At 49.2% G+C, this 910,695-nt stretch overlaps 321 protein-coding genes and 5 non-coding genes across 326 annotated transcripts; 167 read left to right on the top strand and 159 right to left on the bottom strand.

The window, feature by feature from the left end:
• Nucleotides 1–762: 762 nt before the first annotated feature.
• On the top strand, nucleotides 763–1,176 carry ACHE_50015S (uncharacterized protein; the record flags this gene model as incomplete). Its single annotated transcript, XM_043279684.1, has 1 exon — nucleotides 763–1,176. One exon carries the CDS (start codon nucleotides 763–765, stop codon nucleotides 1,174–1,176), a length of 414 nt encoding a protein of 137 aa, XP_043137339.1.
• Nucleotides 1,177–3,156: 1,980 nt separating this feature from the next.
• ACHE_50016A (uncharacterized protein) lies at nucleotides 3,157–6,996 on the bottom strand (the record flags this gene model as incomplete). The annotated part of the gene is made up of 5 exons (XM_043279685.1): nucleotides 3,157–5,338; nucleotides 5,401–5,961; nucleotides 6,018–6,219; nucleotides 6,265–6,506; nucleotides 6,575–6,996. 5 exons carry the CDS (start codon nucleotides 6,994–6,996, stop codon nucleotides 3,157–3,159), a joined length of 3,609 nt encoding a protein of 1,202 aa, XP_043137340.1.
• A 4,795-nt stretch (nucleotides 6,997–11,791) lies between these two features.
• On the bottom strand, nucleotides 11,792–13,752 carry ACHE_50017A (putative MFS sugar transporter; the record flags this gene model as incomplete). Its single annotated transcript, XM_043279687.1, has 8 exons — nucleotides 11,792–12,006; nucleotides 12,053–12,151; nucleotides 12,199–12,299; nucleotides 12,348–12,546; nucleotides 12,594–12,681; nucleotides 12,731–13,280; nucleotides 13,336–13,610; nucleotides 13,681–13,752. The coding sequence occupies 8 exons, from the start codon at nucleotides 13,750–13,752 to the stop codon at nucleotides 11,792–11,794; spliced, it is 1,599 nt and encodes a 532-aa protein (XP_043137341.1).
• A 702-nt stretch (nucleotides 13,753–14,454) lies between these two features.
• ACHE_50018S (uncharacterized protein) lies at nucleotides 14,455–15,721 on the top strand (the record flags this gene model as incomplete). The annotated part of the gene is made up of 4 exons (XM_043279688.1): nucleotides 14,455–14,746; nucleotides 14,828–15,306; nucleotides 15,462–15,531; nucleotides 15,588–15,721. The coding sequence occupies 4 exons, from the start codon at nucleotides 14,455–14,457 to the stop codon at nucleotides 15,719–15,721; spliced, it is 975 nt and encodes a 324-aa protein (XP_043137342.1).
• Nucleotides 15,722–17,182: 1,461 nt separating this feature from the next.
• Nucleotides 17,183–18,559, top strand: ACHE_50019S (putative integral membrane protein; the record flags this gene model as incomplete). The annotated part of the gene is made up of 6 exons (XM_043279689.1): nucleotides 17,183–17,354; nucleotides 17,405–17,424; nucleotides 17,480–17,516; nucleotides 17,565–17,632; nucleotides 17,685–18,157; nucleotides 18,220–18,559. The coding sequence occupies 6 exons, from the start codon at nucleotides 17,183–17,185 to the stop codon at nucleotides 18,557–18,559; spliced, it is 1,110 nt and encodes a 369-aa protein (XP_043137343.1).
• A 491-nt stretch (nucleotides 18,560–19,050) lies between these two features.
• PRX1_2 (peroxiredoxin) lies at nucleotides 19,051–19,981 on the bottom strand (the record flags this gene model as incomplete). Its single annotated transcript, XM_043279690.1, has 3 exons — nucleotides 19,051–19,488; nucleotides 19,548–19,729; nucleotides 19,795–19,981. 3 exons carry the CDS (start codon nucleotides 19,979–19,981, stop codon nucleotides 19,051–19,053), a joined length of 807 nt encoding a protein of 268 aa, XP_043137344.1.
• A 2,475-nt stretch (nucleotides 19,982–22,456) lies between these two features.
• On the top strand, nucleotides 22,457–24,699 carry ACHE_50021S (putative hydrolase; the record flags this gene model as incomplete). Its single annotated transcript, XM_043279691.1, has 7 exons — nucleotides 22,457–22,787; nucleotides 22,843–23,059; nucleotides 23,109–23,296; nucleotides 23,349–23,968; nucleotides 24,021–24,161; nucleotides 24,213–24,343; nucleotides 24,402–24,699. 7 exons carry the CDS (start codon nucleotides 22,457–22,459, stop codon nucleotides 24,697–24,699), a joined length of 1,926 nt encoding a protein of 641 aa, XP_043137345.1.
• Nucleotides 24,700–24,833: 134 nt separating this feature from the next.
• ACHE_50022A (putative secondary metabolism biosynthetic enzyme) lies at nucleotides 24,834–26,175 on the bottom strand (the record flags this gene model as incomplete). The annotated part of the gene is made up of 2 exons (XM_043279692.1): nucleotides 24,834–24,899; nucleotides 24,949–26,175. The coding sequence occupies 2 exons, from the start codon at nucleotides 26,173–26,175 to the stop codon at nucleotides 24,834–24,836; spliced, it is 1,293 nt and encodes a 430-aa protein (XP_043137346.1).
• Nucleotides 26,176–26,331: 156 nt separating this feature from the next.
• ACHE_50023A (type I iterative PKS) lies at nucleotides 26,332–29,700 on the bottom strand (the record flags this gene model as incomplete). Its single annotated transcript, XM_043279693.1, has 3 exons — nucleotides 26,332–28,593; nucleotides 28,644–28,847; nucleotides 28,900–29,700. The coding sequence occupies 3 exons, from the start codon at nucleotides 29,698–29,700 to the stop codon at nucleotides 26,332–26,334; spliced, it is 3,267 nt and encodes a 1,088-aa protein (XP_043137347.1).
• Nucleotides 29,701–29,862: 162 nt separating this feature from the next.
• Nucleotides 29,863–30,613, bottom strand: ACHE_50024A (uncharacterized protein; the record flags this gene model as incomplete). The annotated part of the gene is made up of 2 exons (XM_043279694.1): nucleotides 29,863–30,498; nucleotides 30,548–30,613. 2 exons carry the CDS (start codon nucleotides 30,611–30,613, stop codon nucleotides 29,863–29,865), a joined length of 702 nt encoding a protein of 233 aa, XP_043137348.1.
• A 2,070-nt stretch (nucleotides 30,614–32,683) lies between these two features.
• ACHE_50025S (uncharacterized protein) lies at nucleotides 32,684–33,102 on the top strand (the record flags this gene model as incomplete). Its single annotated transcript, XM_043279695.1, has 3 exons — nucleotides 32,684–32,810; nucleotides 32,861–32,970; nucleotides 33,019–33,102. The coding sequence occupies 3 exons, from the start codon at nucleotides 32,684–32,686 to the stop codon at nucleotides 33,100–33,102; spliced, it is 321 nt and encodes a 106-aa protein (XP_043137349.1).
• A 1,135-nt stretch (nucleotides 33,103–34,237) lies between these two features.
• Nucleotides 34,238–34,465, top strand: ACHE_50026S (uncharacterized protein; the record flags this gene model as incomplete). The annotated part of the gene is made up of 1 exon (XM_043279696.1): nucleotides 34,238–34,465. The coding sequence occupies one exon, from the start codon at nucleotides 34,238–34,240 to the stop codon at nucleotides 34,463–34,465; it is 228 nt and encodes a 75-aa protein (XP_043137350.1).
• Nucleotides 34,466–35,178: 713 nt separating this feature from the next.
• ACHE_50027A (tetratricopeptide repeat protein) lies at nucleotides 35,179–35,556 on the bottom strand (the record flags this gene model as incomplete). Its single annotated transcript, XM_043279698.1, has 1 exon — nucleotides 35,179–35,556. The coding sequence occupies one exon, from the start codon at nucleotides 35,554–35,556 to the stop codon at nucleotides 35,179–35,181; it is 378 nt and encodes a 125-aa protein (XP_043137351.1).
• Nucleotides 35,557–36,194: 638 nt separating this feature from the next.
• ACHE_50028S (uncharacterized protein) lies at nucleotides 36,195–36,830 on the top strand (the record flags this gene model as incomplete). The annotated part of the gene is made up of 1 exon (XM_043279699.1): nucleotides 36,195–36,830. The coding sequence occupies one exon, from the start codon at nucleotides 36,195–36,197 to the stop codon at nucleotides 36,828–36,830; it is 636 nt and encodes a 211-aa protein (XP_043137352.1).
• Nucleotides 36,831–41,654: 4,824 nt separating this feature from the next.
• ACHE_50029A (uncharacterized protein) lies at nucleotides 41,655–44,603 on the bottom strand (the record flags this gene model as incomplete). Its single annotated transcript, XM_043279700.1, has 3 exons — nucleotides 41,655–43,298; nucleotides 43,378–43,535; nucleotides 43,586–44,603. The coding sequence occupies 3 exons, from the start codon at nucleotides 44,601–44,603 to the stop codon at nucleotides 41,655–41,657; spliced, it is 2,820 nt and encodes a 939-aa protein (XP_043137353.1).
• Nucleotides 44,604–52,137: 7,534 nt separating this feature from the next.
• ACHE_50030S (putative tannase) lies at nucleotides 52,138–53,877 on the top strand (the record flags this gene model as incomplete). Its single annotated transcript, XM_043279701.1, has 1 exon — nucleotides 52,138–53,877. The coding sequence occupies one exon, from the start codon at nucleotides 52,138–52,140 to the stop codon at nucleotides 53,875–53,877; it is 1,740 nt and encodes a 579-aa protein (XP_043137354.1).
• Nucleotides 53,878–56,351: 2,474 nt separating this feature from the next.
• On the bottom strand, nucleotides 56,352–56,986 carry ACHE_50031A (uncharacterized protein; the record flags this gene model as incomplete). Its single annotated transcript, XM_043279702.1, has 2 exons — nucleotides 56,352–56,647; nucleotides 56,707–56,986. 2 exons carry the CDS (start codon nucleotides 56,984–56,986, stop codon nucleotides 56,352–56,354), a joined length of 576 nt encoding a protein of 191 aa, XP_043137355.1.
• A 1,389-nt stretch (nucleotides 56,987–58,375) lies between these two features.
• ACHE_50032S (DUF3433 domain-containing protein) lies at nucleotides 58,376–62,241 on the top strand (the record flags this gene model as incomplete). Its single annotated transcript, XM_043279703.1, has 3 exons — nucleotides 58,376–58,424; nucleotides 58,480–60,312; nucleotides 60,362–62,241. The coding sequence occupies 3 exons, from the start codon at nucleotides 58,376–58,378 to the stop codon at nucleotides 62,239–62,241; spliced, it is 3,762 nt and encodes a 1,253-aa protein (XP_043137356.1).
• A 167-nt stretch (nucleotides 62,242–62,408) lies between these two features.
• ACHE_50033A (uncharacterized protein) lies at nucleotides 62,409–63,304 on the bottom strand (the record flags this gene model as incomplete). Its single annotated transcript, XM_043279704.1, has 3 exons — nucleotides 62,409–62,861; nucleotides 62,927–63,139; nucleotides 63,188–63,304. 3 exons carry the CDS (start codon nucleotides 63,302–63,304, stop codon nucleotides 62,409–62,411), a joined length of 783 nt encoding a protein of 260 aa, XP_043137357.1.
• A 314-nt stretch (nucleotides 63,305–63,618) lies between these two features.
• On the bottom strand, nucleotides 63,619–65,315 carry ACHE_50034A (uncharacterized protein; the record flags this gene model as incomplete). Its single annotated transcript, XM_043279705.1, has 4 exons — nucleotides 63,619–64,181; nucleotides 64,232–64,762; nucleotides 64,818–65,028; nucleotides 65,073–65,315. 4 exons carry the CDS (start codon nucleotides 65,313–65,315, stop codon nucleotides 63,619–63,621), a joined length of 1,548 nt encoding a protein of 515 aa, XP_043137358.1.
• A 1,152-nt stretch (nucleotides 65,316–66,467) lies between these two features.
• Nucleotides 66,468–68,405, top strand: ACHE_50035S (uncharacterized protein; the record flags this gene model as incomplete). Its single annotated transcript, XM_043279706.1, has 2 exons — nucleotides 66,468–66,862; nucleotides 66,914–68,405. The coding sequence occupies 2 exons, from the start codon at nucleotides 66,468–66,470 to the stop codon at nucleotides 68,403–68,405; spliced, it is 1,887 nt and encodes a 628-aa protein (XP_043137359.1).
• A 521-nt stretch (nucleotides 68,406–68,926) lies between these two features.
• On the bottom strand, nucleotides 68,927–70,073 carry ACHE_50036A (uncharacterized protein; the record flags this gene model as incomplete). Its single annotated transcript, XM_043279707.1, has 5 exons — nucleotides 68,927–69,543; nucleotides 69,606–69,757; nucleotides 69,810–69,853; nucleotides 69,903–69,989; nucleotides 70,035–70,073. The coding sequence occupies 5 exons, from the start codon at nucleotides 70,071–70,073 to the stop codon at nucleotides 68,927–68,929; spliced, it is 939 nt and encodes a 312-aa protein (XP_043137360.1).
• Nucleotides 70,074–70,654: 581 nt separating this feature from the next.
• ACHE_50037A (uncharacterized protein) lies at nucleotides 70,655–72,517 on the bottom strand (the record flags this gene model as incomplete). Its single annotated transcript, XM_043279709.1, has 1 exon — nucleotides 70,655–72,517. One exon carries the CDS (start codon nucleotides 72,515–72,517, stop codon nucleotides 70,655–70,657), a length of 1,863 nt encoding a protein of 620 aa, XP_043137361.1.
• Nucleotides 72,518–73,390: 873 nt separating this feature from the next.
• Nucleotides 73,391–74,877, top strand: ACHE_50038S (FMN-dependent alpha-hydroxy acid dehydrogenase; the record flags this gene model as incomplete). Its single annotated transcript, XM_043279710.1, has 3 exons — nucleotides 73,391–73,475; nucleotides 73,522–74,273; nucleotides 74,317–74,877. 3 exons carry the CDS (start codon nucleotides 73,391–73,393, stop codon nucleotides 74,875–74,877), a joined length of 1,398 nt encoding a protein of 465 aa, XP_043137362.1.
• A 135-nt stretch (nucleotides 74,878–75,012) lies between these two features.
• On the top strand, nucleotides 75,013–76,169 carry ACHE_50039S (ketopantoate reductase family protein; the record flags this gene model as incomplete). Its single annotated transcript, XM_043279711.1, has 5 exons — nucleotides 75,013–75,053; nucleotides 75,102–75,195; nucleotides 75,244–75,298; nucleotides 75,347–75,540; nucleotides 75,591–76,169. 5 exons carry the CDS (start codon nucleotides 75,013–75,015, stop codon nucleotides 76,167–76,169), a joined length of 963 nt encoding a protein of 320 aa, XP_043137363.1.
• An 87-nt stretch (nucleotides 76,170–76,256) lies between these two features.
• ACHE_50040A (lytic polysaccharide monooxygenase auxiliary activity family 9 protein) lies at nucleotides 76,257–77,464 on the bottom strand (the record flags this gene model as incomplete). Its single annotated transcript, XM_043279712.1, has 3 exons — nucleotides 76,257–76,496; nucleotides 76,546–77,231; nucleotides 77,290–77,464. The coding sequence occupies 3 exons, from the start codon at nucleotides 77,462–77,464 to the stop codon at nucleotides 76,257–76,259; spliced, it is 1,101 nt and encodes a 366-aa protein (XP_043137364.1).
• A 1,084-nt stretch (nucleotides 77,465–78,548) lies between these two features.
• ACHE_50041S (methyltransferase family protein) lies at nucleotides 78,549–79,259 on the top strand (the record flags this gene model as incomplete). Its single annotated transcript, XM_043279713.1, has 1 exon — nucleotides 78,549–79,259. One exon carries the CDS (start codon nucleotides 78,549–78,551, stop codon nucleotides 79,257–79,259), a length of 711 nt encoding a protein of 236 aa, XP_043137365.1.
• Nucleotides 79,260–79,770: 511 nt separating this feature from the next.
• Nucleotides 79,771–80,349, top strand: ACHE_50042S (uncharacterized protein; the record flags this gene model as incomplete). Its single annotated transcript, XM_043279714.1, has 1 exon — nucleotides 79,771–80,349. One exon carries the CDS (start codon nucleotides 79,771–79,773, stop codon nucleotides 80,347–80,349), a length of 579 nt encoding a protein of 192 aa, XP_043137366.1.
• Nucleotides 80,350–81,112: 763 nt separating this feature from the next.
• On the bottom strand, nucleotides 81,113–81,905 carry ACHE_50043A (uncharacterized protein; the record flags this gene model as incomplete). Its single annotated transcript, XM_043279715.1, has 2 exons — nucleotides 81,113–81,399; nucleotides 81,827–81,905. 2 exons carry the CDS (start codon nucleotides 81,903–81,905, stop codon nucleotides 81,113–81,115), a joined length of 366 nt encoding a protein of 121 aa, XP_043137367.1.
• A 932-nt stretch (nucleotides 81,906–82,837) lies between these two features.
• ACHE_50044A (uncharacterized protein) lies at nucleotides 82,838–83,234 on the bottom strand (the record flags this gene model as incomplete). Its single annotated transcript, XM_043279716.1, has 3 exons — nucleotides 82,838–83,029; nucleotides 83,077–83,110; nucleotides 83,173–83,234. The coding sequence occupies 3 exons, from the start codon at nucleotides 83,232–83,234 to the stop codon at nucleotides 82,838–82,840; spliced, it is 288 nt and encodes a 95-aa protein (XP_043137368.1).
• A 591-nt stretch (nucleotides 83,235–83,825) lies between these two features.
• On the top strand, nucleotides 83,826–85,704 carry ACHE_50045S (putative flavin containing polyamine oxidase; the record flags this gene model as incomplete). Its single annotated transcript, XM_043279717.1, has 7 exons — nucleotides 83,826–83,956; nucleotides 84,001–84,031; nucleotides 84,078–84,215; nucleotides 84,261–84,288; nucleotides 84,335–84,354; nucleotides 84,401–84,653; nucleotides 84,701–85,704. 7 exons carry the CDS (start codon nucleotides 83,826–83,828, stop codon nucleotides 85,702–85,704), a joined length of 1,605 nt encoding a protein of 534 aa, XP_043137369.1.
• A 134-nt stretch (nucleotides 85,705–85,838) lies between these two features.
• On the bottom strand, nucleotides 85,839–86,211 carry ACHE_50046A (uncharacterized protein; the record flags this gene model as incomplete). The annotated part of the gene is made up of 3 exons (XM_043279718.1): nucleotides 85,839–86,005; nucleotides 86,064–86,095; nucleotides 86,150–86,211. The coding sequence occupies 3 exons, from the start codon at nucleotides 86,209–86,211 to the stop codon at nucleotides 85,839–85,841; spliced, it is 261 nt and encodes an 86-aa protein (XP_043137370.1).
• A 2,908-nt stretch (nucleotides 86,212–89,119) lies between these two features.
• ACHE_50047A (putative short-chain dehydrogenase/reductase family protein) lies at nucleotides 89,120–90,111 on the bottom strand (the record flags this gene model as incomplete). The annotated part of the gene is made up of 4 exons (XM_043279720.1): nucleotides 89,120–89,176; nucleotides 89,231–89,414; nucleotides 89,464–90,003; nucleotides 90,053–90,111. 4 exons carry the CDS (start codon nucleotides 90,109–90,111, stop codon nucleotides 89,120–89,122), a joined length of 840 nt encoding a protein of 279 aa, XP_043137371.1.
• Nucleotides 90,112–90,659: 548 nt separating this feature from the next.
• Nucleotides 90,660–92,251, top strand: ACHE_50048S (glutamine synthetase family protein; the record flags this gene model as incomplete). Its single annotated transcript, XM_043279721.1, has 4 exons — nucleotides 90,660–91,077; nucleotides 91,126–91,382; nucleotides 91,431–92,170; nucleotides 92,221–92,251. 4 exons carry the CDS (start codon nucleotides 90,660–90,662, stop codon nucleotides 92,249–92,251), a joined length of 1,446 nt encoding a protein of 481 aa, XP_043137372.1.
• Nucleotides 92,252–93,101: 850 nt separating this feature from the next.
• On the top strand, nucleotides 93,102–94,767 carry ACHE_50049S (malate synthase; the record flags this gene model as incomplete). The annotated part of the gene is made up of 2 exons (XM_043279722.1): nucleotides 93,102–94,088; nucleotides 94,135–94,767. 2 exons carry the CDS (start codon nucleotides 93,102–93,104, stop codon nucleotides 94,765–94,767), a joined length of 1,620 nt encoding a protein of 539 aa, XP_043137373.1.
• A 249-nt stretch (nucleotides 94,768–95,016) lies between these two features.
• ACHE_50050A (uncharacterized protein) lies at nucleotides 95,017–95,597 on the bottom strand (the record flags this gene model as incomplete). The annotated part of the gene is made up of 2 exons (XM_043279723.1): nucleotides 95,017–95,166; nucleotides 95,235–95,597. 2 exons carry the CDS (start codon nucleotides 95,595–95,597, stop codon nucleotides 95,017–95,019), a joined length of 513 nt encoding a protein of 170 aa, XP_043137374.1.
• Nucleotides 95,598–97,322: 1,725 nt separating this feature from the next.
• Nucleotides 97,323–98,543, bottom strand: ACHE_50051A (uncharacterized protein; the record flags this gene model as incomplete). Its single annotated transcript, XM_043279724.1, has 8 exons — nucleotides 97,323–97,341; nucleotides 97,404–97,540; nucleotides 97,598–97,773; nucleotides 97,826–97,894; nucleotides 97,949–98,002; nucleotides 98,060–98,160; nucleotides 98,214–98,303; nucleotides 98,368–98,543. 8 exons carry the CDS (start codon nucleotides 98,541–98,543, stop codon nucleotides 97,323–97,325), a joined length of 822 nt encoding a protein of 273 aa, XP_043137375.1.
• A 2,190-nt stretch (nucleotides 98,544–100,733) lies between these two features.
• On the bottom strand, nucleotides 100,734–102,919 carry ACHE_50052A (Zn(II)2Cys6 transcription factor; the record flags this gene model as incomplete). The annotated part of the gene is made up of 6 exons (XM_043279725.1): nucleotides 100,734–100,995; nucleotides 101,084–101,844; nucleotides 101,914–102,461; nucleotides 102,518–102,576; nucleotides 102,673–102,767; nucleotides 102,836–102,919. 6 exons carry the CDS (start codon nucleotides 102,917–102,919, stop codon nucleotides 100,734–100,736), a joined length of 1,809 nt encoding a protein of 602 aa, XP_043137376.1.
• Nucleotides 102,920–103,801: 882 nt separating this feature from the next.
• ACHE_50053S (SDR family oxidoreductase) lies at nucleotides 103,802–104,722 on the top strand (the record flags this gene model as incomplete). The annotated part of the gene is made up of 4 exons (XM_043279726.1): nucleotides 103,802–103,838; nucleotides 103,895–104,429; nucleotides 104,496–104,595; nucleotides 104,651–104,722. 4 exons carry the CDS (start codon nucleotides 103,802–103,804, stop codon nucleotides 104,720–104,722), a joined length of 744 nt encoding a protein of 247 aa, XP_043137377.1.
• A 218-nt stretch (nucleotides 104,723–104,940) lies between these two features.
• On the bottom strand, nucleotides 104,941–106,066 carry ACHE_50054A (alpha/beta hydrolase; the record flags this gene model as incomplete). The annotated part of the gene is made up of 3 exons (XM_043279727.1): nucleotides 104,941–105,593; nucleotides 105,676–105,796; nucleotides 105,881–106,066. The coding sequence occupies 3 exons, from the start codon at nucleotides 106,064–106,066 to the stop codon at nucleotides 104,941–104,943; spliced, it is 960 nt and encodes a 319-aa protein (XP_043137378.1).
• An 11,219-nt stretch (nucleotides 106,067–117,285) lies between these two features.
• ACHE_50055S (uncharacterized protein) lies at nucleotides 117,286–117,714 on the top strand (the record flags this gene model as incomplete). Its single annotated transcript, XM_043279728.1, has 1 exon — nucleotides 117,286–117,714. One exon carries the CDS (start codon nucleotides 117,286–117,288, stop codon nucleotides 117,712–117,714), a length of 429 nt encoding a protein of 142 aa, XP_043137379.1.
• Nucleotides 117,715–124,134: 6,420 nt separating this feature from the next.
• ACHE_50056A (uncharacterized protein) lies at nucleotides 124,135–124,803 on the bottom strand (the record flags this gene model as incomplete). Its single annotated transcript, XM_043279729.1, has 1 exon — nucleotides 124,135–124,803. The coding sequence occupies one exon, from the start codon at nucleotides 124,801–124,803 to the stop codon at nucleotides 124,135–124,137; it is 669 nt and encodes a 222-aa protein (XP_043137380.1).
• A 2,856-nt stretch (nucleotides 124,804–127,659) lies between these two features.
• On the top strand, nucleotides 127,660–128,420 carry ACHE_50057S (uncharacterized protein; the record flags this gene model as incomplete). The annotated part of the gene is made up of 2 exons (XM_043279731.1): nucleotides 127,660–127,729; nucleotides 127,789–128,420. 2 exons carry the CDS (start codon nucleotides 127,660–127,662, stop codon nucleotides 128,418–128,420), a joined length of 702 nt encoding a protein of 233 aa, XP_043137381.1.
• A 1,674-nt stretch (nucleotides 128,421–130,094) lies between these two features.
• Nucleotides 130,095–131,725, bottom strand: ACHE_50058A (uncharacterized protein; the record flags this gene model as incomplete). The annotated part of the gene is made up of 2 exons (XM_043279732.1): nucleotides 130,095–130,736; nucleotides 130,793–131,725. 2 exons carry the CDS (start codon nucleotides 131,723–131,725, stop codon nucleotides 130,095–130,097), a joined length of 1,575 nt encoding a protein of 524 aa, XP_043137382.1.
• Nucleotides 131,726–132,465: 740 nt separating this feature from the next.
• Nucleotides 132,466–133,196, top strand: ACHE_50059S (uncharacterized protein; the record flags this gene model as incomplete). The annotated part of the gene is made up of 2 exons (XM_043279733.1): nucleotides 132,466–133,045; nucleotides 133,102–133,196. The coding sequence occupies 2 exons, from the start codon at nucleotides 132,466–132,468 to the stop codon at nucleotides 133,194–133,196; spliced, it is 675 nt and encodes a 224-aa protein (XP_043137383.1).
• An 823-nt stretch (nucleotides 133,197–134,019) lies between these two features.
• On the bottom strand, nucleotides 134,020–134,231 carry ACHE_50060A (uncharacterized protein; the record flags this gene model as incomplete). The annotated part of the gene is made up of 2 exons (XM_043279734.1): nucleotides 134,020–134,067; nucleotides 134,121–134,231. 2 exons carry the CDS (start codon nucleotides 134,229–134,231, stop codon nucleotides 134,020–134,022), a joined length of 159 nt encoding a protein of 52 aa, XP_043137384.1.
• Nucleotides 134,232–137,056: 2,825 nt separating this feature from the next.
• On the bottom strand, nucleotides 137,057–137,936 carry ACHE_50061A (uncharacterized protein; the record flags this gene model as incomplete). The annotated part of the gene is made up of 2 exons (XM_043279735.1): nucleotides 137,057–137,481; nucleotides 137,543–137,936. The coding sequence occupies 2 exons, from the start codon at nucleotides 137,934–137,936 to the stop codon at nucleotides 137,057–137,059; spliced, it is 819 nt and encodes a 272-aa protein (XP_043137385.1).
• Nucleotides 137,937–147,569: 9,633 nt separating this feature from the next.
• ACHE_50062A (putative amino acid transporter) lies at nucleotides 147,570–149,043 on the bottom strand (the record flags this gene model as incomplete). Its single annotated transcript, XM_043279736.1, has 2 exons — nucleotides 147,570–147,629; nucleotides 147,682–149,043. 2 exons carry the CDS (start codon nucleotides 149,041–149,043, stop codon nucleotides 147,570–147,572), a joined length of 1,422 nt encoding a protein of 473 aa, XP_043137386.1.
• A 2,317-nt stretch (nucleotides 149,044–151,360) lies between these two features.
• ACHE_50063A (uncharacterized protein) lies at nucleotides 151,361–151,581 on the bottom strand (the record flags this gene model as incomplete). Its single annotated transcript, XM_043279737.1, has 2 exons — nucleotides 151,361–151,425; nucleotides 151,485–151,581. 2 exons carry the CDS (start codon nucleotides 151,579–151,581, stop codon nucleotides 151,361–151,363), a joined length of 162 nt encoding a protein of 53 aa, XP_043137387.1.
• A 3,069-nt stretch (nucleotides 151,582–154,650) lies between these two features.
• Nucleotides 154,651–155,310, bottom strand: ACHE_50064A (uncharacterized protein; the record flags this gene model as incomplete). The annotated part of the gene is made up of 1 exon (XM_043279738.1): nucleotides 154,651–155,310. One exon carries the CDS (start codon nucleotides 155,308–155,310, stop codon nucleotides 154,651–154,653), a length of 660 nt encoding a protein of 219 aa, XP_043137388.1.
• Nucleotides 155,311–156,530: 1,220 nt separating this feature from the next.
• ACHE_50065S (uncharacterized protein) lies at nucleotides 156,531–157,802 on the top strand (the record flags this gene model as incomplete). Its single annotated transcript, XM_043279739.1, has 1 exon — nucleotides 156,531–157,802. The coding sequence occupies one exon, from the start codon at nucleotides 156,531–156,533 to the stop codon at nucleotides 157,800–157,802; it is 1,272 nt and encodes a 423-aa protein (XP_043137389.1).
• A 302-nt stretch (nucleotides 157,803–158,104) lies between these two features.
• ACHE_50066S (uncharacterized protein) lies at nucleotides 158,105–158,859 on the top strand (the record flags this gene model as incomplete). Its single annotated transcript, XM_043279740.1, has 2 exons — nucleotides 158,105–158,393; nucleotides 158,465–158,859. The coding sequence occupies 2 exons, from the start codon at nucleotides 158,105–158,107 to the stop codon at nucleotides 158,857–158,859; spliced, it is 684 nt and encodes a 227-aa protein (XP_043137390.1).
• A 378-nt stretch (nucleotides 158,860–159,237) lies between these two features.
• ACHE_50067S (uncharacterized protein) lies at nucleotides 159,238–160,124 on the top strand (the record flags this gene model as incomplete). Its single annotated transcript, XM_043279743.1, has 5 exons — nucleotides 159,238–159,296; nucleotides 159,356–159,532; nucleotides 159,583–159,690; nucleotides 159,744–159,900; nucleotides 159,957–160,124. 5 exons carry the CDS (start codon nucleotides 159,238–159,240, stop codon nucleotides 160,122–160,124), a joined length of 669 nt encoding a protein of 222 aa, XP_043137391.1.
• A 146-nt stretch (nucleotides 160,125–160,270) lies between these two features.
• On the top strand, nucleotides 160,271–162,601 carry ACHE_50068S (Zn(II)2Cys6 transcription factor; the record flags this gene model as incomplete). The annotated part of the gene is made up of 8 exons (XM_043279744.1): nucleotides 160,271–160,309; nucleotides 160,380–160,403; nucleotides 160,454–160,554; nucleotides 160,610–160,675; nucleotides 160,743–161,406; nucleotides 161,453–161,872; nucleotides 161,926–162,155; nucleotides 162,205–162,601. 8 exons carry the CDS (start codon nucleotides 160,271–160,273, stop codon nucleotides 162,599–162,601), a joined length of 1,941 nt encoding a protein of 646 aa, XP_043137392.1.
• A 330-nt stretch (nucleotides 162,602–162,931) lies between these two features.
• Nucleotides 162,932–163,354, top strand: ACHE_50069S (uncharacterized protein; the record flags this gene model as incomplete). Its single annotated transcript, XM_043279745.1, has 1 exon — nucleotides 162,932–163,354. One exon carries the CDS (start codon nucleotides 162,932–162,934, stop codon nucleotides 163,352–163,354), a length of 423 nt encoding a protein of 140 aa, XP_043137393.1.
• A 1,444-nt stretch (nucleotides 163,355–164,798) lies between these two features.
• ACHE_50071S (uncharacterized protein) lies at nucleotides 164,799–165,704 on the top strand (the record flags this gene model as incomplete). The annotated part of the gene is made up of 1 exon (XM_043279746.1): nucleotides 164,799–165,704. One exon carries the CDS (start codon nucleotides 164,799–164,801, stop codon nucleotides 165,702–165,704), a length of 906 nt encoding a protein of 301 aa, XP_043137394.1.
• Nucleotides 165,705–165,838: 134 nt separating this feature from the next.
• On the bottom strand, nucleotides 165,839–167,155 carry ACHE_50070A (uncharacterized protein; the record flags this gene model as incomplete). The annotated part of the gene is made up of 1 exon (XM_043279747.1): nucleotides 165,839–167,155. One exon carries the CDS (start codon nucleotides 167,153–167,155, stop codon nucleotides 165,839–165,841), a length of 1,317 nt encoding a protein of 438 aa, XP_043137395.1.
• Nucleotides 167,156–168,765: 1,610 nt separating this feature from the next.
• Nucleotides 168,766–169,365, top strand: ACHE_50072S (putative IgE-binding protein; the record flags this gene model as incomplete). The annotated part of the gene is made up of 1 exon (XM_043279748.1): nucleotides 168,766–169,365. One exon carries the CDS (start codon nucleotides 168,766–168,768, stop codon nucleotides 169,363–169,365), a length of 600 nt encoding a protein of 199 aa, XP_043137396.1.
• Nucleotides 169,366–170,133: 768 nt separating this feature from the next.
• On the bottom strand, nucleotides 170,134–170,694 carry ACHE_50073A (uncharacterized protein; the record flags this gene model as incomplete). The annotated part of the gene is made up of 1 exon (XM_043279749.1): nucleotides 170,134–170,694. One exon carries the CDS (start codon nucleotides 170,692–170,694, stop codon nucleotides 170,134–170,136), a length of 561 nt encoding a protein of 186 aa, XP_043137397.1.
• Nucleotides 170,695–171,335: 641 nt separating this feature from the next.
• ACHE_50074A (beta-glucosidase) lies at nucleotides 171,336–174,775 on the bottom strand (the record flags this gene model as incomplete). The annotated part of the gene is made up of 3 exons (XM_043279750.1): nucleotides 171,336–173,788; nucleotides 173,835–174,006; nucleotides 174,074–174,775. 3 exons carry the CDS (start codon nucleotides 174,773–174,775, stop codon nucleotides 171,336–171,338), a joined length of 3,327 nt encoding a protein of 1,108 aa, XP_043137398.1.
• A 645-nt stretch (nucleotides 174,776–175,420) lies between these two features.
• On the bottom strand, nucleotides 175,421–178,824 carry ACHE_50075A (putative mRNA-nucleus export ATPase (Elf1); the record flags this gene model as incomplete). The annotated part of the gene is made up of 2 exons (XM_043279751.1): nucleotides 175,421–176,150; nucleotides 176,207–178,824. 2 exons carry the CDS (start codon nucleotides 178,822–178,824, stop codon nucleotides 175,421–175,423), a joined length of 3,348 nt encoding a protein of 1,115 aa, XP_043137399.1.
• A 1,016-nt stretch (nucleotides 178,825–179,840) lies between these two features.
• mcsA (putative citrate synthase Cit1) lies at nucleotides 179,841–181,280 on the top strand (the record flags this gene model as incomplete). Its single annotated transcript, XM_043279752.1, has 2 exons — nucleotides 179,841–179,888; nucleotides 179,940–181,280. The coding sequence occupies 2 exons, from the start codon at nucleotides 179,841–179,843 to the stop codon at nucleotides 181,278–181,280; spliced, it is 1,389 nt and encodes a 462-aa protein (XP_043137400.1).
• An 87-nt stretch (nucleotides 181,281–181,367) lies between these two features.
• ACHE_50077A (putative integral membrane protein (Pth11)) lies at nucleotides 181,368–182,822 on the bottom strand (the record flags this gene model as incomplete). Its single annotated transcript, XM_043279754.1, has 4 exons — nucleotides 181,368–181,892; nucleotides 181,951–182,433; nucleotides 182,490–182,557; nucleotides 182,612–182,822. 4 exons carry the CDS (start codon nucleotides 182,820–182,822, stop codon nucleotides 181,368–181,370), a joined length of 1,287 nt encoding a protein of 428 aa, XP_043137401.1.
• Nucleotides 182,823–183,909: 1,087 nt separating this feature from the next.
• On the bottom strand, nucleotides 183,910–185,659 carry ACHE_50078A (FAD-dependent oxidoreductase; the record flags this gene model as incomplete). Its single annotated transcript, XM_043279755.1, has 2 exons — nucleotides 183,910–185,356; nucleotides 185,412–185,659. 2 exons carry the CDS (start codon nucleotides 185,657–185,659, stop codon nucleotides 183,910–183,912), a joined length of 1,695 nt encoding a protein of 564 aa, XP_043137402.1.
• Nucleotides 185,660–186,178: 519 nt separating this feature from the next.
• ACHE_50079A (uncharacterized protein) lies at nucleotides 186,179–187,372 on the bottom strand (the record flags this gene model as incomplete). Its single annotated transcript, XM_043279756.1, has 1 exon — nucleotides 186,179–187,372. One exon carries the CDS (start codon nucleotides 187,370–187,372, stop codon nucleotides 186,179–186,181), a length of 1,194 nt encoding a protein of 397 aa, XP_043137403.1.
• A 170-nt stretch (nucleotides 187,373–187,542) lies between these two features.
• On the top strand, nucleotides 187,543–187,848 carry ACHE_50080S (uncharacterized protein; the record flags this gene model as incomplete). Its single annotated transcript, XM_043279757.1, has 1 exon — nucleotides 187,543–187,848. One exon carries the CDS (start codon nucleotides 187,543–187,545, stop codon nucleotides 187,846–187,848), a length of 306 nt encoding a protein of 101 aa, XP_043137404.1.
• Nucleotides 187,849–188,330: 482 nt separating this feature from the next.
• On the bottom strand, nucleotides 188,331–192,067 carry ACHE_50081A (putative NF-X1 finger and helicase domain protein; the record flags this gene model as incomplete). The annotated part of the gene is made up of 3 exons (XM_043279758.1): nucleotides 188,331–188,401; nucleotides 188,479–191,987; nucleotides 192,054–192,067. The coding sequence occupies 3 exons, from the start codon at nucleotides 192,065–192,067 to the stop codon at nucleotides 188,331–188,333; spliced, it is 3,594 nt and encodes a 1,197-aa protein (XP_043137405.1).
• A 412-nt stretch (nucleotides 192,068–192,479) lies between these two features.
• Nucleotides 192,480–193,244, bottom strand: ACHE_50082A (uncharacterized protein; the record flags this gene model as incomplete). The annotated part of the gene is made up of 1 exon (XM_043279759.1): nucleotides 192,480–193,244. One exon carries the CDS (start codon nucleotides 193,242–193,244, stop codon nucleotides 192,480–192,482), a length of 765 nt encoding a protein of 254 aa, XP_043137406.1.
• A 2,118-nt stretch (nucleotides 193,245–195,362) lies between these two features.
• Nucleotides 195,363–196,409, top strand: cyt19 (putative arsenic methyltransferase Cyt19; the record flags this gene model as incomplete). Its single annotated transcript, XM_043279760.1, has 5 exons — nucleotides 195,363–195,563; nucleotides 195,631–195,735; nucleotides 195,790–196,132; nucleotides 196,181–196,324; nucleotides 196,378–196,409. The coding sequence occupies 5 exons, from the start codon at nucleotides 195,363–195,365 to the stop codon at nucleotides 196,407–196,409; spliced, it is 825 nt and encodes a 274-aa protein (XP_043137407.1).
• Nucleotides 196,410–196,588: 179 nt separating this feature from the next.
• ACHE_50084A (bZIP transcription factor) lies at nucleotides 196,589–197,414 on the bottom strand (the record flags this gene model as incomplete). Its single annotated transcript, XM_043279761.1, has 2 exons — nucleotides 196,589–197,296; nucleotides 197,364–197,414. The coding sequence occupies 2 exons, from the start codon at nucleotides 197,412–197,414 to the stop codon at nucleotides 196,589–196,591; spliced, it is 759 nt and encodes a 252-aa protein (XP_043137408.1).
• Nucleotides 197,415–197,826: 412 nt separating this feature from the next.
• Nucleotides 197,827–198,850, top strand: ACHE_50085S (uncharacterized protein; the record flags this gene model as incomplete). Its single annotated transcript, XM_043279762.1, has 2 exons — nucleotides 197,827–198,390; nucleotides 198,443–198,850. 2 exons carry the CDS (start codon nucleotides 197,827–197,829, stop codon nucleotides 198,848–198,850), a joined length of 972 nt encoding a protein of 323 aa, XP_043137409.1.
• A 934-nt stretch (nucleotides 198,851–199,784) lies between these two features.
• On the bottom strand, nucleotides 199,785–200,192 carry ACHE_50086A (arsenate reductase ArsC; the record flags this gene model as incomplete). Its single annotated transcript, XM_043279763.1, has 1 exon — nucleotides 199,785–200,192. One exon carries the CDS (start codon nucleotides 200,190–200,192, stop codon nucleotides 199,785–199,787), a length of 408 nt encoding a protein of 135 aa, XP_043137410.1.
• Nucleotides 200,193–201,406: 1,214 nt separating this feature from the next.
• On the top strand, nucleotides 201,407–202,563 carry ACHE_50087S (arsenic resistance protein; the record flags this gene model as incomplete). Its single annotated transcript, XM_043279765.1, has 4 exons — nucleotides 201,407–201,497; nucleotides 201,558–201,700; nucleotides 201,759–201,845; nucleotides 201,913–202,563. 4 exons carry the CDS (start codon nucleotides 201,407–201,409, stop codon nucleotides 202,561–202,563), a joined length of 972 nt encoding a protein of 323 aa, XP_043137411.1.
• A 551-nt stretch (nucleotides 202,564–203,114) lies between these two features.
• On the bottom strand, nucleotides 203,115–205,033 carry ACHE_50088A (nucleobase cation symporter-1 family protein; the record flags this gene model as incomplete). Its single annotated transcript, XM_043279766.1, has 7 exons — nucleotides 203,115–203,405; nucleotides 203,460–203,755; nucleotides 203,804–204,463; nucleotides 204,507–204,512; nucleotides 204,556–204,639; nucleotides 204,686–204,844; nucleotides 204,895–205,033. The coding sequence occupies 7 exons, from the start codon at nucleotides 205,031–205,033 to the stop codon at nucleotides 203,115–203,117; spliced, it is 1,635 nt and encodes a 544-aa protein (XP_043137412.1).
• Nucleotides 205,034–205,394: 361 nt separating this feature from the next.
• Nucleotides 205,395–205,865, top strand: ACHE_50089S (uncharacterized protein; the record flags this gene model as incomplete). Its single annotated transcript, XM_043279767.1, has 2 exons — nucleotides 205,395–205,703; nucleotides 205,758–205,865. 2 exons carry the CDS (start codon nucleotides 205,395–205,397, stop codon nucleotides 205,863–205,865), a joined length of 417 nt encoding a protein of 138 aa, XP_043137413.1.
• A 127-nt stretch (nucleotides 205,866–205,992) lies between these two features.
• On the top strand, nucleotides 205,993–208,611 carry ACHE_50090S (uncharacterized protein; the record flags this gene model as incomplete). Its single annotated transcript, XM_043279768.1, has 4 exons — nucleotides 205,993–207,706; nucleotides 207,757–207,833; nucleotides 207,879–208,082; nucleotides 208,129–208,611. 4 exons carry the CDS (start codon nucleotides 205,993–205,995, stop codon nucleotides 208,609–208,611), a joined length of 2,478 nt encoding a protein of 825 aa, XP_043137414.1.
• Nucleotides 208,612–208,958: 347 nt separating this feature from the next.
• On the top strand, nucleotides 208,959–210,725 carry ACHE_50091S (uncharacterized protein; the record flags this gene model as incomplete). Its single annotated transcript, XM_043279769.1, has 1 exon — nucleotides 208,959–210,725. One exon carries the CDS (start codon nucleotides 208,959–208,961, stop codon nucleotides 210,723–210,725), a length of 1,767 nt encoding a protein of 588 aa, XP_043137415.1.
• A 78-nt stretch (nucleotides 210,726–210,803) lies between these two features.
• ACHE_50092A (ankyrin repeat domain-containing protein) lies at nucleotides 210,804–212,489 on the bottom strand (the record flags this gene model as incomplete). Its single annotated transcript, XM_043279770.1, has 1 exon — nucleotides 210,804–212,489. One exon carries the CDS (start codon nucleotides 212,487–212,489, stop codon nucleotides 210,804–210,806), a length of 1,686 nt encoding a protein of 561 aa, XP_043137416.1.
• Nucleotides 212,490–216,932: 4,443 nt separating this feature from the next.
• On the top strand, nucleotides 216,933–218,606 carry MT1 (sphingolipid C9-methyltransferase 1; the record flags this gene model as incomplete). Its single annotated transcript, XM_043279771.1, has 4 exons — nucleotides 216,933–217,019; nucleotides 217,073–218,196; nucleotides 218,256–218,364; nucleotides 218,421–218,606. The coding sequence occupies 4 exons, from the start codon at nucleotides 216,933–216,935 to the stop codon at nucleotides 218,604–218,606; spliced, it is 1,506 nt and encodes a 501-aa protein (XP_043137417.1).
• Nucleotides 218,607–218,948: 342 nt separating this feature from the next.
• ACHE_50094A (aminotransferase class I/II-fold pyridoxal phosphate-dependent enzyme) lies at nucleotides 218,949–220,266 on the bottom strand (the record flags this gene model as incomplete). The annotated part of the gene is made up of 3 exons (XM_043279772.1): nucleotides 218,949–219,248; nucleotides 219,296–219,438; nucleotides 219,489–220,266. 3 exons carry the CDS (start codon nucleotides 220,264–220,266, stop codon nucleotides 218,949–218,951), a joined length of 1,221 nt encoding a protein of 406 aa, XP_043137418.1.
• A 127-nt stretch (nucleotides 220,267–220,393) lies between these two features.
• bioDA (adenosylmethionine-8-amino-7-oxononanoate aminotransferase) lies at nucleotides 220,394–222,844 on the top strand (the record flags this gene model as incomplete). Its single annotated transcript, XM_043279773.1, has 4 exons — nucleotides 220,394–220,651; nucleotides 220,704–222,007; nucleotides 222,055–222,620; nucleotides 222,684–222,844. 4 exons carry the CDS (start codon nucleotides 220,394–220,396, stop codon nucleotides 222,842–222,844), a joined length of 2,289 nt encoding a protein of 762 aa, XP_043137419.1.
• A 187-nt stretch (nucleotides 222,845–223,031) lies between these two features.
• On the top strand, nucleotides 223,032–224,272 carry BIO2 (biotin synthase; the record flags this gene model as incomplete). Its single annotated transcript, XM_043279774.1, has 2 exons — nucleotides 223,032–223,235; nucleotides 223,292–224,272. 2 exons carry the CDS (start codon nucleotides 223,032–223,034, stop codon nucleotides 224,270–224,272), a joined length of 1,185 nt encoding a protein of 394 aa, XP_043137420.1.
• Nucleotides 224,273–224,519: 247 nt separating this feature from the next.
• On the top strand, nucleotides 224,520–225,779 carry ACHE_50097S (uncharacterized protein; the record flags this gene model as incomplete). The annotated part of the gene is made up of 1 exon (XM_043279776.1): nucleotides 224,520–225,779. The coding sequence occupies one exon, from the start codon at nucleotides 224,520–224,522 to the stop codon at nucleotides 225,777–225,779; it is 1,260 nt and encodes a 419-aa protein (XP_043137421.1).
• Nucleotides 225,780–226,093: 314 nt separating this feature from the next.
• On the top strand, nucleotides 226,094–227,383 carry ACHE_50098S (uncharacterized protein; the record flags this gene model as incomplete). The annotated part of the gene is made up of 1 exon (XM_043279777.1): nucleotides 226,094–227,383. One exon carries the CDS (start codon nucleotides 226,094–226,096, stop codon nucleotides 227,381–227,383), a length of 1,290 nt encoding a protein of 429 aa, XP_043137422.1.
• Nucleotides 227,384–229,821: 2,438 nt separating this feature from the next.
• ACHE_50099S (uncharacterized protein) lies at nucleotides 229,822–231,630 on the top strand (the record flags this gene model as incomplete). Its single annotated transcript, XM_043279778.1, has 1 exon — nucleotides 229,822–231,630. One exon carries the CDS (start codon nucleotides 229,822–229,824, stop codon nucleotides 231,628–231,630), a length of 1,809 nt encoding a protein of 602 aa, XP_043137423.1.
• Nucleotides 231,631–233,410: 1,780 nt separating this feature from the next.
• Nucleotides 233,411–234,771, top strand: ACHE_50100S (uncharacterized protein; the record flags this gene model as incomplete). The annotated part of the gene is made up of 2 exons (XM_043279779.1): nucleotides 233,411–233,819; nucleotides 234,308–234,771. The coding sequence occupies 2 exons, from the start codon at nucleotides 233,411–233,413 to the stop codon at nucleotides 234,769–234,771; spliced, it is 873 nt and encodes a 290-aa protein (XP_043137424.1).
• A 3,497-nt stretch (nucleotides 234,772–238,268) lies between these two features.
• On the bottom strand, nucleotides 238,269–240,024 carry ACHE_50101A (MFS transporter; the record flags this gene model as incomplete). Its single annotated transcript, XM_043279780.1, has 2 exons — nucleotides 238,269–238,559; nucleotides 238,609–240,024. 2 exons carry the CDS (start codon nucleotides 240,022–240,024, stop codon nucleotides 238,269–238,271), a joined length of 1,707 nt encoding a protein of 568 aa, XP_043137425.1.
• A 508-nt stretch (nucleotides 240,025–240,532) lies between these two features.
• Nucleotides 240,533–240,604, top strand: ACHE_t50001S. Its single transcript has one exon. It is a non-coding gene; the product is annotated as a tRNA-Arg (tRNA).
• A 153-nt stretch (nucleotides 240,605–240,757) lies between these two features.
• On the bottom strand, nucleotides 240,758–242,756 carry ACHE_50102A (signal recognition particle receptor subunit alpha; the record flags this gene model as incomplete). The annotated part of the gene is made up of 2 exons (XM_043279781.1): nucleotides 240,758–242,479; nucleotides 242,532–242,756. 2 exons carry the CDS (start codon nucleotides 242,754–242,756, stop codon nucleotides 240,758–240,760), a joined length of 1,947 nt encoding a protein of 648 aa, XP_043137426.1.
• Nucleotides 242,757–243,034: 278 nt separating this feature from the next.
• ACHE_50103S (protein transporter YIF1) lies at nucleotides 243,035–244,196 on the top strand (the record flags this gene model as incomplete). Its single annotated transcript, XM_043279782.1, has 3 exons — nucleotides 243,035–243,322; nucleotides 243,379–243,942; nucleotides 243,993–244,196. The coding sequence occupies 3 exons, from the start codon at nucleotides 243,035–243,037 to the stop codon at nucleotides 244,194–244,196; spliced, it is 1,056 nt and encodes a 351-aa protein (XP_043137427.1).
• A 1,158-nt stretch (nucleotides 244,197–245,354) lies between these two features.
• On the top strand, nucleotides 245,355–246,001 carry ACHE_50104S (60S ribosomal protein eL14; the record flags this gene model as incomplete). The annotated part of the gene is made up of 3 exons (XM_043279783.1): nucleotides 245,355–245,480; nucleotides 245,569–245,832; nucleotides 245,942–246,001. The coding sequence occupies 3 exons, from the start codon at nucleotides 245,355–245,357 to the stop codon at nucleotides 245,999–246,001; spliced, it is 450 nt and encodes a 149-aa protein (XP_043137428.1).
• A 782-nt stretch (nucleotides 246,002–246,783) lies between these two features.
• Nucleotides 246,784–247,528, top strand: EGD2 (nascent polypeptide-associated complex subunit alpha; the record flags this gene model as incomplete). The annotated part of the gene is made up of 3 exons (XM_043279784.1): nucleotides 246,784–247,011; nucleotides 247,082–247,140; nucleotides 247,201–247,528. 3 exons carry the CDS (start codon nucleotides 246,784–246,786, stop codon nucleotides 247,526–247,528), a joined length of 615 nt encoding a protein of 204 aa, XP_043137429.1.
• Nucleotides 247,529–247,877: 349 nt separating this feature from the next.
• Nucleotides 247,878–248,581, top strand: ATP7 (F1F0 ATP synthase subunit d; the record flags this gene model as incomplete). The annotated part of the gene is made up of 4 exons (XM_043279785.1): nucleotides 247,878–247,886; nucleotides 247,961–248,356; nucleotides 248,412–248,498; nucleotides 248,552–248,581. The coding sequence occupies 4 exons, from the start codon at nucleotides 247,878–247,880 to the stop codon at nucleotides 248,579–248,581; spliced, it is 522 nt and encodes a 173-aa protein (XP_043137430.1).
• An 819-nt stretch (nucleotides 248,582–249,400) lies between these two features.
• Nucleotides 249,401–250,447, top strand: ACHE_50107S (uncharacterized protein; the record flags this gene model as incomplete). Its single annotated transcript, XM_043279787.1, has 1 exon — nucleotides 249,401–250,447. One exon carries the CDS (start codon nucleotides 249,401–249,403, stop codon nucleotides 250,445–250,447), a length of 1,047 nt encoding a protein of 348 aa, XP_043137431.1.
• Nucleotides 250,448–251,400: 953 nt separating this feature from the next.
• On the top strand, nucleotides 251,401–252,915 carry ACHE_50108S (uncharacterized protein; the record flags this gene model as incomplete). Its single annotated transcript, XM_043279788.1, has 1 exon — nucleotides 251,401–252,915. One exon carries the CDS (start codon nucleotides 251,401–251,403, stop codon nucleotides 252,913–252,915), a length of 1,515 nt encoding a protein of 504 aa, XP_043137432.1.
• A 122-nt stretch (nucleotides 252,916–253,037) lies between these two features.
• Nucleotides 253,038–254,994, bottom strand: MSC7 (aldehyde dehydrogenase family protein; the record flags this gene model as incomplete). Its single annotated transcript, XM_043279789.1, has 2 exons — nucleotides 253,038–254,493; nucleotides 254,546–254,994. The coding sequence occupies 2 exons, from the start codon at nucleotides 254,992–254,994 to the stop codon at nucleotides 253,038–253,040; spliced, it is 1,905 nt and encodes a 634-aa protein (XP_043137433.1).
• Nucleotides 254,995–255,328: 334 nt separating this feature from the next.
• ACHE_50110A (endonuclease III domain-containing protein) lies at nucleotides 255,329–256,633 on the bottom strand (the record flags this gene model as incomplete). The annotated part of the gene is made up of 1 exon (XM_043279790.1): nucleotides 255,329–256,633. One exon carries the CDS (start codon nucleotides 256,631–256,633, stop codon nucleotides 255,329–255,331), a length of 1,305 nt encoding a protein of 434 aa, XP_043137434.1.
• Nucleotides 256,634–256,978: 345 nt separating this feature from the next.
• On the bottom strand, nucleotides 256,979–258,785 carry ADE4 (amidophosphoribosyltransferase; the record flags this gene model as incomplete). The annotated part of the gene is made up of 2 exons (XM_043279791.1): nucleotides 256,979–258,645; nucleotides 258,701–258,785. The coding sequence occupies 2 exons, from the start codon at nucleotides 258,783–258,785 to the stop codon at nucleotides 256,979–256,981; spliced, it is 1,752 nt and encodes a 583-aa protein (XP_043137435.1).
• Nucleotides 258,786–259,514: 729 nt separating this feature from the next.
• ACHE_50112S (uncharacterized protein) lies at nucleotides 259,515–261,373 on the top strand (the record flags this gene model as incomplete). Its single annotated transcript, XM_043279792.1, has 2 exons — nucleotides 259,515–260,875; nucleotides 260,923–261,373. 2 exons carry the CDS (start codon nucleotides 259,515–259,517, stop codon nucleotides 261,371–261,373), a joined length of 1,812 nt encoding a protein of 603 aa, XP_043137436.1.
• A 566-nt stretch (nucleotides 261,374–261,939) lies between these two features.
• PDH1 (putative 2-methylcitrate dehydratase) lies at nucleotides 261,940–263,670 on the top strand (the record flags this gene model as incomplete). The annotated part of the gene is made up of 2 exons (XM_043279793.1): nucleotides 261,940–262,218; nucleotides 262,276–263,670. 2 exons carry the CDS (start codon nucleotides 261,940–261,942, stop codon nucleotides 263,668–263,670), a joined length of 1,674 nt encoding a protein of 557 aa, XP_043137437.1.
• Nucleotides 263,671–263,945: 275 nt separating this feature from the next.
• ACHE_50114A (uncharacterized protein) lies at nucleotides 263,946–265,779 on the bottom strand (the record flags this gene model as incomplete). Its single annotated transcript, XM_043279794.1, has 4 exons — nucleotides 263,946–264,513; nucleotides 264,586–265,512; nucleotides 265,557–265,651; nucleotides 265,696–265,779. 4 exons carry the CDS (start codon nucleotides 265,777–265,779, stop codon nucleotides 263,946–263,948), a joined length of 1,674 nt encoding a protein of 557 aa, XP_043137438.1.
• A 1,466-nt stretch (nucleotides 265,780–267,245) lies between these two features.
• Nucleotides 267,246–268,051, bottom strand: ACHE_50115A (RING finger protein; the record flags this gene model as incomplete). The annotated part of the gene is made up of 3 exons (XM_043279795.1): nucleotides 267,246–267,537; nucleotides 267,676–267,870; nucleotides 267,966–268,051. 3 exons carry the CDS (start codon nucleotides 268,049–268,051, stop codon nucleotides 267,246–267,248), a joined length of 573 nt encoding a protein of 190 aa, XP_043137439.1.
• A 980-nt stretch (nucleotides 268,052–269,031) lies between these two features.
• ACHE_50116S (cation-translocating P-type ATPase) lies at nucleotides 269,032–272,385 on the top strand (the record flags this gene model as incomplete). Its single annotated transcript, XM_043279796.1, has 3 exons — nucleotides 269,032–269,280; nucleotides 269,348–269,613; nucleotides 269,670–272,385. 3 exons carry the CDS (start codon nucleotides 269,032–269,034, stop codon nucleotides 272,383–272,385), a joined length of 3,231 nt encoding a protein of 1,076 aa, XP_043137440.1.
• A 3,355-nt stretch (nucleotides 272,386–275,740) lies between these two features.
• Nucleotides 275,741–278,349, bottom strand: GYP7 (GTPase-activating protein GYP7; the record flags this gene model as incomplete). The annotated part of the gene is made up of 5 exons (XM_043279798.1): nucleotides 275,741–276,072; nucleotides 276,127–276,445; nucleotides 276,498–276,760; nucleotides 276,809–278,129; nucleotides 278,176–278,349. The coding sequence occupies 5 exons, from the start codon at nucleotides 278,347–278,349 to the stop codon at nucleotides 275,741–275,743; spliced, it is 2,409 nt and encodes an 802-aa protein (XP_043137441.1).
• A 2,133-nt stretch (nucleotides 278,350–280,482) lies between these two features.
• Nucleotides 280,483–281,144, top strand: ACHE_50118S (Mpv17/PMP22 family protein; the record flags this gene model as incomplete). The annotated part of the gene is made up of 3 exons (XM_043279799.1): nucleotides 280,483–280,581; nucleotides 280,638–280,934; nucleotides 280,995–281,144. 3 exons carry the CDS (start codon nucleotides 280,483–280,485, stop codon nucleotides 281,142–281,144), a joined length of 546 nt encoding a protein of 181 aa, XP_043137442.1.
• A 1,366-nt stretch (nucleotides 281,145–282,510) lies between these two features.
• Nucleotides 282,511–286,019, top strand: ACHE_50119S (uncharacterized protein; the record flags this gene model as incomplete). The annotated part of the gene is made up of 2 exons (XM_043279800.1): nucleotides 282,511–285,070; nucleotides 285,136–286,019. The coding sequence occupies 2 exons, from the start codon at nucleotides 282,511–282,513 to the stop codon at nucleotides 286,017–286,019; spliced, it is 3,444 nt and encodes a 1,147-aa protein (XP_043137443.1).
• Nucleotides 286,020–287,315: 1,296 nt separating this feature from the next.
• On the top strand, nucleotides 287,316–291,329 carry ACHE_50120S (uncharacterized protein; the record flags this gene model as incomplete). The annotated part of the gene is made up of 12 exons (XM_043279801.1): nucleotides 287,316–287,371; nucleotides 287,437–287,594; nucleotides 287,649–287,787; nucleotides 287,841–287,918; nucleotides 287,975–288,105; nucleotides 288,159–288,207; nucleotides 288,257–288,489; nucleotides 288,541–288,606; nucleotides 288,657–288,731; nucleotides 288,783–288,971; nucleotides 289,022–290,539; nucleotides 290,599–291,329. 12 exons carry the CDS (start codon nucleotides 287,316–287,318, stop codon nucleotides 291,327–291,329), a joined length of 3,423 nt encoding a protein of 1,140 aa, XP_043137444.1.
• Nucleotides 291,330–293,713: 2,384 nt separating this feature from the next.
• Nucleotides 293,714–294,262, bottom strand: ACHE_50121A (uncharacterized protein; the record flags this gene model as incomplete). The annotated part of the gene is made up of 1 exon (XM_043279802.1): nucleotides 293,714–294,262. One exon carries the CDS (start codon nucleotides 294,260–294,262, stop codon nucleotides 293,714–293,716), a length of 549 nt encoding a protein of 182 aa, XP_043137445.1.
• A 4,475-nt stretch (nucleotides 294,263–298,737) lies between these two features.
• Nucleotides 298,738–302,484, bottom strand: ACHE_50122A (GAS2 domain protein; the record flags this gene model as incomplete). The annotated part of the gene is made up of 1 exon (XM_043279803.1): nucleotides 298,738–302,484. The coding sequence occupies one exon, from the start codon at nucleotides 302,482–302,484 to the stop codon at nucleotides 298,738–298,740; it is 3,747 nt and encodes a 1,248-aa protein (XP_043137446.1).
• A 1,109-nt stretch (nucleotides 302,485–303,593) lies between these two features.
• On the top strand, nucleotides 303,594–303,960 carry ACHE_50123S (uncharacterized protein; the record flags this gene model as incomplete). Its single annotated transcript, XM_043279804.1, has 3 exons — nucleotides 303,594–303,750; nucleotides 303,806–303,831; nucleotides 303,937–303,960. The coding sequence occupies 3 exons, from the start codon at nucleotides 303,594–303,596 to the stop codon at nucleotides 303,958–303,960; spliced, it is 207 nt and encodes a 68-aa protein (XP_043137447.1).
• Nucleotides 303,961–304,118: 158 nt separating this feature from the next.
• Nucleotides 304,119–305,096, top strand: ACHE_50124S (uncharacterized protein; the record flags this gene model as incomplete). Its single annotated transcript, XM_043279805.1, has 2 exons — nucleotides 304,119–304,310; nucleotides 304,359–305,096. The coding sequence occupies 2 exons, from the start codon at nucleotides 304,119–304,121 to the stop codon at nucleotides 305,094–305,096; spliced, it is 930 nt and encodes a 309-aa protein (XP_043137448.1).
• A 309-nt stretch (nucleotides 305,097–305,405) lies between these two features.
• ACHE_50125S (checkpoint protein HUS1 family protein) lies at nucleotides 305,406–306,800 on the top strand (the record flags this gene model as incomplete). The annotated part of the gene is made up of 5 exons (XM_043279806.1): nucleotides 305,406–305,448; nucleotides 305,537–305,655; nucleotides 305,758–306,586; nucleotides 306,649–306,725; nucleotides 306,774–306,800. 5 exons carry the CDS (start codon nucleotides 305,406–305,408, stop codon nucleotides 306,798–306,800), a joined length of 1,095 nt encoding a protein of 364 aa, XP_043137449.1.
• A 414-nt stretch (nucleotides 306,801–307,214) lies between these two features.
• On the bottom strand, nucleotides 307,215–313,066 carry sec16 (COPII coat assembly protein SEC16; the record flags this gene model as incomplete). The annotated part of the gene is made up of 2 exons (XM_043279807.1): nucleotides 307,215–307,792; nucleotides 307,843–313,066. The coding sequence occupies 2 exons, from the start codon at nucleotides 313,064–313,066 to the stop codon at nucleotides 307,215–307,217; spliced, it is 5,802 nt and encodes a 1,933-aa protein (XP_043137450.1).
• Nucleotides 313,067–314,635: 1,569 nt separating this feature from the next.
• NEO1 (aminophospholipid-translocating P4-type ATPase NEO1) lies at nucleotides 314,636–318,461 on the top strand (the record flags this gene model as incomplete). Its single annotated transcript, XM_043279809.1, has 2 exons — nucleotides 314,636–316,448; nucleotides 316,495–318,461. The coding sequence occupies 2 exons, from the start codon at nucleotides 314,636–314,638 to the stop codon at nucleotides 318,459–318,461; spliced, it is 3,780 nt and encodes a 1,259-aa protein (XP_043137451.1).
• A 4,286-nt stretch (nucleotides 318,462–322,747) lies between these two features.
• On the top strand, nucleotides 322,748–323,533 carry ACHE_50128S (uncharacterized protein; the record flags this gene model as incomplete). Its single annotated transcript, XM_043279810.1, has 2 exons — nucleotides 322,748–323,134; nucleotides 323,201–323,533. The coding sequence occupies 2 exons, from the start codon at nucleotides 322,748–322,750 to the stop codon at nucleotides 323,531–323,533; spliced, it is 720 nt and encodes a 239-aa protein (XP_043137452.1).
• A 1,405-nt stretch (nucleotides 323,534–324,938) lies between these two features.
• ACHE_50129A (uncharacterized protein) lies at nucleotides 324,939–325,539 on the bottom strand (the record flags this gene model as incomplete). Its single annotated transcript, XM_043279811.1, has 2 exons — nucleotides 324,939–325,383; nucleotides 325,457–325,539. The coding sequence occupies 2 exons, from the start codon at nucleotides 325,537–325,539 to the stop codon at nucleotides 324,939–324,941; spliced, it is 528 nt and encodes a 175-aa protein (XP_043137453.1).
• A 458-nt stretch (nucleotides 325,540–325,997) lies between these two features.
• ACHE_50130A (hybrid sensor histidine kinase/response regulator) lies at nucleotides 325,998–329,878 on the bottom strand (the record flags this gene model as incomplete). Its single annotated transcript, XM_043279812.1, has 3 exons — nucleotides 325,998–326,230; nucleotides 326,291–329,736; nucleotides 329,811–329,878. 3 exons carry the CDS (start codon nucleotides 329,876–329,878, stop codon nucleotides 325,998–326,000), a joined length of 3,747 nt encoding a protein of 1,248 aa, XP_043137454.1.
• Nucleotides 329,879–331,613: 1,735 nt separating this feature from the next.
• On the top strand, nucleotides 331,614–332,111 carry ACHE_50131S (uncharacterized protein; the record flags this gene model as incomplete). Its single annotated transcript, XM_043279813.1, has 1 exon — nucleotides 331,614–332,111. The coding sequence occupies one exon, from the start codon at nucleotides 331,614–331,616 to the stop codon at nucleotides 332,109–332,111; it is 498 nt and encodes a 165-aa protein (XP_043137455.1).
• A 237-nt stretch (nucleotides 332,112–332,348) lies between these two features.
• ACHE_50132A (putative MFS sugar transporter) lies at nucleotides 332,349–332,627 on the bottom strand (the record flags this gene model as incomplete). The annotated part of the gene is made up of 1 exon (XM_043279814.1): nucleotides 332,349–332,627. One exon carries the CDS (start codon nucleotides 332,625–332,627, stop codon nucleotides 332,349–332,351), a length of 279 nt encoding a protein of 92 aa, XP_043137456.1.
• A 1,021-nt stretch (nucleotides 332,628–333,648) lies between these two features.
• ACHE_50133A (uncharacterized protein) lies at nucleotides 333,649–334,344 on the bottom strand (the record flags this gene model as incomplete). Its single annotated transcript, XM_043279815.1, has 1 exon — nucleotides 333,649–334,344. The coding sequence occupies one exon, from the start codon at nucleotides 334,342–334,344 to the stop codon at nucleotides 333,649–333,651; it is 696 nt and encodes a 231-aa protein (XP_043137457.1).
• Nucleotides 334,345–334,876: 532 nt separating this feature from the next.
• Nucleotides 334,877–335,891, bottom strand: ACHE_50134A (ribosome biosynthesis protein MAK16; the record flags this gene model as incomplete). The annotated part of the gene is made up of 2 exons (XM_043279816.1): nucleotides 334,877–335,777; nucleotides 335,830–335,891. The coding sequence occupies 2 exons, from the start codon at nucleotides 335,889–335,891 to the stop codon at nucleotides 334,877–334,879; spliced, it is 963 nt and encodes a 320-aa protein (XP_043137458.1).
• A 333-nt stretch (nucleotides 335,892–336,224) lies between these two features.
• On the bottom strand, nucleotides 336,225–339,615 carry FAR11 (FAR11/STRIP family protein; the record flags this gene model as incomplete). The annotated part of the gene is made up of 5 exons (XM_043279817.1): nucleotides 336,225–337,080; nucleotides 337,126–337,255; nucleotides 337,304–337,458; nucleotides 337,509–337,618; nucleotides 337,666–339,615. The coding sequence occupies 5 exons, from the start codon at nucleotides 339,613–339,615 to the stop codon at nucleotides 336,225–336,227; spliced, it is 3,201 nt and encodes a 1,066-aa protein (XP_043137459.1).
• A 487-nt stretch (nucleotides 339,616–340,102) lies between these two features.
• Nucleotides 340,103–340,901, bottom strand: ACHE_50136A (phosphatase PAP2 family protein; the record flags this gene model as incomplete). Its single annotated transcript, XM_043279818.1, has 3 exons — nucleotides 340,103–340,563; nucleotides 340,612–340,801; nucleotides 340,854–340,901. 3 exons carry the CDS (start codon nucleotides 340,899–340,901, stop codon nucleotides 340,103–340,105), a joined length of 699 nt encoding a protein of 232 aa, XP_043137460.1.
• Nucleotides 340,902–342,041: 1,140 nt separating this feature from the next.
• Nucleotides 342,042–343,865, top strand: ITT1 (RBR-type E3 ubiquitin transferase; the record flags this gene model as incomplete). Its single annotated transcript, XM_043279820.1, has 1 exon — nucleotides 342,042–343,865. The coding sequence occupies one exon, from the start codon at nucleotides 342,042–342,044 to the stop codon at nucleotides 343,863–343,865; it is 1,824 nt and encodes a 607-aa protein (XP_043137461.1).
• Nucleotides 343,866–348,275: 4,410 nt separating this feature from the next.
• On the bottom strand, nucleotides 348,276–351,123 carry ACHE_50138A (uncharacterized protein; the record flags this gene model as incomplete). The annotated part of the gene is made up of 5 exons (XM_043279821.1): nucleotides 348,276–349,896; nucleotides 349,945–350,762; nucleotides 350,812–350,860; nucleotides 350,928–350,935; nucleotides 351,028–351,123. 5 exons carry the CDS (start codon nucleotides 351,121–351,123, stop codon nucleotides 348,276–348,278), a joined length of 2,592 nt encoding a protein of 863 aa, XP_043137462.1.
• A 466-nt stretch (nucleotides 351,124–351,589) lies between these two features.
• ACHE_50139S (MMtag domain-containing protein) lies at nucleotides 351,590–352,354 on the top strand (the record flags this gene model as incomplete). The annotated part of the gene is made up of 2 exons (XM_043279822.1): nucleotides 351,590–351,627; nucleotides 351,682–352,354. 2 exons carry the CDS (start codon nucleotides 351,590–351,592, stop codon nucleotides 352,352–352,354), a joined length of 711 nt encoding a protein of 236 aa, XP_043137463.1.
• A 362-nt stretch (nucleotides 352,355–352,716) lies between these two features.
• cwh41 (mannosyl-oligosaccharide glucosidase) lies at nucleotides 352,717–355,510 on the bottom strand (the record flags this gene model as incomplete). The annotated part of the gene is made up of 7 exons (XM_043279823.1): nucleotides 352,717–352,965; nucleotides 353,021–353,927; nucleotides 353,984–354,362; nucleotides 354,420–354,465; nucleotides 354,514–354,671; nucleotides 354,728–355,204; nucleotides 355,276–355,510. The coding sequence occupies 7 exons, from the start codon at nucleotides 355,508–355,510 to the stop codon at nucleotides 352,717–352,719; spliced, it is 2,451 nt and encodes an 816-aa protein (XP_043137464.1).
• A 261-nt stretch (nucleotides 355,511–355,771) lies between these two features.
• On the bottom strand, nucleotides 355,772–357,081 carry ACHE_50141A (NAD(P)/FAD-dependent oxidoreductase; the record flags this gene model as incomplete). Its single annotated transcript, XM_043279824.1, has 2 exons — nucleotides 355,772–356,940; nucleotides 357,042–357,081. 2 exons carry the CDS (start codon nucleotides 357,079–357,081, stop codon nucleotides 355,772–355,774), a joined length of 1,209 nt encoding a protein of 402 aa, XP_043137465.1.
• Nucleotides 357,082–357,512: 431 nt separating this feature from the next.
• ACHE_50142A (SNUT3/LISCH7 family protein) lies at nucleotides 357,513–358,268 on the bottom strand (the record flags this gene model as incomplete). The annotated part of the gene is made up of 2 exons (XM_043279825.1): nucleotides 357,513–357,892; nucleotides 357,956–358,268. 2 exons carry the CDS (start codon nucleotides 358,266–358,268, stop codon nucleotides 357,513–357,515), a joined length of 693 nt encoding a protein of 230 aa, XP_043137466.1.
• Nucleotides 358,269–359,502: 1,234 nt separating this feature from the next.
• ACHE_50143S (Elongator subunit IKI1) lies at nucleotides 359,503–360,669 on the top strand (the record flags this gene model as incomplete). The annotated part of the gene is made up of 3 exons (XM_043279826.1): nucleotides 359,503–359,661; nucleotides 359,729–359,885; nucleotides 359,939–360,669. 3 exons carry the CDS (start codon nucleotides 359,503–359,505, stop codon nucleotides 360,667–360,669), a joined length of 1,047 nt encoding a protein of 348 aa, XP_043137467.1.
• Nucleotides 360,670–360,841: 172 nt separating this feature from the next.
• On the bottom strand, nucleotides 360,842–361,734 carry SEC22 (SNAP receptor SEC22; the record flags this gene model as incomplete). Its single annotated transcript, XM_043279827.1, has 5 exons — nucleotides 360,842–360,904; nucleotides 360,957–361,362; nucleotides 361,419–361,528; nucleotides 361,597–361,631; nucleotides 361,701–361,734. The coding sequence occupies 5 exons, from the start codon at nucleotides 361,732–361,734 to the stop codon at nucleotides 360,842–360,844; spliced, it is 648 nt and encodes a 215-aa protein (XP_043137468.1).
• Nucleotides 361,735–362,066: 332 nt separating this feature from the next.
• ACHE_50145S (uncharacterized protein) lies at nucleotides 362,067–363,401 on the top strand (the record flags this gene model as incomplete). The annotated part of the gene is made up of 3 exons (XM_043279828.1): nucleotides 362,067–362,183; nucleotides 362,248–362,724; nucleotides 362,784–363,401. 3 exons carry the CDS (start codon nucleotides 362,067–362,069, stop codon nucleotides 363,399–363,401), a joined length of 1,212 nt encoding a protein of 403 aa, XP_043137469.1.
• Nucleotides 363,402–363,597: 196 nt separating this feature from the next.
• Nucleotides 363,598–364,917, bottom strand: ACHE_50146A (short chain dehydrogenase/reductase family protein; the record flags this gene model as incomplete). The annotated part of the gene is made up of 4 exons (XM_043279829.1): nucleotides 363,598–364,131; nucleotides 364,199–364,434; nucleotides 364,495–364,580; nucleotides 364,637–364,917. The coding sequence occupies 4 exons, from the start codon at nucleotides 364,915–364,917 to the stop codon at nucleotides 363,598–363,600; spliced, it is 1,137 nt and encodes a 378-aa protein (XP_043137470.1).
• Nucleotides 364,918–365,193: 276 nt separating this feature from the next.
• ACHE_50147S (CLPTM1 family protein) lies at nucleotides 365,194–367,284 on the top strand (the record flags this gene model as incomplete). The annotated part of the gene is made up of 4 exons (XM_043279831.1): nucleotides 365,194–365,235; nucleotides 365,304–366,371; nucleotides 366,422–366,907; nucleotides 366,961–367,284. The coding sequence occupies 4 exons, from the start codon at nucleotides 365,194–365,196 to the stop codon at nucleotides 367,282–367,284; spliced, it is 1,920 nt and encodes a 639-aa protein (XP_043137471.1).
• Nucleotides 367,285–367,912: 628 nt separating this feature from the next.
• ACHE_50148S (Mis6 domain protein) lies at nucleotides 367,913–370,265 on the top strand (the record flags this gene model as incomplete). Its single annotated transcript, XM_043279832.1, has 4 exons — nucleotides 367,913–367,934; nucleotides 367,983–368,033; nucleotides 368,090–369,117; nucleotides 369,165–370,265. 4 exons carry the CDS (start codon nucleotides 367,913–367,915, stop codon nucleotides 370,263–370,265), a joined length of 2,202 nt encoding a protein of 733 aa, XP_043137472.1.
• Nucleotides 370,266–372,529: 2,264 nt separating this feature from the next.
• ACHE_50149A (post-initiation translation factor DPC29) lies at nucleotides 372,530–373,425 on the bottom strand (the record flags this gene model as incomplete). Its single annotated transcript, XM_043279833.1, has 2 exons — nucleotides 372,530–373,155; nucleotides 373,215–373,425. 2 exons carry the CDS (start codon nucleotides 373,423–373,425, stop codon nucleotides 372,530–372,532), a joined length of 837 nt encoding a protein of 278 aa, XP_043137473.1.
• A 230-nt stretch (nucleotides 373,426–373,655) lies between these two features.
• Nucleotides 373,656–380,128, top strand: ACHE_50150S (AP-1 complex accessory protein LAA1; the record flags this gene model as incomplete). Its single annotated transcript, XM_043279834.1, has 6 exons — nucleotides 373,656–376,109; nucleotides 376,166–376,522; nucleotides 376,573–377,850; nucleotides 377,904–378,135; nucleotides 378,189–378,490; nucleotides 378,551–380,128. 6 exons carry the CDS (start codon nucleotides 373,656–373,658, stop codon nucleotides 380,126–380,128), a joined length of 6,201 nt encoding a protein of 2,066 aa, XP_043137474.1.
• A 1,315-nt stretch (nucleotides 380,129–381,443) lies between these two features.
• On the bottom strand, nucleotides 381,444–382,813 carry ACHE_50151A (CCDC90 family protein; the record flags this gene model as incomplete). Its single annotated transcript, XM_043279835.1, has 2 exons — nucleotides 381,444–381,619; nucleotides 381,673–382,813. The coding sequence occupies 2 exons, from the start codon at nucleotides 382,811–382,813 to the stop codon at nucleotides 381,444–381,446; spliced, it is 1,317 nt and encodes a 438-aa protein (XP_043137475.1).
• Nucleotides 382,814–386,067: 3,254 nt separating this feature from the next.
• On the bottom strand, nucleotides 386,068–388,550 carry ACHE_50152A (uncharacterized protein; the record flags this gene model as incomplete). The annotated part of the gene is made up of 3 exons (XM_043279836.1): nucleotides 386,068–388,130; nucleotides 388,181–388,350; nucleotides 388,411–388,550. The coding sequence occupies 3 exons, from the start codon at nucleotides 388,548–388,550 to the stop codon at nucleotides 386,068–386,070; spliced, it is 2,373 nt and encodes a 790-aa protein (XP_043137476.1).
• Nucleotides 388,551–388,827: 277 nt separating this feature from the next.
• On the top strand, nucleotides 388,828–390,140 carry cdc123 (cell proliferation protein CDC123; the record flags this gene model as incomplete). The annotated part of the gene is made up of 2 exons (XM_043279837.1): nucleotides 388,828–388,955; nucleotides 389,006–390,140. 2 exons carry the CDS (start codon nucleotides 388,828–388,830, stop codon nucleotides 390,138–390,140), a joined length of 1,263 nt encoding a protein of 420 aa, XP_043137477.1.
• Nucleotides 390,141–390,307: 167 nt separating this feature from the next.
• ACHE_50154A (dodecenoyl-CoA isomerase) lies at nucleotides 390,308–391,220 on the bottom strand (the record flags this gene model as incomplete). Its single annotated transcript, XM_043279838.1, has 2 exons — nucleotides 390,308–390,944; nucleotides 391,036–391,220. 2 exons carry the CDS (start codon nucleotides 391,218–391,220, stop codon nucleotides 390,308–390,310), a joined length of 822 nt encoding a protein of 273 aa, XP_043137478.1.
• Nucleotides 391,221–391,717: 497 nt separating this feature from the next.
• Nucleotides 391,718–392,094, top strand: ACHE_50155S (uncharacterized protein; the record flags this gene model as incomplete). The annotated part of the gene is made up of 2 exons (XM_043279839.1): nucleotides 391,718–391,768; nucleotides 391,861–392,094. 2 exons carry the CDS (start codon nucleotides 391,718–391,720, stop codon nucleotides 392,092–392,094), a joined length of 285 nt encoding a protein of 94 aa, XP_043137479.1.
• Nucleotides 392,095–392,706: 612 nt separating this feature from the next.
• ACHE_50156A (serine palmitoyltransferase small subunit family protein) lies at nucleotides 392,707–393,131 on the bottom strand (the record flags this gene model as incomplete). The annotated part of the gene is made up of 2 exons (XM_043279840.1): nucleotides 392,707–392,951; nucleotides 393,011–393,131. 2 exons carry the CDS (start codon nucleotides 393,129–393,131, stop codon nucleotides 392,707–392,709), a joined length of 366 nt encoding a protein of 121 aa, XP_043137480.1.
• Nucleotides 393,132–393,984: 853 nt separating this feature from the next.
• On the top strand, nucleotides 393,985–394,620 carry ACHE_50157S (peptide chain release factor family protein; the record flags this gene model as incomplete). Its single annotated transcript, XM_043279842.1, has 2 exons — nucleotides 393,985–394,215; nucleotides 394,297–394,620. The coding sequence occupies 2 exons, from the start codon at nucleotides 393,985–393,987 to the stop codon at nucleotides 394,618–394,620; spliced, it is 555 nt and encodes a 184-aa protein (XP_043137481.1).
• A 185-nt stretch (nucleotides 394,621–394,805) lies between these two features.
• Nucleotides 394,806–397,954, bottom strand: CSE1 (putative chromosome segregation protein Cse1; the record flags this gene model as incomplete). The annotated part of the gene is made up of 6 exons (XM_043279843.1): nucleotides 394,806–395,250; nucleotides 395,301–395,480; nucleotides 395,534–397,242; nucleotides 397,293–397,463; nucleotides 397,524–397,834; nucleotides 397,885–397,954. 6 exons carry the CDS (start codon nucleotides 397,952–397,954, stop codon nucleotides 394,806–394,808), a joined length of 2,886 nt encoding a protein of 961 aa, XP_043137482.1.
• Nucleotides 397,955–398,683: 729 nt separating this feature from the next.
• TSC2 (putative GTPase activating protein (Tsc2)) lies at nucleotides 398,684–403,327 on the top strand (the record flags this gene model as incomplete). Its single annotated transcript, XM_043279844.1, has 1 exon — nucleotides 398,684–403,327. The coding sequence occupies one exon, from the start codon at nucleotides 398,684–398,686 to the stop codon at nucleotides 403,325–403,327; it is 4,644 nt and encodes a 1,547-aa protein (XP_043137483.1).
• Nucleotides 403,328–405,070: 1,743 nt separating this feature from the next.
• Nucleotides 405,071–406,122, bottom strand: ACHE_50160A (uncharacterized protein; the record flags this gene model as incomplete). The annotated part of the gene is made up of 3 exons (XM_043279845.1): nucleotides 405,071–405,220; nucleotides 405,272–405,759; nucleotides 405,828–406,122. The coding sequence occupies 3 exons, from the start codon at nucleotides 406,120–406,122 to the stop codon at nucleotides 405,071–405,073; spliced, it is 933 nt and encodes a 310-aa protein (XP_043137484.1).
• Nucleotides 406,123–409,053: 2,931 nt separating this feature from the next.
• GPI13 (mannose-ethanolamine phosphotransferase GPI13) lies at nucleotides 409,054–412,350 on the bottom strand (the record flags this gene model as incomplete). The annotated part of the gene is made up of 2 exons (XM_043279846.1): nucleotides 409,054–412,009; nucleotides 412,079–412,350. The coding sequence occupies 2 exons, from the start codon at nucleotides 412,348–412,350 to the stop codon at nucleotides 409,054–409,056; spliced, it is 3,228 nt and encodes a 1,075-aa protein (XP_043137485.1).
• A 1,214-nt stretch (nucleotides 412,351–413,564) lies between these two features.
• ACHE_50162A (uncharacterized protein) lies at nucleotides 413,565–414,104 on the bottom strand (the record flags this gene model as incomplete). Its single annotated transcript, XM_043279847.1, has 1 exon — nucleotides 413,565–414,104. One exon carries the CDS (start codon nucleotides 414,102–414,104, stop codon nucleotides 413,565–413,567), a length of 540 nt encoding a protein of 179 aa, XP_043137486.1.
• A 2,520-nt stretch (nucleotides 414,105–416,624) lies between these two features.
• Nucleotides 416,625–417,202, top strand: ACHE_50163S (uncharacterized protein; the record flags this gene model as incomplete). The annotated part of the gene is made up of 2 exons (XM_043279848.1): nucleotides 416,625–416,903; nucleotides 416,960–417,202. The coding sequence occupies 2 exons, from the start codon at nucleotides 416,625–416,627 to the stop codon at nucleotides 417,200–417,202; spliced, it is 522 nt and encodes a 173-aa protein (XP_043137487.1).
• A 174-nt stretch (nucleotides 417,203–417,376) lies between these two features.
• Nucleotides 417,377–419,105, bottom strand: ACHE_50164A (uncharacterized protein; the record flags this gene model as incomplete). The annotated part of the gene is made up of 7 exons (XM_043279849.1): nucleotides 417,377–417,689; nucleotides 417,736–417,900; nucleotides 417,955–418,232; nucleotides 418,284–418,311; nucleotides 418,365–418,777; nucleotides 418,836–418,902; nucleotides 418,954–419,105. 7 exons carry the CDS (start codon nucleotides 419,103–419,105, stop codon nucleotides 417,377–417,379), a joined length of 1,416 nt encoding a protein of 471 aa, XP_043137488.1.
• Nucleotides 419,106–421,409: 2,304 nt separating this feature from the next.
• On the bottom strand, nucleotides 421,410–423,040 carry ACHE_50165A (fungal specific transcription factor domain-containing protein; the record flags this gene model as incomplete). The annotated part of the gene is made up of 6 exons (XM_043279850.1): nucleotides 421,410–421,938; nucleotides 421,988–422,146; nucleotides 422,197–422,377; nucleotides 422,432–422,618; nucleotides 422,672–422,738; nucleotides 422,787–423,040. The coding sequence occupies 6 exons, from the start codon at nucleotides 423,038–423,040 to the stop codon at nucleotides 421,410–421,412; spliced, it is 1,377 nt and encodes a 458-aa protein (XP_043137489.1).
• Nucleotides 423,041–425,778: 2,738 nt separating this feature from the next.
• Nucleotides 425,779–426,643, bottom strand: ACHE_50166A (SDR family NAD(P)-dependent oxidoreductase; the record flags this gene model as incomplete). Its single annotated transcript, XM_043279851.1, has 2 exons — nucleotides 425,779–426,098; nucleotides 426,163–426,643. The coding sequence occupies 2 exons, from the start codon at nucleotides 426,641–426,643 to the stop codon at nucleotides 425,779–425,781; spliced, it is 801 nt and encodes a 266-aa protein (XP_043137490.1).
• A 3,355-nt stretch (nucleotides 426,644–429,998) lies between these two features.
• PUF3 (mRNA-binding protein PUF3) lies at nucleotides 429,999–432,903 on the top strand (the record flags this gene model as incomplete). The annotated part of the gene is made up of 5 exons (XM_043279854.1): nucleotides 429,999–430,040; nucleotides 430,092–430,227; nucleotides 430,282–431,564; nucleotides 431,614–431,892; nucleotides 431,941–432,903. The coding sequence occupies 5 exons, from the start codon at nucleotides 429,999–430,001 to the stop codon at nucleotides 432,901–432,903; spliced, it is 2,703 nt and encodes a 900-aa protein (XP_043137491.1).
• Nucleotides 432,904–433,840: 937 nt separating this feature from the next.
• cwc21 (U2-type spliceosomal complex subunit CWC21) lies at nucleotides 433,841–434,482 on the top strand (the record flags this gene model as incomplete). The annotated part of the gene is made up of 1 exon (XM_043279855.1): nucleotides 433,841–434,482. One exon carries the CDS (start codon nucleotides 433,841–433,843, stop codon nucleotides 434,480–434,482), a length of 642 nt encoding a protein of 213 aa, XP_043137492.1.
• Nucleotides 434,483–436,092: 1,610 nt separating this feature from the next.
• On the bottom strand, nucleotides 436,093–436,647 carry ACHE_50169A (uncharacterized protein; the record flags this gene model as incomplete). The annotated part of the gene is made up of 1 exon (XM_043279856.1): nucleotides 436,093–436,647. The coding sequence occupies one exon, from the start codon at nucleotides 436,645–436,647 to the stop codon at nucleotides 436,093–436,095; it is 555 nt and encodes a 184-aa protein (XP_043137493.1).
• A 299-nt stretch (nucleotides 436,648–436,946) lies between these two features.
• On the top strand, nucleotides 436,947–437,294 carry ACHE_50170S (uncharacterized protein; the record flags this gene model as incomplete). The annotated part of the gene is made up of 1 exon (XM_043279857.1): nucleotides 436,947–437,294. The coding sequence occupies one exon, from the start codon at nucleotides 436,947–436,949 to the stop codon at nucleotides 437,292–437,294; it is 348 nt and encodes a 115-aa protein (XP_043137494.1).
• Nucleotides 437,295–437,648: 354 nt separating this feature from the next.
• On the bottom strand, nucleotides 437,649–441,301 carry ECM16 (ATP-dependent RNA helicase ECM16; the record flags this gene model as incomplete). The annotated part of the gene is made up of 2 exons (XM_043279858.1): nucleotides 437,649–441,047; nucleotides 441,095–441,301. The coding sequence occupies 2 exons, from the start codon at nucleotides 441,299–441,301 to the stop codon at nucleotides 437,649–437,651; spliced, it is 3,606 nt and encodes a 1,201-aa protein (XP_043137495.1).
• Nucleotides 441,302–441,543: 242 nt separating this feature from the next.
• Nucleotides 441,544–442,076, top strand: ACHE_50172S (uncharacterized protein; the record flags this gene model as incomplete). The annotated part of the gene is made up of 2 exons (XM_043279859.1): nucleotides 441,544–441,729; nucleotides 441,780–442,076. 2 exons carry the CDS (start codon nucleotides 441,544–441,546, stop codon nucleotides 442,074–442,076), a joined length of 483 nt encoding a protein of 160 aa, XP_043137496.1.
• A 969-nt stretch (nucleotides 442,077–443,045) lies between these two features.
• On the top strand, nucleotides 443,046–445,392 carry ACHE_50173S (uncharacterized protein; the record flags this gene model as incomplete). Its single annotated transcript, XM_043279860.1, has 7 exons — nucleotides 443,046–443,915; nucleotides 443,964–444,152; nucleotides 444,198–444,373; nucleotides 444,418–444,590; nucleotides 444,640–444,896; nucleotides 444,950–445,065; nucleotides 445,119–445,392. The coding sequence occupies 7 exons, from the start codon at nucleotides 443,046–443,048 to the stop codon at nucleotides 445,390–445,392; spliced, it is 2,055 nt and encodes a 684-aa protein (XP_043137497.1).
• Nucleotides 445,393–450,226: 4,834 nt separating this feature from the next.
• Nucleotides 450,227–451,654, top strand: ACHE_50174S (camp independent regulatory protein; the record flags this gene model as incomplete). The annotated part of the gene is made up of 1 exon (XM_043279861.1): nucleotides 450,227–451,654. One exon carries the CDS (start codon nucleotides 450,227–450,229, stop codon nucleotides 451,652–451,654), a length of 1,428 nt encoding a protein of 475 aa, XP_043137498.1.
• Nucleotides 451,655–456,773: 5,119 nt separating this feature from the next.
• Nucleotides 456,774–461,394, top strand: atrF (ABC drug exporter AtrF; the record flags this gene model as incomplete). The annotated part of the gene is made up of 2 exons (XM_043279862.1): nucleotides 456,774–458,065; nucleotides 458,115–461,394. 2 exons carry the CDS (start codon nucleotides 456,774–456,776, stop codon nucleotides 461,392–461,394), a joined length of 4,572 nt encoding a protein of 1,523 aa, XP_043137499.1.
• A 2,705-nt stretch (nucleotides 461,395–464,099) lies between these two features.
• Nucleotides 464,100–465,285, top strand: ACHE_50176S (uncharacterized protein; the record flags this gene model as incomplete). Its single annotated transcript, XM_043279863.1, has 4 exons — nucleotides 464,100–464,192; nucleotides 464,249–464,530; nucleotides 464,585–464,914; nucleotides 464,995–465,285. The coding sequence occupies 4 exons, from the start codon at nucleotides 464,100–464,102 to the stop codon at nucleotides 465,283–465,285; spliced, it is 996 nt and encodes a 331-aa protein (XP_043137500.1).
• A 158-nt stretch (nucleotides 465,286–465,443) lies between these two features.
• On the bottom strand, nucleotides 465,444–466,873 carry ACHE_50177A (uncharacterized protein; the record flags this gene model as incomplete). Its single annotated transcript, XM_043279865.1, has 2 exons — nucleotides 465,444–465,785; nucleotides 465,839–466,873. The coding sequence occupies 2 exons, from the start codon at nucleotides 466,871–466,873 to the stop codon at nucleotides 465,444–465,446; spliced, it is 1,377 nt and encodes a 458-aa protein (XP_043137501.1).
• Nucleotides 466,874–467,860: 987 nt separating this feature from the next.
• Nucleotides 467,861–469,321, top strand: ACHE_50178S (cardiolipin synthase; the record flags this gene model as incomplete). The annotated part of the gene is made up of 5 exons (XM_043279866.1): nucleotides 467,861–468,012; nucleotides 468,065–468,190; nucleotides 468,260–468,573; nucleotides 468,622–468,886; nucleotides 469,192–469,321. 5 exons carry the CDS (start codon nucleotides 467,861–467,863, stop codon nucleotides 469,319–469,321), a joined length of 987 nt encoding a protein of 328 aa, XP_043137502.1.
• Nucleotides 469,322–469,701: 380 nt separating this feature from the next.
• On the bottom strand, nucleotides 469,702–471,832 carry MTO1 (tRNA modification protein MTO1; the record flags this gene model as incomplete). Its single annotated transcript, XM_043279867.1, has 2 exons — nucleotides 469,702–471,667; nucleotides 471,720–471,832. 2 exons carry the CDS (start codon nucleotides 471,830–471,832, stop codon nucleotides 469,702–469,704), a joined length of 2,079 nt encoding a protein of 692 aa, XP_043137503.1.
• A 306-nt stretch (nucleotides 471,833–472,138) lies between these two features.
• ADI1 (acireductone dioxygenase (Ni2+-requiring)) lies at nucleotides 472,139–472,807 on the top strand (the record flags this gene model as incomplete). The annotated part of the gene is made up of 3 exons (XM_043279868.1): nucleotides 472,139–472,168; nucleotides 472,249–472,620; nucleotides 472,673–472,807. The coding sequence occupies 3 exons, from the start codon at nucleotides 472,139–472,141 to the stop codon at nucleotides 472,805–472,807; spliced, it is 537 nt and encodes a 178-aa protein (XP_043137504.1).
• Nucleotides 472,808–472,990: 183 nt separating this feature from the next.
• On the bottom strand, nucleotides 472,991–474,533 carry mmm1 (ERMES complex subunit MMM1; the record flags this gene model as incomplete). Its single annotated transcript, XM_043279869.1, has 3 exons — nucleotides 472,991–474,377; nucleotides 474,431–474,461; nucleotides 474,521–474,533. 3 exons carry the CDS (start codon nucleotides 474,531–474,533, stop codon nucleotides 472,991–472,993), a joined length of 1,431 nt encoding a protein of 476 aa, XP_043137505.1.
• A 3,111-nt stretch (nucleotides 474,534–477,644) lies between these two features.
• On the top strand, nucleotides 477,645–478,580 carry ACHE_50182S (DUF1183 domain protein; the record flags this gene model as incomplete). Its single annotated transcript, XM_043279870.1, has 1 exon — nucleotides 477,645–478,580. The coding sequence occupies one exon, from the start codon at nucleotides 477,645–477,647 to the stop codon at nucleotides 478,578–478,580; it is 936 nt and encodes a 311-aa protein (XP_043137506.1).
• Nucleotides 478,581–478,855: 275 nt separating this feature from the next.
• Nucleotides 478,856–480,688, bottom strand: BDP1 (transcription factor TFIIIB subunit BDP1; the record flags this gene model as incomplete). The annotated part of the gene is made up of 2 exons (XM_043279871.1): nucleotides 478,856–480,582; nucleotides 480,661–480,688. The coding sequence occupies 2 exons, from the start codon at nucleotides 480,686–480,688 to the stop codon at nucleotides 478,856–478,858; spliced, it is 1,755 nt and encodes a 584-aa protein (XP_043137507.1).
• A 340-nt stretch (nucleotides 480,689–481,028) lies between these two features.
• Nucleotides 481,029–483,529, top strand: BRE1 (E3 ubiquitin-protein ligase BRE1; the record flags this gene model as incomplete). The annotated part of the gene is made up of 6 exons (XM_043279872.1): nucleotides 481,029–481,217; nucleotides 481,319–481,462; nucleotides 481,514–481,571; nucleotides 481,633–482,180; nucleotides 482,234–483,301; nucleotides 483,356–483,529. 6 exons carry the CDS (start codon nucleotides 481,029–481,031, stop codon nucleotides 483,527–483,529), a joined length of 2,181 nt encoding a protein of 726 aa, XP_043137508.1.
• Nucleotides 483,530–484,152: 623 nt separating this feature from the next.
• ACHE_50185A (urease accessory protein UreF) lies at nucleotides 484,153–485,198 on the bottom strand (the record flags this gene model as incomplete). The annotated part of the gene is made up of 2 exons (XM_043279873.1): nucleotides 484,153–484,940; nucleotides 485,021–485,198. The coding sequence occupies 2 exons, from the start codon at nucleotides 485,196–485,198 to the stop codon at nucleotides 484,153–484,155; spliced, it is 966 nt and encodes a 321-aa protein (XP_043137509.1).
• A 247-nt stretch (nucleotides 485,199–485,445) lies between these two features.
• ACHE_50186S (protein kinase COQ8) lies at nucleotides 485,446–487,581 on the top strand (the record flags this gene model as incomplete). The annotated part of the gene is made up of 3 exons (XM_043279874.1): nucleotides 485,446–486,084; nucleotides 486,140–486,416; nucleotides 486,473–487,581. The coding sequence occupies 3 exons, from the start codon at nucleotides 485,446–485,448 to the stop codon at nucleotides 487,579–487,581; spliced, it is 2,025 nt and encodes a 674-aa protein (XP_043137510.1).
• Nucleotides 487,582–487,993: 412 nt separating this feature from the next.
• ACHE_50187A (alpha-mannosyltransferase) lies at nucleotides 487,994–489,448 on the bottom strand (the record flags this gene model as incomplete). The annotated part of the gene is made up of 1 exon (XM_043279876.1): nucleotides 487,994–489,448. The coding sequence occupies one exon, from the start codon at nucleotides 489,446–489,448 to the stop codon at nucleotides 487,994–487,996; it is 1,455 nt and encodes a 484-aa protein (XP_043137511.1).
• A 446-nt stretch (nucleotides 489,449–489,894) lies between these two features.
• Nucleotides 489,895–490,500, bottom strand: ACHE_50188A (uncharacterized protein; the record flags this gene model as incomplete). The annotated part of the gene is made up of 2 exons (XM_043279877.1): nucleotides 489,895–490,269; nucleotides 490,318–490,500. 2 exons carry the CDS (start codon nucleotides 490,498–490,500, stop codon nucleotides 489,895–489,897), a joined length of 558 nt encoding a protein of 185 aa, XP_043137512.1.
• Nucleotides 490,501–491,026: 526 nt separating this feature from the next.
• ACHE_50189S (putative Snf1 kinase complex beta-subunit Gal83) lies at nucleotides 491,027–492,670 on the top strand (the record flags this gene model as incomplete). Its single annotated transcript, XM_043279878.1, has 3 exons — nucleotides 491,027–491,757; nucleotides 491,981–492,557; nucleotides 492,623–492,670. The coding sequence occupies 3 exons, from the start codon at nucleotides 491,027–491,029 to the stop codon at nucleotides 492,668–492,670; spliced, it is 1,356 nt and encodes a 451-aa protein (XP_043137513.1).
• A 626-nt stretch (nucleotides 492,671–493,296) lies between these two features.
• On the bottom strand, nucleotides 493,297–494,410 carry kae1 (O-sialoglycoprotein endopeptidase; the record flags this gene model as incomplete). Its single annotated transcript, XM_043279879.1, has 2 exons — nucleotides 493,297–494,006; nucleotides 494,059–494,410. 2 exons carry the CDS (start codon nucleotides 494,408–494,410, stop codon nucleotides 493,297–493,299), a joined length of 1,062 nt encoding a protein of 353 aa, XP_043137514.1.
• A 382-nt stretch (nucleotides 494,411–494,792) lies between these two features.
• Nucleotides 494,793–496,480, top strand: ACHE_50191S (ribosomal lysine N-methyltransferase; the record flags this gene model as incomplete). The annotated part of the gene is made up of 4 exons (XM_043279880.1): nucleotides 494,793–494,943; nucleotides 495,069–495,664; nucleotides 495,728–495,955; nucleotides 496,013–496,480. The coding sequence occupies 4 exons, from the start codon at nucleotides 494,793–494,795 to the stop codon at nucleotides 496,478–496,480; spliced, it is 1,443 nt and encodes a 480-aa protein (XP_043137515.1).
• Nucleotides 496,481–497,007: 527 nt separating this feature from the next.
• On the bottom strand, nucleotides 497,008–498,939 carry EPL1 (enhancer of polycomb-like protein 1; the record flags this gene model as incomplete). The annotated part of the gene is made up of 4 exons (XM_043279881.1): nucleotides 497,008–497,805; nucleotides 497,863–498,159; nucleotides 498,215–498,697; nucleotides 498,799–498,939. 4 exons carry the CDS (start codon nucleotides 498,937–498,939, stop codon nucleotides 497,008–497,010), a joined length of 1,719 nt encoding a protein of 572 aa, XP_043137516.1.
• A 415-nt stretch (nucleotides 498,940–499,354) lies between these two features.
• Nucleotides 499,355–500,222, top strand: cnaB (calcineurin regulatory subunit B; the record flags this gene model as incomplete). The annotated part of the gene is made up of 4 exons (XM_043279882.1): nucleotides 499,355–499,457; nucleotides 499,512–499,564; nucleotides 499,627–499,700; nucleotides 499,754–500,222. The coding sequence occupies 4 exons, from the start codon at nucleotides 499,355–499,357 to the stop codon at nucleotides 500,220–500,222; spliced, it is 699 nt and encodes a 232-aa protein (XP_043137517.1).
• Nucleotides 500,223–501,870: 1,648 nt separating this feature from the next.
• Nucleotides 501,871–503,450, bottom strand: ACHE_50194A (uncharacterized protein; the record flags this gene model as incomplete). The annotated part of the gene is made up of 3 exons (XM_043279883.1): nucleotides 501,871–501,965; nucleotides 502,020–502,286; nucleotides 502,559–503,450. The coding sequence occupies 3 exons, from the start codon at nucleotides 503,448–503,450 to the stop codon at nucleotides 501,871–501,873; spliced, it is 1,254 nt and encodes a 417-aa protein (XP_043137518.1).
• Nucleotides 503,451–507,795: 4,345 nt separating this feature from the next.
• MRPS9 (mitochondrial 37S ribosomal protein uS9m) lies at nucleotides 507,796–508,832 on the bottom strand (the record flags this gene model as incomplete). The annotated part of the gene is made up of 2 exons (XM_043279884.1): nucleotides 507,796–507,887; nucleotides 507,947–508,832. The coding sequence occupies 2 exons, from the start codon at nucleotides 508,830–508,832 to the stop codon at nucleotides 507,796–507,798; spliced, it is 978 nt and encodes a 325-aa protein (XP_043137519.1).
• Nucleotides 508,833–509,100: 268 nt separating this feature from the next.
• ACHE_50196S (putative translation elongation factor eEF-1 subunit gamma) lies at nucleotides 509,101–510,704 on the top strand (the record flags this gene model as incomplete). The annotated part of the gene is made up of 4 exons (XM_043279885.1): nucleotides 509,101–509,130; nucleotides 509,204–509,405; nucleotides 509,634–510,356; nucleotides 510,418–510,704. 4 exons carry the CDS (start codon nucleotides 509,101–509,103, stop codon nucleotides 510,702–510,704), a joined length of 1,242 nt encoding a protein of 413 aa, XP_043137520.1.
• Nucleotides 510,705–512,350: 1,646 nt separating this feature from the next.
• On the bottom strand, nucleotides 512,351–514,158 carry ACHE_50197A (NIF domain protein; the record flags this gene model as incomplete). Its single annotated transcript, XM_043279887.1, has 2 exons — nucleotides 512,351–514,009; nucleotides 514,063–514,158. The coding sequence occupies 2 exons, from the start codon at nucleotides 514,156–514,158 to the stop codon at nucleotides 512,351–512,353; spliced, it is 1,755 nt and encodes a 584-aa protein (XP_043137521.1).
• A 280-nt stretch (nucleotides 514,159–514,438) lies between these two features.
• Nucleotides 514,439–515,543, top strand: rrp36 (putative pre-rRNA processing protein; the record flags this gene model as incomplete). Its single annotated transcript, XM_043279888.1, has 2 exons — nucleotides 514,439–514,609; nucleotides 514,659–515,543. The coding sequence occupies 2 exons, from the start codon at nucleotides 514,439–514,441 to the stop codon at nucleotides 515,541–515,543; spliced, it is 1,056 nt and encodes a 351-aa protein (XP_043137522.1).
• Nucleotides 515,544–516,273: 730 nt separating this feature from the next.
• ACHE_50199A (uncharacterized protein) lies at nucleotides 516,274–517,653 on the bottom strand (the record flags this gene model as incomplete). The annotated part of the gene is made up of 1 exon (XM_043279889.1): nucleotides 516,274–517,653. The coding sequence occupies one exon, from the start codon at nucleotides 517,651–517,653 to the stop codon at nucleotides 516,274–516,276; it is 1,380 nt and encodes a 459-aa protein (XP_043137523.1).
• A 1,926-nt stretch (nucleotides 517,654–519,579) lies between these two features.
• On the top strand, nucleotides 519,580–520,180 carry RPC19 (DNA-directed RNA polymerase core subunit RPC19; the record flags this gene model as incomplete). Its single annotated transcript, XM_043279890.1, has 4 exons — nucleotides 519,580–519,702; nucleotides 519,773–519,864; nucleotides 519,917–519,993; nucleotides 520,047–520,180. 4 exons carry the CDS (start codon nucleotides 519,580–519,582, stop codon nucleotides 520,178–520,180), a joined length of 426 nt encoding a protein of 141 aa, XP_043137524.1.
• Nucleotides 520,181–520,418: 238 nt separating this feature from the next.
• ACHE_50201A (putative NADH-ubiquinone oxidoreductase B14 subunit) lies at nucleotides 520,419–521,068 on the bottom strand (the record flags this gene model as incomplete). The annotated part of the gene is made up of 4 exons (XM_043279891.1): nucleotides 520,419–520,538; nucleotides 520,604–520,750; nucleotides 520,850–520,911; nucleotides 521,026–521,068. The coding sequence occupies 4 exons, from the start codon at nucleotides 521,066–521,068 to the stop codon at nucleotides 520,419–520,421; spliced, it is 372 nt and encodes a 123-aa protein (XP_043137525.1).
• Nucleotides 521,069–521,431: 363 nt separating this feature from the next.
• Nucleotides 521,432–522,099, top strand: loc1 (the record flags this gene model as incomplete). Its single annotated transcript, XM_043279892.1, has 3 exons — nucleotides 521,432–521,701; nucleotides 521,768–521,917; nucleotides 521,971–522,099. The coding sequence occupies 3 exons, from the start codon at nucleotides 521,432–521,434 to the stop codon at nucleotides 522,097–522,099; spliced, it is 549 nt and encodes a 182-aa protein (XP_043137526.1).
• Nucleotides 522,100–522,291: 192 nt separating this feature from the next.
• ACHE_50203A (putative hydrolase, alpha/beta fold family) lies at nucleotides 522,292–524,018 on the bottom strand (the record flags this gene model as incomplete). Its single annotated transcript, XM_043279893.1, has 6 exons — nucleotides 522,292–522,477; nucleotides 522,526–522,654; nucleotides 522,706–522,829; nucleotides 522,886–522,966; nucleotides 523,016–523,176; nucleotides 523,236–524,018. The coding sequence occupies 6 exons, from the start codon at nucleotides 524,016–524,018 to the stop codon at nucleotides 522,292–522,294; spliced, it is 1,464 nt and encodes a 487-aa protein (XP_043137527.1).
• A 6,616-nt stretch (nucleotides 524,019–530,634) lies between these two features.
• On the top strand, nucleotides 530,635–531,810 carry ACHE_50204S (uncharacterized protein; the record flags this gene model as incomplete). Its single annotated transcript, XM_043279894.1, has 1 exon — nucleotides 530,635–531,810. One exon carries the CDS (start codon nucleotides 530,635–530,637, stop codon nucleotides 531,808–531,810), a length of 1,176 nt encoding a protein of 391 aa, XP_043137528.1.
• A 491-nt stretch (nucleotides 531,811–532,301) lies between these two features.
• ACHE_50205S (uncharacterized protein) lies at nucleotides 532,302–535,346 on the top strand (the record flags this gene model as incomplete). The annotated part of the gene is made up of 6 exons (XM_043279895.1): nucleotides 532,302–533,321; nucleotides 533,387–533,497; nucleotides 533,554–533,571; nucleotides 533,624–533,739; nucleotides 533,794–534,452; nucleotides 534,505–535,346. 6 exons carry the CDS (start codon nucleotides 532,302–532,304, stop codon nucleotides 535,344–535,346), a joined length of 2,766 nt encoding a protein of 921 aa, XP_043137529.1.
• A 680-nt stretch (nucleotides 535,347–536,026) lies between these two features.
• CSE4 (histone H3 family protein) lies at nucleotides 536,027–536,666 on the bottom strand (the record flags this gene model as incomplete). The annotated part of the gene is made up of 2 exons (XM_043279896.1): nucleotides 536,027–536,373; nucleotides 536,450–536,666. The coding sequence occupies 2 exons, from the start codon at nucleotides 536,664–536,666 to the stop codon at nucleotides 536,027–536,029; spliced, it is 564 nt and encodes a 187-aa protein (XP_043137530.1).
• Nucleotides 536,667–537,376: 710 nt separating this feature from the next.
• On the top strand, nucleotides 537,377–538,204 carry derA (putative ER-associated proteolytic system protein Der1; the record flags this gene model as incomplete). Its single annotated transcript, XM_043279898.1, has 2 exons — nucleotides 537,377–537,565; nucleotides 537,653–538,204. 2 exons carry the CDS (start codon nucleotides 537,377–537,379, stop codon nucleotides 538,202–538,204), a joined length of 741 nt encoding a protein of 246 aa, XP_043137531.1.
• Nucleotides 538,205–542,198: 3,994 nt separating this feature from the next.
• ACHE_50208S (glycosyltransferase family 32 protein) lies at nucleotides 542,199–543,442 on the top strand (the record flags this gene model as incomplete). Its single annotated transcript, XM_043279899.1, has 4 exons — nucleotides 542,199–542,477; nucleotides 542,546–542,701; nucleotides 542,752–543,111; nucleotides 543,161–543,442. The coding sequence occupies 4 exons, from the start codon at nucleotides 542,199–542,201 to the stop codon at nucleotides 543,440–543,442; spliced, it is 1,077 nt and encodes a 358-aa protein (XP_043137532.1).
• Nucleotides 543,443–544,307: 865 nt separating this feature from the next.
• On the top strand, nucleotides 544,308–545,006 carry ACHE_50209S (uncharacterized protein; the record flags this gene model as incomplete). The annotated part of the gene is made up of 2 exons (XM_043279900.1): nucleotides 544,308–544,641; nucleotides 544,699–545,006. 2 exons carry the CDS (start codon nucleotides 544,308–544,310, stop codon nucleotides 545,004–545,006), a joined length of 642 nt encoding a protein of 213 aa, XP_043137533.1.
• A 129-nt stretch (nucleotides 545,007–545,135) lies between these two features.
• Nucleotides 545,136–545,938, bottom strand: his3 (imidazoleglycerol-phosphate dehydratase HIS3; the record flags this gene model as incomplete). Its single annotated transcript, XM_043279901.1, has 2 exons — nucleotides 545,136–545,551; nucleotides 545,620–545,938. 2 exons carry the CDS (start codon nucleotides 545,936–545,938, stop codon nucleotides 545,136–545,138), a joined length of 735 nt encoding a protein of 244 aa, XP_043137534.1.
• A 417-nt stretch (nucleotides 545,939–546,355) lies between these two features.
• Nucleotides 546,356–546,881, top strand: ACHE_50211S (uncharacterized protein; the record flags this gene model as incomplete). Its single annotated transcript, XM_043279902.1, has 2 exons — nucleotides 546,356–546,448; nucleotides 546,498–546,881. 2 exons carry the CDS (start codon nucleotides 546,356–546,358, stop codon nucleotides 546,879–546,881), a joined length of 477 nt encoding a protein of 158 aa, XP_043137535.1.
• A 1,203-nt stretch (nucleotides 546,882–548,084) lies between these two features.
• ACHE_50212S (uncharacterized protein) lies at nucleotides 548,085–552,113 on the top strand (the record flags this gene model as incomplete). The annotated part of the gene is made up of 1 exon (XM_043279903.1): nucleotides 548,085–552,113. One exon carries the CDS (start codon nucleotides 548,085–548,087, stop codon nucleotides 552,111–552,113), a length of 4,029 nt encoding a protein of 1,342 aa, XP_043137536.1.
• Nucleotides 552,114–555,170: 3,057 nt separating this feature from the next.
• ACHE_50213A (Pet127 family protein) lies at nucleotides 555,171–557,691 on the bottom strand (the record flags this gene model as incomplete). The annotated part of the gene is made up of 4 exons (XM_043279904.1): nucleotides 555,171–556,812; nucleotides 556,863–556,926; nucleotides 556,976–557,432; nucleotides 557,488–557,691. The coding sequence occupies 4 exons, from the start codon at nucleotides 557,689–557,691 to the stop codon at nucleotides 555,171–555,173; spliced, it is 2,367 nt and encodes a 788-aa protein (XP_043137537.1).
• Nucleotides 557,692–559,573: 1,882 nt separating this feature from the next.
• On the top strand, nucleotides 559,574–562,068 carry ade1 (bifunctional aminoimidazole ribotide synthase/glycinamide ribotide synthase; the record flags this gene model as incomplete). Its single annotated transcript, XM_043279905.1, has 2 exons — nucleotides 559,574–559,859; nucleotides 559,916–562,068. 2 exons carry the CDS (start codon nucleotides 559,574–559,576, stop codon nucleotides 562,066–562,068), a joined length of 2,439 nt encoding a protein of 812 aa, XP_043137538.1.
• Nucleotides 562,069–562,680: 612 nt separating this feature from the next.
• act1 (actin) lies at nucleotides 562,681–564,299 on the bottom strand (the record flags this gene model as incomplete). Its single annotated transcript, XM_043279906.1, has 5 exons — nucleotides 562,681–562,911; nucleotides 562,965–563,767; nucleotides 563,912–563,967; nucleotides 564,127–564,157; nucleotides 564,293–564,299. 5 exons carry the CDS (start codon nucleotides 564,297–564,299, stop codon nucleotides 562,681–562,683), a joined length of 1,128 nt encoding a protein of 375 aa, XP_043137539.1.
• Nucleotides 564,300–568,928: 4,629 nt separating this feature from the next.
• fes1 (Hsp70 nucleotide exchange factor FES1) lies at nucleotides 568,929–569,629 on the top strand (the record flags this gene model as incomplete). Its single annotated transcript, XM_043279907.1, has 2 exons — nucleotides 568,929–569,327; nucleotides 569,381–569,629. 2 exons carry the CDS (start codon nucleotides 568,929–568,931, stop codon nucleotides 569,627–569,629), a joined length of 648 nt encoding a protein of 215 aa, XP_043137540.1.
• Nucleotides 569,630–569,994: 365 nt separating this feature from the next.
• ACHE_50217A (UPF0220 family protein) lies at nucleotides 569,995–570,718 on the bottom strand (the record flags this gene model as incomplete). Its single annotated transcript, XM_043279909.1, has 4 exons — nucleotides 569,995–570,058; nucleotides 570,116–570,213; nucleotides 570,283–570,543; nucleotides 570,620–570,718. The coding sequence occupies 4 exons, from the start codon at nucleotides 570,716–570,718 to the stop codon at nucleotides 569,995–569,997; spliced, it is 522 nt and encodes a 173-aa protein (XP_043137541.1).
• A 2,147-nt stretch (nucleotides 570,719–572,865) lies between these two features.
• VPS55 (Vps55 family protein) lies at nucleotides 572,866–573,414 on the bottom strand (the record flags this gene model as incomplete). Its single annotated transcript, XM_043279910.1, has 3 exons — nucleotides 572,866–572,999; nucleotides 573,101–573,314; nucleotides 573,376–573,414. The coding sequence occupies 3 exons, from the start codon at nucleotides 573,412–573,414 to the stop codon at nucleotides 572,866–572,868; spliced, it is 387 nt and encodes a 128-aa protein (XP_043137542.1).
• Nucleotides 573,415–573,881: 467 nt separating this feature from the next.
• Nucleotides 573,882–574,806, top strand: pre5 (proteasome core particle subunit alpha 6; the record flags this gene model as incomplete). The annotated part of the gene is made up of 3 exons (XM_043279911.1): nucleotides 573,882–573,919; nucleotides 573,988–574,099; nucleotides 574,171–574,806. 3 exons carry the CDS (start codon nucleotides 573,882–573,884, stop codon nucleotides 574,804–574,806), a joined length of 786 nt encoding a protein of 261 aa, XP_043137543.1.
• A 146-nt stretch (nucleotides 574,807–574,952) lies between these two features.
• ACHE_50220A (LOG family protein) lies at nucleotides 574,953–575,739 on the bottom strand (the record flags this gene model as incomplete). The annotated part of the gene is made up of 2 exons (XM_043279912.1): nucleotides 574,953–575,646; nucleotides 575,699–575,739. The coding sequence occupies 2 exons, from the start codon at nucleotides 575,737–575,739 to the stop codon at nucleotides 574,953–574,955; spliced, it is 735 nt and encodes a 244-aa protein (XP_043137544.1).
• A 340-nt stretch (nucleotides 575,740–576,079) lies between these two features.
• Nucleotides 576,080–577,195, bottom strand: med6 (mediator complex subunit MED6; the record flags this gene model as incomplete). Its single annotated transcript, XM_043279913.1, has 3 exons — nucleotides 576,080–576,619; nucleotides 576,671–577,032; nucleotides 577,102–577,195. 3 exons carry the CDS (start codon nucleotides 577,193–577,195, stop codon nucleotides 576,080–576,082), a joined length of 996 nt encoding a protein of 331 aa, XP_043137545.1.
• Nucleotides 577,196–577,700: 505 nt separating this feature from the next.
• pabA (aminodeoxychorismate synthase pabA) lies at nucleotides 577,701–580,172 on the bottom strand (the record flags this gene model as incomplete). The annotated part of the gene is made up of 1 exon (XM_043279914.1): nucleotides 577,701–580,172. One exon carries the CDS (start codon nucleotides 580,170–580,172, stop codon nucleotides 577,701–577,703), a length of 2,472 nt encoding a protein of 823 aa, XP_043137546.1.
• Nucleotides 580,173–580,830: 658 nt separating this feature from the next.
• Nucleotides 580,831–586,142, bottom strand: ACHE_50223A (histidine kinase-like ATPase domain-containing protein; the record flags this gene model as incomplete). Its single annotated transcript, XM_043279915.1, has 2 exons — nucleotides 580,831–585,943; nucleotides 586,012–586,142. 2 exons carry the CDS (start codon nucleotides 586,140–586,142, stop codon nucleotides 580,831–580,833), a joined length of 5,244 nt encoding a protein of 1,747 aa, XP_043137547.1.
• A 627-nt stretch (nucleotides 586,143–586,769) lies between these two features.
• Nucleotides 586,770–591,291, top strand: ACHE_50224S (TRAPPII-specific subunit TRS120; the record flags this gene model as incomplete). Its single annotated transcript, XM_043279916.1, has 2 exons — nucleotides 586,770–586,938; nucleotides 587,018–591,291. 2 exons carry the CDS (start codon nucleotides 586,770–586,772, stop codon nucleotides 591,289–591,291), a joined length of 4,443 nt encoding a protein of 1,480 aa, XP_043137548.1.
• Nucleotides 591,292–591,674: 383 nt separating this feature from the next.
• Nucleotides 591,675–592,855, bottom strand: ACHE_50225A (SDR family oxidoreductase; the record flags this gene model as incomplete). The annotated part of the gene is made up of 2 exons (XM_043279917.1): nucleotides 591,675–592,661; nucleotides 592,721–592,855. 2 exons carry the CDS (start codon nucleotides 592,853–592,855, stop codon nucleotides 591,675–591,677), a joined length of 1,122 nt encoding a protein of 373 aa, XP_043137549.1.
• A 231-nt stretch (nucleotides 592,856–593,086) lies between these two features.
• ACHE_50226A (Sec1 family protein) lies at nucleotides 593,087–594,967 on the bottom strand (the record flags this gene model as incomplete). Its single annotated transcript, XM_043279918.1, has 3 exons — nucleotides 593,087–593,725; nucleotides 593,773–594,798; nucleotides 594,854–594,967. 3 exons carry the CDS (start codon nucleotides 594,965–594,967, stop codon nucleotides 593,087–593,089), a joined length of 1,779 nt encoding a protein of 592 aa, XP_043137550.1.
• Nucleotides 594,968–595,240: 273 nt separating this feature from the next.
• On the top strand, nucleotides 595,241–597,046 carry ALE1 (lysophospholipid acyltransferase; the record flags this gene model as incomplete). Its single annotated transcript, XM_043279920.1, has 3 exons — nucleotides 595,241–595,307; nucleotides 595,356–596,480; nucleotides 596,532–597,046. 3 exons carry the CDS (start codon nucleotides 595,241–595,243, stop codon nucleotides 597,044–597,046), a joined length of 1,707 nt encoding a protein of 568 aa, XP_043137551.1.
• A 742-nt stretch (nucleotides 597,047–597,788) lies between these two features.
• On the bottom strand, nucleotides 597,789–600,013 carry ACHE_50228A (putative serine-rich protein; the record flags this gene model as incomplete). The annotated part of the gene is made up of 3 exons (XM_043279921.1): nucleotides 597,789–597,827; nucleotides 597,887–598,077; nucleotides 598,129–600,013. The coding sequence occupies 3 exons, from the start codon at nucleotides 600,011–600,013 to the stop codon at nucleotides 597,789–597,791; spliced, it is 2,115 nt and encodes a 704-aa protein (XP_043137552.1).
• Nucleotides 600,014–600,928: 915 nt separating this feature from the next.
• On the top strand, nucleotides 600,929–602,015 carry ACHE_50229S (CAAX prenyl protease RCE1; the record flags this gene model as incomplete). Its single annotated transcript, XM_043279922.1, has 2 exons — nucleotides 600,929–601,066; nucleotides 601,113–602,015. The coding sequence occupies 2 exons, from the start codon at nucleotides 600,929–600,931 to the stop codon at nucleotides 602,013–602,015; spliced, it is 1,041 nt and encodes a 346-aa protein (XP_043137553.1).
• A 238-nt stretch (nucleotides 602,016–602,253) lies between these two features.
• On the bottom strand, nucleotides 602,254–602,325 carry ACHE_t50002A. The gene has a single exon. It is a non-coding gene; the product is annotated as a tRNA-Trp (tRNA).
• Nucleotides 602,326–602,505: 180 nt separating this feature from the next.
• On the bottom strand, nucleotides 602,506–603,178 carry ACHE_50230A (uncharacterized protein; the record flags this gene model as incomplete). Its single annotated transcript, XM_043279923.1, has 2 exons — nucleotides 602,506–603,086; nucleotides 603,142–603,178. The coding sequence occupies 2 exons, from the start codon at nucleotides 603,176–603,178 to the stop codon at nucleotides 602,506–602,508; spliced, it is 618 nt and encodes a 205-aa protein (XP_043137554.1).
• Nucleotides 603,179–603,847: 669 nt separating this feature from the next.
• ACHE_t50003A lies at nucleotides 603,848–603,919 on the bottom strand. The gene has a single exon. It is a non-coding gene; the product is annotated as a tRNA-Trp (tRNA).
• Nucleotides 603,920–605,464: 1,545 nt separating this feature from the next.
• Nucleotides 605,465–606,560, top strand: ACHE_50231S (sucrase/ferredoxin-like domain-containing protein; the record flags this gene model as incomplete). The annotated part of the gene is made up of 2 exons (XM_043279924.1): nucleotides 605,465–605,827; nucleotides 605,877–606,560. The coding sequence occupies 2 exons, from the start codon at nucleotides 605,465–605,467 to the stop codon at nucleotides 606,558–606,560; spliced, it is 1,047 nt and encodes a 348-aa protein (XP_043137555.1).
• Nucleotides 606,561–606,800: 240 nt separating this feature from the next.
• NAM2 (leucine--tRNA ligase NAM2) lies at nucleotides 606,801–609,835 on the top strand (the record flags this gene model as incomplete). The annotated part of the gene is made up of 3 exons (XM_043279925.1): nucleotides 606,801–607,295; nucleotides 607,373–607,513; nucleotides 607,559–609,835. 3 exons carry the CDS (start codon nucleotides 606,801–606,803, stop codon nucleotides 609,833–609,835), a joined length of 2,913 nt encoding a protein of 970 aa, XP_043137556.1.
• A 1,340-nt stretch (nucleotides 609,836–611,175) lies between these two features.
• On the top strand, nucleotides 611,176–612,571 carry fdh (formate dehydrogenase (NAD+) FDH1; the record flags this gene model as incomplete). The annotated part of the gene is made up of 4 exons (XM_043279926.1): nucleotides 611,176–611,352; nucleotides 611,403–611,578; nucleotides 611,636–612,180; nucleotides 612,231–612,571. The coding sequence occupies 4 exons, from the start codon at nucleotides 611,176–611,178 to the stop codon at nucleotides 612,569–612,571; spliced, it is 1,239 nt and encodes a 412-aa protein (XP_043137557.1).
• A 347-nt stretch (nucleotides 612,572–612,918) lies between these two features.
• Nucleotides 612,919–613,423, bottom strand: ACHE_50234A (uncharacterized protein; the record flags this gene model as incomplete). Its single annotated transcript, XM_043279927.1, has 2 exons — nucleotides 612,919–613,347; nucleotides 613,403–613,423. The coding sequence occupies 2 exons, from the start codon at nucleotides 613,421–613,423 to the stop codon at nucleotides 612,919–612,921; spliced, it is 450 nt and encodes a 149-aa protein (XP_043137558.1).
• An 839-nt stretch (nucleotides 613,424–614,262) lies between these two features.
• On the top strand, nucleotides 614,263–619,739 carry ACHE_50235S (formin sepA; the record flags this gene model as incomplete). Its single annotated transcript, XM_043279928.1, has 3 exons — nucleotides 614,263–615,443; nucleotides 615,498–618,882; nucleotides 618,936–619,739. The coding sequence occupies 3 exons, from the start codon at nucleotides 614,263–614,265 to the stop codon at nucleotides 619,737–619,739; spliced, it is 5,370 nt and encodes a 1,789-aa protein (XP_043137559.1).
• Nucleotides 619,740–620,439: 700 nt separating this feature from the next.
• On the top strand, nucleotides 620,440–622,376 carry MSS1 (tRNA modification GTPase; the record flags this gene model as incomplete). The annotated part of the gene is made up of 3 exons (XM_043279929.1): nucleotides 620,440–620,727; nucleotides 620,791–622,307; nucleotides 622,358–622,376. The coding sequence occupies 3 exons, from the start codon at nucleotides 620,440–620,442 to the stop codon at nucleotides 622,374–622,376; spliced, it is 1,824 nt and encodes a 607-aa protein (XP_043137560.1).
• Nucleotides 622,377–622,587: 211 nt separating this feature from the next.
• On the bottom strand, nucleotides 622,588–623,326 carry ACHE_50237A (putative C2H2 finger domain protein; the record flags this gene model as incomplete). Its single annotated transcript, XM_043279931.1, has 2 exons — nucleotides 622,588–622,932; nucleotides 623,024–623,326. The coding sequence occupies 2 exons, from the start codon at nucleotides 623,324–623,326 to the stop codon at nucleotides 622,588–622,590; spliced, it is 648 nt and encodes a 215-aa protein (XP_043137561.1).
• Nucleotides 623,327–623,539: 213 nt separating this feature from the next.
• ACHE_50238A (ankyrin repeat protein) lies at nucleotides 623,540–626,927 on the bottom strand (the record flags this gene model as incomplete). Its single annotated transcript, XM_043279932.1, has 2 exons — nucleotides 623,540–626,420; nucleotides 626,479–626,927. 2 exons carry the CDS (start codon nucleotides 626,925–626,927, stop codon nucleotides 623,540–623,542), a joined length of 3,330 nt encoding a protein of 1,109 aa, XP_043137562.1.
• A 645-nt stretch (nucleotides 626,928–627,572) lies between these two features.
• Nucleotides 627,573–629,951, bottom strand: lysF (homoaconitase LysF; the record flags this gene model as incomplete). The annotated part of the gene is made up of 2 exons (XM_043279933.1): nucleotides 627,573–629,891; nucleotides 629,946–629,951. The coding sequence occupies 2 exons, from the start codon at nucleotides 629,949–629,951 to the stop codon at nucleotides 627,573–627,575; spliced, it is 2,325 nt and encodes a 774-aa protein (XP_043137563.1).
• A 649-nt stretch (nucleotides 629,952–630,600) lies between these two features.
• SER1 (O-phospho-L-serine:2-oxoglutarate transaminase) lies at nucleotides 630,601–631,991 on the top strand (the record flags this gene model as incomplete). Its single annotated transcript, XM_043279934.1, has 2 exons — nucleotides 630,601–631,365; nucleotides 631,422–631,991. 2 exons carry the CDS (start codon nucleotides 630,601–630,603, stop codon nucleotides 631,989–631,991), a joined length of 1,335 nt encoding a protein of 444 aa, XP_043137564.1.
• Nucleotides 631,992–632,171: 180 nt separating this feature from the next.
• CYC2 (cytochrome b5 reductase family protein) lies at nucleotides 632,172–633,326 on the bottom strand (the record flags this gene model as incomplete). Its single annotated transcript, XM_043279935.1, has 1 exon — nucleotides 632,172–633,326. The coding sequence occupies one exon, from the start codon at nucleotides 633,324–633,326 to the stop codon at nucleotides 632,172–632,174; it is 1,155 nt and encodes a 384-aa protein (XP_043137565.1).
• A 393-nt stretch (nucleotides 633,327–633,719) lies between these two features.
• ACHE_50242S (putative amino acid transporter) lies at nucleotides 633,720–635,614 on the top strand (the record flags this gene model as incomplete). The annotated part of the gene is made up of 2 exons (XM_043279936.1): nucleotides 633,720–634,745; nucleotides 634,802–635,614. The coding sequence occupies 2 exons, from the start codon at nucleotides 633,720–633,722 to the stop codon at nucleotides 635,612–635,614; spliced, it is 1,839 nt and encodes a 612-aa protein (XP_043137566.1).
• Nucleotides 635,615–635,865: 251 nt separating this feature from the next.
• On the bottom strand, nucleotides 635,866–637,717 carry ACHE_50243A (glycoside hydrolase family 32 protein; the record flags this gene model as incomplete). Its single annotated transcript, XM_043279937.1, has 2 exons — nucleotides 635,866–636,209; nucleotides 636,265–637,717. The coding sequence occupies 2 exons, from the start codon at nucleotides 637,715–637,717 to the stop codon at nucleotides 635,866–635,868; spliced, it is 1,797 nt and encodes a 598-aa protein (XP_043137567.1).
• Nucleotides 637,718–638,316: 599 nt separating this feature from the next.
• Nucleotides 638,317–640,759, bottom strand: ACHE_50244A (CeGAL family transcription factor; the record flags this gene model as incomplete). Its single annotated transcript, XM_043279938.1, has 5 exons — nucleotides 638,317–638,604; nucleotides 638,658–639,258; nucleotides 639,317–640,396; nucleotides 640,453–640,544; nucleotides 640,601–640,759. The coding sequence occupies 5 exons, from the start codon at nucleotides 640,757–640,759 to the stop codon at nucleotides 638,317–638,319; spliced, it is 2,220 nt and encodes a 739-aa protein (XP_043137568.1).
• A 582-nt stretch (nucleotides 640,760–641,341) lies between these two features.
• Nucleotides 641,342–642,641, bottom strand: RFC4 (replication factor C subunit 4; the record flags this gene model as incomplete). Its single annotated transcript, XM_043279939.1, has 5 exons — nucleotides 641,342–641,567; nucleotides 641,624–642,046; nucleotides 642,106–642,205; nucleotides 642,269–642,489; nucleotides 642,553–642,641. The coding sequence occupies 5 exons, from the start codon at nucleotides 642,639–642,641 to the stop codon at nucleotides 641,342–641,344; spliced, it is 1,059 nt and encodes a 352-aa protein (XP_043137569.1).
• A 633-nt stretch (nucleotides 642,642–643,274) lies between these two features.
• Nucleotides 643,275–643,933, top strand: ACHE_50246S (uncharacterized protein; the record flags this gene model as incomplete). The annotated part of the gene is made up of 3 exons (XM_043279940.1): nucleotides 643,275–643,635; nucleotides 643,714–643,782; nucleotides 643,836–643,933. 3 exons carry the CDS (start codon nucleotides 643,275–643,277, stop codon nucleotides 643,931–643,933), a joined length of 528 nt encoding a protein of 175 aa, XP_043137570.1.
• Nucleotides 643,934–644,035: 102 nt separating this feature from the next.
• ACHE_50247A (protein GET4) lies at nucleotides 644,036–645,324 on the bottom strand (the record flags this gene model as incomplete). Its single annotated transcript, XM_043279942.1, has 4 exons — nucleotides 644,036–644,607; nucleotides 644,675–644,827; nucleotides 644,920–645,176; nucleotides 645,281–645,324. 4 exons carry the CDS (start codon nucleotides 645,322–645,324, stop codon nucleotides 644,036–644,038), a joined length of 1,026 nt encoding a protein of 341 aa, XP_043137571.1.
• A 484-nt stretch (nucleotides 645,325–645,808) lies between these two features.
• RAI1 (DXO/RAI1 family decapping nuclease) lies at nucleotides 645,809–647,392 on the top strand (the record flags this gene model as incomplete). Its single annotated transcript, XM_043279943.1, has 8 exons — nucleotides 645,809–645,883; nucleotides 645,938–646,180; nucleotides 646,234–646,265; nucleotides 646,316–646,343; nucleotides 646,396–646,561; nucleotides 646,611–646,781; nucleotides 646,838–647,137; nucleotides 647,205–647,392. The coding sequence occupies 8 exons, from the start codon at nucleotides 645,809–645,811 to the stop codon at nucleotides 647,390–647,392; spliced, it is 1,203 nt and encodes a 400-aa protein (XP_043137572.1).
• Nucleotides 647,393–647,731: 339 nt separating this feature from the next.
• Nucleotides 647,732–649,206, bottom strand: ACHE_50249A (tRNA dimethylallyltransferase; the record flags this gene model as incomplete). Its single annotated transcript, XM_043279944.1, has 2 exons — nucleotides 647,732–649,054; nucleotides 649,108–649,206. 2 exons carry the CDS (start codon nucleotides 649,204–649,206, stop codon nucleotides 647,732–647,734), a joined length of 1,422 nt encoding a protein of 473 aa, XP_043137573.1.
• A 313-nt stretch (nucleotides 649,207–649,519) lies between these two features.
• On the top strand, nucleotides 649,520–650,430 carry CAF16 (putative ABC transporter; the record flags this gene model as incomplete). Its single annotated transcript, XM_043279945.1, has 2 exons — nucleotides 649,520–649,658; nucleotides 649,724–650,430. The coding sequence occupies 2 exons, from the start codon at nucleotides 649,520–649,522 to the stop codon at nucleotides 650,428–650,430; spliced, it is 846 nt and encodes a 281-aa protein (XP_043137574.1).
• A 161-nt stretch (nucleotides 650,431–650,591) lies between these two features.
• On the bottom strand, nucleotides 650,592–653,099 carry ACHE_50251A (Elongator subunit ELP2; the record flags this gene model as incomplete). The annotated part of the gene is made up of 2 exons (XM_043279946.1): nucleotides 650,592–652,892; nucleotides 652,971–653,099. 2 exons carry the CDS (start codon nucleotides 653,097–653,099, stop codon nucleotides 650,592–650,594), a joined length of 2,430 nt encoding a protein of 809 aa, XP_043137575.1.
• A 326-nt stretch (nucleotides 653,100–653,425) lies between these two features.
• On the top strand, nucleotides 653,426–653,893 carry URM1 (ubiquitin-related modifier 1; the record flags this gene model as incomplete). The annotated part of the gene is made up of 3 exons (XM_043279947.1): nucleotides 653,426–653,487; nucleotides 653,550–653,714; nucleotides 653,776–653,893. 3 exons carry the CDS (start codon nucleotides 653,426–653,428, stop codon nucleotides 653,891–653,893), a joined length of 345 nt encoding a protein of 114 aa, XP_043137576.1.
• A 612-nt stretch (nucleotides 653,894–654,505) lies between these two features.
• Nucleotides 654,506–656,292, bottom strand: ACHE_50253A (bifunctional fructose-2,6-bisphosphate 2-phosphatase/6-phosphofructo-2-kinase; the record flags this gene model as incomplete). Its single annotated transcript, XM_043279948.1, has 9 exons — nucleotides 654,506–654,916; nucleotides 654,993–655,112; nucleotides 655,182–655,289; nucleotides 655,355–655,435; nucleotides 655,486–655,655; nucleotides 655,707–655,804; nucleotides 655,861–655,896; nucleotides 655,969–656,157; nucleotides 656,279–656,292. The coding sequence occupies 9 exons, from the start codon at nucleotides 656,290–656,292 to the stop codon at nucleotides 654,506–654,508; spliced, it is 1,227 nt and encodes a 408-aa protein (XP_043137577.1).
• Nucleotides 656,293–657,041: 749 nt separating this feature from the next.
• Nucleotides 657,042–658,284, top strand: tom40 (TOM complex pore protein TOM40; the record flags this gene model as incomplete). Its single annotated transcript, XM_043279949.1, has 3 exons — nucleotides 657,042–657,353; nucleotides 657,452–658,099; nucleotides 658,177–658,284. The coding sequence occupies 3 exons, from the start codon at nucleotides 657,042–657,044 to the stop codon at nucleotides 658,282–658,284; spliced, it is 1,068 nt and encodes a 355-aa protein (XP_043137578.1).
• Nucleotides 658,285–664,051: 5,767 nt separating this feature from the next.
• Nucleotides 664,052–665,482, top strand: RIM11 (GSK family serine/threonine-protein kinase; the record flags this gene model as incomplete). Its single annotated transcript, XM_043279950.1, has 6 exons — nucleotides 664,052–664,183; nucleotides 664,264–664,347; nucleotides 664,399–664,747; nucleotides 664,829–665,022; nucleotides 665,084–665,288; nucleotides 665,349–665,482. 6 exons carry the CDS (start codon nucleotides 664,052–664,054, stop codon nucleotides 665,480–665,482), a joined length of 1,098 nt encoding a protein of 365 aa, XP_043137579.1.
• A 1,301-nt stretch (nucleotides 665,483–666,783) lies between these two features.
• On the top strand, nucleotides 666,784–669,682 carry ACHE_50256S (NCBP1 family protein; the record flags this gene model as incomplete). The annotated part of the gene is made up of 7 exons (XM_043279951.1): nucleotides 666,784–666,853; nucleotides 666,937–667,031; nucleotides 667,099–667,205; nucleotides 667,281–667,548; nucleotides 667,616–668,508; nucleotides 668,557–668,738; nucleotides 668,790–669,682. The coding sequence occupies 7 exons, from the start codon at nucleotides 666,784–666,786 to the stop codon at nucleotides 669,680–669,682; spliced, it is 2,508 nt and encodes an 835-aa protein (XP_043137580.1).
• A 578-nt stretch (nucleotides 669,683–670,260) lies between these two features.
• ERG3_1 (sterol desaturase family protein) lies at nucleotides 670,261–671,384 on the bottom strand (the record flags this gene model as incomplete). The annotated part of the gene is made up of 2 exons (XM_043279953.1): nucleotides 670,261–671,050; nucleotides 671,116–671,384. The coding sequence occupies 2 exons, from the start codon at nucleotides 671,382–671,384 to the stop codon at nucleotides 670,261–670,263; spliced, it is 1,059 nt and encodes a 352-aa protein (XP_043137581.1).
• A 1,499-nt stretch (nucleotides 671,385–672,883) lies between these two features.
• Nucleotides 672,884–675,215, top strand: rcoA (putative transcriptional repressor TupA/RocA; the record flags this gene model as incomplete). Its single annotated transcript, XM_043279954.1, has 8 exons — nucleotides 672,884–673,004; nucleotides 673,205–673,286; nucleotides 673,370–673,686; nucleotides 673,760–674,283; nucleotides 674,356–674,823; nucleotides 674,876–675,008; nucleotides 675,062–675,137; nucleotides 675,191–675,215. 8 exons carry the CDS (start codon nucleotides 672,884–672,886, stop codon nucleotides 675,213–675,215), a joined length of 1,746 nt encoding a protein of 581 aa, XP_043137582.1.
• Nucleotides 675,216–677,863: 2,648 nt separating this feature from the next.
• Nucleotides 677,864–678,112, bottom strand: ACHE_50259A (uncharacterized protein; the record flags this gene model as incomplete). Its single annotated transcript, XM_043279955.1, has 1 exon — nucleotides 677,864–678,112. The coding sequence occupies one exon, from the start codon at nucleotides 678,110–678,112 to the stop codon at nucleotides 677,864–677,866; it is 249 nt and encodes an 82-aa protein (XP_043137583.1).
• A 4,780-nt stretch (nucleotides 678,113–682,892) lies between these two features.
• Nucleotides 682,893–684,498, top strand: ACHE_50260S (C2H2-type zinc finger protein; the record flags this gene model as incomplete). The annotated part of the gene is made up of 4 exons (XM_043279956.1): nucleotides 682,893–683,744; nucleotides 683,803–683,856; nucleotides 683,913–684,086; nucleotides 684,160–684,498. The coding sequence occupies 4 exons, from the start codon at nucleotides 682,893–682,895 to the stop codon at nucleotides 684,496–684,498; spliced, it is 1,419 nt and encodes a 472-aa protein (XP_043137584.1).
• Nucleotides 684,499–687,836: 3,338 nt separating this feature from the next.
• Nucleotides 687,837–688,987, top strand: ACHE_50261S (U2 snRNP complex subunit HSH49; the record flags this gene model as incomplete). Its single annotated transcript, XM_043279957.1, has 3 exons — nucleotides 687,837–687,856; nucleotides 687,910–688,285; nucleotides 688,340–688,987. 3 exons carry the CDS (start codon nucleotides 687,837–687,839, stop codon nucleotides 688,985–688,987), a joined length of 1,044 nt encoding a protein of 347 aa, XP_043137585.1.
• A 435-nt stretch (nucleotides 688,988–689,422) lies between these two features.
• Nucleotides 689,423–689,860, bottom strand: ACHE_50262A (DUF2015 domain-containing protein; the record flags this gene model as incomplete). The annotated part of the gene is made up of 2 exons (XM_043279958.1): nucleotides 689,423–689,742; nucleotides 689,809–689,860. The coding sequence occupies 2 exons, from the start codon at nucleotides 689,858–689,860 to the stop codon at nucleotides 689,423–689,425; spliced, it is 372 nt and encodes a 123-aa protein (XP_043137586.1).
• Nucleotides 689,861–690,397: 537 nt separating this feature from the next.
• Nucleotides 690,398–691,311, top strand: ACHE_50263S (60S ribosomal protein L28; the record flags this gene model as incomplete). The annotated part of the gene is made up of 5 exons (XM_043279959.1): nucleotides 690,398–690,446; nucleotides 690,609–690,703; nucleotides 690,803–690,826; nucleotides 690,910–691,034; nucleotides 691,134–691,311. 5 exons carry the CDS (start codon nucleotides 690,398–690,400, stop codon nucleotides 691,309–691,311), a joined length of 471 nt encoding a protein of 156 aa, XP_043137587.1.
• A 1,097-nt stretch (nucleotides 691,312–692,408) lies between these two features.
• On the top strand, nucleotides 692,409–693,368 carry MDH1_1 (malate dehydrogenase, cytoplasmic; the record flags this gene model as incomplete). The annotated part of the gene is made up of 5 exons (XM_043279960.1): nucleotides 692,409–692,421; nucleotides 692,485–692,516; nucleotides 692,579–692,689; nucleotides 692,757–692,844; nucleotides 692,905–693,368. 5 exons carry the CDS (start codon nucleotides 692,409–692,411, stop codon nucleotides 693,366–693,368), a joined length of 708 nt encoding a protein of 235 aa, XP_043137588.1.
• An 880-nt stretch (nucleotides 693,369–694,248) lies between these two features.
• On the bottom strand, nucleotides 694,249–695,109 carry TRS33 (trafficking protein particle complex subunit; the record flags this gene model as incomplete). Its single annotated transcript, XM_043279961.1, has 4 exons — nucleotides 694,249–694,380; nucleotides 694,451–694,540; nucleotides 694,623–694,740; nucleotides 694,877–695,109. The coding sequence occupies 4 exons, from the start codon at nucleotides 695,107–695,109 to the stop codon at nucleotides 694,249–694,251; spliced, it is 573 nt and encodes a 190-aa protein (XP_043137589.1).
• A 589-nt stretch (nucleotides 695,110–695,698) lies between these two features.
• Nucleotides 695,699–697,321, bottom strand: SIZ1 (SUMO ligase siz1; the record flags this gene model as incomplete). The annotated part of the gene is made up of 6 exons (XM_043279962.1): nucleotides 695,699–696,197; nucleotides 696,244–696,469; nucleotides 696,527–696,632; nucleotides 696,687–697,003; nucleotides 697,062–697,133; nucleotides 697,183–697,321. The coding sequence occupies 6 exons, from the start codon at nucleotides 697,319–697,321 to the stop codon at nucleotides 695,699–695,701; spliced, it is 1,359 nt and encodes a 452-aa protein (XP_043137590.1).
• A 792-nt stretch (nucleotides 697,322–698,113) lies between these two features.
• Nucleotides 698,114–698,601, top strand: ACHE_50267S (DUF2423 domain-containing protein; the record flags this gene model as incomplete). Its single annotated transcript, XM_043279966.1, has 3 exons — nucleotides 698,114–698,297; nucleotides 698,353–698,391; nucleotides 698,462–698,601. 3 exons carry the CDS (start codon nucleotides 698,114–698,116, stop codon nucleotides 698,599–698,601), a joined length of 363 nt encoding a protein of 120 aa, XP_043137591.1.
• A 923-nt stretch (nucleotides 698,602–699,524) lies between these two features.
• las21 (mannose-ethanolamine phosphotransferase LAS21) lies at nucleotides 699,525–701,454 on the top strand (the record flags this gene model as incomplete). Its single annotated transcript, XM_043279967.1, has 4 exons — nucleotides 699,525–699,752; nucleotides 699,814–699,941; nucleotides 699,995–700,365; nucleotides 700,430–701,454. 4 exons carry the CDS (start codon nucleotides 699,525–699,527, stop codon nucleotides 701,452–701,454), a joined length of 1,752 nt encoding a protein of 583 aa, XP_043137592.1.
• Nucleotides 701,455–702,146: 692 nt separating this feature from the next.
• On the bottom strand, nucleotides 702,147–702,812 carry ACHE_50269A (uncharacterized protein; the record flags this gene model as incomplete). Its single annotated transcript, XM_043279968.1, has 2 exons — nucleotides 702,147–702,522; nucleotides 702,577–702,812. The coding sequence occupies 2 exons, from the start codon at nucleotides 702,810–702,812 to the stop codon at nucleotides 702,147–702,149; spliced, it is 612 nt and encodes a 203-aa protein (XP_043137593.1).
• A 1,063-nt stretch (nucleotides 702,813–703,875) lies between these two features.
• Nucleotides 703,876–706,771, bottom strand: ACHE_50270A (putative meiosis protein MEI2; the record flags this gene model as incomplete). The annotated part of the gene is made up of 14 exons (XM_043279969.1): nucleotides 703,876–704,114; nucleotides 704,173–704,278; nucleotides 704,336–704,415; nucleotides 704,475–704,518; nucleotides 704,574–704,602; nucleotides 704,668–704,685; nucleotides 704,745–704,775; nucleotides 704,854–704,872; nucleotides 704,937–705,003; nucleotides 705,057–705,092; nucleotides 705,155–705,520; nucleotides 705,634–706,068; nucleotides 706,129–706,519; nucleotides 706,581–706,771. 14 exons carry the CDS (start codon nucleotides 706,769–706,771, stop codon nucleotides 703,876–703,878), a joined length of 2,052 nt encoding a protein of 683 aa, XP_043137594.1.
• Nucleotides 706,772–708,191: 1,420 nt separating this feature from the next.
• ACHE_50271S (Rab GTPase-binding exocyst subunit SEC15) lies at nucleotides 708,192–710,954 on the top strand (the record flags this gene model as incomplete). Its single annotated transcript, XM_043279970.1, has 9 exons — nucleotides 708,192–708,242; nucleotides 708,305–709,297; nucleotides 709,370–709,501; nucleotides 709,563–709,664; nucleotides 709,718–709,827; nucleotides 709,889–710,024; nucleotides 710,071–710,520; nucleotides 710,571–710,821; nucleotides 710,876–710,954. 9 exons carry the CDS (start codon nucleotides 708,192–708,194, stop codon nucleotides 710,952–710,954), a joined length of 2,304 nt encoding a protein of 767 aa, XP_043137595.1.
• Nucleotides 710,955–711,366: 412 nt separating this feature from the next.
• On the bottom strand, nucleotides 711,367–712,466 carry hapE (CCAAT-binding factor complex subunit HapE; the record flags this gene model as incomplete). The annotated part of the gene is made up of 5 exons (XM_043279971.1): nucleotides 711,367–711,369; nucleotides 711,460–712,104; nucleotides 712,152–712,208; nucleotides 712,299–712,312; nucleotides 712,385–712,466. 5 exons carry the CDS (start codon nucleotides 712,464–712,466, stop codon nucleotides 711,367–711,369), a joined length of 801 nt encoding a protein of 266 aa, XP_043137596.1.
• A 684-nt stretch (nucleotides 712,467–713,150) lies between these two features.
• On the top strand, nucleotides 713,151–714,518 carry ACHE_50274S (purine-nucleoside phosphorylase; the record flags this gene model as incomplete). Its single annotated transcript, XM_043279972.1, has 7 exons — nucleotides 713,151–713,358; nucleotides 713,472–713,550; nucleotides 713,611–713,690; nucleotides 713,754–713,818; nucleotides 713,878–714,080; nucleotides 714,141–714,420; nucleotides 714,474–714,518. The coding sequence occupies 7 exons, from the start codon at nucleotides 713,151–713,153 to the stop codon at nucleotides 714,516–714,518; spliced, it is 960 nt and encodes a 319-aa protein (XP_043137597.1).
• Nucleotides 714,519–714,639: 121 nt separating this feature from the next.
• Nucleotides 714,640–715,655, bottom strand: ACHE_50273A (Fcf2 domain-containing protein; the record flags this gene model as incomplete). Its single annotated transcript, XM_043279973.1, has 3 exons — nucleotides 714,640–715,014; nucleotides 715,243–715,399; nucleotides 715,468–715,655. The coding sequence occupies 3 exons, from the start codon at nucleotides 715,653–715,655 to the stop codon at nucleotides 714,640–714,642; spliced, it is 720 nt and encodes a 239-aa protein (XP_043137598.1).
• Nucleotides 715,656–716,087: 432 nt separating this feature from the next.
• RSM10 (mitochondrial 37S ribosomal protein uS10m) lies at nucleotides 716,088–717,134 on the top strand (the record flags this gene model as incomplete). Its single annotated transcript, XM_043279974.1, has 5 exons — nucleotides 716,088–716,141; nucleotides 716,198–716,295; nucleotides 716,382–716,417; nucleotides 716,476–716,900; nucleotides 716,959–717,134. The coding sequence occupies 5 exons, from the start codon at nucleotides 716,088–716,090 to the stop codon at nucleotides 717,132–717,134; spliced, it is 789 nt and encodes a 262-aa protein (XP_043137599.1).
• A 437-nt stretch (nucleotides 717,135–717,571) lies between these two features.
• On the top strand, nucleotides 717,572–718,992 carry MSW1 (tryptophan--tRNA ligase MSW1; the record flags this gene model as incomplete). Its single annotated transcript, XM_043279975.1, has 5 exons — nucleotides 717,572–717,967; nucleotides 718,025–718,105; nucleotides 718,205–718,320; nucleotides 718,370–718,488; nucleotides 718,547–718,992. The coding sequence occupies 5 exons, from the start codon at nucleotides 717,572–717,574 to the stop codon at nucleotides 718,990–718,992; spliced, it is 1,158 nt and encodes a 385-aa protein (XP_043137600.1).
• A 5,163-nt stretch (nucleotides 718,993–724,155) lies between these two features.
• On the top strand, nucleotides 724,156–725,779 carry ACHE_50277S (pepsin-like aspartic protease; the record flags this gene model as incomplete). The annotated part of the gene is made up of 3 exons (XM_043279977.1): nucleotides 724,156–724,344; nucleotides 724,421–724,739; nucleotides 724,833–725,779. The coding sequence occupies 3 exons, from the start codon at nucleotides 724,156–724,158 to the stop codon at nucleotides 725,777–725,779; spliced, it is 1,455 nt and encodes a 484-aa protein (XP_043137601.1).
• Nucleotides 725,780–725,942: 163 nt separating this feature from the next.
• ACHE_50278A (uncharacterized protein) lies at nucleotides 725,943–727,120 on the bottom strand (the record flags this gene model as incomplete). The annotated part of the gene is made up of 3 exons (XM_043279978.1): nucleotides 725,943–726,520; nucleotides 726,611–726,741; nucleotides 726,804–727,120. 3 exons carry the CDS (start codon nucleotides 727,118–727,120, stop codon nucleotides 725,943–725,945), a joined length of 1,026 nt encoding a protein of 341 aa, XP_043137602.1.
• Nucleotides 727,121–748,194: 21,074 nt separating this feature from the next.
• On the bottom strand, nucleotides 748,195–749,933 carry ACHE_50279A (putative COP9 subunit 3; the record flags this gene model as incomplete). Its single annotated transcript, XM_043279979.1, has 5 exons — nucleotides 748,195–748,689; nucleotides 748,742–748,894; nucleotides 748,957–749,412; nucleotides 749,465–749,701; nucleotides 749,766–749,933. 5 exons carry the CDS (start codon nucleotides 749,931–749,933, stop codon nucleotides 748,195–748,197), a joined length of 1,509 nt encoding a protein of 502 aa, XP_043137603.1.
• Nucleotides 749,934–750,482: 549 nt separating this feature from the next.
• On the top strand, nucleotides 750,483–751,966 carry ACHE_50280S (glutamate-5-semialdehyde dehydrogenase; the record flags this gene model as incomplete). The annotated part of the gene is made up of 3 exons (XM_043279980.1): nucleotides 750,483–750,783; nucleotides 750,844–751,005; nucleotides 751,059–751,966. The coding sequence occupies 3 exons, from the start codon at nucleotides 750,483–750,485 to the stop codon at nucleotides 751,964–751,966; spliced, it is 1,371 nt and encodes a 456-aa protein (XP_043137604.1).
• Nucleotides 751,967–752,196: 230 nt separating this feature from the next.
• On the bottom strand, nucleotides 752,197–753,004 carry ACHE_50281A (60S ribosomal protein eL18; the record flags this gene model as incomplete). The annotated part of the gene is made up of 4 exons (XM_043279981.1): nucleotides 752,197–752,274; nucleotides 752,332–752,699; nucleotides 752,776–752,880; nucleotides 753,001–753,004. 4 exons carry the CDS (start codon nucleotides 753,002–753,004, stop codon nucleotides 752,197–752,199), a joined length of 555 nt encoding a protein of 184 aa, XP_043137605.1.
• Nucleotides 753,005–753,830: 826 nt separating this feature from the next.
• On the bottom strand, nucleotides 753,831–755,181 carry ACHE_50282A (putative mitochondrial carrier protein; the record flags this gene model as incomplete). Its single annotated transcript, XM_043279982.1, has 5 exons — nucleotides 753,831–754,053; nucleotides 754,105–754,241; nucleotides 754,306–754,581; nucleotides 754,672–754,989; nucleotides 755,071–755,181. 5 exons carry the CDS (start codon nucleotides 755,179–755,181, stop codon nucleotides 753,831–753,833), a joined length of 1,065 nt encoding a protein of 354 aa, XP_043137606.1.
• Nucleotides 755,182–755,927: 746 nt separating this feature from the next.
• Nucleotides 755,928–757,016, top strand: ACHE_50283S (RNA-binding protein; the record flags this gene model as incomplete). The annotated part of the gene is made up of 5 exons (XM_043279983.1): nucleotides 755,928–756,010; nucleotides 756,272–756,328; nucleotides 756,381–756,480; nucleotides 756,532–756,901; nucleotides 756,964–757,016. The coding sequence occupies 5 exons, from the start codon at nucleotides 755,928–755,930 to the stop codon at nucleotides 757,014–757,016; spliced, it is 663 nt and encodes a 220-aa protein (XP_043137607.1).
• Nucleotides 757,017–758,160: 1,144 nt separating this feature from the next.
• Nucleotides 758,161–759,125, top strand: ACHE_50285S (uncharacterized protein; the record flags this gene model as incomplete). Its single annotated transcript, XM_043279984.1, has 4 exons — nucleotides 758,161–758,248; nucleotides 758,355–758,680; nucleotides 758,745–758,868; nucleotides 758,923–759,125. The coding sequence occupies 4 exons, from the start codon at nucleotides 758,161–758,163 to the stop codon at nucleotides 759,123–759,125; spliced, it is 741 nt and encodes a 246-aa protein (XP_043137608.1).
• Nucleotides 759,126–759,422: 297 nt separating this feature from the next.
• On the bottom strand, nucleotides 759,423–761,659 carry sac6 (fimbrin; the record flags this gene model as incomplete). The annotated part of the gene is made up of 5 exons (XM_043279985.1): nucleotides 759,423–759,457; nucleotides 759,524–760,506; nucleotides 760,590–761,269; nucleotides 761,324–761,534; nucleotides 761,637–761,659. 5 exons carry the CDS (start codon nucleotides 761,657–761,659, stop codon nucleotides 759,423–759,425), a joined length of 1,932 nt encoding a protein of 643 aa, XP_043137609.1.
• Nucleotides 761,660–762,470: 811 nt separating this feature from the next.
• Nucleotides 762,471–765,598, top strand: ACHE_50286S (DDHD family phospholipase; the record flags this gene model as incomplete). The annotated part of the gene is made up of 3 exons (XM_043279986.1): nucleotides 762,471–764,110; nucleotides 764,215–765,429; nucleotides 765,481–765,598. 3 exons carry the CDS (start codon nucleotides 762,471–762,473, stop codon nucleotides 765,596–765,598), a joined length of 2,973 nt encoding a protein of 990 aa, XP_043137610.1.
• Nucleotides 765,599–766,009: 411 nt separating this feature from the next.
• On the top strand, nucleotides 766,010–766,447 carry ACHE_50287S (PaaI family thioesterase; the record flags this gene model as incomplete). The annotated part of the gene is made up of 1 exon (XM_043279988.1): nucleotides 766,010–766,447. One exon carries the CDS (start codon nucleotides 766,010–766,012, stop codon nucleotides 766,445–766,447), a length of 438 nt encoding a protein of 145 aa, XP_043137611.1.
• Nucleotides 766,448–767,791: 1,344 nt separating this feature from the next.
• Nucleotides 767,792–770,134, top strand: ACHE_50288S (PX domain protein; the record flags this gene model as incomplete). Its single annotated transcript, XM_043279989.1, has 1 exon — nucleotides 767,792–770,134. One exon carries the CDS (start codon nucleotides 767,792–767,794, stop codon nucleotides 770,132–770,134), a length of 2,343 nt encoding a protein of 780 aa, XP_043137612.1.
• Nucleotides 770,135–770,479: 345 nt separating this feature from the next.
• ACHE_50289S (transcriptional coactivator p15/PC4 family protein) lies at nucleotides 770,480–771,063 on the top strand (the record flags this gene model as incomplete). Its single annotated transcript, XM_043279990.1, has 2 exons — nucleotides 770,480–770,731; nucleotides 770,827–771,063. The coding sequence occupies 2 exons, from the start codon at nucleotides 770,480–770,482 to the stop codon at nucleotides 771,061–771,063; spliced, it is 489 nt and encodes a 162-aa protein (XP_043137613.1).
• Nucleotides 771,064–773,269: 2,206 nt separating this feature from the next.
• On the top strand, nucleotides 773,270–777,068 carry ACHE_50290S (uncharacterized protein; the record flags this gene model as incomplete). The annotated part of the gene is made up of 4 exons (XM_043279991.1): nucleotides 773,270–773,297; nucleotides 773,360–774,198; nucleotides 774,262–776,818; nucleotides 776,881–777,068. 4 exons carry the CDS (start codon nucleotides 773,270–773,272, stop codon nucleotides 777,066–777,068), a joined length of 3,612 nt encoding a protein of 1,203 aa, XP_043137614.1.
• A 773-nt stretch (nucleotides 777,069–777,841) lies between these two features.
• Nucleotides 777,842–779,254, top strand: ACHE_50291S (uncharacterized protein; the record flags this gene model as incomplete). Its single annotated transcript, XM_043279992.1, has 1 exon — nucleotides 777,842–779,254. The coding sequence occupies one exon, from the start codon at nucleotides 777,842–777,844 to the stop codon at nucleotides 779,252–779,254; it is 1,413 nt and encodes a 470-aa protein (XP_043137615.1).
• A 246-nt stretch (nucleotides 779,255–779,500) lies between these two features.
• Nucleotides 779,501–781,019, top strand: ACHE_50292S (aminopeptidase P family protein; the record flags this gene model as incomplete). The annotated part of the gene is made up of 3 exons (XM_043279993.1): nucleotides 779,501–779,667; nucleotides 779,730–780,762; nucleotides 780,819–781,019. 3 exons carry the CDS (start codon nucleotides 779,501–779,503, stop codon nucleotides 781,017–781,019), a joined length of 1,401 nt encoding a protein of 466 aa, XP_043137616.1.
• A 232-nt stretch (nucleotides 781,020–781,251) lies between these two features.
• On the bottom strand, nucleotides 781,252–782,397 carry ACHE_50293A (uncharacterized protein; the record flags this gene model as incomplete). Its single annotated transcript, XM_043279994.1, has 3 exons — nucleotides 781,252–781,767; nucleotides 781,833–781,968; nucleotides 782,099–782,397. The coding sequence occupies 3 exons, from the start codon at nucleotides 782,395–782,397 to the stop codon at nucleotides 781,252–781,254; spliced, it is 951 nt and encodes a 316-aa protein (XP_043137617.1).
• Nucleotides 782,398–782,909: 512 nt separating this feature from the next.
• Nucleotides 782,910–785,437, top strand: ACHE_50294S (bifunctional aminopeptidase/epoxide hydrolase; the record flags this gene model as incomplete). The annotated part of the gene is made up of 10 exons (XM_043279995.1): nucleotides 782,910–783,371; nucleotides 783,433–783,517; nucleotides 783,577–783,799; nucleotides 783,868–783,985; nucleotides 784,039–784,158; nucleotides 784,221–784,346; nucleotides 784,400–784,413; nucleotides 784,475–784,703; nucleotides 784,760–785,244; nucleotides 785,311–785,437. The coding sequence occupies 10 exons, from the start codon at nucleotides 782,910–782,912 to the stop codon at nucleotides 785,435–785,437; spliced, it is 1,989 nt and encodes a 662-aa protein (XP_043137618.1).
• Nucleotides 785,438–785,670: 233 nt separating this feature from the next.
• Nucleotides 785,671–786,759, bottom strand: CBP3 (uncharacterized protein; the record flags this gene model as incomplete). The annotated part of the gene is made up of 3 exons (XM_043279996.1): nucleotides 785,671–786,185; nucleotides 786,306–786,627; nucleotides 786,691–786,759. The coding sequence occupies 3 exons, from the start codon at nucleotides 786,757–786,759 to the stop codon at nucleotides 785,671–785,673; spliced, it is 906 nt and encodes a 301-aa protein (XP_043137619.1).
• Nucleotides 786,760–787,261: 502 nt separating this feature from the next.
• ACHE_50296A (TIP41 family protein) lies at nucleotides 787,262–788,218 on the bottom strand (the record flags this gene model as incomplete). Its single annotated transcript, XM_043279997.1, has 3 exons — nucleotides 787,262–787,375; nucleotides 787,438–787,828; nucleotides 787,884–788,218. The coding sequence occupies 3 exons, from the start codon at nucleotides 788,216–788,218 to the stop codon at nucleotides 787,262–787,264; spliced, it is 840 nt and encodes a 279-aa protein (XP_043137620.1).
• A 421-nt stretch (nucleotides 788,219–788,639) lies between these two features.
• Nucleotides 788,640–789,917, top strand: IPL1 (aurora family serine/threonine-protein kinase; the record flags this gene model as incomplete). Its single annotated transcript, XM_043279999.1, has 3 exons — nucleotides 788,640–788,735; nucleotides 788,797–789,720; nucleotides 789,780–789,917. The coding sequence occupies 3 exons, from the start codon at nucleotides 788,640–788,642 to the stop codon at nucleotides 789,915–789,917; spliced, it is 1,158 nt and encodes a 385-aa protein (XP_043137621.1).
• Nucleotides 789,918–790,231: 314 nt separating this feature from the next.
• Nucleotides 790,232–791,084, bottom strand: ATP23 (mitochondrial inner membrane protease ATP23; the record flags this gene model as incomplete). Its single annotated transcript, XM_043280000.1, has 3 exons — nucleotides 790,232–790,459; nucleotides 790,529–790,788; nucleotides 790,853–791,084. The coding sequence occupies 3 exons, from the start codon at nucleotides 791,082–791,084 to the stop codon at nucleotides 790,232–790,234; spliced, it is 720 nt and encodes a 239-aa protein (XP_043137622.1).
• A 198-nt stretch (nucleotides 791,085–791,282) lies between these two features.
• ACHE_50299S (glutamate 5-kinase) lies at nucleotides 791,283–792,814 on the top strand (the record flags this gene model as incomplete). The annotated part of the gene is made up of 5 exons (XM_043280001.1): nucleotides 791,283–791,361; nucleotides 791,419–791,606; nucleotides 791,662–791,772; nucleotides 791,829–791,924; nucleotides 791,978–792,814. 5 exons carry the CDS (start codon nucleotides 791,283–791,285, stop codon nucleotides 792,812–792,814), a joined length of 1,311 nt encoding a protein of 436 aa, XP_043137623.1.
• Nucleotides 792,815–793,290: 476 nt separating this feature from the next.
• On the bottom strand, nucleotides 793,291–794,322 carry ACHE_50300A (putative beta-1,6-glucan biosynthesis protein (Knh1); the record flags this gene model as incomplete). Its single annotated transcript, XM_043280002.1, has 4 exons — nucleotides 793,291–793,356; nucleotides 793,418–793,850; nucleotides 793,921–794,021; nucleotides 794,110–794,322. The coding sequence occupies 4 exons, from the start codon at nucleotides 794,320–794,322 to the stop codon at nucleotides 793,291–793,293; spliced, it is 813 nt and encodes a 270-aa protein (XP_043137624.1).
• A 515-nt stretch (nucleotides 794,323–794,837) lies between these two features.
• On the top strand, nucleotides 794,838–795,859 carry ACHE_50301S (signal recognition particle receptor subunit beta; the record flags this gene model as incomplete). Its single annotated transcript, XM_043280003.1, has 2 exons — nucleotides 794,838–795,053; nucleotides 795,113–795,859. The coding sequence occupies 2 exons, from the start codon at nucleotides 794,838–794,840 to the stop codon at nucleotides 795,857–795,859; spliced, it is 963 nt and encodes a 320-aa protein (XP_043137625.1).
• Nucleotides 795,860–796,079: 220 nt separating this feature from the next.
• ACHE_50302A (putative short chain dehydrogenase/reductase) lies at nucleotides 796,080–797,441 on the bottom strand (the record flags this gene model as incomplete). The annotated part of the gene is made up of 5 exons (XM_043280004.1): nucleotides 796,080–796,175; nucleotides 796,282–796,904; nucleotides 796,968–797,207; nucleotides 797,287–797,311; nucleotides 797,364–797,441. The coding sequence occupies 5 exons, from the start codon at nucleotides 797,439–797,441 to the stop codon at nucleotides 796,080–796,082; spliced, it is 1,062 nt and encodes a 353-aa protein (XP_043137626.1).
• A 279-nt stretch (nucleotides 797,442–797,720) lies between these two features.
• Nucleotides 797,721–799,045, bottom strand: CYS4 (cystathionine beta-synthase CYS4; the record flags this gene model as incomplete). The annotated part of the gene is made up of 2 exons (XM_043280005.1): nucleotides 797,721–798,341; nucleotides 798,401–799,045. 2 exons carry the CDS (start codon nucleotides 799,043–799,045, stop codon nucleotides 797,721–797,723), a joined length of 1,266 nt encoding a protein of 421 aa, XP_043137627.1.
• Nucleotides 799,046–801,041: 1,996 nt separating this feature from the next.
• Nucleotides 801,042–802,621, top strand: ACHE_50304S (hydrogen/calcium exchanger domain-containing protein; the record flags this gene model as incomplete). Its single annotated transcript, XM_043280006.1, has 3 exons — nucleotides 801,042–801,910; nucleotides 801,973–802,269; nucleotides 802,324–802,621. 3 exons carry the CDS (start codon nucleotides 801,042–801,044, stop codon nucleotides 802,619–802,621), a joined length of 1,464 nt encoding a protein of 487 aa, XP_043137628.1.
• Nucleotides 802,622–803,023: 402 nt separating this feature from the next.
• On the top strand, nucleotides 803,024–804,756 carry ACHE_50305S (uncharacterized protein; the record flags this gene model as incomplete). Its single annotated transcript, XM_043280007.1, has 4 exons — nucleotides 803,024–803,208; nucleotides 803,268–803,547; nucleotides 803,599–804,081; nucleotides 804,133–804,756. 4 exons carry the CDS (start codon nucleotides 803,024–803,026, stop codon nucleotides 804,754–804,756), a joined length of 1,572 nt encoding a protein of 523 aa, XP_043137629.1.
• A 1,760-nt stretch (nucleotides 804,757–806,516) lies between these two features.
• On the bottom strand, nucleotides 806,517–806,923 carry ACHE_50306A (uncharacterized protein; the record flags this gene model as incomplete). Its single annotated transcript, XM_043280008.1, has 2 exons — nucleotides 806,517–806,787; nucleotides 806,883–806,923. 2 exons carry the CDS (start codon nucleotides 806,921–806,923, stop codon nucleotides 806,517–806,519), a joined length of 312 nt encoding a protein of 103 aa, XP_043137630.1.
• Nucleotides 806,924–808,185: 1,262 nt separating this feature from the next.
• ACHE_50307S (putative cyclin-dependent protein kinase complex component) lies at nucleotides 808,186–808,986 on the top strand (the record flags this gene model as incomplete). Its single annotated transcript, XM_043280010.1, has 1 exon — nucleotides 808,186–808,986. One exon carries the CDS (start codon nucleotides 808,186–808,188, stop codon nucleotides 808,984–808,986), a length of 801 nt encoding a protein of 266 aa, XP_043137631.1.
• A 655-nt stretch (nucleotides 808,987–809,641) lies between these two features.
• On the top strand, nucleotides 809,642–812,115 carry AKR1 (ankyrin repeat domain-containing DHHC palmitoyltransferase family protein; the record flags this gene model as incomplete). The annotated part of the gene is made up of 6 exons (XM_043280011.1): nucleotides 809,642–809,926; nucleotides 809,997–810,800; nucleotides 810,853–810,925; nucleotides 810,984–811,248; nucleotides 811,299–811,411; nucleotides 811,469–812,115. The coding sequence occupies 6 exons, from the start codon at nucleotides 809,642–809,644 to the stop codon at nucleotides 812,113–812,115; spliced, it is 2,187 nt and encodes a 728-aa protein (XP_043137632.1).
• A 3,409-nt stretch (nucleotides 812,116–815,524) lies between these two features.
• On the bottom strand, nucleotides 815,525–817,094 carry ACHE_50309A (lysine N(6)-hydroxylase/L-ornithine N(5)-oxygenase family protein; the record flags this gene model as incomplete). The annotated part of the gene is made up of 2 exons (XM_043280012.1): nucleotides 815,525–816,155; nucleotides 816,217–817,094. The coding sequence occupies 2 exons, from the start codon at nucleotides 817,092–817,094 to the stop codon at nucleotides 815,525–815,527; spliced, it is 1,509 nt and encodes a 502-aa protein (XP_043137633.1).
• Nucleotides 817,095–824,401: 7,307 nt separating this feature from the next.
• Nucleotides 824,402–827,574, top strand: ACHE_50310S (tyrosine protein kinase SWE1; the record flags this gene model as incomplete). Its single annotated transcript, XM_043280013.1, has 2 exons — nucleotides 824,402–826,792; nucleotides 826,849–827,574. The coding sequence occupies 2 exons, from the start codon at nucleotides 824,402–824,404 to the stop codon at nucleotides 827,572–827,574; spliced, it is 3,117 nt and encodes a 1,038-aa protein (XP_043137634.1).
• Nucleotides 827,575–828,975: 1,401 nt separating this feature from the next.
• ACHE_50311S (putative mRNA splicing factor RNA helicase (Cdc28)) lies at nucleotides 828,976–832,338 on the top strand (the record flags this gene model as incomplete). Its single annotated transcript, XM_043280014.1, has 1 exon — nucleotides 828,976–832,338. The coding sequence occupies one exon, from the start codon at nucleotides 828,976–828,978 to the stop codon at nucleotides 832,336–832,338; it is 3,363 nt and encodes a 1,120-aa protein (XP_043137635.1).
• A 570-nt stretch (nucleotides 832,339–832,908) lies between these two features.
• On the top strand, nucleotides 832,909–835,079 carry ACHE_50312S (DUF803 domain membrane protein; the record flags this gene model as incomplete). Its single annotated transcript, XM_043280015.1, has 2 exons — nucleotides 832,909–833,643; nucleotides 833,703–835,079. 2 exons carry the CDS (start codon nucleotides 832,909–832,911, stop codon nucleotides 835,077–835,079), a joined length of 2,112 nt encoding a protein of 703 aa, XP_043137636.1.
• Nucleotides 835,080–835,187: 108 nt separating this feature from the next.
• On the bottom strand, nucleotides 835,188–836,159 carry ACHE_50313A (uncharacterized protein; the record flags this gene model as incomplete). Its single annotated transcript, XM_043280016.1, has 2 exons — nucleotides 835,188–835,284; nucleotides 835,336–836,159. 2 exons carry the CDS (start codon nucleotides 836,157–836,159, stop codon nucleotides 835,188–835,190), a joined length of 921 nt encoding a protein of 306 aa, XP_043137637.1.
• Nucleotides 836,160–836,607: 448 nt separating this feature from the next.
• Nucleotides 836,608–837,613, top strand: ACHE_50314S (uncharacterized protein; the record flags this gene model as incomplete). Its single annotated transcript, XM_043280017.1, has 6 exons — nucleotides 836,608–836,785; nucleotides 836,847–836,972; nucleotides 837,042–837,197; nucleotides 837,259–837,422; nucleotides 837,472–837,519; nucleotides 837,566–837,613. 6 exons carry the CDS (start codon nucleotides 836,608–836,610, stop codon nucleotides 837,611–837,613), a joined length of 720 nt encoding a protein of 239 aa, XP_043137638.1.
• A 4,222-nt stretch (nucleotides 837,614–841,835) lies between these two features.
• ACHE_50315S (uncharacterized protein) lies at nucleotides 841,836–843,765 on the top strand (the record flags this gene model as incomplete). Its single annotated transcript, XM_043280018.1, has 3 exons — nucleotides 841,836–842,097; nucleotides 842,148–842,342; nucleotides 842,393–843,765. 3 exons carry the CDS (start codon nucleotides 841,836–841,838, stop codon nucleotides 843,763–843,765), a joined length of 1,830 nt encoding a protein of 609 aa, XP_043137639.1.
• Nucleotides 843,766–844,282: 517 nt separating this feature from the next.
• ACHE_50316A (cytochrome b5-like heme/steroid binding domain-containing protein) lies at nucleotides 844,283–844,693 on the bottom strand (the record flags this gene model as incomplete). Its single annotated transcript, XM_043280019.1, has 2 exons — nucleotides 844,283–844,360; nucleotides 844,517–844,693. The coding sequence occupies 2 exons, from the start codon at nucleotides 844,691–844,693 to the stop codon at nucleotides 844,283–844,285; spliced, it is 255 nt and encodes an 84-aa protein (XP_043137640.1).
• A 445-nt stretch (nucleotides 844,694–845,138) lies between these two features.
• ACHE_50317A (putative Patatin-like serine hydrolase) lies at nucleotides 845,139–847,109 on the bottom strand (the record flags this gene model as incomplete). Its single annotated transcript, XM_043280021.1, has 2 exons — nucleotides 845,139–846,366; nucleotides 846,430–847,109. The coding sequence occupies 2 exons, from the start codon at nucleotides 847,107–847,109 to the stop codon at nucleotides 845,139–845,141; spliced, it is 1,908 nt and encodes a 635-aa protein (XP_043137641.1).
• A 1,125-nt stretch (nucleotides 847,110–848,234) lies between these two features.
• Nucleotides 848,235–848,882, top strand: ACHE_50318S (uncharacterized protein; the record flags this gene model as incomplete). Its single annotated transcript, XM_043280022.1, has 1 exon — nucleotides 848,235–848,882. One exon carries the CDS (start codon nucleotides 848,235–848,237, stop codon nucleotides 848,880–848,882), a length of 648 nt encoding a protein of 215 aa, XP_043137642.1.
• A 1,701-nt stretch (nucleotides 848,883–850,583) lies between these two features.
• ACHE_50319A (uncharacterized protein) lies at nucleotides 850,584–851,182 on the bottom strand (the record flags this gene model as incomplete). Its single annotated transcript, XM_043280023.1, has 3 exons — nucleotides 850,584–850,632; nucleotides 850,703–851,114; nucleotides 851,173–851,182. The coding sequence occupies 3 exons, from the start codon at nucleotides 851,180–851,182 to the stop codon at nucleotides 850,584–850,586; spliced, it is 471 nt and encodes a 156-aa protein (XP_043137643.1).
• A 300-nt stretch (nucleotides 851,183–851,482) lies between these two features.
• On the bottom strand, nucleotides 851,483–855,492 carry ACHE_50320A (putative nuclear migration protein; the record flags this gene model as incomplete). The annotated part of the gene is made up of 2 exons (XM_043280024.1): nucleotides 851,483–852,366; nucleotides 852,420–855,492. The coding sequence occupies 2 exons, from the start codon at nucleotides 855,490–855,492 to the stop codon at nucleotides 851,483–851,485; spliced, it is 3,957 nt and encodes a 1,318-aa protein (XP_043137644.1).
• Nucleotides 855,493–858,706: 3,214 nt separating this feature from the next.
• On the top strand, nucleotides 858,707–859,510 carry ACHE_50321S (haloacid dehalogenase, type II; the record flags this gene model as incomplete). The annotated part of the gene is made up of 1 exon (XM_043280025.1): nucleotides 858,707–859,510. The coding sequence occupies one exon, from the start codon at nucleotides 858,707–858,709 to the stop codon at nucleotides 859,508–859,510; it is 804 nt and encodes a 267-aa protein (XP_043137645.1).
• Nucleotides 859,511–863,557: 4,047 nt separating this feature from the next.
• On the top strand, nucleotides 863,558–864,339 carry rasB (Ras small monomeric GTPase RasB; the record flags this gene model as incomplete). Its single annotated transcript, XM_043280026.1, has 2 exons — nucleotides 863,558–863,635; nucleotides 863,689–864,339. 2 exons carry the CDS (start codon nucleotides 863,558–863,560, stop codon nucleotides 864,337–864,339), a joined length of 729 nt encoding a protein of 242 aa, XP_043137646.1.
• A 1,163-nt stretch (nucleotides 864,340–865,502) lies between these two features.
• Nucleotides 865,503–865,618, bottom strand: ACHE_t50004A. Its single transcript has one exon. It is a non-coding gene; the product is annotated as a tRNA-Leu (tRNA).
• A 416-nt stretch (nucleotides 865,619–866,034) lies between these two features.
• ACHE_t50005A lies at nucleotides 866,035–866,152 on the bottom strand. The gene has a single exon. It is a non-coding gene; the product is annotated as a tRNA-Leu (tRNA).
• Nucleotides 866,153–867,950: 1,798 nt separating this feature from the next.
• On the bottom strand, nucleotides 867,951–868,567 carry ACHE_50323A (putative GPI anchored protein; the record flags this gene model as incomplete). Its single annotated transcript, XM_043280027.1, has 2 exons — nucleotides 867,951–868,299; nucleotides 868,353–868,567. The coding sequence occupies 2 exons, from the start codon at nucleotides 868,565–868,567 to the stop codon at nucleotides 867,951–867,953; spliced, it is 564 nt and encodes a 187-aa protein (XP_043137647.1).
• A 1,155-nt stretch (nucleotides 868,568–869,722) lies between these two features.
• SHM1 (serine hydroxymethyltransferase) lies at nucleotides 869,723–871,542 on the top strand (the record flags this gene model as incomplete). The annotated part of the gene is made up of 5 exons (XM_043280028.1): nucleotides 869,723–869,896; nucleotides 869,964–870,020; nucleotides 870,072–870,165; nucleotides 870,215–870,352; nucleotides 870,401–871,542. 5 exons carry the CDS (start codon nucleotides 869,723–869,725, stop codon nucleotides 871,540–871,542), a joined length of 1,605 nt encoding a protein of 534 aa, XP_043137648.1.
• A 436-nt stretch (nucleotides 871,543–871,978) lies between these two features.
• On the top strand, nucleotides 871,979–873,337 carry ACHE_50325S (MOSC domain protein; the record flags this gene model as incomplete). The annotated part of the gene is made up of 3 exons (XM_043280029.1): nucleotides 871,979–872,045; nucleotides 872,132–873,262; nucleotides 873,312–873,337. The coding sequence occupies 3 exons, from the start codon at nucleotides 871,979–871,981 to the stop codon at nucleotides 873,335–873,337; spliced, it is 1,224 nt and encodes a 407-aa protein (XP_043137649.1).
• A 1,251-nt stretch (nucleotides 873,338–874,588) lies between these two features.
• On the top strand, nucleotides 874,589–875,950 carry ACHE_50326S (carbon-nitrogen hydrolase family protein; the record flags this gene model as incomplete). Its single annotated transcript, XM_043280030.1, has 5 exons — nucleotides 874,589–874,850; nucleotides 874,898–875,388; nucleotides 875,435–875,647; nucleotides 875,700–875,744; nucleotides 875,798–875,950. 5 exons carry the CDS (start codon nucleotides 874,589–874,591, stop codon nucleotides 875,948–875,950), a joined length of 1,164 nt encoding a protein of 387 aa, XP_043137650.1.
• Nucleotides 875,951–876,103: 153 nt separating this feature from the next.
• On the bottom strand, nucleotides 876,104–877,834 carry ITR2_2 (myo-inositol transporter; the record flags this gene model as incomplete). The annotated part of the gene is made up of 3 exons (XM_043280032.1): nucleotides 876,104–876,604; nucleotides 876,659–877,584; nucleotides 877,660–877,834. 3 exons carry the CDS (start codon nucleotides 877,832–877,834, stop codon nucleotides 876,104–876,106), a joined length of 1,602 nt encoding a protein of 533 aa, XP_043137651.1.
• A 478-nt stretch (nucleotides 877,835–878,312) lies between these two features.
• Nucleotides 878,313–879,896, top strand: ACHE_50328S (cytochrome P450; the record flags this gene model as incomplete). The annotated part of the gene is made up of 1 exon (XM_043280033.1): nucleotides 878,313–879,896. The coding sequence occupies one exon, from the start codon at nucleotides 878,313–878,315 to the stop codon at nucleotides 879,894–879,896; it is 1,584 nt and encodes a 527-aa protein (XP_043137652.1).
• A 1,118-nt stretch (nucleotides 879,897–881,014) lies between these two features.
• Nucleotides 881,015–883,177, top strand: ACHE_50329S (NADPH cytochrome P450 oxidoreductase family protein; the record flags this gene model as incomplete). The annotated part of the gene is made up of 2 exons (XM_043280034.1): nucleotides 881,015–881,503; nucleotides 881,588–883,177. The coding sequence occupies 2 exons, from the start codon at nucleotides 881,015–881,017 to the stop codon at nucleotides 883,175–883,177; spliced, it is 2,079 nt and encodes a 692-aa protein (XP_043137653.1).
• A 179-nt stretch (nucleotides 883,178–883,356) lies between these two features.
• Nucleotides 883,357–888,253, bottom strand: ACHE_50330A (putative ATP dependent RNA helicase; the record flags this gene model as incomplete). Its single annotated transcript, XM_043280035.1, has 10 exons — nucleotides 883,357–883,563; nucleotides 883,639–883,969; nucleotides 884,031–884,244; nucleotides 884,301–884,685; nucleotides 884,736–884,877; nucleotides 884,925–884,982; nucleotides 885,035–885,750; nucleotides 885,800–886,690; nucleotides 886,756–887,413; nucleotides 887,479–888,253. The coding sequence occupies 10 exons, from the start codon at nucleotides 888,251–888,253 to the stop codon at nucleotides 883,357–883,359; spliced, it is 4,377 nt and encodes a 1,458-aa protein (XP_043137654.1).
• A 323-nt stretch (nucleotides 888,254–888,576) lies between these two features.
• On the top strand, nucleotides 888,577–896,977 carry ACHE_50331S (putative translational activator; the record flags this gene model as incomplete). Its single annotated transcript, XM_043280036.1, has 8 exons — nucleotides 888,577–888,697; nucleotides 888,766–890,822; nucleotides 890,885–891,563; nucleotides 891,621–891,812; nucleotides 891,868–896,040; nucleotides 896,091–896,172; nucleotides 896,226–896,367; nucleotides 896,423–896,977. 8 exons carry the CDS (start codon nucleotides 888,577–888,579, stop codon nucleotides 896,975–896,977), a joined length of 8,001 nt encoding a protein of 2,666 aa, XP_043137655.1.
• A 272-nt stretch (nucleotides 896,978–897,249) lies between these two features.
• ACHE_50332S (60S ribosomal protein eL19) lies at nucleotides 897,250–898,396 on the top strand (the record flags this gene model as incomplete). The annotated part of the gene is made up of 5 exons (XM_043280037.1): nucleotides 897,250–897,286; nucleotides 897,342–897,444; nucleotides 897,634–897,903; nucleotides 898,008–898,158; nucleotides 898,250–898,396. 5 exons carry the CDS (start codon nucleotides 897,250–897,252, stop codon nucleotides 898,394–898,396), a joined length of 708 nt encoding a protein of 235 aa, XP_043137656.1.
• A 1,078-nt stretch (nucleotides 898,397–899,474) lies between these two features.
• Nucleotides 899,475–900,722, bottom strand: ACHE_50333A (uncharacterized protein; the record flags this gene model as incomplete). Its single annotated transcript, XM_043280038.1, has 1 exon — nucleotides 899,475–900,722. The coding sequence occupies one exon, from the start codon at nucleotides 900,720–900,722 to the stop codon at nucleotides 899,475–899,477; it is 1,248 nt and encodes a 415-aa protein (XP_043137657.1).
• A 1,000-nt stretch (nucleotides 900,723–901,722) lies between these two features.
• On the bottom strand, nucleotides 901,723–902,274 carry ACHE_50334A (uncharacterized protein; the record flags this gene model as incomplete). Its single annotated transcript, XM_043280039.1, has 2 exons — nucleotides 901,723–901,865; nucleotides 902,160–902,274. 2 exons carry the CDS (start codon nucleotides 902,272–902,274, stop codon nucleotides 901,723–901,725), a joined length of 258 nt encoding a protein of 85 aa, XP_043137658.1.
• A 1,510-nt stretch (nucleotides 902,275–903,784) lies between these two features.
• On the top strand, nucleotides 903,785–905,555 carry ACHE_50335S (uncharacterized protein; the record flags this gene model as incomplete). Its single annotated transcript, XM_043280040.1, has 3 exons — nucleotides 903,785–903,809; nucleotides 903,888–905,260; nucleotides 905,313–905,555. The coding sequence occupies 3 exons, from the start codon at nucleotides 903,785–903,787 to the stop codon at nucleotides 905,553–905,555; spliced, it is 1,641 nt and encodes a 546-aa protein (XP_043137659.1).
• Between the last annotated feature and the right edge of the window lie 5,140 nt (nucleotides 905,556–910,695).

The raw sequence follows: 910,695 nt of genomic DNA on the forward strand, positions 1-910,695 counted from the left end.
TATCCTGAACGGGCTTGCTGAGACACATACGCCTCTCGAGCCGCATTGTACGTCAGGGAATTGCCAATATCCTGACTTTGTGACCTTCGGCTTCTGCAGTCAATGCCAAGATATCACAAACCAAACCAACCAAGCTGTAAACCGGATGCCCAAATCATGCAAGTGTATGGAAAGAAACAAGGATGGTCAGATGTTGTATTGAAGGCTCCAGAGAACTGCACATATACATTACCGGATGGGTACGAATTCTTTGCAAGAGGGAAACGCGTTACTTATAACTACACCGTGTGGGAACAGGGGCTACATAATACACCGATTCTCAGCACCAAGCGTGATAAGTGGCTTGCCATATCAAGGGGAAACAGCCCCGCTGTTGGAATACAGCAGCCGCTTGTGTCCTTCATTTCATCAAGATATGCGGATGAAGTAAATATCTACACACGGGACAATTACACAGTGCCGGAGAAGATGCCAACCATAAGTATGTGTGCAGTGTATCCGTGTGAAAGGCAGTACAAGGATAATGTTTACTCGGGAAGCAACATCCGTCCCCGGCTCTATAAGGACCAACAATTGGGACCGAATGTCAATACGAGTGACCCTAGTCTTTCGCAGGTCACATTAGTCCCACCCAACCAGATGGTGCAGCTATGCCCGAGTTCAAGTTATTCCATTGCAAGTGACACCTGGGATAATTTAAATAGGACTCTGACTGAGTTGTTAAACTACTACCATTCTATTGGGGTTCCTGGTCTAAACAGGATGACTGCCAGCATCCTTGGCGGCGTGGATGACGTTGATAAAGCGATGGATTCAATGACTACCAGCATGACCGACATTATCCGTTCAGACGCTACAGCTTTCACAATCGAAGGGGATGCCTTTCGGGACGAAACATACATCAATGTGAGATGGCCTTGGATCATTCTCCCGACGCTTTCCGTGCTTTTCTCGATTTTCCTATTTATATCCACTTCGATCGCAAGCAGCAGACTGAATGTGGTCCTGTGGAAAGATTCTGTCCTGCCGTTGCTCATGTTTCGACTCCAGACAGATTCAGCAGATGATATTATGTCTCTGTCGAAGGTCGAGGAAGCAGAGCGCATTTCGAAGAAGATTAAAGTTGTTGGTGCAAAGAAGGGTTCTCCTCTTGTGTTTTCCGAGGTGAATAACTGATGGTCTTAATTGAATACCTTGTTGGTCTAGCGGTATATACGAGTTCTACTTTGCCGGAGTCTGCTGATTGTCGTTGCGGAGGTATTGCACCGATATGGGCATGGTAGATAAGACTTGGCTTAAGTCCAAAAAGTCGTTTTATATAGTTTATTAATTCGAACACTATATATTCCCTGCTTCTATAATCCTTACAGACCGATAGCTCCCGGATCGGGGAATCGCGGAGTCAACCATCCGGATTGCACGAGGCCTTAGGGAGGATAATTTTTATTGCCGAAAAGGGTGGTATTCCACTATCCAACACCGTAAGAACATAAGTGGTTGAGCGCTTAATCCTCTATCATATGGCCATGGAGGCTATCATAAAGGATTTTTCGGCGTCGCTACTCGGGCCGACTATCTATCCAATCGATTCCCGTCACTCCCCTTCGTACAATCGTCGCGCACAAATGATCAAATGATCAATCAACAATAAAGCAATCAACAATGAAAGTAATCAATAATTCTGGCAATTTGATGAGCGACGTTTGAACGCGCGCCCTACTTGTCTTGAGACACCTTCCTTTTCATTCTCCTTTCCCACTCACTTCACCTACGTTCATGAGAAATTCCTCATGAACGTCGTGATGATTGGCCTTCGTTAAAGCATCAGCAACCATCTTATCCGCTGGCCCCCAAGGCGTATTTCTCCATTGCCTATGTGATCCTGAATGACATGATAGTGGACAGCTATATGCTTCGTTTTCGGTTGATTGATCGGATTATCAGCCAGACTGATGGCTCCCCGGTTATCTTCATAAATAGTAGTCGCGCCGCCAACTCCATTTCCAATGACGTACAAGTGGCGCGTCCAGACTTCCATATACTCTTCAGCCTTTGTTGTACTTTGCACGGTAACGGATTGTTTTTAACTCGTCCAAACGATCGGAGTTCCATTGATCATGAATATAAACTACTGGTCGATTTATACTTTGTCACGGTGCCAGCTGAAGCGGAGTCTCTCTGATCGTAGTTCAGAGAGGAAGTTGGGAGTCGATTATTCCGGACTAAACGAGGTCTATATGGAGAAGACTAGTTTTAACGAAAGAGGTATATTGTCTATTTGTTTACTTCCGTATATACCTGAAGCTGTTTGATATAATAGCCGCGCCTGCGGGAGCTGGATTACCGGGCCTACCTAACACGGCCAAACTTGGTGCCAAAAGCAGTGCGATTCATGCTTGAGACAGGCCTTCTAGGCCAGCTTCAGACCCTACCAACCACATACCGAGTCACAACAACAGACTTGAGGCAACCGGCAGCATAGCGCAGCCAAGGGTATGCGTTTGCAGAAGTAGGAAAGGAAACGAGATAGTACCCAACAAACCCATGGATCTTCGTGGCCATGGGAACAGCAGTACGAAAACAAGCAGCACCATGCGGAATAACATATCAGGATGTGTCTATAAAGGCGACGATGTACATAGCGATTACCTTTACGGCGGCTTACCCGGCCGCCCTGCAGGACCTGCCGCCACTCGGCCTATAGGGCCGACAGATGCGTGTATGAACAATAATAATAATAATAATAATAATAATAATAATAATAATAATAATAATAATAATAATAATAATAATAATAGCCGCGCCAATTGACCGATTAGAATTCAATTCCCCTCTATCCAAAACTTACGACTTACTACTGTCCGAATATATGTACGTACATACATGATAGGAGATGATAGGATCGGGGGACTACGGCTATGCAGCCAGCACCCTTTGACTATGGCCAGCGTACAGATGCACTATGCACTTTGTATTTGTTTTGTCTCTTTGGACTTCTTTCGCAACTATTTCCTTTAGTAGTTGATGGACGCCAGATTGTTTATAAATAGGCCCTTACGTTTGATAGTATGACAAAGAAATGCATAAGTCCACTATGCGGCATCGTATTGTAACGAAAATCTTACGCTAAACGAAACAGGTGGCCTTGTGACCTCATCACAATGAGTATCTCAGATTTCGAAATATTTCGACCAGTTCATGGTGTCCTCGCTTGGCCGCACAAGTCTGTAAGTTAGACCAGTGTATCTCCTTACCATTAAGCTTCCCGCTGAATAAAATTAACTCCAAGGCTTTTCTGTGGCCCGCGGCTGCAACATAGTGAATTGGGGTCCAGTTCTGCTCATCCGTCCTTGTAATATCGACGGTGTAATCCAGTAGAAGCTGCACTGTTTCCCCATTCCCGTTTTGACAGGCATGATGCAGTGGTGTCTTCCCAAAGTCAGTACGGCAGTTTGCATCTGCACTATGGTCTAGACAAAGCTGCACGGCTTGTGCATTGCCCGAGAGCGCCGCATAATGGATTGCTTGCCAACCACCATTCGCAGATCTGGCATGGACATCGGCACCATTTGCTATTAGCGTTGACGCAGTACCATATGAGCCTACTAGCAAGGACCGATGAAGGAGCGTCCGACCACGAGAATCACGATCTTCGATTCCAATGAGTCCTTCGGCGTGCTTTGATGAGTTAATGAGGGCCTCAATTGTATCGGCATCATCTGATTGCAAGGCCTTCACAAGGGTATTATCTTCAGTCTCCGGAGTATTATCGGCATTACTCATGAGCTTTCCATATCGTTGCAAGCAACTCTCCGCAGCATGAGACCCAGTAAGCTGTGCTTCATGCAACGGCGTCCAACCGTCTAAATTTGAACAAGACAACTGCCGTAGATCTCTCTCGAGTAGCTGATGAATGATCGTGACATGGCCCTCACGTGCAGCAATATGTAACGGCAGATTACCTTGTCGATCTGCTCTTTTTACATCCGCTTCGTGTGAGAGCAACACTTGAACAGTATCAGGATAGCCACCCTGCACAGAGCGGTGCAACGGTGTCCAACCATCATGGCTGCTATGATGTATATTAGCGCCAAGGCGTATCAACATCAGGGTAGCACCGTGCTGTCCACTCGATGCGGCACCATGTAATGGCGTCCATCCATCCGATGTCACCGGATCAATTTGCGTTTTTTCTATCTCCAGCAAAAATTGCATAACATTAAGATGACCTCGTCCCGCCGCGCGATGCAACGCCGTAAGGCCTTGTGTCGAGGTCTCACTTGTTGTGCTGCCGTTATTGATGAGATACTTAACAATTTCAAGGTCCCCCATATCAGCGGCCTTGTGAAGGACTGTCCAGCAATCTTTGCATGGCATATTAACAATAGCTCCGTTCGCAATCAAGAGTTTTGTAAGCTCTAGATTCTTATTTTCGACAGCAATGAAGAGTGGCGTGGAGCACTTGAAACCCATCAAATTCTGTCTGGCGCCACGCTGAATCAGGAAGAGCGCAGTGTTGTTATTATTCTTTATACAAGCTTTATGAAGCGGGATTTCCAAGCTGGAATCCTTTGCATTGACGTCCTGGCCACGTTTGATTAGAGTGTCGATCAGCATATTATGGCCAAAGGCCGCGGCTATGTGGAGTCCAATTATATGTTTGTTTTCCGGATAGAGCGTTTGAAGACGCTTGTTATCTGTGAGAAGCCGCACCGCTAGCTGCTTGTAGCTTTTCAGAGGAGAATGGTTGGCATGATAGCCCCAGTGATCACGAGCGAACCTAGTGAGAGCCAAACCCTCGTTTTCTGTAGGTTGGAATTGGCACTTTTCATCCGGGTATTCGTTCGGTTGACTTCGTCTGTCTCTTGGTATACGTAGTGACTCGAAAAGGAGATACGACAAACATGTTTGCGTTATAACAGTATGTGCATGGCACATCCATTCCTGTTGAGAATGCAAATACTGATATAATGTGTGATGAACCAGACGAACCTCAGAATCATCGTTACTCAGGTCATTCACTGAGACAAGACCGCAACAACTGCGTACAATAAGTCTTAGTGGGGGAATGTTATCGAAATCTAAGTCCTTATCTTCAAGGCGTGCCGCAAGAGCGTGCCTTAGCTCAATACCGCGAAGTGGTCGATGCGATGACGATACCCACATCATAGTTTTGAGAGCAAGTAGCTGTCGAGGTCCAGACTGTTGCTTGATGGCTTGAAATGTCTTGTCATATGCATCACTCAGGTTGCCACTGAGCCCTGATAGTGCCTTTCGGATGCCGGATCGCGATACCTGACCTCGGATAGTTCGGATATAGAGAACAGCAAGGAGAAACCTGTCCGAAGATAGTCAGTAAGCATCCTCGATGGTGTAGGAGGTGGTAGAGTGTTATCATACATTCCCTGGGATTGCTCCGTGATAGTACTCATAATCTCTGCCTCCAGCTCGTTGTTCAAAATGTCGACCATTAGGTCGTCTGCATAAAGCTCATGAGCCACAAAGCTTCGTATATCAGAGTTAGAAGCCGTATGTGTTTCGACTATATGACTAGCACTGAGAGATGGCGTTGGAAGAGTCCGACTTGTCAGCAGAACCCGAGCACCCGTCACCGCGAAGCTGTCCAGTACTTTCGTAAATTGGGCTGTCTGCGCTGGATCATTGACGCTGAACTCATCCATTGCGTCAACCAAGATATAAGAAGATTGACAAGGCAGAACGTCGCAGATAAGGTGTTCCAATTCCAATGGTGAAGGACCACGGCCCTCCCGGCGACAACTTTCGAACAATTCCCGGAGTGATCCTGGCAGCAGTGACAGTCGCTCTACCAGCAGCCGGAGAATATGGCCCAAGGCGAGAGTCAAAGGTTGCGTCACTTGGGTGCGATAATCACAGTAGTAATAGGCAATTGGTGCATTGTTGCTAGCCTGTAGACCCTTGAGCTCGTCGATGATCAAGGAACTAGGAAGGCAAGTTAGCATGAGGTCGGTTTTACGTCTCGTGGCGAAGATACTCACACCAACGTCGATTTTCCGCATCCTGGAGCACCCACAATCCATAATAATTGCTCCGGGCATGCATTATTCATCCATGTTTGGAAAGCTGGAGTGTTCAGAATCCATTTTCCTGTGCCAGGGGTGCGTCGAGATCGGACCTCATGGTGTCTTCCGTGAGCTTGCTCAAATGATAGCCAATCTAGAATCTCTCTATCTAGACGATCTGGTAACGGTCAGATAGTTCATGGATAAAACATGTCGATCATACCAGTAAGTTGATTTCCGATTCTTCCTACGCTTTCTTGAATGTTCAATAGCCGCTGTGAGGGCTCTTTCAGAAAATGCACGCTTTCCAGCATAGATGCCGTTTTATCTGCCGTACTGCGATACTCTTCTGCGGATACCCTGAGTGCCGCAATATCTTTGGTCACATCATGAAGTTTGCTGGAAGTATCACGTTGAAGCTTGAGAATCACTGAAACATCCTCTGGAGTACGCGACAAAACGGCGCTGTAACTTTAAATCAGCGGGCAGCTCATCCGAATTGCGTAGGAAAAGAAGACCATCCAGGTACGCACCATCCTTCTACGGTTAATGCAAACTGAAAGAGCTGCGTGTATCTTGCCAGCCGCGAAATGATGCCCTCTACTTGCTTCTTGTATATAGGCCACTTCATTCTTTTGATCCAGTGTGCAGCACTGTGTCCCTCTTCCCTGGGAACATCTAGCAACTTTGCCAGCTCGCACAGGCAGCCCTCGCACAAAACAACCGTCCGACAGAGAACAGACTCAGTAGTCTTGAAGGCATCTGCAGTGTCCGTTTTCAGAAAATTTTGCAACTGCTTACACACCTCGAACAATCCATCTATCTCATTACAGTATCGTGCGACATCTTTTCGCGCGTCTCTAACATCGGAGAAATACTCGCGCAATGAGGGGCCAATCTGAAGCGCAAGGCTGGCGAGGCCAGCGACACTAGTGGCAAGCGATAAGGGGTCCATTGGGAGAAGGGCGTATACAAACATTCGAATGTCAATGGTATTCGTAAAGGATGCAACAGTTGGCCAAATAAGCCTAAGAATGGACCGAGACAATTGTGCGGTCGAGCTTATGGGAACCCCGCCTGATTGTGGACCGTATATATATATATATGCACGCGCTGCATGTTAGCAGACGAATGACAAGCAAGAATTAAGCCAACGAGTTAGTTACAAAGAGCAGCGTCTCGCTCTGCATCTTGTTCCACCATCCCCCGAAATATTCTTTTTTTCGACTTGAATTGATTCCTTCAGCATTCCCGATTCAACAACCCGGCCCGCATCCATCACGATAATCCAATCAAAATCTGCGATTGCACTGAGCCGGTGAGCAACAGCAAGAAGCGTTGCTCGGTCCTGATGGATCACGGTACACAGCGTTCGCTGGATGAGCTCATCTGTGGTCCGATCGACGGCTGATATTGCCTCGTCCAGGATAAGGATTTTTGGCCGCGCGTGATGATTGCCCGGGCTAAGCAGACCAGCTGCCTTTGGCCTTGGGACATATTTTCACCACCCTGGGAGACGGGAGTCTCCAATATTGTTGTTGGATTCACGGGAAGCAGCTGCTTTGTATCCTCTTCGGCAGCATCACCCTCGGTGCTCGAAGTCGTTTCACTTGATTGCTTGGATGCATTCTCTGCTGCAACGGCATGAAAGCCAGGTATTATTTGGTTCCAACAGCATGATTGCAGTGCCACGAGGAGCCTATGGCAATCATGCTCGTGGAATAGATCCAAATTAGATCGAATTGTACCCTGCAAAAGAACTGGCTGCTAGGGAATAGGAGCCAAGCGCCGACGTCAATGGTCGATTCGGAGCGTTTAAATGCCAATGCCGTCCACTACAATCTCACCCTCATGTCTCCAATAATCGAAACAATGCTGAGATAAAGGAGGATTTACCAGCTCCGGTACGCCCGACTATGCCCACTCTCTCACTTTTTGCACCAAAGGCTAATTCCACGTAACACAGGAGGCAGATGCGGCGCGTGACGGACAACTAAGTCACGAATGATGAGGGCGCCTTCTGTGGGCCACTGAGCCATTGTAGTTTTCGGTATCCACAGTGCTGTATGGATAGACCCTTCCGACGCTGTCCATGCCTTATTCCAGGTTGGAATAACGCTGGATGCCCAAAGCCATGGAGAGGAGGGACATGTCGATGCTAAAGATGATGGCAAACCCAGCCGTGGAAGCGTCAATTCTAGGCAGTGATACCACGGATGCAGCGAAGTGAAAGGAGAAAATAGCACCGAGGAAGTTGATTATTAGTCGGGCTCAGGGGTCCCTTTGTGTCGTCCATGTTTTCCTTCTCTGCGGTCTCTTCTCCAGTTCCCGATTGCCGCGTCTTTTGATCCAGTCGAACAGTTTTGTCGAATATAGCCAATATCAGTTGCTCCTGAATACGAACAACACTATTTGACTCTGTCCAACATGGCCAACACCTAAATGGACGCCCCAAGTCCTGTAACGGGCACCCAGGAACCAATTCCTTTCCCGCCTCCTTGCCGACCCTCTAGTTTCTGAGGATATCCAATAGTGCAAGCTGTAGCAGGAAGCTTAATACTGATAGTAGGACTGCCAAAGCCCCTTGAATTGTCAGAGGTATGCCATTGCATCGACGAAGAAACCTCCATAGATCCTTGGATCCTTGGATATGAAAGCCGTGCATCTCAGTATGATTTCCTTGAGTGAGTTATGAACTCTGCTCGCACGTGTCTTGCTATTGAGCTCTGGGACGTCTTTGATCGAGAGATCGGCAGATCTTTTGCTCTCATTCAACAATTTTCCGACCCAAGAGAAGGTAATCCAGCCTATCAGATCGGCTGTGTACTGTTGATCGACGAGGCCAATGTGAAAAACATCCGGTCGTCGGGGAATCAAAAGGTAGAGGAATCCGATCAAGAGAAAAAAACAGTCTCTGTTGTTCCTAGTATTGTTTTCCACAAGTTGATGGAATTGGCGAAATATTGAACGTAGCCCTCGGTGCAAAGCAGACACAAAATGATGAGACAATTCAGTCCGGTCCTCCATGCAATAGAGAAGTGGACTGTGCAGGAAAATTGGACAAACAATGCAACACACTGAAGCAGGACTAGTGTCTTCATGGTTGTCGTCAGCATCTAGAAAGCTCTGGGCATAACACGGGTAGTACCTAGGAATCGTAAAAATTGCCTGTGCTAAACATTCCAGTTCTCCTACAGCGACGGAGCCGGCTATAGCAAGACGCACGACTGGCTTTGAAGTTGTTTATATGGACAGCTCTGTCGCTTCGCTATCCGCATCGTGGTATGAATGATCCAGTGGCCGATATGCATTAGATGCCCGCTGACGTTCCCGGACTACAATATGTCTGAGCGCAAATATACTAAGCAAGAAAACAATGGCAAGGCCTGCGAGACAAACAACCACTGAGATAGCTGGCAGATCGTTCATTAGTCGCTGAAGTTGCTCATGTGCAACGATCAATTCAAGGTATGGTCTCCGTGAGTACCCATCATGGTCAGGAAGTCGCTTCTTGATCCAAGCAACTAACTCCAAAGTTGTAGCGGCTGCTAAACAGGACGCATGCCAGCAAGGACCTACGGCCTCACCGGTCATGTGGAGCAACTATACAGGGCTGTGGTAAGTGAGGTGAGTGAGGGGCTTAGGGAATGGATCTGTCTACACCCCTTGCGTGCTCAGTCCAGAGATGGGAATAGTACTCCTTATTTGATGCAGGTTCGATCATCATCAGCTGGAATCAGCTGCATGAGATCTGCTCTACCACGGTGATGCATAAGATATATAACACGCACCAACAAGTGTAACTAATGGAACCTGGGATCAAACCCAGCAAGATTACAAAGCTTTTAAAGGCTTAACTCTGCGCTGCTCATTATATGGCTATGCTTAGGTGTTTTGTCATCTCTCTGCCGAAACACTGTCCAACGCTTTGTACACAATGGGTTCCACCACGTCACACTGGCTTCAACAGGTTCACGCCCCACGCAACGGCAAGACCTAAGAATAAAGGTCCTGGCAGTGGCCGACATTCACCCTTTCTATAGTTCAATATCCCAGTACTCTCCTGAGCCTAATGCAATTCAGCATGCTCGACAATCTGCCAAGCGACGGAAGTCGATCTCTGTATTCGACCTATGATCACTAAGAAGGATCTGTACGTTTACCATGCCAGTGGTCCACCTTCCACTGACGTGTTATTCATATTTACAAGGTTATTGAGCGTTTGACTCATGATACAAGTCCGGAGAATGTTTACCGACTCCATTCCTACATTACCATCACCGGCGGCGGTTTCGGCGGGTTAACGTTGATGTTCGCCACGGATGTAAAAGAAAATCGGAGACACAGAGCAGTTTTTTTGGAGAATTCATGGCGGCCTGTAGACTTGTTGGCCCGGGCGATTGCGTTCTTACAGCCTATGCCGCAGGTTGCTTATACCGGTACGGTAACCCGCCGAATTTATTGGTTGATCCTGTGACCTTGACCAAGCTAACCAACGGGGTCTAGATCTTTTGATCTCATGAATGAGCTTTTTGAGAACGCTGGAGCAACTTTTCTAAGCTGCGGCAATTACATGACTCCAGTCGAAGTTGCCTAGTATCTGGCCCACTACCATGTCAACGTTTCAACTGGAGATGGCAGCCAGATCATCCAAGTGATCTATCATATATCGATGCTACCGGTAGAGGAGAAGCGGCGAGTCCGGACTGAGGGAGGTAATCTACACATCCGAGCGTCTAACTCAGGCTCAAAGGCCCGATCAAAATCTGTTATATTCTCTAGAGAGCGGAATCCGGTCCCTATGCCATAGGAAGTCCGGATCTAACTGGGGACATGTCTGTATCTCAATCTGTGGCTTTGTCTCTGAGACTCGGACGATGCTTATTGAAATTCTTCCCCTATCAATCATGGATGAATCGTCACCATCGGTTGCGAGACGGCGATTGCGCAATCCTGTTGTTCGCTATAACACAGGCGACATTGGCTCTCTGTATGCCCTGCCCGAGAGTGCCCGTGCTATTATTGCTCAGGACGATAGGGATCATCTTTGATCATCTTCGCGTTCTTCGTCTGCACGGCCGTGATCGCCTGTTCAGCTTCAAATGGTATGGCATTTACACTGAGTTTGCAATGTTGCGACCATGATGCAAGCCGAGGGAATTGGCATTTTGCAATGGCAAGTCATACTCGGTACGCTGGACTCATCTCCGCAGACGACACTGGAAGTTCGCATACTTCCGGCAATTGACAGGGCGGGGGAATACTGTCCAAAGAAGCCCTCATTCAGAAGATAGAGTAATTCTTCTTTGGTTTGCCAGAGAATCAACATCTTTTCCTGATTACTTTTGTGGACGAAATTGGGAGGTTCGAGAAGAGCGGGACTGGAAATAAGGTCATGAAGTTTATAGGTAGATAAGACGCATTAGCATTTTAAATATGCTGTTTTGTAGTATCTCCTCGCTATAATGGCCAGTTATATATAGCGGAAACCAGAGCTATTTATATTCAGTTATATTCTGGCAATATTTATGGATATCGGAACGAAATTACACAAAAATATATATCCTAAATCACCCCAATGTGATCAAAACCAGACTCGAAAATAATAACAAGCAGTGACTGGCCAGTCGTTCACGAATGAGTGGAAACCCGACTGCTTCTCATATAATTATGACCATCCCCGAGGACATCACGGGTCCGGCGTAAGTAATTCTGGCTAATAAGCCCAGAGACACCGCCTGGATATCTCTTCATTCAACCTTTGGCGCTTCCGTCTCCTTTTTCGCCGTTTCCTCTTCGCTTTCTCCAGAGGCTGATGTTGGAGATTGCTGGGTGACCTGTCGACCAACCTCGGCCCTCTCAGTATCAGTAGCATCGGTAATGTGAACGGCGACCTCTTCTCCGAAGTTCTTGGCAATTTCCTCCAGGGTTAGGCGGGCGGTCTCCGGGAAGAAGAAATAGATGACTGTGGATGTTAGCGGCTGGTTATGCGGTAGTAGATATAAACATACCTGGAATAAAGAAGGCAGACCAGCAGATAATTACGAGGTAGTACTTCCATCCGACATTGTTGAAGCCCATAGGCGCGGTCTGGAGCAGAATGAGAGTAGCTGATGCTGTTAGTCTTGGTATATCATGGATTGGCGACTGTACTTACAAGCAAACTGTCCAAACAGAGAGAAGCCCATTCCGATAGGCCGGATTTCAGTTGGGAAGATTTCGGAAACGTAGAGGTACATGGTAGTATCACAGAATGTTCTGGGAAAGTCAGTGAGTGTATCGCCTGTTGCTTAGCTGCATTCTTACCCTTGGAATGCCAAATACAAGAACATGAAAAAAATACCGAATCCGTTACCAACCCGGTTGGTAGTACCGGCGTATTCGGCCGTCATGGCTGCCAGGCACGAGGTAGTGACGATAATACCGACAAAGCCAGTGATGTACATGCCTCGTCGCGAGTTGACCTTGTCATGGAGCCAGGCTCCGAGAGGGTTATAAATCAAACCTGCATCTGTTAGTTGCATACTTAGCCAATGTGCCACATCGTCTTACCAGCAGTGGTCAACCAAATGGCGCTCAGCAACAGCGGCATTGATCCGGTCATGCCGAGGTTGGTGTACAGGAGAACAGCGTAGTTGTTCTGTTCCAGTTAGCGACTGAGCAATCGAATGAACTGACACGGAACTCACAATAATCAATGGTCCACCAAATTCCGCTCCCCATTGTGTAAGGAAACCAATAATCATGCGCTTACGGTAGGAAGGCTTCTTAAAAACTGCGATCCAAGGGCTGCTACCCCACTGCGAAAGCCTCTCAGCCTCGAGGCGAATTTGCTCCTTAGTCTGAAAGAACTCCTCCTTGGCCACCTCGTTGTTCGGGTCGTCTGGCGAGGCGCGAAGTTGCGTGAGGACATGTTCTGCCTCTTCCATCTTTCCCTTGGAAATGAGCCAACGGGGCGATCGGGGAAGCCAAGGAGAACCAATGAGGAGGATCAAAGGCGACAGACATTGAACGGCGAGTGGGAATCGCCAACCAAAGGCAGGAATGGTGGTCTCGGCGTAGTAGCAGGCAAAACCAATCCATCCAGCCAACATATATCCGAAGACCAAGAAGATGGCGTGGTGACCGACAAGCCAACCGCGACGGAAGGCACTCGCCATTTCGGACAGGTACATGGGACAGACAGTGACGAGAATTCCGATACCGAGACCGCAGATGAATCGACCCGCTTGGAACATCCTGTTTCATTTGTCAGACTGTCCATGATACTGCATCACGCCGGCAAGCGACATACTTGAGCGAGTTGGCACCGGCCTGCAATGCACCGCCAAAGAGAGAAAAGAAAGCACCGAACTGAATGTTGGCTTTACGACCAAAGAAATCGCAAGACCACATGATGAACAGCGATCCCACGGCCCCTCCAGCACTAAACACTCCGTTGGCTGTCGACACGACCGGCGTGGTTATAGACGCATATCCGGGTTCTCCTTCGGCGGGCAAATTGAAGTAGGTATACCATCCTGGCTGACCGATGGTACTACTGATGATCGAAGTACAGTAACCGTAGGTCTAGGAGAGGTTTGAATTAGCAATCCACGTCTGGCACGATTGACAGCACATTAAAAGAATGAAAGCTCACCAACGACCCGATGGCCACAAAGATAGTGACCAGTCGGTTGTAGGTACTCGTCTGCGACCCGAATCTTCCCATGATGGACTGACTGGCTTAAGGCAATCCGAGAATCATGAAAATTCAAGAAGAGCTGGTAACCAAGCGGCAAGGTCAGAGAAATATGTGAGATTGCTTGGCTTGCTTGGCTCATGATTTTTGCAAATTTAATACGTGAGATAGGAGACCACCCTGCCGAATCACACATGTACCATAACCCCCCCGGCAGCCATGCTGTAGAATGCAAACCCGGTGGGCCAGCCGTGTCAGGCTAGAGGATCCATCGGCTGGCCATCAATCAGAAGCGAGACGGACAACAGGGATTGTCTATGAATGGCTCAGCCGTGGTGATCGTCGACGTTGCCCAACGGGAGGTCTTCCGAAAGGACAGCGCCATTGAAACGAACCAATTTACGACTAGCCGGCGCATGAATGGCGTCGGCAGGTTGAAAGCTCTTCAGGAAACACGGAGAAAAGAAAGTTTGATGCACAGGTGGCCCATGCTCCGTGGCTGCGGGACTGAGGGTCCGCTCGTATTGGGATAGTCAACCATTCCGAGACTAGTTACTCGGACCGGGCTATCCACTTTTAGTTGACAGCAATGACAGTTAGGTTGACAGCATAAGAAGTCGCCCTGGGATACAGAGCATTCGTCCGCTCTCAAGTTGCGTAACTGATTTTCAAAGTGCATTCTGTCTTGTCTCGTTTACCTGCTATACCATTTCACGGATCGTCTTTATCACCATGACCAGTCAATCTCCGTTCGACCTCCCTTTTGACCAATTGCCTAATCCCAAGCAGGTCTGGGTCGGCAAACCGGGTAGCTATGAGGAAGGACTAGGGAGACTAGCCATCCTGACTCCAGAGGTAGTGGCTAGGGCGGCCGCCACCGAAATCAAAACTGGCCGACGAGTCACCACGAATTGGGAGATGACGAAATTGGATTATCCCAACTTGAATCGCCAGCCATGTCACCATCAGATTGTACCCTTACTGGGCGGCGTGGCATTTGACGATATCTTCACTATGAATCCCCGTAGGTGACCTATTGTTTTTTGGATTGAGCTTTAACTTTGTCTACTGCTATTCCGGAAGAGTTAATATGGTGTCAAATCAGAGCAAAGTAGTCAATGGGACGGGCTCCGGCACTTCTCCCAGACCGTCCCTGGACAAACGGAACGGTTGTTTTACGGTGGTACAACCGCTGCCGAAATTAATGACCGCAGCAACGATCGGATCGGTCTGCAGCACTGGGCGCGAGAAGGTATTGCCGGCCGCGGAGTGTTGATCGACTACGCGACATGGGCAGCGAGAAAGGGGATCACGTATAGCACCTTTTCCACTCACCAGGTGAAATTGTCCGATATCCTGGAAATAGCCCGGGAATGTAACATCACATTCCAAAAAGGAGACATCCTTTTCGTTCGCGTCGGAGTCACCAAGGAATGGGAGACCGTCATGACCGACGAGCAGAAGAAAGCCTACTCCGACAACAAGGCCCCGGAACATGCCGGTGTCGAGGCGACCACAGACGTTCTGCGCTGGTTGTGGGACACTGGATTTTCAGCCATAGCCGGAGACGCCATTAGCTGGGAGGTAAGGCACTAAACTCTTGGGAAACGCTTTTCTTTCCTTCGCTCCGAGATGGAATGCGTTCCTTCCTGATAGAGACCCGACCCAAAAAGAGGGCACCACAACCACACTAAACTCCTGCATAATGCATGAGACGGGCTAACCACAGAAATCAACAGGTGTATCCGCCGCAAAACCCAGACGTCTTCTTGCACGAATACGTCCTGGCGGGATGGGGCATGCCCATTGGTAAGTCGAACTGTAAATGGAAGCACAAATTCGCCGCCGCTCATTACCCACTTTAGGCGAACTATTCGATCTTGAAGCGTTAGCCCGCCTTTGCGAGGAACACCAGCGCTGGTCGTTTTTCGTCTCGTCAGTGCCGCTGAACATGCCGGGTGGGGTGTCGTCGCCGCCGAATGTGATGGCAATTTTCTAGACCTGCCAATGCAGAATCCGCAGCAGTAGTTACAGTTTTTTTTTTTTTTTCTCGTCGTGTAGGATAGGATTACAGATAATACAGATAATCAAAGATTTTTTTCGAGTAGCGTGCAAAAAAACGTTGCCCGAAGGAGCCATCTGCATCACTTCCCTGTCAAGCGCCGCATTAGTCCCTGGGCGATGGATGATTCTAATTATTAGGATGATGATGTGCGCTCACCCGCTCGGCATTCATTCGGGGCTTCAATCAAACTGCGCCTACTGCATGGACATTGGCCTTGGGGGCATTGGCTTCTCCCGTTCGGCCACGCAGGGCTATAATGATCCACCTTAAGCATCTGCGTGCCACTGTACGCCACTGTGCGCCATTTGACGGCTCTAACGGATGAATCATCATGACAAGGAATTCGCCTCGAGGGTACAATTTAAGATAACTCCGATCAAGGAGATCAAAGACATTGTGTGTTGAAAATCCCGCGACGGCTGATTTTCCGGTCACGGCCAAGTCACATGAAAAACAAATTAGGTAATTTCCCTAAAAAAACCCTTTCGACTGGGTGGTTCCAAGATCTTTAATTGACTCCAGTCAAGGCTCGTTAGACGGGCGGTATATGGGTCCCGGTCCGTGTACGCTCCATAGTACCCATAGTACCCCCGTCCCCGGTGTACTCTTAACCATTTACAGCCAATTCTCGCTAAACAAGGTTTGCCCGGTCGTTATGGGACCGGTAGCTCTTGGCGCAGTTCATGGTTAAAAGTACGGTTTCTATGTTTATTACACCTCCTTTCCGTTTCGGGAACCTGCAGTACATACTCCGGACTTTGCAGCCTGCCCTGTGATGAGTCTGCTTTTGGGACTGTCGAGTTGCTTGAGATCGCATACCGCCCAATGCGTGAGAAAGAAGAGAAATACGGCAATACGGTGCATGCCCCTGTAGCGTGGATACTTGTTAACGACGTTGTATGCTAAAACTTAAAGGATTTGATCCCTGTTCCGCCTGATCCAACTGACTCGGACGATGGGATGGGAGTCCGCGGAAACTTTCCTCTGACACTAAGCGTATCATAATTACCACTGCCCCTTCTGGACCCGTTCTTCGCATAATTAATGGACTACCAAGATCATAGTGAAAACAATTATCATCGGGGCAATGGCCTGACCCTTCGCTGCCATACGGCGAAAACAATAGGATTGTCAAAGGGGGGAGCGGGGGGGTAAAATGACGATCTCTAATGAATCGAGTAGCTTGAGTTAAGATGTTTGCCTGATAGTTCGGCTGGCCGCAGCCTTGGTTGATACATTCCATCGATCGAGGATCCCAAGTCGCTGGTATCTGAGCTCCGTACTAATAATTCTTCTTCCCGAGTCTGTGGTAGCCCCAATGCTTGTCCGTCGTTCTTTTGAGGGTTTCGAGTGTCTATTGTGTTTTACGCCTGTCCGTGTCACTCTTTTCTCAGGATGAGTTTCACTTTCACGGATCTGCTGCGTCGAGGCGATGGCTCGGTGGATAGATCGGTGCAACAGTGGAACACAGCGACTCAGTCAATCTGTATCGCTGCGATGACAATTTTCTTCGGTCTACGGGTATACACTCGGTTGTTCATTCTCAATGGCTTCGGAAGAGAGGACTGTGGGTGGTTCATTTCAGCATGCTGTTGGTACAATAGCTAACCCGATCAGGGACATGTCTAGGAGCATGGGTAGGGCTTTATCGATTTTCAATGCTTTACTGGGGTGTGATGCTAAGGGAAGCAGATACTGGGCGTTGGCTACTCTGTCATCTCGCTCATCAGTAAGTCTCCCGTCCAAACGATCCTCGAATCCAAACTGACGAAAGTAGTGGGTAGCTATGGTGGTGGTATGCACAAGTCGGACGTGCCAGAAGAGAATATTATTCCATTCCAGAAGGTATGCTGCCAGCTATCCATCCTTTTCGCAGATACTTACCGCGCATGACAAGACCGTCTACGTGACCATGGTCATGTATGGCCCAACTGCCTATCTAACCAAGCTCTCCCTCCTCTGGATTATGACCCGCGTCTTCAATCCATACCGCAAAGCCGTCGTCTTCATATACATCTTCCTGGGCGTCATGTTGGCCTACTACATTCCCGCCGTTATCGTCAAGATCCGCATCTGCAAACCCATCTCTACATTCTGGAACCCTGACAACGGTGGCACCTGTCTGGACCAAACGGCTATCATCCTGGCCGATGCCGTCGTTAGTGTGGTCAGCGATCTGATCGTGCTTATTCTCCCCCTTCCGCTAACGCTCAGTTTGCAAATGCCCACAAATCGAAAGATGCGAGTGATGGGCATGCTGGGTGCTGGCGGATTAGCAGTTGCCTGCAGTATCGTCCGCCTTGCTTTGATCGAGATTATCGGACAATCCCCTGATGTGACCATGTCTTTCCTTCGGATCAGTATGTTCGGGTAAGTGACATCGCCTGAGTATACACCGATATGTCCTAGTTACTTATCACCATCTCTCATAGAAACGCCGAAATTGCAATCGGAGTCATCTGCGCTTGCCTCCCTGCCCTCACTGCCCTCGTCACGACAATCCACCGCGAATACTCCAGCAACAAGACGACATACCCCTCGCAGTACGAAATGGGCAAGAGCTACGGCAACAGTCGCACCGAGCGTAGCAGACGCGGCTTAAATACTCTTGCAGATGACGAAGACGTCTTGATGTACAATGCGCAGGGGAACCCGAAGATCGAGACGTCGGTCATGGGCGATGCCGACAGACAGAGTTCGCCGCAGAGTGATATGTTGGGGATTATGAAGACGGTCGATGTGTCTACATCAGTGACAACGGATAGGCGATGAGGAGAAGAAGAGATATGTTCCCTTGTTTCGGGGTTTATTGACGTTCATTACCCAACCATCTTTCGGCATTTTTATACCTATTTTATATTAGTCACCTGTATATATATATATATTGTACCTGTACAGTCTATTTTCCTTTGTTTCATAGTCCGGAGCCCAAAAGAACTCAAGACCTTTTGAGATCAATACCCTTGAGGAAGTCAATAGTGGAGCGCAAGATGGTGAACGAATTAGTGTGATAGTAATACGTATAAAGACTTGCAATGATCTACTGACAGCAATTTGCGTCGATGATCTTCCGGCAATGGTTTTGGATTGTCAAAATGTTATCCATACCCCAGTTCGTCGGTTATATATATTCGCACCGGTGTACACCCTGCATATGCAATGCCGAGTACAATTCAACGTACAAGGATATTCTCGAGCGTAGAATATACAATGAGAAATTAATATAATTTTCAAAAGCTTCTATCTTACAATAAGTTCTGCATTTAAGCCTTGGTGAAGCGCAGGTACGGCTTGAGCTCGCGGACGTTGCCAAACTTCTTCTCCGCATCGGCGGTGGAAACCGATGGAGGAACAATGACATCGTCACCAGCCTGCCAGTCAATCGGGGTCACAACGCCCTTCTTGTCACCCGTCTGCAGTGAGTCAATCACACGGAGGACCTCAGCCGAGTTACGGCCGGTCGAGGCCGGGTACATCATGGTCAGACGGATCTTCTTATTCGGATCAATGATGAAAACCGAGCGGATGGTGAAGGGAATGCCCTTCTCGGCAATGTTGTCCAGATCCCGCTGGTCAATCATGTCATAGAGGAAGGCGACCTTGCGTTCAGCATCGGCGATGATGGGGAACTGGAGGTTGGTGCTGGAAACCTCGTTGATGTCCTTGACCCATTCGCCATGGGAGCTGAGATCGTTGGCGCTCTAGACAGGATTTTCAGTCAGCCACAAAACAGCATGTCCCCAAGAATGTATCCGCATACCAGACCGATCATCTTGACGTTGCGCTTCTCGAATTCATCCTTCAGCTTGGCGAAAGCACCCAATTCGGTAGTGCAGACGGGGGTAAAGTCGGCAGGGTGAGAGAAGAGGATGGCCCAGCTGTTTCCGATGAACTGGTGGAAGTCAATGTCGCCGTGGGTGGTTTGGGCCGTGAAGTTGGGGGCTGCCATCTCGTCAGTATGCCGGGATTCTCGATCAAAATGACCAATTGGTTTTCCTGGCACATACCGGTAGCTCCCAAACGCAACCGGGGCTGCTCCTGGGGGATGTTGGAGACAAAACGGCGGTTGAGGGGCTGCGGTGCGCGGGGCAGCTGTGTCCAAATGCCCGGGTGGACGGCGGTCCGGGGGACGGAGGCAACCCGGGGGAGGGTTCTCAAAGCGCGGAAAGCGGCCTGGGGGAGAATTGCAGCCATGGTTAATGTTGTCTGAGCAATTCGAGCATTCGAGCTGTGGTTGTCGCGGAGGAGGAGGATTTGGCCAAGTTCATTGCGTGAGTGGAGGCTAACCGGATCCGGTCTAATGACTACACGTGACATGACGTCAGACATCCCAAGCAGTACAACTTGCTTTCAACACGGAGATGCGCCATGGTGAGAGCATACTTCACCAGAGCTATCAGGTATTCCTGCCATATTCGACTTTCCTGAAAGCATCTGCCATGCATCCAAGAATGCAGAGCTGGCACAGTGAGCCCGAAGTTCGCATGATTACTCCACTTGGTCAGTCTCAGCTGGCTGAGAATACATCATGCCGTGAACCAACTTCACAATTCAACAAGTACCTTGCCAATGCGAGGACAAATTTAGTCTCATGGTCTACACAGTCCAACGGACCCTTCTTGATGGCGGTTTTGAATTCAAGCGCGCGGAGTGTGCCAACAAATGGCCCGCCACCCCGAACTGGTATCCGTCTGGGCGAACGATCAGACCCGGAACAACGGGGTGTCCCTGCACTGATCGTACTGTAAACTATTTCATCCTTGCTGATCATATGACGGGAGCGCAACTTCGCATCGTGGTCGTTCCCTTACGGTTCACGCAGGAACCCTCCTTTCCCATGACCCCCTAACTGGATGTGCAAATGCGTTCAGGAGCTCCATCCTTGAACTGAAGTAGTTTTCAGAAAGGGAACAAACTAGACGAGCAAGATAATGTCCCAAAAGCTTTGGGACTTCTGTCAGGCAGAGAGTAGGGCAAACAGGGAGTTCATTGGCCAAACCGTTAAAATTACCCCGTACAGCACTGTCTTCGAAGGCAGCGCAGCAGACTGAAAGAAATGGACCGGGTTAAACTTGGAGCACCGATACTAGGCTTGGGTATTCACTGCTGAGACCGGAGCCGACAGTTGTATGTGAAATCACTCTCCCCGGTGTCTTCGGTACTTTGCTAAGTTTCTAGTCGGTCATAGATTGGACACTGCACTGTGCGCTGTAGTCACACAGAGGAGGGTATTCTTAGCAACTACAGTGACGATGACATGATATCTTGCATCTATGAGCACTGGTTTTCGGCTGCATAGAATATGGTGCCCGAGAGATAGCGTGAGGCTTTAACTTGTACAGCTGGCCGGGCGTCTCACGTAAGATCCTTGAAGTAGTTAGTCTTAACAAAATATATTACAGGGGGCTCAGCCTCTCATCAGCCTTCTTCTCGTTTAGCTGCATCTGATAGCGGCCGAACCCGATTGAGATCACACAAGAGTCTAGATGTTGTCGAGAACTGCACACTTTGATGCACCTTTCGCTGCTTTATCACAAGCCTCGCCACATCGTAGATCATAATTATACGGTATTCCGGTCAACTGATTCAGCCCGGCCAATTTCAAATCTTGTTCTCCGGACTCTAGACTGTCCATTTGATATCGACCAGTGCCGAGGATATTCCGGAAAAGGAAACCCACACAATGCCAAGCCCTAGGATCCAGGCGGTCAAGCTCGGCACTTCAAAATGGAGCCAATCAGAATACAGTATTTTAGATCTGACCAATCACAGTGCCCCGGCTAATTCACCGGTCACCATTCCCAAAGCGGCAGGTTGTATCCCGTGACTTTCCCCGTGACTTTGGAAGATCAATGAAATTCTTTATGGCTTTTAGGGATCCAAAAAGCCAATAAGATCACTGCCCGCAATGACTCGACTCGATTCCCCTAGGAAAGTGTCCTCGTGCCCTGGGCCATGTGGTTCCCTTTGGGCCGAAGAGGGGAATTCGGTGCGGACATCACCGTATTTCGACGATCCCCCGGATGGGCGATCTGGTTATTGTTGGCGGATCTCAATGTCGACGATAACATGCTGAGCGGCGGTGAGGATTTGGTACGCAGTAAGCAGTATTTCTCCGTTCCTGACCTGGTCCAGTATGTGCTTATCCGTGGCTCGCCAGTCTTACTCAAACTGCAAGGACCGCGGACAGAATCTCACTCGCTGCACATGCAGTAAAGCACTAAAAATGACCCATTTTGGCTGGATATGCCAAGCGGGTTTTATGCGCCTTTTTTTTTTTTTTGTTTCCTTTCGCTTATGGCTCCTGTTGGCTTTATCCTCCGCTTTCGGGATCTCTCCCTGGTCGGGGCTTTGTCCTTGCATCGCCCTCCTTTCGTTTCCGAGGTCATTGAAGTGGATCTCACAGTCTTGGACGACGAGAACCAAATCACATTACCTAGCACGGTGGTGCGGGGGATAGTGGGTTTATTAGTCTAGTATTCCGTAAGGCCGGCCAATCACCCTTACATGGTTGCTGGCTCGACGAGAGCTGGTTCGGAGCGGTGCCCAAGATGGAGGTTGAATGCATTCCCATATAAGGCACTTGTCCCTCGATGAAGGCCTGTCTCCTCTTTTCAATTTTGACTTGCATGTCGACCCCTCTGGAACTACCCCGGTCTGCGCGGTAACATGCATCTCTCATACATTTTGTTTGCCCCTTTACTGGGGACTCTTGCTGCAGCCCGCAGTATTCCAAATACGTATCACCGGAACGCGGCTCGCAGTACGCCTTATGCAGTGAAGCAATCTCCGTTGGATACTCCATGGACAGAGGATGTTGGGACTACCCCCTGGCCCGAGTATCCCCGTCCGCAGCTGCAGCGGACGCAGTGGAAGAACCTCAATGGTGTCTGGCAATATCAGAACGCATCGAGTCAAGATGCAGTGCAACAGCCACCAGCAGGGCAGACTCTTGCCAATGAGGTTCTCGTGCCATCGTGCTTGGAAAGTGCCCTATCCGGTATGTGTCTTTGGGAATGGGACGCTCTATGCAACATGCGCTAACTGTACGAAAGGTATTCAAGGAAAGGACATGTTCTACTCATGGTATTCGACCAAGTTCGACGTTCCCTCATCGTGGAACGGCCAGCGCGTACTTCTGCATTTCGGTGCAGTGGACTATGAAGCCACCGTTTTTGTGAACGGAAAACAAGCTGGTTTCAATCGAGGCGGCTATTTCCACTTTGAAGTCGATGTTACGGATTACTTAACTTCCAATGCGACAAATGAATTGTAAATACTCTTTTTTTGAACAAATCCATGCACGGCTAACCATCTTCAGGCTGGTATTTGTTCACGATCCTACCGATAGCGGCGACAGTGTCATTCCGGTTGGAAAGCAGACCTTGAATCCAAGCCACATCTTCTATACGCCTTGCAGCGGCATTTGGCAGAGTGTGTGGCTCGAACCAACACCGTCGAACAACTGGATTACGCAGCTTGACCTCGACGCTAATATGGATGGCCAAGGTGTGTACGACGTCGCCGGCGATCTATGGACTATGCTAACTCATATGAACAGTCAACGTGACCGTCCACAGCGCCAAAGGAAACGCCACATCTGTCGAGGTCACGGTATATGATGGCGATGATGAAGTGGCCTCCCACACGGGACAATCGGACCAGCCATTCCTGTTTAAAGTGTCCGAACCCAAGCTGTGGTCCCCAGACTCGCCTAATTTGTACAACGTCACCGTTCGGCTAGGAAACGATCAAGTCCAGAGTTACACCGGATTCCGAACCATATCCAAAGGAAAGGTTGACGGCATTGTCCGACCCCTGCTTAACGGGGAATTTGTCTTCATGTTTGGTACGCTGGACCAAGGCTACTGGCCGGACGGCCTCTACACGCCGCCTTCCCGCGAAGCGATGGTCTATGACCTCAAGGTTCTGAAGGACCTCGGTTTCAACATGGTCCGGAAACATATTAAAGTCGAGCCAGCTTTGTTCTATCGGGCATGTGACGAACTAGGCCTCCTGGTCATCCAGGATATGCCTTCCATGAGGCCGTTGCAAGAAAGGACCGACTCGAACTGCAAGAAGACCCGGATATTGGCGAACGACCCGCAGCAAACCGAATTTAGGCGACAGTTGGAAGTCTTGATCAACCAGTTCAAGAGTTACCCGAGTATCTCTACTTGGGTGAGTACATGCTGAACGCGAACACATTCTTCCCTGGTTTTAACAGTTTCAGGTTATCTACAACGAAGGCTGGGGCCAGATCACCAGCTACTATCCCGAATTTGAGTTGACAGAACGCGTGAGGTCTTTGGATCCTACACGACTCATCGACTCGACTTCCGGCTGGATTGACCACGGTGCCGGTGACTTTAGCGTAAGTTGACTTAAAAACTTCCGTTCACGGTCTGGAAACTTACACGCCTAGGACAATCATCACTACGCCAACCCACAATGCGGAACACCATTCTACTCCACAGACTCCAGCCCTTATGACCCAAGCCGGATCGGCTTCCAGGGCGAATTCGGAGGCCTTGGTAACAACGTCACCATTGAAAAGTAAGCCGCGTCTTCTAAAATCTTCTACAACCATCTAGCTCCTTTCTAACCATTACAGTCTCTGGCACGACCAAGCAGCAATCAATACGATTAATCAGACCTATGAGATCGACACAACCGTCGAAGCATGGAACTACCGTAGCCACGTCCTGCTCAGCGAACTGGAGGACCAAGTCCGTCGGTACGCATGCAGCGGTGGTGTCTGGACACAGACGACCGACGTGGAGGGCGAAGTTAATGGTTTGATGACCTATGACAGACGCATTAAGCGAGTCGATGAGGAGCAGTGGAAGGCCGATATTAAAGCCCTGTATGATGCAGCAGCTGCTCGTGGTGGTGCGTCCCAGAAGAATTAATGTGGGCATGATGTACAATGTTATATATATTACTTTTATACCCCGTTATGAAACAATGTTATGATTTGATATAGTTTGGATAATGTCTGAGGAAACCAATCGTAAACACAACGCCTGAAATATCAAGTTCACGGCTACGCCGTGGCTCGACTCATAAACCAGTCAACGGCTTCTGCCACCAACTGTCCAGTCTTTTCCACCTGTCATACGTTAGGCAAAGACAGGCTTCAATGGAATGCGAGCACTCACCCACGGTGGACGTAAAATAGAGAGATGGTCCCCCTCCGCGACGCGGCAATCGATCTCGTCTAGCAATCGATCCCATCCATTCGGACCGAACGAGGTATTGCGTTGTTTCATCCATTGCTGCAGTTGACGCACTTCGTCCTTTGCTTCGACGATTACTTCAGCATCGTCATCACACTGCTCGAGACCGTGAGCTGCCCAAATAGCAAATACATGGTCTGGTCGACATCGAGAATATATAGGACCGGGGATATAATCCTGAAGAGACTCAACGCATTTGCGCATATGGTCCTTGACACGTTCCAACTCCAGAATTTTCCCGTTGTTAATGCGCTCGGCCGCTGCCATTATGCCAGTTTCCTCGAGCAATTCGACAACGGGGTTCGAAATATGACCCAAAAAATTCGGGTTCGGAGTATCAATCAGAAGAAGACCTTGAATCTTCTCACCGGACTGGAGTAACTGCTGTGCGACTTCATATGCGTGTATTCCACCTAAAGACCACCCGCCCAGCATGTATGGTCCATCCGGTTGAATCTTTCGCATAGCGTTCACGTACATAGTAGCTACCTCCTTGAACGAACAATTCCAATCAAGTGGGTTGTGACAAAATGGAGACTCGAGTCCATAAACCGCGGTGCCACGAGGCAGTGCTGGAAGCAAGGCATAAGAGGACGGTGAACCAGCGCCGTCTGACATCAAAAATAGTATCTGAGTACAGTCTATAGGGCGTCCAGATAGCAGAATCGGTCGACTGCTAAAATGCTTTCGTGCCATAGAAATGTCTGACGGAGGGGTCCGTGAGTCAGTTGGCAAGTTGTCATTCTTGGATGAGGGTGTAGAAGTGAGAATCGGGCTCATCGACGATGAAATATTCCTCGAGCCGTTGCTCGTGTTTATCCCAATCATATCTTGAATATGCCCTCGAAGAGCAGCCAAGGTAGGATAATCATCGAAAGCGGACAAAGATAGGTAGATGTTCATTTCTTCTTGAATTTTGGACACTATTGGCATTCGAAGAATGGAGTCGATGCCCAGTTCTTCGAACCTCACATTTTCGGCAACATTGCTGAAGTCCACATTCATCTCTTCTGCAATGATAGATTTGACCTTTCTGAAAACGGACTCCGCGGGTCGTAAAACCTGGAGAGACTCGATGATCGAACTCTGGTTGTCGCGGACCGTAATATCCCCTGTTGCAAGCTCTGGGGCAAATGAAGAAGCAGCCATTTTGGCAGTCGATTGTAATATCGCGTGCAATGAACTGGTCTTCATCTCTTGAAAGCGTAGGCCCGCGCACATAGCCACAATCCCATCGTCATCCAGAAGGTAAGCGTCGCCAACATACAGTCCGTGTCCCGAATGCTGCATGCGAACGTAGCTTGTCTACTGTTTCTCGGCTGATAATGAAGCAGTAATGTAAAGATCGTCCCACCCAGTCGATATATAAACGAGGCCATCAGAAACGATCGGATGCGCGTTGATGGCAAATCCTGCGAGATGAACGATTCCGTCAGCCCAGTAGGGACTAATCGTGAATTTCTCTGTCCGCACGTTTGGCGAGAACTGGACAGTTGCAGCTGCTTCGTAGTCTTCGCTATCAAGAAAAACCTCTCGAAGACTTCGGTATCGTTCTCCGTATGTTACCACCCTTGAAAAGAGCTTGTACACCATGTCCTTCAAGATGCGATGTGCAGACTCTGTTCTCGGCGGATCCGATAAGTGTTCAATTCGCGACTTGAGTAAATGTCGCGTGCGTTGCCATTCATCTTTCCATTGTGCACGCTGGCCAAACCTGACGGTACACTGTGCATGCTCCTGAGGGCACTGGTCTGTCTGTGAGTGGAAGGTGATTTCAAAACATGACTTGTCCTCCAAGTATTTGCAGTATATTTTAATATCGTGTCCTTCACAATTTTGCGGCACGATTAGTGGGCGGTTTATGCTGAGATGCATAACACTCATATCCTCTGTAACTGAGGAACATCTAATCGTCCGTTGCATGTATGAAGCCGCGCTTACAGCCATCTCCGTATAGACAGAACTTGGGCACAGACCAAGCCCATTTACACGATGGCCATCGATCGCTTGGAGCAAGGCCGTATCCGTCAAGTCCGAGACAAACGTAATTGCATGGTAGCCATTGCCGCCTGTCCGCTCCTCAATGCGATGTAAGTAAGTCGAAACGAGCCTTGGCACATTCGATGTTGTGTTTTGTGGTATCGTTGATCCCATCAGAGCCCAGTCTCCCTCATATGGAATCCAGTAACTTTGCAAATCGAACGCGTAGGTAGGCAAGTCAAGTTGCTGAAGTCTAGCCGATTGCTCTCTGAAATACTCGGGCCATCGTATATCTACACGCGCGTCGTATAAGCAGGACAAGGTATGCGTGATAGTATCCCAGCAACTTCGTCCGCGACACAGAGTAAAAAGCATTCTCTCCGGGTTCACTGACTGGATCGACCGCAACATTCCTAGACAGACCGGACTGGGACCAATTTCGAGCCACATCGCACTGTACTCATCAATCCCACGATTTCGGTAGCCTTCAACGGCCTGCAAGAATCGCACAGGCTCCCGAGATTGTCGAATTAGGTACTCTGGCCCGAATACGCCTTCCGAGTCGACTTTCTCTGCAGCGAGGGTAGATATGACAGAAATCTTAGGCGCCTGAAACTGGATGGTGGCTGTGAGACGGCGAAGGTCGGCAAGAATGGGATTTACTTGAGACGAATGAAAGGCAAAAGGCACTTCGAGCATGGTCGACCGAGTATCACCTAAGCTGTTTTTCAACGCAATGAGATGCTGCATAGGACCGCTCACAACTGTAGCTGATGGGCTGTTAATGCAGGCTATGTCACATGTGGTATACCCTGCATCGCTCAGATACTTCTCGACGGAACGGGCATCGCTTGCGATTGACAGCATGCTGTGCTCGTATGGTATGCAGTAGGTTTCCATCAAACGTGCTCGGTTCCCTACCAGAAGAATGGTGTCGTAAACCGACAATACTCCCGCAGTGCATAATGCAGCATATTCGCCTAGACTGTGTCCGATGACTATGTCCGGGGCGATGTCCCAAGACCTCCACAAATCGACAAGCGCGATCTCTAAAGCGACCAATGCTAGCTGCGTTTGTACTGATGACATACATGATATCGCTTGGCCTCCAGTACGGATGATTTCTAAGAATGACGGCAGCTGTAGACTGACGGCTATTGCATCCAGCTCGATGATTCTCTTTCTGAACATTTTGCAAGACTCGAAAAGATCTTGTGCCATTCCTGAATACTGCGATCCCTGTCCCGTGAAGAGGAAAACAATTGGCGGACGCTCCAACGGCCGATCCATTTCCGAAGATTTGTTTCTGAGGTCAGTCTCAATCTCATTAATAAGACTAATGGTATTAGTGACTCTGTAAGCCTTTCGAAAGTTGTGATGCATTCGTCTCGCAGTTGTGGTGTAAGACATGTCTTCAATACCGACTTCAGAATGGGAACGGAGATAATCCACGAGATTCCGCTTGTTGCATTCAAATGACTTCCACGATTTTGCGGATATTGTGACGACGTGATAAGAACGTGTAGTCTTGACTATGGACTTTCTACTAGGGGGAGGATCCTCAACCAGGAGGCTCGTGTTTCCACCCTGGATGGTTAATGCCAGACCAAGACGCTGTACCTGATTGCTTAACTCACCGTTGCGTTGAAGTTGTTAATAAGGATTCTCCTCTTTCCATATTTGGTATTCGGGAGAAACGGCACAGAAGACTGAGGAATGCGTATGTTCTTTTTCGATAGTGGTGGAAAGTGACGATTCAGTTGCGTAATACCAGGATGGGAAGGAATGAGATTATGCTTCAGCATCAAGATGCCCTTAATCAAAGAAGTGATACCAGCAGCCTGGATTCGATGATCAGCAACTGGTCCGCCTAGTCCGGATGAAATAGCATACTCCCTCGCCATGGCCAACATTTGATTTTACTGCACCAATGTACAATGGACTATCACGACGTTGTCCAAAGATACTTGTTACTGATTCGACTTCGGTCCTATCTCCAGCTTGGGTGCCCGTGCCATGCATTTCAATGTATTGCACATCTTCGGGCTTCAACATGGCTTTTTGTAGGACATGCTGATAAAGCCTTTGTTGCGTCGGGGAATGGGGATGCGTAATGGAAGTTGAATGGACAGAGTGATTCGTCACGATGCTTTTGATAACGGCTTCAATATTGTCACATTCCGCAATAGCACGATCCAGTCGCTTCAGCACTACTACTCCCACGCCCTCTCCGCGGCAGTATCCGTCGGCATCGTCAGAAAATGTCTTACAACCCCCAGTTGTGGAAAGAAACCCCCCTTGGCTGAGACCAGCGAACATGTGTGGACCCGACAGAATGTTTCCTCCACCAGCGAGGGCCATGTCACAGCCCCCAGTAACAAGAGCATTATATGCAAATTCAAGGGCGGCAGCACTGGATGAACATGCTGTATCAATACTGTAGGATGGTCCGTTCCATTTGAAGTGGTAATTCAAACGGCCTGGACCAAAGGCGCGCATCCCCCCGGGGATATAGTAGAGATCGATATTCTGCCCTGCATTTGTTTCGCGGTAGTCGTCGGTAGCTTGGCCAAAGAATGTCCCTATACGGCATCCTTGATTATCCGAATAACCCGCCTTTTCAAGGGCTTCGTATGCGGCCATTAAAAGAAGACGCTGTGTTGGATCGACCGTCTTCGCTTCGCGGGGTGACATATTGAACAGGTTGACATCGAATTCCCCAGGACGTGATAAGAAACATCCATATGGCGAAGTAGTAGAATTTCTGGTTCTTCCAGTCGGATCGTAATGCTTGTCGATATTTAAACGGCCCGGAGGGATCTGTCTGCATCAGTTTTAAGCCACAAACTGGTAACCCTAAGAAGAAGTTTCAACCTTCGTGTGCATATCGCGTCCTTTGCTGATGGTCTCCCAAAACTCATCAAGATCCTCGCCTCCAGGGAATCGACCTGCCATACCAATTATAGCAACATCATTTGGATTATTGCGGATGGGGCATTCTGTCTCCTCTATAAGGTGAGGAGCCTCAATGGTGTCTACTCCTTCTTGAGACAAAGCCCGACAAAGTGTTTTGTTCAAATTCGTTGGCCCAATACCTGAGACAATAGCGGTCTCTCCTCGACAGAACTTCCTGACTGATTGAAGAGAGTTGTCCCACGATATTGGAGTTTGGAATATATCTTTGAGAATACAGCCGAGAACTTGGTGTAATGACCGCGCATCATACAGCTCTCCAGAGGTGGTCGATACCAGGTTCACTTTCTCTCTGATGGGCAAGTCTGGAACCTCTGCGCACCGGACCGTATTATTCAAATCCGGTTTCGGTAGATGTGATGCATGATATGCCGCAGTAATTGGTAACCTCATCGGAATCTCGTGGACATGGCTGCGGAAATGGTTTGCTACCAATTCTAACGTTGAGGGTGGACCACTAATGCTGACGAAAGTGTCTACTTCCGCACTAATGTATGCTTGTTTGTGCGAAGGATGAGACTTCCAAATCAGCTCAAGTATGACGGCATTATACGGGATGATCTCTTACATTATTGGATTGAAACTTCTTTAGTTCTTCTCGGACAGTTCCTGCGCTGATATTGGACACCACCATTGTCCAACTGTCGCTGGATGGCTCGACAGCCCATGAGCGTCGATGTGCTTCAAGAGACAGACACAAGGAGAGCGAAACGATTACCGGGGCTAGTTTTAGTAGCTGTTTAGCGGATGTTGCCGTTGCAGCAGCTGCTGCAGGAAGCAACCCGGTGCAGAATCCAAGAAGGTGAATAAAGGTAGACGTATTGAGTACGCTCGGGTCATTTTCGACTAGACTACATTGATCAAAGTTTCAGAAGAACCGTCTTTCTGTTATTGACTGCCCTGAAGCTTACAGTATGAGGGATCCGAGTTGAGCAGTACAATGAAGGACGCCTGAGACAACCGCATCCTTGTGATGAGTATATCTTTCTACCAGGCTCGAGAAGGATTCAAATTGTCGAAGTAGTCCGTGCTCTGCTATCGTCACCGGTGTCCACTGGAATCGCAGTCTTTGCTCAGTCCTTTCAAAGAACTGATATAGCACCGGGGAATCTTGCGCCTGTCGTTGCAATTGCTTGATTGTTGAACACGGATTTGCGGATTGGTCACCAAATACTAGCAGGCGATGAGGCGTCATTTCGACCTATATCGCAGACCGCGGATATGAGACGAGGAATACAGGTGGGAACACAAGGTCTTTAAAACGAAGCACAGCAAGCTTATTAAGTAAACGGCTTTAGCATATCGGTAAGTGGGCAAAGATAAAGGGTTGAAGACAAGCCATCGCACTTACGTACACCAAAGACATCAACGTCAGCGACGTCGTTCAGCAACAGGGGTCTCTTCTGTGGCTGGATGATGTTTCAATGTCGGCTAGCTGGGATGGCCTGGTCATACTTCCCACTATCTCACTTCTACTACCTATCGGAAATGCCAATCGGGGTCCTTCGAACGACGATGATTTTCGATAGTCAATGGAAAAGTTCGAAACACCCCGATTGGGGCTATCACCCCTAATATCGTGCATAGGGAAGGGATCACCTGTTGCGGTGGAAGCAGGCAATTGGTCAAATCAGAAGGCCCGCCTAGATCGACGTTTCACGGAAACATGCAATCCTAGAGGAAGTCGACTGCTGTGCAACACATGACGACTAACGGTTGCAAGTGAGTTTCTTTCACTTGAAGCAGGATGCGTATTCGGAACATTAGTTGCAATATCACATAAACAAGTTGCCGATAACATACCGCGAGGTACAGGCTGCTCTCAGTATTGCCTACAGGACCGTGGTGATCATCACCTAACCTGATGTCGAAGAGCTCATCATGACGGATTGCATCACAAGCTATCCGGCTCAAACGCGTGGTTATGCTAGGAATGTTGGCTCAAATTCGCGACGCGTATTGTCGTGCAAAAGCTCTCGCTATTCCTCAAACCATGCCCCTAACTGACCTATCAGCGACCAGCCTGATATGGAAAGCTGTTGGTGCTGCTTATACTATGAACGAAGAGACGTGTCTCGTAAGATTAGCTGGACACGAAAGAATCAGAGATAGGTGGCGATTGTCTGCCACATGAGCAGACCACATTTTTCATCTTTCCGAATTCAGGTGGAGGTGGGCAGTCGATTGAAGTGTGAATTGACAAGGCGAGGCTAGCCGTTCCAGGGAGAAGGGGACAGAGGTGGCCATGGCGGCAGGTGGTGTAAGCCATTTCCTCTTCAGGAAAAAGTACTTCGCCTCACCATTTCCGCGACACTCTCGTCCTATACGAATCTCTTCATGAAATAGCATTCCATACAGAGAATGCGGCGGCAGGATTTATTCCGGAAACATTTCAAGACCTCGTTGACAAAGGTCAACACTTATTATTCTCCCGTTATACCACCGGGGTTTCGCATTCACGTCACAGTGACGGTTGGCAAGAACTCGAGGGGACCGTGGATAATAATTCAACTCGACCAAGGTCTTCGGAGTATCTATTCTGTTCGATAAACACGTGGCAATGAACGCAATCATGATATGACATTAAGTGGCTGCATGGCAAATATATATTTGTTTTATGCGTCGTCTACAACTTCTTTGCAGAACACTGAAAAGTATACCAACACTCCAATATCAATAAAGTATCTCGCTTCAAGACTTCAAAATGGAAAACATGGATACCATCCAATTCCGCCATCGGATCAATGCCAGACGGCGGGATGGACAGCCGCTTAGAGACGACGAAATCAACTTCATCACCAGCCAAAGCACAGACCTGGCCGGCTCACCGGGTATGTCCTTAGAAATTGATGTATTCCTTTGTTGGTACTGACAATGATAGACACAAAATACCCAGAGCAGGTCCAGTGGGCAGCTAAAGCCGAGCAGGTATTGAGCAAACCTGCGAATGAGATCTCAACCGACGATGCAAAGAATGTGACAGCGAAGGAGGTACATCTCAACATTCCTTATAGTATGGCATCACACTAACTCTTACAGGCTCATGCTTTTGACACACTCCCGGCCCTGGGATCCGTGGCTTCTCATATACAGTCGGTGGCCGATAAAAATACAAAGTCATAGGTGCATAGCGGTGCAGGTGATATAGCCTTGATGAATGCTATTTCCGTTTCAAATGCCGTCAAGCCCAGCCCTTGTAGCTGCAGGATGGTCCTCCATTTCAGCGTGCCTAACCGAGCGTAGTCTCATGGTCGTTCGGGTATACTAAACTTTGCTTCTGGTTCCCCGCAAATAGATGGCGGAGGGAATTCCGCTGAACAAATAGCTATTGAGAGATGTAAGTGCTAGTTTGTGGACTCCTGTGTGGTATTGTTGGCATCAGGCTATGTTGTTGTTAATAAATACATGAATGTAAGCCATTGTTAACCTTCCTCAAGAACCACGAACATCAATGTCACCGTCTTTATTAACCGATCCAGATACGGAAATCAATCAAAGTCAACGAACCTTCCAAATATGGCTCTCCTTTCCAGTATTGTCGCGTTTGCTAATGGGTATATCTTGGGTCTGATCATTGTTGGCATCCTTATCCACCCCACACGCAACTATTTCACTCCAGGTGCTGTCGCTGTTCCGGGCCCTTTCACTGCTAAGCCTTCAAGCATTTGGAGATTCGTTTACGTAGCTCGAGATCGTCCGGATATTACATTATATAAGTTGCACAATAAATATGGTGACTATGTCTAAATCGGGTCAAATGTAGTCAGCGTAACGGAATCCTGATGTCTGGAAGACAATATACGGGATCAACAAGGGCTTCTGTAAGATTAGAAAAACCAATCCGAAGTCTTATCCCTCAAGCTAATAGTGTAGACAAACTTCTATCGTGCCAAACAACAACTTGCCAATGGGAAAACGAACGGGGATCATTACCCAGTGTCTCCAAAGAGACCCGTGAGCGTATCTTTGGGAAGGGGAAAAAAGGTTGGATGGCATGAAAGCACATCTAGTCTCCGGGGCCTGTTTGGTAGCAAGGAAGGACAGTTATTTGACCTAGATCAAGATGTGATGATGTCGGGATCGAGCACCACCGATACCCAGTACGTCTGCTATCGCGCATCATCGCAGCTTTGAAGAACCCGTTGGGGTTTGAACGATGCTGTGCGGAGTTTGGTATAACAGGCCAGGATTGGGAGTTGGTGGAACGGTCCGTGGGCTCCACTGAGCTCCAGTACCTTTATATGCGTATTACCTTTATATGCTGGAACACAACATAGCCCCCGAAGACATCGAGGAATCCTCTCGCGACTGGCCAGAATCCTGGATTCCTACGAAGGATTTCCAAGAAAAGATTACCACGGGTAATGTCAAGCAGAAATGGTCGAGGGTCACTGGAGACGACGCGGTAGCCAGTGGCCGTCTGCCAAAGAAGTCGTCTCGTGCACAGAAGGAGCAGGAATATCGCAAAAGAATCCAGAGTCAGTAAAACAAGACAGGAGAGGTCCCAAGCGAAAGGGCGCTTGCTGGAGACAACTCTTCGATCCTGGGGCCCAAGAAAAAGAGACTCCCAGAGCTGCCGGCGATGAGAATGTCATCAACGCACTTATCGCTCTGCTCCTAGACCAAAGCTCCAAAATGTGCCGGCAGTTCGATGCTCATTGGACCATTGATCAGATTCACCTTGAGGCGAATATTGGAGAGAAGAGGTCGTTGTGTGTTGACACGGACCGCAGATTGAGGACCAATTTTGTAATTTCTAAAGAACTTCAGCTTGGTCTTACTGTTCACGTAAGCTTTAATACACAGATTTCTCGAAGCTTCGTCGCAACTATGCAGAACAGTATCTAAGGCACGTAACATGGGACTACCTATATAACTCCTGTCTTATCTTTTCTCATGCCCCCTCAGGTCATACCTCGACGCCCTTGACATATAGGCAACGTCCCTTCCAGCAAGCAGAGTCGAAGGATGCCGTACTAGCTTGTGACTGACACGCCAGACTATACAGGATTAATGTCAATTACAGAGTAGGAATAGGATCAAGTACGGCAGTGCTAACTACAGCGAAAAACCTGGCCAAGCCTTGAATCATAAGTCATTGTCGAATTTAGATAGAGTAAGAGGTTATAATTGCAAATCATCGTCCTTAAAAAAAATCCATGAATGCGTTTGCCGCCTGCGACAGGCTTTGAATCTGATTCAATTTGATGAGCGGCATGAGTGTGCATTGGCAGGGGAAGAAGGGTGTCCGCTGAAGTTCGTTGTTTGTTTCTGGTTTTCTAATAGGTGGCTCACTGCTGTTTCCCAGTCACTAAGGGCATTGGACGAGGATATAGCATCTGGATGATCTAAGCCCAATACTTTGTTGCGGAGGTCTGCACATTTCTTGATAAGAGTTAAGGCATCTGGGATCTTTCCCAGTTGTTTCAAAGTATAGGCAAGGTTGTGCATGCCGTTCAGAGTGGAGGGATGCTCTGGCCCCAGCACCTGTTTCCGGGTCTCCATCACCTTCATGTCCAGCTCTTCGGCCTCCTTCCATCGTCCTTGGTTTCGGTATGTTGATGCGAGGTTGTACATGCTGGTCAGAGTGGAGGGATGCTCTGGCCCCAGCACCTGTTTTTAGGTCTCCATCACCTGCATGAGCAGCTCTTCTGCCTCCTTCCATCGTCCTTGGTTTCCGTATGTTAATGCGAGGTTGTGCATGCTGGTCAGAGTATCAGGATGCTCTGGCCCCAGCACCTGTTTCCGGGTCCTCATCACCTTCATGTCTAGCTCTTCGGCCTCCTTCCATCGTCCTTGATTCCAGTATGTTGATGCGAGGTTTGTGACGACTCATATGTGACAGCTTATATATGACGGCCTAACACTGCAGCAAGAGATGATACATCACGAATGCTGCTACTCAGACATGTCGTCAACAATCTCTATAAAAACCCCTTCATTATCCAGATAGATTTCCTCTTCTCTCTTCTTCTTCAGATTCGATATTCTCGTCGATGGCTACAATAGTCTAGATAGGAATTCAGTTCGTTATTTATCTACTATTCCGAGCCCGTGACATAATATCGAATCTCGCCCTTTTTTTTTTCTTAACACGTTTGCTTCATTGGTTCGATCCAGTAATCGTGGAACCATAGCAGCGTGTCCCCCATACCGATCGACTGAAGAAACCGAATTGATACCGATAACCGATTGATACAACGACCTTCGCCAACATGCCTCGCACGAGAAACACTGTTGCCCCTACTGGAGGCAACCGAAATGAGACGAACGATAATGATACCGGCCAAGAAAACCGACAGAACCCCATCTTCATTGATGATGATGAGGATGAAGAACAACGTATGGTGACTTTGGAGGAGTTCTTGCAATACGCCTCTGAAGAGCCTGAATGGTTATATGATAAGCTTCAAGTGACTCACAAACGATATGACGACCGCCTTGAAGATCATAAGGTCCGTCTTGCTGAAGAAGAACTCCGCTGTCAAACCAAGGATGGAGAAATCACCCTTCTGCGCCGCAAGATTGGAGAAATTGAGGACGTCAAGCAGCAGCTTGTTGAAGTGACGACTGAACGCGATGCATTTGGGAGCCAGATTGCCCGACTGGTGATGGATGGGACCAATGGTCGTCAAGCCTCTCCAATGGCCATCAACCGAAAGACCACCAAGATCCCTGACCCTCCGATGCTCACTGATGGCAAGGAACCCCGATTTGAGGACTGGCTCCTCCTGATGAACCAGAAACTCACTGCCAACGCTGACCACTTCGATACGTCCCAACTGCGAATAGCATATGTGGCTAGTCGATGCGATGGTAAGGCTCGAAAGCACATCACTCCCCGTATGTGAGACGATGTCATGAACCCATATACCGATTTGAAGGATATGCTCAATCACCTGAGAACGATCTACGACAACCCGAACCGTGTTACCACCGCAAAGCACCAGTTCCGACAGTTATACATGAAGACGAGCGACAAGTTCCATGACTTTCTGTCTGAATTCCTCTATCTTGCAGCTGAGGCAGGTGTTGCTGAGGATGACTGGAAGGACGAGCTCTACAACAAATTGACGACCAAGCTCCAGGAGCTGTGCATTTTCAGTAGTATCCATGAGAGCACCTTCCAGGAGTTCTCAAGTGCCGTCTCGCAGACTGCAAGCCGACTTGAAGTTATCAACCACCGGACCCAGAAGAATCGAACGTTCACTCCCAACAAGGATACTAACAAGGGAGCCAACCGATCTGGAACCACTGTCAAGAAAGAACCAGCCCTATCTCAAAGCACTAGCAACACCGCTCCGCGTGCAGATGGTGCTGGGCGTGATCAAATGATGAAGGAAGGCCGCTGTTTCCACTGCCAGGAACAAGGCCACCTTGCACGGGATTGTCCCACCAGAACGGCATCTCCAGAACTGAAGGAGCTTGAGCAGAGGACGCCTGAGAGTGAACAGGATGATGAAGCAGGAAACGTCTAGCCCAGGAGAAAGTCTCCGACCTGGGGCTAGATGGTGTCGACCTAGGCGAGTTGGATCTTAGTCAACTTATTGGAGGACAAGGATTCAATGTGAATAGTCAGATAGCTTACAATGGAATTAGTATCCCCCTGACTACCTTAGCTGACACAGGAGCAAATGGTTACCTCTTCATGGACACACAGCGAGCGACAGAGTTGGCGAAATTCTTTGGAATCCCCACCAGACGACTTAACACACCAATTGGTACCAAGGGGTACGATGGACGAGCTGGTTCAACCATCACTGATGCTATTGTTTGCCACTTACTTGTTGGCGGACGACGATTCCTGAACCAGCCCTTCCTGATTGCCGACTTGGGCCAACATGACATGATCATCGGACGGAAGTGGTTCGATAGCCATGATGTCTGGTTGAACGTGAAACATAGAAAATTGGTCTGGCCGGAACAACGGTGCCACTTGGACGACATCCAGAGCAAGCAGTATTTGGAGGCCCCAAAGGAGATCCTGCAGCGCCCTAAGCCCGACCCTGCCCACCAGGCTGACATGGAGCGACGTGACCAACGAATTGAAAAGGAAGAACGAAGGGAACGCTATCGGGCACCTCGAAAAGAGCAATCAGACCGGCGTTCAGACATGGCCAAGATGTCACGTGCCCTACAGGGTCAGGATATTAACGCCATCGCTGTCAATGTGAAGCCCCAAAGGAAGACGACCAACCAACGGACAGTCCAAATTGACATTGCAGCAATTGGAGCAGCACCATTCCAACGGCACCTGCAGAAGAAGGACACTGAGGTCTTCATTGCCAGTCTGTCTGAAATTGACCGTGTCATTGAAGAGAAACGCGAGAAGGATCGCCAGAAAGAGGATTACGATGAGCAAGAACTAGTACAACAACTACTACCCAAACAGTATCAGGAATATGCAGATGTCTTCTCCAAGGCAGCCTCTGATGAGCTGCCCCCTCAACGGACGAACGATTACCGAATCGAACTTGAAGATGGGAAGACTGCGGAAAGAGAAGTGGGTTATAGCCCTTTGTACAAACAGACTGCAGAGGAACTGGAGGCCGCACGGGACTACATTGTGGATAACCTCAATAAGGGATTCATTGGACCCAGCGCGGCACCCTTTTCATCTCCCATCTTGATGGCACGGAAGCCAGGAGGTGGACTGCGACTCTGTGTTGACTACTGGAAGTTGAATGCTATTACCCGAAAGGACCGATATCCCATCCCACTGGTTGATGAGCTGATGGAAAGGATCAGTGGTGCAAAGATCTTCACAAAACTGGATATACGACAAGGATTTCATAGAATTCGACTCGACCCGGAGTCAGAGGATCTGACCACTTTTCGGACACGATATGGAACGTACAAATATCATGTGGTTCCCTTTGGACTCACCAATGGACCGGCGGCGTTCCAGCGCTTCATCAATGATACCCTCATGGACTACTTGGACGATTTCGTGACTGCTTTCGTGGACGACCTGCTCATTTACTCGAGAAACGCTGCTGAGCATGAGATTCATGTCAAGAAGGTGCTTGAACGACTGCGTGCGGCAGGTCTCCAGGCCAGCATCAAGAAGTGCGAGTTCCATGTCACTCGGACGAAATACCTCGGATTCATTCTGACGACAGATGGCATTGAAGTTGACCCAGAGAAGACTGCTGTAATCCGCAACTGGGCAGTGCCAACTACTGTTCGCGGCGTGCAGTCGTTCCTTGGGTTCTGCAACTTCTACCGGAGGTTCATCAAGGACTACAGCCGCATTGCGAAACCGTTAAATCACCTGACGAGGAAGGATGTGTCTTTTGCCTGGACTGATAAATGTCAGCAAGTCTTTGAAGAATTGAAAAAGCGACTAACAGATGCCCCCATACTACGACACTACCACCCTGACCTAGAGACGAAGCTAGAGACTGATGCATCTGACGGAGTAGTGGCGGGGGTACTCTCCCAGAAGCATGGGGACCTTTGGTACCCTGTTGCTTACTATTCAAGGAGCATGTCCAATGCTGAGCGCAACTATGAGATACACGACAAGGAAATGCTAGCCATTATCCGCGCACTACAGGAGTGGCGAGCCGAGCTAGAAGGACTGCGGCTCCAAGAACGTTTTGACATCTATACAGACCATCGAGCATTAGAATACTTTATGACGACGAAGAAGTTGAACGCACGACAAGCCCGGTGGGCTGAGTTCCTCTCCCGATTCTACTTCCTCATTCGATACCGACCCGGACGTGAAAACACCCTGGCAGACGCCCTTAGTCGACCAATGACTGAAGTACAGAGGAAGGATGAATATCGTCAGCAGATCCTTCTGAAACCAGATTCGACTGAACAGCCATTGGAGACCAAGGACACTGGACCAACCATTAATGCCTTGGAACCTACCTTGCAAATAGCTGATCAGGTGCTCAAGACAAACCGAGAGTCCACTGCAAAGGAATACCGTGAAAAGGCTCTGGAAGGAGTGGATGATTGGACGTTGCAGGATGGGCTGCTGCTGAAAGGAAATCAACTATTTGTCCCTGATGATGATCCTGAACTGCGCACCCGATTACTTGACAAAGTGCATGCGCAGGTGTCAACCGCACACCCGGGAAGAACCAAAACCCAACAGCTCGTTAAATCACGATATTACTGGCCGACCTGGAGACGGGATGTTGAGAGATACGTACGAAACTGTTCAAAGTGTCGAAGAGCAGAGAATCCTCGGGATCGTGCCCCAGGACTCCTACAGCCATTACCTGTTGCAGAACGCCCCTGGCAACATATATCCATGGATTTCCGCTCTTTCCCAGTGGATCGGAAAGGGTACGATGCTGCGCTAATAATTGTAGACCGATTTAGCAAGAGACCCATCAGCATTCCCTGCAAGAAGACTGCGACCTCTGAAGATGTTGCGCGTATATTTGTCGAGCATGTGTACCGTCATAGAGGACCCCCGTCAACTATTGTGTCAGATCGCGGGCCCCAGTTTGTGTCATCATTCTGGAATGAATTCTGCCAGATCCTTGGGGTGAAACTGAAGCTTTCTACAGCATACCATGCTCAGACGGATGGACAGACAGAGATTGTAAATCAACACATTGTCAACCGGTTGAGACCCTTCATCAACAACCACCAGGACAACTGGTCTGACCTGCTACCGATGATCGATTTTGCTGCCGCCGCATTGCCCTCAGAATCTACGAATGCCTCCCCATTCCTTGTTGACTGTGGATATGAGCCCCGAACCTCGTTTGACTGGAAGCCAATTGAGAAGAACCTTCCTCGGGATGAGAGGATTAGTCGCCAACAAGCTCAGGATGCCACTAAACGGATGGAGAAGATATGGTCAACAATAGGCACTCGAATCAGACAAGCTCAGGACCGACAGAAAAGACAAGCAGACAGACGACGACGCCCTATTGACTTTGATGTGGGTGACAGGGCGTGGCTATCACTTCGCCATTATCGTACAGATCGGCCGAATAAGAAGCTTGATAACCAAATGGCTGGACCTTTCCCGATTCTTGAGAAAGTCGGCAACTCATACAAATTGGAACTGCCTGAGAGTATGAAAATTCACCCTGTGTTCTCACCTGACAAGCTACGACGAGCGGCGGATGATCCGTTGCCAGGACAGGTTGTAGAACCTTCTGAACCGATAGTCATTGGTGATGAACACGAATGGGAAGTGGAAGAGATCCTAGCCTCTCGCGTGTGTCGACGTCGATTACAGTATCAGGTGAAATGGACAGGATTTGATGAGGATCGGACATGGTACCCGGCTGCCAACTTCAAGGGCTCTCCACATCGCATACGCGATTATCACCAACAATACCCAGAACATCCAGGACCACCTCAGCGCCTACGAGAATGGATAAAAGCATGGGAAGATGAGGTCGAGGAGCTGGAAGATCACCCTGATGACAACCTACCCGCATGAGTCTGAGGACAGACTCCGCCTAAGGAGGAGGGTTATGTGACGACTCATATGTGACAGCTTATATATGACGGCCTAACACTGCAGCAAGAGATGATACATCACGAATGCTGCTACTCAGACATGTCGTCAACAATCTCTATAAAAACCCCTTCATTATCCAGATAGATTTCCTCTTCTCTCTTCTTCTTCAGATTCGATATTCTCGTCGATGGCTACAATAGTCTAGATAGGAATTCAGTTCGTTATTTATCTACTATTCCGAGCCCGTGACAAGGTTGTGCATGCTGGTCAGAGTATCAGGATGCTCTGGCCCCAGCACCTGTTTTCGGGTCTTGATCACCTGCAAGAACAGCTCTTCTGCCTCCTTCCATCGTCCTTGATTCCAGTATGTTGATGCGAGGTTGTGCATGCCGTTCAGAGTATCAGGATGCTCTGGCCCTAGCACCTGTTTCCAGGTCTCCATCACCTGCATGAGCAGCTCTTCTGCCTCCTTCCATCGTCCTTGTCCTTGATTCCAGTATGTTGATGTGAGGTTGGCCATTCTGGTCAGAGTGGAGGGATGCTCTGGCCCTAGCACCTGTTTCAAGGTCTCCATCCCCTGCAAGAACAGCTCTTCTGCCTCCTTCCATCGTCCTTGGTCTCGGTATGTTGATGCGAGGTTGGCCATGCTGGTCAGAGTGGAGGGATGCTCTGGCCCTAGCACCTGTTTCCAGGTCTCCATCACCTGCAGCTGTAGCTCTTCTGCCTCCTTCCATCGTCCTTGGTTCCGGTATGTTGATGCGAGGTTGGCCATGCTGGTCAGAATGGAAGGATGCTCTGGTCCTAGCACCTGTTTTCGGATCTCCATCACCTGCACTAACAGCTTTTCTGCTTCTTTGTATCTCCCATCGCTATCCAAGCAGGTCCCCACATTCTCTATGTAGTCAACATACTGCTCTTGATTTTCTTGAAACTCATTTGCCCCCAATAAAAATAGCGCATGGGGCAGGTATTCCCTCCACAGCTGTCGGTTGGTATGATCATTATGGGGGAATGTCTCGCTCAATCGGTCTGCTGTTTTTCTTATATAGAGTGTAAATTGATCTGCCTTTTTCATCCAGTTCCGAGTTGCCAGATGCACCAGGCGATGTAGAGTTATGGACCCATTTCCAGGTTGAATAGTAATGAAAGAATATGCACTTAGAAGCCCAAGAGCGTCAATCATTTTCTTTTTTGATGTCGGCTGTGGAAGGAAGGATTCCGGGATATTGCGTGGATCAACACAAGCCATGTGTGATAGATAGTCAGAAGCAAGTTTATCAAGTTTCTGAATCTGATAAAAGGATATCAGCCATGTTATGGCTACTGGGTTCTGGGCATCCTTGTAGCGTCCATCATCACCAAAATCCTCACTTAGTAGCTCCACAACATCTGCCTCCTGTTCTTGAAGAAGCAGCAAATAATCAGACACTCCTATCCCGTTTCCGTTCATGTATGCTGCAGCTTGGGTAACAGCTAATGGAAGGAAGGTAAGCTGTTCAAGAAGGGTAATCATAGCATGATGATTGTGAAGCAGGCTTTCTTCAATCAGGGACCTTTCCAGATATTCCATGCCAGCCTTTTCATCGAGTTCGCGAACATGTACCACATCAGACGATGCCAGTTTCACGGCTAACTTTCGATTGCGAGTGGTGAAGATAATATGACCTTGGGTGTTATAAGGAAGGAAGTCCTTTAATGCTGAGGCTGTACTGCTGCCTTTCATCCACATGTCCAAATCATCCGCGTTGTCGAAGATCAGAAGCCACTTCCTGTCTATTTGGCTAAAGTAAGCCTTGATACACTCTTTAATCTCCGCTGGCTTCACATCTTGGATCCCTATCACCTGTGCAATTCCTCTGAAGGCCTGCTCAACAGCCTCATTGCTGGTGCAAGGGATCCAGAATTAAACATTCAGGTTCCCTGTCTCGCATTCGGTAAGCTAGCTCTAGAGCTACCTGTGTCTTCCCAACTCCTCCTAGCCCAGTAATGGCAATCTTTTTTGCTCCGTCAGGCATGGAGATCAAATCCTCTAATTTATGGTTTTCATCGTGGCGGCCCACAAAACGTGGATTTCTTCCAAAGGGAATCATTAAGTGACGGTTTTTGCTCGCATCTATAAAGCATAGTAAGAAACTGACTTCTGCTGATAGGTAGTTCACTGACCTTCATGGTTTACAGGCCTCCAGTACTCCAAGAAAGCTTTTGCCGCTGAGGCTCCAGTTGCTGCTGCATATGCTTGCCATGCTTTGCTCTTGTGGCTGTCTGCATAGTCACACACACCTTTGATAACAACACATGGAGCATTATCCCACACTCCTGCCCCCTCCATCTCAAACCCAATGATCTCCTCCTTTCTGCTTATGGCATCACGGTGTTGTCCTGATTTCATCACTTTATCAGCCGAGCCGATCGTTCCAATATGTACAGAGATATTAGCTGCCTTGATGGGCTCTCGACGACGAATTACTTGATCATTGTCACATCTAAGATCTTTGCAATTTTTCTCCAAGGCGTCATGGCAAATACTATCCAGTACATTACTCTCCAAACAGCAACATTTGACAGAAGAAGTCTCCCCATGATGCTTGTGAAGATAAGAAGCCTTGAAAAGAACATCATCAACATCAGGATGTTGCCACCTTGTCCCCGCTTGCTGAAGTGTGTGAAGATACTGGAGTACCTGGTTCTGAAATTCAATGCGGGAATTGTAAGCCTGAAGGCTCTTAAGGAGAGTCCGAATTTCTCGATCTGGCCTGCCAAGTGTGTCCTTGACACCAGTCTTTCGTTGGAAACCGCCAGGGTATTGTCGGCCAAAGTCGTATTCCATCACAGTGTCACTGATGATAATATCACTGAAGAATATCTCATCATACTTCGGTGGTGGTGGAGCACCACCACAGATGCCAACAACTAAAGCGAGCTGGATGCCAGTGTAGCTGACCTGTAGGCTTGAGGCAACACTTGCGGCGCTTCCTTTTCCCATGCCTGGCAAGTAGCACAGGACCACATGATGCCTGCCAATTCTTCCATTGATATACACATTCACATCGCCTGGTTGTTTGCCATAGTGTTTGCCTAACCGATCGTACGTTTCATCAAAGAGGGCTTCAACGGCATCAGCCTCAAGGGGAAGGGCGCAGATAATCGCAATCGCAAAATCATTCCGGCTTTTTGGGCGCATCTCAGCTAACAGCGCGGGTTATCAGAGATTTCAAAACGGAGGTTTACGCAGGGTTTGCTGTGTCAACGACTAGATGGCGAAGATATCAACGTCTGAAGCTGGAGGGTAAATAGAGCTGAAGTCATGGGAAGCGTGAGGTTGTTTGTCCGCAGCCTCGCAATTGCACCGACCAACCACATGGCTGCAATAACCGCCCATGGAGGGGTAGTACATGACGCCAGCATCATACTGTTTACTGAAGTAGCCAATGATGGATGCAGATATATGCCTTTCTAAGAGACTGACTGGTAAGAATGGGGGATTTTGAACTTGTCTGGCAAATTGACAATCTCGCTAGCATTGTACTGTCACAACCTGGCTTCTCTCGTGTCGTACCTAGGGTTCTAGTTAGTTGTATTTCGAGACTGGACACTTACCCTAAGTGTCTCCCAAGTAATCGTATGCTCAATGCCCCTCCGGGTCCGGTTCGGTATGTCGTATGTGTTGATGGGTATATCGCCCCCTCCAGGCTCCGTAAGATAATCAACAAATAGAAACGGTAAAGGTAACGAATAGAGAAACAAGGCCAACCGAGTACGTATACTGGGTTGTTGGTTAAGTGCGGACGAGTCAGTAACTAGAAGGTAACCAATGCTGAATGACTTGTAATTGATCGCGAAGAACTAAACTAAGTACATGAATGAGTGTCCTTATATATCCTTCCTGGTCGTATCCATGATATGCTCGGGTCTGATCCTCGATACGCTCCGAGCGTGTCGTTGATATGTTGTCTTCATAGCCATGATAAGTTCTTGGCGTATCTCGGATACGCTGGTGATCACGTGATAGACCTGCCAAATATCGAATTGATCCTTGTTCCTTCCTGCATATCCACCATCAACTGTTATCCAATGATTCCACCCTAACCCTTGTTAGCACCTGATGATCACGTGCCTTCTTTACCGCCCTCGTTTGGCCAAATTAGGTAGCTGGTCGGACAGCACGACCGACCACCCAATCAACTACTCTTTCCCACATATTTACAGGTTATGAGCCCTTCTCTATCTTCTCTATAGAGGTAGGGGAGGATCCTGAGCTAGCCTGTATTCGCTTAATCTCGTTTAATTCGACGTCGCTTTCTTGTTTAGCCAATCACGTCGCTGTTTGGCAGACAGCTTCCCCGTTGATTAGACCGAAGATTTTGCAACCCCTTATAACCGAAAAGCGCACTTCAATCGCTACCGAGACAGTCGGAAATCCGCCCTGGCAAGCGGACACGTGTAAAAGCCATCCAACCGTTCACAAGGCATAGAAGACGCCCGAACGAACCGTTTTGTAGCTCTAGGCTAGTCTGACGCCCAGAATGAGCGACAACATGAACATCGACAGCCCACAAAGGCATATGATGACACCCAATTCGGCATCGTATGGAGTAGGGGGTTCAGGTCCATCTAGCGCGCGAGTGCCTGAAACACCTACCCCAGCCACCCGGATAAGGGACCGCCCATCGACGCCGTCCACAGTTAGGCCGGCAACCATCCAGCCCATGGAGGCTCAGCCCACGCAGGCACCATCCATTGACATCAGTTCAATAGTTTCTTCGGTCACACAGCAGGTGATGAGCGAGATGATTCGCCAGCAGGCGACAATTTCTACTACTCTTTCAACGCAGTTGCGGGAATATGTGGATACCCAGACCCAACAACAAGAGACCCGTTGGCATGAGATCCAGCAATCCATTTTGGGCAATCAGACCCAACAACACCAAAGGGAACCGGAGCAGCCGGTCCATCCCCCTACTGAGCAGGCTCATCAACCTGAGTCGAACCGAAACCCAAGGGGCCACGCAACAGCACCCCAGACCCCAAATCCTCCAATGCAGGCTATACCCTCTCCACAGCCTGTTATTGTACAAAACGATCCAGAGTTGACTGCCCGATCTATTGAACGGGAAGAAGTCAGCGAAATTCGGCAGATAGCTCAAACACATTGGCCGACTCCAACAAAGCTTACTGGACGGGAGGACTATGCACAATGGGAAAGCGCGATAATTCGGGATGCTCAAACAATAGGAGCTAGAGCCGTACTGCAGCTAGACAGTTCCCCTAGCACGGACCGGATTGAACTAGCTAAATGGCGAGCCCGCTCTGATCTTTTATTTTCCCGAATAGTCAGTACAATCCCTAGCCATCATAGTCATGATGCCCTCCAAATGATGCCCTCTGTAAATGCCATCGGCCGGCATCTCCATGGAATATACAGCATGTCACATGCAGAACGTCGACTTCTGCGCCATAAGGAATTATTGGCAATGCCTTCTCCAAACACCAACATGGACGTGCTCAAACATCTATTTGATACATCGAACACCCTGCTGGATAGTAACTATTCAGCGAGCGAGATTTATCATGATATTGTGCTTTTGATCCTTGGCGAAGCCAATCGAGGCTTTATGCAGCCAATCATCAATGCATTATTCAATAATTCTCGCCATAAGAATGTTCACATGCTCAACGTGCGAGAAGTTCTTTCTGAGTATGAAGCTCAGACACGGACGCCTACCTCAGGCAATTATACACCTGCGAAATTCACCGTTTTTCGACAAGACCCCTGGCGATCGCCGATTTCACGAGAAAAACTGATTACCGACAAGGGTAAGGCTAAGGAACCTGATAGTCAGCCCAAGCGATCCTCCAAATCAGGCAGGAGTTCCATACCTCTATGCCCGTATTGCAAGAAAGGACGCCACCTGGAGGCTGAATGTTGGACCAAACACCCAAACAAACGCCCGCCGGAACGCCCACCGGAAGATAATCGACGACAAAGTCAATCAAATGGTACTGCCAACTCGGTAAATGTCAATGAGCTCACTAGAGCAGATGAAGAATGGGTATTGGATACTGGTACTGGCTGGACAATCACCCATGATCGATCCCTATTCATCAGCTTTGTTCCGGTGAATTCAAGCAAGGTTAACTTACCGAATGAGTCGGACAATCCTGTGATGGGTGTAGGAACTATCCAGTTGCCTTTCGGCGATAAATTCATCGTCCAGAATGTCCGATATGTACCTGCCTTCAAGCGAAAGAACCTACTGTCTTTCAGCCATCTTGTTAGACTTGGATTTAAGATTGATTACATGGATGACTCACGACTTTCGTTCATAATCAAGAGTTCAGATGATCGTTTGATGGCTACAGCACACGCAGAACGAGATTCTGATAGTGTGTATGTGCTCCAACAACCCAATAATGGAGCATTCACTGGCGCAGTTGTTACTCGCCAGGGTGGGCAAACACCTTCAAATTTAGCTCAAGGGGGAGACACCTTCCAAAGCAAACCAATCAATCCAGAGAAAAAGAATGCCAATTTCCGATGATCAACGGCCAAAGCCAGCACCGATAGATGTATGGCATCATCGGACAGGTCACCTTCATCAACAGGCTTTAGTTTGGCTTCATCAGAAAGGCAAGATAACAATTGATGGGACGCGTGAGCTTACTCCCTGTCACTATTGCATGGCAGGCAAAATGACCCGGAACAAGCTCACTGGAGAGCCTCCTAGAGCTGTACGCCCCGGACAGCGACTACATGTTGATCTATTCGGCGGTGGTAGAACACTAGGCCAGGACGATGACATAGGAGTGCCTCTGGGTGATGGCATATATAAGTATGTCATGTTGATCACAGACGATGCTACACGTAGACGTTGGGTGATTCCTCTGCGTGATAGAAAAGGATTAGTTGACATTCTTTTCAGCCATATAGATTGGCTTAAAGCCCAAGGCTTACCTCCCGCGTTTGTACGTGCAGATAATGAGTTCTTTTCCAATCGAGCTCGATATGAACAAGCAAGCATTCATCCAGAGCCAACCACCTCATACACACCATGGCAAGATGGTGTGAGCGAACGGGGTATTCGAACAATTTTAGAGCATACTCGTGCTGCTTTATATGCTTCTGGATTGGAACGACGATACTGGTTGCGATGTTTGATGGATACTGTATTCAAGGCCAACCACTTACCGACTTCTGTAAACATCTTTCACGATTTTGGCCCCGGCACCCATGCAGGCAGTCCTGGAGTCAAACCAAGCAAATATAAACTCCCAATGGAAGCTTGGCTCAACAAGCCAATAGACATTGGTGAGATGATGGCTTTTGGCACCCCAATTTGGTACCATAAACATGGTTCTCAAGCCCCCACAGATAAAATGGACTCCCGGGGGGCAAAAGGCCTGTTTCTAGGCTACGATGGCTCCTTTTCAGTAGCCTGGGCCCTTGATATAGCGGGTAATAAAGTCTTTCGTGTGGGTGGAATCCGACGAGATGAAGTCCCAATTTCGCTTCAGAACGATGAGTTTATCCAACCATTCACCGTCAGCAAACAACTCAACCGGGAAAAACAGGGTATCAATAAGCCTGGTGATGATGACGATGATGATGGTGAACACATATTTCGACCAGCAGATGGCTTTGCAGCAGTCACCCTGCCTGCCCCAACGCCTACTAAGCCGTCTTCTTTGACCGCTGCTATAAAGCGAACTGATAGAGATAGGTGGTACCGGGCGATGGAACGCGAATTTGCCAAGCTCAAAGAGAAAAATGTCTGGGAGCTAGTGCGCGAAGATGATGTGCCACCGGGTACTAAAATTTACCCTGGACGATGGGTATACGACACCAAGGATGGTATTGATCCATTGGATGACCGTTTTTACAAAGCCCGATGGGTGATAAAAGGTAACCTGATTGACAAGAATCAGTTTGAGTATGACTACTGTGTATACGCGCCAGTAGTCAACCCACATACTATTCGTTTGCTTTTCGCCGTTGCCGCTTGGAAAGGATGGACCATAAGGCGTGTAGATGTGGCAGTTGCTTTCCTAAACGGGAAGCTAAAAGACACTATCTATATGCGACAGCCAACGAAATTCGAGGAGGGGACTAAGCTAGTTTGCAAGCTCAAACACTCTCTTTATGGGCTTACCCCTGCAGCGAGGATATGGTATGACACTCTGTCTGCCTATTTGAAGCATGTCGGCTTTGACCGCTCCCAATATGACCACGGCCTCTTCATTCATCGTGAGAGGAGGAATGTGTATTTGACTTCTCATGTTGACGACTTCATGATAGTCGCTGAGCGCCCTGAAGATGCTCAATGGGTAATTGACACCCTGAACAGCGAGTATGAACTCAAAATACTTGATGATGTCAAGTACTTCCTTGGTATGAATGTGGAAATATCCAGAGGCGGAATTCACCTTCATCAAGCCGAATATATCAAGGAACTGGTTGATTCCTTTCGTTTAACGAATGCTCATCCAAAAGTGACGCCACTGGATCCTGGTCTGATTATTGATGACAAGCCGGATCCCTCTATCGATATACGCGAATATCAGCGTGGTGTAGGTAGTTTGCAATGGCTTACTACCAAGACCCGATTGGATATCGCTTTCGCCACGACAATATTGGCACAATATAGCGCCAAACCAACAAGAAAATGTTGGAATTCGCTCATGCATGTCCTTCGATACTTGGCCGGCACGCCCCGTCGAGGTCTTTTCTACTGCAAACGACCAGACCCCACGAAGGGATTTCATCTCCCCTACGGCTTCTCTGATTCCGATTGGGCGAGTTATAACATGGCGAGGAAATCTATTGGAGCGTCAGTTTTTCTCTCAGTCAATGGACCAATCATGTGGTTCGTACGCAAGCAGACCTGCATTGCAACAAGCTCTAATGAGGCTGAATATATGGCCGCCTCAGAGGCCACTAAGGAGGCTATATGGATGCGTCGTGTGTTTGGTGAACTTCGTCTTTCAGTTCTTGAATTGCCCCCTATCCTTCTCCATATGGATAACCAGGGCGCTATGGCTTTGACGAGCAATGAAGGAACCAAGCGCTCTAAGCATATCGACACTCGATTCCATCACATTCGTGATAGTAGGGCGATGGGCCTGATTACTGTGAAAGGCGTGCCATCGACTGATATGGCTGCTGATGGTTTGACGAAACCATTGAGCAAGGATAAGTTCAAGCACTTCTTGATGCTCATCCGTATGGATGATGATGATTCAAAGGGATGTCCGACGGATGAAGTTGATGATAGGAAAGTAGTGGAAGTGGATGAAGGAGAGACTTGACTCGATGGTCTATGGCAATCCACGCCTTTATGTACTGCTTCTTTCGGCTTTACTTTCCACCGTGTTTGCTTTCTTTCTGGGCCAATCAGCTATTCCTACTACGTCTGGTTTATTGTTGATTTGGACGGCCTGTGCTCTCTTACCTGATGTTGAGGGCAAAACCCAGGTACTTTGTTTTGTATGTGTTTCTCTATGTGTATATAGGTCGTTCCTTTTGTCTGGCCACCTCGGGCGAGGGGGGGTGTTAGCACCTGATGATCACGTGCCTTCTTTACCGCCCTCGTTTGGCCAAATTAGGTAGCTGGTCGGACAGCACGACCGACCACCCAATCAACTACTCTTTCCCACATATTTACAACCCTGTATCATCACGTGAGGCTGATACGGCAAGGTCTGTAACATGTACCTTTCCAATTGGTGGCGCGTGGGAAGAAGCCAAAACATGCTCCTGCTGTTTTACTTGTTTGCACCGAACCTGGCACGTGCTTGGCTCATCAGACGAAGCTTCTAGAATATGTATGGTATGTGGGTGTCCTGTAAGTTTAGGCGAAATGTTTATCGAAATTATAGCACGAGCCGGTGCCTGTCAAGAAGCATTAATTACATACTAACTGTAACTATATATACTAGTAGAAGTAGGTTAGGGTTTGGGAAACAACCTGGAAGAGTTTTGGTGGGCAGGGCGGTTGTGCAACGCACTGTAGTATATGCTATTTGTGGATAAAGAGGTATCAGTAATATCCAATGCCACTACATTGACAGAGTGCCAGCTAACATACAGCCAGCGAGTCGAGCGCCAAGGCTCGGAGCGGAAGTTTTTGTGTCCTCCGCTTCCGTGTCGAATATCAGAAGGTCGTCAACACTGCCGGATCCGGATTGATAACCCTGATGACTACAGTAGGGCTGAGCCTGAATGAGCTTGTTTGCATCTTATCACTTGGCCCCGGGAGATACGCGTCACCAAGGCTGATGTTTGGGCAGAGGCCATGACGCGGTCGCTTCCACTTAATCTACTCCCGGTTATGTTTTTAACCGCCTGCGCCCCCGTGTGGTGGTCCAGTATGAGACCTCTTCTCTGGCTCTATCAACATGCAATAAGGAGAAACGACGGTCAACACTAGATGCGGAACCATGCCGACACCTCACCCCCCACGCCAGCACTCATATGTTTCTGGTCCGTGCCCGTGCTCCGATATAGGATAATTGTCTTACTCTGGACAGTCGACGCCACGGATGACGACTCGCAAGTCGCCGTTTGAGGCTCTGGCTATGCCTAGATCGTGTCAAACCCCGGCCGGTGACAATATATAAAAGTCCTATTCGACCTGCAACGCCGACTATCATTTCCTGCCAGATCATTCTTTCTCTCAGAGCAGAGTACGTTCTTTTCGCTGCATTCGTTCCTTCACGCCATGCATTTCTCCCGGGGCGCTGCAGTTGCCGCTCTGGCAACGGCTGCCAACGCCAAATCTTTTGCTGATGTCTGTACCGTCTCCAATGTACTCTCGGCTTTGCCCGCCAACGGAACCCTCCTGGGCATGGACATAATCCCGTCCGCTGTCACCGCAGGCGCCGTCTACAACGCTTCCGCTGGCATGGGCAGCACCGAGACCTACACCTACTGTAACGTCACCGTCGCCTACACTCACACCGGCAAGGGCGACAAGGTCGTGGTCAAGTACGCTTTCCCTAAACCTTCCGATTTCAAGTCTCGTTTCTATGTTGCCGGTGGTGGTGGTTTCTCTCTTTCCAGCGACGCGACTGGTGGCCTGGAGTATGGTGCTGTTGGCGGTGCCACCGATGCCGGTTACGACGCGTTCAGCAACAGCTACGACGACGTCGTTCTCTACGGCAACGGGTCCATCAACTGGGATGCAACCTATATGTTTGCTTACCAGGCGCTTGGTGAGATGACCAAGTTGGGTAAGGTCCTCACCCAGGGATTCTATGACACGAACAACAAGGTCTACACCTACTACGAGGGATGCTCGGACGGCGGTCGTGAGGGCATGAGTCAGGTGCAGCGCTGGGGTGAGGAGTACGATGGTGCCATTACAGGTGCCCCTGCTTTCCGTTTTGGCCAGCAGCAGGTTCACCACGTCTTTTCTTCCGCCGTGGAACATACCCAAGACTACTTCCCCCCTCCCTGCGAATTGGACAAGATTGTAAACGCCACCATCGCTGCCTGCGACCCTCTCGACGGACGGACTGACGGCGTCATCTCCCGAACCGATCTCTGCAAGCTCCACTTCAACCTGACCTCGATCATTGGCGAGCCGTACCACTGCGCCGCGGAGACCAGCACCTCGCTCGGGTTTGGCTTCAGCAAGCGAGCTGAGGGCAGTACGACCAGCTACCAGCCGGAGCAGAACGGCACCGTGACTGCCGAGGGTGTGGCCGTTGCCCAGACCATCTACGATGGCCTCCACAACTCCAACGGCGAGCGCGCCTACCTCTCGTGGCAGATTGGCTCTGAGCTCAGCGACGCGACGACCGAATACAACAACGACACGGGCAAGTGGGAGCTCAGCATCCCATCCACCGGCGGCGAGTACGTGACCAAGTTTGTCCAGCTCCTGGACCTCGACAACCTTTCCGATCTTGACGGCGTCACCTACGATACCCTCGTCGACTGGATGAACATCGGTATGGTTCGGTACATGGACAGTCTGCAGACCACCTATCCCGACCTCACCACCTTCAAGACCTCCGGCGGCAAGCTCCTGCACTACCACGGTGAATCCGACCCCAGCATTCCCGCCGCCTCCTCCGTCCACTACTGGCAAGCCGTCCGCTCCGTCATGTACGGCAACCTGACTCAGGAAGAATCCCTCGAAGCCCTCGAGGACTGGTACCAGTTCTACCTGATCCCGGGCGCGGCCCACTGCGGCAGCAATACCCTCCAGCCCGGACCTTACCCGCAGAACAACATGGAGACGATGATCAACTGGGTCGAGAACGGCGTCAAACCCTCTCGTCTCAACGCGACTGTTTCTTCTGGTACTTATGCCGGCGAGACGCAGATGCTATGCCAGTGGCCTACTCGTCCGTTGTGGAAGGGTAACAGCTCGTCATTTAGCTGTGTTAATGACCAGGACTCCATTGATAGCTGGACTTACTCTTTCGATGCGTTTAAGATTCCTGTGTACTAGACGCGTTCACGCGTTCCCGTGTGATTGAAATTATTTAATTTCTCTTCTCTTCGTGTACTTCTATGTACCATTGCTTTTAATAGCTATTAGCTAGAGAATACCATTTTCCTAACATGGAACCTCGTTGTGCCTCATACTCTATGGCTAGTAGTGAATGCACTGCCCACTACTCGTAGTAAACAGCACCAACCTCATAAATCATCCCAACTACTCCCACCAGTCTATTCTTAATTCCTGGTTGACCACTCGGTACCTTTCTCTACACAACAGTTCCGTTATAAATCGTACAGCACTTACAAATGACTATTTCTTTTAATGAACGCGAGAAGCACGAATATGCGCTTCGCGTCGTGGCTCATTCCGCGTTACCTCCCATGTCTACTGGGCTGATATGATCATTTCTGCTTACTGCCTCACGTCGTCTTTGATAAAGAGGTCACAGGATTGCTTTCGAGTACTAGGATGTTTTTCCCTCCCACCTAATAATCCCAGAAGTCACAAACTTTTAGCACTAGCGGTTCATAGTATCTTCTCCACGATATGTTGATGTTCGTTGACATGACCTAGACAAGTGCTCGTGATATAACAAGCACAAGATACAGCGAATGAAAGCAAAGTCCCTCTGTCCGCTATGAACAAAAGTCCAAAACCGAAAAGAAGATAGTGAAACGGAAGCGGCGCCGGCTACTTGGGAACCACCATATTCTCTGCTTCTTTATTGTGTGTCCGCAAGTGTGTCTATTCCCTGTTCTCTGTCACGGCGTCTGACGATGGCCAAGACTTTCCCTGTGTATTATTCATTAAGCCCTTAGGCCCGACAAACTGACTTAGAAATTTAATGCTTCGAGATCACTCACCATAAATATAATTGTGAGTCTCCTTCGTAACGTTCTGGAGTGGCGCTCTAGTATTGGCCGTAGGAGTGTTTGCCATGCGCTGTATAAACAAGTCAAGAAGCGCTCTGGCGTCTTCTGCTGGCGCAAAGTAATAGAGCTTTGTTTTTCTGATGAGAAGCTAAATCCCCTCGTAGCATGCCTGCAGAATCCATCCTCAGAGATTACCCATGAAGGAAAAGGTGAAAACCTTGGCAAAATGAAAGTGAGAAGGATGAACTCCATTGAAAGGAAGAAAAGAGCCCTACCGGTATATATCGATGTTCGCCCGGGAAAAAGCGCTCCATCCTGGTAATGATCGCTGCGGCAATAGCCAGAATTTCTCCTCGTAGCAGGTTCTCCTGTTCCCCCCTCCCGTCTTCCAATTTGCGCCTCATCGAAAACATGATATGCGGCGATTGGGCGTCTTTCGGTACGTAACAGGTTTGAGGGCTCCAGTACGGGTCATTTGAAAGGAAAAGGGAGTCATCAAATATAAGCAAAGACACGCCGTCCTCTTCAAGATGCTTGCAGATGATACATATTAGCTATGAAGTATCATCGAAATCAATCCTCACATACAGGGATTGTCGCCACCTGGTGATCCAGCAAAAGCTAAGCCCTGCGGGGCTGGTTCCAGCCCTAGGATAGGAACAAAACATCCAATCCATCTCGTAGCAAAGTTCAATGACACTTTGATCGGCCTCTGACGGATCACGCATATGGAACTTAATTTCCTCTTGAAAACAGTCACAACGACGCTTTCGATCCCCTATTCTTTCCCAGTCGATCTGGTCCACATGAGAACGATCCGGTGATAGTGGGTCGAAGAAATTTGGGTACGGCGGATCGGCGTAGGTCCTGTCATCGTTCAGCTTCAGCTCGTCACAACTGATGGATAGATTGCTGTACGTTGAAAAATCTAAGAATATTTCGTCTTTGTCGTAGAGGGTTAACAGCGTTGAGATGTATTCGGACATTGATTGTAGTTCTGGAGTTCGCGTCATTCCCAAGTACAATTTCATTCGTTTTCACGAGGAAACGCATTGTGGACTTGCGTATCAACGGACATGGCAACAGAATCGTTTCAGAGAGTAGATGTGTTTGAAAAGGAAAAAGAAAATCAAAGTCGTCGAACAATGCCATCTGCCCTAAATCATATGACTTCAGGTGTATAGCTTCATGTGACCACATTTGCCTGGTTTTGCCATAGCAATAGCAACGCAACGAGACAAATTGCATTATGTTGAATATCAAGAGTCGCAAGACGGTTATGCACCTGTGGTTGAACGGCGTCGACGCGGTGCGGTATTTGGGTTAATAGATTGATAAGATAGAGGGAACTTGCAAAGAGCCCGACCTTTAACAGGGCCATGTCTTGCTTTGGTGTCGAGTACAGTCAGACAAATGTCAAGTTGTCCGGTTTACAAAAGAAAATCCGATTTAGGTGGGTGGTCTTGACGAAGGAAGCACTACGTTTGATATATATATTTTGAATCTTGAGGTCGATGGTTACATTATGTTTCAGAACTAAACAGTAATATTATATATCATTTATATCAATGCATTCCGCCATGTAATCCATCCCAAGTCGCCAGAGTACTATGAGTACTCCCAAGCAGTGTCACCCTGGTAGGGAACAGCTTCGAGAGAGATCCGCGTGCAAGCATTGTTCTCCGTGTAGCCACTGTTGATGATCGATCCAGTCGTGGCATTAGTGTACTCCAGAACGATATGCCACTGGGTGTCCTCTGGGTCCACACTGCAGAGGTGGAAGGTCAAGAACGGGTTGATAAAGTTGTTTGTGGAGAACACTTCGAGATCCGTCAGTGAACCCTCGGGGATGTTTGCGCTATGCGGAACGGTGTAGGTGAGCAGGCCAGTGGGGGAGACGTAGACTAAAACGGTTAGCTTGGATCTCCGGATCGACCGGATATGTATTATGGAGAAGACATACCCTGCTGGCCACCGGGGACTCCGGTGTTGAGGAACAGCTGGCCATTACGTCCGACAAATGAGGTCGTGTTGACTGTCTTGCAGCCGGGGATGTTCTCGGGGCAGAAAGTTGCGGTATCCTTGCCATGCCAGAATTGATTACCGTTGGCATTGATGGGACCGCTAAGAGGGCTATTGGACCAGCGGAGGTTCAGAGTGAACGGCGCATCATCGGATTGGCGCTTCTCCAGGGGAAAGGCCGAAGCCAGGGAGAAGAGGGACAAAGCAGCGAGGAACTTCATTGCGACTCAATTTGTTTTGATTGCGATGGGATTATTGGGTTCCAAATGATGCCGGTCGAGTCTTATATATGTACAAGTACTGGCAGCTAACGGTAGCGTCGGATCAGGCCGGTGATGCAGGGAGATGCGGGAAATACACCCGAGACATTCTCCACGGTCAACCGACCATGAGGTCATTTTATGCTGAAAATAGAGTCACATCTATGGTCTGAAGGCAATTGGAGAGCATAAGTACCACTGCTACTAGTGTCTAGTAAAGAGACGAAGAATGAGAGCATCCTGAAAGGAAGCCGCGCTATACCTGATAAGGAATTGGCAATACTCCGAACAAACTTTTCAATGATACTTTCCCAGTCCAGCATAGGAGCCATGCAGCATTAGCGACCTACTCCGGAGTTCTCCCTACTCCCTACTCTGTACACATCGGGCACTAATTGTGCCGGAATGCTACCGGACCGCGGTTTTGGTCCCGAGAATGTTCCAGTGCACTGACTGAGTTCAAGAGAAGCGAACTCCGCGGCAGATACGCCCTGACCAAGGAGCCTCCGATATACAGACCGGACTCCGTAGCAAGCCCAAAATGGCTATGGTTCAAGTCTACGGAGTACAGTAACGAGTTATCCAAGCCTATGAATGAGTTACATCGATGTTCAGGATGAGCTGCTAGAATACTCCGTACCCAGTCAGGGATTGCTGCAATCCGAAGCCAACAACACAGTCGTCGATCGGCTTGGCAAAGCATGGACCCGGAGGCAAAGCGAGTTTAGAGTGATACAGATTGCAGTACAGAGTACATTGTTTGCCATCATTTTCGTTGGTGTACAAACCAATAGTGGTGAAGGATGTCTGTCTGTCAGTGCTCTACTCGTACTGCACAATGTACAAATGTGCACAAGCAATTATGCAGTCAGGTGACGAGGTCAGGGATATCATGTGACGTTAGGTGACTCTACCATGGATTGGCTCAGCCACGCGTCTGTGGCGACAATCAGCCAATCAGAAAGTTTGCCTCCCCCTGGACCCGCAGCACTAGCCCCTTTGCATGTGGGGAAAACCGGTTGGCGCGACCAAAAAAGGCTGCTGATTGGTTGACCGTCTCATTGTCCAATGGCAGAACAGCAGCTAGTCCAAATCAAGATCTGCTCTTTTCCCAATCGGGAACCGGGACAGGATCGTCTTTTCGGCCGCTTCACGTCTCACTCTCTTTTACTCTGGACTCTGTACCTCTACCATCTCTCTAACCTTTCTCCTCGATATCTCTACCAGTGTCGGGATGGTCGCTGTGAGCCTTCGCTACTACTACTACCGGTGACCCTTTCTGAATCGGGCCATGCCATCCCGTCTGACTCTCTTTCACCACTGCGTTCCCGGAGGGCATGCCGTATAAGCATGTCCGGGGGTTTGGTGAAGAAGCTGTTGGATCCGCTGCAATGGTCCAGTATGTTCCCTCCCTCTTCCACCCGGCAAAAAGTGAGTCTGATTGTTGTTTCTAGGTCATTCCCCCCGCGGACCATGCACGCGCCGTCATGGCTATCACCGTTCGCAAGGATGGCGTCCGATTTCCCTCCGTCCGTTATACCTCCTCTTCGTCGCCATTTTGATGTTCTTCATGTTCCTGGCTATCGAGATCCTGCGCCGATATAGCGAGTGGAACGGGGGTTTGATCTACTTCAAGGATACCGCCAGCGTGTCGCATATCCAGTCATTCGCATACAACTACGTTCCGATAATCATTGCCCTAGTGCTCGTCACCTTTTGGAGCTTCGTCGAATTCGATGTCCTGCGTCTCGAACCGTATTTCCAACTCTCCCGTCCCGAAGGTGCCCCGGCCACCGTCCTGTTCATCAACTACAACTTTGGTCAATCGGTCATCACTCCCATCACGTCCGCGCGGAGAGGTCATTGGGTGGTTTTGTGTGTGTCTCTCTTCACGATGCTGATGCGCATGTCACTCCCGGCACTACACAGTACTCTGTTCGAGTTGCGCGAGGTCACCCTCCTGTCCGATGAAACCATGCACGGCTGGCCCAACTTGGTCGATTTACACACTCAGGCTACTTGGATGGCTTCCCAGGCAACCAACAACTTTGACTCGGTTGTCTCTTCCAACGATGACTTGCAACGCTCACGATCCACCAAGTATGCCGTCGCCCCGGTCGAGATCCCAGGAGTGGATCAGCGAGAGAGCACTGTGTGGACAATGAATCAAACTATCTACTGGGCCGAGCCGATTTGTCAGGATGTCGTCGTGAATGAGAAAGTTTCCGTGGTCGTCGATGGCTCGCAGGAAGATCCTACAGTCTCTTGGAATGTGACAGGAGTCCCGTTGGTGAAGGACGGTGCAACGATACACGACTGCAAGCTGGACTTCAACTATAGCAGCGTTCTTTTCGCCATGACGGACAAGTTACAAGTCCGATATTGGGAACCGGTGTCAGCTAATACGAGTCTCTCTTCGAACGTGGCTACCAAGAAGGCATTTACGGCCAGAGGCTGCGACCCTTTCGATCTCTACGGCGTCCTTCTTGGCGTCAATGCCTCGTCTGATGCCGTGTCCGCTCCGACCCAATATAGGTCATCTGCCAGCATCTTTGCCTGCGACATCAAATACAACAAGGCAGAGGCTGAAGTCTCAATGCATGCCAACAGTTCCATCACGGGCATCACAATTCATAATGGTACGACGAGGGAATTGACGCCTCAGCAGTTTAACGTCCCAGACTTCCAGGATCTGTTGTCAGAACGCGCCCCGTACACGAGTGACCTCCTTTATATTCGAATCAACCAGACCTCGGGCGACACTACCGTGACAGAACTTCCCGTTATCAGCCAGCAGCTGGGTGATATGGAGCCGGTTCTCATTCTGGATACTTCGAGTGTCATGAGCCCAGAGGAGTTCGAATCCAAAGTGGTGAGAGGAGTCAAGCAGACTTTTGTCCTAACCATGGGCCGTCTTTTCAATCCGGATGAGAAGCCTACCATAATCCACGCTACCCGATTAAGCAATCAAGTCGCCATAGCTACCGTTGGGTTCGCAGCGTTCTGGTCTGAGGTCGTTTTGGCAGCCGGTACTGTAATCAGTCTCTTGTTGGTATACATCTACCACCGCCGACCGAACATCATGCAAAGCGATCCTGGTCCGATAAGCGCCATGTGCAGCATGGTAGCCGATGTGTTCAGTCCTTCTAATATCCTCACCGATTCGCGGTACGACTTGCATCAGTTTTCTACTCGCCAACTGCGACGCATTCTCCGAAATTCGCGCATTCACTGGCAAGACGGACCGACGGGAAAACGTCTAGAAATTCGTCCCTCCGACGATGATGGTAAATTCCCTTGCAAAGATTGTGAAGTACTCGTTACTGACCGAACCAGCATCGCTCGTTGAAAACCTAGGCGAAAACCTCCAAGCTCGAGTCGACCCGATGCCACATTTTCTTCTCATTCCCGTCTTCATCCTCGAATTCCTACTTCTAACGGCAGTGATCGCCAGCATGGCATTGATCATTGGTTTACTCGCACGAAATGGTAAATTCCGGCACTTGACACAATCCGATTCCAGTTTTCTCCAAGTTGTTCTCTCCGTCTTACCCTCCATTGTCGCCTCTGCTGTCGGGTCCCTTTGCACCTCGATCCACCGAAATCTCAGCATTCTCGAACCGTGGGTTCATCTCCAAAGAGGAATGGCAGCAGCCCGGACCTCGTTGTCGATGAACTACTCCGCACAGAATCCTTGGGCTGTTCTGTACAAAGCCGCCAGAGATCGCCATCTGCTACTGGGCCTGGTGTCCGTTGCTTGTGTCGTCAACACCGTACTCACTGTGGTGGCTGGTGGACTATTTACCCAGAAACTGGCCACCTCCTATCTACCAACTGATCAGCTGCTGACAAACTATAGCGAGACTACCTTCTGGCGCACCGACTTTGCAGCTGATTTTACTGAGTACGATCTCATCCAATCCAGCATCACAAGCGGTGTACCAATGGTGGCCTGGACCAGCACGAACCACTCGTTTGTCCCGATCAAGATTGAAAATCCCGATCCGAATGCCGTGTACAGTGCGCACACTCTCGGAGTTGGGGCAGACTTGGATTGTCAGAAGTTGGAAATCGCGGAGAACCTTGTGGATAACCACGAAGAGGGCCGCGTGTATTGGGAATACAACCCTTTCGATTCTCCAGAAAGAAGATGCAAGGTTGACATGACCTCATTGAAAAACACCACATCCGGGATATCGTTGTCAATTCACTTCCTCTCGCCCGTGGCCGTCGATGAAACGGATCTGTGTCAAACGTCGACCGTGGTGGTCCTTGGTCGGTGGAACTACGAGCCTGGGGCTCCTGTTACCGACCATAACACCGTCGCATTGCACTGCGAACCGCGGATGGAGATGGAGGAGTATTCGATCTTCTTCGACCAGAAAGGGCAGATCGAAGAGTACCATCCAATCAACTCGACTGCCATCACCAGCGGTGAAATGTACGACAACGCTACTGCCAGTGTCGGCCAGTTCAACAAGGTGTTTGCGGCCATCCCTCAAAGCTACGCGGGCAACAGCTCGACTGGAAATGGTTCCTATATTGCATCTTACGATTGGGCTGGTTTTCTGGTGGCGCGTCTTTACCAACAGCAGGAAGTTAACATGACCCGGCTCAACGCGGCGGATCTCATCGAGGTATCGCGAACAGTGTACCAGTGGGTGTATAGCACGTATTTCTCGATCTGGAGAGAAATCTACCTCCAACCACTGCAGGACCCATATCCGGCTAAGAATTCCACCGTAATCTATAGCATGTGGGCAATGGATCCATCGGTCCCATCCCTTGCTATCGCGCTGATGATCATCGCGTTCGACACGCTGGTCGTCCTCGTCGTCTTCGGTACACGCCGCGGCCGCTTCAAAGGCCCACGCATACCCCGATCAATCGGCGCCGTCATTCCATGGCTAGCCCACAGTCGGATGCTCAATGACTTCCCAGGCACATACACCTGGACCAACACCGACCGCCGCGCACACCTAGAGCGCCTGGACAAACGCTACGCATTCCGCACATTCCTCAGCCCAGACGGCCGATGGCGCTTTGCCGTCGACGAGGAGCAAGACGTTCCTCTACCGCCACCACAACCACCAGAAGGTGGATGGGACCCGTCGAAAGCGGGAGGCATCCAGCTCCGCGAGCTGGGCCGGGAGCCGCCAGGCCGAGAACCACCGAGCCCAGGCACTCCCACTCCCAATGGACATGGACATATATAATGACTGATGTGTGATGATCTTCGATTCTGTGTATTATATTATATTGTTGATATTTTGGGTAATTGGATTGGATTGGATCTGGTCGGCGTACATGGGCGGGCCCTAGTGCATTGTATAGACAGTACATAATGCTTTACTCTTTCCCAAACCTCCTTCAGAAGAGTAGGCTACCGCCCCATCCACCCCCCATCAACCGTAACGATCTCCCCAGTAACATACGCACTCGCCCGACTCGCCAAGAAAACCGTCACCCCTTTAAAATCCTCCGGCACGCCCCATCGCCCCATCGGGATTCTTGCCAAAATACTCCCTGCCCTCTCCGGATCTCTCAACAACGCCTCATTCATATCCGTAGCGACATACCCGGGCGCAATGGCATTAACATTGACACCGCGCGCGGACCACTCGTTCGATAATGCTTTTGTCAACTGCGCGACGCCACCTTTTGCAGCTGCGTAGGCGGGGACTGTGATGCCTCCTTGGAAGGAGACGAGGGAAGCGACGTTGATTATGTTTCCGCGGTGGATGTTGTTGTGGCCGTCGGGGGATTGGCGGGTGAGCATGTATGCGCCTATGTCGCGGCATAGTGTGAAGATTGTGGAGAGGTTTACTTGGAGGACCTGTGCGCGTCAACCAACGTATTTTAAGAATCGTAGGCGCAAGTTAAGAAAACGAGAAGGGCTACCTCATCCCAATCATCATCGGGGAAGATATAAGCCGGATGTCGACGCTGTATCCCCGCGCAGTTCAGGAGAATTGAGATATCGTGTCCATCGCTGAGGACTCTTTTCACGAGGCTTAAGACGTCTTCTCTATTTGACAGGTCGGCTGTGTAGATTGTGGCTTTGCGGCCGAGGGACTCGATGTGCGATTTTGTTTCGACGTTGCTTTCGTTGCGCTGCTTCTGTCAATAACTATGCCTATCTGGGTATCAGGGATAATATACCTGTACCAGGACAATATCAGCACCCGCTTCAGCCAAGGCTATAGTCATCTGCTGGCCGATTCCACGAGTGCCGCCAGTAACGAGGGCTGTTCGGCCTATTAATCCGAAGAGGTCCATGTTGCTGGGTGTTTGTATATAAAAGATGCATAGAGAGTGAAACGGTGTATGTATGCTGGATGATATATTGGTCGGAGTATAGTCCGATGGGATGCCCCCACGTCTCCGCATTGGGCGGGGTTATAGACTGTTTAGTCCGGGGTATATACAGGGATGGTTTGTAAAGGGTAGGGAGCACGGAGAAACTCCAGGCCTGGTCTAGCTATTGACCGAGGTCTTGATGTTCCTGATATACATGGGTCCCTTGGCTATGTCAACCATATGCTCAATTGTGATAATGTGAATGAAATGTGCCACTATCCAGATATACTTTCCTAGTAAATATACCGGAAGTTGAGATTCTCCTTATCCGTCAGATCACTAAATGCCGTCTCATCCAGGTCTCTCCGTCCCTGCTCAGCCTGCACCCGATCCCGTCTTTGATTCTCCAACGCCAGCGCAATCCTTAACATGAGCACCAGGGCAATTTCAATAGAATTTGCCACGATCATCGACCAGATCCCCAACGGGTACCGCGGTGCCTGGCTATCTTTGTAAAAGAACGGTCCTGCGATATTACCCGCACAAACACCTAGGAAGATCATAGCGTTCGTAACGACTTTCTTCGTATGACCGGCAATATTTGCAGTCAGAATGGAGAGGATGAGCACGAAAGAGGCATTATACGAGCCCGTGAGGTAGTAACAGATCAATCGGCCAATCTTGTTGCTTTCCGGGAGGTACGCGAGACCGAATGAACCGGCGACGTTCGGGAGGAGGAAGAGGATTGTCACGTAGCAGCGGTTATTTGGTGGGAGGCGGTCGTTGAGGAAGACGGCAAGGAGGATCAGGATGGCGATTAGTGTGCCATAGGGGATTTGCATGAGGGTTGTGACCACTGCTTCGTTAGTATATGAACATATTTATGGCAAACAATGGAAGACGTACGGGTGGAGAAGCCAAAGCCTTGAATGATCAATGTTCCGAAGTTCGAGATACCCCCGTTGGGTATGTTGCCTGACAGTCCCAGTAATAGGAACGTCCAAACCTTCCAGTCTGTCAATGCCTCCCAGACTTGCGCCCATTTGAGATGCTTGTTCTCAACACCAGTCTGATTATCTCGCAACCGCTCGATAGCAACCCATTTCTCCCTGTTAGTTAAGTACCGCATCGTAACAGGCGAGTCCGGCAGGAATATAGTAATCAGAATACCCCAAGCAGCGCAGAGTGCGCCGATTATCAGAAATTCATACTTCCATGAAGCGAGAGCACCCTTGATCTGTCCGATGCCGTAACCTAGCAAGCCACCGATAGCAATACCAGCACCGTTAGCAGTATACCACAGACCGATTCGGATAGGTTGTTGTCGACGAGTGTACCACATGCTCGTGATGAGCATGAAGGCTGGGTCACTGCATGCTTCTGCGGCGCCGGAAATAACACGGAGGACGGCGAGTTGGACGAAGTTTTTTGCAACAGCTATACCACAGGGGTGATGTCAGTCACAAACAGTATGAAGAGGTGGGTGGCATACCTTGAAGCATCAAAAAGACTCCCCAGAGAATAATGTTCACACCCAGGTATTTTCCAACCGGAAACCGCTGGAGGAGAAAGTTTGTCGGTACGCTCCAAACCAGGAATCCGAAGTAGAACACACTCGATAGCCAGGAATATTGCTCACCGGAGAGACCTAGGTCTTCGTTGATGCCGAAGATAGCCGCGTAGGAGAGTGTGGTTTTGTCAATCTTCAATTAGCTATGGTCATCTTGGAAGATTATAGAATACTCACGTAGTAGAATGCGTAACAGATTGATAAGAAAGGCAAAATCATCCAATCTATCTTGTGCACCAGTCTCTTGTTCTCTGCTGGACCGATGGGTTCATTCTGAATATCTCCATGGGCAAAGAGTGCGAGTGCAGTATCGCCGTTGTGCGTTTTCTCGGGGATGGTATGCTGAGAGTCCTCAAAATGCGCCGTCGATGACTTGCTCTCTTGTTCCGTGGTAGGAGAATGTACTGGTTGTTCTGACATCTTTAACGAGCCGAATGACTTGACTGTACGTTGACAACAACCAGCTTTATTCTAGCTTTGGATCTCGAGACGATCTCATATTCCTGCACACCCGTCTACCGTTGACGGATGACGCAGCTCCGTCTGACATTCCGGGGTAGGCGTGGGGGATATTCGTCCCCGCATTCCCCGTGGAATTATATCGATACCCGAGTCAAAAAGACGGTGGTGTTCGTGTCCTCTGTGCTCAAGTCATGTCCCTGTACCTGTGCTGTGGCAATATCAGACCAATCATTGCGGTGTTATGTCCTGGACCGGAGGACTTCCGACATAGCTTCGATACCCTTCTAGTCCATCGTTATGGCTTCTATGAATTATCAGTGTCTATTGTATTGTGATAGCAATCTCAGTAATTATACTAAATCTCTCCAAATTTATGATTGGGATTGCTTGCAACAGTGGCAGATAGACATCGGCTTCTACTGTCACCCATTTTCGTCGGGCCTTTCGCAGTAATGGATAATATGGTCTTGTGTTTCCATTTCGTGTCTTTGATTGCAGTGTAATAATCTGCGCTCTTATTGAGAGAATAGTTATATGATTTGTTTCGGGGAGTTTGAGTGGTCCAATACACCGTGGCGAAATATATCGCCAGTCTCTGCAAATGGTGGCAACAACACTTCCAATGGGGCCTTATCCATTATATATAGTGCCGCGAAGAAGAAGGAATAAACAAATGATAAGACGCGATAACATAGGTTCGGCATTTTCACGTGATTTACCGATATAGGAAGGTCTCAATAAAGGAAGTCCATGACCTCATTCGAAGGATATATCAACCAGGAAGCACCTGATTGTTCAGATCGAAATAGACAAACCCCCGGCTGCCGAAATTAGAAAAATTCATTGGACCATGGCCTCCGGCTATCATGACGGTTCCACTACTGCTATTTCGGCGGACAGGTTCGCCGGGGAAGCATCTCGGCAGAGCTTGTTATTAGACATCCCCATCTCTTCGACACTTTTGGTACGCGAGGCCAAGCAAAATTTTCACAATTGCTTACCTACATTCGAGTCTGTAATGGAACATCCTTGCTATCTGGAGGATTATTGATTGGGTCATTAATACTAACGTCGCATAGATAATAGTAACTCAGCAAACAAGCAAACAAAATGTCGGGTCTCATATCACCTAGCGAGCCCGTTATTAGGCATCCGGTGGAACACATCTCCAAGGACACTTCCAAGGACGAGGCATTCTCTGTCGAGATGGGCAACGCCAATTCGAAATCCCACCACTTCGACGATCTGCCGGAGACGAGTTCATTCCGGATCGTCAAACTTTCGCCCGGCAAACGCAGAGACCCGATATCCTGCGAGACGGAAATCGCAGACTTGCACGAATTTCCTAAATTCGAAGCCATTTCTTATATCTGGGATGACTCGACCGCAAAAGTGACTGTTACTTGTGACAACGTAAAACTTAAGATCAGCGCAAACCTTCAGAGAGCTTTGGCTCATCTCCGGCTGGAAGACGAACACCGATATTTATGGGCTCATGAACTATGGTGAGTGATGCAGTGAGCCCATTATAATTATTCTTAGCTAACCAGTATCAGTGTTGATAGAAAGAACACAGCGGAACGAAGCCATCAAGCCCGCCTCGTGCACGCCATTTACAGAGCATCCCAGAAAACCCTTATTTGGATTGGATCGGACACCGCTGGACATCTGGCTGAGATTGCCGTCAAATCGATCATTCAAATCTCAGATTTCCTCTGCCACACTCTTCAACGTTACCTTCCGGAAATCAGCGTGACAAGCAACGTATATCGAGATATCATATACGAGAACCGCAAGAAGCTTCCCTCTCCCAACAAATGCGAATTCAGCACCGAGACAATATGGCACTCTTTGATTTGGTTTTATTCGCACGCATACTTTACAGGAGTATCGATCTTTGAGGAAATCAACGCGAACAAGCGTCGATCCGTCCAATGCGGTCATGAAACTGTGGAATGGGAGCGGGTAGAGTTGGTTGCGGGCTATATGATTCTGGATCGAGCCTTCTCGAAATGTTTTGGATTCGATAAAACACATTGCTGGTGGGCAACTATACTGACGACCGGGCAAATTCGGCAGCCGAGGAACTGGCTTACTACACTGTATCTCGCATCAAATTTCAAAAGCGTGGATCCGCGGGACAAAGTGTACGGTCTACGTGGTCTCCTGAAGCACTCTATCGTGACACCCCTGTTGGAACCGGACTACAGCAAGCCGTTGCTGGATGTCTACCGAGAAGCCGTCGAAGCATCATTCCTTAAGTTCCACAACCTCGATGCTCTGCTATACGTCGCAGCAAACGAAAGTCCCTCGTGGATTCCTCGTTGGGATAAGCCAATGCTATTCCGAAATCCGTTCAGATTTAGCAGCCCCGTACCATGGAGGCCGGCCGGAGATAGAGAGCCGGCATGGATTATCGACCCGGCTACCAATATCCTGACTGTCTCTGGTTCTATATACCGCTCAGTTAAATTCGTTGAGCCGTATAACCAGGCGTTCTTCGGTGAAGTGATGATCAATTCAGCGGAAGGACGACACACCTTGAAGCGAAAATGGGAGACGATATTACAAACAGCGAGGGCCAGTCAACCAGCAAGGGAGCCGCTTAGACGCGAAACTATTACTGCGCTAGCCATGAGTTTCTTGTTTAGCCTGGACGAGAACAACCGTGTTGCCGATCCCAAGAAAGCAATGCATACATTTGTCGCTTATCTCATGAAGATTCTCGACGATGAAATCCTCACTCTCTACATACCGCGTGTGTTCCAGGAAGAATCCGCACACGCTGATGGTGACACGTTTGGAAAGCCCATCTGGGATTTCGAATACCCCGCCTCCAGTTTCTTCGCCACCGAGGATGGCCACGTTGGTTGTTGCATAACATCGATTAAGCCGGGTGATGTTGTTGTCATTGTACCTGGATGCACTTATCCGTTGGTCCTGCGTCCTGATGGTCAGTACCATTACATTAGGGGGTATGCATATGTACATGGAATAATGATGGGGGAGATCCATTACTTGAAGCGGCAGGATTTTATGATTCGTTGATTATTGACATTAGCATTCTATTCTATAATACGTCAAACAAGACAGCAAACGCGCAGTCTATCAATTACCCTAACATTTATCCCTTTCACTTTTCTTCGCTTCCTTTCTTCTTTGCCTCAACTTTACCCATGAGTACCAAATCAACAGCACAATAAAGGTCAAGGGAATAACAATCGCAAAATAGAGCCATAGGTACTGATTACCGACGTGTCGAACGTCTTTGGCGTCCCAGTTAAAGACTCCCATGCTAAAAATAGACTGCCATTCTCTTAGCACCTTTGCAAGCAGCTGAAAGAAATGGCTGTTACTAACCGCAATTGACGTTCCCGGCAAAAATATTAGTGTCATGATTGACATCGTCTTCATGGACGAGCTGTCTTTCTGGGACTCCTCTGCGGTTTTGGCAGAGCTTTGAGCAATCTATTGCGAACACCATTCATTAACTTGGTCTTTTTTGACCTGGACGAATCCCCTACCATCATGTGGAATCTACTGTCAATCTGCAATATGGGTTAGGAATGTTACTTTTGGATCTCTCCATGAGGACATACCATCTGGCGCTGGGAATCAATCTTCGACGGTATGATCTGCAAGTCATATTCCAATGACCCACAAAGTTGTGCATCCATCCGGACTCTCTGTCTAAGAATCTCGGAATACCGCGGTGCGACTTCCTCCTCAGCATATCTCCTCTCAATAGCGTCAAAATACTGCGAGAGTGTCGCTGCAACCTCCAGCGTGCAGACCCATTTCCTCCGTAATCGCAATTGTACCTTTCCGAGCTCGAAGATGGCCTTCCTAATCAAGTCCAATTCAGACAGCTCGACTGCCGATATTAGCTGTTCTTCTTCATTTACCACATTGCGAGTGAGATTCTCCAATTCCTCGACGAGCAGCTCCACCCGCCATCGGAACAGGCTCACGGGAAGAATCATGAAATCTGCCGGCATCCTGGTGTAGTCATTCGGGAAGGGATCTTTAGCTAATAGGCTCTCAATGTCAACACCATCGGAAGACAGGATGATGCAGGCCCAATCGGTTTGGGGTTGACATCTTGCATTTGGTCGCACGGAGGGTAGGCATGTTAAGATCATCGTGACAAGGCCATTCCCAGCTTTGGGTAGCTGTAGGAAAAGACCTGGAAAACGACACTTAAGTTCATATCACTTCTTCGAGCGTACATCCGGAAGCCCAACTTACTTCTTCGGTCAGCCGTCCACAGGAGCGATGTGCCTGCATTCCCACTCCCCAGAAGACGAACGAATTCCGCTGGAATCCATCCTTTTCGGAGCGCAGTTTGCAAAACTGGATCTTTAATTGCTACCCGTTCTTGGGGTTCGAGATGCACGACCCTATCCAAGTTAGCCGGATTCGATTTGATGATGGTGTTGCATGCGTACTTACAGACACCGGAGACAGTCCCCGTCCCAATTTATCCGCAGGTCTCGCTTCAAACGTTAATCGGGTGTCCTTTCAACGGTCGGGAGGCGATCACACCTTGCAGTCCTTTTGAATAAAGTGCTTAGCTGTATCGGTGTCCAGATCCTGCAACTGGAGGGGCGTGGAGACTTTCCATCCTGCTTTCTAAATCTGTCAGCGATTTCTGAGAATAAGGTACAAACTTAATACCTCAATAGCTCTTGTGCTTAATTCTAATCCCTGGTACATTATCAGATTTTTGAATATGCTTGGTTGATTGTCATCCGGGCTGACAGGGAGGACAAGGATATTTTATAAATGCTGGTAATATGTTCTCATACCCGTTGTTGTCCTATTTTAATCTTATACGTTATCCAAACGCTAGGCTAACACGAGTGGAACTGCGCCGTAAACGCTCAGTATATTTGATGTGCAATCTCTCTTTCCGCTTTAAGCTGCTAATGCATAACAGCACACCCCAAACAAACAAATTACCAATAGCAGGATCCAATTGCATGTAACTCTAAACGGCACAGCACAATTATCACACTCACCCGGTCCGCCAGCCGATCCGTTGTGGTGGTATCGAACAAGAGCGAATCGAAAGTGCTCTAAGCGCCGAGTATGGTGGGCGGGGCATGCACAAGCCACAATGGAAAAGTCGTGCCCAAAGTGCCTGAAAATTGAGAATTCACCATCCTGTACTCCCTAGAGGCCGTGTCGTAGCTACTCATACGGGCGTGCTAATATGCAACCCGAGTCTTCACCCGCTATCAATGCGTAATGCTTTTCAATCCGGAAAAAGCCAAATATCAATTCTGTAGAGTAGCTTAAGTCACCTGATTTCTCCGGGAATCCATGCATTCCTTGAACTCATCGTAATCAAGGTGCAGTCTAAGTTGAGACGGCGTTGGGAGAGCCATCCGGTCAAAAGTTGGACGTTGGTCAAATCTACACACCTCCAACAGGGTTCGTAAAGATCTCGTCCCATTGCGTAATGCAGTGAGAAGCAATCCATCAAGAACATCGTCCTCAATTAAGAAGTTCGGACCATCGGTCGGGCATGATGCTAAATCAACCAACATGTTTCGCAATATAATAGCCCGTCGAACTGAAAACACGGAATCAAATACATCGCAACGTCCGGGGCCCCGTATGTCCACCGTACCTTGTATGCAAGCAATGAATTTTGTACAGTTGGACATCGACTTTCCAGATAATGCCAGTGATTGCAATCGTCTCTCGAAGTCGTCAAATGTTGCCGCGTTGCTTGATCCAAAAAGAAATACGGCCCGACCTATATGCTGTATAGTATTATTTTTGTCGTGGAATGTGCCTGAACTTAGGCAGGATGACAGATATGAAAGCCAGCCAAATGGTTTGTTGAGAAGTTCATTGTCAAAGCCTTCGAAGTACGCAATCACCAAGCGCCCTTCCAGCGTCGAGTCGCGAATTGCATAGAATGCATTGGCCAAATCATTAGGACCTTCGAAGTCACTCAGGTTGAAATGCAAATGGCTGGTTCTATAGGAATGACATGCTGTGTTTGCAACCTCCATCACAGAAAATCTTTTGCCACATCTACCCGGGCCGAAAATCGCAATGTTGAGAGGGCTTGTGGACTGATCACTAGCGTAAGCCTCGATGACATCATGAACAAATCGGAAGTTCTCCATTTCCCTTCTGTCATAAACGAACAGCTTATCGAAATTCGCCATGGGCACTTGGTGAAGACCGGAAAGTGGTCCTTCCCGTACAATGCCACGAGCGATTTCGAGTACATCGCTTTCTGGGAGACTTTTAAGTATACTCCAGTCCGGATTAGCCCCACCACAGATATCTTCCGAAGGTATCGTGGTAGACAGGATACTATTAGGTCTGGAGTTCTCCATCACCAACTCAACCGGATAAGCAGGACATGCCTTCGTGCCTTGGCTATGGATTCCTTCGGTCACCAGACGCCTAGCGGCGTGGAGACCAGTTATCATGCCTTTATCCAGTGTCGCCTGTGGCTGTTGAGCCAAATGGGAGGTCATCCCTGCAATAAATGCCTCGGTCACACCTGGCACCCATCTCCCTTTTATATAACCACCCTCCGTTCCGGATGGGTCAAAGAACAATACTTGTCTGTTGTCCCATTGACCTTGTCGATATATCGCTCCATCACACCCGAAGAGAACAACAAGATGGGCACAAGTCACAAGGGTGGCTAGCTTGCCGTTGGCTCTCAGATTCAACACGAAATCCTCGCATGTCTTTTCCCAGGATAAACCTTTGGACAATTCCACACCTTCGGTACGCAGGTCCTCAGCAGAGATTACGACAACAAGTTTTCTCGGATCTTTCTTTCCAGTATCGCGCCTAACAGGTCCTAAGCGAACCACGTCCCAGAGCTTCCCGGAACCGAGTGGACGGGTCATATGGTAGACGACGAAGTCGGGCCGAGCTTTCAGAAAGAAGTCAATCGCATCACTATTGTCGATAATGCCATCCTCCTTATCCTCCAATACCAATATTGTGGTTCCAGACGTATTGGCGACGTCCGTAGGCGAGTACCACTCCCCTTCCCTCTCCAATGTGGTGATATTCTCCACGCTATACGAGACCGAGAATGTACTCCTAGACTGCAAACTATTTTCGTAGATGTTCAATTGAAGGAGCTGCCGAGCGGACGAATCTGTCGCAGAGCCCATAATGTGCTGCTTAACGGGAGGGCAACATATTTCCAATTTAGGCTGCGCTGCTCGTAAAAGGTCCGAAATCAATTGTATTCCTCCCCATAACCACTCTATGCGCCGCCTCGACTTGTCTACCTGAGCACTGCGTTGTCCAAGTGCAAGTTTCTGTGGGTATAGCACCAAATCGTAGGGAGCATCTCCGGCAAGAATGACTCTAGGAGAAGACATATCGGAGGACAAAGTAAATAGAAGAGAATTTGGATACACGTAAAACCGTGAGGAAGCATGTCAGTAGGAGAAAATTTGTTCTTGTTGAGATGAGAGATCAGGTATCCACGTTGTAGGCGCTCTGCATCGTACCGACCCCGCCAAACACTCACTAGCCAAAGTGGATCTGTGGCAGAGAAGCGCATAATCCGCCTCATCTCGTCAATCACGTTTATCACCGTCATTTGAAGTTGCAGCCATGAGAAAGCATGCGAATTCACGGGATTGGAATGCTGTATAGAGTATGGTGGATTTTTCAATGGCCGATGAGGCCCGAACCGTGGATCTTGAGGGAATGTTACCATTAATGCAATAATTCCGACATATATATTTCCCTCAAAACGATATCTTTCCTAGTAATGCCTTCATTTGATAGCAGATGTAGCCTACTGTATCTTAAAGACGTTGTATACTATACCTTGACGCCCTTGTCGTGCAACAGCCGTCTCAATGCGTGTCATTATCCGGAGTCAGCGTCGGGGATGCGCCGTAGCGGACATTTCTCCGCACTTTTTTCCAGATGCTATAAGAGTGATATACTTATAGAAGGCTGTATTCCACGATGCGACACTTCCATATCGAATTTTGGGAGAAATATATCCATCAGGACGATTGTATATCATGTTGACCCGCGAGGAAGTGGAAAAGCATAGCAGCCGAGAATCCTGCTGGATCGCCATTCACGGCTCTGTCTACGATGTAACAAGTATTTCTCACTTACGACTTCTTAGTTCAATCATTAACATCTATAGATTTTCTGGATTCTCACCCCGGTGGCCCAGAAGTCCTCCTGCGATGCGCCGGAAAAGATGCCACCGACGACTTTGATGCGGTTCACGATATCCAGCTACTGACTCAGTCCCTGCCACCTTCTGCTTGCCTCGGACGTATCGACTCGGGTACACTGGCCAAATTCACGGACCTGGGGACCAACGCACCTCTCCCCGACAAGAATACACCCCCTCCCCTGACCAACATCATCAACCTGCATGATTTCGAAGAAGTTGCAAAGCAGCATCTCTCACCTAACGCCTGGGCATACTACTCTTCTGGAGCCGACGACGAACTGAGCAAGCGAGAAAATGCACAGTCCTACCAGCAAGTCCTCCTGCGTCCCCGCATCTTGCGTAACATACCCGCGGTTGACACTGCAACTGCCATACTTGATCATCAAGTCTCTCTCCCAGTATACATATCGGCGGTGGGACTTGCAAAACTGGCACATCCTGAGGGCGAATGCGCTCTCGCCAGAGCTGCGGGGAAGGAAGGACTCGCGCAAGTTCTGGCAAACGGGTCGAGTATTCCCATCGAGAATGTGAGAATGTCCGGGGTTAAAGAGGACCAGCCTCTTTTCTGTCAGTTATATGTGAATCGCGATATTCGCAGGTCGGAGAACCACATCCGACGAGCTGAAAAGGCTGGAGCGAGTGCTATCTGGCTCACCGTCGACTCACCGGTCGTCGGCAAACGGGAGATGGATGAGAGGGTGAACCTAGCCGTTCAGGTATGCCTACACCATGTCTACTTTGGCTTTTCTAACGACCTAGGGCCGCGATAATCAAACGAGCGGCGCAGGCGTTGCCAAAACCAGGGCCAGCACTATTTCTCCTTTCATCGACTGGGACATCCTAACATGGCTGCGCAACCTCACCAAACTTCCGATAGTGATTAAGGGTATCCAGACCGTTGAAGATGCTATCATGGCCTACGAGAACGGCGTCCAAGGAATTGTCCTTTCCAACCACGGAGGACGGTCTCAAGATACAGCACAACCGCCTCTTCTCACGCTACTCGAGATCAGGCGATACGCGCCGTTCCTACTACGGAGTCGCATGCAGATCTTCGTTGACGGGGGAATCCGCCGCGGGACGGATGTACTCAAGGCGCTTGCGCTGGGTGCTACAGCTGTTGGACTCGGTCGCCCGTTTCTGTACAGTTTGGCGTCGGGATATGGAGAGGAGGGAGTTCGACGGGCAATTACTATTTTGAGGCAAGAGATCGAGGCCAATATGGTGTTTCTGGGTGTCAAGAATCTCTCAGAACTGGGTGAGCACCTGTTGAACACAGCACGATTAGAAAGGGATGTAGCTAGATCTGTCAAGCTGTAGCAATATCCGTCACTTCCCTTGTTGATGCATGGATATGCAACCCCGGATATGCAACCCCACGCTCGGACTTGTGCCGATATCTCCGCATGGAAATATAAGGAAGATATCATCATTTCAGATGCAGCATTAAACATCATGAGTGACAAAATTGACGTTCTTCTCTACGGCCTGGGGGCGTAAGTGACTCGGTTGGCGCTCTCACATAGATACTAACCTAAAGACAGCATCGGTTCTTTCTACGCCTTTATTCTGCAGCGAAATCCAAATGTCCAGTTGACTGTGGTGGCCCGGTCAAATTATGAAGCAGTGAAGAACAATGTATGCATACGAATATATCCCATCTCTTCAATCACGCTGACCAAATAGGGCATTTTCATCGATAGCGCGAATCACGGGCAGCATCGGTTCCAACCATACGCAGGTATGAGCACACTCGGAAATAAATGAACATAGCTCATTGGAACAACAGTGGTGAACTCACCATCTGAGCTTGCTGGACCGTTCGACTACATCGTTCTCGCGCATAAAGCCATCGATCAAGACGCGGTTGCATCACAGTTACAATCCGTTAAAGCATCGACTCTGGTCATCATCCAGAATGGCGTGGGCAATGAGGAGCCATTTCGAAGGACCCATCCGGATAGTTCAATCGTTACCTGCGTGGTAAGGGCCCCTCGCCCATAAACCTCAAAGCAAATAGTTAACGCTTGCAGACCTGGGTCGGCGCAACTCAAATCCAACCCGGCCAGATTAAACACACCCAATCCGAAGACCTCCAAATTGGCTTGTATCTCAATACCGCTGTCGACAGCAACATCGAAGAATCCCGCCTCTCGACTCTCGCCTCTCTCCTCGAAACTGGTCGTACGCGATTCCAACTCCTCTCCCCGGCCGACATCCAACGCCAACGCTGGGAAAAGCTCGTTTGGAATGCAGCTTGGAACTCTACTACTGCGTTGACGATGGTCGACACGCAGACGTGGCTACATTCCTCTTTTGAGGCTACGAGCTCCACACGACGGCTAATGCGCGAGGTGATCGATGTCGGTCGTGCGTGCGGTGTAAAGCTGGAGTATGACTTGATTGACAAATTGGTTGGAAAGATACTCAGTATGCCCGGGATTGGAAGTAGTATGCAGACTGATTGTAATAATGGACGACCGTTGGAAATTGACGTGATTCTGGGGGTACCTGTGAAGAAGGCGAGGGAGTTGGGGATAGAGACGCCGACGCTTGAGATGGTTTACGCTTTGGTCAGAGCTGTTGACACACGACTACGTGCCAATATATAGGACATTATGGGATACACTTTGTCGTAAGAATGAGAATAATGTCTGTTATACGCTCAGAATACGAGTCACTACCTACAATAGGACACATTATACATGCCCGCGCCTGAACTGGCGGTGATCACGTTTGAACACCGTAGCAGATCCCTTCAATGGCGGCGCCGGCGGCGTGAGGTCTTTTCCAGCATCAGGCGGCCCAGAAAAGGCACCATTGTTACACGAGTCATTCAGCTTATGGCATTTCTCCTCCCAGATATGACAATTCTGACCGCCGGTGGGATACGCAGTCTCCCAGCATTCATCGTTTTGTTCCCAGCATTTATCAACGGCCTGCATGAAGTTAGTCTCACGTCTGATATGAATGGAAATAAATACATACATGCCAGCAGCCCTGTTGGTCGTTGTATGACGGGACTTCAAAGGCGCACCAGTTATCGCGTTGGAGAATGCATCCGTCAGGTTTGAGGCCGATTTGCTGGACCATGGGGGCGCGCTTGTTGACGGATCTCTTGGTCTGTCTTGATTGATAAACTGGAGGCCCGTACATCGGATACGGTGGTAGTGGGTCTTGGTAGATGTTGTATGTCATACCCGGGATGCCCAGGTCGTACGTGCCTTCACCAATAGACACCGTGGAAGGGCTGGCCGTGCCGGAAGATTGTACAAAGATTTGGGCACATCCGACATAAAACTGCGGATCCGGCGGGTCATCCTGGGCAGAGTGCAGTGCCAACAACTCTGGCCGCACAAGGTAATACCCAGCCTGAATGTCATCCGGAATGACGACAGACAAATGGCCATTGTTGTCGATTATTCTCTCCGTGCACCACTCACCCGCTGACGCATCGTAGTCAGACTGCCAGATCTTGAACCACCCATCACCCGCTGCGTTGTTGTCCGCTGTCGCATCGTCCACCCTCTTCATGTACACAGCACAAGGTCCTTTGTGGCTCCGGTCCAAGACTCCAGGCTGCGAGCCATCGGGGTATTCGCGGAACTCGAACGTCAGCGTGGACGACGATCGAGCAGGGCACACACGGGCGACGCCTTTCTCGCCATCGATTCCTGTTGACATCAGTCAATCGTTCCACCACAAAGTCTAACATCTGTATGCATGCCGTACCGCACGTAACATCCCCACTAGATAACGGCTCAATCGGAAATGTAGCAGTCTTCGGGTCCCGATTCATTCGAACACACACCCCATCGCCCTGGTTTTGTCCATCGACGTATAGCGTCGTAAATGCAGTATGTGCCGCGGCCAAGCCGATCAAAGGCAGTACTGCGAGGATATGCATATTGTTTGCTGCGTCGAGTACGAAGTATACGCATCCTGTGGACGGCGGGCTGTTTACCGCTGTTTATACGATTAAAATTATTGCTCCTGGAATATATTTAGGAGGACCAAGATGCACCCTGCAAGGCACGTATACTATGTCTAATTGATCAGTCTCTTGTCTCGGCCATCTGGACGGTCCGCGAACAAAGGGCTGCAGGCGCATGGGATGTATCACATCGATGAACTGCAAGATCCAGCTGGATTTCATAGACTGTGGCGATCCGGCTCCCTTGGCCACAGTACGGGGCTTAGCAATAGAAGTCGGTATGGCTTATGGAAATGCCTGCAAGCGTGGTGTTTACGCAATGATCCGCAGAGCGAGAAGCACAGGGCCATGCTAACTAGTCAATTGAAGAAGTATCCGTACGCCCTATTCAGGCCCATTGTCTACACTCCGTATACCAAAATTGAGGCAGTCGGCGTGTCCTCGGCGGGATTCACGTGAAGTCCCAGAATGGCATACAGAGCATTACCGCATTCAGACGATATCGAAGGCCGCGAAGCAGCGTAAAATCGTATTTCTCGCAGTGATCGACAAAATACGGTGCGAAAAAGAACGGACACAACGGCCTGGAGAAAATAAGCGAGCACATCATAGATTAAACTCGGCGGCGCAAACAAGCATGCAGCAAAGTTTTGCTAATTCCAGGGTCCAAGTTGGAGATACGATAGGGCAGCACGTCCCGCACCGGAAAGAACACGATGGAATACGCAGATGCCCCATAATAGTGACGAATACGGCACTGCTTGCGGGCATCTGGGAGGACATTAAAGTTATGTTTTATCTAAGGTGTGTACAAGTGCCGGATCGTATTCCGTATTCCTGTCAACCGCGTGCTCCACTGAGATATACGGAATACGGCGTATACGGAGGCTTTACCGAGTACGGTTGACACATGGGCCGAGCAAGTATACGGCCCACTGTATACCACGGAATATTGGTGAGGACAGGCTCTCAGCAATGTTCGGTACGGAATATTACTTATAGAGCTGTTTTCCTTCTGGTAGATTTCCAGAATCAATCCCTCAGGACAAAAAAGGCAATGCCTTCGATATCCTCTGCCTCCCTCGCCGTCGCCATCCTGGTGGCTGGCTACCTCAGCGCACTGTGTACGACGCCACCAAATCCCAGTCCGGATCAATCAAAACGCTACAAGTCCGACCGCGCGGGAATCATGGCCGGCACCTTTCCATGGGTCGTCAAACATGTGCAAATCGTCGTCTTCGCCTACCACGCCCTCGTAACCCTCCTCTATCCCGCCGAAGACAACGCCCAGTTGAAATCCATCTGCCCGCATAGTGAAAATCTCCCTCCTGCCCTCTTCACCTGGAACGAACGCATGTATAAGGTTCTATTCGTCATCTTCATCGGCGCCTTCATCCGCCTCTCCGCATATGGAGGCCTCGGCCGCAACTTCACCTTTCACCTGTCAAACCCAGACCATCTCGTCACAGATGGCGTATACAAATACCTGCAACATCCGAGCTACACCGGTGCAGCACTCGTAACCTTCGGAATGGCCGGACTGTTGACGCGATGGGACACTGCGGCCGGCGCGTGCTGGATGCAGCCGTCGACGCTGGCGATGTTGAACGGATACGGATGGTTGTTCACTGCTGCTTGGGGGGTTTTCTTGTTCAGTGTGTTGGGAGTTCGGGTGAGGGATGAGGAGACAATGTTGAAGGAGCAGTTCGGAAAGGAGTGGGAGGAGTGGCATGCGAAGACGAAGAGGTTTATTCCTTTTGTCGTCTAATCTTGCTATTTGACGCCTGAGGTATGAACCCGGCCAAACGATCACGCGATCGCCCAAATACGGATAATGGGGCTACGCTTTTGGCATAAACACCACACACATCCTCTGTTTTTTTTTTACCTCTCTCTGTCTCTCTCCCTCCTCCCGACGAACCTCCTCGGTTCTCTTTTCCTGCGAACCAAGATCTACTTGGCAGAGCCACGGACCGCGTGAGTGGAGCCGAAGTTATCAACGTCGATCCTTTCAGACCGAGTGCAGAATTCGTGAGCGTGCATCGCCGTCGGTTGATTACCACCATCCTCAAGGCGCTGCGCAGGCATGAAGAAGCCGGTGGCCATGGGCCCGGAATGTACAAGTTCCCTTCGGCCACCTGGTTCTCTCTATGGCTTTCTAACATGGATCGCTTGGAGGAGATTGCAGCCAAATTTGAAAGGAGCCCAAGACTAGCCTACGGTCTTCATAAAGACAGAATCGTGCTGGCAAGTGGGGTGATTTTGAATCCTCTCTGGCGATGTATTGGTCTGAACCTCAGATTCAAACATGGTTGGACACCATGAAAACTCTCGCGCAATGTACTGCCAACGCCCTAGCGCTGCAACCTTCGGTTCATGATTATTGGGACCGAGCGCGATTCGCATTACGACCAAATTCGGTGAAAGATCAAAAGACTAAGATGAAGCTCCGCTTTTACTGGCTTAAACCACAATTGCCGCTTGCCCAAGGCTCAAGCTTGCTCCTGGTCGATCCGCCCATTTTGTTCGATGACGCAGAAACTGGAAGCAGAGATCACCATAGGAACATCCCACAAGCCCTCCTCGCATTGTTCGACAGCCAGACCCGACAAATCATACGTTCGGGTGATGAAATAATCATCACCACTCCTGACACCACTCGCTTCCTCCTCCCGGATGAGGAGCTGCTCCGCTTGCAATGGATCCTTCACCGTCTAGCCGCCTTATGCGCGGCTGCAGGGTTCTACGCGGATTTCCTCTTCGAAGATGACGATTTTTCTGCCGGCGCCGCCTGCATGGTTACGCCACCGGGGGTATACGGACCAGACGAGCGAGATCGCCGCAATAAACGTCTATAGGAACGGGAGGTCTTTCCTTGCACTTTCCCACCGGTTGATCAGCCCTGTCTGTGAAGGTTATTGTGGGGCTACCACAAGAAGCTCGCTGCTGTCTACGAAGAGCTCGGCCAATACGTAGTGGGAAACGAATACATATCTTTTACTACTTACTCTACTACTGTTTCTGTGTGTTTGTCGTTGTCGTTAAACTCTCTTCTCGGTTTCACACGCAGCGACCCCATGGACCCAAGATGGAATGCGGTCAATTGTATATGTATTGTTACTTTGTCGGGCTCTCTCCGTTTCTAGTAGTTGATCGGGAGTTTTCTTTTTTTTTTTTTTTGCTTGTTTCTACATTATCGGTGATACCCCTGCGCATCAGGCGAGGGAGCTGGGCTCTTGAAGATTGTATGGACATGTCTTAAATAATCTCTAATATATAACTTAATGTGATCACGGGCTGGCACGAACATAGCATCGGTATTTCTTAGTAGACTGGTCTCTTCTATCAACTCTCGATGCTGAATGATGGCAGCATGTATCCGGCTTTCTCGTTCTGCCTTCTTTGTTCGAGAGGTCTATCGACGACACCATACTCACCTCATGTGCATCTCTGAATCAGGTTTATGACAATATGTGACGAGGTCCGATAAAATGCTTCTGCCCATGTATAACCCAATGAACCACTGAGATAATAACGATGATTGCGAACGCAACAATACAATAATCTATCTTATTAGAAGAATGCCACCACAGGAAAACAAGAAGACGATACTTACTCATACTACTCCCAGTGACCGGCCGCCCAGGTGGAAACAGAAACAGCACCGTTGTCAGAGCAATATACGACAAGCCAAGCTGCATTCCGTTCATAAGCCGAGGCACTTTGCACAACATAACAGGTGACTCGATAACTCACCATATCAGCCAGCCACCCCATACCAGACGGTAACTGCCATGCCCTCGGCGGAAGGAGTTTCCGACCTCGGAGGCAGTTGACGGCGATGGGCATTGCATACGACAAGTCCAGGGCGACGACAGATGAGGATACGATGGCGTTGAATGCGCTGGCTATATCAATATCATTGGCATGCAAATGTGCGAGGGAGCATACCTTGAAGACCCCAAGAAAATCAACCCGAAAATAATAACCACTGTCGTGGTCAGAATGAGTCCATTCAATGGCAATCCCAGTCGAGGATGGACCTGAGCAAGCCATGGCGACGCCGGCAGGCCACCATCCCTTATATATCAGCTTGTTTCAGCGCTACAGTTAAGGAAACAAACCTAGAGAAAGCATAAATCATTCGACTACTAGTCGTCATAACGCTTGTCGTCGCAAATGCAAGACAAACCAACGGCAGCATCAACAAGCAAATAGCTCCGGCAGTATTCTTCGTCGCGTGGATAAGAATCTGTAATAAAGGCCCGGCTTTCGAGCTTGTAATTGCATCGATATCACCGGCCACGAATAGTAGTACAATGAGAAAAAGGGCACCGGTGAAAGTGCCAATGCCGACGCAATAGACCATCACTTTTGGTCCTTCGCTGCGGGGATTGGGGATTTCTTCGATCATATGTGCCACGGAGTCCTACATTGTGAGCATAGTTCAGCGAAAACAGGACAGGGGCTGAGGCATACAAATGCAGTCACCCCGAGTCCTCCTTGCAATAACTGCATACGTTAGGAGATACTATTATGGTCGGATTGGGTACATACTCCCAGCAACCAGGCAATTCCATCGGGCCCTGTTCATCAGCATCGCAGCAAATAGTTTTCGTGTATTTCACTTACATCCTGTTTTGTTCACAAAATCGCAGAACACGAAACTGGTCCGGTTAGATTAGCATAATCACTGACGAAGTTGCTCACTTACTATGCCGAGTTATAGTCTGGAGAAGCGCAAGCGAGGATCGTGATAGAAACAACAGCGAAACCACCAATCGACCAGATAACTCGGCTCATTAGTATCATTCTTAAAGGGCAAGCAAGAGAAAACCATACAAGCACCACGATAGATAACCGGCAATATGGAATTACCAAACGCATTGATCACAAACGCCCCAAGTGTAAAGCCGATGTAAACGAGGAATTGTTGCCAGCGTTGGCTCTCGAAGCTCTAATCCATCAGCACCGCATCGCAAAAATTCCAAAGGGCTTACCGGATGCAGCGAAGCTATGATTCCCATGATCAATTCGCTGGAGAGGAGCGAGTTTGTCGCGACGAGAGCGACCTGTCCATGAGCTGACTTATCACTACCTCGAGCGATATGACTTACCCATCCGGCGACATTGATCCAACCCGTGATCCAAGACAAGATCGGGACCCATTTTGGCCATGACACTGGGCCGTTAGATATCGCCAGGATCCATGGTTCATCAACATACCGACTGTCTAGTCAGCCTGGCCATACCAAAAGGGTGGAATATTTATTTACCTGCAACCCAATGATATTGCCCACCCGCCCTATTCAGTTAGCAGATTTCATGAGCACTCATATGTGCGACCTACGAAGGGTAGGCAGAAAGAAACTCAGCCAGCGACGCGGCAATGCACAGGTTACATATGCCAGCTGTGACCAGACCTGTGCCTGCATTAGCATTATCCAAGGAGATATATGCTGACATACCCCAGACAACACTCGTGCTTCCCCCGGATGTCAAACTGATTGATAAACTGGCCGAGAGGGCTGTCCACGACTGTTTGTGTTAACGGTAAATGAACCCGAGGCGATCGAGCAACGTACATTCAGCACCGCGAAGGCCAAGCCAAGCATCGACCTGGTCGGTTAGTATCAGAACAAGCGAAGCGATATCAAGCGATGTATATATCGGTAACCTACCAGGTGGAAAAGTTGCGCTGTAGCTCGGGACAACCCTCGGAATTGTTGTCGGTGTCCTTCATAGTGAATCTACTCTAACAATTGATTTCTAAATCCGATGAGATACTTAAATCCAGTCTAACTGGGCGACATCGCATATATATTATTGCAAGATTGCATCTGATATCAAACCGATAAGAAGCGGAGACATACCAAAGTACGTGAATCGGTGAGATCCGAGGCTTCCCCTCTGTCTATCACCAGCCTTAACTCAGCTGGTTAGGTACATGCGAAAGAACGATAGCTACTCCGTAAGCGATGCCGTATTGTCTACCCATGTGGACAGTTATCACTATCATCCCTATTCCATATGATCCAAGGCTATGCAAAACGCTCCTTGCAGTTCCACAATGTGACGCTGTACAGGGGACAGCGCATTCCCCTCCCTTCCTCCGGTCGTCCATTCATTCTTCAGCTGCCTTGGCTCTTGCATCGTCATGTGGATGGCCAAAAGCGGTGCAGGAACCATTGATAGTTTATTGATCTGTATGCTTGCTTTTTCTCCGGTGATCGTCGGTGGGTGGTAGTGTTGGTGGTAAGAACTATTTATTCAGGCATGGGATCCCTCATTTCCAGCTCTCAGATTCCTGTAATGATCCAACTCGGTATCTCGGATGATTCTCAAAATGCGCGCTCTTTTGACATCGGCTCTTCTCGCCGGATGGGCTATCCACGGCTGTTCCGGCTACATACCACGACCCCGGACCGACGGTGAGACCTGCACCAAAACCACAGTGGCTGTCCTGTATGTTTATTCCCCGGCAGTAAAGTCAAAGCTAACCAGAGTAGCGGAGGAGGGATGGCGGGTATCACAGCGGCGGTATGTCTCAACACCCAGTGAAAGAGGCAATTACTCATAGTCACAGCAAGCGTTGCATAATGCCTCCATCGACGACTATGTAATTCTCGAGTATCGCGATCGAATTGGTGGGCGTGTCTGGAATACGGATTTCGGCCAGGATAAGGACGGGAATCCGTACAGTCTTGAATTTGGTGCAAATTGGGTATGTCCCGTGCGCGTGCGACGGTGCATTGACTAACTTGGATAGCTCCAAGGCGTTGGCTCTGAGACTACTGGTAAGAGAGATTGTCCTGAATCGAGGAATCTGGCTAACGATAGCAGAAAACCCTGTGTGGACTCTGGTGAGCATCCCGAACAAGCGTTTTGCGATGGCCTCTAACCCGACAGGCCAAAAAATACAACCTCAAAAACCACTACTCGAACTACAGCTCTATCCTAACCTACAACGAGACCGGCTACACCGACTACAGCGATCTGCTGGATGCCTACGACGAAGCCTCCACAGAGGCCGGTGAAAACGCCGGCCGCATCTTGACCGAGAATCTGCAGGATCAAACCGCTCGCACCGGACTTGCTGTGGCTGGCTGGAGACCGCGAAAGGATGATATGGCAGCTCAGGCGGTTGAATGGTGGAGCTGGGGTACGACCATATTAACCATAAGAGAGGTGCACCGCTAACGTAACCAGACTGGGAGGACGCTTTCTCCCCCGAAACAAGCTCGTTCGTTTTTGGTATGGCCGGCGAGAATCTCACGTTCAACCAATTTGGCGAGGACAACAACCTCGTTATTGATCCTAGAGGCTACCGCGAGATCATCACCGGTGAAGCGTCGACATTCCTCCAGCCCGACGACCACCGACTCCATCTCAACACCCAGGTGACGGACATTGAGTACAGCCCGCACGGTGTGACCATCCACAACAAGGACGGCAGCTGCGTGTCTGCCGCGTACGCAATCTGCACGTTCTCTCTGGGCGTTTTGCAAAATGACGCCGTCAAGTTTACTCCCGCTCTTCCGCCGTGGAAGCAAACCGCGATCCATAAGTTCAACATGGGCACGTACACCAAGATTTTCATGCAGTTCAACGAAACCTTCTGGCCCGACGACACACAGTATTTCCTGTATGCTTCACCCACTACTCGTGGCTACTACCCTGTATTCCAATCTCTCTCGACCGAAGGCTTTCTCCCGGGTTCGAATATCATCTTCGTGACCGTTGTCTCCGAACAATCCTACCGCGTCGAGCAACAATCTGACGAGGAGACCAAAGAAGAAGTCCTTGAGGTCCTGCGCGAGATGTTCCCTAACAAAGACATCCCCGAACCAATTGACTTTGGCTATCCCCGCTGGACGAAGGAGGAATGGGCCTTCGGTAGTTACTCCAACTGGCCGGCTGGCACAACACTAGAGATGCACCAGAACCTGCGCGCTAATGCCGACCGGCTGTGGTTCGCGGGCGAGGCAACCAGCGCGGCGTACTTTGGTTTCCTGCATGGTGCGTGGTTCGAGGGCAAAGAGGCCGGTGACCAGGTCGCAGCGCTGCTGCAGGGTCGCTGTGCGGAGGTCGAGGGCATCGACGAGGGGTGTACTGGAAGAGTGCACTATAGCCCACTGCATGGAACGACGCCGGAGGATGCGTATAGTGCTGAGAACGGGTGGTTGGTGGATAGTGTGACCGTGACGGCGTAATTGCATATTGCATTTAATAGCGTAGCGTAGACAAGCTGATAATGTCATTAGATTGTCGCTAATTCATGATAACTAGGAACCATAAGTCATAACTAATCCAGTCCGATAACTCCAAACACCGCCTGTAAGAAAAATCAATTTTCATAAGCCTTCGACGCCCGTTCGACATCCTCCAAGCTATCCTTGTGCCCGTATGCATCCATTAACTGCCGGTTCCGCTTGAGACGCTCCTCTTCTCTGATCTGACTCTCAATTCGGGCATTAGTGGCTGATTGGGAGTAGTAATTTGAGATTCCGAATCCTGTACAAGCTGTTAGTCGTCGTCGTTTGCATGGAGGATCATGTCTCAAATCACGAACCGATGCTGATCAGAGCCATCGCAGGGAGATACCTGTACATATGCTCAGTTCTGCTTGTTTCATGCAGTGCAGCGAATAGAACATACCATCGTCCAACGGGACCTGGGCGTGGTCGAGAAGCGGGGAGGTTTGGGATGGCGGAGATCATGTTCGTTGTACAGAGTAGATGTTCTTGTATATGGATTTATAGAGATGCTAGTACCAGTAACTAGAAGGAAATAGGCTATTAAATATGTAGAAAAATCGAAAACATGTCGGACCGAAGCCAAAATCGACTGATGATGATGATGTCGTTATGGCCTGACGCCAATCATATGATCGCCTTCCTGTTTCAGCATTGCGGGTGAATGCTTGAAACATTGCTGGTCTCGTGACCTGGGCCCTTTCTTTCTTGTCTTCACTTGTCTTTTTCTCCTTCTCGCTTCGTCAATCGTCTCTATATACTCTATCCCATATATACGATCATGGTTTAAACCACGCTTCTACCTTATATATGTGCCTGAATCAAGCACAACCAGATTGGGATTGTGCTGTTCTATTGAATCGAATCGTATATATTTATTCTGCTCGACTTATTGATCAGTTGTTCTCTTAGTTTCGGAAACGTACGCATCATCGGACTAGTTACAGGAGTGATGTCTACAATGAGTTTACACCGCGTATGGCAGGAATTATATGCTCGTCCTCTCTCGGCACATTCAATCAAGTCTGAAGCGTTCATGACTATGATGGACTTCGAAAGTTGCTGTTACTTTTCCCTGCGAGGACCACCGATCCCCGGATCAGTCCACTCTGAACACTTACACGCTTCTGAAACTGGAATGCGTGATCTGGTTGCCTAACTATCAATTGGTCGAGTCTACTGTGCCAAAGGTCCAACTTTCCGGTCAACCTACCTAGAGGCAGTATTAAATGGTCCACTGCAACTTGTTGTGATGAAACTAGTAAGTGCATTGGAAACAACTTCGTCATCAGATCGCTAACTTACCCTTGCAGACTACATCTATCCGCATACAGCCAGTGACATCGCGACTCACTCGTACAGTCATATGTTCCCTGATAATTTTGCACTTTCTGGAAATAGCTATGGGTTTGCGCAGGAGAGTGAATCCCTACAAATGTCGCCAATCCTGTGGTGGGTCCAAGACGCTGAAGGTGTCCTCTTTCACTCACTCAAGAAGTAGAGCGCATGTCCAAGTTGTGAACAAAAAGTGCTCCTACGACCACAACTGATTAGGGGAACCACTATCCTCGAGGATAGATTGCCAATCCCAGTGAGATTCATCTCTCCCCGCACAGAAAGCCATGTTATGGTTATCTGTGCCAATGCTCCGCGTCAATGAGCGCCACACCAACTCATTAAGCACATCCCCGTAAAAGATTCGTGTCAGGCAACTCTACCATCGGAAGGAATTCCCTAAAGAGGTCCAAAAGACCATCAAAGCTCTTTTTTCATTCTTCCCCACTCCCCTGCAGGAGGTAGCTTTGCTTCTCTATCTGCCAAGCTACCGGCATTTTGACCTTGACACTTTGCAGTTACAAAACTCTCCTGTTATCGGAAGTGCACCGCTTTTACGGTTCAAATGAGTTTTGACTGCTTGCTGTATTCATCCATTGCTGATTTTCTCAAGGACGCAATACAGCTCACGGTCTATCTGTTGGGAGTGACATGACCATCAACCCAATAAGCTTCATCGCATACTGACTGAATCTCACTGTCTTGCCTTGGTTCCCTCATCCGTTTCATACACGGAGGGCCGACTTCCAAGTGAGCAGTCAGTAGATAATAGATACTGGGCGTGCTAAAACGAAGTTTACCTGCCCAGATGGCAGTATTGACAGCGAAACGTCGAGTGAGAATAACATCACCCGCGTTCTTTTCGAATTTGATAGACTGGACACCAGAGACCTTCTTTCAACCAATGCCCCTAGACGAGTTCAAGAGCAACTCCCTCAGCAATGGCTTCCGGTGCCAGCAAACGAGTAGACATCCAGCACTTTATGGTAGCGCGGGTATATAATTCGCGTATAGATCAAACTCCATACCATCATTATAGAAAAGCCGTCAAGCCGTCAAGCGGGCTGTTGCTTAGTGAAGACAACGACAACCAGGCTGTACCCGATCATTGAGACACCAGGTTAAAGGCGCAGAACCATCTTTGGGCCCCATATAGCAACAAGAGCTAGCTACTACGAAGACACGACATTCTTGTCGGATTATCCAAGGCCAAGGTCGCCATTCTAACGCACGGCCCGGAACAGATGAGCAATGGCTGTGTCGATCTACGGGCCAGATAAAAATACACACTCCCTCGTATAGGAGATCGACACCGAGTTGTACCAGCCAACGCTGATAGTCTCGTGGTCTCTTTGTCTCCTGCTACATCACTGGCTAAGCAAGATTCGGAGCAAGGAGCCCGGTGCTCGACACAGGTGGGAGGAGAAGCTAGTTACGTGGAGTATCACCGTCGATACGATTTTGGCAAAACGACAAGAAAAGTACTATGGACCAATGATGGATACCGAGAACGTTTCATGCGTGTGGGAAAGTGGGAATTAGCGCATGATCACAATCTACGCACCTCATCCTCATAACGCCCCCTCCTCCCAACAAGCGCACTGTGACGGCTCGACGCTATACAAACAGCTGATATAGACGAACAGCGCCAACATCTCAAACGAGGCCATACAAGCAATCTGAGCAAAGGGCTTAAGCCTCATCGCACAGATGTCTATAAAGACCGCGCATCGCCTGGATAGATTCTCTTTTCTTCTTTTTCCCCAGACTCGATATTCTCGTCGATAGCTACTAGTTGATCTAGATAGGAATATCATTTCGTCAATATCTATCAGCTACCGAGTCCGTGACACACACCAAAGCCGCCACCAAGCGTCAATGGCAAAGTTTTTGAGGACAGTGTGTCGTGGCGTTACAATTTAAACCCTATCGCGGAACATGTACAGTACTTTCAAAGTTCGTGGTAGTGCACTTTATGATATGGATATCTCGTTATGCTTATCAGATGTATCTATGGGGCGTGAATATTTAAATACACTTAGTGCCCCAGGTTCTGCGGAGCAGCCAGCGGGGGTCCTTCGGGAGTGACATATGCCTAGCAGAGGTTAGTTGACAAATATCCAGTAGCATTCCGAAGACCATGACATACCTTGGTCATGCCACCGTCAACAACGAAGTCAGTTCCGTTGACAAAGCTGCTCTCGTCGCTGGCAAGGAAGACGACGGCGTGGGCCTGCTCGATGGCCTCACCGAAACGGCCGGTGGGGAAGTGAACCTCACGACGGAAACGCTTGGGCTGGTCGTCGCCCAGCCAGTCTTGGAGAAGGGGGGTGCTATTGAAGTCAGCATTGATCAAGCTAGGTTGTTGGTACCAGGACGTACTTCAAAGGAGCAGGGCAAAGGGCGTTGAACCGGAATCCCTCACGAGCATGCACAATAGCCAACTCACGAGTCATCGCAAGAACAGCACCCTTGCTTGCAGTGTACGCCAACTGCGGCGTAGCAGCACCAACCAAAGCCACCACACTCGCCGTGTTGATAATACTACCCCTCGCCTTCTTGTTCCTCCGCATGCTCTGCACAGCATGCTTGCTACCAAACCACACACCCTTCACGTTGATGTTATGAGTCAAATCCCAAATCTTCTCGGGGGTATCAATCGCATCAGCATCGTCGGCGTGCATGATTCCGGCGTTGTTGAAAATGACGTCCGTGCCGCCCCAGCTGTCTTGCGACTCGACCATGCGCTGCACGTCGGACTCCTTGGAAACATCGCACTTGATTGTCTCGACACGGGGAGCTTGGGGGACGACTTCCTTCAGCTTGGCCTGAGCTTTCTCGAGGGCCGGTTCGGAGATATCGGCCATGAGGACGTTGGCGCCTTCGCGGGCGAAGAGGATGGAGGTTTCGAGGCCGATGCCACTGTTTGGGTTAACATAGTGAATGATGAGTTGATTATATCTGTGCTCACCCCGCAGCACCGGTGATGATGGCATTCTTGCCTTGGAGACGTCCACGAGGAGCAGCCATTGTATGTTCTATGATAAGTTAGTCGTAGTGCGGGGTAGTGGAGGCAATGAAGTAGCAACGCTGAGTCTGTAAGAGACAAGTAACGTACTCTGTTGAAGAGCTTAAGAAGGCCTTGAATATTGCAATCAGGAGTAGTATATGCCAGCAATGACCGAGGGAGGGAGGAGGTTAACAGCTCAGCTGGAAACGCGGGGCACGTGGAGCAGATTAGATAAGCTGGAGATACGGAGTAAGTATGTGATATTATGTACCACTGCAGATACAATTGCACACAGAATACAGCTTGATAGTGGTTAGATCTAATTTGTCACTATCTGTGAAGATCAATTGATTCGTATATAATTTCGTATATGGCTGGTCCTGGTTCCTGACTACTGAGGCATCTCGCTATCACCGCGGGTTGACCGCTGATAAGCGGCCCCGATGATCTCCCCTCCTGTTTCACCCTCATTCACCCCTCGTGACCAATTCTGTGAGTGTTCCTATTCTCTCTTACATTAAAGCTAGACTCGATTGACGGATCAGTATATAGTACAATAACAACCACCATGTCTCAAGTCACAGCCGACAATGTCGCCGAAATCCTCCAGAACGACTCCGCCGTTAAGGTGGCCGGTGTCGACGTCGACGGCCAGCTGCGCGGCAAGCTAATGGCAAAGAAGAAGTTCCTCTCCATTGTGTCCGAGGGGTTTGGTTTCTGCTCCGTGGTGTTCGGCTGGGATATGCACGACCAAACATACTTCAAGGAGCTGGGGATTAGCAACAAGGAGAACGGGTATCGGGATATTGTTGCGGTGCCGGATCTGAGCAGTTTCCGGAGGATTCCCTGGGAGAACAATGTGCCTTTCTTCCTGGTTAGCTTTCTTGATCCTGACACAAGGCAGCCGCTTTCTGCTTGTCCTCGTGGGTTGTTGAATACGGCCGTCGGTAAGGCTGAGGAGGCTGGGTATCATGCTATGGCGGGTGGTAAGTTGCAAGCAACCTGAGCGTGAAGAGCTAAGCTGACCTGTATAGCCGAGTACGAATTCTACCAGTTCCGCGCCCCAGGAAACCACTCTTCACCCGAGCGCAATGCCTCGTCGACAGCCACCTTCCTCAAGGAGAACCCCGTCGAAGCGCTTCCTCCGTTGACCGAAGGCATGTTTGGATATAGCATAACGCGGCCGATTCACAACCAGGACTACTATTACGGCGTTTTCAACGCGTGCGAGAGCTTCAGATGTGAGATTGAGGGATGGCACACTGAGAGTGGACCTGGTGTTTATGAGGCTGTAAGTTCCTCTGACTGGGGTGGAAATGCCGTTGCTTATACTTCTTAGGCACTGCAATTTGGAGAAGCCAAAGAGATGGCAGACAAGGCTGGATTGTTCAAGTATGTTGTGAAAGCGATCGGTACCAAACATGGCATCACCCCCGCCTTCATGGCCAAACCGCGTCAAGGCTTGCCTGGAAATAGCGGCCACATGCACATCTCGTTGATGAAAGACGGAAAGAATGCCTTCTTCCGCGAAACGCCAGACCCCTCGCCGCCGTACCCAGACGTGGCGCATCTATCGGACCTGGGGCGACACTTCCTGGCCGGAGTCCTCACCGGACTCCCGGACATTATGCCGCTGTTCGCCCCCACGATAAACTCCTACAAACGTCTAGTTGAAAACTTCTGGGCTCCAGTGACAGTATCCTGGGGCTTGGAACACCGAGCAGCGTCCGTTCGAGTCATCACACCGCCCACGGCCAGTCCCAAGGCTACTCGGTTAGAGGTGCGGGTACCCGGGGCGGATTGCAATCCACATCTTGCCCTGGCGGCGATTGTCGCATTGGGATGGAAAGGTGTGGAGAAGAAGCTGGAGATCCCGGTCCCACCGCTGTCCAAGGGAGAGGATATGGGTGGCGCTAGCGACCAAGGTGCTCGACTAGCTAAATCGCTCAAGGAAGCTACCATTCGGTTTATGGATAAGGACAGTATGGCGCGCGAGGTGTTTGGGGATGCATTTGTTGAGCACTATGGAGGGACTCGGGAGCATGAAGTGCGCTTGTGGGAGGAGGCTGTTACTGATTGGTGCGTTTACCGTTGACCTTGTTTACCATGCTTGAAGCTAACAATCGCAGGGAGGTGAGACGTTATATAGAAACGGTTTAGTCGGGACCTGGAGGAATGTATATAGGCAGAACGAATAACGAAGCTCGTGATTGCTATGGTCTAGACCAGTGCACTCGTACTCCGTAGCCAAGTCCAGCTCCGGCTCTGTAGTACTTGCTTGTGAGATCACATGTCTACCGGCCATATCGATGTACTCCGGGTAGTGTACTATGTATGCCCCGAACGAGCCCCGGAATCGGAAGAATTCGGTCCATAAGCAAAAACAATAGACTTTCCGTACCGAAAATCACCGAGCAAAGACCTGACTTTATGGTGATGATGCAGAGTCATATTGACGTTGGATGAGCCGCGGCTATCGGATATGCGGGGATCGGGGGTCACAATATAGCTAGTATAGCTCTCTATCTGTAAGACACATTGTATTAGACATAGAATTTGTATATAGATAGATATCAATTGCATTGCTACAGCTTTTCTATTTTTCTTACTGCTTCGTACAGCATTAAGAACCCGATGTTTGTACTCCTACACCGGAGGAGGGGAGCGATAAGAGTCACGGGCGTATTACCGGTGTTACCCTGTCGGCCGATATTTCAGCAATTCACCAATAATTTTACGTATAGCTTCTGGGCGGTCGGTAACGATACGGTCTCCGCGGGAAAGTCACGTGCTCTACCATGTCTTATCAGTCAACTTCCGCTCATCCAGGACGAAAACGGAAGGGCCAGGTATGGCTAACTAGGTGTTCTGGTGGCCATGGGCCGCGGCTCATGGGTCTGACGTAGTCCGTCTCGGTTATCGTGATTATATAGTAGGGTGCCCTCGTCCATTCTTCTCTGTTACGCTGACTGCATTTCTTTCCTCTATATATCACTGTACAGCTATCAAAATGGTCAACGTCGAAGCTCAGCTCAAGGACGTCGCCGTCCTCGGTGCTCTCAACGATGACACCCGCAAGATCCTCACGAAGGATGCTTGCGCTTTCCTCGCCATCCTCCACCGGACCTTCAACCCCACCCGCAAGGCCCTCCTGCAACGCCGCATCGACCGCCAGGCAGAGATTGACAAGGGCCACCTGCTCGACTTCCTCCCCGAGACCAAGCACATCCGGGAGAATGACGCATGGAAGGGCGCTCCCCCGGCCCCCGGTCTGGTCGACCGCCGCGTCGAAATCACCGGCCCTACCGACCGCAAGATGGTCGTGAACGCGCTCAACTCGGACGTATGGACCTACATGGCCGACTTTGAGGACTCGAGCGCACCCACCTGGGACAACATGATCAACGGCCAGGTCAACCTGTATGACGCCATCCGTCGCCAGGTGGACTTCAAGCAGGGCAACAAGGAGTACAAGCTGCGGACGGACCGGACGCTGCCCACGCTGATTGCCCGTGCTCGTGGCTGGCACCTGGATGAGAAGCACTTCACCGTCGACGGCGAGCCCATCTCCGGATCGCTGTTCGACTTTGGTCTCTACTTCTTCCACAACGCCAAGGAGCTGGTTGCCCGTGGGTATGGTCCGTACTTCTACCTGCCCAAGATGGAGTCGCACTTGGAGGCCCGTTTGTGGAACGATGTCTTCAACCTTGCTCAGGACTACATTGGTATTCCCCGGGGTACCATCCGTGGTACCGTGCTAATTGAGACTATTACCGCTGCTTTTGAGATGGATGAGATTATTTACGAGCTCCGCGACCACAGCTCCGGTCTTAACTGTGGACGTTGGGATTACATCTTCTCGTTCATCAAGCGTCACCGCCAGAACCCCAACTTTGTCTTGCCTGACCGTTCGGATGTTACCATGACTGTTCCTTTCATGGATGCCTATGTCAAGCTCTTGATTAAGACTTGCCACCGTCGTGGTGTTCACGCTATGGTAAGTTCCTTTACATCTTTCTTTCTGATCAATGCTAACTTAGCAGGGTGGTATGGCCGCTCAAATCCCCGTTAAGGACAACCCCGCTGCCAACGACAAGGCCATGGAGGGTGTCCGTGCCGACAAGCTCCGTGAAGTCCGTGCTGGTCACGACGGTACCTGGGTTGCTCACCCCGCTCTGGCCGCCATTGCCTCGGAAGTCTTCAACAAACACATGCCCACTCCCAACCAGCTGTTCGTCCGTCGCGAGGATGTCAACATCGGCGCCAACGATCTCCTGAACACCAACGTCCCCGGTAAGATCACCGAGGATGGCATCCGCAAGAACCTGAACATCGGTCTGTCTTACATGGAAGGCTGGCTCCGCGGCATCGGTTGCGTCCCGATTAACTACCTGATGGAAGACGCCGCCACCGCCGAAGTCTCCCGCTCGCAGCTCTGGCAATGGTCGCGCCACAACGCCGTCACCGCAGAAGGCAAGAAGATCGACAAGGCCTATGCTCTGCGTCTTCTGCAGGAGCAAGCCGACAGCCTTGCTGCCAGCGGTCCCCGGGGCAACAAGTTCCAGCTTGCTGGTCGGTACTTTGCTACGCAGGTTACTGGTGAGGACTATGCTGAGTTCTTGACGAGTCTGTTGTACAATGAGATTTCGTCTGCTGGTAGTGCTGCGAAGCTTTGAGGTGTGAGGATGGTTTATGAGATATGATTCCCCTGTATGTTAGTTCGTAATTTGTCATGTTCAATTTCTGTAACTTCATCATTCGTAGTTTCGTATTTGCTTTCGAGTATGTTCATATCCAGAAGTCAATTTCAACCTCCGATATCCACACACAAGGGACCGACGCCTCCAGAACAAACCCTATCCATCGACCACGGCTCCAATGCCCCATTCTCCTTTCTGCCCTACCACCCCCAACAAACAAGTTCATCATCGCTGACCAGCCTTCAGCCCGATACCATGCTCTGGCGGATCCCTCCTCCCCTGCACAATTTCCACAGCCTCCTCCCCGATAATTCCCTTCTTCACCAAGTGGCGAACATAATCCATTGTCCACTCTTGGCATCTCCTGTTCGTCGTCTGTCGCCATTAGCTCAACACCCCTACAGTAAAACACAGAAACACGGCCCAGGGACTGGAGGGCTTACATCGTTCACAGGCGCGAGGAAATTTTCACTTATCCCCGGCTGCTTAACCTGCGTCGCCACAATCTCAATCTCCCCCCTCGGGCTATCGTCGACGCTGTGCACCTCATCCTCGCTATCCACGATATGTTGCACGTTGACCTCGCCAATCGGGAAGAGTTCATAGTGTTGATAATGTTGGCGAGAAGCAGGGACGTGGTTACGTTCGAATTCGAGCTTGTATCCTGCCATTGGGGCGCCGACGACGTTTATTAGGGTGCCGCGTCCAGCATTGGGAGATGTAGGGGAGGGGATGAATATGGCGAAATGCATGCGTTGAAAGGGGGCGTTTCGGGAGGAGAGGAGGAAGATCGTTCGTGTTGGCATAGTTGCGGTTGTGCAGGGGACGTAGGTGAGATGAGGTGGTTTGGGTGGTTTGTAGATGCTTGGTTGGGATGTTTGTCTTGATGGACCAGACGATGGATGATGGAGAGGTAGTATCATGTGACTGATAGCAAACGATAAATATATCCACTTATAAGCTAGCAATGGTCGTTGTCACTAAAATATATATTCTGATATGTGGCTTCCTGCTATCAGTAGATGCATGCCGTGCGTCAATCAGAGGTTGAACTAGGGCTCTGCTCAATATATTTTTTTGGTCCGACATGTACAACGATAGGAGTAGGAAAGAAGGCTTGTTTCCGGCATAAAATAATACTGGGAGATCAGGAGGCCTTCTTCCATTACCCGATCTCTATATCTCGTCTTCATCTCCACTCAACCCATTCGTCATTTTTACTTGCAGCCATTCAAAAACTGGTGCTCGAATCGATATCGTGATCAGTAAGATCTGCTTTGAGTCACATATCCCTTTTTATCCTGCAACGTGTACATATTGCTATATCCGGTCCCAGAGCTATCACGATTCAACGGCTATTTCTGTTCTTGCCGAAGCGGTTCGACGGCCAGAGCCGAAATGGAATCCCAAAGGCCAGAGGCCTTGTTCAATCGGGAAAGTTGCATATCATATGTTCCGGTGACGAAATCATAATGATCACACCAAATTTTGGACCATATCCGCCACCCAGACAAGAACCGATGTGATTACAATGGACTCCCCATATATTAGCAGTTTTGTGCACCCACTTGTTCTCAGTCTAACCGACTTGGATTATCCGATGAAGATGAGGATTTAGTAGCTGGCGCTCCGTGTATGTTGGCACTGCTTGGTGCGCATGAGATCAACAAGGAATGTCTTATGTGTTAAGCACTTATGTGGAACGCTTATTCAACTTGCATTGGGACAGTTCGAATAATGCCGGATGCAAGAGGAAGACGAACCAGAATCCTCACATGGCTCATCGTTGATCGACACGCGAGTTCTTATGGGTTTTAATCTATACACAACAGTCAACAGCGTCAGTTTTTATGAACAGAGCACAAAAAGTGGTCTTCAGTACAGTCCGAGGATGACCACAGGCAGGCCGACAACGCCACCTATTGGCATAAGCAGCGAGAACAAACGCACAAGTGAGCATGAAGCTATTTATTTGGTACCGGCGAGAACATTGTCAGGACAGTTCTCTTCAAATGTGAACATTGGTCAACCTCCATCAAGGATATTGATTCTCACGCGTTCCAAGTGAGTGGTGAAGTCGTAAGTCAAGACGGACGCCGATGAGAAGTTCATGGAGTGGGAGCGCCTGGTAACGACTTACAAGAGTAATTATCGTGAAAATGGGATGAACATGGGTATATTATCAAGGAGCTTGTCACGAGCTGTGCTATATAATGAAATTGTCTCCGCCGTGTACCCTATTCAGTACCAGGGGCCGGTTGAAATTCCCACCGTAAGCTTCACCGTCCCAATCCCTCTGGCTCCTACTGGAACCGAACCTTTATGAAGTAAAGGACTGCTAGAATTTGCTATAAATACTATTAGTGTGGTACATCATCACTGACATGAGACCATTAAAAATCTCAAGCAAATAGTGAACGTTTTACAGCGGAATATAGCTGCCTCCGCACCCAACGGCCCACATTGTAGGCCTAAATCCAGAAATATTCCAGACATTGTAACCAAAACTTGCCGTTGACATCAGTAGCCAACTATACATCCGAGTCATCCCTGCGAGCTTGTCAGATAATGAACACGCATTTGACGCCATTGATAGCAATGCCAAAACTTACTGTTTACGCCTCCGATCCCAAAGTCCACTCAAGTCTCCAATAGGCAAGGAGAAAGGGAAGCCAACAGAGTCAAGCAGCTGCGCCGTCAACAGATAGAAGCCCAACATCGTAGCCACGAATAAAGCAGCGCCACCGCCCTAGGGGTTTTTTCGATTAACTTTTGCATAGCATATTGGGAAGAATGTTATACTCACCACAGTCAAGCGGTTACCCATAACCTCATCTTCAGCGCCAAGTTTCCAGTACGCCGCCGCCAGGAGCGAGAACACGAAGATCAGGGACGCGAAGATTAGAACATACACCAAATTGGTGCGAGTTGCACAGATGCAATAGATCAACATCAACAGCGCCATGAAAAGGAAGAAGAATGCTATTGGAGCCAGGTTAGAGCCTGTAAAACAATACAAGGAAAGGATGCATACCAAAGGTGTTCACAAATCCGGGGCTGTGAAGGCCTGCCAGAGTATTGGTTCCATCTGGGGAGTATGCAGCTGTAATGATCAGTATCAATGAGTGGCAAAATCAGGAGGAAACTCGATACATACCTGCGGAGTTAAACGCCGGGGTCATAGTAGCACCGAAAGCCAAACAGAATGCACCTAGACCGAGTCAATTTTATATTCGATTTTGTTATTTCCATCAAGGAAACAACTTACCCAAGTGACCGAACACAACCGAAGAGAACGTATTCCCAAGAACAAACTCAAGAATACTGGAAAGGACCAGCAAGAGCCCACCGAATAAGATCGAAACTCCACTGTGATATGTAAGCGATGACCTGCTGCATGATTCTTCCAAGTTGTATCTTACGAGAATGCAGCACCACCTCCACCGGCACCTCTCCATGCCATTAGACAACACGCAAGTGGTGTGGCTGTAAGCACGAAAGCTCCAATTCCCCTGGATCCCCACAGTTAATATACAATGGTCCTGCTCGACAAAGAGAGAGATGATCATTGCGTACAGTGGAGTAGGATTTCCTAGATTCTTTGCCATAGCCGGCTGGCGGTGCATCATAGGGCTCAGGTAGAGCTTCTCGAACTGCTCGGCAGAGAGAGTCACCGAGGTAGGGACCTGGGTGAGCGCAGGCATGGCTCCGGCTTCACTGGGTGAAGTGTCGCGCAGGATCTCGCTATCCATCTTTTCTGGCATTATTTCGTGCAGAGAGTTATAAAGAAAGAAACTAGAAGTGTTCAAAGGACGGACAGGCAAATTTGACCTCAACTCGTTTGATTCAGCGACCCAGAACCCCGACTTTATAGCTACACGGCGGGAGTACCCCAGGTTTGGACCCCATGGGGAGCTACCACAAAGCCAAGACAACTCAAATTCCCATCGGAAGCAGTATCGGCACAATGAATTGTTAGTAACCCTGCGTGGCAGAAATGCCACAATCCTGTTGGCCGAGCACAGCGAGCCCACAGACACAGGTGTAGTGGTAGGCAGGTAGCCAACGACACACACTCCATCTGCTAGTATGCCATCATCGACCGTGAGCTGGTCCAAAAATGAGCCCAAGGGGTATCGGAGGCTACTTCGGCATATTGCAAACGAAGATCTCCGCTTTTCTGGGGGGAATATTGGAGCCAACAAGGATTGTCACGTCCATGAGGGTCGGCCAAGTCTATGATGAGCCGAGAAAGGTGCCGAAATTGAGGAGGAAACGCAAGTTTATCTTCTACCTTGCGCAGATCGTTTGGTCATGCCAATGGATTGACCACGAATCGACCCCGCAATCCCCCGCAATAGGAGTTTATTGGCGGATGGTCCAAGTCCGGGGGATGATATAATTTCTTCAGGACACGCATAACGTGAATTTCCTGACACCCTAACACCCCCCCAGGGCTACTCCGAAGTACATCGAGAATTATTTTAGCATCTGGGATGGCAAGGCCGATTGTGTTTTTGCCATATTTCCCAGGCCTCAATTTCCGGACCGCATGCGGTAGAGGTGGCAAACCAAGGCATGACGCCCTTGTTAGAGGAGCTAGTACTACTGTCAGCGTAGCTCGAGTCAGATCATGCTATTCAATACTTTGCACTGTATAGTTAAGCGCGGGAGACGCTTGCGACATTATGGTGCTCCATGATAGATAGGTTAGCCGAGAAACAAGTTACCATGTTAGCGACCAGTGAGAAAGATGTACCGTGTCACAAGCGAAAGATTACAAACCAAAGACGATTTGCTGGACGGTACAGGTAACACGGTCTTCGGTGTATTCTCCTACGTGGCCAGGACATGGGGATCGTCTGGGTTTGACTGGCCTCAAGCAACGCCACAGCATTTGCATCAAGTAATGACAAGAAAATCGCGGTCGCTTAACACAAGCAGCCATGGGGATTATTACTCGCAGCGGATGAAGGCTGCCACCCTGAAAGAAGAGATGGAATGGAGCTGAATATCCTAGAGAAAGCGAACTGGGGCGGGGTGGCGAACATAAGGAGGACCGAAATATAGAAGGATGTCGCTCGATATGTGCAGGCCCTATACCGCAGTGGTCAAGGTACTAAATGACTCATATTATGGAGTGTGGCTTACAGTAATCTCCAATGATGAAAATCCTGTTGATTGAATCAACTTGGTGGCCTAGTCAATCACACTATGCTCATTCGCCAAACGGAATATCATCAGACTACATCGTTCAGCTCTACACCACTAGTCAGGCTCAGCCATCCTATGCGCTATCGGCTGGCTTCCTATCTCGCCCACAGTTAACCCGAGTAGTATCACTCACCAGGATTATATGGGCTGTACAGCGCCTTTCGCCATCGTGGTTTCTATAAAAGCAAAGAACGCTGCCGTACGCAAGTTCAAGAAACCGGTCAACCCACTTCCAGGGCGATTGATCTGTCTCCCAAGTAATAACACGCTGTACAGTACTGCCAATGATCCGGGTATCATCCCGACTGGCGCGAGGGCCAAGGACGCCCGCAGGGACAGACATTGTTAAACTCTATCAAGTCGATATCAATATATTTCGCTTGAACTGAACACAAGTACATACTACCATAGGGTGTGGAAAACGGTTAGAAATGTAACAAGCCCTGAGTATATTACTGCTTCTAGAGGTAATATTGCCAAGTCTATTAGAGCGGGCTCAGGAACATAATATTAACTATCCCTGGCCACACTGGTCATATTTCACTATACTACTGTGTTTATTCACTTTATTGTATATTATGGTATACACCACATCATGAAAATTTCCAATTCAGTAGGAGCCTAACGGCTTTCCCTGTACTCAGATTCGGGAAAGGGGAAAGCGGAAGGCCTGGTTTATTGTGGTTGCTCAAGGAAAACGAAGTCTGATGACTCCTTGCTTCTTGAACCTATGGATCTAGATCGCTTGCGTTCTGTTGCGCCTTGGATATAGCACGCACGCAAATGCCCGCAAGTTCTGTTGTAAACCCATCCAGATATTGCAAGTGGATCACTTCGCCGAGCGTTAACTTCCGGACTGGAATGCGGTGGATCAAATCGGGGACATTCTGAAGCAAATCCACGTTGTGACGAGTCTCACGATCGCGGGGGTTGGAGACGATATTGCAGAAGAGCGTCAAGACGGCTGTTGTGGCGTAAAAGAGAATGACCCTGATTCCGCCCGTGTGGTTGACCCAGTCAGTTTATAAGACAGACCCTCTTAGCACCAACCACAACCTGGGCGTTTCAGCATACATACCAAAAACATTCCCCCTTTACCACAGGCAGCACTCTTTGGAGGTAAGACAAAGTTGAGCGACTCGCGGTGATGGAAAGGCCGGTACTTGACGTGATCCCCTGGAGTGGCGGCCCTGCGAGATTCATTTCAGAGCTCTGGCATCGGCTGCTCGCTTGGTGGATGGAGATTACACAATGATAGTATGCGAGCCTTAGTATCACCGCCTGTGTATTCACATTGGCGCTCACGGGGGTCTCCGGGGAAAAGTACAAGGTCGGGCGGAACTCTGCCGGGAGGGATAGCCTCCATTGTTCTAGTGACTCGTCGAGGTCTCGGATGCTTGACAGTAACTCCGACACAGACTGGTAAAGGGAATCAGCGGAATACAGATTCTGGTATACTCTTGACTTCAACATGGACAGGCGGAGATCCCAGGGGAAGAGGGGCATAGTGTGATTGTCTATCAGTAGCATGTCTTGTTGTAGATTGATGTTGTGCAGCCGTATATAATCCGAGGGCAGAGTGAGGTTGCAGTGTGTATCATTCATACACGGGGGTTGGCCCGTTCTTATGCATATGTCTTTGTCAAATGAATAACACAGCCAGAAGAGATCTCGCAGATGGAAGTCTAGGTCACTCTTATCATAGGCGGAAAAGCTGGAGGCGGGGTTCTTATTATTAGCGGGTAATGTGTGAGCCCCTAGTGTATAGAGAAGACGAGTGGCGATTGACAAAGTCACGGCTGCAGATTGGAGGTCACCTAGAAAATACTTGAGTTGAACCTGGCGACTTCCGATTAGTTGCTACCTAATAGAAGGGACCATGGCAAGGTCACATGGGCGTGTACGCACCAGCATTATTAGTGACTGGAGTCCATCAACCGTCATCTCCTCCGCCACCGGTGTTATAAAGCGCTGTGCCGCCGAGGCATATGATCGGCAATCCATGGCACCATGTATGCTGTCCTCGAAGCCAAACAGGGAAACCAGGGACAAAAGTGAATACAGGCAAGATTTGGCGCTGGCAGAACCAAAGGGTCGGACGGGGCTGTAGGCGAGATCTAGCGTCTTCCCGATCATTGATCTGCTAAGCACTGGAAATACTAGACCTTGGAAGGACGAGCAATAAACCAGCATATACTTTTCAACGTTGGCTCTACTAGGGAGCTCTGGAAGCGGAGGAGGGGGTACCGCAGAGTCCGACAACAAACGAAGCGGTTTCAGCCATTGAACCTCAAGAGAGAACAGCTTGTCGAAATTGATGCGCTCTCCTATTTGAGACTCAATCCATTTCTGGCCTTCGTCGGAGAATACGTGGTGACCTCTAAGATATGAGACATTATTCAGAAATGTATTCCCATTTCTCAAATGGCCCACCCCGCCGCCTGATATAGATGGATCTATAAGATATATCAGCCGCTAGCAATAATCGGCCTTCGCAGCACGTCCTGCGCACCGGAATAAGCAACAGGGGTGTGTTCCCCGCCAATATTGGGCGATGAGAGAGTCACTTGGCTACTGAAGGTTAGTCGAGACTCCTTGATCATCCATTACGTTAGGCGGCACTTTGGCGCCGACGAGATGAGATAGAATATTGAGTCATAGCCGTACCATGCGTCTGCCTGTTTCCGGATCCTATTGTAGGTACAGGCGAGATTATGATGTTTGCACCAATTGCATTGTGGGAACTCTGCATCACATTGGATCTGTTGATCCCAGAGGAAGGTGGTCAGATTAACGTGATGTTGTGTCCAACAAAAGCATGTTGACATACCTTCTTTTTGGAACAGGAGTCGCACGCCCTCCGTCTGGGTCTCCGAGGGGTCCTCTGCCACGAGGGCGCACGCCGGCCCGACATTGCCAAGTGGTAGGCAGAGATAATACACTATCAGACTAAGGCTGAATCCAGAAGCCAGCGTGGAAAGCAAGGACCACGGACTAATTAAAGGTGAAATTGTGATGAGGTTCGATAACATAATTAATTCCCAGGAGCGAAAATCAGCAGCCACTTAGAATACCCCATTGGTTAACTAACGTAAGCCACAAGCGAGCTGCGCACCTCCGTATTCCATATAGAATGGCACTTCTTATAACCTCAATATCTCAACCACAAAGTATTTACAAAGCTTGAAACGTATCATGTAGGGTATTATGGTACTAAAATTATACGCACTGAGTAGGAAGCCTTTTCAGATGAATATTGCTTCAAGTAATATAAATTACCGCTGTATTTTTCGTATTTCTCGATATTCAAGCATCTATGGCTACAAAGAGCTACAGATTCTTTGTAAATTAATATACTTTCTTGTAGTGGCTGTGTGTATAGCCTTTTCTTATAATAAGCCTCTATATCTGTTGGTGACTGAGATGACATGCTGGACTGTCTTCTCGTATTTCTGTGACAAAACAGATAGTAATTCAATAATTCTGTTATGGACGCTTCATGAAGATTATTATGCTCCACTGCCCCCATCCAATTCCTTTAAATCGCCTCGAGTAATATGATATCGCCTCGGTGCCCCCGCCTCCCCGCTTAATCGTCGGGGAATGCCGACTAGGCTAAAAGACGCTGCTCGGAATCCGGCGTCTCGGCTCGAGTCAAAGTTGTACATAATGTTATAAAGGCATGGTTACGACATAAATACTGAGGTTGCGGTCTGCAAGCAGGGGAGGAATCCACAGACGAGAGGCAACTTACCAGCTTCCCAAACGACGCCATTGAGTTGCAGCATATCTTAAGATGAGCCAGGTTGTACTTGTTACCGGAGCCAATCGGGGTCCGTTATAGTATGCTCCCAGGATAGAGTATCTTTGAGGCTAACTCGGGCTGTAGGCATCGGAAAAGGGTTTGTGACATACTATCTTGCCCGGCTGAACACTACAGTTATTGCAACCGTGCGAGACGCCTCGTCTGAGAAAGCAAAAGAGCTTTATACACTGAAAAAGGGCAATGGATCTCGCCTAATTGTTGTATCACTTAGCGCCGACAGTGCGGCAAGCGCGGTGGAGGCCGCGTCCGAAATCCAGACAAAGCACCACATCGACCACATTGACATTGTTGTTGCTAATGCGGGAATCTGCAACTCCTGGGGCCTTGTCCTGGAGGTGGATGAGTCGGACCTGGTTACTCACTTTGAAGTAAATACGATGGGTCCGCTTAGGCTGTTTAAAGCCACGGCACCATTGCTGCAGAAAGCTAGGACTCCAAAGTTCGTCTATATCTCTACTCTCCTGGCAAGCATTGGTGAGATTGGGCGAATTCCGTCATTGACAGGTGCGTATGGAATGTCAAAGGCGGCTGGAAATTACCTGGTCAGAAAGATTCATGCAGAGAATGAGCACTTGATTGCTTTATCATTTGATCCAGGGTAGGCCTTAAGTTCCCCCCCATTCCTTGAATATTCTAAGACTGATACGGCTGGCCGCATTTTAAGACTTGTCCAGACAGACATGGGTGGTCGCGCTGCAGAGTCTCTTGGACTAGATGTGGCCCCAGTAACAGTTGAGGAGACTGTGCGTGGAATCACGAAGCAGGTATGTGCCAATATTGACCATTATTGCTGCTGCAGCATAGTTAACATTCTTGCAGATTGATGCAGCGGACAAGTCAACCACCTCTGGCCAATTTTTCAATTATAACGGGGACAAAGTGGCCTGGTAGGGTATCAGCGAACAATGTATGGTGCTGCCTCTAGTGCATGGAGTAACCACAAGTAAAGGACCATGGCCATGCTAATTATAGGCAGATTTTACATGAGTGCTATAAAGTCTGATATGGCTATCAAGACAAGGGTTCTATGTATACTATAAAGAATAAGGCATTCAAGATCAAAGACTCCATAACCTAGTAGTATCTTCAACTGTATTCTGAGTTTGGGATTATTCGAGACATTGTCTCACCCACTCCACAATCCTCGGCCCAACCTCGTCACCTGGCAGCCCTATCGACAAGCAGAAACTCACATGATTGTGTCCCGGCAACACCTCGAACCGGGGGAGGCGTTTCGTTCGCATGGCATATGCCTCCAAGAACTTCAGATTCCCCCGCACACATTCCTCGAAGTCCCATTCCGCCACGGTGACGAACACCTCCGGCAGGCTTGTCTCACCCCTCCTCACTGTAGGCAAGTTCCGGAACATCCCTAGGGCTGACCGTACCTGGATCTCCTCATGATCGAGAGTGCCATAGTACTCCTCCATGTCCGTTCTTCGCGGCTCCTGCGTCAAATCATAAGCCAGTGCCGCGCTCATGAGCAGCACCCCACGCGGTCCCGTGCCACGCTCCAAGTGCGACTGAAGGGTCAGGTATGGTTGCAACCGACCCGAAAACAGCGCCATGGCCAGATGCCCTCCCCCGGCGCTATGGCCAAGCAGGAAGACGGCGTCCCGATCGCCTGTGTACCGATGAACGTGGGTCTGGATCCAGGCCAGAGTGGTCGCGATGTCTTCTATCCCATCCGGAAACCTTGCCTCGGGCAGCAGACGATATGTCCCTAGGATTCCGACCATCCCGTTCGCCGCGAAAAATCGGCCTTGCAAATTACATACCAAAGGGTCAGCCAGGGCTCCGTTCTTGCAAAGGCGGATTTTAAGGTGTCACAGGAAACAATGTACCAATATTTGCGTGTAGATGTGGCGTGATCATATTGTCGCCAATCTTGAACCCTCCGCCGTGGAAGTAGACAACGACGGGGCGTTTCGGCTGTTCGGTGATAGTAGTAGGGGGCCAGTAGATCTTTTTCTCGCATACTCAGCATCAAGGAACACATCCTCCGATATACTAGTGGTGGGCGCTACTCTCATGCGGGGCCTTGCTTACATCCAAGCGATGTCTCTCATGCGTTCCGTACTTGACGTTTTTCTCACATGCTATCGACGGGCCAGGGTCTTGCGCAAGGGATGCGTGGCAAGAGTCGAAGAATTGCTCACAAGTAGCATTCACAGACGGTCCCCAGTTACTCCCAAGATTGCGGGTAAAGTCCTGGATCCCTGGCGATAAAGGCATGGTGAAAGATTGTTGCAATTAACAGGCCGTAGTCTCGTCCGAGCCGTCGATAATGCCCCGCGTTGCTTGGAGCTGTGTTTATAGCTCTTTGTGTCTCAGCAGACGTCTGTGAACGTGCACCTAGTGGGAATTGAGGGAGGGTTTCCCGCTTTATCAGCGGGATACTAGCTCTTTAACACAGTTACTCCCTCACCTGCAATGACGGATCAGACGCGATCAAGGATGTTCAGGCATGGCAACAAATAGTTAACTAAGACTTGGGAGCTCGCCGATTACTCAGCGGGGACTAACAATTGATCTGCACTGGCTCAGGTGGAGAAGACGGTACAATTCTCCCAACAACTAAACGGCATGTATTTCATTCGAAACTGTTGGCAAAACATAGGTATAGTGATGTCGGAATCCATAGCTCGGAGGTGGACTATCTAAATTGCCGATTGTTTTGTATTAGTCAGCTTGCCCCTCATAAAATTGCCAGATAGGAGCTATATAGCAAGACAGACCTCTTTTGCGATTCCATTGGTTGAGCCATATGTCCACTACACCCTGGGTTCCAACAGTTATGAGCCCGGTTCGCCGCCGAAATCGTCAGTTTTGAAGCTATACACATAGGCTTGTGGTAGCGAGTGTTATAGGACGATTACCCCTGAGCAAGTTGAGCAACGAGCAACTGAACCCCTACAAAACAGAGTGGATTCATAAAACCATGGAGTCAAACAGTGTGGTCTCCGCCATGAAGGGCGATAAACTGAAGGACTCTCCTCAATGGAGAAACTGGTTTGCAAGAGTGAAGCTATTTGCTCGCCAGAAGAAGGTGTGGGACCTAGTAAACCCACAGATTGAGGAAGATTACCTCGAGCAGCCAATGCGCAAGCCGAAGAGGCCTCAATACCCAGAAGGTGGATCTGAGAGTGTTAAGCGTGAATGGAGAGATCGGCTTGACATCTATAAGCTTGATCTAGCGGAGTGGGAGCAGCAGGCAAAGGGCTTGGATGCTGTGAACGAATGGATCATCACTAACCTTGATCCAATTCACCATGCCTCCCTGCTTGACTATGAGACTCCGTATGAACGTTTGGTTTATCTCACAACTCGATTTGCCCGATCGAATGCATATGAGGAAGATATCCGTGCTCAGTGGAAGTGGTTCTCATCATCTCCGCCTAGAAAGGGCGTTGACATTAATCACTGGCTAGCTGACTGGAATACTCTGAGGGAACAAGCAGTTAGTTTAGATTTGCCTGAAGTGAAGAGTGCAAACAAGGATTTCCTTCGTGCAGTGAAAGACGTCTTGCCTACCTGGTGGCAGGCGAAGTATGAGTCAATCATAATGAACCATGAGGATTGGGAGACTCGAGATCTGATTGAAAACTTCCGAGGGTTCTACCAAGAGATGGTGCCACAGAAACCAACCAGTACTATCTCAAAAGCATCATTTTCGACATTCCAGGACTTTGAAGAGGCAGAAACAGACCAGCTGCAGAAACCACCACAGAAGCAAGGAAACAAGCCACCGATCCCTAAGCGCTGGTGCCCCTGTGGTAACCGAGGACATAAACCCTGGCTTTGCTATATAATTAATGAAGCCATACGCCCACAGGGCTGGACGGTGCAGAAGGCAAAGAAGCAAAAGGTGGATAAGGCCCTTAAGGATGATCCTCAATGGAAAGACTGGATTGAGACAAAAGTCAAGGAAAATAATGAGAGGCAGCAAAAGGAAGAGAAGCCCAATGAGTCAGCCAATAGTGCTCTGCCCTCACAGATATCCTTCTTCACGTCGACAGATATAGCAGCACTTAATAGTGCTCCAGAGAGCTTCCAGGATCTTAGATCTCGATGGATCCTTGATAATGCCTCATCGATGCACGTCTGCAATGACCGAAGCAGATTTGTCACCTATACATCAACGAGTTCGAGCCTGAAGACTGGTGACTCAACCACAAGAGTAGAAGGACTTGGTACAGTGAAGCTTCAAGGTGTGGACCCGACAACTGGTAAAGAGAAAGCTATCACACTTAGCAATGCCCTCTATTCACCTGGATTCCATACCAACCTTGTGTCATATGGAGCATTGAAGAAGAAAGGCGGCCGTTGGGATGAGGATGGGGATTGCATTCGTGACCCTAATGGTACACCAGTGGTTAGCCTTAAGCCAATCGATTCATTGAACTTGTGGGCATTTGATATACCCTATACAGCAGCAGGTCATGCACATGCAGTCCGAAAATCTGAACAGCCACTAGTGGCAGAAGCACCTGCAGAGATATGGCATCGAAGACTTGGACATGTTGCTCCACAGGTCATACAGAAAGCAGCTGATATGGTTGATGGTGTTAAAATCAAAGGTGAACTACCAGATTCGACCGCGCCAGAATCGACAGAGACAAGTATTTGTGAGGTCTGCAAGCTATCTCATGCACCAAGACAGATCTCAAGGCGTCCTATTGGACAAACATTTGGATGGTGTGGCCGAATCCATTTTGATTTGGTTCAGTTCTCACCTGGATATAATGGGCATCAGTGGATGACACACTTTTATGTTGAAGGCATCCGATTTCACTGGTTATACACTCATACATTCAAGTCTGAGTGTAGAGAAGCTGTCAGAAAATTCATTGCTTTGGTCAAGAACTGGTGGAACTTACCAATCAGAGCATTCCACTATGACAATGAGCAGTCCGCTGGAGATAATGTGGAAGCCTTTCTAAATAACTGTGGTATAATTGTTTCCCACAGTATTGTAGGGCACCCTGAACAAAATGGACCGGCTGAACGGTCAGGGGGTGTCATACTTGAAATGGCCCGACACCTGCGGATTGAGGGTGGCCAGCTACCAAAACAACTATGGCCTGAGTTTGTTAGCGCTGCAGCATGGATCCTAAACCGAATCCCCACTTATCTGAAGGATGAGAAACGATGGATAGTGCCCTGGGAAGAGGCACGCCATGAGTTTGCAGGAGATAGAATGAAGAAAACAAGCCTTGCAAACCTTCGTGTGTATGGTGCTCTATCCTACTGTCGAATCAGAAGCATTCCACGCAAAGAGAAGACCCATCCAAGAGCAGAAATCGGTTTCCTAGTTGGATATATTGCTTCAAACATATGGAAGATATGGTTCCCAGCCAGAGGGAAAGTTGAGGTCGTACGAGATGCTTTCTTTGATGAATCGAGGAAGTGGAAGCCAGATATGCAGTACTGGCAAGATGTTGACCTCCCCACGCAAGAACCAGTTATTTTAACTGAGTATCAACAACTAGATGCTATTCGACAGGACCTTAGTATGCCAGCTTCAGTACTACCACTCGAGGAGGATCAGAATAGGAACCATACAGATGACCAGCATGAAGAACCGGTTGACAGTCAGAAGGTGCAGATTCCGAAGGAAGATGAGATAATAGCTCAGGAAAGTGCTACGCCGGAAAAGAGATATGAGGCTCAAGAAACCATGCCTCAAGCCTCGCCTCAAGACACCTTACCAGGAGCGTTTCCCACAGAAGAACAGGTCCCACTACCACCTACTCCACCGTACGAAGCGCTGCAAAACACGCTGCAGGAAACAGATTTGAGCCCTGTCACTGCTCAGGGGGTGGAAGACCAGCTTGAACATCAGACACAGGAGCTGGATAATCAGGAGCAGACACCAGAGCTCCAAGTCAATGAGGAAGAGGAACAACTCTCCGACAGTGAACAACAGCTACAACAAGAGTTACAAGCTCCACGCAGCAGAGATGATGGCATTGACATATCAAATATCATCAGCGGTGGTAGGAGAAGGAAGGCCAGGGAGGATCATGAATATGTGGCTTATGCCACTACTGAGACTGAGGACCCCCTGAGCTATTGAGGGCATTCGCAGCTGCCTTATACACAGAAAAGCCGATCCAACGTCATCGAGATGACTTGCCACCACCACCAGAGAACTGGAAGGAGATGCTTAAGCATCCACATGCAGAGGGCTTCATGGAAGCATGTGCAAGGGAGATTCATACATTAACAGAGAAGTCAACGTTCACCATCATTGAGAAGCCAAAGGATGTTTCAAAGCAAGTCCTACCCTTACGCTGGGTTTTTGCATATAAGTTCAACCAGGATGGCTACCTTGTGAAGCTAAAGGCTCGAATTTGTGCCCGTGGAGACCTTGAGATGATCAGTCCTGAAGAGAAGAGAGCAGCTACATTAGCTGCCCGTACAGCAAGGATGATCTTTGCCTTAGTGGCCGCATTTAATCTTGACCTCCGCCAGCGAGATGCTGTTGGTGCTTTTCTCAACAGCAAGCTACTGAAGGAGATATACACACAGATGCCACAAGGTTTTGAACAGCCACGGAAGTGCTGGAAGCTCAATCGCGCACTATATGGCTTACGGATCTCACCGAAGCTATGGCAACAGGAGGCATCAAAGGTGCTCACCAAGCTAGGTCTTAAAGTCGTTCCAGAAGATCCTTGTGTGTTCGTGAAGGAAGGCATCATTGTCTTCTTCTATGTGGATGATATTCTTATTGCAAACCATCCAAGCGTACGAAATCAAGCAAGACAGCTTGAGAGAGACCTCGAGGCACATTGGGAACTCACCGACCATGGTGAAGCAGAGTGGTTCCTTAATATTCGGATACTGCGAGACAGACAGCAGCATAAGCTATGGCTGTGCCAGGATACATACATTAGCAGTGTCGCTATGAGATACCACCTCACACATCGCGCACCTGTCTATACGCCATTACCTGTTGAAGAGTTGATGCCATATGAAGGAACAGCTTCAGCAGAAGATATCAAACTATACCAGCAGAAAGTAGGATCATCACAGTATGCCACCACAATCACACGACCAGATGCAGCCAAAGCAGCAGCCAAATTGTCTCAATTCCTTATGAATCCAGGCCCACAGCATCAGAACGCAGTTGACCGAGTGATATGTTATCTATACACAACGCGTTTTAGGGCCATTGAGTTCGGAATTGGCAGCGGATTAGAGTCCATTGAATTTGCCAGCGATGCGTCATATGGGGATAATCCTGACCGGAAAAGCTCAGCAGGTTATATATGCCAGGTGTACGGAGGACCAGTGGATTGGAAAGCTTCAAAACAACCCACGGTCACCACCTCTACCACTGAAGCAGAACTGCTTGGCTTGTCAGAAACAGCACGCTCTCTCCAATGGTGGAAGCGGTTCGTTTCCAGGATCCAGTTTAACCCTGATCATACAATATCGATTCGATGTGACAACAGACAGACAGTTGAGCTGTTGACCTCAGAGCAAGCCAAAATCAGTACAAAGCTTCGACATGTCGATATCCATGGACACTGGTTAAGGCAGGAGGTCAGAGAGGGTCGAATCAAGGTTATATGGGTGCCAACAGGCCAGATGGTGGCAGATGGACTCACCAAGTTACTCCCTCGTCAGAAGCATGAGCACTTCGTTAAGATGCTCAGGATGGCTGATATAAGCCATATGATTGACTAGCCCAAGCAGAAGACAGAGGCCAGTCTATAGAAGGACCAGAAATGAAGGATTCCAGGCTGTGCAGCTCTCCCTGAAACAGGTAGAGCTGAGGGGGTGTGTCGGAATCCATAGCTCGGAGGTGGACTATCTAAATTGCCGATTGTTTTGTATTAGTCAGCTTGCCCCTCATAAAATTGCCAGATAGGAGCTATATAGCAAGACAGACCTCTTTTGCGATTCCATTGGTTGAGCCATATGTCCACTACACCCTGGGTTCCAACAGTTATGAGCCCGGTTCGCCGCCGAAATCGTCAGTTTTGAAGCTATACACATAGGCTTGTGGTAGCGAGTGTTATAGGACGATTACCCCTGAGCAAGTTGAGCAACGAGCAACTGAACCCCTACAAAACAGAGTGGATTCATAAAACCATGGAGTCAAACAGTGTGGTCTCCGCCATGAAGGGCGATAAACTGAAGGACTCTCCTCAATGGAGAAACTGGTTTGCAAGAGTGAAGCTATTTGCTCGCCAGAAGAAGGTGTGGGACCTAGTAAACCCACAGATTGAGGAAGATTACCTCGAGCAGCCAATGCGCAAGCCGAAGAGGCCTCAATACCCAGAAGGTGGATCTGAGAGTGTTAAGCGTGAATGGAGAGATCGGCTTGACATCTATAAGCTTGATCTAGCGGAGTGGGAGCAGCAGGCAAAGGGCTTGGATGCTGTGAACGAATGGATCATCACTAACCTTGATCCAATTCACCATGCCTCCCTGCTTGACTATGAGACTCCGTATGAACGTTTGGTTTATCTCACAACTCGATTTGCCCGATCGAATGCATATGAGGAAGATATCCGTGCTCAGTGGAAGTGGTTCTCATCATCTCCGCCTAGAAAGGGCGTTGACATTAATCACTGGCTAGCTGACTGGAATACTCTGAGGGAACAAGCAGTTAGTTTAGATTTGCCTGAAGTGAAGAGTGCAAACAAGGATTTCCTTCGTGCAGTGAAAGACGTCTTGCCTACCTGGTGGCAGGCGAAGTATGAGTCAATCATAATGAACCATGAGGATTGGGAGACTCGAGATCTGATTGAAAACTTCCGAGGGTTCTACCAAGAGATGGTGCCACAGAAACCAACCAGTACTATCTCAAAAGCATCATTTTCGACATTCCAGGACTTTGAAGAGGCAGAAACAGACCAGCTGCAGAAACCACCACAGAAGCAAGGAAACAAGCCACCGATCCCTAAGCGCTGGTGCCCCTGTGGTAACCGAGGACATAAACCCTGGCTTTGCTATATAATTAATGAAGCCATACGCCCACAGGGCTGGACGGTGCAGAAGGCAAAGAAGCAAAAGGTGGATAAGGCCCTTAAGGATGATCCTCAATGGAAAGACTGGATTGAGACAAAAGTCAAGGAAAATAATGAGAGGCAGCAAAAGGAAGAGAAGCCCAATGAGTCAGCCAATAGTGCTCTGCCCTCACAGATATCCTTCTTCACGTCGACAGATATAGCAGCACTTAATAGTGCTCCAGAGAGCTTCCAGGATCTTAGATCTCGATGGATCCTTGATAATGCCTCATCGATGCACGTCTGCAATGACCGAAGCAGATTTGTCACCTATACATCAACGAGTTCGAGCCTGAAGACTGGTGACTCAACCACAAGAGTAGAAGGACTTGGTACAGTGAAGCTTCAAGGTGTGGACCCGACAACTGGTAAAGAGAAAGCTATCACACTTAGCAATGCCCTCTATTCACCTGGATTCCATACCAACCTTGTGTCATATGGAGCATTGAAGAAGAAAGGCGGCCGTTGGGATGAGGATGGGGATTGCATTCGTGACCCTAATGGTACACCAGTGGTTAGCCTTAAGCCAATCGATTCATTGAACTTGTGGGCATTTGATATACCCTATACAGCAGCAGGTCATGCACATGCAGTCCGAAAATCTGAACAGCCACTAGTGGCAGAAGCACCTGCAGAGATATGGCATCGAAGACTTGGACATGTTGCTCCACAGGTCATACAGAAAGCAGCTGATATGGTTGATGGTGTTAAAATCAAAGGTGAACTACCAGATTCGACCGCGCCAGAATCGACAGAGACAAGTATTTGTGAGGTCTGCAAGCTATCTCATGCACCAAGACAGATCTCAAGGCGTCCTATTGGACAAACATTTGGATGGTGTGGCCGAATCCATTTTGATTTGGTTCAGTTCTCACCTGGATATAATGGGCATCAGTGGATGACACACTTTTATGTTGAAGGCATCCGATTTCACTGGTTATACACTCATACATTCAAGTCTGAGTGTAGAGAAGCTGTCAGAAAATTCATTGCTTTGGTCAAGAACTGGTGGAACTTACCAATCAGAGCATTCCACTATGACAATGAGCAGTCCGCTGGAGATAATGTGGAAGCCTTTCTAAATAACTGTGGTATAATTGTTTCCCACAGTATTGTAGGGCACCCTGAACAAAATGGACCGGCTGAACGGTCAGGGGGTGTCATACTTGAAATGGCCCGACACCTGCGGATTGAGGGTGGCCAGCTACCAAAACAACTATGGCCTGAGTTTGTTAGCGCTGCAGCATGGATCCTAAACCGAATCCCCACTTATCTGAAGGATGAGAAACGATGGATAGTGCCCTGGGAAGAGGCACGCCATGAGTTTGCAGGAGATAGAATGAAGAAAACAAGCCTTGCAAACCTTCGTGTGTATGGTGCTCTATCCTACTGTCGAATCAGAAGCATTCCACGCAAAGAGAAGACCCATCCAAGAGCAGAAATCGGTTTCCTAGTTGGATATATTGCTTCAAACATATGGAAGATATGGTTCCCAGCCAGAGGGAAAGTTGAGGTCGTACGAGATGCTTTCTTTGATGAATCGAGGAAGTGGAAGCCAGATATGCAGTACTGGCAAGATGTTGACCTCCCCACGCAAGAACCAGTTATTTTAACTGAGTATCAACAACTAGATGCTATTCGACAGGACCTTAGTATGCCAGCTTCAGTACTACCACTCGAGGAGGATCAGAATAGGAACCATACAGATGACCAGCATGAAGAACCGGTTGACAGTCAGAAGGTGCAGATTCCGAAGGAAGATGAGATAATAGCTCAGGAAAGTGCTACGCCGGAAAAGAGATATGAGGCTCAAGAAACCATGCCTCAAGCCTCGCCTCAAGACACCTTACCAGGAGCGTTTCCCACAGAAGAACAGGTCCCACTACCACCTACTCCACCGTACGAAGCGCTGCAAAACACGCTGCAGGAAACAGATTTGAGCCCTGTCACTGCTCAGGGGGTGGAAGACCAGCTTGAACATCAGACACAGGAGCTGGATAATCAGGAGCAGACACCAGAGCTCCAAGTCAATGAGGAAGAGGAACAACTCTCCGACAGTGAACAACAGCTACAACAAGAGTTACAAGCTCCACGCAGCAGAGATGATGGCATTGACATATCAAATATCATCAGCGGTGGTAGGAGAAGGAAGGCCAGGGAGGATCATGAATATGTGGCTTATGCCACTACTGAGACTGAGGACCCCCTGAGCTATTGAGGGCATTCGCAGCTGCCTTATACACAGAAAAGCCGATCCAACGTCATCGAGATGACTTGCCACCACCACCAGAGAACTGGAAGGAGATGCTTAAGCATCCACATGCAGAGGGCTTCATGGAAGCATGTGCAAGGGAGATTCATACATTAACAGAGAAGTCAACGTTCACCATCATTGAGAAGCCAAAGGATGTTTCAAAGCAAGTCCTACCCTTACGCTGGGTTTTTGCATATAAGTTCAACCAGGATGGCTACCTTGTGAAGCTAAAGGCTCGAATTTGTGCCCGTGGAGACCTTGAGATGATCAGTCCTGAAGAGAAGAGAGCAGCTACATTAGCTGCCCGTACAGCAAGGATGATCTTTGCCTTAGTGGCCGCATTTAATCTTGACCTCCGCCAGCGAGATGCTGTTGGTGCTTTTCTCAACAGCAAGCTACTGAAGGAGATATACACACAGATGCCACAAGGTTTTGAACAGCCACGGAAGTGCTGGAAGCTCAATCGCGCACTATATGGCTTACGGATCTCACCGAAGCTATGGCAACAGGAGGCATCAAAGGTGCTCACCAAGCTAGGTCTTAAAGTCGTTCCAGAAGATCCTTGTGTGTTCGTGAAGGAAGGCATCATTGTCTTCTTCTATGTGGATGATATTCTTATTGCAAACCATCCAAGCGTACGAAATCAAGCAAGACAGCTTGAGAGAGACCTCGAGGCACATTGGGAACTCACCGACCATGGTGAAGCAGAGTGGTTCCTTAATATTCGGATACTGCGAGACAGACAGCAGCATAAGCTATGGCTGTGCCAGGATACATACATTAGCAGTGTCGCTATGAGATACCACCTCACACATCGCGCACCTGTCTATACGCCATTACCTGTTGAAGAGTTGATGCCATATGAAGGAACAGCTTCAGCAGAAGATATCAAACTATACCAGCAGAAAGTAGGATCATCACAGTATGCCACCACAATCACACGACCAGATGCAGCCAAAGCAGCAGCCAAATTGTCTCAATTCCTTATGAATCCAGGCCCACAGCATCAGAACGCAGTTGACCGAGTGATATGTTATCTATACACAACGCGTTTTAGGGCCATTGAGTTCGGAATTGGCAGCGGATTAGAGTCCATTGAATTTGCCAGCGATGCGTCATATGGGGATAATCCTGACCGGAAAAGCTCAGCAGGTTATATATGCCAGGTGTACGGAGGACCAGTGGATTGGAAAGCTTCAAAACAACCCACGGTCACCACCTCTACCACTGAAGCAGAACTGCTTGGCTTGTCAGAAACAGCACGCTCTCTCCAATGGTGGAAGCGGTTCGTTTCCAGGATCCAGTTTAACCCTGATCATACAATATCGATTCGATGTGACAACAGACAGACAGTTGAGCTGTTGACCTCAGAGCAAGCCAAAATCAGTACAAAGCTTCGACATGTCGATATCCATGGACACTGGTTAAGGCAGGAGGTCAGAGAGGGTCGAATCAAGGTTATATGGGTGCCAACAGGCCAGATGGTGGCAGATGGACTCACCAAGTTACTCCCTCGTCAGAAGCATGAGCACTTCGTTAAGATGCTCAGGATGGCTGATATAAGCCATATGATTGACTAGCCCAAGCAGAAGACAGAGGCCAGTCTATAGAAGGACCAGAAATGAAGGATTCCAGGCTGTGCAGCTCTCCCTGAAACAGGTAGAGCTGAGGGGGTGTGTCGGAATCCATAGCTCGGAGGTGGACTATCTAAATTGCCGATTGTTTTGTATTAGTCAGCTTGCCCCTCATAAAATTGCCAGATAGGAGCTATATAGCAAGACAGACCTCTTTTGCGATTCCATTGGTTGAGCCATATGTCCACTACACCCTGGGTTCCAACACCATCCTAACCCTGTATCATCACGTGAGGCTGATACGGCAAGGTCTGTAACATTACCTCCCCCTCTTTCAGGCTTTCGTCCTCGAAAGTCATAAAGCTGCGGCATCCCTCAGGTAAGCGCCTGGCTGCCCAACTTCTTTTCATCTTCTTTTGCTGATTCATTATGTCCTCCAGAACTGCAGTGCGCAAGAACGTGTTACGTCAACGTATTGAATCCGAAGGTTTTCGTGCGGTTATCCCTTGCGATCGTTGTGTGCGTCTTCATAAGGTCTGCTTCAAGTCCGAGAGTTCCGATCGTTGTAGCGAGTGTGTTCGTGGTAGTGGGGTAAAGTGCGAAATGTCCAAACCAACTTATTCCGATGCTGAATGGCGGCGACTGGTGAAACTTCAACAACAAATTGCTGAGGAACGGCGAGATGCTCTGGCTAAGGTGATGCGTCTTGAGCGTCAGGAGTCTTTGCTTCGTTCTCGTGCCGGTGATTTTATCGCTCGCGATTATAAGGAGATTGCAGAGTTGGAAGATCTTGAACGTCGAGAAAAAGAGGAATCTGAACGTCTTGAAAAGGAACGTAAGGCTCGTGAAGAGCAAGAGAATCTTCAGAAACAAAGAAAGGACATTGAGTACAATGCTCAACTGGCATCAATGTCTGATGATCCTAGTTTGACTCAGATGCTGAATTCCCCTTCCTTCTGGGAGAATTTCGACTCTGCTGTCGCTGGTGGTATTCCTTCACCAACTGGTGGCAACCAGTCAAGTTCGCAATAGGTTCCCATGTGTTCTCAGAGGTATCGTACCCTTTCCATTTGATCAGGTAACATGGTCGTCCATTGACTTGTCGGTAATCCAGAATTCGTTCAACTTCATATTCATCATCATCGCTTTCGATTTCGATATTTTCTGTTGGCATGGCGTTTTTCGGTGCTGGTTCCAATAGCGAGATGTGAAATACTGGATGTATGCGCTTCATTGATTTCGGTAGTTTCAAGCGGTAATTCACTGGTCCTGTTTTTTCTTCAATGGTGAAAGGTCCAATCTTCTGGTGATCGAGCTTTTGACTTGGTCGTTTCGTTTTGATATTTCTGCGGAGCAGGAATACTTTCTCCCCCCTTTTTAAGGTAGGTCCCTCTCCGTGGTGCTTGTCGTAATATATAGCCGCTCGTAGGTTCATGAAATCAATGTCTCTTGATAGTTGGTGGTGTAAGTTCTTCAGCTTTTGAACTGTCTCGTTCGCTGCTTCTGATGTGGATTCTTGTGGTCGTGGCTTTTCATATAGCACTGGGTGGTATCCATAATTGGCGTAAAATGGCGTTACTCTGAGTGTTGAATGCTCTGCATTGTTGTATGCAAACTGTGCCATGGGTAGGAATCTAACCCAATCATCTTGTTCATAGTTGATGTAGTGCCGTAGGTATTGCTCAATTGTTTGGTTGGTTCGTTCAGTTTGACCATTTGCTTGTGGGTGGTAGGCTGTGGTGAGGCAGTGCTCTATACCCATCAAGTTTGTGAGTGTCGTCCAGAATTTCGAAGTGAACAGCTTGTCTCTGTCTGATGTGATCTTCTGAGGCATTCCATGGTTGGTAATGACATGCTTCAGGAATATCTGTGCCATATCTGCTGCGGTCATGGTTCCTTTGGCTGGTACCAAATGGATATATTTGGTCATTCGGTCTGTGATGACTGTGATGGAGTCATATCCTTGTGATGTCGGTAACTGTGTGATGAAGTCGATGGTAACCCATTCCCATGGATGTGTTGGAGCATCCGGGGATTGCATTTTTCCGTAGGGTTGATGTCTTGCTGCCTTATCTTGAATGCAAGTTTCACAGTTCTTCACATATTCTTGAACAACTTTTCGCGTGTTTGGGAAATAGTAGTTTCTCATGATTTGTTCAGCTGTTTTCTCTGTTCCCAAATGTCCGTGGAGTGGAGTGTCATGGTGCATGCTGATGATCTCATTTCTCATGCTCTTTGGCACATAGATGAGATTGTGCAAGTACACTAATCCATTGTCATCAGTGGTCAATTTGTTGTTTTCTGCTGAGTTTTCAATCATATCCTGGATCATTTTGTCTTTTTGTGTCTCTTCAACAATTTTCTTTTCCAAAGGTTCGTTTGAAGTATGCATTGTTGCTGCTAACACCTGGTGGTTATAGCTGATGGTTCCATCTTCGTTGGTTTTCAATATCGCTGGATTGATTGTTCGGTCTTTGATCTCATAGTCTGGTCGTCGACTGAGTGCGTCTGCCTGTCCATTCTCATTTCCTTTGCAGTGGATGATCTTGAAGTCATATTGCGATAGTACTTCAGCCCATCTGGCCTGTCTTCGGGTCAACTCTTTGGTTGTCGTGAAGAAGGTCAGGTTCTTGTGATCTGTCTTCACAAGTACAGTGTGTTGTGCTCCTTCCAAATAAACTCTCCAAGTCTTGAATGCTACCACTATAGCTAGCAATTCTTTGTCATGGATGTCATAGTTCAACTCTGCTTGAACTAGTTTCCTTGAGTGGAATGCAACGGCTCGTGGTTTTCCATCTGGTCCTGGTTGAGTCATTCTCATACCAATGGCGTAGTCTGATGCATCTGTTTCAATCGTGGTTTCCTTTTCTGGGTCGAACTGCACAAGTGATGGTGCAGATACAATTCTTTCCTTGGCTTGTTGAAATGCTTGTTGTTGTTCTGGTCCCCATTGAAACTCTTGTCCCTTTTTCAACAATTTGAACAGTGGCGTCATGAATTGTGAGTAGTCCTTCAAGAATCGTCAGTAGTAGTTCACAAGTCCTGTAAACTGCTGAACTTCCTTGGTGTTCTTCAGTTCTGGCCAATCCAAGATTGCTTGAACTTTGTTCTTATCCATCTGGATTCCCTCTGTAGTGATCCAGTGTCCTAAGAACTCGGTTTCTTGAACATGGAATTCGCACTTCTTCAACTTCAATCGTAGCTTTGCTTCCTCAAGTTTTTGCAGTGCTTTCTTGACATGCTGCATGTGTTCTTCAAAGGTGTTGGAAAAGATCAGAATATCATCAAGGTAGGCTATCACAAAGATGTCGAGATACTCTCTGAATACCTCATTGATGAATCGTTGAAATGATGCTGGTGCGTTGGTAAGCCCAAATGGCATGACCAAATATTCATAATGTCCGTATTTTGTTCGAAAGGCTGTCTTCCATTCTTCTCCTTTTGCGATTCGTAGTCGGTTGTATGCGTCTGTCACATCAAGTTTTGTGAACCATTTTGCTCCTCTAATTCGATCTTGCATTTCATCAATTCGTGGTAATGGATGTCGGTCCTTAACAGTGATGGCATTGAGTGGTCGATAATCCACACATAATCGTAAGCTTCCATCCTTTTTTGGAACGAATAGGACTCCATGTCCTGCTGGTGATGTTGATGGTTGGATTGTTCCTTTCTCCAGTTGTTCGTTGATGCATTCTCGTAATGCCTTTGACTCTTTTTCTGACATCGAGTATATTTTTTTGCATGTTGGTTCCTTCCCTTCCATAAGGGGCATTCGATGATCGTGTGGTCCATGGTCCGGTAGTTCAGGTTGTTCAGGCTGTTTGAACAAGTGCTGAAACTCAATATACTCCTGTGGAATCTGTGGTTCCTGAGTCGTCGCTGCTAGCTCCTTATGGTCAATCCATTCCCATGAGCTTAGCTCTGAGTCTGATGCTTCTTGGTTGCTATCAACTCTTTCTGAGCGATATTCCTCAATTGGTGCTGATCTCTTGGATATATCCTCGTCCATGGAGTATTCGCAATACTTCTGGGTTGTGTCCGGTGCCCATCCGGGTAAATTCATCAGCCAATGTCGTTCTGAGGCCCTGGTGGCTGCTAAAACAATGTTCGTTGCTGTGTCATTCATTTCTCTGTTATTCAACCCACCTCTCGGTTGCTTTACGTATCTACCAGGTCTCCTGCCTGTAGATCGTGGTGAGGTCCCGGCCTCCCGTTGACTCGGTCCTTTCATTCTTGGGCAATCACAATTCACAAAGTTCATTTGTCCAGTTTTCCAGTTAATTTCCGGGTTGTGATTCCTGAGCCATGGAATCCCCAACACTATATCGTATTGTCCCAGCGGTGTCACGTCGAAATTGATCCTTTCTTCATGTTCCGCTACAGCCATAGGGACAAATCCCGATTCGACCGTCAGGTGGCTTCCCAAATTCTCACCATTCAGTCCTGAGATAGGCTCTGGCTGCGCCTTCTCAATTCCTAAGATCCCCAATTGTCGCTGGAATCTTGGATCCATGTAATTTCCAGTAGCTCCTGAGTCAACCATCACTCTGGCTAGTTGATTGAGAACTGGTGTCATAAACTTCAAGTGGTATCCTCGCTGTGTCGCTGATAGGCTCGCTTGCCATCTTGGTTGCCGTAGACGTCGTGGACTTGGGTAGTAATCCTTGGGTTCAAAGTGAACTATGCAGTCGTCTTCATAACAAGCAGTCCAGTGCATACTTGAATGCTCTGGATGCAGTAGATATCCTCTGCATGCACAGTTCCAATCCCAACAAGGACAACTGTCGTCATATTTCCTAGGTCGTTCTGGGAAATAATGCGCCATTTTCTTCCGATCATAGTGTTTTCCACATGCATGGCTATAACACACAATCCAAGGTAATTGGTTATGCTTTGGGTGCTCTCGATAGTGCACACAGTCACACCAATCATACTTGCATGAGCTGTGGATGGGGCCTCGTAGTCGTTTGGTCGTGATGTCTTGTAAGTATCCCCATAGTTCTCCATTGTTCTGTCCACAGTAGTGGCACGTGTATGGGTGCTGGTCGCATTTCCGTAGGTGTTCATCCCAAGTTTCGTTCGTTCGTTCCCAACATTTCAGGTTCTGATGTGGGCAATACGTGTTCAATTCATTGAATAGTTCCTTCAATCCTTTCGAGAGCCTCTTGGGGTTCTCCTGGAGTGAAATAACTATATCATCAATGAAGTACGCGGCAACGTCGGTATTTGTTTCTTCATCGGCTTTTCGTTGTTCCGTATATCGCTTGGACCATAGCTGTTGTCTCGAGATAGGGCTATACACACTGGACTTCGTGTATCCCTCATTATCTTCTGCCAGACTCTGTTCTTCTTGTTCATCATTTTCGGGAGTTGCATTCTGAGGTGTCTCCGGTATCTCATGGAGTTCCTCCACGTTGGGATCGTGGCCATTCCACTGAGTACCGTACTCTTCGTCAAGGAAATCATTAACTGGCCAATCTTGGTTGGGCAGTTTGCTGAGTGATTTCTCCTGAACTGGCTCGTTGATGGCTTTTTCGGACCCATCCGTCCTTATATGGGCTTTGTCGCTTCCGCTGTCGGATCCCACCGTCCGTTCATTGGGCCAATATTCTTCTTCACTTGAACTCATGATCTCATCAATTTCCTCTGTCGTGAGGGTCGTCTGTTCTTCCATCAACCTCCTCAATGGGCTCAGGTTGGGTACAATCGTAGTTCTGGATCTCCATGGTCCTCCATGCTCATCCGAAGCCTCTTGCATGTGCCATCCAGAATCATTCGTTGCTCTGAGTTCAGGGTTCACAATTCCTGTGGTGTCATACGCTCCTCTCTCCTGGGTAGCGTGCAGTTGCTTATTATCGTTTCGTTGTTGCTGAGGCCTAACGTTCTGTCGTTGCCTGCATGCCTTCGTCATGTGGCCCGGCTTTCCACATGTGAAGCAAAGTTTCTCTTTCCTTCTTCGTTCTCTTTCCTTGTCGGATATGAAGGGCCTATGCTGTGTGGCATCCAGCTCCATTGGTCGTGGTCCATAGGGATCTTCATACCCTTGGCTTCGTGGTTGAGCTGGTCGTTTATCGTTCGATCGATAGTGGCTCGTTCGTGGGTTTCCTCTGAAGGTGTTCCCATATCTTGACTCCTTCTGTCTGACTCTAAGGTCATACAGGGTGTTGTCAATCTTCACGGCTCGCTCAAAGAGTTCGTTCAATGAAGTCGGTCGTTCCATCCAAACCAGTTTCTCCTGAATCTCTGGTTTCAACATTTCTTCGAACTTCGCAATGTACATCGTCTCGTCCCAATTCAGATGGGTGATGATCTGTTGGAAATCAGAAACCAACTTGGCTACTGATCCTGTCTGTTTGAGTCGCCATAGCTTCCGTTCAGCGTTCCGTGTGGCGTCAATATCTCCAAATGTTCCCTGGAGTCGTTTCTTGAATTCAGTGAAGCTGCTGAAAACCTCAGTGGTATTGTCGTTATGGTATTGTTCATCTTTCTCCTGGAAGTCGCGCAAGGTAGGTTCAAACCAATCAAATGCTGGTCCAGTCAAATAAGTTGCTGCAAGTAGGACTTTGTCGGATTCAAAGATGAGCTTGCTCCGGTTCATGCGGACATACAAGTCCAACTGAGTGATAAAGGGTCGCAACTTGTATCGGGTACCATCAAAGGGTTCCGGCGGTCGAACTTTGATAGCTTTGGCTGACTGTCGTTCTTCCAAAGTAGTGATGCTTTCCTGCAGCTGGCTAACCATTCCAAAGAGCTCTTCATAAGTCGGCGTTCGTCCTTCAGATCCGCGAGAGGATCTGGGAGTGGTGTTGCTGTTACTGTTGTTGGACATGGTTGCAGTTCGTGTTTTAAGTCAATATAGTCTCGAAACCTGACTTGTACTGACTGGCGATCAATGTGTCACAACCTGGCTTCTCTCGTATCGTACCTAGGGTTCTAGTTAGTTATATTTCGAGACTGGACACTTACCCTAAGTGTCTTCCAAGTAATTGTATGCTCAATGCCCCTCCGGGTCCGGTTCGGTATGTCGTATGCGTTGATGGGTATATCGCCCCCTCCAGGCTCCGTAAGATAGTCAACAAGTAGAAACGATAAAGGTAACGAATAGAGAAACAAGGCCAACCGAGTACGTATACTGGGTTGTTGGTTAAGTGCGGACGAGTCAGAAACTAGAAGGTAACCAATGCTGTAAGACTTGAAAATTGATCGCGAAGAACTAAGCTAAGTACATGAATGAGTGTCCTTATATATCCTTCCTGGTCGTATCCATGATATGCTCGGGTCTGATCCTCGATACGCTCCGAGCGTGTCGTTGATATGTTCTCTTCATAGCCATGATAAGTTCTTGGCGTATCCCGGATACGCTGGTGATCACGTGATAGGTCTGCCAAATATCAAATTGATCCTTGTTCCTTCCTGCATATCCACCATCAACTGTTATCCAATGATTCCATCCTAACCCTGTATCATCACGTGAGGCTGATACGGCAAGGTCTGTAACACTGTGGTCTTGAACAAGCGATCATTTTCAAAGCCCTGGTGCACATAGCCCTGCTTGGCTAATCTGGGATAGCGAGTCATCGTCTCCTCAAGGTATTCAAGCACTCTGGGTGGTTCAAGTATATGCTGCGCCTGCAAGTTCCCCAGTGCGTGGAGAAGAACCTCTGGTGGACTGTTGAGAAAAGCCCTGCTTTCCCGTTGATTTCCAGGCTTCGCCTTGAATAGATCATACTGGATTACACCTCCACTATTTCCATGAGGTTGACTGACAGCAATGTCCCCGAGTCGAATATCACGGCCATGGTCTGGCCTAGCGATGCCAGCGCCAATCCCTACAAGAAAACCGATTCTAATCTGAGGGAAGGAGGACAGCATAGGCAACGCAGAAGCTGCAGCGGATATTGTGCCATACTTCCCTGCTGCGAGGGACGCTATGACCATATTGTGGTCAATAATACGGCCCCAGGTGTATGAATTTGTGTCGCTATGGGGCTGTACAAAATCGAGTGGCTTTTCATGTTTCTCATCAAGCATTGCCATTGCCACTGCACGCTCCAGTGGAAGAGCGGCGATCCATCCAACAGTATACAGGTCGCGGGTCTCCAAGGCCTTGAGCGGAGGCATGACGAAAATGAGTTAAACAGATGTCTTGGAAATATTACTTGTGCCTATTATATACATTAGCTTTACATTCTGCAGGGTATTTTCCCACCTACCGAGCAGAAGGCAGCGTGTTCGTCTCGCACAACGCCAAAGTAGAAGTTAGAATCAGAAAAATGCGAAATGAATGCTGTGGAAGAGCTGTAGAACACCCAAATTTTGAGGATTAGAGAGTTACCATTATATGAACACAATGTAATGAGAATAATCAGCAAGCATGGTCATGATAAATGCATCAGCAGTATTTCTATGGCGATGTGAACAGTCAACCCCACTCTATTCTGCTGACCCAGCGCGAGGCTCCATCAGCCAGAGTATGGACAGTGGAGCACTTTGGCAAGGCTGCCAAGAATCGCTGTGGCTTGCAGCCTGATTGGATTAGCTTGAGACCCGATGTTTTGCGGATACTGCTTGTACAAAGGCTTTCTAATAGAGTATGAAAGATACACCAATTATACACAGAGTAGCGAAATCAGCTTCCGCCTTGAACTCTTTTGAATTGTTCGGAGTCCTACTGCCAAGACGCTAATCAGAGATAATATTCAGCCTGACAGGTGTAATAAATATTCCTTGGCGTAAGGATACTGCTCAAGTTACCAATCAATTATATATTGGAATGTGATCGGCTCGGTCTGATTCAGGATTCACATAAGTTGGTTCAAAAGTAATAGCTATTCACTTCCAATCGCCATAGATCTTGACCTCATGGTTTCCTGTCCTGGTCAACGCAGGATTTGTATAAGCTTAAGGTAGTTTGAGCAAAGAAAACTCTATTTTCCTGTGCTATTTCAAAGGAATTTCGGCGAGATTTCATAGATTAATGTTGTACTGTAGTCCGTTGCAAGAAAAGGCACCCAGTTCGCATAGTGTTAAATATATATATATTTCCACCTTGACTTCATGCATCAACCAATAATCACAAAATTACTCGCAACTACGCCTTATCTACTCTACAATTCATGCCAGATCCATTATTTTAATAGCATTCAATGATAAATACAAGATCATTTCTTATTATTTCATCCGGTAAGTAGGGGAAAGTGCAGAACAGTATTGTCATAACCAAACGTGAAAGATTTCGGTTTTAAAACAGCTTCATAACTGTGAATCAAGCAGATATAGATCGCCAACTAGCTCAGGAAATCCATATGAAGGATGATAGTTCGAAGCGTGCAAAACCAAGGGAACGACGTTGTGGTATCTGCGGCAAGCCTGGACATAACGCACGTACCTGTCAGGAAGATGGAGAGGTAATTGATGGATATAAGTCCGAATAGACTTAATTGATTTTCTGTGTTGTGGCCAAATTACGACGGTGAATAATCCTGTGGTGGTGGTTAGGTGCGTCGTTCGCTATGCTGCGTCGTTCGCTATGTATCCACGTATATAGAAATGCATTTTTGGAGGTTTAAAGTAGGCCTGTTTTTCAACCTGGGCCGGGACGTGGAACGCTCAGTAGTCGATTACATTAGCGGAGGAAGCAATGATTAGCAAGGGCGATAAAGAAAAGAAAAGAGAAGAGAAAAAAGATACGATATATTACAGCCGACCTGGATCCTGTATAGAGGCAGGTTACAGTTGTAGGTGCTAGGCAACACTAGCTTTCTGCCGGTACTGACCGCTTAGCTGGTCAGGATTCGCAGATCGGTCCTGTCTTTGGTATCAAATGTCAGTCAAGTCCTATGGCATTGTGTAGTTGATTGGAACTCGTATGTCTGAAGAAAAGGCAATGCCTCCCATGTTGCTACTAGCATCAAGCCAAATCGATAGTTTCTCCCCATTAACCACGTTTAGCGGCTGCGGCTGTGCGTATGCACTGCAGCGGATTACTCATTCAATTGATAGAACAGACTGGAACTGTTTCTATTTATGAATAGGGGTGGAAGATCCACGCGGCGATCTAACGTTCTAATGGCGGCCGGGAGATCTACTCGGTAGCGGGTGGTACCGGCAAACAGCAGTTTATAGCGGTTGACAGTAATTGTTTACAGTACCGGGGAAACAAGCTCATCACTCTGTATTCATCTCTGGTTCATTTGCCTATGAACTGTCTTTGCTTGGATGTTATGTTAACAGGCCGCTAAAATGAGCTCTCCATAGCGGTTGCTGCTTACGAGTTCTGCCCTTGCATGGGCGTTGATCAGATCGTCATGCGCAAGGGAGGCTACTTGAACTATGTACCAGTCTACTTGCGGATTTGTGGAAGCAACTGAAAAAAGAAATGGAAGGGAACAAAAAGAAAAGATCTCATCCCTATCAATCGCGTTGCCGTTCACGGAATGACAACTGTCGCAACTTCGTGCCAGGGGAGCTGGGATCAACGGTGATACGTAATTAGATTACACTTCCAGCTGTCTTGCGGAGGCAACCAGGAGGGAGAAAATAACCTCATCCTTACTCTAGTCGCGTCAACTGCAACGTAACTCAAGGCTTAGAACTGTCTTCCTGACTTGGTCTTGATAGTCAACGGCTAGATGGAGGACACATGCTGAATGATCGACTGTACACAGCCTCGAACTGGGATCGGCTATTCCAGAACCAATGTCTCAGTAGTTGGGTTCATGAGATCGTCATCCTCTATGCGATAGCATGACGACGATGATGGGAATAGTCTTGGTGAAGGCACTTCCGGGAAGGTGCAGGACGCGTGGATAGATTGGGATGTGCTGCCAAAAGTAGCAGGCCTCAAGGTTATAAAGAGGACCTGCGACCTGCCTGGCTTTTCTTTCTCTTCATCATCATCATCATCATCACGAATCAAAATCTTCTGAACCAAACCAATCTAAGCGAAACATCTCAAATCATCTTTTAACTATCACCATGAAAGTGTCTACTATTATCTGTACCCTGACCACCGCTGGGCTGGTCGCAGCTATCCCAGTCGATCCTGGTATGTGTGCATTAAATGATAATATAGATTCCAAGATCACCAAGCTAATACAATTGAAGACGTCCATGACAATGTTGTTCGGGATGCCATTCTCCCAGGCGGCGTTCATGCTCGGGATGCCATCCTCCCAGGAGGTGTCCATGCTCGAGATGCTATCGCCCCAGGCGGCGTCCATGCTCGGGATGCTATTGCTCCAGGCGGCGTCCATGCTCGGGATGCCATCCTCCCAGGCGGCGTTCATGCTCGGGATGCTATTGCTCCAGGCGGTGTCCATGCTCGGGATGCCATCCTCCCGGGCGGCGTTCACCTTCGGGATGTGGTTCCTGACACCGACCTCAACAAGCTGGACCATGTGGATGCAAAGGGAGTGGACGGCTATGGCAATGACAATGGCAAACGCAATGGCGAAGGTCACGGCAATGGCGAAGGTCACGGCAATGGCGAAGGTCACGGCAATGGCGAAGGTCACGGCAATGGCGAAGGTCACGGCAATGGCGAAGGTCACGGCTATGGCAATGACAATGGCTATGGCAAACGCAATGGCGAAGGTCACGGCAATGGCGAAGGTCACGGCAATGGCGAAGGTCACGGCAATGGCGAAGGTCACGGCAATGGCAATGACAATGGCTATGGCAAACGCAATGGCGAAGGCCACGGCAATGGCGAAGGTCATGGCAATGGACGCGATTAAATTTGCGACAAGGATGAGTTTGACGGTTGGTAAAAGGTATGTACTAGTCTCCATTCATTAGCAGGAATCTGTTTTATCCAGAATAACGATGCTACTGCAACTGCTTCACGGCCATTGTGCTAACACAAGTCTTTTTGATGTAACAGAACTCGTCTCGATGTGTTCGACCAACCATTTACGGAAGTGTTTACTAACAACCGCATATTGCAATTACCTCTGGAGACCACTGGATTTATTTGAGCTTTGCAAGAACCTATCATATTGCCAATATACGCAGGTAGCTGTGTTTGAATCTAGATCTGTTTTGATATATTACGTCGATTTCTCAATCCATATTCTTGCTCGGTAGTCGGTACTAGAAGCCTATGGATCACATCTCATAATGCACATAATGTGACGGTCTCGAACAATAGGAATCTATTGGTAGACTATCTGACGAAATTCTAACATGAGGAGAGAAAGGAAAGAGGCAGGCCTGCCCGGCAACGAGCTATCTAGTGTGTGGAAGGGGTTTAAGCGAAGCTCAGTGAATATCCTACGCCAATGGAATCAACTACTCATGCCACTGGTGCCGGCCTGGAACATCAAAATCAGCACCCAAGAAAAACACGTCTTTTTCACGCGTCAATCGACCGATAGGGGCCTCCTGGCACCTATAAACCACCATGGAGGTACAGACCCCATAATGGTGGTATATCGCACGCGTGACCCCCCGGAGCGGGCAACGTGGACTCCCAGCCCGCGGAAACACAAGATATGCCAGTCACCCCAACGCCAGCCCGTTGGCGGTCCGGATACGCGATGCAACCTGTACCTAATGACAGCAGCACAGAGAGTGTGAGCATGGGTTAAAATGAAGGCCAGGAGCGCTGGCAACCTCGGGGGTCCTGCAGGGCCCCCAGCCGGGCCAGCGAGGCCAGAAGTGGAATCAGGCAACGGAAGATTCTACAAAAGTCACTGACTGGCAGACCAAAGCATCAAACCTCCCTGCTAGACGCGAGCAAACAAGCCCAGGTGTTGGTGGGGGCTTTGGAAGCAGTCCAGACACAGCAACAAGAAATGTACCAGATGGTCCAGGCTGATGTCCAGCTGTTCAAGTCAGATCAAATCTTAGTTTACAAAAACGTCGAGCCAGCCATTGCCCAAATAAAAACGCCGCTTTAAGCGGAATATAGTGAAATAGAAAGTAAAGGTGTCCGTCAGTTATAACTCCATGGTGAGAGAACTTGTCCTCGGGAAGCCTGATAAGATACTAAGGAGCCATTGCACTTGGCTTACTCAGGAGCTGATCTCAGGGTTCTAGAATGGATACCTCTCGACAGATGAGTACAAATCGCTTAGAATGCATACTTGTGTTCGTAGGTTATGTATTCCCTTAGATTCATGTCTGAGCGCTAATGTGAACGCCGCAGCATTTGACGATTTTGCGCCTCCATACGAAAGATCTTGCAACGCACCTGTTTACTACATCCGAGCTCATAAACGCTTTCATCTTAACATCTTTGTTTAATCAGGATGGCCTATGAGCCGCCAACAGCTGATTATTAATAACCAATAACCACCTCTGACTGGAGGGTGGCTATGCAAATGTAGTCTTCATCTTAAAGTGGACGAGGACCTGTGATCATGTGGGGGCATCTCTAGAGGTGCTTAGAAGGGTGGAACACCGTATAATTATTCCTCTTCGTCTTCATCGTCATACTCAGGTTGCTGCTCAGTCCACACCTCAATATCCTCCACCTCGATCTCGACCCGCCAGTCCCCTCTCCAGGCAGTAGCAGGATACATTGGCTCATGTTGTCCAGAGATACTGTGAGACACAATTGCCTTCTTCAAGTCCTGCTGCAACACCATTGAAACACCATTCCCCTTCTGCCCAAAGACCAACTCGCCACGGTCCAGCTCACGACCGGATCGGGTATTATTTCCGCGAAAAGCATCCTGGATTGGACTGAGTTGGAACAAAAACTTTTGCACTTCTTTGAATTCGGGATCAGGTATGTAGTAGCCAAACGCGGTCTTCTCTCCGGTCTGTGAATTCTTTCCTGAAACGAGAAGGGCAATCGCAGCGTTGGGCAAGGTGTCTAGGTCATCTGCCAGGGCTGACGCCGTGATGGTCGGGGCACTGACATCGTAGGACTTAGGTGGCTTGACAGAGACAAACCACCACGAGAAGACACCAAGGGAACTCATTTGCGCCAAGACAGGGAGGGTGGCCACCTTTCCTGGCTGAGGGAGACTGATGATAATATCGTTGTCCTCGGGGTCTCTGTAAAACGGCCCCAAGAGACGCTGAAGGCCCTCCATGAGTAGCGGCTAAATCAGTTAGTATTTGAGACATTATCGGGTAGGGAAAGAACCACTAAGCTTACCATTCCATTACCAACAGCCTGGTCAAACATGTCCCAGGTAATACCAATATTGGGCCTCTGAATAACAGGGCGGACGATGCAATCCACAACATGGTCCAGGTCAGCCAGTTGCTCGACCGAGACTCTCGGTTTTCCGAAGTATGTAGCCACAAGCAGCTTCACAACAGATTGAAACTCATTCTGAGGGATACTAAGATGATGGACGCGTTCCTCCCTCACCAGCTTCCTCGCCACCGGCCGGAAAGAGTCTCTGGGAGGTGACCTCCACCCAATTTCTTTGGGCTGCACACTGTACAGCACATCAAGAATGTCGTGGAACATCTCATCGCCATCGTCATCATAGTTCGTAGCAGCGAATTGACGACAAGTGTGTGCACAATCAGCGCCTGTGAAATCAAAAGCTCTTTGCTCCGCCTGCTTCCTCGCATGTACCGCATCAAACGGAATAGACCTGCCATCCCGGGTAGTTGCAAAGCTCTGGAAGAGTTGCCTTCTAGAGTCAGCCGGTGATCTGGACCGACCATCCTGGCCTGCATCATAAATATGCCTCGATTTGCGGGGCCTGATCCATGCCACCGCACGCATGAACTCTTCATATGTCAGAGCTTCAGGGATAGATAGATATAATGGATATTGGGATAGGTATAGAAGACTGCGGTATACGAGCGCACCCGCCTCTCTTAGGGGTGGTGGAAGAAAGCCGGTGGCTTCGAGGAAGGACAAGAATGCGGACTGGGTGAGTATCTTCGTACCATTCTTCTCACTGGCCAAAGAGTCAAAGACTTTGCAAAGGTGTGGCATCTCTGTTTCTTCGTTCAGCGCGCACCATATGAGGACATTCTGGTTAATTCCTTTGAGAATGCCATCGGGAGTCAGTAAGCCTTTGGCAGCCAGCTCGTCGACGCGCTCGTACCACCCCTGTAGATCGTCCATTTTGTATAGTAGGAAACAAAACAATTATCGTGAGAAGTTAAGCAAGGTCGATTGAAATGGAAGAGAGAGGCTGGAGGGTTGATATTTTAAAGGATTACGGGCTGCGGCGATCTTCTGTTCTAAATAAAGAACATGTTGGCATAATACGCCTCTGAATATACATGTTAACTTATGTGGCTATGTTTATTATTTATTTCTACTATGTTTCTCTTTTTATTCTACTTCATGGCCCCTAACACGAGCGATACAGGGGTTCAGAAACTGATTGGTACTGGCTGTCAGTCTTGTCAGCCTTGTCAGCCCCTGCATACCGCCATGAACTGGCTGGTAGCATACGCGCATATGTTCCTTCGGGACTGTGTCGCATGTAGCAAGAATCGAGTGCTTATACAAACTTTCCAGCTTGAAACATCCCCGCGAGCACTGAGCAGAGCAGTGAGCCTTAGTGGCACTGTCCAATTGATCGGCAGTTTGCCGATCAGGACGATAGACTCTAGTTTGAGCTCGCAACAATAGTCAGGCGTATTCAATGTCTGCCAGCTGCTGGTCGCCTTCTCAGGCCACCACGGTATAGATGTGTATAGACATATGTCAGATGGAAAGATATAAATTGAGGCAGAATTTCTTTGGATTCATATTCATCTCATCAGCAGCAATATCAATCCTCTCCTAACTTTATTTTCCATATATATATTCCCAAATATAGTGCGTCTAAACGGCCTCATCGTGCAGCAGTCAAGATGAAGTTCACCACCCTCTTCTCCCTTTTCCTGGCTACCCTGTCCGTGGGTGTCGGAGCCAGTCCCATTGCCATACCCAACGATGTCCAGGAAGCCCCTACAGACATCAGCAACAACACTGCTGAGTTTGCCGGAGACTTCGAAAAGCGCGCCCCTCCCAAAGAAACCGAACGCTTGCAACAGATCCAGAAGAGTCTGGGTAAGCAAAGGCTCCAGGCGGGCAAGGAGTATGCAATCCAGGTCACCTGGACTAAGAATGCGCCTGGTTCCTCGACTGGGTTCAATACGCCCGCCAAAGCAGAAATGAAGAAGACTCAGGAAAAGTATGGGTTTGACCATACTGCCATTATCGTTGGCAAAGTCCAAAAAGACGGCCAGAGCCACGAGCTGGACTTCAAGGGAAATTGGTACCACTTGACCTCCGAGCCTCAGGGCTCGGGCAAGACGGAATGGTTTAAGACTTCGGCCGATACGGGCAATGAGTGGAAGAAAAGCAACACCGACAAGATAATCAAGTTCTCAAACCTGAAGGAGATCAGCGGAAACTGGGAAGAAAAGGTTAAGGACGCTGCAGAGGCTGGTGAGTTAACGATGGCTTATGCCTTGGAGGATTTAGAAGCTAACAGTTTACCGCAGCTTCCAAGGTTAGCACAAGCAATGGAAACAAATGGCAGGGGGGAAAGAACGACTGCAAGACTTATGTTGAGGCGTTCGAGAATGCTTTGAAATGAACACGAGCAAGCTCTGATGAAAATACCCATATATCACATACATTAGTTAGTTCTACACTCAATCGACTATATATTCCAGTATATCAGGTTTTAGTATACCTAGCTCCTAGTCGGTACATGGCATGTCATCTCTCTCCTTTCCCTGTTCCCTTTCTTTTTCTTTCTGACCTGCCGGTTCCGATCAAGTACCGGGCCAGAAGCAGCATAATGACAACATATCACTACATTCTCTTTAATTGCTTTACTGCATCAGAATGATATCCATTATCTGCTGTTTGCTGTTAGTTAATATTCAAGTCCCCTCCACCCAGGCTTGTGGGGCGAGGCTACTTGTATGTGTATATGGAAGCCATCAGCCGTGGACGCTTGTGAGGCATAGCCTCGTTGAAAATACGTACAAGCAGCCTCATTCCCCGTGTTCAGACCCTTACCCAGAAGAAGACTGACGTCAGCTCTCGCTTATATTATAGTTGATCAACTCGGGCAACAAAAAGAAGGGGCAAAAAGCATATCGAGTGTGATCAACATAAATGCATGTAGGGGTGCCCAATACGGTCTTCAGCTGCGCCACATTCGTACCCTAGACTAAGCCTAGGATAGAGATAAGCAATCAAGCAATTGAATTCTGCCTGAAATACCCTGGATAATCTAGATTCAGTTATCAATGTTTTTGTGAAAGCTGTGGTTCCTTCTTCAGAAAAATCAGGCTGAAGGTGTGTATGCAGCGAGATATGCATGCATTTCCACAGGACTAGAAGGGTCAATATTATACCAATATTCCATACACCCAATTATGGCCTTCACCATATATATGCCTTAGGTATTATTCCTGGATTTGCAGGCAGAGATACGAACTCTTTGAATCTAGACTCTGCCATTCGATTAGCGGTTAAAATGTGGGAAGTTGCTCCGGTTTCGACTTACCACGGGCTCTTCCATAACTTGGAGGAGCTGCGGGATTATACCAAAACAACCTGCAAAATCTTTCGCAATAATCTTGACCAGACGGAAAGCAGCAATGTAGACCTGAGGCATTTTCTTTGATTCATATGTCAATTAATTAATTGAGAAGGAAATTGGAAGAGATGGAATACTTCTAAGGAAATATCCAGTTTTATAAAATTTGGCAGCATGATTCTTGGCGCTTGGAACATCAAAATCAGCACGCAAGAAAAGCACATCCTTTTTACGCGTCAATCGACCTATAAGGCCTTCTGGCACCTATAAACCACCATGGAGGCTCTGAGACCCATGGTGCAGGCATATCGCGCGCGCCACCCTCAGAGTGGGCAATGTGGTGTCACGATCTGAGTTCTTGTGACGGCTTGACACCATGAAGCTGCCGCAGTGGCTGATATCAACAAACGCCGCTATTCCAAGCAATGTGATAGCTCATATGTGATTGCCAGTTCACGGCTCAACGCTGCAGTAACAGTTGATACATCGAATCGCCACTACTTGGGCAAGCAGCCATGATGTCAACAAACCCATATAAGAAGCCCTTCACTACCTAGGACTTTCTCTTTTCTTCTCCAGATTCGATATTCTCGTCGATGACTACAATAGTCTACATAGGAATTTAGTTCGGTATTATCTACTATTCCGAGCCCGTGACAACACTCACCCTTAGACCTCTGCAGAGCCCATCAATACAACCCATCTAGAGGCTAGACGGGCTTTCTTAGATTGAGAAAGCCCGCCAAGAAGTGTAATATTACAGCAAAATTGATTTTACCAATAATATTCCCAAGTAATTACTGTATATATTACTGTAGTTTTAGTGTAGATGGGCCATATTGGCGGGCCCGGGCCCTAACCTAGGGCCCGTGGGCGAGCTTTGCAGAGGTCTGCCCACCCTGCTCCAAAACACAATCGAAAGCCCTGCGCATACAGGCGGTTTGGGGCAAGGAAAAGGATTAGAAGAATTATAGAAGGGGGGCTCAGGAACTGTAAGGGACAGGAGGCTGCAGAGTAGCTGCTGGCCTCGGGGTCATGTAATATGGTCTGTCATAGCTCTAGGGCTCGATATGGACAATAAATTTGGTTAAATGATAATAATAATAGGCTATCTGGGAATGTAAGTTATGTATATCTTTCTGTTAGGGTGGTTGGGCGGTCGGTCTACTCGCTTGTGGGTTACGTTAACTAAGGAAGGAATGATTAGCTCAAGCGAATCACACACGAACATATGCGCCCATCATAGTCTTATCACGACAACTCCCACGCAATACGGCCGGTGTATTTCTGTGCTGTTCAGCACTTTATTCTTAGCGCGCTGGCGCACCGGACGCACTGGCCAGGACTGGAGCTTCCTGGAGGGGCGAAAGACCCAATTGTTTGGACTGTGCTGATAAGTAGGCTGGAGAGCAGTATACCTGAATAGTATTCTAGCAATATCTAAATAATGGGAAATTATGTAATCCACAGTCTGTACAATCACGCCTATCTTTCCTCGGATAGACCTCTGAAGATCAATTTCTCACCCGAAATGAGGCCTTGACGATGCAAATTCATCGTCTCCTCAATCGCCGAAAGGCTGAGGCCTCCGACAATACGAACGGGGGGTGGTATCAGTGATCCATTGCCGAGCAAGCTTTCCAATTGACCATGCAGCTCGGAACTGATGTTGTGGTCAGCCATCTTGACCTATACAGAAATGTTAGTGAGATGAGATATCACACCCATTGACCTGGCATCACAACTATGGATAACCTCAAGCACGTCCTCTCGGTCAATTTGATGCAATTGCCTGAACAGTGGGATACCCGCGCTTTTCTCATCCGAGACGCCAAAAAGTAAACCAGGATGTTGTCGAATGGTTGCCTGGACGCTCCGTTCTAAAGCAAATCGAAGGCGCAGAAGCAGGTCAGGTTTGTCTGGCGATGAGACAGAGTATGCCGCTGTAACGCCAGCTGAGCGGTATTGTCCTAAAGCGTGTCGGACGGAATAATACTGCCCTAATATACCTAAAACGACGCCTATTAGCATGAAATCAACAGTGACATCGATCTCAACTAGTAAAAAGGACAAAGGTCCACGGAGATGCGCGTTTCTTCATCGATCCTCCGCATAATGACTCTTCAAAGATGTCTTCTCCATGAGTAAAGGAACTTACCTAAGGAGACTGATTTATGGTCGGGCGTCATCTTGCTACCAAGCGTTCGTCGTTAGCGTGGATCTGGAAGAAAATATAAGATGGATGAACAGAATGATTGAGGGGCCGAGCTTCTTAATTAATACCTTCCATAGCCCCACCGGGGTCGCATTGCACTAATACCCGAGTCAGCTGCCGAGCTGTAGTACAATAGCAAATCCAGGCAGCGCGTACAGCCAGGAGGACCTTCGGTTGGCCGCCCATCATGTTTGTGGCTATCGGACTATGTCTTGTTTCTCATTTTGATCAAAATCCTAAACTTAACAGAGAAGAGGCTACATCACATCAGATGCCATGTCGAAGCTGATCATTGCATTCTACCCCGTTACGTATCGACTCAAGTCGCATTTTCTTCATCAATAATAATAGCCCATTCATGGTTCTCGGCTCCGAGCATGATATTGCTTAACCAATGCTTGATCAAAGGGCCAAAATCGGCCGTCTTCTGCGGCAAATCAAGGCTACGATCACCGACCCAAATGGTTGATACACACTTGATAAAGAACTGTCAATCTAGGTGAGCATATGTTTCCCAAAGTCAAGCAGTCGGTTGCTTACAGCTGTTCCAGACACAAATGCCTCAAGAAGACGACCCTCTTTCCAAGCTGCCTCAAGGTCTGATATAGTAAACTTGGTTTCCCACACTTGCAGTTTATCTGCCAGCCGAGATTCAACTAGATCTAGAACGGACCGTCTAGTCACTCCATCAAGGATAAGTCAGCGATGCTGTCAGCAGCTTGGGAGTTGCGGTGCGTCCATCCTTAACAACAGCAAAAAAGTTGCTAGCCCCAGCTTCAGTAACTTGACCGTCCTCTCCGAATAACCACAGAATCTGGTCATATCCTGCGCGCTGTGCCTCACAGTGCGATGCAAAGCTGGGGCCATAGTTGGCTCCGACTTTAACATGGCCAAATCCACCAGGCCACGCCCTGATAGTGTCACTTCGGGATGTGAGGAGCCGCAGGTCAGATCTGGGCTCAACGCCCGGAGGCGATTCCGTAGAGAAGTCAGGCCAGCAAACGATGATTATGAACAAGAGCGCTTCTTTGGGAACCTGCACTCCAAGCTGGCGCCCGGTCCCAATTAGTGCAGGTCGAATATAGCGAAAATTGCCAGGTTTTGGCAGCCATCCTTTCAAAGATTGTGAGTCAGCTCTTCCCTAAAATGAATTCTAATGGACTGGGCTGTTTACTTGGTGCATCAACACGAACTAAAGCTTTAATTAACTCAACAAGTTGTTCAGTATCAAATGTTGGCAGTGAAACCCTTTCCGCGCTCGTAGCCAGGCGCTTTGCGTTTCGGTCCGGCCTAAAGAGCCTGAGACGGTTGTCAAGCCCGCGATACACCTTCATGCCTTCGAAACATTGCGTAGCATAGTGTACACATGAGGCGAGAGGCGAGATGGAGAAGTCACTGAAAGGCTTGATCTCTGGATCTTCCCAGCCCTCATCTACTGTCCAGCGACACGTAGCCATATGGTCGGTGGCAATATTCTGTGCCCACAGCTCAGAAGACTCGGGATCGGGAACTGGGCGTAGGACTGAAGCACGAGTAAGCCTCAGTCGAGATGCATCGAGCGACGCCATGTTGACAATGAGAGATTTCTGCCAATGAAGAACAAAAAAGAAAACGAAAAAAGGAATTAAGAGACTCGTCTGATCATGGCAAACGGTGATGCTTCAGTCGCGTGTAATACATATCTTTCTCATCAGAGCATTGGACTTGAAAGCCACTGCAGTGAGCTAACTAAACTCAGTTAGCTTGGAGTAAGGTGTCGCAAGTGGGGCGCTCTGCAGGGCGTAAAATGCTGCGCCCTGCATGAAAAGTTAGTTTTTAGCCCAGGTGACTCGACTCTGGCACGGGCTTCGAGACTGCGTACCATCTCGCAATTGACTGCAAGATGACTAGTCCAAGGTGTGAGACCCAAGGCCCATGTTCAGCCGGGGAAGACTGGATGTCGTGGCTGCATCTGCACGACCTTGAGGACAGCCAACCCCAGCGACCAGACGATCTCGATAGCGTACTGAACAGCACTGCTGGTTCACTCGACGTCGACCACTCTTCTGTCGATGAAGTTTTCCCGTCACAGGATCACTCTCAGCAAGTTGCGTCATGGGAGAGAAGGCCTGTGAATGCCAGTATATTGCGAAATGATGGCCGAGACTCCGTTGGACAAGGCTTTCGCGGCCTACCATCTGGACTGAGTCAGACAAGTGACTCGTCTTTCATCGATGATGACCTGGGCCTACCACAAGCTGCATTCAACGCAGACTATGGTGTCCCATCAGATTCCTCAGTGGGGTCCTTGGACTCGTTCACATCATCGGGGTTGATAGCTGTACGAAGAAGGAGGAGACAAGCTGTACGCTCGAATATTGACATGTCAGGGCAAAAGGCTATAGCCACGAGGACAGCAGGTAGAAGATACCAATGTACATTTTGTACCGACGCCTTCAAGACCAAACATGATTGGCAACGACACGAGACAAGCATGCACTTGAGCCTTGAGCAGTGGAAGTAAGTCATATTTGAGTAGTCAGCCGCTTGACCATATCCAGTTTCAAGTTACTCAATTGTTCTCCAGGTGCTCGAGATTTGGCCCGGTAATACAACGCCCAGATGGTCATGACTACTGTGTGTTCTGCAACCTTTGCGACCCTTCAGCCGAACATCCCGAACTACACAATTACTCCGCCTGTGTGGCGCAATCAGATGAAGCACGTCTATTTCACCGGAAAGATCATCTACGACAGCACCTCCGGCTGTTCCATCGCGGATGCAACTTTAACGACTCGATGAAGAGTTGGCTCTCGTATATGAATAAGGTCAAGTCCCGGTGTGGATTCTGCAACGCTCGCATGGAGACCTGGACTGAGAGGCAGAAGCACCTGGCGACACACTTTCGGATGGGCGTAGACATGAGGGAGTGGAAAGGCGATCGCGGTTTTGACCAACAAGTTGACAATATCGTGGAAAATGACATACCAGTCTTTTTGATTGGCGATCAGAGGCGTACAATGGAGCCGTTCTCCGCTTCGCGAACAGACCACCGCTCAGGGATGAGTATCCCAAACATCTCCAGGCCTACCAACATCGACGAACCCAGCTCGGCGTTGACCTCGAATCAGATAGATTCGATTCATAGCCCCCATTCCTACCGAGACACAGAACGTGTTTTATTAAAATATGTCTCTGACGCGATCTCACAAGGGTATGTACCTTCGGATTGTCAGTTGCAGAGGAAAATGAGCGAAATTCTGTATGGACCGGACAATGCGTGGGATCCCACGTGGGCCGACAATCCTGAATGGCTGGAAATGTTTAGGAGGAAAGCTGGACTTGTCAGCCTGCCGCTCAGTCATGGGAAGAACGCATTTGTAGGATTCAATGCTATATAGCTGTCGGCTTCCAGAAAATAAAGCAATTATCTGTCTACCATCTCTGCGCTATGGTGCAAAAGTTGAAGTTTAAAGTCGTCTGATTGCCGGTCAGAGACGTTCTGGTCGCATGAGGCACCAGATGCAGGCTTTCTCCAGAATGAGGGAAGACACGGTATAGGGGTCGGCACGAATAACGAATATATTCGTATTCGTTACGAATATTAGCAATTCGCATTCGCATTCGCATTCGCAGATATTTTGCACTACGAATGCGAATGCGAATATTATTATTATTATTATTATTATTGTTCATACACGCATCTGTCAGCCCTATAGGCCGAGTGGCGGCAGGTCCTGCGGGGCAGCCGGGTAAGCCGCCGTAATGGTAGTCGCTATGTACATCGTCGCCTTTATACACATATCCTGATATCTCATTCCGCATGTCGTATATCCCGTGCTACTGTTTTTGTACTGCTGTTCCCATGGCCACGAAGGTCCATGGGCCTGTTGGATACTATCTCGTTTCCTTCCCTACTTCTGCAAGCGTTTTAACCTCAGCTGCACTATGCTGCCAGTTGCTTCGTGTCCGTTGTTGTGACTCGGTATGTGGTTGGTAGAGTCTGAAACTGGCTTAGGAGGCCTGTGTCAAGCATAAAGCGCACTGCCTTCGGTACCAGGTCTGGCCGTGTTAGGTAGGCCCGGTAATCCAATTCCCGCCTTGACCCCTGTGTAAGATGGCGCATTCGGGGCCCTGCCTGGTTTGTGCAGTGGAGGAGAACATGGCGTGTATCTTGGGGGCCACGTCCGCAAGGGCATTCAGTCGATTCCATAGCGTTAAAGGTACCAAGATAGCTGGCCAGCGCAATCTTCCCAGTCTGCATTTGAATGAGGACTGATGTGGCGGCTCTCCGTAGGCCTTGGTATAGTTGCATTGGTGCTTTTGAGGGCTCTTTCCATAGACGACGGAGGGAGTTCCCGTGGGGGGAAGCGGCCCATTCAGTCTTCCATGCATTTGCTGCTTCTATGCGGAGGGTTCTTCAAGTGCTAGCCATGAGGGTAAACTCTTCCGCACCACTGGGTGCCGGGGAATTAGCAGCTTCTTTTGCGAGAGCATCAGCACACTCATTGCCATAGATGCCTTCATGACCCGGGAGCCAATAGAGCTGTATATCCCAGCCACATTCCTGTAGTTGAGATGCAGTGCGTGTAATTTCGCTCAGGATATATTGGCCTGAAGACCTTCCTGGAGCTGAACACGCTTGAATTGCCGCCTGATTGTCTGTAAAGATGATTGCGGTATGGGCCCGATGGGAACGTTGTGATGTCGGTCTGAATGTGTTGCCTATTTGGGTGAGAGCCATTTCTATGCCTCGCAATTCCGCTGCATATACAGTATGAGTAGCTGGGGAGCCAATATGAACTGCCTGGTGCCCTAGAGGTGAAACCACTGCTGCTCCAACTCCCTGTTCTGTCATGCTACCATCTGTGTATGCAATGATGTCAGCGCCGCTATGTAAGGCGGTTTGGTGAGCTGCTAAGGCATCTTCGCGGGTTTCTGCTATGTGGGATTCCAGACCTGACCACCATGGTGAGGTCACATGTGGGTGTATAACCTCCAGTCTGTCCTGAGAGATTGCAGTTCGCCGACCCCATTGTTCTAGTGGAGATGTCAGGGGGTCTTGGTCTGGGTTGGTAAACCATCGCATGCGTCGCTCCTGTGCATTCCTTGGTGCTGGTCGTTGGCCAGAGCGGCGTATCTCAATGAGGGTGGTCATAAGGGGAGAGGTGGCTATCCAGAGATATGATTCTTTAGCCGCACGCTCCAATGCAATCATCGGAGGAGGTATGTTGAGACATATCTCTAAAGCAGCTCGAGAGGTCGTTCTAAATGCGCCGGCAATCCTATAGAGGGCCCTGTGCTGGATAGATTCCATGGCTTTCCTAGCAGCATTTTCTGCCGCCTTGAAGCCCCATCCAGCCCGTACAAACCATGTGGAACAGGCAAATGTAATCTGCGGCCATAAGACTGCTGTGTACATTTGGCGGAGATGGGATAGGGTGATTCCCCAGGTTGATCCTGCTATGGAGCAAAGCGCTGCTATCATTTCAGTTGCTTTGACTTGGGCGTGTTCAACTTGTTTCATGCCGGTGAGATGCTGGTCTAGCTGGACACCGAGGTAGCGAAGGGTAGGCACTGGCTTAACCTCTACCCCTTGCACTTTGACTGAAGCATTGGTTGAGCTCAAGGGTCTAGGAACGCCTCGGACCTTCCGCCACAGATGTATCAGACCATATTTTGCTGGGGCAAACTTGGAGGCATGCTGGGTTTCCCACTGTTCTGCTATTTTGTGTATTTGCTCAAGGCGTCGACAGTTAGTCGTAGCAGCCCGGCTCCAGACAAGTATGCATATGTCGTCAATGTAGCCAGTGATCAGAGCTCTTCCAGGGTAAGCCTCGTGTATTTGGTCGATCAGATCAGCATTGTAGAACAGGTAGAGAATTGGAGAGAGAGGTGAGCCTTGAGGTATGCCTGTGTCCGTGGTAAACTGGCCCGTCGCACCTTCTATTAGTAAAATATCTGTGATGCGGTGGCGGAGGAAGCTTGCTATCCAGTTAACAGCACTGATTGGAACCCTTCGTTTTCGGAGGTTATGAATCAGGCGTTTATGTGCAGCGTTGTCAAATGCACCACTAACATCCAGGGTAAGCAGTGTGGCTACCAATGCGCCAGAACGCCAGGATGCATGGACCTGTTCCAGCAGGAGATGAATAGCATGTTCACATGATCGTCCTTTACGGTGTAATGGGCCGAAGCCTTGCTATCTAATATATAGATATGTACAAAAGAACTCGTTGGGGAAAGGAAAGAAAGAAAGAAAGAAAGACACGCTGGCGGTGGATTTATATACTCGTGATCAGGTGATCTACGATCACCTGACTTCGGCACGCTCTTGTGAATAGCTTCAATCGAGAACCATTTATGGTTCGAGGTGCCTTTCGGGCCTAGCCCGTTACATCATTACCCCCATGTCTGGATCTCTTAAGTATCCGTAGTAGTCTAGGCAGCAAGCTATGCTATATGCATACAGACATCCCTTACATCACTAAGGCTATATTGACTTATAGGGATTAGGCATCCATTTCCCCTGTACTTACGGCCCGAAGGGCTTACAGCACAGCAGCCTAATTCATGTTGGTTGACTTCCATATATGACTGAGGCCGTTTGATATGTTGGCCACGCTGATTGGCCAACCAGAACTTGATGTACGTCTTACTGCCTTTCGAAACATGATGCAATATGCTAGGATCAGGAACTATGGATATACAGCCAGCATTCTTTTATTACGGCCATCGCAGACATGCATTATGCACTCTGCACTCATTTTGTCTCTTAGGCCCTTACCTTTAATAGTTTTCTGAATAAGAGTTTTTTCTCTCTATCCACTCTGAGTACTGACGGAGACATCCTTCGGGCTATTGTAGTTGACATTAGCATACAGAAGATTTGCTTAGAGAAAAAACAAATGCCTGATCGGGCCTGGAAGGATCGTGCTGGCCTTTGGGTCATGTCCAGATTCTGAAACAGCCATATCAAGCCGTACAGGTGCACGTCTGGTCATTACATGGCTCGCAAGCATTTCAGCATCTTCATTGTGGAGTTGGGCCACGGGGGCAAGTCTCTTTTCAATTGCCGTATCCTGTCAAGTGGCGCAATTTCACAAGCCCAGGGAGCAGTAATGGATATTACCAGACAGTCGATGGCAAGACAACGTTAGCGACGAGTGAAAAGGTAATTGAGGAAATAAGATCTATTGAGTACATAGCCCATAGCGTCAACCATGGAGTGTATAAGATAGGATACTACATGTGATATATTCCGATGATTGCATTGGAGCGTGCGGCTAAAGAATCATATCTCCGGATAGCCACCTCTCCCCTTATGACCACCCTCATTGAGATACGCCGCTCTGGCCAACGACCAGCACCAAGGAATGCACAGGAGCGACGCATGCGATGGTTCACCAACCCAGACCAAGACCCCCTGACATCACCACTAGAACAATGGGGTCGGCGAACTGCAATCTCTCAGGACAGACTGGAGGTTATACACCCACATGTGACCTCACCATGGTGGTCAGGTCTGGAATCCCACATAGCAGAAACCCGCAAAGATGCCTTAGCAGCTCACCAAACCGCCGTACATAGCGGCGCTGACATCATTGCATACACAGATGGCAGCATGACAGAACAGGGAGTTGGAGCAGCAGTGGTTTCACCTCTAGGGCACCAGGCAGTTCACATTGGCTCCCCAGCTACTCATACTGTATATGCAGCAGAATTGCGAGGCGTAGAGATGGCTCTCACCCAAATATGCAACACATTCGGACCGACATCACAATGTTCCCATCGGGCCTATACAGCAATCATCTTTACAGACAATCAGGCGGCAATTCAAGCGTGTTCAGCTCCAGGAAGGTCTTCAGGCCAATATATCCTGAGCGAAATTACACGCACTGCATCTCAACTACAGGAACGCGGCTGGGATATACGGCTGTATTGGCTCCCGGGCCATGAAGGCATCTACGGCAATGAGTGTGCCGACGCTCTCGCAAAAGAAGCTGCTAATTCCCCGGCACCCAGTGGTGCGGAAGAGTTTACCCTCATGGCTAGCACTCGAAGAACCCTCCGCATAGAAGCAGCAAATGCATGGAAGACTGAATGGGCCGCTTCCCCCCACGGGAACTCCCTCCGTCGTCTATGGAAAGAGCCCTCAAAAGCACCAATGCAACTATACCAAGGTCTACGGAGAGCCGCCACATCAGTCCTCATTCAAATGCAGACTGGGAAGATTACGCTGGCCAGCTATCTCGGTACCTTTAAGGCTATGGAATCGACTGAATGCTCTTGCGGACGTGGCCTCTCCAAGATACACGCCATGTTCTCCTCCACTGCACAAACCAGGCAGGGCCCCGAATGCGCCATCTTACACAGGGGTCAAGGCGGGAGTTGGATTACCGGGCCTACCTGACACGGCCAGACCTGGTACCGAAGGCAGTGCGCTTTATGCTTGACACAGGCCTCCTAAGCCAGTTTCAGACTCTACCAACCACATACCGAGTCACAACAACGGACACGAAGCAACTGGCAGCATAGTGCAGCTGAGGTTAAACGCTTGCAGAAGTAGGGAAGGAAACGAGATAGTATCCAACAGGCCCATGGACCTTCGTGGCCATGGGAACAGCAGTACAAAAACAGTAGCACGGGATATACAACATGCGGAATGAGATATCAGGATATGTGTATAAAGGCGACGATGTACATAGCGACTACCATTACGGCGGTTTACCCGGCTGCCCCGCAGGACCTGCCGCCACTCGGCCTATAGGGCTGACAGATGCGTGTATGAACAATAATAATAATAATAATAATAATAATAATAATACATGTGATAACGTACTCCACATGCGAATGTAACACACGGGCGAATGTAACACGAAATCGCTCCGCCGCGATGTTAACTCCAACATCTCCACCAATGCACTAAAATTCCATTAAAATTATTCAGAATCATCTTCCTCAGACGTCTCTACTACTATCTGACAGGAACGCGCATTGTGTCCGGCCTTTCCGCAATTGCCACAGCGCCGCGCGCGTGTCTCAGTCCGCGGTCGCCGACCAGCCCTAATGCGTGTTTCCTCCTTTAGTTGCACCTCAACCTCCATTTGATCCCCTAATTCCTGAGCTTCCAGTATTGAAAGCGACCCTCCTTTCCTTAGACGTGTTTTTTTAGCCCTCCGGCGTTTGCTAAGGGCCTCGTTTGCCGCCCGAAGATCATGAATCTCTGCTTCCATCAAATCCATCTTATGCATTATCTTCCTCGTGCCTTTTGTAAGGACATCAGCAGTGTTCAAGATTGCCAGGCTGTTTTGCTTTTGCCTTTCCATGTTGTTCAGAGCTTATGACAACCATTGTAGTCGAGATCACTCCCATCTGAAACCCAGTTTCATCAAAGTTATAGATATCTGCTTCCTGGATGCCATACTTCGCAATTGTGTTTTGAACAAGTGTAAACCAACGACAAATAACTTCTGGGTCTTCGCATAGAGCCCTCTGATAGTCATATTTCCGATTGAAACGAGTTGTGAGCTCTGGGTGCCGTTTGACAAAGGTGCTAGCCCAGTTTACCCCAACGCGTCCCGCGTCGCGCGTTGTGAGTAGTCGGTAGTCGGTTGGCCATATCTTCCACACCAGACAACCGAGGAGGAAACCCTTTGGAATCTAGATCAAGTATGTGTTCGACAATCGTTGATTCCTCTAGATCAGTGAGCTTCCGTGAATTGGCTGATATATTGCATCGTGATTGCATGCCACGCCGGCGGCGACTAAGCTTCACATGATCCACGTGATAGATCCTGCCAGCGGCTCGAGCGCTTAGATTTTTATCATTTTGCATAGCTTGAAGGGCCAATATTACTTGGCTTTCATCATGTTTCTGAGGCATCGTTGGGTGTGGTGAAATTTGTAGTAGAAATCGGAAGTCGCGGCGGAGTGATTTCGTGTTACATTCGCCCGTGTGTTACATTCGCATGTGGAGTACGTTATATACTGAGGAAACCGGCATAAACAAAAAGTAAAATTATCTCAGAGGAAGTTCTTCTACGTATAGAATAAAACCTTACAGTATCTCATACATTTGCTCTCGCACAACGCTCCTAGTAGTTTCCTAGTACATTAGCTTGCTACTTCAGCGACGAAACATGATGCTCGTGAATCCGAATACGTTGCTGTCATCTCAGTGAACTTTAACCGCCATGGAGTATCCCCCATCACTCCCGCTACGGTTTTCCAAGCTCGTGATCTTGCTTGCCAAGTAAGATAACGCGGCGCTCCTTGGCTGCATTCGCCTAAGATCTTCTCAATACCAAGCCACGGGACAGACCGCTGAATATCCTCGGCTGCATGGAGCCAATGCCAACGAGGATAATTACACGGTTGTGCAACGACAGATCCTTGGCCAGCAGCAAGCGAAGCTCAATTATTGGACTATGGAAGAGCCCTAAGATGGTCCTAAAAGTCCTCAGCGCTGGTCGCGGTGCCTGAAATCGCTTCGAGATAACTCCGAGGCTTGGCCGAGCAAGCCTAAATAGACAACATGTATCTGTATGGGATGTGTATATGTAACTCGCGAAAATTTGCAAAGTATAGAATCATAACTCGTTGCTCTATTATCTTAATCGTTATATACTCAGTTGGGGAAATCCCGTATGATACAATGTAGCAGCTAACTTGGGTATGTCGGTCCACTCCAAGACCTTCTTACAGACGCCGGAAAGTAGCTGTTATCCAGCGAGTTGTCCTTGCAAGCGCAGCTTCGCCGTTAACTCTCGGAGCCCGCGGCGACGCACTGGTACAAAGCCGTAAGGGTTGCTGGACGCATGGCGACCAAACGATGTTCCGACATAGTCAAAGTGCCGCGAAGTAATCCCGCCCGGAAAGGCCAGCTCTCCAGCTACGAGGAGGATTGGGCCATGAGATTTGGGGCCTCGCAATGCCCAACGAAGCGACAACCTGTGCCGCGTCATGACGGGCCAGCAACATGGACAGACCACATTGCAGTGGCCACCGTGTGGTGCCGAAGACCCAGCCGAGCATGTTCGAGCCGATCACCGCACTGCCTATCCCCGCATTATTTATGTAATGGAAACGAGGTCGAATGCGGAGTCGCCCGAAAGGGTTATATGAGGGATTATCTCGCGAACGTTTCAATGGTTGGAGAAAAGGCAGGGATCGGCATGCGACATGAATCGAACGACCGTCGCTATGCTAACGAATATCGCTTATTCCGGTTTGGCACAGGTGAAAACACCCCGGACTGTTCCGGCCTTGTAGTTGTTCATCTGGAATCTCATTAGCAGCTGTTTGAGATAAACCCGGGGGTGGAAAACTTACGATATCAGTCACACTGGAGTAGGTACCAGCCACCAGTGTCACAAGACCGATCAAGAGCACACAGATGTTGACCGCTGCCAAAAGCAGGTTGCGGGGTTCGGTCCACTTGCCTTCCCTGATGAGAATGAACCACATCAGGGCGGGGAAGTAGAAGGTGAAGCCGGAGATGAAGAGGGACGAGGAGATGGACAGAAGGTCGTCGAAGAAGGGGATGACTTCGGCGATGACAAACGCGATGATGGTCGCGATGGTGATGACAATCAACCAGGTGATCCAGCCCATCGGGCTGTTGATGAATCGGATGGGCGAGTTCTTGTAGATGCGACCGTGGACCAGGCGGCCCAAGACGACAGTGTTGATGGAACCACTGATGAAGATGACAGGGAGGGCGACACCGAACGCGATACGGCTGACCAGGCTCCCTGCAGAGAGCAACGCGGGGCTCTGGACGCCGGAACCGACAAAGGCGTAGACCAAGGCACCGGTCACAGTGTAGATGACGATTTCCACAATACCCAACGCCCAGATAGACTTGACGTAGTCCTTGGGAGTGTGCATCTCGTCCATGAAGGAGAACTGGCACATGGCGAAACTGTAGGCGAAAATGATGTTGGTCAAGGCGACGAAGGCATCGGAGAAAGTGGTGTCCGGCTTGGGCCAAGCAGACCAGTCAACACCCGCCAGCCCACCGGGGGCGTTGGTGGACTCGACACCGGTCGCAATGATGGTAATACCAATGGCGGCGATAATGGAGACAAAGTCGACATATCCGAGAATAGCGACCTCGGCAAAACTGGGGGGAACGGCGACCAACAGCAGAATAATGGCGGAAACCACGGCGAAGACGACGGAGCAGACACCACTCTGAGTGATGTTCTGGAAAGCAATGGTACCGGTGAGAGTGTGGGAGCCCGTGAGGAACAGCAGCTGCAGAACCAACATGACAGTGACAAGCTCATAACCAAAACGACCCATCATGAGCTTTCCGGCGTCGGCATAGTTGGCAACCAAGGGAAACTTCAGCTTCACCTGGCCGACCACATAACTGGTGTAAATGGCAACCAAACCGATGCCCACGGTACAGATAACGCCGGCGACCATACCCAAGGTCGCGAAAGTAGAAGGAATCGACAAACTTCCGAGGGCAATAGCCTCGACGATGAGGACAATGGTGAGACGCTTCCAGCCCAGACGGTTGAACTTCTGGACACCATGCTCGTAGATGTGTTGTTCGCGCTCACTGATCTCGCCGACCATATCACCATCGTAGACGGGCGGCGGGTTCACCTCGCCTTGCTTCTCGCCGAAAGGCTCCATGGCCTTGTGCGTGGAGTTGTCGGAAATGTCTTCGGAGGAGCCCATGATCGAAAACGGTTATACAGGAGGGAGGATGAGGACGAGGAAGGCGAGAGGAAGAATTCTGAGTTGCGGGGAGAGAGAGAAAAGCAAGGGAAGAGACGGGGTAATAAGGAACTGGGAAAGCCGGTGCAAATGCGGCACACTTGCCCGTCGCGTGTCTCAGTATCTGTCATTGTCTGATATGGTTCGCCACGCCAGGAACAAAATTTATCTCCAGACGGTATCATTGGCTGCATCTAGGGCTGAGAATTCTTGTTAGTAACAAGGTTGACTGGTTGTTATCTCGACTCGGGCGTGGAGAAAACTGCATTGGGTTAGACCTGCCCGGTGCCATCGGCCACTGTCCGTAACGTTATCTTGTTCAGCCGATGAGTAATGGTTAATGCTACGGTGCATCCACTCTCCCCAGATAATGAGGTATATTAACTCAACTTAAGCTACACGCCGGCCGGTTGGTTGGAGTAGTATGTCCAGTTGGGGTAGGGAGTGACCACCGGCGGATCCCAGCTTGCGTATGTTTTTGAGCAGACCGAGCATATCTTTTTTTCGTTTTACGAGCGTAGCGTGTCAAGCTATCTTATTTTATCTATCTCGGAGCAAATTTTTAAACTCGGTGCTTGTCTATGGTTGAGTATTGTGCCTTGACCGGTCGGAGATAACATTATTCAGCTGTCAAGAAAACTCAGTTCGAGGCATTTTGTAAAACGATAATCCCTAAGCCAGGAGTATTATCTCCAAATCCACGAGCCAGCTGCGCCCTGAATTGTCTCCAGCTTCTCCAAGGCGCTCAACATTCTGCATGCCAAGTATCAACCCGGACCGCCAATATAGCTTGTCTCGTTCGCCGGACAATCCTTCGGCTGCAGCGTCTGTACATAATGAAAATACAAACGGCCTGTCGATGTTGGCTTCTCCAACTCTCCATTTCCCCAGTCTGACGTTAATGAGATCATCGACCATCATGTCCATATCCGCGAACCGCGAGTGCGTGTGCGCTCCCTGTCACGCCGGGCACAATTGTGGTGACTTGTTGAGACTGTCATCGATGCCATGTCAAAGTTTGGTGGGATTCGTCGCCGGCCGCCCCGAAAAATGCCATGGGCCCGTTTGCGGCAAATTGGCAATGTAACGCCGGAAATGTTGCGCTTGCGGAAACTGCTTGAGATCTGCATTGCGAGAGACCGGATTAAGGTCGCGGCACGTTTTTAATCATGCACGGGGAGATGACCCGCCTTTATGAACTCATTGGGGACAACCCCAGACGCCACATATATCTGCCATTTGGTATGGAGTATCTCTTGAGTAATTTTTGGCGATTTCCCTCCGCCGACTCGTCCCATGGTCCAGAGCCACTGTCAGCCCATGCCGCCCCCTCCGGCGCCTGAGCGTGCGACGCAACGCGGTGCTCGGGTACTGCTGAAGATGGTTCTATCTCGCTGGATATGCTCCGCAATGTGTTCTTTCCACATTGGTTCGTAGTTTGAGCTTCGTCACCATTATATTTTTTGTAAAATCAGCGGCATGTTTGAAAAAGAGCCATCCAAAAAGGATGCGCTTCCTTTCGTCAAAAAGTGCCAGCTCTAGCGCGCTACTATGTATATTGGTTCCCGAGAATGAGGCCTTACTGGCCCAGCAGTGGAACTTTCCAGTTGCTCTGTGGGCATGCGTATTGAGAGATCCATGATGATGGCCGGTGAGAATATGCGTAGATATATATCCGTTATCGGAATGCCTGCTCTTCATGATATACGTATGAGCATGTTCTGATTGTATTGAAGGTTCTCTAGATCAACCTCTCCCCTTTCTATCGCCCATTACCATTCTGCCTCCAGCATAGCTCTTTCGTACACCCCGTCTTTCTTCCATGGTAACTGCCATGCTCACAGCAGAAGTTTCCAGTATGGAGGCAGCCCTACCTTGCACTTGTGCGGTACTATATTTATCGGTTCCTGAGCATGGTCAGCATTCGCCGTCATACTTAGTGGTCTTTTTGGCTCAACAGTAAAACCTCTGAGCTCCGGCAGTTGCTTCAACATCGCTCCTAAATTCCTTATAATGCGCTCAAGTCCGACTTCGCCAATTCTTCGTCAAAAGAAGATTGAAAAGAAGGTATCCAGAATGAATTCCAAAACGAACGTCATGGAATAATCCACCAGAAGCGAAGCAAAGACTGTCCCCGAGATAGGATAATTCACCCAGGAGCTGATTGCACCGGCCGTGTTATTTTCAATTTTGAGGTAAGCAATATATTCCCTTCCATCTCTACCAATCGACCATTGATTGGGAGCGCTTGCAAATACGTCATGTTTTCAACAATGACTCATGCTTTGAACGGATATTCCCAAGTCTTCAAACCAGCGCCGTTGAGAGATAGCGTGCCGTCGGCTGTTCATTATTAGCATATATCGAACAAGCTTGACGGTATTCATTTGTAACATGCATACCTTGTATGGGTTTATTCTCAATGATGTCCGCAATTTTCAGCCCATTATCATCCCCAAACCTCGCCTGGATAATGCGATTGACCTCGTTCTCGGCCATGATATTGGCGGTGACTTTGTTGATTATCAACGGTGAGTCCAACAGCAGCCACCTGGATATGCAAGAGAAGATTCATTTTCCTGTTGCTGATATTCTTGACGAACCACTGCTAGACAGTTGCCTCTTGGCCATTTTTGGCTCAATGAGAAAGGGTTACATCGTGTCATGTTTGAAAAGTGCGTTGTACTTATGCAGGATGCAGACAAGGGTCTGATAAAAGACATTTGTGATCTCCAAGACTCAGGTCCTCTGGAGCGCAAGGATACAGCATGACAAAACGAGCATCTTCTGCTTTTCCAATATACATGTCTGTCCTGGGCCCAACGAGGCGATGTGGATCCATGCGAAATACACAAATTTTCCTTATCTGGCTAGAAGCAGTGAGCCTGCTGAATGTTTTGCCAGACACCTTTAGGATTATTGATTTACTCATAAACCTTTCATACTCATAATAATCCCAGGTCACAACCCAAGGAATCTGCCAGTAATTTCAAACGCTTCATTCCAAGAAATATGTCGATCATGGAAAATGCACCGCAGGTTTATTCTTTGGCTCTTCTATTCGCACCAGAATTCAGTACTATAAGAACCACCCTCTAGGCTGTTATCCCAAGCTAGTTTTCCCAGGGGCCTAAGGTAGATATCAAGGCTACTCACAATACTACTTTGGCTCTATCACCAGATAGCACGCTGTTAGCATTAGGATCCAAGGAAAGCACCCTGATACTTTATGAAATCGATTTAAGAAATATGCTTAATACCTTGATTGGTATGCAGTGGCCATGCAGATTCAATCTATTGCATAAGTCTCACCTGATTATCAGAAAATTGCGACTGCCGCTGCAGATTGCACTGTCAAATTGTGGGAGACACATTCATGGAAAGTGCAATTTACACTTGAGGCGATTCCACAAGAGTCCTGCCAGTTGCATTCTCACCAAATAGCAACTTGTGAGCATCCTGGTCTTGTCAGAAGACCATAGAAATAGGATATCGAGCTGGGCACCCTGCAGGACACTCTTTTGGAACAACCTGACTGGGTTCCTTCAGCCATGTTTTCACCAGCTGGGTCATTGTTGGTCTCTTAATCTCACGAGGACGTGGAAACACACATACTGCAGCAGTATTTGGAGGATCATTCCCAAACCGGCGACTCTGTTGTCTTCTTTCCCTGTGACAGGCTCCTGACATCGCCATCCATATCCACTTGTGGAATCCAGATTCGAGCTTGCTGCAAAAAGTCTCAATCATGATTGCTCTCATACCACATCAGTGGCATTCTCTCCCCGTGGCCGGGGCTTGGGACAGCATAGTGCAACAGTGGAGCATGGCATCAAACACACAAAAGGGCGGCGAGGAGTATATTGCCAGGCCAGTGACATTGGTATTATCCTCCCCTGAGTGTCAGCTCGCCCTTGCCATCTGCTACTCTGAAGACTGTGGCCCCTTGTTCATGTGGAAGACGTCCTCTGGCACACCTCAGCATACCCTCAGCATAAAACCAGTTTGCTTTCAGTTGGTCGCTATGTCGTTAAACTTTAAACTTGTTGCATCAGGATCCGATGATTATAAACTTAATAGTGGGATGCCACCCCAGGCGAACTATTGTACATTTTGAAGGGCTATACGGTGATATATATTTCGCAACGTTCTTGCATGACGGTTCTGGCAAGCTGGTACGTACCATAGAATATGGTTTCAGTCTACCTACATCGTTGGCTTTCTCGCCTGATGGTAAGCATTGTGGGCTTATGGGATATGAGCAATGGTACACTGCAGCTTATTCTCACAGGGTGACAAAGGATAAGTTTGATGACCTTTGCACACCACGCTAAATCGGTGGGCTTAGTTGTGGACTCTCCGGCTGAGCTCCATTTTTGGGATGCCACTGTAGGAGCTTCACTGTACAGTTTAGCATGTACGATCATCACATTTCATCAATGTCGGGAGATGGAAGATGTGAAGAACGATGGTCACTATTTTTCCCTCCATCCGACAGCGAATCTTTCAATGTGCCCAGATACGTGAAGAGGATTCAATTGGAGAACAACTAGGATTGCCATTGGGCAGGAATCTGGCCGCATGTCGGTATATGTATTCAATCTTGCTTCTGAGCAATTGCTTTCTACCGCGGAGAAGCCGGACTAGATCCAATTACGGATGGAGGGTCGTGAATTGTAGCCATTTTGTTTGGAGACTTCTGAAGATACGGAAGATGCTGAGGTAATGGGCCTGACTGTGTTCTCAATGACGAAAGTATGAAGAAAAGGACGAAAGGGAAGAAGAACAAGCTTGTATTGAGAAGTGGAAAATTTAGGCATCGATAGGGTTAGTAATCATCAATGTGTTTGGGTACGTTAGTTTTATCTGGATTGAATTCTGGTGTCTCAAAAGACGTCTTGTTTTGAGGTCTAGTCGGGTTTTTATAGATGGCGATTTAGCGTACTCGAAATTGACTCCATCTCTGATCCAAATCCACATTGATCTGTCTTTCACCTGATTGATAGGTATAGCCGAGCAAGTTTACTTTCCAGGATATGCCGGAGTCCAGCTTCATAAAGACTGGAGGGGTTTTAAATCCCGGGTTTAAATACCCGCCAGAGCGTATAGCCCAATATCGGAAGATATTCTGCATCATTGTCCTCTGTTTGGAAGCATGGTAGGCGTGTGTTCTATTTGTTGGGAAAACAATCTCTGTTGTCTCCGTATCTGTTTGCTGCGTTATGTTCATATTATTCAGCGAAAAAATTTCTGTTTCATACTTTGGACCAGACTGCCTGGGATAGAACGGCTGACTGGTACTAATTTCGTGATGGGTGGAGTAGAATGAGTGCTTGTTTTAGGGACTGAAAGTAGGATACTTTCTGGTTGCCGAATGTGTGGGGGATGAACATGATACAGATTCATTTCTCCAGTCAAGAGCGATTCATCAGATTGAGCAAAGCATTCTTGTTCATTGGAAGATTACGATTGTATTTTATTTAAGAATGGCTACATACTCCGACGCTTCCGAGTATGCCATAGCAGTGCAAAAACCGGCGAGATAGAGAGCGAGCATATCCAGGACACTCAAAACCCCTTGTTGACACCGTCAGATTCGGGCCATTCCCTTTTTGCCCGTAACAAAACGCCAGGCCACGAAGCCGGCGGTGCTTTTTGAGGCTGCCTCAATGCTTGGTCAACGACAACATCCCCTAGAATCTTTTCGATACCAAGCCGTGGAAATGCCTCCTCAGCAGCATGTCGAACATCCCGGCTTTCCTGATCCAACTGGGTACCGAAGTCGATAAGAACCGCTTGACGGACAAGACGGGCCAAAACACTGATACGCTCCGCAATACCCGGGCTGGTGTGCAGAGCAATAGCCTGCCAGACTTCGTGTACATCAGAGTCGGCGACTTTATATTGGCGAAGATAGTTTGCGGCTGCATCAGCGCCTTCAACTTCGAAACGCTGGGGACCATCGAACTGAGTGGCGCAGCCGGTGTCATGGAGGATGCAGGCCACAAAAAGGAGACTCCTTTTCTCGTATGCCCAGTTCGACTGAGATATCTTGGCAAGCCATTCTCCAATACGAAAGACACGGACACTGTGGTTCAAGATGGCGGGGGGTAGGCATGATTGTGCGAGCTTGTAGGCGCCCCGGGAGAGATCATCTGGTGGCAGACATTCTGGGAATTCTGTGGAATCAGTTAATTGGGCAGATATTGCTCCGAGTGGTGGGCACATGGCGAGGATAAGGACTGAGTAGAAGGAATATGAAGTTGCGGTCCAAAGAGGAAGGCTGGAAGCAAACTAATCAAACAGTGCAAACCAAACATCACGGCAAATATGCATTGCAACCGCAATTTATACGGCCTGCGTTTCCTGACCACCCATGGCACGTCTCTCCACGCATATCCGGGGAATGTCGGCTGACAGCAGAACCCGGCGAGGTCTGTGCTATGAGATTCTACCTCTAATCCGTATACCCGGAGGCCCGGGGGTCGTTGTAGGATGTCAGACAAACATGATATCGAAGTTATGTTTGGCCTGGCTCGAGTAGCACAGATGCATGCACGACGAGATTCCATAAGCTTTGGAAGTATGGCAGCATGGCGTGAGAACACTCTTGCTCCTTTCTCTCCTGAGCAGAATTGAATATACGCTACCCTTCGCCGGTGCAATCAAACTCCCCCCGGTTTGGCTCCGCTTTTGCATCTCGGCAAAAAGAATCTGGGGTAAGCTTTCTCCTCGCGTCATTGACCTATCCGGGGCGAGATCCGATCCTGATTGACATGTCATATCCACCCTCGGCATCCCCTGACCAGTTAAACAATGCGGAATTTATCCGAGCGTGGCCCAAATGCCGACCCCGTGACCCGGATGTTCATGGTATATCGATGCTCGAATAACAGTCGACAATCTCATCTCGTCGCTCTGGGCCTTTTGCTTGGAATCATACGGCGTTTGATAGATTTGAGCTTGGCTCTGAGGTCGGGTATTGAACATGATGCATTACCAAGCGTCATGCTTGGAAAGTCCGGGGTACTCCAATCTACTAGCTGATTTCTCATCCATCATAAATGGGACCATCCTCCCCTTCACTTTTTGTTCAAAAAATCTCACGGGGTGACTAATTACAACATGGCATTCGGGAATTTGCGTGTGTACGTGCTGGCCACGGTAGCATACACTGGCTCCTTTTTATTCGGTAAGTCTTGTTTGATTTCTTATCACCTTGGGGCCATGATACTGATGAACTAGGATATGATACTGGTGTGATGGGCAGTGTCTTGGAGCTTCCGAGTTTCAAGGATGATTTCGGTCTTTCTGCCTCAGGAGGCTTCTCAAGCAGCAAGAGTGCGCAGGTCTCGTCCAATGTCGTGTCCCTTCTGACAGCTGGATGTTTCTTCGGTGCTATTCTGGGTGCATTTTTCAATGAAAAATACGGTCGTCGCTATTCCATCATGGGCTTCGACTTGATCTTCCTCATCGGTGCCGCCGTGCAAACCGCTGCAAACGGCTCGCTCTCTTATATATACGGCGGACGTGTGATTGCAGGTTTTGGAATTGGTGGCATGTCCGCCATCACCCCTGTCTTCGTGTCTGAGAACTGTCCCCCGAAAATCCGTGGTCGTATCGCCGGTCTGTTCCAGGAGTTCCTTGTCATCGGTGTTACGGTGGCCTACTGGCTCTGTTACGGTGTCGGCGAGAACATCGCACCTACGACCAAACAATGGCGTATTCCTATTGCCTTCCAACTTGTGCCTGGTGGTCTCATGTTGATCGGAATGTTCTTTCTCACTGAATCCCCTCGTTGGCTCACAAAGGAAAACCGCTACGAAGAGGCCCTCGAAGCCCTCGCGTACATGCGCAGCAAGCCCGCCAACGACCCAGACGTCCAGGCTGAATTCTCCGAAATCAAAACAGCCGTCGAGCACGAAGTCGAAGAAACACAAGGCCTGACATGGCGCGAGACCCTCCAACCCGGCAACCGCCTGCGCTTCATCAACTGCTTCGTCATGATGTTCTGGCAACAATTCTCAGGCACAAACAGTATCGGATACTACGCACCTCAGCTCTTCCAGACCGTGGGGGTTAGAGGCGGCAACACCAGTTTGTTCACCACGGGTATCTACGGTGTGGTCAAGGTCGTTGCAACTGGTATTTTCCTGATCATCGGTATCGACAAGATTGGTCGTCGTTGGTCACTCATCGTCGGCGGCTGGTGGATGAGCGCCATCATGTTCGTCCTGGGCGCGGTGCTGGTCAGCAAGCCCCCTGACCCGGAAAGCACGAGCGGCATTTCCTCCGCCTCGCTTGCCATGGTCGTCATGATCTATCTGTACGTCATCGGCTTCTCTGCCTCCTGGGGTCCGATTCCATGGGTGTACGTGTCTGAAATCTTCCCGACCCGTCTGCGTGCGTACGGTGTCGGCCTTGGCTCTGCTACACAATGGCTATTCAACTTCGTCATTACCTACATCACCCCCGCGGCTGTTGCCAACATTGGCTGGCGCACATTCATCATGTTTGGTATTTTCTGCTTCGTCATGGGCGTCTGGGTGTTCCTCTTCATTCGTGAGACCAAGGGCCGCTCGCTTGAGGAAATGGATGTCCTCTTCAAACGGACATTTGCATTCGGGCATCTCCGGGACATCGAGCACCGGCCTGACACGAAATTGGACGAAGCAAAGGGCGAGGTTACCGAGCATGCGGAGGATGTTGACCGCCGGTAGTCAAATTTCTTTTCTATTAGCAATAGCGAGTACGGGTATAGCAATGATACGCCCATTCCAATAACCGCGCCTATTCATACTCCGATGGCAACCTCTTGTAGATCCCGTAGCCCGTGTAAAATCCTTAGAAAGGTAAACAGGTGGGACCCGACGCCTTTCCCTTCCGAGTCGGATGTCCAGCTACCTACCATCCCACAAGATCTCCGAGGATCCCGCTGCGATTTTTTCCCGAGTCCAAACAAGCTTGTCCCCGAGGATTAGTATTATCTTTTCTAGCATTGAAGGAACAACCATCCGTGCATATGTTCAGAACCATCTTCCGTGGAGGCCTGTCCGCCAGCGGCGGTGCCCTGGCCGTAACAACGGGGACATATCTCTACACTACATGGGATGTCCAGGCGGTTCCGGTATCGAATTCGCTAGACCCGATCTTCCAGAACAAGCATTACAGACAATGCAACCCAAACGATAACCCTACCGTGCATGATTTGCATGTTCTGAAAGTCCCGTTTTCGCAGATCGATCCGGCCTTGTTAGAGAATAAAGAGAAATTACTTGAACGGTATTCTGGTGGCGTGTGGGGAGGTGTTGGTTAGTCTTCTTTTCCATGGATGCACATTCCGAAATACTACAGCGTACAGTATAGCTAACCCAAAATGCAGGCTTCATGCTCCAACGCAACTTCCGAAAATGCTTTACCCCCATCACCACCACAGATGACCATCTCTGGTCCAAACCAGACCTCCTCGCGTCACCCTACAACCCGGGAACCACAATAACCGACGAATTCCTCGTCCTGCAAAAATCCGCCGATACTATTCTCGTCCGTGGCGGCGATAAAGTCACCAACCAAGGCCTACGGCCACTGGACGCATTTATCGAATTGACTGCCAGTGTGAAGCCAGACAAGGAAGTGGTCGAGTTCGGATTCAAGTCGGTGTTTTTCCAGGGGCTTGGCGCGGCGAAGGGACTGCCTATGCCGGGGTTTATTGTTTGGTTGCATGAAGTGTATGCGAAGGCGCTGTTGGGGTCTGGGGTGCGGTATGTTTTGAGGTGAAACGGGGCCCGAGTGAATTAGGAAGGCGTCCGGTGCCGAGCTTTCGGGGCGTATGCTTAGGGCATACTGTGTATTCTACTGTACTGTACTCTCTACTCCCTGAAGGAGTCACTCTCCATTTCCTCTCCCACTTTCTCTTCCATTCTCTCTCTCTCTCTTTCTCTGCCAATTATTAATCTATCCACAGTATGACTCCGCCCCTTCTCGCACGATCCGATTGTTAAGCAACGGCCGGAGATAAATGTGGGTCTCCGAGCCCCTCGTTTTTCTCGGGCTTTGGGGGGCAAGTATGGTCCGATGGTTGATATATATATCTACACCTTTGCTTCTACACATAGCGCAGAATACAAACCCAAATCGGTATTATTGTCAATCACAATGCCAAACATTCTAATTACCGGAAGCGCCCGCGGCCTCGGCCTCGAGATGGTCAAGCGGTTCGCGGCGCAGGGAGATTTTGTGATCGCCACATCGCGAAAGTCTGGCCCCGGCATAGAAGGATCGTCGCGCAATCTAATGGCCGTGTTGTGTTCATTCCTCTCGAGGTCACTGATGAAGCGAGCGTCTCCCAGTCTGTGAAGGAGACCCAGTCGATTCTGGGCCAGTCGAGTTTGGACATTCTTGTCAACTGTGCGGGAGTTATGTCGGCCTCGGATGGCAAGGTGGCGGAGATGTATGTATATGCTGTTGCGAAGTATGGAAATGGTGCTAACGAATACATAGGGATAACCTGGAATGGCATATGTCTGTGAACGTGACAGGCGTGCACAATGTCATCCGCGCATACCTTCCTCTGATGCAGAGCGGACAGGTAAAGAAGGTTATCAACATGTCAGTTTGCATAATACTCATGCTCCTAGAACATGTTCTAACTTTAAATTCAGCTCGAGTGCACTCGGATCCATTACGAGAGCCCCGCAGATGACCTTTGCCACTGCCCCAGCCTATAAAATCAGCAAAGCGGCTCTCAACGCGCTGACAGTGCAATACGCCCTATCCTACCAGGATGAGGGCTTTACTTTCATCGCACTGTGCCCTGGCGTGAGTTCCATTACCCTCCCTTCCCGATAATCAACACCCGAAACTAACAAAAATAGTGGGTTCAAACCGACATGGGCAGCGAAAAAGCCCATCTCACGGTCGATCAAGGAGTTAGGGGTATAATGGAGGTTATCAACTCCGTCGAGCAGAAAGACAACGGCACGTTCAAGAACACCTATCAACCTGGATGGGACATTTACGACGGCAAGGGAATTCCATTTTAGGCAGTTCTATTTGTGGTCGGGGATCCGAACAGTTCCGGAAGGTGGGCCGTCGGCAGTTTGATCGGGACGGAGGATTTTTGTAAATTCATCGTTTGGCAACTTTTCTACTGCATCGGAACTTCTTCATATGTATATTATTGGAAATAATGTCGCAGGGGTATTTCAATGGGGATATCTTGTCTGCCGTAAGCCCACTCACTGCCTTTTCCGGCACGTTGGATTCTGGCGGGATAATTTAGGCTTACTCGGTTTTAGTGCGATCGATGTCATTCGAGAAAGGTATCCTCTCTTCAATTTCCTGATCGGAAACTTGGCTTATAGCGCCGTAGGTCAAATGTGATAGACAACAGCGTTGCGCGAATTGCGCGGATGCCGGGGTCGAATGTCAACGGGTCCGTCCGGGAAGGTCTAGGAAACGACCATTGCCGGGGTTTGTCGGCCGATATATATGGATGATATTATTAGTACAATGCTAATAGAAACAGCGTCTTGACTCCGGAGGAGAGTATACTTCAACTGGAGAGACCAATATTGACACCTTCGTCGCAAAGGTGGGATTTTATCCCTGATTACGGGAATCATGAAATGACCATAAAACTAAGCTAGGACATCATTCAGAGGTGGTGGTCAGGAGAGCGAAGTTGAAGTTAGAACGCCCGCCAGGCAGAGACGAGGTATCAATAGTCACGACCGCTTGGAAAAGTCTCCGGAAGGCCATGTCCGTTCGGCCGGAATTGATTGTTCCAACCATCATGCCATGCGCGCAAGATCTGTCATCCAGCTGGAACTGGTTGATAGCAGACACACCAATCAGAAACAGCAGGTTGTTCTCAAAGCCGCTCTCCAACTAGTGAACCAAATTGGAGGATGTGAGGAAAAGCAGCCGGACGAGAATGTCGGCAATGAGACAACAGTCATTACTGCTGAAGACCCTGCAACTGTACCGGATGCTCCTCCGGCAGAGCTACTCCTGATGCTCTTGCATCCAAATGCCGGGCCCCAGTGGCCAGACCATATATCGAACAAGACGCTTGAGAAAATGGCCGCGGCGCTCATGAAGGGCGATTTCCAGGGTCAAGTGTTCCATCAATACTGCGTCTGCATTTACGTCAAAGCGATTTTGCATTTTTATCAGCTCTCGAGACAGATAAACAGCTCCGTTGTTAAGGAGCAGCTTGTTCGGTCGAGAAATACTTACATCACAGCTACCCTCCGGAGCATTCAGCAATTCAACATTCTTGCATCGCTAACCCTGCAATCCATCCAGGCCCTGGTGTCGAGTGTAAGCACGGCAATCAATTTCCATGACCCGAAACTAATACGGATAGGCCTTATTGATGCAACAACTTGGAGATGTCAAACAATGCTGGACTCTCAACTCATACGCCGCTCAGCAGATTGTTGCACTTGGTTATGATCGGATTCGCAATATACCTGCTCGCTCACAGGCTGAAGAGGAGATACACAGCGCCGTATACTGGTGCTACTATCTAGATAGAACAGTCAGCGCACTTCTCGTGCGACCTACAGCCCTGCCTAATCTTAACGTGTCTCCAACAGAGCTCATCGCATCTATGCAGCAGTCCGCGTACGACCCGTTGATCCGGATTCTACTCGATCTCGCGCAGATTCAAGGGCATTTGCTTGCATTTTCGTCGGATTTGAAACGGGCAGATTCCAGGTACATCTTGGATACTTGCAATATGATCGAGGAAAGGATGCACAGAATCTCGCAAGACTTACGAACCGTACGCTTCCTAGTCCCTAGTTGTCCAGTTTGCACCACTGATGACAGTGGCAGAGCCGCGAATCGCTCCCAGAAATGCTTAAATATGACTGGGTTGCCGCCGACTTCTGTTACTATGCAATCTACGTCGAAATCCTCCGAACACGTCTGAGATGCACATTCACCCCACTAGTACATAGGGAATGTCTAGTCTACGCTCGAAGATCCCTGGAAGCGTTTCGATTCCTTCAGCAACACCGTGCGGAGCTGGGGTTTGACGATCCATACCCATCCTTTCTGACCTGGTTGGCTCACCTCTTCTCTGTCCCTGAAAACGTGCTAATAAGATCGCAGGACACTGCTTCTATACCCACTGAGCCCTTTCTTCGTCGTTTTCTGTAACATCATCGGAACACTAGACAAAGACGACCATGAACTCATCTACCAAATCACAACGGGTCTCTCGCAATTCAAGCGAGATTCGCATCTAGAAAAAGTTCTCAGCCTGCTCATCTCTCTCGAGCGACTTTGCGAGTCATTGTTCCACGAAGACGGAGAAGCATTGCCGGAGATGCAAAGACCGGTGGAGGCACTTCCCTCAATTCAAAGCCTTACAAATGCCGGTGATACGGATTTGGGACAGGATGTGTCGGGCTCTGACACAGGGGCTTCGGCTGATTGGCTTATGTGGCAGCTATTCAATAGTGAGGTGCCATTGGGGTGGCTTAACCCGGATTTTCCTATACTGTAATATAGATACCTAATCTGCTCGTATATAAAGCACCGGATTTAGGGTTGATTGTTTTCTCTGTTTTACATGAAAGCATTACAAATCACCTCGGCATTGTTGTATAAAGATCATCCTAGCGAACAGTATACCGCCGGGCGATTCCGGCTAAATGTAGTAGATATCGGCGAGTTACCATTTTGGTTCGGTCGTCGGATTTCCGAGATTTTGCCAAGTTCGTCAGAAAATTATTGTAATTCCTATAGTCTCGTACGTTAACCTTTGTTTCAATCTTTTCTTTTTCCCTTGAGATCTTCCTGTCTGTTTTTGTCAAAGACATCTCCAGACCTAAAAATGGTCAACCCAAATTCCTGTACACACGACGCCGGCTACACAATCAACACCAATTCCCTACCATGGCTTCCTCTCGCCCCCAAAGTCACCATCAAAATAATCAAACTCGTCCCCTCAACCGGCGAGTACAGCATAATGGTTCACGCCGAGCCCGGCGGAATTCTCCCCCGCCATCGCCATCTTGAAAACGCCGAAATCTACATCCTCAAGGGTAGCGGTGCACATCCACAGACCGGGGAGTTCGTGCAAGGGGATTATGTGTCTGAGGCGAAGGGGGCGACGCATGATGCTGTAGTGTTCGGGGATGAGGTGGAGTTATTGATGGTTAGTAGAGGGGCTTCGGTCTTTTTAGGAGAGGACGGAGAGGAGTTGTACACTATGGATGTGAACTGGTTACGGAATTTCAGGGAGGGTTTTAGGTGAATGACTGAGTTGGGATAAGGATTTGTAGACATTCACTGTCACCTGTTTCCTTGTATGATTATCCATGGCTGAATTGATTTCCTCCTATATGTCTTACCCTTTTCCTCATACATCGACAAGTCACCATGTGCCATGAACGCAGCTACACAAGACATTCACTCATCTCTTCATTCCCGGACTCCAATTACCACTACGGCCTCTGAATGTCGGACCAAATGTCAGCCTCTGAGTACAATGACCGTTACATTTGATGGAAATAAAGAAAGCTGTCGCCTAGACAAAATCTGGGTTTTCGAGCTTCCGCCGAGAGGTTTCCAATTAGCCACGAAAGATTGGTCTCAAGCCGCACATCAAAAAATCTGAGAGAATCAATGACTTATGTGAGAGAGCGAGCATTTTGACATAGAAACCTGATTACTGGAGAGATCTTTCATATATCCATTTAGATGATCATGTATAACTTGGACCTGCCGAGGCGAGAAGTGGGATTCTTCCCAAGCGAAATTTTCTTCACATACTAGCCTGGTCCAGAACAAAACCCCGCTGGGCGCTAGTTTATTAACTCGTCCGCTTTCTATGAGAGCAAGAGACACCATGCCGATGAGCTTCATATACAGCAGCGCCGCATCACTAATGCTTCTCTTACCCTAGAATTGACCTGTTACATCAGCCCATATAGCTCATTTCGTTGCTGTGGAAAGTTCTAAATGCCACTTGTGGAGATTTAGGATCCTAGAATAACTGTAATCAGTCTTTATCATGAAGTGGTCATTAATAATGATATACTTCCATAGTGTGAGGTTCCAGTGTTTCATGAGAATGAAGCTGAATAGCACAATTTGCACCAGTCCTAACCTCACATTGCAGTGATAGGCAGTATTCATTACTTGGAAACTGGACTGCAGTTGTAAAATGTGGGCTTTTTGTTATTCTATGGCACCACTAAATCAAAGGGTTGATCTAGTTAGGTAAGAGTGCAGGCTTAGCCTTGCATGTTTCATCTGGCTCCCTTGTCGGGTGCAGCCTGAGCAATCGACATATGCTCCCGAATCGCTCTGGGATCACTCCAGGATCGCTCTGGAACGGCTCTCTGATCGCTCCAGACACGCCTCGCCCTGCTCCGGATACGCTCCCGGCTGCTCAGGGAGCCAGAAGCGGCGTGAGTTGGACCGAGAACGGAAAGGGCAAGTTCCCAGGCTTGCGCAGAAAACATCTACAACAGTAGACTACATGATGCTAAAGTCGGCAAGGCTGACTGCTTGATGACTACTTCATCCTAGAATGTGCACCGCCACTATAAGGCAACAGAGAAGCTTGTGTCAATAAATACGAGGCTTAGCAATCCTTAACAGTGGATACTACGAATTGATCTATAAAGACCCGATCGTTGGCCAGAATATGCCTCTTTTCAATTTCAATACAAAATCGTACTATCAGCAACACCATGGCCAGCGAAAAGTCACAAAACCCATTTGAAATCTTGGGCAGTCATTCCAACATTGTCGCTGGGCCATCAAATATCAGCCCAGCCAACGTCGAACCCCCACCGTACACTACTACAGCAACTGAATCAGGCCCCGAAACAACTCCGAGAACGCCACCCCAGCCAAACACTCAAACCAAACCAATAGCAATTCCCGCAATAGAGCCATCATTCGACTCCCCCTTCCTCCGCGCCTACGCCCCCATACTGACAGATTACAAACTCCCCCACGAATCCTTCCTCAGCTTCCTCGACCACCTCAATAAACTTATAACCAGCAACCCACCCCTCCAAGTTCTCGATGCAGCAGGTGGCATCCTGCAATCAGTCCCACTCCTATTCCCCCTCCACTGGCTCGGCTCCGCAGTAAGCGGTCTCGCGAATCTAGGAAGGCATGGCGTCTCGAAATCCAGGACAGACTCGTACATTCATCAAGCGAATCAGGAGATCTTCGGACCGAGGGGGTTGAAAGTTGAAATTGTGAAACTTGATGCGTTGGCGTATATTGCCAACATACCGATTCTGGATTCGAAGGGAAAGGTTAATCGGCAGATGCCTGTTTTGCAGTGCCTTTTGGATGAGACGGGTGCGAGGACTGCCCCTGCCGTTGATGGACATGGATCTAAGCAGGGTGGAGTTGATATGCAGCAACAGCAGATTAGGATCTTGCAGCCGTGGATTGCTGAGCTTGAGCTCCATATTTTGCCGTGGACGTCCAAGTCCAAATTGACCCGATTCAATGCGGCATTGAAAAAGAGAAACGACCCGGGTCAAATGGAGTCTGGGAGTGGTCAAAGAAGCGAGATGAATGATGAAGAAACTAAGCTCCAGAAATGCTTCTGGCTTGTTATACGACCCGATGTATAGCAGACAGATATTTAATGGTTTTCATGAAGTTGCTCCAGCTATTATCCTGCTAGCTGGAATATAGACGCATTTAACCCACTTAATATCTCGACACAAATGGCAATATCGATTACCCACAAACCAGTCCTGATAGTCTAACCATGTAATTCACCTCTGTCTATAGTCGTCCACTCAAGAATCACGTCTTCCACAACATCAGAGACATTGTCCACAGAGTGACTCGCGCCTCCAGAGCCTCCCCAACTCCCAGGTTGATAAAGCAAAGGCTCACCATCATGATCTCCATATATACGCTCTGTAATGTGACCCGAATCCTCATACATAAGCGAGGGCGCATTCGGATTTAGCCACTGGAATGGTTGTTGTGATGCTTTTGGTTCACGGATTACGCCTGCAGCAGGATGTTTGATAACGCTGAGATCGGGCTCGAAGGAGGAGCGCGGGCTATAGCAAGCTGCGGGTGAACAGTCGTCACTGCCAAAATATGCAAGCGGCGGTTGTGCTTTTCGCTTCTTCTTGGTCTGCGCAGAAGTATGCATAGGATGCCACTCGGATATCGGATCTTCACGGGCCAGCTGTGAAGGTTTCTGTCTATTGGCGGACTGGAATAGTGATTCCTCGGCCAAATTCAGATCCATGATGCCGTTGCGGATACGTCGGTGTCGGCTTGGTTCGAAGGTATATTTGCAGGCATCGACTCGGTCGAGAAGGTCTCGGAAGAGGGTGTAATACTCTTGTAGTTCTGTTGATGGGTCGTATGCTGTGCTCGTGGTACTCGCGCTATCCCTGCTGATGGATGGAGACAACGCCTGAAAGTGATTGTTCACTTGGGACGACTGTAAAGCTTTTTGGAGGTTGGCGTATTTGTCCTCATTGGCCTTTTTCTCTGCCACGAGGATATTGATGAGTTCTCGTTGTTCCTTCAAGAGAGGGGATTCGGATTTGCTGTATCTGTTAGTCAATATCAACGCTATGCTAGGTGAGACATACCACCGAATCTGCCCGGCATAAATAATAACATTCAACATCAACAAAACCGTGCTCTTCAACCTCTCCAAATTGGTCCTCATCACATCCAGATCCCTCTCCATAAGCGCGCGCCCAAACTTCCTCGTCACCCGCGCAACTCGATTCTTCGTATTATCGCGCTTCTGCTCCTCAACCGCATGGTCGATCTTATCAAACACCTTCCTACACTCCCCGAGGACCTCCTGTGCAGTAATGAATGCCTTGGCCGAGTATAACTGGGTTTCTGCGTCCTGCTCGAGACTATCTCCCAGCTGATGCAGAACACTGCATGTCAGCGAGACATCGCTCGACAGACTCTGAATGGCCTCATTCGATTCCTTGACCTGATGGTAGAAAGTACAGAGCTTAACCGCAAGCTTGGTACCAAGTTCAGCGACTTGAATAATGCTCGCTGCGATGCCGATAGCTTCGAGACCAGACATGGCTCGTTCTGAATTCGCATCAGATCGGCGGTTGCGGGATTGTCAGTCCGCTGCCCCTCATCAATCCACCGTTTTAGCACTAAATTATACAGGGACACAGCCAATCGCTGCGTCTTTCGGCGGTTTGTGACCCGCATTAATGCATAATTGCCGGGTCTTGTGCACGATGAGTGTCGGTTTATGGAGTGATATGTTAAGGAGATCATGCTTGTTGCCTATGGAGATGACAACCTCAGACCATGCTACAGTGTCTACGGTAGGATAATATCGGTGTTCGGCCAGCTCTGGCATCAGCAGCTCCCGGGGCTGGGTTAGTCAATATTGATGTTGAAAAGGGAAACACAAATTGAATTGGCTATAGCAGAATTACACCTGCATGTCTTTGATCTGGGATGCGAATTACGTTCGGATTAGTCGGCTGATGGTGATGTCTCGGAAGTTGGTGGTACGATATATAATTGTGCATCAGTGCTTATGAGCGGTACCTTGATGAAACGATTGGAAGTTTGCAGTCAAAACACCCTAATGTTAGGAGTGTAAGCTAGCCTCATTATCGTCCCTAACTACCTGAAATCAATCCTGATCTTCCAGTATCCCATATGTACTCCGGTAAACTTGAGGTTTGCACATCGATGGATGTCAAAACGCCCTCCAACCTCCCTAGACATAGATATGAAATTAGAAGCCTCTACTACCTTCCGGCAATTTCCAGAGCCGTTGTCAACGATCTTCCGATTCAATGAAGAGCACATCGAACACAAACAGGCCTTCGGTTGACTCCCGCCAGACAGGCATTGGCCTCTCAACTAAGACATGCCCGTATAGTCTCTCGGCTGTCGTTCGGATGCCCAACTAAGCGATCATAGCACCGTACGCAGTAAACAAGTTCGGTTCCATCCATCGTGCTCCGTATCTGCAAAGTTTACATACCGTGACATCATGTCTCAAATATTAATAGAGACGGTTATGCTGTGCCGGAACCCTGTAAGGAGCGCCGAGGAGACGTGAACCCTGGAAGATAGTAGTGAGACATGGTCAATACCCCGGACATAGAGCTAAACGACGATAGCGCACTAGAAAATTCTGCAGGGCAGTGCTGTCGTGGCGGTGTTTTCCGGATCGGGAAAGCCAGAAAATAGATCGCAATCAGTTGATAACGGCGCGCCGCGAGCCTCTATACTTGTACAATAACTGCACAATATGTGCTGGATACCGAATAACTGTCTGTTGTAGCGGACGGTACAGCTATCAAAATAGCATCGTGTATACAGAGCACGCCGTACTGTATGAACAAACAGATGCAACGCTGATAAAAATAACCCTGAATGCACCCTACGGAGAAATACCCCGATCGGGTAATTTGCCTCCACACGTGGTCGATCCGGGCCGACAAAAAGACATCATTTTGAGACATGCAGACCCTATGTTGATATCCGGATAGAGGCCGGCTGTCTCTGGTATATCCCACGAAGCTATATAAACCTCTTGACTTCCACGTCAATTCAGCTCATCATCACACAATCAATCAATCAATCAATCACTACTACTCTAATACAAACCACTCTCGTCCAACGAACTTTCGTCAAACCAAACCAACCAACTCAATCATAATGAAGCTCGCTACCATCCTCTCCGTCCTCCCCATGGCCCTCGCCCTGCCCACCAGCAGCGGCCACGCCAAGCGCTCCCAGGGTGCCTTCTCCGTCATGTCCGCCCGCTCCGCCTCCCCCATCCACCTCCTTCCCCTGAACGCCGACGGCAGCTACTTCTACCTCGGCGGCGAGGCCTCGACCTACTGCCCCGAGACCGTCTCCAACGTCGCGCCCTGCCCCAAGGGTGACGTGACCGCTTTCGTCGGCACCGGCGCTGCCCTTGACGTCTCCGTCCCCGGCGGCCAGGCCGTCTACGTCGACTCCAACGGCGCCCTGCGCTTCACCACCCCCCACTCCGGCTACATGGGCGAGGGTGCCTCCACCGGCCCCTTTGAGTACACGCCCGCGTCCAGCCCCAATGGCATTGGCAGCTGGGTGTACAAGGGCCAGGGTGCCTCTGGCTTCATGGCCTGCCCTGCCGACGACAACAAGTGGCAGGTTTTCGCTGCGCTGCAGAACGCTACCGTTCCCCAGGGTGATGTTAGCAAGTGCCTTGGTTTCTCTGCTATGGCTGTGAAGGCTCAGCAGAACGCTACTGCTGCTTGGGAGTATATCTAAGCTCCTCTAGAAGTATGGAGTACTTCAGGAGTGTGACGTGGAGGAAAGATAAGGGGTGACAAGTTATGGATGTTGATATTTGTGTCTATATTTTCTTTCTGTATAAAAGCGTTATGAATAAATATCACAGTTAATGTCTATGAATTGCCTATCTTGGATTGTCCTGTACCAGTAACTCATCTTCACACCTGCATAATTTCGCTGGATGAGCCAGTTCAAGCTGCATTTGATCACAGTAGAATTATCCTTCGGTAAGCATGCATGAGCAGCAAGAAAAGACTGGCACAGTGATCTTACTGTACGCTAGTTCCGCATGCATGATTGAGATATTGACCTTGGTCCCTGGCGCTGTATTACATTAATCCTATCACTCTGTTTACTGGAGAACGATGTTATGATTGGCCCTGATATGATACTCTACAGATTAATGCATGGCTCTCACTCGGAATCAACATTCTTGCACCCTTAATTCTCACCTCAGCATTGACTACGTTCAATAAAGACTCGGGGGCAACATCCTAATCAGGTGTACATAATAACTGCATTTTGTTGAAATCCAACCAGTCACCAGTTTAATAGAATGACTACGCAGGGCTAGCCGAGTATAGTAACTCGGTCAGGTCCACGGTCATAGAATGTCTCCAGCGAGAAAGAACCTTGCTTGGGCAGCTATCGTCTTCATTCTACTAACTACCTCAACTCCCATCCAATCCCCCAACGCATCACAACCAGACCCAAAATCCAACCACCCATAATCTCAATCTCCATCTAAACCCCAAAAGTCCTCCCCCAAAACTCCGTACACTCCCTCAACCCCTCCGGCAGCACCTGATCCGGCAACGCGACCGAAATCTGCCACGCCAGACTCGCAATCCCGCCCGGTCCATCAACCGGACAAGCCAGGAACCCAGCCTCCGCACCGTTCTCGTCCTGAATGGTATAGTTACCCTTATCGTTTGGTGCATGGGAGACGTGGAGGGCGCGGGCGTTGGAAGGCAGGGAGGTGGAGGGATCGGTGTAGCGGAGGTGGCCGGCGGAGTCGATGTACATTTTTTGGTTGAGGGGGCTTATTATGGTCTTTTTTGTTAGTATTTGTTGCTGGTATAGTTTTGTATTTATGTAGAAGGGAAAAGGTCGTATCAAAGCATCCCCATCATCGCCGACAAAGGCCGTGACATTCGGACTATGGCCGAGGAAAAAGTAGGAAAACAGAGCGTTGAAAGGGAGGCCATGCACCTCTGAGCCCTGGGCATTGGCTTCAACAGTGAAAGCGTGATCGGTGGCCGCGAGAGCAACGGGGAGGATGGGAAGGAGTGTGGCTAGCTTCATTTTGGAGTGGTGCAGATACAGAGAATCAGAGAGGTTTGTGATGGTTTATATAATGAGAAGTCAAGCTGAATCTCACGCATGGATCGATCAGTCAACGGTGTACCTTCCAGAATCCCAGTCGAAAATCCTGGCTAATGCATATGCCCGCTCATCACAGCTGCTTTCAAGATGCGAAGTGATAGGGTTAGCAGCAGTAAGAAATACAAGTCTACGTGCTTCGCACGGAGCATGCACCATGCAACAGGGCTGACCCTTTATCACATATCTACACAGTACACCGAGAAATGAGAACACAAGATTCTGTTACTTACCACCACCGGCTGCCCGGTGGGAGGACTCTATTTTATTTGGCCGGAAGCGTCAGCAATTTCAATGCAATAGCCACAGCGAGATATACTCGTGCTGTACGTTAGTAAAACTAGAATGAAAAGATAAGCACTCGTGGAGCTTATTCCAGACACTTGAATGTGATAGTGATGGTGAAATGTGAGTGCATAATGTGAGTGCATCTGCCCTGATTCGACTTATACAAGCTCCCCTATCACAGAACAAGTACGACGAACAAAGAAAGCAATAAAAAGCAGCGTCTATTTTATTAATACATGAAGCATAATCTATGTACAATTCCCTCCACATACAAACTAATACTCCCCCACCAGCTCCAAATCCCTCGAGCTCCTCCCCACCCAAATCCCAAACTTCCCTTCCTCAGGCATGATCCAATTCTGCCACCTAACGCTCCAGTAACTCAAATCCTTACGACTAAGCGTCATCTCCACGGCCTCGCGCTGACCGGGGTCAAGCTCGATCTTAGTGAAGTTTCGCAGAACGCGGTCCGGAAACTCGACCTCTTGGAGTACCGCCGGAGTGGGCGTGCTGGGGTTTGTTGACGTCGTTCTGGGAGTAGGCTCGATCGTAGTCGAAGCAGGTTGGGGGACTTCTTCCACGACGCCGGATGGGAAAGAAACGTAGACTTGTACGACTTCCTGACCCCTGCGACGGCCGGTGTTGGCGACTTCGACATTGATCTTGACCATTTCATCGTAGAGCGAGGGGTTTCCACCGAGACCGCCGCCGGCAGCGGAGGGTGGGGAGGGGTCGGAGAGGTTGTAGCCTTTCGGGTAGGTGTAGTTGGCAGGTTCGGTGCCGTCGAGGGTGTCGAGGTAGGGGTAGATATATTTCCAGATTTTGGAGAAGTCAGCGGGGAAGAGGGCGGATGCGCTGTCTGGGAGGTCTGTGTCGTAGTCTGGGGGTTCGATTTCGTTTTCTGGGCGTGCGGCTGGGAAGCGGGACTTCCACTGGAGGGAGTTGACATGCGCGTTCGAGATTGTGAATGTCGAGTATGATAGGCCGAAGCCAAACTCATACCGCGGGGTGATGTTATGCTTGTCAAAGTAGCGGTAGTCAATGTATAGTCCGTCTGTAAAGTTGACCTGCGGCACTGGCGCGTTGGGTTCGTACAGAACCTGTGCTCCTTCACCATAGTCCTCCAGACTCTTGCCTACTGTGTACGGCAAACGACCACTGGCATCGACGTCGCCGAACAGGACATCTACCAGCGCATTCCCACTCTCCTCACCTGGCAGGTTGGCAAACAGCACAGCGTGCACGCCAGGCAAATCAATCCACGGCTCAACAACAACCGGTCCAACAGAGTGAATCACGACAACAGTCCGGCCTTGACCCTCGCCACAGTGCGACGCAACCGTCTTGATCAACGAGTCTCCGCCCTTCTGCAGGTAGAGATCGTTCCTATCACCGTGGATACCACCGGCTGAAATATATCCCTCACCGCTGTCCGCATTTGCAAACACCAGACACAGATCCTTATCCGCTGCATCCTCGGGCATAACCCCGTTCCGCAGGTACGCGGTCGTCTCGACATTCTCTGAGTCCTGCCACGCAGCCTCCAACGCCTCAAGCGGTGTGACGAGGTACGGGAACTCAACCGTGCCACTACCCCAGCCGGATGCCAGCGTTCCTTGATTACAGCCGCGATCAGGACAAGCATTCGGACCCTCGGCCGGCCCAGCATCATCGCCATAAATTCCAACTCGGTACGGACCATCCGGCGTACGCGACAGTGGCAGCGTGTCCTCCTCATTCTTGACCAGCACGGTTCCTTCAGCAGCGACCTCACGCGCCACCTGGCCATGTCCGACACCAGCGTCGATATAGCGGTTCACAATCCGATATTCATTGTCGTTACTCCCCCAGTGCACGTAGCTAACCTCATCATCAGTCCAGGAGGAGAAGTTCGGGCCGCCCTCACCGTCCGGCGGGGGTCGTTCCCAGTCATCCTGTCCGAAATGATACCAAGCGGCGACAATGCGGGTCACCATGTCGTTCAATCGCTCAATTGGAATGGAGGTGTTGAGGACCGCACGGGTGAGCTCGCTGCCCCAGAGGGATTTGCCGTTTGCCCAGTGCAGACCATCGCCGGGCATGCTCATGTCCAAGCCGCTAATGGCACTGTTGACACCAGAGCGTTGGGCAAGCCAGTCCGATTGCACGAAGCCCTGGAAACCTAGTTCGTCCTTGAGAACGCCGTTGAGCAACTTACTGTTCTCACAGGCGTGGCTATTGTTCACCATCTGGTACGCACACATGACACTGGCAACATCCGCACGAATACTTTCAGCAAACGGCCACACAAAAACCTCGTGCAGAGCGCGATCAGCGATGTTCGAGGACAACGCCGTCGAGATACCCCATTCGAACGGCTGACGGAAATGTTCCTGCTCATTCATCACGTAGTGTTTAGCCGTAGCCATAACGCCGTTGCTCTGGATTCCGCGAATGGTCTCTGCAGCGGCCACACCCTGCAACACAGGATCCGAGCCGAAACCCTCCCAGTTGCGACCACCAGCGGGCATCATGCCCATTGGGCCCATGGACGGCCCTATTAAGACGTTGACACCCTTGCGACGAGCTTCGAGACCCAATGCGATCCCTCGGTTGCGGATAAGCGTTCGATTCCAGGTGGCGCCAGTTGTGAGGCCGGGAGGGAAAGCGCTAACGTGGTCTGCGTATCGTAGTCCCATAGGACCGTCTTGCAGGCAGAGGGAGGGGAATCCGACTTCTTCGGCGGTGCCTGTACTAGTCAGTACGAGGTCGCATAATAGAAACACGAGACATACCAGTATTGCCCACGCAAAGACCCATCTGCCACCCAGTACCAGTCGTGACATTGACCTTTTCAATCAAAGTCATGTTCCGCACCAGATCCTGCGCCTTGTTATAACTATCCTCCCAAGACTTGACCGTTCCTCCTCGAGGCGTGGGATACCAATGATCGGCAGGAACAACAGGCTAGAGAGCTCCGTCAGTGACATCCAGAACACCCAAAACGGGTGACACTCAAACCAACGAAACTCACATAATACGGCGGCGCAACCTTCCTATACCTCGCAAAAGTCACAAACCCCATAATCAACAACACAAGACAAACCACGACGACGACCAGCGCCCGACACCAAGTCTTCGAGTACCAAAACGCCTTCCAACCCTTCGGCGGCCCCCCATCCACCATACTCATCTTCCGCATCGCCTTCTTCCGCTTCATCGTCGTCCCGTACCCATCGCCATCAGAGTCCGAATCCGCAATCCCCATCTCATAATCATACCCTTCACCATCTTCGTAGTCGTACCGCGACGCCGATAACAACTCCTGTTCCGCCTCGGTGATACTATCCAGATAACTCTCGATGTCGCCGGAATTGCGTACGACGGGGACATATGCGGCGGCGTGGGAGGGAGCGGGCGCTTTCGCCTTCGCCTTCGCCTTGGCCTTCGGCCCTGAGACACTGCGCTTGCGCAATTTCACACCCTCCTCATAATCCACATTATCATCCGACTCGGACGATGCTAGTAAACTCGCCGTATCATCCGCTTCGTCATCATCGCGATACGGCGGCGGCGGCGCAGAGAACCGACTCGAGGACGCATCCCCTTCCTCCTCGGGGATCGCTTCGTGGACAGGCATATAGGTTGTATTTGATTTGGTTTTGCTGTTCGTTCGTGATCTGTTGCGGAAACTCCCCGAGCGGGCGGAGGAAGCCGTGGCGGGGGTGGAAGGCATGGATCAGGCTGGGGAGGGCATTGATTTATGGCTTTTTTTTCGTTTGAGTGCGGTGGGTGTAATCGAGGGTGTTCTATGTGAGACGGTAGGAAGGGAAGGACAGGAGCCAAGTGTCTTCAGGGACGAAAAAACGGAGGGAAATGACGGTGGGCCAATCAGGGAGAATAATCTCTGGGCCGCGATCGACGGGACGCGTGTGAGTTTGAGATGGACCAAAGAGGAAAGTTGTGGATGCGATTAATTAGGGAATGGCCGTAGTCAAGAGAGAGAGGGTGAGGTTGAAGAGAGTGTGGGAGTGTGGGAGTGAGAGTGTAGACTGTAGAGTGGTGAGAAGAAGTGAGGTTGAAGTTGGAGTATATGAGTCCCGTGACCGTACCAGAGTACGGCACTGCTCGGTAGAGCGATACAGAGGAAATATAGAGAAGGATAGCTCATGTCACTCTATATACTAGTAAATAACCTTAACGTAGCATAACAATCTATGCTACTATAAACAAGAATGTCATCTATATGCCAGCAAAACCGACCAACCCAGTCTATCCAATGAACAAATCAAACAAATGAAAAATGCCGAGGAAAACATAACCAGTCATTATACTCATAATGAACAATAACAACGCTTTTCATAACAAGACATAGACATGCTTACGCCTCATCATCCGTGTCCGGAGGGTGCGGGGTGCCCTTGGGACTCTGCAGCCACTCGAGGTGACGCAGTCTGCGACGAGTGTCGCGCTCCTTGAGCTGCGCACGAGTGAGCTTCTTCTTCTTCTTGGCCTTGAACTTCAGCTCGCCCTGGTCCTCGGCGCCCGAGTTGGCCGCCGATGCGTTCACGCTGGTGGCGGTCGAGTTGACAGCCGTGCTACCGGGCTGAGGAGAGCTGGCGGCGCTGTCTTCGAAGCGGTCGAGCGAGATGGCGTTGTTGGTGCGCTTGACAATCTTTCCGTCGGCCACGTGGAGCTGCTCGGGGCACAGGGCTCCGACGAACTCTTCGTTGTGGGAAATCATGACCACACCTCCCTTGAAATCACGGATGGCGACAGCCAATCCACCAAGCGAGTCACGGTCCAAGAAGTTAGTAGGCTCGTCCAGAACCAGCAAGTGAGGGTTGTTCCACATGGCACCGGCCAGGACGACCTTGACCTTCTGTCCACCGGACAGACCGGAGATCTGGTTGTGGTTGGCAATTTCGGGGTCCAAACCAATGTCTTCAAAGTGCTTGGAGATGACCGCGGGCTCCAGAACACGATAACCCAGACCCTCACGCGACGACTCGTGGTCATCAAACTCTTGAACCATCTTGAAGAAACCCAGGTTGGTCAGGGTCTCGCGGGAGATCATAGTGTTGTGCTTGGGAAGCAGGCCAACCCATTTCCTGTTGTCGTTAGTTACTGCTTACTGTGCATGGGTGAATAATATGAGGAGGCTTACACTTCGTACTGGAAGGACTTCTTCCACTTCTGACGACCCATCAAAGCCTCAATGCGGCGAGGGCCACGACCATCGCCCAAGTCGACCGGCTTCTCCATCTGCGCCTTGTCCTCGTCGGTGAGGATACGGGTCTGCTTCAGGAAAACCTCACGGTCGTCTCCGTTGGCGTAACGCCACTGCAAATACTGACTGGGGGTCTTCTCCAAGTGCAACTCAACGTGCTCCAGAGCGTGCTGCTTGATGTAACCAATACGGAGATTGGGGTGCTTCTCGACCTTACCGGTCTGAGGGATCGTCTCACCAGTCAACATCTTGATGAAGGTCGACTTTCCGGCACCGTTACCACCAATGATAGCCACACGCGAGGACAGCGTGAGCTGAAGAGACGCATCGGTCAACGATGGCTTGCTCGCACCGGGATACGTGTAGCTGCAGTTGGTCATACGCATGATGGCACGAGTGTTGGACTTGATACCAGCCAGGATACCCGGAGGAGGGAACTTGAACTGGACGTTGGAGGCGGACAGGGTGTAGTAGCTCTTGCCCTCGGGTTTGACCTTGACAAAATCGGCCAAGTTTCCGCGGTAGTTGACGAGCTTCTTCTGTTCGTAGTGGTAGATGTCGGTGCAGACTTCGTCCAGGAAGCCCGAGTCGTGACTGACGATCAAACTGGTGATCTCAGTGTTCTTCTTCAGGTATTCCTGCAACCATTTGACGTTGGCAACATCCAAGTGGTTAGTAGGTTCGTCCAGCAAGAGGACATCCGCCTTCTTCAACATGGCACGAGCCAGAGCCAGCTTCATCTTCCATCCACCAGACAAGGAGCCAACAGCCTGCGACTGGCGGCCCTCAGGACCGTCGGTGAAACCAAACTCGAGCAGGACACTGGAGATGTGCTCTTTGCCGGTTTCGGCAATGAGCGGGTCCTTGGAGACGTACTCGAGGATGCTCAAGTCGGCATCTTCGCCCTGGTTGTGTTCGACGAAGCAGGTGCGGACCTGGTCCTGGGTGGGGAAGCCCTCCAGCTTCTCGTTGGCGATACTGCGCATGAGGGTGGATTTACCGGCACCGTTGCGACCGACGAGACCGTAGCGGTGACCCTTGACCAGGCGAAGGTTGGTGTGGTTCAGGAGCAGCATACCACCGTACGCAAGAGAGAAGTTGGCGTTGACGATGACCACCTCGTTGGGGTCGTCCTCGACGGGCTTACCGAACTTGCGGTGGTCGTCCTCGACGAAGTGCGCCTCGAGGTCAGAGGCAACGGCGTCGTGCTTGTCGTCCTTGAGCAAGCCGCGGAGATACGGCGCGGTGCAGGCGGGAATACGGTCGTGCATGCGGCAGTTGACATCCTCGCGGACCATCTCAGCCACATAGGTCTTGCCCAGTGTGAAGAGAGTGGCATCCCGAGGGTCAGCCAAGCCGCCATGGGCTTGAATCTTGGCGTCGAGAACAGCGAGAACCTCGTCAGGGGTGACCTTGGCGACGGCACCGGCCGCCAGGTTGCTGTCACCCATGGCCTTCTCCATGACGGACAAGGCGCTAGTGGCAAGCTCACGGACTTCGGGCAGGGAAGCACGCTCCTTGACGCGCTGAACACCGGGTTGCAGCTTGGGCAAGAAAGTGCGGGCTTCAGCCGGGTCGTGCACCAGCTTGGTCAAGTTCTCGACGACAACGACGGTTTGACGGAGGGTCTCTTGCGGGGTGGTGGGGGTGTTCAACGAACGCTCCAACAAGGGAGTCAGGAGGGCAAGCACGGGCGAAGTGACGACGGCAACAAAGGTGGTTTGCGACAGCGCATGGATGGCCTTTTGCAGGGTCTGTTCGGACGGCTGCTGCATGGTGTTCATCAACAGGGGGATGCGGGGGAGGACGTCGTCGTTGGACAGGAGGGTGGTGAGCTCGTTCATGGCCTTGGTGGCCCTCTTGGCGACTTCGCCCTTGAGATCGTGCATGCCCGACTCGACCAGAGGAATGAGTTCCTTGAGGGTCTTGCCCATGGCCTCACGCAGCAGATCCTTCTGACGCTCCTCATCGGCGGAGCCGGCACCCATCTGCGATTTGATGGCCATCTTCTCAATGAGCGCGTAAGCACCGACGAAACCCTGCCACTTACCGGTACCCTTGCTGAGGTAGGCAGAGATGGCGGGGAGCAGAGCGTTGACCAGAGATTCCGGTTTCAAGTTGCCGAAAAGGGCGTCAATAGCGTATTGCGCAGCATCGCGAACAACGGCACCCTTGTCGGCCAGAGCTTCGAAAGCGAGGTGCAGCACACCGCCATCCTCGAGGAGCAGAACGTACTCACTCAGAGGGTGCTCCCGGGGGAAACGCTCAAAGAGAGCACCGAGAATGAGCATTGCACTCTCACGACGAGCGCCATTCTTCTTATCCGCAGCAGCTTTCTTGATCTCGGGGAGGATGTTATATTGGAGCAGGCCACGGGTACCGACGCTCTGAATGAGAAGGTTGGTCAAGGCATAGGAGCCATCGAGGGACTGCTGGGAGGTTTCTGCGTTGAAGATGGTGTTGATGAGAGAGGAGACCTCCTCTTGTGTGGGAGGGACTCCGGAGGGGGTTTTTGAGACGGCGACGGGCATTTCTGGAGATTCAGGATGCGGCATTCTGTGTGTATATGTATCTGTATAGCGAGGAAGCTTTCAAGAGGTGTGGCGGGGATTGACCAGACGTGATAAGCAGGACCCGATAGATATAACTGAAGAAACAACAACAGTATTGAGACAAATAGAGTGGAGATGCTATACGGGTCCTCCACGCAGTCCTTCACACAAAAAAAAAAAGAGATGAAGTTGAGGTGAAAAGAGACCGTCAAAAACAGCAAAACTTGAATCTCTTTTTTTTATGCTTTCCGCCTTGGGCACGATTTTTCTGCCGGAAGTAAGCAGGCAGTCATTGGCAGATAGGGCTCACCGCCTGTAAATCTCTGCCTGAGGCGAAGATTGATAAGCAGGGAGACGACCAATCAGAGAGCAGTAACTGCCCATGGGGAGGTGGCAATGCAGAAAGCTTCTGTGGCTGATACGAGATACATGCCTGTGGAATGAGGCATCAATAGCCTTACGAATGAGGCATTAATTATCCTCAGGCACTCAACTCGGTTATTTTCAATAGACAACGGATAACCGGACAATGACACAAGTACAGTAGAAGTACCGACAGGGTACAGAGTACTATGCAGGAACGCTTGTACAGACAGCTCCTGGTTAGGTATGTCTGCCCAACTGAGGTCAATGTATATATACATATATATATACATACACATCCATACAGTTCCATCCCACATATAGTGGTTCATTTTACAGTATTACATGGTTCTTGCTACCCAATTGACCCATCATAGAATAGTACACATGTATACAGAGTACTAAGACAGCTATATCCGCTCCGCGGCTTGCCTCGGTTGACTGTCACCTGACTCCCCCTCACCTGACGACGTGCACTTCGACTGAGTACGTATCCGAGCTACTTCCTTTCCTCCTTCCTCGGTTGTCTTCAATAGAGCGTGTTCTTGTTATTTATTCTTCAATTGTCCTCTTTCCTCTGTTCTGTCCTCTATCCTGTCTCTGTTGTCTGTACTATACCCCGCGTCCGCCCCCGCATTCCGGATAGCCCACCCGAAATGGCCTTCTCTATGAGAACCTCCCGCCATGCCACCAAGCTGGCTACTGTAAGTTCTTTCAATTGACACAGTATGCTCAATCAATGCTAATACTGGCAGGGCCCTCGCCAATTCCTCCGTCGCTATGCCACTGCCGAACCAGATCTCAAGTCCGCCCTGAAAGAGGTCATCCCCGCCAAACGCGATCTCCTCAAACAAGTCAAGGACCAAAGCGAAGAAACCATCGGCGAGGTCAAGATTGGAAATGTGATCGGTGGCATGCGTGGTCTCAAGGGCATGCTCTGGGAAGGCTCCGTACTGGACCCCGACGAGGGAATCCGCTTCCACGGCCGGACAATCAAGGATTGTCAGAAGGAACTCCCCAAGGGTACTACCGGCACCGAGATGCTTCCCGAGGCCATGTTCTGGCTGCTTCTGACTGGACAGGTTCCGTCGACGGCCCAAGTGCGCGCATTTTCACGTGAATTAGCCGACAAGTCGCATCTTCCCGAGCACATCCTAGACCTGATTCGGTCGTTCCCCCGGGAGATGCACCCGATGACCCAATTGTCGGTTGCTGTGGCTGCACTGAACACAGAGTCTAAGTTTGCCAAGGCCTACGAGCAGGGTCTCAACAAGGCCGAGTACTGGGAGCCTACCTTTGACGACAGCATCTCGCTGCTGGCCAAGATTCCTCGTGTTGCAGCGCTCGTATTCCGTCCTAACGAGATCGACACCGTGGGCAGACAGGCGCTCGATGGCGCTCAGGACTGGTCACACAACTTTGCTGAACTCCTGGGCAAGGGTGGCAAGGAGAATGCCGACTTCCACGACCTCCTGCGTCTGTACCTGGCCCTGCACGGAGACCACGAGGGTGGTAACGTCTCTGCGCACGCCACACACCTGGTTGGCAGCGCTCTCAGCGACCCATACCTCAGCTACAGCGCTGGCCTGTTGGGTCTAGCCGGACCGCTGCACGGACTTGCCGCTCAGGAGGTGCTGCGCTGGATCCTGGCAATGCAGGAGAAGATCGGCACCAAGTTCTCCGACGAGGACGTGAGCAACTATCTCTGGTCGACGCTCAAGTCCGGCCGTGTAGTCCCCGGCTACGGCCACGGCGTCCTCCGCAAGCCCGACCCTCGCTTCCAGGCCCTAATGGACTTTGCCGACACTCGTCCAGACGTGTTGGCCAACCCTGTCTTCCAACTCGTCAAGAAGAACTCCGAGATCGCACCGAAGGTGCTCACAGAGCACGGCAAGACCAAGAACCCTCACCCCAACGTCGACGCTGCATCTGGTGTGCTCTTCCACCACTACGGCTTCCAGCAGCCGCTGTACTACACCGTCACCTTTGGCGTGAGTCGCGCGCTGGGACCATTGGCCCAATTGATCTGGGACCGGGCATTGGGTCTGCCAATTGAGCGGCCAAAGAGCATCAACCTGTTGGGTCTGAAGAAATAGATGCACCTCATGTACTAAATAAGCATGGCTATGCAGTTAATGAACATCATTCATGATATATACAAATACAAACCCAGCATCAAGCTCTCAAACCTGATGCCTCTCAATCTTAAACTCCGTAAACGTATGAATCTGAAACGCATCCTCCTCCTCCCTGCCACTCACCCCCGTTCCCGGCGGCTCCTCCTGACTCTGATTCAAAACCACCCCCGCCGGCATCTGCACCTGCAATGCACTCCTCTTAATCAACTCCTCCGAATCTGAATCCCTCGGCCTCCCAACACTCCCCCCGGCACCCCCAACCGAACTCCCCGCAAACGTCGAACTCATCGGCGTATTCACAGACATGATCGTCGTCTCGAACCCGCCCCCCTTCCCTATCGTCGTGCCGTCGTCCAAGATCTCCAGGTCACGATCTAGGCGACTTGTGGAGGTACTTTGGTTGGTATGCGTGTTTGCGTGTCTGCGCGAGGCGCGGTTTGTCATGTTTCGTGTGGCCAGGGCGTAAGCATTCCCGTTGTCGTTGTAGTAGCCGTAGCGGTTATAGTAGGAGTTGAGGGAGGTGAAGGCGCGGAAGAGGGGGGCGTAGGTTGGGATGCAGGTTGATATCACCTTTCCATTGTCAGTTGTCGAAGGCATATGAACCGCTGGTATAGGGTAGGTAACTTACACCTAGCGAAATCTCAATAACTGACCAAATAACAATCGGTCTAGAATCCGTATACGACTTAAGATTCTTAACCGTGAAAATGCGAATAATCTGAATAATCGTGACGAAAAACCCCAGCGCGAAAACACCCATCAGCGCGATCTTCTGCTTCCTCCTCAACTGCAGATTACCCAACACCGGCAACGGCAGCGCAATAATCAATATATCAAAGCCCAGACTCGTCCCCGCGAGTCCGTAGTAACTGGGGACCGTGTTTATACAGTGTCCCGGAATTGTAGCGTCCCATTGTTTCGCGACGGGATTGCAGGCGAATAAAAGGAGGAAGGTGAAGATGAGCTGGTTGATGGTGCAGGCGGCGATGGCGGCGAAGATTATGTATTTGTAGGTGTTGACGAAGCCGCCGATGCGGAGGTAGGAGCTTAGCAGGGATATTTTGAAGCCGAGGAGGGCCATTGTGTAGACGGGGCCGCCGGCGTATTGGATCTGTTCTTGTCAACACTGGATCTAGATTGCGCTGTATATACGGGGGGAGTGGGTACCTTTCCGAATGGAACGACATTTTCAACCGGGAAGTATGCGGCGTTCAAACCGAGGCCCCATCTCGATTCTACAGTCGTCAGCATCTGCTACATCAATCTGAATAGTTTGGGGTCGGGCTCACGAGCAACAGCAATCGCCCCATAAACACCCGCCAACACAGCACTCGATAACGCAGCATAATCATCCAACCAAGGCGTCCTTTTCAAGCGCAGCCGAACAAAAAACCGAAAAGCAATAGCGAGGAGGGCGAGGGCCGGAAAGAGCAGGTTGATGGTGATAACTGTGGCGGTATGACTGTGAGGGTCGGGGGTGGATTGGTTATACACCCACATGGTCATATCATTGTACAAGAGGAACAGAGTGACAAAGGAGAGGAAGAAAGAAGGGCAGGGCAGGTAAAGAGCGACTAGTACATTGGGAAATGACGAGCGAAAGACTGACTTCTGCTATGCGATGTGACGTGCACGTATTCTTATCCCAGTAAAAATCCGAAAAGAAAAACGAAAAGAACAGAGATCATAGCATGGCCGATCCACAATCACAGCACAGATTGAAAAGTCTCAGCTCAATTCGAACAATGCACTAGTCATAAGCATGAAAGATCATCAGGAGCACGAGCACAGATCCATGAACTGAGGACCGCACGCAGCACCACCATGGCGGACAAACACGAACTTCAAACACAAGCCGGAGGAAATCCCTGACCGAAGGATTTGGAAGCTGGTTTCAGCAGCAGATTTGACTTAAACTACGGGAATCGCAGTCTGAAAAATGGTGGAAAAGAGCGCCGACCCGGAAAGCCTATAGACGATCGCCTTTTGCCGATGATGCGCAGAATTGTTATTGCTTTTTCTGCTCTTGTCTAGGGTATTATGATCGTGTCTGCAAAAGGGTGTAAGTGCAAGATGTCATCTAACTGTCAGTCATCCGCATCCGGCTATCGCACACAATAATCGGACTATTGGACATACTGCACACTATTTGAAATCAGATGGATACAACCTATTTGATCCATGGTTCGAGTAATCGGAGGGAGCGACAAACTTCCACCTAATCTAATCCTGGGTAATTCTCGGGGCTTGTCAGGGATGCTTCATATACTACATACTCCGTAGTACTACTCGGTATAAGTATATGCACTCCGTAGTCCATACTGCATACGTTCTTCGTAATATACACGATCATAGCAACCCTGGCACCAACTGCCTCGCTTGGAATCTTCTTCGAATCTCTTTCTACAATGTGTACAGTAAGACCTCGGCACGCCACGGAATACAACCAACCCACAGTGGAGAAGACATAAACTTTGCCCTAAGAGGAGACAATTCCCTGTACAGTTAGCGGAGTCTCCGTGCGCAATATTAATTTAAGACTATGGAATACCGAGTGGAAGAAAATTCCCCAACTCATTATTCAAACTCAAGTTTGACACAACCGTCCATCGCTGAGCTGACGCCACTCCTCCGACCCCACCGCTGTCTTTCCATAAAACACGTCGTCTGGGTCATACTGCGCCTTAATCGCCCGCAGCTTATCGTACTTGTTCCCGTAGAACACCGACTGGAAGTTGGGCTGCTGGAAGTCTCCCTCGTTCAAATAAGCACCGCTGTGCGGCGAAAGCGCCGCCAAGCGCGGGATATACTGGTCGGTCATCTTGCGCTGCTCGGCGACCATGGCCGCACGCGACGCCGTCCAGCTCCACGGCGTGGTAATCGTCGTATCGATCAAGGTTTCGCGCCACGCAGGCAGCACGGCGTTAATCTCGTCGATATCCTCGCCCACGAGCGCCCGCGACACATTCAGGCCTACTCCGATGAACGTGGCTCCATCCTCGGTAATGTACCGATAAGCGTCTGTCAGCGCGTCGTTTTGCTCGGCCACCACCGACCGCGGCACCAGCCACCCGCCGTACTGCGCGATGCCCACTTGGATTGGGGCCTGCATCGCCTCGAACTCCTCCAGGTAGCTGTCAAACTGCTGCGAGTAGATCTGGTACTTGATGCCGAGTTTCCTGAGGCCGTCTGTGAACGGCTTGACGAGCGCATTGAGCTCGGCGACGGGGATGTTCGGGCCTGTCAGTGGCGAAATGCTGAAGCTCGTGTTGGTAAAGTACCACACGCTCATTGCGCCCGCGTCCACGATCGCCGGTAGTTTCTCCTGGTACAGCTTGACAGCCTTGTAGTACGTATCCTGCGAGATGCCGGCGTTGGTGAAGGTCAGGTTCAGTCCGGAGGTGGCATGGCCCGTATGCGCCTTGGAGGTCATTGACCACACAACACCGTAGGTACCACCGCCACCACCGCTGAGCGCAAAGTACAGATCTTTATACTCGTTGTCGCGGCGCGCAGTGACTAAATTACCCCGACCATCGATAACCTCCCATTCCAGAACCTGGTCGGCAGCAAGTCCGTATCGGGAAGCAAGCGCCGAATGCCCACCTCCCTGACTGTATCCACCCGCAATTCCAACAGTGGGACACTCCCCCCCGACAACCTCGAGACCCTGGTTGTGCGCGGCCGTGTACGCCTCGATACCCTGGACGCCGGCGCCCATCTTCATCGCCTTGCCATTGTAGTACTTGCTGGAGAAGTCGTTGATCTCGATGTCCTTGAGGTGGTGCATCCAGAGGCCGACCGAGCCGGCACCCGTGGATTTGCCATTGTAGTCGTGGCCGGTGTTGCGGACGACGAGGCGGATGTTGTGCTTCTTGATGAAGGAGAGCGTCTTCGACACGTGTTCGGGCTTGCTGACGTTGACGGCGTAGTTGATCAGGTTGCCGAGCGTGCATGGTTTGGAGACGGGGTGGAAGGGGTCGCAGGTGCCGTTGGTGAAGAAGGGGGCCATGATCGAGGACGAGGAATTGTAGCTGCACCACCTCGTCAGTACCTATCTGCTATTATCCCTCGCACAGGAGTACTCACTGCACTTCCGGCTCCATCCATTCATTCTTCAATTCCTTGCACACCTCCGCATCGTAGTTCGGAGCGTGACATGGCGAGGCGATTGGGACCGTTGCAATCAGTCGTCCCTCAACGGTCTCATTGAAACTTGACCAGACATCCTGCGACGGCCAGCAGTCATCGCCCGGAAAGCAGCGACAGCTCTGACTTGCAGTCGATACAGAGCCCAATGCCAAAAGGGCACCGAGCAAACGAGTAGAAACCGTCATCCTCGTGTCGGAAAAGCAATTCCTATAAACCAAGGAACAACAGCAGCGAGAAAAGAAAAGAAAACAAGAGAAAACAAAAGGTACGAAATGAGAGAAACAGGAAAAATGAACAGCCGAGTACAGAAAACGCGAGTCAGGCGGGAAAGCAACGGTCAGGCCAGACTAAGTATGTATACCAAGCTTCGAACTATATCCACCGACTGGGGCATGTATCGTAATCAATCAGGAGAACTAAACTGCTCTATTCATCTCGATACGAGGGTTGTGCTTATTCGCCGATCTCTTTTTCGCTTCGATATTGACAATTGGTATGATGGTCCATTATTCAGTCTAGCAGTCAAGCTATGTGAGTTAGACTGGGGAAATTCCATTTAGCACCGAGCATTTCCGGCCAATGGCTTTCTCTACTCAATACATGAGTCATGAACCGAAGTAGCCAAGCATGCGAATGACAGCGGCCCTGACCAAACTCGTGGAACCAGGGGTTCGCTCTTCTCCCTCAGAGTATTCTCGTCCAGATCAAATCCTCGAGTGTCCCAATGCCCGCTCCAAATCATCTGCCCGAGTCACCCCGTCCACGGTTCGATGGTCTCGTCCTCCAACACGCGCACCACACTCCGGACACAAAGCTAATTGCACCGCTCCCCCGCATTCGCCAATGGTAAACGGGTGTCCGTTCTGACAGTAATACCAGTGTCCGGTGCCCCGAAACTCGCGCGTCATCGCAGCAAGGACCTCCAGACGTTCCTCGCTAGTCACCGTGCTGTAGAAAGTTCCGATGTTGAGCATCTCTTCCGCCTCGTCGATTTCGCTTCCCAGTCCATTGTTCTGGCCGGGGTATCGCTGGCATAGCTTTCTGGCCGTTGCGATCGCCTCGCGCGCTTGCTCGGCGTGTTTTTCTCTCACATTTGGAGCCTCACTTTGCGATCGCTCCAGCGCATGCAGCTTGGCCAGGAAAATGTATCCCTCGACCTCGTGTGCGACTCGCATGGCATTTCCAGCGCGCTTGATCAAATTTCTGCATTCCTCTTGGATCGCCTGTAGATTGATCTGCACCTTGCATCTCTTTAACCCCGTACGACTGATCTGAAAGAGCGATAGAAAGTCCCCAAGCAAGCTGATGTCCAGACGCATTAGAAGGGTAATTGCGAGGAATACCCCCTTAGTCTGCACGACACTGCCATCGAATTCAAAACTTCCGCTGCTTCCTTTGCGTCTGCGTGCGCTCTCCACAAGGGCTTGCACACGGGACAAGGGCTGTTCTTTCTCCTCGACGGTGTTGTAGTATTGGATGATGCGGTTTCTCAATCTGATGACTTCTCGCCAACGATTTCCGCCGTATTTTTGGATGATATCAGCCATCTGCCGGAACTGTTTGTCGCGAGAACCGCCGATGTTGATGGTAATCTGCTCCTGGAGTAGCAATGGCGACAACTCCTTCTTGTTCTCGAGAGTCGCTGCTATTTGCAGCGGCAGCTCCCGCGCAAGAGGCACGAATTCCCGGCTCAGATACAGAAGGAACCTCTTGGTCGACTCGTCGAGAATAGCGCGGCGGACCAAACGGCCGTATCTTGACAGATCTCTCAGCGAGCCACGACAAGTAGCACATCGTTTGATGTCCTCAACAGAGAACGGCTCGGATGACGACCGGATCGCCACGGGCTTATCGTTTTCCATCATGTAGTACTTCTTCATGTCCATCTGGCCGTCCATACTCTCGATTGTCAGAAAATGACCGCAGCGTGGGAAAATACACGGATTCTCGTCGAGGTTGATCTCGGCATAAATCTTGGCCAGGATAAAGTCGACCACACGTTCTTTGATCTCAGGACTGGCGCACTCCTGACAGAACTCGCTCGCAGGGCACACTTCTCCACAAACTGATGGACATTGGTGGCCGCAAGAAAGCCGCTTCTCGCAGCGAAGAGTGCACGGTAAATGGTCGCATGGAGCGGCGCAGGGCATGGAGCACTGGCTATGCGGACACGCTGATGGACATTTCGGATCTGCGCATGGAGTGCAGGGCTCTGCGCAAAGTCTCGGGCACTTTGAATGAGCACACTGGATCTCGCAGGGCATGCTGCATGGAGGACATTGCTCCGACCCGTGGCAGGTTTGCCTACACGTATGAACGCAGGTCGATTGATTCCGGCCACAAATTTGGAGACATTTGCCGTGGTCCACTTTGACTTCTTCAGGAGTATGCACTGTACAATTCCAGCATGGTCGCTTGCAGGTATGGCCGCAGGACAGATTCGCGTTGCAAGGCGCATCGCAACAATATCCGGCTTTTGCGACATTTACATGGCATTGGACAGTTATTTTATGACCACATCCAGGCACTTGCTTTTCAACCCGTTTCATGCACCTAACGAGAGATACATCCTGGGCTTGCCAGCAGGGCAAAACCTCCGCGGGATGGCCACAAAGCAATCTCCGACCAGCCTGGTGAACATGGACCACACAATGATCGGGACACGGATCGCCGCAGGCTTTAGGACACGTATGATCACATCCTTTCAGCACTCTCGGACACGGCTCCGGGCAATGGACCGTGTCGTGGAGAATAGTGGAATGGCACTTTTTCTTGCAAGCATGGCCGCATTTCAGTCGGTTCATGCAGCGCTCATTACATCCTCCCTCGGGGGAATACTGCAGGAAATGGTCCAGTTCAGACACGGCGATAAGATGATCTGGATGGCGTGGGCACTGCAGCTCCAGACTTGTGCCGAAGTTTCCATCCTTTTGCAAGATGTCAATGACCCGCGCCCACATTGGAACATGGATTGAAGTCTCTGCATTGCCGATGATATACATACCGTGCTTCGCACGAGATAGGAGCACGTTTATTCTATTGGAAGTTCGAAGGAAACCGCATCGGCTCTGATCGTTGCTCCTGACCAAGGATATCACAACGATTTTTGCCTCTTCGCCCTGAAAATTGTCTATCGTGGCGACGCGGAGCGATTGCAAAAGACTGGTCTTGACTATCCGCTGCTTTTCCTCTGGAGCTTCTTTATTGAGCCCTACCTTATCCAAATGTTCTTCATCGTTCTCACCTAGCATAATGGCGAACGACTCGCTGAGCCGGTTTCGAAGGAGATGGAGCTGACCTAGATAAGGCGTCAAGACAGCAATTTCACCACTCTTGTAATTGCCCTGGCGGATCAAGTGATTCACCAAGCCTATCGTCATATCAACCTCGTAACTGTTCCAATGGGAAGTTCCCAATGCGTCGTTGCTGGACGTGTTCCCTTCATGATGACGGTGATCCAACCAAAACAGTCTCCTCCGCATTCCAGTGACCTCAGGATACTGCTCAACAGCCGGGGCATCTTCCAGACATGGGTACAGCGTCTGTCTAACAAGCTGAGCAATTGACGGGTGCATTCTCCGTTGCATCTCAAGCGTATTGAAGGGCACCTGTACTCCGCCTCCTTCATCCGGGCTCACCAGTCGCTCGAAGAGCGACACGTCCAGCGAATATTGCTCACCACCCTTATGATTTTCCCGTGAAAGTTCATAATTCTGCACCTGTGGTCGAAGCTGCAAATGGTCACCGATCAAAATGAGATGCTCAATCGATGGCAGCAAAGCGGTCAACAAATGTGATTCCAACACTTCACCGGCCTCCTCACAAAGCACGATTTTAGACCTCAATCGACGGAGCATATCCAGGTTGCGAGCAAGGCCCGAGGTTGTCACTCCAATAACATGCGCCTGTCGAAGGCAACGCAGGCTGCGCTCATCGCGAATGTTATCGAACTGGACTTTGTTACGCTGTTGTCGCTCAAAAAGATCGCTTGCTTTATCGTGCGATTCGCGTCGAATTTCTGCAACCCAGTGCTCGTAGAGATTCTGCCTTTCCTGCCGTCGCATGCTGTTGACATCAATCCCTTGCAGTGCCTCCATGGAACGTGTTTCACCTTTGGTTTTGCCATGATTGAGCCACTGACTGAGAACAGAGCGCTTCTTAGAGCCCTGTGCTCGTTCATAACCTTTGTCGTCTTTCCCGTACAGTTGACGATGATGATGGGGGTTATGGCGCTGAAGAAAATACATTATCTTGCCTTCTAAACTCGTTGATCCCAACGGTAGTTCATTGAATTCCTTTTCAGCTTCATCAAGCTCTTTATGAATATTCTGCTCATCTTTCCATTCTGTCTTGCTTTTGCCTGTTATGCCGGAGAGTTCGCGTAGATTGAACTGTTCGAGTCTCGCGGATTTCGATCGGGAGCCAATGCGAACGATCTGACTGGTAATTTTATTTTCCACCAGATCCTCGAGCAATTGATCGAGAGCATGATTGGTATAACAAACGCAGATTATCGGACCGATATCGCCTTCGGCGCTTCTCCTATTCCCTTCTACCCTTCTACCACCCCTTCCCCTTCCCCTGGTCCCAAAAGGAGTCGTTCTTTCAGTTGCACTAAGAGCGTGAACAAGGACCTTGATGAGGGCAACTCCAGTATAACTTTTGCCCGTTCCAGGTGGGCCCTGAATAAGTGCGATACTGCGTCGAAGACTATTGACCACGGCAAGTGTCTGTGCCTTATCCAAAGCCGAATGCTGTTGCAGCTTCTCGATGTCCACCGGCTCATCTGGTCTCATTGTAAAGCGCATCTTGCGATCCTTCAACAAGCAGCTCAAGTCGAAACTGAATCCCGGTCTGAGGGCATACGCCGGCGGTGGTGGCGTTACCATGCCAGACGGGCCTTCCGGATCCATTGGCGCAAGAAAAGGTGAGAATGGTAGGACGTCGCTTTTCTTCATCTTTTGAAGAGCTCGAAGTGTCGGTTCAAAGGTTGCCAGGATGATCCCCGGGAATTCAACGAGCGACACTGGAGGGACAGCGGTCCGCGGTTTGTACTGGTTGAGGATACATTTCAGATTGTCATCTGTCAGCTGAACCAGCTCTAATAACACTGCTCCTGTTTCCTTTTCTTCCCACAGAGATGGAAGTTTCTTTCCGGAAGGCTGCTTTTGGCCCTTGCCTCGCCGCTCCCTTGGAGGGGCAGCGACAGTACAAAAGACGACATTTTTGGCCTCAAAGACAAGGCACACCAAAGCACCGGACTGTAGTCGCTTAGATTGCTGCCACCAGCTTTCCCGCTTCTTCGAGCTCATGTTTTTCATGTTAATTGGTTGCTGGAATTCGGTGACAAATTGCAAGCCATGGAACCGATCGAAGTTGAGCTCAACCACGTGGACGTTGTGATGGATGTGGGTTCTAAGCTGGGTGCTCCTGCGTCCGTCACCTTTGTTTGAAGGCTTCAACAGACCGTGTATCGTGTCTCTAAGTTGACCAACTGTATCTTCCCTGAGGAGTCGGAAACTTCTGTCAAGAAGACCACCTATGCCGCCTAAATGCCATTGACGGGGATCTTTCATAGGTAGATATTCACCTCGCGATGATTGAATCTCTTCAATTGTAGGCATGATCTTGACCTTGCATATGTCTGCAGAGTCGTTGTCATGGCGTCCTCCGGGCAGATCACGCTTGAGCACAAACGAGAGATCAGTTGTGTTCGTATTGCTTTCGGCCAGTTTTTGCGTTCCATGAACTGAAGGCAGCGAACTGCCAATTTCGAGATGGCGCAGAATACGTTCCAGGTATGTTCTGGCGGCTTGAAGAGAGTTGGCGGTTTCCTCTGAGTGAAATGCCTTGAAGATCCCTTCGAACTCTGTGGCCACAGGCTTGAAAGGCTCATGGACAAAGGCGAAGGAGTTTAGCTCAATGATTTGCCAAAAGATAAAGAGTGACACCTCGAGGTAACTCAATGTCTCTGTCAGTTTTTCTTTGTTGGAAGTTGAACAGACATCAGCGAGAAATTCCAGGAGCAGTACGCCTCGTCTTCCAGAATGGCCGAAGAGAACGTTGTAGATCGTTCCAACTGCCTGCTCCAGGATCATAGATTCAAGAACCTCAGGGGCTGTGATAAGTTTGAGAAACGGCAACATCTGGTTTTTGAAAACGAAAAGCTTAGTCGTAGCCGTCATCCGACTATAATCGTATTCGACCAGCTCTTGGATCCGTTTGAGTCCTCCTTCTTTTGCCAAAGCTCGAATCACCTCTTGGTACATTCCATCCCCTTCATCAAGAAGCTTTCTCGCTTCTCTGAAGAAATGTCCCAGACGCTTTCCCAGCGGACGAAGGTTGACTAGCTTCAATGGTATGTCGTCTCTCCAGGCACGAAAGGCTCGTTCGCTGCTGGTGAGTTTGGGTTCCTTTCGTTCGGTTGGCTCTGCTCGGGCAACATCGTGGGAAAATTTGCAGTGATTTTTGTATCTGCAGGTACCGTTTCGAAGGAACTGATAACAGACTCCCCTAGACAGTCGAGTATCAAGTCAGTGAAGTTCTATAGCAGGATATTATGGTATCGTAATAACTCACCTTGCGTTGACCATCTTGACTAGTACTCTGCAGCCGAAAGAACTTGCTGCTAGATGGACGCCTGTAGTAGAAGCAATAGGTTCTGCTCGATAATCAGGTTGAAGCGGGTGAAATGAAAGAAAGGAGAGGAGGGGGTGTGCAGCAAACAAAGGAACAAACGGTCTTCCATGTTTGCAGAAATTCCATTTGCTGCTGTCACTTTCTAGAAGACTGTCCTTCTTCTGCCTTCCTGAAAATCTGTCCAATAAAGAATGGGAGATAAAGTGCAGAGAAATAGATGAAGTTACTGCAACCCAATTTGGGAAGGAGTCATGTATACATGTTGGCGCTGGTTGATATCCCACACCTTCACACTTTCAGATGCATACAGAAATCTGGAAATATTCTGACGAAACCTTTTAGACTGCTATTGCTCCTCCACAAAGTTCATCGTTCGATTGACTTGTTTTCGGGCAAGTCCTCTTTTGCATACTCCAGTCGACTCTTCCAATACTGCCATCTTTCCACAAACATCGCATCGTCCCCCTTTCGCAGATCCAAATAATTTCTCTTGAACGGCCAATCCTCTTCCTCTCTCAGTGCATCATCGTGGGTCCGTCTGGCAAGACGCTTGAGCCACTCCGCCGCCATGGGGAACTGAATGTCTGGAATCACATCACAACGTTCAAACGCATCGGCCAAACACTCATATCCCCAATCCAGCAAAATTGGTCCAATCTTTTCATCGACTAGTAGTACCTCAAGACTCGCGATACGGATATACTTCTCCCGCATCTGGCGCTGCAAGTCCGGGTCATCAGGATGGCCCTCGATCTCTTGTCGCCATTCCCCCCATTGGAAAATACCCACCTTCATGTTTCCAAAACCGGGTAATTGTTTCCAGAAGGGATCAGTTGTTACTGAATGCCTTGCCTCCTCGCGTATGGCAGGTTTTGGGAGATTTTCCATCTCCTCGAGGAGGGCGAATATCGGAGAGAGTTCGGATTCGGGCCATTCTTCTAAAGCAGCGATGAGAAGATTCCTTAATTTGTTTCTTCCGTGGTTGAGTGCGGTAGACTGGGAGGTTGCGGTCAGACGGGAAATAGCATAGGCTGCCTCCTGGACGTTAATTTTGTGTTCGTGGTAATCTTTCAAGCTTGTGCTTCTTGGGGGTGACAGCCATTGCCGGGTCCCCGTCTGGAGATATGACATCGTTGAACGAGGCAGGAGAGATCATTTTGCTGATCTCTGCTCAAATGAGCAGTCATGTCGACCGCAATAGATGGTATATCTAGTACTATTGGCCTTCTATAATTACCCGAGGGTAGAGCCGAGTGGCGATGGTTCCTATCTTTCAAACAACGAATCAGCCCGGACTCTGAACACACAAAGTCCGAATCCGGAGAATTACTCTACAGTTGGAGTCGAAACCGGTGTCACCACTCATACTCTTTCATTGTTTTCCAAACCCTAATGCCAAGATATGCTAGTCTACTATAGGAAAGACACCGAATTGACCTGTTTCATCATGTTGTATTGTATACTACCAATGTATTATGCTACCCAACCGTGTATATTTTACATGTATTAACTATACAGGCACGACCTTGGTACCCCGCCATAATGTCCCTACCTCTGTGTTTAGGGACATACCTGGTACATCCTGCTCCGGTAGAAGTAAGGATCCAGGATCGGGCTCGATTTCAGGGGAAATTGGGAGGTAGCTGGTTTCCTGGAGGAAATCCTTAAATTTATCAGAGATATGGATGGTGATGGATAGAAGTCGAGTTGGGGAATGTCTTCTGTAATTGTGTTTTCTGTGGGTCCTGGTGAATACCCAGTCACGTCAGTTATAAGGCCAAGGAGATGGGTGAGTTAGATCATATGCATGAGGTAAAAAGATTATGACAGGTTGGGATGTAGTGCCCTACCCAAGAGGGGTCCATCCCAAAGACGGATGAGATCACTGCTTATATCTCTCAAGGCATTGTTCTCGCTCTCTGTCTGTCTGCTAGGTCTGACAAAACTGTAGCCAGCATCTCCGGGATCGAGTAACACTGTCAACCTCTTGTTCGCTTGGTGAAGCTCATATGTAATAGACTGCAGTCTCAGAATCTCCGGAGAAGTAATATCCTCGATGGATGCAAGTCTCCGCTCCAGTTCCACTGCATAATCGCGTTTTCGCTGCAGCAGCAACGCTGGTTGTTGCGGACACGGGTAAGATCCTCTGCCTGACTGAAGAGTCAGATATTACATACTAAGTAGATATAAAAATGACACTCTCATACTTCGGTTTTTTGCTTGATACGTGGCATGGTGGAAGTGTGGAGTGCCGAATCAAGTCCCGCTGCATTCCCTTTGTTCAACGCTCATAAGGGGCTGTCTAGCTCGAGTTACACGCCACTGATGACTTACGTTGATTTTATAGCATCTGCATAGGCTGTATAGAGGATAGATTTTCAAGGTTCAGGTGGACAAGAGAGCGTGAAACGGCTTCACATATATCAACTGCAATGATGACTTGGATGCAGTAACTGACTATTCCCCGCACTTGGGTGGCAACCCGAGGTATCACTAGCGTGAGTGTCGTATAGTTGGGTTTCGTATCTGGCTTACTTCACCTTAGCACAGTTACGATGGGGATATTCGCTGTAAGAAGGATGTTGCAAACTTGTGATTTGATATTTATGCAACTACAAGAATCTGAGTGTTATGGAGTGCATTGTACAGCTTTTCCTGCCTGACATATATGAGAGAGCATTGTAGAGCCTCTGGCTCTATATTCTAGGCTCCTGCTTTTGGTGCAGCGGTTAAGCTTCTAAACGCTCCCAGGAGACGCGCCGTGACACTGAGAACCCATGCTATACACTGGGTCATCTCCACTGCGTCTTGCAGCGGACGGCACATAGATTATGTTAATGCTCTATGAGCTGCCTCGGCTCTGTGCACTATGGTCATAAGGGCATTACTCATATTGCGATGTATTGGTAAAAGTACGTGGGTTAGCGGTGGGATCCCCTCCGAATGTAGTGACATCCCACTTTCCCGTGTTCTTAGGCCGTGCTCAAATGGGTGACATGCCAGTTATAAACAATCCACCCAATGACGAACATGGACAATGTTATCACATTGCTCACAGCCAATCAAACTTTGATAAAAAATCATCGATTGTTGCCTTCGTGTGTGGATATAAAAGCAGTTGAACGTCCCCCGTCTGCGTCCAGAAAGCTCATCATACTACCAGTCTCAACCTCATAAACCCAATAACCCCACATCAACATTCTCCCTCTGAGAATATATGGTTTTATTGTGTTGGAGATCTCCCACAATATGTCCGACTATACATATAACCTTGTTCAGTCCCGCTATAGTGACATCGCTAAGCAGAGTAACAACACCCAGCAGCACCACAAAGAAGAGGAAATCGCCAGGGCATTTGGCTACAGTGCGGAAGATCTTAGTTCACTGCCAGAGAAGACTAATCTCGGCTTGAGCTGTGGAAATCCGGTGGGATTTGCCAATGTTAAAGAGGTCCGTTTTTTCTTGGCTGATTCGTTTCCACGACGGTGATGAATAGAAGGTTCTAACCTTCTAGTAGGGTGAGACGGTTCTGGACCTTGGTAGCGGCAGCGGCATTGATGTCCTCTTGGCGGCTCGTAGAGTCGGCCCCAATGGACAGGCCATCGGCATTGACATGACAAAAGTGAGTTCTTCGAGGCCTTCTCTCTGCAGAGCCCAGAACTGAGAGTAGACAAAGAGTATGGTCAAACTTGCCGAGAAAAATATCCAAAAGGCAGAACTCTCCAATACAAAATTCATCGAAGCAAATATCAGCTCCATACCGCTGCCAGACTCCAGCGTCGACTGCATCATCAGTAACTGTGTCATCAATCTCGTCCCGGCTACCGACAAAGCGGCTGTTTTTAAAGAGATCGCTCGGCTACTGAAGCCTGGGGGAAGAGTCGCGATCAGTGATATTTTGGCTAGAAAGCTGCTCCCGGATCATATTACTAAAAACATGGCGCTGTATATTGGGTGTGTTGCTGGTGCGAGTCAGATTGGGAAATATGAGGAGTATCTTAGGCAGGCTGGATTCGAAGGTATGTATACCGCTATAGAGAGAGCCTTCTGTACTAAATTGGTGGTAGGTGTGTTCATTGTTGATGCGAAGTCAGACCTTAACCTCTATAAGGGGTCTTTGTATTTGCCTCAGAGCTCGTGCTGTGGCGGTGGGTATGGGGGTAAGGAGACTACGAGTGATATTGCTGAGTTGGATTTTAATGAGTGGGTCGGTCAGTTATTGTCCCCCATCCTAGCCTAATTGCGCTACTGACCGTTTGTCCAGGTTCTTTTCAGATCTATGCTATCAAGGCTTAGATAGTTTGATTGCATACTGTTCTATAGGAAAGATATATTCTTAGAATCCCGGGTTCGTGATAATGCACTTGCGGCGCACGGCTCGGATAAGCCCAGTCCCATGGTTTCACGATAAGTATGTACAAGATGACCGCGAGCATTAAGTCAATCCAATGTCAACTCAATATCTCGTCGCTTCATCATTCATCCAGTAGCCGAAAGATATCCATGTTCCTCACCATGCAGTTGGAACTCGACTGACACCCGAGTTCCGAGCGCACATCCCGCGCATCAGAGTAGTTTCGCATGGACGTGATGATCCTGGCTGCAGTTTCGCATGGAGTAGATTGCCCTGAGTTCTGATTCCTGCTGGGTGGTTGTGATTTGGAGGTACCATGAGTGGGAGAGTCGACTGGAACATGCTGCTCCTCGTCGGAGATTTGGTTCTCGGATATAGTCACTTGTTGATGAATGGCTGGGCTCAAGAGCGATGAAGTAGGCTCAGTAGCCGCCATCTCATGCAAGGAGTCTTTGTACTCGCGGTTCAATGAACTCAGTTGCGAGGAACCTTCGCAGACTATATTTAGACCTGGAGATTTCCACGCAGGCGACCGCGCCTCTAGTACAGCCCCTGAGTGAAATGTAGGGAGAGCAATGTTCGCTGTGTGTGCTGTCAAGTACTCTTGGACCTCCTGGTCAGAAACACCGTGCAGTCTGAGCAGCGACCGGAGGTGAGTATTCTCCACTGCCACTTTTCGACCGGCAGCTTGAACTTCTCGTGTCGCCTGAACGCCCAGAACCTCGAACTTGTGTAGGCGTTGCTCAAGATCTTGGATATATTCTTTGCGCCGTGCTCGCGAACGCCGTTGGTTGTCGCGGATGCGTAGTGATGACGATATTTGATCAGTCTGGAATGTTGTCAGTCTCTACATAATGCGCTGAAGGGTATATGCTGCCTCTCATGGAATTGCTGACCTTGACTGTTATCGTCCGTTTACTTGAACTGTTGGTCTTCAAGGTTGTCATGTTAACACAGCCGTGAGGTGTGCTGTATGTTTTCCAACATCAGTATTACTTGAGAATGACCTGGATGTAATTCTCCGGTGATAGTAATCCCTACAAGCCAGGAATAGGTTGATCCTGGGCGTCGACGGGCCGTTTGCTTGCAGATGGAGATGCGGTGGATAAATCTAGTATGGGGAACCATGAGAGTAACTAGCAGGTTAGCCATAACTTAGCAATTACCTAAGCAAGTTTTATGCCAAGGACAATCCGCTTCTGGCTGCCAGCGAATTTTCCGCCTTCCGTGGCACCATCCAATCAGCATTTACCAGTGACATTTATATTTGTTTGCGATCTATAAATAAGCAGACATTGATTCACCACCAGACCAATATACCATAACCAGATCCCTATAAAAGATCATATAAAACTCTCGATGATCCCTCGTTTCAGAATCCCCTTAGTACTCAAACCCAGCCCGGTCATTCGCTCAGCGGTTCGATTCCCGCCCTGCAGATACACCACAATGGCGCATCCCGCTGCTGCCCAGCCGGAGCTAACTGCCCCTGGCGGGCACGAGAGCATGCAACACCCTGAACACCCGTCTCTGGCTATATCACAGAGCGAGGATGACACCGATATCCGCCAGAAATACCGCCCCTTCATTCTCGTAGACGACGCGACCGAGGACTGGGTCAGTACCTTAGAGTTGACAACTGCCATGTCCATGGCAGCGCAGGAACTGCACAAGTCAAACAACAGACTAAAAGTGTTGGTGTTATACGGCAGTCTTCGTCGGAGGTCCTACTCTCGCTTGGTGGCGCTGGAAGCCAGCAGGATTCTCTTTCGTCTGGGCTGTGATGTCCGTGTGTTTAATCCTGAGGGGTTACCAGTGAAGAATGATACCGAGCATGGCCACCCCAAGGTGCAAGAGCTCCGAGAGCTGAGTAAATGGAGTGATGGTCATATCTGGGTTTCACCTGAACAGCACGGTAATCTAGTTAGTATTCGGCTCTCCCCAATCTTGAATTCTCATTACTGACGACGTTCAGACCGCCGTGTTCAAAAATCAGATCGACTGGATCCCGCTTACCACCGGGAGTGTTCGTCCCACGCAAGGCCGGACCCTTGCCATTGCGCAGGTGTGCGGCGGATCGCAATCATTCAACGCTGTCAACTCCCTGCGTATCCTCGGCCGGTGGATGCGCATGTTTACTATCCCGAATCAGTCTTCTATCCCCCAAGCGTATACCCATTTCCCTGACGAGGGTCAACCGGGAGACCAGAGACTTATGCCTAGTGGCAACCGGGACCGGCTGGTAGATTGCATGGAGGAGTTTGTGAAATATACTATACTCATGCGTCCTCACCTGGAGCTTTTTGGTGATCGGTTCAGTGAGCGGGAGGAGAAGAGGGTGAAGGAGGGGAATATGAGGGCAGCACGCGCAAAGACAAGTTAAGCGTAGTAAGGGGAGTGGGGTTTGTATATATCGTGCGGCATTGGAGAGGCCCAGCTCTGAGGGTATGTACTTAGTCAATAGAATAGATTTGTTTAGAATAGCCCTTCGGTCTGTTTCTTTTCATTTTGACACCTAGCAAGTATGTATGATATTGATTTTGAGCCTTTTTACAATTAATAAATGTGTTGGGTCAGAGGCAGATATATACATGTAGTCTAAAAGACTTTTCGGCACACTGGAAACATACCAACCAACCTAGCCCATCCCCAGAACGAACTATTATGAACGAGAAAGATATCCCTCCACATGCCCAATTTCTGATCCTCTTCCGGAACGAGGGCAAGAGCCAATATTATTCTGGGCAGGTCTCCAGCGAGGGTTTTGTTTGCTCATGGTCTTCGCCGAACAATATAAATTTGGGGATTGCGCGACATGTCTCTTCGATTGTTGCAAATGCTCCGCTTCACAAATCCCAGGTCAGGACATAATATAGCAGATGCAATTTGTCTTCCGCAACGGATGTTGACGATCCGACAACGTGCACAATATTGGGACACTTATGCTCCATTTCATAGTATCATATGAAGCTTCTGGTGCATAGAGAAGAATGTCGGCAGCTCTTGCACGTCCCATTGTTCTGCACTAGAATACCAATTTCCTGAGTTTTTCTATCGTTTCTTTCCTACTCTCTGTTTTTTTTTTTTTTTTTTCTCGCGTTATAGCGTACCTGCGCTGTTGATTACGAGAGCGACATTGTCCACATTTCATAACAGTTTGACGGGGCTAGTAAGATATTGATAGATGGGGCAATTTTCTAGGCGTCTGGATCTTGGTGCCAAGAGCATGTTACGTGCTGTACAAAACAACCTTTGGTATTGAATAAAAAATGGAACTACACTAAGATCAGGCAGCATGTTGAGCTCGAAAAGCAGGTTCAACTAAACAGCTGGAGTTCAGTAATAAGTCTCTCAACGCGACAACGGATTTGGTTGCGAATTAGACGGACAGCATCAAGGCCTTGCCCGGCAGGGTCGTCAAGTTGCCAGTCGATGTAGCGCTTGCCGGGGAAGAAGGGACAGGTGTCCCCACACCCCATGGTGATTACAACATCGCTAGCTTGGACAGCGTCGGCATTGAGGATCTTAGGTTTCTGATTGGTAAGGTCGATACCTTCTTCGCGCATAGCTTCGACGACGATAGGATTGACAGAGTCGGCTGGGACTGAGCCGGCGGAGCGGACTTCAATAGCGTCGCCAGCAAGGTGAGTAAGGTAGCCCGCGGCCATTTGGGAGCGACCGGCGTTGTGGACGCAAACAAACAAGATGCCGGGCTTGTCAGCCATGGTCACCTTTTAGTGGTTGGCTCGGCGATCGTTGTGGAGCGGCTCGTGAAACGTAAGGAAAGAAAATATCAATACTGGTGTCTTTGCACCGTCAATGACTGCAAAGGGGGGGGGGGAGATCTGTAAGCGTCTAATTCAGTGACCATTCAGCTAGTTTGGTAAGATTCATTCTCACTGATAGTGTCTAAAGAGGCTGCTCGGACAGTAGAATTTCGATTCGTCTAGTGATGCCGGGGCTCCAACGGCCATAATATATCATGCTACACCAATTGGACTCGAGCTAGGGCCCAGACTTGCGTATCACTCCCGTGCTCTGATTGGTCGCGAGTGGAACCTAGTTTCCAAAGCCAAAGGGGTAAAAAAGAAACCTGTGTAGACCGCACTTGATCCGTTTATATTCCTTCTCTGCCAACTCTTGCCCAATAAACATCTGCCAGTGACATCCTAATGGGACCTCTCCACTATCACCCTAAAAATGAAGAATACCTCAAATTCTGTACAGCGTCAGTCTACCAACAGAAATTCTCTCCCGATACGTTTGCCTGAGCGGAACCATTGCAGAAGGACCTGGCGAGAGATACCCATTGCTACGCTCAGAGTGATCTGGAGGCCACGGCCTAGATAGTTCCCAGTGTGTCACTCGGGCTATGATTGGCTACGAACAGTGTTGATCTGGATTTCCGGTCAGACATGGCCTATTCGGCCAATCGGCATTTGCCAGTGACATCCTGGGGCGGGCCGCCCTACTATCAAGTCATGATCCAACCAGAGTAAATAGAACAGCATCGAAGGATAATCACTCAATATAAATCCACCTCTCATTGCTCCACTGCTCCATATATTGCAGTACACCAAGGCAGCTTTCAGTAAGCTTAATGTTCTTTTTTTTCTCTAGACAATAGCAAAGTCACTGTCCAATATATCTTGTGTCAATTTACATAACCGTGTTGCCTGAGGGCTACCGCGAGCCACCACTTATTAGCCCATTTATGCCAGCCATCTAGCTTCACTGCATTTAATCTTGGATCAGGACATCCTAAGATGAATCAAAATCAAACTCCAGTCAGTGCTGCAGCCCAAACGCCTTCCACGCCCAGCGATGTGGAAAAAACAAGCAGATGCAAACATGTCAGACTCAGCGCAGAAAAAAAATATCTGCTTTCAAAAACCTCGGTCTATTGGACCGGTTTCTCGCCGTATGGATCTTCCTAGCTATGGCAATAGGCATTATTTTGGGAAACTTCGTTCCCAGCACTGGGCCTGCGTTGCAAAAAGGGAAGTTTGTGGGCGTTTCAGTTCCTATTGGTAAGGGTTATACTGATGCGTTCGACTATCCAATTCTATATGCTAAAGAATATTTGATAGCTGTTGGCCTGCTTGTCATGATGTACCCCATTCTCTGCAAAGTGCGCTATGAGGGCTTGCATCATGTTTTTAAAACCCGTCAGATATGGATCCAGATTGCATTCAGTATTGTTGTTAATTGGATTATTGCTCCATTTTTCATGGTAAGCCTTTCACTACCTCTCCAACTCATGAGCTAATCACTGACATGGGACCCCCTAGTTGGCGCTAGCCTGGGCTTTCCTCCCAGACGAACCTGAGCTACGTCAAGGGCTCATCCTGGTCGGACTAGCACGATGTATCGCCATGGTAAGTTACACATCCCCAACAAAACAAAGCATCATTGTTGTACTCAACGGTGCTAATAAACCCTAAGGTCTTAATCTGGACTGGCCTCGCAGGCGGCGACGGCGAATACTGCGCCATCCTTGTCGCCGTTAACTCCCTCCTCCAAATGGTCCTCTTCGCTCCCATGGGCGTCTTCTTCATACAAGTCATCAGTGGTGATAGCATAGTTTTCCAATATTCCACAGCCGCCAAAAGCGTCGCTGTATTTCTCGGCATTCCGCTGGGCGCAGCGATCCTCACGCGCTTCACTCTCCGCTGGGCGACAAGTCCCCGATGGTACGACGAGGTGTTTCTGAAATGGGCTAGTCCCTGGTCTCTCATTGGCCTTCTGTTCACGATCTTAGTGCTGTTTGCGTCGCAAGGCCGTCAGGTTGTTCATCAGATTGTCTCTGTGATCCGGGTGGCTGCGCCGCTGATTGTTTATTTTGCGGTTATTTTCTTTTTGACTTTGCTTGTGACATATAGGTTAGGATTTGGTTACAAGCTTGCGACGACGCAGAGCTTTACGGCTGCTAGTAATAATTTTGAGTTGGCGATTGCTGTTGCTGTTGCTACTTTTGGGGCGGACAGTAATCAGGCGCTTGCTTCGACTGTTGGGCCGCTTATTGAGGTTCCGGTTTTGTTGGGCCTTGTATATGCTGTTAAGTTTGTGGCGCAGAGGTTGGGTTGGAGGGATTAATGCATATTGGTTAACTATTGATCTAATGAGAGCGTGAGGTAACGTATGTGGGGAGGCAATGGTGTGCAAGAAGGGCATGTACATGTCATTGAATGCCCACAGTTACTGTAAGGAGAAATTAAAGATATTATAAAAGTATTTGTCGCACAAATCCTTCTTTTTTCTTTTTTTTTTACTTTCGCCGAGCTGTCTTTTTAAATTGATTTTTTCCTTGAAAGAGCAAGCCTACGCTAGATGGTGTCGTTCGCACTTCAAACTTATTTTTTATGAAATTACGGTCATCTCATCGAGATATACATCGGACTTTTTTTAGCAAATGATCACAAAGTGTTTTAATTATAGTGGTTGTTAGCCACCCCCAACAGTGGTCTATTGGCATGGCTAGATGTCCTAGGCAGCTTCATACTCTACTTCAACACCTGGGACATCTCCAACGCCTTCGGGGCTTACCAGAGCTACTATGAATCCGGCAATCCCTTCACAGCGAGTCCCTCTGACGTATCCTGGATCGGCTCGATAGCAGCCTTCGTGTTACTATTCGTCGATATTGCCTATATCTTTCCACCCCCAACCCTAACGACACCCTCAACTCCTTCAGCACTACCATCCCATTCCTCCCGATACTCCCTAACAAATACTTGGACTGACCCTGCCGACTCGACGAATCTCTGCACCTCCGGCACCGGAAACACCCAGTGCAATATACAAAAAACCGCCGCGCTGATAATGAAACCCGTCAAGAAGCATATATAATACAGATGTGTGAGACCGATAGGCACTGTAACGCTTGTATTGACGCTCGCCACGAAACCAGGCAGGGAAGGCGTTGTGCCGCATATCCACTGCATACATATGTTAGCTCCCCGACATACCCCAGAAGGATGAAAGGGTCTTACCGCAATACCAGCCCGCCAGTTCACTCCATAGCTATACCAATATATACTATCCCTCGGATTCTGAGAGGGAAATAGATCCTCCACTTTGATTCTCCTCCGGTGGACGACGAGATACGACGCAATCATAATTCCGATCATCGGGCCCAGGAATACCGAGTAACTGCTGAGCACGGAGAGGAAGGTCGTCGCCGTGTTAACTAGTCTCCACGGATTGCAGACCACAGATAATAATGCTGTTATGTATGCACCGCGTCGAAGGTTGATATATTTCGGGAATGTAGCGGCGAGGTCAAATCCTAGTCATCGTTAGGACTGCCTACTTGCTAGTGGTAGGAGGTACGTACCCCCCGACAGCGCATTCCCAGGAACATTAACCCCAATCTGCGAAATAGCCAACGCAGCACCACCAAAGAACGCCGCGGCGCGGGAACGAGATCCTCCATGCGTAATCACCGCACTCAGCAAATCAGGCAGATTCCACAACGCCTCACCATACCGCTCTTGCGTAGCAGCCGTGACCAGTATCCCGATGACACTGCATGCGATAGCGTACAGCGGACAACTAATCAGCTGCCCGAGGATAGCATCATGAGGCCGTTTCGCAAATCGGGCGTAATCATTCTGGTTCAGAATACCAGCCGCAATACTACCGATCGTACTCACGATTCCAAAGGCAATATTCCACCCGGAGTAACCATCATCCTTATCGGACATGGTATCACCAAAGCCCGTCTCGCCCATCGTGAGGATGGACCAGATAAGCACAACAATTTCAAAGATGAGGATGGTAGCTGCGGAGACGTAGAAGAAAACCTGCAACTTGTGCGGCTTGACGTATATAACTGGCAACGAAATCACCATGAAGACGATGTAGGCGACAAAATTGGCGGTTGTCATTCCGGTGGATAATGGCATGTGGTTTGGGATTCGGGATTCGAGCGAGGGCCAGATTGCTTGGAGGCAGACGTAGATGCATTCGCCGCCGATCCAGGCTTGGAAGGCGTCTATTTTGTTAGTTTTGTTCGGATCTCTGTAAAGATGACTTACACCAGACTATAAAGTTAGCTTTGAATGGATATTCTGGGCAGAGACATACCAAGTGACAAAAGTATCCGATTCCACAGAACGAACTGGCTTCCATACAGACCCCACACATATCGATTGACAACCGGGAATCCAACTGCACATATGAGCATATTCTCTATCAAACAGAACCAAAGACTCACGATGATAATAAATCCCCGGCAACGAATTCAAGACCACAAAAATCATAACCAACAGATTGCCCACCACAATCGCAACAACAGCTTGCCACCAGGTCAAGCCATTTGCAATCAACGAACTGCCCGTCATATACGTGGAGATATTCGAATTGATCAGAATCCCTGGTCATTGTTAGGATTTGCTTGCTTGTCTTAAAACGGGGTGAATCCACAAAAGTTATGAAACATCCAGAATCCCCATGTCCGACGGCCGGCCTCAACCGGCTTGATATCGTTGTTCATCCATCGGTTTGGGATGGGACCGCCTTCATCATCGATTTCGAGGCGTTTGAGTATTTTGTTTAGCTTCATAATGCTCGGACAGTTGGGAATTCAACATACCGGGCCATTCTGTGCCTGGAGGAAATATATCAACGCGATCCGGCTATCAGCATCCATGCCAACTGCCACCCTGCCTTATCTTGTGATACGCATGTATACCACCTGCAGAAATAAGTATATCCAATAGAATACAGGGATGCATATCTGCAGCAGATAACGGACATGCATACATATCACGCCAAATGAGGAGCCGATAATGCACGACACATTTAGCGCCACCACCTTCTCCGCACTTAGATATCAACCTCCATTCCTTATTTCCTGCATCCTCACCCAACCCCAACAATCCTATATCAAGAAAATCTGACCCAAAAAAGCCAAAACCACCGAAATGAAAATTTACCGCATCGGCGTCGATGTCGGCGGTACCAACACCGACGCCGCTATTATCGACATCACGGCCACGGATACACCATCCCGCGGTGTTTGCGCATCGAGTAAAACGCCCACTACTCCCGATGTAACGACAGGTATCTATACGATCATCGAAAATGTTTTGACAGACACAGGCATTGATCGTGCGGATGTGCTAAGTGTGGCGATTGGGACGACGCATTTTGTAAATGCGGTTGTGCAGGCTGATGAGAGGCGGTTAAGTCGGGTTGCTGTTGTTAGGCTGTGTGGGCCCTTTACTAGGCAGGTGTGTATCTATTTCAATGATTATGAGGGTGTTGTCTGATGGTGATGGTGATAGGTACCCCCATGGGCAGATTTTCCGCCGACTCTGAAGAGCATCGTAGGAGGTCCTGTATACTATCTTGACGGGGGTATGTTAGATCCATCAATCCATAAATTCAGTTAACATTTTAGGTCTCGAAATTGACGGCCGCGAAATCTCGCCCCTCAACCGGGTCCAAATCAAATCTACAGTCAAAAGCATCCAAGAGGCCGGCATCAAACGAGTAGCCGTAGTCGGGGTTTTCTCTCCAATGGACCACCGCGGTCTTCACGAGGAATCTTGCAAGAGACTAATGCTCGAACTCGATCCGACGCTGTCGGTCGTATGTTCTCATGCAATCGGGGGTATTGGACTCTTGGAGCGTGAGAATGCGACTATTCTCAATGCTTCGATTCTTACATTGGCCCGACGAACTGTGGGTGCTTTTTGTCGGGCTATGGCACAGCTTCGCCTGGAGTGTCCGCTTTATCTCACTCAGAACGATGGCACTCTGACAGATGCTGCGACCGCCGCGGAGCTGCCTATCAAGACCTTTGCTAGCGGTCCTACGAATAGCATGACCGGTGCAGCATATCTAGCCGGTCTGGATAAAGGCACCGCGAGCCACTTGCGTTCTGACACCCAAGTCCTCATCGTGGATGTTGGCGGCACGACAAGCGATGTATGTGGGCTACTTCCTTCTGGCTTTCCGCGTCAGGCACCTAACTTTGTTGAAGTTGGGGGTGTGCGGACGGCATTCTCTATGCCAGAGGTGTTGTCCATTGGTCTTGGAGGGGGGAGCCGAGTAGTCCAAGATGTGACCACGGGAAATGTGAGCGTGGGACCGGAGTCTGTTGGCCATAACCTCACCAGCCAAGCGATGGTCTTCGGGGGCAATGCATTGACAGCCACTGATATCGTCGTCGCATCGGGTGCAGCAGAAATCGGTGACTCGGACAGAGTCCAGCATCTTCCGTCTTCGCTGGTTACTACCGCACGAACACAAATCAAGAAATTACTCGAACGCGCTGTGGATGACATGAAAGTTTCAGAACTACCTATCACTCTACTCCTAGTCGGAGGCGGCTCCGTAGTCCAAATGGATCCTCTGGAAGGAGTAGCGGAATCCATAACCCCTCCACATCACGACTCGGCCAATGCAGTAGGTGCAGCTATTGCAAAGGTTGCTGGTGAGCTTGATATCATCGAGGTCCTGGCGGATCGTGATCATAAGGCGGTGGTTGAGCAGGCCGAGAAGAGAGCTATAGAAGTGGCAGTGGCCAGAGGTGCAGACCGAGAAGATGTCCAGATTATGGAGGTTGACCAAATCCCGCTACAGTATGTCACTAACAAGGCTACGCGATTGGTTATCAAAGCTGTTGGGAAGCTGGCGCCGCCAGATTCTGACCGCGCTGTTACCACTGGTCCAGTTGTGAATGGCTTCGATGACGAGGAACTTGAGCAAGCTGAAGAACACCGGAACAGGCCGGATGCTGTGTCTACTGTCAAACATGCAGCATACATGGACATCCAAACCTACCGTCCAGACGTCCGGAATGGAGTCTGGTATCTCTCACCTGTCGACCTCGAATTCATCGCCACTGGTACAGGCGTCTTGGGCACAGGAGGAGGCGGCCCATCTCGTCTACAATGTCTCCATAGTCTAGAATACCTCCGCGATCCACAATTCAAAGGAACAATGCGAGTCATCGCACCAGAAAGCCTTGCTGACTCGGACGTCTGCGTATTCGGCTCGTGGTACGGAGCACCAAGCGTCTCTGGCGAACGAATACCAGCCGGCGATGAGTTGATGACGGCTATTGACTTCTCGGTCAAGATATCTGGTCACAAGCATTTTGAAGCAATCGTGGCGGATGAAATAGGGGGTGGGAATGGGTTGGCCGCGTTTCCGTCGAGTGCTTATTATGATATTCCTGTGGTGGATGGGGATTTGATGGGTCGTGCTTATCCGACTATTGAGCATGGTAGGTCTGCATTTGATTGCGCAATGAGCCGGACAGCTGCTGACCTTCAGGCACGCCGTATGTTTATGGCCATCCGATCGTTCCTTGTGCAGTCGCGGACGGCAAGGGAAATGCAGCTGTAGTCATGGTACGCCTTGCTTATGGATAAGCAAATTGATGCTGACCCATCCAGCAAGCGGAATCGCACCGCCGAATCGAGACAATGCTCAGATCGCAATGCGTGGACTTGGGAAACAAGGTGGCTGTCGCTGCCACTCCGTTGACTGGCGACGTGATCAAGCAATATGCAATTCCTAACACGGTGTCGCAAGCATGGTACATCGGACGTGCTATCCACCAAGCACGGAAGTCGAAGAAGAATATCATCCAAGCTATTGTAAGTTCAGCCACAGTACGATAGGCGTCATTGCTAACGGTAGCAGTTCGATACGACCCCCGGCAAAGTCCTCTACACGGGCAAAATCATCCACGTGCAGCGCGACATAAGTCGAGGGTACACAGTCGGCCAATGCACGATAGCACCTCTTCGCAATGATGAAAAAGAGGTCCTCACTCAGTCCGATATCACCGAAGAGACCCGCAATCTGGTCGTGCCATTTCAGAATGAATTTCTGTACGCGGGATACGCAGATCCAGCAAATCCAGAGAGAGAACTGGACATTATCTGCACAGTACCAGATCTTATCTCCATTCTAGGAACTGATGGCGAGGCCATTGGATCTCCGGAGCTGCGATACGGACTCAAAGTCAGTGTGATTGCCATGGCAGCTCATCCGCTGTGGACAGGCGACGAAAGGGGTTTGCGCATAGGAGGCCCCGAGGGATTTGGCCTGGACATGCCATGGAAGAAACTGGGCGAATACCAAAAACCAAGGAGTGTAGTAGAAGAGTTCAACAACAGATAACGGTAGATAGTCACATGAAGCCCTACCATTCAGCCCTACTGTCACACCCTATGCCCTAATTCCTTAAAGAGGGACATACCGATTAATGCGACGGCGACGCGTCCTCCGGCTTGTATAAACGATGGTCGCTGCACCAGCAGGGGATCATTGCAGATCATAGCAGGGAGTGCGATGATCATTTCACGGCTGATATGAGCTGATGAAGCCCATGAGAGCGCAGGGCAATGCCCTCTGCCCTGGTGCTGTGGCCACAGTATTTAGTGGCGCTTTCATCATTGATTCACCTCCCTCCGGACTAGAGGAAGACAACTACTCCAGGTCCACCACATTACAGCACTAATAGCAAAATGTCGCTAGGACCGCGGATTGAACTACCCTCTGGTCGCACATCGCCGTCGCTGTCGACCACCCCCGCGACACCAGCTACCGGCACGCAAACCCCCGATCCATTACTGGGCCAGAGTGCTAAGAATCACACCGTGGACGCTGATACACTGGCGCAGAGCGTGTCTCGCATGCAACAGCCTGAGAACGAAGCTTACGAGCTCGAGCATCGCCGACGAAAGCCATCGCACGCTGTCGAATTCACAGAGACCGATACAGCTACCGCTACGGGCGCAGAGCAACATGCAAATGAAGCCGGCACGCCATCGCCGCCGAGCGGATCGCAAGGCATTCCTCCAGAACTACGCAATTTCACCTCCGAGATAATCTTGGTCATGGTCTGCTCGGCCGGACTCATGTTCTTCTCGTTCCTGTTGGGCGATATACTAGTGGTGCAGCAGCAATTCCGGTCCGCGCTGGGAATCAAGAACACGGAACTGCCGTGGCTGGTCGGCGCGTTCAACGTCGCCAATGGCTTGTCGGTCGTGGTCTCAGGATCCCTAACGGACCTTACACCGCCGAAACTGCTCATGGTGGGTGCGTTCGCGTGGCTGATGGTGTGGAACATCGTGGGCGCGTTCTCGCTGCATCAATCGCGGTATGTGTTGTTTTTTGTGATGCGTGCGATGCAGGGCCTGGCCATTGGCGTGCTTGTCTCAGGAAGTATGAGCATCCTGGGCCGGGTGTACAAACCCGGAATTCGCAAGAATAGGGTATTCTCGGCCATGTCAGCGATGGCACCGTTCGGATTCTCGCTGGGCGCGCTGCAGGGGGGTGCATTGAAGGCGCATCTGCCGTGGATCTTCGGGACCAATGCCATTCTCACAGGATTGTGCTGCATCGCTGCATGGTTCACAATCCCACCGCTGCGACCAGTCGCTGACTCTGCTGACAAGGAAGCACCCACGCTGCGACAATTCGACTGGGTCGGCGCAGTCTTTGCGGTGGTGGGATGTGTATGCCTCCTCTTCGGCCTGACGCAGGGATCCGTGACCTCCTGGTCCCCATACACCTACGCCATGGTCGTCATCGGCATCCTCGCACTAATCGCCTTTTTCTTCTACGAATCCCGCGTCGCCCGCCCACTAATCCCAACCAGCCTCTGGAAAACCAAAGGTTTCACCCCGCTGATGATCGCCTACTTCCTGGGTTTCGGCTCCTACTTCGGCGCATGGCAGTTCTACGCAATCCAATTCTGGTTGCGCATCCAGCACGCGACCCCCATCGCAGTGGCCCTCTACCACATTCCCAACGCCATCGTCGGCGTGCTGGCAACCTGGCTCGTCAGCCGCACCCTGCACATCCTCCCCGGCCACTACATCTATACCACCTCCATGATCGCATTCACCATGGGGCCGGCGTTCTTCCTCCCCCAGACCCCCAACACGATCTACTGGGCTCTCTCCCTCCCGGGCGTGGCATTAGTAACCTTCGGTCCGGATCTGGCCTTCGCGGCGGCCTCGATTTTCATCACCAGCAACGTAAAGCGCTCCTATCAGGGTAGCGCGGGGAGTCTCCTAGTCACGAATCAGAACCTCTCCTCTGCAATTCTGACAAGTGTCGCTGATGCGATCGGCGCAAAGGTCGATCTGGGACCAACGGGGGAAGTCGGGTTGAAGGGGTTGCGGGCGATATGGTGGTTTGCGCTGGCGACGCAGTTGACTGCGGCGTTGATTACGGTGGTTTGGGTGCGGATTCCGAAGGAGGAGGAGAAGGAGCATGTCACCTAGACTTGTTTGTGTGTGTGATTGGGTATCTCGTTAGGTTTATGTATGTACATCGTATCACATCATATCGTTACTCGTCAATCATAGAGTGAGCAATTGCTCGAGGATGCCGTCCTTTTTGAACCTGGCCAAGTTCAATGCCTGGTTAATGCCTTCTCGAGCTCCGTGCTGCAGCATCGCCATGGTTAATCCCACGTCTTCTCTACCAACAGCTTTCACCAATAACCCCGGCTCAGTCACATTAGCGCCATGGTCAACTAAACACCGCGCAATGGCAAACTGCCGACACTTGAGCGAGGAACACAACGGTGAAACCTTCCCCTTGCGCTTTCCAGATAGTTTGACAAGGGCATTCGGGTCCGCCCCATGGTCGAGCAGCATCGTCGCGATGCATACATTTCCTGCGGCGATGGCATGATCTAAAAGCGTCGACTCGCGCCGTCCACCCCGCGCATTCGGATCCGCGCCATGCTGCAGAAGCATCCTCACAAGTTCAACCTCCCGATATTCCACAGCCAAAGAAAGCGGCGTCACCTCCTTGTCTCTCTGCCCCGAAAGCGAAACAGACAGACAGTTCGGGTCAATGCCATGCTCAAGCAGAACCTCCACCAGTCCATAATGGAACCTCTTCATGGCTGCTAAAAGAACCGGCATAACTTCATCCTCGTTATCCAAGGGAGCTAGAACACTCGTATCTGCATCATGCGTTAACAGCGTTTTTGTCGCGGGGATACTATTCGACAAAACCGCCCACCATAATGGCGTCTGGCCGACGCGATTTGCGGCATTGATGTCTGCGCCATAAGATAAGAGACATTCGATAGCTTCGATGCGCTCTTCCCAGACTGCGAACGCGAGGGGTGTTCGGCCGATGGCGTCTTGTCGTTCGATTTCTGCCGGGGCGTGGTTGAGCAGGAGGGAGATGATGGCGGGATTATTCTGGCTGACTGCCCAGAATAGCGGGGTGAATAGTTGTGGGTGGTTGCTTGTGATCGTGAGATCTGCGTTCCCCTCGTTGATGAGGACGCGGATGGCGTCGAGTTGGTTGGCTTGGATTGCTTTGACGAGTGGTGTTGTACCCCTGCGGATTGTGTTCACGTCTGCGCCGTGAAGGAGGAGCGCTCGTACCGCTGGGATGTGTCCGTTGATAGCAGCGAGACTTAGTGGGCTGTTACATGCAGCTTGCGGGACGTTGATATCCACGCCGTGGTGTATGAGGAGTTCGATTGCGGGTACGTGGCCGTGGTGCGCGGCTGTCATTATCGGTGTGCTAAGGCAATGACATGGTGTTAACCTCTTCGGTTTTCTTAATGTCGTGTTTGTGTTGGTAAGTGTTGTTGCGTGGATATCCGCGCCGTGCTGGATTAATAACTCCATGATATCGACGTATCCGCCTGCCGCTGCATGGACAAGCGGTGATGCTAATGAGGTGACGCAGTTGGATTTCTTTTCTGCTCGCTCCAGCGCATCTGCCATTGATCTCATGGCGTTTTTGTTTCTTCTTATTCCTCGTCGGGGGCCGCGCCGGATGGTCGTGGTATTTACGTCGGCGTTGTGGGAGAGTAATCTGCGGATGACGGGCTCGTGGCCGTATAGCGATGCCCAGAGCAAGGCATTACTATGCGAATAGCGAACATTGTATTGGTAGAGTGTAGCGTTGAGGAAGTATAACGAGGAGTTGGTCTGGAGGAGAGCGTTCAAGGCAGATTCGGGGAGAAAGTCGGCGATGGCGAGAAGGAGGTCTGGGGGGAGATCGAGGAGCGCCATATTAAGAGATATGGATGGTATACAGGTCCCAGGTAGTCGGGCATCTGTTATATACTCGTACCCTGGCGTCTGACGTGGCGCAGATTGGCTTACTATTGGGTCGGGGCTGTATAGTCTCGATCGACGTACAAGTAATCGTATGACTGCAAACAATCCCAGCTCTCACACACATACACTCGTACTTTAAACAGATATTTAATATGCAACCCCTTCTCCACCCTGCACTCCATAATCCACCCCCATATGCCATCGAGCGCCTGATTACGAACCCTTCCCTCGCATTGGCTGATTTTCGCGCGCAAACAGCGCCATCACCCGAAAAAGCAACGGGGCTTATGCGCTAGAGCTGCAGGTTGTATCACCTAGGCTGTGGAGGTGTTGGTCGGCCGCGCATCCCGCGGGATCGTGTACAAAATCATGGTATGTTGGTTTTTCCTTTTCTGTAGTTGGTTCACGTGGTATAATGTCATTGATATTGTACTTTGTACTTCCATAAGATCGTCTATTGGTTCAAACTGAGTTGTAGTAGAAGTGGTCCTTTTTTTTGCTCTTGGGGCCATCAGGCTCCAGCTTCTTAAGGGGAGCAATAGAGGACGGAAAACTGGGCAGGAGGCTTTGTGCGGCGTTGAGCAGTTATTGCGTTAGCACCTTCGATCGATACGGTTGCTTCTCTTGAGATGAGGTGATGCGATAAGGAACTTGTCCATAAGAGGAAATTGACCACTTTGACGGGCTGCTCGGTAGCGAAGCCTTTTATATGGAAAAAAATTCAAGGTGATGAGGGATCTCTGACGCTCCATGTCGTGGAATAGGTGACAAAGAGAAGAGAAGGGCAACTAGAACCCCGGTCTGTTTTCCCGGCTTATGAGGTTCTCTTATAATGATCAATGGCGTTTATAATTTAATTTTTTTTCGGATAATTGTTTGAAGGTGGTGACGACCTTCATATCCTCAAGTAGCAACTTGTTTCAACTAAGAACCCACATGGGACCATCAACGGGGTTCATCCACGTCCGCGTTCAGCCGCTTAACCTCTCATGGAGTTAACCTGGTTTCTTCTTTCAGTGGACCTTAGCCCAAGTGTTATTGCCAAGTACCGTTGCGAGAGGCCATACAATGCACTGGTGCTGCCCACTGCATATTGAAGCTTTTCAGGTACCAAGCTTCACCGTTCCATGAGGCAGCACCGGGGACGATCTCGGGTAGTATCATATTGATTGAGCATGTGATGTTAGCCAGAAGCTCGGACGACGTCGTCTTCATTCGCCAGGACATTGGTTGTGGAGTTCTGGTGCAGGAACCTTACACATAGTCCCGGAAACCGTAGTATCCCGTTCTGATTGCATAAGAGGCATTTTTGGCTTCATAAGTTATTTGAAGTGGAAGGTCATTGCGAGTCGGTACTCCGTACTGTCACTTCCTTCGCTCACCTCGAGAAAGGAACCTTGTTCACTACAGGCGAACATGTTGGACTGAAGATTCTCGCCTGGATAAGCAGGACGACATCAAGCTCCCCAAAAGTGTAGGACGTCGTCAAGGCCCTCTCTAGACTGACAGGGAATGATTCATCACTGTGTCAATTTCTCTCGAGATGTTAGAAGATATCAATAATTTCGCCGGCGTCGAGCCTGCTTTTAAGCGTACAACAACCTGACCACGCATGGGTCTCTGCAAAGTACCGCAGGTCACCGACAAAGCTGCGCAGCGATATTTTCACGTGGAAATATCAGCATTTGGGCTGTTGTAACTAAAATTAATCAGTCGTAGAAATCTTACAATGCCATGTGAGGAGTGATGATTCCGTTGAGAGGCCATCCCAGCCATTCGTCACCAGGATAACACTTGAGCCCATCACCATGGGAGAATTGGCACCGGGTCCCAGGGAACACCGGAATATAGTAGATATGGCGCGGTCGATTTTTTTTTAGAACATTGGTTCGATTTTCCAGATACTTTCAGGGTATCTGCGTGTAGACAGATCCTCTAGTGTTCGGGCTGACGACATAGTTGTACTGGGGTATTTCAGCATCCCCACATCTATTCAATGGCGTGATAATCACGAAGAGACATTGGACCCCAGGCCTCTGCCATTCTTGAAGATAGAGCCGTCTAATTGCAGTTCCCTGATCATTTAGATGTCACGGTGTTTTGAATGGCAACGAGTCGATCATGTCAGCGGGTAATCGGTCTTGAGGTCGAACGTATGCCGATATCACTGGTTTTTGTGCTCCCTCAGAAAGAGCTTCAGATATAGCAGCCCGTCGTAAGGTCCGGCAAAGGTGCTCGTATTTATGATCTGCATGAGATCATCGGGACCAGTAAACTGATCCAGCTTTCAGGCATAAATCGTCAAAGAGCAGGCAGCTGCTCTTATGAAGCAAGGACCTGGAATTATTCAGGTCTGTACACAAACAATTCATCAGGCAATTAGTCCCATGTCTCATCTTTCTGTTAGCCCTGTGGTTCTTTATCCATGACGTAGGGCCACGGAGTGTTGGAAATAAAATTCACATTGGAACTTCCCAGTAACAATAGGGCAGCTTCCAGGATGTCTTCTGAGCACAAATGATAAGTAGGACACGTCATGGCGATAACGCATGAGGATTCGTTGATTTTTTGGGAATTTGATTATCACCGTTTGATATGCCCTCTGAAATGTCCATTCTCTCTGAGCCTCGCTCGTAGCCGCAATACGATCTAGCAGCTATTGGCAGTCGAGGATCATAGAACCAAGTCACCGGCGGGTACGATAGGTTGCTATGAAATTCCCACATACCAAGTGTACACCATGGCCTGAGAAACCACGTCTGCATAAGAATTGCTGGATTGATGACGGAAGTGCCGATGCTTGCACAAGTTGCTGTTAGACAAAGACAATAGTATATTGTCTCAAAGTATGCTATATGCTTTGCAATGCATAGGCGCTGAGCATCCATGATGGTTTCTGTCAGTACATATCATCCTGGGGGAATAAAACTGACGGTCCCTTTTTGTATCATTAGAGTAAGGACCAGGTTTTGAATAGGGTACTCTTTTTTCAGCATACACTCAAGCATCACACGTTATTTCATCACGTCACTGTCGTTGACTCTTCTCCTCTCGACGTATTTTGCAAGCTATGAGCTCGGAGCTCAGTCAGCAATTTAACGCGCTCGATAGGGCCAGCGCTTTGCACTCGATGACTACACTGAGCAGTCTTCTGGATTCTCGCTCGGAATTCCAATTGGAACTTGATGTATGGTGTCACCGATATTCTTCGAGCCTGGACTCCTGATTCTCTGCGAAGCTTTAGTTCTGTCTTTAAACTTGCTAGAAGGTCAACGCACTGCTTAATGCAGTTGGTCTAAGAAGCTTTGCCTTGTCATTCGTGCATCCTTGGTTGAAAGACTAAGGTGGTTTTTTGTAGCAAGATGGGGGTAGATGAAGATCTTATGGTTGAAGGTCATTCACTGGATCTGATCCGAATGACAGGAGAACTGATATTCATGGATTAATTGACCTAAATGAAGAGTGAATGAGTATATCTACGCCGATGTAGAGAAGAAAGCAAGATCTAGCCAAAAAAAAAAAAAAAAAAAAGGAGGAACCCAGGTTCAACGAACCCTTCGACTACCGTCATTCATCATACCCTACAGCCGTCAGCATAAAAACATAATATATACACGTCAGAACTCTGAAAAACTGTCCTCAATCGCCATTTTAATAAACCCAGATGATGTCCAATTCATCACCAGCAGGTTCCTTGACTTTCCCAGAGGAATGGAGTTCCTGAAAGGTCCGCCACTCGGCTTCTGTATTTTCCATTCAGTACATAACTCGTAAAACTCTCCGGAAGAACACCAGCAGACGAAAGTCGATGACCCAGAGTTGTCCACCTATATCTACCGGGAAATGTTCTCGACGGAGGTCACCAGTGATAACAAATCCATGGCTCATGCTTAAAACCAACTTGTAGATGCTTGGGGCATGACTCTTGCAAGGAAAGTGAGCACGCGATTAACATACGCTTCTACCTGCTCGGCAGACAAATACCTGATAGGTCCTTCATCTTCTTCGAAGAATGGATGTTGAAACTCCCGAAAACACCGGGAGGTGGGGGGATACTAAAAATCTCCGTAATGGCCCTGGCTCGTTGTTCGTCCGTCGCGATTTGGTTCTCATTCACATGGATATACTCCATAACGATGTCGAGTGCTTAACTAGCTATATGTGCATCCAGAATCACCTGGCTCACTACTCGGGCCGACTATTCATCCGATCGATTCCAATCAACATGAATATATCGCGAACGATGTTGCTCCAGCTACCCGCGTCCTCGGAGCCCGCGGGACGCGAACAGAGTGATCTACCTATGGGGCCTCTCAGATGAAACAATATAAATAGGAAAACTCATGTCCATCGGTGCAGCACGGAGAAGCTCCCACGAGCCTGCGAAAAGCCACAATGGCCGATATTGATTTCATTGAGACTCCAGCACCCAAACCGTCGGCTTTCGAAGCAGCTGAAGATTGCGGAATATCTCTAACAAAGGTCAGCTTCTCAATGCCCCCAACCGATCGATCACTTGCTAAACTCTCTCCAAGTCGCCGGCCATCCATAATGCCCCTCTGCCAGCTGACGGTGCTGGCAATGAGAGCTTCTCTAATCGCTTGCTGATCGCCGCCCTCGTGGGAACCCCGACTTTCCTGACGTATACGCTCGGTGGTGGAATGAAGACGGCAGTGTTTCTCGGTTTGATTACGACTGTGCCGGTTTTAGTGGTTTTCTGGACTTGGTCATCCACTTGTAGCCCTCGCACGAACGACAAGGTCAAGCTGCCGGGCCGGCCGATAGAGCAATATGTCACGTTCAAGAACTCGGCAGACCGCGCGAAATGGCAAGGCAGAAACCGCATCCCTCTCCAAACCTTTTGTGAAATGTACCTCGATGGTGCGGTGGACTTTAACGGAGATTGTCTCGACGTCATGGAATACCGGCACGACTGGGCACACTTTGGTTTTACCTGGCAACTCTTCAAATTCATTCTCTTCACGTTCGCAAGAGACGTTCTGTCCCACACGAAATCCCAGGATGATGAGCAGATCCGTCCGAACTACGACCGAGGGAACGATCATTACTCCTGGTTCCTCGGCCCTCGCATGATCTATACCTCCGGTATTATCTCGGACCCGGAACGAGAAGAAACACTCGAAGAAATGCAGGATAACAAGATGGCGATTGTCTGCGAGAAGCTGGGTCTCAAAGAAGGCGAAAGCATGCTGGACATCGGCTGTGGATGGGGAACGCTAGCGAAATTCGCGAGTCTCAACTACGGTGCAAAGGTTACCGGTCTCACTATTGCACGCAACCAGACAGCATGGGGAAATGACGCTCTCCAAAGGGCCGGAATCCCGGAAGCTCAGAGTCGTATTCTGTGCATGGATTACCGCGACATTCCGCATATGCAGTATGATAAGATCACGCAGCTCGAAATGGGCGAGCATGTCGGTGTTCGGAAACTGACTACCTTCTTCCGCCAATGTTATGATATGCTGAAAGATGATGGTGCCATGTATGTGCAGCTGTCTGGTCTCCGACAGGCATGGCAGTATGAGGATTTTATTTGGGGCCTGTTCTTGAATAAGTACATCTTCCGTGGCGCGGACGCATCCACTCCTCTTTGGTATTATGTGATGTGCTTGGAACGGGCTGGTTTTGAGATCAAAGGGTGAGTCTTAAAACCGATTATGCACCAAGTACAGCAAGACTAAACATGGAAATTGATAGTGTCGATACTGTTGGAGTCCACTATTCCGGAACGCTCTGGAGATGGTATCGTAACTGGATTGGCAACGGCGAGACAATCAAAGCCAAGTATGGCCAGCGATGGTTCAGAGTGAGTATCCATCAATCCAATAAACCAAGCCCGATATAAACTAATATATATCATAGATTTGGGAGCTCTTCCTTGCCTGGTCGGTCATCGCTTCTCGCCAAGGCAGCGCCACTTGTTTCCAGATCGTCGTGGTGAAGAATTTGAACTCGACACACCGCATCAACGGAGTCAAATCGCAGTTTGGTCTGTCTGCTGCTCTCGATTCAAGTAGGAGAGCTGGAAAGTCGAGATTGGAAAAGTGAGCTGTTTAGCTGTTGATAGAATAGTCTATGTCCGCAGACTCTCCATTCTATATCCTGTTTACTGTCGTACTCACGTACCATGACAGCAAGATGGCTGGTATGAGCTGTTGTCGACCAATGAATTGACCATGGTGACTTTTACCTGAATATGTTACTTAAATGAGGAATAAAATATTTATCTCATGGCAAGCAATGGCATCATGGTATCAACATCATTTGTGTCTATTGAAGACTTAATATGCCAAAGGAGGCGCTGCCCTGTCGGTCTGCCTGAGAGGCATGTTATCTGTGGATGCAATAATCACGTATTGGTGTACAGTTAGAGATACAACAATGCGATGCTTATAATTTCCCACCCATCCATCTCTTGATAACTCCCACCAACCCCTCAATCTCCTCCTCCGTATTCCCAGCATGCACACACACCCTAACCCTCTCCTGCCCCTTGGGCACCGTGGGAGCCATAATCGCTCTTACCACGAATCCCGCTTTCTGGCAAGCATCCGCCAGCTGTCGCGGATACGGAGTGCGGAGGGAGAGAATTGGTGATGAAGGCGAGTGGTCGAGTTGGATGTGTCCGGGGTTTAGGTTGAGAAGGCGCTGGCGGATGTGGTGGATGAGATGTTGGAGGTTTTGGCGGTGCTGTGTTGTTAGTTTAATATCATCTTGGGTGAGAAGGACGGACATACTGGTTCAACAAGGCTTTCTGACAGGAGCTCGTAGGCTGCACGGATAGAAGCGAGATATGGATATCCCAACGCCGTGGTATAGATCAGACTCCGGGCGTAGTTAATCAAGTATTCACGTGTGTCCGGCGAGCACAACACAATTGCTTCAAGTCATCAGCTCCGTTCAATTTCAGCAGACCGGGAACGGGAATACCTCCATGGCTAGCCAACGCCTTCCCAAACGTATGCACACGAATCAACATCCGCTCCTCAAGGCCCAATTCCTGCACAACACCAGCTCCCTTGGGCCCCAAAACCCCCGAAGCATGTGCCTCATCGACAAGAAAATACGCATTCCCACGCGGCAGCAGCTCATCAACAACATCCACAATCTCCCGAATAGGCGCAATATCCCCATCCATACTATAAATGCTCTCAAACGCAACAAACACATTCCGATCTCCATTGGCGATACCCGCATCTCGCTGTATCCGCCCCTCCAATTTCCGCCTCAGACTCACCGGACAGCTATGAGAGAAGGATTCCCTCCATCCCGCGCGGGATAACCGCATTCCCTCGTGCGCGCTGGCGTGGATGTGTTCATCGTACAGGATGCCGTCGCCTGGCTGCGGGATAGATGAGAGCACGCCTACGTTTGCGTCGAAGCCGGAATTGAAGAGGAGGCCGGTAGGTGCGTTGTGGAAGGCTGCGATGAAGCGTTCCAATTCCTCTGTGAAGGGTGAATTGCCGTCGAGGAGGCGTGAACCGCCGCTGGCGAATGGGTAATCTGGCGGAGCTTGGTTTAAAAGAGAAAGGAATCTCTCACGAAAAAGAGAAGAAGTCGACAGCGAGAGAAAGTCATTGGAGGAGAAATCAACGGCATTGGGAGAGCGGAGGGTCAATTGGCGACGAGAGGATTTAGACTGGCGCTTTTGAAGCGCGCTGCGAAAGGCATCATGGAGAGTCATTATACTAGCAGCACATTGGGGCATGTCATATTGAAGGATTTAGAATTAATTGATAGATTGATAAGAGGCCGTCACTAAAAACTAGTCTAACGGTCCACCGTTCACTCTCACCGGCGTCCTCTCTACAACCTCGGTACCGGATACTGTCACTATGACTCTCTGGCGCTCTTTGCGCGCTCTCCAGGTCTACGGCGCCAATACAGACGTGGGCAAGACCATTGTTTCGACAATTCTATGCCGGTCTATCCAGCGCCAGAATCAGCGAGCTGCTTTCCTCAAGCCGGTGTCAACGGGTGATCTGAGTGAGGCCGACGATGGCCATTTGCGGCGGTTCGGAGCGGGCACCATCACCCGCTGTTTGTACCAGTTCGACAAGCCTGTGAGTCCTCATCTGGCTGTGAATGAAGATGTAAGCATACCAATTCCATATTTCAATTGAGAGAGTAGTGCTAATTGTGTAGATTAACGACGACACCCTCCTCCGCCGCATCTCCTCCACCCTCTCCGACTGGCACCGCACCGGAATCAACCTCTCCCTCGTCGAAACAGCCGGTGGCGTCCATTCTCCCGGCCCCAATGGCAATTCCCAAGCCGATCTCTACCGTCCGCTACGACTTCCTGTCGTGCTGGTTGCCGACAGTCGACTGGGAGGTATCTCGTCTTCCATCTCCGCCTACGAGTCGCTCGTGCTGCGTGGCTACGACGTACAATCGGTACTGCTCTTCCGTGACGATTACTACCAGAACCACCAATACCTACGTGATTACTTCCAGCGCAAAAATATACCCCTTCGACCGTTGCCCGGGCCGCCGCGTAAGGAGGAGAGCGCCGCCCGGGATGAGGAGAATATGGACAAGTACTACGAGGGTGTCGCGCGGGGGGATGATATCACCAGCCTGCTGGAGGAGATGGGCGAGAAACACAAGGAGCGATTGGAGCGGCTGGATGGCATGGCAGACCGGGCGCATGAGCTAGTCTGGTACCCGTTCACGCAGCACCAGGGAATGGCCGCCAAAGACATCGGAGTGATTGATTCAGCTTACGACGACAATTTCCAGGTGTATTCCAAATCCGACGCTCAAAATGGGCAGCTGCATCCGACCTTCGACGGCTCAGCTTCGTGGTGGACGCAAGGCCTGGGACATGGGAACCCCGATCTGTCGCTATCTGCAGCCTACGCCGCCGGTCGCTACGGACATGTCATGTTCGCAGGAAACGTGCACGAGCCTGCATTGCAGCTAGCGGAACGACTCCTGCAGACGCTAGGTAATCCGCGTCTGCAGAAGGTGTTTTATACCGACAATGGCAGCACGGGCATGGAGGTGGCTGTCAAGATGGGACTGCGGGCGGCGAGTGTGCGATACGGCTGGAATGCGCGACAGGACTCGATTCAGATCCTTGGACTGAAGGGCAGCTATCATGGGGATACAATGGGAGTGATGGACTGTTCGGAGCCGTCGACGTATAACCAGAAGGTGGAGTGGTATCGCGGTCGGGGATACTGGTTTGACTTCCCGCTGGTTACAATGACGAACGGGGTTTGGAAGGTGCAGATGGGTGGTTTGGGAGATGTTTTGGGGTCTGATTTGGAGTTCCCTTCGTTGCAGGCTGTTTTTGACGTGGATGCACGAGTGCGATCGGAGGCTGCTCAGCGGTACCGCGAGTTCATCCACCAGAGCATCCAGGAACAAGTGCAGAAGGGGGTGAAATTCGGGGCATTGATTCTCGAGCCAGTGCTCTTAGGAGCCGGTGGAATGCTATTCTGGTACGTCTCGTGCCTACAGGTATATTCTATGGTGGCTAACGAAACAGCGACCCCCTCTTCCAACGATGTCTGGTCGATGTCGTCCGCTCTCAGCCAGAGCTCTTCCGCCCTGGAGCCCAGCAAAGCGACGGCTGGTCTGGCCTTCCGGTCGTCTTTGATGAGGTCTTCACCGGTCTGCACAGACTAGGCCGTCGCACCGCTGCGTCGTTCCTTGGTGTCCACCCTGACATTACAGTCAACGCCAAGTTACTAACCGGCGGATTAGTGCCATTGTGCACAACCCTCGCCAGCAAGGAAATCTTCGACGTCTTCTCCAGCCCTGAAAAGAGCGACGCCCTCCTTCACGGACACAGCTACACCGCGCACGCCGTGGGATGCCAAGTTGCCGTGGACACGCTGCAGAGCATGGCTACCATGGAACGTGGGCGGTTCTGGGACGTTTACCGGAGAGATTGGCAGCAAGCGGGCGCTGTCGATCAGGGCCAAGACCAGTTTGTTTGGAGCCTGTGGTCGCCGGATTTAGTCACGGATTTGTCGCGGGTTGATTCGGTCGAGGGGGTCTTCGCCTTGGGGACGGTGCTAAGTATTTCCCTCCGCGATGCGGCCGGTGGAGGTATTTTCCTTCTTCCCCTCATTCACGATATTACTCGGAATGCTAAGTGCTAATCGATGGTAGGATACACCTCTACCGCGGCTAAAGGTCTCCAGCAAAAGCTTTCCGCGGCCAATGTCCACTCTCGGGTATTGGGCAATGTACTATACCTGATGGCCAGCCTCACCACGAAACCGGCGTCTCTACGGGCACTGGAAGATTTACTGCGGAGGAGTTTAGCGTAGATATTTATAGTGGAATTACAATTAAGCATATCTAAGCGTTGAGTATTCGATTTCCGTAATAGACCTGCAGCCGCCGACTTGGTTCACCGAGCCCCTCCGATCATTACTACCATTACTCACCTGGTCCTTCGTCCTCTTCATCATCTCCTTCTCTTCTGCATCTTCCTCTTCACTATTATACCACACAATGTCTCTGTTACGGTTACGCCCCCTCCGCCTGGCTCGCGCCTATGGCACCGTTCAGGGCCCTCCCAGTGCCGGCTCACTGCCCAGTCGGATCCCCAGTGCCCTCCAGGAAGCCACAGCAGCGAGTGCCCCTAGAACCAACTGGACCCGCGAGGAGGTCCAGCAGATCTATGAAACCCCCTTGAGTCAATTGACTTATGCTGCTGTATGCCTCCTCCCTATCCCCGCGGATTAACAATCGATGGATACTGATAGGTGCAGGCCGCCATCCACCGCCGCTTCCACGACCCCTCCGCAATCCAAATGTGCACACTAATGAACATCAAAACCGGCGGCTGCAGCGAAGACTGCAGCTACTGCGCGCAGTCCTCGCGCTACAGCACCGGCCTGCAGGCCACCAAAATGTCCCCCGTCGACGACGTCCTCACCAAAGCCCGCAACGCCAAAGCCAACGGCAGCACCCGGTTCTGCATGGGCGCCGCCTGGCGAGACATGCGCGGCCGCAAGACAAGTCTGAAGAACGTCAAGGCAATGGTTTCCGGAATCCGTGAGATGGGCATGGAGGTCTGCGTGACGCTGGGCATGATCGACGACAAACAGGCCAAGGAGCTCAAGGATGCGGGCTTGACCGCGTACAACCACAACCTGGACACCTCGCGGGAGTTCTACCCGAACGTCATCACGACACGGTCGTACGACGAGCGTCTCAAGACACTCAGCCACGTCCGCGACGCCGGCATCAACGTCTGCTCGGGCGGTATCCTGGGTCTGGGCGAGGACGACTCCGACCGCATCGGCCTGCTGCACACCATGTCGGCGCTCCCCTCGCACCCGGAATCCTTCCCTGTCAACGCCCTGGTGCCCATCCCGGGAACGCCCCTCGGCAACCGCAAGATGATCCCGTTCGACAAGCTGCTGCGCACGGTCGCCGCGGCGCGAGTCGTCATGCCCAGCACGATCGTGCGTCTGGCGGCTGGCCGCATCGCGCTGACCGAGGAGCAGCAGATTGCATGCTTCATGGCCGGTGCTAATGCCGTGTTCACGGGAGAGAAGATGTTGACTACGGACTGCAACGGATGGGATGAAGACCGGGCTATGTTTGAGAAATGGGGGTTCTATCCTATGCGGAGCTTTGAGAAGCCTGGGTTGTCGGCTGCTGAGCCGCAGGCGGAGTCCTCGTCTTCGTTCAAGGAGGCCCCTGCCGCTGTTGAGGGAGCTGCGCAGGACGTAGCTCGTGCATAATCGTATCTAACTACTCAATGCAATTTAGTACTTGTACTTAGCGTCAACCTTCGACTCATGTCTTTCTTGACTACTAGTATTCTTAACTTATTGTCAACTAGCAGAATGTAGCCGCGATCACTGGCAGTCAGACAGGGCAAAACAGGGCAAAGCGGGCTATGCACAAGGCTGAGAAAGCATCGATACGATACCCAATATAAGCAGGGACGACCCCGCAAATTCGAGCAATAAAGAGCCATGACCCAACATGCCAAAAATCCATAATAACGACGATCTAAGCATCTCCCTCGCCGCCCCATTAGGCTGGACCTACGCCCCAGGCGACACCATCATCGGAAACATAGTCCGCAAAACACACCTCGTCACCCCCGACGCCAGCCTAAAGCTCTCTCTCGTAGGCCACACAGCAACCAAAATCGAAGAGCGTCACGGTAATTCGAATCGCGAGTACGGCGCACACTGGAACCTGTGGCCAGTGATAAGCGACGAGTTCTTCCGCGGCCCGTTGCACATTCCCGAGGGCGCTGGGACAGACGAGTATCTGACGAGCTCGTTCGAAGTGACTATCCCGACGAGACCCTCGAGTACACTGATCAAACGGCATTCTCAGGCACAAAGTTTCCTGTCGTTGGACGACGATAGCGTGGCGCGGCAAACGATACCCGGGAGTTTCGAATGCGGTAGATATTCAAGTACTGCTACTGTCTCGCTATCGTATGGCGTGATTAAGTACAATCTCGAAGCCGTGCTGCGGTATACCCGCGGCGGAGCACTCGCCTTTAGTAGGGCTACCTGCCCTGTAAGACTGCGACATACACGCAGCGAGCCTCCGCTGCTTTTCTACGAAACTAAGCGCTGGCTCAGCCTAACACAAACGGTGCAGAGCCAACGACTCGAGCCAGGCAGGGAAGATGCGCCCCTTTCCTTCCTCCAGAAGACGCAAAAGTTCTTCGGCTCGTCCAGCGTCCCCAAATTCACGTATAAACTGGAAATCAGGACGCCCAAAACGGTGCAACTGGATAACGCCCTCCCCATACCTTTCACCATGAAGGCCATCCCACTGTTGGACCAGACAAGCGAGAGCATACGAAGCCTCGCGAAGACCATCCAAATATACATTCACACTATCAAACTATCCATCGACGCCAGAACCGACCTCCGCGCGCCAGGAACATCCAACGTGAACAACGTGCACTACGACCAGCACATCGAGCCCCACGCCGGATTCTTCACCTGCAATCCTCCAATGGCGCTTCCAGTTGGACAAGAACGCGAGCCCGTCGATATAGGCAGGAAGTTTGAACTCTGGCTACGGAACGACGGTTTGCAATGGGCAAGTCAGTCACGGACATACCTGCGCCCGCGTGGCCACCCTGTATACCCTGATTTCATGTCATATTTAATTAATCATTGTCATTGGGTTTCGTGGGAGATTATGCTTGGGGTTGTCGGGGAAAGGCAAAAGGTGACGGGGAGGGCAGAGCTGAGAGTTTTGGCAGCGGATTGAGAAGGCAGTCTGGAGTTGTGTGTTTTGGTTATTGATTTAGCATACTGATATTGTTATTGATTCAACATATTGATATCTGTTTTATAAGGATGAACCCAAATGTAACCGGAATACTTGTCAACTTTGACCTCTGGCATAATGTAGATATTTCGATTACTGGCACAGTAAGCACGAGGTAAGCCACTTCTAGGGCCAATGATATACAGTTGGCTATGCACGAGGCTTGAGGCTGAATGCTCCAATACGACACCCCCAACCCAACCTATAAGCAGACCCGACCCCTCTCATCCCAAACAATCGCATTGCTAACCACCATGCTCGACATCCTAAAAACCAATACACCACCCCGTGATCTAAGCATCTCCCTTGCCGCCCCGCCAAATTGGACCTTCGCCCCCGGCGACACCATCATTGGAAACATAGTCCGCAAAACACACCTCGTCACCCCCGATGCCAGCCTAAAGCTCTCTCTCAAAGGCATTACGGCAACAAAATCTGAAGAGAATTACAATGACTCAGCCCGCACGTATGAGTTGCACTGGGATCTATGGCCTGTGACGTGGGATGAGGCTTTCCGGGGACCGTTGCACATAGCCGAATGGTCTGATGCAGACGAGTACCTAATATGTCCGTTCGAAGTGACTATCCCTCGGAGGCCTTCGGGAACACTGATCAAGCGCCATCCCGCGGAACAGAGCTATCTCCCGTTGGACGATGACAGCGTCGCGCAGCAGGGGTTACCCGGGAGTTTCAGATGCGCTACACCCGGTGGTAGTAAGTCATGTCACGGGTGTATCGAGTACTTTCTTGAAGCCGTGCTGCGGTATACACGTGGCGGCTCGCTGGTGACATGTAGAGCTATTCGTCGAGTAGTCCTGCGGCATATACAAACACCCAGCGAGCCACCAGTGCTGTACTACGAAACCAAGCAATGGCGCAGCGGTCCACAAACCGTGCAGAGCCAGCGGCTCGAGCCAGGCCGAGAAGATGCGAGTTTGACATTTATACAGAAGACACATAAATTCTTCGGCTCGTCGCGCGTGCCCAAGTTCACGTATAGAGTGGAGGTCTGCGCACCAAGAACAGTGCAACTCGATAACCCCCTCCTGATACCTTTCACCGTGAAGGCTGTACCCCAGCTTGGTCCCGACAAGACGAGCTCGAGCATCCGCGACAGCCTGCACTCTATCCAGATCAAAATCCACTCTTTCAAGCTAACCATAGACGCCAAAACCGGCCTCCGCGTATCAGCAAGGCCCTACGCAAACCGCATCCACTACGACCATCACACCACATTCCATACCGAAGTCCTCGACTGCAACCCACCATTATCCCTTTCCGTTGGGGGCAACGAAACCGAAACCGAACCTATCGATATAGGACAGCTATTCGAGATCAATCTACGCACCGATGGTCTACATTGGACAGGTCGGCGACACCCGATTTGGCAAACTATAATCAATAGCAGCTCTGTGTATCCGGATTTTGTGTCGTATTTAATCAAGCATTGGCATTGGATTTGTTGGGAGATTGTGCTGGGAGTCGCAGGGGAGAAGCAGAAGGTGAAGGGGAGGGCAGAGCTGAAAGTTTTGGCAGCGGATTGAGAAGGCAGTGTGGAGTTGTGTGCTTTGGTTATTAATTTAGCATACTGATATCCCTGTGTTGTTGTTTCTGTTTTATAAGGATGAACCCAAATGTAACCGGAACATCGGCTTGATTCTCTACTTGCTACCTTACCGATCTCACTTGCTCACGAAGCCTGGAGGGGGCGATATATACCCAGCAACGCATTGTTGACTATTGACGACTGTGACAGCTCAACACCATACAAACGGCTGATATAGACAAACAGCGCCAACATGTCAATCAACTCCATACAAGCAATCTGGTCAAACAAGGGCTTAAGCCTCATCGCACAGATGTCTATAAAGGCCGTTAGTCGCCTAGATAGATTTCCTTTTCTTCTTCCCCAGATTCGACGCCGATGGCTACACTAGTTTAGATAGGGATATCATTTCGTTAGTATGTACTAGTACGAGCCCGTGACAATACTTATAAAAATCGGAAGAGGCTAAGTAGTTTTAAAGTTGATAATGATGGAATTGAAATAATATCATAACTCAGGAAGGTCGCTTTCAAAGGACTGTTTCACGCTTACATGATTCAAGAGATGGTTTCTATGTTGAGAATTCATTTCAGACTTCACATCTCACACTACCTTCTTCTGGCCAGCATAACTCACATGCTTCCGCTGGAAATTCATGGTGAGAAACCCAGGCGTGTTTTACTTCCCGGTTTGCTCTTTCACGCCAGAGCAGGGTTTCAATAAAGATCAAATGTATCAACGGTCATCAAGTCTGAAAAGCTATATGGACCAATTGATGACCTGAGTAGGCCTGGACATTGTCCTTGGGTATACCCAAGAATTTACCAAATACCCAACTTTTTACTGATTAGTTATAGCTTGGCGGATGTATATTCTGGAAGTCATGAAATGATCAGCCCGATAATCGTCCGTGCCGTAACGTATTTCCCAGGCGACCCGCCTCCCTACCGCGTTGGCGTCACCCACGTCACGTCCTATCAAGTTCAGCCACCCATTATGCCACCAAAACGCACTCAATCGAGCCAAAAATATATTGAACAAGAGGGCAGGGTCTTACTTGCTATTGAGACTATCAAGAAACAGGAAATCACAGTGATTGCTGAAGCAGCACGTCGATTCAATATACCTCGAACAATACTACGTGACTGAACTACGGAGTAGTTAGAAACCAATCGGGTCCAAAATAATCATAAGGTGTGGCTTGTTTCCGAGCTATGGGGTAAAGCTATTGGCCCAATAGGAGATGTTTTTATTCCCATACATCCCATGGTTTGCAATCGGCTGCTCGGTACCTTTCCGGTTTCAGGCGGCACGTTATACACAGACTCGGTTTGGAGCCGATATCTTAGCGTCTTGGGTCAAATTTAAAGACAGCATATGGCAGCATGGCTGGGGCGTGATGACTTCCAACTTGCACAATACAAGAGCATTTGAACTGCAGTTTGCCCGGGACATTCCAACAGGCTTGAACGGTTGGAAAACAAACAATACCTTGTTAGAGACTGCGTCACGGCCACGGCCTGTACGCGGTGCAATGTCATGCCATCCACTTGAAGATCTTCCTTGCTTCATTCCGAGACAACCGGAGCGGGAAAACAACATAGACTGGGAAACCGTTGGTACTGACCACGCGGAGGTTTATCGGGGCAAGAATCCGATAATTAACCGGTGCGATCAGTACTACATCTGTACTACCTTGAGGGTTAGAGTTGTGAATCTGATTAACATCTGCAGACGGTGCAGAAAGTGCGGGAACTTGAATTACACTTCCATGAGCTAGAGTAATTAAGTTTGATGTTGATTTGTCGAAACATGAGAGGACCTCAAGTATACCAGACTATGGCCATTTGAAGTTATCATAACGAGCAGTTTAAGTGTCCACTCAACACCTTCATGGCCAGAAAGGTAAAGGCTAGATTTGTTGGGATAGCTAAGGATCTTTTCCTACCTTCTTCGTATCTCCATTTGAAATCTGCCATTATTGCCTGGATAAATTTACCCATACCGAAGGGTACGTTTATATCCAAGTCTACACAATTTTCCTGCATCAAAATCCTTAGTCACTAGCGTGTATTTTTCTCATCAGCCAAGGCCCCTCCAGTAGCTCGATATGTCTCTGTGTGGATATTGGCTGCCGGTAAATTCATCTCTTTCAGTGTATCTTGGATCATTTAATTCCAGGTGGAGCACATCCTTGGCACTGGAAACCTAAGTTCGGCGTAAGTATGTATGCTCCACTCTCTTTCAATGTGTCTTTGCTTAGTGGATTTCCGGAAAAGACAGTCTAGCATTGAATGGTGAAGACTATGTATACGCCCCACCTGAATGCAAGTACTGTCAAAGTGACTTTCTCCATCCTGCACTTTCTATAAATACTAGGCCATATCTCACATCAGTTTGTACCAGCAACAGCTTAACAAGTTCTTTCTCTCATCAATGACTTTCACAGCACTATTCCTGGCGCTGTGCGCCTTCCCAATCCGAGCCGTTGGCGGAGCTTCTGCTATCCCTCAACAGGCAAATCCAAGTGCCAATCCCCACTGTGGCTCTGACTTTTGCACCTGGTGGCACGACACTGCGGAAGTCAACATCCATAGCGCTGTTCGGCCGGAAAATGTCAGACAGTCGCGTCGGTATCTGGTCCAAGTTGCAGCCGCGGGTACAAACGATTTCTTCGACTCATTTGTGTACGAAACTATTCCCCGGAATGGAAATGGAAATGTTATGAGACCGGGAGATAGTCCGGCAAGCAACACATTCAATGGTACCGATGGCATCTCCATTGAGCTGGAAGCCGGCATTAACATGGCATGGTCACACTTCGAACACGGTAAAGACGTCGACGTCAAAATCTCCAGACGTGACGGGAACCCTGTTGACCAGAATGTTATTCTCCGGCCCGCTGCGATCCCGTATGACCTGAAGCATTCTGATGGTAGTGTCATCATCCGCGTCCCTGCAGACCCCAATGGTCACAGGTTCTCCGTTGAGTTTGACGAGGACCTCTTCACGTACCGTTCAGATGGGCAAGGTTATACGACACATGGTGAGGGAGACATCGTTGGCGTGGAACCGAGGAATGCTCTGCTCATATTCGCAAGCCCTTTTCTTTCAGAGGATCTCATCCCACCCATGGACGGCAGTGACACCAAAGTGATGAAGCCAGGCCCAATTACCGTGGAAGACATTGAAGCGTCTCCAATTGTGTATTTCCCGCCTGGCGTATACTATGTCAATTCAGACCCGATCGGAAAGGCCCATCTGAAGCTGGACCCAAGTACATATTGGGTGCACTTAGCTCCTGGCGCCTACGTCAAGGGAGCCGTTGAGTACACCACGCCGAGGAAAGACTTCTATGCAACTGGGCATGGAGTTCTCTCGGGTGAGATCTATGTGTACCAGGCGAATGTCGAAAAGAAATATTTCAATATCAAGGACGACGTGACCAGCCTCCGAATGTGGTGGCATCGAAACATTCAGGGTGGCCAAACTTGGCATTGTATCGGTCCTACTACGAATGCTCCACCATTCAACAGCATGGACCTGAAGGATGGTGCAACTGATAGGGACGACATTTCTGTTGAAATCTCCGATTACAAACAGGTTGGTGCCTTTTTTACGCAAACTGATGGTCCCCAAATGTATACAAACGGTACCATCCATGATGTCTTCTACCATGTGAACGATGACGGTATCAAAACTTATCACTCCGGTGTGAATGCGACCCGTCTTACGATATGGAAGGTGTTCAATGACCCTATCATCCAGATGGGCTGGACACCTAGGGACGTTCACGGCATTTCAATTGACACGCTTTATATAATCCACACACGGTACCAGTGGAGCGACACTTACGTCCCTACCTCTATCATCGGTGCTTCGCCAAGTTACCTCAATGATCGGGAGGTCGACTCCTCGAAATCAATGAGTATGTCTCTGTCTAACATCAGTTGTGAAGGGTTATGTCCAGCCTTATTTCGCCTCACACCCCTGCAGAACTATGTCAACTTTACAGTTAGTGGAGTTAGCATGCCTGATGGGTTGATTGGTGGGGATGTCCATACTGGTGACAGCATTATTGCAACGACTCCTGCAACGACCTATCCTGGATTGGAGGATCTCAAGATGGATTTACGCATTTCTGACTGGACTGTTAAGGGAAATAAGGTTACTACACAGAATGCTGCAACACTTGGTCAATTCCATATCAACAAGGCTTATGCAGGACAGTGGTCGATTTCCTGATCCGGCTCTTTATGAGGATATAAATTGCTTATGTTTGAGAGCATACCAACATGGAGGACCAATTTGGTCTATATTACACTTGACCATCTGTTTATTTCCTTTGGCCAGGGCATGTTCATGAACGTCGGTGATTCGCGAGATTTGCCCTCCAAGTAGCCTCTCCCAGCCATGCACCTCAACTTTACCGTACTTTACTATCAACAAAATGGACTTACTATCGCTCTTTTCATTTTTATTTTTTGCTTTTTTTCTCTGACTTCCCCAGCACCACCTTGATTATGTCTCGAGTCTTATGGACAAGAATGGATATCAGCACCGCGCTCACCCAGGCGCTGACACCTGGATACTTAACATAATTGGAACATGGAGAACAAGTGGGTTCATGCGCTCATCACCACAGTTACTGATACAGCAAAGCGTGAACAGCTCCTGAATATTTTGAGTCGTCAAATTTCGAATCACTATTCTCCATGATGCTGCATCAGTGTAGGTCAACTCACTTGCAAAGTGTGACAGCCAACACTGGCAAACAACTGAGCAATATGAGCAAACAACGAGCCCTAGCCATTCCACTTGTGATCACACGACGGGTAGATGGTTTTCTTTTGTCTCGCGAGACAGCTTTCTTTCTTTCTTCTTCCTCTCTAGATTCGATATTCTCGACGATGGCTACCTAATCTAGATATGAATATCATTTCGTTAATATACTAGTACGAGCCCGTGATACTATGTAGATAAGTAAATCGATGAATGTAGCGAAATAGAGAAACAAGGCCAACTAAGTACGTATACTTAGTTGTTGGTTAAGTGTGGACAAGCCAGAAACTAGTAAGGTAATCAATGCTGATTGACTTGTACTGATCATGAAGAACTGAACATGAATGAGCGTCCTTATATTTCCTTCCATCCATACACCATCTGTGGTCGAGTGGAGGTCGCAGTATACCATCCGGTATGAATTCATGGTCGAGCAATGGCAGGCGACCAAATGATGTGATTGCTAAATGGTGGCTGAATCCTGCGTTCAAATAGTAATTCATTGTTCGTTCAGTGAGGTAAGATTTAAGGCTTGGCTTTACACATTTTATCTGGCTCCCTTGTCAGGTTGCAGTGATCCTAGCCTGAGCGATCGGGGTATACTTGGAGAGTGCAGTGTGCACTCGGCAAAAAATGTCATGTCCATGATGACAAATACTATTCCCGCATCATAGATTCTGGCTCCGGCCTCATTGCACTGAATGTAATGTTGATCCCAAAAAAACCACGAGACAAATGTGGCTCATCGGCGTAAGAGTTGGCAAGATTTTTCCTCAGGACGTGGATGGAAACAAACCCGCAGTTGAAAGGGTCATTCTCGAATAAGCATAGGCTCTGCATTCATGGTTGTTCATGAATTGTTTTGATAGACTGCTTAACTGATAAATGGCCTCCATGTGGTTCAAGCACGGCTGAGCGGACAGGAAGCCCCGTTTCCCATACCCTATGGTGTTATGCACCAGCCCTTCGAGCAGAGTGGATTATATTCTGTATTCAATAATTGATTTGCATTTTCCATGTTTCTATCATTTTCCGTTCTTTTTATATGGCTGCGGACATGAAGTAATTCAGACGTCTATTGTTGCCATTTAGATGTATTGCTACGCATTTGTATCGCCACCAGGCACCAATTACTTGATCATATTGACAGGTATATGACATCGAGAGCCCTACCTTGGGAGCAGAAGAGTTTGACAAAAGTAGATCGGACGTTTGTAGCCTAGAGATGCCTATTCTATACAAAATGAGTCACAATACAACACCTTTTAACCAGGCATTCGCCATCTTATCCTTGCGCTCAACCTATTTATTTACCAGCATCTCTACTACCAACCCACAACATGGAGCAACTCGTCCCAACTTTCATGCTGATACTCCCAAAGTCGACGATCAATTCACCCTACAAGCCACCCTGCAAGCCACCCTCCAGCAGGAGGTCAAAGCAAAGTCCATCCAGAGACTGAACCTAAGCGACACAAAACGGCGCCGGATCCTTGATGTCCCAAACGCTGAGACAGAAGAGAAGAACATCGCCGCCTCATCGTCCAGCACCAAGCAAGGGCTCCTGGCACGCGCAGCACATTCACCAGATCAGCTCAGTCAGTCTGAGATTCAGCTGCTCATGCATCGGTACTGGGCGGAAGTTACAGTGGGTGAGTCAATGGCGAGGCTTGGTCGGTCCATGCTTGGGAGTGACGATGCATCGAAGGTAAAGCTTCGGCTGGAATGCGTTCGTATGAGGAGAATGAGAAAGAGGCATTCCAGAATGCAGGAAATGAGAATTGGTGGCGTTGGAGAGAGGAGTCCAAGCGAAAGATAGATGAGGATGCTCAACGGAAGCTGAAAAAAGCAGAGCCCTGAATTCACAAGCTGTGGGAGGAAGAAAAAGAGTATGAAATGAAGAGGCCTTGGGGGATATGCGGTATATTGGAGTCCAGATTGCGCAGATGCCACAGATCGTGAGAGAGAATATGAAAGAAATATGCACAGCGTGCTGCTCTCAACAAAGTCCCAGAGTTGTCTTCCAGACGTGCTTGGGTATGGCTGCATATTGGAGAAGTTGGACTGGCCAGCGGACCATGTTGATTTCGCCCTGATCTTGGAGGAACGACTAAACGCCCTTCGCAAGCATTTCCGGTAGATTCGCGCTTTACCACCGAACAGAAACACAGAAGTCTGTTTGCTGAGAAAGGAGACGGCTTACTCGAGGGCATTCAACGGGATGTCTTCTTGTACATCGACAAGGACTGCGTCGATTCTACTCTGGGTCCTTCGCGCATGACGGACAATATGGATAATATGTGGGTTTATGCTGTGGACCCTGAGTACACTCCGAACCCCGATGAAAAGGATGGATATAAAGGATACCTTCGTGTGCGGGTGCAGCAGACTATGCACAGGTTTTTCAAAGCCCGGCGTTTCCATGCCGATGAGTATCCAATGCAGTACTTGTGGCGTGCATCTTTGAAGGCCCCTAGAGCGCAGGCTTTTATGTCAATCTACGATGATGAACTTGATGATTGGGAGGATGGCCTGAGCACCGAGGATTGGGGATTGTCAGTTGATATAGATGGCGCTGTGCACACTTACCGGTTCTTTTGCTGACATGGCTGGAATTCCATTGCATCCTTGGGAATGCTCCATGACTTGCTGTAGGAAGTAGTTACAAAAAGATAAAACATAAATAACATCTAACCATTGCTATGGTCATATTTTATCGCTCCATATTACCAGTCTTTATCCGTAAAACGCATGAGCCTAAACTGGTCCTCCGGTCCCCTGGTCCAATCCAAGCCGGTAGTGATTGCAACGTCGGCAGTAGTGGTGTAGCTCGACGTCGATGTTTGCTTTGGAATTGTCCACGGCGGAAACGGCTCGTAGGTAGTCCCGTAGCAGCTCGCCGGGTCGTAAGCCTCACCAACACGAATTGTCAAAAAAACTCATCAAAATCCGAATCCATGGGACTTAAAGGGCTCTCAGTAGGGATAGGCTTTATAGGTAAAATGGGATCGAGGAAGCCAACCATTATAAAGGGCCTGTGGCTTTTTCATCTCATATATTGCTATAGCTGGATGGTAAAGTCGAGATAATTGATTTCCCATCACCTGATTTGGCGCTATTGTGCTTGACATGCTCAACTTGAGTCACGGATATTGAAGCCCCATATGGTAGGTGTTGTATAGACAGCGGGGAATATCAACACCGCGGTAGTCACTTCGATAGGAAGGAGTAAAACCCAGTTGAGCAACGTGCAAATTTTGCTTCAGCAGTACTCTCCGTTGTTGACATTTTGTCGTTTTGCTTGCAGTTTGAACAATCTCGACATCGAATCCATGTCCCTGAGAATTTTGGTCATCCCATAAGTTCCTGTAGCCGTGTACAGCAGAATCTCCTGGCACTGAGAAGCAGCCATCATATGAACATCTTATTGACGATAGCTTGTCAACGGACTAATTCTTGAGTAGACGAACTTCGGTTCTGGTGAACGAGTGACTAATGAGTACGAGCTAGTCATACTTCACTCATGCATAAGTGAATAGATGCACCTTACTCTCGATACAGTGCCAATCAATGTTAGTACTGGAGGCGTCAAATCCTGTTCAAGTCATAAAAATCATTCGGAACAGACGCTCCGACAGCGTAGACCATTTGCGCCCAGTCAACCTGCAATCTTTGATACCAGGCTTAGGCCAATAGATCTATCGGTCCGTCCTGCCTCGCAAGCTGAAAGTCATTGACCTCGAACGAGCCATAAATAGCCGTGAATACAATGAAAGGTCCATGGAACTGCATCCTCTAGATCCTGTCAGCATCAATCAAGATAGTTATACACACAAGGAACGCCCATACATACTCAGTGAAGCTTTTGGAACGCTCCTTCGGAAATCCAGCAGTATGCAATCCTGTATACTCCCCAAACCCATCCACGGGTGGTAGGCAAAAATCGCTGCACATGCTCATCGATCCTGGGCTTGCAACACGTACATTCAATGGCTCAGTTCTGCAGAACGAGGAATTGACACGGCCGTACCGGTCTTTCCCACTCAACTCTGGTGAGCAGCATGTGTGTCCTAGGAGGGAAAAACCGAATTTGTATATCCTCGTCTTGGTATACTGCCTCTATGGGGCCGATGTTCTGCTGCAGAGCCTACTACCTTTCGGTAGTATTGTGAGTTTTTTTTTTTTTTTTTTTGTTGTGAGTATCCTCAGCAGTAGTGGTAGTAGTTTGCGATGTCGACGTCAGAATCGCAGGAAACGTCCACGGCGGACGCGCCACATTCACCCATGATCTATCTACCATCAAGCCATCGTTTATTTCCATTTTATCTGTTTTCTTTTTTTTTTTTTTGGTTTATCGTTGCCTACTACCCAGCATGGACAGGGAGCACCTTGTCCCAACTTTCGAGTGAGTAGCTCACAAGCTCGGTAATGAATATGCGCTGAAGGCCGGAATTTTCTAGCTGGAGCATAAAGCACTGTCTGATCCCCATCAATAAGTGATGAGGAGCGGCGGCACATCATGGATCCCCCAGATGCTCTGACCAAAGAGCAGAATATCACGGCCAAATCATCACTCAGCAAAGGAGAACTCCTCAAGCGGGCAGCGATGTTTCCCAAGGACCTAAGCAATCCTGAGCTTAAATTGCTGGCTAGCCGTTATTGGCTAAATGCTGGACTTTATGGGTCCATGGATATGCGAGAGGAAACACTCACTAGTCTGAACCGGGCTCGTGCGGTGCTTGAAAATGCGAAGGGAGAGTCTCTACGGCGCCGTGCAGAACACCACAACAAAAAAAAAAAAAAATGCAGGAAGACGCCGAGAAGAAGCTCAATCAAGCGCACCATTGGGTCCATCAGTTGTGGAATGAAGAGAAGGGGGGCAAATCAAGGAGGTCCTGGGTATACGCAGTCTATTGGCACCCAGATGTCATCTATTGAAGGCAGAATTTGATAACGCTTTGGAAGACATCCGGTTTAGAATGTTCCCTGAGGTTGGCATGTCAATGGCATTGAAGTTTCACTGGGCACTGCAATTTCTGGACTGGCCATACATTCCAGGTGTACATCACATCTCACAACCATCACTGAATGCCGCCCGCGACCTCTTTAAGCACATTCGCGCGCTGCCTGCGGAAACAAATCATGGGCTAGCTCTACAGATGGGAAAACCCACGGCCTTTTCGAAGGCATCCAGAGGAATGTCTTCTCATATATTGACAAAGACTGTGGATTCGGTTTTGGATGGTACGCTCTGGGGGCATGACAAGTGGGTTTAAGCAGTCGATCCAAATTACGTCCCCGACTTTCATGGCAGGGATGGCTATCCAGGCTACCTACGCGTCCGACTGCAACAAATCGTCTACAGATTCTGAGGCCCGGCGCTTTCATGCTGATAAGTATAACATGAAATACTTGTGGCTTGCATCGAAGAAGCAGCTCCAAAACCAGGCATTTGTCTCAGTTCATGATAATGAAATTAGTGCTTGGAAGCTAATGGTAGCGCACTCCGTAAGGAGTCGGATTTGAATGGCACTTAGCTAGATTAATTGGTTGATCTACGAGATGACACTATTATGTTGAATGTCTATATTTTTTGACATATAGCTATCATTAACTGAAAATAAAAAAGAAAGGATGTTCGGGATCAATCAATACGAATCTAACCATATCCCGTATTTCCACCTTCCACTCAACATTATAATATAACTATCTCTTGGTCTTGTATGGAACGTTACTGACAATATCTCACCCTCTCGAATATAACCTTGCCCGTCTCTAGACCAATGCGCAATGTCCGTATTGGCCTCAGTCTCAACTCGTGAAGCATGGAGAACTACCGGATGCATACGACGTACATCCGGTCAGGGCTGTAGTTATACAAATGATTCATTCGAAGAAATGAGTAGAAAATGAGATTTACTTGATTTGTTAGAAGTTCAAGAACAGAGCTTCAAAGTGCTGCAGACCCGAGTCCAAGAGAATCCACTTTTATACACCACGATTAACTATACAAATGCGTGTGCAAACCCAAATCTATAAATCCCAAACCAGAACCAAACCAAACCAAAGAAATCGTAAATCATGTATACCAAGCAAGCAAGCTATGCATCCCGCTCCTCATCATCCGACTTATAATTATCATCGCTATCACTATGCCACCCCTCTGCCTCTAGAGAGCGGCCCCGAACACCGAAACTCAGAACAAACCCCAAGAACGACACGGCAGCAAACACGCCAAAGGTCATATACACGCCTTGGGGCACGACCTTGGAGCCGAGGGAGAATAAGCCGCCGGAGAGGAATGGGCCCACGGCGCGGCCGGCGGCGGAGAGGGTTTGGGCTAGGCCGTTCAATGCGCCGAGGACGGCGTGGTTGGGTGCGGAATTTGTTATCTGTGTTGTTAGTGTTGTATATCATGGGATTTTGTTGTAAGGAACATACCAATAGAAGTGAACTGGTGATACCGCCAACAGCAGCGACAGTCTTGATCAATAGGACGAAACAGAACTCAATCGCAACCCAGACAGACTTTGACGACATATGACCCTTCGGATCATCGCCCTTATACCCAACAAACGGCAAAAAGAGGAACGAAAGGGCGAATCCAAAAAGCGACGCTCGATAAGACGACCGGTTACCCATCTTGTCCCGCAATTTCCCAAACACACAAAGCTGGAATAGGATGGTCACCAAGCCGGAAAATCCCTGGGAAAGACCAATCTCTGACGGCGTAAGTCCACGGCCCAATGGCGGCTTGGCCTGTGCAAAGACCGGAAAGAGCGAATTGAACGAGATGTTGCACAATGCGAAAATCAGATATGACACAAGTAGTAATATAATATCCCGGTTCCAAAGCTCCGACGGCATAAGCTCGTGCTGATGGTCTTCGTCATCTGGCGCTTCAGACGCCGAGTCGAGCTCGCTATCATGGTCCTGGCTCTCGTTCCGGACTGGTTGATAATGTGGAGGCTCGACGAATCTCGCGCGTTTGGCGAAGCTCGTGTATTGCCAGATCCATGCGAACAACGCGCGGACTTTGCGTTGGAATTTGGGGAACGCATCCGCATCTTCGAGACTTTCTTCCAAGAAGAAAATTGACAGGATAAAATCCACCAACAAAACAATCGCAGATATCAAATTCGGCATGAGGTACGGAAAAGGGTTCGGTTCGCTTTTGTTAAACGGATTCCGCTCGAAAATCAATAAACCACCCAGCAAGGGGCCCGTGACGCCGCCAATACCATAGATAACCGGAAGGTAGGTGAACGCCTTCGACTGGTTACTCCGGTCAGTGATCTCACCCAGGCAGGTCGAAACCAAGCCCTGATTGCCATTAACAGCGCCCATCACCGCCTGCACAAGAATCGCCTGCCATAATGTCCTGCACAACCCGAATGCGAGAAAAGACACCGCTGTCAGGATAGTACCCAGCAGAATAACCGGCTTCCGCCCCACACGATCAGACAACCACCCCCAGAAGTAATTGGTCACGAACTGCGCCAGCGCGAAAGCAGAGGCCAACGTTCCCACATACACACCCACTGAGCCCAATTCCACCTCAGGAAACGAGAGCACCATATCGGGAAGGTAGGGACTGATCGAATTGAACGCCGTCTGCTCGCACAACGCTATCATCGCCAACACCGCCATCTGCTTCTTCGGGAGCGGGGACTCTGGGCCTGAGTGGTGGGAGATGGACCCTTCATGATCGTGATGCCGCGAATCATCGACCGAGGAGTTCGACTGCTCAGATGTCGGTCCTCCTCCACGTGACTTCGGTGGCGGCGTGTCGAAGGTCTGGTAGTGCTGCGTTGACGACCGTCGTCGCTGGAGAGGATTTCGCTCGTTCGATTTCATCTTGGGTCGTTGGTCGTATCCTTTCCAGCGCTCCAAGCAACCGTATAACCACCTCAATACCCCGGACGCTATTCAACAATGGCCACCAACTTCCCGTGGCTGGGGTCGTCGCGGATTGACTATGGGATATCAGAGGTCACAAAGATTCCAATCACCATAAGGACTTGTATTCCCAAAAGAGACTGACAAAAGCAAAGTCACTGCTGCAAGAAGGTAACCGAGATTAAGCGGCAATCGAGGGAGAGAACGAGCTGAGACCGGCGGGTGATGTAAGCGGAATGGAGGATTCCTGATCTGGACTAGTCGATTAGTTGTCCAGTCAAGAAAACGACATTATTAATGGTGTATGCAAGAGAATGTTCGTTGCAGATTGGGTGCGCCTGGGCTTGTTTTGTCTGCGAATAAGAGGCAACAAGAGTGAGAGAGATCGCTGGCAGATTGAGCTCCCAGCGTCAGAGGTAAAGGAATTTGACTTATGTAATTAAATTATCCCTTTTGATATCAGTGAGGCCGGCTGGCCCAATGGTAAGGCGCTTGACTACGAATCAAGAGATTGCAGGTTCGACCCCTGCGTCGGTCAATTTTTTTTTGTTTTTTTGTCTATTTTTTCTTTTTGTCTTTCTGCTTCGTATTGTTCTTCTTCAATGTAGTCGAACAATGAATCAATCAAAAGCTATGTGGATATTCAGGAACCAAAGAATGCTATCTCTAAGTCATAATTTATCGTAAACAATCACTTCATCAACAAATTAACAGCCCACGGCACACTCAGCCCTCTGATGTCTCCATAATGCTGTCCAACGCCCAAGAAGACAATAGGAATGCCAGTGGCATGGACCATGCTCACAAGCGTACCAACCATATCACCAACAGTATCACATTTACTGATAATAAAGCCATCCAAATTCCGTCCGGTACCAAACGCCTGATTGAAGTTGCGAGCCTGCATAACACTGTCCGTACCAACCAGAGCCTCGCCAACCATGAAAATCTTGTTGGGATTGGCGAATTTGGCGAACTTCTCCAGCGACGACATCAGACGTTGGTCGTTGTGGCGACGACCAGCAGTATCAATTAGAACCACGTCGAACTTGTTGACGGCGCCGTATTCCACTGCATCCTTGGCGACGTTGGCGGCGTCCTTGCCGTAGCCCTTTTCGTAAAGTTCGACCTCTCCGACGTTCTCGCGAGCGCTGAGCTCCTTCAGGTTCCGGGCGTGGACACGGAGTTGTTCAACGGCGCCGGAACGGAAAGTATCGCATGCCGCAATAAGTACACGGTAGTTGTTTTGAAGCAAGAAGTAGCAAATCTTGCCCAGGTTGGTCGATTTACCGACTCCGTTGACACCCACGATGGAGATGACATACGGCCGAGGTGTTTGTCCTTTGCTGGTCGGCGATGTGACGGCATCAATCTCACGCAACATGTCCAAAGAAGAGGTGGGAGTGAGGATCTTGCGCAAAGATGATTCCATAGCCTGGTGCAGTGCAGCATCGACACTTTGGAAGTTTCCGGTCTTCTTTCCGACAAGCTCCCGTTGGACACCTTCGCACAACCGTACAGCCGCCTCGCGCGCAACGTTTTTCTTCAGCAGGTGATCTTCCATCGTCTTGAGGGGCTTCTCCAAGTCAGCTTCGGTAAGAACCTTTCCACCAACAACGTTGCGCAGCATGCTGCCAATCGCGCTGAAACCAGAACCAACAAAGCCGGAGGACTGAGTCGACTTGGCCTTCTCACTGTCCGCATTGTCAAGAATCGAATGGACTTCCTCTCCCAGATCCTTCAAGACGAACTGGCCTTTACCGGTCCTGCGGCCCATAGAATCTTGCGAAACCTCATCCACGGCTGCCGTTGGCGCCTCTTCACCACCAGCAGGTGCCGAGTAATCCAAGACCTCGCCGTCGTCCTCATCAGCAAGTCCATCTGCATCCCATCTGCGCTTCTTCTTTTCGCCCTTGGAGCCCTTGCCCTTTCGAACTTTCTCGTCGCCGGACGAAGTGTTGGCGCTTGAGTTGGCAGCTTTGCGCGCACGGCGAGAAACACGACCAGCCGGGCCTCCCTTCCCGGCAAGGATGTGGCTTGCTGGTGCTGGTGACCTAGAAGTATCCCGAGACGGAGGTGGCGTATCCTCATCAGAGGTCGCCACGACCGGCGCAGCTTGTTGCTGCGCCTTCAGAAGACCAGGTACTGGCGGCGGCGGTGGTCCTCCATTATCAGACGAGACAAATGGATCCTTCTTAACCTCTCCATCCGCGACGGGAACTTCAACTGGCGCAGACCCGGTATTGTCCTCCAGTTCATGGACTTGCTGGTCGAAGTACCGATCGAACTTGTACTCGATGACCGTCGCACGCGAGCTCTTCAATTGGTCCTTGTAGAGATCGATGAAAATGGTCGAGATGTTATCGAGCAGCTTGTCGATCCAGCCAAGGTGAAGTAGCGATTGGTAGACGGCCTAGAGAAGTCAGTCGCCGCAGTAGGCAGGCACCAGAGACAGATGGACATACCACAAAGATCAAGTTGAGATCCTTCACTCTCCTCCATTTCAGGGTATATTTCTCCTTCTTGAAAACTGGGGAAGGACCGTTTGCTGTCGGGGCCTGGTTGAGAACCTTTTCCTCGATAAATACGTCGTTGATAAGACCGTTCACGACATGCGCACCGACGGGGGCGTAAGATTTGGACCATAAGACAACCCCAGAGGTTGTCAAAATTTCGAAAGCCTCCAACATAATGAATTATTCTGAACCGTGAAAAGGTTGTCAATTGTGAGATGTTCAGAAGGAAGTGACGTGGTGGAGATTTGCGGCGAAGGCAGCGGAGAGACAGCTCTCCCGACGGCGGAAAGTTGAGCCACGTATAAACACACTCCGGACTTCGCCTTACTACTACTACCACTCTACACCACCATACTGCAACGCTCCAAGTCACACAATCGACGGGGAAGCACTCTCTCAGACCCGACTATTCTTCTTTCCGTCGCCCTCTTATCTCCTCATTACACAGCATAATGTATCGCCAGCCTTTCGCGCCGCCGCCAGCACAGTCTCCTCCACTTCATCACCCTGTACCGCAGCATGTTTCTACCGTGCCCATGATGCGCTCACCACCTCCACCGGCACCTCAACAGCCTCAGATGGCAGGCTATGGCAATCCGTATCAGCCGTCGCCTATGCAGGGTAGCAGTGGGACATATAACCCGGGGTTCGGGGGGTTCATCAACGATCCCACAGCCCAGATGGGATTTCAAGTCGGCAAGACGGCGATGGCGGCTGGGCAAGAATACATGGAACAGAACGTGAGTACTGCCATTCTTGATTTAGTTGCAACGTTATTAATATAACCGCCCTGCAGTTCAATCGCTATGTCTCCATCCCCGCGCTCAAACACTACTTCAACGTCTCCAACTCCTACGTCCTGAATAAACTCCTTTTGGTCCTTTTCCCATGGAGACATAAGCCATGGTCTCGCCAACAAGCGCGCCTGACAGCAGCAACACCAGGCCCCAACGGCCAGATCTCCCAACAGCAATACTCGTCCATGTTCCTCCCTCCTCGCGATGACCTCAACTCGCCCGACATGTATATCCCCGTCATGGCCCTCGTCACCTATATTCTCCTTACGTCGATGCTGGCAGGCTTCCGCGGTAACTTCCACCCGGAGCTGCTTGGGTCGACTACCACAACGGCGATTGCGGTTATTCTGTTTGAGATCTTGGTTTTGAAGATGGCCATGTACATTTTGACCATTAACAATGAGTCGCAGCTGTTGGATCTTGTGGCCTACTCGGGTTATAAGTTTGTTGGAATTATTGCGACACTAGTTACGGCGGAGATCCTGACTCCTGGGAAGGGAACTGGTGGATGGATCGGCTGGGTTGTGTTTATCTATACCTTCCTTGCTAACGCTTTCTTCCTGGTAAGTCCTCCCATGGTAGCTGTCGGAAACAAGTTACTTACACATCTCAGCTCCGCTCCTTGAAGTACGTTCTGCTCCCCGACTCGACCAGCGACGCCTCGATGCGCACCGGATCCATGCACACCGTTGCGCGCTCGCAGCGCAACCGCCGTACGCAGTTCCTGTTCATTTACTCGTACATCATCCAGTTTATCTTTATGTGGGTCCTGAGTCGTGAAGGACCGATTTATGTTCGGGCAGGGTCTGCTCAGTGATGTGTTTTATTTTATTTAGCATGATATAGATGGAGCTATGGAGCTATGAAAGGGCATAATACCAATGATAGCCAGTTTTTAAAAGCATCACAACAGTTCTGTTAAGGGTTTACGAGATCTACTAAACCGGACGGACATGCAGAGCGAATCAATGAACTTTATTGAACTAGCTGCTAAACTATTCGAAGTCGAACCTGCACTTTTGGCATGTCAGCATCAATCAACCATAGCTGAATGATAAAAAACGGCAAATGAATGAAAGTCCTCAGAGATCTTGGTGAAAAAAGCAATGATCATCGCCCGAAAGCGTCATATACTATCTAGGCAGTGCTGTTGTCTTAATCTTCGGAGCGTGCGCTAGCAAAACAAATGTCTCCACATACCTATATAGCGAGGACGAGTATCGAGTCGTGTCGTATGGATGACTCCTGAGAGGAATCTGTCTTTGAATGGTCAGCAACGACTCTACCAAAGATGGTATGACAAATAGTAGTGTAGAAGAGACATCAGAATATGTAAGAAATGAATATCATGCTGCAGCGCTGCATAAGAAGCCCCGGCGAGGGCCTCACAGACACTGGGTCAATCGCAAATTACCGCATCATGTGAGGGATGAGTAGGAATATGAGTGTCACATACCAGTTCATGAAGCATTGAGAGCAGACCTATGTTAGTAACAAAAGTGCATAATCAACAGAACATCATAAATCCTGGTACAGGTAGCTCAAGATGAAGCTTGAGAAGCTGCCAGTCAAAGAACAGAAAATTTAATGCGGTTTAAAAACACCGCCGGAACGGAAAAACTTAACCCACGCCAAGGCGCCCACCAGCCCTAGGCCGCACGGCAGCCCCGAAGACCGCACTATGAGTGGCCAGTAAGCGAGGCTCTGTGGGCTCTGGGCCGTGGCAGCGAAATTCGCGATTCCGGCAGTCACAGCGAGCGAACTTGTGCGTTCCGGACGACTTCGACAACCCCGACTCTTCGACAACACCTTTTACACGACCGCCCTTGGAGTTAGTCGACCGTGAGTTCTTTTCTGCTATTCTCAGTGAACAGAGATTTTTCCGCTTTCCACGCTCGTTACGCTGTTTCGCTGTGTCCGCTGTTTCTGAACACCCGCTGAGACTTTTTGTGTGCGTTATAGGAAGCCCTTCGCCATGGCCGATATCGACGTGAAGATTGCTCAATGGAAGCTGGTTGAGGTTGGCCGTGTGGTCCTCATCCGCCGCGGTCCCTACACCGGCAAGCTCGCCGTTATTGTTGAGATTGTCGACCACCGCCGTGTACGTTTATCCCGAGTCTGGACCGATTGGCGATAATGCAGATATGGAGGAGAATGAGAACAAAGTGTTGACAAGATTTCGCGCGCAGGTCCTGGTTGACGGCCCCTCCGGCGAGGAGCAGAAGATCGTCCCCCGTCACGTCCTTCCTCTCGCCCACGCTACCCTCACCCACTTCACCATCCCCAAGCTCCCCCGTGCCGCCGGTACTGGCCCCGTCAAGAAGCTCTGGGCGAACAACGAGATCGACGCCAAGTGGGCTAAGAGCAACTACGCTCAGAAGACCGAGCGCGCCGACCGGAGGAAGAACCTGACCGACTTTGAGCGCTTCAAGGTTCTCCGCCTGAGAAAGCAGGTACGTTCTGCACTGCACATGGAATGCATGATACGAAGCCCGTTGCGATAGATTGGCACCTACGCGATCTGGGGAAGAATATAGGAAGAAAATGTGCTAACGGACATAGGCTCGTTACGAGGTCCAGAAGTCTCTCGCTAAGGCCAAGGCGGCTGCTCCTAAGGCATAAATGGTTTCATGAGGCTCGGTGCAAGTGTGAGGGGATCCCTGGGACGGTTTTTCCTTTTGCTGAGGGTTTTTTTCTTTTAATTCAGCAAAATGCTGTATGCATATTATTGACAGCAAAAAAGAATGATTCAAAACTTGATATCCCGTGTCCGATCGAACTGTTGCATCTAGACCATTGAGATGCTGTCAGGAGAGGCCATCATACTGTTTGCGACCTATTATTTCCATCTTCCATTTTCCATACTTCCATTACATAGTACTGTGGAAACGGCGTTCGGTTGGCAGCTACTCCGTACATAGTTCCATATTGGATATTGGGATTGAACGCTGGACGTAGTTTTGTCAATTGTAGATTTAGCAGTTTATATTCATATTCAATTTCTATTTCTATATTTTGTAGGCTGTAGACTGTACGTATGCTGGTAACGATGTATGTATGCATGCACAGTGGGCAGGTGGGAGACCCAGTAAGCCTCGCTAACGATTTTCGGCAGGATGACCTTCACACAGCATTTGCGACCTTCAACCTCCAACCAGGCAAAAATACCCACCCCGTCCACCAAATCTCTCTTTCCGCGAACCAGGTATGCCAGTTTTTGTTTTCGAGTCGCTGATTTCCATTCTGCCGTCGAAATCCTCGAATTCCCGCCCGTTTGTGGGAAATCGTGGGGTTTTCGGGTGTCTTGAGGGCACAAATGCCCGCCCGCACTGCACCTGCACCCTACAAATGTGCGAGAACAGCGAACACTAACTCTCGGTTTCTACGCTAGATCCTAAATCACAATGGCCGACCCCCGTGTTGAAGAAGTTCCCGACGAGGAGCCCACCAAGCAGGTCGAGGAGGCAGGCGACAGCTCTGAGTCTGAGGCTGGCGACGAGCCCACCATCCCCGGAGGCGCCGCTGTCACCATCCACTCCCGTAACGAGAAGAAGGCCCGTAAGGCCATTGGCAAGCTCGGTCTCAAGCACGTCCCGGGCATCACCCGTGTCACTCTCCGCCGTCCTAAGAACGTATGTTCCGCGAATAGAATATGAGGGGGCGAGACAGAATTGGGGACGAGACGGTCGCTAATGGTTACAGATCCTCTTCGTTGTTAACCAGCCCGATGTCTACAAGTCGCCTTCCAGCAACACCTGGATGTATGTCTCAGCTCCAACCTCAACATGACTACACAACAAACATTTACTGACATAACGCAGCATCTTCGGTGAGGCCAAGATCGAGGATCTGAACTCCCAGGCCCAGGCTTCCGCTGCTCAGCAGCTTGCCGCCGCCGAGGCCGCCGCCGGCGGTGAGCACGCTGGTCATGACCACGAGCACGACCACGGCAAGGGCAAGGCCCCCGAGACCGAGGGCAAGAAGGAGGAAGAGGAGGACGACGGCGAGGAGGTTGACGAGGCCGGCCTCGAGGCCAAGGACATTGACCTTGTCATGGCCCAGGCCAACGTCTCCCGCAAGAAGGCCGTCAAGGCCCTCCGGGAGAACGACAACGATATCGTGAACTCGATCATGGCCCTCAGCATATGATTTGGCCGCCCTGCCGGCAGGATGAATGAGTGAGCTTTGGGCGCGAGGTCACGTTGATATCCCTGTTCTGGGCCCTCTCCCTTAGTGTATAGCCAAAAAGCACGATTAATTTCTTTATTTCTTCATTGTAAGCATTTTCTGTAAACAAATTGAATTCGTATATTTGCAAAAGAGCATTTCATAATTTGTAGACTGACAACATCAATCTGCTTTGTATGTGGTGGTGTCTCGGAACACGGGAACAAAGTCACGTGAGGGCGCCGCATCCCAAACCTTGCCGAATCAATCCTCAACTCTCCGAACCTCCCATTGTGCAGTTAACCCCTCCCCTTCATACAACACCGTCACAATGGCTGCTGTATGTGCTATTTTCCCTTCAATTACACCGCAAGATATCACTCTCTATGGAAAATTCTCACTAACTCCCTCCAGCGCAGTGCCGCTCTCAAAATCGACTGGACCAAGGTCACCAGCTCCCTCGGTCTCCGCGGTCAAACAGCCACCGCCCTCCAGGCCTTCAAGAAGCGTAACGACGATGCGCGCCGCAAGGTCCAGCTCCTTTCCGAGCAGCCCCAGAACATCGACTTCGCCCACTACCGCAACGTCCTGAAGAACCAGGCCGTCGTCGACGAGATCGAGAACCACTTCAAAACCTTCAAGCCCGCCACCTACGACGTCAGCCGCCAGATCAAGGCCATTGACGCCTTTGAGGCCCAGGCTGTTCAGAACGCCGAGCAGACCAAGGGTAAGGTTGAGGCTGAGATTGTCGAGTTGAAGAAGACTCTTGAGAACATTGAGACTGCTCGGCCGTTTGAGGATCTCACTGTGGTATGTTATGTTACACAGCCATTGGATATGCTACAGAGGCTGATAACTTGTTTAGGACGAGGTTGCTGCTGCCCAGCCTGAGATTGACGAGAAGACCTCTTCCCTGGTCTCCAAGGGCAAGTGGATGCCGCCGGGCTACAAGGTGCGTTGTTTTTCAGGGATCCGAAGTCGAACTATACTAACGATACTCTACAGGAGCGCTTCGGCGACCTTGCTGCCGTTTAAACGGTCAAAAATATCCTGTCCTTTTACGCCTCCTTATCCTTCAATCAATACAATCACGCAGTAATTGTCAACCCTGCCATGTGCGACTAGCCGTGATTTGGTTGTCGGATGTGTATAGAACTTTGTTCGAATTAGAAGATGTTCCATGATCGTCCTCGTATTCTACGTAATACCATATGCCTCAATAGACACATACCGGCAATGCGTCGTACTTATGACATGCTCCCGTCGCCCTACTGTGGATATTGCATGGAAATAATAGCCGCAGCCAATAAGTAGACTGCAATTCTTACTACACTATGCAGACGAGTGTACTTCAATATGGGATCAAATCAATGTCCTGTTTGACAGTTGTATGTCACGTTGTGCACGACCGTCACTCCACCTGATCATCTTCGCTAAAACTCAACCTCCACCTCTATCGCCGGTCACTATCCCAAAATGCCACCATTTGCGCTTCAGAGTCGTCACAAGAAGACCCCTTGATTCATCAATCGAGTGGAATCACCCAGCTACAGAGTACTGAGACCTCAAAAAGCAGATACGACTCCGAAGATTCACCCTCGAATATCTCCATCCTCAGCTCGACAGACCGCGGCTACAATCCAACACGAAGATTCGACTCATCACTCTACCCACCTCCACTTCCTACAACGATCAGATACGTTTGGTATTATGTTGATCACGATAACAGCTGATTATTCACTGCTCTCGCGTTGAGCACCTAGCGAGCGAGCAGCAAGCTGTGATGATTCGGTTCTAACCTCGAAATCGAACAATCGCGCTTGAACAATTGCGCTTGACTACAGAGCCCCGAATATGAGTGAAATACGAGAACCGGCACGGATTGAATGTCTTCCTGTCGAAATCATTCAGACGATTTTTCTGCATTGCGTTGAATTCAATTTTCCCCGCGCTTCGATCCATATCGCCAGGGCTCTCTCCGATCCGGTAATATATACATGGCTTATACGACTTGCATTTACTATCGACAACCACGAAACTCGCGACATCTTGACTCCGGAGTATTTGCCTCCGCCGCTTGACTTTCATGGCCTCTCCAAGCAGGAACGGACAGACCTGCAGAACGCTATTCTTGGGACACGATGGTGCACATTACCGGTGATGCGGAAATGCCAAGCAGGATTCCTCAAACACGTTATCTCGATCCAATGCAACCATCTGGACATTCCCTCACCAGAGGACAAAAACAAGCTGTCGAACCTGGAGCAGCACTTCGAGGAGTCAACCAGCATTACTGACACCCAGGGTATTCCCCGTGCGAACCCATTCGAGGACCTTAAGATCCCTGCAATGCGTGAAATCATCCCCGGCCGTCCAGACACCTACGATGACTGCGTACTTAGTATCTGGTTCAACTCGGGCCTCGTAGTGCTCGGCAGACCCGTGGACGAATCGTTTACCGCCGGCGAGGGGGGATACAGACTACCAGCATGCCCATCCACCGCGCCGCGCATGCCAGACAAACTGCTCCGTCCACCATACACACCCGACAAACTCAGCTTCCTGACCCTCCTAGCAGAAGAAGCGTACATCGACGAGGACGAGAATTTCGACTGCTCGAGGCGCATCCTGCGACGGGTGATTCGCGACCGGGACTTGGCTACGTTCCAACGACTGTTGAAATTGTGCATTCGGCTCAAGTGCTATAATTACTCTAGGCCTTGGCCGCTGCTGCCGTGCCATTTCCGCGCTGCGATGAAATACGCGGAGGAGCGGAATGATCCGTTTATCAGGTTTCTGGTCGAGGAGTGTTGGTATCTTGTCCCGGAGGATATACAGCTAAAGGATGAGTTGCTGAGGAGATATGCGAAGGATAACGCGGCTGGGGTTGGGTATAAGTAGATTCGAGAACATTGGCGTGGTATCCTAAACAAAACACATAAAACGCGCGAATCAAAACGAAAACGACAGCATAACCATAATCATATCCGTGTCCATACCATCAAGCATAACTCATTATCATCGGACCTAGTGCCATCACTTTATATCCTCGACCTCCTTGTTCTCGTTGTCCCCCTTCTTCGACCGCAATATCCACACGTCAGACATGTAATGATGACATCGCAGAGAGTCACAACGCCGTTGACGATCGCCATAATGACTGAGCCGATGGCGTTGACTATGCCGCGGAGGCAAGCACCGATGGATTGGAATACGCCTGCGATCTGGTAGTTGTTAGCTGGATGGATTGTGAGAGAAGGAAGGGCAGAAGGCATACGCAGGAACAGACGGCGCCCATTTTGGTTTACTTGGATTGATGTTTGGATATTCTGATGAGGAGAAATTGATTGTTTAATGTTTGGACTTATGTCTATTGTAAATAGCCCTAGTCTGAGGATGAGGATGAGAATAAGAATAAAGTCTCCCGTACCTATGGTACTACCATATATATATACCCTTGGTATATCAAGTACACATCTACAAGAAACATTCCAATTCCGTCATACCAGCTGTCATACCTGATTCTGATTCTAGTCCCCCGTCAATCCCCATATTTTCTGTATGAGTCAAAATAGAAACACCCTGTTGGGATTGGCCCATGCACTTCTTTTGCTGCGTCAACGCGGCGAGAAACTTGATACTTACTTGTACAAGTAAAATGACGTCATTGTTATATTAGCCCTATACATTATGTGAATGGCTTAGCGCTAGGGCTGGAGTCATGTGACTATAGTGAGAGATTCCGCCAATCATATCGATTCAGAGTTTGATATCGCCTCTACTATACATCGGTCAACCTCATACAGGGGGCTTAAGTATACATGGGGTGGATGAACGAACGAATGAAAAGATAGATGAACATGTCGGGCCTTACGCCCATCCGAGTCCGCGGCCGCAGAAAGAGAGTTAAGCTTAGCCATGATGACCAGAACCATGCTGCCCCCCAAGTTAATAGAGGCAATCCACGGGGTAAACAACTCCTCCCGCTCGATGCTTCTCGACGTTCTCTCTACGCTCGACGGAAACGCCCATTTATAAGCGGCAGCAGCTGGTTGTCATCGCAGCCCCAGTCGCAATTAGACTCCCTATCTCAACTACAATATCAGTACCAGTCAGAGCCGCTGCCAAAGAAAAAGAAAAGAAAGAATCTCTCACGCCTGGAACGCTTACCAGTTGAACTCATCGAGAAGATCTTCTTATACTCGCTAAATATCAATTTCGCGAGATGTTCGCCTTCGCTTGCGGCTGCTGTGTCGAGTGAGCGGGTTTGGAGGGTTTTGATTCTTTTGGCTTTTTGGAGGGGTCCGCCCTCACCTACCTCCTCAAAGAGTGAAGAGAGGAGTGGGAATTGTATCAGTGCAGGTATTGCAAGAATCCTCCGGCCATTGGATTATGCACCTCTAGGCGAAGACGAACAACGGATCCTGCAGAGCACCGTTTTCCGGTGTAAATGGTGTACCGTGCACAGGGTTTTAAACAATTTCCCTGATTTAATGGCCCTAACCATCCAACGACTCTGGATAGACGCCGGTATCACCATGGACAACGACCAACAAGAATCCCTCAACCAATATCTCGACTCCCCAACGAACCACCCAACAGAAACCCTCACCTTCCAAGGGACAAAAGACACCAACACCTACACCCTAGCTCTCGCCCCCCTCGCATCTATCCGAATAACCTCCCCAGAAACAAACGAGGACACAACAATACCCCTGTTCAACCTCCTTGAATTCCCACCGCATCTCCTCCGCGGCGGATCCCACGGCTTCAATAACAAGGACATCGCATTCCTCGAGCTGCTCCGCGTATCCAGCGGGTTCAACCGCACAGATACAAACTCTATGCATCTCGCCAGAAACATTTCTCTAAATAGAGACGCACTGCAAGAAGGTATCCACAAAGCCATTATCTCCCGGAACCACGACGCCCTGGTCACTCTCCTCAAAATCGACGAGTATCATTTCCGCGCCACCACCACCAACAATACCACCATTAACAGTGAAGATATGATATACACGCTTCCGGCAGAACACTACTGCACGTCCCTTCCCGACATCCAAACATTCAAACTACTCCTCCGCGCAAGCGCTGAATCCGTCCCATCGGACGACTCGTCCATCACGGCATGGGCGATGGAGCTGGGTGGTGCGTTTGGGAACTGGTTGCTTGATCTTATGCTGCGGATGCCGGAGATAAGGGAGGGTGTTAGGGAGAGGCCGGATGCGGGAGTATTTTATATGGGAAGGTGTAATGGGGAGAGTGAGATGGGGGGTAGGTATTTGAGAGATGTGTTGGGGGTTGAAGAGGTGGGGGGTTGGATGGAAGAGGGTGCTGATTTTGTGAGTTTGGCTAGGAATGAGGATTAGAATAGATTTGTGCATAGACGGGGTTGGTTGGTTGTATGTGTATGTGCAGCTGGTCTGCCATTATTATTACTATTAATGTACATATCTACTATCCACTATCCATATTTGCTACTCGTACAGGCTTACATATTCCCCAACAACCTAACAATTCCCCTAACCCTCCCCCCAATCCCAATCTCATACCCCGTCTCAACAACCCCCTTACACATCTCCCACGCCCCAGTCCCATTCTGCTTAACGCTGTCACCCTTCTGAATCGGATAATCCACTCTCGGCGGGATCCTCGTAGCCATGAGCTTCGGAAACCGGTCCACGCAGATAGATTTCACATTGCAAATCCCCCTTAGTCCTTCTTCACCAGCGAAGCGGCCATACCCGGAACCCTTGATGCCGCCGAAGGGGAGTTGCACGGCGTAATAGCTGCCGAAGTCGTTGACGGAGGTCATGCCGGATTTTATCTGGGACACGCACTTGTTCACGTCGGGGATGTTGTAGCCGAAGACACTCGCGCCCAGGCCGTAGATCGTTGAGTTTGCGATGGAGATAGCGTGGGGGACGGAGTCTGCGCGCATGAGGACGAAAACTGGGGCGAAGAGTTCGATTTGCGCGATGCGCATTTCTGGGGTAACGTCCGCGAGGAGGGTGGGTGTGAAGTAGTGGCCGTAGGCGTGGGTGGGGTGGGAGAAGCGTTTTCCGCCGCAGATCAGGCGCGCGCCGTGCTGGACTGCGTCTTCGATCAGAGATTCGAGACGGTCAAAGGAGGCGGGGGAGATCATGGCGCCGACGTCGGGGGTGGAGGGTGTCTTGGAGGAGGAGTCGACAAGGACGGAGCCTAGGCGGAGAGCTTTGATGCGGGGGGTGAGGATGTCGAGGAGTTTGTCGTAGATGCCTGGGAGGGCGATCACTCGTTCGACGCCGATGCAATTCTGGCCGGCGGATTGAAAGACACCTCTCATAAGAACAGATGCAATAGACGATGCTTCACTCACGGTTCTCGAATCATCCAAGATAACAGCAGGGTCTTTACCACCGAGTTCCACGCACACAGGTGTCAATGACTTGGCCGCGGACTCGCATACTTTGTGCGCCACAGACTTCGATCCGATGAATGTCAAATGAGAAATCCCAGGGTGAGAAGTCAACACATCCGCAACACTAGGCAGACAGACAACACTCTGCACGAGATCCCGAGAATGTCCACACGCCGCAAGTGCTCCACGCGCCATTTCCAAAAAGTATGCCGTACACCACGCCGTCTGCTCAGAAGGCTTAACCACGACACCATTTCCAGCAAACAACGCACTGATAACAGGTCCGATGAAGTTGTGGAAGGGGTAGTTCCATGACACACATGCCGAGACAACGCCCAAAGGCTCATACGTAACCATATTCTTTTTGTACATCATGAGGAAATTCGTCGGTCTGGATTCCGGTGCCAATGCCTTTTCGCCGTGATCGATAGTCCATTTCAATTTCTCAGCCGTGACCAGGATCTCGCCAAACGCAGCATCAACTCGCGTCTTTCCGGAATCGAGGCAACAAGCGGTAACGATATCATCTTGGTGGTCGAGCACGTATCTATCCAGTTAGCCATCACATCGCCCACATCTAAACCAAAGTAAAAACAAACCTCAACAACGTCCTAAGCACCCTCCTCCTCTCCGCAAATCCCGTCCTCGCCCACTCAACCTGCGCATTCCCCGCTGCCTCAACAGCCCGTTCGACAACCTCCCTCGTCGCAGGCCGAATCCCATTCCCCAGCACCCGTCCGTCCGCTGGACAATAACTCATAATCAAATCCTTATCCCATTGCCCACGGGCTTGGCCTTCAAGGACCCGTCTCTGTTCACCGGTGACATCGCCCCAGCTCTTGCCTGTCCAGTCATAATTCGAGCGGATCTCGGGCGGGAGGGGAATGTTGAACGGGACGGCGGCTTCGCGTTTGTGGGACACGTAGATTGTTGTGAAGTAAATTGTGGTGAGGGTGAGGAGGGCGATGGGGAGCCATTGGGTGTGTGGTTCGAGGTGTTCCATCAAGGGATGGAATTGGGATGGGATGTAGGTTGTCAAGGTCTCCATTTTGGCGGATTGAGGGTAGTTGGCGTGGTTTGAGACGCGCTGGTTGAGAAGAAATGGAGGTGGTTCGATAGCGGGTTTGGTGCGGGGTCACGTGCGTTCCCTTCTATGTACAATTGAGGTATTGAATTGAGCATTATTCTGTGGTTATTGTTCCATTGTTGGTACATTATTTCTTGGTATACCTTGTCTATTATCACTGTTACTATCTCTAATTAAAATATTAAGTCCGGTATAATTGGATATATCAAGTCATCCTTAGATATATAAAAGGTCACATCCGAAGTATATCAATCCACGAGATCTTTCCTCTCACTCACACCCTTACTACCGGAGGTTACGCCTTCCTCCCCCCGGTCCTCTTCACCAAATGGTCAATGACACACCCTTCCTCCCACCCCACCGCCCCCCTCCCCGTACCAGCCCTACAGCGCGGACAACTCTTCCCATGCCGAATCAACAACTGATGCAAGCTATATTTCAAATGGTCCGGCACCCGCACCTCCAAGTGCCCAAACGCGGTGACCTCATTCACTTTACTGCCGGTGCTGTCAGAAGGAAGCCAGCCCAGCCACTTGGTGATGCGGAAGATGTGCGTATCAACAGCGAAACACGGCCGCTGCAGACAGAAGAGGATCACGCAGGCGGCGGTTTTGGGGCCGATGCCAGGGTAGCTCGTTAAATGTGTCATTACAGATTCCGTGGGGAGGGCGTGGAGGTAGTTCAGCGATAAAACATTCTGGTCAGCACAGGCGATTTCATAGTCTTTGCTAGCGTTTGATTCTGACTTGAGTGCTGGATCGGATCCGTCTGGGTTGTTGGTCAAGAGATCCCTGCGCTCCTGATTCTCCTGGTACACCAGGTCCAAAATCTTCTTCAGATTCTTGCTCTTCACATCCGCCAACCCACCCCTTTTAATCGCCTCAAACACATCCCCCACCTCCGCCCGTCGGACCTTATCCCAATCCACACTCCCCTTCCCAACTCCCTCCCTCAGAATCCCAAACCGCTGCACGAGCCCATTAAACGCCATAGCCGAGTTCGTCCCCGTCGTCGCACCACTGAGGAGCGTGCGGATCAGTGCGTCGAGCACGGATGGCACCTCGCCGCAGCCGGTTACTGTGAGCGAGGGCTCAGGAATTGTAGTCGGGGGTGTTATTTCGCCGTGGACGGATGTTAGGAGGCGGTTTACTTCTTCGCATTCAGAAGGGGTTGGGCGGGGGTAGGAGGGGAAGGGGGTGAGGCCGGGGCTTAGGCCGTAGGTGGTCTTTTTCTGGTTTTTGGGTTGCTGTTGCTGTTGGATGGGGAGGGTTTGGGTAGTTTTGTCGACGGTGGATTGGAGGGAGGTTGCTAGGTCGGCTAGTTGTTCTCGTTTGATGTCGGGGGTGTTGCTTTTCGACGTTAGAGGGGTTGGCAGAGGGGCTAGGTTATGGGGGAGGTCATTGGTTTCTGGCTTCTGGTTGCTGGTTGCTTTTTGTTTTTTTGCGCTGGGCTCCGAAGAGTCAATCTTGCGACTGCGGCTGCGTTTCGTTTCGGTGGGTGTTTCGGTGCCATTTGGCTTCGGGACATCTGGGAGTAGTTGAGGGTCGTTTTTAGCTGCGAGCAATGCTGCTTGAGCAGCTGAGCGTGTGATGCGAGCCATGGTGTCGTGTTGATAGAGGACGGAGGTGTTGTACTCCGTAGTTGGAGACCAGTTATGCTATGATGCAATAGCCAACTCTGCAAAACATGCAAACAACTTAGATAGTGTCAAATCAACTACAAATCTACAACGCAGTAACATAGATCAAATGCATTGATTCATGCTATCATATACAGCGGGGTATTTATCCAATCGTACCCTTTCCATGCAAATCGTCAAACAAATCACCTCCCATTCCTCGTCTTTTTTGTTTCTCTGTCTATCAGATAAAACTCCAAGACTCCGGTGCTGTTGCACAAGCAAATATCATAACACGTAGAAGAAAAAAGAAAGAAAAGAAGCTCATCATGCATGGTCGCCAATGTTATGGATGCTAATGTCCATCCGGTCCTTGACGGCGGGGTGCTCGACGTGGGTCGCACCTCCGTTACGGATGGCGCTCATGCTGACTGCCGGCACTTCCGAGTCGCGCGGCGAGTCGGCGGGGACGATTTTCCCGGCTCCATCGAGCTTGACGCCGTTGGCGGCGATCTGGAAGTCCCGTTCGCTGGCGTATCCGTGTGCAACGGCTTCCTTGGCCTTGTCCAGGGCCTTGACCTTGCGGCCCTCGCCGCGCATGTGCTCCAGGTGGTCGAGGTAGCCGTCGGAAACAGGGGTGACATACGAACCACAGAAAACTCCGACTTCGAAGTCTTGAGGCTCGGAAAGGCCGTTCTCGCGTGCGATCTCTGCACAAGAACCCTTGAGGTCGTCGAGGGTTTGGTAGATGACTTGTTCGGCGCCGATGTGGCGCGAGATGGCGTCGGTGTCGCGGTTGAAGGCGACTAGTTCGGAGGGAGAGGCCAGGTCGATACCATAGATGTGGGCGTGTGTGATTTCAGGCGAGCAACTAGCCAGGTAAACCTTCTTAGCACCGGCCTCTCTGGCCATCGAGACGATCTCCCGACTGGTAGTACCGCGGACGATACTGTCATCCACCAAAAGGACATTTCGATCCTTGAACTCGGCCTGCATGGCGTTCAGCTTTCGCCGAACACCCTTTTGCCGGGTTTTCTGCTCGGGCATAATGAATGTCCGGAAGATGTAGCGGTTCTTGACGAAGCCTTGGCAGTAAGATTTGTCCAAGTACCGAGCGACAGCAGCAGCCGAAGTAGTGGAGGTTTCAGGAACAGGGATAACGACGTCAATGTCCTTGACGGCATCCGGTCCGAGAACGTTGAGAACACGTGCGGCCAGACGGTCTCCCATGCGTTGCCGGCTACGGTACACGCTGATTCCGTCAATCACTGAGTCCGGACGAGCGAAGTAGACGTATTCAAAGATATCAGGGGCGTAGTTCTTCTTAGGAGCAACCTGACGGAAGACAGGCTCACCACCCTTTTCGATAATGACGGCCTCACCCGGCTGGATGTCCCGAATGTTGGTGAAGCCCAGCTGCTGCAGAGCAACCGACTCAGACGCCATCATGTAGTCCATGCCCTCGCCGTCAAGAGACGGCCGGGAACCAAGAGACAGCGGACGGATACCGTACGAGTCACGGAAACCCACGATACCAAAGCCAGCCAGCATAAGCGTGCAAGCCCATCCACCCTCGCAGCGCGAGTACATTCTGCCCAGAGCAGCGAAGAGGTCCTCCCGGTTCACACGGGCCTTCTTGGTCTCGCTCAGCTCATCAGCGAAGATGTTGAGCATTAACTCACTGTCACTGTCGGTGTTGATGTGACGGTGAGCTTCGAGATCCAGATACCTCTTCAACTCGGGGGCGTTGATCAGGTTGCCGTTGTGGGCCAAGCAGATACCGTAGGGGCTATTCACGTAGAAGGGCTGGGCTTCTGCGTTGGCACTGCTACCGGCGGTGGGGTATCTCAGATGGCCAATACCCATGGAACCGGGCAGATCAGCGACTCTGGCACCGTCCTGGAAGACACGAGCGGCAATGCCGTTGGCCTTGAGCTGGTAGATGCGACCCCCGGATGCGCAAGTTGCGATACCTGCGGCATCTTGACCTCTGTCTGTGAAACTGTTAATATCCCATTTTTTCCAAGCACTATCGGGTATAGCACTCACGCTGAAGTAGGTAGAGAGCCTCGTGGAGGTCTACGGCGGCGGCGGACGAGGGATTCGCCAAGATCAGAGCGATAACACCACACATGATTCTGTCTCACGTTACATTGTTAGCAGTTGTCAACCACAGTAAATGCAGTGCAAATAGTGAAACAATGATATAAATCAGTCGGGAAATCTCCGCAAGGATGCTTAGGAAGTCTAACATCTATAAAAAAAAAAACCGAAAATCATCATAGAGAGGGATGGAGGGGCAAATCAGAGCACGCGGGGACTTACATAGTGTGCAAATGATATTATTAAGGAGTGTAGAAAGAAATAGAATATGTCTATGCAGACATAGAGTGAGCTCAGCTCGAAGGAAGATCAAAAGGAAGACGCAAAGTCATGGTGAGAGTTAAGAGAGAGTGTGGGAAGAAGAGAAGAGAAGTTTTCCCAATTGACCGGGGAAATTTGGAACCACAAAAAATCACAAAATTTTCTCGGGAAAATCCAGCGGAGCGGAGGACCGATGCCGGAGTGACTAAGCTGGTTTTATGCAGAAGTTATGCATTTATGCAGCGTCTATACAATGAAGCGCTCAGACATGATCTTGTAGCTTTGTCTAGTATGGCCTCTTTCAATGATACATACTTGTTTTCCCGTAAGATGGTATAAAGGAATTCAGCTCATGTCTCACTCCCCGTACGCAGTACAAGTAGATATAAAGTGAAAGTATAGCGTTGCTTGATTCATCTCATAATTCAGGTGGCTGGTATACTGCATTATTGCTGTTATTCTGAATATTCTCTCTTGCTTCATAGAAAGAAGATCGAATATGAGTCCGAGCCGCCGGTCCGAGTCCGTCATTGAGCCGATAATTATCGACGACTACGACAGCAACAGCTCCAGGACCATCGACAATGACCCGGATGCGCGATACTTCCTGGATGTGGATGAGCAGTCTGGCACAGCCGGACGTCGTGCTGTAGCCTCCGCTCTGTTTTCAAGTTTGGAGTCTGGTGCCGATGTTGTTGACCTCACCGACGGACCGCAGTGCTTCAACGAGGGCGACTACCTCACGGACGAGTGCTTCCAGAGACTGGTCAGCAGCTGGCAAGAGCCTGCAGCGACGGTAGCTCCAAAATCGCCCAGCCGGGAGCCGGGGAAACGAGTTATTTCGGAGGCATGTATGGATGGTATTCTTTACCGGCCTGGCCAATCCGTCGAACTTCATGATGAATCTTACTTGCATATAAAGACCGTCGTTGAACATAGCACTGGCTCTGTGTTTCTTCGTGGACGTCGACTCATACCAACTGCTACCCACCCCGGTACATACATCCCCAAATGGCAGAATGAGTTGGTGTGGATGGTGGACGAGGTGGGAGAAGTTCCTTTGGAGATTGTCAAGCAGTTTGTCACGGTGATCTTTACCAATTGGTGCAAGTTTGAAAGAGAGAAGCAATATAAATCAAAGCTGTTCTGTCGCTTGAAGGAGACCAAAAAAGCCAATGCAACTGCTGTTGAGTATCTCTCATTCGAAGATGCAGACCCCAACCACCGCTTCCATCCGAGGCTTCTCCGCCAGAATTGGAGGGGCGAGACGAGGTTGTTCGGGGAAGCAGATAATGCTGGAAACTATGCCATTGACCTCGACTCGCCGGAGCCGGTCATTGATTTGACAGATAGCAATTCCCGTCGTTATACATTTGGCGATGGCTTCTGCGGTGCTGGTGGTGTTTCTGCCGGAGCTAGCCAGGCCGGATTCAACATCAAATGGGCCTTCGATAAATCCTCTCATGCTGCGACCACCTATCGCCTGAACTTCCCGACAGCTATGTGCGAGGAGAGCGACATCTTCAGCTTTTTGACCAACGATGCGGATTTTGTCCGCGTCGATGTTAGTCATGGGTCTCCTCCCTGCCAGACGTTCTCACCCGCGCATACCATCGAATGCGCCAACGACGACGCTAATTCCGCCTGTATCTTTTCGTGTGCAGATCTCATCAAGAAGGCGAAACCTAGGGTCCACACTATGGAAGAGACCTGCGGTTTGTTCGAGCGGCATAAGGAGGTCTTCTTCCGAGTCATTCAAGATTTCGTTGAGCTGGGGTATTCGGTTCGTTATGGTGTCCTGAACTGCATGGACTACGGTGTTCCGCAGTCGCGAAGAAGGCTCATCATCGTCGCTTCCGGGTAGGTTCCTTCATAGTATCCCTTTGCTTGATGCTAATGACTTGCAGTCCTGGCGAAGCTCTACCACAGTTCCCCAAAGCCACACACGGTCTTCCGGGTTCTGGTTTAAAGGGGTTCGAAACGATCAATTCCATTATTTCAAAAATCCCACCTGGTGCCCTAGACCACGACGTCGAGGCTGCGTTAGACCGGGGCCTGCGCAATGGGATCAGACTCCCGTTCGATCCTAATCAACCTGCGAGAACGGTGACCTGCGGCGGAGGGGAACTAAACTACCACCCTTCTGGTCGACGAGGCTTTACTAACCGGGAATTTGCATGCCTGCAAACATTCCCCATGAGATATTGCTTTGGCCCGCGAGAAATAAGAAAGCAGATCGGGAACGCCGTACCTCCTATCTTGGCCAGGGCCATCTATCGGGAGATCTTGAGATCACTAGGAAAGACGGATCAGAAAGAGAAAGAGATGGCTGTTGGGGAGATCGTGTTAGATGACTGAGCATCTGATCCCCGCTATATCCGCGGCAATCGGGCTGCAGGGCTGCATGAATCTGACCGTTCGGTTAGTGCATGTACAATGGATTGGCATTGCATTCGGGAACATGGATGTGTTTGATCCCAGTCGAGACATTGTTCTTTCTTTTGTAGCATATGCTGCGTAGTAGAGTCTTGCTATAGAGTAACTCTACCCCGTACCCCATACTCCGCATCATATCCGCTACGGAGCATCCGCCCGACCGGCCAGAACACCAGCTGGCTTTAAATTGACATTGGCAGGAGCTCCAGTTAGACACAGTGCTATCTATACAGTTAACTAGCAGTAAGCATAGCAGTACACACATGCCTGTATGACAGGAATCATAGTCACATCAGTCACCCGGCATCGGATGGCCGGCTAAAAGCGGCCTCGGCTCAATGAAGTCACCTGCAGAGCAACAACACTCCCTCCTGTCCTCAACCTTTTCCTTTAACTTGTCCTCTTCTTCTCTTCTTCTCCCCCTTCTCTTCCTTTCTCTCTCTCCTCAATTGCATTCTACAGTTAAAATCTCATATATACTCTCCGTTATGTCCACCTGTGCAGCGTTGCGGGCGACCCACCGAGCTCCCCGCACTTTGTCCTCCCGCATTCTCTCCGCCAGACCTGTCTCGCTGACCTCGTCGTCCTCCTTTGCTCGCAACACCACCACCTTCAAGGCACTCAATTCCTCTGCCCCTCGCGTCTCACGTTTCTCGACAATGGCTCCCCTCCAGCAGGCTGCTCCCACCACCGACAAGAGCTATGATCCTGAGATCAAGGACATGGCGGATTATATCCACAACTACAATGTCAACTCGGACTTGGCTGTATGTTTTCCATCCCCCTGATAAAAGATGAGTGGCGGAACTGACTAAAGATGGTAGTACGACACCGCCCGATTGGTCTTCCTCGATACCCTCGGATGCGGATTGGAAGCCTTGAAGTTCAAGCAATGTGCCAAGTTGCTTGGTCCCACGGTGGAGGGAACCGTCGTCCCCAATGGCACTCGTGTCCCCGGTACCCCCTACCAGCTGGACCCCATCAACGGTGCCTTCAACATTGGTGCCATGATCCGTTGGTTGGACTACAACGACTGCTGGCTGGCTGCTGAGTGGGGTCACCCCTCCGATAACCTGGGTGGTATCCTGGCCGTGGCTGACTGGATTGCCCGCACCAACCGCGCCGGCGGCAACCTCGGTAACGGCAAGATTCCCACGGTCAAGGACGTGCTGGAGGCTATGGTCAAGGCCCACGAGATTCAGGGTGTGCTCGCGTTGGAGAACTCGTTCAACCAGGTCGGTCTTGACCACGTCGTGCTGGTCAAGGTGGCCACCACCGCCGTTGTCTCGAAGCTGCTCGGTTTGACCGAAAGACAGACCGCCGATGCCATCACCCAGGCGTGGGTTGACGGCCAGTCCCTCCGTACCTACCGTCACTCGCCCAATACCATGTCGCGCAAGTCATGGGCTGCCGGTGACGCCTGCCAGCGTGCCGTCAACCTCGTCCTGAAGGTGCAGAAGGGTGAGGGTGGTATGCACTCAATCCTGTCCGCCCCCGGCTGGGGTTTCTACGACGTCCTGTTCAAGGGCAAGAAGTTCTCCTTCCAACGCCCCTACGGCAGCTACGTCATGGAGAACGTCCTCTTCAAGGTGTCCTACCCCGCCGAATTCCACTCCCAGACCGCCATCGAAGCCGCCCAGATCGTCAACAAAAAGCTCGCCGAGCTGGGCAAGACCGCCAAAGACATCAAGGAGATCACCAACCGCACGCACGAGGCTTGCGTCCGCATCATCGACAAGCAATTCAAGCCCATGGACAACTTCGCCGACCGCGACCACTGTGTCCAGTACATGGTCGCCAACATGCTCGTTTTCAACCGCCTCGTCGCCAGCGACTACGCCGACGGCTCCGAAGCCGCCACCTCCCCGCTCCTCGAGGACCTCCGCCAGCGCATCCGCTGCGTCGAGGACCCGCAGTTCACCAAGGACTACCACGACCCCTCCAAGCGCACCATCCCCAACGCGCTTACTGTGACCCTAAACGACGGCACCGTCCTCGACGAGGTCTCCATCGAGGCTCCTCTGGGCCATCGTCTGCGTCGCGAGGAGGCCAAGCCTGAGATTCTGGCTAAGTACAAGCGCCACCTCAGTGCGCACTTTGACCAGGCTCGTGTTGACCAGCTTGTTAACTTGGGCAATGACAAGGCTGCGCTTGAGGGTTATGAGGTCGACAAGTATGTTGACTTGTATGTTAAGGAGAAGGTGATTGACTCGGCATAAACTGTATTTTAGAGGTTTAGATTATGATCTATGAATAAGGCGAGTTTTCTAGTTCAAGAACTTCGATAGAAATAAACTCAAAGAGACAAGAAAAATCAAAATCATAATGGGGAGGCAAAAAAAAGACGGACGAAAAAGTCCGAAAAGAAAAAAAGAGGTCCTGCCCGGGATCGAACCGGGATCGTTGGAATCAGAATCCAAAGTGATAACCATTACACTACAGAACCAATTGTTAACAAAACCTATCGCTTCTAAAAATATCACCAAATCTTTTTTCATCCACCACCTCTCTCAACAATCCTCAACGCCTCCGCAAACCTACCCGAAATACCACTAATATCCTCAATCCCAACACTAACCCTGATAACATGCTCGGACAGCCCATACGCCGCGACTTTGTTCCTGGTATAGAAATTCGCCAGCACGACATACGGAACAGCAATTGTGAAATTCGTCCCGAAACTCGTGCCCTTGTTTACATCCAACGCGTTGTAGAATGCTTCTGCAGAAGACGGGTTGTGGAAGATTATGCTGAGCACATTGCCATAGTGGCCATCGATCTCAGCGTTAGTGGTAGCGGGGGTGGTGGTTTTGCGTAGCGAGTTGTATATCCCTGCGGTTGGGTGGATGGAGGGGTGGTTGACTGTTTTGATGGCTGGGTGGGACGTTATGAGCGGGAGGAGGGCAAGGGTGTTTTTGTTTGCTGTTTTTGTGCGTTGATGCAGGGTTGTGCTGTTTGTTAGGAGAGTGTGGATGTCGAGGGGGAAGCAGGTGTTTGTGTGGGTTGTTGAGACGGCGTTGTGGATTTTGGGGTGGTGGGGTGAGGTAGGGTTTATCACGAGGCTTGATTGCATATGGCAATTAGTCTTGCGCATGATATAGAGTGTTTAGGGAGGGAAGAAAAGGGGGACATACCTCCCACCCGTCACGTTCGAAGCACCATTAAACCCCTTGGTCAAACTCGTCATTACAACATCCACGTACGGAAGTATATCGATATTAACAAATCCAGCCACGGTATTATCACACGCCACAATAAACCCATATTGATCTGCCAGCATGCGGATCCGGTGGATATTAGGGCATGCTAGAGTGACGTTACTCGGTAATTCGCAGAAGAGAGCGTGGACCCGGCGTCCGGATTTCAGGACGTTCTCTAGGGCATCGAGGTCTGCGTCGTCGCCGGCTTTGTAGGAGAGGACGGTTTCCCAGCGGCCGCTGCGGAGAACGTCGACTGTTTCGGGGTAGAGCCAGCCATATGCAACGACTGTAGGGCTGGTTTCCATGTAGGACAGGGTGTTTGAGAGCGTGTAGATGGCGTTCATTCCTGTGGGGAATAGGAATACATCATTGGGGGACGCGGGTAGTTGTCCTGATTTCTCGGAAGTGGCTAGCTGTGCGATGAACGATTTCAGATCGAGCATAGTGGTCGCTGCGGAATGCATCCATGCAGCATCTCCTGGCCTGTCTGGATCCCGTTGTCGAGAGGCGCTGGTTTGAAAGTCTGGATTCGAGGAATCGGATGCCACATTGTCGAATCTTTGCAGACAAAAGGCTGCATGACGCGTGGATAAACCCGAGCCGGTATTCCACCAGAAAGCCATTGCTTCTTCAATGAGGTCCGATGAGAATATTGCTGCCGAAAAGCTGGCCCAGTGGTTTGATCCGGGTATAAAAAAATGGCAGGTTTCTTTTCGGGGCGCTGCTTTGCTGAACGATGCGATGCATTGCTGAGCATCCAAAGGAGACGCAAAAAGCAGGCAGGTGATGTTTTCATCGGTAATTTGGAGTCGGTGCAAGACGGCGGCGGATAAGTCACGTAGAGGCTTGTTGATGTAGAATCTTGGTTGTTAGTCGGTTTCTTTCAAGTAGTCGGTCTAATTTACCGTGGATAGTTCCATTCCACATGCTTCATCACCCACTCCTCTTGTCGACAGAAACCGAATACTGAATCCCATGTTGGGAGCGAACAACTGACAGCCTGCCGAGGTCAGCATCGATATGAAGGTGTGTAGGTTGACTTACATGCGGTTCATCCAAGGGGTAGATATTAGCCTTGCCTAGAGGTAATGCGCTAGGCACTTTTGGGGGCATCCACTGGGAGTCCATATTCGGTCAATATTGATATCGATGTAGGCACCGAAGTGGATGTGCGATACACAGCTGTGATCATCTGAGATAAACGTGTGCAACCTTCAAATGCTGCAACTCTAGACCGCTCACCGTATAGGGCATGCCCAGCAGGCCTCATTCTCAGATATATATCGTTGTTGGGACTCCTAAGGGTGTGCCTGGCTTGAACCTGCAAGTCAACATGAAGCTAAAACTAAGCAACCGCAACCAGATAACAGCCAACAGCAGAAGAAGCACTGGTGGATGATGACTCAATGTTAGTCTTTACGGACTATGAACACACTGATTGACAACAAACAACACCATACCGAATTGGGATACATCACGTGACCTTATCAGGTACAACACGTCTCCGCGGCTTTCCTACTTTGTTCCTGTGCTATTATGGGAAATCTGAACAAAAAGCAGAGTCTTGATCTGCCACAATGGATTATGGTCAGTATCGGCCGAAACGGCAAAGACAGCACCATGTCCAACATTCATGGATGAGGCTCCCGTATCCGCGTATAGGGCACTAGCTCGATGTACCCCGGATCCTCGAATAGTGAAAGCCAGCTTCACCGTCTTTCCTTGGTATCCCAATTGGAACTCAAGGAACCGCAGTGGCCTGAGAATAAGATGAAGTACTTTTGCGGGGTCTGCGGGCAACGCATAACTTCAATCCGTTAATAATATATTCATATTGGGAGTAAGGTGAGTGTCGATCGTTTTAACACTCCCAAGACGAAATGGCTAACCATAGCGGCTCGCAGATGCTCCAATACCAATTTAGACACACTGATTGCCCAAAGCAGCACGAGATTCCTTACCAAATGCGGGCCATGGAATACCTTAACAGCGTTAAGATACAACGACAGGGAAGTCATAACTGGGATTCCTGGACCAGACTGCCTCTGCATACCCCGCCATACTGCATGGAATACCTCTAACATTCTGGAATCCTTCTCGGAAATAATCGATAACTCAGGACCCTGGGCGTTCGACTTCCTTCCGTCCTGTTCCTTGTCTATCCAATGGCTGGCAAAGGGCACTTGGCGGTTTCATGGCGCTGCAGCCAAGACTTGATGGATTGGACGGGCGAAACTCATGATTCCATATGGCAGGTCTTCTAGGGCGACAGATGCGCTTCGGAGAAGTATCATACATAATTCACTGCATAGGGTCGATATGCATGTTGCTTGTTCGGTATCCGGTTTACGCGGTTATCTATCCGTACCCTCTATAGAGTACGATGATACCATTCTACCAGGATTTGGTTTATGGCCCACTTTACTTGGCGCATCTACGAGGATCGTACGGACATCCTTGGTATATCAATTCGTTCGTAACATTTGCAATGATGTTGTGACGGCACGCCATGAATGAGAATATGCTAGGTATACATGATGCAAAACAAAGAAAACAATATTCCGGCAAGAACCAGCTCGCCAATAAAAGACCAACTAGTCCGGAAAATACGCCGCTTGGCATATTGGACACCGGTACCGGCCGTACTGAAACGACGACGCAAGACACGCCGCATGGAAAGCATGACCGCAGCGATTCAAAACACGAATCTCACTGTTTGTCGTGGACGAGTGACACTCCTCAAGCATCCGCGGAGAAACAGAGCGACGATCATCGCGACTATCATAACCCGCATAAGAATGAGATGCAGGAATCCAGGCGGCCTCAGGAGGCGTCGGAAGTGAATCTCGAGATGAACAAAATCCGAGCGATGATAGACAAATCGCACTGGCCAATGATTAGCGCTTGAGTTTATGCCGAGAGGACTAGCGTCAGCCCTGTCCCCGCCAGTTTTTCTTGGGCCAAGAGTGCCCAGAAATCGCCAGAGAGGCTGGGTAGAAGGAAAAGGACAAGGAGAAAGCCCACCATATGTCGTGAGAGTACGGCTCAGTTGAGCTCGGAGCGTACTGTTGTTCTAGCCAGCGCTCCACGAAGACTTGCTGCATTGGCATGGGGCCGTTGTCGGGGCTTCTGAAGGATGGATAGGTGCCATTGGACTGCATTTCTGGCTGATGCTGTTGTTGTCTAGCATTGCGCCGTCGACGGAGCCGTGCGATGATGCTAATTATGGTAAGCATGAACACGAGCCAAACGCTATTCTGGTTGTCTCTCCCCCGGAGTTACACAACATGTGGAGAACAGGAAGGAACACTCACACCGGAGCAGCGCTGACCAGCGTGAACAGGATGACAGCTCCCACGATAACCCCGACAATCTCGGTCCCGGAAGCACCTAGGGGCATTGGAGTGGATACTGCAGCAGCTTGCAGGACTAACAGAGTCCTCTAAGAATAATACCAACGGGGATCCACAATCTCAACAAGAGCGAAAAGCAACGAAAGGAAAGGAAAAACAGGAAAATAGGAGCAATGATATACGAGAATGACGCGGGGTCATCCAATGAAGCCGAGAAGAGCAACTCCGCCCTTCGGATAGGTCGGCAGCGTGGCCAGGCTAGGCATGTCAGCGGGGGGTATTCTAACCGACACCCCTGTCTGAGGCAGCTCTAAGACCCCTCCGAGGAAGAAACGCCAAGCCGGCGCCTGCGTGAACAAAATCCCGGACGAAAACCGAGACCGTCCTCGCCAAGACTCCCGCGGCCGCGCGGGAACCTTGGCATTCCGCGACCCACTTTTTGTTTACCCACCAACCAATTAACAACGACCCATTGTATCTGGACCCAATGGTTCGCCTTCTTTCCCTTTGAGTTAAAACCCGCTTAGGGCTGTTTGCCGACATCACGTGCTCGGGCCACTGGTCGTATGCGTCATACTCCCTCCTTCAAGCGGAATTTCGCTCCCCGAGCCAAGAATCCTCGCCAAGGATATCTCACGTGCGGCACTCTCATTGGCTCCCGGCCGGTCTTGGTATACCATACAATGATAACATTCATGGCTATGATGCCGGAGGTTCCATGTCATGGACTCCGGGGGGCGACAAAGGTGCCAAGACAAAGATACTGGATACTGGGCTGAGATCCGAATCTGAGAAACTTAAATATGGCCTTCTTCCCCGGAGGCTGAATGGAAATGTCACAGAAGTTCGAAGGAACAAGTTGAGAAGAACCAGAAGCTTAGGTCGTATTTGCTAGCACGGTCCGGTCTGTATGGACTCTCATTGTTTGGAAGATACGATCTATATGGAACCTCCCTAAGATAGCTACGGACGGTTTTACTAGAACGGTACACAACAACGCAACAGAACGAAAGAAACAAAGAATACGATGGACGAGCAACGCCGGAAGGAGGCACAGGATGTCGACGCTTCTACCATCCAGCCTCTTTCCCAACCCGCCCACACGCTCTCCCCCGAAGCAACCATCAAGGAACTCTCTACGAATGCAGACGAGGGGCTCTCTTCACAAGAGGCACAGAGACGTCTCGAGGAACATGGCCCCAACGAACTAGAGGGTGGTGAGGGTGTCTCATTCGCAAAGATTGTGATTAGACAGATCGCAAATGCCATGATGTTGGTGAGTTACCTCCCCTGGGTCCAATCTCGTTTCGAAATTTGGAAATAAGGCATGGCTAATTGTATAGGTCCTCATCATTGCCATGGCAGTTAGTTTCGGTATCGAATCCTGGATCGAAGGTGGTGTCATTGGTGCCGTCATCGGTCTCAATATCGTCGTAGGTGTATACCAAGACTTTGCGGCGGAGAAGACTATGGATTCTCTGCGGTCGTTGAGTTCGCCCACTGCGGCTGCGACGAGAGATGGTAAAACCAGTACTATTCCTGCGTCGGAGATTGTCCCTGGTGATATGATTGAGTTGAAGGTCGGAGACACTGTTCCTGCTGACCTACGGTATGTCTTCCCTTTCTTGTATTTTTAAGGTGTATAGCTAATGTATTGGTGGGTAGACTCGTCGACGCGATGAACTTCGAAACAGATGAAGCCCTCCTCACAGGCGAATCCCTCCCCGTCCAAAAAGAAGTCGAAGCCGTCTTCGACGCCGACACCGGCCCCGGCGACCGTCTAAACATCGCCTACTCCTCCTCAACCGTAACCCGCGGCCGCGCCCGCGGCGTCGTCGTCGGCACCGGAATGAAGACTGAAATCGGCGCGATCGCAGCAGCCCTCCGCGGCGGGGATTCCAAACGCCGCCCTGTCAAGAAGGGACCCAACGGCGAGACCAAGAAGCGGTGGTACGTGCAGGCGTGGACACTCACGACTACGGATGCCATTGGACGGTTTCTGGGCGTGAATGTTGGAACGCCGCTGCAGCGGAAGTTGTCGAAGTTGGCGCTGATGCTGTTCTTCATTGCGGTTATTTTTGCGATTATTGTCGAGGGCGCGAATGAAATGCGTGGTGACAAGGAGGTTATTATCTATGCCGTTGCGACTGGTCTTGCTATGATTCCGGCTTGTCTGGTTGTTGTCTTAACTATTACTATGGCCGTCGGTACAAAGCAGATGGTTCAGCGTCATGTTATTGTCCGGAGGCTTGACTCTCTTGAGGCTCTTGGTGCGGTGACGAACATTTGCTCCGATAAAACGGGTACCTTGACGCAGGGACGCATGGTTGCCAAACGCGCCTGGATTCCGGCCAAGGGGACCTACTCTGTTGGTCCTTCTGATAACCCTCTCGACCCGACCGATGGAGAAGTCAGTCTGATTCCAGAGACTCCCGTCGTCATGGACAAGAACGCACAAGGAGAGACCACCGGCACCGAGGAGTTGTTGAAGGATAACCCTCTCTTAGAGGACTTCCTGAATGTCGGCGCCATGGCCAACCTGGCACACGTCCACCAATCTGAGCAAGAAGGTAATCAATGGCAAGCGCGTGGTGAGCCCACGGATATCGCAATCCAGGTATTCGCATCCCGCTTCAATTGGAACCGCAACCGCTGGACAAAAGGCGAGAAGCCTGTCTGGAAGCAAAAGGCCGAGTACCCGTTCGACTCGAACGTGAAGAAGATGTCCGTCATCTTTTCTAGAGACGAAGGCAGCGAGAAGCACCGCGAGATGGTCTTCAGCAAGGGCGCCGTGGAGCGCATTCTCGAAACCTGCACTAACATCACTTGGACGGATGGATCGTCTAAGCACCTCGACGACGACCTCAAAAACCAGATTTTGCAGAACATGGAAGAGCTCGCTAAAGAGGGTCTCCGTGTCCTTGCCCTCGCCTGTCGCGACAACCAACCCGGCACCACGAGCGGCAAGGAAGGCGACGAACCTCCTGCCCGTGAAGACGTCGAAAAGGAACTCACCTTCTGCGGACTCATCGGTCTCTACGATCCTCCTCGTACAGAAACAGCCGGTGCCATTGAAGAATGCCACCGCGCTGGTATCACGGTGCACATGGTCACAGGTGACCATCCCGGTACTGCACGCGCGATCGCAGCCCAGGTTGGCATTATCCCGGCGAATATGGACAACCTCGCCAAGGACGTCGCGGACGCTATGGTCATGACGGCATCCCAGTTCGACAAGCTGACCGACGAGGAGATTGATGAACTCCCCACGCTCCCAGCTGTTATTGCGCGTTGCGCGCCGCAGACCAAGGTCCGGATGATTGATGCGTTGCACCGTCGTGGGAAATACGCTGCTATGACAGGTGATGGTGTGAACGACTCGCCGTCGCTGAAACGCGCGGATGTCGGTATTGCCATGGGAGAGGCTGGTTCGGATGTGGCCAAAGATGCATCGGAGCTGGTTTTGACAGATGACAACTTTGCCTCCATCATTAATGGCATCGAAGAAGGCCGCCGTATCTTTGACAATATCCAGAAATTCGTCCTGCACCTGCTCGCTGAAAATGTCGGCTTGGCACTAACCCTGCTCGTTGGCCTCTGCTTCAAAGACGCAGACGGCCAGTCCGTCTTCCCCATTGCCCCGGTCGAAATCCTCTGGATCATCATGATCACCTCCGGTCTCCCCGACATGGGCCTGGGCATGGAAATCGCCTCCGCAGATATCATGGACCGCCCGCCCCAAAGCAAACAAGGAATCTTCACCTGGGAAATCATCATCGACACCCTCGTCTACGGCGTGTGGATGGCAGCCCTGTGCCTCGCCTCGTTCTCCCTCGTCCTCTTCGGCTGGGGCGACGGTAACCTAGCCCGCGGCTGCAACTCGAACTATACACCAGAGTGCGACACCGTCTTTCGCGCCCGCGCAACAACCTTCGTCTGCATGACCTGGTTCGCGCTCTTCCTCGCATGGGAAATGATGAACCTGCGCCGCTCATTTTTCCGCATGCAACCTGGGTCCAAGAAATACTTCACGCAGTGGATGTTCGACGTCTGGCGGAACAAGTTCCTCTTCTTCGGCATCATGGCCGGCTTCATCCTAACTTTCCCGATCCTCTACGTCCCCGTCATCAACGACATCGTGTTCAAGCACACGGGCATCTCATGGGAATGGGGTGTTGTGTTCGTCGAAGCGACGCTGTTCTTCCTCGGCGTTGAAGCGTGGAAGTGGTGTAAGCGGATCTTCTTCCGGAGGATGGGGAGGAAGCAGAAGGACAAGGACAGGGAGTTTGGGAGGGATCCGGCGTCGAGGTCGAGAGAGTTTAGTCAGTATACTACGATGAGTCGGTCGGATACGGAGAAGGCGGAGACGTCGATGGTTTAGATGTCGATAGAAAAGGGTTTCATTGTATTTAGGTTTGCATTTTGTACTTAGGAATTGCATTGCATTGTCTATATGACTACTCTGCGTTTTCGTAGCAGTGTACGCAGGTTTATGACGTGTGTCTCTACCATTTCCCAAATTGGACTCCAATCGTACTAACTCGTAATGGCCCAATGAAACAGGACGTACGGACCGTTGTGCCCTAGCAAATCCAAGGAACTGTGGTAATCCCTGGACGACTGGAAATGATACTGGGGGAGTCAACTAGCAACATGTAGATAGCAAGCATCCCATCGGCAGTTCCACCATACCGAATCACTCCAGTGGTATGTTTCTGGTCATTCCCAATTTGCCCCTTAGAATATGTAAGCTGAATTCATTCTCTTCATTAACTTGTAGGAGCGCTTACTATGGAAGACGGAACCATGTGTGAATATAACACTAGAAACCCATAGATGCTGTGGGATTTCGATGACCTGCGTGAATATCTTGCCTGCGACTTGCTAACATGGGTTCCACTCCATGTTGAGCCTTTGGCTCCCTTTGGCTCTGGGCCGATAGCCTAGCAAATGCACTCGGTTCACAACAAATACAAATGTCATGACCAACTTCGAGCGCATGATGAACGTGAGCATCATAATTCTCCTCAAATCACCAACAGTAGGGCACTCAATGAATACTGACTCTGGAGTGCGGCTGTTAGATCTTCAAAGGCCAATTATACACCTGGAGGGGCGTTTGGGGGAAGAAACATTTGAGAGGCTCATGCGCAGCCTGAATCGACAGACTGACGAAGCTGCACTGAGCGAGCTGCGGAACCTGGTCGCGGTATTCGAATACATGCGAGGCATACAAGAAGAAAGAGATGATGTGAGCAAAGGCGTCCTGGCCGCTCTCGCCAGTTCGATGACTTTTTTTAACCTCTGTTGCCCCTTCAATTGGGTTGGTATTCCCACCAGCAGATATCCAATTTTCAGATTGGAGAGAAAAGGCATATGCAGCATAAGAAGCATTCAAAAGCCCTAACATAAATGGATTTCTACATGAAGTGTTACTGAGTGAGGTATAGCCTCATAATCAATCAACAGGGCCTGTTTGCAATTAAAAGGCTACGATGACAAAAGACTGCTTGTATCAGCTGTTCTTGCGTCATGGCGAGGTTCAAGTTGAGTTTTACAAGCGACTAATTCACTTGCAACTGAGCACCCTCCTATAATGCCCAGCTATCGGACTGCAAAAGTCACCTCACATCTATCCCAACCGACCTACGGTAGTGAATGACCTATGACATGCCCAAGAGAAGAGATTGTTTCTGCATTGTGGAAGCGAATCCAGCAATACCATGTCGTACATGTTCGGGCCACACCCGGCAGTGGCAGGTCAGCCCTATCTCTACACCTACAAAACTACGTACGATGGAATATTCCTGGTATTTCATTTACTAGTGCAGTTGCCCAGAAAGGATTTCCGAGAATGTTGGACGCGGCTAAGAGAAGTTGCTGCGATATACGTTCGATGTGCCAGACCATACATGTCAACTGGATGTCACGGGCCCTCCTTATCGTCGACAGAGCGCAGGACACATCGTCTGGAATGTTTTCATCAAGTCCATCACTCCGCATACTGCATCTATGATTGCGCTTTTCTCGTCCTGGGATTTTGCTACTAGTATTTTCGAAGAAGCGATGTCGACTACGCCGATCATAATTACCGGGCCCCAGCGAATTTCCATTCGGCCGTCTCACACCTCAGACATTTCGGCCTTCTTTGTTTTTAACATCGCTGAGTACTTCGATGTAGTCGAGCCGTGGAGAAATACAAGTCATGGATTGACTAGAGTTTGGTACCAGATTCAGACGTCTTTATATGGAAGACCACCCACCATTGGGCATCCTAACGCTTGACTTTTGGAGACATCAGAGGTAGTACCATGAATCTCATTGATTTTTTATCTTGTGCTAAATGATTTTGCAGAAGCTAAGCCACTTCAGAAAAGCAAGTTCGTTTATCGATCTCGACACCGCTCTAGGTACCCTCAAGGGAGAGCTAATCCTCGCTCTAATTCAGGATGCGGCATTCGGGGTGAGGCTTGCCTCCGAGAAATTCCTTAGAAAACAATCCTAATGCTGCCAGCGTACTCCAGCATGTGCTATGAAACGGTTTCATCACAGGGTCAGGGAGTACACCAAGCTGATAATGCTGTCAGTGTGTGCTACCACATCGGTTGGCTTCAAGCCGAATTGGCTTTGATAGAGAGAGATAATTGTGGTTTTGTGAGGGCAATGGGCCGTAATGTGAAAGCTAAACAGAGATGCACGAGAAAGAGACGTTGTATGCACCTCCTTCGAACTGGCCCTATATTGAAGAAAGCTTCATTGACGTGCCATATCCTTCAGTGCTGGCCGGAGTGACTCTGTGCATCTTCACCGCACCGCCGACCCCGAGGCATGCCATATAAAGACTGTTTTCATTTTCCTCTCTAACATTCATAAGCGGTAAGTTTATTCTTGTCCCAGCTATGGTACTCAGCTAATCCTTTATGTATTGAGTGGTTGCTGTCCCTCAACACATAGCTTATGCAATTGATATGCCTATATACTGTGTCTGGAGGCAATTAAACATTTTAGCCCAATCGCCCTAAGATATACTATTGGAAGACTACGCTCCTCGGCCCCTAGAGGCGGCATACCACGATGAGCTGTACCAATCGAGTTTCTCTCTCCTAGGGCACATATACCTCTCATCAAAATGGAGTGGAAAATACCAAAATGGCCGTGTCTTTTTTCTTGTTAGTGGCAGGAACTGGAAATTGAATGCATGCGTGATGGTTTCGGGCTCGATTATTATGTGCAGCAGTATTTTCCCGGAGGCATACACCACCCGTGGATCATTTCGGGGAGTATACAAGAGTGGATTTTGAGCAGTCTGACGCTGGCAGACCTACACAAAAGATCATCCATGATGATTGTTTGGTTACACAGCTTGACAATGTATACCTTGGGTGTGGTGGACATCCAAGCTCTTTCACATAAAAAAGCTATAGATGAACACTTCATTGGTGTGATTACTGTTATCAGCTCAATTGAGCGAACTAAGATGGCCCATGCCCATGTCCTATTCATAGTCACTAAATAGTGCTTGAGAATCAGACTACGTTATTGTATCTGTACCTATCGTCGTCATTATGCAGCAAAGTAAACGCATCGTCCAAACCAAAGCAAACAAAACACCGACCAAACCAACCCAATCCCATCCATGCGTACGATAATATAAATAACCTGAAAACCAGCAACCATCTAAAACTGAAACCAAATCATAACCTCATAACATACCACTCAACCCAGTCTAGAACTAACTAAGCCGGCTTCTTCTGCTCAACCCTAACCTGCCTCCTCCACGGAATATCTCTCCTAAGCAACATCCGCAACTCGGGCGAAATAACCTTCGTCTCCGCATCCTCACCATCTCCAGATCGGGTACTGCCAGCACTAACGCCGGTACTTGATCCCTCCGGAGCTCTTGATTTCCCTTTATCGGTTTGCGAGGGTTTTCGGCGGTGCGCGGTGGGGGCGGGGGGGAAGTTGTTCTTTTTGTCGATTGCTTGGACTGTGCGCTCGAAGCGGCGGAAGAGGGATTCGGCACGGGTGAGGAGGGGGATAAGTTCCATTGAGTTGGAGAGTTCGTTTACTGTCCCGCCACATGAGCATCTTCCGTTATGATAGGGGGAGAAAAGGAACGTACTGTACTTAAGAACTTCGTCGAAATGCTTCAAATGATCCATGATGACATCACGATGTTTTTCAAGAATGGCCAATGCGAAAAAGAGATGGAAGCTGCTGGAGAGATAATCTGTCCAAAGGGATTCCCAGAGACGGAGGACGTCTGCCCATTCGAATTCGCGCTTGTACCATACGATCAACATGCGGAAGAAGAAGAAAAAGTTTGTGCTGTCGGCAGATTGGAGGTGCAGGTAGAGTTGGGGGTCCATGAGCTGGACGAGGTGGTCAATGGTGAGGAGTTGAGTGCGCATGCCGGATTGGTCGCGGAGGAAGTTTTGTTCCTGCTGTTGTCAGAACGGGTTTAATAATTAATTAGTAAGATATGGGAGCTACCATTCTGTCCATAAACCCGACAAATGCCCAAAAGGCGACGGCGTCGTCTTGCATGACGGCGTAAAGAGGTGCAAGGAGATCGCTCATCCCCTGGACATAACCCAGATCGGGGTTGTATTCGTTGTAGGTCAGAAGCATGTCCTTCATCTGTTCCATGTGGACGTTCGTGCCTGTATCAGCGAAAGGAGAGTCGGGGTCGGGATGAGGAATGTCTTCTCCTGCAAACAGTGGAATCGTGCGGTCTGTCCGGTGGACATCTTTTTCTGTGTGATGTTAGTACGATGTTATTAACAAGCTCGTAGGGCGCCTACCAATCCGGTTCCTCTGCTCTTTCCAGTGATCAAACTCCTCGGCCGTAGAAGTTCCCTCAATCATCCTTTCCCACCAGGCGCCTTTCAGACGAAGGTACTCATCCCGCTTCGAGTTCATCAGCGCCTGACGTTCGTCATGGCTGCTGTCCCACGGATACACCCCGAGAAGAAAAAGCCATGCATCCTTTCGGACGCCGTCATTCGGATCCAGACCTCCATGGAAGATTCTCTCCGTGACTTCGTCAACAGTCACCTGTAGCCGTCCGGACATATCGAAGAAGCCCTTCCACTCTTCCAGTGTGACGATCTTACGTCGTTCGTGGATGCCCATCGTCCCAGTCTCCATTTCGAGAATCTCAAACTCTCCCACAGAGCTATCCTCCATCTCGAGAACGTCCTTTGCAGTCCATATCCGCTGGCTCCGCTCCCTCTCGCTCTGTTCCGCAAGACTCATCGCCCAACGCGCCAGGTATATCCTCGCACTATCAAACTCATCCTGCAACGTCTGAACCTGAGGATTCTTCATAAGACGACGAATCTGCGGTGGAATACGAGGGTTCTCAGCGATATCGTTGGCAGTCCGTTTCGTAAACGTAGTAATCTTGCTCAACTGCTCAAGCACCTTCCACCTCGTCTCCTTGAGCGCCTTCATCCACGGATCCATCCCGCCCTGATTCTCCTGCTCCGTATTCTCCTCCCTCATCATCGGATTCCCAAACGAGACCAGATCTTCGTCCGACGGGTTGATCAGGTACGCGTTCTTCTCGACCTCCGAGCGCTGCACGTTGACGTAGTTCCGAAGCCACTTGAGCACTTCATCGCCGCCCCAGAACATACTTCCATCGTCGCTGAACGGATCAAATGTCTCCTTAGTCCTCTTCTTCTTCTGCAGAATTGTCGACTCGCACTCGCTGTCGTGGAAAAAGAGCGCGGGGAAACTATCGCCCGCACGCGTGTTTATTACCAAACTCCCAAACCACCATCCTAGACTAGGCGGGCGCACGAGCAGCGAGTATATTTCCGATAGCGGGACGGCAAACGCATATAAACCGATGGGGTCTTTGAGGGTCGTTGTCGTCGGCAGGGGCGGCACTAGGTATCTCTGTCGCGGCGATGAACCTGCATCGGATAAATCGACTTTCACGTAGGTATTATATGCATCGCCAAGGGAAGATTCAGGGACCCAGGCGAGGAGATAGGAGGAAGGATCGGAGCGTTTCGACGAGCTGGCGGGCTCTGGGCGATGCGCGGGTTTTTGCTGGATGAGGGCGATAAATCCGGGGATGTTATCTTTGGCGGAGGGAGACGGATGGACGTAGACCTGTGCTGTTAATATATTGAAGGATATCAGAGATAAAGAGACCAACTTTGCTCTTTGAAAATAGCAGTTTGACGCCTCTCCCCGATGCAGAGTGGGCGATGGTGTTGTACTCGTCCTCTTCGTCGTCGCTGACGTCGTAGAACGAGGCCGTGGGGGACGGCGATGCAGGAGGAGTATATTCTATTCGCGAACTGGACATTTTATTCGATGGGGATGGCATTCATGTTCTCTTTTCTCTGGGATGGTTGAAGATGGATGTTCGGCGATGAAGTGTCGGAGGTACGTCACGACGTCAGAGCGGGGACAGAGCAGTACAGGTAATAGTATGCGATATATACAGAAAAAATGAAAGTTAGATGATCAAGAATACGATGTAAATATCAATAAGCAGCTGCAGAGAAGAATAAAGAATAAAATCACAGAACAGGCAGCAGAAATACTTTTCGCCTCCAAAAGGCACATTCCTGTTCCCAAAACGGTAAACTGATAGCCTGAATGCAAACAACCTAAACAACCAGTCTATACAATAATAGTCCTTTGTACTTTTGGTAAAAGCGAGTCACCTTTCTTGCAGGAAAGCCGATGTTGACCGAATGGCAGTGCTTTGGAATGGCCTTGATCGCCTGTCTAAATTAGATTGAATGTAGTAGGAGTCGATTAAGTGTGCATTGCGCTAGAATAAGCTCACTGGGCATTACTCAGAATGCTGTCGACGCTGTCGATTACCATACAAAGCTTTCAACCTTGCCCCTACTTCTTTTGAGACCATGGAAAGATCTCTCGGGCCTGCTGGCATTGCTTAGGCTGCTGCATCAGTTGTACGATGTCGTCGTGTCCACCTCGAATAGCTTTGCACAGCGGCGTGGGCCCCATCCATGCACAACCCATCCGACTGGGGATATGGGGACTGCATCCTTTATCCAACAGCAGCTTGGCAATATTGAAATGCCCGCCCTCAGCCGCGAAAAAAAAAAGCGCTGTACATTGTGAATCGGACCTGGGATCGGCTTGAACCCTTTATTGTTCAAGCAAAAACCGTGCCACGGTCTCATGGCCCTCCATTGCAGTTCGCACCATTCTCTCGAATCGAGCTGAATCCCCGGCACAATGATCAAAACCTCAACTACTGCATCTCGACCTTTAATAGCCGCATGTGTGAGCGGCGCCCAGTCTCGTGTAATCCCTTGACTCAACGTCTACCCGGCCTGTCGCCAGATGCGTCCGCACAATATTGACATGGCCATTCATAACCGCGTAAGATAACGGGGTCTGTCCATTAAGCCTGGGACGAATTCGAATACGTTCCGACACATCAGGTTCAATCCCTGGCTGGTGGAGAAGCAATTCGACCAGCGCCTCGTGGCCGTCTCTGGCCGGCGCGGTAAGCGCTGTTTGGTGATCCTTGTTCTGGAAATTGACATCCACTCCTGGACGTTCAAAAGAAACCGCGCCATACTTAAATTTCCTGCCTGTGTAGCCAGATGGAGAAGCGTTTCGCCGCGACGGTTGGTCGCTGGCACGGTGGCTCCATTGGCGAGAGCTTGCTGGGTGATTGACTCCTGGTCATTCTCTGCTGCCAATAGCAATGCATATCCATCCGAATTCTTTGCGTTGCAATGGTAGAGGTAGCTGATCAGCGTATTTTGGAAGTATCGGTTTAGCTGGGCAAATGCAAGGACACCTTTCTCGGTGTCCAAAAAGTCCGCGATATACAGTACCAATTCCTCCGGTAAATCCGATAGAACCATTAAATAAGAAATGTGCTCAAATTGTCGGTCTGCGTAGAGTCATGTGGAAAGAGTTGTAGGCCCAAGTAGAGGGACAGCCGGCTTTTATAGATTAACGGTGACGGGGCCCGCGGCGGCTCCATCCATCCATGGAGCACCAGCGCGGCTAGAGACCATGGCCAACGAGAATGAACTGATTTCAAGAGAATAACCGTACAGTCGTGCCTTATGCGCAGGCTGTTGAATAAATGCACCAATCTAGAAGCTCAGCAGCATCTGGACGATCTAAATAAAGAATAAAAATGTCAAAACACAACAACTAAATACATATAATTCCACCCAACAATTATATGGGAAGTACGGTGGGGGGTCCCCTAAATCGTCACCATCAAAGGACGAGAAGCGCATCCGCTCATCATACTGGTTTTTTTGACGCAACAGGACTTCCGAGCACTGTGATGCTGAAAAAGAATCGAAAATGAAAGAGATGAAAAAAACCCTGCGTACTAGCTATGACTCTTGGCATATCCGCTCATTACCGCCGTCCACTCCGTTTATATATATCCGACACCACTATTTAATAACCAAACCTCCCACGCCATTCATAAAAACAACAAAACAGCAAAATGGCCCTTCCCCCCATAGCAAAAGCAACCCTCCAATCCGCCCTCATCAATGCCGGCTCAAACGTCCTAGCTCAGGGAATCAAAGCCTACAGAGCCGAGGTACCCCACATCAAAAACACAACCCAAAGCAGAGCATGATCTGACGAAATGAACAGGTGCCCTTCACCCTAGACATTCAGACATTATATCAATTCACCACGTGCGCGTTTATCCTCTCGCCCGTGACATTTCTATGGCTGGAGGGTCTTGAGGCATCGTTTCCGGGGGAGGAAACCGTCCCCAAGGGAAACGAAAAAGAAAAGAGACCAACAAAACTAAACATCCCCAACACAATTGCCAAAATCCTAATCGACCAGATCCTCGGCGGTGCCCTAAACACAGCTCTCTACATAGTCACCCTCGGCACGCTCCGCGGCCAAGACTACGATGTTATACAGACACAGCTCCAGAATGTAAGCCCCTCGCCTACTCGGTCGGTCAATACGTACTTTTTTCCAGCTAATGCGGAACAGGACTTCTGGCCCATCATGATCGCGGGGTTCAAGTTGTGGCCGCTAGTCTCGATCCTGAACTTTACCGTTGTCCCCGCTGATAAGCGGTTGTTGGTTGGGAGTTTGTTTGGGGTGATTTGGGCGGTTTATTTGAGTCTTTTGTCGGGGTGAGAGCTTGCTTATTTCTTGGAATAAGGCGTTAGCTTCTAAATATGAAATGGATAAGGTATGCGGGTGTGGGCAGTGTGCGTTGGTCGGCTGAGCATAGCTACTGGGGCCGGGATCGGGGCCGGGGGCGGGGGCCGAAGAGTCAAGCTGACAGTTGCATACGTGGATAAGGATGAGTAGAGAAGAGGTCTAAATATGTCTGACTTACTTGAAATCGTGGAATACGGTAGCATCCGATGGGATCATCGTGGATGGGGTGGCGCAGTGAACAGGAATAAACTCACCCTACAGAGGACAGAATTAGCCGTGGAATGTGATGATGTTACAGGTATGACTATGACTAGGATAGTAGATTAAAAAGGATGCAGAGAATTTTGTCTGATTTCTGGATTTAGCTGGATATGACTAGAATGTGCTGCTAATTATGGAGGATGATTTGAGATAAGATAGCTGAGCGATAAGATCTCTACTCTCGTACTCGCATACGAGTAAACGAACGGCTACTTGTAATATCATGCTGACCCTATAGCCAAATCGAGCACTGCTAACAGAATAGACAGTATACTAAAACTTACTCTATTCACCTTGTAAACCGATATCCCGTTCTAGGTAGAAGACCACGTCGATCGGGGCGATGTCTTCCCGTCTACGGCGCACATAGATCACTTACCCCATTCGGCCAGCAAAGCCAACAAACCCACGATGAAAGATGAAAAAGGGTCCAAATTCTATATAGAAGTATCTACTAGTTCTCAGTATGGCAATAGAATGACACAAAGCCACACATGCTCAAACCTATCGTAGTAAGAGCGTAAATCGCCCCCATGGGTCCAAACCATGACCTAACCTGACACATTCATCATCCGCCATCCTTCTCGTTTTGTAGCTCTCACGTCCACTTAACAGGTATCCAGACTCAGATTCGGCCCCTTGGGGTCGGTTGGCTGTCGAGCCTTGGACACAGCCGTAGGTGATGTCTGTAGCGGTCAGCGGAGGGTTTTATTTGGTCGTTGGCGTTGGTTGATGGTTTTGCAGTTTCTTTTATTCGAGAGTTGAATAGACCTGGGTTGTTCTTTATCGTTTTCACTTTGTGCATTGTTGAAGACCGTCGCTGTTCATCTTTGTCGCTATTGAAAGGTAAAGAAGGAACGTTGGACAATGAGGTATTGTCAATTTTGCTGATCGCATATAAGTAGTTGACTCTTTGTCATTTGTGAAGTTGAAAGCGACTTGACAAAAGCGTTTTGGATACGCGACGACGACAAACCCTTGTCGACACAAGGAGTCTCTGGTGACATGAATAGCCATTTATGATCCAACTTGACACTGCGCATTAGACCGGAAAGAAAACAAAATGAAGACCTTCAATATGGAAGACCGTCCATATCCAGGACTTTTGCCTAAGCGACCGAACGTTGTCGATAGAGGTCTCAAACCCGGACCTCTGACGATTCCGAAGAACCTGGGAGCATCAGTGAAATCGCCAGTCCGGTTGATAGCAGAGGACGAACGATCCGATATACAATCGTCCGTGTCGCCAATGAGTCGAAGAAACCCAGGATCGCTAGCGAGTGCCGCGCATTCGCGCAATGCAAGCGTGATATCACCGCTCAGCGTGCAACAGCAGAGTCAACAATTCCAGCATCCATTCGCGACTCATCTCCAGAACAGACAGAGCACGAGCAGGAAAGAAAAAGGCCACTCGCGGAGTGAGTCGTGGGAAAGCGACCTGCTGGACGCATATTCGTCCTCCGACGATGATAGCGTCGACCGGGCTTCATCGTGCTATTCCCGACGGTCGTCGCTCACGAGTATGGGATCTGAATATCCGGGGTTCGGATACAGATCGGCAGATGCGTTCTCGATCGGGTCACCAGTGGCGCTCGGAGTGTTTGACGATACAGCGTCTGTGCTGGCAGAATCAGTGAGTTTTAACGAGGACAAGACGATCGCGGTGGAACATGATGAAGATCAGAAAGCCAAGAAGATAGCCAAAAAACCGTCGATGGCGGAGGTGAACAAACCACTGCCCCGGGAACCACCAATACAATTGGCCCCGTTGACAGTAGTCAAACCTCCGAAAACCCCCAGAACACCCAAAACACCCAAAACAACCATGAATCGTGCAGAAGGCGAAGCGCAGAAACAATGTGATGGAAAATGTGATGAGCAGCGCTACGCCACTCTGCGCACAGGGAAGTCTTCCCGAGGGCCCACCTTATCACAGGCGGAGGAAGAGTTGGAAAACGCCTTATTGCAGTATTGCACTAAGCCTAGTACTGCCCCGAACAATGGAGCTAATGCACCTAATACTAGTGCGCGTGCTAAGCAGGCGAAAAAAGCCTGTAGCACCAGCAATCTGACAGCCTCGCGCGGGTCACTCCCTGGTGCGCTGCAGATAAGTAGAGGCGACATGCAGATGAAGCCGACTCGTCCTGCTCCTCGTCCTCCCTCCAACACTCTGCCTCATACTATCTTACAACAACTGGAGGAGGAGAAGAAAAAACAGCAAAACTCCAAGATGCCTTTTCATCTGGCTGTGCCTGGCTTTGGGCGCAAGTTGCATCTTCGTTCCTTTAGCAGTTCCAATATGCGATCGGAGATGGAGTCCGCTGCTCTGCGCGACCGTGGAACTGAGAGCCTCAACAACAACATCAACCACAACAAGAAAAACGACGACGACAACAACAACAACAACAACAACAACAAAGAACAAATCCAGTCCGTTCCAGAATCGCAGAGACCAACCTCGATCGGCAGTGAAAGAGAGCTGCGACTTCAACTGCCTCGTCTGCAGACAAAGAAGATGGAGCCGGTCGGACAATGGGCCGCTGCTGCGACTGCGGCACTAGCAGCAACGAGAACACCACCAACAACGACAGCCACCACTCCCTCGACTCTCTCTGAACGTACACCAGACAGCGAGTCGAGTGTCGTCGGAGGTCCCGTCAAGCCCGTCGACCACGAATTCACCGAAGAAAAGGTATTTGTCTCGTCCAGCAAGATGCGACGCAGCAACACCTATGTCCTTCCCTACCAACTGGGCAGTCTTCAGGCCCCGGAGATCATCTATGAACTCGACGGTGGTATGCCTTCGCCCGTCAGAGTCGGCACTACCAACGTTCCGTACCCGTCATCGCCTCCCTCGATCACAATGCCGAGCATCATGCCCGACCGGGCCGTTCAATCGATCCTCGAACAGGCGTCGTCGCTGGATGACCTGTTCAGTCTTGCAGTGCTGAACCGTCAGTTCTATCGCATTTTCAAACAACACGAGCTCGACATGATCAAAGGCGCCGTCTTCAAGATGTCTGCTCCCGCCTGGGAGCTGCGCGAGATGAGTCCGCCCTGGGCTAGCGAATGGCAAGTCTTCTTGGATCCAGACGCGCAAGTGCCCGACTATACTCCCTCCCTCTACCTCCAACGATATGCGCACGACATTTTCACCCTCGCTCAGCTCAAATCCCTCATCTTGACCCGGTGCAGCAGCTTCCTCCGCCCCGACACGATCCGCGGCCTGGCTGGTGTCGACTCCGAACGAGCCACAGAGATTGACGATGCATTGTGGCGGATCTGGACGTTCTGTCGGATCTTCGGATGCGGGAAGGGCAGAGAGAATGATATCACGGGACAAATGGACTGGTTGAATGGCGGTGTTCAGGCCCGGAATCAGCACACCTCGATAACCTTCTCGATCAGCGAGCCGTTTGGAATGAATAATGTCCTGTTCGAACCGCCCGCGGGTTTCGGTCAAGGCAATCTTGGTGGTCTATCGAAGGGTCAGATGTATGACATGACAGAGCTCTTCACCTGCTTGAACGTGTTGCTCCAGCCGATCCATGGGAAATGTGCCGAGGCGCGCAGGGCCGGAGTATACAACGGCCTAGATGTCAAGGTCGGTGATGACAGCAAGGAAGAAAAGTATCTAGGTGAATGCTCTTATATACAAACCCAATCTGACCTGTCGCGAATACGAGCTAACTAACCTTGGCAGAGGAATGGACATGTTACGTCCTCACATTAGGCCTGTCCGCCGTTTTAAGCCTCGGATCCGTCTGCCCTATCAAAAACCCCACCGCAACGTTCGAGAAAGCCAAATCCATGGGTCTGACCAAGTGGGATCTCCTCGACGACGATGTCACCCGCTCCTCGTTCCTCAAGGAAGCCGTCTCGAAATCCTACATGACCTGCGAAGCCGCCGCCGCAGGATCCTCATGCTCGTCCGTGCGGTCGTGCGGTGCCAGCGCCACGTCATCGAGCTCCTCCCTCGTCGACGACAGCAGTTTCCGGTCTCGAACCAACTCGAGTTCCTCCGACCAGTCCGTCCAGGACCACCGTGTGAGACAAGCAGCGTTTGCCGCGGAACTGCGAAACCAGCGCTCCCAGCCTCGCATCAACGTTACCCGCACCTCGTTCTCAGACGAGCGGCCTATCTCCAGCTACACTGTCGTGATGAACGGGCTCGAGCAGCAGTCCCGTCCGCCAGTACCGCCCATGCCAGACCTAGCTCGCTTCAACCAGCCCGTCTTCTATATGCAGTCGTCTACTCGACCCGGCTCAGGCTCGGGACCCGTCCTTGACCCCGTCGACCGCGCGATTGACATGATCGTGCGGGAGCTGGGGTTCAACGAGAAAGATGCCAAGTGGGCGCTGAAAACCACCGACACGGGCGAGGGAATTGACACGAACGCGGCTGTCGCGCTGCTCATGAGGGAGCGTCAGAACCAGGCGAGTCACGGCCAGACTACTCAGCGACTGGGTGGTAAGCGGGGATTGTTCTCTTCATCGTTCTCCTCGTCCTCTTCGCGGTCTGGCCAGGGGAGTCTTTTGTCGAGTGTTATTAGTGAGGAGTCTGGATCGGGATGGCGGTGGGCTTGACCTCGTTACCATCCCTTGTTTTCTTTTTCTCTTCTCGGAGTATGTTTCCTTGTTTTTGTTGTCGGTTTGAGCCATGTTCGATACCCTTATGATTTCTCTTATTTGTCTATTGGCACTGGCGTTGGATATGGATATGGGTTGGTTCTCTTGTTAAAATTCTCCTTTTTTTTTTTTTTTTCAGCGACTGGTTGCATGCATTCTCTCATGGTGTTACGAGCGCACGTCTTTCTTCCCTAGATCGTGTATTATCAGTTTAATTCCAATTCCAAATTATCATCTGTCATATGTCCTGCGTAGGAGTAGACCTCTGTCTAGACGGAGACAGCACTGATAGACAGCAATAAAGCTACCGCTGGCAGGCGCGGTGAGGAATATTGAATAATGACACTCCTGGGGAATGCTATTTTCAATAATTGCTTCATGTCATACATCGAGTTTCAGAAGAGCAGACTTCTCCGTCCGAGTAGTGTCGACAGTACACCGTAGGGTCACATAGCCCGAGAACTTAAAAAGGTACGATAAACTGACGAATCCACCGGTAGTTCATGCATGGCAGTTAGACTTCTCCAGTACTGGGTTTTCTAGTCTAAAGCATTGTCAGACTATAATCCAATTATTGCTTCGTATGTGATGTATGCCATCGGTGATGTACTCTGTACAGGTACAGGGAACCGTACAAAAGGATTGTACTGTACTCCGTACAGACACAGCGTCTGCACAGATCTCTCATTCTGACAGATCAATGCAAGGGGGATCTTCTTTTTTTCTGGGTTTATCCGATTTGCCCTGCCAGGGAGCATATATCACCTGTTGGATCAGTTATCAGTTGGCATGGTGTGCGATTGGCCATGCGGAACGGGGATGGTTGCAGGTGATGTATCCAATCCTCTTGTCCCTCTACACACTCCTCCGCCGTCATCTGCACTCGTACTCTGCCATAATGTCTACTACGTCCACAGTCTATGTGGAAGAATCCCCATGCGAGGGATGAACCTCTCACACAGTCCAAACAGTCCAGATCCGCCCTCCTTGAAACCCCCCAAGTATGCCAGCTTCATGCAGATTGAAAATGATGCCTCATCCGTCGTTCGTTCGTTTCTTTTCTCGTTATTGTTGCTTTTGATTGCTGCTTGGTTTCCTGGCATTGTTTTCGTTTTCTTCTTCTTTTCTTTCCTTTTTTCTTCGATTGATTGATTGATTGGTTGATTGACGCTTCTGTTATACTGCCGGTTGTTGTTACTCTCATCCCTTCTTTAGTTTACGGACGGACAGATAGAGAGACAGACAAGTGTCAGGATGGAGTACTGCCAGGGACAGAGTCAGGGACAGGTTTCTAGGAGGGATTCTTTGCTGTAGGCCCCTCCCCTCTTCCAACCTATTGTTTCCCTGAACGATGGCCGGAACTAACAATATCCAGTGACACACCCCTCCAAACATCCACGCAACAAGAATTCTCCAAAGAACTTACCCTCAGCGGCTCCGCAGACGGCAGCTCCAGCAAAGCCCAAGGACGAACCCGTATTCTCCGCGCGTCAGAGGTGTTATTATCGCTCGCAGGGCGGCGGTCGATGAATGGTACATACCCATACCTTATTGATTGGGGACGCATTGGGGTGCTGATAAACGCAGATATCCTAGACGAGGGCCCAGGAATCGAGAATTTCCAAGAAGCACTGCGGATATTTCCCCCGTTCCGAGATGATGATGGGTATATGCTTGGGGCGGTGGAGGCGAGGTGTCCGGATTGCGAGGCGGTTTTTTCATCGACGTATGTTTTATTTACCCCAAGGGGATAGAGTGACGGGGCTGATCATTGAACAGGACGGAGTTGGAGCAGCATTACCTGACAAGGTATTGCCCTGGGAGTGCGGTGGCGGTTTATGTGATGACTAGAGACCGGTGTGTTTACTCTACTTTGAAGGCTATGCTATGATGAGTGGTGCTGACTGCGGTAGTTTGATCACGAAGGGATATCGGATGGAGAAGCGACTAGTTGCGTTTGACTGCCGACCACTTCGATTTTTTTGCGGCAAGTGTGAGCGAGCTTTTGCTATTGATGAGACGGAGAGGGTGGACAGGCTTAAGAGTGAGTCTTTTTACCACATGGCACATAAAAGATGTCTTACTGACAAGTAACAGGAACAGCATTCGTGGCGTGCAAAAACTGCGGAGAAAAGTGCAACATCTCGTCAGTTTCATCCATCCCCACTACCCAAACAGACGAGTTGACTAAACAGATATGAGCCCGTCCTCAACGACCCCCGAGACAGCGGCAGCTTCCGAGAAGTCTCAATGGACCTCACCCCCGCCGTTCACGGCTGCAGTAGAAGTTCCAGCGTGACTCCGAGAAACATCACTCCGCGAAGCGTCAGTCGGTCCAAGGCTCCCATGTCAACGAATCCTAATGGGACCGGGGAGCTGTTTTTCTCGAAAAAAGCGAGGAAGATTCGTGATTCGTGGGCGACTAAGAGTATGTTGTGTAACTTGACAGGTTGATAGGGCAATGTGCTGATGATGGTAGAACTGGAGCAGGAGGAGGATGAGCTGGTTGCAATTAGTTTTGCGGGGCTGTATGATTTGGAGAGAGGTATGACTGAGCTCTGCCATGGCCATTGAGGCGTTGACTGATAGTTGCAGTACATGCGCCGAACGGTGTGTTTCAGTCGATAGACGACCATATTGCCGGTCCGTTAGGTGGTATGACCATGAGTGGTATGCTTCCCCTCATGACAGGTTGCAGGAATCAAACTAAAACGTGTGCAGCGCCTGACGGTGTACCGCTCATCGACAAGAAGCCTCTCACGCTTTGCGCAGAGGGGAATGGCCTTCATAGAGATATCTCTGTCGACTCACGGGGTGATCTCTTGGTGGCTGAGTCGCGGGACTCTTCGCTCGACAAGAATACTAAGAGACAGTCACTGTTCCAGAAACTCTTTGGCCGAAAGACAAAAGGTCTGCACCGCTTCTACATGTAGATTACACCCACTGACAACGCAATGCAGGCCTATCACGCGCAAAATCCACCTCGAACCGTGGCAAAAAACTACTGAAACGAGTCAACACCGTGCGCTTCTCCTTCATCTCCCGCGAATCCAAACACTCCAGCGGAAAGAACACACCCCGCTCAACAATGTTCGAAACAGAACAGGCACGCCAAGCCCTCCAATCCAAAGAAGACCTCAACAGCCTCGCAATCCCCGAATCCGAGTACATCGCCCTGCTCCGCGACAGCCAAGACATCTTTGTGCATATGCAGTATCTTTCCGGGGCGGGGGCAGTGATTGTCCACGATGCATCGGGTCGTCAGCGGATTCTGCAGATGGATGAGGTTGCGCAGCTCTTTCTGCAGTTGAAGGATGAGGTGGCTGCTGCGACAACGTGGTCGAAGATGCTTTCTTGTCGGGTACGCGGGGAGTCTGCGTTGAAGCAGGGGAATTTGCGCGCCGCGGTTGTAGAGTATCATGATGCGCTTAGGATGTTGCAGGAGACGCCGGGGTTAGACGTTGACAAGCTCGTGCGAGCGGCAATGCTGCATGCGATGGGTCATGCATATCGGGGGCTGAATATGGCCGCGGAGTCAGAGATGTGCTATCTCGAGTCATTAGGGCTGTACAAGCGGGCTCTTGGCCGCGATCATCCCAAGAACTTCGAAATCCTGCATGACATAGGCACACTCTGTGAAAAAGATGGCTACGCAACCGAAGCCGCAGCACTATACGAACGCTCCTTCGCAGGCCGTCTCAAGACCCTAGGCCACAACGCCCCCGAAACCCTAAACAGCATGCAAGACCTCGCCTCTCTTAAAGACCTCCTAGGTGACCTCGAGTCCGCCCTCCTCTTACTTGAAAAAGCGGTCCCCGCCCTGGAAACAGTCTTCGGAGCCCAAAACGGAACCACCCTGGACGCAATGAACAAGCTCTCCCAGCTCTACCAGAAACTCGGCCTCAACAAAGAATCCCGCACCATATCTGGCCGCACGATTCCGCACTGCAAGACATTCTTTGGACTGAATAGCCCTGTCACCCGTGACACTGTTATTCGATACCTCCAGAGCTCGGATAACTTTGATTTTCCCGCTGATATCAAAGATATCCTCGAGCAATACCGGCGCTCGCGTGACCCCGAGTCTCTCAAAGTCATCCACCAACTAGGTCGGTCGTACATGTCCGCAGGACTTAACCGCGACGCAGCGGATCTTTTTGAGGGACTCGTCGACGACTTTCTAGCCGTCAAGGGACCTGAAGCTCTGGATACGTTCCATGCACTCAGTGCACTGTGCGTGTCGCGCGAGCACGTCGACTCCATCGAAAAGGCTATTCACGCGTATAAGCAACTAGTCCACATGGCGCGCAAAACACCCGAAGACCACTACTCGCGGAAGAAAATCGGCTACGCCGAGAAGCGAATCTCAGAACTTAACCACCGACGAGAAATTCTCGCCGCTGAACGCATAGAATGGGGCTTGAACCAGCCAGGCCCATGCAGGAACTGCAACACGCCAACACCTCGCCTTTGCAATTGTAAGCCCTACTTTTACACGCCTTTCCCCAAACAAACCTGCTAACAGAGTATCCCACAGCATGCAAAATCACCCGCTTCTGCAGCGAACCCTGCCACGCCGCCGCCATCGAAGCTCACATCCCCTCCTGCATCCCCTCCGTCTCCCTCCGCGAATCCAAATCCCTTGCCGTGAAACCCATCTGTCCGGCACAGGACCAAGCACTCCTAAGAATCCGCTGCTCGGACCCAGCCGACATCAGCGTGCTGAATAGTTACACGTTCTACCTCGACCCGCGGAATTTTACGACGTTCCGGATGAAGTTCAGGCCGGAGGTTAACACGGTTATTCTGTTCAGTCAAAATTCGGATGTAAAGTTCGCTATGGTTGACAGTGTTCCCGCGCCTGCTGCCCCGTTTGCATCTACCTCTACTTCTACATCTACATCCACAGAAGAATACGACCACGAACCAAACCAAAATCACCTTAACTGGCTAACCCCCACCACCCAAGACTGCATCTCCTTCAATCCCCGCACCGACCTCCCCACCACCACCATCCCCTCAAACACAACCAATGCCCAATCCCGCTACCTACTCGTCACCCCCGGCAATGACATGCTCAAATCAATCATTGACAAACGCGTACATGCACGCTCCGGCGCCAACGGCAGTGGCGGGCGCAGCGACGGGGACCGCTTCCGCTCGCTGGATGTGCCGAGTATGGAGCTTATTGAGTATGCGCAGGGCTTGCATTTGACGGGGTATATGGGGGAACCATTGATGTACGTTATTGAGTGGAAGTGGAAGTAGCGTTGTTTTTGGTGGCTGATTGAGGGGGTGCATTGGGGGGAAGAGGGGTGTTGAGGAGAGGGGAGAAGGGAAGAGTTAATATGTGCTATTATTACTTACTACTATCATGTATTGTATAGTTTATATTGTTTATTTTGGGATGTATGTAATTAGTGTTTATAGGATGTGACTTCCAGGCAAAATGTACCTGTGGTGGTACACATTAGTAGCGCTTTCCGTGATCCTATGGCAGCAAAAGAGGTTGTTGCCGTTTAATCGAGCGTTGGTATGAACCATAAACGGAAATTTTCAATAACAGTTCTCGTATACGATACTTAAAGCCGAATACCTACGTCGATTTTTACCCTTCACGTGAAGGTTCCGATGCTTTTGAGCAAGACAGACAGGACAGGAACTCCTGTAGCTCCTGTGAATCTTTGTCTAGGGGCATGTTCATCTGTTTCTACAGCTCCTGCTTGTCAACGATATCACGGTATCCACCATCGATTTCCTCCAGATGTTCTTTGCATATCTCGATGTCATCCATGCATTGGAGGTATTCGACCATGAGGGGTCGCATGCTTTCCGCGAACATGGAATCATCATTGTCATCATCATCATCGCTATCTCTACTCTGTTCTAGTAGTCTACATATTCTCATCACTTTACTTGTGAAAAAGCACAAGTAAAAACAGTGATCAACCTTGGTTACCTCATTAGTATTCCTCAATATACCAGTTAAATGCCCATAGGTGTTGGGTAGAATGACATGTGGCACAAATTCTCTGTGAAAAAGAGAAGAAAAAAAGAAAAAAAAAAGCATTCCCTCAGAATAAAAGCTCATGTCTAGTGATAGTGTCAGGTTATGATTCCATTTGAAAGCCAAAGAGGCTCTTAAATCTCTGGGTCATGAACAATAGCGGCTAGGGTTGTGCATATTACCAAGTTGTGCGATCAGCAGCCACCTACATACTTCTATACGGACTTTTACTTTCCATTTATTTCATATGTTCATTGATCTATTCTTCATGAAGTGCAAGATATTTCAGTCTATTATGGTGACTGCTTGACATATACGTATATTTCAAGATGATTCTGTCTGTTCAGAAATCAGTGGAGGATAGGTAAATGACAGCATGGTGTCACGGGCTCGGACCAGTAGACAATAATGAATTGATATTCCTATCTAAACTAGTGTAGCCATCGACGAGAATATCGAATCTGGGGAAGGAAAGGAAGGAGGAATCTATCTACAGGAAGAAAAGGGGTTTTGTCTATGGGTTGTGCGTCCGCATTAATACTTCTTTTTGTGCTTGTTTGAACAGCGGCGTTCGCTGATATCAGCCGCTTGAGGCGCCAAGCTGTTGTTGAAGCGTTGAGCCGTCACACTCCTCAGATTATTTTTTTGCTACAGTCAAACATCAATCTCTATGGTACTATGATCTGTCAGGCAAGTTTATTCTCAGTATCACCAAAAATGGTTGGACAACAGATAAATTAGGGACTGGATTGCTTTAAAGAGTTTTTGAGCCAAATGCAGCTCCAATGGCTATTGGAAGATATAGATCATTGATTCTAGATAGTTAGGCATGTTAGCCATGCTACTGCAGAATCTATCGGATTCTGCATGGAGAAGATTATTTCATTATATATGCCTCCTCATTCCTCTCATCTTCTTAAGCCACTGGATGTGTCCCTGCTTTTCATATTAAGCATTCATATTGTCAGAGAGTTCAGGGGTGTTAAGACTCGGAGCAGTGATGTTCCTGAAGGGTGTTATGCTAAATCTCACGCCAATCCTGTGAATTGTCTCCCCACTCTTTACTGGAGAAGAATTGAAGCTTACATGTTGGTTCAATTTCTTCTCTTTTTGCTAGAACTCTTTCACCATTGGAGTCTAATTGTCCACTGGATTCCCCAGACCCGGCTTCCAATCGTGGAAACAAGCTCGTGCTAAGGATCGCTGCAGAGTACGGAATTCAAGAATACATTGCCAACAGCTGAAGGGCGCACTGAAGAATAGTAAAGAGGAAAATAACAGAGCTTTTGTTGGAAGCTGGAGACTGGCATTAGGATAGCTGGGACTACAAATGAGCCCCTCATATGCTGCTGAGATCTGTTTCTCTGTTTCTATTATACCCTCCTGTATTTCCGAGTTAGCAGTAATCACTGACATTTAGACGCCCTTGAAAACCCTTTATAGCTTCTCCACTTTGTATCTCGAGGACTTCTGAACAGTGGATGTGGCGTGGCTTCCACGGAGCTGCAGTAGGATAGATGGCGTCGCATCAGCAGATCAAAGTACAATGAGCGAAGTATTGGCAGTCTCTACATTTTCACAGCAATCTTCAACTGGCCGAACCGTCCTGACCCTTGATAATCACATGAGATTAATGCAATTAGAGCTAACCCATTTCAACTTCAATCCACCCTGCATGATCTTCAATCTTAATCCTATCAGCATCTTCCCCCAACACATAGCCACCCTCCTCGATCTCCTCCTTACTTGGTGGTACCTCATAATAACTCAGATAACTTCCCCCCTTTGCCCACGCATGCAGATTCCTCCCCTTCAAATCGCCTTCCAAATCCCCCAAACACCACCATTGGGGCTGCAACCGGCCTGGGCTCAGTCTAAGCTTGAACATTTCCCCAGGTAGTAACTCCCCGCGATGCTGCAACCCAGATGACTTAAACAGCTGGTCAAGACACAGCTTATGAGACACTGCCACTTCTTCCCCCGACCCAGGCACCGTGAGGAAACGAAACCCACGCTCACGCAGATTTGGCTTATGCACGTTTGCTTGAGAATAGTGAGGCTTGAAAACACCAAAGCCAATGACCCTCTCCGGGTCGTGGGTGGAGATAAAACCAGGTCCAAAGGCGCCTATAGCTACTGCGTTGAATCCCTTGGTAATATCGGTCCCTTCGAATGCTGTATCGTCAATGGCCATGGTGATTGATTGGCCTGGGCGTGTGGATCGGACCAAACGGGCGTGGACAAAGATCTCGAAAGAAGGCGAGTCGGAAGATAGAACGAAGGTTGGGGAGGAAGTGCTTAGAGTAACAGCAATGGTTACTTCATCGTGGGTAGAGAGTGTACTCATATTCGAAAAATAAAATTCCAAAACAGAGGTATTCTGAACGATGAGATTGGATTGATTGTTCAAAGGCAGTACAAAGTAGTATAAGCGTTGATAACCTGGCTGTTGATGTGGTGACATGAGGCTGACTCTAAATTTGGACGCGATCTTCAGATCAAATGCACTAACATAGTTCAGGTTACAGGTCAGATAGGCCCGTCTGAACGCCGTGTGGAAATGACGCCGTAAACGGCTTCACTGGCGGTCATTTTCGGCGTCGATTTCACAGGTACTCACATTCTAGTTGTAATCTCCTGGGCAGTCTTTTGGCGCAAGTGCTTTTCTGCATTGACATGCCGTGTTGAAAACCCCAGCAGTATCTGGTCGCGTACTCCGTTTATGATCAAAACATTGCTGTAAGCATATATCAACATGGGCCTCTATAGATGACACTTATGACCGCGTTTGGCGGCGGTGTAATCTGCCGTGACCTGCTCGCCATCCACTTGATGGTGAATGTTATCGAATATCTCTCGAGACAATATCCCAAAGCCGGAGGTTGTCGTCTGCCTTCAACTTAGAATTCACCATATGGCGTGGTACTTTTGCGAGTGGTTAACACCATACTGTACTGCATCAATCCATCCTTCACTCACCAAGTAGGATCGGAGCATCGATTCTTCTTCGCAGATGGTTCGGGTTCCTGCCGAAGTTGCTCTGTACAAGTCCCTTAAGTCCTGGTGAGAGTATTGAATAGAGAATTCATGCAGCAGAGACCACCATGACACCTTCGGTTCTCTTTCCGTCGGACTGTTCAACATGCGATGAAACCCTCGGCAAGAATCACGGATTGTGCTTGCTGCGTTGGAAAGCTGGAGTGTAAGTCTCAACTAGGCGACTACATCCACCTGCTAAACGAGAGTTTCTGTAGCGACCCGGCCCCAGCCCATGTAGCGCACCTCAGATTAGTTCAGGGTACTTTTGTTCGTCTCAGTGATAAATGCTAGACATTTGACCTTCCGCCCACGATGATTTCATGCCTTTCATCATGATACGGTGTGACGAAATGCCAGACTACCGCGACGTTCTCTCTTCGCACATAAGTCCGCATGTTGCGAATAGGTCAACTTCCTGCTGCGTTTACTTAGGTGCAAGCCGTTTTGCTTGCAAGCAAGCAAAGTAGTCTTGCAATCCTTAAGTCCCAAATGTGGATAACGTCGTCCTTATGATGGAGACCCTTCATTTAGTGCTGGGAATAGGTTGAACTGCTTAATCCGGTCGGTATTGGAAAGTATTCGACGGTGGTAATTGCGTTTCTTAAGCCGAGGGAACGTCTTTTGCGTGTATATCCGGCGTAGTAGCCCAAAGCAAAAATACACTCCTTCAGAGGAGGTAGTTGCCAACACCGGAGCCGACGCCTCGAAGTTCCAATGGCTTGGCTTGTACGCATCAGGAAGTACGTATTATCGTAGGTCGAAAATACGCCATACCTGCAACGCGCATTGCCTGTGTAGCGTGCTGGCTGGAATCCTTTTCAGGTATCTTAATTAAGATATCAACATAGAATTGTGGAAATGCGAATGGGCTGCGTCTGCTCACTATAACCAAGGCGGGAATCGGTCACGTCTGTCAAGTACCCGTCCCAATTTCGCCACGTCCGGGTTCTTTTGTGCCTCTAATCCCAGGAGATTCACAGATTTGCTCACTGCAGGACCAGAATGGTCGTAGCAAGACTAGCGAGTCTTCGTGAATAGTAGGTTGTACCGTGAGGAGGGGGGATCGTGGTAAAACCTGTCCCTGTGTCGAAAAGCGAATATTACCAGACACACGAGGACCGGCAAGGTGGCCTGCCTGTTTCCAGACATTCGGTGGGATTAGCATGGTCAATTATGGCAACAAAAATCCGGCCATGCTTGTCTGACGCGCCTTAGGGCTAGAACGTATCGACAGCACGCAAACCAAAGAGCATTTCGGTCCGGCAGTACCAGAACGTCAGGCTCCGTATTAGTGGGCGCAGAATTTAACAGGTCGCGCTAGCTACACAAGCGTATGACGGATGATAAACCTGGATCTTCGCTGTCCTCTTTTTTCCCCTTGCCATGGGTATTATATGTCCCAGCTGATGACAGTATTGGTACCCTTCCAGTGGTTGAGAGGATAAGCCATGTTTTGTCAAGGGCCGGATCGTACCTCCTTGGCGAGTCATAAAACAACATATTTGACATAGCATGTTGGTACGTGAGTTCTTCTGTGACATCTGGGGGATGCAAGAACAGCTGATACAAGTAGTCTTCTGTCATTGTAGCTTTTTAATTGCCAAAAGCCCTCGTTGATTGGTTATGAAGCTGTGGCTCACTCGGTAACGTTTCATGTAGAAATTCACTTGCACGGTATATAGCTTTTATTCCCGGCTTGATGCTTGCGTAGTTGTTGTAAGAGCAGCCAAAACTAAATAAAAAGATATACCTGTGAGCCCCAATTGATAGGCCAGACAATATTGTGTGTCCTCTATCGAACATCTTGATCTTGACCTGGAATAACCTGGAATCTCAAATAGATTTTTTTACCAGTCTTTTGGTCTTTTTGAAATTCATTGTCTGTTTAGGTCAATCTGAGCGCACTGTGGACAAAACACTATGATTTGTTTTGTAGGATAGAACCGGTTGGTGTGGCATGCCAATATTGCTTGGCAATCACATACAGAAACTAGCTCAGGGACTCCTGTCAAAGTGAGTATCAGTCCGTGAATTGCAACTCAATGATGTCGACCGACAGGTTCAGGAACGTTCCTGCTCTCCATCTACTCGATCCGGCCTGGTTTATCGTTGGCACAGGTCGCGGTTTGGCTCGGTTTTAGAGCAGTAAGTCGAAGCAAATAGGAAAAACCGACTGCAATGTCTGTGGTGAACGTTGCAACAGGAGGCTCTGCGCCACATCTCGCATCTACTGGGAATCGGGGCTTTTCAACTCTTACCGTAGTTTGTCTCCTGCGAAGACATCACTGTTGCATTTAAGAACCGAAAAAGTTAAGGCCTCCCAAGTACTTCGACTGCAGGCAGGAAACGACGATGCTGACAACGGTGTGGCTCTGTTCCATGAACCACGCCAGTGAGTATGCGGCGAGTATCGGGTCGAACTCGTGAGGTGCACGTTGAATCCCAGCACGGTGTGCTATACTGCATTGTTAGCTTCTCGTAGTGGTTGGGTATTTGAGGCATACAAAAAAAAAATCCTAATCCGCTTTTCCATCGACATTTGGCTGTCGTCTCTCAAGGTTTGTAACAATCTCAGTCCAAAGCCGCTCAGTTAGAATTCATCGATAACACGGGCAAAGTGAAGTATTCCGTTCGGAAAGTCCGTAAGAATGTTTGCCGGTATATAGCGATGTACAATGACTTAGGAACTGGGTGGACGAGGGGTTCCTCGACTGGCAGAGACGATGTTTCTTATATAGGCAATATCAATAGCCAATCTATAAAATATCACATTTCGAGAATAGCATGGAGGTTGGAGAGTTTGACAAAAGTAGCCTGATGTAAAAAGTGCAGAGTAGATGCCTTTTGTATAGATCAAACAAAGACGTCACATGATAATAACTCACTTTGAGCCATTCATTCACCATCTCATCTACAACTACGTCTCAACTAATAAGTAGTAACCATGAACATTCTCTCCCCAACATTCAACAGACTAACCCAACGAGGTCAGGTCACAGGTCACTAAGTGTACAATGCAGTAACATTCCCATTTCTTCCAATGGTGGTAGCGAGTGGTTGTCCACAACAGCTTACGCTGCTCCAGATACATCAACCTTGAGCCCAAGTAGCCATTACAACGTCACCCCAGCGACATACAAACAAGAAACCTCGAGCAAGAGAATAATAACACAAATTGTATATTGCAATCCGCAATCAAGCCAAATCGAGGGTATCTATCTGTCTACCTAACCATCAAATTCAAACAAAACATCAAAACAGAACAGTAAAATAAAACAACAAAACCAGAATGCCATCCAAGGGTCTGAGAACCCAATGCAAAAAGTATAAAAAAGGAAGCCCCGAAGAATAGAAGAAAGAAAATGCTGACGCTGATGCAATGCGATGCTGCAATGCTCACTGATGCTGTAAGATGCTGTTGATAATGGAATCGATCAGAAGAGAAAAAAAAAAAAAACCAGCTTCCGTGCTCGCTCATGCCATATTCATGCCATGCCATATCAAATACTTTTATCGGCCGTGGACTTGACAGAAACACCTATATGAAAACGTGAAAACGCCGGTCCAGTTGCATAAAACAGATTCAAACAAAATCAAATACAAAAATTCGGAAAAAGAGAACAAAACAGGTTATCCCTGCCTAGAATTCCGACGACTACCAAGTCCCCGGAGCATGACTCGTCTGCTATTACCAGCAGAGCCCATGTCGCTGACACTGCGAACCTTTGGCAAAGCCGGGACTGGCGGGACATCAGGTGTCGTCTCCCTGTCTGCAGAGGGCAAGCCCTTAGGCCTCAAAGAGCTTCGGCGAGCCTGGCCCAAGACGTCTTCAACCCAGGCTTCGCTCTCGGGGCTCATTGATTTCTGACGAGATCGTGGCTTGGGTCCAGCAAGACCCAGAGGGGTTGAGCGGGAGCTGCCAGCGGCGATGGTGGTTGCGGGTGAGTGGGCGGATGAGCCGTAGTGGGCCTCACTGGCAAAGGAGATCGTGCCGACTGAATTGTTCGAAGACACGGAGTGTCGTCGAGTAGAGATTGGTGAGTGAGAGGGATTCGTGGGCTCACCAAAGCTGGCAGCTCGGAAATCCGTCGCATCGGACACGTTGGACGCCCGCCGGGTTTTACGGACAGCGAGCGACGAGGAGGGTCGGTTGCTAATGACGGAACGAGGGCGCGAAGGCGTTCTCCGGCCGTTGCTCGGAGCTGGCGTGAGCATGGTACTTCCTGGGGTTGATTCATGAGACGTGAGGCCCTGAACTTCAACACGAGGAGTGTCGGTAACATGTCGTCGTCCATGATGGATGGCATATTCTCTCAGGTATTCACCGAGATCTGCCCATCCACCTCCGACTCGTACCATCACGCGCTCACCACTTTCGCCCACGGAGCGGACAAAGAGTTTCGTGGGCTTCGACTTTCCATTCTTGTGCAAATGGTAAAGCTTGACAGAACTTTCCTCCGGTCCCCGTGCAAAGGACTGTCTCCGACGGGTATGCGCAGGAGTAAGTGTCAAAGATGGAGCAGGCGCGCCATAGAGCGATGCCGATGACGACGACCGGTATCTGCCCCTCATTGGCACGGGCGCCGCAGAAGTCACAGAGAATGTATCATCGTCATCCTGCGCTTCAGATAACAGCTGAATGCGAGCGGGAAGGGTATCCAAGATGGTGCTGATCTTCTCGTCAAGATAGTCTTTCTTTTTCGACAACGGAGTGGATGACCCAGAATTGGTCTTTCGAGGAGCCAGATCTGCCGGAGTCTGTGCTCTGGACTGGGGTCTCGACCCAGGTCGCCCACGGGTTGCGAGGCTTTCACGGCTCCCATTGGTGTTGAGCTCCCTGCTAAGACGAGCAGTAGCAAAACGGGCGGAAGGCTGCGCGTTCAGCGATCGTTGGGCAGAGGTCTTCAGGGGAACCTTCCTAGGAGAATTCCGAGGCCCAGAGACTGGGCCATCAGTCTTTGAGCGGGAAGGCGTAGGCCTCGTCTTCGTATCACGAGGGATCTCCGACCGGTATGCGAGTTGTCGGAAACGAGCGGTAGGCGTTGACGCACCGTCCCGGTTCGTGGGCTCCTGCTGCTCCGGATGAGAGGCAACAGATGGTCTTCTACCCATGCTAGGGCTGTCCTCCATGCCGGCGCCGTTCTCGTAGTTCATATCTATTCGTTCGTTGATGAAACGCTGAAGCGGCAGACTGACTGCGCGGTTATGCTGCGGTCGTGGCGAAACTTTCTGGTCGAAGCGACGTAAACTGTCTTCACGCAGGGTATGATCATTGCTAGAAGGCGCAGCGCCAGGCCTGCCGAAGATGTCCTGGAAGTGCGGTGGAGTATCGAAAAATAGAGGGGTTGCATTCGACGACTCAGCATGCGGTTCCTGGAAATCTGGGCTTGACATGAGAGACGGGAAAGAGGAGAGAGAACCCATGGAAGCGTCCGATGTGACACGCTGGCGAGTCTTGCCGTTCTTGTCACCTGCTTGCCGGCCAAGTTTTATCGGGCTTTCCAGAGGTTGCTTAAGAGGCGGAGAACCGTCTTCTTCGGAGGCGTTTGGCTGAAGTGTGGCTTCCTTCGTCATTTCGGGCAGCGAGCATGGTGAGGGTTCCAGCGAATGTTTCGTGACGGCAGAAGGTTGTTCCTGGGTAGAGGCCGGGCCAGCAGCCACCAAACTTGAAGTAGCCGCAGGTTTTTCTTCGACAGCGACAGGGCGTGATGCGGGAACAGTTTTGCCAGGCTCAGAATGCTTGGGAGGTTCGATCTGGTCCGCGACTGAAACAAGCTCTCCAGCATGATTCCGATTGTCTGGTGTAGACTCTTGTGCTGTATCGCTAACAACATTCGCTTGCGAGTCTGGAATAGATGGCTGCTCGGGTTCGCGAGGTAGATGTGCTTCGAGGGAGAACGGAGGGATTGATTTATCAAATTGTCCGTCACGGATGGGAGACGATTTCGGAGAAAGCTGTGGAGTATCAATCGGCGTTCGCGGTCGATCTGGCTGCACATCCTCAGGAGATCGGGCTATGGTATCTTGTGCATCAGGAGCGGGCGATCCATTCTGAGTAGGATCCTCGCGAACCGGTTCAGGAACAGGCGTCGCGTCACGTTCAACCGGGGTTGCAAGTTGCTCTGTAATTTCTGGGATAGGTGTGGGATCCGCTTGCGACTGGACAGGCTCCGGCTTATCTAGGGCTTCGTTGACAGACGGCGCCGCGGAGGTGGTTTCTTCTTCAGCGATCGTCTCCATGGGGAAGGAACGTGCGTTGCGCCTCGCCGAATCGGATGTATTGACGACCGGTTCTGAAACACGGGGTGTATCGTCGGATCGTTGACAGAGGTTGTCTGCATTGGCGCGCGACCATTCATTTTCGGCTGAGCGCTTCTCAGCTTCCACAACCCAGGTGCTGAATTCGGACTCGATAGTCTCGAGATCATCAATCCAGCTTTCGGGCAATGAATCTTCGCGTCCTTCAAGGGCGTCTAGAACGTTGTCCATTCTCCGACCCGCTGCAGCCACGGCCGCGCCCAGCTCCGCTTGTTTTGCATGGAAATTCGATCGGGAATACAGGGCGTCATGTTCGCTGGGCGGATCGTGCGACTTGAGAGCGCGAAATGCGTCGTCTAATGCTTCCCGGGCGAGGCGCAAGCTGAGAATAAGACCAGGAATCTGGCGGAGAACTAACAGTCGGACATCCCAGGTAGAGAGCAAGGTGTTGAGACGCGACAGGGTGGGCAGGGCGCGTAGGATGGTGGCGGTGATAACGGCGGTGAAGTCGCTGAGCTGTACATAACTGAGGGGAGGTGGGATGGACATGGCGCTATTGGATGACGAAGGCCGAGACCGCGATGGAATGTGGGCATTGAGGACATGTTCCTTCAACTCCTCCACTCTCAGGTTATCCATCCCGTCGCGAATCTCCTCGATACGGGCTCCATGCTGTTCGACGACGGCAGATGGAAGACTTCCGAGATATTCTACACCTGAATCTGCGGCATTCGACGGTGAGGGAGGAATGAACGCTTTACCCTGATGTGCATCGGCTCGTTTTGGCCATTCCCACGACTGGACTTCCATATACCACAGGGTTAGGTTCTTTGCGGCGACCGCTGCGCGAATCCCCAGCGCGCGATCTGCCTGAGAGACTTGCGAAATACTCCGCGAGAGAATATCATGAGCGGCCTTCTCATTGTTAGGAACGGCATCGGTAGAGGAGAGGGCTTGCAGAGTGGCTTCAGGGGAGAGAGTTCGGAGAAGAGGGTCGAGTTCATAAGCCGGTACCGGACGGATAGAGGCACGCGACGAGTCGTCATAGGAGAGTTTGGTCGGATGAGGAGGACGAAAAGGAAAAGGAGGATTCGCGAGGCTAGGAGAATTAAACGCCATGGCGAAAAAGGGAGCTCTTTCCCCGAAAAGAGCTCAGGAGAGTGTTTGATCGGGGGTCGGTGTATGGGTGTATTGGGTATCACAGAAATCGATCAATTGGATCGGATCGAAAAGATGGAGGTCGAGCAGGAGTGACAGTAGCGAGAATAGAATCGTACTGCAGAAGAACGGGCATGCTGAGACGCGGTGTCGCGTGAGAATTCTGGTCAAGGGAGAGAGGTTGGCGTTGAGAGGGAGAGATGCGGTTAAGGAGTGGAGAGACAGTTGAAAACGGAAGTATATGAGATCAGAGATCCGAAGCGAGGAGGCGGGTATTAGAATATTAGGAGAATAAGAAGAGAGAAAATAAAAGTGAAGCAGATATTAAGAAAGAAGTGAGTCCGTACAGACTGTAGAGTACTGTACAGAGTAGCGGAAAAGGAGTCCTCTCCTGGAGCCGCGAGGCAAGACGAGGCAACGAAGGAGAGAACAGAAAAGAGAAGAAGAGGAAAAAAGAGGGGCAGGAAGGCAAAAAGAATAGAAATGCTGCAGGTAAAAAAGAATGACTGGAGCTGAGCTGAAAAGTGAGCGACTCTGATTGCTTGAACTAAAAGATGGAGCTGCAGCTGCAGTAGACGTGGATGCGCTGAGCTGGTGGGCGGTGAGGGCTGTCAGTATACCCTGTAAGGACTACACCAGTTACCAGTACAAGTACGAGTACAATTACAGCTACACAGACAGCAGATGAGGCATACGAGAGACGCGCCTGGCTAAATATGGCGTGAGGCGTGGCTGCTACAGGGTGCTCTGTACAGGTCATACTTATCCCATACTCTGTGCTGCCCGGCAGCCCGATGCATTCATTGTACAGCCTGGCACGGATCGGACGGAAAGATACGGACACTTGATGACAGCGCAAGAAGATGAGACGAAGACGGAGTGTTATCCCATGCAGGTCATTATGATCTGAACTGGCTCCCACATGACGCCATGTTGACAAGCCCGGGTATCGACAGGAGTATACGGAATACACCAGATACACCAGATCTATACGGAGTACTCACAGATGAGCTGAATAGTACTACTTGCCTATATCATTACCGGTCTATACCACTACTGGTCTATACGCAATGCAAGCCTTTCAACGCTTCCCATACCCCCCAAGTCTCCCAGCCGAGATCCCCGAAGACCTGCTGCCCAAGCTCAGTGAGCTCCGCGATGAATTTGGCACCGACAAGGATCACCTGAAGCACGTTACCGACCACTTTGTCAAAGAACTCGAACGAGGTTCGCCCGACAATAAAACCAAAGTAGCACCCTGCTAACAAATTCCCGGCAACAGGCCTGACGCAAGAAGGCGGCGATATTGTTAGTCCCCACCCACTCCACTCCGTTTGCATACAAGGAAATCTGTTTGGATCCATCTAACGAACTAGCCCATGAATGTCACCTGGGTAACCGACTTCCCAACAGGCAATGAACGAGGCAGATACCTAACCCTTGACCTCGGCGGCACAAACCTCCGCGTTTGCGAGGTTAGTTTGTCCGCGCAAAAGGGCGATTTCGCATCCACCCAGCGGAAATACAAACTGCCCGGGAACTTGCGGTCAGCGCCCGTGGTAGAACTGTGGGATTTCATCGCGGAATGTGTGCATATGTTCATCAAGGAGCATCATAGCAAGTGCTCGGCCGAGGAAAAGCTGCCGCTGGCGTTTACCTTTTCGTATCCTGTTTTGCAAAAGTCCATCAAAGAGGGCATTCTCCAGCGATGGACCAAGGACTATAGTTGCCCGGGGGCGGAGGGCAATGATATCGTCGCGCAGCTGGCGGCGTCAATGGACAAAAAGGTTTGTTTGTCTGCACGCACTCACGAATTGCAAGACTCATTATCCTAGCAAGTACCCGTCGAAGTCGTAGCGCTAGTCAACGACACCACAGGAACCCTGATCGCAACCGCATACCGCGACCCCCAGGTTTGCATTGGCAGCATCTTCAGCACAGGCTGCAACTCAGCCTACATGGAAGCATGCAGCGCAATCCCCAAGATCAAACACGCAGGACTACCCCCAGATAGCAGGGTCGTAATCAACACCGAATGTGGCGCATTCGACAACTCCCGCAAGGTCCTGCGGCGCACGCGCTTCGACAAGGACATCGACGCGTGTTCCCCGCGGCAGGGCCAGCAACTGTACGAAAAGATGGTAGCAGGCCGGTACCTCGGCGAAATCATCCGTCGAGTCCTCCTAGAACTCCACAACAACAACGGCCTCTTCAGAGACCAAGACGCCTCGGAGCTCAACACGCCTCACATCCTAGAAGCATCGTTCCTCTCCTCCGTAGAAGAAGACAACTCACACCTGCGCGAGGGTGTCTACAGCCTCCTCAAAGAACGCCTGGGCGTCGAATCCACAGTCCCCGAACGCCGAATCACCCGCTTCCTCGTGGAAATCGTCGGGACACGCGCCGCCCGTCTATACGCCTGCGGGATCGCGGCGATCTGTAAGAAACGGGATATTAAGACCGGCGTGGTGGGCGTTGACGGATCCACGTTTAACTATTACACGCGGTTTCGGCTGAGAGTCGCGCAGGCGATGCGGGATATCATTGGCCGGATGATATTAAGGATCCGATAACTTTTGAGGTATCGGAGGATGGGTCGGGGGTTGGGGCGGCGTTGATTGCGGCGTTAACTATAGGGGAGACTCAGCCAGAGGCAGCTGAGGGTGCTACTTGGTAGTTGGCACATGTTATGCATTATAGAAACCAAAATAAAGAATAGAAAATAGAAAGAATAGAATGTCGTTTTTCTCATAGTTCTGGTTCCGGAAATCTTATCAATTCTTCACCACTTATCGATAAATGACGCGCGCTCAACGCGACAAGTCGACAACCAGATGCTATCCAGATAATAGAACACCCAATACTCCTAATAAACAATAAAAATGCGCTTCAAAACACAATTAACCAACATCCAAACCTTTACCAGTGAGTCTACCATGTCTGACCCCCAGTGATCTCCCACTACAATCACCCCTCAGCCCATATCAGAGACGCCCAGCTAACAAGCGCCCAGAACTAACAGCCTCCCTAACCTCCCTCGGCAAAGTCTGCTGGCTCCGTCTCGAAGACTCCATTGTTCGCTTCACCATAATCCCCGACCAGGGAACCCAGGTCTGGGCCCAGTTACCAGTCGTACGCTTTTCCCCCGTTCCGTTCGTCATCTTTCAACCCCAGTTCCCAGGAAGAAACAGTTTCGAAAAACACAACCCAGATCCAGGCTGATAAAAAGCGCAGGATGCAATCTTCGAACCCAATACATATACACTAGAATCCAATTCCGGCGTAATAAATCTCGAAGTGCCCATCGGGGCACTCCACCGCGCGCTACGGTCCGCGAATGGTGCGAATTCCGCGCAGATACGGCTTACGAAGAAAGGCAGCGTTCCGCTGCTCGCACTGACGATTCTTTCCTCGAGTTGGACGACGGGGTCTAATGCTATTGGCATTAGCAATGATGAGGAATTTGAGGGTTTGTTTACGGATGAGGGGGATAGAAGGGGAACGGGGCCGAGGGAACGAGAGACGGTGATATCGCAAGAAGTCCCCGTGAAAGTCCTGCACGAATCGGCCGTTGAAGGGCTCCATGAACCAACGTGCCGTGATCCAGATGTCCATATTATTCTGCCCAGTCTGCTGCAGCTGAAGAGTATATCCGAGCGATTCACGAAACTAGCCACCATCGACACCAAAACACCCTCCACCATCACAACCACAACAAATTCAACCCAACCCCCGCCATCATCAGCAGTCCCCACAACAACAGCCCCCGGCAGCAGCACTGCAAGTCCCAAGCTCGAACTCTCCGCAAACATGCACGGCTCTCTAAAGTTAGGTATCGCGTCGGATTCGCTGCGGATATCCAGCGTGTGGACGAATCTGGTGAACCCCGCGCTGGACCCTGCGCAATTATCGCAGACAGAGATGCAGGAACTACCTAGTGAGCGGATGAGGAGGTTGGGTGAGGAGGGGAATGGGGAGGAGGGGTGGGCGAGGGTGCGGATTGATGGGAGGGATTGGGGGCGGGTGTTGAGTGTGGGGAGGTTGAGTCCGAAGGTCGTTGCTTGTATGTGTACCTGGGAATGGGTTGAGTTGGTTGAGTTGGGAATATGTGGCTAATGGGAATAGGTTTCATCAACGAGACGGCATTGGTGCTGTATGTCTATTTACCGGGGAGTTGGAACGGGGAGGATTCATGCCTCACGGTAAGACCCCATACCTACCCATTCGATATTGACTAACATAATGTCAAGTACTACATCAATTCATATTCCACCTGAACCTGAGCCCAATCGAATAAACAGCATTATTTTATTATGATGCGGCACAATATACATGATTGCACTGTCATAGCATAGTCCCATAAGCAAGCAAAGGACGTACAGCGAAGAGAATTACAGGAACAATTACTAAGTAATAATAAAACAGGGCACGTCAAGCAAAGACAAGATGTAGTAAAAACAATGCCTGGATGTGCTGAGGCAACGCAGAAGGGGAAGTAACATAAGTAGCACCAATAGGGAGTAAAGTCGTCTCCAAAACTCATAAAGAATAAACTGAATAAATGGGCAATACAACAAGTATGAACGGTGCAGCAAACAGCAAATAAAACAAACATGTCGTATCAACATGGCATGCATGGCATTGCAACGCAAAAGAACAAGGGAAAGATGGAAAATGGCCCAAATGTACAACTACTTGGCCATCACATCAACATACCGCCCCTTCTTCTTCCCCTTCCCAGAAGGCCCCTTACGCGCAGTAGGCGCCCCCAACAAATCATCAATCGAGCTGGCATTGCTCAAAGAAGTCGAAGGTCTAGATGGTGGTGCCAAACCCCCCGAGCTTCCAGGCGGAGTTGGCGCCGCAGCACCCGTAGACACGGATCGGGGCAACGGAGGCGGAGCGCCCAGTCCAGATGGCGGTGCCGGGCTTCCAGACATCGGCGGTGGTGCAAATGCGCCTGCAGATGATGACGGTCGGCTTGTTGCGCTGGCCATCGGGGGTGTAGCTGTTGGGGGAAGACTGGCGGTGCTGCCAGTCCTGCTGGCAGGGCCGGCTCGGGGGGGTGGTGGTGGGGCTGCGGCCGCGGTGGCGGAGTTGGGGTCTTTCTTGTTGACCCATTTCTTGAGCTCGGTGTCGTAGTAGAAGGAGTTCTGCTCGCCAAGCTTCGCGCGGATGGGTTTGTTGGGGTTGACGCTCTCTTCCTTCTTGGAGCCTCCGCCGAACCATCCTCCAAACCATCCTTTCTTTGGCGGTGGAGCTTTCTTGGCTATAGCTAGTTAGCAAAGTTTTCAAATTACCAAAGTAGAAAAGACTCACCATCTTCTTCCGCTGCCTTCCTGAACGCTTCATTTGCTTCCTGATCCTGCCTCTCCCTCTCAGCCTTTGCCAGAGCGGCCGAGCGGGCTGCAAGGTCGTCATCGTCATCATCATCCATAATCGACTTCTTTGGCCTCTCCTCTTCGTCATCTTCTTCCTGATATTGAGGGGCGGATGTTGAGGCTTCAGCCACAGGAGGACCGTAACCTGTTGTGGGCGGCATGTAGCCATAGCTCTCTGGCTGTGGCCGGCTTGGCGCCCCCTGGTCTGCAAATGGCTGTGCAAAAGTGTCAGGAGTGTACATCGGGGGTTGGTAGGGCGATCCATTGACGGCTGGCGACTGCACGGACACCGGCTGCGGTGGTTGTGGCTGCGAAGGCAGGTCTTCCTCCACAGGCGCAAGAGGCATGTACGATGTCTGTGGCGGAGTGGACTGGTAACCGGCCAGAGGAGAGCTGAATGACGACCCTCCGGGGTAATAGTTGTTCTCAGTCGGGGTAGCAGGCTCTTGAGAACCACGGCGTCCGAATGAGAATCCCAAACCACCAGAAGACCTCTGGGAATCCATAGACGATCTTCCACGGAACTGCTCAGGCGACGAGTTCGGCGCATACTGGCTAGTCGGGTGGTACCGCGAGGCGGGGTTTCCAGGTATGGGTTGCGCCCCAGGTGCAGGGTACCCGCCGTACAAGTCTGACATAGAAGGCGAACGGCTGACAGTAGGCGTTCCAGTGACCCTGGCAAAAGGACCAACGTCCGCATCTGCAGCCTTTCCAGAGCCGATAGATGCTGCATCGCTATCCTCTCCTGAAACGAAGCTGTTGAACCTGGCCCACATTGACCCAGACACCTTCTCCATGCTTGGTCTCGAGATCCAAGAGCTTCCATCACTATTTGTCTGTCTCAAAACCGCCGACAAGTCATCCATGGCAGAGAACAAGTGCAGGTGATAGTAACCAGAAGGTTTCGTGCTCGCCTTCAAAACACCTGCAATCGCATCGCAGTACTGCTGGGCTTCCGACTTGCGACCGCGATCTGCGAGTGTCCAAGCATAGTGGAGCTTGAAACCTATCAGATGCGGCAAGGGGGGCTGAGGCGCAGTCGCAAGAATAGATGTTGCAAACTCGTATACTTCCGTGAGGAGAATTGCATCTTCATCATGCACAAACGAATATGGGGAACGCTGATGATCAGCTCCCAGAAGAACAATGCTCGCCTGCGGGTCATCAGGACCGCTAAATACCGCAGCACGAGAGAAGATCATGCATATATGCGCAGCTTCCACACGACCGTAGCTCAGCAATAGTCGGCCAAGAGAAATCAACGCTTGGTAGTCTTCGGGACTGCGGTTGTTCAAGACCATGCCCAAGGTGTCTTTCCAGCTGTCCAAGCCATCGAGAGCGCTCTTAGATGACCCCCGCCCATCAACCGTGCTGACCATCTGCAAGCCAGCCCTGGCTGACGGCGGGACGAGTTCATCGACACACTCCTCGAAGTTCCCAGCAAAGATCTCATATGCCGCAGCAAGCGACTCGGCATTGCTTGTCGTAGACCTTATTTCCCTCCGGACGAATTCCTGTACGACTTGCTTCCAAACCGACTTCTCCATAGTAGACGCGATAATCATAGCATGGCCCCATAATCGATTATCCACTGCACCCCATACCGCTTTTTCGCGTTCGCCGAGAATAAGGTTGTTTCGAAGCATGTCAATCGACCGCGAATCAATTGCGTCAGGTTGCGATGGTGCATTCAACGCTGGGAAATTGTTTTGTGCCGAATAGCCGTTTCCATACGTCTGATCAGCTTCAGCGTTCTGGAGGTGTGGGAAGAGGACATCGCGCAGCGACTTTTGGACATCTGGCGAGCCATCCAAGAGGCCATCCTTCTCGACCAATACCCTGATGATTTTCCATAGAAGGATTTTCTCCTCGTGCCGCTTATGCGAATCCGGTTCCAGTCCGTCAGAACCCGAGAATCCTTCGTTCTCAAACGCGGCGATTTTGCTCGACAGCCAGTTCAAAACGTCCTTCTTCTTCGACTTGCTCTTGAGCGGTCCCGGATGCGCCACAATGCCCTCCGCAGGTGGTATCCAGTCATTGAGTTGGCATACCTTCACCTCACCTGGGCAGGACTTGATCATAGGTGCAGGTTGTCCAGCGCTATAACGGGGAATGTGCTTCGGGAAACACGACGTCACTGCGCCACCGAAGCCAAAAGTGACAATTGGCGCTCCTTTCCATCGTTGAAGAGGATCAAGCTCTTGTCCATCGCTAGGCGGAATGAAATTGAGGGGTTCAGAAGTAACACGACTGGTGGCTGATACTTGAGCAGGTGCGTAGGGACTAACGGCCTTCGTTGGAGAGCCTGATCCGTGCACAGAAGCAGGTCGCTGGAGAGGGTCGATGGAAGGCACTGACAATTTAGGGCCTGACAGTTGCTGACTAGGGGATTGTGTTTGAGACCTGCGAGGAGGAACGAACTGGGACTCGCCCGCATCGGGTGTCTCTATCACAGGAAATGACGGAGGCCCGGTGGCCATAGGTGGGAAGCGATTCGCAAAGTCATTGACATATGTCGGCGGAGCGTACATGCTCCTAGGCGGAGACAACTGCTGCTGGTTCAGCGGCGAAGTCACCTTTTCCGGTTCGGCCTGCGCAACCTTGGGTTCGGCTAGATCATTAGAAGGCTCAGAGATACGGGGAGGGCTCTGTTCGAGGCTTGGTCGTGGCTGGAAACGATTAGGCGGAGAAAGACTCGCCGATGGCTCCAGAGACGGCCGTCTCGCGGGCTCTTCCGGTTGGTATGAAACTTTCTCATGATAAGCCAAAGGACTCGACGTGCGCGGTTGGAACGGAAGAGACAGTCCAGGCGCAGCGGCACTGGTCGGTTGCGCAGCGTAGCGATTATTGCGTGCAGGACCAGAAGCCGGTGGCGGGGCAGGTGAATATCTTGGCGAGGGCGGAGGTTTCGTTCCCGTGTGCAAACCAGGTGGCTTTGGAGAATATCTTGATGAAGCGCTGGGAGGAGCTGGGGGAGTCGGAGCCAGGGTGTTCATGTAAGGCTCCAGTCGCTCAGGAGACTGCAGCGGTGGTTGTGTCTGTGGCTGCGGTCGTGCCTGTGGTTCACTCGGCGGTTGAGGATTAGGAGGGATGTTAGCGTAAGGATTCGCCGGTGGTGGTAGTGGATGCGAGACCCCTGCTGGAGCAGTCGTCGTGCTGGGTCCAGAAGGAATGTTAGCGGAAGGGTTAGCCGGCGGTGGTGGTGGTTGAGAAACCGCAGCCGATGCGGTCGTCATCGCGCTGGGATTAGGAGGGATTCCGGCATAAGGGTTCGCTGGTGGGGGCGGAGGTGGATAGCTTGCAACCGGAACTGGTGGCGGTGCCGTGCTAGGGTTAGGGGTGTACCTTCCTGAACTCGCAGGTCGAGATTTAGGTCGCGGCGGAGGCAGGGGAAGCTCTTCGAAAAAGTTCTTCGGGGCGGGAGCCGCTGCCGCTGGCGGCGGAGAAGCACCCATTGGAGGCGGTGGTACCGCAGACGGCCCAGGTGGTGGTATACTACTGGTCCTAGGAGGTGGCGGCATGCTCCCAGCTGGCGGGACGCTTGCTGGGGGAGCGATGGGTCCGGGAGGTGCGACAGGGCCAGCAGTGAGAACGGGCTTAGCGGGCCTGCGAGGACGCGCCAAATCTTCCGGAAGATCATACGGAGACTTGTAGCCTTGCTTGGAGCGCTCCGCAAAACTCTCGGCCCTGTTCGCTTCAGGTTTCGGCGGCGGCTGTGGTGCGAAATACGAGGGAGCAGGAGCCGAATTGGATGGAGCGGCACCCTGGAGAAGGTCCGATGTTGATGGTTGGTGAGGTGTGTATGAAGTGGTTGATGGCACGCTCGGGGCTTCAAAGGCTTGTGGCCCATTGAAGCCTGTCTGAGGTGCGTATCTGTTCGCTCCGTTGACGTTCGGGAGATTCTGTTCCTGGCCAGTGGTCGAATCCCCAGCTGCCTCATCCATAAGGAGATCATCATCGTCGTCATCTAATGCTGCCTCCCATCGCGCAGCAAGATCCTCCTCCAAAGGTTCCTCATTATCAGATAGTTCAGCCTGCCATCTTGCAGCCAAGTCTTCCTCCGAAGAAGCCTTCTTCACTTGATTATTCGATGTCGGTGCCAACAACATTTCGTTAAACTGCTGGGTAGCCTCATCCACGGGGGAATCCAAAGGTTCGCCAACAGCATCCATCGCCTCCGACGTGCTCTTGCGCTTGATATGCGGAGTTTCCTGCTTTGGTTCAGGCTTCTGAACTTGACTGAAGAAGTCTTCCCCTTCATCTTCATCGCCATCGAATATTCTATGAATCTGAGTCTCAGCCGTCGTTGTCGGCTCGGCTGTGGGTTCCGCAACAGGTTCAATTGTCGGTTCAGCAGTCGGTTCAGCATGGGTCTCAGGGGGCTCAGCTCTGGTCTCAGCTAGAGGCTCAAAATCGGCGGATTGAGGAGACAACAAGGGGACACCCTCTTCGAATCTAGTCTCAGGCTCTGGTGGCATATAGATAGGCTTTGTTTGCGTCTTCAGCTGATCGAAGAAATCGTCTCCGCCGTCGTCTTCGACATCGTCCCAGAAGTTACCAGCAGTGTCATTCACTTCAACATTCGTAGCCACTTGTTCCTGGTTTCCAAGATAGCCAGCTTGCGGTGCCCTATCATAGCTGTCGTAAGCTTGTGTTTGCTCCTGGACAGCTGGGCCGGCAGTTTGATCCACGGACACGGGAAACGAAAACGGATCTTGTTCGATTTGCCGTTCAGGCTCGTTGGAAAGGTGCTTGCCATCTTCTTTGACCAGTGTTTCCGCAACAGTCTGAGTTGTCTCTGTATTATCAGCATCGGTCACTGCAGTCGTTGTCTCGTCAGGTACGGTTCCTTCTGGCGATTTGTTGGGTTTCGAGGAAACTTCGGCTTCCAAAGCGCGGCTCGATTCAATTACGTCCATCGACGCGTCTTGTTGTACATCGGTTGAAGCGCTGGGTTCTTCTACAGCACCACCTTCGAGAAACGCAATGTCATCGTCAACTGATTCGGAGGAAATGGGTGGAGGAACGGGTTCGGTCGTGTCAACATTCGAATTCGTTGTCAGGTCACTCGAATCAGTCGCTGCCGGAGTTCCATGTCGTTCTGGTAGCATCGCCGGATTCCATGAAGGTGTTTCGTCTGAAGATGCCATAATCTGTGACATCTTTCTGTATTATTAGGGAAATAAAAACAACAAGCAAACCTAGCACGTCTCCGAGGTATGCTCGGACAGCCTAGGGCCAATGATGGCGGAAAACAACTTTTAAAATCAAAAACACGCCAAAATCACGACGACATTAAAGAGCGCAATCAAACAAATGCATCACAGAGAACAAGAGAAGTCAGGAGTCATGAGGGGCAGCGTTCCTGAGCTGTTGAGTGGTGCAGACGTTGACGCCGAAAGCCGCTCTGCGGCGAGCCTCATGGCCGGTGGATGATGCGCCGTCATCGGACCGGATTTACCGCGTTTCCGGCGGAAAGTGACACCTATCCCTTTTTGAGCGGGATCACGTGCTACAGGATGCCGATGTGAATACCGAAAAACATGGCGAATATGCAGAATGTAGCGTGTCATTGGCGTACTGGCATTCATTGGCTATGGCAGGGATCTATTCAATATTCAGGTTTCACGTCCTGGCTCGGGTTTTACAGACAAATGCCGTGATATTCCTCCGATTGCACCGAGATTCCGGGCCTTGATAGCTCAGTGAGATCTCGTCTGGCATCAATCAAAACAATCCAATCTTCGATATACCCTTTGTAGCACTGTCTAGCATTGTGTATCTCTGATGTTATGATCTGTTCAGCAAAAGTTGTGACTGTTACAGCATATCCAGCTAACAGGGCTGCCCACACGTATAAGCTTGACATTGGCTGAGTCGAAGCCTTTCTTGCTGTCCTAACATTAGCTGTAAGAGCACTGTCTATTTGTTACTCAATGAGATAGGCCCACAGGTGTAGATACTATCAGTTTGTACAAACCGCATCTTCATAGATATGTATATGTAGTGCTCCGCTATGTGAGGTGGAAATATATTTTCGCATGTTGGAATGAAATTGGTCGACAATCCAGGTGAAGCTCTCATAGTCATGCCCTATAGGTCATTACTAGCTTCAAGATTGATTTTTGAATTTCTGATGTCTGTTTCTGATTTCGTAACGCGTCCAATGTGTATTAGGGCTCTAGAAGTCTTTAGTATACGGAGTATTTCCCCGCTAGAGGTATCAGATCAATGAGTAGCTGCGTCGTCTGCAATGCCAAAATCTCCGGAATTCATAGTCATATTAAACACATTGGCTCAACTTAATAGAATATTCGTGCTTAACCTAAGGTACTCTGTATACAAGTACTTCTATATAAGACACCCAAACATTGACATCATCATGTGGCGCAGTGGCTGTAATCATGTGACCCACCAGCCCACCGCCTGCATTTAGGCTGCCAGAAAGTGGACGATCTCCCTAAGACCTAAAGTAGGAATAGCTCAATGACACTTTCTCTCCCATCCAGACGGCGGGCCTGTCTTTTATTATACCTATTACGACGCCCCTCAGTGCGACTCCACCCTAAACTGTTTTGCTGACGCAGCCTCTCACACTCGAGAAGAACAATGACTCCCTGAAACCCTCCAACTACAGCTTGTCATGACATTTGGTTCTGCGCTGTAGGAGTCCACGCATCACTTCTCTTCATGTGAGAGCAATCAGTGAGGCTTCACCGCTTTATATTCGCATGATGTCTTCGTCACCCGATTATGTGCACCCGCACGACAGCGCCAGCATCCCTACCGACTCCGACTCCGATTCCGACCTGGACCTCGAGGAACTCGATCCGGATACCGCTCCAGGTCATCGACCTTCACGGCTCTCAAGGGATGGCTCAACCGGCCAAGGAGGATACGGCCCTGGAATTGCATTGAGAAAGTTACGTGCCGGCGTTGGAAACCGGTTGAGGCGCAGCGTCTCCGGAATGAAGCATAGGGAGTCGGAAGAGGACACAAACGGTCTGCTGGAGGACCAGGATGGTGGCAGGATGCGGAGATCGCAGGCGAGCTCCCATAATTTGACTGACGATGATGCGCCGTTGCTTCACGAAGACCGGCGCATATCCGCTCATTCGTTAAGCAACCAAGGACCGACATCGAAAAAGGGATTCCGGTTACGGTTCTCCGGGTTTAGCACCATATTCAATCGTTCGTCCAGAAAGGCGCCCGTCACGGCAGAATCCCAGCCGCCACGAGATGTGCTAGTTGGGCAAGCGCAAAGATCGAAATACCCCCCGAACATCGTATCGAACGCGAAATACACACCATGGTCCTTCCTACCCCGTACTCTTTACAACGAATTTTCCTTCTTTTTCAACATCTACTTCCTATTGGTCGCTCTCTCGCAGATTATTCCCGTCCTTCGAATCGGCTATATGTCGTCATACATCGCACCGTTGGCTTTTGTGGTTTCAATATCGCTAGGAAAGGAGGCTTTGGATGACATTGGCCGTCGCAGAAGGGATGCCGAAGCAAATTCCGAGGAGTTCACCGTTTTGTCGCTTGATGGGTCTACAAGGAGAACGAATGAACACGTGTTGGAGATTACGAAGAAGTCTCGGGATCTAAAGGTCGGCGATGTTCTGAAAGTCCGGAAGAATCAACGTCTGCCCGCGGATGTTGTCATCCTAAAAAGCATTTCCGCCGACACTACCATTACGCAGCAAGAACCCGTTACTGAATCTCCCGTCGACCTGATCGATTCGGACCAAGGGCCGTCAGCACCTACGGATCCAGCACCCAGCTCTACTGCCACGCCAAATGAGAAAAATTCGTCTGCTGCTGATACTTTTATCCGGACTGATCAGTTAGATGGTGAAACGGACTGGAAATTGCGTTTGCCTTCTGTGTTGTCTCAGAGCCTACTCCTCGGTGAGCTTACTAGGCTTAAGATTACCGCCAGCGCCCCAGACCAGAGAGTCAATGAATTTGTTGGTGCCATCGAATTAGAGCCACCCTCTGGCTTCTATGATGCACACGTTCACAAGTCCCAAAATGGGAGGGATGATGAAGGTGAAAACCCGCAGAACAATTCTGCGCCGTTGAACATTGACAACACCGCGTGGGCGAACACTGTTCTCGCATCAAACACCACTACCTATGCCGCCATCATCTACACAGGCTCGCAGACGCGAGCCGCCCTCTCAACCTCCCCGTCTCGGTCGAAGGTCGGATTGTTAGAATATGAAATCAACAGTCTAACCAAGATCCTCTGCATTCTGACTTTCGCGCTTTCAGTTATCCTGGTGGCATTGAAAGGGTTTCAGCCCACCAACGATAAGGAGTGGTATGTGGCGATTATGATTTATCTAATTCTCTTCTCGACCATCATTCCCATGAGTCTGCGTGTCAATTTGGATATGGCCAAATCCGTGTACGGTCGATTTATCGAACGAGACAACGATATCCCGGATACTGTTGTTAGGACAAGTACGATTCCCGAAGACCTTGGCAGGATAGAGTATCTCCTCTCGGACAAGACAGGGACTCTGACCCAAAATGGTGAGTACCTTTCCCGGGAATTTGGTAATCTATCTAACATCTGTAGAAATGGAATTGAAGAAGATCCATGTTGGAACGGTCTCATACGCGAATGATGCCATGGATGAAGTTGCCTCGTATATTCATCAAAGTTTTGCCGGAAATGAATTGGTCACTCCCTCCTCCGTCTTTGGCGCTCAAGCAGGAACTGGAACTGCTCCCCGTACTAGAAGAGAGATTGGCTCTCGTGTCAGAGACCTCGTTCTAGCACTTGCCCTATGTCACAATGTCACGCCGACTACAGATGAAGAGGATGGTGTAAAGGTTACGAACTACCAAGCTTCATCGCCCGACGAGATCGCCATTGTTCGGTACACGGAAGAGGTAGGACTCAAGCTAGCCTATCGCGACCGACAGTCGATCGTACTTGAGTCTACCGATAATGGGCAAGTTGTGGTGCGTGTGCGCATTCTGGATATCTTCCCGTTTACGTCGGACAGCAAGCGCATGGGTATCATCGTCCAATTCGAGCATGACGGGATACTGGAATCTCCAACGGACAACAGTGAAATATGGTTCTACCAGAAGGGTGCTGATACTGTGATGACTTCGATCGTTGCGGCAAATGACTGGCTCGATGAGGAGACCGCTAACATGGCTCGAGAGGGTCTGCGGACACTGGTTGTCGGCAGAAGGCGGCTTCCCATGCAGCAATACCAAGAGTTTACGGCAAAGTACAAGCAAGCATCGCTTGCACTGCAGGGTCGTGATGCGGGAATGGCCAAGGTTGTCAATGAACATCTGGAACGGGATCTGGAACTTCTCGGAGTAACGGGTGTGGAAGACAGGTTACAGAAAGATGTCAAGCCGTCTCTCGAGCTTCTCCGCAATGCAGGTGTGAAGATTTGGATGTTGACCGGAGACAAGGTGGAGACAGCACGCTGTGTCGCCATTTCGGCGAAGTTGGTGGCAAGAGGACAATATATCCATACCGTCGCCAAAGTTACTGATCCATCGGCCGCCCAAGAAGCCCTGGATTTTATCCGCAACAAGACCGATTGCTGCTTGCTCATTGATGGCGAGTCTTTATCATTGATGCTGGGCCAGTTTAGGTCACAGTTCATCTCCCTTGCGGTTCTGCTCCCAGCTGTCGTTGCTTGTCGATGCTCGCCGTCCCAAAAGGCACAGATTGCGGATTTGATTCGTCAACACACCAAGAAACGGGTGTGCTGTATTGGCGATGGTGGTAACGATGTATCGATGATCCAAGCAGCCGATGTCGGTATTGGCATTGTTGGCAAAGAAGGTCGCCAGGCGTCACTTGCAGCGGATTTTAGCATCACCCAGTTCCATCACCTGACGAAACTTCTCGTCTGGCACGGACGCAACTCCTACAAGCGGTCAGCGAAGTTAGCACAGTTTATCATGCATCGTGGTCTTGTCATCAGTGCATGCCAAACAATGTACAGCATTGCCAGCAGCTTCGATCCGAAAGGTCTCTTCATCAATTGGCTCATGGTCGGCTATGCCACAATATACACCAACGCCCCGGTTTTCTCCCTGGTTTTTGACCGCGACGTGGACGAACATCTGGCCAACCTCTACCCCGAACTATACAAGGAGCTAAAATCTGGCCGCAGCTTAAGCTACCGCTCATTTTTCATCTGGGTTTTCATCTCAGTCTACCAAGGCGCCGTGATCGAAGGACTCTCGCAGATCCTGCTGGACACCATCACCGGCCCACGGCTCATCAGCGTGTCGTTCACAGCCCTTGTGCTCAACGAATTGCTCATGGTCGCCATTTCCATCACCACCTGGCATCCAATCATGATCATCTGTCTCCTCGGTACCGCCCTTGTCTACGCAGCTAGTGTCCCGTTCCTGGGCGACTACTTCGACCTGCACTATGTGATTACTGTCGACTGGCTCTGGCGAGTTGTGGTTGTCTGCGCTGTGTCTGTGGTTCCTGTCTGGGCTGGGAAACTCGTTAAGCATTCTTGGAGTCCTCCTAGTTACCGGAAGGTTCGGGGGTGATTCTTTTTTTCTTCTGATACCTCTTTTTTTTTTTTTTTTCGAACCAAAGAGCCTAGTGATGCGCATTTAGTGTGAATATATATTTTTCTTGCTTTCTAGTACATACGAAATTGATATCCTTGGACTGTCGCTACCTGCTTCTTTCCGTATTCGTGTTTATCCCTGGTGGTTTTTGGCTCGCTGAGTAGCCCTGAATAGCCCTGAGCCCTCCCTGAGCGGTCTGACCTGATCACTGAGTAGAGGGTAAGCCGATGGGTGAGCAGCCTGAGTAAGGCAGCCTCAATAAAATGCATCATGCTAGTGCGTCAACCAATGTCTGCTTCCTATCGTATTGCTCCTGACTACCATTCCTTCTTAACCCCCCTGGTCCCTGGTCAGAGCGCTGGCATCAATCTGACGGTCAATTGTGGCCATGTCCCTCTCGATCGATCTGTATCCAACAAGCATGCTCAAAGCTCACAGGAACATAACCGGCTATCCTGTGAGCTAGGCTGAGATCCACAGGAGATTGAAAGCTCCCATGTCCATATTTTGCCCAGCTCTCCCCACCTATTTATGCCCATTCACTGCCCATGGTTTGTTTCCCTTCCCTCTGGTCAAATGCCCATCCCAACTTTTGCCCAAATTTTTGCCTCTCTCATGGGTTTCTTTGGGCCATCTACCGGCCATCCCCTGATCCAAGCCGTGCGATTCATTAAGTCCGATACGATCCCTAGTCGGATTGAACGAAAGTTGAGAACCGCCTTGGGCTGCAGAGACTGCCAGTTGAAACGGACAGTTGATGCTATGCTGACAAAACGACAGGCCAAGAAACTAATACACAAGTCAGAAGTAGCTATCCGATTCCTTTGGGGGGTGGGGTTTCACATCTTGTGCACTTAGATTATTGAGCAAGTTCATGTGATGATGTGAATTTGGCCAGCAGTGGTAAAGTGAGAACATAGAGCACCTTGAAACAGTCATCCTCCCAAAAATTTTATCCTGACTGGCATTTATTTCTGTGAACACAGCAGGATTGGTATATGACCATTGTTGAAGAGCACTATTTGTTACAAATGTGCAGCATATTGGTGCCTCAGACAGGAAACATCTTTCTGTATGCACGAGAACCAGTGATCAGTCTAATACATACCCTGCAGTACAAAGTACACCCCACCAAGTCTCGCTTATGCATGAATGTCGCATATATCGGGCATAGAAAGCGGCCATCGCTGAGAGTGGAGCATAGTGGATCACTGGTGTCATGCTCAGTTTGACATATTATTACTATATAAGCACACTCCCCATGGCCGCTACAGAAGCCGTAACCCCCTCAACTAATTCACCGTTCGACCTTTCTCAAGCTCAGTAAAGTACCTGCACAGGTATCTGTAGGCGAAGTTCTTGTCCCGGGTATCTATCGAGGCTGAAGGTCAACTGAATGACATATTTGCGGTATACCCATGGGGAGAAAAAAGTTGGTGGAGGAAATTTCATACTGGCACAATTGATGAGAAGTGCTGCATCAGTTACCCATCTTACTCCTCCACAACATCTTGTATGGCATTCTGTGAGAAAATCAGACTAAGCACATACATTCGCAATTGTGATAGCATCATGCAATCGAGCTGATTCAAGGTACCAGAGCCAGAGTGTTCAGCATATTCCCATGTTGACAGTTCCATTTTGCTTTTTTGTCGAAAATGAACTGACGAGGATCCCGCCGTATCAAGAGAGTCGACAATTTCAAAGGAAGTCGGTATATGAGAGCGAGGAGTGACAAAAAACTAAGTTTTTGACATGAGAAGAATGGAAAATTCATCGAAGCTAGGTCCCGGAATGCTATCTGGACGAGCATGTCGTAACATGCATCATTTCAAATGGACATTAATCGTAGTTGACGGGTGAGCATTGGTCATAAAGATTGGATGCGGCTCTTGTGTCTCTACAGTCACATGACAATGCCGTTTTATATGAAAAAACGAGAAAGTTCTTTGATCAAAGAGACGATATTCGCCTGGGAAATCGTCAGGGCAGAGAGGCGGTTGAATGCCTGAGATCATATAGAGCTTAAACGGCTGCACTATTTCCCCAACAACATGCCCATCTTGAATGACCTGGGATCGAATTCGATAAGGAATATAGCAATGCGCGTACTCGATCGGATCCGAATCTACATCTCCGGAGTAACTAACGCAAGTTGATGGAGGTGTATCGAATGTCGAGATTTTCGACCCATATAGTGGGAGAACCTGATCAGAAACGTTGAAAGTAAACGGGACCGATATCTGCTGGGCACCAGATGGATTTCCCGTTGCAGAAACCCTGCTCTCTTGCACCGAAGAAAGTAGCCTGCCCCGGATTTGTCAACTGGCATTTTTTTTTTAAATAATTGTAATTACTTGCTCGTTGACCGTTTGTTTTGAGCCTATACGTGCTTTCCGACTGTAGGCAGATTTGGTTTATCAGATCACCTGCAGAATTAGCATCAAGGACGTTAATGTAAATTTGAGAGATGGAAAACCTTCCAGGGTCATTCTGAGCGAGCCAAATAGTGGGCTGTGACAGCTAAGCAAGACAGTACCACATAGTGGTGCGTGGTCGATTACGATAGGAAGAGGGTGTGCTTCCGTTCTTGGGAGGATGCCCTCATTATTGAACAGAGTCTCGATTTGCAATTGCATAACCATACGTGTTTGTTTAAGTCTGGGTCATTATTTAGTTAATCGTCTCAGCGACACAAACGTCTGCTTACTCACATGATGATTGTGCACAGGCGTGTGCTTTGGGTTTCTCTTCACAGCTGTCGCTCTGGTGCGAGCGGCAAAGGGCAGAATAGAAACATAAAATTTGATAGAGCTTGTGTACCATAACATGATCGTTAGAAGAGGACAGAAGCCACATATAATGCTCAAAGTTCGGCAAGTCGGATTCAGGGCATAGAAGTAAGGAGTTCAAGATGTGAATTCTACATACTGCTAGATTGAACATCCAACGGAGAAAGGAGGGCATGAGATCGGAATTAGAGGAATCGGAGATACGACGGTTCCACTTTCCACAGCAACATCTCCGATGCATGAAAACTGGAGCAAGTAAGAATTCACAAGGCTACTAGATAACCAGCCTACTTGTGCTGCTTGATGGGATCATGGGCTTCGGAGATGCTGTCGGAGATGCTGGCAGTCGAAAAGTATGTGATTATGAATGAGACAAGACCACCATAGTGGTTTAGCTTAGCTTTCAATACTTATATATTCCCTCATCCTTGTTAATTGGGCTTCGGTTTCATACCTAGGTAATCTTTGAGCAGCCAATCGCAATGGAGGCCTACTTCCAGTACCAACGAATTCGGCAAGCGGTTCGCCGGCACTTATCAGAACTCAGTCAAGAATGCGACTGCCAGGACCATATTGTCGGGTCTCTTCATAATGAGAGATAAGTGCTTGCGGAATGGTCTAAACGCTACTTATCTGACATGAGTTGCATAGCTGTCGTTTGAGCACTCATGACAGCACTTTGGAAAAACAACTCCCTGAGCAAGCGATTGTCTCAAGTGATTTCATACTCGTGGGCTGGGAAGGACAAGATGATCCGCTCAACCTTGCAAATCAGAGCGTCAAGCGAAAGCTGTTCATGACCTTCTTGGTCTCTTTAATAGCACTTTCTGTCTCTGCAGCATCTGCAATTGATGCTTGCGGTGTCAAGGAATATAGCGAGAACTTCCAAGTATCTGAAGTTGTTGGCTCTCTCGCGACAGGTATGATAAAATCTCTTTGTAATCGTGCTTCTCACAAGAGCTGATCTTTTACATCATATTAAAGGATTGTTCCTCATCGGATTTGCGTGCGGCTCCCTATTATCTGGCCCCTTTTCTGAGACCTTTGGGCGCAACGCAGTGTATTTAACGACGATGCTCATTTTTTTGATTTTTTATTATGGCCTCAGGACTCGCCCCGAGCCTGCACAGTCACCTTATTTTTCGCTTTTTCGCGGGCCTTTTCGCTTCTACTCCACTCAGCTGCGCTGGTAGCACAGTCGCAGATTTGTGGAACCCGGCGCAGAGGGCATATGCTTTTCCTGTCTATGCTATACCGGCATTCGCAGGGCCGATGATCGGCCAGATTGTTGGTAGCTACGTCCCCACTAGCTTGGGGTGGCGCTGGTTGGAATGGATCATGCTTATTATGGGGTCTCTAGTTCTTTTTATTGTTCTGTTGCTCCAGCCTGAGACATACGGTAATCTCATTCTGCAGTGGAAGGCAAGAATCCTTTGGCAAGAAACTGGGAACAAAAGATACAGAGCTCCGATGGGGATGAAACGCGAGAGTCTAGGCCAGCGTCTGAAGACCTCTGTATGCCGACCGTTTGCGATGTCCTACTCTGAGTTGATCATCCTCCTGATGTCGCTCTATTTAACCATCATCTATATCGTCCTCTTCACCTTTCTGGAGGGATACACGTACGTGTTTGGCGAGACATACGGCATCTCACAAGGACTCACTAGCCTTTGCTGGGCTGGTATGCTGGTTGGTATCCTGCTTGTCAGCTGTGTGGTGCCAGTGGTTTATTCCTGGACTTTGAAGGAGTACCAAAAAACCTCGGTCATTGCACCTGAGACAAGACTTTGGTATGCGATGCTTGGCGGTGCTCCAGCAGTGCCAATCAGTTTGTTCTGGATGGGATGGTCAAGTGATGTAAGTGCTCAGTTCTGTGAATAATATATCAGTGATTAACATTCCTTTCTTTCCCTGCGCATTCAGCCATCTATTTCAATCTGGTCCCCGCTCGCCGCCTCCGTCCTCTTCGGCTACGGTATCACGACTATTTTCATCGCGGCCTATATGTATCTCATCGATTCCTACGATATATACTCGGCTTCCGCATTGGGATTTCTTGTTTTCACACGATATGTGGTTGCGGGAGGTGTAACTGTTGCTGGTGGCCCGATTTATCGCTCCATTGGTGTTCACTTCGCGCTTACGATCCTTGGTTCTATCAGTGGCATCATGGCTCCTGTTCCCTACTTGCTTCACATTTACGGACCGAGGATTCGAAAGCGCAGCAAGTATGCGGTGAACATCAACAAGGAATGATAGCTCTCGGAGAGTCGGGGATTACGGGCTACGGTAGACACAAAGGAAAACCAGAAAACCAATCCATATTGGACAGATCATACATACATGATTGCGTTTATTGTGAATATCTCTACATGTAAATAATAAATAATATCTGCTTTCTCGCAGTGCAGCCGAGGTTACGCGCTTGCAGAAGTAGGGACGGAAACGAGATAATATCCAACAAGCCCATGGATCTTCGTGGCCACGGGAACAGCAGTACGAAACCAGCAGCACGGGACATACAACATGCGGAATGAGATATCAGGATATGTGTATTAAGACGACGATGTACATAGCGACTACCATTACGGCGGCTTACCCGGCTGCCCCGCAGGACCTGCCGCCACTCGGCCTATAGGGCTGACAGATGCGTGTATGAACAATAATAATAATAATAATAATAATAATAATCTGCTTTCTCGCATTTACCGGCGCGTATGCAAAAAATAGCAAAGAATAGAATGGTAAAAGTCTTGGGTTCAACGACCTCTTACTACGTCTGCCTGACTACTGTGTGGGATGTACGTTATGCATGTGCCCGGGACTTAATCACTACTGTGACTTCCAATCGTGGGATCGCTGTTTCGTGGGAATGGCCAGAGTTTGGGCCGTTTTGGTCCATCGTACTTCCTGAGGATTGAGTAGTTTAGTAATGCTCTAAAACCATCTAAAGTAGCTGCCAGCGTCTTTAATACCTAGGAGAACAAAATGTACAGCAGATTTTCCAAATCCAGTCCAGTCCATTCAGAATGCTCCATGATCCATCCCCTTTTCGTGGAAATACGAAAGACAGCGCATTTTTGTAGAATAACGTAGCTCTTGCAATGGAGCCACTTTCAGCATCTTCACCATGGAAGAAGGATTTTTTTTCCCCATGATCGGTGAAAGTGAACAATAAAGTAACAAGAAAAGCGCGAAAGCAGGTTTTGAAGAGGAAATGGCAACTTACAGGGACCATGCAGGGACCAATTGCGAGATCTATTGATGAGATTGACCTTCTAATAGGATCTTATGCTATCATGCAATTCAGACCTTCCAAAAGGGAGGAATCTGATCACTGAGCATGGACTGGGTACGCACTGAGTACGCACCGAGTAATCTGATATCTCACTATCAGCGCATATACAGATCATCCCTTTAAAATAATTGCCACACCACCCCGGCTCAGCCATCAAGTCCAATATCCGCTAAAGACCCTCCCCCCAGCTTCACACCTACAATCCCATCCCAATTGTTGCTCGACGCGTCGAACCAGTCCTCATGCTCATTGCCACGAGATCAGCGGATCTAAGGATGTGGGACATAAGTGAGTGTGGATCTTGCTTGATTTCCATCTAGCCTGTAGCCAGTAGCTAAAACATCTGGGTAAGGTAACATTCTATCAATCCTTCTTCCCACCCATCTGATTGAAAAACGGACTCGATACATAAAACGGCCTCTTCCTAGCACCCTTCTCACTAGACAAAGTCTCCGTACTAGTCCCCGTCCCAATAAGCGCCTGCATTTTAAAAAACGCCTCATTCCCCACCAACTTCTCAACACTCCTCACCTCTTTGTCATTGAAACTCGCATCCGGAATCCCCTCAAAACTACTCTCCGGAGCCAGAATCCAAAACCTCCCACTTCCTCGACAAGCCTCCTCCATCCCATCCGCACTCCTATTAACCATACCCCTCCAAAACGCCCCTTCCCCTTCCCCAACAACACCAGCATCCTCAAGCATGGAGACAGCTCCAGCGACCCAGTCCTGGCAATTACCGACTTCGAATTCGGGGATATTAGCCATATCATCCCCGAAATCCGTCAACAGGTTACTTATCCGCGATCTGTCTTCATCAGAAAGTGAGAAGAGGATCTCGCAGCGGCCGCGCAAGACTGGGGCGTTGAGGGGTGGTGTACAGGACGATGCCCATGTGCGAGGGCCCGTCGCCGAGAGTGGCGTCGCCGCGAGCGTAGATGTTTATTGAGAGGGCGTGGGACATGCTTGGTGGTGTTGATTGAGGTGGTTTTTATGGATGCTTATGGGGATGGCAGGTATATATCGTTGGTGATATTCGTGCGAGACCCGCGGAGAGTGACTTAACTGCCTCACGAGATAAATTCAGTTAAAAAGGGGAGGTAGATGAGCGAAAAGCATTGGATGTCAATAACATTTAAGACAGTGAATAGAGCAGAGGAGAAATATTGAATGCTATTAGGGCTCATGAGCACACGTGAAACCCAAGTGAATGGCCACATTTACCCGAAAAGCCATGTGTATCCCATATTTGAAAATTCAGAAGCAGTCTACATACTTCCAGTAACGAGCCTGAAGATATTTTTCATTATTCACCTTTATTTCACCAATAGTTTAAAAGAAAGAAATAACCAAACTCCCTACTAAGCATAATTTACATTCTACATTCCATCGCCCTCACAGCATCTTATCCTACACATCCACCTACTCATTCATCTGCCGCAAAAGCGCCTGTAACTCAGGCCTCTTAACCGGCTTAATAAGAAATGTATCAATGCCCGACCCAAACGCTTCTTTCTGCGCATCCGCGCTGTCCAGCCCCGTCAGGGCCGCGATAATGATGGGCTGGGCGGAGTTGGACTGGTGCTTGTGCTGTTTCTCAATGCGGCGGATTTGGCGGGCTGCTTCGAAGCCGTCCATGACGGGCATGGATAGGTCTGTTTATGCATTAGAGGGAGATACAGAGAAGGAGGGAGGGAAGGGAGAAAAAGACATACCAATCACAACAACACCAAACCGGCCTGGCTGGGCCTTGTACGTCTCGACAGCTTCAACACCGTTCTTCGCTGTTAGGTAGTCGTACCCGCTTTTCTTCGTGTACACGGATAGCAACTGAAGGTTGAGGCTATTATCGTCCACCAGCAAGACAGACTTCCCAGTCGTGTGCTCTTCCGCACCCTCCTTGACATGCGACGATGGTTCGGTTCCATCACCACCCTCGCGACTGCGACTCCCACTTCCCATGGTATCAGCAGTCGGCCGCTTACTGATCTTCATTCGCTCATCTGGTGGATCGCTGGGATTAAGATTCAGCGGCAGATGCGACGATTCGGGCATTTCGACCCACCGCGTGGGCTCCTCAGGGCTGCTGGACTGCCCTGCCTGTTTTTCCAGCCGGCGCTTGATGCACAGGTCGAGGGCGCGAGCCAGCTTGCGCGGTCCGCAAGGTTGACTGATGAATTCGAAGATGGGCGATTCGTCACCGCGATTCTTGGCCGCGATGAACATGTTGTGCGCTTCTTCGGGTGACTGGCAAATCACCACGACGGGGGACCCGCCGTCGTCGCCCGCTAGATGCTGGCCTAAGTTAAACAGATTTCGACCCTCACGGTCTTCGTTATCGAGTTCAGTTTGCACCGCTAGGTAGAAGTCGTAGGGTTGGTGTTGACCCTGCATTGGAGATACTGTGGTAACGCTCAGGCCGAACCATTCCTGACATAGTCGCTCCAGGGACGAATACAGCGTGGAATCGCGCTTCGAGTGTAGCGAGGACCCAAAACCTAGCAGGCCCATCGACTTGCCCTCAACGTGACTTCGCAGCAACTGAAACACCGACGCGTCCGACGAGGGTGCAGGGTGGTGGGTGAGTGGAGTCCGGATAGTCATCGTGGTACCAACACCTTGGGTCGAGTTGACCTCGATAGAGCCACCGAGGGACCCCACCGCTTGTCGGACGATGCTCAGACCCAGCCCGCTTCCCGAGGCGAGCGCGTTCTCTTGCCTAAATGGGGTGAAAAGGTCCTTCTGCAGATATTCGGGGCCAATGCCCTTGCCGGTGTCACTGACGGTCAGAGTCACCTCATACTCCTCGGCTTCATCCTCAGAATCCGGACATGAGCGCTTCTTCTTTTTCTTTTCCTTCCGGGAGGACTTGAGGCCGAGATGGATAAAGCCCGAAGAGGTGTACTTGAGAGCGTTGCCGAAGGTATTCATCAGGATGCGGCGCCAGGCGCCGGCATGTGTATGGAAGCTCCATTCGGCATCCTTGTCGATGTCGAAAATGATCGTGACTCGATTTGCCTCAGCTCCTGCGCGTTTCAATGATGCATCACCCGCTGCTCGCGAGAAGGAATCCGTCAAGGCTGGGGGCGGTGTTTGCGGATGGTTGTAGAAGCTGTAACCTGCGAAGACGCACTCCGTCACTTCTTCGAGCACCTGGTCTAGCTCCACTTGAGAATACGATGGCTTCTCGGCGCGGCTGCCGTCTGCTTCCCTACTGGCCTCCAGTGATTGACGTTGTGTGGCACGCTGCCGTGCCCCGAAAGGAGATCGTTTCTTCTGGTATTTGTCGATGAACGTGAAATCGAGCAGGTTATTGATGGTGTCCAGCAGGGTGCGGCCACAAGCCTCAATGGTATGGACCATGCCATGCTGGAGGGCGTTCATCGCCGTGTCACTCAGAATGTCGGAGGTGCCCAGAATGCCATGGAGCGGGTTGCGGAGCTCATGGGTGATGCTGCTGACGAGATTGGTCTTAGCCTTGTTCGCGATCTTTGCGTCGAGGCGTCGGATTTCCATCATGATGCTGTTTGCAAAGGCAGAGATGTACACGAGCTCGTTCTCGGTCGTGAAAACGCGTTCCGGACTATTTGTCCAGACCAGGTTGACGGCGAAGCACCGGTTCTTGTCCGTGTCCCACACGGGCAATACCATGATATTCCTGGCATCTGGAAAAAATTTGATTAGATGCTCGGCGTCTTGTATGAAAGAGTACTTTCCCCTTCGTTTGCTGGTGGGACGTCGCTTCTTAGTCTGCCGAGCCTTATCCTCTGGGCTCGATTTCTCGGACCCAGACGTGGCCTGAGAAATGCAATCGCTGTCGTCTGAGACTGCTCGATTGGCATTGTAGGAGAATATCTTGCCCCGAGGATACCGACGGAGCAGCGAGGTGAGCAGGGACTTCTCCACCGTAATCTCGGAGTCCGCCGTTGAGTTGCTATTGATACTAGATACCCGCGAGGTGGAAGAACCCAGACAGACGCAAGTCGAAGGGCCATGTGATTCCCCATTTTCCCCTTCCGAGGCCGAGGATGGCTGGCGTCGGGATGATGAAGATGACGAGTCGGTCTCCTCGTCACTGCTCCCTGCGTCCTTGCCGGAGCCTGTTACTTTGCGACTGGTATTATTGACCAAATCACCGAATTTTTCACTGTTTGGATCGAAGAACATGACCCCTTCCGCGCCAATGGACTCCCGGATTAGGTTGGCCGCACGGGAGAATACAAGCTTGATACTGGACAATAGTACGTCTTCCTGGGGGCCCTCGTCGCCATCAAGAACGCCCCGGGATGACTTTGGTTTTTGTGAAGACTTATCTGGCCCATGACTGACTGTTTCTTGGTTGACGCCGTCTCCCCCACGCTGGGGATCCCGGTACGCGAGGGTCTTCTGATCAGTGCCCTTGGCCGCTTCTTGCAGATCCTGTTGTTCCATGTTCAACTGGCCCTCGACCATCTCCCCAGACTGCTCTGATGCCGCATACTGAGCACTAGCCTCACGCCACGAATGGCGCAGGGTGGCTCTGCCCTCGACAAAACTGCCCAGGCCCACAATCATGCGCTCGGCCTGCTGGCTGTTGTGGTACTCGCGCTCCGTCACCAAATGATCCATAACCGTAGAGGCCATATCCTTCAGAAACTGCAACGAATGCTCATCAATGCCCTCGGGGCGTGGCATATTGTCCCAAATGCTGTACGCGCCGATGACAAAACCGCGCGGACTGATAATGGGCACGGCCGCATAGAAACGCACATCAGATAGCTCATCTAGCAGCTGAGGGCACTCGAACCATTCCTCCATCACATCCGGCACCACCACCGCGCTCCCGTTCATGACCCACCTCACCTGGTCGTGCTCCAGGGACGGTAACCCGGAGACCAGATGGCAAAGACCCCTGTCTTTCGGAAACGAACAGCATCCTAGTCGTAGACGGTCACGGTCGTCGCGAACGTGGCCCCCGACCAGACTCAAGGTGGGTGTGGCCTCGGCCAACACATGCTGCTGCGCGCGGTCGAAGAGCGAAATTAGGGCTCGCTGGGCGCCTAGACGAAAGGCGCCCAGCTGAGCGAATGACACCAGTGCGGTGTCTCGGGACGGCTGACATTCATGCTGCCAGCGGGCGAAATTGAAACTAGAACTAGGACTAGTATCATGGGGAAGGTATCTGCGACGGGACAAGTCAGTGATGGCATGACTCTCCTACGGCATAGAGACAATTGGATTATACAGAATACATACTTGAAAAATTCTCGCTCCTGCGCTAGTGGAAAGTAAGGCTGCGCACTGGTCCCAGCATTAGCAGCCATAATGTCTATGTACGTATGGGTCTGAAGCATAGGCGAAGGGCGACTACTTAAAAAGGCAGGACCCCTGGACCAGATGAGATAAGCAATCCTGCTCCTGGCCATGATGTCATCCTACGTCATAGCATATGGCCACCGTATAGAATGCTATCGAATTGTGCCCTATTTACAAGTACCTATCTACCCTGGAGTGTGGAAATTGTATTGCCGACTAGAGCTTAGAATTGGCCTCCAAGTTATCAGTCCTCGTAATGGCCGCGGTTATCGCCCCAAGCTCCCGCAAATGATTCTCATAAACTCCTCGAGGTGTGGTACTATACTTACGGCACGTATGGGCCGCTGCAGCCGTTGCAATGGCGTGTTGTCCACCATTCCCCATGAACATCGTGTTCGATCTGGCAACATGGGTAACGCTTATATGCTTACCCGCCATCATAATAACGGAATATAAACAGCGGAAGGGAATGCCATACGGCTTGCGATCACGCTCATCCCATTCCCAGTACTCCAGACGGAAGTCATTTTTATCATTCCCCGGGTAGTGTAGACAGAATGCCCCGTCATTCTGCACCCCCGTATCAGGGAAGTCTCTGTGTCTGCGGATGCCTGGTGGAGACCTCTGATTCTGTGTTGACTACAGGAAGTTGAACTCAACCACTCGCAAGGACCGGTACCCTTACCCCTCATTGATGGAGTCTTGGAGCGAATCTCCCATGCTAAGGTGTTCACCAAGTTGGACATCAGGCAAGGATTTCATCGTATTCGCATGCACCCTGACTTAGAGGAATACACCACTTTTCGGACCCTCTACGGCTCGTACAAATAGAAGGTGATACCCTTTGGGTTGACAAACAGACTGGCGACTTTCCAGCGACTGGTAGATTAGCTCACTGCATTTGTGGATGACCTCCTCATCTACAGTGTAAATGAAGCAGAGCATGAACTACATGTAAAAGCAGTCCTTGCTCGGCTGAGAGCTGCAGATTTCCAAGCCAGTCTTCACAAGTGTGAATTCCACCTCACCAAAACCAAGTATCTTGGTTTTATTGTCACCACAGAAGGAGTAGAGGTGGATCCTGACGCAGTACTCAGATGGAACCAACCACATACAGTAAAGGGCTACAATCTTTCTTGGGATTTTGCAACTTTTACCGTCGATTCATTTATGGATACAGCCGCATCACCAAGCCGTTAAATCAGCTGACAAAGAAGGAAATCCCATTCCTCTGGATACCGGAGTGTGAAGAAGCTTTCTAAGAACTGAAACAGAGCCTAGCAACTGCGCCAGTTCTGATACACTACCGCCGGGAGTTGCCAACTCAAGTTGGAGACAGATGCCTCAGACAACATTGTGGCAGCCATCCTCTCCCAGTTAAGTCCTGAGGACGGCCTGTGGCATCCAGTGGCCTATCTTTCAAGATCAATGAACCCTGCAGAGCAAAATTATGAGATTCATGACAAGGAGCTTCTGGCCATTATTGTGGCATTAAATGAGTGGAGAGCAGAGCTTGAAGGACTGCAGAGAAGTGACCAGTTCCTCACTTTCTCAGATCATCAAGCATTACAATACTTCATGAGGACCAAATGATTGAATGCCCGGCAGGCCCGTTAGGCGGAATTCCTGCCAAGATTCCACTTCCTCATCAAGTATCGCACTGAAAAGACAAATATTTGTGTTGATGACTTGACGCGCTGGGACCAGGATGTGGGAGTGCCCAAGGACCATGGAAACCAGATTATGTTGCATCATCAGTGTCTGGAGGCTCAGATCCTGGAGGAGCTTGCTCAGACAGCCCCCCCGCCCCCCAAGACTGCCACATTGACTGAGGGAAAAGACAAGGCATCACAGATGGAGTTAAAGCAAATGGACCCTCAGATTCAAATCATCGACCGCATTTGCCAAGCCAACTGCAAATGGAAGCATAAACAGCACATTGAGAATGGAGACTCTGCATGGACCAGAGAGGGAGAGCTATTACTCTACCAGAACCGACTATATGTACCAGACCAGGATGATCTGAGAGTCAGACTACTTGATCAAATCCATCAGAAGATTTCCACTGCGCACCCAGGGAAGAGCAAGACCCAACGGCTACTGAAAGAACGAGGAGAGCTGGAGTCGCGACATGGAGCACTATGTGGACAACTGCATGACATGCAAAAGGCTGATTGGAATACGAAACATTTGATGAAGTCCTTGGTTTGCATTGCGACTGGAAATGGGAAGTTCCTTTAAACAGCAAGGAAAGGGTCTGGGTGGCTTGCAATGAGCGAAACCTTGGTGCTGAAGACAATGGATGGCACTAGACAATAGACTTTGGATCTAGCGTAACTGTGCTTGTTTCTATTCGTATGATAGCTTTAATTTGAGATCATATTATGATTTTTAGAACATCTTCTTCCCATCAACAGAGCCACCGGCGCCGCCTTGACACCCGGGAATGACCCCAGGAAGGCATGACGTTTGCATAGGTCATAGCACGACAGGCGTGTTCATCTGTGAAGGAGTCAAGCCAGAGCCACTACCCAGGTTATCAGACAAATGCAATGCCATGGGCATAATAAGATTGGCACCACTGATCAGCGACTGATAAAGACCACAGAACACTGCCCAGTGAGGCAGGTGACAAGGATATGCATGAAGAGAGCCAAGCTCTTCAATGACAACCTTGAACTGGGGCTTCTTCAACGGACAGTATTCTTCCTCAAGCTGCATGAGCTCTGTGTCCATGGTAGCTCCCTTGAGCTCCATGACTGCTTTGGGGTCTTCAACCTTCAGCTTTAATTTCCTTCTTCATGGCATCATCCTTGGAGGCCTTGACGTCTTTGTCTGGGCCCATGCTGTTAGGGCTGTGTATTGAACCAAGGTATAGTGGGAAAAAAAAAAAAGGAAATGAAAGGAATAAGTAGCAGCCAGCAAAGAAACGAAACGCGGCAAAAGGATGTCTCGGAGCCCAAACACCCTTTCATACTCTCCCAACCCAAGCCTAATCAATAGCGACATACAGGATCACGATCGTTCACAGCTTCCCGTCCTCACCCACTCAGTACTCAGCGGCATGCCGAAAAAAACTATTGCATCTCTCGTATTCCGGAAACCGTATATACCCTACTCGTGCACAGTACAGCATCGGACTAGCGCAACCTGCCAAGCGCGCAACCTCGGCTTGGAAACCAGATCTTATTTGCCCAGTATATGGAGATACTCAACCGAGCTAGAATACTGCCGATTTTGGGTGTCGGGATAGAGATGGTTCGGGTAAATCCTCAATTCGGATTTTGTGTGGCGATGGTGAGGGAGATGGAGTTGTGACGTGTGGAGGGAGGTCCGTGGCTAGTTAGTTTGTGGAGGAGAGGAAATACGGGACGGAACGGCCTCACTCGTCTGGCCCAGTTCGCAGGAATCCAAAGTAGACTCGACAAAGCCGGCGATTGGTCCTAGCAATTATCCGGCAGGTCTCACTCTTCTTGTCCATAGGCCAAGCCAAAATAGAATACATTCTCGCTAGTGCAATAAAGCAATTCTGATATTACGTACAGCCTTGCCTTCCACCACCTGACTGTCTGATATGAAGTTCATTCACATGATATTAAGACTGGCGGTCACACGGCATCAACCAGCAATGCCGGTCCGGCTGAAAAGAAAGCTTCCACAAACTCGGTCCCTCTTGGTGCGGCATGAAACCTAGGATCTATACCCGTACCGAACGGTATGCATTTGTACCCCGTAAGTACCCCGTACCATACGCGCTCCATACGCGCCCTGTACCGTACTAACGAGATCCCCATCTTGGCGTCATCCCCCCAACCGGCTTCCTCGCTGCCGGATCAATCATCCCTGGACTCGGCGACCTTCCCCCCTGCAAGCGCGCCCTCAACCGTTCCTGCGCAGACGACGCTCCCGAGCCAGACCCCGACATGGTCTGATACGACCCCGCGCGCTGACTAGGCAACGGCCTCGCCCCAGCCGGCTGTCCAAGACCAGGTGACGGCATCGGCGATGATCCAGTGCTCATAGGCCCCGCAGCAGCAGGGGCACTCGCAGCGGCTGCCAACGGGGCACCAGAGGCATTAGGCGTCGACCGACCCCGACGGAGACTTGCCGTCTGCGAAGCCGGAGGTGTTGGGGATCCCGTGTCGCCCCAGAGGTCGCCCAATCCGCCTCCTCTTCCGTAGCTCGATGCGGCGGGCGGCTGGCCAGGAGCGGCGGGAGGGAGCTGGGTTGTCGCGACGACTCGGGTTGGTTGGGGTGGATTTGGGTTCTTCGGGTCTGGGGGGAGCCAGGCTGGGAAGGGACGGCCTTTTTCGACATAGTACGCGCGTAGGACGTTGGAGATGTGGGAGCAGTCTTCGTTGTCGGGGTCGTCGGCTTCGTCGCCTAAGGTGATTGCACGACGGAGGGAGTTGAGGCGAGTGCCTAGGTTGGAGATGGCGTTTGAGGATGTTAGGGAGGAGAAATAGGATGTCATTGTGGTGGTTTATTAGGGGTTCTTCTGTTGAACCAGTTCAACGAGAACGAGATGCGTTGAGGTGTGTCGATAGGAGGGGCGGCTAGCGACTAGACATCAAGCAAACGCAGAAACAAGCAGTCAATGGGTATCAATAGTCAGTACTCAATAGAAGGTCAATATTATGGACAAGCGGACAATTGCCAGTCTGAGACTGGAAAGGAGTGAAGTGCTTCAAGTGTATTACTCTAGGAAGAGATGATGATCTCCGTCGAGCCACCGTTTCAGCGGAGCGCACGTGACTTTTGCTTCCTAAGGCAAACAACGCTATACGAATGAATTGCTATGGACAAAGAACATTGAACAATTACATTTAAGCAGTCTGCCAATGGACATGGGCAACAGGATGTATATGCAATACCTGGGTATGAAAAGCCCAATCGCAGTCGTAACAGTAGCAGCAATAACCAACCAACGCCATGCGCAAACCAACAAGCACTTTTCTTTCTCTTGTTCAGTTCCTCCATGTAAGGCGAATGAAGTATTAAGGCGACTAAGCCATCACATTCTCCTTGCCGGCTCCCTCGGTTTCGTACTCGATCTCGATCTTTGGTCCCTTCTTCCGGGGCTGCGCGCGAGGAGCAGGACGCTTCCTCTTGCCAGGCAAAGGCTTCTTCTCCTCCTCGCTGGACTCGTCGCTGCCAGACTCATCGTCACTGTCATCATCGTCCTCCTCACTATCGTAGTCACTCGAACCGGCGGACTCATTGCCCAACCAATCCTCCATATCCTCCAGATCCTCATCCACATCGCTAACATACTCCACCTCCCCAACGCCCTCCTCTTCCTCTTCCTCATCCTCAATCCTCTCCCCGTCATCCAAATCCTCATCCCTCTCACCCTCACCAGACCTCTCCAAGCCCCTAAGCACCTTCTTCCAAATCCCCTCCTCCACATTCAACGGCTTATCCCCATACGCCCCACTCCTCAATCTCTCAATCAACTCCCTCTCAATCGCCCTCTCCACCTTCGCCGCACTCTCCGCCTTCCTCTCCCTCGTCTCCTCGCGCCTTCTAATTTTTGGCGCCAACTTCGGCACCACAGTCTCCTCAATCATCCCATCCTCCTTCTCAAGCTTCCTCATGCGAATAGCAACCTGCGTCAGCCTCGTCAAGCGCTGCTTGCACTTATGCACCAAGAACTTGGGCCAGTAAATGAGGCGCTCGTCAAGCTGCTCGAGCGCTTTCGCGTAGTTGGAGGAGAGCCGGATGCGCTCCCACCATTTGCTTGGCATGTGGGCGCGTTCGACGGTCTTCATGTAAAGATACATGGCGCCTGTTTCGGGGTCGGAGCGCACGGTTGCGTAGCGGGAGTTGGCGAGGGGGCAGGATTGGCGGTTGCACAGGCCGCTAACGTTGTATTCATTTCGGCAGAAGTTTTGTTCTTTTGTTGTTCTGTTCTCTTATTAGCTTCTATCCGAATTTTTATGGGAGGGTTCTCGCATACTTAAGCTTGTAAGAACAGAATTGCTGGTTAATAACCTGCCAGACAATTTCGTCCGACGACATCTTGTCTCAATGTGGTTCCGGTATTACCGGAAGACCTGATAGCACTTTAAACGTGGTGAACAATGGTGGTTTTGAGGATGATTTTGCGCTACGGAAAAAATCTAGAGAAAAAAAGTTGCTGCGGTGATCGGTCACGTGATATGCTGATAAGGCTTATCGGGCCGCTCTGCAGGCCGCTTCAGAGTCGGCGCATTTCTAACCGTTGCAATATGGACTTTTTAATAATGCATAGTTAGTTGATTGGAGTATTTCGTATTTGAGATCGGTATGTGTGGCTTATTATCTACAGTCATCACATGTACAGAATTGAGTATCCTGCCTATACAGTATCATCTACCACCCCTCCATCTGCCCTCCATACGACTGCATCGGCACCGATCCCTCCCACTCCCCATTCCCATGCATCATAGGCGGCGCCGTCAACTCCCCCTCATCTACGCCCCCAAACCCATCATCCCCTCCAACTCCCCATCCCATACTCTCCAACTCCCTCGTAAAGAAATCTCTCTCCTCCTCCATCATGTTCGCGCCCTCGTCGCCGCCCATGACATCTTTGTACCTCCGCAGATGCCACCAGTGCGTGAGGCCGCGCAGGGCTTGTTCTAGCGGAAGCGCCTGATCGACTTCTGCATCGACGTCGGAGCCCGCGAGCCAGTCGTCGCGGAGCTCCGGGCGGCAGTAGAGGTAGATTGCTGTGATGACGCGCATGTTGCTCTGGCGCCATTTGCGGCCGCAGTAGGGGACTTGGGATTTGAAGAGCTTGAGCGTGTAGAAGCGGAGGTGTGGGTCTGGGATTTTCAGGCCCTTGCGGAGGATGGTGCTGGATTTGTATTGCACTAGCAGCAGGCAGCGGTGGGCTTTGTCGCGGGTAATCTTCTGCATGATGTGGAGGAAGTTGATGGCGGAGAAGAAGTTGCGGAAGGAGAAGATGGTGATGGGTTCCTTTGGTGGTGGTGCGGTTGGGTGGCCTAGTTCGTCGACTTCGGGGCGACTTTGGCCTTCGATAAATTCGGGGACGGGTTCGTGCTCTTCTGGGGATGGGGCGCGCTCGTGGTCGGGGTCTTGGTTTTCTCGGTATCGAGCGATGGGTGGTGGGACTGCTTCGTCGTCGCTGCCGGCGGATTCTTCGTCGGAGTTTCCGGGGAATTCTTCTGGACAGTCTGAATGGATGCGACAGAAGTGGAAGAAACTGCTGGTATTAGCGATGCTATGTTATTAAAAGGCGATTACCTACCCTAGTTCATCACGGTCGTTCTTCTGTGCAACCGCTTGATCAATGTCTTGGTGAGCGAACATCTTCAGAATCAATGGCAGGTAGTTGGAGTCGAGCAACAGCTGCGTCATGTACTCGAACTTCAAGATATCTGACAAAAGTTAGCAGGCTACACAGTGAAATAGCGAGGCATCCTTACGAGATCTCTTGAACCACTTCAGCAGAAGTAGCAGGGATCCAGATATCGCTTTTCCAGTCACCTCGCGCAGTCGGATATTGTCAAGTTCGTCAATGGCAACCTCAGCAAAAGTGTTCTGCGCAACTGGTAGGCCTTGGACAGAGCCGTAGCCATCGCTGAGACTGTTAGGAGATGTTGATATGGACATAGGTCATGATCCGCTCACCTCATCATGCTCCCGCTTTGACAATTCTGGCCCACGACAGCACTGACATTCGTCAAGATAATCTTCAAAAAAACAATCGTGATAGATTGAAGATGAACCAAGGCTTTCGTCTGATAATCGTAAGCACTGCTCATTCTTTGTGGTCAGATGAACTCACGTAAAACGACTCAACAGCATCAAGCCGCCCTTGAATATCCCCATTACCAGTCTCCCTCTCTGAAGGCCAATTGAACTTAGGCTTCCTCTCCAACAGTGACAGATCTTCCAGATCCTCAGTAGTCTCCTCCAGATCCAGTTCCGGAGGCTCAGCTGTGTCATCCAAATTCCAGCCACGGTCATATTTCATGAAGCGTTCCCGCTCTTCCCATAGCTGACGCATGGCTCTTGTCATCTTCACATGACTAGAGAACAGCTTTCCAGCTTCGATAATCGAGGCCGGTACGTCACTACCATCCCATCGCTTACCTACCAGTGTATCCTGGCGTTCGGTCGTGCCCTTCCCGCCGATGGCGTTGCTGGAGTCGTCAAGAGGGGGGTACATGAAGGGGAAGTTCTGGTTGGTTTGGTAATTCTGCTTCTTCGCTGCTTTTCCGCCGGGTCCGATGGGTGACGGTGGAGGAGACGGGGCGGGTGTTGCGATATGTACCGATTGATGAAGGATCGAGCCATTACCGCCTGACATAGAAGGGCCAACACCGGAAAACAAACTGCCCGACGAACCTGCACGGTTGGGATGTTGAGGGAGAGGAGGAAGAATGGAATTGTTCTCTAATTCCAGAGGAACGACTGTGGGTGGCGGGTTGTACGCGGGGTACTTCGACGTGATCTCTTGTCGAAATACATGGTAGTCAAGAGGCGAAGCAGTAAGAAAAGGAGTCCGTCTCGATGGATCGCTCTTGTTCGCCTCATGATCCGGTTCCAATTCCTCTTTGGCCTTCTTCAAGTGATCGGTACCGCCAAAGAGAAGGAGCATCGATTTCCAGAACAAAAGAATGATCCTTGTAAGCGGTACATTTGCAGATTCATCCCATCGTAGTCGTGCAATGATTTCCACGAGGAATACCAATAAGTTTGGCTTCAACTCGAGAAGAGCATCGCGCACTGGTGTTTGTTGCGGATCTTGTGCTTCTTGCCTTCGACCAACCTCGACAATCAGATACAGAGCCGTGAGTACCAGATTCGCCTCGCGCTCGTACGCCGCGAGAGAAGCAGGATTGACGTTCTCGGGCTCAGCACCTTCTGAATCAAAATTGGATGGAGTGCGTTGTTTCTCGAAGACACGCACAAAGTATTCAAACAGCAATTCGATACCCGAGCATTCCTGGATCAAATTGACGCTGGTTTCAATCCACCTGATCTGCAACGACTTGAACTTCGGAGTCTGCTCAACAGTTCGCGGGGATAAATCCTCAGGGTATTCCGGCACAGCCCGCCCAGCCGTAACACCCCATACACCAGTCAAAGCATAGCAGACCGTTTCCAAAGCTTCAATGCGAGTATACAAATCCTCATTCCGCAAATCCTTCAGCGCCTGCTCCACAAACGACTTCCGCACATCATCAGCAGCCTCAAGCCAAGTCAGCAACCCAGCAATAGAAGCCTGACCCTGAGAAAAGACATGCCACCTATGCTCAAAAGACGACTTCATCCCCATCAGCATAACGCGATCAAACTCATTATACTGAAACCACTCCTCAACCTCCTCCACAAACGGCTGCGCATCAGCATACTCAAACGCATACGCCGGCTGCTCAACCCTCGGCATCTCCTGCATCAACCGCCGCAACTGAGCCAAACTCAACGAATCCGGCGCCCTCTGCTCATTCTGTTGAACAGGAGCCGGCGGCGGAGGCTGTAATGGCGGCGGGGGAGCTGAAGTTTCCCGACGCAGTTCTGGCCGCTTGGGTCTCCCAGTTTGGGGTGGGAGGTCAGTGGCTGCAGAAGTGTTGTTTTGCGTAGCTTGTTCTTGACGGAGGCCCTCGGCTACTTCTTCCATCAACTGTTCGTCGGGGACAGGGCTGATATCAGCGCCGGTTTGGTCCACTTCGTCGGCTTTGACGAAGTGATGTTCTTCCATGCCTTCGGCTGTGACCGGGGGGTCGTCCATTTTGTTTCACTGTGACAGCGAAAACACGCTGTTAGGAAAATAGAACACTAAAATAAAGTAATATCGGGGTATCTCAAGAATCCAAATCGGGAATATTAAGAAGTGGGGTGTGGAAAGGTAGAATCAACGGCGTCCAGAGTCTGGTACCTTTAGAAACCCCGCAAAGAAGGCATCCTTTTCAATTGAACCTTGAGCAGCCTCCCTGGCGAACGATACTCGTTTCGTGGGGGATGAATTTGTTATGAGAGTGAAGTTCGGCGAACCACGTTATCGGTCGTAAAGTCACGTGATCAACACGCGTATGGCCAACAGTGCGATAAAGATGACTTGAATTGCAGTTGGTGTTTATTTACAATATGCCAGAAGTTTGCAGTGCTTCAGGTGTATGGTTACTGGAATTATAATGATAGTAGGGTATCATTGCGTCAATTAAGTGGCTATAGATCCTTCAAAATATGTAAAACAGATGACATCCTAAATCTATGCCTCACTCCGTCTTGGAGGAGTTACTATCACCTCCACGATTCAACTTCCGTTTTGCTTTCCATTGTTGCCATCCGGCCTCGGCAAGGTCTTGACTTACCACCAAGTCGCGAATCCGACAGAATTGAGCTACGGGCATATCCAATGCCCAATCAATCCAACCATAGGTGCGCAGGTACCCTGTGACAAAAAACCAAGCAAACGCGAGTACTGTCCCTGCAGCGCATCCGGCCAAAACCTGCTTCGGGGTGTGGTAGTTTAGATAGATGCGGCTGATAGCAACGCCCGCGGCACCAACGCACAATGCGAATGCGAGGATTGCCTGGACCATATATGAGGAGATAATCCGGGAAGTTGAGTAGGTGAACGAATGCCGGAATAAGAGAAAGAGAGCTAGGTAGACGGCGAAAAAGGCGACAAATTGCGCGTGGGATGACGGCATGCCGTAACCTTTGCCAAACATTTCTATCCACCGTCAGTAACCATTCGCATGGACCATATGGAACCACATACGTTTCGGTCGTTCTTCCTTGATTATCCGTTTCATAACAAAGTTTGAAACCTCACACCCCATCTGACCAGCAAACATCAGTAACACCTCCGCTTCCCGGGTGGCCCAGATGAGGGTCACGTATGCCACACATAGCGCTTGGGGGACGAGGGCGAGCCAGGCGGATAGGTAGGACAGAGGATCTGTGGGGTTCTGTGTCGGTCAGTTGTGTCCTATGCACTCCCGATTTCGCAAAGCAGCTCACATAGTGTACGTGGGTCAAGGTTAACGAAGCCAATGGTGTTTCCTCCATTTCGATGTGTTTCCCTTTTGTTTCCCTTTTTGTCTGAACTGCAGTTTGGATGTATCACTGACTCGGAGCGATCGAGTTCGCGGAACGGGATGGACGGAGTGACTGGTCGGATTGGAGGTGTAATACCGGGACGTCAAGAGCAGTGTACATCAGCCAACTGGCATTCTGGAGCAAACAAAGCGATGCGACCTAAAATCCACCCACAGACTGCCAACAATCCCCGTGGCGCAAGTTGTTAATGGTAGTACAAATAGTGCAGAGACAGTAATCGGTCCGTGCAGGTGGCCGCTTTATCGAGTTGAAGCGGCGGGAAAGAGGGGGAGGGGAGGTACTTGTATAATTGTACTTGGCTTATAGCAAAAATAAAATAGTTGTTATACAGGGTAAACAACGATAAATAGTCTTAGAGTATGATTTCTGTATGAGGTACTTGCTACTTGTAGTAATACTCAGGCCCAATTGATGCCCATCACCAGCGCATTCTGTCCAAGTATCGGAATGACTCGTATCCTTCCCTCTCTCGGCCTCCGTGTCTCCCTCCCTCTCACTTTCTACTTTATCTCAGCCTCATCCAGTTCTCTCTTTTGTCCTCATCTCCTTTCCTTCATCTCTTTCTCTCCTCTGTTTCTCCTTCTCAAACCATGACGCATTTCTCACCGCGATTGTCTTCTGTTGCATTCTTGAAAGCTCCCACCACGTCCATCATCCCACCGACATCGTCGCGCTCCCGTCACTCTTCCTGCTCTCCCGTCGCGAAAACAGCTCCTTTGCCTCCGTGATCGCGAGATTGCCAGCTATAAAACTGGACGGTGTTCGTTGTTTGGTATAGTACCAGAATCCGCTCCATTGCTTCCCAACGGTTCCCCGTTGCCACATCACTGCAGCGAAGATCATTGGCTAACGAAGATCCTCTTACTATTAGTATCGCTCTCGATAGTACAAGTCCCGTCTTTCCTCTCCTCATTCCTACGCTCGAACATAGTAATCGAACAGGCGACGGCTCTCGGGGGGAGCAATGTTCTGACACCCACCACATCGGCCATTTACAGAAGAGTTTGCGTTGCCACCGGTCTCACCGTATAACCTCTACATACACTCGACGGCCTACTATCGCCCGTGATCAGCGAGATAAATCTCACAATGGACGACCTTCTCCCCGAAGACGACCGCTCTATCGAGCTGTCCTCCGTGGCGGCCATCTACCCCGAAATCAAAATCGATCCTTCGTCTCCCTTCAAAGCGTCTCTAGACCTCCCAGTGGTACCTTCGAAGCCGTTATATGTTTCGTTTCAGCAGCCAGATGTCGAACCCCCAGACGTTATTACACCTCCTACCTCTGTCGACGGCGAGCCTGGCTTTGAATCAGCTAAGGCTGGATTAGAAACTTCGGTCGACCCGGCCAAAGAAGTCCATGTTATCTCCTACCTCCCACCGTTGAGCCTCGAGATCGAACTCCCAGAAGGGTACCCATCCGAAAAACCACCCAGTTTCAAAATCAGCACCGACCCATCGTGGTTACCGTCTTCTATTACGACAAAACTCATAAATGACGGCAAGGCTTTGTGGGAGGAATGTGGCAAGGACCTCGTGGTGTATACCTACATTGACCACCTTCAGCAACTTTCGGAGACGGTCTTTGGAATTGACGATATACCGGATGGAGAGGTACAATTCCCACTTGATCTCAAGGTTGCATTGCTAGACTACAACAGCAAGGCTCAACGGGAGGAATTTGAAAAAGGAACCTTCGAGTGTGGTGTGTGCCTGGAACCCAAGAAAGGCGTGGATTGCCACCGTCTTCTGCATTGCGCCCACGTTTTCTGCGTACCGTGTCTCCAGGACTTTTACAACACTTGCATTACGGAAGGAGATGTCGAAGGCGTTAAATGCTTAGATCCAGATTGTGGCAAAGGACAGTCTTCTGAGGCGCCTGCATCGGGAAAGAAGCGCAAGAAAAGTAATCGAACACTCAGCCCCGCAGAGCTGCTGCAGATCCCATTATCGGAAGAAACCGTGCAGCGGTACGTCTTCATGAAAAGGAAAAAGAAGCTAGAGGCAGACAAAACTACCGTGTATTGTCCTCGACAATGGTGTCAGGGCGCGGCTCGATCAAAGAAGCACCCCAAGCCGACTGATCCGATGTCCGATGATTTGGACGCTTCAGATGAAGACGATGATCAAGTTCCTTTCGACCCTCTTGGAGAAGAAGCCCAATTACCACCGGTGTCGGAGCGTCTGTCCATTTGCGAAGAGTGCGAGTATGCGTTCTGTTGCGTTTGCAAGAAGGGTTGGCACGGCGAGCTTGTACGATGCTTCCCACGTCGCGATGCAGAATTGACGGCCGAAGAAAAGGCCACAGAGGAGTATCTGAGACTGTACACCTCAGTATGCCCTACATGCAACTCCCCCGTTCAGAAGCAAATGGGCTGCAACCACATGATATGCTTCACCTGCAATACGCATTTCTGCTACCTGTGCTCGAGCTGGTTAATGGAAGACAACCCGTACCGGCACTTCAACGACATCAACAGCGAGTGCTACAATCGTCTCTGGGACCTGGAGGGTGGCGACGGCGAAAACCCTGTCGGAGCAGAAGCTCTCCACCAAATTCCAGCGGAATTTCTCGAGTCAGACGATGAAAGCGACGGCGATAATATCGCATGGGAGTTCGACGATAGCGACGATGACATTCGCCGCCAACCCCCGCCACCGGCCCCATTTCCCCCCCGTGCTGGCGCCGGTAATCGGGATCGCGGTCGCGACGCTCTCCTCGACGCAGCAGGTCGCGCCGCAGCCGCAGAGCGACAAGCGCAAGCACGAGCAATGGCAGAACTCCGCGGTCGTGACGGACAAGCCCAACAACCCCGCCAAGGTCCGATCCGAGGCCTCCAGCGGTTCCTGGATCTTGTCCAAAATGATCGCGAGGATGAGTGGGATAGTGATGAATTAGAGGGCGATTTTTGAGTTTCGTTATCGGTTGATTTATAATTTGGACGTGGATTACTTGTTTGAGCATTTTGTTTGGCGGCATATTTTACTCGTTTTGATTAGCGATTTGGTTTGGCATTGCATGACTTTATGAGATAAATAGCATTGTATACAATTTACATCGGTTTATGGCTCCTTTTCTTCTGAGTTTGAATGCTTGAGGTCTGAAGAGTACCGGGAAACATCCAGCCCTACCATATATATAGCGGATCTGTGACCGTCACTAAAGCAACAAGCTCATCTCAACACAAGTAGTCTCATCCTCTGTCCTTCAACCGCAAAGAAACCCTCCCAGCAGCAGTTCTTTATGAGATTTCTCATTGGCGTACGAAATTGTTACCGTCTCGTGCTGAAATGCTATGTATAGGGACAAATCTAACACTAATCGGAAGTCCAGGTGATTCACTTCTTCTGTGCTTCTGTCCATGCCTTCGTTCGTTTTGCTATATATATTCACTTCTGAGACCATCCTTTCGTTCTAATCAGAAGTTATGCATTCATGTTATCCATTTTCTTCTATCTCTTTTCAGCTTGCACGCTTAAACGACACCATGATCAGGTACGGGCAACTATCGTGGTTAGCTTGGAGGCATCTCACCTTTATCGAAGCACTGAAGACTCGCAATAGAAAGGCACCCGACCACATTTGAGTACCATAACCGTCTCATGGGGATTGCCATCTGCAAGGTACAAGAGCTGAAAACAACATAACCATCGTCCCGACCATGCAGACGGCTCCGATAAACGAGGCAGACAACGTGAAATGACTAGAGGCCGACCAGCCGCTAGTCCACGAGAGAAATAAAAGGGCACCATGCACTCACGATGATACAGATGAAGTCCTGGATTGTATAGTTGATTGTTCAATAAACCAGGAATCTGTTTTATTCAATTTGCAGCCAGCCCTATTGCGTCTCCGTTGTACCAATTTCGGACAAGTCTTGTTACCAGTTTGCAGACAATCTATTAGAGCAGATCTGGTTTTGTCTTGCCTTGTATAACACATGAGGGGAATAACCGCGATATGTCACAACTCGATTGCATCACTTGGACTGAGGCGGATGGTGACATGCACGTCCCCGGCATATCCTCTTCCCCAAAAATGGAGCATGCGGATATTGAGAGTATGCAAAGTGCTATTGACTCTGGCTTCGTCTGGTCTTTTTTTTTTTTTTTTTTGGAGACAGATTCGAAACAGAAATCGGAAATATAGTTTCCGTTAAGATTGTCGAGTCAGGTTGTGCTTGGGTGAAGACGGTCGACCAACGCTTTTGTTAGGTTGTATGCTCGCGGCTCTATTAGTATATGGTGAATGTTTGGACGATGTGTGAGCACAATCTGATTTGAACCGCAACGTATCATATTCTTACAGAGTATATTTTTCCGGCCCAAAGGTATAAATGTATGCCACGACATTTGTTCTCGCCGGGGTGTGGATAGTATCTGATATGAGAAGGATCGTACCTTGTCATTTTGCTGTCTGTCACATGTCTTGTTCTGGATGGACCAGATATTACCTCTTGGTTGAAGCAGACTGCACATGATATAGTACATTGTCGTGATGGTAGATAATAGATCGTATACACCCTGAGAGTCCCATATTTTCATTTTTATCATAGTACTGTTAGAGGAAATGATCAATGGAGAAGAATCGGTGATCAGTATGTTATGCTGTGATGCGCATGTACATACCCATGCGACGGTGCCAAAGCTTTGTTGAATTGTCCATACCATATATGGGAAGACATGTACAGGATCGCACTCCTGTCCTCTTGTTGTCGTTCCCCTTGAGTCCAGTAACTAGTACAGGAATTGAAGACAAAACGCTTGCGGCAATGGCTAGTGTGTGTTGGTTGAATTCCCTCGTGGTACGTTTCGTTGCCAGAGCCCCGAGAGCAGTTCTTTCTGCAGCGGAGTATAGGGCTAATGGTAATTGCATTCTCAGAAGTACTGCAACATGTACACAATGGAATATCATATCAGTGGGCGAATGGTCTCTGTGCTTTCATGAAACTGTACAATGTCAAACAAAATCGGTCGCGCTGCACATTGTCTGCTCTTCGAGGTACCGCGTTTCGGAGCGACGCTGTAGAGGTCCCATGGGCTAGTGCTCGAAAAAGCGCGATTTCTCTTTGTTAATTGATGTATAATTAGATGATTTGTCAGTATATTGGCGAATGAAATCTTTGTCTCATTTAGCTCGTGTTTGCTTGCTCGGAAGCTGATAGGAGCCATAGGGTTCATCTCTGCTCTTGTCACTGAGAAGACTTTCTCAGCGATCTTGCTCCAATTATCTTCCTTTCCTAGTGGAACGTGATCGGTCTTTGTTGTCTGTAGTGCTTCAACCTGCAGTAACTCTATTGTAGGCGGTATACCAGCCTTCTTATCAAAGATTGCTCTTAACGCTTGCGTACATATCCATCAAGTAAAAGCAGTTGATATAAATGTCCCACATGTTCTTCCAAGTCTTACTAGCTCGCCTATCGTCATAATGGCCATGATTCAGCGTGATCCTTGTTATGCACGATGGATGTGAATCATGCAACTTGCATGATATCTGTCATCGTAGCCCATTCAAAGTCGAGGCTGGCTCCATTGTGGGTATTCTTGTAATCAATCAATGGAAATTTGAACACGTATTAGCAACAGCATTGCATGGACTGGATATTCACTTTTTGGCGATTAAATGGAGACCTCAAAAATTATGGCCATCTCCTATCACTAGAACCAATTGAAATTCGAGAAGGGCTCTTCGACAGGGAGTTGAAGTAGTTCAGCTCCAGACTTGGATGTATTTAGGTCCAGACAAATGAGCAACATCATCTTCTCGGCATCACATTCTAAGACGCCATGGGACTCATTATTCCCCCATTGTAGCGTCCTGAAACGTTCATGATATCGTCTGGTGTTCAATTAATTTAGGCTTCTGCTTTGCTTAATGTCATTCTGTATGAAGTGTTGATACGTGCGTACCAGTGTTTTTTTTTTGTCTTTTTTTTTTCTTTTGGCTCGTTCAGTCGCTGTTTTAAACGCCATCATAGCTTTTCTGCCATGGGGATCTTGGTCTCGTCTGCCTCGCTAAGCGATATATATTACCTTGTGCAGTCTTCGAAGGACATATCAATAAGTACTTAATACCTCCAGATCATCTTCATAACCAAAAGAGTCCTTTAATTAAACCGAAGTAGGGCTGATATACGGCACATTAGATTGAGTGGCTGTAATGGACGGTGTACTCGTCGTATATCAATTTGTGCCACCATTTGCAGCCGAGTAGCTGCCTCATTTATAATCTGCAACAGCGTTTGGGTCGACATGGAGGTCTAACATTATAGGCCCTGGCGGGAATATGTATATTCGCTGTGATATGAGCTTCTCGGTATATTTGCGATAACACACGGTCCCAATGGACAAAAAGCTCAGTCCATAGAATCCGACCTAAGACAAAACTTGTCCAGTATACTCACCAGATGCGCAAAATGTCCTTTGTGGGTTATGGCTCCTCGAGCGAGTAGCCTATAAAGGCCGTTATGAGGCAGGGTGCGATTGTGATGGTAATCTGGATTAGACCTCATGAATCTGGAAAAGAACTGGATCTGGTGGGCATATCGTTTGTGACTATGACAGAAGGACCACATATCATATCTAGCATCATGTCCTAGAGGTACATGCGGATATCTTCCAGTATGCAGCCTTGAGTTCAGCCAGACATATGGTGCCACCCGGCTGTACGTCACATTGGAAAGCGTCCTTTCTTTTCAAAGTACTGTGAAAATGCTAGTTTTGAATGTGCCATCCTGAGCATATACCTCACGATACGTACCGAAGATTGCAGGAGTTGGCTGCCATACCGACAAATGCGGAACCTTCTTCTGTCAACTTCGCGCTTTCGCCGATTGAACCGCGCGCTTCATAGTAGGTCGTTAGATCCGTTCAATGACACAGATTTTATATTTTACCAATGCTATGGCTTTGTTCAACAAACCATGCTAGGATGTGTTCTAGAGACGCAGTTGTACCCGGTTCTTTCAAGTACGCCATGACTCTGGCGATTCGATGAGCTGAATATGGGATATAGTCATATCTCAGAACCGGATACAGTTTTGAGATGGACGCTAACTGGCTAGTAAGCTCTCGGAAATATCTTGATAAATGAGATGGATGGGGTCTTGATGATTATAAGAGGAGCTTGGGTAAAGCTCGTAAGAAAAAGAATGAGGTCAAAAGGCAATAATTCAATAGAAACAGTGAAAGACAGCTATGTACTAACCATTCACTGATACCAGCATAGTGCTATTGCTCTAACTCAATGAAACACGGTACAAAAACAATGTAGAAACAAGCCACCCCACTGTACAATGTAAACGGACATATACACATAGTAATCTAAGGAACAAGACACTCATCCTCAGTCGCCTGATCCCAACCGGGACTCCTCCCGTCATACCAAAACTCATAGCTCATAACCGTATGATCAGCATACATGAGCAACAACCGATACCTCCTTGACGGATACCAGCCCCGCCAACTCTCATCCGGTTTATAAGCCCGGCTAGCCTTGGCATGGCATTCAGGTAATGTAAGTGGGGGTACATGTTTGTTTCCAGGGTCATTAGAGTCTGGCTCAAGGTCATAGAACCATTCTGGTGGTTCGATTTGGTCGCGGTGAAATGCGTCTTTCGAGGGCGGGTTATCGGCGCCGTCGTGCGGGTGGAATTTGTAGTGGAAGGTTATTTCGTCACTTTCGCTAACGTCGCGTGGGATGTAAGGGACGTCTGGGGGTATTTCGAAGCCCTGGATGGGGCTGACGCTCATGCCGAGGAGAGGGATGAGTGGTCGATCGCCGTATTGTTCCTGGCTTTCAAATGGGACGATCCAGTCGACTCGGAAGGCGACTCCGGTTTCTTCGGATTCGGTAAGTGAAATCACCGCTGCGCGGCCTTTTTGGGAAGCAGCGACGATAATGCCGTGTTCCGGTATGTATTTGACCATATTAAAGCGGTCAGATGCGCGGATTGAGACAATTGGGTGTGTGAATGGCTGTCCTAAGGGCGCACCGCACACGACACTTGGGACTGACGCTAACGGATGACGAATCAAGCGGATATCGGTCTGTGAGAAGTGGATGATGGGGAATTCACGGACGGTAAGAGCTGGTACCGATTGAAGAGGCATTAGTCTCTCCGTTGGCCCATCAAAGTCATAAGGGGAAGAGTCATCTGGGAAGGCATCACGCAACATACGATCGAATACCTCGTATGCGAGAGACGATTCTGTTTCTCGCGACTCGCTACCGTGCGAGCGATTGTCATCCACGTCATTATATCCAGGATAGTCCACATCCCTGTCATCATAGTAGCCCTCGGCTACAGGCAGCTCGCCACCAAGGGCTTCGAAGAGTGCAAATCGAAGAAACTCCGCTGTGTTTAGGGGTCCATTGCCAGCTGGGCGAGGGATGCTAGGGACGTTTGCTCGAGGTGTTTGCTGCATCCCGGAATCTCTAGCATCCCGCTCGGGTTCTGCGTCCAGGTCAATATCGATATCACTATCGCTGTCTTGACTTGTATCCCCTTCTGGGAGTGAATCGTCGACGGCCCGGAAGCTAAAGGAGTCGGTGACGCCTATAGGACGGAGATTTTCGACGACAGCAGGGTTGTTAGTATCTTCTAGTGTCGTGCCATTACTCGCATTCTTTTCATCGGCATATGTTGAGTCGTTATTTATACTGTCATGCTTCGCGTACGATCTCTTCCCGGCGCTAATGCGACAATCTTGGTCGAATATATCGGGTAGGACAGGCTGCTCAGGTTCAAGCTTCACCGCAGGAGGAAAATAGTTGTACAATTGCGATGCGTTTGGTACTTTGCTGCTCAATCTTGTCAAATCAAGAACCCTCAGTCCTTCCTCCGTATGCCGCCGAGGTACACCGCCACACGCATCTTCTCTGGTCTTAACACGATGGAAGCTGCGAGGGTCAAGGGCTATCACGGCCCAACCACGTTCAGTACTATTTCAGTTAGCACGTTGGATACTAAAGCTCTGTGGACCTACTTACTCATTTTGCAATGAATGTGTGAACGACTGAAAGGAGAAACTGTTGAAATGGTACAAGTGCAACGGAGCCAGGCCTTCCCAGACTTTCCATACAAGCAGTTTATTATCGATATCAGTGCTAACCATCCACGCGCCGTTAGGATCAAGGTCACAATTGAGGAAAGAGACGGAGGGGATATTCGTGAAATGGCCCGTATATGTCAATTTGATATTCCGCGTGCGATAATTTTCCGGCATAAACTGTCGAAGTTGCGAAAACTGCGCGTCATTCTTGATCTCCAGCCAGGTTTGGTCACAATCGGAAAAATCATCATTTCCTTCAAGTGGATCGCCCGAATTCCTGCTCTTTTCAGAAGTAGGGTTGACAAGTGCGAATGCGAAAACAGTAATAAGTCCCGTGTTTGCTGTTACCGCAATCAACCGGGCGTATTTGTGGATAGCCAGTCCCCATGCGCTGGCTTCAACAAATTCAACAAAGAAAGGATCAACTTGAGAATCGTCAAGTGGGCGCGTCTGGTTGCTTTTCGCTGCGCGCACTAGGGCTGACCATATAGCTTCAACACGGTATGCGCAAACATTCCCGGAGTCAGTCGCAAGCAGCAGGACCTCTTCCCGGCCTAAATCATCCACAAGGAGGCTATTAACTGCATGGGGAAATCCGGGTGCTATGTAGCCGGGACTCTGCGGATTCTTCATCGCAGGGTTAATGATCATTTCAGGTTTCGAACCCAATACCTGAAATGACCCCCGAGGCACCCAGACATAGATCTGCTGGAGGTATGCCACAAACAGTAAATTGCGGCGTTGGGAGAGCGCAACCTTCCGTCGGTCAGCCGAAGAAGCAAACATGAGCGGAATTGAAACTTACCAGATTGTTCCGCCAAGTTGCAGTCCGAGGAGCAACTGAGTCTCCCGCACTGGGATAGTAATTTCAGTCAGTAAACGAAGCAGTAATTGCCGGACTGTCATGGGAGAGAGACATACGGAGAAAACTGTTTAAGAACAGTCAGCCTTGATCATACCATGCATAAACAAACGGCCACTAAAGCAGCCTACCAGCTGCAAATACCCGGTTCCTACATACCCTTTTTGCGCCCTTCTCGACATTCAGCGCTTTCATATGTAGTCCAACCCAAGGCCGGTGCATCGCCGTTCCCTCAGCGTCACTATGCGACGCCATTTCTGGAAGCGCTAGACTGCTATGACAGTCAATGGAAGAAAGCAAACTGGTCTGCCCGTGCTGCTGTACCGAAGTATCCTAACGCGAAAAGCGAGTGAGAAAGTGACGGTGAACAAGTAAGGATGCTCATGTCTTGAGCACGAGGGGTATTTATTCCGCTGTTATATGTATCAGAAGTGCCCGGACAAGACTGAAACCCTGCGATTCATCACCTAAAAGAGCCGCAGTGAGCATACACAGGCCACAGTGAAGCATAACAAACAGCAACAAACTCGAACTCCATGAATCCGAGGGATTGGGTTGGTTGAGTGCCAAACAAATCGCTGTCCATCGATGAGGTCAACGGGCGGATCTGCAGATGCCTCAGGTGTGCATGCTTTGCGCACGTGCCATTTATCCCATCGCAGAAGCTGTCGGCTTGTCATCTCGACAACTCAATCATACATATCCAGCAGAGCTTGTCACGATGGATTTGGTCGCCAGTGTGCGCAAAGAAGGCAGCCGGTAGGATATTCCCAGTATAACAATCTGCTATCGCTCAAATGCTAACTCTCGCAGCGGCGGCCGCGGCGACTTCAAATGGTCCGACGTCCAACAATCTTCGCATCGCGAAAATTACCTAGGTCACTCGGTCATGGCCCCGGTCGGCCGGTGGCAACAAGGAAAGGATTTACAATGGTACGCCCGACCAGACGAGACCGACGGGGACAGAGCCCAACGAGAGCGCGAGGAGATCCGACGCATCAAGGAAGCTGAGCAGGAGGCCATGGCACGCGCATTGGGTCTCCCTTTACCACCGAAAAGCGACGCCAACGCAAACATGGTACCGCTTGGTGGGAAGGAGACTCAGGAAGCTATTCAGGATACAACGGAAGCCGTTGAACGAGAAAAGATCAGTCGCGAAGACCACCGGAGACGAAGGACTGAGCGCAGTCGGAGTCCGGGGAGAGAGCGGAGGCACGATCGTGGCAGTGATAGGGAGAGGGAACGGGGGAAGGAGCGGAGATATCGCAGACATCGTGATGATCGTGATCGCCATCGTCGCAGCCATCGACGCAGATCAAGGTCGAGGTCCGAGTCGTGGGAGAGGGGATATCGGAGACGCTCTCGTTCGAGGAGTCGGGACAGGCGGCGATACGATGATGAGCACCAGCACAAACTACATCGACACGAAGATCGTGGTCACTACTCTGAACGACGGGAGAGGGATTCAGACCGTCGCCGGCGCTGAGCGTCAGTTATGACTGGGTGCGCTCGACTCCCAGAGCCTGCTATTGTCTTTGCTGTTTGATACAATCAGGTATGTCTTTCCTTTTCGCTTTCTGCCATCAAAAAGTCCCATGATGTTTGCATATCTACGTATTTGCTACTTCAGAGCCTATGGCCATGAGACAAAATCACCACATGCCTGAGGGACCTTTTCATCGATTGTTTGCTTATGTGGGAATCCGAACGAAAGTGCTAACGACATCGTACAGATTCAGATGCCACACATAATGTTAGGCGTTTACGGTTGGGAGTTCATGTACGGCGTACAATGGATTTGTTTTTAATTCTCTGGACTATATCATACAATGTCCGTCTTTTCGCATTTTACAGCTCGTCATGACCGCTCTTCTCACCGGCAGGAAGGTCAGGCATGGACATCATCTTGACCACCATGCTGGTCCAGCCGGTGAAGTGCTGGATACGCTGACCCTTGCCGTTGTCGGGGTTGTATTGTTCGAAAGCAAAGCCCGTCCTCTTCCATTCCCTGAAGACGTTCTCGACGAGGTTCTTGCGCAGCTGCGAGTACATTTCACGAGCTTGTTCCTGGTGGGGACCAGTTGTGGTTGCAATGTCCTGGGGAATGGTTAGATACGTTCTCAACAAGGTTCAGGTAGGATGTATAACTCACGTAAAGACTCTTGACAACCATGTAGTTGATATTAATCCAAATAGGACTCCTCCAGTAATTTTCATCAGTGCCGTAGAACTCATCCTGCTTGCTCAGACTGCGAATACCGAAGTCACTCCAGAGTTCCTTGGGATCCTGGATCAAGTCCAGAGTGGGCTTGAGACGAGGGCTGTTGGGTCCAACCATGCCGGTCAGGAATGGGATGATGGAAATGTATCCTTTGTGGCAGACATGGACGCTTTCCTCGTACTCATCGATGGTAGAGTCGCAGAATGTCTGTGCGTCCTCGTCCCAGTGAAGATCGTCGATGTTGCGCTCAATGGCGTTTTCGTAGCCGGCAAACTCCTCAGCGTCATCAGTCTCACCGAGTGCTTCGGCGATGCGACGAATAGAGCGGGTCATCATGCCCATCCAGCTGATCAGATCGACGTGCAGCTCACCCGGGTGAGGAGGCTGCGCACGAGGGTAGTCATCCAGACCAGAAGTCAAGACATGCTGCAGAGACCGCCCGCGCCAGCGGTACGCCTCTTTGGTGGAGAATGCCTCGCGGTCATAAGTCTTGATGTCTCCTCTCTGAGTGTTTCTGTACCAGAAGTAGTGCTTTTTAAGCAGTGGGTAGAATGTGCGGATGTATTCTTCACCGAGTTCGGGGTGTTGCACGTAGGCCGAGCGGATGTCTTCAGCCGCACCTTCACTAGTTTTCTTGGAAGAGAGAGCCTTATTTGCGCTAACCTTGTCCATGAACGATTCCAGGATCAGGAAAAGTGTAGGGGGGTTAGCGTAGTGAGGATACTGGACCGTGAACTCCGGAGGCACTTTGCTGCGGGCTTCTGCACCGATAATCTGCTCACGAGCGATCCAACCATCTTCATCCATGAGGCTGAACCAGCTCTTCACGATTTCGAGACTAGTCCGAGTTAGTATTTGAAAAAGTAAGACAAAAGAGCATATTGTCAGACATACACAAGGTCAATATCCCAATCGACAATCGGGGTGAGATGGAAACCCTCATCCCAGAGGAAACCTCTAGGGAAGAAAGGACGGGAAGGAATGCAGGTGAAGAGTTCTTTAGGTCCCTCATACACAGGCTTCGCCCGGGATCTCGCCTCTTCTGTTTCCTCCCAGAAACCTTCATTCTCCTCGTCGTACTCCGGTTGCGCAGAACGGTCAACTATGTCCGAGCCGTGGAAGTAGCCAATGCCGCCGACAAGGTTCGAGAACATCGCTTTGGAGAACTCGGAGTATTCTGGGGAGTTGAAAGGTGTCTGAGGAGCAAGGATCTTCTTGAAACGCTCCGAGAAGGACTGCGAAGAGGTCTTGATCTCCTTCGTAAGGGTATCAGCTAAGTAGGCTGTTAGTATGATCACGATTGCTTCACATGGTAGAACAGGAGACTTACAGGTCAAAGGTTCCGGGGAGGATCCGGAAGAGAAGAGAATATCAAACTGGTTCTCATGAGCGTTGGTTGATTGAGTGTGATCTGCAAATCATACCTCGAAAGCACCCTTGAAGACCTTTTGCACATAGTGCAGATTGCCCTCGCCCGGCGCGTTTCTGATGGTAAATACCTGCGCAGGCGGCGGAGGGTTCTCGGCACCATATTTCTTGATGGCCTCGCCGACCTCACCCTTCATCAGGTTAAACAGCATCACTAGACGGCATGTTAACAAGACACCAAGGAAGCGTATCTGATTGGAAGATACAAACCCTTCGTCTGCCAAACATTCCCCGGCGGCATAGTCACACTAGCCACCAGAGTATGATCCAACGGCTTATCCTCATAAGTTGGATGGTCATGCTCAGGATGCTGGTTGCTCTCAGGACCCGTAGTAACATCAACAGAAAACCCACCAAGTCCCGGGGTAGACCCCTTCAGATTCACATCACCAGTAAAACCAAGGTCATCGCCCTCATTCGCAACCTCGATATTCCCCTCCCCTTCCAAACCGGCATAGAACACCAATGACATCGGCTGATCGTCGTAACCATCCTCGCGAGGCACACCCTTAATTCGAGCACCCCAGTTTCCACCATTCTCCCCACCAGGAACCTTTACGAAGTCGATCGTCAGGTCGATGGAGTTTCCGGCGTCGTGGATGGTTTGGCGGCCGCCTTCTCGGATATCGTATTCATCCCAGCCGTAGCCGGCCATGCCTTCATTTTGCTCGCAGGTGTGTCTAAAGTCTTCAAAGTGTCAGTACGGAAGTACCAAACAACCGATCCAGATGCAAAGTACTTGCTAAAGGCCCACTTACTTTGCTGCGCATTAACGAAATCGTCCACCTTCGCCCACATCAAACCCGCAAAAAAGCTATCTGGCAAGCGAGGGCGAACCCCGAAATACAGATTCGGTTTATAAGGACCCCATAGCAGCGATTCGTTGTTAGCTTTGGCAGTCTCCTTGCTCAGGACGGAGACATCTTCGTTGGCGGTGCTCCCGACGGCGTATAGTAGCGGAGCTAAAAGAACAGGAAGCTTGAAGCCATACATCTTTTACGAATAAGGCATCAAGACAGACGGTAAAAATTAGGAATTGAGGATGGACATAGGACGTGAGTGTCAATGGAAAGCTCCTATGTCCGTGTTCGCTGTTGTCTACAGGTAATAGTTATCTGGCATCGGCGGAGCTTCCTCTCCACTCCGCACTTACGTGGTCCAAGCTCTGTGTTTTACATACCACTCTGTGTGAAGATTCATTTACAGTACAGGGGATATAGTATATAGACACGCTAACTATTTGACTGCTAACATTTACATATAGTTCCTGGGGTCCAAGGATCCAATCTTTGCACTCTTTGCCTTGCCATCAAATACGAATTCACTCATGACCTTTCCAGTCCCCGGAGCGTTCTGAATACCCCAGCAGGTGTGACCGGCAGCAACATACAGTCCCTTGGTATCCGTAAGACCGACGAGAGGACCTCCCCGAAGCGCCGCCACGTTAGGAAGGTAACAAGCTTGCCGTGCGCGAATCTCTCCATCGCGCAGCTCATCGGAAATGCTGCCCACCTGTTTGACAATATCTTCGATTCGCTCCGGGTCCACCTCCACATCTGCCGTCGTCTTGGGGAGCGGGACGGTACGATCACCCTCGCCGCAGCAGTAGACTGTTTCGTCAGGACGAGCGTAGATCTCCGGCGCGGCTACGATAGGGCGCCCCCGCTTCGACTCATCAGGGATTTCGACTTCTGTGAAGAGGCAGTATTCAGAGACGGGCCTCGTCGGACGGATAACAACACTGTGTGCACGGGTTGCGGAAATAGGGGCCTTGGGCAGGACCGATCTAGTCCACGGACCTGCAGAAACAATCACATCTGTCGCGGGAATAGTCTTGGATTCCCCAGTCTCCTTCTCCGTGTATGTGACTGACTTGGCAGCACCCCCCGAGTGGCCAATGTCCGTGACCCCTCCATACAAAATTTTCGCACCTTTCTCCTCCGCAAGCTTCGCGATCGACGTCGTGAACAAGTACGGATGCACCTGAGCAGTCTCCCCAGGACCGCTCATGCTCTCATAAGCTCTAAGCAGATCCGGCACAAACCAATCCAAATCCTGAGGGACCCCAGCAGACTTCAATTTTGACAATGCGCCTGCAGTCCGCTTCTGTAGATCCACATCCTTAACCCCGCTTGCCTTCTCGCCGAACGAACGGCCCTTCATGATAAGCTGACCACAGTTGACCTCTCTGTAGCCCCAGCGATCTTTCCCATTATGTTCCTTAGCCAGCTCGGTATGCAGCTTGTAACTCAAACCAACGATGTTGCTCGGGTATGCCCATTCTGCCAGAAGACCTCCTGCTTTTCCTGATGCCCCTCCTGCAATTTCTGTAGCTTCAAGGACGGTGATGGAGTGGTGAGAGGGATCGTAGGAGGGGTGTCTTGTGAGGTAGTATGCAGAGCAGCATCCGATGATACCGCCACCTAAGAAAATGTTGTTAGCTCATCGAACTTTGACTGCGTGTTGCGATGGTTGTCCGTTTCCATGCGGGGCAGGGTCGAAGGAGAATCGAGTCAATGCGTACCGATGATGACAATTTCGCGACGGTCGTTCGAAGTCGCCATTTTGCTGTAAGGCGCGATTCTGTGTGTTAGAGCTCTGAACGAAGCCACTTTGGTGGAGACTATCGCAACGAAAAGAGTGTCAAGCTTGGAGAAGGAATGCGACTGACGCATACGTCACCGGCGTAGAAATACTCACAGCCATATCCGGTCATGTGCTTGGCCCATAAACGTCAGGATTAATAAGAAATCATATTTACTTGGATCAATTCCTTAACTATATGAATAGAAATATGGTTCGCTAAACTTGTTTGAGACAGGATAGACTAAAGAATTGCACGACCGTCCCTATGGAAAAGAGAAAACATGGAAAGACTGGGAAAGCCGACATAACCTTGCTCCGATAATGCATGTAATTGTTGTAATGACACATGATTTGAACAAATGCGTGAGAGATTAGATGTGAAATAACACAACGCGGACGCCGAATAACGTCAAGGGCTGAGCGGCCGATTGAAACCCCCTGAACGGTTCATGTACTGTCTGTACTCTGTCTTCTTCTCTTTCCGCACGCCATAAATGTCGTTTCCGGGAACCTTGGTGTTCTTCGTACTCCTGAATCGGCTGAAGCCCATGTATTTGCGCATAACATCATCGAGATCGTCCCCGTCGGCCACCTCATCGACGTCCATGTCCATCTCGTCCTTCGACGGCTTGTGGGAAGCTGGTGTCCTATCCCGTTGTGACCGAGGATCTCTTCGATCGTGCCAACGGTCCGTCCTGGGTCCTCGAGGCGGCGTCCTAGATCGGTCTCTGGTGTTCTTCCGGGGCGAGCGGGAGCGATCACGTAGTCTCTCTCCTTTTGATTGGTATCCTATTATCAGTTAGTAAAAGAGGGGGAAAAGGTTAAAGGAAAACGGAGAAGCAAGATACTGACCTCGTCTCTCGTATCTGTCTCTGCTAACGCTCCTCTCCCTGTCTCGTGCTCCCCGACCGTCTCTATCCCGATCCCTCCTGTCGCGATCGCGATCACGTCGGTCCCTTGATCTGCTCCTCTCTCGTCGTCTTTCTCTTCGATCTCTTGAACGGGAGCGGTATCGCCGGTCGTCGCGCGGGCCATCGCGTCGCCCATCATCTCTCCTTGGGCTTCTGTCTAATTCCGAGTTCCCTTCAGGTATCCGGTCATCATTCAAATCCCACATCGTAGAGCTGTCGACACGACGGGCACGTTTTGCAAGTGGTTCAACCATTTTGGTGGTTGAGGCTGTCTGGTTGTTTTTCGGTTCAATTCGATGGCGTTAAATTTCTCTCCGCAAGTAGGTACCAAAGACAGAAACAAATGATAGCTAAGATTTTAGAAAAGATTAACGCGTCATCAATCTCCCTCCGGGGTATCATAAAAGAACAATGTCGCTGGTGTTGGATCTGTTGAGAGCTGCTGCTGCGCGGGAAATTGATAGCGTGGTGTACGGTCGCCGAGTTCTGCCACTTGTGCTGGATCCGCCTTCTCTACTCTTTCAGTGAGAACGATAAGGGAGTAACCCATTTATTTTAGAAGCTACACACACACACACACACACACATCTTATCTTTCACTTTCAATGTCATCTGTTATTGTTTTATTTCTATTTTTTCATCTTATTGTTCTTTTTCTTTTCCTTTCGGACGCCTCCCGTCGCCTAAGAAATGCCAGGTCAAAGTAGCCGTATATAGTTTCTATTTACCTAGAGGAAACAAAGGGATTTTTCGAGTATCATTGCTATAATAATTCTTGTATTGTTCTCAATAGGGAGAGGATACCGGATAGCCATGGACTCTCCGTCTGTTCTAGTTGCATTCAATACTCCATACTCATGATCTAGGCGCAATGAGCTGCTTTTCGCCATGGTCTTCGCCGAGACCAGAATAATAGCATTGATTGGACTAAGGAGGAGTGCAATACAGCCATTCTTCAATGTTTCTGTCGTTCCCATCTACTAGTACCATAGATAGTCGGTCAAATTTTAAGTGACACCAAACTCACACTGCAATATTATTTAGACAGTTTTATACGGAGTGAATTGAATCTAAATGTTAAAATATCTCAATAGGAGACATGAAATGCCATATACACATGTCTGCTCTTACTGCTGCGTGTCGCGATTATACCTCCTGAACTACTTGACTACTGGAGCTCTAGACAAGTGGTAATTACGAATAAAATAAAACCCAGAGGCACCTGTCATATCCCAGTAATTAATCCGATATAGAAACATGCCGAAACCCAAAATGGAAACCAGCCAAAACTACGGCCCGTCCCGCCGAGCCTCAACTTTAATCCTAGAGAGGCAAAGATCCGCACCTTGTCAGAAATCTTTGCGTTGCCCCTCCGTCACAACCAAACCCCGCAGTTCGTTACTGCAGCGAGAGGCGCGAACCATAACCCATCCCTTATTACTATTTTTTGTGCAGTTATCTCATTACATTGTATTGTTTTGATGAGCCATGGCTCCAATAAATCTTTCCCACCGGCAAACGCACAATTTGCTGCTCATTTCGAAGCTTTTGAGTCTGAGGGACACTGCTTCGCCGTTTACTCTGCTCTTGGATTCCTTGGAGCAACCGGCTACTCAATTAATAAAGGAGTATATAAGACGTGCGAAGGTGAGCTAATTGCCCTATGTGTGCATGAAGAGGCTAGGAGTTGGCGGTTACTGACACGCCAGAACAGCTATCCAAGGTCCATATCACCCTAATCGCATTCGAAACACTAAAGCGCCCCGACGGCGTCGACGCACTTATCTCAGCTCGCCGAAAGAGCTCGCAGCAGATCGTAAAGGAAGTCAGCGCTACATACCAGACAACATCATCAACCAATCTCTCGCACCGTAAGTCCCGCCTGCTCGCCATTTACAAATCGTCATTGCTAACACCTCAACAGGACGACTAATCCTCATCGACTCACTCAATCCCCTTATCAACTCCAAAACCGTCGACTCCCACTTCAATCTACCAGCCTTCCTGAGCTCCTTCCTCGTTCCCACAAGCTCCTCCGTACCAAAGGTCGAGACATCGCTCGTTGCAACGTATCACCAAGATGTTCCTATTTCCTCGAATCAACAGCCGTATGCACCGTCGCCGCTTTCGTTATTATCTTACCTCGCAACCACCGTCATAAGACTTCATTCGTTCTCGCATATCCTCGCGCAAAAGGCGGCCCGGGATCGCAGTCTGGCGGCTCCGGTTTTCGGGCTTGAAGAGGAACAGGATGGTGTGCTGCTTTACAGATTGGATAAGCTCGTTGGGAACGAGAATGCAGAGGGAATTGTTCTGGAGATGGAACACCGACGAAAGAGTGGACGTGGTGTGTTGGAGTGGTATATTCTTCCACCTGCGTCGCGGTACCCTCCAAATCAGACGAAGGAAATTGTGACGTTACTTGACGACCATCCGCTCTACCGTCCACCTGAGGAGCCGGATACTGATGCCGGAGATGAAGAGCCGGAGTCGACGTTTAACCTACGGCTTACTGACAGGCAGAGGCGCGAAAGAGAAGGCGTTGTATTACCATACTTTGATGCGCAGAGTGGTGAAGGGCCTGGTGAGGGAGGGCGGATTCTATATGACATGGGAGAGGAAGATGATTTTGATGAGGAAGAGGACGAGATTTAAGCTCATCCGGAAACTCAGGTTTACAATCAATGGAACCGAACATCTATCGAAACTCATTTTATGCTAATTTGACTGATTCATGAAGGTGGTCGTGTCCTGCGTCCACCAAGCAAATTAAGTATGTGTACAGTATACATGCGGGTATACGAAGCGAAACACGATTGTGAACAAACTAGAAGAAGCGCCACAAAAGCAAGATGAATATGATCAATCCGATACCAGCAAACGGCCCGTACTATGCATTGTCAGCACTTGACATTCGCCATTTATTAAGCACCACAGCTCACCTGCTTTATCAACAACTCCCAGTTGATGCGCACCGCAGCCTTCTTGTACTTCCTGCTATCCTCCCGCAAGCGCCCAGACAATTCACCCATCCGTTCCAAGCTGTCCCCACGGTACAACAGGTCTTCAATGTTCTTGGTCATGACTTTCGTGACATCCTTCAGCTCGTCGTTTAATCGGTCCAGGTTTTGCGACGCACGACTGTCCTGGTACAGCTTCTTGGTACGCTGGATGAAGGTATCGAATTCGACAAAGGCATAGGGTCGCAATGTCGGGGAATGGTACTGGGCCGGGGAGTAGGTCGTGGTGAATTCCGAGGCGACGTCAGCGAGATAGGTGAAGGCGAGCTTGCGAGGGTACGACTGGTCGCATATGCAAAGGAAACAGATGTCGTCTTTGACGAGGTAGCTAAATAAAATCACCATTAGACAGCTTCCCGGAGACCTCCTGCGACGACCACATACTGTAGATTGTATTGACCGGATTCAATACTGGCTTGCGGAGCGGAATTGCGATTCAGTCGGCGAAAGATCATTTTAGCTTGTGACTTCACTTGAGCCAACTCTGTTTCTGCCTTGATCGGTGTCAGCTTTGTTTTCTCTGACTCAGAGACCAAGCAGGTAGTGAATGGCTGCAACTAACCTGCTCATCGTCCACGGACGCAGCCAGCATTAGGCCTTTCTCCTAACCATCAGCAACTTCCCGACAAACACTACGTCAACAGCCACCACGCAATAAGTACTTACCATCAATCCTCGCGATTTGTGTTGACCGGACCATTTTGACTGAACTTTATTATGTCTCTTTGAAGACTTTGCTCACCACAGATAAACTGTGCAGTCGGTTGATCGAGCGTCTCGCTGTCAGGAACGGTCTTCTTGTTATTCAGACCACTCTAGTACTAAGCCGGGGACAATGGGCCACAAGCGCAAGGCGGTCGGCGGCGGCATTACGCGGCAGCAGCAAACCAGGCGAGTCCGCTCACTGACGAACCCCAAGCCTTATCGCGTTGCTTGAGATTAAGCTGACAAAAGCTATGGTTCAGGGATTGCAGAGGTAATTCCGCTAATGCTGCGCAGTCCACTGGAGCTCGCAGCGAACCCGGCTTAACGATGTCAGCCAACACCAGAGCCAAGCGCAACCCGAGACGGGGCGCTACGAAGTCGAAATGGGATGAGGAGAGGGTGATGACTAGTCCGAAGTCACCACTTATTAATGCGGATCTTGTGGTATGTTCTATTGCCCGCGATGCTCGGAGGACCCGATGGCTGACCGTGTTTCGCATCGCCACAGAAAATGCTTGCAAATCGCAAAGCATGGGACGTACTCGAAGAACACGAGAAAGAGGAGATTCTAGATCTACTCCCCGAGCATATACGACCACATCCAAAGCCTTGCGAGGACGGGACAATGAAAATACCACCTATAGCGGAGAGCTTTCTACGCTACGATAATCCCTGGCGGGACGCAGTCCGCCAATTCCAAGTCGACCTCGAGAACGGCCGCTACGATCCCGAGTGGATACGCCAGGCCGATATAGCCGTACAGGAGAGAGCAAACGGGGATTTTGATGACTTCAAGGAGCGCGAGTTCGAGGAGTTCTGGGGACAGAAGCAGAGGATGGACAAGAGTCTTGCTGCGGGAGAGAGTTCCCAGATTAAACTGACGACCCTTGTTGAGCATGGTGTTGTCCGTACGGGCGATGTTTGGAAGTTGTCGCGAGGTTTTAATGTTCCCGGTGGCAGAGTACTCATTGAAAAGGAAGCAAAGGTATGTCCATCATCAATCGGTTATTATTTCATCTGGTCTTTGTTGTAATGGCGGTACAGATTTTAAAAATTGATGGCTCGCATATGACTTGCGTTGTCCCTGCTGGCCAACGTGTATTCCTTCCCCAAGTTCCGGACGCAGATTACAAGGCCTTGCTGAAGGCTTACAAGTCAACGACTGAGGATGAGATGGACGTTGATTTTACAGCAGATGGCGCTACGAATGATGGAGAAGGAGAAGAAGAAAAACCGACAGCCCGGGGTTTGAGAAAAAGGAAGTCCGAAGTCAAAGACGGACCCCGCAAGAAACGCCAGCAAGACGCATCAGAAGATGCACTGTCCGGCTCCGAAGTCGTGACCTCGGTTTGCACTAAGCAGGAACAGGGAAATAACTCCGAAGATGAGGCCTCTAAGTCAGAAAATGATGTCAACCCTGAGACGGGCTCCAATGTTATGCAGTCATCATCATCCGGTCTTACTCTGAAAGGGGTCGAAGTGGTTGTACTTCCTGAGGTCAACGGACCAACTTACCTTGGTAACAAGATGATTGAAGTCGACGGCCGAATCAAACACATTCCAAACGGAAATGCATGGAAAGAGTTCCGCTGCTATCGGGATAACCAAGATATGGGCAGTCTGTGGGAGGTTCGACAAGCCTGGTATGTGAGGAGGAAATAACCGGATGCCATGAAACCGTCTCAATATTCTAGAGGGGCCTTGGGTTTGTTTTGTTATGGGTCATTTTCAAATACATGTTCATTATGCTCTTACTCTGTACGATACCATGTTCTACAAACGAGGAATGGGATACCTCGTGATATATTGCTTGCCATTTAATTTCCTATACCAATTGATTCGAGAACATCGAAAGATATCATTGCTCTATGCCTCCCATAGATGTATCACCATCCTTCGGCGGCCGACAAGCAGCACTATCAGCCGCGAAATCAACAGCAAAACTCGACTGTATAAAATCCTCCAGTTCCTCACTAACAGTCTTCAGTTTCTCCTTTACACTAGCAACACCTTCCTGTCCCACAATATGCCGTGACGGCGGGTTCTCATGTCCTCCAATTGCGGTGATTGCATAAACAGTCTCAGCAGTCAAAACCTCCAAATGGGCACTACTGAGTGGGGGATACGTCGAGATAACCTCGGGGACAGAGAAGGGTCCATCCTCGCCTGGGTTCTGGTTGCGATTTTGTTGGCCCTGAGCTTCGCTATTTGGCAGACGGGGTATGAGACGGTTTAGGAGGACGCGAAAGAGAGGCGCGTGGTTGACGGATGGGGAATATGCGGGGACGATTGGGGGGACACTTGTTACGAGGTTCGTGAGGATACCGATTTCGATGCTGCATTCGAAGATGGTGAGTTTGACGTTGAAGGGGGCTATCTCGTAGGCGAGGCTCTGGACAATGCAAACATGGTCAGCAAATGTACAGTTAGAGATATATGAAGGGGGGGCGAGTGTCTACATCACAGAATCCTTCGAGGGCCCAGCCGGCTGCACAGTACATCCCGAGTCCAGGTGTGCCGATATGAGATGTAATGGACGAAAGAATCATGATATGTCCAGACCTTTGCCTTCTCATATGAGGCAATGATGCTTTCACGATATTAAGCGGTCCGAAATAGTTCACCTCGAACTGGTCTCGGACAAGGTTCGAGGTCTGCTGGGAGGCTGCGAGCTCTTCGACGGTTCCAATAAGTGCTGGGAAAGGTTACTAAGCTGTAGTTAAACTATATAATTGTTCGGGTACGGGATACATACCCTGACTTGTACAGCATAGTAGAATATCGATCTTGCCAAACGTTGCGATTGCATCGGCGACCACGGCTTGACACTCGCCCATCATCCTGCGCATGCGTTCTTAGTCCACACCCTTATACAGTACACCGCAATATAAACGCACCGTATGTCCAATGGAACCGGTTTCAATCGTTCTCCCCATCCCTCGTCGCTATGACTCTCAACCTCCACCATAAAAGCCTCGAACCCATCGCGACGGCACTCATCTCGGTCCAAATTCGTATGTGCTAGTCCAACTAATGCATAGTCACCATGCGCAAGGATTTTCCGCGTCACTGATATCCCGGTGGGCGAGTCACCAGCTGTAATTACCCAAACCCGCGGCTCATTATGGGCTGGAAACTGTGGGCGGGAGTAATCGGGAGAGGGGTGATTGTCCGTCATGAGATCGAAAAGGCCGACATTCACGCGCCTGGCATGCGCATCGCGCAGTAATTGTATATATTGCCCTCTGTCCGAGGAAAAGAGATCCCCAAGTTCACAAGAGTGGTTGTCAGTGTTGATTGCTTATCGGGGAGAGCTGTGGAGGAATCGAAATGTCACTCCGCCGGGCGAGGCCCGACCCCGGCCCGCCAAGGATCGCGTCTTCACCACTGGCTCTAGTGGCCTTTCCTCTCCTTTTATTCCCGCGACAAGAGTTTCACACGCACGCGGAGCAAGATGCCAGAGCAAATACAGCAGAGAGGGGACTCGGAGCAGGGCGTGCGTTCCCACTTGATTGTCGTTGATTGTGTTTGTTGAGCTTGCTGACATTCCACGGTCTTATCTAGTCCACCTTCCGGTCCGTCCTCCAGGCCGTGGGTTTTTTCTTGCTAGCCCAAACCATCGTTGGGAAATTCTTGGGCGGAAACCAGCAGAATGCAGCTCCTGGATCTGGCCCGTGGGCTGGTGCAATTCCAGCGTTCACGGATCGGCCAGCGCCCGGCGAAGTCTCGAATTACAGTCCTATCCCCAATATTATCGCTCCGATGTGGCCCACTGATAGTGCCCTGGACATGAAGATTTACGTTTCCCCATCGATTGTCATCCCTACTTACAGTGTGCTTCCGAGTGCGTCGCTTGTTCTTGACGAGAGGAACTTTACTATTGGAAACTACAGTGATACCCGGGAAATCGATACCACGATCAGTATCCCTAAGGAAGTGCAGCAGAACGGAACACTCTGGGCGCATTTCTACGTTGGACTCACTGGTACCCAGCTGGATCCTGCGGCCAAGGATTACAGCACTGATAAGGCCTTCCACTTTTTCCGTCCGCTCAACCAGTACCTCCCGAAGAAGAAGGTCAAGAAGCTTAAGAACTTGCTCGCGAGCTCTGAGGAGCCCGAAAAGGAAGAGGAGGACAATACTCCGAATGTGCAGATGGTGTCATACTATCATCCGAACTTCACGGTCTCTGTCATCCCTGACGCCGGTAACCAGAACTACCGCTCGGTTCACCCTGCCGTTCGACAGCACATTCAACTGGAGTCGACTGGTGCTAGAGATGCCAGTGGTCAGAATGGGTGGTATTATCCCATGGTCTTCTTGAACACTTTCTGGCAGCTCAGGAGTCATATGACGGAACTGAACTCTACTGTTGATACCATGCCGCTGCGCATCACGCTGAACAACCTGCAGAACTGGAAGTTCTCCATGGTTACCAGCTTTGATGAAGGTTCGAAGCAAAATGCTCGTCAGGCGGCATACGGTGGCCAGGTCCCGGGTGGCGGTGACGGCAGTGAGTTTGAGATGGTAAAGGAGGTCCTGTTGAATACGAACATCTGGTTGTTGGGCACCACTGGTGTGGTTACTATTCTTCACATGGTTTTCGAGACCTTGGCGTTCAAGAACGATATTGTAAGTAACACACATGCCTTATTAGACAACATAGCTAACTTTTTTAATAGTCTCACTGGCGCAAGAAGAAGGACGTGATTGGAACATCGGTCCGCACCATCCTTGCCAACGTCTTCATGCAGGCGGTCATTTTCCTGTACCTCATGGATAACAGTGAGAATACTTCCTGGATGATTCTCGCCAGCCAAGGTTTCGGAATTCTATTGGAGGCGTGGAAGATCACCAAGTCTGTTGACGTGCGCTTGCGTGCACCACCAGCCGGATCTTTCTTTTCTTTCCTCCCCTATGTGATTGTGTTTGAGGACAAGCACAAGCTCACTGAGACAGAGAAGAAGACCCAGGAGTACGATGAAATCGCATTCCGCTGGCTGTACATCTTCGCTGTCCCGCTTCTGGGTGGGTATGCCGTGTACAGTTTGATGTACGAGACGCACAAGTCGTGGTACTCCTACATCATCGAGACTCTTGTCGGAAGTGTCTATGCTTACGGCTTCTTGATGATGGTTCCCAGCCTGTACATCAACTACCGTCTGAAGGTTAGAAACCTTTCATCTAGACACCTTGTCCGTGCTAACCAGTTCTCATTTAGTCCGTTGCCCACATGCCCGGAAAGGCATTGACATACAAGTTCCTCAACACCTTCATCGACGACCTCTTCGCCTTTACCGTCAAGATGCCGTGGCTTCACAGACTTTCCACCTTCCGCGACGACATCATCTTCTTCATCTGGCTCTACCAAGGCTGGAAGTACAAGGTTGACTACAAACGTGTCAACGAATTCGGTCAGGGAGGTGAGAGCGACGAAGAGGAGGAAGAAAAAGAAGGAGAGGAGAAGGTCCCCTCTGCGCCGGAACAAGCCAACGCTTCTGGCTCTGGTAAGGGAGACTCCAAGTCTGCGCGAAAGCGCAAGTAGACCCCATCTCTTCACGTTATTTGTAATTATGACGGTTGCATCCAGTAATTGCGCTGTTAGACATGGCTCTTTCATGGATGTGTTGTATGGAGTTGGGAAAATGAATGATAGAGATGCTTGATACTAGATTGTTTTAATAGCCTGGATATTTGTTAGATAGCTAATAATACCTTATGCATCTCGTCGGAATATTTACTTAAGTGGTTCGTATACCATCATAGCAATGACTCTGCACTTCTATATTTTTTCCATCCTATATCCAGATGAAATAGTTCGTATTTTTGAATTGCAAAACATAGTAGGGCTGCCGACATGGTTGATCCTCGGCGGCCAAATTCGGTAAAAGTCAATCTCCGCGACCAACTCGTGGTGACAGCAATATCTATCAGCATCAAATACCGAGTACAACGGAATCGATACTAACTCCAACATATTGAATTCCGCTGCTTCGCACTCTTTATCTGGATTCATAGTAGTCCTAGGGTTGGAACTGTACCGAGTGGCAAAGACCGGAGGCGCGACACGGTTTGCGCACCGCGCGAAGGATAGGGAGCAACGACGCAATTCATGTTGAACTCAATACGCTGTATTTTTGCTTGCTTAATTGAACAAATTGCACGAGTACAATATGCCGTCTGACAAGGAAACAGGTGTGTTCTGGTAGTGTGTTTGCTTACATCGTCACTGATGAGTCTCAGGTTCCCGACCTACTAGAAACCTACTGGATGCGGTTGAACATTTGGAATCCGGTAAGACTCATGATTGTCCAGACAGATAAAGCTGTTGTTTCTAATAAATTGCACAGTTGCCTTTATCCCGGCCAAACAGCGCCACACAGACGCCAGCCAACTGGCCAAAACAATCGTCTCTGACGCGTACGAAAGCGGGATTCCCCATGTCATTCTCGAGCGTCTGTTAAAGATCCTCACATCAAGCACTCACCTCGACCAGAGCACCACCACGACTCTAATCAAAAACCTCTATCCTCTGGAACCTGTTTCATCCAGAGTCGTCACGCAGGTGGTATGCTCTCTCGGACCCAGCAAGAACAAACCCACGCCTGCGACCCAGGCGTTGCTGTTGCGATGGCTGTTGCTCGTATATGACTCCTTGGGAGATCGAGCGCATTTGTCGAAACTCTACGCGGTGCTTTTTAATTATCTGGATATGATTAGTCTGCGAAAGCCGTTGTGTCATTTGCTTTCGATTATTACCAGACGGAAGCATGTGAAACCATTTAGGATCCAGGCTCTTATGGAGCTGCTGAGGAATACTGGTGGTGAGGAGAAGGAGCTTGTCAGTTTGCTTAGGGTATTTAAGAATTACTACCCTGATATTATTGTGGGAGATTTGGGAATGATGAGGAAGGCCGGTTTGGTCTTTAAGCACCCCGATCCGGAGTGGATTAGCCATGCAAAGCATCTTCAAGAAACCAATGCAGAGAGGTCACAGATATCGCAGCAGTCAAGCTTCCAAGTCGTCCACCGCGGTCTAGTGAAGAGAAGCAAGGCGGAGATTGTGGTTCCGGACGTGCAAACTTCGCGAGTGCCCCATGGACGAACATCGCTGGAGGAACTACGTGGTGTTGACCATTTCGTCGAGAGCATTGATAAGATCGAGCTACCCAACCAAATTATATCGACTATGGGAGACAGACTGGCCCAGAAATACCTGTTTCTGGTTCAGTCGGACGCTGCGAGTGCTCGATTGGACGGTTGGCTGCTCAGCTTCCTGGGTGACAAGTTGGAGCAAATCCGTGGTGGCGATGAAGATGATCCGGAGACGCTCAAATATATACTCAGTCTGGCTGCTGACTATGTTCAATACGCAAAGGTATGGCTTAGACCGTGTCACCCAGACGAGTTGCTAATGTGATATAGGAAGTCCCGGCTGCAATCTTCTCCTTCGTAAAAGCGTACCTTACCTTGTGGAATGGCCGTGACAACAGAGAACAAATCTTCCATCTCCTGGAATATCTTCCCGTTGACTCTTTCGACGCAATACGCGAGGGATTCTTGGCTCCCCTAGAAGCTGCCGTTCTAGACGATACACTAGCTTCCAGGGTCGCCATTCTCGAGTTCTATTCTTCCCTAGTCCGCCAATGGGGCATTAGGCTCCGGACAGAGCCATCTACATCCGCGGAATCAAAGCCCCTAAGCCGACTCGTCTCGCACGCAGAACTCCTAGCCTTATCGATCCTCGAAATCTCCCCCCCAACCAACGCATTCGACGACTCCACCCAATCCAAACCAGCAACCCTCTCCGTCCTCGACTTCTACAGCACCCTAGGCGAACTCTTCTCCTACGCCTCCCTAAACGGCAACATCCGCCTCACAATCCCCCTCTCCCCAACAGTCTACACCCTCGTCTTCACACCCATGAGCTCCATCATCTCAATCATCAGCTCCGTCCTCGCAAACTACAAATCCGCCTTTGAAGCCTCTTTAACCTCCGAAGTCCTGCAGTCGCAAACACCAAACGGCAGCGAAAACCTCTACCCCACACAACTCGTCGGCCAGTTCAACGGCTACGTCATGGATATCTGCAACCTGCTCTGGCGAAACAGAGGTCTTAACACCGAGGATCCGAATGCGTTGGGGTGTTTAATTCCCGCTAGCACTGTTACGCTGCTTACGCAGTATATCCGGGAGTCGAACGAGGTTGCTCGTGAGCGGAAGCGTGATTCCGCCTTCCATTATACTCTCTCGTCGATATTCTCGCTCAGTCATCACGCTGCTATGTGTAATATCTCTGCTGCTTGTTTCGCGGAAATCGAGGATGAAAATGGGGTCGGGGAGGATAAGCCAAGGTTGAAGAAGCCTGTTACGCAAAAAGCATTGAGTGCGTTGGAAAAGGGTGGTGGCGTAAAAGTTAGTTGGCAGGAGTATAGACTACGGATGCTGGATTGGTTGGATGCGGCGGGAAATAGGGGGATTGGGGATTTGATGCGGAGTACGATGAAGGCGTTGCGGAAGGAATAATGGGGCTACTTGTATGTTTAATGTATTCAATGCTTTTGCTTGCCATGGGTGGACGGCTACCATTCTCAATGTGATGGTGTACATTAGTCCAAATAAGAGAGGCATAATTAGGGAATCCTCCGGATGGACAAACGGCCAGAGTTAAGCATAATAAAACAGACAAAAGGTCATATCGCCACAGTCTAGGATTATTTTAAGACATGAACAGAAAAACAGAGCATAAGCAATAACGGAGGTCAAAAATAAGTAGAAAGCAGACCCGCAAGGCCGCACGCGGACGAATATTTTGCAAACACCCAGATAATTCTATGTTCTGTCATTTCTTGGAGAGAGGTCGTTATGTAGAGGTACGTGTGGAGAAGGGAATACTTCTCGGGTCAGTCTCAGTCTTAGTTGCTTGGGACAGCTGAAGGTCTATCCCTGAATGAGAGCACTTCTTCATAAGGCCGTGCCACGACCAAGTGCGAAAGAAGAAGTGACAGGAGAACTGGCATGGACCAAATGCCGCCGAACGAGGTGAGGTCAAAGTTGCCCTCGCATTTGATGGCCATGCCCAAGAAAGTCTAGGTGATGCCAATAATTATGTCTGTAGGCTTTTCTCTTTTGCTTGTCTTGGTTATTGCGTATATAACTCCAAAGTTAAGGGTACGGTGACCATCCGGAATATTAGTATACATCGTCGAACGTCTAGGCGCAATTACTGGATACCTGCCCTTGTCACATTCTGTTCTTTGCAAATGCAATCTTGTAATTATCGTTCGGACCGAAAGATATGTACAGCAGAAGCCAGCCGTGCACCGAGATATGTGCAGAGGCCGGGACGGGGAACAAAGTAAGGCTTGTTGAGATGATCTGTCGCATCCAAAGTAGATTCGATTCACATTATCTCCATTCCAGTCCAGATAAAAATAAGAGACCTAAATCCAGAATCGAATAATAAATGGGAAAAAAAAAAAACAATAGTTCCTAAGGGCTGACATCTACCCTTTGCAAGTGCAGCCGTCGTAGCTGGAAAACATACCTACACAGATAGTAAAGTTGAACCGAAGTTCCCATAAGAACTGCCATCCATCTGATGTGATCAACACGAACCAAAATCCCTAATCTATAGTCTTCTGCCGCCGTCTGCACCAAGTTTATTGCTGGCCACCCTTTGCAACTGTCACAGGACGTTTCCTCCAGCGAGTTCAATATCAGAGCCTCATGGAGTTGTATTGGGAAATACCGGGTGATTCCAGCCCGGAGCAGAGTGAAGGGCGGACTCTGACGCCTAGAAGAGCAAGCTTTACTTGCATGAGTATCAGTGGTTCTTTTAGTTCAAGAAAAGTTCACCTTGCATGAGCTAAGTTCGGCATTTGGAACATGAATTGTCCATTGACCTGTCAAGCAGAACAACCGCTTTCTTGCTGGCTTCTTTTTCTCTGGGCTCTGTATACCCGATTTCCATTGGGATTGTTGACCATGTACAGACGACCATCATGACAGCGGGACGGGACTGCTTTCCTGACTCGATGATTGCAAGGATGGTGCATGGCGCTTGCGAGCTAGGGTATTCCTCCGCGGCTTTTATTTAGTTGAATTCGCCCATGTATCACCGTGGAGGTCTTGGATCCCAGAGCGGGGCGATAGAAACGAGGTAGAGACTCTTGCCAACCAAGCAACATGTTCAGGATCTCGTGGATTCTACTCGTATCAGCGTCGGTGAATCGGTTGGCTCAAGGAAGCTAGGGATACATACCTAGGTCGATAGCGTTATCAGCAAATGGTTGAGAAGCAGCAGCGAGGACAGCAACATGTTACACCAGCTGCCGTCGAATGATGTTGGCAAAAATTGGTACAGTGCGCTGCCATTCCCACGAAGGCGAATGGCGTGCCGATAACACAAGTCGGGCATCTCGCAAGGAGAAATGTAACGCGGCTAGAACCCCTGGCCTCGTGATACATAAGCAGATATTGCTTTAAATGAGAGAAGCCTCAAACTAAGCAATATTAGTGGAAGTGGGTGATCAACCTCTATAACAGGAGTAAACTATATAGTTTCCCGAATAGGCAACATGGTCATGGCAAGGGTATGAAGGTCGCAAGTGGGGGAGGAGAAAAGGAAAGGAGCTCATATTCTTCGTGGACAACATATTCATCAAGCATATAGCTCGGCTGTTTTAGCAGGGTCATGATATATATTCACCGTAGTGCTCTAGATCTATAAATATTCTATGGCTTCACCCCATTACTGGATGGTACACAGCTTTTCTTCATAATAGTCTTTAGAATTCCCTTGACGTGTTCAAATAGATATCTCGTACGCTATTATCTTCCCGGATAGTGCCCAACATATCTTCAATACCCTTAATCTGCTCCTCGTCCTTCACTTCCACCAACGTCTCCTTATTCGGATCCCAAATGATTTCTAGCTCTTCAATATTGAGCCCGGTTAATCTAGAGAAATTCTCTCCAACCTGTTTCGTTTCAGTTGGCCCAGTAAAGATAGCAAGACGACCATCATCGCCTGCGACGATGTCAGCCGCACCGGCCTCAATAGCCTGGTCTAAGTAGTCGTCAGGACTCGCGCCATCCTTATTCTCGAATATTATTCTACCCTTCTTCTCAAAGAGGTATGTAGTAGGCGTTACGACCCCCTCCACATCCTTGATAGCACGGCGTACGTCTTGCAAAGTGCGGGCTTTCTGATCCGTCTGGCATTCAATCACCGCCGCTACGGAAAAGGGTAATATGGCCTCAATTGTTACTTGTTCGAGAGCCTGGCCCGTAACGCTTATCCCCTGACCTCGTGCGACGGCTGCTTCAATGACTGCTTTTGGGATTTCAGCTCGTTTGGCATTCGAGAGTAGTAGTGTCAGGCGGGGGTTGTATTTGGGATCAGGTCCCCACACTAGAAGCAATTAGCCCAATATGCAGCAGACTTGATGGAAACCTGAAGTACTGGCTTACTCTGAGTAGCACTGCTGATATCCTTGACTATAATCTGCCGTTCCTTGCTCTTTGCTTTGTCATTCTTTGCCTTGTCATGTCTGATAGTTGACCAGCGGTTGTGTCCTGAGAAGAGACTGGCACTGCTATTGAACTCACGGAAAGCTCTACTCCCCTGGCGCCCAATCCGGCTATATTGTTGCCATAGTCCCCTGTTCATCATGGTAGGCATTGCGCGCAATCGACGTTGAAACTGAGAATCTCCATGTTTTGCCCAGAAATTATGCGGAGCCGGCCCGATAATTTCTCCGTCTCCGGCCAAGAGGACAAGTGCCCCCCGTTCGGAGACATGTATCTATACCACTGGTCGTAACTAGATCTCCTTCATTGCCATTGCTTTATTTACCTTTGTTTCTCCTCCCTGTGAAGGGCTAGATGCTCTGATTGGGATCACCACGTTCAATGTCTTCTTCTGAACCTACGGCGGCCGCCGCTGCTGCGACTACCCCCGATGATGCGGCCCCGCGAGCGGAGCTCGATATCACCAAGCTCCATGCGCTGCCCTCCGAACAGCAGGACCTCTACCTCCTCACGTTTACATCCGAATTAGTTCAACATGTCTCGGGACTGGACAAGGCGCAGATATCATCTCAACAGAAGTTCCTGAAGAAGGAACTGTTCAAGATCCTTACCCTATCTTCGCCGACGATTACTCGTGTTATTCGCAACAACTTGGGACGATGCTTCGGAGCTATACTAGGCAAGGGGGATCGTGGGATACTGTTTGAAACAGTAACCGATCTGCTGGGGGTCTTGAATGCAGGAAAGAGTGAGGAATTGAAGACGAAATTCGCCGCGGCGCATTGTTTAGGGGAGGTCTTTGCGGCTGCTGGAGAGAGCGCCTTTGCGCAGTCGGGACTTGTGATCTCAAGCTTGCTCAAGCTGCTTAAGCCTTCTGCCAATCATACTGGTCTCCGTGGTTCGATATTCTCTGTAATACGGAAGGTGGTCGTCGGGGCTGGGGTTCCGGTGGACGAGACAACCGCGCGTGATGTCTGGAAACAGGCTCGGAATGCGGCAACCAGTGACAAATCGACTTTCGTCCAGCTTCATGCTTGTCGCTGTATTGAGCATTTAGTGAAGGTGACGCCGTACTTTGACAATTCGAATGACTTCGACAACCTGAAATCCGTGATTTGGAAGGTCATCGATAGTCCTGTTGCTCCCGTTCGGCATGCAGCAGCAGCTTGTCTGGCTCGAGTCTTGGTTAAGCTTCATTCGCCAGATACCCGGATCCAGCCCGCTCCTAAGTCTAAGAAATCGAAGCGAATGTCCAAGAAGCCGACACCCAAGCCGGGAGAGGATGAGGACGAGGCGGAAGTTTCAGAACCATCAACCCCCAAGAAGTCAGAGTCGCGCCTCTTCTTCCTCCTTCCTGATCTTTTCCGCCAATTGTCGACACAATACATGCGGAGCACCACCTCCAATCGTGCCCGGGCAGCTATTGCCGTCTGCTACAAGCATGTCTTGCGGAACCTGGGCAACAAGTTCATCGAAGAACGGTATGGCCAAATCGCAAATCATCTCCTGTTCGAGCTTCTCAACCATCCCACTGTGACGTACAACCGTTTTCGCCTTCTCATGACCAGGAAGTTTGTCAAGAGTATCTTGGAAGACACGATTGGCCGTGAATCGCTCCGGGAGAACAGCCAACTCAATGCGGCGAAGTGGTTGATCAACGAAATTCTCAAGGATTACCCCCAGGTCATCCAGGAACGCCGCGAGCCCAGCAAGTACACTTTGACAAGCACGCTCAGTGCGTTGTCATCTTTGATCAGTTCCCTGGGTTCCGCTTTTAACACCTTGGCTGAGAGCTGTCGCGAGGCTTTGATTCAAGTCCTTCCCCATCCAAGCTACACTGTGCAAATTCACAGTGCACACTGCTTGCGAGCCTTTGTTTTAGCTTGCCCGCATCAGCTCCTATCATGTGTGACAATTTGCCTGAACAGCTTGAGTAGGGAGATCGGACAGCTATCCACACCTCGACAGTCACCAAGGCGCTGTGTTGCTTACGCCAACGGGCTTTCGGCCATGCTGAGCACGTCTCGCCTGCAGCCTCTTTACGGTTCTGTTGATGTTTTTGCTCGCGTTTTTACCCAGGCTACCGATTTACTGAAGACAAGCACCAGCTCCGAACTACGTGCTGCAGGCACGCAGGTTCAAATTGCCTGGATTCTAATTGGAGGGCTGATGCCCCTTGGACCCAGTTTTGTGAAGATACATCTCTCGCAGCTGATGCTACTATGGAAGAATGCCCTTCCTAAACATATGGGCAAAGAGAGCTTTGCTCAGCGTGGAAACCTGGAGATTAGCTTTCTTACACATGTCAGGGAGTGCGCGCTGAGTTCGTTGCTAGCATTCATGGAATTCAACGCCAAACTAATCACGTCCGATGGCGCGAAAAGAATAGCTAGCATGCTGCAGAACACCGTCGACTTCCTTCATGACCTTCCCAGGCAGAAGTCTGCTGAAGATCTGTCCCAGAGGCTCCACCCGTCATTGCAGTTGCATGATCTGGCGACAATGGTTCGTCGGCGTGTGCTTCAGTGCTTTTCCAAGCTGATCCACGTCCATCATCTTAACCCCGGAGAGATCATCTCCCAGTCGAGCTTGCTGGGTCTTGCAATTTCATCTTTCGCGGACCCGGATTGGACACAAGCTAGCCCTCTGGAGAGCTCCATCGCTGCTTCTAGTAGCCAGTTCGAGACCTTGTGGGATCTCTCCGACAATTTCGGATTTGGTGTCACGGGGTTAGTTAGGGAGTATATCGGCGCGACATTGTCCGGAAAGCACGATAACGACAATGGTCCGGCTTGGTCTGCTGTTGAGTCTGGAGACCAAGCCATTGATGATGCTGTAAGTCCATACTCCTTTCTCGTCCTACCACCGGTCAGGACTAATGCTTTCTACAGTTGACTTTCCCAATTTGCCAAGCAAGCGAGCATGATTCTGTTCTCCTGTATTGCTCCAGAGACGGCGACGCTCTTCACGCGGACCCTCCCGCCACCGGAGTTGTCAATGCTTCTATTGACTTGTTTTCAGTTGCTATCCCATTACACACCCCGAAGGTCCAGGAAAGCAGTGTGGAACAAATTGCAACATTCCTGTCTTCCCCGACCGTTCAACGTAACCCTGGACGCAGAGCTGCGATGGTGGTTAATGTTGCCGTTGCGTTGCTTCATGCCCTGAAGGTTGCTGTTAAAGAGGCGGGCTCGGCCGCAGGCAGATTGAACCCTGCTACTGACAAGATTCTACAGGAGCTTTTGCAGGTGAGTGATACCGGTCTCTTAGCATCGAAACTGTGGCTAACGTCTACTAGAAATTCATCATTGATGCTGATCCAATTGTTCGGACGATTGGCTCTGAGGCGCTTGGGCGTCTATGTTACAATTCTGGAAACGCCTTTACGAATACGGCAATTAACTGGCTCGTTGACACTATCGTTGAGATCAGGGAGCCCAACGCCCGCGCCGGCTGTGCTGCTGCTTTAGGTTGTATTCATTCCCAGATCGGTGGTATGGCGGCTGGTTTGCATTTGAAGACTATCGTCGGCATTTTGATGTCTCTTTGCAATGACCCACACCCTGTTGTCCACTTCTGGGCGCTTGGGGGGCTGGAAAGAGTTTCCAATTCCGCTGGTCTGACCTTCTCGCCCTTCGTTTCTAGCACACTCGGAATGCTTGCTCGACTTTACAACGCCGATACTCACAACGAAGAGTCTGCAACGTTGGCAACCTCCAACATTGAGTTATCCTTCCTCACGCCTGTCGTCGTTAGTCGCTGTGTTGATTCTCTGATTAACGTTCTGGGGCCGGATCTTCAAGATATCGCCAAAACACGCAACCTTATCCTCACGCTTCTTCGTCAGTTCCAGCTGGAGGACAATCCAGCTCTGGTTACTGAAAGTTCGAAGTGCTTAGACCATCTGTCACTGTATGCATCAGGATACGTGGATTTTGCCGGATATGTGAAGCGCCTTCAGAGCGAGCTTACCGCCAGCAACCCATTGATGAGAGATGTGGCAACTAGAGGGCTAAGCAACCTTATGAAGAGAGACGCCGCGTCTGTCATTCAAACCGCCGCACCTGGTCTCGAAGAGCAAATTTGGCTCGCATTCGATGATACCCCCGACAATACACTGCTCAAGAGTATGATCCAGGACTGGTTGCAACAGACGGCGCTTACGGAAACCGAAATGTGGATTCAACGGTGCCATACAATCCTGACCAAGACCCGTTCCAAATCGGATGAGCCTCCACCACCATCCGCTGCTCCCAAGACCGCTGGCGGTGATATACAAGACGATGAAGTGGCTGGCTTCGCGTCTGCTGTTGGTGAAGGACAAGCCGAGACACCAGGTGACACTGCTTCTGGTCAGGAGTTGCTGAAGTGGCAAACCCGCAACTTTGTTATGGACTGCCTTAGTGAACTGTTGGCGACGGTTCAGGAGGCGATCCTGCCTGATCAAACAATACCTGCTGAACTTGCCCTGCAGCACAAGGTCGGGGATATTGTCCGGATGGCGTTCTCGGCGTCTACGGCGAATGTTGTGGAATTAAGAGTCTGGGGATTGAAGATTATTGATCAAGTTCTCAAGGTATGTCATTACTTCAACATCTTGAGACGTTCTTTTTACTTATGCGATCTTAGATGTTTGGCAAAACTCCGGATCCGGACTTCACGGAGGCGTCCCTGCTCGAACAATATCAAGCTCAGATTGGCTCAGCTCTTACGCCGGCTTTCGCGGCTGATTCGTCGCCCGAGTTGGCGTCTGAGGCTATCAATGTCTCTGCCACGTTCATTGCGACTGGTATCGTGACCAACGTTGAGCGGATGGGAAGAATCCTCAAGCTCCTAGTGCTTGGCCTTGAGAATTTCTCTAGTAAGTTCATTCCCACCACCGGTTTTGCAGTTAGCACATGCTAATGCAAGCAGAAAACCCGGATACCACCGAAATTGGCGATCTGAAGGGGCTCAATTCAAACGCCAAAGTCATGGTCAAGGTGGCCCTATTCTCAGCCTGGGCCCGACTGCAGATTGCGAGCATGGAACAGGAGTATTTGACCCAAGTTGTCCAGCCTCACCTCGCGACGCTTACTCCGCTGTGGCTCTCATCACTTCAGGAATATGCGCGATTGAGATTTGAGCCGGATATCTCGGGAAGTCTAGGCACAGGGCCGTTGACTGGCAATTTGGATGAGGTCTATGCTGCACTGAACCGGGAGACTTTGCTCAAGGTGAGCTTCTAACGACTTTTCTGGTTTGTACTTGAGACATGAAACTAACTTGAAATACAGTTCTATCAGGATACTTGGTTGAACCTTGTCGACGCTATCGCCGGCCTTGTTGAAAAGGACATAGATTTCGTTTTCGATGCGTTAGATGGCAGATCGAAGCCAGAAGAGCCCAGCGAGACTGAGGGTGACAAAGAGAAAGAGAGTAACGGAGTCACAGAGGGCAAGGGCCACGATATCAATTACCGTGATGAACCAGTGGCGTTTTTCTTCGTCCTTTTCGGATTGGCATTCGAAGCTCTTGTTGGCCAGTCGACTTCGCCAGCGCAGAGGCTGGAGATCCTTCAGGCTCTCCGGAGAATCTTGCGACCCGTCATATCCGGCAACGCTATCTATCAGGAGGCCATTTTCGGGGAGACGATGGATAGCCTGGACCGTTTGGTGTTGACTGAGAGCATTCCCATCCAGAACGTCATCGTTGAGATAGCCCGGAACTTGTCTCTGGACCATCCGTCGGCCAAGAGCGGGCAGGCGCGAAGTGATCACCTTTCCGACGATATCGAGCAGCTCTTCGAGTTGACCAGGAGTATTATCCTCGTGCTTGCGGGATTGCTACCTAATCTTCGTGAAGCTACACCACTTGCCCGGTTTAACGTGTCATCTGAAGACTCTTTGTCGCTGATCCGGCTTGCTCTGTCTTCTCTCGTTGACGTTGCCTCGATATTCCCGTCTATCATTCGCGACGACCTCCACGCGTGCATTTTACACATCTTCAGCACTATACTGGCCACTGGGTTATGCCAAGCGGAGGTGGTACCTCAAGCACTTCCGATCTTCAAGAACTTCATCCAATGGATCACACACCCAAGCGACAATGAACCCGAATTACTGGAGAACCTTACCGTCGTATCTCACCAGCTGCGTGGCTGCTTGACCCGCTTCCTCGCCACTCTTACCATCGCTCAGCGTCGAGAATCCGATTCCTCTCTCCCCTGTGCCAAGAACACACTCCTGGCTATCACCATCCTCCTCACCACAGGAGGCCATGTTGTCCCACCTCAAGATCCTGTACTCCCTCAGATCCTGAACGAACTCCTCGACTGCCTCCAGGACGTTGGTCTCGCTAACGTCGCTGCCGGATGTATCCGCTCCATTCTCCTAGCACCAAACCCTCGTTCGCCTACAGACGAAGTAGTCGCGCGCTATCTGACTCCAAGACTCATCGCCTTCCTCATCAGCTGTCCCATGGACAACGGCGAAGTTCCCAACGACCCCGAGGGCTGCCGGAGCATCATCGCACGCACGTTAGTCAACTGCGTGAGCCACGGCACTTTTGCCGCAAATGAGATCCCATCTGCCATGTCCCTGGTTTTCTCCGCACTCCTCGCGCGCGGAAAACGCGAGGGACAATCCGTGTACAAGGAAACAGCGGGACACTTGCTCGAACTGGCGAAGTCAGATCAGATGGTGTTCCGTGCGATGGTCGCGAGTATGAATGTTGAGCAGAAGGGGTTGCTGGAGGAGGTGTTGCGGAATGTGGAGGTCGAGTCTGGTGCTGGTAATAGGGCTGCGAAGAATAATGGGGCACAGCAGGAGGAGCAGCAGAGTGGACCGAGCATTGCGTTGAGATTTGATTTTTAGTTTGCTTTTTTTTTTTTTCTTTTGTATAGATCATGACTGGATGATAAGGGTGGAGATTTATTCAGTTACGCGTTGCATTTATATATAGAGCTTTAATTAAACAGATGAAATAGTTTCCCAGTTTCCAGTTTATATTGTTTCCAGTTATGGTAATTCCCTAAATATATTCTGTATAATACTTAGTCGATGGTCCTCATCATCGATTCATGCCTTATTGGCTTAGTTCTACTTCTGCGTTCGCCCATGGTTGCCTATACTGGCTTCTGCTCCAGACTCGCCATATATACGCCGCTCGCTCTCTCCTCTTCCATCCTTCCAACTCTGTTCGCGTTCATCTGCCCTAAGCTACACCATTTATTTACTATATTCCTACCGTATCCTTGTCGTTTCCTTTATACCAACGCATGGGGAGTGGCAGGGAAAGAGCTCCGGAAACATAGAACCATAGATATACCCCGCTATATATCCAGCTCGATAACTCAGGCAGCAACAGCAACCTGGCCCCTGGTGGGAGGTAGGTCATGGTGCTCTGGAACTCCTAATCATCGTTTCCGACCGGCTGATCAAAAGGACTGGTTGGGTGGTAGGGTTGGGCCTGGAGGGTTGAACCACCGTGTTTCCCCGTTTTGAAGTGATGTCTGCTATGTTGAAGTAAGTCTTCCTTCCCTCGTCGATCATCGTGATGAGTTATTTCTGACTTTGTAGAGTATCTCATACACGGCAACAGGTTTCTGGTCAGGCCTGAAAAAGACTACTGAGTTCTCTTCGATTTGACATGATATCGTCGAATCGAATCGATCCAATACATCCTGTACATGTACCCAAACACTGTTGCAATTTTGTATTTTATGACGGAGGACACGGGTCAAGTCTGTTATATTTCGTCTACCTCTGCTATCAATTGTCGCTTTTCTACCTTTTCGTAGATGCTTCGCTGCTTGTAATTATTATTCCAATCTCAAAATGAAAGCTATCTTCCTCTCCTGTATTACGAAACGACCCGAGAAATGAATGTATGCTGAGGCATGAAATTTAGGCAGACAGCTTAGGGACATGTCGTTGCTCAAGAATGATGTGATTCTCTGATCAGTGAACAGATATATCAAATAAAGTACATTGGTCGGCTTATGATGACGATAACAGTAGAACTTTCGGGGGTATTGATGGTGACTTTGTACAGGTTAAATCTATGATAATGCACAGTATCAATGCCGTAGCGAAAGGCACGAATATAAGGAAATGCAGTATAGTGAGAGAAAGTAAAAATAAGAATCTTAGGCCACATGGCAATATGACCGGGGTTTCGAGAATGCATCTAACCCAGAGACTCGCCAACGTCGGCTCCTGGTGCCAGTGATGACGGCAAAACCTCAGGCGTGTCTTGAATGATCCGGGTCTCCTTGACATCTTTGACTGCCGCCTCTTCTTTCTTCTTTTCAGCGGTACCGGCTTTGCGGACGGAATAGTACTTGAGGAAAATGATGATCATGACTATCATAATTAGTATTTGGATTCTGCGTGATTTGGACACGAGGGTAACTCACTAGCACTCGTTGCGACAGCCATAGCGGCTCTTCTGGTCAGAATCCACCGCAGACCCTCAATTTCACTCTTGCCATCACTGTTCAACGAAACTGTGATTTTGTAGTTCAGCTCCTGGACAGACGTATCGATACTCCGCTGGTGTTCTCTCGAGGTCATTTTGTGGTCGTTGAACATTCCCTTGATGTCGTCCTTCAGTCCTGCAAGCTCCTGGTTGAATCTTTGAGAAAGAATGTCGATCTCATGTTGTAGTTGCGTCCGGGAAGCACGTTGCCTCTGCACTTCCGAATTCCGGGCAGTTTGAAGGGACGACTGCAGTTCTGAGCAAGCAGCGTTGAATAGATACGTTTCGTTCTCGACGTCGGATTTAGATGTTAAGCTATCCTTTGCGAGGTTGATGTTGTTCTGTAGAATTTGCCGGACGGATTTCATTATCGTTATGGCGTTCTCCTCACCATAACCGCCTTTGGAGAGATCGCGGACCAGCGAATAGGTATCGAAGTGGTGGACATAGGGGGCCGGAGACAAGTGTGGCGGTTTGTCACCGGACGGTCCCGATGGAGTCGGCGTGAGATAAGTCGAAGGAGACGGCATATGGAAGACACCGTCCAGAGGGTTATCCTGAATGTGGCGATGGACATTCTGTTCCTCCTCCGGGTGCTCAGCCGACGAGGAAAACGCATTATTGGCTTCTTCAGCGCTTATCCTGGCCTCATCTTGCGATTCCGCCTCCTCAGCTTGTGCTTCACTCTCTTTCGACTCCACAGTCACTTCCTTCTCAGCCGGCGAGAATTGATTAGATGCATTATTCTTGGACTCTTCTTGCCGTGATTGGTCGAGTTGACCGATGGTCTGCTTCTGCTGACTCTTGGAGCTGTCCCTCTTCTCCTTCTCCGCGGGTGGGTCTCGGGCAGGTTTACTAGCTTCTTCTTCGTCCTTGGGCCGGAGGGATGGTGGAAGATTCGCTTCGGCTGCCGGTCCGTATCGTCGATGATATGCCTCTTCTTCATGTCGTCGGGTGGTGTGGAAGGCAGCACGCTTGCTGCGAACCGGACCTCGAATGGAGCGGTACGTCGTGGGTTCGCACGAACGGACTGCGCGCATCAAATTCGGATAGAGAAAGGGCAGTCTTGGAGCAGCCATGATGGAAAGATTGGCAATGAAGATGAAGAATTACGAAGAACAACAGACTAAGAGACAGAAAGCATGCAATAATTGAAGCTGCAGCTGGATGCAGAGTTGACAGTGGCGTGAATTTCCCGCGGCAAAGGAAGTACAACCGGAAAGTGGAAAACGTGACGTGAGCGGTGAAGATCCCCGCGGAAACTAAGACCAGTTTAATCGCACCTCAACTGCTATCTTTATTTGAGAGAGAAAAGGGAAGGTTGGCGTAATATTGCGCTGTGTCATGATAGGGGTGGAACTGTATTCTATTGGTTTTTTCCGTTTGAAAGGCGTCGTTTCTTCGGGGTGGATATAAAACGGAGTTCTTCAGAAACGTAGGCACATAATTGACTGCAATAGTTTGAAAAGAAGAAGGATACAAAACGGAGCCCTTTGGACTAAGGATCAAAACGATAACTAATAGAGACAGTAAAAACATGCTCTTCTTTCAAGTAAAGACCATGAGCTCATCTATGGTCCATTCATTCGGCTCCGAATCTTATCTCGACCTCAAGCTACTTTGGCCATCATCAGAGCACTGAATTCAGCCAAGTATGAATAAGCCTCGTGCTATAACTAGTAACATTAATCATTTTCAACTTGGTGGCATCGAAATATTGTCGCTCGCTGCTAGTCAACCGGACATTCTCTTCCCTTCCCTCACATCACTCAGCGAAACTTCCCCAGCAGCAATCCGAGCCAGGAATCTCAAAACCCGTTCTGTATTACGATCATAACTATCGCCGTTATCGAATCTGGAAAGAAATATTCAGGAGTCAATTACCTGAGACGGTGCGAATTTCTTCCAAAGAATAGTGCCCGAGTGCTGTTGCCGGATGCACCGGCCTCGCCACGGCTGCGCAGGAGCCTCTATCTTGATCCAGTTGATTGTACGTTGTTGTATATGTCACTGTCCAGCGTATCAGATAACTGATACCAGATGATCTTTGCTCCTCGAAAATGGTAACGCCGTCGTCAAAGCTCGTGAAAGTCGCTTTCTCAATGTAAGCAATGGTGGCGGGTTTCTCAAGAGAAAAAACCGTTGTATCTGGTGCAGGGCCGATGAATTTTATTGTGAATCTTGGCCATATATTCTGTACCAGGAGGTGGTGATTATGCAGAATGTTGAGGATGATGTCTCAGTTCGTGTCAATACCAGCAGGAAGCTGGATGTGTTTTCATTTCCGTTCAATGGTGGGGGGAAGAGGCGATTAGAACGTCACTGGCACGTGTATTCATATTCTTGGTCTGAGAAGAGAAAAGGTCTATTGACCCTAGTGCCTCTAGTGGCGCCTAAGGCTTGAAGTCGTTGCGACTTGATGACGTGACTGTATGGACATGAGAAGATAATAATTGAACAATGAGGGGCAAATTAGCCTGGGTATAGAGAGGGGAGAGATGGTCATATGGAGAGGAATACACCTTACAGAGTCTACGGGGCGCTAGGAATATAGAGAACATGCTTTAATTAAGTTAGAAACTAACATCTCCAGTTTCCCGATCTGGACGCTTGAGAATTGGACCGGTTTGTTTACCTAACAGCAATAAAACCAGTTGAGACTCATAAAATCAGCATATAGAAGCATCGATCCTCTCCCGATTTACCGACGCTGAGATTCTCCCGCACATTGTCTGCCAACTGGAACATCCTCTCACTTATGCTAGTTGTAGGAGTTGTGGTCCAGAAGCTTAAAAAATTATCGTAGTACGATCATAAGTATCAGAAAGTAGATATAACCAACACAATGCTCGACCACCCCAGACCGTTACTGTTTCTTCCAAGAAATAGTGCTCTGAAAGGGTTGTAGACTGGTCTCCATTCTCATTTCCTTGACTGTTTGTTGTCTTGGCCACTTTCCAATGTATCAGGAAATTTTTTCCCAGACGGCCTCTCCTTTAGAACAGACACACCATAGTCGGTACTGGTTCATGTACCTGTTACTGTCTGTATGCGATGATCTGGGTCTCTGTATGAGAAGGTAAATTCAGTTTTAGTTTGAATAACTTATTGTAGGCGGAAAACGGGACCACAAATGCATCAGGATATCATGATCGTGCAGGATTCTGAAGATGGTCTCCCGGTTTGTATTGATGCCTGGGGGAAGTTGGACAGGCTTTTCGCCTTGCTCGAAACTGAGAGGGAAGTAGCGATCGAAGACACCCATTACTTTCAAGATTAGAGGAACTAGAGGAGTCAAATATCGTGGTGATTGTTGATTTGGATGGAGGTATGACTGGTCAATCCGCATTATTCCTAATTGGGAAAAATAGGGCTGCCTATCGGATCACTCAGTTCTCCATATAGCTCTTTCATATCTCCATATCATTGACTTACCATCCTCTTTGTTCAGCTGTTGAACTGGTATTATCAAGCTTTTTGATATCATCCTAACTCTCAGACCGCCACAATGGAACGCCTATTTCTCCTGCTCTTGTTTGTTTCGTCCGTCACCGCATTCCTCGTCAATGAACTGTTCGCGATCCAAAGATCCATCGAGGTTTGCGCGCCTTGTACCGAAGAAGGTATTCGACACATGCTGGCAAGAGCTTTGACGGTTCTCTTGGTTGCTGTCTTTGCCTTCGATGGCTACACGCGGCGTTGCAGGGCTATGTATCTACGCATCCCGTCAATTGCAATAGCTAATAAATCGAATGAATTCGTAGCCTAGTCCACGTCTCAGTTGTCAAAGTACGGAGCGGTGGTTGGTATAGAGTATTTTTTTCAAGTAAGCAGCAGCTTGGCAAATAGAGCACGATCTATGATGTATGTAGATTTGGCGAAATTGCGCTTCTTCTCACCATTTTGGAGGGTAAAGGTATGGAGTTTGATGATGTCCTTGTTTACGACTTTCTCAGTGGGAGCGACCTTGGAAGCAGCTATCGCTGTCTTCATCTTTTGGCTCAAGGGAGTGAAGAATCAATTTTATTCTCAGCGGCATACCGTCTGTTCTCTTCTTTTGGTGTTAGAAGGGCTAGTTGCTAACCAATGGACAGGTTTTTTTCATTGGATTGTGGATTAGCTAGTTTAGAATTTGTCCCGGATGGCTTTGGATGACTTTCTGAGTTAAGATGAATTGGAACCTTTAGAAGTATTGTTGGGTTCAAGAAGGTCTGTTTTATACCGTTCCTTGTTATCATACGATCGATTGTGTTTGAATGTTCTTAAATACCACACTATGAACTTAATATATACAAGCTGGTACAGAGCGCATTCATGTGAGATGCGGTAGAGGTTACTCTGACCCAACAGCAAACAACCCGAACAACAACTTCGTTCGTTTCCAGTACTCACCCGCCGCTTTCTCAATATTCTTAGCAACCCGTTCCTCCGAATCAAGACTAGCACGGAGCTTCTCAACAGCGTCAGCTAGCTGGCACTGGCTTTGCTCGAGGTCTTTGGTGGCTAGGCTGCCTTTGAGATAGATGGTGTCGTAGAAGATTTGGACCTTGCAGTCGCGGATATGTTCCTTGGAAGTAGTGCTGGTGGTTTCGGGCTCAGGTTGACGCTGTTCTTCGGTGCCGTTTTCAGTTGGTCGGGATTCGTCTTCCTGTCCGGTCTCGGATTCGGATTCGGGTTTGGGTGTGTCCTTTTCAGGGGCAGGCGATTCTAAGTTCTCAAAAGCTGTCACAACAAAGTTCGACAACTCCCTCTGCAACGTCTGCTTCAGAACCTGCACCGTAGAAAGATCCCACAGGTCCTGCCCGCACTGATTCATAGACTCCATCAGTCTCCTCAGGAATTTGAATGTATAAGGCGATGGCTGAAGGGGCAATTCCGGATCTCCTTCCCACAGAGATCGACCCGGTAGTCTCTTGTGGGGATCCGGTAAACGCAACGGAGTAGTAAGGGCAATGATTTCCGTGGCAAGCATTTCTTGTAACTTCGGGACGATGGAGCTGGAGAACGAGAACTCGGTTGCGACGAAGTCTGTAGGAAGATCCCTGCGGACAAGTCGTACGAGGCGGAGGAGATATGCAGTTTTGAGGTTTCGGTTTGATTGGCCGAAGGCGCAAAAGGTATCGCTGAAGGAATCTTGGAGGGTGGTTAATGATTGGCGGACTGCCGACTGGAATTCATCTCGGAGGAGTCGCGGGTCATCGTCGTTTAGCATGGCGGTGATGTCGACATCAGGGTCTTCGTCTTCGCCTTCATCTAAAATATCACTCCACTTTGTTCGTCTGAGGTCGTGGATGGATTGTTTGGATGAGTCAATTGTAGAACGCCAATTCTGGTATATCTTCAGCGCGGCGGAGATATCTTCGTCACGGCCTAGGAGCTTGTCCATGACTGTTTGCTTGAATGCGGTTGCTCCATTTGAGTAATCGAGAGAGATGATGTTGTGGTCCCACAATGATTGAGCCTCTGTATGCTCCTTGCTTTCCCAGTATGATATGGTAAATGAGATATTCTGTCCAAATTGATCGAGTTTCTTGGCTTGGTTCGACAGGATTCGCGTGAGCTGCTCATTAAATGTCGTCCTAATGCCTTCAAGCACACCCAGTGACGAATGGGTTGATGTAGAGCTCCGTGAACTGAGCCATATATCCAGAGTTTTCTTCCGCAGTGCGAGAAGGTCAGGGAAATCGTTCCACTTTCCTAGGGTACTGTGGCAGCCTTTGACAAGAGCTTCGAAAGCTTGGCTAGACCATTGTTTGATGACTCTCTCTGAGTCCGACTTGCTGAGCTCGCTCAGCTTAATCCACGGCGTGAAATTCGTGACTTCCGGAGCAGCCCATCGGCCCAAAATATCAATGCCGAGATCATCCAGGTTGCGGACTTCGGGATCGGTCAGGATGGGCCGTGCTTTCAATTTACCAAGGACGTCAGACAGACGGCGGGACAAAAGGATCTTGGACGTCTGCAGGGTCCGAATGTACAGCAGAAAAGCCTTGAGCACGTTCTCGCCAGAAAAGTCCGTGAGAGCAAGTTGGCTGTCAATAACACCTAGACGAACATCCCGGAAATGGCGAATTGCATCATCCGATGAAGAGCTAGTGGTCAGGCAATATGCAGCCAGAGCTTCAATAGTATCGTCTGCTGTCGAGTTCGCAGAACCAAGGCATTTCCGGATCCGTTTCAGAAGGGTCTGTCGAAGGGAAGCCAATTGGCCGCGCAGAGTCTCCAGGAACGGCGGGACCGACTTTCCCTGCGACAACGTTTTGTGCAGTAGCCGGGAGATCACAAAGAGCTTTGCGATTAGCAACGGCGAAGCGCGTCTCCGTAGAAGCCTCGAAATCGTAGCAGCACAGCGGTGAAGTAGTGAGAGCTGCGCCCCGACTGCGCGTTTGTCCGCATCTGTCTCGATCAGCCTCACGAACCGACATCTCAGACTATAACGAGCATACCTTTATCCAGCACATCGCTCTTAATCTGCCCCAGATGCGCAGTCTTCTTCTCTACCAGTCTCGGGTTGCATCGCTGTCCAATATCGGCGAGGTTCGAATCCACGTCTTGAATCTCCCGGTTCATCGAAACAATGGTCTCCGCAGTCCCGACAAGCTCTCGATATCTCGTCCTAGACACAATCGCGCATTAGCATGGGTCACTGAATGGCATTCAATAGCTCCCGATTTACCCAACTAGAGCGCGGAGCTTCTCCTTATTGCTTGCAATGTCGCGCCGGAGCTCCTGCTCCACACGACGCACGGTGGGGATTGGGTACTGGAATGCGTCCTCCCATGATTTTAAGCTCTGGGGATCCGGACCAGACGCCATGGTGGTGATACTGTGGTAGGCTCAAGATAGCCGGTGAAGAGGCCAGCAATCAGATTGGAGAGAGGTTGAAGATCAATGGTGCCTGAGGCAGCAAATGGCATTGTTCCACAGCGGTACGCTATTCCCGATTAGGGCATTACCCATTCCCCGCCTATAACTATTTTTTCTGCCTCCGGTGATTCATTGTATGACTCCTCGGCGTATTTAAAGCAGAAGCATTGTTTCTCTGGAGCTTCAATTCTCTTCAAATCTCTCACAGTAATCAAAATATACCGGCATGCCACACATGGAATCTGAGACGCAACCTCCAGCTGCATCCTCTACGGAGCAGCTGGACAGACTACCTTTCCCTCCGGTCACATACTCTCACATCTTGAACTGCTCATATCATTCCTGGTACCCAAAGTGAGTCCTCTAGTCTTCTCTCTTCTATATTCCTCTAACAAGATGCGCAGGTACCGCACCCTCGCACCCAAGTCCCGCATTCTCCCCGCACCAACACCCTTCATCACCTACCTTCGCGGTGACAGCATCGTCCTCCCACCAGAAGACAAACCTCCGGTCGACGAGGACGACGATGATGATACCTTCTCCGACGACGAAACTGAAGAAGCCCCAGACCCGTCGACGGAATGGAAAGACCTGCACACCCAAGTAAAGAACACAGTCGCAGAATTCGGAGGCAACGTGACACCAAAGCTGAACTGGAGCGCACCCAAAGACGCAACCTGGATAGCGGCAACAAACGACCTACAATGTTGCAGTGCAAACGACGTCTACCTGCTTCTAAAGAGCAGCGACTTCGTCACACACGACCTCGAACACCCCTTTGACGACTGCGTTCCTGATACCGACACCGGTCCCGCGACAGAGCCCGAAATCTCCTATCACCTTGTTCTCCGAAAATACGCCAACTTCAACCCTTCTCTCGAATTCCGGTGTTTTGTGCGAAACCGTGTCCTACTGTGTATGTGCCAGCGCGACCAAAACCACTACGACTTCCTCTTCCCGATGCGCGATGCCCTTCGCTCGCGGATTCAGGCGTTCTTCGATGAGAAGTTGAAGGATACATTTCCGGATCCGAACTTTGCGTTTGATGTCTATCTTCCTGCGCCGCATCAGCGGGTCTGGCTTATAGACATCAACCCGTGGGCTGAGCGGACGGATCCGTTGTTGTTCAGTTGGTTGGAGATTCTGCAGATGAAGGACCCGGTGAATGTGCAGGAGGAAGAGGACTTCCCGGAGGGAGGATTTGTCCGTCTCTCCTTGAACGAAAATGGGAATCCCACCATCCAGGACTTCGGGCCAAATGGTGAAATCGCCGAATCCGAGTCCGAGTCCGACGAGGAAGAAGACCCCGCAAACGAAGACGACGACGCGCCATTCCTCCCAGAGTTCCGTTTGATCAAACGCGACGATCCAGAGGCATACGCTTTCACGACACCGCAGTACTCGGCACATAAAATGCCCAAGGAAGTCGTTGATGCGTCGCTTGCTGGGCCTGGTGGGATGAGCGAGTTCCTGGGGAAGTGGCAGGATATTCTGGCGAAGCAGATTGAGGAGGATCAGGCGGCGGATAGTGATGATTGACGATCTTGATTTTGCTTATGTTGCTAGTTATATACGGTTAGGGTTGGGTTCGGGCGTTGGGAGCGACGTTGCTTATTTGGATAAAAGGGTCACTGATTTGATGATATCTCCAAATGAAAATTATATACTCCGTACCTCAATCCTATATACCCCTTACCCAACGTAAGCTACAGCTTATGCTTTTTCTCCCCACTAGCCAACCGCCGAAACTCCTCCTGCGGCACCCCACTCAAAAACCTCTCTAACCCCATAAACGCCTCAATCCCATTCTGCCTCTCCAGCACCTCCCGTTCCGGCCGCCGAATCAACTCCTTAATCTTCAACAAACTGCTCTGGTTCAAATGACTCCCCAACCGCTCTTCTACCTCTTCCAGCACTTTACCCAAAAACCCCTGAGAATCGGTCTGCTCCCCGGATGGCGCGGGAATAACTTTGTTAACGAACCCCGTGCTCTCGAGCTCGGGACATGTTATCCGCTTGCTCATTATGAGAGCTTCATTTGCTTTGGAGATGCCCATTCGTTCGACGAAGGCGCGGCTTGCGCCGCCCTCGGCGACGAGGCCGAGCGAGGAGAACGGGGTAAGCAGGAATGTATGCGGAGTCGCATAGATGAAATCTGCAAAGGCGACAAGGGCCGCGGAAAGCCCGACGACGGGGCCGTTAAGCGCGACGACGAGGATCTTGGGGTGCGAGTAGAAGGCGCGGGTGACGTCGACGTTGTTGGCGACGAAGCTGCGGAGGATGTCGCGGCGGGCGGAGGAGGAGAGGGCACCGGAGGGGCGGGAGGCTGTTACGTCTGCGCCGCTGTTCGAGTCTATTAGCTATACTTCGATATCCAGTGTGCTAGCGTATAACGCCGTCGGCTATGTCTGTAATGGTAGGGGGTAGGGCATACGCAGAGAAAAACCGCCCTGTGCCTGTGAGCACGGTGATGGAGATATCATCTCTCTTCTCGATCTCGCGCAGACGTTCGCCGAGTTGGTAGTACAGATCCTGATCGAGAGCATTCAATTTCTCAGGCCGATTCAGCGTAATCACAGCGATGCGCTCGCGGTAGGTTACGGTAATCGGGTCAACCATTTTCAGTTCTGTGTATTCCAATTGTTTCAATCGAGGTATTCGACAGTGTAGTCGGGTTCAAGTATGAAGATGAATGAATGCATGCGAATCGACCAGCGACTCAACTAGATAACCATCCCCAACTCCTTCTCCGTACCGAGCTCCAATTCGCGGGGAGCCGATAAGCCTCGGCCCATCGGTACAAGTCACCTGACTTTTCTTGCAAGTCAGGTGACTGCACGTGGTGTGTTTGCATGGTTTGCAGAGGACCGCCGATCTTACGATAATTGATCGAGGGTTGCGCATTGGGCGGGATTTGCTCGTTTGCTCGGGATTTTGGTTATTTGGCTGATACTGATATCATTGTCTGTGAACAATTGTTAGCAGACATTCATCTGAGGATCGAGAAATAAAAAGAGGGTGAAGGGAAATAAGAGGACGTGAAAGCGCCGTATCCAGCACCTCCGCGAAAAGATCGAACCCTCACCTCAAACCAGACACACTCACCACAAACCAAAATGTCCGCCATCCTCCGAAAATTGCAAGGCGGAAACCTCGAAGTCTTCAAGGTACCTTCTCCCCCATTGCTCCAAATCCATCACCCAAGTTCTCCACCCCATAGACCACCGAACTAACCTCCGGCCTGCGGCCTCCGGTGTAGTTCGGAATGTATATCCTCTTCCCCATTGGCTGGATGTACTACTTCGGCACGAACCTGGACGACCGTTTCAACGTCTCGGGCTTCTGGCCGTCCGCCGAACAATCGCACAAGATCCCGCTGGAGAAGGAGGAGATTGATAAAGAGCTTGCGCGGATGAGGGCGCTGGATGCGATTCGGAGGGAGAGGAGGGTGCAACGTGCTGCGCAGGAGAGTGGGGAGGAGGGGTCAGCATGATCATGGACGGGGGTTTGGTCGGGGTTGTATATATGAGGGTGGGTTGATATACAGGGTCATTTCTGGCGATGGGAATGGGTGCATTGAGTTGAGTACCAGTACTACCGGTACATTGTGTGATATGCCCCTTGTATAACACCGCTCTGGCGTTGGGAGTTTTGTTTCATGGGAGGGTTGTACTACTTACGGAAAAGAACCGAGATATCCTCATTGAATACGGAATACACCGGATCATCCACTAAACACCAAAGTGCAGATATCAATATGCAATCATCGCCATTAAGAGTATTCTATCAATGTATAAAAATAGCCATAGTCAACAATCCACAGTAATGAAGTAACAATGCCCTCAAGCCCAAGTAAAAATGCAAATAGTAATAAACACTGAAACACCCAGGAGCGCCGGACCTGCTCTCATACAAAAAACGAAACGAAAACCGCTCAACGAAAGACGCCGTGAATAGAACAATGATGGTACTTCTTTTTTTCTGAATGCCAGCCAGCCAACCGCGCCAAGCGATGCGATGCGATGCACAATCGGAGTTTCAAGTTCAATCCATCACTCGTCGAAAACACCAAACAGCCAGAGAAAAAGCGAAAAGGAGGAAGATATCAAAGCTCAGCAATCGACTCCGTCGTCGTCGTAGCCGTATTCTTCGCCGTCTCATACATAACCTCCAACTTTTGCGTCGCCGTCTCCCCGAAAACCGATGTTATCGAGGGGAAACTACTCGACAGCAGTGAACGGTCGCCAACCCAGTAGTAGTACATGTGAGCGTAGACAGTTCTGATATGATTGGGAAGGTAGATGTAGGCGCCGGTGACGATCATGGTGACGGTGGTTAGGATAATGGAGTCTGCAGCACGCAATGGTGTTAGCGAGTTCCTTTTGAACGGGGAGATAAAGGAGGCGAACTGAAAATGAACTTCTCCGTGGGCGTGAGCATGTATACGGCAAAGGTGACTTCGTATTGATAGTGCTTCAAGCGAATCCATCGAACCAGCGCAATTGCGATCCAGAGGAAGAAATCGAGCATGATGAATTGAATCCAGCCTCAGGCTGGTTCTTGAGTCTGCGGGAAAGGAATCGATATCGATGCGAAGTGAAGCGAGCGAGCAAAGAAAGAATCAAACGAGCGACACAGTTATACTATGCAAGTAATCGATAGGAACGATGCAGTTGACCGGAGGGGCTTGCTTTATCTTTTTCAGTTCTGTTGCGGTCAAGCTGACGAAAAAGGGAAGAAGCCGCGATAGAGAAGTTCCGACGGGGAGTCAGATACAAAGGCGAATGTCGCACGAAAATCCGAAGCAGTGCAAAACGAATACGAATATAAGGCACTCTCTGTAAATGAAAAGGAAAAGACCCTGAGGACACGGGGAGTTTCAGACAATCAGACAGAGACACTCATGGTTCGGTGGTGGAGAGTGGCCCGCCACGGATCGGCTGGCTGACGACGCGGGACTAGGAAAAGGAGAGATAAAATTATTCTATCCTATTCTATTCTGATTTATTTTAAAGGAGAAACGCTCAGACAGCGTCCGTTTGATCGACCGTGTCAGAGGAACAATAGGAGATGGGGCTGTCAAGATCTGACCAGACTTTATCTAGAGCATGTATCCGAAAGAATAGACTACTATTGCCCAACAAGCTACTATAAACCCCTGTATTATCGAAGCTTACTTAGTACTGTTCTCAATTCTTTTAGAGGATGCTAGAGAATCCTAGAGTCTTCACTATTGAACCCACTCCTTTCTCTCACCCGCATTAAACATAGCCCCAACCAAGCCAAGACCCTGATTGCGTTTCTGCCGGTTCCTATTTGACCGCCTGCCACGGAAACCTCCATCTCATCTTACGATGATGTATAGAAGATATTGGTCCGATCGATGAAAGCCATGCTTCGCGGTTTATTTCATAATGGACCCTTTCGCACAGTACGGGTTCTGACACGATTACCTCAATGCCAATGCCAAAGATGGCCTGTATACAACCACCACCGGCTCTTTTCCCTCTCCGCACCGGCACACGATAAACCGCTCCCTCCGCGTCTTAAAATCAGCGATGCCGATCTGACCATTTCCTATCTCAAGGGCACAGGCCCTGGGGGGCAAAAAATTGTAATTTTTTTTAACCCTTCCCGCTTTTAACAAATGGCATCGGGTAATTGGCTAACCACGGTACTACTACTACACACACAGAACAAAACCAATTCCGCCGTGCAGATAATCCACAAACCCACTGGTATTGTCGTCAAGTCGCAAGCGACCCGCTCGCGGTCTCAGAATGAGAAAATTGCAAGGCAATTGCTTGCGGATCGCGTTGAGGAATTGGAAAAAGGGGACCAGAGTCGGACTGCCATCAAGGCGGAGCGGGCCAAGAAGAAAAAGGCCAGTAAATTGAAGAAGACGCGGAGGAAGTATCGTGAGCTAGAGGACAAGGAGGTCGAGAGCGATGAGGGTGAGGAGCATGATTCTGTTTCGCCATCGGGAGACCAACCACCACCAGAGACACAAGGCCGGTGATCAAAGTGGAAATACAAGTTGCTGCTGGTCAGCACCAGGATTTGTACAGTATACGAACCAACGCTCTATAGAATTCAATTATTCAAATATAATGACTTCATGAAACACATGCAATAAATCGTGACACAGACGACTTTCTCGCCCTCTCTAAACCAACCCTCTAATCATTTACCTCCGCGACGCGTCTATGCAATGTAGCTTCCCAGCACAGCCTTGGCCTCATCCCCGAGGCGCTCCTGCGCGAATGCGGAAACTCGGCCGCCGTGCATCTTATCGGCCTCCTTCAGGTACCGGCCAACCCACGCCTTGAGATCGGCACCGGTCTCGGGCCAGGGGTCCTTGGGCTGGGCACGCACGGTGTTCAGTGCTGTGAATCCAACTCCAAATGCCATGTCTTCGACGTCGTGTTCGGCGATGATATCGTCCTTGCTGACCGGAAGAGGTGGCAGCTCCAAGAGTTTGAGCAGCGCCTCACATGTGAAACCCCAACCTTTCTGGTACTTGTTCGCGAATGCTTCCGAGTTGGCCAGGGTCTTAGCGAGCGAGATTACGGCCGTCTTGCGATCTAATGGGCGAGCAAGCTTCTGGGTTTCGGGGAGGATGATGCTCAGGTAAATGGACTTGAACAGGCTATGAACTTGTTAGCAGTCTTCCATAACAACAGCGCAGAGTCAACTCACTTTGCTTGCACGTTCTCTGTGGCCTGGATGAAGAAGTCGGCGCTGTAGCCCTTGTTGTCATGGGCGGAGATGAAGTGGTAGAAGCGGACAAAGCGGAGAGTTAGGTTTTCTGTCTTCGAGCTCTGGAGCCGGGTGAGGATGATCTGCATGATAGAGACAAAGTACGCCTCCAACGCAGTCCTAGACAAGATATTAGCCGGCTATATCCTTTGGTTGCAAAAGCAGATACTTACGGAGGGAAGGATGCAACGACACTCTCCAAAAGGTCGAAGCCATGGCTTTCATTGGCCTTGGTCGAGAGCAGCTTCTGGAAAATGCCGAGAATAGGCATAATCTGGTTGTTCTCCAGGATGTACTGCGAGCCGCGGGGAATAATGGAAGACAATAACCGGACGAGCGCAGGGATGTTTCCTTTAGATTCCCACATGACAGGCATGAGAATAGGAGCAATCAAGTTCTGGTAGTAGCTTGGCAGTGTCGCAGAAGGGTTGGCTTCAAGGAGAGCTGCGAAGAGCTGGAAAATGTACGGCATAAATTCTTGCACGTCGCCCTGGAGGACTGCTGCAAATGGTGTGTAAAGAGATTGCTCCAGCTTGTCGGGGTTGGCAGGGGCGGCAAATCGAATGAAAGCACCCATCGCTTCGAAGTGGAAGTAGTAGAATCTCGGGTTGCTGGGGTTGGAGGAGATTATCTGGGTGATGTTGATCAGGTGCTGAAGGATGTTGTCGGTGAACGAAACAACGCCGTCTCTGATGACGATGAGAACTCTCATGACACATTTCATCAAGAATTCGTTCTCCTGCACCTTTTGAGGAGCAGGGTCTTTCTGGATCAGCTGGAAGATGTGCTCCAGGAGGTCCTTGGCCAATGGTGTAATTCCGGCAGGCGCAATGATAGGTTGGCCATGGGCATCCGTAAGATAGAGTGCCCGTTCAACTGCGATTGCCGCATACGTGTACACCACGTAGTTCTCCGAAGCAAGGTGGTTCACCAGCAGAGGCAACACTTCTTGCCATTGCTCCTTCGTGATGATACTGCGGAAGAGGTAGAGGTACTTGATGGCGTCGACCTTGAGAATTGGGTGCGCTCCATCCTGAGAAACAAGGTCCACAGCGAGATGCTTTTGGAAGAAGTCGGTGATGCTGACGAGAGGGTTAGTGGCGGTAACACCGTGGCTGGCTGTAGCAGTGCCCTTGGCGGCAATGGCCGAATAGAGATAAGTAGCGGTATCCTTAGCCTTCCAATTCGAGGGATCCTTCGTGTATTCTGCCAGGTAGTGCTCGGTGTACTGAAGAACAACCTTGGTGACCGACTCCTCAAACTTCTCAGCCAACCGTCTCAAGAAATCAGTAGCAGCTCGCCGTCTGGTCTCGCTGTCCGATCCTTCAAGATCTCTCCGAATGAATTCAATTGGTTCGTCTTCAAAGAGTTCTTCATCCGATTCCCGCAGGCTGACGTTCGGAAGAATGACCTTCTCGATAATCTGGCTGAGAGTGCCCTCCTCTTGGAAAACACTTGCATGCTCCGGCATACTTGCAACTGAAGTCAAGAACTGCAGGGCCTTACTGACCAAGATATCGTATTTGGTCTCCTGGCCAATGGTGGTCAAGAAACTCCAGGAGCTCCCGACGAACTGGCCGACCTGAGCCTGGAACACATCCATATACTTTTGCACGTAGAGGGTCAACGCCTCAAATATTCCAGCCCGGGCAAATTCCAATTGCCCCGCCTCTGTGTCATCGTCGGTATGAAGCAGTTGGTTGTCATATGTAAGGTATTTGAGTAGGAGAGAAGCTATCCCTGAAATATTTTCTTCGAACATCGGAGGAAGGTCGTGGCAGGACAAATCGTACAGCAACTTAATCATCAAGTTAAATTGCGTGAACCCTTGGGCCAAGTTCTCTTTATTGGATTTGTTTTCCTCTAAATAAGCATCCAGGCCCTAGATTCTGTTAGCACAAAACGCTCCGTAAGCCAAACCAGGAAAAATACCTCGAAAAGAGAGAGAAACGGAGTCCCAAATCGTTCAAGGACATGGTTAATTTCAGTGTACAGCTCGTTCGACTGGAAAAGAGGCCTCCATCTCTTGAAAATCGAGTGCGCAACCTGGAGCACACCAATGTTGGTGGAAGGGTTACCCGGCTGAAGTCTGGAAACAAGGTCCTGCAAAAAAATAAGCCGTCAACGATTGTCCAACACATCTCCTTGAGTGCAACGACTTACATCCACCAGGTTGTCCCATCTCTCCCAGAAATCACTGTCGGCAATCACACTGACGGCCTCTCCCAACTGGGTCTGAATACCAGCAGGGACAGAAACCATCAAACTGATCAGTTCCTGCTTGATAGTAGTGACCTCGTCCAGCTGAAGCTTGTAGTTTCCATCTTCATCCGTCCAGTTTCGCTTAATGAAGTTCTTGAAGCATAGGGCGCTAGCAAGGCGGGTGTTGTAGGGATAGGAAGCGGAAGCGGTGATGTGAAGGAGCGACAACGAGAAGCCGGGTTTCTTCTCTTCCTGACGAAGAGCAAGTTCGGCTGAAACCAGTTAGACAGAATCTTCAAGATGATACGCATATTATACCCACCTTGCTTGTTTTGCCTGGGATCCAAGCTTGCCTCCAAAAGCTGGGCAACAGCCCCGAGACCGTCCGCCATTGTTCAAGGTATAGATCGTAACGAAAAAAAAAAGAGGAAATTGTATAGTAAGAGAAATTAAATAGTCAAGAAAATATCGAAAAAATGTCCAGCCTCCAGCAAGACTGTCAAATCTTTCCAGTTGGCAAAGTTTTGAGCAAAGCAATGTCCCTGCAAAAAAGTGAGCTCACTTTCTTCCCGGTCTGGCAGTTTGTTTGGCGGGTTGCTTTGACTCCAGGCGGTGAGCCCGTTTTGTATGCGGCGGGGTGATTCTGCCGTCAGGTGATCTACATCCCCGGAAGAACGATTCCGCCGGTTCTCCGCCAAGTCATCATGATGCTGGTCAAGAGAAAGTCGCGACCTCGAGAATATTTGTACTCCAGAGCACGATTCCTTCACGGTGCTAAAAAACTTTCCTACGACCTTAATTGACGCCGTTTTTTTTTTTTTCGCGGATTCTCTCAGTACCGCCAGTTCCGGGGTGTCGTCGAGACATCCGATGTTCCAGCTGTCCCGCCTGTCATTTTCGAATGATCTCCAGCACTGCGGATGCTGTGAATAGCGCCTCATAACCTCCACTACCAATGGTACTCACACCCAGTATTGCCTAGCTTTGTACTATTATTTGCATTCTATATGCACTCCTATCGCGATTACGTGTGCCCTCCCTGCTAACTATCAGTCCGCCTTGCAGATACTCGACCCGTCGCTCTAAACCCGCCTGTAGATACTCCACGTCCAGTAGGACGCATGTCTTCTGAGGATGCTCGATCGCCATCTCCTTTTAAATCACCCACAGCAAGTCTCACAGACGTTTTCAAAACACTAGGCGTCGTTCGTCCTAAATCGCTATCGCCCGTTTCCCCCGAGAGCTACAGCGATTCGTTGTCGCCCGCAGCGGATGGCCGAAAACTCACCCGTTCTGTCTTCGGATTCGACTCAATGCATCGAGGAAGTGTCGTGTCTAGTTCCTCGGACACTCCGAGTGGTCCCGATTTTGAGACGTCGCTTAGGGCTCTAGGCCAGAGCCAGAACCTGGGGCATGCCATTGACGAGGCGGAGCTGGTTGCAAGGGCGCTTCAACGGTTTACTTCGGAACAGGCGGTTGCATTGTGGGAGGCTGGTTCTCACCTTCTTCATCATGAAGGTTCTTCGGAGGCTAGAAAGAGTGGTTCCCGGTTGATCGAAGCCATTGCAGCGCGTCAGGACTTGCCTCCGACAGCGAGACGCTCCGTCTTCGAGTCTATATCTCTGGCATCTGAACCCGACGTCATACCTTCCCGTGTCCGCGCGTTGATTTCTCTTTCAGACCATGGCCGGAAACTGGATTTCAGCACTTCGTCAATCCTCCCGATGATTTCATCTTGCATAGTGCCGCTCTACGAATTGATCTCATCCGCACGATTGAAAGCAAGGAAGGCAAAAGTGGCGAAGGTAAACGGACTTGGTTATGACGATGCGGACCTGGATGATCTGCTACAATTTGCCGTGGACTTAATCACACTCCAGCGGAAACCTCCGAGCATTGATGAGCTTGAAGATTTTCTTTCGCAGATTTTTACTATTTGCAAGAAGACCAGTGTCGCTGCTGATATCAAAAACTCTCTCGCCGTTTTCGATTCCATCATCCTTTATTCTGATGTGCCAGACGGAAGTTTCGTCCCTATGCTAGAAGTTCTCTGCAGTATCCATGCGTCTGTCAAATCGTTATCCGGTCCCACCTCAAGAGCAGTCCGGAACTTGGCAAAGTCGCGCCGGCAAATGGAAATGGTCAATGCTCTCTATTCGTTCTTGTTGGGATCGTCTGAAGAGCAGAGTCGAAACCTCAATGTCCTTCGTGGAACGATATATGTATTGGCTGACCTTATCCGTGCCCATGGTCAGGATGGAATACCGCAGCTTGAATTCGAGCCGTTGATAGATTCACTGCATGTTGTCATTAACAAAGATGATGGTCGTCTTGAAGCCGATATCCTAGAGTTGTCTCTGAACATCTTAGATGGGGAGTATGCTCAGGTGGCTTTGGAACATAGCTGGTCAGGCTTTGTCAATATCCTTGAATTGTGCTCGCGTAGGGCTATTGAGGAACCGGAAGAGGCTGTCGAAAAGGGCGCCACTCCAGATGAGACGAGGTCCAACATCCAGGCGAACGTCATCCAAATCGCGTCGTTGATCGAAACTCTTTGGGATCGCTTAGACCAACAGCAAAAAATGGATGCTGGTCGATTCCTAATGATTGTCTCCGAGCATATCGAGCCGTCCCAGGCAGACTTGATTCTCGATGCGATCAGGACAGAACGACTTTGCTTCCCGGAGAACGATGACTGCGTCAAGCACTGTCAGAAACTGATCAATTCTTTCATTCGATCGCACAACAAACCATCCGACGTTCGCATCTTAGCTCTAGATACGTTGAAAGAGGCCTTCCAGAGCTATGAGTCTCTTCAATTTTTTCAAGAGCAGGGGCTTCTCGATCTCATGCTTGAAGACTTCTCCGACGAAACTGATGTTTTGCTCTTGGAATCGCTGGTTTCCTTCGTTGTTGATGTTTCCACTTCTGCTACCGATGACGACACATTCAAGAAGATGGTTGACACCGTCAGCTCGCCCATGAAAAATGACATCGTCAAAGACGAACCTCACGACAGTGAAGTATCGAGTCCGAGTTCTCTGCAGAATCCCTCCTCTGCCAATGCGATGGAACCCTCGTTGGGAAACGTCTGCTCCGTTGGTCTAGTCAAAATGTTTCTTCGCTCACTGAATTTGTCAGCACAAAAAGCGGTATCAGTCTTCGAGGCTCTTTTAGAGATTGCACAATCGCCAGAGCGCCCGTCTGATGCTCGCCTCACTGTGCTGAAGTTGCTTTTCAGACTTCGCTGCGATTCTGCCGGTTCCATCACAGTCATATCAGTGTCTGAGAATGACTTTTTGGTGAACGTATTGGGCCGGACAGCCGAGTCAGGTCCCATGTTGCAGCAGCCTTTGGCAGGGTCTCCAGGAATGCCTGGTGTAGAAGATCCGGCCCTTGTTCGCAAGCATTCGTTCAAGGAACCTACTTTGAACACGCCCTCCAAGTCTACGGGACGTGGTGTAAGCACCCATGTCCGAGCATCAAAGCTCACACCTCCAGTTTGGACGTACGCTTCACCTCAAGTGCTCCCTGAAGAACCTCCACAAGCTTCAAGTCCTTTTGTCTATGCGTATGCTCAGGAAGTGGCACAGGCGGAAGCGGAAATGGCGCAGAAAATTTCGATCAAGGCCAACATGTGGCTGGAAACTGTCATTTCCCTTCTCCAGCGCGAGACGGATTGGAATGTCTATAGCTATGTCCTCGCTCATTTGGGACACCAGCTCAGCAACAGGGATCTTTTCAAGAATGCCGTTCCGCAGATCAAACTACTCCGCAGCGTGATGTGCGATCAAGTTAAGAACGAAACATTCCATGAACCTCCGGGCTCTACTGGGGTCAAAAAGACCGACGTTGCTGCGTGTATATTCGAATGCCTCACTACGCTTGTCAGTTACCATGAGCACTTTGCCAAGAGTGAGCAAGATGAACTTGTTCGTTCGTTTATGCTTGGTATCATCGGCTCCTGGGGAGGCACTTCGCGTGGATGTATCCACGCACTCTCAATTTGTTGCTTCGAGATCCCGCTGTCGGTAACAAAGTCTCTCAACGGCATTCTTGACAAGATGGCCAAGGTCATCACAATGTCAAATCTTGCCGTTCATATCCTGGAGTTCCTGTCGTTGCTTGCAAGATTACCCGAAGTCTACATCAATCTGCGGGAAGAGGAGATCCGAACTGTTTTTGGCATCTGTATTCGATTCCTGCAAACATCCAGGGAGCAGCGATTGAGAGCCTCAGATTCGCCTACCGCACGGACCCAAACTCCTGGGAAGGTTGGGGAAGCGGAGTCAAACGTGCAGGATGCGATGTCAACATACATTTACACCCTCACGCACCATTGCATGGTGTTCTGGTTCCTATCATTGAAGCTGATGGATCGGGCTAAGCACGTCAACTGGATCACAAGCAGACTCATATTCAAGGACGAAACAGAGAAGGAGACAGTCGAGGAGGCAAGCCAGGTGTTCATCGATTTGATGCAGAGATCTTCTTTTTCCGATCTTGGAGATACTATACCTTACGCGGAATTCCCTCCGTCCTCTGAACACGGATCTGTGATCAAGAAATCTTGGGTCGTTGGAATGAGTATCATCACAGTTGAAACGGCCGTGGTGTCTGGACTGTCGCAGATTACGAAACGGCAGGCTTCGGGTACAACCTATGCAATGTACCAGCAGCGAACGGCACCCGTTCTTCCACACCAGGTTACCCCGACGCATGATGCTCATCTACAACCAGACGACATGCGGACGGCCATTCTCCCTAGTCACATTCTGCTCCAGTTCACGACGACAGCATTCCCCACACCTACAGTGATGCAGCCGATTCCTCTCCCAGACGACGATATCACGCGTCGTGCACTCGGCATGTTTGACCGTAACGACATCGTTGACGGCCACAAAATTGGTGTACTATACATCGACCAAGGGCAAAGAACAGAAGCGGAAATCCTCTCCAACACAGGTGGTAGCGCTGACTACGATTATTTCCTATCGGGCCTCGGAACCAAAGTCCTCCTCCAAAGCGCGCAATTCAATACACAAGGTCTCTACCCGGACGTAGATGGCAAATCCACATACGCCTGGCGCGACCGGGTGACGGAAATTGTCTACCATGTCGCGACAATGATGCCAACCGACTTCGACGGCGACCCCAACTGCATCAACAAGAAGCGACACATTGGAAATGACTACGTTAACATTGTCTTCAACCGCTCCGACGACTCCTTCAGCTTTGACACAATCCCCTCCCAGTTCAACTTTATCAACATCGTCATTAGCCCCGTTTCCCGTGTTGCCAGCGACCAAACATCTCCACAAGAGGAGTCCGACCTTGAACGCCTTTGCTATCAAGTCAGGGTAATCAGCAAACCCGGCATCCCCGAAATCTCCTGCGCTGGAACACCTAAGGTCGTTTCGGGCAAGAACCTTGCCGCCTTCGTCCGCATCCTCGCCCTGAACGCCTCCGTCTTCTCTCTTGTCTGGAACAGCCAGGGCGGCGAATATATTTCCTCGTGGCGGAATCGGCTACGCGAGATTAAGAGACTCCGTGAAAGGGCACTGGGAATGCAATCCCAGTCCACCGATGCGGAGGGAACCTACCCGGCAGCCTCTGCTAGTCGACGGAACACGAAAGCTACGATTCTGTCTGAGGAGTTACCGGCAAGAGGAACCTCTATCAAGACGGACTTTGGCAGCGAGTGGAACGCAGCTGCGGAGGGCGGTACTCTCCAGAACCTGGACTTCTCCAGATGGAGTCGATGATCTTTATCTTTCTCCCTCTATTTTCTTCAATTTTTGTGTATAGCGTGTCTTTCGTTTAAACTAACGCAGCGACCAAAAGTTCTTTATTTTATTATGACTGACTGACCCGACCGACTTGATGATTGATTGAACTTGAACCCAATAATGTACATCACTATCTTCCTATTACCTTATTTCTTGCTTGATCTTACTTTACTTGCACCTGTCTGTGTGTACCAACATGTCAAATACCCCTGGGTTCCAAAAAGTTTTGCTTCGTTACGTTTCTATCCTAGTTATTCTACTAATGTATCTATATTATATCTACCGAAATTCAAGGACTTTACTTCCCTACGCTTCTACTGCTCACTGTGCTCATGATTAGCATTCTTCTGCAAGCCTTCAAACGCTTTAATCGAAATCCACATGATCGCTCTGTGAATGGTACTACCGAAATTCGACGCTAATACTGACTTTGGGTATCTACTCTTTACATCTTGAAACACTCGGCCTATCTTAACCCCGTCCAAATTGGTCAAACCCCAGGCATGCTGACGTCAGGCAAATCGTGATCAAGTGTTTGCTTTATCAGACAATTGCCTGAGCGCCCCAAGCCGAGACGTTCGAGTATCGCAATTATGGCTCTGATTGCCTGCGCTCAACCGTCGTGGATATTGAGGTTGAGGGGCGCAGAGCGGAAGACGATGATGCTCTGGCCGAGCATCACATGGCCATTGATGGCGGCAAGGTATTCGGCCGTGAACGTTGTCGTCACGACGCGGACGTTTAACTCCCTGAATAGGCAGGGGCCAGGATTCCTGGTCCTGCCTTTCGCTTGCGTCCCAGATGGTACGGGTGGCGTCAGCTTCGGGGCTCAGGCTTCAGTGGATGTTATTGTCTAGCCCAGCAGTTCCCCAAACTGCTGGGCTCGAATCCTGGCAACCCATGCTTCGGCCTGGCCCGTACCGACCTTCTTACCACCTGCATTCCGGCGTTTCGCCTAGGTAGGTGAGAATCCAGTGCATCGACCATTGCATACAGTTACGAGGAGGTACTTACCTCCAATGGCGAGACCGGAATCTTGGTATGCATTGGACACCGTTTTCAGTGATTGTGTCTGCAGTGTGATGCCCCCGTCATCGGCGGTCTTGACCGGCTGCTTTCCCCTCATCCAGACCTTGCATGTCTGCTTGGTGACACGACTTTGAATGAATCAGCCCGGTATCTGATAAGGAACGGAAGAGAACCCTAACTCCTTCATGCGCCAGTTCTAATTGATGATTGACACTGGCGACGCCAACGACATTCGAACCAGCTGGTCAAGACACTCCTCCGAGCATTGCTCGGGCTTGTCCTCGTTCTCCGAATCGAAATCTTCTGTCATTCGACTTCCCCGTTTTGATTGTGCTGGCGGTTGGCACCCGGGCAGTGTCGCCTCCTTCGTTGAGATGCACGTCGCCAACTGCTGGAAGAAATTGAACAAGGGGCTTATTCTGGTATTTTGCTCGAAGTCCGTCGTACCCTGCTTCAGATATTTGGTTGTGATTGATATTTCCTTGATGAGGTTATTGCATGCTTCATGTCCTTCTTTAGCACCAGTGCTTCCGAACGTCTACCGCTACATATACGCGTGATAAGGGCCCGGAATTTCTTCTTCAGGAGACAGTCAATATACGATCCAAGTAGTTTTTTTCTTCCGGCAATCCTCCAGCTCCGTTTAGATCAGTATATATCTTAATCTCGATCTCTGTTGCAGCACCCTCTTTATCCCAGAAATGCACCATGCGTGAAACTAGTGTCAGGCATTGGGATGATGGACAGACGCTTAAGGGCTCTGACTGCTTTGTCACCGAGCTGATGTCTGGCCTTACGCTGGGCCTCGTCTAGTTCCAGTTCCTTTTTCCCAGCAAGGGCCTTTAATTGTGATCAGTGTCTATTTATAAATGGGCCTTGTGTTTGACTCACCAAGTCATTTTCCCAGTGCTGGAGCATAGTGCTTAATGTGTGTGGTTTTCCAAGTGCCTCTGGTGTCTTGTCAAGGTAGGCCGCAAATAAATTCCACTCTTCTGAATCTCCAGGCCCATCGCTCTCATAAGGTGCGAGGTGAGATGAAAGAATGTTGTACTCGAACCATTCCATGCATTGTGGCATCTCCTGGTTCTGGTATCCTGCAGACCCCGCCTTACGCAATAACGCATCAAAGTCTGTGCTCAAACGATCTTTTGATTCATCGTATACCCCGTCGCGTTTGTCTATCCATCTCCCGAGGGTTACTTTCCATTCCGCGACTAGCCGCTCTACTCCGCCAGGCACGAGGTAATTGCCATCCAAAATACTGCCCGCTTTGAGACCTCTCAGCTTCCAGTTGTGCCGGGTCAACGGTTGAATTCGATCAAGGAAATCTGCCTGGGAAAAATCGGCTATTTTCTCAAAACACTGTATATGGTAAAAGTCTAAACGTGAGGCATTATTGTCACGTTTTGAAAAACGAAATAAGCGGCGTTGGTCATTTGTGACTCACCGGCTGATGATCTGTACCGTTGGCCGAAACCCATTGCAGGATTTAATGCGAGACGTAATTCTCTGGGCCATATGTTATTGCCGCATATGGAAAGCTTGCATTTGGCTCCCCTGGGAGAATTAGGTGCCATCTCAATGAAGAACAAGGGTTGGAATTTGGGCGGATCAGATGGACCACCGGGCTCTGGGCTGAGCCCCAGATGCTGACGGAGTCGTTTTTTCTCGTTCTCTAAGATATAATCATTTTGTCCACTCCCATCGTCGTGAGGTGTTCTGACAATCTCGGTGCTGTACATGGCAGACTGAGTAAGGGTGAAATGACGAAAGGCACGGGAGTTGATATGTCGCTTAGAAACAGTCAATCTGGAGACTCAATTCATTCAGCGACGTACTGTACAAGGAAAAACAGACAGCTTGAGGGATGTTTAATGACGGGCAAGGGTGAAAGGTAAAAAAGCTTATGTACGCAGGCAGAAGCGAGTAGACGATTATACCTACAACAATATGCAATTTTCCGATGTGGAGAGGCGGACTTGGATTTGTCGAAGGATCGCTGAGGTTGGTCTGGCTGAGAAAGCTCGCTGAAAAGCAAGCCAGTTTGGCTGGCATGCCCCACTTCTTGAACGTGAGAGGATGAATTGATTGCTAACTTATTTACATCGGGTACGGCTCGCTGAGGGCCGAGCCTTGCTGACCACTTCCCGGGCAAGATTACCAGTAACCTCAACCAGAGGGGCGGACACAGGTAATGCATCAAAATGATACTGCAAGTGATATCCTCAATGTCATTGGAAAAGAGTGCACAGTCTCGGAAATAAGGAATAAGAACTTCTTTCCCTTATGTGGGCGACAGACCCTTTCTTTATACGTGTAGGCTGAAGCGGGGGTCTCGGATCAAAAGGCTCAAAGGGGAAATGTCGATTATTCCGGACTAAACGAGGTCTATATAAGACTAGCTTATGCGGGATGATCTCCACCAATAAGAACGTCCAGGGGTATTCCTCGCCAAACAGTATTGCCGGCGAATCATAGACGGCTAAGACTTGTTGCCGCTGGGTAATAAGACTGATAAGCCATTAATAACGGGTAACCGTTCTATGTTAACAACGACGTGAAGGCGCTTAGATATCGGTCTCCTCTCTTTTGGGGATGAAGGATGGAGGCATTGTTGAGTTATCATAAGCCAGCCTGTCTATAAGCAAGACTTCACCCGTTTCCACTGCCCATCCCAGTTGAGGGGCGTGCGTGCGTTGTCTCACGGCGTCAGAACAAAGTTCGCGAGAACCTCGCTGGAGCTGATTCCGTTCAGCGTTGCATTGTTATAGTAGGCGATGCAGTTGAGGTCTTGGTAGTCGGAGATGTTCCGTGCGTCAGGCACGTTGACCATGCCGATTTCCTGGCCCTGGTAGACGAATAGGGTGCTGAAGAGCGTCGTCAGGCGAGTGCTTTGCCGCTCCGAATGTAGTATTTGGGTGCATTGTTTGCGAATCGGCTGATCGAGCGCGGGAGATCGTGGTTCTCGCAAAACTTTTGATTTTAAGTGGTTTCTCAGAGGCTTTACATTTGCCAGTATCGCCCTGCCATCGCATTGGTTTTTTTATTTTATTTTTTGGAAAAAGTATTCCTCTTCCTTTTAAGAAGTTGTTATCTACCCATCCACTAACGTGGAAATAAACAGTAATCAATTAAGTACTTGGACAAAGGTCTTAATGCAGACCCATTTCGAGGTAATTCGCCCATTAACTATTAACTGACCCCTGAGACACCTGCCATTGCTGCTATGATTGATGTTCTCTCCTTGATCCACCGTTACTTTTATCCTTCAATGACCAAGAGGAATTATATCGCATGGACTCCCTATGAGGAAAGACCTCATTGCCTGGGCAGAGTGCCATCCTGAGCTCTCATGGGAGGCCAGGGCTGAGATATTCGTTGGAACCTGGCCACCATGAACGTACTGCAGAATCTATGCGTTCCAAGCATCGCCAAAGAGGATAGGATACCGGAAGCAAGATGACTTACAACTTCATGAGTGCGTCTGTCACTACCAAGCCTTGCCACATGAGCGAAAAGAAAAATGTGATACCGGCAGTGGCCGCGTCACCGGGTTCCTCAGACATTGCCATATACGAAAGAGACCTGAAAATATGGTGGAAATCAAGACCGGAGTCATCATTCAGGAAAAAGGACAGCCGCATTCAATGTGTTCTCGACTGGGCTGGCAGAAATGCTCAGCTAGTTTTGCGAATGCTTAAGACTACATAGTCAGTATCCACATCAGCCACAGTCAGGGTTCAAGGAAGCTTGTACAGATCTTCATCGCCATCTGCAGCGAGTATACTCGTACCCCAAGATCTTATCTGCGGTCATATTATTGATGATTTTAGTTTTGCTGGCACTCAAATGTCGCGACGTCCATTTGCTAGCCCGTTGGGGTAGAATCGATATATCTGGGGACTGTCCGGGATGTCATCATCAAGACTCGAAGGAAGGGTGTCGTCCATGATGATATTTTGGCCTTTGTAGTTGTGTCTGCTAACAGCTGTGGAGGAAAGGGGTGAGTTTGAAGAAAGAATGGAAGAAAACGAGGTGATCGAGGGAATAAAAAGTTCAAAGAAGTGCATGCAGCAGACAAAGACGGCTTGGGTCCTCAGGCATCCAATAAACGACGTCATTGAAAGCAAACTAAGATTTGGAGACCATAGTTAGCCCTAAGTGGTATCTCGTTCTCTTATTGGGGTGAGCAGCTTGTAGGAGCACCCTCTTGTTTTTCCGGAGTGATCCTAGGGGGCGAATCTAGCAATTGAACAAGTTGGAAAGGAAGTGTTGGCCTTCATCTTTCCATCGGTACCCTCCTACAAGTGACTATCGAAAAGCCGATTGAATATTTTCACCTTTTTCCATTCCTGGTTCTGGGTTTTTGTTTTCTTTGCTGTATAATTACATTTAGGTCAAGGTATAGTGGGACAAGTGTAAAGCAGTACAAACAACATCGCATCGCATCGCATCGCATCAACTCGAGAAACATTTTCTGCCTTGGTAGATGGCTGTCTGTTTCTCTCTTTCGATCAATATACAACGCTTGCTCAACCGCATCTGCATCTGCGCAGTGAGGGAGCAAGTCCCGCAGGCCAGCAACAATACGGCCCCAAGAACTTCAGTGCCCGGCTCTTCTTCCTTCCAGACAGCGCTGGATGGCTGAAAATGCCTCGATAGGAGGTAGTAGTCTACCACCCAAAAACCTCCCCCACACTCAACCCACACCATCTCACTCCCAAAACGCCCACCCCCAAAAGCACCACATCCACAACTCCCAACACCGCGGCGCCCATCATAAACCTGGGACTAAAAATCCGATACAGCATAAGATGTCTCCTAAGATGACCAGCCCACATCGTCGTTGCCAGATTAATAGTCCCCAGATACAAGATATGCGTTGTGACGGCTTGGATGACGTCTGAGAGGATGCGGAGGGAGGGATTATCGGATTTACCGGGTTCCTGCACCTGCAGAGGGCGTTTCCAGAGGACTGTGAGGGGAACAGCGATTGCAGAGAGGATTTGGGGGCCGAATGTGTTTAGGATGACGAGGAGGGGCGACCAGGGGTATTTGACTGTTGAGAGGGGGATGAAGGCTGTTTCCCATTGGATGGTGGAGAGGACGGCTTGGTGGCCGGTTTTGAAGTAGTAATAGGAGCCTAGCAGGCCTAAGACAATCGGACCGATGGAGACGTTGGTCGTGGCAAGGGCGTTTGTGTCGAGGATTTCGAGGAGGGAGAGGATTTGCCAGAGAAGCAGGGCGATGGCGCCTTGGCCCATTGGCTTCTGCATGAGGATGACGGCGAGACCGAAGTTGACCACTAGGAAGAAAAAGCGGGTCCCGTAGACGTTGCCGAAGCCGAGGATTGTGACTGTCGTGCGGCCAGGTTGCTGGCCGGACGGCGTGGCGGGCTTTTCGGGATCGGGGCTGCCTTTGCTGACGCTGATGCTGACGCAGGGCTTAGAGTAGATATAGGCCGTTGTGCCGGCTCCGAAGGCGATGGCGAAGACGAACTGGGCCAGGAACATGCGGCTGGACTTGAGGGTTTCTTTGCTCACGTTGAACCAGCCGCCGTCGTCTGCGCCTTCGAGAATCCAGAATACAGATGTGATGAGGAGTCCGAGACGGAACGCGAAACCAATCCATAGCGATGATGTGCCTTCGTAGGATTTCGAGCCAGCGTAGTATGCCTTAATGACGGCGGGAATTATGAGCGTCACGAGGAACGGGATTGCAAGCTGCCACGGTGCGGATGTCGACGACGTAGCTGACGCATAGTATGTGGACCGGCAGAATGGCATCTGTTCCTCACGGCAGAGACGCGAGAACGATGCCAGTCTTCCCAAGAGCACAAACAGAACTGAGTGGTAAAGCCCGAGAACCCTATCCTGAGTCGCCTTTTGCCGCATCGAAGACACGCCCGCAACGACACCAAAAGTGGATAGGAAGAACAACAAAATCTCATCCTCCCAGATCGTATACGAGTTTGAAGCAAACCCAATTGACTGGGACACGGTAAAGATGAGCGACAACCATCCCCACAAGGAGTTTGGCAAAGGAAGCGACAACTGAGATCCAAAGATCGACCATGCGGCACCAACGATACTACTGAAAGCAGCAAACAGAGCGGATGACTCGATGATCGGCATGTCGACAACTCCAAGGACACCAATGGCTCCTCCAACTGCACCACCCAAGCCGGCACCGGCGCCGGCGAGCGTAAGCAATGAACTGGTAAGCTCCGTTCTATTCAGTTTGAGACCTCTGGCATAGAATACCAACAACGCCAAACCTGAGAATAAGATCAGAACCCCCTGTATCATACTTGGCACGTCAAAGTTCGCCCACAATCCGCGGCAGATTTCCAGCGTACCCCGCTGGTACTGCCTGTACGAATCATACGCGGAACGGAGTATCGTGTTCGACTTGGCCTTTCCAAACGTCTGCTCCGCCGCGCGCCAGAACTCCAGGGATCCCAAAGAAAGGCTGTGGTCTTCACCTCGAGCTGCTGCGTATTCATGCTGATATCTCTTGATCTGCGCAGACGTCAAGCGGTTAACCGCAACCAAGTTCTTCACATCATTGCCGTACGTTCCCGCAAAAGCTTCCTCAATCGGAGATCCAAGGTTGTTGAACGGAATTGGCATGCCGAGAAGCAAGGACAAGGTCGGCACGAGGTCGATCTGAGGAACAAATCGCTCCCGAGAGAACTTGGGCGGAAGAGCAGTCTCAGTGCTGGTGCGGCCAAACATACCCTTCTTCGAGTACATCCACAAAGCTGCATCGACTTCATCGTTTGATTCACCACCATGGTCGCCCTTTGAATCCATTCCGTGGTCTCCCATAACGACTAGTAGTGTGTCGTCGTCAACCTTCTCAATAAGGTTCCGAATGACTTGGTCCATTTCCCGGAGTTTCTCGCCCATTGCTGCGTGGTCAGGTCCATATCGGTGACCAGCATGGTCGACACCAAGATAGTGACCGAAGATCACGTCCCATCGAGTAGCGTTGTCCGGGTGCAGAAGCGGGAACAAATTGGCGGTAACTCCATTGTCAACAGTATACAGATCCCACACATTGAACGAATCGAAAGGTCGCGTCAGGTTGGCGTCAAAGTAGTCGGGAAACAGAGAATGCCAAGTGTCATCACCAAGCTGGACCAAGTTCTTGCCTGCCGTGCGCAACTGAGCAACCAGATTATCCTCGTCAATTGCCGTTCCCGCAAAGTTGGACCCTGCGTCGACAAAGGTCGGCAGAGTTCCGGTGGTCAGACCCTTCAATCGCTGGAGCGTCGTGGTCGGTGGATCCGCGATGAAAGGAAGCAAGAACGCTTTCTCCGGTTGGTTGACCGCAGTCTCGTAGAGAACGGGGATATTATTGTGGAACAGATGAGCTTGTTCGTTTTCCACACTTGGCGCAAACGGGACGGTGAAATCATAGCGCAACGCATCAATGATAATCACAATAGCCTTGTCGAACGATTTCTGGTGCCAGCAACCCTTATCACTATTCCCACCAGTCCACGACGGCGCATGCGACGAGTCGTCAAACGGGAGTACTTCGCAAGACGATTTGTTGTCCAAAACCATTCGAGTCAAGAGGAAGCCTTTTGTAAAGAAGAAGATACCAGCAACATGCAGCAACCTTCATACACGAACAGTCAGACCTTTTCTCCATGCGCGCAAAGCGGCCGAGATGACACATGGCACTCACAGTATCCACACCAACACCCCCAACAACCCAAGATGCTTGGTTTTGAACTCCCCCTCCATAGCCTGCGTCCTCAATTCCTGTACAGTATTCGTCTTTTTGCCCATTCGCGCTTGTAAACCAGCAGGAATCTGCAGCTTTGCGTGCGGCCGCCGCTCCCCAAGATCGGAAGAGCGCGACGAAGACGAGGGTCGGGAGGAAGACGAGGCCGGACGCTTGGAGCTATCGAGGTTGGCGCTGGCATTTACCGACCCCTCGAGCGTTGGCGAAGCCATTGCCGGAGTATATGGGAAGGTGTGGTCGGAAATAAATCGGGAAGCTGGTCCACACAGAGAAAACGGGACGGCGCGGATATCACGGCAAAAAATTCAGAGGCGACGATATCACTGAGTGGTCGAGGGATTGGGACTGGTGACAAATGTATAAGTAACACATTGAAGATATACAAACGAAAGAGACAAAAAGAGAGCAGTTCTTTTTCTTTTTCCGGACGGCCTCCCTGATGGTTTGGAATTCAGAGCATACGCTTGGGCACAGCGACAGCTCAATTCCACGAAAATAACGAAGCAGACATCTGCAAGGAGGCCGGAGAAGAGAGACTGGAGAAGAAAAGGAAAGGGACTAAGGAGAGAATGAGGGATTAAAGAGAGAGAGAAGAGGGAAAGACGCGAGATCAGGAGCAGAAGAGTTGGTCTAACGGCCACTTTGTGACCCCGTGACGTCGGGGAGTCGGCGCCCTCGGCAGCATTAGCCGTCCGCTGATTGGCCGACAGACAGCTTCCGTATGGGGAGATGTGTTTACTATTATGCCGGACTATACGGTGATCTCAATTTCTACAGAATGAGGGACACACATTACTCCTCTCAAATCTCTATCCGTACAGCAATCCATTGTAAAACTCCCGGTGGACCAAGGAGCAAGACTAAGTACATACATTATCCAGCTGCCAGTCACCCTAAAGACAACCCGAGAATTGTAAAGGAGAATCATAAATAACGAAGATATCAAAACAGCTCCAAGTAACTAGTCAAGGAAAGAATGAAAAGAGCCGCTTGCGTAATGTCTTTCCAACCCTAGGAACGTGTCAGGGTGGAAAGACCACAGGTGACCAAGCACGAGAAGAAACGCTATCAGAAAACAAAATAAGAACCAGCAGCCCTTGCTGTACACAATTCAGCTCCAGTTGTCTTTAGTCGTTAAAATTGTCAGATAAAGAGATCGAGGTGGCTGGCGAGATTGCAGCTTGACCAGACTGGTGGCTGAATAGTAGGGATGATCTGCGTATGTGCAAGTCACGAAAAGTAAAAAGCTCAAAAAGGACAGACAAAGATACACTAGGTAAAAAGGTTGTAGGTATATGGCGGTATATCGTCATGCTTTTGGAATCGTCGAAGATGAAGTACCGTGTGGCTCGATCGGTGGGGTATCAGTCGATGGAAGAAAGGAGAATGGAGGATTGCTGACGGTTTATCGATCGGGGACAATTCGCTAAGACCACCTGTTTAGGTCGTCTTTCTCCTTGAGTCCACCCATACGCTCAATATCCAGGGAATGAAAACGGTCGGCATCACTGGACTGATACGGCGGAAGTTCCTCATGGCATGGCTCCAAGCCAACGCCACCGGTATCGCTAATCCTCACCACCACCATGCGTCCGGACTTGCGCTTCCCAGATTCATCCTCCTCTTCGGGAAACGTGATGCGGATCTCGGGGACTGGACTAGATGGCGGGCTGGACGAATTCTCCATCAGACTGCGCTTCTCATCGTAAACCAAAACAGACTCTGTCTTTGCGCCGGGGGAGGCCGAAATCGTAAGGCGACGGTGATGGGTGGAAGGCATGCATTCTCCGTTGTGCACCGGAAGGTCGGACAGTTTGCGGTTCTGGCGCTTGCGACGCAGGATCATAAGACCGGCAACCAGGATGAGACCGAGAAGAACCAAGACCAAAAGAGCGATCAACAAATCGACCATAGCGGGAGACAATCCATCTTCGGGGCTGTCGCGAACGACAAGCTCAGGGAACATGTTATCGTCGGGGGAGTCGGTAGTTGGTAACGTGTGTTCAAAAGAGTGTCAAGAAAATAGGATCCTCCGGATTCAAGATTGAAGAAATAAACAAAGTCGTACTGTGTGGCATTATGGTGGTCAATCACATGTATCCTCGACTGGGGCGTACAGGCGACTTACGCGATGTCTCAACAGTTCCTACGGTTTCAGGAACAAATCAAGACCAGAATAAACCAAGCAAGGAAAGAGAGTATATGGTCGGATAAGGCTGTTTTCTTTTTTTTGTCGTATTGAGGTTGGTCGGGTCGAGTCGAGTCGAGTCGAGTCCGGGTCGTCGGGTAAGCAAACCACACTCGGTGAAACGAGGGGACGGGATAAAGAAAGAACGGACAGCAAGGTGTACAGCTGAAAGAGTGAAGCTGACACCTGCTATGGAATGAGAGGACGCGATGGGCGAAGGGAAGGATACCAGAGGGGAGGGGTTGGTATGAGTATGAAAGAGAGTCAGTAGTAAGAGAGGGAGGGAAAAGAGGAGAAGAGAGGGAAGGGAGGAGAAGAATTCCTCCTGCAGTCCCGGTTGGGCTGGCCAGACCCTCGGATGCCTGTGTTTGGCCGTCGTTGGCGGAGTGGAGTAGATATTGGCCAACCATATGAACGCTGTGATTTCCCCACGCTGATGTGCAGCCAATTATAGGTCTATCGTACCTGGACTAACATAGAACAGAGGATATTATTGGCTACTGCTACTCATTGGCTATTTTGGAATGCATTAGTTCCGTTATGCTTTCCTATTTAAGTCTAGTTTAATATACGCTTCCCCTGAAAAGGGGTCCTAGTACAGAGTAGTATTCCATAAATATCTTCCGTATACGAGCAGACACTCAGTTGGTCTGTTCTTGATATCTCCGACATGACTTGCCATTGCGATCCTCGCCCATAATAATGTGATAGCGTCTTTCGAGGGGCGCTTAGCCGAAAAGTAAGGCTTGGTTATTGAGGGTGAGCCACGTAGCGACACCTGAGGCATGAAGATCGACACAATGTGGCGCAGCACAATATCGTGGCACAAAGTACATAGAACCAATTGCATGTTAGATCGAGACATCATTATGATTGTATTCAGACTGCCCTAGAAAACAAGGATTTATGTCTTACAATTGATCCAGAGTCAGTATATCAGATGCAAACAAAAGCAATGTTTCCCGGTTGTCTCATACCTGCGCTCGATTGTTTGATTATGCAATGTATGGGAATGATCCTTTTGTCAGTTGGCATTGACTTGAACATTCCAGAGTCGATACAAACAAACATGCTTTGGATATCTGCCAACCGTTGCCGGGGGGAGGGGCCTCACATTCTTCAGTTTCATCAGAGATTAGATAACTGGTCGCATGTATGCAAGTTTATGGAATAGGTCGTATGTGCTATGATTCTATCTATCCAGCAATAGCACCATCGTCAGAACGTAGAGCTTATAGTACTACTAGTAGGTCCGTTAGAAACGTATATATTCGCCCAGTTTAATGTCTCCTTGTATTCCATACACCTGAGTGAGAAAATATATCTTTTCGGAAAGGGCCACAGGCAATATTTGTTACTATTCTCCGGAACCGATATATATACAGTAGTGCACATACGGAGTAGTGAAGAGTAGGCACTTTCATACAGTATCTGGAAGACTGCCTGTGACAAATGAGGTTCTCCCAATCACGACCAACCACCCTATCGGATTCCAAATCTCTACTGGGCGTTGAACTGAAACTTATATTAGTATGATAAGACCATGTACTATCGACCGTTCGGTCTCCGACAGAGCCGATGGCCTAAGCTTTCGGTGACTTTTGCCCATCGCCTAAGCTGGTATATTCTGGAAAAGGAAAATATGGATCCCTTCGTTCTTTATACTCTACAGTTGGGACGGAGTGATTCTGTCAATTGGCCATCGAAGACAGTGCGGCACAGATTTAGATAGAACTATGGGATCGTATGCCCTGTTATATGAACAAAGCGAAGCCCGTTAAGTCGGACAAAGAAAGAAAAAATGAATCCTCCCTCTTGCCTTGATTATTCCTTCCAAATCGCACCCCGAAGTCCTTATCCAGGCGGTTTCCGCGCGCGATCGCCAGAAAGCAGAGGTTTTTGCAAGCACACACGGCATTCCGGGGGTCAAGGGCACATAGCAGGGTGAGATTGACAGAAAGTTACGATCTTTTACCGATCCCCTCGTCTTGGCTAACAGCTAATTTTTTATACAGAGATACTCGACGACCCGGAAATTGATTGTATCTTCATCCCCCTGGCAAACGGATTGCATTTTGAGTGGGTGCTACGCTCAATCCGCGTGGGCAAGCATGTTCTTCTGGAAAAGCCGTCCGTCTCCAATTCCACCGAGGCCGAGATTCTTTTTCGACTGGCGGAATTCTCACAACACAATGCCCCGGCCCTTCTTAAAGCCTTTCACAATCGTCTCTTCCCCTCCTGAGCGCTCTTCAGGTCAATGGTGAACCCTGCTGAGTTGCCAATGTTATTTCCCATTCCATGATTCCATGGTGGGCGACGAGCAAAGATGACATCCACTTCAACTACCCTCTCTCAGGTGGGAGTATTAAGTCAATTGGTACTTACAATTTTGCCGCACTGCGTCTCCTCTTCGATGCTGAACCGGAGAAGTGTGTGAGTTGCGATGCCCAGGCTTACACTGATGGCATCCATGACAAGTGTGACTATGAGTTCAAGGCCCAGTTCCGACTCCCAAATGGGGGAATTGGCGTTGCCTCTGGCACCCTGAACTGTGAATTGATCCTTAAGCCTTCGTCGGTGACAGTAGAGACCAGGAAAGTCGTGATTCCCGACAGCAAAATATGGTCAAGCAGTGGGAGGAGAAGTCGCACAAGGCTTACACCTTCAAGGAGGCTAGCGGACAATTTGCGGACCTGCCTGGTGAGACACATTGGATGTCATACCGATACCAGCTGGAAGCTTTTGCGAATCAGATCAAGGGCCGTCCGACTCAGGAATGGGTTGGCGCGGAAGACTCGATTCCGCAAATGAAGATGATTGATATGGCCTACCGGACGAGTGGGCTTGGGCCAAGACCGACTAGTGAGTACCGCTAGAGTCTGGGCCATCTTGGTTTCCTTAGGCTTGTAGAATAATAAAATACAATGTCGTCACATTGCGTTGGTGTCGTGCATGGATATATATTCCGCATACCCACTCAGTACGAACACTGGTCACATCTCTACATGTTCTAGTTAGAAAAACAATCTATTGTCCTGGACAATGTAAGTTTACTCCCAATCCCTCCTTTCCATCTCGATATCCCCCAATGCCCTCCAAAACCTCTCCAACCCCTCCACTAACGCCGCTTTCCCTACAGTGAACGTTATCCGAAACCACCCAAACTCTTCCGGCATATACACATTCCCTGGCGCAATCATAACACCATTTTCCATACAGATATCTGCAATCCTCATCTCACGCTGTTTGTAAATACTAGCATCGGGAGATGTAACCCTCAATGCGCTATAGTCATACCCCGACTGCACCGATTTGGATAGAAGTAAATGGCGAAGATCGATCCATATAAACAGACCCGCATTCCTGACTCGTTAGTCAGATGCCAAGCTCATCTAGGGATGAAACTCACATCTCGAAGTAACAGATCCCTCGTAGTCGGAAAAACGACGTCGCAATAGTATGATTCTCAGCCATGAGGTTGGTCTTCTTCAGCATAAACCCTCTCATCCACTGTCTGTCTTCGAGTATAGCAGCCCAGACATCTTGGAGGAGATGCGGTGACCAGGAAAACATACTACATGTTTGATTAGAGTGGAGCCAATGCGAAAAGTAAACCATCTGGACCAACCTGATACTCGACATCGCGCCTATAATGCCTTCATTGTTCGTACAGATGAAACCCAGACGTAGCCCGTTGGCGCAGAAGTCTTTGCTTGCGCCGTATAGTATGTGGATGAGGTTTGGGTCGATGATGTCGCGGAGGTCGAAGGAGAGGGTGGAAATAAATGGGACCGGGATTGGGATTGCGGGATTAGGAAAGACGGACTGTGCGTAGATCTCGTCAGAGATGAAGTGTAGGCCATGCTTGCCGCAGAAGGAGGCAAATTCTTTTAGGGTCTCGGGGGGCTTTAACAGTTAGTTTCAGATGATGCGTTAAGCAAGAGAGGACCGACGAACATAACATCTCCCCAACGGATTATGTGGGCTAATTCCGTTAGTGAATCCATCCATTAATCAATTGACATGGGTGCAACCAACTTCGAAACCAAAACAGCCCGAACAAGAATGCCCTCACTCTCAGCCCTTCTCAACGCACTCTCAAGCGCCCTCCTGTTCACCCCCGGGGAAAACAAATCTTCAAGACCCTTATATCCCTCAATCCCCTCATACGTAACACCCACAATACGCGCATTACTTCGATTCAACATATCGAAATGAAAGCCGTTGTATAATGGCTGCGGGATGAGGATACCCTCTCCATCATTGCAAATCGCCCAAGCCAACGCGTCGATGGCACTGGCTACACCGGGTGTGATGAAGATATTATCTGCTGTGATTACATCACGTGAATGGAACTCCTCGGTTAGAAATGACGCTGCTGTATTTCGGAGACGGCGTGAGCCGCGCGGTCCGGTACTGTAAGTTAGGTGGTTGAGAGGATGGACTTTGGCCTATCCTTATTTACACCTTTAAGTAAGATGGCACATGAGGTGAGATAGAAATACGAACCTGCGCATTAATGAATTCTGCGATTTCATCGTGCATGAGACTATTCTCAGCGAGACGGAGGATGACGCTGTTCTGTCAGTCTTGATTGGTTACTCTAATGTATGCGGATTGGACTCACGTTCCATTAGGGTTATTCGGTGACCATGGATCTCCCATATACTTCTGCCGCGGACCCCATATATCGCGATATAGATAATTTTGGGCGCCTCGGCTGGATAAGTGGTGACTAGCTATCGCTGTGTCAATGGGCGCTTGGCCGATTGAGCCCATGTTGGTAAGTTGCGCAACAGTAAGCCTGGATGGATATATAAAAAAAGTGTGGAGGTGGAGCTCATATATATGTACTGCTAGACAACTAAAAAATGGCTATGGCTGTTTTGTTCGATCGAGATAAAAATGGTATCCACCTGTGTCGACAGAAGGCGTACGGAATACAATGTGGGGCAGGTCATTTAACCTAGGCGAGCTTTTAGAGACAAGTCGCCGAGGCTACTCGAAACATCGAGCTACATTTGTCCGAGTAGAACTGAAGTCCATGGTTACTTGCATTAGTTGCGTTAATATAACATAGGGCATGCATGTCGCTGTGCAGGAGCGAGTTCAACCATGTAACGTGGGCCGGAGGAATGATGTCTGATACAAATGGATCAATATATTCCCAATATATCTAACCTAATATCGGAATAATGGATATCTACTCGCTATGTTCTGTAGTCCTTGAAAGACCTAGCCTTCTTCGCCACAAGCCCTTAATACAGTCTTCATGACCATGTCGGCGATATAATACTCGGCTTTATAATCAGCAGGAATCAAGGTACCTGTATAATATGCTATTTAATTAGCGTATTATTTGTCTATTAACAATGAACTAGCACGCATTATGAAGCAAACCGTTGATGAGGAGAAAGCTCTGCATGCCGAGGAAGAGGCCGACAGCCAACCCCCGGAGAATCTAACGAGAGCCGACCATGACCAGTACGAGGTCTCATTCGATGGAGACCATGACCCAATGTGCCCCCGAAGTATGTCGTTAGCGCGGAAGTGGATTATTGTGGTTATTGTTTGTATGGGGAGTTCATGCGTGTAAGCCAACCCGCATCTCCAAAGTCCCATCGAAACCAATTACTGATGGACGAAGGACATGCACCAGTTCAATATACACAACAACCTACCCCCAAATAACAACCGCCTTCGCCACCCCACCGATAATCGAAGCCCTCGGGCTCTCATCCTTTGTCCTAGGAATCGCCTTCGGCCCCCTCCTAACAAGCCCCCTAAGCGAGTCTTACGGCAGACGGCCCATCTATCTCATCTCTTGGTCCCTATTCATCATCTGGACAATACCCTCCGCCGTTGCTCGAAACATCAAAACAATCATCATAACCCGTTTCTTTAGCGGGTTTGTTGGGGGCACGTTCTTATCTGTTGCGGGTGGGACTGTGGGCGATGTGTTCTCAAGAGATGAGATACAGACTCCGATGGGGATTGTATCGTCAGCGCCATTCGTAGGCCCTTCGCTTGGGCCTGTTGCGGGTGGGTTTGTGAATTATTGGTTGTGTTGGAGGTGGACGTACTATATCATGATTATGTGGGCTGGGGTCATATGGTTTGCGATTGTTTTCTTTGCGCCGGAGACGTATCATCCCGTCAGGCTACGTGCTAAGGCTGAGAGGCTTCGCAAGCAAACGGGTGATAATCGATACAGGGCACCGATGAGAAACGCCACCAAATCAAAACGTGCGACAGCACTCTTGCTCCTACGACCTTTCCAACTCCTCTTCCTGGAACCAATGTGTCTCTGCTTGGACCTCTACTCTGCTGTTTTATTGGGCATCTTATATCTATTCTTCGGAACTTTGCCGCTTGTCTTCCGGACGAATCATGACATGAACCTGTGGCAGAGTGGTCTTACATTCCTAGGGATTATAACGGGTATGTGCCTAGCGGCTGCTAGTAACCCAATCTGGTCCCGAGTTCGAGGACATTTGTTGGGTAAGCAAGGATCTGGACAGAGTGAGCCGGAGTATCGACTGCCACCGGCTATTTTGGGTGGAGCTTTGATTCCGATTGGACTGTTTTGGTTCGGGTGGACGACTTATCCTAGTGTGCACTGGATGGTACCGGTGGTTGGATCTGGGGTGTTTGGGTGTGGGTGAGTTTGGTTCTGGCTATAGTTGTGCGCTTGAAATTGACGAAAATAGGATGCTGCTTGCGTTTATGGGGATCTTTACGTTTCTAGTACGTTTATCTGTTATGCTGCACCGAAGATCAATTATGCTCATTATACACAGGTCGACGCATACCCCCAATACGCCGCATCAGCCCTGGCATCTAATAGCTTCGCAAGATGCTCCATCTCTGGTACGAGAAATCCTACCCAATACCATGGCCCTTGCTAAACTTAAATATAACAGCTGCATTCCCATTATTCGGCAGCCAAATTTACGAGAAGCTCGGCTATCAGTGGGCGACGAGCCTTCTCGCATTCATCACTATCGCCATGATGCCATTTCCATGGTTGTTCTTCAAGTATGGAAAGGTGCTTAGAGGGAGGAGTAGGTTTGCAGTCGTTACCTAAAAATCCGAAGCGTTTGGCTCCCCGATCTCACCAAGACCATCAAAGGCCAGACTATTAGGTAATATTGAATCGATATCGAACATGCCGTCGAGACAACCGTAGCCAGCCGAGAAGGGATCGTAGATAAGTTGATCAGCTGCGGTTGGTGGAAAGTAGTCGGGTGCGTTAGAGTCGGTGACCTGTGCGCTTGGATCACGCCTATCAGGACTATTTCCGTCAATGTCATGAGAAGAGTCTCCAGCGCTATCCGCATGCAAACCCGAGTGCTCTGATGACGTCGCAATGCTAGACGACACATTAACAATCGAACCCGCAGACCCCGAACCCTGCCCCGTCAATCTTCTCATCAAATTAACAAATGCCTTCGAAATCCAAATCCTGACCGGCCACGAGTTCGCCAGCACACTTAATGCCAGCATGCACTGCCGCGACTTGTTCTCGGCGACTTGGCGCCGGACGGGGTCTTTTCGACAGCGGCAGATGACGATTGTGTGGATTGAGAGGGCACCGAATAATGCTGGGACGCTGGTAAGATTAACATCTGTCCAAGGAGATGATTAAGAGTTGGGCGTACAGGTGGATTTGCGCGGACTTGATTGTTCCAGCGGATAAGAGGTCTTCGGCCATTCGCGTGATGGTGTCAGCGGCTGTACGTGCCCGGACGTCCCTTTCAACTTCTGCTGGTGATAGGTTTTCGATGGCTTTGGGTCGGAATAGAAGGATGTGGTAGTTTCTATATCGTATTAATCAAGGCCAGATCATCAAGTTCGAATGATGGCTTACTGGTATGAGAAATGCAGCATGCTAGCCCAGAAAGATGCACCTAAGGATCCATCAGGTTGCAATTCTCGTAGTTGGACCGGTAGTTTAGACTTCCATTGTACGAGTCTATCTGCCAATTCTTTTGTATCGGATCCCCTCGCGGCCCGTCGAGGACTGAACTCCGCAATGAGGATGTCTCCCACTAGCCCTTGAGTAAGTCATCTAGCATGGAGTTAGTGAGTTGTGGTAAACTTACGTATAATTACCAATTTTGACATCTCAAGGGCGTAGGAAATGTGGAAGTTTCTTTGGGCTGGTATGAGTCTTTCGTCATAGTCAACGTCAAAGTTGAAGTCTTCTTCGGTAAGGGGTTCAATATCGCAGTCCTCATCTCGGATGCGGCATGGTCGACCAAAGGCTGCAGAGGTATGACGATCACGGACCTAGTACTATTAGCATTGCGGTATTAAAAAAGTCACAGTTTGCGGGAGTTTACATAGATCGACCACCAGATGCGCTTCCTCAGCGACCTAATTTGCGGACCTAAAACACACTGCGATGTCCTATACAACGTTAATATCGTTTTCAGAACCAAACAAGGTTGAACTAACGAGCGATGCATCCCAAAAGACTGTGCAACAGTCGTCGCACACCCAACCCAATAACACGTATCCTTCTGTTCCTCATAACCAGCCCACCAGAACCCAAGTAGAAGCAAAACCGCCACAAGATTCATGCGATCAGTCTCATAATCCGCATCATACAGCACCTTTGCACGAAGATAATGCGTCTTCCGTGCTACGGCACGATCATTATACCCAGCTGCACGCACGAGATTCTCGCTGCCGACTGTAAAGCCCAACATGAAGATAGTCTGTAGAACAAGTGGGGAAGCTAGGCCCTGGTGATACAGTCTCGTGAACTTCGCTCGATCGAAGACCGGATAGGCTGGGTGGATTATGTCGAAAAAAGCACGGATCAGTTGGTCCGCTATACCTGGGGTGGGCATTCTGAAAGCATCCTGTATGGTGACTGATCCATCGGCCCGAGGCCCATGTTTGAGGCTTGCACGGTCTATGATAGAGGCTGGAATTGGATAATGCACTTTTAAGGGCTCCGCTGAACCAGCTATGGGGCTGTGCACCACCTCGACGATGTAAGATAGATAAACATTCTGCTGTGGGCTGGCATTGGTTTGCTCCGAGCTGCAGTGCATATCATCGATCTGATCAGGGGTTATAGTACTGTCGACGGCATCAGGGGACACCGCTTGGCCAGTAGGACTATTCTCGACTCCCTGTGGCCGCCTCAAACCGCGCTGTCCTCTAGATTGGCCGTTCCTCTTCCGCGTATACCTAGCAGTCATGAGCATCAATACAAAACTACTACATGCAAAAGAGCCACGTACTTTCCTCGCCTCGACTCAATCAATTCGCAAGATGTACGCCGTATGCGACAATGCCAACAGGGCTGTCCATCAGCTGCATCGCATTTTACCCGTCGGGCGTTGCATGCCTTACAGGCGACCCGGGCTCGGCGAATAGGCGCGTTTTCAGTTGATTGGACCATTGCACGATGTAGATGCAAGGGGAAATGCAATGCGTTGCATTGCAAACAGGCGAGGTATATACACGGTAGAGCAGAGTTAAGAGACCGAGGTGTCTTATGCGCCCTCTCTGGACACTCATATAGCCGGGTGACTAAGAACACGCTTTTCCGTATCGGGAAGTATAGGGCTGAAATTTAAACAGCATTAGAGTACGTGCAATGGGGTAATTTGCTCACGGATAATCTGGATCTGAAAGTGTTTCATTTCATTCACCTTCCACTTCCTACCGTAGCTTTCTTCTGTCTTCTATCTCTTTCCGTTTTCCATAATGCCAAAGCTCATGGTTTCAACCATCATTCTCCGTCGCTATTTTCTCTCATCTCCTGAATGTAATTTTATCGTTGGTATCCAGCTATGTTTGATGGGAAACAAAGGTACTTCGACCATGAAGCCTTCAATATACAAGGCGCCGGGATTTTATATCCCAAGTGAAACGAGACAGAATTATGAAAAAGTCCGATGGCTGAGGGCCTCTGTGCTAGTCCAACTAGAATCGCGATAGCATGTTTGCCAATGTATCTTAAAGAACATGAATGGGGCCGGAAGCCCGCTCGAACACAGTCTCCCATACGATACAGAATACTGGGAACCAGTACATAATGAGTTCAACACAAAAACCAACGCTCATCAGCATCCAGCCATTGCACATGAGCTACATGCTTCAGCCGACGATTATTGCAGCTCACATATCCAAACTGAGCTCGAAGAAGCCCTAAATCACATATTCGGCCGCAACAAGTCAGCGGCGGCCCGGGTCGTAGTACGAGATAATCCACCGGCGTATCACACAGAGATATACAGGCTTCCCTCATTGGTTGCTTCAGCGCTTATACTTATTCGATATGGATGGAACTCCCGATTGTGGGTCGGTCTGCTATCAATTCATCCAGAAATGGCATAAGTGCTTATTCGATGAATGAGCAGAACAAGTCCGACATGAGGTGAGATGCTTCGCTTCCTGAGAAGAAGCATATTACATTTGCAATTCTAGAGCTCAAAACTACTGGCTCTTCATCAGGCGCCTACACAACCGAGAACGCAGTAATAAAAAAAAGCCCTGTAGAAGTTATTGTTATTGTTCGAGAGGAAAAAAAAAAAAAAGAAAAGGAGCGTCCAATAACATCGTCGGATGCAGTGAACTGATAGCTGCGTCCGTCGTCCCGTCCGAAGACGTTGGATTGGCGTATCGACATGACGATGCGCCGTACTGTTGCGCGTTGGTTGCTTCAGCGCCGAAACTTATTTTCAAGGGTGCATCTCAAGAACGACCAGAGCAGATTTGACATGCGCTGAAATATTTCGCTTTCTGGACAAGAGGATACTTCGTTCGCAATCCGAGTTCAACAATACTGAGGTTCTAAGACCCACCACCAGATAACGAAACACCTGCACAACCGAGAACGTAGAGATGAAAATGAAGCAGGCAAGGAGAGGTCCATAGTGTTATTGCGTGTTGCTTGTTTCAGCGTCGACTTATGCCTGAAGCATTTATACCCTGGACAAAAAGGCGATTTGGCGAGAGCCGCAAAGAACCCTCTGTCACATCTTCGGCCGCAACAAATTTGTGGGTGGTCCCGTGCATTGGCATATCGTGCACAAACATAGAAGGTGCTAGTCCACAGCAGCTAGAAGTTGCTGAGCTCAACCTGCGAAAGAATAATCCTGAATGATGAGCGAAGTTATGTTCTTGGCTTGACGACAGTGTTCTGGTGGCTTTCATCGTTGCAAGCATGCAGTCTTGCTATGCATCAGCACTGTCGCAAACAGCTTGGCGCTTGCGAGCGATTTTGCACGAAATCGCCAAGTAATTCTAATTCATAACACTGAGAAAGAAGCCATCAATGACATGTTGCCGCAGCTAATCTGGCTGTTTGCACTGTTCTGAGATGAGAAAACTATGTCCCTGGACGGGGGCACATTATGTCTTCTATATGCGCATTGATCATCCGAGGAGTAAGAAAGTATCAAGCTATTTACCATTCAACCACAATATATCACCCCATAATACTCCCCCACCCATGATCAACATTAATCACCGCTCCATTAACCAACCCCGCGCCCTTCCCACCCGCAATCCAAACACACAAATCCGCAACCTCATCGACATTACACAGCGCCGTCCCAGCAGCATTCATAAGCTCCGCCATCTTCTGATACCCCTCTTGGTTGATACCAGCGTGGAAGGCATCGCTGACGTTCGTCTCCATTGCGCCCATGACGAGCGCGTTGCAGCGGATACCTTTGTTGGTGTAGAAGGAGGATGTGTTTTTGGTCAGGCCGATGAGGCCGTGTTTGCTGGCTGTGTAAGCGGCGCCTGGGTGCATGTCGTTAATATTTTATTTCTCGTGGAATTGAAGAGGGGGTGGGGAAGTGCGTACCAGCAGCTAATCCAACCTTTCCAGCAACAGAAGCAATGTTCAGAATGCACCCTTCCGTTTTCTCCCCCTCCTCCCGCGCAAGCCACCCCTCGACAGCCAATTTACTCAACCAAAACGGCGCAGTCAGGTTAACCTTCATAACGCGATCCCAAAGTCCAGGATCCAAATCACCAACGGGATCAAACCGGTCCATGATACCCGCATTATTCACCAGGATATCCGGCGCAGACATACCAAACTCATTGCGCATCTTGGCGAAGAGGTCATGGACTGCATCGAGGGAGGTTATGTCGACTGTATAGGCGCGGAGGGTCCCTGTTCCGAGAGCAGAAAGCTGGGATGTCGTTTCTTCGATGCGTAGAGGGTTGATATCGCAGATGATCACTGTTGCGTTGGCGTGTAGGTATTTGGTGGTGATGGCTTTGCCTAGACCGCTTGCGCCGCCAGTGACGAGGGCTGTTTTGCCGGATAGGTCTGCCATTACTTCCGTTATATGTACCAATTGATATTGGGTTATTGAAGAGTTACAACTAGTTAAGATATTTATTTTTTTTAAATACTACGAATAAAGCACGGAAAGCAAACTCCGTCCTCCGATGCTCAGTCGACATTAGACTTTCTCCGCAAAACCCTTATCAGGGGTGATTGGTTCTCACCGGATCTCGGAAACTAACGTAGCCGACTTTGAGAGATCGACCACTTTATTTGGACGTAGAGACGGAGTGCACGTGAGGTCATGTGATCGTCTTAGTGAGGTTTCCAGTGTTAGTCGGGGGTTTGAGATAAGACGTAGTCTCATACTGGAGGCGAGAACTGACTGATATGTGTGAATAAGCGGCCACTTACGGTAACATGTGTCCTGAGGCCGATTGAGTACTTGTAGGAGTAGGTACCCACGTACGTCTGCAAGGCATTAGTGAGACAAAACAGCCGTCAACAAGACGAGGAGGGCATCTCTGCCTGTATCTGCATCTGTATGTACCGGTACTCCGACCAAACACCGGTTCGCTAAGGATCTACAATAGGTACAGGTACAGGTACCTGTAAAGTGGATAGGAAATCCTAGTATGATGTGTTGTCGATCAGTCTCATACCAACCGTAGGTTTCAGAGGATTTTGAAAGGAATGCACAACGGTCAGGGACGATGATTTGCTCAGGAATGCAAGGTTAGGGATCCTCCTAAATTCTCCGAGACCGGAAATCTGGGGAAGGCAGTCTCGTGACCGGTATGATTATCATGATACAACACCTGTACATACTTGTATGTGCTTAACATATGACATTGAGTAGCACTGGAAGAACGGTCAGTGATGCTTTTCCACATCAGAGACTCGGCCGTTGCGCTGGTCGAGGGTCATGGGTCATCGGCTATCGTTGACTAGGCTGAAGCAAGGGGCCGGTTATGGATCCATGGTATGGTATCCCTAGACGTGGACTGTATGAATCATTCGAGTGTAGATGAGAGTACTATATTACTGTTCTCTATGGATACTCATACGTAGGCTGTCACGAACCCTGGTTCCTCGGCCAATAAAGGAAATAGACAGCAGCAGTGGCCAATGAAAAGCCGTCTCGGTTACACATCCGGCCGGAAGACCCACTCGGGGAGACTGTTTTGGGTCCGCAGTTATGATAGGAACATTTCTATTGTTATAGAGGGGGAGGTATTATGGTGATAATGACATTGCTATCAATAGACTCTACAATGCAATTGTGGTAGAGAAATAAAATGGTGTATTACTGCTATCGAACACGAACCGGATCATTGCAAGCGGCAAATCACCAAGCTAGTTTAGTGGATCCGATCGGTCGGCGATGTGCTTAATTCTGCCTTGTGAACATGAGGACAGAGCGTAGAGCACAGTAGACAGAGTATGTACGACTGGAATGCGATACGCGCCATGGAACACATGCCAGCGGTCACAAGCGGGGTTGGTATGTTGAATGGTCAGGAAATCATGTCCGAAGTCCCAGGCACAGAATGAATGACTTGGATGTTGACCAGAGTATGTGTGGGCGTTGAACCGCGGGATTACTTGCTGTATGTGTGTAATGTCTGGCGGTCAGTCGCACACTGCACTATGACTATTTTACTAGTCCTTTGTACTTGTACTCCCATAGGCTCTGTCTGCATAGACACGACAATATGATACGTATTCAGTCATCTGACCTGTATTTGAGCCCCAGATCAGCTCGTACCGTATTGTAATTACTGGCGGCAAGCGACCAATGGTACTTGGGTCACAATACCTTTACACCCTAAATCCAAGTATCCTGTATGGTAACGTGTCGTAACGGGATCTCGTTTTTCCAGCAGCTTATCTATCAACTTCCCAAAAACGCACTGCAAAGACTTCACCGATTTCACCATCATTGAATTGGTGTTTTGCTAACTTGACGACGTGTTTTTTATTTTCTTTTTTTTTACTGCCCTGATCCTTGGGTGCAGCTATTTTTTCTCAATTTTTTTTGCTTTGTTGGGTTGAACCGCAAAGCTTTTTTTTTTTTTTTTCTTGCTCATCATTGATTCCGTGGCATCATTCTTTTTTTTTTTTTTTAACCTTCCAGCTCATCTGGACTTGCCTGTCTTGCATACACCACTTACCACTTACTCTTACTTACCACCACTTTCGTCTCTACCGCCCGCCGCCTCCCTGTGTGACAGCTGGATGACTGCTCCTCTTCTTCCCTTTTGACATTCCCCGTCCGATCTCCCCCTCTCTTTCTCTTTCTCTCCCTCTCTCTCTCGCTTTCTTCCATCTCATTTTATCTCTCCATCATCGCGCAACACAGAGAGAATCAACAATACCAGCATTCTTCCCATCCTCCTACCGTCTCTCTTTCGTCGATTACTCCCACAACACCTCCTTCCTTCGTCCTCCCATCCCTTGCCGCGACGACCGTGTCTGATTAAAACACCTCTCACTCTCGCTCTCTTTACGCACGCCGCATCTCGCTCGCTCTTAGTCTGCTGGATAACATTATTCATGCACACGCGCTTTCGCTCGTCTTTCCTCCGCTAAGAGACGATCCTGGGTACGGCACATGACGGTGATCTGCGAGATTCGGGGTTCCTAGAGCATGCACGGAGCGTAATAACGTTGCGGTACAAGGCTGTTTGATATAACCAACATTACACACGTTGGCAGATCGATTCTTAGTGTCTGATCCGCAAAGGGAAAAGAACCGACATTGAGTATCCTCAATTCTTGTCACCTTGCGTTCCTATTCTTCGGTGTCTCTTCGACCGCTATTACTACGCTGCGGCGTTGGTTGCTTGCTTGCTTCTCTTATCAAGCTTCCGTTCCCTCTTCGTCTCTCGTGGATACCGTTCGATTCCTTCTCTCCCTTCGCTCTCTTATCCCTTTCTTTGTGTTGGTCCCCTTGTATAATTTGCTGTGCCTGTCGAGGTGCCGTTGCTGCTCGTGACGGAAAATAAACTTGTCAGCCTCGTTCTGTTTTCTTTTTCATTCCTACTTTTGTCGGGACCAACCTTCTTCCGTACATCTTTTTTTTTCTCTCTCTTTCTCATCCGTTCCCTTTCCTGTTTATCCTTCTCTTCTCTCCCTTGGTGAGTTCAAATATTTTATTCGATTAGATTCAGCATGTGGTCTCTTGATGATCTCTGAACTAACATTGTGACCCGTCGATTCAGTCTATATTTTTCCGTTCCGTGTACGGAGTACGCCTTGCCGGGTGCCTGGCGATTTTTGCAAATAACAGGTCGACTGTGTTGTAGCCTGGCCCAAACATACCAACGAACTTCCGCCATCCACCTGCAAATACCTCCGGTTCGAGTACATACTTGACGAAATACTTGGATTCTCGTCTTGGAATGGCGTCCACCATGGCTGCAAATGCGACCTCCGTACATAATGTGAGCAGTTCACTGGGATCATATACTGAATTGATATTAACAATGGTGCAGGTGCGAACGAACAGAACAAACATTGGTTCTTCTAGCATGAGCAACGACCGTTCTACAATGGGAAAGAGTTTCGGTGGAAGTAAGACATGGAACAGCAACATCTGGGGGGACAACAACCTCGGAAATGGTTTTGATGGTGAGTTCACCTTTGCTACGTTTTTGTCGAGTGTCAAGGTGCTAACCAATGTAGATCAACATCTTGCAGACACAGCCTTCGAGGGCAAATCAGGGTCCGGGTCACTGTTGTCGACCTCTGAATCAGATGGATGGACTTCGCGGCCCAACCTTCCCTGGACCACGGTTAACACATCAGCATCCCTGGCCCGAGGCGCGACGGCCATAACTACATCGCCAGTACAAGGCAGGTCTAACGATCGAAGCGCGTCGGCACTGTCAGAGGCAGCCGACACGTCCTATTTTTCCCTGCCACGCTCAGGAATCGCGGGTGCCGGAGGGGCAGCAAACCACAAGACCTACCTGAATAGCGGATCCGATGGTATCTCTCCTTCGACTGATGGTATTTCTTTTGGTGGTTTCGGCGGATTCAGAAATGGCGAGGCCAGGCACAATGTCAACTCATCCGCCTTCGGCAGTAGCCCTGTGGGCACGCGATTTCAGATGAAACCTGGCACTACCCTGGACACTTCGGGCGATGATATGACTATTTCGTCTCTACCCCACGGACTGCCCGACGCGCTAGCTCAGCAGCTTCCCCGGAACCCTTACACTCACATGTCCCACAGCTCGGCATCGTTCGCCCCGCAGCGACAAACACATACTTCGCATCCGTCGTTCCACTCAGAAAACCAAGGGTTTGATGGTAGACTGGGAACTGGCTCTATCGATTTGAATACGGGCCTGGGCAAGCTTCAGCTGAATGACAGTGGCTTTCCGACTCAGCGTCCAGCCTACATGTCTCAGGGTTCCTTTGACGGCAATCTCTCCCGATCAAAGTATGCCCAGTCCGTGGGCGAAGAGGGTAATTACCAATCCGTCCCTGGATACATGGGTGATGGTGCGGCAGACCTCCTAGCTTACCAGGCGGCCAACAGGGCACGTCTGGAAGGCGGTGGCATTTCTCCGTCCGAACTCACTCGCATGGGAAGTCCTTTTTACCCTGGACTGGACGGCGCATCATTAGCGGGTCCGCACTTCCGAAATGCTTCTGGTAGCCGTATTTCCGAAGGACAGGCAGCCGCCTTGGAGCGCAAACTACGTGCCGAGGCTGAGTTCGTGTCCCCTGGGAACCCGCTGCAACGCGTGCAATATCCCTCTGCATACGAGCTTGCAAATTACCAGGCTCGTATGAATCCTTTGGCGGGTTACTATCCAGTTTCCTCCTTGGCAGGCATCGGGGCCGCAGCATACGTCCCCAGACCCACCCGTGAGAACGACTTGTCCCAGGTTGTGCGCAGTCCATTGCTAGAGGAGTTCAGGGCCAATAGCAAGGGAAACAAACGTTATGAACTTAAGGTGAGTGTCCGAGATGTCGTAAACGATTGAACAGAGACTGACTTCCCAGGACATCTACAACCACGTGGTTGAATTTAGTGGCGACCAGCATGGCTCCCGGTTCATCCAGCAAAAGTTGGAAACCGCCAACAGCGACGAGAAGGAACAGGTTTTTCGCGAAATCCAGCCGAACTGCCTTCAGCTGATGACCGATGTGTTTGGCAACTACGTGGTTCAGAAGTTGTTTGAACATGGCAACCAGACGCAGAAGAAGATTCTCGCCAACCAGATGAAGGGACATGTGCTTGCGCTGTCCACCCAGATGTATGGTTGCCGTGTTGTTCAAAAGGTTAGTAGTCTGCCTAGGCAATAGAAGACCGCATGCTAACTCGCACAGGCTCTCGAGCACATCCTTACCGACCAGCAAGCATCGATGGTCAAGGAGTTGGAAAACCATGTATTGAAATGTGTGCGCGACCAGAACGGCAACCATGTTATTCAAAAGGCCATTGAGCGGGTCCCGTCTCAATACGTACAGTTCATCATAAACGCGTTTAAAGGTCAGGTCAGCCGACTTGCAGCACACCCGTACGGATGCCGTGTTATCCAGCGCATGCTCGAACATTGCGAGGAGGAAGACCGCGAGTCGATCCTTGGTGAACTGCACGCTTGCACGCCCAATTTAATTCCCGACCAGTTCGGCAACTACGTCATTCAGCACGTGATCGAGAATGGCGAGGAGAAGGATCGCTCGCGCATGATCATCGTCGTGATTTCGCAGCTTCTAATGTTCTCGAAACACAAGTTTGCTAGTAACGTGGTCGAGAAGAGTATCGAATTCGGGGAGGAGTCGCAGCGTCGGCACATTATCACCACACTCACCTCGCCCAATGAGAGAGGGGAAAGCCCACTGCTTGGCTTGATGCGTGACCAATATGGAAACTACGTTATTCAGAAGATTCTTACTCAGCTTCAAGGGACCGAGAAAGAGGCTCTCATCGACCAGATCAAGCCATTGCTGAGCCAGCTGAAGAAATACAGCTACGGCAAGCAGATCGTCGCTATTGAAAAACTCATCTTCGATCCCAGTTTGCCTTCGAGCAGCGCTCTTTCGCACCTCACCTCGTCCACCACACCACCGAACTCGCACAAGTCCTCTCCTCAACCTTCGAAACGGTCTATGGAAAACGGCCAAGTGCCTGTTGGAGCAGCGCCCCCTACGCCCCCTCCGACGGAGTCCCAGACTGGCAATGGAGCCGACTCCAAAGGCCTTGCTCGGACGACGGTGAAATCGGCGTCGAGCTCCGAGGCCACTACTCCTGACGCGACTGTCCCGGTCGAGATCACCGGCGCCAACTAGCGTGCTCAACCGCGCACACCACTCTTTCTTTCTGCTGAAATATTTACCCATTACTATTTTTATGTTCGTGTTTAGTACCCGACGTTTTACATTGATCGGGCGTATACATACAGGGGATCCCAAGGGATATATGAATCACCCGCCTAATTGCATTCAGGCGTAACATAGGATGATGGCTGGCTTACCTGGCTTTTTTATATGTTTTCTTTTCCGTGCACTTATTGCTTCGTTTCTTCGACTCCCCCTTTTCACCAACCTTTTTAATCTGTTCATGTGATTGTTTTGTTCTTCTGTTGATGTGATGCAATGAAGGCACGTCTCCATTCAACGAGGGGCACGGCGAACGGTTACTGGGATTCTTTTTTCTCTTTGATGGTTCAATTGGTTTCGAAACGGGTACAGAATGGGGAACCTTGGACATACGAGGGAAATCCCGTGGAAACGAACGATGATTGTATGAGCATGGTGCTCTCGGTATACAGTGAAACCAATTGAAAATGTTGCTTGTACTGGTTTTTTGTGTTCATAGTTCTCTTCTCTGGTGTGTTAGTTTAGATAGTTGATCCGAGGATCGTTAATAGTAATCTTGCTACAACTCTGCTAGCGTAGAGATTCCTCCGGAGTAGGAGTAGAATGGCCAAGCCCGCTATCGTTATCACCACGTGACCAATAGCATTGGTTTTGCGGAGCACCAGCTTCAGTTGCCCGTTGCCACTACTACATCGCTGGCATCATTTACAGGGGTGTTCAGTATTCAAATCCCAGCTCACAGAAGAATACTTGGATTTACCTTGATCTCCCCCAGTCACGACCGAAGAGCTTTACACCACGCCTCCACTCAAACCAACCAACCCACCCAACACAACCGACGACCCCATCCCCAACAACCGACTAAAACAACACCCCAATACCCTCTCAAAAGGAAGAAAACCAAAAAATGTCCTCAAACGTCGGCCTCTCCACCCCCCGCGGCAGCGGCACCTCCGGCTACGTCCAGCGCAACCACGCCTTCATCAAGCCGCGCAACGCAGGCTACGGCGCGCCGTACCCGCCTGTTGCAGACGACAAACTCGGCGGCGGGTTCAAGCAACGCCAGCCTGATCGGAAGATTCTGGAACATGATCGGTTAAGGGGCATTGAGGTGAGGGTTATGGAGGAGAGAGAGAGGTTGGAGGAGGAGAATGAGCGGGTTGAGGAGGAGTTATCGAAGACTAAGGGTAAAGGGAAGAAGGGGAAGCATGATGAGGAGGAGAAAGAAGAAGGGGAGACATCTAAGAACGAGAATGAGAATGAGAAGAGGGTGTTATCTGATGAGGAAATCGACGAGCGCTGCGAATCGCTCCGCCAGAAGTTACTTCAGGAGCTCGACGACGAGGCCAATGCACCTTCTGATTCGCGGCGGGATAATCGTGGGCGTCGGGCGGCGCCAAAGGAAAAGAAGCAGTTTAAGGCGTATCAGGTACATGAGCTGGCGGAGGCGAAGATTGAGGAGAGTGAGAGGTTACGGAAGGCCTTGGGGATTAGGGAGGATAGGGAGACGGGGGAGATTTCTAGTGGGTGGAGAGATGCTAGGAGGTAATTTGGCTTTAAACAGTGACGGAGCAGGGATGGACATGGCGTTGGGTGTTAGTTTCTGTGTGTATGCACTGCATTTGTTTTATGGGATAATGGAATGAGATATCGGCATAGGTACCATTTGAATTGATTTGCCCTACGGGTAGATTGTGAATGATATTGGAGCTCTTATCATTGCGACTGGCAGTGACAGTAATCATTCCTTGAGGGCATTAATAGCATTCACTCTTCCATCCTTCCCCTCTCTGTTCTCACAGACGGTCTGGTGGTATCTTCGGACGGTAGATCTCTCTTCTTCTTCCTCTTCCTCTTTCGCAGCCCGTTCTATCATTCATGAGTTTGAAATCAAACAATCATTTATCTATCTACCGTCCAGCCTACATGGACCTTTACATAGTTAGCATGTTCTACGAAACTACGTCTGCCTTGACGACTCAACGAGAGAAGCGAGGTGGTCTTCTGAAAGCGTCGGCTCCTATAGGCCATGGTCGAGTCTCCTCGCAGCCGAAATCGACGTGGAGCCGGTATATACACTTCTGATTATACCGCCGCGGGACCATCTCGTTGCTCAGATCAACCTTGAAAAGGGTCGTGGTCAATGATGCCAGTTATAATTATGAAAACGGACGTGGCTTCAAAGGGTGCAAGCCGTGCCCGACAACTTCACAGTTTTTATAGGATGTGTCCCGCTGGCGATGTTATATGGTTCGAGCTAGCGGTAGACCTGATTGCATTTGGGGCAAGGTCCAACCACCTCCCGCACTCTGAAAGCCTGGTCCACGGCAAGACTCTACAACAAGATAATTTGGGGAATATCCAAGATTCTCTGTCCGCTAAGTCGCGTTCGAAGAGACCACCGTCTGGTCCTCGTCCTGCTCGCGCTCAAGCTTGACCACTCACGGGTTTGATATAATCGAGCGATTATTTTGAAGTCATAAACCTTGGGGGCTCAAAAGCATGGCTCTATGTTGATGGCTGACTTGTTGACTACTGTTGCTCTTCTAGTTGAGGTTCCTAAGGAATCCTTCTAGATCATATGTGATTGGTCAGTTCCAACAAAATAATGACCATAATGACCAACATTGGTCAAGACTCCGTATTAGGGCTTGCCATTTGTTACTTTCAGAGCAACATTATTTCTGCTTGTATGAACATAAGCTAGAACATGCCTACGTCAAGAAAGAACAGTAGGTAGAGCGGAATCCGTTCAATCTTTCCTATGCACCCCATGAAAACGCATTGGCACGCGCATATGGATAGGATAATTCACTCAAAAAAAAAAAAAATGGTTGTATGAATATGAATAATTCTGGCATGATTCTGGAGTATCGTGGTCAATAGCCAAGACGTAATGTCAGCGCATATATCGACCTGCGACACACGTATGTGGGTGGTCCGTTTCACCTGACAGTAGCAAAAAAAAAAAAAAAAGAAAGGCTCAGTGAAGAGGCCAAGTTTCTTCTCGAGAGCGGAGCCGTATGTACACCATCTATCGCTAGTAAGGGACATAAGGACTTGAACCAGTTGGCCTGATATTCACGGTCGCTGGTCTCACTGAGCTCTGGGACCCGGTAGTAGCGATATAAGACTGTTCTCCCGATTTTTCGCCTGATTTCAGGCATTCGCATCCCAATCGATTAATTCATTGAAAAAGCGATCTTCATCAGGTGCCCCAGGTACTCTATCATGCTCCAAGTTCCCATTCGACTCCCCTCCATTGAAACCCTGTTGGTGTTGCTCTTTGGCATATTGACCAGGAGTAACTCCGGTAATTTTCTTGAACACCCGGTGGAAGTGACTTGGTGTGAAATTTGCTGCCTCTGCCAGCTCTTCTAGCTTAACTTTGCCACCTGAGGAGACGGCAGCGGCAATGGAATCACAAGCAGCTTGAACAAGTCGTACCTGGGGGTCTCCCATCTGATCATTGGGGCGACAACGCTTGCAGGGTCGGAATCCTGCAGCTTCTGCCAGCGTTGGAGAGTTGAAGAAGTCAACGTTGGCCCGTCGCGCTAAGCGCGCCGGGCATGATGGTCGACAGTAAATGCCAGTCGTGCGGACTGCATAGACGAAACTGTTGACCGAGGCATCTCGATTGGCAACCGCTCTCCATTGTGCTGCTATTTTCTGGGGATTGACATGTTCCAAATGTGTTGGGAAATGGGCGCACATAGCATGGGTGAGAACATTTGTTTTTGCTCAACGGATAGTTAAGACCCCTTGGGAGAGTACTTATTGTCAGGAATTTCGGAACCCGCCTCCATATAACGTAATCAGGCACTGACATAGTTATATCCGTCCATTGGTCGATTAGAAACGGTTATGTGCAGTTAAAGAACCATCGCGATGGCAAATTTTAATTTTATAGAAATGACGCACGCCGCGGAGCATGGGTGTCAGTGATAGTATGACCTTGCTACCACCGTCCTCCAGCTGCTCAACCCCTCCCAAAACACAACATATACTCCAAAATGGTCCCAGACTGGAAAGCCGGCCCTCCATCCGGACATACCCGAATTAAGCATCCCCGACCACCCCGACCACCCCAGCATCGGAGCCCTAATCAACCGCGAACTCCATCGCGAAACCGACAACCCCAATGGCAGTCCCTACCTAATCCGCCACAGCATACCACCAACTTCATCGAGAAGATCTACTGGAACCCCCGCGCCTACGACTTGCGCAATATCTGGATGTGGTACAACGAGGTCGAGCGTTTCCTCATCGCGGAAAGGGCGCCAGATATGCTGAAGGAGGCCGCGAGATCTTGTCTGCTTAATGACTTGTATGTGAAGATGCATGAGATGTGCCTGGGGTAGTATTATGGGTGCTTGCGGGTCCTCGCCCATCGTGATGTCCAGCATCTGGGCTTTAATTGGAGGTTGAACAACATCATCATTCCTCCACTCCTCAATAAGAATATGCGGCCTCGCCCGCTCAACACCAATCACAATAACCGACTTCATCTCCTTCTTGTTCTCCCGAGTCGCCATCAGAGGAACTGGAGAGATATGCTAAGATGGTGTTCATGAATCAGGGGTTTATTGCAATCGAAGGGTATTACTCATGATGTCCCAAGTGGACCAGGCACCGGCGTTTGCTGTTTTGCTCCAAGTATCCAATATCAACGGCTAGGTATCAACCAATATGAAATCAAATGCATTTATATACAATCAAGTACTGAACTTTTCAATCACCCATCCTCCCTTGGGATCCTTCTTCTGTATAACCTTCTTAGCAGGCAACGGCCACCCCATACCACCCGCCTCGCCTACCAATGATGGAACAACCCAACATGCCCGTCTTGGCGGCAGGCTCCCCTCCAGCAATTCGATCTTCCCAATCGGCTTCCCATACTCCAGCAGCGGCGTCCCATGCGCGATCGCAGCTAGCTGCAACCCACTAGGCGCAACGAGCGGATACATCCGCACCTTGGGTGTCTGGTCCGCGGAGACAAGGCTCGGCGCGGACTGCTGCAGATGCGAGTAGATGACGTATTGTGGCATTTCCTTCGGAGAAAGAGATGCTAGTATCGAAGTAGGGTGCACATAGACAGCTTTTTCTTCGAGTTCGGTTGCAGGTCCCTCGCGAGACTTGAAGAGGGTGAGGTAGGGGACGTCGATGGCGCGTTTCGGGGTGCGATTCATCTCCGGTGGGACCGGGGCGAGGTCTGCGCGGATAGCAACGTTGTCGATGAACCCTGCTGTGACAATTTGCTTGAGAGCCTTGATTTGCTTATCGGATGGTTCGGGGAGACGGGGTGTATAAGCGGGGACGATGCCGGGGTTGTTGTTCCGGGCGATATCGGTTAGTTGGCTGCGGAGTTGGGTTGCTTCTTTGAATGCCTTGGCGCGGAGGAACATCTGCTCAGCGAAGGCGTCACCATCGGAGGCATAGCCGTAGGCACAGATAGCGGAGAGGTATTTCAGGCTGTCGGACAGATCGTCATGTTTGCTGAATAGACGGTGGACTCGGGAGAAGTCCTTGTGGCGCTGTTCGCGTGCTGTGTCTTCTAGGCGGTCTTGGTTTGTGTACACCTTTTTCCTCTTCTTCTCTCCATCATCGTCATCATCATCATCTTTGTCGTCCTCTTTCTTTGATGAAGGTGGGTCGATCTGGTTCTGCGGCACAAACAGATCGCCCACCGCTAATGCCGCGACAAGCGCAATGACGTAGGGCATGCAGCCATGTTGGTGACCGATATGCAGCATCTTGCTGAATCGTGGCGACAGCGGGTATGTGGACAGCCGGTGTCCAATCGGGGTAATCTGGCCACTGGCCGAGAGAGCTCCAAGGTTCTTCAGCAACTTCTCGGCCTTCGCCAATCCTTGACGGCTAGGAGGCGTAGGGAACGGGAAGTTGATCACGTTGTGAAGACCCATGCTCTTCATCTGCAGCACGACACCCTCAATGGGCGTGCGCAGGATCTCCGGGTCGGTGTATTCCGCAAACTCTCCTTCATAGACTGCTGATGAGTAGAGGCGATAGCAGTGACCGGGCCCAGTACGACCAGCACGACCAGCTCGCTGGTTTGCGCTGGCTTTACTAATCCAGTCAATTTGGAAGCGCTGCACACCTGTCGACAGATCGTACTGCTTCTCCTTGGCTCGTCCACAGTCAAACACGTACTTGATGCCAGGAATTGTAAGACTGGTTTCCGCCACGTTGGTCGCGAGAACAATCAGCCGTGAGCCTTCCGGTGGTGTTTCGAACACCTTGAGTTGCTCCTTTGTAGGGAGCTGCGAGTACAGCGGCAACACATGTACCTTTGTGGACGCGTCCATTGCCTCCTCGCCCAGGTTGAAGTCTTCGTCTTCCTCGGGATCGTCGTCGAGGCCAGTGATCTCCAGATCGCTGTCGTCATCCTCCATGTTGCCGGGGGCGGCCATCTCTGTGGCCCCAAGTTCCATATCTTCGGCCTCAATAGGAGCATCGTTGGCAGAGATCTGAACCTTCGCCTGGGCGACTTCACCCCGTTGCGTAGGCTTGAATGCCTGCTTCAACCGCTTCGAGAGATGCCTAATTTCGTTCTGACCAGTCAAGAACACAAGCATGCCTCCAGGTGGCAGCTTCCGGTGTCCCCGTGATACCTTCCGGTATGCTTCTTCAAGATAGTCGCGGTGCGTCCGTCTAGCAAAGTGCACAGTGACAGGATACTGGCGGCCTTCAGCCTGAACAAGAGGGGGTGCTCCATGGCGGAAAAGGCTTGGGTTCTGCATGAAGTCCGAAATTCGCAACGTCGCAGACATGACCACGAGCTTCAATGGCTTGACGGACGGGTCCTCTTGCATCATAGTCTTCCGCAAGTCCACGATACGGCTGATCATACCAATGAGAATATCCGTGTTGACGCTTCGCTCATGCGCTTCATCAATGACGATGATGGAATATTTGAGCAATGCAAAGTCCTCCGCAATCTCCCGGAGCAAAATACCATCGGTCATGAATTTAATAGCGGTCTTGCTGCTTGCTGTGCTTTCGAAACGAATTTGATATGAGACCTGTTTTGAATACTGGCCCAACTCATCGCCAACACGCTTTGCCATACTAACGGCAGCGACACGACGAGGCTGGGTGACACCAATCATGCCTGGGTTAGGGCTGTCAGGGTTGCCATAACCAGCTTCAAACAGGAACTGTGGCAGTTGTGTTGTTTTACCACTACCAGTAGCTCCCCAGATGACAATAGCTGGGTTGTTGTGAATGGCTTCCATGATCTTTTGTTCCTCACCCACAACCGGCAATCCCAAACGTGCGTTTTGGATATCTTCCGAGCGATCAACTTGGACACTGAAGGCTTTGCGGTTGGGGTCTCCTTTCGTGACTTGCAACTCGGCGGGTAACGGTTCCTCCATTTCGACTGTGTTTTTCGCCTCTTTTCGCGGAGGTTCGAATGCTTGCGGCACTTCGGGTACTTCGACTGGTCCTGTAGTCGGTGTGAAACCCACGGTTTCATTGATTACTTGCTGTGCCCATGCTTTGAACGCAGACCGGCGTGGTGGAGCGTCTGACCCCGAGTCGCTATCTTCTTCCTCGTCTTCGTCTTCGTCGCTGTCCTCCTCGTCATCCTCTAACTCGTCTTCCGAAGCCTCATCTTCGCTCTCGCCCTCGGAAACATCCGATTCATTTTCCTTATCATCGCTATCCTCCTCTTCATCAGAGTCAAATCCCTCCCATGGCACTTCCTCCACTGTAGCCGCTGCTTTTGCTTTTGGCGCGCGCTTGCGCTTCTTGAGCAATGGAAATCCGTCCGGTCCAACTTCAAGAGGGCGCTTCAGTCCACTTCCGATGACTGCTGGCTCCTGGGGCTTCGACTCATTTTCGACCTTGGTTTCCATTGTAGGGCCTGCTTTAAGTTTGAGGTCCGATTCGTCAGTCTCATCGCCGGAGAGGTCGTGTTGGGCGTGTTGCGCCGGAGTTTCATTCGTCGTTTCAAGGGACTTGGCCGTCGAGTCATCCTGTCGCTTGCGTTTCCCAATTTCTCTGGAGCTCCGAAGGCTGGAGGTATCGACTTTCTGCTGCGCGAGTTTCTTCAACAGTTCGAGGTTCTCTTCTTTCTTGAGTTTGTTTTCCTGCGTGAGGTTAGAAAGATTCTTGAATTCAATTCAACCGCACATACAATATATTTATCGAGACGCTTTTGTTTCTTGGCCGAAACATGCTCATGTTGCGATCTCAATTCCTCTCTGAGATTCTGGCGTCTTGCTTCCCTCTCGCTCTTAGAGGCGGGCTGGATCTCGGAGACATTGGTGTCTACCGGAGCAGCTTTCGCGGCCTCCTTCTGCCTGTGTTTTTGCTTTCGCTGACGAGGGACAAACTTGGGCATTATGGCGAAATTTCTTTATCTCTAATAGGACAAAGAGGCCCAATTCATAAAAATAAACCGGCTGCGAAAGATTCTTGTAGATAAGATCTCGGATGAAGAAAAAATCGGCCGCATTGCCCGGGCGGTGGGATACTGCCGAAAAGCGGTATGCAAGCACACTCACCGCCTTTGGATACCACAAGACCCCCTCCATGCCAGCCCACTATTACTATTCTGTCTGCAGTTCAGAAAGGAAAAGGAAAATGTCTACCGCTATGTCTGATCCATTTGATCTCAGCCAGCTCCAGCAGCCTTTACATCTTCCGTTTCCGGCAACTACAAAGCAGGCCGCTGGCAAAGTCAATGGCGTCCAAACAGAGGTCGTCTACATAGAATTCGCCGATAAAATCCTCGTAACAATCTCTCAGAGGGGTCGTCTGGCTCATTGGGTGCGTGCTCCATCTGCCATTGCGGTAATCCATTGACTAACAATATGCAGCTCCATGTACCCCTGGAAAACCACAATCCAGGCACGGAGGGATTCCACATGATCCCCGATTCCTCCGAGGACAGTCTCCTTCCGATCAGTAACTTGACTGCGACTTCAGTTCTGGGCGGCCGGGTTCCTGGGCAGGAGACGATTGGTCAGCTTTATGCTCGTCAGATTGCAAGTGCCATCGTGACGAAGTCGCCCGATGAGAAGAGATTGCTTGTCGTTGGGTTGGGGTTGGACACTGCTGAGGCTGATCGAGATATTTTCTTTGGTATCATTGAACTTGTTCTTCAATGTGTCTAGAAAATTTCTCGGTATGGGAGAGATGGAGGGATAGGGTTGGCCTCCCCGATATTATTGATCTCAAGTAACCCGGGTGAGAAAATCCCTTTTGTCGGGACTGAGACCGCCAATTCTAATCGAAAGCCCCGAAAAAGACCTTAGCAAAGTTTCGTCGAAACCTCTCCGTCAAGAATAGTGAGATTGAGAGACATGCTATGCAAAGCCCTGCAGATTGCCTGCGACAGTCACTACGGCACTTAGGCCGGAGAAAAACAACCGTTCGAAGGTGCTCTCCCCGTCTAGGTAATACAACGTCCGGTATTTATGAAATTGCGCCAAGGAATTCAGTATACTGGAAGTCTGCTGTGATCTAATCTTTTTCAACTGGGATCAATCTCAGCGGTGGAAAGTGGAAAGCCTACATCAAGAGCTGTTCTGAAGTAGTCTTAAACTATAGCAGCACTGATATATTGAGCGCAACTGGACACTAGAACCATAATAAAATGACATCTCCATTGAAAATCCGAATCTACGAAGTAGACTCCAACACATCGCGTATAGCTAGTCTCTTGGCACATCCTATTTCACAGAAAGCCAAAATTTGGACGAATGTTTGCATTCGCATTTCTTAATTGGAACATTACAGTCACGTGCAATGGCGGAACCAGGGCGTCTGACATTCACCGATTGACTCCATCTTTATTTTTCTATCTTCTTTTATTATGGAATTTGTGGCATGAGCTTGCAATATACTGTAGTCGATATTTCTCATATCCCTGGAAAATATCGCACCCGCTTGAGCGACTTTTATACGCGTCGTCGCGGTGGTTTCATCATAAACAAGAATTCCCATATACTACCGACTTTTATAGCAGGTTTTCCCACAAAGGACTTGTGGTCTCTTTTTACTTAAATGCCCGTTGCTCTCTAAAATTGTGGGTCTTTTTGTTTCATTCTCTGAAACAGCCACGGCCACCACGGGTGAGCAAGATGAATGGCAATGACGATATGGATGAAGAGCTCAAAGCGGCTATTGCAGCTTCATTGGAAGACTTCCAGGGTTCTGCACACTCACGCGATCCTACTTCTTCCAAGAAACATAATGTCGTCGATCTGACTGCAGACTCGGACGACGGAGATGAAGTAGAAGAAATCTTTCCAAAGTCTCGGTCTGTGATTGGGTCAGAGACCGAGGATGGGGATGACTATGATGAAGACTTGGAGAGAGCGATACAGATTTCCATGCAGGGTGCGCCGGAGAAGGTCGAGAAAAGTGATGGGAATGAAATTGTCCAGATGTCGACGCAGAAGGAAGACTCGCCGAAGCCAATTTCTGTCAAGAATGACAAGAAACCGTCTCCTCAAGCTCAGAAGGAAGAACAGCCCACGCAAGAACAGAAGCCATCCTTTCCGGGAATACTAGGCCTAGACCGAAAGAAAATGGAAGAAGAACGGCTTGCTCGTCTTATGAAGAGAAAAATAGATACCTCGCCGGATCGGCGTGAAGCAAAGCAGTCGCGAACAGAGTCTCCAAAGGGCAAGAGAGCAGGTATTAAGAGTCCTCACAAATCGCCTACTCCCAAACCAGAACCTCGCAAGGAGCAACCTAAGGCCAGAAGTGTTGACACCCCAACGTCCACACCCTCCGTCCAGTTCCCTGCCGGCGTGATCAAGAAAACGTGGAACGCCAATGCTCGGAGGATAGGCAACGATATCAAAATCAACGAGGTGTTTCAGGCGTCAGATTTGGAGTTGGCCGTTTTGAGCTCGTTTATGTGGGATATGGATTGGTTGTTTTCGAACCTTGACACGAAAAAGACGCGCTTTCTACTGATTATGCAGGCCAAAGAAGAGTCGACGGTTGGACACCTACATCTGACACGCTGGAACTTGCTAACGGTGAAATAGAGACGCCAATACGAAGCCGAAACGGCTATGATGCCAAATTTGCGGTTGTGTTTCCCCTCTATGGAAGGGCAGGTAAACTGCATGCATTCAAAGCTCATGTTACTCTTTCATCCTGGATATGTCCGCATAGTCATCCCAACTGCGAATCTCACATCTTTTGACTGGGGACACGATGGAACAATGGAAAATGTAAGCCACTTACAGGTCTTCTCAAGTTCGTTGTTAACAAAGTAGTCCGTCTTCCTAATCGACCTTCCCAAAAAAACCGGCGGCAACGAGGACACAAAGACGGCATTCTACGAAGAGCTAGTCTATTTTCTCAAGGCTAGCGCTCTGCATGACAATATCATCGCCAAGCTTGATACTTTTGACTTTAGCCGGACAGCCAAGTACGCTTTCGTGCATACTATGTAGGTCAAGCCCCTTCTGCCTAGGGCAATACTGACAATTGCAGCGGCGGATCGCATACGGGAGAGTCATGGCGACGAACAGGATACTGTGGACTCGGACGGGCCGTGAACTCGTTAGGATTGCGCACTTCGAGCCCGCTCAACATTGACTACGTGACTTCCTCCCTTGGATCTTTGAATGACGACTTTCTTCGATCCATCTACCTCGCTGCGCAAGGTACCTCCCTCTCAACCTCCTGCACAGGCATTAGTACTGATACAAACAGGCGATGACGGACTTACTGAATACACGGCGCGAGCCACCAAGTCTAAAACCACCCCCGACTCGAACCCCCACGAATGGAAAGACAACCGCCTCCGGGTATACTTCCCCTCCGAACAAACCGTGAAAGAAACATACGGCGGCCCCAACTCCGCTGGCACGATCTGTTTTCAATCAAGTTGGTTCAACGGCCCCAAGTTTCCGAGCAGTATACTCCGGGATTGTGCCAGTGCGAGGAAGGGTCTTTTGATGCATAACAAGGTCTCTACCTATTCCTCTGGTTTAAATGGTAAAATGCTAATGGATAAATGTAGATCATGTACGTACGGCCAGACGAGCGGATATCGCAACTCAATAGCAACACCACCAGCGGCGGCACATGTCCGGCATGGGCATACATCGGAAGTGCCAATCTATCAGAGAGTGCCTGGTACCTCCCCTTCCCACAACCCAATCAACCTATGATACTAACAAACGAAACAGGGGCCGCCTCGTCCAAGACCGCGCCAGCACGGTGAAATCCAATCCCAAACCGCCCAAACTCAACTGTCGGAACTGGGAGTGTGGAGTCATCGTTCCTGTTTCTGAGAATGAAAAAAGACCTGATGGGGATAGAGAGTGTGGCAGAATGTTAGATGTCTTCCGCAGCACAGTGCCTGTTCCTATGAGTGTTCCTGGGAAGAAGTATGAGGGCGATGGTAGATTGAAGCCGTGGTATTTTATGGAGGGTATGAATTCTCGGTACGGTGGGTTTTGACGGGTTGGACTCATGTACAATGTAATAGCATAGATAGTTAATTATCCATACACGGATTACTAAGGATAAGCATCCTCATTAACACAAGGCACAGTGGCATCTCCCTTGGGGAAAAAAATTCCAATATAAGTCACTTGTACTACTTTCCTTGACCATTTCCGCTGCTATCGCTATCCAAAAACAGAATACCTGCTGACAAGCCCTCCCCCCCCTCCAGAAAAAAAAAAAAACAGATAACCCTTTCACGCATTCCAATGCCAGATTGCCTACATTCCATTCCACCCAATCCTCCGAATCCGATAAACCATCTGGTTGCCACATGTACATGTACTTGTAGGCACCTCCTCGCGTCTAACCCATGCATGTCAATACCTGGCTTATCTCGATGGACGACGAACACCCTATACCGTGGCGTTTTAACGCCAACCGCTTATCTTAACACTCCTAGCATGATTCTTCCCTGCACATAGACGGGATACCCTATCTGGGCGCTACAGTATGCTATTCTCTCGCTAACGACTTTCTAATCCCTGGATACGAGTACGGTGATCTGGAGGTCATTGCTTACGCAACGGAAGGATCGTGGCGTTGTGGCTTGGGTGGTAAGGAAGGGGTGTACTTGTACAGTACCTGTACGGAGGAGGGACTGCATAAGCAGAGTGCTTGTACGCCGCGCAAATATGTATGGTGACCAAAGAGCAAAGTAATCGCATGAATGGGTAATAGGACATCCATCATGTCTGCATCGTACTCTGTATATGTACAGGGCCATACTGGTAACTGAGTAGATTGAACAACCGTCCCAAAGAATAAATCCATATACAGTGGAGTCTTCATACACCTGAAACAAAAAGCCTTACCTATCACATCTCACAATCAACACTCAACCACACGCCATCCCGCACATCAATCAATCGAACACACTCGCTTAAGTATATTGATATATCCCTGACACCGAGTACATATCTGCTATTACCGATTTGCGGCACGAACTCTGGTGTCAGTGTCAGCGAGCGACAAACTCAAACGAAAAAGAAAAAAGCAATATGAAGTGTATCGTTCCCTTAATGTATCTACTTAAGGTTTCCAGGAAGATTCAAACTTTCATACCCCATAATGTAAAGGGGAGAATAAGGTTAGTGACTTGTCAGATAACTGTATGTCATATGTTTATGTTATTTGGCGCGAACTGGATCTGCCATATTGATATGGATAGGGATGAGTGCATTATTGACTGCGGGTATAGGAGGGCCATGAAGTCGTGGGATGAGGACGGTGAAGCTCTCAGTAAAATCTGACTGACTATAGGACCATCCAGTACGGACCCCTCAATACTGTACTAGCTCGATGCCTTTTCCAATTTAAATAAAAAATCAGGCTGCCTCGTGCACCGAGTTAGAGTACGTACGACAGCACTTACGAAAGCGCGGTCAACCCGTATTCTCCGGCTGCACAGAGCAGGTTCCAACCAAGCATACCAATGCAGAGATGTTATTCATGCCACATGGTTCTAAACTCTATTCGGTGGTGGTACTCACTAGTACAGAGTATCTGCACTCCTATCACATACGGGGTCTCTACACTACTCTGTACGGAGTACTGACTCTGGCCAATGCGCCAAGGACATTACCGATTGGAATGGTATTACCGAGAGTGGTAATGATAGCGAACGTGCCGGTGCCGTAGGTGCAATTCATGGTTGATTATCCTCCGGAGTATATTATTATTATTATTATTAGGGATGCATGGGTCATGAAAGGCAGACTTTACTCTGGAGGAGGCTGTAAAAGATGGAGATCACCGCGCCACTCCGGACTATCAGGACTAAAACGTGTTTGGTGCGGTTTGGCGAGAAACACATCCTGGAGGTCACTAGTCCGTGGACGTGGACTAATTTTCAGACATGGCGGGGCACCATGTGTGATTATCATCCACTGTGGTCAGTACTGTATAAGTACGGAGTACATAGACAAAGGTTTGTAGACTACTAAGGAGGTTGGAGGTCCATAACCGCGGTAAATTATGATCCTCCTCGTATTGGAAGCAACTCCTACCAGAAAAGGATTCCCGCATGCAACCCACGACCACCTGGCAAAAGATCGCCTGGATTGCGGTATTAACAACGCCACAGAGTAGTCCATACAGAGTACCGTATCAATAACCGTACCATCTGTGCGGTCTGATCTGCGCCTCGGAAAGTATCCAATCACGACAGCAGACGCACTGGCGATGAAGCCCAGGTCTCTGGGCCAAGCGGGGGAATGTCGGCGTGGTGGCCAGTGAGAGGTTTTTGTTTAGTGGAGTAGGAGTCCATGCGTAGACGCGCGCTCATTACCCTAGTCCCTAGTACCAGAGTACTGTGTTGATTAACTGTGTTGACTACTCCGGACTACTTGTAGTTATGTGAATAGGATAATCTGCAGATCCACCTCCTTGCTTGTTATGGCCCTCTCTGGGTGCATGGATTAGACGCGGCTTGACGTCTAGCACTTTTGAGTACAGACTCACTCCGGTCCTCCGTCCCGAATATCTCCGTTCAGGGTCTAGAATCCGTCCAGTCATGGCGACTGTTCTGGTGGATCGGTTGATCTAGCTGTATGGAATACTCAGTATCCTCGTATTACGGTAATACACTAGTTATGCACTAGTACACTAGCAGTGGCAATGGAGTTGGCACCCGAAGTGAACAACCGCGTCTACGGAGTTTACTTGGACGGAGCGAGGCGCTTGTTTCTGGTTCTCCGGATTATGATTATGGTGCTCTTGCCTTGGACTGGACAAGTGTACAATCAAATCAGGGGTCGGTGGCCGAATTGAGTTTGGTTAAGCACGCACCAACTGTTGCTCATCCACTTTGTCGGATCTGTTGTACGGAATACTACTTGTATTCCGTACATAGTAGTATGTACTCTGTATGTTTGATAATGCCTCTCGTAGTCTGTATTCACTGAGGATCCCGTATTCTTATCAGCATTCACAGTGTCAGTTGAGCTACTCCATACATACAAAAACACTTGTACTCCGTCCTCTACAGAATACTCTGAATAGTTGGATCTGCTGAGGATCTCCCGCGAAGGTTTATCAGTCCTAAGCTCAAGGAACGGTCCCTTAACATTAACCTGGCAACTTAATCTTACACTCAGTATTCAATATTCTGTACTTGTATTATAAAACGAACGGACCAGTGGAAGATCTACAGATACGGAGACACGCGGATGCGCACTGTCCTCTCCCCTGACATCAGGTATTACGGTATTGTACCAGTAGACGCCAATCAGGATTTGAGCAACTTGACTGGATGATGGACCTTTATTGATGATAGCAATAACACATCGTACGGTACGAGTATTCTGTATGGTTCGCTGCAGAGTAATAATAATAATAATAATAATAATCCCGCGGATTTCCACAAGTTGGCACACAGAGTACAGAGTACAAGTACCAATCGAGAATTAGCGTATTATTCGTACATGAATGCACGTACATGGTCAGTCAGGTGATCCATGGTTGGTTGGTCAGATGGCCCCACTTAGTCAGCCCCTCATCACGGGCCATGTCCGTACAATACAGCTGAGTACAAGTAGTAATAGAGCAGTACTCCATGGAGTAGTGAATAGCAAAATCATACCATTCCATACTCGTAGAGCTTGGCTGTACTATTACAGCATATACTGTACAGAGCTTGGCAAGATCCCCCGCTGTAAATCCCGCTCCTAAACTATTGCCGACTAAACCTGCATGTTCATACAGCTCGTACCGGTACTTCTCACCTCAACATGATACTACTATACTACGTGTATGTACTCTATGTACCCGTACAAGTCTCAGTACTCTGGACTAGAAAAGTGCAGAGTGTGCAGAGTGCTCTCCGCTCCCCCGATAGTCTATGATGCGGACGAGATTAATGATGATGCTCTGATCCACCGACTAGTCGTAGATTATTATTAAGTAGCGTATGGTATGGTAATACCGCTCTACATCAGGAAGGTGCCAACAGCGATTCCTACTTGTAGAAACGTCCCTGCACTTTTTCTCTAGTACTGACTGTTAATATCATAGGCAGTGCTAGAATAATTCAAATAAAAAATAGAGGAAAATAAAAATACTCGTGGATGTACTGTACTGCACTGTACAAGTAATAGGGATCCGACTCCTCGTCCGTGGATCTTCTCCATTCATCCACTTTTAGTCCAGTCGAACCGGGCGTTTATAGGGCAGCTCTGGAGATCCAGTTGAAAAGCGATTATTCTCCTCTTCTCTAAATAAGCCTCTAATAATCCCTTCTTTTTCCCTGCTCTCAACTTCTTTTTTTACCTCATATATTATTTCTGTCCAAAAAAGAAAACACGGAGACCGGATCGTCCCAAGTGTGGTCCACCCGTCTTTTTCCTCCTCCAGGTTCCAAATAACCTCGTTCCGCGGGTTCGTCTGGATTGATCTGAGGGAGAGCTCCTCTTAAGTCTTGTCACTCATTCATTTCGCTGTCGTTTCTCTGCTTGTCGTCACGGGAGGTTTTCCTGTCCCCTCTTTTTTTCTCGTTTTTTTCACTCCCCTACCCCCCCCTTTTCCTCCTTCCATACCTACTCTCCGTCGAATTCCCAATCCTCGACGGTCGCGATACTCGCCTCCATCTGTGCACGTTTTTGCTTTTCCTCCTCTATATACCTTATTTTTTGTTTGGAGGCTCGACTCCTCGACCGGGTGTAGCCAGCGTTGTACGAAACTTTGGTCCGCGGCGGTTCAACCTTGATCGATTACTTTAACCTTTGCTCGCACCTAGGTTTTCTCTCTAGTCTGACACGCACTCGCAACGACAAATAGCAATAACAACAACATGGTCAACAGTACAGCTGCCGTCTTGGAGCCCACATTCACGGGATATGTTGCGACCACCACAGATGCCTTGATTCTCTTCGAAGCCTGTCTGACCGGCGTCCTGCACCATGTCCCGCGTCGTCCCCATGACCGGGAGCGCAGTCATCTCGTCCGCAGTGGAAGCGTCTTCATCTACGAGGAGAACTCGTCTGGCATCAAGAGATGGACCGACGGCGTGACCTGGAGTCCAAGTCGAATTCTCGGCAACTTTCTCGTCTACCGAGAACTCGAGAAGCCTTTCCCGCCGGGTGAGAAGAAGCGCGCCATGAAGAAGGCCAACCGTCGACCGGCTCCCCCCAGCAGGCCTGGCGAGCCCTATCCGCGCCATGATAGCACCGCCCAGAGCTACTCCCCATCCCCTTCGTCCTCGGGTCCGTTTGGAGGTGACCGCACACATCAGTCGGAGGTAGAGAGAGCCCTGGTCGGTTCCCTTGTCGATTCGTACGGCTTCAAGGATTCGGGGTTGGTCAAGAAGACCATGAGTGTGACTGTCGCCGGTGTGACGCACCATCTCGTGTCTTACTACAGTGTCGATGATGTTATGCGCGGTGTCTTGAGCCCTCCGTCAATGGTCGAATCTTTGAGATGCATTCGTCCACGCATGGAATTGACCCAAAAGCAAAGCTTCCGCGCTCCCATCGATGATCTGGAAACCAGCGGCTTGGACAATCCCAACGATCCCGCCCATGCCATTTACAGCTACCGTCCTCCGATGATGGCGCCCCCGGGCTATGCCATCCAGCCTACTGCACACACAGACTTTTACATGCATACGAATCCGTACGCGGCGCATCCTCCGCCTCCAGCTCCTATGGCAGGTTATTCGATGGCGGGACCGATCCCTGCTCAGCCGGCTCCGAACCCGTACCTGCCAACTCCAGCAGCTGCCGCACAACCACACATCAAATCCGAAGAATATCCCCCACCCTTCCGAGCTCCTTATGCGACTACAACCGCCTTTGAGCCCCCTAGTTATAACCCGCTGGCTTCGTCCATGCCACCCGCTCTAAACACCGCTATTCCTAGTTCTCTGGGCAGCGATCGTAGTCGGTCTCAGTCTGAGCAGAGCCCGACTGCTTACCGGAATCCATCTATCTCTTCGCGCAGCGTGGCTACCGATGCCACCTCTCCGATCGACCCATCGACCCCGGCCAGCTATTCCCGCGGAAGTTTCAGCCTCGCGAGTCAGTTGGAGGGGTCGCACCCGTCGATGGAGCCCCGGGGTGTGGCTGGTTTCGACCCATCGATTCCCCGTCGGGAGTCCATTCCATACTACGCGCGCGATAACCGATATTACATGGGCGCGACTGCACCGGGAGCACATGCCACTTATCCCCAGCAGATTTCGCCGTGGACCACCACCGCGCCCGCACAACCGCAGATCTAATCATTTCCTTTCCTTTGGCGGTTTAGTTTTCTTTGGGATAGACCTGCATATTGGCCGCGAAAGCAGTTATGACTGCGAAGCCAAGTCCGTCTCCTTATCTTTCTGTTTACTATGATGACACGATTGCAATACCTCTTTGTTTTTGTTCTGTTACTGTTCTGTCTTGTTTCCTCGACCTACCGCATACACCCCTTTGCGTTTTTATTAATGTCTGGCGGTTACGTTCTTTTCTCTTTGTATCTTCGAATTTTCACGCGTTTATGAGCAATGGTATGGTTTGGGCGGTTCGGTCTGGGGCGGTTATCTGCTTTTTCAAGTCCTATCTTTATTTTTTCTGCTTTACTGTTACTGGCTAGTACTTATACATAAGTGAAGCAGAGGAGCATGGTGTATATGGAAATTGAATGTTGAATGCTGTATGTCTATCGCTTTTTATATCTGGAGTAGTGCGGTGTGGTGTGGTGTACGTAGCTGCAACGAATCCCTGCACGTGCATCTAATGTTACATTCTTCAAAGATTAGCTTTAGATACGTTGCACAGGGTGGGTTTCCTGCAGACACGATATCATTATATTATGGTTACAGTTATGGTTATACAACATCGCATCCTTATACCTACGGAGTCCTCGGAACTCTATTAGCATTAGAATGTACCCAGTGCGTTGGGCCCGGGACAGCCTTATTTATATCTAGGTTACGGTTGAGGTAAGTTAGGTTGATTATTAGGTTCCGTTGATTGGGTTATGCAAGAGAAGTTGGTTTTGACTTTGGCTTTGGTTTCGGTTTCAGAGTTGTGGTTGGGAAAGTATATAGACGCGCGGTAAGTCGAGTTTTAACTACAACTACGACTGCAAGTATGTCGACCACTTTGGGTGTAAGCGGGATAATATAATACAATATGATCCAAATTCACTAAGTTCGGCTTGGTGTGTGTGTGGTATAGCTGGTTAGAGTACCCTGTTACTCCCACCTCAACAAATCCGGTGTTGAACAGCAGAGCATCGTATCGTATGCATACTAGCATCTCCTTCAGTTTCCTACAAATATCGGTTCTTCTTTGAATTTATCATGACTTCCTGTCGCCCGCTATGCCCTTCTCCTGGAATGGAATGGAATGGAATATGATGGTGAATGAAGGAGTAGGAGCGAGAGGATTGTCGGTAGGGGTGACTTGCTCGCACTTACCAGAAGTCTAGCAATTCCACTGGAAAGTTATGAGATCGGAACCGAAGGCGTTTGAATCGGCCAAGGCAAGTCCGGGGCAGAGTTGGCGAAAGAGATGTAAATATGGACTGGGAGGAGAGGAAGAGACGGGTTGTGTGATATCCATGTCGATTAATTGCAGCACTGGACATGGTTGTCCTGCAATGGGATGGAATGGAATATTGGATTGGTGTTTTCTACTACAAAGTAACTAACTGTCTTGCTTGGAATACTAGTAAAATCGAAGTTGCACAAAAGGAATCAGCACGAAGAACCAAGATAATCACACATTCCTAGTCCTACTTACATGCTCGACAGCAGGAGCATGAACAAGAAGTGATAAATCTCGAGGAAAAGCTGAATTATGATAAAGAAGTTCTCGATCATATCCAAGATATACTTTCGACAATGAGACAATTGTTTACTCCTCAACCGTAAAGTAAATTCATTCCATCTCTAATATATTCCCGCTCCAGAAGTGACTTATGGACGTCGGTGTCAAATCTGGTGCTCTGTTAGCATTTGATACAAAGAGAAAATTCGAGGATGGAACTCATATTGAACGGGATGACCAGGAGGGAAGGTTCCTTCAAGTAAGATAGATTTACCTTTACTCTGCTTGATAGAGAATTGTAGTGCTTGGGGGCACCGTAGGTCTCTTCAATATCTCTTGGTTGTTGTTGTTGTTATCATAAGCTTTAGCATTTGTATAGCAGAAAAAGACTTTCTGTAGAGGTAAAATGGGTTAGTATGCTTGCTATAGACTTATTCTTCAGGGGCGGGGTTCAGGTGAAACTAACGTATGACGGCATTTTGCTGTTTCAGTATGGGCTTAAGGGATCTAGTTTGGTCTGGCTAGAAGAAAAGGCGTAATAGAATCGTCAACAGTTATCATTGCAGAAATGCGCAGCAAACTTGCCCACTTTAGACCTGAGATCGAGCTCTTTTCCAGCTGAGGGGACCCGAGAATATCTATATAGAATCATAGGCCATTGGGTATCTAGATGGAGGGGCAAGAGGGGCAACTACTACTTACGAGCTGAGCTGAGCTGAAGCTGAAGCTGGTTTGCTTTGCGTCAGTTTACATTTCCCGTGGGATGGTGGCATGTTGGATATGGCTGACTAAATGGTTTGGTATGTGTATGTGTACAGAGCACTCTAGTGATTGATATTCATGGTACCACCAGCTATTTGCGAACGCGAATTTCAAAACGTAGCTCCAGCATCGATTACCAGCTGACAGTGGCGCACTGGTAGTCATCCTTCTTACCTCTGCACCAGATGGAGCTGAAGGCGAAGAACGACAATATGTGCTTTGCGATGAGTTGATGAGATACACCCAGGAGAAGCCTAATGGTTTTATGGGGAACTCCGACATATATCAATGAAACGAAGAGAGGGATGTCTAGCCTTGCGGCAGAGGAACCAGGCCAAGTAGTGGCACCTTGATCCTGGCCCAACAGGAGCTCAAAGAGACGAAGAATCAGTTGGCTCCGGCAAACAATCGTGATGCCTATGCCAACCGGGTCGCTTGAACTGCCATGAGGGTAGCAGTTGACGCGCACACAGATTTTCAGACTATGTGACTGGCATTGGGAACGGAAGAACAGGATCTTCAAAATGTGTGTGCAGTAATATGTGTTGCGACCTGGCCTTCCGGAGCTGGACGATGCTGCTTATCACGAGATCCTCCAGTGAGCAAGTGAAGTGAGCTGACCATAGACCTAGATGGAGCGGGTCGAAGCCACGGATACGAATACGGGGAGAAAGTGCAGTAGCTGCTGGTTCTGTTTCCATGGCGTAGGTGAGACAGAGACCTATGTCGCGGCGCTAGATGCTTCGGGTATGTGTCGTCAATAGAAAGGAAGAATAAGCAATCCTAATTGCGGAGCCGGGTGCTGACAATAGATCAATGACTCGCGATGGATCGATTAGTGGCATAGCATCCTGATAACTGAATCGTATCTGACTGTGCCTATTCGGTCCAAATCCTCGGTGAATATGGAACTGGCGCATAAAGCATAAAAGTGCTGTCAGGATGATATGCTGGGCGACCTGGGCAGTCATCGTGATTATTTAAGGGATTCTGTGCACAATAATGAAACCGGTGATCAAGAACGCCATGTTGATCATTGGTTACCATGATCGTGATGGCTGAATTTTTTGGAAACAGTCAGCCAGGATGAGACGGGATCCTTTGTTCTGTTCGGTACTCCATAGATAAAGAAAACATGCAAGGGTATGAGTGAGTACAGTATACAATCCAGATAATTGGCGTCAGTTTAGGGTACTAGCAGGTTCCACGACATTAATAATGCGCAATTAATAATGCACGATTAGTGATGCCAACAAGGTCGCCAACAGGTCATGTGAGAGTTGTTATGCTAGAGTACATCGTGCTGCGCACGGAGTATCGATTGCGATGCCGAGAGGCTGATTGTGCGATCACCAGAGGATTCCGATATTGGTATAAACCTGTCCAGAGTACCATAGTACGGGGAGATATTACCCCGTAGTGGAGATAAGTGTCCGATGGGAGTTTCCATCATCCCGGAATACATATTCCTCAGCTCCCCGTTTTTAGTTATCGCCGGATTAAGCAAATGCCCACAAACGGCTTTGCGTCTGGTCTCGGATATCAGCATCGTTATCAGTACCTTCGATTGTGATATTATGAGTCTCTGGAAATAGTTGTCTCACAGTTTAATTGCAAGCGTGGTGAGATTTTATAGGACTCATCGATCTGTATGTAGTGAGATTGATAAAACACCACGTAGAACACGATGTCTGGGCCCTGAAAGAACACGCATATTATTGGCCAACGGTTATGCGAGTCGACCGGGCGTACATAAAAAGAATGGGTACACATTTATACTTGGATCGGACATCAAACTCAAAAAGAAATCGGAAAATCAATACGGACACACGGCGCATAATTCATTGCCTATACACCGTCGACCGGTCGTTGTGTCGACAATCTCACTCAGCGATTACGACGACGTGGTCTCATCGATTGGTCTGTCGGGGTACTATTGACAGCGTGATAAGCGTTGGCGGTATGCTGCATAGTAGTATGCCCGGGAGTGCAGAAGCCTGCAAGATGTATGTGCGCACATGGCGGTGTGTTAACACGGTCCGGGATAGACAACTAGAGTTGATGAGTCCTTTGTCCGCTACAAATCTCCGGACATAGTCAAGGGTATAGTCAATAGTGCCGTGATGCGGTGGCCAACCCGTGTCTACTTGAGCATACCGGGTACAGAGTACAATCGCAGGGGTTTCGGCGACCCAAAACGGGCATACATGATGACTGACTCTAACGCCGTAATCTCCGAGACTCACCTCGACTCATCATGAGCCATGGCTTTCGGCCAATTGTGATTTAGGTATATCCTCGGGACCCGCAGGTCGGGTAAACCGCCGCTCACGGACAGACTCAGCTATGCTGATAAATCCTTCAATCAATGTTAATGAATGATTCAGGCTCCCGGTTTGCTAGAAAATTCTTGCGGCAAATGCTGAGAACCGAATCCACTCGGGTTTGGTGCTTCTTCATAACTCCAGGGTATAATGTGCATACCGTGCACACCTTACAAATCCAACTTTTTTTTTTCTTCGGAGTTAAGGTTAAGTGATGCAATATTGAACTCGTATATATGAAGCTTTTCCCTTCTGTCATTTCTTCTCTTTCTCCTCCTTTTGTCTTCTGGTGTCCCTCTCGCTACTGTCAATTGCCCCGTTGGGAATTCGGTGGCTCTGCTACTGTGGCTGTTGATTGGTCGATATAGATCTCGTTTTATACTATATTCACTCTACCTCTTTTAATATTTTCTCTTCTATTTGAATTCTACTTTTCAATTTTCTTCTATATACATATATAGTACTGTACCTATTACCTATTGTTTATTTAATTATCATGGCCGACAACCGGCCGGCGTTGGGGTCCTCCGAGGGCCCAGACCACGCCAATCCCACCAACACCACTACCACCAGCCAGCTTCACCCTCCCGCCGCAGAGACAGACGACACTTCATCCACCGCCAATTCCTCCCAGCCCAGTCTCGATGGCCGCTGGGGAGAGCGGGACCAGGGCGAGCCCGTCTCGCGCCGCGGCGCCATGGAAGACTTTGAGGAAATGCGCCGTGAGTTGACGCGCCTCAGCCAGTCGCAATCGCATCCCAGCAACGGAGGTCGTTTGCGCTCCTTGACCTCGCGCCGCGCTAGTCACCCAAAGGACGAGGAGAAGGGCGAGGAAGAAGAGGAGGAATATGGTGGTTTCGACCTCAGCGAGTTCTTGATGGGTGGCCATCTTGAACGGCGCACAACTGCTGGTGAACCCGCCAAGAAGGTTGGCGTTGTGTTCAAGGACTTGACCGTCAAGGGTGTCCAGACCGGCGCATCGTTTGTGCGCACGCTGCCTCACGCCGTGGTTGGTACTTTTGGTCCGGATCTCTACAACATCCTCTGTAACTTCATTCCTCCTTTGCGCTTTGGCAGATCCCCGCCGGTTAGGGATCTGCTGCACGACTTCACCGGTGCCATCCGTGAGGGTGAGATGATGCTCGTTCTCGGAAGACCTGGTGCTGGCTGCACGACCTTTCTCAAGACTATTTCCAACGACCGCGGAGCCTACGCCGGTGTCGAGGGCGAAGTTAGCTACGGTGGTCTCTCGGCTGAGGAGCAACACAAGCGCTTCCGCGGAGAGGTCAACTACAATCCTGAAGACGACCAACATTTCCCCAACCTCACCGTCTGGCAGACCCTGAAGTTCTCTCTGATCAACAAGACCAAGAAGCACGACCGCGCCAGTATCCCCATCATCATCGACGCCCTGCTCAAGATGTTCGGTATCACTCATACCAAGAACACCGTTGTCGGTAACGAGTTCGTCCGTGGTGTGTCTGGTGGTGAACGCAAGCGTGTCAGTATCGCTGAGACGCTGGCTACCAAGTCGTCTGTTGTCTGCTGGGATAACTCCACCCGTGGCCTCGATGCCAGCACTGCCCTGGATTACGCCAAGTCCCTGCGCATCATGACTGATGTCAGCAAGCGGACCACCCTGGTCACCCTTTACCAGGCTGGTGAAAGCATCTATGAGCTTATGGACAAGGTTTTGGTCATTGACCAGGGTCGCATGCTCTACCAAGGTCCTGCCAACGAGGCCAGGCAGTACTTTGTTAATCTTGGTTTCCACTGCCCTGATCAATCGTATGTTCCTCCCTGTTTTTCTCTGACACATCGATGCTGACAGTTGCAGTACTACGGCCGATTTCTTGACTTCGCTCTGTGACCCCAACGCTCGTCAATTCCAACCCGGCCGCGAGGCTTCGACTCCCAAGACGGCTGAGGAGCTCGAGGATATTTTCCGCAAGAGCGACACCTACAAGCGCATCTTGGACGATGTGAGCGGCTACGAAAAGCAACTCGAGGAGACCAATCAGGAGGACACCCGTCGGTTTGAGAAGATGGTTGCGCAATCCAAGAGTAAAACGGTCCCCAAGAAGTCCCCCTACACCGTTTCTTTGGTGCGCCAGGTCCTTGCTTGTGTGCAGCGTGAGTTCTGGTTGCTGTGGGGTGACAAGACGTCTCTCTACACCAAATACTTCATTATCGTCTCCAACGGTCTTATTGTCTCGTCTCTGTTCTACGGTGAATCTCTCGATACTAGCGGTGCTTTCTCCCGTGGCGGTGCTCTGTTCTTTTCCATTCTGTTCCTGGGTTGGTTGCAATTGACTGAACTTATGCCTGCCGTTACCGGAAGAGGAATCGTCGCTCGTCACAAGGATTACGCGTTCTACCGTCCGTCTGCCGTGTCTATCGCTCGTGTTGTCGTCGATTTCCCGGCAATTTTCTGCATGGTTGCTCCGTTCACGGTTATCGTCTATTTCATGACTCAGTTGGATGTGGACGTGTCCAAGTTCTGGATTTACTTCTTGTTCGTGTACACGACCACGTTCTGTATCACCTCGATGTATCGGATGTTCGCCGCCTTGTCGCCTACTATCGATGATGCTGTCCGGTTCAGTGGAATTGCTTTGAACATTCTGATTCTCTACGTCGGTTATGTTATTCCAAAACAAGACCTGATCAACGGTTCCATTTGGTTCGGATGGCTGTTCTACGTGAACCCGATCTCGTACAGTTACGAATCGGTTTTGACAAACGAGTTCTCGAATCGAGACATGGAATGCAACCCGTCGCAATTGGTGCCTCAGGGTCCTGGTGTCGATCCGGCATACCAAGGCTGCGCCCTGACTGGTTCGGAACTGGGCAACACGACCGTGAATGGTGCGCGGTACCTCGAGTCGAGCTTCCAATTCACGCGGCACCACTTGTGGCGCAACTTTGGTGTGGTTATTGCGTTTACGGTCTTGTATCTGATCGTCACTGTCCTTGCTGCTGAGTTCCTTTCCTTCGTCGGTGGTGGCGGTGGCGCGCTGGTCTTCAAGCGTTCCAAGCGCTCCAAGAACCTCAAGAAGCAGGCTACCAAGGGTAACGATGAGGAACAGGTTGGCGGTGACGGTGCTGCGGTGGAAGGGCACTCGAGTGGCAACGACGAGACCTTCAACCGTCTTTCGTCCAGTGACCGCATCTTCACCTGGTCCAACGTCGAGTACACCGTGCCTTACGGCAATGGAACACGCAAGCTACTGAATGGTGTTAACGGATACGCGAAACCCGGTCTCATGATCGCCCTGATGGGTGCTTCCGGTGCGGGTAAGACTACCCTGCTCAACACCCTGGCCCAACGTCAGAAGATGGGTGTGGTCACTGGTGACATGCTGGTTGATGGCCACGCTCTTGGTGCCGACTTCCAGCGTGGAACCGGTTTCTGTGAACAGATGGACCTGCACGACAACACTTCGACCATCCGCGAGGCGCTGGAGTTCTCCGCCATCCTCCGCCAGGACCGCAAGACCCCGCGCCAGGAGAAGATCGACTACGTTGACCGGATTATCGACCTGCTGGAACTCGAGGAGATCCAAGATGCCATCATCGGCTCGCTGAGCGTGGAGCAGAAGAAGCGTGTTACTATTGGAGTCGAACTCGCCGCCAAGCCCAGTCTCCTGCTCTTCCTCGACGAACCCACCAGTGGTCTGGACAGTCAAGCCGCGTTCTCGATCGTTCGATTCCTCAAGAAGCTTTCCCAGGCCGGCCAAGCCATCGTCTGCACCATCCACCAGCCCTCGTCCATGCTCATCCAGCAATTCGACATGATTCTCGCCCTCAATCCCGGTGGTAACACCTTCTACTTCGGCCCCGTCGGCAAGGAAGGCTCAGAGGTCATCAAGTACTTTGCTGACCGTGGTGTCGTGTGCCCGCCCACCAAGAATGTTGCGGAGTTCATACTCGAAACCGCCGCCAAGGCCGACAAGATCGACTGGAACGAGGAATGGAGGAACTCGGAGCAGAACCAGCGGATCTTGAACGAGATTGCGGAGATTCGGGAGGAGAGAGGCAAGTTGCCTGCTCCGACTGCCGGAGAGCAGTATGAGTTTGCGGCGCCCACGATCACCCAGATTGAGCAGCTCACCAAGCGGTTGTTCACACAATACTGGCGCGATCCGTCGTACTACTACGGAAAGCTGTTCGTCAGTGTTATCATTGGTATCTTCAACGGATTTACCTTCTGGATGTTGGACAACTCGGTCGCAAGCATGCAAAACAGGATGTTCTCTATCTTCTTGATCATCCTTATCCCTCCGATTGTGCTCAACTCCGTCGTCCCCAAGTTCTACATCAACCGCGCCCTCTGGGAAGCCCGTGAATACCCCTCTCGCATCTACGGCTGGGTCGCCTTCTGCACGGCCAATGTCGTCTGCGAAATCCCCGCCGCCATCGTCACCGGTCTCATCTACTGGCTCCTCTGGTATTACCCCGTTGGCTTCCCGACTGACTCCTCATCCGCGGGATACGTTTTCCTCATGTCGATGCTCTTCTTCCTGTTCCAAGCCAGCTGGGGACAATGGATTTGCGCCTTCGCTCCGTCTTTCACGGTCATTTCCAACGTCCTCCCCTTCTTCTTCGTCATGGTCAACCTGTTCAACGGTATCGTCCGCCCCTACTCCGACTACCCCGTCTTCTGGAAGTATTGGATGTACTACCTCAACCCGACAACCTGGTGGATGCGCGGTGTCATCTCGACCACCTTCCCCTCTGTCCACATCACATGCCAATCCTCCGAAGCAACACACTTCAACCCGCCCCCGGGCCAGACCTGCATTCAATACGCAGGGAACTTCATCCACAATATTGCCCAGGCGGGATACCTGCTCGACGAAAACGCTACTTCAGACTGCGCGTACTGTCCCTACGAGAACGGTAGCCAGTATATGAAGAACCTGAACGTGCACGAGGGCGACAAGTGGAGGTGCTTCGGTATCTTCCTTGCGTTTGTCATCGTGAACTGGTTCCTTGTTTACTTCTTCATTTACACTGTTCGTGTGCGTGGGTGGTCGTTTGGTCTCGGGTATTTGTTTGGGTTTGCGGGATTGTGCGTTGATAAGGTTAAGGGGTTGTTTAGGAAGAAGGAGTAAGCTTCTTTTCTTGCTTTGCCCTTCTTTTCTTTTTTCTTGTCCTCTGACCTGGCACCCTGTCGGCTGGTTATTGGTCATGTGTGACATGTCTCATGTCTAATGGTTCTTGATCTCATGGTATTTGCGTGTGCCTCGATTTGATGTTATGTGATGCAAATAGAGAAAAGTGTTAGCGTCATGGCATTTAGCGTTTGGTTAATAGATTAGATAGAATATATGATTATTGTTTAATATACACTACGCCTCCAAAGCAGTAATACTCCACAGTACTATGTAGTCGTGTATCACCCCATGGAAATGAGAAGACCCCTGCTTTTTAGGAAATACTACGTCCATTCACCATCACCCTCATACTTTCTCCCGGGGGCAATGTGCACCTTGAGATTCTTGCCTTTGCTATTGGCTTGGCTTGGCTTGGCCTTCGTTTTATGTTGCTCAGGGCTATCGCCCGAACACGGAGTCAGGGACTCCGAAGTTCGATAGTCGAGCTTGCGGCTGGGGATCAGGTATTAGTGCTGGTTTTGGTGTTGGTACGAGTCCCTGCCATTCTCTGTTCTTATTGTTGATACTTTTGGAAACCGCAGGGTAGCGGGAATTGGGGATGTACCATGCACTCTCTGATAAATTGGCACTTCCAATGTATGTCTGCTCGACAGCGAATCCCGTTAGCTTCGAAGTTGCTGTTTGGCAGGTATGTTGGATTCGGTCGACAAAGAATCGATTGAATGATGCCGGTGCAAGATGCAGGTAGGGAAAGCTCGTTTTTCATTCAATGTTAGCATTAATTAGCGTCAAGGTAGTAGATAGGGCAAGTTAATTATTGTTTAATATACTGCGCTTCTGAAGCTGTGGATACTCCATGGCCCACGAAGTAATGTCTGAGAATTGTGTAGACCCAAGATCTTTGCTTGGTATGAAATAGCACAAGTTGAAGCTGCTATCACTCGAAAGAATGGGGTCTGGAGAAACTGGGATTATAACACCACGCTCCTACCTGCAGTAGTTCAGTCTGGGGTGTTTTGAGGTTGAAACCGGTGGTCCTAGGGCTGGTGGGGTCTTGTACGAGGTGCTCCTTGTCATTTCCCGATTATTTCTGGTTTGAGTTTAGAGGGTGTAGAGTAATGGGGATTGGAGCGATGAGGGTATGAAGGGAGATGTACCAAGCATTCTCCGATAATTCGTAAAAGAAATGACAGCAGGTTGATGTAGAAAGGAATTGATATGGAACTGGAATACGGCAATATGGCCATGTTTATGAAATAATCGCATGAAGAAAGCATATATCTAGAACATTTCATATAGTTGCAAGAAGAGCAGGCATTCTATTTGCGTATAAACGGCTGAATGCCCATATAAGTTAGCATTTCCGATGTATGGACAGGTATAGTGTCGTTCTTGGTAGGGCTATCAGTTTATCTGCTTTTCTGTAGATGACTTGGTGCCGGTATTTATCCACCATACGTCCATCGGAGCCAAAAACAGATGAAAGGAGACAAGATCTTCCACTGTGTCGAGCCTTGAAGGATCAGCAAAAGTGAATATAAATTCCTCACTCGGTGACATACTGGGATCAGACTTGAAGGAGAGAGGGAATCTCTATATAAGACAAAAGGCTTGAAATTGAGGTTTAGCCTTAATCTAAGTCTTTAGACTTTACTGATTGCCAGTCGCATGCTGATGTTTTCTTTTGTCTCCACGGCCATCAGACCTACCATTACAGCTGACTGGATAGAAGTGGGGCGCTCCCTGGCAGAATCATAACAGAATGCTTCTTAGGCAAGGTTTGTTTGAAGGTAAGAGCTATCGCAAGTAGATCGACGCGAGCATCGGGGGTTTTGCTTGTAAATATCGTAGAGCTTGCTTTGATTTGTCGCCTGAGTAGACAGACTGCCGACGAAAAATCCCGTGTCGTATATAAGATCCAACGTTTTCTCTGTAGCAAGGTCATCGGGACCTCGTGGTAGAAGTCTGATACAAACTCGAACGAATTGAGTGTAGACCAGAAGTCTCCCATCCTGGGCATCATCAGGTAGGCTTGATAAAAGTTGCTTCATAGGATCCTGCGCCGCCGAAGGCGTCTGCGTGATACCAAGAGCGTCAAAAAGAATCAAGAGACGGCCATCTAGTCTTCATATTTCTGCCATGTTCCGTCGATTGCCAATTCGGACGGAATTCTTTTTACAGTGATGTCGGCCTTTTTCGACACAAGTGGTGGGGGCCCTCAACGTTACTAAGGAGGACTTTGGGTGTTGTTTCCGTTTAGATGAGACGCAATAAACTACGGTGTGGTTGACAGGAGTTTCCGAGTTCCTGGCTGCAGTCTAAGAACGTGTTGGTTGACAGCGCAACGTCCGCGTTGTTGTAGTTAGCCGTTGACGAGACTTGCTGGCATGATGTTTTGTTTTGGGGCCCTGAGATGAGTTATAATGAGTCATATCTACTCTATCCGACGAATTTCGGACGAAGCTTCGTTATTCGTCCGAAGTACTTCTACATTGCTAGCGCAAACTCGTCCGAAAAGATTTTGCTCCGAATGCCCTTTAACTAGGGAAACATCACCAGCTGGGATTACGCAGTATTAGAACTTGGGAACCGTCAGCACCACGTGTATTTCCTACTATATAAGTATCTTCCCCTATCCTCAATTGCAACTGTCTTCATCTGCCTACAAAGCCCTATACTTCAGAATTGCGTAAAGTGTGGATATGGCTTCTCCGATCACGGTAGGTGTGATTGGTGCGACGGGCAAGACGGGTCAATCGGTGGTCCAGGGGCTACTTTCTTCAGCGACTAATTTCGTGCGTGGCTGTCTGCATGTTGACTTCGGAAAGCATTCGCTGACGAGTTCTCACAGACTATCACATCTTTCACGCGCCAGGCCTCAGTGAATAGCCTTGCGAATGAAAAGCTCCACGAGCAGGGCGTTCAGATTATCGGCTATGACCTGAGCCAACCTCGGAAAGTCCTGGTGAATCATTTAACGACTATCGATGTCCTCATCTCGTGTATCACCTGGGAACACCTGGATCTTCAAATACCATGGATTGAAGCCGCAAAGGAAGCCGGTGTGAAGCGATTTGTACCGTCTGAGTGGGTTGGGCCAGCGCCAAAAGGAGTTATCGACATCAAGGATAAGGTTGTGCTGTCCCTTAGAGAGCACCTTGAGCATGGTGACTAATTTTGTCAGTAGAAGCTTGACATTCTCGGCGTCATCCAACGGGCCCGTCTGCCCTATACAATCATCGACGTGGGCTGCTGGTTCCAAGTCTTCGTTCCCAAGATTCCATCCGGAAGGTCCGATAAAGGCCACATGATCTACATTGACCATCGAATTGTCGAAGATGGAAACCAGAGGTTCGCTTTGACTGACATGGCCGATATTGGCAAGTATGTTGCTCAAATCGTGGCGGATTCCCGGACCGTGAACAAACATGTTTTTGCGTATACGGAGGTCTTGAGTATGAATGAGATCTGGGACGTCATGGCTGTGGCCAGTGGAGAGGAACCTAGGAAAGACTATGTAAGTTGATCTCGCGAACGGTCCACTGCGAAGGAATATACCATATGTCCCGGAGCTATCACTGATTTCGATGTGAGCAGGTGTTGAGCAAGGAGATCAAGGAAATTATCGAGGCCTGTGGAAAGAGGCTTGACGAAAGCCACGAGAGCGTGATGCATCCGAGTAATATCATGGACATTGCAAATTTTAATATGGGGCAATATCGCATCTCCTGGTGTATTCGAGGTGACAATACGCCGGAATATGCAGATTACCTCGGATACCTGGATTTTTGGAAACTGTTTCCTGATTTTCCCAGAGGCAGAAGCCTCGAGGCTTTTTATCGAGAAATTATCAGTGGAGATACTTTACCTATGCCTGAGGATGTCTAGCAGTGTGCCCATGTAGTATACGCGGCAAAATATATTTGATATGTGGTACATCCTAGTATACAGACAGTACAGTATGCACAGATCTATCAAAGCCAGTACACCATGCTTAGTGGTACCGTACTTGAAAGCAAAACAGAAACAAAGAAACAGTCACGATCCTAACTATTATCCGCCTGCTCCAGAGCCAACATCTTAGACTGATACTGATACGCAGTATCCCCAGACCTAGTCCTCCGAAGCGGCTCTATCCTTCGCATGCCCTTCTCTGGGTTAGACATTCTCCTATGCCGTTTCGTCGTGTTACTGGACGCTGTATCTAACAGGACACGGACATTCAAATTCGCAGCCGGGGCATCGTTTGGCATGGGAGCCGTGTTTATCGGGTTATTCGCAGGTTTGCGCGGGGCCGCCTTCCCACAAGATTCAATTGCGGAAAACCCCCTGATAACGTCTGGATTGAATTCATTATCGTCTCTGAAAAGGTTGTCGTCGGGGTTGGTCTGATTCTGATGTCAATGACTGCTTCATCCCAATCTAGCCAACTGGGACTTACGCCCGTCGTAAATCTTCTTCCTGGCATGTTAATATAATCGTCGAAAGAGCTCTCGAGGGTTGCGAAGTTAAAACGTTTCTCTTTTGACGATGATCCCGTCTCAAAACGTTGTCCTACTTCCCTTCTGAAATCGACCGGTCTTCGTTGTACAGGTTGGTACCGTGAAAGCGATAACCAGCACTTCGGATAGCTTCCATACCACGATTGGATTACCGGATCGATGTCCAAAGAGAAATGAATTCGACTCTCAGCGCGTGGTTTATGGATTAGCATGGCGAATGTAAATTCCCGCGGTAGACCAGAACGCTGCAGTGAGTTCTCCTCCAGAGACCAGACGATCTCCCCAGATTCAATGTCATATTGCCGTCCGTGGGGGCTTTTCAACGTCCGCGCAGACCCTTGAATCCGCATCATTTCGTATCGTCGGTATCGTCCAAGCACACCTCCGGATGGTGATATACTTGCGCTCACGGGGAACTCTGAAACGCCTAAACTGCCTGCTAGTCCAAAGTTCCATTGTAGTGTCTCTGGCGACACAGCTCCGTAGATCAGATGCGGTGCGTGCATCAGGAATCTGGGTTGTATCTGGCCGGGGGTGGACATTTTGCGGTTGCCATGGACGGATGCGCGAATGATAGCTGCCATGAACCGATGATCTAACGTATTAGGTGAATGAAAGACGAAGTTAACGGCGAGGAAGTCGACGTGTTCGAAGTCTTTGTCTGACACGGCGGGACAGGAGTAGAAACCGTGTTGGAGCCGTTGAACGTGCGCGGTGATGTAGGCATCGCCAGGTAGTCGACGCTCGTAAATGCAGGATCTGTTGACAAGTAGTCGAGGATTGGCGAGGTTAGGGTCTTGAGACGGTTTGCTGTCATTGCTGCCTTGCTTTGGCGGGGGAACGCTGGGAAGTGGAGGGTGCGCTGGAGGTGCTGGAGCAGATATGGGGGCTTCTGCTGCTTCATCCTGCTTTTTAGACACGGAAACTATGTCTGCTTTCTGTAAGCCGAAGACGCCGTCATTCCAGAGTCCCATTTTTCAATGTCCATGCAAGTCGAACACCGGATACGGTTCATGTAGTCGAGATCCATGAACAGAAATAAGAGAACGACTATTTAGTTGGCATGGTGAGCTTGTGCGATATTCGCTGTTGACGTAAGTTCTCTTTGCGTTTGAACGAAAAGCGGCAGGAGCAGCTGTTGATGCTGTCAGGTGAGAGTCGGAGGTCAGATGAAAGAGAGCATGACGGCGCTCTGAAGACTTTGATAGTGACAGAGACAAAGACAACGAATTCATGACGAATCCAGTGAATTAGGCTGCCTGTATAACTTTGCAATGTATAAATCAGGCGCTTTGATGTGTATTCCTCCAGATAGTGAATGTTTGCGGTTAATTGCTTGATGTTGGCTCTTGACGATCACGCGGAGCATGTGTAGTAAATATCATGATTGTCTGTGCAACATCACATATCAACTAATCACAGAGTGCCATATAACTCTGCTATCCTCTAGATATGGTATGGAGTAGAAAGAATATTGTCCAAATCGGTAAACGTCACTGTATAAAGTCATGTGATCGGACAAACAGATTTTCCACGATTTTCCCCCGGAAGTCACGAGCCTCGTTTTGTATAAACTCGTCTCCAAGCAGTACTCCCGACAAATTATTTGTATCTTTTCGCGTCCATATGAAATTGAATTGCATTCTGTACGGCTAGTGAGGCATTGATTCCGTGTGTTCGCTTTCCAATTACCAGCTCGTGGGAGTCCGATTTGACCGGTGTTTGTCCCGCAAACCAGTCCAACGAGCAATCAGACGAAGTATCGGCATTGAGAGGCTATCTGTGATACGAAGGATTCAACACGCTTACTTGGCTATGGTGCGGGTCGAAGAGGTCTTATGAATTGAACAAAGAACGGCAGGTTTCTGCGCCACGGGAGCATACTTTTACCTCGAAAAGAAACCAATTTACGTTGACTCGTTGTTCTATTTGCCTACTCTGTCTTTAGACCGGAAGTCATCATGGCAACAAGTGCTCTTTTGTTGTCCCGGCAGTGTCCGCGGTTACTAGGTGCAGGCACTCGCGCCCTCGGTTCGGGTGCTGCATTGAGGGGAGGGATTCGGCAACATGAGATGTTCAATCGGTCTATCATTACGATGTCGGGGTCATCGAGGTAAGATCCCAAGCCTCCGTTGGCCCTCGGCGAGCAATCTAATTAGTTTCAGAGCTTCAAGGGCAAATGCTTGCTTCATGCGTGGCGCAAACGCAGGCTATACACAGATACTCGGCCAACGGAAGAGATGGACTGCGAACAAGAGTCAAGTAGACCAGACACAAGAGCCTACAAAGGGGTATGTCAGGTCCCGTTGTGTTTCCATGTGCCTGTCTACGAACCCAGGTGGTCTGACAATATAAACCAGTCCTGTACCCGACGCAGAAAAGTCGCGGATACAAGTCCCTCAAAAGACCCGCGAAAACATCTACACCATCCCGAACATCCTAACCTTCTCTCGCCTGCTTGCTGCCCCCGCTGTGGGGTATTTTCTCGTCCATCACTACCACGCTGCTGCGTTGTCCTTGTTTGCCTATGCTGGTGTCACGGACCTGATTGACGGGTACATCGCGCGTCGATGGAACCTACAGACGGTCGTGGGAACTATTATCGACCCAATGGCCGACAAGCTCTTAATGACCATTGGTGTTGCTTGCTTAGCAGTAAACGGATCTATTCCCGGTATGCCTCGCCCACTCACTTTTCAGAATAGATAACTGAGACAACCAGTCTGGCTCGCCGTGATAATCCTGGGCCGCGATGTAGGCCTGGCATTATCCGCAATTTACTACCGCTGGATCTCCCTCCCGCCGCCCAAAACAATGGCCCGGTATTGGGACTTCTCGCTCCCCTCTGCAGAGGTGAAACCAACCGAAATCTCCAAGATAAACACCGCATTGCAGCTTTTGCTCGTTGGCTCTGCGATCGCTCTGCCTGTGCTCCCGGAGACGTTCTTGGATGCTTGGCATCTTAAAGAGGCTATGACTGGATTTCAGTATGTTCTCTATTCCTTTACCCCCTGTTTTGATATTTCTGTTGCGGGTGTATGGCGAGTACGACTGCTATAAGATTCTCTCCGAGAAAGAAGCTGCTACATACGACCATAGGGTGTGGAGAACAGGGCTTCCCGTCCGCTCAGCCGTACTTAAGCCACACGCCGGCCGGTTAGTAGTTGGGTGGGTGACCACCAGCGAATCCTGGCTGTTGTATGTTTTCTTCATTTTTTTTTGTTTTGCGGGCAAGCGAGTTGCAGCTTTTATTTTATTTTTCAGTTTTTGTTTACCCATGCTAATTGTGTAGATACCTCGTCGCAGGAACCACCATCTGGTCCGGTCTCAGCTATGTATTCTCGAAGAACGCGGTTAAGATCTTGACTAAGGAAGAAGTTCAGAAAAGGATTGCTAGAGCTAGTGCGAAGAAATCTTCTTAATGTTCATGGAACCTTTTGACGGGCAAGGGACAAAAGTCGTGATTGTACAGTTGTACATAGTACATACTCGGGAGTCTTGTTTGATGTAGATGTAGATGAATTGCATAGCATTGTTTAGTCTTGGTTCTTCGTATGTATTCTCATTTAATATACCAAAGCCATTCAGGCTAGGTGGTTATTCCTAAGTAATATACATGGTGTACATGAGACGGGCATATCATAACCAAACGTGGTATCGAAATGGACATTTGTATCATCCGATGAATCAAAACAGAAAAGAACAATGTAGACTCCCTTCCATACCCTATAATCAATCCCAAGCGCCGATGTATAGATGCATGTTACACATAACACATTAAACAAAGCCCAAGCCTCTAGGATCAAGGAGCAGCCCCCAAAACCTCCTCCGTCACACCCTCAGCATCCCTCTCCGCGAGCCCCTTCTTCCCTCCGAATTTCTTCAAATGAAAGACCAACTGCAACGCACCAGCCGGCGTAACGCCTTCAATCCGTCTCGCCATGCCGATGTTAACAGGCCGCACGCGCTCCAGCGCATGGCGTTCCTCGGTGCTGATACCCCGGATCTTCGAGTAATCGAGATTAGTCGGGAGGGTTAGATTCTCGTCATGTTGGTATTTTCTTGCCATTGTTTCCTGGCGTTTGACGTATGGTGCGTAGCGGCCTTCGATGCCGACGCGGTCGCGGATTTCAGGAGCGAAGGATGAGGCTGTATATGCGGTTCCGGAGGCCGAGGTGATATGGGGGATGAGGGAGTCGACTTCGATGTTCGGCAGGGCAAGGATGTCAAGTGCGGAGCGGGTGGACGTATCAGCGCGCACGCCGAAACCCTTGCGGGACCAGGCGTTGGACGTAAGGCGCGTGTTCCCGAGCAGGTCCATGAGTTCACCGATTTGGCCTTCTGTGTCGCTGAAATGGCGCCAGCGCTTGTCTGTGACGATGCCGGCGTCGCGGGCCTTGCGGGTTAGACGGAGATCGGCGTTGTCTGCGCGGCTGGAGATGCGGTATTCGCTTCGGGTGGTGAACATGCGGTAGGGTTCGGATACGCCCTTGGTGATGAGATCATCGATCATGATGCCGATGAAGCCGTCGGAGCGGCCTAGAGTGAGTGGTGCTCGGCCTTGGGCGTCTAGACCGGCGTTGCTTCCGGCGATGATACCTTGTCCGGCTGCTTCTTCGTAGCCTGTTGTACCGTTGATTTGTCCGGCAAGGTAGAGACCGCTAATCAGTTTCGTTTCGAGCGTTGGCTTGAGATTGCGGGGATCGATGTAGTCGTATTCAACTCCGTAACCTGGTTGGAGCATGGTCACATTCTCCAAGCCACGAACCTTCCGGAGCATCTTGTACTGCGCATCTGCGGGAACAGTCATCGAAATACCGTTCGGATAGATAACATCATTAGGCGCGAACCCTTCCGGTTCCAGCCAAATCAAATGCCGCTTCTTGTCGTGGAACCGAATGATTTTCGATTCTAGGGATGGACAGTACCGAGGTCCTCTGACTGTTTCACGAATGTGGACGGACTTGTCCAGGTTGGCGCGGATGATATCGTGGGCAGCTTCGTTGGTGTAGGTGATCCAACATGTGAGCTGACCTTCGTCACCAACCTGCACAGTTTTATTCAGATAAGAAAACGGCTGCGGCGGCGAATCGGCTTTCTGGACCTCCAGAGGTGCATAGTCGATCGTCTTCGAGTCCAATCGTGGCGGAGTTCCTGTCTTTAATCGTCCTAATTGGAAGCCAGCCTCACAAAGAGACTTGCTTAATCCAAACGTCGCAGCTTCTCCCATACGCCCTGACGGGAAAACATCAAGCCCAATATGAATCTCCCCACCGAGGAAAGTCCCAGTCGTAATAACAACCCTCCCAGTAGGAATGACCTCCCCAGACTCCAACCTAACCCCGACAATCTTGCCCTGCGCCCCGGGAGCATCCTCCATTCCCTCCTTAGAAACCACGATATCTGCCACCTTCCCCTCCACAACGCTCAATCCCTCCATCCCAAGAAGCTCCTCCTGCATATACCTTTTGTACAAATCACGATCGATCTGCGCGCGGGGACCCCAAACCGCAGGGCCTTGTTTCCTATTCAGCATCCGAAACATAATACCCGCTTTGTCGATGACCCGGCCGGCAACTCCATCCATTGCGTCGACTTCTCGTATCATTGTGCCCTTTCCAATTCCTCCGAAACTAGGATTGCACGAGCAGACGCCGATGTTCGAGAGCGAGGGCGTGACGAGTGCGGTTCGAGCTCCGGAACGGGCTGCAGCGGCGCAGGCTTCGGAGCCTGCGTGGCCACCTCCGATAACAACGACGTCGTATGGTCTAGTGTAGATAGTCAGTATGGTAATTATGAACAATGGGAGGGGGGGCATACCTCGCGCCCTCGGAGACCGTAGCCAAACCACGGCCTCTACATAGCATCCTTGAGCGAGGACCGTGGCCCCAGCGAAAGAGAGCCACTGATCGTGCTCGAAAAGCCATAATCATGATAACAAATTGACCAGAGACACTTCAATAATGAAGGTAATCCTCTGCACCTTGATGCCCTGCCAGGTACCAAAGAAAAAAAAAGCAGATAGAGTCACGTGCAGTATTTATTACCGCTAACTCCGAAGGCGGTGGCGCGATGACATAAGCCCATATCCGGCAACTTTTGCACCATCGTCGGCCAATTGCGGGGCAGCGTTTTCACACCCCGCGTTCGATTGGTTTTGATCTTGGATCTCCGGGTCATTCGCATCCGTTGCAGAATTTCTTACATCTGAGCTTTCCTGTCCGTCAGCTATAGACAAAATGAAAGCATACTGGTACGATAACCAACCGGTAAGTCTGTCCGCATTCATCATCGCCCGAAAAAATTTCGCATACTTCTCTTGCTTGAGTTGAAGCTTACAATCGAACAGGGTGACCAGCGCTTGCCCCACGACTCCGGCCGCCCCGTCACTGAGTCCTACCTCGAGTCTATCGGCGTCTTCTACCGCCACTGCCCAACAATCGACCTCGTCGATGCCCTGGCCGCCGAGCGCGGCTACAAGAACCGCGATGAAGTCTGCGTCTCGCCGCAGACTATGGGCGACGTCTACGAGGAAAAGGTGAAGACGTTCTTCAGTGAGCATCTGCATGAGGACGAGGAGATTCGGTACATTCGCGATGGGGAGGGGTACTTTGATGTTCGTGGGCAGGAGGATGAGTGGGTGCGCATTCGATTGAGTAAGGATGATCTGATTATTCTCCCGGCTGGTATTTACCATCGGTTTACGACGGATGATAAGAATGTAAGTCGTCTTTACACTGAAGATTAGGTTCTTCGCTAACTGTGGGCTATAGTACGTCAAGGCTATGCGTCTCTTCCAGGAGGAACCCAAGTGGACGCCCTTGAACCGTGGCCCTGAAGTCGATGTCAACCCGCACCGGAAGACATACCTGGAGACCGTCCACAGCCCGGCTGTGGCTGTGAACTAAGCGAGCGTTAAATGCTTTTGTCGAACAATCTATTTGCACATTTTTAGCCTTTATATACCTCAATGCATCAATGGATTTATGACTGAGACTTTTCTCTGGTGCTTCGAGAGTAATGTACATGAGTAGAATTCCCTTGAGCTCCTGCCAGTGACATACCACATAAATTACCGTAGCAAGTGTGACTCAGTTAGGAATCACCCCGCCGGGCAAAGAACCAGGCATCTGGAACTCTCCGCCGCTATCATCCCGAGTCATACTCCGACTCCGAAGGCCACCCGTCTCGACGTTATAGCTGCTGGTCCGCGAAGCACTATCGTATGATGGGCGCGACCCACGGAACCTCAGGCCTGGTGCTTCCCTATCATTCTCATCATTCTGGATGGGGACGGCTATATCGGTAGCTTGGCCGGTGTGCGATGCTGGGTTCGAGGCTGTTTCAGATTCATCACCTGTCCTCACGCCGGTCCGACCCATACGAGGCCAGAGATCCGGTAATCCCACGACTTGGACTCGGGGCTCGACAACCCGTTCTTCAAACCATGCATGCACCCGTGCCTCGACCAGTTGTGCAACCTTGGGCACATCCTGGAGCCTACTTCGTGAGCCGATGAGCGAGCGGACCGAGAGATCGAGTCGATAATCCGGAAGAAACGAGAATGCAACGTTGCTCTTCGGACTAGTAGACCTCGTGGAATCATCTTGCGCATCAGCGGCCGATTGGTTGGTTTCAGCAGAACCAGTTTGCGGGCGCGCATCTGCATCGCGCGATGGAGATGGAGATGGAGTGTGGAGGGGAGGTGTAGATGCTGGGACCAAAGAGATACACAACGTTCCCGAGAACCGAACAACGGAGACCGACAGTGCGACGGGTAAGATAGCCGAGCGCGGTTTGGGATAGTTAAGTACCAACGACGTCTCAACAGCGATTGAGAGATTATCATCACTCAAATCAACATCTAATAACGCCTGGAGTCGCCCACCATCGGTATTCGGATCATCAACAGCAATAATGCGACAGTTGCTGAAAATCGGGAATTCTTCTCCTAGAGAGATATCCGTAACTGCGATCTTCTCCACGAAGGACGGCTTCTTCTCCGGGTTATTTAACGCCGCGTTCAAGGAGCTGAGAATCGACGATGTAGGCGAGTCCTTCAGCAAATAGGCCGTTTGTCTATATTGTGCAATGGTCTGAGCAATCAGCACATTAAACCAGTCCATCGATTCCGGCTGATGCGACGAATGGTGCATCCTCTGACGACCATGTTTGGAGGGCGTGGAAGGGATAGCATTGTAGTAGGTTTTGCGGAGGATGGATCGGGTGTTCGTTGCGGATGAGGGCACCGGACGGAGGACATTTGTTGTGGAAGGCTTTTCTCTCAATGATCTGGTCGTCTCTTCGTTCGGAGAAGCATTGTAGACGGAGTTGGTTCGCCTCTGGGTTGCGTTGCGGTGGGAAAGTCCACGGGATGGGGACGGAGGTGCTTCGCCGAAAATGAAGAATTTGATAAAAGCTCCGATCAACAGCACGACAGAGAGCTGTCCGAGAAGAAACCCCTGTGTAAATGAAAGCCTGTCAATTGTCAGTTAAGCGCATCTTCGGAGGCTCACGAACTCTTCACGTACGAGGGTGGAGCCGGCACCGGCGAGGTTTCGTCTAAATCAAGTCAGCTCATAAGCTAGACAGAAAAAAAAAAAAAAAGGATAGTGTCGCACTATGAAGACTCATTGTCAGCCGCTGTAGACCTTCAGACCACCTATCTTAACCCATTGCCGTTGAATTGTCTGAGTGTGGAAGTCAAAGTGGAAGTCGGAAAGTTATTTTATCGATAGCTGAGAGCTCGCCGCCTCCGCGGTGATCTACCCGATCTAGGCGGGTTGCCTATTGGGGTTAGCAGTACTTCTCCAAGTATATCAACACATCAGATCCTACAAATCCTGGACCAACATGCATTGCGAGCAAGTGACCTAAAGCTGAAATTGCCCTATTTACTCGGTCAATATCTCAGCCTCCGGCCTCTAGAACTTATACTGTAGCTACTAACTATATCCTTAGCAATAACTAGTTAGTTATTGCTTGATCTGACTCATCTGAGCGCTTTGGTATTATTTAGATGCATCATGTTAGTGCTTCTGTTTCGGCATCTGAATGCACACCATGTTCCTCTTCGTTTACAAGCGATTGCGATAATTCGTCCGACTGTTCACTGGATCTTTTCTGTCCGATTGTCGACTGGACCTTCTCTGGGAAAGCTGTATCCTTGCCTGATCATTGAAAGTGATGCTCCCTTTCGCTAAATATTCCGGAAGAGATCCATACCATATCTTCTGTCAGCATTGGTACCGAAAGAGATGCGTCGCGAATTGTTCTGAGGATAGTCAAGAATTTGGTGCTGTGAGACCCCTTGTTAGATGTATGTACGATAATCCCCACTAAAACACTAAGGCAAGTTACTGCAATAGCAGTCCCATAAGCAAGCCACAGGATGATCGACGAGTAGACGTAGATGTTGTGGTAGGTTGTGAATGTCATGTCAGTGTCTGGGGGTGCGTAGGGAGAGGAATAGTCTGGTCTATGTACGTATTAGTTGGAAAGGAAATCAATGGTTTCCATCCAAAACACAAGCGGATGACACATACTGTAAGAGACTAAATCTCATAAGAGATATCGTGATATTCTGAAACATTTCCTCAATTCTTTGCAATAGATGCAGAGCTGTTAGCCGGTTATATAACCGAGTTGCCATCCCAGACTTGCCGGAAAATATTGAGATTGTAATCGGTTTGTCCCTGTGTCAAGAAGGAGAGCTCCTTTGTATCTGATAACGAAGTAATCATGACAGTCGTGTTCAACTCGATCGTCAATAGGTTTTGTTCGTCAAGTAGATTCTCGATACTCCCAACCATTATAGGTTCAAAAGCTTCCATGACCGACTGATATGAATAGTTCTCAATTATGGTAGTATTACAGTCATTTGAAACAGGTGAGAGTTCATAGTTGAAGAAGTCGCCGCGGTGAAGGGTTCTTGGCCATTCGTAGTGACAACAAACCAAACATCATTCAAGTGTTCGAGGCTCTCAACCTTCACATATTGTTTGCTGTTCACGTAGGTGAAGTTGGTAACATATGAAGCATTGTAGACTGTGCATTCCAGAATGTGTGGATCCCATAACGCCGCAAGGATGTTTGAGTGCTGGTTGCATTGTTTATCATGTGAGGAAAGGTAGCCACAAAAAGGGAAATCGGCGATGAGGAAAACCCTGACACTTGACCACCTTCAACAGTCGAATTGCCTATGGGACCAATCAAACTGTCACGTGGGGTGTAGGTTGAATTGTTCTTGTAGAAGGGCAGATGGCCCTTGCTTTCTGCGCCAGGCACCTAGGAAATATATCCATGAGGTGTTTGCAAATGGCTGGTTCATGCGTTGATTGACTGCATCCCTAATGTTCTGCATGATATCATTCTGAAGCTCCTCGTCAACCATTTCGCAGCTCAGGGCCGGGCCATGGAAATTCAGGGTCCATGAAGGGTTGGTAAATGGAGCTTGGATGGGTAAGATTTCACCCTCGGCTGTGATGGCAGTGACGACCTTATTGACGGCATCCAAGGGACCCAGATATATGGTATTTGCATCATCATCTGGGAAGACCATCATTTGAGGAGAATTCAAGCTTGTGAAGTCAACACGGGGAACACGTAAAAACTCGCGTTGGTGATCGGTGTTTCAGCGTCGCAGGGGTGATTACGGATACAGCATGAAGTAGCCAGAAAACCAGGGCAAGGCCCATGGCCAGTGGATGATGACGCCACAGAGGCAAGTCAAGGATATAGAAGCCATTGCTGAGTATCGAGAAGAGATCATCGACGACGCCAATCTCCGTGGTTCGGGTCGTGACTGTCTTCCATGCAAGCTGACTAAATACATCGGATACAGTTACCGCTAGTAAAGCTTTAACTAAGAAGGCGAAGAGCGTTCCAACTGCAGAATTGATTTGCTGCCGGCAAACTTTGTATGATGAGATAGAGGAGGCTTGATCAGAGAGAAGTTAGCCATTCAAACTTTGGTAGAAGCAGTGATGGCGAACAACAAAGAGGATCTCATAAAGGAATGTAGTGATTATTGTAATGAGCATCGAATAACGTGTGCTAAAAAGGAAGATTGTCATGGCCAGGAGTCTTGAGAAATTCATGGACGCCTGGATTCTGAGCGACGGACAGCAGCCTTATAGAACTAAGCGTATAAACACGATGCTGTGTTAAGTGATCAACAGGCTCGTTCTATTCTCAGGGTACTCTTAGATCGACCTCTCTTCGTACAAAGTCCATTTGACCCCCAGACCATTTTGCCCTGTACTTGTATAGACGGCAACTGCTTCATCGCCTGTGTATGGAACACCCAATGTTACTGATATGGCTGCATAAGCTGAGAGGGGACCTCACTCATGTCCATAGCTCATGGCTTGAAGCCCTTTTCCATCATATCTATCCTTTGTTGATCCGCCTTTTTCTTGCTGATGAGAATCAATTGGAAAGATAGGTGGCCCGAGTAGTGAGGCCAGGAGATTCATATATATGAGCCAGCGTGTACACGTAGATAGCTGGTCAAGCACTCGTTCTATCATCAAGGTGTCTATAGCCATCAATATACCTCTTTCGGTAGTTTGAATTCCTCGCCTCGCGTAGTCCGGATTATCGACTCCCCGATTACCCTGTGAGCTACGATCCGAGAGACCCCGCTTCACTTACCCTGATGAGTCATGTGCATACCCACCGCTTTCGATCAGATAAGGCACATGGTCAATATTCGAGTATACGTCACACCATAAAGCGACAAACATGAGATCGTTAGGATCGTTAACCCTCATATTCCTCCTATCTCTCTTCTACGCCTCCCCCGTGCTCTCATTCGGATATGGGTCGTCGCAAAAACCAGCCAAGAACGCCATCCTCCTCTCCGACGTCAAATCCCTAACCCTCCGAGCAAAGCAACGCACCACCTCCCGCCGTGTCTCCCCAATTCCCCAACTCACATGCATCGGCCCCTCAAAACGAGTTTGCAACCTGTATACCATCGACACAATGCGCTGCACAAACGCAGGCTCCGAATACGACGAGGGAGACATTCAATGGACCTGCACCGCGCCTCTCCCGCCAGAATTCAAATTGGGTTCTACGGATGTTATTTGTGAGGGGTACAGAGATGCGGATGATAAGTGGGTGTTGAAGGGGAGTTGTGGGGTTGAGTATCGGTTGTTGTTGACGGAGGTCGGGGAGGAGAGGTTTGGGGGGATACGGGATGAGAGCAATGCGGTGGGTGCGGTGGGGAGTTTGATTTTCTTTGGGTTTATGGTGGCGGCTTTTATCTTTATCTTATGGCCTATGGCTCTGAGTTGCTTTGGCATACGCAGAGATCGTCCAGATCAGCGTCGTGGTTGGGGAGGGTTCTGGGGAGGTGGTGGTGGAGGACCTGGCGGTAATGGTGGATATCCTGGACCTCCGCCGCCATATTCCAGATACCCCGATCACAGTACTTCCTCGTCGATACCAGGTTGGAGGCCAGGCTTCTGGTCTGGCGCAATGAGTGGTGCTGCAGCTGGCTATGAGATGGGAAGAAGAAGCGAGAGGTATGGCTCGCCGTTTGGTGGCCGACGGATGGGCACGGGATATGATGACTATCGTGACCCTTGGGAAGGCAGTTCGAGGACTCGTTCGTCACCGGGGTTCTCGACTACTACTACGGGTACCGGGTTTGGGTCGACCAGGAGGAGGTGAATGTAGACAGGAACTTGCTGAGGACTGCTTGATGAAATAGGCTTGGGTTTCATTTTGGCTAACTTAGTCATCTCCTGGCATTTTGTAATGCAGTGAGAACCAATGCATAAGCCATTCAACAAGACAAAAAGGCAGTAACACATGCTGCACAATGTAACAATCAGGGAAAATCCATCCTTCAGATATAGTATCAGATTGTAGATCATATATAACCCAAACCCCATGAACTCCTTGCACCAAACGCCAATTCATTACTCAGTACAACTCAGACCATTTCATGGAAAATCATCAATCGAGCCAACAACTTCTTCCGTCCCGCCGGCGACGTTCTTAGCTTGCTTTTTGCTATTCCGCTTGCCCTTTGTTGGTGCTCCGTTGTTCTTATCAGCAGCGTTGCCTTCATTCGCGCCGTCCGGATTGCGAAGCAATTCCTCTTGCGCTGCCTTCTCCTTGGCATGTTGGTCCTCAATGCGCTTCTTCTCTTCGTCCAGTTCTTGCTGGATGAACTTGGGGTCATCGTAAACCGTGTTTGTCATCTCGGAGTAAGTTGCGATGTCGATGGACTCGCTCGGGCCGAGAAGCGTATCCTTGATCAAGCCGGGATTTTTGCGCTCTTCGTTGTTGAATTTGAGTTTTATCTGGCGCCTGGATCGACCGGGGAACATTTTACTGATCATCATGAAATCAGTGCCGAACATCCGCAGTCCTCTGTAGAAGAGGTCGGTCATCTCTTCGTCCCAAGATTCGGTCTTGGATCGCTTGCCGTAACTGGCTTGGTTGACCTTGCGTGTAAGCGAGTTTTCAACGACATCCTCCAGTTCTCCCAGATCCCGAGCTGCATCCGCGTGACGGTCGACTTGCAAAGACGCTGTATCAAGCACAATTTCCCCATTGACGATTCTCATCACCGGTCCTGCTTGCCCTCCTTGCTGCTTACCCTCGGAATTCCCGTCCTGCGGTGGTGCCGAGGATGCTGCTTCCCCATTCTGCTTTATAGGTATCGACTCGGTATCTTCGCCTTCCTGTTGTACCTTTTCTTTGCGTTCTTGTTCTGCCGTTTCCATATTCCGTAATTCCAGTTCCCTCTTGGACATCTTTCCTGTCCGTACATCCTTGCAGAGGTCTGACATCTTCATGGCTGTCGGCGCGATCTCGATATTCTCTGCGCCTTCAGGGGTTGGTTCACGTGGCTGTCGCACACGTGGCTTCCTTTTGCGCTGCGTACTCGTTCCATCCTCCGTCTCATTTTGCGCTGGCTTCCTACTCCTTGGTTTCGTCGTCTTCCGAGCTTTGCTGGCAGGGGTAGCTCGCAATTCAATTTCAGGGTTGGCAGTCTCTTCGGTCTCAGTCTGTGTAGCTGGAGGAGTAAGCGGTTGCGCTTCCGCTGATGGAGCTTCCACGGATGGCGCTACTGATTCCGTAGCAGCAGCAGTTTTCTGACGTTTCGTTGGGCGGACCTCAGTCGCATTGGTTGAAGGGCGCCGAGCTTGCGACGGTGGAGGTGATGCTAAGGTTCCATCGCGAGCTGTTTCATGGGTAGCGTCTGGGAGTACGTTCTCTTCGGTTCTGACCTCAGCCTCAGGTCTTGAAGGTGCAGGCGCAGATACAGGCGCCGGTTCAGTAAATGGTGTCTTGCGCGGGGGTGGGGTAGTTTGAGGAGCGGCAGGTTTCGAAGAAGGTCTAGGGATAGGTGTAGAAACGGACGCTTTTCGGTTTGGCGCAGGAATGGGAACAGCTGTCGCGGCTTGGTTTGGCTTTGAATCTGCCGTCTTCTGGGTAACGGATGAATCTGCGACCGGCGGTTCCGCTGCGGCGACGGACGGCTCAGGCGCGAAAACAGGTGGCTCGGGTGTAGGGGTAGTCGCGGTCTCTGTCGCAGCAGGCTGTGATTGCTGGGGAGTCGGAACGGGTGTTTGCTGGGCTGCACTTGGTCTCCTTGGTGGTGCAGCTGGCGCGGCGCGTCGGACGGGCGCTTTTGGGGCAAACTTCTTGCCCGACTTGTCTGCGGAAACGGCGTAATCAGATCACTGCGCAAGACTAGAGGTATAAATAGAAAAGGTCAGACATAGAAAAGACTTACTGATGACCGAGCTGGAGAAGGCTTTCATTTTTACATGGCCCGGTGGGTAACGAATCGACGACGCGCAGTAGAAAAAAAAGTCTAGATGCCGGCAGTTCGTCCTGAACTCTGGGGGGAAAGTGGGCGTGGTCACGTGAGAGGCGCTAAGGGACGCTAACGTCCAGTCGAAAATCCTCCTGGCTTCCATGATCCATTCCCTACCCTGTCCTACTTATCTTGAACCCACCACGTCTTTTCTTTACATTCTCGACTATTTACGCTATTCTCCTCGCGGTTAGAGTACTTCTCTTTTTATTTATCTCAAAACACCTCCGGTCAGTTGCTGCTCGGTGGTGGTGGCTGCTGCTCCGTATGCCGTCTAGCCACTGATGCCGGCCGCCGAAGCAACCCCCGTCGTATCTTCCGAGTCAGGTCTCGTCAAGATGGAAGACCGGAAGAGAAGCGCTGCTAATGATCACAATGATTCCGCTCCGCCGTCGAAGAAGCAAGCAACTTCTGTCAATGGTGGCAGCAAACCGCATCCCGACGCGGATATGCCGTGGAAGGATGACTTGGAGGTAAGCCGGTGGTTGACATGGGAGGATTCTTCCTTCCTGATTATTTAGGGAGTTGAGTTTTACTTGGCCGGGACCGATACTGACTGGGGTTTCTACGATAGCGATTCCAAAAAGACGCGATATGGCGCCAAATGCAGGAGTACAAACGCGAAAAGGTTTCCCTGGAGACAAAAGTGAAGGAACTGTCCAAGGCCGCCACTTATTACAACGATCACCTTCGCGTCATTGATGCATGGTACAACCAGGTGCGTTCATTTTCGAAAGCTCGGGTATATAAAATCTAACTCCATCTGCAGTTGATCGACGAAGTCAAAGTACTGTTGGAACCTGTGAAAAAGGAAGAAGACAGCAAGGGTAGGCGCGTTTCCGATATAATTTCATGGTAACTCGGCGTTACTAATAAAAAAAAAAGCAGAACAATCGGTTTTCCGGAGCTCCTTGCAATTCGAAGATGCGGAGGATTTTGAGAAGCATTTGAAATCCCGATCGGATGAAATACGTGACATTATATCGCGACTTACAGCAAGTTTGCCAAAAGCCCCGCCTGAGGTTACCGATCTGCAAAGCCAGCTGGCGAAGAAATTGGCCGAGGAAAAGGTCACCATTGGCGAACTCGAGAAAGCCTTAGCGGAAAAGCAACAACTTGAAGAGAGTTTAGAGGCAGCGTCCCTGCGGTACATGGTGGCAGAGAAGAAACTGGACCGTGCGCGGAGCGTGACAGTCGCCAAATTGGAAAAGCAGTATATATTTGGTGCACAACGACCTGGCGCAGACAGCGCATCCGGAAGTCGAGAAGAACCATCTGCTATCAATGGTGTGGCTACCCGGGGCGAACGCAATCCGGAGCTTGAAGAGGCGCATCACAAGCTTGTGGCTGTATCCGAAAAGCAGAAGGAACAACTACAAAAACTGGAGGCAGAAAATGTCAGCCTGCTGAACCAACTCACCGAATTGAACATCAAGGTTGGTATCTCATCTCACGACATGACAAGGATTTCGCTGACATGTCGTCACAGCACTCCAAACTAAGCGACGACGATTACGCACACACGGATTTGTTCAAGCAGTTAAGATCGCAATATGACGATGTGGTTAAACGGATAAACCATTCTGAAGCGATGAATACACAACTACGTGAAGAAGCCGAGAAGTTACGATCGGAACGGACTGCATACCGCATGCAAATCGACGATGAAACACAAAGCGTTGTTGCAGAGAAGGAAGCGCAACTGTTACGGGCGGAAACAGATCTGGCGAGGATACGGAACGCTCGTGATGAACTACTGGCCGATCAACAAATGAGAAAGGCCGCACAGGAGCAAGAAAAGACAGCGACCATCAAGATTCAGGAACTCGCAAGTGCCGGGGAGGCTCGAATCGCTTCTCTGGAATCTGAAGTGGAAAGGCTACGGGTGCAGGTCGACAGTGCACAATCCACGGATGTCGCAGGAATTCCAGTTGAAGAGCTTCGGGCCAAATACCAGACCTTAGAACGGCAGTATGCGATGCTCAACACTGAACTGGCGTCTATGCAGACGGCATGCAAGAAATATTCCACATTGGCTTCGCAAAAAGTGGCAGATTTCAGCGCTCTAGAAGAGAAGGTTGCCCGCTTAGTCGCCGAGAAGTCCAAGGCAGATCAGAAATTCTTCGCGGCGATGAAAGCGAAAGAGGCACGTGAGATGGAGGTCCGGACTCTGCGAATGCAGAATTCGAAGAGTTCCGACATTATTTCCCAATTGAAAGACTCGGAAGCAGCCACACGTTCTTTGGTGGCAAACATGGAGAAGCAGGCCAGCGAAGGCAAAGAGGCCTTGAATGCCGCCACCAGCAAACTGTATGCGGCTCAACAACAACTCACAGAGAACGGCATCGCTACGGACGGCTTGAAGAACCAAATAGCCGAATTGAAGGCTCTGTCGACTTCCAAGGATTCCACACTGGCAAACACTTCTAGTGCTTGTCGTCGGGCAGAGACGGAAATTGAAGGCTTGAAGGCATCACTGGCAGATACCAAGAAGAGCTTGGACAACTGGAAGAACAAGAGCCTTGGCAATTCTTCGTCTGAGTACGAAATGTTGAGGGTAGGTTTTCAATCATTGATTAGGGGTTGATATCTTTGCTGACCCGTTTCCCAGACGCTTGCAATCTGCACAGTATGCCGCAGAAATTTTAAAAACACGGCAATCAAAACATGCGGCCATGTTTTCTGCAAAGAATGCGTCGAAGAACGTCTTACTTCTCGATCGCGCAAGTGTCCAAATTGCAACAAATCTTTTGGGAATAATGACTACATGCACATCACCCTCTGATCCCCCGGATCCCGAACTCATTATCCTTTTCGCCTTCTTCCGATCTTTGTGCCTTTTCGACTTTAGAGGATTTTAACTTCTTGTACCATAGTTCCTTCTTCGGCTTTTTTCTTCTCTTTCCCTAATATCTGCCGCCATTACCCCTTGACACCTTGACATTTTCTATATTATGGTCATCTGTTTGAATTTCTGTTCATTGTTTTTTTTTTTTTTTTTCATTATGGGAAGATAACGGTGCGGTGTTTGTCTGGTTTTTAACAGGACAGGGGTCTCAGGAGCCGGCGTTCGAGCTGATTTTGTGCTTCTGGGCAAGTGTCTTCTTTTGCATATCGGCCAGAGCAATGGTGGATATTCTGGCCATCGAGCTACGTTTGTTTATTATATTTCCTTTTCATGCTTTTTGGATACCCACTTCGGTGACTGTTTGACTGGCACACGGGTGGGAATGTCGCAGGCGCACATTTCTGACTTTTTCGCGAGATGTAGGATTAGTTAGGGCCGTTTGGATGAGTAAAAGATGAATGGCTGAATGCAGCGATATCGATGGCGTTTTTCGCGATGATGATGAATTCTACTTTGAGATTAAGGATACAGTTGAGTTTTCTTTTGTTTTGGCATAAATGTCATGAATTAAATATTCTGCTATAAAGAAGCTCATGCCTCCCAACCCATAGGTCCAGCGGCGGAACGACCTGGCCTGCATCCTCTACGTTGGTATCCCATTCCCGTTCTATCCGCTGCAAAATCATGTCCTGAATCCCCTTGCTTGCTAAGATAGCCTGTGCCTGGTAAGGACCCATGACCGAGGCCCGCACCGCGGCGCTGAGAACCGCTTTGGCATGGTTCAACATGAAAACATAGGCCGTCTGGTGAAGATCCATGCCCATAATCGAACAAACCACACCCCACAATGGTGGGAAATGTCCCTTGGGCCCGAGTTCATCTACATGATCAAAGCAAGACTTAAGCGCATCCAAAAAGTCCTCGAGTGCTTTCACAGCCTTCGCAGCAGTGCCGGCGCCATTGGCCATGGAAGATCCAGAAGACGCGTACAGCCCGTATGTCCCCCGGAAAGCCCGTTCCCAAACGCCCAGCAGCGCTCGTCCTTGGGCTAGACTTGCTCTCTGCGCTACCACGCACGGTGTCGATGCATCCAGGTCGTTATCCAATGTTTCCAATGTCTCTGGGTATCGGTAGGCGTTTAGGACGTATGGGAGCGAGGTACTCGCTAGCGATGCAATTGAGAGTTTAAGAAATCGGCGAAATGATGCGATTGAGGTCACTGACCGCGGGAGTGGCTTGTTGTGTGCAAGGTAGGATTCGAGACCGCTGGAGTACGCGAATGAGCCCAGCGGCAGGGCGGAGTCTGACAGGAGAAGCAATGCATGCATAGGGATGGAACGGGGTATCCCTAATAGCAATTAACCATGGTCAACGCCCCAAACGCTTAATGCGACTATAGAAAAGAACATAAAAGTCTTGATAGCATACCATTGGGCTCACGCGACAAGGACGAGGCCTTTGCGCTGCGCGGCGAAGATGCTAATTGCACCTTCGCATTGTGCAGACGAGACTCGAGATCCGCGATCTCCTGCTCCAAATCTTCAGTATTATTCTTTGTATTCATGGAGGATTTCTTATCTAAAAAATCAGAGCCATTGACCGTCATCTCGGGGGAGCAGAGGTTAATATAAGGAGAAAATGTGACGCTCTTATCAGTCGCCACCGGATGCATACCGGCACTCCCCGATAGGCGGTGCCGTGCGGCAGAAAATCGGCCGACCGATCGGAGGTCTTTTGCGGAGTGGGCTGTCTACCATAGTAGTACCACGGAAACGGCCACGACCCGATTGATTGCAGGGGTTCCATGATGTTACTGCCATAAAAGAATTCCAGATCACTGAATATACAGGACGATGTCGGGAAAGCGTCTGCTCGACGCTATCCAATTCCTCAATGTCACCACGGCGGTGGCGGCGAAGCATCTAGCGGTGCGGCAACGGCAGCTAGATGTGTTTACGAGGACCTCTTCCCTGACCAAGGGCATTCAGAGCCAGAGCGAAGGCCTGATTCTTTCCGCCAAGGCTGCTGCGGCGCTTGCTCGACGATTCAGCGAACCAGATCATGCCCCGACGTCCGCCGATAGCCCTGTGACCTCCCAGACGCCGGCGGCCAAGAGGCCGGAAGAAGCACGATCAACGTCGTTATCGCCGGATGAAGCTAGGAAAGCGCAACGGCAGGACGAGGCTCATATTCTGGTGTCCGGGGCGACATACAGTGGTGGTGAGGTTCCGGATGAGCTGCGCGTTAGCCAGCAGCAGGATGTGTTCTACGAGACGTCTCAGAAAAAGGCCCCGGAATTGTCTGGGCTCCCCAGGATGAAGTTGCCCAAGGCCGGTGGTAAAGAACAGGTTGGAATCGACGGAGAAATCAATGCGGATGTTTTCCACTCTCCCGTGGGTGATAAGGCGACTTCGAATGTGAAGGGACAATATGAAAAGGAAGAAATGGCAGAGCTCGGGTCCAGTCTCGCAGAGAATACCGTTGAGCAAGAGGTATACAAGACCAGGATCAATCAATATCATGATGGAAGCACTGACACCCATGCAGGCTGCTGCCAAACTTGCGGAAGGCAAGAAAGAGCAAGCGTATAAGATGGTTGAGTCCCGTGTGCCATCGTCACGGCTTGGTAGGATATGGCAATACGGAGGGCTAGCAACATCTATGGCTTTTGGAGCTGTCGGAGAGACATTTAGACGAGCAACGGGCAGTGGGGATAATGCTGGGTCTGTTATGTTCAGCGCTGGTAATATGGAGCGTCTTGTTGCGAAGCTCTCCAAGATGCGAGGAGCTGCGCTCAAACTCGGCCAGATGATGAGTTTCCAAGGTTCGGGAACAGAGACCCATAAGCTTTTGGTGCCACGGCGGCTAAACATGTTGTAGACTCGAAGATGCTCCCGGAACCCATTCACGCTGTCCTTCAGCGGGTTCAAGATCGGGCAGACTACATGCCTGCTTCTCAGCGCGATAAGGTCCTTGCTGAAAACCTGGGCCCTAATTGGCGCGATCTCTACTCGAGTTTCGATGATATCCCCATGGCTGCAGCATCGATAGGCCAAGTCCACGGTGCAGTCCTCAAGAAGACGGGCCAACCAGTCGCTGTAAAGGTACAATATCCTGGAGTGGCAGACTCGATTGACTCGGATCTGAACAACCTGTCCATCCTTCTTACGGCATCCCGCCTTCTCCCCAGGGGATTGTACCTGGACAAGACCATCGCCAATGCCCGGACAGAGCTCGCATGGGAGTGCGACTACGTCCGGGAAGCAGAATGCGCCCATCGCTTCAGAGAACTCCTCCAGGACGACCCAGTCTTCATGGTCCCAGAAATCATCCCCGAAGCATCAGGAAAACACGTCTTGACCATGGAACGCCTCAACGGCGTCCCCGTCACCAGAATCACAAACTTCTCCCAAGAACAACGCGATTGGATCGGCACGCAAATCATGCGCCTGTGCCTCCGCGAAATCACCGAATTCAGATACATGCAAACAGACCCCAACTGGACCAACTTCCTCTACAACGCCGAAACAGCCCGCCTCGAACTTCTCGACTTTGGCGCCTCTCGCGAATACCCCATTGAGTTCTCCACAAAATACATCCGCACCCTCCTCGCAGCTTCCCGCGATGACCGCAAGAGCTGCCACGACCTCTCCATCCAGCTGGGCTACCTGACCGGTCACGAATCACAGGCCATGGTAGACGCACATGTCGGTTCTATGTGCACCATCGCGGAACCGTTCATGGACTCGTCTCCGGACCTTTACGATTTCAATAACCAGACTATTACTGACCGAGTGCGTGGGTTTATCCCGCTTATGCTTCGGGAGAGACTCTCACCGCCGCCGGAGGAGACGTATAGTTTGCATCGAAAGCTTAGTGGGGCGTTTCTGCTCTGCGCGCGGCTAGGAAGTCGGGTTCCTTGTAAGGAGTTGTTTGCGAATGCTATCAAGAGGGCGGATGAGACGGGGCTTGATCTTCGGTTAAGGTAGTTTGATCGGGGTTCATTTTGGTTTCGCTCGTCCCTTTTTAGGCATGTGGCATGTACTAGTATTTATGACGATAGGATAGATAAAATTCGCCTCTTGTATATTATAAATCTGTATGAAATATCGTACAATGTTCTAACCACATACTTTAACCCGTCTGGAACTGTTCAGATCTTGTTTTCACAATTCGTCTTTCCGTTATCACCATAAGGATGAGATATCGATGTGCCGGTAATGGTTATAAACAAGTCGTTTTCACTTCTCACATGGCTTGCTTCAGCCCAAAGCTAGCCGTTAGTGGTTTTGCCGTAGACTCATGGTAATGATGCCGGGAATAAGTCACAATGGAGGGAGATGATCGATCAGATGTGATCCACTTGCGTTCGTTCCAGCGAACTAGTCGTGATCAGTAACATCAAGAATCCCCAGACTTTGGATCCACAAAGATAGCATTCCAATAATCCTTAACCCTCTGGCAAATATCAGCCTGCCCCTTCCACGTCTCGAACTTATCCTCAAGTTCACACGCAGTCCAGAGGATCTCGCTCCAAAACTCCCTCTCAACATCCGTCGGAAACTTTCCAATGACTTCTTCCGGGATGGTCCACGCCCGCGTGTAACTGCCATCATCCGCGAATGCCGGATTCACGTCACCCGGATTGAACACGGTAGCCGGGTTGAACTTGGGAAAGTTTGCGTGGATGACATATGTCTGGGGAGGAGGGGCTTTTGCGCCCATGATGCGCCACTGGCCCTTCTGTGTGAGGATGTAGTCTTCGACGGGGTTGAATTGGGCCATGGCTGAGCCGGCTAGACCGCCTGCGGTGCGGTGGCCGATGGCGCAGATGGGTTCGCTGACTTGGTAGAAGGGCTCGCCGACTACTGTTGCTGCTGCGACGAAGGTTTCTTTGTCGCCTTCGCCTGCTGCGCCTTGGGAGAGGAGGGGCCAGTAGTGAGTTGGACCCCAGAAGTTGTAATAAGTAGCGAGAAGGAGAGTCTTGAGATGGGTTTGTTTAGAGAGGAAGATCTCTCCGGACTCACTCGACTGTCTCTGGGCCTTGCGGGGAACAGGTATGGAGGAGATCTCGTAGAAGAGAGACGAAGGTGTAGGGAGCCAAAAGTCCGGCCAAGTGATCATCTGGCTAGATCTGAACGGCTCGCTCGCAAACACACTCTCCGGCTTCATCAACGGGAACGCATCAGCATCCAGGAAGAAGATCTCCTCGAACGAAGAAAAGAGCATCGCAAAGAGCTTGTACTGATACTTTTCGACCTGCACGCCATCTGGAACTGCACTCAGAATATCCCATAGAATAACGCACCGGGCGTTCAGAGAAGGGAGAACCGTATCGCAGATGTACCCCTCATATTCAGACTCGTCCGCTAAGAAAACCTCCATTGGGATCTCCGAGCCCGTCCTCCGAAGCATGCGGAGCGAGATCACCAACACCGGCAAGTATGACCCTCCTGCCGTCGACACAATACCCCTCGTATGCGATTCATAATGAAGTTTCGGTCCATCCTTTTCGATCTCGCTCACGAACCCGCGATGCGCTTGCTTCATGATAGCCACATCCTCCGCCGACATCTCAATGAGCTCCGGTCGGTAATCGGGATCCGCTTGCTCGAAACGGATCGACTCCGCCGATCCAAGACGTTCCGGAGGGAGGCATTTCGGTTCGTATTTCGATAGGAGCGGTTTGAATTGGCGCCAGAATTTGATATGGCCTTTGGGGTTGTGGATGATTGGGGATTGTCCGGCTTGTCCGTCCGATTGCTGCGAGCGCGACAGATACCAGGTGATGACGGATATGAGAAACAGCGCGAGAAGCAACGTTCGCACCCGCGATCGCGCTCTAGGAAAGAGCATTATTGTTTTTTTTTTTTTTTCTATCTAGGGTGTAAATGGAGGATGGGACAGAAATCCGGGGTGTGGTCACTGGTCGTAGGCGGTCGCAGCCACGTGAAGCTCCGTCCAGGTGCACCGTTGCATCGGCCGGACGACTTCAGCACAACAGGGTCATGGATTAGGATAGCTGGTGGTTTTCAGTCATTGCAGTCAATCGAATTGATTCGATTGTAGGAAAGGTGAAAAGAGGATGAAAGCGGAAATCGCAGTTGGTTGTTGGAGGCTGATATGATGAACTAAGCATGTAAGACGATAAGGATTACCCTTCCCGGAACTACATACTGTCTTATATACAGTTGGAATGAATTTAAATACATAATTAGAGTATTGCCCGTGTTGCTGGGAATGACGACCAGCATCTTCCTCATACTGGGATTAGTCTTGATTTTGCAGCATCTCAGCCACAATCAAGAATCAACTTCTTTCTTTTCCTCTTTATATCCATACCCAACGGTGTCGTCAGAGTCTCCGTCGGATTCTTCTTCCTCCAAGATCGTCGAAGAGAGCGGTCTGGTGTCCTTTCGGTCAACCCATCTAGCGTAGTAGTCACTGGACACAGTCCCATACTTGTAAGAAGGGATATCAGAAAGACTTCGACTGCTAAGCTCAGTATTCGGCTGGCGACCTTTCTCTTTTGGGTGCTCTTTGGATAACGAAAGAGACCGTGATGATCCTAGGACAAACCCAGGAAGATAGTCCACGGTGAAGGTGCAGGCGCAGTATATAACCAGGCCTGAAATTGTGCCAATAAGTATGGCCATTACCAGGTATATGAAGAGTACCTATTGAGCGTAAGCATTCAGCAGATTGACTCGATAACATGAACGTACCTCGAATCTCGCAAGGAATTTGAACGGCCAAAGGGTGAGATGTAGAACACTGAGTCCCAGGCTAGCAAACAGCGTGGCAAATAAATGCAATAGCTTAAGAATCCCCCATATCGCATAAGCCAGAGGATACAAGATCAGGTATAGGATGGACAGTATAACCCCGACGACAAATTCCCAAGCCATTGCACTGGTACTCTGGCTTTTATGGACTTATTATCTAGTTGTAAGTGCACACGGTCAACAGACATCCATCGTCCAATGAGTCCAGACAGTGATTGATGTTGGTCGTTTCATCAAAGTTGGAAGACAGAAGCTGAGCTCCAGTATCATACCCTAAGCCCTAACTATCCAAATAGGGAACATCGACATCATCACCACTCGGCATCCTTGCCGTCTTGTACAGAGAAGCTTCTCCGATGCTTCGCCGGCAAAATCGCTCGATCGCCCGGAATCGCTGGACAAAGATCGTTCCACCAATTAAATATACACCGTCGCTGGACACCAATCCAACCCCTCTTCTCGTCGCCGACTGAGAGCTGGTGGGTGTTCTGATGCTGGCATCTTAACCTGCCTGATCTCTGATCGACTCTCGCCGTTCTCTCCGCCGCCGACGACAACCCCCCGCGGCGATACCCAAACCCCGACTCCTCACCTTTTCCTCCTCCCCTTTTCATTTCATTCTCGCCTCTTTTTCGTTACTACACTGCATATGGGCAACAATCCTTCCAAGCCAGATGTCCCGTCGGCAGCGGGATCTCCGTACGTGACGGGATCTGGACATGAAAGGAAGGTGACTCAACAACCTTCCATCAGTACATTATCAGGCACGACGACGAAAGCCGCTGCGGCCGACCCCTCTGCCACTAAAGAGACTGCAATCGGATATTCGGCTACACAGAACCAGGCAGCTGTTCAGCAGCATCCCCAATCCAGCCAGCCTACGGAGCCCTCCGCGCGTACGCTAGACCAGCCCGACCATCAAGATGCGAAGATTCTGGACCCTGAGCCCAGGGGCATCCCTACTCCCGACCCCTCCAACCCCGTTCAAGTTCCGAATCCGCGCATGAGGCGCGACCCTCTTCCGCCCGGTATGGCGCCGCAAAGTTATTACAATGCCTCTGCCCATCTTCAACGTCCACCCAGAATGCCTTTGCCGATTGGCGATGCGACAGCGACACCAGGATCTCCACTCCTTGGTCCTGAGGATTCGCATATCGGAGGGGATCTGGCTCATGATCGTTTCGTGGATGAGCAGACGGGGCATGAACAATCCAGTGTTCCAGTTGACGAAGATGAGGGAGCTGAGGATCTTGCACCATACACTCCAAGTGGTGTAGGGAAAGCTGTCCCGACCAGCATCGAATGGGCCTCTCATGGCGACAAAGTTTATGTGACCGGAACATTTGTCAATTGGGAGAAAAAGTTCCGTTTACATAGAAGGTATGTAGTACTGTTTTTGACCCCTTATCTCTGTCTGTTTGAACCATCCACCACCTGTCCGAGACTAGCCGTTTGCATGTCAGTGGAGTAAACATACTCTTGGCAGGCGTTGAAACGTTCCAATCGGGCATGTTTCTCGTGTCTTTTCCCCATACGTCATCTATTGGCCTCGTGTTTAATATTTCGGATATGCTGATTGCCGTCTGCTAAGCGTTGACAGTAGTGGAGGCACCACCATGGCCACGACTCTGAATCTTCGCCCTGGAACACATCATCTGAAGTTCATTGTGGATGGTGAAATGCGAGCTTCGGACAGTTTGCCTACAGCGGTAGATTTTACGAATCATTTGGTCAACTACATTGAGGTCAGTTCGGATGATCCTAGACGATCGCGCAAAGCGAGCGTTGTGGCTCCCTCGGGTGTTCGTGCCCCGCAGGTTGTCCCAGAACTCCTTGGAACCCATGATGAAGAGGGCCAGGTGGAAGACACCGAGATGGATGAGCCAGAGGAAATCCCGCTTGGAGATTTCCGTAACATAATCCCCCAATACTTGGTTGATTTGGACAAAGAGGAAGAGACTCCGGCCTATCAACAGGCCGCAAGTGTTATTGGCGATGCACCTACGCCCCCAAGCCTTCCTTTGTTCCTGGGTAAGTCTATATTGAACGGCACGACACCAATGAAGGATGACAGCAGCGTTCTTAACTATCCCAACCACACTGTCTTGAATCACCTTGCTACAAGCAGCATAAAGAATGGAGTTCTGGCTACCAGTGTAACAACTCGGTACAAACGGAAGGTAAGCATAGGCTCTGCTACATCTCTCGGGTCTCCTTTGAGTTACTGACATGATATCTCGAATAGTACGTTACAACAATCCTGTACAAGCCAGCTGGGGATCCCTCAGGTTAGTTGTTACACGGAAGTATGGTGCAACAGTACATTTCGTTATCAGTTTGGCAGTCGAGACTATCAACATGCGTGCCGCAGTAGTCATTGGACGCTGTTTATTGCCTCAACGTGAAGCGGCACTTGATGGATCTCATGCCTATAGACTTTTGTTATCAAACCATACTATATGGGACATAACAACGCCTGTTCGATTATAATCATTGATGATGGGACGTCAATATTCAAATGCATATACACATGATGCCACGGCCTTCAATCTCACGCGTTTTGCACATTCGGTTACAACTTGGGTCAGGTAGATTCAGCACGTGGTTATGGAATAAAATCCTTATTTATTGTGTTTACGGCGTTTTTATCGGTTTGTTTTGTACGTTTGATGTTGCAAGAAAGCGGATTGTGTCTAGCAATGTGACATTGTTCATTTCTAAATTTCTTTCACATATGTGTTACTGTCAAGGACTCGTTGGTGGAGGAATTTTGGTCGCCCATCAAATGTCTGGCGGGCATTATATAGGGCTGTTTATAGGCCGTTCGATTTATGTAACAACGCACACCAGAAGCTTTTATTATTCGTAACTTATCATACGGGCATCAAAGACATTCATTCCATTAACCGAGAAACACGATTAATCCCTCCACTTGACAAAAACATCATCTGTCCGGAACCGCTGCGTACAGGTCGATTCCTTCAATGGCGTCCGGAAACCCGTCTCGTAGGCGAGCATACCAGCCTGCGCAATCATGATTCCGTTATCGATACAGAACCGCTCGTCCGTCGCATGGACACTACCACCACGGTCTCGAGCCATGATCCCCATCATTTCTTGCAGCCGTTCGTTGCATCCTACACCACCGACAATCAATACTTCTTTCGAGCCGACGTGTGCCATGGCACGCTCTGTTATCTCAACCAGCATCGAGAAGATGTTCTCCTGGAGCGAGAAACACAGGTCCGCGCGGGTGGGTTTTCCATCGTCCCCGTTGTTACTTTCGTCATCCTTCCCTTCCCCGCCTAGACCGTAGCTTGCCGCTAATCCATCAATGGCAGCCAGGATTCCCGAGAACGAACAGTCCATGCCCTTGACGGTGTAGGGAAGTTCGATCAGCTTATTGCCCTTCTTGGCCAATTGTTCGATGTTGTATCCCGGGGCTGGGTCGTTGGAGATGTGTAATGTGCGCGCGAATCGGTCCAGACAGTTGCCAACTGCTATATCGAGGGTCTCGCCGAAGATGCGGTATCTTTGCGAGCTGTATGCGATTACTTGAGTGTTTCCTCCGGAGACGTAGAGTACAACGGGGTTTGTGGAGCCGGTGATTAGGCGGCCCATTTCGATATCTGCATTGCACTGTATTAGCTACGATCTCTTTCTCTTTGTAAAGATACATACGTCCAACACAATGATTCACTCCGACCAATTCCTTCCCCCATAACAAGCTCAACATCCGCGCCGCGATAGCCACACTCTGTAAAGGCGCACCCATTCCCGGGCCCTTGGTATAGCAAATGCAGTCCACTTCCTTGACAGAAACGCCAGCATCCCTGAGCGCCTTCTTCACCAGCTTCACCACCCATGATCTATGGTGTCGCGCCGTGTCCTTGGGGAGGAACCCCTCACCGGGAGGGGAGACGTAGGTGTGTCTGACATTCGCGAGGACTCGCGGCGGGCTGCCGTCGCTGGGGTGTAGCATAACGCCCACGCCAAGCTTGTTGGCGGAGCCTTCCATACCAATTCCAATCATTGTGCCTGGTGCTATTGAGTGTCTGTAAATTTTCTTGACGCTGTTGGTAATGATCGATATCAGAGGGGCAGAAATGTGCTTTTTTATCAGCAGCGTTATCAATTGGTTGCGGCGGCGGGTGGCAGCTCCGCCGTTTATCCGACGGAAGTCCGAAGCGTCGTCTGTTTTAGTACTAAGACTAAGATCTCGCCCACCAAGTATTTACCTCCATTCCACTTCTGCATTGTGCACGGTTTTTGTCGACTTTCTTTTCTATTGTACTCGAGTCTCGCTTGGGACATCTCTGAGAGGATCTTGTTGGCTTGTATATAATTTTTTAAACCCGGTGTCCTTCAGTCCTTACCTTCTCTTTTCTTTTTTTTTCTTCGTCTACCCTCGCACCATGTCTTCCACCACCCACTTTCCTGACCCTGTCAGCTTCCAGCAGCAGTCCGATGACTTCCTTGGCTGGCTCACAGGTAGATCTGGCGTCCGAATGAACTCGAATATCCGTCTGGCCGATCTGAGATCCCTGAATGCTGGAAGAGGAGTCGGTACGTTCACACTACAACTACCCGAAAACCCCCATCACTTCGCTTGCATTGTGGCTTAATTTTAATTCCGTCATGTTTATGGAAGTGGCATCTCTGATAAGGCAGGTATCACGCTGTTCCACTAGTGGCCCAATCCGACATCCCCGAAGGCGAAGAGTTGTTTGCCATCCCCCGTGGTCTCATCCTCTCCGTGCAGAATTCGAAGTTGCCCGAATTGCTATCCCAGAACATCGACGAGCTCGGTCCTTGGATGTCCCTCATGCTGGTGATGATCTATGAGTACCTTGCAGGAGAGAAGTCTGCTTGGTACCAGTATTTCAAGGTCCTTCCCAGACAGTTCGATACGCTTATGTTTTGGTCTCCGTCCGAACTTCAGGAGCTTCAGGGTAGTGCGGTGGTCGATAAGATTGGTAAGCAAGGTGCGGAGGAGTCGATTCTCGAGACTATTGCACCCATTGTTCGAGAGAATCCTTCTCTCTTCCCTCCTATCGAGGGCGTTTCCTCCTATGACGGCGACGCTGGCACCCAGGCACTCCTGCACATCGCTCATATGGTGGGCTCCCTGATTTTGGCCTATGCGTTCGATATTGGCAAGACGGAAGACGAGGATGAAGACGGTGATGGCGAAGATGGATATTTGACGGATGAAGAAGAGGAGCAACCGGCCAAAGGCATGGTACCCATGGCCGATCTGCTGAATGCAGACGCAGACCGGAATAACGTGAGTTTTCTCTTATCTCCTGCCACGTCATGATTTACATGCTTACACTTGGGATTGATCTAGGCGCGGCTGTTCCAAGAAGAGGAGGAGTTTGTTATGAAGGCAATTAAGCCTATCCCGGCTGGCGAGGAGATCTACAACGACTACGGCGAAATCCCCCGTGCGGATCTTCTGAGACGGTATGGCTACGTGACAGATAATTACGCCAAGTACGATGTAGTGGAGCTTTCTTTGTCCAACATTTGCCAAGCTGCTGGACTGAGCAATGACGATGTTGAATCTCAGCCTCCGGTATTATTCCCTCTCCCCTTTCCACCTTCCGGCCCAGTCATACTAACGCACTTTTAGCTACAATTTCTCGAAGAGTTGGAATTTCTTGATGACGGGTATATCATCCCAAGATTCTCACCCGAGGATCCCCTGCCAGACGTTCTTCCCGACGAACTCCTTCTCCTCCTCAAAACACTGGCCTTATCACCAGAGCAGCTGGAGCAGCAGAAATCAAAGAACAAACCCCCCAAGCTCGCAGTCGGCCGGCCAGAGATGAGCATCCTCCAGAAAGCAGTTCAATTAAAATGCTCCCACTACGCCACGAACATCGAACAGGACCAAAGACTCCTGGCGCAATTGAACACAATTGATGCCACGGTTCCCCTGGAAGGGTCCCAGCGCCGACTTAAGATGGCTATCTTGGTGCGCATTGGCGAGAAAGAGATTCTCCAGGATTTATCCACCCAGCTGGACCGTCTGCTTTCTACGAAACGGGCCGCCAATGACGAAGAAGACTCGAGGAAAACAAAGGCGCAGAGGACGTAATTGCTCAGATTATGTTATGAATGGATAAAGGGAAACAGGAAAAGTTGATTTCTCTCTTTTTGTCATAATTTGGTATTAATATTTTGTTTGTTTCTTCGTTGCTGACCTCATAGCTATCCATACATGAGTCTATCGACTGGTTGGTTTTCTTGGATTAGAAAGAAAAAAAGAGAGGGAAAAAAAAAAAAAAAAGAGAGAGAAAAGGCTGCTATGTACACTAATGGTTGCATAATCCAGGTCATATCGTCAAAAAGGAAGAAAACTGACGAACTGCTTCTTAGCATAAACCTGACTTTTGATGGCTTTAAGGTCGTCGAATGATCAAGGTGTGTTCGAAAGGTGAGGGGGGTATGAAAAGAAGATGTCGGAGATTATAAAAGCGGTAACGCATGAACAAAGGTGTCGGAAGGGGAATAAAAGTACACGTTGGAGGTGAGGCTCGAAGGTGTCGAGAAAAGAAAGTGTCGAAAACAACAACGCCTGTATCATGCAAAGAGGAGTGGAGGAACTCAGAGGTAAAGCCCAGCTCATGTCTCTGATGTTGGAGCAGCGGCACCAGGCCCGGGGTTTGACCCCATAGTTTGCCCCAAGTTGTTATGGTTGCCGGCGACCTGTTCAGCCTGCAGCCGTCGCTGCGCCTGAACTTGGGCTTGGGCGTGGGCTGCTTGCGCCTGCGCATGTGCCTGAGCTGCAGCTGCAGCTTGGTCTCGAGCTTTTGCCGCCATGATGGCTCGATGCTGCATGATCTGGATGTCGTACTGGTCTCGCTCATAGTCGAGTTCTTCGTCCGAATCCTCGCGATCATACTTGAAGCGATCGGCCTTCAACGGATCCAACTCCACTCTACACGCCGCAGCAATATTCCGACGATCAATCAGCAGACGACCGCCACGCCCAATACGTCGCCTAAATGAGGGTATTCTGCTAGTATCCTCATGCAGTTCCATCATCGTACGCGGTGCTAGCTTATCTCGGAACGATAGGGCACTGGTGGTATCTAATGACGTGTCCATCATATTTTCCGAGGTATCCGAGGATGGAGGAGTTGGCAATTGGGTGGTGATTGCCGGACGGAAAGCGGCTTCGAAGGTTCTTTCGGGGGATGGGGAGAGAGGCGCTCTTGTGAAATCCACATAGCCCTCGTTCCACTTCATATGCTTGGCAATATTTTGCCTGATGTCGCGCAGAATCTCGTTTTCCTTTTCTGCTTGGACATCTTCCAGCAGCTGCAAATCTTCGGCAGCCTGGGAAACAGCCTTTGGAGGCATACGAAGCTGAGGAGGAATAGGTCGTTGCACTGCCGCATCTGCAGGCTTCTTCTTCGGCTGTTTTGTCGGGTTAGCGCACGTGTGGACAACCCAACACAATCCAAGGCTCCTTACCTTCTGGTTGATGAGGTCCTCGTCGTCGTCTTTGACGTTGAGCTTCCTCTTCATGTCCTTCACCTCAGAACGCTGCAAGAAGATATGCCGTTCAACAGCGAGCATCTCCTTCCGCGCCAATTCGCGCTGGCGCACCAATGCAACCAACTGCCGGGCATCTTCAAGCTCTTTCCTGAGCCTCCGAAGCTTGTCGGCACTCTGCGCATCCCTGCCGCGAGTCTTGCGAATCTGGCGGACTTCACGCCTACGGAAGCAGACATATGGGTCAGTATCGTCGGTCTCTTGGCCCGTTTCGAACTGCGACAGTCAGCACAGAAGCTTGGAAGAATTCGCAAAGGGTTGCGCAGCGCACCTTCAAGCTGGATGTCAATGCCTGATTTCCAGCACCGATTCGCGTCTCCTTCCAGTGCGGGTAAATGTCCTTGGCGAAATGCTTTACGCTTTGTTCTACAGCCGCATCCATGGACTCTTGGATCTCCTCAAACGAAAGGACCGGTGGGCTATCTACAGCCGCATAAGGTTGTTTTGTCTGGGCAGTCTCTTCAAAGAAATGCATGACCTCCTCGAACTGGTCCTCGGTACATTGGTTGGACGCATCCCGCTTCCCGTTTAAGGCGATAAGGAAGGAATCATCCTCCTCGGTCATGTTATACGGACATCCGCAACAATCTTCGACCGTCGACGAAAAGCGGATGTACGTCGCTGGCTGCGAGAAGACCGGGGGATAGAGCGCGTCATAACGGACATTGCTGAGGATGGTCTCGGGCGTGGGGATATGCGCCTCGTTTACCTTTCCCTGGGCGGTTGCATTGATAGCGGCTTGCAGATGGAACTCCTAACGAAATGGCATTAGCAACTGAGGGTTGAGAAGTGGTGATGTCATCACGTGATGTTGTGCAGGGGTGGGCTAAAATTAGCCGGGGCAACCGCACTCACCGACTCCTCCGCCTTCTCAACACCAGTTTCAATCTGTTGTAGAGTGCTCTGGACCTCATCGTCGATGATATCGATTTCAGTCTCGCCGACAATGGGGATCGAGGCCTTTGGCGTGAGCTTCTTGGGTCGCGTTCTGCCCATTACGGCCGTCTCTAGTCATGCGTAATTTTAGCGCGTCAGTAGAGCGATGACCATGGGCCGAGAGGTCCCGAAATTCGTATTAATCGATAGCCCAGATCATGCAAAATCGCGCAGTGGTATTTTTTTGATGTAAAAGGATGGGTGGGGGGAGATATTGATGGCTGAAGTCTCGTAGCAAAACAGGCGGTTTGGTGAGGATTTTTGATTAATTCAGTACGCGGATGTGTCAGCGCTGCGCAGTGAACACGGTGTGGGACTCTTCCTTTGCCCCCTCGCTACGGACGAGGGGGGTTTAGCGTCTTGGCATTTCTTGGCAGACTTCGTTATCCATACCACCAGATATCAACATTCCAGTTACTTAGACACCATTCATCCTCCTTTCCCTCCTCTACTTCCTGCATTCTTATATATCGCCATGGATCCCTCCCCCAACAATGCCGCCATGTATGATGCGCGAAGGCGACGCGGCTCCGTCGGTACATCCCAACTCTTCGATACCATCGTATCAGCTTCCAACTGTTCGCATTCCTATCTATCGCTATAAACAACGATCACAACTAACCTTGGTACAGTCGACAGAGATGAGGTGGAGAGACTTCGCAAGCGGTTCATGAAACTCGACAAGGTCCGTTGACTCGCGATAAGGTCCATTTGCCCCTCGAACCCCGCTGAACTGTTGTTCTACAGGATAGCTCCGGTACCATCGATCGAGATGAATTCCTCTCCCTTCCCCAGGTGTCCTCGAACCCGCTTGCAACGAGGTACGTGTCGTCTTAAATTTGGAGGTCCGGAAGTGGCAGCTCACACGGCGCAGAATGATCGCAATCTTCGACGAAGACGGCGGTGGCGACGTCGACTTTCAAGAATTCGTCTCGGGTCTATCAGCCTTCAGCTCCAAGGGCAACAAAGAAGAGAAACTCCGCTTTGCATTCAAAGTCTACGACGTCGACCGAGACGGCTACATCTCCAACGGCGAGCTGTTCATCGTATTGAAGATGATGGTCGGCACAAACCTGAAGAACGACCAGCTGCAGCAGATTGTGGATAAGACGATTATGGAAGCGGACAAGGACCGTGACGGGAAGATTAGTTTCGAGGAGTTTATGGAGATGGTTGAGAATACGGATGTGAGCTTGAGCATGACATTGAGTATGTCTTTCCCCATCTTCCCTATGGCACCAGGTCTACATGAATTGGAACTAATTGACCTCAGACTATATTTAAGCATGGCATTTAATATTGTCTTCTGTTGCCATGTTTCTTGTCCATATTTCTGGTTCTGACATGATAATGATCCGTGATGACCCTTGTATCTTAAACGACCAACATCTGATAAACAAGACATATGCTACGGCGTTTATGAACCCGATACACAATTCTCGGAGTCTGGAGTGGGTGTTTCGGATGCGAATAAAGGTTTCAAACGCTGTTTAAATTCTTCGCATACTACGACGCCGCGGCATTTCATAGATTATATAACCGACTTCTAGACTTGATACATCGTCCATGTTAGTCGAGACTGACATCTCAACCGCAACCCTCCAACAACTCTAGCAGTCCTTCGCTACTCAGGATCACCTAACCCAGCCTCCGCCCCAGGGATCGGATCGCTTCTCCATCAAAGCACTTCCCACAACCTCTGAATCACACTCCCCAGGGACATCTTAGAAAACTGGTCAAATGACATCAACCGTCTGCGGTACTCCCCCAACGAAAATCACTGCATCAAGAACCTCGACTTGCACCCAGCCGGATATGCAAATATGTACTCCAGTGTCCGCAGGGAAGGACTTTTGGTGCGCGTAGGAGGATCGACTGGATGTAGTCGGTTAGGTGCTTACAGGTCCGGCCCAGCTAGCGGTACCGCAGTCGCCGGGGCGGGGGGTATGTTTAGGGTGATGGAGATGATTGAATTGAATTGTAGATTTCGGTGTAGTTTGATGGGTGGTATGCGCGGGGTCGATGAGCTTCTATGCTTTTTGAGGGTTCGTTCGTATTGTAGATGATGAGGAAAATGGGAAGAGGGGGGTTTTTTCTTATTTGCTCAATCACACCGTGCATGTATTGGTATATTGGTGCCGCTCATTCTAGCAGCCAGGGGGAGATTGGGATGACCAGAGGTAATGGAAAAAATATCCAGTCATCATACTGTTTTGGAAATAGATGGTGGTGAAGTTTGAAACTAGGGTTATTGACGTCCTGAGGATTGATAGATTACTACTTCAAAGCACTCAATCCAGAAATGGTAATGGGTATCTCATTAAGTATTAACAAAACCAAAAGATATACAAAAAAATGAAAATAAAAACGCCCCTTCCAAAGTCCAAGCTCCGAATATAGACATTCTGCAAACCCGCTATATTCAAGGACCAAATGCAAGTTGTCGTCAATACCAACGTCAGGACACCAGTCTCAATTTTTAGGCCTAGGGCTTTCCCTGTCCCTTTCCCTTCCCCTTCATGCATGCATCCAAATATGGAATTCAAAGCCATCATTATTGAAATCGACAAGTCGAAAGATCGTCAATCCCGTGTTCGCGTATCCATAATACTGGTTAAATCGTGGGCTAACGCTGCGCTGCGCCACGCACCACGTTATAACGTTCTGAGAATCTTTGCGTTGAGAAAAGAAATAGCCGGGGCTCGGTCGGGATATTCGAAATGCCAATCAAAACGATGTCGAGACGACCGTTCTGTTGCCTTTAACTCGAGGAAACAGTCCTAAGATTTTCTCATCTCATGGTGCTGGCGATGAGATGAGATGTTGGCTATGGTTGCCAGGAGCTGCACTTCTTGGTCATCGTCGTCATCGAAGTTATACGATTGATCGGCAAGGGCTCCGGTCAGCATGTGATATACCAGCGTCAGCTTGGTCATGGGTTGATTGGCCACCGAGGACAAAAGTACTCCATCGGAGAAACCAAGCGAAATATCACGATCGCGATGCCGCTGTCACAGGAGGTGCCATCGGACGAGTGCGCCAAATCTCCGGTCTGCTTTCCATGAGATCGAGACATTGGGACAAAGCTAGAGAAACCGAGTCAATACATTATTTTCGACGCATTCGCGACAAAGACATACCACTAAGGATTTCCTCCTCCCAAAACCCAATCTGGTAATCCACTAGCCCATGCTCCTCCACTTGGTCGCAAAGGCGGATCAGCTGCTTCCCCATATGCTCCAGATATTCCGCGCTAATGAGGCTGACATGGGGCCGCTGTTGACCACCCTGTATAATCTCCTGAGTCAGGTCCTTTTGCATCTGGCAGACGGATAGCCAGCAGATGTTAAAGTCGTTCCAGAGGCGCATTTGATACGGGTAGATTTGGACATCGTCACGGAAGATTCCTGGTTAATCAGAACGGCACGAGTCAGCGATCATGCGCTTTGTTTGGGGGCTTTTTCTCCACTCTGACACGCCGATTTTCAGGGGAATGAGCATGAATCGACATGGATCACCGGTTTTAGTATGCGAACGGTATATGCAGCAGATCCCCGCATATACGTATACGTACGTACCTCGACCTAGTGTAGGGACAAAGGACGGCTTGTTTCGATGAAATAAGGCAAAAAGCACCGGTGCAGAAAAATGACAAAGACGAAAAAAAAAAAAAACATACCGAGCTGTTCCGCATTGGTTAATATCCACTCGGAGATTTCCAAAATTGATTGACCAGCTTCCACCAGGCTTCCCGCGCGACTGTGGTCTAGCGTCACTCGTATGGCTCGTTGGTACTGCGAATAAGCATCCTCCAGATGTGATGTCGCTGTCGTTGGATTTGCGGCTGATTGCTGCGGCTGTGTCTGTGCTTGTTGCGGTTGTTGTGGTGGTGGCGGTTGTTGTTGTTGTTGTTGTTGTTGTTGCTGCTGCTGCTGCTGCTGCCCTGCTGCTGCCCCCAAAGGATTCGTTAAGTCCGCCATAGTTGTAGGAAAGGGCTGTGCCGATGCGCTGGCGTGTCCAACGGGACCTGGTGGGGAATGAGTAGCGGGAGGGAATTGTGTATTCAAGTAAGGCGAAACCAGACCACCAACACCGGTTTCCGTCGGTTCCCCTGCCGGAAAGTACTGTGGAACGGCAAATTGGCTCGATAACGCTTCGATCGTTGCTGTGGGCTGCCGTGCGGGATACTGTGGAACGAGCGAGAAGGAGTCGTGTGGTGGACCCTGTTGTTGTATGCTATAGACTACCTCTTGCTCGTAGTCGCTGAATGTCGGTTGCTGTTGCTGCGGTTGCGAGTTCTGTCCTTGGGGGTATGGTTGCAGCTGGGTGCCCGCCGGGAAAGACGTGTCTGTGTATCCATAGCCCACGTACGAAGATGGCATCTGAACGCTTCCCGTTGCTTGCGACAGCATGGTAGCATCACCACGTGCTGAGGGTAGAGCACCAGTCTGTCTGAAACGATCCGTAGCACCACCACTAGGCTGTCTGGAAACTGCGCGCCGGCCCATTCCAAATCTCGAAGGATAAATGGGTGGATCATGATTCCTGAAGTTCTGGCCGTCGCCATCCATGCCACTTGACCGGTCCCAGGGGAAAGATGAGCCCTTAAATATGGGATCGAGGTCGACGGGCCAAAGCGACTGAGGGGAGATTGGAGGACTTGCGTAGGATTCCAGCTTGTCGGTTATTTTGGTGCTGACGCTCTTTTCTTGTTTTCAGGAATTTCGAGCTTTTCGTTCCCCGGTTGATATTGCAACTGACAACCCTCGTGTGCGAGTAACTCGAGGATGAGCTGATATAGATGTCCACGACAATCTCACGTCTGGTATAAGTCGCATACGTCAGCACAGTGAAACGATGCAGGAACAGCAGTATGAGATGAAAAGAAATATTTTATGCGAACCTTGAGATACCGAAGCGGCGGACGAGTGAGATATACGTCCGAGCAACGAGAAGAGCAAATTTGAATGAATATATGGCACCAAGATAATACGAAAGAGAGAAGAGACGAGCCTTAAATATACGCCAGGAAACGTCTCATAAGAATGAGCCTTGGAAGATGCAGTCAGAACGCGGGGAGGACAGCAGCATATATACTTCAGCTGAACCGGAACGGATGGATGACAGAAGAGGCGCCGAGGGAGCTATATTTCAACAGCTCCAAGGGAGTAGCAAAGCAGATCCCGAATCAATCACTAGTGAAGACGAAAGAGAAGGAACAATGAAACGAAGAGGCTGAAGCATCATCTTCAGTGGACGTTGCTGTGTGCTTTTTATGCTTACAGACAGCAGCAGAAACACACCAAACGGGACAAAGCAAGAGAAAAAGAAAATAGTTTGCCATCAAAAATAATAAATAATAATAAAAAGGAAGAAATGAGAGAAAATGTCAATCTATTTAGATCCTTTTTTTTATTTTATTTGATTTTTTCAGTGAAGGGGAGAAAGGAAGCGCGCACAGAGAGAGAGGGACAGAGAAAGGTGCCCCTCGTTCGATCTTCCTGTATGTTTTCTTTTTCTTCCCTGTGTCTCTTACTTCTCGGGGCCACTCTGCTGGGTGCTTTTGATTGATCCATTCTAATTGAAGGACGACGAGCAGGAAATTAAACGCCCGTCAAACTGCTGAGAGACAACAGATAACACGACTCGCGCTTTCTCAGTCTGATTGATTGTCGGTGTACTATTTTTTGAACCTATGGAAATCGACAGACGATAGCTTCACAGGGTCCCAAGTGGTACACGGCGAGAGTCAGCAAGCAAGCAGAGAGCAGACAACGAATGAAACGAACGAATGACGATAATCGATACTATTGTCAAGGGTGACCCGTCACTAGGGTTTGCTGTTTTACCTGACACCTGGATGGCTGCTGGCATGGATCCGCTTAGACTTCCGGATCGTGATGCCGCTGAACCCTCCACCTGTCTATCCTCTCCCAATCAGCCTCCATACAGCTGTTTTAATGACATTGACTGAACACTGGGTCCTTGCTCAGGAACCCGGTGGACCGATCAGTCTTGTGTGGGTTCCCGAGCCTAATTCCAATTGTTGGGACTTTGAAAAACAAAAGGAGAAAACAGCGATACGAAAATTTATTGCTCTGATTCCAAATCGTGCCCCAGAACCATCCCGTTGGCGCCCGGTGTGTACAGTATATACATGCTAGACTTCGAACTAGTGCCTGATGGTGCGTGGGTGTTGTGGGCATGGCGCATGCGGAAGCATGAAATCGAGGCGGGAAAAGAAAAACATTGACACCGGCAGTCCAACGGGAGAGTTACTATTATACAGCGATTGTTGACTACAATCACACGAGCAGTGTATACAAAAAGCATCCGGACCATCTCCTGACATCTTAAGCGTCTCGACCGCAGCAGAAAAGGCCGCCGGAAGTGGTAGGGAAAAAAAAAAAAACCACTAGCAGAAAATCAGGATCATCGCCAATACTCCGATACCATCTTGAAATAGATCACAAAATACAAATACTTCTTCAGACGCCACGCACGCTCCCTAATGCAATTCGTGATTACCCACAGCTGGGTTTATGATCTCAATAATGCCATCCGCCACCATGTTGGACAGCTTTGGCCAGAGTAACAATCCTAGTACTTTTGGTATTCGTGATCCTGACAGCGGATCATTACATACGGATGCAGACAGGCGAAAGGCTCTGGAACAACAAGCGCGCGCGGAGAAAGAAAATCAACAGCGTTCTCTTGCATCGATTAATGCGTACCAATGGCAGACGGAGACCCGGAACCGACCTGATTGCTGTTTTGTCGGGATCCATACAAATTACAGAGCATTACAAACCCCGATCTATTCGTTCATTCGTTTGACTGGCCCAGTCCCGTATACGGAGTAGAGAAGATTTTCCGGCTCGTTGCGCTCGCTCCGGGGAGGCGAATTATTACCGATTGGGGGATCTCCTTCGTACCGCTGTAAAGTACGGAGTTACGATCAGCGGAAATTTCCTCATCCACGAATGACACGAATGGATTTTGTTCATGCACAACTGACCCGGAATTGGTTCTCGTGCTGCCAGCGAACCCCCCCACACAATACGCAGTAAGGCATGCGATCTTCATCAGGCACTCCGCCGCTCAAGATGCAGGCATTGCTTTACTGTACAGTGTCCCGTACGAATGTATACGATGCAGCGACTATCGTAATGCTTTATCGGGACTTAGCGCGCTAAGGCAATGCCAGCCATGCCGATAACCACACATGCGTTCTGATCCTGACTACTGCTACCGGTACCACGTTAACCATCCTGGTAGTCTCCGTGGAAGACAATGACGGGCCGCAATACGGCATCATGCTTGGGCCAGCTCAAAAAGAAACGGCCTGAACATCGCTTCGTCTCATCCGTTACCGTCAAAAGAGCACAAGATACTAAATTGCAAAGGGCAATTGCTGACAGAGACCCATGTCACCATGCCATGTCATGCCAAAAAAGGACAGCCCAGATCGAAAGCCGAATACATATCCCACTCTGTATGGACGAATAGAAATAGCCTTAAGCCGAGTCCAAGAGCCAATGATATGATGACAGCCTTCATCCGGATTCTCAGGTCGGGCTTTGTACGACTCGGTTTTTGTCATTGTGGTCGCTTTGCTTCCCATTTGGGGAAAGGTATCTGTCAGCAGTGGCTCGTGCTGTAGATCCTCGACTGTGGTGCATGCAGTGCAGGGCAGTGCACTGTCCTCTAGCAGCGAACCATTGGGGCATGTTCACTCCAAAACTGACTTGTACACCATACTCACGGGGAGCACTCGTACTTTAGCAAAAACCATCGGGATCTACCGGGCATCATACTCACACTAGAGCACATTGTCAGGCCAGGCAAGGCTAGGCAATGCTATGCTAATCAATAATCTTCACGGCCACGGCCGCGTTCAAGCACGCCGGAAATTTTATTTGGCTATGCCGTGCAGGGACCGCACGGCTGACATTGAGTTTCCAGTTCTCTGGATCAGCATGTAGCCATTTAGATGAGAAGCAGGAGCAAAAGTACATCATCGGGTAGAGCCTAGGACATGCACCCATTTATCGATCCTTCAGCCTAGTTTAGTTAAACTATCCACTTATATGCAGCTTAAATGCGCACGCGGTACGGAGAGTGCCGAGTGGGATTTGGAGGTTTGGTGTCCTCGTGCTGCTGCATTGTTCATCCTTTGCATCATTATTGAGGTTACTTCTTTTTTCTTTTTTTTCTTTTTTTCACGGTGAGTAGGTGGTGGTCGACTAGGTACAATATAGTAATCAACTGCGACCCTCGAATGACCGATTGCGAATTGATTGGAGATGAGCTGACTAGGCCCCGAGTATCTGCACATGTGCATACGGCTACCTCTATTGTTCGATCCATGAATGGCGAATGCATCGCTTTACGTCACGTACAGTACATACAAATGATAGTCTGATGCATTGCAAGCAGAATGGACTGCAATGGATGCTTATTCATTCGGTGCTAATTATTATCAGTGGATCTCACCCGTCGTGCCTTGAAATGCTGAACATGTCTATACATGTCTGAGTCCATGGGGGATATGACTGAAAATCCTGGAATATTGCCTTTATTGAACGATAAACAATGCGGCTGTGTTGTGCACATGGCACTTCTTCAATCCTCGTATGTATATCCCAATAAGGCTTCCATGTAATTCTGGGATTCGTTGATACCCTGACTGTACGTAGTATCATGAATCGTTGAAGATTTGTATTTCACCATCACACGTACAAATCAATCCAATCATAAAACCAACGCCATAGTTACATTGCTCTTACCATAGAACATGCGAGTCCCAGAACAAAGTCCGGGATGCTTTTTGAATACAGAATATACTTTCGTGAAAAACGCGGGATAATAGTACAGCAAGGAAGAAAAGAAACGACACAAGGCATGCATATGCCTTTACCGCTTGACCCAGGCGGGCTTCTTGCGGGCCTTGAGATGACCAGGCTTCTTTCTTTCCACGCGACGAGCATCGACAGTAATCGTACCAGCTGTGTGTTCGAGTTAGTTGACGCCAACTTCATATACAAAGAGAAAACGAAGAACATACCTTTCCGCAAGGCCGGCTTCAGACCAGGTTCATGAACCAGCAATGCCCGAGCAAGGGCCAACGTAATGGCCTCCGCTTGTCCAGTCGTACCGCCTCCCTTGACAGTAGCCCACACGTTATACTTGTCCAGTCTCTCGGTAATGCTCAATGGCCACACCACACTTTCCCGGTCATGTTCGCGCGGGAATGCCTCGGACAGAGTCCTCCCGTTCACAAGCACCTCACCCTCACCTTCGACCAAGTGGACGACGGCGGACGAAGTCTTTCGCTTCCCACGACCACGGGCCCGACCCATCTCATCCAATGTTGGGGGTGCCGGCTTGACTGCGTACGGGTTTCCAGGACGGACGTATTCATTGATGATGGCGTTCACGTGGTCGGGGATGATTGGTTGTCTGATCCGGTTGATTCGCTGGAGGACCTTGATCAAGCTCTTGTATTTCTTCGTTGGCACAGGCTCGCCGACGAATTCGCGGAACTGGGGCAATTTGAGCCAGGCCTTTCGCTGGGCATGGGCCGGGGAGTTTATCGGCAGATGTGCGTTCTCGGCCAGCAGGTTCTGCAATCTCAACAGGTGATCGATGAATTTAGGGCTCCCAGAGAAGTAGGACGGAGACGCGGGAACAATCCGGGCAGGTCGGTACGGGAATCGGTCGAAGTCAATCGCTGGTGCCGCTGGTACGGTCGCTGGTGGTGCAGTCGCAGGCGCTCCCTGTACCGAGGAATCGGAGGATGTCTCTGTTGCATAGCCGCAAGCATTGCCCTTCTGGGACCGCAAGAGGAAGGGTGTGGGAGTCGGAGATAGAGGGGATGCGGAGGACCGGAGAGGTCGCAGTCGAAGCGACTGCATCGACTGAACGATGCAACTGGGCCTCTGCCAAGCCATACTGAGTGAATTCAGGCTGACAGAAGCAGCGGGATACGATAATAAAAAAGGACAAGAGCCCTGGGGGAAAGACGAAGACCACGGCTTGACTGTCAGCTCCGGCACGCAAACATTGATCTATCCAGAGGTTTTTCGAATGCCGCTCACGTGCGCGGCCAAACATTCCGCCGGCGCCGGGCCCCATTCGAATCACAAAATTTCAACCCCTCACCAGCTTCCTCTCCTTCTTCTCTTCTTCTCTTCTTCTCCCCCATCAAAATCTTTCAAAATGTCTTTCGGAAAGCTCTACGGTGCTCCTGTATGTGCTTCTTTCTCCGTTCTATCTCTCTATGTCATTTTCTACGAATCACACTAACCCGCTTCATGCATAGGAAAACGGCCGTACCATCGCCGTCCAAGTCGCTGCTAAGAGCAACGACTTGGATATCGAGCTGGTCAAGACTGAGGCCAACTCTTCTGCCTCTTTCAACCAGTCTGCTGAGTACACCAAGATCAACCCTCTCGGCAAGATCCCCGCTTTTGAGGGTGCCAATGGCTTCGTTCTGTCCGAGGTCATTGCCCTGGTTGTCTACGGTATGTATCTGAAGAAATTTCTTGTTCTGTTGAAATCCTTGCCCCCTTTATATGATGAATGTTTTATTTTACTAGTTATCCCTGTCAGAATAACAAATAACTATGTTGAGAACCCACCAACTCTGAAATTTTTGCTACCCCGTTTTCAGGGGAGATTTTTTTTTTTCTCATGGCATTGTTTGCGAATTTTGCGTGATTGAGAAGCTCGAAGCTAACTGTATCTTGAAGTGACCTCCCAGAACGAGAAGACAACCCTCTTGGGTAAGACCAAGCAGGACTACGCTTCCATCCTCCGCTGGTTGTCCTTCGTCAATGCTGAGGTTCTGCCCCGCTTCGGTGGTTGGTACCGTCCTCTCCTTGGCCTCGACGGCTACAACAAGAAGAACGTCGATGAGGCTGCCAAGGCTGCTTTGAAGGCCACCGGTGTCCTCGAGTCTCACCTTACTGCCAACACCTACCTCGTTGGCGAGCGTATCACCCTGGCTGACCTTTTCGCCGCCTCCCTCCTCACCCGCGCTTTCGCTACTGTCCTTGACAAGGAATGGCGCTCCAAGAACCCTGCCGTCACCCGGTGGTACAACACTATCATCGACCAGCCCGTCTTCAAGGCTGTTGTCCCCAACCCTGTCTTCGCTGAGGAGTGCATCAAGTACACTCCCCCCAAGAAGGAGGAGAAGCCCAAGGCTGCCCCCGCCCCCGCCCCCGCCCCCGCTGCTGAGCAGCCTGCTGAGAAGCCCGCTGAGAAGCCCAAGCATCCTCTTGCTGCTCTTGGCAACGCCTCTTCCATCAACCTTGAGGACTTCAAGCGTTTCTACTCCAACGAGGACACTCGCCCTACCGTTCTCCCTTGGTTCTGGCAGAACTACAACCCCGAGGAGTTCTCGCTGTATAAGGTTGACTACAAGTACAACAATGAGCTCAAGCTTACCTTCATGGCCAACAACCTGATTGGTACGTGCCCCTCCTTGAATGCAAATGCTCATCTTGAACTTATCTAACTTTCTTTTACCAGGTGGTACCCAGACTCGTCTTGAGGCCTCCCGCAAGTACCTCTTTGGTGCTCAGTCCGTCTACGGTACCAACTATGACTGCCTCATCAGCGGTGTCTACCTTATCCGTGGCCAGGACTGGGCTCCCGCTTTCCAGGTTGGTCCCGACTACGAGAGCTACGAGTTCACCAAGCTTGACCACACCAAGGAGGAGGACCGCAAGATCGTTGACGACCTGTGGGCCTGGGACGTCCCTGTCGTCGTTGACGGCAAGGAGTACCCCTGGGTTGACGGTCACGTCCTCAAATAGAGGAATGCACTAAGACGTAGCATTTCCTTTGTTTGATTTATCGATGATGACTTCGGCCTCAACATATGTTTGAGATGATGATTATTATACCCGTGGGGGCCGGTTATGAGATACAAAACGTTCTGCAGGCCAGTTGATCAGGTTCTCTACGTCATCCCACCTGATCTCACTCTGTCCTGGTTTACGCTGTCCACGATGAAACGTCTTGATGTGTTTTCTCGTCGAGAGCATAGAAAAATATCACGCGTTGATGTCCACGCTATGATGTTGAATGAATGATGGTTTTCGAACCAAACAATTATGATCTTGCATTGTCAGCCGCAATGGCTGTTCTAAGCTGCCTGTAGAGCATGACTCCGCTGTGTAGGAGAAGCGTTGTGCCTCGGACGGGTAATTGTTGTTCAAACTCAATTGTCCTGGTACAAGCATCGAATACCTTGTTTCTCGTCGCGGATGCTACGGATCAAGTCTATATGTAACTTCACATAACCCTATACGGAAATCTGACGTCAAAACGACAGTCTCATGCCAACCTTCCGCTATATAGTAAAGATACTCTTTATTCTGAGCTAGCAATCAAAACTTTTAGATTCCAACAATATATTCCATAATACTAATTCCCTATTCCCTACCAATTAACCCCACGATGGTTGACACCTCCCAATCCCAAAATTCAAGACACACCATCGCGCGCGAACCTCATGTCTCAATCTTCCTGTGCCCAATCGCACCCCCTTCCCCCCGGGGGCCCCTCGCCGGCTTCGCCGGCTCAACTTAATTATAGCAACCTACATATCGCACTGGTGAGGCAACGAGGACTGGCCGCTAATATTCTTCCCGTTTGTGGCTTTTAGAGGTGAGCTGGGGCAGCTTCTGGCTGCATTTTTAGGGTATGCGGCGAGGGATACGCTGGTTACGGTTATTCATGCGCTTCGGGGGAGATTTTGGATGAGCATTGGGCCGCTTTATTTATTGGTTGTATGTGTTCCCGGCCTTCATATAGGGGTGTAGATGGAAAGGAATGGTAGGGGTTAGGGTTGACAAGTGTTGCACTCCCACCACACCCCATTGATAGACATCTCCCCGAACTAGCATCATGGTTCATTCGTTAACCTTCTTCACCTGGTCCGGCGCACGTCCCCCTTCCCAATCCCTCCAACCCCATGTCAACCAAACCCACCTACTAACACCAGAATAAAACAGGCAATAGCAGCAACAGCCGGCGACATAATCCTCTGTCTCGTGCTCTCCTTCCTCGCCGCCGACTCCACAATCGCTTGCCGCCTCTTCGCCTACGGCACCTCCGTGCACATGGGCATGAAAGCCGCGGCCTATTTCTGGATTCTCAGTGCTATTCTGGCGTGGTGGTGCGTCACGGTGTGCTTGATCGAGGCGGCGTATCGGCCGAATGATGGGGTTGCGAGGTTCTTTTCGATCTTTCGGAGTGGGATGGAGAGGTAGAGGCCGCTTTTGGTGCCCGGGTTTGGTGAGCCGGGGTTATGTGGTTTTCAAAGCTATGTAGTTTGTCGAGGTGGTATGTGGGAGGATTGTGGTGGCAGTGGTGGTTAGATGTATCCAAGTGAGCATTAGATGCGACGTAAATAAATAATTACAATATGAGCAACGTGCCTCCGAAAATATGTCCGCTAAGCGTTCAGAGATTCCTCCAACTTATCCAAAAGATGATTCTCCGAGTGAACAGACCTCCCGGAAACAGAAGCAGGGGATGGCGAGCGTTCTGCGTTTGCTGCCAGTGCAGATGCAGGTGTGCTCAGGTTATTCGTAGGCGTACCATCGTGGCTTCTCGAATTCACCGATGCAGCGCGCTTTGCAGCTTTCCGCTCCCACTTGCGAGCTTTCCGCTTTTGTTTGCGGGCTTCGACTGGATCGAGGGGTGTTGATGTGTCATCGGACGTCGGGGTCGTGGTGATAGTCGTGACGGTACTTCTAGGGCTATAGCCATCTTCTTGAAGTTCGAAGTCGAGAATCGCTTGTCCCTGATCGTTCCAAACGCGCATCACCTTGCTCACGTCATCGTGTTTGGCTAATGTCTCGAGGCGAGCAAGCACCTTTGGGAAGATAGTCGTCTCGTCGACGCCAGGCGCAGGCATATTCGTGAATTCCGGGATCTCGAGAATATTGAACGGTTCGCTGAGCGCTTTGAGCTTGCTGTCGTCGATGAGGATCGTGTTCGTCTGGTCCCACCGTTTGCCTGCCTTGCCCGCTTTGCCTGGGTAAGCAGATTGGATGGAGTTATCTGCCCAGACCGTCTCGAGGGTCTTGTACACTTGCACCTTGTTTTTATATTGCGACTTGGAGAGGTTGAATTTATCGCGGCCCCATTCCGCAACGAGTCGCTTTCGCTGTCCGTCGGTGAGGAGTCTTTCGCAGACTGCTTTGACTGTTTCGGGCTGCGAGCTGGACCAGATCATGACTTCGTATTTCCGCATAAGCGTGTCGAGGAAGTTATCCAGGCCTGCGCGTTTGACGAATGAGGGTGGGAACTTGCGGTGTTTGCGGTAGATGAGCGTTCCGTTAAGGTCGAGGATGATGAGGAGGGGTTGAGGGTTTGAAGGTATCGGTGTCGGTGGTAGGGATGCTTGCTGTAGGTAATGTCCCGCTGCCTCCGGTGGTGCAGGAGTGGGCGACTTTTGTCTTCGTACAGGCACGGATTCTGGCAACCCTCCCGGCGCAGGTACCTGATTCATAGGCTCGAAAGAATTGAAAAGCGGCATCGTAGGATTGAACATCGGCGGCATAATCATCGGGTTCGGGAGGTTAGAATTCATCATAAACTGTGGTGGTAGGAAGGGCATGTTCATGGGATTCCACTGGTCCATCCCCGGTAACAAAGGAAAGGGTGTGAACGGCGGCATAAAGTGGTCATTCGCAGGCAACCCTGTAAATGCGCCAGGCGTTGCAGCCTCAGTCCTGTTTGCTTGTGCCTGCCCCCAACCCTGATTTGCACCGTTTTGCGGCTGACTTTGATTTCGCCAATTATCAGAAGCAGGTCCAGCATTTCCATCTCCCCTTAAATTCTGCGAAGCTCCTCCGCCTCTCCCCCTCCCACGGCGAGGACGATACCCTCTCGCGGAGCCCCTGCCGCGCCCGGCACCACCATTTCCACTGCCATGTCCATTATCCTGTCCACCACCCGGTCGAACATGCGATCTCAACACGCTCCCCCGACCTGAATTCGGGAAATTCATCGGTCCGTCGCAAAAAGGTCTGGCACTCTGAGTCTGAGATAACGACGGTTTTGGTAGAAGAATTAAGCGGGAATTAGAGGCGAATGTTGCTATATGCTAGGTCTTATTAGTTGTCTGAATTGCGGCTGAGATGCAGTGCTTAGTCGTACCTTGAACGCCCCGCGCTGGAGCATCCGGCTCGAATACAAGTGTTGAATATTGGGTGCAAAGAGAATGAACGAATGGGAGTTGAGTCCAGGGGTCATGGGTATCAAAATCTATACAACTGAAAAAAAAATTGAACAGAGAAAAAATGAATGAACGCTGGGAAATGGTGAATTGACCCAACCCTACGGAGGCGAAGTTCTATCAATCTGGAGAGAAAATATGCGACTGATCGGCGGTTTACCAATAGGAGGCTCTGATAAGGGCTCACCGCCGTGTATACCGGCAGTATTATTTTTTTCTTAGCTCCGACTTCACCGCCGCCATTTGACATTCATTTTCCAGCATCTAATCGTTGAAGAGAGAAAAGAAGAAAAGAGAATGGCTATTTCTGATCTTCTTAATCGCCGTATGCGAGCGAAACCAGATGATGATGACGACGAGGAGGTTTACTTGGAGGGGTCAGGGTCAGGGTCAGAGCAAGAGCAGGATGAAGTCTCAGATCAGTCGGATCAAGAGCAAGATGATGGCGAGGGTTCAGGAGATGAAATGGTTAGTCCTTTCGCCCACTTCACAGAATGACAATATCTAATTAGACTAGATGAACGATGAGCAACATGAAGACGACGACGACGACGACGAGGAAGACGACCAAGAAGATATCCAATCCTCCCTAAACAATATCTCCTTCGGCGCCCTAGCAAAAGCCCAATCCTCCATGGGCCCGCGCAAGACCAAGCGCGCAAAATCCTCAGCACCCGACGGCAATGCAGAAACGCAACCCGCCAATCCCCTCGACGACATCCGCGCGCGCATCCGCGAAGCCCGCGAACAAAAGCAATCCTCGTCGTCCTCAAAGTCGTCAAAGTACAAAGACCTCGAAAGGCGCTCCTCCAAACACGCCCCCATGGTCCAATCCACTAAACATGCCGTCACCCGTAAACGCACCATCATCGAGCCCCCTGCCACAGCCCGCTCCCGCGATCCACGCTTCGACCCAACAGTCGTCGGCAAGAACACGCACATGCCCGCCGCCGCCTCCGAAAAAGCCTACGCATTCCTAAACGACTACCGCGCCAAGGAACTCAAGGAACTCAAGGAACAAATGGCCAAGACAAAGGATCCGTTCCAGAAGGAGAACTTAAAGAAGCAGGTGCGGTCTGCAACGGATAGGATGCGGGAGAGCGAGAACCGGAAGCGCGAGCAGAAGATTCTGGCGGAGCATAAGAAGAAGGAGAAGGAGTTGATACGGGAGGGGAAGAAGAGTACTCCGTACTATTTGAAGAAGTCGGATTTGAAGAAGGAGGTGATTATGCGGAAGTATAATGAAATGAACTCGAGGGATCGGGCGAAGGCGTTGGAGAGGAGAAGGAAGAAGGTGGCTTCGAAGGAGATTAAGGAGATGCCTATGGAGCGGAGAGGGTTTGAGGGTGGTCCTCCGTCCAGGGGAGATGGTGGAGGGATGAAGCGGAAGCGTGCTGCATAGGTGGTTTTGCTCCCTTGTACATGTTGAAGTGTATGTTTAGAAAAGTTGAGATATCCATTTCGTTGAATTTGACAGTACAGTTTCCATTACCCAGTATACAAAAACAATGTAAAACCTCCATACAATCCTCTTCCCAAAAACATTCCAAAAGGCGCTAGGGCAATTATGCAGTTCGAAGAGAAATTAGAAAGGCGTATAGTACTCGGTCCAATCGCAATTTTATAGACCAAAAAATGAAACAAGAAAATATTGATGGTATATAGCAGTAGAACGTTGAACCAAGAAAAACGCCAATGTTAAAGGTAAATGGAGGAAGAACATGTGTCTCAAACGACAACAATCAGAATAGAAAACCAGACGCCTGAAAACGACCAAAAAAGATAAGAACTGTTGAGGCAACTTGCATGATATAGATGCAGTGCATAGAAAGGCAAATGATAAACGCAAAAGACAGGACAACTGAAATTCCTCCAGTTTCGGGTGTGCTTGTTCATGTTCATATCAATGGTCATTCAGTTTTCATATCATATCCAACTCGCAGACCCTCGAGTCCATAATTATTGCAATTTTTCTTTTATGCAAGATATCAGAAACGACACCGTGGTGCTCCCTGATAACCAGAAGAAAAAGTATCTGGATAACTTGCAAGAACCAAGCTCAAGTATTTGTCCAAGTCCTGTTCCTGGAACTGCAAACTTTTATCCAAGAGAACATATGTACTCAGTCCAGGTTAAGAGTGAAACAGATCCCACGCCCGAGAACAGAGACTCAAAAATTCTTCCTTCTTGCGCCGCTGTGTCTCGGGTGAGTCTCTTCCAGCCCCAAACGGACCGTGGTAAGCGGTATTGGCACCAGGTGCCATCGCCGGGTTGGGTCGATAGTGGTCCGGACCATGGCCCAACGGCGGGCTACCGTTGTCTTGTTCATATTCACTTCGAGGACGGCGACGGGCCGTTCCCTCTGGATGCAACATGGGTTGTGGCGGCGGTGCGATATGAGCAGAGACGGGTGCTACACCGTTTTGAGCGGTTGTCTTCGACGGTGGCGAACGAGCCTGAGGATGACCGGAGTAGTGGACGATACGGGGAAGGAGATCTTCACGTCCACCAGAAAGTTCATGGACTGCCTCCTCTGCTGAGCGGTACTCGCGGGGCCGAGCCTGCGCGGCACTGGCCGGGATACCCGGGGACGGCATGGGAGGCAGATTGTTGGAATGAGACGAAGTCGAAGCTGACGCTGCAGCCTGGTAATAAGCGGGCGCAGCACGGTTCTCACGCGATCCCAAGGCATCAGATCCAAAGACGTCAGACAGCGGGGGAAGTCGGTTGTTGGTTTGGGTAGCGGGGACATGGTGGATGTGAGATGTCGCACCCAATGTTGGACTTTGGTTGGCGACGTGACGGGTCAGCGGTTGAGGTTGATGTCGGCCGGTAAAGGTCTGGTTCAATGGCGCAGATTGCACCACTCGCTCGTTGGTGAACTGGGCCGCCGAAGGAGGCACAATGGACAAGCCGGGCGGAGGCCTCCGCTTTGAGCCCTTGGCCCCAAATGCGTCAGAAGTCTTGAGACCATCGGATCCGTCGTCCTTGGCAGTCTTGTGAAGGCGCGATTCAATGATCGATCGCTGCTGATCACGAACAGAGAGACTCCGCTGCAGCTGCTCTCGCAGAATCGGGTCGTGGGTCTGGAAGCCCGGGGACAAGCAAGCGATGCCTACATGCTGCATACTAACTCCTTCTCGGGCAGTCATTGGACCACCGGGGGGTCGAGCAGATAACCCGCTAGAGGTAGGCAGGCTGCTGGACAGGTCCAGTTTGCGAGGTCGGGGTCGGGTACTTTGAGACTGCATCGCTGGGGACGACGGGGGCTCCTTTTTGACGGTGACTTTAGGGGCATTCTTTCCATTCTGCGATGAGGGAGAAACTTGCTTCTTCTCCGATGGTGATGTTTTGGGGGCATCTTGAGAAGAGATAGACACCCGAGGAGGAGTAGTCGATGGCTGAGGATGGGAGTTGGGAGCCAAGGTCGGACAGCTCTTGGGACTGGGGTCCCGATTCTGATGCGGAGATGGTAACGGGGCCGCGGAGGCCGACGCAACAGCGGTGGACATGTTGTAGGAAAGATAACAGACGTGCGATGAAGGATGGATACTAGAACGTGTTCTCGACGGTTATATAAAAATAAGGACAAGAGCTGGGTTCCTGTGACAGATACGAATCTAGACCGGTGCAGTGCCTCGCGGGATGTCACGGGGGCATGCAACGAGGGCTGTAAGTTGGCCGGAGAAAAAGGAAATAAAGTGTAGAAATTGTCCGGCCGAGTCTAGGTCCAGGAGATAGCGATATCGAGACGCGCGCAGAGCATCAATGAGCGGATGCGGCCGTTATATCCTTTCTTTGTTCCCTATTCTGAGACGCCGGGGCGAGGCTTGTTGACGGTGTGGAGGGGGAAAGCAACACCCAACAACACCAACACAGCGAAACAGCACGAGCACGGATTGGAGAGGAAGGAGAATGAGGACGCGAGGGAGGAATAATATGCTTGTTAAGCGTGTGTATCCGGATCGAATAAAGAGAACACACACGGGCGGCTAGAAGTAAGGCTGGCGGCAGTGTGACAGCGATGAGAGGTCGACCGACAGACCGGGAACCGACAGGGCACGAGGGGGAGGGGAGTGGAAGGAGGTGTAGGAGGATCCAGAGCGACAAGCGAGCGAAATGGACCGGATCACGAGGGAGTAGGAAGAATAAGAAAGAGAAAAGGAATGAAAAGAAAAAGAGAGAGAGAAATGAAACAAGAGAAAAAGAAATGAAACACCGTAAAAAGAGAGGCTGAGTGGGAGGAGGGTGAAGGAAGTTAATTACTTAGTAAGTAAGGATGTTCAACAAAACACAGTCAGGACTAATTAACAGAGATGAGATGCCGTACTCCGTACAAATACTCCCGTAGGACTCCGTAGTTATGGGTTGAGACTCAGAAAGGAGTCCCAAAAAGAGGATCTCTGGAGATGAACTGAAGCGGACAGACTCGCGGTGATTGGGCCTGAAGGGTGTGTCTGAGACATGGACGGTTTTACAGCTGTGACAATGGTCTCTTTCGTATCCACACGGAGAATATCAGAATACGAGTACAAGTACAAAGTACGCTGTAGCACTACAAGCGGCATGATTCATATTGTGACAGTACGAACCATTGAGTCTAGTTCCCTGTCACTTTTTTCCTCTCCATCATGACCAGCTCTTAATGTCCTGAAATTAGTGGATATTCATTGTGATGCACGCTCCAGCAGTTAATCCTCTCTCCATGTGTGATTCTGCTGGTCCAAGTGCTTCAATAGTTTTCACTTCTGGTCGATCGCAATCATGCTTTCCAGGAGTTTGGTTAGTTATATTTAGAGCACGGTTATCAGGGTATGATGCGGGTTTCCATACAAGTACGCAGTACATAATTGTAGTTAGTATCAATGTAAATATTCACCTCGTGCTTGTAGGTATGCAGCTAGTTGGCAACTGTAAGGGGTGGTTGTCCCCTGAAAACTTCCACCAAATAAATAAGCAACTCCACGGAAACAAGGCTATCCTTGATAACGTTTATTGATAAGATGACATGGATTGCTCCGTTCTAACAATATCACAGTAATTTCCCAGCCCCAAAGCATGATGCACGTTGTTTCTATCACCTGTCCCTTGTGTAGTTAGTTACCGGAGTAGTTGTGGATGCCTCAGGCAAGGCGGTCTGCTATCGATAACATTTTGCATCCGGAAATTTTATCACCGCGATAGTATCAGACCAGGACCTCCTCCAATAAATCTACGACGCATATTAATTAAAAGCAGCACTGAAGAATTCTCAGATTCCGAACGGCCTGGCCATTGCAGAGTATTCGCCGCGCCCAAGCACAGAAAGTCCCTTCGAAAGAGGCCGCCGGAGATAAGATCGCATCAGCAGAAAATTCATCGCCCACCACACCTCCGAACAGAACCGCAATTAAACCCCAGTCGAATCGCAATCGCACGAAATAAATAATACGATCAAAATGCCCTCCTCCGTGCACTCCCAAGACCAGGACCAGTCCATGATGGACGCCGCTCCGCAGGAGCAAGAACAATACCAGGAGGAAGATGATCTCCTGGAGATGGAGGAGAAGCGCATTGTTGTTGTTCGTCTGCCCTGGCTTCGATCAAGTTATAAGTTTGGCCATAATTTAATAGGGTGTTAATGCATTACAGCTTCCCGGCGCCACCGAAACAGCCGCTTCGTTCCAGTTTGAAGGCGAGGGTCATACATTGGGGAATGCGTTGCGGTTTTCGATTATGAAGAAGTATGTCACCTTTTGCTGAATAAATGGAAATATGAAGTTGACATCATATAAGCCCCCAAGTCGAATTCTGCGGTTATACCATTCCCCATCCTTCGGAGCAGAAGATGAATTTGCGGATTCAGACGAGTGGTAGGTTTCTCGCTCTGTGTATAGAGTGTGCGAACCCAGCTAATGGATTATAGACGAAACCACCGCAACTGATGCCCTCCAGAAAGGCCTCGACGACCTCATGGATCTCTGCGATGTCGTGACGGACAAGTTCACCAACGCACGCAACGCTTTTAACGCCGCCGAGGCCGATAAGATGACCTCGTGATCTTCCCTTTTCTCCTCTGTAATAATACTGTTTTCCCGGCGTTCTCGTTTATAAAAGTTTCCCCAGGGATTGGTTATAAGCGGTTTGTTTTAGTAGATATGACCTGCCTTGCATCATCACATAGACGTGTTTGTTTGAATGAAAAACCGAACTGAACTAGACCGACTATATTTACATAAACCCCCCTCGACCCATGAGACAATCCCAATACAAATTCGACACAATCAAGCGATCTAATCTAATTGCGGCCCTCCAAGAACCCAGACACGAAGTTGGGGGGTAACCGCGCACCGGGGCTCTCCTCTGGCCGGAAGTACTTCATCACGTGTGACAGCTGCTTCCAGAAGTTGAGTGTTTCCTACACGTTGTCAACAAAAGGTTCCGCGGGCGCAGTTGCGCAGTTCGGGGGGGGGGCAGACTGACCTGGAACTCGGCATGGCTCTTGAACAATAGCACATCAACGGCGCTGAGCTGCTGGACGTAGCGGTGCTTCTCGAATTCCTGACGGACCTTGGTGCGGATAGCGGAGACGGGCATGTTCAGGGAGTACATGGTTTGGATCTCGGGGGACTGTTCATCATTAGCCAATGTATTCATAGCAAGCAAACAGGGAAATCCATTCAATCCCATATGGCATAGCACCCAAAAAAAGGGAAAGGGAAAACTAACCGCACGAAGCCACTCCCGGTACGACTTCAGCACACGATACTTCGCATCACTCCAGTTCGCAGCTGCACATCCAATTCAATTGCAACATTAGCTCTCTGGCTCTTCTCGTCCATTGATATTGCAGCAATTTCTAAGGGCTCGTTCGGCCCCGGTTTCAGGGTGGAAGGGGCACGTACAGGAGCGCGTGCGCTGCGCGAGGTAAGTCGGGTTGATGGTCATTTTCGATTGTCGGTTTGCAGAGCCGGTTCGGGTTCTGGCGTGTGAGGGGAAGGAAAGGTATGGGTTGTTGTCGGCGTTGGTGGTGATGGGATGGAGGTCCGTCCGAGGCGGGCGGGTATGAGAGTTGACCGCCTTCCTGTTTTAAAAATTTCTTTCGCAAGATTGAGATGGCGGTTTTGGATGCAAAGGGTCTGATTGTTTTCAGGTTTTTCCATTTTGTGTTATTTCTCTAATAATTCCTTGACTTTTGAATTTGTGTTTGTCCTATTTTCTCTGAATTCATTCAATCGGTCTTTTACCACCGATTTCACCTCATCGCGCAATCCCATACGAATCCTCCATCACCAGCGACAGACAGCCAAAATGGCACCAACAAAACCCTCCAAAGACTCCAAGAAATCTTCCAAACCCCTCTCCTCGTCCTCAAAAGTCTCGAAGAATAAAGATGCAAAGCGCCCACCTCCCAAAGAAGTCAAGGCCAAAGCCCGCACCGAGCCGTCCCTATTGAAGAAGAAGCAGAAGCGCGAGTATACCGAGGAGGAATTGGACCTGCCGAAGTTGAATATGATCACGCCCGCGGGTGTTGTTAAGCCGAAGGGCAGGAAGAAGGGGAAGAAGTTTGTTGATGATGCGGTACGTACACCTTTTCTACCAATGGGGTTTTTTGAATGGATGATGGATGCTAATTGTGGCTTACAGGAGGGTATGATGACGATTATGGCGATGGTCAATGCGGATAAGGAGGGACAGATTGAGTCGAAGATGATGAAGGCTCGTCAGTTAGAGGAGATCCGGCAAGCGAGGATTAAGGAGCAAGAGGCAAGGCAGGCGCAAAAGAAGTCCAAGTTGGTATGCTTTATTCCTCTTCTGTTTGACTTAGTGATACGCTAATCCATCGACAGGATAATGCCAAAGAGTCGATCCGCAACAAGAAGCGCAAGTCCGATGACAAAGAGGATTCGAAATCCAAGTCTACAACAGAAGACAGTTCGTCGAAGAAGGGGAAGAGGAAGAGCGTTGCTTTTGCTTGAGTGGTGTAAAATTCAAAAGTTGTGTTTCGTTCTATGTTTCTTGTCTATACCAAAGACTATGTACTTAGATGGGTTTGGCTTCTGGCGTTCCGGTCTATGCCTCTATATACTGAATGGCGCTGTGCATCATGAATCTTCTAAAACAGAGCAAACAAAAGCTAGATCCTCGTAATGCATATGCACGTCATACATTTAATACGTCAACTTCATGTCCATCCTGCGGCGCATGGCGTTGAACTCGGGCTTAGGCGCTGTGTCGGGATCCTTTGTTGGATCGCTGTGGTTGGCGATATGACCAGGCAAAAGGGCTGGATTTTTCACAACGGAAGGCGATGAAAGGTCAATCTCCTTGGCCATCTTGTTGAAGAAGTTGTTCACCTATTTATGTTAGTTAAATGCACCCAAAAGAATATCGAGTGTACATACCGGCTTCACAAACCACCTTTCACCTCCGAGTTCGAACCATCCCAAATGACCACCCCAGGAAGTAGTCATCATAACTCCATAAGGCGTGCGCTCGATTTCGTGGAATGGGAGTCCTTCGCGACAAGCAATCTGCTCAATGTCAGTGTGTCTCTAGTAGACAAGGAAGACGGTCAAACGTACCGGATCATCCTCGGCTTGGATGGCCAGGAACGGAATTCTTATGGAAAGCAGGGAATCAGTCGAAGCAGCGTCACGGTAGTATGCGCCTTCTGTCGGGTAACCCCATGTAGGACATTGTACGGCCCTATTGACAAGTGTTAAGAAATATTCGCCCATTAAAATAGAAGATGTGAGACACACTGGTCAAATTCATGTAGATAAGTGATCCTCCTCACTGCTTCGATATTAATTCTAGGGTTCTTTTGGATTGCATCGACATGGCTGGTAGGGGTTAGTCGGCGGGACAATTGCAATTGGACGGTTAACATACTGTTCGAAAAGTCGTTTCATACTGGAGCCCATGGTTTTACTGTACACTTCCATGCCTAACCAGGTCCGCTGCAGATTCAGAGAACAAACTTCCAAGTTCCAGGGACTGGCACAGAGTACGGCTGCTTTCAGCTCGCAGGCTTCGCCCTCCTCGCCAAGGTACTGCATCAATATCAGTAAGCAAACAGCATGTCAATTGCAAGAGAATGATGGATACTTACGTTTGCAAGGATATTAGCACCAAGCGAGAATCCAATTCCGAACAGAGGGCGATTGGGATACGTCTTCCGGAGCCACTTGATAGCCTGACGAAGATCCCAGGTAGCACGAGCATTGTAAAGCACTCCGGTGGAGATCTTTGTTTGTGCGCAGCCTCGAGAGTTAATCACGCACGCTTCCCAGTTTCCATCTGCGACAAGCGGGTGAAGGACATGGCGCAGGTAGATTTCATGTGAACCGCCGCTGAGACCGTGCAGAGTCACAAGCATGGGCTTCGTGTCGTCCGATGATAGAGCAGCAACTTCGCCTTCCGAGAAAAATGACGTCCGTTCAGGTAGACCCGATGGCTGTGTATATTTTCTCTCGCTATCGATCAGCACGTCGTCCTTGGGCATCTCATACGGCTCAACAACGAAATCCATTGCAAACTGCCCGCTGAACGCAGGGCTGTCGGACTCGAACATCGTGCGCTTGTAGTAAACCGGGACCCCATCGTATTTGAGAGCAGTATAGGCAGTCTGCAAATGACCGTTAAACAAAAACGGGTTCAGGTTGCACTTGGATGGTGTTGCTTCACGGCAGATGTCTGTGAAAGTCACTTTTTCGTCGGCACCTGGCTTTTCGGACTTCCTAGTAAGCAAGAGACTGTTGTCTTTGGCATGATAGAATGAAACACGTCCCCGCGGACGAAGCCACGACAGCAGGCCCATGGTGATAAGCCCACAAAGTAGAGCCGAAAATGGCAACGAACTAAGAAGATAATCCTGGAGATCTGCCAAGCTCATGACCTATATTGCAATTGGATCAAAGCGCTAGTGGCATGCAACCTATAATGATGGATAGGATTGTGCACAAGAAAAAATCCCAGAGAATAGAAGGAAATATTAAACAGTCGCCTCTGGTGATTTCCATTCAGCCTCGGCATCAGTGCCAAATCGGGAAGTGCTGACAAAAATCTTATCTCTTATCAGCCACATCGCGCCACAATCACATGGTTCTGTATAACACACCAGCCATAAGCACGTGACTCTCGGTGCCCTGCTTGAAACGGGGTCTCTCGGATCGTAGCTCAGAAGGGAAATCGGGAGTCGATTTATTCCGGACTAACGAGGTCTATATGGAGAGGACCAGCGGAAGGTAGAGCTATATTGTCTATCGAACGTGTATGCGCGTATGTAGCTGATTGAGTGCTTAATCTACAATATGTGTGCACACGTTGACTATAAGAATCTCCTGACCTCGCTACTCGGGCCAACTATTTATCCGATCGATCCTCATCACTCCCCTTCGTTCAATCGCCGCATATTCAAATCAATCAAAAACAATATCTGGCAATTTGATAAGCGGCGGTTGGACGCACGCTTCAACTTCTCATAGATGTTGAATTCTCTTTTCTCGCTTAATTAAGCGAGCCCCAGGTCTTCAACCAACCGTCCTTGACTAGCATGGTTGGTAACCTTCGTCAAGCCATCGGCAATCATCTTGTCGGTAGAGAGGTGCTCAAGGCAGATCTCCCCATTACCTATGTGGTCCCGGATGGCATGGTATCGTACGGCTATATGCTTCGTCTTTGGGTGATTGATTGGGTTGTCAGCAATCTTTATGGCGCCCTGGTTGTCCTCATAAATGGTAGTCGGAGCGTCACGATAAATGGATCCCTTTCCTATTGCATATAGGAAATGTCTAATCCAAACCGCTTGTTTGGCTGCCTCCGATACGGCCATATATTCAGCTTCCGTCGAGCTCTGTGCAGTAACCGATTGCTTTCTGCTCGACCAGGTGATTGGCGTGCCATTAATAAAGAAAATGAAACCAGTAGTCGACCGGTTCTTTGCTGAATTAGCGTACGCGGAATCAGCATATGCATATAACCCTTTTGGACTCCCCTTTGCACCAAACGTTAGGCCATAGCCCATGGTGCCTTTCACATATCGAAGCACATGCTTGGCCGCTGCCAAATGGACCTTCCTTGGCTCCGCGAGGTATTGAGACAGTTGATTGACTGCAAAAGCGATGTCCGGCCGTGTGGCTATCACCAAGAAAATCAACCGCCCAATTAGTCTCCGAAATAGCTTATGCTCAGCTCGTCCAAGCAGTGAGCTATCCGGCGCTTCCAATTTAATGCTCGGGCCAATGGGTGTGCTCACAGGCTTGCAATCAGCCATGCCAAATTCATCAAGAATTTGTTGTGCATAGGACTGCTGGTCCAGTTGAATAGACCTGTCTCTTCCCCATGTGAAGCGAATACCCAACAGCTTCTTGACCAATCCTGAATCAGTCATTGGATGGAACTCCTTGAGCTTCTGCTTCACCACGTCGATGTCATTGGCATCCTTGCCAAATATCACTATGTCATCCACATACACAGCGATAATCAGGCCCCTACCATTGATGAACACACTGGGGTCTGCAGTAATCGGTTTAAAGCCTATCTTCTTCAGGAAATCACTAATCTTTCGATGCCATAGATTAGCAGACTGGCGGAGGCCATACAGCGACTTCTTCAGCTCCAAAACTAGGCCTCTCGTGCTAGTAACATCTGGATCAAAGTCCTGCAGTCCTTCCGGGATTTCCATACAATTAGGCTTGTCGAGGTCGGAACCAGCGAATGCATTATTAGCATCAAGCACATGTGCCAATAAGCCTAGCTGGGCTGCTATAGCCAACAAGATTCGTAGGCTATCTATTCGAAATACTGGTGCAAACGTCTCGTTGAAATCGTCATCTGATTGCTCATTTCCCCTGGCAACCAGCCTGGCTTTGAAGCGGTCAATTCGGCCATCCGGGCCTAGCTTCACATCGAACACCCATCTGGTTGATGAAATCGTTCCTTCGGCTTCCTTCCGGGGGATTAGCTCCCATGTGCCAAAGCTTATTAAGGTGCTCAATTCTTTGTGAATCGCTTCCTTCCATTTCGAGCCATATATTGGATCATTAACGGCTTCGCTATACGACTTCGGTATACGGATTCCAGCTTTCTCACGTGCAGCACATGCTTTCTCTGCAACCTCATACTCTCTATCAGTCTGCAATAGCTCTGCAGCTACTGCTAGCCTAGCAAAATGGGCCCGCATGCGCTGAGCTGGACGATCATTATTCCCAGTGTCCTCCCCTTCAGCTTTGCGTTTGCGGCCATACATTTGCTCTGTTTGGCGGCTCTCCATCATTCTCTCTGATGGTTGACGTACGCGAGCGGACCGCCGTTCCATTTCAAGCTCAGACCGGTGGCGTCCGTCTTCAGGAACCGGTTCAGGCTTAGGCATATCCTTTGGTGTTTCATCAGCCTGCTCTCGGGGTTCTTTCTCAAGCACTTCGTTGTTTGTATATTCCACAGGAGCTCTCTGCTCCACCTCCCCTTCAGGCTGAACTTCAGACAGTTTCAACGGCTTATCTGTTGTGCCCCCAGTTGATGAAGAGGAATTCCTTTCCTTCTCTCCATCCTCTTTATTCAGTCGCATATTCAGCAATTCTGGCATTGAATTAATTGTCGGTTCGTTGGTGTGGAAGGGCTCATTGACTGGCAATCCTGCTCCAGCAGGCTCTTCAGTAGGCCTCTTAGAAGTCATTCCAATGGATGCTTGAGCAGGCGCTTCGGTAGGTGGTCCAACAGGTAGAACAGTACTGGTCAGCAGGCTTTGTATGTCAACTTGACCAGCTGACAGTTCGCTCAAATTGCCATTTTCCCGCTCTCGAAACTCGGGGTTAGTGACCAGCTTCAGTTCACTACCACCTCTAGGCAATACTAAATACTGCTTGTTGCTCTTCCCATACATCAGGAATGTGCCCTCCATTGCTCTGCTTTCCAACTTGCTCTCTGGTTTATGATAAAAGAGCACTCGGCAACCCCAAGCACGAAGATGGGCCAAGTCAGGCCTATGCCCATGCCATAGCTCATATGGTGTTTTCTCATCTTTGTCAACTTTCTCATGGCCATCTTCTTTCCTCTTCACCAATAATGTCCGGTTTCTCAGGTAATTTGCCGTGACAGCAGCATACTTCCAATAACGCTTGCTAATACCAGAGTCAATCAACAAGGCACGCGCTATATCCATAATAACACGGTTGTATCGTTCCGCCACACCATTCTGTGCTGGTGTTTCAGCCTCAATAAATTCCAGTTCAATGCCTTTCTCTTCTGCCCATGGTCTCAATGCCACAAACTCAGCAGCATTATCAGTACGGATGACCAATAGCACTTTCCCTGACTGCCTTTCAACCTGGCGCAGCCAACTATCCAGTGTGTGCATTACACTTTCAGCCCTTCGGTCCATCTTGATGAAGATCCATGAATATCGCGTGCAATCATCAATCAATGACAGGTAATACCTTTCCTGCCCTATTCCTTCGCGATTTGGACCCCAAAAATCCATGTACACTCGTTCAAGCGGCTTTCTAGCTCTAGGAATTGGCGCATGGCTTTGCTTCTTCACCTTCTTGGCCTTCGCACACACCTCACAGTTATCATGGAGCAACTGGTCTCGTTTCCCCAGTTTCAGCTCATCTAGCTCCATATATTCAACACAGGTGTTAAATCGGCTTCTTCCTGCATGACCAAGGCGTCGATGAATGAGCTCCTGTTTCATTCGCGTTTGCTCATCGGCAGATAGGGCCATTCGGGCGTATTGCTGTCTTTTCGCTGCTTTTGGGCCAATAAATAGTGCATTGACGTGCCTGACTGAATGCAAGTATGTGGTCCGTCCATCTCGTTTTCCTTGGGCTACCACTTTCCCATCCTTCTTGAGCACATACCCCTTTCTAGAGCCAATTGATTGAAAGCCAGCCATATGTAGAACCTCTAATGACAGTAGGTTCTCTGCTAGGCCTGGCACATACACCACCCTACCTAACCTGGCTGACATGCCGTTTGGCAGGTTGAATCGAACGATCCCTCGTCCCTTGATGGGCATCTCAGTACCACTAGCAATAATCAAATGACCTCGGCTAGTCTCATCAAGGTACTCAAAAATGCTTCGATTGCCAGAGCACATACTTGTAGCACCACTGTCAAAGCACCATCTTGATGGATCCATTCTAACTCGGTGTGCTCCTTCTATGATGTATTTGGCCCACTCAATCTTATATTCAGTGATGGGGCTAGCTTGCACATCCTCTGTTGCACAAGCATCATGCTCTTCAGGGAATTGGGCTTCTTCACATGTGAAGCCATCTTGCACGTCACTATCTTCATCCACATGGCCATCTCCAACGCAGCTACCTGCATCTTCAGCAGTATATTCAACAGCACATTCAGCTGCATGCATAGCAGTTTCCTCACTTATGTCTGCCACCTCAATGGCACGAGTACCATACTCGCTCATGTATCCGCCATCATTGTCATCATCATTGTTGTTGCCAGCCATGCTACCTCCTTCCTTTGCAGACTTCCCTTTCTGCTTGGAGAATCGATTGGGCTTCTTGTTCCGGCCATCTCGGCCACCTTGGCGCTTGCTTTCATCAGCGCTAGCATCATGATCATCACTTTTGCTCAGACAATTCCTTGCTCGATGTCCAGTTTTCCCGCAAGCAAAGCACTTTGTGCCTTTCTTTTGAATCCTTGATGCCTTCTCAGTTGGTCCGCCTCGTAACTGGTCAAAATCTATTGCTCGTTTGAGCACATAGCTCTTGTTCAGGTTAACATCTGAGCTCATCACAGTCCCTTTGAGCATTGCATACTCTTCCCGCAGGCCACGGAGATACCAAATCACAACCAATTCATCAATATCGATCTTTTTGCTGCCGTTCATGTCGATTAATTCGCGTCCTAGTTGTTCGATTTCGCGGTAGGCGTCTTTGGCATTCACATTGGAACCTTGATACCAATTGGCCATTTTCATCAACTGCATGGCCTTCATCGCATTTGATGATTTCAGGTACGCCTCTTTCAGGTAGTCCCATTTCGCGCCGGCATTTGGCAGGTCCTTGATCTCCAGGACAATAGTGGGAGTAAGGCCTTGTTGAATAATCATGTCCGCCTTCATATCTACCTTCGTCCATTTCAAATTGTCTTTCCGTATTTGGTTATATGTCTCCTTTCCTACTTCGTAGTAGTAATCAATCGCCTGCCATGCAAATTGGACCTTTAACTGACTCTCCATTGCATAGAACCAGTATCGAGCGTTTTCCTCGTTCAGCTTCTCGATATTGAAGGAGTAGATCTTTATGCCAGGATCCTCTAGCGGCTCCTTTGATGGCATTTTGCTCTCACTTCCAGTCCCTACCATCATGACGTTCTCACAACCCAATAGGCTCCGCTGAGCAGATTACTGGCCGATAATCGTGTAGGGAACTAATCGAGGGTGAGGCCCGTAGTCGGAATCGTATCGATCGGTCTATAGAAGATGTTAAGCGACTATAGAACCCCCGGGGTGCCACACGCTGGTTAGGCGTCGATATATCCAAATATCTTGGGCAGGCCCGGGCTCATAACCAATGAAACGGGGTCTCTCGGATCGTAGCTCAGAAGGGAAATCGGGAGTCGATTTATTCCGGACTAACGAGGTCTATATGGAGAGGACCAGCGGAAGGTAGAGCTATATTGTCTATCGAACGTGTATGCGCGTATGTAGCTGATTGAGTGCTTAATCTACAATATGTGTGCACACGTTGACTATAAGAATCTCCTGACCTCGCTACTCGGGCCAACTATTTATCCGATCGATCCTCATCACTGCTATCTAGAAGGTCATTTGATTCTGCACGAAGGATTAATTCTAATCTCCTTCTGCATGTCAGCAGTTATTGTCAACTGAGTCTCCCCGCTACTGAAACCGTCATCGTGCATGAACATTCTTCGCATGCTATCTTTCCCGTCCGCGAAGCCCAATGTTAACCGTTACAAATTCTCCGGATGCGGAAAGCCAGGGCCACTCGAAAACGTCAAGAGGAAACTCAATCCATTCCACAAAAGGAAATCCTGCTTTTCGCAATATCAAGCCTGCAATGAAACCATTTTATCTATGTATCGGATGCGGCTTGAGTGTTGGACCTGTCGGCTCAAAGTGAGAGGCGTTGGGTCGGACTGAGATTCCACATGGCGTTGTATGTAATACTGATAGCATCTGCTACACTACTGTGACCCAAGCGCGTGCGCCGTTTTCGCACAACTGCTTCAACCATTTGCGGCAATTACTGGCAGGGTCTAAAAGGTCCTTTGTTCTCGTGCTCGTCTCCGAAGAAAACATTATGTCCTTTTATCTTTTCTTTGTCCGTCGCACCATGAAGCTTCAAAGCTTGCGACATAACGGCCAGTTCCAATCGCATCCATGATTCAGTGTCAGCATCCAACAACAAAGACTACTATCGCACAATCACTCGAGCGCCCGATTGTTGAGAGAAAGATAAAAAGACCCTTGTTTGCCCCTTGTCCGACCACATGAACTAAGACGCAACTACCCGAGCAACATGACATATAGTCTCCGGCGTTCCGGAGAAAAGTTGAAGGGTGTGATAAAAATGGCTCGCTGGCTACGGAATCAAAGCGGTGGATATACTGGTGAGGGAAATGGCTCTGGCCGGTGTCATCTTTTAGAGCTGCCCATAGAGCTGCTGCTGGAGATCATGTCACATTTGACTGAGGTCCCACAGGCATCTCTAGCGCTCACCTGCAAGAGTCTCTTTGTCATTTCTGGGGCAGTCTTCGAAAACGAATCACTCCATTTCAGTCGAGACTTCGCACCTCTCTTTCACCATTACCGGAACGGACATAACTTCCTTACTCCCCGATGGCAACTCATCAGCCTGCTCGAGGATCACAAATGGCAAGCATGTTCTGGATGTCTGAAGCTTCACCCTAGAAGTGCATTCACATCGCGAGAACTGAAACGGAAACCGGAAGACCGTGTCTGTAACCTGGGAGAGCTGGCTGGTGTAGTCGACTTGTGCCCGTGCAGAAAGTTGACTTACCAGGACAAGATGGACCTCATTGAGCTTCTAAGATTGCGCCAGCAGTCGATAAGTCTCCTGAATGCAGAGTTTGGAAACGGTGTTAGAGAACGTTTTTGTTGGCATTCCTGTACTCAGGATTACGGGTCGACAGTATTGAATATCAGCATTTACCCTGAGTTGGACCAACAAGATAAACTTCAAATACGAACCGAGTACCGCCTTTCGATTGAGGCAGGCCAACTGGGGAAAGAGGAGAACATGACGCCACGATTTGGGTGCGCGCATCGGTCCGTCGACCTATGGCTTGCTAGTTCTTGTCAAACCTCCGTCTGTCGGCTTCCTAGGGATATTTGCGCTTCCTGCAAGCGAATATCCATCTGCAATGCCTGCAATGCCTTCTTGAAATGCCCACACAAGCAGCCAAATCATTCCAATGGCCGAGCGAACTACTTCTTCTGGGTCCAGCGATGCCTCGGCAGCGCTTCCCCGGTCCCTGATTCCGAATGGGCAAACCAGAGAATTCACCCTGCCGCACCGTCAGTTAATATTGACACTTGCAGCGAAATGTGTCCTTGGACTGTCCGCGAACACCCTCCTCCCGAGGGGCCACCGTCCCTGGGAATGGACATAATCGACTCCGCGGTGAATGATCAATCATTCAACCAACTATATTCCTCTATACACATGATTTGATCGGATACCAAGGTTATATGAGTCGATGTATATGTTGCGGCGCGTTTGCCGTTCTGGTTTATATATCTTGCCAGTTTTGCTCTTTTCCCTTCTTCTTCTTCTTCTTCTTCTTCTTCTTCTTTGTCTTTGGATGTATGCATCGTCCTGTATAGTTTGGGATAGTAATATCCATCCTTGTAGATAGCAATCAATTGCCATAACTACATAGACATTTCCTGGCCATTACAGTCCAATATAAGTACAATCTCAAAATATCTCTGGGATATAGAACCACTGGAAACTACTCCATACTTCGTACTTCACATGCTTTCCCGATACGGATCCCACGTGATGATCGGCCCGACCGCCCGGCAGTTTCTCCGAACCGTCGACGATCTTTTGGCGACGCGGAAGACGAGAGTAAAGACGAAGGGAAAAGACACAAACAGCATCGGACGGGCTTCGTCGTTGGTGAATAAAGAATCAATGAGTGATATATATGTTCCGGGGCGATGAGCTATCCACCGCCGCATAACGGTCACTATCCTCCGCAATACCTGCAGCAACAACCTCCACGCCAACATCCTCAACAGCCCATTCAGCCGCCGCAGTTTTTATATAATAACATCAATCCTGTGCAGTCACCACAATCGCCATACCAATATGGCAAGCCAGTCGCTTATCCCCAGGTGATCCCGAATTTCAATAGTTATGCGCAGACTTTCAACAGTCAGCAACACGTACAACCACCTCAACCTGTACCGCCGCCCCAACCGCAATATGTGAACCCGGTAGATCTATTCCAACAAACACCCGTTGGTCCAGTCATACCATCCCAATTCAATACCTTTGGTACATCCCAATACACTGGACAGCCTGCCGCGTCTGTCGCAAACAACAACCCCGACCGCTCGCCCGCATTACCCACTGTGTCTGGCTCGACGCAGCCATCGTTCTATCCCGCTCCCAGTGCTAGCCCGGGCAGCAACAACGCATATAATCAATATCCACAGGTCGCTCCGAAACCGCAGACGACTCCGTTACAAATGAAGCCCGCTCCCTCGCCGATTTCCGCTTCTACTCCCGTGCCTGCTCCAGTCGCCAGTCCCAACCCCGTCCCTACAACTGCCTCTGCCACCATGCCTTCCGTAGCTTCTTCTACGCCAACCGTTGCTCCTGCATCCGTTTCTAGATCTATGACTTCGACACCTACTGCGCCCACCCCAACCCCGAGACCGGTTCCTCAGGTGTTGATTCCCGCTTCTTCGCCAGAGGTCCAACAGAAGTTATTGAAACAGCAAGCAGTCAGGAAACAAGGGCAGGCGCAACGGCAAGGAAGTCAGCAGGTTGCGCGCAAACAAGGGAAACCCTCGGTGGATTATCAGGTACTGCTGTTGTCTTTGGCGGACGAATATCTCAATGCTGCTCATAGCCATGGAACTACTGTTGCCTCGTTGAGAAGGGAGGACGATGTGGAGGAATATTATAAACTTCTTGCTACGGGGCTTGGATGTCTGGAGGCTGTTTTGAAGGTTGGTGGGATCTCTTCTACTTGGCTGGAATTCCTGCACCTGGACGGTTGGCTGATTTCGTGTAGAACTGGAGGCTTCAACCACGTATGGAGGCGCTTGTGCGGTTACGATATGCACGCGTCTTGTTCGAGGAAACGGATAATGACCTTGAAGCGGAAACCGCATTGAGTAAAGGGGTATGTCTATGGCTTCCTCCATGGTACTGTTTGCATTGCTGACGGTTGCCCATTAGATCGACTTGTGTGAACGAGTGAGTAAATTTCTCGTTTGTCATCTTGGACGCAATACTCATGAATGTTCAGAACCGCATGTTGGATCTCAAGTACAGTATGCAGCATCTTCTAGCACGGATGCTCCACAAGACCAATCCCAGAGCTTCGTTGAAGGCTGTCGATGGTATGATCCAGGATGTGGAAGCGTAAGTGCTCCCTTTGCTTGACTGCAAAGTTCCACGTGACTTATTCGAATTTAGATATCGCCATTCGGCCTGGGAGTATGCTTTTCGCTTCCTTAGAGTCTCTCTTTCTTTATCTCTATCATCACCAAACTACCAAGATTCAGTTTCAGCGCTGCACCATCTTCACAAGATATCCCAGATGGCCAATCGCAACGGTGACAAGGCTGTATCAGCTATGGCTGCTGTGATCGAGGCACTTGCGCATCTGCAGTTAGGCTCAAATTTCGATTCTATTGAGCAGGCCCAGCGAGCAGTGGCTACCGCACGAAGTCATCAGCTTAATGATGATCTTCGGCACATACCTCAACTTATCACCCTCGTCCAGATGATTGACATTTGCTGCAGTCTTCTCGAGTACGATGTCAACCAATCAGCTCAAAAGTTGCGAGTGTTGCAAGAAATAATGGACGAGAGATTAAACTACCCTAACTGGCGCGTTGACGGATCGTTTTCAGTCCCATTGAACGGTAAATCCGCAGGTCCCTCGTCGATTGACACCGGTGATATTCTTCAAGTTCAAAATGGCACATTGCTTTTGAGTTTCAGTTGGTTACCCCAGCATGATCTTTACGCGCTGTGCTATTTTCTCAGTTCTGTCACGCTTAGCGCTAAGAACTCGCATGACGGCCGTAAAGCTGAAAAGTTCCTTCAAGAAGGGCGGCGCATGCTCAATAGTAAGTTCCCCTCCCTTTATATTGACAAAATCCATTGCTGAAGACCGCTCAGGCAGCTTCGAGACACCGGAGAACGTTGCGGAATCGATGGGTAACGCAAACAAACGCATTGAATGGCGCAGGACGCTATGCTGCAATATCATACTACAACAAGTATTCCTGGCATGTTGTCGAACCGACTGGGACTTTGCCAGAGAAAATCTAAATGAACTCCGACAAATCGCACAAGAACTCGGTGACAACCTCTCAGGCAACGTCCAATGCTTGATGGAATACACTGCAGGAACCATCGCTCAAGCAACAGGAGATCTCAAAACTGCTCTAACTATCTTTCAAACCCCACTCCTCTCACTCTCCCCCAACGCTAGCAAAACAACACGCAACGACCCCTGCCGCGACATTGCCATCCTCGCAGCCATAAACACCGCCCTCATCATCCGCGATCCATCCCACCCCTCCCACTCGCTCCTCCCAACCATCCTCTCCACCATCGAATCCTTCGCCAAAACAAGTCCAAACAAATACATACAAGCAGCCTATTACCTCATTAATGCAATTGTGCAAACCGAATCCACAATCCAAACAAAACAATTCCTTCAACAAGCGCTCCAATCCGCCACAGCGATCAGCAACTCCCAAATCACCTGCATGACTCTCACCTTCATGAGCTGGAAGTACTTCCGCGGTGTTGTCGGCGAACAAGCAGAGAAAAGTGCACGAGCAGGCCGAGCAATGGCGAAAAAAGCAAATGATCGACTTTGGGTCAGTGTTACAGATGAAATGCTTGCGGAGACATTAGAGAGACAGGGCAAGGGAGAGGAGGCGGGAAGTGTCAGGGATGAGGGAATGAGAGTTACAATGGGGTTACCCGGGGCGCTGAGGAGGGGTATTTAATCTTCTTTGCTGTTTTTCAATATTCTTCGATTGTCATTTTCTTAAGGATTTGCTGGTTTTTAGTCCTGCGAGTTAATCGGTTTGAGCTTTGAGATACCATATCTGCTGATGGGCATCTGGCGCATAGATTGAGCAATTTGTTTATAGATAGGTGCATATGTATCAATTGCTTTCATATCTATATTGACATGGGCTAGCGAAGTCGCAGCCTACAAATATATATCAGCCGCAGAGTACGATGACCAGTTCAACACGAACCCAAGACAAAACCATTCATTATTAAATCCAATGCCATTACAGGCTATTCACTCAATACACAGCATTTGACTATTTTAACAAAGCCAGCCACGCATGCCATCAAGCCATCGTCGTTTGAAACCATGAAACAACCCGCACCATACGATATATGCAATATACACCCAGATATCAATCAAGCATCAAGCTGCTATCTGAAATATGAAATCCACAGAATAAGCCCATCGAAGGTGAGACTGACACCTAGAAAGCAGCGTATAAGCACAGAAAGAAAAAAACAGCAGACCGAGACTCCGTCACTCAACAAGACGCCATGTACCAACCGCATACAGCTCGAAAGGCTGATGGTTGGGTATGATGATAATGAACCAAAGAAAAAAGAAGAAAGATGAGAATAAATACAAAAATAGAATGCCGGGAGAAAATCACCCCAACCCACCCCAAGCACCACGAATCCTTCGTGCAAGCTGAATATCCTTCTGCATAATAGTCACGCGCTTAGCATGCAGTGCGCACAAATTAGTATCTTCGAATAAATGCACGAGGAACGCCTCTGCGGCTTCTTGTAGCGCTTGGATCGCATGCGACTGCCACCGGAGCTCTGCGCCTACGTCTGAGGGGAGCATTTCAAGGGCGACTTCACGGACGAGGCGTGCGAAGGGAAGCTTTTGGATGAGGAGATCGTAGGAGCGTTGGTATTTGCGGATTTCTTTCAGAGCGACAGTTCCAGGTCTGTAGCGGCGTGGACGGCCTTGGGGGGTTGGGTCGCCGGCTAGATAGGCAATTAGTTTTATGATCTGCATTACGAGTCTGGACCGTATGGACCGTATGGACCGTATGGAACGTACGTTGGACGTCTGATGTCTTTGCTGCCTTTGTCGTCTTTATTACTCCCGATGGCCGCTTGCCTTCTCTTTCTTCTCCGGATGCCTTTGGCCTCCTTTTGTTTGCTGGCGACGCGGTTTGTTGCGGTTTTGATGATGGACCTGCTTCTCCATCGCCGGCGCTGGGTCGCGATCGCGGTTCTGAGATGATCTTGTGGCCTTTTCCTGTCTTTGGTGGCATTGTGACGGTTTGCGCGGTGGTGATGGTTTCTATTGAGGTGCGGAAATGGCGCGCGACTCGACGTTCAAGTGAGGGGATATGTGTATGGCAGTATTTGCTGCGATGGATGCCAATTTAGAAATAGATTATGCGCGATGCGTTATGAACAGAAATACTGTTTCGTCTAATGGATATCGAGCTCGGCGGGACAGTCCTTTGTTTTGACGCGGGCAGAACAAAAAGAGAACAAAAGGAGACCGCAGTACGGAATAAACAAAACAACAAAGATGCCCTTGCGACTAAGATCGGTTCTCTGACCGGAGAGAAACCGTCGAGGGGCAATTGGAAAGTTGAACAAAAAAAATCGCCAGCAATTGCTGCCTCAGGAGCTATTGGCTGATATCGAGGGCATGATGCGTGTTTCCCAGCCTCCGGTATTTTGACGCGTAGCGTGTGCTTATCCGCTTAAGCGCGCGGCTATCTGTGATACACGTGATGCTGTCGGCGGGCGGAATGACATCGTTGCAGCTGCGGATGGCTTCAAGGGCGGAAGAGGCCACCCTGGAGTTTTGTTTGCGTTCGGTACCTATTGAACTGGTGAGGGGCTAATTCTGCAAGCTTGCTGTCATTCGGTAGCGGCTTTATTCTCGACGTTTATTCCCCCGCGACATCTCGTCTCTGGTATCTGTTGATACTGTTGTCTACTCTGATAACTCTGAACGTCCGACGCAATGGCCGCCATCTGGGGTAATGGTGGGCAAGTAGGCCAGTTTCCCCTTGAGCAATGGTTCTACGAGATGCCGCCTGTCACCCGGTGGTGGACAGCTGCCACCGTTGCTACGTCAGTATTGGTGCAGTGTCATATCTTGACACCGTTCCAGCTATTCTACAGCTTCCGGGCTGTGTACTTCAAGTCGCAGGTGCGTCAACCAAATCAACCAAAGATAAAACGAAAAGGGCAGAAAAAAGGAGAAGGATTGTGGAGCAGGTGTGGCTGACTTGAACAGTACTGGCGCCTAGTAACGACCTTTCTCTATTTCGGACCGCTCAGTCTAGATCTACTATTCCACGTGTTTTTCCTGCAACGGTACTCGCGCCTGCTCGAGGAAACGTCCGGTCGATCTCCCGCTCACTTCTCGTGGCTGTTATTCTATGCGATGGTGTCGCTCTTGATCATCTCCCCGTTCCTGTCGCTGCCGTTCCTGGGCACTTCGCTCTCCTCAAGTCTGGTCTACATCTGGAGCCGCCGCAACCCTGACACCCGTCTTAGCTTCTTGGGGCTACTTGTCTTTACGGCCCCGTATCTGCCATGGGTCCTGATGGCATTCAGCCTTGTGGTTCACGGCATCGTGCCGAAGGATGAGATTTGTGGCGTGGTGGTGGGCCATGTTTGGTACTTCTTCAACGACGTCTACCCGCCGCTCCATGGTGGTCATCGCCCTCTTGATCCACCGATGTGGTGGATGCGGATGTTTGATTCTCAGGCGGATGCACGTGGGACGGACACGAACAACATCAATGGTGACTTCGCCGCTGCTGCGGCGCATGAAGTGCGTTGAAGGTAATGATGTGCGTCATGTGTTTTATATTTTGAAAGCCATAACATAGCGACTCTGATCGCTATTTATCACGATTATCTTGGACGCGCGTGCAACAGCGGATCCTTCTGCATGAGAAAACAGCTTTGACCAAGGCTCTGATAATCATTAATGGATGCTGAGTTTTCGCCAGCCTCCGAGGCGATTCGCGCGGATTATCTGCAGTTCCAGGCCTGACGATCAGCCCTCGATTTGTTCACTCTCCACCGATATACCGTTGGAAGTGGAAACTGGGGTAGAGTCTGGGGTGAATACAGCGGCCGTTAAACCATGCCGGTCTACTGAGATTCCTTACTTCGTACAGTAGGACTGATCGATATCAGGGGCTGAGTGGATACCCGATAGGCTTAGATATACATAGAACAGCAATCGATGATATTCAACTGAGTAACTAGGCATCATTCTTTGCATGGAGTACAAGCACGCCGTAGGTAAAAGCAATTGAAAGCCTCGAAACTATAAATAGCAGAATACCCACCGATAAGCTTATTTCGAAAGAAAGACCTCCGAAGATTCCGCGGTGTACGCAACACGCTAGGCACACAAAATACTTGCGAAAGCCAGTCGACATGCGAAGATAAGATGCTTTGTGTGACCTTCACAGCCACTGGGATGATAATGCAGAGTAACGTGGTACAGTTACGCCCGGCCGGGCAACGCCTCACACGTACGACGTCAATGTACGACACGACACCAAATTGAGGCTCTAATATTCTACTTCGGTACACCGAAGTAAAGTAAGCATTAATTAACTATTGAGTTTCCAAAGAATACAACAAGGGTTTTCCTTGCGAGTGGGTGGGTGAATACTGTAGTAGTGGGGGCGGGGCAATAATGCGAGGCTGGATTTGTCTTGTCTTGTCTTTGCGTATTCGTTCTGACATTTGCCACACAGGGTGCAGTTTGAAATGTACTCCGTACATGTACAATGTCTTGCAGGGAAAGTGGGCGCTGCTAAGAATAACAAGTGTTCTGTTCTGTTGGAATGTGGGTTGTGGGGTTTCAGTCGGCTGTTTGGAAGAGTTGGAAGTCGTCAGTGCGAAGACTACTCGAGTATGGAGCATAGCATCATATATGTCCCATTGCGATATTATCCAGTATTTGGACTCGGCCGTAGTCCGCACATTCAACTTAGCGACCTCGATATCTCCGCGGTATTTCGTACTCTATCTAGTTACTCTGTACCAATAACTCCGCGGCAGGTCCAAGCGCCCGGCCGATAGATGATGGGATGAAACCGTTGAGTTGCGATACGCCGACCGTTCTGTTGTCGAAGTGGTGCTAGGTGGGGGAATTCTTGGTTTCTTGGGGAGTTCTTGGTGCTGGGTTCAGATAACGATGCGATGGTTAGGGTAAAGATATGGCTGGACACAGACCACCGCACAGACTTTGACTGTACTCCATCTGTCCACGCGTCTGACAATTGCCGCTGACGTTGAGTGGTCGTCGGGTCGGTTAACCATGGCATTGAGTGGAGTCGAGTGTGCCATGGAGTCTGTACCTCCAGAGTACAGACTGGTAGAGCAGTCTGTACGAGGTAGAAGAGAGGAAAGACAGCTTACAGAGTACAGTATGGAGAGAATATGGAAGATCATGAGAGATTTAAAGTACTGGAAAGGCCTCTGCGCAATAATTGGGAATTGCCCATGATACCGGGTAATGACAGAAAGTATCTTGGAACCTCCACAAGTACCAAGATGCAGGGTCCAGATTCAGTTACCACTGCGTACAGAGTACAGAGTACGGACTAGTAAATGCTAGTCGTGATGATGATAACCGTACTCTGATATACAGTGGCAGGTGTTCCGAGTACAGATCTTGTGTCCATCCGCCCGACTCGGCTTTTCTCAACTTAACCGAGCATGGATCATGACGATAACCACAGAGATACTCCGATGTTTCGCGTCAAGAATCTCTGGATGAGTATCGGAGACGCCTAATGCGGAGAGAGAGAACCATGGTGTCTGATTTCCGATAAAACACGAAAATGTCAATCCAGGGTTCGTGTCGCCTTCCAGAAAGAAAATATTTACTGCCTGAGGTGTCTATGATGACATTTGGGGAATGAATGATGTTGATCGCAAGTCAGTGGCAGGAAACACGTAACCAGAGTACTGAAAGATTGTTGAGGCTACCCTGTACCATCCCCACTGTATAGCAATACGAGTACGATCCCTGAATGATACTGAGCGATAATAAGACAGTGTCTAAATCGTACATGTGCTGTGTCCGACGCCATTATATGATTGGTCCAGACAGAAGTCGACTCCTGTGACAGCTGCTTGGGTGTTTCAGAGAATACCATAGCTGCGTAATTACTCTCCTTTACGAGGCCCCTTTTCAAGATAATTAAGCGCTTTCCCCATGTCTATCATCATGTCTATCTTGTCTATCTTCCCAGCCGTCTAAGACGAGCTACCGGGGACTAGACCGAGGCTAACTCTTAACGGCGTGCACCAAACGGGCTCTTCCTCCACCAATCATGTGGGGTCGCCTGGAGTGGCTTAGTACAGTACGAGTACGAGCAGTCTAACAGCCCATACAAACACTATTATGTACAAGTACAAAGTACTCCGTAGTGATGAGTCCATTGACATGTATCTCATACTCGTTTGTATTGTACTCCGTACTCCGCACATATTCCCAAGTATTTCGTACATAGCATACCCAACACATACCCCTGGCAATCTTGGCTCCTGTTCCAACCTTACTGAACCTTTCCAAGTGGGGGTCTTCAGTGGGGAATACCTTCTTAACCCAGTCTAGCGCGCTTTCCCCGTAAGAAAACTACTGGTGACTAACCATGGGAGCCGCTGTGTTGATTACCCCATTAGGACTGGAGTGGCTCTGACACGGGACTCCGCCCCGTTTCCCATTTGGGTCTGGTCTGGGGCTAAAGTCTCCTTAACCAACGACAGCGCGATGGACCACGTACTTCGTTCTTTGCTCTCACTGCCACCGCGTTCTAACTAGGCTCTCTCTGCTCTCTTGTTTCTTTCTCTTCCCACTCTCTTTTCTTTTCTCTCTATTCGCTCAACCACTCAACCACGCTCATTTTTTATTTTTTATTTTTCTATTTTTTTGCCCCTAAAAAAGGTTTTGAAAAAAATTACGCCTTGACACTCTTTTTTAATAATTATTTTAAACTATTTTGATTTCGTTACAATCATTCGTCTTCTTTTTTCTCCCCGCCTCCCCTTTTCTCTATTCTCACTATCTACGGATTATTTTTTTCTCGTCTATTGCTATCTTTTCACGTTCTTGTTAATTCTGGTCATTCCTTAATTATCCAGAATTTGTTTCTGTAATTGTTGGTGCTTATACTCAACAACTTCCCCCCTGTTGATTCTGTGCCTGAGCGTCTCGTGGTCGAAACTCTTTTTCCACGCCAGTCATTCCTTATTTTCTTTTCTTTTCTTTTTTCCTTCAAAAAAAAGAGAAGACGTGGAAATCTTCAAGTTACGCGTCTGAGGCAAAGCACTGCAACTACTACTACCGACTTGCTGGCGCCTAGTCGTTCCTTCATTTTTCTGCCTTTCCGCGGTTACTGCCTCTGCCACACTGCCACTGCCACCACTCAACCATCAGTTCCGCCCCAGGACTTAATTGCCTCCTGGTCTCTTGCCATTTACTATCTTCTTTCTTCCTCCACTTTCTCATCGCTTGTGGCATCTTCGTGTTGATATTTATGCATCAAACTCCTTTGTTAACTCCGGTTTGAAACAATCTCCTGCGGTTCTCGGGGACCTTCTTTCGGGAAAACAACAATAACCGTGGTTTCCCTGTTGACACCACTCCCCGGAACATTCATCGCATTCTGCCTATCTTGACACGAACTTACGACTGCGAGAATCTGATTCAATTGACTTCCGTCTTGCACCTTCCCGGCGCATCTACACCTACCTACCTACCTTCCTACTCCAACCCCCCCCTATCTCATCCCATCTCTTTCACAATGCGGAGAGGCGTCTTAATCTTTTTGGTGGTCAACCTCATCATCCTCTCATTTCTGGTCCGCAGTGTCTTTACGCTTCTGTCGTTATTGGTGGAAGATGCCTCGGCCGACGCAATCCACCGCGCAGAGCTTCCTTCGCCCAATTCGAGTTTGATCGAGCAACGGCCTCAAGTCATCCCCAAGATCATTCACCAGACCTACAAGAACGAATCGATCCCTGAGGTTTGGAAGGACGCTCAACAGAGCTGTATCGACCTGCATCCGGACTACGAGTACATTGTAAGTCGATCCGCTTCCCTCACTGACGGTCACGTGAAGCAGACAGCTAACTGGTGTCTTCGCAACAGCTCTGGACCAACGAGAAAGCGCGTGACTTTATCGCCAAAGAATATCCCTGGTTCCTTGACACCTTCGATGGCTACAAGTACCCCATTCAACGCGCCGACTCGATCCGTTACTTTGTCCTGGCCCACTACGGTGGAACCTACATTGACCTTGATGATGTACGTCCCTTATACTATTGCTTATTTTGAGTCGCTCTAACAAGCTATAGGGCTGCAACCGCCGCTTGGATCCTCTTCTCGCTTACCCTGCGTGGGTTCGTCGTACCGTTCCAACTGGTATCTCCAACGATGCGATGGGATCTGTTCCTCAGCACCCCTTCTTTCTCCGTGTTATCGAACTCTTGCAATCCTACGACCGCAGCTGGCTGCTTCCATACATCACTGTCATGTACTCGACCGGTCCTCTCTTCCTGTCGGTTCTGTGGAAGGAATACATGCTCGACAAGCCCAGCGAAGCTGACCGGGTCCGTATCCTCATGCAAGATGAGTACAACCGCTACTCGTGGAGTTTCTTTACCCACCACGTTGGTAACAGCTGGCATGGCAAGGATGCTCAACTGATATTCTGGGTAAGTTTTCATGTCAACTTTATTGAGAATTCGAGGCTGACTTTTCCAGATGGGACAACATTGGATGTTCCTGACTCTCTGCGGCTTTGCTTTGGCCGGCGTCGTCGGTCTCGGCTCCTGGTGGATCTATGGCCGTGTAATGCACCTTAGCTCCAGATATCGCTACGGCTACTCGAAGGTACCGACAATTGTCACACCGGCTGGCCTGTCGCCCACTCGTCGGGCACGACTGGCAGTACCTACCCTGCTCCGTCGGGTCAGCTTCAACAAAGAAGACGAAGAAACTGGTCCCACAGAGACATCATATGAATTTTACAGCAGAAATGATTAGAAAGTCATCTGCTGTTGTTGTTTGCTCTTGTTTGTGTCAATATGTGTTGTTCGATTGTTTGGCATGACTTGCATCTGAGCATTCACTCTGCCTGTTTCTTCGTTTTCTTTTGTCACCTTTGTCTCGAGTACCTTTTTTTATTTTTGTCTCTGTGCTGATATTGGCGTGCATTTACGGAGTTTTGGGTCATGGATCGACCGGTGCTTCTATAGAAGCCTTATTATTGGGTTGTACATTTTTCTTTTTTGGCAACGGGTTTTGGATTGTTTTTTGTTCGCGAGGAAAACGACTGCTAGGCGGTGCTCGCATAGAATTTGGCTCTGTTTCTGATGTCTCGATTTACACACTTTTTGATTCTTTATCCCTGTTGTTTTTGCCATACACCTTTTTAACAGATAGACTTCGATTCGACTGCTGATAGACGGGCCGCCGTTTATTTCATGGAGACAGGCCTGGCGCTAAATGCACCTGCAAATAATATCTCAGCCATTGTCCGGTGTTTTTGCTAGGAGTAGGGAGTAGTCTGTGTCTTCGTAGTCGCCTCTAGTTCCGGTAGACTATTGGTGGTTGGGTGTGTTTAGGGTTCCCGCGGTTGACCAACCCCAGCTGATCAATTTGCCTCCGGACGATTATTTCTTTGTTTGGCACGGCTAAGCATTGTCCGAGGTTTCCACATGTGAGGTGTCGTGTTTCAGAATGCAGTGATCATCGCATTCTTTGTCCCTTGGTGGCCGCTGCGTTGAGTATGGGCGGTTGACCTGGCGATCAATCAGGGACACCAAGTACAAAAAGCTGACCCTTTTTCTACACTACAGAGGACGGAGAGCATCCTCAACTCTACAAATCTCCAAAACCAAACACCACAATGCGCCCGACAACCCTCCTCCCTCTCCTCCCCCTTCTGGCCTCCGCAGCCCCAATCCCAGCCCCAATCCCAGCCCCAGCGGCAGAACCAAACACCCAAATAACGGCCCAACAAATCCAACAAATCGCGCCCAAATCCGTCAACTGCGACAACCCCCCCGCAAAAGGCGAATGCGCAACAGCAGACCAAGCCGCGCCCCACATTGCCAAGTCCTTCGGGACGTACGGCGTCACGAGCCGCGCCGAGCAGGCCGCTGTTATTGCACTGATGGCGTTTGAGAGCGAGGAGTTTCGGTATAGTAGGAATCATTTCCCGGGGACGGTGGGGAAGGGCAGTTAGTAATCCCCCTGTAGTCAGATTGGGTGAGGATAGGGCTAATGTGATGATACAGCACGGAATATGCAATCGCCCAGCTACAACGCTAAATATGCGGAATCGATCCCCGCGATTTCTGATAAGGTGTCTGCGGCAAATGGCGATGCTGGTCAGATACTGGATATTCTGCTCGCGGATGAGGAGTATGATTTCGGGTCTGGGGCGTGGTTTTTGACGACGCAATGTGATCAGGGTGTAAGGCAGGCGTTGCAGAGTGGGAGTGAGGAGGGGTGGAGTGGGTATATTAGTGGGTGTGTTGGGACGGATGCGAATGAGGGGAGGAAGGGGTATTGGGCGAGTGCTGTTAAGGCGCTGGGTGTTTGATTTGTTTTCATGGGTTCAAGTTGGGCGTATAGTAGAGTACTCCGCATGTAGAGTAAGTGGTATTTGCATGTCATGTCATATGTGCATCTCGTGATAAACCAACAATCAGAGGACCTGAGGCATGCGCGTCTATAGAACACCCTTCGTACTAACGATATCCCCCGCCCCAACCTCCCCCTCCCCGCGCCTCGCACAAGCCGTCCGAACAGCAACAGCCAACGCCTTGAACGCACTCTCCGCCCGATGGTGGTCATTATCCCCATACGTGCACCCGATATGCAGCGTGACGTTCGCCGCCTGCGCGAAACTGTGCAGGCCATGCGTGATCATCTCCGTGCTCAGATCACCGATCTTCTCGCGCCGGAAACCGATGTTGATCACGGACCAGGGGCGCGAGGAGAGGTCGATGACGGCCCACGAGAGGGCTTCGTCGAGGGGAGCGTCGCCGCGGCCGAAGCGGGCGATTGAGGCGCGCGCGCCGAGGGCTTGTGTGAAGGCGCTGCCGAGCGCGAGGAAGGTGTCTTCTGTTGTGTGGTGGTCGTCGACTATCCATTACCCACTATTAGTATATATGCGGATGTACAGAGGAGAGGGAGGGGAGGAGGTGACGCACTGTACAGATCACCCTTAGCCCTCACAGCCAAACTCCACCCGGAATGCTTCGCCAGCGCATGCAGCATATGATCCAAGAAGCCTATCCCCGTGCTGATAGTGATCTGCTGTGTGGCCGTGAACTGTGTCGCGTGCGCGGCATCCTTCTGCGGGATTATGCCGTGTTTCGCGGCTTCTGCTTCTTGGGGATCGGTGGGGGAGGGGAAGTGGTCGGAGGGTTCGTAGGCGGGGAGCACGCCGCCGTCGAGGGAGAGGGAGACTTGGATTTTGGTCTCATTGGTTGTGCGAGAGATAGACGCTGTGCGAGGGGTGAAGGGCATGATGGCGGTTGTTTGGCTTTCGGGTTTGAAGGAGAAGGTGATTGTATGTGGGGGAATTCTTAGGACTCCCTTTTGATACAATTGAAAATTCGAATTGGAGGAACGTGATTCGTCCCGCATGGCGGAGCGGGGGGATTTTGATCCGGCTGCGTCATGTCGGAGTTCATGCCGGAGTTCATACGGAGTACAGAGTACAGTGAGTACAAAACCCTGGATGAAATCAATTGTCTGGCTGGCCCAGTATCTATTATTGTCTGTTATTCCTCCATCTGTTTATAGAGAACTTATCATTTATCCTGATACGCGCCTGATCAATACTGCTATTCCGTACCTCCGCCGGTATCTCGGGATTTGCTTTATTGAGCTCTATTTTCCAAGTACACGGACGAAATCACATAACACTACTACTCAGACGAAATGCCTCCCCCGTCAGACCAAAGAGCAGACATCGAACCCCCGGAGGAAATCACCACAGAAGCCGTCAAGGGTTTCTTAGCTGGTGCATTTCGGGTACGCTCATTCCAACATACTCCTACAGAATTGGAACTAATAGTCGCAGTATGGCTCCATCTCCATCCTTGCGCATATGATCATGATCCTCCCTCATCCCTTCACATTCGCAACCAACGCCGGCCCGCCACAACCACATCAACCAGGTTCACAACCACGAGCACGGAAACCACCCCCCTTCACAAAGGAATACTTCCGCGCGCGCTTCCTCCACAGACCCCTCGAAGGCTTCTCGGAGTGGATCTCCCCGACCGCCCGGGTATACCAGGGCCTCACTCCGCAGTTCAAGGTGTTTTTGCAGATCGCAGCGATGACGTTGGGCGGGTGCGTGTGGGCGGAGAGACGGGTGGCGGAGTATATTGATTTTATGCGTAAGGTGAAGCGGGTGCAGAGAGTTACTGCTGAACGGGAGAGCTTGGTTAGTGGTAGGTAGGTGAGCTGCCAGGGTAGTCTACAGGGTCTGGACTGGCAGGTGTTCTAATTTGAGCATGGCCAAAGTACGTGTATATAGTAGGGTCAGCACGGATAATTGGATGGATACGGTTGCGGAAACGGAAGAGGACTCCGATGTCTACGGAGCTTTGAACTATTGCAACGTAGATGGGGCGAGACATTAATAATGAGTCGCCTCACTGCGCTCCACCTTGGAGTTATAGTGGTATAGTTGTATGATGCGTAGTGCTAAAGAGTAGGATGGTGTACGTAGGAGCTGTCGCAACATGGTTACTATAGTATTGCTTGCAGCTGCCAATGCAAATATTGGCCGTCTGGAAACCGGATCTATCCATGGAACTATGTGGAGCGAAATTAATATGGAGGATTGCCGGTGGTTGTTTCAAGAGGAACTGGAGTTTGCGAGACAACGTTAATGGGAATAGAATAGGAACATGCAAAGTATGTACGAAGTACTTGTAAAGTGTGCTCTAGCTATCTGTAGTACTATCGTATGCGTCTCATTACTCTGTACAAGGTACTCGTAGAGTATCCCGCTTGACATCATTTGATCTGCGTGGATCTGATTTTCTCCGGATTTCTTTTTCTCCCCTTTTCCTTTTCCTCTGTCTCACTTGGTTACTTTCTTCTCTCTACTTTCTCTCCTCCGTGTGTTTCTCGGGTGCTGGTCTCTCTCTCTTCGCCGTTTTCGTCTCTTCTTTTCCCTTTTCCGTCGTTTTGCTACTGTTTTATTGATTGTTCTGCGGGCCGTTACAATCCTACTCTACTCTACAATCCCATTCTCTTTCTTCCCTCATTCTTTCTTCTAATGGCGCCTTGACGGTCTGCTGTAAGTGTTCTTTTTCCCGTGCTCTCTCCGTGTCGCTGGTGGAGATTTTGGTTCCAAACCTGCCTCACCATTCCATCCCCAACACTCTTCTTTTTTCTCACACTTCATCTACTTTAATATTCACAATGGACCTAGGCTAATCCTGCAGGAACCTTCTGTACATATTTCCATCCCAGTACATACAGTACATACTCCCCGGTCGATGTGACCTGCCGGCCTCTCCTACCATTGTCACCGCTCGCTGTCCTTTTGTGTTTTTTTTTTTGTTTTTCCTTGGTCCAATTGGTTTGGTTGAATTGAGTTTTTTGTCCTTTTCGTCTTTTTTCTTTCCCTCTCTTCTACAGGACTCCCGTCATGGCCGACAGTTATGGCAGAAAAGAAAGAAGAAAAAGTCTCAGCGTGTTCAATCCTTCGTCCACGGCCGCTAACTTAACCGCTTCCCTCTCCCACGATCGCTCCCCTTCCGACGAAACCCATGTTCTGAAGAAACGAAAAAACCGTCGCAACTCCGTCTTCTTTGGCGGCAACCGAAATGTCAGTCCCCAGCCTCAGAATCTGGCGGCGTCCGCGACTGCAGATGCCGAAATAGCAGCATGGGCCGCCTCCATGGCCTCCTCCACTCCCCCGGAGGCCGTCGCTCGTCCCCGACGGAAATCGCTACAGAAAAAACGCACCTCCGTTTTCGGGTCTCTCCGGTCGCTACACTCGTTCGAGAACGACGATGACACCAAGTCCACCGGGCGCTCCAAGAATTCTTCCGGGGATGACGACGATGCCTCCGCCGCACGGACATGTATGATTGGGAATATGGTTCTACATCATGGCGAGGTTCAAACCACTGGTGGCATGTGGAGGAAAAAGAGCCAATTTCTCGTCCTTACCAACACCCATCTCGTCCGTTTCAAGAGCCAGAAGAAAGCCGCTGAAGCCTTCCCGTCCATTCCTGCCTCCTTCGAACGCCCGAATACCTCGAGTAACCTGCAACACCACCGGCAGTCCATAGCCTCTGTCAGTTCGATTCAAGATGCGCAATTGTCCGCCGCCGCAGATACCTCCGTCGGCATCCCCCTGAATAGTATTATCGCCGTCTACATGCTGGACGATGGGAGATTCTCGTCCACGGTTGAGCTCGCCTACGTTGACGACCGCACTCACAAGGCCGCCTTCGTGCAGATGCAAACGCCCGAGATCCAGGAATTGAATCTGTGGATGGTGGGAATTCGTTCGGCAGCTGAGATGACTCGCATGTCCGATCCATTGCCCTTTGGCCAGAGAACCATCGAGCATGTTGCGCGAATACTAGAGTACGAGCGGGATTACGACCCGGAGACATTTCGCATGTTCCGTGTTATTCAGATGGCCTCCAGCGGTGTCAGCAGTGGTAGCATGCATGGGAGCACTGGGAGCAGCAGCGGCAAATATCCGGCCCGGACGTCGTCTGAAGATATCACCAAGCTTTCCCCTACCGGCTGCTATCTCGCCCTTGGATCGCACAAGCTGCACCTGATCCCGTTTCAGCAGAAACCGACCCACCGTGGTTCCGTGGTTTCCTTGCCGGATATGGAATCTGCATCGTCATTTGGGCTGATGAACCTTACGTCGCTGTCAATGGAGTGGGGAGACGATAGCCTTCACCTGACTTTCCGGGTCCCGCTTCGCAAGCCCTTTTCGATCTTCCTGGCCTCGGTGCATTCGCTGGAAATTGCCTTCTGGATAAGGCAGCATACCGAATTCTTGCGGCCGCTTTGGATCAGACAACCCTTCGATTTCATTGTTCCCCGCGACCTCGATGACGAAAGCATCTTTCCTCCTGTGACGCTCGATGAGGACTATGGCTGTTTCGACCGGACGCTGGTTGCGTACTCCGCCAGTTATGATATCGATACATCCAATATCCGTTACACCATCGACATGCAGTGTGAGGATGCGCCGTGTTTCAAGCTTCTGCCCCCGGCATATACGAATCGCCAGAAGTACACATCCCTGGAGTTGATTGCCGTTTTGCGGGCGTTGCGTTACAACGAGTCCTTCCGGTCGATCTCGTTCAACCGTGTCAGTCTGGATGCGCTGCAAGGCATTCGCGATCTGCACGGTGTGGATAAGGATGCCCGCCTGACTCGCGCGGGCTCACCGGTTAGCATCCCCGGGCAGGAGAATCTGTCGGTGCTGTCACAGGAGATTCGGGCTCTGACCCTGAAGAGCAAATATCTCCGGCGCATGGATTTCTCGTATTCTCTCAGTCGGGTACCTCAGTCGAACAGTGAGAGTCATGACCCCGGCTGTGGTATTCCAGAGGCTATCTTCCCCGTCTGCCGGCGGGAGCTTACGAGCGTGGACTGGGTAGTGCTCAACGGGATCAAGCTTGGTGACTCTGACCTTGACTACCTTGTCGACGCAGCTTCCCAGAGATCAAGTCATCTGCGGGCTCTGGAAGTGGGCAACTGCGGCTTGTCGGTTCACGACATTGATCTACTTCTGTCGACCATTGTCGCTCAGGAGTCGACGCTGGAAGCGATTGACATCTCCGGAGTGCAGGGTCGCCTGAATCCGTATGTGCTGCAGCAGTACATTGGCTACTTTAGTCAAATCAGGAAGATCAATTTGTCGCGTATCTCCCGAACCTCAGGACCTGAACCGCTTATCACGGCAGAAACGCTTTTCCACTGGCAACTTGATGAGTTATCATTGAGCCAGACACCCGTGAACACGCAGACCGTGGATGCAATTGCCATTTACTTGGCGAGTAAGCAGTCGTTAGGATTGCGGGTGCTTCATCTCGATCAATGCGGACTGAACGGACAAGATGTGGCTGTGCTTCTGCATGCGATTGCTTCAGCGAGCGAAACACCACGCGAGCTTCATATGTACGTTAACGAAAACCGTCTCGACAATGGCTGCATCCAACTGTTTAAAGCCATTGGTCAGAACGAGACCCCGTCGCATCTGTCGATGAGAATGATCGACTTCAAGGAGGAGAAGCAGTTTCGGCTTCTCGTGGACGCGCTTCGCAAGAATCGCTCGCTGCGGTTCCTGGATATCTCCAAGGCGTCGCTTCCGTATGATGCGGGGCCGGATACGTGCAAGTCGCTGCAGGCGATGTTTGAGGAGAACGATACGCTGGAAGACCTGGATATCAGTGGGGACAGCGCGCATTTGGATGTGGCCCGGTTTGGCATTGGACTCAACCTGGCATTGACTGGTTTGAAACTGAACAAGTCTCTGAAGGTGCTGAGGATTGAGCATCAGAGGCTTGGTCTGCAGGGCGCAAACACTCTGTCGTCGGTCCTAGAGGACAACACCAGCCTCCGTGAGATTTACTGCGAGAGCAATGATATCAATCTGCAGTCTTTCACGGTCCTGGTCAATGGCCTGCAGCGAAACCGGTCCTTGTTAAGTCTCTCGTGCATGGATCGAGACCGGGCCCAATCGCTGAATAAGCTGCGCCGGGAAATTGAGGGGTTGAAACGGGAAGTTAACTATGCCCAGAGCTCCGCGTCAAGCTCGATCCGACGGTCTCTCCACGCGGCTGTGACTGTGGGTCATGCAGCGGTTGGGAACAAGCTGACCAAGAATCCGCCGCCGGCCGGCCACCACCGCAGTGGGACCATGTCCTCTTCTTCGGTGGCCCCGCAGGTTCTGGACCATGATGTCGATTTTGTCTTGCAGTCTCTCCACCGAAAATGGGATGCAGAGGTTGTGCGTCTGCGACGGTATCTGTTTCGCAATTACAACATTGCCAGTGGGATGGATGATGAGCCTGCGGTTGAAGGTGACGACGCTTACAGCGATGGACGACCAAATACCGCAGCAAGCTTGGGGACAATGTTGGAGAACCTCAAATTCGAAGTCACCGTCTCTGCGGACGAGTTGCCCAACGTCCAGCAAGCATCACCGCCACCCCCAACGGCATCGACCATGGCAGAAGACGACGTGGAAACACCAAAGGCTGCTCCTGGCACCCACCTGGATATCTTCGACAGTCTGGATGCTGAGCCGACTGGTATAATGTTGGACCAGCGACAGCGTCCCCAGACCGCTCCCTACTTCGCACCTGAATACGCACCCACCTCTTCCGCACGATTGGCCGTTCCTGTTCCCGCAGTGCCACCCACAGTCGTCAAGCCCGGCAGTGTTCGGAGTGCCCGCAGCTCAAGTCTTGTATCGTCCAGTACTGGTACTGCCGCGAGTTCACGGAGCACCTACGGTACTGCGTCATCAGCACTAAAGGGCTTTCTCGGTTCAAGCGCATCCAAGGAACGACGCAAGATTGAAAAAATGAGACCCGGGCTCTGTGTGTCGAATGACAAGGCCCCGCAGCTGGACTGGGCTCCTCCTAAACTTGACTGGGCGCCTCCCAAGGTTGACATGGGAGGTTTTCAGTGAAATCTGGACATGACTTTTTTCTTCTTCTTTGTACAGCATGGTGTTCCTTTTGTCAAGGGGCACACCTTCCGACAGGACTTTCGGTCTACATACTTTCTTATGTCCTAAGATGACTGACGATCACATCTAAGTTCAACACGAAACCGTCGACCACTTTTTCTTTTGATTCTTATCGATCTTGACTGACATGTGTCAATCTGTCTATGCTTTTACATTTCTTTGTGTCTTCTCAAGGGATGTCTATTCGGACATTCCCGACCTCTTATCTTGGATACGATACGAGGCATTGCATTCATATTACCGTCCTTTGCTATTTCTTTTTTCTTTCCCTTTTCTCTTTTTCATCACGGCCAGCAGGCGTTTCACAGTTTCTTTTACAGCACAGGATATACCAACTTTGTATCTTGTACCGATTAAGCGGCGCACGTGGGATTTATTAGTTTTTATTTGGTTGTTCGATTGGTTGGATGGGTGCTTAGGGCTAGATCCAAGGATTGAGGCGTTCCTTATCTTTTCTATTTGTTTGTTATGTATGGATTTGGGGGGTTTCCTTTTTCTGATTCTGATCTTTTTTTTATTTCGCTTCATTTCATTTCTCCCTGCCAATACGATATTGGAGGAGGCGGGTCCTAATTGATAATTTGATAGATTTATTCAAGAAGAGAGAACATACATTTGCATACAGAGGCCAGCCAGGTTACTTCGTTCTAAGTATTCGTACACATAATATAGAACTGTTAAGTCCCCACGAATCCTTCTGCAGCTGTTGAATCTGAAACTAGAATGCCTTGTTGGCGAAGAAATGAAATTGGGCAGGATAGTCGCTTGGTCCTGCGCTCGATCTAGTTCCTATGAGTTGTGGCCTTGAATAGTGGAAACCAAGACCGGAAGGTGTGCGTGCAGACAACTAAGCATGATGTCTCATTCATAGAGGTAACGTTTCAACGGGCAGCTCCTTATACGAACGAGGAGGGATATCTTATCACCTGTGTCAAATTAGCAAGAGTATCTTCGACTGGGACAGAGAGAGTATTGTGACTTTCGAAAGGGTAGATAGCTCAGCGCCGTAATTTTTAGAAACCCTAAGAAAGATTGCTCGTGGGTAAGTCCCTTATCCAAGCATATCTTCACGAGGGCTTCAAACATGTCAGAGTCAGGGGGAGAATTGGCAATGGACGCTTCGCCCGAAGCCGAACAGAAATCAAAGGTAGCCACTTGCCACAGAGAACGGATTCTTTGCATTATTCCAATCAGACCGTTTTGCTTTTCAGATATTGAATAAGGCCCATGGAGTAGCCGAACGTCTCCAGCTCGCTCATACGTTTTCTTCATTTTCTCCTTCCATGCCGGTGGCATGCAAAAGGTTGCAAAAGCCCAAATTGAACTTTGTAACAGAACGATCTGAGATGAAGTCTGTTTTGGTTCGACATCTTTTTTGACGTGATGGGTGACAGGCCGTATATGTCGTTCTAAAAGTTTATCTCGGTTTCTTTCTGGTTGAATACCGAGGATTAGGGCAGGACCTATATTGCCAGGAACAATTCCATGTCCAAATAGGCAAATAATGTGTGCAATAGTGTCCAGGGCCAATGCATTCCTGGGATTATTGATGGCAGTTTAGATGTGAACATGATTGATCTGTCAAACGCATGAGAAATACCGGTAGATGAACGCCAATGCACTAATCTCCCCTCCATATATTCCTTCTAATATTAGTCACATACTTGCAAAAAAAAAAAAAAAACTAATTATGGTAAACCAGGGAGTATGGCATTTTAGTACTTCCAAGGACGAATTCTACATCCAGGGTGTCAATTCTTGCACGCCATTGGAGTATGGCTTGTAGATCGTTTGTGTTTTCTGTGCCTTGATCTCCTTATAACCTTTCGACAAGGCTTTCCCCCGTCACCCCGTCACAGGTGAGGCATTAACATCGACCCCAAAAGTATCGTGCTAAGTATAGACGTTTTCGACTGTTGAGAGAGAATCTTTGATCGGTTGCTTATACTGTATATCAGTTATTATCTGGCATTTCATCACTGCGTGCAACCAGATTAAATGCATACAAGTGCATAGATCCGCCTCCAAGACCTCTATCACACTTTCTTCAGAGATTTCTGGTAACAGACATCAAGCTTTGCTTTCCCGCCATCTAAAAGCTCGTAAAGAAGCTCAACGAGCAACTACCCGCATCACGATTAGCTACCGAGAAATGAACATCCATCTACTTCTTCTTTCCATCGGATGATTTCTTATATCAATCCGCGCGTATTCCGACTTTCTCTATTGGATATTATTCACATGAACAGGTGCAATGGCCATGTAGAAGGTAGCGAAACCAACATTTGTAAACAGGGCTCACTTGGCTGAATGATCTGACAGATACCACAATTTGTTCATCGAGGTCAATAAAGCATAGCGAACGTTATCTGTGGGTTCATTGTCCTCGGCAAAATAGGGCGCCGCTACGTAGCCCTGTGAACCTTTTCTCAGAAACGTAAAACATTTGCCCAGATTATCTTTTCCCTCAGGAGATCCTGTAGAGGCCGTTGGACGACGGTGGTCAAACAGGTTTTATGGGTGCAGCGGCTTGGAAACAAATTCTCGATAGTCTAGTGGCTATAGTGCAGCAGTTTGGAGATGATGTAGCCAGGGAATGGGATAGTTGACAAGATGGAGTTATGGGTTAAGACGTTTCTATTTCTTGTCTGCGAGTATTGCTATGATGCTTAAGTCTAGATGTCTGAGTGAATAAGTATCTATTAGGGCAACAGTGTCACCACAGATCAGGCATTATTCATCTACAGATTACAGTGACTGGCATGGAAGGCAACTGTAGAGATAAACCCATGTTAAAGAGAAGCTAGCCAGGGGCACCCAAGACCCAATGCAATCATTCATTCATTCACCCAAACAAAGCAATTAAAACCAGCAACCCATCTAAAAAAGAAGACCCATAAACAATACAAATATTATACATCAATCAATGGCCCCATGTCTCATCAAGAGACATAACCACATTCATAAAAAGAAAAGGAAGAAAACAAAAGAAGGCTTTTATGCAGATTCATCCAAAACCACAACGCCCTTCTCCTTATCAAGCTTCTCCTGCTCCTGCCGGAACTTGCGTCCTGCCTTGCTGATTTCCCGGAGCTTGCGGATGTACACGTTAGCCGCAACATCCGTCTCATCCTCGCCGCGGCCCATGAGGGACTTTTGACGGCGGCGTTGGCAGGATCCGTAGATTACTCGTGCCTTTTCAGTTGGGAGCTCGATGAGCTCGTAGTCTACTTCCCAGTTATGGGTTGCTTTGAAATCGGTGGGGCGCTCAACTTCTTTGCCGTTGACCTTGTTTTTGATCATGAGGGTCATGGCGAACAGTTCGCGCTTTTCGGTTGGTTCTTCTTCCTTCTTTGTCTCTGTGGTGGCAGAGTCCTCCGAGGATGTCGCTTCAGAAGGCGTCTCAGAAGGTGCTGTCGACTCCGATATGGCGTTCTCAGTTGCGTCCACTTCCTTTGCATGCTCTTGTGTGGCTTCAGTCTCGGATGGTGCCTCTGCTGCACTCGAAACATCATCCTCGTCGCTCTTTGGTGACAAGTTAAGGATTCGTTGCTGGTAGGCATTGATTTCGGCTGCGTTCCTCGTTTGGATAGAGTTGATCTCTTCATCGGTCACAGGCTCCGCGAATATGTACATGAACGGAGTCGCAGCGTCGCGCGTTTCAAAATGGAAGCGCAGGGATCGCTCGGGGAATCTCTCCGTAGCCTTATCGAGAATCTTATTCCAAAGTCCCAGACTGAGTCGGAACTCCGCGTCTCCTAGAGCAGTATCGGACTGGCCGTGCAGCGTCTGGTCCAATTCCGGCAAGCTCACGTACTGGAACCCGAAGATGCGCTCAATGTTGTGGAAGGCCACGAAGATACCATCCATGCGGCCTATTCGCACTTGTAGCGAGTACTTGAGGAAAGCAGCCCGGATCATGTCGAAGAATTCACGCTCGTAGGACTCAAACGCGCCGTACTGGCCTTTAATCTCATAGCCAAGACCGTGCTCAAAGTTCTGTGCATCCATGCGGATAGATACGACCGCTCGTGTCTTCAGGTCAAACATTCCTGTTCCAGGGAGCCGGGGATCGTAGGCGTCAAGCTGGGATCTCATGACGAAATCACCTAGAGTGGAGTAGTGGTAGGATTCCGGTACTGCTTGTTCCTCTTCAGGGGTGATCTTATTATCGCTTGACCTGCGGTATCGCTCAAAGTCCTCTTTGGGTAATGTCAAGAGCTTTTCCATGGATTTTCCGAGGTTCATGAGGATGTTGGCGCTATCAAATTCTTTATCCGCATCAATGGCATATACACCGTCTTGGTAACGGAGGAACATAGCCGAAGGTGCCCGCAAGAGCCGGGTGAAAGTCCGCAGCTTATCCGGGAACCCTTGAGACAGAGTCTGTGTATTGATCCCTCGCCACGAGGAGAGGAGGTAATGGAATTGTGAAAGAACAGAAGTCATACTCGACGACGAACCGACATATTTCTTTTTCTCTTTCCGAGCTATGTCGCGTAATGTGGTGTCCTTGGAGGATGTAATGTATTCTTTTAGCGCAGCAAAGTCGAACTCGGTGACAGGCATGATGGAACCCAGATACGGGTCAAAGTTGTATACCCGAGATCGGGGGTCACGGAGGTTGTAGACACCGGGGCTAGGCCTCTGTTAGTCCACGTTGGCATTGCAGGAAGAGGAAGAGCTCACTTAAACAACACTCTCTCGAGACCAAAGGAAAGACGAGGGACTTCTGCCGTTTCCACATCCAAAGCTGCGAAAATTAGAAAAGCTTCCCGGGTATAGACAGAACAGATACTCACGTGCAAGTGCCACCTGCTCTTTGTTGAGAGAACCAGTGTCTCTCTTGTGCGATTCGTTGAGAAGAAACGCGACATTTCCAGCACTCTCTCTGTCGGCATTGGTTGCAGTCCTCAATTTTTGAGCCGGGGTCAATTGCGGACCTTTGCTTATCGCTGAGAGTACATCCGGCTTGCCTTTGGCCTTTGCCTTGGCCTCGTTGGCTTTGGCCTGATTGGCTTTGGCACGCAATTCAGCTTGTTCGGCTCTTTTCCGTTCCTTCTCTTGTATTGCGGCTCTCCGTGCCTGTCGAGCTATTGCTTTTCGAGTTTTCCGCTCAGTGTTTTTCTTGTCCTTGGACGTCTTCAAGGTTTTTTGTGTGGCTTGAGTGGCCGTCTCAGAGCCAGGCTCTCCTTGCGCGGCTGGTTTCTGTTCATCCTTCGAAGTAGATGGCTTCGTTTCGACTAATATGCTTTTGTTCTTTCACCATGGTCAGTATTCTTTCCTTCATAGCGAAAAGAGCAAGCATCCCTACCTCCGGGATAGGTGCGGAATTCGGAGGCGCATTAGACTGGCCCGTCCCGTTGGCAGCTGAACCATCGCCAGGCTCATTGCGACGTAGAAGAGTGGTGTGAAATGGGCGCGAACGGATATTGCCTCCAAACCTCCGGGTTAAACACGACAAGCAGACATGTTCGCGGAGGGGGTCTGAGGCAGACCGTAGCGAAGCCCGAAACATTCAGGCCAGGGTGTACTGCTCAGCGGGGTTCGTATTCGAGAATCGTTTAAGGAGATCTTCGAGTTGCGGAACGTAGGGAGAATTTGGCGCTGGCGATGTCTGCAGGAGCTTTTTTATCAGAGGGCATTTTTATCATTTCTCTTTTTGCCTCCGCTTTGGCCGTATGATGCGTGCTATTGGTAATTATGTCCACCGCCTTGCTCACCGGTTTCAGCGGCGAATCTCAGCGCTTGATTTGGTTATAGATTGGCCCTACTACTAGACGAAGATATCAATTACTTTTCATGCCCTTTTTTGTTTGGATGCTATATAGGATGAATTGTCTAACAACGTGCGCTAATTGTCTTGAATCCTTTTTTGAAAGCCATCACGCATGGTTTCCCACTTCTCGTGTCAAAGTCCATTTCTTGTGCTAGCGTTCGAATTCCATTCATGTATGCCATTAAAAGCCAGTCAAGTAGATGACTGCTTCTAAAAGAAACCACTCGCTCTTTGACCAAGATGAATAGCTTGAGCCTATCACCTGCTTTACCCGACATGAGGTCGGTTTTCGCGCCAGACGAGTAAACGAGTTAGTCCAACAAGTCGAACAGATTATTAAAAAGTGGCGAGCACCGGGGTTCAATGCCCTTTTAAAGAAAAAAAGAAAAATGCGTAGTCGCAGGCTGCAAAAGTCATCGGTAATATTGTAAAGTAGTAGGACAAAGGGCACTGGTCTCCACAGCGGCATTTGGCCAAAACCTGTCGTTTCATATTTGAACCACTTTTTCCAAAGCTGAGGGCTCTTTGACGAACACAATGCTCACAGAACCATTGCAATAAAATGGTGTTCACTCTACCCTTCCTAAGACTTTATTACTTCATTATCCTTGCTCCCCAAGGTCCGTACTGTATCAAAGCGTCGTCAATGTCATGGGCGATGTCTCGAAACATTTGTATCCTTGAACGAAAGATCTCCAAGACTGGACAGCGCTTGGATCGATCCAAACATATGGGCGACTTGAAAAATGTTCGGAGCCAGAGAGTGTAGACAAGAACACACGCATCACTACAGAGTCGCGACATGACAAACGACGGGCAGTGTGCATCATGACTGGAAGCATTGTCAGTAAGTTTGCAAGACGTTCCTAGAGCTACTAGGAACACTTGCTCGTCAGAGGTCTTCTTTTTAGCTATCCAATTCGAGAACCGCTTAGAGATAGGAAACGTGGCGGTTATCGCGCAACTGATATGGTCGAGATCCGTCATCCATGCACAAAACTATGCAAGTGCATCCCTTAGCTCTGTCCATAGGGAGTCCTTGTCAAATAAGGATATAGAACTTGTCCGCAATTATCGGGATGGCGGATGACAGTTTCTCGGCTCTTCTCATAATCAGCTCACTGGCATTGACGATATGGAGTGTTGGGCAATCTATTCATTATAGCTAGAGCATGTAATAATGAAGCGTGCGGTCATCACATAGTTTGTCGTGGATGTAAGAAGCAAGTTTCTGCCACCTTAAAGCAACCTGCGCTTCCTTAGCGCCTTTTAGTAGAACTCAGCAAGCAAAAACAGATTTTCTGCTTCATTTACTGATGGAATGGTAGTGGTGGTTTGTATAAAGTCAATCCGACGTCGGAGAAAAGCCGCCCCGCCGTTCCGTCCGAGAAAGAAAAAAAGATGGGATTTTCTCCAGAACTTCACTTGCACTTTTCTCGCTGTCCTCGCGGCTGTTTTTGGGTGAGTTCTCTCCTTTTGTTGTTGATTTTGTTTTTTTGAATTGCCATTGTTGTTCTATATGTCTTGTTGAGATCCGTCTGCGAGATATGAGGGGCAATATGCCCCTCCCTCGCGATATTAAACAAGAACATAGCTGATAAGAACAGGAGAAGCAGACACAATGTCACACACCCAAGATCAATTGCGCATCCTCATCGTCGGTAACGGCGGCCGGGAACATGCCTTCGCCTGGAAACTGAGCCAGTCGCCCCTCGTCAGCGCCGTCTACGTCGCACCTGGGAACGGTGGTACTGGACTTGGTGATGACAACAAGATCTACAATGCCAATGTCAAGGGCAACGATTACCCAGGACTTGTGGCTTTTGCTCAGCAGAACGGTGTGAATTTGGTCGTTCCTGGCCCTGAGGCTCCTCTTGTTGAGGGTATCCAGGGTTATTTCCAGGCCGGTTAGTCACCCTCTAGAGGCAAAGCGCGCGCAAAGTACTAACTGGTAATTAAACAGTCGGCATCAGATGCTTCGGTCCCTCCAAGGCCACCGCCCGTCTCGAAGGCTCCAAAACTTTCTCGAAGGATTTCATGAAGAAACACAACATCCCCACCGCGCAGTACGGAAACTTCAACGACTACGAGAGCGCACGCCAGTACCTCGACTCCGTGGACCACCAGGTCGTCATTAAGGCCGATGGTTTGGCTGGGGGCAAGGGTGTCATCATCCCCACAACCAAGGAGGAGGCCCACCAGGCTCTCCGGGAGATGATGGTTGACCTCCAGTTCGGCGAGGCAGGAAACGAAGTTGTCATTGAAGAGTACCTCGAGGGTGACGAGCTCAGTGTCCTCACCTTCAGTGACGGCTACACAATCCGATCTCTCCCTCCTGCTCAGGACCACAAGCGGATCTTCGACGGTGACCAGGGCCCCAACACCGGTGGCATGGGCTGCTACGCTCCTACACCCATTGGCACCAAGGAGGTCCTTGAGGAGATCGACCGCACCATTGTGCAGCCTTCCATCGACGGAATGAGAAAAGACGGCTACCCCTTCGTTGGTATCCTCTTCACTGGTCTCATGATGACCAAGACCGGCCCCAAGGTGCTCGAATACAACGTCCGCGGCGGAGACCCCGAGACCCAGACCCTCCTCCCCCTGCTCAGCGACGACACCGACCTGGCCCAGATCATGGTCGCCTGTGCTGAGCACTGGCTGGACGGAGTCTCGATCAACGTCAAGCCCAACTTCTCCACAACCGTTATCGCCGTGGCCGGCGGCTACCCTAACTCGTACGCCAAGGGCAAGGCCATCACCCTCGACCCCACCCCCGAGGGCACCCTGATCTTCCACGCCGGCACAACCCTCGCTGGCAACCAACTCCAAACCTCCGGCGGGCGTGTCATCGCCGCCACAGCCACCGCCTCCTCCCTCGAAGAAGCAGTCCGCAAGAGCTACGAGGGCATCGCCACCATCCACTTCGAGGACATGTTCTACCGCAAAGACATCGCCCACCGCGCCTTCCGCCAGCGGGACGCCGTCGTCTCCCACCAGCAATCCCTCACCTACGCCTCCGCCGGCGTCTCCATCGACGCAGGCAACGACCTCGTCAACCAGATCAAATCCTCCGTCGCCCGCACCAAGCGCCCCGGCACCGACGCCGTCATCGGCGGCTTTGGCGGCCTTTTCTCCCTCCCGTCTGCAAACTCGTCCTACCACCCGCACTCGCCCACCCTCATCGGCGCTATCGACGGCGTCGGCACAAAGCTCAAGATCGCCCACGCCGTCGGCGCCCACGACACCGTCGGCATCGACCTCGTCGCCATGAACGTCAACGACCTCGTCGTCCAGGGCGCTGAGCCCCTCTTCTTCCTCGACTGCTACTCCTGCGGCAAACTCGACGTCAGCATGGCCTCGCAGTTCGTCATCGGTGTCGCGGAGGGCTGCGTCCGCGCGGGCTGCGCCCTGATCGGCGGCGAGACAGCCGAAATGCCAGGCCTCTTCGTCGGCAACACGTACGACGCCGTCGGCGCCGCCGTCGGCGCAATCAACACTTCCGGCCCCAACGCCCGCCCTATCCTACCGGAAACCTCCACGATGAAAGAAGGCGACGTGCTACTCGCCCTGGCCTCCTCGGGCCCGCATTCAAACGGCTACTCGCTCGTCCGCAAGATCGTCGAGCGCTCGGGGCTCAATTACACCGACCCAGCCCCCTGGAACAAAGACGAGACACTGGGCCGCGCCCTCCTCACCCCGACTCGCATCTATGTGAAATCCATCCTGAAAGCACTCTCCTCGTCGCCCGCCAGCAGCGCCTCCAACTCGTCCTCCGCGATCAAGGGCCTGGCACACATCACGGGCGGTGGACTCGTCGACAACGTCCCACGTATGCTCCCCTCGACGCTGACCGCGCACATCGATGTGGGGTCCTGGAGCCAGCCACCTGTGTTTGAGTGGTTGCAGAAGAACGGGAATGTTGATGCGGCTGAGATGGCGCGCGCGTTTAACTGTGGTGTTGGTATGGTTGTTGTTGTTGAGAAGGGGTCTGAGGGTGTTGTTAAGGGGCTGTTTGAGAGTGAGGGCGAGACGGTTTACCAGGTTGGTGAGCTTAGGGCTAAGAAGGCGGATGAGGAGGGGTGTGTGTTGAGTGGGTTAGAGACCTGGAATTAGATTGTCTATGTTGATTTGGTCGCTTTCGCTATTTACTTTGTTTTTATGTTTGTTATGGCACATGATGGACGAGATGAAATGATAAAAGTCAGTTATGGAATCAATAGTATACCACCACCCTATATAACTGGTCTGCAGTGGAGTCTTCGAGGCTCTGACATCAGTCGAGACTCAAGTAGAACTATGCTGACTTGTGGATCTGGGGAGAGCTCTGGAGATCCGGGAGCAATACAACATTTAAATTTATAAGGTCTAACGCAACGCAAACAGAGAAGAAATGAACAGGACATGGTGTAGGCAATATGTAGTACAGGTACAGGAACAATACGAAGAGAATCACCACCATCCATCACTCAAGACGGGCCCAGACTACCGTCTCGAGGATGCTCTGGACGAGAACTAGCGTCAAATAAACCGTCTCTATTCCACAACTAAAATAAAGTTCCTTTTTCTTAGGCGATCCTTCTCGTCATCAGGTCAGAAAAGGTCCGCATGCCACACTGTCCTGCCTTTTGATACGCCAGAAAAGAAGTACGAACAAGAAAATCAACCACATGAATGAGCTATATCCGTTAGACTGATTCTGTATTCCTTAAGAGGTGCGGGCTTACCTTAGAAGCACTTGCGGTGGACGATCGAAGGGCCGCTCTCGTCGTACTCCTGCTTCGAGATCCACATCTGCTGGAAGGTGGACAGAGAAGCCAGGATGGAACCACCAATCCACACAGAGTATTTACGCTCAGGAGGAGCGATGATCTTGACCTTCATCGACGAAGGAGCAAGAGCGGTGATTTCCTTCTGCATACGGTCGGCAATACCAGGGTACATAGTAGTACCACCAGACTAGTTTCGTTAGTATAACGCCTTCGTTTATATCACAGGAGAAAAAAACTTACCATGACAATGTTGCCGTAGAGATCCTTACGGACGTCAACATCACACTTCATGATGGAATTGAAGGTGGTTCCGTGGATACCACCACCTTCCTGACCAAGGACGGAAGGCGAGAAGAGAGCCTCAGGAGCACGGAAACGCTCGTTGCCAATGGTGATGACCTGACCGTCGGGAAGCTCGTAGGACTTCTCGAGGTTGGAGCTCTGAGCAGCGGTCTGGAGCTCCTGCTCGAAGTCCAGAGCGACGTAGCAGAGCTTCTCCTTGATGTCACGGACGATTTCACGCTCGGCGGTGGTGGAGAAGGTGTAGCCACGCTCAGCAAGGATCTTCATGAGGTAATCGGTAAGGTCACGACCAGCCATGTCGATACGAGAGATGGCGTGGGGGAGGGCGAAACCCTCGTAGATGGGGACAACGTGAGTGACACCGTCACCCGAGTCCAGGACGATACCGGTGGTACGACCGGAGGCGTACAGGGACAGGACGGCCTGGATGGAGACGTAGAAGGCGGGGGCGTTGAAGGTTTCGAAGACGATCTGGGTCATCTTCTCACGGTTGGACTTGGGGTTGATAGGGGCTTCGGTCAAGAGGATGGGGTGCTCCTCGGGAGCGACACGGAGTTCGTTGTAGAAAGTGTGGTGCCAGATCTTCTCCATGTCGTCCCAGTTGGTGACGACACCGTGCTCAATGGGATATCTGAGGGTAAGGATACCACGCTTTGACTGTGCCTCATCACCGACGTAGGAGTCCTTCTGGCCCATACCAATCATGATACCATGGTGACGGGGACGACCGACAATGGAGGCTGTAGATTTCCTGTCAGTTCTTGTTTCATATTATTTTTTTTTTGACGTGCAAGTTTTCAGGTATGGCACTTGACGCAAGGGCAGCTGATACCGTCTGAAGAACACGGCATTGTTGGGAAAGGGGGATGGCGGGGTTGACTTACGGAAGACAGCCCGGGGCGCATCATCACCGGCGAAACCGGCCTTGCACATACCCGAACTGGAGAGTGTCAGTAGGATATTCAAGCAATGCCATAGTCCCTGTTCAAGTGTTGCTTCGAAGTTTCTCGACCGGTCGGAGCGAGATCGTAGCTAGCGACCGGATCGTGGTGTGCCCAAAGCAGCAACACGAGGGGAAAAGGACAACAAACAAACGTACCCATTGTCGATAACGAGAGCAGCGACTTCCTCTGTAGGTTTGAAAAGAAGCAGAAGTTAGTCTCGATGCAAATTATAGATAAAGAAGGATGGAAGGGAGGACAAAAAAGCAGCTCGAGGCGTTGAGCGTCGCACGAGAAGCCGCTGAGGTGTCCGGAAGAGCTTACCTTCCATGGTGGCAGAAATGAGATTACAACGGGGTAGAGATTATTAGGAGGGAGAGAGAATATAAGAGAAGAAGAAAAGAGAAGATGAGAGAGAAGAGGTGGTTAAAAAAGAAAAGGTGGTGATGGTTTATTTGCTGGAGAGGGAGAAGGAGGAAGAAGAAGAGAGGAAGAAGGGAAGAGGGAAAAGAAGAGGGGGATTAAGGAGAGGAGCGTACAGGACAGTAAAGAGTCTAGTGTGGCCGCCGGCAGTCGTCGTTGTCCACCGCCACAATCCCCTATCAATTCTACATACAACGACTACAGACAACTACACTTCTTCTTCACTATATGGATATAATAATAATATATCTGCCTTGATGATGATGAATCTCTTTCTATGATTACACCTCTGTACGATGTCTGTATACTCTGCACTCAGGCAGAACCGTTTGTAGTGTAGCGGTTCAGATGGCAAACCCATTGCGCATCCTCGTGGGGCCTTCAGGTCTCGGTCCTCCGTCCGGAATCTAGGGAATCTTCTATTCAGGGTACGGGGTATTCGCTATTGTCGTTAGGCGTTCACATCTACTCGTACTTTGAAGACTTGGAGTCCGGAAGTTGACACCCTGTCATTGTGTGGAGTCGACTATTTGGGTATTTATGGAGATTCCTATTCTTAGTTTCTTCTAGGGGGATTTGCGCTCACTAACGGCACTATTGCCTCCTTTTCGACTTTCGAACATTCCATATTAACGAGTCTACGTACTTGTACAGAGTACTCTCACTCTGCTCCTATATAAGTAAAATACCCTGAACTGTTGTGCGGAATCGGATACCGCCACTCGGCCCCGCGAGGCTGATCTTTCCATGGTTCCAGGGTCCTGTATACGAGTACGGTGTACGTCAGTCTCAGCCTCACTACGGAAGGCCAAGAATAATCGTTTATAGAATGGTATTACTGATGCTATGAACCTTAGAGGGTGTATCTAGACATTGATCGAGTTGAGTATCCCTTCCAGATTCCAAACCTGAGGCGACAATGCACCGAGTCCAATCAAAAGAGAGCACTGGTCAGAGGGTCTTTTATCATGGGAAATGCTATACATATAAACCACTTCGGCGCCTTACTTCATAAAGAGAACAACTCAATAGGTGAGCAAGCTCCGTAGGGCTCCGTACGAAACCCATGAACCGCTTGTGACACCCATCACGGCTTGAAGATGCCAATAGGACCTTGCGAATATGAAGCAGGGCTGCCACGATCAATATGGCCCAATCATTCATGCCTTCGGCTCTTGGTTTGTCCCAAAAATCATAGCTCTTTGGGAATAAGAAGGCATTTGCGCATTTAGCCTCCTTCAGCTACTCCATGGACAAAAGCAGTGAAGGTCAACCCAGGTCCAAGCACGAGCCTCTGTAATCGAAGGGCAAAGAACTTGGTAGGAAAGATTTCGTGCCTGCTTTGGGCAATCAAGAGACCACTGATCAATTCGCTTATTGGCATTCCGTTGTTACAAGAGAACCAACTTACTGGCCATTTAGCACCTCCAAGTCTCCCGGCTTCGCCTTTAGCCAGGAAACCATTTGAGCACTCTCCTGCATTTGGATACAGTCAGAACGAATTGCTCTGGACTAGACAGTACCGGAGAGGTACGTTGGTACGTTCCCGTCATTTTCGATTCATTTCTGTGACAACCTGGTCTTGAATCTTGATCCGCTTCGTAGGCCCGCGTTGAAACGAGTTTCAAGGGAATTGGTTGTATAGCTTGCTGCGAAACTGATTGTGTCTATGCCAACTTCACTGAGATTCTCAACGGACTGTTGAATAATTTAGTGTGTGAAGCAAGTCCATGCATTCATGCACTTCATATGCCTCAAACAGACACCAATAGTGCTTGTGGGCCATAAGACCAAGCCCTGACAAATGGATGTCCTGATCTAATGCCAGCTGCAGCTGTTCCAGCTTGGCAAATTATGCCTCAATGAAATTGCCACCAGTACGCTTGACTTCCACAGCCAACAAGATTGGAATGATATGCAGGATATCCATTGTGATGCCCAGGCAAACGTGTGCTGGCCAGCCCGAGATATAATCAATCAATCAATCAATCAGACATGCAGGGTGGTGCATAATCGATCTTCTTGTTAATTATGAGGGGACAGGAGCTCAGGAGCAGGTTTGCTTTAAAGCTCTAGGTCTGCTGTTTTAAGGTTAATATATAAAGTACATGGCATTACGCGACCAACTGACCACCTTCCTCGACTTGTTGCCGGGGATAGCAGCGCGATAGAGGACTTCACCGACCACTCCAGAGTTGAGCGTATTCTCATCCTGTTAGAAGCGGCAGCATTTGTGTTGTAGAACAGGACAATGCGATGGCCGTTGACGGCAAACCCAGCTAGCTGTAGGAGAGGCTCAATTACTCCTCTCACAACCCAGGAGGTCAACCTTCCAGGTCTTCAGTTAAGATGCCCCAGATGCACTGGGCGACGATTGGGAACTTTCTTTTGTTTATATTGGACCGTGATAGTGCAATTTCAGGCGGTGCTATCTTATAGCATAGCTGGAGCCCTTAATATTTGAGAACCCGGTCTCTTTTGACCTCGAGGATTCCCTTCACATCGCGATCATTTTCCAAAGCACGCCGTCAGTATGCCTTGTATTTGGCCTTGTTGGATTTCCCCCAATTTTGGACGTGGTCGAATTCCTTCTAACTCCTAGGATTTGCTCCAGGAGTGAGGAAACCGCTATTTTCACGATAAACTCGTCATCCGCGGAGGGTAAGGAGGCAAATAGCCAGATGAGACAGGTGTAGGCTGGGTCAACCCTCCACTCGAGGCTACTTCAATGACGGTTGAGAAACACTTCCAGCACGTCGGATCGAGGTATCCTATCGTCTTGGTATCTGCGTGCAGGCACCTAAGCAATCGAAATGGTCTTCGCGTAATTGACGAACCTAGTGCATTACATCGAAATGTAGTATTAAAGGCACATTCGATGTGTAACCAACTCTTTAGCCCTGGCCCATTAAATCAGTATCATACTTTACTTTGAGAAATCCTTAAGTGACGGGATTATCTATTCCTCTTTGCCATTTCCATTCACTTCATGTAGAGTGGACCTTTTCTCCTATTTCAATATGCGGAACTTGGTGTCTTCAACGGGTTGACTTGTCATATATCGATTCAGAAGGTCATACGGGGCCATATCCTTAGTATTGAGATTGTACAGCTGCAACATGCAAATGGGTAACCTCTTACTCATTAGACTGCGCTTATACGATCCTGCCCTGCTCGTTTATGACGGAAATTATCAGAACTTAGGGTTGGCAATTAGAATTTATTTGATGGCATGATGTCAATTAAATTTGACTCATCGGGATAACAATATGATATTTGAATTATGAAAGCGGCCAATCTACTTCTCATCGTTTCGAGTATTGTAAGGACCTCACCGCGCAGGAGCTGGTTTTTACTCACAATTGCATGATATAACACAATCATTGCATGCGGACAGCCAAGGCAAATATTTCGAAAGTCTGTAACAGGCATCTATGCTGTCCAATTGGGCATCAGGTTCTCGATATTCGAGTTTGGATTATGTTGCCATATGCCCTGAACAAGCAGACTTGATCCTTCAAACCTCTTGACTATGGATTGGGAATACACACGTGGGTAACCACTTCGTTATACTGCTCAACGAGACCTCTATACCAGCTAGCTCTTGGAGCATCGTGAAGTAATAATTGCGTGGCATAATGACCAGCATGCATGCGAGAGATACCCTTTGAAATTATATCTGGACGAAGTATGTCTCGCTTGTCCACATGTCTGTCAAAACTATCAAGCATTTCCTGGGCCATTGAGTCTCCGTCGGGCTTGATGGGGAATCATACTAATTGGAAAGATGGCAAGGGCTGGAAAACCCGAGTCTATTCTGTCGCCTGCTGCGTTCGTCCTTCTTCTTCGTGATTGGAAATCTCGAGCCTGTTTTTGAGTCGCTCAATGGTCGATGAGTCTGTCTATGGGGTCTTGAGGCCTTCTGTCTCATTATATGAATGCTGTAGATGACGGATCATGACCTGTTTTTGCTTTGTAAGTTCCTCTTCGTCGACCTTCAACTAAGAGATATGAAAATGCTGGAGCAGCTTCTCAGCAGCTCCATATATGCTTTGCATCGTGCTAGATACAGGTACAGCTATAGCGTATAGTAGAAGAACGTCTGAGTATAGTGACTGGTCGATCGTATTCAAAGCGGCGGCGTCATTCATACTCGTACTCCGCTATTATTCTCCATGAGTACGGTCGTAGCAGCCAGACATTGCATAGAATGTTGTGAAATAACAGCAACGAAATATTTTACTGTAGATAGGCCATATAATATAGTAACCTAAATAGGTAATAGGTCTCTCCGCCACCGACAGCGGTGGAACGGAGTGGAAGAATCCCGCCACTGCATGAATCATCCATTCCGCTCAGATTCTATTTCCTACAAAATCAGAGTCTTATCTCGCAAACTATCTACAATATATACCTGTGCAATTTTGAGTCCTTCTATTCTCGACCCTCGACGAATTCATCACCGATTAAGTTACGCGACGACCCCACCAAATCTATCTAATCAAATTCATCCCACCTACAGCCACAACTACCCACCATGGCCATGGACCCCAACCTCAACAGCCTCCTGAAATGGAGCATCAACCAACAAAACACCGACGCCAATGCCACAGGTGTCGCGCCCACAGAATCCGCCGCCCGCGGCCTCACACCCGAAATGCTCTCGAGTCTTTTTGGCGGCCCCTCCGACGCGGACCTAATGAAAGCGGCGATGGCAGCGCTGCACTCCGACGATGTCAATCTCGAGAATAAGATGATTGCGTTCGACAATTTCGAGCAGATGATTGAGGGTATTGATAATGCGAATAATATGGAGCCGTTGGGGCTGTGGACGCCGTTGGTGCAGTTGCTTGAGCATGAAGAGGCGGATATGAGACGGATGTCGGCTTGGTGTATCGGAACTGCGGTGCAGAATAATGAGAAGGCGCAGGATAAGGTATGTCTTTCCCTCTTATCTGATATTCTTATGAAATTATACTAATTGTCTAGTTGATTGTGTTGAACATTTTCCCCAAGCTGGTCTCGATAGCCACCTCCGATCCCGCCCCCGCCGCTCGCAAGAAAGCTGTTTATGCGATTTCCTCCGCTGTCCGGAATTACCAGCCTTCCATGGACGAGCTCGTCAAGCACCTTCCCGATGGATACCCCCGTGGCGAGAAGGTCGATGCTGGTGACATGGAGGCTGTCGATGCGATCATCGACAAGCTGCGGGCTCACCCATGTGAACCTTCTGCATGAATTACGAGATTGGAATAGTGTCAAGGATATACGAATGCGAAGACGAACCATAGCGTCCACTGTGACAAGTGAGGCGTACTCCGGTCATGAGAGAATGACTAGCATCTGCTGTCGCGTCAAATGATGGCCATGCCGTGATAGGCTGTCGTCCCTACTTGCGACGCTAATCTATTTACCGCGTGTGTTGCGCAGTTTCTACATACAAACTGGGATACGGGGAAAAGCCACTACCTAGCACAAGTCAAATAAAGCAATCATGAACAAGCTAAAAACACAATCATTGCAATACGCCAACCTAGCTACCAATCGACAATTGACCCAGACCGAAGAAAACAAGCAGTTGTAAATAGTATGTAGACATCATCCTAAAGAGTGAGGTTGTACGTGTAGTCGTCCTCGATGTTCTGAGAAATCCATAGCACAACAGAACTACAGCAATTAGCATCTGCCGGACCAAACCAAAGAATAGAAAAGCGTGAGACAAACCTCAGCATAACCATCCCATTCGCAACGACATTCGCAACCCCAAAATACAACGTCGGCATCGGATATCCCTGGATCAAATACTTAAGAACCATAACCGTCTACCACCCAAGTTAGCAACCCATTCCCATACCCCAAATCCCAGGAGTATACATAGGAAAGGAACTCACCACACTCCCCGCCAACCCCCCAGCCAACAACGCAAACCCCAAAAACAACACAAACCGCGCCTTCCACGCAACCCCATCCCCACTATAGCTCCAGCTATCCGCCTGCAGCCTTGACTTCTCGATAGAATTGATCACCAGCATCCCCAGCGCGGAGCAGATCCCGGGGATCCAGTCGACGAATTTCACATGCACGTCAGAGCCGTTGCGCGAGCTGTGCGAGAAGGCGGCCGCGTCGATGAGAAAGAAGAATCCGATCGAGAACTGTTTACCACGCGGTATATTAGTTTATTGGTTTCTGGTTGGAGGATATGATATGTAGAGGGCGAATAAGATGTACCAAGGCGCCGGAGGTGTAGACACCCGCGTTGCGGACGGTGTTGTTATTGAGCCATTCTGGCTTGGAGAAGCGGAAGAGGCGGTTGTTTGAGACGTCCATTTTGAGTTGTGTTGGGTTTGCGAAGAACGCGGGCGTATTTCTGTTGATAGCGGTTGGATGCAGCTGGATGCCGGAGTTGGCGATGATGCAGTCCGTCGTCCGGTAGCGTCACGTGATATATACAGCTACAAAACCTCTCTACTTGTCTGATCTCTTTGCCAGTTATTTATTCTAATGTATTGTTTGTATGCTAGTTGTTTCTATAATTATATATGGTCATAAGTCATAACTCATCACCTGTGCCAGACAGGGCTAATTCTCCTCGCAAAATAGTCTCAGGAACTCATCGATATACCCCATGGCGTTCTTCTTCTCCAGTAAAGGTGGAGGAACCTTTACACCCTCGTTATTTGGGACTGGTTCTTTCAGATACTTTCGTAATGCAAATGTTGATGCTCGGTATGTAGCATGGTACATAGCCTTGAACTCGTCTTCCTCGGTGGAATCGGCCGTCACTATGCGTGGATCCTTTTCGTCCCCTTGGAATTTATCTTCTGTATTCTTGCTTGTCTTCGGTCTGTTGTATCCATACAGACGCATACAAGTCATTATAGTGCGTGTAATGGTGTTCTTGTTTTCTGAAAGGATGGTCTCCGCGTCTTTGGGAGTTTCTGCGGAAGACTCTTGTTTCGTGTCTGACGAGAACAATCCCGGTGATTGTTCGCGTTTTAGAGAGGACTCTATGAACGGTGTCGGTGTATTCTTCCTCGAAACTGTTCCACGCGCGTATCCCCGAGCACTACTCGGCCTCGACTCCGCAGACTTCAGGTTAGCCCCAATCGAAAATGACCTTGACCGTTGCGATACAATCCGGTCCAGTGCCGGAAGCGAAGGCTCCTCGCATTCTCTCTTGATCCTCAAGCTCTGCAGCGGTTGCGTAGGTTGAGAATACGACTGCCGCATCCGTTTATGATCTGTGACGGAATCAAACAAACTGGCCATCCGTTTTCTCTTGGGACTTGGTGACCGTAGGTCAGGAAGAAATTGCGCAATCTGCTCATGGTCACCTGCAAGACTATCCGATTTCTCCGGGAGAGGTACGATTTTCTGAGCCTTCGAGATGATAGACCCAGACAGCGGCGAGGCGTATATTCTCAATTCTTGTCTAATGACAGGTTCCTGGTTGTTCTCGGGATAACCCAATGACGAGGAGATAGGTCCGAACGAAGTCGTAGTCGACAACACGCCGTACACCAGGAGCTCCGAAGTACTCGAACCCGAAGCCTTCCGCGAGGTACCCTCTACACCCACAAGAAGCCCAACGGGACCTTGTATCGACTGAAATTTATCCACATCCTCCTCTCCCAGCCAAATATTCCCTAGCAATTTGTTCTTCAGCCATTGCGCCGTAGAAGCGTCCGTCGTATGTAGTTCGAGGTTTGGTCCGGCTCGCGCGTAGAGAGGTATCAAGGCCGGATTGACGAAGCAGCGGAATTGAAGCGTCGAATCTTTGGATATATCTGTTTGCCAGTGGGAGGTCGGGTCGATCAAGCGTAGACCTATTTAGAGAAGTGTATCAGCAATCATTGCCTTGGCGGGAAGACAGCGCGTTCTCACCTTCGAGCCGCGATTCTTCATTCAGTGCAATTGCTCCCGACCAGATATTCATTGCGAGGACTATAGTATAGTTGGATGTCACATACTAAAGCAAAGTAAAATAAGCTTTGGCTGCTATTCCTGGAATGTGAAATTGATTGATTGTCATGAAGAACTGCCATCCTACGCGGACGCGCTGAAAGCGGCGCGGTGTCACGTGACAGTTTGGTCGTTATTTATGCCATTGAATGCTACTGTAAGGAGACTGGTGTCAAAGAGGATGTCAAAGAAGTCAAAAAAAGAAAAAAATACTTAGGGACGAGGCCTTTTCCAAAAATTATTTGCCGGGTATGTAGACTCCTGTAGCTCTTTCAAGCACTCGTCATTCGTGCTTATAATACACGCCAGAATATCAGATAAAACGCTTAATCAACAAAAGCAACTGAGGAGCAAAAGCAGTCCCATCATACCCAAACAGAAACGTAACGCAAATAGTCATAATTCTTGAATATAGTAGCAAGAGGCAGAGAACCTCAGCGAGGAAAGAGAGCAAAAACATCTCCTGGCACAGGGTATCCACGCGGTCAATCCATCACGTATTCGCATCACATTTAGAATTCTTCTTGTTCCTGGAAAAACATCGAGAAGCTGATAATCGTCCCGTAAATAAGCAGACCACCGATAATCGACATGACCATCGCAGGGATCTCGATCGCGCCGCTGTGCGCCAGTACTGCGGGGAGGGCTGGAGGTTGTTAGCTTGCTTCCCTATGAACCTAAGGTATGTTGCTTCCAGTGTTTCTATCTGGAAAATTTAGAGTAGCAGTCTGCACCCGTGCGACGTACCAATACCCATCAGCACCAGGAATCCAGTCAAGAACCGCCCGAAATCAGCCACCGAGTTACCCGAATTGTCAATGAAGTCGTCTGGGTTCGCACATCGGGCGCAGATCCAATTGGGGAGAGGCGCGACAACGTAAGTTGCAACGACGGTCAACGGAAGGAAGTTGTGCCAGATGGCCGAGGAAAGGATGACAAGAAGGAATCCGATTGCGAGGACCTAGATAACAAATGGATCAGTAACAGCGCCAAACCAGCAAGTGCAGACACCGGGTACATACAAATGAAAGACCGATAATGGTCTTGAGGCCTGCCGTCATGACTGCGAGGGTAAGGGCCTATTGCTCGGTCCAGGAGCTGCGGGTAGATGTAGTATGTAGTGGAAGGGCTGAGGTATCACGTTGCGACGAAAGTACCCTGAAGCAAGTCCGGCTTCAAACAAGATATGAGGGCCCGATAGAGCGTGCAAGGTTCGTCTGCATCGAGGCCGCAGCAAATGGATCAACGTTGCTTGACAGTAACTGCGTCGTTCAGTCTGTAAGGTGACGTTGGCAGAAGGCGGCAGCAACGGGAACTCGGGGAATGACTGCCTGAGGCGCCAAGGCCACAATCCCAGGCCAGCCTCAGCGGGACTCCAAAGCTCCCCATCATCATCATCACCGCGTTTGCTGCTCGTCGTCTATCTCTCACCTATTCCCAGTTATTCATCTGCCCTCACTTCTGCCATCCTTACTACGAACAGTATATCAAATTCACGGCTGTCTAATCTAATTCAGCATCTTTCGTCATGTTCAGAAACAACTACGACAATGATGCGGTCACCTTGTACGGCCCCATTAGCTACCCTATCTATCCCAGGAAGCTTCCCAGCAGCTGACATTGGCTCTGAACAGCTCCCCGCAAGGCCGGATATTCCAAGTCGAATACGCACAAGAAGCAGTTAAGCAAGGTTCAGTCGTGGTGGGGCTTGTCAACAAGACACATGTTGTCCTGGTCGGCTTAAAGGTTCGTCGGTGTCATTTGGCTGCTCTGAGTAAAGAAAGAGAACGGCTGTACTGATACCTGCCTCTCGCTAGCGAAATGCCGAAGAGCTATCGTCGTATCAGAGAAAGATCATCGAAATCGACTCGCACATGGGTGTTGCTATCGCCGGTCTGGCATCGGATGCCCGTGTGCTTTCCAACTTCATGAAGCAACAGTCGCTCGGTTCCCGAATGACCTACGGCCGCCCTATTCCCGTTGAGCGGATCGTTTCTCAGATCAGTGACCGTGCCCAGCTTAACACCCAGCAATACGGAAGACGGCCATATGGTGTGGGGTTGCTCGTTGCCGGAGTTGACGAATCGGGGCCCCATCTGTTTGACTTCCAGCCTTCGGGAATGACATATGAAATGTCTGCTTGTGCCATCGGAGCCCGGTCGCAGATGGCCCGGACGTACTTGGAGCGGAATCTGGACAAGTTCGCTGACAGCAGTCGGGACGAGCTGATTACACATGGTCTGCGGGCTTTGAAGGAGACTCTTTCTCAGGATAAGGAGCTTACTGTTGACAACACTTCGGTTGGCGTGGTTGGATTGGCCCCCGAGGGTTCCAAGGGCCGGATCGAGAGCTTTAAGCTATATGACGGCCAGACTATCGCACCACTGCTGGAAGCTCTGGAACAGACGGAGTCTGGGGAGACTAGAGAGGGGGAGATGGAAGTTGATTCATAAGGCCGATTTATGCGCGTAGATTTGAGCAGATGAAAAGACATGTTACTATCCAGGTATGAATTAAGAATAATGGTGTTAAATGCGTACAACAATCATCATTCGTGACGAGACTTTCTAGCTTTATCATAGACTCTCGAGAGAATAGTCTACTCATCACCCCAGTTCAGCTGCATCTGTCCACAGCTAGCATTATACCCAAGGAGCTTCCCCCAAACCTCCGTAACCTCCTTAGCCTCGACCAAAATCTGCGAATTAGCAGGCCCAATATACCCCTTCTCAACCGCATTCCTCACCCACACCAACAACCCATCCCAATATCCATTAACATTCATCAAAATAATCGGCCGCCGATGAATCCCCAACTGATTCCAAGTAGTCATCTCCATAACCTCCTCAATTGTGCCGAACCCACCCGCCAGCGTTACAAACCCACTCCCGGGACCCCCCTTCATAACCTTCGTCGCCATCAACCTCTTCCGTGTATGCATGTCCGGCGTGATAGTCGTCATCCCGTACTCAGACTCCTGCAGCAACGCAGCCTTGTTGACGGGGTCGTTAAGCACGCGCTCTGCATCCTTGCCGTGAGACATGGTCTTGTGTTCGTGCTGGTTGGCCTTTTGGGCGTTGTCGTAGCCCGGTTCGATGCGGATCAGGGCGCGCGGGATCACGCCGTGGACGGATTCGGGGCCGGATAGGCGCACGAGGGTGCGGGCAATTTCGCCCATTAGGCCCGATGTGCCGCCGCCGTAGACGAGTTGGATGTTGTGTTTGTGGAATTCGTAAGCGAGGTTGCGGGCGACTTCGAGGTGCGCTGGGTCGTTGCCGGAGACGGAGCCGCAGCTGGTTGATGTTAGTCTAAAACTGTATGGATGTTGAGGTGACGGGTACTTACAAGACGCAGACCACGGGGCGCTTGATTTCGGCGCTAGCCATTTTGGATGTTGTGGTTGTAGTAGTAGTAGTAATAGTAGAGTGTAGAGTGTTGACGGTGGTTGTTAGGAAGTTGATAGTGAGCAGATAAGATATTAGGTTGGTGCCTTGACAAACCCCTCCATTCGGCTAGTTACGTTTCACTTGCTGCAGAAAAGATGCCGCCTCAGCAATTCTACAAAGACTCTAGTAATAACCGCACCAGGAAAGTACAAAACAGGCATACAATTATGTGGTTGTGATTCCAAAATAGCATCATAGCTCGGGTGGAGCTAAGATGTCATCCCCGCATACAATGCGTCTCATGAGACTCTATTAAAAGAAAAAGGGTATCTTATACAGTTCAAACTCCAATCTTACTCTTCTTCTTTCGCAGCTTCTCGTCAGAAATAGGCGTGCTCCCTCCTTTGTCCGACTTCCCAGGTGTCTCAACCCTAACTTGTGGCGTCCCAACTCTCGTAGGAGCATTAGTAGCTGTGCCGGTCGTTGCTGTCGGCGGTTGTAGACCTTGCTTTGTAGTTCTGTCCACATCTCCTGACCGTGACAAGATGAAAGACCCTGGCTCTCCAACTAACGGGCTCTCGTCCATGAATTCGTCGCCGTACCGTGAGAGGAGGTTGAATGACTCTGCCAGTGTCCTTGTATCCTGTACCGTCGAGCCGATGTTGCTAGTGGTTGTTCCTTGTAAGGATGTCTTTCCTTGGGATTCTCCCTCGGGCATGGGCGTGCTATCATCTTTGCTTATCTGCGGTTGTATCCCCGATTGACTCGTCTCGCTTGATTTTATCGTAGGAGGCATATAGGTATGCCCATACGACGGCGTAAAGCTTGGCAGCGTAGACGCCGTCTTCAACAAACTCGTCAAAGACGTAACAGCCGAAAGCTATCCAAAGTCAGCACAGATCCCACACGCAAAACTCAGGGTATCACCCACAATCCGATTCCCAATAACACTCGCCACAGACGGCGCCATATAGATACAATCCCCCACCACGAAAAACGTCGACAATACCACAACCTCATCATCCAGCCCACTGCGTTTCCGCCTCGTTTGTTTCCGAATTACCCAGATATTCGACGGTTCGTGCGCAAAGCTCGTCTCGGACTGTGCCGCTGCCTGCAACGGATCATACGCAACCACAAACTCTAATCCTTGCATTGTGCTTAATCGGCCCTCGAAGGCTTCGCGGGTTTCGACAAAATGGCGGAAGGTTTCATTGTAGTTGGCTTGGATGGCGAGGGAGGCGTTGTTGGAGGTTGCGTCGAAGAAGGGGGATTCGGCGAAGTAGAATAGGACTATTCATACTCAGGAGATTGTTAGTTTCAGGTATGAATCAATTGATTGTCAAGGTGTAGTGTGCATACTGTTGTTTGAATGTAAAAAGCCTCCCATCATCTGGACGTGCGGAGGAGACCGCCAGAGGATCTCCTCCAGGGAGGCATCTTGGCCTGTTGCCATTCGGAATGATTCGCTGGGAGTATTCCCTTTTGGCAGTATGTCCAGCGATCAGTACAATGAATACGCCAGACGTGTCGTAAATTGTTAGTTGGAGGTTTGGAAAGTTGGAGATTATTCCTCCTCAGGGAAGTGGTGTTTGGCTTGTTTGCATCGCTGATAGCTACTGAGACGTTATTAACCTTACCTCTAGTGGAAGATGGTCAAATGGAAATTATGATATAAAACTTAGACAAAATAGCTAAAGTTTCGTTCTGTATTTAGTTGGTTTGTTTTTCTGATATTTACAATGTGGTAGCAAGAAATACATATCATGATGGGAGCTATACAATGCATTGAAATAAACAAAACCAATCCCATAACCCCAACGCTGAATGTTGAATCATATATATCACCTATCCCAATGCAAATATATGCAAATGTTGAAGCCCAAAGTAAAACAAAACAAAAAAAAAAAAAAACATCATGGAACATGGTCATGGAAATATAGAGACCTTCACAACCTCCCTCAGCCCTCAGAATCCAAGGGTGTAAAGATATTGCAAACAGTCCGCAACTTGGTCAGCATCTCATCCCACTCGCCCTCAGCAGTACTGAGAGTAGTCACTGCTCCGCCGGCGCCAATCCGCCATAACTGCTTCTCGTCCTTATCATCGGAGGATGTAAAGGCAGTACGGATGAGGACGGAAAAGCTTCCTCCACCTCCAATGTCGAGATATCCCATGGCACCAGAGTAAATACCACGCTTCCGATCCTCAATCGAGCGAAGGTGCATGCATGAGCGTTCCTTAGGTGCCCCAGTCATTGACCCAGGAGGGAGGCATCGTTGTAAAGCTGTCAGGCCGTGGACAGCCATACTCGATGTCTGGAGTTGCGGCATGTCCCGCACTGCGGGGCCAAGTCGGCGTGAATTGACATCGCCCTTGACGTGGGTGATCATTTGGAAGACTCGTCCGTGATCTTCAACCTCGAGGAGTTTCTCAACGTAGACGTTACCGGAGCCACAGATTCCGTATAAGTCGTGACGAATTAGATCTGCAATCATGAGATTCTCCGCCACTTCCTTTGCTGAACCCAGAATCTCCCTGGCTTTTTCCATGGTCATATCATCGGTCTTGCGCACCGTGCCTTTCATCGGTTTCATCTCGAGTATCGATTCTCGGTCCCAGTTGAGGAAACATTCGGGGCTGCTGCTCACGATCTTGACGTTTCCTATTTTTGCGTAGGCGCTGAAAGCTGCGGGATTGTACTTCCTCAGGCGCTTGTATAGCTTCCAGGGGAAGTTCTCACGACCGCTGTTAGTGTTCGGAGATGGTAACGTAATTGAAGTTTCGCAGGTTAGGCATAGCTCGTATGATTCGCCGGCTTCCAGCTCAGCCTTGCAAGCTTCCACTTGCTTTATATATGACTGTGGGCTGGGGAAAGTGATATTGCCCTGGTTGAGGATGGTGTCCAGGGTCTGCCCGTCCGCGATGACATTATCGTCTTGGGTTATGATATTAGCAGTTGAGAGTTTGTTCAGTGACTGTAATGTTTGATCGAGCCAGCCAGCCGGTACGTCGTCCGATTCCCGAGTCGACTGAACAATGACTCGACCAGTTTGGTTGTCAACGACAATACTCCGGTCAGTCCACAAAAGACTGGCATCTGCAGGGTCATCCGCGGTGGCACCTCGCGAAGAATGACGTTCTTGAAAACCGTTATGCATGGCTTCTGCATCTTTCGGGCGTGCAAGACAAGCAAGACCCATCTCATAAGAGAAGTATCCTAGGAACCCTCCCCAGAAGGGAACGGTATGATCACCATTGTGGACCCTCTTCATTTCCATCAAATATCTTAATGCGTCCCAGAACTGTGATACCGACAGTGACTTCTCAACCAGTGTCGTGTCTTCATGCACGCCGCGGTTGCTCAAGTCTTCCAATGAAAACTTCCCAGAAGCACTGTAGTATTCCAACCGCCATGACCCTGGACTCGGAACAGATATGATGCTGTATCTTCCATTGGACTGGAATAGCACAGTTGGCGATCCGGGGGTGTTGAGTGTTTCGCATATCGCTTCCGCGGTCAGATCACTTTGCGAGAAAGTTCGACAGGCAGATTTCCTTGACGTAGAAGCGCTCCATTTCAACATCGTAAATGCAGCATCCGGAAGGGAAGCCACATTATCTGAGCAGGTAACGAGTGTGTCGGGAAGCGTTCCATAACCCCCACGTCCGGTCGTTTTGTTGAAGTTCAGAACCATTTTCCACCATCGCCTGAGTAATTGATCGCAAGCCTCCCTGTCCGATTTGCATGATTCAGGGTGAAATTGTACGCCCCAGAATGGTTTGCTCCGGTGGCGAATAGCCATGGGAATCTGCGTTCTCGCTTCAGTCTCCGTGCTGTCAATGAACAACCAAGCAAGTAGATCGAGCTCGCCGCCAAGCTTCGAAAGACCAGTTTTTCCTTCAACCGAAGCCTCACAGTCATCCAATTTAGCATATAACGAATGATAAAGCGTAACCCTGAGATCTCCCATCCCATCAAAAACATCCTCCCTCGCCGTAGAAATCCGATGAACCTGACCATGCAACGGATACGGCAGCCTCCTGATAGGAATCCCGTGGTGAAGACACAAACTCTGAAACCCTAGGCAAATCCCAAACACAGGCAACATATCTGCCTCGCCAAGATTCCAGATATCCTTCATAATACCGACATCTTTCGGAACCTGTGGATCACCCGGCCCAGGACCAAGAACAACAGCTTCATAGTGCTGCAGAAACTCTGTGATATTACCGTCCGGCCATCCCGAGTCGATTGTCATCACGGTGACCTTGACGTTGAGGACTTCTTCGAGCATGGCGACTACATTGTATGAAAATGAGTCGTAAGCGTCGATGTATAGAATACTCTTTCGGAGAGCATTGTGCTCGACGCTTGGACATGGAGACTCGCCGGTCTCTGGTGGCGTCCAGCTTCCTAGTAATGGTGCCATACTGCTTACCCCAGGAGTGGTTAAGCCCTGCGGGGTATTAAGAGAATGCTGCGGGCAAGAAGTGAGGATGGCAAGATCGAAGACCCTGACAGCGACTGGAAGAGGTAGCAGAGAGACAAGGATCCCTTGCTCTGACCTTCAAACGGTTAAAAGATTGACTGGAGCAGCCAGAATAATCATCGCATCGCAAAAGTTGCGACTCCGAAGTGGCGATAGCGTTAGAAAGTTGCGCAAGTCATGGGAATTGCTGATAAATGGGTATTCCAGGGTAGTGAGCCTGTGCGCTTTGCGGTTCGACTTTCAAAATTAAAATAGGACGTAAACAGATGCAGAAAAAGAATTAGAATGGTTAGTAGTGGAGAGTACAAAATGATATGCGGGACGACATCGGAGAGTGGAGCGGCAAATAACGGGAAACATTTTTTTTTTCCTCCCTCCTTGCCCCAACTCCTCTCTATGCCTACTGAGTAAAGAGAAAGTTTGAGTTAGAGCAGAGTCAAACGAAATTCGTAGATTGAGTGCTGCTATATCGTTCTAATCAAAATCCAACGAAATTGTTCATACAAAAATGCCGAAATCCTAACATGGGTATTCAATCGTTATCATAGAGTGAATTCAGACATAAATATCTAATACCTATCGTCAACTCGTCAAAGAATCAAGATGTAGCATGGCTAGGAGCCTGTCTCCCAGCTGCGGTAAGCTTAGTCGCAATTTTGGGGAAGTACTGGGCCACAAAGCCCTCGGTATAGTAGCTATGCGCAGAGCTATGGTCTCCCACAAGGTTATGCGCCAGCTCGTGGCACAAGATCACCCACCAATACACCAGGGCTTCAGTGGTGTCCTGGTTCTGGAGAAGGCTAGTCTCGTGTAACTGCTGGAAGTAGAAGTAGTTGCAGAAGATGCTTCCAGCCCGGTTGAATGCTATCGTTCGCCCCGCAGGGTCGTAGAAGACATTCATCGTGTTGATACTGAGGGAGAAGATATCGGCGCACTCAATGAGCACCGAGGCAAAGGTATTGATGCCAGCGCCATTCTTTGTGAGGAAGTTGGACCGGTCTTCGAGGTTCTTCGTGAAAAGCAGATTGATTCCGCAAGAGAGAGTTGCAATGAAATCCAGGTCATGACTGGGCTTCTCGTCACAGTAAGACTTCGTCTCAGTGACCTGGCTCGTTTCAGGTCGACTGTAGACGCCGGAAGACCCATGGGGTCGACAGGCTTGAATGGCGGAGATAAGTTCCGAATGCAACTTGTGCGGTGGGTTGACCGTAGGCTGCTCTGGGCGGGACGTCTTTGGATCTTCAGCGGAGTAGGGTGGCGGAGGCGTTGAATCCCGGGTGGACTCAATAGGGTTTGGCTGCGATTGTCCCTGAGAGATCGAGTTGCGTCCATTTTCGAGTCCAAGGCGTCTAGTCAGGTTGGCGAACAATCCGCGTGGACGTTGTTCTTGCACAGGTTCAGGTACTTGGGGTACAGGTTCAGGTACTTGGGGTCGTGAATCATGACGGTCATTCTTTCTCGTAGGGGAGTCAGGGAAATCGCCCGGCATCATAGCCTGTGAGTTTTCCTCTCCCGCCTGGCGGGATTGCGTTTGCGCCCATCCCTTTGCCCATGCCGCTTCCCTCTCTTGAAGCTGTCTTCGCTCTTCTTCCAGCTGTTGCTGACGCTTGTTCTCTGCTACCTTCGCTTCCTGGGCCTTCTGCTTGAGGATCCGCTCAACGTTGTATCCCCGAGTCTTGAGCTCCAATAGATCGGTCTTCAACAACATCTCTAACGTGAGAGTCGAGTGAAGCTTGGGGCGGTAAAGAATCAGGTGTACGAGCGCTTGGCTAATCTCATAGAAATCAAATTTGCCAGGACAGATCCATAAAGTCCAGGCTCGTGACTGCTGCTGAGTGACAACGGCGCTTCGCCTTTGTGTGAGCGACACACGACGACCCATGAGAGAACGCGTTAGAGATATTGAATTTACAACCTGCACCTGTAAATTCTTCTCGAGCCATCTAACATCGTGTCGTATCGTATCCGGCGACTGGTCATGGAGGTATAGCCTCGTGCGTTCGCGAATGAGCTTCTGTAGCTTGGTCGCAGGACGCTGATCCGCAGCCATTTGTTCCCAACTGGCACGCTCCTCGACAATGGTGCTCAACGGGATGGCTCCCAGAGCAAGGTAAAAGTTCTCCAATGCCTCCTCTTGTGGTGCTGCTAGGACATGCTCCTTGAAAAGGTTGAAGCTTTGGAAATCGTCCACGACGACAATATCTTTCGCTGATGCCAGTGTCCATTCTTTGATGCTTTGATCTTCATCATAGTCTTCGTCCTCCGACTCAGTAAACTTGTCTTTGCTGGGATTTTGCTGGGTCAAAGAAGAGATATCCCTGCTGGCCAGCAGGAACGGTGCTCTTTTCATCTCCTGGAAGAGTTCTTTGTCCCTCTTCAAAGCCATAAGACTCTCAGAAAGCGCTCTAAGAAGTTTGAGGTACTTGTCGGCACTCTGGAATGTCGAAGATATTCTTGCGGGCTCTTTCACCAGGATCTGTGCCAATTCCGGCTTTGTTGGTTCTCGCTTTGAGCCAACTGCCATTAAGAATAAGTTGGCTTCCTGGCCAAAATCAACGAAATCAAATATGTCCTTGTAGTCATCGCCATCTCCTAGGTAGCAGAGCCTAGGCGCCACGCGACGAACTTTTTCGCCTTTCTCAACTGTTTCGTTCATCCCAACAGGTACTATCAGCGCGCTACCGACACGATCGATGTCTCGTGCGCTGACCTCCGACACTCTTCCAGAAAGGTACTTGAAGAGCACCCTCGCGTCACGCTTCGTGCTTGGCGGCCGCCGGATTAAACGATCTAGACATTCCGTCACAGGAGGGTGCTGTCGTACTCCAAACTTGGAGGCATGAGCATGAAGATCCCGTCGAAGAATCCTGAAGTCAAATAAGGTGGCACCATCGTCCGTGAAACATTTCCTCGCCGGGCTTAACTCATCTGTACCCTCAATAGGAAGGAATGGAGCATCAACCGCACTAGCATCAAAGTTACCGTAGCCGTTTGCATGGTACTCCGAAATGTAGTATGCGAGGGCTCTTAAATGAAGAGCTCGATTGTTTTCCAAATTCGCCCTCGCCATGAGTTGTATGAGTTCCGGCGCGGATGGATAGCGTCTCAACCCCATCATATATAGGAATTTAGCCTCATTACTGGCAGGTTCATATCTTCCAGGCCATTCGATGATTGGAAGTTCTAGGCTCCGAAGGGAATTATTCGGCTCATACAGATCAGATATCTGATAACGCTTTGGCGAACTTGCTTTCTGGTCGTCAGGACTTTCAGCGGTGCATATGCTGGTCTTCTTTAACTTCTGGATATCATTTGTGGGGATGTCATCTCGAACAGAAGCAAGGTAGCGCACCAAGTCCACATGGCTCCACTTTGGCTGCCTTTCATTACTTCCTTCAGGCGCTGCAGGAGCATTCAGAAGACGCTCAAAGATGACGCTGAGCTCAACAGTCTTGCGGACGCCGAGATTCGCGAGGAACTTTTCTTTGACGCCGTTGAGACCATGCACAACAGGGAGGTCATCAAATAACCGTACAGATGGGAAATACGTCTGCGCAGGATGTTTCATTCCAAGTTTTGTCGGAATAACAGTGTGTGACTGAAGCAGACCGATAACAGCCTGTTTCGACGAATGGCCTAAGCTTTCGAATTGTTTTGACAAAACTGGAAGAACCTGCGCGGCAAATGAAGGTGTTCTGGTAATATCTTGTTCCACAGGAAGAGCGTTGCGGTTTCCAGAATTCGTGACAATCCAACGTAACCATGGGGTCAATTGTAACTCTGTCCAGCCCAGAGCTTCCAGCTCATGTTTGGGCAAAGACTTGGTGTATATGAAAGGCAAAACAGACGGCGGTAACGGTAAATCCGCAGGTATCCGTTGGGGGTTCAGAAAGCTTGTTATGTCTGCGAAAACCAGCAATCGCGTAGTAGCCCCATTGTCGTCTTCATCGTTTGCAACTGCCACACTCAAGAGACTTTCAATTGATTGGATGTCAAGCTGGGCCGAAGCAGCCTTCCGGCCAAGCCATGAAAGGAATTCAACGACCTGTTTGGATTGCAAAGTGCTGGATTCCAATTCCCGCTTGATATCTGATACTGTGATGTCAGTCACCAATCCAAAATCTGTCAGTTTTCTGACAAAGTCTTTTGCGCCGGACACGAATTCATCTGGCAATACCGGAATGGTGTCCATAAAGCTAAGGTCTTTGGGGGCTATGCGCGCTTGATGGCTCTGGATGATGCCGCGAGTTGAGAGTACCTCAATAGACGCCTTCTTGTTACATGTCCAAAATCCATCTTCAATTAGCTGCCCCAGTTGTGATAATGGTGTGGACTCGCGAAAAACAAATTGGTTTGCGGTGTGTATTGTCTCGGGAAGCACATGCATGATATCGTCTTTGCGAATTTTCGACGACTGCGATTTCTCCACCACTGATGAGAGCTTGGCCTTTATTGATGCCATTTCTGCTGTCCAGGCGATCCGACATACAATACCTGCTGCCCTCAGCATCTCAGTATTCCATCTGCTAATATACCGAGTATTAAGATCGATACTCTCCCGCTCGACAGTCGGAATGACAGAGGGAGCAGAAATGTGAGCATTTAGTCCCGTTGTCTGCTGAGTAGGAAACCCTATGAAAACTCGTCCAGCCTTGGACGGTAAGATGGATGCGAGGACTTCGGAATGCGATGCGGAAGCATCCGACGCCATGCTAGTGTCATACGAGGGCATTAAGACGGCAATCGTGGTTTTTTTGGGTGGAGGCTTGCGGGTAGCACGTTCAAGTTCACTGCTCAAAGATGAATTGACAGACGATTGAATGATGGCAGTGTTGGTATGAAGGAACACGGAAGCTGTCAATGATTTGGTCATATCTTCCGAGTCGCTAACACTATTGCGCTTTTCTGCATTCGCTGGCTTGTCTTTCTCTGGGTTTTGTCCAGTCAATTTGGAAAAGAAAAATGAGCGCAACGAACTCGTCGTATCCCTAAGGCCATCTAGACGAAATACACTCGCGTTTGGATTCCACTCGACGATCCGCATCCAAGAAGCGTCGATTTGAGCGACTTCACGAGTGACATCAACGATTTTCATTAAACCCTGAGGCGTCTTGGTTTCAATGTCGCGGGGAATTGATAAACTGATGCTTGGTGCTCTCTTTTTTGTAAGGCGCAGAAGATTCCAGTCATCTAGCCACAACTCAATACACTCGAGACCGACGAACGTAAGACTCGTAGACAAAAATTGGCATAGTTGCATCAACGACGGAACTGGAGACGTATCGTTGCGATAGTCAAGGACGAAGGTTGTCTCTGGATTTGAAGACTCAGCTAATTGTAGTCTTCGAGTAAACAGCGCATTTCCCTTCCAGTAGAAGGCCATGGCCTCCTTTCCGGAGGAAACAAATGGCTCTTCACAATCGTCGAAGACACTATAAAAGCCAACACCGAATGCTCCAATCTTCGTCTCATCCGGGTTTCCATCTGCGATACGCTTTAACCTTGCCCAGTCCTTCTCGCTGAACGGGAGACCGTTGTTGGAGACTAGGAGACGTCTTAGCGTATGATTTGAAATGGTATGCTTTATCAAGCCCGTCTGGTCCGCAGATGCTGGTATAGGGACTTTCGTCGACGGCAGCGTTTCAAATTTGATGGTCACTTTGGTAGCATTGGCATCCGCCGCATTCTGGATCATCTCTCGCAAAACAGTCCTGTCCAGATAAATAATCAGCCATGTCTCCTAGATCACGATGAACATAGTAGGGTGTGCAATACATACCATTTTCCTGAATATCTTGCCAGCACCTTTGAGATCAAACCACGTGTGTCAACTGTGACAGCCTCCTCGTCGTTCCCTGACCCCATTGTCTGCGCTTTGAGCGCATTGAAATCGATATTTAGTGCCATCATGCAAAGAACTGTTTGACTCTGCGAGAAAGAGAAAAACCAGATCAAACCAAAGAAAGACCTCTATCATGCAGAAAATAATATAATATTAAAAGTCCAGCTCGGTTCAATCAACCAAAGACTGGCTTCGGCAGCATGAGGCTCAGCAGCGCGCTGAACGTAAACAATGCAGTTATCTGACAGGTAGCAATATTATTATAGATATAAAATGTCGCCACAACGCAACGGATCTCAACAACAGAAAACGGCGAAGAATGACGAGAAATACGGAAGTTGAGGGTGATGCGCGAAGGCGATATTCGGAGACAAGGCGGAGTTAATCGATAACTAGTTAATGCTTATCAGCATGTCCCTGGCTGAGTCAGCGGCACCCCCGTGACTGACCGCCCGCTGTATGGACAGTCGCTTCGGACCAGGTAAACTAGTCTCGTGGTCTCTCGGGGCTTCATTGGGTGGTTTGCACGCTCAACGATTCATGCTGGACTGATTCTTTGCTTATGGCTTTCTTGTTATTCTCTGTTTATTAGCCATTGTTGCTTCGCATGACCTCCGACTGCTTGTCGTTCACCGTCTTGATTGCAGTCTTGAGCATATCGCCGACTGCCTCCGCTCCGCCTCTCTTCAAATGACATGATGGCTGTTGACCCTCTTTCTCCGATTGCGCCAGTGCGCCTAAGGGCACTGTTGCTTCCTATCGGCAAGATAAAACGATCGAGGTTCTTGAGCTTTGCTGCAAGACTTCAAGCCGAATATGTCGTTCGACTGGGGGACATCAGTCCCGATTCGCGACCCAATCGAAGTATGCGTTGACTTGCTTGTGCCATTAGCTTTAATACGGAGGATCCCCTATAATGGAAACTGACCGGGTCCTGATGTAGACATGTTCTCCCCGTTGGCTTTCCCTACCGGCATGATCCTCTACGACCTTTCCTTCTCCGTGCCACCGACATCCCACCTTGACTTGTTTCCATTCGAAATATACAGAGAGCCGCTTGTGGTTCTTGCGATAGCGGACGGTACAGAACTCTCCAAGCGTCCGAAAAGCAGTAAATCGGAATCCGGGATTAATCGCAGCGATGAGAGGCCAGAAGGACTGGACGAACTCCTCGAAGAGATGGACATTGTGCGGGAGAGAAATCCTCGAGCGTTGGTCCATCAACTATTGATATTCGATTTCGAAGGACAAACCAACATATCGAATGGCCCGGATGACGTTTTATGGGTTCCGCCACCGCAAGCTTCCAAAGCGACTACTATGAAGACAGTGCTGTGCGACATAACATCCCTTCTCTTGTCCGAACTGGATGATTTTGCAAAGACGATGCAGAGTATCCCGTCCATCGAATCTCCCAAGGCGTCATCCTGGGGTCCACATCGAGGACCGGAATTACGGCCACGACCCACGGACAGGTTAATACACCGGATGACCTTGCCCTCACAATTTCCACCTAATGCCGACTCCGCACCTGAAACTCCGTTGAGTTCGAACCAGAGTTCTCCTGTCCCTAGCGATCATGAAACTCCAACAACATTCGACGAAATAACTCGATCCATACAAATATCGAGCCGCTCCAACAGCATTGGGAGATTCAACTCACTATCATCGACGAAAGAGCACAGTCGTGATCGGATGTCGGTAAGTGGTATGAGCGCCACTGATCGAACAAAAAACCGCATCAAGGGACGTGTGGGCGTCGTTATCGGTACTCTTTATCTCCAGGCAGGTCGATGGCCGGATGCATTGAAAGAACTCGTCGAGGCTGCTTCGAGTGCTAGGGCAAGCAGTGACTATGTGTGGCACGCAAAAGCGCTCGAGTCGATTCTACTCTGTCTCGTCATGTTTGGATGGGCAGGGATGGACTTTCAGATTCCTCCAATCTGTTATCCGGTTGCCGATAAATCTGCCAAGTCATTGATCAGTAGTGGCTTCGATTCGAGCCATGGACCGTCAACGCCTGGGAACCGCGTCATCTCTCTACAGAACCTGTCAAATCTATTACCCGATTTGTCGAATAACATCATAAATCTATACAACCGCGCTGCTAACATTACAGATGAGCCGCTTCCACAACTTGTCTTTTCGGAGACCGTGATTCGTTTATCACGGTTGCTGGTGGCTGCGCGTATTCGCGATGGCACACTGGACGATAATGCGCTGAAGCATATCGTTATGAATGAGCCTCTATCACCCCTACACCAACCAGAACGTCCACGTGGGACAGTATTACTGCGAAAGTCCGACATTGCGAATTTTCTATTCCGTGCGTTGCCATTATCCCCCGGCTCAGATATGCCTGCCACGGATGCAATACCCATTGTAGTTGGTGTGATTTCTGTTCTGCATATATTGGATTTGCCACGGAAGAAAGCCTTTGTACTAAGAGAACTGCTGTCGACAATGGTGCCAACTCTTGTTCAAGCACGTAAGATTGGTGCGGCAGAGGTTGGAATCCATCCTGCCGCGGGACTGGCATCACTCAGCGATGCTGCGTTTGAGATCAATGCCCTTGATCTTGGCCCTGCGAACATGGAAGCAAGCTTGCGCATGCTTCTTGCTGCTATTGGAGAGATCTACGGTGTTCAACCTTCTGGCTTCTACGAATGGGAGAAGAAGCAAGAGAAGAGGCGATCATCAAAAGCCAGTGGGTCGGAATCTTATCCTGAATATGACTCGGTCGCAGCCATAGTCGAGCGTGCCTTTCGACATGCCGCTTTGGATGGCTACGGCGACCTGAACCTAAAGATTGATGTTCTCAAGGCGTGCATCAACTGCTGCGAAGCACTTCCCGACTTTGAGGGTGTTCTCCGTTTCACAGCTGAATTACTTCAGACCATCCGAGGGAGTTTAATGCTGGCTGATGCCTACCATGCTCCTCCGTATCTTCCGCCAGAGGAACAAGTCCGGCTTCTGAATAACATCAAGCGAACGGTTGGTGCTGCGAACAGGCTGGGCGCTGCGGGATTAGAGGCGGAATACTGGGATGATTTCTTGATTCGCGGTGTTCAATTGCTGCCTCTTCCAGATCCCAGGAGACCTGTGCGGCGGTCCAAATCGGAAATGGACGCTATCACAACACATTCTGAGAAATCTAAGAAAGACCCATTCTTGTACAATCCTTTCTCAAGAGCTAACAAGGCATCCGAATTACTCATGGTCGCCGGAGAGCATGCAGCATTCAAGATCACCCTGCAAAACCCGTACGAGTTTGAGTTGGAGATTGAGAGTATTCGTCTTGACAACGAGGGCGTAAAATTTGACGCTGTCGCAGAATGGATTTTGCTTCCACCACTGGGATTGCAGGACATTGTGGTCTATGGAATGGCCCATGAAGAGGGACCTCTTAATGTGACAAGTTGCATTGTCAAAGTTCGGCATTGCCGGGAGCGCAAGTTCCCCATTTTCACAAATTTCTGGAAACCAGAGTCTGAAACGAAATTCAAGCGTACTGGGTTAGCAGCGAAGAAGCCGACAATGGAGCGCCCTCTGTCTTGGAGCTCAACAACCTCCAGAGATGGAAAGCAAGTACCCAAGAAGGGACCAGAGACGTCATCTTGCGAAGTCAAAGTCATCGGACACCAGCCATCTCTGGTTATTGATTCGATGTCGTTGTCACAATCTGCAATGATGGTCTTGGAGGGCGAGGTCAGGTCGTTCGACATCACGCTCCATAACACGTCGTCATGTGCCTTGGATTTTATAACCTTCACTTTCCAGGATTCGACATCCAGACAGATACAAACTGCGCTAGGCAACAGGGACCTGTTGGCAACGGAAGTGTATGAGTTGGAGCTCAAGCTTTCTACAAAGCCGGCTTTACGATGGCGGCGCAAAGGTGGCCCAGCGGACGGTCTTTCCATTTCTGCCGGTCAAAGTGCTACGTTCACAGTTGACATCCTTGGAAAGCCAGGTCTGCAGGACACAACCGTCCAGATTGATTACTCGCGGATTGGACGGTCCGATGGCGAATTGCCTGATGTGCTTTATACGAGACAATTATTCGTCCCGCTTACAGTTACGGTGAACGCCAGCATAGAAGTGGCTCGTTGTGATGTATTGCCTTTCAGCAGTGATTTTGCCTGGTGGAACAAGCAGGGTCCAGAGATTCAATCCGAGAACACGTCAAACGAAGTGATGCCCTCATCTTCTGACAACGATCCGTTCTCTCCTGTCCTTTCTCAGCTTGGTCGAGGCGCATACGGACCTGATCACTGTCTGCTGCTTCTTGATCTCCGGAATGCCTGGCCCAGCACTTTGTCAATATCCTTGTACGTGAGCGAGCAACCTATGCAAGCGACAGAAGGAAGACCCGCGGAAGCAGGCGTGGAGGGCCAATACGCCGTCCACGGAGACCTCCAGCCAGGTCAAATCACGCGCTTCGTTCTCGTTGTTCCTCGTCTGTACCTGGACAATCCTTACGCCACAATTCCGCTCCTCAACACCGGCATGAAGAGACAATTCGTGGTCAGCGCCAACAAACTCACCTTCGAAGCCGAAGCAGCAACCAGAGAAGCCTTCTGGTACCGCGAGGAACTCCTCAAACGAGTCTGCGGCCTCTGGAAGGAAGAACCCGCACGGCGAGAAGGAACAGTTGACCTACGAAACCTGCGCCTAAACGCACGCATGGTCGAAGCCATGCGCCTCGAAGACGTCGACATGACCTTTTCCTTAGCTCCCTCTTTTCCTGAATCCTCCGAAAAAGGAATAATCCAATCCGGCCGCTTCAGATACAACATCCAAACCGACAAAATGCTTGACTTATCTGTCACAATCCACAACCGCTCTTCGAAGCCCATCCATCCCCTCCTCCGTCTCCAGCCCAGCCTCCGTCATCAGCCCAACAACGTCGCTCTAGACCTCTCCCGCCGCCTTGTCTGGACGGGCATGCTACAGCAAGTCCTACCCATTCTGGGAAGCGGAGAAAGTACAACGGCCACCATTGGCGTTACCGTACTCTGTCGGGGCGAGTATGAATTCGGAGCGACGGTTGAAGAAGTACGGATTTTGAAGATGAAAGAGGAGGAAGAGAAGACCGGGCAGGGCGTTTTCCATGACTCAGAGGGCGCGATTAGGGATACATTTGGCGCTGATGTGGCGAAGAAGAGGAGGATTTGGCATGCTAAGGAGTGCTGTGTTTTGGATGCTCATGACTGATTGATACCATTCTGTCTGAGAGAGGTATTATGAATGAATAGATTTGATTTTGTATAGTCTATGATATACGTTTATGATGTCGTCTGCGCAAGAGTGTATATTGAATGGGTGTCTCATTCTTCTTGTTTATTGTACATACAGACATGTCGTCTTAATCAAACGAGTGAGGTAATAGTTCGACAAGTTGTACTTGGCCATTAATGTGTCGAGATGGCACTGGAATCAGCCAGTATTGGGTATATAAAGGTCCGCCTTAGGACTGGAGGTGCTGCTCGCCGAGCTACACGAATTCGATGGCCGCAAGACGTATTCCTCCGAAATAGGATTTTATAAAGGCGATGAATCTGTAGTCCTCTGAGCAGGACAATTTGGTCTGGCAACAATCACCCAATCGAGTCCGCCCTATCCTTACCATTCCCACTACCACTCCCCTGCTGCTGCGGCTGATCCAACGACGGAAAACTAAGATGCTTCCAATCCTCAATCTCCTCAATAATGCACTTCAACCGATCCCTGATACTCTCCACCGCATACGTCCCCAGAATCAGCCTTAGCGGCGGATAAGAACAATGCCCCAATTCCCAGACCAAATGCGCCGCTTTCACAGCACTCGCGGGCTGCTTGTCGCCGAGCCAGAGGAGCATTCGCTTCGCGTGTGCTGCGGGGGATGTCGGCGTGTTGTATGGTTCGCTGGGTCGTTTCACGAGGAAGTGGCCGTAAAGCGGGAGAGGAGAGGAGAGGTTATGTTCGTTGTTGTTTCTGCTGTTGTTCGCCGAGTCGGAGGCGGGAATGGAGCCGGCTGGGTCGGAAATGAGGTGCACGATATCGTCGCGTCGCATGTGTCCTGGTTCCACGAGGGTGGTCTTGATGTTAAAGCTGTCCACCTCGTATAGCATACTCTCCATTAACCCTTCGACCGCATACTTGCTAGCGCAATACGGCCCCAACCCCGGCACCCCCAGCGCTCCAGACGTAGAACTGAAAATCAAATACCTCCCCGCACCCCTCTCCCGAAAATGCGGCAGCGACAGCTGAATCATATTCAACGTCCCCGTGAAATTCGTCTCAAACTGGTTCCGGATATCATACTCGTCCTGGTCCTCGCACGCCCCCAGAACACCATATCCGGAGCAATTCGCGATGACGTCGATACGGCCGAAGCGCGCGATGGTGAGGTCGATGACTCGTTTCACGGTTTCACGGACGCGCACGTCGCAGAGCAGACCGAGGCAGTTTTCGTGCTCGGATTCGAGAGCTTTCATGCTTTCGGGGGTGTTTTCGAAGGTGCGGCCGACGGCGGCGACGAGGTCATTGCGGCAGAGGGCATTTTTGACGAGGGAGCGGCCCATGTGGCCTGTTGCGCCGAAGATCTGGCATTATATAGTTAGGTATTGTAGTCCATGGCTGGAATGGGATCGCGGGGACGTACCAGCCATACGAGCGGCTTAGGTGGGTTCTGCGGGCCGGGGGGATTTGTGGTGGATGGGAGATGGAGTTTGGGTTCTCGAGAGGTTGAGGAGGAGGGTGACGAGGGGTTTGCTCTTGGGGAATGTTGAGTGTCCATGGTGGCCGGGTTGTGGATAGTGACGCGGAGGACGGAAATTGGGGAATTTCGAGGCCGAGATCTTCTCCGCATTGGAAATCCTGGGGTTTTGACAGCGTCAAGTACGGAGTACAGCATTATCACAATTTTGTAGTTTCAATTGAATAGAATGAGCAATTCAATTCTAGTCTAAGATATACAATTTAAAAAAAATAGAGAAGTGGAAAAACACCGCAACGCCACAATTGCAAATCAACGCGCAACCTCCCTCCGCAGTCGTCCAGCAGCCGACGAAGGACTCGGATCAGGCCAGCTACTCACAGCATCATCGACCTCTTCCAAAAACGTAGTGCTATTGTGGATAGTAGTGCCGGCCAGGACCACCCTCACACCCGGAGAACTGGCATTGACCTGCGCAACCATCTTGGCTTCTTCGTACGTCACGCCGCCAACCATGAAGATGATGATGTCCTGAGGTTTATCGCGAATGTGGCCGCTGCCTTCGAGGAACGGGTATTGCATTTCCTTTAGTCGGCCTTTGATTAGGTTCTGCAATGTTACTTCCAATCGTGGGGAGTGTTGTGTGTAGACGTTCTCAACACCCTTCAAGCCCTTAAAGCGATCCCGCGCTCCAGAGAAAAATGAGGTAGATTCGAAGAGGTCTGTGAAGCCTCCAGCTACTGGTGGTGCTTGGAGAGAGTGGTGGTATGCGAGAAGTTTGGGGATTATGCTGACGCGGTTAGAGGGGACGTTGCCGGCTGTGACCAGCAAGTCGAGTAGAATTGGGAGGGCATTGTTGGGTTGTTTTTCATAGCGAATGGCATAGAGTGCCACTAGGCGGAGTTTACTCTCTGCTGGGACGTTGGGCAATTGAATAAGTCTTTGTAGGTTCTGCTGCGAGTTAGTATGAACCGGAAGAAAAAGGAAGGTAATCATACCTTAAGGTCGTTCCCATGATTATCATTGCAAGCCAGACTCTGCTCCAGCTCACTCACATCAAGCAGATTATCCTCACCAACGCGCCGACTAAGCTCCCCAACCAAAGTGACATGCTTGCTCACATTGCCTGACAGCTTGCGGAACTCAGGGTAATCCTCGACGAACCGCTTCATATCCGCAATGGACTCGATGTTCATGGTGTTTTGGGTTTTGACTTGGTATTGCTCGACATACTCCTTGATGTTCTGACCCAAATCGCCAAAGTTTTGATACATGTTCTTCTTGAAGAACGGATCCTGATCTTGGGAAAGCACAATCTCCCGCAACTCCGGCCGAATCTCAGGCACATCGCGTAGATCCACCCGGCCATTGTTGATACCAATCAACTCATGCACCATAGCCTGGTATGTCCATTGAGTGAGCAAAGGCGTGATGGGGTCATCGCGACGGTCCAAAATTAACAAGATAGGTGGTGTGTCGGTCTTTCTGAAGTTGAATAATTGCTCCTCCTGAGTGATATGATATCGAACTTCGGTCGCAAGCTTCTTCGCCAACAGACTATTCTTCTCATAACGGATCAAGGGGTTCTTCTTCAACGACAACAGCGCCGCAATCACGCCCTCTGTCGCTCTCTGGAGCGCATCCGCATTCCACAGATCAGGAGAATGACCCCACAGCCGCTGCAGAGGAAACCCGAGATTCAACGAACAGAGATCTGGATTGATAACGAGGAAGTCCGCGAAATGCTCCTGTATGACCCGCACGACTTCGTGACTATCTGCTTCTGCAAGGCGCTCGAGCGACGACTTGCGGATGATGTTGCTGAGGTAGATGTGGTACTCGCCGTATTTCGGATCGCGCAGCTCGTCAACGAGAAACTGGATGGCATTCGGGGTCGGACGGACGAAACAGAGACAACGTAGGTGCCGCATCTTCTCTCTCGCGGGATTATCGAGTCGGTCCGTGAGGTAGACTTCATGGTTGAGCAAGGCGGACTGGGTGATAGCGGTCGAGACGATAGGGACCTACAGCAGCACTCATTAGCATCTATCCCATATGCGAATCGAGGGAATATCCCACTGTCTCACTATCGAGGAGCAAGATCTTCATCTTGGATGAAGAGCTCTGGGTCGACGAGTCCCCCGCGGAGACCATCTTGGAGATGTACCCCGACACCGCGGCGACAACGTCCATTTTCAGGCGTAATTCAGAAAACCCTGGTATGTATCTCGGTGTGTTTATAATCTCTTGTAACCTGAACCCAACGTTGTAGTAGAAAAGCGCCGAAGTGAGCGTGGATGGAAGAAAGGAGGACTGATATGATATGATAATCACTGTTGAGATCATCCGGCGGAGCTCAACATTTCCGCGTCGTCCCTCTATAAACCCCCCAACCCCCCCTCCCTGTTATAAATACAGCCAATGCACTTGAATTGATTTATCATTAACAGTCAAGGTCTCAGCACGATGCTGCCTTACGTGGACCTGGTCTTTGACTATCCTGCTAGGCTCACAGGAGCCTCAATCGATGAGCGTACGGTATCCCATACGAATTGACCGATCAGAGTTAACAAGGCGACAGTAAAGCTCATCACCTCCTTCCTCCTCTCCTACCCTTTTGCCGCTGTATTAAAACGTCTCCCTGACGCCCAACCCTGGAAGAAAAATGCCTTCATCATCGCCGTCTCACTGTTCTACATCGTCGGCCTTTTCGACCTCTGGGATGGCCTCCGCACCCTCGCCTACAGCTCCGCCGGTGTCTATCTGATCGCATACTACGTGGATGGCTCGCTGATGCCATGGATCGGCTTCGTGTTTCTCATGTCACATATGTCCATCTCCCACATTTACAGGCAGATCCTGGATGATGCGCAGGTGATTGACATCACGGGTGCCCAGATGGTACTGGTTATGAAGTTGTCGTCGTTCTGCTGGAACGTTCACGACGGACGATTGCCACAGGAACAGCTGTCCGAGCCGCAGAGGTACGCTGCTATCACGCAGTTCCCTAGCGTTCTGGACTATCTGGGATATGTGCTGTTCTTCCCGTCGTTGTTTGCGGGGCCATCGTTCGAGTATGTCGACTATCGCCGCTGGATCGACACGACGCTGTTCGACATCCCCCCAGGCACGGACCCGAGCAAAGCACCCCCGACACGGAAGAAGAGACGTATCCCGCGCAGTGGACGCCCGGCAGCCAAGAAGGCCATTATAGGCCTAGGCTGGATTCTACTCTTCCTCCAACTCGGCTCAAGGTACAACCAAGACACCATTCTGAACCCTGAGAACAACTTCATGCAATACTCTTTCCTCCGCCGCATCTGGATCCTCTACCTCATCGGCTTCACCACCCGTCTCAAGTACTACGGCGTCTGGTCCCTGACTGAGGGTACCTGCATCTTATCCGGACTGGGGTATAACGGCTTTGATCCTCGCAGCGGTAAAGTCTTCTGGAACCGCTTGGAGAACGTCGATCCATGGGGTCTGGAGACGGCGCAGAACTCACATGGCTTCCTGGGCAGCTGGAATAAGAACACCAACCACTGGCTTAAGAACTATGTGTATCTACGTGTGACGCCAAAAGGCAAGAAGCCTGGCTTCAGGGCTAGTATGGCTACATTTGGGACTAGTGCTTTCTGGCACGGTTTCTACCCTGGATACTACATGACTTTCGTGCTGGGATCATTCATCCAAACTGTTGCTAAAAGTATGCACCCCTCCTTCCCCCCTTCGTTATCCAAATACTAACAAAAGATAGACTTCCGCCGCCACATCCGCCCCTTCTTCCTAACCCCCGACGGCACAAAACCAACCCCCAACAAACGCTACTACGACATCGCAAGCTGGCTCGCCACCCAACTCACCCTCTCCTTTGCCGTCATGCCATTCATTTTCCTCTCCTTCGCCGACTCCATGGCCGTCTGGCAAAGTGTCTACTACTACGGCATCCTCACGACGCTCTCATCACTGGCATTTTTCTCCTCGCCTGCGAAGAAGATCTTCATCAAGAAACTGCAGGCTAGGGCTGGAAACACCGCTGGTGCTAAGAAGGCTGTTTCTGCGCCTGCTGGGCCAACGACGCCGGCCGCTGATGGGCATGAGCGTGATCAAACGCTTGGTCTTCCGGATGACCCTGGTAAAGATCTTGGCGAGGCTGTCCAGGAGATTAAGGAGGAGATTGATGCTAGAAACCGCCGTGGGAGTACGGTTGGCATGCCTTCTGGGGAGGAGCTGAAGGCTGCTGTTGAGGAGAGGATTGGGAGGAAGCTATAGATGTTGATTGAGGTTATGGATTTAGAGTGTGATGTGCTGATGTTTATTGTTACCTTGTCTATTATTGATTATCATGGGTAGGGCTACGTTGTATGTTACGTAGTATATGGAGATAAAGGGGGAAAGAGGAGGATTGAAAAGATGAAGACAGAGGTAGGTGTCTATTCAAGTCTATTAAATCCATCATTAATCACAATCCTGTTCATCCGTATATACCAAACCATCCAAGAACAACCAAGAATCAATATGCACAAGTTCCAGACTGAAACAGGGACATGCACAATCGCAAAAAGAACTGAAAGTATATAGAAGCATGAAGGACATAAATGTGTGCCGTAAATTCAATAAATTTTTTGATCAATCGAATCAAATCAAAGCAAGCTAATCACAACTCGGCTCCCATCAATCAAAGACCCGGTAAGGGCCACTTAAAGAAGGCGATGATGGGCGGGAAACACGCCGAGCGAGACAGAATGTAACCAGTATGTAACAATCCACCCAAAACAACAGTGACAACGATGTCACACCAAACCAAGGTATATCTATATAAATAACGAACGTTATACAATCATTCACTCATTGCAGTCGTGTCAAGAAGGCCAAAAGGCAAAAATCGAACAGCTGAATCCGAAGGAAATCGAAGAAGAAAAGAGAAAAAGCAAATGGGTATATAAGCGATCAACACGGAAGAAGCGAAGAGAAACGGGCAACTTGTCGAATTGAAGGTAGGGTCGTTGACCGGTTAGAAACCCACGGTGGTTCCGACAGCAGCCAGTGCAACCTATCAAGTCAAGTTAATGATTGCGTTTCTGAGAGCAAAAGCAAGGGCAAGAGGCTTACAATAATAGTAATAATGATGATGCCCACGGGCACCATCCAACGGTTGAGGTTCCTCCACCACCGAGCATTGTCATGTCGACGGCGCTCAAGGTCGTACAATCTCGCCTGGAGTGTAACTTCACTTGCGGGGGTCGACTCGAGGTCGATGTCGGGTTTGGGGGGCAATGGCAGGAATGCAGCCACAATCCAGGCTGAAACTGGTCAGTATGCGGTCTGAAACGAGAATACTGTAAGGGACTTACCAAGTGGGAAGATGAACCCAAAACAAAACGCCCAGACTTGAATGTTCCTCCGTCCAAGGATCGGTTCCATCCGCGAGTCCAATGACGGTGCAACCCAGTTACTAGCCTGGGTTTCCAGCCTTTGTCGGTCCGCATACAAATGAGGTGACCAGCTGTGTCGCAATTGATAGAACATCCCCGTCGGCGGTCGCGATGTCGGTGGGGGGGCAACCCAATGGCTGCGCGGATCCCGGGGATCCTCTGATGCTAACCGCGGAGTGCTCTCAACTGCACGAATACCATGGCGCGTCATGGGTCGGCTGGCGTTCGACGGGTGAGCGCGATGTCCTTGAGAGGATTGGCTGGTGGTGACAAGCGACAGAGCGGAATTCACCGCATTACCATCCCGGTAGTACACCTTGGCCCAGTTCGGAAGCAGATTGGTAAGGAAGCTGGAGGTGGTGGCACGACTCCGCATGCTACCGGTTCGTCGCGAGTCGGCGGAGGGAGTGCTGACATGGCCCGAGCCCGCATTGCGAATTTGGAGATTGGTTGCATTGCCGACGTTCTCATCCGAGTCATTGACTAGTCGTAGAGAAGTGTCGTGTTGGGACTGACGGACCACTGCGGAGGAAGGTCGAGCGGGATCCGCTGTTGAGCGCCCGGACGAGGGTTCATTTGCGCCGCCCGTGAAACTATTGTCGCATTCAGCGGACCAATTTGAAGGTACAGTAGATAGATGGGAGGTGATGCGGCTTTCGGATCGTTCAGGGATGGGTTCGTGGAGGGTGGAGGAATCGTAGGAGGCGGTGCGCGGCTCCTGGTGCGACGATTCAACCCAAGAGCTGGATGAGGAAGGAGCACGGATAGTCGGGTACTGCACGTGAGCACCGCTGTCAACAACGGCTTGAATCTCAGAGTCAGGCCCGCTCTGGGACGAGGAGGCCTGGGAGTGAGAGTGGCTGCGGACAGAGCGCGAGCGATCGCGCTCATGGGAGGAAGTCTGGGACTGGGCCGAACCGTGGACGGATTGATAAGGAGGAGTAGAGTGAAAGGAACGGGCGGCCCAGCTGGATTGTTCCGAGGGCGAACCATGGATCCAGGGGGTGGCCCCGATGTGCCGGATGACGGTACCCAAGGAATTGGCGGACGAGGAAACGGAATTGGAACGATGAGTGACGGATTCCGAGTTGGACGAGGTTCCGAGGCGCATGAAGTTGACGCTGGAGGTATCGGTATAGGTGACAAAATTGGGACTCGAGGGCGCGATGGAGGGCGGGCCGATGGGGACGATGTTGGGGCTGGAGCTGTCGCTGGGGTGACGAGAGGACGGCAGAGAGGCGACGGTCTTGACAGTGCGAGCAGGCGGGAGGCTCACATCGTCACCACCGGAAGAGACGGTTTTCTTGTCATCGTCGTAGAATTTGAACGTCTGGTCGTCATCGTCATCCTCGTTCCCCTGAGAGGGCGTCGGGAACGAAGAGTGGCTAGATTGGTCATGCAGCCAGCTCTGGGAATTGTGAACAAAATCCACCCAGGAGTCACTACCAGAGGCTTCCAAAGTACTGCTTTCCGCGAGACCAGTGCTGGGTTCGCCGGAGAGAATGGACGAAACGCGAGAAGGGGTTGTCGCAGTCTGCGGCGGAAATAGCTGTTGCCCCTTGCCGGGATTGGGAAGCAGCACGTGTTCCGGCTTGGTCGGAAAGGGGGATGAAGTATAGATAGCCTCGTGCGGGTAACTGGAATAGTCGTGGAGGGGATAGTCGTTCTCGTGCTCGTCGCTATTATGGGTACTTTTGGAGCGCACATGGTGTAGGGAGGCGGGAGGAGAGGCGGAATTGGTATGCGAATGCGAGCGTTCATGAAGGGCTCTGCGAGGAGATGTGGTAGATTGATTGGAACGCATGATTAGAGCATATTATGGTATTACTATATTGTCGAGTTTTTGTGCTGGAACCGAGGATAAACGATAATTATATCAGATGATAGGTAATATTAGGAATAAAAGAGGGCAGCTGCAAGATAAAAGAGTGACAGGACACGACCAGAGTAAAAAGAATGACTGGGTTAAAGCATAATAAAGAGTGACTCAACAACAACAACAACAACAAAGAACGACGGCACTTGAAGGGGGAAAGAAAAGAGAAGGAAGAGATGAAAAGAGAGGGCGAGGGCCGGCAGTAATAAAAGAAACAATCAGAGATTGGCCCAACACAGGAACGAGAGCTGCAGAGACGCTATACCCTATTCAGGGGGCTGAAACACGCTTAAATACGCAGTGACCAGCCGGGCATCAGTGACGAACTCTTCTATATAAGGCACCCCCTGATAAAAAGCGTCTAGAATGGTGGAAATAGGAGAATAGGAGAAGCTATATAGTGGGATATAGACAGGAGTATCGTTGCATTCGATTGCATGTCTTTGTACTAGCTAGACTATGTGCAAATACTTGTGTTTGCATAATGTAGATCGATGGATCTGCCAACTCACAGTAGTGGAGTGACAGCAGCGGTGAGATTACTCGTTCAGCATAATTAAACCAATTGGAGATCCTAATCCAGCCCGAGGCTGTGACCCCTGTACAGGTACTCTGGAGTAGTCCGTATCCTAATAATATATATCCCGAGTAAGGCGTGTCTGTGTCTATCTTTATCCAGCACTCGGGATGCGGAGCCGAGTGAACGGGGCGTGGATAAATGCCTGAGGTGTCTACTTAGTCATCACGTGTCATTGTCTGGACTTGATATTGTCCTGTTGGTATATCTTCTTTCATTTGTACTCTGTACATTTATATTATGCTTCCATATACCTAGCTTCTACAATGGCGCCTGTTTCCCTCCTTGCCCGCTTCAAAAGTCTCTACTCCGGGCGTGGTATGTCCTCCACTCATTTATCACAAGCACTACTGACATGCACAGATGAACCCGTCCTGTCAGTCAACATGGCTGCTGTAGCTTCTGTATGTGAGACATCCAAGGAAGCTTGTAAATACTAATATATAGTAGGTCCTTCTGACTCTCGCCTACGTCGTCCCCTTCTACGTCTCCTCCACCACCCGTCCATCGCCCAGTCTCAGTCGCGATGCTCCATCGGTCATCCGCGCGCGAATCCGCGCCGTGACTCTATCCTGTCTGGGTGGCTCCCTGGCTGTACTCTGGATGATTCTCAGCAAGACCAATGCGCCTCTCGACCACGCTCTTCATCTCCTGGGGTGGTGGCCTATCGCTCTGGGTGACGTCTTCCGCTCGTTATTTCTCACGGCCATTCTATTCCTAGGACCCCTCTTTGAACGAGGAATTGCCGAAGGTGAATGGAAAGAATGGATCCGCGGCAGCAGAGTCTCCGAATCCCTCCGTGGCTGGATTGGTTGGAGAAACTACGTGGCCGGGCCTGTCACTGAGGAAATCATGTTCCGATCCATCATCATCGCGTTACATCTTCTTGCCAAAGTGTCCTCCGGACATATTGTCTTCATTGCGCCAGTGTACTTTGGTATTGCACATGTTCACCACTTCTACGAGTTCCGCCTGACTCATCCGGAGACTTCGATTTTGCTTGCCCTTCTGCGCTCCTTCGTTCAGTTCACATATACGACTATCTTCGGCTGGTACGCCAACTTCCTCTATCTGCGCACTGCATCACTGTTCGCTGTCATCCTCGCTCACAGCTTCTGCAACTGGTGCGGTCTGCCCCGTCTATGGGGGCGTGTTGAAGCCGGCGTCGCTCTAGCACCACCACCCATCAAAGGTAAAGATGATGAGCGTGCGCGTCCGATATATACTACTCCCGGAGAGCTTGGAATTGGATGGACAGTAACGTACTATGTGCTTCTTGTTGTTGGGGCTGTTGGGTTTTGGTATGCTTTGTGGCCATTGACCGAGTCGAGTCATGCTTTGGCGGGTTTTTGATGTCATCTTGGAGCTTGCTTTTTTTGGACAGGATACGACTCACGTGGTATGATTGTATAGGTGATAATAGATCGAGTTATTTGACGGAATTGGTTTATTATGATGCCTTGGGTATCATTTCCGACCTCGATGATCTTCATATCCTCGAAATATAGAGTACGGAATGGCATCGCATATCATGGTCAAGGGCTAATCCGTCGCAATGAATGTCAAAAAAAAAAAAAAAAAAAGGAGGTTGTGAGCCCAACCCGATTCGAACGGATAACCTTGTGATCTGGAGTCACACGCGCTACCGTTGCGCCATAGGCCCAATTGTTGCCTGAATTTTAACCGATCTGTTTTATGGCACAAATGGTATACACAACTTACAACCCCCTGTGGTTACTTTGGATAGGAACTTACACTTCCTGTTGTGGAAAGTGTTATGTTTCCATCCCATAAGCACCTTCTTATTCTCAAGCCTAGAAGTTAATTCCCGCTGACAGCCTTCTCAAACACACCCAAAGTATACTCCCAAAATCTTCCCCGGCCATCCACCCTCCCTATATCGCCCCAGCACACCAGACAAAGTAACCACCTCGCTCGAATTATCAATCCGCCACGCACCCGGCCCAAAGCTACTCTCACTCGTAAGATGATAAACATGTCTCTCCCCACTTTCCTCCGTCGAGATACCAAAGAATCTCATAACCAGCGCTACAACACCACGAACCGCTGCTAGCGTCATCCTCCAAAGAATCTCCGATGACTCTGGAGGTGTCAGCCGGGCAAAGATGTCCGTTTGGACCCAGCCGGGGAATGCGTGCATGAAGGTGATTTGCTCGTTCTTTTCTGAGAGGTACTCGAATGAGAGCGTTGTCATTGTGGTGGTGTGATTGATGACCGCGATTGGGGACCAGTTCTTCGCAAGGCCGATGTTGTTGTCGTATATGGCCTTCTCTTTGCCGCCGTTGAGCACGCTGAGGACATGTGGGTGCTGTGATTGGGAAAGAAGAGGGAGTAGATTGGATACGAGACGCATTCTGATGTAGTATGAAAGTGCGAAGCATATCTCAAGACCCTCTTTTGTATCTGGGTAGCTATCAGCATCTCACATTATGTTCTGGTTCAGGAGAGGGATACTTACACTCCGGTCCATTCAATGGAATCAGCCCAGGACTCATATAAAAGTAATCAACCTTCCTCTCAGCGCTCACGATCCGCTCACAAGCCGCATCAACTTCGCCCAACAGCGAGATTTCGACTTCAATGAACACAATCTTGCACCCGGATAAATGCTCTCTAGTTTCATGCGCTGACTTGCAAACCGCGTCGCTGATCTGCCCAGGACATAGATGGTTGCTTCATGCAGCATGCTCGCCATTCTCTCGAGTGTGGCAGCGCCGATGCCGCTTGTTGCACCTGCGAAGACACATACGCATCCTGTGTGTTTTTCGCTAGCGAAGTGGTCGTTGGATTCTTTGATGGCTGTAACTTTAACCATTGTTGTTTGCTGTAGTCTGAGATGCGTTGAGATGTGATGTCAAAAGAACAAGTGAGTCACTTCGGGTTAGAACAATGAAAGCAAGGGTGAGATGCCTGATTGTCTCTATCTCATCCGGCTTCCGCTTCTGCTCTCTATTTCAAATCGTTTCGTGGCCAAGTCATGGATTATTCGTTCTGCCTGCTGGCACAGTTCAACTCGCCGGTTTATGTAAACAGATCACGAATAAAGATCTCCACGAAGATACAGACGCAGCAAAAGGAAATATATACTTCGTATTCGGTGCTCGGTCTTAACGGATATCAAGAATCTGATAAGAACGAAAAATAAAATGGCAAAAAAGAGTGTATGAGCCCAACCCGATTCGAACGGATAACCTTGTGATCTGGAGTCACACGCGCTACCGTTGCGCCATAGGCCCAAGTGCTGGTAGATCTTCTTGCTTAAGAAATTTTTCAAACTTTCAATGACACTCACCCTTTTCCAAGGAGAATATAGCCGATCAATGGTTTGATAATTATAGAGATACATGGCCTGCTTGAGATTATTTGCGAAGCTATTTGGTTTCCATCGATTCCTGGTTCTCGGTCTAGGCTGCTACCCCTTGAACCGTCGGGACCCACGAAAGGACCTACGTGTAGTGTGACGGCTCAGCTCAGCTCAGTGCCTTTATTGACATTCACCGTCAACATGGCAAACAATGCCATGAAAGCAATCGAGACAAACAGCTGCTTAGCGAGGCCACACACAACCATATATAAGACTTCTTTGTGTAAATAGACTCTTCTTCTTTTCCTTTCTTCTTCAGATTCGATATTCTCGTCGATGGCTACAGTAGTTTAGATAGGAATATCATTTCGTTATTATCTACTATTCTGAGCTCGTGACATGTAGTAGGCTCCGGTTTGAATGACAATATCGGTTAGATGCAAGAGACCGGAACGTGGCCATAGTTAATAATGTCTGCCTGCGTGTGCTATGTTGATCTTTTGTTATATTTAGACATGGGCACCACCGCGGGGTCTAGATATATATTCCGGGTGCAGAGCATAATACCCCGTCTAAAATCAGGGGTATCGGCGCAATGGCCCAAAAGATCATATGGTCCTCAGCTTCGCAACATGGAAGTCCCTCCCGAACAAGGGAACACCAACCGACGCCTCACTAGAGCACATCTTCTGTCACGACATCATAAGCAAAGACTACAAGCTAGTCCGAACCTGCCTCTCTCACGACGCCCAGCTCAATGAATGGATCTACGGTGCTGTCGCCCGCGTGTTAACTATAGACCTAATGCGCCTCCTCATCCCAGCTGGCTTGGATGTAAACCATCAGAATGACCGAACTGCCGCCTATGTTTCGATGACTGCGTCTGGGCAAACCTCGAATTCACCAGATTCCTACTTGAGCACGGCGCGGATCCAAATATGAATCCACTGGCTGATTTCTATCCAGTGCTCTATGTGGCTGCAAGCAACGAAAATTTCGAAATGGCCGAGTTGTTGATCCGGCATGGTGCACAGGTGAACGGGCTGCGATGGGCAGCGACGAGACGGAAGCGGTATGCGATGATGGAGTTTCTGTTCAGGCATGGCGCGAATGTGAATGATAATACGAAGGAGTGCGATGAGGTTGTTGTAGGTCGGCTACCAGGGAGGACGGCACGCTGCTGCGGTGGGAGATGTTGATGTTCTGGAGTATTTGATCCAGCGGGGAGCTGATCCGGGTTTGAAGAATTATTGTGAGCGGACGCCTGCTATGGTGGCTCGTGAGGAGGGGCACCAGGAGGCAGCAGACTTCTTGGACAATATGCCATAGAATAGAGCTGTAGCCTGTAGGATGAATACAGAGTAATACTTCGGTGAATGGATCTCGGACTCGGCCTCGGAAATTGCGGAGTTTAGCTAGTTATGGCATTTATCTCTCCGGATTTTCAACTCAAGAAAATCATCGTCTTTGCGCAACAATGAAACCACGACTACAACCGCATTGGCGGCCGTCCTTTGGTACCTTCAGACCCCATTCACAAATACGCTTCGCCAGCCGCCTGCGCGCTCGTCTCGATATCCCTCCTCCATTCCCCGTCACGAAATCATGTCCCGAACCCAGTTGCGATTGTCCGCCCACGCCCGCGATGCCAAAAGGACTCCCGATTGACTATGAACAACCATTGAATGGAACCATGGCTGCGTATGCGCAACAGTTGCTGGTCTGTACCGGGCAGCGGGATTGGACTAGTCGCATTGAGGATGACGGGAAGGAGGAGAGTTGGGGAAATCTTGCGAGGGGATTGAAGAAGTTACTTGGGCGTGGTGGTCCTTATGCTGATGTATGCGTTGATTAACGTATAGCATGGGTATTGCTAACTGAGATTGCAGCCATTCAATAATATCCTTGTTTCAAATTCCTCATTGACCGCGTCCTCATCCTCGTCGTCCGCTTCGGCCTTTCTCTTCCCCAGCTTCAAATACTTCCCGTCGATTCCCGTCGACGCCAACGACGCAGCAAATCCTGGTTTATCACAATTCGTCCAAGCCTTCCTCCTCCCTGAGAAACTCCACCCCATGCAAGAATCCTCCCTCCCTGAATCTAAACGCGACCAACTAGTCCGTGTTCCAAACCTAGCATCTCAGTTTCCCGGCGCAATCGACATCCACCAGTCCCCCGTGATACTCATCTGCGGCCACCGCGGCCGCGACATGCGCTGCGGAGTTATGGCACCAATCCTGGAATCCGAATTCGACCGTATTCTCTCCGCGCGCGGGTTTTCTACTTCCGTTAGTGATAGCAAGACAGTCGACAACCCCGAGCACGCCCATATCGGACTGATCAGCCATGTCGGGGGACACAAGTATGCTGGGAATGTAATCATCTATGTTCCACCCAGGATGAAGATGCGCGATGGTGCTTCTAACCCGCTGGCCGGGAAGGGGATTTGGTATGGACGTGTTGAACCAAGACATGTTGAGGGTATTGTCGAGGAGACTGTTTTTGGGGGGAAGGTGGTTACGGATCATTTTCGGGGTGGGATTGGGAAAGATGGAGAAATTTTACGGTTGTAGAAGAAAATCTATATATACAGAATCCAATATAACATAGATACTACTGAACATGTCTAGGGTACAATTGATGTAAATGTATTCAGAATGCAAACCGGATCTATGATGTAGACGCTAATCCTAATCGGGACGGAAGTTCTCCGCGTCAAACAATTTGACGGCGGTTTTCTCTCTTACAGAACCTCGATCAATGGCTCAAACTCGATATTCAGTTATGAGACAATGAAGTGATATTCAGTCAACATGCTCTCCCTCTTACGGCTACGATTAAACCCATCCTGCGCCCTGGCACAGGGCTACAGATTCACCACCACCATCTCCCCGAAACCCTTCATCCGACTCGCAACAACCTCAACCTCCTCACTCCCCCGAAAATTAGACCTCCTCGCCCTCGATCGAAAATGGCAAGAAAAATGGCAACAGCAACAACAATTACCACCCCACCCCGGCGCCAACGATGGGAAACCCAAATCCTACATCCTCTCCATGTTCCCCTACCCCTCCGGAACCCTGCACATGGGCCATCTCCGCGTCTACACTATCTCCGACGTTCTAGCGCGCTTCTACCGTATGCGAGGACACGATGTCCTCCATCCAATGGGCTGGGATGCGTTCGGATTACCGGCAGAGAATGCAGCGATAGAGAGGGGCGTTGATCCGGCGGATTGGACGAGGGAGAATATTGGAAGGATGAAAGAGCAGCTGAAGAGTATTTCAACGGCTTTTGATTGGGATCATGTATGTATGTCTTTCTCTTGCCTGTTTAGGCTTGGGTGGGATTGGGTGTGGGCTAATTAATGGGTGGGTGTGGGTAGGAATTGGCGACTTGTGCGCCGGAGTTTTATGAGCATACGCAGCGGATTTTCCTGATGCTGTATCAAAAAGGGTTGGCGTATCAGGCTGAGGCGTTGGTTAATTATGACCCGGTTGATAAGACTGTTTTGGCGAATGAGCAGGTGAGTTATTTTTGCTTTACAAGTACGGACAGGGCTGATTGATAGGTCGATGCGAATGGTTTCTCATGGCGGTCTGGCGCGAAAGTCGAGCAACTCAAATTGAAGCAATGGTTTTTTCGCATCACTGCATTCAAAGAAGCTTTACTGAAAGATCTGGATTCGTTGGCGGGTGGCTGGCCCGAACGAGTCTTGTCTATGCAGCGTAATTGGCTTGGGAAATCGTATGGTGCTAAGGTTAAATTCCCGGTTACTGTCAATGATGCCCAATCAGGTGTTAATGTGTTTACCACTCGTCCTGATACGCTCTACGGCGTCGAGTACTTGGCTCTCTCGCTGAACCACCCCATTGTCCAGCAGGCAATTGAGACGGATGAAGGACTACGCAAGTTCTTGGATGAAGCGGCGTCGCTGCCGTCCGATTCTAAAGCTGGATACAAACTACCTAACGTCTGGGCGTCACACCCGCTGCATATCATCGACAAGGAGAGTGAACACATCGCCCGGAAACTCCCGGTTTTCGTGGCCCCGTATGTCCTCGGTGATTACGGTGAGGGTGCCGTTATGGGTGTTCCGGGGCACGACTCTCGAGATCTGGCCTTCTTTAAAGAGAACGTGAACCCCGAGTTCATTCCACAGGTTATTGGCGCGGAGGTGCAAGCTGCGCCGGCGGACGCCGGCGTCCTCCCCGCGGTGGACGCCAAGGCTTTCACGCACGAAGGCTATTTGACTTCCCGCTGCTGGAAATATCAGGGCTTGCATTCGCAGGAAGCAAAAAAGCAAATCGTCACTGATCTCAACGCCGTTGGTCACGGCGAAGCGGTCGAACAATGGCGACTGCGCGACTGGTTGATCAGTCGACAGCGTTACTGGGGTGCTCCGATCCCCATCATCCACTGCGATAGTTGTGGTGCCGTACCGGTGCCGGACGACCAACTACCAGTGCGACTGCCCAAATTCGAGCGCGACTGGCTCAAGGGGAAAAAGGGTAACCCGCTCGAGTCGTCAGAGGAGTGGAAGCGCACTGAATGCCCTAGTTGCGGACAGCCCGCGACCCGCGACACTGACACGATGGACACCTTTGTCGACTCGTCGTGGTACTATCTACGGTTCTTGGATGTGGCGAATAAGGAGCAGCCATTTTTGCCTGCATCTGTTCGACCGGTAGATGTCTACATTGGCGGTGTTGAACATGCCATCCTGCATCTTTTGTATGCCCGTTTCATCTACAAGTTCCTTGCGCAGTCTGAACTGTTCCCCGAGATCGCACGGAACAGTGATGTGCTAAAAGCACCACCGGAGCCATTCCAGACATTGTTGTCGCAGGGAATGGTCCACGGGAAGACATATTCGGACCCGTCGACTGGCCGATTCCTGCACCCGTCTGATGTGGATTTTACCGGTGGTCCTGACAAGCCCGTTATCAAGGACACCCAAATCACACCACAGGTATCCTTCGAAAAGATGTCTAAGAGCAAACACAACGGTGTAGATCCCACCGCATGCGCACACCGGTACGGAGCCGATGCAACACGTGCGCATGTGTTATTCGCAGCGCCGGTCAGCGAGGTTCTCGAGTGGGATGAGGCGAAGATCGTGGGTATCGAGCGGTGGTTTGGTCGGGTGTGGAAGCTGGTTTTGGATGCACGAGCACAATTGACTAACTCGGAGTACCGGGTCTCGGAGGTGGGACTGCGTGCCGACCACGCGACACAATTGCCGTTGCTGCCGTCACTGAGTGATGCTGATGCAGACGCCGTGCTCGCCACGCATCGAGCCATCGCTTCGGTCACTCAGTGCGTTGAGCGCAATCCGTACGGACTAAACACGGTGATTTCGGATTTGATCAAGTTGACCAATTCGCTATCCTCCTCTTCGAATCTCTCCTCTCTGACCCTGTACCTCTGCGTCTCTTCCCTTCTCCGTCTCCTGGCACCAATTGCGCCAGCCTTGTCCTCAGAGGGATGGGAGATTCTGCACGAAGCAATTCTCGAACGTCAAACCGAGACTCCCGCCCCAGCCATCTTCGCCGCGCCCTGGCCAACACCACTCCTGACCGCGGAACAAGCAAACACCCTGTCCGCGCGCGGGGGCCAAACCGTCGCGGTTCAGGTAAACGGCAAGATGCGCTTCACGGCAACTATCCCGCGACGACTGTCACCCACGACGGAGAAACCGGATGCGCAGGAGGAGCAGGATTGGGTGGTGAGTCGGATTCTGGAGACGGATGAGGGACGGGTATGGTTGCGGGAACGGAATGACTGGGAGAAGCGGAGACGGGTGGTGGTGGTAAAGGGGGGGAAGTTGGTCAACGTGGTTTTTTGATCTTTCTTTCCGTACTCCGTCCCATGTATATCAGTTGGAGGTGTTCTTTGTATAGAGTGATTGTGCGTCGTGCCAGTGTACTCATTCTGAATGAGGGGGACTGTCAGTAACAGACTGTGCCACCGTGGATCTCGTGGATCTCCCCTCATACTACACTCGGGGACGTCGGAGAATCGGGGACGGACAGGGTTCCCCGTGAAACAGGGTAGGATACAGTGTACAAAAATGGAAAAACTACGATAGACGGGAGTGCCTGAATATCAGCTAGGAATAAATTGCCTGTTCTGTATTTCGTAGAGTACTGTGGAATGACTATTCGCTACCCCTCTACATAGTCCTACTGTAGCTGTACTCTGAGTGGTGAGGGGTCCCCTCATTAGATAAGCTAACCCCTCATGCGGGGCAGCACGCCACGGAGAAATTACTCTAGTGGTAACAAGCATCTGTCAACCTTTCACTAACTGACTCGAAGTGGTCTATTCTGTAACTACCGACCCGACGACGGAAATCTCCCGGTACACTAACTATGTGTGTATAGCTAAGTCCGCGGACTCTTACCAAGTAACGGGTAGTGCCCCTCCGCCCGGACCAGTCAGCATACGTAATGGGGTAATGTGAAAGACCCCGCATGAACAAGTGTTGATCGAGTGTTTTGTTGTATGTATGTTGAGAGACGGCAAAAGTTTGTTGCCGGGAGGGAAATAAACTGAGAAAGGAAATAATTTGAGAGCTACTCTATACAATTAGGATAATTGATATATTTTACTCTCTGTGTAGAGTACAGAAACAGGATAATTATTCCCATTAGGTAGTAGGGCCTAGGTGGTGGATGACGATGCGGAGACTCCATCAGTCCATCAGGATCTCTAGTACTACGGATAGTCTAGCACACTTCACTCGTACCAAACTAGGTTACTTACTAGTATTATCGTTGTGGATGCTGGAATTAAATAAAAAATTAACGTGATCCACGCCTATAAATGCCACTTCTTCCTCTCCTCCCCGAGGATAGTTTTAACTCTCATCTTCATCCTCCTCTCTCGCATTAACTCCAATTGTCTCGCTGTTCGCATTTGGTAAGTTCCCTAAATTTCCTCTTTAGATGACGCTCTCTTCCCTTCTCCCGCATACATCATCTCTTCTCCTCTTCTGTTACTTTTTTTTTTTTTTCCCTCTCTTTCCTGCGTACTACTCCTCTATTCTACCCCCGCGTCTCCAACTCAACCTCTCACTGCAACGCTCACTTCACTCAAGTTAAATACCTGCTAACTCCCTTTCATCCAGCTATACTCTTCCATCTTCATCCTCTCTAATTCTATTAACACTCTCAAGTCAACAAAATGGTATTTGCTCGCTCTCTTTCTCGTCAACTTGGACGGTCCTCTACTCTCCTCTCCGCCGCAGGGTCCTCAAGACCTGCCTTCCGCCCTACTCCGTTGGCGGGGGCCTTCTCAGGTGCACGTACGCTAACTGCTTCTGCGAGCCGACAGGGTAAGGTTCTTATGGTTCTCTATGATGTATGTCCTCCCTCCCTTCTATCTTATTGAATATACCCTAACTTGCATAGGGCGGTCAACACGCCAAGGACCAGCCCGGCCTTCTCGGTACCACTGAGAACGAGCTCGGTCTGCGCAAGTGGCTCGAGTCTGAGGGTCACACCCTCGTCACCACCTCCGACAAGGAGGGTGAGAACTCGACCTTTGACAAGGAGCTTGTTGACGCTGAAGTCATCATCACCACTCCGTATGTTCCATGCTTCGCCCTGGAAGTATAGAGAGAATGAAGGTTAACCTGAAACAGCTTCCACCCCGGTTACCTGACCGCTGAGCGTCTGGCCAAAGCTAAGAACCTCAAGATTGCCGTCACTGCTGGTGTTGGCTCTGACCACGTTGACCTCAACGCTGCCAACAAGACCAATGGCGGTATCACCGTTGCTGAGGTCACTGGCTGCAACGTCGTCTCCGTCGCTGAGCACGTTGTCATGACCATCCTCACCCTGGTTCGCAACTTCGTCCCTGCCCACGAGCAGATCCGCAACGGCGAGTGGGATGTTGCTGCCGTCGCCAAGAACGAGTTCGACCTCGAGGGTAAGACCGTCGGTACTGTTGCCGTTGGCCGTATCGGTGAGCGTGTCCTCCGCCGTCTCAAGCCCTTCGACTGCAAGGAGCTCCTCTACTACGACTACCAGCCTCTGTCCCCCGAGGTCGAGAAGGAAATTGGCTGCCGCCGTGTCGAGAACCTCGAGGACATGCTTGCTCAGTGTGACATCGTCACCATCAACTGTCCCTTGCACGAGAAGACCCGTGGTCTCTTCAACAAGGACCTCATCTCCAAGATGAAGAAGGGTAAACACCCCAATGCCCCCACATGTAACATACGCATGCTAACTGATCAGGCTCTTGGCTCGTCAACACCGCTCGTGGTGCCATCGTCGTCAAGGAGGATGTCGCCGAGGCCGTCAAGTCTGGTCACTTGAGAGGCTACGGTGGTGACGTCTGGTTCCCTCAGCCCGCTCCCAAGGACCACCCGCTCCGTTACGTCCAGGGCCCCTGGGGCGGTGGCAACGCCATGGTTCCCCACATGTCCGGTACCTCGATCGACGCCCAGATCCGGTACGCCCAAGGTACTAAGGAGATCTTGGAGAGCTATTTCTCTGGCCGCTTCGACTACAAGAACCAGGACCTTATCGTCCACGCTGGTGACTACGTCACCAAGGCTTACGGCCAGCGCAAGTAAGCTTAAATTGAAGCGAGAGGTGGTAAAAATTTGCATAGACAGAAGGATGTCATATATACCGGTGCTTTATGAGGCAATGACTGAATTAATTGGCCATTACTCTGCTAGAATGGCTTAGGATGATACCTGAATATATTTTCCTATTTACTTTTTAACATCTTTACACTTTATCTATACTTCACTTTATACTTTATTATATGCAGTAGTGCAGTATGCAGCTTGCCACCGTCAGTAAACCTCCGTAGCTTGTCAACGTACAAACTTCCGAATATGCAGGAGTGATGCACAGGGATACGCCAAACGCCATGCCATAGTATACAACCCCCTAAAGCAAGAAATAAAAAGAATTAACGACGCCCTCTATCCTCCTCGTCATCACTATCATCCATAAAGCCCTCCTCCAAATCCCGACTCAACCTCCCCTCCGATTCGGGCCTACTATCCCACCTCCTCTCCAATTCCCTCCTCCTCGCTGGATCCATATGCATCCCAACCATAATCTCACCCTCCTCATCATCAATGCTGACATTATCGTGATGATCCCCCCCAGGCCCGGCCACACTATTCCTGCGCCATGGAAATGAGGATGATGAGCGCAGGACGCAGCGCATGAGGGTGTCGCCGATGCGGTCACGGAGAGAGGAAGTGTGCGCGGAGATGGTGTGTAGCGGGAGGTAATGGGCGTAGCGTTGGTGGTAGTGCCGGAAGAATGGGAGGATGAGATGAGAGAGGAAAACGTAGAGGACTAGGGAGATAGTGGCCGGGATTACGAGTGTCTGTTTTCCATTAATTAGTGTTATTGTAGTACAGTAGGATTGCTTGGATAGATACCTTTGCGAGGCTTGAGGACATCGTGTAAGTACGGAGACACTGGGGGTACGGGTACGGGTACTCCTAGCGCCACTGGTTTGTACAGAGTACTGTGTACCTGTAGATAATTCTGCAGAACTGCAGCAGATCAACAGCCGTTCTTCATGCTAACAATGGACGATTCAATTATCTCTGGTCAAGATACACGCCGTATTGCGACTCCTTAGTCACGTGAGCTATATATTATTCACCAATCAGAGATGGTAATCGCCCCGCAGATGACTCAGCACCCCGACTTAGGCGGCGTCTCCCACTCCCCCTAAACGCCGCCCGTGCATCCAGCCCTGACGTGCCAAAAAGGGACGGTTTCAACCTGTTCTCTTCCCAAAAAAGAAACGATTCAAAGCGTCGCCTGAAGAAAGAAAGAAGAAGATTTGCATGATCCGCTTGGGCTCTGTGTTTGGTTCGTCGTGAGCCGGACCAGTGCGAGTTTACAGCGCTACGACTATTTACAATACCCTGGACTGATCGTCCCTGTCGTCTTTCCCCGTCCCCTTTGTGGGAGTACATACATTCAGATACAACAGTATATACAGTGACAGTGAGAAAAGAGGAATTGGTTTGATTGGATTTTTTTTACACACCCCCCTTTTCCCTTTGCCTATCCTCCTTTCGCGCTCTTTTCGCTATCGTTTCGCTCTCTTTCTTCTACCGTTGCTCCGCAACGACCTAAGACAGGATTCAGCTTCTTGAAAAGGTTGAATTAAAGTCGAAGTGTCCGTCGTTAATCTACTTACTTGATCCATCCGCTACTTTACGAATCTAAAGGGTAGAATTAGAGCTCATGCTTCTCCCGCGGTCCTCCAGCGACGCTCGTCAAGATGCCATCTTCCACGTCCGCACCTGATAAATCAAGACAAACCTCGGCGGGAAAATCATTCTTTGGAAGGAAACTGCACAAGGAGAAGCCGGTAGAGATTCGCCATGAGAGCAGCAGCACCAGCAGTCTGGGCGATCTGGAGAATCTCGCGCCGCCAGGGAGTGCCGCCGGTTCTCGTTCATCACGGCATTCGAATAAACGCACTTCCGTCCAATCTATCGATCATAACCCTTACGATCTCGATGCTAGCGGTATCGCGCCCACGGCTGGCGTGATCACGTCCATTCCTTTTGAAAGCACTCCCTCCGATACCCGTAATCCGATTCCCGTGGATTATCTGTCCAATGCGTCGCCGCGGAGAGAACCGTCGCCTCACCATTTGGCGAAAGGTGGTGGGGATTTCCATCAGTATCCGGTGTTTAATCCCTCCGCAGCTCACGTGCAGAATTATTATTCCCATCCCACCGGTCCTCGTCCTCCGCCGCATGCTTCGAATATGACTATGAGTGGAAGTTCAACGGGCGATAAGGGTCCGCGGTATCAGCAGTGGGGGAGACCGGGCAGTTCGGCCACAAATGCGCCATTCAGTCACAATTCCTCCTCGACTTTCGATTCGTCCCAGAACTCCCGCCTCTCGCTCGATCAGATGAGTCTTCATTCGTCCGTTTCGTCAAACACACGAGGATCAAACTATTTCTCCGCTGACGGTTCAAACCGCACGATTACAACATCGCACTCCGATCGAAATAACCTCACGCCCAGTGGGAGTTCAAGCCGGTTATCGACCGTGTCAACTGCGACTACCGGACCCCCGCCGATCGTCCCAGAACAATACCTTGCTCGACCTCGAGATGACCGTATAGTGGATCAGCTGTTTTTGGAGTTGATGCAGAAGCGAGGTTGGCAGAACCTTCCGGAGCAGGCGAAACGGCAGATGTTGGCATACCCAGCTTCGAAGAAATGGACTCTTGTACACCAGGATCGTTTAACAGAGTTACAAGGCGAACAGAAGCGGAGGCAAAATGCCCGGCAGACTCATGGTCACGATGGGCCTGTGGGGATTCTGGAACGGGCTGATGAAGAGGGAAGCCCGGAGTGGTATGTGAAGAAAGTAATGGATGATACGATTACGTCCAAGCAACTCGCGAGTTTGAGTGTCAGTCTGCGAACACAGCCGATTAGGTAAGTTTCTTGCATCTAATTTTGATATTTGATATGGTGCTAACAATTCCACAGCTGGGTTAGGGCATTTGTCGAAGCACAAGGTCAAATTGCATTGACAAATGTGCTCATCAAGATTAACCGGAGGAAGGCTTCTGGGCCTGTTCCTGCGCCTCCGACTGGTGATAAAGATTTGGACCGCGAATATGATATTGTCAAATGTTTGAAGGCACTGATGAACAACAAGTATGGTGCAGATGATGCTCTCGCGCACCAGCAAGTCATAATCGCCCTCGTTAGCTCTCTGTTGTCACCCCGGTTGAACACAAGGAAGCTGGTCAGCGAAGTCCTGACCTTCCTTTGCCATTGGGGCGAGGGCGAGGGCCACTTGAAGGTCCTCCAAGCAATGGACCATGTCAAGAACTACCAAGGTGAAACGGGCCGCTTTGACGCCTGGATGCGGATCGTCGAGGTTACGATAGACGGCCGTGGTAAAATGGGTAGTTTGGTCGGTGCCAGCGAGGAGTATCGGAGTGGAGGTATTGGAATGGAGAACCTGCTCATGGAATATGCCGTTTCGACTATGATCCTTATAAACATGATGGTGGATGCGCCGGAGAATGACCTTCAGCTTCGATGTCACATTAGGGCCCAGTTCATCTCATGTGGCATCAAGCGTCTGTTAACGAAAATGGAGGGCTTCCAGTATGAGGTGATCGACAAGCAGATTGAGCGATTCAGGGAGAATGAAGCCATCGACTACGAAGATCTCCTTCAGCGTGAAGGCAGCAGCGTCAAGGACAGCATCGAGGGCGAGGTCAAAGACATGTCCGACCCGATGCAAATTACCGATGCCATCGCCTCTAGAATCAACGGAAGCCGGGCGCACGACTACTTCCTCTCGGCCATGCAGCATATGCTGCTGATCCGCGAGAACTCTGGCGAGGATGGTCTGCGGATGTTCCAGCTCGTGGATGCGATGATGAGCTATGTCGCCATGGACCGGCGGTTGCCCGATTTGGACTTCCGGCAAGGGTTAACGTTTACCGTGCAGAGTCTTTTGGATCGTCTCCACACAGATGAAGAGGCTCGACAGGTGTACGATGAATCGCTGGAAGCCCGGCAGATTGCCGAAGCAGCAATTGCAGAGCGTGATGAGATGAAAGCGCAGGTGGAGCTGGGAGCTGATGGTCTGGTCAAAAAGCTGCAGAAGCAGATTGATGAGCAGACGAGCATCATCGAGTTGCAGGCTAGGCAAAACGAATCTATCAAGGCGGAGATTGCCGATGTGCAGCGGCTGCGTGCCCAGGAGTTGCAGCGCAATGAACTCGAGACCCGTGAACTGTATCTCATGCTTCGTGACGCCCAGGACATCGCCGCGTCGAATGCGAAGAAGAATAACGTCGCGGAAACGGATCCGGTTCAGATGAGAGGTATCATGGACCGTGATCAACTGCTGGGGAGATTGGAGAGACAGCTGGAGCGGACGAAGACCCAATTCAAGTTGGAAGGTAGGGTTTGGGGCCAGCATGGACCGTCTGACCGTCTGCGTGAGTTACGTGAGCAGATGGACGGAGAGGCCGAACCCAGCGACGATTTTGAGGAGCAGGCTCGTCTGAACCTGGACAGCAATGCTTTAGGATCCGTGCATCGCAAGAGAAGCCATGTTGGTTTGACGAACGAAGCGGACGAGAAAGGGCAGCCGATCTATGTCCCGCGGCCCCGGATGGACCCTACGCAGGCGACTGGTCTGCTTGGAGAAATCGCTTCCAAGGTTCCCAAGATTGATGCGGATGTTCCTGGAGCGGTGGACGAGGAGGCTACTCCTAAGCCGCCTACAGGACCCGAAGACGAAGTCGCTACCGAGGAAGCTAAGGCCGATCTCGAGGGCACAACACCAGACAAGGCCAAAGCTGCTGCTCCCCCTCCCTCGCCGCCACCGCCGCCGCCGCCGCCGCCGCCGCCGCCAGGTGGTGCGGTTGGTATACCTCCTCCTCCCCCCCCTCCTCCACCACCGCCGCCGGGTGGTGCAGGTATCCCCCCCCCTCCTCCGCCTCCTCCACCTCCAGGTATGGCTGGGGTGCCTCCGCCGCCGCCGCCGCCGCCGCCGCCAGGTATGGCCGGCGCAATGCCTCCACCACCTCCACCACCGCCTGGTATGAAGTTTGGAGCACCTCCGCCGCCTCCACCGCCTGGTGCTGGCTTCGGAGGCTGGAGGGCCAATTACATGGCTTCTCAGGGTGTCCCTGGCGCTACAACTGGTATGATGCCGACGATCCGACCTAAGAAGAAGCTCAAGGCTCTGCACTGGGACAAGGTGGATGCTCCGCAGGTCACGGTGTGGGCGTCGCATGCTCCGACACCGGAGGACCGAGAGGAAAAGTATACGGAGCTGGCCAAGAAGGGTGTGTTGGATGAGGTTGAGCGGCTGTTCATGGCGAAGGAGACCAAGATCTTCGGACGCAGTAACGCGGCTAAGCAGCGCAAGGACAAGAAGCAGATTATCTCTAATGAGTTGTCGAAGACGTTCCAGATCGCCATGGCCAAGTATTCTCAATACCCGCCTGATGATATTGTGCGTATGATTATTCATTGTGACGCGGAGATTCTGGATAACATGGTCGTTATGGAGTTCCTGCAGAGAGACGAGATGTGCACGATTCCTGAGAACATTTCCAAGTTGATGGCGCCGTATAGCAAGGACTGGACCGGTCCTGATGCCGCCAGTTCCGACCGGGAGCAGGATCCTAGCGAGCTTACAAGAGAGGATCAGATCTACTTGGCTACTGCTTTCGAGTTGCATCATTACTGGAAGGCTAGGATGCGTGCGCTTGCTCTGACGCGGTCGTTTGAGCCGGACTACGAGCACATTTCGGCCAAGCTTCAGGATGTGGTCAAGGTTAGCGAGTCGCTACGTGATTCGGTGTCTTTGATGAACGTCCTCGGATTGATTCTTGATATTGGTAACTTCATGAACGACGCCAACAAGCAAGCTCAAGGATTCAAACTGGGTTCTCTCGCGCGTTTGGGTATGGTCAAGGATGACAAGAACGAGACCACCTTCGCCGACCTGGTCGAGCGTATCGTCCGTAACCAGTACCCCGAATGGGAAGGTTTCGCCGACGATATCAGCGGCGTCGTTAACCTCCAGAAGCTCAACGTTGACCAACTCCGCCAGGACGCCAAGAAGTACATCGACAACATCAAGAACGTCCAGGCTTCCTTGGACGCGGGTAACCTGAGTGATCCGAAGAAGTTCCACCCGCAGGACCGTGTTAGTCAAGTCGTGCAGCGGAGTATGAAGGATGCTAGGCGGAAGGCGGAGCAGATGCAGTTGTATCTAGAGGAGATGGCGAAGACGTATAATGATATCATGGTGTTTTATGGAGAGGACAGTGCGGATGAGAACGCGAGACGGGATTTCTTTGCCAAGTTGGCTACGTTCGTGATGGAGTGGAAGGTGAGTTTTCTGTCACTGTTTGTGTTTGGATTCGTGCTAACGTGAACTTCTAGAAATCCCGGGAGAAGAACATGACCCTGGAAGAAAGCAGGAGACGCACGGAGGCGTCGCTGGCTCGCAAGCGTATGAACATGAACACTGCTCTTGCGAATGGTGCCGGTACTGCTACCGAGGCGCCCAACTCGCCTGCTACTAGCGGTGCAATGGACTCGCTATTGGAGAAGCTGCGTGCTGCTGCTCCTCAAGCCAGAGATCAACGTGACCGTCGTCGCCGTGCCAGATTAAAGGAACGACACAATGTCCGCGTTGCGTCGGGACAACAGATCCCCGAGAATTTTGGAGCGGAAGAGGGCACGGAGGCAAACGAGGCCGAGAGCAATACCGGCCAGGCCAAGGATGATGACGGCGCCAGTGCCGCAGAGTCTGGGATGTTGAGTCCGCCTGGCCAGGATGCCGATCGTGGCGCTAGTCCTGAGCCTCAGTCTGAGAGCGAAGACGTCGCCGACCGCGCTGCAAGTATGCTTCAAGGCTTGCGAGACAATTCAGGGGATGCCGAGCGCTCGCGAAGACGGCGAGAGAGTGCCGAGGAAGAACGACGCAAACGCCGGATGAGACGACGCAATGGTCCCACCAGCGGCAGCAAGGATAGCGGTGATGGCACTGGCGGTTTATCATCTGTCAAGGAGCCAGAGTCAATGTCTCCTCCGGGAACGGCGGATTCGAACAATACAGATGATGCTGGCTCGCAGCCGCCGTCGACGCCGGCGATTGTTGTCTCGCCGAATGATGATGACCAGCATGATCGGTCGCCTGATGATAGTCGGCCGAGCAGTAAGCGGGATTCGGAGCCTGAGTGATTTTTTTTTTCTTTTCCCCCTTTCTTTTTGAAACATTTTACCTTTTTCTTCTCTTTCTTTTACATTTCATCTACTGGTAATGTTTGATTGATACACCAACTGATGTCGTCTCGGAATCCCCTTTTCTACTACGTCGCTCAGTGTATAATATTTCTTTTTCTTTCTTCCGACCGATTTCTAGCCTTGATCTTCCCTTTTTGTTTCTCTTATTTTGTTTTTCGCCGGTACCCCTTGTGCATTTTTTCTTTAACCGTTCATTCTCATTCCCTTTCTTAACATTTCACATCATACGGTTTCCTATCCTGTCTCCATTTCCTGTACATAATGCCTTATCTGACCATAGCTATGTGTTTGTCTCTGTGTCTCCTGTCTGTTCTGTTTCTATATCCGCATGTTGTTGTCGTCTTGCATCCTGTCGTGGTGGATATCTTGACTTGTCTGGTATGGCAGTGTATGTGTCTCTTTGAAACGCAGGCGTGACGAAGCGATGCATTGTTGGTAAATCTCCATGCATTTGACTGTTTGGTCTTGGGTTTCTCTACTTGATATAGCATGAGTTAACAGATAGATTGTGCTTCATTACTGTACCTGTTTGTAGTGCAAGCCCTTATCAGATAAGATAAACTCTCCACGTGACAATCTCCTCAAATCTCCGGCCTCCGAAAAGATCTCCTCCCATCGTCCATTGTCATCCTTGCGTATGCGCCTGTCTCTGTCTCCGAATCTCCGGTGGGCAATCCGCTTTCGCCCATCATGGAATACTCGTTATACGTCTGTAGCGGCTTTGCGTAGTCACTGTCAACCTATCTTGCGCTCCGCTGTGCCTATACCAGCATCACCGGCACCGCCGGCGAACCGGAGATGGTTTTCGGCTTCTCGTCCGGCGCGATTTAGTATTGACGCTGATTCGACTATCTACGCTTTGTCGACGGCATCAGGTCGCGCCGCGATTGCGGTGGTGAGGATTTCGGGAAATGCGTGTGTAGAGGTAAGTCTGGCTGCGAGTGGTGTGGTGTACTGAGGATTCTGCTAACGTAGTGGATACGGATAGGTATACAAAGCCCTATGTCCGAATAAACCTCTTCCGAAACCACGGCTCGCCGCTCTACGAACGCTTTACGAACCGGGAAACAACACAGACAATGTGTTAGATGCCGGGGCTTTGGTGCTACACTTCCCCGCCCCCAAGACAGTCACGGGCGAGGATGTCCTGGAATTCCATGTACACGGCGGACCGGCAATCGTCAAGTCTGTTCTTGGGGCGATAGGAGGCTTAAATCGCACCGATAATATAATCCGCTACGCCGAACCGGGCGAATTCACTCGCCGCGCATTTATGAATGATCGTCTTGACCTGCCTCAGATCGAAGCACTTGGTGAAACCCTCGTCGCTGATACGGAGCAGCAGCGTCGTCTTGCTGTGCGGGGTGCGAATGATACGTTGTCGAAACGATACGAACAATGGCGGCATCAGCTGCTATATGCGCGCGGGGAACTCGAGGCTCTGATTGATTTTGCGGAGGATCAGCATTTTGATGAGTCGGCTGGAGAGTTGCTTTCGTCTGTTGCGGGACAGGTTCGCGTGCTTGTGTCGCAGATCGGGTTCCATATACAGAATGCGTCAAAGGGCGAGCTGCTACGGAATGGTATCCGCATTGCACTCTTGGGCGCCCCGAACGCGGGAAAGAGCTCGTTGTTGAATCGGGTTGTCGGGAAGGAGGCTGCGATTGTCAGTACCGAGGAAGGGACGACGAGGGATATTGTCGATGTTGGTGTTGATTTGGGAGGATGGTATTGTAAACTCGGGGATATGGCCGGCATTCGCTCAGAGGCTGGGTCTGGGGATACGGCTGTGACGATTGGGGCGGTGGAGAAGGAGGGGATAAGACGGGCGAGAGAGAGGGCGTTGGAGTCGGATGTGGTGATTGTGGTTGCATCGTTGGATGAGAGTGGTCGGTTAGCTGTTGAGCGGGAGGTCATCGACGCTACGCGCGATTGCATTGAGGATGGGAAATGTATCCTCATCGTGATCAACAAATGTGATCGTCTCCAACCGAGCGAACGAACCATATTCGCTCAAATCCCACCAACCCTGCTTGAGAAAGTCACTACACTCTTCCCATCCGTCCCTCAAAACCGCATCTTCGGTATATCCTGCCAGGAAGCTCAAGGCCTATTACCATCGTCACTAGAACAGAACGCAGACCCCGGAAACCTCCAGATCTTCCTCCGCGGCCTCATCAGCACATTGGAAGAAATCGCCTCACCCCTGGGAATCGAAGGAGACGATAACGGCCAATACGACCATTCATACTGGAAGGATTCGCTGGGCGTGACGCACCGCCAAAGCTCGAATCTGAAACGGTGTAAGCAGCATCTTGATGACTTTCTGGCACAAACGGCGGAGCCAGGTTCGAATAGCGGTGGTTATGGCGGTCTTCTGGGTGAGGAGGTCGATATCGTAACGGCTGCTGAGAATTTACGATTCGCGGCTGATGCGCTTGCGAAGATTACGGGGAAGGGGGAGAGTGGGGATGTAGAGGATGTGTTGGGGGTTGTTTTTGAGAAGTATGTTTTTCCAGCCCCAGTTGTATGGTTTGCGTGACTGACTTGATCAGGTTCTGTGTTGGGAAGTAATTGTTTCCAATGCTCAGAACTCAGATTCTACTCGCATATAGGGACTTATTGTCAGGGCTTCGATCTCCATGAATTCATAATAGCAAACACAGCAAATCTCTACGCCATACATTAACACAAATACCAACACCATATGCTATGCACCCCACACGTACCCAATACGCCCCCTTACTCCATCTCACTATGCACAAACAAAAACCGTCCAACAGTCCTACACATTCTTAGCAATAAACTTCTTCAACTTCCCCAAACAACTCCCCTTCCCCGCCAACTCCCTACACGCCGGCGTCGTCTCTACATGCTGAAACAAACCCGACAACAACCGATACTCCCTATGGCACCGCGGACAGAAAAAAGAACACGCATCCTTGGTCGACGTGAAGTACTTGCGCGCCTGGTAACAGATTTCTGCCAGCGTATTGACTTGAACGAAATCTGTGCCGCCGGGGCAGTTGCCTGCTTCCAGGTGGATGAGCATGGCTGAGAAGGAGGGGAAGTGCTTTTTGCATGAGGCGCTGTGGCATTTCAGGGTGCGGGGGTCGTGGATGCGGCGGTGCTGGTTCAGCTACATTAGTACAAGGACAGATCATGGAAATTGATCATTGGTAGATATTGAAACAAGCCTGGAAACAGGAACGGAAGCTCACCATGCGCAGGTTATTCTCATTCGCAAAATACCGATCACACAGTCCGCAGCGGTTATGGAATTCGGTATCGTGCGTCTCGAACTCATCGTACGTGTTGTACCATGTTCCACACAGTTTGCACGCGTAGTGCGCATCCTGGAGGTGCTTGATAAGGGCATTATTGCTGGTGAAGTCTGCCTTGAAGCCGCAGAAGACGCAGATGTGGTGCCGTTTGGAGAACCAAGTGTGGTGGTTTCTGGAGGCTGTGGAGCGGAAGTCGCGATTGCAACGTGTGCAGGTGGCGTCTCGTGTATCTGCGCTCATGGTGGGTTTGGGGGGATTAGTGTTGTTTGTGTGAAAGAAGAGAGGAGGGGATTGGGAGAGGTGAATCTAAGGCGGGGCTTAAATTGATAGATCGCGTACCTCTTTTAGTCTCCGACTCCGCAGTCCCGTGGATTACTCGCGGGTCGGGGAACAGTGAATATCATTGTCATTAGGCTAACTATAACTGGAAAAACTAATGGTATATAAAATTGTTCATGCTGGCAGTTCATAAACCATGTTAGGAGTGTCGCTCCTCTCTGGTGCTGTGTATACAGTAGTCATTGATGATGTCTCAGACCGTTCATTATCATCGTTATTGTTCCTAGAGGGCTCATTTCGAAGGAGGTCGAGTAACCGTCGCGACATGTCTTGTGTATCGTCAGCTAGCACAGAAACTGGGGTTGGCTGAGGAGAGACGAAAGAAGGAGTGCCTCCAAGACCAGGGTCAGACAAGGGTTGCTGTGTTCTAGCACTTCCTCCAGAACTGCCCCTGGGAACCGTCGCTTGAGCCTGCATACTATTAAACCACGGGTTGGTAGTAGCACTCACAGCCCGAGGCTGAGGTTGCTGAATAAAGACCGGCTCTTGCATATGCACATGACTCGGTTGCGAGACCCGTCCACGCTCTCTCATCCCAGTTACAGGGCCCTGAATGCCTGTTGTTGCCCACCAATCCGTCTCCTGGTCACGCACTTCTCCGCGCATCTGATCTGGTGTAACGGATCTACTATTCGGCAGCCCTTGTTCCAAAGTACCGGGGAGTTCCTGGGGGGAAGTTCTGTCCTCATTGATAGCAACATTGCGGGCCCCGTTTTGCGAGGAGGGCAAAACCAGCTTGAACGGTTTATAGGCTGCGGGTGCTGCAGGTGGGAGTGGTAAGTCCCTTGGGACAGGTGCTGGAGCGGATTCAATTGAGAGGGGACCTCGCTGGGCTTGACCTAGTAACTCCCGCACCTTCTTTTTCCGTTCCTCTGGAATCATCACATGGGGTGCGAATCCGATGTTGTCTGCTGTGAGTTCAGGGTCAAGACCGGCATTGCTCGACGCGGGACTGTTAATCAGCAAAAGCTGGAGAACATCAGGATGTCCATGGTAAGCCGCGTAACGAGCTGGTTGCCACCCCGTCTCATCGCTTCGTGAAATAGACGCCCCGTGCTGAAGAAGCAGAGACACCACTGGCAAATGACCACCCATGGCCGCCAGACATAGCGGCGAATCCTCGTGCAGCCGGTTTCCAAACTTCTGGTATAACGATGAGCCTCGATTAAGGATGTTTTGGACTGCGGCTGCATGGCCCTGGCGACATGCGACGCAGAGGGCTCTGTCTCCCAGTGCGTCTCGAGCATCGAGTGATGCACCTTTGTCACAAAGCAGATTGAGTAGCGCCATCGAGCCACCTGCGGCCGCGATATGCACTGGTGTTCGTTGATCTCCGCCAGTTTGCGCCTCGATATCAGAACCGGCAGTTAACAGTAATCTCGTGATTTCTACATTGTTGGCGATGCATGCATAGTGCAGCGGCGTGAGGCCCGAATCACATCGTGCTTCGAGGGACACATCCTCCTTGCGAAGAAGTAACTCAACCACGGCAAATTGCGAATTCATGACACTGAGGTGCAGAGCAGTACGTCCGGCGATGTTGGTCATTGCTGATAGCCCTTTCTTCTGGTCAAGTAGACTAACAATCTCCGTGTGGCCATTGAAAGCAGCCCAGTGTAGGGATGTCATTCCTGCTTCGTCGATGCATCGCGAAGAAGCCTTTTTCTTCAGCAGAAGCTCAACTGCTGATAACTTGCCCATTGCCGCGGCGCAAATGAGCGGTGTCCTCTTATCGCTCCCTGGCGCGTTGATATTCATCTTGCTATTGAGCAGTGTCTCAATAGCATCTAAATGACATTCTTCGCAGGCATAATGCAGGGCCGTCATCAACGCAGCGTCTTTTGCTTCCAAATCCGCACCTTGAGAGATGAGAAGTTCGATGATTTCCTTATCTCCCCGCTTCGCTGCAGCATGGACAGCGGTCATCTGGTTATCCGCCCTGGAATTCACCTTGGCGTGCATCGCAAGCAACATCCGCGTGGCATCAAGTTGGCCATGGTCAGCAGCTACCCAAAGAGCAGTTCTGCCGTGGGTGTTTCGAGCTTCAACATCCACATTTTCAACAAGGAGAAGTTCGAGGACTCCGACATGACCACGCGATGCAGCAAGATGCAGTGCTGTAGAGCCTGATCCGTCTGCGACGTCAAGTCGTGCATTGTTCTGAATCAGCAGATCCACAACTTCCTCATTGCCGCAATGCGCAGCTACCATGAGTGCGTTTCGTCGTGAAGCAATGTGCCGGGCTTCAATGTCGTGGTTGCTCTGAATCAGTCGTTCAACTTCAATTCGAGCTCCTGCCTGAGCTGCTTTGACAATCAACGGCGCAGAGGCACCGTTGGCAGTTTTGAGATCAATACTGATGTTGAAGTCACGTCCGCGACTTCTTCCACCCACTGAATCAATCGCTGTACCAGAAGCTCGCGGTTTGACCGAGCCAGATGTACTTATGCGACGCAGAAACGAGCGGACCTTTTCACTTCTCGATCCTGACGAGCGAGTTCCCAAGGACGTGGGCGTTGAGTCCGACTGCCACCGCCGAACGTCAATTTGGTTCAATGCCCAAGTGTTGGGTCTGATGGGGACGGTCTTTCTGCGAACAAAATCTGAGGACACAGATTTGTGGGGATGAATTGGCAATGGCTGCTGTATCGAAGGTGGTCTCGAAGGGATAGACGCATTGGGCGTGTTCGCCATGCCTGTTGAATAGCCTTCGTCTGTGGGTTCGCTATAAGCAGCGATGGATAGCTGTTCTGATCTTGAGCGCACATGTCGAAGAGCATGTTGATAGGCCGGCGAAGCCATCACCGTATCGTCGAAGTCAAAGACCGTCTCACCAACGGACGACTGGACAACACTTAATGAAGAGGTAGCGGCATGAGAATTGGCATATTGACTTCGACGACTTCGAAGAGTTGCAGTATCCTCAGCAGCTTTTCGGATTATCTGACGGTTCTCGACCTTCCGTAGCAATTGAACCTGTTCAGACGACGTGCGACTAGCATTTGTTGTAAATCATCAGCTCTAAATAAACACAAAAAACCGACACAGCTCACCATTGACAAGCCTGCAGCAACAACTGCAGCGCCAAAACCTGCGCATGCAACCGGTCCTGATGATCCCTCATAATCCCCTCATTCCAAACAGCCCTCGCCCTGACCCGGAACCCAACTACGGTCCCCTCCTCCGTCCCTTGAGCCAAGGCAGCGACTTCCCTAGAAAGAACGTCCATGATAACTGAACAGCCCTCCAGGGCCACATTCAACCCCTCATCACCATCGTTGAACACCGGCGAGAGCGAATCGCGTGAATTGAACTGTGCCCAGTCGCCTAGCTGAATGAGCGCAGATCTGATCGTTCTCAATTCTCCGATTAGCGACCAGATGGTAAGGTCTGCGTTTTCAAATTTCCCGCGTAGAGTTGTGAGGCTTTGGGCGGTCTGTAGGGCGATTTGGGCGATTTGGAAGGCGCCGGAAACCAACCCGAATGCTGAGACCGGGTCCATTGTTGGTGGCCTTGTGGGATTGATCGTTATTCAATGGCTCATTCGACAGGATTGTTATAAAGGAAGAGAAAAGACAAAGTCAATGGGAAGAGGATTCACTGGGGGCCACCAAGTCAGCAAGTGGGGGAATTGACATGGCGACGTCGACGAGGCTGAGAATGAGAATGACGGACTTTCTTCGTGCAGGTACAGCCTCTTTTCTGCGGTTTTAGACGAATCCTTCCGCCTGAAAATGTCTCGTTTGGTTGCTGTTGGCGAGTTGAATCGTAGAGATCGTCTCGCACTGCCACACCTGGCGGAGTAACAAATGCGCTGTATGCAAATATGAACAAAAGTAACGGAGCGCATATCAAAAAACCCAGAGAATATGATAAACACACAAAATGAATTGGAACTATATACCCATAATCCAAACCCTCATCCTTTTCTCTGTACAAATTCATCCCATAGTCGTATTATAGACAAAAGAAGAAAACCCAAACTCTATAAGGCAAAAAAAGACATCATAATGCAAATCTCAACTCCTCTCCATACAGTGCCGGCAAGGAAGAAAGTCGGAGGGCATATGTAAAGAAAACCTGGGTATAATGCAAACGCCACGGATCCGAATGAGCTCGTCGAGGTCCAGCCGTGAACTTTTCATGTCTATGCTCCAATAGCATTCTTGACCCATTTCTCTAAACCGCCCTTGGCAATAATCTCTTGCACGTTCGGCGGGAGTTCACCGACCTTGTGCGTCCACTTGGGTCCATTCTCACCCTCCTGGATCTCCAAGCGGCTTCTGCGGACATCCCAAGTCAAAGTCCAGCCAGTCCGGCGGGTGAGAGCCTTGTCGGAGTTGAAGGATTCCCGAAGACGGCTGATCAGACGGGGAACTTCCAGACCCATCAGGGCATTGTTGATGCTGTTTCTGGAGAAGATGTTACCAAAACTTCCGGAGACAACAAGCGGAATGCGCTTAGCCAGCAGAGCGGTGGCAGCCTGTTCTCTGGAGCTACCGCATCCGAAATTGAACCCGGTAACCAGGATGTCACCGGCCCTGGCGACCGAGGCGAACTGTCGGTCGTAGTTTTCCATGCACACCTGGGCCATGGTCTCCTCGGAAACGTTGTCCTGGTAGGTGTACTTGCCGGGGTAGATACCGTCGGTGTTGATGTTGTCACCATCACAGAAGACAATTTCTCCCGAGACACGCTCAGGAAAGCCAGGATACACTTCCGTGAGAGAGTCATCATCGGCTTCAGCCTCAGCACCCGCTTCAGGAGTGAACTGCTTCTCTCCGTCGGCAACAAGGTCATCAATCTGACCGATCACCTTTTCGAGGGCTTCCTCAGCGGTAAGCATCCGCTCTTCCTCACGGATACCATCGCCCTCGCCGCGCACAACGCCAGTCCATCCCTCGGGGGTCTTGTACCAGCCGGGTCCGCTGAGCTTTCCACTCAGGGCACTGGCGGCAACAACTTCAGGGCTACCAAGGTAAGCCTTGGCGTCGGTGCTGCCCATGCGTCCCTTGAAATTACGGTTGGACGCACTGATACCAACCTCACCGGGTTCAAGCAATCCAGTACCAAGACCAATGCAGGGTCCGCAGCCAGCAGGGAGAGTAGTAGCGCCAGCCTCCAGCAAGATCTGCCAGTCACCCGTTTCTTCGGCAGCCAGCTGCTCCGGAATCGATGCGGCGGCAATGTAGAACTTCACGCCCTCCGCGATCTTGGGGACCTGTCCGCCATTCTTCTCCGCGGCCTCTCTGAACACCTTGGCGGCGGAGGCGATATCGGAGGCTCTCGAGTTAGTGCATGACACAAGGTAAGCCTTGTTGACTGGGATATTCTGTGCCTCCAAGTCACCAAGGGCGGTGGCAACCTTGACGGAATTGGGACCAGAGACGTAAGGAGTGAGGGTGGAAAGGTCAAGGAAGAGCTCCTTGGCATATTTCGCGCCCTTGTCGGCCGTCATGGGGTTGGAGAATAGTTGATCGAGGATAGGGTGCGTGAAATGCTGAGCAGCCAAGGTTTTGTAAGGACCGTCGGAAAGACCCATGGCGGCTGTAGTGGCCTTGCCCTTCAACCAACCCTTCAAAACATTGTCAATTGGGAACAAACCAGACAGAGCTCCCCACTCGGTGGTCATGTTGGCGATGGTCAACCGGGAGTCCACAGTCAAGCTGTTCATGGTCTCTTCCGAGCCAGTGAACTCAATCGCATGGTTCAAGACGTCGTCCTTGTCGAATAGACCGCAAAGTGCAACAATGATATCCTTACCAGTCACACCCGGGGGCAGAACACCCGTCAGGTTGACTCTGGCAACCGGGGGAATCTGCCACCACGTCTTACCAGTAGCCCAGATACTGGCACCGTCGGTTCTGACAATCGGGGTACCCAAGCAGCCGACACCACCGTACATGTTGCTGTGACTGTCCGAGGCCACCACGAGCGAACCCGGAAACGCAAATCCGTCCTCGACCATAATTTGGTGTCCGATACCACGTCCGGCAGGGTAGAACTCAACACCATGCTGCTTGGCAAACTCCTCAATCTGGCGATACTTTTGTAGGTTCTTGTCCGACTTGTTCTGCACATCGTGGTCGAGGGTCATGACAATCTGGTTCGGGTCGTGCAACTTGGAAGCCCCAATGGACATGAACTTGAGCGCAACGGGCCATGAATTGTCATGGGTCATGCAGCGGTGCGGCGAGATGGTCACATAGTCACCGGATTTGACGAACTTGTCCTTGGCCAACCCGACGGAGTACTTCTGGACGATCTTCTCAGTAAGGGTTTGTGGCACGGCTCTCGATGTCTGGAGAGACGAGTAAACGGCCGCGGAGGCAGGGTCGTTCAGCTGGGACTCAAAGACTTCCTGGAAGTAGAATCTCGACGACGCAAAGGCACGGCGCTGGAAGTTATTCGGCACCGGGCAGCGCAAGATCGCTCTTCCCGAGCCGCCGGAGGCCATCAATCGTGACTGCAAGAAGTTGTCAGCGAGGGTCAATTGAACAGATATCGGATCAGCACTTACAGTCATACTGCCGGCGTTGAACTCGACCTCGACTTCAAATCTTCCTGGACCGTGAATGGGCAAAAAAAAAAAATAAAAATTAGAGAAATCACCAGGCTCTGGCAAATAAAAACCCCGGCATTTTCCATTACAACCGATTAGTCATTTGGAAAATTTGTGACAAACAGCACAAACATGCCGAGACTCCGCTATCGGAGGATCACGTGCGTGTCGCGTGAACTATGAGGAGCTGGTATTAGAAAGAAACGAGATGTCATACAGTGCATGATAATAACACAGAATGGCTCAATTGATTGATATTGAGCAATTGAATGTATATGTTTCACTTCAATCCAGTTTTTCTAGCCAGGATAAAGACTCAACCGCCATCGCATACCGTAACATGGCGGGGTATGACTCAAGGTACTCAATAGGAAAATGAAGGGCTGGGGGAAAAAAAAGGAGAATTAAAGCATTGAAATCATATCAATTAGAATTATCTATAAATAAGAATGTAGAGTCTCTTCTAATATTGCGCAGTGTCTTCAATCGCATGACTGTATGAATCACACCGGCGGCCCCGCCGAGTCTGTATAACCTCTCACACTTTTTCTTCCCTTCCCTTTCTCTTTCTCTCCCTCCAATTCATTTCTTCCAACTAAAGCTTTCAGTTACCATGCCTACCAGACAAGAAGTCGCCTACTTCGGAGCCGGTCCTGCACCGCTCCCAACCTCAGTCGTCGAGGCTGGCGCACAAGCTTTCGTCAACTACAACGACTCCGGCCTGGGTCTCGGAGAGATCTCGCACCGTTCCCCCACCGCGAACAAGATCCTCGAGGACACGAAAACGAACCTGAGCACTCTTCTGGACATCCCCGATAACTATGAGATCCTGTTCATGCAGGCTGGTGGTAGCGGCGAGTTCAGCGCGGTTGTGCAGAACCTTGTCTCTGTGTGGGTTGAGCGCAGACGGCGCAAGGCTGAGGCTGATGTTTTGGCGGCGAACCCCAGTGAGGATAAGGCGCAGGTTGAGGAGCTAGTCTTCGAGAGAGTGCAGAAGGAGGTCGAGGAAGAATTGAAGCTCGACTACCTTGTCACTGGAAGCTGGTCGTTGAAGGCGTCGCAGGAGGCTGTGCGGTTGGTCGGATCGAAGTATGTCAATGTTGCTCTCGATGCGCGCAAGGCCAATGATGGCAAGTTCGGTAGCATTCCCGGCGAGGAGTCGTGGTCTCTGACCCCGACCAAGCGCGATGGTGGTAAGGGATCCGCCTTTGTCTACTTCTGCGACAATGAGACTGTCGACGGTGTGGAGTTCCAGGACTTCCCCAAATCGCTGGAGTCGCAAAGTGGTGATGAGGAGGATGAGCGGATTGTTGTTGCAGACATGAGCTCCAACTTCATTAGCAGAAAGGTCGATGTCAGCAAGTACTCAGTCATCTTTGTAAGTGGCCTTCAAGCACGACATCTCTGAAGCGATACTAATACCAGAGGGTATAGGGCGGCGCTCAAAAGAACATCGGTGTTACCGGTATTACCATCGTTATCATCAAGAAATCCCTTCTTCCCCCGCAAATCGCAACGCCGCCAGCAGCCTTTCTCCACCGTCTGAACATCGGAGGTCTTCCAGGCCCCGTGGTGTTTGACTACGCCACCATCGCCAAGAACAACTCCCTCTACAACACCCTTCCCATCTTCAACCTGTGGATCGCCGGCCAGGTAATGTCCGACCTCGTCAATGCATACGGCGCAAAGAAGGTCTCTGGCCAGGAAGAGGTTTCCAACCACAAGGCCAACCTTATCTACGGCGTGCTGGACAAGTACCCACAGGTGTACCGCGTTGTCCCTGACAAGAGCATCCGCAGCAGAATGAACATCTGCTTTCGTGTTCACGGCGGGGATGCTGAGAAGGAGAAGGAGTTCCTTGCTGGGGCTGACAAGCGCATGCTCCAGGGTCTGAAGGGTCATCGCAGCGTCGGTGGTATGCGGGCCAGTAACTACAATGCGGTTTCTGTGGAGAACGTCGAGAAGCTGGCCAAGTATCTCGAGGATTATGCCACCGGACAGTAGGTGCATAAACAAAATGGACCAAAAAGGATACCTTGCGTGAGAATCCGCAGGTAAGATATCGGAACAATCAACATCCAAGGGTGAGAGGTTTTGTTCATTCAACATAACGCCCAAAATTCTATACAGTGCATGGGGAAAAGGAGTTTGTTATAATACATATTTGGACGGCCTACCAAGCTATCACAGCTTCCATGTGGCCCAGTCTTTTAGATCGAGTTCACTAATAATTCCTCGAAGAGGGCCCTGGACTTCCGTTCCTTGCGCCCAGAGTTTTGGTCCTGCCATATAGCTAATGAAACCTTCAGGTCCGGAGATGAGGATCATCCTGTTTTTAGGGAGGCGAGACCCATTTGTGGGTGTAATATTAGTGAAGTCCAAGATATCCTTTTTCTTTATGAACGTCTTTTCCTCGTCAACAAAATAGTCCACAGTCACTTGTCCTGGGTATTGCGACTTGAGAGCTTCTAGCTCACGAACCACAAGCGACTGAGCAGCCGAGTGCTTTTGCACATCTGGGACCGAGCTGGGACTTGCTGGTGCCCTAGGGCCAAAGAACCAGAACCGTCGAGTCTTCTGAGGCTTGGCGCTGGTATCGTTCACACCTCCTGCACAATCCTCTCGCCTCCGGTTTGCCCATAATATATGTATCCTTGGTTTGCGCGTCTCATCCGTCCGGCGCAGAAGTGTATGACCGGCCTGTAGAGCCGGCGCGATGCCTGTCCCACCAGCAATGAACAGAATCTCCTGGGTCTGTTTTGGGATCTTGTATTCGATTTTAGGTCCCCGCATCTCAACCAGAGAGCCTATGCCCAAGCCATGTAGATACCGCGACATCTCGCCAAAAGCGTCTTTTCGGATAAAGAACCGTAGCACTTCCTCGTCCTGGTTGTCCGCCGTCGTGGCCGGTAAAGGGGTGTAATCTCTACCAATCTGCAGCTGCGGCTGCTTGAACATCACGCTCCATACTCCGGTCTGCCATGCTGCTTCGTAGACGGTCGAGTTTAGATCCGGTTTCGATGGTTTGAGAGTGAAGATACTCCCCGTCGAGGATACGGGTTCTTTCGCGATTAAGGTGTACTTGGTGAAGGCGAAAGGATTCAATGCCGAGGGTCCATCTTGCTGCGACTTTCGAATATATGCACCAATTCCTGCTGCTGCGACACCCACGACGGCCAATTTCACCCAGAGTTGTTGTTTCGGAGGGGTTGATTCGGAGGATACGGAAGAGGATGAGGATGAAGCATGGCGATTCCAAGACCGGGAGACGAATTTTCCCCTGGTCGAGAGGGGCGAACAGAATGGATGCAAGCTCTGACCGAGTATTCGAGGCTTCATAGAGAAGGCGCGGCAATTTATTCTATAATTATTAGAACTTCCTCCATAATTCTTCCCCGATAATTGACGCTTCCCATTTAGTGATGGCGCTAACCCGATTGGGTCACGGCCCCCTGGGCGGCGATCATCGCTGAGGCTTTCAAACACCAGAATAGAAACTGCAATAAAAAGACCACTTTTGGACCGAATTAGAAGACCCCGGCTTATTGCGACATTGTGGATTCTGCGCTGGGCATATCTGTATTCACCTTCTTCTCTTCTCTCGCTTCTCTTTTTTGTCTTGCCTCTGTCAATGGCGGTCTTTCAACTCTGAATTGCCCGCCCTGTCGTCCTCTCTCCCTTGATTGACTCGAACTACGTGAAAACCTGTCGATTTGTCTACACATATTCATAATGGCCTCGTCTCGACCAGGCAGATCGAATTCCATCAATGCGCCCCGTGATTCCCTAGAACTCGCCTCTCTTGCGTCCTCTTCCCCAGACACCACCGCCAGATCTTCCCGCTCCTCTTCTCCCTCCGGTATATCGTCCTCGCGCAAGCTCTCGCTCGAAGAACAAGATCCGCTAGGTGATTTCTCACATGGCGATCCGGAATCCGGGTATGGGAGATCGGGTGGACGGTCGTATTCCATATCCTCGGCCTTCGATTTCGGGAGGACGCTGTTTCCGCTTTCCTCCACGGCAGCTGGGGGGTATGCTCCGATAGGCGCGCCATCGACGTTAGATCGAGAAGGGGTAGCGGATGGGTCATTGGAGAGACATAAGACGCTTACGTATCTAAATGGGCTGTCGTTGGTGGTTGGTGTGATTATTGGCTCGGGAATTTTCTCGTCTCCTAGCCAGGTTAATGCGAATGCTGGGTCTCCGGGTGCGTCACTCATCGCATGGGTTGTGGCGGGTGTGTTGGCGTGGACTGGTGCAGCTAGTTACGCTGAGTTGGGAGGCGCAATTCCTCTGAATGGCGGGTCGCAGGTATATTTGTCCAAGATCTTTGGAGAATTGGCTGGTTTCCTCTTCACGTGGTGTGCGGTTTTGGTGCTTAAACCAGGAAGTGCAGCCATTATCGCGATTGTCTTCGGAGAATACGTTGTGCGGGCCGTTGTCGGTGCGAATGTCGAGCAGGTTAATCCCTGGATCGGTAAGGGTGTCGCCTTTGGTGGTGTCTTTGTCGTGATTCTGGTGAATTGCATCTCTACGAAAGTGGCTACTCGTGTCGGTGACATTTTCATGATCTTCAAGTTCATCGCCTTAATTGGGATTACTGTCACTGGAATTGTGGTGGCTATCACGGGTGTTTCGTCTAGTGGAAGTGCGAGTGATGAGTGGAAATCTGGCTGGTTCCAGGGTACCAACTCTGACATTTCTGGCTGGGCTGTTGCTTTGTATGCTGGTCTCTGGGCGTTCGATGGTTGGGATAACGTGAGTTTGATCCAAGACGATAATAACCAGGTCTACATGCTGACTGATATGCAAAGACAAACTACGTGACAGGCGAATTCAAACGTCCCAACCGTGATATCCCACGCGTGATCCATACAGCCATGCCATTGGTAATCCTCTGCTACCTAATGGCAAACGTCTCATATTTCCTAGTTCTACCGCACTCGACCATCGAAGCAAGCAACGCCATCGCCGTCGAGTTCGGCGAGCAAGTCTTCGGAACAGCTGGAGCCATTGTCCTAGCCCTAGTGGTCTCCATAAGCTGCATCGGCGCCCTCAACGCAACAACCTTCACAAGTGGCCGCCTAGTCTACATCGCCGGAAAAGAAGGCTACCTCCCAGCCCTTTTCGGCAAACTAGGCGCCTGCGGCTACTCCTCAGCCACTTCTTCACCACCCCTCAATAACCGCTTGCATCGTCGTCTCTGTCGCTTCTTTGGCGATGCCTCGACAATTGGCCGCACTCCAGTCTACGCAATGGCACTCAACGGTGCTCTAATCGTCATCTACATCATCCTCGGCGAATTCAAGACCCTAGTCACCTTTTACGGTGTCGCAGGGTACACATTCTACTTCCTTACGGTTCTTGGCTTGATCGTTCTGCGCATTCGTGAACCATACCTGGAACGCCCGTATAAAACATGGATCTCGACACCGATTATCTTCTGCTGCGTTAGTCTTTTCTTGCTTAGCCGGGCTGTTATCTCAGAGCCGCTGCAGACGTTGATCGTAGTGGCGTTTATCATTATCGGCGTGCCGGTATATTACTGGCGTATCTACCAGCGGGATGGAAGACTGCCGTTTTCTTCTGGGTGGAAATTCAACTGGAAGTTCTGGAAGGAGAGGTGATAAGTTTCCTTTGTTTTTCGTTTTCCTTGGTGAATGCCACGCATGATGAATTGAAACTGATACCCATGCATATGTATAATCTGGGGTTACCGGGGGTAACCAAATGAAAGCTGGGCTTAACTTTTGTCCCTAATATTGTCTTTATAGATGCGGTTTCTACGATTGATGTCGGGAATGTGGGGGTATGGCATGGCATACATAACAGTGTATAGATTCATTAATCTTAATTTCGTAACTCATGATACTCGATTTTAGTGCATTACACCCAATCCATCCCACACATCTGCGCGTGAGAGCGTGGTGTTCGCATCGCCAAAGAATCGTACACCAGTACAATGATCGTTCAACGGATAAACTCTAGTCGAGACAACCGTTCGCTCGTTCACGAAGATCTCTAGCACGCTCATATCGAAGTACGCGTGTATGCGCAGCGGTTCTTCGCTTTCTGTACCTGTTTCTGGGTCGAAGGTGGTGAAGAGAGTGTGGGGAGCTTTTTCGGGAGCGTAATTGATATTGGAGTCGGGAATAGGGTTGGGGCGGTTGATCTGGAAGGTTTCGGTGGATGGGGCCCAGGTGAGAGTTGTGTAGTTCGAATCTAATATGAGTTAGTTAAAAGGAAAATGGATAGAAGAGAGTCTAGGAAGACGTACCATCGTGGTCAATCTCCACGCCAACGCTCGTACATTGGCTCCCAACGGCGAACTCAGCATCTAGTTCCCATTTTGATGTCGTCAAGGGTAATGTGAATCCTTCCGGCTTCAATTCCAAACCACCAATTTGTCTCCTGCATGCATTCGCTCGAAGCTTCTCAACTCTCGGATCAGACTGCACGCCCAACGTTCGAATAGTATAAGTCCCAGTCTCTGCATCTTCCTCCATTTCAATAGACGTAATCGACTTTAACTCAGATTGACGCGCCCTCTTAACACGGCGTAATGTCGTCAAGCTCATAACCCTTGGAAGAGAAATAAGCCCACTCCAGCCCTGCGGATGACGAAGGGCATCTGGTAGATCTTCCTCCATGATCCATCCGTAAACGATTTTCCTGCCCGTGACGGGATCATAGAAGGCATTGGCGGCGTAGAAACAGCCGTGGTCGAAGATTCCGGCGAATCCATATGTTGCAAATGCGTCTGATGTGCTTCTTCGTCCATGGCGAGGGTTAACAGACATCCAGAGCTGTCCTCGGGGTACCCGTTTCGGCTGGTGACCAGTTTCCTTGCACCCTTCTGTCCCCATTACAAAGAAATCTCTCGAAGTCCCTTCATCATCAGATAAAGTCGCCAGCGTCGCAACCTCCCAGTTTACACCAAAATCACCAGACCACCTCGATGGCCGGAAATTCAGTCCAACATTAACCAACGGCCCAATGTACTTCCATTCCCGCAAATCCTTGGGGTTAACAGAGTACACAAACACAGTCGGAGTCTCTGCAGCAATACCTCCGGAGATGAATCCATAGAGGTCACTGTTTGACCCGCTGCACATTGTCGGCCACGAACAGATATACGGATCCCTCCAACCAGTCACGTTCACATTTTCCGGTGGGCCTGGTAGTATCGGATTGCAGTCTTGTCGTTTCCACGTTTTCCCTCCATCTCGCGAGACTGCCATACTGAGTGTCTCGCAACCGGTCTTATACGGCAAACTGTAATGAATCGGAAGATGTCCCACAGACGTGTACAAGTATGTAAGCGCACCAGAATTTCCATGGATATCGGTAGACCACAAACATCCTGTGAAAACACCGCAGCGGTCATATTCAGTAGAAGGCGTTAAACACGGAACCAGCGATGTCTCCCACTCAATGAGATCCCGGGAGACAGAGTGACCCCAGGACACATTACCCCAGTCGTTTTCTTTCGGGTTCCATTGGAAGGATAGATGGTAGAGTCCGGTTGTGGGATCGTACCCTAGACCGCAGGGGTCGTTTAGCCAGCCATGAGGAGCTGTTAGGTGAAATGTTGGTCGCCAGGCGGGTTTGGTTGTTCCTTGGTGCTTGGACTTGTCCTGATAAGCTGTCCTGTTATGTCGATATGGTTGTGTATGCGTCTCATGAATTCCCCGTTTGTCCGCACTTTGCGCTCTTGTGAGGACAGCCATATTAATCTTGTTCCGGCTAACAGACTTGTGCCAGGATTAGAAAGAATTGACCGCAAAAAGATTTTTGATGCAGTAAGCTGCAGAAGTCAGCAAGTGAGCGAATCCAGCCATTATAGAAAGAAAGACACGCCATAGTCGTTATTTTTTGAGATCCTCGGGGAAACCCCGGGTGCCAGGGCATATCTGCAGTGATTCGCAATTGGGTTTATCTCCGAGGAGCGTCAGATCAGTAGCCCTGTGGTTATCTATCCGAAGCTTAGCCATATTATGACCTCCTTGTTCTGAGCCGGAAGTTGTTCGGAAGCAACGTAAACGGCCACTATGGATAAATCACGGGAGATTGTCGGGGAAATTGCGCCACTGGACATAAGGGTTGTTCTTCTCCGGCAAGCCGAAAATAGAGATGCTTGATACATGGACTCGTATTCGCACTAGAAACTCGTTAGGGATTTTTCCTGATCTGGAAAGAATTGACTTTCGGCATTGTGACCGGCAAGTGCAATTGGGATCTGCATTTACTAGATGTAGCGAAAGGTATATTAGGTGATGGCTCTACATATAAAGCCTTGTTGAAATGAAGACAATATATTACAACCCGACTAGCCCGTGCTAATACTAGGAGAAGTGGGCGACGTGCCCAGATATTCTTTGAACCGCTCCAGGAATGGGTGATTTCCACCACGAAGGCTACTCAGTAATAGCAAGTAATCCGCCGCTAGCCCTTGAGAAAGTGATACGGGGTTAACCGTCGCTGTTGTCGCTGTTGTAGACGGTGCTTGTGCAAGACTTCCATTCGACGAGGTCAAAGGGAAGTTGGCTCCCAGTGACGGATCGACCGTGGAAAAAATGTTGATTGCACTGGTAACGATATCGAAAAGTTTTTCAACCTTGTACAGTAAGCAACCAGCCTAAATGACTTTGAAAGGATGCCGTAACCTACCAGGCCTATCCCATGTGCCTCCATGGAGCTGATGCGTAACGATTTGCATATCTGAAGCGCCTCATTGGCAATGAATATGGCGTAGTTGAAAGTGAGTTCAGGCCGATCCGAAACAGGGCCCAGAAGACCGTGCGTGAGACATAATACCCAGAGTCGATTTTGCAGCCATTTCTGTGTTATGAAGATATCGGCACATTGTGTTTCTTTCAGTCCTACAGCTTGATGTGCTGCTTGGGCTTCATTAGGAGCCGCCTTGGTTCGTTCAAACCAGCCGTACCCTTTATATCGTTCCGAAAGGCTCACCCGGGCGAGATTCTGATGAATTATCAATGCCTTAGCTGCTGTAAGCCTCTCACAGTAGCCATTGTTATCGATGTTGCATCGCCTATTCCAGCAATCCACAACATCCTCATCGATTGCGTCAAACAACTCCATCAGTCGAGCCAATCCCATCATACCTTCAGCGTCATGTTCGTTGTGGACAATGATCCCGGAAACGACGCGGTGGGAGGCTCCGTGGATGAATTCATGAACGGAGCGCATGCTGAACCCTGGTTTCCCCCGGAATGTGATAGGATGTCGACGTTGAAGTGCATAAGCTCTTGTTTTCCCAGCAATGTCAGCTAGAGTAGATTTCAGATATAGTCGGAGCAACACACCTTTCTGTAATGGACAATACCAAATAGGTTCGTAACCGTTGTCCCTTTTCTTCACTAGATAGGTCGAGATAGGTATTAGGATCGTTTAACCCGAGCGTTGCCGCAAGATCCAATGCTTCCCGTAAACGGAGCCACGCAGCATTATGCTGATTACTGCCAAACAAACAGCCGAAGAGGAAGAAGCTAGTCAGGACGGCCTCAATTGTCGGGTTTTCACCAAAGTCCGAACAGCTACGCATTTTCGTAGCTTCATGCATCATGGACCTAGCCTGGCTGGCGCGCGATGAGGAGGTGGGACGCTCGTCAATCTCAATGGGTTGGGTCAGTGAAAAGGCGCATAAGGACAACAACATGGCGCCGAATTGAGGGTTTTGCCGATGCTCCTGCGATAGCATGCGGATAAACATAGACGACCGATTTAACACAGGTAAGGTTGGATGTAAGCGGTCGAAATAGACGTCAATCCAAGGAATCATATTTGTCTCAATGATCGAAGATGGCCATACGGACCTTGGCCGATCATACCCTGGCGGTTGAGAAACGATGCTTGAAATTGGAGCACTACTTGGAGGTGAAGGTTCAGTTGGATGATGATGTTCCATGACAGGAGTATCGGATACACCTTGGACAATTGATGGAAGGGAAGGTCTCAAATAAACATTAGTTCCTGGGAAATCGAATACCGGGACCTGAGCATGTAGATTATCTGGAAGCCAGTACTCCACGTCGTTGCGCTCAACCCAGCCCATGCCATTTTGGCTGCGAGGGTCAATGGGTGCCCCCGGTGCACCAGTGGCCCAGCCAGGACCAACAGTCGTTGTTGCGGGAGCTGGAGCGAGTCCGCTTCCATTCATAGGCGCGGGAACTTCACCCGGAACGGGCCATTGAGGTGCATCAGGCATGGACATAGCCTCCGACTTTACCGACTCCCCAGAAACCGAAGGAGCGGGGGTTGGCCCTGTCTGATACTGAAAAACATCTGGACCGGAGCTCTGGCTGGTTTGAGCCTGTGTTTGGACATCATGAGGGCTCTTCCGTGCAAGTTGGGGGGTCTGTTGTTGCCGGATTTGCGATACACGGCTTCATCGCGGATGTTAGACGGATGACACCTAGTAATAGAAATTTACTTCACTCACTGTCCAGTCGGTCCTCGTTTCTTCTGAGGCTGGAAAAAGGTGCATTCAAAGCCCATTGAGACGCATGCGCGACATGGTTGCGACAGGCTGCACTGTAGAGATGTTAGCCCCTATCATTTTCCCCGAATATGGAAAAGGGTCCAATTGCCTTTATTTTCCTGAATTTGCACTGATCGCAGGCTCTCTTAGCGATGGTTCCCGGAGCTTTCTTAGAACGCGACTGGGTGCGGATGGCACCGGTCGGTGGCGCGGATGCAGCGTCATTGTCCGCAGTAGAAGGAGAGGAAGGAGAAGCAGCCGGGTTCATGATGGCATGGTCAGTCACTCTATTAAAAACAATGGTTGACAGGACCGCGGCTGTTCAACCATCTAGTAGTTGGTCGTTGTCGCAAGTAGTTCGAAAAGGAAGTCGTGGAGTCGGGAGGGAAAAGGTTGGCCCGCGGAGAGCCCCCTCAATTGAATTGATTAGATCATATCCAGAGATGGACAGGCCTTCCGTCTGGGACAGACAAGAAGCCAAGGAATGGGCAATTCCTAGATGCCAATTGCTTGTTGAATTTTCTGTTGTTCCTTTCGGTTGTTCCTTTCTGTTGATAATTATATCTTTGTCATGGTGTCGTGATTCTCCGCAGTTTCGGCTTCATCTCCATCTGGAGTTTACCCCGAATTTCCCCACGCAATTATGCAGGACATCAAGAGATAACACTACAGGATACCATTGTTATAGTTACGAAAAACATGTTTGAAGCGGAAAGAATACAAGGGAAAGATACAAGTTGCACGCCTGTGATCGTGACATTTTAACATACAACATGCCGTAAATTAATGTAGGTAAACCCGCTCGCAAGACGCCCAAACACCATGCAAATACTCTATCAAGTGATGCGGCTCAAGCCTTGGAATTCTGGAATAACTCCGGCTTCATGTTGATCTTGCAGAGTTTGGCGACACAACCACTCAACTGCAGGAGTGATTGCACGCCGTCCAAAATGCGCATATGTGTGAATCCGATCTCCTTGATGAATTCCAGCTTCGAATGTTCAGACAGCGTCGGGATAGTTTTAGTGACTCGGAACATAGTACTGATAATGTCGTGGGACGAATACCCAAGAGTCCTGGAATCTGGTGAGTATCCATACACCCGCATCGTAAGGGAGAAAAAATAACATACCATAGCTCATTCAACGTCTCCAAAGCCACGTCCACCTTACCTTCCCAGCAAGCCTTGATCATGGCTTGGACCTTGATCGGATGTGGGCTATCAACTACACGGAAGACATTGTCGCCGCTCACGAAGCCAAATCCAGACCAGGTACTTTGCAGGTTGTTGATCGCTTGGCGCATATCACCTTCAGCACTGAAAACTAACGCAGCTAGTCCATCTTCCGAGTGTTCGACCTTCTCAGCCTCACACACTTGTTTCAATCGTTTCACCACCTGGGCGTCGGTCAATCGAGAATAGCGGAGGATTGCGCATCGAGACTGGAGGGGTTCGATGATCTTATTCGACTGGTTACAAGCAAAGGCAAATCGGGTTGTAGTAGAGTAGATCTCCATCGTTCGCCGTAACGCTTGCTGCGCACCCGAGGTCATACTATCAACATAAGCAATCAGCTCACCGGTCAAGGATGGACAAAGTTCTTTCGGACATACCTGTCTGCTTCATCAAGGATAACAAGCTTATGACGACCAGGCGGGAGTGTAACTTTCTTCTGCGCAAACCCTTTGATTCGATTTCGCACGACATCGATACCTGAAGAAACCGATCAGAGGACACTATCCCCCCGGCAAAGACCTTGTCAAATAGCAATCTCACCTCTCTCGTCACTAGCATTCAACTCCAACACAGCCTCCTTATACGCATCGCCCAGCAATTGTCTAGCCAAACACAGAACTGACGTCGTCTTTCCAATACCAGGCATGCCCGAGATAATAACGTGCGGCATATTCCCATCTTTGGCGATAATCTTCAACCGCTCGATGGTCTCTGTGTTGCCAACGATGTCATCGAGGAAGATCGGACGGTATTTCTCGACCCTAGAGAGTAGTTCTGGTTAGTCTGGTTTCTCCAAGTCACCTCTGCGTATCAAGTCAACCCACCAGGGGAGCTCATAGTCCTGCGGAGCTCCGGCCGTGTTGGGCTGGAGACCATTGCGAGCTGCACTGGCTGAGGATTCTGCCTGCACCATTTTGAGAAGAATTGCTCAAGAGAGAATATCGTAGACCTATTCGTTCTGTCAAAAAGCTTTGTCGAGAACGGAAAGTGATTTACTCAGGAAGACGCGAAAGTCCGACGCGTCGGTAGAGACACCGAATTAGATCCCCGCGATGGAATTACGATTATGCTGCTTGATAAGGCTATGAAATCACCAAAGGACTCATTAGACTGCTAAGAGCTTCTATATTCTGTAAAAATGTTGAATAAATTAACAGAATTTTAATTTATGTCCTCTGAGCAAATGTGGCTGTCATTCACCTTGTATCTGTGCTGTCTTCGACACCGTCTCTTTCAACTTTCTACAACCACCCATGATGCATCTGTCGTTACAGACATCTACAACATTCTTATGTCTTTTCACTTGCTATAGCTTACAGTCCCCTGAGCTCTCGATCCTGCCCTGATATCTCCCTCCAAACCCTTGTTCTTCTACTGACGCGGCATACCGATACCTCCCTCGCTTACTGAGTGCTACACGAGCTCACTCGACATCCTAAATACCTTTGCAACCAATACCTTTCTAACATAAAAGAATAATATCTATCTCAATCGACCTTATCCATTACAGAAATCCCTCGAACAAACCCAAATTCACCTCGACGACATGGGAACGACCTCTGTCCGCCGCAACCTCTTCAACAGCAACCTCAGCAAACGCGCCGTATCATCCATCCCACCTATGCAAGGCGCCAGTAACAATTCCTTCAATATACAATCTTCTTCTTACTCCAGCTCTTCAGAAACGAACCCTTCGTCGTCGAATAATGACAGGTCCACGGATAGTGACGAAATTGTGGTCAAGGACAAGAATGGCAGCTATAAGCTCGATATACCGGTGCTCCCAGTGATTGTGAACGATGATGGGGAGGAGATTGAAGGCTTTGATGAGGGACATAATGGCGGAGGGCCGGGTTCTGCTGTCGATTCAACGGGGGAGACTGAACTTGGAGGACGCGAGAAAGAGAGTACGTTACTAGAATGATCGACTTTGTTGCTTTTTACGCCGAAGTTTATAATAGGATAACTGACATGGCTCCGGTTAGGAATTGAGGCCAGCTTGATAGAGATGATGTGCCGCAATCGGAATAGGCAGATGAGCAGTGACCCAGCTGGTGCGTTTCCATAGCCCTGTTCCCTACGTGCCTACATATGCTAATTTCACCAGAAATATACAATCTAGTCCAGCAAAGCCTTCGAAACAAGGTAGCAGCATTGGACGAAGACAATTGGATGTACGAACCAGCGGTCGAACCACGGGTCTAACGCTGGGAACATGCCATTCGTCGTCACGCAAAATTTCTATCCTCATTATTCAAATGCTGGATGGTCAACATATGGATTACGACCGTCAATTCCCCCGTTCGTTCAATCAAGCTCCATATTCCTTGGCGCCTCGACTCTCCTCGAAGCCGCCTGCGGTCCTCTACCACCGCCTTGTTGACCTCCAAACAACATGCTGCCCATCATATCGAACAGCGGATTACTCTGGCGAGGAATGTCGATGCCGAAATATTTCTCACCAAATTGCGCTAACGCATCGTCCCAGATGCCGACTTCTTTGATCTGAGAGGAATAGTGGGCCGTCAATTGTCGGAAGAGATCTGCGTTTCCACGTTGGATTGTAAGGAGCAACATGTTGATAAAGTTCAACAGAGGCACCGTGGGGAATACTCTGATATCGGAACTGGCGCTGCTGACATCTTGGACAGCAAGAGTGGGATCTGATGAAGAGAGTCGCGATGTGAAGACCATGAAAGCCTTGTTGGCACTGCGGAGGTTCCCGGTCATAAGGTATGGGAAAACAGCGCGCGAAGCGTAAATAGCGGCCGTGTGCGGTTCATCGTTGGTGTACCACTCGTATTCGAGCTTTGCAAGGGTCTCAGCTGATTCCGGTGTCCCAAGAATGAGGTGCTTCTCGGCATCGTATGGTTCGTTGTCTATAGGTTGGGACTCAATTAGAACGGGGTCTTTCCGGTATAGAATGTGACTTCAGACATGGCGTACCTTCAGCGTACACCGATCCGGCTGCGTGGTGCAGCTCTGGGTCGCCTCTTTCCAACGGGCCAAACCTTCCACTCCAACTAATCATTTCCTGGATATACCTCTTTCTCGCAGGCTCCTCCGGTGGGATTTCACGGAGCAATTCGATCAGGCGCTCTGTACATAGATAATTATCGTTAGCAACCATCCAAAATATGGAGCAATTGCACGCGGAATTCATAGCAATAAATTAGGTAAAATCCACTCACTCTTCCGGGCCCGTCCCTTCGCATCATCATCCTCTCCAGTAATCTCCCACTCTGCCTTGGTGTACACCTCAAGCACCAGCATAATCGCCAGATCACCACCACTCGCAGCAGCACCCTGCTGCGAGCCGGCTCTCAGTAAAGCGGTAGCGCCTCCGGCCAACAAGTCAGCCGCCGCATCGTAGCTGCCTTGTTTGATGTATCGTGCCGCGATGACACGCAGCTGCTGGTGAGCTTCGTAGTAAGCGCCGGAGGCAATCCTATGATGAACAGAAGAGCATTAACAACTTCTTCAAGCAAGAGTATCATAGAGCGATGGGTGTTATGAATATGCAGTATCCAGGAGAGAGGAGAGGGGTGTTACTTTTCTCGTTGGCGGGCAATCGTCTTCTCGATCCGTGAGGTCATCTTGTTGATATGTCGAAAATAACAATTGTTTATGGGTATACACAACCAAGCAAGATAGAGAATAAAATAGTATCTCAAAGTGAAAAAAAATTCCAACCCAAAAAGAACGAGCTGGGAGACAGTCAGAGCAAGCGACGTGGTTGTTGTTGTTGTTGTTGTTGTTGTTGTAGTGGTCAGTCGGCGGTTCGGCCTTTACTTTTGGTCATTATCGGTGGGGGACGACGCGCTTCCTTTCCTTCCCTTCTAGAAAAAGCTCTCTGCAAAACGAACTACTCTCCGCTCTATCGCCATGACGATTTCAACTGGCAATTAATCACATTGGGTCTATCGTATACTTGATTGGTCTCGTTATAGGATGCTTGGGTTGAGCATAGACGCGTTCAGTGGATTTTACTTGCAATTTGGCGTTGGCTGAATACTACACTTTGGGGATACATCAATAACTGCTCTCACAACTCATCAACAAGCGCATTAGGACCAAGCTATGAATCGGTCTACATTTGACATCCAGCCGGTCAACCGGTTCGTGGGCACCAATGCCACCATCCGCCGTCCGAAAGTAAGTTGCGCATGAACTGGAAGAAGGACAGAAAGATTGACTGAACACTCCCAGGAAATCACCTGTTTTTCATACGATGACCAGCGTCAATTTCATCTGGACGAGTCATCAATGCGCTATTACTATCCGCCACAACTACCTGCGGACTTGAATCGTGGTTTCGGTACGTTCCAGAAACTGGATGACTCCGCAGATGAGCATCTTGATGCTCTGCTGAAAACTATCGTGGCCATGGAAAAAGAAACGGGGAAGAAGTGTGAAGCAGATATCATCACATGGAGAGGCATGATGACCAAGGTAGTCTCGCGCCCCTGTATTCCTACAACAGTCCATGATTAAACGGTACATAGATCTTGACTATTCCATTCGACAATCTGAACGGGTGCGTAGCAACGACGAATCGTGTGTGAACTTTATATTGATCTGGTCTAGCTTCGAGATGAACGCAACTCGTTTCCAGGTGAGAGCTCAAATACAGCTTATTTCTCGCTAGCTAACGTTTCTCCATGCAGGATACCATGTATTATCACAACCCATGGCCTGTTATCAAATGGACAGGGCTAATGATCATCAGATTCATCGAGGAAAACAATTTCTACAAAAATGAGCAAAAGAAGGTCCAACAAAATCAGAGGATGCCACCAGGGATGGCGTCCCAGGACCTGATGGCATATTGGGGTACTTCCCTATATATCTATTCTCTATTTGGAGTCACTGACAAACCCAGGTTACAAATTTGAGAGCATCTCGGTACTCCGACAACCCTGGGATCCGACCCCTCGCCATGAGATTGAGAATCGGGATGAAGAGATAGTCAATAACAGCGCCCAATACTGCTCCGTCGTACGTACCGGGATAGGCAACGTGAGAATGGTTATTGGTGGAGAGGTCGATGCCGGTATGCCATAGTATTTATCCGACTATCTGGGTCTCCTGCTAATCAGAACCGATCAGTATGGGACTGCAAACCCGATAGAAAAGAGGACCATATCCGCTGGGTCGAATTGAAGACATCGGCGGAGATCAGGAATGATCGCGATATGGTCAAATATGAACGAAAACTCCTGAAGTTCTGGGCGCAGTCATTCTTACTCGGCGTCCCCAAGATTGTCGTTGGATTCCGCGACCAACAAGGCATCGTACATCGCATGGAAGAAGTCGATACTTACACCATCCCGAGCAAGGTTAAGAAGGTCGGGAGAGGTACCTGGGACGGGAATATCTGTATCAACTTCGCCGCTGCATTCCTTGAATGTATGGCCCCATTACCCCAAATATTCATTCATGTTTTAAGCTAACGGCAGACATTCGCTGGATTTAGGGCTGAAGACAACCATCACACAAGATGGGACATGGAGGATCCGCAAAGCTGAGAAGTCGCCGGTTATTGAAGTTTTCAAAGTTGAAGAGAGCGGACATGGGGATATTCTTTCTCCAGAATTCACGGCTTGGAGATCCAGAATGGAGGACACTGAGACAAAAGAGCCTCACGAAGTTCCAGCTGAATAGTTGTACTGTCTACTGTCTACCCAGCTGGTGCATTCTGCCCGGGAGCTCTGAAATAGCTCAGTTCCGGTCAGCATTGACAGTCAGAGCGCTAACCAGTGAGGCATCGAAGAAGTCACTGAGAATTACTTTTAAACTGTCGCGAGCTAGGGCGACGCTATGGATTCTACAGCAGGCTATTGCCTATAATGAGCAGTCCATGTAAAACCCATTATTTTTGACTACATGTTTTCAAAGCGCTTGCTAAAACAATGCAACCCATTACTTAACTATGTATATATATGATCCTGAGATGAATCTTTATTTGAGGGATGATCTATTGAAATCGTTGTATTGCACACTTTAGCTGACAACCCTCTGCTTTCGAGTATCATCCAAAGATTCTGTTTTCCGCAAATAATCAGCATGCTCAGCTTTCTTCGCAGCATGCTTGAGCGCTCGTCTATGAGCAAATCCATTGATATGAACATCCCACTGTTCGGTAGTCATAGTCTTACTGCAGACGTCACACGAGACGGTCTTCAAGGCGCCGCTTTTTTGCTTCGCTGCCTTTGCTTCTTTAGCGCTAAGAGTTGTCTTTGCAAGCTCCGAGAGTGACTTCGGATCAGGTGTCGACTCGTCATTGAGCAAAGCATGAACAAGCCTCTCAGATGGCTCTGTGATATTCCGCTCCCATTCTTCGACGTTGCTGGTGTCAAGAATGAATAGACGATGGGTCATTCCGGCCTCCGAGAGGGTGTTCCATAGTTTGTTCCGGACCCATTTAATCTGTGACGTTGAGTACTGGCGCGTGGCGATCTTGATAGCCTCAATACACGAGCGCTTGAGTGCTTCCAGTTCCTCTTCGCTGGATGATCCTTGCTGCACAGCCTGGAAATATGGTGCTAACTCCTTGAAGCCAATTGAAATCCAAACGCCTCTTTCCTGGTCAACAGTGACACCTTGCGCTTGCTTTTCCTGAAGGTAATCGAACATTCTCTGGGCTTCTGACATCAGACCCTGCTCAACCATGACATCCACACGCTCCTCGAGTCGAATGTTCAATGCTTCCCTCTCTGCATGAACCCAGAATATCATCGTCGGGAAGCGCAACTGTTCCGATCCGGAAGAGGTTGCTGTCGCTGTCATTTCCTTGGAGCGTTTCTGCTCTGCGTATATTTCCGAGGCCGGCCTGCCTGTCTGGAAGTAGATTTCCAAAGAGCGTCGAATCTTGCGCGTCTCGTTCGGATGCCATCGATCTGCCATAACCGGATCTATCTCTCGTAGTTTCTGCAAGACCACCTCTGTCGGCGCATCGAGGATGGGCCATTTTGCAGAGGATTCGTCTGCCGTCTGTTCTTCTTGGTCTGTGCCAATTTCCGCATTCTCGCCGACGGTTTGGTCCTTGAAAAGCACCGCCTGTGTATAGTAATGCGTTCCTCCGACAAGCACTGGAAGCTTCCCCCGCGAATGGATATCCTTGATCAGCCGGAGAGTCTCCCTCTTGAATATCCCAATCCGCCAGGCTTCCTCTTCCAGTTCGACGCAACTCAGCAGATGATGCGGAATTCCATTCCTTTCTTCGACGGGTATCTGGTTTGTGATGATGGGAAGGCCGCGGTACATTTGCATCGCATCGCCGTTGATAATTTCACCATTGAAGCGGGATGCTAAGTCAACTGCAAGCTATCTGTAGCCGTTAGAATTAATCCTATCCATAACACTCCTGGTTTGCTCACCTTGGATTTGCCGGTGCCTGTGGCACCGACGACAGCTATGAGGGGTTCCATGATTGAGGGGCGTTGGCGATAGAATATAGATCGAAGAAAACTGAGCATGGAGGGGCAAGAACACTAAAGCTCAGCATTATGATCACAAAGGATCCATCTGCTAGAGCTTCCTATTTTGCTAGTCACTATGGACTTGGCTTTGTACAACTGCTAATGAGGAGTAAAAAAAGAAAAAAATCTAAGAAACCTCCGCAATCTTATCAATCGCCAGGATTATTACCTCATCCGCCGGTCAACACCACCGAGATCCATTATGATTCAATCAAGGCTAAACTAGAAAAAAGCCATTGTCCCTCTCAAGCCATCCAGTTTCCTCCACACTCCTCCATTCTGCTCCCATTAAAACTTCATAAAGTCGGAAATGGCACCCCACAACCCGAATCAGAGGGAACCCTCCATCACCGTGCAAAACCTCTCATATAAATTCCAGGATGGATCTCCCGGCTTGAATAATGTAAACCTCAATCTGCCTCCCGGAAGCCGAACTCTCCTCATTGGAGGTAAGTACCTTTTTATCCCCTCTACTCTTATACTTGGAATGAACCCAATGCTAACATATACCCAGCAAACGGCGCGGGGAAAACGACCCTCCTCCGCCTCCTAGCAGGCAAGCGTCTAGCACCAAACAACACAATAGCCGTAGCTGGCATTGATCCCTTCAAAGACGGTCTGGAAGGAGTCACTTATCTCGGCGTGGAATGGGTCCTCAACCAAATCGTCCGCACTGACATGGACGTCCCCACGCTTCTCGCCTCCGTCGGAGGCAACGTCTACCCCGAGCGGCGGGATGAACTGGTCGAGATCCTCGACATTGATATTCGCTGGCGCATGCATGCCGTCTCGGACGGAGAGCGCCGCCGTGTACAGCTGGCGATGGGTCTGCTGGTTCCCTGGAGCGTGCTTCTTCTCGATGAGATCACGGTTGACCTGGACTTGTTGTCCAGGAGTGACTTCCTCTCGTACCTTAAGCGGGAGACGGAGACGAGGCCGTGTACGATTGTTTATGCCACTCATATTTTGGATAACCTCTCGCAGTGGCCGACGCACTTGGTGCATATGCATCTTGGTACTGTTAAGCAAGTGGGCCCTATTGAGCAGTTCCAAAAGGAAGTTCCTGAGACTGCTGAGAATAGTCAGCTCGGTGAGCTGGTTCTCAAGTGGCTCAAGGAGGATTTGAGGACTAGAGGGCCCAGGAATGGCTATTCGAGCGATAGCAAGACATATGCGTCCCTAGAGGGGAAGGGAGGCTACGGGTTCGAAAAGAAGAATTGATTCGATGCATTCCTGTTTTAAATGATTCAACAGTGGTTTAGTTCAACATTCACATGGCATAATTGGGGTTTGGGACATTGATGTTTAGATTTGGATCAATATATGGATACGTTCAACATCCATAAGACGTCCAACCATTAAGTTTTGTTGGCTTGCTTTTTCTATGTACATAACTTTCGATTCTTCCATGCAAACACATTCGAGATGGCATATATCCGCGTCGAAGTGTCTTCACTTGCAACCGCAAGCTCGAATTTGGACGTATCCGTCCGAGTAGTAGGCCGCCAGGAGAGCTCGGCAATCGTCTTTGACGGAGACATAGTCTTATCTATCGTTACAAGATGCTTGACTTCAAGACTGTCAACCACGACCTGGTAGACCGATAACTCACCGCTATCCTCACCCACAGCGAGGAGGAGAGAGCCATCCTGGACAGCTGGCAAAAAAGAGATGGCAGTAACGGAACTTTGCAGGGAGATGGTCGATTTACACATGAACGATCCCTCTTCCATTCTCCAGAGTTTCACAGATTTATCACGGCCTGCTGTTGCGAAGACGGGCTTGTCTGTCACGGGTGCCCATGACGCATCTAAGATCATCCTAGAGTGTCCCTTGGGATTCGATTGTAGAAGCGAAAATGACGACGGCTCTTGTTCATTTCGTTGGAAAACGGCCCATTGGCGGTCCCGTCCAACACTGGCAAGATACCGATCATCGCCAGAGAAAGAGAGGCTCGTTATCGTCAAGGAGTGTGCAGTAAGAGGAGGTCGAATCTCATGCCAGTCTGAAGTATCGTACAGACGTATCACGGCATGGTCGAGAGAACTGGCCTTGCAAGCAGTAGCGATCAATGTGTGGTCGTGGCTGACAGCAACCGCAGATATTTCGTAACCATGGCCGTACAACTTCTCGTGCTCGGGCCATAGTGTGTAGCGAGCTAGCTGGTCTTCAAGAGGAGGCTCATTCGACTCAGCTAAGCTGGCCTGGACTTTTCCAGCTTGCGCGCTACTCTCATCTTCTTCTTCCAACGGGGTTTCTTCGCCAGTCGCTTGATTCGAAAGTCCGAGTACTGGCATTTGCGCGGTGTCTGGAAGTGCTTCGGTTGATTGCTGAAAACCGGAAAGTTTCTCGAGGAGTTGAGCAATCTGCTTGGGCACATTGAAAACCCGTAAAAGCTTTTCGTCTGCACCAGAGACGAATCTCGCAGGGCCCAGGATGTCTACGCAGTTCAAGTCATATCCATGGATTTGCGGTCGTGCAAGCTCATGCCATGATCCCAACTCCTCGCGCAACCATTGCGCATGCAGACGTGTGGTCTGATCCGCACTTGCCGAGAGAAGATATCCACCAGAAGGCTCCCACTGCACGCCATTGACTGATCGTACATGGCCGGAGATTCCCAATGTTTGGACCCAGATATCGGCATCCGCATCATACCTCCATGATCTCCAGCTACCTGTTCGTCCCAAGCTTACAACCTGCGTACCATCTGGCGACCACAGACCAATCCAGAATCCGCCTGTACTGCCGGTGGCCGTAGTAGAACCCTTTTGCACGCTGATCTCTCCCATACGCTCCATAGAAACCCAGACCCCAGATACGGAGTCTTGCTCCCAGATTGTCAGGGTGTTATCTGCTGAAGCAGAGAGAAGCTGCTGTCGTTCCGGGTTGGGGTTCCATGTTGTGGTGTAGATCCAGTCCTCGTTGCCGAAAAGAAGCGCTTCAAAGGTGATTGTATATTTGGACTCTGCCGCCTCAAATTCATGGGCTTTGTTTGTCAATGTCGGTTCCATTCCTCCCAGCATAGGGTCTGTCTCATCTGCTGGCGCAGCCTGTACAGCTTCTCCACGATGTAGTCGCCAAAGTCGAATGTATTTGTCCTGACTAGCTGACGCCAGCAAAAGATCACCCGTCTTGCTCTGCTTGTCATTTGTAAAAGAAAGCGACCTTACCCACGCCTCGTGGCCCGATAGTGTTGCGCAAAGTTTAAACTCAGGAGCCATAGTCGTATTCTCAGAAACGAATATCTGCACAATGTTGGTGGTTCCCGCAACCGCCAGCACAGCAGGTCGCTCCTTCCCATCGGTCTGAAGTCGGCTCAATGATAGGGTCATCGGGAAGAATCGCGGCTTCATAGTTACGCTCTGGACCAATTCCGCGCTTGCGCCTCCGTCGGAAATTCTCCACACTCGCACGCTTCCATCCGCTGCTCCCGATGCGACAAGATTCGTGCCATCAGTCACCGCAACCGCATTGACTGAACCCGTGTGTCCGTCAAGAGTCTGCGCAAGTACGAATTGGCGCGCGTCCATTGTACTGGATCGCCATACTCGAACCGTGCGATCTACCGAGCCGGTAACAAGGAGTTTCGTGCTTGTCGATGGGCATGTGTAGAATCTGACTGCGCTGACTTTGTCGGTATGTCCGACGAGTAGAGAATGAACCCCACGTTGAGAATTTTCCTATGCGCAACCGTTCAGCATCAACTTCGCATAGAAAAAATGCGATATAAAAGAATAAAATCACTCCGTAGCACATACTCTTGGATCCCACAAGGCCACGTTTTGGTCCGCACCAAAGGCAAGCACACCCGACTGAACGTCCCAGTCCGCGGCAGCCGGGTGCCGGTTCCCCCCAACGCTGATATAGTCGGTTGTGATGGACACCATGGAGAGCACGCCTTATACAGGTGATATTGATGCCCCTTGTGCGAAAAGAAAATATAAGGGCTTAAAAAGGGCGGGTTCAGAGGACGTCGCTGCTATCGCAATGGATCAAGATCCGGAGAGATTGAAGGTCGACTTTTTGTGAACGCGGGCTTATCGATAAGGGCCCTGTCAAATCGGAGAACCCCTCGTCATTTCGTCCATCAGTCAATCATTCTACAGCCTTCATCCTACGTAGAGCACTCTCTTTTTTATAATCATTGAAATCATTTGCAAAGTATTCGGGTTCGACTGAAATACCTCTTGTGCACGCTTTCGAACTCATCAAGATGGATACCTCTGCGCCGGGAAAAAATGATTCGGGTGCCATTTCGATCACTGTCGAGTTCACGTTCGTATCCTCTTTCTATTCTGACGATCATCCGGAATTATCTCTAATACTTGCTGTTATAGCGGTGGCCTGGAGATGTTGTTCTCAAACGAGCGCAAACATAATGTCGCAATTCCCGCGCAATTAAGCGATGGCAGTCGGCCAAATATTGCCTACCTTCTCCAGTACCTTGTCGATAATGTCATGAAGGATGAGAGGAAAGATTTATTCATATTAGAAGACAATGTGTATGTTATTCCGGAGAAGAGAGACAAGTTGCGCAACATTTTTCTGATTGATGAGCAACAGACGGCCCGGAATCCTTGTTTTGATCAACGACGCCGATTGGGAACTTGAAGGCGAAGAGAAATACGAGCTTGAACAAGGAGATAACATTGTATTTGTTTCTACGCTCCATGGTGGCTAGCGTCTTGTTCACGTTCACGCTCAATTCAACACATCTATTTCATGCATGGATATACAACGACGAAGAAATTACAACAGCCACAATCCCAAGTTCAGCACCTCTGAAGTTCGTGCCTAGACAACGTCCTCGACGTGTTGCTGTGTGATTCTTTCCGGCTCGCGTGGTGTCCGCAGCCCGTTCTGTGGCGTGGCAAGCCCTTCTTGCGGACTTCCCAATCCACCGGCCATGGGGGTGGTGACACCGCTAGGAGGGACTGGGATCTTGAGGTCTTGAGGCGAGCCAGGGATGATTTCTTTTGGAAGACCGGGAATATGGATCCTTCGCGCCTCATTCTGGTAACTCTCTGGAATTATCTAGGATAAAACATCAATCGATCTCAACAAGAGCAAAAATAGAAAGGCGAATCTCAAGAAACGTACCTCAATAATTTCATCTCGAGGGAACTCCAAAAATGGAATGTCTGCAGCGTTGCATGCCATGAGATATCCGTACAGTACTCTCAGCACACTCTCATGCGCAATAATGAGAAGATCATTCTGTTCACGCTCAAGTTCCAGGATGATAGGCTCGAGTCGCACAGCCAGATCATGGTATGACTATCATGTAATTAGCTCATGCACAAACGTTAACGTAGACATGGACGAGACAAACCTCTGCACGAGGATACCGGTGGTGGTAGGGGTCAAGATCGTGCTTGGCCACCTCCTCTGGATATTCTAGGCGAATTCTCCCCTCGCTCATACTCTCGCACACGCCCGGGTTGAGTTGACTCATTTGCGACCTCTGCCGCACCTTGTACCCGCTCTCGTGCAAATATTTGGCGGTCTCGATTGTTCGGCGTCTTGTAGATGTCCATACGGTCAATGGCTTCAATTCATATTTTTGCTCTCCCCGGTCAAGCATCTCTTGTTTTTCGGTCTCCCGATGCCGTAGCAAGCATTCGGTCATCTTGGTTGCATATTCTTCACCTTGTTCCGACAAAGAAGAGTCCGACTTGTAAGTCGCTTCCTGCGAGACACCCGCCTAGATATACAATCATAAATCAGTGAATCGAGCCTTTTCCAACTCCATGGAGGGGTAGCTGGGAATTTGTGCTTACCCGTGCGAAGTACGTATGTCTGGATTTGATATGAAGGTTGGTAAGATAGAACACAATTCTGTGTGAAAGGTATCCGAAGCTACAGTTGTTGACGATCAATCTTTCACCAGCATTAATCATCTGCACGAGGAATTAGACCTGATATTCATAGCAAAAGGAGAAAAAATAGCAGAGGAATACTGTTAATACCTTGATGTAGTTCAAATCCTTCTCCTCCATTGTCTGGAATTGCGGGATGCGAGCGGATATCCGCGTCAAATAGTGCTTCACTGCATCCTCCGAGGACCAGCCTACATACTAATAGGTATCAGTAAGTCTTCTGAGAGCTTAAAGGCGCAACAGGAATGAAGGTGTATACTTACGTCCGGTGAAGAAATCTTAACCCTCCGGACGTTCTCCTCGATGATCCGTTCATCATCACACCATGACTCTATGAACAAGGTCTTTGGCCAAGTTAGCTCGACTGGCCATTCCAGGGAGCCGAAGAACATACCTCGATATCGTGCTTCGCGAATTCCTTAGCCAAAGACCTTCTACCAGCCGCCAAGGGGTTGACAGCGTCGTATATTGCGATCTGGCCATTCTCGTGGTTTAAAAAATGATAGATATCCTCGCGGCATTTTCTCACGATCTTTTGCCTCAGGAGTACCGACGATGCCGATGCTAAACTAAGTTAGCTAGAAATGACAACGGCACTAGAGCACTATTGCTTACCGTTGACATAGAAGTAATCATCTGGCATGTCTTCACCAAAAGGAATGGTAGCGCGTCTGTAGTCTCCTAGGTGAAAGATCCTGGTCTTGACACCGAGCCTGTAGTACTATGGTTAGTCTATGCCAAAAATTTGAGGATAATACCTGAAACAAACCATCGAAGATATCGTGCTAAAGCCACTGATATATGCCTGAACCAAAACAAACATGTCAGCAATGATGACCAAACCCGCTTATGAGTCGATATGGTTGATGAAACGAACGTTTTCCCTCTCGCTGGCAGGCCAACGGTGATGATGACAATTCGACCTGAATGGAAAAGACGGCCAGATTCCGTGCTATATAGCTGGGCTGGTGCGAGGTCCGCCTTTTCAGGTAAATCGTGAATCGCATCAACGAAGGTCGACGACTTGCGACGGAATCGCGGGGAATTGGCAACGATCTCTGCAGTTCTAGAGGCAACATGTTAGTACCACGCTCATCTGAAGTAACTTCGAGCTTGTCCCAATGGACATGTCCCATGAAGGGCAGTGACCGGAACAGGTGAGGATAAGATAAACATTCCCGACTTACAATAGCGTATCCATGGTTGAACGATGATAGCAAGACAAAACACAAGCGGTCTAAAGGATATATAGAGTCGTAATTCGGAGGCACGTCAGTCAAAAGTCGTAAGGTAGAAGAGGCGCAAAATTAGAAGAGGATTCCTCTTAAGAAAAGGCAACTTGTGCACAAATGGTTTGGATGCGGCGGCAGCTGAAGGGATAGGGAAGGTGCGTTACGCAACCCGTTGAGCGATTTTAGCAATCTGAGCAGTCCCTTGCGAGCGATGTAAACCAGCGGCCAAAGGCAATTGCAGAAGAAGAAACGAGCTCGACGTAAGAAAAGGAAAACAGCCACCGGTCATTTGTTATTATATCATTGCCATTTCTTGGAGGAGCATCGTCCCCGCTAGATCCCAAAGCGGCTTAGCGCGGCTCGGGGCGACTCCCGCAGTCTGCAGGCGCCAGAAACGCAGCGACCAACTGCCAAGCCCGGTGGAAAGCAAAAGTGACTTTTTTCAAAGCTCTCTTCAACTCACCTCAATTCTCTCCACCGCAGGCCCAGACATAGCCCGGCGTCTTCTGACAACTGACAAGTGACGGTGCTTTTATTCGATTTTTTCCTTTTTTCACAAGCTCCAATTTCAGGGCTGGTCTCGGAAGTTTTCTTTTCCTTGTGCCTCCACCATATTGCAAAGGCCGCATTTCTCGACGGCGTCACGACCCTCGGTTTCGATATACCACATCCTCCTCTCCGTACTATTACCGACAAACCAACCCTATAATCCGTCACAATGGCCGATTTATCGTCCGCTTTTTCTTTTCTGACGGACAATTCCTTTGCGGCTGTGGCCAAGGATGCATACAACTCTTTCTCAGAGCGCAGGGAGGCTCTCGGCCTCTCCAACCCGGGAACTGTGGATAACATCGCGAGGGAGGTGCAGAAGGAGGTCTTGCTGTCCAACTTCATGTTCACAGGTCTCCGGGCAGACTTGACAAAGGCTTTCAGCATGTCCCCACTCTTCCGTGTGTCGCATGCGTTCGCCATGGGCTCGTCGGGTAACCTGCCTCCGTACGCTTTCTCGGCGATGTACGGAAGTCCTAGGGTAGGTCACGATCCTATCTCTATTTAAGATATCTACGCGGGTTTCTCTTGTGATAAGATGTTTGATTGGGTTACTAAGAGAATCTATTATACGAACAGGTATTCACGCAAGGCAACTTCGGAAGCGATGGCTCGCTCGCCGCCGTCGGCAACTACCGCTGGAGTCCTAAGTTTGTCACCAAGGCCAACACACAGATCATGGCTGGTGCGACCCAGGGTCTGCTGCAACTCGACAATGACTACACTGGTGACGATTTTTCCGCATCCATCAAGGCGTTCAACCCCTCTCTATTGGATGGCGGTCTGACCGGGATCTTCGTTGGAAGCTACCTTCAATCCATTACTCCCGGCCTGGCTCTCGGTTTCGAAGCGATCTGGCAGCGTCAAGGAATGAGCACTCGTCCCGAAACTGCGCTTTCCTACTGCGGCCGTTACAAGACCAGTGACTGGATTGCCAGTGCTCAGCTTCAAGCTCAGGGTGTCTTTGCTGCTTCATACTGGAGAAAGCTGTCTGAGCGTGTTGAGGCTGGTGTCGACATGAACCTTCAGTTCGCCCCCAACCCGGCTGCAGCTCTGATGGGTGCTCCCAGCAAAGACGGCACCACCTCCATCGGAGCCAAGTACGACTTCCGCGCCTCCTCGTTCCGTGCTCAGGTCGACAGCACCGGTAAGGTCAGCTGCCTTTTGGAGAAGCGGATAGCTATGCCCATTGCTCTCACTTTTGCCGGTGAGATCGATCACGCTAAGGTGAGTTTTGTCTTATCACGTATTTCTGGTGCTATGAATATTGCCTCGGGCTAACCACTTGCGCTTATCTCTTTCAGCAATCCGCTAAGCTCGGTCTTGCTGTGTCCCTCGAGATCGCTGGCGAGGAGATGCTGGAGCAGCAAGAGAAGATCGAGGCTCAGGGCATGGTTCCTCCTCCTTTTTAAGCACCCAATTACGATTAGTTGGGGCTAACGAAGCCCACTCGATCATGAGAGGGCAACGCGTTAATGCTCACCACTCACGTTGCAGCTGACAACCTTTTTTCACCCTTATGTTTTAGTAGTTTCTTCGCTTTCCACCTGGTGTGTCACTTCCTCGGGTTTTCACGTTAAAATGCGGTCTGCCAGTGCAGGGAGATAGTCATTTGGCGCCATGGAACCATCTCTTTTCTCCCCTTTTTTGTATAGAACCATTTCCGTTTATTATCATGAGTTCCTTTTTCTCCGCTTTTTCCACTTTTGGCTATGGCTTCATCTATGACTTATTGGCCCGCCGTCTTGCCTGTTGTTTTCCTATTTTCGCTGATGGTTATCTTGACTGGTCAACATGAGGCATGCATGAAGCACGAGTGAGGATTATGTTTGGTTTCGCATCATAGATGAGGAAATGTAAAACAATGTTGACGATCTGATGTGATCCTATACTTTGCAATATCGGGCGACGAGGATAGGTGATTAGCTGGATCTAGTGAAAGATGAGCAATTGATATAGGCGACTCAGTTCTAGGAGGCTGTCATGTACGTGCCCTTTGCCGGCTTGGTGCGCAGAAGATTCTCAATCCAAGTGGGACTGTATTTGAAAGAAGCGTCCAGGCACAGTACCTATAAATGCTATAATCTTGGAAGATAATGATATCAACCCAGGGATTTCCCCAGCAGTCCATATGCTGCATGTACTCGGTTGATAGCATTGATACTGGTAATATAGCATACGAAAAACCATTATTTGTAGAACGCAAAATACACCCGTCAACCTAGTACTAGCATACCAATAGAAACTCTGATAAGAGACTATCATGAAACGATAAAACGATAATCACAATAAGAAACCCAGAATGACCTCAGTTGGCACCTCTCCTAGCCCAAAGCGTCTGCCTAACGAGTCAATGACAATCGGCCGTGGAGTTGCCCTATACCCTTCAGGGTAATTGAGGGAGCTACTCTTCAAGTTTCATGTCCATCGAAGCGACTCCGTCGTTTGTTGTACAAGGAACTGCCCACTGTTCTGGTTGGCCAATACTAAGGATAGTATTCGTTTGTTCAAAGTCTAGAGGTTAGACCCCGTTAACTTTGGTTAGGTGACAGGCTCCGTATTCTGATACCCGGACTAAGTGCCGAGAGTAGAGGGCGTATTTGGTCCACGTCTCAAGCTTAGTGGAAACGGATTCTACGAGACTTCTCTACCTCTGGGCATATCTCTGGAATTCGTGTGTGCCCTTCAGGGTATCCTTTTACTACCCTACGCCGTACTCTGTAGAGAGTTCTGCTAAGTATTCCGTAGATTCGATGTTCGGTAGAGAGTTTGATTATCAAAGGATCCACGATGACATCATTCCTTGACCTCCGGTCGAGTCTTATTTCGCGCATAGCGGCATTCACTAACATGCAGATTTTTCTTAAACGATGGGATTGTCCTGTGTCATGTGACTCAATTAAATGGCTCTCCTTGAATAATACGGAGGACTCATCAGCCAACAAATTACCGACAGCGGGACGAAATTGCGGTGGATCTTCGTTCCCGATATTCTACTTCGGAGTCTGTCATTATTGGCCTCCGAGTCTGAGGTACAAATTGTCTGCAACCGGTGATTGATTGAAAATACTCGAGAACCAAGGTTCGTTTTTAAATCTGGGACTCGAATGATATTGGTTGTGTTTCAAATTGGCCAACAATTTCGGATGTAGCCCATGTTGGAGCTGTATACTTCGTACAGTAGGTGGAGAGGTACACAAAACGAACAGTACTGCATATCTGACTTTTTGGTGTCACGACCAAGGGAATGGCACTGCCCTAGATTCTTCGCTTCTCTTATGCTGTCTAACATAAGAATGCTGCACGAGTACATCGTAGCTCGTGACAGGTCGAACCCTAGATAACGTCAGATGATAGTGAGATCAGTTTCCTGTGGTTACCATCGTTCCTGAGGTCCACGAGTGCCAATCATGCGTAAGTCTGGATTCGATTCGTTTGTGTTTCCTACTGAGTAGGGCGAATGAGCGAAGGGAATGTCTGTTGCCGACGATAATATTGATGGTTATACGTTGGAGACATACAGAGTAGTCATCCATGCCAGGGTCTCTCAGCAAATTTTCGTTCATTGAACGTGAAAATCCCCTATCTGCGCATTATTGGTTACAGCCGAAGTACTTTTTCGGGTTTCACAGCGTCATGTCAAGCATGCATAGCAGACGGGTATCCATGAAACAACCAATGAAGTATCGAGTATCTCCTGATCATGGCGCAGCACAAGACTTCTCTCCTGAGGTGTTGATTGCTTGGGTGCTACTCTGATAAAGCCCATCCTTGAAATGTATCAGGGTTGATTAAGCGAATCAACATTTGAGCAATCAAACCAGACCAGTCCTTTGCGTGTCAGCTGCCATTCATCGGAAAGACAGCATGAGCTGTATCACAATCCCAAGGCCAACTCCAGAATAAGCTACAGCTACATACGTAGCATGCGGCGCAATTCCTGAGTTTATTTATGTAAGTTTTTGTTTCGAATACTAGGAGGAATGTCAGGCTGTCCGCTCACATGACTGTCGGAAACAGCCTCAATTGATGCAAAAGGACCCATGCAGTAATCGATGAAGAGGGGAAAATCTCTCGATTCTCAGGACTTCTATATGCAGAACGAGGTCATACTCTGTACTGTGACATGCCATTCATCTGACCTGCATTTAAGACTTTACATAGATCTTCGTTGGCCAAGACCGCACTGTCCATAAGACGCCCCGAGCTCCTCGCGCATACCAGTACATAGGCAACTGGGACTGCAAGCTCTAGCCGTGCCTGGTAGTTCTACGGTTAACCATTGACTACTCTATTACCGCAGTCGTAATTGGTAGCGGATAGAGCAGTACGACGAACGGAATAATATTATGCACTCTCTAATATCCCCCAAATTTTACCAGAAACAGTATTCCCATGGTTAAGCCTCTCGCATAAGATGTAATGAGTAGTTATTCACGAGGCCCATGACGTCAAAGCCAAGATGCGTTGGCCTACAATTGGAGGAACTGTCCATGGTACAGATACTAGGCAATTGTATGGTGACGTCGTAAATTACACCGTATAAGCGACTGACCACTCAAGCCTCAGCCCATTAGCAAAAACAACCAATAATGATGCTCCCTGCGGGGGAAAATCGTTGCTGGTCACCCGACACTTGATGGTTCAATCCGCAGGACGTTACAGGGGTGTAACTGGCCCTCTTCCTCTGCACTAGCCTGGATTCGGTCTAGCGGCAACCAGACCAGTGGCTGTGACTTCATGGCTGTTCCTATTTTGTGTCGGTACTGTACTAGCTTAATACCAGGGGTAATTTTGGCAGATTAAGACCCCATAATTACCGAGACTAGTCTATTTTACATACATTTTTGACAAAAGCAAATGAGCATTTAGGGGTGAAAGGATATATAGTAGCTGCGAAAAAAAAAAGAAGAAAAGAACTGCTATGGCATCGAGGAACGTGGCTGCAATTCTTCATGGCAGTTCCTTGGTAACGTCGGAATCTAACCAAGTCCTCGGAAAATGACGAAACCCAGACATAATGGCATGGACTGATGGAAGAAAAGAGAATTGAAAAATGAACGAAAAATCACAATTTTAACTTACCGTATATGCCCGATCCGTCCTCACTTGCTAACCGACGACATACGGTCTTCTCCCGCGCTTAGAAGTGATAATCGATTGTTGAAGGTCGGCTACAAAATGTTCCGTCCACAGCCGCCGTCATCAATGGTAATTGGGCTGGCATTCGCATGTGCAACTCTATATGTATTCTGTACTTAAATGTATCTATGTGTATTTCAGCTGGAGCATATCTTAATGCTATCTTCTTTATCAAAGTACATATGCATGAACACACCTTGCTTCCTGTTGGAGAAGTAAGGGCGGCATAATTTTAGCGTTAATTTCAGTATGAGATTTATTACATTATTACTGGCTCCATACTTGACCCATGCCCCGCTTACTACTACAGTACCAATTTAATAGTACATACTGGTACGGCCGATACCATGCTGTATTTTTGGTCATGTGTCCCTCTTTTTTTCTCAGTATGATATTGGCCAGAAATGTTTTATTTTCATGGAGAAATCCAAATTCATTTTGCAACTCCAATACATCGTATGGAGTAATCCGTATACAATCATGTATAATTTTTTTTCTTTTCTTTTCAGTTTGAATGCCCAAACCCATGTCCCCATATGCCGGCGGCCGTAAAGAGCAATCCGACTTGGGCCCTCCCCCAGCCATTGACCTACTTTCATGGTGCCTCTCCACACACTGCCACCAGCAGCTCTGTGCACTGGGCTTTAAACTATGACAACCTTCTTTTCTATTATTATGGTCACCCTGTACGGAGTAATTGCTTGTCGTAGCGGCCAGTAAATCAAGTAGAAAATAATAGTAAACGTGCCAATTTCCTGCTCTCCTACTTCTTTGCCCCTCTTCTATTTCCTCATTCTCTTTTCTATTCTGTATTGCTCCCTCCAAATTGCCTCTCCAAAACCCGCCGCCCACGAACTAGATATTGGGACAGGCGCTTCCGCACCGGATCTCTTGCATCCTCCATTTTTCGTTCCCTCCCCCAGACAACCACCGGATTAATTGTCCTTTTTCCAATTCCTTTCTCTCACATACTTTACTCGAATAGAGTAATTTAAATCTTCATTCTGGTTGTCTTTGTTCCGGGTTGCTCTCTTCATATTCCCGGCGTTCCTGCAGCCCTCGCGTGTTCGGGCTTCGTCGCTGGACCAACGTCACCTGCTCCTCCGTCTCCCTCTTTCTGCCTTCTCCTTCTCTTCCTCTTCTCTTTCCACCACCCCCTCTCCTACATTATTTCAGAAATTTATTATCCGGCTAAATCGCCCATTCTCACCTAACTGGTGAGCCGTGAATATCGCCCCTTAATTATTCCTCTTTTTTTCCCTTTTTACTTTTTTTTTTTTATTAAGTATCCGAACTGGTCACGGATACTGATCTTCTTCCTCCCCTCCCCCTCCTCTCCTTCATATTCCCCTTTGGTTGAATCCGCATTCTTTCTTCCTACCTTCCCTTCTACCTGAAGTCCTTGCGGTGGTCTATTTGTCTGGTGTCGGTACTATTGGCACTCTATTCAACTCGATTGGTTCTTATCTGGCCCTTTTTGGTCTTGAGCCTTTCTCCTCCCACCCAATAACTTCTTGCGATTTGTCCGTCCCGCAGCCCAGTCCGCTTTCTCAGCTCCTCAACCTTTGGGTCTCACGCGCACCTCCACTCAACATCCACCACACCACACCCACTCCCATTACTTCTTTCGTTCGGATATTCCGCATATCCCAGGGCAGATCCGATTAGTGCTCCATCTAGCGATCAAAAGTAGCTGCCCGAATCGAACCTCGCAGCTATTGTTCTTTTTATTGACCGCCTCTTTTCTGTCCTCCGCTCTTGAAATACGACAGTCGTCCATACTCTCGATAGCACTGTCCACCTTGCCGCCCACCGTCATCCCCGCAAGTCTCTCGTGATGTCACAAAATAAGCCCTCAATGTTTTCAGGTCTGCGCATGGGTGGTAAGAGACGATTTCCTGTTCCTGCTTAATTTTTCTATCGCTTTCTAGACCCAATGGCGTCATTATCTTGTTGGCTGTATATACTGACACGAGTTTATTTCCCCACCAAGCAGAGGTCGTCCGCGAAAAGGTCCAAGATGGGCTGTCCGGAGAAATGAAGGAGATCTCCTACACACAATGCAAGATCGTTGGAAATGGGTCGTTCGGTGTCGTTTTCCAGACCAAGATGATGCCCAGCGGTGAAGATGCGGCCATCAAACGGGTTCTGCAAGATAAGCGTTTCAAGGTAAGTCATACGACAGGCCACACGGGTGTGGTCTGCAACGGAAACCGGTGCCGTCGTCGACGTCGCTGACTCAATCATAGAACCGTGAATTGCAAATCATGCGGATTGTTCGCCATCCCAACATTGTGGAATTGAAGGCATTCTACTACTCGAACGGTGAGAGGGTATGTCTTCCTCCGTCCCCTTAATCCGGTTCGATGTTAACACCTAGGTAGAAAGATGAAGTGTACCTCAACCTTGTCCTCGAATTCGTTCCTGAGACCGTCTACCGGGCGTCGCGATACTTCAACAAGATGAAGACAACCATGCCGATGTTGGAGGTCAAGCTCTACATCTACCAGCTCTTCCGCTCCCTGGCCTACATCCATTCTCAAGGCATCTGTCACCGAGACATCAAGCCTCAGAATCTTCTCCTTGATCAGCACTCTGGTATTCTGAAACTCTGCGATTTCGGGTCCGCCAAGATCCTTGTTGAAAATGAGCCCAACGTCTCTTACATCTGTTCGCGGTACTACCGTGCGCCCGAGTTGATTTTCGGCGCAACCAACTACACAACGAAGATTGGTATTTCCGATCCCCGGCCTGCTTGCCCTCTCCTTCTTTTGGTCCTACCCGATCTTGTCAGTTGACTAACCAAATTACTAGATGTGTGGTCCACGGGCTGTGTGATGGCCGAATTAATGTTGGGACAGCCGCTCTTCCCAGGAGAATCAGGAATCGATCAACTTGTGGAGATCATTAAGGTCCTTGGAACCCCTACTCGGGAACAGATTCGGACCATGAACCCCAACTACATGGAACATCGCTTCCCTCAGATCAAGCCTCATCCTTTCAATAAGGTAGACAATTCCCCGCTCACCGTCCATATTTACCTTAACCATATTGACAATATACTCTTAGGTTTTCCGGAGAGCTCCGCATGAGGCTATTGATCTGATTTCGGCTCTATTGGAATACACGCCTACACAACGTCTGTCTGCGATTGAAGCAATGTGCCATCCTTTCTTCGATGAGCTTCGGGACCCCAACACCAAATTGCCGGATTCGCGGCACCCCGAAGCCGCGCCGCGGGATCTGCCTAACCTTTTCGACTTCTCCCGGCATGGTATGTTTTTCTCAATTTTATTTTTGGTTTCGTCTTTTGAATACTGACAATCTCTACTAGAACTCTCTATCGCTCCTTCTATGAACCACCGACTGGTTCCTCCTCACGCACGACCTGCTCTCGCCGCTCGTGGGCTCGATATTGATTCCTTCAAGCCGCTTTCAAAGGAACAAATGATGGCACGCCTCGACTGAGTCTGAGTGTGATGCTCACGAATTGTACGCTTGTTCAGAGTGCTATTCTTTGCATATGTGCGCGGAGAAGGCAAAGGGATGCCCTTTTCTTCTACCGTTATGCAGTACGAGTTCTTTTTCTTTTCTTACCTTGCATCGGGCGGTTTCTGAGTTTGGAAAAGATTTCTTCGGATCTGTAGTCCTCTCTCCTTTGGCGAAGCATCTGAGAGCTGGTTTCTCTGGGGAAGATCAAAAGGGAAAAAAAGACGAAAAACAACAAAAAAAAGAAGTGTCATCCATGTCATGATGGTGGGGAAATGGAATCATGACATTTCGCGCATGGGGGGATGGGATTTATAGCCTGGAGTTTCGTTTTTTTCGAGGTGTCTGAGACAGCTCTTGGGAGGAAAAAGTGATACCCTTATCTGCGTGAGTCTGCCTTCCGGGATGTAAGTCGGCATAGCTTCATATCTCGAATGAAGGGGCCATGGGAATCAGATTGCTGCAAGTCATGTTGAGAAGTATGGAGGGATGAGCGTCCTGTACATGGGTCAGATTTCATGAGGATTTCTATTTTTCTTTTTTTCTTCTTCTTGCTTGGTTGCACATGTGCGTGATGTGCCTTTTTTTAAATATATGTATTGGTGGACTTATTCCAGACTTGCGGCTCTAGAGACCCTTTTCCCCCCGCCTTTTTTTTTTTTTTTTCCCTCTCTTTTTACATCGCTTTTTTGTTCGTTGCTGTTGTGTTATATCATGTTCTCTGTTATGGACCCCGGTTTCATTCGCTTCCATGGCTCGGCATAGTGGCTTGTTTGATGTGACCCAACCATGAGGCTACAAGTCTTCTTCAATCCAGAAAGCAGACTATTTGTTTCTTCCATTTCCATTTGTCAAATACCTTCGAGGCGTATACTGAGTTATTCATTCGCGGTGTTGTGTTCAATGGTCTCTGGAAATCTTGGTTGATTCCGTTCTGTTGCCTTCCTTGTCTCTGGTTGCAAATCCAGCCTAGAGACTGCTTTGGGTATCTCAATTCTTTGCCATTCCTACATAGTAGTATCTATCAATATCTTAGAATGCCTTGCTTTCTTCAAGCTGCAGCGTATTATGTAATGATCGGAACGGAGCAGCCGCAGTCCCGGACTTCCGCAGCGATTATTGGTGCTGTTTAGCGTTCTGCGCGCATAACTGGAAAGAGCTCCAAAAGCTTTGGTATTTACGCCCTATCGCATCTGAAATAATAAACGGAACTCTACAATTGAGAATCATCTGGGCGAGAAAAAAATAAGGAGATAATAAAGAGAAATAGCTCCGCGCATATGGCCGACTACGAGCGCCGGTATAATGGTCCCCCCAGGGGTGGTGGTGGACGCAAGAGGCGTTATAGAGGTCAGTAATTGTCATGAATTGCTGTACCAATGCTTTATAGTTTGCTTTACATGAGCCGCTTACATTTTCTCTTGTTTTTACAGACGATGACGACTATGACCGCCGTCAGCAACGCCGAAGATACGAAGAACCTCTCTCTGGCAGAGTGCGGAGGCTGCTATTCACGATTGCGGAATCGGTACGAATCCTCGCGACGTCGAATTGCTCAGGCTATATTCAATTCTGACCATTTATTGTGGATATAGGTCGTTCGACGGGTAGAGGACGATGTCGCGTACATTGCAAAGACCGTCGCGGAGAACTACGAGGATGAGGAATTGAGAAATACTTATATCGATGCTACTATTGAACTGTATGTTTTGGAGGAGCTTGCCCGCGACTGCTTGCGCATTATTGTGGGTGGCTAACAGTACGATCTTTTTGACAGCGCCATCGAGCAACCGTTGAAGATTCCCTTTGTCGCGGCCACGGTTTTGGTTACCAACAGTCAGAGGTCGGAGCTTGTGGCTGAGGTGCTTCAGAAAGCTAGCAGCGCTCTGCAGAACTATATCAATATCGGTGCTTGGCGGGAAGTTAAGCTCCTCGTGCGCTTTCTCGGTTGTCTTCAATTCATCTTCGAGGGTGATGGGATCTTCCCGTTGCTGGAGGAGCTGTTCGCGCGCGCGGTCGATCAACAGACGGCGTCTTCTGAAGACGTATGCATTGTTCCCATGGTCATTATTTGGTGTTTAATATAACGATTTGCTGACAATCGGGATTCAGTTGCTAGGACTCGAGCTGGTCAAGATCATCCTTTTCACTATCCCCTACGTGATGGCGTCTCCGGCGACTGGCTTCGAGGGCCATGCAAACGCTCTCCTGGAGAAGACGGACATTATCGCTTCCACTCCCCATGCGCTTGTCGACCTGGTCAAGCCGTTTGCCAAGGAAGGTGAAGAGCCCGTCGCTACACCGAGCATTATTAGTCTCCTCCAGACACAACTCCAGGCTGAGTCCAGTCGGAATTGGGAATTGGTGTGCCTTCCTCGTCCTTGGAACATCCCTCCGGAAGGGGGGGAGGAGCAGAAGCCTTTGGAACCAGGGACAAAACACGCTTTCCCGCAAATCACCGTTCCCAACCCTGTCCTGAATGGTGCCAGAGCGATCTTCCCCGAGGTCTATCTATCGGTATACGCAAACCAGGAAGTGGAAACGGTACCTCCATTGTCTGACATCACATCCTCTTTGTTGCGCGATTCCCTGGTCGACACCATCAACCTCCTCGACTTCAACCGTATCGCGACGGCCAAGTTCCTGATCGATGTTGACTGCTACTTCACGCCTCATACTTTCGTGAAGCGTGCAACGCCCTTTGACCGACTCCGCGAACTTCCCCAGGATCGCCCAACATGGAAACCGGAAGACGTCGCTGTTGATGCAGTGTTCTCTCAACTATACCAACTCCCAACTCCGGAGCATAAGCTCGTTTACTACCACTCAGTGCTGACTGAGTGCTGCAAGATTGCGCCTGCTGCTATCGCGCCCAGTCTGGGGCGCGCGATCCGTTTCCTGTACCGAGACTTGGAGGTGATGGATTTGGACCTCAGTCATCGGTTCTTGGATTGGTTCTCTCATCATTTGAGTAACTTTGGTTTTACTTGGAAGTGGAGTGAATGGTAAGTATCGACAAGGATTGCTCTGGACATATTGCTAATGCTGACTAGGATCGATGATCTTGATCTCCCCATTGTTCACCCCAAGATGTCTTTCATTACTGGAGCCATTGACAAGGAGATTCGGTTGAGTTTTGCGCAGCGCATTCGAGGCACCCTTCCAGATCCTTATCAAGACTTGATTACTGAAGGAAAGGAAAAGGACATTCCTGATTTCAAGTACTCAGTAGACAGTGAGTCTTGTATACCCTAACTGTTTAAGATTGCTGATTGACGCATGCTAGCTACACCGTACGCCAACGAAGGCCGGGAACTCATGCAACTCATCCGCAAGAAGGCCGGTGACGAAGAAATCCAACCGATTATCACCTCGATCGAAGGACAAGCCAAGGAACACGGCGTCGAAGACCCCATGCTCCCATCCACCGACGCCTTCGTCACCTCCATCTGCTTCGTCGGCGCCAAATCCCTCTCCCACGTCCTCTCCTGCATCGAGCGCAACAAGGAACGCCTCCTAGCAATCGGCCCGCAATCCTCCCGCACACGCAACCAAATCGTAACCTCGGTCATGGAATACTGGACCGACCAACCAGGCATCGCAATTAACATCATCGACAAACTCCTCAACTACACCATCCTCACCCCCCTCTCCGTCATCGAATGGGCCCTCGTCGAAAACCTCAACGCAGGCAACATCCTCGCCAGAACCGAAATCTACGAAATGGTCGCCGCGACGATCGGCAAAGTCACCAACCGCCTCCGCCAAATCGTCGCTGCCCGCGTCCAACCGGGTCTCTACGAACCCCAGCTCAGCGTCATCGACGACACCCTTCACCGCGAAAAGGCTGACATGCAGGCCCTTTTCAAGATTACGGAGGACTCGCTTGTCTCGATCGCCAGCGGCAGTAACGATGAGCAGATGGAGCGCGGGGACGGGAGTGGTGGCTTGCCCGAAGATGGGATTCTGAGGCAGTGGGGTCGTCGCTGGCTCAGGGTGTTCCGGCGGAAGGCTGCGGTTGAAGAGGCGTTCATTGCGGAGGCTATGGCGGGTGCGACGCCGGTTGGGGCGGTTGCGCCGCCGCAACCGGTTCAGCCTGCTGCTTCTGCTGGTGCTCCTGTGCCGGATTCTAATGATGGGGATTTGGATGTTGCGGATACTGATGCGGCGGGTCAATAAGCTGCAGTGGTCTGGTTAATTAGGGTAGATTATCTATATAATCAGTTTGGTACCCGTTTTCATCACAAGTCTCTCTTATACATTTGTAGTCTTATCATATTAAGTATTAGGGGAACATGAGACAATAGAACTGGAGTTTTCTTTTGGATTGACTTGAAATTTAAGTTTCTATAACTGATCTTTGAAATGCTTCGGCTCCTTTCCAAAAAGAAAATATATACACGAGAATTGGCATAAAGCAGAACACATGAAAGAAGTAAATATATCACAAGAAGCAAGATGATTAATGTACTAAACCGATATTGTTACAGGCCTTGATTAAAAATATTAATAATGTGCCAAAGCATGAAATCGTAACTCACTTTCTTTTCAAAAAAGCCCAAGCATGCAGACAGGGAGCTTCACAAGCATCTTGCATATCAATGGGGTTCTTTTTTTTATTCTCGTTCTTTTTAAACTCCGGGGACGGTCACTCCAACCAGCCATGCAAGATAGTAGAACCTCAATATGAACACATGCGAGTGTAGAAAAGCTAAACGGCTCCATGGAGCCAGGTTGTCGACGCACACAGTGATGCATCAGAGCTCTTTCTTTGTCTCTTCCTCAGCCAAGTACTTGCGGTCATCCTCGCCCTCGACGTCCCTGAGGATAGACTCCATCTCCTTGGTCTGTCTCTGCCATTCCTTCTGGTCCATCTTTGTCTCACGACGGAAAAGTTCTTCGTTCGGCTTCCGGTAGCTACCGCCCAAGCGGTCCCACAGGGTGGTGAACTGCCCGTAGTTGTAGTTGAAGTAGAGATGGTGCATGGTGTGGCAGGCGGCTCCGTTGATCACGGGGCTGTTGGCAACGTATTCACCGTCGTGGATCAAGACGGTCCAGAGATTGATGAAACCGAAGAGGAAAACGTATGCGAGCTTTTGGAGAGGGAAAATGAACGGGAATAGGTGGTAGGGTACACTCTGCGACCAGCCGTCCATAGGGTGGAAAGCATGCGATGCGAAGGGGCTAGGCATGATCCACTTGTGGTGAGGCTTGTGCAAGGTCTTGTAAATCGAAGGGTGGTGCAAGCCACGGTGGATCCAGTAGATGCAGAGATCGGTGAACGCGATGAACAGCGGGAATTGAATGAAGCTGTAGCCCCAGAACGGCTCATCCGAGAACGAGTCATAGAGTTTTGCGTAACCACGGACTTCCGCGACCAAGAAAGGCGCAGTGAGTAGAGACATAATGGGCATGGACTCCATGGTCTGCTTGATTTCCATGGGAATCTGGTTCTTGAGGAACTTCGGGTGATGGACGGTCGACTTGTCCCAGATGAAAATGTAGGAGAGGGAGGCGCAAATAAAATATGTGATCAGACCGAAAATCCTTTACAAGATTCAATGTTAGCATCAATCTCTAAGAAGTCGAGAGAAAAAGAAATTGCGACATACCAGACGATCAAGAAGAAACTGAGGAATTGACGGTAAATGTTGTTTCGAGGCCAGGCGCTCATATACGCATACTTCGAAGGCTCGAGATAGATCAGTTGCGTGGCAGGCTCGTAGACGAAAGGCTGCGTCGCGCCGAAAAGCGACAGAGTGCTGTTGGCGACATTGGTGAAGCCAGGGACAGTGGCTGAGGAGGACAGCGAGGTAGGAAGAAGCGCTGAATATAGGCGATCACCAATGAAGGTGTCCCAGATTTCAAGGGCGATATCCATGGTGCAAGTTGTTCTTTAGCCACGGCCAGTCGTATAGGGGCAGAGAAATTCAGGAAAGCGGAGAGAAAGAGGATAGAATGACAACCTGACCAAGTTGATTTAAGGATTGACCAGGCACGAGAACAACAGGGAGATGACGAAGACGAAGAATTGGGGATGCGGAGGGAGAAGGTGAGGAGCAGAAGGGATTTGTTGTTTTAGTAATAAGAGTCCATCACACCAGGCGGAACTCTCCAAGCCGTTCCGTTGCGCGAGGGCGGCGATAATATGCCGACTCCTTTCGGCCATCTAGAATGTTACTGCATCCGTACATGTACACAATTGAGGGTTTTAGAAGGTACATACCAAATGATTATCTACTGCCACATACTACTATGTACATACGAGCACTCTGTACTTGACACGACAATAAGAGTATCCATACACGTACCCGTACGGGATCCTTCACTACTGCCAGGTACCGTTCGCATGGCCTTATCTGATTGGGCTTTCTGAGTCTGGGGGCGGTTGAGGTCATGTGATATCAAATTTCCATCTGGCACTGCATTTACGGAGTATTACCACTTGTATGCGCCACGGGGAACGCAGAAGATAGTAGATGAGAATGCATGATAATGCAGAGAGCACAGCATCACTCGTGTCATGGAGCTGGCTCGATATCTGACTTTGTACTTCGTAACCTGTCATACCACGCTGAAACCAACCCCAAAGGTTCTATGCTTTAAATTCTGTAACCGCTTGATGCATGTGCATCATGGAATCGATGCAGCCATGTTCCGAACATCCACCACGCATTGTCTCATGGGGTGAAGCACAGAATTCTGAATAGAAAAAGTGAGGTTGCACCGATGATTTACCAGCTGGCTGGGTCGGTCGAAATGATCGATTGGTACAGAGTAGACTGTAAGAATGCGCCTAGCAGAGGACGAGTCACAAATGAATGGTCAAGATGGGCTCATAGATGTATCTACGAAGTACTCTCGAAGTACTCTGTGCATACCGACGAGTACGAAGTCATGTGACGTATTAGTCCCAGAATGGCAAGACAGACTAGTGTAGCTATGACCCACTGTCCCGAAGCTGCCGCAGCCGCACTTTTCGTCTAACCGCCTTTCGCTTCTCGCGCCAACACCGAGCCGCAGCCGCCCGAGCCCAGCCCAGCCCTGATCTCCGACTTGCTTTGAACTGTCTGTCACCTTTTCCCCCTCCCTCTCACCTTTGCTTTCTTTTTTTATCCACCGCCGCCTGTTCTATCGCCACAACTCTTGACCTTGTCACAGCGGGTTCTTGTCCCTGCGCGCTGTGTTAGGTGGCAGCACTGACTTCCCAACAGTCTCGTGTGTGTCGCTATTCCTACCTACCTCCCTCCACCGTCGACCCACTCCATCGTCGCCGTTGTCGCAAGCCATTGCCTTTTCTATTCCGTCCGTTTTGCTATCGTGGTTCTCTGCCACAACTCTTCTTGATCAAGCGGTCGAAACCAACCACCAACACGCGCGATGTACAACGCTCATCGCGGGATGGTTCCCGCTCCCAACTCCCGTTTGACGGAGTTGCTGGACCAGCTACGCCAGGAGTTTGAGAATCAGTCGAGGAGCACGGGAGAATTTGAGCATCAATGTGTGTATAAGTTTCTTTTCTCTATGTTCTACATCCTTGTTTGGCTTTGTCCCTTTTGCCCCATCCCGTGTTGCGACTGTTCGTGAATCGATGACGCGGTCATGCTTCGACCTTTTCGTGATATCTCCCCTCTCTCATGCTTTGAAGGCACTCACAGAGTTACCTGTCGAGTTCCCTGGTTAACTGACTAGACGCAACAGTAACCGGCCAGCTACAGGAGATGGAAATGATTCGCCAGAAGGTCTTTGCTTTGGAAGCAGCGCAGGTTAAGATGAAGCAAGAGTTCGTGATACCTCCAGAAACTATCTTTTAGAGTTGGAAAGGTTGCGCGAATCATTTTCTAACGGTCGGACTTTTCTGTTCAGCTACGAGGCGGAGATTCGAATGCTGCGACATGAGCTGGAATCACGCGGTGTCCAGACTGTTTCGACCCATATCGCTGGCCCGGCACAGCATGCTGGCCCTTCTCAGGCGCCACCCCCGGCATTGGGCCATGGTCCCAGTAATCTGTTTGGTGGAATCATGGCCAATCAAGGAGGTAGTGCTCCCGATCCTGCCCAATCTCTAGATCAGAAGCCTCCCCAGCAACATACTGTTCAGCAGCCAGCTTCCGTGGCTCAACCAGGAGCACTGCCAGAGCCGCAGAGCTCTGGGAAACACCAGCCAGGTGCTGCTGTGAATGGTATGTAATCGTTTTTTCGCCATAGTTCCCTGATGGCTGACGCGGATCATCGTGATTTTTCCAATTCGTACAGGCTATCCTCCTCCGCCTCCTACAGCTTCCCCTGGTCCCAAGAGGCCGCGTGCTCCCCCCGGTCCAGCTACCCCGCAGCAGACTCATCAGATGGCTTATCCTGACCCCCGCGCGTCGCCTCAGATCGCTCGCCCCACCCCTCCTGGCCAGGCAATGATTCGGGAGCGACCAGGCAACATGCTGGCAAACTGGAACCCCGATGATCTCCCTGCTTCGCAAAAGCGCGAGGGTGCTGACTGGTATGCGATTTTCAATCCCGAGGTGCAGCGCGTGCTGGATGTGGAATTGGTGCACCACCTTGTGCACGACAGTGTCGTTTGCTGTGTTCGCTTCAGCCGTGATGGCAAGTATTTGGCTACTGGCTGCAACCGGTCTGCGCAAATCTTCGATGTGACCACTGGACAGAACGTTGCTATTCTGCAGGATGAGAGCGTCGACAAGGATGGAGATCTTTACATCCGCAGCGTCTGTTTCAGTCCTGACGGCAAATATCTGGCTACCGGAGCTGAGGACAAACAGATTCGAGTATGTTCCCTGTTTCCCGGTCTTGACTTGGTTATCATGGGTTGATTGATACTAATTTTCTCACGCTAAAAGGTTTGGGACATCGCCGCCCGGACGATCAAGCATGTTTTCACCGGACACGAGCAAGATATCTACTCTCTCGACTTTGCCGGCAACGGTCGCTATATCGCATCAGGCAGCGGTGATAAGACTGTACGCCTCTGGGATATCCTTGATGGCAAGTTGGTGTACACCCTCAGCATTGAGGATGGTGTGACCACTGTTGCCATGTCTCCGGATGGACACTATGTGGCTGCAGGATCGTTGGACAAGAGTGTCCGTGTCTGGGATACCACGACCGGCTACCTGGTCGAGCGCCTGGAGACCCCTGATGGCCACCGGGACAGTGTGTACTCGGTTGCTTTTGCACCGAACGGCCGCGACCTTGTCAGCGGCAGTCTTGACAAGACCATCAAATTGTGGGAGCTCAATGTTCCCCGGGGATACAACAGCGGCAGTGTCAAGCCCGGCAAGTGTGTGCGGACGTTCGAGGGCCACAAGGTAAGCCCATGTTTTCCTTGTTCCATTCGTTCGATATTAACAGACATGGCAGGACTTTGTGCTCAGCGTTTGCCTTACGCCTGATGGACACTGGGTGATGAGCGGTTCGAAGGACCGTGGTGTTCAATTCTGGGACCCGGTTACTGGTAATGCCCAGATGATGCTTCAGGGCCACAAGAACTCTGGTGAGTTGCATTCAAGTTCTCTCAGAGGAAAGCTCTAACCTGTGACAATGTAGTTATTTCGGTTGCGCCCAGTCCGACTGGCAACTTGTTCGCTACTGGCAGTGGTGATATGCGGGCACGGATCTGGAGGTGAGTTCTCTTCTATCTTTCATCTGGGAATGATTGTTAACAAAGGCAATTAGATACGCGACGTACACTGGACGGTGATGGGAATTTGACGATCGGAAGCTTCGGCGCAAGTGTGACTCTTGGTGTAATTCTGTTTCTTCGGTCTGCGTTATGTTTATGCACTGTTTCTCCATTTTCTCTAGTCATTTTTCTGAGTCTGTAGTAGCTGGTTCAATCTTGGCTTGGGTTTCTGCGTTCGATTGTCAAAGGCCTTTTACCGTTTAAGAAATGCTACTTAGTGATCCCTCAATGAAAACAGATTTGAGACTTAAAAACTGAAAGTACGGAATGCTACTACTACTAGAGGAATTGATATTTTTGGAATCGAGGTGCGGCTAAGGTGCCTTGTGAGGATACCGCACATGGTCTCTAGTATGTGGTACTGTTCTCTTGAGACCCTGTCCGTTGCTTTTTCGAAGTAGATCGAGGCTATCACAGGCAAAAGAGGGGGAAAAAAAATTCAGGGGCAAAAAGCAAGCAAAAGGTGTTGAATCTAGTTCCCGAAAGTTCTAATTTATGAGATACCTCAATCTGTCAACCTTAACTTTGTTCAGCATCACGTTCTACGGACTACTCCGGAAATAATGCCAGTATTATGTTATGTACTCCGTTTACCATGCTAGAAACACGCCAGGCGAGATATCAGTTTCGATCACGGTGATAATGGAGATCACAATAATGACAAATGTAAATTATGCAGCAGATACATGTCCACGGAGTTACCAGTACAAAAATAATTCCGATAATCCTGATTTGAAATGACGATTTGATTCCCAGGCGTGTGACTTGCGGGAATATCCTGCATTATGCATTTCTTTTTCCTTCACCTCACATGATACTTCAGCCGTAAGCAAACAGGGATCACGTACTTTACTTCATTTCACACCACACGTTCAATCAGCCTCAGCCTCAGCCTCAGCCTCGCTCTGCCTACAGTACCCTCCCTTGACTCGACCGAGTCGAGTATTCAGTACGCGGACTGTGCAGTACTACGATGCAAGCACGGAGTACAGAGCAAAGCAAGCATTGCAGGGTCGTATTCACCTTTTACCCGATCTGGTATGGATGCTCCTCCTACCTTGGCTTGGCTTACAAGCAGTTTGTATTACACTTAGCGGAGGAAACTACTGTATTTTCCAAGGTCCGCGTACGCAAATCACAATCGGGAATGCTGTGATTGGTAACTGGGGATGATGCGGTCAGCTATGGCCAAGTTTTTTTGGGTATTACTTGTATTTCTGTAATGCATGGTGTATATATACGGGGTACTCGGGTAGGACGACTGAGTCATGGGCAATGCATGTACTTTTGCATCTTCTGGAGAACAGGTTAGGGTTGCGCCAAATCACTGGAAATAGTATACGGAGGCCTGGAGTACTCTGTAGTGTCTCTTTCTGAGATGAGCATCGAAAACAGGCATTTTGTGTAGGTATGAACTGTATAGTTAAAGAGCAGGGCAGTTCAATATCTAGAATGTCTCAAGGTACTAAGTCTAGCTATATAAAAGCAAGTAAAAGCAGACTCGTCACCAGAAGTACCCAAACAAGCCCAACTCTTCCAGAAAACTCAACCCAGAAATATACGCACGATAGATTTTCCAAGAATAAGATTTTGGCCTGGAAACAGCAATAGCAAATGGAAAATCTTCCATATCACTTCCCTTTTTCTTATCATGATCAATACCAATCTCTCCCCGGGTAACGAATGCAGCAGCCACAAGCGCTGGTGCAAAGGCCTCGATTCCATATATATCTTCTTGATGATGTTGTTTTGCTGTCCGAGGCCTCTCACAGCATCCGCATTCTCGCCCGCAGCAACCACCACGTCCAGCACAGTCCTGGCGCAGCCATGTGCAGAGGTACCAATTGGGATCCCTTCTGTATGCCCTAAAGGCCGTCTCTTGAGAGCATGTAGCTATGCTTCCTCTAGTTTTTAGTATATTCGGGCATGATGCTATAGTTGCTTTTCTAGCTGTTGGAGTTCTTCCTCATATGTGCTAAACTGGGATGTTTCCATGGTCATTTCTTTGTCTTCTGGGTTAGTAGAAGAGAGTGCTATAGACTTGTGCAAAGCTTGGATCTTCTCTTGAACATATGCCTTTCTTTGGGTGATCCAATGGCCTTGGATATCTGCTAACGGCTTTCTGAGACCATTCTATATTGCGCTTTCTCAAAAGCTCAGATAGCCGCCAGAATATTTGCCAGCGTACAAGTTGCGCAAGTTGAATGTGGCCAGAATCTTCCAACTGAGACTCGAGTCATCGCATGTCAATCACCTTTTCGTTACTGCATCCAGCAGTGTAACGAGAGAAGATTGGCTCTATCTATGAACGACCGGCCTGAGAGGAGGATTTTTGTGAGTTTTTGGAGGTTTTTGGTTTCACTTATGTGCTTGTACCAATCCTCTCCGAGCTCTTGGTAGATAAAGACTCGAAAATAGTGTTGGCTGGAGATAAAGCAATTAAGTCGGGTAGTTGTGAACCTCAAAAGGGTCATCCTGGTGTTACTTAGCACTACTAGTTAGTTAACTAATTATGGAGTATGACACAGCTGCATCATTCGTATTCTGACGGAATAGCGAAGAAAGAATTGTAGCTTCATGGTCTCATCGAAACAAATAACTATAAATCGAGTCATGGAAAGAAGCCCGCGCTTTAATAATGACATGACACAGAAAAACATGGTACGTTACTTTACAGCACCACCTCCAATGAGTCTAGTCAAACGGATGTTGTTCGGGTCAAAAGGGGGACTCTGCGAGCTTGATGGTGAATGGTTTGTGCTCGCGTCACCACTTTCTTCTGTCGCCTGATAGTTATTTGTATTCTCTTCCCGCTGTTGTTGCCATTGCTGCCTTTCCGTCTCGTGACGCTGTCTCTCCCCTTGTCGCTCCCATTCCTGGTGTTGTCGGCGTTCTTGGTACTCCCTTGTATCCATTTTGCACGCAACGGACCACAAATCCGAACTGATAGATGATTAGCATGTACTATTAGCCGGTCTTGAAGATCTCCGTTACCTTTACTCTCCTTCGCCTCTATCCATCTATCCATTGCGCCGACGTCCCCAATGATGATGTTCGTTTTGTCTTCTGGCCCATTGATCCTATACAGTCAAGACGGATGGATCAGCAAATGTTCATGGCTGGACAACAAGGTTGAGATACTTACCATTTCTTCAGGAAAAGTGCGGCTGCATATACAGCTAGGAGAATCACAAGCACAAGGACGAGCCAACCCAAAAATTTCCCTTGCGATCTCTCAGGGATTCTCTAAATCTTTCTCTATCAACTTTTGAAACTCTGACTTACCATCATCCGCAGTCGTCGTTACCCCAAGCCTGTAGTGGGCCATTTTGATGCTGATTCAAAATTCTCGGTAATCGTTGTTGCTGATAATGGTAAGTAACACCCCTCAAAAAGGATGTATCAAAGAGATCTGTGAGGATCAAAACCATACGATATTTTTTTTTCTAAAGTATGGACGATCGGGAGTTTGAAGAATCATCCTTGAAACTTTCCGGGCACTACGAGAAAAAGGTATTCTACATTAGGATGCCAGGGAAGTCGCAGTCCTACGGCAGTCGCACTGGCTGGCTGTGGCCTACGAAGGCATTGAGGCGTACTTCCTACTTCGGCGCCTTCCTGGATGGTACGGAAGCTACCGTGAATGATATGTGGGGCCCAGGGGTTCTTTCCACTCCAAACATTCCTTCAAATGACATAAGTCCCTCGCGCTGATTGACTCGCATACTACTATGAACAGCAAATTTGGCATCCAAATGATTTCAGGCACAACTGCAGGAGGAAATAATTGTGCCGTCCATCTAGTCTGTTGACCTTCCCATGCTCGGTCTCGTGGCCATCCAAAGACAGGATGCACAACGTCGGCAAGTCTCAGCAGGCTATGTGAGACATCCCGTTCATCTCATCATTATAAAGCCATGCCTCATTGGACTGCGCTTTGAATTCCAGATGGATTATGCCAACCTCGAATGAGTCAGACTCAAGGGACAAAGTAATTCCCAATGCAACACGGTGCCATATCTTGATCTTTTCTCTTACCGTTCAATATACCGAATTTCTCAGTGTTGCAACACAGTTTGCTTGCCATATAGGATATGAGAACTACCAGGTTGCAAGTGACTAACCGGGGCCGCCGCGGCATGGGTTGGATATGTTGGATAACTGATACTGCCGGCCGATTACACGGTGCCCTAGCCACGGCCATCGGATAAACAGCAATGCGAACTCCTGGGTTCAAAGTTTATCACAGGCAAATTGCGTATAAGTGGCGACGGGGTTTAGACGAGATAACCACTGTCATTTCGTGTACGCCTCCCACTTGTCTTCGGCATCGCGTACTGCTCAGTAACATTCTCTCACGAAGTCTGCTTCCATGAACAACAAATCCTCGCTGCAGATAAATACATTCAAGGAGCTATGGGTTCCCTATCCATCTGCCCCAATTACTGTGACTGGGCTCCCAAATCAGCGATCAAATTCTCACTGCTGCACCTGAATGTCCTGCATCCTCAATGGTGACAGCCGGCTTGCGGACCTCTCAATGGCCACAGCTACCATCGTTGCGCGCGTCTCCTGTAGCTCTGTCTCCCTCACGGACATGATTGCCCACCCCTTATCAATCTGCAATAGCTTGTCCATCTTGCTGGCGTAGCTCGGTGATGCATCCACCCAACCCCGAACTGCAGAGATAGACATCACTTGACCCCGCTAAATACAATTCAGGTCCGAGCGTGACGGGCGATACGTAAACCCGCGCTTTCATTCGGGAGAGTATCCGACCCAGCCTTCGATACTGGACTTGTACTCACCCGCAAGCAGTTCCCCACCAGTTTCATTGGACAAGAAGGATGATTATACGGGTGCTGCCCATAGCCTTTTGCGTTTAAACTTATGTAACGTTCTGGTGACCTTATTGTCTGCTGTGGACGGAGTACTCCGTATACAGAGTACTGCATATTATAGAAGATATTTGCAGATATATAATAATGATACTGGTATTGACTTTGTATTTGGAAGAAATGCTTTCTTCATATAATATCTGCTAGGAAGGTTCGAAGAATTGGACAGAAATGCTGCTTGGCAGATCCGGTCGGTACCTTGAAGATCACGAGGCAGCGGATTGCCCACATCCAAACAGTTACGTACCTATGCAGGAAGCGTATTCCGTTAAAGTAAAACGGAGCGAATTTTTTTTCTTTTTCCTCATTAGCCGCCGAATTTCCAGGGCGATGGGCGGCTAACGGGATAAATTCGCAGATCTGCCCATGTGACCCCCACAGATTGAGCAGTACATACTCCGTAGTCCGTACGGAGGTTGGTAATAATGGTGATGAGATCGGTCGTACTCGGATTTCAGATTTAATTTATATAAAATAATATACTGGTAAAGTATGCGATCATATACCAAAGTACAAGACAACGATCGACCTCAACCAGTCGATCGGAGAATGCAATCCGCAAGACAAACTATGGTCAATACCCTGTCAGTGTCAGCCCAACAAGGTCCGGCCCGCGCAGAAAAAGAAATGAAAAGGGGCAGTACTTGTACATTATTCTCATTATTACATTGAAAGAGAAACCGATGTGATCCATCACTTTGTTCCGTCAAATCCGTCCTTTTTTCTCTTTCTGGGCTATCGACCGATCTCCCGCCCACGAGTAGGCACGGATAACGACAGTTGACAGGACAAATGATTGTCTAGCGGTCAGGAAAAAATATACATGTAGAATGGGATGGTTACACAACGGTCTTTGTTTGAGCCTCGTTTGCACAGGACAAGTACATCCTCAGTACTTGTACTCTCGGTATACAAATACATACACAGCAGAATGGATCTACAGAGGCTGGACATCGCCATGCGTCTTCCGTGTCCAGTGAGGCCAGTGATCTATCCCCGGACTAATTAGGAGCAGTTCATCGCCACAGAAATTGAAATGAATCAGGAGAATAACACTATGTACAAAAAGATCGATCGGAAGGCTCCGTCTCTCACCGGGAGATCTTGTCGCCAGTCGCGGCTATCCATATGTAAGGTAATAATTAAATTACATTCCCCGGTGGATCCTGGAAATACGCACACAGACTATTGATCGCCCGCGGCGGTCCGTCGAGTAGTTTGTCCCGGCCAAACCCTGTCCGGTGCTGACTGATGAACTATTCAGAGAAGAAATATCACGATGCGGAATGATCTTCTTATCACAGGGATTATTCGTTAGGAAGTGATGGGATTCGAATTGATACTTCAGACGGATGAACCCGCTCAAAGTAAGGACTCTCCCGTACAAATACGCCGAGTACGGAATATGTTAAAATTATCCTGCCGCAACTAGATGTCATTGGTCTATGCTGAAGGCTACCGACCCAAGCTAATATTACTCCATAGTACTCCATACTCCATACTCGGTATTTCACCATTGACCCGTTCTGATCGATTCAATAAGCTGAGGGTCATGGTCGTCACCGAACACTCCGTACGCACTCTGTTGAACATATTATTGTCGATCTGATTGGAAGCGCCCACGCCACGAGATGAACCAATCAGCTCCTGCAGTGCCTGCGTGGATGGCCGGGGGATGTAAGATCAGAACCATTTCGAGAGAAGACGCGCGGTATCGGCTGGAGTCAAGTGATTGCCTGTACTGAATCTGTACAGTCTACGGAATAGAGCACTCTCCTATTCTACTGTACCCGTACGATGATACAACAGCAAACAAGTGCATTACTGACAACGAACTATCGAGTCCCGTCACTGCGGTGCGTGATTGTCAGCCCGATCGGAATGTCCACTCAGCTTCCGCGATTGGCCGGCCTTGAACTACTGTATTTGTATTTTGGTATAGGTATCTGTAAGACTTGGCTCCACTTGGCGTGGGTTGAAATATTATAACACTGTATGTATGTATGAATGTATGTATGTACGGGTAAATACGATCAAATATTAAGCTCTCCTTTTTATTATTATTATTGTTATATTATTATTTATGATGATGATTTTTGTTTGTCTGATGCTTTGCAGATCGTATCGTCCCTGAATTTTCTCATTGGACACTTCGATTTCAGCTCAACTACGAGTCCAAACTGGCCCGATAATCCCTGTCACTGAGTCCACCCCCGCTGCTTCCACTGTCCTGGGTCCAAAACAAGATGAAAATTAAAATAAAAAAAGTAGAGGCAAAAAAAAAAAAAGAAAAAGGGTGCCGAAGTGGGTTGGCTGTAAGAGCCGGAATGTATATCAACTTCGGGATCGCCTCGTCGGTGCATAATCCAGACTCTCTACTGCTCTGTACTTCTGCTCTATACACCAAGACCAGACCCTAATACACCCAACTCGATCTCTCTTCTTCACTTCTCTGTCGCATCGACCCTAGATCTATAAAGACTCGGACCCAAACGCAGGCACAGGCGCATTCGCGGGGATTTATTTTTCTTTTTCGACATTTATTTAACCTTTTCTTTGCTTTTTGACTGTTCTATACCAGACTTTCTTTTTTTCATCGTTGTCCTTATTGCTTATTTCCTCTCTCACTCATCTGTCCGCATTGACCTATCTGTTCAAAAGACAAAGTCACGGCTGAACTGTACTCTTCTGGACAGTTGTCTGTCTTAGGGTTGCTGGTTCTGCATCCTCAAACCTTGAGAGACAGCATCAGGAACAGAGTTCAACAGCAACGAGAAGGAAACACAAGACCGTCGAGATGGAAACCGCAGAACCCGTGTCTTACGAATTCCCCGGGCATCCAACGGGCGCCATGGCTTCTCGTCGCATTCTCCATCCTCACATGAGTCCTAACTACTTCTATCCTACGACCACCTCGTTTCCTCTGTCATTCCACTCGTCTTCTACTGCTCCGTACAGCTTTGGTCATCCTCAACATCCTCAGCATCACCCGCCGCCCCCTCTCAGCAATCCTCATCAGCATCATCATGCTCAGCAACAGCAACAGCAGCCACAGCCACAGCAACCAACGCTACAGCCTCCAGCGCCATCTCAGTCCCATCCCAGCCCGTACCAACCGCATTTCTTCGTTCCAGCTCCTCAGCAGCCACCGCTTCATCCGCAGCCCGTCCGCCTGTCATCAGAATCACCGCCGTTCCAGGGCGTTCCCGACATCCGACCAGCCAAAAATGCCATCAATCAAGTGGGCAAAGACTCATTAGCAAAGGCCATCTCTGCATCTCAACAGAGCACTAACGGAGCAGCGTCACAGGACAAGTCTGCCAGCGAGATCGATTTCTCTACGAATGTCGATGTCCTCATGAAGGCCATTCAGTCCCGGGCTAGTTCTGAGCCGACAACAACTCAGCAGTCGTTGCCTCCGTTGCAACAGTTGACCCACGGGAATGCCGGTGTTTTCTCTCCTCCGAGTTATCCTATGGCTGCGGCGTCATCTATGACTCCTCGTGGGGGCTTGATGGTTGACGAGCCGATGTCTCGCTCTGGGAAGAGAAGAAAGTACACCTGTACGCTACCGCACTGTGGGAAAAGCTTCGCCCAGAAGACTCATTTGGATATCCATATGAGAGCGCACACTGGAGACAAGCCTTTCGTGAGTAATCACTGTCTAAATCAAGCAAAGGGGATCATGTTGGCTAATGTATTTACAGTTCTGCAAGGAACCCGGCTGTGGACAACGCTTCTCGCAACTAGGCAATCTGAGGGTATGTTACTATCGGATCTTTCCTTGACGTTGAACTATCATCTAACCTAACATTAGACTCATCAACGCCGTCATACCGGAGAAAAGCCCTTCTCATGTGAAATCTGTCACAAACGCTTCGCCCAACGGGGCAACGTCCGCGCACACCAGATCACCCACAGGGAAGAAAAGCCCTTTAGATGTCTCCTGGACAACTGTGGAAAACAATTCACCCAGCTTGGTAACCTCAAGGTTAGTCCCTCCTTTTCCTCCTTTGTGCCTAACATTGGACGTGTCAGATTCTAAACCTCAATCTATCCCACAGTCCCACCAAAACAAGTTCCACGCTTCCACCCTTCAGACTCTGACCGCCAAGTTCGCGACCGCAGTCGACGGAGACTTCATGAACCCACAAGACCGAGAATTATGGGGCTACTTTGCCGCGCTATACAAGAACAGTAACAAGGGGATCAAGGGTCGGGGCAAAGATCGCAAGATTTCGCCTTCTTCCAAATCTTCTTCGTCTGCATCCTCGGGGAGACGGTTCCAGGCTGATGACCATCAGATGCGTCGGGACAGCTATGAGTACGCCTCGTCGACCTACACGGGGAGCAGTGATGAGGATGACATGGCGCATTATTATTTGGCTAGGAGGGAGCATTAGTACTCTTCTTTCTTCTTTCTCTTTTCTCTCTATTTCTTCTCTTCTTCCCCACTCACTTTTTTCTTTTCTCATACCCCTTTTCAAATACCCGTATACCAATTACTTTTGTCTTGAATCACCTGTTATACCATTTCGGCGATGTTATCACTGATGTTTCGGATGTTATGCTCATATGATACCTATCCTGTATGCTCATTTGTGTCTGTTTTGTTGCCTTGATTTTCCAAGCCCAGATTCAGGTTTCGGTTTCGGAGTTGATATATCAAATGGTCTCGTTTCATTCTGTTTCGTTTCAATGGTAGAGATAGAGGTTCCAACAGTAGAGGGATAGCAGACATGTCATGTCACTTGGTCTTCTCATATGCTATATTGCAGTATATACTAGCGCCGGAGTCGTTTTTTGTTGCATTAGCGTCAAACTAGCTAGTCAGGTATTCGCATTCGTATGTATGAAACTGTTAGTCAGAACGTGGCCATCTACAGAGTACGTACATTACTTGGGAGTACTTCGTAGATCAAGCGAGATCCACAGTGATCGGGATCGGAATCGGAATCGAGTTCAAGATGCATATAGATGCAGGATTATTTGCACGAGATAAAGTTTGGATTTTGCTTTTTATGGCCCCGTTTTAATATACTTGTGCAAGTACGTCGACTCTCATGTAATCTGATATGACATCAATGTAAACTCTGTACTCCAGTGTAAGCTGGTTGGTCATAATGGAACGTTCTTGCATGAATTAGACATAAAACCAGCATGATGGTATCGCCGGTTGCACAGAAAGTGTCTACTATTCCTTCCGCGGTCATACACCTGCCATTGTGAGACTTGCAATTGTATGTGAAGATGCAGAAAACGCAATTCTTTTCTGAGACATAAGCCTGAGAGGGCCAATAGAAGTATCGTACACATATATACACTTTTATCAAGACACCAACCGCGGTAAGTACACCTTAGTATTCTCATATACCAGAAACGTCACCCACGTACTCGGCAACACCCGAAACAGATTCGGCCCCAAGCCCTTGTAGAATCCCGCCAGACCCTCTCGCGCCCAGATCTGCGCAATCGCATCCCTCGCGCCCCGATACACGAGATGGGCGTCGTAGGTCTGTAGCCGAGATCGCAGGACCTGGTACGGATATGTCACGCATCCGGCGAACGTTTTGGACAGACCGGAAATAACGAAGAAGTCGATATTTCCAAGTGTGCGCCTGTGGTCTGGGTTTTTAGCGGCGTGGTTGTCGGAGGAGGATAAATAGGTGGGTCTTGTGGTCATCTTGGAGCGGTAGATTTTCAACTGCTCATACGCCATGAATTGTAGAGCGCCATGGCTGACACCGAAAAGTGCTGGGAGAAGTCCCCGGTAGAAGCCGGGGACGCCTTCGGTCTGGAGAATCTGCTTCACGCCAGTCGCAACGGAGGAGTATGCGCCAGGTGCTCGCGAGCCCGTGGATAGCATGCGAGTTTTGATTACCCAGATGGGATTGGTCAGAATAGCAGTGAGCAGACCTAGGTTATTGCAATTCGAATTAGTCCGCTGTTCTTTCTAACCCGTTTTCAGTCCGCATTTCAATTCATACCTGCCGTTCCCGACGCCGCAAAGTAGTCTGACGAAGTGAGATCCTGCCCATCGTATGCGTGAAACGTCCGTGCAACTTCCTTGGCTTTCCCATAGCACAAAAAATAAAGCGCCCAGCTGGTAGAGTTCCCGATGATGTTGGGACTCAATCCCCGATAGAACGCAGCGACGCCACCCTCATGGCGAGAGATGTCACGGATGACTCGGAATGATCCACCAATTCGCGAAGATGACGATCGATCAACTAAAGACATTGGGAGAGATATGTTAGCTTAATACCTCCCCGCATATAGGCCAGTCCTTACCCTGCAGTCGGGTCTTGACCAAATCCAATGGGTGCAGACAAAGTGTAGAAACTATTCCTGCTGTGAATCCCGCTACAGTCTCCACAAAGGATGGCGATAGACCATCTTGACCGGTCATGGACCTTTCGAGTCCAGTGCGGGTTGGTCTGGTTCTAGTAGGGTTGATGATGTGTGGATTTAGGGACGTTGAAGTCATGAACAGAAATGATTTTGTTGGTCCGGGCGATTTAGTTTGCGGGCCGAAATATCTACTCCGAAGCCGAGGTCATGCTTGAACAATGCATGGAAGAGTCACTTTATAAGTATATTCAAGTGTATACTGAAATGTAAATCGAAAAGCTTCAGTATCTACGATTATTCGCCTGGCCGGATTATTGTACCTGGTATGCGAGAACCCTCGCAAAGCGCACTGTCGCTTGAAACGCTACCAACGCACAGAATGAATAAAGTGTCATGAAAATGTCTTTCATTAACCAGTACAAAACATGCCCGAACCAGAATATTGCATAAAAAATACATATATGCCAATGTAATTCCCAGACACCGACACTATAAAGCCATAAAGACAACCGAGTCCCCAGCGATCTCCGCATAGTCACAACATGATATTCCAGATGTTCTGTATAAAGTAGAGAGAAGAGGAGGTGTTTCGAACGCCATTTATTCATACACGGATCTCATAAACGTCTATGCTCCCGGAACTGATCTAAGCAAGCGGCGAGAACAACCTATCGCGGGGTTAGTTGGTTCGAAGGTCGGTCGATCGAGAAGAGAGGGATAGTACTTGAAGAGAGTTGGTCTCGGTTCACTGTAGGTGTAGCCTGATTCATTTGGTAAGTATCCGTCTCTGACTTCTTATACATGAAATGAAGAATATACCAAGGTAGACGATCAAAGGGAGGTAACCACTGCGCAATATACCGTCAGTACTGCCGATTCTCAAAACCCGGCTTTCTTCTTGAATATAGCTCACTAGTGAATAGCGACCCGCGAGACATCAATGACCTTGGAGATGCGCTCCTGGAAGGCAAGTTAGCAATCTGAGCGAATCGAGTCGGCGGAGCGCGGCAGTTTGACCTTGGTCTCTTCGGAGAATTGGAACATCTTGAAAGTAAATCTGACGTGAAATAACCTTTATGAACTTATGTCAGAGGAGAAGAAAATGTCGCGAGGAAAGGCAAGAGTGTGCGGAAAGATGGTGGAGCGGAGGAATACTTTCCTGTCAAGCTTCAAAAGTTTTCCGCCAGGCAAAAAGCGGCCGCCGATAAAGGTTGTTCCTCTTCATGCGACCACCCCAAGCTTTGTATTTTCCAATACTATCGACTTCTACACACCTTTGCGCGTCTAAATACCTTCTTCTTTGATACTTTTGTTACTGAACTGAACTGCGTCCTATTCTTGCGATACAATTGCCCAAAGATTTGTCCCTTTTTTCTGAACCATCGGCGTCATGTCCGGCGCAAGACATTGGTATGGCCCTTCTTAAATGTGCAGACACACATGAAACACTAACAACTTTATAGGGAGCAAGATAAGGAAGCAACCGTCTATATCGGTAACCTCGATGAGCGAATCTCAGATAGCCTAGTATGGGAGTTGATGTTGCAGGCCGGGCGCATCGTGAACGTCCACCTACCCAAAGACCGAGTCACCCAGTCGCACCAAGGATATGGTTTCGTCGAGTTTATCAGTGAGGAAGATGCGGAATATGCGTCGCGAATAATGAATGGCATCCGTTTATACGGAAAACCCATACGTGTGAACAAGGCGTCCGCCGATAAGCAAAAGGCCGTGGAGATCGGGGCAGAGCTCTTCGTTGGAAATCTGGACCCCATGGTTACAGAGCAGGTTCTCTATGATACATTTGGCCGTTTTGGAAGCTTGACCAGTCTGCCGAAGGTACGTTCTAACGGCTTCAGTTCTTGTTTTAGAACGGTTGCTAATTGCTGCTAGATTGCGCGAGACGACAACAATCTGTCGAAGGGCTATGGATTTGTCTCGTTTGGTGAATTCGAGTCTTCGGATGCGGCGATCGCGAACATGAACGGACAATATCTCATGAACAAACAAGTCTCCGTACAGTACGCGTACAAGAAGGATGGGAAGGGCGAGAGACACGGTGACGAAGCCGAGCGAACGTTGGCCGCACAGGCTCGCAAGCACAATGTTCGCCCGTCAACTCAACAAATACCGCCCCCATTTCCAGCCCCGACACCACCCGTCATGCCGACAGTAATGGCAAATGGCGATGCTTCCCGGCCGATGAACACAGCACCCCCCGTGGCACCTGCAAACGCTGGTTTCCACAATGTTCCCCCTCCCCAGGCAAGTCGACCTGTACCTCCTCCGACTTCTCTGGCAACACTGCCTCCGGGATTGCCTGCGCGACCTCCTCCTTCACAGGCTGGCTATGGAGGACCACCACAAGGGTTTATTCCTCCAGGTTTTGCCGGCCCTGGTCAACAACCATCATTCCCACCGCAAGCAGCACCGCCCCCGGGCTTTACGCCTCCGGGTTTCGGTCCTCCGGCAGGAAACCCCGGCCCCCCGCCTCCGCTGCCACAGGGATTCCAACCAGCTGGATTCGGCAGGGGGCGGTGATTAGCATTCAGGGTTGCACCAGAAGATCACTCATAGGTACGATGATCTGATGTGATATAACGATCCGAAGAGACCAAAGTTTATCGCTGCTGCATACACCAAAACCCGAAACCAGCCACTCCGCTTGTCTAGTGGGCAACAGCTTTGCTAGTTATAATTCGTTGAATAATGCATGTCGCGACGGGTCTTCTTATATGGGAATTTGAATAGCTGATCTAAGTAGTAAATCCCCTTTCGCGTAATGGTCAATAATACTAGTTTGAATCGGATAACTTCGAATAATTCATTCAACCTCAAAGATACAGGAGAGCGAATGCGCGTAATGGCTTAGAATAATAGTTGCCAAAAGGAAAGGAAAAGGCGGATGCGCAAGCTAAACGAAATGAAAGAATGAAAGACTACAGAGCAACTATAGTTGCGCCAAAGAGAGAATGATTATGAAAACGAAACGAACTTCGGATCCCGGGGCCGGCCATCAGGACCGATGTTGTGTTTGGCGAATCGCTGCTGGGTATATATCCGACGGGCTTCATCGAAGTCAACTTTCTGGCTTTTCATGATCCTTTTGACTTCGAGCTTTCCGGCCTCGTCTAGTCCCGCTCTCAGGTCGCCGTCTGCAACATTGGCTGTGATGTCGAACTGTGACGATGAAAGGCCGGCTTCTAGATCGCCAGTGAAGCTGGAGGGAAGGCGCTGGTAGATGTAATCGGGGACTGGGAGTAGCGGTAGCCATCGAGACCGAGTGAGGTAAAGCGCTAGATTGACATTGTCTGATTAGCACTAGTTTGGAGAATTTGCATGCTGACTAGAGAAGATCACACCTGTACCACAGACGATGACGCAGAAAGAAAGGAAATAAAGGAAATAACCCATGGCGACTGGACTGGATTGTATTCCAAAGACTGGATCGAACGAATGACGATGGAATACCAGTTCCTCTTGTTCTTATCCCACTTTCCGGTTAGAGCGGAAGTCGGCGGCGCAAAGTAGACTCAAAGTGAGAAGAAATGTTTGGGATTATTATTTTCTGCTGGAGAACACGTTCTCAAAGACAGGAGTTGGGCAATAATAAATCGCTGGACTGGCAGGAGTCTGCCCCGGCCAGATGCATGAGGCGCATTCAGACTAGTGAAGTGGTACGTACTGATATGTCAAAGAGAGAGGCTGCGCAAGACATGATATCAGGCTGCCTGCATGACTGCCTTGTTCTATGGCCTGACAGACAAGGCAACGATACCCGCTGGTCTATTCCCTAAATGGCCTGCTTAGCGAGACTTGTGGCCTCTCGAACCGCAATTCTTGGCGTTGGCACACAACAATTACGACCAATTCCAGTATATCAGATTTGCGACGACTTCGACCAGTTCACTCTCTATATCCCCCTACCAGCTCAAATCACAGACCTCCACAATGGCCGCCGTCACCAACGTCTCCAACGACCTCGTCTGGTTGCTCACCCGTATGTCCCATATCTACGCAAACCCTCAAAACCCGGCGAATTTCAGAAATCCAAAAATACCGATTTCTACAAAACGACAATCCACTGCAAATGCTATTTTTTTGCCGGGTGCCATTTAAGTCGTTGAGCGATGGCTAATTCCGATTTTCTTGCTTTGAATAGGCAACAGCAACTCCTTCCTCGTCAAGGGCCGTGGCGCTGATAGACCCCAACTCTCCCGTGACCCTCTGAACCTACAGAACCAGCACTCTTACAAGGTATGAAGGAGGGAATGTACAGGCGACCTCTCAGGGAGCCTGTTAGTCTGGTCGCATTTGTCTGGATGATGGATGGCTGATTTTGGCTTTTCAATATAGTACGCTGGTTACGCCAACTCCAAGGTAATTCTCGAAACTCAGCGGCTTGCCCGCCATCTGATCATCGTTGGGACGAGATATTGATTATTTGATTTCCGATATTTCAGGCAATTGGTGTTCAGGGCACCGAGAACGGCGGCGTTACTGTCACCACTAAGAAGACCAGCGCTCCCCAGCAGCCCGCTAAGACCTTCGTTAACGTGAACTACGGCCCCAAGACCTCCACCCGCAAGTAAGCAGACACCGCTTATTCTCATTGACGAGATCTGGGCCATTGCGCTGGAACGAGTTGAGAACCGCGACGTGTCAGACATGGCTGACTGGAGATCAGGATCTACAAGGGTGTTGCCGACGTCACCGCTAAGAACAACTACCGTGGTGACATCCGTGAGGACGCTGTTACCCGTGTCAGCGCCATCCGCCGCTCGCAGAAGCCCAAGAAGGAGACCCCTGCCAGGAAGCCCCGGGGTGCTCAGGCCAAGAAGGCCGCCGCTGAGAAGTCGGAGTAAATCCATTAAAGAACGAATGGTCTATTGAGTTGTCCGGAGACGGAAGGGTCATATAAAAAGATAGGCGTGGTTTTGAAAGAAAGAATCATGAAAGCGCCATGCTGGACCAGGGCAAAAGCGTCCATGTAATTTAGCAGTAATGCTACCGGGTTCTTTCCCAACAGGATCGAACAAAACAAGAGAAAAATTATAAAAAAAAAATAGCTCAAAAAGAACGCACCATATGGAGATCCGGAGTAGGGCACCATGGGCAGGAAGCAATCGTCATAAGCGCTTTTAATTGCTCTCAACTTACCTCGGGAAAATAATCAGCCTGGTTGACATCTACACACGTAGATTGCCGTCTCTTTATCGAATTCGCAGGCCGTTCGTCGGGCCGAAGGGAGATACTTCTACTGGTTCCATAGTCAGAACTGCCCGTTTCTTTGCCGTCGGTCTTGCGGTTCTCCCGCCTTTTCCCGACAGAGACGCTGGGTCAGTGATGGATGAATTCGGCTTTGATAGTCGGGGATGACTTCAATTAGTCTCAGGGCACGACAGCGCGAAAATTGCCGGGATTCAGCGTGCTACAATTGGTTGTTCGTGGGGGTAGTCCGGAGGAAGTGTCCATAAGGGTACCTGACATCGTCATCGTCCACTGTGCTACGTGCTATTAGTGCTCCGTACTCCGTAGGGAGTGTTCCATAGCCGGCCGGAGAAGACAGAGAGCTTTCCCACCCTCTCCACATGTGATCTGCCCAGTCCGATTTCCTCCTCCCCTCCCCCGTCTGGAGTAATTGGGATATAAATACCCTCTGGATCATCGTGTAATCATCCACTGTAGATTCTTTACTGTGCCTAGAAATTGCTTCTTTTTAGACTGAGTTTGGTGAGTACTTGGCTACAAGTCACTGCCCGTTTGATTCACCGTGACGCTCTTTGCTTTCCCCGCGTGGTGGGATGGACCCCTCCTTCTCTCCGCCCGGCAGCTTTTCTTCTTATAGACCTGTCCCAGCTGTCCTCTTCTCTTCCATTTTCATCACTGACCCTCTTCTTCGTTATCCATCAAAGACAGATATCCATCTAATCCCCCTTCTGCCTTATCATCATCATCCATCATGGTCAAAGCTGGTTAGTATCAATTACTCCTCTATCTAGATATAACAGCTCTGTTTGCTGACTCGTTCCTGATAGCTGTTCTTGGTGCCTCGGGTGGCATTGGCCAGGTTCGATTCCCTTGTCCTCATCTGTCCTGTCGAGAAACTAACCATCGTTGCTCGTCTCATAGCCCTTGTCTCTCCTCCTGAAGGCATGCCCTCTCGTTGACGAGCTTGCTCTCTACGATGTTGTCAACACCCCCGGTGTCACTGCTGATCTCTCCCACATCTCCTCCGTCGCTGTACGTGATAATATCTGGTGTTCTCCCGGTGTCTGCTCAGCTTTGTCTGTGCTAACATGCGTGACAGAAAATCTCCGGTTACTTGCCTAAGGAAGACGGCTTGAAGCACGCTCTGACTGGCACTGATGTCGTTGTCATCCCTGCTGGCATTCCCCGTTAGTATCTCCTTTTACTTGCTGGCTGGTGATCTTTTCCATTGACTTCGACGATTTCAGGCAAACCTGGCATGACCCGTGATGACCTGTTCAAGGTTAACGCCGGCATTGTCCGCGATCTCGTCAAGGGCATTGCCGAGTTCTCCCCCAAGGCTTTCGTTCTGATCATCTCCAACCCCGTCAACTCGACCGTCCCTATTGCCGCTGAGGTGCTCAAAGCCGCTGGCGTCTTTGACCCTAAGCGCCTCTTCGGTGTGACCACCCTCGACGTTGTCCGCGCTGAGACCTTCGTCCAAGAATACTCTGGCCAGAAGGACCCCTCCAAGGCCCAGATCCCCGTTGTTGGTGGTCACTCTGGCGAGACCATTGTTCCCCTCTTCAGCAAGGCTTCCCCCTCTCTGAACATCCCCGCCGACAAGTATGACGCTCTTGTCAACCGTAAGTCCCAACATATAGTTTTCTCTTCAAACTGCTTCGATTTCAGATCCGTTGATATGGTTTGCAGGTGTCCAATTCGGTGGTGATGAGGTCGTCAAAGCCAAGGATGGCGCTGGTTCCGCTACCCTGTCTATGGCTTTTGCTGGCTACAGGTCCGAATCCTCAACCTTCTACCAGAAAACAGTGATCATAAGTACTGACCATCCAGTTAGATTCGCTGAGGCTGTTATCAAGGCCCTCAGAGGCGAGACCGGTATCGTCGAGCCCACTTTCGTTTACTTGCCCGGCATTGCTGGTGGTGACGAGATCGCTAAGGCAACTGGTGTCGAATTCTTCTCTACTCTTGTGACCCTCGGAGTAAGCAAGGTCCATCCCGAAACATATAGATCAAGTCTAGCTAACACTATATACAGGCCAACGGTGCCGAAAAGGTCACCAACGTTCTCGCCGGTGTCACCGACCAGGAGAAGAAGCTCCTTGAAGCTTGCACCAAGGGCCTCAAGGGCAACATCGAAAAGGGCATCGACTTCATCAAGAACCCCCCACAAAAGTAAATGTTCACCCCCGTCCATCCCCGCTTTACAGTCAGTAATTCACTTCGTTGCCGCACTCCTATCACCGCCGGACCCCATTTGTTGGTGTTCGTTCACACACCCGGACGTGGAAAGAGCCTCACTAATCATTGACATCACGGAAAGATAGGCTTTAAACGCATGATATGTATTAGACGGTGAAATTAATCTGGCCGACGGTCGTTCTGATAACGCACGCTATGCAGAAATGAAATGAAATAGTTTTTTATCTGCCCTGTTCCAATTCCTGTAAAAGTAAATAGTTTCATGATTATCGAATCGTACGGGTTTCCCCGAGCACCTGGCCAGATAGCTGTCCTGCAGCGGTGTGATATAGGCCTTTATCGTGACTCCCAAGTGTTACTTGCAGGCGAGTTCAATCGTGCATCTGCTCTCACGGCTTGGATTGGATAGTCTTTATTTGGAATGTTGCCGCCGGCAGTTCCGAAGTCTCTGCTTGTACTGAAGTGCTGATTCCCATGTTTGCGAGAGCTCCTCGAATGACGCCGCATGGGAAATACAAGTACTATACCGGGGGATTGTTAGCTTCTTGAACGAGCCTGAACGAGAGTGAGGACTAAATGGACGCTCCCTACCGCTTGTGCCATAGCTACTGCCTCGGTCCGAACAGCCATACTCATTCTCGAGAATGGGCGAAAAGCTTGATCGGTCAAAACATAGACACCCTGCATGAGAGCGCATTAGTTCCTGTAATCATACAGCAAAGTCCGTTTTATCATGCGGGTCTAGCAGTCCACGTTGACGTACCCGATGGTTTGTCTTGAGATTGTCGATTTGCTTCCGGAAGAGAATTGTCCAGAGATCTTTGCACAGGAATTTGATTACGTCGAGGTTATCGGCAAAACGAGGACGGTCGCGGGAGAATCTACTCGCAGAATGATCCAAGATCCCATATGTCAGCTATGATATGTACGCATAACTCATCCGAGCACAAGAAACCAATCTCCCGATGCGCGCAAGCAGACACAAATATAACCGGTCCTAAATATATGCACACCTACCGTTCTGCAAGACCCTGTCCAACTCTATACCCGAGCGACTCAAGACGAAAGAATGTCGTTTCCCTAACTTCCTCGTCATCCGGTTGCTTGCCGTCGTTCGTGGAGAGGTCTTTCGCCAGCCTCTCTGCCATAGGTACCAGTTCTATCAGGAGTAGATCGAGACATGAGGCGCTGAGAAGGTGGGCTTGGGGGTCGGAGGGACCGAAAGGGGAACCGGGGGCGTCGAATGACATCGCGGCGGATGGTGGTTATGCTGATGTTCCTGAAACGTGTCGGGGATTGAATGAATGCGCGAAGGAAGAATATGGTGTCTATTCACATTCACGGAATTCGGATTCGCTGGTGGGTGAGGTTCGTGGTTTGTTTAAGCTCTTGGGGGAAAAGGATAATTGATGGATGTCAACGGTAGCTTCTCCGCGATCCGCGATCTGCACTTGACGACGTCCCGCCGAGTACAGACATTCGGTCTTCTACATTTATGCCTGTCCAGTTCAATTGATTCAAAGACTCCGTGCAGAATCTATGAGAGAACCGATTATTCAAAATGAGGGAGCACTACTTCTAGCTACTGAGTTGAATATCGCAATATTTTAACTCAAATGCAAGGTCACAACATAGCCTTATTTCATAGGATGCCATTGACTAAATGAATGACAGAGTCGATGAAGTAGAACATAAGAGCAGGTAGCTCCACTGATGTGTTATATCTCCCATATTATCCTTGCATGACAGAACCACAAGAGAACACCAGCAAACCACATGCGATTATCAAAACCCGAAAAATCCCAGTACTCCATGACACCGTTCCAAATATGCAAGCAATCATCTATCATAGCCGCCACGCTGACTCTGGGTATCTGAATAATTGGTCTGGCTCGAAAGGGGGAAGTCTTGTCCATTTGTATAGCCGCTGCTAAGGGAAGGCAGGGCTGGAAATGAGTGGCTGGGCGCATTTAGCGCTGGACGTTTTGCCGGCCGTACAGGCAAATCTTCTTCATCGTCACTTGCGGTGAGATCAATAACTTGCGCCGCGGGTCTTTTATTGGTTGAAGGACGGGCAGCGGAAGGTGCCGAGGACGGCTCTCTTGATTGGATTGGCGTTTGTTGTAAGGATAACGCTGTCGCAACGGGCTCCTGTTTAACGGGCGTGAACCCAGCTTCGTTGACTTCTATCAAGTCGTCGTCGTCTGACGCAGGATTATGGGTGACACCGTTGGCTCCTGTAGTGTCATCGCTTTTTGGAGTAGACCATGTTCCATCAGGCTCTATAACGACTTGCTCTACATCTGTAGACGTTGAACGGAGGATGTCATCGACATACCTGCACTATCAGTAATGTCGCATCGCACAAGTAAAAGATGACTTACTGGTCAACTTGCAAAGACTCAAAACTAGTAGATTTGGAACACACGGGGCATGTCCAGGTAGGCGCTTGTTCTTGCAGTTGCAGGAACGATGAAGCATCGAAACACTGGTTATGCGTGCACACCACTGACCGACAGGGAACATCAATTCGAAGTGTGGACAGAGGGCATTTCAATGACATGACACTTGAAGTGGCAACAATCTCCGAATCATCCGCTCTACTCCTCACTGATAACCATTAGAAAAGAGAGAAAGAGAGACGGTAGGGTTTTAGGTCATCCTTACTCTCTCGCACCACCTGTTCCCTCGAGATTGTTTTCCTCGCCTTCAACTCCGCCACCAAATCATCAACAGGGTGTTGCTGGACAAGGTTGACGACAACAAAGAACTTCTGCTCGGCCTGTCAGCAAGAAGAAAAGAAAACTACATATCATTCGTTCCATACCTTCTGCGTAAGCGCGTATGTCATCACAATGTTGTTCTGGTATCCCGGCTTTTTGCGAATATGACTTGTTACATCCGCTGGCCTGGTCGTACCGGGCTTATTCTTGAGACCTCTCAGGTTAGCTTTCACCTCGTCGAGATTGGCTTTCAGCTCGACTTGATGGGGAAAGGCAACATCGGACTTGGTATACTGGTTGAGGCCAGTATCGGCTGCACAATACACCATAACTCGACAATTCGAATCCGTTTGTAGCCTTGAGGCTACGGTAGAGTTCAGAACAATTTTTAGTTCTACACTGTCTCTCGTTTGTTCCCGTACTTGGTGATGTTAGATTTGTAATGTCACGATAACCTGTACAGCAATGCTAGACCTCACCTTTACACTCCACTGTCGAGGTAAGAGGTTCCAATATCGTGTAGAACGGACTGTCCTTGAAACTTAATCGACCTAGGATTGTATAAGCAATAATCACCGACACGGAGTTGGGGGAGACAACTTAGGAATGTACCCGACGTAAATCCGAGCGACGGTAGTGGTATACTAAGAGGAGATGATCTAGGTTGTGTCGAGATAGATTGCGAAACCGCAGGCGGCTGATATTGAGCGTATGACGGTGTCGAAGAGACGGCAGGCATTACGCGATTTGCTGTGGTATAAATAAATTTTCTCAGCGCATCGTAACGAGCTGTTTGGCCGGTTTGCGCGAGTCTCTCGATGACTTTTTAATGTACCAAAGATTAGTATTGGCTGCATGTCCAAGGATTGCAAAAACGAAAACAAGGTGGGCTGCTACAAACAGTCAATAATACGGAGCTGTAGCGACGCTTTTACTCCAGAGACAGCAAGCGCTTCACTCCTCAAAATGTCTTTGAGCTGCGCATTTGTCAGTGTTTTGACCAAAGCGATAACGCTTTGGAGGTCTGGAAATTGACCGGTGGAGGCCATTGTCAGGTAAACAATGCGGACGCGATCGAAAAGGATCACCAAGAGTCGTCAAGAAGCGTATAAATCCAAATTAAGCACACTTTTGGTGTCTTCCGGGAGAGACATCTCAATCCCTCTCGTTCTTTCTCTTTTCTCCTTTCCGAAGTATCCCTCTGGTATCTCCCAGTAAGTGGAAGCGAGGAAGTCAAAGGGACTATAATTGTTTCACTTGAATGGCGATAATCAGCGAGGTTAACATGATTGCGCTCGAGAGGATGAATGCGACTGAGCTGCGGCGGTAATGATCTCGGAGGTTGAGGAGCATGTTCTCCGACAATGGGCATTGATGACATAAAGCAACCGGAGTGTCGAGGAGAAAAAAAAAAATCAAGCAGCGTCGACGCTTCGGTCTCGGTCAACGTTTCTCTTCATTGATTTCTTTTCAATTTTCAATTCTATATCATTGTTCCTTCTACCTGTCCAGAAGCAAAGTAAAGAATAAAATGGCCAAGAGTGCTCGCGCAAGCGAAACAAAGCGCAACCATGCAAAGCTTCGAGCAACAGTCTTCGGGCCTGTTTCTGATGCGCGGACAGCAAGACTTTCTGCAAAGCTGCAGGAGCTTGCCTCCCAGCCAAAGCCTCCACAAGATGAGAAGAAGATGAACCAGGAAGATGCTATTGAGACGGGTAAGACAGTCGCGCACAGCTGTCCGTGTTTTGCATGCTCATATTCATGTCACAGATAAACCAGCAGGCGCCGAAAAGCCCGAAGCAAGTGAAGGTTGTTATGACCCTTTTTTTCTACTTTTCAGTCTCGTTCTCAGACATCTATGATGCTAACTCCATAAAAGAGATGGACATTGACAAAGCAACCGGCGCATCCACCAAAAACCGCTCTAATAAATCGGGGCGCATTCAAAAACGCCACAAGAAGAACTCCATTGTTTTCAAACCGAGTGCATCCAAGGCGAGGGCACCGAGAAGAAAATGAAACGAATCTCTATGCGCTAGAAAAGTGATTGGAGATTGGAATCATAATATCATGATTGTGGTGTTTGGAGTTGGTCTTATTTTCATTTGCATGTCATGATACCAAAAGAAACCACCATGTCCTGTCATATCATCCATTTCGAATAGTTACACCGCATCACAGCACTTGCTTATATGAATTCTCCATTACTAGAAATATGATTTGATTGGGGAAAGCGATCAGAACAAGATACTATATTCTTTTTTTTTTCATGAACGGCAGGCGGTGTGGTGTCCGCAATTCGGTCTCGCCCATCATGGAAGGGGGGGGTTCAACAACATCGTGTACTCAGTGCATAAGACTCTTTCTCGTTTTGTGTTGCTGGTGTTATTTTTTTTTTTCTTTTTTAATATCCTTAATGATACCTCTCACCCGTTTCAATTGAAGTGCCGCAGCTGGGGTTTGGTTCTATGCGCTTGATATCCCCCTTGTAGACTCGATTCGTTCCGAGGGCAAAGCAGGATGGCTGTTCTCCCACGCAACTGGGCAATATGGCTTGCCAATTTACTTATTCCAGTAGCCATTCTGGTCTTTTCATCGGGGTTCTTTCCATACAAACCATTGCTTCCGGGGTTGGCGACATTTGAGGAGACCAATGGCGCTAGTAGGCCACCTGCAATATTTGATAAAGTCATCTTCATGGTGGTGGATGCTTTGCGCAGGTACGATTGTTTCCATAGGACTCTGTACACCTACAGCTAAAATCAGTGATAGCGATTTTGTCTTTTCCAATAATTCGGGATTTGCCTTTGCCCAAAGGTCAGCAACAATCCTAGGATCATCACATCATTTTTTCTAATACTTCTGGTCCTTATTCCCACAGCTTGATTCGATCTGGTGTCGCACTCCCATTTACCGCTCATGCAAGCTCTCCAACGGTCACAATGCCTCGATTAAAGGCTATAACGACAGGATCGGTTCCGTCGTTCCTAGACGTAATCCTGAACATTGCCGAATCCGATACAACCTCTACTCTCGCCTACCAAGACACGTGGCTCGCTCAGCTAAAAGCACGAGATGATAAACTTGTTATGTATGGTGATGATACTTGGCTCAAGCTCTTTCCTGGCATGTTTGATAGGGCCGACGGGACCACAAGTTTCTTTGTGTCTGTTAGTTGTACATTGAAGCATCTCTCCACTGACCGAAAGAAGCTAAGGATTCATTACATAGGACTTCACTGAAGTTGACAACAATGTGACACGCCATATTCCCGAGGAGCTTCAACATAGTGACTGGTCCGCGCTCATTATGCATTACCTAGGACTGGATCATATTGGACATAAGGCAGGTCCGAAAAGGTAGGGCATTCATCACTTTCCAAACAAGATTGCATGTATTGACGTTTCCCAAGTCCATACATGATGTCAAAGCAACAGGAGATGGATTCCATCGTCTCCCAAGTATATTCGGCCATAGAGCAAGAAGAGCATCTCCAGTCAACGCTTTTCGTTTTGTGCGGGGATCACGGCATGAATGACGCCGGTAACCATGGTGGTTCATCCACTGGTGAAACTTCAGCAGCCTTGCTTTTCGTGTCTCCAAAATTCAAAGCTAGGGGAGTCCAAAAAGAGAGCCCCGTAGAAGCGTTTAACGAACTTCAATACTATCGTACCATCGAGCAGACGGACATTACACCGACTTTGGCTGGGCTCCTTGGATTGCCTATTCCATTGAATAGTCTGGGGGTTTTTATACCAGAATTTCTGGTAATGTGGGACCATGGTATGGCAACCTCTTCTGTCTTTTTTTTTTTTTTTTTTTTTGGACACCACTAATTGAAAACTAGGGTTCGAAAGGGTCCATATTCTGTTGGAAAATGCCAAGCAATTACTGAGGACAATAAAGGCGACTTTTCCAAGTTACACTTTTGAGTCTAGTGCGATACGGTCTACTTGCGAATCCGGACCTTCTACGGATATGGAAGAAGCTCAATGCGCTTGGTCCCAAGTCCACGAACTGCTACACGAATCCCATACGGATGAAATACCCTCTTTAATCCAAGCAGCTCTCTTGCGCTTCTTGAGGATCTCCCAAAGTGTGATGAGCAGCACCGCCGGAAATTACGATCTCCAGAGACTCTATCTAGGGATTTTCGCCGCAGGCGTTGCTGCTCTACTTTCTTTCCCTGCGACATACAGATTGTTAGCGAGTTCCCATTATTCAGGGTCATTCCTCTTGTTCAGCATCTTCGGCTATAGCGCTATGATGTTCGCTAGTAGCTACGTGGAGGAAGAGCAACAGTTCTGGTACTGGATCTTCACTGGATGGATATTTTACCTACACATCAAGTCCAACGGATATCAAGGTAAATGTCTCACCTCTGACCATATGCTCAAAGAAGACCGCCAATTGCTTTCTTTATTTTCCGCAGCAGGAACAATCGGGCTTGGAATCACCTATCGAATTCTAAGACGATGGAATCAAACGGGCCAGAAGCTTGCGGCTGAACCGGACATTGCCCGGACTTTCTTCTCTGCTCATCAGGATACCCTCTGGTTCCTAGTTATTTTAACATATGCCAACACCTACAAGCATCTACTTATCAGCTCGCCTTCCCCATTGGTCTGGCGTCTGGTCAGTCTTTTTGCGACGTTAGTCGCGTTTATCTTCAAACTTACGTTTGTGGCATCCGACTCCCCTGAACTCCTCGGTGAATCTTTCCTAGGTCCCTTGGCAGATACAGTCGGTCATGTATCGCTGGTGCTACAGGCGAGGGTCGTTTTCTGTGGAGTTGCCTTGATGGTTCTATATGCAATGGTCACTAGGAGTGGCATATTACGGGTTTCCGATAAACATAAAGGCAAGTCATAAAATCTGTTTCTCTGGCAAGTCACTAACCGAGACTTTCAGCGCCAAATGCCATGTTTCATGAAGCACTCACGCTTTTCTTGATCACGCAATCAAGAGCGACGAACATTCCGCTCTTCTTGATATTTAGAATACAGTTCTATATCCTCGCTTCGATGGATATGACCGGAATCGAAGCCAGTATTACATCCATACTCTCTCAGTACATGACGTTCTTCGCGTTCGGTGGCTCGAATGCCATTTCCTCGGTCGACCTTTCCAGCGCATATAACGGGATTGGCAGTTATAGTGTCATACTCGTGGGACTATTGACGTTCGTGGGTAATTGGGCAGGCCCAATATGGTGGGTTTCGGCGACTCGTCTTCTCCGCACTAGCCGTACTTGGACAGAAAACCAGGGCCATGTCTCACTTCTGACATTCCATGCCACAACGGCTTTATTGTCTGTAATGGCTGCCTGCACAGCGTTGAGAACGCATCTCTTCATCTGGACAGTATTCTCGCCAAAGTTTCTATATACGATGGCGTGGGCTATACTCAATCATATTATTATCAACGTATTAGGGGATATAGATCTCCTCGCACGTTAATGTATTTAATATAACTCATAATAGAATCAAAATCCTGGTCTTCCAGTCTAGTCGTTGTGGCAGCCTTAGATACAAATTTACAATTAGGAGTAAGGTTATGTATGTCTATAGTACACCGGCAAAAAGGTCGTCAATAGCGTTCTTCTTCCGTTTCTTTTTCTTGGGCGCCTCGGTTTCCACCGTCCGTGCCTTCTTGACGGTGTCGTGAGGACGAGTAACTGGCTCAGGGGAATTACGAGTTTCAGGTTCTTTGGCCCGCTTAGGGAGATCTTCGGTTCGATGAACAGGCTCTCCTACATCCTCTTTTTGAGCAGGAGCTTTGATATTGGGACCAGAGATCCTGCTCTCTTTGCTCTCTGCTTGGGACAACTTCTTCAAATCACGGTCGATCCCCGTGACCTTGGTAAGACGGGCAAGCGTAGCCAGCAACACCGTTCCAAGTGTTGAGAATTGCCCATCGGCTACCACACTTGAAAACTCCCTGGTATGAGAATTAGCACATGTTCATTATTAAGACAGCCTATTCTCAACTTACACATAACATCTGGGCACAACATGCATTGCCAGATACCGCTTGTGCGATTCAATAGGGGAATAATTTCCGCCGTATGGCAGTAGTAGTCTCTGATCGAGAGATCTCGCCAAGTTTAGAGTTACACGTTTGAGGATGGATAGCCACTTCCACCATTTCGTTTTCCCGTGCTGGTTTTTGTTGCGATGATATATCAAGTGAAGCATTGAATGCACAGCAAACACCTCTTCGGTCTCCATTGTCAGAGTTCCTGTTTTGTAGTCTTATGACTCGATATCTATAGCCGAATCAAACTCGTCTGAAAAAATGATACTCAGTGCCTTAGGCAGAAACTGTGTTCTGAAAAATCGGTTCGTCCTCCTATTCCGGTTAGAAAATGATAATCCACAGAAACCTATAAAAGAGGGTAATTATTCCTACCATTCAATATTTGAAGTTGCATGGTCGGAGATGCTGCAAAGGAGCGTTCACCATTCGAGACGGATTAAAAATGCTGTCCCACGGTCACGTGTACGGCACGTGACAGAATAGCCCTCAAAAGCACTGTGTGGCTACTCACCTTTATGCTCACTCTATACGTTATGATCAACTTAATGTACTCTTACCATGCTTATATATTCGAAATGACATTGCAACTCCTACTTTCTAAATGCCCTTTTATCTCATGGGGTATTTGGACGCCGTTCTAGGGCTGTTCAGAGGTGTCACTCATTCATCAACCATGGCCTCTGACAGATCTCTTGATGCAAAAAGCATTATTTAGGAAGCAAGGATCTATGTTCGTGAGCAACTCTCATCATTTATACATGACAACCGAAATCGTTAAGGTCTACTGGACGAACCAAATGCACACTGTCAAATTCAGATTTTGTCTAGCCGAGTCATTATCTGCCATTAGATTCATTATGAAACAAACATATGAACAGGAAACACTGTTACCAAGGGAAGATTAACCCAACATTTGACTCAATTCGAGACACCACACCCAAGCCAGCAGGGCGCATAATGGCATTTCTCCCGTTAGTCAAAATGTCACGGTATCCCCAAACAGACATTGTACTTGAAACATATTTTGTCTTCGTGCGTTCAGTTTCGAGCTTAGCCGCAAATTATGCAGGGTAACACATCGCAGATAGTTCCCCACTTTTTTTTCGTAAGTTCAGCTCCCCATATGCTTCTGGTAAAGCGTCGCCCAATTGAGTAAGTTCGTTTTCCAGAGAAAGAGCCAGAGGGGGAATTCAGGGAAAAAAAAGAAAGAAAAATAAAAGAAGAAGAAAAGAATAGCAAGACTCTTGAGGCAGATCAAGAAGTTCTGGGACCTCGAGCTCTGATTGTTGTGTCATCTTCGTACCAGAGTTTGCCAAGAGGATAAGTGCAAGGTGTAGCTCTAAGAGCATTATTTTCCATGGAAGAGTGCTTCGGAGCGATCGTTCGGACGTATACAATTTCCCGTTCGGCAGCAGTTGTTCCACGATCGAATTGTGAGCGACGACGACGTTGCTCATCGCGATACTGCTGGCTAACACGGGGAGCAAACAGCCCTAGATGTAATTTTACAGGTCAGTGATGTTTCCATATATAGTAAGATGTGAAACGGACCGATGTGTTCTGCGTTCTCGATACTCCGACGCATTTTCGATGGGTTGTCTGGTCCAGGGAAACGATCCTCAGTGCCAGCAAGAGGACCAGTTCCAGTATGGAAGATCTTGAATCAACGTAAACATATATATTATTTCCCCTCCCTTTTATGGGGTAATCATACCTTAGGGCGGAACGAGGGATGTTCGAGCATAACCGAACTGTTGCGGAACTTCTGTATGAGACAATCTTTCCCTTGGATGGCTAATCTCGAGTTAGTACATGGTATCCTAGCACGAATACGCTGAGTTTCGGGTACTTACTTGCGTAGGAAACTTCCGCAACCTTGTCACTGTTGAAGCAGTTCCTAGAAGGAAGTTAACACAATAGTATAGCCGTGTGGAGCAAAAAGTAATGCGTACCAACTGCGTCCGGCTCTGGCATTGACAAACTATAGAGTGTAAATGAGACCGAACGATTCAGATGAGAATTGCTCTATAGAGGAACATGACTCACGTCAATAATATCAATCGGCTGACAAAGTATTGTTAGTTTAACTTTAGTCCAATGCAGGCTGATTGGAACTAACTTACGTCTTCGAAATTTATAAAGGCATAGCCAACACTAACATAAGATTGTGAGTAAAAGAAAAAAACGGCGGGGCAAGAAGGGAAAGATGATGGAAAAAACATAGGAACTAACTTGCAATTGTTCGCAAAATCTAGATTCGACGTAGTTAGATTATTTTTTGCGGTTCATCTTTTGCTTTTCCCAGGATTTCTCACCGATTCGTAGATACATGAAGTCATATTTGCCGTAGCTGGTCTCATCAATTATAGATTTCAGCATGCCCTGATATAGGTTAGGGATGTACTGGCAGTTTTTCTAGATGGGTTGTTCTTAACCTGATCAATCTTATTTGGAATGTTGCGCAGCATAATCTAGAATCAATTAAGACTTGTTAGTTCGCACTCGATGGCAACGGGTTTTGTATCACACATACCGTTGTGCGAACATCTAAGCCAAGGCGAATCCGCTCGACATCGACTGCGTTCTGATTACCGGGACGAGAATCAGAGTAACGGCCAAGCTCCCGGCGGGGCGATGGCAAAAGGTTTTCACCCGCTCTGGACATCCAGTCCATGAGGTCAGCATGTTCGCCTTGAGGAACTGTCGAACGGCCCGTAGGGCTTAGCTCCATACAAGCCGTGCGAGTCGATCGACCGTGACTCAAGGAAATGCGCCTGGGATAGGGATCTTCAAAGTGGAAAGGCCTATCCTTCACTGGGGTCGTCGGACTCGGAAGCGGAAGATAAGGGTTATTGTTATTTAGATCCGGATGGAAGTGCGAAACTTCGAGAACGCAATCCTGTGCAAGGAGAAAAAAGTCAATATCTCTTTTTTGTGGCCAGACAAAAGGTGCGGTGGTACACAGAACACCATGTGGAGGACTAAGAAAAAGAAGAGAGAAAAGAAACGTACATCAACCCTAGCACCATTCAAACTAATGGAAGCATTCTCCGCATCACGAGTATTGAAAAATTCAAGATGAAACTCGCTGACATTATCCTGACTGTTAGACAACTGGCTGAATGTTTTAATGTCACCAAACGTCAGGACAAGCGCCTCGAGGGAGCGTGACACTGAGTGTTGGTTCAACTTCGGGTTCCTGCTGTCATAATAAACGGCAACCAGTAACTGGCCTTCGAAATCGGAGGTCTTTGAAAGCAGAGACGGATCTGAGCGCTGAGCCAACTCCCTGGCAGTAAGTGGGACGATATGCCATTCTGGTCGAAGAAGGTGAACTTTTTCAAACGCATTTTTGGCGTCTCGGCTGTCGGTGAAGGAAAGATATACATTTCCCATAGAGCTTAGTTCGGTGAGTACAGGCCCCTTGAGAGTCCCAAATTCGCGGCGCTATTTACTTTTGGTCAGCATGGGGGAAATAAGACACATGGCTTTTGCCAGGCTACCCACATTGAAAAAACCAGCCAAAGCCATATACGAGAGGTTAGTCGGTACGTTCTCGATAACAAAGGCACGGCTCCGTCGCTCAGAATCAAGCTTTTCGATTGGCACGCTGGACGTGAAGCTGTTTCTGGCAAAATGAGTGTTTCCAACGGGGCCGTACTCCGGCATATTGGGCTCACTGAACCTGATGATTCCCGCTCCCGGTCCATGTGTTTCAGGGTCAGAATTGGCAGCCAGATGGCCGACACTGGAGAAATCACGCGTCAAGGGGGACTCGATTTGGCTTTGACCAGCTATACTGCCAGTCATTGAGATCGGCGTGAAGCTTGCTGCCATCGGGGAGAGCTGCACCCGGTTTGAAGGGCCACTTTGTCCCAAAAAGGGATCCGAGGAAGGCCTGAACAGTATCAGTAGACAGTATCTCACAATCTCGAATAATGTGTTCCCTTTGGACTCACAGCGAGTAAACCCTACGGAACCCGGCATCGTTCAAGGAAGTATTGACGCTAGAATCGGAACGTCCCTTTGAACGAACGTCTTCAGGAGAAAACGCCGTGAGCTTGGTATCCGATGATCCATGAGGAGAAGGCGGTTCATTAGTAGAACCTGGACTGCTCAAAATACGGGAAGACGAAGCGTTGGATCTCATCTCGCCTTTCCCGAGTCACGATGAAAGTTGAGAAGTAAAAGACTGAGCTAAGGAAGGATAGAAAAGGATAGATTGGACAAGGGCTGTCTCTGGAAAATGAACGACAAATGAGACTGGGAGTCCCGTGAAATTCAGAGACGGAGGTAAAGAAGAAAAGAAAGACGAGAAGGCAAAAGAGGGGTGGGGAATATTAGCTTGTCTCCTCCAGTAGTGTAGGATGACAAAAAACCATATTTCAAAGGGGAAAAAGAATGAGTAGATTGAAGAGCAAAATCCCAAGTCAGGCATGTTATAACACAAGCGGCACCATCATGCTATGCCCAATTCGGGACCTCGAAAGTGGAGCAGGAAAATCACTGAGACCATCCAGGCAGAAAGAATCAAGTTGTCTTTCTGAAGGGAATGTTCCATGCTTGAACTACCCTATTAGGTATAGGGGAGTAGGGTGTGGCATCAGACTAACCAAATCTGTGCACAGTATGTCACCACCATCGATGACAGCAAGTATTGCAATTAAATAGGAATTGGCTGAACCAAGCAGTTGTCATTTAAGATAAGTGAAGACATGTAAGCCCTTTTGTCCAGATATATGGCTTATTTCCTTAGAGGTCACTAAAGGTCCCAGGAACAGCCATGGCATTACAATGGCAGCATTAGGGCAAAGGTAAAAACAACAGAGAGAAAGAGAAACTGGGATGATGCGCGATTAGGGATCTTTGCCCTGGAAAATGTCAGTATCCATTGGAAAATCATAAGACGAAATGATCTGATACAGAGAAGAATGGTTGGAAACAGCTAGACGTGATGCAATCTCTTCTTCACTTCCACCATGAAGACCAGCCATGCATCAAACCCAATGCACAGTTTCCGCCACCTCACAAAGGTCACTTCAAAAGACAACGGTCTTTGACGGTCATAAAGACAGCAATCTCGTCACCTCCCCGGAGTAGATCAATGGAGCCGTGTATATCCGCGTCAGAACGCATGCCTGTCTATAATATACCACCATACATAGGTAATAGTAGTATGTCAGTGCTCTGAGAATTCTGGGAAACTTGTTTTCAAATTTCGGCGCCTCTGTCAGTAAATTTCTACATAGCAGGTGTATAGCGGCTATTTCAAGACTGGATATGGTGCATCATATAATGGCAGTCGCTGAGAATATGTAGTCCGTAAAGTGTGGCTCATCGGAATATCCGTGCCGCGGTTCAAATGCGGCATGCTCCGAGCGGGTAAGTGTCATCATTGCTCGCGTCTCCCTCTACGATACTCGGCGACACCAAATGATACAACCCGACTGGGCTTTCTCTGGATTCCGAATCCTCTCCTAATGACATTAACACGATAGCACACCCCTACCTTCAAATACATGTAATCCGCATCCCACGATTAGCCGCTATAGCCAAGCAACTCCGTCGAAATGCCATCCGTTGCGCCAGCCCGCAATGGTCCATCGTACGTCTTGAACCAGGTAAGCATCGCCTAAATCTTTGGAGTCACTTGTGCACCAACTGATAATAATCGCGTATTCAGATTATCATATCGCCTCCCGATACGGACTACCTTGACCAATTGATTCCTTCAATCCGAGATTATAGTGTCGGGAATCGCACACCCCAACTTTTGCAATCGCTGGCTAAGTTTGCCAATGACAAGGAAGCCGAAATTGAGACTATCTGTAACACAAATCATCAAGAGTTTGTCACTTCCGTTAACCAGCTTCTCCGCATACGGGAAGGGACTGTGAGCCTGACGGCCGAGATTCTGGACCTGAACCAGTCGATCCAAGCCAGTACGGAGCGGCTAGCCGAGCAGAAGAAGGCATTGGTTGAATCACGGAGTCATCGGCAAAACATTGACGAGACCTCTCGCGCCATACAAGATTGCCTAGAGGTTTTGCGCCTCGCGAATCAGGTCCATGACTTGCTTGCAAAGAAGAATCACTATGCAGCCCTACGTGCCATCGAGGAATTGCAGAATGTACATCTCAAAGGAGTTAATCAATATAAAATCGCAGAAATGATCCAGCGTTCGGTACCGGCAACACAGAGAGCGATAGCCGAAGCAGTCATGTCTGACCTGAATACTTGGCTTTACCGGATTCGTGAGATGTCACAGTACCTGGGCGAGATAGCGCTATACCACACTGATTTACGGAAATCTAGGCAGAAAGAGAGAGCGCAGAAAATCCCATACCTGGCAAATTTCAAGCTAAACTCAGCTATCGAGTTAGTGTCTGATGAGGACGAAGAATATGACTTACTACAGAATGATGAACTCCAAGTGCATTTCACACCACTCTTTGAATGCTTGCACATCCATCAGTCACTCGGACACATGGACAAGTTCAGGATTGAATATGCAAACACGCGTCGGCGACAAAAGGAACTTTTAATTCCATCATCAATAACACTAATCGATGAAGATGGGGCCGGCCTACACAATCTCCTTGAAGAGATAGTAGGTTTTGCGATTGTGGAGCGGTCTACTATGAAAAGAGTCCCTGAGCTGAGATCTCCTGTTGATGTAATCTACCCTCTCTTCTTTGTATCTGTGGATAAGTCTCTTAAATGAGTACGGCATTAACAATCTACATAGGTGGACGAGCTCTGGGATTCAATGTGCCAGACCGCTGTCAGTTTGATATCGAAGGCGCTCCATGAAGTTGACAATGCTGAGAGTCTGCTGAAAATAAAAAACCTTATCGCATTGTTCATGCAAACAATGAACGTAAGTCATGCTATCATTTCAAATACATACTGTTATTCTTTCCTAACCTGACCAAATTTAGACCTGGGAGTTTCAAGTTGGGGTCTTCGATGGATTCTTATTGACACTTTTTGAAAAATATGCCGAGCTTCTCAAGAAGAGGTTTAGCGACGATTTCCAGGAGGTGAGTATATCAATGCTGATTCTGTATTTTCTGCTCTGTCTAACCTGCTTTAGATCGTATCTACGGATGATTATATGCCTATGCCAATACAGAGCTTAGAGGAATATGACAAGGTCCTCAATGTTAGCTGGTATAGCCCCGAAAAGCCACGGGAAGAGCAAGTGTACGTTCCAACAGAGATCACCGCAGGCTTTCTCTCCCAGCATTAACGAGATGATGCCCAGGTTTCCATGTGTTTTACCGTTCTCTCAGATGTATCCGCTTTGTTGCATCGACATTCGTAATTTCTTGAATCAGTTTTATTTCTTCGCGAACGATGATTTCTCTCATCCAGATGTCATCGATGATACGTTGAAAGATGTGGGTGCCCTAGCTTGGTGTCTGAATTTTCAACTGACAACACCAGGCCTTGGATGAGCTCCTATCGAATAAAGTATGCGACACACTTGTTGAGCGTCTTTCTTCCCAGTATTTGGGCCAGATTGTCCAAATCCTCATAAACTTAGAGCATTTTGAACTGGCCTGTCATGAACTTGAGACGCTGCTTGCTGCTGCAAGATCACAAAACTCTGCTGGCGGGTCAATCGCTTTGAGAGCGACGGAAAAATTCAGAACAAACAAGAAAGCCGCAGAGAAGCGTATATTCGAGGTCGTCAACTCCAAGATCGATGATCTCATTGAGACCGCAGAATACGACTGGATGGCGCCTGTCTCTCCTACGGAGCCCAGCAACTACATGCAAACCCTGACCCGGTTTCTGTCTAACATAATGAACTCGACATTACTCGGCCTTCCAACAGAGATCAAGGAACTGATCTATTTTGACGCTCTGAGTCATGCTGCGAATATGATTCTAGTACGTTTTACTTTCTGATGTATTAGGTAGGGCTTACTAACACCTTCAAGGCGCAACCTCTCTCATCGGACGTGAAAAAGATCAATCCTAATGGCGTCATGGCTCTTGCAAAGGACGTTGAGTACCTCACTGAGTTTGTTAACAGCCTTGGAGTACCTATTCTACGAGAAAACCTTGATGAGCTACAACAGACAGTACAGTTGATGCAAGCGGACAATACGGATGAATTTTACGACATATCCACGAGGAACAAGAAATATGGCCGCGTGGATGCAATGAATGGCCCTGTTTTACTAGAAAAGTACTATATCATCATCCGGCATTTAGTTCAACATAAAGGCTAACCATGAAGCAGGCTCACACGCACAGTTCAAAGCCCAGCGAAAGCCGATAAATTCTCAACACTCTCCTCGAGATTCGGAAAGAAGTCCTGATGCCCATCCGTATGGAAAAGAAGTTAGAACCCTCGCTGGCAACTATATAATTCTATCTACTATATTACCAATGATGTTTGATACTCGAGTGAAAATGCTATTTAGATAAGGCTCCATCAAGAACACAATGTATAGCATGATCAGTACACGCGCAAGTACGCACAATGATATACGAGACAGGAGGGAAGGGGGAAAAAGCAAAAAGAGAAAACGCCAATATATGTCCACCAACATATACCAAGCAACCTGAAACCATTCGCGTAAGAAAATGGAGGAGAAGAAAGATGGAAAGAGAAGACACAAAATGGAAACATGTAAGACTCATCATGGCGTCCGCGGAAATTCATCAAGGGTACGAATATAAAGAGACCATCAGTATTCAGACATGGATGGTCGATGTTTTTTTTTTTTCTCACTGTTCAAATTATTAGCCACATACCTGGGAAATAACACACCTAGAACAAATCTTTTCTATGCAAAAACACAACGACCAATTATCACATACCTGTTGTGGCGGTAGATGCGGATAAGCAGCATACATTCCCTCAAACATTTGAGATTGCGGTTGGCCATATGCTGCGGTTGGATCCGACTGCACCGCCCCTGTATACATGGTGGGCTGAGGTCTGTATTCTTGATCTTGAGGAATACCATGCTGGCCCAGAGATCCGTAATCAGGCGGAGCCATGTGGTGCTGATGTTGAACGCCAGGTTGAGACGGTGGCAGTGGACCTGTAGCCCCTGGTGCAGAAGAGCTTACAGGAGCTCCACCTGTCTGGCTGGACCGCTTTGCATGAGAGGCCGCCTCCTCCCGTGGCACTATGTCAATGAGGAAATCAAACATGTCAGACTTGGAAAGAGCGGCTGCAATGTCAGATCGCTGCAAGGTGCGACGTTTGTTATCCTCGGCATGGATCCACGCCCGCATGGTTAGCTCAGTGATGAAGATATCACACCCTTTTGCGAATAGAATAGGCGCCTCTGCTGAGATCATCTTGACCTCTGGGTCAGCTTTCATGACCTTCTTTATGCGTGCCAATGGCAGTTGGTGTATTTTATAGTCATGGTTATCAGATTCGAGATGGTTGATTACGTGTTGCCAGTATGTTGTAAGAACATCACGGGCTGTCCCTTGTAGACCTTGGTTGACCTGGATCGAGGTCAGTTCCATCCAAAACCATGCATTCATGCACTCACATTTGCCCAGGTGCCAGTATACAATTCAGCCACTGGTGCATATCCTTGTGCTGAGAGCTAGGGCAAACAGAGTCAGTAGAGGTTTAATACATCATGGGAGCGAATCTTCTGTTCGTGTAGAACGTCGCAAAACTAGAGAAAACCTACAGCGGCACTGGCACCTGATGTATGCTGTCAGCAAGAATTGCAAGTGCACAAATTATGAGTTTGCGATTCGGTTGCAAAAGTCTTACCATAATGCCCACCATTTCTGATATCATATACAGGTTGCTGCCTGCCCTGCTGCTGCCCGGCATTTTGCGAAGTAGCCTCCATGACGATCGAGAGCAACCAAGAAGTTATACTCAATGATAGTGTTATCTATAAACAGGTGTCCATTGATTTTCTCGACAATGGTGCGGCGGATCGCGTGAAATGCGACGCGATGGTGGGATAGTTTTGAGCTAGAACTTTGACTTTAGCGCGTAAGATGAGAATATGTACTGATAATGATACGATACCCTCGAAGTTTAAAGGATGGAGGATTTATTGTTCATCCCATCCAGTCGTGATACTGATAGATGATGTTTTGAGCCCGAGTCGAGTCAGCGGAGAAGCGCGCTAAGGAGTGAGTGATTACTGTATGTAGGTGCTCAGCTCCGATTGACGTTTGCGGAAAGATCCGCGAAGCCCCGCGAGCAATCTGATACTAGTACAGAGTACTAGTAGTAATTTCTGCTGCTCATACAATAATAATATGCTATTGGTACTGCGTTTCTCATGAGTATTCCGGAGTAGCATTTGAATAAGCATTAATGGATGCTGATGATATACATATTCTGAATATCTTTTACGATAAATGTATTAGCAAACTTCATTTATGTACAGATCCTGTATGTATGGAATACCCTCGGCAGTTTTACGTAGGCACAAATTAAATAAGCAATGTGATATGTTATTGTTTTGTTTTGTTTTTTTTTTTTAAATTTTGTCTTATCATTGCTCCCACATCACCCAACAATGGCTGAACTGCCTCAGAATATATCCTCTTTCGAACGTGTCAACGAGGCAGCTTCCTACATAAAGGAATGCTTGCCCTCCTCCCTACAAAGCCCCCGTGTTGCAATTGTTTGCGGAACTGGCTTAGGAGGCCTTGTGCATACCGTTGGAGATACACCCCGAGTGGAATATGACTACTCTTCTATACCACATTTTCCTCAGCTTACAGGCGAGTCCGGCTCTAGTTAAACTTCTCTCTTACACATTTTCCCACTTTTCTCTCTTTCTCCTTCTTTTCCTTTTCTCTTGCTCTCTCTAATGCGCTAAATTACTGGTCAACAGTTGCCGGACATGCGGGGAAACTTGTTTTTGGACTTCTTGGTCAGAAAGTTCCTGCTGTTCTAATGCTTGGTCGCGCACAGTGAGCTAGCCATCCAATCTGTGTTTACACTAGTCAGTAACCACTGATCATACCGGCAAGTTATTATGAAGGTCATTCTATCGATAAAGTAACGTTTCCTGTCCGAGTCTTGAAGCTATTGGGCATCGATACCATAGTTTGTGGGATTCCCTTCCCGGCTTAACCTGTTCCCACGACCGCACTAAACCATGCAATCCTATTAGTGACCAATGCTGCCGGTGGCTTGAATCCTGAATACGCAGTAGGAGATCTTGTGTTACTGAACGACGTATGTTCCACATTTCTGGATGGCATCTACTGCGTGCTAATACTGACATTACTGATAAGCATATTTTCATTGCCGGTCTGGCAGGCACACATCCACTACGCGGCCCAAATGTGGAGGAGTTCGGTCCTCGGTTCCCCCCTTTGTCAGATGCCTATGACCTCGAACTTCGCCGTTACGTGCATAAAGCGTGGAAAACTGTCATACCACCGCAAAGCAAACGGCGATTGCATGAGGGAGTCTATGCGTTTGTTGGAGGTCCAAGGTGTGTGGAAAGACCACATCAACTCCAGCGCGGCCTGAGTGTCACTGACTAGCAAGGCAGTTATGAGACTAGAGCTGAGTGTCGTATGCTTCGTCAACTCGGAGCAGACCTAGTTGGCATGTCGACCGTACCAGAAATAGTTGCTGCTAGACACTGTGGTCTGCGAGTTATTGCACTCAGCCTTGTAACTAACAAGGCAGTACTGTCTCCTGTACCCCGAGGAGATGACCATCTCCTCGAAAGAAAAGAAGCAGAGGAGCTTGATGCTATACTGCGGGAAGGGAAAGCCAGCCACGAAGAGGTCCTCGAAGCAGCTCGCTTTGCGGCCCTCGATATGCAAGTAAGTCAACACTATGGTCCGTCTCCCAGCATTGATAATAACATCGTAGAAAGGACCTTGTGCAAAAAGCCGTCCAAGATATCTTCCAGCAGAATTAGTGCATGGTGATTGCTTCCGAGCGACGGTGTGAAATGACGACTTAGGCTCAGCCTCCGAATCGCTGTAGCTAGCGCTATGCGGGATTCAAGGCATTTTCTTGATGGACTGAAGCGTTGCCTTTCACGTGTTTTTACGGCCTCTCTTCGACCGTAGATCTTTGTAAAATGCTTTCTTGCCGCTTCGCTTCGTGGTCTGGATATCGTTGTATTTGGATTCGAAACGTCTTGTTTCGCGCTCCAAAGCCATAGCCTCTTCCACAAAGGTTCTCTTGCGATCTTTCTTTGCAATACGCCCATTGAAAAACTCGGTTGGTCCCTCGACTATTGTTCCCACTTGGGAGAACTCTGGAGGTTTCGCTTTCCCTTCTTTTTTGTAGTGTCTTTTTGGGTCTAGAACTGAACGCATCCGAAGGAGCTGTAAATCTCTTTTCAACTCTGGTGTCATTTCTGTCTTTGGAAGATTAAACCAATCATCTCCTGCAGAAGGTTTTTCCTTCTAGTTCAGCATAAAGTTAGCCTATGACCATCTGCAAAATCGACTGACAACAAAAACAAAAGCTGTGAAAAATGCTCAGAGTAACTATGAAAAAGTAGAACTCTCATTAGCGCAGCGCAACCCAAAACGGGTTGGTGAAGCTGCATCAAGCGCTAACGCGTGAAATATTATCCTCATAGCAAAGTACAATAAAGTGAAAAATAAATCGAAATATTTTCGAGATCTCACCTTCTTTCCTGAAGTGTTCGTCCTAGTCTTGGTTGGATCGAAGTTGGGCACGTTCTTTTGTCGGGAATCGCTTATACGAAGAGGATCGAGCATGGCGACTTCATTTGTCTCGTGTACGTATGGTTGCAGGGAATGATTCGTTGATAACTTCGGAATGCTTGGATCAGAGTTAGTTCTTCTGTATTTGCAGTGCGCAGGCAAAGCGCCATATAGATTCGATCTTACAGAGAAGATGCATCTTCGTTTTCATTCCCCTTGGACATCTGGAGTCTTGAATCCTGGGTTGGTTTCGATCCAGGAGCTCGAAGCCGGTTTTCTGCTTCATGAAGCAGCTTCTGAATTTCATCATCTGTCATGTCAACCTCAGTGTGAGGCTGGACAGGATGATGCTCAAAGCATACTTCCTCTGCCATATGGGCGTGGTAAAAGAAGAGGAAGAAAAAAGAATGGGAAAAAAAAAGGACCTCGAAGGGACAGTCAAGTAAGCTTCAAAAATTGAAATGGAGAGAAAAAAAATTTCAGATTTTATATTGCATTCCACCCCGTGTGGGGCAGAAACCCGCACTAGTCCAAACACAGTGCATGCAATATCTTCATCATTGCCAGTTGCTTAGTCCGTGTTCTGATAGATTTCTTTTTTTTAAAAGAAAATTATTCTAATTCATTTTGTTTTCAATTTATTTTTTTTATTGTACTTGTTTCTTCCCAAAGCACCGTGAGTTGAAATTGAGATTCTCGGGACATGGTAGTTATTTAGTTACGACTGAAGTGGAAAGCGGTAAGGGTCAGTTTTATCTAATTTCTGGTGGAAGACTGGGACGATCGTTGTTCACCAACTATACACCATGCTTTCCTTCCCGAAGTCGCGCATGCTGCTAGGGCTGGGAAAGCCGCTTAAGGTATGCTACGCGCTCCAGTACTTATGTCGGATTTGGTTCTAATCATACCGGCAAAGTTTCCTGTGCCAACTCGGAGTCTCGCATCGTCAAATAAACCGGATGTCGACCCTAGTCAGTCGGAAGTTTGTCACGCCGCGAATCTATCGGGAAAACAGTCTGTAGACACCGTCCTCTACTAAATTGCTCATTACACGGGGTATATGACATTGTGGGCTGACTATAGATTGCCAACCATAAAAGAGGAACCGAGCAGTTGTCCGAATCTATAAAGCCATGGTCCGTTGCTGTCGAAATGGAATGACTGAAAGGCATTTGCGCTTACTATAAATCATAGGGCGGAACGATTGGATGATTTAAATCAAGAGACGCGGCTCCCTAGGAGTGTGCAAGCTCTCTACTTGCGTCCTCTTCGAAGAAAGGCTCAGTACGGTCTCCCAGTCTGTGATCTCCAGTTGAGATCGTACAGTGTACGGAACGTCGAATTCTTCGCCGATTTTGCCATTCGCGCGGCATACTATCTGAAACTCCCCGTTTCGGGACCTGTGCCGTTGCCGCGCATTGTTGAGCGCTGGACATTTCCACGAAGCAATTTCGTACATAAGAAAAGCCAAGAAAATTTTGAAAGAATAACACTTCGGCGATTGATTCAAATCAAAGATGGCAATCCGCAGACTGTACAGGCGTGGCTGGCCTTCTTAAGAAAGCACTCCTTCTATGGAGTAGGTCTAAAGGCAAATGTTTGGGAGCATGAAAGTCTCGGTACAGTGCAATGCTACACCTATGATGGATTTATTTTGTTTACTGACGTGTAATCTAGACGTGGCTAAAACTATGGATGATGTGATTCCTGAGATTGAGCAATCACTTGAGCCGCACCTCTCCCAATTCGGCCAGAGAAAAGATAGGGGTGGTGACCAATCGATATTGGATATCTTGGAAAGCGAACGATTTACTCAGAACAAGGGACCACTGGCTGACGTCCGCAGGAGCTAAATGATCACTGATGAATTTAGTGAGATTAAAGACAAATGTTGCTCTTCGGTCAGTTTGGGTTCTTGTTGACCTTCTATTCTTTTTTGCGTTACTCTGTGTATACTCTACCATTTGTATTATCATACCATCATATCCCAAGTCTATTCGTCAACTTATCCATTGAATGAAAGAAGCATTTAAGTAAGGCTGTATAGCATACTGTATTCACCCTAGGCATAGCACGCAGGCGCTTGGTGATTGAAGCTTTTGAATCTTCTATTCCGCATTTTTCTTCTCTTTCCTGGGAAAGTCTGATTCTTTTGCGATTTGTCTATAACACGTGACTTTCACAGATATTTTTCGTGCCTCGGACATCTTATCTTTGAAAGTCTCTTTCCTTCTTTATTCTCTATCTTTTCTTGATTTTCTATCTTTATTTTCTTTTTCTCTGTTTTGGTATGAATCCGAAAGCTAACATCGCCTATAATGACCAAAGTTTTACGAGATTATATCTTTTGGCGAGAAATCGCGTCCGATTTAAAGGTCCAATTCAAAATCGGGGCAGCTCATACTCCACAAAAACATCGTTAGCAACCCACAAAACAATATTCTCGGGGATACAGCCAACTGGTATACCGCACTTGGGTAATTATTTGGGAGCTTTGCGTGAATGGGTTCAATTACAAAATGGTGCCACAGAGGGAACAAAATTATTATTCTCTGTAGTTGACCTTCACGCATTGACAGTGCCTCAGGATGCCCCCCGGTTACGAAATTGGAGGAAGGAAATGTTCGCGACCCTTCTTGCCGTGGGCCTAGATCCTGCAAGGTCGGCGATATTCTACCAATCCGATGTGAGTAACCTCAAAGCTCTAATGCTTATCATTAATCCTATGTATTGACTAGAACAGGTCCCCGCACACACCGAATTGTTCTGGATACTGAGCACCGTGGCCTCTATGGGGTATCTATCACGTATGACACAATGGAAGGTGAGCAGATACAGGATACAGCAAAAAGCCGGGACGCAAATCATGCAGACATGCGGGTAATGACAGGAATGGCATCGTTTCGGTATTGACCCCATTTAGAGCAAGCTTCAATTGCCGGAGAATACAAATCTGGAAGACTCGGCAGCAAGATCGAAACTTCGGCTAGGCCTATTTTCATACCCCGTTCTCCAAGCAGCAGATATTTTAGTCCACAGGTTTGACACCAAGGAACTATACGTTAAGATCGTTGCTGATAGAGATTAGGGCTACACATGTTCCCGTAGGAGAGGACCAAAGGCAGCACCTTGAATTTTCCAGAAACACTGCAAATAGCTTTAATCATCTCTACGGGTCCATTTTCCCCTTGCCTGAGGCGCTCATATGTAAGTTCTGCTCGTCCAGTCGAGATTTAGGCATATGGTAATTATTGGACATTATCAGCACCCGCAAAACGAGTGATGTCTTTCAAAGAACCAACTCTGAAGATGTCAAAGTCTCACCCAGATGAACGGTCAAGAATCTTGCTCTCCGATACCCCAGAAGAGATTCATAAGAAAATCAAGGGCGCACTCACGGACTCCGAGCCGCAGCTCAACTATGACCCAGATAATCGTCCAGGTGTCTCTAACTTGATTGAAATTCTCGGTCACTTTGAAGGCAAATCACGCGATGAAGTAGTGTCGGAATTTCAGCACTCAAGCCTTCGGGCTTTGAAGGAACACGTTGCTAACAGGGTTGCTATTGATCTTCTTCCGATAAGGGAGAAATATTTTGCGTTCATGGAAAACAAAACTTACCTTGAAGATGTTGCGAACCAAGGCAGCCAGGCTGCGCGCTCCAATGCTGAAGCGACCATGACACAGGTCAAAGAAGCACTAGGTTTGTGAAACATCTAACAATCATTTGTCTACCTTACTCTTCAATTAAATGAGATTAACCTGCTAAATTGGAGACATTAATGATTGAAAATATGTGCTACTAAACGAAGTTCTCTGGTAGGTCGAGCCTTCAAAGTATTCCAGTCAGTCAAGTCATTTACCATCTGAATACTGTATAGCATGTAGCCACCATAAATCCCGGTACTCTCACTCAGGCTGCCGTCAGATCAATTTTAAGACGTTTGATTGCACAGTATGCCACCTGGAAATGGGATGGGACGTTCTATTCCACTTTGCTGCTAGATATTCTGGTTCTCATGCCCAGCCTCTTCGCATTAGAGAAAATGCGTGAGCCATCACTGTTGAGATAAAAGAAACTGTGTCTGACAAGGGAAACGGGCCAGCAGTAATATACAGAGCACGACCACCTAGATCAGGCTTGTTTTGAGGTGTACTCAGCTGCGCTAATTTGTCAGCTGAAGTTGCTCAGAGCCCAGCCGATCATCTAAGTGATGGCCATTTACAAGGCTTTGTACTATCTATGCAATTCTATATTCTCTACGCTAACCTCCCAGTGCCGTGAACAGATATTTACCATCAGAAATTCAACATTGCGGGCCTCAACTACATATTTGTATCTGTTATCTCGGATTTTACAGTCGAGATAAGTACGGGGTTGATCGGTTGCACCCAGAAGAAACTCTCGGCAGAACATAATGGCAACCACAAGCCCCAGTTTCGCATGACGTGCCGCCCGCAGCCATTGCCCTGGTGGCAAGCATGTTCCTTCATGGATGGAGCGCGAATTTTCACATCCATTGGATCGTGCCCAATGTCAGGTAATTTCACCAGTGCTGCCATGACCTGGCTGCATCTTCCCGATCGTCGCCCTAATTTACGCAGCGCTCTTGGATATGACCGGGGCAGCAGCGTTCTGGGCTTCATTAAGTTAGGCCTTGAACTGCCTGCGGTGATTTTGCTTTGGAAATCTGGGGAGACATTAAGAGAGCGCAGACCCTATGTGACAGCTTTGGATTTTCTACAAATGCATACGCTAACCTAGGGTATTAAATGGTCATTATTGCGTTCTCCATACTGAACAATAGGTAGATTATAGTGTATTGCGAATGACCCTAAGCCCTAAAAGCAATTGTCATGGATTTTTGCATGAATATTGACTTACAGCTGGAGACCAGAAGCAGGGATTAGAAGTCCTGGCAAATTCACTCTCGGATACATATACCAAACTATTCTTGTATGCAGACACTGTCCGTACCCTTTCCCTTCCCCAAGTATTTCCCCATTGGGGAAACCAATCGTTTGTTAAATCCAGTGATTGGTCAAATACCCAGTGGGAGGCATTGCAACGTAGGAGGACTACACGCAACAGGTATTTGCATATAAGGAAGTGAGCGGTGGCTCTTAAAAGTCAGAAACGCGTTGTTGGGCTTATCACTATGAAGACCTCGGTTTGGAAGTATGTATCGGAGGACTTCAAGGAAAGGTTCCAAATCGTGATCAGGCGTGCCGATGTGAAGAATGTACTTGTGCTAAGAGTGGCAGTAACTAGTCCCGACAGCGCGCCCACGATCAATCATGCCATAGAGGATCACCTGGCAACGCTCTCGCATGCTTGGGTGTTGAACCGAAAGGCGGGGTCAGTTGCAACAGTGGAAGTGGAACTTGTGGATTATAGTCGATTTGTGATGGGGTCTGATATTGGTAAGCTTGAATGTTTGCACTTTGAATAATGCTAGGGTAGTATCTCAATTCTACCATAGCTCTCAAACCTGTTTGAACCTGCCTCGAAATTTTCGAATGCTACAAGTGCCTTATCTTGAGGCCCCGGCGTCGTCAAAGTTAGAGAATGGTTTCCCGGCTATCTGTGCATATCATTCAAATGGAAAATACGGATTAGACTACAGGACACGCGCACTGTATACTAGATACTGCACTATATTCCGTCCTTGTGGTAAATGACCCTAATGATATATAGTGAACCGGGTGGTGGATAGGACCATTTTATCTCGTATGTTTTTTATGCAAGCACGAAAAGCTCCAGTGCATAATTAGGGTAATACATGTACGGAAAAGCAGTAACCATAAGTACAAGTTAGGGTATTAGTGACCCGAATGAGCACTAGCGCAGTGGTGTTGATGTACATAGTACGGTGTACACCACTATTTACTCCACTGTGGATCCAAACTCAATCTAATAACATAACGTAGTCTGTGCCCTGAAAAGCCAAAAAAAAAAAAAAAAAAAACAGAATTCAACATTGACATGCATCATCCGTGCATAGAGATTGATAGCCTGGATAGATCCTACAAGCTAAACAGAAAATGCTATTTCTCATGCTATAGTAGCAAGATACAGGTGATTTTACTCAGTTAATATGGCGTCGAGATTGGACAGTCATTATGTCCAATAATAGCTACGAGGCATCGAATGACTTTCGATTGAATTAATGTATCAAGTCAAATGTTACTCATCAAAACAGCTCGTGACGGGGGAAGAGAAAACAACCTTTCAGAAGTATTGCAGACTTTCTGGGCCACGAAGTGTCACTTCTGGTTATGTCGGACACCATAGGGAGCAAGGTGTCTCTCAGAACAGCTCTGGTACCCCCCTACTTCATCCTTGCCATCGAGGGCACATAATACAACGAAACGGGCGGCGCAATGCTCTGCGGTGCTCTCATCAAAATGGTTATGTCCTCCAATGACCACCTCACTCTGGAAGATGTCGAGTGGAATAGCACTCTTACCTAATCACCCTACAACGATCCAGCCCGGGTGATTGGCTTGGAGATTCCACTTTCAAGCACAACAATGCCCATGTTTGTGCTATTTCTCAATGGGCAAGCACTCAGAAGCCACCGATCTATATGCATCTGGATTGGGCTCGTCTCTGGGAAGCGGTGGTGGGAGGAGACTATGAACCGCAAGAGTTCGAAGAGTTCTTTGACAGCAATCAATTATACTTGACCAAGGGCCCTAGAGAGGGCTCATTGGTAGCGTTGGTCGTCGGGAATTTCTCCTTTATCGATCGACCCAGCAAGATCCTTATGAGCTGGCGTGCATACTGCCGATGTGATCGCTTCCCCTGCCCAAGTAGTCATTGAGAATGTGGTTCTAGGTGGGAAGCCAAGACCTGCCCAGGGAAAGGCCAAAAGGGCCTTGGTCCTGTAGGAGCAGCTGGGTGGAAAGCTACAACGGCCAACCGAAACGAATGGGGGACTTGAGACATCTGGCCTGACACGCGATGAATCTTACCCCATAATGCGCAAATTCAACCTGATAGCGACGGAACATCGATTGAGAAATGGGAATTTTGACTTTCACTATCGGCACCGACTATGCATTCACAAGGTTTTGTTCCTCAAAGATGGCTCGAACTGAATATCGTATTCTTGAGTAGAATTGAATCATCTTCGTAGTCTCTCTTCGACTCATGCACAGGAAGTCTCCTTGATTGGCATTGTGCATTCTGGACCTTTACTCTAAACTGGATATCAACATCCAAATACTGCCTGTCCACAACCTGCAGAATAGGGTGAGGAAAAACACCAAGGGGAGCATTGGCAGACTGCTTTATAATTTGGCACAAGCCCGTTTCGCATTGTGCTTGGGAATGTAGGATCAGAACTAGTACTTAGGAGTGTTCTGATACAAGCTTCCCAGCACAAATGTGAGCCTCTCATCCAAATGCCTGAAGGATGGTAGTTACTAGTTATGGTGTGTCAATAGAACTTAGCCTAGTATTCAGCCAAGCAATTGGTGCTCTCAGACTGTTTAGGAAGGTGTGGAAATCAGCTAGCAGCACTTTCAATTCGCAACCAGCGGCCAGCAGTTGAGCCATCTTGATGGCCAAGATGGAGTAGCCACAGTGGCCGTGCATAATGAAGTGTTGTCAGAACCTCCACCATATTCCTATTTTATATAACTGTATACAAGTAACTCACCCCAGTATATTTTCAGATTCTTCCCTTCTGCGATGATATTTTCGATGATTCCAGGACTTGGGCTCTCAGCAAAATTCTCTCAGATGAGACCTCTCTCCGATGCTTCCAAACTCATCATGATCCCAGGTTAAAGAGGTGGGGGCAATTCGTGGAGGTTGTTATGATTGACCCCCCAATATTGATTACTTAGTCATCGTGCTGTATAACAAAGGCCCCCTCTTGTTTGCGAAGCGGCTACGAAATGACATATTAATGACTGTTGTGAGAACGGCATGTCTCAATTTTTTTTTCAATTTTTCCCGTGCTCGGGTAACACATGCTCAAATAATGAAGGTGATATAGCGACTTAGGGCTTTTTACAGTTCACATAACTTAGTAAGATGTTGGGATGTAGATCATCCGAATCGCCGCGCAAAAAATGTTCCGCAAAAGTCATTGGCCTCATATGATCTCATGACTTGACAATGCTCCTCATATCTCATGGACAGTACCGATCATCCGGAATGTGGTTTATTCTTTCCGTTCTAGCTGTTCGGCAAGCGTTATTGCCGTTCGCGGCGGTAATTTTCTATTCCGGTTACGATAGATAGTATGGTAATAATACGTTATCTCCATCCTAACCAATCAAAAGACATCGATCGATCTGGGTCGTTCTGAGTTCCACGTGCATACGACTCCTGTACAGAGCGCATAGGCTAGTAGGGTAAAATTCTTTGCTGCTTTCAGCGGTAGAGATGCAGTAAATAACTCGGATCCTCTAATGTCACGCAATACCACCAGAAAAATTACATGGGTTATTCGGACAAATGACAGTGTCAACGATGAAACTGCTATTATTGGACCAAGGCCAAGTGGGGGCGCCGAAAACCTGAGCTACTCAGATCACTTTCCTACGATTCCGACAGAGCCGGCCAACGCTTATTATTATTCTCAGCCACGGAAGCAGCGTACGATACGACCAGGCACCAGCCGATTCCAGGGTATTTTGGTTCAAAAAGCAATCATGTCTCCGCAGGTCCAAGGAAATATTAAGAATGCATTGATTCTGCTCACCTCTGACCTGCCTTCCTGCGCTCCGTTTTGTATACAACGGCTTCCGCTGAATACTGCTGTTCAACCTTGTCGATTGCTCAGTCATTCCCTGGATTCTAGATAGTTTCCTGAGATTGTTAACTATCGCTCAGCGAGATTTTTCGCAAAAAGAAGAATGCGGAGCGCATGGCTATGGTCTTTCTTTGTCTATCTTGCGCTTTCCAAGGCTGATGCGTTGACGCTACACCGGAGAGATGTTCCCTCCGTTGTGCCGCTAGGCATCCAACGAAAGGATATTGCTGATCCTGTCCATCGGGATCGAATGCGGCGAGACCAAACTGTTGGTCAGAAGCTTGATAACGAGGTGTGTTTGGTTTTCGTCTTTGGTTTCTCGCACCTTGCTTTGGTTATGGTGATGAATCGCTCATATGTTGAGGAAGGAAACGCTTTATTTTTGTAATGTCACTCTTGGTACGCCAGAACAGAGCTTGCGATTGGTCCTTGATACCGGAAGCAGCGATCTTTGGTGCAATGCGGCGAATTCCACTCTTTGCTCCTCTCGAGGTAGTCCTTGCCGCACATCAGGTTCTTATGATGGTGATTCTTCCTCCACATATTCCTATGTTTCTTCCAACTTCAACATATCATATGCGGATGGTTCAGGAGCGGCCGGTGACTATGTAACCGACACTATCCACATCGGAGGTGTCTCTATAAAGGATTTCCAGTTCGGCGCTGGGTACTCGTCTAGCTCTTCTGGTAGGTTTACATACCAATCACTTCCCACCAAAAATAAGGAGGGAAAATCAAAAAGGAAAAACGGTATGGTTAATTGAGCTGCTTGTCGTGCAGAGGGTGTTCTAGGCATAGGGTATGCGTCGAATGAAGTACAAGTTGGTCGGTTTGGCCAGAGCGCTTATCCTAATCTTCCTCGGGCGATGGTCGAGAATGGCCTGATCAACTCAAATGCCTATAGCCTCTGGTTGAACGACCTGGATGCAAACACAGGCTCGATCTTATTCGGCGGCGTTAACAAGGCAAAATATCTTGGCGATTTAAAGACTCTTCCAGTTCAAACAGTCAATGGTGGCTATTCGGAATTCATTATTGCGCTCACAGGAGTAGCCTTTGCATCCGAGTCCGACAGCCACAATTATTCCTCGAATGCACTACCGGCAGCGGTGTTACTTGACTCCGGGAGTTCGCTGACATACCTACCGGACTCGCTTGTCGAAGACATATACAGTGACTTGAACGTTGTTTACGAATCATCAAGCGGGGTCGGCTATGTACCATGCAGTCTAGCGGACGAGAATATCAACATCACATACACATTTTCTGATCCTAGTATCACGGTTGGCATGGGCGAACTGACCCTCGATTCGGGTCCGCTCTATTTCCGCGACGGTACACGAGCATGTGTGTTCGGTATTGTTCCTGCTGGAGACAGTACCGCTGTTCTGGGCGACACCTTTCTGCGCAGTGCATACGTCGTCTATGATTTGGCGAACAACGAGATTTCCCTCGCCAATACAAACTTTGATCCCGCCGATGATGATATACTCGAAATTGGGACAGGTGATGATTCTGTTCCTGGTGCTACAAAAGTTGCAAATCCCGTTACAAGCGTTGCTGTGGATAATGGCTCTGGGGCCCGAATTGGTGGCCCAACTGGCAGTGCCTCGACTGACTTACCAACCGCAACTAGTGCTGCCACTGCTATTTTGCCGGATACCAAAGGAAGTTTACTTTACAGGCTTGCAAGTGTAGGCATTGGGTGTATGTTTTTGGCATTCTAGATATATCTATATATATATCCAGGGGCAGGAGACTTGTATACAATGATGCTGTAGATACTCAATGATATCATGCAATTTACTCTGTATTCTGAGTGAACTAGTTAACATCGGACAAACAGCAGTCGGTTGAATTTGGTGCAGTATAATTGAGCAAATCATTGAGTCATTTCCGCAGGATGACAATACAAGGTCCCTCTGTGTTATCACGGTGATCTATTTGTCCTTCAGACCAAATATCAACAGTCCACTCATTATCTCGAGGCAATTTTTTAGAAAAGGCTTTGCAAATAGCGGCAACACGACTGCCTTGTTGATGACTCCCACATTCAAGGATAGTGAGTCTAATGGATAACTTGAATGATAATGCAATGAGATGATGATAAAATATATCCTCCCGCCTGTAATCCATCGTTGTAGGATGATTTACGTTGGCAGGAGGCACCAGGGCAAGCTGAGGTTCGAACAATCGAACACTGCGGGCAGTTGTGCCATCGCGGAGGGAGTTGGGTGATATATATGGTGGGTTTGAGATCATGACATCCCAGTCAAAACTTTCTCTTGCTCCCGAGCCTTTTGTACACTGAAGTGTATGTGTTTCCAGGATCTCCTCGATCCGTGGGATATGTCCGTTATCATGACCAAGTACATCGCCTTGATGGAAATGGACTTCTGTGCAGGACCGATCTGAAAGCAAGCCGAGCTGGAGGTTGTGACTCAGGTTCCTTGTGGCCAATTGAATAGCTGCAGGACTAATGTCAATGCCGAGTATGTATAATTGCTGAAATCGAGGGGCGAGAAGAGAATGCAAGAGGAGAGATATACAACCAGTACCAGTGCAGAGATCTATAATGCGCACAGGTCGTATCAACCCCGACGAATTGACACTTCCATTTTGGCCAGTAGCTAGGAAATATCTCGAGATTAACTCGGCGGCATGTATGGTGTAAGATTCTGTCTCTGGTCTTGTTGCGAAGTAGTTAGTGAAAGGCCAGTCTCCTAATGGGTGGAAAAGGAAGTGACAAACCTCGGTATCAGGATGCCCTTTTGGCATAATATTTCCAGATGTCCAAAAGGTTGATCACCGAGTATATACTGAAGAGGCATTCCCTTTGAACGCGCTCTGCACATCAAGTTTAACAACCTTTTCCAGCCTGGGGCTGGGTATTTCCTGGGACATTGGTTCCGCGCGTGATTTGCATTGCCGATTTCTATTGCTCGCTCCCATAACCAGCGCAACTCATTTTGTGCTGAGCTGAGAGAACGACATTCCTGCAATAGTATTGGCAAAAGGCGATTTTGTCGGTATGCCTTTATGATGGTTGAAGTGGGAATCCGGGGCATGGATGGCGAATTCTAAAGAGGTTGTTATCCTCGTCCCATGAATCAGGAAGAGGATAGAAAAAAGGGGGCGGGGTTGTTGTCTTCCCGCTTTTGCTTTTCCGATTCTACTTTAAAATATGATTTTGTTTTGGGATATCCTTACTTTTACCTCTTTCGCATATCAATCTGACTCTTATGGTCAAGCTTTTTCTACTATTGTAGGGATTTTATTGTCTTGCTAACTCTCAAGTAATGCCAATTAATATCACACATATATTTTCGTTATATAAGCATTAAAGTTGATTCATGAACATATAAATAATGAACATATTGTATTTATGTTCCTTTTCATAGTAAATAATAGAAAGGTAGAAGCCTTAGACTTTTTAATCGTATAGATTATTAGAAATTAAAAAAGGGAGTCATTCCGCTATCATCTGAACAAATTAACGAAGAAATCAAATAGCATCTAAATATTCACTCGTTCTAATATATTTGGCTTATTCCAGCTTGAAATAACTTCTCATTTTGCCTCAAAATAAATAATATTCCCACTCCATTATTAATTTATTGATAAATCTTAAGAATTGAATTAATTTTATAATTAAAATAAGATATTGTCGCATATATGAGAAAAGTATTGAGTAGAACATTAAATCATGATCATGATTAACTGTCAGCTGGGACTATTTTAAGTCTATAATAATCTATGAAGTACAGTTATTGCCCTACTAAAAATAGGATGAGATTCTAGTGTATTCTTACAATCATGAATTATTTCTGTAAATAATTAATCATTGGGTCTTATATAAGATATTTACCTTTCATACAACAAAGTTATCAAGGGCTATTTTACCTGCAATACTGAAAATCCAAACTGTATGTGAAGTTAACAGGTATATTAGTCTGAATAAATCTCTATTCAGGCACATCCTTGTGGACTCCTACCTATCATAAATATTATAGAACTTCATTATAACATCTCCGTGTAGGAATTATGTAAACAGTCTCTATATCATTTGATATGAATGCAACTAACAAAATCTATTAATTCAAATAAAAAGAGTAAAATTGAATTTTTTTTAATAAATAAAAAAATCTTTGAAAAAAAAATAACCAGGATACATTAACAATGCCTTTTTATACAATTAGAATAAAATGAAGTTTTTTTTCGGCATTATAATAAGACTGAAGACCTTTTGGGTATAGTCAAAATCATCATAAAAACACCGTATATGTATGTCTTCATTATTTGAACTTATAACAAAAATATATGAATAATGAATAGAATGTTTATAGCTTGAATGGACAATCGTCATTGTACCACCATGGATATACGCTTCAAGCATCGGTCTTGAAAATAGAATATACAAATGCAGTTAAGAGTTTATTATTATTAAATGCAATCATATGTTTAATTATGTCCTTGATTGAACCACTCAATTGAATGCTTAGTTAAATGCTTGACGCTACAATTAGTTGAATAAAAACCACCTACCGTCTCACAAGTCAGCAAGCCCGAGCAGAATCAGGATGCTCACTTTAGTTACTGTATTGGGATTAAGCAATGGGACAGGAATGCATTCAAATGCAATTTTTACACATTAATGAATACCATTACTTGATGAATTCTTCACGATGAATAATCAGTAATGGTATTACTCGTCTAAGTACAATTAAGCCGGGTTCTCAATAATAGTGATTAAGTGGTTAAATATTGGATAAGAATGCTATCAGAGCTGTTTTATTTCTACCATAAGAAATTATCAAAAATCCTTTTGCGGAATAATTCATTTATGACTTGCATATATGAAATAAATACAAGATGCCAATTGTCACGGGCTCGGTGGCTAGTACATAGTAACGAGCTGATATTCCTGTATAAATTAACCCATAGCTATCAACGAGAATATCGAATCTAGAAAAGAAAAGACAAGACAAGACAAAATCTATCTGGATAATGAAGATGTTTTATAGGAGTTGTCGGCGACATGGTGGAAATATCATCCGTTTGCGCAGTGTTGCACCATATACGAGCTGTCACATGTGAACTCACATCATGCTTAGGTGTAATGATATTTTCTTTGGCGAATTTGAATTTATCTTATAGAAAGAGAAGAGGTACGAATTCTTATTGGACTGTCTTAGTACTATCCTTAAATATACCAAAGACCTCAATTCAAAGACCAACTTGATAAGATACAAGGCATTAATGAATGCAATTAAGCAAGCCTTTCTCTTACTATAAACATCCTACATTTATAAATTTATGATTATATCAAAGAAAAGTTTTATAAAGATACTAGATGAGTAAATTTTCCCTCCCAATGATGTCCTCTTTCTTTATTTCCTCTCCATGTCAGTTATTCTCATATATACCTTTACGAGAATATATTATCATTGCTAGTTTGAGCCGGACATTTTCATGGCTATAATTCTATAGATCGTGACATATATTAATTATGGTAATTAATATGCAAGAAGCAAGGAGATCTAATACAATATAAAGAGCAAATCTATTAATATGTGCTCCTGAAGACATCTAATATTGCCATTTTTAATATTTAGTTTTATTATACAGATCTGGTTCAATAGCCCAGCTCTTAGTATATTAATGAAGAAATAGCTTGATTACAGAACCGAAGAGCATTCCTTGACCTGCTATCTTGCATATATTACTCACCTTCTACGAACTAATAACTTTATATAACGAGTCAGCTCAATGGTTTATCAAAGCAGAACTTGGAGATCTCTATATAGGGCTTTTACTGACTGTGATCTAATTACGATATACGATATATTTATGCAAATATAATGGAGACTCAGAAAGACAATAAGGTGAATTAGCCTCTGTAGTTATTTAAAATGGAACCTTTTTCTTTGACTAATTTAATGCAAGTTTTCTATGTCTGAGCAAATTCATAGACAGTAAAAATCATCATCTGAGTTTTAAAAATTTTGTCGAAGTAGGTAGATAGTTTTTCCAAATAATTTGCGGAGTGATAGCAAAATACATGGGATTAACTTGAAATCCTGATTTTGCTCCTAATTGGTCTATTAAGATAACGTTTCATTGTTTAAGTGAGTGAATATAATTATCTTTACACCCATTGATCCATCACTAATGTGAAGCAATCTCATATGATTTATTATATATTATGTAATTAGCAAATCATTTTATACATATAGAGTATAGACCGCATCATGATAAATGCTCTTTTTTCCTTATCTTACTGTTGCCGTTTCTACTCTGTGTAATCCTCTTAACCTGATTAAGATGGACTTTAGGACTTGCTCCATTAGACCAGTTTTATCTGTATGACAAAAGCTAAATTTATGAAATATTTATATCTAAGATCCCTCTTCTTCCAAGACTTCCTGTTTCTAAGTATTCTCTTCCATTAGGAATGTCATTACAAAATGCTTAGTTTACCTAATATATATAAAATAATCCACTACCGAGCGGCTCCAAAATTCATGGACAGCAATTATATGTCCTACGCCTATTTATCGTCGTTTACACCATGAAACCCTTGTAAAGAATGTAGAATTAAAATAGCATTAGATTGCCTATGAATATGTTAATTTTCAATCATAAAAGCAGCTAAGTCTCATGACATCCCACGAACAATCCTTGAGACGTTGGATAAGGGAAATAGCTTCATGAGCTTAAAAAAGTCGCCAATTGCCGGAAAATATCAAATACTGACGAACTCTTTCGAAAGGATATTGGATATAATAGAATATAGCCTGTGTATCCTTTGCAATTACCTAGTGTTTGCAATCTAGCCCAGCTCCTACTTATCTGCACACCTAACAGGATCTCAACCAGTTATTGGAGAGAATTGAAGTAAAGTCTAAGTCTTAATCGACATGACGAATTGAAGTCAAAATATCTCTGGAAATATGACTATCAATGACAAAAGGTGAGAATCCGCATCTAATTCAAAGCTGGTTTATGCGGGTTAGAGACAATCGAAAAATATGCATAATGAAAGGGATACCTATCATATGGATGAAACTGGCTTTCAAATGGGTATAACTTCAAGAAGAAAAGTTGCCTGTGAGATGGAGACTAGACAAAGTCATGCAGAGGTCCTCCTACAGTCTGGAAATATGGATTGGCGACTGCAATTGTTCGCATAAATCCAGTTGGATGGGCTCTTTCTCCACAGATTATCTTTGCTGAGAGCCACCAAAATTTATGGTATCATGGCGTACCAGGTAATCACATCATCAGCATCAATATTCAGCAAAAATAGCTGGACTACAGATGAATTAGGACTTGAATGGCTATGAAACGTGTTTCAGCCTTGTACAGCCCCGGGACCATAGGCAGATATAGATTGGTCCTTCTGGATCCTTCTGGATGGATATAGCGGCCATACCTACTGAGAATTCAACAGATGCCCGGAGAGGCTGATTATCCCTTTATATGCCTCCACGTTGACCTGGGCTTGGGTACCCATTTGGGTTCTACACAATTTTCCTGCATAAATTTTTTTAGTCAATAATGACTATTTTTTTCCGTTTTGATCCAGTCAACAATACCAATACAACCTGTCTCTCTTTCTCTCTTACCATCTACAATATTACAAAAAGAAAGCCGTTAAGATAAGATAAAAATTGTTCTATGTCAATTTCAAAGTATTTGCGATCAATGGAAGTCGGTCAATTTAGAAAGTGGTCTTTCGCTGTGTATTCAGAATATACATTTACGCTATGGGCTATGGGTATTACCATCATATTTAATCAACGCTTGTTTATAAACCTGATTTTTTATCTTGAAAAAACTGACAAAATTCTATCGATTTATAGGATTATATAGTATTATAGATTTATTAGCTTCTTTATCATCTACTTCAACCCCCACCCATCCAACCTCTTGCTGTTTGGCTGTTGATATTCCAGTTTTATAATGAGTCATCTTTAGAGAGTCTTATAGCCTATTAAATATAACAAAAACCTAGGATACTGAGTTGTCTTTTATCTAATGTCTGCAACTTTTTCCTTCATTACACAGCACTTCATACTGCGGCTAGGGTTTTACATTCAAGTCTGAATCAAAATGGACGTACTCTTATAATTATGTTTTCACTCGTGGCAATATTAATCCATATATTAATCTGTATATTCTATTTCCCCAGTAGGGTTATCAAGTTCTCTCTTTTATATTCTTTAGCTTTCACGATAATCTCACTTACAGAAATCAAAAAGATGTTGCCCTTTAGAACGACCATTAATGAACTTGATACTTAGCCTCTTCTCTCATCTTTGTCTCTCTCTTCCATAAAGAAGTAGAGTTCAATCTTTTAAGAGTGTTATATTGACACAACCATTATAGCCAGTATCCATAAAATATAAGCATTCGTGATGTTTCAGACTTTTACAGTCTTATATATAGTCTTATATGTTCTAGGTCAATGCTAGATTAATATTTGAGCTGCATTCTAGACACAGAATTCAGTGACTATAATTATTATAGAAAAAATATGATATTTTTACAAAGAACTTGTTTAAATACAAGACATTTCTTAGCTCTATTACCCTTGAGGCACTCGTCCATTTTGATGTATTGAGAGATAAATTAGTACATGGCTCAAATTTACATGTTGTATATCTTTTCTTGATCTTTTCTCTAACAATTCGCGTTAACATGATTTAACATGGCTTTAAAGACTTTGCTTCATTACTCCCCTAGGACCCTTACTGAGTGTGTAAGGATTGTATGCCACAATTAAGGGATTACTCAAATAATTATATAATGGCCCAGTTCTGTCGCCTTTTATCTATGGTAAAGTTCTCTTTTACAAATTCTAAATCCATAACTTCCAACATCGTTATAAGTGGCGAGGACACAGCTCTATCTATAATCTAATACCTATTAAATTATACGATTGCCATTTATTATTCATTAACGGTATTTTAAGTAAGAAATGAATAATCATATCCTTTGACCTGAATGCCTATATAATCATTTAGTTATCCAAATGGCAGCTTAGTAAACTGAAGCTTTAACGTAATCCACCACCGAGCGGGCCACCTCCCGACGGTGGTCGAAATGCTGAAGTCAATAACACAACAAGAAAATGCATTTATTATAAAAACTAAGCTCTATTGCAATTCGGACATTGCAGTCTTCTATGCCCAATAATACAACAATCACTGCACTGTGGTTTTTGCCAGAATTGCAACATTATTCATGGCCATTTGACAACTGCGGAAAACTTGATCCATAGCAGCCTTTGCAGGAGTTGGGGGGCTATTGCTGTGCTGTCTCAACAGGTTTTTGACAGTGGGTTCTTGCTTCTCCAGTTGCTTGAGATTGTGAGGTGTTTTTGGATTGGAATTGGAGGATTGACTTCCAGGAGGTGTCGGGGTCTTCGGATATATATTAAGCTGTGCCAGCACCCTCTCTGGACTGTATAGAACCAGGCCAGTTGGCATGAAGCCATTCTTGATATTATCCATCTTAAAAGCCTCCTTACAGGCCTGTGGGTACGCTGAAAGAAAGTCAAGCTTGTTCATATGATTGATCCTAAGCCGCATTTCTTCCACCAAGCGGCGATATGTGCGCTTCAAGACTGCAAAACAGCCAACATCAAGAGGTTGTAAAAGATGAGATGAATGTGCAGGCATGCAAATTGGCACGATATTATTCTGATTGCATATCTGATCAAATCTGGGCGTCAAACGGCTTCGATGGCCATCAAGAATCAGAAGGCAGTATTTTCCAGTCATGCAGCCATTTGTAGCTGGGATGAAGATATTCTGAAGCCAGGAAAGACCAATTTGATCTGTTGTCCATCCATTCTCACTGAGTTCAATCCTCCAATTATGTGGCAGAGCATCACCCTCATACCAGGCCTGGATATGAGATTTGCCCTTGAATACAATGCATGGAGGCAGAGCCCATCCCATAGCATTAACACACTCAATTGCAGTAACCCATTCACGATTCCCAGGCTGCAATAGTGTGGGACGGCCAACAGTTTCAGATCTGGTTACTACTTTGGCAGTAGCAATAGGGCCCATAGCAAAACCAGTTTCATCGAAAATTGTAGATGTCTTCATATGCAATCCCATACTGCATTATGATGATTTGTACACGGTCAAACCACTCCTTGATGAGCTTTGGATCCTCGCATTTAGCACGCTGATAATTGTATCTTCTTGAGAACTTGGTCTTCAATTGGTCATGAAGTTTGATGAATTTATACACCCAGTTCTGGCCAATTGGTTGGATATTGGATGAACCACGATTAGAAAGAAGTATATTGGCCATATCTTGAACATGAGACAGTCAAGGAGCTGCTCCACGTTGGTCCATAGATAGTATCCATTGAACAAGTGATTCCTCTTCTTCTTTTGTTAATTTATGCCATTGGCTCGTTTTTCAGCACGATTTGTGCTGCCGTTCAATCGGCATTGTAGTGTAGTCCGAGGTACATCATATAGACGTGCAGCTTCACGGATATTGATAATTTCTTTCTTTTTTAAGGATGAGATGGCAAGTAGGACCCTTCCTTCTTGTTCAACTTGGTTTTTTATCTTTGGACGCGATTTTGGTGGCATGGTGGTGGTTTGAATTTAGTCACGAGATAGTGAGCATCGGAGAAACTGAAAGGTGGCCCGCTTGGTGGTGTGGCCCGCTCGGTGGTCGATTACGTTAGTTATACTTAATAGATTAAATTCCAACAAGGTTTTTGCATATGGACAAGTGAGGGAGGGAGTGTGCATTGGCATATACACTAAGAGAATTGAAATCATAAGCCAGCAGTGGTTATAATGGCATAGTATTTTAAAAATTCTTACCACTTTATAAGCTTGTTTACTGCCTAGTCAACAATGTTGGTGAGCTATGACACCCTCTTGATAAGACTATCTTAAAACCGATCAACATTCATCTTTTACTTTGAAAAACAACAGGAGCTCGGAATCAATCATATTGAGAGCAAAATTTCATCATGCTATATGAATATTCCAATAAAAGAGCATTATGTTAGTTAACATATGTAAGCATTTGCAGCAAGAGGTCTAGTATAGTACCTTTCGATCCACAGCTTGTACTTGATAAACTTGGTGTAAGCCAACTCCTCCATCATCTTCTCAGGGACCTTGGACTGCAATGACATCATAATCTACCCAGGAAATTCAGCATCAGATGCATCTAATCCGACATCCCATCAATCGAAATTCGCAAAGCCAGCCTAATCAAGCAATCAATCAAATGGCAAAGGCAATGAGACTACTGTGCATGAGATTCTCATGGTCCGGAATCAGGTCCAAAACTTCGAATGCAGCCAATCAATGTCAAAAACGCAAGCATGAAGCTATAATATCTTCACCATCCTTTTTGAGCAATGACCAGTCATTTTATTTTTTAACATACCAGCTAATCAATTTTCAGTTAAATGAAAGAAGCGGATTTATAGTTCTAAAACCAGTCTCTATTCTTCATTGAGAGCCAGAAAAAATTGAAGGAAATAGAAGCTAATAAATGGCCGTTGTCAAGATTACATAGTCCAGCATGGTGTAGTAATTGAATCCCCTAATTTTCCGTCTCTATCATTTTACTTCTTACACTTAAGTGGCTATCACCACATATTCTCTACTATCTTTATTTATCACTGCTCTCCTTGATCCCCTTATTCCAGTTTAACTACAAATATCCTAATAAATTATGTTCGATTATGTAATATGATTGTAATACAAATATCTCTCTTAATTAATATAATAAATTTGATAATTAGATCTTCTGTTTTCCTTACCTTTATACATATATTATCGTCTTCATTTTTTACAGGCTTCATGTTTGAATAGTTTGTCATTGATCGCCTTCTTTTTTTATGTGAAAACACTTTATGTACATCTAGGCTTCATTCTTCAAGCTACTATGAATCTCAGACTTCTTTCTATACTAGTAACTGATCAGTCGACCACTGAGTGCATCTGAATCCATGGATCTTTCCCAAATTACTGTCATTATTCTCATTTCTGATATTCTTATCCCCAATTTCCCCATGGAAAGCCAATCAAAAGAAAGCCGATTTCAAATGGCATTAAATGCCTATAAGAAAGGCCAATTGAAAACCAAAAAAGCAGCTGGTCTGGCCTTTGACATCCCCCAGTCCACTTTCCGACGTCGCATAGAAGGAACCATTTTGAGATTAAAAAAAAAAAAGGAATTGCAAAAAAAATCAGAAACTAGGAATCTTACACTATCAGCATGGACTCTTGATATGAATAGACATGGTGTACCTTTACAACTATCATCTGTTCGCAATTTAGCCCAGGCTCTACTTTCTGCACGCCTGGCATCCACAAAGCCAGCCATTATTGGAGAAGACTGGCTTTATACAACGTCATCGACAACTAGAGTCTAAGTACAGCCGAAACATGACTATCAGCGCTGAAGTGTAAAAATTCTGAACTTTGTTCAAGGCCGATTTATATGTGTCTAGGCCCGGACATTGTCCTTGGGTATGGATCTCTTACCCAAGTGTTGGGTATGGGTATAAGGTCTGTGCCCAAGAACCCAAGACCCATCTGGGTATACTTAAATACCCAACTTTTTACTAAATATAAGTAATCCTCGTGACTTGCATAATTTATACAAAGTAATGTTTGACCTGAGTTATTAAATTAGTAATTTAATTGCCTGGATATTACCAAAGCTCATATCTTTGGCGAACGATTTTCACATAATGAACTTCATATTATTTACTGAGAAAATCCCATAATGTAAATAAAGCAATACTATATTAATTCAAAGTCATCAGATCTCTTTGGTCTCTTTTGAGATTTACGAGGCCTTGCAGGTACCTGTGGGAGAGGCGATTCATCTTCACTTGTAGAATCTCCAGATAGACACTATTTCGTCTCTTCGAAGCAGTGCTATCCTCTCCAATCAGCACTGTGGGCTGAGTCTCAGTCATTAGGATCCAGTCTTCTGCCTTATCATCTATCTTATCTTCGTCATCAGCGCTGATAATATCAACAGAATCAATACTTAACTGCTGGACTTTAGCTTCCTCCTGTAGTGCAGCAATCCCATCTGTTTTTGCATAATCTCATAAATGCCAACTCCTCGTTGTTATCAAACTTCGTAGCATACTAAATAATATTAGATCACATATTTACACATTGTATAAATACTACTATGATCCTAGACACTGACAGAATTTTCTCGACTTTTTAAAGATAAGTCAGGTTTATATCGAGCATTAACCGAAGTATTATCGGTAGTACTATCCATAGCGTATAGTGTAGAAATTGTATTTCTAACTGAATACACAGCGGAAAAACCACTTTCTAAATCGACCGACTTCCACTGACCTGAAATACTTTGAAATTAATATACGGCTTTTTTACGCTGTGGGCTGTTATAGCTTTCTTTTTCTAATATGATAAATAGTAGGTGAGGAAGAGACATAGATTATTGGATTGTATGATAATCGTTCATGCTGTGACGGGATAGGAACAGAGAAGAATACACGCTAGTGACTAAGGATTTTTATGCAGGAAAATTGTGTAGACTTTGCGTATCCTTGGGTATGGGTAAATTTACCCAGAGACCTGTACCCACATGAGTACTGTCCAAATCTACATGTATCATAAGACAATCCAACAAATATAGATTCAGATGGAAGATATCTACAATATTGTGAAACTAGCTTCCAAATGGGCGTGACTTCAACTGCAAAGGTTGTCTGTGGATTTGAAACGAAACAGAGTCATGCAAAAACTCTTCAAACGTCGGAATAGAGAACGGATAACTGAAATTATATAATACAAATGCAGTTGGACGGGCCTTGCCTCAGATCATTTTTGCTGCTGCCAAGCATCAATCTGTATTATATCATGATATACCAGACAATCATGTCGTCAATATCAGCAAGGATGGTTGGACGACAATGAGTTAGGATTTGAAATGGCTTCAAAAGGTGTTTGGATAATTGGCAGATATAGGCTGCTGTTCCTAGATGGACATAGCAAATGGTACAGCAAGAACTTGATAGATTCTGTACAGAAAGAAAGATTATTTCGTTATAATATGCCTCCAGATCCGTCTCATATTCTTCAGTCATTGGACGTTTCATTTTTACCACGTCTAAAATATCCATATGGCCAGAGAACAAAAGAGAAAATTTAGAATGAAGTCCACTGCATTGGGAAGGAGGATTTTCATATTTATCCAGCAGTCCACCAAAAAGCTTTATCTTCATCATTTGGAGTGGCTTTGCAGCAACTGGCTTTATTTCTTTTTCTTCAGAGAGAGTTCTCTCTAAGTTGAATATCCAACAAGACGCCAACACTACCTTCTTCATCCCATAGCAATCAGGTCTTCTGGAGCAGGGAAGACACCAGCCAATATATATCAATTGGAAAGCAGAAACAGCATGTTGAATCTGTCACGGCCACGATTCTAGAGATAAACGCTGCGCCAAGAGCAAAAGACTAGGATACTAAGCCGATCGGCTTAATATTGCACTCACTTATATAGTTAGGTGGTTCATGCCGTTACAGAATCTCTCAGACGCTTGTATCTCCATCCACAATGAATTAGGCTATGAAGAAAGCGATCAATAGTTCTGAAATGACTATGCAAAATGCCATTCTATTAGAATAGCAAGTTGATAAGCTCCAGTCAGAAAATCAATACAGGGAAACAAGAAGAAAAAGAACCAGATAATTGATTCAAAAAGGTGAAGTTTAATGGTTGTTGAAACTAGAAAGCAGGCTCAAGAGCAGAGAGAGGAAAAGAACAGACAGAGAATCAGGTACAACAAATCAAGGCCACGCAGGCCAACCAAATGCATTAATTCTCATGCTTTTGTTCACAATAGGCTTAGATGCTTTAGCTCTCGTCAATTAAATGGGTTAAGTCGATCATAATTGTATGTCTCTTGCTCATCTGCTGTTTGATTACTATATAAATTCAACCACTCCATTATTGAAAAAACTAGATAAGTCACACATTCATTAGGTCTCGCGTCAAAGGTTACACATTTTCATACCAGCTTTCTCAGCTTTCTCTAGTGTCTGTTTAGCCTTCTTCCTCAGCTCATGACCTGTAAATATGCCTTACTTCTCTAATTTACCTATAGCTTCCTCAACATATCCTTTATATTAATAAACTGCAAAATTATGCCTGGGAAAAAATGTCTGGCGCTTTTAAATGTAAATAAGAAATTGCTAAAATTATAATGGACATGACTTTTCTTAAGGTTTGAACCTTTAAAGAACAATAAGGGATTGAACCTACATGAATATTGGCCAGTCTTTAATATGAGATATTTATAATAAGAAATCTTTTTAAGCGCTTGCTTAAAAGTCTCTGGCTGTAGATTAGCGCTTCACAAGTCAACTTTTAGTCGAAGAAGCAGTATATAACACATAATCTTGAATCTTCTAAAGACATTTAAGGCAATCCTTAGTATAGGGCCTAAGTGCCAATCGATGGGCACTAGAAAAAGTCAGATATTGGCATAATATTCAAACCCTTTGAAGAATTCACTATAATATTTTGAAAAGATAATATATTTATAACGATTGGAGATCTATCATAAACTAAATATTTAATACTCTGTAGAATTGGAATTCTCAACTCTTTATAATATGGTTTTATTTTTGATAAAAATGAAAACAGCTGAGCTGTGCGAAGGATTTAAAAAATGGCATCATAAGATATAAGATAGCCGTTTTCCAACCAGTGGAGGGATAAGCATTGAGGTCTATGAGCATTTAATTTTATCATTGTTATTAATATCGGTTAAGAATTGTTTAGCATAAAGACTGTATTTTCAGGTTCTAGATCTTTAGTAAATGTAGTTAATTCAAAAGCAAAAGATGGAGGGAAATGTCTAGAATGTTTTGGACACTGAAAGTATAATGGTCCTTGAAGAAATAGATGATATAAAAGATGGCAACAAGTTTAGACCAGGCCTTCTATGTAGACTTATTATTCTTACATATCTTTTTAAATTCGACATATATTATAGATTTTAAGTCATTAAAAATTCTCTGAAAGTGGGTAAGAAGACATTTCTGATATGCTTGTTTGTATAGACATTGCGTTCAAGATTATCAATGTATCTAAGCTTATTAGGAAGAAAATAATGATGAATAATAAGATGGAAAACTAAATTATATTAATAGAATGCACACTATAGAAGCTGCAATTCTAAACTTAAAAGTGAGATTCTTAGATTTCTAGCTACTGCTGATACTTATTAGGAGAAGAGTTTTGAAGAATAGAGAAGGCTTAAAAGGTAGCAGATGCATTTGTAACGTCAAAAAGTAATTAGGCATTCTAAACCAAGTGGGTACACTTCTATAGTGATAGATTAAGACATGATATGTTCAATGTAGGCCAGTCATGTCCCCTTGTAAGATAATCTATAAGCTGTCGATTTAAATTGTAAATTATCAATAATATAATAGGTTTTAATCTGCTGTTATTCAACTTTAGATAAATGATTAAGCACAATCTGCTTATCATTGGTAGAGGCTATATATCAACTATTCACTTTTCATGCAAAGATCATGAGATTATCATAACAGTTAAGTAAAATGATTTATATAGATATTGGATAAAAATAACTCCTGAGACCAATGATAATATTATATATAATTAACAATAGTAAAGAGATAGCTATAATAGCATCTTAATTCTACGAAAAGTGAGATAGCAAACATATTCTTCATCAAAAATTGAGTCTATGACAAATTTTAAAGAGAGCTGATACAGGCACACACACCCCTTGTTGGCTATCAGCACACCGTCTAGCCGTTTTTAGTAAATTGTGATGTCTTGTCATGTGATATTTCTGTAGCATATTTGAACTGAGATTTATCATTACTATCATGATCGACTATGTACACTAACATTTAAAGAACTAAAAGCCTTCATTACCCCCTTCCTGAATACACCTCGAATTAATAATACTGGTAGTTTTCATCACCCCTGCCAACACATCTAATTCTCCGACCACTTTGCGAGGTTCTAACTGGTGCAGCAGCCAATATGTCAGGTGATGAGCTGTGTACACCATCAAGCATGGCACTTCCTGGCACTGGCGACATAGGTGATTCCAGTACAAGCACAGATTCTGGAGAGTCTGCCCAAGATGATTCTGGATTTGCCTGAGATGGCTCAGGTGCCACTGCATCCTTCTGTGGCTGTCTATGGCCATGCCTTGGCTGCTCACAGGCCAATACACACTCAAATTCTGATGGTTCTTGCTCAGTGCCTGTGATTGGGTTGGTCAATGCTGGCATTGATGTTGGGGTTGGCTGATTTGACATGCCTGAAGGCCTGCCTCAAACAGAGTCAACAACACATGGTTCAAGGATCATTTCACAGGGATTTGGCACAGGCATGGTTTCTGGGGTATAAAGGTGCCATTGCTGGTGGAAATCCTCAGTTTTCAATGAACCCTTTGATCAACATATCTTTTAATCACATGAATACATGGGATACCCTGTGTACACAAAGTCAAACCAGTACAGTGCTCAGAGATCACCTTTTTCTGGTTATGGAGCTTGTGATTATCAGTGTTCTGTTGTCTTGGCAGATAAGCATCATAAATCGCTGTGACTTTTTGCAAAGCATACTGTGATATCCAGGTATCCACATCACCATATAGGGAGAAGCAGAGCAATCTAGTGGACTTTGTAACCTGTTCATTCTTCAATGCTTTCTTGCACAACTCATGCTGATGTGTAATAGTTCACTCAAATGATTGAATAATATAAAGATGATCAGCCACTGAAGTACCAAGGTCCTTCTTGAGGTGTGAGTGGGATGCTTCACCATGGGAAGTTGTACACATGTCCAGATGAAAAGCTTTGTCAGTAAAACAGTACAGAATTTGCTTCTGTGTCTCATCATTCAGCCACTCTTTTTCAATGTATGCAACTAAAGGGCCAAAGATCTCATCATCATATTGATCATGGAACTCCTTCCATGCATGTTCTGACTCTGGATAGGAAGGCACTCTAACCACCTTCCACCACATCTCAAGCATTCTCTTCCAGCGCTCATCTGCTTGGCTATCCATTGCAGCATTGGCCTCCTTGTCATGTCAATCAGGCAGAGTTTCCATGCTATCAAGGAGTTCTTTGCAGATAAGGGGGCAGGCTTTTGACAGGATATTCTTGTTCATATGCCAAAGACAAATCATGGTGTAGGCATCTGGAAATACACCCTTGCAGGCATTTATGAGAGCCTTCTCTTTGTCAGTCAGAATGGTGCAAGGTGGTTCAAGGCCAAGCTGTTCATAGACCCTGCACAGAGATGTCAAAGCAAAGTCATATGATGGTTGCTGCTCATTATGGATGAAGGCAACAGCTGCAAAGAAGGTGGATCCAGTTGCAGTGACGCCATTGATATCCAGCATGGGCATCTGGTACTTGTTTGTCTTGTATGTACAGTCCATGATCAACAAGTATGGATTGCTTTGCAAGAGCTCAAGGCAACTTTGATGTGTACAGAACAATCCAACAACATGACCATCAATATCCTTCATATGGTTGAATAGCCATTTACCTTCCTTTGGGACTGCAGTCAGGAGAGCCTGGATGGATGTTTGAACATCCATCAAGAAACTTGATGGAGGTCCTGGTGAAAGTTGTAGATATTGTGTGGGATGATGTTACTCTTATTTTCACGCTTGGCAGTGTCAAGAATCTGACATGGAGTGATGCCAGCAGCAAGTTGATTTTCAAATGTTGTGGCACATTTTTTGATTTCTGCTTGATGCAGTGTTGGGTGTGTATGGATAGGTGCTGGGCTGTGGTTATGGCCTGGATCCTTAATCTCAAATGACATTTGTCTGTCTGCCTGTCTCAACTGAGTGTTGCATGAAAAGGGCAATTCTTGCAGTGAGTTGGTTTTGTCATGGACTCACTCATTATCAGCAATGTTGTTATTATATACACCACTGCAGTTGCAATGGAGGTAGTGTGCTTTGATTTGGCCATCCCCTTCATGGCACTTGGAACTCTTGGTTGTTAGGGCATAGCCATGCTGCTTTGTGAACTCATCAATGGCATCCATTGCCTCTTTCTCAATGGAATAGATGGCATCAGCTGGCGGTGGAGGTAGGGAATATGGTGGGCGAAGATCCTCATCATCACTCAAGTACTCAGCCAGGGTGCTTGAAGTGGCTATCAATGAGTACTACTCACCATATTGATCCTGCTGGCACGCAGCTGTGGTTAGCCAAGAAGGGCAGATGTGATGTCTTTATGATGGTACCCTATTTGTTTTATTAAAATGTTATTAATACATTATACGACCATAATTTAGTAGAAATAGCTAAACATGTGCTGGTAGCCAACAAGTGGTATGTCTGTAGAATGAGGAGGATCACTTTAATGAGACAGTATTATATTAAATTTTCTACAATAATTTTTCAATTTTTTTTAAATAATATATGCTCTGCTGTAGGAAGTCCTTATTTTTAATTAGAGGTTCTTATTTTTTTTCTCACCGATTAACTGTGGTCTGCAGGAAGCAATATATTATTTCTTGATCAATTTATCGTCATTCAGTTCCCTGAATATAATAGAGTATTTAGATGTAAAAATAACAAATTATTCGGAGAATGCCTATTTTTAAAGGTACAGTGTAGATTTTTGCCTGAAGTATCTTAAAATAAAAATCCATATTATAAGAGAAGTTAGTTAGAGGTAGAATAAATAGTAGCGACTAATTATGACAAACAAGTTGATATATAGAAATACTATATAAACTTATATTTCCAAAATAATATAATTTTTGTACAAGGCTGATTGTTAATTTTTAACATGAAGCCCAGCCGTGAAATAATATAGCGATAGAAGTCAGATGAGTCCCGCTATCAAGTAAGTACATCTAGGGACCAGGCCTTGATCTCTTTTCTACTATATATATAAAACTTCATACAAAAAATGCTGTTGATAGATTGTGACATATCCTCCTCCGCGGATACCACTTTGGTATCCACATCTAAATCCAAGTGCAATATCCGCATCCTATCCGCATTTGCACAATTCTCGCTGACACAGATTTTTAAATAACGGTTATTTACACCTGTTCTGGCTGTAACAGTGTCACTTGGCATTTTTCCATTTATCCTTCCTCTGAGATTTTAGGAAATGCTTAGGTATAGCTGATAATAATTTATATAGACCTTCAACGTTACGAAAATATATATTCGCCGCTGGATCATGCTGTATCTTCTACCAAGAGAATTACTCCCATGACGAAGATCAATCTAGGGAATATTTGCCTGAATTAGGATATCAAGTGATAGTAGGAGCTGAATATTATTAATTCAATCAGTAGACTTCCTTACAACTACCACACTATTCAATATCGACAAGAATTGCATAAAGTATGTAGACATGGGTTCATCCAATTTTGCACTGTTCAATATCCGCACGGATATGAGGATGTCAACTGCTATCGGATTTGGATATGTATAATTTGGATATCTTGCGCATCATGTCGCAGTCTAATACTGTTACTTTATCAAGATCAACTTTCTTATCGGAAGATATGAAGTTGCATACTCACCTTTTACGCTCTATCAGCAATCATCCCTTGCTACCTCATTCACTATACAGAGCTGTCAATGGATACAGCCAGTCAGCCACATAGTAGTAATCATGTAAATTATTTTATGCAAGAGAGAAAACAACCATATATTTATCCTGCTTATAATAATATTAATATCTAATATCCGACACGTTAGAGATTTTAACGATTATCTAAGAAATGAAGTTGAGTTGAAAGCGACTGAATGTCTAAACGATTCTGGGAGATTATAATTGTGTTATGATCAAATAGACCTCTGCAGGCCAGCGGGCGGCCCGTCATGGCTTTGGGCTGATGCTGGGCCCGCGGACGGGCTGCGGGCTGAGTCTGTAGCCCACTGGCTCTAGGTGGGCGGCCCCTGGGCTCTGTAAAAAGCAAAAATGACGGGACACGTACTAAAGATATGTAGTTTCAATGGTTTTTTTTCATGTATTCGGATTACAGCAATAAAGGAAGGAGGATATTGATGATAGTATTTTCATCGATTTTTATTCAATTCTATAGTAATCTAACTACAAAGTCATCATTCCTTAGACGCTTAGAAGGTCTTCAAATCTTTCCTGACGTACGAAGCCCAGAGCTGCCATCCCTTTCAGTGATGAGCCGTCTTGGAATTGAGAAAAAACTGGTTCATTGTTATTCTCGAATGAATCTTGGCCTTCAGGCTCCGATTCACTTTCAGTGGTTGTCTCTGAGTTGTAGCCCAACTGCTTGCAGATCATTGCCCCCATGGAAAGAAGAGGATAAGAAGTCAGATTCCTGAGACAGAATAGAACCTAGACAAGAGGAAGAGAAGGGATATATGATCCGCACTTTCTAAGGTCTTGAAAGGCCTCAAAATTTTTTTCTCGCACCCCAATGGGTCACGTGGTACCATCCCAAGATCTCAACTTGTGGGTCGATTTCTCTATCCAAGATCGTAATAATAGTATGAAAGGATAGCGCCTACAGTCAGTTCAAAACATAGTCATAGTATTCAACGTTTCAGCAATACTATAGAGCTATATATCGATCGTTATCAAGTATGTCCATTGAAGTATATAGCGCAGTTACCACACAGTAACAAAGATGTATATCCAACCCAATCTGCCACCCTTTCACTAGTAGTCACGCCATGTTATATCAACAGGCCTTTTACTTATATAGTGGATGGAAGGTAATCAATAAAGGGCTCAAGAATTTGAATACAATAAAATATACAAATTTCATACGAAAATATAGTTGTTTACTATCGTCGAAAGCTGTAACGACTGTGACGACTGTAAATTACTGTTGGTTATTCGGATGAATCAGCAAGTTATGCATCATGTTTATGCATAGATGGGCCCTTAGCGGGCTGACCATGGGCTCTAGCTAGACGGGCCTTGGGCCTTGCATAGGGCCCACGGGCGGGCTTTGCAGAGGTCTATGATCAAATACATAGACATGTAACCGGATCAATGTCACCAGTCATCAATAAAATTCAGAGCTCGAAACAGCATCTGCTAGTAAATAATTGAATTTTTTTCATTAAGATCACTTTTTATTTCCGGCTAACCAATTGTTTTTATAATATCTTATATAATAAATTTCCATTTCCTTAGTAGATTGGGCCATTTTATATAATAACTGATATTTTTTCTCTGCTTTTTTCTAATTCCCCTGTGTAAACTGATACAATTGATTTTAGTTTAGTCGTTATGGATGTCTACTGTCTAATTTGATTGGATGCATATCCTATAGAAACTATTATTCAAATAATTATATGTGATTTTTTTTATAAAAGAAAAAAAGGAGAGTAAGATCGACGACTGTTTTTGCTTTATATAAAACATATTGCAAAGTAATTGATTTTCAAGCATTCTTTTATGTAAGCATAGGAAGCGATTTAGTGTTTTTGTACACGGCATTAAATGATAAAATCCCCTCTCCGTAACGAAGAAATCACGTGGCATATTTACTTTTTTAGGAAAGTGGCTAAGCAGATGTGTCTCTAGTGACAGACGTGTGTGTATCACCTCCCTAAATTAAAACCGCAATGTTGAAATGATATATATTCTACATGAAGTTAGCTGCCACATAATTTGTACCTTCATATAGAATAAAAAAATTAATTTAGGAACAGAAATAATTATTCAATAAATGTCTATATTTCATGTTTTCAGTTGTCATAATATGTTATAATATACCCTTAGTTTTGCTTCTCAATGCTGCTGTTGCATATCTAAATTGATTCTTGCTGAAAGCTAAGAGGAAGTGCTAAATTATAAACATTATATAATATATATTTAAAAAATTTAATTTACGGCATTGTAAAATCTTAACGTACATTCATCTATTATCCTATGAATGGATAGATATGTTAACTTTCTCCATTTTTTTATTAACACAATCAGCAGAAAAGAGATATCTTTATTAAGTTATTCAATTTTGTTTTAATAACTTGTAGGAGGAAGCTGCATTGTACATTTTAATAAGCAATAATTTGAAAAAAAAAATTTACTAGATACTATCCCATGTGACTCCCAGTTCTTGAAGACATTGGTAATACAAAGGAGACTGCCTAATATCTTATTTAGCTAAACAGACTCCATCATTAAACCATGCTTTGTATTCTTCTACTCTTCTACTGCAAGGGTAAGACAGTCTAAGACACCCTTTCTTCAATATATGTGATATTAAATGAGCAATTTAGCGTTCTTTTAGTTTGTGATGTTATTGAGCTAGATATATATAATCTCAAATCATATTGACAGTCTTTTCGGGCAACGCCTGGTACATGATATATAGTTAGATTTATTAGCAGGATATCACCGTGATAATGACTGGTGAAAACAAGGGGTAGTTGGGTGAAATGTCATACATGATGTATAAGACGAATGAAAATTAATTTTATATTCATAACTGATTCTATGAAATTGTTTCTTAAATCCACCCACATAAACGTAAATCTAAATTTTATGGTTAATATAATGCCATTCTTAAAATTATATTGAACTCTATTAAAGAAGCCATTCAGTGTGATTTATTATTATTAGTTTGAGAGAAAAATTTAAGTTTTTAATATTAAAGAAATCAGAATTTTTAAAAATATTTCCTTCATATCTCATCATTTCTAGATTCATGTCTCTTCTGTTAATCTCTATTTATAACTATATCTTACAATATATCTCATTGTCTAGGATACCTAGTGGAGAAACAAACGTTATACAACTAGTACCTAGTCTCTAAACCCATTGAACTGCCTTAAGAAAAAAAGAATTACGAAGGGGTCAGATAGTATTTTGAAAATACTAGTCGCCCTCTCGAGAGGTACAGCTTGTTATATGGTTAGACAGTGTAACTAAGCAGTTAAACCAAGGTATAGATGGGTTTAGCGCGATTAGGTACAAGCATCTCACAAGAAGGTTGTACCATCCCCAACAGCTGCTATCCCACTGACTGGCCTATAGATCAATTTGTTAGAACAAATCACTAAATTAACTATATTGGAAGGTGAGTAAACATCGTCCATGCGCAAATCTGTCGTTCAGCACAGATCACCCATGATATCTTCTTCAATATCAAAACCACCTGAAAAACTGCCCAAATTCTTGCCGCCCTTTAGGGGACCGCCGGGTTGCTTCTGATTTCTCAGAAGATTTTCAATGTACTCTTTACTCATTCCCAAAACATAGTCCCCTTCTTCAACGTGCCCCATGAGATTTGCTAATGACCAACTGTCTTCAACTAACCGAGATCGCATCAGTGAATCTTCCAACGCAGAAGCACTTGATCCTAGGTTCGAAAACCGAAGCATTGTAGATTTCTCAAGATCATTTGGATGCGATAAATTCGCGTTCACAGTCTTGGACATTATGAGGGCCGCAATGAATTGTTCTGCGTTCGTAGAACGCCCAGAGCGACTGGGTGCCCGCTGCACTGCATCTGATATGGTGAGAGCTGCGAATGTTCCTCCTAACTTGCGGTATCTGAATTTTTCGAAGGCTCCCACAACCTGGAGAACAAGGCCAGTATTACCATCCTGTGGACACCTGTCAGTGAAACAATGCCACACGGACGAATCACAAACCTACCGTATGCCAAATGGGCCGTGCAATCTCCACCTCAGCCTCCAGTCTCGAAAAGTCACCGCTTTCGAAGACCCCTGCTAGTGTGACATAAGGCTTCGTTATAGATCGATAGATCTTGATTGTGTGAGAAGATATGGCAGCAGGAGTCTGAACTAGCTGTATCATACCACAAAAGATTAGCCTTGAAATTATAATTCGACAAGCGACTTTGAACTCACCTTCCCGTTGTCCAACAAGCTTACTAAAATCCACTTTTTGTACGCCTCCACCATAACCATGCTGACCGAGTTGATGACAGGAGATGAGATGACTATGGTGAGAAAATGGAGTGCTTTCTTCCATTGCTTAAGGACCATGTAAATCATGGCACCGTTAAGAAAATATTCCAAGTGCTCCCTATATGTGACCTTCGCGGAAAGCCCAGAAGAATTTTTCACAAATTGTGCGCTAGATTCGTGGCGTGCGCGTAGGATAGGCTGCTGATTCTCTGATTGATTCTGCTCTGGCCCTGCGGGGAAATGGCATATTGGTTTGTTGAGGATAGGCAGAGCATGTCTATATGCTCGCGCATGTAAACAGAGCTTGACAAGTAAGAGATGAGATGAAGTGAAAAGTGAACATGATGGGTCCAGACGAAATATAGCTTCTCGAATCGGTTGAATTGCTAGAAACGGCTTTAATGTCAGTTAGCAATGATACACATAGGTTTAATAGGGTCGATCCTGCCTTCGAAACCGCAAATGCACTTTGTCCCACCAGTTCAACAAGTTCTCGCCACTCACTACCAGCGTATCGTACTTGGATGGGATCGAACCCCATTAAGAAATGCACTGCCTTTGACCACAACTTCCCTCCAGGGCGTACGGCTTCTGGGAAAGGATTACCACTTTCATTTCGAATAGAACAGACATGGTGGCCCCATATGAGCAGGTATGGAAGTGTGTGAAGTGATGGTTCAAGATTCTAATGATTCAGCCACCAGCTCTCTGCCAGATGTACTTTCAATAGGATGTCAGACTTTACTCACATCTAGAAAGTAAAATTCGCCAGATATAATATTTGAAGCTGTGGGTATTATTTGTCTCAACTGTGCAAGAAGGTCATATGTTTGATTGTCATAGTCTTGATCAGCTATGTCATTTGAATAATGAAGCTGTGATGACAGTGAGCAAATCTGCGACAGGACTTCTGCCATTTTAATAGGATGCAAAAGCACAAAAATGTGTTAGAAAACAAAAAATTGGGTTGTGCATGAAGCAGAACAGATAGTTGTAGTTGATATGCCAGAAACAAGGCAACACGCAGGGTAATGACGGTTGACAGTCTCAAAACATTGCTGTAATTTATCATAAACCTATTTACCGCGCGGCCTTGATACTTAATCTGTTTTCTATATCAAACTTGTCTCTGCCTCCCCAAAGAAAAGTAAAGGAAAAAAAAAAAAAAGAGAGAGAGAGAGAAAGAAAGAAAGAAAGAGAGAGAGAGAGAGAGAGAGAGAGAGAGAGAGAGAGAGAGAGAGACTGTTAGGATAGGTCCGTAACATACGCTCGAAAACACCCCACTGGAACCCCACACTTGGGATATCTCCTCGCGGCGTTCAATTTGCGGTACCTACAAGGCGAGAATTTCACTCAGTACTTAAGAGTACAGTGTCAACAATAAATCTTCCTTCTTGTTAAAAAAACGAAAGATATATATTTTGCTCTGTTTCATTTCAGCTTCCTGTGCCCGAGTTCTCGAAAAGATGTCCCTCACTGAGTCCTCCGCTGCTGATATCGCAAAGACTGCATCCTTCGCATCTCGTCACCTTGCCACTTTATCCAATGCTGCGCGCAACGATGCATTGACTGCACTTCACAGAGCTCTCCTAGACAACCAAGATTCAATTCTGGCAGCAAATGCAAGAGATGTTGAAACAGCGAGCCGTGCTGCAGAAAATGGCAATTTGAACCAGAGCGTCCTCAAAAGACTTGATTTATCGAGACCGGGGAAGTATGCCGATATGTTGCAGGGTATTTTGAATGTACGAGATTTGGATGATCCAGGTACGTAGATGCAGTCACATTTATAGCTTTTTACTGACGGGAAGAAAAAAAAAAAACCAGTGGGAAAAGTGACTCTGAAGACTCTTTTGGACGATGGTCTCGTACTAGAGAGGGTCAGTTGCCCTATAGGGGTATTGTTGATAATCTTCGAAGCACGGCCTGAGGTCATAGCAAACATAGCCGCCTTGTCTATCAAATCAGGAAATGCTGCGATCTTGAAAGGTAAGAGTCCCGTGATAATGGTTTCTCCTTGCATACACTGATGTGTATATTAGGAGGGAAAGAGTCGACCGAATCTTTCGTGGCTATATCGGGGGTTATTTCCGAAGCGATCTCAAATACCCAGGTTCCGCGATCTTCAATTCAACTAGTGAAGACGCGAGATGTGGTCTCTTCTCTACTCGCACAGGATTCGCTTATTGACCTGGCCATTCCTCGAGGATCTAACGACCTTGTTCGATATGTCAAGGATAACACAAAGATTCCGGTTCTCGGTCATGCCGATGGACTTTGCTGTGCCTATCTTCATTTCGATGCGAACCCAGACATCGCAGTCAAAGTCATTGTGGATTCAAAGACTGATTATCCAGCGGCTTGCAACGCTTTGGAAACTCTACTTGTGCATGAAGATGCTTTGGAAACAGCGTTCCCCCGTGTTGCGGAAGCTCTTTTATCCAAAGGAGTGTCTCTTCGTTGTGACATGCCGTCTAAAGCCGCCCTGGTGGAATCGTTGCCTGCTTCACAGGCGGACTTGCTTCTGGATGCGACTGATTCTGATTATAACACAGAATTTCTAGATCTCACTTTGGCGGTTAAAACCATCTCTTCGACGCATTCCCCTGACTCAGCTGCTGAGGTGGCTATTGAGCATATCAACATACATTCGTCCAAACACACCAACATTGTCATAACCGGATCGAAAGAAATTGCGGAGCGTTTCATGAATGGCGTTGACAGTGCCGGTGTTTTCTGGAATGCTTCCACAAGATTTGCAGATGGCATGAGATACGGATTTGGCACTGAAGTAGGGATCAGTACGAACAAGATCCATACTAGAGGGCCTGTCGGACTCGACGGATTGACCATCTATAAGTATTTGATCCGCGGGAACGGCCATGGAGCTGGTGACTACTTCGAGGGAGAAGGTGGTAAGAAATGGAAACATGAAAAGTTGAGTCTATAGCAGCATACATATCCACTTTGTAAATATAGCACCAATGGAATATTTTTTCTTCGCATTTTGAACTGGATGATATCGTTTCAGACGCCTTGACAAAACCATAAATGCAGCCACACTGGCTAGAGCGCTGAGTGCTAGTGATCTCTAACGCATTAAAGAAAAATAACTGCCCAAGTGTGACATGACATTCAACTAGCCCCGAAAGACTTTTGCTTACTATCCTATCATCGCCTTCAGACCTTGAAGCCCTTGGACCTTCTCCGACCACGAGCCCTCTCGAACTTCCGGCCCTTGCTTCGCACGTACGGTTTCTTAGTCGCAGTTAGTATATTGCTCCCGGTTAAATTAGGGCTGTAGAAAGTGCTAACCTTGTTGGTGTGGGGTCCAAAGCCAAAGTGCTTCACAGCCTCTCTAGAGTTCTTGGGTCCACGGAGGAGAAGAGTGTTGGCTCCGGTGGGCGCACGAAGGGCAAGCTGATCCAAGGTCAATGTCTCACCACCGGCCTTCTCGATCCTAGCCCTAGCAGTAGCAGTGAAGCGAAGAGCAGCGATGGACAGCTTGGGCACTGTCAGGAGGCGGTTGTCATCGGTGATAGATCCAATAACGACGACAGTCTTTCCCTTGTGAGACTCAGTGATGTTCGAAACGATACGCGACAGAGAAACAGGAGGGCGGTTGATCCTCGACATAAACAGGCGACGCAGCACGACTTTGTTGAAGTTGGAGTCCGTGCGACCTAAAATCGTCGTGGGTTAGCTTTAACCCTTCTGACCAGTTGCAGCAGGCCGGGTTTTCCTGGGGACAATCCATACGGGCGAGGAACCGGTAGAGTTTCACGAGAACCTGCAAGTAGACATTCTCGCTCTTTGGCGCCTTGCGGTGGGTGCTGCGCACATGGTGACGGTCCAAGTCGATACCTATAATAGGAGGATATCGTTAGTTTTCTTCGCACACGCAGAATGCGCCATTGTTCCTTTGAAAATCGCAAAGTGAGAGTGATGGTAAAAGAGTCTCGTAAGTCGCAATATATAACATACCCATGGCTGCTGGTATTGATGGGACACCTTCGAGTTGGCTGGCAGTCGCGTAAAATGAAGCTGGTGAGGTTTTTGATCTACAATTTTCAGATGGATGGTGTGTGCGGGTTGAGCCCTACGCTAGTACTGATTTGGAAAGGTATACCTACTCCGTTAGTGTGGTGGGGAGAGTTTGAGCTTATCAGCTTATGCCTCAGGAATAAATATGCACTAGTTAACTATGTAGGGTACTACTATTGCCTTTGCAACGGGGATCTTTACGGAGCACACTAGCTTTATCGAGTCTCGAGACTGTAATTTCCTGCTAAATTAAACATATATCTTCGTATCACACGGCCAAAGAAGAAGAAGGACGGGGAAAAGGAAAAGAAAAAAAGAAAAGAAAAGAAAAGAGACCACAGCTAAGTGCTAATACTATAGATGTGTTTAGATTTGACACCTTTAGACTGATTGCATATCAGGTACATAGTTGTGGAGTAAAAGAGTATGGGGTCCGTATGTACCCAGAAGTTCTAGTCCATAGCTGCTGTGGTCCATTGATATACTCTTGCTTTTTTGACACTCTCTATAACCTTTCTTACAGTAAGCATCTCTTACCCTTTTCATTCTATTTTTTCTTGTGTTGCGTTGTATGCTATGTAGTAGTCATCTCTTCCAAGAAGGCCAGGTCTGCATTAAAATAGAAATTAAAATCGAAACATTTACAATTCAAAATCATAAAGAACACACTTGTTCGAACGTAGACCCTGACTTGCGCTCGAATTTTAATTCAACAGTCAAAGATGTCGCTCTGAATACGGATTGCGAAGTGTCTCACTTTCACAGGAGATTTATGTATCATCTAGACTCGCAAGAAAATCCCGTGTAACCTCGAAGCTAAGCCAACTACTCGCCATACTCGGCGCCACCTTGAGCAGATTAGGCCCAATGCCTTTGAACAGACCGTGCATCCCTTCCTCAGCAACGATGACTCTGACAGCATCCCAGATTGACTTATACTGGTAGCCCATACCAGACATCGTGTTGATTTGAAAACGTCGCCGTAGGACATCACTGTTAAGATGTTAGTGGGCAAGTCAGAAGTAGGGTAGCATCACTCCTTACAATGGATATGTGCACGTCTGCGCCACTGCCCCTGAGATGGCGCCTGCCAGCAGCTTACGAATTGGACTAGGATTGATGTCCCCTTCAGGTGTCAAGTATTTGCGAACAGACTCATATGTCATGAAGTTCAGGCCGACCTTTAAATTGGTTAGTCAAGATATTGTCAATAAAAAAGGATATAACATAATAGTCCACACTCACATATGGAGCAACCCCAGCAACGGTTGGAATAATGCCACGATACAGGGCAAGAATACCGCCCTCGTTCTTGTACATCAAGCCCATGGTACGGAACATGCCAGGTAGCCTTTCTGCATCCCGCTTCCCAAGAGCAGCAAACGAGGCTGACTGAATGGACAGTCGAGTCCTAACAATATCAAGGGGATATGTGATGATAACAGACGTTATTCCAGCTGCCCCACCACATAAAAGACGACGTGTGGGCGACAAATCAGCACCAGGCGAACTCTCAGCAAACTGAGGGCAATAGTTTAGCTCAGGTGCGCATCAGAAGCATAGAATAAACGGCACGCATTTGTCACTAATGTGGATAGGTCTACGACTCACTTTCTTGTAGAGATTATAACTCCCAAACTGCACCGCAGAATAAGGGACTATGCGAATACAATTCGTTCCGTTGCCTCGCATGAACCCCCTCCATCCTTCTTCTCGCCACATTTTCACAAGAGCTTTCCATATTGATAGCTTGTATTCTTCCCTGCCGACACTTTGGATTTGTAGCAAGATCTTTAAGCGTTCAAGTGGTGACACTATTGTTCTGGAAACCGCACCGGCTACTCCCCCAGCTATAAATGCCGCGATAACAGGTTCACCAATCTTACTTCTGACATTTTTGAAGGAAGGTGTCTTCTCGGAATGAATTGACTAGAGACCGCAAAGGATGAGTATTAACCATATCTTCAAAGCTTGTTTCAAACCAGAAAATGGTTTGAGAAAGGTAGTTACCTCCGATGTCGATGTCGACGAAGACTGTAATTGAGACAGTTGTGGCAGTGGTTCCCTTTTGGGATCCTCAACACCACCATCTCGATTTGTCTGCTGGCGATCCAAGCTCATATTGGGGTACAGTTCATTGAATCCAATGAATAGCGCTGCCCAACTGACGGTAGCTTCCGTGCACTACCTAGGTAATTCAACTGGCGTTTTGGAGACAGGTTTTCCTTGATTTCGCATCAAGTCTCCATGAGAGTTGTCAGAGATTTAAGCAATGTAATATAAGAATCAACCAGAAACTTGCTCCTTTAGTTTTGTCTCGGCCATGGAGGTTCCCATTGCAGGTGCTTACTTCAAATCGAGTTCCATGACAGGACAGAATTTAATTGGTGAAATAGGTAGTGTTTATGGAAACTATCGGGTAATAATAAGACCAACTACTCTGTATCGCTCGGAACACAAGAACAATGGGCATAAGTAATTCATTAGGACAGACTTTGATGACCTTCGCAGCGCAGTCAATAGTATTCTTCTTGTTTAGTTCATATAAAATTCTGAGTCCTCTTGATTCGTAGGAACTGTGGTGTTCTACTGGGAAAGTAGATGTAATATTTGTATTATTGTCGTATCGAAACTAGTTCATTATGTAATAAAGGGGCATAAGGATTGGTTCGTTCATGGCGTGTCCGCTCATCCGTACTCAGTTTTTTACTTCTGCCGGCTGCCAGAACGATAATGCCCCATTCTCACCGGTGAAGGACCTGTACACAACACTCCTTTCACCTTCACCTTGTTCCCCAAAAAGCCATATTTCAGTTCATACAACATATCATAATTTCTACGGAACTGTCTAATTGAAATCAATAACAATGTCCCGGCCAGGTACCACCCTTTATGTCACTGGCTTCGGGCATGGGACTCGAGCTCGCGACCTTGCCTACGAATTCGAACGGTACGTGCCGCTCGTCGATTGCTACGCGCTACCAAGATCCCACGGTCCTATCCATACACGAAACTATAAGCTCGACCAAGCCTCGCTGCCTTGACGTCGAAGCGGTTTTCCATGTTATAAAATCCATCGGCCTCCTTTCCCTCTGAGAGACTTTTCCTTCGAAAATCTACCAAATCCTGATATATGCAATTTAACCATCCGCAATATGATTTGTCTCATGATATTTTCGCGGTAGAAAGCTCATTCTAACCCGTGACTTAGGTACGGACGACTCGTTCGATGTGACATTCCTGCGCCTCGTACCCCTTCGAGCCGGCTGTAAGTCCAATAGCCGACGTCCATCATGTGAACATGCTCTAATATGAAATAGTTTTGCTTTTGTGGAATACGAAAGTCGTCGGGACGCGGATGATGCATATCACGAAATGCATAACAAGCGCATCGGTCGTGACGACTTGCTGAAGATTGAAGTAAGTGATACCTAGTCTATATGTATCAGCGCCGATCTAATCGATCCGAAGTGGGCTAGGACGCCGCCATCTGCATCTTGGCGATTCGATTCAGGCCGTGACCGCCGACGTGACCGCACCCCTCCCCGCCGTGGCCGCTCGCCATCTCCGCGTCGCGGTCGTAGCGACTACTCCCCCCGTAGGGATGACAGATATGAGCGGGACTACGACCGTCATGACCGCGATTATGAGCGTCGTGATCGTGACTACGACCGTCGCGATCGTGATTATGACCGTCGTGACCGTGAACGCTCCCGTGACCGCTCTCGTAGCCCTGATGAGAGGGAGCGTGACATCAAGGATGACAGAGAGAGACGTGATGAGGAAAGAGAACGCCGTGACGAGGAGCGAGAAAATGGACCCAACGGCGAAGACAGGAAAGGTAAGTTTTTTTTTTTTCTCTAAATTGACTGGTGGTTAGATGATTGTTGCTCACTGTGATAGTTTCATTAGACCCCCTGCCTTCTGCTCATGATGAGCTTGATACTGCTGAGTAGGTCCATTTGGTACCATGCTGATTTAGCCTTTACCTTGTTTCCTCGTTTGTAAATCTGCAGATGTTCGCCTGTCTGCTCGTTATTAACTCATGAAATACATTTCTTTTTGAGTTTCAACTGGAGGGGAACGGCCTTTCTGCAGATTTCAGTGGCATTCTACATCGGTACCTTGTCATCCCTCCCCTTTAGTCTCTGTGTTACCTTGTTTTATCGTGGCTTTCCCCCTCCCTTGTGATTTCTCGTTCTTGGCTGCAGTGGTGATGGGTTTGTGACCGTGGAGTTTTCGTTTGATGTTGGTATTTATCCTGGCCAGCAGCTCGAATACATACCGAACGAACATCGAGCGATCATTCAATCCGCCAATTCTTACCGTCCTTGCGTTCGTCACGATGAACAGCGGTCCGTCGCCCGTTCTACCAAGCTTAATAAGAAAACGATTCACATTTACCTCTTTCCCTCCCTCCCCCTCGTCCCGTACCACCGATCGAGACTTGACTTCGGAAACCGATTTGTAGGTTCTTGTGTAGTTTATGTACGTACGCTTGTATGAACGGAGCAGGCTTGGTTTCGACAGACCATCCATTCCTAGTTTCGCTCTCGACTGCCTTGCTCCAACCGTCTATTGCGACGTTAGTTTGTTAACTAAGGAGCGCCAGTCTCTGGGTTTGTGTAGAATATTACATGAGGTATTTCGATGAACATCTTCGACTGCTTCAATCGATGGGTACTATGACTTGAGACCGAAACCAATTGAACAAGTGTTCCGTGTATAATGTTGCTAGCACTACTACATAAAACATTGTGAACTACATAATACAGTGTGATGATATAGAGATGCACCCCCTTGCACACTGCTGTCCTGATAGTGTACCTACTGTACATCTTGCATTTCCATTTCTCCACTACCCCATCCACATCACCCCACATCAATCCGCATTGGTTTCTATAATCAAACGGAGCACCTCGCCGAATATTTCGCGTCCTTGCCGAGGCATTAACCGACTCAACCCCGGCACTTGCTCCAAGATATATAGTACGGTAGGTCCAATCTGGTCAATAGTCATTGCCTGGTTTTCTTGCCTTTGATACATGGCGTTACCCGCATCTCAGAGCGCCTGCGCCCTTTGTTTCATTCAAGTAAAATATGACGTCAAACCCACCGGGGCCTTGCTGTATCATTGGAGTGAAGCATGATGGTGAGCCTAGGGGGCAGATAAGAAAAATAGGAAACGGTATCACTCCCCAGACCTTAAATCTTCCCTTGCGGAAAATTAGACCGGCCTACTCAATGAGACCTGCTATTTTTCTGGTCGTATGTCAAAGTTAACAATGGGCTAGTTGAGGCCTACGTCTCATACCCAGCGAATCGCTCGACAAGAAGGGCTATTCTCGTGCTCTCAGATGTCATTGGACATGAATTTGTCAACTCCCAACTGATCGTGGATCAACTTGCTAGCAATGGCTTCTTTGTAGTCATGCCTGACCTCTTCCACAGCGACCCAATACCGCTCAATAGGCCTGCGAATTTCAACTTCATGGCATGGCTTAAAGGGCCCCCCGGACATATGCCGAACAGAGTTGACCCTGTGGTTCATTCGGTTCTGACTCACATGAGAGAAAGCTTGCAGTGTCGGAGGATCGGTCTTGTGGGCTACTGCTTTGGGGTATGTTTTATGCAGGCTGATATATGTTCGCGCCTATAAGAGCTGGCAATCTGACGGCTGGTAGGCGAAATACGCAATCCGTTTCTTGAAGCCAGGTTTCGGAGATGTAGGTTATGTTGCCCATCCCAGCTTCGTCGAGGCAGTTGAATTGAAGAACATTAAAGGCCCATTGTCAATAGCAGCGGCTGGTAAGTGTTATTGCTCAAACCCAGGCTTCATTCTCAGATGGTTGATTTAAACAGAAATAGATTCGATCTTCCCGGCCTCAAAGCGTCACGAGTCCGAGGAAATTCTTGCAAAAATTAGCCAACCATACCAAATCAACTTGTTCAGTGGTGTCGAACATGGTTTTGCTGTGCGTGCTGACATTCACAAATCCCATGTTAAATTTGCGAACGAGAGTGCATTTTGCCAGGCAGTTGCTTGGTTCAACCAATACCTTTAGATATCTAAATGCTTTTTAAGGATAAATAGATAGATGCCCACGGTCACTTCTGCATTGGTCATCTACTATAACCCTATTGTTCAATTAAGTTGAAGCTAGTCTCAAATGATCGTAATACGGTGTAGCCGAGCATAATCTCTACCTCAATACATTTGAGATTTCAGGGTAACAATTGGAGAAAGCCACTTGTATTGGAGAAGCGAGTTTTCGCCACTTAGAATCAAATATTTTATGATTCACTAGAATGAAAGTTGATAATGGTCAATGTATCAAAGGCCCCGATTGAATAGTGTCCATTCATTGCATGCTCTCGTAGGTAGCCATCAGAGAACCTTACAGCGCATTAGCATTCATTCATAGACTAATCATACAAAATTCATTAACAGCCAATAACTTACCAATAAATGTGGTCACCAGACGAGAGCGGACCTGACAGATATCTTCGGGAACAAGCCAGATGGTGGCACCCAGCTTTCTTGCAATGCTGATGCTCAGCTTAGCGTTTGCATATGCTTCCTCATCAGTCCGGCCCGGAGTTACGAGATCATAATCAACATAACTGCTCTTCATGCCGCTCAGCACATCAAGCAAGAAGAGACCGGATCCAATAGATTGATCCTTGAAACTGCGGATAGTTGATGCTTTGCCGCCCTTTCGAGACATATCGTTTGCCCATCGAATCATTTCCGTGTCGGTAATTTCACGTTTGCCCATCCGTTGCGCCAAGGATGAAAGTGTGTTGGTGATATCTTTTCGCATCAATTGCCACACAAGTCCCAGAGTCAGTGTTCGCTGGCCGTCGGTAATATCGGCACCCTGAACGCCGACAAGGGAAAAGCCAATATGCTTTCCAAGTTCGATAGCATAATTTGTATTTTCAACAGCTTTGAATCGCATCATTTCTCCGCCAGACGCAGGTGGCTTGTTCACATGCCTCCAGTTGACACTACCGGGAATCACTTTATCGTATGCCTGCAACAGGACGGTCCCGTTCTGGAGATCGTCAAACAATGAGTTCACAGCTGGCTGAACATCCAGAGAATTTAACCAGAGAGTGAAAACCCTGGCCTCTCTTTCACCTTCAGCATCAAAGTCTTCAACTTCAAGCTTTTCTTCTTCAGTGATTGGGTCAAGACCTGGACAGGTATTGAACAAGTTTGCAACAAATGCAAGATTGAGTTTTGGATTCCCGGCAACAAGCGAGGTTGGAGTCAAGAACTTCCTACAACCTAACTTGTCAGCGTTCATTAGAACCTGCTCAGCCCGTTGGAGCAGGTCTTGAACTTGGAGCGGCCCTCGCGAGCAAAGATCAGGCACCAGTTGATTGAGGAGAACTGTGTAATTTTCGCCATCCTTCACGTCGGTGGAAAAGTTCATCACTCTAGAATACAGTCAGTATCATAGGGAGAAGAAAGCTGGAAAAGGAGAGACAAGCGGGGAAAGAGAGGAAAACACAAATAATACCTTCTATCCCATTTGGCATTTTTCAAATGGTAATTGAACCAACGAAGCAGTATCTGCTCTGGAGGCAAACGTAGAAATTGTTCCAGGGTCTCGTCGTCTTCCAGCAGTCTATACAACTCTGGGTGGAGTTTGATGTCGATCTTGCCCAAGAGGCCCCGGCGGATGATTTGCCAAATGAGGCCAAGAATAAGGTGTTCGCGAACCTCAATGATATCGCCACTTCCAATGTTCACAACTGAACAGCCAATGCCTTTGGCCGAATTAATAACGATGTTGTTATTTTCAGTCATATGAAAAGCATTAAGTTCCTTGATCTTCTTCCCAGCCTTATTCAGGACACGCTCATCGATAGTGTCGGGGACGCTATCGTTGATCAACTTCGCCAACACCAATCCATCTTTGCATTCATCGAACATTTCGAAGGTGTCTGTTGGAAACGGCAAAAGATGGCCAATATCTGGATCACCGGCAAGGATAGCATTAATGTGCCTTGTGAACTCGGTTCTTTCATCTTCGTTGATTGTATGCGTGACGTTCGCGGAAGAACCTTGGACCTGAATTCTACCACCAACACTACCCTTGGAAACGTGCCTAGACGGGGCTGCCCCATTTCCTTGGGCAGCGTGAGTAGGGCCAGAAGGTTTGTCCTGTAATGAAACCGAACGCAGTTTGGAGATGAGCTGATAGAGCGTTAGTTATCCTTGCCTAATAAGTTGGGGGTACCGAATACAAACATCCACATAATCTTCAAGTTCCACCCGACGCGAACTATCAAGCTCAACCTCCTTTAGAGCTTGACGCACCACATCATATGGTTGCCGCTCAGATTGTTGGGTAGCTTTGATGACAGTGGCCTCATCCAGGTAGCCTTTGTCATCAGGATCTAGCTTCCTAAATGCATCTTGAAAGGTGAAGATTTCGCTTTGATCAAAGTGTGGATACTTTCTGGATGGATAAGACAGTTAGAAGACAACCAGGCACTGTGATGTACAATACAGTGTAGGAACCCAACACAAAACCACCGCAGCCCTGCAAGGAGAAACGTACCGTTGAAGTTTGAGTACATTCATTTTTTCTTTCTTTCTCAAAACTCAACGTTGTCACTGGGCTGATGTCGAGACCTGTACTGTATGCCACAGACAAAAAGGAGAAGGTAGCCTGATCTCAGAAAAGAGCAATCTGTGGCAGGGAACGGACAGATTGTCAGAGGAAAAATAAAATTGTGGCAGGATGACGAAGCGCGCTATAGTACTGCCTGGAGTGGGAAGTGCTGTGTACGGAGGTTTGTCGAGGCAGCCGTGACTACGGAGTAATAGATGGAGCAAGAGTGGGGTTGTTTGTTCCCGGGTAGTGGTACGTATTGAGTACACACGCTCAGACGGGATAGTTTGGCAGCTTTGATGATCAAATCTGTTGAGGAATATTAAACTGATGAATATAAAGACTCACTTATTTATGCAAAATGACATATCTATTCTTCGGAGATTGATAAAATACTACGATACATATCTAAGTACTTGTACTCGCACAGTGGAAAGGGGTATTGTTCTGACGATGACGCATTGGTATGTGGCTTCCACTGCCTGATGATGTCGACCCGCCACTTTTCTGAACTGACCTGACTAAGAATGCCAACACTGGTAGTTACAAGAGTATCAGCGTAAGAGTGTGACTTGGTAAGCCCGCATCTAACTATAGATCCAATTGGCTCATATTGTTATTCCTGCTACTCTACCTTTATAACAGAAGTCTATGGGAAGCGATTGACCAACTACTAATTCTGTATGGATATGCAAATACGAAATAGCTCTCTTGTATCTCGACGTTACTCCTCGCCATAAGCACCCTCTTTCTTGACCGAAGGCCCTGCGTGCGGTTCTGATGCAGACAAGCGGAACTCGAATTGTTGATGCGATTTTTAGTTTTCGACTCTTGGTCCAAAAGGCAATCCCTACATTTCATAATTCTCGCATTTTCATACCCCCGTGCCTCCCATCAAACGGGAACGTTAACCTTCTGAATCGTCAAACATATCGAAGCTCAATGACTTCGGCGAACGTGAAGGACTCGCCCTCGGCAAGAACTCCTTGGAGCAATTCTGGGAGTTCGATACCTACACCTACCCCAGATCACTCTGCGAAACAAGATGTTCTACAACGATCAAAGGGAGAGGATCATATTGTCACACACAGGCATAGGTTAAGCCTACGTTTTTACCCAAAAGATTGCCCACCTTTAAAAGTAAGGTGGTTCTATGCAGTTGATTCGCCCAAGCGAAAACCGACATTATCCGATCAAAGAGGGAGAAGTGCGAAGCCTTTACCCTTACCCAAGAAGTTTGTGCCATTCTCGGTCAAGGATTCTCAATCCATTGAAGTCGCATTTCAAAAACTTTCCGAAATCGAAACTGAACGCGAGCATATCCAATATACACATCCTACCGGCAGGGTGCAAGGCAGTTCAGTGAAGGTACCTGTCAACGAAGACTACCTTTTCGATGTGGACGTCGAAAAAAGGGAACTGGGTCCGGCGTATTGGGAAGGCCCAGTGTATGAGGTTCGACGCGGAACGTGGTTTTTCCAAGAGGGATCAACGCTTAAACCATGTAACGAAACGCTCGCCACCCAGCTTGAGGAGGGGTATCTCAAAGTGAAGCCATGGCGCTTCGACGACTTACATGAATCGTCAACCCGCCAATCGACGTCTTCGGCAAAGCATGAGCATGATAAATTCAGCACGAAAAGAGGTTCCAACCTGGATTCAAGTTCATTGCAGTCAACAGAAACCGATGTTGCTCGGGGTCGTGCTGAAAAGTCGGGGCATGCTACTGCTATTTCTTCCAACGAATCCCCGAGCTATCGTTTGTTCGGTGCTTACATGAATAGCATAGTTACATACCAGGATTCTACAACAGCATTGTTAACCAACGATGATTTCATGTCCCGCGTGAGCACCACTGTCTATCAAACACTTGGTGGTATCCCAGGCACTAAGGTAGTACGCGGTTTCAGCGAGGCCCGAAAGCAAAAAGAAAATTCAGAAACACGCGACTGCCCGGAGCGAAAGGCGTTCGAAGACCCATCTTTTAACGTAACCGAAAAATCTTCAACAAATTTCTTGCATAAGCATGAATCCGCGGCTTTTCAACCGGATCAAAGCGAGAACATCTCCGAACAAAGCCCAAGATCCACTTTAGAGCGGCAGATGTCATCACTTGCTGGCGAACCACAGAATGCAGCTGAGCTAGAGGAACAAGCTCGTAAGCAAGAAGAAAAGGAAATGGAGGACTCGAGGGAGGTGGAAAATGAAGATAGGGAGCGTACCGTTGACCATCTTATATTGGTAACACATGGTATTGGGCAGCGACTGGGGCTGCGTTTGGAGAGCATCAACTTTATACATGATGTCAATGTCTTGCGGAAGACAATGAAAAGCGTGTATAAAGCCTCACCAGATCTCCAAGCTTTGAATTCTGCATATCCGGATCATGCTACAAATTGCCGAATTCAAGTATTACCTGTGTAAGCAAGCCCTGCATCGTCCACCTAATCTCCCCGATACTTCTTAGATTCCCTTTCACGGCAGACTATCGCTGGTATTCATTGACGTGCTGATATCAGTTTAGATGTTGGAGGCATTTACTGGATTTCCCTTATCGTGGTGTTAGGCAGAATCGCAAGGAACTTGATCTCGCCGATGCCGACGCCCCTGAAGATGACATCTACCCAAGTTTAAATGACATCACGCTTGAGAGTGTGCCTGCAGTTCGAAATCTCATATCCGATTTGGCAATGGACGTATTGTTGTATCAAAGCGAATATTGCGAACACATTGCTGTCATAGTTCAGCAGGAATGTAACCGGATACTTGAGCTTTTCAAGAAGCGTAACCCGTCTTTTAGGGGCTCAGTGAGTCTCTGTGGACATTCGCTTGGGAGCGCGATCCTCTTTGATATTCTGTGTCACCAGCCGTCCAAATCGCTTGAACGAACAAATGCAGGGACTCAAAGAGGAACTACGCCATATCCACGTCGGGATTACCCATTGGACTTTGAATGCGAAGAATTCTTTTGTTTAGGGTCCCCAATCGCGCTATTCCAGATGTTGAAAGGCAGGACTATCGCCGGAAGAAATACAACGAGCATCACCAAGAGCTCCGGGAGGCCAATTAATACTGAAGATAATCTTGGATCTTTCGGCTCATCGACTTCCCCTTCCATTCATTCTACAGGAAGTGGCTTTAGCGAAAGATGCTCGATATCCTCCTCCCCGAAATGCCGACAATTATATAACATCTTCCATCCGTCTGATCCTGTGAGCTATCGTATTGAACCACTTATATCACCAGCAATGTCGTCACTCAAGCCACAGCCTTTGCCGTCTGTCAAGAAAAGTCTTTGGGCAGCGTCAGGACAGAGTCTCTCAATTATCGGTACCCGTGTGGGCCAAAGCGTCGGGTCTTTGTGGTCCAACTTCACATCCGGCGTTGCGAGCAGCCTGCTAAATCGCAGCCTAGGTTTAAATTCCGAGGAAATACCTTCAAATGCGGGTGCTCAATCTCAATCTTCACCAGCAGCCGACCCTTCCAAAGCTAACACAGACACCGACTCTTCCCACAGATATGTGAATCGACCTCGAACATTAATAGAACCGGACTTGGAGACCCTTTATGATGGCTTTCAGAAAGAGAGAAGCAGCCGAGGCGAGTCCTCTCAAACTTCAACGGGCGATGACGCTACTTGTTATCCGGACCTTGAGGAACGTGCGAGGAAATTGAAAATCGAGGACGCTAAAGTGAGAGCATTAAATACCAATGGTCGTGTTGATTACAGTGTGCAAGAGTAAGAACGCGCTTTGACTTTTTGATTACTGGTGCTAATTATCCAACGCAGAGGAGCATTCGATATCTCTTTGATTGCTAGTATTGCAAGTCATCTTACATATTGGGCAGATGAAGATGTGAATCATTTTATACTCTCACAGGTATTGTCAAGGAAGAATCTATATTGATTATAGAATCGGGCGCGCCATGTATCTATGCCAGGGAGAATTCCGCCACTTACGGGACCAGGACTAAAACGTATATTCAACTCACATTGTAACTATTCACATAGTGTAGTGAGATCAAAGGGATTAGTCACTATGCGATTTTCTAGGCGTCTTTTCCTTCTATCCTACTACATGTCTATTCAACGTAGCAAATCCTTGATTCTATGTACAAGTATATATACCCCAAAGTACATTGATGCAGGGGTGTCTACGGAATAATATTCCCAATGAGGTTAGTGAACACCACACTAGTTCAGCCCATAACCGAGACCACATAAAACGACCCATTTCCGCTTTCTCGCATTCTATCATTTATATCTTTTAAAGCCCATTGCCAAGTATCCAAAACCTTTTCATATTCGTTTCATTGATATGAGTTCTCAACTTCAGCACGTCCACAAAGTGTGGGAGCGCATGCGCACTAACAGTCCTATATACGCCTTCCTTCTCGACCAGGTCGAAATCTATCATGCTGAAAATGGCGTCGTGCGTGCTCGACTTCAGGTAGCACCTCAACATATTAACTCGAAAGGGACACTGCATGGTGCTTTTTCTGCTTGTGTCACAGATTGGGCCGGTGGACTGGCTATTGCATCTTGTGGTCTGGATTCAACCGGTGTCAGCGCAGATATTCATGTCAGCTACCTTTCCCCAGCAACTACCAATGATTGGCTCGAGATTGAGGGTCATGCCGACAAGGTTGGAAAGAACCTTGCGTTCACAGCCATAAATATCTCGCGAAAGGACAGCGCAGGCGAACTGACTATAGTTGCGCGAGGATCCCATACGAAATACATCAGGACCCGATAACTTTGACGGCTTATAGTCGGAAGACATACCTTTTCAAGAAGCCTTTTTTTTTTCTCGTAGGGTAGCCTATGAGACCCGCTATCTTCTTTGCATCTGGCATGGATAGCATTTTCTTTGAATGCCCAGATTCACTCGGATAGCGGAGAGTAATTCCATTCGACTAGCTTTAGATTCCTTGTCAGACAGACTGTGAGGCAAGGAAATTATGAATGGATACATGAATTATTTTTTTTTCCCTTTTCTTGGTCTCCTTTTCGGGATGTGGGGTTCTACCCATTGAACTATCTTGTATTGCATACTTTATTCATTACACTACTCCCTCCACCTTGCACATGCAGGTTTGTGTAGTTACTACATCAGAAAAGCTTATTCTGCTTTAACTACAATATCTAACAAATTTGAAACATAGGACTGGGTGGATGCACTATTCGAATTTATACACAGCTAGCCTCGGATCATAACACGGTATTCTGCTACACACAGGGGCGAAGATAACAACAACCATCAAAACATCATTAATACTTGATTCTCTCACTTCTCTCGTCCCCCCCCCCTTCTCCTATTTATCTGTCGATACTGCATATCCTCAATCTCTTTTCATGGTATCATCATGGATGATTTCAATGATGCGGCTGCTTCACGAGCAACCGAGCTCCAGCATCTGGGGAAGTCACCCTCAATGGAACATGAGCACGATAGCTCTAGAAGTGCAGCTACTCCTGCACAATCGAACGACCTTCTCAATTATATTCTCCACTTTCTTTCAACGTCTAGCAACGAAGCGTTACTTTGCGTTTTCGCATGTTTAATGGTTGCGACGTATATCATATTGGGAAGGCTCGGGCTTATATTAATTGGGACCGTTCTCGGTGTCATTTTACATGCTTCATGGGAAGGCTGGAGCAATGAACATTCTGCCCGAGAAATAGGTGTGCCGACTGCCCGTAGAAGGGAGCTTACGTTGCACTTGGCCAACAGGCTGCTCGACTGGCCGAAACGCAAATCATCTGAAGTCCTTGACTCCAAGGTCGCAAGGGAACCGACTATGAATTTGGACTATTCAGCCTTTCGTCCAAAGACAGCCGCAGCTTTGATGTCGCTGACGGACTCGATAGTAAAGGATTACGTGAAGTAAGCTTTCCATCGCATTTGGCGTCCGTCACCACGACTGACCAGGAAATACAAAATAAAAGCTACTGGTACGAACCGATTCTACCGTCCGAGTCGAACTTTCCTCTTTCGTGCCGGAAGATGTTGACTGATTTCATTACTTCCGTATCATCCCACCTCGCGCGTAAGCGAACAGCAGATACGTTTTTAGCATTCCTCACGAACTCGTCCTCCATGGTCATTGTTTTCCTGAACGAATTGTCCACGGCATTTGAGACAACAAACTCGACTGCAGCACCTGAACAGGCGGTCAGCCGATACCTAGAATTGTTCCCTGAAAGTAGCCTAGCCAATGTTCTGGCAGATCAGCAGCAGCGCAAGAAACTCAATATGATTGCGGATGATATCTTGTCTAGCTTTCTCGACCAAAAAGCATATAGCTGCTATGTACTCAGGGATTTTCTCCGCGAGGTATTAGCCGGTGTTATCTTTCAGTCAATGATGTCCAATTTCTCGCGCCCAGAATTCATCAACGGATGGATAATCTATCTCTTGAGCGAGGGTGAATCCGAAATAATGAACGCAATCGATGCCGGTGTCGAAGGAGCCCGGAGCCAGGGCGTGACGGCACCAAAGGGTTCTGATGTAAAGAACAATTCGAGCATGAACACAGCAGTCAGCGCCGAAATTGACCCTCAGGTGCTGCCACAAACGACCGGAGGGCAGAGTAATCACTCAGATAAGGCAACGGAAGAGGCAATCAAAGAAGCAAAGCGTCTAAGTGCCATGATTGCGGCTCAGGATGCACAGAGGCAAGATCTGCAGCAAGCAATTAATGAGGACCGCCGAGACCCAGTTCCAAACAGCGCTGATGATAGTTCTTCTGCTGAGGCGCTTGATCAAGTTGAAAATTCGGTCAACAAAGATGACAAGCAAACACTTGAAACGAGTGAGTCTTTGTCCCATAGACAGCGGCGGCTTTCATCTTCCCCATCTATTCCAAGTTCGTCAAGATCAAACAACTCTATATCAGAAATCATCCAAGGGCCTATCTTGACGCTTTATGGCGCTTCCGTATCCGTGGATGTTGAATTGGAACCCGGAGAAAAGACATTAATTCGGTCGAAGCCTACGTCAAACTATTTGATCCAGGTTGAACCGGCTTCTACACGTTGCTCCGGTTGGATGACATTCAAAAAATATGCCGATTTTGAATCCCTACATGATACTCTTGAAGCCATTTCAAGATTGAACAAACTTTGGAGTTTCACAGAGATGTATCCTGCCTTACCAACATGGAAAGGGCATACGAGACAAGCATTGGCACAAGACTTGGCGCGATATCTGAAAGATGCTCTTCAACACGAGTCACTCGCAGAAAGCGAAAAGATGAAGCGTTTCCTTGACAAGGATAATCGTCTGGGAACCGATCCTGCAGGGTCATCTACGAGAACAGGGTTTTCTTTCCCTAGCCAAGCCACATTTGAAAACATGGGAAAGGGTGTTTTAGGCGCATTGGCTAACGCACCCAAGGGCGTTGCTGGTGGGAGTAAAGCTGTATTAGGTGGTGTGACTGGGGTATTTGGCAACGTTGGAGGTAACGGCAAACGGTCATCTCGCTCATTTGCTGATCAGGCGAGGAATTTTGAATCGAGCGAACTCTTCCCTGCTGAAATGGAACAAGCACGAAACTCGGGGTCTCGGGAGGTCTCGCTTGATTTGACCTCGAGTTCCAAACATCACACATCACCCGCCCAATTCACCGAAAAACAGAATCCTTCAACAATGCGAAATTCTTCATCCAGCTTTTCATCCTCGAATGATGCTCGTTTGCCCCCGAACGCTCGCTCTGACAGGTCAATTGAAGCTGTGAGTAGCGCAGTTAGCCTGGCAGCTGTTGGGCTAGACGCAGGAGTCAATCCGCTTTCGAGTAAGGTCTGCCAGTCGAATGAGTCCCCTTCCGATGGACACGATGAAAAAGAAGACTCAGCGATGGTACGTCAATGCCAGCAAGCTGAAGCGATGGACTCTCGTAAGCAAGCAACGCCTGATCTAAGAGCTGCAGGAGCGTTGGTGGACAAGGCGATCACAAATGATGAAACCCAAATAGCAGTGGAACTGATATTTGCTGTTATAAATGAGTTATACACTTTATCATCCGCTTGGAATATTCGTCGGACGCTTTTGAATGCTGCAAAATCTTATATTCTCCGTCCCGGAAGCCCAACTTTGGAAACGATCCGAGTTTCTCTTCAGGATTCAATAATCAATGCGAATACGTCAGATGAAACAATAGGGGCATATCTTACTAAACTTCGCGAGAACGCCCTTCCAACAGAAACCGAGATGAAGAGTTGGCCACCGCCACCTACTGAAGTCGAAAAAGAACGCCTACGAGAAAACGCACGGAAGCTCCTTGTTCAGAGAGGGCTGCCACAAGCATTGACAAGCGTTATGGGAGCCGTTGCTAGCCGAGAAGCACTCGAAAAGATCTTCGATTGCCTCCAAGTAGAGACCATTGCCCGTGGGTTTGTCTTCACGATTCTTCTGCAGGTTTTGAGGGCTGTAATTATCTGAACATAATTGGGTTAGAATTGGTGTATAAGATTTGGCCAACCAGGCTTTGATTCGGGCATCAAATAACACCAGATATCTACACATTATTGAGAAACCTATTGTTTCAATTGATAATCCTCCTCGTACTCTACGTATAAATACCCTTACTGCTATGTATCTGCTATCTTATCTTCACGTGAAACTACGCGGAACGCGTCCAGAGTGGCCGTTATCGATAAGTCATTGACCTCAGCTTTCCAAGCAGCGCTTAATTGAACGAGTCGGTAATAACCAACAATAGTGGCTGTTAGGACCATTTTCACTTGTTTTTTTTTTTTCATTTTTAAAGCTTTTTTAATCTTCATTATGGCTTTCAGATCCAGAAAGCGAACATCAACTGGCGAATTCGTTAATGACGGGGATCAGCCAAAGAGGATGAAGACTGAGACGACAAATAATAATGCTGCCCCTGATTCTCCTAGAATTGATTCCAACGGAGATCCATACTGGGAAATATCTAGAATGCGTCGCGTCACCATATCCACATTTCGGGGGAAAACGATGGTCAACATTAGAGAATACTATGAAAAAGATGGCCAAGAGCTCCCTGGAAAGAAGGTACGTTGTATTTTGCTCTTCGTTGGCTATTCTTCAGGGTCACGCTATGTATGGTGTTGATTGACAACCACTTACATGCCTTTTCTTCATAATAGGGCATCTCTATGCCGATGGACCAATATGCAGCATTCGTCAATTTACTCCCGGGTATAGAAGCTGTACTCAGGGAGAACGGACAGTCAGTTCCGCGTCCGAACTATGACGATACCATTGGCCAATCAGATGGATGTGACGATGAGGATCAGGGCGAAGCTGGCAGTGACCCCGAGAACCCTACGTCTCCGAAGAACGATGAGGCGGCTACAAGCAACGGAGAGGAGGAGGAAGAATGAATTCTGTATTGTAGCTGCAAGGAGCTAGCTACACGGTCTTCCCCCCCCCCCTCTTCTTGGCCCTTGCAGGCTTCCCTCTGCAGTTATCATCATAATATATAATTCACAAGCTGCCAGTCTTATTCCCCTTTCAATTAAGATGTATTGGCCTTCTGGTTCTTGAAGAAAATATAACATGCCATGGTAGCCGGCGTTCCGGGCATCTATGCCTGGCCATCCAAGGCATAATTGGGCTGCAGCCCTGAGAAAAGAGCGTCGCAGTTCTCTTTTTGATAGCCCGAACCCAACACCTTTGATTGGTACTGTAGGGCGTATGCTACAAAGTCGATTTCATGATCTTCTTGTGAGATGTTAATGCTGTCCAGAACTATCCAAGCCGAGAAAACATGTTCCTGACCAACATATACACCCAACATCAGGTGACTCGCCACTGAGTCCTTCATTTCAGCAATATTAGGTTTCTGCACGACTTTTGATGAGCCTGCCAAAAAGTACACAGATATATGACATGCTTGTATATTTATAGCAGAATAGACATCAACCTTGCCCGCGGACTTCTCCCCGGTACTGCAAGGTATATGATATGGGAAGGTAGACTGCAAAGATAAAAGATTCCTAGGGTATGAATAAGCATATAGACAGTACGAGGAGAGCATGTGACCCCGAAGTCAAAATAGCTACGGAGAATATATTTAATTAAGATTGGCACCTGGGGAGAGAAATAGTGTTGATATGTATATGATAGGGATAGAGAAAAGAGAGAGAAAGAGACAGCCCTACCAGTTAGTTTCCCTTAAATCTCCGAAGTTCGGTACGAATTACAGACAATACAGGTAATTTATAGAATTACCAAACACGCCGAATCTTTTGCGAGGAACAACTGCATATTAAATAGGCCACGAGGATTGTTAAATTATCTTGCAGCAATAATACTTGTACTTGTATATACGTGGGTGTACTACACAATGCTGTACTGGTTTTACACAATCGTACTCCGTACTCCGTAAGTAACTCTGTAGCTTCTGATTGGTCAAAATGGTTGATATGATCTGCTCCGTGGCTACTAAATACAAAATGGGGTGAGTTCCTTGCAGTCCTCACTAACAGGAATAATACCCCTTTTCTCTTTAGTTGCTCCAATAATATTTTGTACATTGACATAGTACAATACATAGTACAGAGTGTATCAAGCAATATGTGTTACCCTGTGTATTCTGTATCAGTACTCCGTATTCAGGGTCTTTCTGCAATCCTCCTTATTGGGAATTCAATTTGCATAGCTATTGTTTTGCACCTCCTTTCAGCAGGCGCATTGTTTATATACTTGTAATTGAGAACCGGTTATTTTACTTTTTTAGCCCTGCGCAATATTCTTCGTGGGTGCTATCCCTACCAGCCACCCCGCACACAGTCTCCCCTGACCAGACCACGGAATACAGATTGGTACGTACGCCCGCACTGGGCCTGTCCACGGACCACCCCTGATCCCATCATTATTCACTACTTGTGATTTTTTTTTTTTACTGGCACCTTTGTCCACTGGGAGACTCTGCGACTGATCATTTCCATCCTCCCCAGACATTGGGGTATAGGGGCGCAAATGTACCTATTCAGCCTCTAATAGACTCGATTTGTTTGCAACTGGAGCCCCGCTCGCGTCTGACCCCGGAGATAATAGAGGGAGAAGCATCGCCGGTTCTTTTTAGGGTCAAACTGAATTGGCAATTGTCCTTCTAACAACAAAGATCGAATCGGTTGACTGCATGGGATTTTAGTTATTATGGGTTGTGCTTAAACGACACCAAACGAAGCCGATGCTCACCCCGTTTGCAGGAAGAATGCGCCTTCATTATTAGATACCATTCGGGACATTTGCAAGTTCGACCGGAAACAATGCGCTGAAGCGAGTGATGACCGACAGGGACAGCCAGACGACCCGGCTTACACAATATCCTATACGGATCTCACGACTTCTTGATACCTCCCCCGCCTTCGTTGACCTATCCTCGAAGAATAAGCATTATACTTATATCCGCGCACGACGGCTTTTTTTTTTTTCCCGGTCCCCTGAGAGTTTGACTCGCACGATATCGCAGCTGTCGCAGCTAGACCGAAGACTGGAATATAATACTGGACACGCCGATTTCCCCCAAATGCTCCATACAAATACGACTACAGTAGATGCAGTCGGTATTGATCCAAACATATGTCGCCAGATCGTACATCTCCGTACAGTATGAAGAGAGCGATTCCCCACTATACTCTGATTCGCAAAGAAAGCTGATAGGTGTTTCAGAACCAGACTGTTCAGGACAGGCTTCGAAATTGGGTACATCAACACCGTCGATTGTCAGGTCAGTGTCGACACGTAGAGCCGACACTCCGCCGACTAGTCCAGGTGATACCGGAGCCGTTCGAGAGGGCCTGGGCAATTTGAATCGCTGGTCCCAGTCAACTGCTTCCAACAAGAGCCCTCCCCGCTACGCTGGCCATCATCGGGGAAGCTCTAGAATATCTGATTACGACGATCTTAATCCGCCCAAAGGCCACGTGAGCCCGACAAAGAAGACCCCTTTCCGACACTCACCCCAAATTACTAGCATATCTGTGAACGCCAACGACCAACTAGCCGAGCATCATACCACGAAGCTATATAGCAACACCCGTCCAGGATCGGGTGTGCAGCCCACCATTAGTATCCCGAACACCGTACTATCACGATCCGCCCACGCATCTGTCGAGTCGACCTCAACTTTCGCGAGTTTGTTTCACGATCCGTGGAAGAAGGGCCAGGACCTTGGCTTAAATAGCTCTGAAGTTGATACGTCTAGTCACCGCGTCAGCCCTATATCGCAGGCATATAGCAAAGAAATGGCAGCAAACAGCCCATCAACTGAAGAAAACCCATCTCCCTTTGCGGACACAGAAACATATAAGGGTAAACATCAGCGAGGCCAGTCCCAAAAAACGATGCTATCAAAAGCTCTCCAGAAAGCAAATACGGCCGTGCTCCTTGACAATGCAGCGAATTTTGAAGGAGCGATGGATGCATATAATGATGCCTGTTACTTGTTACAATTGGTAATGCTCCGTAGCAATGGGGGCGAAGATGAGAAGCTAAAGCTCCAGGAAATCGTATGCTTCCCCTAATCATAACTTGAATCGCGAGAATCGTTGTTTATAGGCTAACTTCACTAGCGTGATACCTATATGATTCGAGTTACCGAACTAGAGCGCATGGACTTCTCAGTTCGAGAATCCGGCGGCAAAGCCCTCCCTGAACGTCCACTCAGCCAGGAATCGGATGATGGTTTGTTTCACCCGCGTGAAGAGGACTACGACGAAACGTTCTCTGGCAATAGTATAAGCCCTCGGCAGCATCCGTCTGAACTTTATAGTGATAATGAGATCTCAGAGGAGCCACGAACGGTAGCCTTTGACCAAATCCCACCAAGGCGCCAGTCTTTGCTACCCTCTACATTTAACGATAGCCTGGAACCCAGAGGGCAATACAACCGTCCGCAGTCCCAATCATCGTGGCACCAATCCCGAGATGGGAGTTGGGAAGGGAAAAATCACGCAGCGGATAGCGGCTCTCCATTCACACTCTCCCCAACACGAAATCTCTCGATGGCATCAGATATAGAAGGCAATCACGCCTATCTTTCCCGTTATTCTGAGCTGCCGTTGCCTGGAATGGACGCTAAGGATACAAATGAGTCAACGTCCTGGCTCGATACTATTGACGAATCTGGCGCTTCTTCACCGTCATCTTTGCGCTCCAAAAGGTCGTCTGCGTATTTACGAGAACGGACGAGTCGCCTCCTTAGCCGTGGCACCGAAGCAGAATTTGATGCTGCCTTGGACGCAGCGGTCGAGGCGGCTTATGATGAAGGCTTAGAACCGGCAATAGATATAGATGACGGCAGTGCTGCTGACGATATCGTAGCCAATGCGCGCAGAAATGTTGAATTGGCGAAGCAAAGAGTCAGAGAAGCAGAGCGAGAAGCAGAAGTTGCCATGACTCGCGGTCGAGAGATGCGCCATTTCCAAGAGCATGCTATGCTTGGCCAACCCAATAACCTTGATCGGGAATATCTTGATGAGGAGGCAGAAGAGGAAGAGCGTCTATTGGAAGAGATGACCATGGGATATATCATGGACGACTTCGAGTTTGACGTTCAGTCTAAATCTGCCCTTCCTAGACAATCGGATTCAAGCAGTTTCTCTGGTAGGACTTGGGAAAGCTCAGCAGCTTCTAATAACACGACGGCCGGAGCGGCCCTTTCTACGCTTGCGGAAGACAGGGCCTTAACATCGGCGGCAGCTAAAAGACAATCAAACACGCTACCCCTTGCACAACCTGCTCCAGCAATTTCATCCATAGCCCCCGACCAGTCGCCCGGATCAAGCGTGCGAGAACGGAGATTGTCGGGCCGGGATTCGAAAGAATTGAAGATCGATACAAGCGCCCAATTAAGAGATGATTCTGACGCTTTGGCTTTGGAGTCATCAATTAGTCAATTAACTAGCAGACCTTTACCGCTTCCGAAAGATGAGCGCCAGACAAGCCTGTCAAACAATGTGAATCAGAATCTGGATCCGGCTTCCGCATTGCGTACTGGCATGAATTCAGACGACCGAAATGTCTCCATTGGATCTCTTTCTGAGGGAACATCGACAAGCATCGGCCTAAGCAAAGCCCTAACTCAAGAAGATGAAGAGGACACAAGCACTGGGCTCTCGACCGTATTGTCACCAACACGGACGATTGGAAAGGTGCCTTCCGCGCCCGACAACCTGGGGAAGCAAAACGCAAGTTCGAAAGCATTTCGAGTAAGAAATGTGTCAGTACCAGCCCCCGATCTAACCACGGATTCGCCTGGTACACCATCAAGCAGCATGTTTCCAACTTTGGATATTCAGAAAGGAATGGCAACCGGAACAGTTCCTATTCTACCGACTCCGACGGGTGCGAACTTCACTCCAAATGGCTTACCGAGCGATGGCCTCTACCTATTTGACAGTCATATACATTCGCCAACTCAACCTGGTTTTCCTAATACTATGGTTGCCAATCATCCTGCTCCCCTTGAGCCATGCCCCGAATCATTTCTCTTGCGCCCTTTCTGGTTGATGAGATGTATATATCAAACAATCGCTCATCCCAGCGGTGGCTACTTATCGACGAAGTTATTTATTCCACGCGATGCCTGGCGGGTCAAGAATGCAAAAATCAAGGCGTTGGAAGAAAAGGTGTCTAGCTGTGATTTGCTGACGGCAGCGCTCCTCAAATTATCGCAGGTCGACATGTACGATGCTGATGCTGTTTTGGAGGAAATGCAGTCGTTCGAAAGTGTTCTTGACCAGGTACAGACTGCCCTGTCAAAGAAACTAGGCAGCGAAGTTGGTGTGCAAGGTGCTATGCCGTTGTTCAAGATGTCACCAGTCTCGGATGATACGATGGGTACTACGGACACGTTACCATTCAAGGCTTCAAACGGACCCAGTACGAAATCCTATTTGTCTTCGTGGCGTAAACTGCGGTCTAAAAACTCGGGATTTGGCTCCGCCGCGGCGCCGCCTAACTCAAAGGAAACCAGCAAAGACAACCTGACTATCAACACTCTTCCCATGACACCGACACCGACCACACAACCAACCAAGCGCAATGTAACGCAATTGCAGTTCAATGGACCCAATGCCAATTACGTGGGTGCTTTGGCGCGGCTCTGCGACGCTGCTCAAGCTATAGGTGAGCACCTGTGTTCAAGATCAAGACTGCTCATGAGACTGACCGGCGGAATTTTCTTTTAGATCAAATCGCTCAGCAGGTGGAAGATCCAGGTCTCAAGCATTCCTCGCCAACCCTTGTTGGCTTGGAGTTGAGTACGCGACATGCTGCAGAGTTTTTTGGCTTTTATATTTGCCGATTTGTTCTGAACGATATTGGATTGTTGCTTGATAAATTTATCAAGCGTGGTAGTGAATGGGTGCTCACCTGAGTGGCTGTTGATACTAGTGGCTTTCTTTTCCTTGTCTATCCCTAATCGCTTTCTTTTCTTGTCTTTTTTCGTTTTCTTTTACCTAACTTGTTTTCTCTAATATTCTGGGGGGTTCTGAGATACCAATTTTTGCTTCATATAACTTCGTGGAGTTGATGAGAGTCATGCCCTATACTGATATTTCATCATGTACAGAAATGCTTATGCCTGCTGTTTCAAGATTGTGCCGTTTTATTTCCTTTTTTTTTTCCCTCTTTATTAATTGATTGCTATATTTATTGAGCTGTACATAAGTCTAGACTTTTTCAATGTGCAAGTGCAAATCTTCAGATCTTCATACATGTACAGCCTCGAACTTTTGATGAACTGAGACTTACCATGTACTATGTAGAATCTGTCCCACTGCCCAGTGCCTTTTAGGGCAAATGACGTTATCCATCTTGTCCGGAGAAAAAAAAAATCGGCAACATTCATCTTGGTTTAACGCTACGCTGGATTGGTCCGATACACGTACGTGTAGAGCGGCACGCGTCGCCGCCACCAAAACAAACGCGACACCGTGCTCTGCACATCAAACCATATCGTACAGTCGACTCAATTTCGCCTCAAATATTGCCTGATTTAATATCATATGGGTCCTATTTGCGACTAATGACCTGATTAGTTCATTGTTTTGGATCCCCGAACGCCTAGTGGTTTATATTACACGGAAAGTCCATCGATATAACCAGACCTTTTCCTTAATACCTTCTGGAAAGGACTCATTTACGACAATGCCACGACCAGCTATTAGACGAAATCGCAAGGCCCCGCAAAACTCTGCGAAACAGACCACGAATCATCAATCGGCTTCTGGTAACGATAACCTCGAATCTGCAATTGCTTCGGAATTGCCCTCGAATCACGGCGAAAATGTGGACAACGCCTCGCATCCGATCGATGGCGCCGAAGCGATAACTATGGCGCAACAAATGAAAAACCAGACCCCTATGTCTAAAACGCATGAACAGGCAATCGAATCGTCGCCGATGGGCGAAGGTACAGCGACAGGCAGTCGGCCTCCCACGAGAGCCCGTGGTTACTCATCAACTCTTTCCCTCGCAGGGCGAAAGGGTGATATGAGCTCGAAGGTTCCGGGGACGCCCGCTTTCGAAAGTTCAGTCCTGAGCAATTTCAGAAGGAGAGCTCGGCAGCCTAGTATTCTCCAGATGATGCAAACAGAAAATGGCTCCTCTGACCTCGATGACGATGATTTTCTTGGCGGATTGAGCCCAGAAGACGAATCCACACCTTTGAATGTTTCTCGTGGGAAATCGTTGATACTAAAGAATGCCGCGTCTCCATCTGCGGAATTCTTATCCCCATCTAGCGACAAATCGCGCAAGCGGAAACGAGCGCCAGAGGAACTCCAAGTTCCCCAATCACCTTTGAATGTAGTAGAGAGCACGCCTATCGGCTCTCCAGATCGTTGGACACAAGAAAATGAAGCACACGACCGCACCGATACACCTCAGCCGGTGATATCCCCTGAAGCATTCTGTCAGACAGTGGTGCCGCCTATGAGCAGCAGCGCACCCCAAAGTCCTGCACGTATTGATTTGGCCCTGGCAGAACGAGAGTCACCTGTAACATTAGAGAGCACGAAGGAACCCAGTGGGCGATTAAATGCGCAAGGACACCTCTCCACAGCGGATCTTCAAAGTAAACTGCTTCCTCGGCGGCGTCAACGGCGGCGCAGGCACAATGATTCCGATGTCTCCAACGATGACGACAAATCCGACGACGACGACGAGTTGAATTACTTGCCTTCTAGAAAACCGATGAAATCGCGAGGGAAACAAACAGACTCGCCGAATCCATCGAAAAATACGCGAACCAAGCCTACAAAACAGAAGAAGCCACTGTCTAAACCTTCTAAAAGAGGGATCACATACTCTTCGGCAACTCGAACGCCAGATGTTGACAAGGAAAATCAACCAGATGACATGTCGTCGCCTCTCTCATCAGCTCTTGACTCAGATGCATTCGGCTCAGATGTCTCGATCTCAAAATCCACCGATAAAGGAGATTTCATGAGCGAGGAACTAAGATTACAGGCAAAGAAGTTTGCGGAAGTTGATAATTGGCAGATGGAATTTGAGGATGTAATTAGTACCACGGGCAGCCAGGGCAGTCCATTCAGATAGGCGAACAATCCCCTGCCTCTCTTTTTTTTCCGGCAGTAAATATCATTTTCCTTAACCATGTATTCCTATTTGCATATTTACAATGTGTTGAGCCTCCGTCATAGGAGGATCATTTCTTTCCCGGCAGTAGCCGGGGCGCTCTGCACGTCACTCGCAGCACCCCGCACTCGAACCCCGCGATTGCCAAACTTCCACCAACATCCTATCCATCTCAAGACATATTCAGGGTCTCAAGTGGTTCCGAAAATGTCATCGCTGGACGCTATTCTGGCAGGCAAATATCCTGCCAAAGCGCATGCGCGCAGAGTTGCTGGATATCTTCAAGAACGAGGTTATGGTGGTTCTGGTGTCATCTACTTGGAAGCGCAAAAGACTCGCCTCATTGAAGACAATGATGAAGCAATGCCATTCAGGTAATTCCGCTCTTCCTGTACGCCACGCTAATGTATGGAAGATTCTGACCTTGTGACCCCAGACAACGTCGTTTCTTCTACTACCTTTCCGGGTGCTTGTTGCCGGACTCGCGCTTGACATACGACATCAAGTCCGACAAGTTGACCCTATACATCCCTCCCATTGATCCCGATGAAGTAATCTGGTCTGGCCTCCCAATGTCTCCTGCCCAGGCACAGAAGCTGTACGATGTTGACCGTGTACTCTCGACGTCTGAGGTCAATTCTACTCTTGCCTCAATTGCCTCGGCTCACAATGGCAAGGCGGTTGCGTTTGCGATTGCAGACCAGATATCGGACGATATAAAGTTTCAGAACTTTGCTGAGACGAATCTTTCCGCGCTGAAAGGTGCGATTGAGCTTACTCGCATCATCAAGGATGGATATGAGATTGCTCTTTTGAAGAAAGCGAATGATATTTCTGCCAAGGCTCATATTGCTGCCATTGAAGCGTCGAAGACAGCAACCAACGAGCGTGAGATTTATGGAGCTTTTATTGCAAAGTGCATCGCCAATGGCTGTACTGAGCAGTCCTATCACCCCATCGTTGCATGTGACGAAAACGGCGCTACCCTTCATTACCTAAAAAATAACGATGTCCTTGTGGACCCCGTCACCAAGCAACGCAAAAACAATGTACTCATCGATGCTGGTGGTGAGTACCGCGCGTACTGCGCTGATATCACTCGTGTCTTCCCTTTGTCAGGGAAATTCATGCCTGAGACACGCCAAATATATGAGATTGTTTTGCAAATGCAATATGAGTGTATCGCAGAACTGAGAGATGGCGTCCAATGGGAAGATGTCCATGCACTGGCGCACCGCATTGCGATAAAAGGCCTGCTGAAGCTGGGTATTCTTCGAGGATCCGAGGATGAATTGTTCGAAAAGCGAGTTAGCGTGGCATTCTTCCCGCATGGCCTCGGACATTATCTTGGAATGGACACCCACGATACGGGCGGAAACCCCAACTATGATGATAAAGACCCTATGTTCAGATATCTTCGTGTGAGAGGCAATTTGCCTGCGGGGTCCGTTATCACTGTTGAACCAGGAGTAAGACAACCCTTTTCTTGCTTTCCAATATGGTTGTTAACAATTCTTCCGAACAGATTTATTTCTGCCGATTTATCATCGAACCTTTCATCCACTCTCCTGAACTTAAACAGTACATTGATACCGAGGTATTGGAACGTTATTGGAAAGTCGGTGGAGTGCGCATTGAGGATAATGTTCACATCACCAGAGATGGCTATGAGAATCTGACCACGGCACCGAAAGCTATTGAGGAAGTGGAAAAGTTGGCTATGTAGAATGATGAACTAACGATTATTACCCAGTCTATATCAAAATGTTGCATGATCTGATACTCAGCCCTTAGTATAGTGCATGGTTGCTACTTACAGACCAATTCAAAATTCCACCTGATGTCCCAGGTGTTTGGCCCAAAGAACGAGAGACTATATCAATAACAGTAGACCATTTACATCAAAATGCCTGTCCAGTACGGAGTAGTGCAAAAATGACTAGGTTCCATTCAGTCAGTTACTGACCACCCCTTTGTCGCTTTCTTCCGCTTGTACGGGTCCCCAATTCGGGTTCAATCTTGTTGTCCTGGCTACGTTTTTCTTTGTTCTCGAGCACGAGCGCAAGAACATCATAAGAGAACTCGGGCACATCAAGACACAGCCCCTTGAATTCCTCTTCCACGCCATGTCGCAATACATGACTTCTGGTGGCCCAGAAATTGGCGATAGGTTTGCGGAGCGTGACATCATCAATAGAAGTGTGCGTGTAGACATAGCGGGCATATTCGATTTCACCGCGAGGAGTACTGCTGACGCGATGGATTTTGGTGTGAGCGAGTACCTTCAATGCCGGTATCCCGAGCTTCTCCGCTAGGGTGTAAACCCGCGCATGCTTCAATAATTGTTCCCCACTGTCATCGGAGTCCTTTGCATCTTGACCCTCAGTCGGTTTCGAAGTATAGTCGCGCGTATATTGGAATTGCAGAAAGCACCCAAAAGCATCCACGTGCTCATCAGGTAGTTCAATTCGCCGCTGTGAAATGATCACATCAATGCCAGGAGGTTTCTAATGTCTCAGCAAAGTAATACAGAACATACCGGTTCAGACTCGCTGCATTTGTCAACCATCTCTGCAAGGAAAGGTGACTCTAGCAGCAGAGTTTGATGAGCTGTCAATGTGGTTTCGTTTTCGCCCTGATCAACAATGATTTCGACAATTGGCGATGTTAGGTAGCTGTTATTGAGTAAGCAGATTTGTTCTATGAGCAGAGGACGATAATACTGTCATGTAGGTGCAATTGATGAAGCATGAACAGAAGAAGTATTGTAGCAGCAGGGACACAGAAAAGCTTGCATCTCCTTACTTGAGAAATCCGAGACCCGAATTCTTTTTTGCTGCCGTTGGCGCGTCTGTAGGCTGCGCATTTGATGCAGTGGGTGCTTTGAAGTCTTGTGCCGTGTCTAGGTGGCCACCGTTCGCTGTGGAATCGCGTATGTTATCCATTTCCACCTCTACCTCTTGGCCCTGGACCTGGCCCTGGTTTTCGTCAAAATTCTGTGGGAGGTTCTGGGTGGTTTGAGTGTTCGGAATGTCCTGCGCGTTTTGTGCGGTTTCAGGGGCTTGGGTGGTTTCAGCAGATAGTTGCAATTGAGAGGCATCCATTGCGCAAGTTAAAGTCGATAGCAGTTGTAAGGATGTTTCGTGAGAGGAAATTAGATTCGCGATGGCCGAAGAGGAATTCGAGCTATGGATTGGCGTCCTTCAACCTTGCTTTCAATTTCCATCGTTAAAAGAGGGCAAGTCAAATAAAGTATAAGTAGAAGTGTAATGGTTCGCAAAATGGGTAGCTAAAGCAGTGAAAGAGCAAGCAAGCGGGAATAAACCAAATAGACCCGTCGAAGCTGTCATGCGAATGCTTTATGCTATGTATTACGGTATTCTCCCTTTAGCCTTCGTCTGGCAAGAACCCAAAAGAATTTGACCACCGGGTTTCATTATCAATTTGGTCAGTAGCCATGTCTACATCATGTTCAGATATCAATTGCTGCTGAAAGGTGCATAAATACCTCACAATACGGTATTTTACATGTAAAGGAGATACGCGTGATTCCCCAGGTCAATTACATATTTGTACTTCGTAGGCTCTGCCGGCCAGAAGACGCACATATCCATCTATGGTACTTTCACCTTTGCCTCATCTTTTACGGGTCAGCTTCTCTCTTCGAGGCTCGATTCGCGCAAGTGTACCGTCCATTTACCCATCTATCGCTGTTCAAATTCGCTGGATTGTCCCTCGAGGCCAAAGACGAAGTATGGCAACAATTATCAACTCTCCGCGGGATCCAAATACTCTCAGCAATTATAATAACTGGATTTCGACTCACATTACTGCAAACTTTGACATCCTCTTTGACCAGAAGAAGTTGGCGGGAAATGTTGTTCACCGGCTCAAATCAATCACAGATGCCCAATCCCAGGATGTTATCCTAGATGCCAACCATCTCGACATTGGTGATGTCAAGGTCGATGGCAAGCAATCTCAATGGGAACTACTACCGCCTTTGGAATCTTACGGCACGGCGTTGAAGATCAAGCTTGATCATGCTGTGAAGCTCGACGAGACTATCGAGGTCGATGTACGTCATTTATTCCGAATGGTCATGATGTTCGCTTTCAACGTTAACCTGTACAAAATAGATCTCAGTGAGGACCACGGAGAAGTGCACAGCCTTGCAATGGTTGACACCTGCTCAAACCTCAAACAAAAAGTATCCTTATATGTGTAAGCTGACATTGTCCCTGTGCCTAGGCAGAAGCAACCCCACTGATGTATACTCCAAGTCTCTCAATGCCAGGCTATTCATGCTCGCTCTATTTTCCCGTGTCAGGATACACCTGATGTCAAATCTACTTTGGATTTCAACATTACATCACCCCATCCGGTGATCGCGAGTGGCTTGCCAGTTCGTGATTCACCACCGGCATCACAGCCGGGTGGGAAGTCTCTGTATCGCTTCCACCAGAAAGTGCCAATTCCTAGTTATCTCTTTGCATTAGCTAGTGGGTACGCAAATTACATACATGCTTTATACATGCCTGTTCCCATACAAGTTGAGACTGATGCTCGCATAGGGATATTTCGGAAGCCACCATTGGTCCTCGGAGTGTGGTAGCAACGAGCCCTGACAAAGTCGAAGAGTGTAAGTGGGAGCTTGAAGCGGACACAGAAAAGTTTATCAATGCAATTGAAGTATGCCTGACAGATTTCCCCATTCGAACGGTCACTTGCTCACTCAGATACAGAAAATCGTCTACAATTATGCATGGGGCGAGTATAATGTGTTGATCCTGCCTCCAAGTTTCCCATATGGTGGCATGGAGAATCCTATCTTTACATTTGCCACTCCTAGCATCATTTCAAAGGTACCCCAGAATGTCCTTAAAATTCATTTGGAAATTGGATAACAATTTCTCTCTCATCATAGGATCGGGAGAATGTGGATGTAATCGCCCACGAACTCGCTCATAGCTGGAGTGGGAACCTCGTTACCAATGCTTCATGGGAACATTTTTGGCTCAATGAAGGTTGGACTACTTACCTCGAAAGAAGAGTAGGTAAACGCTCAATCTGCATTTCCCCAACTAATCTGCTGACCAAATCAAGATTCTAGGTGCAGTGTGAGTAATTGAGAATAGTTGAAAATGGTCAAGGTAATTAATCTTTGCTGACTCCTGCTAGCCACGGGGAGCCCTATCGTCATTTCTCGGCCATAATAGGCTGGAAGGCTCTTTCTGATTCCGTGGAGCACTTTGGACGGGACCATGAATTTACCAAACTGGTCATCGACCTGAAAGGAAAAGACCCAGACGATGCATTTTCAAGCATCCCATACGAAAAGGGCTTTAATTTTCTCTTTCATCTCGAAACCCTTCTCGGAAAAGCCAAATTTGACAAGTTTATCCCCCATGTATGTCGGTTCTCTTTCCCTCCATTCCTAGTACGATCTGCTAAATTGCTTCCCAGTACTTCACAGTGTTCAAAGAAAAATCTCTCGATTCCTATGAATTCAAGACAACAATCTTGGATTTCTTCCAGTCTGACCCTGACGCTTCCAAGTTGTTGAATGATCTTGAATGGGACAAATGGTTTTATGCGCCGGGCTTGCCTCCCAAGCCCCAGTTTGATACATCGCTTGTCGATGTTGTTTATGAGCTTGCTGAGAAATGGCAATCACTGCCTGAATCGTCCTTCAAGCCACAGGCAAGTGACATCGAAGGCTTGACAGCGAATCAACTTGTGATATTTCTGGAGCAGGTGCTTCTTTTCGAGCAACTCAAACCCGATCTGACTAAACTTATGGGCGAAGTCTACGGTCTATCCAAGAGCGAAAACATTGAGGTTGCCAACTTATATTTCCAGGTCGGGCTAAAGGCCGGAGATGAAAGCGTTTTTGGGCCAACAGCAAACCTGCTAGGCAGAATTGGGCGAATGAAATTCGTGCGACCCTTGTAAGGACATGATAAACCAGAGACCCTCTACGCGGAGAAGATTTACCAACTAATCTTACTTTATAGATACCGGAATCTCCAAAAGGTTAACCGCACGCTTGCCATCGAGACTTTTGAGAAGAACAAAGACTTCTACCATCCCATTTGCCGTGCGATGGTCGAAAAGGACCTGTTTGGTAAGAAAGACAATTAAGTTAGGCGTAGAAAAATTACATAGTGGAGGGGAAACTTATTTCAATCTCTCGATTAATGTTTCCAGTCCATTCTTCGTAAATCAAACTACGTGACTTATGCTTGTACAGGATATTGAACAATGGTTGAATAAGATAATTAATAAAACAGCTGACTGAATGTAAAGTAGTGTGTCCAACATCCAGCCGTACACCTTTTAGTTTAGCAGATGATGGCACTTGGTGGTTTTGTAATTTATCGCTTTGCATTGACCAACTTCTTATCCAACTCGGAGTATCCAAATATGCCAGGCTTCCCGTTCCTGTGTTCCAGGGTCAAGATTAGATCGCCCTCGGTCACCTGGGAGAGTTCCGACAGTACTCGCCGCATATAGGCCACGACGCAAGCAATCTTGGTCCAATCCATGTCTTTACCATCCGGTCCAGTATAACTCGCTTTCCACAAGTTCCTCCAGACAGCAGCTCCAAGCACCGCATCGCCCTTGACAAGGCCCTCATCATAAGCCGCAAGAACTCCCCGCCACTGAATGAAAAGGTCCTTGAGAAATTTATTCCGAATCGCCCGGCTGGTGATGCCATGGAGGACATCCATGCGCTGTTCGGCGTTATGCGAGAAGTGATCGATCAGATGGCGGGAATATGTCTGTACACTCTCATGAGATGGCAGCGCGCGCAGTCGAACCGTCAATAGATACATGTGCAGAAATGTTACTTGCGACCACGTAGAGAAAGTTGGGGCGAGACTCAGTTCTAATTGGGACGAGGCCGCCTAAATTAGCTCATGGAACATCTTCAGGAACGGGTTCACGGTTCACATCTCAAACTGATAGTCCGCATGTTTAAAAGCAATGCCATAGATCTAGAACCAACCTTCATACCACCATCCTTCCCCAACGCCGAGATCCTCACCCCCTTCAGTCTTTGGAACCTGTGCGCCTTTTTGCGACAATTGAGGTATTCTGTAATCGGCCTGGCGCGAGCAAGCCTCGAACAACTTCTGTGTCAATCCATACGCGACATAGGTTTCTGCTGTGGTGCCAGGACGGGGCAGTATGGCCTTCGCCAATCGAGAGGCTCGACGGCTTTGCATCGACGGCGTGTGAGAGTGAAACAACCGGTTTGCATTATCTAAGGAGCACTTCGAATGCGACGCTAGTGTGGTGTAGTTTCGGGAAGTAATCATATGCGTTGGCTGCACCCACGGTCAGTTTGAGAGATCAAGCTTGTCGGGTTATATATCAATTGCTTGGTGTACCTGAAGCCATGAACACTGAGCTTTGCATAGTCCTCGCACATAAGGCGAGCCCAATGACTTTGATGCCATTTTGAGAAATGTACAAATATAATTTGTGTCGCACTGGTCCAGTATGTACTCCAATATGATTTCATTCTTTTTCTCGACGCCGACGCCGCCTTGGTTTGCAGTGTTTGTCAATCTCTGAACTTCAAAAGGATGCATTCCCATTGGACCGTCTTTTCACTCTTTAGATAACTATTTAATACTGCTCGAAAACGTAATACATATGTACGAAGCATGGTGATTGTATTCTACATGATATCTGCGTAACCAGGTTGGAACTTTACGTTCATGGTATATGCTCAACTGTTCTCATGGTACGACACAGCACGTGCTTCCTGTTGTTCATAAAGATGGTCGTGTCAGCCTGGATGTAGTGCCCAAATAGGCGTGATCATTGATCCTTTATCCTTTTCGACTTTGTATCCGAGTCTCTTTTGTCAGGCTTCTAAAGACTCCACCAACAGCTACAATCAGGTCACTCCGTTGAGTTTGGTGGAAGGTTAAGCTGCTGCTAGATGTTGCACCATTACTCCCCTAATGACACTCGCTCTAAATGCCTTTCAACAAGAGGAAGTTTATCGGAAAGTTTGTTTGCATCCCTCAAAGCGGCCGGAACATCGTCTCGTGTTGTTGCCAGGGTCTTCAAAGTGTCAGTGCACTTCATGTGCTGTTTCACTTTCCCTATTCGAATATGCCTCTTACCTGTCTGACTTTCTCATATTCACATTCTTTGGTTTGATATTCTCTAATCACCTCCATGGTTTCGAAGTCGACATATACCCTTGTGTCACGAAGTCGGAATAGAACATTGTCAAGCCTCATAAAAAATCTCATTAGTAGGAGGAGTCTGTCTGGCATGACGCGAATCTTGCATGATAGCATAGTAATCCCATTATCAGCCAGTTCATCCTCATACAGGATCACTTCATCAAAGAACAATATTGGATCTGGGCGCTTTAATAAATCGATCGGGATTTGTTTGGTTGTCTCTTCAAATTGTCGACAATTAGGACGGACAGTGCCCTTATAGTCTGTAGTGTAGGACCAGTCAAATGGTTTGACAACCTCATTGATGCCTTCGTGTGTTATTTCTCTGGAATAATTGTCAGTGTCGAGGAATTGTATGCGCGACAACCTATATCCCGCACCTGCTTTTCTGCCATTCCTTCGAATATGCCACCTTAAGCATCGATTCACCAGTCTTATCGACACGATCCAGCGCATCAAATGCATTGAAGGTAATTCCCCAGCCCGTTTTCTCGTGCTCAATCTTGACAAAATTATCCCCAAAGATCATTTCAGGTGGCGCAATCCCAAGATTTTGTGCCATTTCTTCGATGGGCTCGGCTTTCAGAATCGGCAATTTCTGTGTGCTTATCCTAAAGCCCTTGATCGAGGTCGAATCCGGCTTCTGTGAACTAGGAGGAACCACTGCCGGGTTGCGTATGGTATGGGCAGGACCAGTACGAATGTTGAAAGCCATGTCGCATCGACTAAATGGTGGTGAACCACGCGGGAAAAGATTAATCTGCTGCTTGAATGATCAAGTGACCAGTAAATTGAATTGTCGACGAGTTGCGCATGTCATGAATGGCCGATTCTTATCAATAGCATCTTCCCCGAGCGATACCCCGCGGAGGTCGGAGAAAGAGGCGGCCCGTTCCGTTGCCTGGGTGATGCGCAAGGAACTGCGCCGATAAACAGCCGCTGGGAGCTGTTCTTTCTCGCAATTTGACCTTCTCGACACAACCACGCAAACTCGCCAAACAACCATCCCTCACCCCCTTTTTTTGTCGACAAATATTGAAGCTCTGGGATGAGTATTCTGTAAAGAAGGAAGCACTTGACCATCGCAATTGCCTCTTTACCATCTTCAAAATTCATTGACACTTCTCACCACAACCATGGCTACCAAGACGCTGGAAGCTCGTTTTGAGCATCTTTCTGTGAAAGATGAAAACGATTCTAGCGGCAATGGCAGCTATTATTCAAAGCAGAAGGTACTGATTGAGCGAATGTAATTAAATATGCAGGACCAACCTGCTAATCTTGTCTGTCCAGGGCCCCCATTCTACAGCCACGTCCCTATCAGGTCTCGGGTCCACTGCGCAGCTGAATAACAGCTCAAACCGGTCAAATCTACTGAAGCTCGCTTTGCAAAACACCAATGACAACAGGATCAACGCAACGAGTGCCGCCGGCTCGTCCCCTGTCAAGCGCAACGCAGATGAAAATGAAGAGCAGTCCCACGAGCAGCCTTCGCCAAAAAAACTTCACCTTGGAATGTTCGAGATTGGTAAGCCCTTGGGCAAGGGAAAATTTGGCCGAGTCTATCTGGCCAAGGAGCGTTCTTCCGGGTTCGTTTGTGCACTTAAGGTCCTTCACAAGTCCGAATTGCAACAAGGAGGGGTGCAAAAACAAGTTAGGCGCGAGATCGAGATCCAGAGCAACCTTCGTCACCCGAACGTCCTGAGGCTCTATGGACACTTCCATGATAGCAAGCGGATTTTCCTGATTCTGGAATTCGCAGGCCGAGGCGAATTGTACAAACATCTTCGAAAGGAACACCGTTTTCCTGAGTGGAAGGCTGCACATTACATTGCCCAGATGGCTGCGGCGCTGAAATACCTCCACAAGAAGCATGTTATGCACCGTGATATCAAGCCGGAAAATATATTAGTTGGAATTCACGGTGAAATCAAGATCAGCGACTTCGGCTGGAGTGTCCACGCGCCGAACAACAGGCGGCAAACCATGTGTGGCACGCTCGATTATCTGCCCCCGGAGATGCTTAAGCCAGGCTCTCAAGACAATTACTACAACGAAAAGGTCGACCTATGGAGCTTGGGCGTGTTGACATATGAATTTCTTGTCGGAGAGGCACCATTTGAGGATACCCCAGTTATGACACAAAGGCGGATTGCAAGAGCGGATATGAATGTTCCTTCCTTCGTGAGCCCCGAGGCGAAGGATTTGATCAAGCGAGTATGTGCTCCCCCTATAATCCTGTTTTCATGACACACTTATCAGCTAACACATTCTAGCTTCTCGTGCTTGATCCTGAAAAGCGAATCACGCTTGACGAAATCCAACGACACCCCTGGATCGTCAAACATTGTGTAAAGGACGACGGAGTTGCGAAACGGAGTTCTGGTTCTTCATCAAAGGACGGTAAAGCATGAAAGCACATTGCTTGGAGTGAAATTGGTATATGCATTGCCGGGGTTACTGGCGTTTCTTCCCTCTTCTTTGATCCGGCTTATACGGAGTTTGGTTGCTTGGGCATACTGGTGTTTCGATTGATATTCTATTGTCTCTATTTTCCTCTTCTTCAGGAGTTTGGAAGCTTCCAGGATATGGTGTCATGTTGATATTTCTTTCTTCTCAGACTTTTTATCATCAAATCTAATACAATTCAAAAGGAAAAGAGAGGTATAATAAAACAATCGTAGAATGGAACGGCTGATGTAGAGAGGCGGGGAATCATATGTTCGCGTCACCGATAGATTTCATCGAAGGGTCGTGTGTCTCTGAAGCAACTATCCCAAACTTCATTGACAACTTTTTGCGCATGGGCTTCGTCTTTGCAACTAGGTCTTGCCCTCACGGATAGAACAGCTCTTCTCCGAACGCATTCTTGATGTTGTTGTGTGAATTTCCACTGGCCTCGCCTGAAAAACTCTCGCGCCCATCTGCATTCGCCGCTAAGCGAACTGGCTCGAATCTATGGCAGAAAACGTTAGCAAATCTCCCGCCTGCCACCGTTTCCGCTCCCTTCCTGATAATTTCTCACCTCTGTGCAAGCTGCATGCCTCAGGTTGTCGGTCCAGTCGACTTTGAATCTTAAGTGATCATAGGCATGCACCATTTCATGTGCCATTGTATCCTCCAGATGCCCCTGGTCCTTCATTTCATTTGCACATATCAGAATACCGTATTCAGGATCGAAACCACCCGCCTTCCTGTTTGTGCATCGACGGCAATAGATGTTGTGATTGTGAAGGTCGCCTCCGAGTTGTCGGATATTGTCGCTCAAATAGCGAATGACGGGACCTTCAACCGTATGTCTTAGCTGCTGTTCAACCAAATTACCACAGAAAATGATATTATGACTTACTGTATTGTAGAAGAAAGTTGCGCTGCTCCTCGCAACGATTGCAATCAGCAGTTTCATTCCGGATATCTCGCGCAACACGGAATTGTTCCTTTCCTTCGTCTGTCATCTTGCCCGTTAAGACCGAAAAGATATTGCGCCATTGTGTCCAGGTATCATCTCCGGGAATATAACCATTATCTGCACTGCGCTCCGGATGTGAAGCTGGAGCAGACGACTGCGAAGGGTCTGTCATTCTGGCGCTGATTGGACTTACGAGGGCTTGAATTAAGACCGATCCCCAAGATGTTCCGCCGAGTCTCTCCGCATTGGCGGTAATTGATGGCAGAAAACAATCACTCCGATTTTCTGAAGGACGACCGAGTAGTTTGCGGGAGATGAAGAGAGGGATATTGTCTCTTTATTATACAATACCACTTTTTGATGGAATCCGATGTGTGTTGAGAATCGGATATCAAGCGAGGTTGGCATCATGAAGGCCTCTGACCGTCTCACCGTTGTTATCAAACTAGGTGCGGGGACTCGTATCGAACGGGTTGTACGCAGTGCATTGGCTTACTTTTGAACAGGCACAAGCTCTATCGTTGATGAAAAGACCCATGAGCCCATCCTCTCTATCCTTTCGTTGATTGTTGAAACGGCCGCCAAACTTCACCGGGATGGTCACAATGTTGTCCTCGTTTCATCCGGCGCCGTTGGTGTAGGGTTGCAACGGATGGATATAGAAGAAAGACCGAAGAATCTGCCTCGCGTCCAGGTATTTATGGCATATTCAGTATCATAACTATGGCTTTACTGACTGAAGCTGTCAGGCACTCGCAGCTGTCGGTCAATGCAGGCTCATGAGTCTCTGGGATGCACTCTTTTCGCATCTTCGTCTCCCTGTGGCACAGATTCTGTTGACAAGGAGCGATATCGCAGATGTAAAGCACCAGAAGTTTTGGGTTTTGTCTTCATTATGCTCTAACAGATGGTACAGAGAACGCAATATGTCAATGCCCAGAATACTTTCTCACAATTGTTCGACATGGGAGTGATTCCAATTGTCAACGAGAACGACACACTGGCCGTTTCCGTATGTGATCGGTGCCCGCATTCTCTTCGGCTACTTGTTCTAATTTTACGTAGGAAATCAAATTCGGTGATAATGACACATTGTCGGCCATCACAGCGGCCATGGTCAAAGCTGACTATCTATTCTTGATGACTGATGTGGATTGCCTTTATACCGCTAATCCACGCACAAACCCCGATGCAAGGCCCATAGAAGCGGTTACGGATATCTCTTCCCTGGAAGCAGATGTTTCTTCTGCAGGCTCTTCCCTGGGAACTGGTGGCATGAGCACAAAGATCATTGCTGCAAAACTGGGGACAAGTGCAGGTGTCACCACAATTATCACCAAGAGCTCGAAGCCCGGAAATATTCATGAAATTGTAAAATATCTTCAAAGGATTCGGCAGGAGTTCTCTGAAGGGGGCGCTACGGCTGATAGCGATCTCCATATGACAACTCAGGAGCCGCCATCACCCCCTCCGCTTCACACCCGGTTCCTTCCTTCAGATAGCCCTATCCAGTCACGGTCATTTTGGCTGCTCTACGGCTTAAAACCTCATGGGACTATCTATATTGACAATGGTGCATATCATGCGCTCCAAACCAAAGCGGGTCTTCTCCCGGCTGGTGTATTGGGTGTGGAAGGTCATTTTGCGCAACAGGAAGCAGTGCGATTGATTGTGGTAGAGAAAATCTCCCCTGATGCTTTAAATGGCGAATTCCTTCATCACTGGCAAGAGCCGAAGGAAGTTGGCCGTGCTTTGGTCAATTACAGCAGCGTCGAGGTTGCTCGTATCAAGGGCCACAGAAGCACCCAGATTCAATCCCTCCTCGGTTACGCTGATAGCGAATACGTCGCATTGCGCGAGAATATATCCTTCTTCAACCACGAAGATTCGCCTCGGCGGTAATATTATACTGGTGGGAAAGTCTGCCGGTGGGAAAATCAGTCGCCTGGTGTCGTTTTAGGAAGGGCATTTTTGTTGGTGAATTTTTAATGAATGCTTGGTTTGATCATGTCTTTACTTTCACGATGATATGTACATTTTTTGGGTTTCTTTTACACATTGCCTCTCTCGTTTTTCACCGTCATCTTTTTCCAACTCCATCTTCTCGGCATCAACCTTTCCTCTACACTGGAGAGCGAGGATAGAAAAACGATAGATAGACAGCATTATGGACCTCTGATATGTAGAATTTACCGTTAGATACAATCCGTTAGGCTATACAACATAGGTAATCAGCCGGTTCTCAAATAAGATTAAACTATTATCAACTACTAGTGATGCCCGTCTTTTTTTGGACGCCATATACGATACAAAACGTGTCGTAAATAGAAACTGGGTGAAGAAATTCTTCATGTGAGATTCCCATGTATATTCCAAGCTCAATCCTTCCATCTCTCCAACCACCTCTTCATGTTCATGTCTTCTGGCTGTGCTGCAGGAGTTGCCTAGACGTGAGATCATAGGTCAAAACACAAGCTACAACATTATGTGGTCGAGTTAACATACCGTATTCTCAACATTTGTCACTTTGTACGTATCAGTAGCAGAAACCGTAGTCTGGACAGTAGGAGCGCCAAGATAAGCGGTAGCAATGGAGTAGTGGCTGGTTGGATGCTGCGGAGTCGGCTTCCCAGGTGGAATCGTTTTGCCAGGCCTTTTCGCCATGGGAGCATACCGGGTTAGGCCGGTTTGTAGTTCATACGGAATGGTGTGAGCTCCAAGACCGGTCGCTGCTGCAGCCGGTGCTCCGACGGCCTGTCTCTTCTGGAACCCTTCATGTTCTTGATCTTCTCGAAGAGGAGCACCGCTGATGTTTCGAATCGAATGAATACCGTCTGCAACTCGCGGGGAGAAAGAGCCAGTCATGTCGGTGAGGGAGAATCGACTCGAGTAATTGATCACTGAGAGATCGGGACCAGATGCGACCAATTTCAGGAAACTGGACCAAAGGAGAAGCAGAATGTCAGGTACAATTTGACGCAATTAAGCAGGCGAGTGATGATCCTTACTATGCATTTGCTTCTTTACCACCAACACCTTGATCAATCTTGAACGAGACTGAATTTCCCCGGGCAAAAGGTGCATCTTTGATGAGTGTAACTAGTTCCTCCTACAGTCCAAGACGTAGGTTAGTATTGGATATTATCACGGCCATGACGGCAATACCAAACATAGGCAGGGATAAAGAAAACACTCACGTAGGAATCAGACGTATTCCCTCCTGCGCAGAGGTGGATATCATACTGCAACAGTTGAGAGATTCTGGGAAGTTCACCAGACTCCTTCCAGTGAGCCGTCACAACATGACCACCCTTGAGAGTCGAACCAGAAGCTGGAGCAGTGAATTCGACATCAGCAAGCGCAGTGGACAGTAAAGGGAGTATGAAAGAGAGCGGACGAAGGAATCGCATCCTGAAAGAGATGGACAGACGAGACCTTCGATGATCGAAGAGAGAACAAAACAGAAGGAAACGATCGTAAAAGAAGGGAAATGTGTTAGCTTCAGGGAACGATGAATTGAGTCTGTTTCTTTCTATTATCTTCACTGGGGGTTGACGCTGCCATCATCAGATCACCCCTGCGGACCAGAGGTATGTGAATCATGCAGGGCAAAATAGCAACAATGACAACAACAATAACAGCCAAGTATCCCTGGTAGAATCCAATCCAATTCCTCCAACCCAGTATACAATACAATACTAGGGAAATTGAATGACAAGATGATGGGGAAGAAGAAAGATGTTGGCATGTTGTTGTTGATCTACAGTATATTATTTGACATGCTCCACTACGGAGTACCCAACCTTGGGTTGGTTCCGGCCGGAGCTCGGCCAGCCGTGACCTTACGACAGCAATAACCACCTCATCCTCTTCTTCTATTTTTCTTCAATCCCAATCATTTCTTGTCCAGTACTTGTGCAAGAGAATGAGGCATCACCAATCAGATTGGAGCTCCCTTGAGGGCGTTGTGACCAGCCTATTAGATGGCAACCCCATTGCCATTCTAATCACGGCCTTTATTGCCTTTGGTCTGCCCGTTCTTCTACATCTGATTTTCTACCAGACAGTGGCATCTCCGCCTGTGAGCAATTTCTTGCTGCTTGGACCCAGCGGGGCAGGTAAGACAGCTCTAGTGACATTGGTGAGTTCCTTCGTCCATACTGACGCACATGCTCATATATTAACATTGTTTTACGATAGCTTGAAGCGAAATCGTCTCTACTCGTCAAGAAGTCCAAGGCCACACATACTTCTCAGACGTCCACCAACGCCACCGTTAGCCTTCCCGTTTCAGTTCCGACTGCTTCCAACCGCTTCCGATCGGTAAATGACCCGTCGTTGAAAGATGTCTCGAGAAATCCCATAAAATATAATGTTAGAGATACCCCCGGCCATGGGAAACTGCGGGGAACTCAGGGCGTGGCTCAGCTTCAGTCAATGTCGAGCGCCAAGGACCCAAGAATGAGAGCTCGCGGAGTAATCTTCGTGGTCGACACGGCGGCTCTCACTCAAGACGAGACTTTACGTGATACCGCCAGCTATCTACACGATGCCCTTCTGGCTCTACAGAGACGAGCTCTAGGCAAGGGGAAGGCTGCCTTGAAAGCCGCAGGAGAAATTCCTGTGCTCGTGGCCGCCAACAAGCAGGATCTTTTCACTGCCCTGCCTCCCGGTTCAGTGCGTGAAAAGTTGGAATCCGAGATTGACAGAATCCGGAAGTCAAAGAGCAAGGGCCTCATGGATGCCAGTGTTGATTCTGGAACAGGGGAGGGTGAAGATGAAATCTTGGGTAATGATGATGTTCAGGACCCATTCACCTTTAAGCTTCTGGAGGAGGATGTTGGCATCAAGGTCGATGTTGTCGGTGGAGCGGTAAAGGGAGACGATGAAGAGAATGTTGGATCTGGCGTGAGACGATGGGAAGAATGGATCGGTCAGTGTCTGTGACCGGTCTCCGCTGCCTTTAGTTCTGGATTTCATAGTGCAGTTTTCTGCGGAATACTTGCTATCATGCCCGAATTTGCGAGCCATATACCTCCATAAAATATATGAATAATACCGTCCTTACAGAATGTTGGAGAAAAGAGCCCTAAGTCTCGCGTACGATATATACGCTGATGATATCAAAAAACAGCAGATATAAAAACCGTGAAGTTCGCCATACTATTTATCTTAGTTTAAAGTCGCCTTTACCAACCTTCTTTCCAGGCTCATCCTGCCAATTTGATCCCAGGGTTTGAGTTATTTTGGCATCGATCCAGTCCTAATGCGAATCAGAAACGAATTTTGTGAACACTGCACCTTGCATATGTTCATGATAGTGTCATAAACAACAGAAAGTTCACCCACAGAAGGTAGAAATGACTTACCCAGAGATCCCGCGCCACTTTCTCGTCACTGGCAATCTTGCTAGGCCAGTCGGGTGTCGCAATAGGGATAAAGTATCGGCCACGCTGGTCCTTTTTTCGTGGACCATCACTGGCACCCAGATATAACGCCGTTGCAGCGCCGTCTTCCCGACTCTGTCCAATGAACAAGGAAAAGAATTTCCGCATTATCATCCCAATTGGCTTCCCAAACAGCTGATTCCATCCCATCCATTGCTCCGTGACAATGTTACCCGGGAAGAAGCAATTGACATAGATATTCTTGCCAGCCGGGTCATTCCCCTCTTGAAGCCGACGGCTAAGCTCCTTTGTAAGAAGGATATCACCTAGCTTCGAGCGGCCGTACCGCCATACAGCATCAATGACTTTGGATCTGGAGGATCGATCAGGCGCTGTGAGCGAGTCAAAATCCAAGCGGCGGCAGAACATGTGCATAGACGAAGTGGTCACGACGATGCGAGCATCGCTGGGTGGCGACTCAATAGTTACCCGTTTCAGGAGTGGAAGTAGAATGGTGACCAGCAGCTGATGGCCTACGCAGTTAGCTGCGAAAACCGATTCGATGTACTGCGGAGACCGGTTGTACTGGGTAGACACGCCCAGCCCTAGAAATCGAAGGAACGAAATTAGATTATCAATATACTGGCAGGGAACAGTGAGATACATACCTGCATTGCATATTAAGATATGAACCCTGCCGGTGTTGCGCTTTATATGCTCAGCTGCCTCTTTCACTGATCGGATATCTGCGAGCTCGCATTGGATGAATTCAAGCTTCTTGTCAATGATATCGAGAGAGAAGCCAGTTCTATGAGTCCATTGCTTCCGTGAATCCTTGAATTTGCTTTTGTTTCGTGCCAGAATGAAGACCTTTTCTATGTTGTTTAGGAGAAATTGCGTGGTGATTTCTGGAATCCGAGCCGAATTAGTACACCAATGCATAAGCAAGCGTACGGCCATTGGAGGAAAGAATAGAGTTAAACTTACCTTGTCCCACACCTCCTTGGCCACCCTGTCAAGTAATAATAATTAGGGATGCTTTGTGTAGGTTACAATATACTTACTGTCACTACTGCCACTTTGCCATCCTGCGGCGGTGTATCTTGGAGGGAAAAATTTCGATAGGTAAAGACGCCTGTCATATTGTGCTTACAATGTTCAATGATAGAAACATAGAATTTGTGAAAAATAAGCTTTAATATATATTGGTCGTGGCGTCCGAGATGATTATCAGCATAACGTCATTATATTGAATCTAGAATTGTTCTATAGCGCCACTGGAATGCACCTTGGTAATAACACAATGGCCCAACAACCTAATCAGCTAGGTTGATTCCTGTCGGTGAGTTTCTATCTCCTGGAAGGAAGAAGTGCGCAACACCGCGAGCATTTGTAACTCAGATTCGGGCTTCGTAGGATGCTCAGGAACCGTTCTCATTATGATGAAGCATCCAAGTGAGCAGATCAACCTTGGTCGCAACCGCTACTGGCCTCATCGTTCCCTGCTCGTTTGTCTCGGTAATGATAGCTGCGCTATTCCATTCCAAGAACCGATTGAGCACGCTGAGAGGAGTATCCATAGTTATTTCAATGAACTTGCGTCCCTTCTGCTGGGCCTTCAAAGTCTCCGGTCCGATGGGCTCGCCGCCTGTAGTCAGTCCCAGATCTCTAGGGTCCGTCACGACTTCAGGGATTCTGCTAAAATCAAACATGACATCGGAAACTGGGCTCTTTCCGGTAGCACGGCCGTGTGTGAGCCGGCTGAGGATATTGCCCAGGGTAGCCAATCCAACCAGCTTCTTTCCAGAAGGTGCAAGAACGGGGAGTTGATCAAATCCTCTATCCCGCATGATTTCAATCGCATTCTCGCATGGGAAATCTGACCGGACAGTTGTAATCGGTTTTAGTCTCAGCGAGTTCACCTTCGCACCAGAAAATGCATCCTTGGGGCATTGTTGTTGGAGAGACGGGGATGTTGGGACGGCTTCAGCAGGTGGTGATGACAGAAGACCATTGGCAGCAAGCCAGTCATCATCGGCGAACTGGGAAATCAAATAAGCACCGTAAAACCATTATAGGAGATAAAGCGCATAAGGCTTACCTTGGTGAGATAGCTTCTAATGCTGTCAGGCAGGATCACCACGACAACATCGTCTTTCCCAAAGTTATAGTCTTTGGCGGCTTGCTCAAGAGCTGCAATGGCACTCCCGCTACTTCCACCCACAAGCAGACCCTCTTCGGCTATCAAGCGACGAGAGAATTGGAATGATTCTTTATCGCCCGTTTTGTACCATCTGTCCACGGCCTCTTGGTTGAGCACCTGCGGAATGAAGTCATACCCAATTCCTTCAACCTTGTAAGGCTCGTTCACGTGGGGTTCGTTTAATGACGCAGGAAGAGCCAGAATGGATCCGTGAGGATCAGCCGAGATAACCTGGACGTTTGGGTTATGCTTCTTGAGGCCTCGAGATAGCCCGGTAATCGTTCCACCTGTACCTGCACCAGCAACGATCGCCTTGATCTGTCCGCGTGTCTGGGTCCAGATTTCCTCAGCCGTTCCGAACTCGTGGGCCAACGGATTATTTTCATTTCCGTACTGATCTAAGATATGAGCGTTGGGCAACTCCTTCTCCAAACGTTTGGCAACACCGATATGCGATTCGGGCGAGTCGTAAGCGGCTTCGTTGGGGGTACGGATGATAGTCGCATTCAGTGCACGCAAGACAGCCACTTTCTCTGCGGACATCTTTTCCGGGAGTGTGATAATCGTCTTGTAGCCTAGAAATTCAGGAATATAGAAATTAATCCCTCTGCATTTGAGGAATCGGGAACAAAAAGGTTCAAACCTTTGACGGCAGCCACCAGTGCCAGGCCAATTCCACTAGAACCCAAGACATATTAGACCATACCATCCAACCACGCGCGACAAGAAGTAAGGAAAGAATAACTAGGGTAACCAACGTGTTGCCGCTGGTAGGCTCGATCAAAGTATCGCCAGGCTTAATCCGTCCGGATTGTTCTGCCGCCTCGATCATGCGCAAGGCGATACGATCCTTGACGCTCCCACCAGCATTGAAATACTCCAACTTTGCATAAACGGTGGCTTGAATCCCGAGACTCTGAGGAAGCCGATTCAATCGTACCAGAGGCGTGTTGCCGATGTGCTGGGTGATGGCATCCAGAGCCACCGGAGGGATGGCGGGGTTGGTTATCGTAGACATTTGATGTGCGACGCTATCAGGAACGGTAAGAGGAACAAGAAGGATAAATGATCGTAAGTTTTGCTAGAAATCCAAGGAAAAAGAAAAATTCGATCAAGATCAGATGCAGAGAAGATGCAAACGGAGTACTGTCGGAGTACGGACACTCCGATGATAACCGTTTCCGCCAAACATCGCAAGCGAAGATCTTGCGATATTGGATAAGGACTGCACACTCCAGAGAACTGTGTACAAGCATGGAGCAGATCTTTATATAGAGAGTGAGCTCTTCTGCATTGTTCACTGCTTTTCCTACAAGGCTACAATAAACAAATCACTGGCTCGGTCTAAGCTTATCATGTTTATCTGAAAGTGCCGTCCCACACGAGCTTTATCGATAGCCAGAAATCACGCTGGCATACGGAGAGTGTTTACTCCGTAGGTCGTTCTCTACTCCGTATTCCGGTATTCCGGTACTCCGGTACTCCGTAGAGTGCTTCGCATTCCGATAAGAGTTCTCTTATGCGGAATATATACACACTACAGAGTACTCTGCTAATATTAGGGCGATTTCCCCAACAGGAGATACTAGTCAGGATAAAACACAATGCGCCACAGCGACCGAAATCAACCAATCTGGAGTGTGTCTTTCATCCCAATCATCGCTTGCCAGCATAGCGCCCAGACCGCGAAATTGCAGAGGGGAAAGGAGACATTGGTTGCGCAGACGGTGGCTGTGCACAGCAGGGACCGGCCGGCGATCCACTGCCAGCAGAGAAACAGCAAAACCACACTTTTCCGTACAGAGTACTAGTCTGTATTTGGGGTCGTTGTGTTGGCGATACGAGCGAAGGAGCTGGCAGTTCTTGCCCAAACGAAAGAAAAAGAAATACATAAGAAAAAAAGGACATGAGAGTTGAGAGTCAAAGTGATGCGTATCCTTGCAGCATTATGACATTGTCCAGAGTCTTCGCGTTGTCCGGATATGTGCAATTTGGCGTCCTGCACTAGGAGAGTTTCATCGGCGCATCGCAGCAGAGGCTGATCTCGCCCCGGTGGCTTGGCCAGCAAGTAAACGCCGTGGAAAGAGCCACACGATGCAATCAAATGGGAGCTATAATATATGCCCAATCATCCCTGTCAAATAAGCTGCGCCCACACGGAATTTCTCTGCTGGCTGTCACGGAGCTCAACATTGGGGCCATATCTGTATTCTGACATCGGAGCCCGTATATGTATCACGGTATCACCAGAGCTGCTTGACCTCGCTTTATTAATTGTTTTTCTTTCTCTCTTCCCCGCTGATCATCTGCCGTGACTGAAGTCTATAGGAGCCAAGGCGATTCGAAGGAATCGGATTGTCTCCTATTCTTATTTTTTTTTTCTCTATTTCTGTTCCATTCGGACCTCCAGATATTTCGCTCATCCAGGCTGGGACTGGGTATTGATTTTGTGGACTCTTCTGCTTTTCCTTCTTTTCTCCTGTTCCTGTCTTCTGCCACCAATTGCTACCGATAGACGCTTGGTTAATTAACCTGAAAGATGGATAGCGGCACCGGGATTGATCAGCATGCCGAGATGGGCAGGCGTTCGTCAAGACGAGCGCAAAGAGCAAGTGCCAGGGCATCTCAAGACAATGCAGACTTGAGAAGGACCTCGAACCCCTCACCATCGGCGGAGATACGCCAATCTTCTACCTTACTTCCCACGCACAACAATGAAAAAGGTGGTTCCGTTTCCAGTCTCTCTCATCGCCGGATGTTTCGCGTGGATACTGCTGGAGAAAGCGGCAGAAGGGGAATCCATCCGATCCATTTCCTCCGGGTCTGCTTCAAGAGTACCTGCACTTTGTCAATGCTAGTGAACATTCTCTGGCCCTTTGTTCCGGCAGCGATTGCCATCCATTTCGCTCGACACGATCTTCATGTTTGGATATTCGCCCTCAATTATATCGCAATGGTGCCGTCGGCAAATCTGTTGGGATTTGCCGGTGGTGAACTCGCCAAGAAGATTCCTAAGGTACTGGGTGTCTTGTTGGAAACGACCTTGAGCTCAGTTGTTGAGGTCGTGCTTTTCATGGTTTTGATTCACAATGACACCAACGGACAATTCATTCCTGTCATTCAAGCCGCTATCCTTGGCTCTGTGCTGGCAAACCTCTTGCTTTGTCTGGGCATGTGCTTCTTCTTCGGAGGCATCGGGCGTAGCGAACAGAGCTTCCATGAGGCCGTCAGCGAAGTCGGTTCAGGACTTCTGTTGGTTGCGGGCTTTGGGTTGCTGATTCCCAGCGCTTTCTATGCGGCCCTGGCAAGCAATTCGACCAATGTCCAGATTACCCTTCAAGAGCTGAATACCGCCACTTTGACAATCAGCAGAGCCACGGCCGTCATCCTTCTTTTCGCCTTCCTCATGTGAGTCCCTGCACGCAAGCCCTGCGTTTTTGCTATCCACTTGCTAACCGATTCCGCTCCAGGTATTTGGTTTACAATCTTCATAGCCACCACTCGATTTTCGATGAAGTTCTCGAATTTGATGAGGCCCAGGACGAGGACCGAGAAAAGGAAGCCAGAAGAACCAAACTCACTTTGACCGAATGCTTGGTGGCCATAGTGTTATCATTGACCTGCGTCTGCATGTCTGCCGTTTTCCTGGTCCAGGAGATCGAACACATTGTCGAGGAGCGAGGTGTGTCGGATAATTTCATGGGTCTTATCCTGGTTCCTCTGGTCGAGAAAGCCGCAGAGCACCTGACAGCCATTGACGAAGCCTGGTAAGTACACTGTCCACTTGGTCAACAATCACAATATCTGACTGAACCATGCAGGGATAACCAAATCAACTTCGCACTCTTCCACTGTCTCGGTCCATCCATCCAGACTGCCTTGTTGAATGCGCCCCTGGCGGTTATTGTGGGCTGGGGTCTTGGAAAGGATCTAGGGTTGAACTTCGAGATTTTCATGATCGTTCTCGTTGTGCTGGCCATCCTGGTAGTGGGTAATTTCCTGCGAGATGGCAAATCCACTTGGCTCGAGGGTGGCCTCTGCGTGCTCATTTATGTGATTATCGCGGTGACCACTTGGTATTATCCCAAGGTTGAGCCAACAGAGTCGACATTACCGTGAGGTTTGACATGAAATTTGCTCTTCACACAGTCCCCCCCTCCCTTTTTTTTTTTTTTTCTTTTTTGAAGCATTTCCATTTTCTGGAGTTGGACTGTTTCCTGCATATAAGTGTCATGAATTGATTTCTGATATTTTAATGGACAAAAATGATGTTGCCTGGTTCTAAAAGTAGGATATGTAGCCCCAACCATGCAGTAGCAGAACGAAGATCAGTTGAAGATCATACATTTATGGTTCTTATTGAAAGAAGAGGTTCACGGTTTAGTCATAAAATGTGAATTTGGCTATGGAATCCCCTTATTGTGAGATCCTCTTGCGTGTAGTCCTTGGAGTGTAGCTCCGAGCGGAGAGAAACGCTGGCCGACGGTTCCGCACCGTCAACGAGCCAAACACCGCGAAACAATGGAATGCACAACGGAGAATCCAGCAGACATACTCATATCTGCGCTAAAGGAACGCAATATCTCAGTGAAACGAAGCGAAATCGAGTCCGCTTTTAATGACGAGGCTAGTAGCGCCGAAAATGCCCAATGGGTATCGGAGCATCTCAGCTATGACACTTTGTTGACAAAGGAGGAGCTCGCTCTGTACGTCTCTGGAAATTCAGGAGACTATGTCGATAATTTAGCTAACATATCCATGATAGTTATTCGCAATTAGAATCTTCCGGTACTTTACAACATATCCTCCACGATCCAGGCCTCGCTTCGACCCGACCGCTCCTTGATGAAGATATCCAAAATGCGATCGGATCCCTGAAAGCCTCAACGGAGGCCATCCAGAAGCAAACAGAGATCTTAAACACCCAATGCGAGACGTTGAACAAGCAACTGCGCCTCGACGACAACTGCGCCATCGGGCAAAACAGGGATATGGAACGGCTTCGTAAAAAGCACGAGTCGGGCAGGCAAGATGTCAATGCAGCGGTAATGACCTCATGCTGTGCATTTGTGTAACATGCCACTGACACAATACAGTCCAATGATCTTGTCCACGAGCTGGAAGCCAACCTGAGGGCCGAGACGGAAAAAGCCAGACTGGACGGGAAAAAGATACTGTCCTCGCTGACGTCTAGATTGAAGGAAGATGATAGAATCCTGGCAGGGTTGGAAAGACTCGCATCCGGTATCAAATCTACTGGGAATGATGCCTCTGTTGCCAAACGTACTGAGCAACTGGTGGCGGTGCTCGCAGAGTACGTGGCGGAAGAGATCCATTACCGTCTTGATCGCTTGTATTTGGAAAGCAGCCAGGCCGATCAGGTAGGATCCAAGCAGGCAGCAGGAGAGCATGACGAGGAAGCGCTGGCTGCGTTGAGAGAGGAGCTGGAGTCACTCTACCCGGAAGTTGATGTCCTGGCCGAAATGTCCACGAAACAACAGTTCAGCGAGCCGGTCTTGCGTGAACTCCAGAATCGCCACGGACAATTGCGCAATGCCTCCCAGGGCAAGCTCGAATGTGTATGCCGTTGTCTTATCAAAATTGTCTGGTAGAAAACTAATGTCTCACAGGTTTTGGATACAATCATGGAGATGACATATTCGACGAAGAGCCTAACCCAACGCTTACGGGACCGCGAATCATACTGTCAGACTCTGGAGAGCGTCATAAACACTTACCGGTCCGAAGTGGGTGATCCGTTCTCGGAAAAGACGATATCCAGACGGGAGACAATGCTGAGGAGGCGTTCCATGCAGCCGCAGTCACTTTTCAGTTCTCCCGGAAAGCAAACTGCCCCACTCCCGGAATCACAGGCTCTCGCAAGCCTCCTGCGGCGTGTGGGCCTCTCATCCGAATCAGTCTTCAAATCGGAGGAAGAGATTGGAGGCGCAAATGCACTGCATGAGAAGAAATCGCACATGTTGGAGTACTTCCGGACGTTGGGCATTGGTGCTGATTTGCCACTTGTGACCGAACTAATTCCAACGGATCGAGCATCTCGACTACTTTCTTCCTCCCTGCATGCAGACTCGTATTTTGAGACATCACTTTCAAACATTGAACAGGATCAAAGCCTCACGGAATTGGAGGCTCAATTGGGCTTCGTTCAGAAAGGAGTGGAGAACCTTAACCTGGATGCGCTTCATCAGCGCGGCAAGAACCAGAACAAATTCCTTGAACGATGGGCATCATAGCTTCACTTTTGCATGCCTGCCTTGACGACTATCCTCCACGTGTTCAGATATCTCTCTGTCCCTAGAATACAACGCGGTCTGTTCGTTGACTCGCGCTTCATCCGCCCATAATGATGCCATGTTTGCCCTGTACATACAAACTGACTCGTGGCATGATATCATAAATATTACTACCAATTACTACCCAGGGTAGGTTTGATATTACTACGGAAAATCCTTCTCATGCAGCAGCGGCAATGCACGATGTGCAGTAGTCCACTATCCAACAACGGTAAATTATCTGATTTGATTCTACAATGTGGCTGGTGTGGTCTAGTCCCGCGCCACATGTATTGGGATGGCACATCCTCTATCGCAATCAATCTATTGTCATTTGCAAGGCTGTCAAGGCGCACTCCGGGCACTCATTGTACTACAACACACCAGCAAGGATGACGGTGTACATCACAGTGTACAGTAGATCTTACAACGCTGTCTACGAACTCTTTTTTTTTTCTTTTTTTTTGAAACTTTAGTTTTTTTCATTAAATTATCTTTCCTTTTTTTACTAGACCGCTCTCTTCCAAATCACCGTTCAATAGATAATGACCAAAATCCAGTCCCTGCTGACTCGAACTGCGCCCCTGTGACCAAGAGCGAACCAGCCACACCATCCCTCTTCCTTTCCATCATTGTTCACCAGTGCTTGGGGCTTGATCACGCAGGGTTATGTTGGTTTTTCTTATTTTCTCTGAGAATCGGTCAAGTTCTCCGTCTTTTTGTCAAGTCTTTTTGTTGCCTTAACGTCCCAATTCCTTTTGAGGATTGGATTTGATTGTTAAGAGTAAATTGAGGGCAAAGAAGGCAGGTTTTCTCCTAGGCTACAGCGGGATAGCGTTTCGTCATGGCCAATTCCTTTGTATATAAAGAGTCTTGTATATCCTTGAGGATATCTGTCATTCAGGAGCAGAATGAAAGAAGACAACTGAGAAAAAGAAGACAAAGTCGTTATCTTGTTTATTTTTAAAATATTCTATATGACACTATGTCCGTGTTCTTTTATATCAGATGTCTTAGGCTCATGACAGCAGCCACATGCCTTTGATCCATGACATTGTCCTTGTGTCTGATGTCGCAAACAGAGAGGCGCAATCCATCTTTTGTCTTTTTATTCCTCACCTCTATAGCACTTATTATGTCCTGTCTTTGTTATCCTGGAAGAATACCTCTTTGTCCGAGTTTCAATCTCGTCCGAAGCATTTTCTTTCCGCCTCGAGGCATAGCAAATCCCCATTTGCCGTTCGCGAGAGTAAATAAAATCAATGGTACGACATTTCCGAGTTCTTTAGAACCTTGGATCGCAACAGAGTAGGAAGCGATGTGTCGAATTGAGGTGCTCAGAGACATTCATCCACAGGAAATTCGAACCAGAAAGACAATCCGCACATGTCTGTTTAGCCCAGGTCAAGGAAGGGCTTGCAGGCGTACGCGGGTATATGATCACAGCAAAATGTATCATATACGGCGTTTCTGTCTTGAGAGGCGGCGGAGGGCACCTTCGCCCTCACCACCTAGATCTCAAATGATCCAGCCTGTTGAGTCACGACGCTCGAGAGAACGCTCAACTCCAAATATTGAAAGCAGAAGACCGTCATCACCACCGAGACGTCAGAGCGACCCTATTCGAATACAACCACCTTTCCCGAGAAGAACTTCCTCCGATTCCGATAACAATCGAGAGACTCAAATGCACAGAAGGCGTGAGGGCGTTTCTCGTCCTTTCATAGTTGACCCCCCTGAGAGCCACAGATCTGAGCGGCAGAGCACTCGGCGGCGCAGCCAAACCAGTTCACCACAGCGCAGGTTTCCTGTTTCAGATCACAGGCGGCAGGAGGGCCCACGCGATTCTGCGCCTTCAACCCCGAGTCCTCGAGAGTCACAAACGAATCGTGAGCCTCGCCGCCCAAGAGAACGATCACCTGTTGCTGAGCGCGTGCCGGTCCGGCGGCGACACTCTTCACCTCGTCCTCCTCGGGTTGTGGAAATTCATAACTATAGACCAGAAGATAAGAAACCCTCTAGAACTAGCAGCCGTGAAAGAAATGGGGAGAAGAGGGTTCATTTCGCCAGCGACGTTGAAAGCGAACCGACTCGCGAAAGGGATGCGCCAGTTGAAAAGGATGATCATCGAGGTCGACAGGATGCCCCAGGACCGCACAGAAGCGATTCTTCCAGCGAAAATAGAAACCGAAGTTATGAGATCATCGAGGAAAGACCAACCCGCCCGCAATCGCCGCATGAGCGACATGCAAGAAAGCCGTCACCGTGGCCTGGGAGGCAAAGGGAGACGCAACGAGACCGCGCCGCCCCTAATATAATCCACGTTCGACCAAGGATAATCCAGGACGGTAACCGACACCTCTCACGGGTTGGGGAGCGCATTTGTACCGAAGCCCGCGGAAGGCCATCCTATGAGACGTATCGAGATGAATTCGAAAGGCCGTCGAGGGGGTTCGGTCGTGTCCGGACATTCGATATTGGGAACGAGAGGATAGTAATTTATGACAGAGACCGTCCGCGTTGGCGTTGAGAAAAGCCGCGTAAATATGAAGTCGCAGCAACCCCATTTTTCAAATGTTGCTTTGTTTATGTGTACCTGGGATTGGTTAATACTACTATGTATGCTCAGCGTGTTATATTTGCTTCATTATTAGCGTTGCTTTCAGATGGTGTTCCGAATATCGGCGTATCCCTGGTTAGTCAATTGAATTATTAACAGTTCCATTCGAGGCATCTCAGTATTCCATTGTGTAGTCGCTCTTCGTAGTATATTTTCCTGCGACGGACTTCCGTTGACGGTTTGGGTTCGGGAGATGAAGATGAAGATAAGGAGGGACATTTATTGTTGACCGGCTGAAAGAATGTCCGAATAAGCTCTTCTCAGTCCAGCTCTTGTAATAGTCGACAGTTATTTTAGTCAACCATACAATATGTGTGGCTGACTTCTTTCTTCTCTTTTTTGCTTTTCTTTCCTTCGTATCCTTCGTTTGGAAATTCATTTCCAGCCAATTCCTCATTCTCAGTCAATCCTTCCTTTAAAGTGAGTCGTCTATGCGGATACAGCAGCTCCCGGATTCGCAGAATTGAAAACTATTCTCCCAAGTTGTTTCAAGATTGCTATATTTAGCTGGCAGCTGCTCAGACAGTTGCGTGGAGCCCGGTCCATCATTGCCCTTTTGCCAGCGATTGCCCGTGTTCCATCATCGTCGCCGCTGCCACCTATCTATCCTCGACCTTTGTATACAAGGTGCTGACTCGAAACCGGGCCCGGTCCAACAATGCAATTCTCACATAAGGAATCGATCTCCACATATAAGTTCAAAAATAATCATTGTTTCGTGACGCCCAATTGAATGTCTTTCGCATTCTGTCTCAACGAACGATTCGAACATGGCACCCAGCATGCAAGAAGCGCAATACTCATACGAAGACACGAGGGCGTCGCAGAACCGGAATGTTTCGAAATCCGGTGTTGAGATAGGAAAGGAGCCATCAACTAAATCAGCCTCGCATGACATCGCAGACGTTTTTGATATCTCGTCAGCCGCGGCTTTGGAGCTATTATGCTTCAATATCGAGAGGCTTGCGCAGTCAACTGTACAAACACCGACGGATTTCCTGGCGAATTCCCCTGATGCTCATGGCGAGAATCACAGTGGTGAAGCACCCATACAAATAAGAACTGCTGGATTGCATGCCACGCCAACAGCTGATGACACAGCTGGTCGGGATCTCCTTCAGCTTAGTGTGCTTTTGCGAAAATTTGTGTCAAAAAAAGAACCGCCCATCTCATTACGGGATTACCTTTTACGGCTTCACAAGTACTGCCCAATGTCTACGGCAGTCTATCTCGCTACCAGCATTTATTTTACTAAGATGGCAGTCGTTCAACGAATACTGTCTGTTAATACGAAGAATATGCATCGCCTCACCCTTGCCGGTCTTGGGGTAGCGATGAAAGCATTGGAAGACCTCAGTTACCCTCATAGTCGAGTTGCGAAGGTCGGCGGAGTGAGTGAGCGCGAGCTTTCCAAGATCGAAATCAGCTTCTGCTTCCTGGTGGATTTCAAGCTTCGGGTTGACGCTCAGATGCTTCTGGATGAAGCGAAAGATCTAATTCAACGGTGTATGGGTTGCGAGGGAGCACCAGAAATCCAGAATGGAAGGAATGACAGTCACAATGGCGCGTAACTGAGGGTGGCAGTGTATCACATAATGCTGATAGCACCAATATTAGCAGAATGGTTCCTTGAAATTCCGTAGGGCTGACAAGGAATCGGTGTGGAATACAATGCGGCTGCCTAAAGCTCTAAAGACTGGCTGAGTCAGCTTATTCCGGACAACCTCCAAGTAGTTAGTTATACCGGATTATACAAATGATTCAAGAACGAAGAGGAAAGAAAACAAAAAAAAAACATGTCAAAATATGATATAACCGGGGATATGCATGTACGTACTGAATAGACACCGTGAATGAATTGTGATCACTCCTTAAGCCCTATTGTACCTGTCATAGCGTCGCCGCATAACGCGGCCGCTCTTCAGCGGGCCCAAAAATAACATCCCCATCTTTTTTCCTTCTCTCCCTTCTTCCCAAGTTTCGGTTCTATTATCCGAAAAGCTGCGACTTCTCGGAAGATATATCTCTATTCTGACTTTCCAACTAATACTCGTGGATTCGCAATGGTCTTTTAGACGCAGTTTTGTCGAAGATCATAAACCTCCGAAACGCTGCCACCTGTCTCCGCTGCCTTGACCCTCTTCCTTACATTACCGCCGAAAGTGAACGCAAAGTGTCTGCTCCCCCTTTTCGCTGCAACCTGCTTTATCTACTTGCGAACCAGATATGTCTGAACCGCAAAGCAGGGGTAGTAACGCTGCGGGCGCGGCTTCAAATTCGCCGCAAAACGCCAACGGGAAAGGGACACCTCCGAAGGCGTCGCCGCACGATGCCAATGTTGAACTTAAGACCAAGAACCCGGAACGCGCAGGTGTGAAGGGATCGATTCCGCTCGGGGAGGATATCATGCAGATTGCCCGGATAGGGGAGATTTCGGCCATGCAAAGGATATTCGAGGAGAAGAAATTGACAGCCAACCACAAGGATGAGGAAGGAATCACACCGTTACATGTGCGTATCTATTCACTTTTTCTGAGCTCATGCTATTGGCGCATTTGTTGACAGTTTGTTCTTGCTTTAGTGGGCCGCGATCAACAATCAATTTGGGATGTGCAAGTTCTTGTTGGACTCCGGAGCGGATGTTAACGCCAAAGGAGGGGAGTCCGTCGCCACGCCGGCGATGTGGGCTGCTCAACGCTGCCATTACTATATCGTTCACCTTCTGCTTCAGCGCGGCGCGGATCCTCTTCTTACCGACGTTCAGGGTTACAACATCTTACATCTGGCAACCATCGACGGAAATGCGTTTTTACTCGTGCTGCTTCTACACCAAGAGATCCCGGTGGATGTTATAGATCAACAAGGCCATACCGGGCTGATGTGGGCGGCATACAAAGGGTTCCCAGCATGCGTAGACTTGTTTTTGCGCTGGGGCGCCAATGCCAATGCAGTCGATGAGGGTGGGCTGACTCCTCTCCATTGGGCGTTGGTGAAGGGATCGCTGCCCTGCGTTCAAAAACTCATCGAGTATGGTGCGGATCGGTTCGCAGAGACGAGGGATGGCAAGGCACCGGCAACGGTGGCTTCGGAGATGAACACTATGCGAGTGTGGTATCGAGCCCTCGACGAGTGCGGTTACGAGTTTGACGGAAACCCCAAGGCCCTTCCCATGGGGTTGGGGAGCTGGGTGCGAAACAAGAGCATCATGTCAAAGTTCTTTTTTCTTTGGCCGTTTCTCATGGTGTTCGTTGCTACGTGGATCCTCAGCAACATGCCCATTTATGCTTCCATTCCCGCAATACTCATTACCGTATTCGGCTTGCAGTATGTTGCCCAAAAGGCTGCCAGTAAGGGTCCATCCGAGTATAGGGTCCTCCAGAGAACGGTAAGTCTGCATCGTGTATATGTGTCTGGCCTTGCTGCTAACTGGGAAATAGCCTTATTTGTCGGGGGTATTTGCTGGATCTTTGTTCTGGGTCTGTGTCAGATACGTCCTTAATGTGCTGCCAGGTAGGTATAAACCCTCCTTGTGGTAGAATGCAATGGTTGTGAACTGATAGATATTTAGTCACTTACTCTACAAACCCGATTCTGAACGTGTTCTTTTCGCTCTCCTTCATAACGACAACGTACTTCTACATCATCTCAATGATCGAAGACCCTGGTTATGTTCCCAAACTAGGCAGCAGGAACCAACAGAGGTCGGTCATTGCCGAGCTTTTTGAGTTGTGGAAATTCGACGAAGAAAACTTCTGTGTTTTCTGCATGATCCGAAAGCCGTTGCGTAGCAAGCATTGCAGGCGTTGCGGGCGATGTGTTGCCAAGCACGACCAGTAAGGAACCCTTTTTAGCCGTCTATGTTAAGATACTAACCATGCGGTAGCCATTGCCCCTGGATTGACAACTGCGTCGGAGCAAACAATCTGCGCCACTTCGTATTGTACATTGTTTGCCTGGAGATCGGTATAACTCTCTTCGTGCTATTGACGGTCTCCTGTAAGTGCTCATTTGTAATGAGGATGGAGAGTGCTTGTTAGCTGACAAACCATTTAGATATCAAGATTCTGCCGGCACCAAGTGAACTGACATGCAGCGTCATAAATGATACGCTCTGCAGCTATGTGCTCCGTGACCCGTTCACTCTCATTCTTGACTTGTGGATAAGCATTCAGCTGGTTTGGATTACAATGCTCTGTGCCGTTCAACTTGTCCAGGTGTCACGGAATCAGACAACCTATGAGAACATGCGGGGTCACTCCATTGACAGAAGTTACCCCAGCTCCCGAGCACTCGCTTCAGCCATGACAGCAGGAACAACATCGTTCGACGCAGCTGGACTTTCGGCCAGTGGACAAGGACCAAACCCACATGGTCGTGTTCGAAAGCATGGCTGTATTCAACAATGGTCGTCCCTGCTTGGCGTTGACGCCTTTTTTGCGACAGCACGGGATGGTTTGCGCGATGGACCGCGCGCAGCGCGGCCTCGGAACCCTTTCTCCCGGGGGATTGTCACCAATTGTCGAGATTTCTGGTGTGATCCGGCACCGTACTTTGGGAGGCGCGAATCCGGCGCTGCGATGCTTGAGGGTGAAATTGTCAATTATAACCGGATGTATGAAACACCCATGCGCATGCGTGGTGGTGGTGGATCAGGATTCGGAGGTGCCTACCAGAGCGTGGCCGGCGAAGACCACGTTTGAATTCGCCGGCCATTGAGCAATTCGATGCGCTCACACCTTAAGACGTCGTTTATGCCAGAATTCAGACCCTTTACTTCCCCGAGTGGAATATAACGAAACGAATCTCGAATGAATTTTCAATTTTTTTTTGCATGATATACCTGTCCGACGTTAGACGACATTGACGCCATCTCGTTTGGCTTGCTTTTTTGTTTGTCTTTCTTCTGTATGTACTATGTTTGCATACGAGTCCATGAAATTACGGATACTCGCCACATGGATTCGCCTTTTTTTTTTTTCCTGTCCCACGTTGCGTGCTCGAATTCCACCAACTAATTCGCCAGCCGTCACATACACATACACTGACAAGGATTCTAGCGTATGCATACTGTGGTGACAGGCAAGCAAGCAACGAGTTATAATAGGCTAGGTCCATGTACAGAGGGGAAGGTTATGCAATATGCATGATGACAAGTTTATTTTTACACAGCTAGCATAATTTGCTAATACATACGAATTTTTACATACGCATCAGGGTCTAGTCATTCGAGTGGTAATTTTGAAGAATGGGTTTCAATCCTTTGTTACGAGTTCGTAGGCTCTAGAAGGCTAGAAAGGATGATCTTGATTTGCAGGTGCAGTTGATCGTCTCTGCATCGTCCCATCTGACCATTCTCTACCTGCGACACGGGTGTTGCCCTTCCTGGGAGTGCAGGGGTCTTCACTTCGTGGAGAGGCGAGCATGGGTGTTGATACTAAGGTATAATTGACGATGGACTATGATCCCGGCATTGGGATTATGCGCCATTGTTTCTGAAATAGGATGCATACATGCATTTGTTCAATGGCCAATTGGATTGCAGTGTATTGCGCTATTCTTACCCCATGTTTCCCATGTTTCAACGATTGACTAGACCTCAATTCGACCTGGCTTTCTCATTCAATTAGGTAAACCGAGGGTTGTCCTATATGAAGGATACGTAGCACTGCAAGGATGCCACGCTAGGTACCCAACAGCAAACAGGGCATGTATGCCTTCAATTGCCATCTGGCATAGCTGCTTACTGCCACCAAGGTACGAAAAAACGCCATCCAAAGTGCCCCATAGCCCAAGCGGTACCTGCAGAATCCTATTCTACTGATTATCAGATAATCAACAGTATCAATCAAATTAATCAACTCATTAGATCTCAAAGTTTGGTTGAGAAGAGATTAATGATATTCCACCGCTTAATCCATGGATAGAATCCTCCCGTACCGTACCGTTCTTCCGTTTGCAGCATTCTCCGTAGAACGGGCTTTCTTGTTCAGGTCGTCAGCACGACGGAGCCAAGACTACGTACGGGCCGGGTCTCGCTTGAATTTTCGGGTGGACGGGAAACAGAATACGGGATACAGGACAGTCCGGAGGTCGAGGAAGCAGAGAAATGCACGATCTTACTAGGTGCATTGGGCAAGGACACCCTTGTAGGAGTACAGGCTATGGAATAATAAGCTACAGGATGGATTACGGCCCATGACTAGGTCAGAATTATACAGGGTAAGTGCCGAGACATGAGTGGGCTTGTGACATTTCCTCTTCCCACCACCATCAAATCAATCAATCAGATAAGATAGTTGATTGGATCTCTACAGACGTACGTACGTACACAATACTCCAACTTCGTGTACGGAGCATATACAAGAAAGAAAAAAAAAAAAAGGCGGTCTGAACCGTCCTATTGAGAGGCGCAGAGAGCTTACTGAAATTTCCTCAACCCCATATTAAGACTGGAGTCAACCAGAAAACCATATCCGATGTCGCTGAGCGCGCGTTAGCCTGGCAAAAAAGGGCGCTAGGATCTTATCTCGGAAGCGGTATTTTTGGTATTTTGCAATTCGTGGTATTTTACACCTCCGTACGGGCACACTTCCCATCGCGCTTCCAGAGTAGTAGTTACGGCTAAATTACATACTGTACTCGAGCTACGCCCCATGGTATTTAATGGTCTCGCTTGGAAGAACTCTTATTTATTCCATGGCGGGTACGCCCGAATACGGAGCTTTGTGGTGGTTAGTGCAGAGTCAGTCTTTTCTGGGCGGCGTATTACTCCGTACAGAAGAGCAATGTTCTCTTGTCAAAGGGGTAAACCGGGACAAGAAGGGGCTCGTGTGTTCTGTAGAACTCAAATTGGTTTACCGGGGACTGGGAAGTGATGCGATACTATAGGATTTGCAGAGTTCAAAGAGGAATATCTATCTAAAAGAAAAGTAGACGAGCTCAATTGAACAGATTAATCATTACTCTTTAAAACAGCACCGTACAGCTCTCCTAGCTCAAAAAAACCAGCAAGTGTGAACAACCACTGCCATTGACACCAACGCACAATAATCTAATCAGATAAAAATTTTCCATTTTACGCGTTATCTGATCCGTAGCGTTTGCCGAGGCTTTGACAGTTAGCCAATCAGTACGCGCAGCCAAGACTTCGTGCCACTGATTGATTACGATGCGCTTTTGAAAAAGTCTGGAACGATCTGCAGAAATCAAAACAGAGCTGTCTTGGGTGATGTTGGCCAATTTTCTTGTTTGATTTTTTTTCGCTGTACCTGCAGGATTTTATCATGGGGTCTGGTATTTTTTTTCCCCTTTTTTTCCTCGCTTGACTTCCGAGGTCAATGTTACTTGGGGAACTGGAGTTGGAGTGGCCATGGTACATAACACTCCATGCATAGTTTGTACGAGAAAACAATTCCTCACCGTCTCTTTCACCAATCTACCCAAACACCCCCAAATGGAGCACTGCATATCGAAGCCGTAACTCAGCCGCAGGGAGCGACAGGGTCTGGCAGAAGCTCTGCGCCCTAAAGCAAGCGGACCCATTTCCAGGCAGTGCTCATCGTACCACCTCTCTCGGCGCCCTTTACCAGCCTAGGATGTTCCGACGATGATCCCACTGTTCCTACGTGCGATCCGGGTCCCGTCAATTTCGCGCGCCCCAGTTTTCGCCTGGTCAATCCGTGGTTGGCTTCAAGTGTGCGGATTTGTGATTTTCACATGAGGCAAGGATCTGGCTTGCTTGCACAGATGTAGTAAGAGTCCTTTCGGAGTTGTCCGCAGTATGGAATCGATTCTGTGGTATGCGCTTCTTTGCTGCGGGATAATGCTAGGGATTGTACGGTGCCTAGTTAGAAGGAGCAATTGAGTAGCATAGCTATTCAGAAGAATAGAATAAATTCAATCTCTATCAAGCTGTCAACTTCTATACACCCAAAAAGATATAAAATAATGGGGAATAATAGTAGTATATATATAGGGAAATAAATAAAGACAACAATGTAACAAATCATGCATCAATGGACCACGGAGCAGATTTTAGAAAACGACTTCTTTTTTAAGACGGGCCAGGTCACAGACCCAAGACCCGATTGGCACACTTCTTCTCTTCAATTACAGCATGGCACGAATTGGGGTGGTGTCCTGCACCTCCTTGCCCGCCAGCTGCTCGCCAAAGAGCGATTGCACCATTTCTCCACCGCGCGCCGCCAGGACAGACAGCAAGCTGTCACTCAGACCGTGAGTCTTCTCGTTGCAGCCCTGGAGCCAGACACCAGCCCGCCCGCTGACCTTTCTGGGGTCCATCTGGACCCGGTAATCCCGGCTGGGGACCCATTGGTCTAGGTTTGCGGGTCGCAGATGCTGGACATTACGCAAAATGTCCTCGTGCGCATCGCGCTGGTAGCCAGTAGCCACCATGAGAGCATCAACTTCCAAGGTCTCCTTGCCTTCCGAGGGAGCGGCGTTGTCCTTAGAGGACCGGACATGGAGGCGCATCCGGTTCTCCGGGCCGTGGTGCTCAACGCGAGTGATCTTGCGGGATGGAAGGATGCGGTGTTGCCATTGGGTCTCGTCGGGGTTCTTGACGCGTTGGAGGTACAGGTCATTGTAAATCTGCTCGATCAATTCGAGACGGACAACACTGTAGTTGGTTGCCTTGTCGGCAGCGAGAGAGCGCTGACGCTCTTCAGGAGTCATGTTGTAGAAGGTTTCGACACGTTCAGGGTTAAAGACTTCGTTGACACTGTACACAAATTGCGTTGTTAGCTGCGCATCTAATCAAAGGGTGTGAAAATGTAACATACAACGGCGAGTCGTCACTAGGACGCATAGCGGTATCTCTCATGATCAAAGTTGTACGCGCATTGGGATAGCGCTTCTGCAGGTCGTGGTAGATCTCAGCGGCACTTTGGCCGCTTCCCAGGACGGCAATGTTGTAAGGGTCGGAGTCGTTCTTCAGCATGGCGGGAAGGGTGGTACAGTACTTGGAGGAGTGCATGATACGCGGGTCCTGGGGAAGACCAGGGGGCATCTTCGCCTTGCCGCCAATGGCAATGACGACCTTGCGGGCGTTTCTCGAAGTAATCTCGCCCGTCTCAACATCGCGCGAGAGAACGGTGAAGTAGTCCACCGCGGAGCTGGCAGGGTCCGATTTTCCAGGAATCACCTCCACAACCTCCTGTCCGTAGGCCACCACGTCCGAGAATCTCTCAGCACACCACCGCATGTAGTCTTCGAACTCCATCCGAGCCGGAAGGAAGGTTCCCAAGTTGGTGAAGTCAATCAAGCGACCTTTCTGGTGAAGGTAGTTGAGGAAGGTGAAGCTGCTGCGAGGGTCACGGAGGGTTGCCAAGTCTTTGATGAACGAAATCTGCATGCGGGAGCCAGGCACCAGCATGCCCGAGTGCCAGGCGAATCGCTTCTGTCGCTCGAGGAAGCAAACCTTGGGCTGGAAGTTGGTGTTGGTGCCAGGCTTTGCGAGAGCGGGGTCCAAGGAATCGTGGAGAGCAATGCCAATTGCCAGAGAAGCCGGACCGAAACCGATGCAGAGGACATCGTGCATGTCTTCTGTAGGAGTCGCCTTGAGACGAGAAGGACCGCGCGAAGACGAAGGCTGAGCACGAGGCATAGTGGTCGATGTGGTAGGGTAGTTGATCTCAGGTTTGCGCAGAACAGATTCCATAACGAGAGAGACGATGGATTAGGTTAGAGAAAGCAGGGGAAAGAGAGTCGAGGAAAAAACAGAAGAATGAGACGAAGATAAAACGGAACCTCTCTCTTGACCGGAGAGAAGGATGCAAGTATTACTATACAGTAGAAGGTATAAAGCGAGAGGATCAAGAGGGGAGTATAAGAGAGAGAGAGAGAGGTGTGAGTGAGAGAAGGAAGAAAAAATGTCAAGAGCAGCAGGTAAAACGATCAAATATGTACCTCTGGACGAGGATGACGATCACCGAAGAATGAATTTATTGTTAGAAATTAAAAAAGTAATTAAATTTCAAGGAACCGAAATTTTGAAACTTGCAAAAGTCACTGGTTTTTTTTTTTTTTTTTGACAGCGGAAATCGCGTATGTATGATGACTCGGTCCACCACGACTCCATGAAAGGACGTGAATTATGTTAGTCATGAGGACTGTCAGAGAAACAGTACAGTACAGCAGTCTCTATAAGCAGGGACTATAGTCAAGCCCGTGCTATGTGGATGAAGAGTGCGTATACAGTGGGAGCTTCTGCATAGGGCAGCTGATTGATACGGGCATATCTTATCGAAGTCAGGTCAACCGAGGTGGCCACGATCATGTTGTCTCAAAGAATATGCATCGAAAGGCAGAGAAAAGAGATTATCTCCGAATTGAATGTTTTCTTTTTCTTGTCGCAAGTTATCATTACCACTATGATTATTCTTGTAAAATTTAGAGAAAGGTACAAGAAAGTGGGATGAGGGGAGGAAATGCACACCCGCACTAACGGCGATTAGATCCGCCGCCCGATGTCGGGAACAAGCGCCGTAAATTTGTATACATACCGTTCTATTACTGGCCTATGATGCAATTCTTACTCTACTACTGTGAAAGCTCGCCATAATAATAGTCTAAGTACAAAGCAGGGTATGACTGCTATGCTATATCACGCGTCAAATCATGAGTATAACTCAATTCAATGCATACTCTGACCACGCCACTCACAGCTTTACCGTTTGTCGCAGACTAGCAAGGATTCCACATCCTTGAACGCGGGAGGGAAAATGATTCCGCACGGCTTCCATCCACACGGTACAGAACATTGGATCAGATCACTGCCTCCTTGCCTATAGAACACTCTATACAAGAAATTCTGCAGCCTCAAACCAGACTGTATTGGGACAGTTGCATGGGATTTCCCACGCGTGGCGGTTATTCCAATCAATCACATCCCACTTATTATAATTATCTGATCGTTCGTTGGCTGACGGCCAGGAGATTCGCACTTCCCACGCTATCCAAATGCATGGGGTCAGTGAGCACCACATGTGCTTTGGTCCGCAGACGGTAATCACAGACCACCGGGTCTGTTGATGCTGGTTGGTGGCATAGGATATCATCATTCGGCCTTCTTTCGACCTCATGCCACTTCTTGAAGGATCGAGTCATGATGTACAGGGACTAAGACGATAAACTCCACCTGAAGGATTACGAAAATCAAATGAGGTTCACCGAGTAACTAATTTATCGTATGTGAGAGGTCAATACGTGCTCCGAAGTACTCTCGTACCTGTCCCCCACATCATTTCTCTGTGCGTTGATACGATTACTATGGTCGGAATGCTGAAACATAAACTAAGATGTCGATGACGACCTCTTCGGCTTGGATCACGACGGGAATACATGCACGTCTGCAGACATGAGAGGTAATATGAGCCATCGAGTCAAGGTCTTATTTCTCCATTCTCGCCGTTCATCGAGTATATACAGCGGGAGGACCCTTGAATTATCATTCGATATACTCAGAAAGCACAAAGACGATGAGAACAGTAATATAAAAACAGAGGTACATTTACCACCATCGGTTTTTCCTTCATCTGACACTGACAAAGCGATACTCAAGGTTCTATTCACTATTTGCTTGAATGATCTGGTTCATTTCCATGCAAGCAAACATGAAACATATGCTTCTGAGTGGAAGTGTTCTCCACTGGGCCAGCATGAAGGAGGCACCAGCTCATAGCTGTCGAGCGTCTGCTAAACGGTAATTAGCGCACAACGCTGCGATATTCTTCCACAACTCGCGTCTCTCTTCTCGCGAGCTACCCGTACCGTCTGGCGCGCCTCGAGCATACACGCCTTGTGGCATGTTATCATTGGAATCAGCAAATTTGGCATTCCCTGAGAGAGCTGACATCTTTCTAAAGATTGTCCCTATTGAATGGCGATAAGAGGGTGTGTATTGGGCGCACCATTTTGATTCAGCTGATAAGGACCAGCTCCAACGAGTGGGCCACTGGTGACCGAAAAAACGATTTCCCTGCGTCTGAATAGTTTCGGGGTGTCTGCATTTCATCGAAGAGAAAGCAAACTTTGTTCGCTGATTCTCGAGCAGATTGCTCCTGAATTCATTTAGACTAAGGTACGAAATAGAAACAGTTATAAAGGCCAATTCCTTTCGTCTTAGCTATCCTGCTTGCTGTGATACTGCCTTCAAGCCGTATGAACTTGGTGTTTACCAACTCTTTGACTCAAACAAATAATCGCCCGGTTGGTGCCAAATGGCGCACTTCTCTGCTGTCCAGATGTGATGCACGATGATGGTATCAGTGTATGAACGGCATTAGCTCTGTGAGGGGTGTCCGACAGCAGATACTGCGCCCAACAACAGGAGTTGAGCAAAATGGTCTTTCCACGATGTTATGCGTCGTGAACAATGTAAGTTCTCGTATCTCCTGGAATGGGCGCCGCTTTGAAATATCCCTCGTTCGACCGCAAACAATATTTGCACTTATTTCCGCATTTTATCAACACATAGTGATAGTCCAAGGTAGAGAGGTATTGAGCACGCGCTGGAAAGAATAAACGCTCTAGACGGACGATTCCATACCATATCTGGCAAAATATGGATGACTTCTTTCTCATTCCAGGATTCGAGTGGACCGTAAGGGCCTGGGGAGAAAAATTACAAGGCAGAAAGAGGGTTGATTGAGAGAAGTTTCCGCGAGGTTGTGCCTACAGAACCGACGCTGTACTATGTACTAACATGGAAAGAGCCTAAACAGGAAGGTGCATTCTTGACGGAGATATGAGGGATTAAACATGTCTCAATAAAACCTTAATTCTCTATAAGATACCGTTTATATCGTAGACATCTTATTCTATACTGTTGAATGCATAACTGATCTGGGACTATGAAGTTCGTATGTAAATGTGAATGCAATGCCATGCCACAGGCCACGTAATGTGTCCTCCCCGTACGAGATATTTCTTTTTTCTAGAAAAGAGAATATAGAAGAGAATGCGCGAATATCCTCTCTAGAAACATTTCTACGCTCCCTGTATGCGTATGTATGGAAGATCCTGTCGGGCTTCTACTCCCCCACGCCCCCCATCGTCGGGTATCTATAATTACTCGCCACCAGAAGAAGTCTATTTGAGACAGCATAGGACGCGAAAAAAGAAAAGAGAAGTCTATGCCTCGTTCCCCCCACCTCAAGGACGCGTGATTACGAACCGCAGATTTATCATTGTTATTCTCATTGATGTCCATCCGGCACAACACATAATCTGGTTCCTCCCAGTGATCGTACTTTATGATGTCTCTTCACAATGGCACGTGAGCATGTTGTGCATTCTGTATGCAGTCTGCATTGGATGCTGTATACATGCAGGTAAACTTGGCATGTCATAACCATCCAATTGGATGGTGTATTCACTACTTGAAGTCGCTACCGCGGAAGCTATTAAGGTGTTAATGCTCTCGCCTGGTCTTTACATGTACCTACTGCTTTTATATTGCATTACGGAACTATCATTGTTCTTCGGGTGCGATGGAATATTTGGTTTCTTCTTGCGTATTGAGAATGTGTACGGGGTACTCGAGATATATATATCCGCACACCACTTCATACTGCATCCCTTCACCAATAAAAGTTATACATCTATGAACCGCTTTTTAATTTGATCTGGCTTATAGAAATGCCCGCATTAGCAAAGTGCATCTTCTGTCATTGACGGTCTGGATGTCAGTCGATATAGTATAGTAAAATGTGGGTGTAGCTGATGTGCTTCGTATGAGTTCAAATATCACCTAAAATATTCTACTCGGTTTTCATTTACAATATGAGCTACATATTCAGAGGAATATGTCTGTGATCAGAGCATCCTTGCGAGCAAATAGAATGCGTCCGATGTCAAAGGGAAGATCAAGATCACCCACGTGTAATGCATCACAGCAGCTCGTGAATTATCCATATCAAATCCATGACCTGTGTAGTGTGTATATATGTCAAAACCAAAGACGGGGGAATTCATGAAGACCCGACCGCTATGCATGGAAACGCTACGACTCCAACTGCTACCATTACCACCAGGTCTGATGAAAGTGAGAGGGAAGAACGCCCATGTCCGTTGCGTAGTTGTCATTGAGCCCAACTGGACATGAACTGTCGTTGGAAGTCAATTGCGTGTCTCCGCCAGTCCAGGGAACGCAAGGCAAATTGAAGGTTGTTGACCGACTCCGACATGCCAGTCTTTCTCCACGGAATTTGATAATCGGCCACCGTTTTGGCTATGCACTTGTTTTCATGGTTGTTGCTGGTACTTGTTAATCGCTCGGATTCCAATGGAGCTGAGACACTAAAGTTGCGTGTTCGAGATTATAGAAGACGGCTCTAGTCGCAATGGAATGAAACCTAATGAATGGAGTTCCAGCAAAAATATCTCAAATAAACGCACTCGTTATCGGCTTCAAAGCGGATAACAGACTCATGCCGTCATTCTCAAGGCAATTGAATTTTTGAGCGTATTGAACCTTATCCCATGCGGCGTTTGCGTTGAATAGATGCTAGGGACGAGAGATAATGAGATTTTGCCTCGCAGTCGGACGATCCGAAACGATAGATTAGCCCGAATTGTCTGGATCCACGGTTAGATCGAGCGCAAAGTCAAGCGTAGGGCAGGCTGCCGTGGACAACTGGTGCGGTCAAGACGATATATACCAGTTCTGCACGGGAATAATTGACGGATGAGAGGGATGGCGCTGTGGCGTAAGGGGGGTTCAGTTTGAAACCTGGAACTTGGACATCGTCCACCATTCTCTCCATACCTGCGTACATAAAATCGCAAACTTTATGCATGCTGACTAACGACGCCTCGTTCTCTGCAAGGGAATATTTCCAATTATTTGTTTGAAGATGAAGCACAGGGGCGCAACGCATGCAATGTGGCTGTATGTTGATCGCATTAGCGTTTAGGGAAAGTTTGCGGTCTGAGTGTCGTTGAATCCTGGAAAGGCTGAAAATAGAGTGCCTGACGATGAACCATGGGTGGCCGTTGTGTTCGTCTCCCGAGCGATGGGTATACAGATCATATCATGACCGGATCTGATCAGGACAGATCCCATGCAACTGAATCATTTCGGATATCTCATCGAACAGCATAGTTTTCGATTTCCCCAGGTTGGACACGTCGCGATCAGTAGGACACGTGGATTGGCGGGGCGTAGTAGCTGTACTGTACAGTATGGTATTGCACCAAATCAGCACCTTTTCATCTTATTTTTCTTCTCTGTCAATCTCACACGAAGACAAGCAATTTATATTCCCAGCATTTAGATAGGGACGGTGAAGGGAGACAGTACATCTCGCAGGGCTGGATATTGCACGCGAGGAGCAGAGGGGGAAGCAAGGGTTCTGGATTGGGTTATCGATACCATTATCACCCCATACTCTGATGGCTATCGATATCGATATGCACCCGTCGTGGATCTGGAGTAGTGTATCTATTCTAATCTCCGCCATGATGGCTGCATGATGTAGTGTCAACGATACCATATTCTATATTCCCGCCAGAATGTTATGAGGAATAATAAGTGAACATAACCGAATAGAACCACCACTATACAGGGGTAGTAGAACTAGTATCAATAATGAAGAACGTAACGTGACCGTGTATCATGACGCCATGTCACGCGTCCCCGTACCCGGGACTAATCCCAATCGGGCATGCGTCAACACAACATCCACGCGCGGCGCGTTGGCGCTTCGAGTCGCCCCCCCCCCAAAAAAAATTATACTCGGCCAGAACTACGGTTACTTCCTTTCATCCTCAACCTCTTTCCGCTTTCAAAGCTCTTAATCCGGATTCAAGATTTAACTCCATCGTACTTGTCTTCACTGGTTGCGATCCTTTTCCGGAACTCAAAAGTTTCATTTTTTCCACCCTCTTCAACACCTCTTTCACCTGTCGTGTCGTCTATACCGCAATTTCCCAATTCGACACTTTTCCCACTCGCCCCTCCCTTTCCGCGACAACTCACACCCTCTCGCTTTGGTCGCTAATAATCGACATACATACATTTCTCGCGTGGCTGTCCAGTTAAATTTTCTTTCTTTTTTTTTGGAGGGGTGCCTTGTCGACATCATACCCCTTGCGCGCGCAGTCTGTCCTCCCCTCCTTCCTCAACGGAAGGGATAGATAACCGCTCCCTCTTGCTGCATTTCGCTCGCCGCCCTTTCTGTTCGTCGTTTGTCAACAGCCTCTTTTGTGTCTCTGTCTCTTACACCGACTAGGAGAAGAAGCACTATCGCCTTCCTCGCTTCGTTCCTGCCGATTCCGCGCATTTCGCGAAAAAAAAATAGAAGGCGCATCGCGGTTGTCACTTCGAAACATTCCCGCATCGCAGGTCGCGCCTACCGTTTCCCCGCTGCAAACAATTTCCTGGCGTTTCAGCGCGCGCATATATTTGTATTCGTTTCGTGTTTGGGCCTGGTTTGCCCCGCGTGTCGCGCGCGCGTTTTTGTGTGGCCTAAGCTTCTCAGGACGCATAGGAGGAACATAATCCCTAAGCGCATCGAGCCTTTTGGCGTCATCGAATTCCTCCGGCCTCGCGATGTTCTAGATTGGTGCCAATCGACCATCGCCCTCCTTCGTCATTTACCCTGATCCACATTGTTACCAAATTTCCGGCGTCTCCCAGTGGACGATAGGTACCTTTGCGGCCTAACCGGCTCCGCATTCCACAACTCTGGTCCTTGGGCAGGAGAATTTGTGCTAGCACTGCCACTGGCTGTTTGTGCTTGGTTCTCCACTGTCGCTCTGTTTTGGGTCTCGTTGTATACAGTCAACATCCCATCGTTGTCTTGTCACCCTACGGAGGGATCGTCTTTGACATCGGTCATTGATTCCCTGAAGCGTCATACCATCGCCTCTACCAGCTTTGTTCACAAAGATCTCTATTGACGCCTCTTGAAGAAATCTTCCTATTATCATTCCTGCCGTGACGCTCATACATTCTCGGTAATCATGGTTGCAACCTTTTCGCCGCACCGGAATGCGGGTGGCACGCTCCATCTGCCCTCGCACTCAGGCATTCACCATGTTGATGCTAGTTCGGCAATCCGGCAACTCCGCCGTTCTTTGTCCCGGTCGCCCTCTAAGGGTTCGAATTTCTCCCTGCTCACCTCGCGCAACCACTCACCATCCAAATCCACAACACCATACGTCTCATCTCCACTGTCGCCGTCGCGCCGGTCCGGCCAGGGCAACTTTGTACTTCTCCCAAGTACATCCCAACAATCCCCCTTTGCCATTCCTTATCCACCAAGCGCGAAAATCACCCGGCCGGCCATGCGGCGGACACGCACCTCCCCTCGCAGCCCGGCGAAGCGTGTATTGAACGTTTCGACCGATCAGGGCAACGCAAAGCCTCTGCAGCCAGTTCTGGCACCCTCTGGGGAGGAGAACTCACCTTCAACCCCCGAGATTGACATTCAGAGTACTCCTGACCAACCAGCAGAGGATGTTTGTCAGCGCAACGCTTCGGCCTTTGCGGAGAATGCGCTGGGCCCACGGCCAACCCTATCCCGCATCGAGAAGCGTCGGAGTGGAACGTTTTCGTACGCAGCAGTTAGCCCTTTGAAACGCAGTGATGGGACCATGAACTTGGATCAGGCTTCCCGTGGCAGTCCGTCCGCAAAGCGGCGCAGCGTCTACACACCTAACATGTCGGGCGAATCTAGTATTTTTGACAACGACAACGATGATGCCCTCATAATGGGTGACGAACCACTTGAGACTGAATCTGAAGATGAGATGCCGCCGCCGCCAGCGCCGGTCTCGCCTTTCAGCCCTTTCGCGACTGTCCCAAAGCGGTCATGCTCCTTGCGACGCTCAACGCTGCAACAGCGCCAGAGTGATCGCCCTTCTCTATTTGGCACGCCTGCTGCACCGTCCCGTCCACGCCTGGATCCAAATTTTTTCCAACCCAGCAAGGAAAGCCTTTTCTCGCCAAAACCAGAATCGAGTAACTCGCTGTTTGCAACATCCCTGAATAATGCGGCATCTCGCCAGGGCCCTCATCCTCTATCGCGGACCATCACTCAATCGTCATCCAGTTCGAGCCTTGTCGATGACTCGCCAACCCACGAACCCGCTCACAAGAGTGAGCGGCCGCGAGGCATCAACTTCTCCAAGTCTCTCCCGGCGGGAGCTACGCGCCCTGCACCAGTCCGCCGGTTAAACCGTGAGGATTCGAACATGTCTTCGGAGTCGTTTGCCACTCCTGACAACTACAAGCTTGTCAAGCCGCTACCGGCGGCGTTCATGTCGACAGGTCTGATTTCCAAGAAGAATCGGAATGCCGAAGACCCCCAGCATTCGCTGCGATCTAGCAAGAACATGCCGGACACGCCATGCAAGCGGCCCATCAACCTGTTCCCCACTGGGCCAAAACAGTCCGAGGCAGTGCCTCCATCACCATTCAACCCTCCTACCACCAGCCGCCCAAAGCCAGGCCCTTTTGCCCGTGGCATGGGAATTTTCGGCAACAGTTTCAACAAACCCGATTTTTCGCGCCGCAGTAGCTTTGTGAGTGTCGACGGCGATGATGCGCAGGCCCAGTCCCCGTCCGCCCGGTTCGATAGCCAGCCTCTGAGTGAATTAGAATTGCCTCCCACACCAACCAAACAGTCATTCTTCCCGTCTCGAACGTATCCGCCCGCGGCGTCCCAGATTGCTTCGTTGGAGAGATTGTCGGAAAGCAGAGCGAGCCCTGTGAGCGAGAAGATTTTGCGTGGATCACCGCGGACACCGCAGGACCACATCTTTCCTCCCGACCCTAGTGGCTTGTCCATCTCCGTGCAGAATGAGCCACACCCCATTGCCACAGATTTCAACGCCTCCAACCTCCCTGCAACTCCCACTGGACCTCGTGATTCTTTCCCGCTGGCCGGGAAACGCCCAAGTCTCCAGTTGACTGGATTCAACGCCCCCGACGTCGATCCAGCCTTGACATCTCGTTTCCAAAACGTTGAACTGATCGGTACCGGTGAATTCTCGCAGGTGTTTCGGGTCGCTCAACCACATGGCGAGCCCCCTGTCTTCTCCCTTCCACCAACTGGACCGAAGTCCCCAGACTCGCTTCCCAACCGAGTATGGGCTGTCAAGAAGGCCAAACAGCCTTACTCGGGATTGAGGGATCGGGAGCGCCGTATCCGGGAAGTGGACGTTCTTAAAACGTTAACCAACTCAGACCATGTGATTTCTTTTGTTGACAGTTGGGAAGCCAGCGGCCATTTGTACATCCAGACTGAGTTCTGCGAGGAAGGCAGCCTGGATGTTTTCCTGGCTGAGGTCGGACTTAAAGCCCGACTTGATGATTTCCGCATCTGGAAGATTCTGTTGGAACTGGCTTCGGTAAGATGCCCATCTCATTTCAATCAGAATGCAATAGACTGCTAATCCACCGACAGGGCGTTAAGCATATCCATGACATGGGTTACATTCACCTCGACCTCAAACCGGCCAATATCTTGGTATCCTTTGAGGGTGTACTGAAAATCGCTGACTTTGGCATGGCAACCCGATGGCCAGCGGAAGAGGGTATCGAAGGTGAAGGTGACCGCGAATATATTGGCCCGGAAATTCTAATGGGCCAGTTCGACAAGCCGGCCGACGTCTTCTCTCTCGGCCTCATCATCTTCGAAATTGCCGGGAACGTTGAACTTCCCGACAACGGCGTTTCATGGCAGAAACTCCGAAATGGCGATATGAGCGATGTCCCCAGCCTAACTTTCAGCTCGGAATCCTATGTCTGCCGAGACGCCTCTGGCAACCCAGTTTCGGAGGAACCTTCCTTCGAAGACCTTTGTGCCTCCGACTGTGGTGATGATGACTTTGGAGTGGACAGCTTCTTGGGAGGTCGCAAGCCTAAGCCGGTTCCTATGCCTCGCAGCGGGGATTTGGTGAACCCTCCTGAGTTCATGGTCGACGCAGACCATGAACAGGCGTTGGATAAGATTGTCGGGTGGATGATCTCGCCCGACCCGCTCCAGCGTCCCACAGCCGACCAGGTACTGCAGACCTATGGTGTCCAATTTGCTGAGCGTCGTCGCCGGGCCGGAGCCACAATCTACGAGGGCAACTGGGGTCCTGCAGATGAGGTCCTTGTCGAAGACGCCGAAATGATGGACGTCTAGACTTACTATTCTCTTTTCGATTCGACACGTGCATTTAAGCGGAGTTGGCGTCTTTTACAGTCCTCTGCGGTTCTTCTATTTACTCATACGCATTTCCACGACGGCGTTGAACCTGGATACATTTCTGGACTCATTTTTCCAGACTTATCTTTTTAATATTTCTCTTTGAATGACTTTCGTTCTGCTGCCCAGTGGGACATACGTGCTTCTGCGGGCCAATCCGAAGTGCCGCGATCGCGAACGCTCCTGGTGGCTTGGCCATTTACCTTGGATGAATTTTTACTTGACCACCCTCACGACTCGGATGATGTTGACCTGATTAACGATTTTACGGGCAGTTCCGGAGTTACGTGAGGATATTCGCTCGCTCCTTTCCATCTTTCCTTTGTTGCATGTACTACATACCAACCATTGATGCCATGTCTTTTTTTTTTTTTTTTTCAAATATACCAATTGTTCTGTGCCGTTTGGGATTCTTTGATGATCCCTGAGTGGAGGAGTGCTTCCCGTTGATAACCTTGTCTTTGTTGATTTGATTCCATCTTCGTTTCTTGTTTACATTTTCGGTTTCTTCAGCTTGGACAGGGCCAGGTAACTGAGCTGGATGGGACTGGCTGCTCTCACATTGCTTGTATTTTGCGTGTCTCGAAGATTCCCCATTTTCTTTGTTTTCTTTTCTCATGTGAAAGCTTTGGCTGCTGTATGAATGATTTCTCTTCTTTCCATCTGTGTCTCTATGTGTCTCGACTGAGATTTCTCTTTACTTTTCTCTTGTATTTTTCCCTACCATCAGCGAACAGCCTTGTGATCAAGCGGGCTTGAGAACAGGATAATGTCTGTTATTTAGAACTCTTGCATGAAACCATTTGGTCAACGTCGCCATGATAGACATGAATCTCTTGCTTATGAATAACTGTCTGTATTCTGTATTCTGTAGATTCCATGGCCGATATAATTATGCCTGGTTATTCAGGCGTCAATTGCCACAAGCGCTCTTGGCGTGGAGCTCCGTCTCAGACACCTCAAACATTTCTCTCCCATTCGCAGTGCAGCCAGAACAGTTCTTTTTGCTTTTATATACCTTTCTTCTCGACAGCATACTGGCTCTCTATTACTCTTCCTGCTGGACCATCTCGGACACCTGTAACGAGGGCATTAGCGCTAAACCGAGAGCTATTTGACCGCTGACCAGAAAAACGCCGCAAGCCTCATTCGCGTCTTAAAAGCTGCTATCTGGCTTTCTTCTGTGATTTTACGGCTACCGCTAATCCTATCGTACCAAATAAACCCATTATATGAATTAACGACCCGATCTTCTCGTAACAACGATCACACGCCTCCCGAACCCATCCTGACCTCGCGCTTCCCTAAATCGATCGATCGATCAATCAATCAGCCAAGATGGACCACAGGACCTTCATCTCAGACACCCTCCTCCGCCTAACGGGCGCCTCAGAACCCACAATCATCGACTTCGTACTCGCGACAGCATCCTCCGCCAAATCCGCCCCCTCATTACAAGACAAACTCGTCCCGTTCCTCGACGGAAGCCCCGACGACGTCGGCGCGTTCTGTCGCGAGTTGTTTGCGCGGACGAACCCCGTTTCTTCGAAGAGTGCGGTACCACCAGCGGCGAAGGAGAAGGATGTTTCGTCGAAGAAGAAATATAGGCTTGTGGATATGGGTGAGGATATGGCCGATTCGGGGTCGTTGGGACCAGTAAATGTTGAAGCTGATCGGGAGAGGGAGAGACGGAGGAGGAGGGAGAAAGAGCGTCGGAGTCGGGAGAAGGAGGATAGGGATGAAGGACGGAGTGGGGGTCGGTGGGAGAAAGATGAGAGTCGGAAACGTGAGCGCAGTCGAGAGGACGGGCGAGATCGCCGGTCCAAGAAACTGCGCAGACGGGATGTGGATGATATTGAGGCTCGTTGGGGTGATGAGGAGATTCCCGAGGAGCTGTATGAGGAAGAGGCTGAGGAATTTGAGGAGTCGCCTGCGAAGCGTACACGGTTGGAGGACGGGTCTGCGTCGCCTCGATCCAATGCGTCCACGGATTTGGACCCTCAGGCGAAGCAGGAGATGCAGCGGCAGCGAGATTTGCAAGAACGTGATGAATTTGCGAAACGTCTGGCTAGTAAGGATGATAGTAAATCCAAGAAGATTGTCGAAGATCGGACGAGATCTGGTGAGGCGGCGCGTCGTCGTGCTTTGGCTGATGATGCTTCTTCGAGAGCGGCCGCGATGCCGGAGCTGAGAATGCGGTCGCGACAGGAATACTTGAAGAAGCGTGAGACTGAACGACTGGCGCTGCTGCGGAGGCAAGTCGCGGAGGAAACGCAAGAACTACGAGAGAACCCGAGTTTGACGCGCAAGGAGAAGGAAGAATTCGCCAGGAACCGCGAAGTGCTCCAAATTGCCGAGGAACGGTTACGAATTGATGACTACCGCGATGGCTACATGATGCCAGAAGACTACATTACGGAGAAGGGCAAGATCGACCGCAAGAAGAAGGAAGATGCACTGTACAGGCGCTACGTCGACCGCGATGAAATGGGCCATGAGCGGTTCGTTACGGAACATGAAGAGTGGGAGATGGAGCAGACGGCCAAGGCGAAGGCGCAGATCAAGAAGCCCGAATTCGTCGATGAAGGAAACTACGAATACGTCTTTGATGATACTCAGCAGATCAATTTCGTCGCAGATACCAAGCTCGAGGGCACTAGGAAGCCCATGACAGGAGAGGAGCGGATGCTCCAGGAGAAGCTTAACGCCGCGGAGCAGAAAGCGGCGTCAATTGAAGAGACACGAAAGAGTCTCCCTATCTATCAGTTCCGAGATCAGATTATCCAGGCTGTTCAAGATCATCAGGTTCTCATTATCGTCGGAGAGACTGGTTCCGGAAAGACGACCCAGATCCCGCAGTATCTGCACGAGGCCGGGTATACGAAGAACGGGATGAAGGTTGGCTGCACGCAGCCGCGGCGAGTGGCCGCGATGAGTGTTGCATCGCGTGTGGCGGAGGAAATGGGTGTGAAAATAGGAAACGAGGTTGGCTATGCTATCCGGTTCGAGGATAACACCAGCGATAAGACGACCCTCAAGTATATGACGGATGGTATGCTTCTGCGGGAGCTGCTCACGGAACCGGACCTTGGTCAGTACTCCGCGCTGATGATTGATGAGGCGCACGAGCGGACAGTCCCGACAGATATTGCCTGCGGTCTGTTGAAGGATATCGCCAAAGCGCGCCCTGACCTGAGACTTCTCATCTCGTCTGCGACAATGGATGCGCAGAAGTTTCAAAAATACTTTGACGATGCGCCCATCTTCAACATCCCCGGACGACGGTATCCCGTCGACATCCACTACACGTCGCAACCGGAAGCGAACTTCTTGGCCGCGGCTATCACAACCGTGTTCCAGATTCACGTCACCCAGGGGCCTGGTGATGTCCTGGTGTTCCTGACGGGTCAAGAAGAGATCGAAGCCGCTGAGCAGAGTTTATCAGAGACAGCGCGGAAACTAGGGAGTAAAATACCCGAGATGATCATCTGTCCAATCTATGCAAATTTGCCGTCCGAGCTGCAGACGAAGATCTTCGAGCCGACTCCGCCGGGGGCGCGGAAGGTCGTGCTAGCCACGAACATTGCGGAGACGAGTTTGACGATTGATGGTATTGTTTACGTTATCGATCCGGGTTTCGTGAAGGAGAATGTGTTCAACCCTCGGACAGGTATGGAGAGTCTGGTGGTGGCGCCGTGTTCGCGGGCATCTGCCAACCAGAGAGCCGGTCGTGCCGGTCGTGTTGGACCAGGAAAGTGCTTCCGCTTGTATACCAAGTGGGCATACTATAACGAACTGGAAGAGAGCACGACGCCCGAAATCCAGCGGACAAACCTGAGCAGCGTAATTCTGATGCTTAAGTCGCTCGGTATTGACCAGCTGCTAGACTTCGATTTCATGGACCCTCCACCAGCAGAGACCATCATCCGCGCACTGGAACAACTCTACGCACTGGGTGCCCTGAACGATCGCGGCGAGTTGACAAAGATCGGGCGCCAAATGGCCGAATTCCCCACCGACCCGATGCTAGCCAAAGCAATTCTCGCCGCAGACCAATACGGCTGCGTCGAAGAAGTCCTCTCCATCGTCTCGATGCTCGGCGAAGGCAGCGCGCTCTTCTTCCGCCCCAAGGACAAGAAAATCCACGCCGATAGCGCGCGCAACCGCTTCACCATCAAGGACGGCGGCGACCACCTCACCCTCCTCAACGTGTGGAACCAATGGGTCGACAGCGACTTCAGCTACGTCTGGGCGCGCGAGAACTTCCTGCAACAACGGTCCCTTACACGCGCGCGCGATGTACGTGACCAACTCGCCAAACTATGCGACCGTGTCGAAGTTACTGTCAGTACCTGCGGAGCATCCAACATCATGCCCATACAGAAGGCCATTACCGCTGGATTCTTCCCGAACGCAGCAAGATTGCAGCGTGGAGGCGATAGCTACCGGACTGTCAAGAACGGACAGACGGTATATCTGCATCCTAGCAGTACGCTGTTCGAGGTGAACCCAAGATGGGTTATTTACTTCGAGCTGGTGTTGACGAGTAAGGAGTATATGAGGAGTAACATGCCTTTGCAAGCAGAGTGGCTGGTGGAGGTTGCGCCGCATTATTATAAGAAGAAGGATTTGGAGACACTCGGAGTTGAGAAGAAGGTTCCTAAAGGGCAAGGGGCAGCTGGAGAAAAGAGTCGCATGTAATTGTATAGCATCAACATAATAATAGAATGCATGCCAGTCATCGGAATGCAAAGAATCAAGATTAGGTTATCTCCTTATCTCGTGCTTGATTGCGATCATCTGTCAATCCGACGCTCTCGTTGCTGGGTGGCCCAGCCTCATTGTTTTCACTGTCTCAACATTTCCTATTCGGTCATTTCTTTGTGTGTGCTCTCCTGACTTTTTTCTTTTCTTTTCTCGTTGCTCTGGTTTTTCTTATTCTTACTCTCATTCTTTCATCTTCCACACTCTCCACTTCTGTTTTTGTTGTCTTGCATTGGTTCCTGGCGCTACGTTGTCCCGTCGACGGCTTCTCGCATCGCATCGCATCCATCGCATCCTCAGACTGTGTCGCATACTTGCACCTGATCCTCAAATCACCGTTTGTTTTCGTTTCATGCTATCACTAATTGACTCCCTCCGCTCGATATCCATTTGACGTTGACCGCGCTGCCCCGAGCCGGAGGACGGCTTGCCGACCGCAAGCGTCGTTCCTCTGCTCATTCTCACTGCCGGACAGTGGACACCAAAGAATAACACTCAGAGTTCAAAATGGACCCCTCAATCCTCGCCCGAGACGATGCCTCCGGCCGCCCACCCATCTACAAAGCAATCGGCATTTCTCTCGCCGTCGCATCAGGCCTCTTCATCGGCGTCTCCTTCGTGATCAAGAAAATCGGGCTGCTGAAAGCGAACGTCAAATACAACGAAGAAGCAGGCGAGGGATATGGCTACCTGCGCAATTTTTGGTGGTGGACTGGGATGACGCTGATGATTGTTGGGGAGATATGCAATTTTGTTGCGTATGCGTTTGTCGACGCTATACTTGTTACGCCTTTGGGTGCGCTGGCGGTTGTAGTGACTACGATATTGTCTGCGATATTCTTGAAGGAAAGGTTGAGTTTTGTTGGGAAGGTGGGCTGTTTCTCGTGTATTATCGGCTCGGTGGTGATTGCGATGAATGCGCCGGAGCAGTCCTCTGTTAGTGATATTCAGGATATGAAGAAGTATGTGATCACGCCTGGGTTTCTGTCCTATGCGGGTGTAATTGTCCTTGGGTGTGCATTTACTGCGTTCTGGGCTGGCCCGCGGTATGGGAAGAAAAATATGTTTGTGTATATCAGCATTTGCAGTCTGATCGGGGGATTGAGTGTGGTTGCGACGCAGGGACTGGGGTCTGCGATTCTGGCGCAGATCAATGGCAAGTCGCAATTCAAGGAGTGGTTTCTTTATGTGTTGCTGGTTTTTGTCATTGCAACGTTGTTAACTGAAATCATCTACCTGAACGTATGTTGCACAACCCCAGCTGAAACTTTGTGACAGGCAAGCTGACCATCTGACAACAGAAAGCATTGAATATCTTCAACGCCGCCCTCGTCACTCCAACATACTACGTCTTCTTCACCACCTGCACCATCATTACCTCCGCCGTCCTCTTCCAGGGCTTCCAAGGTACCGGCAAAGAAATTGCAACAGTCGTCATGGGGTTCCTCCAAATCTGCGCTGGCGTCGTCCTCTTACAGCTTTCCAAGTCAGCGAAAGACGTTCCAGATGCAGCTGTCTTCAAGGGCGATCTCGATCAGGTCCGTGAAGTAGCCACGCAGGAGGAGAGTGAGACAGAACCCAAGGCGGATTCGATCCGTGGCGCTGCTGCTATTGTACGGCAGTTGTCAAGCACAAGACGAAAAGGGGAGGAAGAAGAGGTCAGACGGTATCTCAGAGAGAGAAATGAAGATCTCAAGCCTCTGGGTGAAAATGAATCAGTCGAGTGGGATGGCCTGAGACGAAGAAAGACTGTCCTGGGTGATGCGAGATCATATACACCGGGATCAGCTAGGAGCACGCTCCCGCCATTAGGAATGTCACACTTTCCAGAGGAGCAGGGCCAAGACACAGACAGACCCAACCGCAGCTTCATCGACGGCATTCGATCCCGAGCATCCAGTCTCCTCCATCCCCAATGGCGTCCGATCAACGATGACCAATCTGCGCTGGACGAAAAGAGCTACCACGGAGCAATGCCACCAGATACCACCGACTTCGCCTACGCGCGCAGTCCCACCCCACAAACAACACCACAACCGGTGTACAGCGGCGGGAAACGCCAATTCTCATTCAACACCGTCCTAAACCGCCTCAAATCCCGACCTTCCAGCCCAGCACACGGTATCCTTCGCGCAACACCAACGTCCGCCGAAAAAGAAGCTCTCAAAAACGCCACAGAAGAAGAACGTCTTGGTCTTGTTCTTGGTGGGGACTCACACCGTCCTGAAGATGACGAGCTGAATGAGCGTCTAGCGCGGTCAGATTCAGTTTCTTCAAGTGACTCGAGTCTAGGCGGCGGGCAGGCGATGATGGATCGTCTTCATCAGTCACTTGACGAGGCGGCGAGGATCTATCAGAGTCCAAAGCCGAAACAGCATCAGGTTTCTGTGTCAACGGTTTCGACTGCGCTGGGAGCTCCGTTTGAAAGGAATGCAGTTTATCCGTTGTCTTGCTCGCAGCCACCGTCGTATAGCACATTACCACAATCCGAGGCTGTTCCGTCGCAACAGCAGCCAGCGCAGAGGTCTAATCCGTTGCCTCCGGTTCCGCCGGAGAGCCCATTGGTCGCGGCTGGAGGGGATTCACATATGCGGGTCGAGCTGCGATCTCCGTATAGTCCTCCAGGGTCAGAAGTGTCCAGCCGCGGACGAGGCGGATGGCGTCGAGAGGACTATTGATTGCTATATGAATAATGATTGATGATGGTCATTTCAAGCTGGTCATGCCATGTCTATACATAATACGTTAATGTGTATATGAGGGTATCACGATAGAACAAAATAGAGTCATCTCAGCATCCCGAGAACAGACGGTTGTTTGCCCAATCTTATCGCAAACTTTGCTTCTGATAGTCGTTTTTCTGCTTTGATACTTTCGATTGCCCTGCCAATATTAGCACCAACTCATTCCAAATAAGACATGATGGAAAGATACCACTCAACTCCCACAACCTTAACCCCCGTCCCACACTTCTCAATCTCCTTTTGCAACTTCCCCGCCGCCAATCCCCCACCAGCTCCTCTATTCGCACCAGTATTTGGTCTTCCAATGATAACATGCGTCACTGACCGAGCGAAGACGAGTGAGAGCTTTGCACCGTGGGATACGAGGAGGTGCTTGAGTTTGTAATCTGAGATGAGCGGCATTGTCGAGCCGTTGAGGTAGATTGTTGTTCCGGTGAGTATCTTTTTGCTGGATGTCGGGGTGGTGGATGCATCTGCATCTGCGGGTGTGGGTGTGGCTGCATTTGCATGTGTAGCTGTAGCCGTAATTGTAACTGCATCTGTTTCTGTATGTGCAGTTGTAGCTGCTGTACGCCGGTTCGCATCGTGTGTAGAAGTACATGCAGCTATAGGCGTTGGCGTTGGCGTTGGCGCTGGCGCAGGCATAAGCGTAGCTGCATTAGATGTATCCCCTCGAAGAATCTTCCCCTTCCCACCCGTCTCCATCTCACTTAACCCATCGCTCTTCCTCTTCTGCACACCACCCATGAAATCCCTAATATCCCTCCCTTCCTTCGCCTTCCCCTTCCACTCCTCCTTATTCATCATCACCCACTCCCCCCTTTCCCGTCCATCGTGGTCCGCATTACAATCCCCGAAAACAAACTGCCTTCGTAACTTCTCCGTCCTCGAGTCTCGCCAGGCGGTGGTGGACGAGAGCGTGGGACCGTCGGCGCGTTGGTGGCCTGTTGAGGCGGAGGACCACGGATCGAAGATTTGCTGGTTTTTTGGCTGTGGTGGTTGTTTTGGGGGCATTGCTTTTGGTTTGTGGCGTTGTTGAGTGGTTGTGAGTGGCTTGATGAGGTGAAGTGAGGTGAAGTGAGGCGAAGTGAGGTGAAGTGAGGCGAAGTGAGGTGAAGTGAGGTGAAGTGAGGAAAGAGAACCATGGGTGGAATGTTGATGTTTTGCTGTTTTGGGTTAGTTCCTTGCATGACTTTGGGTTAGTCATGTATTCAGACTATGGAGCTACATGTTGTATACGACTGTTAATGATATAAGCTATGTGATCTAAATATACATATGACGATGAAAGCAAGAGTAATCATTACACATCCCGGCGAATATGGTACAAGCAGCGGAGCGGAGCGGGACAAGAGCGGAAGGAATGTGTAGCCTATACTCACGACTGCCTAGTATCCATACCCAATGCTTTCACCAGCTCCAGCTCCATCTACACTCCACAAACAAATACAAATCCACCAACATGAAACCCACGTCTATTATGGAAATCGCCGTCCTCGCCCTCTCAGCCCAAGCCACGGCTAAACCAACATCCTGCTCCACCGTCTCCCCAGTGACACTTACCTTCTACGGATGGCCCGACAACGACCCGCCTAGCGCGGAGATAGCGTATGACTGTGGACGGGGGTATAAAGCTGGAGGTAAGCACCTCTTCACCCACCATCCAGTATCAGACGAGTATGAGTTGACAAGTGCATGCAGGAAACGGGACGTACAACAACCCTCTAACGGCAGCAAGTGCGCCGGGTGAATTCGATGAATGCGAGATTGTCTATCTGCCGTATATTCAGAGATATGTAAGGGTTGAAGATACGTGTGCGACGTGTAGTATGCTTCTCTTCCCCCATGTGTATATATATACATGCAAGTGCGATGCAATGCATGCTAACGAAATAGCCACAAACTGGAATAATAAGCAGCACCATATCGATATCTGGATCGATTCAACGGATTTTGATGAGGGTGGAAAGGTGACGGATTGTGAGAATACGTTGACGCCAAAACATGGGATTCGAGTGATTCGGAATCCGGGGGAGAAGTTTAGGGTTGTGGGTATGTATCTATACTCCGCATATGGTGTTGGATATATAATGTGGATGCTAACAATGCTCAGAGGAACCTTTATATCTGGACGGAAAGTGCTATACCGAGCTTGCGGGTTATAGTAATACGGATTCTTGCGCTGATGCTGGTCCTGGGCCGTTTGATGTCGGGGATGGCCATGAGCATGAGCATGAGCATGACCAGCACCATGAAGACGACAATGGCGATGAAACGGTACGAAATGCTTACCCTATATTCTATATTCTGTGGCTAACCGGCTTAGACCTCCACAGCAAAATCTATCTATAATTCAGTCCGGGATTCTAACCTTGTAAGTGTGGTTTTCTCCCCTCAGAAATATGCAGCTAACCAAATAGGGAATTCGAATTCTAGTGCTCACCGTTGCTTATTTCCTTTTTCAGTAGCGAACAGCGTATCTAGCTTATACTTGCTTTAATAAATGCGAGATCGTCTATGTATAAGTCAAGTGATATAGATCGACTGCTTGCAGTTATGCCGGGATGCATCTGCCCGTCTCTACAGTTATACAGACTTAGTCAGACGCATAAATGAATAAAATAAGAAAAATCCTCGGAGGACTTGTCTACTCCGACCAACCCCGGGTACCACTCGCCCGAGTAAATCCTACCTGTCTGTCTGCTAGCCCGATGACAGAGTGTCCTGCATGCAGCAAGGCAGAAATACGGTGAATCTAAAGTATGGCACGGGGTATACCTCCCCTCCAGAGAATTACTCCGGACACAGTGGCTGCTACGTCACAGTGGCTGACAGATGTCAAGCGGTATGCAATTCATTTCACACACCGGCATTGGATCAGATCAGATGAAGATTGAGGGGAGGTAAGATGGACGATGGAGGGATTGATGATCTGGCGGCAAGACTCGCATAATGCAGCGGGTGTATGCATTGATAGTAATCTACAGTTGAGAAAAGTGAACAGTCCAGAACACGGACAAGAAAAAGTCCAAGCAAGGAGGGGTGGAGGGTGTAGTGGAGGGGAGGGATGACAACTCACTCGCTTCTGACGTGGTCGCGTCCACCGCCAGTCATGCCGCGTCACCTGACTGTTACACTGTATTATTGCCTTACCGTACAGACAAGAGGAATGGTAAAGTACGGAGCAGTCTCTCGTACTACAATGAATTGGATGATTCATGGATAGACTATCTCTCTTAAGTATCTATATAGAACAGGAGATAAGCAGGTAGAAATGTAGGTACAATGCATGTGAGGTAAAGGGTCACACAACTGCACTTGAGGGAATCTGGAAACCAGTTCAAGTGTTATGCACCACGGATAGAGCCGTGGCAGCTGCAGGTACAGCCGTACAGTCTTGTACTGTACTGTACTTGTGTCAGTAAAGATTCTATGATTCTGTACAAGCACAGAGGACAGAGTCAGTCATGGATGCCCGAGTCAGTGAACAAGCTGATTGGCATATGATTACCCATAAATACCCGACTTGCATGAACATGTACGGTACATGTATGTACAAGTAAGTACAGACGGTGTACCGGTACTGTAAGTAACACTGCAACGCGCCGATCCTGTGATTGAGGGTGGATCCGTCAGCGCCAAGGATTTCCCCTCTTTGATTGAGGGAGGTGATTGGTTGCTGCAACGCCTGAAATATGGCTGGCCATGGCTGGCCCGCTGATCTGCTATGCGTAGCCGGCGGGTGTCGGGCCGTGATGCTACCTCCGGAGTACATTCTCGATGAGATACCAAAAGTAGAGTACGGAGTACATAGTTGTAGTATTCTACAATATATAAACGATACAATGGCCAATGAATATCCCCTCAGATCAACAGTAAGAGCAGATGTGGACGATGTGTTGTCACGCAAGGGGTTAGAACCGGTCAACCGGTGAACAGACCTATCAGAAGAACCAGCGGAGCAGGGATAGGGTGGTTTCAATTGTGCGACGGGGAGAGCGGTGAAATAATCCCTTGCTTGCTTGCCAGATGGAAGATTATTGTTCAATATACTCTGTAATAATAATAATTATTATCATAATAATACTTGGACTGGCGATCCCAGGATGCCCGTATCGTGGTGAGTTCTGAGCCACTGGTTCTTTGAATCCCTGTCAGACTGCTCATGTCTGTGCGACAGTATGATACGGTAATACGCGGGCGCTAATGGATCGTAGATCTAGGACAAAGTAGAGCACTTTGTAAGTATTCATTTGAGCACTGGTAGTCTATCGGAGTACTCTGTAGAGTACGGAGTACTTGTGCAGAGATGAAAATGTACTAGTACATACAAGTACTCGTACAGAGACTTGTAAAGTAAGTAATGGCCGTTATGCATCGGGCAGCTGCGCGTAGTACCCAGGACTGGGACTAGCATCATCCCGGCAGCTCAGGTCGATCGAATTACTTACAGGTGATCTGACAAATTCAATCCTTGTACGGATGGTCCTTGCTTCTGTCAATTTTGAGTATGTATCTGTATCTGTACAGAGAGTATACAGAGTAAGTACTCTGTACTCTGTAAGCGTCTAGCGGTGACCTGCGGGGAACAGTGCGTGAATTCTAGTCGACTGCTTTGCTAGTTCCCTGTCTTTCCGAATAATTGTTGAAATCCACTTCTATTATAGTCTGAAAGTGGCACTGGCACTAGTATCTGATGGCAGCTCCTCCTCTGTTGGGTTAGAGTCTTGTCCACCGCCCGCTGCTCGTCTCTGCCAGTGAAAAGACCGCTCTGACCGGGCTGAGAGAGCATCACTTTCTTTTCTCTTTCTCTTCTTTTTGTTCTACAGATACTTTTTTACTTACATACATATATCTATATCTTCCGTACATCTTATTCGATTCCTTCAAGGGACCCTTTGGTCGGGATAGAATTCACGTGCAGGTAAGTTCTGAATGATTGTTATGATTGTTTCTTTTCGCGTCGCGCCTTGCTGCATCGAGTCAATCCACAATAATCCCTTCGGCAGAAGACAACCGACAGAGAGAGAGACAGCAGACAGCAGCAGCAGACAGCAGACAGAGACAAGCAGATGCACATAGCAAACTCAATCAAGCGGTATCCCAAAATATCTTCATCCCTTTCTTCAGTACTGCGCTGTTCGGTGATGATTCCATTGCATATCGTCCTCCAGACTGCCATTACCGCCATCCCCATCTGAACAAGTGGCTCTTTTTTTTTTTTTTATCTTCATATTATTTCTTTTTATCGTTTTTTATTATTTCCTTATTCATTATTTTGATTATTTTGATTACGAGCAATTGTTGTGGCTCTACCGTTCTTCCCGCTGTCTGGGTCGATCGCTCCGCTCGTCGCTCTTATATTTACCTCTACCATTCTTCCTCTTACCACGGTTCATCATTCCATCGGTTTTTTTCTGTCAAACTTCTGTCTTGTTCTAAAAAAGAAACGCATCCACATACCGCTCTCCATACATACAGATACAGATACGCACACTTACATCCACGCTTATCGGGATCTCCTGCGTTTGCCGCTGCTCCTGCTGCTGCTGCACGGGCCCAGCCTCCTCCAGCTGTCTCTCGGTCTCTTTCTGTCGGTGTCTCGCTGCATCATCCCTTCGTTTGTTCGCCTCACACATACTTCCTCTTCCTCCTCCCCTCATACATACATATATCTACTGCCCAACCCCCATCTTGTCTCGCTCTGTTGCTTGCCTCCGTCTCGCATGATCTTACGTTGTCACGATTTCATCCTTTTTCCTTATACTTATACTTTATTTCTTTCTTAACTTAGAAAAGAGACTGCACGATTGACGCCCTGCTTACGACCTGTTACGATTTCTCGCCTTTAGATTTGCTGCTATACATACATTATACACCATACATCCGCTTCGCTTTCGCATCGTCCGTCCTCCTTCAATTTGACGACTGAAACGTGACCCATGAACTTTTGCCTCTTCTAGCCTTGCCTCTTCATGGTTCCTTGCTGGTGATCTCCAATTATCATCTTCCAAACAAAAAAGCTTAGATTTCTTGCATCTTTTCCCAGCGTTCTTCGAGCGTTTTTACGGTTACGACCTGCCACGATCTACGCCACGACTGCACAGCCTTTGCATTTTCTTGCATCTGTTTGGCATCATCTTTTTCCTATTTTCCAGCCAGCCATCTTTTTGTGTTTAACTCTTATAACCGTGCATGCCGATACTTCTTCGGTCTTGTACCTCTGCGCTTCTCACATCTCGCTGAAACTATACGGCGCGTCGAACATCTTCTTTCAGTTCGACAGCCTTCAAGCATTCTTGCTTGTTACCCTTTTTCAAGTCCGTTCCCAGACCAACCGAAAAACTGGAGCTCCCGTCGATCTCGCAGGTCCACATCAGAGGTCCTGCTGAAATTCCTTTCTACAACCCTCACGCTGCTGAACGGCCGTTGCTGCCCGGTGACAAACTGCCTGCCTTGAGCCTGCCCACGGCCTCGCAGTCTGCCTACCGGACCTCTTACCCTGACCCGTCTATTACCGCCTCTCACTCTTCGAGCGCGCGCACCAGTCTTTCTGGTCCTACGACCGCTCTCCACGACAACCGCACCCCGCCGCCTTCTGCTGATCTCGCTACTAGCGGTCCTGCGGATTATACCGTGCCCTCCACCGTCAGTGAGAGCTACTACCCTCCTCCCCATCCCATCAGCAGTATGAATCACACCCCTCCGTACATGGATGTTCACTCGTCGCACTTGTCGTCTGCCCAGCCATATGCCTCACAAGCTGCTGCGGCTGGTGGCATCTCGCATTACTCCTACCCGGGACAACCCCCGGCCTTGCAGCCGGCCTCGACCACCTACGGACCCGCCAGCTCGTACTCGCAGTATGCGTACCCTGGGGTGACTTCTCCCCAGTCTGCCACTCAGCCGCCTACGACGTCCATGACTGCCGCCCAATTGCTGCCATTACCTGGTAAGCCTTCCTCTGTCTCAATGTGTTTTCATTTATACTTACTGGAACAGCTGTCACCAACCCCTCTGTGGCACCGCCGTACGGAAACACCAGCGGCAGCCCAGCGCAGGGATATGTGTATGACACCACTGGTCAGATTGCGCCTCCTGGGGCCAAGCCACGCGTCACCGCCACCCTTTGGGAAGATGAGGGTAGCCTCTGCTATCAAGTCGAATCGAAGGGTGTCTGTGTTGCACGGAGAGAGGGTAAGACACAACCTTGTACCGTGTGTTCTGACAGAAGCTAACGTGTTTAGATAACCATATGATCAACGGCACCAAGCTGCTCAATGTCGCTGGTATGACTCGTGGTCGTCGTGACGGTATCCTAAAAAGCGAAAAGGTCCGTCATGTGGTCAAGATTGGTCCGATGCACTTGAAGGGCGTGTGGATTCCCTTTGAGCGCGCATTGGAATTTGCCAACAAGGAAAAGATCACGGATCTGCTGTATCCCCTGTTTGTGCATAACATTGGTGGTCTGCTGTACCACCCTACCAACCAGACCCGGACCAACATGGTCGTCCAAGAGTCGCAGCAGCGGCGACTGGAAGGCCCTCAGCTTACCCGGACCCCGGGACCTCAGCCGTCTGCTCTGCATCATCATCACTCGCTACAGACGCCAGTGCCCTCGCACCTGCCTCCGCACAGCATGGCGTCTCAGGCGGGAAGACCGGCTCTTGACCGGGCACACACCTTTCCCACTCCTCCGGCCAGTGCATCAAGTCTCATGGGCATCACGAACCAGAACAGCTCGTATGAGTGGGGCAGCCAAGTGCAGAGCTCGCAGCCGCTGTCGATTGATACGACGTTGAACAACGCGCGGTCCATGCCCGCCACACCCGCCACGACCCCGCCAAGCAGCCTGCAAGGGATGCCATATCAAAGCAGCCAAACAGCCTATGATACCAAGCCATACTACTCGGCAGCCCCGGCCTCTCACGCCCAGTATGCTCCTCAGCACCCGCTGACGACGTACGGACAGACTCTGCCCTCGTCCACTTACGTGAAGAGTGAAATGGGCCCTCCATCGGCACGAAACCCGCCGGAGAGCGAGACCGCTGATGTCAAGCCGCAGACTAATGGCCAGAGCACCGAGGCTGTTGCCGAGCAGGAATCGGAGTACGTGCAAGACAACGGTAGCTACAGCAGCGCCAACCGCGGGTCATACACGTATACCACCAACCCATCGGTGAGCACGTTGACGGGGGAGCACTCCCAGCTGAACCCCGAGCTGAGCTCCCCGTCGCAGCAGAACGGGTCGGGTCGCATGACCCCTCGTACTGGAGGTGGCCCTCCCCCTCAATGGGCTGGGTACAACACGCCTCCGCGTCCAGCTGGTGCTGGTAGTCTCTACAACATTGTCAGTGACACTCGCGGCACGCCGGCCAACGGCTCAGAATCTTACTCGGTCGCATCCAATTCTGCCCCCATATACTCGGCGATGAATGGATCGCTGAGTGCCGGCAGCAAGCGTATGCGCGAGGATGATGATGTCGATCAGGTCGCCCGTCCGGACAGCCGGGGTGCCGACTATGACAACAAGCGTCGAAAGACCATCACTGAAATGAATGGTCCGCTTGCGGGGCCACCTTTGATGCAGCCCATGAAGGCCGGTGGTGTTCGTCATTGATTTATTCTTTTGTTTCTTTTCTGGGATTTGCTGGACAAATGAAGTGAAATGAAATGGGATTGGGATTGGGTACTGGTGTTGGTTGAATTGCTTGAATAGAGCACGTTTCTTTTCTTCTTTTTCTTCCGTCGTGTTTTAATCGCTTTTGATGGATATGGATGAGCCGTGCATTCGGGCTAGCATGCCCTTGTTTCTTTTCCTCGAGCCTGGTCAGCGTTATGGTGCTCTTGGTCTCATTTGGAATGTGCTTGTTTCTGAAGGGCTTACGACCATGATGTTACGAATTTCCTAAATATGTTTGATTTAGCATGGTCTATTGACCTATAAAAGGGTGGTTATAACTGTGTTGCATTGTAGAATCGCGTACGATCAGTAACAGATACAGATTGATTCTGTACATAATGGGTATATAATCAACCCATAACAATAGCAGTAACATTATGTGTACACGCTCAAAACCAAACAAGAATTCATGCAATCAACACCATAACCTCGACCATATACCATATGAGACAAATCACAGCTTAGCAGCATCCTTGACCTCCCCAACCTTCAACTTGGGCGTATACTTCTTCAGCACATTTTCGTTGTGGTACTTCATTATCACCATCAGCCTCATCCTCATCCATCAGTGCCACCGCATCGCATCGCATCGCAATCTGCATCCAGCAAACGCCGTTGCAGCAATCAAACGCCGTCGCAATCCAAAACCCGGAACAAAAAAAAAAAAAAAGGGGAAGGGGAAACCTACCTTCCAGAACTGCTTCGATGCATCCTTGCCCGCAACACGCTTGAGAATCTTCGCGCCACCGGGGTGCTCGTCAATGAAATTCGTGACGTCGAAGACGTTGCTGTCGATGATGATGTACAGGCCCTTGTCGGGGGAGTTGTGCGAGGCGACGTCGGCGGGGGTGAAGGATTGGGACATTTTGCTTTCTTTCTTTCTTTTCTTGTAGGATATTGGGATTGCTAGGGTGAAAAGTTGATCGTTTGAGAGGTGTTGGATAGGTGTTAAAAGAGGTGTTGAAAGTGAGGGTCTGGGGTCGGAGTAGCGAGACTCGGAATATGGGGACCGAGCGGAGACCTTTGACGTGGTGGGAAATGCCGAGGTTAAGGGTCATTTGCCGCGGTCAGCTATTTGTGTGGGTTTTTATTGGCCTACATACTCCGGAGGAGTAGACCAGTACTCTGAGACAGAGATGGAGGTGCAAACAAGATACAATCATGTTTCCAGATCTACCAAGGGTATCCTATCCTAGCACTACCGGCATAACAAAAATAAATGTCAGAAGAAGATGAACGAAATCAAAACCAGATATCACGAATGCAACGCCAGACTCAAACAGATCCTATGGACAAGAAACAAAAGAAAATCATCGCACATGATAGCTAGGCTTCCGCTGCTTATTCACAACCGGCGGCGGCTCGTCCACCGGATACGGAGGTCTCACTTTGCCATTCCCATTCCCACTAACAATCGTGTCCGGCACAGGCATCATGATCCCGCCTACTTCGGTCGGGTCGTCCGGATACGGGATTGGTGTCTTGGGGGGCACGGGCGGGGGCATACCCATGCCCTCGTGCAGGTAGTCGCCGCTGTGTCGCGGGGAAGAGCCGAAGAGATGAGGGTGTTGCTCGCGCTGTTGCTGCGAGGTTGGGCGGCTGCGGCTTTGAAAGCTGGAGATGTCGCTGCCGGAGCCTCGTGCTGGGTGTGGGTGGGTGGCGTCCTGGGGGGTTGGGTGGGCGGGGAGCGTGTCCTCTGACTGGGACGGTGCGTGGTGGCCCGCGGTGGTTAGCGGTGTGAAGTCTCCCGGGAGTTCGGCGGGCAGTTCGACGGCCATCGGGTTTGATGGAGGGGGCACGCCATAGGTGGGTGAGTGGGGAGAGAGCAGGTTGAGGTTGATGTCCTCTTGGATACTAGAAGTATCGCTGGTTCCGCTGGCGGCAGCGTGCGCGGACAGTCGCTGGTGCATGCGGTTGATCTTGGCGAACTTGACACCGGCGCTGAGGATCATCTTCTTCACCTCTGGCTTGGACAGGTAGCGACGGGTGTTGGTGCTGATGTCGGCCAGACGGTTCCATTCGTTCATGCCAAACTCTCCCACGCCGACCTCGACGTTCAGACGGTAGTAGTTGTCTTTGCTGACGTTGCGCTTTGCTAGGTGTTCGCGCAGCATGTCTTTGTGAATACCTTCGCATCCTTCGATTTTAGTGATCAGACGTCGTCGCGCTTCAGCAAAGACACCCAATGCATCGCCAAAGAAGTCCTCCCACCATTCGTGTTGTCGGTTGTTGGTGCCCGGGGGGCGCTTGCCTGTTCCCACGCTGATGAAGACGCCGATTTCTCGTCCAGGCCATTCGTTCACGGCGGCTTCTTCCAACACCTGCGGCGCGGGGTTGTACGTGCCAGGTCCCTCATCGATGAAAAAGCTTTGACCGATTTGAATGGGTTTGAAGGCTAGACCGGTGGCGGAGGTAGCCCGACCGGCTTGCCAAATGGTGCAGTCAAATTCGGGAGGCGGCTCTTTTCGCGAGTCGTAGGAACGGAGGAAGACGGATGAACCGTTGCGAGAGGTGCCTTTGTACAACGCAGTGACAGCACTACATGAATTAGCGATGCGAATATACAAAGAAGGAAAAGTAACTGAAGAGGGAAGAACTCACGTCTTGGTACGATACTCCCGATTGTCATAAAGCAGAGCATCCGGATTCCCCCACCGCAAACCGTTGATAAACGTAGAATTCCTCTGGCTCACAGGAGTCGATGGATGCGACGGCCCGCGGGCACTGTAACTCCCTCGACTGACAGTGCGCTGAGGAATCGAATTTAGTGAATTAGGACTAAAAGGAGCGCTTGCGATGGAATTGCGATCGCTCGACGCCGGAGTAATGTCATTCCCCTCAGCCTCAAACACGGTATGTTCCCTCACACACTCGCGAATGGCCTCTTCAAGTTTCGACGCCTTGAACAACGTCGACCGATACGGAATCCCAGCAAACGTTTTGTCCGTCTCGAAGACGCGCTTGGTCATGCGCGTGTAGACTTCCTTGCAAGTCTCGAGATCGAGGCGTAAGCGGCCCAGCATAAGGGCGATCAGACCGCCGGTACCGGTGCCGACGATGAGGTCGAAGTGATCGCATGGTTTGGGAATCTGATCGCGACGAGGGGCTTTTCCTTCGGATTCGACGTAGGTGCGGTACATGAGTTCCTGGAGGAGGATGAGCATCGAGTATCCCCGAACGCCACCGCCATCGAGCGAAAGAACCCGCAACGGGGGGCCCTTTGTTGTGTCCTTGCGATGAAGATTGACCGAGTTCATGTTGAGATCCATGTCGGGGTCCATGTTGGCAGATTCTCACCCACTTGGGGAGAAAAATCGAAGAGAACTTTCCTGATAAAAGAAAAGCAAGCGGGAAAGACGGTGCCTTGACTTGGAACTCAGCGGACAGAACCGTGGGTCAACAATCGCGCGGTTATAAATAGTAGTCAGATGACTGCAGGAAGTAGTAAGCAAAATATATTGTGTCTTGGAATAATCACAGTAGCAGTAAATAATAGAGGGAAGAGTAGTTGCGAGTAGTCAAAAGAATAGGTAGAGAGTAAAGAGGAAATTGGTGTAGCTGAGGCAAAACAAGCCAGTCGAACCCTTTTTGCAGGAACAGCCACACTTACTACAATCTTCCTTTTTCCCCCGGTGCAAATCTCCTATAATTTGCAAGTAATATTCCGTATGGGCACTGGAGCACTTCTAGAAACCCAACAGAATCTCCCAACATCCCCTTCAATGTGTGTTTCTCTCGAAGTGACTGGTGGCTTAAGATGACATAATGTGGCGGTGCTCTGCGTCATGGGGCTGTGTTTCCTAATGGGGTAATTGGGTATGCCCGAAGTATACGAGCAGACGCTACGATTGGGCACTCAAGTACCCTCAGCTGCCATACGGTTATCGGCACTTGCATAGTCGTGACATCAATCCCTGCATACCCCGGATTGTATACGAGTACGGAGTTTGGGGGAGTCCATGTCCAGGGAATAGACCCGGTTCCATGGGGCCATTGGGCAGACTACTCGACCGAAGGATGTAACCGTAAATCCTGATCACTGTCTCAATACATCCTATGGTGTACAAGATTATCTCGGCAAATACCATTAGCATTCTAACAGATATCAATTGAGTCATCGTCAATATCTATGTAGTCGCCCGACAATCCCTCCGAGACATCGGGGCGGTAACGGGATAGTGATAGGCAATGTTTGAGACCAGGGAAACCGATTATAATGCCATTGTGCAGTTGATCAGAAGACAGCCAAGCGCTCCAATCGCTATCAAGTCATTTGAATCAATCTCACAAAGAAGACACGGAGATATCAGTAGATGCGTAGAGTGAAGGCGACAATCAAGCCTATAAAAGCAGGTCAATCCCCTTCATCTTTCATCATCATCATCATTCATTCGAAGCCTGACAAAATGCCAGCCTTCCCCATCTGCGATCCCCCTACCCAACCTCTAGTCCCCTACCAGGACATGGAGGACACCGGCCTTCCCTTCGAAGCGGCCCTCCAACGCCTTCGCTCCACTCTCACCGAAGCCCTTGCCTTCTTCAACCAGCTGAGCTACAGCTTCATCCAAGACACCAAGACCGTCAGCAACTACACCAAGACTCCGATCCTGGACCAGATCTGGAGGGCGAAAGTTGCCGCTGCTAAGCATGGACTTCCCCAGAAGCAGTTGCCCGAAAGTACCTGGCAGAAACACAAAGCTACCCTGAAGGCCAAGATAATGGGCAGCGATGACAACGGTAACAACTATGTGAACCCATGTGCCATGACCACTGGCTTCCACGACTACATCAAACGCATCCAGAAAGACCTCTTCGAGACAATCCATGCCCGCTGGCCGCGAGGAATCAAAACCGGCCTGGAACCTGAAATGACATTCAACATTGCGCTAATCTGTCTGAACTATATGTACCACCGCATGGCTGAGTTTGCGAGTAATCTGCAGCGGTTCGACAAGGAGATCCAGCACAGCCATTCTGTGTTCCGGGGCTTTGTGAGGGAGGCGGAGTTGTTGCAGATTTCGTTGGAGCAGAATGAAGAGTATTGGCAGCACTGATATCTGTTTTGTTTTGGCTTTCTTGTTCTTGCTTGGTTGGTTTGTTATGTTTTGGATTGGTCGTCCATAGAGACAACTGAAATACTTGAGTCGGAAATGCAAAGTATTCACAGCAATGCCCGCAGCGCTTTGAAGCAACGTTCTTGTAGAAGCAAAAAGATGAGTTAATTATCACATTGGTAATAATCCCGTCTCATGTGGACTGTCTTGAAGTTTTGTGAAAGACTTATACTGCTGTTGAAGTGCATGAGCCGCAAACAACACGAAGAGACCCATACCTTGATGGTGGGTTTCTTTCAGGTTAAGGCCAAATGGGGTTTAGACGTGGTGGAATGGTTGAGTTAGGAATGAAGTAGGATGTCACCCCTTTTATGGCCATAGACAGCAATGCCGTCATTGGCATGAAAAAGCAATAGAATATCAAATTCAAGTAAATGAACACCACACTAATCGATCAAGCCGTTCTACCAGTCAACCAAGGATCTTGTAAAAGCTCCTTGGCCGTTGGTCTCTCCTCAGGAATCCAGGCCAGCGTTCTTCGAATAAATTGAAGAAAGGCAGTCTTACCCTCTAACCTCGTCTCGAGAGCTTCCAGTGTCCGGTCGCGTGGGATAGATGCAAGGCCCAACCAATTCCCTAACGCTGTTTAAAATGATATCACAAAAACAGTAGATTGATGCACAGAAACATACCCTGCTCGTCCCAAAAATCCGTTCTTCTTTCTTCATCCCCAGCAAGAACTCAGGCGGCGGTGATCCAAGTGCAGCAATGAGCTGTGCTATCATACAGAAATCCACCCGCGTCACGCGCTGTATAAAGTTTGTTCTTTCTCAAAGGTCTCAAACCTGCAGATACTCTTAGCCTGAGATCAACATGGGCAATGACAAGATGAAATACCGTAAGTCCAACACTCCATATATCAACAGGATAGCTCCATCGGAAATAATGCAACGTTTCCGGAGCCCAATATTCCAAGGGCATTATATCACCGGCATGCGGTCCAGGGCCAATGCTAGCCTCGCCAAAATCCGCTAGTAGCAATGGTCCTATATTAGGTCGCATGAGCAGCCGCAAGAGGTAAATCGTTCGATTGGTCGAGACTTGTTTGCGAGGTACTGGCGCTGAGAACTCTCTTTCCTTAAGCTTTTTGCAGCATATTGTCATCATCGATGCTCAAAAGCAAGTCTCCTGGATGTACATCTGTAAAGTACATCAGTAGATGAAGTGTATGGCAGTAGGTGGATGATATTACCAGCATGAACAACCTCTTCATGGGTATGCAGAAAATGCAAAGCCTTAAGAAGCCAAATAATCGCACCCTTATTTTCCAGTCCAAGGCCTTGAGTTGGAATGTACCAATATCAACATATACGATGGACTCGTTGCGAGCCAGTCCAGAAGCTCTGCCGTTTCAAAGTATTCCTGAGCAGCTTGCAGTTTATCGTATAGAAAGCAGATCTTGTCGGCTGAATCAAAGCCATAATTTTCAAACAAATGAGCTCTGAATTCGTCCGGAACAAGATATCCACGGATTGTGGAATGAGATGCATAGCTGTAGAGATCTGCCCCAAAAAACCATTTAGTAGGAAATGCTCTGTAAGAAACATGGGGCACGTCAATTTTCTCATTTATTTTTCCTTACGTTTTCCACCTCTCCTGTCCCATTTGTTGTTGATGCCTTCAAACTCCCCAAAGCAGACGCTATATCCATACCATTCTGAGCCAGTTCTTCCAAAACCATAACCAAATTCTGTGTTTCTACAATTGGTCCTTCACTCATATTCAAAACCTTGGATAGCGGCTTTGGTGCAAGCACATACCTCTTCTCTTCCAAGTGCAGCCGAGGCTCTGTCGGCGAAGTGGTTGGGCTTAGAAGACTGGAAGCAGATTCAGCCCCGACTGGCTCGGTTTTACCGGTATTCTCCTTTCGAGAGTTTTCTTGAGAGGTCACAATTCGATATAGCACTATGAATTGGACACCAAGGGGCATGTTTCCGGTACAGACGATTCCATTCCCTTGCGATGTTAATGTTGCTTTGGCAGTCGAATCAGACGAACCGATAGTAGATGCAATTGAACTCAAGTCTGTACGCTTTTCTTCAAGCACTTGTCTCGGCCAAAGTACCTGTGCGAGCACCGAATAGTCGTGTAAGACACCGAGGACATATGGCGTGTTGAGAGCTTCCGGGATGGGATAATGCTCTTTTTCTGCGGTTTTGGTTGAATAGAAAACTAACTTTAGTTAGTTACTTCTGCACTTCTGAGTATTTGGGCAATGAAAGGTACTCACATGAAGACATGTTGTTTGGTGTTAGTAGTTGAGAAGAAGTCGGAGGAAACCAAACAAAGCAACCGTGGATGAACTCTACCTTATCTCCACTGTACTTTTCATAGTTGGGGGACAAATCTCTCAGTGAATCATGGACATATGGCCTGATTCTCTGACATCATGCTTATTATACAATACCTAGCAATAACTAAATACATCATGCAAATGCCAATCATGCTAATATACAAAGTGGTATCCCAAAAGCCAAACAAAATGCCTCCATACATAAATAAAGCAAAAACAAAAATGAATGCACAATTATACATTAGAATCAAAACCCTTTAAACGGATCCTCAAACTTCGATCCAAAGGTCTCAAAGCTCCCCCTCGGCTGCGGATACCCATACCCACTCGACAACGCCGAACTCCATTGACTACTCGACGGCTTCCTCCAATGTCTCTGACTCTGCCGTGTGCTCCCACGCGGTGGCCGATTCGCATCCGTCTGGTCGATAAACGCCTCCATACGGACTGTCCCGATAGCATCGAAGAAGTTCCCCGTCGCGCTGCCGGCCACGCTGGATGAAAGACCGCTTGCTTCAGAGGTGCGCCGGCTGATGCTTGTGCGGGTGCTGTTTAGGCCGTTGGTTGGTATTGAGGGTGGGTAGATGGCGTCGAAGGAGGTGTTATTGGAGGCAGGGCCCATGGCGGAGAAGTTGCGCATGGATGATGGTGGCATTCGAGGCCCGGTGTTGCTGCGCTTGCGGCTGTGTTTGTTGGTCGAGAACATGGGAACTGTTGGGGGAGCGGCGGCATCAAATAGTGAGTCGTTGTCGTCCGTGGGATCTTCTGGGACTGGCGCTGGTTTGTTGTTGCTGGCGAATGGCCGCTTGGGGTATGCGCGAGAGAACTTGGCTGCCTTGAAGGAATCACGGATGGGGTTCTTGCGTATGCTGCCTGTTGAAGCGGGCGAGGCGTTGGCCTGCGCTTGTGGAATTGGTGGGAGGTTTGCGATTTCGTCTAGGCCCATGGAGGAGTGGCTGAGGAAGGAGAGGGCTGTAAGCCAGACGTAGTGGCGCTCCATGCTTGTGGCGGTGAATTTCAATGCTCGTTGAGGTGTGAGGATCAGAATGGAGCGGTTGAATTGGCTTTGTGGACTGGAGCCCTTAGGCAGAGGGTTGTCGTCTTTGACGTCGAGGACGGATTGAATTGTGACTGTTGGCTCATTAGTTACCATCTCCCACGCGCAAAAAGGAGGATAAACTTACATTTCCGACCACTCTTGCCCAGCAACGCCGGCCCACTGGTAGGTTGCTTGCTACTCCATATAATAGCGCGCTCATATGGCGCCAACCAAACCCATCTCTTATGCCTCACGCCACTACTCGTGATATTCGCCGACACCTCGTCCGCATTTCGACCCTCCCAGTTCTCCTTCGGCTCGGAAGAGTTCCCAAACGACTTTCGCCGGACATACTTGAACATCCACTCGCCAATCATAGTCTGCGCAATCGCGTCGACAACGCTCGTCTGTTGAATCGACGTGGCCGTCGAATCCTGTCGTTCACGGTCGAATACACTGCCACTACCGCTGCCACTGCCACTGCCACTGCCATTGCCATGGTTAACACTATTGACACCACCGTATGCAACGTCGCGCCATATAGATTGCCTCCGCTGCGCCGGATGCGGCTGGTCTTCGATAATATCATCGAAAGGCAGCGACGGCCGCCTGGGGCTATCAGCCGAGGACATCGATACACCGGGGGATGAGAAACTACCAAACACATCCGGCTGGGACCCCTGCGAGACAGTGGTCGCAGACCGTACCCGACGCAGAGTCGGTTTTCTGTTAATTGAGGGGCGTGGGCGGTCGGAGAAGTTCCTGCTGTTGTACGATGGCGTGGGGCTTTCTCGTCCGTCGCTGCTAGCGGTGGGGAATCGCTTCGAGCTGTGTCGGATTGGGACGGGGAATGGGGGCGCGATGCTGGTGGCACTGCCGCTGTCTGTGCTTGGATCACTTGCGCTGTGGGCTCGCTTCTTTTGATGTGCGGCTGCACTGCTGGTGATCATGGCTGCTCGGCGGATATCCTGGTGGCGAGCCCCGGAGCCCTTCCTGTGAGAAGACGCGATAGACTCAGTACCATCATTGTTCATTGACGATTCAAGCTGCATCTTTGCATCGGACAGATGCTCCTCAATCTCAGGCAGGATAGTGTTGTCCAACTCAGGACGATGCTGCGTAGACACCATCTTCCCTCTCCTGAGTGTATACGTCGCAGTAGGCCGGTTCATAAGCTCATCATCGCTAAACATATCCATCTTCTTGTCGAAACTCTCTTCATCACTCAGGTTCTCAAATCCAGCAAAGAGACTACTCGTCCTGGGTGGCCGCCGCATACCCGGCTTCGATCCCTTGGACAATGGTCCATTATCGTTATTCCCAGGGTAAACCTGGATCCGCCCCAGCGGTCTCTCCGACGAGTCACTGGACCGCCTTTCAGCAGACGGCATTGGCTTGTGCTGAGGTTGAGGTCTCTTCTCTTCCTTGCTCGGCCTAGGCATGGACATACGGTACGGCTGAGACTGCGTAACCCGGGCCTCATTCCTGAGCGGGATGTCAGGAATAGCTGACGGTAATAAGCTCGCGGGGAGCTTCACGGGCCGTTGATCGATCCGAATCTCCTCCGTTTGAATTGCAATCGAGTTGCCCTGGGTGGTTGGGGGGGTTGTTTGACAAGATGCGCTCTTCGTTTGCGGGGGTAGGACAACGCTGCTGCGTGGCGATGGGGGCTCGGAAAGTGGTGGGTGGATTGCAATAGTTGGGATTTCCATGCCAGGGGAGAGGGCGTCTTGCGGGGAGAGGCTGTTCTTCTTCTGGGTCTGGGGAGGACTGCTCGGGACAGACTCTGTCTGCGTGAATGCAGAGACCATGGTGAACTGGATGGGAATTGATTGCGGTGATGTTGGCGATTCAAGGAGTTTTGGTGTATAAGGAGGACTGGGGAGGTCGCCAACAGTCTGGCATGAGGCCGACACCATATCAATGGTGAGGGTCAGAGTGCTGCTGTCCTTTGACTGGTTGTCTTTGACGGCAGGCAGGCTTTGTGCCTTTGGCGATGGTGGCGACGAATATTGAATTCCAACATCACGATACACATGAGGCGATGCAGGGAGGGGAATCTTGGTCGGACTCTTGATTGACCCCTGAGCCGCATCGCCATCAGTGCTACCGCGATTACTCTCAAGCCCGAGACCAAGGATCTTCCTCGCTTTCATTCCTACGGTATGCGACATCTGAGAATGCGCAGACGCAGGTCGTGCTTCTTCTGGAAGAGCTCCAGGCGAATCGGATAATGAATCGTCGTCAAATGTAACGAACTCCTCATCGTCGTCGAATTCGAGCTCCTGAGCGAGGTTCAAGCTGTTTTCGCTCTTGTTTTGGATGTTGGCGAGACTCATGACGGAGTATCTGACATTGTGCATGTCGCCTTCGTCAGAGCTTAAGCTCGTCATGCTGGTGCGTCGTCGGCCCTGGCTGCTGGAATAGATACTGGCTGTGTCGCTGTTGTCCCTGATGTGGTTCGCAAGGTGTTCATTACTCTCAGCCTTTGGTGTCTCGTTGATGGAATTGGAACGAGCTGCCTGAGCAGCAAGTTCATTCAGGACAGTCTTGAGACGATTCTCAACGACATGGACCTTGCGCTCCAGATTCCTCCGTTCATTATCCCATGATTCGCGCTCGCAGTCCCAAGACGACTGGGTCCGTTCGACATCCTCTTCACGACTGCGGGCTTTTTTCTGGCTTTGTTCCAGCTTTTTGCGGATGTCAGATATGTTCTCTAGTGCCTCGTCCCGCTCCTTGGCCAGTTCAGTCAGTGCGGACGAGGATCCACCTTCAAGCAGTTTCAGCTGGTGTTTCAGTGATCGCATCTCTTTGGAACTTTGCGATAGACTCGCGGTCAGGTCTTCGTTTTCCGCCCGACACTCATCCAGACTCCGCTCGAGGATATCTATCGACTTGGACTTGCTCTCCGCCTCGCGCCGCAGGTTCAGGATCTCGCCTACCAACGAGGCATGCAGCGTCGGTGTGAATCTCCGCGGATCGAACGGTCTTAGTCCCTCATCCTCAGGGACGTCTTCAATATCCTCGCTATTCATATCCGGAGAAAAACTCCGATTTTGCCCAGAAGTAGGCGATATCGAGGATGGTGTAGACGAAGAGTCCCTCCGCTCGAGCCACAGTGAAGGCGTCTCCCCAGGCGCATGTCTGATGGGCGTTTCAGCCGGGGTATGGACGGAGGCCTCGGAGGCTTCAGAAGAATGTTGGCCGGTGGTCATGGCGATGAATCAATGGTACGCATCAGATTATCTCAAACAATCCACCAAGATAACTGGTCGCTCATCGGACAATCTATAGATCCCAGTATAGGTCAGAGCCGTCTGTCAAGCCCATTCATACACTCCGGGACGTGATGGTACGAGGAAAATCGTGGTGATGTGTGATGGCAGGGGATCAACGCCCCCTGCTGAATTCAAGGCTGGTCTGTCGTCCCGAGTATGGCCGGCAATGCTCTCGGAGGATTATCTAGATGAATTGTGAGATGTCAGCCACTTCTGCTCATTGCGCAAGCAAGGGAGACATATTGATCAATTCCCAGCATATTCCAACTAACCGAGACGCAAGATTGTCAAAGGAGTACGGGGTATTCTTACCTCATAACAATTGGTTATGTACTGTATAGTATAAAGTACAGTTTAACACGGGACACTGCTATAGAGTGCTCTGGCAGAACGAGCACGGACTGGACAACAGTCCTTCTCTCCTTTTCGAGAGGTTAGAAAGGGAGTAGAAGAAAGTCCGCGACACCCCCGAGAAGATAAAAATCCAAGATCGTCAAGATACACTTTGTAACAACAACTGACAGAGGCACGGCTTAGGATCAGCGTTGCTCTGACGACAACTGACAGAACAAGCCCGGAAAAGGGAAATTGAAAGTGTGAGAGAAGCACGAGTAGTAACTTGAGGGAGGGAGGGACTGAATGAGGGGAGAGGGGGGCGAAGGGTGTTCGGGAAAACCGTTGACGTTAAGATCACTGTAGGATCAACGAGCATACGGCCGAAATGGGGCAAGTCCTACGAGGGACAATCCCAGAGCAGCAAGTCTAGTACGTACTACTCTTAGTCTAGGATCCTCAGTACTTTTGATGATGCACTATGCACCCGTACCTTGTGCTCATACAATCTGCGTGAGCTGCGTTAGTTAGCTCCAGGGGTTATCGCTCCATACTCGATATGGCATACGCCGTACGTAGTTTGGCCCATAGCATATTCCATATTAGGGGTTATTATTATAGACTTCGGTCCTGAAGTTTAGATAACACTCCACCGGAGCTGCCACGATGCCCCGAGACTAAACCATGGGTTGAATCCACGCTTGATTAGACCAAGTTAGACCATCATAATAGCGATTGAGGTTGGAAAGGGGAAGTAAAAATATAAAACAAAGGACTTGTTATTCAGACTCGACCACACCGATCGGACTGGCATTATTGCCTGCCGGATTGCATTTTGCATTCAATATTGCAGATAATGAATGCATTTTACTGCAATTTACTGCAGTAACATAAATAGATTAGAATCATACAATCCGCACGGCTGGCCAACCTAAAAGGGGAAATTTTGGAGAGTCCCCAAAGACTATCGATCACCAGCAATCCTCCCTCAGGGTACCGCCCTCCAGTATGGGGGAGTTCGTCCAGCCGGGTCCCACCAGAGCTGAACGGGACCACTTGGTTGCCTGTTTCAGCATCAAGTCAGACATCCGGAGGCAATAGCTGAGTCCCAGGAGCGAGTCAGAAGGGCCAAGTCTTGGTTCGCATGACATTCTCCTGATACGAGCGGGCAGTGGAAGAGTTCAGCCGAAGCGATCGTCGAAACAAAATTAAGCAAACTCAAATCGCCGTGTTTCAAGGCCCTCGTCGTGGACTGTGTCATATCCGACTCATTGGTAGGTTTGCGCTGGGAAATTCAGCCGCGTTATCCGGCGCGTTCTCGAGTCATAAGGCTTCGATAGTTGGAGTGCTAGTGTGCTCGCGGTGCAGATACGGTGTATATAGTATACATGCCCATCGACAAGTGGCATACAGATGCATGTGCATTCAGGGAGACCAGGCTCAGCCTTTTCCCTCAATAATCACCAAACTCCAAACAAAATAAACAGGAGAATCCTCCGACCGAAAAGGGGCGGGTCTAAACCAACTTTTGGTACGCGTTCTTGTCGGAGATTACGGCGGCTGATGGAGTTGCCGATGACCTCCTTTTTCGACAGGAGCTGCATTCCGTCACATCACATTGTTCTTGTTTTATCCTTGTTTGGAGTATTCGGAGTGATGGTGGTGGATGGGTTCATAGCCACCGATGAACCATACCACGTACACCGTTCCCTGTCATTTGCACGCGATCCTGGACTCTGCACTCTATATGTACTAAGTACGCAGTGGCCTGCATGAATATGTTCTCGGCATATATCTCAGTAATATCGCAACGGCAAGGGATCGCATCGGCCTCGCTTGCTGTTGAACGATGTAGGAGAATATTCGGAGATTCTACGGAAAACTGAGCACTATTGAACATTTATAAGCCAGTTGAAAGCATCGGATAGCACTCCTAATTGCCATCCTTGCTAGCTCGTTATTATCGTCCCTGTCTGCTCGTTAGAAGTACTGCACCGAGTACAGAGTCCCCTCTGCTCCGTGCTCCATATCAATCCGACCCACAACTCAGGGGATACGTAGCTCCCCCTGCTCCAAAGGATTAAACGGCCTAAACAATGATACCCCCCTTCCACCCGGACTGGAGGGTACAAAAGAAAACCAGCTCAGACTATCAATTGGCCTTGAGGTTGTAACACCCTCCGGACCGAAACGTTGCCATTCCCCGAGTAGCCAGGAGATGCTATTAAGGTGACCAGGGTCTGCGGATAAAATCCGTTGTCCGTACTGGCCGTTGATATTGAATCTGCCTCGCCGTGACCGTTGAACCAGGGTGTTCTCTTTCCATAACCCCTAACTGGTCGATAATCAATACTAGATTGCAACCACATGTATGACAGCCGCTAACCGTGCGCGAGAACTGGTCAGTGCTGTTGGCGTTGGCCAGGAGCAGGAATTGCACAATAACGGCATTTAATTTGTAGCAGACCGCGATGTGATGCATCATGCAGTTTAGTCAGTCTTGCATATGCAATTCGACTCCATTCTCCAAATTGGTTTCACTGGACGTTGTACTTTTGTCATGGCTAATCCGACGTCTTTGTCGGTAGAATAATTACACCGGTAGAATAACATACAAAATGGCCGATGACATTATTGATATCAGAGAATACCTCGTAGTTCTATATTCTACTGGTGTGATTATTTTACCGTTATTTGAACGGTGTGAATATTCTACCGGTGTGGCGGTGGGTTTAAAGCGGAAGCACGAGTAGTTCGCAATACGAAGTCTTACTACTCTGTACAGCACTTGTCCATATTACAGCATACACAGCATACAATGTCAATCACTAATCCTCCCAAAGCCCTTTTTTTCGACGTCTTCGGCACAGTCGTCGAGTGGCGCACCTGCGTTACTACAGCCCTCTCCCAAGCCGCCCATCATGCCCTCTCCGATCCCCGCGAAGACCTCCCCGCTACCACGCGGGCCCGCGCCTCCGCCATGACTCCCGCAGACTGGAAAACCGTCGCGGAGGCATGGCGCGCGTCGTACAGCCGGTTCACCCATTCCTGGGATCCCCAGGCACAGGGCGTGTTTATCTCAGTCGACCAGCACCACTACAAGTCTCTCGGGGAACTACTCGAGGAGCGGGATCTGGGCGATCTCTTCACAGAGGAGGAAAGATGGGAATTGGCGCTTTGCTGGCATCGCCTAGAACCACGGGCAGATAGCGCTCGTGGTCTAGAGCTGCTTAGCAGCAGATTTAGAACCAGCACGCTGTCCAATGGAAATGTGGCTCTGCTGGAAGATTTGGTTCGGCACGGGTCCCTGCCGTTTACGAATGTCCTTAGTGCGGAGCACTTCGGGGCGTATAAGCCCTCTTCTAAGGTTTATTTGGGTGCAGCGGAGAGGTTCGGACTGCGGCCGGCTGAGTGTGCGATGGTGGCGGCGCATCTGTTTGATCTGCAGGCAGCCAAGGGATTGGGCTTTCAGACAGTCTATGTTGAGAGAAAGCAGGAGGAAGCGTTTAGTGCTGAGGATATGGCGAGGGCGAACGATCCGGAAAAGGGCTATGTTGACATGTGGGTTGGTTTGGGGGAGGACGGGTTCATTGAGGTTGCTAGGCGGTTTGACATATCGTGATTGATGATTTACGCTATGGGTAACGAGCATTTGTACATGTAGGGATGGAAATATACCTTATGCGATACTGCCAGAGCTTTATGAAACGGACGTCATAGCTATCTATGAGCTCGTCTAAATATAACGTCAGTAATTTCATGTCTCATCCTGGCAAGTTAACGTAACCGACCACCGAGCTGGCCGGACCACCGAGCTGGCCAGCTGGCCACATCCGCAACTACCCACCATTTGTATTTTGCTATTTTATCCACAACCACGATTATGGCCGATAATTCAAAAGAAGAGCGCATCAAACTAGCTCTAGAAGCTTATAAAAAAGGCCTTTTTTCATCAAGAAATGCAGCAGCCAAGGCATATGATGTACCTCTCTCTACCTTCAAGACCCGAGTCAATGGAACCACATGCCGCAAGGAATCTATTGCCAATGGCCGAAAATTGACGCCTACTGAAGAAAAGACACTTTCATCATGGATCATTGATATGGGCCAGCGTGGCCTACCACTACAAATCTCTACTGTACGCTATTTGGCACAGTTGTTACTGTCCGCACGGCTATCCTCTCAGACTGCCTATGTTGGTGAGCATTGGGTGACTCGGTATATTCAACGCCATAAGGAACTCTCTTCCAAATATAGCCGAAAATACGACTATCAGCGTGCCAAATGTGAAGATCCAGAGCTTGTTATGGGGTGGTATAAGTGCTTCTACAATGCTATTGAAAAATATGGCATTCTCGAGCAAGATATCTACAATATGGATGAAACTGGATTTCAGATGGGCATGACATCCACGGCCAAAGTTATATGTGGCTCAGAGACTCGGGCAAGTAATGCCAAAGCCATACAGCCTGGGAATCGCGAATGGGTAACTGCCATTATTGCCGTAAATGCAGCTGGATGGGCCTTGCCTCCCCAGATTATCCTGGCTGCAGAAAACCATCAATCTCAATGGTATCATGCTGTTCCAAAGGACTATACGATCAGTGTCAGCAGGAATGGCTGGACGAACGATGGATTAGGCCTGGAGTGGCTTCAAAATGTCTTTGAGCCACATACAGCCTCCCGTACATTAGGGAGATATCGCATGTTGATTTTGGATGGCCATAGCAGCCATGCCACTGCAGAATTCGACAGATTTTGTACAGAAAGGAATATTATTCCTTTATATATGCCTCCGCATTCATCTCATCTTCTTCAGCCATTGGATGTTGGCTGCTTTTCGCCATTGAAACGCTTATATGGCGAAAGAATCACCAAAAAGATGCAGAAGGGAATCAACGTTGTGGATAAAACAGAATTCCTCTATATATACCCTACCGTCCATTACCAAGCTCTATCATCATCAAACATTCGAAGCAGCTTTGCAGCAACTGGCCTGGTCCCATTTTCACCTGAGCGAGTCCTTTCAAAGCTTCATATACCATATAAAACACCGACGCCGCCTTCATCATCACATAGCAATCAATCCTTTGGTGCAGGAAAGACTCCAGCGGATATAAACCAGCTTGAGGCCCAAAAGAAGCGAATAAATCACCTCCAAAGTCATCAGGTGTCCCCATCAACTATGCAGGAGGCAATGGGAAAGGTCATGAGAGGGGCGGAGATGACCATGCAAAATGCCATCCTACTACGGCACGAAGTCCACCAGCTTCGCGTGGAAAACCGGCATCAAAAACAGAGAAGAGCAGCTCCTAGGGCCTTTATACAAGCTGGAGGGAGCCTGACAGGTGCTAAAGGACTACAAAAAGCGCAAGAACAGGAGGCTATAGTAAAGGAAGCATACCACCCAGTTTCCAGGCGGCGTAAGCCACCAACCTGTAGCACATGTGGTAAAATAGGCCACAATCGGCTAAAATGTCCTGAGAAATAGTCTATTGTTTTTATGGATAATATATATCAATTTTCTGGGGAGAAAGGCTTCAAAATCAGTGTATACTATATAGTACGATTCGGCGGTAGGCGGCGGCCAGCTGGCCAGCTCGGTGGTCCGGCCAGCTCGGTGGTCGGTTACGTTACAAGTACTACTTCATAATCCTTCCAAGAGAACACTAACAGCCACTATATTCCGAGCAAATCCTTTACCATGGCATCGGAGTAAATACATAATATCCATTTTCCATATTCCCGGTAGCCGGTGGAGCTTTAGTAGCCGATATATCTCCCGGGACATGCCTTCCGGGTTCCGCGAACGGCTCGACGGAGCACTGGGAATTATGGGTAGGAGCAGGAAGACCACTAGAAGGCTTCTGACTCCGTCGATCAACACGCCTACAAACATTGACGACGAAGCAGATTATCATTGACTTGCTACGGAGCGCATATTCCGTACCAACTATTGACTGACGGGGACGGGACGAGCCGTTGTCACGGGTGGCAGATGCTGTGCCTGGTATGAAAAGGGGCTTGAGTGAGTACTCCGTGGTATGTACGCCATAGAAAGAACAGAGAATAAGGATACAGAGGGCTGTCTATCCCTGACGGGAAAGTTCCGGAAGCCAAGTGACATTCAGGAGAGAGAGTGTGTGGATAGTAGGATATAGTGGTATCCGTGCTCGCCTACGGCGATGATCTTCAATAACGCCGGTTTGGGTGCCAATTGGGGATAGCTGATAATCGAGTCGTTTAGTAGACCGGATAAGAGTTTGGGAAATGAAGTTGGGCTGCTGTTACCAGGGACATGGGAATACGTACCCAAGATCAGTAGTACTAGTACACCGGATCGTAGAGACTACTGTGTTTGCCAAGTTCTCCGTTGAGTACTAACAGTGCCGCAGATTAATATGTTTTCCCCTAGTTATTGAATCCTTTTCGCTATTCTTCGGAAGCTCTCGAGCTTTCTTGATCATCAAATAGTCTAGACTTGTGCCCTGTGCACTCCACGTGGCTGCAGGGTTATCCTAGTCCGTGTGCTGTCCGTGTAGGGATGAGCTGTTGGACGGAGTACAGGAGTATGTCTGTAGATTGTGTAGTCTGTACTGTGCTCCGTGTGTGCTCAGGTGAGCATAGCTATCTGTATAATGTACATAGTGGTATCTTATGGGTATATCGTACTCCTAGCTGGATGTACTCATATGCTGTATTCCGTACATACAACCATATGCTCACTCCGGAGCACACTATCACAAGTATACTAACCAACCGGAAGTAGGGAGATCGATCAGATATCTAGCTGTTAACAGCTAGTAGCTAGTAGCTAACAGTCTACAAGGGCTCCTAACAGAGGATACTGACAGATCGATATACCGGAAACTGGTCCGCCCGTGGTCCACAGTGGAGGATGCCAGAAGTTATAAGAAAAGATATAATAAGAGAAAAGAAAGCAATCATAATAAGCAAGACAGTGTAATACTATTCTGGATCAAATAGGAGCTTCTCGTACGAGTATTTCACATCTTAGTATCAAAGGATCGCTGGGGTCGTTTCTTTTTCTTCCCCTCTTTTCCTTTCACTCTTTTCTCTTCTTTTTTCAACTCTCTTCCTCCTCTCTTTCTCACTCTTTCACACACTCTCTCTTTTATTCTATAATATTCTGTATATTCTCATTCCTATTCGAATCCTGCTGGCCAGTAACCGAGGTATTCTAAATATAACTGCCGGTTCTTGATTCGTGTCTGGACGAATCCGAGGTCGTCGCCTCTACAGCGCACCTAGTACTTTGACGCTGGAACATTCCCACTCGACTAGTCAATCGCAACTCTTGATTCATCACTTCCTGTCATATTCGCCATTGTCTCTTTTGCCCCAATTGAATCCATATAAAAAGGTATGTATGGACTTTTTTAGCCAATTCTCCTGTCTGCGGGCGGGCGGTCTGTCAAACCAACCAAAACCCAATCTTCTCCTCCAGTGGCTAATTTGGGTCGGTCCACACAACAGACGTCTCGTCTCCTCTTTCCAGTCCTTTCTCGATCCCTTGTTATTACTGAGAAAAACATACGCGACTTCATTCTCTCTCGTTTTCTCTCTTTTTATGCTTTTTTCTTACTTTTAAACCGACCTCGTTCTTTCCATTGATTGCCGGTCGCTTCGCGTCCCTCTATCAGTCGCCATGGCGGGCAAAATGACGTTGTACAAATTGGTGGTCCTGGGGGATGGTGGTGTTGGAAAGACCGCATTGACAATTCAGGTGAGCTTCTATTCTCCAGGAAGAACTATAGAGGGGAAGGACTAATTCTGTAGCTTTGTTTGAACCACTTTGTCGAAACATATGACCCAACCATCGAAGACTCCTACCGCAAGCAGGTCGTTATTGACCAGCAATCGTGCATGTTGGAAGTGCTGGATACCGCCGGTCAAGAAGAATACACTGCGCTACGCGACCAATGGATCCGAGATGGTGAAGGCTTTGTTCTCGTCTACAGTATCACTTCGCGGGCCTCGTTTTCGCGGATACAGAAATTCTACAATCAGATCAAGATGGTCAAGGAATCTGCCAACTCCGGTTCTCCCTCTGGCGCCAGCTATTTGGCATCCCCCATCACCGCCCCCTCCGGTCCCCCGCTGCCCGTGCCTGTGATGTTAGTGGGTAACAAGAGCGACAAGGCCGTCGAGCGCGCCGTGTCCGCTCAGGAGGGCCAAGCACTGGCCAAAGATCTGGGCTGTGAATTCGTCGAGGCGTCAGCGAAGAACTGCATCAACGTCGAGAAGGCTTTCTACGATGTCGTCCGTATGCTCCGGCAGCAGCGACAGCAGCAGCAGGGCGGCGGGAAGAGCCAAGATCGTCGACCGACCGGGCTGGGGCCCATGCGCGACCGTGATGCCGGTCCGGAATATCCCAAGTCGTTCCGACCGGATCGATCGAGGCATCGCAACAAGTGCATTGTTTTGTAAGCGACAGTATGGGGGTACTACTATTGCAGTAGTACGGAGTACTTGTCAAAAAACCCCTGAGGCTTAGTCCCTCACCCGCGCCAACCGCACCAACCGAAAAAAAAAAAAAAAACCAAGAACCCAACCGACCAGTCAGTCAGTCACCAGAAACAACGACCGCCAGCGCGGCCCAATCGACTAATGCTTGATGGACTTGTTTTATTTTGTTCTTCTTTTTATTATTATTATTACACTACCTGATGACAAGCAAAAGTCCGGATGGGGGAGAGGAGGATTTTCAGTGACATTAGCAGGCATTCGATATGATACCCTACGACCGAGCTTTGCAGCGTAAATAGACATGATTCTTTTTCTATTCTCTTTCCCTTTACTACAGAGTACTGTGCTCTGTAACCCGTAGTCTATCTGTACATACCACTACTAGCCCGTACAATGGGTCTTCCGACAGCCGAAGCCGATGGCCCCTGCGTCGGTCCGCAATGCGGGGAAGCTCAATATCCATAGACATGTGCACTTGTACCGAGTACATTGGGTATGAAGCGTATAATTGTACGAATACATGGATAGCTGTAACTTTTTCGGTTGAATGGAATTCTATGCCGGTACTGTCAGATCTGCACAAGTACTTGCAGTGTACAGAGTACGAGGTACGTAGTGTCCGAGTATGAGTATGAGTAAAAGCATGCATATGCATACTACTAACATATATGATGCATCATCCTTGACATACATACTGCACGGATACACACACTGTACAAAGTACAGTACTCTACAGGTGTCGTCTCTGGTGATCTATTCCATCAATCACTTGTTACCGTGCAATATGCACCCCAAAACAAATCCACACTATCCCTGCACTCCCCGGAAGTCTTCTAGTCTCGCCACGCTTCTTTCCTAGACTGGCACGACTGTTCTAGTATCCTCTCCAAACGTCCCCAAACCGGCCCGGGCACTGATACCATATACGAGAAACAGCCCGGTTCTCCAATAGCGATCTCAACAAGTAACCGTGATTAACCCCTTAAGACCATCCGCGGGTCAAGTCATCATGACAGTGTAAACGACGTTGGAGGATACGCAGCTCCTGCAGAAGGCAAAAGAAAAAAAAAAAAAACAATGCACGGCAGCAAAAAGGAAAGTCTTCATGGAGACAAAAGTGAAACTGACAAGGGTGGGATTCGAACCCACGCCCCTTGCGAGACACGGAAGCTTGCCGAAGCAGAGCTTTGGTGATTCAGTAGCCTGAACCGTGCGCCTTAGACCACTCGGCCACCTTGCCATTGATGAGTAGAGGATTCTCCAATTTGCTTTGACAGAAATGACAGGCAGGGCATGCGTTGAATGTGCCAAGCTAGGCCGGATATGAATACAATACTCTAGGACATCGGTTGTTCTATTGAAACCTTTAGTTAGCAATACGATGCACAAGCTTCAGTTGCATTAGAGCATATCTAGCCCACCATAAGCATAATCAACGATTATATCTCCTATGTATATCGGTACAATGTCAATGAAACTCTCCCAGTTTCAGCACTTTCGCTTTCCGTTCGCAAGGCTCATTTTTGAGGTTGCTAGGGAAAACGATATGATCAGGAACACCAGGACAGCCGACAAATACGAAAGAGCGAGCAGCAGATTGCCAATTCGACAAAAATAAAAGCTCGGGGAAATGAAAAAACAAAAGAACTGACAAATTGACAAGGGTGGGATTCGAACCCACGCCCCTTGCGAGACACGGAAGCTAACCCGAAGGAAGAGCTTAAGAGATTCAGTAACCTGAACCGTGCGCCTTAGACCACTCGGCCACCTTGCCATAATTGAGTAAAATAGCCCCTTATCTAAATCTATCACCTAAAACGGCTTTGGCATAACATTATATCCTAGCCCAGGCGTCCACTTTTTGTATAGGCATTTGGGTTCATTAGTTCCGCATGCGGTTTTTAAGTTAGCTGGTTGGTTTTTCCGGCTTTTGGCTTCCGCACCGAGGCAAATAACCGCTAGTGAAGCATAGGCGGATATATATTTTTGTAACCAGTGGTTCCGTTTCGAAGTATATGCGCAGCGATTTGCAGACTGGAGTGACGAAGAAGATCCTCTTCGAGCCTTCGAATCATCGATGGAGGTGAAATGGTGAAAGGGTCATGCACCTGGTAAGGCCAGTGGAATTGCAGTGATATTTGCCTGAACATTCATCCGTTATCGTTTTAATTGACTGGACAAGGGCACATGGACGGCACCGGTTTGATCCTGCCGCTATTCCAGCCATCGAAGATGATGCGCAGCTTCAATGTATTCCATAGAGCGTTCAAATAGCCCAGGCCACGCCGGTAAGCTGGGACTCTTCCTATATCTCCTGCATGGCTCTCAGGGGGAATTGTGTTACCACTGTCTCTTGACTGGCTATTTTTTGAACTTGTTCCTTGCAGAGCTTGCGCAGTCAAGATGGAACATCCAAGCTAATAACTCAAAAAAAAAAAAAACAAGAGGCACGATGGCCAGACCGGCGATCTGATGTTCTTTGCCAAAAAGGATTTCTGAAGTACTGCCGTTGTCAGGGACTGGAAGGCACCGCACATCGTAGTCTCAAGGACAGTGTCGATGAGAAGCTGAGTCTGTTGCATTCTCAAGCATAACAAATCAAGCTTTTCCGGTAGACTCGTTAACCGGTCGTGAGTTATTTATCCGTCAAAGCTGATCACACCTGAGACGAGTACAGTATCCGGCTTGTCCTCCGGAGGCTGCCAGGTATTGATCAGTCCGCACGCCTGCTGCCTGCATCAGAAGCTTAATTTAGCATATGATAAAATAACTACGTTTCCCACAGCTGAGAAGCTGGCTTTATTGAAAAATGAGAAAGAAGAACAGTACTAGGAGAAGGGAAAGGTGTCTTCTTTCTTTGACCTAGCATGGTTTCACAGACTTGTCTACACCAAATCATCGAGACAAAGATGCAACCTCATTTATTCAGTTCATTATTTCTTAGCCATAGAGTCGACATCGATATCAAATTATTCCCAAGGTTACTATTGCGTATTATATGGCCTATTCCCCCGGTGTTCCATGATATCCTTACAATTGGAGAACGAGACATTTGCTGTAACGTAGGCACACGGCCTTTGTCGCACATGTGCGTGTTGCTCGCAGACAAGCGCAGCAAACAAAGCCAGTTTCAAGGCCTTCTAACCCACACCCAGCACGCCGCACCAGCCCTGGCTGAGGGAGTTGGTGGGGCTGGGTTGCGTGGGGATCATGAAGCGGATGAATGTTCCGACGATGGAGGTTCTAGATAGAGCGTTGGACTATTTTAGGAGTGCAGATCATGAAGCGAAGTTTGAATATCTAACGATAAAGCGAAATGGTATATTCATTAAGCGTAAACTCCATTATGAGCACGTGGATACATCCGTTGACAAGATATCCATTATAACGGAGAGACGAATCAATATGATCAGAAGAAGAGAAAAAAAAATTAAGAAATCAGATAAAAAACCAAGGTGAAACCAGACGAAATTCAAACCCAGTCACTACCACTCCATATGTACAAAAGCACTTGCACACTCAAGTCACCCAGCCACTGGAGTCAAGTCACTCAAAAAACCCAAGTTGCTAGCTTACAGCAAGAAAGCAACAAGACCGAACACAGTCGACAATCCCAGCCCAGCACCGGTGGCAGCGCGCGAAGCACCACCGGTGAAGATGGGCGACGAGGGCGTGGTGGCCGAGCCCGAAGCCGACGATGAAGCGCTACCCTGGCCGATAGCCTCAGCAGAGGAAGGACGAGGGATGACGGGAGTGGGCGAGGAGCCACCAAGGACGACGGAAGAGCTGGAGCTGGTCACGGCGGGAGAGGAGACAGGAGAAGAGGCGGGAGAGGACTCGGGGCTAGGACTGGGGTTGACCTCGGGGGTGTTGACGGGGACCTGGACGGGGATGGTGGAGGAGGGGACGGGGGTCGAGCTGCTATTCGTCTATTAGTATGGATATGGATGTATTATGAAGAGAGTAGAACGTACCACTTGTTGCAGTGAGTGACGGTGGAGGTGATCAGAGGACGGCTGATACTGTAGGAGTGGCCAGCAGAGGTGGTGTACTGAGGAAGCTGGCTCATGGTCGCAGAAGGACAGTAGGTGGTGTACTCGGTGACGGTAACGGTCTGCTCCTCCTCCTGGGGAGCGACGGCGGCGGCAGCACCGGCTGCGAGGGCAGCGACAGCAAGAGAGAAACGCATGTTGGCTGTTGTGTGTGTGGGGGGGATAAAGAGTGACCCTAACGAGTGACTGAATGCAAGAATGCAGGAATGCAGAAAAAAAAGAATGTACTCGGCGAACCGGGATTGAGAGAGTGAACGGGTTGGAGAGAAGAGAAGAGAGGGAAGAGTGCGAATTAAATGGGGGAAAGGCTTTTATGTTTAATTTCCCCTTAAGATTTGGCGTTGTTTTGGGTTGTTTAATTAGCCTGCGTGGTACTAGTAAGGGGGGTTATGCCCACGCACCGCCCGTACCTGTCAATCATCCACGGTTCATCCGGAACAAACCGTGGATGCGAATCATTCATTATTCTAGCATTCTGTGTTTCATTATTAGGTACGAGTACCTGCTATTCATTTACCTGCTATAGTATACTCTGTACAGACAAACCTACAATGTACCTAGTACGAGTGCTGCCAGACCAGGGGCGTGCAAGTACAGTACACTCGGCCAATTCAGGACATTGCCCCGGAAGAATAAGACAAGTCTAGACTTAGCATAGTTCAATAGGCATCCTATCGGCAAACAAACTCGACTATCGATCTGACATGCTATTTATATCCGAGCCAACAGAACATGTGTAGACTACGAAGTACAGAGTATGTAGGACAGAGTAGAACAAACAAAGTATTCGAGATTATTGAGTATTCTAGACATACTTCTAGACTATTTACATGCAAACCCCCAACATAAATCATGTAGAACAGACACACACACAATTCCAATCAGATAGAAGCTGCCCCTATTGGATGGTGAATGGACGGGGGACATGTCAGCAGCGCCCAGAAAGATAGAATCCCTCCGAGAGCTGAAAAAGTCAAACCGTCATCTCTTCATCTTGGATTTAGTTGTGTGATGAAGAGGAAAAAGAAGAGAAGGATTTGCAGAATTTTCTGACTCCAAGTTAAGAACCCCGGACCGGATTAATACATCTCCCGTGCACGTGCTATGCTTCCCCGATCGGGAATAGCGCCTGTTTGCTTTCCGCGGGCAACGGAAACCCGGCCATATCTCAAGTCGCCTCCGCCGGCATTCTTATCGCTTGCTTCCTCTTAACTATTTCTTTTCTGCTTTCCTTTCTCTTCTGAATTACTTTTCTCTGGCTTTCCTAGAATTGTTAGTTGTATACAACCACTATGCTCTCCCGCTGCGGTCGTCAGGCCTCGCGCGTTCTCCCACTCGCCGGGAGCTCCAGAACTGCTCCTATCGCTTCTCTCGCATCTATTCGCCCCGGATTTCACCTTTCGTCCCTCAGAGCTCCGGCGCAATCCCGGAATGTGTCTTCGTCGAGTCGAGACTCCCAGCAGAGTGTGCGCATACCTAGTGGCTTTCATTCTCTTTGGTTGTAACGCAATTGAGCTAACTCGTGACGTATAGTTACTCTCCGCATCTCTCGAAGAAGTCGACCCCACCGTCTATGAGATTGTCCAGAAGGTGCACCTCTACGCCGGAATAACCGAGGGGATAAAAGCTGAGACCGTCTAGGAGAAGAAACGTCAAAAGCACTTCATTAACCTCATCCCCTCCGAAAACTTCACATCCCAAGCTGTTCTCGATGCACTGGGCAGTGTGATGCAAAGTGAGTTCTCTCCTTGTATCACCGTTGGCGGCCGCGCTGACCAGTTCAGATAAATATTCCGAGGGATACCCCGGTGCCAGATACTACGGAGGAAACGAATGGATCGACGCTTCCGAGCGCCTGTGCCAACAGCGCGCATTGGAAGCTTTCAGATTAAACCCGGAAGAATGGGGGGTCAACGTTCAGCGTAAGTTGCCTTAATATTGTTCTGGGGGGTGAGATACTAATTGAACAGCCCTCTCTGGCTCGCCCGCAAACCTCTACGCCCTGTCCGCTCTCCTTAATACACATGACCGCATAATGGGTCTTGACCTCCCTCATGGAGGTCACCTGTCGCACGGCTACCAGACCCCTACCAAGAAAATCTCCTTCATCTCCAAGTACTTCGAAACCATGCCCTACCGTCTTGACGAGTCCACCGGTATCATCGACTATGACGCTCTCGAGAAGTCTGCTCAGATTTACCGCCCCAAGGTCATCATCGCAGGTACCTCGGCCTACAGCCAGCTGATCGACTACCCCCGGATGCGCCAGATTGCCGAGTCAGTGGGCGCCTACCTGCTGAGTGACATGGCCCACATCTCTGGCCTGGTCGCCGCTGATGTCGTCCCCTCGCCGTTCACCCACTCTGACGTTGTCACCACCACGACTCACAAGTCCCTGCGCGGTCCCCGTGGTGCCATGATCTTCTTTCGCAAGGGTGTCCGCCGGACGGACAAGAAGGGTAACTCGGAAATGTACGACCTGGAGGGTCCTATCAACTCGTCCGTCTTCCCCGCTCACCAGGGTGGCCCTCACAACCACACCATCACTGCTCTGTCCGTTGCCCTCAAGCAGGCGCAGACCCCCGAATTCAAGGCCTACCAAGAGACCGTTCTGAGCAACGCCAAGGCTCTGGCGGAGCGTCTGGGAACTTCTCTCAACGACGGTGGCTTGGGCTACAACATCGTCTCCGGTGGCACCGCTAACCACTTGGTCTTGGTTGACCTGAAGAACCGTGGCGTCGACGGTGCCCGTGTCGAGCGGGTGCTGGAGCTTTGCGGAGTGGCTGCCAACAAGAACACCGTTCCCGGTGACAAGTCCGCCTTGCGCCCTGGCGGTCTGCGCCTGGGCACTCCCGCCATGACCACTCGTGGCTTCCAGCCAGAGGATTTCCGCCGGGTGGCCGACATCGTCGACCGGGCGGTGATTATCACGCAGAAGTTGGACAAGGCCGCGCGGGAGAGCGCTGCCGAGAAGGGAGTCAAGAACCCGGGCACAGTCAAGGCATTTCTGGAATACCTTGGCGAGGGCGAGGAAGTGTCGGAGATTGTTCTCCTGCGACAAGAAGTGGAAGACTGGGTGGGGACCTTCAGTCTCCCATGGAAGGATGAGTGATCCCCCTCCTTTACTTGTTTTTTTGTTTTTTTTTATTCTCTCAATGATATAATTTGTATGTTCAACACATGTAAAGTTATGATAAGCACATGTTTATGTTACAATAAAATTCCAACGACGGTTCACAGCACTCCTTGATATGCCAGGGTCGCCCCTCTTGATAGGCTGGCTTGCCTTTTCCATATCGGGTAATCGGTTCCTATGTCACGTCGATTGCGGTGTGCAACGCGAACACACATGCGATTGATTCTAGAACTGTGATAGTATTTCCTATTGCGGTGTTTACAGTCGTTGTGTTTGCTCTCATGTTATCAGTTTGATAGCGGCAGTGGTGATAGAGGAGCCAGCCCTAGCTATAAATAGTCGTAGACTATCACTATCTAGCTAGTACAGTGTAGACTAGACCCGTTCATTTCGGAAGAACCAGACAATCACCATGAAAATCGAAAAGGCACCTCCCCACCCCACCCCACCCCATCCCCATCCCCCCAAACGACAACGAAGTATGCTAACACAGACTAGCTCTATACCTACCCCATTAAATCCCTCCGCGAAACCTCCCTCACCTCCGCCCGTCTCACACCCACAGGCTTCCAATATGACCGCCGCTTCATGCTCCTAAAGGTCATCACCAAACCAGACGGCACGGAGGAACTGCGGCATATGAGCGTGTCGAAGTTCCCGGAGATGGCGCTGTTCAGGACGGATCTCGTTTTCCTCGATGGGGATGAAGACGCGGCAAATGGGAGGATTGTCGTTACCTATACGCCTCCGAGTGATGCGGTACATATGGCTGGAGGGAAGAGGATAGAAGTTCCGCTACAGCCAGACGTGGAAGAATTGAACCTTAGAGAGGTACAGGTGACACTCCACGGAAGCCCGACGAGAGCGTATGACATGGGCTCCAAGTACAATGACTCGTTCAGTGGGTGTTTCGGGTATAGAGTTGTGCTGGTATATCTAGGGTCACATTCGCGTCGTGTATTGGGGAGTTTTGCGCCGCTGAAGCGGCGGACTTCGAATAACTGGGCGGGTTTTGGTATGGACCTGGGTTTGAGATCCCCGAGGGTGCTGATTGAAGGAACGGCCGTGGTGATGGTTTTATGGCTGGTGCTTGTTTACGGGTATGGATATGGATCGATATCAATTTATTTTCTGGTTTCTGCGGCTATGTTACGAGCATTCCTCCTCTTCCAAACATTCACACCGACAAGCTCGAGAGCAGGAAAGAAAGAACGGGAAGAAGCATATATTACATTTGCCGACTGCGCGCCATATCTAATCACCTCAATGACATCGCTGGATAACGTCTCAGCCCGACTCCAGGATAAGACAATGGACATGACCAAATTTCGACCCAACATTGTTATTTCCGGTGCTGAAGCGGCATTTGAAGAAGATTTCTGGACAGAACTTACCATACCCAACAAACAAAACAAAGTGGAAAACAGGCTATTGTTGACAGCAAACTGCGTCCGTTGCACAAGCATCAATGTCGACTACACAACCGGCAAAATGGGCAAGGGCGAGGAGGGAAGCGTATTGAAGAAACTAATGAAGGATAGACGGGTTGATACCGGGGCGCGGTTTAGTCCTGTTTTTGGACGGTATGCTTTTTTGCCCACTGCTACTGGAAATGAGGAGGCGGGCGACGGGATGGAGGTTAGGGTTGGAGATGAGGTGGTTGTTTCAGGGAGGGCGGAGGCTAGGAGTGTTTATGGTGAGTGCTCTCTTCTCTCTGGTTTTGGATGCGGTGCTAATGTCGGTAGATTGGCCGGGGATGGGGAAGGGGTGATGTTATTGCTTTTGTTCGTCTCTTTTGTTGTTGAATCTGTGCGTTATGCCAGGTTGCAGGGTGTTGCTGCCTGTAATTATACAAGAGGCAGTGATTTTTCCACCATCATATTCTTCGCTAATTCTTTTTACACTCCTCCTCACTCAACGAGTACGCTCTGGAAACAAAGCTCTAACAGTCAAGATGGATACCAACGATGACTCCAAAGACATGTTGAGAAACCCTCTCTCGTATGTGCTGCCTTAGTATGTTCGCCATGTTTAGTGCTTGCTAACCTGTTGAACAAAACAGAACCGTTCTAACAATCATAATCATCCTCATATCCGCCGGATGGTGCACATTGAACCCAGCTCAAATCCCGGAACGCCAGATCCGCCAGCTCTCCATGATTGTCATGGTTCTCACCGTTCTACTCGTAGTCTATGTACTTCGACAGCAGTGTATGCGTTATAGGGAATTTGCGAGGATGGGCTCTGCATTTACGCATTTCTTCAATTTTTTTTATAAGACGTTACTCGGAATTTTCTCCATCCGTCGTTCGGTTTTCGGGGGAGTGGCAAGGATGTACGGATAGTTAGCTCCACCTGCCAGGGATCTTCCATGATTGCCCTTTTTGAGATCCTGCGTTTTCCGACGTTACGATATAGTTATTGCGTAGGTGCTTTTTTTGTTCAGAAATTAGCAATAATAACATAATGACACTAAGAAAACATCCAGAGAAAACCCGCCAGACTCTATGCCAGCCCTACGCCCTAGCCCAAACCCCTCACCATACCAAGTAACCATTTGATCTCCCAATTCCAGACTATATCAGACGATAATATCACAAGAAACCAGAAGTCTCCGAGTTACACCTACCAAACGGCTGGGCCGGCTTACACTATCCGGGCTTTGCTCCGAAATCACCCATCTCATCGCCATTACTCGAGTGCGAAAATCCGTATCAGATAGAATGATCACGTACTTTGGCACATCCCGGTTCCATGCAACCGTTGACGTGAATGCAAGCTTATCACCAAACCCCGCGGATTGTCGTGCTTGTATATTGACGGAGTGTTTGCTTCTCCGCGCTGAGCAAACCCCGGACATCATGCGATTGTGTTCCATCTTTGGACCGTGCGGAGGAGTTGTACAATATAAGTGTGTTTTGGATGTTGGAGATATCATGAACTGATGAGGGGACGAAAAAGGAGCAGAGACCGAGCCCGAGAGAGCCGAGTGGAATGAGAGACGAGTGTGAATTGGGTGAGGATGGAAGGGTATATAAGGATGAGAAGGGAACGGGTTTCTGAGTCTCATCATCAGCTCGATCAACTTCAGCTTCAACTTCAATCTCATCTACTAAATTTGTCCTCAAAACTCGCAATGGCTCCCGTTCTCAAGAAGTACAAGGCCGCCGCCGTCAATGCTGAACCCGGCTGGTTCAACTTGGAAGAGTCCGTCCGCCGGACCATCCACTGGATCAACGAAGCCGGTGAAGCGGGCTGCAAGTTCATTGCCTTCCCAGAGCTTTGTAAGTCCATCTTCACCAAGCAAGCCGTACGTCACTAACGCAACCAGGGATCCCCGGCTATCCCTACTGGGCCTGGAAGGTAACCTACCAGGAGAGCCTCCCCCTCCTCAAGGCCTACCGCGAGAACAGTCTCGCCTCGGACTCGGACGAAATGCGCCAGATCCGCGCCGCCGCCCGCGCCAACAAGATCTTCGTCTCCCTGGGCTACTCCGAGCTGGACCTGGCGAGCCTCTATACGACGCAGGTGCTCATCTCGCCCTCGGGCGAGGTGATTAACCACCGACGCAAGATCCGCGCTACTCACGTCGAGCGGTTGATCTTTGGTGACGGAACCGGTGATACTACCGAGTCTGTTGTGCAGACTGAGATCGGACGTGTTGGGCATCTTAACTGCTGGGAGAACATGAACCCGTTCATGAAGTCGTATGCGGCTTCGCTGGGCGAGCAGGTGCATGTTGCGGCTTGGCCGTTGTATCCGGGTAAGGAGACATTGAAGTATCCGGATCCGTTTACCAATGTTGCTGAGGCGAACTGTGATGTATGTCCTTATCCCTGTTGGTAAAGCGATGATGCTGACGAAGTAGCTCGTGACCCCCGAGTACGCCATCGAAACTGGTGCCTTCACCCTGGCGCCCTGGCAGACTATCACGGCCGAGGGGATCAAGCTCAATACTCCTCCTGGTCGGGACTTGGAAGACCCTAACATCTACAATGGTCATGGACGTATCTTCGGTCCGGATGGTCAGAGCCTGGTGCCTCACCCTGACAAAGATTTCCAGGGTCTTCTTTACGTTGACGTATGGTTCCTTTCTCTTGAGTACATGCTGAAGTCAATACTAACGTGAATAGATTGACCTCGATGAATGCCACCTGACCAAATCGTTGGCCGACTTTGTAAGCACCCCTCTCATCATGAAGAAGATAAGACAAGTGAACTAACAAACCAGGGTGGTCATTACATGCGTCCCGATATTATCCGCCTGCTTGTCGACACCAACCGGAAGGATTTGGTTGTTCATGAGGACCGGGTGAATGGAGGTGTTGCATACACCAAGACCATTGACCGGGTTGGATTGACGGTTCCTCTGGATGAGGAGTAAACTCGTCACTTTATACAGGGCTAGTTGGATCTCTTGTCATGTATCATGTAACATCGAAACATAGCAATACATTCTCTGCTACAAAGCTACAGCTAAACTACAGATACTTACAATAGCTATCTGTATGTACAGTTACCCGTACAATATGTACAATTACACCACATCCTTGTTCATCCTCTGAATCCCCTCCTCCCTCTCCCTCTTCAACTCAGCCTGCATCTTCTTCGCATACCTAACCCCAAACCCATGCTGATAGACCTCCCTAACTCTCTCCAACGGCATGTTATGCACCTCTGCATAACAAAACACCGAAAACACCGAACCCAGCGCACACATCCCTGCATAGAACCCAAATGCCCCACTCGGCGTCATCCCCTTCATCATCGACAAGAACGTCGACGATATGATGATGTTGCATGCCCAGCATGTCACGGTGTTCAGCATCGTGCCTAGCGCCCGGACCTCCAAGGGCAGGAACTCCGTGCCGACCCAGGAGATGGGCGCGACGCCGGCGGCGTAGAAGGCGATGTAGACGATTATAAAGACTAGGAGGAGGATGGCGGCCCAGTTCATGCTGTTTCCTTCTTGGGGCTCGAGGTCGGGGGTTAGAGGGATGTAGTTGAAGGCGACGGAGACGATGACAAGGGAGATTGTCTGTTGTCTGTTAGTATGCACCAGTGGAAGGGAAGGAGAGGGAAGGGAAAGTACCATTCCCATAAGAGTGATCAAAAGGACAGTCCGTCGACCAAACCGGTCAATCACACCGAAGTTGACAAACCCGAAGAGAAAGTTCGTCGCTCCGACCACAATAGACACTACCGTTGGTTTATTGAACCCAACAATGGAGAACAGCGTTCCCGAGTAGTACATCAACGTATTAAACCCACCCAACTGCGAGACCGCCATGACGGCACATGCCGTCGTCAAAGCACGCAGATTAGCCGGGATAGTAAAAAGCTGCTTGAGCTGCCACCACAGACTCCGGTCCGAGATCGAGGCCGAAGACTCCTCGATTGAATGCCGGATCACCCGCACCTTGGCCTGCCGCTGCTCGTCCGACGCATTAGGGAAGATCCGACCAAGCACATGCACTGCGTCTTCTTCGTGGCCATGTGCGATGAGTTGTCGTGGCGACTCGGGGCACAAAGGAAGCAGGAAGAAGAGAAGGATTGCCGGGATGCCGCCCAGACCAACCATGTATCGCCATCCGTGGGTGACTTCGGTGAAACCCGCCCCAAGTGCGTAGGCAACGAGTTGTCCAAACCCGACGCACAGGTTGTCGAATACGATCAGTCGCCCACGCGATCGTGCCGGTGCCATTTCACCGATGTACAGGGGGATGATCATAGCGGCGCTGCCGACTCCCAGACCGACTATGAATCGGCCAACAGTCATCTGAGCCACCGAGTATGCAACAGCCTGGATGATCGAGCCGATTAGGAACACCACGCAGCCAGCGTAGATGCCCACTTTGCGGCCGTAGCGGTCGGACGTAAGACCGGCCATGACGGCGCCGACGAGGGCACCGCCAGAGGTGATGGATGTGACGAGTTCTTGTTCATTCGAGGCGAGCGTGTGACCCAGGTCCGTTCCTAAATTCACGAGGACCGCGGAGATGACACCAGTGTCATAACCTTTTCTGTCAGTTAGTGTTATGTAACATGGATAACATACATCGTGTCGCAATTATGCAGATATAGGAGTGATACCAAACAGAAATCCTCCCATAGACACTGTACACGCGATCAACCAGACACCTTTGCCAGGATTGGTCTCCTCAATGGAATCATCCAGGGCCAGGGTCTGGTCAACACCATGTTCATCATGGATGACTTGGGCCTTGACGTCGTCGTCGTCCTCGTAGTCAAGCTTCGTCGTGCTCATGGTTATTGCTGTCGCTAAGTGCGGATTGTATAAACTATCTCGTCTGGTGGAGAATGGACAACATTTCTCATTTAACGCATTTATATACATTTTCAGATCGGCTTTTGACCGTGCCGTTATCTTCAACAATGTGGAGTGCCCCGGATTCCCCGGATTGGCATTGTCATTGCCAAGGGCGGGATGTTGTCTCGTATTTCTTGTCTGCATTTACAAGACTTGCCGGATTGGCGATATTGATGCCAGACGGGATTCTTTTCCTGTTCCGGGGGAGTAATATTCCCCGTCTTTGCAGGTGGGATATCCCGGGTGGATGCATCTCAAACTCAGTGAGAGTTCAGTGGTATATCGAAGCAAAAATCTCCGATATGAACAATTCAAGAGTTATAAGAATGCCAGCTCTTTCATGGTCGTTTGAAATGAGCAGAGCTCAAGTCCAATTCAAAATCAATTTCAAGAGTTTTACTCAATTCACACGGCAATGTGGTCAATGTGGCTGTTGGCGCCCTACGCGTCGTTCCTTCTTTTCGCTTCTTTTATCTACTTCATCGTTTATCCGTTCTTCGAATATATCCGGGACCCCAAGGGTCTCCGGCGATACCCCAACATGACCCCCTTCTCTGGAATGTCGGCAATTCCCTTCATGATCCTCGCCTCGAGAGGTTTCCGCTCGAAAGAATTGTCCGAAATGCACAAGAAGCACCCTGTCATCCGCACTGGCCCCAACACCCTGTCCTACGGTGATGTCCGCGCTATCAAGGATATCTATGGTCACGGGACAAAGTGCATCAAGGATCCGTCCTACATTGTCACTGCCGGGACGCACTACCACCTTGCCGATGTGATTGACAGGGCCGAGCACTCGCAGAAGCGAAAGGTGCTATCGTCTGCATATGCGCTGAAGAACCTTGAGACTTGGGAGTACAAGGTCACTGATAAGCTTGAGCGGCTGGTGGCACATTTTGACAAGGTCTGCACGGCACCTGCTTCCGAGGCTGTGATCAAGGGCAAGGTTGCTCCGGATCCGCAGGATATCACTCTTGACTTCCGGGCGTGGACCAATTTCTTCACGCTCGACGCGATTGCCGATATTGGTCTGTCGGAGAAGCTGGGCTTCCTTGACACTGGCAGTGACGAGTGTATTGCCGAAACCAAGGACGGGAAAACGTACAAGGTCAACCTGCGGGATGCTCTGTATCCCAATGCGATCAAGCAGTCTCTGATCCTGTGGAACTACGACTGGTATCCGATCCTCAACAAATTGGTCGATGTCATTCCATACTTCCGTCGGCTGCAGGAGAAGGGAAAGCACTGGGACAACATTGTCTGGCGCCGCTCGATCGAACGCCTTCGCCGCTACGAGGCCGGTGAGAAGCTAGACGACTTCTTCCAGGCAACTATGGAGGATAAGAACGGCCGCCCCAACAACCTCGAATGGGGCAATGTTGTCTCCGAAGTGAACATCATGATGAACGCCGGTAGCGTCACCACCGCTGTTGCAATCGCCAATGTCATGTACCAGCTCCTCAAGAACCCGCACTGTCTGGCCAAGCTCCGCGAAGAGGTCGACTCCGTTCTGGACCCTGATGAGGTGATCGCCCCCTATGACAAAGTCAAGCATCTGCCCTACCTCCGTGCCTGTCTTGACGAATCTATGCGCATTTTCCCCCCAACCTCGCACGGTCTCCCGCGCGAAACGCCCCCCGAAGGCCTGGAGATCCTCGGCCAGTGGGTTCCGGGTAAGACCTCGGTCAGCATGTCCGCCTACGTGGCGCACCACGACGAACGGGCGTTCCCCAACTCCAAGCAGTACATCCCCGAGCGCTTCATGGGCGAGCAGGGTAAGGCGGTGCAGCCGTACTTCGTGGCCTTCTCTGCTGGCGCGCGGTCGTGTATTGGACGGAACATTTCGTATCTGGAACAGACTAAGGCCTTGGCGTCGTTGGTACATCGGTATGACTTTGCATTGTCGCATCCGGACTGGGAATTGAAACGGTTGGAGTCGATGAATTTGATTCTGGGAGATATGCCGGTGAAGATCTGGAGGAGGGAGTTGGCCGCATAGATTTTCTTTTCTCATGTATTAGCGTATTTGATGAATTAGCATTGGTTAGAAAATGAATTATGACTTTCATGACAATCTTAACGTAATCCACAAGCGAGCTGCGCACCCAAGTGAGCTGCGCACCTCCGTATTCCATATAAAATGGCACTTTTTATAACCTCAATATCGCAGTCACCAACAAATATAGAGGCTTATTATAAGAAGAGGCTATACAAACACCCACTACAAGAAAGTATTTCAATTCCTAAAGAATCTGTAGCTCTTTGTAGCCATAGATGCTTGAATATCGAGAAATACGAAAAATACAGCGGTAATTTATATTACTCGAAGCAATATTCATCTGAAAAAGCCTCCTACTCAGTGTGTATAATTTCAGTACCGTAATACCCTATATGATAGGTTTCAGGCTTTATAAATACTTTGTGGTTGAGATATTAGGGTTATAAAAAGTGCCATTTTATATGGAATACGGAGGTGCGCAGCTCACTTGGGTGCGCAGCTCGCTTGTGGATTACGTCATTCGTTCTTTCTATCTACAGAGTAAATGGACAGTAATTGGTATAAACTTCCCGGCACACAGGGTTGAACCAGTCACGTGTAGCTGTACGGACGTTGCATCGCAGACAATCCATTCCCCAATACTACCAATACCTTCTGTAGACTTCCATGTTCTAGCCAGACGAAGATGCATTTGCCTTTGCAGCTGATCAAAACAACGAAGCCGAAGGAGACATTCCCCGCCATCGGCTTACCGAAAGGAGAAAGTTTCCCTGTATGTCGTGGCGGGGAATGTTCCTCTTCTCGAGCCCACCTTATCCCCCGCATTTTCAGAAATGGCCATCTGGGGTAATATCCCAAACGTGGAACGGCGATCTCTGACATCACGGGACAGACCCGGGTGGATACCATCAATAACAATGAAATGCGGAGGTTGTACCATAGTATGGACGGGGATGTCAAAGATGGAATCTCTTCCCTTGTTGAGCAAAAATCCTCGCGATGTGGTTGTGGTCAAGCCCAATTCCCCGAGAAGCGCGATAGCTATGGGAGTTATAAAGATGCCTCTTGGTTCCAATTGAACCAGTGTCCATAATCAATTCCCTCAATTGCCATTCATCATGACTGCACAATGGCCTTCAGACTTTGCGCAGCTCGCCCAATTGTTAAGACCAACGGGCGTAGCTGATTATGCTGCTCTCGCTTTTATGTCCACCACCTACGCCGCATACCTCTCTCGCGGCCTCCTCTGGGACCAACCCGACCCCCTAAACTACCTCTATTTCCAACGTCCCCAACTCGAAAATGGTGGCTCTGCTAACGTCCATCAAGAAACGCGGAACATCGCCCAGAAGCTCGAAGAAACGGGCAAGAACATCGTTGTCTTCTGGGGCTCGCAGTCCGGGACGGCAGAAGGTTTCGCGAGTCGGTTGGCGAGGGAGATTTCGATGCGCTTTAGACAAGAGACCATGACGGCTGATTTGTCGGATTATGATCCTGCGACAATAAAGTTGATTCCCGAGGGGAAACTGGCTATCTTTATTCTCTCGACGTATGGTGAAGGCGATCCGAGCGACAATACTACGGAGTTCTGGGAGTGGATTACAAAGGTTCAAAAGGGCGAGAGAGATGGCGGAGTTTCTCTGGAAAACTTGCGCTAAATGGCTTTTGGTCTTGGGAATTCGAACTACAAGTTCTACAACCGGGTAGTCGATGTTGTTGGGGGGGGATTGGACCAGCTCGGCGCCCGTGCTCTTATGCCTGTGGCCAAGGCAAACGATGCTGAAGGCGCTACGCAAGAAGACTTTATGACCTGGAAAGATGACCTGTTTGCCGTCTTCAGGAACCAATTGGGCTTCCACGAGTCGGAACCTAGATACCTCCCCATCCTACAGGTTGATGAAGACACGTCCCTAGAGCCGATCGACCTCAACCACGGTGAGCCGGACAACAAGCAAGCCTCCAAGACCAGCTCGCCCGTCCGCGTCCTGGGTATCGAGAACGCCAAAGAACTCTTTCACAATTCTGACCGGCACTGTCTGCACATTGACCTTGACATCACCACCCAGCCCGAACTGGTCTACAAAACCGGTGATCACCTTGCCGTCTGGCCATCCAACCCAGACATCGAGGTAGACTTGCTCCTCCAAGCTTTGGGCGTCTCGTCCGAGCGCGGCCAGACACCCATCAGCATCAAGTCTCTCGACCCAGCAACAACAAAGGTCGCCATTCCAACCCCAACCACCATTGACGCCCTCTTCCGCTACTATCTCGAAATCTGCGCCCAAGTCAACCGTGACACTGTCCTGGGTCTAGCCCAATTTGCCCCGACCCCGGAGGCAAAAGCCCAACTCCTCCATCTGGGCCAGGACAAAGCCGCGTACGCAGATCTGCTCAACCGGAATTACATCACTCTCGGTCGGTTGTTACATTTTGTTTGCACTGAGAGCAACAATGCCTGGTCTGGCATCCCGCTCTCCTTCCTCGTCGAATCGTTCCGCCCCCTTCAGCCACGCTACTACTCCATCTCTTCAAGTAGCGTCATTGCTCCCCGCAAGCCCTCAATCACTGTCCTTGTCTCCTCATCCCCCGTCCCTGAGAACCCGAACCAGCTCGTCCACGGCGTTACATCGAACTACCTTCTCGCTACTGCGAAGCCGGAAACACACCCATATGGTCTTACATACCCGACAGATGGGCCGAATAACGCCCTCCGCCTTGAAGACGAGGGCAAGACGGGGCAGAAGGTCTTCGCTCATCTCCGCCGTACTCGATTCAAGCTGCCCATCCAGGCTGCTGTGCCGCTTGTTATGATCGCCGCGGGAACAGGTCTAGCACCGTTCCGTGCATTTATCGCTGAGAGGCGGCAGTTGCGCTCGATCGGGAAGCCGGTTGGTGAGATGATTTTGTTCTTTGGGTGTCGGAGCCCCGAGGAGGATTACATCTATCGGGAGGAACTGGAGGCATTGGCTAAGGAAGATAAGGAGCACGGTGGAATTGGTGATTGCCTCAGGATCGTTACCGCGTTCTCGAGGTACCAGCATGCTGGGGAGCCGAGACGCTATGTGCAAGATCGGGTCGAGGAGTACTCCGGCGATGTGGTCCAGTTGCTGGATCAGGGGGCAAACCTGTACATCTGTGGACGTGCTGGAATGGCAAGAGAAGTCGAGAAAGTGGTCAGCCAGGAGATGCGAAAAGCTAAAGGATGGGCAGAAGACGAGACGAATGAGTGGACCAAGGCGATTAAGAGGAAGAACAAATGGCAGGAGGACGTTTGGGGATGAACTTTAGTTATTACTAGGTTAGATTGATTCATTAGACATTTAATTTCATTTTGGCGTTATGTTCAATCCATATGTTTGTCCGAACATCTATCCCAGATCCTATCCTATTCTACTCAATAATCCCAGCCTTACCAATAGACACCACGACACCGGGACACCTACAAATCAAACAAATCAAATCACTGCTTCACCTGCGAAAAGATTGTCTGCCATATCTCAATCCACTGCTGCTGCTTATACGACAGCCTCCTCTGCGGCTCACGGAACGTGCCAGCGAGGATCTCCCGGATTCTCGCAGAGAGCACCTTCAGCGCCAGCATAGATTTCCAATCTCGCACTGCGAATCGGATCCGATTGGCGTCGATGGAAATCACCCCAGAGTACATCTAGTATTACCAGGTCAGTATCTCACATGATCTACCGTGGGGCGCACAGCAGGAGGGAAAGGAGGGGTTACATACCTTAAACTCTGCATCACCGCACAGCAGCGCAATAGCGAAATCATCCACAGCACTTGTCTCATGCGCGTTATAGTTCCGATTCCGAGCCTGCATGAGATGGTAGAATGATACCCATTTCACCGATGCGTCTGCCTGTTTGTTCACCGAGGTCGGGTGCAGCGTGACCGATTGGTTGTTCGAGACATTCCGCCATCCTTTACCCTCGCGGGTGAGGAGCTTGGGGTAGAAACTCCATGCGACGACGGAGTTTATTGCTGTGTCATTGGAGCTGTTGATGTCGTACTCTTCGGGGATGGTGAAGAATTGACGGTTGCGGCCGCCGGATCGGGCTCTGTTGGGCGTTAGTTATGGGTCTTGGACCGGCAATCATCGGGTATTGAGTAGTGACCGACCTGTTCAGAGAGGTCTTTTGCGAGGCATCCAGTTGCAAAAGTCCTGCGTCGGCTATGGATACCACCAGTTGCATCTTGACATCTTCGATGTTAAGCAGCGTCTGTGAACTGAGAAAGTTTTTCCGACAGAAGGCGTATTCGTTTGATCCAGGTGTGCTCCTTGCTCGCTTCCAGGCGCAGTACGCATTGTAAACAGTCAACAAGTCCGAGTCACCTGTGGGGAAACATTAGCCAGTAACCCAGGCGGCAAACCGAAGGACAGAAAATTACCTTTTCTGAACGAGAGCCTCGCCACCTCTTTCTGCGAGTTAGATCCCATTGTGCTAACGAATGGGGATTTCGATGATAGGATGGCTGCAATGCTAATGGCTGCGTCTAGACACTTGAAGAATGCCCCATGGATGATCAGTTTTCCGAGAAACACGTCCAATGGTAACTTGGCAAGCTGCGTTCCAAGCGGGGTGAGATTCTCCGTGTTGGTAAGCGCCTTGACTTCCTTAAGGGAGTCGATTGCCCGCCGTATATTCTTCGAAGATGGCGGGTCGACGGCCTCCAGGAGGGTCGGCTCCACCTCGCCAAGTTTACAGATCTTTACCCGTAGGACGAGGTCTTGTAGCGAAAGACGGAGCATCTCGGGTGTTTGTTGTTCAGAGAGCTACAAATGTCAGCTGGACAGAATATAAGCCAGTATGAAACACAACGTACCAATCTGTCATGGCGATACTTGGTAACGAGGTGGAAACAAATGCCGTTTTGGACACGACCAGCTCGTCCCCGTCGCTGTTTGGCGTTGGCCCGCGAGATGAATGACTCGACCAATCTCGACAGCTGCCGTCGCTCGTCAAACCTGGCCAGTCAGTGACATTCATACTTAAAGCCAGGAAATATCCCTACCGCATAGTCTTCTCTCTGCCCGTATCAATCACAGCAGTGATATCCGGAATTGTGATACCTGGGGAAGTTAGCACCCAGTCCTTATGAACGTCATAAACAAGCAAGCCTACCAGTTTCCGCAATATTGGTAGCGATAACGATTTTTCTCATTCCCGCCGGGGGTACATTGAATGCTTTTTCTTGATCTTCACTGGCAATAGAAGAGTGAAGCGCGTGAACGATCCAGCCCTGTTGGAATGCTGGCTCAGAGAGAATCTCGTCATTCAAACGACGAATCTCCGCCATACCAGGCATGAAGATCAAGATTGCCTTGCTGTAATGCGACATCTCAGGCGCAGAGGCGATCTTCATGACCAGCCTCTTGATCAACTGGTAATCAAGACGGTATTCGTCAATGTTTTGGATCGTTTCTCTAGTTTGCTTCGAATAAGCGTCAAGCGTTGACTGAACACCACCAGCATCGCCTTGCGAGTTCTCGGCCATCTCTTCGGTGTCTTCGTCGACCACAGTGTTCGATTCGTTCTCAGTCAACCGGTAGTTTGTCAGCTCGATAGCATCCTCGAGGTACTTCATTTCCACGGGGAAGGTTCGTCCAGGGATGTTCATAACAGGGACACCGCCGAGGTAGTTGGAGAAACGCTGTGCCTCGAGAGTGGCCGACATGAGAATGAGTTTCAAGTCGGGTCTTCTCTGCATCAATCGTCGAAGAACGATGAGAAGGAAATCGCTGTCAATCGAACGTTCGTGAACTTCATCAATCACGACGTGCGAGATATCTTGGAAGTCGTCCGGGCGTTCCAACATTCGTACCACAACACCAGTAGTCCTGTCAAGTGTGAGCCCAAGTAATTTGACATCAAGGGAAAAGAACCTACGCAAATACTAGTCTCGTCGACTGGTTAACCTTGCTCTCCAATCTGACAGCAAAACCAATCAGAGACCGGGACGTCCCAACATCATTCTTGCTTTCTCCCAGTTCTTCACTGACACGACGTGCTAGCGAGATGGCGGAAATCCTCCGAGGCTCTGTCACATAGATCTTCGCAGGGCGACCCTGTTGCATCTCATGCTCGAGAATGAACGACGGGATCTGTGTACTCTTTCCACTACCAGTTTCACTGCAAATGATGAGGGCACGGTGAGTGTCCAGTGTGGTGAGAATCTGCTCCTTGAAATCCCAAATAGGGAGATTCATTCGGCCCTGCATCATGTGGTGGAAGGAGGGTGTCGAGGCCTTTTCCATCCATGCCTGCGCTATTTGATCGTTGGACCCTAGGCTCTCTCTGGGCACCGTCTTCACCGGTGTTTCGGGCTTGCTGGCAGTGCCGTTCCTCCTGCGGAAGTTATCAGATAACACGACATCGTCTTCGAAACCGCCGTTATTCTCTTGGACAAGTTGCTTCAACCAAGTGACGGTCTTTTTGTCGATTTCATCCTCCTGTGTCTTCTTGACGGTCGCAAGCTCGGTCCAGAGGTCCCTCCAGACTGCCGGGAGTCGCATGTAGGCTTTGCCCTCCTTGGAGTTCTGTGGGAACAGGATGAAGAGAGCCAACGTGGAGACATATGCTTCAGCTTGCTGTTGAGTTGGCGTTGCAATGTTGTCCATAGAAACGTATGTAGCGTACGCGCTCGATTTGTTAGTTACCATGTCGAGCGACAGATCGAACGGAACTTCCTGCGGTTTCGACCATCGCACTTCAATCGCCTTTCTGTTCTGGTACGATGAAGCGGAAAAGTCCTTGAAGATAATCTTGCACGCGGTATCCCTGGAGAGTTGTCAGTCACATAAAGGCGTCATAAAGGCGTACCGTAGGTGATAGACACGACATACCTAGACTTACACGTTTCCTCTAACACCCTTCGAGGACTGAGACCAGTGAACTTTCCGAAGTCACGCACATACATCGTAGCTTTGCTCAGCTCTTCAAGGATGACACCAGACTCCAGCTCTGGTTCTTCGGCTCCAAACATGTCTCCAAGCAGGTCTGTATTCTCGTTGTCACCAGCAGCGACTAGAACATCGCTCTCCAACTCCGACTCCGGTTTCGTCTCCTCTGCTTGCTCTTGATCCTCAGCCGGAGGAGGCTTCTCTTCCTCGCGCTGGGTACGTCGGAAGAACGAAGCCTCTTTCTTGAGATCCTCGAGCTTTTCTCTCCATTTGTACTCGGCCTCTTCACGGTCGAAAAGCACGTCTTTTTCAATGTTGGAGATCTTCCGCTGCACCTTCGCTATTTGAGGATCGCTGGAGCCACTGTCCGTGTTGTCCCGACCAGATTTTTTCCCCTTCTTCGGCTTATCGTAGAGGTCTGGGTAGAGGCTGTACAGCTTGGTCTGCAATTCCAGATACTTAGGGACCAAGGTATCCGGTTCAAGCGAGCTATCTGAGTCATAGTCCAGCGCTGGGGGTGTAGGAGCTTTGGACTCGGGTTTAGAAGGTTTAACCCATTTGCTCTCATCTTGCGCGGGACCGGACTTTGGCTGGTCACCCTCTAATGAGAGAAAACGGGTATTAGCTTCTTGTCAATTACTGAGAGCACGAAGAACTTAGATTTACCAGTTATCCAGGATATCGTTTTATCTGAATCTTTAGGCAGCTGCGCACTCGTCCTAGCATAAGACGGAAGCTCAGCGGGATCACAGTGCAGAGCAAACCAGTCTAGTATCTCGTCCAAATTCCACAAAGCATCCCTATTAGTAGGAACAGGATTGCCTGCAAAATAGAGCAAAAGATGTTTCAAAGCTTCATCTACCCTTGTCTCGGGGAATCCAAGTCTAATCAAGGTCTCTTTCAGGGTCCATAGCTTCATATATAGGTCCTCTTCCGAGAATGTCCGTTTCGCGCCTGGCTGTGGACTGAGCTCACATTCCTCCGTCTCAACCAGATTCAGGATCCGGTTTAACACATCCGTCGGCAGCCATTCGAGGACGTTCAGCGAACTGGTCGCCTGTTGTCGCATGACCCGTCGCTCCGTCTCCAGCTTCGTCACATGTCGAGCGGCATCATTTCTGCACTTTGACGCGTATTTCTCGACCAGTAACTGGAGCTCCGCGTCCTCCAGGTGCTTCTCCAACTGCTCCGGTGTATACTGCTGCAGTGATTGCGTGTCTCTTGTCTGTGTTTCAGAGGGCTGAGCTCCCTCTGCAGGAGTGGCCTGATCTGTTTCCGGTGCTGCGGAGGTTGGCTTGGACTCTGCTGGGGTTGTTGTTGCTGCGGTTGGCGGGGTGGACGTGGCCGATTCCGGCTTGGGTTTGGAGGGGATGGAGGTGGTAGCGAAACCTCGAGCTGGGTTGGCCGCGGGCTTCTTCTTTTTCTTGTTGTTTGGAGGCATTGTGCTTGTTCCTGATTAGACAGTAGCTTAGTATGTACCTGTAGTTAGTGAAAGAGGGGCAGAAACGCGATGAATAGAAATTGAAGGGGGAAATTCAGTAACTAAATAAACTGAATAAATTCCCCCAAGTAGAAAAGAAGTTGAAAAGAGGAAGAAACAAGAAGAATCCAAGGGTCCTTCTGTATGGGCGCAGTGGGCGCGGTTGACGTCTGTCTCTGACTCCCCACAAATAGAAAAAAAGAAAACTTTTATGACAACATCAACGGCAGAGCAGCCAAAAACTACTACTGAGTCCTCACGGCGACATGCCCTCTTGAGGAAATATGGACGACTTCCCATGGCAAGAGGTGAAATCCGGAGACCTGGAGAGTCTACAGGTTCTGATCTCTTCGAGTTCGACTGCTCGCAGAGTTCGTGCTCTCCAGGAACTTCGCGATAGAGCCGGTACGACCCCTCCGCCGCAGCGGAAGGACATTGGGATTGCTAACCACTCGATTCGTGATATCTTATAGGAACTGAATTATCGCAAGGATCTCATCAAGATTTATTAGAACTACTTTTTAGAACATATCCCCTCTATGTCGATCGTCCATCGCGTCACGCCGTCCAAGAATGCCTCCGCTCGCTCCTCAAGGCCCAACCGCCGACCGATAGCACCAACGATGTGGAGTATCTTATTCGGAGATTGAAGACGGAGACTTCCAAGCCCGGGTTAGCAGCTACGTCTGCGTTTGTGCTGGTGGAATGGTGTTCGGTGTTGCTACAGCATTTGATGGAGTCCGAGACGCCGCTGGAACCTGTGTTGGATATCATCGCCGCGGATGCGAAGGCGCTGGAAATCTGTCTCTCTGCGAATCCTAAAGCGAGCGTTGTACAGTCGGCACTCAGGGTTACGAGACGTGCTTTGCGTGCGGTGTTCAGGTCAACCAAGGGCGACGATGCCGTCCGTCAGTCTGTCAGCCGATTGACCAGTGACTCGACAACCGGACAGAAGAATGCGCCTTTCCTGGGTGTGATTTGCGGAGTCAGCGCTCGTCTTGCAGCCCAGAAGCCGGTCTTGGAGGAGCAGAAGAAGGCTATCACTGCATTCTACGCCAAGGAGTTGATTGGATCCCGGTCAGCGGTCCCGTCCCATATCGCCAATGGCCTGTCGGATTTCTTTGCATCGTTCATGACCTACGAGGATGTAGAGACTGAGTTGATCCCACCATTCGAGAAGGCGATTCTAAGAGCTCCGGAAGTGTCCCTCGGGGGTTTAATCCCAGCCCTCTGTGCTGCCTTGCCAGAGCAGATCGATCTGTCAGACATTTTGTTGTGCCGGCTCTTGAAGCATCTTGTCTCGAGCTTGAAGTCGAACAATCCCGCGATTCGACAGGGTGCTGTGAGCTCTTTCCAGTCCTTGCTCGCCAAATCCAAGGCCGAGGGTTCGCTTCTGAAAATCGTGAGCGAGGTCGTCAGTCCTCTGAAGACCCAGAAAATTACCAACCCGGATCACCGTGCCGTGTTTGCCCAATCACTTGCTGCTATGCTACCTTCCGTTGCTCTTTCAACCGAAGTTGTCCAAGGCCTTGTTCCCGTTTTTGCTCGTGAGTCCAACGAGCCTGCTCTGGAACAAGAAATCAAGGCGTTTAGCAAGCACCTTGCTTTCCTGGTCAAGTCTGCAGTCAAGGTCAACGATGACGTGATTAACACCATCGTGAAGGGCTCTTCAGATAAGCGAATTCCTTTCCGGAAGCTCTGGCAACTTAATGTTGGAGAAGTGCTTTGGGAGACCGATTCGACGACCCAGGCTAGCTCTGAGGTCCAGCCACTCGTTTCCAAGTTCATCGGCAAAATGAAAGATATGTTCAACGAGGTGGCTTCCAACCCTGTGCCATCTGCCCAAAACGGCGCCCTGTCGACAGCCTACGTTTATCTGGCTCTCTTGGAGCGCACAGGTTCTGACAGTTCTACTTTGGAAACGACAGTGGCTCAGTCGATGGTCCTAAACCCCAAACCGTCGTTCCTCCTTAATCCCAGGGCCTACGTGAAACTGGCTTCCCAAGCCGAAGTCCAATGGGCCGTGAGGGCACTTGCTGCTGTTGCTTCTAGCTCCAAGTTCGAAGCTGCAGAGCACGCGGCCAAGGTCGCATGGGCCGAAGCCTTTATTTATGCAATCACTTCACCTGGACTCCACACCAACTTCAGAGAGCAGTCCGCCTGTACGTTGTCGGATGTCTATCTCAAGAAACCGGCAACAACTGGCCGCATCGTCATCGACGGTCTCTGGGCTTGGATTCTGTCTTTCAGAACTTCTGAGAAGGAATCGGCTCCCGTCTCTGCAGGGCCAGGAAGTGAAGGTCTTCTGCACCTTGTGACCCGAGCTATCTGCCCGCCGGCATCCAGTCTTGAAGAAGGCCATGCTTCTGAACTGAGAACTCAACTTGTTGAGCTCCTCATCTTATGTCGCCCAGAGATGATTCCTAGATCTGCATGGATTCCTTTGTGCTTGAGGACTGGCACGGACCCTGGTGATCTCGTTCGTGAGCTTCCTGACGAGTTCATGAAGCAGTTGAGCCGCGTGCATGAGGTAAGTCACATATTGTTCGCTCTTTGCCGTCAGTCATCAAGAAAGTTACTGATTTGTTCCAGGACCCTGTGCAATCTAAGGTGCCCCAAATCGATGCGGCAATCTGGAGCGCAGCAGCAGACTTGGCATTCGTCGCGCCTGACACCATGATTCCTCAGCTTGTCGAGCAGATCAAGGATGATCTCAGCGCCGAGCGCCTGTCCAAATTCACGCCGACAGATGCTGCCATTGCGCGCACTCCCGAAGGAACAATGTTTGTCGATGTCCTCAGCAACAAGACAAGGCAGCTTGACAAGAACACCAAGGACTACGACACCCTGAAATGGGAGGAAGAGCTCCGAGCGCAACTTGCTGAGAGGAAGGGTCAGACGCAAAAGAAACTCAAACCTGAAGAACAGGCTAAAGTTAAGGCCCAGCTCGCCCAGGAGGCCAAGATTCGCGAAGAGGTGCTCTACGAGGTTAAGAGAATTGAGAGAGGTGCAGGAATCATCCAGGGTCTCGCAACCGGTCCTGCTACTGATGTAGAAGGCTGGATCAACCCTGCTGTGAGCTCTTTGCTTGGTCTCATGGAGGCTAACGCAGGCATGTTCGTCGGTGATGTCGTGTCGAAGGCCTACGTTTCATGTGCCGAGAAACTGTCGACTCGTCTGGCGACCCTCCGGCAGTTTGTTGGTGTGGCCACGCTGCGAGCCATCGGGAGAACCTACCTTCCTCCTGAGATGGAGGTAGAACCTCTTGGCGGTATGTGTTGTAACTGTGCTTTGCTGAGGATTGACGGTTGCTAATTATTTCGAATAGAGCTCATTGCTAGGATTTTGTACCGTGTGCGGTTTGCGTCGGAGCAGCGCCCTCTTGAGGAGGCTTCTCTGGCCTATCTTCTTCCTTTAGTTTTCCAGATCCTCAACCGAAACGGTATCGAAGAGAAGGAGGAGGGTGAAGGAGAACAGGTCCTGCTCGCTCTTGAAGTCTTGTCTTTCCACTCAAGCTCATGTAAGTTCCATTGTCACCACTTGTCGTTGCAAGCAGACGCTAATGTGTGAACAAGTTTCCGACAACCGCCTTCCCCGTGTCGAGGTTTTGAAGCACCTCATCTCGGCAATGCAGAGATACTCTCAACATTACAAGTTGATCAAGGATACTCTGTTCGACCTCTGCCGATGCATCTCGGCAAACATTGGACAGGAGGAGCTTCAGGCTCTTCTGGAAGGCGCCATTGTCTCGGATGTCTCTGTCAGAACATCAGTTCTGCAAGCTATCAATGCTGAAATCGATTTGACGGATCTTGATTTCTCTGAGCATATCTGGCTTGCCTGCCATGATCATGTTGAGGAGAACGTCGACGTTGCGGAAACGATCTGGGAAGAGAACGCCCTGGAGGTCGACGACTCTTCGTACGGCAAGCTCATTCCATACCTGGCTTCTAAGGACTCGCAGCTTCGTGGTGCGGCTGCCCGCGGATTGGCACACGCAATCGAGCTCGACCCGTCAAAGTTTGCTGGTATTCTATCAGAGTTACAGGCCAAGTACGAAGATGAAACTAGGCCAAAGGAACCCGAAAAAGACAAGTACGGAATGCCGAAGAAGATGGACACGACAGACATCTGGGAGTTCCGAAGTGGTATTGCCCTTGCCTTCGGTGCCATGACAAACGGTTTCGAGGGCGACCAGATCGTGTCATTCTTGCGCTTCCTCATTGAGAGAGGGCCTCTTATCGACCGAAGCTCTACTGTACGTGATCAAATGGCCGAAAGTGGTAGATCTGTCATTGCTTTGCGTGGTCAGCAGAAGGTCGAGGAGCTTATGCAGCTCTTGGAAACTACACTCGAAACATCGGACAAGGCGACCCAGCAATCTGATTTGCTTAACGAAGCAGTGGTTGTCCTCTATGGATCTCTGGCCCGCCATCTCAAGGCCGAAGACCCACGTCTGCAGACCGTCCTCAAGAAACTTCTTGCCACCCTACCCACTCCTGCCGAAAGCGTGCAATCCGCAGTCGCCAACTGTTTACCGCCGTTGATTAGACTGTCCGCCTCTGAGACCTCCGGCTATGTCCAGGAAATGCTTGACCAGCTTATTCAAACAAAGAACTACGCTACCCAGCGTGGTGCGGCGTACGGTCTGGCTGCTATCGTCAGCGGAAGAGGTATCTCGACGCTGCGCGAATTCCAGATCATGAGCCACCTCAAGGAAGCAACTGAAAACAAGAAAGAACCGCACCAGAGACAGGGTGCTGTTTTGGCTTACGAGCTTTTCGCCACGATTCTTGGACGCACCTTCGAGCCATACGTTATCCAGATCGTTCCCCAGCTTCTTACCCTCTTCGGTGACATGAGCATTGACGTCCGTGAGGCCTGCCTTGACGCAGCAAAGGCTTGCTTCGCCAACCTCAGTTCTTACGGTGTGAAGAAGATTCTTCCCACCTTGCTTGATGGTCTCGACGATACACAATGGCGTAGTCAGAAAGGAGCTTGTGAATTGCTTGGTGCCATGGCCTACCTTGATCCCCAGCAACTTGCAACCAGCTTGCCTGAGATCATTCCTCCTCTCACGGTTGTGCTCAACGACACCCACAAGGAAGTGCGCAACGCTGCAAACCGCAGTCTTCAGCGATTCGGTGAGGTTATCAGCAACCCCGAGATTAAGAGCTTGGTGAACGTCCTTCTGAAGGCCCTGAGCGACCCGACCAAGCACACAGACGAGGCTTTGGATTCTCTTATCAAGGTGTCCTTCGTTCACTACCTCGATGCTCCCTCTTTGGCTCTTGTTGTCCGTATTCTTGAGCGTGGTCTTGGTGACAGATCCGCAACCAAGCGGAAGTCTGCCCAGATTATTGGTAGTTTGGCTCACCTTACTGAGCGCAAAGATCTTATCACGCACCTGCCGATCATCGTCTCTGGTTTGCAGCTGGCAATCGTTGACCCTGTGCCTACAACTCGTGCTACTGGTTCTAAGGCTCTTGGTTCACTTATCGAAAAGCTTGGAGAGGATGCTCTTCCTGATCTCATTCCCAACCTTATGGCTACACTCAAGTCCGACACTGGCGCAGGCGACAGATTTGGATCTGCTCAGGCGCTGTCGGAGGTTCTTGCAGGCTTGGGTACGACGAGACTCGAGGAGACTCTGCCAACTATCTTGCAGAACGTGTCCAGCTCCAAGGCTACTGTTCGTGAAGGCTTCATGACTCTCTTCATCTTCCTGCCTGCCTGCTTTGGTAACAGCTTTGCCACCTATCTCAACAAGATCATTCCCCCAATCCTTTCTGGTTTGGCTGATGATGTTGATTCGATCCGTGACACCTCTCTTCGGGCTGGTCGGTTACTGGTCAAGAACTTCTCTTCTAAGGCTATTGACTTGCTTCTGCCAGAGCTTGAGCGCGGTCTTGCTGATGACAGCTACCGTATCAGATTGAGCTCCGTCGAGCTGGTTGGAGACCTTCTGTTCAGTATCACCGGTATCTCGGGCAAGGCCGAGGCCGAAGAAGAGGAAGAGGAAGCGACCCAGGCCGGACAGTCTCTGCTTGAGGTCCTGGGAGCCGAGAGAAGAGACAAGGTTCTGTCTGCCCTGTTCATCTGCCGCTGCGATACTTCTGGTCTCGTCAAGAGTGCAGCGATGGCCGTCTGGAAGGCGCTTGTTGCGTCGCCCAAGACTCTCAAGGACATGGTCCCCGCTCTGTCCCAGCTCATCATCCGTCGCCTCGGTTCGTCGAACATGGAGCACAAGGTTATTGCAAGCAACGCCCTTGGAGACCTTATCAAGAAGGCTGGAGAATCAGTTCTGGCTACCTTGCTGCCTTCCCTCGAGGAGGGTCTGCGTACCTCGCCAGATGTGGACGTCAAGCAGGGTATCTGTATCGCTCTGCGCGAGCTCATTACTTCTGCTTCCGTTGATGCCCTTGAGGATTACGAGAAGGTTCTCATTTCCACCGTTAGAGTGGCGCTGGTTGACAACGATGAGGACGTTCGTGAGGCTGCCGCTGAAGCATTTGACGCTCTTCAGCAGATTCTGGGCAAGAAGGCTGTCGACCAAGTTCTGCCTTACCTGCTGCACCTCCTGAGAAACGACGAGGATGCCGAGCAAGCTCTTTCTGCACTCCTGACGCTGCTCACCGAACAGACTCGTGCCAACATCATCCTGCCTAACCTCATCCCGACTCTGCTCACTCCTCCTATTTCTGCGTTCAATGCCAGGGCCATTGCTTCTCTGGCCCAGGTGGCATCCTCTGCCATGACTCGCAGACTGCCAACTATCTTGAACTCTTTGATGGATGGCATGATCTCTACCGAGGACGACGAGCACCGTCAAGAGTTGTCCAATGCCTTTGATACCGTTCTTGTCTCCGTTGATGAGTATGATGGTCTCAATGTCATGATGAACGTTATGATTTCTCTCTTGAAGCACGACGACCACAAGCGCCGGGCCAACGCAGCACTGCATCTCGACAAGTTCTTCTCGGACGCTTCTCTCGACTATTCCAGATACCACCAGGACCTTATCCGCGTTCTGCTCATCTCGTTCGGCGACTCCGACGCGGATGTCGTCAAGGCTGCATGGACTGCTCTCAGCGGCCTCACCAAGCACATGCGCAAGGAGGAAATGGAAGTGTTGGCCATTCCTACCCGCCAGATCGTGCGACAAGTCGGTGTCCCTGGGTCAGACCTGCCGGGTTTCAGCTTGCCAAAGGGTATCACTGCTATCCTTCCAATCTTCTTGCAAGGTCTTCTCAACGGTACCGTGGACCAGCGTACCCAGGCTGCTCTTGGTATTGGCGACATTATCGATCGTACGAACGCCAATGCTCTGAAGGCGTTCGTCACCCAGATAACCGGTCCTTTGATTCGTGTCGTATCCGAGCGTTCGGTCGACATCAAATGCGCCATCTTCTTTACCCTCAACAAGCTCTTGGAAAAGATCCCGCTTGCTGTTAAGCCGTTCCTGCCGCAGCTCCAGCGTACCTTTGCTCGTGGTCTTGCAGACACTACCAGCGAGACTCTGCGTAACAGAGCCGCCAAGGGTCTTGGTATCTTGATTACCTTGACTCCTAGGGTGGACCCTCTTATTGCAGAACTCATTACTGGTTCGAAGACGCCCGATGTGGGCGTGAAAAATGCCATGATGAAGGCCCTTCAAGAGGTTGTTGGCAAGGCCGGCTCCAACATGAGCGAAGCCTCCAAGAATGCTATCCTTGGACTTATCGATGCCGACACCAGCGATCAGACCGGTAAGTCTATACAGCCTACAGTAAAGATTACAGTCCTAACATGCAAGTAGACTCCGTGGCCATCACAAACGCCAAGCTGCTTGGTGCTCTCGTCAAAGTTCTTCCTGCTGCCACCGCTGGGCCGCTCATCAAGTAAGTTGACTACGATATCGCCTATGATGAAACAAATGCTAACTACGTCTTAGGAACCGTGTCCTTGTGCCGCAGCCATCTCATGCATCTGTCCTTGGACTCAATGCGCTGCTTGTTGAGTCGCCATCATCTCTGATTGAGAACTTCGGAGCTGAGACACAAGCTGCTATTTGCCAGGGCTTGTCGCACCAGGACGTAAGTTTCACTCCGTTCCAAACAATGATGCAAGGGCGATGCTGACTCGAAACAGACCTTCATCGCCGACAACAGTGTCCTTGCTCTCGGTAAATACCTGCTGGTTGAGGATGAGCACCGCAGCTTCGAAGCCAACAAGACAGTCTTCGAGGCCTTGGCATCGTGCATTAAACCGGGTATCCCCTCTGATACCCGCCGATTGGCTCTGGTGGTGATCCGGACTGTCAGCCGACTGCACCCCGAGCTTACCCGGCCCCATCTGGCCCTCCTCGCCCAGCCAATCTTCGCCTGCGTCCGTGACCTCGTCATCCCCGTCAAGCTCGCAGCCGAAGCAGCCTTCCTCTCCATCTTCTCCGTGGAGGAGTCCGAAAGCGCCGTCTTTGACAAGTACATGGCTGGCGCTGGTGCGGAGCTCCCGCCGGGACCCAAGCGGAGTATGTCGGACTACTTCAAGCGTGTTGCACTACGTCTTGCTACGCAGGCTCGGGAGCGTAAGGAGGCTGAGGGTGGACATGGCGGACTGGGTCTGTCGAACGACGAGATGGATGATGAGAAGGAAGTGTGGAGTATTGGGAAGGTTGACCTTGGGGAAGCGGCATTCGATGAGTGAATTATTTGAGCCTATGCATATTGTGGATAGATGTTGCATCGGATGTATATGTTATTTAAAAGTTGTTCGAATACATTGTTCTTATTCGTCCTGTCTGTTGTCCCATACTTATGACATACTCGGTATGTGTCACGTGATCCATAACTAAAGGACCCACCACGATATCCGAGCATTCAAGTCAATGAACAGAGTCAAAAACAAAATACCATCATCTCAGCCAGAAATAGCAGCCAAAAGATGAAGAATCGTACGGGGTATTGTATACAAATAGAATGATCTCCAACCAGTTGCGGCTCTTAGTCGGGAAGCGTATGGGGCACAAGCCCTAGAGTGGAGCCACTCGCTTAGGAGCACAGTGGCTTAGCTAATCACCCGGTGTATCTCAAACTCCTCACTGGGAATTCTACCCGTAGTCGAGTGCAACGAACACCATCCGCCAACGACCGTCGATACGCCGACATCAAGATGTGAGTTCCATCGTGCGAACCTGATACTGTCATTATATGGGGAATTATTGTTCTTGAGGTTTTTTTTTTCCGACTTCAAAGAACCTCTCCGAAATTTCCCTTCAGAATAATGTGTATCAGGGGGCGACAGCCTCCGAAAAAAAAAATGCAACACAAATCAACACGATACTGACATCTGTGTCTACACAGGGTCAACCTTCGCACCCAGAAGCGCCTCGCCGCCTCCGTGGTGGGCTGCGGCAAGCGCAAGATTTGGCTCGACCCTAATGAGATGAACGAGATCTCCAACGCCAACTCCCGCCAGACCGTCCGCAAGCTCGTCAGCGATGGCCTCATCATCCGCAAGCCCGTGACCATGCACTCCCGTGCTCGCGCCCGTGAGCTCAACGAGGCCCGCAGAATCGGCAGAAACCGCGGCCTGGGTAAGCGTAAGGGTACCAAGGAGGCCCGTATGCCCAGGTATGCAACATTTCTTTCCCCCTCGAGTCCTCGCGATCGACCGTCGATGAAAATGTCGGATATATGTGATGTCTGAAGGAAATGCTGATGGGTTTTGCTTCCAGCCACATCCTCTGGATGCGCCGCATGCGTGTTCTCCGTCGCCTGCTCGTCCGCTACCGTGCCTCTGGCAAGATCGACAAGCACCTCTACCACGAGCTCTACCACCTGAGCAAGGGTAACACCTTCAAGCACAAGCGCGCTCTCATCGAGCACGTAAGTTTTTCCCACGTTGGATGGATATACTTGGTTCTACTGGAAGGACAGGGGCTAGTTGGCAGTACGAGATGCTGACTACGTACAACAGATCCAAAGGGCTAAGGCTGAGAGACTCCGTGAGCGTACTCTCAAGGAGGAGATGGACGCTAAGCGTGCCAAGAACAAGGCTCTCCGTGAAAGACGGCAGGAGCGTGTCGAGTCCAAGCGCAACGCCCAGGCTCAGGGACAGGAGTAAAAATGCCCTGATGTTTGGCGGTGCGGAGGTTGAACTGGGGGAATTAATCAGCCCACCGAATCCGGTCGACTACGTTGATGTTTTCTTTTCTCGAATTTGGGCTCGGTGGCTTGGTTCATCCGGGACGGGTACAACATGGCAACCTGGAATGGGGTTCGGGAACAGAGAAAATGTGATGCATCTTTTCCTCGACAGAGGGAAAGAGAATGGAGAAACAAAAAAATTTATAAACCCAAAACAATGGCATGGCGCTTTGTGTGATACGAAATCTTGCGGAATTTTTTATTTTCTTTTCGATATATTTGCATTTCTCTTTTTCCAGACTCCATCTAACAAGGCAAAGACAACTGGATGATGATCCCTCCATTTCGACCTCCCATGTCATTCGATTCAGGTTAAAATTGTTATTGATGTCGTAACGGTGTTAACTGTATTCAATGTACTGGGTCGCGTTAATCTGTTCTTTTTCTTTCCACCGTATTAATCCTTAGGATACTCGTCTTTCCCTTTCCCTCCGCCTCTAATTCAATTCACATTGAAGCGCTCATTTTGAGCATTCCATGGAATGACAACACCATAGCACAAGTGCACGCGCTCACTTACCCCACCTGTACTTCTATTCTCTGCGGAGTAAGTCCCGTCCGTCCCGCATTGATGATGGCATGGCCAACGGTGATGGCATAGCAACTGGATCGCTGTTTGGTGTGTTTTGTGTATATTGCACGGTATGACGTGAAGACATTTCTTTGATTTCCCTAAAACTGTTGGTCAGCGTTGTGCATACGGGGTTTATATATCTTTGCTTCCGGAGTCATAGTCCAAGTATAAAGAATTACAAGACTGAAGGAAAAGGATAGAACAAACGGAATATATTCAATCTCGGGTATCAACAACTACACACTATCGTTATTATGCACGCAATGCATTACTTAAATACAAGTAAGACCAAAACCAAACTCCCCCTGTAAGCACTCAATGCTATCCCTGCGCTGTTTTCGTAGCTCATATCGCATCTCGAGACATGCTCCCAAAGCATGCCATCAAAACCAATTTTTAATAACTTCCCGATAAGCAATAATTATGCCCGCGTGTGCACCGCATCCATGGGAACCTCCAAATCAAATGGATCACTCCTTGCGCTCCGTGCACTCTTCGCACTAACCCTTCTCGTTGATAAGTCAATTATTCGTGGAGATGTTGCGCTAGGACTCGATAACCGGTAGTTTATCACCTGTAGACTGCCAACGGAGCTATTCCGGCCAGGCAGGATGATTGTACTGCCCAGACTGTGGTCGCTGCCGTAGAGGGAGCGCGGGGTGACGAGGCTGTTTTGTCCTTGTGGTTGCCATTCGATGATGTTTGGTTTTGAGAGGCGGACTTGTTTCCATGTTGGACTGAGGCGGGTATTTTTGTTGTTATTTTGGAAGGTTGGGTCTGCGAAGGGGTTCGGGGGGGTACCCCGGTGGTCGAGTTGTGCCTCGATGCAGGCTTCCGTGGACTTGGAGAATGGGTTGTGGAAGAGGGTTGGTTTCGGAGGTGTCAGTTCAGGTGTAGGCGTAGGTTGTAGACGGTTGGGCGGTGATTGCCCGGATGGTGGACTGTGGAAAGAGAACACTGAACGGTGACGCGGTTCCCAACTGGTCAATGTGGGAACAGAACTCCGGTCAATTCGCGAGAGCTTCCCATTCGAGCTTAGACTTTTGGTATCGCCATACATCCGTCGCCGGCGCCGGAGTAGAAGAAAACATATTAAAGCAACAAATGCGATGAAACCAAGCACACCCAGTATGCTCCCGACTATTACGCGGGGGAGGTTATCTTTGTTGGATCCGTCTGTTTTCTGAGTTGAACTGTCTCCAACGGATCCTGTCCCTGCTGTTGTCGTTGCTGAGGGTGTTGTGCTAATTGAAGATGATGCACTGTGAGAGGCCCCGAATACCCTAGAATCGACAGTAGGCGTTGACGTATCTGTCTCCGTCTTCGAACCCGTAGACGAGGTCGCTGATGCCACTGGCGTGGGAGGTAAAACACCAACATTCGGGGGAGAAGTGACTTGAACCTCCGGAGTCAGCGAGATGGTCGGGTGGATCTTCTCCGGAGGGCCGAGCAACGTCGACGGCCTAATGGAGAAAGTCGAGGGTGTTGAATACGCCCCCGATAATGCCGAAGATGCCTGTGGCGATGGAGTTGCGAGTAGAGGAAATGAAGTCGAGGCTAACGGTGACAATGGCCCCGGCGATGCTGATGGAACAGACACTGGAATAGAAACTCGTTTAACTTTGGCACATCTCAAGCCGCGATTGAAGACGACCGAAGGACTCGACATCTCGCCGAATCCGCGGGGCAAGTGTTCTCCGCGAGACCAACGAACAGAGGATTGTCAAGGACCGCACGGCATGGAGGGCTCAGAGGGAATGGCGAATATTAGGTGGCGCGTAATAGTTCGTGAAGTATTGTGATATTACTGGCGCAAGGGGCAGCAGATAATAGTAAACAAAAGAAAACCGGGGGGAAGGGGAGAGAGAAAGAAGAAATGAAAAAAAGTCCGGAGAAAGACACAAGCATAATTCTGATGCTATTCCTATTCCTATTTTTGCTTTCCTGGTAGAGGACGGGCAGAAGGACCCAGCGTGACCCCGGAGGAGAGCCATGACAATCCGTGTCAGAGGCCCTCACCAGGTCGAATTCTGTTGTTTCAGGATGAATGGTGAGGCACTAGGAACGCGGCAATGCACTCGGACTGAAAAGAATGTCTAGCGATTAAGAGATCAGAAACTTCGTACCATAAAAAGGGTGATCCTTCTTGCAATTCCATATAGTTTGATAGCGCACATCGCAGGAAGCAGACAAATATTCAGTCGTTGATAGCACTGGAGATCGGCCAATGCGGGGTGAAACAAGCAGGATTAGCAGCAGTCTAACTCGACCCGGCGTGAAACGGGCGCTTAGCAAGACCAAAGCAGACATTCAGCCGGATAAGCCGAAGTTTGTAGACAGAGAGAGAGAGCAGGCTGAAACCGCGGGGGGGATAGTCTCATGATCAATAATGCCCGAAAGGGATCAATGCATGGCCATTGGAGATCAAACACTGGTGTGGTTGGTCTGATCGACTGTACTCCATCCGAGCATTAGTCCGCATCGTTTCTCCGTTCCGCTTCTTTCCCGATGTAGATATCTTCATCAGTTACAGACTTCATCTATTTCTTCTTTTTCGATTACTCGACATGTTTGAATTGCTACCGATTTGGATTTTCTAGTACGCCTTTTGAAATGAACACAGGCAACCAGAAGTCGATTGAAGGATGAAGAATTTACTCTGCGCCGACTCATTCTTCTTCTTCTTCTTCTTCCTCCTCCTCAATCCCGTTCATTGCACCAATAGCACTGGCAGCACCAGCAGCTCTTAACATGCTCGAATCGAGCTTTAACTGTTCCATCTGCATCATCCGCCTGGGCGTTCGGAGTACCACTAATATCAAGAGAAACATAACGATCCTGGATATAATGATCCGAAATTCTCTTGAAATTTGGGGCTCTTCAACCAAGCATGTATCGGATATAGTACCGTCCACATGCAACTAGCGTAAATTTCTTTGTCCTCTGGAATATTCAACATCCTTTTGAGTAAGGATCGGAGTAGGATCGCTCGCCGGATGACGAATAATAAATCGTCCGAAGTCCCATTCACTTTCTTTGGTTCGAGAACGTTGACATAGGCTTCCAAGGTACTTTTGAACTCCTTTCTGTGAATGCTTGGACGTACCGTTCGTGGGTTGCTCGTCGACGTTGGTCTCCTTGTGTTCCTGTACGCGCTTGAGCATACCAATCGAGAGTGGCTTCTCGTTGTCGTTCTGTAGCTGGAGATACAATTCCATCATGTTCTTAAGGGGTCCGTACTTCTTAAGGAGTTCGTGCTTGTCAAGAGTCCTATAATCGTTGCCGTCTTTTGGAGTCCATCCTCGAAGTCTGCTCAGGAAATCCGGTTCTTTGGCGGTTTGAAGACACTGCTGTCCGGTTGCTTTGCTGGAAAACCGATGAAGTGATCCGATTCACCTTAAACAAAGGCAAAGACAGCAGGCCCAATGTGCCGATCGCATTCCTTGTCGAAGAATTTTTCATCTCGCATCGGCGCCAGGAAGTATTTCAACCATGACAGCTTGTCGCCTCCACTAGAATCAATATCGAAGTCTTTAAAAAAGACCACTGGAATTTTTGCCAGCAATACGTTGTCTCGGATTATGTAAAAGGCTTTTTTGGGGTCTATATGATCTTGCAGTTGAAAGATGGTGACTGTGGTTGGTTGAAATCATTGAGCAGCTGTTTGTTCGATATACTCCCTGAGCCCGTTAGAAGAAGTGTCAAGAGCCGTGCTACTGATCCCACGGGCTTCCTCGCTTGGAGAATTGGCCATAGGAGTAGAAGGACAAGTTATCCGAGAGGTATTGAGAGCAGGGCCGTCGTCACTGAATACGGCTCTGATGACTTGCAGTTAGACATGCCTGACTGGAAAAGGGTCTACTTGATAGAAAGCATTTCGAAAATGGACTAGCGTGGGTATCAGGTGATGTCATTGGACTTTGTCATGTGACAGGACTGTGTTCCGGATGGTGCAAAAGTCCGTACTTACGAAGTTGTAAACAGAGAGACTGTGCATATTACAAGTACTTTGATAGACAGATGAGCATTCGATCTCATTTTTCGGCGGTATCCCCGCTCCAGAATATGCGCTGCGGTTATGCTATGGCTTTGAAGGAGCGATCGTCTGGCAGGCCGATGATAGGAGTAACACGTTCTCTTTCTCGTTTTTCAGGGCCGGTTGAGTTGATCTAATTGACTGGTAGAGAACTGGGTGTAGGCAGTAGCATAGTGGTAGGTGTAATTGTCAACCGTTGGAGCAACGGCCCGATGCGAAACCCCGCCGTGACAGCATTTGCTAGTATAGTGAATCTAAGTAGTCATTCACTATGGAAATAAGAATGCTGAGCTGCTCCATCGTGAAAACAACAAGAAGAAAGACAACAAGGCTGCCCGATATGAAACCGAAGATGCCTCCGCGATCCAACCAACTCCCGGAGGCCATATTGTCGTCTCCACGTCCAGCACGTCCCCTCCAGTTTTCACTTCTCCTTTTGTCTTGACACCTGCGCACTTTCGACTTTCTGCCATAAAATTTGATTGTTTCTGCGACATTGAATTTGCTGTTTGATCTTCCGTTTCTGGCCGTGTTCCTGGACTTTGTTCCTGAGGTCTGTTTGGGTCGCTCCCGCCATCAGTACCGCTGTGTCTTGATGCTTACTTCGTCTTGCGATATATTCTGGATTTCAGGAATAGACAGAAAGCAGAAAGTCAATATAATCGCAACCAGTCCAAATCAATCTTCAATTGGCCATGTTCGGTCTCTTTGGTGGCCTGGGTGGGTTCCCGCCTTGACAGCTCCGTTCTCTCCGTTTGTCTAGGATTCCGCTAACCTCTACTCCGTAACTAATCACAGGCCTCCCTGTAGGTACCGATCCAGAAAGAGAACGCCCTCCTCCCTCCGTTCCGACTCCCCTCGACTTCCCCATCTACAACCTCCCCGACTCAACAGAAGAAGACGCCGAATCCGCCCTCAAAGACCTATACAACGCCCTAGTCTCCATAAAGCGACCCCAGGATATCACGTCGTCGAGGTTCCGGGCCTTCAACCTCAAAGTGGAGTGGGAGGTCCCTGCATCGCGCATTGTTCGACATGACACTACGAGCTCTGTCCCACCATTGCCTTGGGAGGACAACGCGTCTGGGGAGGGGGGTCAGGATGGTAAACCGGCACTTATGGGCAATGACAACCGGTATCCGGATAAAGAGCGGTTTGAGACGCTGAGGAATGAGTTGTTGGTTGAGAACGACGATGGGTTCCGGGAGGTTAGTCGGATGCCGCCTAGGGAGGGTCGTCAGAGGGTGAGGATCGCGCAGACGAGGAAGTTCTGGGCGGGATTTGAGCGAATGGCACTGTATTGGGACACCAGTTTGGATAATTACTTCGAACGCCCTTCTACGCCAAAGCAGCAGCCGGAGGATAAGAGGGATAAGATGCAGATGGACAATGAGAACACACAAATATCAGAGAGAAATACGACAATGGACGTCGATCAGCCCGCACAAACAAATGGTAGCAACACCAATAACGATTCAGGATCTCGAACACCGGTCGCAAGGTACACTGGCCGCCGTGTTGGCGCCGGACACGAAATGCCCGAAGACGCCCGCGAGGAAACCGTCCGAGCCTTTGTCGAAATGGCTGCCTGGCCCTTTGGCTGCCAAGTCAGCATTCCCACACTCCCCCCACGACTAGCCATCAAGACACTACTCTTCCCAGTCCGAATGAGCTTCGAGGCAGGCCGCTCACCCAAGGACCGAACACAGGCCCGGAGCGGTGTCCTTGAGGGTCCGGTCTTTGTTGGCCAGTGCCGTGCCGAAACTGCCTTTCGAACTCCCGAAGAAGATCCCGGCTCCGGGATCGGTGACGTCGGCGATATATTCCGGGAGGTTGGTGCGATGCTACTAGCTGCCCAAGAACGCGCGCGCGAGGGGGCTACCGATGTCCGTCCCGGGGAGGGCCAATGGTGGACGACGGTACCTCGCTGGGGAGGGGGGCCGAACGATGGGCCAGAGGGCGAGCATCACGCCGAGGAGGATAGTAGCAACCACGAGAAGGAAAAACCGCATAAACGATCAAAATACGACCACCCGTTCCTGGCAATGCGGCGACCACGGAGGATGTCGAATGCAGAAAGGTGGAGCATTGTGCAGCCGGGGCAAAGTCTCTGGGAGAAAAAGATGAAGTATATGCAGATCGGAAAGACCGTGGGTAGTCTATACGATGATGTATGCTTACCAACCCCCTGCCCGTGAGAAATACCATCTAACAACTTGACAGATCTACATGGTGTCCTCAATCAACCACCACATCTCCATCCTGCACCTACGCGTTCACCGTCGATATCTCGAAATCGTAACGACGGGAGAGAGCGACTGCACAACCGAGTCTGACGGAGACCAACCGTGGTACGAGTTGAAGCTGCGGCGGACGAGGTGGTATGACTTCTTCGAGGCGAAGGATCGGGTTGAGGCGTTTGAGGGCATATGGCGGATTTTCCATTATAACTTGCGGAGGGTGTAATTACGTGCATTTATGTTTGAGTGATTTTTATTCTCTACTCATACCCGGAATGAAGTTTGGATGGTATTTTTGCATGGATGATGGGTATCTGGTAGTTGTACATACATCTTCATTCAATCTATCAGCTTCCCGCTGTAAGCAACCATTCTATAATATAACCGGTTCGAAGAACGCACCCTGCAACCAAGATCATCTTCCAATGTTTTCGGCTCGCTGCTCTAGGAAATCTTCTGTACGCTTCGTTGCGGCCCGACTTTCTCCATACTTCACGGACCAATATACTAGTAGTCTAGTATTGGGGTTGCGAACGTTCGCGTCTCTCGTTGTTCTGTAGCGTGCTAGTCAAACGGCCCACTCACAACATCATAAATGGGCTAGCTTCGTCCAAAATAGAGTAACAAGCTTCGTTGACGATAAGCAGTCTGAGTTGACGAAACATGCGGCCACAGGCTCTTGTGTTTGAAGAAGGTGACAATGTCAATAGTGACGAATACGCAGCAGCCGATATGCATGAAGCGTCTCTCGGAAGCTTGGAAAGTGTGACAAGCATACGGTTAAGTACTCGCAGAATATAGACATGTCTGTTTTGAGTGGAATTGGATGATGCAAAATATAGCTCCTTTGCTAAAATGCCGTTCGTTTCAATCTCCATGGTTGAGACGAGACTTGATTCGAGGTGGCTAGCTATGAGTTGAGTACGTACCCAGCACAGTGGGCGTGTTTTGAACACAGCACAATAGAACGCCCCGGGCCGTGGGTGACGAAGATAATCACAATGTGTCTAGATCAGTCCAAGGCAGTTGATCCTTCCAATCGAAGTGTGTCTTGCTTGGAGTTTTCCATGAGATTTCGATTCTCCTAATATAAGGAACGAATATGCCATGCTTGCGTCTTGTAGTTGGCGCCATGGAAGACCAAAGTTCTCACAGCCTGGGCTCTTCATCTTAGGAGAATGCATGAATTGTAATCGATACAGCTCTCTTATTGAGTATGGCTTCCTTTCTCAAGATGCTTTGTGGCTGTTTTCAATATGAAGCAAGCAGCATTTGATAATACGATGTCACACTCCTTCAAAAGTTCAAAGCATTGCCATAGTGGGTTTTACTTGATGCTTGCAGTGCATGGTTTTTGCAATTCATGCACTAAAATATTGGACTTACTGAAGGCAAACAACGCTCTTTTATGCTTTCCGTCCTTGTCCACATTGCCATGGTACAAGACACGCCTGGAATTTGAGTCGGGTATCACCTCTATGGATTTTCCGTGCTATAAAAGGTATGGTCCTCGTTATCGCTGAAAATTCAAGCGGAGGTCGCACGAGCGAACACCTTCAGTACTTTAGGTTTCGGAATTGGAAGCACCAACCAAGATGTGTTTAACCGTTTGATGGGGTGCTGATAAGTCTTGGAAGTTTTTTCCCGCTGATGGGGTTGTTCAGTAGTACCAGGAGAAAAGACAAGCATTGGCTTTTGATCCTTAGGGTCGGCCTTTGTATCGGTCGAAGCCGATCCCGCAAGAGTATATACAACCTTATCACCGGATTCGCAAGTGCGTCAGTCAGCCCTGATCTCTCAATATGTTATGTCTTGCGTGTGTCCTATGAGCTCCAGCACATCCTCAAGACCGATAACAATATAACTAGGCCATTGTAATAAAAATAATTGCCTGTGTGAGGTATGATTGAGCTGGGTGGTCAATATGCCTATGTTCGCGGCAGCGTTTTCAGAAAGACTGTCCTCGAAAGTCGTACTCGGAGTGTAACTATAAGCACAATGTCGACCATCCTCCCTTATACTCGATCTTCAGTACGAACTTCGTCTCACCACTGTAAAGTGGGAGCTATCTAGACACGCCATACTGTAGCACTTCTTGATGCTGTCTCGGCCAGGACCTCATGTTTCCAGAAGACAACTGGACTTTATTGTCACTTCTGAATGTCATCATTGGGCACCACAGATACTGCAAGTTGCTATATTATGTTGCCCCAGCTGTGCTTACCCAGAGCCATTTTATATCCATCTTTGGCGAAGAATCTATTAGAGCGCTTGACTAATCTTTGATGCTTGAAGGAGTTTGTAAGATCCCTAATATTTCTTGTAGTCTTCCCCTTCAAACATAGAATCGCGGAGGAAAAACTGTCTGAGTTTGAAACTTGAGGGGGCCGTTGAGCCTGTCGTCCATTTATAGATCATCTCTCAATCGAGATGGTTCGTGAGAGGTCCAGTTCATCCCCGATATTCATTCCCGGCCGGCAGACTCTATCAGGTCGTCATTAGCAATCTTATAATGAGAGCTACCCCCCCTAGTATGTATAAAGCAATCGGACTCGTGGCTTTCAATCTCATGGCTTGGAGCCCTGTATGCTTTCGTCGACGTTGAATGTCGGTTCATGATGGAGATTGCCGATTTTATGAGACGAGAATGAGAACCACCGCTGTCTATCATTTTATATCTGGTTAAGAGAGTCTGATAATGCTGTTTCTATTACAAGAGATGGCCATGGCATGGTCTGACCATACAAGAGAGGGCGGTCCACGGGAACGAGATATACATATGGTTGCTTTGCATTGTTTTCCAAGAGGATTTTGTGTGCCCTTGACGCTCCCTCGCTTATCTCCTCATCCTTGACGTAAGTTTAGCTTGCTCGCAGACCTATCTCTTACGTGCAGAACATTTCGTTGTGGATGGGCGGTAGCACCTTAATAACCCCTACTTTGGAATCATTGTAATACGTGAACCGGAAAGGCACGCCAAAGATCTCGCTCTTCTCATTGATCTTTTGCGCTGTGGCTTCAGGAATCTTGTGGATTGGGATGTTTTGGATGTTAAATGAGTTCTTGGGGTCTTCGAGGGCTGTGTAGGTAGAGTTGACGGTTTTGTGTACCGCTCTGAGGGATGTGAAGCGAATTTCGGTTATGTTTGGGTAGTCAGTATATGCTGATAAATGTGGCGCCCCGGATTTTGCTGGTGATATTGTTTGCGAGTTGATGATCTACTGTCATACTGACGATGTGTGACGATGCTGGCACGTGATGCATAGGCATGTTTACGTCTACATCCTGCTCATGTGACTGTCTTCAGGTAGAGCTAATCCACATACAAGTGCAGTACAAGGATGTCGCTGGTAGAAGTACCGAAATAGAACAGTACTCTACACCACACAGCATCACACAACGATCAATAAATGCACCCTCGCAGGAACTCCAACAAATACTCGAGGCCCGAGCACCCCCCAAGAATAATGCCGATCCAGTCAATCCCCCCAGAGCGCTCTCGGTATGGAGTATATGCATGCATCTGTATGTGATGCTATGTGTACTTACAAGTAGAGTCTACGTCAGCACGCACAGATCGCTCAACGTCAATATGGATGACAGGTATATTGATTGTTTCTGGAGATGCTCACGGATAGCAAATTGGCTGATCATAAACAGCTATTACTCGAAGAGGGAATACCGAGTTAACTAAACATGAGGGTATGTGATAAGCAAGCAAATCCATCGCTAAAAGTACCGACATCCCTACAAACCGAATCCTCGTACTTTTACAAGGGCATTCCCGGCATTGAACACGACTCCTGCATCCTGGCATCCCGGCAATCCTCAGCACTTTATGTGTTCCTACAGGGTAATTAACATCATCCTTTGTCTACCCCGTATAGCATATAGTTATGTCAGTAAGCGAGAGAGCGGAGATGACCGGCGCGATCGGGGGGCTGGCGGGTTCCAGACCGGTGGAATGTGATATATCGCGATGATGTTGTTTATCTTGTCAAAATACGGTACGGTAGGGTTTGCCAGCCAATTAGGTCTTGATCTGACTGCTATGGAGGATTGATGGCTGTACTTGACAGGCCAGTATGCTGTATAGGAAGTTGGTCCGATCGGGACAGATTGGGTTCGGATACATATCCCTAGGTAGTCGGTGTAGACCCCAGGGTATCTGAACACTGCAGTATCTACATACATACTTCGGAGTAGTACTACGGACTACAGGCACAGATTACAGAGGGTTATTGATGATGTTACACGTGACTGCACAACATCACCTCCGACGACTCCATAAGAAACGAATCCTCCGACCGCAGATCAACTGGAGAACGCACCGTTCCCTTGCTTCCCATGTCTGTGCACCAAACTGCAAGCGATCCTGCCTTGCAGATAACGTTGACAAATTGTACGTATGATTTTACGAGTTTTCTATGAGATCCTAGTGACATTCTACAAGTGTATAGTACAGTTAGAAGCAATGCCAGAAACAGTGGCAAATCATCGATCATTACTGTGTTTTCAGATTTCCGAGGAATTAAAATGAATAGGGGCTATTGATTCCAAACTATGGAGTACCGGACTAGTGGCAACTGCCGAGTCATATCCGGAGTCCGATATATCGCCAGCAAGATTCCGAAGGGGGATCCATAGGCCAGGAAAAAAAAAAAAAAAACCAACCCAACCCAACGTTCTGGCGCGATGCGACGGGGGCCCGTAACTTACCAAACCAGGAGATCCGTGGAAATCCTTGACGGGTTCCTGACCAGAACCGTGGATATGAGAACCCCTTGCTGTTAGACCTGTATTCTGTATAACCTGGCTTTTCCAGCAAGTTCCCGTATACAGCGTATACAGAGTTGTGACGGGTATCTGCTTCGGGCGTGAGTCTGCATGGCATGGCCCCCTTGGGCTGGAATGTTTCAAAATCATGAAGAGGGAGTAGTGGTGGGAGTAGTAGGAGTGAGTAATATTCCATTCCTGAAATCCAGAGAATATGAAGTCTCCGGCCATATGGCTGCTAGTCTCGCTCTATTGTGTCTATTGGAGTCGGACCATGCTACTATACGACAGAAAGCTCAGCTGCTCCATAAATTTTCTTTTTCGTCTCCACCCGATAGTCATCTATCAAAAAAAGTAGAAGAAAAAACGATCTGTCAATTCAATGCTGGTGTTTGTCCACTTACTGGAAAGAAAAGAAAAAGATAGAAGACTGGAAGAATCCTGGGAGAAGGACTGGCAGATCACTACGTACTGCGCACAATAATATCTGTAATTGTGACTGAGTTGTGCCCTCTTTCCCCTCTTCTTCTCTCATATGTTCTTCTGTTCTTCTCATCTTCTCATCTTTTCCCTCTTGTCTCTCCCTCCTC

This window comes from Aspergillus chevalieri, chromosome 5, assembly GCF_016861735.1.
Source record: "Aspergillus chevalieri M1 DNA, chromosome 5, nearly complete sequence".
In the NCBI taxonomy this organism is placed as follows: domain Eukaryota; kingdom Fungi; phylum Ascomycota; class Eurotiomycetes; order Eurotiales; family Aspergillaceae; genus Aspergillus; species Aspergillus chevalieri.